The 1,006,131-nt window shown below is 41.3% G+C and overlaps 6 protein-coding genes and 3 long non-coding RNA genes across 18 annotated transcripts; 5 read left to right on the top strand and 4 right to left on the bottom strand.

Annotated features, from left to right (window-relative positions):
• The first annotated feature begins 49,732 nt into the window (after positions 1-49,732).
• On the top strand, positions 49,733-60,954 carry LOC132209850 (uncharacterized). Its single transcript, XR_009445993.1, has 3 exons — positions 49,733-49,838; positions 60,584-60,733; positions 60,869-60,954. It is a non-coding gene; the product is annotated as an uncharacterized LOC132209850 (long non-coding RNA).
• Positions 60,955-95,854: 34,900 nt separating this feature from the next.
• Positions 95,855-140,693, bottom strand: ccdc14 (coiled-coil domain containing 14). Of its 2 annotated transcripts, XM_048533816.2 has the most exons (14): positions 140,675-140,693; positions 140,355-140,527; positions 134,065-134,120; positions 132,636-132,705; positions 132,453-132,525; positions 131,658-131,798; positions 130,033-130,266; positions 129,739-129,833; positions 126,276-126,792; positions 123,428-123,569; positions 114,906-114,988; positions 112,751-112,969; positions 112,530-112,662; positions 95,855-100,016 (listed from the first exon to the last, which is right to left on the bottom strand). In XM_048533816.2, the coding sequence occupies exons 2-14, from the start codon at positions 140,412-140,414 to the stop codon at positions 99,026-99,028; spliced, it is 2,814 nt and encodes a 937-aa protein (XP_048389773.1). In that variant the 5' UTR covers positions 140,415-140,527; positions 140,675-140,693; the 3' UTR covers positions 95,855-99,025. The 2 variants fall into 2 exon arrangements, with proteins under 2 accessions (XP_048389773.1, XP_048389774.1); XM_048533817.2 differs by having other exon boundaries at positions 140,355-140,687.
• A 214-nt stretch (positions 140,694-140,907) lies between these two features.
• On the top strand, positions 140,908-149,389 carry LOC132209849 (uncharacterized). The gene is made up of 3 exons (XR_009445992.1): positions 140,908-141,070; positions 142,931-142,961; positions 149,224-149,389. It is a non-coding gene; the product is annotated as an uncharacterized LOC132209849 (long non-coding RNA).
• A 13,513-nt stretch (positions 149,390-162,902) lies between these two features.
• On the bottom strand, positions 162,903-190,982 carry LOC125454002 (ropporin-1-like). Its single transcript, XM_059647651.1, has 6 exons — positions 190,949-190,982; positions 187,704-187,827; positions 180,094-180,217; positions 170,282-170,443; positions 166,401-166,570; positions 162,903-163,134 (listed from the first exon to the last, which is right to left on the bottom strand). The coding sequence occupies exons 1-6, from the start codon at positions 190,980-190,982 to the stop codon at positions 162,903-162,905; spliced, it is 846 nt and encodes a 281-aa protein (XP_059503634.1).
• Positions 190,983-200,116: 9,134 nt separating this feature from the next.
• Positions 200,117-893,925, top strand: kalrna (kalirin RhoGEF kinase a). Of its 2 annotated transcripts, XM_059647272.1 has the most exons (60): positions 200,117-200,759; positions 471,545-471,619; positions 473,980-474,094; positions 487,285-487,477; positions 491,365-491,877; positions 511,298-511,420; positions 523,352-523,543; positions 527,959-528,090; positions 528,721-528,951; positions 555,996-556,118; positions 564,804-564,995; positions 591,143-591,312; positions 594,107-594,281; positions 596,680-596,875; positions 600,551-600,717; positions 603,663-603,782; positions 608,620-608,811; positions 609,511-609,660; positions 615,258-615,372; positions 615,904-616,019; positions 616,561-616,683; positions 629,327-629,509; positions 632,996-633,114; positions 642,456-642,522; positions 645,263-645,372; positions 648,219-648,288; positions 654,220-654,309; positions 660,197-660,289; positions 660,992-661,103; positions 675,215-675,405; positions 676,497-676,598; positions 678,481-678,623; positions 682,504-682,606; positions 699,832-700,078; positions 768,311-768,594; positions 769,289-769,441; positions 784,091-784,183; positions 789,824-789,951; positions 798,577-798,643; positions 799,939-800,042; positions 809,487-809,556; positions 812,694-812,780; positions 816,647-816,739; positions 825,046-825,096; positions 825,396-825,473; positions 827,335-827,520; positions 828,836-829,007; positions 829,869-830,113; positions 834,744-834,991; positions 836,162-836,297; positions 837,570-837,629; positions 852,987-853,014; positions 853,167-853,329; positions 857,393-857,514; positions 858,556-858,687; positions 861,505-861,672; positions 863,682-863,760; positions 878,952-879,152; positions 884,758-884,896; positions 885,593-893,925. In XM_059647272.1, the coding sequence occupies exons 1-60, from the start codon at positions 200,693-200,695 to the stop codon at positions 886,136-886,138; spliced, it is 8,943 nt and encodes a 2,980-aa protein (XP_059503255.1). In that variant the 5' UTR covers positions 200,117-200,692; the 3' UTR covers positions 886,139-893,925. The 2 variants fall into 2 exon arrangements, with proteins under 2 accessions (XP_059503255.1, XP_059503256.1); XM_059647273.1 differs by lacking the exons at positions 200,117-200,759; positions 471,545-471,619; positions 473,980-474,094; ... (29 more) ...; positions 682,504-682,606; positions 699,832-700,078 and adding an exon at positions 743,799-744,095.
• LOC132209821 (uncharacterized) lies at positions 743,152-865,197 on the bottom strand. Of its 5 annotated transcripts, XR_009445952.1 has the most exons (6): positions 865,095-865,197; positions 861,031-861,123; positions 858,526-858,666; positions 752,266-752,409; positions 749,430-749,570; positions 743,152-743,982 (listed from the first exon to the last, which is right to left on the bottom strand). It is a non-coding gene; the product is annotated as an uncharacterized LOC132209821 (long non-coding RNA). The 5 variants fall into 5 exon arrangements; XR_009445948.1 differs by lacking the exons at positions 743,152-743,982; positions 749,430-749,570; positions 752,266-752,409 and adding exons at positions 789,708-789,910; positions 792,702-792,753; XR_009445950.1 differs by lacking the exons at positions 743,152-743,982; positions 749,430-749,570; positions 752,266-752,409 and adding exons at positions 789,708-789,910; positions 792,702-792,750.
• Positions 893,926-907,741: 13,816 nt separating the features above from the next.
• On the top strand, positions 907,742-947,944 carry LOC125454242 (kalirin-like). 4 transcript variants are annotated; one of them, XM_048534814.2, is made up of 12 exons: positions 907,742-907,838; positions 911,334-911,439; positions 919,853-919,919; positions 921,731-921,834; positions 924,216-924,285; positions 927,320-927,406; positions 929,248-929,340; positions 930,886-930,936; positions 935,951-936,028; positions 936,611-936,796; positions 937,428-937,599; positions 944,504-947,944. In XM_048534814.2, the coding sequence occupies exons 2-12, from the start codon at positions 911,372-911,374 to the stop codon at positions 944,638-944,640; spliced, it is 1,113 nt and encodes a 370-aa protein (XP_048390771.1). In that variant the 5' UTR covers positions 907,742-907,838; positions 911,334-911,371; the 3' UTR covers positions 944,641-947,944. The 4 variants fall into 4 exon arrangements, with proteins under 4 accessions (XP_048390771.1, XP_048390772.1, XP_048390770.1 ...); XM_048534815.2 differs by lacking the exon at positions 907,742-907,838 and adding an exon at positions 910,022-910,121; XM_048534813.2 differs by lacking the exon at positions 907,742-907,838 and adding an exon at positions 910,350-910,471.
• A 2,857-nt stretch (positions 947,945-950,801) lies between these two features.
• umps (uridine monophosphate synthetase) lies at positions 950,802-967,939 on the top strand. Its single transcript, XM_048535066.1, has 6 exons — positions 950,802-950,954; positions 953,977-954,130; positions 957,386-958,090; positions 960,301-960,476; positions 963,367-963,481; positions 967,628-967,939. The coding sequence occupies exons 1-6, from the start codon at positions 950,820-950,822 to the stop codon at positions 967,804-967,806; spliced, it is 1,464 nt and encodes a 487-aa protein (XP_048391023.1). The 5' UTR covers positions 950,802-950,819; the 3' UTR covers positions 967,807-967,939.
• An 812-nt stretch (positions 967,940-968,751) lies between these two features.
• Positions 968,752-980,149, bottom strand: LOC125454379 (plasma membrane ascorbate-dependent reductase CYBRD1). Its single transcript, XM_059647271.1, has 4 exons — positions 979,436-980,149; positions 977,774-977,986; positions 973,985-974,135; positions 968,752-969,287 (listed from the first exon to the last, which is right to left on the bottom strand). Exons 1-4 carry the CDS (start codon positions 979,620-979,622, stop codon positions 968,993-968,995), a joined length of 846 nt encoding a protein of 281 aa, XP_059503254.1. The 5' UTR covers positions 979,623-980,149; the 3' UTR covers positions 968,752-968,992.
• Between the last annotated feature and the right edge of the window lie 25,982 nt (positions 980,150-1,006,131).

Genomic DNA, 1,006,131 nt, shown 5'->3' with positions numbered 1-1,006,131 from the left:
GCTTGGGCTGACAAGTGACAAGTGACATTCACGCCACACAAATGCCAGGCTATGACCATCACCAATTAGAACCAATCTAACAACCACCCTTTGACATTCAATGGAATTATCACCACTGAATTCCCCACTAACAACATCCTGGGCGTTGCCATTGACCTGAAACTCAACTGGACCCACCACATTAACACAGTGGCTACAAGAGCAGGCCAGAAGCTATGAATACTTTGGCAAGTAACTCACCTCCTGATTCCTCAAAGCCTGTCCATTATCTACAATGCACAAATCATGAGTGTGGTGGAATACTCCCCATTTACACATATGTGAGAAATAAGAGAACGACCAGAGAAAGGGTAGGGACAATGAAGAATTTTAAAGGGAACTTGTGTACGGAACCTAAAGAGATGGAGAGATCCTTAATGAATACTTTTCTTCAGTCTTCACAACTGAGAGAGACCTAGTTGTAGGAGAGGACAGTGTGAAACAGACTGGTAGGCTGGAGGAGGTGGATGTTAGTAAGGACAATGTGGTAAGAATTTTGAGCAACTTGAAGATAGATAAGTGCCCTGGGCCTGATGGGATTTATCCAATGATTCTATGTGATACAAGGGATGAGATCGTAGGGCCTTTGACAATGATATTTTTGTCCTCATTGCCACGAGTATAGAGTCAGAAGATTGGAGTGAGGCAAACATCATTCCCTTGTTCAAAAAAGGGAATTGGGATAACCCTGGAAATTACAGGCCAGTTAGTCTTACTTCAGTGGTGGTCAAATTATTGGAAAGGGCTCTGAGAGATAGGATTTATGAGTACTTGGAAAAGCACAGTTTGATTCATGATAGTCAGCATGGATTTGTGAGGGGTAGATCATACCTCAGAAATCTTATTGAATTCTTTGAAGAGGTGACCAAACACATGGATTAAGGTAGAGCAGTGGATGTGGTATACATGGATTTAAGTAAGGCATTTGATAAGGTTCCCCATAGTCAGCTCATGCAGAAAATAAGGAGGCATGGGATAGGGGGAAATGTGGCAGATTGGATTCAGAATTGGTTGACTCTTAGGAGACAAAGTGTGGTAATGGATGGAAAGTATTCAACATGGTGCTCAGTTACGAGTGGTATACCACAAAGATCTGTTCTGGGTCCTCTTCTATTTGTGATTTTTGTAAATGATTTGGTTGAAGGAGTAGAAAGGTGGATTAGTAAGTTCACTGACAATATGAAGGTGGATCAAGTTGTGGGCAGTGCGGAGGGCGGTTCTAGGTTACAAAGGGATATTGATAGGATGCAGAGCTGGGCTGAGAAGTAGCAGATGGAGTTAACCCTTAAAAGTGTGAGGTGATTCATTTTGGAATGACAAATTTAAAAGCAGAATACAGGCTTAATGGAAACATTCTTGACAGTGTGGGGTAACAGAGGGATCTTGGGGTTCATGTTCACAGTTCCCTGAAAATTGCCACCCAGGTGGATAGAGTTGTTAAGAAGGTGTGTTAGCTTTCATTAATAGAGGCATTGAGTTCAGCTCCAGCTGTACAAAACCCTGGTTTAGACACATCTGGAGTATTGTCCAGTTCTGGTTGCCTCATTACAGGAAAATTGTGGAAGCTTTGGAAAAGGTGCAGAGGATATTTACCAGGATGTTGCCTGGAATAGAGGGAAGGTCTTAGAAGGAAAGGTTGAGGGAGCTTGGGCTTTTCTCTTTGGAACAACGGCGATAAGAGGTGACTTCGTAGAGGTGTACAAAATTATCAGAAGTATAGACAAAGTGGATAGCCGGAGACATTTTCCTAGGGTGGAGGTAGCTATTATGAGGGGCCCTAGTTTTAAAGTGAGTGGAGGTAGATATAGGGGAGACATCAGAGGTAGGTTCTTTACTCAGAGAGTGGTTGGGGGGTGGAAAGCTTTGCTGGAGAGGGTAGTGGAGTCGGTCTTATTGGGACATTTAAGATTAGATAAGCATATGGATGATAGTATAAGCTAGAGGTGGACATTAGATACACCTTAGGTTTAGGGTAACAGTTTGGCACAGCATCGTGGGTTGAAGGGCCTGCACTATGCTGTGCAGTTCTATGTTCTATGTTCGATGTTCGGTGAGTGCAGCCCCAACAACACTCAAGAAGCTTGACACCATCCAGGACAAAGCAGCCCGCTTGATTGACACTGCACCCACAAGCATTCACTCCCTCCATCATTGACGCTCAGTATCAGCAGTATGTACTATCTACAAGATACACTGCAGAAATTCATCAGAGTTCCTCAGACAGCACCTTCCAAACCCACAAAACACTTCCATCTAGAAGGATAAAAGCATCAAACATATGGGAACACCAGCACCTCCAAGTTCCCCTCTAAGTCATTCACCATACCGACTTGGAAATACATCGTCGTTCCTTCACTGCCCCGGGTTAAAATCCTGCAACTCCCTCCCTAATAGCATTGTGGGTCAACCCACAGCAGGAGGATTGCAGCAGTTCAAGAAGGCAGCTCACCACCACCTTCTCAAGGGCAATTAGGGATGGGCAAGAAATGCTGGTCTCCTCTACTTCCTTCGGCAGGTCATTCCATACACACACCAGCCTCTGCGTGAAAAAGCTGTTCCTTAAGTTTCTTTTAAAGCCTTCCCCTCTCTAGTTTTGCACTCCCCTATCCTGGAGAAAAGACTTTGGCTCTTCACCCTATCCACACCACTCATGATTTGATAAAGCTCTATAAGGTCACTCCTCAGCCTCCAATGCTCCACGGAAACTAGCCCTAGCATATTCAGTCTCTCCTTATAGCTCAAACTCTAACCCAGACAACATTCTTGTCAATCTTCTCTGAAGCCTTTCAAATTTCACAATGTCCTTCCTATAGTAGGCAGACCAGAACTGAACACAGTATTCTAGAAGTGGCTTAACCAATGCCCTGGCGAGAGTAAGGATGGGAGATGCTGGATGCCAGATTCAATAAACATGGAGCTGGACAAACACAGCAGGTCAGACAGCATCAGAGGAGCAGCAAAGTCAACATTTTAGCCTGAAACCCTTTGTCAGGATTGGACAGGGAGAGGAAAGGCCATAAATAAATAGAGGGAGGGGCATGGGATAAGATGGAGGGATTTTGAAGCTGGAGAAGTCAATATTCAAGCTCTTGGTCTGTAAGCTCCCAAAGTGAAATATCAGGTGTTATTCCTCCAGCTTATGTATGGCCTTATAGCCCAAGGACCTGAGTATTGATTTCACCAGCTTCAAAATCCCTCCACGCCTAGCCTTATCACATGTCTCACTTCGCTGACCTGTCCTAATCTGTCCATCTTCCGACTCACCTATCAGCTCCACTCTTCCCACTGACCAATCACAACAACCCCCTACCTGCATCCACCTATCACTATCCTACCTACCTTTCCCCAGCCCTACCCTCCTCTCTATTTATTTCTGGGTTCCCATCCCCCTGTTCAGCCTTGACAAAGAGTTTTGGCCTGAAACATTGACTTTCTTGTTCCTCTAATGTTGTCTGACATGCTCTGTTTGTCCATCTCCATGTTTACTGACTTTAACCCAATGTCCTGTACTGCCACAACATGATGTCCCAACCCCTGTACTCAATGCACTGGCCAATAAAAGCAAGTGTATCAAATGCCTTCTTCACTACCCTGTATACCTGCAGCTCCACTTTCAAGGATCTATGAAGGTGCACTCCAATGTCTCTTGGGGTTTAGAGTTGTATGTGCCAATTGCTGGCAAATGGGACTCGACTCATTTCGATATCTGGTCGACATGGATGAGTTGGACTGAAAGGTCTGTTTCGTGCTGACTCGATGTACAAGTCCTGCCCTCATTTGCCCTACCAAAATGCGGTACCTTACAATTATCCAAATTAAATTCCATCTGCCTCTCTTTGCTCATTTTCCCACCTGATCAAGATACCATTGTTTTCTGAGGTAACCTTCTTTGCTATCCACTACACCAACAATTTTGATGTCATCTGCAAACTTACTAACCATACCTCTTACCTTCACTTCCAAAGCAGTTATATAAATGACAAAAGCAGTGGGCCCAACACCAATCCTTCTGGCACACCACTGGTCATAGGCCTCCAGAACAAAAAACAACCCTCCACTATCACCCTCTGTCTCCCACCTTTTAGTTAATTTTGTATCCAAATGGCTTGCTCTCCCAGTATTTCATGTGATCTAACCTTGACAACCAATCAATCCAAGAGATCCACGAAGACAATAATTTGATGTCTACAGTCATCTTTCATTGAGCATTGACTGTCAGCCTGCTGTATTGTGCCCTTGATTACTCCTTCATTGAGCAATGTTCCTCCCTTGGTCTTCTTCTCAATCAGAAAGTTGTCATGGAAAGCTTCATGTTGTACAGCTTCAGAGGGCACCTTCTTCTGACCAAGCCTTCTGGTCCATAAAGACAGGGAGCCTTGACTGTGGTATTTCTGCAATTTTGTTTTGACATATCCACCAGCTTTTAATGATTTCATTCCATTTGTATTCAGTTCACACATCCAGTACCATACAATACAAAATATTTTTCAATTGAAGGATGAGATCTCTGAACAAGCTGATTAGAAAGTATCCACACATATATATAGGACATGCCATTGTGTGCTCTGCTCTTGTAATATCCAGACCTAGGAATCCGACTGAAGATATAATTTTACTCATGTTTACACGTAGTCTAATAGCCTTACTATGAATGAGGTTCGACAGCTGTACGTAGTCTTTCAGATAAAGTTTCACAGTGCCTTACGTAAAAATGTAACCTCTTTTATTTTGTACCATAGCCACTGGCAATATTAACTAATACCTATTTCATGTACAAGTCACAGCACATTAAGAGAAAAGATAACAAGTTCTGTGTGTGCTGCTGTTTTTATAGATGGGGTGGAGTTAGAAAACAACCCATTCCTGGAACTTGAAGCTACAGAGAATCTCTTAAATAAATTACAGGAATTTTTTTTTTCTGAATTACTGAACTGACCATGAACTGTTCTATTCAATTTCAAGAAAGATTGTTTTGTGATAGTGTGTATTGGATTTCAATACATGAATTTAAACAAAACAGCAAAGCTTTTCAGACAAAATTAATCAGCACTTCCAATCTTCAAATATCTTGACAATAAAACAAAGATCAAACAGACAGCCATTTTGCTCGAGAGTAGCAGAGAAGAACAAAGCAAAATCAAACCACAATCAAAATTAAAACAAGTGAAATTTACTCATTTTTCTTTTGATAATTTAGTCCCACGTGTGTTTGCTAACCATGAACTGTAAGGATTGGCCAGTGATTGTGCATTTGCAGTAATTCTCACTTTCTCACAAGGGACTAAGGAGAAGTTTCAAAGGTAAGGAAAGATCAAACAATTCTTAAGACAGTCAAAAAGGTGTTGGAAACAATAAGCAATTAACTTTCATATATTTGTAGATGGGTTGTTTGAAAAGTGTAACAATTTTGCATGAGGACAGCCAAGAGTAAGGTCAGAAATAAATTGTATGGAAAAATATTTAAAACATTTTTAGGCCAACAGCTTAAAACATGTGACAGAATATTCAATAATTGTTTCACAAATTAAAGATTTAAGATTAAAATGTTTTTAAAATGTAACCCATCTTAAAATGCACTGAAAAGATTTGCAAAGCAAAGTTAAAACTGTACATTACATATGAATAGAAAGTGTACTACGTTCTAGTTACACAGATGTAACTTAAGGGAAGTGTAATAAGGTGAATGTGACTGGTGAAAAGAACATTCACCAGTTACATTCTATGTAACATACTATGAGGAATTCTGGTTGCCCTATTATAGGAAGGATATTATTAAACTGGAGAGAGTTCAGAAAAAATTTGCCAGGATGTTGCCAGGAATGGAGGGTTTGAAATATAAAAATAGTCTGGAAAAGCTGGAGTTACTTTCACTGTAGTGCAGAAGGTTGTGGGGTAACCTTATTGAGATTTATAAAATCATAAAAGGCATAAAAAAGGTGAAAGACAAGTGTCTTTTCCCTCGGATGGGCATGTTCAAAATTAAGGGGCATATTAAGATGAGAGGCAAAAGATTTAAAAAGAAACAAGGAGTAACCTTTTTACACAAGAGAGGTTCATGTGTGGAATGACTGTTGTGGAACAGGGGGACCTAGGAATACAAGCATATAGTTTATTGAAAACGGCGTCACAAATGGACAGGGTGGTGAAGAAGGCATTTAGCATGCTGACCTTCATTGGTTGAGGCACTGAGTATAGGAGTTAGGAAGTTATGTTACAATTGTGTAAGTCATTGGTGAGGCCGCACTAGGAGTATTGTATACAGTTTTGGTCACCCTGTTATAGGAAAGACATAGTTAAACTGGAAAGAGTGCAAAGAAGATTTATGAGGATGTTGTCATTACTTGTAGGCCTGAGTTATAGGGAGAAGCTGGCCAGGACAGGGTTTTATTCCTTGGAACATAGGAGAATGAATGGTGACCTTATTGAGGTGTATAAAATAATGTGGGGCATAGCCAGAATGAATGCATAAAGTATTTTTTTTCCCATGGATGGGGAATTGAAAACTCAAGATGAGAGGGAATGAAGTTAAAAAGGACATGATGGGGCAACTTCTTCAGGCAGAGTGTGGTGTGTATGTGGAATGGGCTACCAGAAGAAGTAGTTGAGGCAGGTACGATAGTAACATTAAAAAAAAATCTGGACAGATACATGGATAGGACGGAGTTAAAGGGGTATAGACTGAAAGCCGGCAATTGGAACTAGCTGAGTGGGCACCCTGGTTGGCAAGGATCAGTTTGGGCTGAAGGACCTGGTCCCATGCTGTACTACTCTATGATTCTATGACTCTAAGTGACACTCACATCTCAGTACCAAACTTTAAAAGGAATTGGATCAAATCAAACGATGGCAGCAAGGTCTGTGAGGTGAAATTTAAATTGCTGGCAATGCATCAGTGTTGGCTATCTGAGAATGCTGTGTTGAAACGGATACTAGAGGTTACCTTTGATTAAAGACAGTATGAGACAGTGCTTCACCAAGCTAATTGAATTTTTTGATGAAATAGCAAAAGATGAAAGTTGGTTTATACAAGTCTTATGGATTTTAAATAAGTGTTTGGCAAGGTACCATATGGATGGTTGATAAAATTGTGGCTCATTGAATAGAATGCTCATTGTTCAATCGATTAAAAAATATGATTTAAGGACAAAGAGAATCATAGTTAACAACTATTTTTCAGACAGGAGGATAATAGCCATTTGGGGAAGAATCTTAAAGAGACCTGAATAATATGTGAGAATCAGGCAGAATCGGGCAAGAAGTCAGACAAAGGCCTATTTCAACATCAGGAACTATTCACTACAAATGTTATACATCTGCTGTTTGTTGAAGCCAGATTCTCAGTCGACAGCAATGAGTTGCTTATGAAGGAGGCTTATTGCTTGTTAACAACATTATTAACCACACATCTAAACTCATTAATATGCAATTTCCTACTGTACCATATGCACCAAACAAGCTAGACACTGAGAATTCTGATAGAAGACGGAACGGATTCTTGGCAAATTCACCTCACTGCTTTCTCTGATCTCCACACCGGACACCAGATAGCAACATCTCAGGGAACACCCCACAGGCACTGGCCACAAATATTCCGTGTTCATGGATGCTGCCATCAGACATGTGCCAGCATTGAAGAACTCTCGTGGCACATTTTTGAGATGCTCCTGCTGCACATCAGGCTGAACCAGCAACTGTCATTATAATGCTGCTGCAAGGATGTTTTGTGCTGAAGCTCATGTTCTGGACCAGGCAGCAGGTCTGGCCCATTCACTTGCTTTCATTACATTCTCTCTGATGCTACGTGGATGATCACAGCATCCCTGTCTCGCATTTCCTTGTTTTTTATGCTTTACCCCGTCAGCCAAAGATATCAGGCTAATGATTTTGCTAAATTGTTTTGCTAGTTAGTGCAGGCACTACGCCAGAAAGCTTTGTGGCCAACCATGTCCATTCAAATCAAAGGGCTTGACTTTCTTCTGCCGGGGGCTTACAGCACAGTAAGTCAAGGGCAGCCTCCAATTCCAGTCTAGGGGCTTGGAAACAATCAGCCACTCAGGCAGAGTCAGCATGGTTCTGTCAAAAGGAAATCATGTTTAACTAATTTATTTTTGAAGAGGTAACTTGTGCTAAAGATAAATCAATGGATGTATTGTAGTTAGATTTCCAGAAGGCATTGATAAAGTACCATATCAGAGGTTATTGTGGAAAAGGGAAGCTCATGGTGATGGGGTAACAAATTGTTATGAATTGAAGATTGGATGGCTAACAAGAATCAGAGAGTGGGAATAAATTGATATTTTTCAGGCTCGCAGGATGTCATGAGTGGTGTGCTACAGAGGTTAGTGCCGGGGCCTGAGCTCTTTATAATCAATTATTTGGATGGAGGTAGCTAAATTGGCTGAATACACAAAGATAGGTTGGAAAGAAAATTGTGAAAAGGATATAAAGGCCTACAAAGGGTTATGGATTGGTTAAGTGAGTGGGCAAAGATCTGGCAAATGGGGTATAATATGGGAAAAGATAAAATTGACATAGAGAATAAAAAAGAAACACATTATCTAAATGATGAGAGGTTGTAGAAATCTGAGATGCAGAGAGGCTTGGGTATCCTCATGCATGAATGACAGAAAGTTGGAATGTAGGCACAGCAAGTAATCAGGAAAGCTAATAGGATATTACTCATTATCGTGAAGGGAATTGAATGCAAGAGGAGGGAGGTTATGCTTCAGTTATACAGGGCATTAGTGAGACCGTACCTGATGTACTGTGTACAGTACTGAACGCTGTACTTCCAGAAGCACATGAATGCCTAGGAAGCAGCTCGGAGAAATTTTACTGGGCTAATACCTGGAATGTGCAGATTCCCTTATGAAGAAAGGCCAAATAGGTTCAACCATTTATCCTCTGAAGTTCAGAAGAGTCAGAGGTGACTGATTTAACCAAAACATACAACTGGTTGAGGGGACTTGATCTGAGTAGATTTGGAAAGGATGTTTCCTCTTGTGGGAAAATTTCAAACTGAGCATCATGACTTGTGGGATGCTCTCCGGAAATTCAATGTGGACTTGTTGGGCTGAATGGCCTGTTTCCACACTGTAGTGATTCTATGCACAACCAATCCACCTAAACTGCACATCCTTGGACAATGGGAGGAAACGAGAGATTCCAGAGGAAACCCATGCAGACACAGGGACAATGTGCAAACTCGATAAAGACAGTTGCCTGAGGCTGGAATCAAACCTGAGCCCTCGGTACTTCAAGGCAGCAGTGCTAGCCAATGTGCCACCTTACAAATTAATAGGCGCTTCGATGATTTACTGTAGAGGAATTAGCATGTGAAACTCTGGACCTTCCAAAACGTAGAGAAATTAACTGGACAGAAGAAGACAACTGATTGGTCAATCATCAATGCTTAATTGCAACTGGATATGTATCCACAACCGGGAAAGTAATAAACTGCTTGTACATGGGAATAGGAACATGGTTGTGTTTTGGAGTAAAATGTGCACTATTTTCATTGTTTCGGACTGTATTTACAGAAAGCACCCTTTTAAACATCGTTCAGGACAGAGCTTTTGCTTGCTGACATGGCTAGCAAATGGACAAAGAATGTGACAAATAAGTGCAATACAAATATTTGCTCACTTGTATGCCATGGAGATAGCATATCTCTTAGGAAAGCTTTACAGAAGATACATAAGAGCACAAAATATTTGTATTTTAAACATCAAAGTTTAAATTAAAAAATGATTGTGCACCTTATTTCTCCAGGTCAGAAACGACCTTATCAAGTTATTGCTGTAATTATCTTTTCTTTTCTCACGGACAAAGGCAACACCAACTCTAGCTTGCCTGCCAATTCGAGCAGCTTTTTCTTGCTCACCTTTTGCAAAACCCCCAAAATTACTTCTTCCACCCCGACTATCTTAGTCACTGAAAGAGTCATTGCCTCACTTTTGATTTAACCAAAAAACAAGCAACCAAAATCAAACAAATTTTCCAATTCTCACCTATGTTTTAATCAAAGATCAAAGACACTCATCCCCCAGTCCATTTAAATCTACTAGGGCCTTTCGTACCCTAAATGTATTCAAATTAGTCCAGAACCATTCAAATCCATTCAGACCCGAGACATGAACTAGCCAGATCCTGAAGGAGCACCAATCTGTTATAAAGTGGATGTTAACCTCCCTCTGAAAACTAAACCTGAAACACACAAAGAGGAACATGTCACCCTATTATCTGTAAAAGGAGTGTGAAAAGTGGTGTAACCTGCCTTTCAGCAACTTCTGGTGGCTAAATAAAACAAATCCCTGACACTCACTTTAAAATCAACAAGTAATAATTTATTTATCTAACTCTAACAGTGAATAAATCAACTATTAACAAACTGAATAAACCCCTTCTAAACAACTAACTATTCCTGAATAAAGCAAGGTTTGAATAGTATGGTGTTCCAATAAATACAACTCCCACTTACATAAAATAAAAACTATAGAATTTAGTCCCTCAAAATTATAGCCAGATTAAGTGTCTTCTGGAATGATCTGCATCTTCTCCATTGAATGTTCTGTCAGGAAAATCTCTTCAATTGATTCTTTTGTCAGGAATATGAATTAGTTGTGCCATTGGTTCCTTTGATTTTTCTTAGATGGTGCTTTTTCTAAAACTTAGAGAAGACTTTGAGAGCCAATGATTCTCTCTCAAGAGCTGAGAATTATTAACTCTGGCAAATGACAGTTTTCTCTCCTGCCTTTGCCCAACTGATCCTTCTTTTATACCCTTGATGACATATCAATTTCTTACAATAAGATTGATCCTATATTGTTAAAGCCATCAGATTTAAATTTAATTTGTTTTTAGTATTCAGATGCCTGGTTCAAATTAATTGGCTAAATTCAAAACTTATTGGCTTGATAACAAAACAAAATTGCTGTTTGGCCCACTAACTTTTTCTTTGTCTTAAACTATCTTTTGATATAAATGTTTCAATTCAGTTGTTCTTTGTGCACCTATAAACCCACAAACTGCTGCTTTTTGAATCTCTAAGCATAGACAAAGCACATCATCTTTTAAAGGGACCACGCACTCCTTTCCACCTACCATTTTATAAACACCAAGCATTTTATAAACACCAACTTCTGACATTCTGCTTCCCAAATTCACAAATACTCTACTGAACAAGAAACAGGCTTGTCTAGTGTTTTAAAATAATTGTAACTTCAGGGCTTCACAAAAATTCCCTCAGTAAGAGCAGGACGATGGCTCTGGGGATTGAGCCAGTAGTCAGTGATGGGTCCACTGCTGTTTGTCATTTTTATAAATGACCTGGATGAGGGCGTAGAAGGATGGGTTAGTAAATTTGCAGACGACACTAAGGTTGGTGGAGTTGTGGATAGTGGCGAAGGATGCTGTAGGTTGCAGAGAGACATAGATAAGCTGCAGAGCTGGGCTGAGAGGTGGCAAATGGAGTTTAATACAGACAAGTGTGAGATGATGCACTTTGGTAGGAGTAACCAGAAGGCAAAGTACTGGGGTAATGGTAAAATTCTTAGTAGTGTAGATGAGCAGAGAGATCTCGGTGTCCATGTACACAGATCCTTGAAAGTTGCCACCCAGGCTGACAGGGCTGTTAAGAAGGCATACAGTGTTTTCGCTTTTATTAATAGAGGGATCGAGTTCCGGAACCAAGAGGTTATGCTACAGCTGTACAAAACTCTGGTGCGCCCGCACTTGGAGTATTGTGTACAGTTCTGGTCACTGCAATATAAGAAGGATGTGGAAGCTTTGGAAAGGGTGCAGAGGAGATTTACTAGGATGTTGCCTGGTATGGAGGGAAGATCTTACGAGGAAAGGCTGAGGGACTTGAGGCTGTTTTCATTAGAGAGAAGAAGGTTGAGAGGTGACTTAATTGAAACATATAAAATAATCAGAGGGTTAGATAGGGTGGATAGGGATAGCCTTTTTCCTAGGATGGTGACGGCGAGCACAAGGGGGCATAGCTTTAAATTGAGGGGTGAAAGATATAGGACAGATGTCAGAGGTCATTTCTTTACTCAGAGAGTAGTAAGGGAATGGAATGCTTTGCCTGCAACGGTAGTAGATTCGCCAACTTTAGGTACATTTAAGTCGTCATTGGATAAGCATATGGGTGTACATGGAATAGTGTAGGTTAGATGGGCTTCAGATCGGTATGACAGGTCGGCATAATATCAAGGGCCGAAAGGCCTGTACTGTGCTGTAATGTTCTATGTTCTATGATTAACACGGCTACTTCACAGTGCTAGGGACCCAGGTTTGATTCTAGCCTCAGGCAACTGTTTGTGTGTCATGTGATGTCTGACTTTGTCCAAAATGTACAGTTTAGGTAGATTGGCCATACTAAATTGCCCATAATGTGCAGGGATGTGCAGGGTAGGTGGATGAGCTATAGGAAATTGAATTAATCAGGGATAAGTGGGCATCTGGGTCTGGGTGGGATGCTGTTCAGACGGTTGGCGTTGACTTGATGGGCCAAATAGCTTGCTTCTACATTGTGGGGACTCTATAATTCTATGAAAGGTCCTTTCAATTAAAGTACTAAATGCGATATGTACACCGTCTTTTCCAAAATCAGTTATCTGCCAATTCCCATAATTTCAGATTCAGATTCATTTGTATAAAATGAACAATCTGCCATCAACTTTTATATACCTCCGAAAGGCTAACTTAATTTATCAATTTGTCATTTGGTAGTATAGAAGTTGAAAGCTGCTAAAAAACATAGCCGTTCCCTCAGCAGTCAAAGGCAACCTGCCTGGTTTAAAATGTAATCACAGTCTGGCAATTAACTGTCAATCATCAGTAGTTGGTGCAGTCTTCATGGCAACAACCTGGACAAATTAGAGTCCACTGGCCAGCTACTCAGAACTCTCCTCTTATGCAAGATAATTGTTTGCTTTGCCTTTGAATTGGTATTCTTGTGAATTGTCCTGATGAATACAAGATGAAAGGTTTTGACAAATTGCATCTTTTCTCAGCAAGATTCATTTGTATTAGCCTGAAATTTTGAGGTCTGATAGCTTTCACTGTGTCAGTATTTGCTTGCCATGTGATGTGAGAGCATTAGAGGTGAATAAAAAAATTTACCTTTTTCAAAATTGTTACTGTAATTTTTTCCGAAATAAAGCAATACAACAGAATCATAACAACACATTACTGACACCAAGTCAAATAAATACTGAATTAAAAATTGAAAAATTGAAAATGGGAAGGAATTTAGTTTTTATGAAGTTAAGTGGTCTCAAGTGTGATTAAGTCAGCAAATGCAGAAGTAGTTTCTTGTTTAAGGTTCTTGCAAAGATTTGTAGCTTGGGTCGTGGATGAGGTTGTTGGCTTGCTCACCAACCTGGTTAGTTATTGTACAGATGTTTTTTCACCGTGCCAGATGGCATCATCAGTGCAGCCTCTATCAGCAAGGACAACATACTCAAACTACTGAACCTATGCCTGATCAAACACGTCATCTTTAATGGCCAAATATCAAACAAATCAATGGCACACACATGGCATCACCCATCTCAAGACTTACTGCAGAGGCAGTCATGCAAAGATTGGAATGCACAACCCTCCCCCTGATACAGCCAAACTGTGGATCTGATATGTGGGCAAAACGTTTGTCATTATTAAATACACCAAGTTAGAAGACACACACGACCACATCAACAATGTTTTCACTGGGATCAAATTTACGAGAGAAGAGGAAGACAACAATCAACTTCCGTTTCTAGACGTCAGCGTAGAACGAATGACCAACGGGCATTGCCAAACCACAGTTTTCGGGAATGCAACCCACGCTGTCCAAATCCTCAATTTCAACAGCAATCACCCCAACATCCACAAACAAAGCTGTGTTAGGACACTCGTCAAACAGGCCACAACTCACTGCAACACACCAGAACTAGGCAGGAAGGAGGAAGAGGACCTATACTAGGTCTTTGCTAACAATGGCTATCCCAACAACTTCATCTGCAGGTGCCAACTAGATAGACCACGCCAAAAGGACACCGTACACCCCAATACAATGGCCACACTATATCAAAAACATATTAGAACTGACAACAAGACTCCAACAAACAGTAGGAATCATGTAACACACAAACCCACAGCCACACTACAAGAAACAATTACAAGGACCAAAGACTCCATATCCATGACATGCAGGGCCAATGTAGTTTACAAAATACCTTGCAATGACCGCAACAACATTACATTGGCCCAACCAGAAGCAAACTGGCCACCAGGATACATGAACATCAGGTAGCGGCAAAATGACACAAATAAATTTCCTTCATCTCAGTGAATTCATACAATGGAGGCCATCAATTTAACTGGGACAATGTGACCATCCTAGTTCAAACCAATCACAGGCACACACAGGAATTCCTGGAGGCCTGGTTTTCAACCCTGAATGCAGTCAACAAACATATGGAATTAGACCCCATACACAAACCCATGCAGAACAGAAACAGAAATGACACATTACAGCTTAACAGACCGGATCGCATAAATACCAAGCAGAATAGAACAACATCTCATTATTGGAGGCCGCACTGATGATGTTATCTAGCATGGTGATGAAACATCTGTTCAATAACCAGCCAGCTCGGCAAGCGAGCCAACAAACTCAGCAGTTTCTTGTCTCCAGGGATTAACATTCTCTATACAAATTGAAAGTGATTATAATTCTAACTTCCGTGATAGTCATGATAATTTTGCTCCGGAAATGTGGTGGAGGTGGATTCCATAGATTTCAAAAGGGAGCTGGATATATGTTTGAAAGTGATGAATTTAGATGGTTAAGGAAATAAGACTGGAGAGTGGGCTAGCTGGGTAGCACTTCAGGGAGCAGGTATGGACATTTCAGGTTGAATGTCCTCCTTCTGTAAAATTCTATGATTCTAGGAAAAGGCAGAAGCCCCATAAAATAAAAGGTCTTATGAAGTAATTAAAATTACACTACGTTTTAAGAAAGAACAGGATAATACTGACAGAGTACTGGATTTGAAAATGGAAAATCATACTGAGCAAGAAATTACCAGAATCAATGGTATTCTTTGTTTTCAGGTTATTCTAATTCCTCTCCCTGGTCCTCACTGGCATCCATACGCTTTTCAATGATTCAGCTTCATTAATACAGATTTTGTTCCCGACACAAAGTCACTCACTCAATTTATACTGTACTTTGTTTTTCTATCAACAAGTTTGTAATAATATGCCAAAGGTTGTTTGGAACCATCATGTGGTTGGAGGGGATTAATAAATAAATACAATAGCCGAGTCACGTTCAACTTCAGCATCTGGTTGATAAGTGGTGGGGTGTATCAACCACTTTTTGTAGAGCCTATCCCAACACATGAATCGTGTACAAAATTCACCTGCTAGTGAGGTAGGGAGAAATCGTGGCCTAAGGCTGAAGATACAGGCTTAGATGAGGTAGAAGATAAAAATAGAGAGTCAGGGGAATTTTTAAAAAGTGATAATTTTTTAGTAAAGCCTGAGATGTAAAGGTGCCAAGCAGAGGCTGATAAGAGAGAACAATAAAATGCAGAAGACATTTGTTTTGGAGCTGAGAGAAACTTGAAAAAATAATTCTGAAGAAGGAGATGATGATGTAAGAAAAGCTTATCCTGAAAAAAAAAACTACCTCATAACTTTAGGTGGATCTTTTTATTTGAAACTAGCAATTTAATCTTTCAATAAAATCCAGGAGAAGAACTTCAGGGTGCCCTGCACTTGGACTTCAAAAGCCAGGTCTTGGTGAAGACCGGTAACAGGCTGCTTAGGTCAGCCTTGGGCAGGCAAGAGTATAGGAGGTTGCTGCAGCTCTTGTAGAGGAAAGAAAGGGATAGATTCTAGAATGAAAACAGGATATAAGACCTGGCAACTTAAGGAAGAATCAAGGTTGAGATTGGGCTCAAGAAGGCATAGGTCAAAGAAAGAAAACAGTACCTCAGAGCAGGACTCCAATGGGACAAGACTGGAGAGCCAGACTGGGTTTTTGGGAACAGAATTGTGAACATTTTCCTGGAAGTTTGTCAGGGTAGTTGCAAGATGGTGAAAAAGCAATCAATAAATAAACAAAAGAAATAGATCGAATTGAAAAAATCCCCACTCATTTCAAATTAAAATGAAACGGCTATTGGAGTTGTTTAAGTACATTAAAACTCATGTCCCAGTGTCACACAGTGAATGTAAACTCTCACATAGGAATATTGGGATTCCAATTGCACATGTTCACGCTGCAGTTTGTGGCAGCTTATTGCAGATCGGTTGCCGCGTTTACTTCAGCGTACCGGTGAATAGACATTGAAAAATAACGCACTTTCTGGATGCCATCAAAAGCCTGAAATATTATAAAACATGATGTTGAAATAAATATATTCTCATTTTAAGACCATCCTATAGTTCAAACTATGATCAACTGTTCTAATAATATATAAACATTAACATTTGCTTTGAAAGAATTAATCCCAGTTCATAATGTAAACGTATGTAAATATAATCAAAGAAAGTAGCTTTATTTCTTAGCTTTTGCCTGTCAAGACTCAGAGATTTAGCACAATTTCTAATGAGAATTTCTCGCATGAATTTAAATTGTAATCAGTCAGAATTTGGGTCCTGCTTGCTATGGTGCAGTAGCAGTGAGACTTTGTGGCCTTAAAGGAACAGGGAAAGCACTTCAAATCACAGCTCCACCTTAGTAGCAGAATCATATATTCCACTCGAAATTACCTGTTGTTCTGTCATAAAATTGCACATCACTCAACTTGTATCCATATTCAATATTTTTCCAAGATGTTGAGCTGGAAAAGTTTCTATTTAAGCCAATTCCTTTCTTTTAGTGGCAATTTGTACTCCATGCTCTTTTCCACGATTTGACCTAATCTTCAACATTGAAACTCTTCAAAATAACCCTGAAAATCTAAAGTTTACGATGTTTATTCACACACCTGCATTACCCATCGATAATATAAAAAATTCCAGCAAGTTAGTTAAGAGTGTCATCCTTTTCCTGAATTAATACTTGCAGCCATTAATCATCTGAACTTTATCAGGTAGTTATCCATCTGGTCCGCTAAATAATTTAAATGAAGTTTGTTCTGGGACTGACATTAAACTAACTGGTCTTTTGTTACTTTAAGTCCTTTAGTCCTTTTTCTAAATAAGATTGAGTTAGACCAGGTTATGCTCCAATCATTGGGTCACTTTTCTTTCATCCATAAAACCTATACAAATGCCAACCATTACTCACTTACCATTTAACTTTTAAAACTCATGAGGAACAAATTTATGTTTACTTTGAGGGGCGAAGGGCCTGTTCTGCGCTATATTGTTCTACGTTATGCAAAACTAACAATGTATGGCTCAAGATTTCTATCTGAAATTCCTTTGCTATTTGAACAAATATATTAAAACAAATAAGTTAATTTTCCCAGTAAACTTGCTAAAGGAATTCCAGACAAAGCTGTTTGTTATCAACATTGCAAGACATGACTTTAATGACACCATTATAGATAATCTTACCCAGGTATTTTGCTTTTAAGATATGCAACATTTTTTATGCCAATTCTTGCTGTTCCATGCATATTACCTAATTCCAGTTCATCCTGCCAGGATATGTGATCTCTGAATAAAAACAGGAAACGCTGGAAACATACTGAAGATTATTTAACATGTGTGGAGAGCAGTCAATTTCAAATATTTGTAACTCATTTACTCCTGATAAGTTGATCCTACTTCCTTTATCTTTCTTATTCATCCTGCAAGATGAAGATGACCACGTTCAACATCTGCTATGTTTGGTTAGGTTTTAGTGGAAAGTAGCTGTCAGTGTCTCCTAAGGTTAATCTGTGCTCAGAAGATTCCGCTGCAAACAGGATAGGGTACCTCAGATGACTGAATTTTCAATGTACATTTCTAGCTCAGGAATGCCTTTGAAATGAATATGCTTTCAAAGAAGGCCATAGCTCGTTTTTTTTAAAATTTGGTTCCACCATGTACAGTACTTCTGGGTGACCTTCTGCTCAAATTCAAAGTCGATATCAAAACTGGTAAATGAACCCTTCGAGGTGTTCATGTAAAATTTCCTTTGAATGCCATGAGAGCACATGCCAGGCCTTCTGTGGAAAGTTCATTTTGGTAAGTGAGTGTTAGCCATTCTGGCTACATGAGCAGTCCGATTTGGATATGACTATCGTGTGGATGTTTTGCTAACAAGCTCAAGTGAACCCTTCAGTGTCCAGTGTTTCATCCAGCCACCTGATCTGGAGAAACTTCTGAGCACAGCTCTACAGGGAGTGATTAAGGCTTGTGACATGTCGCTGGTACATTAGAGCTTTCCTGGAGTAGGCTACATTACTTGGGTTTTCTCTGTGCTGCTTGTTATGTGCACTGCAGAGCAAGTCTATGCAGCATTGCAAATCCACCTCTGAGCAGGCATTTGATTTGACCAGCCTTTCAAAGTGGTTTATCAGGAATGATACCACTGTCACAAACTAAGAACTACTTAGAGCATACAAGTCAAAGGTGAATGATTCTTTTCAGAAAGAAAAGTAGTTCTGAAGCTATCCACACAAACGAAGAAGTTATTCTATGGAAACCAAATGAGTACATCTTTGACATGAATGCTTCTTTCAGGGTTTAGTACTTTTTCAATCTGCTTTAAGTGAGATCAGACTGTATTCACCTAAATGTGGATAATACCATTCTTTATTTATTTAATTTATAATCTCAGGATTAATCCTTGTGCCATGAGGTGGGGAGGCAAGGAATAGGAAGATAGTGCAGTTTAACATGTGGCTAATGAGCAGGTGCGGTGGGAGGGTTTCAGATTTTTGGATTATTGGGACCTTTTCCAAGGCAGATGGGACCTATACTAAAAGGATGAGTTGCATTTTAATTGGAGGAGCACCAACATTTCCTTAAACTCTGAGATTTGATCCAGTCCCAGTTAGACCCATCCAGGGTCTAAATCTGTCAGTTCAATTATCAGAGTGAGCTGACCTCTAATACTGTTCATAGTTTATGTAAGAGATTACAACAGACATGATTAGTCCCTCTGTCTGTGAGCGACAGCGATATGTTACACATTTTGATTTGTGTGTATGAGAAATCTGCGTCACTGTTCACCATACTGTATGAGCTCTCCATGCGGATGCTCACTGTAAGGTACATTTGCAGCCACCATCCCCTTTCAGGCTAAGATCCACAGTGGTTGCTTGATCCAGCATAGAAGAGGGAGATCATTTGGCAATCAATTGAAAAGAGACTTTTGTCTTAAACAATATGTCGCTTATTGCATGATAACAGCTATTTACAAGTTAAATTAATGTGACAGACATTGTTCCAGAGTCTCTGAGGAAGACCCAGATGGTAGGTCCTTCTTTTTTGAAATTTTTAGTTGTTTACCCTTCTGAAATCATCATTGTGGATAGTGTTTGAGGTATTTCTCAACATTAACCCTTTCAGACTCTTACTTCATTGCACAGCAGTTTGAATTGGCTAGTTTACTATCTCTGCACGACCAATGCATTTGGAATCAATGTACGTCACATGAAAATAATGATCCTGATTTTCGATTCTGCTTCAGGGTCACAGAGGCTGGCCATCACCCAGCTCTACAAATGTGAACTGAAGGAAAAAGTGTGTTCTGGAATGTCAGCTTCTCATTCTAGTTTGAAGGGGTTCCTTGGAGGGCAAGATAGTCCTTGAATGAGAGCAGAGGCTGCAGGTTGTGCCGGTGGCTGGGCACAAAGCCTACCTCCCTCCACTATAGTGGTTTAACTTAGAAGAAAATAAAACCAAAGATATCCCACCACTCCACCCTCATGCCAACCCAATGCTACTTCATCCCCACCAAGCCTTTCTTTCTCCTCTTCCTACCCCTATAGCCCTTTAAACCCCCTATATCAACTTATGGCCCTATATGCACCATCTGATCCTTCATAGTTCTTGCATTCATTACCCCAGTCTTTCAGAGCCCCGTGCCAATTTAATGCCAATTCACGCCAACTGTGAGCCCCTGCACCCTCTGCCTTCCATTCCAACTCAATTAGTGTCTGCCATGAGTAAGCCTCAGAAGCCATGTCAACACCTACGGAAGGTGTCACTTGTTTAAAAAAACAAACTCTGAAAATGTATTCAATACATTGACATGCCTTCAACTAATCGCTTATGAAAATAAACAATCGTTCTAAGCTGTTTGGTCACTTTGATGATCCAAAAGAATTTCTGTCCTTCTTAACTGTATTTTTGTAAACCTTTCCCAATCCTAAAATTACCAAACTCACTTCACCCCAAGGGTCCTGAGATCAGATCCACCGGGCTACATACCTCACTGTTCCAAAGGTGAGACCACCTGATATCCAAAGTAAATTCACTGAAAAAGATCTGTTCTGCTTGGTGCACACCAGGGTCCAGACAGCACCATTTTCAAAAGAGGGTTTGAGTGGTGGCAGAAGATTAGCCATCACTGTGAACGTTATATGCAAGAAGTCTGTGCTACTGCAAAAATTGAAGAGGACACATTTGGAAATCCTTAATCTTTGGTTTGGATTATTTATTTGATATTATTTATTTATTGTCATGTGTATTTTATTACAAGATACAATGAAAGTGTTGTATAATGTTGCCACTTTCTGGTGCCATCTTAAAACACAGAAAAATACACCAAAACATGGGATATAAAGGCAGAAAAATGAATAGATAAAGAAAGTGTCCAACTTTATGGTCCTTTTTGTTAAGTGCTCCATCATGGGCCATGGGCCTGGTGGCCAGTGCCGCCATTGGAACGAAAGCCACTAATCTTCAGCACCATCTCACTTCCATCGCCGCTCGTGCTACTGGATCTCATCAATGCAGATACCACTGAAGCCATTGGCTACTGCACTGGCCCAAACCCGACAGCCGTCGCCATGAATCTGTGCTGAATGCAAACACCACACCCAACCTGCCTCCAAGGCAGCAGCCATGAGTCGGCACTGGGACCACCTCACCGAAGCCACAGCCGCTGGGAACCCAAACCCACCTCCGACACCGCCGCCATGAGTCAGCGCTGCCAGGCCTATGCGCTATCACCAGTGCCGTCGCTGTGATCGAGCTCTTCACCAGGAAGTAGGTAAAACAAAACAGAAGGGAAAAAAAGACAAGAGAAGAGAGAAAAAAAATGACAGGAAATGAAAAGAAAAGTGGACAGAACAGACACAACAATTGGAGCAGACAAGCCCTGGGTTCAGAAGCCCTTCTCTACTGCCATTTTTGGGGATTTCCGCCACAAAGTCTTCAATGAAGCAAAACTGCGCAAATGATTACAAAGGAAACTTGTAAACAAGTTATTCTAAAAATATATACGTACTGACAGCGACATTCACAGTTATCGCAAACAGAGCTGAATAAATTGACATCAAACTAACAGTGTAACATCTCCGGAATGAATGTTCATTTTGAAACATGAGCCTTTATTTGGAAGTCTGCCGCAATGCTGACATTGTTACATGTTTTTCAAATGTGTTGGTGCTGTGGCTTTTAAATATTTGGTTTTATCCAATAATAAACATTTTAAAAGTTTATAATTTACAGACAACACATTTTCACTGGGAGACAGTGGTGCTGTGGCGATGTCACTGGACTAGTAGTCCAGTATTCCAGGATAAGGCTTTCTCTATGAGTTCTTCATTGATAATGAAATGTAATAGCTGGCAACCAGTGCATTGGAATCTAGTGTATAATCAGTGGCACTGAAGCATTGAGCTGAATGTGTATGTCCTTGTTGTGAAGTCAAACACTTGAACAGCTGAAACCACTGGGCTGCTGCCTACCCAAACAGTTGACAGTTCTCTAAGGCTGGGCTTCCTCCCCTAGCCAATTACAACAGTGCTGAATATTTAACCTTTGCAGGAGAGCTGGTACCAATGGGATAAATTCCCTGATGACTCTTTTGCAGGCAGGAAGGAAAATCATCCCATTCAAAAAAATCCTGCCCCACATTTCGTGCACAGAATTTGTACATAAAACCCACTTGGCTGTTGATCCCAATTTTACCTGCTTTATTCCCTTTTTAGTAAATTCTATGATTATTGTTCTTCAGATGTATGCTAACCAGTTCAGCAGGGATGTACTATCATAATATATTTCTGAGTTTAATTTCAATGTTGTGGATATGGTGCCAATCAAGCAGGCTGCTCTGGACTTGATGGTGTCAAGCTTCTTAAGTGTTGTAGGAGTTGCACTCATTCAAACAAGTAGGGAGTGTTCCATTGCACTCCTTACTTATCCCTTGTAGATGGTGGGCAGGATCTGGGGAGTCAGGAGACATGTTAGTATCCTTGTTGTAAAGTCGAACACTTCAACAGCTGAAACCACTGAGCTGCTGCCTATCCAAACAGTTGACAGTTCTCTAAGGCTGGACTTCCTCCCCTAGCCAATTACAACAGTGTTGCAGTATTCCTAGCATCTGACCTGGTCTTGCAGCCATGGTATTTATGCAGTGAGTTTGAATTGTGTTTCTAGTTAATGGTAAGCCCCAGAATGTTGATAGTAGGGCATTCAGTCATGGTGTGCTATTGAATGTCAAGGGGCAATGGTTAGATTGTCTCTTACTGGAGGAGGTCATTGCCTGACATTTGTATGGTGTGCATTTACTTGCCACTTTTAAGCCCAAGCCTGGATATTGTTTGGATTTTGTTGCATGTGAACTTGGACTGCTTCAGTATCTGAGGAGTTGCAAGTTGTGCTGAACATTGTGCAAACAGTGAACATCCCCACTTCTAACCTTATGATGGAGGGAAGGTCATTGATGAAGCAGCTGAAGCTGGCTGGGCCTGGGTCACTATCCTGAGAACTCCAGCAGAGCTGTCCCAGAGCTGAGGTGGCTGATGTCCACCAACCACAACCATCTTCCGATGTGCCAGTTATGACTCCAAGAGAGACAGTAGGAACTGCAGATGTTGGAGAATCTGAGATAACAAGGTATAGAGCTGGATGAACACAGCAGGCCAAGCAGCATCAGAGGAGCAGGAAAGCTGACGTTTCGGGCCTAGACCGCAGAAGGGTCTAGGCCAGAAACATCAGCCTTCCTGCCCCTCTGATGCTGCTTGGCCTGCTGTGTTCATCCAGCTCTACACCTTGATATCTCATGACTCCAAGAGAGTTTGCCCTCTGATTCTCATTGATTCCAGTTTTGCGAGGGCTCCTTGATGCCACATTCAGTCAAATGTCAACTGTCACCTCATCGCTGGAATTCAGCTCTTTTGTCCAAAGTTGTAATGTGGTCAGGAGCTGGCTGAGCCTGGTGGAACCCAAACTGGGGGTCACTGAGCAGGTTATTGCTGAATAGGTGCTGCCTGATAGCACTGCTAATGACACTTTCCATCGCTTTACTGATGATTGAGAGGAGACTGACCAGGCGGTAATTGACTAGGTTGAATTTGTTTTTGTGTACAGGGCATGCCTGGACAATTTACCACATTATTGGGTTGATGCCAGTGCTGTATTTGTACTGGAACAATCTGGCTAGAGGTGTAGCAAGTTTTGGCAAGTTTTCTGCACTATTGCTGGAATTGTCAGGGCCTGTAGTCTTTGCATTAGCCAGTGCTTCCAACTGTTTCTTGCTATCATATGTAGTGACTCTCATTGAAAACTGGCATATGTGATGCTGGAATGACTGGAGAAGGCTGCTATGGATCATCCACTTGGTACTTCTGGCTGAAGATTGTTGCAAATACTTCAGCCTTGTCTTTTGTACTGATGTGCCGGGCAGAAATGATGGCGCAATATAAGATTCCTCACAATATCTAATTCATGACATTACTTCTTAAATAGTAAATTGGTCTATATTAATACACAAATATGTGAATACAGGTGAGGTACTGCCCTCCACTGCTCCAGAGAAATGCAACCTGTTGAGATGTGGGTCAAGAGTTTAACAATTGGCGAGCACACAAGCAACATTGATAGCCTCTGGAATGTTGATAATCTTGACTTGATTCAAAGTTTCTTTGAAAAGCTAGCCAACTAAGTATGCTTCCTATACTAGTATCACTAATCATGAAGTGTGGGACTTGCCAATTAGTGAAAAGTTGAAAAATCAAAAGAACTGCGGATGCTGTAAATCAGAAACAAAAACAAAGTTACTGGAAAAGCTCAGCAGGTCTGGCAGCATCTGTGAAGGAGAAAACAGAGTTGACATTTCACGTCTGGTGACTTTTCGGGTCCTCTGAGGAAGGGTCACTGGAGTGAAAAGTTCAGTTGTCATTTGGATTTTAAAAATCAGTTACACCAAAGTTTTATTTTCTAATCTTAGTATTCCAGAATTCCAGTCAACAAATTCAGCAAGTTAGCACAGAGTTCCTTTTGCCAGGCACAACACATCTTTCGCGAATCATTAGTATCACTGTCATAATTCTGACAGCATTCCAGTGAGAGACAGAACTTGAGTCTATTCCTTTTACAGATTCAACCTCTAATGTACAGACATACACATTATTAATTATGAACCTACAGATTCGTTCAATATTATTTCAGTTTGTTCCAACATAAATGAGTGTAGGTGAATCCTCAATTACACTTATCATCTGATTACAATTAATTACACCAAGAATATTCAAGTAGGACATACGAATGATGGCAATACAAAACCAATGTGATCATTCCTTGTTGGATGAGTTACTATTACACCATAACGTGGATATTGATTAGTGACATAAAGTAACCGCTCTTCGAGATGTAACAAACCAGCCACAGAGTGGGGGCCACATTTCACAAGTGCAGGGAGGATTTTTCAATGAACTCCCAAAAGAACAGGAAGCCAGTAGATGAATGATTGACATAAAAACCAAAAAAAAAGCTGGAGAGAATCAGCAGATCAGGCAGCATCTGTGAAGAGAGAAACAGAATTCCTTTTCAAGTCCAGTGACTCATCTTCGGAACATGTTTCATTCCTGAACATCTCAGGGTACACTCCATGGTCAGTGACCGTCTGAAACCCCTGTCCACTGAGCTGGCATTTGACAAGCATCAGCCTCACCACATCATCATGGCACATATCCAATACAGTTGAATAGCTAATAGATTTAGAATAGTTAATAATTGCGAAGAGGTCAATTCGACACAAAGGGTTGGGAGATGAGTGAACATGGGTTACTATGTGTGGTTAGTTTAGCTGGCTGGACAGCTGGTTTATAATTCTAGGGTTACAGCAACTGCATGGGTTCAATTCCTGCATCTGCTGAAGTCATGCCTTCTTAACCTTGCCCCTTTTTTAATTTCAAAAATATACTTCATTCATAATATATACATGCACACATATATTTACTAAAACAATTCGGTTCTGTACAATAGCATATGAAGAAAACAAACAAACCTTGGAGTTTGACTCCATCCTACAAATTAATCAAAGGCATCTCTTAGTTGTATAAATTTTTTATTTAGATATATTTGAGGCACTGGGAGGGTCTGCTAACTGAGCAAACCCCCCTTTAGGCCGCATGGGACGAACCTTGACAAAAACCATTGCATCTCTCTCCAGACAACCTTTGCACAGTCACATTCCAACAAGAGATGTGTGGCTGTCTCTTGTCCCCCACTGTCACTCCAAGGGCAGTGTGTCTGAGCGTACGTGAAGGATCTCACAAGTAGCGCTCTTCTCACCACCAGCCAAGCGATGCCTCGGTGCTTGTTGGAAAGTTCTGGTGATGAGGCAAATGGCTTTGCTCAGGAAACAACCTGACAGGATCCACCCCCTCCTTTTTCCCTCAGAATCTCAAGGATATTGTGTGCTGACCATTTCCTGATGGACTTATGGTCAAAAGTGTTTTTTTTTAAACAAATTTCTGAAGAACAGGTGATATGGAATGGTCCAACTGCTTGGAGTGTTCTACTCGGCAATGAGGCCAGACTCATCCTATGCAACACTGGGGACAGATAGAACCTCAGTATGTACTGACACTTGTGGTGTTTGTGTACAGATGGTCTATGCTCAGCTTAATGCAGCCACACTCAAAAGTGGCCATCAGGATTAGGGTGGCATTGGGCACTTTCTTCCCTTCCAGTCCACAACCTTGTACATACATGGCATCCTGGTGGAAACAATCCATTATGGATCCCCAGACGAAGTGGAAGATAATTCGGGTGATTGCAGAGGCACAGGTCCTGGGAATGGGCCAGATTGCACTATGTGCAACAACAGATAAAGTGCCACACACCTGATGACAAACTTTATACCTGTAACGGAGAGGGAGAGATGCTCCCAAAAGACCAGTTTCTGCCTCACCTTTGTGATGCTCTCCTCCCAAGATTTTGCACACATCCTGGCGCCTTCAAACGATATTCCCAGCACCTTCGCCTGGTGCTGAAGGGAATGAAAGAATTGTTGGTCCAGGTCCTAATCGATTTACCTTGATACCCGAGGCCAGTTTGAACTGGCCACAGATATTCATGAGTCAGTGCATTGACGGCAGATCCGAGCAAAAACATGGCAAAATCATCCATGTACAGGAAGGTGTTGACCTGTAAGCCTCTGCTGTCTGGAATAGTCACCCCTGTCAGACTTGCATCCTTCCTCATGGACTCAATGAAAGTCTCCATAAAGCACACAAACAAGGCAGGAAAGAGCGGGTAGCCCTGCCTGACTCCAGATCTGATCAGGAAGCTTTCCAATTCACATCCATTGATTGAGACTGCAGGAGCGATGTTAGTGTAGAGCAGTTAGATCCAATTTCAGATTCCCTCCCCAAAACCCATTTACAAGAGCATGTCCCACAAGTACGTATGCAATATCCTGTCACAGGCCCTCTCCTGGCCCAGGCTGAGAGTTAGGTGTGTAGCCCCTGTCCTGCATTTAGTTGATTGCATCCCTGAGGAGCACGCGTCTCTCAGATCATCTTGCCCAGTACAGCACAGGTTTGTTCAGGAATGATCACCGATCCCAGAGCTGATCTTCCCTGGGTGGTGATGACCTTAGAGATGTGGCCAATCAACATCACAAAAAATAGATCAAGAGGTCATTGCCACTTTGCTGTTTATGGGAGCTTGCTGCCTTTCTTACTTTTTAGTGGCGGCTACATTTCAAAATTATGTCATTGGCTGTAAAGCACTTTTGGATGTACTCAGGATGTGAATGATGCTATATAAATGCAAGATTTTTTCTTTACTTTGCTTATTGCTCACACATAATTTTCAGCCGAGATAATTTGAAAATATAAAAAAAACTGCAAAAGTTGGAAATCTGTATTAAAAACAGAAAATGTTGAAAATCCTCAGCATGTCAGGTAGCATCTAGTGAGATGGAGTTAATGTCTGAGTTCAATGATCTTTCAAAGAACACAGTCTCTGCTTACCTGCTACTCGTTTGAAATCAACTGACACTTAAATAATCTTTGTTTTCCCTGGAGTGTCAGAGGCTGAGGGGTGACTTTACAAGAGATTTACAAAATCATGAGGGGCACGGATGGGCTAAGTGGCCAAGGTCTTTTTCCCCCCTCGGGTGGTGGAAGCCCAAAACTAGAGGGCATAGGGTGAGAGGTGAAAGATTTAAAGAGGACCTAAGGAGGAACTTTTTCACACAGGGTGATGCATGTGTGGGACAAGCTGCCAGCAGAAATGGTGGAAGCTCGTATAATTACAACACGTAAAAGGCATCTGGATGGATATATGATTAGAAAAGGACTGGAGGGATATGAGCCAAATGCTGACAAATGGACCTAGGTTAACTTGGGAGGAAAAGTCACCAGACCTGAAATGTTAACTCTGTTTTCTCCTTCACAGTTGCTGCCAGACCTGCTGAGCTTTCCAGCAAATTTGTTTTTGTTCCTGATTTACAGCATCCACAGTTCTTTTCGTTTTTATCTTGGGATATCTGGTCGGCATGGACAGGTTAGACCATAGGGCCTCTCTTCATACTGTACAGCTCTATGACTTTATGAGAACAATTTGAAAATTATTTCATAAACTGTATGAAAGTGGAGGTACTGTTAAATAAAACTCAGAAATTAGTTAGAAAGTATCACACTATGGTGTTAAAAAACAACTTGAAGTTAACACAGTGTGGAGCTGGAATAACACAGCACCTTAGGAGCACAAAACAGTTGCATCACGGTAATGACATGTCCCCGGTTAATTAGAGATAACGAGGTGTAGAGCTGGATGAACGCAACTAGGAAGCTGACGTTTCGGGTCTGGACCCTTCTGTTGTGTTCATCCAGCTCTACACCTTGTTATCCTCAGATTCTCCAGCATCTGCAGTTCCCACTATCTCCCTGGTTAATTAGCCGTGTTTTCATTGGTGAACAAGAAAGAGGATTTGGACGCAAGTGTAACCCATATAATCATTAGGTTAGCCAAATTTAGGGTCCAATTGTCTGGTTAACGATGAAGTCGGGAGACGGGGTAGTGATTTTTAAAACCATCCTGTTTGTTCTTAACTTGCTCTTTATGGTAATTTTTGTTAAATGCATTTTCGTTGCGCGTGTCTTTTACGAAAAAAGGATTCTCTTCCAAGTGATTCGTTGATTAGAAAAATAGCTTAAAATAAGTGTTGGTTCGCCCCTGTTAACTAGCAATAATGACTGACCTGATCATTCTAGTTAATGGATTTTATTTCAGTGTTTTAAATGTCTTCCTCGCTCTTCCCCAGGTTCCTCTGTTGAAAAGTGAGATGAATAATGGGGCTTTGCCAGTAACCTTTACACACTCTTTTCAAGCATTTGAATGTAACCACTTGTATCATTCTTAATTAATACAAACTGGCCCAAAAGTACTTCATAGTAATTCTTGATTTTTTTTTTCGTCAGTTATGTTTTTTGTCAACGAAACTCCTTCTTTACTTTCAAATGCGAAAGAATCCATCTCCTAATGCATTACTGTAATCAAATACCACTTTCAATTCCTCCCGCTTACTTCGTTGGAATTTGTTAATAATTAGGTGTGGTTGTTTTAAAAAGAAATGACTCTTATTTTGAATCCCTCAAAGATATTGCAAGCTGTAAATACAAGGGACAAAATTTGTAGTCGCGTTATTGCTATTCCAGAACAGACTATCACTAGCCTACTTTTAAAGCAATGAATGGTATTTCCCTTTCTCACTTTTTTAAAAAAATAAAGTCAAAAATTTAGCCTTGAACGGTAGGGAAGCAAAATCAAACCCCAATTCCCCTGGATGTGGGATGTTTGCTTGCTCCTTGCCTCCCTTCGAGATCGGGCGTAGGGCGATTACTTTTAAAATCCCAGGTAGTGACACTTTTTTTTAAACCTCCCATGCAATTTAGTTCTATGCTCGCTTGGGGTTTTTTTTATGCCTCCTTTTTAGTAAGGTGACGAGCTCTTTGTCAACTTGTTAGTGAGCCCTACGCTAGATCTGTAGTCACTTGAAACCAGTACGTTTATTATTCCTTTACATTTCAGAGTCAGCCAACCAATTAGTACAAATGTGGGACCGAGTAAGGCTAGCTATTGTATTGATGAACGTACGCTTTTTTACATGGCACTCAACAGCATGTTTCCTGGTTAATGATGGGACTTGAGGGACAGCATAGTGTGCTTGCTCTAGGCCAAAATATTCTGGTTAAAGTTCATCCTACTTCACGTGTGGTAACATGTCTCAACAGGTTAATTTGGAGGGGAAAAATGTCTGGTTAATTTATTAATCTGTCAAATCTGAATTTCTCTTAATCCTGAGAATATTTTTTCTTCAGAGTTTATTTTTGTGCTCACAGAACTAGCAATGGAAAGTAGGTTTACCTCATGTCTTTGAAGTTGGGAGGGGTATTACCCAATTTTTCTTCAGCTGGGTATTGTGTCTTTTATTGGAGAAGGGTTTATGGCCAAACATGGCTGCTCTGTTTTCCTCCTCCCATTTGTGCTGAATATGGGCCACAATTTTAATAAGCAAAATAATCAATTGAAGTTTCAAAGAATTCCTTTAAAATCAGTTTCTTCTGGGACAATAATTTTAAGGTAAAGAACCAGTTTTATTCCATCTAATTATTGATTTTCCTAAAATAGATTAAGATTACAGTACTTCGAGCAGTAAACATTGTAACTTTTTAAACATCCCCAGTTTATTTTCCTCTATTGGCTAATTCAAAGTAGGAGACAGGTTGAAACGTCAGCTTTTGTGCTCCTGAGATGCTGCTTGGCCTGCTGTGTTCATCCAGCCTCACATTTTATTATCTTGGAATTCTCCAGCATCTGCAGTTCCCATTATCTCTGACAGGTTGAAGTATGTGTGGTAAGGAGCAATTACCTTGCCTCCTGCTCTGTGTATAACTTGTAATTCAACAAGTTTTTCAAATATGTGACGTTGCAGAAGTTTCTTTAAAATGTTTTCTTTCTAGGTGTGCGGTATTGAGCTTATGTGGCTGGGTGCTTCAATTCATTTGAATCTATACCCCATGTCTTTACTGGCTAGTAAATTGGTTCCTGCTGTACTCCTGATTGCTGGTGTCCTGATTTTTTTCATGGCCACCTTTGGATTTGCTGCTGTTTGGAAGGAGAACAGTACTATGATGAAAGTGGTAAGTTTTTTTTGTGAATTGTTTTTATTCATAACTTCATTTTAAACATATAAGACAAGCAGTCCCAAAAGTAAATATTAATATTATTAATTATGGAAATATTTAAACACAGACTAGAGAGAAATAGCAGTGGGAAGGAGATCCAGCGGGGGTGGACACGTTGGTAACAACAGCATAAATAGAACTAGGAAAACAGTTATGTAGAGAGAGCATGAGAAGATTGCTGTCCTACTTAAATTTAACAGCTCTTTGAGGCAGAAGCAAAGTGACATTAGGTGAATAAAATTAAAGAAAATTAATCAATCTGAAGCAAGGGCATTACATTTGAAAAAGGGAACAAATGAAAGCATGAATCACAAATTGGCTAAAGTGGATTGGCAAAATATATTAAAAAGCATGGCCTTGCATGAGTAATGTGTAGTTCTTTAAAAAGTATCCATATTCCTTCAAGGTGTAAAATTCAGTTACTCAGTCATGGCTAACATAAGAAGCTTAGGACTGCACAAGTTTAAAAGAAAAGGCCTCCTAAATTTGCTGAAAATTGCAGTAATTTTGAGGATTGGGAAGTTCAGAAAATTAAATTAAAGGATTACCATGAAAAGGAGAATAGAAAATGAATGCCATCTAGCAAAAAATATAAATATATAAAGATGGCATGTAAAAGCTTCAAATAGTTAAATGCAAAGGAAATGTTTGGCTAAAATGAATGAGTGTCTATTATCAGATGAATTTTTAACAGGAAATAGAGAAATGGCAGAGAAGTTAAATAATTGCTTTGTTTGTTTTGACTGGGGCAGACACTAAAAAATCCCAAAACAAGTAATCCAGGAGGCTAGGGAGAATAAAGGGTTGAAGGAAATTAACATTTGTAAGAAGGTTGAATTGAGAAACTAATGGGCTTGCAAGTTGATAAATCTGCAGAACCTGACAATTTACATCCTCTATTGTTGAAGGGAGTGGATAGTGCTTTGATAATTATCCTTCAAGATTATATAATTTCTTAAATGATTCCTGTGGAGTGAAATTTGCTACCTTCCACTTCACAGGAATCATTTAAGAAATTATATAATCTTGAAGGATAATGATTCCTGTGAAGTGGAAGGTAGCAAATTTCACTCCACTTTTTAAGAATGAAGTGAGAAAGCAAACATGGAACTATGGACCTGTTAAACTTATATCAGTGCTAGGAAAAATGCTAGAATCTAGTACAAAGGATGGGGTCAATAGACATCTGGTTGATAACGGTCTGCATAATTGAATGGATTTGTGAATAGGGCATCATATTTAACAAACTCACTGGAAATATTTGTTGAAGATGTTACTAACAAAATGGATGTAGTACGCTTTGATTATTAGGCTTTTGGTAAGGCTCCTTACAGGAGATGCTGAAAAATTTAAAGCACAATGTCTTGGCATGGAGTAACATTTGTTTTCTGACTGTTAATTTGAGTCATTCCTGCATTAGTAGCTTGTGACTAGTGGGGTACCATAAGGACCAGTACTTGGCTCCAAGCAGTTCACAATATTTTGTTTGGAATTGACGACCAAATGTAATATTTCCGCATTTTGCGGATGATGCAAGGCTAAGTGTGAATGTAAGATCGTAAGACATAGATGCAGAAATTAGGCCATTCGACCCATCAAGTCTGCTCTGCCATTCAGTCTGGCTGAAAAGTTCCTCAACCACTTTCTCCCCATAACCCTTGATCTCCTTGATAATCAAGAACCTATCTATCTCAGTTTTAAATGTACTCAATGACCTGGCCTCCAAAGCCTTCTGTAGCAGTGAATTCCATGGATTCACCACTCTAGCTGAAGAAGTTTCTCCTCATCTGTGTTCTAAAAGATGTTACCTTTACTCTAAGGCTGTGCCCTCAGGTCCTAGTCTGTCCTACCAACGGAAGCATCTTCCCAACATCCATTCTGTCTAGGCCATTCAGTATTCTAAGTTTCAGTTAGAACCCCCTCATCCTTCTAAATTCTAAATGCGTATAGTCCCAGAGTCCATAAATGTTCCTCATTTGTTACACTTTCCATTCTTGTGAACTTCCTCTGAGACCACTGCAGGGCCAGTACATTCTTCCTGACATATGCGACCCAAAGCTGCACATAATACTTCAAATGTGGCCTGACCAGAAGCTTATATAAAGCCTCAGCAGTACCTCCCTACTTTTATTTTCAAGTCCTCTCAAAATAAATGTCAACATTGCATTTGCCTTCCTGACTACTGACTCAACCTGCAAGTTTACCTTGAGAGAATCTTGGATTAGAACTCCCAAGTCTCTTTGCACTTCAGACTTCTTAATTTTCTCCCCATTTAGAAAATAGTCCATGCTTTTATTCCTCTTACCAAAGTGTATGACCTCACACTTTCCTACATTGTGCTCCATCTGCCACTTCATTGCCCCTGCTCCTAACCTGTCCAAGTCCTTCTGCAGCCTCACCACCTCCTCAATACTACCTGTTCCTCCACCTATCTTTTGTATCATCTGCAAACTTGGCCAGAATGCTGACAGTTCCTTTATCTAGATCATTAAAGTATAAAGTGAAAAGTTATGGTCTCAACACTGACCCATGTGGAATACCACTTGTCACCGACTGCCATCCTGAGAAAGACCCCTTTATCCCCACTCTCTGCTTTCTGCCAGACAGCTAATCTTCTATCCATGCTAGCACCTTGTCACTAACACCATGGGCCCTTATCTTACTCAGCAGCCTCCTGTGGCACCTTATCAAAGGACTTCTTGAAGTCCAGCTAGATAACATCCATTGGCTCTCCTTGGTCTACCCTGCTTGTTACTTCCTCAAAGAATTCTAGCAGGTTTGTCAGGTATTACATCCCCTTGATGAAACCTTGCTAACTTTGCACTATTTTACCATATACTTCCAAACATTCAGAAATCTCATTCTTTACAACAGATTCTAAAATCTTACCCACGACCGAGGTTAGGCTAATCGGCCTGTAATTTTCTATCTCTTGCCTTACTCCCTTTTTAAACAGGGGTGTCATGTTAGCAATTTTGGCATCCTCTGGACCCGCCCTGATTCTAGCGATTCCTCAAAGATTACCACTAACTCTTCCACTATTTCTTCAGCCATCTCCTTTAGAACTCTGTGGTATAGTCCATCTGGTCCATGTTATTTATCCACCTTCAGGCCAATCAGTTTTATTAGCACCCACGGTGATGGCCGCCATACTCAGCTCTGCCCCCGACACACTCAATTTTGGGAGATTACTCGTGTCTTCCCCGGTGAAGACTGACACAAAGTAATTATTCAGCTCCCTAGCCACTTCCTCGTTCCTCACTATTACATCTCCACCGTCATTTTCCAGTGGTCCAATGTCCACTTGTGCTTCTCTTTTGCCCTTTATAAATCGAAAGAAACTCATAGTCTTATATTACTGGCTAGCTTACCCTCATTTTATCTTCTCCCTCCTTATTTCTCTTTTTTTGCCCTCTAGTCTTTGTAAGCTTCCCAGTCCTCTGGTTTCCCACTGCCCTTCCCCACATTATATGCTTTTTCTTTTGCTTTAATGCTGTCCCTGACTTCCTTAGTCAGCCAAGGTTGCCTCATCCTCCCTGTACTATGTTTCTCTTTCCTAGGGATGAATTCTTGTTGCGTCTCCTGAACTACTTCTAGAAACTCCTGCCATTGCTGTTCCACTGTCTTTCCTGCTAGGCTCCTCTTCTAGTCAATTCTGTCCAGCTCCTTCCTCATACCTCTGTAGTCGCCTTTATTCAGCTGTAATACCATTCCTCTGATTTTATCTTCTCCCTCTCAAATTGCAGAGTAAATTCTATTATATTATGATCACTGCCTCCTAAGGGTTCCTTCACCTTAAGCTCCCTTATCAAGTTTGCCTCATTGCATAACACTAAATCCAATATTGCCTGTTCCCTTGCGGGCTCCACCATGAACTGTTCCAAACAACTATCTCGCAGATGTTTCACAAACTCCTTTTCTTGCAATCCACTACCAACATGGTTTCCCAGTCCACCTGCATATCAAAATCCCCCATGATCACTGTGACTTTGTCTTTCTTACACACTTTTCTGTCTCCTGGTGGACCTCGTGCCCCAGCTCCTGACTGCTGTTTGGACGCCTGTACGTAACCCCTCCTGTGTTTGTTTTTTTAACTTTAATCTTCATGGTTCCTCATTTCTGCCCGCACAGATTCTACACCATCTGGCCCTACTTCATTTCTTCCTATTTAATTTAAGTTCTTACTAATAAGGCAACTCCAGGCCCTCAGCCCACCTGCCTATCTACTTGATAGGATGTATATCCGTGGATATTCAGTTCCCAATCCTGATCTTTCAGCCACATCACTGTGCCACAAGCTCGTTTACCTCATTCCTTGTACGGTGTGGTAAGGAAGATATTTAGTGGCTCTATGAGGATTTGGACTGGTTTGGTGAATACTCAAGAAGATGGCAGGTGCAATATGATATGGGGGAAAATATTATCTGTTTTGATCGCAAGAACAGATGTGCAGAGTATTTCTTCTAAATGGCAAGAGGTTGGAAAGTGTACATGTACAAAGGAACCTAGATGTCTTTGTTGATTAAGTCACTGAAGGTGTAGTAAGCTATTAGGAAGGTCTCGAATAAAGTCTCTGAAGAAGAATCATACAAGACTCAAACTGTTAAGTCTCTTTCTGTCTCCACTGATGCCAGGCCTGCTGAGTTCCTCCACCATTGTTAGTTTTAAGAAGGCTAATAGGATAGTAGTCTCTCATTGCAAGAGGATTTAAATACAGGAGTTGTGAAGTTTTATTTCTATCATGTACAAGTTTGGTTAGGCTGCATCTGGAATATCACTTGCAGTTTTATTCATACTCGATGTGGGCATCACAGACTAGGTCAGCATTTATTTCTTATCACAAATTGCTCAGAGTAGTTAAGAATCAACTACATTGCTTTGCATTTAGAGTCCCATGTAGGCCAACCCAGGTAAGGATGGGTAGTTTCCTTCCCTAAACGACATTAATGAAACAGGTTGGCTTTTTTTCCAACAATCAAGTGGTTTCATAGTCATCATTCAACTCTTAATTCCAGATTTTTGTTGAATTCAAACTTCACCATTTGCCATATGAACCAATGTCCCCAGATTAATAGACTAGCAATAATACCACAGGCCAATGCCTCCCCTCTTCTGAGATAAAATGATATTACTTTGGAAGGAATGTAACAAAGGTTTGCTGGAATTGTTCCCAGGGTGTTGGAACTGTTCTATGAAGAGAGATGGGGCAACTGGGCCAATTTGTCTGGGGTGGGTAAAAGGCATTAACATGTTCAATCCGTTGTGATCATTGCTTGGTGGGCAGAATACCCGACTCTGGTTCCTATGTTTCTAAGTGGGTTCAGATCATGACTGTTGGAAATAGTAATTAGTCAGCTGGGATCTGTATCATAGAAACAGTCTCCATCTGAACCATGCTAGGACTGGTGGTCTTGTGAACCCCATAACTAGGAAGTAGAGGGTTTTAAATATGAGACTTGAGGGATCAAATTTTGGTAGATGTAGCAAGTTACAGGATAGTCAAGGGAGGAGACCAAAATGCTAATATGAAAATGATGGCTAGAAAGTAGAGAGGAAAAAGAAACTAAGAATCTATCAATAGTGAACAAAATGTTATGAAGATTTAATAAAGGTTTTTGCATCTGAATGTATGCAGCATTCATAATGTAAATGAATTGTTACCAAACATGAATTTAAAAATGTGATCTGGTAGCCATTGGAGAGATATGGCTGCAGGATGATAGATTGGTTCCTGCATATTGAGTATATGGCATTTGAGAAGAATAAGAAGCTTTGTAAAGCATAATTCTCCGGCATTGGTGTGATAGTTAGAGATGACCTTGGTTCTAGAAATGTAAAATCAGTTTAGGTGTAGAAAAGGAATAGTAAGAGAATGTAAGATAACAAAGTGTGAAGCTGGATGAACACAGCAGGCCAAGCAGCATCTCAGGAGCACAAAAGCTGACATTTCGGGCCTAGACCCTTCATCAGAGAGCACTCTGATGGGTCTAGGCCTGAAACGTCCGCTTTTGTGCTCCTGAGATGCTGCTTGGCCTGCTGTGTTCATCCAGCTTCACACTTTGTTATCTTACATTCTCCAGCATCTGCAGTTCCCATTATCACAGTAAGAGAATGAAGTCACTTTTCAGAAATGATCTATATTCCCTTAACAGTAACCACAATATAGGATGAAGTTTACAAGAAGAAATATTGCGTGTTTGTGGTTCAAGGAGGATACGTAATCATGGGTGACATTTTAATCTGCATAAACTGGAAGTACAAGATTGGTACTTGTAGTGTAGCAGAGATCGTAGGATGTTTTCAGACGTGCTTCTTGAAAGTACAATCTGATACCAACCATAGAATACATCATTTTGGACTTGATAATCGATGCTGGGTTTACTGTTATCATTTAGATAAATGACTTGGATGAGAATATAAGAAGCATTGTTAGTAAGTTTGTGGGTGATACCAAATATAGTGGTATACTGAACAGTGAAGAAGGTTATCTAAGAGTAAAAGCAATCTTGATTAGCTGTGCCAATGGGCCAAGGAATGGCAGATGGAGTTTAATTTAGATCAAAGTTGCATTTTGGAAAGGCAAATCGTGGAAGGACTTGTACAGTGAGTGGTAGAGCCATAGAAAGTGTTATCAAACAGAGTCCTAGGGGTTCAGGTGCATAGTTGCTTCAAATTGGTGTCACAGGTAGACAGGGTGATAAAGGAGGCATTTGACATGCTCGCTTTCATGTATCAGAGAATTGAGTTGGGATGTCATGTTGTGGCTGTACAGAATGTTGATAAGGTTGTTTTTGGAGTACTGTGTACAGTCTTTGGTCACTCTGCTATAGAAAGAATATCATTAAATTGGAAACGGTACAGAAAAGATGTGTAAGAATGTTACTGGGACTGGAGGGTTTGAGTTATAAGGGGAGGCTGGATAAGCTAAGATTTTGTCTTTTCCTTGGAGAAGAGGAAGATCAGGGTGACCTTAGAGGTTTATAAAAGCATGAGGGCATAGATAAGGTGAATAGCAAAAGTATTTTCCTTGGGGTAAAGGAGCTTAAAAAGTAGAAGGCATAATTTTAAGGTGAGTGGGGAAAGACTTAAAAGGGACTTTGGGCAACTTTTTTCACACAGGTATATATACGGAATGAAGGAAGTGGTAGGTACGGGTTCAGTTACAACATTTAAAAGATATTTGAATAGGTACGTGAAGAGGGAGTGTAGTTTTAAGGTGATTGGAGGAAAGTATAGGGGAGACATCAGAGGTAGGCTCTTTACACAGAGTGGTGAGCATGTGGAATGTGCTGCTGACAGTGGTAGTGGAGTCAGATACTTAAGAGACTTTTAAGTGACTCCTGGATAGGCACATGGACAATAGTAAAATGTAGGGTATGCAGGGTAGAGTGATCTAGTGGGATAATAGGTCGGCACACCACTGTGGGCCGAAAGGCCTGTACTGTGCTGTACAGTTCTATGTAATAGGAAAATTTTAGAGGGATATAGGCCAAACACAGGCAAATGGAACTGGTTTTAGTTTGGGAAACCTGATCGGCATGAATGAGTTGTACTGACTGCACTGTCTCTGTCCTGACTCTGACTCCATAAATAGTTAATACTTCACAGTTGCAGTATCGCTAGGCAGCTGTATCAACATGCTTAAGTTTTACATCCAGTTTGAAAGGGTGAAGAGTAAGTCAATACCTTTTAAAAATTTAAAACAAGAGTACTATAGTTATGAAAGATATTGTGGGTGGCATGGTGGCACAGTGGTCAGCACGGCTGCCTCACAGCACCAGGGGCCTGGGTTTGATTTCAGCCTTGGGCGACTGTCTGTGTGGAGTTTGTGTTCTCCCTGTGTCTGTGTGCGTTTCCTCTGGGTGCTCCGGTTTCCTCCCACAGTCTTAGGATGTGCAGTTTAGGTGGATTAACCATGGGAAAGTGCAGGGTTACAGAGATAGGTTAGGGAGGTGGATCTGGATGGAATGCTCTTTGAAGTGTCAGTGTGGACTCCATGAGGCAAATGGCCTGTTTCCACACTGGAGGGATTTTCTGATTCTATGAAAGCTGGGCTGGCTGAAGTGAACCCAAATTGTCAGCTAGCAAATCATTAGAGAAGCTTAAAATAACTGTACTCTTTCTAGACATTCCCAGGGGAGAGCTCATCCATGGTTAACTAAATAAATTAAGGAAAATACCAAGCTTGAGAAAAAGCACATATTGCACCAAGATGAGTGCAGGTTAGAATATAAAGCATGGTTTGAGAGTGATTTGAAGGTTAATCAGGAGGAAGGATTTAGAGCATGAAAGGAAGCTAGCTAGGAATGTAAAATCAGATAACGAATTTCTACTGGTCTAAATGAAAAAGCAAACAGATAAGTAAAGTGAGTGTCTGTCCTGATTAGAATGAGAATGGGACATTAATTGACGATGATGAAATATAGGTTAAAACAAATTTTGCATCTGTCTTCGTTATAAAGGGTACTAGAAAAATCCTGGTAATAGTTCTCAATCAGAAGGTGAATGGAAGAGACAAGCTTAGTTAAATTGCAAACGCAAAGGGTACAAGACTGAGGAAATTGATGGAACTCGGGTGATAATTGTCTATCTTCTAACAGAATTCATTTTAAAGCTTTTAAGATGACAACTAATGAGTAGGTGCATTAGGGTTAATTTTCGATAATTTCCAAGATTCTAAAAAGTGGCAACTTTAATCCCCGTCCATTCAAAATAAAAAGAAAGGTAGAAAGCAAGAAATAAAGACCAGGTAGGTCAATGACTGTTGTTGGAAGGGTGTTAAAATGTTCAATAAGGAGGTTCTTAGCTGGGCCCAAAAGTCCAAGGTAACACAGAAAAGTCTGCATGGGTTTGTGAAAGTGAAATAACGTTTAACCAATTTATTGGAGTTCTTTGAAGGGGTAACATGGATAAGGATAAATCCATTGTGCCATTCTTGAATTTTCAGCGCACCTTTGACAAAGTGTCACATGCAAATTTATTGTGCTTCTGCTTTGTGCGATGTATCATAGGTAATATATTTGCCTAGAAAGAAGATTTGGCTGGCAGGAAACAGGAAGCATGACTGTTCTCAATTGACATGACGTGACAAGGTTGAGTCCCACTGATGCCTCAACTTTATACAAGTCATATTAATGACTTGGATGAGAGAGACAAAGATGTGGTGACTATATCTGCAGAGGACACAAATAAATGTAGAAAAGTGTGTTGTGAAGAAGACTGAAGGAAGTTGCATACAGATATAAAGGTTGAGTGAATGGCCAAAACACTCACTGGAGCATAATGTGAGAAAATGAGAAATTGTTCACTCTGGCAGGATGGAAAAGCAAGGTATTACTGAACCAGGTGCAGAGACATCTAAGTTTTCATGTGAATGGGTCACAGAAATTAGCAAGCAGGTACAACAAGCTATGTAGAAGCTAATGAGATACTGCCTTTTATTGCAAGAGCAACTGAGCAGAAAATTATGGATGTCTGGGCATTGTTGAGACCATGTCATGATTATTGTGTGCAGTTTTCGTCTCTTGTTTAAGGAAGAATGTAAACATGTTGGAAGTGGTTTCAGAGCAGGTTTACCTGATTGATGCCTGGACTGTGTGGGTTGCCTTTTGAAGATAGGCTGGTCAGATTACACGTGTTTCCCCCGCAATTGAGGAGCACAGATATATTGACAAGGTGGATATTGAAAGGGATATTTTCGTGTTATGGATCAGGCTAGAACTTGTGCACTTCTTTTAAAATTAGGGGTTGCTCCCTTCATTTGAAAGATCAGAATGTTTTGATAGTTGTGGCTTCAGAACTCTGCCTCAGTGGTGACAGTGGGGTAATATAGTTTTTTTTAAGGAATTGAATGTTATCAGGAGTGGATATCAATGTGGAATTTGATATAATTGAATGGCAGAGCTAGTTCAAGCAGGTGAATGACTTTCTTTTACTCCTAACTTGTATGCTTGTATTCTTCTTAAGAAACTGGAAATCTTGGAATAAATGGTGTTCTAGGGCATTTTTTAAGAACTTTTTTCTAACCCGTATGCTTTGAGATAAAATAAAACATTCTACATATCCACTCTCGGATTTTGAAAAATATGTATTGCAGGAAGAATTGGCCAGACTTTTCTGTCCTGCGATGTCCCCTCACTACTGTGAATCTCCACCTCTTGTCTGTCCTGTTTACCCTTAACATTCAGTCAATCAATTCCAATTCATGACATCATCTATTTTTCTCCTGTTCTTCTTTTCTATAAATCTTCTTCTCCAATATTTGTCTGTTTATCATCTACTCTAATGATGTGTCTGAGATTCTCCTTCTGTCCTTGATGTTATATACACAAATATCCTCTTCTCCAGCTGTTTCCAGCATGTCCTCATTAGTCTTTCTAGGATATGCTGAAAAACCTCCATAACTCAAATGCATCCAACTCTTTGAACTTAATGCTTGTTTTAAACAGAACTTCTGCATGAGATTTTAGGCTGTTTGGTAATGGAGTGTGCTTCCCCAGAAAAATGCAGTAAACAAACTTGTACAGTTCGCATGTTACAGTTTATGAGAAACAGCTGGCAGCTTCTTTTAAATGAAAGAACAGAATTGGCAGTTAACTTTCGACTTGGATACAGTTTGTTAATATTAAACATTTTAAAAATGTTTTCTTCTTGTTGCAAAAGTCTATGACTGTCAAAAAGCAGAGTTATAGAGCTGTACTATGTGAAAACAAGCCTGTTGGCCCTACTTGTCCATGCTGACCTGATATTCTAAATTAATCTTGTCCCATTTGATCTATATCCCTGTAAACACTTCCTATTCATGTACCCACCTTTTACATGTTGTAATTGTACCAGCCTCCTCCACTTTGATAGCTCATTCCATATACGCTTCGCCGCCCTGTGTTTTAAAACAAAATGTCCCTTAGGTCCCTTTTTAAAGCTTTCCCCTCTCACCTTAAACCTATGCCCTCTAGTTTTGGACTGCCCTACCCTGGGGTTAAGACCTTAGCTATTCACCTTATCCATGCCCCTCATGTTTTTATAAACATCAATGAGATCACCCCTTGGCCTCCGATGCTCCAAGGAAAATAGCCCCAGCCTACTCAGCCTCTCTGCATGGTCCAAACTTTTCAACCCTGACAACAACCTTGTATTTATAGAGGACCTTTAACATAATGAACAGAGAACATAGATCAGTACAGCACAGAACAGGCCCTTCAGCCCACAATGTTGTGCCGACCATTGATCGTCATGTATGCACCCTCAAATTTCTGTGACCATATGCATGTCCAGCAGTCTCTTAAATGAACCCAATGACCTTGCTTCCACAACTGCTGCTGGCAACGCATTCTATGCTCTCACAACTCTCTGTGTAAAGAACCCGCCTCTGACATCCCCTCTATACTTTCCACCAACCAGCTTAAAACTATGACCCCTCGTGCTAGCCATTTCTGCCCCTGGGAAATAGTCTCTGGCTATCAACTCTATTTATGCCTCTCATTATCTTGTATACCTCAATTAGGTCCCCTCTCCTCCTCCTTTTCTCCAATGAAAAGAGACCGAGCTCAGTCAACCTGTCTTCATAAGATAAGCCCTCCAGTCCAGGCAGCATCCTGGTAAACCTCCTCTGAACCCTCTCCAAAGCATCCACATCTTTCCTATAATAGGGCGCCCAGAACTGGACGCAGTATTCCAAGTGCGGTCTAACCAAAGTTTTATAGAGCTGCAACAAGATCTCACGACTCTTAAACTCAATCCCCCTGTTAATGAAAGCCAAAACACCATATACTTTCTTAACAACCCTGTCCACTTGGGTGGCCATTTTAAGGGATCTATGTATCTGCACACCAAGATCCCTCTGTTCCTCCACACTGCCAAGAACCCTATCCTTAATCCTGTACTCAGCTTTCAAATTCGACCTTCCAAAATGCATCACCTCGCATTTATCCAGGTTGAACTCCATCTGCCACCTCTCAGCCCATCTCTGCATCCTGTCAATGTCCTGCTGCAGCCTACAACAGCCCTCTATGCTGTCAACGACACCTCCGACCTTTGTGTCGTCTGCAAACTTGCTGACCCATCCTTCAATCCCCTCATCCAAGTCATTAATAAAAATTACAAACAGTAGAGGCCCAAGGACAGAGCCCTGTAGAACCCCACTCACCACTGACTTCCAGGCAGAATATTTTCCTTCTACTACCACTCGCTGTCTTCTGTTGGCCAGCCAATTCTGTATCCAAGCAGCTAAGTTCCCCTGTATCCCATTCCTCCTGACCTTCTGAATGAGCCTACCATGGGGAACCTTATCAAATGCCTTACTGAAGTCCATATACACCACATGCACAGCTCGACCCTCATCAACTTTTCTAGTCACATCCTCAGAAAACTCAATAAGGTTTGTGAGGCATGACCTACCCCTCACAAAGCCATGTTGACTGTATTTGATCAAGCCATGCTCTTCCAGATGGTCATAAATCCTATCCCTCAGAATCCTTTCTAACACCTTGCAGACGACAGACGTGAGACTTACTGGTCTGTAATTGCCGGGGATTTCCCTATTTCCTTTCTTGAAGAGAGGAATTACATTTGCCTCTCTCCAGTCCTCAGGTATGACTCCAGTGGAGAGTGAGGATGCAAAGATCTTCGCAAGTGGCGAAGCAATTGCATTTCTCGCTTCCCAAAGCAGCCGAGGACAAATCTGGTCCGGGCCTGGCGACTTGTCAATCTTAACGTTTGACAAAATTTTCAGCACACCAGCTTCCTCTATCTCTATCCATTCCAGCATGCATACCTGCTCTTCAAAGGTTTCATTCACTACAAAGTTCGTTTCTTTCGTAAAGACAGAAGCAAAAAACTCATTTAGGGCTTCCCCTACCTCCTTAGACTCCACACACAAGTTCCCTATGCTATCCCTGATCGGCCCTACTCTTTCTTTGACCATTCTCTTATTCCTCACATAAGTGTAAAATGCCTTTGTGTTTTCCCTAATTCGTTCTACCAAGCCTTTCTCGTGCCCCCTCCTGGCTCTCCTCAGACCATTTTTGAGCTCCTTCCTTGCCTGCGTGTAATCCTCTCTAGCTGAACTTGACCCTAGCTTCCTCCACCTTATGTAAGCTACCTTCTTCCTTTTGACAAGAAGCTCCACCGCTCTCATCATCCAAGGTTCCTTTATCTTACCCCTTCTTGCCTGTCTCAGAGGGACATATTTACTCATCACTCGCAACAACTGTTCCTTAAACAGTCTCCACATGTCTATAGTTCCCTTACCATGGAACAATTGCTCCCAGTCCATGCTTCCTAACTCATGTCTAATCGCATCATAGTTTCCTCTTCCCCAATTAAATATCCTCCCATTTTGCCTAATCCTCTCCTTCGCCATAGCTATGTAGAATGTGAGGCAGTTATGGTCACTATCACCAAAATGCTCTCCCACCACAAGATCTGATACCTGCCCCGGCTCGTTTCCGAGCACCAAGTCTAGAATGGCCTCTCCCCTCGTCGGCCTGTCAACGTACTGCGTTAGGAAACGCTCCTGAACACACCTTACAAAAACAGCTCCATTCAAATCTTCTGCTCAAAGGAGGTTCCAATCAATATTAGGAAAGTTGAAGTCACCCATTACAACAACCCTACTGCGTCCACACTTTTCCAAAATCTGTCGACCTATGCTTTCTTCAATCTCCCTGCTGCTACTGGGGGGCCTGTAGTAAACCCCTAACGAGGTGACTGCTCCCTTGCTGTTCCTAATTTCCACCCATACTGACTTGGTAGGCAGACCTTCCTCGACAATGGAAACTTCTGTAGCTGTGATACCCTCTCTGATTAGTAGTGCTACACCCCCTCCTCTTTTTCCCCCCTCCCTATTCTTTTTAAATGTTCTAAACCCTGGAACATCCAGCAACCATTCCTGCCCATGAGAAACCCATGTCTCTGTTATGGCCACAACATCATAGCACCAGGTACTGATCCATGCTCTAAGTTCATCACTTTTATTCCTGATACTCCTTGCATTAAAGCAAACACACTTTAACTGATCCCTTGGTTCCTTCCCACTAGCTGGTCTCCCTCTTGCTATTGCCTCACCTGCATCAACTCTCACCTCTGCTATACAGCTCAGGTTCCCACCCCCCTGCCATATTAGTTTAAACCCTCTCGAACTACTCGAGCAAACCTTCCACCCAGGACATTGGTCCCCTTCCAGTTCAGATGCAACCCGTCCTTCTTGTACAGGTTCCTCCTTCCCCAGAAGGCATCCCAATTATCTACATATCTGAAGCCCTCCCTCCTACACCAGCTGCGTAGCCACGTGTTCAGCTGCGCCCGCTCCCTGTTCCTCGCCTCGCTATTTCGTGGCACTGGTAGTAAACCAGAGAATACTACTCTGTTCGTCCTGCTTTGCAGTTTCCATCCTAACTCCCTGAAATCACTTTTTATATCCTCAATGCTTTTTCTGGCTATATCATTTGTGCCAATATGTAACATGATTTCTGGCTGTTCGCCCTCCCCTTTTAGAACCTTATACACCCGATCGGAGACATCCCGGACCCTGGCACCAGGGAGGCAACATACCTTCCGGGAATCCCGATCCTGACCACAAAACCTCCTGTCAATTCCCCTAACTATCGAGTCCCCTACCACGAGTACTTTTCTATCCTTCCCCCTTCCCTTCTTTGCCACAGTGTCAGACTCAGTGCCAGAGAACTGACTACTATGGCTTTCCTCTGGAAGTGCCAGGGTGTTTCACAGAAGCATTATAAAATAAACTATGGCACTGGTAACTGGATTGGGCAAAGGTTGGATGTAAAGCCTATCTTAGATTAAACAAGTGTTTGGACAATGAAAAGGTGTTGTAGAGCCTGTGATCAGGCAACAAAAGACACAGTCATGCTGATAGAATGATTAAAAGTGGGAAATGCAATAAAGATCAGAAGTGAAGGAATACTGATTCCTCAGAGTTGTAGGTTAGAAGCAATTTACAGAAAGAGTAAGACCAAGGGGATTTTGAAAGTTAGCATGAGAACATTAAAATCAAAACGTTGACCCACATTATCTCACAGTCAAGCAGCAAGTGCAGGGGTGCTAGGAGCACTGAACATGATGGGAGGCAGGGTTTTGGATGAACTCTAGTTTAAGAGGTAAAATGTGAGTGATTATCCAGGGATGAGTTAAAATAGATAGCTCTCGGTCAGCATTCTTTGCCCATCCCTAAATGCCCCCAAAAAGGGTGGTGGGTTGCTGTCTTGAACTGCTGCTGACCATTTACTGAAGGCAAACTCAAACTGTTAAGAATTGGAATTCCAGGATTCTGATCCAGTGACTGAAGGAATGTTTCCAAATCAGATTGTGTAGCTTGGAGGGGCACTTCCAGATGGTAGTGCTCCCCTGTACCTACTGTGCTTGTCCTTCCGGTAGTAAAGGTAATGGGTTTGGAAGGATGCATAGGGAGTTTGTTACAATGCATCTTGTACCTGATACACAATGCTTCCCCGCCATCAATGGTACATTTGACTTAATGTTGACAGTAATGGAGGTACCAGTGAAAAAAAAATTGAATTATCCTGGATTGTATCAAGGTTCTTGAGTGTTGCTGGAGTTGTACTTCACCAGACAAGTGGGGAATATCTCATCACACTCCTGACAATGCTGTGTAGATGGTGGATGAACTTGGAGTTAGGAGGATTCCCTAACCTCTGATCTGCTCTTACAATGATCATACTTGTACGGCTCGTCCAGTTGACTTTCTGGTCAACGATAACCAAGATGTTGATTGTGGGGGATTTGGGGATAGTGATACAAGGGCTGTTGTTGGATATGGTCATTCCCTAGCTTTAGTATGACGCAAATATAACTTGCCACTTTTCACTTCAAACTGGACATTGTCAAGGACATGACACATTTCAGCATGAATTACTTCAGTATCTGAGGAGTCATGGATGGTCCTGAGCAGTGTGGATCAGTGGTGAACATCCTTACTTCTAACTTCAGGGCGGCATGGTGGCTCAGTGGTTAGCACTGCAGCCTCACAGTGCCAGAGACCCAGGTTCGATTCCAGCCTCGGGCAACTGTCTGTGCGGAGTTTGCACATTCTCCCTGTGTCTGCATGGGTTTCTTTCGGGTGCTCCAGTTTCCTCCCACAGTCCAAAGATGTGCAGGTTAGGTGGATTGGCCATGCTAAATTGCCCGTAGTGCTCAGGGCCGTGTGGGTTATAGGGGGATGGGTCTCGGTGGGATGCTCCAAGGGGCGGTGTGGACTTGTTGGGCTGAAGGGCCTGTGGGGAACCCAACCGAACCCAACCTAACCCAAATGATATAAGGAGCTGAAGATAGTTGGGCCTAGGAAAGTAACATAAGGAGAGCTCCTGCAGAGATGAGTGACCACCAACAAGCATAGCCATCTTCCTATATGCCAGTTATGACTGCAACCAGCAAAAAGATGCCAGTTTTGCTTGGGCTCCTTGATGTCAGACTTGATCAAATGCAGACTTGACGTCAAGGGCTGTCACTATCACCTCATCTCTGGAATTCAGCTCTATATTGTCTGTGTTTGGACCAAGGCTGTAATAAGGCTAGAAGCTGAGTGGCCCTGGCGGAACCCAAACTGAGCATTGGTGAGTAGGTTCTGCTTGAATGCTTTGTCTTCCATCACATTACTGCTGATTGAGAGTAGACTGGGGTTGTAATTTGTTTGGTTGGATTTGTCCTGCTTTTTGTGTACAGGATGTACCTTGGCAATTTTCCATATTGTTGGTGTATGTCAGTGTTGTAACTATACTCACAAAGCTTGGCTATGGGTGCAGCAGGGTCTGGAACACACCTCTTCAGAACTGTTGCCAGAATGTTGTCCAAGCCAAGAGCCTCTGCAGTATCCACTGCCTCTAGATATTTGCTTCATATCACATGGAGTGAATCAAATTGGTTGAAGACTAACTGTGGTGCTGGGGTCCTCTGGAGGGAGCCTTTTCTTTTGCACTAATATGCTGGGTTCTCCTATCACTTCAGGATGGTGATGCTTATGGAACAGGAACAATTTGCTGGAGAAACTATATTCCGTATTAACTCTGTTTTCTCTGCGCAGATATTACCAGACCTGCTGAGTTTCTCCAGCAAATAGGTTTTATTTCAGATTGCTGGCATCCACAGTGCGTTGCTTTATTTTAGTGGTATTTGTGGAGCCTCCTCCAAGTGAGTTGTTTAATTGTCCATCACCATTGATGATTGGATGTAGTAAGATTGCAGAGTTTACATGCAAACTACTAATTGTATCGCTTGGCTCTGTCAATCACTTCTTGCTCACATTAATTTTTTCTTTTGTAGTTTCACCAGATTTTTGGTTATGCCTGATGTAGCTCCTGACACATCCTCCTGCATTCTCCAATGAAAATTATTTCACTCAATGGCAGCAGTGCCACTGGATGTCAGGGAGTGATGGTTGGATTCTCTTATCGGACTTGGCCGTTGCCTGGCATTTGTGAAGCAAATATTACTCACCACGTCAGTTGAGGTCTGAATTTTGCTTTTTCCCTTTCCTAAGGCATGAGCGTTGCTGGTAAAACCAGCATTTGTTGCTTATCCCTAATTGCTCTTCAGCTGAATGGCTGCTGTCTGAAATGGCCTGGCAAGCCAGGAGTAAATGACATTACTGTGTATCTGAAGTCATATGTAAACCAACCCAGCTAAGTATGGCAAATTTCCCTACCCACGTATACCCACTGCTACTTCTGACTGGCCCTCATGCGCTCTGCATTCTTGGAATCCATGTTGAGCCCCTAGCATGGAGGTACTGCGTGGATGATATGCCAGGTTACGGTGAATACAATTCTGATGATTCACTGTGCCTCAGAGAGAATCTAATCATGATCTGTTCAAAGGCTTTTATTTAGCACTGGTCATTCCACACAACACAATAGAGGAGATCCTCAATGTCAATCTGGTCTTTGTCTCCAAAAGTTGTGCAGTAGTCACTTCTGACACTGTCATGGACAGTTACATCAGTTACACGTAGATTGGTGAGGATGTGATTTTGCTTCCCAAAAGTCATAACGATAACCCAGTGACTCCTGAATATTGGAACTGTTAAATATTAGGATTTTTGTCTTCAAGAAGTTGTTCACGATATCAGCTAATGCAGGAACAAAGAGGGCGAACAGATGTTTGGTGACAATAAATTTCTTGAAATGGGAGGTAACTTGTGGATGCTATGAGCAGAGGGCATTTGTAGAAACTAAAGATGTTAAGACAATGAGAGGATTACAGGAAGTTTAGAGCTGTAACTCTTTTATAAACTGAAGGACACAGCAGAGGTAGCTGAAAGGATGGTTTTGATCTTGCTGCTAAAGAAGGTCATGAGCTCCTTGTGCTTGTTGAAAGGGCAGAAGAATATGTTTGTGAAACCAACTTGCAGTTCAGAAAAGAAGCCAGTGGTTATCTTTGCATTTCAGGATAATGTCAACCCACATGTCTGCATTAATCACACTGAGACTGTTTTATATTTGTTTTCTCCTTGTTTTCTTCGTCTGACATAACGCGCACTCTTCACTAGTGTATCACATCAAATAGAGGTTCCCTTTCTTCCACCTTGAAAGGTTTAAGCACAAATCTCTCAGAAATGGCTGAATTTGTAATGGGTAAATTTCTGGTCAATATTTAGCCCCAATATTCCAAGATACATTAGAATGATGTAAATTAGTAATTTAAGTTCTAAGTGAATACGTTGCACCACACCTTTTTAAAAAATGTATCGAAGTATTCTCTCCTGGTATTTTTGATTGCAAATTTCATAATCTATCTGTAAACACATGAGTCTGCTATACAAAAATAAACTGCTAACCTTAAAAAAAACTAGTTTACTTGGATATGCATTGGAATCAGTTGATTACATAACAACATAATTTATTCTGCAGTTTCTGATTCTGATGATTCTGGTCTGCCTTGTGGAAGTAGCTGTTGAGGTGTTTACATATGTCTTCAGGAGCCAGGCAAGTTCTCCTTCTTTTTATTGAAGCAGTACAATTGGATTGGATCTGTCATATGTTGTGGCATAATTTTACAATTTTCTTTCTTGAAGACAACTTTCTTAGAAACTTATCTGTCTTTGCTTATCCTATTTAATAGGTGTACGACAACCTAACAGATGGCTTTGAGAAGTCCATTCATGGATATGCAAAATCTGTTCATGGATATGAAAAGTCCAAACTGGAAGGGTTGATAGATCAACTACAAATAAAGGTTTAACAATATAGTTTTCCATATTTTGCAATGCCAAATACATCTCTGAATAGTAGGAAACTTTTTGGCTTTCTGACTTATTTAGAAGTATTCTTCTGTTCAAGGATTTTTGGCTATATTCCATTTGAGAACTTTTTTCCTTTTGGAATTTAAACTGATTTGGGAAGGTGGAATTTGGTATTTGTGGCTTTTCAAAAGAAAACCTAGAGCTTTTCCTAAGAACTAGTATTGTTTTCTATAATGCAAGTAAACTTTTTTTATTATAACTTGAAGGAAGCTAACCAATCTTTGGGTGTGTAGCAAGTAGTGTCACTTGTCTAGTTCTAGGATTACTTTAAGTTGAGGTTGGATTACTTTAAATTGAGGTTGGATTACTTTAAATGCAGATTTGGGTGCTGTAATTTGAGAAGCTGTTCATGCTCCCACGTGTTAGAGGAGTTATGAGGAGATATTACACATGTTTCAACTGGTTTCCCCAAATTTATGGGGTGATCTGATTGATGTCTTCAAGAATAGACAGATTAGATAAACTATTTTTCACTAGGAGGGGATTCTAGAAGTAGGGAACATCGTCTGATTGCTCAGGGTAGTTGTTAGGAAGCACTTCTATACATAAAGGGTGGTAGGAGTTTGAAACTCCCTCTTCAAATGGCAGTGGATGCAGGATCAGTTATTAATTTTAAATCTGAGATAGATGAAACAAGCTAGAGGGGCTGAGTGACCTACTCCTGTTGCTATGTCTCCGAGGCACTGGACTCTGAAAGAAGTAAAGCTGTAGGCTATGTTTCCCACATGTGGAGAGGAGAGAACTTTTTTTTAATAGCAAGATTGTAAATTTTCACTTCATAGCTGTATTGATACTTCTGTGACAATTGGTAATAATCCATGATTGAGTTAATTTTTAGCACAATAGTTCTCTGGTGCCATATTCACCACTGCCTTAAGGATTTTGAGTGCTAACTGTGTCTGAGATTTCAGACAATTGCAAAAGAACTTCAGTGCCAAAGACTACATTCTTTGTAAGTGAAGAATGCCCCTTGAAATGGAAATGTTTTCTCTAAAAGGTGATTTGTCTATTAATATTTACGTTTGAATGCTGGCATAATTTGAAAACCACTATATAAATGCAATTTGTAATTAGTAGAGAAAAATACCTCGGTGCTTTAACAAATATAACTTCTGCAATTCACCCTGAAAACAAAGAAACTGCTAAGGATTGACCAAACCAAAGAAATACAAGAAATGCTGTATGCTTTGCAGGGGAACAAAACCTTCATTGCTTGCAAGTAATCTTCTAAAGGGAGAGCGATGCTAAAGCCGCTATGTAAATTTACAGCTTGGAAATCAAAAATGATCCAGTCGGGAGCAGGTGTTGATGGGTTATTTGGACAACTTGGACATAAAATCTGTTAAGTGACATTGCAATGAAGTATAGTTGGGCAGAAAAGCAATAATGACATAACCTGTAAACATTTAAGGGGTGTACAGCATGGGAGAGCTTTTGTTTATTTTGTTTATTTTTGTTTTTAGAATTGCATGATTAGGGCGATGTTTAAAATGAAAATAAGAAACATTGTAAAAATGCTAAGACAGGACTGGGGAAATCTGTTCAAAACAGATCAACCTAGTTAACAAGGTGTAGAGCTGGATGAACACAGCAGGCCAAGCAGCATCAGAGGAGCAGGAAGGCTGACATTTCAGGCCTAGACTCTTGCTGATTTTAATGACTTTGTATTTGTATAATGCCTTTTTAATGTCACAATCAGCAGGAGTTTCACAGGAGCATTATAAAACAAAATACAATACCGAACCATATGAAAAGATTTGTTAACATAAGATTTGCTTGGTCAAAGAGTTCCATTTTAATGAAGTACCTTTAAAGAACAGCTAACAGTGTAGAGCGGATCGAGAAATGGCCACTAATGCTGATTTTTATTTTTTTCTTTTTCTTCATGGGATGTACGTGTTGATGGCTGGGCCAGCACTTCTTGCCTATCGCCCATCGCCCTTGCTAAGATAGTGACCTGCCTTGTTGAATAGCTGCAGTCTATTTGCTGTAGATAAAGCTATTATACCATAATGAAAGGATTTCCAGGTTTTTGATCCAGCAACACTGAAAGAATGAGATGTCTTTCCACCAAGTCAGGATGGAGAGTGTGACCGGGAATTTGTGGGTGGTGGAGTTTCCCACATTTCTGCCCTTATCTGTCTAGATGGTAGTGGTCATGGGTTTAGAAGTTGCAGTTTAAGGAGTATTGGGGAAGTTCTGCAGTGTATCTTGTGGATGGTACACACTGCTGTTGAGCCTTGGCAGTGGTGGGATTGGTGTATGTGAATGTGGTGCCACACCTGAATACTGTCCAGGTCTTTCTGCATTTGGGCATAGACCGCTTTAGTCTCTGAGGAGTTGTAAATGGTAATGAACATTGTGCTGTCATCTGTGAACATTCCCACTTTTGACCTGACATTGTGGTGAGAAGATCATTGGAACAGCTAATGGTTAGACACTACCCTGAGGAACTGAGGGTCATGTAGTGCTGACGTAAAATCCAGGATATTGAGCCAGGAGGAACTGGGTTCAAGTCCCACCTGCTGAAGAAGTATGCAATAACATCCTGACCATTCGAATAGAAAACATTCTACTCTGAGGAACTGTGGATCCTGTGATGCAGCTGGAGTGTTGCTATTTCTGGGCCAGGAGCCCTGGGTTCAAGTCCCACCCTCTGAGCTGTGTCAAAAACAGAAGATTTTAACAATCCATGAACAGGAGGGCTCTAGTGGTATAGTGGTGGTGCCCTTGTCCTGCACCAGGAGACTGAGATTCAAATCCATCCTACTCTAGAGAGTGTATAACAGCATCTCCCTGGCCTAGGTTGACTAGAAGGTATCTACCTGAGGACCAGGAGGCTGTTGAGGCATAGTGTTAGTGTACCTACCTCTGAGCCATGAGGTATAGGTTCAAGTCAACTTTATTTAGATGCATGCCAAAACTTGTCTGAAGGCTTTGGTTTAAAATATGCACCTTGAAAATCTCCTGCAAAGATATCCATCATCTCAGCTCAAGGACCTCCAACAACTTACAAGTATCTTCTTGAGTGCCTGTAGTAATTGTAATGAAGTCAGCAAGGCGTACCTCATAGAGTGAGTTCCCTGATTTGGGGTTGTTAATCGGGTCCAATCAGGGAGCCCAGGCTGACAAAAGAACAGGAGTGTTAGGCATCCTGTTCACTCTGAGACCTGGGTCAGTGTCAAGGACTCTCCATGTGTAAATAAGGGATGATTGGGTAGGGAACCAACCTCTGGACTTACTTCAGTGCTGATGAGAGTGGGATCTGGTCGACGATTGCTGCAGTGTGTGGACTTGAGACAGTGAAAGAGTCCCACCAGACGTAAATTGAGTAAGACAACCTCAAAGGCCAGCATCTAGGAGAGTGCACACCCAGGAAAATCCACCTACCTCTGATTTGGAACAGTTAAATTACTCGGCCACATCCAAATCCGAACCAAGCAAAATAAATGCCTAGTTAAATAATCACCTGGTTCTTTTGGAGGTCGATACCGGCATGGCTATTTGTGATTGCAGAAGCAGTCTGTAATAAAACTGACTCTAAACTCCAGCGCTTAAGTTCACACAAGTCCTTGGCTAGACTGAGAGCCCATACCGGGGAACCTTCCCAGATTAAGGGTACAACTTTGGTTCCATTCTGTTATGGGAAGCAGCTGGTTCACATACCACTGATTTGTGCAGTAAAAGGCTCGGGCCCAGGCTTGATGGGCAAAATTGGTTGTGAAAAAAATCACCTAGATGGGTTCAACATTTTTAGATCTAGAAAATACCTGCCTAAATGAAGTCCTAATTAAATACCTGGAGGTTTTTCAGAAAGGTCTGGGAACCATGCAAAGTGGCCTTGGCTCCTTTGCTATTAACCAGGCAGCAATTCCATATTTCTGCAAGGCCTGCCCAGTGTAATTTGCCTTATGGGCAAAAGTAAAGGCAGGAGGCTGGAAAGCAAAGGAATTAACAACCCAGTACAGTCTGTGGAATGGGCAGCATTGGTCATGCCAATTTGTGAAGCCCAACAGGTTGGTTCACTTTTGGGCATTTTAAATGATAAATTGCTTCTCCCATCCGGATATATGTCCAGTCCCCCCCAGAGGATTTATACACAAAGCTGGCAGGAGGGCTGTCCTTCACAAAGCTGGACATGAGCCATGCCTGCAGTTACAGTTAAATAGGGATTCCCAGACGTATGCAACAATTAATATCTGTAAGGGCTTGTACCAAAAAAACAAGACTGCTACTTGGGATATCATCAGCCTGTGCCATTTTCAACAGACTCTGGAAAACATTTTACAAAGTCTACCCCCAGGTCACCATTTTGGCGAGATGACGTGTTAATAACAAGGAAGAATAATAAGGAGAACTTGGGCATAGTCCTTTTTAGATGCCTCACTTAGAGAAATGTATGCCTTAGGAGGGAAAAAATGGGGTGCATGGAACACAAGTGACCTACTCAGGCTACAGAGTCATCAAGGCTGGGTTACGCTCATATTGGAAGATAAAACAAGGGTGCTCAAAGGCACCCGAGGTCATATCTGTACCAGAGTTTAGGTCTTTCCTTGGGCTGGTGAACGATTGTGGAAAGTTCACAACCTGGTCCCCATCCTGGCCCACCTATGCATCAGCTGTTCAAAAGGGTCAGCCTTAGAGATGATCATGTAGCCAAGCCACCACTTTCAGGGAAGTGAAGAAACAGCTATCATCCTCAGGTGTTAGCACATTATGATTCCAGGTGAGATCTAGTATTGACGTGCAATGCCTCCCTGTACAGCACTGGTGTAATATTAGCTTGTAAGTGGTCCAAAAGAGAGGAATGCCCAATAGCGTATGCATCCAGGGCTTTGGCTAACATAAGCGTAAATGAATGCAGATAGAGAAGAAAGGTTTGACAGCCATATTTGGAGTCAGGAAGTTCCACCAGTACATTTAGAGATATAAATTAATAATAATAACAGACCACAAATCCCTGCAATGTCTATTTGGAAGACAAGGCAGTGCGACCCCCTCCCAACCCGCTGCTGTACCATCAGGCCAAATTCAGTGGTTGGGTTTAATACTAAGTGCATATGACTACAAGTTGGCACACCATGTGAGAGGCCAAGTAGCAAATGCTGATGCATTGAGTACCTCGCACTGGCAGATACATCACCATCGGTTCTACTACTGGAAGACTCCATAGTGTTTTTAAGTTTTGTTAGTCACAGCTGACAACATCAGACATCGGATGTAGAAAGATCTGGCCCTAGCAAAACTGAAATAGGTCTGGTGGTGAAGGGAGAAACCAAGGGGCTGTCACAACCAGCATTAAAATCTTTCTACACCCCACAAGACAAGATCACAGCCAAGAACAGTATATTAACGGGAGCAAGAGTGATTGTCCAGAGCTAAGGTTGCAGACAGATACTGGTTAAACTCCACCAGGGTAATCCAGGGGTTTCCAAAGAGAAGATATGTCTGATGGCCAGGTTTGGATGCAGACATAGCCATGTAGGTAGGGCAATATCCAGAGTGCCAAAAGTTACAACCAGGAGCTCCCCTGTATTCTTGGGGAGGGCTGGGTAAACATTAGACGAGGTGACAGGTCAACTGTGTGGGTCCTTTTCATGGGCTTAATATTCTTAGTCATTGTAGACACCTGCTCAGAGTGGCTGTATGTGGATTGTTCATTCCCAAACACTGGGACAGCGATATAAAAACTGCACACGTCTTTTGCAATATGTGGACTCCTGGAAATGTTTGTCACAGGTAATGGGTGATCATTTACCCGCAGGAAATTTGAGAATTTCCTAAAGTTGAATGGCTTTCAACATTTAAGTACAGCTCCATACTATGCATCATCCAGTGGCCCGGCAGAAAGAGGCTGTTCAAACTTTGAGAGCAGGCTTAAGGAAACAGCCTACACCTTCAATAGATGTGGGGTGTAATTGACCAGGTCCTGCTTTTTGTATACAGGACATACCTGGGCGAGTTCCACAATGTTACACTGTGACAACTCCACTAAACATGTTTTAGAATGATTGACTATTATCAGGCCCATTGCCTTTGCTGTATCTAGTGTTTCTTGATTTTTCTTTTGAGCATCACTGGCTGGGCCAGCATTTATTACCCAGAGGGCTGTTAAATATCAGTCACAGGATGAGAGTCTGGAATCACATGTAGTCCAGACAAGGCAAGGATGGCAGCTGCCCTACCTAAAGGGCATTGGTGAACCAGATGCGTTTTTTTCGAACAATCAGCAATGGTTTCATGTCCATCGTTAGTCCATTAATTCCAGATTTTTTTTTCTTGAATTCGATTCAAGGTGACTAAGCATGTGGATGAGGGTAGGGCAGTTGACGTGGTGTATATGGACTTCATTAAAGCCTTTGATAAGGTTCCACATGGTAGGCTATTGGAGAAAATACGGAGGCATGGGATTGGGGGAGATTTAGCAGTTTGGATTAGGAACTGGCTTTCTGTAAGGAGGCAACGAGTGGTGGTTGATGGAAAATATTCAGCCTGAGTCAGGTCACTAGTGGTGTGCTTCAAGGATCTGTTTTGGGACCACTGCTGTTTGTCATTTTTATAAATGACTTGGACGCAGGCATAGGTGGATGGGTTAGTAAGTTTGCAGATGACACTAAAGTCGGTGGAGTGGTGGACAGTGTGGAAGAATGTTGCAGGGAGATGTGGATAAACTGCAGAATTGGGCTGAAAGGTGGCAAATGGAGTTCAATGCGGATAAATGTGAGGTGATTCACTTTGGGAGGAATAATAGGAAGGCAGAATACTGGGTCAATGGAAAGATTCTTGATAGTGTGGATGTGCAGAGGGATCTTGGTGTCCATGTACATAGATCCCTGATAGTTAACTCAGCCACATTAGGGACATTTAAACAGTCCTTGGATAAGCATATGGATAATTATGGGATAGTGTAGGGGGAGGGGCTTAAATTAGCTCACAGGTCGACGCAATGTCGAGGGCCGAAGGGCCTGTTCTGCGCTGTATTGTTCTATGATTCCATCATCTGCCACGGTGGGTTAAAACCCAGGACCCCAGAACATTACCTAGATCTCTGGATTAATTATCTGGGCTACACCATTATCACTCCAACGTGGAGTGAATGGAATTGGCTGAAGACTAGCATCTGTGAGCAACGATCTAACATTGCTGAGAGGCAGGAATGACATAAGCGGACATATCCAAGTTAACACATTAAGCAGTCCAATGTCTTTGCTATCATCCAAAAGTGTCAGGATAATGGTATGCTGGTTGGCAGGCTGTGACAAGCGGCAGGGGGCGGGGGGCTACAGGTGTTTGTGTTGTTGCATCAACTCTTTCACAATCTATATTGAGCTGTGGGTTTAGGACCCAAAAAAACTGGAGCTAAATCTGCCAAAGACTGAGGATGGGTGTAGGAAAGCAAGTTGTCAAGATAAGTTGGTGCCTACATAAAATGCACACAAGTTGTGAGTTTACAAAATAAACTTGGCAGATTGGATCAAGGCTAGTAGTCAGGTACAGCAGTTTTTTTTTTAAAGTTAGGTAGGGAAAATGAAACATAAGAGGAGGCTGGAAATTTCAACAGAGCTTTGGTGAGATCTCACCTGAAGTACCACGTAACAGTTTTGGTAGTCTTTTATTCAAAAGAATGCAATTACATTAGAAGCAGTTCAGAAAAGTTTTTCACTTGGCTCCATCCTCTGATGCAAGTGTTCTCCTGTAAGGGAAAATTGAATAGGCTGGGCCTATTAGATTAGATTCCCTACAGTGCAGAAACAGGCCCTTCAGCCCAACAAGTCCACACTGCCCCTTGGAGCATCCCACCCAGACCCATTTCCTCTATAACCCACACACCCCTGAACACTATGAGCAATTTAGCATGGCCAATCCACCTAGCCTGCACATCTTTGGACTGTGGGAGGAAACCGGAGCACCCAGAGGAAACCCACGCAGACACAGGGAGAATGTGCAAACTCCGCACAGACAGTTGCCCATGGCTGGGATTGAACCTGGGTCCCTGGTGCTGTGAGGCTGCAGTGCTCACCACTGAGCCACCATGCCACCCTATGGAATGGATAGCAGGAGAACAATTCTCATTGGGAGGATTACAGTGAGAGGCCACGGTTTATATGAAAGATTTTTTGATTTCCTGGGGGGAAAAGATGTCATTTCCTGTGGAAATCTTCTCCCAGGAGGCAACGGATTCATTCAAATTATTAAAGGCAGTGTTGGGTTTTTGGATAAGCAAAGGAGTAAGGGTGTGGGTAATAAGGGCAAACGGAAAAGTGGAGTTGAGATGGCAACCAGAGCAGTGATGATCTTTTTGAGTGATATTCCAAACTCCTGTTCAAAGTCCAATGTTATACTGAAAACAGAGGCACTAATGGAGGTACAACTGCATTAAACGCCCAGTTTTGGACTGAACTGAAATGTTTAGGCTCAAATCTGTGCTGTTTTCCTTGTCGTTTGCTGCTTTATTATTTCCATTTGCAGTCTAATCTCAAGTCCTACTCCATTAACTATGTTGTGTAGTTTTAAGAAAAAGCACTCACTTATCTGGCTTCTTTACAACCTCCTGGGTCTGCACTTTTGATTTGGAAAGTTGGTAACTTTTTTTTTCCTTTTTCTTTAAAGAATTGAGAGTGGGTCTGTTACAGAGGCTCAACTGTCTATTTGCAACTTTTCTTTGCTGAACTTTTATCACTTTTCAGATTGTATAAATATTTTTCCCCAAATGAATTGACAGTTGCCTTGGATGGCAGAAGCTACATTGTGAAAAGTATATACTCTTATTGTGCTGTGAATATTTTTGATTCTGTAAATTTTATGCTTGATATAAAATTTATTTCCAATCATTTTGGAGTTACTAAAGAACGTGATGGCATCGTAAACATTTTGCCAGAGAGCAATTGTCTGTGATCTGAATTGTTTCTCAAATGCTTCTGCACATCAACTTCATTCAGGACATTAAAGTGCATTGTTATTGTTTTCCCAGCAAGACCTGTACAGTATTTGGGGTTAGGCTGGTAAGTGGCAAATGTTCATATCACAAATGCTAGGCAATGACTGTCCCCAACAAGAGAGAATCTGTCTGTGTAGATGGATCTGAAAAGGTTGCTACTTGATTTGAGTGAAGGAATCCTCTTGCATGGTGCCATGAGGACTGGAGTGTAGAGTATAGTTTGACCTTAGACAGAAGGCAAGGTCCTTCTAATTCTTTTGAGCAATGTAGAGCTGATCCTTAACATGTCAATTGTAAAGATAAACCTCCTCTTGCTTAAGCCCCTTCTTGTTGAACTAGAAATTGGCTAACCTGGTGTGCGAGGTTTGTGTGGGCTTACCAGTGACAGTTACTTTGTGATGCACTTTGGGAGAAATGGATGGCAGCAAAATGCTGTTTTTGACATTCAATGGCATTATTAACACAGACTCATTCAATCCTCCGGGAGTTATCATTGACCAGAAACTGAACTAAACCAACTAGAAAAAACTATGGCACGAAGAGCAGAATAGACACTAGGAATTCTGAAGAACTGATCTCTCATCCAGTTCCTATTGCCTGGTCACCATGTATAAAGTGTATATCTGGAATACTCTTCACTTGGCCCAGATGTGTTGACTCCCAACAACATTGAAGAGCCTTGTCCATTCAGGACAAGCATTTGATTGACATCCAATTTGCTGGTCACTTAACCATCCACTTAAACATTGATTTCCTTCTGTCCTGACACACACAGTACTAGCAGAGGTATATAACTTTATATACCTGCAACAATTCACCAACTCTTTTTGCCTGCATGTTCCAAATGCATGACTTCTGCCTCCCTAGCAAGAGGGCAGCATATGCCTGGGAACACCAATCAAACTACCCTCCAAGCCATTGTAAACCTCTGAGTTGGAACAACGTAATATTTTCACTACCTCTGGATCAAGGTGCTGGAATGGCCTCCCTAATGGTACAAGGAGTTTAACTGCACCAGATGAATGACAGCAATTCAAGAAGGTGTCTCCAACACCTCCTCAGGTTATGTGCAATGAATAACAACTTTTAGCCTTGCCAGCTATGCTTATGTCATATGAAAAAAAATTAAACTGCCTTTTTTATGTTTCGGCTATTAAGGACTCTGTTTATAAGGTCTTCTCTTGAGTAACTTTAATTGAGTTTTTATTTGAGAGCAGGGTAGGAGCCCAAATTAGGTGCTAAACATGTGTGATATTGATATGAATACTGCTAAAGTTGCTTTGCCCTGCAATTATCACTGCATGATTACATGGCATTCGATCAAACATGTAAAAATTACATGTCCCCCTATCGACTGTCAATTCAATGTTATACTGGGCACGGCTCTTATTAGTTAATTTGAGTGGATATAGATGTCTCGCCCTCTAGAGTACAGAAAATTCTAACTGCCAATTTAATTCCTAAGTCCCAGATTTGAATACTGAACATCTCAACTTTTACTATAAATATACAGCTTACTGTTCATTTTATCAAATGCAAGTTATTGGAATATTATGTATTGAAAATTTCATTTGTGGTTCCAATCCAAGATGAGGTGGCAGAGAAATGTGGTGTTTATTCACAGCAAACCTGATCTAGCAAATGTGTGCCTCAAACCAAGTGTATGTAAAGTTTGTGTTTTTGTGTTTGATCCTTCTATTTCTGGTGCTAGATTTGTGAAGGTTCCTTCTGCTTCCACAGTTTCTTTGTTGTGGCTCTAACAATTACACCGACTGGTTTAAGACAACATTTGGACAGGCTACTTTGTCTGTTCCAGTGAGCTGCTGTATCAACATGACTGAGTCTTGTGGGAGAGGTGTTTCCTATCAAACGGCAAATATTTATACAATGGTAAGAATGTTACAAATCAATATACTGACAAAACAAGCTTTTAGAAATCACTTGCTGTAGTTCATCTTAACCGAAAGCTAACATGATTTTAATTATCTTTCAACTCAATATTGTTTTGGGTGTATGTATATATAGGGTTGTGCTGGAATGCTGGCAACATGGATTGAAGAATGTTTTTCAGTTATTAGAGGAACTGGTGTTGGCTTTACTTTTGCACAGGTAAGGACCTATTGAACCGAATTGGTTTCATTCAGCCCCTCAAAATACAGGGATTTTACTTGGGTGGGGGAGGGGGCATAGTAATTATTTGGTTCCACCAGTCTTGCCAGTTTCTGGGAGTAGCGTGCAGTGTTCATGGAGGATAATGAGATGGATGTTTAGATATGCAAATCTCCCTTTTATTGATTGTCTAAGCCAATGAAGGTGGCATGAAGTCATCAATTTAAAATAAATCCTTGATCTATCTACCTTTTGTTTCTATCTCAATAACCTTGCATTTCATCTGCATGCGGGTTTTGTCATTGCAAATGCCAGCTCAAGATCTCCTGTATTCACATGGAGCCAGAACTGCTCAAAGCATTTCTTCTAGCTACTACATCATCTCCTATTCAACATGTTGCTATATATTAGTAATTTTTGTACCTTCATTACGGATTCCAATTGGCTTTGAAAGTTAAGCTGGATCCCAAAGAATGGGAATGGGAGTTGGAGAGGGGAAAAAAAACCTGAAGAGACATAAATTGAAAAGTTCCTGTCACATTAAGTGATATTCGATATTTCAGGGGAACAGAATCACTCGGCTTCAGGCCAAATGAGCATGGTGCAAATCCAATGCCTCCATCAGTCTCTCCAACCTTTCATTTATATGCAGATTTTGCAGGGGGCTATTCAAATTGAGACGAGGTCTAATAGTTCTCAAAACAAAACCAACCTAGACTGCATAATTTTTTTGTAGACCATCCCTTCTTTAAAATGATGGGAGAATGCATCATTTCTGTCTTCACATAACAGATTCTCAAGGCTTGCATAGCTGAGCATGGTTCATGAGGATCAGAAGAATGGGGTGGCTGAGAATGGAGATTCCATTCTGAAAAGTCAGAAATGGAGTAACAAGATTGCAAGTGGAAGGATGCTCTCACTAACCAAAAAGACTTGTGCTCAAGAAAACGTGCCTACAGCTATGAGGAACTTTGCAAATGCAGAATCTTTTCTTCCCCCAAAAGATAATGGCTACCAATTACCAGAATGACTGGAAAGCCAATGCAACCCTGAATTTTTTTTGGCTACTTTGCTTCCTTCCGGCCACTGCAAGCTTTCTCTGTACCATCAGCTAATTAGCAGTGCGTTAAACAGTTGATTTTGAGATCTTGACCAGGATTTTACCAGTGGTGAGGTGTGTAGTAGAAAGACTGCTTGCTTGAAGTCAACTACCATCATTAACAGCTCAGTTAGGGACAGTATTTTAGAAGGTAGAGCAACCATTCCCACAACCTTCCATATGGAGAGGTTACCAGCTAAATAGAGAAGGTCTTCTGGCAAAGCCTTGGGGCTTCAAGAGATCAAGCTTAATGACTCTTCCCCGAACCCTCAGGATGTTCATAGTGGGGGATTCAGTGACGATGCTGTCGAATGTCAAGGGGAGGTTGTTAGCTTCTCTCATTGGAGATGATTGTTGCGTGGCATTTGTGTGGCATGAATTGCAACATTTATTGTGTACTCCCTTGTTCCTTCTTTGAAAGTGTATCACCTCATTTGTCAAAGTCAAATTCAATCTGCCACAATTCTGCCCATCTGACTAATTTATTTGACATCCTGCAACCTAAAACTTTTTCCTCCTTACTGTCAATCTCCTGGCCAATCTTTGTTCCATCCACAAACTTACTTGATATCTCCACCAATCCCCCAGCACCTCTTTCCCCCACCACATTCTCTCCTACATCATTTATAAATAACACAATAAGTAAGGGGCCAGCACTGGCTTACTGCAAGAATCATTGAAAACCAAACTCCAGTCACACAAACAGCCTTCTACCACCACACTCCATCACCTGCCACTAAGCCAATTTTGTATCGAAATTCCCAAGTTACCCTGAATCCATCTTTTACCTTCTTTATCAATTTCCCATGTGGGACCTTATTGATTAAATGACTGACTGACTGAATTCCTAATCGCTACTTCAAAGAGCTGCAGATGCTTGTTCTGTATATTTGATTGTTGAGAAAAAAAAATTTGAGCTCATGGAATCTAAGGTTAATGTTTAGATGGGAACGTGAAGTTGAAGTTAAAGATATTGAATGATGGAGGGAGTGCATGGCTACTCCCTTTTTTTCTTAGTATACAATAGTTAGTATACATGGTGTTTTTTAAAAAAAATTAAATGACTTATTTATTTTCCCTGTTTAGGTTATTGGGATCTACACATCATACCTATATATCAAGAAGCTTCAAGATAATTATGTGCCAGGCTATTGATGCAAGCTTTTATAGATAATAATTACTGAACAATTCAGATTTAATTTTTGGTCTCTATCCTCTTCAGACAACTTTGACTTATCAATTGAACACTCGTGTAATTTGGCATTGTAGCTGTATGCTAAATGTAGTGTATGCTTCGTGCACAGGAAGTGCTGAAACAATATAATTCACTGTAATGACTAATGTGCTAATATTTTGATCATTGCAGATTTCGCTTTAAATTTGTGTGGGGTGGGGTGATCTTTATAAATAAAAAGCTTCACTTCAAAAATGTTTAGGATGAAAATAGTGAACTGACATTTGGACAAACTGAATGCAAACTAAAAATATTTTCAGCTATCATTTAATTTTTACACCAAGAAGCTTGACCACCCAACATTTTTTTTTCAGTTGATCACATCAAAGTTAATTTAGAAAGAACGCACCAACCCCCCTTGCTCGCCCCACCCCCCCCCCCCCCCCCACGGCTCGCCCCAACCCCGCTCCAACCCCTCGCTCTTCCCTCCCCCCCTCGCTCTTCCCTCCCCCCCTCGCTCTTCCCTCCCCCCTCGCTCTTCCCTCCCCCCTCGCTCTTCCCTCCCCCCTCGCTCTCCCCTCCCCCCCTCGCTCTCCCCTCCCCCCCTCGCTCTCCCCTCCCCCCCTCGCTCTCCCCTCCCCCCCCCTCGCTCTCCCCTCCCCCCCCCTCGCTCTCCCCTCCCCCCCCCTCGCTCTCCCCTCCCCCCCCCTCGCTCTCCTCTCCCCCCCCTCGCGCTCTCTCCCCCCCCTCGCGCTCTCTCCCCCCCCTCGCGCTCTCTCCCCCCCCTCGCGCTCTCTCCCCCCCCTCGCGCTCTCTCCCCCCCCTCGCGCTCTCTCCCCCCCCTCGCGCTCTCTCCCCCCCCTCGCGCTCTCTCCCCCCCCTCGCGCTCTCTCCCCCCCCTCGCGCTCTCTCCCCCCCCTCGCGCTCTCTCCCCCCCCTCGCGCTCTCTCCCCCCCCTCGCGCTCTCTCCCCCCCCTCGCGCTCTCTCCCCCCCCTCGCGCTCTGTCCCCCCCCCTCGCGCTCTGTCCCCCCCCCTCGCGCTCTGTCCCCCCCCCTCGCGCTCTGTCCCCCCCCCTCGCGCTCTCTCCCCCCCTCGCGCTCTCTCCCCCCCTCGCGCTCTCTCCCCCCCCTCGCGCTCTCTCCCCCCCCTCGCGCTCTCCCCCCCCTCGCGCTCTCTCCCCCCCCCTCGCGCTCTCTCCCCCCCCCCTCGCGCTCTCTCCCCCCCCCTCGCGCTCTCTCCCCCCCCCTCGCGCTCTCTCCCCCCCCCTCGCGCTCTCTCCCCCCCCCTCGCGCTCTCTCCCCCCCCTCGCGCTCTCTCCCCCCCCTCGCGCTCTCTCTCCCCCCCCCTCGCGCTCTCTCTCCCCCCCCTCGCGCTCTCTCTCCCCCCCCTCGCGCTCTCTCTCCCCCCCCCTCGCGCTCTCTCTCCCCCCCCCTCGCGCTCTCTCTCCCCCCCCCTCGCGCTCTCTCTCCCCCCCCCCCCGCGCTCTCTCTCCCCCCCCCTCGCGCTCTCTCTCCCCCCCCCCCTCGCGCTCTCTCTCCCCCCCCTCGCGCTCTCTCTCCCCCCCCCCCTCGCGCTCTCTCTCCCCCCCCTCGCGCTCTCTCTCCCCCCCCTCGCGCTCTCTCTCCCCCCCCCCTCGCGCTCTCTCTCCCCCCCCCTCGCGCTCTCTCTCCCCCCCTCGCGCTCTCTCTCCCCCCCCTCGCGCTCTCTCTCCCCCCCCTCGCGCTCTCTCTCCCCCCCCTCGCGCTCTCTCTCCCCCCCCTCGCGCTCTCTCTCCCCCCCCTCGCGCTCTCTCTCCCCCCCCTCGCGCTCTCTCTCTCCCCCCCCTCGCGCTCTCTCTCCCCCCCCCCTCGCGCTCTCTCTCCCCCCCCCCCTCGCGCTCTCTCTCTCCCCCCCCTCGCGCTCTCTCTCTCCCCCCCCTCGCGCTCTCTCTCTCCCCCCCCTCGCGCTCTCTCTCTCCCCCCCCTCGCGCTCTCTCTCCCCCCCCCTCGCGCTCTCTCTCCCCCCCCCTCGCGCTCTCTCTCCCCCCCCTCGCGCTCTCTCTCCCCCCCCCTCGGTCTCCTCCCCCACCCTTGCAGCTGCCCCCCAGCTCCCCTCCCAACTCCCCCTGCCAACCGCTCCACCCCCCCCGATCCAAATGACTTCGCCTTTTCAAGTGGAATCAATTTAACTAGACTTTCTCGAAATAATACATTAGTTCACTAATTGCTAAACATTAAATATTACCACCATACACACATCAGAAATAAGTCCCAAAGGATAAAAGTTTGTAACCAACATAGACCAGACTTTGAACTGTTTATGAAGAGCAGATAATTCAACATTGCAGTGAAGGTGATTAACATTTTGATGTTAGCAGTTGAAAACTCAATTTGAGATTCTTGATTTTGCAGGAATTGCAGTTTTTTGTTCCTGACTTTGTTGTTCTTTAAAGAAAAGCTTGCAGCTTTGAGAGAGGGTCTTCCTCATGTCTGGATGCCTACTAGCTGATTTTATAGCACTGTGTGCTATAGGACCTTTTACATGCAATGCGGGTAACCAGAGGATCCATCTTTTGACTGTTACCTACACATCATGCTAATGCTTGAAGCCAATCTTGTAGTGCCTGAGCATGTCCAGTCCCACTAGCACATTCTAATAGAGCTAGATCAGGCTTTTTAACCCTTACTCCTGTGTTTCCTTCAACAGGAAAATGGCAATATCTGTTTTAGGGCATAATCCTTAGGGGCATGATATGCTGTTGAGCGGAGGAGTGACAGCACCATGTTATAGTTGTAGCCATGAGATCACAGTCCAGTTTGAGGTTTCTATGACACGTCAGGTGTTGCATTCTATTGATCTTGTGTGCTGTAGCCAGCCACAATTTACACCCACAACAACTTTTGGCTATATGAACAGCCTCCAAAATGCACAAAAGCTTTTGTGCTCCTGAGATGCTGCTTGGCCTGCTGTGTTCATCCAGCTTCACACTTTGTTATCTCCAAAATGTGCTTGTTTTACAAATTAAAAATGTCCACAATACTCTGAAGTTCTGATCTGCCAACATAACAATCCAAAGGTTGGAGGATAGGCAGCTAACCAGAAGACAACTGGAGTATTTGGAAATGACTAGGGAAGTGGATGTCAGCAGCAGAGTGGCAGTGATTGGCTAGAGGCATGCATTTACAGAAAGAGAGCAAGTTCTTTGTGGGCCCTGAAATTTAGCTGGTGACCAAATGTAAGACGAGCTGTGAACAACCTCTTTCTTTCTTTCTTTCAAGCTGAAATGGGGTTCTTATAAATGCCATGGGTGAGAATATAGCAGGTACTAAAATGGCCCATATCTTCCTTAGTAAGGTCAGAAACATTGAGCAGAATCTTGTATTTTTTTTAAACTAAATGTGAAGGTAAATTTCAAATAGGTGGTAAAGCTGCTCAGGGGTAGGTGGGATGTATTTTTCTTGTTAGATATCCCAACATATCTATGAATGTCCAGTGTGTGCAGGAGGGCTTCCTGACACAGTAAGTAGATAGGCCAACAAGGGGCGAAGCCACATTAGATTTGGTACTGGGTAATGAGCCCGGCCAGGTGTTAGATTTGGAAGTAGGTGAGCACTTTGGTGATAGTGATCACAATTCTGTTTACTTCAGTGATGGAAAGGGATAGGTGTATACCACTGGGCAAGAGTTATAGCTGGGGGAAAGGCAATTACGATGAGATTAGGCAAGATTTAGGGAGCATAGGATGGGGAAGGAAACTGCAGGGGATGGGCACATTAGAAATGTGGAGCTTATTCGAGGAAAAGCTCCTGTGTGTCCTAGATAAGTATGTACCTGTCAGGCAGAGAGGAAGCTGTAGAGTGTGGGAGCTGTGGTTTATGAAGGAGGTGGAATCTCTGGTCAAGAGGAAGAAGAAGGCTTATGTTAGGATGAGATGTGAAGGCTCAGTTAGGGCACTTGAGGGCTACGAGGTAGCCAGGAAAGACCTAAAGAGAGAGCTCAGAAGACCCAGGAGGAGATATGAGAAGTTGTTGGCGGATAAGATCAGGGTCAACCCTAAGGTTTCTATAGGTATTTAAGGAATAAAAGAATGATGAAAATAAGATTAGGCCCAATCAAAGATAGTAGTGGTAAGTTGGGTGTGGAGTCAGATGAGATAGGGGAAGCGCTAAATGAATATTTTTCAACAGTATTCACTCTAGAAAACGACAATGTTGTCGAGGAGAATACTGAGATACAGGCTACTAGACTAGGTGGGATTGAGGTTCACAAGGAAGAGGTATTAGAAATCCTACTGAGGGTGAAGATAGATAAGTCCCCTGGGCTGGATGGGATTTATCCTTGGATCCTCTGGGAAGCCAGGGAGGAGATGGCCGAGCCTTTGGCATTGATCTTTAACTCATCATTGTCTACAGGAATAGTGCCAGATGACTGGAGGATAGCAAATGTGGTTCCCCTGTTCAAGAAGGGGAGTAGAGACAACCCTGGTAATTATAGAGCAGTGAACCTTACCTCAGTTGTTGGTAAGGTGTTGGAAAAGGTTATAAGGGGATAGGATTTATAATCATCTGGAAAAGAATAAATTGATTAGGGATAGTCAGCACAGTTTTGTGAAGGGAAGGTCGTGCCTCACAAACCTTATTGAGTTCTTTGAGAAGGTGACCAAACAGGTAGATGAGAGTAAACCGGTTGATGTGGTGTATATGGATTTCAGCAAGGCGTTCGATAAGATTCCCCACAGTAGGCTATTGTACAAAATGCGGCGGAATGGAATTGTGGGAGATATAGCAGTTTGGATCGGAAATTGGCTTGCTGAAAGAAGACAGAGGGTGGTAGTTGATGGGAAATGTTCATCTTCATCCTGGAGACCAGTTACTAGAGGTGTACCGCAAGGGTCGGTGTTGGGTCCACTGCTGTTTGTCATTTTTATAAATGACCTGGATGAGGGCGTAGAAGGATGTGTTAGTAAATTTGCAGATGACACTAAGGTCGGTGGAGTTGTGGATAGTGACGAAGGATGCTGTAGGTTGCAGAGAGACATAGATAAGCTGCAGAGCTGGACTGAGAGGTAGAAAGTGGAGTTTAATGCAGACAAGTGTGAGGTGATGCACTTTGGTACGAGTAACCAGAAGGCAAAGTACAGGGCTAATGGTAAGATTCTTCATAGTGTAGATGAGCAGAGAGATCTCGGTGTCCATGTACACAGATCCTTGAAAGTTGCCACCCAGGTTGACAGGGCTGTTAAGAAGGCAATACAGTGTTTTAGCTTTTATTAATAGATGGACTGAGTTCCAGAACCAAGAGGTTATGGTGAAGCTGTACAAAACTCTGGTGCGGCCGCACTTGGAGTATTGTGTACAGTTCTGGTCACTGCGTTATAAGAAGGATTTGGAAGCTTTGGAAAGGGTGCAGAGCAGATTTACTAGGATGTTGCCTGGTATGGAGGGAAGGTCTTATGAGGAAAGGCTGAGGGACTTGAGGCTGTTTTCATTAGAGAGAAGAAGGTTGAGAGATGACTTAATTGAAACATATAAAATAATCAGAGGGTTAGATAGGGTGGATACGGAGAGCCTTTTTCCTAGGATGGTGATGGTGAGCATGAGGGGGCATAGCTTTAAATTGAGGGGTGAAAGATATAGGTCAGATGTCAGAGGTAGTTTCTTTACTCGGAGAGTAGTAAGGGAATGGAACGTTTTGCCTGCAACAGTAGTAGATTCGCCAACTTTAGGTACATTTAAGTTGTCATTGGACAAGCATATGGACGTACGTGGAATAGGGTAGGTTAGATGGATTTGAGATTGGTATGACAGGTCAGCACAACATCGAGGGCCGAAGGGCCTGTACTGTGCTGTAATGTTCTATGTAAAATGCCAGATTTTAGTGCAGATTGTCCCATATACCTGCTCATATGTCAGGATCTTCACATTTTCAGGCATTTAGTTAGCATACTGATCACCCCACCCGCTTCTGAAAATGATAGAAATCAAGCAAGTGTATGCATCACAATTCAGCAATGTTTCCCTAAGAGTTTCTGAACACTGTCCTGGAAAAATAGAAGTTGTTTTCCTTGGGATGGTGACCTGTTTCCATCTCTAACTGACACAGGGCACCCAGGCCATAGGAGGCTGACAGTGTGACTCTAGCATGTGAGTGGTAACAATGTTGGAATACCAGGTCCAGCAGAACAATCAGTATTTGAGGAAACCAGTGCTGCAGTGGCATTCTCATTGGAATTGTAATTCCAAGACCCAAGCTAATGCTGTTGGGACATGGGTTTGAATCCCACCATGACTGATAGCAAAATTTGAATTCACGTAATAAATCTGGAATTCAAATGTTGTTCTAATTGTGATCATGATGCCATTGATGTAAAAGTCGATTTAGTTCACTAATGTGCTTTAGGGAAGGAGTATCTGCCATCTTTGTCTGGCCTACATGTGACTCCAGATTGACAACAAAGTGGTTCTGACACTTTAATTGCCCCCTGAAATGACCTACATGACATAATTATTGGACAACCCTGGCGCAGCCGGTAAAGGAATCAGAAGGAAAGCTATATTTGATCATCATATACTACAGAGTGGTGAGAATATGAATCTGTCCACAACCACAAGAGTAGGAGTCACCATGGCATAGTAGTTGGAGGTAAAGTCCCTCCCTTCCATTACGGGTCTCCCATGCTGAATGGGATAGCTTCAGATTAGATCCAGCAATTTAAGACTGGGCATCCACAAGGGATAAGGGACTTTTGGGCCATCATCAGAATTGTATTCTAACACACAATCAGCAACTTCGTAGCCTGGAATATCCTCCCTCTCCTATTACCACCAAGTTAGAAGATCAATATTGGCTAAATGAAATGTGCAGGAGGGCATGCCAGGAGTAGCACCAAGCTTAAAAATGAGGTAGCAACCTGGTGAGACTACAACAGATGATAACTTATGTGCCAAACAGCTAATGAATCCTACATCCCAAAGACAGATCTTATCTCTGCAGTCCTGTTGTTTCTCGTGCACAGTGATAGGCACTTAAACAACTTAATGGAGAAGGAGGCTCCACAAATGTTCCCCAAATCAATGGTGGAGTCTAGCACGTCAGTGCCAAAAAAAAAACAGGCTGAAGTATTTTCAAACATCTTAAGCCAGAAGTGTTAATGTGATAATCCATTTTAGACTCCTAGATTCCCCAGCCTGCAGATGCCAGTCTGCAACCAATTCACTTCACTCCATATGATGTCAAGAACGAGCTGAAGGCTCGCTATTGCAAAGGCTGAGAGTCCTGGCCATATTCCAGCAACATTGTGTAAGATTTGTGCCTCAGAACTAGCTGTTCTCAGAGTCAAGTTGTCCCAGTGCAGTTACAGCAGTGGCTTGTCTCTGGCAACGTCCATGAAAAGCAGGATCAATTCAATCAATTCCCATGAGTCTACTTTCAAACATCAGCGTATTTTTTTTTGGGAAAAGTCGTCAAATAGTAATTTATCAGTAACTTGTTCATGACTAAATTTGAGTTCTGCCTGGACCACTCAGGCCTTGACCTCATTACATCCTTGGTACAAACATGGAGAGAAAGAAAGCTGAACTAGAGAGGTGAGGTGAGACTGACTGCCTATCACATCAGGGAAGCATTTGACCAATTTATGGCATCAATGAACCCTAGCAAAGCTGGAGTTGGGAGGAGACAGACTGCCACACAAATGTTGCAAAAAATTATCACAATGTATGTGAGATAACAAAGTGTGGGGCTGAATGAACACAGCAGGCCAAGCAGCCCAAGCAGCATCTGAGGAGCACAAAAGCTGACGTTTCAGGCTTAGACCCTTCATCAGGGAAAAAAAAGCTGTAATGTATGTGAGGTCCATTGTCTCAGTCAAAGAACACCATCACATTAACTTCTCAGGGTTATGGGCCAGGCTGAATCATCATCTTCAGCTACTTCATCATTAGATATGATATGGGGCTGTTCGTCGCATCTGTGATTCTCATACTTGAGACATGTTAGTGAAGGAGTTTGTATTCACCAGAGATTAAAGGAAGATGTCTACTCCACTGCTATGGGAGTGGACAAAGGATTCATTGGAGGTTTTTGAACAAGAAAGGATGGGGAAAATTGAGCATTGATCTGGGAGGTGACCCCATATTGCAACATTGGGAAGAGAGGAAAATGGGTTAGCAATTTGTAAGGGCAATGGAATTTGGAGCTTTATTTGAGGACAGTTTTTTTTGAATGAAAAAGGAATATTACAGAATAGACAGCTTTATGATGTGATTTTGAGAAGATTCAAGAAGGAACAGAGTGTAAGATGAGGCTGGGTAGTGAGGTGAGAGAGATAATGGAAACAGCAGATACTGGAGAATCTGAGATAACAAAGTGTGGAGCTGGATGAACACAGCAGGCCCAGCAGCATTTTAGGAGTACAAAAGCTGATGTTTCAGGCCTGGACCCTCTAGGCCCAAAAAATCAGCTTTTGTACTCCTAAGATGCTGCTAGGCCTGCTGTGTTCATCCAGCTCCACACTTTGTTATCTGGGTAGTGAGGTGCTGGCTTCTTCCTTTCTTGAGGACGTCACTCCTTGTATCTAAAGTGATCATTCTTTTGGCAGTTCATGAAAACTGGTATGGGCCTTTTTCCATGGCAAGCAAATCATACGGGGCTGTCTCTCAGAGAGTTCTGTATGATTTGCCATCTCTTCATTTCAGGGCATTTTTTGTTTGCCTTAAGTTTAATGTAAATTTTTTAAAGATGATTTGATTCTTTTATTGACTATTAGAAACCAAATATTGGAGCCTAGGTCATTGTTTCAGAAGTAGACTGGAAGCTATCCTTGGTCCAACCATTTTCATCTGCTTCCCTGCCACTGAAGTACTGGCATCTTTTAACCTATTCAGTTATGTTCCCTTCAGGGAAGTGATGAACCCGTCATCCTAAAGAAAGACCTGTACGGCATTCGGTTTTGCACCTGATGAACAATATGGACTGATCACCTCCAATAACCAAAAACCAAAGACTCACCTTCTTGGAATCAGTCAGCATTGTCAATCTTACTAACACCATGGTTTTAAGAGTTGGACAGAAAAGGAACTGGAAAAGGTTTGGTTCTCTGAAAATTTCGAACTGTTTCAGCCACTATTGCAAAGTGTTGTCTTGGTACTGAAACTTCTCAGGTGCTGCAAATCCAGTTCCAGTAAGCAACATTTGTACGCAAAAGGATTTGTGATCACACTAGGAAGAAAAGGATAGTTATCTACAAACAAAGGAGTTTAAGTTCTGGGTATGAAATCATGGCCATGGGTCAATAATTGGATGTTAACCTGGTGGATGTCTGGTTTGTGATGCACTGTGTTGCAAACAGCATGGGTTCAATGTTCCTCACCAGTTGAGGTAACCATGAATGACTTTCAGCTTCTGTCCATGCCTGAGTGGTGATGACCCTCTGCTTACAACATCACCACTCTCTGTTGCTCTCACCCTCTGATTTAAAAATAATACGTAAGCATGAGTGCAGGTAGAAACAGATTCAGTCTTCTGCATGAAGTTCTTGCCCTGTTTGAACTCTAAGGGAAAAGCCAATGAAATCTCACTGAGTAGTTCCGCCAGTTCCAGTCACTAACACTAGATCAACAAAACTATTTTTTTCTATATATATTATATATAACATGTGTGTGTTGGAGGAGTTCTAATAGCAATAATCCTCATTTAAAAAGTAGAAAAAAGTCAATGAATTATCAAATCTTTCTGCAAAATCCAAACCAACAGTTCCAATCGTAGAATTCCTTCAGTGTAGAAGCAGGCCATCCAGCACATCAGATCCACACGACCCTCCAAACAGCATCCTTCCCAGGCCCACTTCACTACTTTATCCCTGTCACCCTGCCTTTCCTGGGGCTAATTCACCTGGCCTGCACAGCTTTGGACAGTGGGAGGCAACTGGAACACCAGGAGGCAACCCCACAGACACAATGACAATTTGCAAACTCCACTGAGACAGTTGCCCCCAAGACTAGAATTGAACCTAAATCCCTGACACTGTGAGGTAGCAGTGCTTGCCACTGTGCTGCCTCATAATGCTAGCTTTAGAGGTACATTTGCAGATCTCCAAGAACAGAGAACTGAAAGCATTGGTAATTTGTCAAGGAGCCACCTTGGTTTTGCATAAAATTTGGTACTGAACTGTTTTTACACATTTGATATAGTCTCAGAAACTGCCACAATGTTTCAGATTGGAAAGCTGGGGCCACGGCATTACTGGTACTGTTTGTGCGTAGATAGAATACATAGTTGTACTACAAGGGGAAGAGCAGTGGTAAAGAGAATCAACTGAATTTTCAATATTTATCTATTTCATTCTTCAAAGGACTTCAATAAACAAAATACCTGTTTAGTTGCAAAAAGAACACAAGGTTTCAATCTTGAATAGTTGCAACATGCTTTACCAGTTCAATGCCTTAATAGCATTATTTATAACAGTCAGCTGGAATGTCTTCAGTGAAATGAGCAGATTCAAATACCGTCATGATTTATACATGCAGTTCACAGTGGCTGGAAACTTGCAAACACTAAAGCATTCCAATAATATTTTCTCTCTATCCACTGACATGAGAATGAAGAGAATAAGTAGAACTGAATTTTTTGCTATGAATTGTTCTCTCTTTTTTGCCATTTTTAGACATCTCTTCCCTTTAGCAAACTAAAATTACTTTTACCAATTTCCATATGCATTCCAGACACATTTCTGTGGCTTAGATTGTCCTGTATTCAGTCAGCCAAATTAGGCATTAACGGCTAATCTGAAACTATCCGCCTAACAAAGACACTAATTCCTCTTGACTTTGATATATAACACACATTTTACGAAGAACTTTTCTTTAAAAAATAACAGCAATGTAGTGGTATCACACTGTATAAATGTGCAATTACTGACTTGCTTGGTTTTGGATTTGAGGAGGTGCTTGGGTCTGGTGCAAGTTTTTTTTTGATCTAAACGTTATGCAGCTGTGCCCAGCCTTCTTGGTGTTTTCCTGAATTTGAATGTTCAGGAGTAACTCTGCCAAATGATAGATCGCAATTAAATAAATGAATAGACATGACACAACACACAGACATTGTTCAGAATACACTAGGATATTGTTAATACAGTGATTATTTTACGCATGTAGAAATCCACAGATTTACAGAAATAACTTCAAAATACACTAAGGCAGTTGGGGCATTTCAAATCAGGTAACCCAATAAATCTTAAATAGAAAGCTAATATCCAAATTGGTGATTATGAAATAACAAGATTGTTGACATCAGGGTTCATTAATGTCCTTTAGCGAAGAACGGCTGTATGAGAGAGCCTATGTGTGACTCCTGCCCCACAACAACATGGTTGACTCCGAGAAATGCCATAGAAAATTCTAAGAAAAATAAAAACCAGGCAGGCCTCAATCCAGGCACTTGACACAAAAGCATGCACAGCACTAAGTACCTTGCAAAGACCACCTCACTAATACCTGAACAATTTTTGAGACAGCAATATTGCTTTTAGCAGAAAAATTGAGCAAAAGTCTAGCATAAATCATACTCGCAGAATAGAATCGTACTTTTAGCCAACATCCAGATTATTACCATCCTTTGCCATATCTGGCCACGTCCTGTCCCAACAACACTGCCCATTGGTGCCAGCATAGTGCTATGCAGTTGGGTGAATTGCCCTAGGAGCATTCAACATTGAATGTGGTCCTTGTGATGGGCCAGGAATTACTATCTGTGAAGTAACAATATTCCTTTGTATTAACACTACATGAAAGAAGCATTGATGGTGACAATGGCTGAGAGTGTTCTCTGGTGGACTTCAATGCCCACCACTAATAGTGAATTAGTATTCTTAATCCTGAAGGACATGGCTTTTATACTGGCAAAGGGAGTAAACAATACAAATTACATGGGCACTGGCCATTACATTTTGTTAAATGCAGGGGCGGTGCCATTGGCAAATTGCATATATTGCACATTTGTTCAAAACAAAGCTTACAAAGATAAGCCTAACATCTGTAGGCCAGTCAGATTAACCTCAGTTCTTGAGAAAGTTCACATCAGATGTGAACCATTAACTCTGTTTCTCCCTCCACAGATGCTACCAGGCCTGATAAGTTTCTCGAGCATTTTCTATTTTTATTTCAAATTTCCAGTATCCACGGTATTTTACATTTATTTTAGAGGTTAACTGGGGAGCTTCTAGAAATAATAATTTTAGGGAGAATTTGTAGATAAATGGCATTTGTGGTTAATGAAGGACAGCCAGCACAGATTTAAGAAGAAATCATGTTTTGTTGATTTTTTTTGGAAAAAAAAAACAGGCCGTTGTTTGGGGTAATGCTGTTGATGTGATGTATAGAGAATTCCAAAAGGCATTTGATAAAGTGCTGCATGATAGACTTGCAAGCAAAGCTAGCTTATGAAAAAAAAGCAGTAGCAATATGGTTTTGATATTGGGTTGAGTGACAGGAAACCATAGTAATGAAAAATTGCTTTTCAAACTGGAGGAAGGTTAATAGTGAATTTCCCTAGGGATGACATGTAGTCTCACACTCTTTCAGATACTAACCAATGTTCTAGAGATTGGTTGACAAGGAACAATTTTAAAATTTGAGGATAATAACAAAAACCTTAAGTATTGTGAATGCTAAGAAGGATCATCTTAACATTCAAAAGAGCTTCGATGAGTTGATAGGATAGGTGGACAAGTGGCAGGGAAGTTTATTTGCAGAGAATTGTGTACTGATTTATTTTAGTAGGAAGAATGTGGAGATACGTCACAAAATAATGGTGTAATGATAGTGTAGATGGGGAGAAATTGTTCCTATTGGTTGAAGGATCAAAAATCAGATTTCTAGTCATTGACAAAGGAAGCAATGGTAGCATGAAGATTTTTTTCATGCAGAGTCGTCAGAATCTGGGATGTACTGAGATTGTGGTGAAAGTAGGTTCAATTAAAACATTCAAGAGGGACTTGGACTGTTATCTAAAAAGGAATGATTATAGTGGAGTACAAGGACAAGATAGGGAAATCACATTAGATAAACTGCTCTTTTTATAAGTCTAGAAAGACAGACAATGGTATGAATGGCCTCCTCTGTGCTGTAATCATCTATGATTCTAAATGACTGTCATATAATTCTTGTGGAAACAAAATTCCACCTTCAGAGTGAGAATATCCTCCACTATATTGTATTACATTAGCACCTTGCTAGATGGGATAGATTCATAACAAACGTAGCATTGTAAATCTGGGCATCCATCAGGTCCTGTGTTCAGCCACAGCAAAATTAAATTCCATCACTTTCTGTAACCTCATGTGAGGTCATACTGCTTGATTTAGTATTACCATCCAACACGTGGAACAATCTGGTTCGATAAACAGTGTAAAAGATCAGGTCAGGACCATCCTATGCGTAGTTATAAATTAAATGCCAATTAAGTGAAGCTACTACTTTGGTCGACATGCGTGTTAAACAGTGGAAGTGGTGTGAGCTAATCAATCACACAACCGCTAGGTTGGGCTAAAACTCTGCAGTCCTGCTACGTTAATAGTGGGGGACAATTAAATTCTAGCAAGAGGGAGAGATTTTATTTACATGATTCACAAATGTTTTCATTGGTATAAAACAAATTGTCAATAAGTTATAACATTGGAAGTTATCTCACACATAGTTTACTAAAAATGCTGCACAAAAGGGGGGCATGGTGTATCAGAGGCTAGCACTGCTACCTCACAGCACCGGTGACCGTCTGTGTGGAGTTTATGTGTTCTCCCCGTGTCTGCATTGGTTTCCATTGGGTGCTTAGGTTTCCTCCTGCAGTCCCAAGGCAGCATGGATTGTCCATGCAATATTACCCCATATTGTCCAGAGATGTGCAGGTTAGCTGGATTGGCTGTGGTAAATATGGGAATACAGGAATAGGATGGGGGTCTGGGTCTGGGTGGCATGTTCTTCGGAGGGCCAGTGCAGAATCATTGGGCCAAGTAGTCTCTTTCCACACGGTGGAGATTCTATGAAAAGAATTTGAAAGAATTTGTAAATTACTGATCAAATGCAGAAATTGTTTGAGAAAATGAGCAGGTTTAGCAGCATGTGGAGAGGAAACGCAGGTTTTTTTCTATTCATTTGTGGGTTGTGGGCATCGCTGGCTGGTCAGTATTTCTTGCCCGTCCCTAGCTGCCCTTGAGAAGGTGGTGGCCAGCTGCTGCCTTGAACTGCTGCATTCCTCCTGCTGTGGGTTGACCCACAATGCTATTAAGGAGGGAATTGCAGGATTTTGACCCAGCAACGGTGAAGGAACAGCCATATATTTCCAAGTCAGGATGGTGAGTGACTTGGAGGGTAACTTGGAGGTGCTGGTGTTTCCATATGTCTGATGCCCTTGTCCTTCCAGATTGTAGTGTTTGTGGGTTTGGAAGGTGCTGTCTGAGGATCTTTGGTGAATTTCTGCAGTGTATCTCATAGTACACACAGCTGCTACTGAGAGTTGGTGGGGGAGGGAGTGGATGCTTGTAGATGTAGTGCCAATTGTCTGCTTTGTTCTGGATGGTGTCCAGCTTCTTGAGTGTTGTTGGGGCTGCATTCATCCAGGCAAGTGGGAAGTATTCCATCACACTCCTGACTTATGCCTTGAAGATGATGGACAGACTTTGAGGAGTCAGAAGGTGAGTTACTTGCCACAGTATTCCTAGCTTCTGGCCTGCTCTTGTAGCCACTATGTTAATGTGGTGAGTCCAGTTGAGTTTCTGGTCAATGGTAACCCTCAGGATGTTGATAGTGGGGGATAGTAACACCATTGAATGTCAAGGGGTGGTGGCTAGATTGTCTCTTATTGGTGATGATCATAGCCTGGCATTTGTGTGACGTGAATGTCACTTGCCACTTGTCAGCCCAAGCCTGGATATTGTCCAGATCTTGTTTCATGTGAACATGAACTGCTTCAGTATCAGTATGCCATTTTCCCTTGCTGAATGTTCAATTTTTATTTCTAACTCGGGGTTATATTCATTCCTTTTCTGGAAAGTCCTTCCAGAAAAAGATGCACCCACTGCTGTGTTTCTGCAGTTGGCCTTCTGCATCTGGTTTCTCCAGGTGGCAATTTCAACGTTAGCATATTGGATTATACAACAAGATGGCACTATGTCCTTGAGTGTGCTGGACCTTTTTCACATTCTTCAAAAAGTATCAATACCCAGTATTCTTAACCCCATAAAACTCACCTGCTCCCAGTGATGTCAACCTTCCCACAATGCTGCCAAACTGTAAATTCATACCCCACATTTCTCCTCTCCACTTCTACCAAGTCCAATTACCACTCACGCCACTCTTCCAGACTTCAGCTCTACCATTCACCAACTATGGAGCTCACTTTGCTTCTTTTCTCTACTCCAGTGTATATTTCTGGCCATAAATACCTATGTATCTGCATATAATTGTACTGTGAACATGCTTATGTCTCACAGCAGAGCCTGGTAACCCATTATCTTGCAATGCCCTTCCACTTGACTGAGACCGTGCACTGATATGGTAAGCTGTGTGCAGCAATCGTACCATTTTAAAACAAATCACACAGAGTGAGCTTCCAGACATCAAAGTGAAGTTTGGGTGCTGACACATCAGGACCTCAAGGACGACGCTCAATAGTGGCAGACCTGACGTCATAGCATGAGGACTTAAATGTGCTAACATTGAAATTGCCACCTAGAGAAACCAGATGCAGAAGGCCAACTGCAAAAACAAGGCATTGTGTACATCTTTTTCTGGATGTACACAAGCAAGTATCTGAAAGCATTGGAGAAGTACAAACCGGGATTGGAGCATTTCTAAATGCAATGGGAAAATGAAAAGGGTGGCCCAATAGCTCTGTCTTCTCCCAAGCCATTGAAGTGCAAGTTACTCAATTGTCCACTTCCAATTGTCGGGACATATTGCTCATATACCTGACGCCAGACTTTGAGTTCAGCTGTTCTACATAGAACACATTTGCAGCAAGAGACTGCTAAAACATGGGACATATTTTAGGGATTTTTAAAGAGAAATCTCTAAAATAGACAAGCATACCCATTAACTGAGATAACAAGGTGTAGAGCTGGATGAACACAGCAGGCCAAGCGGCATCAGAGGAGCAAGAAGGCTAACGTTTTGGGTCTAAATTCTTCTTTAGAAAATTTTCTGAAGAAGGTTCTAGGCCTGAAATGTTAGTCTTCCTGCTCCTGAGATGCTGCTTGGCCTGCTGTGTTCATCCAGCTCCACACCTTGTTATCTCAGATTCTCCAGCATCTGCAGTTCCTACTATCTCATATCCATTAACTCATAGGTTGGACTTAAACCGAGGTCATTCAAGTGCACAAACCTGCAAGCCAGCAACCTATTTATTCCTTCAAGCATCACCTGCCCTGCATGTGGCAGAGTTTGCAGATTACTGTTTAACTTATCTGTCATCTCAGATCCTATCGAATCATAGTGGAAGCAAGTCATCCTCAGTCCTAAGGAGCTGCTCAAGAAGATATCATCAACAGTCTGTTCATGAGAGTCGTATGCATTGATTTTCACCATCACAGTTTTATATATAGTCAACTTGTTTTACAGATTGAACTGCTTTTAAAAAAACACTAATTTTAATGGAACAAAATCTTCTTTGAATAGACATTTAATGTTTCAGATTATATTTCATTCCCAAGTATCTACATGGTTATTTACTAAACATTTATTTCCAGCTGTTTCCTTTGTAGACTAGACATTGCTCAGTGCATCCCATTTTTAACAAAAAGTAATTCTGGATATCATTTTCCCTCTTTTCTGATCCTCTTTGTTTGCTGTTTAAAGTCATAACTTGTAAACAATTTCTAGATTTTAGGTTACCAAGACCAAGTGACATAATTTCATGTATTCATGGGATGCAGTTTCCTTAGTTAACTGTAGTGGCTAAATTTTATGTACATTGTCTGCATGATCCATCATTGTTTTCATGTGAAAATAAATTTTGTTTCTCTGATAAAGCTTCACTAATATAGTGCTTAAACCAATGCAAATACAAATAATTTCCTTTTGATCAAGAACTTAAATTCGTCAATTAGAAAACCACTTTTCAAAAGGATGAATGTTAATTTGGTTGGATTTGGATATTAAATGGAGAAACAGAAACAACGTTTCGAGTCCGATATCTTCAAAGCATGTTCAAAATCAAAATGACTCAAATGCTGCCAGAGCTGTTGAATTTCTTCAGCATTCTTTGTGTTTGTTTCAGATTTCCAGCGTCTGCAGTATTTTAGGTTTGATTATATTCAACTAGCCTCCTGAATGTGTTCTTAATTAGTTGAAAACAGTTTGGAAGTATTAAGTATCACGAGTCTTATATGCTCTGTTGACCATCCAACTTTAAGTAAAATAATCATTTTAATTAAAGAAATGTGAAACAAGATCAAAGAGAAATAATAGAATAGCAAGAAAACTCTGGTAAAATTTTCTATTATTGGAAACTACAGCTGAAATGAGACTTAAAGATAAATGAACAGGCTTTCATTCTCAATGTGACGTACATTATGGAAGTTCACTCAGGTCTACACTCATGGTTGGAGTTACAAAATTACATTTTCCTTTTTGAAGTACATAGTCTTTTATGTTAAGATGCTCATCGGGTAGTGACTGTTGAAAATCTGAAGCAAAAACAGAATATCTTGGAAATACTCAGCAGATGCTGCAGCTTCTTTAGAAAGACAGTCAATGGGAGAATGTTCAAACACTTGAGATGAGACAGAATGTAACTTCCTGACACTTGCAGGATGCTAGTTTGCCATCGGCCTCCATCTCCAGACCAGTTTAGAACATGGCAATTCAGATGGTAAATAGAGGGCTCGCATTTGCCAGACAGCTAATTGGGCACATGAAAGTGATTTTGTTGTATAATATGATTGCCATTGAAGGGAATAACTGTTTGCTCTTGTGTACAATTTCAGGCAGACCAGGGTTGCAAACGGGTTCTGTTCTGGAATCCACTCACAAATCGGTGAGCACACAAATCGAACACGAGGCAGGACAATGTAAAGCAGCGGTTTGTCAGGATGGGGATTGTTTATATGTCTGCCCTTTAAAATTATACTCCTGTATGGGATCACAATCCTGAGTGTGAGCATTTGTAATTCAGACATTCACAAATCAGGGAACGCCTGTATGTACATGACTGCCACTGGATGGAGCTAGTCAGTTGTTTCAGTCGCCAGTCTGTAATCATGTAGCTTAAATTTAGTTACAGGCTTGCAGAAGATAACAAAAGGTGGTATTTTCCCAGACCTTGAGCAGCTTGGTCATGGCAGGAAGTGTATGAAAAAGCAGCAAGAATTAATCCGATTCTCGAATGTCATGAAAAAGATCCAATTTTCCCCTTAAATTTAAACGGTGAGATCGGCGTCTGGCTAGTAAGTAACAACAATCTTATTGTGTTTCATTATTAGATAATCTCACCTCATTTTATATGCAATTCATGATTCTCAATGCACTGGTAAGAAACTACATGGCACTAATTCTACAGTCAGAGTTGTTACTGGACAGATGCAGCTCGCCGGTTGTTTTCCTGGGCCTCAATTTTAAAGGCCATTCACCATCTAATTGCATGCTCCCTGGGCAGCAACTGCCCCATCCTTTGTTCAGGAAGTTTGCACTGGGAAAACACCTGTCCACATCTTCATAACAAGCTCAGCCCACAAAACCAAGTACGATGAAACTGATGTTTTCAGCCACCAACTTAAATGCTATCCATAACCTCCACAGCAACTATTGCAATGTTCATCTATTAGCTCCTCATGAACAATTCATCAGGTTGATCCCTGTAATATTTTTCTTTTTGTTTAATCTTATTGGACTCCTTATTTCTAATCTGTGTGTGTGTTCTATTAGTATTTCTTCTCATGTAGTAATTAATACACTTGCTCTTTGTTAATTCAAGTCTAGTTAAATTGACTCCTTTGAAAACTCAAGATCATTTAGGTCTGGGAGCAAGGTATTCACAAGGGAAGGGATCTTCCTTAACTTTGTGCAAGCAACTGAGGGTGTGGGTAAATAAAGCATGGGAACCAGTTCATCCCTCCTCACCCAAGAGTTTAACTGTTTACAGTATCCTGTTTGGAATTATAATGAGTTAGGAACCTCACCATGGTCTGGCCATATATAGTTTTATATGTGTTTATATAAAATATATTTATGTATATCTAAAATCATTTGGCTTTTAGAAATGGAGGATTTTGGTCAGTTCTGTGAAGATGATTCTCTTTTAAAAATGGTCAGAAAGTCATTTGAAACAGCGGCCTAAAGTATCACTTCTAAGAAGGCATGAGACTTCAGTGAAGTGCATGGCCACATACCTGTGATGCCAATGGATGAAGCATTTATATTGTTGAGTTTATGAAAGGCAGGAAAAACAGATCAGGGCTATTCATTTAGTTTTGACTTCAGAACATATCTTTTGTGGCTTTAATTCAAGGAGCCAATCGCTCTAATTTTAGTTCGTAAAGCTTCTAAGTTGGGAGAGTTTGTGTAGAAGTCTTCAGTCATTAAAGCTAAAAAAGTTTTAGGTGTTAGAATTTTGAAAAGATTTGTGCCAGAAGATTTGTAAAGGAGTCTAAAACTGTCTTGGCAGTCCAAGGAGGGGAACTGAGAAGATTATTTAAGTAAGAAATTAAAGAGTTGAGACTGGAGAGATATTTCCATGTGATTTGAGTACCTGCAACAACGTTGCAGGAAAGCAGACCGAAACTTAGTTTTGCTGTATGTGTTAACATCTTTCTAACTTCTTTAAAATAACCACCTGAAGATTCAAAGTTATTTCGTGCGAGAACATTTGCAAACTCATGTAAGAATGTTCCAGAGACTTGCAAAAAATGAAACACATCAAGGCAAGTTTCATTCTGGGGTCTGACTTGTTCAGTATTACCATCAGCTGAGATCATAACACAATGCTGAACGCCGGCAGAACTTTACTACAAACCCCTCTTCAGTCAGGAAACAGCATTAACCACTAATCTCATTTTATTGTCACTCAACCAGTTTCATATCCATGGTGCAATAGTCCCTTTTTATTTTGAGTTATAATTTGCTAACAAGTCTGCTTTGCAGCACTATATCACATGCCTCTGAGAAGTAGTTTGTTATGATCCTAGCTGATGTTAATACTGGACGAGTCAGTTCCAAGAGTGAAAATTGGCTTGTTAGGTTCTAACTTTGAATTTTCTTTTTACTTTTCAAAGACTGTGGAGATCAGTCATAGAACCCATTCACAAGAGGGTGTCAACGAACTTTTAAATAAAGAATAAACTTCTATTAAACAAGGAAAAACTTAACTATATCACTAGACAAAAAGGTTGAAAAGAAAATGATCAACGTCACACTATTCCTTTTATTCCAGCAATATCATTACAAACACCAGAAGCTCTGAAGTACCACCCCTTTCTCTATACCAAGGTTTCTTGCTTAGCCTTTTTTTCCCACCTTTATTCATTCACGGGACAAAGGCATTGCTGGCTAGGCTGCATATATTGACCAGAGGGCAGGAGGGAGTCAACCACATTGCTATGGGTCTGGAATCACATGTAGGGTAGACCAGGTAAGGATGGCAGTTCCCTTTCCTAAAAGACATTAGTGAACCAGTTGGGTTTTTCCTGACAATCAGCAATGGATCTGTGGTCACCATTAGACTCTTAATTCTAGATATTTATTGAATTCAAATTCCATGGCAGCATTTGAACCCAGGTCCCCAGAACATTTTCTGGGTTTCTGGATTAACAGTCCAGCGATAATACCACTAGACCATTTCCTCCCTTACATGACACTACTGCAAGTGGTTTCCTTCCAATATCTGCATGTGCACTAGGTGTTTTTGCCTTCACCTGGTATCTCTCGCTGAAACACCTACAACAAACCACAAACTAAATTTCACTTTTACTTCATAGCACATATACAAATTCCTTGAATTCAGTTTTCAGCAGTCTTTCTCTGGAACATGCCCACTCACTCACTGTCTGATTTCTAGATTTTTTTTTGTCTGTGTCTCCCTGGACTCCTGTCTCTAGGCAACAACAGCTTTTATCACCCTTCTACCATATTTTTAAAGTACAACCAAACCCATTTCTTCACATCAAAGTTGTCAACCCTCACTCAAATACATGTAAACAAAGGGCCTCCATATTCTTTAGTACCAAGTCAACATGAATATTCTAGAATTAAATAAAAGCCAGCCTCCACATGGCTAACACATTAACTTTGAATTAAATTTTGCAATTTATGTTACCATTGTTCCTAATAGTTTCTAGAAATTTCTGCACCACCAGCATTAAACTAGCTGGACTTGTAGTTGTTGGACTCATCTTTACATTCTGTTTTGAACAAGGGCATGACATTTAAAGTTCTCTAAGCTATTTGCACCACCACTGATACTATGGAAGGCTGAGAAATTATGGTCAGGGCCATAATGCTATAATTTCTACTCTTCTCTAAATATCCTTGGATATATCTCATTGTCTGATGCTTTATAAGTTTTACATATAGATAGGTGATCCAATATTTCCTCTTCACCAACTGTATAAACTCATCTTTGGAGACAAAAAAGTGCAGATGCTGGAATCCAAGGATGACAAACAGGAAGCTGGAAGAACACAGCAGGCCAGGCAGCATCTGGGAAAAAGGAGCACTCAATGTTTTGGATATTACCTGTCTTCAGAAATTTAAGTCAATGTTTCAGGTATTATTGCTCCTTTCCTCCAGATGCTGCCTGGCCTGCTGTGTTCTTCCAGCCTCCTGTTTGTCTACCGTAAACCCATCTCATCTGTGGCATTATCTTCCTTGATAAAGACAGCTGTACAGTATTAATTTAAAACCTCAGCTATACCTCTTGCTGCCACAGCAAATGTCACTTCTTTCTTCAAAAAGAGAGACTGAAAGCAAGAAGCTACAGGCCGGTTGGCTCACATCTGTCACAGGAAAAATGTTAGAAGCCATTAGTAAAGTTGTTTTAGCAGGTCTCTTAGAAAAAAAAATCAAGGAAATCATGCACAGTCAACATGGTTTTGTGAAAGAGAGTAATATTCAACTATTTTATTGGTGTTTTTTGAAGTGATATGTGCCATTGATAAAGGGGAATTTGTTAATGTACTGTCGTAAATTTCCAGGAGTCATTTACTAAGGTGTAGAGAGTAATATACAGGCATGGATAGAAGGTTAGCTAGCCAACAGGAAATATAAACATAATACATCATCTTTTGATCAGTAATAATTTAGAAACTAATGTGCCATAGGTATAAATGTTAGGCTCCCAGCTGTTTCCAACTTGTAAAAATGACTTGGATGAAAGACTCAAAATTATGGTTGCTATATTTGCTGATGACACAAAGATAGGCAACAAACAAAACTGTAAAGAGATATGGACGCTGTAAAAGGTTACAGATAGGTTAAGTGAGTGGGCAAAGATCTGGCAAAAGACACACAATATGGGAAAGTGTTAAATTGTCCATTTTGGCAGAGAAAGAATGTTTTCTACAATAGTGAGCAATTCAGAGCTCTGAGATGCAGAGGGACGTGGGTGTTCTTGAGCATGAATCAGAAGAGGCAGGTAGGCAAGTTCAGCAAGAGATTAGAAAAACAAGGAATTAGTAATGTTATCATTTATTGCTAGGGAAATTGAAAAGAGACTACTAAGATCAGTGATATAGGAAATTGATGACACCACATCTGGAGTATTGTGAACTCTGTTACATAGAACATGGACCAGGAAAGAACAGGAATAGCCTCTTCAGCCCACCATGTTTGTGCTAACCATGATGCCAGTATAAACTAATCCCATCTGCCTACACAAGGACTGTATCTCTCTATTCCCTGCCCACATGTCTGTCTAAATGCTTCTTTAATGTTTCTATCATAACTGCTTCTACCACCTCCCCGGTAGTGTGTTCCAGGCATCAACTACCCTCTGCATAATAAAAAACCTGCTTTAGACATCTCCTTTAAACTTTTCCCCTCTCACCTTAAACATATGGTCCCTAGTATCTGCCGCTTCATCCCAGAAAAAGACTCCAGCTATACACCCTAACCATGTCTCTCATAATTATATGTACTTCTATCAGGTTGCCCCTCAGTTTCTAACAGTCTCATTAAAACAATTCAAGTTTGTCCAATCTCTCCTTATAGCTAATACACTCCAAACAAGACAATGTTCTGGTAAGTATATTTTGTACCCTTTCCAAAGCCTCTACAACCGTCCTGTGGTGTGGCAACCAGAACTGCACACAGTACTCCAAATGTGGCCTAACTAAAGTCTTAAGCTGCAACATGATTTGCCGACTTTTATACAAATGCCCCGAGCAATGGAGGCAAGCATGCCGTAAGCCTTCTTAATCATCTTATCCATTTGTTTTGCCACTTTCAGGGACCAATGGTCTCACACCCAAGATCCCTGTGTTTTTCAATTCTCCTAAGGGTCCTGCCATTTACTATATACTTTTCTCTTGTAGTAGACCTCCCAAAATGAATCACCATAAGATTTTCCAGATTAAACTCCATCTGACATTCCTTCACCCAACTTTCCAACTGACCTATATCCTGCTGTAACCTTTAACAACCTTCTTCAATATACATAACTCCACCAACTTTTGTGTCACCTGAAAACTAACTAATCAGGCCACTTACATGTCCATCCAAATCATTTATATATGTTACAAACAACAGAAATCACTGTTCCTTGGGGCACGCCACTAGTCACAGATCTTCAGTCAAGAAAACACTATTCCACACTAAGATAATAAAATGAGAGGCTGGATGAACACAGCAGGCCAAGCAGCATCTCAGGAGCACAAAAGCTGACGTTTCGGGCCTAGACCCTTCATCAGAGAGTGTTCATCCAGCCTCTCATTTTATTATCTTGGAATTCTCCAGCATCTGCAGTTCCCATTATCTCTGATACTATTCCGCACTACCTTCTTTCTTCTATGACCAAACCAATTTTGTATCTAACTTACCAACTAATTGTAGATCCCATGTGACACAATGTTCTATGCAACCTTCTGTGAAGAAACTTGTCAAATGCTTTACTGAAGTCCACTTAGACAATGTCCATTGCTTTAGCCTCATCTTTGTTACATTTTCAAATAACGCAATCAAATTTGAGTTGTTGGGTTCCAAGCCAAGACAAAACCTGCAAAACAAGACCACCCTCACACAAAGCCATGCTGAGTTCCAAATAAGTCCATTCTTTTCCAAATGTGAGTAATTGATCTCCTTGTCTATGGGTTATTTAACTAGAAGCAAATGTAGGCTCAGTGAGCACAGGGAAGGTGGTGAGCAAGTCTTGATAAGGATCATGACACAGACAACTGGAACTTTGAATGACCTCTTGATAGTAGAATTGGGTATCAAGCAGCAGTGCACTGGAATAGGCAAGTCTGAGTCTGCCAAATGCATGGATGAGGGTTTTAGCAGTAGATAAGCTGAGGCAAGGCTGAAGTTGGATGATGTTACAGGTGGAAAAAAGCCAGAGGTCCATTGAAAATGTGAATCATAGAGTCAAATATAACTGTAGAAGTTACAGACAGTTTAGTTTAGCTTTTGGTATTGGGCAGGAAAAGGGATAGTGTTGGTAAAAATGTATAAAATAGACTTACAGTTAAATGGAGCATTATGTAGACAATAAGTTTAAGGAACATAATTCAACCATTCAGCCCATCAGGTCTGCTCCATATTCAGTCATGGCTGATGTGTTTCTCAACCCCATTCTCCAGCCTTTTACCCATAACCTTGATCCCCTAGCTAATTAAGAGCCTATTTTTTCTGTATAAAATACACTCAATAACTTGGACTCCACAGCCCTCTGCGACAATGAGTTCCGCAGATTAACTACCTTCTGGCTGCAGAAATCCTCCTCATCTCAGTTCTAAAGGGTTGACCGTTACTTTGAGGCTGTGCCATCAGCTGCTAGTCTCTCCTACTGGTGGAAAGATCTTCTCCACATCCACTATCTCCAGGCCTGTCAGTATTCTATAAATTTCAATCAGATTTCCCCTCATCCTTCTAAATTCCATCAAATAGAGACCTAGTGTCTTCTACCATTCCTCATATGACAAGCCATTCATCCCCTTCATCAATCTTATAAACCTCCTGTCACCGTCATCCTTCTTTCAACACAAGGCCCAAAACTACTCACAATATTCCAAATAAAGTATAACCAGAGGCTTAACAGCCTCAGTAGTATATCTCTGCTCTTGTATTCTAGCACCCTTGAAGTGAATGCTAACATTGCATTTGTTTTCATAACTGCGAAATGAACCTGCATGTTAACCTAAAGAGAATCCTAGACTAGGACTCCAAAGTCCCTTTCTGCTTCAGATTTACGAAGCCTTTCAGAGTTTAAAAAATAGTCTGTGCCCCTATACTTCCTCCCAAAGTGCATAACCTCGTATTTTCCCATATTGTATTCCAGCTGCCACACTCTCCTAGTCCTGCCCAAGTCCTTCTGGAGCTCTCCCACTTCCTCCACCTATCTCTGTGTCATCTGTAAACTTAACAATAATACCCTCAGTTCCTTCATCCAGATCATTCATGTGAATGTGAACAGTTGCAGTCCCAACATTGAGCCCTGCAGAACTCTAGCAGTCACCAACCACCTTCCTGAAAAAGATGCCTTTATCCCCACTCTCAGTCAGTCAACCAGTCCTCTATCCGTGCCAGTCTCTTAGCTGTAACACCTTTGACTCTTATCGTATTCAGCAACCTTCAATGCAGCAGCTTATCAAACGCCTTCTGGAAATCCAAATAGATCACATTCACTGGCTCTCTTTTGTCTAACTTGCTTGTTACTCATCAAACGATCAGATTTGTCAGGCATGGCCTCCTCTTGGTAATGAATGACTGACTCAGCCCTACTTTACATGTACTTCCAAGTACTCTGCATCTCATCCTTAATAAAGCACTCTAAAATCTTATCAAGGGGCCTATAGTTACCTGTCTTTTGCCTAATTTCCTTCTTAAACAGGGGTTCTACTTCAGCCATTTTCTTTTCCTCTTGGACTCTTCCTGACTCGAGTGATTCCTGAAAGATCACCAATCCCCACAGCTATTTCCTTCAGAAGTCTGGGGTGTAATCCATCTGGTCTAGGTGATTTATCTACCTTCAGACTTTTTAGCTTCCGCAGCACCTTTGCCTTAGTGAGGACCCCTACACTCACTCTGCCCTCTGGTTCTCTTTAAGTTCTGGTTATGCTGCTGGTGTCTTCCACCATGAAAACCGGTGCAAAGTATCAATGTAGTTCCTCTGTCATTTCTTTGTTCCCTATTACTACTTCTCCAGACCCATTTTCCAGTAGTTCAATGTCCAATGCCTCTCTCTAACCTTTTATATATCTACATAAACTTTTGCAATCTTCTTTTGTATTACTGGCTAGCATAACCTCATATTCTATCTTTGCTCCCTTTTTGTTTTAGTTACTCTGTTTGTTTATAAAAGGCTTCCTAATCCTCTGACTTCCCACTACCCACAGCTTGCTTTTTTCCTTTAGCTTTTATGTTGTCCCTGACTTCCTTTGTCAGTCATGATTACTTCATCATCCCCTTAGTGTATTTCTTCTTCCTTAGGATGAATTTCTGCTGTGCCTCCCCAGCAATTCCTGTCATTGTTGCTCCACCGATTTCTCTGCAAGTGTCTCTCTCCAATCAACTCTGGCCAGTTACTCCTTCATGTGTTTGTAGTTTCCTTTACTCACTTGTAATACCATTACATCCTATTCAAGCAACTCCCTGTCAAACTGCAAGGTGAGTTCTCTCATTTAGTCACTGCCCCCTCAAGGTTTCTTCACTCCCTAATCAAGTTTGCCTCATTACAAATAATCTAATCCAGAATTGCCTGTTCCTTTGTGGATTTTACCAATAGCTGTTCCAAAAAAACCATCACGTAGACATTCCATGAGTTCCTATTCTTCAGATCCACTACCAACCTGATTTTCCCAATCCAGCTGCATGTGGAAGTCCGCCATGATTATTATATTAGTGCCTTTCTCATATGCCTTTTCTGTCTCCTGATTTATTTTCCTTCCCACGTTCTGACCACTGTTAGGTGGCCTGTACACAACTCCCATCAGGGTCTTTTTCTCCTTTGCAGTTTCTCAACTCTACCCAAACAGATTCTACGCCTTCTGACTCTATTATCGCTTCTTGCTATTGATTCAATTTCATCTTGTAATAATGAGGCAACCCGGCCTCCTCTGCCCATCTGGCTATCTTTTTGATACATTGTGTACTCTTAGATATTTAGATGCCGGCCCTAAGCCGCTTGCAGACAGGCCTCTGTGATATGCACAACATCTTGCCAATTTCAATCCATGGTATAAGCTCATTTACCTTGTTTCATACACTGTGTGCCTTTAAGTACAAGTCACCCAGTCCTGTGTTGACTGCCCTCTTCTCATTGTCGTCCCCATATCTGCATTTGTTCTGATTTGATTTATTATTGTTGTATGGATTGAGATACAGTGAAAAGTAATGCTTTATGAACTATACATACTATACACAAGTACATCAGGGTAATAAAACAGAATGCAGAATGCAATGTTATAGCTACAGAGAAGATGCCATGCTTGAAGTTAAATTCCTGACTCTTTCTGTTCTGTTACGTGTTCTGGAAACTTTAATAACACCTGCAGAGCCTCCACCCCTTCAACTTTTTCCATAATTTTCCATGCAACTGAATCCACTCCCACCCCATCAACTAGTTAGTTTTAAAGGCCTATCCAAAGCCCCAGCTATGCAATTTGTCAGGACTCTGATCCCGGCATGGTTCAAGTAGAGCTTGTCCCATCAGAACAACTCCCTCCTTCCTCAAATACCCTTGGGGTGGGGGGTGTTGGCACGGTGGCTCAGTGGTTAGCATTGCTGCCACTAGGCCCCGGGTTTGATTCCACCCTTGGGCAACTGTCTGTGTGGAGTTTGTACATGCTCCCCATGTCTGTGTGGGTTTCCTCTGGGTGCTCTGGTTTTCTCCCACAGTCCAAAGATGTGAAGGCTAGGTGGATTGGCCATGCTAAATTGCCCATAGTGTTCAGAGATGTGTAAATTAGGTGCATTTTAGAGGGATGGGTCTGGGTGCAATGCTCTGAGGGACAGTGTGTGGACTTGCAAAGGGTCTGTTTCCACAATGTAGGGGTTCTTTGATTCACTAGATAAGATGGCTAAAACATAGGAGTGTTTAGTGCTATAAATGTGGTCACACAGGGCCAGCCACTGGTGAGAAGGTAAAATTGCAGGACAAGTTGATCTATACACTTCTCAGTATGAATTTTAACATAAGAATTTAATAATAGCAAAAAGGTTGGCCAAAATATGATAAAATTGTAACGGGAAGAAGTATTTTAAAACAAAATGCATGCTTCTTAAATTCATTCCAGAAATCACAAAAAAAATGGAGGTATACAGTAGGAAATATGTAATACTGAATATCAATTACATTTCTCTGATAATAGAACATTTTGAGTTGGTAAACTGAGAATGCCTGATATAAGACAGATTAGGGGAATAAGAATGTGGCAAATGCAGTTCAATATAAAAAAAATTCTATTTTGAGAGAAAAAAATATGGATATACCTTAAATGATACAATTCTTAATAAAATGAAGGAAAAGAAAACTTACTCCTGCAAATATCACAGAACTTAGTTACAGAATTGCAAATAGAAAAAAAAATCAATGGTTACCTATTTAAAATGTCTGCAGCATTGAACAATATAAATAAGAAAGCAATAATGAATCCATATAAAACAGTGATTAGGGCATATTAGTATTGTTAATCATATTATCACCGTGCAATTCTGGGTACCTCATTTATAGAAAGGATATTGAAACTACGAACATAAATTCATTACTTCCTTTCTATTGGTGTACTTGGAAAGTTACATGTGAATGTCTGCATCAAATAAAGACTGAAGTTTTTAGAGTCTTTAAAAAGGTTTCCAAGGGTAAATAATGAAAGGTTATATCCACAGCTGGGTAAACTAATAAAAGATTTTATTCAAGAGTTGTATGTTACAGATAAACTGAGAATAAATGGTTTTTCATACATGATTGAGAAGTTTGAAACCATAGGAATATTGTGTTTTTTAGTCCACTGATAATTTTTCACCTCCCCCCATTTGCATCTGCTCAGAAATCCTCACAGGATGAACTGCAGATATCAGCTCTGCTTATTGACATTCAAAAGCATGGGTTTGAGTTAGAGATATTGCTGACACTGAACATCACCTCTGTCTCATTTTCATTGGAAGACTTCTGCTCCAATTTCCAAAGCATCTGGAAGTTATGGATGAATCAAAATTTCCTTCAAAATAATAGACAAAACTGAAGCAATATCTTCTGGCTTCGATCAGCTCAGGTCTTTTTTGCATTTTTTCTCATTCATTAATGGGAAGTGGGCATTGCTGGCAAGAACAACATTTATTATGCACTAGACAAGATGGTTAAAACAAACAGGATTGTCCGGTGGACCCATTGTTTCAGCCTGCTCATGCTCCACAGAACTCATCTCTTCCTACATTGACTCAGTCGTCTTCCCCCACCCCAACCTCGGTCCAATCCCTGCCCACAAACATCCATGATTCATCTGACGTCTTACACTGGTTTCAAAGCTTCCAGTTTACCAGCTCCAGCCACCTCTTTACCATGGATGTGCAATCCCTTTACACATCCATTCCCCACCAGGAGGGTATGAGGGCTCTCTGCTGCTTCCTGGAGCAAAGACCTGAAACATCCCCACCCACCACCACTCTCCTCCACTTGGCTGAGCTTGTCCTCACCCTCAATAACTTCTCTTTCAACTCGTCTCATTTTCTTCAGGTAAGAAGGGTTGTCATGGGTACCCGCATGGGCCCTAGTTATGCCTGTTTCGTTGTGGGGGACGTGGAACATTCCTTGTTCCAGTCCTATTCCAGCCCCCACCCATATCTCTTTTACCAATACATCGATGATATCATCAGTGCTGCTCCCCTCTCTCGGCTAGAATTGGAAAACTTCAGCAATTTCGCCTCCGATTTCCACCCTGCCCTCAATTTCACCTGGTCTATCTCTGATTCCTCCCTTCCCTTCCTCGACATTTCTGGGGAAAGACTGGCCACTAATATCCATTATAAATCCACCGACTCCCGCAGCTACCTCGACTGTATATCCTCATACCCCACTTTTTGTAAAGACTCCATCCCATTTTCTCAGTTCCTCCATCTCCATTGCATATGTTCAGAGACCGAATTCGACAAGGAATGCCCACATTCTTCCTCAACCGAGGATTCGCCAGCTCTGTTGTTGACAGGGCCCTCAATCAGGACAGACTCATCTCCCGCACTTCTGCCGTCACCCCCTTCCCTTCCCTCCCGCAACAGCGATAGGGTTCCCCTTATCCTCACCTATCATCCCACCAGCATCCACATCCAGAAGATCATCAGACACCATTTCTGCCACCTCCAGCAAGATGCCACGACCAGACACATATTTCCCTCCCTTCCCTTGTCCACCTTCCGCAGGGACTGTTCCGCCCAGGTCCACACTTCCTTCACCGCCACCACCTCCCCACAGCCCTACGGCACTTTCCTTTGTAACTGGCGAAGGTGCAATACCTGTCCATTCACCTCCTCCCTCCCCACTATCCAAGGGCCCAAACACACCTTGCAGGTGAAGCAACACTACACCTGCACTTCCAAGAATCTAGACTACTGCATTCGCTGCTCACAATGTAGTCTCCTCTACATTGGGGAAACAAAGCGTAGACTTGGCAACTGCTTTGCAGAATACCTACATTCTGCCTGCAAAAAAGACCCTGAATTACCTGTTGCCTGTCACTTCAATGCACCACCCTGCTGTCTGGCCAACATCTCTGTCTCTGGCTTGCTGCAGTGTTCCAGTGAAGCCCAATGCAAGCTGGAGGAACAACACCTCATCTTCCGCTTTGGGACCCTACAGCCCTCCAGACTCAATACTGAGTTCAATAATTTTAGGGCCTAAACTCTCCCATGTCCCAGCCCCCCCACCCCACCCACTACTTTCATTTACTCCCTACCCCACTCACCTCCCTATTTTCTGCATATAAACTGATGTTTTCCCAGCCACCATCAGTTCTGAGGAAGGGTCACCGGACCCGAAACATTAACTTTGTTTTCTCCTCCAGATGTTGCCAGACCTGCTGAGTTTTTCCAGCAACTTTTTTTTTGGCCCTGATTTACAGCATCCGCAGTTCTTTTGGTTTTTATTTATTATGCATCCCTAGTTGACCTTCGAAGGTGGTAATGAACTGCCTTCTTAAACTACTGCAGTCTATTGGTGTAGGTACACCCACAATGCTGTTATGGAGACAGTTTCAGGATTCTATTCTGTCACTGAAGAAATGGCAATATATTTCCAAGCCAAGTTGGTGAGCGATTTGAAAGAGAACTTGCAGGTGGTGTTGGCCATATACCTGTTATTCTCAATAGTGGTTCTAGTGGTCATCGGGTTTGGAATGCATCTTGTAGATGATACATGTTACTGCTGCTAAGCAGTGGAGCTGATTTGAGTAGGTTGCTTCGTCTGGATGTTAAGTTTCTCGAGTGCTTTAGAACTGCACGCAACCAGACAAATGAAGAGTATTCCATCACCTTTTTGCGATGTGCCAACAAATGGTGGACAGGCTTTGAATTACTTCAACTTCTCCGATTGTATTTCAGTAACTTGGAGCCTTAGTGTAATGTATGATTTGGAATACACCCTTGTTTTTCCATTTGTTCTGACATGAAGGCTATCTTCTTCCATAATATAAATATTGCCTGCATCCATTTCCACCTTTCCTCCACTGCTAGGATTCCATAATTCATGTTTTTTTCTGCTTCTGTAATGTTCTTCTGCTTCCTCTCATTCATAAATTCTATTAATCAGAAAGTACCCTCAGACTATATATCCACTACGCTCAGCATTCAGATGTTCTTCCTGTGATATGTGATGTGATTCATATTTATCTTAACAATTCGTTTTCAATTTAGATTTTCAATTTTTGCGCAAGTGACATATGGGTCGCAGATGAAAGTTTTTTTTGGATTGGCAAAATACTTTTTTTAAAATTTTATTTTGTGTAAATCTGTTGCTTACAAAAGGAGAAAATTATTTAGATCTGTTAAAAATAGGTTACCTCAGTGTAAAGTTTAGCATAAGTTCCAGATCAGACATAAATGCTTAAAACCCTTAAAAGATTATTTGAGGCTGAGAAAGTTTAACTCAATTTTATGAAGGTTCCAGGAAGAAATGATCAGATTCTCAAGACAGACAGTCGGGCAGCTGGGAGTTGAAGCTACCAAAAGCTTAAATTAAGTTCTACTTGGGTTATAGAGAGGGAATTCTCTCTGATATGAGTATTGTAAATGCAAACTTTAAGATTAAGGGGATAATATTTTCATCACATTCTTCGAAATCTTTAAAGATGATATGTAGATAGTTTGACTTTTTCTGTTCTGTCATAATTTCTTGCATAATAAACAACTGTTTTATTGTTAAACCCAAAATCTGAGGCAGTTATAGGCTTACTTTTCATTGAGATGCCATGTCACTAAAATTTAAAAAAAAATCTAACAAGCCTTGTATTGTCATAGTATCCACTTGGATCATAAATGATTAAACACTCCACGGCTTTTACCTTCCATTATCTGAACCAGAAGTGTATTCTATTATTGTGCTTCCAACAAATTCCTCAAAAGAGTTTTAAGTAGTCTTCCAGGCCACGTAGCAATCTAAAATTACTACTTTATATCAGTTTTTATTCCAGTAGATAAGTAAGTTGCTAGTTAATACAAATGTACAGTTGCCACTAAGTTCGCAAGGAAAATACACGCAAATAATAACCAGGAAAATCAACTGCTAAATAAATGGATCAATTATAGATTGAACATTTGCTACAATCATAGATTACACCCCAGGGTCTTGAGGGAGGCTAATGATGTATGAATATTCAAAATGGGTAACAAACCAGAGCTGAAACTACAGACCTATTGATTTTAACAATAGGGTAGTTGCTAAAGGGATCATGACTGAGGATCCATCTAATCACCTCAATAGAGAATCAGTTATTAAAAAAGATAGTTTGAAGTTTTTAAGAAGATTTGTAGCTCGGGTTATGAATGGGGTTGTAGACTTGGTCGCCGCGCTACTGTGTTTGATTACAGATGTTTCATTCCCCCTGCTAGGTTACATCATCAATGCGCCTCTGGTAAAGGTTGGTGTTCTGTCCCGCTTGTTATTTATATGCCTCGGTTTGCTGGGGTGGTTGGCATCACTTCCAGTTCTGTTTATCATCAGGTCCAGTTCAATGTGTTTGTTGATGGAGTTCTGGTTGGAATACTAGGCCTCCAAGAATTCCCTGGCCTGTATCTGTTTGGCTTGGGCTATTATGGATATGTTGGCCCAATAGAATTTGTGTCCTTCTTTGTCCTTGTGTATTGAAACCAGTGAGAACCGGTTGTGTCTCTTGGTGGCTAGCTGGTGTTGGTGTATCCTTATTGTCAGTTTTCTCCCAGTTTGACCTTAGTAAAATTTCTCAGTCCTTGCTTGGTATTTTGTATGTAATGTAATGTAATATAAAAAATTGAACTGGACCTGATACAAAATCTACTGATAAACAGAACCGGAAGTGATGCCAACCACCCCAACAAACCAGTGCACATAAGTAACAGCAGGACAGAGCGCCAATGCTTCACCAGAGGCACACTGATGATGCTACCAAGCAGGGTGATGAAATGTCTGCAATCAAAAACACTGACTCGGTGAGCAAATCTGACAACTGTCTTGGGCTTGCTCAATGGAACGAAGTGGGGTGGACGTGGTCTATGGATTTCAGGAAGAACTTCGACAATGATCCACAGGGTAGACTGGTTAGCAATATTAGATCTCATGGAATACAGGGCAACAAGCCATTTGGATACATAACTGGCTCGAAGGAAGGAGACAGATGGTAGTGGTGGGTTGCTCTTTGGACTGGAGGCCTGTGACCAGCGCTGTGCAGCAAGTGCTGGATCCAGTACTTTTTGTCATTTTTATAAATGATTTAGATGTGAAAACAGGAAAAGTCGGTGGTAAGTTTGCAGATGACACCGAAATTGGTGACGTAGTGGACAGCAAAGATTACCTCCGAACACAATGGGACCTTGATTAGGTGGACCGAGGAGTAACAGTTGGAGTTTAATTTAGATAAATGAGGTGCTGCGTGTTGGGAAATCAGGTAGAGGCTTATGCATAGAATGGTAAGGTCCTGGGGAGTGTTGCCAAACAAAGAGACCTTGGAGTGCAGGTCCATAGTAACTTGCAAGTAGAGTCGCAGGTAGACAGGGGAGTGAAGAAGCGCTTGGTACGTTTGCCTTCATTGGTCAGTGCACTGAGTGTTGGAGTTGAGAGTTCATGTTGTGGTTGTACACGACATTGGTTGGGCTACTTTTGAATACTGCATTTAATTTTAATCTCCCTGCTATAGGAAAGATGTTATGAAAATGGAAAGGGTTCAGAAAATGTTTACAAGGATGTTGTACAAGGGTGGAGGGTTTGAGCTATAGGGAGAGGCTGGGACTATTTCCCTCGAGTGTTGGTGGCTGAGGGGTGACCTTATAGAAATTTATAAAATTATGAAGGGCATGGATAGGATGAATAGTCAAGATTTTTTCCCCAGGATAGGGGAGTCCAAAACTAGAGGGCATAGGTTTAAAGATGAGAGAGAAAAGATTTAAAAAGGGATGAAAGGGGCAACCTTTTCACACAGAAGGTGGTGCATATGTGCAAGGAACTGCCAGAGGAAGTGGTGGATGCAGGTATAATTATGAAATTTAAAAGGCATCTGGATAGGTATATGGATAGGAAGGGTTTACAGGGATATGGACCAAATGCTGGCAAATAGGACTAGATTAATTTAGGATATCTGGTCAACATGGACAAGTTGGACCAAAAGGTCTATTTCCATCCAGTCAAGCAGGGTTTAGGAAGGTTGACTCTAAGCTTTCCCAGGTAGGACTCATTCCTGGGTTGAGAAGGGAAGGTAGTGGAGTTTGGGTATGCCATAACATGTCTAATTAATTTTCCATCCCACTAACTGACCATCTTCAGGAACAGAAGATTGTGTCTCTAGTGTCTAATGTACAGCATCAATCAATCCCTCAAAAGTAATAACTGTTACATCTCCAGGTGGATTTTAATTTAAGCATTAGCAATGATAACATATTCAAGTTAACCAGAGGATAATTAAAATGGTGCCATACTGGACTGCATTAGAAGCACCCATGTAAGGCAAGTCTGAAGTTTATTGAAATTTCAGATGCACAGATGCTTTAGATTATTTCCTAACATCTGTAGGACATCAATTCAAGGACTGATAAGCTGTTGTGCTTCAAAAGGCTTAGAAAGTAAAGTATTCTACATCTTTGACAGAAGTGACAACGGCCTGTACACAGATGGTGGCAAAACCAAAATCTGAACAAAATGTAATTTCCCCTGAAAGAGACCTGATCTTTATGATTTGTGAAATGCAAGTACAAATTGAAGGAATTTCATCCAAATGAAGTTTCATTTGGTTCTAAAATGAAAACAAACTAGTAAAGAAGCATGAGAATCTATTTTCTGAAATTAAAATCCAAGAAGTGGAAAAAAAAGACATGATTATAAAACAAGAAAAAAAAAACTTACCTAAATGTAAAGTTCAGTGCACAGCATTAAAAACAACATTCCATTAAATCAGATCATATGTTGAAAATCAAAGAATACACAATCGACAGATAAAAGTCAAGTTTATCATTAAATATTTTGACATCGGTTTATCTCAAGATCCGCCTGCAAGCTCTTTTGCAGTCTTGCAATATTAGCATCTAAGGCTGCTAAACTATTCTTGAAGTCTTGTTCATCATGAGAATTAAATGAAGAAATGGATGAAATACTCCAGCCTGACTTTATAGATTTATAATCAGCACTAGAGAAGCTTGAATCTACTGCTGAAAACTTGTCTTTATACAACAGTGTCCTATTTCTCTGATCTGAACGAAGTGTACATGGATTTAAATTGGATTTTGGAAGGTCTGTAGCAGTGTGTGGAGAATTAATACTAATGTCCAAATGCATCAACTGAATCTGCTTATTTTCTGTCTCTGCCATTCTTGATGCACAATCATTTACCAGTGTCTTCTCTTTTAAATTTTGAGTAATAGGTATTTCTTCAGGAACAGGCTTTTCTGGTTTTTGTAAGCCATCTAGGATACATGGCACTACTTCCACTCCAAATGAACTTCCATCATCATAGTGCAACTTCTTTGATCCACTGTTCAAATGTAATGGTATACATTTCCTCCTTTCAGCTGATTCATTTTCTTGCTTGGTGGTATTGCCAACTAGAGGAAGGTATGTGGTTTCATCCAGAGTAGAATCCTCACTTCCTTGAGTTATATGGCATGCAGTCTGCGCATCAAACCTGGAAAAGATTCTGGGTGAAGACTTTCCTGACAGGACATTACTTTGGCACGTCCCTGTGTTTGCAGATGTTAAGGAAGGGGGATCTCGCATGGCTGGAGGTTCAGATTCAGGAACTTTACAAAATGATAAAGTTGAAGTGTTGTATTCAGCGTTATTATCCAGATTTTTAAGATAAGCAGTCACAGGACTCAAACCTGGAACATCTTGTAGTTGATTTTCATATTCATGTAGGAGGTTTCTAGTCAGTCTGGATGTGGGTTTGGTCTTCATGCAATCTATGCTAAGATCTGAAAGGAGTCTTGCCATGCTACCTTGCAGTTTTCTGTTAAAACAAACCAAGCAATATAATCAGTTGATGAAAATACTTGACATTTCCCTCCAAATATAAAACTAACACACGAGTAGTACAGCAGTTGGCACAAAAAGATTGCCAGGTCTGCAATTTCAATGTGAGCACCTTGCGTATTTGGACTGAATGAAGCAAGGTTGTTTTGGAAGAGGAATCCTCTGCACAGAAATTAGAATCTTGGAATCCCTACAGTGTGGAAACAGGCCCTTGGGGCCAACGAGTCCACAGTGACTCTCCGAAGAGCATCCCACCCAGACATTTCCCTGTTACCATGCATTTCCCATGGCTAACACACCTAATCTACATATCCCTGCACATTTTTTGCAATTTAGCATGCACAATCCACCTAGACTGCACATCTTTGGAATGTGACAGGAAACCAGAGCACCTAGTGGAAACCCAAGCAGACATGGGGAGAATATGCAAATTCCACGGAGACAGTCGTGCAAGGATGGAATTGAACCTGAGACCCTGGTGCCATGAGGCAGCAGTGCTAACCATGCCACCCTAATATCAGGTCAATATGAACTCCTGGCTTATTAGCTATTCTTGGCTTTGTGATCCAGTATTATTTGAGCTATGTGATAGTCAAAACTATGAACAAGACTGCAGCAGCATAAGATGAAGGACAAGTGTATGATTGATTACACTACAGGAAATTTGGTTCAAAGTGAAAACTTGGTGCAGGAGTTGACAAAGGTGCTTTAACCACAGGTTACTGCAAGAAGCAATCTGTACAGAGTAGGAGGTGAGTGGGAGAGGATAAAAGGTGCAGATCAAGAGGTCAACCTGCATCGAGATCAGTGGTGTGTGACACCACAAATTACAGCATATTGGTGAATACATCTAGTTTTTAAAAGTAAGGTCTTCAGCTTGGGTTTCCTGAGTTTTTCTTCCTTTCTGATAAATAACTGTCAAATTGTTGGACTGATTATTTTCTTCTTAGCTGATAAAAATAAAATGTTTTCCTGCTCTTTATTGTGAAGTGCATCTCAAATAATTACGTTAAATCAAAATGATAATAGATAACAGATAATGTGCTGTTGCTGCAACATGTGGAAGCTACTGGAAACCACTCTAAAGTGTTTGTAGCTCAAGGAACTTTGGATCTGAAAATGAGGAGCTGGAGTCTGAACTGCAGACATTGCGACGCATCAGGGAAGGGGCAAGTTACCTGGACATTTTACTATACAGGGCAGTCATATCACTCAAAATAGTTAATTCAAACTTGGTCTGTGATCAGGAACAAGAAGGTGCGACTGCTGATGAAACAGTTATGAGGACACAGGGCTAAAACTGAGAAGCCTTGATCTCCGCAATTGTCCAATAGTTATGAGGTTTTTGCAAGATGTGAGAACAAGAGTGGGGACTGCGGGGAAGGATGAACACAGTATCTTGGTATGGGGAGCACATTCAAGTGAGAGGATGAAATAGGAATGCTCTTATGGTTGGGAACATTACAATTAGGGATACCGTACCCTGCAGTTTTGAGCAGGAGCTGGGGAAGAACTTGGGAGAGAGAAGGGAGGGATCCAGTTGTTGTCATCCATCATCTCTGGAGCTACTTCCTTTAAAATCCTATGATGCATCCCACTGATCAAGGGATTTAATTCGATCTTCAGCCCTATTAACTTCTCTAGTACATTTTCTCCAGTGATAGCAGTAATAGATTTCCTCTTCTCCTTTCGCCCTTTTATTAATTAGAAATTTTTGGAATGTTATGAGTGTTTTCTCCACTGAAGACTGATGCAAAATATTTATTCAATTCCACTGCCTTTTATGGTTCTGCATTATTATTTCCCAAACCTCATTCTTGAAGTTCACTTTGGTTTTCTCTTCTTTTTAATGCATTTAAAGAAGTTCCTGCTGTCAAGTTTGATGTTAATTGCAAGTTTATCTTCAAAGTGTTTTTTTTTCCCTTTGGTCACCATTTGATCATTTTTAAAACTTTCACAATTCTCTGGCTTACAACATGGCAATGGTTAGTGTGCGCTTGTTCTTTCAATTTGAAACCATCCTTAATTTCTTTGGCTAACAATGGTTGGTGTATTTCCTTGAGGATTCTTCTTCCTCACTGGAATATCATTGCTGTGGGCCATGAACTGTTTTCTAAAACATCTGCTATTGTTCCTCAACTGCCTTTGCTGCCAAACTCCCTTCTTAGTGAACACCAACATCTAACTGAGATAATGGGAACTGCAGATACTGGAGAATCCAAGATAATAAAAAAAGTGTGAAGCTGGATGAACACAGCAGGCCAAGCAGCATCTCAGGAGCACAAAAGCTGACGTTTCGGGCCTAGACCCTTCATCAGAGAGGGAGATGGGGTGAGGGTTCTGGAATAAATAGGGAGAGAGGGGGAAGTGGACTGAAGATGGAGAGAAAAGATAGGTGGAGAGGAGAGTATAGGTAGGGAGGTAGGGAGGGGATAGGTCAGTACAGGGAAGACAGACAGGTCAAGGAGGTGGGATGAGGTTAGTAGGTAGGAAATGGAGGTGCAGCTTGGGGTGGGAGGAAGGTGAGAGTAAGAACAGGTTAGGGAGGCAGAGACAGGCTGGGCTGGTTTTGGGATGCAGTGGGGATGAGCTGGGCTGGTTGTGTGATGGAGTAGGGGGAGGGGACGAACTGGGCTGGTTTTGGGATGCAGTGGGGGAAGGGGAGATTTTGAAGCTGGTGAAGTCCACATGGGAACCCTGCAGCCCAATGGTATCAAAGTGGAATATGACTTGCTGTTCCTGCAACCTTCGGGTGGCATCATTGTGGTACTGCAGGAGGCCCGTGATGGACATGTCATCTAAAGAATGGGAGGGGGAGTTGAAATGGTTTGTGACTGGGAGGTGCAGTTGTTTATTACGAACTAAGCGGAGGTGTTCTGCAAAGCGGTCCCCAAGCCTCCGCTTGGTTTCCCCAATGGAGAGGAAGTCACACCGGATACAATGGATACAGTATACCACATTGGCAGATGTGCAGGTGAACCTCTGCTTAATATGGAAAGTCATCTTGGGGCCTGGGATGGGGGTGAGGGAGGAGGTGTGGGGGCAAGTGTAGCACTTCCTGCGGTTGCAGGGGAAGGTGCCGGGTGTGGTGGGGTTGGAGGGCAGTGTGGAGCGAACAAGGGAGTCACGGAGAGAGTGGTCTCTCCGGAAAGCAGACAAGGGTGGGGATAGAAAAATGTCTTGGGTGATGGAGTCGGATTGTAGATGGTGGAAGTGTCGGAGGATGATGCGTCGTATCCGGAGGTTGGTGGGGTGGTGCGAGAGAACGAGGGGGATCCTCTTTGGGCGGTTGTGGTGGGGGCGGGGTGTGAGGGATGTGTTGCGGGAAATGCCGGGGACGCGGTCACGGGCGTTCTCGACCACTGTGGGGGGAAAGTTGCGGTCCTTGAAGAACTCGGACGTCTGCGATGTTCGGGAGTGGAATGCTTCATCCTGGGAGCAGATGCAGCGGAGGCAGAGGAATTGGGAATAGGAGATGGAATTTTTGCAGGAGGGTGGGTGGGAGGAGGTGTATTCTGGCCATCTCCAACACATCCCTCACCTTCCTGGACCTCTCAGTCTCCATCTCAGGCAACCAGCTTGTAACTGATGTCCATTTCAAGCCCACCGACTCCCACAGCTACCTAGAATATTGCGGAGACAGAGTGTGGAGGGATGAGTTGCAGAAAATGCGGGAGACACAGTCGAGGGCGTTCTCGACCACTGCGAGGAGGTGGGTAGTGGTCCTTGAAAAACGAGGACATCTGAGATGTACGGGAGTGGAATGCCTCATCCTAGGAGCAGATGTGGCAGAGGCGAAGGAATTGGGAATAGGGGGATGGCATTTTTGCAGGAAGGTGGTTGGGAGGTGTATTCTCGGTCGCTGTGGGAGTCTCTGGGCTTGAAATAGATATCAGTTTCTAGGTGGTTGCCTGAGACGAAGACAGAGATATTCAGGAAGGTGAGGGATGTGTTGGAGATGGTCCAGGTGAACTTGAGGTTGGGGTGGAAGCTGTTGGTGAAGTGGATGAACTGTTCGAGCTCCTCGTGGGAGCACGAGGTGGTGCCAATACAGTCATCAATGTAATGGAGGAAGAGGTGGGGTTTAGGGCCAGTGTAGATACGGAACAGGGATTGTTCCACATAACCTACAAAGAGGCAGGCATAGCTTGGGCCCATGCGGGTACCCATGGCCACCCCCTTTGTTTGTAGAAAGTGGGAGGAATCAAAAGAGAAGGTGCTGAGGGTGAGGACTGGTTCAGCTAGGCGGATGGAAGTGTCAGTGGAGGGGGAGTGGTTGGGCCTGCGGGACAGGAAGAAGCGGAGGGCTTTTTGGCCATCTGTATGGGCAATGCAGGTGTATAGGGACTGGATGTCCATGGTGAAAATGAGGTGTTAGGGATTGGGGAATTGGAAGTTCTAGAGGGCGTGGGTGGTGTCACAGACCTAGGCTGGGAGTTCCTGGACTAAGGGGGAGAAAATGGAGTCCAGAGAGGTGGAAATGAGTTTGGTGGGGCAGGAGCAGGCAGAGACAATGGGTCGGCCAGGGCAGGTGGGTTTGTGGATTTGATCAACTCTCCAGCATCTGCAGTAGGGTATAAATAGGGTGAGTGGGTAAAAACATGACAGATGGAATATAATGCTAGAAAATCATCATAGGTTCCCTACAGTATGGCAATAGGCCCAACAAGTCCACACAGACCCTCAGATGTGCCAACTAGCCCCATCCCCTATAACCCACCTAAACTACACATCCCTGAACACTATGGGAAATTTAGCATGGCCAATCTACCTAACCTGCACATCTTTGGACTAAGGGAGGAAACCGGAGCACTTAGAGGAAACTCATGCAGACACAGGGAGAACGTGCAATTTTCACACAGACATTTGACCAAAGGCAGAACTGAACCTGGTTCCTGGCTTGGTGAGGCAGCAGTGCTCACCATTGAGCCACCATGCTGACGTTATCAGGTTATACACATCAACAGGAAGAACACAGGAGCTGAATATTATTTAAATAGCGAAAGACAGTCGAAAATTACAACACAGGGGAGTTTAGAGCTCTTGTGCATGAATCACAAAAAATTAGAATCTTATTTCAGTGGGGTAATAGGGAAGGCAAATAGAATGCTCATTTTTATTTCAAAGGGAATGCAGTACAAAAGTAGGGAGGTTTTGCTCAAATATGAGGCACTAGTCAGACCATAGCTGAATTACTCAACAGTTCTGGGCTCCTTACCTAAGAAGCACTGCAGGAAGTCGAGAGGAGGTTTACTAGGCTAATGCTAGGTATGTAGGGGCAGTGTTTTGAGGAGAGGTTGAGTTGGTTGGACCTGTACTCCTTGGAACTTAGAACAAGGTGACCTTATTTGAAACATTCCAAAAATCTTGACAGTGTGCATGCACAAAGGTTGCTTCCCCTTGTGGGAGAATTAAGGACCAAAAGGCATAAGTTTATAAAATAAAAGGTCACAAATTTAAGACAGAGATGAGGAGGAATTTCTTCAGAGGAGGGAACTGAGTACCCCAGAGGGCTGTCACCGCTGGTTAATTAGGTAAGGTCAAGGCTAAATAGACAAATTTTTAATCAGGAAGGGAAACAAAAAGGGTTACAGGAAAAAGACAGAAAAGTGGAAGTTCAGGATCATCAGATTAGTCATAATCTAATGAGAAATGATCAGGTGCTCTCATTTTATAAGTATTCATTGCTTAACATTTGGCAATGTTACTTGCTGCTTATTGCCAAAACATAAATATTGGCATGTCAGTAATGGAGAATATTATATTTCATATCTAAGGAATTTTAAATTAAGCCAAAATGGAGTCAGTGAACAGAGCACTTTGGGCATTCAATGAGGATGCATTTGAAGATATCTGTAAATCCCTGCAAGGGTGTCCAGGGCTCGGATGATAGAACAGGGAATAGCTTTGAAAGAAAATGTATTTTAGAAGCTTTTAAAATAATCTGTCAGTTATTCTCAATCTACAGAAATAAGAAAAATGATCATTATTCAAGAAACATGATGTCTTGAAATATCTTGTACTTGGCTTTGAGAAAAAAGAAACCTCCAGATTTTCTCAAGAAGGTTAAACCTCGTTGGGGAAGGAACTTACTCTGCAGATCTGAATTACTGATCTAGATATCTCCTTTGTCAACCTGTTCAGAGACATTATTACACATTTCTAGAAAAGCTGGGAGTGGTCACAAAACCCATGCACTATGTATAGTTCTTCCAGCAATATGGAACTAATGAATCCATAGTGTAATACATTTAGATTGTTGTTTGGTCAATGTTCAGTGTAAATGCAAGTTAATACTTTCTTGTATCCTGCACTTAAGATTTAATTGTAATTATTAAATTAGCAAATAATAACTCTAATACTCCTTTTCAAAAATTATACCATCTGAATGCATTTCTCATCCAATCATATGTCAATGAGGGCCACCTAGTGGTCAAAATTATTCTATAAAGGAGGTGCAACCCTTCCTCCCTCAAATGATTATCTTTTCCAACCATAATATCAAAACAAAAAAAGGTCTGTTTAAGCAAATTAGAACTAAAAGTTGGGATTTAAACCAACTACATCACTCCTCTATATGGAAGTGGATTATTTTTTGAAAGAGTACATAGATTACTATAAAAAAAACAGGAAAAGTGGAAATTAAAAATCCAGTATGACAAGACTATTGTGGAATAAGAAACAAGAGACAATTGAGGAAAAATTACTGCTTTCTGGAGGAGGTGGGAAATTTTGAAATGCTTTTTGCCAGACATATGAAATAAACCAAGAACTATTGGAAAAAATACATTTTAATCAAAGGTATTTGTCTTGAACTCATCAGGACAACTTACAAAGTAATATAAAGGTCAGGGAAAACAATATAGAAACACTGAAAATGAAACAACAAGTAGGCTGTTCAGCCCTCTGAGCATGATCTGCCATTCAACATGATCACAGTTGATCATTCTACTCAATATCTTATTCCCACTTTCTTCACATACCCTTTCATTTTCTTTCGCCCCAAGAACTACATCCAACTCGTTATGGAAAATATTCAACGTTTTGACCTCAATCACCTCCTGTGACACAGGATTCCACAGGTTCAACACTGTCTAGGTGAAGAAATTTCACATCAATTCTAAATGGCCTACCCCATATCCTTAGACTTTAACTCCTAGCCATGGATTCCTGACCATCAGGAAGATCCTTCTTGCATTTACCCGATCTTGTCCTGTTAGCATTTTACGGGTTTCTAGCAGATTTTCCTCCTCCCCATTGTTTTAAATACTAGTAGAGATAATCCTAACTGACTCAGCCTCTCTTCATACAGGTGTCTCTTCTATAACACGATAGTTGTGTTCTTGTATGACCTCGCACTACAGAAAATCGTCATAGAACATCACATTACAGGGAAACAGCAATATCCAACAGCATCCACTATTCAATCACCTTAGATCCAACTCACATTAATGAAATGCACATTATAGCAGAAATACCTGTACTTCAGGTCTGTTATTCCAGATCTGAAACCTTTGTTGATCTCCTTCCTTGAATAAAGATGACCAAACTTGCATACCATACTCCAACAGTGGTCTCATCAAGGCCCTCTACAGTTGTAGGATGGTCTTCCTCCTCCTGTACAGAAAGCCTATGAAGGCCAAATTACATTTTGCCTTCTTCACCATCTGCTTGCTTAGTTCTTAGTCTGGCGCACAAGGGCATCGAGGTCTTGTTGCACTTTTCCCCCCTTCCAAGCCTATTGCCATTCAGATAATATTCTGCCTCCTGTCCTTGCTACAAAATGGATAACCTTAGATTTATCTACATTACACTTCATCTGTCATGCAACAGCCCATTCAACTTGTCCAAATCAGAATGAAGCATCTGTTCATCATTCCACCCAGCTGTGTGTGTCATCTGCAGACATGGAGATATAATATTTAATTCCCTCATCTAAAATCATCAATATGTATTGAAAGTAACTGGGGTCCAAGCATTGAACTCCAACGTAGCCCACTAGTCACTGCCTGCCACTTGAAAAAAGATACATTTATTCCTATTTTTTGTTTCTTGTCTACCAAACGTTACTTATATTTAAACCACACAAGCTGGCTACATTGTTTGAGAAATAAACCAGAGAATGGCTCAATGTAAGATGACAAACTTTAGGGAAGGAAAATTTAGATTTAGATTTATTTATTTGTCACATGTACTAAGTATAGGAATACATAAGTACAGCAAAAAGTGCACAAAGTCGCGAATCACTGGTGCCCATTTGGTTACAAAAGCCAGAATTAAAAAGATTTTAACAGAGCCAAAACATAAGCAAGTAAAAAAGGAAAGCCCAGATCTCAGAGTCCTAAGTCTCATCTCCACAAAGGAGCCACTCCAAATCAGTAGAACATCCAGGAGGCTGCCACTGTTGCCATGTGAAAGGCCCGTTCTCACCGCCGACTGCCGCCCCCTCACCGGCACCAGTCTTGCCGCCACCGCCCCCTCACCGGCACCAGTCTTTCCACCGACTGCTGCCCTTCACTGGCCCAACTCTCCCTGCCGACTGCTGCCCCCCAACTGGCCCCGCTATCGCCGCCGCCCCCTCACCGGCCCCAGTCTTTCCACCGACTGCTGCCCTTCACTGGCCCAACTCTCCCTGCCAACTGCTGCCCCCTCACTGGACCCGCTCTTGCCGACAGCTGCTGCCTCATTGGCCTGCTCTTGCCGCTGAACAAGTCTACTCTTGATCCACTGTAATCACTTCAGCTCACGCTCGATCTGCCAACGCTGCAGGACATGGCCACACGGTTCTTGGTTGTGACAACTCCTTAGGTCTGTAGTTAAAGGGTGGGGGGGTGGAGTAGAATTACTGCAGAGAGGAGAGAGAAGAAGAGAAAAAGAAAGGAAAGGGAACTGGTGAAGAGTGGAGCTCCAAACAGAGCAACTTACCCTGTGCCATCTTGCTAGTACCTGGAGGCGAGGTTTGCATATAATCAACCATCCTTATGCAGTCTGGCCTACATATGCCTCCAGACACATCGTAAATAATGGTCACTTTTAACTGTATTACAACACACTAGGGTAGCTTGCTCCAAGTCAAACCCAACTATTTTTTCCAGAAAATTTCAAGTACACGGGTATAAACTGTTACCACATAACACAACTAATTAAAACCCAAGATAACAAGGTGTAGAGCTGGATGAACACAGCAGGCCAAGCAGCATCAGAGGAGCAGGAAAGCTGACGTTTTGGGTCTAGGCCCGAAACGTCAGCTTTCCTGCTCCTCTGATGCTGCTTGGTCTGTTGTGTTCATCTAGCTCTACACCTTGTTATCTCAGATTCTCCAGCATCTGCAGTTCCTACTATCTCTAATTAAAACCCAAATAGGCTTATAAACACCTCTTTACACGGACACACAAACACCAAATACAGAAAAACTGGAAAGTGAATGCAGTGGTCTTTGCTTCCTAGTTCTAATGTTGCGCTGGTTCTTCTTCGGCTAGCTAGATCCCTTTTTGGCCAAGTAGTCCAGATGCACTTGGAAAATGGAACTTTTTTAATCAAATCAGAAGTCACAAAAGGAAACTAGTTTACTTCAAGTTTAAACTGAGTTTTCAAGCAGAGAATAGGTAGCTTCTGGGCTGGGAGAAAATTTATCTCCCACTCGTTGCCAACAAAAATTGCATCAGGTCACACCCTCAGCTCCACGTTCAAACAGTTGTTTACAATGAATGCCATAGGTATCAGATTGCTTGCTTTTAAAATTGAGCCACCGTTTCAAATTGTGTTTTTAAAATGGCTTCTTCACATTATAAGATTTAAAAAATATAAATCAGTCCTTATAACTGCCCTCTGAAATGGCCACTCAGTGCAAGATCAATTCGGGAAAGGCAATAAACATTGGCTTTGCCAGCAACAGTCATTGTGTGAAAGATAAGAGAAATACTTGTTGAATGGACGAGCAAGTGCTTCAAGATGTCACGGGGAGTACGAAGGGCTGTTGAGGATTGGTGGGTGACATAGATGAGAAGATTCCTGCATTCACTGCTTTGCTTCACAACTTCTCTTTAAAAGGTGCTATGGATTGAGAGGGCAGTCTCCATGAAAAAAAATCGGGGTGTGAGAGCTACGCGTTGCTTAAAATGTCACAGCCAGATCGAAAGGACAGAGCATAGACTCACAGCTCATTCACTTCTCCCTTGCTTGTGAAAACTGGGAGCACTCGGATTGGAGATAACAGAGTGTGGAACTGGAGGACATTTTTGAAGAAGGGTCTCAACCCAAAATGTCAGCTTTCTTGCTCCTTTGAAGCTGCCTGACCTGCTCTGTTCCTCCAGCTCAACACTGTGTTATCTCTGATTCCAGCATTGGCAGTTCTTACTAGCACTAGATTGGAGCCCTGTCAACTTGGATGACACCGTGAAAATCTAGCCCATTAGGTCAAGTAATTACAGCATTTTTGAAAAAGGAAGAAAGTAAGGTGGAGAGATTTAGGAAATGAAGTCAAGAGCTTAGGCAGCTGAAGGCTAACTGGCACTAGTGATCAACATGGGGGATGTTCAAGAACGTGGAAATAGAGCATAAAAACCTTGGAAGGGCTGGAGGCGATTGCATGGGTTGGAAGAGGTGAAGATATGCCAAGCTTCGAAAACAAGAATCAGAATTTTTAAATGAATTCGCCATTTTACTCGGTGCTAACACTGGTCAAAAGTCTGTATAAATTTGAGACTGTATTCAATTGAAGGCCATAGGCAGCTCCAATTAAATTTCAATCTTTCTTCTTCCTGCCACAACAATCGGTAAGAGTCTTCAACTAGTAGCTTCCCACACTCATAAGATGCTCCCAAAACTTCTCTAACCTTGCTAGATCACATAATGCGACCACTTAGTCACCGTCTCATCACCATTTAAAACCCATTTTCATCTTAAAACACTTCAATGTTTTATAACATACACAATCTTGTACAACTAAAAGACATTGCAGTTCATCTCGCCTGGCGGGTTGGGGGAGCAATACAATATTTTACATTGCCTAGAAATATTAGGAGGGGCAATTCCAGTTGCCCAACTTCATTAATTGTTGTGGAAAGCCCCCAAATCTAAAAAAAGGCAAAAACTGTGATCAACGTCTATTAGACTTTTACAAAAGATTGATGGTATATAAACGACCCTTTGTCACTACCTTCATCTTGGAGGGAAAATTATACCAAAGAGGATCTGTTTGGGCTTGTGAACACTCTCAATCATCTGGCACAGCATAGAATTTCCAGAAACACTTCAAATAGATTCAGATTCTGATCACGAGAGAAAGGATTGCCAGACAAGGCCAACTCTGCCACAAAAGCTGGTTTACAATCCTTCACTCCACAGCACTCCCTGCAGCCATATGAGCCTGCGCACAATTAAACATGTTAGAAAGTTAGAGTTAATAATCAAATTGAACTGTACTGTCCATAATTAGTCTTGGAATAACACATTTTCTAAGGATAACAGAAAAATAGTGGGATGCTTACAAGCCGGAAGAATGGATTCTGTTCTGCTTTGGACCTCTGATCACCACCTATCAGGAAATTACTAGAACATCATAAACCAGGAATGATAATTAAGTAATTTTAGCAATTAGTTTAACAAACGTCATAAATGGTAGGTTGGAGACAAAGTCCACAACAAACCTCGAAATTCCGTTAAACCAAGCATGCTATCCCTCGAGCAAGGATGATTATCTTCAATAGGGCAGAAGATGGCTGATTAAACCAATTTGGAATCTACAAACTTTAATGACACACATTGGGCATTTGTTTTTATGCGAGATGTTTGGTCGTGTATAATTAGTTTGAGGTGTGGCTTATTCTTTTCACTGCTGTCACTTTTCATCTCAATTTTTGTCACTGGATTTCAAAATGCTGGGATCCTTCTCACAGACTCTACCTTTATTTAGTTCAGTCCAATCTGATAGTTACCCAGCAGCAGATGTGAATGTTGCATTTCTATATGTTGACTTTCAACATATTATTGAAGCACTTCTATCCGCCTCAATATCCACTCGCATATCTCTCACCGGCAGCTGCCAAAATGTTCATCCCCAACTATGGTAAGTCCTCTCACAAACCAGAGGCTGAAGTATTTAGAGGACAAATTGCAAAATAAACAAATCATTTACAGTGAATTGCAGAAACTACGAAAACCACCCAAAACAGCTTTCATGACAAAAATGCAAACCACAGAAGTTACACATTCAGACATGCAAGGCCAACATTCTTAATCTACTAGCACTAAGGAACTGGCCTCCCTTCAATCCCTAGAAAGACTGTGTCGCAGCATTGAGCTGAAGATTAAACTGCTTCTTATTGTTCTATGCATACACACATTAATGTACCAATGTATTTCCCAAGCACCACAGAATAAAAGGTGCAACAAATTTATAAGCACAAATGGGAATAGAAACTATAATAATTTTTAAAATATTGATGTTTAAAAAAAAAAGCTGAATACTTCACAAGAAAAAAAAAATTACCTGGTTAGTTCTCGTAATCTGTTCACTTCTGCATCACGTTGACGAAGTGTTATTTCCAAAATTTGATTCTCCTTCTCGGAAGCTTCCAACTTCAGCTGAATGTTTCGCATTTTTGCCAAGGCTTCACCTACTTCTGTAGGAGTAGCAGTAATTCAGTAAGAATTTATGCTTCAACCTAGTAATATTCATTGATCAAAATTTTTTTTAAAAATCTGACCTACCAATTTTGACTCGAGTTGTGTCCATCTCACATTGTTGGCTCTTCTCAAACAGATCCTGTTCCTTCCCCTGCACTAATTTGAGAAGCAGTTTATTCTCCTCTCTCTGTTTATCGATCACAGTCAGCAGTTCTTCATTTTTCTTTTGCAAAGACTCCAGTCCCTTCACAGACTCTGAAAGCTGGGCCTGCAATGTTGTATTCATGGACTGCAAGGAAATCACTGCAAAATGGGACAGAGTGAGAATGAGTGCACAAGAGAGAGAAAAAAAATCTCAGACAAAAGTTGTGAAATTTGTCTTAAAAATTACAACAAAATAAGCAACATAAAACTAAGTTGTTTCAGTTCATCCAATTTCTTTTCCCAATGAATGCAAAAGAGCATTTTCATGCCCAAAAGAACTTTGGTATATGTTAAAAATCATGAAATGAAATACGCATCAAATTCAATTTAAGTGAACAACAAAATGCAGGTATTTTGTTTTCCATTGCATTGAATCCTCGCTTTTGGGCATCTTTCTTCAACAATTCAGTTTCTATGAAAAGAAAGCACATCCAGCAACCCTTCACATCAAATCCCAAATTAGCCACATTTCTACAACAGCATTAACTTGACATTTTTTTTTATACACCATCTTTTCATATCATATATATAATAATCAGAAACCTGAACATGTGTTTATACAGTCATAGAGTCCACAGAACAGTAACAGAGTCTTCGGTTGAACTCGTCCACGTCAACCATGTATCCTAAACTGAACTAATCCCATTTGCCTGCATTTGGCCCATATCTCTACAAATTTTTCGTATTTATGTGCCTGTCCAAGTGTCTTTTAAAAGGTGCAAATTACCCATGTCAAACAACCTGTGCCAGTTTATTCCATGTACGCACCACCCTCTGGGAATTCCCCTACTCACCCACTTCCGAGAATAAATAGAACAACCTAACAGGAGGCAACTATTTGGCTACTATGGCTCGCTTCATCATTTTAGATCATGGTTATTACCTACCTTAAAACCATTTTCCTGTACTATTCCCATATCCATTAATTAGTACTGAGGGATCAATTTCCTCTTGAATAAACTCAATGATTGAGCTTCGACAGCCTTCTGGAGAATCAGAATTCCAAAGATACACTACACTCCAAGTGAAGACATTCCTTCTCCTCTCTTTTTTAAATGGTCTGCCCATTATTGAAAAACTGAGTCCCCTGGTTCTACACATCCTAGCCAGGGGTCACATTCTTTGTATATTTACCCTGTCTAGCTGTTTAAGAATTCAGCATGTTTCCATGACATCACTTCTCATTTTTTTAAACTATAGAGAACACAGATCCAGTTTCCTTAATCTCTTCTCATTCGAAAGACTCTACATCCCAGGAATTAGTCTGGTGAACCTTTGCTACACTCCTTATATGGACAATATATCATTTCTTAGAGATGGAGACCAAAGCTGTGAACAATATTCCGGGTATGGTCTCACCAACAGCGTCCCCTCTAACTTTTTTCCAGTTGGTCCATATGCAGCAGTGACTTCCAGAACTGGAAGTCAATCCTGTGATCATTGATTGCTGTGTGCGGAAGACTAGAACAGCTGCATTTTTACGTATAGTTCAAACTGCTGTCCTAGTTTAGAAAGGAAAAATAAACCAACTTAAATTGAATCACCTACCTACTCACCTAAATTAATTCCTCCAGGCTTTAGTATTGGGTCTTGCCATCTCCAGCTCCCTCCTCTTGGGCCATTTCTTTTTTTTGAAAAGATAGAATGGCACCTCCTCCCTCTCTGCACTGAATTCTCTCACCTACAAAATCCTCAGAGCTAAGCATTCATTCAGTCTCACTGCTCACAAAGCTGCATTTTTACATATCTAAATGATCAACCGATATGAAGTTAGAGATTTGCTGAGAATCAAAAATTTCAACTATTGTGGTAATCAGACAAATTTGCAGGCAAATATGTTTGCATTATTGGTATTTTATGTTTACTTCTAAAAGGAACTCAGCACAAGAAAGAAAATGCACTAACCTGTGATTTCCTAGGCAAGTTTTTTTAACGAAATAAACTTGGTTGCTTTTAGACAATATAATTGCATGGATTCAGAAATGAGCTTTCAGCTAGAACATAATTTTTAAAAGTAAGTGAATAAGCTATATACCTTCAAAATTATTTTCTACAGATCTGGAGTCTTTTTCAGCTCTTTCTCGCTCTCGAAGTTGCTGGTTTAATATCCTTAATCGTCTACAAAAGTAGAAAAAGGAATAATAAACTTCAGCTTAGAACTAAAATCAGATCTGTAGCAAATGTTTACCAATGCTCAAAAGCACGCCAAATAAAAGCTAACATTTTAAAGCAAATCAACAGGACAAAAAAAAAAATCAAATATTCCAATTCAGGTAGCAATAATACTTAAGCCCAAAGCAGAATATTGCACATGCTGGAAATTTAGAATAAGAAAAGCTGGAAATTCCCAAATATAATCTGACAGCGCTGATAGAAACTAAGAGCCCATATATCTGCTATGCAATGAAGCTGCAACATTAGCTACCGATTGCCTAGAAGAAGCCACATCTTGTCTGCAGAAGGAACTTGTTTTTCCTGCTACTAAACAGCATCATTCCCTGTTTTGACCCCTGCACTGCACCACCATTCAAGTACTCTGAGATATTTTCAATGTTATAAATATTTGGTAAAGACAGTCATAGCCATTATTGTTGAAGATCTTCCACTGACTTGAACAATTTAATTTTCTTTTAGAAAAGTATAACAGCAAAATTGAAAGTTAAACAGCATATGGACAACATCACTTATAAATTAACAAAAATAAAGCAAGTTCTAATTCTAATCTAACTCTAGTTTTTCAACATAAGAATATTTTGTTGCTTCAAGTCACTAAGCAAGTAGACTGTTTAATGCCACTTGCAGCCCTGTTCAAATCTTTCTGCCAGAATTGTCTTATTACATTGACTGAAATAATATCAGATTGATTTAACACTGTTCTATTGTTTGCCACTGTTGTCCTGAGCACATGATAGGCCACTCATTTAAGAATAATAAAATTACAAATGAAACTAGTCTATTACAAATAAACAAAAAACCTTGTGTCTAAGCAACAACTCACAAACATTTGTATTCTGCTCATAATGAGTGAAGAGGGAGCTTCAAGGTGTTGCGACACTCCAACATGACTGCATTAAGGTCCACATCTGATTTCAATCAGTCTAGCCATTTGAGATTTTTATTTTAAAATGAATTTTTGGGGAAAATTGCATTCTATACAGCTTTTCCCATAAGTCACCCATGCCAGATTTTCAAAGTCAAAGACAATCTCAAAATTCACCCTAGTGGAGTCTTTGCAATAGTGGATCAATTCCTGTACCTGCTAAATCAGTCCTTTAAAATAAAAAATGAAATCTGCAAGTTACACTATCAGCCCACATTCCTCAATTACAGGACAAGCTGAGACCACCAACTTGGACACTTGCAAGCTCTTGTACATGAACTGTAATTTGTGCATTTGAGCACAAGTGGGCACTTTGGAAGTGATGGTTTAGTTGCATCCTTCAAAAGTAGTGAGCTTCTCAGCAATTGCAGCTGTTCAGGAAAGGTTCAGCCCACTGTTTCAAATAAATGACCTTTCATCAGAACAGTTCTCACTCTCCAAAGATACTGCCAGGCATGCTGGATAATTTCAACTTTGCTGATTTTATTTCTAGCTCAAGAGTCTTACTTTGTATTCACAGACAATGGCTTCAGTAGAATGAATCTTTTGTGAATTAATTAAACACAAGTGAAACAACATGCTTTGGTTTAATAGCAGAAAGTCTGTGACTGTTAAAATTAATAATTATGTTGAATAACCAAAACAGTTTTAATAAAAATTCTTAGGATGTGGCCACAAGGGCAAAACCAGCTTCTATCGCCCAATCCTTGTTGCCCTCAAGAAGGTGGTGGTAAGTAGTCATTTTTAACCATTGTAGTATGGCGAAGGTATTTTCAAAATGCCACAAGGGAGGGATCTCTAGGATTTTGATCCAATTATGATGACAGAAATATGAACTATTTCAAAATCAGGGAATGTGTTAGCCACATGTAATGATGTTTGTATCTGCCTCACGCGTTAGTCCTTGTAGCAATCATGTTTGGGAGGTGCTGTCAAAGAAGCCTTGACAAGTCACTGCAGTGCACCTTGTAGATGTAATTCATTGCACTAATAGAACATCAATGGTAGAAGTGAACATTTGAAGGTGGTGAATGGGTTGCTAATCAAGCTGGCAATTTGTCCTAGAATCCCATATGTTTCAATTAGATCACTTCTCATTCTTCTAAACTCCAGTGAGTAGAGTTCCAACCTATTTGATCTTTGCTCGTAAGATATCTCTCCACAGCAGGGAACTGCCTCCAATTAAATTATATCTTTCTTCAAATAAGGGGACCAGAACTGCTTACAGTATTCCAGATGTGGTCTCACCAGCACCTTGTAGTTGCAGTAAAACTTGCCTTTTCTTATACTCCAACTTCCTTGAAATAAGGGGCAACATTCCATTAGCCTTCCTGATTACCTGCTGCACCTGTGTGCTCGCTGTCTGCATTTCGCACACAAGTACACCCAAGTCCCTTTGTCTTGTAGCTTTCAGCATGTAAAATAACACTGTTTTTAGTTCTCCCTTCCAAAATGGGCAACTTCATATTTTCCCAGATTATACTCCATTTGACTTTTTGCCTACTTACTTAATTTATCAATCCCTCTCTTTAAACTGTTAATATCCCTCTTGCAGAGTTAATGGGAACTGCAGATGCTGGAGAATCCAAGATAATAAAGTGTGAAGCTGGATGAACACAGCAGGCCAAGCAGCATCTCAGGAGCACAAAAGCTGACGTTTTGGGCCTAGACCCTTTATCAGAGAGGGGGATGGGGTGAGGGTTCTGGAATAAATAGGGAGAGAGGGGGAGGCGGACCGAAGATGGAGAGAAAAGAAGATAGGTGGAGAGGAGAGTATAGGTGGAGAGGTAGGGAGGGGATAGGTCAGTCCAGGGAAGACAGACAGGTCAAGGAGGTGGGATGAGGTTTGTAGGTAGGAAATGGATGTGCGGCTTGGGGTGGGAGGAAGGGATGGGTGAGTGTAAGAACAGGTGAGGGAGGCAGAGACAGGCTGGGCTGGTTTTGGGATGCAGTGGGGATGAGCTGGGCTAGTTGTGTGATGCAGCAGGGGGAGGGGACGAACTGGGCTGGTTTTGGGATGCGGTGGGGGAAGGGGAGATTTTGAAGCTGGTGAAGTCCACATTGATACCATTGGGCTGCAGGGTTCCCAAGCGGAATATGAATTGCTGTTCCTGCATCCTTCGGGTGGCATCATTGTGGCACTGCAGGAGGCCCATGATGGGCATGTCATCTAAAGAATGGGAGGGGGAGTGGAAATGGTTTGCGACTGGGAGGTGCAGTTGTTTATTGCGAACTAAGTGGAGGTGTTCTGCAAAGCGGTCCCCAAGCCTCCGCTTGGTTTCCCCAATGTAGAGAAAGCCGCACCGGGTACAGTGGATGCAGTATACCACATTGGCAGATGTGCAGGTGAACCTCTGCTTAATATGGAAAGTCATCTTGGGGCCTGGGATGGGGGTGAGGGAGGAGGTGTGGGGACAAGTGTAGCATTTCCTGCGGTTGCAGGGGAAGGTGGCGGGTGTGGTGGGGTTGGAGGGCAGTGTGGAGCGAACAAGGGAGTCACGGAGAGAGTGGTCTCCCGGAAAGCAGACAAGGGTGAGGATGGAAAAATGTCTTGGGTGGTGGGGTCGGATTGTAGATGGTGGAAGTGTCGGAGGATGATGCATTGTATCCAGAGGTTGGTGGGGTGCTATGTGAGGCTGAGGTGGATTCTCTTTGGGCGGTTGTGGCGGGGGCGGGGTGTGAGGGATGTGTTGCGGGAAATGCGGGAGACGTGGTCAAGGGAGTTCTCGACCACTGTGGGGGGGGCAAGTTGTGGTCCTTGAAGAACTTGGACATCTGGGATGTGCGGGAGTGGAATGCCTCATCGTGGGAGATCCCACCCACAGCCTCCAACCTCATTGTTCCCCAACCCCGCATGGCCCGTTTCTATCTCCTTCCCAAAATCCACAAACCTGCCTGCCCTGGTCGACCCATTGTCTCAGCCTGTTCCTGCCCCACCGAACTCATCTCCACCTATCTAGACTCCATTTTCTCCCCTTTGGTCCAGGACCTCCCTACCTACGTCCGTGACATCACCCACACCCTCCACCTCCTCCAGGACTTCCAATTCCCTGGCCCCATTTTCACCATGGATGTCCAATCCTTATACACCTGTATTCCGCATGCAGATGGCCTCAAGGCCCTCTGCTTCTTCCTATCCCGCAGGCCCGACCAGTCCCCCTCCACTGACACCCTCATCCGCCTAGCCGAACTCGTCCTCACCCTCAACAACTTCTCTTTCGATTCCTCCCACTTCCGACAGACAAAGGGGGTGGCCATGGGCACCCGCATGGGCCCCAGCTATGCCTGCCTCTTTGTAGGTTACGTGGAACAGTCCCTCTTCCGCACCTACACAGGCCCCAAACCGTCCCCCTTCCTCCGTTACATTGATGACTGTATCGGCGCCGCCTCTTGCTCCCCAGAGGAGCTCGAACAGTTCATCCACTTCACCAACACCTTCCACCCCAACCTTCAGTTCACCTGGGCCATCTCCAGCACATCCCTCACCTTCCTGGACCTCTCAGTCTCCATCTCAGGCAACCAGCTTGTAACTGATGTCCATTTCAAGCCCACCGACTCCCACAGCTACCTAGAATACACCTCCTCCCACCCACCCTCCTGCAAAAATTCCATCCCCTATTCCCAATTCCTCCGCCTCCGCCACATCTGATCCCACGATGAGGCATTCCACTCCCGCACATCCCAGATGTCCAAATTCTTCAAGGACCGCAACTTTCCCCCCACAGTGGTCGAGAACACCCTTGACCGCGTCTCCCGCATTTCCTGCAACAAATCCCTCACACCCCACCCCCGCCACAACCACCCAAAGAGGATTCCCCTCGTTCTCACACACCACCCCACCAACCTCCGGATACAACGCATCATCCTCCGACACTTCCGCCATCTACAATCCGACCCCACCACCCAAGACATTTTTCCATACCCATACTTGTCTGCTTTCCGGAGAGACCACTCTCTCCGTGACTCCCTTGTTCGCTCCACACTGCCCTCCAACCCCACCACACTCGGCACCTTCCCTTGCACCTGCAGGAAATGCTACACTTGCCCCCACACCTCCTCCCTTACCCCTATCCCATGCCCAAGATGACATTCCATATTAAGCAGAGGTTCACCTGCACATCTGCCAATGTGGTATACTGCATCCATTGTACCCAGTGTGGCTTCCTCTCCATTGGGGAAACTGAGCGGAGGCTTGGGGACCACTTTGCAGAACACCTCCGCTTGGTTCGCAATAAACAACTGCACCTCCCAGTCGCAAACCATTTCCACTCCCCCTCCCATTCTTTAGATGACATGCCCATCATGGACCTCCTGCAGTGACACAATGATGCCACCCGAAGGTTGCAGGAACAGCAACTCATATTCCGCTTGGGAACCCTGCAGCCCAATGGTATCAATGTGGACTTCACCAGCTTTAAAATCTCCCCTTCCCCCACCACATCCCAAAACCAGCTCAGCTCTTCCCCTCCACCCACTGAATCCCAAAACCAGTCCAGGAGTGGATGCGGTGGCAGTATGGTGGGCTTTTTTTTTGTGGATTACATAAAGCTTCTTTAGTGTTGTTGGGGTTGCTCGCACCCAGGCAAATGGGGAGTGTTCTGTCATATTTCTGACCTGTGGCTTGTAAACATGGACAGTTGAGGGGTCAGAGATGAGTTACTTACTGCAGAATTCTTGTATCTATTGTAGAGTCATTCAATCCCTTTGGCCCATCAAGTCTGTGCCGACCTATCTACACTACTCCTGCTTTCCAGCACTTGGCCCACAGCCTCGAATGTTGCAATATTTCAAGTGCTCATCCACATTTTATGTAAAGGTTGTAAGATTTCTCACTTCCACTACCCTCCAAGCCAGTGTAATTCAGATTCTCATCATGCTCTGGGTGAAAATGTTTCCGCAAATTCCCACTGAACCTCATGCCCTTGACTTTAAAATTGTGCCCCGATGTTATTGTACCTTAAATTAAGGGGAACAGGTGCTTCCTATCCACCCTGTCCACGCGTTTGCACCATAGTCAGATCCTCCCTCGGCACTTTTTGCTTTAAATAACCCGAGTCGTCTTATCCAGTTACGAATATTCCAAGACATCTCGGGTTCTCTGGTATATTTTTCTCCCTAATGGGAACAGGTTGGGCCCAACACACACACACACGCATGCACATGCACACACACACACGCATGCACATTTTCTTCTGCTGTAGATTTTCCCAATGTTCCCAAACTACTTTGCCCACTTCGTACCTTATTAAAGTAAGATCTGCCTTCCCCAATCCAAAACCGTTTTTTTTGCAGATCAGCTTTTTTCTTTTCCATGCCAAACTTGAAATTGTAGCGTTATGGTCACTGTCGCTAGAATGCTCCCCACTGCCACCTCATACCTGTCAGTTTGTCTTCAGTCCAGCACAGCACCATCTGTTGTTGGAACATCCACATGTTGACCTAAAAAGCTCTCCCAAATACATTTCAAGAAATCCACATCATCTTAATCCTTTAAACTATGAGTATCCCATTTAATGTTGGCAAAACTGAAATCTCTCAAATACCTTATTATTGCTTTTATGCACCTCTCTACTTTACTGCTTGCTGACTATTTGGAAGCCTATAACACACTTCCAGCAGTGACTGTCCCCTTTTTATTCCTAATGTCTGCTTACAAAGCTTCATTTGAATACCCTTCCAAGATAGTCTCCCACCTTGATTATTGATGCAATATCATCTCCTCTTCTACATCCTCACCTATCTTGCCTCAAGATCCTACACCCTGGAATGTTGAGTTGCCAGTGCAGTGATTGGAATGAGGTCAGCCAGATCTACCTCATAGAATACGAGTTCCCAATTGGTCCAGATTAACAGCCCCAATCAGGGAGTCCTGGCTGAAAGAGTTAAACAGGAGTGTCAGATATTTTGATCAGAGATAATGGGAACTGCAGATGTTGAAGAATCCAGGAAAACAATGTGTGAGGCTGGATGAATACAGCTGGCCAAGCAGCATCTTAGGAGCACAAAAGCTGACGTTTCGGGCCTAGACCCTTCATCAGAAAAGGGGGATGGGGAGAGGATTCTGAAATAAATAGGGAGAGAGGGGGAGGTGGGCTGAAGATAGATAGAGGAGAAGATAGGTGCAGTCAAGGCCGAAGAGACCACAAGAGAGTTACAGTGGGAGAGAGATCCCCTGAGGTTGGTCCGGCGTGACGAGGGTAACTTCTTCAGGTTAGGCATCCTAGGAGAGGCTTCACAGTGAGGTTAAAATTGTGAACAGAGACAATGCGCAGGCCAAGGGATTTTGCTCACTCTTGAAACTGGCTCAGAGCTAGCTGGATTAGTTTCATGTACTATGTTCAGTAGCTAAAGGGTGACTCAGTGATGGGATACCGGCCTTCCTGGGACTATTTCCGACAGCCATTGCCCTCCCTCAATGATGTGTCTGTGATAGGAACAATATCACAATTCTGTGTGTTAATCCACACCCTTAACTCATCTGTCTTACGTATAATACTCCTACCATTAAAGTAAGGATTATTCCTAAAAACCTACTCCTTAAAACCTATCCCTAAAAACTCAACTTGGCTGAACTCTTTCTGTCTTATTCCTTTGGTATATCCCTATTGTACTACAGTTTTATCTCCCGTCCTCCTACCAAACTAGTTTAAACTCCCCCTAACAGAATACTGCTGTTAGGGGAAAGTACCATTCAAGTTATAGATGCCTTACTCTTCTCAGGTCATGAGTAGACTGGACAGTTTTAAGGTCCAAAAGACACAGCTTAGGCCCATTCGTGAATACGGCCAACCACAATGAGCAATAATCTAATCAGTTTAACCACTTTCTCACAGTTATAGCTTTGATGCAACCCATATCTATACAAAGTTTTCAGTGTGAATAGATGGCTCCGGACAAACATACAGCATGTGGATTAGTAGGCATCTATCATTTACATTGTCCAGTGAAGGTAGGCTTCTAGCAAAGAGTGGGTAACTCATTAGCAGATTTCAACTAAAATGTCAAGGAAAGGGAGCGTATTAAATTGCTCCACTTTAAGGTAATATTGACCACCAGATGATGCACATTAATCCAGGTCAGAATGTCCAAACCTAAAGTCCCATCTGCTCCAGAGGCGTGTAATAATATCTTTGAACAGGTTAATTAGAAAAAAAATGGTCAAATTAATAAAAAAATTTTTACAGAGCATCAACAAAAGCAAACTGCTCGGAGTAGAAGGATAGGATCATTCCATCAAAAATTCCTCATGGAAACTAACAAAACTGATAGCAAAAGCTCAGCCTAGGGGTGGAATCCCATCTCAAAAGCTGATCAGCAGATTATATGTACATAGTACTATCTTGCAATACGAAATAGAAATAGCAAGATGTACATACTGAACTCACATTTTAGTTTGATAGTCATGGGAGGAAAATTAAAATCTGCTAAACAGACAAGAGACTAGAATTCTTACTGACCTGCGCAGTTGTGCATTCTCACTGCGTAGGGGTTGGAGACTCAGAGCTATTTCTGCTTGTACATTTGTGCTTCCAATCACAGTTGGTAGTAGAGAGATGCTATCCTCTAGTTCCATTATCAATCTGTGAGCCTCAGAATCATCTGCCAATAGAAAGACATTAACATTAACAAATCCTATCAATATACTTTGTGTAAGAGTACTTGATCTCCATCCAGACACATCTTACTCACAATGTAATAGATCATGATTTTAATGCAAAACATTTATCCAACATTAATTAGATGCAGCTGCTTAGCTCAAAAATGAGATTCCTGAAGCATTAATGAAGAGAAGTTACCTATACACTATATTATTACAATTTATGAGCATCTTGAGTTAACTTCATACACGCTTGAATTTTTGCTCCCAAGTCAGGTATCAGGAGTCAGAAAATTTACTAGCTCACTGCATTCCCACCCCTCCGACCCACCACCTCAGAAGAAACTCACCCAAAAGGCGGGATTTTTGACCTTCGGTAAGCAGAGGAAGCCTGTGCAGGATGGAGTCGGGCTCTCTGCTGCCAAATGCCTTTTGGAGGCTGCCATTGGGGTTTCTGAGTGTTGAGGCAGGCTGAAATAAAAGACCCTCCTTAATATTCTAGGACTTTGTCCCCCTTGTTTCATTAAACGTTAGATTCTATTGCCCTGAACAGCTCCCTTCAACTCCCCATTCCTGCTACTACAGCTACCCCATGCCAACTTAACAATCTGTGATAACTGACTGAGACACTTAACTAAACATCATCTTTGTGAGCAATTTATAATCTAAACTGCAGAGGAACATGTGTCTTTTACTCCCCTTTTAAAGTTCTCACACAATTGCACTTTCTATGGAAGTGAAGTTCTTATGCAGGACTGCCAAAATACCTTCCAGCTTTTGAAGGGCTTGTGTATTCCTAGTTCTTTGAAGAGTAACTTCAAGTGACCATCACCCCCCCCCCCTCCCCCAATTTAAGACCAGATGACAAAGGAGGATTAGGCCATTCCACCCATTCAGTGAGATCTTGGTTGACCTTATTTTTAACTCTACTTCCCTGTCTTTTCGCCATAACCCTCAATTACTTTACTGAGAGGACAGTCCCTCCCAGACCTAGGAACAGCCTCACAAATGTTCTTCGGACCATCTCCAATGCCAGTATATTTTTCGTTAGATAAAGGGGCCTAAAACTATTCAGAGTTTTCCAGTTGTGCTCTAATTCGAGCCTGAAAATGATAAGAAGCAGAAACAGGAGTAGGCCGATTGGCCTCTTGAGCTTGTTCTGCCATTCAATAGGATCATGGCTGATCTGACATTCCTTAATGTCCATTTTCCTGCTTTTTGACTGTAACCCTTGATTCCCCAACTGATCAAGAATCTCTCTCTCAGCCTTAAATATACACAAGGAGTCTGCCCCACAGCTCAATGCGGCAAGGAGTCCTAAAGAGTCTCACCCCTCAGGAGAAATTCCTTTTCACCTCAGTCTTAAATTGGCACCCATTTACTCAGACTATGCTCTCTGGTCCTAGATTTTGCCAATAGGGGAAGGATTCTCTGTGCTTTTATCCTATCAAGGCCATCACATCTGGATTTTAGCATTTTTGTGATTTATGCTCAGGGACTCCTAAATCCCTCTGTTCGGTAGATTTCTACAGTAATTCCCCATTTAAATACTATTCATTTCTGCTATTGTTCCCACTGAAGTGCATAACCACATATTTTCCCAAATTATATTTCATCTGCCAAGCATATGCATACTCATTTAGCCTGTTATTATCACTCTGCAGACTCTGAGTCACTATATTTTTGTCTCCCCACCTATTTTTGCAATCCACAATGTGGCAACAGCACATCCACTTTCTTCATCCAAGTAATTAATATATATTGTAAATAGTTGTGGCAACAACATTAATCCCTGTGGCCAGGGTGCCAACCTGAAAAAAAACCCCTTATCCCAGAGACAGAGATCAGTTTTTAAGCCCAGATATAAACCAAATGTATAAGTTAGATTGAAACATCTTTCAGTTACGACAATGTTAAGACTTTAAGCCAGCTAGGGCTTGACTGGATGTACAATAAGCTTTCAAAAGATGGTGCAGCACAAGGAAAGCTTGTCTTTGACACGTGTTTGCTGAGTGGTGAAATGTGACTTGAATCGAATGCAGGGATCCTAGAGGATCAGAATATGTGGTTTATTAAAAGGTATACTTGGCAACATATGGCAAGAAACCCACAAAAGCAAAAACAAAAACAAAACAAGGTATAATTTGCACTTAGCCAAGTGGTAGTTAGATAGTGTTAGTAGCAGTAACTACTATTTCTACTGGTTCTTCTACATCCACATTTATTAGAGTCCTTCGATAATGTAACAATCAAATTTGTCAAACACAATTTTCATTTCACAAAACCACATTGAATCAATATGATTGTATAATGATTTTCTAAATTTCCTGCTGATATCTCATTCTTACATTTTCTTCAAAGACAGGTGTTAAGTTAACTGGCTTAGAATATCTTGCTTTCTCCCTTTATCTAATACAAGGGTTAGCTCTGTGGTTTTCCTATCTACTGGGATCTTTCCACAATCTTGGAACATATGCCTACAACTAATTTTGTATTATATTTCATAGATCAAAAAGATGTACATTTTTGGCTAGTTACTTAAAAACGAATTTTGATTTGGTAAATACATCTATGACCATTTGACAAATTAAGTTTATACATACTTAATATCAGGGTGGCACTGGAAAACACCATGTCATAGTGCATATAGAAGATTAAGCAAGTCGAGATATAAAAGAAAAGAAAATTATAGCATTTATTGCAATTACCTTGGTCAATAATTATAGCCTTCAGTTCACTCAACAGATATCTGATAGTTTTCACTTTCTTGGCTATTTTGTCAGGACTTTGCTTTTTAGGTTTTGTGTGCTTGTCAAAGCTGGTCTGACAACTGGTGTCTTTTACTGGTGTAATATCCACAAAATTTATGTGATCATCTTCAGTTATTGTCCCATCACTTTGCTCCGTATCTGATTGATCAGTCCCTTGTGCTTCCCAAGCCACTTGCTGGAATACTTCCCCTTGGTGCATTTGGGTTGTATGACACTGGATACACTTTAGCAGCTCTTGTTCCTTTACTTGTTGTGGGCAATGACTACACCCAGTGCCAGTGTTACAGACTAGCTGAGCTAAAGGATGTGCAGCCACAGCAGATGTGACTGCAGATACAGGAAAAGTTACCACAGGTTGTGCTGTAGGGACAATGGTATCTGAACCCGAATATGCCGGTACAAAGTTCAATCCTTTTTGAAGAACAGGTTGATCACGAAGCTCAGTGGGTATACTCTGTTAAAACAATGGAAACTGAATGAACAAAACGTGACCATGATAACAAACAGTTCTCAGGAATTCATTTTATTATGAGTATAACAACCTAAGTTACTTACAATTTTATTGTGAAGTAATGAACAATAAGTGTTCTTTCTCCACACACTCATGACGGGTACAATCAACACCACTCCACCCCTCCTGCTGCCTTTCTTCTTCACAGGACCTACCAGAGATCAATGCTGGTAAAGCTACAGCTCCGCAAGGCTATCCTCCTGAAAAGGTTTGCTGCCTGTGGAGTCGTAATAAGTGTCTGCAGTTCACCTAAAATATTTAGAAAGAGGCCCAACATTGGAACAGGCTTGGATGTCTGTTGTTTCGGCACAAATTGCCAAGGCAGGATTGACAGGCCCCAAAAAATTCCCCTACACTTATCGACCAATTTAGAAAAAAGGTCAAGTAATAGATTTGTAGTACCAATAACAGATAACATAATGGAAAATTATTTGAAGGTGTACATTTATACTTTTGTGAGCCTTTTCAACAGTTCTAAAAAATTTTTTTTAAAAATCTAAAAAAATTTCCTCCACAGGTACTATCCACCTTGCTATTTCCCATATTTTCTGTAGTTGCTTCTAATTTCCAGTATCTGTAACCCTGCTTTATTTTGTCTCCATCTGTTAAACTAAAGGTTTACACAGGTCTGGCAAGATCAAATTCAGATTCAGTAGCAAGTATGATTAAGGCTTCTATAGCTCAAAAAATGTATTTGCATTGAACAGGGTACAAGAAGATTTCTTATATAGTTCTGAAATATCACAGTCAAGGAAGGTATAAAGTGAGGTACAAAGCATACTAGATTAATTAAATAGAAGGGCAATGTAAATAATGAATAGTAAAAGCAATGACAAACTGGATTTGCTTTTCATGAATTTAAATAGCTATTAATATAAGAGATCTCTTAGAAATAACAAGAAAAAAATTTGGTAAGAGAGAACTGTATATTCAAAAACATTGTGTTAATAATATGAAAATCAGTGTTCAGGGGATAGATTGTGATGGACACATTGACCACTTATCACTAAACTAACTTCTAATGTTAACTGTTTTGTTTCCAGATGCATGATGTACATTTATTATATATCCAAATTAAGAAAACAAAATGTATTCAATTATAGCTGTGCTATTATAGAAAACATATTTAATGTTTTTAACCATTAGTTAAAATGAAATAAACTTACTCACTCATTTTGGTCCTTAAAAACAAGGAATATTCACTTAAGACAATTAATTGCCATATCCATTTTCAGACAACCTCATCAACTGGAATGCTATTTATGAGACTAACATCATTCACAGCTGTCAATTCCATCAAATTTTATGTTAACTTCTTTTTACATATCTGGAAGTGCTATCACATAAGGAATTGATATTTTTGTCAGCTATTTTGAAATAAACAAATTCAATTGTTCCAGCTGTTAAACTTTGCCACAAAGTGGTACCGAATAAAATTTCAACTGATCTGTTTGTGAGACACCTATCAGTTGTGCCAATGAGTTGTACTATGCAAAAACTATTTCCACAATGATGGAATCATCCTCAATAAAACAAGACTGACATGATTTTTCTTTTAAATCTTGACACTGCGTGTGGATCACCAAAAATTTAAAAAGAAATTAACCCCTTTATGATTCAATTCAGTTTCAACTTTAACAAAAGGATATTTCATTTAAAGGCCATTTTCTACATTTTAAAAATTGAGAATTCTATTGAAAACAATCAAGAAAGGTAATCATTTATTTAACACTTTGTCCAGAAGTAGTAATGTGTATTTTAATAAATGATTAGACTAAATTGATGACATCTACACATGGTAAAGTCATCAAACCAAATGAAATACCGATTGTAATTTTGAATGCAGAAAATGGAGTACATACATTTCCTTTATAAAGTAGATGCCATAGACCTCGTGGACACTAGAGCTCATGAGACAGGTAATTAGTGGTGGTTTAACTGAAAGTTCACCATGCCTCAGGCAAGCAGAGATGTTGAGAAGTCCTTCATGGTAACTTTAGGCTGTGCGGGAACTGAATCCACACTGTTAGCTTCACTTTGCATTGCAAACTAGCCATTCAGCCCAAATCAAAGTTAGAATCTTATCTAGAAACTGACAACAGTCAAGCCTCAGTGTTGACAGGGTGTGTGTTCAACGTAATCAGGTACAACCAAACAAGATTAGAGCACTGCCAAATTTCATTCCATTTGAACAACTAAAACCATTCCATTCTGCGTTCAGGCACAAACTTACAAACATGAATAGAATGGAAAAAAATCCTTCCTCTCCAAGCTCTACGGCATCTTGAACTTTTCTGCTGAGGTACTGGATTTATTAACTTTTCATAGAACTTTCAGAAGGAGGATCAGTTGTTTTGGAGCCAACTTAGTTGACGGTCACCTGACTTGAAGTGTTTGCCCAGTTTTTCTCTCCACAGTTACTACCAAACCTGCTGAGCTTCTCCTGTAATTTCTGCTTTTTGATTCATTTTTTTGATTTACCCCAAAGCCCATTAACTTTGGCAAATGTTTAGCTGAAGGTATTTTCTTCTAACATTAAACACATCTCCAAAACAAGCAGATAGAAGAATTTGGCAAAGATAAAGTGAAAAGGGAGAGGCTGGAGTCAGAGAAGTCCAAGAATATGTGTAAAATGAATGTTAAATTAAAATAAGACAGAAAAATGGAAATAAAATATTTATGGTTTGAGATTAGGTTTTCTGTCATAGAGTTATCAGAGCAATAAACAACTTCTGGAGTATATTTTAAAGGTTGGCTTTACAAAGTCCAAATCAGATTATCCAGGGGAATTGAATCTTCCTTAATCTGCTCGTTTAAGTGTTACGTACATTATGTTCCAGATATTGTAAATAATATATTTATTACAGAACCACCCGTTTATATACTCACAGAATGTATTACTAACGGATGCTCAAGATTCTTTGGAGACTCAGTTGGGGTAGATGTAGGCAGCCTACAATTAAATGCTGAAACAACTTGGGGTCCTAAAAGTAAACATCATAAATATTTAAAACGAAACTAGTAATAGTAGTAAACACAAACAAGTAAAAACTGTGATGTGCTTTTATTGGCACAGAAAATTATATCAAGCATGTACTAACATCTTAAGCATGCTTAATCATGGAAGAAAATTGAGTTTTTTTACTACAATATTTGCTCTAAAGAAATTAAGCACGTTCTTACCAGAGTCCAAGATTGTGTAGTAAGATCGAGGCGATATCCTACTTGAGGGACCTCCTGGAGTACGGTCATTAATAAGACCCATTTGTGTCTGTACGTGATCAGAGAGGCAATGATTTATAACAGGAGAGTGCTGACTTGATGGAATTGTCGAGTGTGGCATCGTTGACACATGGGTAGTGTTGTTCACACCTACTTCAACTGCATCAGGTATCCTCTTCAACTTTGGTGTTGAAGCTAAGTAGAAAATTAATTAAATTTGTACTCTGGCAATATTAGCATAGCATAACACTATCCATTCAGATTAATTAGCTACAGATACAGTATGAACCTTATAAGCTTTACAAATGCTTTTAGGAATCACGTCATAATTTAAAAGCCTCAAAACAGGAAGTGATTTGGAAACAGAAAATCCTGTAAATCAGACAGGAAACTACAAAGTCAGTGATAATGGGAACTGCAGATGCTGGAGAATCCAAGATAACAAAGTGTGGAGCTGGATGAACACAGCAGGCCAAGCAGCATCTCAGGAGCACAAAAGCTGATGTTTCAGGCCTAGACCCTTCATCAGAGACCTCTCTGATGAAGGGTCTAGGCCCGAAACGTTAGCTTTTGTGCTCCTGAGATGCTGCTTGGCCTGCTGTGTTCATCCAGCTTCACTTTGTTAAACTACAAAGTCAGGCAATTTTAAGAAATGTCTGTGATCAAACGTCACAATGTACAATGGATGTTTTGGTTGTTTGTAGAACTGTTTTGTAGAGGAGAGAGTGGTCAGATGTGATTATTACAGGTAATAACTGAGCAGAGCCTGCAGCTATAAAAATCTCACCTGTGAGCAGTAGGTGCTATCTTTTCATCTGCAAACATTCACTCTGCATCTTCTGTCTTCTCTGTTGCATGATTTTGTGAAGCACGCAGCACATCACAATAATTTTGAAGTCCCGTGCTAGCAAGTATTCAAGTGCAGTTTAATTTCTGTTCAAGCCCCTGAATAGCTCAGTGCATGCTTAAGGATGCACTTAGTGAGTGTACATTGGTTAAGTTTCTCTGCATACAGCAGCAACATTTCAAGAGAGTATTCTTTATCTCTTAGCATTCATCTGCTTTTAGATCCAAAGATGTCAGTGAGTTTGGAAGGGGACAGGATGAGAGCATCATGGCATACAGCAACAAAAACAAAAAACTCCAGCTCTGCACTGGAGTAGGATTCCTTTAGATGAACAAATACTCTGGTTGATTATAGGATGTGCAAATTGCCACTTGTGCAGCAGCACCTCTGGGAAGCGAGCCAGAGTTTTAAGCCAATGCCCACTCATTATGATTGGCAATTTAGCAGGTAAAGTTACCACAGTTCTTAGTCCTAGTGAACAACTTAGTAATTTGTATACACATGTGCGCACTGACCACGTCACCTTGGCTATGCTAATAGCAGAGCCCTGAACGGATCCACAGGAGGTAGAGGTGAAATGACGGAGAGTGGTGACAATTTTATCGAACAAATAATACAAGAATTATGGTTTTATCACAATTCAAATTTTATAGGTGCAGAAGTATGATGTGAAATGTGAAACATTTCATGATACAAGCATTCACATATATATTACTTAGTTTACCTTTCTATTACTCACCTGTCTCTTTCTGCAAACATACAGCACAGGAAACAGGCCCATTTTTCTTGACTTCCTTTTTACTGTTTTCTCCTTTGTTGGAAGCCAGTTTTGCTTTTCTAACATTTGTCTTCTTTGAAGGCAGAGCAGCAACCTTCTGATCTAACGGTGGTTTGCATAAAACAGAATATTAACACATTTTCTAATATATTCAAATGGTGACATCATACTGCCTGATTAAAAAGTATTGCCTAATATTTCTGATCATGATTAGATAGTTCACAAACATAGAAACAGAGAAGAAATTCATTTTCTACAAGAATGGCCCCAAACTACTTATGGTTGTCATTTAAATTCACCATTCCATTTCATCACTTGATTTTGACTTCCTACTTTAGTCCAATTAAAACTTCAGGAATAGTCTACTTCCTTCCTCGATATTCCATAAAGCTCTGGTTTGATTCTAGGTGATTATAGACAGTTGTTGTTTTCCCATTTTGCTGCTGGGTTCTTTTATTTATTTCTACTTGGCTTTTATTATGAGCTGTTTTACTAGTCAAGTCCTTTAATGCATTTTTATAACCTGCCAAAATTGACCTTTTGCACACACATCCAGCACATTTCAGCTCAAAACTGAAATCCATTTCCAAACCTATTTAAAATGCTAACTTGTCTTTTCAGATGCTGATAGATCTAGTGTTTATATTATGACTGTCAAGTTTTGTATGCAAATGAGATATCATATTAAAAGCAATGTTGACATATTTTCATATGAAATCGCATCATATTTTGAACAAGAGGCACAAAATAACATACCTGCTGTCTCATTTTTCAAAATGTCTTGCAATAAAGCTGCACATCGATCAAGGCCTTTATGAATATTGGCAACCTTTGAAAACACAATTGACAATTTATGCTATCAGATAAAATCCAAGTATTTAAGTGAAACAATAATATAACTAAAACCAGAAGAGGCAACCATCTTATAAATGTTAATACCTGATCCTCAGAATCTGTGGAATACAGCGAGTAACCAGAGTCTACAGTTGAAGCTTTTCTACTTGTAAACCTAATAAGAAAAACAAAATGAGGTCAATAAAACATTTACTTTCCATGTTGAATTCAAAATGGGAAATGTTTTGCCTCAACTGCTTCATTGTGCTAAGTCTCACCGGAGGACGTAAAGGTACTTGCATTTCATAGCAAATTTTTGTTCCAGAGCAATAAAAAGCTGTTGCATTTCTGTAGCCTGTTAAACCACCAAAAACAGTTTACAACCAATGAAGTATTTCTGAGGAAGTATAATCACTTGCATCATGCAAGAAAGGCAGTAGCCAATTTGCAAAACAGTAAGCTCAAACACACAGCAATAGAATAATAAACAGATTGTCTATTTTTGACATTGATTTGGGCTAAATTTTCGTGAGGATACTAAGGATAACTCCTTCATTCCTTTTAAAAATAGTACTATCAGATTTTAACATCCACCTGAGAGAGCAGGCAAACCCTCGTTTAACATAAACAGAAAAAGGCACCTCTGAAGTGCAGGAGTGCCTCAGTATTGGCGTAAAATATCAGCCTAGATGTTTGTGCACAAGATTTTGGAAAGAGACTTCAGCTGGTAACCACCCAACTCCAAGGCAAATGCATTATTGTTGCTTCTACTAATCAGCTATAATTTTAAAAAAAATGACGACATCTAGGATGTTGCAAATTCAACCGAATACAATCAGTCCTAGGGTTGCAAATTGATTCCAGTTGTGTGCATTTGAAAATCAATTTGTACAAAAATTGGAATACCATGCAGGATAATACAAAAATAGCTGTTCATTAGCACATGGAACATTCTTATGTTAGATGTTTAAAAACTATATCACTGTATGGTGTCATATTTCTAACTGTGATCACCCCTAAGTTGGATGTTCGTATGTCAGGGACCCCTGCACAGATTTTCTGGGACTCTTGGGTTGCAACAGTGTCCCCACCTCTGGGTCAGAAGATCAGGGTTCAAATCCTACCTGCCCCAGCCATTTGTGGTGGGTGGCAAGAACACAGCAAGACCTGCATGGCTTCATACCTTCCATAATTATGAGAATAGAGCAAACTTCACTTCTGAAAAATCTTATAAGTCTCAATATTAATCTCAGCCAGGTTTGTATTTCTGAAAACTGGCCCACAAAAAAAAAATTAGACTCCAAATGAGCACCAAATACAGCATAAAAAAGAACTATCTTCCTAAACTAGAAATAGTTCTGTCCATACATTTCTTGCTCAAATTTCAGGACTTGAAATATCAACAGCTGCTGCACCTTTTCTCAAAAGAGTTAAAATGTTTACATATTACATAACAGTACAGTAATCATAACTGAAACTTTTAATATAAAACATTAACAATTCAGAAATATGGCCAAGACAGCGAACATCCTACCTCTTTTTTCCATTACGTTGCTTTGAAGAGCCTACTAACCTTCCTGAAGAAAGTGCCTAGCAAGAAAATGAGACCATTTTTATGTATTAACATAGAAGTGTTTAAACATATTGACAACTGCTAACCATACAGTATTAAAAAGATGGGCCAAGAGGATGGGGGAAAAAATAATCACCTGACTCCTTGGCATGTATTGTTTATGTAAGACTTATTGCTACATGTGCATCACTATTTGAAAATGACAATTTTCTGTCAATTTAATAAAAACAATGTGCAAAAATTTTACATCAAGTTTTAGCCTACCAAATAATTAAATAACTGAGGGTTATTATTTTTTGAGACAGTAAAAATCAAAATATTTCATAAACATGAAATTATCTATTTTCTCCGATAGCATGAAAATGTTAACTATAACTTTTCACAGATGCAGCAACAAGTTGAAGATAAATACTGTATGTGAACGTGCACAATTTCTGGTATGCAAAATGAGAAGCTTTCAGTAGTCATAGTTCTTAAAAAGCCTTTTTTAAATTTGCAGAAATATTTATTTGATTGTTCAAATTATTGCATCAAATGTGTGCTCCTTCAATCAGCTATTTCACAGAATTCCATAACTTTTGATCATATATTCTTGGTAACAATTCAGCTTTTTCCTTATACACCACCCCTGGAACACTGGTTCTCAAACTATATTGTCTGCAGCCCATTTAGGCAAGGCTGAATAACCTCATCCACCATTCCTAATGTAACTGTTTTCATTCGCCACTGCAAAAAACAACTCAATAATGTATTGGCATGGATACAGGTTTGATTAGTACTCAGGAAGCAGAGAATATGGATACATGGAGCACACATGGAGCCACAAGGGACCAGAGTTGTAGCTTCTACAGTTTACAAGTTATGTTAAAGGGCAGACTGAACAGACACAAAAGTGCACCTTAGTTGCTGATGATATAAAGATAGGTAGGGAATACAGGAAAAAATAAAAAATAGCAAGAGAAATAATTCACTGATGAGAGGAGAACAGAACCAAAATTGAGAAAAAAAAAAGGGGGACACGCAAGAAATGTACTGCAATAACAACATATGACTTTAATATGCATATAGATTGAAACAAATTGGCAGAAGTAGCCTGGAGGGGTTCATTAACTGTTCTAAAGAAACACTCCTGAATACAATGGGTTATGGAACCAAACAGGGAACAGGCCATTTTATATTTTTAAGTGGGTAATAAAACAGAATGAAGGATCCTCTGGGGACCAATAATTATAAAAACAATGAATTAATTTCACAATTCAATTTGAGGGTGAAAAACTGAATTACATATCAATGAGGATAACAGATACATGGAATGGTATCACAGAAGAGAAAGGATTGTTGAGCATGATTGAGTAGATGGGACATTGGTTTCATGAAGAAAACCAGTGATGGCAGTTCAAAAAGTAGTGACTGAACATAGAACACTTTAGATGACTAACATATAATGAAAAAGACCATTACGGTTCCAATCGTTTGGACAGCAGCTCATCTTACTGTCATTCATACATCCTCCAGACATTCTTTTTATTTCTTTATTGATCCCATCACCATTCATTTTGGCCCTATACCATCAGCTCTTTTGCCAAACAATATCTCCAGTTTTCTGTCCTGCCATAACCTTCCTTTTTGTCCTTCTGCACCCCTCCCTTATTTCACTTTTTTTTCACAGATTACTCCCCCCCCTAACATTTCTGTGCCAGTGGAAAGGTCAGTGTCTGAAAATACAAATGCTGCCAAACCTTCAGAATATTTCCATCATTTGTGTGTTTTTAGTTCAGATTATCAGATCTGCCTTATTTGCCTCTTGCATTCCATGGCAGGTTGTTTATTATCTCTCCATGAGGAATTCTTTTTTGTACAGATGGCATTGATACGTATTCAAAGGTTCTGCTAAGAGTTTTTCATTTATCCCGCAGGTATTGGCTCCTATTCCTGCAATGCCACAATGTTAAAAATTCTAATCTTAGTTTATAAACACCATCTGGTATTTCTCTACCTCAAACCTCTTTCCTTAACTTCAGATCTCAGTGTCCCTGACATGATGCATATTCTCAATTTTAATCACTCAACCGCCCTGTCCAGTGGGGGCAGGACCTCAAGAGGGGTCCTATGCTCTCAGGCACAATAGCCATTGTGGGAATTTTGACAGAGTTTTAAGGGCTGTCTCGTGTTTTAAGAGATCTCTCCCTAATTCTGACTGAAGGGATGCCACAACATCCAAGGCTTGAAGTGGGATAATAATTGGGAAATGTTTGGCCTTGACACCAACATCAGGTTTGCCCTTCTTAAACCTCTCCCTCTCTAACCTCTTCAATATTCTTTTTGAAGGCTACTTTAAGCATGGCACAATGGTTAGCACTGCTGCCTCACAACACCATGATTCCGGGTTCGATTCCAGCCTCGGTTGACTGTCTATGTGAAGTTTGCACATTCTCCCAGTGTCTGCGTGGCTTTCCGCCAGGTGCCCCAGTTTCCTCCCATAGTCCAAATTAGGCAGCAGATTGGGCATGTTAAATTGCCCTGTAGCATCCAGGGACATGTAGGCCAGGTGGATTAGCCATGGCAAGCGTAGAGTTATGGGAATATGGTGGGGTTATGTGTCTCAGAGGGAGGCTCTTAGGACAGTTGGTGCAGATACAATAGGCCAAACGACTTATTTCTGCACGGTAGGGATTCTATGATTTTTGATCAAACTCACTTGTTAGAACAGCTGTTGATAAAGCTAAGTTTGCAAAGTTGTTTGAAGTGCCACAGGAAGTAAACATATTATACAAATACAAGCTTCTATTTGAACATTGACTCAAATTTCTCCACAACTGCATGTTGTTCTGAGTGCTTATGTTCAATGTTTTTCTTCTTCTCATTCCCTACCCCTCAAATAGTGAGTTGGTGATGGATGGGAATAATGTGACTATCTCTAAAGTGTTATTCCTGTCTTAATGTATTAAATAGTCTATTCCAAGCCCATAACCTCCACCACCTAGGACAGGAGCAGCTGATTCATGGGAACTCCACCACCATCTGGTCAATAGATATAAAGAATACATTCTGCATGTGGCAATTTACAACCCCAGGGGTATTCCAAAGGATTTCACAGTTAGCAATATACTTTGAAAGTTTTGGCAGTGTTATTAATACAAACAAATGTAAGCTGCAGAGCAGCAATGCACCACACATTAGCAATAAAAACAAAAAAGTACTGGAAAAGTTCAGGTCTGGCAGCACCTGTGCAGAAAAACTTAATTAAATGTTTTGAGTCTGACATAACTCTACTTCATAACAGTTCTGCAGTTCTGAAGATGATTTGTGTTGAATTCTAAACATTATCTAATGTTCATTTCTTTCTCCGTAGGTGCTGCCAGGCCATATAGGGTTCTCTAACACTTTGTTTTTATTTTTGAACTCCAGCATGGAATTCACTGCTACAGAAGGGTGTGGAGGTTAAGTCATTCAGTATATAAGACAGAGATAGATAGGTTCTTGATGTCAACGGGATCAAGGGTTATGGGGAGAAAGAGGGAGAACTGGTTTGAGAAACATATCAGCCATGTGTAAGTAGCAGATCAGACCAGTTTTGGTCTCCAAATTTGAGGAAGGACATTCTGGCTATTGAGGGAGTGCAGCGTAGGTTCACGAGGTCAATTCCTGGAATGGCGGGACAATCATATGTTGAAAGATTGGAGTGACTGGGCTTGTATACACTGGCGTTTAGAAGGATGAAAGGGGATCTGATTGAGGCATATAAGATAATTAAAGGATTGGACACTCTGGAGGCAGGAAGCATGTTTCCGCTGATGGGGGGAGTCCAGAACCAGAGGACGCAGTTTAAAAATAAGGGGTAGGCCATTTAGAACAGAGTTGAGAAACTTCTTCACGCAGAGAGTGGTGGATATATGGAATGCTCTGCCCCAGAAGGCAGTGGAGGCCACGTCTCTGGATACTTTCAAGAAAGAGATGGATAGAGCTCTTAACGATAGTGGAATCAAGGGTTATGGGGATAAGACAGGAACAGGATACTGATTGTGAATGATCAGCCATGATCATAACGAATGGTGGTGCTGGCTCAAGAGGCCGATTGGCCTACTCCTGCACCTATTGTCTACAGTCAATAGATGGGCTGAGTAGCCTAATTTTGGCTGCTATGCTTTGTGGTCATCCACAGTGTTTTAGTTTCAGTCTGCACAAAGCAATTCAGTCAACAACCTGTGAATATCTTGGTGTTAACAAAGTGTGAAGCTGGATGAACACAGCAGGCCAAGCAGCATCTCAGGAGCACAAAACCTGACATTTCAGGCCTAGGCCTTTCATCAGAGAGGGGGATGGGGAGAGGATTCTGAAATAAATAGGGAGAGAAGGGGAGGTAGACCAAAGATGGATAGAGGGGAAGATAGGTGGAGAGGACAGTATAGGTGGGGAGGGGATAGGTCAGTCCGGGGAGGACGGACAGGTCAAGGAGGCAGGATGAGGTTGGTAGGTGGGAAATGGAGGTGTGGTTTGAAGTGCGAGGAGGGGATAGGTGAGAGGAAGAACAGGTTAGGGAGGCGGGGACGTGCTGGGCTGGTTTTGTGATGCAGTGGGGGGAGGGGACGAGCTGGGCTAGTTTTGGGATGCAGTGGGGGGGGGAGGGGAGGAGGATTTTCAAGCTTGTGAAGTCCACATTGATACCATTGGGCTGCAGGGTTCCCAAGCGGAATATGAGTTGCTGCTCCTGCAACCTTCGGGTGGCATCACTGTGGCACTGCAGGAGGCCCTTGATGGGCATGTCGTCTAAGGAATGGGAGGGGTAGTTAAAATGGTTCCTGACTGGGAGGTGCAGTTGTTTATTGCGAACCGAGCGAGGTGTTCTGCAAAGCGGTCCCCAAGCCTCCGCTTGGTTTCCCCAATGTAGAGGCAGCCACAACGGGTACAGTGGATACAGTATACTACATTGGCAGATGTGCAGGTGAACATCTGCTTAATATGGAAAGTCATCTTGGGGCCTGGGATGGGGGTGAGGGAGGAGGTGTGGGGGCAAGTGTAGCACTTCCTGCGGTTGCAGGGCCTTGTCACGGAGAGAGTGGTCTCTCCGGAAGGCAGACAAGAGTGAGGATGGAAAAATGTCTTGGGTGGTGGGGTCAGATTGTAGATGGCCGAAGTGTCGGAGGATGATGCATTATATCCAGAGGTTGGTGGGGTGGTATGTGAGGATGAGGTGGATTCTCTTAGGGCGGTTATTGCCGGGGTGGGGGGCAGCGTGTGAGGGATGTGTTGCGGGAAATGGGCTCTCGGCCACTGTAGGGGGGAAGTTGCGGTCCTTGAAGAACGCAGACATCTGGGATGTGTGGGAGTTGAATGCCTCATCCTGGGAGCAGATGCGAAGGAATTGGGAATAGGGGATGGAATTTTTGCAGGGGAGGTGGGTGGAAGGAGGTGTATTCTAGGTAGCTATCTTCTCCTCTATCCATCTTTGGTCCACCTTCCCCTATCCCCCTATTTATTTCAGAACCCTCTCCCCATCCCCCTTTCTGATGAAGGGTCTCTGGCCCGAAACGTCAGCTTTTGTGCTCCTGAGATGCTGCTTGGCCTGCTGTGTTCATCCAGCTTCACACTTTGTTATCTTGGAATCTCTAGCCTCTGCAGTTCCCATTATCTCGGATCACAATATCTTGGTGTTAGTGGGAGGATTAACTGTTGGGCACATATGGCCAATCGGAATCGTTCAGATATTCTTGCCCAGATTTGAAATAAGTGTATTTATTTAAACACATCATCCATCTCTTAAATGTAATCTTAGACAAATGCAAACTCCCAAGTACTGTAAAATTCTCAGTCCAAAAATTACACTCAAGTCATGAATCTGAGTCCTCAAGTTTCACATCAGAGACAACTGTTAAATGCATATTATCTCCCAAACAATCAAAGCAAAACAACTAAACAAAAAACTAACTGTGCAAACATGTAATCAGACCCAAGAAACCCTATCTTTCTAACGGATTGAATTTAAATTAGTACATAGTATCGTCAAACCAAAATCATGTTAGAAATCACACGGCTCACCAAGTACACAACAGAAACTGGAGAAACTCAGCAGGACTGGTAGCATCTGTGAACAGAAAACAAGGTTCTAAAGAAGGGTCACTGAACTCAAAACATTAGCTCTTTTCTTCCACAGGAAATACCAGACCCACTGAGTTTGTCCAGCAATTCCTGGTTGATTCAGCTTTCCTGGTTACTCCAAACAAATGTCAGCAACGATTCTCAGCACTTCTTACTTTGGAAGCCTTTCCAGATTTCATCTTAACTGTTGACTCCCGATTGCACCCGAAAGGCATCTTCAAGCCAGTTTATACGCCAACGATGAGAAGATATTCGACCAAATCAAGGAGTCTCCCGAACGATATCTGACAACAACATGATTCCACCGCTCTCTTCTGGCTTCGTTAAACTGCCAACAAAATTCTTGTGAGTGATGCTTTAAACAACTTCAATTCAAGACACACACCAACTTTTTCGTATTTGATTTAGTAGATAAATGATCAAATCAGCACTGCGACAGAGAAACATCCACTTCAAACTGTAACGGCAACTTCACCTTTTACTGACACTTCCAGTTGACTGCGCCGCCTCAGCGGAATTTCCGGCTGAAACAAAAGAATTGATTGGCTGTGCTATTGGATCGGCCCACTCCCGGATGGAGGCGCGCTGTGTGAGTGGTGAATGTTGCTGTCAGTCACTGGTACCGCGCCCAATCAGCTGGCAGGGGCATTTCGAAGGCAGGGCGGTTGGTGGCGCGGGCCCGGCTGTTAAATTGCCGCTGCCCGGGAGGATTCGCGGGGAAGGAGTGTTTTGTCTCCCTGCTCAGTCTACATCAACGGGTACTGCTGACATACGGTGGACTAAGCGAGTGGGGGCACTCACGGTACATACTTCGAAATAACCTATCATTGTGCACCATGCTTTAAGCTGTGAGAAGTCTAGCTTTATGTAGGTAAGCGCTCGATCCAAGTGCATAGTGTATTTGGTCTCGTCCGAAAATGTGGGTGCAGCTCAAGGGCTTGACCCCCGTTTTTTAAAAAACGCTTTTCTAATCAGCCTGTTTAGAGATGTTAGGCCAAGGTGTCCGTTTGCCATCCGAACTGGATGTTGCCAGAATTTCCTATTTGTCCAAAACAGCTCAGCAATTCTGCATACATGAAATGTTACCTTCTCCTCATCAGACCCTTGAGCTAGCTACCTGTAGCCTGCCACTTTCTGATGAAGGGTCTAGGCCCGAAACGTCAGCTTTTGTGCTCCTAAAATGCTGCTTGGTCTGCTGTGTTCATCTAGCTCCACACTTTGTTATCTTGGATTCTCCAACACCTGCAGTTCCCATTATCTCTGACTTTAACACACCAACCTGTTCACTGGCCAACATCTCTGTCTCTGCCTTGTTGCAGTGTTACAGTGAACCTCAATGCCAGCTGGAAGAACAACACCGTTTTCTGCTTGGGGACCCTGCAGCCCTTTGGACTCAATATTGAGTTCAATAATTTTAGGGCCTAAACTCTCCCATGTCCCAGCCCCTTACCCCATATGCCAGGCCTTGTTATTATATAGCCTGCCATTACACACTGCCTATTGTTAGACACTAACAGTCCCCATTAACAACTATTCACCCTCCCAGCCAGATCATTATAAGTTCCTTTGTCTGCCCAACTGTTCTTTTCTCTCTTTAGGCTCTATCCTATTATTTACTCCCTACTCTATCCCTCTCCCTATTTTCTGCATATAAACTGATGTTTTCCCAGCTAATATCAGTTCTGAGGAAGGGTCACTGCACCCAAAACATTAATTCTGATTTTTTTTTTCTTCACGGATGCTGCCAGAGCTGCTGAGCTTTTCTGGCAACTTCTGTTTTTGGTCCTGATTTACAGCATCCACAGTTCTTTCGGTTTTTATCTCGTATCAGCCCACACCTGATCAGCTAAATATTCTACCTGCCATGTAAGTTGAAAATGATTCTGGAATATGGTGAGTGCTTTCTATACCTTAGCAACCACATCTCCCAAAAGATCACCATAGTTTTTCTAAACAACCTGTTTGGAGATATTATTACACACTCTGAAGCAGATGAGACTTAAACCTGGGCCTCCTGGTTCCACTGTGCCACAAGAGTGCCCCCAAAATTCATCATCAAAAAGAGATCGCAGATCAGCTGCCTCAGCTGAGCCTTATACCAGCTATAGCAGTACATTTCTGATAACAATGATCTCTGCTAGTCACTGTGGCTAATGAGAAGAAAATGCAGCAAACTTCCAAGGGTGCAAAGGTAATCATTGAGAGGCTGCCAGCAAAAAGTGGCAAGAAGAGGAGAAATTCCAGGAAGGAAAGTTTCTACATCTGCTTTTGTAATTAATTTGGCTCAATGTGATTAAACAGCAGAAAGACAATATATTTAAGCCAGTTTTGCTTATATCCCAAGTGCTTTACAGAGACTTCCAGGGCCAGGTTTTCATCTCCTAACAGCAGTACAAATTAGGTTGTAAAATATGAAACTTATCTTTTACTGGAGGAACAACTTTCCTCAGCCTTCCCAAACTCATATCTGTTTTGTGTGGCCTTTTCATGGTTGGGTGCTAAACATGGTGCACCTCTTTCAAGATTGGGGTCTGTACTGTGAAAACCAGAAAATAATTGTGTTTGCACCCATTCATAACATTTGTATGGTGGTGTGGATTTTAAAAGCCCTGAGGGAAATTGTGGCCACTGGGAAAAGGAAACATTCTGATGTATGAATGTGAAATGTTTAGAAACCTTCACACATCACCATTATATGCTATATGATAATGCTGATGTCTTTTTAATGCAGTGACTTATCAAAGGTGCCTGTTCCTGCAAAGGTGAGTTGACTCTTACTTTGGCCACCATTATGCTGTCTTATTGGATAACAGTATTTTTTCCACAGGAAGTGCAATCATATAGGAAATATGTGGAACCAAAATGCTATGTCAACTTGTGCTGCAATTTGGTGGTTTTGGCAGTTTTTTTTAAATAAAGGCTTTTGAAAATTCAAAAATCTCTGGTACACCACAGTACCATTAGATAGGAATCTCCATTAATAGATAGGTAGTTTGTTTTAAAATAGAAATGGGATACCACTGTCTTTTATCAGCTGAAGTAAATGTAGCTGGAGGCTGTTATTATAACAGCTGTAGCTATTACGAATGCTAAACAACTTTGGAAGCATGGCTTTTGAGGACCATCTATAGTGGGGGAGATAATAAAATGTGAGGCTGGACGAACACAGCAGGCCAAGCAGCATCTCAGGAGCACAAAAGCTGACATTTCGGGCCTAGACCCTTCATCAGAGAGGGGGATGGGGGGAGGGAACTGGAATAAATAGGGAGAGAGGGGGAGGCGGACCGAAGATGGAGAGTAAAGAAGATAGGTGGAGAGAGTGTAGGTGGGGAGGTAGGGAGGGGATAGGTCAGTCCAGGGAAGACGGACAGGTCAAGGAGGTGGGATGAGGTTAGTAGGTTGCGGGGGGTGCGGCTTGGGGTGGGAGGAAGGGATGGGTGAGAGGAAGAACCGGTTAGGGAGGCAGAGACAGGTTGGACTGGTTTTGGGATGCAGTGGGTGGGGGGGAAGAGCTGGGCTGGTTGTGTGGTGCAGTGGGGGGAGGGGACGAACTGGGCTGGTTGAGGGATGCAGTAGGGGAAGGGGAGATTTTGAAACTGGTGAAGTCCACATTGATACCATTGGGCTGCAGGGTTCCCAGGCGGAATATGAGTTGCTGTTCCTGCAACCTTCGGGTGGCATCATTGTGGCAGTGCAGGAGGCCCATGATGGACATGTCATCAAGAGAATGGGAGGGGGAGTGGAAATGGTTTGCGACTGGGAGGTGCAGTTGTTTTTTGCGAACTGAGCGGAGGTGTTCTGCAAAGCGGTCCCCAAGCCTCCGCTTGGTTTCCCCAATGTAGAGGAAGCCGCACCGGGTACAGTGGATGCAGTATACCACATTGGCAGATGTGCAGGTGAACCTCTGCTTGATGTGGAATGTCATCTTGGGGCCTGGGATGGGGGTGAGGGAGGAGGTGTGGGGACAAGTGTAGCATTTCCTGCGGTTGCAGGGGAAGGTGCCGGGTGTGGTGGGGTTGGAGGGCAGTGTGGAGCGAACAAGGGAGTCACGGAGAGAGTGGTCTCTCCGGAAAGCAGACAGGGGAGGGGATGGAAAAATGTCTTGGGTGGTGGGGTCGGATTGTAAATGGCGGAAGTGTCGGAGGATAATGCGTTGTATCCGGAGGTTGGTAGGGTGGTGTGTGAGAACGAGGGGGATCCTCTTGGGGCGGTTGTGGCGGGGGCGGGGTGTGAGGGATGTGTCGCGGGAGACGCGGTCAAGGGCGTTCTCGATCACCGTGGGGGGAAAGTTGCGGTCCTTAAAGAACTTGGACATCTGGGATGTGCGGGAGTGGAATGTCTTGTCGTGGGAGCAGATGCGGCGGAGGCGGAGGAATTGGGAATAGGGGATGGAATTTTTGCACGAGGGTGGGTGGGAGGAGGTGTATTCTAGGTAGCTGTGGCAGTCGGTGGGCTTGAAATGGACATCAGTTACAAGCTGGTTGCCTGAGTTGGTTTCTAAAACAGTGTGATGCCAACAATGTGGATTCAATCCCCACATCTGCTGAAGTTACCATGAAGGATTCTTCTTCTCAACCTCTTCACATTGCCTGAGGTGTGCTGGCCCTTAGGTTAAATCACCACCAGTGATCTCTCTCTCATGAGAGAGCAGCCCTATGCCTTGGTAAGACTGTGGAGACTTGACTTGATAGTACATGTTAGGATGCATCACTACAGAGGATACCAGGGGCCAGAAAGATGCCATGATGTAGCATGGAGGATCTGAGAATGAATGCAGTGAAATGGATATTAGTTAGCAATGAGGGGTCATAGAGATGATAAAGGTGATATAGATCTGGCATGGCTCACTTGAAGTAACATGGGTGACCTGTGGGAGGATGGGGTGCCATTTGGGTTAGGCAGGGGCATGTTTAGGAAGCCATTAAACAATGTTGGCAGCTGTGTTTCTTTATTGGGAAATCAAGGTAGACCTTCTACTTGGCTGGCCTCTGAACCCACATTTCTCATAAATGCCACTGAATCACAAATTTGTTACGGTGCAGAACATTGTTTGGCCCAACTATCTGAAACGGTTGGTAAAATGAGCATTATAATGCAATTTTCCTGCCTTTTCCCCATAATTCTGAATATTGTTTTCATTTAAATGGTTATCTAATGCCCCCTTTAATGTCTCAGATTAACCTGCCCCCACCATGCTTCCAAGTAGCGTAAAGAAGTTTTTCTCCAGCTACATGTGCTTCTTTTGCAAATTAATTTAGATCTGTGCTATCTCATTCTCCATCCTTTCATGGCAGGGAATAGTTTCTTCCTATCTCCTCTGTCTGGTACCCTCATAATTTTCAATACTACTATCAAATCTCCTGTTAGCCTTCTTCTCTCTGAGGAAAACAGTCCCAATTTCTTCAGTTTATCCTCAAAACTGAAGTTTCTCATCCCTGGAACCATTTTTTGTAAAGCTCATCATCACTCTCTCCAATGTATTCACATCATTTCTAAAGTGTGACACCCAGAAGTGTGCACAATACTTCAGACGAGGTCTAACCAGTATCCTCTAGAAGTTGAGTATTACCTCCTTGTTCCTGATCTCTCTTGCTCTATTAATAAAGCATAGGATGCTGTGACTAACTGCTCATGAACTGCTGTACCTGTCCTTTCACTGTTTTTACTTATGCATTTTGTACATCCATGAGTTCCTGCTCCTGTACTCACTTCAAGGTATTTTGTCTTGTATTGTATCTCCATGTTGTTTTATCAAAAATATATCATCACCTCATACTTTTTTGTATTTTCAGCCACCTATCTGCCCATTCCACTGACTTGTTAATTTTGTTAATGAGTTTACATTGTCTTCCATCATCTGCAAACTTGGAATTTCGATCCCCAACCCCTACCCCCTGCCCATAGAATGATCAGGATTGTAGTATCTGTAGTATGGTACTGTATTGAACATATTTTGGACGTCCATGTACACCACATCAGCAGCATTACCTTCAGCAAGTTGCAGTTACCTCTTTTCAAAATCTCTGACAAATTGCTTAAACATAATTTTCGTCTAAGAAAACCATGCTGGCTCTTCCAAATGAACCCAGATTTTGACATGTGACTATTAGTTCTATCCCACATAATTATTTCTAGACAACTCCCCACCATTAAAGTTAAGTTGACTGGTCTGTAATTGCTGGGCTTATCCTTATAAACATTTTTGAACAATGGTACTACATTTGCAATTCTCCAGCCCTCTGGAAACACCCCTGAGTCTAGGGAAGACTGAATGATCATGGTTAGTGCCCCTTTAAATTTCACCATCCCTTAATGTGAAAATTCTCCTTTTGGTCAGTAAGCAGCACTCTTCCTCCTTTTATATTACAGGTAGTTCTCCGATAACGTGATCATTATGTTCTTGTGTGACCTCGTGCTACAGAAAATAGTGCTATTGAAAATTGCCATAAAAATTCATATTAAAGGGAAGTCACTGTAGAAAAATCGCTATACCTGTACAGCAGAAAGTGCATTAACCAAACACAATCCACTATTCATCAATTGCATTATAACCAATTTACGTTAATAAAACATGCGTTTTAACAGAACTACCTGTATTTTTTTTTTACAGTTTGTCTGCCTGTCACAAATGTTGGGATGACCTGTCATGTTAGCTCCCAGTCTTTTTCTATAATTCACCACCCTGCTGAAACTTCCATATTCAACTTGGTTCTTCGTGTTATTTTTTACCTGATACCTCTCATAAGCACATTTAATTCATTGAATCTTAGTGTTTTACAGCACAGAAAGAGGCTCTTCAACTCATTGTGTCTGTGACAGTTATCAAACACCTATCTGCCTGATCCTATTTTTTTGGCAATTAGCGGTAGAAAGACTTGTGATGTGAGATCGACTGAAGAAAGGCTGGAGAAAGCAGAGTGTTCTACGAGACAGTCTGTGTGAACTTGGAGAGATTAAGTTTTTTAGTTTATTGTTGTTTTATTAATTGGGTTTATATAAGTGGGGCTTTTGGCTATTTGAACAGTATTCAGTAGAATTTAGACCAGTTAGGAAGTAGGCAGTGGTCTAGGGTGGAATTGTACAGCTTGTTATTAATTCTGCTAATGTGTTCATTGTTAGTGTTAAATAAATAAATCGTTTCTCGTTGTTTATAAAGTGGATTAGGGATATTATTTCTCTTAATCACTCTTCTAACAGATTACAAGGAGAATGGTGAGCTTCTGTGGGATACTGAGGGGTAAATATTAGAAGTGAACTTCTACTCCCGTCGTAACAGATTGGGGTTTGTGTTTTGGTTTAATTATCAAAGGGGTTCAGCGATTTTCCCCCTCTGTAACAGAAGAGGGGAAAGCTTTAAAAGGGTCGAGGGGCAACTTTTTCACAGAGGGTGGTGTGTATATGAAATGAGCTGCCAGAGGAAGTGGTAGAGGCGAATACAATTTCAACATTTAAAAGATATTTGGACAAGTGCATGGATAGGAAAGTTATAGTGGGATCTGGCCAAACACAACCAAATGCTCAATTTAGAAAACCAGGTCGACATAGATGAGTTGAGCCAAAGGATTGCTTTCATGCTGACACTATTCAGATTTCCGTAAAGGGAAGTTTAAAATCATAAATGGGTTATGTCAAGCCACTAAAGAGAAATTGTTTCCAATGGCTGAAGATTTGTTGACCAGAGGAAAATGATTTAAAGGTTTTGACAAATGAATCGCAGCTAAGGTATGAAGAAAATCTTTTTGACACTGAATGGTTAGGATTGAGATGCATAGGTTGTTACTGAGGCGGAAATAGATTTAATAATAGCCTTTGAAAGATAAATGAATAAGCACTTTAAGAGGAAAAGCATTGCAGAGATAAGGAAAAGAGATGCACAGTGCTACTTATTGGATTGCTCTTCAAAGGCCGGCACAGATCCAAAGAACCCACCTTCCCGTATGCCATTCTGTGCTGTGATTCCATGATTAACCTGTTGAATTCAATATAATGATATAGGTTTGAATTAAAATAATTTCCATATTTATTTAAGAATTCAATGGCCAGGGCATAACTAAATTCCCCCAATTAAATCCTGTGAAAGAAACTGCTTTACATTGTACAGCAGAAACCTTTTTGCAAGTATATTAGTTCTTAACTAATTCCACTAAAATGCAGTAAAAGCCCTCAGACACACAAATCTAGGTCATTTCAACATCACCTAGAAATGATAATGCAATATTGTAGTCCATTATAAATACTTCGAGTCATTTTGATGACCATGCACGTTCCACGCAGCAGCAAAGAATGATAAGTAAACCAAACATCAGCAGTACAAATTACAAAGGTGAAACAAATTTTGATATTTCACAAGGTGGACAATAAAACTCAAATTTAGATGACGGTTTAGTATGACCAATTGATTTTTCAAATCTTGAAAATCTATCATTATCTGCAGTTCAGGATAACTTTAATGGATGCATTATAAAGCACCGTGAATCTTTACTGATCAATGGGTCCAGGCTTTAGTCTAAAACATAAACAAAAAGGTGCAACAAATCTATTCACATCACATTATGGAAGGGCTTCATCTGAGCAGACTGTACTGAGGAGTGACTAACTGCAACCTATTTTTAAAATCAATAAAATAAGTCACATCTGGCATAAGTCAGTTGCCTCTACTCGAGAAAAGTTACATAATTGTGACAAAATAAGCAATTTATTTCTTGAACATTTTTTATTCTTTCTTGATAGTCACAGAACTAATGCTTAGTGTCATTTTCTGTAAGCTTTGGAAAATAACATGGCTTTGAGCCAAAAATATTAATATACATTTAAGGTCCAATTCCTTTCAAACAGAAATTTGTTTAGAAACTTAATGACTGTTTGATGTGGTTATGAGTGTCAATCTGTCAAGTAGTGATCTTACCAGCAAAACAAAGTGAATTGGCACACATGAATATAACAGACAATCTATGAAAAGTTATTACCCTAGGGAAAAATAAGAAATATGATTTTCTAATGCTGTTTGTTTTTGTAATCTTCAAGGGATCTTGTATATATCTTTGCATCATTTTCTGCCAGCTCACCAGCCGGGGAGTCTGAGGCCAACAGACAGAAGAACTTGGCTCTGGCTCCCTGCTAGCATTTGTCAAATGATAATGTATATTAAGAAATAGTACAATCAAAGTGCTGGTTATTTTAATATTTTGAGAAGGATGGCTTCTAATTATTGGCAATACACTGTTTGTATTGAGAACTGTTTATGCATTCATTAATGCCAAATAAATGTCTCTATTGATTTGTACTCTGAGACTCAACCTGTTATATTCATGCATCTATGAAGATGGGGTCATGCAACAGCACATGATATATTCCATTAAACTGAATGGTGCTAGAAAGGGTTATTTACATTGTAGTGGAGTTTCACAACACGTAGAGACTGGACAAGTAAAGGTAATTAAGTGGAGTGGACACTCACGCATGGAATAAATCTATTGCAAAAATTCAAAAAATGCAGCACCCAGATCAATCTTGGTATAATCTCCTGAGGCAAAACTCTCTTGCTTCCTGCTTAACCCAAAAGTGAATTGAATGCAATTCCATAGTAAAAATATTTGTGCCTGACTTCAATTTTTCAGTATTTATTATAACTTTATAAATTTTACTTAATCTTTAAACAACTTTATTCATCCTTCCCTTCAAACCCTCCCATTTCCAGCTAATCATCCAAACAAAAAGTTACCTTATAAAGAGGTGGAGTGTTTGAATTTTTAAGATGAAATTTTTGTGCCAAAATTCATGGGTGTTTATATTCATGGGTCTGTTGTATCCACCAGATGCATTTCAAATGCCTTGGTTAGATTCATTGCCACTAGTTCACTCTGTTGTAAGTAGTCTAAGTTACTGATATTAAGTGGGGAAGGATGTTCACGTAAAATCTTTGGCAGAAGTGAGACTTAGTCTTGTTGAACAGAATAGGTTTCCTACATAAATATAATGCAATTAGCAATTATGTACTGAGTTGCATGGTAGTCTCATGTGAGATCTCAGGTTGGGCTTAAGATATGTGGCATGGTGGTTCAGTGGTTAGCACTGCTGTCTCACAGCACCAGGGACCTGGGTTTGATTCCACCCTTGTGGAGATTGCACATTCTCCACATGTCTGTGTCGGTTTCCTCCAGGTGCTCTAGTTTCCTCCCACAGTCCAAAGATGTGCAAGCTAGATGGCTTGGTCATGTTAAATTGCCCATAGTGTTCAGGAATGTGTAGATTAGAAGGATGGGTCTGGGTGGGATGCGCTGAGGGTTGGCGTGGACATGTTAGGCTGTAGGTCCTGTTTCCACGCTGTTGGGATTCTATGATGAATACATATTTAGCTACATGGAAATTAGTATGAAAAATAACAACCAAAATGGTTGCTAAATGGTTTCTTAACATTTGAAAGATAAACTTTATGTTATGATATGAGTTAACCCTTTCAGGTGCTGGATGTCTTATACAACAATGGGGTCAGCAGTTGCATAGGTAATGCTTTGTGGAGCTGACATGCATGCTCGATTTACTGCCAGATGAGATCCAAGAAAGATCACTGTGGTAGCATAAAGTGAAAACACAATGCTAAAGAATTTATATTTCATATCTAACACATTTATTTTATAACATTACAAATTTTATGTACATTTCACCTATTTTCTTATTTTCATGTATAAATATTTTAAAATTTTATCACTTAGTTTTCATTACTTTTCTTACATTTAACATGAAACTGAATCAATAATGTCTCCAAGATAATACTTTGAAATTTTTGACCTTTTCTGAAAAACTTAAAGTCAACCTTTTACATTATGTATGTGAAAATTACACTTAACACTGTTCTAATGTGCACCTACTTGGTGTCAAATAATCTACCCTCCTAAACCTGATGTAATTTAAAACACTACTGCTCTTTTTTAACAGGCACCCAGTCCTCATTCCTTATCTGTGTTGTGCTCGCTGACCCACGTTGGCAATTAGTCAAGCGATTTCTTGATTTTACAATTCTCATCCTTATTTTCAAATGCCTCCTTGGGGTCTCCTGTACCTAACTTTGTGATTTCCACAAATCCTCAACCATCACCTGTGCACCCCAATTTTACTGGTTCTACCTGAGGTGATTGTGTCTAATAGTTGCTCGTGCCTTCTTACAGTGTCCATATGAAGAACCTTGGGATGATTTATTATTTTAAAGGCACTATTTAAATATACGTTGCTGTTGGTGAGATAATACTTGAGATGTGAGCGTTTCTGGCAAGGCCAGCTTTTATTGGCCATTCCCGAGTGCCCTTAAAAAGATGATGGTGAGTTTTATTCTTAAACAGCACAGTCTGTGGTATAGGTACACCACAGTACCGTTAGATAGGAAGCCTTAGGTTTTTGGCTTAGTGACAGTAAAGGAACAGTAATATAATTCCAGACAGGAGACCAGATGACTTAGAGACCGCATTAAGGTGGTGGTATTTCCCTACCTCAACTGTTCTTGTCATGCCTGGCAGTAGAGCTGCTATTGAAGGAGTCTTGATGAGTTTTAGACAAATACATACAGTTGGCATTGTGCATCAGATGAGAGAGTGAATGTTTAAAGTTTATAGATGAGCTGCCAATTAAGTTAAATTCTTTGTCCTCAGTGTTGTCCAGCTTGCTTGTAATTGGAGCTGTCTTCTTCCTCCTGAATTGTACCTTGTAGATGGTGAACATGCCATAGAGACTGAGTAGTTGAGACCACTGAAATAACTTTGTGGAGACAAAGTCATGTCTTCACACTGAGAACACTTTATTATATTGTCTGACAATGCCACCGTATTAAATGGGATAGATTCAGAACTAATAAAGCAGCTCAAAATTGAACATCCAGCAAGAGAAGCAGAAATGCATTTCACCACAAACTATAATCCATGCATAGTCTGGCATATTCTTACTGTAACGTTAAAATTTAGTCTGGGAATTGTTGCGAAGTTGGTTTAGTACTTGTGGATTTGAAGGCAAGTTGTTAGGATTTGATGTTTGTAAAATGATAGGGAGGTGGAGGATGTGCAGTCCCTTTAAAAGTTGATGCATTTTGTCTAGGTTTCAAGATTTTAAAAATGTCTGCAGGCAACAGCAGATGAACAGAGACTCTCTAATTGAAACAGTGTATCAAAAGTCTGATAGTTAGATCGCAGGCAGTAGTCTTGGTTTGTTTTGTTGTGAAGGCAACCAGTTTGAATATAAACTTATTAATTTATACCATTTAAATTAAAATCTGATGATTTTGACAACCTAGGAGCAATCCTATTATAAGAAATTGATAATACAAAAGAAGAGGGCATTTGAAAATTGGTGAGAATAAATTGCCATCTGTAGAGAAACTCACTGGCTCTCACAAAAATTTCTAAACTCTGAGTAAGCACTATCTAAATAGAGGTACTATGGTACTCTTAGCTAATATTCGTGACACAAGAATTCAATGGAGAAAGGTGTTCCTGACTGAAGGACAGCGGAGAATACAAAGAACACTCCGGAAGATTTGTCCTGACTACAGTTTTGAGAGATTAAGTTTTAATTTTTTAAAAATTAATTAGGTTTACATAAGTCGGTTTCATATCTATTGGAATAACATACCATTAGAATTTTGTTTTATTGGGGCATAGTTAGTAGTTAGGGGTGAATTGTTCTGTTCGTTATTTCTGTTAATTTGTTAGCTCTTAAAGTTAGATAAACAAATTGTTACTTGTTGATTGTAGATTGTCAGGAGTTCATTTTATTTCACCCCTCCTTTATAACAGATTGGGAGGTGAGAGGCAGGTTATACCCATTTTCCAGTTTCCTTTAACAGATTATGAGGTGAGGCAAACTTTTCTAGGGTTTCATTTTTAATTACCAGACAGGTATCAACTTCTGCTTCATTACAGAATCTATGCTGGTTTAAATGTAGGAGAGCTTCCCAGAAAGCAAACCAAGTATGCCTAAAATTGAGGTGCTTGCCTGCTGTGACTACAACACAGAATTATAAGCATGCCATGACTGAAGCAGAATTCTAGAGACAGTTATTCCACAACCAATGGATCAGACCAATGTTCTGCAAACCCTTCATTTGCAGATTTAATGGTAGTGGGCAATTCAACAATTCGCAAACTTAACTGAGAAAGTAGCTGAAAATAGTTATCACCCTTCCATCATAAGATCAGGAATGTGGGTGTTGATAAATGCCTTCTCTAGTTCCACAGATAACAAAACAGTCCTTGCTTACAAGTTATGCTTTGGTTGATATGTAGCAAAGTTAATGAACATCTCCCATGAGAAAAAATGTAATCATAACCACTTGATTTTTAATGGTATTACCATCATTAAAGCCTACACTATCAACATCTGGTGTGTTACCATTTTTCATAAACTTGACTGAACCAGTCTCATAAATATACTAACTACTATAACAGATCAAGGGCTGGATATTCTGTCATGAATAACTCCCCTCTTTCAAACATTCCACTTGCCAGATATTCCACTTGCCTTCTTGAATGTGTGAAGGAATCCCTTGTTTTTAAGGATTCATGAAAAGAATGATTTTGCAGAGAAAACTGATTTCACAAACGTGCAGTGCAATACAAGCTGTAAACGAATAACTTCATGAACATAACATTCATCTAAATATCAGCTTGGTCCTTAAGAGTTGGAAAGAGAAGTTACGAATTAGATTCTGGAAGGTTTGGTGGATTCCCTGATCATCATCATCAATATTTTCTGTGTCCTAGAGATATTTTTGCCCGTTGTGAAGTCGCCTTCACCATGTCTGCATTTTGAAGTGGCCAACTTTGGAGATGCAGTGTCACTATAGACAACATTTTAAGGAATTGTTGAATAGGCTTTGGATTTTTTTCCCCATTTTCATACAGGAAATTTGCAATGCTTGAATCAGGCAAAGAAAAATAATGTCTTAGACTATAATGTTTTCCAACTACACAGTAATTGGAAAAGTCCTGGGGAAAACTGATGTACAGAACGATCTGGGTGTTCAGGACTATTGTTCCCTGAAGGTGGCAATTCAGGTCAATAGAGTGGTCAAGACAGCATATGGCATGCTTTCCTTCATCAGGCAGGGTATTGAGTACAAGAGTTGGCAGGTCATGTTACAGTTGTATAAGACTTTGGTTCGGCCACATTTAGAGTACTGTGTACGGTTCTGGTTGCCACGTTACCAAAAGGATGTGAATGCTTTGGACAGGGTGCAGAGGAGGCCCGCCCCTGTGACCTGTCTGTCCTCCCCAGACTGACCTATCCCCTCCCTACCTCCCCACCTATACTCACCTCCACAAGCTCCATCCCCTCCCCTTTAACTTGTCTGTCTCCTCTCCACCTATCTTGTCCCCCATCCATCTTTGATCGGTCTCCCCCTCTCTCCCTGTTTATTTCAGAAACCACTCCCCACCCCCCCTTTTCTGATGAATGGCCCGAAACATCAACTTTTGTGCACCTATGATGCTGCTTGGCCTGCTGTGTTCATCCAGTTCCACACTTTGTTATCTCGGATTCTCCAACATCTGCAGTTCCCGTTATCTCAGGTTCACCAGGATGTTGCCTGGTATGGAGGGTGCTAGCTATGAAGGAAGGTTGAGTAGATTAGGATTATTTTCATTAGAAAGACAGAGATTGAGGGGGGACCTGATTGACGTCTACAAAATCATGAGGGATATAGGCAGGGTGGATAGCAAGAAGCTTTTTCCCAGAGTGGGGGACTCAATTACTAGGGGTCATGAGTTCAAAGTGAGAAGAGGAAAGTTTAAGGGAGATATGCATGGAAAATTCTTTACACAGAGGGTAGTGGGTGCCTGGAATGCATTCCCAGCAGAGGTGATAGACACAGACACGATAGTGTCTTTTAAGATGTATCTGGACAGGTACATGGATGGGCAGGGAGCAAAGGGATATAGACCCTTAGAAAATAGATGACAGGGTTAGTCAGAGGATCTTGATCTGCGCAGACTTGGAGGACCAAAGGGCCTGTTCCTGTGCTATAATTTTCTTTGTTATTTATTCTATTTGTTTTTCATCTAATTATGCTTCAAGTATGATATCTGGTACATTACTCAGTTGCAACATTCCTTCGCAATTAATCTTCTCAAATATTGGAAATATATTCAATCTTTTTCCAAATTGGTCTTTATTATCCAAAGGATAAATGAATAAAATTATAGAGAGTGTTCTTTGGAACGTAAGTTGCAGAATGAGTTGCAAAGCATCTTTGACACATTATGGCTGATAAACCGCTTGGAGATTCTCAGCAGTAACTAAATAAGAACTAATGCATTTGGAGTTTTGAATTTACACTTTTGTAATTCTTGCACATAGTACATTACATAAAACTGTTACCAACCACAAATGTGATATAACATGCCACTTTTTATATTTGTTGTTTAAAATGAATATAATAAACATATATATTGAACTTGAGAGATTTTCCTGCTGATGCAGTGCTGGTTATGATTTTGATTAGATATGTTGACAGGTAATAAGAAAGCAAAATTGTTTGAACGAATCAATGAGTTTCTTTATGGATGTTAAAAGCTAATAGAACATGTCTGTTATTGATACATTAAACACAGACCTCAGAAAATACATGACCCCACTAGATTAAGAGGTTTATTGATCTATGCAACTTATGCAGCACTACTGACACAGTAACTCCATTACCAAGAGGTGAGGTTTCTAAAGATGAAATTCATTTCATCTATTACGTAACCTTCATGTTTCTGAAGTTGCTGGATGATATATTACTTGTGCAGTCAGCAGTTGGTGAAATCACTCACTCTGACAAGTCCATCATTTTCAGCACTGTAGGTCACAAGAAAAAGATACAATAAAGGTGAAAACAGCGTGGCAGTTAATAGTTCATAAATTTTTTATGCTTGTTCCAGCTTTCCTTTAGATAGAGATAAAATTTATAACTGAACTTGCAATTTAAAAATGATTATAAATATTATAAAGTTCCAATTATGAATGGTCAGCCAAATAATCCATTTTGGTATAGAAGGAGAAAACTTTGAATCGGTCTGATAATGGATGTGGAAAACACAGTGTGCCCTCAAGCCTAGTCCTGTAGTGGGAAGTAACATGGAAACTACATGCTGCCTGCTTCATCTAAGATTGTATTGTGCTCAGTGTGAAACATACTACTAACTAGTTGGACATTCAGAAAGGGCTCAACACTGCTTGCACACACTGTCAGGTTAATGATAATGATTGAAAAATCGATTGCTCATCAAGATAATTTTTCTTAAAGGTGATTCTACATCCAGCACCCACTTCCTTTCTAAAAGAAGATTTAAGTATTTACAATAACAAGTGAGCCAATGCATCTCTATAACATATAGGTAATTTGCTTTTATATCCATGTTTTGTGACTTTGTCCGGAGGTGTCATCAATGCCACAGTCATCATTGGTATTAGTCATCATCCATGTTGGTGTTCTCATGTTTTTCTTTCATAGATTACAAATTGCTTAACTTGCATCACTACAGCCAAGTTTTCTTCCAGATAAGCCACTGACGTGATCTCTTCCTCAAGCTGTTTTGACTGGTTCAAGCTGTAGCGATTCGAATGAGGTCAGCCAGATAGACCCGCAGAATAGGAGATCCCTGATTGGGGCTGTTAAGCTGGTACAATTAGGGAGTCCTGGCTGACAGATATAAACAGGGGTTCTTGTCATTCTACAAACTGGTTCTCAGTAGCAGGGTCATCATCAAATACTGTGTGCACATGTTGACGGGATACCAGTTTTCATTAAATTATTTAAGTGGTGACAAGAGAAACCACACCCCAAAAGAGATTTCTTGCAATAATAGTCTTTGAGTTGAGGTAAGCATTTCAGGTATCATGTCATTTGGGAATGTTACTTTTTCAATCTTGCCATTGGAGACTGGGCCCAGTATTTGGAAAGAACGCATTAGCTTTTCTGGGCAAATGACAATGGAGCAGACAAAAAAAAACAATGAATTATTTTCCTGGCAGTTTGTGGACCTACAGCTTTTTTGGTAATTAGAAGCCTAACTTTCTCAGGCACCAGATACTAAAACTTTCCAAGAATTGATGGATTTAGCGAGGGAATATTAGGAACCCCAAGCCTCCTCCAATTCTGAAACACTATCAGTTTTATTTGGCAGTTTGTGAACAAGGGGAATCCATATCAGAATTTTTGACTAGGTTAAGATGAGTGACAGAGGCATGTGATTTTGTTTTAATCCTAAGTGAGATTCTGAGACACTGATTAGTACAATGATGTGGCCATGCAAATTGCCAACTAGCTGAAGCCCAACTGGTTTTGAAACAGACACTTAAACTAGCTTTGTCATTAGAAAATGCAGCCAGCGGAGCTAATGAGTTACAGGGTATTTTGACAGAAGAGGACACCCTTGTCAGGCTGATTGAGCTTGGGAACGACCAATTGCATAGCCTTACACAGGACATATCCTGAACAGAAAGACTCTAGGTCAGTCCACAGTAAAAGCCAAAACAAAGCCAAGCCTCGGCCAAACGGTTAAAATTTTCTCGAGGACCTGGGCCAGCAGGCCATTGTAGATGGTACTGGTATGTGGACTCAAGACAGCAAAAAGTCCGAGTAAATAGCTGTGAAGCTGGAAAAACACAGCATGTCAGACAGTATCCGAGGTGCAGGAAAGTCAATGTTTCGTGCCAGAATCCTTTTGTCAGGACTTAGCCCCACTAGACTTGAATTGCGTAAGGGTACTCATAGGCCAGTATCCAGGAGACTGCAAAGCTTAGAAGGTCCATCTACAGCTGGTTTGAAACAGTTATATTGCTTAGCAACATCCAAATCAAAACCAATCAAATAAAAGTCGGGTTAAATTTTCACCCAGGTCAATACCAGCATGGCTGTATCAGTGCTAGCAGAACTATTCTTTACCAAAATTTGCTCTGGACTCTAGACCTTGAGTTTGCATAAGACCTTGGCCAGGCTGAGAACCAATACCAGGAACCCCTACAGATTTAAGTGTACAATTTCAGTTTGAGTCTCTTATGAGAAGCAGCTGGTTCAGTTATCACTGATTGTAGTAAAAGACTCAGGCCCAAATTAGGTGGGGTGAAATTGGTTGAGAAAAATTTATCTAGATTGTCTTAACATTTTTATTTTACAAAATATCCGTCTGAATGAAGTCCTAATTAAATACTTGGATGCTTTTCAGGAAGGTTTAAGTGATGATCAAAGCAGGGAAGGTCACCTTAAATATTGAGCAAGAAGCAATTCTATGACTCTGAAAGGCATGCCTAGTGCTATTTGCCTTACATGCAAAAGTAGCTGCAGAATTCAGAAGGAAAGAGAAGGAATCATCAAACCACTCCAGTTTGCAGAATGAACAGCACTTGTCATACTGATTGGGAAGCTTGATGGGTCAGTTTGCCTTTCTGGGGATTTCAAACAAATGGTAAACCACTTTTTGCAGCTGGATAAGTATGTAATCCCTCATACAGTGCACTTATAAACAAAACTGGTGTATGGGGTGCTGTCCTTCACAAAGCTGGACATGAGCCATGCATACCTGCAATTGCAATTATCTGAGGATTCATAGAAGTATATTACAATTAATACCCATAAGGGTTTGTACCAATGTATGAGACTGCCTTTTGAAGTATCATCATCCTGTGCCACTTTCTAGCAGATGATGGAGAACATTTTGCAAGGTCTACACCAGATCACCATTTATCTGGATGACCTGCTAATAACCAGTAATACCAGTAAAAATCATTTAGCGAACTTGGACATTGTCCTTAAAAGTTTCTCCGTAGTGGGTGCACACCTTAGAAGGGAAAAATGTGTGAACAAGGCACTCCAAGTGACTTACTTGGGCTACAGAGTTGATAAGACTGGCTTACACCCGTTGGAAAATAAGGTTGAGAGTGATCACAGGTGCCCCGACTCCCATGTTTGAGCTGGAGCTCAAGTATTTCCTTGGCTTGGTGAATTAGTATGGAAAATTTACAAGTAACCTAGCTTCTATCCTGGTACCCTTACATCTGCTAATGAGAAAAGGCCAGCCTTGGAAATGTTCTCATAGCTAAGATGTAGCCTTTAGGGAAGTGAAGAAGCAGCAATCATCAACTTAAGTATTGGCACGCTATGGTCCCAAACAAGATGTGGTCCTGACATGTGATGACTTCCCCTACAGTATTGGGTTGGTGTTGGCTCACTAGTGGCCCGGCAGACAGGAACGCCTGATAGCAAACGCTTCCCGTACCTTGGCTGATGCAGAATTAAAAAACACATAGAAAGCAAAGGAACATTTGGCAGTCATATTTGGTGTGAGAAAATTCCACCAAGACCTTTACAGATGTAAATTTGTAATAGTAATGGACCACAAAGCTCTACTAGGTCAACTTAAGGAGGACAAGGCAGTGCTACCCATAGCTTCAGGCCAAATTCAGTGAACTCTCATTCCAGGTGCGTACAATTACAAGTTGGAAAATCATCCAGGAGGCCAAGTGGTAGATTCGGGTGACTTAAGCAACCTCCAACTGGCTGAAACACCACCAGTGGTGCCACACACCAGAACAGTCTGTTCTATGGCAGTGCCCAGAGTGGCTACAAGGACCGCTAGAAGCTGCCCCACATTTGTAGGAAAAGCCGGGTCAATCTTCGACTCGGTTACATATTGATTAACCAAATCCTTTCATGGGATCTGTGTTTTTAGTCCTTGTGGATGTCTTTTCAAAGTAGTTGGACATGCACAGAGTTCATTCATTAAACATGGGGATGATGACTGAACAGTTGCGAGCATTTTTTGCAATACACAGACACTCAGAGTTGATCATATATAACAAATCATCATTTACCAGCAGAGAATTTAAGTATTTCCTAAAGTTGAATGGCATTTGGCATGTAAGGACAGCTTCATACCATCCATTGTCCAATGGTCTGGCAGAAAGAGCAGTCCAAACTTTGAAGGCAGGCTTAAAGAAGCAACTAGAGTGTCATTTGTTACCAAACTGTCCCAGTTCCTATTTGTTTTTCGGACATTCTCTCGTACAACTACAAGGCTAGAATCAGCAGAATTGCTAATGGGGAGAATACTCTGCACAGATTAAAACTGACCTTTGCAAACCTGGGGTGGGGGAGAGTGAAAATAGCATCAGGAACTCCAATGTCAGACACAAGACTTCTCTACATGAGAGAGACAGTTTACTTCAGAGGATGAAGTTGGGTATTGAAATCACAGGGATGGCCCTGCATGGGTAAGAGGCATAGTTGGTGCAAGGTCATGTCCTGTGAATGTACATAATTTTCCAAGGATAGGCAGACCTGAAAACTATGTAGACCACGTGAAAACTGTAACTTTGCAAACAGGACAGGAGCAAAACATGCCCGGCCCCTCAGAACATCTGGCAAGGCAATCAGAATCCATGGGTTCACCACGCCACCTAGCATCAAAGAAATCTCTGAGGACAAAATTGCCCTGGCGGATATCACAGCCTTGATGAATTCCAGACAAGAGCTCTGGGCACAAGAGGTAGGCTACAGTCTGGTACACACTGTCTGCATATGAGGCAAAGTCATTGGAACTGGACTAGGCACAAAACTGTATAGAAGCTTCAGGACAAGGAATGGGCCTAAATTCCAGGACTTAGAAGAACATAACTGTTGGAACAAGGTCAGCCAAGTGATTCTCATTCAATATGAGTGCCCTGATTGGGGCTGTTAATCAGGGAGTCCTGGCTGACAGATATAAACAGGACGGTTGGGTTTCTGAGATAATGGGAACTGCAGATGCTGGAGAATCCAAGATAATAAAATGTGAGGCTGGATGAACACAGCAGGCCCAGCAGCATCTCAGGAGCACAAAAGCTGACGTTTCGGGCCTAGACCCTTCATCAGAGAGGGGGATGGGGTGAGGGTTCTGGAATAAATAGGGAGAGAGGGGGAGGCGGACCAAAGATGGAGAGAAAAGAAGATAGGTGGAGAGAGTATAGGTGGGGAGGTAGGGAGGGGATAGGTCAGTCCAGGGAAGACGGACAGGTCAAGGAGGTGGGATGAGGTTAGTAGGTAGGAGATGGGGGTGCGGCTTGGGGTGGGAGGAAGGGATGGGTGAAAGGAAGAACAGGTTAGGGAGGCAGAGACAGGTTGGACTGGTTTTGGGATGCAGTGAGGGGAGGGGACGAACTGGGCTGGTTTAGGGATGCGGTGGGGGAAGGGGAGATTTTGACGCTGGTGAAGTCCACATTGATACTATTAGGCTGCAGGGTTCCCAAGTGGAATATGAGTTGCTGTTCCTGCAACCTTCGGGTGGCATCATTGTGGCACTGCAGAAGGCCCATGATGGACATGTCATCTAAAGAATGGGAGGGGGAGTGGAAATGGTTTGCGACTGGGAGGTGCAGTTGTTTGTTGCGAACCAAGCGGAGGTGTTCTGCAAAGCGGTCCCCAAGCCTCCGCTTGGTTTCCCCAGTGTAGAGGAAGCCACACCGGGTACAGTGGATGCAGTATACCACATTGGCAGATGTGCAGGTGAACCTCTGCTTAATGTGGAATGTCATCTTGGGGCCTGGGATAGGGGTGAGGGAGGAGGTGTGGGGGCAAGTGTAGCATTTCCTGCGGTTGCAGGGGAAGGTGCCGGGTGTGGTGGGGTTGGAGGGCAGTGTGGAGCGAACAAGAGAGTCACAGAGAGAGTGGTCTCTCCGGAAAGCAGACAGGGGTGGGGATGGAAAAATGTCTTGGGTGGTGGGGTCGGATTGTAGATGGCGGAAGTGTCGGAGGATGATGCATTGTATCCGGAGGTTGGTGGGGTGGTGTGTGAGAACGAGGGGGATCCTCTTTGGGCAGTTGTGGCGGGGGCGGGGTGTGAGGGATGTGTTGCGGGAAATACGGGAGACGCATTCAAGGGCGTGCTCGATCACTGTGGGGGGAAAGTTGCGGTCCTTGAAGAACTTGGACATCTGGGATGTGCGGGAGTGGAATGCCTTATCGTGGGAGCAGATGTGGCGGAGGCGGAGGAATTGGGAATAGGGGATGGAATTTTTGCAGGAGGGTGGGTGGGAGGAGGCGTATTCTAGGTAGCTGTGGGAGTCGGTGGGCTTGAAATGGACATCAGTTACAAGCTGGTTGCCTGAGAATGGAGACTGAGAGATCCAGGAAGCTGAGGGATGTGCTGGAGATGGCCCAGGTGAACTGAAGGTTGGGGTGGAAGGTGTTGGTGAAGTGGATGAACTGTTCGAGCTCCTCTGGGGAGCAAGAGGCGGCGCCGATACAGTCATCAATGTACCGGAGGAAGAGGTGGGGTTTGGGGCCTGTGTAGGTGCGGAAGAGTGACTGTTCCACGTAACCTACAAAGAGGCAGGCATAGCTGGGACCCCCTGGGGTTGGGTTTCTGCTCACTCTAGGAGCCAGCTCTGATTTAACAGGGTCAGTGTCATGTACTATGTACATGTAAATAAAGGCTGGCTTAGTAATTAGGTATTCTAGCCTTGGTGGAGTCATTTCACAAACCTTCTTGACATTTACAGTTTTGTTCCTTAAGAGCTTCCAGCTCATTTTGAAGTTTCTGGATTTGCGCTGGATTCTTCCACTTCTGTCAATGTTTTAGCCTCCTCTTGGTCCAGTATATTTTCTTTTTCATAATTTGATCTTAAACTGTTCAGCCTCTTCAAGTTTATTTTTGTTTTTGTTTCAGTGAAGTCCCAACAACTTCCCATTTCTGCTTCAGTGGTTATTTGATTTCCTCTATGTCTTGCCCAAGTTGTTGTTCTAGAGTAGCATAGCAGGCAAGTATTTCTGAAAGGACTGCCCCATAAATGATTTGAAGCTGTTTGTTGTGTATCATGATTTGTTTTCGAAGATCTGATATTTTCCCAAGAATTGCTTTTCGGCTCAAGCCAAAGCTTCTGCAGTTTGTCTGGCTGAATCTGACCCATTTTCTGTGAGATTTGCTACAGATCTCCCTGTAAAACAGTAAGTATCTCATTGGATTGATGACACAGAGGCTGTAGTTCATTTTGCTTCCTTTATCTCTTCCAGCTCTTCAATCATCTTGGTGAACTGTGTGGAGATATTCCCGAAAGATGTCATCATCTCAGAGGTGGTATTCTCATTTTTGGATTAATTCTGAATTTGTTGTTCAGCCTTTTCCTCTTGGATTTTCACTTTTCTCTCCACAGAGCACAGCTGAGATTTTAGCCCTACTAATTTAGAAGAAAGTGAAGTATTCCATTCATCATTCATGTTCAGTTCTGCAAGTGTCTCTTGACCAGTCTGTTTTGATCCTGTTGTTTCTCTGATGTTTGACTAATGCCGAGGATTATGTCATATGCAAGGTTAGGGCACACTTTTGGACTTGCATTTGTTGGTCCAGCTATACTTATGTTGTAGAACATCTGTGACATCAGACAGATTGATTATATTTACACTCCAATACTACTGACCCTGCCCATGGAATTAGCAAACTGTTCTATGTTGAAAGTTGGATATTCACCATGGCTTCCTATACCTGTGGATACATTTTTCTTTTCCGAATTTGCAGGTGTGGTATACTAGTACTTTCCCTATCAACCTTAGCCAGTAACATATAGTTATCAGTTTTCTGAGGACAGATAATTAGAATTTTTGCAAACATTTTGGATGGTCTGATTTTATTGATATTTTCCACAAAATTGATAGTATGAAACGCATATTTACTACAGTTTGTGTACATCATTAGTTGGACCGAGTGTGTCCCACATCTGGTGCCCAATGCCTCAGCTTCCCTTGCAGCACAAGCAGAAATCAACCACTATCTCATTGGTCAGATTGAAGTCATGAGATCCATGGTTGTTATTATACTAGTCCCTCTTGGTGACTTACGGGCTAAAACTAATGCTAACACGGTCATGGACACCAGTGCTTAAACAGGAATTCAAGTTGTCAAAGAGGTGCAGAAATCTGTGTTTCTGCTGTTGGCATCTCTCAGCATTGCAAACCAGCTGTTCAGCCAACTGAGTTAACAAGTGTACAGGCAAATGTACCCACAAGACAATGATTAGGAGAATATATAAAGGTGTATGGTTCTGTTATATATGTATTACTGGAAAGATTGTACTTGTTGCTACTGCAACTGCAAACGGGCACTCACAGCCCATGAACCACTGTGCCAGTGATGCCACTGCCAATGAGGCTGCAAGGTTTGTGCAATGGCTTCATATTTTGAGTTTCAACTTATTTTAACATAATAGCTGTGTTCTCCTAAAATAAGTTGCAAAGCTTGGTGACTTAGAGAAGGTCTCCGTAAGACCCCTTACTATCTTACCCTATACCTCATTCTCTGCCCTACTCCCCAAGTTAGGTGCCAGGCCAGATGAAGAGTGGGGTAGTAAGGGGAAAGGATCAAGCAGCAAGGGGGGCAGTGAGCACAGTGGTGAGCTGGTCACCAAGAGAGGTGGCAAGTAAAAAGCTGAAAGCGTCTTGATTGCTACCAGGATGACAGGCATTCGTAAACATAGTAGGCATTCACAAATAGACTCTTCTATGCAAGGTGCATGCCAACTGTATGGTCATTGAGCCCACAGAGCCATGTGCAGGTAATCAGTGGCATCCCGCAATGCAGCAGATTCCACTAGATTTGAGAAGTTATACAGCCAGTCTTCTTCTAGTAAAAGGAAATTAAGGTGATGGAATTTCCTCTCCTTCTGAACAGGGTCTGTCTCATCTCCCTGATGCAGTAATGCATGGGAATCTGTGAGATTTTAGACCTTTACCTACATCAATCTTTAAAGATCCTGAGATATAAAAAATAAGACACGATTGTTTTTGTGCTAACAAGTATACCCTCCTTGTCCTGCTGTACACCTTCAGGTTTGGTTGCAAAATGTCGCACATTTTAATTACTGTTCCCTTGGTAAAATATAGGCGCTTCAGACTCTACTACTGCCTGATGTGGAAGTAGGAGAAGTATTCTTTTTATTGGAACTGGAAGGTGACAACTCCCTTCCTACTCCTTCCTCTGAACACACCTTTCTTATTCTACACACTACACACCATCTACAAGAGGGACTGCAACTATTATGCCTACTGGTAAAAGCATACTTCTTACTGACAGTGAAACCATACCTCCTGCTTTAAAATCCATCAAATTCCTTCAATGGATCCAGCAGTACGTAGCCATGAAACTAGAAACTTCTATAACGCTCTCCAATAGCACTCAAGTATTAGCACACTAGTATTCGCACTAACACTCAAAAAAAATCAGACACCTCACCACAATTGAATAGTGATCCCTGTAAATAGCACAAGTGAGAGCCGCTTTATACAGGTTCACCTAGCACAGATTAATAGTGGACATAACAGAAACTGTCTCCCAAAACTGGCAGCTGACTTGCTAAATCAGCATTAGGTGCAATTTAACATTGTGCTCTGTTCAACCCGCTTGCGCCTGGCACATCTATTAACTCCTGTAACTTGCTACTTCCAAAAGGAGAATGTTATAATCATTGTACATTTATGTGCATATAGATGTGTAATGTTAAATTAACCACAACAGTTCTATATAGCACACAATGACAGGAAGGGATGGTTCTAAACCAAGTGCATCAAAATAAATGGTTGATTGCAATCTTCACTCTTACCATTTGGCAAGAAAAATCTTGTCTGGCTCAACTAAGTGGCCTTCTAATGGGTCTACTAGGGAAACATGCATGAATTTTAAATAATTCTTGATGCCGTGTTTTTGTCAAGCAGTTATGTGGTGAAACCCACAAACCTTTAACAAGAATTATTTTGTTTTGATCTGACTCTTAAAGACTAATTGATCATTCTAACTGTGATATCCAAGGTCAAAAGGCTTTCTTCATTTTTGCTGCTATGTCTCCAGCAACTAGCAGTCATTAATTAAAGATGATATCAATCTATGTACGAATATCACAACTGTAAATCCTCATGCCCTTTTTATTCAGCAGAGGCCCACATGTTTCTTTATGCTATTTGTCTTTCCACTTTTAAAAGAGCTGAATGAATTAAATTAATCTGAAAGAGAAGTAGTTCTAAGAGTGCCTTTGTTGACATCAAGCATCTTCTAAATTTGAATCATTCCTCTTACTGCCTTCTACAACTCACCTGATATCTGAATTTATCACCAGTGATTCAATGAAGAGGTTTAAAGAAAAAGGCAATCCTTCTGAGTAGCCATCTATCTCACTCAATACTTTGAATTATGTAATTCAAAGCACAATGTACTTACACTTGCCGCTCAATGTTGTTCAGCATTTTCTCAATTTGTGATCGATGAATTTCACCATCTATCATGGCAAGGTAACTGTAGAGGAATCTAAATGTAGTGTAAGGGATTCGACCACCGTCTTCACTTGAGCTTAAAATTTCAAAGGCATACTTCATGGCGTTTGTAATATTCTGTCAATGAAAAGCGAAGTCTTTGTGATTTGCTGGCAGATTATATTACATTCCAACATAAATCAACCCTAATACTGTGGCTTTACAATTCCTTTTTCGATGTATTTCCAAATTTGCCACCTATGGAATAACTCCTACTTGTCAGCAATTAAGTGAACACTGAATAGACTTTCACTCATTTTTCTCATCATGAATATATTTCCCTTTCTGGTTAAATCCTAAGAAGTTTGTATTGCATTTTTCCAAGTTGTAATATTATTTAGTGAATAGACGATCTTAAACTGGGCATAATATTGTAGCTACAGCCTGATTATTGTTTTGTATAGATCAATCCGTTACTATTTTTATATTCAGAAATGAAATTAGGAAATACTGCTACCCATGAAAAGCAGTCAAAGATTGGAACTGTGTTCTGTTAATGACAACAGATCAATTGTAAATTCTAAATCTGAATTGATAGATTTTTGGATGTGAGTTTGGTCGCTGGGCTGGAAGGTTAGTTATCAGACGTTTTGTCACCATTCTAGGTAACATCATCAGTGAGCCTCCGATGAAGCGCTGGTGTTATGTCCCGCTTTCTATTTATCTGTTTAGGTTTCCTTGGGTTGGTGATGTCATTTCCTGCGTTGGTGATGTCATTTCCTGTTCTTTTTCTCAGAGGATGGTAGATTGGCTCCAAATCAATGTGTTTGTTGATGGAGTTCTGGTTGGAATGCCATGCTTCTAGGAATTCTCGTGCGTGACTCTGTTTGGCTTGTCCTAGGATGGATGTGTTGTCCCAATCAAAGTGGTGTCCTTCCTCATGTGTATGTAAGGATACGAGTGATAGTGGGTCTTGTCGTTTTGTGGCTAGTTGATGTTCATGTATCCTGGTGGATAGCTTTCTGCGTGTTTGTCCAATGTAGTGTTTGTCACTGTTCTTGCAAGGTATTTTGTAGATGACGTTCATCTACAAAATACCTTGCAAGAACAGTGACAAACACTACATTGGACAAACACGCAGAAAGCTATCCACCAGGATACATGAACATCAACTAGCCACAAAACGACAAGACCCACTATCACTTGTATCCTTACATACACATGAGGAAGGACACCACTTTGATTGGGACAACACATCCATCCTAGGACAAGCCAAACAGAGACACGCACGAGAATTCCTAGAAGCATGGCATTCCAACCAGAACTCCATCAACAAACACATTGATTTGGAGCCAATCTACCATCCTCTGAGAAAAAGAACAGGAAATGACATCACCAATGCAGGAAATGACATCACCAACCCAAGGAAACCTAAACAGATAAACAGAAAGCGGGATATAACACCAGCGCTTCGTCAGAGGCTCACTGATGATGTTACCTAGAATGGTGACAAAACGTCTGAAAACTAACCTTCCAGCCCAGCGAGCAACTCACATCCAGAACCTCAATCTGAGCTACAAATCTTCTCAAAACTTGATAGATTTTTATTATCTAGAGATATGAAGGAATATGCAACAAAGGTAGATGCTTGCATTTGATTATTTTTGCACCACGGTGAGAACAGGAAAGAGGTTTGTTTTGGGGTCAGAAACTCACCTTCAGTAGGAAATTGATTAAAGTTCAGTTTTTCACAAGATAATTGTGAAATTAATTGATATGTATTTTCTCATCATCTACAGTCAATGGGGATTTGAATGGAGGCTGGTCAGATGAATTGGGGAACTCGTTAGACACCAAAGGTAGATGTCATTGATGCTATTTGTTGGCCTAATTGAAAGATCTGTGATCTATATCAAAATCTGCCTAGAGGAAAGTGGGAATGGTTCCTGGGAGCCAGATGCCTGACACTCAAGGAAGGGTAAACCCTTGTTTCAGTGACAATTTGAATGGAAATCTGATCGAGAGGAGGGAGAACAGCTTTCGAGAGGTTTAGGAGAAGGTCATTTCACCCTGCAGCACAGATAGTCCTCTATTCCATGTTATCTTATTCTGCCTCCAATTCTTCATCCTCTCTTATCTTCAGCTCTTGTCCCTCCCTCTATGAGCTGTATCTTTCAATACCTCTCTCCTTGTCATGTAGACCAGAGCAGACCTTTTTCAGAGAATATTGGAAGGCAAAGCACATCTCTGGAAACCTATTGACTCTTCAAAGATTGTTTGGAGACTGCATTTGTTCAGTACTCCTGTCACTGGCCATCTCTTCAAGGAATTTTTTTGTATATCCTAGGATACTTCCATGAATCTTGGGGATTAGAGTTAAGATTTGAAGTAGATTACATGGCAGAGAATGAAAGGATCATAGCAACTGTGAATAAAGCAAGCACATACATTGAGAAGGCTCTTGTATTCAAAACCACTTGGACATTGAGGGTATTGAAACTCTTCTTGAGGTTGAATTTCTCTGGGCAGTCATTCAGATCCCTAGTGGCTACATGGATGAAACAAATGATGCACTGCATCGGGGGAAATCCAGCAATTGAGGAGAAACCCGATATCCACTATCCATTGAGGGTGTCCCTGTTGACAAATGGATGTGCTATCAGCTCTATTAAAGAGGGCATCAGTGAGCAACAGGATGCTGTCATTTTCCATTCCAAGAGAGACACCACTAAGATCCACAGCTGATCCTAGATGAAGGTAAAGTAAAAGTTCAAAGCCACATTGAATTTAATGGCCACTGGTAAGTTCTGATGTCAGTTTCTGCCTTGTGTGAGGTTTGTGACATAAAAACAGATACCTGTGAACGTCTGCCCAGAGAGTCAAAGTCTTCTGAGAAATTGTGTCTCTGTCAACTCTGGATAGCTGCTTCCTCAGTAGCAGAGCCAGTATTGTTAGTTGGGCCTCTGTTATGTTCCTGCTCTTCTTTCCTCTCTCATTGTCTTTGATGCCTGATGTTTTGCTTTTCCTGTGAAGGGAGTTTCCCTTTTTCACCATGTGTCCCAAAATCTGGTGACTGGGTCTGCATTGGAAGCTGAAGCCATAATTCTGGAAAGGTGACTGCCTGACTATCTCTGACAACTTTGTCCCTTGCTCTGCTGTCCCTCTGATGCCAGGGGATGGGGATTGGTACCAATTTTTTACAAAGTTCTGGTGCTGAGTTCTCACTCTCCCTGTCATCTTCAGATTGTCACTTTCTGATGGTGCGGTAAGTTTATCAGTACTTTAAAAAATTGAACTTCAGTCCTGCATGCTCTAAACACATTTTATGACATGTTCAATTGGCCTGAAATAAGATGAGAGTTGGGCATCTTTTCTGCTGTGATGATCATTGTCAGTACCAGGATTGACTTCCGAAAACTGAAATACCTGATAGTGCTAATACTTTTCTGGCCACCCCTAAAGTCCATTCCTGACATCAGGGACCCTGAAAGTTTAGCCCAGGAATTAGGCCAGAAATGATCTCATTGAATGGTGGAACTGGTCTCAGGGACTAAATCATTTCTTTTGTATTTAATTGTCAAAGATACATGATCTAGAATTCGACTAATCCCTTATGAAGCCTTCTTTTATCTCCATTCTTAATATGTAATGCTTTCTTTGACAAGATCTTTTGTTTTCTCCAGATGTGAATTTTTTTGACATCGTGGGTGGATTTCCATTTCCCAAAGTGTTCTGTATTCCAGTTATGTAAATTGACATAGCTCTTATGTAACTTAGTGAACAATTGCCAATAATTTAGGATTTAGCAGCATACAGTTAAAAGTAAATTATAAATTAAAGAATACTTACAGGATCAAGAATGCTGCAACCCAACGCAAAGAATTTCATCCATTCAATCTCCACGCCAAAGCCACCCACAGTCATTATGCGTCTTAGAATGTCCGGTGGCAGACCAAGATCATTCCATTTTTGTTCAATCTCTTTTGATTGTACAATTAATCTTCCATTTACCTTTAGGCAAGAGATGAAAAATGATATTAATTTTACAGCTGGTATACCAGAAAGACTAATGGAAACTTTATGAAATAAAATATTCGAATGAGGTCTGAATAAATCAATTGAATTGCAAGGAAAGGGGGAAAAATAATTTTATGTAGCACCTTACCATGTGTTTAGGACAGGTACATCACAACAAACAACATTGTTTTATGAAGTATTATAACTGTTTATTGGACACCAAGTGTCAGCCCAATTCCACCCCACAAGGTCTCACTTTTGCACCTATTCCCATCTATTCCATCCGACAGTTGAGGTCCTATGAACACCTTATGCATCAATTTGCCCACCCAAATCAGCTTACAAGGTTGACTTCAAAGTGAATATCCTGCAGCCCATGACAGATAGAAGGCTTTTGGTTATGCATATCCTGCACCTATTTGAAGAACCCCAATTGCAAGGTGAAGTGCATGCAGCGCGTTTAACATTTACCTGTGCCATGTCTTCATGTGCTTTTTTTATTTATTCACAGGATGTGTGTCACTGTCTATGTGAGGCATCTCTCATCAAACTTGGGAATTGGTGCTGAACTACCTTCTTGAATTGGTGCAGTCCATTACATGTAGGGACACTCAGAATGCTGTAGGGGAGAAAGTTCCAGGAATCTGATCCTGCAATAGTGAAGGAATAGTGATAATATTCCGAGTACATAGCTTGAATGGGAATTTGCTGGTGATAGTGTACTCATGATTCTGTTGCTCCTGTTCTTCGGGGTGGCAGAGATGTTAGGTGCTGTCAAAGGAATTTCAGCGAGTTATGCAACTTGGAGATTGTACACACTGCTGCCATTGTGCATCAGTGGTGGGGAGACTGAATGCTGAAGGTGTTAGGTGTGTGTTATTCAGCTGGCTGTTTTGTCCTGGATGATGTTAAACTTCTGGACTATTACGGGAGGTGTACTCATCCAAGTAAGTTGAAAATATTCCATCACACTCCTGACTTGCGCATGGGCATTAAGGAGTCAAGAGATGCATAGCATGTCTCATGATTTGGCCTCTGACCTGCTCTTATCAATAGAGTTTATATGGCTGATCCACTTCAATTTTCAGTTAAATGTAAGCCCCAGAATACTGACAGTGAGGGATTCGGTAATGGTGATACCACTGAGTATCAAGGGGCAATTGTTGGATTCTCTTTTGTTGGAGATAGTCATTGCCTGGAGCTAGTGTGGCATGAATGTTATTTGTCAGCCCACACCTGGATGTCATCCAGTTCTTGCTGCCTTTGGACATGGACTACTTCAGTTTCTGAGGATCTGCAAATGGTACTCTTATGTAATCGTCAGCAAATGTTTCCATGTCCCACTTTATTATAGAGGGTATGTCATTGATGAACATAGAACATAGAACATTACAGCACAGTACAGGCCCTTCAGCCCTCAATGTTGCGCCAACCTGTGAAACCAATCTGAAGCCCATCTAACCTACACTATTCCATTATTATCCGTATGTTTATCCAATGACCATTTAAATGCCCTAAAACTTGGAGAGTCTGCTACTGTTGCAGGCAGGGCATTTCACACCCTTACTACACTCTGAGTAAAAAACCTACCTCTGACATCTGTCCTATATCTATCACCCCTCAATTTAAAGCTATGTCCCCTTGTGCTAGCCATCTCCACCTGAGGAAAAAGGCTCTCACTGTCCACCCGATCTAATCTTCTGATAATCTTGTATGTCTCTATTAGGTCACCTCTTAACCTTCTTCTTTCTCACAAAAACAGCCTCAAGTCCCTCAACCTTTCCTCATAAGACTTCCCTCCATACCAGGCAACATCCTGGTAAATCTCCTCTGTACCCTTTCCAATGCTTCCACATCCTTCCAATAATGCGGTGACCAATACTCCAAGTGTGGCCGCACCAGAGTTTTGTACAGCTGCAACATGACCTCATGGCTCCAAAATTCAATCACTCTACCAATAAAACCTAACACACCGTATGCCTTCTTAACAATCCTATCAACCTGGGTGGCAACTTTCAGGGATCTATGCACATGGACACCGAGATCTCTCTGCTCATCCACACTACCAAGAATCTAACCATTTGCCCAATACTCTGTGTTCCTGTTACTCCTTCCAAAGTGAATCACCTCATACCTTTCTGCGTCACTCATCTCTGCAGCTTATCTATGTGCCTCTGTAACCTGCAACATCCTTCCACACTGTCCACAACTCCACTGACTTTAGTGTCATCCACAAATTTACTAACCCATCCTTCTATGCCCTCATCCAGGTCATTTATAAAAATGACAAACAGCAGTGGCCCCAAAACAGATCTTTGCGGTACACCATTACTAACTGAACTCCAGGATGAACATTTCCCATCAACCACCACCCTCTGTCTTCTTCCAACTAGCCAATTTTTGATCCAAACTGCTAAATCACCCTCAATCCCATGACTCCGTATTTTATGCAATAGCCTACCGCAGGGAACCTTATCAAACGCTTTACTGAAATCCATATACACCACATCAACTGCTTTACCCTCATCCACCTGTTTAGTCACCTTCTCAAAGAACTCAATAAGGTTTGTGAGAATCAACCTACCCTTCAGAAAACCACGTTGACTATCCCTAATCAAATTATTCCTTTCAAGATGATTATAGATCCTATCTCTTATAATCCTTTCCAACACTTTACCCACAACCGAAGTAAGGCTCACTGATCTATAATTACCGGGACTGTCATCCTCCCCTTCTTGAACAAGGGGACAACATTTGCTATCTTCTGGCACTATTCCTGAAGATAATGACAACATAAAGATCAAAGCCAAAGGCTCTGCAATCTCCTCCCTAGCTTCCCAGAAAATCCTAGGATATGTCCCATCCAGCCCAGGGGACTGTTGAAACCGAAGCAGTTGAAGATAGTTGGGCTGAGAACACTCCTCTGAGGAACTCCTGCAGAGATGTTCTGGAGCTGAGATGACTGACCCCAACAACCACAACCATCTTCCTACATGCCAGTAGAGAGTTTTCCCTAATTCCTATTGACTACAGTTTTTCTCAGGCTTTTTATGCCACACCTGGTGAGGTCCTACCTTGATTTCAAAGGCAATCATTCTCACTTCCCTTCGAATCTATGTTTGGCCTAAGACAGTAATGAGGTCGGGAATTGATTGGGCCTGGTAGAACACGAATGGAGCATCAGAGAGCAGATTGTTGTTAGTGTGTACTGCTTGACAGTACTATAGAAACACCCTCTATACCTTGCTGATAAATGAAAGTAGAGTAACATCGAACATGGAACAGTGCAGTACAGTACGGACCCTTCCGCTCACAATGTTGTGCTGACCTATTATTCTACTAAGATCAAACTACCCTGCAAGCCCTACATTTTACTTGTGCCATGCGCCCGGAAGTGATAATATGCCAAGTTAGATTTAGTTTTTTTTTGTTTGGACGGGTATACATGGGAACATTTCTATATTGCTGCATATAGCTTGTTGAGAGGCATGTCCAGTTCTAGCGCACAAACATTCAGTATCATTACCAGAATGTTATCAGAGTCCATAGCCTTTTCAGTATCTAGTGCCTTCGTGTTCCTTGATATCACTGGGAATGAATCAATTTGTTTGGAGGTTAATATTTATGATGCTGGGGTCTTCAGAGTAAGCCCACAATGGATTGTGCATAGCATTTCTCATTGAAGATGCTTGTACATGTTTCAGCCTTATCTTTTGCATTTAAGTGTTAGGTTACCCCATCATTGAGGATGGTGACATTTGTGGCGTGCTCCTTCAGTGAGTTGTTCAATTATCTCCACAATTCACAAATGGATAAAATCAGGATGCCAAAGCTTAGATCTGATCATTTAGTTGTGGGTTTGTCCTGCCTTGTCCCATCTGTTGCTTTCTGCTGTGCTGCTTGGTACCCAACTAGTCCTCTATTGTAGCTTCACTGTGTTGACACTTTATTTTCAGGTGTAACTGGTATGCCCTCCTGCACTCTTCATTGTTGTAACACCAACTGATCTGTTCTGAAGACTATCCTTGAAAGCATCACCAAACATGTAAGTGTTTATATTTTATATTTGATTTATCTGGAGCAGAATTAGCAAGAATTCTTCTTGAGTTCCACAACAATTCTTTTGTTTTGTACTGCTTCTTCATTTAAATCTTGTTTTGTACTGCTTCTTCATTTAATATCATACCTTATGACATGGAAAACTGTGTAGCTGGAGCAGGTGCTTACAGTTTTCCACCTGAAGGAAAATAAACCCAAAACCTGAAAGTAGTTCATTCATCTGCCACTCAGATTGAGCTTGCACCATGACAACATTGCTAATATCACACTCATTCTATGCCCAAATGACGACTATGCTCTGCGTGTTGGTTCAGGGACCAATGGGAGTGTTTTTCATCAGAATTTGAAGTACACGGTATAGTGTTTAACAACATCTCTGCATCTTCTCCAAATAAAGCAACACTGAGTAGGTCGGTTATTGTGTTTTAATGAAGGAGACTTGTATTTTTACAAGTTTTTTAATAATATGCCAACAGGTTCATTTTTAAAAAATAATTTCTGTTATCAATTATGATTCCTCATTGTACAGAGCAGTACATTCCTTTTTATTGAATCGTTAAAATCTTTTTTACATACCAAGAATTCATATTAAAACATCAGTCACAGAATTATTTCCCAGTCTTTCATTTATGATTGCATTAGATAGTTTTGCTAAACTAAAACTTTGGCCATTATGGTTAACTTATAAAATTAATCAATTCGCAACCTTTGGAATTTCTTCTGGTACGAAACATTGCACAATGTGAGAGAATTGTTAATAGGTAAGTGAGTGCTAAGTTTTTGCCACTTTTTCTCCATCTTGCTTGTTTTCAGTGCTGCTGGGTCAGATTTGGTATCATGTAAATAATGCTAAATGTAGACAGAAGAATGTTTATTTGCTGTTATAAGTTTTGCCAGTTGTTCAGAAATATACCTATATGTAATTCTGTGGTGTAACTCAGGGGTGTAACAACAATGAACACATTTATCTAATCTTGAAGATGAACTGTGAGCTGATAAAATATGGCTAGATCTGAATTATTCATATGTTTTATTCTATTATGATCCTTGATGAGATTGCCAAATTTATGTTTCAGTTAGGCTAGGGACATGTAATATTTTTTGCTCAAAGTGGATAAAGTTTGAAATCCAGGTACTTATTAAGAAATCAAAGGCACAAGATTTCAGTTTTGGACACACAGAATAAAATTTACTGTACAAAATTAGAACATTAAAACAAAATGCAATGATTCAACAGAACTTACAGTCTAACAACTAGAATTAACATGATGTAAATATGAGTGACAGAAAAATGGTTTTCCGACATCCACAGAGTGTATTATATAATAGATGCAGTCAAGGCAGACCCCATGGGTTTTTCAGCAATTTCTCAGTCACGAGTAACACTGTTTTACCCCGATTATGTATACTTTTGTGCTTGTCTTCTCAAAAAAATGGTTGATGATGCAGACATTGTGCTTCAAAAGGAGGAATGTGAAATATTGGTTGCAGTAAAATTGAAAGAAGAAATATTAAGGGATTTGGCATCTTTGAAAGGAGATAATCATCAAGCCCAGATGGAATGTATCCTACAGCTATTAAGAAAAGCAAGAAGGAAATATTGAAGCTTCGTTCCAATCTTCTATGACTGGATATAAATATGCAAAAAGAAGTGAACAGAAAAGGACCATTCAGCCCCTTCAGCTCACCCCACCATTCAATTAAATCGTTGATGATCTGTATGTGCTTTGAATTCCACATTCATATCTATCCCTGATAACTCTTGATTTCCCTGCCTGTCAAAAATATATGCAATTTTGTATTCACCTACACCAACTTCTAAGGCAAAGAGTTTCAAAATTGCACAACGTGCTGCCAGGAAAAAAGAAAGCCTCATCTCAGTCTTAAAAATGCAACATGAAATTTTTAAACAGTACCTCGTAGTTCTGGCCTGACCCACAAAACAAAACATTCTATTTTGATGTCATCTACTTCAATCAAGTCAGAATTCACTCTTTTAAACACCAGTGGAAACAAGCTCAGCCCATTCATCCAATCCCCATAAGACAACCCGCTCAACTCAGATATCAATCAGAGTAAACTCAGAGTTGTCCTCTGAACAACTTCCAATGCATTTCCATCATTCCTTATATGAGAACAAGCTGCACACAGTATTCAAGGTATGGTTCCACCAATGCCCTATGTAACTGAAGCATACATACTTATGTTTAATTCCTCTTATAATAAAGAATGTCATTTCACTAGCCTTCTTCATTTGTGCTTTATGTGTACACTGACATTGTGTAACTCATGCACCAAACAACTAAATCTCTCATCGCTTCAGAATTATGCCATTGTTCTCCAATTAAGTTGTACTGTACTCTTTCATTCTTCCTGCTAAAGTGATCAACTTCACACTTCTACGTTATACTCCATCTGATAGATCTTTTTCCCCATTCATACAATCTATCTATATCCATCTACGACTTCATGATGCCTAATTCACAATGTACTTTCCGACCTATCTTGGTGTCATCTGAGATTTAGCTACAATGCCTTCACTGTCCTCATGTAAATCATTAATGTAAATTATATGAAGCTGAGGCCCCAGCATAGACCCTGATGAGGTTCCACTTGTCACAGCTTTTGAATCAGAAGAAGATATTCACACATGCTTTCTGTTTTCTTCCAGCCTGTCAGTCTTCTAACCTTGCTAATATGGTACCACCATACCATGAGCATTTGTTTGTATGTGGCAACTTGTCAAATGTATACTGGAAGTTCACAATCCCCTTTACCCAGTGTATGGTATGCCTTCAAGGAACTTCAATAAATTGGGTAATCATGATTTCCTTTTAATAAAATCATGTTGACTCTTCCAAAATACCTTAAGGCTTTCTTTTTCATGCATGCTGCAACAAATCTCTTTATGTTTTATTCGAACACCTTTTCCGCAATAAATGTTGAGCCAGCTGACCAATAGTTTTTTTTATTTTTCACCTCTCTCCCTTCTTGAATCAAGGACTTTTATTTGCTGTTTTCCTGAATCAGGGAATTTTGGAAATTTAATACCAATGCTTCATTAACACTTATTTTAAGATGCTAGGGTGAAGTTCATTTGGATCCAGAAACTTGTCAGCCTATAATTCCATCGGTTTGTTCAGCAACATTTTCACGCAGAGCGTGATGCATGTATGAAATGAGCTGCCAAAGGAAGTGATGGACGCTGATAAAATTACAACATTTAAAAGGGATCTGGATGGGTATATGAATAGGAAGGGTTCAGAGGGATATGGGTCATATCTTGGCAAATAAGACTAGGTCAGCCTCGGATATCTGGTTGGCATGGACAAGTTGGACAAAGGATCTGTTTCCGTGCTGTATGACTCTATGACTCTAAGCAGACAGAATACTTTCTTCATTAATTGAGGCACATTGTCCAGCTATCCCAACTTAGCTCACCTAATGTTTCTAAGAAAGAGCACACTAAATGAAAATGCACTAATGGAAATTATTTTGCTGTAAAAAATTTGGTTTATGTTCTCGCCCTGGACAGAGTGTTTCCCACTATTACCATTCTGCTTATTGCAACCTTGGCACAGATACAGCAAGCAGATTTTCAAAGAAACCTGAATGGCATCTGAATTAACAGTGCACAGTGGAATCTGCCAGCAATCTTTCTTATAAGAATGGAAATACTCAATCAGGTCAAAGAATCATTCTGGCAGCAGTAACTGCCACACATAGTTTGTGTTAGATCCAGAATCATTTTAAAGAACCAGGCTGACATAACTGTTACAATTTGCACCAGAATGATGTCAGGGATGCCTGCCCGAGCATTAGCAGTCTCCCAAACAATATGAACCAGATCATTGTGCTCCAGCCACTCTCAGCCATTGTCACCCACAACCACTTTGACCATGAGGATAACTTTCACCACAGTTTGGCTCCATCCCCTGGGATAACGTAGAGGTAAAGCGTTCAAAAGTTGCACATTCTGGTGGTCAGCAGGAGTCTGCAACTGAGCTGGAGCTCAGCAGACATGGAGTGAGGGCCAGTTACTGGAGGAGAGGGATATCATCAGGATTGGCTACCAGCAGCTCCTTGTAAACTGTCCAGTAGTGCTTTACAAAATCTCAGGCTGTTATAAATGGTGGAAGTGTGTAAACTGAAACTAAGTGCAGTTGCAGGTTAACTCTTCTACTGCAATAACATACTGTTCATGTTAAATCAAAAATCAAGTTCATGTCTGAGTGAGTTGTTTTAAAATCATTATAAAATGAGTATATATTAGTTGAATATGTTCTAAACAGTGGGTATCTATAAAGTAGTGGAAATATTGTGCTAAAACTCTATAAAACACCAATTAGACCATTGCCAGAGTACTATGTACAGTTCTGGTCATCACAGGAAGGACGTGATCACTCCAGAGAGTTTGGAGGTGACTTACAATGATCTTGCCGAGAAAGGATGATGTTAGCTATCATTAAGTTTACATGGACTGTCTTCCTTTGAACAGAAGTGGCTGAGAAGAGATTTATTTGCCATGTATGAAATTATAAAGTCTTATCCCCCTTAACCAAAGAGATCAATAACCAGGGAGCCTGGCTTTAAAGAGCTAGAAAGAAGAAATAGAAAAATGTTTTCATTTGTCAGAAATAATGGTCTGAAACTCATTTGCCAAAAAGGGTACAAAAGGAAGAAACCCTCATAACATTTAACAATTTATTTGTAAATTAATAATATAGTGTAATATGAAGGTGTCATTCTAATGGTGTCACGTCCAAAACTCTCTTCCAGAACTCCCATCATCTTTTTGTGCCCATGTGAGCTGTTTGTCTGCAGCACAGACTTACAGACTAGAACCCTGTGGTTATTATCAATGTGGTTGATTAGGAAGCAAATTAGCTAACAAACTACTCCTGCTCTTGGCGTTTCATATTGTAAACTCTGTGTACACCAGGCCTCTGAACTAGAATGTGCGTAATGAAACTGAGGCAGCCAATTGGTGACTGAGTAGAAATTGCTGACTGGTATGTGATTGGGATGACTTTCAGTCCTCAAAATTATAGGTAGGGGGTGATCCCTTCCTCGTTCTTCCTACCTCACTGCTTAAGAATCATGAGCTAAAACAGGTAATCCACCAGCTGTAATTGAAGTCTTAACTGTCACAGCAAGGATCTCGCAAACCTGTTAAAATATGTGTCTTCTCATTTCAAAACTTTTTATTTAAAATGTACTTTTTAAAAATACTGTTTCAACACTATTCTAATACAGTGACAAAGTTATGGCACCTGAAAATAGGGCAGAATGGCTAAAAAAACAGATGATCACTTATTAGGTATTTAGCTGAGTGAAATCTTACAACATCTATTTCCATCGAAAGTGTTACAAGTAGGTATTGCATGTTCTAAAGATGAAAAAATTAAAAGCAATTGATTCAGAGTAATTATATACAATAAAAATAACATTTTGTTGGAGACTTTAGTATGTTAACAAAAAAAAATAGAAATGTGCCTCTGTTATAAAAGGGCTGTACATATTTATGGTTTTAACTCATAAAATTTCTTAATAAAAATATAAATGTGCAGACTTTGCTTTCTTACTTGTGCATGTAAGGCCCGTAATAAACCAGGTGTAAGTGTTGGTTTGCAGGGAGGTAGAGATGATGATCGTTCTTCTTTTGATTTTCCTGGACGGTATCCTCCATTTGTAAGATTACGAAAATAACTACAGAAAGAAGATATATGTAGAACATCACACTCTAGAAAAGAAACCATAAGACTTCATAACACATGCTTCGTTTTTAAAAGACTTAGTAGGTGAAGAACATCAAAGCTATTTTCTATTTAAACTGAAGTTAATTCACATTTTCAATTAAAATCATAAGAAATGTAAGGCCTTTAATACTGCTGTGCCACTCAGTAGTGTCATGGTGTATTTTCTGTCCCAAGCTATTTTTATACCCTTACATTCTCTTAATGTTCAAATCAATCTTAGGTTTGAAGTCACGTGACACCCAGGTTATAGTCCAACTGGTTTATTTAAAATCACAAGCTTTTGAAGCACTGCCCTGAGTCAAGTGAAGTGAAGAAAAGCATAAAAGCACAGAATTTATGGGTAGAGAGACCAATGAGCAGAGAGATCGAAAGAACATAAGTGATGTGAGTGGAATGCTGATAGGCTGGATAATAAGTCTCTGCAGGTGATCAAAGTTGTCAGACAGTATGAGTGAAGTGTCCACCTCTGAATAGTGTGGCATGGTGGCTCGGTGGTTAGCACTGCTACCTCACAGTGCCAGGGACCCAGGTTCAATTCCAGCCTCGGGGAGAATTTGCACGTTCTCCCTGTGTCTGCGTAGGTTTCCTTTGGGTACTCCGGTTTCCTCCCATTGTCCAAAAAGATGTACAGAGTAGGTGGATTGGCTATGCTTAACTTGCCCATAGTGCATGAGATGTTTAGTTTAGGTGAGTTACACATGGAAAATAAGGGATTTGGGTGGGATGCTGTTAAGAGGGGTGGTGTGGACTTGTTGGGCTGAATGACCTGTTTCCACACTCTCAAAATTCTGTGATTCTACAAATAGTAAGTGAAGGGGATGATCTATAATCCAGTTAATTGAGGCAGAAAGATAGTTACAAAAAATTAAGAATAAGGTGGTGCTGGAGACAAACCAAACGCTGGAGTGACATGAAAGGTATAACAGTCACATGCTGAGGGTCTAACCAAAGCAATAAGTAATCCAAAACTGTTCAAACTAATTAAGGTAGAGCGATCATAACAAATTATCAAGGTGATGATGTTAAAACAGAACAGTAAGTAAGATTTTATAAATAAAGGGCTGTATGGAAGGGTTACATGTAGCATGACATAAACCCAAGATCATGGTTGAGGCCGTCTTCATAGTTATGGAACTTAGCTCTCAGTTTCTCTGCTCCAGGTAAGTACTTGATGATGAACTCTATTGGTTACATCCTGCATCTGTCTTCTGTGGAGGCTGCTGCGGATTTTTGCTGTGGCACATCAGAACTGGCATTCAATGAGTTGAGCATCATATCCAGTTCTTATGAGAGTATCTTTCAGCATCTTTCAATTTACATTGTTTTCCTCCCTCTCCGAACAGAAACTGTGTATAACAAATCTTGTCAGTAGGGGATGGCTTCTTTGACATGTTTATGGTGGAAGATAAAGAAGTGCAATATCATGAGGTTATCCATGGGCTTGCAATAGAGTGAGGTACTGAGGTGTCTATCCTTGATGGAGATGACCATGTCCAAGAATGAGATTAATTCTGAAGAATAATCCATGGTAGATCTAATGGCAGGATGAATCTTGTTGATGTTGTTGTGTAGTTATTTCAATGACTCCATGCCATGAGTCCAGAGGAATAAAATGTTGTTGACGTGTCTGGTGTATAGCATTGGTTGGAGGTCCTGTGCAGTAATGAGGTCTTGTTCAAACTTGTGTATAAAAGTGTTGGGTTATTAGAGTGCAAATTTAACCCCCATGGCTGTTCCATGTGTCTGGATGAAGAACTGGTTGTTGAAGGTGAAGACGTTGTGGTCGAGGATGAAGTGGATGAATTGTAGGATGGCATCTGGAGATTGGCATTTGTTGGTGTTGAGTACAGAGGCTGCTGCAGCGATGCCATCATTATAGGGTATGGTTGTGTAGAGTGTGTCCAATGTCTATTGTTTCTTATACAATGCGTTTCAAAATGTCCTCGACATAGCCAGAGAGGTTCTCTCACAGGGTCCATTGCTTGATTGCCCATTAGGATATTCAGGTGTGTTGGCTTTGTGTATTTTCAGAAGGCAGTTGAAGTTTTCTCTGCGAGAAGTACAGAAGATGAGAATGCATAAGATATTCTGAAGGTATGGATCAAAGGTCAGGATCAGTCTGTTGAGTTGAGAGGTGTGTTCTTTGGTCAGATTGGCAGGTTGTTGTCTCTAATGTTCCTAGCTGTTCAGTTGTTAGTATGCTTCTTTGCAGTAATCCGTTCTATTCTGTGTGATGATGACTCGTCTTTGGTCTGCTGGTTTGATGACCATGTTGCAGCTGGTTTTGAGACCACAGATGTTGTTGTGTTGTGCTTGGGTGATGTTCTGCACTATCATGTAAGCGCTGCTGATGAACCTGGCATTAACACATCTCCTGATGGTTTGAGTATACATGTTGAACCTCGGGCAGCGGCCTTCTGGAAGGGTCCAATGTGATGCTTTCTTCTTTGGTTACTGCACTACGGATCTCTCTGCCGGCTGTTGTAGCACATTGGATGTCTTGTTGAGTTCGCTGTTGCTATCTTGGGGTTTGTGGAAGAATTCCCAGACCTTTATTCACCTGATGAATGCCTCTGTATTGGCCATGAGACCAATGGGTCCATTTTGATAGTGGGGCATAAATTGAGCCCTTGACTGAGAACTTCAATTTCATCTAGCTGAAGGATGTGGTCAGACAAGTTGACAATGGATTTCCCTGTGGTGGTACCAATTTCAAATGTGTACCAGGGCAGGCTTGGTAACAGCTGGTGGTGTGGCCAAGTTTCTCCAGTTTCCTATTCTTGGTGTGCATGTAGTTAGCATAGTTCTGTTGCCTCATCTGCTTGGCAGTGTATTGTAGCTGATCTGCTGTATCCTAAATGCAAGGTGACAATATGGACTCTATCTTGATTTCCAGGTTGCAGCATCTGCTCTAGAGCTGGTGTACCCTAAATATGTCAAAGAAGCCATCCTCTACGAACATGCAGTATGTATACACAGGATCTGCTCGGAAGGGGAGGAACACAATGGACACCTAAAGATGCTGAAAGATGCTCTCATAAGACAGGACATGATGCTCAACGCAATGAACACCAGTTCTGATGTGCTATAATGAAAAACCATAATGACCTCCTCAGGAGACAGACACAGGACATGACTGATAGAGTACCCTTCATTGTCCAATACTTCCCTGGAGCGGAGAATCTATGCCATGTTCTTCGTAGCCTTTAATATATCATCAATGATGACGAACATCTTGCCATTTTCATCCCTGCTCCCCCACTTCTTGCCTTCAAACACCACCAGACCTTAAACAGGCAATAATTTGCAGCAAACTTTCCAGCCTTCAGACAACATCAAACACAACACCACACAACCCTACCGCAGCAACCTCTGTGAGGCATGTCAGATCATCCACATGGACAGAGCCATCACGCATGGGAACACCACTCACCAGAGTCTTCAACTGCTCCTAGTCTGATAAGACCTTCATTCCCGGGATCATTCTCATGGGTGTCCTATAGAGCTCCTCCTACGACAGCACATCCTTCCTTAGATAAAGATCCCTAACCTGCTCACAAAATTCCAAATATGGTCTGACCAGAGCCTGTTACAGCTCAACAGTATACCTCTATATTCTAGTGCTTTTGAAATGAATGCAAATATTGCATTTGCCTTTCTAAATGCTAAATGAACCTGCATGATAGCCTTAAGAAAATCTGGAACTGGGACTTCCAAGTCCCTTTGTGCTTCAGATTTCTGAAGCCATTTTCCATTTAGAAAATTCCTTATGCCTCTATCATTCCGACCAAAGTGCATAACCTTGCACTTTCCCACATTGTATTCCATTAGCACTTCTTTTTCCCATTCTGGTAGCCTATCTAAGTTCTTCTGTTGCCGCCCACCTCCTCAACATTACCAGTCTCTCCAACTACCTGTGTGTCATCTGCAAACTTAACAGCATGGCCTTCAGTTCCTTCACCATGATTGTTAATGTATAATGTGAATAGTTGCGATGCCAATACTGAACCCTGCTGAACTCCAATACAGTCACTGACTGCCATTGTGAGAAAGATTTCTTTGCTCCACTCTCTGCCTTCCACCAGTCAGCCAATCCTCATAAGACTGTTCCTATTCCCCAGTTCCTCAGCATCTATCAGTTCACTTCATTGCCTGCTCCAACTGTGTAGAGCATTGTCTGCCAGGATGATGTGGTACACTCACCCATCAAACAGACACTTACTATCTTTATCTTGTACATTGTCCCAGCCATTTCCCAATTGCATTTTACATTTCGAGAATGTAAAGCAATGGCAGGTAGCATAGCTCATGGTAAATGTCATTAGTACTGGTCCCAACCCTGTCAACAAGTATCCCTACACAGCTTTGTGGTTGGTTGGCTCGCCGAGCCAGTTCGTTGTTTTTCCGCAGACGTTTCATTACCCTGCTGAGTAACATCATCAGTTCAGCCTCCGATGAAGCGCTGTTGTGTTTTCCCGCCTGGTATTTAAACTCTGGAGTCCGTTGAGCTTGATGACCTCCCTTCTGGTTTTCCTTTGCAGTGGAGTGTATATGGGGGTCGAGCTCTATGTGTTTGTTGATAGCTTTTTTTGTGGAGTACCAGGTTTCTAGGAATTCCCGTGCTTGTCTCTGCTTTGCTTGTCCCAAGATCTTGGAGTTGTCCCAGTGGAATTGGTGGTTCTCCTTATCCATGTGGATAGAGATGAGTTAGTATCGGTCATGTCTTTTTGCGGCCAATTGATGTTCGTGTACCCTCGTTGTTAATTTCCTTCCTGTTTGTGGTGTAGTGTTTCCAATGTAGTGTTTGTCACAGTCTCTTCAGGGAATTTTGTATATGACATTGATCCTGTACATAGTGGGTAGTGGGTCTTTGGTTCGGGTGAGCGGTTGTCATAGGGTTGATGTGGGTTTGTGTGTTACTCTGATGCCCAGTGGTCGTAGGAGTGCTACATGCCCCGATACACTCATCACGCTACCTTACATCAAGAACACATCTGACCTGATCACAAGACTCCTACGACCATTGCCAGGGTGCTGTTTGTGTGCTGGGAGCTTGTTTAATAATTACACAGGAGTAAGAGTCAGTTTTAACATTCTAACTTTACCTGGTAACTATTAAGCTTAAGTGAATTGGAGCCTTCCACTTCTCCATCTTTAGGATGCATTACAGATTTCATGGGGAAATTAAATTTCCCAGGCAATTCCCAGGGAGTCTGCTGCTGTAGGGATTACACATATATACTGCAAAAATAACTATTTATTGATTGAAATATCTGGGTACTCACCTCACATTTTCTGTAAAATGGAATAATTGTTGATCTTATTGTTCATGGTGCCTGGTCTAAACCAATGCTATGTACCAGATACATTGGCAAAATTTTCCTCCTTTAGACTCATGGAGAGGAATCACTGATGACTACACAAAGTATCAACAAGTTTCATCCCACTGTCAGACATCCCATGGACTACTCTTTAGAATCAGTCTCATTCTTGGACACATGCATCTCCATCAGGGAAGGACACCTCTGTACTTCACTCTACTGCCAACACACGGATAACCTCACGATGCTGCAATTCTCATGCTTCCACCTTAAACATATTGAAACAGCCATCCCCTACAAATAAACCCTATGCTTACACAATATCTGTTCAGATGAGGAATGAGACAGATGTCTGAAGGTGTTGAACGGCACCCTCATAGGAACAGGATACAATGCTTAACTCATTGATCATCAGTTGCAACGTGCCACAGCAAAAAATCGTAATGACCTCCTCAGAAAACAGACACGGTATATGTCTGATAGGGTGCCCTTTGAGGTGCAGTATTTGCTAGGAGCGGACAAACTACGCCACGTTCTTTGCAGCCTTCAACACATTATCAATGATGATGAGCACTTCACCAAGACCTTCCCCACGCCTCCACTTCTCGCCTTCAAATAACCGCCAAACCTTAAACAGATTATTGTTCACAGCAAACTACCCAGCCCTCAGGACAACATCGACCGCAACACTATACAACCCTGTCATGGCAACCTCTGCAAAACATGTCAGCTCATCGACATGGACACCACCGTCACACAAGGGAACACCACCCACCAAGTGCACGGCAGATACTCATGTGACTCGGCCAATGTTGCCTAACTCATACACTGCAGGCAAGGATACCCCGAGGCATGGTATATTGGTGAGACCATGCAGAAGCTACACCAACAGATGAATGGACACCGTGCAAGAATCGCCATACAGGGATGTTCCATCCCGGTGGGGAGCACTTCAGCAGTCAAGGACATTTGGCCTCAAATCTTCGGATAAATGTCCTCCAAGGTGAACTTGAGGATACACAACAATGCAGAGTCGCTGAGCAGAGACTGATAGTCAAGAGACCGGTACTACCATGAGGATGGCCTCAACCAGGATCTTAGGTTCATGTCGCACTACAGTCGACCATACTATACTCTCTCTCTCTCATACACATGAGCACACACACACTCACTTACAGAAACACACCATCACACACATACTCTCACACAGGTCCTCTCTCAAACACATACTGTCTTTCAAACACACAGTCTCCCTCACACACACTCTTTCTCTATCTCCCCCCACACACATGCAAACACACACTCTCTCTCCCTCACAGACACACTTTCGCTCCCGCACATACACTGTCTCTCTCTCACACACACACACGCACATGCACGCGCACACACACACGACACATACACACACACACACACACACACAAATCTGTGGGGTGAATTTGAATTTGCAGATACATTCTATTTGTTCAAAAAGCACACAGTTTATAGACAATCAGTCAATGTGGTGTTTTATAAATTCCTACTTTAGAAATAAAACCAGTCTGACTCCAAACCAAAAGACAAACAGATTCTAAGCAAGGCCTTATACCTAACATGCAATGTCTGACCCAAAATGTCATCTCTTCTTAAACTGATAAAACTTTTAGTTTTCTCAGGGCAGTGACTTGAAAGAAATTTTACATATGCATATTAATTAATTAAAATCTTTTAAATGATTAAAGATGTAACACCATCTTAGGTTTGCTTAGTATATCCTCAGCAGTGGTGTAACCCTTTGATCTTTTACTTTGAAATTCTGTGTCTGATACTACCTCTGTCACTAACATTTGAAGAAGGAGTAAGACTCTGAAAGGTTGTGTTTTCAAACAAACCAGTTAGACTATACCCTGGTGTTGTGTAACTTCTTACTTTATCCACCCTAGTCCAACACCGACACCTCTACATCGTGTAAATCAGTCAAGTGAACATTCATGTCAGAAGTGATGGAGAAGTCCCTTGTGTTTTCAACCACAATTAAAGTATAGACTATTTTTGCGAAGGCCAAAGGCAAAGGATGAATAGAATAAGATAAAAATGCACTCTTTTAAAAAAGCTTAGCCTACAAATGTAACCTACTCTGTAGACCATTGGATTATATCAGCAGGTTGAGCCCTAATGCAGTCTTTAGTATATTGTTTCAGAATGTCTGGAAGTTGTGCTACAGATCCAAATTTATGCGAAGAAGGCATCCTTGCCGGTCCTATGGAAACATTAAATTGAAAATTATCGATGTGAACAAACTATTGACAACAATATTCTTCCCACTTACATAGCTGTATTTAAAAGTAAATATGCATTCACAAATGTGTAGATCAGGTAAAAAAAAACTTCATCAATAAACAGCAATTCCAGCACTTAACCAGTACTTTTTTTTCTAGAGCTAATTCTGAAGAACAACTTTTGTTCTTAATTGATACTAATGGTGATATTTTCCAAGATGGCCACTCTTAGAGCCTTGTGATAATTGCCACTTCTGCCAATATGTGGTAGTGGTAAGGATTATTTGAGGTAGTTCACCTCCATCAATCTTCCTCTGTCTTTGAAATGTTTTGGGCCCATCTGTTGATTGATGGTGGAGGATAGACAAATTGGAGCATCTACAGAAAGGTGTTATTCTTTGATAACCTCAAGGTTTATTACAGTCATAGAGTCATAGATATGTGCAGCATGCAAGTGGACCCTTCTGTGCCACTCGTGTGCGCCAACCTGATATCCTAATTAATCGAGTCCCATTTGCCAGCATTTGGCCCATTTCTCTCAAAACCCTTTCTATTCATATAACCTATCCAGCTACCTTTTAAATGTTGTAATTGTACCAGCCTCCACCACCTCCTCTAGCAATTCATTCTATGCATGCATCACCGTCTGTGTGAAAAAGTTGCCCCTTAGATCCCTTTTAAATATTAACTCTCTCTCCTTTAACCTGTGCCCTCCAGTTTTCAACTCCCCCATCCTGGAGACAAGACTTTGAATATTCACCCTGTCCATGCCCCTCATGATTTTATAAACTTCTATGGGGTCACCCTCAGTCTCTAACACCCCAGCAAAATTAGCTCCAGCTTATTCAGCTTCGCCCTATAACTCAGACCCACAACGCCCGACCAGACATGATAGGTACAAATTACATTTGATCAGGAGCAATTACTGGGGCCTTAGAAAGCTAGTGTAGGTATATCTGCTCCTTCCAAAAACTGGAACAGGAGTCCTTGGTTATACAACTGTGTGTGACATCTGGGCAGAGCTTATTTAAGATGTACATTAATCCCTTCAGAATAGTTAGTTTATATCTCCTCTTTAAGCTTTCCCCCAGAGTTACCCCATTCTGCAATCATGTATATATCTGTATTACATTTTTCACTACATCGTCTATACCACAAGTCTTTGACTTCACAAATGTAGGTTGTCTGGATGTTTGACAATTTCCCAGAATATACACTTTACAGACACAAATGAATGGTAGGCCTTTCCCATGAAGACTGTTGAACTTGGTTCTGATCTGTGGATCATTTCTGTTCTGGAGCATCTTTTATCTCTCAGATATATGTCATGGAACTTTTTTTTTGTAGAAGTGGTTGTAGGTCCATTACCATATCTAGAAACCTTAAATCTCATGAATTTCCTTCGCAAAGGAACTCTTCTCTGTTAACTCAGGTAATTAAAATAATCCAGGACCTTTAATCTTGTGAATATCTATTGTGGCAGACAGCTGCTTAATTAAGACAAGCACATTTTTCCTTGCCATGTCTTGCAATTCTGGATGAGTTGATATCTTTCTAATTGTGTTTGCAGTGGTCTAGGTGTCTAATCTAGGCAATATTGTCCTTTACACAGTGTCTTGATTCCGTGGTCATCAGCCTAGGTCTCATGGAGTCATTTGCAGCTTGTTTTTCTTGAGTTGTTGAACAGGCTGAGCATCTTCGGTTTCTCATTGTTGAAGTAAACTTTTTCAGATTTCTCAGTCATTTCTCTGATAGATTAATGAAAACTCAGCATTATCTCTGTCATCGGAATTGACAATTAATGAGGAATGTCTTGGAAATGTTTCGGTTTCTGAACACCTGCAGATGTATCATTTAGCTGTCTGTCCAATAGGCTGAAACCGTGGTGTAAAAGAGAATTAATGTTCAGAACTTCACCTGTGGTTAGGGGACTTCAATGTCCATCAGGAACAGCATCTCAGCAGCACATCGACTGACCTTGCTGGCTGAGCTCTAAAGGACATGGCTATTACACTAAGTATACCACAGATGGTAAAGCAACAAATAAGAGGACAAAACCTAACTGATCTCCTCCTTGCTGATCTACCTGACTGGATGAATCTCTCCATTTGTCTAGCAGTCTTTAACCTCATGGCCTGGCCTATCCTCCGCTCTAGTGTCACCTTCAATCAAAGAAGGGAGCAGATGGCCATGGCTGGAACAGTATCAGGCATAACTAAGAATGAAATGTCAACCTGGCGAAGTTACAACAAGGACCATGTTCCCTGCAGAACAAGTAGTATGCAATAGATAAGGCAAAATGATACCACAACGAACTGATCATATCCTGCCACATTCAGTCAGGAATAATGGTGGACAATTCAATAACTCAATGGAGGATGATGCTCAACAAGTTCATCCACCCTCAATCATAGGGGACTCCAGTACATCAAAGCATTCACAACAATCTACTACCAGAGTGTTAAGTGGATGATTTACCTAAATATCCTCCTGAGGTCCCCAGTATCACAAATTCCAGCCTTTATCAAATTTGATTCACTCCACATTATAACATGAAATGGTTGAAGGCACTGGATACTACAAAGGCTGGGGACACTTTCTATTCACTCGTGGGATGTGGGAATCACTGGCCAGCATTAACTGCCTGTCTGTAGTTGTTTTTTAACTCTGGCTTGCAAGGGCATTTCAGAGGGCAGTTGACAGTCAACCATGTTGCTGTGGATCTGGAGTCACATGTGGGTCAGATCAGGTGATGATGGCAGATTTCCTTCCCTGAAGGACATATATGTTTTTCCAACAATCGACAATGGTTTCACGATCATCTGTAGATTCTTAATTCCAGATTTGTTTTATTGAATTCAACTTCCACCATTCAAACCCAGGTGCCCAGAACATTAGCTTAGTTCCTAGATTAATGTCGAGTGATATTGCCTCTGTCTCATTGCCTGGATGGTATTGAGCTTCTTGAATGCTTTCGGAGCTGAAATCAGCCAGGAACATAAAGTATTCCATCATACTACTGCCTTGTGCTTTGTAAATGGAGGATAGGCTTTGTGTAATCAGGAAGTAAGTTACTCATCAAATTCAAAGCATCCAACTTACTCTTGTAACCACAGTTTTGTTGAATGTAGTTCATGGTCCCATGGTAATATCCATGAAGTTGCTGCTGAGGAATTCAATGACATTCTGACAATATTCTGACAGAAGTACTGAAGACTTATATTCCAGAAGCAAATATACTCCTAGCCAAGGTATTACAGTCCAGTTCAAATACTGGCATATACCTGATAATATGGTCAATTGCCCATCTAAGCCCTAGTCATGAAAACCATAACAAATTGAACCTGGCCTACCATTCTATTCTCAATCATCAGCAAAGTAACAGAAGGGGTTGGCAAAGTGCTACCAAGCACTCAACATCAACCTGCTCACAAGTACTGAGTTTGAGTTCTAGATAACAAAGTGTGAAGCTGGATGAACACAGCAGGCCAAGCAGCATCTCAGGAGCACAAAAGCTGACGTTTCGGGCCTAGACTCTTCATCAGAGAGGAGAATGGGGAGAGGGTTCTGGAATAAATAGGGAGAGGGGGGAGGCGGACCGAAGATGGAGCGAAAAGAAGATAGGTGGAGAGGAGAGTATAGGTGGGGAGGTAGGGAGGGGATAGGTCAGTCCAGGGAAGACGGACAGGTCAAGGAGGTGGGATGAGGTTAGTAGGTAGGAAATGGAGGTGCGGCTTGAGGTGGGAGGAAGGGATGGGTGAGAGGAAGAACAGGTTAGGGAGGCGGAGACAGGCTGGGCTGGTTTTGGGATGCAACCTACCTCCCCATCTATACTCTCCTCTCCACCTATCTTCTTTTCTCTCCATCTTCAGTCCGTCTCCCCCTCTCTCTCTATTTATTCCAGAACCCTCTCCCCATCCCCCTCTCTGATGAAGGGTCTAGGCCCGAAACGTCAGCTTTTGTGCTCCTGAAATGATGCTTGGCCTGCTGTGTTCATCCAGCTTCACACTTTGTTATCTTGGATTCTCCAGCATCTGCAGTTCCCATTATCACTGAGTTTGAGTTCTAACAGGTCCATTCACCTTCTGATCTCATTACTGTGTTGGTCCAAGATGGATGAAAGACCTGAACCCAACAGGCGAGCTGAGAACAACTTCCCTTGAAATCAAGACAACAGTTGATTGAGTGTGACATCAATGAGCCCCAGCAAAATTGGAATTAATCAGACTGGGCTGAAAACTGTTTGTTTGTTGGAGGCACACCTAACACAAAGGAGCATGATTGTGGTTGTTGATGATCAGTCATCTCAGCCACAGGGCATGACTTCAGGAGTTCCTTCAAGTTGTGCCCAAGGCCCAGCCATCTTCATCAATGACTTTCCTCCATCCTAATATCAGACATGGGATGTTCACTGTTGATTGTAGAATGTTTGGTACTGTTTGCAACTTCACAGGTATTGAAGTAGCCCATGCTCAAATGTAGCAAGACCTGAACAACATCCAAGCTTAGGCTGATAAATGGCAAATATCATTCACAGTACTGAAGTTGCAGATAATGACCACCTCCAAAAAATGAGAATCTAATCTTTGTCCCGTGACATGCAATATGATTACCGTTATTGAATCCCCCAGCATCAACATCATGAAATTACCATGGATGGGAAACTACATTGCATTTGGCATCTAAATACCATGGTTACAAGAGTAGGTTTTGAGGCTTTGAATTTAGCGTGTAACTCACTTCCTGACTACACAAAGCCTATCCTTCATCTACAAGGCACAAGGCAGTTGTGTGGTGGAATTGTGCCTCCACTTCTGGGTGATTTCAGCTCCAAAAGCACTCAAGAAGCTCAATACCATCTAGGACAAAGCACAGATTGGCATTGCATCAAAACACTCACTCTCTCCACCATTGACACACAGTGGCAGCAATATGTAGCATCTGCAAAATGAACTGCAACAACTCACTAAAGCTCCTTAGACAGCTCATTTATATAACACAAGTATTCATGAGGTGTGGATGTCACTGTCAAGGCCAGGATTTAGGGCCCATCCCTAATTGCCCAGAAGGCAGTTAAAATTCAACAACATTGCTATGGGTCTGCTTTTATATGTAGGTCAGACCAGATAACCATTGTGGGCCTTCTTTCCCGAAAGGACATTACTGAGCCAAAATTTTTTACAACAATCAATTGTAGTTACATGGTTATCATTAAGTTAGCTTTTTATTCTAGTTATTTTATTGAATTCATATTTCACCAACTTTCATGGTGGAATTTTAATCTGCGTCCCCAGAGCATTAGCCTGGACTTCGGGATGACTGGATGATATTATTACTGTGCCACCAACATCTTTTTCAAACCTATGGCCCCTACAATCCAGAAGGGCAAGGGCAGTGGATTCATGGGAAAACCACTGCGTGCAAGTTCCTCCCTAAGATGTATATCTGCCTGAGTTGGAATTATATTGTTGTGTCTTCACTGTCACTTGATCAAAATTCTAAAACCTGCCTAACAGCCCTGGTGCTACACCACATGGACTATAGCACTTCAGGAAGGCAGTTTACTACTACCTTTTGAGGGCAATTAGGGATATTCAATGCATGCTAGCTTAACTAACAATGGCCACATCTCATAAACATATCAAAAATAAGGGAGTTAACTTCTCAACCCCAGTATTTGGGGTTGACGTTTGCCAAGTGAAGTTTAGGTTGTGGTTTAGCATTTGGCGGTGAATCCCAATGCCCTAATATGCCTCACCTACAGCACCTACAGCAGGCAGCTGAAAGTATCGGAAAAGTCCCACCTGTGGTCACTTTGCAAGACAGTCTAAATCTGGTGCAACAGCAGAGACCTCTCCCAAGCCAACATGTACAGTATTGTGACACTAATCATCAAAACCAGCTGCACTGAGGGTGTGTCATTCAGAGGCCTCGCAATCCCAGAATCCTAAAGTACCTGCTCAACCTGGAACTCATTTAAAGCAGCAGACTCCCAGAAAGACAGTGGAAATGCTTTAGAGATGTCCCCAAAACATTCCTGAAGAGGGAAAACCCTCGTTTATGATGGATTAAAATGGAAAATTTGGAAGGCACAAACGCATTGAGAGACTTCATCAGTAACATGGAGAGGCAAAGTCATGGTCCCAGAAAAAGCACATAGTTCTCCACACAACTCATCTAGCCAACCTTTCAACACCCCATGCCCTGCATGTGGCAGAGTCTGAAAAGGCATGTTGGAATTATCAGCCATCTTAGAACCCATTGGCATGGAGTAGAAACAATTCCTCCTTGATCCTGAAACACTGCCTGAGAAGGAGAAGAATAATTTGATGTCACATAGCAGAGATAGATCATTCTCAATGATCTGTTCTGAACATCCATTTGGTGCAACTATTTTATCTCCTAGGACCTGCCATAATACCAGCAGTGATGGATTTATCATGAATTTCAAGAGATCGGTTTATTAGATGATGAATCAAGCAAAAATATAGAATCCAATGTTGATTTTTAAAAATTTAATGCACAATGTGGGGATGATATTAATATGGACAGCATACATCCACATCCCAAATTGTATGTAAGAAGGTATTGATGAATCATTCAATACATTGTAGTCTTTTTGTCATTGATGTATGGCCCATTTTTTTTACATCTTGAACCCCTTTTCTTAACATAAAATGAATTATTTACTCTCCTTAATTTATTAGCTATTCACCTCTAAAGAAATGTTAATAAATAAATTTTATAACTTAACAGATCGCAATGTCTGTCACAATGAATGATAGGCAAGATGAATTATTTGTAAAATCAAATTACGGAGCTAAAGTTGAACTTGAGTAAAGATAGTAAATGGGAACTTATTGATTGCAAACTGTTATATCCCTTGCCTAATTTTAACTTCCCAAGTTTATCTCTAATAGTTAGTGTGAGAGCCTTCTTAAAAAAAATTCTTGGTACGTGTGTGATTCTGGCAAGCCTGCATTAATTGTTCCAAGAGTCCTGAAAAGGAAGTAATGAGCTTGCAGCTTGAACTATTGCAGGTCTTTTGATGAGGAGCTCCTACATCTTTCATTGAGTAAGTATGAAACAAAGAAAGACAGTGAAAAAGTGCTTCCTTCATCCTAATTTGTTTTTGTTTTCTGTTGCATTTAAGTAAAACAGTAAACCTTCTAGTTAAATACAGCTTTGAGAACACACATGCACAAGCTGGAAGACAGGCATAAAGGGGCACAAGCACAAAGGAAGATCTATACCTGAACAGTACCACAGCAAGAGTAACAGATAAAATGAATACCAGACACTAAATTCTTATCCTGTAAAACATTTGCCCAATGAGAAGGTAGAAAAATACGCTGTGTCGAGTGAACAATATAGTCCAAGAGAAAGACCCTTCTAAATTTCAGGAGTGATCTTGCTGAGGTGACAAGAATATTCAAGGAATGATGACATTCCGGATGGACACTAGGGAAAGGCAGAGTGGTGGCTCTGTTACTTCGGTAGGCAGAGATGACACTAGTTCAAAAGACCAAAGTATAGAATCAGTTTGGATAGCAATAGGAAATTGTAAACATAGGAGGTCATTTGAGGGAGTAGTTTATAGCTCCCCTAGCTGAATACACTATGGGATAGGGTAAATGGAATAAATAATGGAAGGCTTGTGAAAAAGTACAGTGACAATAATGGGTGATATAGATTGAGTGAATTGCATCTGCAAAATTAGTATGGAAAATAAGTTTAAAGAATATTTTTGAAAAATTCCTTATGGTAGCCACATACTAGAGCCAAGCAGAGCACAGCAGGATCTGGTAATGTGCAATAAAACAAGATTAATTAATTAACTGATAAGTAAAGGTGTTCCTTTGTAGCAAAGATCATAAAATGATTGAATTTCATATTTACTTTCAAGATGAGAGGACTGTGTCAAATATTCATGCTATAATCTTAGTTAAAGGCATTATAAAGGTATGAAGGCAGATCTTACTAAACTCAACTGAGAAATCGGTAAGGGAAAATGTCAACAGAGATACAGTGGCAGACACTGATGCAAATATTTCATAAAACTCAGCAAAGATCCTTTCCAGTGAGAAAGAACGTATCTAGGGTACAGCCACCTAATCCATGCCTAATTTAGAAAGTTAAATACAGTATAAAATTTCAGAGAATAGGGCATACATAGCAGGTCACAAGATTGGATAGAATGTTTAACAATTAGTACAGTAATAATATAGAGGGAGAAATTAGAGTATGAGGAAAAGCTCACTAGAAATGTAAGATCAAAAGTGTTCTTACAGGTATTTACAATAGAGAAATAAATAAAGTGAATACTGGTTCTCTACCCAGTGAACCTGGCAAGTTAATAATGGAAAATAAGGAATGGCAGTTGTATTGAACAGATATTTTGTATCTACCTTCACTATAGAATATAGGAATAATACCTCAGAAATAAGTTTACATAAGACGTGAAAGTGAGGAAAGATCTTAAAATTACAATCACCATTGAAGGGATACCGAGAAAACTCTGAACTAAAAGCTGACACGTCCCCAGGTTCTGACGGACTTCATATTAGGGTCTTAAAAGGAGTGGTTGCTGAGATAGTAGATGTATTTGTTTCAATTTTCCAAAATGCTCTAGATTCTGAAAAGGCCTAATTTTAGAAAATAATGTATATAACCTGTCCATCAAGGAAGGATGGAAACAGAAGCAGAAAATAACAGGCCAGTTCGCGTAACAACTGTCATTAGGAAGAATGCTGCAATCTATCATTAAAGTAGCTCAATGCAATCAGGTAGCATCGACATGGTTTTATGAAAGAAAACTCACATACAATTCATTCATTAGTCTTTAGATTAGATTAGATTAGATTCCTTACAGTGTGGAAGCAGGCCCTTTGGCCCAACAAGTCCACACCGCCCCTTGAGGCATCCCACCCAGACCCATCCCTCTATAACCCACGCACCCCTGAACACTACGGGCAATTTAGTATGGCCAATCCACCTAGCCTGCACATCTTTGGACTGTGGGAGGAAACCGGAGCACCCGGAGGAAACCCACGCAGACACAGGGAAAACGTGCAAACTCCACACAGACAGTCACCTGAGGCTGGAATCGAACCTGGGTCCCTGGCGCTGTGAGGCTGCAGTGCTAACCACTGAGCCACCATGCCGCCCCTTTGAGTAAATAAAGGGGAACCTATGGAGGTGGCAAACTTAAATTTTCAGAAGGCATTTGACAAGGTGTACCATCAAATGTTTCGACACGAAATAAGAGTTTATGGTGTTAGAATAACATGTTAAGATATAGGAGCAGAATTAGGCCATTCAGCCCAATGAGTCTGTTCCACCATTCAATCATAGCTGATATGTTTCTCAACCCTATTCTCCTGCCTCTTCTCCATAACCCTTGATCCTGTTACCAATCAAGAATCTATTTACCTTTGTCTTAAAAACCACTCAATGACTCGGCTCCACTGCCTTCCATGGCATTGAATTCCATAGATTAACCTCCTCCTTGCAAAAGAAATTCCTCCTCATCTCAATTCTAAAGGACCATCCCTTCACTCTGAGGCTGTGCCCACAGATCCAAATTTCTCCTACTAGAGGAAACATCTTCTCCATGTCAACTCTATCCATACCTGTTGCTATTCTGTAAGTTTCAAATGAGATCCCCCACTTTGAGTACAGACCCAGAATCTTCAACCATTCCTCATATGACAAACCCTTCATTCATTAAAAAGGAATAGAGAATTTGTTGGCTAACTGGAAATGGGGAGTCATTTTTGGGTCAATAAAATACAATGAGTGCAGTGCCACAGGAATTGGTGATTCAATTTCGACCATGTATTCAATATGTTCAATATTTATAAAGAACTTGGAAAATAAAACTGAACCAATGCTTGCTAAATTTGATGACAGCACAAATATAGGTAGGAAGGAAAGTTGTGAAGATAGCAGAAGGAGTCTACTAAGTGATATGCATAAGTTACATGAATGGGCAAAAATGTTGGCGGGTGGAACATAATGTGTGTAAATGTGAACTTGTCCACTTGAGTAGTAAGGATAAAAAAATGTTATTTAAATTGGAGAAGATCTCAGAATGTTAAGGTACAGAGAGAGGTGGGTGTCCTGGTACTTGAATTACTAAGAGTTAATATTCATGGACAATAAGTGATTAGGAAGGTAGTTGGAAAAATGGGGTATTATTGTATCTTGCAAGGGGAATGGAATATAAAATTTCGGATGTTGTGTTACAGTTGTACAGGGTATTGCTTAAACGATAGCCACAGTTACTGGATACAATTCTGGATTCCTTATTTAAGAAGGATCATAGTTATATTTGTGGCAGTTCAAAGAATATTTATTTGACTGATTCCTGGGATGAAGAGTTTACCTTACTGAGAAAGGTCAAACTTGTTGGGCCTGAATCCATTGGACATTAGAAGAATGAGAGGTGATCTTACTGAAGCATCCTGACAGGATTTGACAGGATGGATGTTGAAAGCAGAGACTTAAAACTGAAAAAGACGGGATCCCCATTTAGGGCAGAGATGAAGTTGAGGATAGGCAGGAGAAGTGGGTTAAGGCCATAAGCAGATCAGCCATGAGCCTATCAAATGGAGGAACAGATCTGACCACCAATAGCCTACTTCTGCTACTTATTCATATGTTCCTATGGAATGGTGGGAGTTAACTTGCAGGTCTGCAATTAGCCAGGACTTCTAGGCGTCATTGCTGACTAATATTTCACTGTTGAAAACTAAACTCCCCAAAATTAAACCATCACTTACCAGCCAGTATTAAGACCCACAAGTGAAGAATAGTCAAAAGGGCTGTAACTCGGAATGGATGTACATCTGAGCTTCAATCATTAGCCCAGGGACGAGGGAGAGTGGAAACTGGAGAAATACCGAGTTGATAAAAAAAAAGTATTTGGGCTTGGTTGCAATTTTGTCACTAATATAGGGTGGGCCAATGTAAAACATGACATCATAGCCAATATGATTTAAACTACATTACGCCCATTAACTTCTTATAAAATGTGTAACCAATACCTGTAAACGTCTAGACGGCTCTTTTCTGGCGTTGATTTAAATGGCAGCTTATTAATAACACATAATTCAAGCATCGCACTGATGTTTCTCTGTTATGGGTCAATGCCTTTTTACTGCGCTTACGCCGTTTCTTAGCAACTCAGTGACCGCATAAATGATTTGCCTACGCTCTGACCTTGCCCATCAGCCTGAGTGTGGTCAGTCTGAGTAAGTTCTGTACCCGCTGCACTGTGGGCAAGGTCAAATCCCACTCATTATCGATAGCCTGAGCTAATGCACAACAAGCACCTCCCATGAGTCATCTAGACTCGAAACCTTAGCTTGCTCTCTCTCCACGGATGCTGTCTGACCCGCTGTGATCTACAATAAAAAAGACAAATGCTTTCAATATACAGTTGCATTGTGGAAAATAATAAAACAACCCTGTGTATCACTGACAAATTTATGTCCCTTCGCTTGTTTACATCACATGGAGACATTCCGCGTAAATTCAAGGAGAAATCGAAATTGGTGTGATGAATGAATCCACACTTGCTGAGGCTGATGTCAAGCAGATGGGCTATGGTTACAGGAAGTATTTTGGGGACAACAGGTGGGCTTGGGTCTTTAGGGAATGTGTTATTCCAGCTACTCATTAACTCGGTTACAAAGACTACAATCTTTACAGCGATTTGGCTTTTGTTTTGAATCAATTCTTCAAAGTTATTAAAGGGATGTACCTAATAAAGTAAGATAACAAGGTGTAAAGCTAGATAAACACATTACCTAAAAAGTAATATATTTTTCCTTGATCGATATTGGCAAATGTACTGATATTGTAATGAGAGCATTTGCGCTGCTTTACAGAGAAGCGTGAATGGGTGAACAGTCCCAAAAATAATCTTTGAAGCAAACCTGATGTGTTTGATACAACGTAACGCCAGGATGACTTTGTGATTGCCTTATTGGGCAAGTCAGTCACAGATTACTATCACTTTCAATCACATTATAGTTGTGCATATAGACTAACCCCCGCCATTTTGCATAAAATAATTTAATTTGGATCATATTCTAGTCTGAATTGTTAAATGCGTATGGTGTATTTATTGTGCACAAGATTGAGAAAAGTCGGATGTGGTTCAGTGCACCGACAAACGCTAGAGGGCGCAATGCGGCCACTCCTCGGCACACAGCGAAGTTGCAAATCACAGGGACAGTGATCTGTGTTAAATGAGATTTGAACCATTCGGCTCAGTGAGTGAATAGTTTGTTCAAGCAAGAATCCGATCTCCCTTTGCTGTCCCAGATCCCCAATATCTGTTTACTGACACCCGCTGCCTCTCAACGGTCTTTGTCAATGCTCATTTCCTTCAAATTTCTTGTAACCGCACACCCATAAACAAAATGCAGACAGCCCGAGGGCCGGTGTAACTGTCTCCCGGCCTCTTGTCATTGGGATCACTTCCTTCGAAGGCTTCAGTGAGCTGGTTACATTGAAGTAGGCTGCAAGGAAGGATTTAATTTCACTGAATTCGTCAATGATGCAAGGCCTCTACGGGGGATATTTCAAGTAGTGGCAGGGCTCCGGAACTGTCCGCTGGTGAAAATGCATTGAGCTTGCCCATGTGTAGTCTATTGTTGCTCTTGTGACGCTGCTGTTGGGGAGAGGAGGGCGCCTTTGAACAATAGAGGACAAATACAGAGGCTTTTAGTCGAGCACAGCCTTTTCCAAAACACCACTGCTTAACAGCACCGAATATGGAGCCTAGTCTGCAGTAGAAGTGGATGTAATTTGTTGTATTTCTGCATCGAGTCAACGATGAATTCCGCAGAAGGGGCAGACGAATGCGTCAACGATGGTGATATTGCAGCATTTTTCAAGACAGGTAAGTGGGGATATAATGGGGAGGAGAGGGGCAAAGAGCTTTGTGAGGGGTGGCAAGTGATTTCACCCTCGTTCAATGCATGAAGCAGCATCTCCAGTATTACTATCACAATCCACGAGTTTGTGTGGCCGCTGTCAGGCCGACTCGCCCACTGTATTCATGCGTGTGTGTACATTGAACAATGAAACTGTTTCAGGAAATCTGATGCTGGAAAAGAAAATCTCGGATGAAGTCTTTGACAACTGAGATGAAGATAACCAGCAGTGGCCTTTTATTTACTCTGTCATGTTTTTGAAATTGCGATGATGATAACATTTTATCACTGTAAATGGAAAGGAACACTGATGTTGTCTTGCTGTAATGACACTCCTCAGTTGCCAGGCTAAGGCAGTGCTAGTAGCAATGAAACGAAAGCTCAATGGCGCTTTGTGCCTCCTAGGAAATCAAGATTGCATCGTTTGAATTTTAACCAATTCATGTTGTTTGTAAAACTAAGCGCTGTATAAATTTTACTGATTTGAAATTCTTATTTCTGAGAACGGTATTATGTGCGATAGATACACTTAATAGCATTTCAAACAATAAGATACTATAGTTATATAGTCAATAGTCGATATTGACTATAGTTAAATTATTTCAACAGACAACCTAGCTAGCTTTATCGTGAATGTGTGCCCTACCGTTTTCACTGGCCTGGAAGTTGCCATCTAGCTACATCTCAAATACCCATTGCAATATTAGCTCTCAACACACGCCAACAGTGTGGCTTGTAGGATTTGCTGATGGAGCGTAAGGACCGCCTTCACTGCTCATTTTTAGAGATGTTACAGCTATATTCAAAAAAATGTCAAGGATTACAATTTGTAATCAATAAATATGATAGCTAACTTTCTGCACTCAAAGACTGGGTCCTCCCACACCCCCTTTCAGTGAACAAGGTTACAGGCAGCTTACAACCACCTTCTCAAGGACATTTTGGGATGGGCAATAAATGCTGGTCTTGCCAGCGACGTTCACATCATCGTGAAAGAATAAAATAACTATAGTGATCTAATTATTTTCTCTTTATACAACATGCTAATGTTCACAGTGCCTGTAGTGAGACATCACAGTATGAACCGCCGATACTTCTTTCACTTTAATACCACTGAAACCTGATTATTTTTCCATCGTAATGATATGTAATAATCATTGTCTTAATAGCCACATTAACATACACATCAACAGCAGGTACAAAGGATTTGTGATTTTTTTGGAGTAAAACTCAAGGATTTGCCATAACTCTACCACCACCACCATGTTTCAAGGATTTAAAAATGACAGCTACTCCCAGGCTGTAATGGATTATTCTGCCCTTTTCAAAAATATCTAATTTTACATTTGATGTTGTGCCTCAAGTCATCATTTGCTAGCATGTCTTTTTATAATGGCCCAGGGTCAGGCATGACAACTGACTGACAGTGAGTGCATTTTATCTTCATCCATGCTGGCTTGTGGGTGATGGATGCACAGCTGTTGCTCCCCAGCATGCCAAAGGTTAAAAATAACAGACATCATGGAGGTACAGGGCTGCTCTTGTCATGTTCTATTGTTCTGAAAATCTTATTAAGATATGTCAATGTTGAATGATGACTTTGAAGTTTGCAGATTCTTGTTAGTTGGTAGTTGCCTTTGTAGTTCCATGATTTGTATCCACTTAGGCCATAAACAAACTTGCCTGTCATATTTGTGATTATAGGCTGTTTAGGAAGTTTGCATATGCACTCACATTCTCAGCACAGTTAGTTTAATAATCAAATGGGTGGATTTGTTACACCCCTAGTGTCACACCCCTTGTTGATGGCTGACCATAAAGTTATGGAGAAAAATTGTTCATTTGCAGCTTTCAGTAGTGTGATAGACACTAATGCTACACATAGTTGAGTTACACCTATTTCAGAATCCATGACTGAATACAAATTGAAACCATGTTCTTGCCTGGTCTATCTCAATTTTTGATATGTTGACAAGAATAATAGATGAACACTGGGCAACCTGTTACATAGGTAGTGTAATGTTGATATTTCTTTAGGATGACTCCATTCTTGTATACAGAGTTGTGATAACACATGCAGCATTGCTAAAGTTTAAATAACTCATGAACTAATGTGCTTCCGTCAGCAAATGCGCATAGCCATACTTAGCAAATGTGCCTTTTGTAATTGCTGTTAATAATTAAAAGTAATAATCAGTAATTAAATTCAGTAATTCTTTGACTTTAAGACAGTTTGTTAGTCTTGTAATATTTATACTATTACAGAATCCATTTTTATTAACATTATTTTGTTTAAAAAATTTTCAAAAATTGGACAAAGCAATCAAAGTTTGAAAAAGAAAACACTAGTTTTTAAAAATCTGTTTTTTCTACTCGCATCTATAATGCATTAAAAGTGTTACGTATAACATATCCTTAAGTAAGCACCAAGTTTACTTCCTGGCATTCTTTAGCCATGATACTTAACATATTGCTCTTTTGTGTAATCTCAGCCTCTTTATGAACTTGCCATGTGACGTGTTTGTAACATATAAAAGGTCTTGTAAATAGTGAGTAGTTCCTATAAGTGTCAGTTCCCCGTTGCAATTTGTTCATAATGTGCCTATTGTTAAAAATAAATAGTGTTATTTGCTGATATATTGAACAATATTATTGGAGACACACTGGTTATATATTAAAAGTTGAATTATATACAAGTTCTAGTATGTAATATGCACTGCCCATAGCTAACACTTTGACCTGTCACATTCAGATATATGTCATGGCACATGTCAATATTTCTGAATAGTACGTTTTCAAAATACTTTAGTTATTGTACTTAGTTTTAAATTCAACCGATTTACATGAAGTATATGATTTTGTCCTGCCAGCTGAATGTCCAAGCTAGGTGGTGCTGTGATCATCTCTATTTTTAACTCCCAGCACCTCCTACTATTTAAATTTACTTTCTTTAGGACTGCCCCTTCTTTGTTCCTTCACAGCACATTGCCAGTCTGCCAGCTGCCTGATTCAATTTTAGGGCATAAAGGTACACCATTTGCCAGAAGTCAAGGCTATATTCATGCTACCGATTCCATTGAATCCTTAAACGTTTAATTTTTCAGATGGTTAGTTCTACATAGCACTGCACAGAGCTTGCCTTGAACTTAGGACCACAGTCTACCTCTGGTTCCTTCTCTGCTAATAATGTTTGGGGCTGCATAACTTCCCAACTAGAGCTCAAGTCTGCAGTCACTCACCCACTAACATAGTACATTAATCCTTCAACAGCTAGCCTACATTCTCGCCACTACTGTCCATTTCAGGCTGCCATCTCACATCGGGACCCTCCTCCTTTCTCACTTTATCTTCTGTTTAATGTTTACCTACCAATAAATATTCATTGCTATTTCATTATTTTACATTACTTTAAACCAATTTCTACTTTATTTCTAACTAACCCTCCAATGTACCACCATATTAATGCTGTCTTGATGCAATAAACACCGTCTACTTATCAAATCCATGAGCCAACTTTTTAAAAATCAGACATGAGCATCACTGGGCACTCCAGATGCTGTGTTTGCTCATTTAAGAGGGCAACTAATAAACAACTGCAGTTCTGTGAACCTGGAGTCACATGTAGGCTAGAATTGACAAGACTGGTAAATTCTAGCCTACTTGCTTCCCTTAAGGATTTTTAGTCCAGCCATTTAGAGTAATCACTGTAACTAATGGGCTTATAATTCCAGAATTTATTAGTTGAACATAATTTCCACCAGGTGCCATAGTGGAATTTGAACCCACATCCTCCGAAAGTGGTATCTCTGACCTCTGAAAGCAGCATTACCATATCCCATGGGTAAAACTATGAGATCCATAAACTATATGTGGTATATATTTAAAGTATATGTTTACATTTTACTTTATACAGGACTGCTTATATCTTTGCAGTATCAAATTTTATATGATTATTACACCACTTTCCTCTTCAATCTTCTCAGTTAACAGTGGCACTACTTTTAACATATTATCAATTTTTAGATCAATATTAAGACAGTTCAAAAATTAAAAGGAAATCTATGATGAAATAGGAAAACTGGCCCTAACGAGTTGTTATAAAAGGTCTGCGGAAGATGGTGCAACTTCAGTTAAGGTAAGAAAAGTCAGTGACATGCCAGAGGAATGACTAGTTCTAAGAGGCAGAGTGAACCCTTGCTCCTTGGGTTGATTTAAGTGGATGCGTTCATTGATCTGTGTTAGGTAATACAAGCAAGATTAACTACTAACTGACTATGCATTTAAATAGTGATTGAAGATTAATCAAATTCAGTTACTCCCTCTGTTTTTATATTTTGAGCTTAATGGAATCTGGTACTTAATGGTTTGGAAACATTTGATAAGCAGCTTGACTGCTTTAGTTTACTTTAGTTGACTTGCAGGTTGGTTATCATTTGAACTTAAAAAAATTTTGATTTGTTAGACACTTCTTTGAGGCCCCGAGGCATTATGGCTAATTAATTTGCCACTCATCATCAATTGTGAGATCTGTGTTCAGTTTAGATATCCAATGTTGAGTCATTTCTGGTGCTTGTGAATGATATGGAAGATATATTTTTACATCTTATATTTTTCTCCATCTACTGAGGAAAAAAAGGGTCATTGCCCAGTACTGACTCAAATACCGAATTTACTTGTCAGCAGTTACTGTACTTGGAATGTAGTGCTGTACTATTAAGAATAGTGTGTAGGATACATTTAAAATGACAATATTTAACTTTAATATTGTATAATAATTGGTGATGAGTGCTTAATTATTCAATCACCTTGACCTTTGTCACAAGTATAAGTTGAAGTAGGTACAAAGTAAAAATTGTAAAGACCCGACTTGAGCTCAATGTTGAATTCTGTTCTGACAATGTTTATTCTTGTAACTCAGTCAAGGAGTGAGATCACTAGAATACACCTCCTCCCACCCACCTTCCTGCAAAAAGGCCATCCCCCATTCCCAATTCCTTCGCCTCCACTGCATCTGCTCCCAAGATGAGGCATTCCACTCCCAGACAACCCAGAAGTCCTCGTTTTTCAAGGACTGCAACTTCCCCTCCATAGTGGTTGAAAATGCCCTCGACCGTGTCTATCGCATCTCCCTCAGTTCATCCCTTACACCCCCTCCCCACAATAACAATCAAAACAGAATCCCCCTCATCTTCATGCACCACCCCACCAACCTCTGGATCCAACACAAAATCCTCCGGCACTTCTGCCACCTGCAATCTGACCCCACTACCAAAGTCATTTTACCCTTCCTGCCCTGATCTGCTTTCCGGAGGGACCACTCTCTCCGTGATTCCCTTGTTCGCTCCATGCTCCCCACCAGCCCTACCACCCCTGGCACTTGCCCCTGCAACCACAGGAAGTGCTTCACCTGCCCCTCCACCTCCACTCTCACTCCTATCCCGGGCCCCAAGAAGACCTTCTATATCAAACAGATGTTTACCAGCACATCTGCTAATGTGGTATACTGTATCCGGTGTTCCACATGTGGCCTCCTGTACATCAGGTAAACCAAGTCGAGGCTTGGGGACTGCTTTGTGGAATACCTATGTTCAGTTCGCAACAAACAAAATATTGCACCTCCTAGTAGTGAACCATTTCAACTCCCTCTCCCTCTCCTTGGATGACATGACCGTCCTGGGCTTCCTGCAGTGCCACACAACGATGCCACCCGAAGGTTGCAGGAACAGCAACTCATGTTCTGCTTGGGAATCCTGCAGCCCAATGGTACCAATGTGGACTTCACAAGCTTCAAAATCTCCCTTTCCCTGACCACATCCCAGAACTGGCCTAGCTCGTCTCCACCTCTCTAACCTGTCCTTCCTCCCACCTATCCACTCCTTCCACCTCAAGCCCCACGCCCATCTCCTCACTATTACCTGCCTACTAGCCTCACCCCACCCCCTTGACCTGTCCGCCCTCCCTGGACCGACCTATCTCCTCCCTAACTCCACACCTAGACTCACCTTTACTGGCTGCATCCCCACCTCTTTGACCTGTCTGCCTCCTCTCCACCTATCTTCTCCTCTATCCATCTTCGATCCGCCTCCCCCTCTCTCCCTATTTATTTCAGAATTCTCTTTCCCTCTCCCATTTCTGAAGAAGGGCCTTGACCCGAAATGTCAGCTTTCCTGCTCCTCTGATGCTGCTTGACCTGATGTGTTCATCCAGTTCTACATCTTGTTACCTCATGAGATCACACTAATTGGAGGGTGGAAGAGATATGAAAAAAATGTCCTGATGATTCAGTTTCTGGTCATGCAAATCCAGCTTTTACTAAGATGTATTTGCGTCATGACTTTCATGACCATAGAGTGTCACAAAGCGTTTTACAGCCCATGAAATGCTTTTTGAAATGGAGTCACACTACAAATGAAGGAAACAAAGCACTCAGTTTGCACACAGCATGGTCCCACAAACAGCAACAAATAATAACAGTAATTAATAAATAAATAACTATTACATGTTTGATATATATCCGAATATTGCTCCTTTGTGTTTACCATGGAGAAAGACATGAAGATTTGGGGAAGTTAGTGGCGATATCTTGGGGACGGACCATATCACAGCAGAGGAGATGTCAGAAGTATTAGAATATACAAAGGTGATAACTCCTGGTCCTGACCAGATATATCCAAGAACCTTGCAAGAGATTAGAAAAGAAATTGTGTGGGTCTTGGCTGTTATATTTGCATCATCGTTAGGCACGAGTGAGGACCCGGAAGATTGGAGGACAGCGAATGTTGTGCCCTTAGTCAAGAAGGGCTGTAAAGAAAACTTGGGAATTATAGACCAGTAAGCCTAACATCTGTGGCAGGTAAGTTACTTGAGAAGATTCTGAAGGATAAAATGTACATGCACCTAGATTTGGTTTGATTAGGAGTAGTCAGCATGGCTTTATGCGTGGGAACTTATGCCTCACAAATTTGTTAACGTTCCTTTATGAAGCGACCAAGAAGGTTGATGAGGGCAGGGCGGTAGACATAGTCTGTATGGATTTTGGTAAGGCCTTCAATAGGGTTCCACATGGTAGGCTTCTCTGGAAGGCTAGGTCACATAGAATCTAGGGAGAGCTGGCAAATTGAATACACAATTGGCTTGATGCTAGGAAACAGGGAACAATAATGGGAGGATGGTGGTCGGACTGGAAGCCTATATCTCGAGTGGTGTGCTTCAGGGGTCGCTGCTGGGCCCATTGCTCTTTGTTATCTATATCAATGATTTGGATGAGAATGTACAAGGCACGATCAATAAGTTTGCGGAAGACACTAAAATAGGCAGTATTGTGGACAGTGTGGAAGGTTATCAGAAATTGCAGCAGGATCTTGATCAGCTGAGGAAGTGGGCCAAGAAATGGAAAATGGAGTTTAATGCAGATTAGTGTGAGGTGTGGCATTTTGGAAAGCCCAAATCAAGGTAGGAGTTTCATGGTGAATGGTAGGGCCTTCAGGAGTGTAGTGGGACAGAGGGACTTTCAAGTTCAGGTGCACAGTTCTCTGAAAGTGGAGCCACAGGTAGGCAAAGCAGTGAAGAAAGCTTTTGGCACACTGGCCTTCATCAGTCAGGGCATTGAGTATAGAAGTTGGGAAGTTATATTGCAGTTGTTCAGGATATTAGTGAGGTCACACTTGGAGTATTGTGCTCAGGTTTGGTCACCTTGCTACAGGAAAGAATGTAGAAGAAAGAGTGCAGAAGAAATTTACAAGGATACTGCCAGGCCTCAAGGAGCTGAGTCATAGGGAGAGGTTGGACAAGCTAGGACATTTTTCTTTAGAGTTAGGAGACCAAGGGGTGATCTTAAGAAGTGTATAAGGTCATGAGAGGCATGGATGGAGTGAATGTACTCAGACTTTTTCCCAGGGTTGGGGAATCGAGAAATAAAGGGCATCAGCTTAAGGTAAGAGGGGAAAGAATACATGGGAACCTGAGGGGCAGCATTTTTACACAGAAGACATTACAGATATAGAATAAGCTGCCAGTGGAAGTGGGTGATCCGGGTATATTAGCAACATTTAAAAGGTATTTGGATGAATACATGGATCGGTAAGGTTTAGAAAAATAAGGGCCAAGTGCACAGAAATGGGATTAGTATGGAAGGATGTTTTGGTCAGCATGGACAAGTTTGGGCCAAAGGGCCTATCTCTGGGCTGTAGGACTCTATGACTTTATAACTAAAATGCTGTTGTGGTGCAGTTGTAGCTACCCCCATTCTGCCAGAAAGTCTGGTTTGAAGTCCCACTTACTCTGGATGTATGTTACAACATGTTTGAACAGGTCAATTAAAATATTCCTAATTCCAACTACATTACTATTTCTTAGTTTTAAATTTATTGATCTCACATGGAATTGCTTACAGACAACATAACATTTTATCTCCTCCAAGAGCAAATTTCTGTGCAATCTCCTACTCATTGAAAATGGGATCATCATAGCAGGGTCCCATCCACAGGCTGGAAAACTGGTGACAATCCCACTGTGGTCATTTTTTGGACATCCAATAGTCTATGTCACATTCAGGCCTTTAACATTCCAAAAACAGGCCTCCTGGTTCCTGTGAGGGGATTTTGCCCTCAGATGTCCTAGAGTGAGGGTGGTTTGTAAGTGAAATTAAAAGTAGTGGCTACTTCTGATACTGCAGTGGAACCTAGGAGAGGTTCAGCGATGGTGCTTTGGTGCTGCTTTATCAGGGTCAGACAAGGAGACCCTGGCTGGGGTTAAAGATGCTGGGATAGTGGCATAGTGGAGCCAGTTTGTAGATTAGAGGGGTCTTGATTCAGACCCCCTTCCATTTCCACTATTAAATATCAGGGTGAATACCAGAGTGTGGTATGATTCCTGCAGGCTGGTTGCACTCTAGTGAAGATGGCAAGAGACCCTTAAGTGAGGCTCTTGAATTTCAGTTTCAGGGTCTCAAATGGTTACAATTGGTGAGGCCATTCTCAAGTCTTCCATATCTAGAACTACGGGAGGGAGATGTGAAGACAGCAGGATCTTCATTCTGTATTTTCTCACCTGGTCAGCTGACCTGTGTTACCACTGAACATACACTCGGGGAAGGAGAGGAAGGCCATTCAATTCTACCCTTTGGACTGACTTTTCACTGCCAAGGTAACTCAAGTTAGGAAATTTCCTGTCTTAGCATCAGTGTAAAGTGCCCCTTTAGGCATTATTTTGACTCTGTGGAAGTGGAACTAAGATGGCTTTGGGTCCATAGCTATCAAAAGCAAATCAAAGGCAGCCCAAGGCACAGTTAAATGCCAAGGCATGTTGGTTAAAAGGCCCGTCTTAGTTTCCTAGCATTTTGTTTTAGTTGTTTGGAGCCACTCTAGGTTCTCTGGCCCTCATCCCTCTCATCCCATCATCCTCTGCATTCTGTGCCCCCATGCCACTCAGTGCCTACCTGTGCTGCACCTCCATGACCCCTTATATCTGACATACTGACTTTGCCACCCCATGCTCATCGCCACTTTCATGGCCCCCTTTCTCATCCCATGCCTAACAACCTGATTCATATCCCTGCCTACCTTTCAGTAGCCCTCACTCTGTCCTTGCCAATTCACGGCCCTTCTATGCCCATTCATCCGACATAAGCACAGAACCAACAAACCTTGTAGTAACGACGATATGTATGAAGTAAAGTACAAAAAGAAATTCATAAGTTTTTGAAGAATGAAGCTCTAGTTCCTACAATCCTGTAAAAGTGTTACTTGATCAGGTGATTAAAGTATAATTAGCAGACGCTGTAGGGACTCCACACTTATTAACTTTGTCCAATAAACATTGAAACAATGACAAGAGATCAGAGAAAAAATAATTTATTATAACCTCATAAAGATGTCAATTAAGAACAATAAACTGTTCTGTTCTCCTGTGTAACTAAATCCACTCATATGATCATTTCATAAGATTTTGGAGTAAAGTGATTATGTAAGGAGTTTGTTTACCCAGTTGCAATAAAGTTATAATGAACCATCTTACCTATAAGTTATGAACCTGATCCTTTAAATAGTAGGGACATAGGATTTAGGTGCAGGATTAGACCTCATACCTTCAAATCTCTTCTGTCATTCAATGAGATCATGGCCGATCAGATTGTAATCTCACCTCATTGTCCTGTCTGTTTCCTATAACCCTTTTCTAATGCTGTACTGAGCTCCCTTTGAAACAGAATGTTTGATCTTTGGTGAATGACATATGAATTTGTATAACAGACCTTGGCCTAACTTTGGGTAATTTAGCCAGCGATGCGTGTGAAGTCGGGATAACACGTGTTTAGTTACTTTCTCATATTGGGGATGTCTGCAGACAGTCTATCTCAGAATGGTGCATTGTGCCAGAACCAGTTACTGATGCAGAATGTATTCCCCAAAGAGTAATCAGCTTCTGTAGCACTGCATCCCAATGGCCTAGTTTGTCCCTCAATATTACTGGATGCTTTCTGGGGCATGGGGTGAAAGGAGGTGATACCAGGGCATGTACTTGTTTTCACTTCTAATCCAGATAGACAGAACTTAAACCACTTTAATATTGGATTTGAAACCATTGACTGTATCAATGCTAACATGTTCAAGAATTGTTAGAACATGTGCCATAGAATATTATGAATTGCCTAACTAATTTATTGAATTATTGAGTCTGCTCCAGAGCAATGACCTTGCTCCAATCTTTCTTAGCCAGATATGCCAATGTAGAGCCATCATGTTCTGACGGAATGATCCCCCTCCAAAAAACAGGATAGTTGTTCATTGGTTTTTAGATAACTGACACTTTCACTAGCTAGATAGCATATACATGATCAGCTGTGCAATTTCATTCCATTCTCATTAGTTTTATATGATTTGTGTAATCTTGTTTAAGTATTCTAAAGTGGGGCCTATTGTATTTGGAGCAGGTATTGGGGGCAGGACTGTAAAGTTAATATTACAGATCTTAATTTAATTGCCTACTGTCAGCAGTTTGGTGGTGAATCAGATTGTCGGTTCTCCAAGCTGGATAACAATTGTTCAATTGAAGTTAGGGTCATTCTTTTAAACAACAGAAAATTTCAGACTACGAATTTTGAGGTGTCAGTGATGTAAGTAGTTAGTTAGTTGTGTAAAAAGCAGTTTCTGAATTATTTGTCCTATGGTGAGCCACCTCCATCAGCTGATGACAAATAGCTGGAAATAAAGATTTCTTCTAACAGTCGGGGGGAGTTTTTTTTCCCTCTTTTTAGTTGGGACATTGTGCATTAGAAATGCTCTTTAAAGCACATTTACCGTTCTCCTGAATGTTTAATTTTGTTCTCAATCAGTTTTTACCCTTCCTTCAATTTTGTAAAGCCTCCTTCATGTCAAAATGATTATTTGTCTTCAGCCCAGACATTCTGATAGCCTGATATGCATAATATGTTCACCTGAATTTCCCATTAGCAGTCATGCAGTTAGATTATTAACATTTTACAATGAAACACATTAAACTATCAATTTTACATGCATACAAAGTAATTCTATGGCAGATTCTCCATTGTAAATGTTATTCTGGATTTGAGCACTTAATCAGGCAATCAAAGTGGATGTGGGATCTCATTGCATTTCTGCATCCATTCTGATTAAATTTAGGGTGGAGAACGCATGCGTGGCATTGCTGTTCCACTGTCACTTAGGGCTCTCATATGGACAATTAATGACTACTTTATAGCTTAATCTAGCCATCGCTGGTCATAACTCAGCAATGCGAGGGTGTCTCACCATTCGGGGAGCGTGGCAAGGAAACCCATGGGAGGTTGTAAGTGGTCTCCTGTTCAAACATACAGTGACTGATCAAAGCACTCGGCATCGAGAAAGGAGTCTTGCTGAGAGCCACGCCTCTATCCTTGCTGCAAGGTCCATTCTGAGAATCTCTTATCTTGGGTGGGTGTGGTACTGACAGCAGTCACTTTCTTCCCAATGATGTTGCCATTCAATAGAGCTGTAGGCCTCTGATATGTGGGCTTCTGACAGTGAGCGGGAGCTCCTCACCTGGGCTACCCCTTTATGCCAGAGAAGGTTGATGCTCCAGTTCGGTGCCTGAATAATACTTAGTTCAGCAGGTCTTCCTCACAATGAAGGACTGTTGCGAGCTTTTCAGCTGACGGGTGAGATCCCTATCACCCCTTGTAAAATGGCCAGTGTTTCAAAAGTTTTTATTCCATTTACATTGGTCATGTTTTTAACATAGTTTGCATGACATAAAATTTGACAGCTGCATTGATAAAGATTAAAGAAGGCTAACAGATGGCTAAAAAAAGGGCAAGCAAATCAGACATTTGTGCGCTTAACGATTTTCATTGAAGCTACTAATTTTGAATACTGACATTTCAACTATTTTTGCCAAAGTTTGAATTTACTGTGCTAGTTACACAACATCAGTCTGTAAAGCCAGATCATTAAAATAGATATTTGGGGTCATTGACTACCTCGCCTTTTTCTCTTTAAGATAACACTATTTGACAGGTGTGGCTGCCATTTGTGGATAAATGCTATACTGAAACGGTAGTGTTTTCACAGCTGCTGTAACCTTGAATTCCTGAGGAAAATGTTAAGAATAACCAGTGACAGCTCTTGCATGTACTCCACTGTTGTTGATAATCATTAGGAAATACAAATCAATAATTAGACTTGTTCTATATCAATTATACATAATTTGTCCATTAAAACTGGTCCATTTTTGAACATTCTGCTCGTGCTCATGCTTAAAAATTTAAAATGAGCATTTGAGAAATTTATCAGACCATTATCATTTACTGGTCACTGCTTTCAAAAGAAGAGTCAAACTAAAAACCTCAAGAAAAATTGCAAGAATAAATACATTTTCCTGTGCCTTCTGGTTATGCCAGGACCCAGCTATTGTTCGTCTGAACAGACAATTTTGCTGAGTTATTGAGGCAGAAATTACAGGACTTGTATACAAAACACGAACAAAATAGGCAATATAATGCTTCACTAGAAATGAACGTCTGGAATTTGAATATTATCACTCGCCTATGGGAAGATTGTAGAGAATTATATGCTGTACACCAACTTAGAAATGTTATATCTTCTGAAATTTCTTGTGCACGTGTTTGAACATCTAATACAAATCGTTTGTATTTACTATTTTTGCATGTATACTGATTAATGATGGTTCTGTGCAGCACGCAACAAGATATACAAACACAGAAATATCGTTCCAACTTCTGAGTTTAGCAACAATGATGTAATGCTGGTTCATTTAGTAGGGCTGCCATAAACTATGAGAAAACAAATTTTGATGGAGACACTGTGATGGTAATGGTACAGTGGAGAAATATGAGCCATTCTACATCCTTGAAGTTGAAGATTTTTTAAGTTGCTTCACAAGAGATATGCCAGAGAGGGAGGGGATAAGAATCAGATTCCAATTAAAGCTGAGGAGCAAATTGCATTGAAGAGTAAAAATCAAAATCTACATTGACAGTTTCGACACGTAGAGATGAACCTTACTGATATCTGCACAAAAAATGTGAGCTGTTCGCTCTTCACCATATTTCTTATTAAAGATGGCATGAACCAACATGGTATCGATTGTTACTGTCCTGTTGCGCACAAACTTTCATTATATCAAATTTACATACACACTTTTGACACAGACAGAAATGATCAAATAAATACAACCAATAGATGCTCCATAAAGACCGAAAGAACTGTGGATGCTGTAAATCAGGAGCAAAAAATGAAATTGTTTGAAATGCTCAGCTGGTCTGACAGCATCTGTGAGGGAAAAAATCAGAGTTAATGTTTCAGGTCCAGTGACCCTTCCTCAGATGCAAATAGTCCAGCTTGCAACTTAACTCAACATTGGTGCAGGCTTGGAGGGCTGAAGGGCCTGTTCCTCTGCTGTAATTTTCTTTGTTCTTCGAAGTTCAACTCTGCTGTTCAGGAATTTCACCAGTGTCAGGATCTAGGGATGTAGATGTTAGTCAGGGCCTCCCTAAACCTCTAGCCCTGCATCATTTCTTTTTTGGAAGTCTGAAATCAATGCTGATTATTTTAATAATAAAACTGTGTCAACTTCCTGGATAATGGTGAATGTTGTATGTAATATTTCTGTGGCCAGAACATTTGTTGAGCATAAGTTCTTTTTTGTACAATTGTTATAGGATTATTGTGTGGAACAATAATGTGCTATTTTTCACACTTTGCACATGAAGCATGCCTAGATACACTCATGTCTGTGCAAACTGTAACTATTATTTCTTTTGCAAGTGACAGCAGTTAAGGTGTAGGTTCTCGTAAATAAAGTGTTTATCATTTGTTTGATATGGATATTCATTGCCGAATGTCAAATGTGGCACACATCTGGCTTCCTGTTTGTGGACACCATCTGCTCTTCAAAAAAAGCCACCCCTAATACTGATATAATCTGTTGTCAACCTACAGCAGATGGTACTAGTATTTTGTAGTGTTTGTTTTGAGATAGATACAGTGAAAACAGATTTTCATATATGTTAATGCTAGAAGCTGGGTTATGATGTAATGTGGAAAGCTACAGATACCAATGCAACTCCGTTTAAGCTGTGCCTCAAGAATGATTCATCCAATACTTTACAAGCTAGCAAGAAAACAGCATGGATACCACTTTGCATGCCACTTAAATGCCAGCATATTGCAAAACAGTACCAAATCCATGGATGGATGAAGTCTCAAAAAGACATTTCTTGGGGAAAAACATTGCAGGAAAAATTACCAAGAGACTTAAAACAATTTTAGGCTTTCAGAATATCATTAGATGACATCACTAAGAAGCCTACTGGGACAAGACTCTATACACACAACTGGATGAGCAAAATGCCCTGACCAAAAGTCTGCATGCCTTGTAAGGTAACTGATTTATATAGTAATGCAACTACCATTAGAAGGTGCAAGGTGATAGCATGACCCAGATGTTTGACTCCAATTATCATTTGTTTGGAAACTGGATGCACCCAGATTTGAAAAGATAGAATTGTAAGCTCAATGTCCTAACTCAAAAATAACATACTGTAGATGTTGGAAATCTGAAATTAAAAAAAAAGTTCTAGAAAATCTTGGCAAGTCCGGTAGCATCTATGGAGAGAGAATGACAGTTAACGTTTCAAGTCCAATAATGAAGAGTCAAATTGGACTCAAAATGTTAATGGACCGGTTAATTTCTTGCACTGTGACCTTCAACATTTTCCCTGTTATCGAAACCTCGCCAGATAACAGGAACCTGTGCTCCCATCATCATAGAATCATAAAGTACAGAAAAAGTCCTGCTGTCCATTGAGACTGTGCCACCAAAAATGCACTGTCACCTACATGAGCCCCACTTTCCTGCATTAGGCCCATAGCTTAAATGCTATGATGCTTCATGTGCACATCCAAGTACTTTTAAAATGTTGTGAAGCTTCCTGCCTCAAATATTCTTGCAGGCAGTGCATTCCAGAACCCCACTACCCTTTGGGTGTAAATTATTTTCCCTTGTTATTGATTCTTTTACCAAGTGGAACAGAAGTTATCCTGTCTATACCCTCATAATCTTACTTATATATCTATCAGGCTCCTGTCAACCTTCTCCGCTCCAAAGAAAACAAACCAAGCCTAGCCAGCCTCTCTTCATAGCTATCCCAGGCAATATATTGGTGAATCTCCTTTGCATCCCCTCTAATGCAATCACATTCTTCTTTTAGTGTGGTGATCAGAACTATACACAGTTCTCCAGCTGTGGCGTAATCAAACCACCTCCAACATGACCTCCCTGCTCTTATTATCTATGCCACGACTGACAAAAGCAAGAGTCCCATATGTCTTCTTAACTATCACATTAACCTGAACTTCCACCTCCAGGGATCTGTGGATAAGTACCCCAAGATCACTCTGCTTCTGTGAGCTTCCCAGTGTCTTGCCATTCATTGCGTACTCCCATATCTTGTTCCTTCTTACAAAAAGTGCATCACCTCGCATTTATCAAGGTTCGATTTCATCTACCACGAATCTACCCATCTGACCAATCTGTCCATATCCTCCTCCAACCTAAGACTTCCTTCTGCACTGTCAGGCCCCTGGCCAAACTTTGTGTCATCTGTAAACCTGCTTATTGTCCCCCCAACGTTCTCATCTTTATCATTCATGAATATCAAAAACAATAAGGGGCTCAGCAATGATCCCTGTGGTTTGCCACTACCCAGCAGGCACCAGTCACAAATAGCTTTCTCCTGTTACACCCTGTCTCCTGTCATAAAGCCAATGGTGGATGTAACTTGCCAAGCCACCCTGGATCCCATGAGTTTTTACCTTCTTTACTAGTTTCCCATGTGGGACACTGAGAAAGCCTTTGCTGAAATCCACATAAACAACACCAACTGCCACCCTCATCCAAACATTTGGTCACCTCCTCAAAAAATGCCATGACCTTCCTCTGACAAAGCACGCTGACTATGCCTGAGCAGTCCTTGCCTTTCTAAATTGACAGTGAGGCCTAAATTTGAAATTCCTTCCACGCCGCCACATCTCATCTCCTTTTCTATTCCTCTTAACGTGCTCTACTTTGTCTTTCATATGTGTTTTGATTATCCTGCTGTGAAAGGCCTGGGACTTCTTGTTTATGAATTGTCATATATAATTGCATGGTATTGTTCTTAGCAGGCAAAACCAAGCAGGCTTTGAGTAACAAAATGTTATGCGTTTATTTCTTGGTGCAAGTCCATACCAAATCAAGGCAAACATTAAGTATTCAAGCAATGCAGCAAATAATTTTTAAAAATATTCTATAATAGTAATTAGTTCATGATTAAAAACAATTAAATGGACTGTGGAATTTGTTTAATAAATAGTACTCAGTCAAAGGATAGATTTTTCTCTTCAGGTAGTACCAATTCATTTGGTTGTCAACATATTGGTTTCACTGATCTGTTGAAAGCATTCGTTGTGCACATTCTAGCTTAGTCAAGTGGAACTATCTCTAACTGTCAATAGCAGTGCTGATGAATTTGCTAATGAATATATTTAACACTTAGGCTGAACAAATTTGGTCTTGCTAATTGAAATTAACAGTACAAAGTGTGTGGTCCTATGCTTTAGTAAAATCAAAACATCTATTGTTTTGATTTAACCCTGTGCAACATGCAATTTGAATACACAAATGGGCCAAATGTCATGAAGCAAGGATTCTTTATTCCACTGGCATCAGGCGAATAGAAACATGAAGAGAAGTTAAAGTCAAACAAGGAAGACTCAGGGCAGAATCCTCCCAGGCAATGAATGACGTGGGTATCGGTGAGCAAGTGAGAAATATATGCGAGATGCAAGCAAGAAGCTTCACAAAATTGAGAGCAAATTGTTTCAATTTCCAACTAAGTGTTGAACAGTGAATTGAGATTCTCATTAGTGAGTGATGAGAAGCTTGATCTCATCTCACTGAAATGGAGTTCCCCCATTGTCCTGGCCACCAGATAGAAACTGGACAGTGGCATGTCCTGACATGAAAGTCAGTTACTTGCCGACTCCAGCTCACTGCTTGCTCCTCAGGACCAGTCAGCAATAACTTCCATAAGCAGCAACTCACTACCCACCCTCCCAACTTCTTTAATCTGGACTCGTACTTTCCAAGAGTCTCAGGCTCTGAGGCAGATCACCCATATTAGGGTCCAAGTTGATTAACTCCCCAGGAGCTAGTAGATTAGTGGCTCCTGTTGCTTACATTTCCACCTCCTGACAGGTCCATTTTTAGGGGAGGGTAAAGGCCTCCTTTCATGGAAGCACTGACTGGATTCGCAACACACAGGATTCCTCACCGCTGTCTGATGCGCTTCACTTGAGCTATCAACCCCTCAGGATCTGCAATATCGTTGAGTAGGCTGCCTGCTTCCACTGCATTTACCAGGCTTCTGGCCTCAAACATCTCCCCTCACTGAGCCATTCGTGAGGTCTTTTCCCAGCTGTCAGTTCACTCACATTGGTGTGGCCACCAGTGTCCAGCCACCTGAAGAATCTGTCTGGTTCAGGATCTCAGACACACTACGTTTCATTCCAACCAGCAGAGGGCACCATCTTTCTCCCTGACCTTCTCCCTCCAGCAACTCAACAATTCCCATGCCAGTTCCCTAGAAGCTCCCATCAGCTGGCCAAGGGTTGGTACATGTTGGGCCTTCTAGTTATGGTACAGCCTAATGATGCCAACATCAAGCAGCTGAAACTGCCTGAGGTCTCTTTCTTGATAAATGGCAAAGGCAAAGCATGCCTAGCTCTGTCCATCTGAACCCTGATTTGGTTCTGACTCATAAGTGAGTTGGAGTCACTCCAATGACCTGAATCTTTGATTGACAAAATCCAACGACAATTCCCTGTGATTTAGCCTACAATGCTTGTTTACGCATGATGAGCAGGTTTGAAACGATTGCAGATTCTGTTGATACCTTTAAAGAATCTGAATAATTGACATTTCTATTGGTCTGAAGTGACAAATGTATTGTTGTAAGAAATTGGCAAATTAGCAATGAATAACTGGTTTCTTATAAAGCTTTTTTATTATCACAAACTATAATCACTATTGGTTTCTTGGTTCTTTATATGGTATAATGGATAAATGAGTATAACATTGAAATGGGTTGACAATGGAGACATGAGTTTGAATGGAGGGTTATGAAATGGCATGCTTGGGCCATAGAAAGTGCATGAAGGCCATGGGGCTATGAGGTCTTGATGGCTTTGCTTCTGTCATTATAATTAGGATGATATTCCATACAGCCTAGGTAGCCCTTTTAAGCTGTTGGCCTCAGTATCCAGCAGCTGCTTCTGAATTTGTTTATGGATGGCTGAGCCAAACCATCACCATTGAACACAATCCTGTCTTTCCATGCACATTCATTCAAGGTATGTGACCCAAACCAGGAATTTTCCTGACTCCTTGGTATTACCCTTTTCCAAGATGGCTGTAATTAAACGAGTATTTCTTTAAAAAGGCACATTTTGTCAAGAAATCTAGTGCTTGCACATTACCATATGTCACATCCAGTATAGTGGGCCACACTGTGAGCCCAACTGACAGCATTAAGCTAGGTGTTCATGTAATCTTTGGCATACACAGGATTATTTAGGAAATGCTATCCATTTGTAGAATCAAATCATTGCAGGCTGAAAGGATGTGTATTCACTCTGTGCCTGTTTCAACACAACAAAGTAGGTGACAGTCCACACTCACATGAGGATATCTGAGGTGTTTTGGTTCTGAAATCTCATGATCAAGCAGAAAGCACAGCAACAGTATTCCATACAATTATGTACTGATGTCCTGGTCTGGTAATAGAGATCTGGGGTATTGATGGAGGCATTTGATAAAGTGTTGGCATGTGGTGCTTGCAGGAATAAGATTGCGGAGGTCTGTAGTATCAATCAGGACATCATAATGCGGGGTGAGATGCTAGGAAGTTATGGTTGGAACCGTGAGACTTGTGCATATTTATGGTTGAGCTAGATTCTTGATCAGTAGGGGATCAATGGTTACAGGAAAAGACAGGAGACTCCACATGAAGAAAGTCAGATCAGTCCTCTTGAATGGCAGGGCTAGCACAAGGGTCCAAATGGCCTACTCCTATTTAAAGGCTTATGATCAAGTGTGGTCTGAATGTCAGAGCTAAGACTTGGTCAGCAATCTCAAGGCTGGAGCAGAAGTGAATACACTGGGTATATTAAACTTCTTTTTGACATCCCTTGAAGCTCAGCATTAGTTTGTTGGAGGCAATCAGCATTCATGTTGGTCTCAAGCACAGGCAAAGTTATTGGAGGGAGGAGGAGTTGGCATTAGGTCATTTAATTGTCTAATGCCAACTTCTAAGTGTCTAAAGGATACTTCATGCTTTAGTCTTATCAAAATGTTGGCTGGCACGAAAACTATGTGCATGAGTACAAATTTAGTCACAAAATAGCACCCTCATAGTGAAATTCCAGGTCAGTGATCATGAGGGTGGAGGTCTGTCTACCTTCCCAGTCTTTCATTCATTACTGCTTGGAATCCTTTGAACTTCTGATCAGAGGAGCGTCTGGCATCTGGACATCTATCAGTCACAGTCAGTAGAAGGTCAGGTGAAGTGAGGAAAACTAGTCTTCTTACTCTCTTCCTTCCTTGAGAATGTTTTCCTTGTGCCTACTGTAATCCCAGTTTTGCCTTTTTGTAAAAGGCCTGCGCAACATAACAGGGATGGAAATGCACTACAAATGGACATACCCCTTTTATTCTCTCTATACCTCCAAGGAATTGAGCATTCTTAAGTTCTACAGAGGGCAAAACATAGCCTTTATAATATCAAGATGTGAAAACCTGTTTTTAATTCTGCCTCAAATAAAAAGGATCATAAACTCATATTTTTTGCAGTTGTTTTATGAGTTGAAAATAATGTAGTGGCACTTTTTGTTCAATCTGTACATTTACTGTCAAAGATTATTAAAACTATATCTTACCCGTATTGAATTTTACCTCGTTATCGGCTGCCAGAAAGTTCACTGTCACAGAACAGTTATTAATGTGGACTTTTTCACATACTGTTCAATTCTATTTAGGAAATGTCAGAATGTACCATTTAATGTAGGATGTGACCTTTGATCTCTGCCCTATTAATTATGTTTTCTTGACGTTTATTAAGTTATAATTTAGAAAAGCACCACACTGTGGAAAAGAGAGTAAGGAAAAGTGTGGGGCCTTGCAATTTCATAGTAAAACGGGTTGCTTGCAACTGTGGTTTTGGCATCTGCTTGAAAGGAATATGATAAGGTGGCTGTAGAAAAGTCCGCCCTGCTGGCTTTTTCACAACTGGCAGTCTGCAACTCTACTTCAAAACAATGCAGCTAAAATTGTGTTGTCAGATTGAACAATAGTTTGGGTGATGAACTGCCAATGGCCCTTTCATTCCTGGGAAAATATTCCATCAGGAAGTAATACAACAATGGCAGATGGTGAATTGGACATGATAAACCAGTAGGGCTATAAGGATAGTGAAAGGAGCTTTAAAAAAGATTATTTAATCGTGGAAAATAAAGAACTGATCCTAAACATACTGTTTGTTTTATTTTGCTTCACAGTGTGTCTTTTTATGGCAGGGGGAGGAATACTTACTTACATTATTATTATTATAATTGATGGTTTTGAAGTCCCCTTGTAAAATGTTTGCAAGTATTTAGTGCCTTGCAATTCCCATTATCTGGTGTGTTTTCTGACCTAAGTACTCCATCCTTAGTTTAATAGCATCCCATTTCTGTTTTCTTTGATTTAGCATTTTTCAGCCAGTTAGAAAAACTGGCTTATGGTTTACTATTGGCTTATAGAATAAGGAATGGGATTGGACAGCCTTTAATTCCCCTGTCTTTTTTCTCCAAAGGACTAAAACGCTTCAAAAATTGTTTGGGTGTTAAAAGTAAGTGTATGTCTCCTTTTGTTGTAACATGCAAACCATCCTTAATATAAAATTACTAGTAGTAGTTACTCCTATGAGTCAACTATTAGCAGTATTTTGCCTTGACATTGGTTATTTTTGCTTATAAGATGCAATGAAGCTAATCCTTTGTGAGCAGTTTTTGTTCAGTGAAGTGTGACATTAAAGCCTTTGAGGATGAATTTATTCTATTACTTCCAAGAAAAAACAATTACAAAACTCTTTAATTTTGGAATAAACTATTTTAGCTTTATGAATGCATGAAAGAATTAATCATAGAATCCCTACAGTGTGGAAACAGGCCCTTCAGCCCAACACGCCCAATACCGCAGCACTTGAGCCATATCACTTTCTTTGCCTGGGTTAAAGCATTGATCATTCATTTTGTAATATATATTGCAATGTACATTTGGATTCATTTTTTTGGCGTGTTTTTAAGTGAGGTTTGATAATCTATCAAGTTGCACATTTAATGAATTTCTTTAGCAGCACACTTATTTTCAGGTTTCCATTTTGGGACCAAAGGCATCAACATCACTTGAAACTGGCTGACAGGTTTCCAAACACACAATGTTACTTGTTGTTAATAGGATGTTGGGCGTCAGTATTGACTGGATCCTGTTTTGAAATATGATAACATTTTCTTGACAACCCAGTTCCTTTCATCCTTCAATGGTACCACCATTGCCAAATTCTACACCATCAATATCTTGAAATGAGGTGTTGAATTGGACCTGATCCACTATTGCAAATCACAAGAAGATGTTTGGGTATTATGTTGTTAAAGATGGTAACTGCTTCACATTTGCAAAGCTGGATTTATCTAGAGATTTTGTGGACGGAAAACGCCTCCATATCCCACGGTAAAGAGTCTTGTAATTTTATTTGGGAATAAAAGGATAATTAATCCTGAAAGTCTTTAATGTGATACTTCAATGAACAAAATACGCTTGCAAAGGATTAGCTTCATGACATCTTATAAGCTAAAAATAACTAATGTCAAAGCAAAATACTGCACCTATAGTTTAATATTAACAGTGGTTTACATGTTTCATTTGCCAATTCTTGTTATGTCTGAAAAACTTGACAAAGGGAGCAGGCAGCACTGGTGCATTGGTCATCTTTCTTTAGCTTTTTTTATATTCAATGCACTCAGTTGGTCCTTAATATAATATGAATGAAATTGAATTTATTCATTAGAAGTGTTTTGATGGAAGAAAATTTGGGAAGAAGCTCTGTAAAATCCTCCACTTGACGCTTTTAGCTGTAAATACTTGCTCTTGAACTTTTTAACAGTTGTTGCTTTGGCTTCTTCGCAAAGTTGTCACAGTCATCAATTGGAATGGCTTTCATAGATTATATGCAAAGAATGTTTTTTGAAAAAGATCATTATTTAATATTGAGAGAGATTTTCATTCTTACATTTATATTCATCCTTCATGCATGTATAGGGGATAAATATGATTTGAAAAATGAATTACCCAGGCTTCGGTCACAGTTGCCTTATCAACTTAATTAGTTTTATAATAGAATTGAAGCAAAAAGCTTGCTTTATGTGATACTTGATACATCCTTAGCACCAAAGCACTTAACAGCCAATGAATTACAGTAGTTTTTTTGAAGTATAGTTACCTATTGCAAAGTGAAACACAGTAGCCAATTTGTGTACAACGAGGACCCACAAACAGCAAATGAGGTATATGACCTGTTAATCTATTTTGATGGATAAATGACAGCACAAGGGAACTGACTGCTAACTGCGTGAGGTTTCAATTTTTTTTGTTATTTATATGATTGAACTAGAGAAAGCATTACACAGTTTCGACAAATTCACATCTCCAGAGAGAGCTAGATAGCCCAGTTTATTTCCCACTGTAGGGCTGGTTGTTTCTGTACATAAATAACATCTAAAAGAAGTGGTCTCATGTTGTTGAAATGTTAAGGATCTGACTTATGATGCCGATTGGGTATTTAAGGCAAGACATCTATCTAACAGCTGGCAAACTATTTAATATGTAAATCAGATGGCAAGAGCACATTGTACCATCAAATTCTCAGAGGTCTTCTATTAACATCCTCTCTAATTAAATCACAGAATTGGTTAATAATGCAACTGTTGACATATGAACATATGAAATAGGAGCAGGAGTTGGCTATTCATTCAGTAAGATCCAGGATTATCTGATTATTTCACATTCCAGCCTACCCTGATAACTTTTCACTGACTTACTTATCAAGAATTTATCTACCTCTTCCTTGAAAACATTTAAATACTTTGCTTCCACCACTTTTTCAGGAAGAGAATTCCAAAGACTCATGATACTTGGTGAAAAAAAAGGCACTCCTTGTCTCTATATTAAATAGTTGGCCTGTTTTTTGTTTAAACAGTGTCTGCAACATTCACTAGATCCTCCCACAAGAAGAAACATCTTTTTGATATTCACCCTGGCAAGACCCCTCAGGATCATATATATTTCAGTCAAATAACCTCATACTCTTTTAAACTCCAGTAGATGTAGGCCTAGCCTGTCCAATCTTTCCTCTTAAGACAAGCTGCCATTCCAAGTATTACTCTAATAAACCTTTAAAAATTCTTTTAGCCAAACAAGCAATTGCACCTTTTCCCACATTATACTCCCATTTGTCCACTCACTTGCCCACTCACTTAATCTATCTGCATCCTTTTGTCGCTTTGTTATGTCCTCTTCATAACTTATTTTCTCACCTACACCTTTGGTCCTTTCACTCAGTCATTTATGCAAATCATATAATGTTGAGGCCCGAGCACTGATCCCTGTGACGAGACTCATTACATCTAGTCATTTATAAAATGACTCATTTATGCCTACTGAGATGACATGGTGTGAAGCTGGATGAACACAGCAGGCCAAGCAGCATCAGAGGAGCAGGAAAGTTTGATGTTTCGGGTGGACACCCTTCTTCAGAAATGGGGGAGGGGAAGGGGATTCTGAAATAAATAGGGAGACAGGGGGAGGCAGATAAAAGTTGGATAAAGGAGAAGATTGGGTGAGAGGAGACAGACAGGTCAAAGAGGCGGGATTAGAGCCAGTGAAGGTGAGTGTAGGTGGGGAGTTAGGGAGGGGATAGGTCGGTCCAGGGAGGACAGACAGGTCGGGGGCGGGATGAGGTTAGTGGGTAGGAGATGAGGGTGGGGCTTGAGGTGGGAGCTCGCAACAAACGACTACATGTCCCAGTCGTGAACCATTTCAACTGTGCCCCTCCCCCCCAATTCCTCGGACGACATGTCAATCCTGAGTCTCCTTCATTGCCACACTGACGCCACGTGAACGATGCAGGAACAGCATCTCATACTTCGCTTGGGAACCCTGCAGCCCAAGGGTATCAATGTTCACTTCACAACCTTCAAAATCTCCCCTCCACCGGCCACATCCCCAAACCAGCCCAGCTAGTCTCCGCCTCCCTAACAGTTCCTCCCACTTCAAATTTGATAATACTGCAGCGAGGGTATGTCCTGCAGTGACAGACCTAATGCACTTCCTAATACACTAACCTTTTGAATTAAGCTTCGGAATTGTTCTTTGATGACATGTTTGTGGATTTAGGATTCATTTAACAAAGCTGAAAAAGTTTGCACTCGTCAGAAAATTATATGACTGTACAAATGCAAGGGTAAATACCGATTTTTAAACTGCGTTGAGAGGGCAACACTGATTGGTAGTGGAGTTGCCATGGAGAATGTACCCTTCAATGCTGTTGACAGTTAACAGCCAAGTTTTGTTGAAATTTTGAATCAGACAGGTTGACTGTGATTGGTCAGGCATTGCCCTGAGAAATGAACCAGCAAATGTTTGCTACCGTTTTAGTTGAGGCAAAAAACAGGATCCTAAATACAAATATATGTATTTTTCAGTAAGCAGTGCTGCATCATACTGCAAGTCCAGCAGGCAGTTTAATTCTTGGCATGATTCTTGGTACACTTGGGATTATTGAGAAAATATTGTCCAATTGCAGTTGCAAATCTAATGTTGACACTGTATTTTGAGTTTGGCAAGGATAAGCTCATCATGTACAGTCAGTACTTTGCCAGTTGCAAACAGCCAATAATTCACATTGTATCAGAGATAATGGGAACTGCAGATGCTGGAGAATCCAAGATAACGAAGTGTGGAGCTGGATGAACACAGCAGGCCAAGCAGCATCTTAGGAGCACAAAAGCTGATGTTTCCGGCCTAGACCCTTGAGTGCATTCTTCATGGCGGTGCTTCTACTAATTAGAGTCCATTTGGCAACCAATTAGTACTCTCTTCTTATGCCATTTAAATGTTGATTTTCCACTTGAATTTGTGTTCTTGGAAATGGATTGATGATTGCAAAATAGAAAACTTGACAAAATATAGCTTCTGTAATTCTGTACCATAGAGACATACAGCTGCAAACCACCAACTCAATGGACTTCCCTCTAAAACTATTAGCAGCCAGCTGTGTGGTATAGATTGTCAGTTCCCAAAGACTCTGAACCAATCCCAGAGATTTGGCCCCCTACTCTGAAAGTAAACCTCACAAGCAACATGTAACGCAAACATGACTTTGAATGACTTTGGAATTAGTGGAAACAAAAGGTAAATTAAAATTTCAGTAAGTAAATATTTATCTGTTGATGTATTTCTTGTCGCATGTATTTTGTAGCAAAATACCATGGAAAGTGTAGTATATTGTCACCACTTTTTGGCACAATCTTAAAACACAGAAATATACACCAAAATAAAGATTATAAAGGCAGAAAAATAAGGAAAGAGTTTCAACATGATAGTCCCTATTGTTAAGTGCTCTGCCACAGGCTGTGGGTCTGGTGGCCAGGCACGAGTGCTCTTTGCCGCGTTGCATGTTGAGTCTTCCCACACCAAATGGACTGCAACAATTCAAGAAATCATCTGTCCTCCACTTGGGCGAAGTCTTTGAGGGATGGCTAATAAATGCTGGCATACCTGGCAAGGCCCAGATCTCAAATCATGACAACGTCATGGAAGTCTCACATTTATAGCCTTTTCCCGTGAAGAGGTTCAAGTTAGCGACTGCCATCTTGGATCTGCGGGCGTGTAAATAAAACATAGATATAGAATGGAAAATTAAAAATGCAGTTATAAACGATATTGGACATGCAGGCTGCTTGAAAGCAAGTAATAAAATTCATATTTGTGCTGCATATAATACATTCTAAAAGTATTTAATTGAAGGGATTATCTTACATTGTTTTGTTTTATTTAGGACAGTGTGTTTCATATTAGTAGCCGCTTCAACTTACTGCATTTGTTGACAGCTGTGAAATACTGCTTAGGTAGGTCTGAAGTAAAAGATGCTGCAACTTTCACAAAACTTCAACAGGAAAGTGATTTGTTGCAGTGCTTTATTATTGGACTTGGCACTCGCATGCTTTATTATTTGCTAAGTCAATGGCTGTTTTGTCCTTCTGATCTTGAGTTGCATTTTGGCAGAAATGCAGTTAAACCTCACATTTTTCCCTCTTAGGGGCTTTTGCAATTCTCACGATCCAAAAAGAAAACTGTAACGAAATATAAACTAAGCTTTCTTGTTCAATGTAATCATTTTAGACCAGTTAAAGATAATCAGAATGTGGCAGGAAGGGACAGAGCATACTAACATAAATGGTGTAGCCATGGAAAGTATCTGAATATACTCTGTTTAATAAAAAGAAATGAACACATGCCCAAATAGAAAAATTGAAATGATCTGATTACAGAGATGTAGCTGATAAGTGACCAAAGGTTCAAAATAAAGTGGTACTTGGTATTTTGAAGGGGTATAAAAAATGGAAAATGAGGTACAGGTGATCATTAAATGAAGAATGAAGAATTGGCTTCGAGAACCACGATGTAGAATCAGTTTGGATGGAGAAGAGAAATTGCAAATGTTATGAATCAGTAGCAGAATAGTCCCCATAACAGTTGGTACATGGTAGTTAGGAGTATGATTGGAGAAATTAGCAAAGGCAGAATTGAAAATATTTTCATGGCAGTTTCTTAGAACAATGGGTTATGAAACCAAACAGGGAAAGATCTGTAGTTTTGCAGGATTAGACATCACAACTTTTAATACAGTTCAACTGAAAAGTGATTTGTTGCAGAACCACTGTCTTCTGTGGGCCATATTCATGACCCCTGAAGTGCTGCTTCAGGAGGCTTGCTTTTCCACCCCACTCCTAGGAACCGGCTGAGAGTATGCCAGCATTTGACTGGCATTCTCCCCAGCAACTTATGGTTTGTGGTTGGTGGTGACACTTAATTACGTACTTAATTACCTCAGTTGACCATCCACTAGGCAAACTCACTGCTGTGTTTCCGAAACACAGTTGCACACTCAGCAAAAGTAGACATTGGGCCGCTCCAAATGTTTGCAGGAGGGCTAGTGATGGGAGATAAGGAAATAGCTGAAGAACTTAATATGTACTTTGTGTCAGTCTTCACAGTGGAAGGCATGAGTAGTATCCCAACAATTAAGGAGAGTCGGGGGCAGAGTTGAGTATGATAGGCATTACAAAAGAGAAAGTGCTAGAAAAGCTAAAAGGTCTAAAAATTGATAAATCTCCTGGCCCTGATGGGCTACATCCTAGAGGTCTGAGGGAGGTGGCTGAGGAAATAGAGGAGGCTTTGGTCGTGATCTTTCAAATGTCACTGGAGTCAGGGAAAGTCAAAAATGATTGGAAAATCGCTGTTGTAACCCCCTTATTCAAGAAAGGATGAAGACAACAGATGGAAAATTATAGGCCGATTAGCCTAACCTCGGTTGTTGATAAAATTCTAGAATCCATTGTTAAGGATGAGATTTCTAAATTCTTGGAAGTGCAGGGTCGGGTTAGAACAAACCAGCATGGATTTAGTAAGGGGAGGTCGTGCCTGACAAACCTGTTAGAATTCTTTGAAGAGGTAACAAGTATGTTAGACCAGGGAAACCCAGTGGATGTTATTTATCTAGACTTCCAAAAGGCCTTCGATAAGGTGCCTCATGGGATGCTGCTGAGTAAGGTGAGGGCCCATGGTGTTCGAGGTGAGCTACTGGCTTGGATTGAGCATTGGCTGTCTGACAGAAGGCAGAGAGTTGGGATAAAAGGCTCTGTTTCGGAATGGCAAGCGGTGACAATGGTGTCCACAGGGTTCAGTGTTGGGGCCGCAGCTGTTCACTTTATGTATTAATGATCTGGATGAAGGGACAGGGGGCATTCTGGCGAAGTTTACCGATGATACGAAGATAGGTGGACAGGCAGGTAGTACTGAGGAGGTGGGGAGGCTGCAGAAAGTTTTAGACAGTTTAGGAGAGTGGCCCAGGAAATGGCTGATGAAATTCAACGTGAGCAAATGCAAGGTTTTGCACTTTGGAAAAAAGAATACAGGCATGGAGTATTTTCTAAACGGTGAAAAAATTCGTAAAGCAGAAGTACAAAGGGATCTGGGAGTGTTGGTCCAGGATTCTCTAAAGATTAACTTGCTGGTAGAGTCCGTGATTAAGAAAGTGAATGTAATGTTGTCGTTTATCTCAAGAGGATTGGAATATAAAAGCAGTGATGTGCTTCAGAGACTTTATAAAGCTCTACTTAGGCCCCATTTAGAATACTGTGTCCAATTTTGGGCCCCACACCTTAGGAAGGACATTCTGGCGCTGGAGCATGCCCAGTGGAGATTCACACGGATGATTCTGGAATGGTAGGTTTAACATATAATGAACGGCTGAGGATCCTGGGATTGTATTCATTAGAGTTTAGAAGGTCGAGGGGAGATCTAATAGAAACTTACAAGATAATGTATGGCTTAGAAAGGGTAGACGCTGGGAAGTTGTTTCTGTTAGGCAGGGAGATGAGGACCCGTGGGCACAGCCTTAGAATTAGAGGGGTTAAATTTGAAATGGAAATGAGGAGACATTTCTTCAGCCAGAGAGTGGTGGGCCTGTGGAATTCATTGCCATGGAGCGCAGTCGAGGCCGGGACATTAAATATCTTCAAGGCAGAGATTGATAAATTCTTGATCTCTCAAGGAATTAAGGGCTACGGCGAGAGTGCAGGGAAGTGGAGTTGAAATGCCCATCAGCCATGATTAAATGGCAGAGTGGACTCGATGGGCCGAATGGCCTTACTTCCACTCCTATGTCTTATGGTCTTAAGTTCTTCCTCAATACCTGTTTCTTCCAATATGGTAGCTCTTACAAATTTTGAAAATCAATAATGATCCTTTATCCGAACCATTAATGTAAATTGAGTACCAGTGATTCCTGCCCTAATGCTTGCAGAATTTCAGAATTGGCACCAACTGAAATTTAGTTGTAAATATAGTTAAAGCAGAAGTGGAAGATGAGCCTTAGAAGTATTACGACTATCCTAATGACTTGCATAAGCTAAGTATGCTTTGTAGAGATGTTGAAAGACTAGGACCCGTGGGCACAGCCTTAGAATTAGAGGGGTCAATTTAAAATGGAAATGAGGAGACATTTCTTCAACCAGAGACTGGTGGGCCTGTGGAATTCATTGCCACAGAGCGCAGTGGAGGCCGGGACATTAAATGACTTCAAGGCAGAGATTGATAAATTCTTGATCTCACAAGGAATCAAGGGCTACGGTGAGAGTGCAGGGAAGTGGAGTTGAAATGCCCATCAGCCATGATTAAATGGCGGAGTGGACTCGATGGGCCGAATGGCCTTACTTCCACTCCTATGTCTTATGGTCTTATGGCTAAATGGGTTAGAGTAGGGAACAAATGGATAATGCCGAACCCTCCTGATATCTTTCCTAGTCATTTTACCAGTCCTCCTACTCCTCAGCCTGTCTTCAAAAGTCTGCTATAAGCAAGCCCATGATGTTCTGGTAATATATTATATTTTGCAGTATAGCCGTAACAATTAACCAAATTAAATGTATACATGGATCTGTACCTCACTCTTACCTTCCACTCGGAACGTAGTGGGTTCAAGCTACTGAAAAAGTACTGATCTTCTAGGGGCGTGTTCTTTCAAGTGAGGCATGAAACTAAGGTTCTAAGGTTCTCCCTGGCCTCTTGGGTGGATGTGAAAATCCCATGGCGCTACTTGAAGAAAATCAAGGCAGTTCTCCTGGTATCCTAATTAACATTCGTCCAACAATTGATACCGATAAAATCGATAAACTGGTCACTGAACTCATTGCTTGTTGAGTATTTGGGAATTGACTATTCCAAAATAGTTATTGGAGTGGCAGAAGTTTGGGAGACCTTTAGTTTGTGAGATATGCTATTTAAATGAAACTACTTTGTTTCTTTTCTTTCCTTTTCATTTTTCCTTTCCTTCTTGCTATTTTTCTAACTCTGTATGTTAGAAAAATCTTCTAATGAAATAATGGCTTTGTGATGTGCCCATTATTGCATTCAAAAAGCTTGAAAATGATTAAAAGCAGAAAGTGCTGGAGAAACTCAGTAGGTCTGGCAAAAGAGTCATACAGGATTTGAAATGTTAACTCTGTTTCTCTCTTCACAGACACTGCCAGGTCTGCTAAGTTTCACAACATTTTCTGTTTTTATTTCAGATCTCCAGCGTCTGCAATATTCTGCTTTTCTACAGAGAAATAATATTTTTGGCATTGGAATCAAGGGTGCACAATGCTTGGATGAGTCCTATTATGACAATAGTGTGGGTTTCATGTATATGAGTCAGCAGACCTGAATTACATGTTTCAAAGGATACCTAATTTCAAGTTTGATGACTTTTGAAGCTGAGGATTATTTATGTAATTCTTCTCTTTAGGAGAAATTAAAGATAGATTAGATTCTCTCATTAGACTTGAATACTCTAGACTTTTTGAAGTGGGATTTCAGGAATATCTTTCTTTTTTCTTTCTTTATTTCGACCTTGAAATAGGATCAGAGTAACAGAAGTGAATCCCCTTGATAAAAACAGTTTGCAGGCATTGTCCTACATTGGAGCTCTATTTGCTGAGCTACTAGATCAGAATTACATCCACATGGTATAAAACAGACTCTGTTCCAGATAGAATACGTTACCTTTTGCATTCCAGCTTACATTCCTTCAAACCTTTTACATTACTTGATATTTGTTTTTCATTATTGAGTATTGTAGAAAATTTTTCTAATCCTTAACTGTGTCAAGGTATTTGGCCCATTATGAAAATTGACTAATTCATCACTGTGATTTTAGGCACAACATAATGAGGGAGGACTGAGGAGTCTTTCTAAAAAATGTTTCTTTATCTCCCTTTCCTACACCACTCATGAAAGAATAAACTCCAGTCTGGACACACTTCCATATGTTGTGGCCTTTTGGTACTTCACTTAAGTAGCTTTTATCCATGTGAGAACCTACGCAATAAATTTCAGAGGCCTTTCATCTTGGGCTTACAGCCTAACCCCTGAAGTCATACTCGTGGTTTCAGCAAGAGTTGATGAATATTGATTAGGAATGTAACTTGAAGTAGGGTTTGTTTTAATTTCTAGTTTAAATAGCTGAGTTTCGGCTTCTTTTATAAGTATGCATAAACATCATGTATGGTTTTTCAACAATATACAGCTGGCGTATAAAAATTGTCTAAAACTAAAACATAAAAAAAGTCACTAAATACAGTAAAACCCTGTAACCCTGAAGCTTGTGTAATTTTTCTTTATAAAATGGCTCATTGCATGATCAAGGAATCAGTACTGTTTTTATTAATATATGCCGACTGGAATAGTGCACTTAGGCAATCTGTTACCTCACAAGGCAGGAAGCCCTTTACCCATTTAAATGACACCATATGCATTGAGGTAATTGCAGGCAGTTTTGAAACGTGATAGTTTACTGTACAGTGTACAAATGTCTAAGGCTGTGATTGAAAGAAACCTCTGTTAAACATTAGCCCATTAACTTCAGTAGCGTAAATGAATCAGTAGACTCTTATAGTGCTTATATTAACGACACCTTTTTCAAATTGGTCTAATGTACTCTAAGAGGATTAAAAAAGCAATTTGTACTTTGTGTGTTATGATTTACACTTGAAAGGAGTAACACACTAGTGGTATGTTATTGTGATGACAAAATAACTAATACTTACTTGTTAGTACAGAACTTAAGAATTGCTCAAAAAAAGGCATGTTTTCCAAAACTTCTTGTCTTGTACTAATCAGGAGAATTGCAAGAAAACCAATTCAAGGGCAAAATCAAAACTTATACCACATGACAGGAGAGTGCAGCTTGGCTGGCAAGTGAACTTCAGTTGATAGAGACGTTGCTGTGGGGAATGTACCAATTAATGATGATTGACGGTTAACAGCTTTGTTTAAATTTTGATCTGAGTGAGTTGACTCTGATTTGTCAGGGCAAGGCTCTGAGAAATTAATCAGCAAATGGCTGCTACATACTCATTGGGGTTTGAACAAGCGCAGTGTGTGTACATGTTCTTTCTATCAGCAAAGAAACAGGCACTGTTTATTGATGTTCCTTGACATGCAGGTGTGTCACACTGTAACATTGACTGACAATCCTAAATTGGTTGTCAACATAATAGGATATTGCCCTGCGGCGGCACGTTGGCTCAGTGGTTAGCACTGCAGCCTCACAGCGCCAGGGACCCGGGTTCGATTCCAGCCTCGGGTAACTGTCTGTGCGGAGTTTGCACATTCTCCCCGTGTCTGCGTGGGTTTCCTCCCACAGTCCAAAGATGTGCAGTCTAGGTGTATCGGCCATGCTAAATTGCCCATAGTGTTCAGGGATGTGTGGGTTATAGGGGCTGGGTCTGGGTGGGATGCTCCAAGGCGTGGTGTGGACTTGCTGGGCTGAAGGGCCTGTTTCCACACTATAGGGAATTTAAAAAAAACTTCATACAAGATAACAAAGTGTGAAGCTGGATGAACACAGTAGGCCAAGCAGCATCTCAGGACCTCAAAAGCTTTTGTGCTCCTGAGATGCTGCTTGGCCTGCTGTGTTCATCCAGCTTCACACTTTGTTATAGAACATAGAACATAGAACATAACAGCACAGTACAGGCCCTTTGGCCCTCAATGTTGTGCCGACCTGTCATACTGATCTGAAGCCCATCTAACCTACACTATTCCACGTGCGTCCATATGCTTGTCCAATGACACCTTAAATGTACCCAAAGTTGGCGAATCTACTACTGTTGCAGGCAAAGTTTCTGAGTAAAGAAACTACCTCTGACATCTGTCCTATATCTTTCACCCCTCAATTTAAAGCTATGCCCCCTCGTGCTCACCGTTACCATCCTAGGAAAAAGGCTCTCCCTATCCACCCTATCTAACTCTCTGATTATTTTATATGTTTCAATTAAGTCACCTCTCAACCTTCTTCTCTCTAAAGAAAACAGCCTCAAGTCCCTCAGCCTTTCCTCGTAAGACCTTCCCTCCATACCAGGCATGGATTCTCCAGCATCTGCAGTCCCCATTATCTCTGATCATAATCTTCATACACTCTGGATTATCCAGCAAATGTTATCCAATTGAAGAATCACATCTTGGACATTATGTTGTGAGTTTTTCAAGTGTGGGATGATTGGGTTTGATCTGTACTTTGCTTGTTACATCGAACAGCATGTTACTTCAGCTGTCTGTAATAAGCAAGATGCTGACTGTATCCAACCAGGCCACACTTTCGAAACTCTCAGGAACATGTACTTTGACTGGCTCAACTCAAGAAAACAGTGACGACCATTTGCTGGTTTGCTTCTCAGGGCAATATTCTAACTACTCAGAGGTATCCTGTCGGGTTTTAAATTCAGACAGTCCCTGGCAGTTAATTAACAGTCAATCATCATTAGTTAGTCCACTCTCCATAGCACTGCTTCTACCGTTCAGAGGCAGAATGCTGGCCAGTGAGCACTCTCCTCTGATGCAGTGTACATTTTGGTATTCCCCTTGAAATAATATTCTTGCTGAGGGAAAAACAAGAAGCTTCAACAAGCTTTTTTTTAGCAACATAATTAATATCATTGCTCCTATCATACTGCCAAACAAGCTGCAGAAAGTTTATTTTTCATACTTATGTTTGCACTTAGTATTTGTAAGGACTACAGAGAATAACGTTTGACTAGTGGAGCAGCTGTTCAGTTTGGATTGTGTTGAGGGAAATATATGTATTTTTTCAGCATACAGAATACAACTGAGGGGAGAATGTCCATCAATATTACCCAACTGTGGATAGAGGAGTAACGCTCAATGTTGTACATAATGAAAACTGTGAGGGGGTTGTGGGGTGAGGGTCGGGGAGAGGTTACAAGGGGAACTGTTACAAGTTGTTCATATTGTTCATGATGAAACAGAATTGCAGACATTTATACAGCGCTGTTAATTTAGAAAATCGTCTTAAAATGCACAAATTACATAATCAGGCAAAATAGATGTTAAACTACTAGCCCAAAACATTAAGAGGTACAGTGAAAATTTGACTAAAGAATCAGGCTTATAGGATTAAAGAGAGGTGGGCAAGAGAGGAGAGAATTTGAGATGTGGTGGCTTTACTGATTTGAAAGAATGGTTATCCTGATAAGCTGAGGAATGTGGTGGGGGGGGGGGTTGGTGCAAAAAAAGGATTCAGACTGAAATGGAGAGCTTAGAAAGGTATATACCGTGCTAGAATAAGTTACAGACATAGTAAGGAGTGAGGGCAGAAAAAGATTTAACAGAAGGATGAGAATTTTCAAATTGGGAGCCAGTTACGTGGTAATCGGGAATTTGCTGTCACGTAAGATGATGTTAGATAGAGTTTTGGGTGATTTGAAATTTGCAGAGAGTGGAGGATGGGAATCCAGCCATTCAAGTCTGAATGTGACTAAGCCGTGGATAAGGAATAATTGAATTAGTGGGTAGGTTTGGACTATGTTATTAAGCAACAGAATGTTCTGGTGGGCTTATTGCATATGATGCAGTTTTGCATCAGTGTTATGGTTATGGGAAAGCCAGCTTGAATGACTTCAAAATAATTCTTGCTGTGATTAGTGTTTTTGCTAATTTCAAATACACTATGGTAATCAATGTAATTCAACAAACTTGTTCACAAAAACTTTGGGTAAGTTTTATTTCTGCAAATTCTGGCAATTTATATTTGCCATTTGCGGACATAGGAATGTTAAATTTTCTGTCCTATATTCATGCATGTCTTTTTTCTTGTTTTCCAACTGCCTGCCACTGACTTCACTCGCACCTAGCAATCCCACGCCCCCTGGCAGTCAGAAAAGAAATACCCGTTCAAGGCCTTTGCCAAATTCTTAGGATGCCCTAATGTATGGATTTGCTTTGACTGGAAATATAAAAGAGGGAAAATCGTAATGTTTCCCTCTCACTTTATTCAACTGATTATTACATACCTCTATCTAATCCAGGTGCAAATCCAGTTCACGTCTGTCTCATTTGTTGGAAAGACCTTGGAAATACTACATGTTGTAAAGAGAAGTTTGGAGTAATGGTGAGGTCCCTCCTTTTTGTTGACAATTTATAGTTGAGAATGGCCAAAGTGTCAAATTGACCCTTGGAACAGTAACTTTGCATTTGGATCGATAAGCTAAATTTATTTTGAAAGAAGCAGGATTATTTACTAATGGTCATGATTATTTGTGTATTGGGCTCATTATTTTGAGCTGATGTATTAGAACAGGTGATCACCATTAGGTGACTGCAGCTCAAACTCTAATTCATTCAAACTTGAATACTAGCTAAACAAAACCAGAAAGCATGGGAGAAACTTAGCAAGTCTGACAGAGTTTGTGGAAAGACAAACAGAGTTAACATTTTGAGTCTGATGTGGCTCTTCTTCAGAATTTGAGGATTGTGGATTTCATTAGAACAGCAAGAATATTTCTTCCACAGCAAAAACTCTTGCACACCTTTTAAATTCATCCAAAATTCAAGATTCCATCATTCTCATTGCTAGTAGCAAGATTTAATAAATTGTTATTTCATTGCTTCCCATTAAATATTAAATTTTACACAAAGCTGTTAGCAGAGAACTCAATACTTCCTCAGAAGTCATTTGTCTATTGCTAACTGACAAGTAGATTGAATGGAAAAATATAGTCAATTCAGTTCCACGTGAAATTAGAGCAGACAAAGTAAGAACACTGACCGAAAAGGCACTGTTCAAGCTGTCAAGAGCTGATGAAGTACCTTCAATATGAGATATAATTTTGAAGCTGATTTTGTCTTCTAATCACTGCTAGATTATCAGAATAAATGAACCTGATGTATTTTGAGCATGGGAAAGATGTGAGTATAATGTGTTGCATTATACATTCAACAGTCTGCTGAAAAAATATCAGTCACATTTGTTAGTGGCCTTGATAATGGCATTGGCAAGTTGGAAGTGGTAACAGCAATTGCGAAAGGAATGAATTAGCTTACTGGAGATAGCAGTGATAAGGCTTGGAAGGCAAAGTCTGGAGAGGATATTTATACTTATAGTGGACAGATTAATCCAGGGTGATAATGTGCTGCTACAGGAAGCCCTGATTTTAAGAAAGCAGTGGAAATTTACAAAAGGAAGTAGTGAGCTTTGGAGTGAAATAAAGGCAGTATAGGGAGGAAATTGGAGAGAAGCATTCATTTATACAAGGATCTGATCCAATTGAAAATGACTATTTTGGCTACCATAAAGAAAATAATGCTCTGGTTACAATAACTTTCCTTACATAAATATTTATTAAAGCTTGCTTTCAGCAATGGTGTAGCTTTCTTGTTTCTTCCTTTGCCTTTACCTACAATGTAGCTTGTGAGAAGTGAATGATATTTACTGTGAACAACATCAAAATTGCATCAAAAATTAGTTTATTTCCTGGCAAGATTGAATGAATGAATGGTGATTTATTCTCGTTTGTACTCTACAATGAACAACATAGTAAAGTACGGTGAAAAGCTTCGACTGTTGCACAATCTGACGCCATGTTGAATAGTTTAAGAATGAAAAGAATAAAAAGATTTGGCTGGAAGAGCGCCCATCTTCATTCCACCACCTTCGTCAAGAGTTCTGAACCCTGAACCAGCTGACCAATGACACCTAGATAACAAGGTGTGGAGTGGATGAACACAGCAGGCCAAGCAGCATCGTAGGAGCACAAGAGCTGGCGTTTCGGGCCTAGACTCTTTTCTGATGAAGGGTCTAGGCCCGAAACGTCAGCTTTTGTGCTCCTAAGATGCTGCTTGGTCTGCTGTGTTCATCCAGCTCCACACTTTGTTATCTCGGATTCTCCAGCATCTGCAGTGCCCATTACCTCTGACCAATGACACCTGCCCCACCACTCCACTGTCGCCTGTGTTGGACCCACCAACGTAGGAGTTAGCGAGTTTTGAGAAGATTTGTAGGAGTTGCTAATCTTCAGATGCCATCATTTCAATGCTGGACAATGAGTATGTTAATGCAAGTTGTCTTTGTTAATTCAGTTAAAATAACAGTGAAGGAGGAATGGAGTGGACTGAGTCGCTATGGGTTTTTACATAGTAATTAATAAGTATTTCACATAATTCAAATTATAAGTGAATATGCTGCACCTTTAATTGAGAACCGGCTAATGATATAGAGTCCAAAATGTTAGGGAGACTGGGTGTTTGGATTGGATTAATTTGCAATTTTGCCTTTGAAATATATAAATGATTTGGATTTTGGCAGGATCAGCAAAATGTCTGAATTTGCTGATAATTTTTAAACTCGGGCTTTGGTAAACAATGAAGAAGACTGGAGAAATATTTAGCCAAACATTGTCAGATTAATGGGAAAAACAGACAGGTGACAGACGTACTGTATTATAAATAAATCTAAGGGAGGATATTTGGGAGGAAAAACAAGAATGGAATTATATGCTTAATAGAAAGTTAGGAGGGTACATGATTGGACAGGGTCCAAGGGATTCAAATACATAGTTCCCAGATAGTATCATTGCAGGTGCATTAAGTTTCAAGGCAAAAAGAAAAATTGGGTTTGAGAAAAAAAAGTTTAAAGTACATGGAATTTATTGCTCGGTGTGAAAAGTATTGATTGATAATATTTCTGTAAATTACCTTAAGATGTTAAAGACATTAGTTATTGAGTAATGAAGCAATGTTAACTTTATTCATAAAGTATTAGTTAAGCCACACTTAAAGCAATGCATTCAGTATCATGTTCATCATGATTGTTAAGATTTTTAAAATGATCTAACCCTGTCTCCATTCTGGTATACTTATGCTGAATGTATTCTTTGGAATTTATTATGAGGAGAAACTTCAGATGTCGGACTGTTTTTCTACTAGAGCAGTGAAAGCTAAGAGCAAGTTTTTAAAACGATTAGGGGTTTTGATAGGACAAACAAGGAAAGACTATTTCCTCAGGTCTGGGACTGAGTGATGGTTTTGATTTAAAGTTGATGCCCAGATGTTGAGGGAAGAATTTAGCAGAAAGTTAATTATGTGGTGAGTTGATGGAGTGTGGTCAGTTTTGCCCTAATGATACAAAAACCACTGCACATTTACAGAAAAAATTATGTTCTGAGAAAATCAGGACATACTACAAGGAAAAAGCAAAGCCGTAGGAAACACTGAATCACTTTGATAAAAGGTACAGCCCAAACACAAAGAACCAAATGTCCTCTATCTTCACTGTAAACTTGTGTGGTTTCATTAATGAAACCACATAGTTTAATGTTATCACATAAATGTCATCAAGTACCAATAAAATAAGTAACAGTATCAGTCAACAATTGTAATGCAGCACAATCCATGTTTAAAACTAAGTTCTAACTATTAAACCAATGCGCTGAAATTTTAGAATGCCATCTAATCTGTACCATATTCTGTATCATTCTTTGTGCTGCTATATTTCCTGTAGCATTTGCTTTCAGTGAATCAGAACATATTCTGTTCCATAAGAACATTAGCAACTGGAGCAGGCTGACACCATATGGCTTCTCAAACCTAGTCAGAAAGATTTTGGCTGATCTTTCATGTCAAATCCACTTTCCAACATCTCCCTATATACGTAGATTCCACAGTAATTGCAATGTTAGCCTAACTATTCTGTTAGAGTCAGAGAGATATACATCATGGAAACAGACCATCCAGTCCAACACATCCATGCCAATACAATATCCTAAATAAATCTTGTCCCATTTGCCAGCATTTGGCCCATATATCTGTAAACCCTTCCTATTCATACACCCATGCAGATGCCTTTTAAATATTGCAATTGTACCAGTCTCACCACTTCCTCTGGCAGTTCCACCGTCCACATGAAAATGTTGTCCCTTTTAAATCTTGCTTGTCTCATCTTAAACCTATGCCTTCTCTAGTTTTGGACTCTCCCACCCCGGAGAAAAGACCTCGTCTATTTATCCCATTTATGCCCCTCATGATTTTATGAACCTCTATAAGGTCACCACTCAGCCCAACACTCCAGGGAAAATAGCCCCATTCCATTCAGCCTCTATCGAACGCTCAAATCGCCAACCCTGGCAACATCCTCGTAAATCTTTTCTATTCTGTTCTGCTGGCAAGATGGCACAGAGTAACTCAGTCCATTCGGAGTTCCACTCTGCTCGCCAGTCCCCTTTCCTACTCCTTTATTTTTTCTTTTTCTCTCTCCTGTCTGTAGAATTCTACCCTCCCACCCCCTGCCCATTTAACTGCCTACCTAAAGAGTCGGTTCACACTTGTGACGGGAGCGGAATGCGCAGGCAGCAGTAGATTAAGTGTGGGCCGTAGCAATGTCGGCAGTGAGAGCGGGGTCGGTGAGGGGGCAGTGAGAGTGGGGTCGGTGAGGGGGCAGTGAGAGCGGGGCCGGTGAGGGGGCAATGAGAACGGGGCTGGTGAGGGGGCAGGCAATGAGAGCGGGGCCGGTGAGGGGGCAGTGAGAGCGGGGTCGGTGAGGGGGCAGTGAGAGCGGCGCTGGTGAGGGGGCAGGCAATGAGTGCGGGGTCGGTGAGGAGGCAGTGAGAGCGGGGTTGGTGAGGGGGCAGTGGGAGTGGGGTCGGTGAGGGGGCAGTTGGTGAGAGCGATGCCGATGAGGGGGCAGGCAGTGGGAGCGGGGCCAGTGAGGGGGCAGGCAGTGAGAGCGGGGCCGGTGAGGGGGCAGCGGGAGATGAGAGCGGCGCTGGTGAGGGGACAGTGAGAGCGGGGCTGGTGAGGGGGCAGGCAGTGAGAGCGGGGCCGGTGAGGGGGCAGTGAGAGCGGGGCCGGTGAGGGAGCAGCGGTGAGAGTGGGGTCGGTGAGGGGGCAGTGAGAGGAAGCTGGTGAGGGGGCAGCAGTGAGAGTGGGGCCGATGAGGGGGCAGGCAGTGAGAGCGGGGCCGGTGAGGGCGCAGTCGGTGAGAGCGATGCCGATGAGGGGGCAGGCAGTGAGAGCGGGGCCGGTAAGGGGGCAGTGGGAGATGAGAGCGGGGCCGGTGAGGGGACAGTGGGAGATGAGAGCGGGGCCGGTGAGGGGACAGTGGGAGATGAGAGCGGGCTTGGTGAGGGGGCAGTGAGAGATGAGAGCGGGGTGGGTGAGGGGGCAGTGGGAGATGAGAGCGGGCTTGGTGAGGGGGCAGTGAGAGCGGGGCCGGTGAGGGGGCAGGCAGTGAGAGCGGGGCCGGTGAGGGGGCAGCAGCGAGAGCGGGGTCGGTGAGGGGCCAGTGGGAGATGAGAGCGGGGTAGGTGAGGGGCCTGTGGGAGATGTGAGCGGGGTCGGTGAGGGGGCAGTGGGAGATGAGAGCGGGCTTGGTGAGGGGGCAGTGAGAGCGGCGCCGGTGAGGGGGCAGTGAGAGCGGGGCCGGTGAGGGGGCAGGCAGTGAGAGCGGGGCCGGTGAGGGGGCGGTGAGAGCGGGGCCGGTGAGGGGGCAGCAGCGAGAGCGGGGTCGGTGAGGGGCCAGTGTGAGATGAGAGCGGGGTCGGTGAGGGGCCAGTGTGAGATGAGAGCGGGGTCGGTGAGGGGGCAGCGGGAGATGAGAGCAGGGTCGGTGAGGGGGCAGCGGGAGATGAGAGCAGGGTCGGTGAGGGGACAGTGGGAGATAAGAGCGGGGTCGGTGAGGTGCCTGTGGGAGATGAGAGCGGGGTAGGTGAGGGGCCTGTGGGAGATGAGAGCAGGGTCGGTGAGGGGGCAGCGGGAGATGAGAGCAGGGTCGGTGAGGGGGCAGCGGGAGATGAGAGCAGGGTCGGTGAGGGGGCAGCGGGAGATGAGAGCAGGGTCGGTGAGGGGACAGTGGGAGATAAGAGCGGGGTCGGTGAGGTGCCTGTGGGAGATGAGAGCGGGGTAGGTGAGGGGCCTGTGGGAGATGAGAGCAGGGTCGGTGAGGGGGCAGCGGGAGATGAGAGCAGGGTCGGTGAGGGGGCAGCGGGAGATGAGAGCAGGGTCGGTGAGGGGACAGTGGGAGATAAGAGCGGGGTAGGTGAGGGGCCTGTGGGAGATGTGAGCGGGGTCGGTGAGGGGGCAGTGGGAGATGAGAGCGGGCTTGGTGAGGGGGCAGCGGGAGATGTGAGTGGGGTCGGTGAGGGGGCAGCAGTGAGACCGAGGCCAGTGAGCGAGGAGCAATGGCTGAGGAACTGGAGCAGCTCCTGTTACTTTGTGTGGAGATGCCATTCTAAAATCTTGGCTTTTATTTTCCTTCTTGCTTACCTTTTGGCTTTATTAAAATCTTTAAGTTCTTGTTTTTGTAACCAAGTTGGTGCCAGTGATTGGTGATTTTGTGTATATTTCACTGTACTTTTGTATTCCTATAGTTAGTAAATTTGGAAAGATGATAGGGGAAGGGATGGCCTAATGGTATTACCACTGAACTGTTAATCCAGACACCCAGATAATGTTCTAGGGAGCCAGGTTTGAATCCCACCACAGCAGATGGTAGAATTTAAATTCAATAAATATCTGGAATCAAGAGTCTATTGATGACCATTGCTGATTGTCATGAAAAACCCATCTGGTTCACTATTGTCCTTCAGGGAGGGAAATTACCATCCTTACCTAATCTGGCCTACATGTGACTCCAGACCCACAGCAATGTGGTTGACTCTCAACTGCCATCTGGGCAATTAGGGATAGGTAATAAATGTTGATGGTGAATTTCAAAAAATCTAAATCTATAAAAATAACTCAGTAAATTTATGTGTGCACACACTCCATATGAAAAGAATTTGGCTCTAATGGCACTGGAAATATGCAGAATAGACAAAATGTGACACTAATGAACTAAGCTGTTTCGCTGCAAATACTGCCATTTTCGTGTTCAACAATTACATCAAGTCTTTTGCTGTTGAATCAGAGCTCAACAGCAGGTAGGATGTATCCTGCAATTGCCACTTGCATTTTTAAAAAAGATCATTGCAAAAGCACACAGGGTGTGGTGTGATGGTTAGTGAAGGACTTTTGCTGACTTCAGGACACCTGTGTAAACAAGTTGCTCCCAGATTGGGGTGTGGGAGCGGATCTGAATTTACCTCTAGCAGGGTGTTATACTTTATGCAACCATGCTTATGTTATCCCCTGTAACAGGAGGTCATCTGTGGTATTGAAGAATACGACGGACATTTGTCACAACTAACTAACATTACATTCACAGTCACATGGTATTTGGACTAGTATTAATTGATAGTTTTACAATAGAACAGCATGCTTCCAGTGGAGTGTCATGCTTCAAGTAATCCCAGAATAGGAGAGAGAATGAAATGGTTATACCCTCAAGTCATATGCTATGATACACTGCTGATATCATTACCATGTCTTTTAAGGATAAATTGACTCAATGACTGTGAAACATAACTCAACATTGCCCTTCTTATGAAGATATTAACTTATCCTAAACAAGATATACATGTTCCAATGGGCATGTGTTGTCAGTTCAATAACTATATAAACAGGAGAAACTGAGTTGATAAGACTGATATTTCAGACTTCAGAATAAACTTTTGGAGCTTTGACAACCAATCCAGACATAGCTGCTTGATTTCTCAGGGTTGAGTACCACAGTCAGGAGAATCTTTAAATGTGCAATTGTTTTACCAAGGGCAAGTACTGGGAAATGAGATTAGGTGGTTGTTGTTGACAGATACAGACATAATTGGTCAAAGAGCCTTTTTCTGTGAAGCCTCTTCCTAAACGAGCATCGACTGACTTTGTAGCAGCTAATTGTGTTTGTGTGACTACACTGAGATCTGATAGTCCTGCCGCTGCTGGACCATTGGTATCTACTTATTGGTAAAAGATTTTTAAAAAGGCAGATATAATTAACAACTATTTTCCTAATGTCTTCACTATAGAAGATGCAAAATCATAATATCTGGAAAAGTGGAGGTTGAAAGAAGAGAGGAATTTGGGTGGAGAAGAAGCTGAATAATAATAGAAACTAATCACTTGTGAGTTTTTTTTATTCATTCATGGGATGAGGGTATCGCTGGCTGGACAACATTTATTGCCCGTCCCTAATTGCCCAGAGGGCAGTTAAGAGTCAACCACATTGCTGTGAGTCCGAAGCCACATATAGGCCAGACTGGGTAAGGATGGCAGTTTCCTTCCCTAAAGTACATTAGTGAACCAGATTATGTTTTCCAAAAATGGATTCATGGTCACCAATAAACCCTTAATTCCCGAAATTAATTGAATTCACATTCCACCATCTGCCATGCTGGGATTCCAACCTGGGTCCCCAGAACATTATCTGGGTCTCTGGATTAACAGTCCAGTGATAATACCACTAGGCCATCTCCATCATACCATCTATGGACCCCCAAACAGTAACGATAATGTAGCTTAATTGTACAAAATATAAGGGTGCTTGTCATAAAGGAATGGCAATAATTAGGCTGGTTTTAACGGATTGCTCATTGTTACGTTGATGAAGAGCTCATGGAATATTTTTGAGATGGTTTCCTCGAGCATACTGACCAGCGACCAGGCTAAACTTGACTTGTTATTGTGTAATCTAACAGGAGTAAAAACTCTCTGAGGTAGCAGTGATCGTAATATACTTGATTTTTATATTTCTTTTATGGGGCTAAGACCCATATTTTAAATAACATTTGAGCAACAACATGGGCATGAAAGCTAGCAGAACTGGGATATTAGGCTGGCAGATAGATGAGTGAAGAAGCAGTAGCAGATTTTTAGAGTGATAATTCAGAACACTGAAAATAAATACCTTCCCACTATAAAGAAAATTCCAAGGTCATAACTGAGCACTTGATACCATTAATAGCAACCAGGAAGAGTCAGCTTGGTTTTGTGAAAAGGAAATTGTATTTCACCAATTTCACAGAATTCTTTGAAGGGATAACATGCATTGTAAATAAACCAGACCCCATTGATGTTCTGTACTTGGATTTCCAGACGGCATTTAACAACGTTCCACGTATTTACTCATATTGATCTATTGAGCACTAAGAATCAGTCCTTACCAATTTAAAATACACAGCACAGGTGGGAAGCAAAATATGCCAGTTAAAATTCAATATCTAGGGTCCAAAAGATCTTGCTCTGGCACCAAAATTGTGATTAAGTGTTGTTTCCAGCCACTGGAAATCTCCCTAATGAGAGAGCGGCTCGATGGTCCTTTGGTGACTTTAATTTTTTGAGAAAAGCAGTTGGAGGTAATCTGGATAATTGCTAATCAGGACTAAGCCATCTTTTGTAGGGAATACGTATTTAATCAAAGATAAAAACTTAAACAATGCATGATCCATTTCTAAGTTTGTAACAGAGCCGGTGAGGTCTAGGGAAAGTGTTATAAAATTCCACTGGAGATTTAAAAAATCACATAAATTTCAATAGAACTGTTAAGTCAAAGGTTAGACAATTAATTCGCATTTCTGACTGAATCATCACAGAGCATGCCACACAACTGTAAAGGTAGTGGTCCAGGGTGGAGCCTTTGTTAGAAGGTTCTTTTATTTAATTTGTATGAGCACTTTTGCTAATAGAAACAAGTAATTCTGTTTATGAACAAACACAGACAGTTGCAGTTTTGGTCTCGGTGAAGGCTACAAGTCATAGAGCTGGTAAGGCAAATCAAATTAACTTAAAAATGCTAACGTTATCATTCAGTGGGAGGAACATAGTGAAGTTCTCTATCAGTTTGGATTTAATGAATGAGAAGCAACTGCAAGATATGCTTTAGCTTGCAGCAAATGACACAATCTATAATGGCTCTCACAGAATCTAATGGCAGAAAGCACTTTGCTGAATGAGCTCAGAAAACTGTGGTAAGCCAGTTGGGTTTCCAGCAGCAACTTGAGTAAGGAGATGAGGTATCCACAGTCATGCCGTCTGTAAGGAAAGGTGGAAGGTTGCCAAAAGGCGAAAGCAAGGGCCCATATAGATTCTTACCTTTGAAGAATGTCTGGAATACTGAAGGGATATAAAATGAATTCCAGAGGTTTTTGTTGCATGAGGCAGCAAAAGGGAGAAACACCATTGCTTACCATGTGGTATTCAGCACTGATGCCCACCTCTGATGCCGTGTTTTAATATGGCTGGATGCCTTGCTAGTACCCCTGGTAGATTGTGTGGTTAGGGTAGGGTGCTGCAACCAGTCCTCTAATGCTAGTCCAAATGGCTGTTCAATGGGGAAGGATGGTCCATAAACAATTCTTAAGCAGCAGAGGCACCTATTTTCAATAAGTCAATGTGTATCCATATGCCAATAACTATAAAAAGGCTATATTAAGTCTAAAGTATGTTAGCTATTATTAACCAGAAGTGGAGAAGACATGTATGCCTCCATCAAGAGAACATTCCATAGCCCAGCAGCTGTCTGCCTGAACCACGTCTCAAGGTGGCTATGTTATATATGAGAGTGGACAGAACTTTAGCACAGCTCACAAATTAATTCGCCTATACAACAGTCTGTGGCACAGTGCTCTACAGTAATCCTCCATTGTTGAACAGCTCTTAGAGGAAGCACTGAGGGTGTCAAGGGTGCAAAATGTACTCTTGTCAGGGGATTTCAGTGTCAAACTCTGCCTTCACACTGAGAATACCCTCCATCATGTTGTGTGATACTGTCGCTGTGCTAAATGGGACAGGCTTCAAATAGATCTAGCAACTTAAGACTGGGCATCCATATAGCATTGTGGGCCATCAACAGCAGCAGAATCATACTCCAAAACAATCTGTAACCCCATCAATGCAGAGAATTAGGCTGAAGCATTCACAGCAATTTTCAGCCAGAAGTGCTAAAATTGCCAATCCATCTGAGCCTCCTCTAGTCTTCAGCCAATTTGATTCAGTCCTTGTGATAGCAAGAAATAGTTGGAGACACTGCTGCAAATGCTATGGGTCCTGTCTACATTCCAGTGCACGGAGGCTCAGCGGTTAGCGCTGCGGCCTCACTGTACTCGGGATCTGGGTTTGATTCCCACCTTGGGTGACTGTCTGTGTGGAGTTTGTACATTCTCCTCATATCTGTGTGGTTTTCCTCCAGAAACTCCAGTTTCCTCCCACAGTCTAAAGATGTGCAGGCTGGCTGCTGTATTGCCATGCTAAAATTGCCAATAGTATACAGGGATGTGTACATTAGGTGGGTTAAAGGGGTAGGAGGATGGGTCCAAGTAGGATTCTCTTCAGAGGGTCAGTGTGGACTTGTTGGGTTGAATGGCCTGTTTCCACACAGTAGGGATTCCATGATGAATAGCACCAAAGACTTGTGCTCTAGAACTTGCCACTCCCCTAGGTAAGCTGTTCCAGCACAGTTACAACACATATATCTACCCGACAATGTGGAAAATTGCCCAGGTATGTCCTGAATACATATCCAACCTGGCCAACTATTGCCCCATCAGTCTACTCTTGATCATCAGTAAGTGATGGAAGGTGTCATCAACAGTGCTATCAAGCAGCATCTACTTGGCAAAAACCTGCTCAGTGGTGCCCAGTTTGGGTTCTGCCAGGGCCGCTTAGCTCCTGACCTTGGTTCAAACACGGACAAAAGAGCTCATTTTCAGAGGTGAGGTGAGAGTGGCAGCTCTTGGCATCAAAGCTGCAGTCGACCAAGTGTGGCATCAAGGAGCCCTTGCAAGACTGGAATCAGTGGGTATCAGGGTCAAACTCTCCGCTGGTTGGAGTCATACCTGACACATAGGAAGATGGTCCTGATTGTTGGAGGTCAGTCATCTCAGCTCCAGAATGTCTCTGCAGGACTTCCTCAGAGTAGTGTCCTAGGCCCAATTATCTTCAGCTGCTTCAGAAAGTCAGAAATGGGAATGTTTGCTGATGATCGCATAAAGTCCAGCACCCTGTTTGACTGGCACCCTATCCACAAGCATCCAGTCCCTTCACCATTGATGCTAAAGAGTAGCACTGTGTTCTCTGCACAAAACGCAATACAGGAATACAGCAAAACCTATAACTACTTCCATCTGGAAGGACAACGGCAGCAGATACATGGGAACACCACCACCTGCAAGTTTCCTTCTCTGAATTAGAAATATATCACTGTTCCTTCATTGTCACTGGATGAATTCTCTTTTTAATTTCCTCTTTAACAGTATTGTGGGTCAAACTACAGCACATGGACTGCAGTGGTTCAAAAAGGCAGCTCACTACCACCTTCTCAAGGGCAACTAGGGATGGGCAATAACTGCTGACCAGCCAGCGATGCCCACATCCCACAAATGAGTAAATAAAAAAAACTTTCGTCTCAGAAAAAGTGTGTTAATCTTCAGATTTTGTAAGGTAATGGAACTCTTAGGAAATGAAAGGTGGAACTGAGTTTATTGCACACCTCTTATTTAGTAATAGTGATCAGTTAACAGTGCTTGCTTTTTTTTCATTCTTTTTGATGCATAACATTTGTTTTTTGAAAAACACATGGACCTGGCTTATAACAACAGAGACGTTTAGGTCAAGATAATGTTTTCTGTCCTAAATGACACAATTTCCTGAGGGAATCTTACAATAGCAACTAAGGAAGCGTTATGCTGCATTTTTGCCATTGAATTTTTGTATTTCACTTAAAATCAAAGGTAAATGTTTCAGAAGTGTATATTTTAGAAAAGAAGTGCTTTGGACTTTGAACAGCCTAGATTTGTTGATAGTTTCTCTCCAAATTGTATTTTATTTGTGGGAATTTTCTCGAAATATGCCTAAGATTGCAGTATTGATTTCCGAGTAGGAATTTTCCATCTGTGTGATATGTATGTTAGGGCAAGAAGAGTTAGCAGAGAATTCCTGATTACAGAGAATTAATTTTGGCTCAATGCAGAACACCTGGTAAAGGCCTCATTATAAAGAGGGATGTGCAAAATTCATCAACAGCCTGGACTATCTTTACTGTGACTGAGAAAATCAAAATAGCCCTTCATTTTCCAGACAATGGATCATTGCTGAGGATAACTAGTGCCTTCTGTCAGGTTAGTCAATTTACTGCCGAGTCTTCCATATGGCAGGTAATTAATGCCCAGAGCAGAAAAGTTCATTAGTTGTGATGCAGTGTGAACATAATCATTAGGCCATGATTTTTTCAGATCATTGTGTTTCTTTGAGTGCTAGAAGCAATAAATTATATTGATGGTCATCAGATGCCTTATTGTCAATCTACAACAATCTTGGGTGATTTCACTCTCTTGCTGAAATAATGCATAGAACGTCCTTGAAATGGTCATAATTCAGTCCACAGTGTTGCACTTTTTCAGGAATAAGTACAATGTGATGGCTGGTGTCAAGGAGATGAAAGATATTCATTCTCACGATGGCTGTCAATTCGGTGATCAAGAGTGAACCACAGAATGCTCCTCGGTGTAAACATTTAACAAGCTGTTGAAATTTCCAATAGGCTTGGAGTCCTATCCCATATACTCAATGTTGTTTATCAAATTATGCACCTCAGTATAGTTTGGTGGACAACATTGAGTATATGCTGTTAGGACTTCCTAAAATTTGGCATTAAACTTTCTGTGTGAGCCAGAGTGAGGGATGAATCTGAATGTGAAAAGAACTTTTCCATCCTCAGAAGTCGTCCATTTGTCCCATTTAATGACTAGTAAATTTAATTTAATTTATGCTTGCACCTACCTTCCAGCCCATATTGGCATTAGTGATCCACACCCTGGGGTGATTCACCGGCCCCACTAACCTTGTAACTGGTGCTTGTACATTTAATGTTGATGGACCCTATGCAAGTTCCCGCAGTACCTCTCAACACCTGGAGTAAATCAGGATCAAAATCTCTGGCAACAAAGGTTCTATGACAGTTATGGATGCTTATAACTGAGCAGTCGCACAAAAATACAATGTGTATTTGATTTTGACCTTTAAATTTTTACTTGGTTCTATTACATCACATTTTCTAAATCCCACTTGAGGAGTTGGGTTCCGAGATGGCTATGCGTATCTTGGAGCAGTTGTCATCTCAAGACCACAAAGTTCTGGAAGGGAGCATGCTGTTTAACCGTGCCTTAGCTAAAGCATTTCTGTATTCCTATGAAGTTTGAAACTGTTAGTCGTGTACAGCATCATCTGGTTCTTCCAAAGTTGCTATCAACAGCTCCTCCTCAAACAAATCCATCTCCTGTAGATATTGCCACTATACTTGACAAACACAATATTAATCTTCACATAATTGCCAGGGATATCATACACTATTGAAGCTCACTCAGTTACCATCTATAAATAATACAGTAATGCTGTTTATGAGCTACAGTTCTTCATGTGCACTGCCTACATGGCTCAGTCTGTCTTGATTCAATGTTTTGAAAAGTTTTGGTAACTGTACATATCTGAAATCTTTATGCTCAGTGATATCTTCAAGTTTTTTATGTGTCAAAGGGACACAGTGGAGTAGGTCATTCTGCTCCTGTAACCTACAGTGCCATTTAGTAAGATCCTGACCTCAAATGCACACATTAACCTACCCTGAATAACCTTGAACTCTCTTGCTAACAGTTTTTTTATTTGTTCATGGGATGTGGGCATGATTGGCTAAACCAGCATTTAAAGTTTTTCTCAAATTGCTCAGAGGGCAGTTAGGAGTCAATGTATTGCTTTCAGCTGGGGACCACTTATAGATCAGACCAAGCAAAGATTTCCTTCCCAAAAGGACATTAGGAAACCATATGAGTTTTTATTTATAATAATCGTGGGTGTTTATTACATAAACATACCTAGCCCAGCCTTTTTTTTAACATTAAATTTCATGGTCTTTTTCAATTTCCAATTTATTATTTGAATTCAAATTTCATAAATTGTCATGGAATTTAAATCAAAATCCCCAGAATATTAAGATGAGGTTCTGGATTAATGGCCTAGATTGCTGACATCACCAGTTCCTTTCATGTCTTACCTCCACACGAAATAGAACTTACTAACTGGCATATTGAACATGATCCATCTGTTCTTTTTCTGGTTGAACCTAAGCGTGGAAAATCCCTATGAGGCTGATTGTTGCAGTAGCAATTTCACACTTTGACAGCACCATTTTCTCTCTGCAGTGAATTTTAAATCTTGCACTTGTTTTACTCCATTTGTACAACATTCAGTCACCGCAGTAGCTATGGAAACTAATAGTTCTGTGCCATGTATGCTCCTGCTAACAGTAACAATAATAGCAGAAATGTTCTGGATTTTTTTTCCTCTGCATTTGTGATTATTAATTAGATAGTTGACCAACCCCTTTGTGAAAGCTGCACATTGTATCTCAATTACACATTAAATGTAGTTTAACACGAGAAATTTAAAGTCAGAAGTGCTGATATGTTGTGTAGCTCTGCAAGTATTCATGGAGAAGAAAAATAAATAACATTTCAGGTCAGTGAACTTTCATTAGAACTCAGATTGTCTTTGTCATTTTGAGTGATTCTTAAAACAGGCTAGTCACAAGTGGACACAATCTGTAAAAATGCTTGTTTCTGCCCATTTTCAGCTATAACTAGATTACCTCTCAAATGGCTCATGAAATGTATTTCTAATAAGAAAATATACATCTTTTGCATTGGTACAAGGAAAATTTACATTTATAATAAAATGAATGTTTGCACAGACTTAAATGGAACCTACCGGAAGAGTTTGAAGTGTATTTTGGGCTTTATTTCCTGATTGTGCACCCAAGCAGAAAATCTGGGCTGGATTTTCTCATGGGCTTTAGGTCTTTGGCATCAGGAGAAAATAGAAGTCCAAGTTCTGTTTTGCTGGCAGGGGGACTTGTTTCATGGTCTCTCCAGAGGCAGCCTCCAAACTAGCTAAAACTGGGCACGGTAGGTACTGCTAAGGTGTGCTGAAGAACAAGGGTGCACAGATTAAGTTTGAAAAGTAAAACTTGGAGGTTCCAAGCAATTGAAGTCTGGGGCGCAGACAGACATCTTCTGTGGTCATCGGTGAGACATCAGGATGATATGTCGCCTCCATGGTGCCAGAATCAAGGATGTCCCTGAGAAGTTGCAGAATATTCTGAAAGGAGACAGTAACAAGCAGGAGGTCATTGTACATGATGATACCAATGACATAGGTAAGGAAAGGCTTGAGGCTCTGCAGACAGAATATAGTGTTAAACTAAGTAGGTCCTTGAGGGTAGTAATATCTAGACTAGGACCGGTACCACATGCTAGTGAGAGTGGGAAGAGGAAGATAGAGCATATGAATGATGAGGAGCTAGTGCAGGGGGGAAGGATTCACATTTTTGGACCATTGGGATCTCCTTCAGAGGTAGAAGTTACTATACAAGAGGGACAGGTAGCACCTGAATTGGAAGGGAACCAATATCCTTGCAGGGAAATTAGCTAGTGTTACTCGGGAAGCTTTAAACTAATACGGGGTTTCCGGTTGGGGGGGCAGTGGTGGTGAGGGAGCTAGAGTCGATGAGAACCAAAGCAATAGTGAGAAGAAAGAACAGGCAGAGGCTGGTATCGTAGATAAGGGGAACAAATCTAATAATCAAGGCAGACAAGAGCTTAGCAGAGAACAAGGTAAGACAAATAAATTAACCTGTATCCACCACAGTGCAAGAGGTCTAAGCAGATGAACTTAGGCCATGGTTGGCAACATGGGACTGGGATATCATAGTCATTGTAGAAAAGTGGCTCAGGGATGGACAGTACTGGCAGCTTAATGGTCTGGGGTACAGATGCTATAGCAAGGATAGAAAGGGAGGCAAGAGAGGAGGGGTTTGGTGTTTTTGGTTTCGGAGTACATTACAATTGTACTTAGGAAGGATATTCCTGAGAGACGGTCCAGTGAAGTTATATGGGTGGAGCTTAAAAATAGGAAAGGACGATCATCTTGTTGGCATTGTATTATAGGCCCCTCCAATAGTCAGCAGGGAATTGGGAAGCAAATATGTTAGGAGATGGTGAATTTCTCTAAGAAAAATAGGGCTGTATTGGTTGAGGATTTTAACTTTGCAAACACAGACTGGGATTGCCATAGTGTTAAGGGTGTGGATTGGGAGGAATTTGTTCAGTGTGTAGAAAAAAACTTTGTTATTCAATAAATGGCTGTAATTACTGGAGAAGGAGCAATACTTCATCTCTAGGGAAATAAGGCAGGGCAAGTGACAGAGGAGCCAGTGGGGGAGCACTTTGGGGCAAGTAATCACAATTATATTGGTTTTAAAATAGTTATTGAAAAGGATATAACTGATCAAAAAGTTTAAAGCTCTAAATTGGAGTAAGGCCAGTTTTGATGGGTAAAGGGATGGTTGAGAAGTGGAAAGCCTTTAAAGATGTTATTGTGAGGACCAAGGCTGATAGGTGTGATAAGTAGAGATGTTGAACTAGTCAAGAAAAAGGTACTTATCAGACAGGATTGAGTGAATCCTAAGAAGAGTATGAGGGTAGTAGGATGATATTTAAGAGGTAAACCAAGACCCTTTAAAAAGGGGGCATAAGCTAGTTTTGGCAGATAGAGTTAAGGAGAATCCAAAGATACTCTACAAATATGTTAACAGCAAAAGAGTAACTAGGGAGAGAATAGGGCCCCTTAAAGATCAACAGGCCATTTATCTATGGAACCACACGAGCTGGTAGATCAACCCTACAACAAGTGCTCACCCGAACTAAAGGCCCACTCCCCAACAATGTCATCTACAAGATCCCCTGCAGAGACTGCGAGAAACACGACATCAGACAAACAAGAAGGAAACTAACAACAAGAATACATGAACACTAACTGGCTACAAAAAGACACGACCAGTACTCACTCATCTCAATCCACATGGTCAAGGAGAACCACGACATTGACTGGGACAACACCAAAATCCTGGGACAGGCTAGGCAGAGACAAGCACGAGAATTCCTGGAAGCGTGGCACTCAACGAAGCAGGCTATTAATAAACACATTGAACTCGACCCCATATACATTCCACTACAGAGGAAACCCGGAAGTGAGGCACTCCATCGCAATGGACCCCAGCATTTAAAAACCAGGTGGAAAAACATACCGATGCAGCATCAGAGGTTGCACTGAGGATGTTACCAAGCATGGTAATGAAATGTCAGCGGAACAACAAACCGGCTCGGTGAGCCAACCAACCTCAACAGGTAGGTAAGTCATTGGAAGGGATTCTGAGGGAAGAGACATTTGGAAAAGCAAGGACTGATCAGGAATAGTCAGCATGGCTTTGTGTGTGGGATAGTACAAACTGTCGATGCTGGAGTCAGAAATAGCACAGTGTGGAGCTGGAGGAATGCAGCAAGCCAAGCAGCATCAGAGGAGCAGGAAGGTTGACATTTAGGGTCAGGGCCCTTCTTCAGAAATGGCTGAAGAAGGGTCCCAACCTGAAACGTCAACTTTTCTGTTCCTCTGATGCAGCCTGGTCTGCTGTGTTCTTATAGCTCCACACTGTGTTATTTGTGTGTGGGAAGTCATGTCTCACTAACTTGATTGAGTTTTTTGAAGAGCTGACAAAGATGATTGATGAAGGCAGCATGCCAGACATTGTCTATATGGACTTCAGTAAATTGCTTGTCGAAGTTGGTAGACTGGTTAACTTGATTAGATCACATGGAATACAGGGGGAACTAGCCGTTTAGATACAAAAATAGCTTGAAGGTATGAGACAGAACATCGTGGTGAGGGGGTGTTTTCAGATTGGAGGCCAGTGACCACTGGTCTGCCACAAGATTCAGTGCTTGGTCCACTGCTTTTCAACGTTTATATAAATGATTTAGATGTGAATATAAGAATTACGGTTATTAAGTTTTGCAGATAACATCAAAATAGGTGGTGTAGTGGACAGTGAAGAAGATTACAACAGGACCTTAATCAGATTGGCCACTGGGTTGAGGAGTGACAGATGGAGTTTAATTTAGATAAATGTGAGGTGATGCATTTTGGTAAGTCAAACCAGGGGCAGGATTTATATTGTAAATGGTAGGATCCTGGGGAGTGCTGCTGAACAAAGTCACCTAGGGGTACAGGTGCATACGTCCTTGAAAGTGGAGTCACAGGTAGACAGGATGGTGAAGAAGGCATTTGGCATGCATGCCTCCATTGGCCATAACATTGAGTACAGAAGTTAGGATGTCATGTTGTAGCTGTACAAGACATTGTGAGGGCACTTTTGGAATACTGCGTACAATTCTGGTCGCCTTTCTTTTGGAAGGATGTTGTCAAGGTCTTTTTCCTGGCCAAGATCTTTTTCCTAGGGTGGGGGAGTCCACAATTAGAGGGCATAGATTTAACTAAGAGGGGAAAGATTTAAAAAGGACCTGAGGCCTAACTTTTTCACGCAGAGGGTGGTGCGTGCGTTTTGGAATGAGATGCCAGAGGAAGTGGTGGAGCCAGGTACAATTACAACTTTTGAAAAGCATCTGGATATGTATATGAATAGGAAGAGTCTCGCGGGATATGGGCCAAATGCTGGCAAATGGGATGGGTCAGATTGTGATGTGATAATGGGAACTGCAGATGCTGGAGAATCCAAGATAATAAAATGTGAGGCTGGATGAGCGCAGCAGGCCCAGCAGCATCTCAGGAGCACAAAAGCTGACGTTTCGGGCCTAGACCCTTCATCAGATTGTGATGTCTGGTTGGCATAGATGATTTGGACCGAAGTGTCAGTTTCTGTGCTGTATGACTCTATGACTCTTATGTTAATGATTGCATAAGTTCAACTTTTATTGCAATAAGTAACGCTCATGAAATCGTGACTGCTGATATTATTAGCATTTAAGATATCAATGATGTTATCACTATGTCTAAACATATGGTTGTCAGTTTGGTGGAGGTCATTTCTTGGGCTGAGCTTTACGCCTCCTGCCAGTAGGTGTACATTTGGAAGGCTTATTTAATCTTGGGCATCTGCTCCCACCTCAATTATAACCATCAGCAGGCCGAGCATCAGGCAGTTAGTGAGCAAGCTGAGGCCCTTAATTGATAATTCATTCCCACTTAAGGGCCTCAAGCTGTCACCACTAGGATTTAACCCACAATAGAAGTGGCTGACACCAAGCAATTAGCTTGGCAGCTTTCACTCAACACTGTGCAAGCTACATCACAATGGGGTTCAAGTTCACCTTGAAATGGTGCCTTTGACTTCATCGCAATATTTTGCAGTGGCTCAGTGGTTAGCACTGCTGCCTTGTAGTACCAGGGACCTGTGTTTGATTCCACCCTCAGGCGACTGTCTGTGTGGAGTTTGCACATTCTCCCTGTGCCTGCCTGTGTGTGTTTCCTTTGTGTGCTCCAGTTTCCTCCCACAGTCCAAAGATGTACAGGGTAGGTTAATTGGCCATGCTAAATTGCCCATAATGTTCAGGGATGTACAGGACATGTGAGTTAGCCATGCAAAATGCAGGATTATGTGGTTGGATCTAGGTGCGGTACACTTCAGTGGATCATTTTCTGTGGATTTGGTGGGTGAGTGGCCCACTTCCACACTGTAGGGATTCTTTGATTCAGAGCAAGCTGCAAGTGCTGTGTTGCCTCCACAGTCAGTTTGTCCTTCCAATGAATAAATATTGGGCAATTTTGTTCAATTACAGGAGGGGCAGGAAGCAGTGAGGAGCATAGTAGGAGGGCGACCAGTTGTAGCTAGCATCAGCCATCAGTAGTGCCGTTGGAGCAAAAGCAAAATAATGCAGTTACTTGAAATTTAGAATAAAACCAGTTTGTGGTGAATATATCAACAGTATCTGCAAAAAGAAACACTGTCACTGATCTGAAATATTAACACTTTCTCTCTCTGATATAGTTGTAGATCTGGAAAGAATCCTTTTACTCCTGTTGGCTCCACATTAATATCAATTGACACATTTTACACGTCTTTATGTTGCGGACACTCCCATTCTAGCAAACTATAATGCGGGACAGAGTTGTTGCTCAACCAACACACTTGCCTTGATGGTTCTCAGAACTGATGCTAGGTACTTTATTAGGGTATGAAAGAGCATAACACCTGTTTGGCCATAGACATTTGCAGACGTCCTTGTGCACAGCTTATGGTCATACAAAATTATTCATTTTCGCTGTACATTTCTGTCCAGCTACCAGCCATTATGATGATTTCTACTTCAAAGTATATTTCTTTATGATGAAAGAAGAATTAAGCATCTCCTTTTATTTGATAAAATGCTTTTAATGGATAAAGCAAGTAAATGTTTCAGAAGATTAACTAAAGAGAAACATTTACAGTTGTTTACTCATGGTGTTGGGGTTCAGTGTTATCAGAAGCAGAATGGAATTTGGTGAAAAGTACTGATTATTGTACTTAGCCAAACATTGATAATAATGGATGATTTCTGCAATTGGCACACATGGAAAGAATATTTATCAGGGAGCCTTCAAAATATCAAGCATTTGAGTTAATTAAAGAAAGTTGCGTTATCAGTGGTAATTGTGTTGCTCGTATTAAGTATTCTTCTTTTGAAGTTTATCAAAATGCAACTGACTATATATGTATGGTTATAATTCTACAGCATACAATAGTTAATTGGTTTCTACTTTGATACAACATTCCTGAATAGAGCTCAATGTTCAAGTTATCATTGTCAGCTTTGGATTCTTCAGCCTGCTGTGATACTTTCTGCTTCTGCGTAGCAGGTTCATAACACCAGTACGTTTGCAATTATTCATGTAAACATACTGAATGAGATTCTCCTTCACTCATGTGGCTAAGAGCAATCCCTCGTGAATGTTCTATCGACTGTAGGTAATAGTAGTCACTTCACTTCTCATTCAAACTTTGCAGGAAATGCAATATGGTATTGTGCAATTGTATCAAAGAGATTGCAGTACATAAGAACAGTGGCTTGAGCCTCCAGTGTCTATGTTGTGTATTTTACTTGGGATCTCATTCATGTCATGTTTTACAGTAAGTTGTTCTCTCTTAGTCTCTTTCTCGCATTCTTGATCAATCCCCAACCTTATTTGTTTAAAACATTTGTCATTTCCATACAGTTTGTTCCATTTTTTTGTCAATCCCCGAGTTGCAATCAGTCAGAAAGATGATTCTCTAACTCAAATTCTTTTCCATATAAGTACACTGTCCTGGGGTAAATTATTTGGGGGATTTTTCTGGGATGAGTATTTGGGAAGCAAGTACTCATTGGTTTAAAAGGTTATAAAAGGTGGTCAAAGCTTTTGATATTGGTATTCAGCAACTTTAGAAGGTTTCTAGGATTTCATCTATCAGGTGAAACAGAATCTGGGATAACATTCCCAGTTAAATGAGGCTGGAGAAGTCATCCCTACACTTTCTACTTCCTTTAGGTGTGATAATTGAGACCCTGATGTTGCACCTTCTATCTGCACCCATTCTGGTCAGAGTGTTAGCATAGGAAGAGACAGCAATGCAAAGGAAACCTGAGAAAATAAATGCCAACTTTGCCTTGTTGGGTCTTCAGTAATCACCACTTCTTGCAACCTATTGGCTGCTGTTCATTGACATTTAGTGAAATTATGAGGAACCAGGGAGAATTTTGCTACAGTGTAGCATATTTTACAGTTGTTTTCTCTAATGCCAGCCTGTAAAATTCAATTTCATTAATAACAGTGAGGCATTTGTCAGGATGGCACCTAAGCTGCTCAACCTGCACTGTATTTTATCATTGTTTCTCCCCATCTATTGCCAGAACAGTAAATAAACATATGGAATAGCTAATAAGCAAACTGGATATCGTAAAAAAAATCTAACATACCACTTAATTTAAAAATCACATAATTTGTGCCAGTGTTAAAAGTTAGCTGCTCAGTTCTGAAGAAGAGTCACTATACCTGAAATTTTAACTCTGATTTCACTCCACAGACCTACTGAGCTTTTCTAGCAATTTCTGATTTTGTTTCTGATTCCCAGCGTCCTTTGGTCCCACAGTTCTTTGGTTTTTTTTCCTGTTTAATTACTTCTCGTCTGGAAACCTCCGAAAAAGTCCCCAAAAAACTCTTGCTTAGAGTCTCAGATTTTTGGGTTGTTCAAAGTGATTTGGCTTAATAGTTATCCAGGAAAGGTTACAGGATTATAACAAGCTCTGACTTCTGCATAGTTAACAAACTGATCAAGTCCACCCTAAACCAATGACTCACAACTGACTCTGTAACTTGACCTGATCCCTGGCTCTCTCCAGTTCTTCCCAAGGGATGTGACTGATTCTGGATTCTCCTCAATTCCCTTACTTGCCTAAGTCTATCATGCTCCTGATAGGTTTTCCCTGGGGCTTGACATCATTCCCTGACATGTCATCTCATATCAGCCCACCAGAACCAATCTGACCCCTGAATCCCTCTGACCACTCCCCTGGTCTTGATTCTATCTCTGACTCCACACTCCCAGAAACCTGACTGCCTCTCAGTCTTCACAGATGCGTCGCCTCATTTGCACCTGACCTGACTCCCCCACCCCGATTACCTAGACCATATCCTGAACAGGACCTGCCCCTGCCTTCACGCCCACAACCTGGTACCCCTGACCTATAATAAGAACTCATCTACTACCCTATCCCCTCACTCACCTGGTACCCAAACTCTCTCCCAGTTGGCACCTCTGTCTTCACTCCACTGGTACTTCAAACCCTTTGCTCACCTGCAACCTCAACCCCTTCACCAACTGGGTACCTAACACACTGCCCCACCCCATCCACACGAAATCCTACTTCCTCACTTTGCTTACATCCTTACCTTTTCTCAGTGCCTATGAAAGTGCCTTTAAGTCCTGGAATATAGCAGGAAATGTCATGCGAAAAGTTTCAGTACTGATCCACTTTGCTTGTGCCTACCTGAATTCCTGCACCTTGCCAGACCTTCAGCTGAGAGAGCTCTGGCCGGAGGTTCATTTGCAGAAGTCCTCTAAAGGTGTGTTTCATTGTCAGGATTGGAAATTACTGTATCTTTGTAATAGATTCCACAGACAGATCTGCTGAGTGTTTCTAATACTTTTTGTTTACATTTCATAGTACTGCCATTACTCTGTTATGAGCCCAATGGAACAGATTGAAGAAACATTAAAAACTAACGATATGGCTTGTTATAAGCAGGTTGTCTGAGATTTTCATAACAGTAATCCATAACTGAAACATGCAGGTCAAATGACTTAATCTGGCCCCCAAAGTTAGATTACTCTTCTAGTCATTCCTGAGTAAAAGTTACTTTATACAGAATGCACACTGGTTGCAGAATTCTGAATTAACATATTGCAGGTTTTGTAAGAAAATTGGAATGCCTTGCTTTTTGTACATTTTCCAAACTTGTACACAGTGCACTGGTGAATGATGTTCCCAGAGCAGTATAGCAACTCCTTAGTGACATCATTAAAGCAGGAAAATAACTTGCAGCAGATTTCAAGGGATCCCCTTATACCGACTATGCTGTAATTTACTGTCATTCTTTCACGCAGCTTGCATCTTGCTGCACTGCCAAAATGTTTCTCTTGAGGGTGGAGATTTGTATTGTTAACCTCCCTTGGTTTTAATTGGCTTGAATGCAATAATCTGGGTAATAAATGTACTCCAAACAAAAGCAGGTGGTAAGAGCTTGGCCCCACTACTCTAATGTATTTTAGCTGAGGGTTGTGCATTATCCCATAAAATGACCTCTTGCTGTAAGTTGATGAAACACAGGAAATGCATTATGAAAATTGAAATACATTTACTGCAGTCATTCACCCATTTTTTCCAGCATGCCATTCCATGCAGAACATAAAAAGGGGAATTGGCACATTTTCTAGTATATCTTCTTTGACTCAGTTGGTCATCCTCTATATAGTCAGTGTTCCTTGCCTGGTTACCAATTTTACATACATATTTGGCATATTTCCACAATACTGGCATATTGCCATTAGGAAATGAAGGGTTTTGTACAGAAACAATACATCGGTTTGGAAATGATTTCATAATGAAGCTATTACGTACTAGACACAGCATAATTCAAACCAGCATTCTGATGTCTGTGAAACACTGATGTTTTAGAGCAATGTGGCTTTGTGTCAAAAGTAAGTATTAAATCCAAGATGTTTTTCACTGATACTGCCATCATTCAGGCTACTAAGATGTCACGGCATCTCAAAGCTTCACTAGCTCTTGAAGAATTTAGTAAGCCAGACAAAAAGAAAACACTGAAAAACATACAAAGATGCATGTATTTTCACTAATAGTAAGCAACTGCAAAATCTATGCCCTCCTCCCTGAGTGTTTTGGCATTTTTTTTATTCATTCATGGAATCTGTGCACAAGAGACTTCATCCACTGTCTTTTGCATGCAATTTCTTTCTTTCCATTGCACAACCCCCATCTCATTTCCTCCAGTTTTTGCGTGAGTATTGCTGTATCATCTTCAAGATGATTTACTCTGGTGCTGCTGCACTCATACAGCCAAATAGAGACTGTTCAGTCATAATCCTGACCTATGCTTTTTAGATGATTGATTAGCTTTGGAGAGTTGGGAGTTACTTAGAGTCATGGAGATATACAGCACGGAAACAGACCCTTTGGTCCAACTCATCCATATCAACCATATCAAACAGATATCCCAAATAAATCTAGTCCCATTTGCCAGCATTTGGCCCATATCCTTCTATAACCTTCCTATTGGTATTCCCATCTAGATACAATTACAACATTTAAAAGGTATCAGCCTCCACCATTTCTTCTTGCAGCTCATTCCACATATGCACCACCCTCTGTGTGAAAAAGTTCCCCTTAGATCCCTTTTATATCTTTCCCCTCTCACCTTAAACCTATGTCCTGTAATTTTGGACTCTCCAATGGGGAAAAGATCATGTCTATTTACCCTACCCATGCCCCTCATGATTTTATAAACCTCTACAATGTCACCCCTCAGCCTCCAATACTCCAAGGCAAAAAGCCCCTGTCTATTCAGCCTCTCCCTATAGCTCAAACCCTCCAATCCTGGCAACATCCTTGCAAATCTTTTCTGAACCCCTTTCAAGTTTCACAATATCCTTCCTATAGCAGGGAGACCAGAATTGTTTGCAGTATTCCAATAATGCCCTAACCAATGTCCTATATATCTGCAATTTAAACTCCCAACTCCAATGCTCAGTGCACTAACCCATAAAGGCAAGCATACCAAACACCTTCTTCACGATCCTATCTACTTGCAACTCTACTTTCAAGGAACTATGAACAGCCACTCCAAGGTCTCTTCATTCAGCACAAAACTCTCTGACCAGTTTTTATTATCATTGTATTCATTGTAGTATTAGTAATCCTAACATGCTTACTACCTCAGTCATACTATTTGAGGTTTACTTATTGCCTGGGATGATCTCTGTCATTGCTACTCAAGATTCTTCTTGGACAGATGAGGAAATGACCCTAAAACAAAGTTGCTGGAAAAGGTCAGCAGGTCTGGCAGCATTTGTAAAGGAGAAAATAGTTAACGTTTTGGGCCCGGTGACCCTTCCTCAGAAAGTACTTGAACTTGCATCTGGTCAGCACCTAACATCAGACTTGAATCTGTCACTACTATTTGTTCACCAAGCTGTGTTGCACTCTGAGTTATCTCAGTTAAAGATTAATCAGTGAACACAAGTGGAATATGCTGGTCATTGGCTGTCTGATTGCTTGTGTGTTCTCAAAAACCTTGCTGATTCTTTCAATGTGAACTCTTGTCAGTGTTGATTAGGGTGGGATACTTTCTGTCAATCCAGTTTTGTCACAGGGGCCCATCTTGCCGATAGTATGAAATAAATGTCTTATATCAATGTTACTAACGTTAATTAATTCTGTCTTCTGTTTAGGTTCCACCCTGAGTCCAGGGAACCCTATGAAATATTCTACTGGTTCTTTGTTCAGTTGTTCTATGTTCAGTAACCCAATGTTCTTTGACCTGTTGCTCCATGACTGAATGCTCCTTGATCAGGGGCATTGTACAGCCTTAAACCTTTCAGACCTTGACATACTTATACAGCAGGCCTCACAGACATAATTGCTTGGAGGCCTGAAAAGGTAGCTGCTTCCTGTATGCATCCAGGCCACTATAGAAGGAATCATGACACCTACAACAAACTGTTTCTGGCTTCAAATGTGGAATTCCTTCATTGCAGATTTCATGGGACTATCACACTGTCCAAATTAAATACTCCAAGTGGATTCTCATCTGACTCAAAATCCCAAGTTCAGTGTCAGATGGGGTTAATATTGCCTGCAGTTATGCCAGCTGCTTTGCAAGGATCTTCTTCAAAATGACAAATTCATGAGATCTCCATGCAAAAGATTAAATCTCTTTACACTGTTCAGAACATATTCTTCCTAGCATCTTTTCTTAGTTTTTCTACTTTGGTTGTGAGCATCAAGTTGCATGGGCTTCTCTGCCCCTACTCTCCAATGCCCCAGCATAGATTATTTAGAAATTACAGCACAAAAACGCTCAATCCAGGCACTTCCCACCCTCTGAGGAGCTCCATTGGTCCAATAGAGGATTAAGAGGCAGAAATTTGGAACCTGCCACTGATTTCCTTAGGCATTATAGGCTAGTACATTTATGAAAAGTGGCGAAATGACCACCATTGCTTTGAAGCAATGTGATACCTTCGAAATCTAATGGTATTGTATAAAGGCTTTAATGGTGTGTTGGTATCTGAATACTGCATTCAATAACATTCCAGATTATGGTTTTAGTAAGGTGGTTGTACATGAGGATGTGAACCATGGAACACTTCCTGGTGAAGTCTTTAATTATAAAAGTCACAATGCAACACACAGTCATTGTTGGAAACTTTAAAGCTGGGGAACTTTGTGTTGTTGCAAACTTAATACAGTGTATTTTTGAAAAGTGTGTAGCTACTCTTGCCCAATAATTTCATTGAGATCTGTGCACCAATTACTGAAATTGATACTGTCCTGACTATCTCTTTCTGCTCCTCCTGAGAGTCCTCCTTTTGCCAGTACCTAAATGTGCTTTGCCCCTTTGTTTGATCTCTTGCAGAAGCAGTGTTATATCAACATGAGTAGAGTGGAACTTGGGTCCTCCAGCAGATGTGTGATATTTAGTATGCAACCAACTATTGGTGGTTTGGAACAAGCAGTCTTCTGATGAATACTTGTCATGCTTTTAAGTTGCAGCATGTGTTTAAATATTCCTGCGGTACACTGTTTCCTGCCACTTGGAAGCTTTTCTTATGCCTGGAAGTGGTATTATGCTCTCTCAAAATGTGATCGGTCTGGCAGTAGCACTGTACATTAAGGCTGGTGAAAACTCTCACTTGTTCCCCTTCGAGGCATGATCACAGGAACATAAGTACAGAAGTGTGATCATCTAGCCCCTAAAGCCAGTTTGAACATTCATTTAGATCATGGTTGATCAATAGTAGAAGCCCATCCATTTGTCAAAGTTCCAGAATCCTTGACAATCTTACCTCAGGAAAACCTGTTACTCACAGATCTGAAACTTTTAGTCGACGTAGTCACAACACTTCTTGAGGGGAGAATTCCAGGCTTATACTGTCCTTTGTGAGGAAAAGTACTTTCTGACATTAGCCCTGAACAGGCTGGATTAATTATAAGATTCTGTCTCCTAGATCAAGATTCTCCCTCAAGACAGAATATTTTCTCTGTATCCATACTATCAAGAACATTGTATGTCTGAAACACATTACTTAGATCTTCTGCATTCAAGGGAAATGAGCAGGTTTCTAACGAGAACGCAATCTGAGTTCACTACATTGAGAAAATATGCCATTACCTGTAAAGGTACAAATTCTCTCAGGATGTGAATGTTTATCTGTTGTGCATTTTTTGCCTCCAATTACAGAGGAGTAGGAGGTGCTGGACGTCTTAAACACGTAAGGGTATTTAAGTTCCTGAGACCTGACAAGGCGTACTCCAGAACTTTGTGGGAAACTAGGGAAGTGATTGCTGGGCCCCCTGCTGAGATGTTTGTATCATCGATAGTCACAGGTGAGGTACTGGAAGACTGGAGGGTGGCTAATGTGGTGCCATTATTCAAGAAAGGTTGTAAGGAAAAGCCAAGAATTATAGACCAATGAACCTGACATCAGTGATGGGTAGGTGTTATTGGAGTGGATTCTGAGGGACAGGATTTACATGTATTCAGAAAGGCAAGGACTAGTTAGGGATAGTCAGTATGGCTTTGTGCATGGGAAATTGTGACTCAATAACTTGATTGAGTTTTTTGAAGAAGTGACGACGAGGATTGATGAAGGCAAAGCAGTGGGTGTGATCTATATGGTCTTCCGTAAGGCTTTTGACAAGATTTTGCATAGTAGTTAACAAAGTTAGATCACATGGAATACATGGAGAACTAGCCATTTGGATACAAAAATGGGTGGTGATGGAGGGTTGTTTTTCGAACTAGAGGCCTGTGACAGCAGTGTGCCACAAAGATTGGTGCTGGGTCCCACTGCTTTTTGTCATTTATTAAATGATTTGAATGTGAACATAGGAGGTATGGTTGGTATGTTTGCAGAAGACGCCAAAATTGGTGGTGTAGTGGACAGCAAAAAAGGTTACCTCAGAGTAGAACAGGACCTTGATCAGATGGGCCAATGGGCTGAGGAGTGGCAGATGGAGTTTAATTTAGATAACTGTGAGGTGTTGCATTTTGGAAAGGTAAATCAGGGCAGGACTTATACACTTACTGGTAAGGTCCTGGTGAGTGTTGCTGAATAAGAGACCTTGGAGTGCAGTTTCATAGATAATAAGATGTGAGGCTGGATGAACACAGCAGGCCAAGCAGCATCTCAGGAGCACAAAAGCTGACGTTTCGGGCCTAGACCCTTCATCAGAGAGGGGGATGGGGGGAGGGAACTGGAATAAATAGGGAGAGAGGGGGAGGCGGACCGAAGATGGAGAGTAAAGAAGATAGGTGGAGAGAGTGTAGGTGGGGAGGTAGGGAGGGGATAGGTCAGTCCAGTGAAGACGGACAGGTCAAGGAGGTGGGATGAGGTTAGTAGGTAGCTGGGGGTGCGGCTTGGGGTGGGAGGAAGGGATGGGTGAGAGGAAGAACCGGTTAGGGAGGCAGAGACAGGTTGGACTGGTTTTGGGATGCAGTGGGTGGGGGGGAAGAGCTGGGCTGGTTGTGTGGTGCAGTGGGGGGAGAGGATGAACTGGGCTGGTTTAGGGATGCAGTGGGGGAAGGGGAGATTTTGAAACTGGTGAAGTCCACATTGATACCATGTGGCTGCAGGGTTCCCAGGCGGAATATGAGTTGCTGTTCCTGCAACCTTCGGGTGGCATCATTGTGGCAGTGCAGGAGGCCCATGATGGACATGTCATCTAGAGAATGGGAGGGGGAGTGGAAATGGTTTGCGACTGGGAGGTGCAGTTGTTTGTTGCGAACTGAGCGGAGGTGTTCTGCAAAGCGTTCCCCAAGCCTCCGCTTGGTTTCCCCAATGTAGAGGAAGCCGCACCGGGTACAGTGGATGCAGTATACCACATTGGCAGATGTGCAGGTGAACCTCTGCTTAATGTGGAATGTCATCTTGGGGCCTGGGATGGGGGTGAGGGAGGAGGTGTGGGGACAAGTGTAGCATTTCCTGCGGTTGCAGGGGAAGGTGCCGGGTGTGGTGGGGTTGGAGGGCAGTGTGGAGCGAACAAGGGAGTCACGGAGAGAGTGGTCTCTCTGGAAAGCAGACAGGGGAGGGGATGGAAAAATGTCTTGGGTGGTGGGGTCGGATTGTAAATGGCGGAAGTGTCGGAGGATAATGCGTTGTATCCGGAGGTTGGTAGGGTGGTGTGTGAGAACGAGGGGGATCCTCTTGGGGCGGTTGTGGCGGGGTCGGGGTGTGAGGGATGTGTCGTGGGAAATGCGGGAGACGCGGTCAAGGGCGTCTTCGATAGTTTCATAGTTCCTTCAAAGTGGGATCGCAGGTAGACAGGATAGTGAAGAAGGTGTTTGGTATGCTTCCTTTATTGGTCATTGCATTGAGTATAGGAGATGGAAAGTCATGTTGCGGCCATACAGGAGGTTGGTTTGGCCACTTGTGGAATACTGTTTTCAATTCTGGTCTCCCTGCTATAGGAAAGATGTTTGTAAAACCTGAAAAGGTTCAGAAACGATTTATAAAGATGTTGCCAAGATTGGAGATTTTGAGCTATAGGGAGAGGCTGGATAGGCTGGGGCTATTTTCCTTGGAGCATTGGGGGCTGAGTGACATTATAAAGGTTTATAAAATAATGAGAGGCATAGATAGGATAAATAGACAAGGTATTTTCCCCAGGGTAAGGGAGTCCAAAGTTAGAGGGCATAGGTTTAAAGTGAGAGGGGAAATATTTGAATGGGACTTAAGGGGTAACTTGTTCATGCAGAGTATGGTGAGTAGATGGAATGAGCTGCCAAGGGAAATGGTAGAGGTTGGTACAATTACAACATTTAAAAGGCATCTGGATGACTATATGAATAAGAAGGATTTAGAGGGATATGGGGCAAATGCTGGCAAATGGAACCACATTGCTATAGGATATCTAGTCGGCATGAATGAATTGGACCGAAGGGTCTGTTTCCATGCTGTACATTTCAATGGCTGTATGATTGTAATTAATTAAGCAGCTGACACAATGATTCCTCTGTGGTTCAGACAATAAGCATTTGAAATTGCTAAAGTTTGGGGTACAGTAGCAAATGCGAGGATTGTAATTTAAGTGATGAGATCGTGGTACGCTGAAGGAGAGCCATGAAATTAAAAATTCTATAAGTTTTTAGAGTTTCTAGTGAGTTCAAGGAACAAAGGGTTCTGTAACTATCCTTGTAATTTACTTCAAATCAGTAATTCTCTGATTTGTGGTATTAATCAGCCAAGTGGCAGAGTAGCATATATGGTCCTTCACTGATGAATCATCGGTTTTCACTGGTAATTGAGCATCCCACCTAATGACCCTGCTGCGCTGCCATCTCATTAATTCTCTGCAAAGCAGAATGGCTCAGGATGATGACAAGGAGGTGCATTTCATTTGTGGGTAATGATTATGCTTTTCTGTTTTTGTTTCATATTCAAAATGCAGTTTATTTGGGCATATATTGAAAATCATCAGGTATTATTGTTTTTGAAGTATATCCAGTAGATACTTTTTATAGCATTATTATTTTTCACTGTTACAGAAATGGCATGTGGGGATAATGCTACTTTATTTTCACCCTTGTAGAAAATATTAACAAACTGGTCAAAAATATTCACAAGCATGCAAACTTTGTATTATTTGTGTTCTACTAAATTCTATTTAAAGCTACATGTACTAGTAGAGAATAAGGAATTCAGTGGCAAATTGGTAGCAAATATGTCGATTACATGAAATGTAGGCCTTTACAGGCTAGAATTAGATGGAAAATATGACAGTCACTCTGCAGAAAAGAATGAAATGAGTATACCATTGCTCTATGTGTTCAAAGTTGCTCAAAATATTTTTACAAAGCAGTACAATTTCCAATGTTTTCAGGCATTTGAAGGGGAAATGCAGGACACAGATGTTAGATGAGATCGACGTTGAACTGTAAAAAAGAATCACTTGCTAGGCAAACTCTCAAGTTGACTTGGAACAACCTGTCCCTTTGAAAGGTGTTACTCAACAAGCTGCAGCTTTGCCCAGTGATTCAGAATTGTGGCAGTCCAAGATGCGAACTAAACCCTGTCACAGTTGTGATTTGAGTATTCGTGCAGCCCTGCAATCAACACATGGAATAGTTTTGCATCTTATCAGGAAACTGCTGCTGTTACAGATAACTTGAAGATTAAATGCTGTACTTTACAGAGAACAAAAAGATGCAGTTGACAACATATACTTTTCAGAAAGAATTTGAATCTCTCAGTCCTTGAAGGTAAGCAACATTTGTTCTGGAAAAAATAACAAATAATGTGTGCTGCTGTCTTCTGAATTATCAGCATTTTCCTGTGAACTCATCTGTAAATGCACAAGACTGAATTCTTACAAACTACTGACTCAACCATACCACTAGAAAAATGCACCATAATAATCCTCTAAAAATTTTTAAAAATGTTGTCTTTAAGACTTGGTGGGATTCTAGCCACTCATGTTTAACTGTGGCCAAGGAGGTGATTGAACATTGACTACTTGAACAATGACCACCACTATACAGTGTGTGGCACGAACTGCAGGAACTTACTAAGGTATATACTACGTGAAGAATGCTGTATTTTCTGCAACTGAAGGTTGCTGTTATTTTGCTTACATATCAGTCTGTTAACTTTGGTATCTTTATAAATGTCTTTTCCCTTTTAGGAGCTAGAGTGCAAGTGTTGGAATGAGCAATGGGTTCAGCTTCATTTTATTGAGCCCCATCATGAACCCTGCTTCTGTGGCTAACAAGTTCTGGATCAGTAGGTGTGCTGTTTCATGAGCTACAAGATCTCCTAGCATTTTGAAGGTTAGGGAGGCCTTTAGATATTTTCTAATCAATCTGTTGAAAGATGTTATTACATACATTTAGAGCGGGTGGGCCTTGAACCTGGGACTCCTGGCTCAGAGGTAGGGAAACTACCATTGCACCTCGAGAGACCTACCCTAGGTAGGTCTGTATTGCTAGTCGCAGTCAGCTGAGCTCAGTGTATTATTTTGTGTTCAGCTTGGGCTTTTGTTCTCTTCTGAATTTGTAAAAGGAGAATTGGGATTGGGAAGATGCTACATTGTTGGTTTCCACAATATGGTGCCTTCTATACATACAGACAGCTACTTAGCCGTGTCTACAAGCAAGAAGGTTTGTCCAGATTTTATGACTACCGGTGTCTTAGGCATATGTGGTTTTCTCTAGCAGTTATTGGAACTTGAATTTACAAAAATCCTCCTACTCTATTGTTAATAACTATCTACAACAGCAATACATCTATAAAGATTCTTATGAACTTGGCAACTTGAACAGGTGCTGCCTATCTGAATCGTTTGATGATTAGTCCATGTATTTTGCAGCTCAGCTGTTGTCCTTTTTAAAACACACGAAGAAGGTAATATCTAAGGAATTTTCCAATGTTACCAGTGCCAAGTGCCTCAAATTTTAAAAAGGAAACATCAGTACACAAGCAGCGTGTCTTAATGAAGGCAACAGAATAAGTAAGCGATTCCAGCAACTGAAGCAGAGTTTAGCTGGAACAGAGAAGCAGGCTGTAGTAGCTTTGAGGAAAAAGAAGATTGTCTAAATGCTGCTAACCACCTTGTTCCAAAGGATGCACCCCATCTGAAGCACCAACTTTCCAAAATAGTAAAACACCTATTCTGCATTGGTAGTGCCTCTTTCCAAAGAGAAACTGGAAACCTCAGTAAAAATATCAAGTTATTTAAGGACCATTAAGGTCAGAAAGATGCAAAACGAAAATGGTTTTATTTTTTAATGCTTAGTAAAACATTGGCAAGATGTTTTATTTACACCAGCAATGCATATTTAAACAGGGCCTATAAGATAATACAATATTCTGAAGGGCTTGATAGAAACATTACAAAACAAATTATGCCACAGATTCACGTAACGAAAGACTAAGTCTGAAGACAAAAGGGCTTGGTCAGTGAGATCAGTTTTACTCTTCTCTTAAAGGAGGAAAGAGACAGTGAGATGCGGGGAGGAAATTCTAGACAGTATGGCCTAGGCATCTGGAAGTGCATTGACCAGTGCTGGAGTGATTAAAATTTGGAATATTCAAGAGGCTAGAATTAAATGAGTGATTGTATTTTGAGAGTTGTGGGCCTGGAAGCATTTTCAGAGATAGCAAAGGCAAGATCATAAAGGGCTTTGAAAAACCAGGAATTGAATTTTTAAAGCACTTTAATTTTTAAAATGTTAAAAAGTAAATATTTTTAAAACTGCTTAGCTGAGAGACAGTGTAGACAAGCGCCATGGAGAGTGGTGAATTGGATTTAGTATGAGTTACATACTGTAAGCAGAATTGTTAAATTTAGGGAGTGTCAAACATTGAAGATCAGCTAGTAGGACATTGGTATAAAAACTGAAATTTCTAGGTGATACTATGAGGGTACAAACAGGTGGTCTTAATGAAGATGCAAATATGAGGTTAAAAGCTTATCAGGAGTTAAATATGGCATCAGCCCTATGAACAGACTGGTTTGATCTCAGAATATTTCCAGGGTGACGGATTCTGTAGCTAGGGAATGGAGTTTGGTGTAAGAATTGAAAACAATATCTTAAGCTTCTTCAATATTTAAATGGAGAAAATTTATGCTCATCTAGTGACGAATTTTGGACAAGCGGTCTGCTGATACTGGAGGAGTTGAAAGAGATGGTGGTGAGGTATACCAAGTGTTTTCAGTGTACATTGAAAACCACTGCTGTGCTTTCCAGTCATGTTACCAAGGGATTGCATTTGGATGATAAATCAAAAGCAGCAAAGATAGTTTCACAGGGGCACCTGCGATTTTTGTATAGGAGCAGGAAGAGAAGCTATTGCAAGTGATACGCTGCATATGATTAGATAATTAAGGATGGAACGAGGGGTGAATATCCCACCCAGGTGAATGACAGTAAAGAGACATTTGCGGACAGTAGTGTGTTAATTTTTATCAACAGGCAAATGTAGAAGAGTCAGAAACAGTGTTGCACTCAAGGGGGAAAGGTAAATTGAATTATTTTAATGTTCTTTTTCTGACTATTAAGAGATGGTTTGTAATTTGTTCTTAATTGTTTTCCCCTTTAAATACAAATAATGTTGTCTATTCCCGAACCCTCCTTGTGAAATCCAAGTTAAAATGACCCACAGCAAAATATTTTGGTATATTATGAAGTAGGATTTATTAAAGCACTCAAGACCCAAGGGAAGAGCTTGCAACACATAGTCATACACACAAGTATTCAAGACCCAAGGGAAGAGCTTGCAACACATAGTCATACACACAAGCATTCAAGAAAGAAATAAAGCACAAAAGGAAAAGAAGTTGCGATTAAGAATTACTTAAAATCAAAGATATTGTCATTAATTCATGAGGATAGGAGTCCAATAAATCAATGTCCAATTAAGTCTTTCAGTTGACAGTTTTGGCAGAATCTCTTCTCATTGGGAGCTCAAAAGCAGATGACTGTAATTGAAAGCAGAGTCATATAATTTGTAGACTCAAAAACTGGTTCGCTCCTTTAGCAAAGTTAGATTTTTCTGTAAAGTGGACGACTAGAGGCAGGTTGCAGTGAAGTCTGGAGCTGCTTTGTTGTTGACTACAGCAACGTAAAAAGCAGATTTTAAAAAAAGGTTAGTACTATGTCATTAAAAGTTATTCAAACAAACCAGCAGCTTCAATCACTTGACTAGAACTCATGGTTGAGGCACTTAGCTAATGGGGTGGTTTCGATGAATCATCAAAAACCATTGTGTGCTTTAGAAGATAGTTGCAATGACCATGAGTGCCATCTCCTGCATACTGTGCTTCAGTGATTTTCTTTGTTCCAATATGTCTAAGGGAGACAACTCGCCTACTGATATTTTGTGTAGGTTTGTCTGGAATGTCAATATAATGCAATGTGTGACATTTAAGGAGGACGCGATAAGCTTTTGTGCTCTACTCACTGCTGATTGGAACTTAGCAGAAATTACCATCAACTGGCATCATGTGATCAATGGTATTCACATTGTTAGTCCAACAAAGTGTCCATTTAAAAAAAAGCAAGAGAATGTAATTTTTAAAAATTTCTTTTTCTACACACCATCTGAACATTTTAGTCATTTAGGATATCATTTGTGACTTAAACAAAATGTTTGGGTGGAATCCTGATTCAAACTTGGATTTCCAGGAAAGATGGGAATGGATTTGTGAGGTAACAAAACATTCAAAGACTTTAGAAGGGAAAGGGAATTTTATGATGGGACAGTTGTTTACATGGATGGGATGGAAGCGGGGGGTGCAGGGTAACTTGTAAGGGTTTTCCCTAATCTTCTAAACCCATGAAATCAACCATCGAGAAAAACATGCACAGTGGATGCGCAGGAACACAAAATTTGCAAGCTCCTCTCAAAATCAGTCAATAATCCTGACCTGGGTCAATATTGCAGTTCCTTCACTGTCGTTGGTTCAAGATCCTAAAACTCTCTTCCTGCCGGCAGTCTGGTAATACCTATACCATAGGCCACAGCAGTTCAACAAGATACTTCCTCACAACCATTTCAAGGGCCAGAAGGGATGAGCAATAAATGCTGACCCAGCCAATAACAGGCATATCCAATGAGCAAATTCAAAAAAGTGCAAGTTTAAGGCCAGGGGATCGGGGTGGGGGGCTTTAGGATGTTTTACGTGGAGGTCCGGCTCGGTGAGATAATAGAAGGAAGTATACAGCCAAGGCAATGAATTGGATGGTGGGAATTTAGTGACAGACAAGCCCATGCACATGCTGGAAGTGAGGCTGGTGGAAGCAGGGAGAAGAGCTGAAGAAAACAATGCTTGCATTAGAGAAATTAACTCAGATTAATTTTTGCATTGATCATGGATTATCCTGGAATAGTGAGCATATCTTGCAGATGAAAGGAAGACCCAATAGTGTTTTTTCTGGTCAAACCAGATCTGGTGTGGCATTGCTAAACCATATGTCCATCCTTTCAAATCTGCTGTTTGGATATAAAGGAGTAAAGATAAGTGCCTATGGGGCAGTGGCAAGGATGAAAGAAAGTACTGGTTTATTTGGAGACGAAGACATAAAAAATGGAGCTGGGAGGAATTGTCCAAATTGTGACTACAGGTTACAAAAGTAAAAGTGATAGTAAGATCAGAAAGAGTCATAAAGATCCATAAAAGCTTGTGTACTTCAGTGGAAAGAAGACAAAGCACAATTAAACATTGACTGCCAATTAATTATGAGTTTGTTTCATTTTCTGGCATGGACTAACTTTTTGGTCATCGTTTCCTGAGCTTTTTTTGAGCTTTGTATCAATAGTAGAGTAGGGAAGGATAAAGAGAATGGAGTGTGAATGGAAAGGGATTTTGGCATAGCAAGTGATAAGGAGCTGAAATGATAATGGGAACTGCAGATGCTGGAGAATCCAAGATAACAAAGTGTGAAGCTGGATGAACACAGCAGGCCAAGCAGCATCTCAGGACCACAAAAGCTGACGTTTCGGGCCTAGACCCTTCATCAGAGAGGGGGATGGGGAGAGGGTTCTGGAATAAATAGGGAGAGAGGGGGGGGAGGCGGACCGAAGATGGAGAGAAAAGAAGATAGGTGGAGAGGGCAGTATAGGTGGGGAGGTAGGGAGGGGATAGGTCAGTCCAGTGAAGACGGACAGGTCAAGGAGGTGGGATGAGGTAGTAGGTAGGAAATGGAGGTGCGGCTTGAGGTGGGAGGAAGGGATGGGTGAGAGGAAGAATAGGTTAGGGAGGTGGAGACAGGCTGGGCTGGTTTTGGGATACAGTGGGGGGAGGGGACGAGCTGGGCTGGTTTTGGGCTGCACTGGGGGAAGGGGAGATTTTGAAGCTTGTGAAGTCCACATTGATACCATTGGGCTGCAGGGTTCCCATGTGGAATACGAGTTGCTGTTCCTGCAACCTTTGGGTGGCATCATTGTGGCACTGCAGGAGGCCTATGATGGACATGTCGTCTGAGGAATGGGAGGGGGAGTTAAAATGGTTCGCGACTGGGAGGTGCAGTTGTTTATAGCGATAAGGAGCTGAAGTTGCATTTGTGAAGAAACAAAGGTGGTCAGTAAAGTGGACTCTTCATTTACATTCAATTTCACAAAATACAAGTTCACCATAAACAGTGGAGACAATGTAGAAGGTGGAGAAAATGCAAGTAAATTGTTTTATCACTTGGGGAAAAATATTGCAGGGCCCTTCATGTTGAGTGTTGGTTTTGGGTTATTGTGTCCCTTTAAGAGGCAGATGCACAGAATGAAGGCTCTCTACTTGTCTTCATATGATGTGCAACCTGGTGTCAAAATCATTCCAGATAATAAGTTCAAAAAAGGAGTAACAGTATATCGTTTGAGGATTTTATCACTTCCTTTCATGTGGGGTCAACTTTCAGGAGGAGGAAGGGGGCAAGAAAAATATACGCAGGACACATTTCTGCTGATCCTCAAAAGGTATTCATCATAGTCACACAAGGTGGCTGTAAACATTTATAATTGTGAGATGTAATTGTGAGCCTCCTACCTTGACGAGTCAAATCAATGACCTTGGCATTGAGGTTTTAAGTGAAGGTTATTGGTGGATGAAACTAACTGTAAAGGCATTAGGGGACTTTCTTGTGGTGCAGTGGTAGTGTTCCTACCACTGGATTAGGAGGGCTCAGTTCAAGTCCCATCTGCTCCAGAAGTGTGTTATAACATCTCCGAACAGTTTGATTAGAAAAATAGCTTAATTTTTGAACAAAACTGCAAAGGCATTCTGCTCGCAATAAACCTGGGTTATTTAATTAGTTTGAATCTTTCAAAGCAGACAAATACCTTCATGGTTTAATTTATTTTGTTGGATTAAATCTGTAAGCCTGTAACTTTAGGAATTTTCTTCTCCCTTCAGCATCTGGAGAAAAAGCCCTTTGTGTCAGATTGAGGCATTTGTGAACAGAGCAAATAATTCTGTACCTCCTTAACCAACCTTCCTATCCACTTTATCTTGGCCCTACAGAATTTTATACTTTTCATTTAGATCTTCCGTCAGCTTCCTGTGCTCCAAAATACCAATCCTAACTATCCAATATTTTGTTAAAACTAACATTTTAAAAGTCTTCTGAAATCTCCTCCGCACTTTTTCTAGGGCAATGACATATTCCCTACAGTGCAATGATCAGTACTCCAGACTTGAGCTAACCAGCCTTTTACACTTTGGAGATTAAACTTCTTGGTGGTGTATTCCATGCGCCAGCTAATAATGGTGAGAACTTTTGTAACTCTTGACACGTATAATCTCCTGTCCCAGCCACCTTTAGTGATTGGCGGACATTCCCTCCAAGGGCCCCTCTATCTTCTACTGTACTCAATGTTCTACCATTTATTACACATTCCCTTACCTTGTTAGCTTTCCTCAAATGCATTTCCTCACTCTTCTCTGGATTGAACTCAATTTCTCACTGTTGTGCCCACTTGACTAGTCAATAAGAAGCATTGAAAATCCCAGTTGGCAACCTTATCAACAAATGGAGGTACAAGAGTTGGTCAAACATCAGTTTCTTTTTCAGATTAACGCATGACAAATGCTCTGACTAAACTTCAAGAATGATTCCTGGACTAGGTCAGTAGGAGTTTCTTCAAAAAGTTGCAAAAGACAATGCCAGCTTTGTTTGAGTGTAAGTTTTATTACCTTGTAAAAACATAATCTTTCCTTGAAGGTGTTTTTCAATGTCTGTGTGTTTATTTGAACAAGACTAAAAGGTGTGAAATCGATTAAGGGTTTCCTTAAAGGGACCTTGACTGCGTGTGCTGAGAGCTTTATGAGAAGATAAATAGTCAATGTGCTTCAAGTAGTCCCTGACTTCACCCAAGGTTCATTACTCCCCCTTCAAGTCGCAGACCACGTATCCTGAAAAATCAGGCATGGTTCCATCAAAATTGAGGCAGAGGTTCATAATGTCCAACTCCACGTGGGAGATGGGCAGTTGCAGGAGTGTTACTCATGGGCTTTATATTTTCTATCTATTCAACCTCTATCCTGTGCTTGCAATGATTTCTGGAATGGGAATGTTAGCAGGAATCCAGAATCATGTCCTACCCACCAATTTAAAAGGTCTCCAGCATTGGCCTGATCAAGTCTTGTCCCTTACCTTTTTTAAATTCCTCCCACTGGTGTGGCGCAGAGTTATATCTGAGTACTGTTTCCAGTCCACTTCTGCTGAATGACATCTTAACTTAGTAGATTTAGTTATAAAGGCATTGCATCATACAGCATAGAAAGAGGCTGTTTGGGCTCCCTATGTGTATACCAACCAGCAAACACCAAACAACACTAATCCCATCAAAAGGCACTTGGTTCAGAGTCTACCATACCCCGTATTTTAAGTGCTCATCTAATGCCTTCATAATGTTGGTGAGAGTATCTGCCTCCACCAAGCAATACATTCTATATTTTTACCATCTTCTGGGTAAAAAATAATTCTCAGATGTCCTCTCAACCACTTACTCTTTACCTTAACATATGCCTTCTGAGCTTTGATACATCTGCCTTGGGGAAGAGATTCTCACAATCAACCTTGTCAATGCCTCTTGTAATTTTGTACACCTTAATCAGAACCCCATCCCTCAGCCTCCTTTGCTCCAGGGAAAACATACCCAACCAATCCAGTGTCTCCTCATAGCTGAGACTTTTCATCCCAGGCAACAACTTGAAGAATCTTCTTTGCACCCTGTCTAGTGCAATCACATCAATCTAATAATATGGCAAAACGCAGTATTATATTCCACCTATGGCCTGACCAGTCTTTTATAAAGTTATGTCAAGACTTCCTTGCTCCTATATTCTACATCACGGCTAATGAAGGCAAGTATCCTGTCTGCCTTCTTCACCAACTTGTTTAACTGTGCTGACTCCTTCAGGAATCTATGAATCTGCACACCAAGGTCCTATTGTTCCTCACCATTAAAGACCTACCATTCATTATATACATTCTGTGATGCTGGATGAACACAGCAGGCCAAGCAGCATCTCAGGAGCACAAAAGTTGACGTTTCGGGCCTAGACCCTTCATCAGAGAGCCTCTGATGAAGGGTCTAGGCCCGAAACGTCAGCTTTTGTGCTCCTGGGATGCTGCTTGGCCTGCTGTGTTCATCCAGCTTCACACTTTGTTATCTTGGATTCTCAAGCATCTGCAGTTCCCATTATCACTCATTATATACATCTTCCCATTATTAGACCTTCTAAAATGCATCACCTCACACTTAACAGAATTAAATTCCATCTGCTCAATTTACCAGCTGAACAATATCCAACTGTAGCCTCAGACCATCCTGCTCACTATCAACAACACCACCGATTTTCTTGTCCTCTGCAAGCTTACAAATTATATCTTCTGCATTAACAAACAGCAAGGGTCACAGCTTCAAACCCTGTAGTACACCGCTGGTCACAGGCTTCCAATTATGAAAACAACTCTCCACTTCACCTTTTGCGTTCTACTTGGAAGCCCATTTTGGTTTGCTAACTTGCCTTGGATCCCATGAGCTTTTACCTTTTGGAACAGCCTTCTATGTGGGACCTTATCAAAGACCTTACTGAAGTCCATGTAAGCCACACCAGTTTTTCACCAGTGGAGAATTGTATGATGTAAGTCACCCATCATGTTGATAGAATAAGAGTTCTACATTTTGATTAACTCTTCATGAAGCTGCATTTGGAGCAGTAAAATATGCATACAAGCTATTTATAATGGTAGTAAAAACAGAGACAATAAGGTTGGTTATCAAAGAAAATAATAGCCCATGTTCCACCCCCAGTCAACACCAAATCTGCGAGTTGGTTATTCCCTGGTTTCAGATGCATCGTTCGTATAAACCTGTTCATTTTTCTAAAAATGTTAGTGCAACTGTAAACTGTGAAAATTTACATTAAGGTTGCATTGTCTTCCACCCCCAGCCCTCCTCCCCATTTCTTCTCCTTTGTATTAGGAGGATTCATATCTCAATGCCTAATAATAGGTTCATAGTTCCATTTATTCCTCTTACCGTTTCATAAATTTGACTTGTTTCTGATAAGTACTTTACACCAGTATTTTGGAAAAAAAGGTCGTGCGTGAGAATGTGCATCATGAAATATACTTGAATGATGAGTTAAGAAGACATGTTGTAGAATAGACATTGGACTGCAGTCAGTGGAAGAATGAAGACATGTTCTAACATCGATGAATAGTTTTCTTGTTTTGTTTTGCTTAACTTGCAACTGATTGTACTTCAAAGCAATTCATTGTACATGATGCATTCAGGACATTTGCGATAAGGCATTGTATAAATGTAACATCTATTTGCTTTAAAGGTGACTTCATTTATTTTTCTGGGATTTAATTACAAACTATTAATAAAACTGATAAAAATCTATGTATTTTAGTATTGTAAAGAATGTCTGCCCATTTCGACCAAATTGCTAATTGTAAATTTGTATGGAGTATGTTTGATTACATGCTGCTACAGTGTGATCAGTGGTTTTAAATGCATTAAAAATTAAGATAAGTTTGAAGATACAAACATATTGCGGATTACAAAATAATCTGACATACGACTTGGAAAAATGTGCTGCTATATTTTCAGCCCTTGTGTCCTTTCAGGACTAGATAGTATGGAATTTCCACAATTAATCACATTAATAACGTATCCAGGTCAGCATTAAGGTTGTGAATGCAAGTTCAGCCTGTGAATAATATACATGCAAAAACATTTTCTTGTCACTCTTTACCCAATGTGAGTCTACTTTTGAAATGAATGATATGGATTAAATTTTACAAGCTCAGATGGTGCAGTCACAATGGTGTTTTTCAGGATTTGTACCTTTGAATTAGTTATATTTGAGGAAATTGTCATGACACTGATGATAAGAGCTATGGAAGTGTTTTACAAGTTTTGTTATTATTGTTATCTGAAAGATATATTGTTGATAGCTGAGGAAAGTGAAAGTACAAGTCCAAAGCAGATTTTTGTCAGTGGCGCCCCGTACTCCATGGCAAGATCTGAATTATGCACCAGTTCTACTTTCTTGCTTTTTCCCTATTTTCCATGTGATCAGAATTAAAAATTCCAGTGCTAGCAACATGCAAGGGAATCACATGCAGTTTCACAGCAGAGGAAGCATCTTAGTGGTGACATTGCTGTATCTAAAGGTAGGCTATAAAAGAACTTCCTGGGGAAACAGGGAGGCTGTCCATCCTGGCCAAAAACCTTCCTGCCCAAAAGCATTGCCGTTAACAAAATAGTTACTGAGAGCACAAAGGTGGCATGAATTTTGTTTTTCTCAAATTTTAAATCTTACTTCTAAACAATTCACATTTCATTGATTTCAATTTGTTTTTGTGTGCATTGTGTTATCATTATATTTTGAGACTAGCTTGATGAATATGCTAAATGTCATGGTACACCTCATGGTTGGTATGTGTTGATGGTTACAGGGGAATTCAAGCTATTTCCTTTATTATTTGAAAGGAACATTGTTATGTTTTGTATTTATGCTTTGTTGAATATTTATTCAAGTGTCCAGTATTGTACTCACAGCAGGGATAACTGAAATGTTGTAAGTGAGCTTAAAATCTTTTAAGGACTTGGACGGTGACTATCAGACCCCACATCTGGACACAACCTCTTTGGGCCCCTCCTCTTCTAATCATGATTGTCTATTCTTTACAACCCTCCCCACTACACTCTGGACATGAGGCCATTCTCTCCTCCAGTCCTCCAAGCCCTCAATTCCACCATCTGTATTTCCTCCCATGTATCTCTGTTTAACTTGTCAAATACTGACCTCATTCAACATGCTCCCTATCTCACCAATGACTGACCCTTATAGTTCTAGGTCCTCACGTGCACTGCCATTCTCCTGTACTAACCTGTGTCATAGAGTTCAACAAGGAAAACTACTGATATCAGATACAACTATACATCGTCAACTGATACACAAAACTATTAAACTGTTGTGACCCAGGTCACATTGTCAGGTATCACTGGCTTTATCTTAAAGATAGGGCTTTGTCAAAAAAAAGTTTTTTTTTACTCAGAGGGTGGCATGCAAATGTATTACAAATATGAGCCCACTATTGGCTGGCATGAGGTACTATCCATTGCAAAGACCCACCAAAGTTATCTTTGCGTCTCAACTTGTTACAAAAACAAAATGTTTGCATCCTGACAAATTCAGTCACGCCAGCTGCCATGTTTTCCAATCCGTAAGATCCACCCAAGGTTATGAGTAATCAGTGAAAGATGACTGCAAATTTTTATTGTCCTTCAGCTTACTTTGTGTTTTCTATTTTCAGTTAAGTACACTGCAACCTAAGAAGCTTTTTTTTGCATGCATCTTTATCTTCATCCATTTAAAGTTACTTAATCAATTTTAAGTAACTAGACTAGCTGTGTGAAAATCTTCTTGAGTCATCCATCATGTTGCTAGAATAAGAGTTCTACATTTCGATTAACTGTTCATGAAGCTGCATTTAGAGCAGTAAAATATGCATACAAGCTATCTATAATGGTAGTAAAAAACAGAGACAATAAGGTTGGTTATCAAAGAAAATAATAGCCCATGTACCACCCCCAGTCCACATAAGTTAAAAATTATAGACAACTACACAGGATCCATTAATCATTTTGGCACTCCAGTGCACATTTTAACCAGTGAATGGCAGCCAAATGATCAAAAGTATATTGCAATTGAATTTACTTTCAGCCATAATTCCACAGGACTGAAATAGGATTTTATTACTGCCATTTATCTGTTGTATGCAATCCAAAGGAATGGTGAGTACACAATTACTCTTAAAAGTAGTAATAAACTTTTCCTATATCAATCCAGTTGTATCAGAAGGAAAGAAGTTGTTTTCTAATGAAAAGGGAAAAGAAAATGATTGTTTTTTCTGAAAGCGTGTTCAGGGCATTTTGTCAGACTCGAGTAACATACTGCTACTGGAGATTTAAAAATTAATCCTGTTGAGAGCAGATTTTGCTGAATGTCATTAAGCAGTTTAGTAATACTGGGGCTTTTGCTTTAACACATGGATGACAACACAGGTTGATCCTTAGCATTTATTAGGTGACTTCGTAATTATGTTATAAGAGCCTATGGATTTGTACAAAGGAACCTGAGCAGAGTGAGTGAGGTGGAATTCTAATTCATTAAAAATAATTTCCAGATTTGTTTTTTTAGGTTCTGTAATGCTTTATGATGAAATGTGAAGCTGCAAAACAGTTCTAGTTTGTTTTATCCTGTAACTTGCAAATCATTCTTTTTAAATCACTTCATAACCCTTTATCTCCCCATCACTCTAGGAGCACAGCAAACATGAGTAGGCCTATGAGCCCATCAAACCTGCTCTGCTATTTAAAGTATTTGTGGTTGATTGAGCACTTCAATACTGTTTACCCACAGTATCCCTATAACCCTTTACATAATGTGTAATCAGCAATCTATCAAACTGTACAGCTCTCAATAATAGAGAATCCCAGAAATTCATCACCCTCTGAGTAAAAGGGGAGGCAATGGAGTAATGGCAATGCCATTGGATTAGTAGTCTAGAACCCTAGCTTAATGTTCCAAGGGTATGAATTTGAGTTCCACCATGGCAGATGGTAAAATTTGAATTCAGTAACAATCTGGAAAGAAAGTTAGCCGATAGTAACCATATAACCATTCTTTATTGTCACAAAAGCTTGTCTGATTCACGAATTTCTTTTGGGAAAGGAAATCTGCTGTCTTTACCCGCTATGGCCGAAGTGTATTTCCAGTTCTACAACAATGTGTTTGATTCATGAATGATGTTTGGGTAAGCAGGAATGGCCAATAAATACTGGACTAGCCAGTGATACCCACGTGAATGAATTTAAAAAAGCCCTCATCTTCTTCCTAACTGAGACTCCCTTTATTTGCAAATTGTACTCCCTGGTTCTGCACTCTCCAATGAAGGGAAACAGCTTACCCAACATCTATCCTGTCTAATGCTTTATGTATTTTGTATGTATTAATGATCACCTCTCATTCCTGGCAGCAGTAGTCAATTTAAACCTAGTTTACCCAATGCCAGTTCATTACACAGCCCTATCTGGGCACAAACCTGGTGAACTATTGTTGCACTCCCTCGAGGGTAATAATGCTTTTTGCGAGATAAGGAGATCAAAACTCAATATCCCATGTGTGGTTTAACCAATTTTCTACACAAGTGAAGTAAGACTTTCCTATGATAACAAGGTGTAGAGCTGGATGAACACAGAAGGCCAAGCAGCATCAGAGGAGCAGGAAACCTGACATTTCGGGCCTAGGCCCTTCTTCAGAAAAGGGGGAGGGGAAGAGGGTTCTGAAATAAGTAGGGAAAGAGCAGGAGGCGGATAGAAGATCGATAGAGGAGAAAATAGATGAAGAGGAGACATACAGGTCAAAAAGGCGGGGATGGAGCCAGTAAAGGTGAATGTAGGTGGGGAGATAGGGAGGAGATAGATCAGTCCAGGGAGGACAGACAGGTCAAGGGGGTGGGACGAGGTTAGTAGGTAGGAGATTGGGGTGGGGCTTGAGGTGGGAAGAGGGAATAGGTGAGAGGAAGGGCAGGTTAGGGAGGTGGGGACAAGCTGTGCTGATTTTGGGATGCAGTAGGGGGAGGGGAGATTTTGAAGCTTGTGAAGTCCACATTGATACCATTGGGCTGCAGGGTTCCCAAGCGGAATATGAGTTGCTGTTCCTGCAACCTTCGGGTAGCATCGTTGTGGCACTGCAGGAGGCCCAGGATGGACATATCGTTTGCGGAATAGGAGGAGGAGTTGAAAAAAGGTTTGCGACTGGGAGGTGCAGTTGTTTAGTGCGAACTGACCGTAGGTGTTCTGCAATGCGGTCCCCAAGCTTCTGCTTGGTTTCCGTGATGTAGAGGAAGCCACGACAGGAACAGCAATGCGGTATACCACGTTAGCAGATGTGCAGGTGAACATCTGCTTGATGTGGAAAGTCTTCTTGGGGCCTGGGATGGGGCTGTGGGGGGGAAGTGTATGGGCAGGTGTAGCACTTCCTGCGGTTGCAGGGACTAGTGTTGGGTGTGGTGGGGCTGGAAAGAGTGTGAAGCAGACAAGGGAGTCACGGAGAGAGTAGTCCCTCTGGAAATCAGATAAGGTTGGGGAGGGAAAATTGTCTTTGGTGGTGGGGTTGATTGTAGATGGCGGAAGTCTTGCCCTGGCCCCAAGAAGACTTTCTGCATCTCCCAGGCCTCAAGAACACTTCCCACATCAAGCAGATGTTCACCTGCACATCTGCTAATGTGGTATACTGTATCTGTATCTGCTGTTCCCATTGTGGCCTTCTCTACATCGGGTAAACTGAGCAGAGGCTTAGGGACTACTTTGCAGAACACCTCCGCTTGGTTCGCAATAAACAACTGCACCTCCCAGTCGCGAACCATTTCAACTCTCCCTCCCATTCCTCAGACAACACGTCCATCCTGGGCCTCCTGCAGTGCCACAACAAGGCCACCTGAAGGTTGCAGGAACAGCAACTCATATTCTGCTTGGGAACCCTGCAGCCCAATGATTTCAATGTGGATTTCACAAGTTTCAAAATCGCCCCTCCCCCTACCGCATCGCAAAACCAGTCCAGCTGTCCCCGTCTCCCTAACCTGTCCTTCCTCCCAGCTATCCCCTCCTCCCACCTCAAGCCGCACCCCCACCTCCTACCTACTAGCCTCATTTCATCCCCTTGACCTGTCAGTCCTCCTTGGACTGACCTATCCCCTCCTTAACTTCCACCCACACTCACCTTTACTGGCTCCATCCCTGCCTCTTTGACCTGTCTGTCTCCTCTCCATTTATCTTCTCCTCTATCCATCTTCTATCTGCCACCCCCTCTCTCCCTTCTTATTCCAGAACCCCCTTCCTCTCCCCCATTTCTGAAGAAGGGTCTGGGCCCAAAACGTCAGTCTTCCTGCTCCTCTGATGCTGCTTGCCTTCTGTGTTCATCCAGCTCGACATCTTGTTATCTCAGATTTTCCAGCATCTGCAGTTCCTACTATCTCTACGAATTTCCTATTCCTGTGTTCAAATCCTCATGCAACAAGGGTGAATTTTCTAATAGCTTTTCCAATAGCTTGTTGCACCTGCAAATATTAGCTTTCTGTGATCTTTTAACAGGGACAGAATATTTCCATATTTGGCTCAGTGTCATACTTAGTTTTACAATGTGCCCGCACAGTTCCTTGGAGCATTTTGTTATGTTAATAGTGTTACTAATATTAGATGAACATGTTGATCCAGTTAGAAGAGGAGTAAGTGACGGGACTGACAGTGGCAATATCTGTGTCTGCCTACACCATTAACAAGTTATCTCCAGATAATGCAAGGTCTGGCTCTTTAGATCATTTATTGATATTCTGGATGTGTACTTTCTGAGGTGTTAGGGCCACATCATTCATATCTGGACCCAATAAAGGGTTATCAAGATATTTAAGCTTTTATCATTCGGACAAAATGAAACATTTTTACTCTTGACAGATATTTTTATTGGATTATTTATTGCTGGGGACTGTGGCATTAAAATTAGTTTCAGTTGGTTGTATTGAAGGTGTAAATTGTATTTAATACCATTTCATAGGCTCTAAAATGCATCTGGTTGTTCCAGGGGCAGTAAAATGTGGTCTTATTATGTATTATTAATGAACCTTTACAGACATGACCCACGTTTGGAGCAGGTTGGACTTGAACCTAGACCTTCTGACTCAGGGCGTAGGGATACTAATTGTACATAACAAAAGTCTTAAATCTTGTCTTATTAAGGTCAGTTAAAGGTAGAACTTTGATATAAATCAGTGCATCAATCTCTTCAATAATGATTAAGTCTAAAATGCATGTAGTCACAATATGAAAGAAGTAAAAGAGATCAGTGATGTAATGGAAGGAGCAATACCATGTTGGTGAATAGCTGCTTACTTATGTATGAGAAGCACAAGGGGAGTTGTTGCATTTCTTGGAAGGGATAGAGTTTAGTCATTGTTCTGGCTGCTTCCATGCACTCAATTCCTGTAACGATCCCTACTTAATTGAAAATACATAGATGCCTCCTCTGATCAATATGCTGGGTGTCTGTGTGTTAAAGGCTGGATGCTTTCTGCATCTCCTCTGATATGGGTGTCCTTTCAGGCATGGACAAAATTTTCACAGCTCATAAGGTACCATGGTACTGACACAGCATTCTGAAGTATTTGGATCTCAGACCATTTTCCTGCCTGACTACTGCAGTCTTGGCAGGAAGGTTATTCAACTCCATGTTTAATGTTCAAACTGGCATTATTTTCTCTTTCTTGCAAAAAGTAAGTGATGATATTTATTAGTATTTAAAAGCTGTCAGTTTATAATATGCTCAGTATATAGTACATCATTTTTAATGCTTTATTGGATTCTTGGCTAGAATCAGAAATTAAAAGAGTTTTGCATTCCTAAGCTGTGATTGAGAGTGTTAGGAGGTGGGGGTGGGGGATGAACAGATGATGTGTATAGTAATAAAGTCAAAGACTAAAGTGGAAGTAATTTTAAAAAAATACCTGTACAGCTGAATAAACAGTTTTAAGACCTCTCCAAGGGCAGTTCAAAACCAAATCAGAATTTTTGCCAAATGTCCTCCATTACAGTAGCTTGTTTGCGTCAGCATTTTAATGATGTCTCAAATAAGTTATGCACTTGAGCCTATGGCATCTTATTTTTTGCATTGGTCACACTTAACATTGAATGAAAAATAGGAAGAACAGATATGACACAACTGACTGTGAAATATGACTTATATCTGCAAGTTTGAGTTCTAGCTAATCTCTTGGGGGGCATACAGTTATAATGTCCAATGATCTATATTCTATTTATAGCCTGTGAAATGAGGAGCGGAAACTAAGCATACAACTCTGTCAGTGTAATATTATGCCAATGGAAGCAAGACTTTTGCTTAACTTCCAACTAAAACTTGTGAGGATTAGTGAAGTGATGAAATAAGCCGTTTTTAATCTTGGCGTGATTTACTTTCTCTGATCATTCCAACATCATTTTGAACACGACATCTCACGTGAATAATTTTAATACATCAGTCTGAATTGTTAACCTATACTGCAGCCTCACAGCACCAGGGGCCCGGTTCAATTCCTGCCTCGGGTAACTGTCTGTGAGGAGTTTGCATATTCTCCCCGTGTCTGCGTGGGTTTCCTCCGGGTGCTCCGGTTTCCTCCCACAGTCCAAAGATGTGCAGGCTAGGTAGATCGGTCATGCTAAATTGCCCGTAGTGTTCAGGGGTGTGTTCGTTATAGGGGATAGGTTTGGGTGGGATGCTCCAAAGGGTGGTGTGGACTTGTTGGGCCGAAGGGCCTGTTCCCACACTGTAGGGAATCTAATCTATTGCCATCTATGTTATAAGCTTTTAAATTGACTTTCCAGAACTATATAAGTTGAATGTTCGTCTTAAAAATATTTAGAAATGCAGAAAAATAAGAACATGAGCAGCCCATTTGGCCCTCTGAGCCTGCTCCACCATTCAGAATGACAATGGCTGACCATGCAAATGAGTAGCCTGTTCTAGCTTTCATTCTGTTCCCTTTGAACCTTTTAGCCCTAAAACTATATCTAACTTCTTCTTGAAGACAAGAAGAAAACAAGTTGCTACTGGAAGACAACTAAAACGGGCCGTCAAGCTACTCATGTGACTGATTTGAATTTAGTGACTTTGTGCGTTATTGCTGCCTTTCATTTGGGAGTTCATCGCTGCGGATTGGTGGTGGAAGATGATAGAACCTATTGGGGGTGGGGGTGGGAGGTTTCTCACACAGTTATCATTGGCCCCTGGACAGACAATGAAGTGGATGTCAGCACAATTTTCCAGCATTAACTCATTCTCCAAATCTCAGGTTTAAATTTGACTCAATTTAAACAGCAAACTTATAGTGTGAAGAGTGCTTAAGTCACATTTTAACTAAAGGGCACAGTATCACAGAATATGGAACAGATTTGGAGAGGCACAAAAGATAGCTCAGTTCATTATCAATTTTCATCAAGGAGGCCAAGGAGAGATCGGCAATAAATAGGGAAGGGAAAGCAAAGGAATGTGCCACCCACTTACACACACGCGCGCACACACGCGCACGCGTCTATAAACGTGTGTGCCAGCCTTCAGTCTGGGCATTTATTCATCCATGCCTGGTGCACTTTTCCAGGACAGCTACAGAATTAATCCACTTTGGCTCCCAGAGCAAGGCAACATCAATTTTATGAGGCTGTTAATGCACTCCAATGTCTAAAGTGTAATAGTTTCAGTTATACTGTTTTGAAAAGTTCTGCACACTCAACTACTGAAAAGAAGTGCTTTCATTTGCTGAAGATAAAAACTCACTAAGTGGAAAAGGACCCTGTGTGTTAATGTAAACCATAGTGCCAGTTGTCTCAGTGCATTTTTCCTTCAAAATATTCTTCCCTTCTGACCATCTCAAAAAACATGATCATATCAATGGAAGGCTTGTAACTAGCAAAGTATAGCTCCCACACACAATGGTATAACCTTACTGAGAATGGCTGAAGGTGTAGGAGAGGAGCACTAGTTAACAAGGTTCCTGTCTCTACCAAAGTGGTTGTTGAAAGGACCACTCCAGAAGAAAGAAATCTGCAAAGAAAAATGGTATACTATTAAAAAAAAGACTACCTGGAAATTCAGAAATGCCCTGGAAGTTAGAAGATATAGATAAACTAAAATTGGAGGACTTGGGTACGGTAAACAGTTGAAGAAAGAATATAAGCATAGGAAGGAAATTAAGCAAAGATAAGAAAACAAGAAGATGCTGTCAGGTGAGAATCCCAAAACATGCTAAAAGAAAAAAGGCATTCAAGACATATCACTGTAAAAACAAAATCCTCAAAGGTGAAAATGGCAATTGTTATATAAGTTAAGTAAGGCAAAGAGAAACAAAGTGCCAGGACCTGAGAAGGGGATTCTGCATGAAACAGTCAGGCCATGGGTAGGGAAAGAGAAGTAAAGACTGTAGGAAAGAAATAGTATCAGAGATAATGGGAACTGCAGATGCTGGAGATTCCAAGATAATAAAATGTGAGGCTGGATGAACACAGCAGGCCAAGCAGCATCTCAGGAGCACAAAAGCTGACGTTTCGGGCCTAGACCCTTCATCAGAGAGGGGGATGGGGGGAGGGAACTGGAATAAATAGGGAGAGAGGGGGAGGCGGACCGAAGATGGAGAGTAAAGAAGATAGGTGGAGAGGGTGTAGGTGGGGAGGTAGGGAGGGGATAGGTCAGTCCAGGGAAGACGGACAGGTCAAGGAGGTGGGATGAGGTTAGTAGGTAGATGGGGGTGCGGCTTGGGGTGGGAGGAAGGGATGGGTGAGAGGAAGAACCGGTTAGGGAGGCAGAGACAGGTTGGACTGGTTTTGGGATGCAGTGGGTGGGGGGGAAGAGCTGGGCTGGTTGTGTGGTGCAGTGGGGGGAGGGGATGAACTGGGCTGGTTGAGGGATGCAGTGGGGGAAGGGGAGATTTTGAAACTGGTGAAGTCCACATTGATACCATATGGCTGCAGGGTTCCCAGGCGGAATATGAGTTGCTGTTCCTGCAACCTTCGGGTGGCATCATTGTGGCAGTGCAGGAGGCCCATGATGGACATGTCATCAAGAGAATGGGAGGGGGAGTGGAAATGGTTTGCGACTGGGAGGTGCAGTTGTTTGTTGCGAACTGAGCGGAGGTGTTCTGCAAAGCGGTCCCCAAGCTTCCGCTTGGTTTCCCCAATGTAGAGAAAGCCGCACCGGGTACAGTGGATGCAGTATACCACATTGGCAGATGTGCAGGTGAACCTCTGCTTAATGTGGAATGTCATCTTGGGGCCTGGGATGGGGGTGAGGGAGGAGGTGTGGGGACAAGTGTAGCATTTCCTGCGGTTGCAGGGGAAGGTGCCGGGTGTGGTGGGGTTGGAGGGCAGTGTGGAGCGAACAAGGGAGTCACGGAGAGAGTGGTCTCTCCGGAAAGCAGACAGGGGTGGGGATGGAAAAATGTCTTGGGTGGTGGGGTCGGATTGTAAATGGCGGAAGTGTCGGAGGATAATGCGTTGTATCCGGAGGTTGGTAGGGTGGTGTGTGAGAACGAGGGGGATCCTCTTGGGGCGGTTGTGGCGGGGGCGGGGTGTGAGGGATGTGTTGCGGGAAATATGGGAGACGCGGTCAAGGGCGTTCTCAATCACCGTGGGGGGGAAGTTGCGGTCCTTAAAGAACTTGGACATCTGGGATGTGCGGGAGTGGAATGTCTTATCGTGGGAGCAGATGCGGCGGAGGCGGAGGAATTGGGAATAGGGGATGGAATTTTTGCAGGAGGGTGGGTGGGAGGAGGTGTATTCTAGGTAGCTGTGGGAGTCGGTGGGCTTGTAATGGACATCAGTTACAAGCTGGTTGCCTGAGATGGAGACTGAGAGGTCCAGGAAGGTGAGGGATGTGCTGGAGATAGCCCGACTCTGTCCCTGCCCCTCCCCCACCATGCACCCGCCGCCATTGACCATGAGGACACGGCCGGAGACCCCACCGATGACGTCACATCGGCCTCCGCCGGCCACAGAACTTCCGGAACCGCTGCCGCAGTCACCACCTCCACGTCCAGGTTCTACAGCCCACACACCACCCTCACCTCAGCTGCTGCCGCCCACCCCGATCCTCCCACCGCCGACGGAACCCCGCCCACGGTCGACGCCGACGGAACCCCGCCCACGGTCGACGCCGACGGAACCCCGCCCACGGTCGACGCCGACGGAACCCCGCCCACGGTCGACGCCGACGGAACCCTGCCCACGGCCGACGGAACCCCGCCCACGGTCGACGCCGACGGAACCCCGCCCACGGTCGACGCCGACGGAACCCCGCCCACGGCCGACGGAACCCCGCCCACGGCCGACGACATCATCGCTCCGCCCACAACCTCCACAGCCTGTAACCCCAGAGGAGACAGCCACCCTGAGCCCTGCCGAATCTTCACCATCCCCCCAGACCTCCCACTGACTGAGGACGAACGGTCAGTCCTGAGCAAGGGGCTCACCTTTGTCCCCCTACAACCACACATCAACGAATACCAGTCACGGTCGGACATAGAGCAGTTTTTCCGCCGTCTTCGCCTGCATGCCTACTTCTTCAACCGGGAACCCAACCCTCCTTCCACTGACCCCTTCACCCGCTTCCAACACAAGTCCTCCTCCTGGACACCACCCCCAGGCCTCCTACCCTCCCTCGACCTCTTCATCTCCAACTGCCGTCGAGACATTAACCGCCTCAACCTCTCCACCCCTCTCACCCACTCCAACCTCTCCCCCGCAGAACGGGCAGCCCTCCGCTCCCTCCGCTCCAACCCCAACCTCACCATCAAACCCGCAGACAAGGGTGGCGCAGTGGTAGTATGGCGTACTGACCTCTACATCGCCGAGGCCAGACGCCAACTCTCCGACACCACCTCCTACCGCCTCCTCGATCATGACCCCACACCCGAGCACCAAACCATCATCTCCAACACCATTCATGACCTCATCACCTCAGGGGACCTCCCACCCACAGCCTCCAACCTCATTGTTCCCCAACCCCGCACGGCCCGTTTCTATCTCCTTCCCAAAATCCACAAACCTGCCTGCCCTGGTTGACCCATCGTCTCAGCCTGCTCCTGCCCCACCGAACTCATCTCCACCTATCTGGACTCCATTTTCTCCCCTTTGGTCCAGGAACTCCCCACCTATGTCCGTGACACCACCCACGCCCTCCACCTCCTCCAGGACTTCCAATTCCCTGGCCCCCAACACCTCATATTCACCATGGACGTCCAGTCCCTGTACACCTGCATTCCGCATGGAGATGGCCTCAAGGCCCTCCGCTTCTTCCTGTCCCGCAGGCCCGACCAGGCCCCCTCCACCGACACTCTCATCCGCCTAGCGGAACTCGTCCTCACACTCAACAACTTCTCTTTTGACTCCTCCCACTTCCTACAGACTAAGGGGGTGGCCATGGGCACCCGCATGGGCCCCAGCTATGCCTGCCTCTTTGTAGGTTACGTGGAACAGTCCATCTTCCGCACCTACACAGGCCCCAAACCCCACCTCTTCCTCCGGTACATTGATGACTGTATCGGCGCCGCCTCTTGCTCCCCAGAGGAGCTCGAACAGTTCATCCACTTCACCAACACCTTCCACCCCAACCTTCAGTTCACCTGGGCCATCTCCAGCACATCCCTCACCTTCCTGGACCTCTCAGTCTCCATCTCAGGCAACCAGCTTGTAACTGATGTCCATTACAAGCCCACCGACTCCCACAGCTACCTAGAATACACCTCCTCCCACCCACCCTCCTGCAAAAATTCCATCCCCTATTCCCAATTCCTCCGCCTCCGCCGCATCTGCTCCCACGATAAGACATTCCACTCCCGCACATCCCAGATGTCCAAGTTCTTTAAGGACCGCAACTTCCCCCCCACGGTGATTGAGAACGCCCTTGACCGCGTCTCCCGCATTTCCCGCGACACATCCCTCACACCCCGCCCCCGCCACAACCGCCCCAAGAGGATCCCCCTCGTTCTCACACACCACCCTACCAACCTCCGGATACAACGCATTATCCTCCGACACTTCCGCCATTTACAATCCGACCCCACCACCCAAGACATTTTTCCATCCCCACCCCTGTCTGCTTTCCGGAGAGACCACTCTCTCCGTGACTCCCTTGTTCGCTCCACACTGCCCTCCAACCCCACCACACCCGGCACCTTCCCCTGCAACCGCAGGAAATGCTACACTTGCCCCCACACCTCCTCCCTCACCCCCATCCCAGGCCCCAAGATGACATTCCACATTAAGCAGAGGTTCACCTGCACATCTGCCAATGTGGTATACTGCATCCACTGTACCCGGTGCGGCTTTCTCTACATTGGGGAAACCAAGCGGAGGCTTGGGGACCGCTTTGCAGAACACCTCCGCTCAGTTCGCAACAAACAACTGCACCTCCCAGTCGCAAACCATTTCCACTCCCCCTCCCATTCTCTTGATGACATGTCCATCATGGGCCTCCTGCACTGCCACAATGATGCCACCCGAAGGTTGCAGGAACAGCAACTCATATTCCGCCTGGGAACCCTGCAGCCATATGGTATCAATGTGGACTTCACCAGTTTCAAAATCTCCCCTTCCCCCACTGCATCCCTCAACCAGCCCAGTTCATCCCCTCCCCCCACTGCACCACACAACCAGCCCAGCTCTTCCCCCCCACCCACTGCATCCCAAAACCAGTCCAACCTGTCTCTGCCTCCCTAACCGGTTCTTCCTCTCACCCATCCCTTCCTCCCACCCCAAGCCGCACCCCCATCTACCTACTAACCTCATCCCACCTCCTTGACCTGTCCGTCTTCCCTGGACTGACCTATCCCCTCCCTACCTCCCCACCTACACCCTCTCCACCTATCTTCTTTACTCTCCATCTTCGGTCCGCCTCCCCCTCTCTCCCTATTTATTCCAGTTCCCTCCCCCCATCCCCCTCTCTGATGAAGGGTCTAGGCCCGAAACGTCAGCTTTTGTGCTCCTGAGATGCTGCTTGGCCTGCTGTGTTCATCCAGCCTCACATTTTATTATCCAGGAAAGAAATAGTGTCGGCTTTGGAAATGGAGTTCAGAGTTTTATTATCAGCAGCCATGTGCTTGTGGACTGGTGATAATGGAAACTGCAGATGCTGGAGAATCCAAGACAATAAAATGTGAGGCTGGATGAACACAGCAGGCCCAGCAGCATCTCAGGAGCACAAAAGCTGACGTTTCGGGCCTAGACCCTTCATCAGAGAGGGACTAACAGAGAGTGGACTGGTGAGTGTCCACAAGACTATCCATTTTCAACAAAGGAGAAAGATCTACCAGTTGATTATAGACCTGTTATTTTCACATGAGTGATAGTACAATTTGGAATGTTTTATTAAAGATAAGACTGTTGCAACATGATATAGGTTGTTTGAGAAGATTACAGATTTGCATGAGAAACTTGCATGGCTGTTGAATACACAACTGGAGTTAGTGAAGGAAGATTTAAGATTAGGGCATGAGAGAAAGGGAATTTCAGGACATAGGAACCTGATAGGTACACGTGATTAGGATTACTGCTCACTTGGCAGATAAATATCAACATGAAAGTTTTGGGCCCAATATTCTGTTACTCTGTTTATAATTGCTACAAAATTACACGTTGAACGTAGTTATCCGGGTCTACCTATCTCTATGCCTTCTTCCTTCAACTTCAAATAAAAGACCAATCTTTCCATCCAGTATCTGTCATGCTAGCTGGTGGAGTGGCTTTGCTACTATATGACAATGCCACTGCAGATCACCCTATTAATGAGTGAATAAGAATTAAATGACCCAATGCTTCACAAATATGAAAATAGAAAATATCATATTCTTGTTCATACAATTTCCCACAAAATAAACATAAGCCATCCACCTTCTTCCTAATGAATTTGCTACATGTTCTATTTCCTTTCCTCTTCTAAAGCTTCTCCTGAATACAACCCAAGAGCCAATATCACGAGAGCTGATTGGCTTTTTGGATAAAGGGGTCATGGGAAAGAGCTTTCCTTCCTTCATAGCAGCAGCTTGCCACTGACTGCTGCATGTCCAGACTTGCTGACGTTGATCTCAAATGCCTCAAACACAATGTCCTAAGGGAGAAAGCGAGGGGCCTGACACATGCCCTAATATTCATGAACAGCTCCATTACTTAACTCCATGCTCACTGTGCAAAAGACAACTGCAATCACTTCAGTCATTATGCATGAGAGCAATTTTCCAAAGGAAAGCATTTATTTATAATTATATGCAAAGCCTTTGCCGTTTCCAGGGCAGATAACCACCTACAGATTTTATTAATTAATTTAATCCTGTTTAGTCAATCCAAATTGTAATTCTTATTATCACAATCGTAGATCAGAGTGACCCAGAGGGTTTGATTAGTGCTTTGTAATTCTAAGAGCTGGACTTTGCTTCTAAACACTGCTAAAGGGATCCAGGGTGTGTTGTCTTGGCAGCGTACAGCTTTCCAGTAACTATTTTGTAGCAACTCAATCTCACAGACTGACAGGACAGGTGGCTGAATGCTTCTTTGTACAGCAGGTGCTCCACAGGAAGACCATTGACAAGAAAGAGGCTGGATTATAGCCACAATCATTTTAATCAGGCAGTGCCAGAAGAACCTTCTCCGCAGTCAGCATCAACACACTCAAACAGATGGGCTCCCAGCCTCACCCCATAATGATGTTAAGCTGGGCATCAATACAAATGAATTTACTTGAAATAGTCAGGAAATCTGCTTTGGTGCAGAAAAAGCAGGGGGAAAAAGTGGTGTAAGAAAAGAAAAATGAAAGGTACCTGCGGTACTTTTTTGGTGAAATTATTTATAATTTCTGTGGATAAGTAATTATCTTCATTTGATCTTCGCCCCTCACTTTGCATGAATTAATATATTTTAGCTCTAAATATCATTCATGGCATTAATGCCAACAATATGGGGTGGGTCTTTGCAGCCCACTGAGTGGTTTTCTTGAAATGGAGCAGTCGGTGGAATCTTATAGGAGCCCAAGTGATGTCGCACATGGTGAGATTGGTGGCAGAATCGGAAGAGAAGCTCAGTGAAGCCCATCTCAACATCGGGAACAAGTTACTGAATCTTTTCTGCATTTACCAAGCAGCAAGACAAGTTTCTCACTGGATAGTGCCAAGTTCCAAATTAAATGGGAGTATTACTGGTTGTGGAATACTCTTAAATGCTCAACCTGCCTCATTAATATTCCACTTGCTATCTTGCAAAATGCACCGAGCAAGTTTGACATAAAGAATTCTCAACATGGAAGTCAGAGGTACCCGGCAACTTCAGCTTGCCGCTGGCTGCGAACAGTATCCATGTTGTTCAGCACCAAACAACAACCCAGGGCATGATACGTAGGCTCTAGTCACAAGCACCCCTCAGCCATGGCCATTGGCATCTAACATTTGCTAACCCCTCACAATCATTGCACTTCTGCCATCAACATACGGGATGCTTAGAAAATGCAAGCTTGCATTGCAAGGCACTGACAATGAGAATTAAAACGCAGCTGCAAGGACACTTGGTCACATAGGGACTGGTGCGCAGCTCACATTTTGGAGCAAGCTGCATCCCAGGGCTGCTGGATGATTCTCTTAGCATACATTCAGTTAGTGCCCATCTGTATGCTCATCAACATCTTACCTTGCCTTGCCTTGTCATGCCATGCCTTTCAGAACATAAGGCCATTAGATGTAGGATCGGAAGTAGACTATTTGGGCCACCAAGGCTGCTCCACCGTTCAATGAGATCATGACTGATCTGAAAATCCTTTGCACAACTTTCTCCCTACAGCCCTTCACAGTAAAGAATTTCACAAATTCAGTACTCACTTAGAGAAGAAATTCCTCCTCCTCTCTGTCTTAAATGGATAATCCCTTACTCTGAGATTATGCCCCCTGATCCAAGACAGTCCCACAAGGGGAAACAACTTTCCGCATCTACCTTATCATCCCTCCCTAAGAATCTTCTATCTTTCAATAAGGTTGCCTCTCATTCTTCTAAACTCCATTGTACCCAACTTATTCGACATTTCCTCATACAAAAATCACTACAAACCCGGAATCAACCTTCACTCAACTGCCTCCAATGCAAATATATCTTCCTTAATTAAGGGGCCCAAAACTGTTCACAGTTCTCCAGTTGTGGTCTGACTAGTCTTTTGTATATGTTTAGCAAAACCTCCCTACTTTTATCCTCCTTTTCCTTTGAAGTAATGGCCATTTGTCTTCCCTATCTACTGCTGAAATATTCTGCGATTCATGCACAAGTGATTCCCAAATTCATCTATATTGCTGTTTTTTATAGTTTCCCCATTTAAGTAATATTCAGTTCTGCTGCTTTTCATGCCAAGGTGCATAATCTCTCACTTTCCCACATATATATCATCTGCCAAGTTATTTTGCCCACTTGTTTAACCTGTCTATATCTCTCTACAGTCTCTTTGTGTCATTCTTACTGTAGTCTTCCCACCTACTTTTGTCTCATCTACAAACTTGGTGATAGTACATACACTTTCCTCATCCAAATCATTAATGCATGTTGAAAATAATTGTGGCCCCCCAGCACTGGTCCCTCTGGCACTCTGCTGAAAATTCTCCCTTTGTGCTAACTGCCTGTTACTACGTTGATGCTTCAGCCAGAGCCAAAGGCTGTCAGTATGAATGCACTCTTTATTGCAGTCACACAGACAGTCTGTATGTCATTGGGCATCATCTTCATGAACAACGCACCAGCAAATAGAGACATTAATGAGCCAGCGGCATCCGAAGCAAACACACTGCATGTGTAGTCATCAAGATGGTCATATTGGAAAGTGCCTGGAGAGTAGTTCTCAAGCTAGTCAGAGGATCCCAGTACTGTCATTCATATACACAGTGTGTATACACACCAGGGGCTTGGCCATGGATAGTCATCCACTCATGTCACCCACATTCAGGGGATTTGTACAACGACAGCACAGGGAGTGGGCAATGATCAGTCCTGTTTGGCAGCAAACCACAAACATGGTGGTTCAGGGCCCTGTCTCGTAACAGCTCGTCAAAGTCTTCCAGAGGTCATGGGAATCTGTGCAGTGGTCATTGAGGAGGCTGCAAGAGGATCCTGTTGTGAATGAGAAGGGGAGTTACTGCTGAAGAGTACGGGAGCTGAGAAAGACATGGAGGACTGTGAGATAGTGGTAATGGGCTTTTAATCCTGACACTTGGCTAATGCTTTAGGGGTCATGGATTCAAATTGTACTGGGGAATTCAAATGCAATTCATGAATCTGGAATTGAAAGCTATTCTTAGTAATAGCAACCATTAAACTATCATTGATTTCTGTCATAAACCCATTAGGTTCCCAAATCTCGTTCGGGGAAGGAAATCTGCTATCTTTAAATGAACTGGCCTACACATGCATACAGAAACATAACAAAGTGATTGGCTCCTCACACTCCTTGGAAGCTGCTCAGTTTAAGGACAGTTAGAGACAGGCAATAAATGCAGCTGTACCAATGATGCTTAGTTCCCATAAAAGAATAAAGAAAGAAAACTCCCCACCACCATTGCCTGAAGTGACCCTCTACTGTAAATTCCTTCACTGTCTCTGGGTCAAACTCCTGGAATTCCCTCCTTAATCGCCCTGTAGATCTATCTACAGCACATGGACTGTAGCAGTTCAAGTCGGCAGCTCACCACCACCTTCTCAAGGGCGACCTAGAAGGGGCAATAAATGCTGGCCCAGACAGTGATGCCCATATCTCACAAATGAAAATAAAAATAATCATTTACATAAACACGGGGAGAGCAGTGTAGACAGATGAACATGCGGGGGTCCTCATGAAGTAGATTGAGAGCGCCCCTTAAAGAATTTTTAAAAATATATTTCTCTTAGAGTCATAGAGTCACACAGCACAAAAACAATGCTCGGTGTCAACCAGACAGCTCAGTCTGCATTTCCCAGCATTTGGCCGACATCTCTCCAACCTCTTTCTATTCATGTACCCATCCAGACGCCTTTTAAATGTTGTAATTGTACCAGCATCCACCAGCTCCTCTGACAGCTGGTTCCATATGTGCACCACCCTCGGTGTGAAAAGTGCTTTTTTTCAGTCATTCCCCTCTCACCATGAGCCTATGCCTCTAGTTTTGGACTCCACTACCCCTAGGAAAAGACTTTGAGAATTCACCCTATCTAAGCCCCTCATGATTTTATAAACCTCTATAAGGTCACCCCATCAGCTTCTGATGCTCCAGGGAAAAAAGCCCTGGCCTATTCAGCCTCTCCCTATAGCTCAAACCCTGCAATCCCGGCAACATCCTTGTAAATCTTTTTTGCACCCTCTCAAGTTTGACAATGCACTTTCTATGGAAGGGCAACCAGAATTGTACTCAATATTCCAAAATGGCCTCACCAATGTATTGTACAGCCGCAACATGATGTCCCAACTCCTTTTCTTAATGTTCTGACCAATGAAGGCAAGCATGCCAAATGCCTTCTTCACTACCTCTGACTCCACTTTCAAGAAACTCCACCTGCATCCCTCGGCCTGTTTGTTCAGCAACACTCCCCCGGGCCCTATCATTAAGTCACTGAGAAAGTTTCAGGATCCATTGTCTGTATGTACTATCTGTGGGTATTCCCTAATTTCCGATATCTGTCTAAGTAACTGATTAATTCTCCTTCACTGTTTACTGCCGCCTCCTCCTCCAGTATGATTGGATGGAATGATGAGTCCATTGCCAATAACATCCCAGCTCCTGAGAAGAAATTACTGCTGGATGTAAATGGAAAAGGGTAAAATATCTTGGCTACCTGAGACCCTCAGAACTGTTAAGAAGTCAATCCTAAATGAAGGATTAAGTCAGCCAACATGTGAAACCCAATGCTAACCCTACATGAGTAAGCATATATTCTTTATAAAGAGATTGGGGTTAGAGTCACCTGAGTAACCCACTCTGGAGAGGAAAAAGCTGGGAATCCTCATATGCCGCAGTTGAGTGGATCAGTGCTGAAAACATGCCCCCTTTTTCAGTCACAAATGTCACAATGTGTTTTGTAGTTCCTTAGGCCTCTGTGACAACTATTGAGAGGAATTAAGCACATAGGTAAGTGAGAGGGCAGGGTACAAGGTAATGTACCAAATGGGTGAATGTATAGAGTGTCAGGTGGTTAAGGGGGTAAAATGCTAAATGAGTAGGGGCTGTGAGGCTATAAGATGTATGAGCAGAAGTAGGCCTTTTAGCTCATCGAGTCAGTTCCACCATTCAACATGATCATGACTGGTCTAAGAATTCTCAGCTCCACTTTCCTGCCTTTTCCTCATAACCCTTAATTCCCCTCATGATTAAAATCTGTCTGTCTAATATACCTTGAATGATCTTGAATATACCTTAATGACCCAGTCTTAACAGTACTTGTGTAGTAAGGAATTCCACAAATTCTGTACCCTCTGAGAGAAGAAATTCTTCTTATCTTAGTCTTAAATCTATTACTTTGAGATTAGGCCAATCTAGACCTAGACTCTCCCAAAAGGGAAAATATCCTTTCTGCATCTAAGTCAAGTATCTTGTACGAATCTTATTTGTTTCAATAAGATCGTTGCTCATTTTTTGTAACTGCACCAATAAGGTAATTATATTATGGGATTTCAACTCCCTAACATTATTTGGGATAGTCATAGTTTAAGGGATTTAGAGGGTGAACATATGTTGAAATGTATTCAGGAGAGCTTTTTATATCAACACATAGAATGTCCAACAAGGGTTGTTACAGTGCTGGAGCTAAATCTGAGGAATGAACCTGGGCAGAGCTCAAGGTGGCCCCAGGAGAGCATCTCAGTAATAGTGCCTGCAATGCACCATGTTTTAAGTTTATTGTGGAAAAGGAAGAAAATGGTCTGCAGAAAAGGATTTTGGATTGGGGGGAAGGCAAATTTTATTAAAACAAGGCAAGATCTGGCCAAAATAGACTGGGAACAGATATTTCTGAGAACGTCTACAGCAGAGCGGTGTGTCTGTGCATGTGTATGTGTGTGTGTTGGGGATGATGTGTGTGTGTGTGCGTGTTGGGGAGGGGTGAATGTTCAAAATGGACTTGGAGGTAGTACAGGTCTAACATATTCCCTTTAGGATGAAATATAGGAACAACAAGCTATTTTCACCCAGATTGTGGTAGAAATCTGGAATCCACTGCCTGGAAATGTCAGTGAGGTGGTAAACCTTATGACTAGAATGAGTACTAGAATGAGTACTTGAAATATCATGACATTCAAGGCAATGGGCCAAGAGCTGAAAAGTGGCACTAGTGTGAATTTAGAATAATTTTATCAGTGCAGACTTGATGAGCTGAAGGGCCTCTTCTTTCCTGTATGGTTCTATGATTACAATGAGTACAGGCCTAGCCTACTTATCCTCTCTTTATAAGGCAGTTCTTGCATACCCAGGATCAACATCATGAACCTTCTCTGGACTACCTCCAATGATGGGTGATAAGTGAGCAAGAGATAGGGGTCTCAGGTAGTTGGTTGTTTATTGAGGGATTAGGGTGCCAGGTAGATGAGCTACAAGTGACAGCTGGTGGGATAGAGTGGGAGTGTGAGTGATAGCTTAGAGTAAATCAGGGGTTGTGTCCAGAAAGGGGACAAATTGGAGAGGGAATGGGTCCAAGGGTCAGGTCTAGGGGGCTTTGGATCAAAGGGGAAGGCATATAGGGGAGCCCTGGGTGTTTGGGAGTTGATGAGGTTGGGGATTCATGTCCATTGGGTTGGAATTTGGTGTGGTGGGAGAGCTCGTTGGTCAGTTGACTGGTCAGAGAGGGGTGTCAGGGTAAGGGTGGTGTCAGGGGACTGGAAATTGTGAGAATGAAAGGATCAGTGCTGGGAGAATGGGGAATGTTGGGATTAGTATCTAGGAGGCAGAAGAAAAGTTGAGAGTGGAAACCAAGAAATGAAGTTGAATGTAGTGGTTTGGTCCATGTGGGATTTGGGATGGGGCATCAAATCCATGTGGTGTCAGGATGTTGGGGGGGTTATTGCAAGCAAAGGTTTTGCTGTGATAATCTGACTGCAACCCCCGAGGGTCTCTCTTGGTTCCCCCATCTCATGATTGCTATCTTCATTTCCATCCCACGACTCCCTAGTCTGCCATCTTGGCTGGTCCCTTCTCTCCGTGCAGATTGTCGCTCCTTGGATGTGGCCTTCTATAATTGACTTCTCCACAAATCGATCTGCGCTGGAAACAGAGTCAAAAGAAATAAGATCCTGCTGTTAAATTTAGCATGATCTATACATTCTTTGGTTTCTTCCCTCCAGCCATGTTCCCTTAATCCCTTCTGCTTTACGGAACACCTACGCTCTGTTCGCAACAAACAACTACGCCTCCCAGTCGCAAACCATTTCAATTCCCCACCCCCACCCCACTCCTCAGACGACATGTCCATCGTCGGCCTCCTGCACTGCCGCAATGACCTCACTTGAAAGATGCAGGAACAGCGTCTCGTATTTCACTTGGAAACCCTGCAGCCCAAGGGTATCAACGTGGACTTCACAAGCTTCAAAATCTCCCCTCCCCTGACCACATGCCAAAACCTCCCAGCTGGTCCCCACCTTCCTAACCATTCCTCCTACCTCAAGCCCCACCCCCATCCCCCACCCACTAACCTCATCCCGCCTCCCCCGACCTGTCCGTTCTCCTTGGACTGACCTATCCCCCCCCAACTCCCCACCCACATTCACCTTCACTGACTCTAACCCCGCCTCATAGAACATAGAACATAGAACATTACAGCACAGTACAGGCCCTTCAGCCTTCGATGTTGTGCCGACCTGTCATACCGATCTCAAGCCCATCTAACCTACACTATTCCATGTACGCCCACATGCTTATCCAAGGACGACTTAAATGTAGCTAAAGTTGACCTCTTTGACCTGTCTGTCTCCCGTCACCCTATCTTCTCCTTTATCCATCTTCTATCCGCCTCCCCATCTCCCTATTTAATTCAGAATGCCCTTCCCCTCCCCCATTTCTGAAGAAGGGTCCCGAAACAAAACGCCAAGCTTTCCTGCTCCTCTGATGCTGCTTGGCCTGCTGTGTTCATCCAGCCTCACACCATGTTATCCCCATTCCCTCAATCCCTTCCCACATTCCTGTTCGCATCGAGGCCATTGTGCTTTATTTTTTGTAATCAAGGCTTTTCTTTTACATTGAACGTATTGAGTTGTAGAGAATCTGTACTAACTGAAATTATAGAACACTCAGAAAAGTCTACACTGTCTAAATTTCCTGGTTGAGTCAGTTGTAGATGTAGGTGATAGGTGCATCTGTAGCTGGACAAAACTGGTGTCCAAAACTGATCCCTGATGAGATATTTGTAAGAATGTTTTTTATTATCAACATTAAGCTGTGGGTAATAGCAAGAGGTCAAAAATGCAGCTGCTGTCTGGAGTACATTTGTAGCTCCTCCAGGATTCATTACACAGCAAAAAAATTCCTGAAGCGAACCATATATATTAAATTCATAAACTACTGGAAAAGACTTCTGCACTACTGTACATTTATGGAATGTTTATGAATGTTATAGTCTTTTAACAGTGTAGTGGACTAAAGCAATAAAGAATACTATTGTCAAAATGGTGTTTTTCAGCAGTGTGGAGGTGAATGTGAAGTGACCCATCTCACCTTTCTTTGCCAGAAAAACACAACACTTCTGTCATTCTTGTTCTAAGCTAAAGATGCCAAAATATTTCTGGCTAAAACAGGAAAACATTAGACATTACTTTTAAACATTGTTGTCTTCTTTTTCCTTTAAGGCATAATACTTTTATCTTCAAGCTGTTGACAAGTGACCAATTCCAATTCCATCATAGTCAATTGACTAATTGGATATGCAAAACTTTTTTTTTGTGGACTGTATCAGGCAAAATGAGCATAAAGGTTGCCCGATTGTCATAAAATCTTTTATGTCCTTCAAGAAGGTTCCTCCAGCCGCTACCCAGTCTGAACCCCTGAGGACAACTAGGGGATTGGCAATAAATTATGTCTTGCTAAGCATTGTCCATTTTCCAAGCTATAATTTTTTGAAGTTATTGATATAATGGACTAAACTCAGCTGGATTATTGAAAGCAATCGGTCTTAAAGCATTTAGGTATCAAAACAAAAGACAAGACATAAAATACTGCAAGGTTTAGTGAAAGGCCAAAAGATTGGGAGCATTGTTGAAACCAGTGAAGAATTATTTCAAAAATAATAACAATGAGAAAGAAATCAAAATCAGAGAAAAAAAATAAAAGAAAAAGACAGTAAAGGTTCGATGAGTCTATGAAAAACAGAAGTGTGGCAAATGTAAGCATTGTTCTCTTAGAGGACAACCCTGGTGCATTCCAAATAGGAAACAAGGATTTTGAACAAATATTTAACATCTGTCTTCTGAATAGAAAACATAGAAGCAACCCATAAAACAATAGAAAATCAAGGTGCTGAAGACAGGCAGAATCTTAAAACAATGACAAAAAAAGCGCTAGGAAAACAAGTGGGACTAAAGATAGACAATTCCCTCAGACTTGATTGACCCAAGGACGTAGCTGCAGAGACTGTGGATGTACAACTCTTTCCAAGATGTTCCACAGCCCAATACTCCTACATCAAAGTGTCCATTCTTTTTTTCCCACAGAACTGGTCATCCTATATCAGAGATAATGGGAACTGCAGATGCTGGAGAATCCAAGATAACAAAGTGTGGAGCTGGATGAACACAGCAGGCCAAGTAGCATCTCAGGAGCACAAAAGCTGACGCTTCGGGCCTAGACCCTTCATCAGAGAGGTCTCTGGTGAAGGGTCTAGGCCCGAAACGTCAGCTTTTGTGCTCCTAAGATGCTGCTTGGCCTGCTGTGTTCATCCAGCTCCACACTTTGTTATCCTATATCAGAGTTAGTTAGTTAGTGATTAGGTTGAGAGACTTTGCCGATATTTAAAAAAAACAATAATTGCTTGATTGAAAAGGAAGCGAGAGATATTCCAGCTGTTCCTTTCCCTTCCTGGAGTTCTCTATTTCTGAGATAGGCTATAACTACAAATCTAGCAACCTTACAGCTACCTACTCCATGGTTCCTCTCATCCCACTTCATTTTCATTTTCCTATGAGGAGGTCTGGCATGGTGCATGGATATTATACACGATAAGTTAAATGTTTTTGGAACAGGGTCCAAGTCCACAAGTTTAGTGAGTGCTTTGTTTCAGTTCACCATGCTCCAAAACACTCACACCCCACTGATTACTAGCTCCCCACATTTGTACAATGGAGCCTTACCCAATTAACCTAAATTAACATATTATCATTTGTTTCCTTGTTCCATTAGATCTTGGGCATCCTTTCAGACTTACGTAACTTTGAAATTTTCTCATGCTTCCTTCATCCCCTGTTATTTTAAATTAACCATTTTTGCCTCCCCTGGTCCTGTCCAATACAACAGAACTTGTCTCATTATTGTCTACTTTTGCCAGGCTCCATCATGCCATTAACCTATTACAAACTATTCTGCTTTGCTTTTTTTCTGCCTTTCATTCCTTTGTCACTATATTTACTTAAATCTATTACACTTGCCATTTTTTTTCAGTTCTGACAACAGGCCACAGATCTGAAAGGTTAACTCTGCATCCACAAACGCTGCCAGTTAGCTGAGTGCTTCTAGTATTTTCTGTTTGATAAATGTTACATCTCCTTTAAATGGAAAGCCATTTAAATTATTTACCCGAGCTGTATTTCAAAATCAAAATCAAAACTTTTAAAGACTGTTAACTTTTTAACCCTGATGGAAAAATATGTTGTCCTAAAACTCCACTATTTTACTGTTTACCTTTTTCTAACCTGCTATGCATTGCCCATGCTTAGAATAAAGTAACAGGGGTTATAGTAGATGCTTTTAATGTGCTTGCTACTCCATTATCTGCCATAGGCTGTCATCTACGAAAAATTCTGGAAACTATGTTTTCATGGTATAAAAATGTCAGTATTTACTAGATCAAAAACAAATGTGGACTTTGATGAATGCTTGCTTATGTCAGGAATTTTGCCTATAATGTGTTAGGTTAGCACAATTGCATAAGGGCTTTGAATTAATTAAAACTAAAGCTTGGTTTTAATATAACACTTGTTTGCTGCAGTGCATGAGTCTCCAGAAGGACTCCAGAATTTTTGCAGCAAGGGATTGTAAAACCACCATTATTTTTTAAGTTGGAATGGATTTCAGATATAGGTTTTTTCACACCAAGAAAATGTTTATATAGTATTTACAGTGACATTTGAATTTTATAACAATTCATAGGTATTAGTCATTGCTGTGTAATCCCATTTGTACATTTCTCAGTCAGCTGTTCAGCAGTGCTAGAACACCTGACCACAGCAGAAAGATTCCTATTATTAACATGACAAAATGGCAAAACCATTTCAAGGTACAAAAACTTGTTTTCATTTCCAAGTGTTGTACTTTATAATTAACACCAACAATGCAAGACTTTTGGTGCAAATATTTTGGAGTGATTTAGATGTGGTTGAAATGATTTATTTATTATCTTGCATCATTGTTAGTTGTTTGAGCGGAAGGTACCTGATTTTTAGGTCTGCATGAATAATGTCTTATTGTGAACAGCAGCTGTAGCACCAGGATCCATTATCACTTCACCATATGTGCTTGTGGCTTAAATGGTTGTAGGGCTTCGATGAAACTGAATCAGATTAACTATTTAAGTGAAAAGCACTTTGTGCAGCTTTCAAAATAGGGACAATTTCATTCATACAATAGATGTAAAATAATTATTTCATGAAAGTCTTTGAAACTAAAGCTAATGCTGCAGAATTAGTATAATGAACAAATTACTTTCTTTAGTTGTTGTGTTTCTGCACTAAACAAAACACTTTAATTTAGTTATCATTTCCCTTCCATGATTGAAATCATCCTCTGATATTCCAAAAACTGCAATTGCGAAAGATTACTTAAAAAGACACATGTTTCATCCTATTGGCATACTGGACCATTGATGTTTACGTAATGGATAAGTCATAAAACCATATAAAACATATCCACAAATGGTAATATTTGGTAATCCATTGGCCTTCTTTCAACAGTAATTGAAAGCTTAAGACATGGTGCTATTAACAAATTCCAACTGTGGTAAATTCCCCAAATCTGAAAAATTATTACAACTGTCGTTTGCAGTGTGTAGGAAATGGGATCAAGTAGACCTTCACAGGTCTTGTGCTCAAACAATAACTGCTCTTGTTTTTTTTTGTAACCTACTTACGTGCAATTTTTCAACAAAATTGATGTAGTTTGCATTTTATCTGTGAGAAATTACAGTTGGTTGTCATGGGAAAAAATGTGTTTGATGGCAAAGCAGACTGATGGCAGTGTACCAGCATATCTAGTGTGATTGGAATTTTGACCTTTGAATTTAAGGATTAATCTTTTAATTGCAGGGGAGGTGTTAAAGATATGATTATACAAATGGTGGGCACATCTTTTTACAAGATAATAACTTGCATCTGCTAAGTAAATCATTTGGAATGTACCTTTTGATCAGACTTGGTGCCGGTTTTGAAAGAAAGTAGAACTTACACTTTGATGAAGCATTTAATCTGGTAAGCAGTGGCTGCCAGTGTAACCTGAACACAGGAACCAACTAAACAGTGGTTCTTTGTCAGAATTTTCTGTGCAACTTTAGGAATGATGTGTACTATGAATAAAAGGTGAGTTGATTGCAAGATCTTTTCACGTAAAAATATTTCCCCCTTTTTATAAAAAAAAAGTGCACCCAGTTGTTTCTTTGCAACATTTGGAATATTTTGTGTTAGATTTGTTGGGGATTCTGACCAAATTTGTACACTTGCAGGACATTGTTTTATGATTTTTCTATCAGTATAAACATGTGTAGATGTTACTGTTGATCAATTTACCTTGAAAATTTTCATTAGTGTATGTGGCCAATTTTGTCAATACTTCAAAATGTTTTACTTGGCTGCAGCCAGAAGTGTGCAGTATTTAACATGGAAAATAGCCTGCACAATACCATTCAGATTGATGCACAGCATAGAAGGAACACTTAAATAACAGCGAAGGACTGCAGATCTAAAATAAAAACTGAAAGTGCTGGAGAAACTTGGTGGGTCTGGGAGCATCTGTGGGGAGAGAAACAATAATTAATGTTTTGAGACCAATATGACTCTGGAACTGAAATGTTAAGTCTGTTTCTGTCTCCATTGAGGAACACTGTTGCTGATGCATGTGGTATTATCCTGATAGGCATTTCTGTCTTGTGGTATCTTCTACCTTTACCAGTTATGTGCTTTAGAGTAAAGATTGTTCAACACAGTTTGCATTTAAAGCAGCACAACAATTTCATTAGCACTTAAGATGTTTGATTAATAATAGTCACCCTAGTTCTTTTGAATCCTGTTTATTTTAGAAGTCCAAAATTTTTGTTACAGATGTTGAGGAATGTTGTAAAATTAAATGAAACCCAAAAACATTGGAAATTTCCATGTATCAGAGATAATGGGAACTGCAGATGCTGGAGAATTCCAAGATAATAAAATGTGAGGCTGGATGAACACAGCAGGCCAAGCAGCATCTCAGGAGCACAAAAGCTGACGTTTCGGGCCTAGACCCTTCATCAGAGAGGGGGATGGGGAGAGGGAACTGGAATAAATAGGGAGAGAGGGGGAGGCGGACCGAAGATGGAGAGTAAAGAAGATAGGTGGAGAGAGTATAGGTGGGGAGGTAGGGAGGGGATAGGTCAGTCCAGGGAAGACAGACAGGTCAAGGAGGTGGGATGAGGTTAGTAGGTAGCTGGGGGTGCGGCTTGGGATGGGAGGAAGGGATGGGTGAGAGGAAGAACCGGTTAGGGAGGCAGAGACAGGTTGGACTGGTTTTGGAATGCAGTGGGTTGGGGGGGAGAGCTGGGCTGGTTGTGTGGTGCAGTGGGGGGAGGGGACGAACTGGGCTGGTTTAGGGACGCAGTAGGGGAAGGGGAGATTTTGAAACTGGTGAAGTCCACATTGATACCATATGGCTGCAGGGTTCCCAGGCGGAATATGAGTTGCTGTTCCTGCAACCTTCGGGTGGCATCATTGTGGCAGTGCAGGAGGCCCATGATGGACATGTCATCAAGAGAATGGGAGGGGGAGTGGAAATGGTTTGCGACTGGGAGGTGCAGTTGTTTGTTGCAAACTGAGCGGAGGTGTTCTGCAAAGCGTTCCCCAAGCCTCCGCTTGGTTTCCCCAATGTGGAGGAAGCCGCACCGGGTACAGTGGATGCAGTATACCACATTGGCAGATGTGCGGGTGAACCTCTGCTTAATGTGGAATGTCATCTTGGGGCCTGGGATAGGGGTGAGGGAGGAGGTGTGGGGGCAAGTGTAGCATTTCCTGCGGTTGCAGGGGAAGGTGCTGGGTGTGGTGGGGTTGGAGGGCAGGCTGGAGTGAACAAGGGAGTCACGGAGAGAGTGGTCTCTCCGGAAAGCAGACAGGGGAGGGGATGGAAAAATGTCTTGGGTGGTGGGGTCGGATTGTAAATGGTGGAAGTGTCGGAGGATGATGCGTTGTATCCGGAGGTTGGTAGGGTGGTGTGTGAGAACGAGGGGGATCCTCTTAGGGCAGTTGTGGCGGGGGCGGGGTGTGAGGGATGTGTTGCGGGAAATACGGGAGACGCGGTCAAGGGCGTTCTCGATCACTGTGGGGGGAAAGTTGCGGTCCTTAAAGAACTTGGACATCTGGGATGTGCGGGAGTGGAATGTCTTATCGTGGGAGCAGATGCGGCGGAGGCGGAGGAATTGGGAATAGGGTATGGAATTTTTGCAGGAGGGTGGGTGGGAGGAGGTGTATTCTAGGAGGCTGTGGGAGTCTGTGGGCTTGAAATGGACATTAGTTACAAGCTGGTTGCCTGAGATGGAGACTGAGAGGTCCAGGAAGGTGAGGGATGTGCTGGAGATGGCCCAGGTGAACTGAAGGTTGGGGTGGAAGGTGTTGGTGAAGTGGATGAACTGTTCGATCTCCTCTGGGGAGCAAGAGGCGGCGCCGATACATCAATGTACCGAAGGAAGATGTGGGGTTTGGGGCCTGTGTAGGTGCGGAAGAGGGACTGTTCCACGTAACCTACAAAGAGGCAGGCATAGCTGGGGCTCATGCGGGTGCCCATGGCCACCCCCTTAGTCTGTAGGAAGTGGGAGGAGTCAAAAGAGAAGTTGTTGAGTGTGAGGATGAGTTCAGCTAGGCTGAACTCCACCACACCCGGCACCTTCCCCTGCAACCGCAGGAAATGCAACACTTGTCCCCACACCTCCTCCCTCACCCCTATCCCAGGCCCCAAGATGACATTCCACATTAAGCAGAGGTTCACCTGCACATCTGCCAATGTGGTATACTGCATCCACTGTACCCGGTGCGGCTTCCTCTACATTGGGGAAACCAAGCGGAGGCTTGGGGACCGCTTTGCAGAACACCTCCGCTCAGTTCGCAACAAACAACTGCACCTCCCAGTCGCAAACCATTTCCACTCCCCCTCCCATTCTCTAGATGACATGTCCATCATGGGCCTCCTGCACTGCCACAATGATGCCACCGGAAGGTTGCAGGAACAGCAACTCATATTCCGCCTGGGAACCCTGCAGCCATATGGCATCAATGTTGACTTCACCAGTTTCAAAATCTCCCCTTCCACTACTGCATCCCTAAACCAGCCCAGTTCGTCCCCTCCCCCCACTGCACCACACAACCAGCCCAGCTCTTACCCCCCACCCACTGCATCCCAAAACCAGTCCAACCTGTCTCTGCCTCCCTAACCGGTTCTTCCTCTCACCCATCCCTTCCTCCCACCCCAAGCCGCACCCCCAGCTACCTACTAACCTCATCCCACCTCCTTGACCTGTCCGTCTTCCCTGGACTGACCTATCCCCTCCTTACCTCCGCACCTATACTCTCTCCACCTATCTTCTTTACTCTCCATCTTCGGTCTGCCTCCCCCTCTCTCCCTATTTATTCCAGTTCCCTCTCCCGATCCCCCTCTCTGATGAAGGGCCTAGGCCCGAAATGTCAGCTTTTGTGCTCCTGAGATGCTGCTTGGCCTGCTGTGTTCATCCAGCCTCACATTTTATTATCTTGAAATTTCCATGTATTTCAGATTGTTATTTAGCAGGTAAAAAGGTTATGTATCCAATCCAAGTAAGTGGAGTCAAGATATGGATCAGACGTGATCTAAAATGCATGATCTAAAAGGCGTGCTAGACAAAATCCTTGCTAAATGGCCTACTCCTCTCCCTGTGTTCCTAAAACTGCTGGTAAACAGTGCTCTTTTGTAGAATATAAATTCTAATACACAATTCCTCACACAGTTATGTTCCATGTATTTTTTCACAGAGAAGATGAAAATCACTATAAGTTTACCTTGGGGCTTTCTCATGACTTTCTAGCAGCTGCTCAAGAATTGATTTGTTGGAGACTAGCAAATAGATTGTGCTTTATGTCAGGGACTGCTGTTTAGACAGCGAACAAAGAACAGATAGAGAAAGAAAATGGGCAAGAATCAAAAATCTGTTGACTGTTAAATTTAGAGCAAGAAAGGTTTTCAGTGATCAATAATCCATTAGAAAAGCTTAAAACATGCTAAAATAAAACATAAGATTCCAATAAATTCCACTGAGATTGGCAGTGAATTGTTAGAATTGATTATCATAATTTTAATTTAGTATGAAAACTTGATTTGTTCAATATGTTTCTTGGGCAATCCCTTGGGATCGAGGATGATCCTATCCCACTTTGCTGTTCTGAGCCCTGAGGTAACTAAATAATCTATGGTTGGATCGATAAACCTTGCCACAGGTGGCCAACTGCTGTTTGCTGAAGTGGATACTTGTGTTTCTCATGTTCCTTCTACTGTTTGCATTTGTTCCGAATCTGGGCTGAAAAAGGTTGGCTCCTTCACAGATATTACTTCTCCAAATTGAGTGCTGTTGGGCTAGATATCTCCATGAATTGGAGGGAATATTGTTTTTTTTCAGGATTTGAGAACGTCCTTGAAACATTTCCTGATAATCACTTGCAGTGACAAAGCTCCGAGTAGAAAAGTGCTTCAGAAATCTTGTGTCAGGGTTGCAGATGATGCAGATTGCATTTAACACAGCTGATTGATTATTACCAATCCCTCGATGGAGACATTGGAACACCAGGCAATTTGCAGGATTTTCTGCAGATATGTTTGGTGGCACAGCTCAAGGGATTTGTTGTATCCGTTGTTCATTTTCCATGTCTCTGAATTATACACAGAACACTATTGCCCTGTAGACCGTAATCCTGGTGTCAGGTTTGAGATACTTGTTATCAAATACCCTGTTTCTCAAATGACCAAAGCCTGTACTGACAGGTGAAAGCAATGTTGACTTTCATCATTATTCCCTGCCTTCACTGAAAGGAGGCTCTCAAGAAATAGGAATTGATCCACGTTGTCTAATGACTCGCCATGAATCTTTATAATTTGCACATTCTCCCTATGTCTGCATAGGTTACATTTGGGAGTTCTAGTTTCCTCCCACAATCCAAAGACGTGCAGGTCAGGTGGATTGGCCAAGCTAAAATTGCCCCTGTAATGTTTAGGGATGTGCAGGCTCGGTGGATTAGCTATGGGAAATGCAGGATTACACAGATAGAATAGCGTAGGGAGGTGGGTCTGGGTGGGATGCTCTTCGGTTTGTCAGTGTGGACTTGATGGGCCAAATGTCCTGCTTCCACACTGTAGGGATTCGATGATTCTGTGATGACTGGATTCCAAGAACGACTCCCCAGAGAAGAGTGGAAAGATGGGCATCGAATATGTGTAAGGATGAGTTACATAAGTTCTTGATTAACAAGCAACAAAGGGTAAAGTGGGTAGGCAGAAAAGTATAATTGGGGCAAAAAAATCACTCCACCCATAACCTAATCAAATGATAGAGTAGGTTCAAGAGCCAGATTAATCTACTCTTGCTTTTTATTTTGTGCCTATTGACAAGTTCCTTCCCTTTTGCTAGGTAAGAACACAAATAGTAGAGGTTTTTCACTAAATTTTTGCCATGCTCAGTCAAATACTGCTTTGATATCAAGGACACACACTCTGAATTCAGCTCTTTTGCAATGTTTGAACCAAAGCTCTAATGAAATCTGGAGTTGAGTGGCCCTGGTTAAACCCAAGATGATCAATGATGAGCAGAAATGTGTATCACTTACAAGACAGACTACAACAACTTGCCAAACCTCCATCAACAGGACTTTCCAAACTTGCATGCACTACTGCCTTATCTACTATCCTTGCAGATGCATGAAAACAACACCATACTTAAATTCACTTCCAACCACACACTATCCTGACTAGGGAATGTATCACTGAATTCCTTTCCTGACAGGACTGTGGGATTACCTACACCAGATGGGCTGCAGCAGATCAAGAAGGCTTGCTCCTACCTTCTCAAGAGTGATTAAGGATGGGCAATGAAAGTTAGCCTTGTTAGCAATGCTCACATCCCATGAACAAAAATGTCCTGTTCCTATGTTTTTTATTTGAATTCCAGAAATAGCTGTAGCAACTCTACGTTTGTCTATTCTCAGCTTCTGAATTTTGTGTCTTTCTTCTTCAGTCTGCCTGTACTGCACCACCAGAATCATTGTCTGAGATCTGATTAATCTCTATATCCTCTTGTATTGTTTCAGTCTTCCCAGAAATTTCAAATTTCTGTTTTGGCTTTATTTTCAGAGGAAAAGTCAGTCTCATTTCTGAATTTCCCTTTTTGATTAGGGAATCTCAGTTGGCATGAACAGAAGGGAATATACAGAAGATTGGATTCTGCAAAACTTTGCACCTCGTAAAACAGAGAACATTGATGAGATATTGAAGGAGTTGTGAATGAGTCAACTAATTTGAACTGGATGTTTTGGGATACTCAGAATCATTGATATGTGGCTGGGACTCAGAGCTGAATTTTCCTGAGGGCTCTGGGAGGGTGGGATTTGTTGACAGGATTAAGTTTACACCCTGTACTTGGCAGAATGACTGGTAGAGGAATCTATAAATGGTTGCCCCCTTCAGTGATGTTCTGTTCAGGGATGCACAAAGGATTTGTTTTCACTAAGGGAAAAGATGTTAACCTACTCATAATGACAGTGGAGCTGTTGGGATACTGTATCGATTGAAAATTTATAAAAGGAAGATAGTGCAAAATTTTGTTTAACTTAAATTTGGTAAGGCATCTAAAATTGCTGAAGGGAGTATGGGTACCACAGAGACATTGGATATGATATTCTAAACGAATAAGTTGTTTTTAGTGTGCCACTTATTTGTCCCAGTGTAGGCAGGTGGTAAATGCTTTTCAGTTGCCATGCCCAATAACTTAGTGGTTAGCACAAGCTCAATCTTGGCCGTGAAGCTCAAAGGGAAAATAGCCAAAGGGATGGTGCCAAAGGAGTGAAAAATTAAAAATGTTTCACTCTAGTTCGCAAAATCATATAAGGAAAGACCAGCGACTGCAGACCAGTAGAAAGGTTTAGACATAATAATTTTTCACAAATTAATTAAACTTAAATAAGTGCAGATTAATTAAGGAAAGCCAACACTAATCTACTGCTGTTAGATTGGGCCTAACCTTCTAGTTTGAATTTTAAAATGGTGGGTTGATAATGGTAATGTGGTGGATGTGATGTACATGGACTTCTGAAAGACCACAAATATAAAACGTGTCACTAACATTGGAGTCCATGAAATAAGAGGGCCAATGACAGCATGGTTCTGGTTGAGTGACAGAACACAATCATTGTGAACAGTTTTCCAGGTAAGACGTTATATAAGGGATGTTCTGCAGGTGTGTATGCTGGAATTACATCTCTTCCTGATTTTCATGACTGAATTGATTTGGCAAAGTTTTGAAGTTTGAAGAATAACACAGAACCTAGATGAAAGGATGCTATTTAATTCAAGTGATGGAGAACTCACTCACTAGCCGAAGAGCCAGCAAGACTCCTGCATCATCTTCTTTATTAAGGATTAAGTATAAAGTATGTTTTAGGAAGAGATTTAGTTTTGAAATCTTTTCACAAGAAAATTGTGGAGGGGGACAAAGATTAGTGCAGACTTGTGACTCATGGTCTTGATATAAAACGAAAAAAGACTTCAATCCAAGACAAGTGAAAATAATGCCTGCCTTGTGATTTGCTACACTAAATGGTAGGAGCATTTGAAGCTAGTGATATGTGGATGTCTCTGTCACCTTGAGAATTCTACATGTGCGTAACTTGTTTCCATGGTGAACATGAAAGGATTTGCAGCATGTTTTGTGGATGAGGTGCTTTTTTTCTGTCGGCTAAGCTGCTTGATGTTGGCACTGACATGACTATACTCCTGGTATCCAAGTACAAATATGGCAGATCAAGATTGAACCTCTTATTGGGCGTACTTGCCATAGGCAAAGCTACACTTCTTCACTGAAGCTTTATTACAATCCTAATTAATTCCACCTACACTGTTGAGTAACTATGAGAGCAGCAGTATATTGGTATAAACAAGTTTGATTCAAATTTCTGATATAAGATCATAAGAAATTGGAGTAGGAGGAGGCCATTCAGCCCAGTGAGCCTACTCTACTATTTAATAAGATCATGGCTGATTAAGACTGTGGCTTTAATTCCACATTCCCGCCTGTATTCCATAATCTTTAATTTGCTTGCTAAGCAAAAATTTGTCTGATTCAACCTTAAATATAATTCAGCCTGCAGTGCTCTCTGTGGAAGAAATTTCTGAAGACTAATGCCCCCCCTGCCGCATAAAGAAAATCCTCTTTATCTGTGACTTAAATGGGACAGTCCTTATTATTAAACTATGTCCCTACATCCTCTAACGTTTAACCTGTCAAGCTCCCTTAGAATCTAATGGGTTTCACTAAGATCACCACTTATTCTTCCAAATTTGGCTAAATCAGCTTAATCTGTCATAGGAAGACAACTCCTTCCATCCCTGGAATCAGCTTCATGAATTTTCTGAGTTTTTTCTAATGCAGTGTAGTTCCTCCTTAACTAAGGGCTCTTAAACTACGCACAGTACCACAGGTGCAATCTTACAAATACCATATATAGTTGTGACAAGATTTTCCTACTTTTATAATCCATCCTCCCTGCCAAGATTTTATTTGCCCTCAGAATTCTATTCTCCTACCAAAGTGTACCATGTGATATTTTCTTACATTTTACTCCAGCTGCTGATTTTTTTGCTCATTCACATAATCTATATAGTTCCCTTTTACAGACTTTATTTCTTATCAAAACTTGCTTTCCTGCTTATCTCTATCATCAGCAAAGTTGGCAATGATATATTCATCCATGGCATTAATGTAAGATTGCAAATTATGGAGAGTGTAGTACTAATCCCTGCTGTACTCCAATAGTTACAGCTTGCCAACCTGAAAATGACCCATTTCTCATAATTCTCTTGCTACTCTCTTCCTTTTCATCTATTTGTAGAAGCTTTTTCTATTTGTTTATAGATCTCTTGCTAGTCTTCACTTATATTCCAGTTTCAGCTTTGCCATTATACTTTCAGTCATGTTTTGTAGGCTTCTAAACTTTTCCTAATCATCTAGCCTATCACTCAACTTTACAGAATTGTAAGAAAAACAAAGTTGCTGGAAAGGCTCAGCAGGTCTGGCAGCATCTATGGAGGAGAAAACAGTGCTAACATTTCGAGTCTGGTGACCCTTCCTCAGTTCTTGGTGTTGAGAGTATTATTGGTGTATTACATCTTAAATTTTGACCTATTTTCCATTCCACTTCCGATAATTCAAACCCTCACAATTGCTTTTATTTAAGTCTATGACAGTAGTTTCAGATACAAATCTCTCACCTGAAATGTAAATCAAAGTTCTATCATGTTATGATCATTCTTATTCGATTATCCTTTTCCAAGTGGTCACTATTTCATTCTGCCTCATTACACATTATCAAGCCTAAACTAGCTCAGAGATAATAAGAACTGCTGATGCTGGAGTCCGACAGATTAAGGGGGTGGCCATAGGGAACATACATGAGCTCAAGCTATGCCTGCCTCTTCGTAGGATACATGGATCAGTCCCACCTCTGCATGTATGCTGGCACTATTCCCCACCTCTTTCTCTGCCACGTCGATGACTGTATTGGCGCTGCCTCATGTGCCCATGAGGCGCTTGAATAGTTCATCAACTTTACTAACACCTTTCACCCGAACCTCAAGTTCATCTGGACCATCTCTGACATCTCTCTCTCCTTCCTAGACCTTTAGGTAACCGCCTCGAAAACAACATCTATTTCAGGCCCGAAACGTCAGCTTTTGTGCTCCTGAGATGCTGCTTGGCCTGCTGTGTTCATCCAGCCTCACATTTTATTATCTTGGAATCTCCAGCATCTGCAGTTCCCATTATCTCTATTTCAAGCCCACCCACTCCCACAGCTATCTGGTCTACACCTCCTGTCACCCACCTTCCTGCAAGAATGTGATGCCCCTACTCCCAATTCCTCTGCCTTTGCCACATCTGCTGCTAAGATGGATTGTTCCACTCCGAAACATCCCAAATGTCCTCTTGCTTCAGGGTCGCAACTTAGCCCCTTCGGTGGTCGAAAATGCTCTTAACTGCATCTCTTGCGTTTCCTGCACCTCAGCCCTCACATCCCATCCCCACAGCAAAAACAATGACGTACCACTCCACTAACCTCTGAATTCAACGTATCATTCTCCACCACTTCTGCTACCTGCAACCTGCCCCCACAACCAAAGATATATTTCCCTCCCCACCTCTATCTGCCTTTTGTAGGAACCGCTTTCTCCATGACTCCCTTGTCCACTCCACACGCCCCACAATCCCCACCACCCCAGCACTTTTCCCTGCAACCACAGGAAATGCTACACCTGCCCCTACACCTCCCCTTTCACCTCCATCCAAAGTACTAAACAAACTTTTCACATCAGACAGAAGTTTACCTGCACATCTGTCAATGTGGTCGATTGTATCTGCTGCTCATGATGTGGTCTCTTCTACATCGGTGAGACAAAGTGGATGCTTGGAGACTGCTTTGTAAAGCATCTGCACTCTGTTTGTGACAAACGACAACACCGTCCAGTCGCGAGCAATTTCGTCACCCCATCTCACTCCCTGAACAACTTGTCCATCCTGGGCCTCCTCCAGTATCGCAACGATCCCACCTGGAAACTGGAGGAGCACGACCTCATATTCCGCCTTCGAAGCCTACAACCAATGGTCTCAATTTGGACATTAGCATCTTCAAAATCTCCCCAACCCCATCCCATGACTAGCCCTCCCTGTCATCCCTGACTCCTTGACCTGTCCGTCTTCTCTCCCATCTATCTGCTCCTCCCACCTCACTGATCAATCTCCACCACTGCCTACCTGCACTCAGCTATCACCATCCCACCCACATTCCCCAGCCCCACCCCTCCTCTCTCTCTTTATTTCAGAGATCCCTTCCCGTCTCCCCGATTTGTGAAGAAGGGTCCCATCCCTGCTCCTCTGAAACTGCCTGGCCTGCTGTGTTCCTGCAGCTCCATATTGTGTTATATCAGGCCTAAACTAGTCTGTTCACTGGCTCCTCCAAGCTATGTTTGCCAATTTGATCATTCCAATCTTGTGAAAATTAAAGTCAACCATGATTATTGCAGTATTGTTAATACAAGCGCGTACTACTTATTGTGCTGTCCTCACTGCAGTGTTATTGCTAAATCAACCCACCCACCAATGTCTTCTTTGTTTTGATATTTCTTATCACCACCCAACTGATTCTACATTATAATCCACCGAACCAATATCATATCTCACGACTGTACTGATCTTAACAGAGCCACCTCACCTCTCATTGTTTTCATCTTGTCCTTTCAAAATGTCAAATACCGTTGAACATTTAGTTCCCATCTAGTCAGTTGCAACAATATCTCTCTTTTGGTCATTATATCATACTTATTCACTTCTATTTGTACGAGAAGTTCACCCTTTTTAAAAAAAATCCTGCAGGCATTCAGAAAAAGAGCATTTAATTCTGTTTTTACCATTTTACCCTTGCCCGATCCTTTTTATGACTGCAGTATTATATTTGCACTCTCTGTTCCTACCTGTTATACTCTGCTTATCAATATCCATATCTCTCTCTTGCAAGATTGTTTTGTTCTTTCTTTTAAACTTCTCAAATCTCTCCTCATGTAAAGTGTTTTCATGTTACAGATCTCTGCTTCCCCAGCATGATGCCAGTGCCCCATGAATTGAAATATATTTTTCACATACTAATCTTTCAGCATGCATTCTGCTCTTTTGTTCTTAACTACCTTTTGTTAATTTGCAAGTTCTATTTGACATGATATGAACACGCTACCACCTTGGGCTGAAATGCAATTTAAACATCACCTTCTCACACTTATAAGACACATTCCTAGCTATTGAACACAGTTTCTGGCCCTATGTTGAAACAGGTAAATATAAAACTTAATGCTGCCAACTGGGGTGCTGATTTGTCAATGTCACTCCCACTCCCAGGTCATTTTCTTTTGGAAGCAGTTCTGGGGACAGGAAGGTAAATGATGGGTTGCCAATTCAGTGGAGTGAATGGCCACTCAAACTCAACTAACATGAAGTGATAGGAATTTCCCAATTCTCAGAGTGATGGGAACAGGCTAGCCATTAAAACCCTGTCCCTGCAGCAGACAGAGTAGCCAGTATTCCCAGCAAACTTTGATGCTCTTTCTCTTTGCCTGGCCACTGCAGGCCATACACTCCCATGTGGAGGGACTCCCTCTCCATTTAGTTTAGGTAAGTTGTCATGTCCATTTTTAAAAGTCGTTAGAGAGAGTATCTCAAAATGGAGGCATTCTCTTTATCAGGAATAGGAAGCTGCTGTTAATTCCAGGCTCAAAGATTTTCTGAGGGCCCTCCTGTGTCCTTATCAATGTCCTTAACTGCAGATGAGCTGCCCCCGGCCCTTAATTACCCAATTTGTGGAAAATCACCACCTAATGACTGCTTCTCATACTGTGGTCCTGGGATATCCATTTAACACTGTACCATTTGTTACTTTTACTTCCTTTGGGATGGTTCCCAAATCCAGTGAATTTTGAAAGGGCTTGATAGTCCACAATCTCATCTAACATTTGGCTAGAAACTTGTACATTAATTATACTACGCATTATGTGTTGTATTTTACTCTGTTCTCTTCATTATGTTTCTATCTCTGCTAGGTGCTCCATTTATGTGGCAAATATATATTCAAAAGAAGGACTTGGTTACTCCATCACTACACTGTTCTCAGACACCACAACACCACATCTCATTGATGTTGTTAAATAGCCCTGTGTTTGTTTGTACCTTTTATATTGATGTACTTAAAGAGTGTTAATGCTGTGTATTTCCTATTATATTCTCTGCTCTCTCTTTACATCTATCAATTTCTTGGTTTTTGTCTGACAGTGTTTGTTCAATCACTTCTGTTTAGTTACACAATTTTACATTCTCTTCTTTGCCGTTGTCCTTCAGGACTTCACATTTTGTTCAAATTGACTTTACCTATGTTTTGTGCTTGATGCCAAGGAGGCAGGTTAGAACTTTAAATATGTTCAGGAGGTGGCCATACTCATTAATTACTGTTCTACTTTCCAACCTTTACTCAGCTCAGCTGGTTTTCTCCATCCAGGGAAGTTGAAAAATCTGTCAGCATCATCTACAGTGATGGATTTCTGGATCCAAGAGGTGAGCACCTCTACCGTTTCCTGTTGGATCCAGTGCATTCATGGTAACTCCTACTCTCCTTCCCTCACTTCCACTTGTGACAGTTGGGCCCTTGGCCTCAACTCTCCCAGACCTTTAGCTTCCACTCCATGTTTCACTTGGATCTCTCTTCCAAGGTTCAGATCGCCATCCTACACCTTTTGGTGGTGTCTAACATCCTGAATCGAGATGTTTCCGCATTCATTAAACCTCTGCTCAGGATTGACATCCATCATTATTGCACCATTGCATCAACCTTCTTCCTGTGTTGTTCTGGGATTTAATTGCTTTGACCATCCCACTCCAGGTCCTGCTGCTTAAATCCTATCCCCTCACCATCTTTGCTGCTGCCTTTCACAGACCAGTGCCCTATCCTAAAGTGGGGAGGTGATGGTCTCATGGTTTTATTGCTGAACTGTTATTCCAGAGGCCTAGATAATGTTCTGGGGAAATGGATTCGAATCCTGCCACACAGATGGTGGAATTTGGCTTCAATAAACATGTGGAATTAAGAATCTAATGATGATCATGAATCAATTGTTGGAAAAACCCATCTGGTTCACTAATGTCCTTTAGGGAAGAAAGCAGCCCTCTTTACCTGGCCTGGCCTACGTGTGACTCCAGACCCACATCAATGTGGTTGACTCTTAACTGCCCTCTGGGCAATAAATGCTGCCTAACCAGTGACGCCCACATCCCCTGAATGAATAAAGAAAAAAAAGTCAAGCTAGCATCTGGCAAGAGACACAGTGGTAGTATTATGTGAAGCCATATGTTAAAATAATTCCCAGAATTCCCTGTGCTTATCTAATATGACTCTTGTATCTTTGGTGAATAAAAATTACACTAATAGTGTATCACAGGAATTTGGAGTAGACCAGGCTCAGGTAGGAATGGCAGGTTCCTTTTCTTGAAGAAAATTGATGAAGCAGTTGAATTTTAAAAGCAGTCCAACACCTTGCGTTGCCACTATCTTAGTGATTTACTGAAATCAATTTTAAACTTGTGATGGTGGGGTTTGTATCTATATCCTTTGGGATATCAGTCACCTACCATAGGCTGGAAGCTACTATATATCTTTCTTCGAATTATGTGAAAGACAGTTATACCTCACTACCCACCAATTGCCGCTATGTCAAACTCATAATTCACAAATAAATTTTGACCTTCAGAAATTCAGGCTTCCCTTCAGAAGTGCCAGTCTACAAAACAATAGCAATTTACTGTAACAATAGGCATTAACTGCATAGCATGAAAAATATATAATGACCTCTTATGTTTTCCAAGGGTATTCTGTGGCATGGTTATCCTGAGTAGATTATGACTGCAGTTAAAGTTATATATTTCTATCACTTGGTGAACTGTTTACCTAAACAAATGTTCATTAGTAATTGACTGTATTTGATTTGACTGTTGATTTTTACATTTACTTCATGCTCAGCCAGTCAAATAGAAGTCATTCTTACAGCATGCAGTTGCAGAAGTCACTATGAACAAGATAAAAATCTATATTTAAGCTAAGAAGCATAATTAATAAAGGATTTATAAACTATGAAAATATACTCTAACAAGGGGGCATAATTTTCAGGAAAAAGCCAGGAGGGTTAAAAGGGAATTAGGTAAAACATGTTTCAGGGTGAATATCTGGAATGGGAAGGTAGTTGAGGAGGAAACCTCACAACGTTTTCAAAGTACTTAGTTGAGTACTTGAAATGTCATAATGTTCAAGGCTATGGACCAAGAGCTGCAAGGTGGGACTATAGTGTCGATATAGATACTTTTAGTCGGTGGAGACTCAATGGGCCAAAGGGCCTCTTCTATACTGTATGATTTTTTTGCCCAATATTAATTCATTTATTAATACCTCTGAGCTAACATCATTAAAAAATTGTACAGAGCTATGGTTGCGCACCAATATTGCAGACAGTAATTTCAACATGATTGTGTAAAAAATGACATCTGTGTTTGTATGATATATAATTCATTGAAAAGCTATAAATGGTGCAGGAGAACTATCTGGTACATAAAATACGCATATTGTTTTTATAGTAAGTTGCTGCACCGTCATTGCAATTTGTCATGTTTTGCTGCAGTGAGCGTATTGTGAAAACTACAGCCCTATGGTATCACAGTTCAGGATTTTAGAGCAATATATTGAAAACCAAACACAAGGGCAGCTGTGGCTTGTGTTTTAGAGGTCTATCCATGCATTGATAGGGTAGGTTTATGATTTTAGTATCAACAGCACTGAATTGCCTCTCTCAGTGATGTTACATTACCACAGGAGATAAAGCTGTCATCGGGTCATATTTAGCTGTTGCCTGAAAACCTATTTAAAAGCAAAAGCTTGAAAACAAGCTCAGTGTGACCTCTAAGCCTCAGTTGGTATAAGGTCAATTATAATCGATAAAAGGATGGGAGACATTAACTTCAAAACAAAATACTGCAATCTATAACCTTGGTGGGGTTGAGGGGTGTTGATAGTTGTGGAAAAGGAATGCTGGAGAATGGAGCCCACAGAACTGAATTGTTTCATTATAAAATATATATAACACTGTGAAAATTGAATTGCAATGCATTGATGATTCAACAACTAAAATGATCATTGCTACAAATTGGCCAATGATAATATCAGCTTGGTTTAGAAATCCGTGGCATTGGAAAGAGGCTGTACTTTAGAATTCTGCAACGCTTCCACAATCGGCATTGCCCAAACTATAAAAAGAAACATTAACAACTTGAAAGTCTGGTGACCTTATAACACATACACATTTGATAAGATATGAATCCACAGAAAGGAAAGATTTATTTTTACCAGCAAGTGTTAATTATTTTTTAAGGGAAATTAGCATGACAAACTTTACAACAATACGAATGGAAAGTGGGTGGTTGGTGTGTGGGTGGGTATACTGCGCAAGAATTAACATAAATCAGGAATTTGAAATAATTACTTGGAGTGAGCTTGGGAAACTAAACTGTTAATGTCCAATATGTCATCAGGTTAAAGTCCCTGGCGCCAGTTTATACTCAGACCGTGGTCCGCATTAAAATTTGATTGATTGTAAAATACTGTTCCCTTATGATATATTACCAGGTCAGTCCAATGGATGATGATATACTATTATATTGCTTATATCCATGAAATATTCTGAGGTTTTTATATAAAATGATTTAAATGCATAAACTTGAATGTTTGCAATCTCTTTTCAAAGTGAAACAGTGTAATAGCAACTACTAATCAATGTTCTCTGTCAATAAATCTATGTTTCATGAGCTAGGTGGTAAGTAGAAACTTTAAGTTTAAGAGCCTCCAAACTAAACTATTGGGAAATTCATGCAAATAAACTCTGGGCTTGCCCAACATGCAATGCCCACTGGATATGTTTATGGTAATGAGACAATTTCTGAATTTCAGATAGCGTAAGTGAAGCTTGACAACAAAGTTTCAACTCCCTCAATTATGCTGTGACTTCAATTGTCAAAACCACACAGAAGAGATCATAGGAGAGAATACTAGTAAGCTGAGAGAGATAATGGGAACTGCAGATGCTGGAGAATCCAAGATAATAAAGTGTGAAGCTGGATGAACACAGCAGGCCAAGCAGCATCTCAGGAGCTCCAAAGCTGACGTTTCGGGCCTAGACCCTTCATCAGAAAAGGGGGATGGGGAGAGGGTTCTGAAATAAATAGGGAGAGAGGGGGAGGTGGATCGAAGATGGATAGAGGAGAAGATAGGTGGAGAGGAGAGTATAGGCCAGTCTGGGGAGGATGGACAGGTCAAGGGGGCGGGATGAGGTTAGTAGGTAGGAAATGGAGGTGCGGCTTGAGGTGGGCGGAGGGGATAGGTGAGAGGAAGAACAGGTTAGGGAGGCAGGGACGAGCTGGGCTGGTTTTGGGATGCAGTGGGGGGAGGGGAGAGGAGAGCTGCCCAGCTTCCAAGCCAGGAACATCCACCACCTGGGATATTTGCTTGCAGTGACATCTGCAACCAAGTTGGAGCAATCTCATCTGCCAGTGACATGTCCATAAATTAACAATCTATTAAGGAATCAGGATGAAACAGAGTAAAAAATCCCATTATCTTGTTCACAGAGAATGCAGTAGAAATTCAGCACTGAAGACTTAGTTAGGGAACTGTCGATTACAAAAGCAATTGCAAATTTCAGTATCCACGTCAATCACAAGCTTTGTGTGGTTGGAGAAATCATTTTTGAAGACTAGGAATTTGAAAAAGCGTAAGTAAAATTTAATAGTAACATAGTAGCACGGTAATGAAGAAAAATTTAAGACCTGTGGCCAGGATCTCAGGAAACTTGAGGGGCAAGATTTTGAAACCAGAGTGGTAAGGGTGTGGAACACCCTGCCTGCCAATGTAGTTAACTCAGCCACATTAGGGACATTTAAACAGTCCTTGAATAAGCATATGGATAATGATGGGATAGTGTAGGGGGAGGGGCTTAGATTAGTACACAGGTCGGCACAACATCGAGGGCCGAAGGGCCTGTTCTGCGCGGTATTGTTCTATGTTCTATGTTCTATAAGAAGTCATATCACACTGGGAGTGGTATCCTGTTTCTCTAACGTGCGATGTTGCCAGATCTGCTGAGTTTCTCCAGCATTTTGTTTGTTTCAGGTTTCCAGCACCTGCAGTATTTTGTCTTTTTTCATTGTATCTTGTACACGGCTTTTAAATATATTTAATGTCACTATCATTTCAGAAGCAGTGATTTCAAAACAGCATATCAAAGCTTGCAGGTTTGATATGAATAAAAGAAATGCCCTTATTGGTAGGAAAATTAAAAGAAGAAGCATATTGACTGACGAAATGGTGTGAGATTGCAGAGGCCTGAGTCTCAGCAGAACCTGGTTGGCCCCTAGTACATGAACCCTAAAAAGTTCATATGCAGATACTGCAAGTAATTAGGACAGCTAATAGAATGTTAATATTCATCGTGAGGTCAATTGGTTACAAGGTTTCAGAGATAGTACAAACTGCAGACGCTGGAGAATCAGAGATAACAAGGTGTAGAGTTGCTTGAACACCAGAAGCCAAGCAGCATCAGAGGAGCAGGAAAGCTGACGTTTTGGGCCTAGACCCTTCTTCATAAAATTTTCTGAGAAAAGGTCTAGACCTGAAACGTCAGCCTTTCTGCTCTTCTGATGCTGCTTGGCTTGCTGTGTTTATCCAGCTCTACACCTTGTTATCTCAGGTTATAAGGTTTGTAAGGAAATGCCCAACAGCTACAGATCAACTCACTTAAATTTGATTGTGGGAAAATTTAAGGAAACAGTAATTTGGCATAGAATTAATAGTCATGTTGCAAATACAGATTAATTAGAGAGAACAACCATCGATTTCTTTAGGGAAGATTGTGTCCGACTAACTTGTTGGAGCTTTTTGAAGAGAGAACAGTGATATTTAATGAAAGCAATGCTGTTGATGTCACGTGCATGGACTTCCAACAAGCATTGATACAGTGTCACACACAGACTTGTAAGAAATGTTATAGCCCAGGGAATGACAGGGACAGTAGTAACATGGATACAAAATTGGCTGAGTGACAAAAAACAGAGTCAAGAGAGTCAATTGATATTTTTCAGGCTGGAGGGAGATTTGGAATAGGGATCCCCAGGCGTTGATAACAGGACACTTGGTTTTCTAGATTTTAATATTAATGATCCAGATGTGGGAATGCAGGGGATACTATCCAAGTTTGCAGACAGTACAAAACTTAGAAGTATTGTCAACTGTAAGCAGGAGACTGTCAAACTTCAAAACAACACAGACAATTTGGTGGATTGGGCATATGGATGGCAGATCAATGCAGAGAAATGTGAAGCAATTCATTTTGGTAGGAAGAACATGAAGAGGCAGTATGACATAAAGAGGACTACTCTCCAGGGTGTGCAGGATCAAGGACAACTCAATGCATTTTTGCATATGTCAGTAAAAGTGATTCGATCAAAGTTTCAAAATTGTGAAATGTTGATACAAAATAGACAAGGAGAAATTGCTCCTGCTCACAAATGGATCATGACTGAGAGGGCACAAATCAAAAGTGATTTGTAGAAGAAGTAAATGTGATGTGAGAATAAACTTTTTCACTTTGCAAGTGATTCAGGCCTGGAATGCACTGCATGGAAGTATAATGGCAGCTGCTTCAATCGTTTCTTTTATTCTTTCATGTGACATGGGGGCCACTGGCTGAGCCAGCATTTATTTCCTGTCCTAAACTCCCCTTGAGAAATTGGTGGTGAGCTGCCTTCTTGAACCAGTACAGTTCATGCTCTGACGGTAAACCAACGATGCCATAAGGGAGATAACAAGGTGTAGAGCTAGATGAACACAGCAGGCCAATCAGCATCAGAGGAGCAGGAAAGCTGACATTTCCAGTCTGGATGCTTCTTCTGAAATGTTTCTGAAACTCCAGCTTCCCTGCTGTTCTGATGCTGCTTGGCCTGCTGTGTTCATCCAGCTCCACACCTTGTTATGCCATAAGGGAGATCATTCCATGATTTTGACCCAATGACTGTGGCAAAACGGTGTTATATTTCCAAAACAGGATAGTGTGTCACTTAGAGAAGAACTTGCAGCTGGTGGCCTTCTCATGTATCTGCTGCCCTTCTAGATTGTCATGGTCATGGGTTTGGAAAGTGCTGTCTGAGGACCACTGGTAAATCTTTATGGTGTATTTTATAGATGGTAGGCAGTCCTACTGAGTGTTGGGAATGGAAGGAATGGAGGCTTTTGGATGTGGCACTAGTAAAGCAGGCTGCTTTGTCCCGGATGGTGCCAAGCTTCTTGAGTATTAATCCATCCATACAAGTAGGGAGTATTCCAACATACACCTGACTTGTGCCTTGTAGGTATTGGACAGGTTCTGGGGAGTCAGGAGACGAGTTACTCACTGCAGTATTCTTAATCTCTTACCTGTTCCTAGAGCTGCTGTATTCATAAGGCAAGCCCAGTTTAGTTTCTTGTCCATTGGTGACTCCCAGAATGTTGATAATGAGGGATTCGGTAAATGGCAAGTGTCTAGGCATTGAAAAACATATTACATGATTAAATAAATAGAATTAACACACAGGGTTATGGTGAAAGGAAATGAGGGTAGCACTAAGTCATGATGCTCGTTTGGAAAGCTAGTACAGACATGATGAACCAAATAGTCTCCTTCTATACTGTAATAGTTCTGTGATTGTGAGGTTTTGCTTCATTTATACAGTAAATTGGTGGGACCACATCTGGAATACTGTCTACAGTTTTGGTCTCCTTATTTAATGATGTATGTAAATATATTGAAAGCAGTTTAGAAATGGCTGAGTTGATTAATATCTAAAATGGGCACATTGTCTTAAGGTTAGAGAGGCTAGGCTTGTATCTGCTGGAGTTTATAAGAGTAAGAGACTTGATTGAAACAAATAAGATCGTAAAGGGTTTTGATGGTAATAGTTGTGGAAAGGATGTTTCCTCTTTTTAGAGATTTTAGAACTAGATGAGCAGATTTTTTTTGTCAGTGTGTTGTGAGTCTTGGATCTCTTCTTGAAAAGCCAATGGAGCAAAGTTTTTGAATCTTTTTGAGGCAGAAGTAGATAAGTAACAAGTTGAAAGATTGTCATAGTTAGGTGGGAATGTGGAATAATCAGATCAACATGATTTCCTTGAATGGCAAAGCAGACTTGAAGGGCTGAATGGTCTACTCACACTCCTAATTTATATGTTTATATACACAATAACGGGATGAAACATATCGGCATCGCAACTGGACACTAGAGCTGTGAATAAGGCTTAAGTAGTTTACTGAGCAACCTTGACACTTTGTTTCAGGGAACCTCCCTTTCTTTCTTTTGTGAGATCATTAACAGCAACAGAAAGCCTCTTCTTGCATTGTTGTGAATCTGTAGAATTGTATAACATTTGCTACTGTTTCCTTCCACTTTATGTACTTTGCTGTATCTGAAGTTTAGCACCAATCTAAATGATAATGTTCTTTTGGGATCTCTCAGACAGCTCAGCTGTTTCGGTTGTTGTCAGAAAATCTTGTATCTCAATGTCCCAGACCTTTAATAGCCACTGCGCCAACATCCTTTTGGAATGCAGGCCATCCTCTGAATTCTGCGAATGCACCTTTCTCCACTTGAGAGCATCCACCTGCTATACCTTATCATTTTCTGATAGTATGTATATCTTGCACAATCCAAAGCAATTAATCTTAGAGTTTCTGACAGGGTCGTTTTATGTGCACAGACATTCTGTCCTGTGACAATTACAGCAGTAAGGTGAGAACCCTGGAATTTTAGGCACTAATTCAGTAATACAGGTTGTAATTTCAGCCTTGACAAGTCTGACAAACTTCAGACAGACTAACCTTGTATCTTGTAAGATTTAGAGATCTTGTATATAACCCTCTCTTGAAATTTTACATTTTTTTAGCAGATGTGTCTCTATGCCCTGGCAATCTGACTGACGTCAGTCATGTTGATGCATGCATTTCTTATTCATGATTTGTCCTGTTTGAATTTCACGGCCCTGAAATTTGAGCAAAGCTGCCTTAAATCAGAACTTAAGGATCCGTTAATGTGGTAACATTAGATGTAGGGAAATTAATTTTAAAAAACTTGTATTTAAACTGTATGTGAGGGTGTAAAACTCCCTGTTTGTTGATCAAGACAAAAGCTTAGGTGTATCTGTTCCTTAAAAATCAACGATAAAGGAACCAATAGAAATCCATGAGTAATATCAGAGATAGTAGGAACTGCAGATGCTGGAGAATCTGAGATAACAAAGTGTGGAGCTGGATGAACACAGCAGGCCAAGCAGCATCAGAGGAGCAGGAAGGCTGACGTTTCAGGCCTAGATCCTTCTAGTCCCGAAACGTCAGCCTTCATACTCTTCTGATGCTTGACCTGCTAAGTTCACCCAGGTGTACACCTTGTTATCTCATGAGTAATATCACACGGTTTTTAAAACTTTTACCCATAATATTATATTGAAAGGAGGTTAACTTGATTGATACCTGGAATTATTGTGTTGTCATGTAAGCATATCTTAACCAGTCTAGGCTTGATCCTATCAAAGTTCAGAGGAGTAAGGGGTGACTTGGTTGAAGTATGTTAGATCCCGAATGGCCTTGAGTAGGTAGACATGGAAAGGTTGTTTCCTGTTGTAGGTGAGTCAAGTTTTAAAATTAGCGATCACCCTTTTAAAGCTCACATAAGAAGAGTTTTTTGAGTCTTGTGTGACTTTGTGACTGTTTTTGAAGGCAGTGAAGGCAGAATATTTTTAAGGTAGAAGTGAAAGAATTCTTATTAGAAGAGGGAATCAGAGGTTAGCAGGTGTAGATAGGAATGTGGAATTTGAAGCACAAATAGATCAACTGTGATCTTATTGAATGATGAGCAAAGATGAGGAGAGAATGGCCTAAATATGCTCCTATATTGTATGTGCCTGTGTGAGTAGCTGGGTGATAGTAATGACTGGAGAACGCAGCAAAATTGAATTTTAAAATACTTGAAAAAATTCAATCCATCACCAGGAAATAATCACAATAACTACTTGACCTTTGTTTTAAAACAAAACTGTTCTGGCTCACATATAATTTCAGTCCCAGACATCCAGTTGAATCAAAGGGAAGTGAATATATTTTATCCACAAGTTGAGCCGGTTAATTTAGCTTTCCTTGTAAAATCTTTATCAAAAACAAGCTTTTTCCTGCAATCTTGAAGAGATGACGGAATTCTACAAGTGCCACATGTTACCGTCTCCTTCCTCGTGACATGCAACGCTGTGTTTGATAGCTTATCATCACCCTAAATGGCAGCCCTCCTTTGGGGTCTTTCAGAAAGCTCATTTTAGATTGTTGGCAGAGAAATTTACATCTCAATGCCGTGAACGTTCAGAAAGTGTCGTGTCTTTATGCCATGTCAATGTTCCTTTGAAATACAAGCAAGATGTTAAATCCTGCCAGTGGATCTTGCTTTATTTGATCAGTGGCAGTTATGTACAAATGGTTAATGGAAAATCATTAGTCAGTATTCTTTTCAATTAGTCAGACACAATGTGAAATGTATTTTCAATTCTCTATACGTTCATTTTGTACCACTGCCACTCATAATTTCATCCCCAAATATCTTCAGAGACTTTTTAATAACAATGGCCTTGCCTACCTTCCTTGAGCACAGATAAAACACAGAAACTTGTTATAAGGTACTGAGCTACTAATTTTTTTATACTTGTTTCATTGTTTAAATAATTTAGCATTTTCTGATCGAAATATTGAGAACTAAGTTTACATTTATAACAGACAAATTGTTGCTGAAGTTATTTATTGTTTTAATGTACATTCTCTGCAGAGTATTAACAATGCATGCTTTATGTAGTGAAATATTATTAAAGCTTCAGGGATGTTTGTGTTGAGTTGCTGCAGTGGCTGAGAAGAATTGGTGTTAATGGTTTCACTCTGAACGGAAAGTCTGCCTTGGCCCTCGGGCTGTAGTGACTTGCCAAGAATAATTTGACATAAAATCCTGTATATATATGTATTGTAGGATTCACAAGATTTATTTTGGTGGGGATCGAGAGTGAGACAAGACCGTTAGCATTAACTTTTTTTCCTTGATGGAATACTCAATTTTTAAACAGCTCAAACTTTGAAACTATGCGAAGATCTAAATGATATAATGGTGAGGTATGTTCTAAAATGTTAATATAGTTAGTCCTGCTAATAAGTATGAATACTAACAAAGGTCAGAAAGCTGATATTGACAAAAATGTCATTTATTGAAGCGTTCTGTACCTGATAGCTGTAGAGGTGACAGATTGTCTCAGTCTCATCTCAGTCCCAATTCCAGTCAACAGGCATGTCCAGGAAAGAAATGTCATAAAGTGAAATGTATCAGTTTTGTACTGCATGAATAGGCATACATTCGAAACAACCCAGATTCCAGGAACATTCTGGTTCCTGTCCTGGTTGGCAATCTACCACTAATGGCTTTTGATGTGTAAATTTCAAAAATGCAAATAAGACAAGCATAGTACTGAAAATGTGTACTGAGTTTTCTTTTTGAAAATAAATAGCATATTAAACTATCGCGTCTTGCAATTATGCTGAGCTGTTATAAATTGTAAAAGGCTGAGTAACATGTTCCTCAATGAATGTTAATTTTTGTGACTGGTATCAGGTTGTGTTACAGTGCCAAAAGTATCAACTTTATGTATATACCAGTTTTATTTCTTTGACAGCTTGTGCGTTGCTTCAGTTGGGTAGATGTAGATAGGGCTAAACATTAAATATTTAATTGGTGAATTGTGTTCATTGCCTGCCATTGCTCTTTGGCAAAGATAAGTGTTCATGTCCTGTCAAAATCAACAATTACAGCTGTAATGGCTTCGTTTTGAACCCTTTCCCACAATAGTTACTGGAAGAGGTTTCTATTTTTAGCAGTGTAGATCATTTCAATACAGTACTATCAGCAGTATGAAAAATGGTGCTGAATAATAAATATGAGGATGATGGTGGCTTCTGGAAAAAGTGTTGTATAATATGTGAAATATTTTGTCCCATGCTATTTATGCATTGAAGATTGTGACAAAATGTACCCCATGGAGCACAATTTCTGTTACAAGCATTCCCACACATAATGGCCTGACCTGCAGTGGGCCTACAGCCCATTTATCCAAGAATGAATATTGTTCTGGCACTATAATTATCCAGGACATTGGTCACATATGCAGGAGCAAGAGAACAATCAGAGAATGCAGGTGTGATGCACCATTTCTTATTAAAGAGAACCTCAGCATGGAGCAGAAGAGATTGATACCAACTTGCATGCGAATTGGAAGGAAAGTTAGGAAAACTGTTCCATGGATATCTAGCCTGGATGGCATGCTGTGCGGTATGAGGGTCTGAAGTAACAGTGCTGTTTTTCTGCAGGCAGGAGGACTGGGTTAACCTCAGAATCCAATCCTGAAAGGCAATGAAAGTGGCTAAGGAAGTGAGAAGCACATGTCGGTCCCTCAAACCTGCAGATAGTGAACCAAGTTGTCCAAGGACTTCAGTTGCAAAGAAACGGTGAACAATGTGACACTTTTTGGTCCCAAATCCCCCATTCTGACTTCACTACGGGAGGTGATGGCCCAACATCATTATTTCTAGACTGCTAATCCATCAACAGCAGCAGAATTGTACTCCAATGCAATCTACAACCTCACGGTCCAGCATATCCTTCACTCAGCCATTACCAACAAGCCAGCGGATCAACACTGGCTTATTGAACAGTGCAGGAAGGCATGCCAGGAGCAACATCAGGCATGCCTAAACGTGAGGCATCACCCCGGTGAAGCTACCAAAGAGGACTTGCATTCCAAACAGCATAAGCCACAAGTGATAGACAGAGCTAAGTGAGCTGATAACCAACAGTACGCATCTAAGCTCTGCAGTCCTGCCACGTCCAGTCTTGAGTGGAGGTGAACAATTAAACAAGTCACTGAAGGAGGAAGTTCTACAAAGAACCCCATCCTCGATGCTGCAAACATCCAATACATAAGTGCTGAGGATGAGGCTAAAGCATTTACAGCAATCTGGACTGGGCCATGCTCACAACTCTGTCATTTCTCATGGTCTTTGGAAAAGCAGTTACATACCAGGCTGTGATGCATCCAGATAGAATGCTTTCTACGGCGCATCTATAAAACATTGTCAGAATCTTGGCTTGATAGTAGGAAGCAGAGGGTGATGGTTGAAGGTCGTTTCTCGGACTGGCGGCCTGTGACTAATGGTGTCCCACAGGGGTCGAGGCTGGGACCTTTGTTATTTGTTATTTTCATAAATGATCTGGATGTGAATGTACAAGGTATGGTTACTAAGTTTTCAGATGATTCCAAATTAGGAGGTATTGTTGATAGCGAGGAAGGTTATCAAAAATTACAGAGGGATCTTGATGAGGTGGGGAAATGGGCTGAGGATTGGCAAATGCAATTTAATATGGATAATTGTGAGGTGTTGCACTTTGGAAAGTCAAACCAAGGTAGGACTTATTTAAAGTCCTGAGGAAGGGTCCCGACCCAAAACGTTAACTTTCCTACTCTCTGATACTGTCTGGCCTGCTGTGTTCCTTCAGCTCCACACTGTGTTATCTCAGACTCCTGCATTTGCAGTTCTTGCTATCTGAAATCCTGAAGAGTGTTGTGGAACAGAGGGACCTAGGAGTACAAGTACATATTTCATTGAAAATGGCGTCACAGGTGGACAGGATGGTGAAGAAGGCATTTTGCATGCTGATCTTCATTGGTCAAGGCACTGAGTATAAGAGTTGGTATATTATGTTACAGTTGTATAAGTCGTTGGTGAGGCTGCATGAGGAGTATTGTATACAGTTTTGGCCACCCTGTTATAGGAAAGACATTGTTAAACTAGAAAGTGTGCAAGGAAGATTTACGAGGATGTTGCCAGGACTAGTACGCCTGAGTTATAAGAGGTTGGCCAGGATAAGACTTTATTCCCTGGAATGTAAGGAATGAAGGGTGACCTTACTGAAGTGTATAAAATCATGAGGGACATTGATAGGATGAATATATACAATCCTTTCTCCCCCCAGGATGGGGAATTGAAAACTAGCAGACATAGCTTTAAGTTGAGTGGGGATGGATTTAAAAAGGGCCTGAGGGGCAACTACTTCACGCAGAGAGTGGTGCGTATATGGAATGGGCTTCCAAAGAAAATGTTTGAGGTAGGTACAATAGCAACATTTGAAAAACATTTGGATAGGTACATGGATGGGAAGGGTTTAAAAGGATATTGACCCAATGTGGGCAATTGAAACTAGCTGAGTGGGCACCATAGTCAGCATAGACCAGTTAGGGCTGAAGGGCCTTTTTCAATGACTGCATGACATGCTGAATTTCCATAGCCCCCTAAGGAAGTAGAGGCGTTGCTGTGCCCTCTTGACTGTAATGTCAATGTAGATGAACCAGGACAGATTGTTAGTGATCATCATTCCCTGGAACTTGATGCTGTCTACCTCAGCACCATTGCAGACAGGGGCATGCCCTTCACTCTGCTTCCTAAAGTCAGTGACCAGCTCCTTTTTGTTGACATTGATGAAAAGATTGCTTCTTTGCACCATGCCGTTAAGCACTCCACCTCCTCCCTGTAATCCATCTCCGACGTTACTTGAGACCTGACCTACAATGGCGATGCTGTCAGCCAACTTGGAAATGGAGTTGGTGTGGAATTTGGCTACACAGTCGTGCCTGTATGGGGAATATAGTGAGGGGCTGAGAAGGCAGCCTTGCGGAGCACTGGTGTTGAGGATGATCATAGAGGAGATGTTCTTGCCTATCCTTACTGACTGCAGTCTGTTGGTCAGGAAGTCGAGAATCCAGTTACAGAGGGGGGGAGCAGAGACCGAGGTCCTGGGGTTAGGAGATGAGTTTGTACAGAATTATAGTGTTGATGGTTAAGCTATAGTAACTAAGTAGGAGTCTGACTTAGATATCCTTATCCAGATGTTCCAGGGATGAATGGAAGTTCAGGGAGATGGTGCCTGCCATGGACCTGTTGCCTTGGTAGATGACTTGCAAGGGACCAAGGCAATCTGGGAGGCTGGAGTTGATGTGAGCCTTGACCAACCTCTCAAAGCACTTCATATTTATGGATGTCAGAGCCACCGGGCTGTAGTCATTGAGACACACTCCATAATATTTTTTTGGCACTGAGTTGATGGTGGTTTTCTTGAAGCAGACGAGGACTTCAGATTGTAGTAAGGACAGGATTAAGATGTTTCAAATGTTCCTGTCATCTAGTCTGCACAGGATCTATGTACACAGCTGGACACTCCATCCAGGCCAGTCGTTTTCCTTGGGTTCACCCTTACAAAGGCCGATCTCATGTCTGCAGTGGTGACCGAGCGTACAGGAACATCCGAGACATATGGGACAGGTGATACTGTTTCACTAACTTTCTGTTAAAATGAGCGTAATATGCACTGAGCTGGTTGGGTAGGGATGCACTGTTGCCAGCGATTCTGCTCAACTCCGCTTTGTAGCCCATTATGACATGTACCCCTTGCCACAAACAATGGGTGTACATGTGGTTAGCCTGGGCCTCAAGCTTAGATTGGTATTGCCTCTTGGCGTTTCTGGAAGGGTCTAGGCCCGAAGCGTCAGCTTTTGTGCTCCTGAGATGCTGCTTGGCCTGCTGTGTTCATCCAGCTTCACACTTCATTATCTTGGATTCTCTAGCATCTGCAGTTCCCATTATCACCCTTACAAAGGTTACGCCTAGATTTCCTGTAGATCAGAGTCACCCTACCTGAACGCCTCAGATCTAAATTTCAGTAGGAAGTGGATCTTCCAGTTGATCCATGGTTTCTGAATGTGGAATTTATGAATTAATTTCTTTGGCATGCAGTCATCTACTCTAGCTGTAAAGGTAGTGGCATACCTGTTGAGGTTGGCTGCTGAGTTCTTGAATATGGACCAGTCCTTTGAATCTAAGCAGTTCTATAGAAGCTGTTCCGTTTCCTCTGATTTGTTCCACGTGATATCAACAAATGGTTGGAGACATAGGAGGCTATGGGCTCTGACAACATTCTGGCACTAGAACTCAAGTCTTATGCTCCAGAACGTGCCGCTCCCCTAGCTAAGCCCTTCCAATATAGCTACAACACTGGCATTTACGTGATTATGTGGAAAATTGCCCAGCTATTTCCTGTACACGCAAAGCAGGACAAATCCATCGCAGCCAATTACTGCCCTATCAATCTATCCTTGATCATCAGTAAAATGATGGAAAGTGTCATCAACAGTGCTATCAAGCAGCACTTGTTCAGCAATAACCTGCTCGGTGATGCGGGGTTCTGTTAGGGCCGCTCACCTCCTGACCTCGTTACAGCCTTGGTTCAAACATGGACAAAAGAGCTGAATTCCAGAGGTGAGTTGAGTGTGACAGCTCATGACATCAAGGCCATATTTGATTGTGTGGCATCAAGAAGCCCTCACAAAACTGGAATCAGTTGGAATTGGGGAAACCACCATTGGTTGGAATCAAATCTGGCACATAAGAAAATGGCTGTGGTTGTTGGATCTCAGCTCCAGGACATCTCGACTGGTATTCCTCAGGGTTGTGTCCTAGGCTCAACCATCTTCAGCTGCTTCATCAATGATCTGTCCTCCATCGTAAGGTCAGAGGTAGGGGTGTTCAGCAATGATTACACAATGTTCAGCACCATTTGTGACTCCTCAGACACTGAAGCAGTCCATGGTCAAGTGCAGCAAGACGTGGTCAATATCCAGGCTTGGGCTGACAAGTGGCCAGTAACATTCACATCACACAAATACCAGGCTATGACGATCACCAATAAGAGACAACCTAACTGTAATAAATTTACAGAGGCTGATATCCTGTTACCAAATCACCCTTTATTTACATGTAGAAAGTCCTTGAGAGTGGTCCAGCTCCCTCAAAGTGTCAGCATGTCAGACACTCCTCTTTATCTGTCACCCAGGGCTCCTTGATTGGATCAGATCACAGCCCTAATCAGGGAATTCATATTCTATAATGTCCACCTCATTGGCCTCATTACAATCACTAGACTAATCACTGTCCCTTAGCATTCAGTGGTGTTACCATCTCTGAATCCATCATGACCAACGTTCTTGTGGTTGCTATTGCCCAGAAACGCAATTGGACTGGCCACAAAACAATTGCTGCAAGAGCAGGCCAGAGGCTAAGAATACTGCAACAAGTAACTCACTTCCTGATTCACTACAGCCTCTCCATCATTTACATAGCACAAGCTAGAAGTTTGATGGGAAACACGGAATATAGGTGCAGGAGTAGGCCATTTGGAACTTCAAACCTGCACCACCATTCAATACGACCACGACTGATCTTAAAATCTCAGTATCCCACTCCCACTTTCTCTCCATACCCCTTGATCCCTTTAGCAGAAAGGACCGTGTTCAGCTTCCTCTTGAATATATATGAAGAACTGGCCCCAACAGCTTCCTGTGGGAGAGAATTCTGTGGATTCACAACTTTCTAAGTGAAGAAATTCTTCCTCATCTGAGTCCTCAATGGCTTACCCCTTGTTCTTAGATTGTGACCCCTTGTTCTGAAAAGTCGTCACTTCTCCGGATGACTGCAGCTCCAACACCACTCGACACCACTTGACCCCATCCGAGACAAAACAACCTACTTGGTTGTCACCACATCCACAAGCATCCACTCTCTCCACCACCAACAGTCAATAACAGTGGTGTGTATTATCTATGAAATTTACTGCAGAAATTCACTAAAGATCCTCAGACAGCACCTTCCAAACCCACGACCACTGGCATCCAGAATGACTGAGGTAGAAGATACGTGGAAAAACCACCACTTGCAAGCTCCCTTCCAAGTCACTCAATATCCTGACTTGGAAATATAACATTGTTCCTTCACTGTCACTGGGTTAAAATCCTCGAATTCTGTCCATAAGGGCATTGTGAAACACCTACAACATGTGGTGTACAGCAGCCCAAGAAGGCATCACCTTCTCAAGGACAACTTGGGACGGGCAGTAAATGCTGGCCATCCAGCAACACCTATACCCCACAAGTGAATTAAAAGAAAAACTAGCATTCAGCAACGTAGAGGTAGGAAGTAAGAACTGCCGATGCTGGAGTCAGAGATAACAGTGTGGAGCTGGAGGAACACAGCAGGCCCAGCAGCATCAGAAGAGCAGGAAAGTTTTCGATCAGGACCCTTCTTCAGAAATGGGGAGGGGGAAGGGAGCTCTGAAATAAAGAGAGGAGGGATGGGCATGGGAATGTTCGGTGAGATGGTGATAGATGAGTGCAGGTAGAGAGTGGTGGGGATTGGTCAGTGAGGTGGAAAGTGTATATAGGTGGGAGAGAAGATGGACAGATTGTGTCAGATCAAGGAGGCTGGGATGAGAGGGAGAGTTGGTCATGGGATGAGGGTGGGGATGGGGAGATTTTGAAGCGGGTAAAATCCACATTTAGGCCATTGGACTGTAGGCTACTGAGTTGGAATATGAGGTGCTGCTCCTTCCAACCCTTTTCAAACTACATGTCTTGCAGTGCCACTCACTCCTCTGTTTCCACGCACTTTCTTCAATCACCACCAGACCAATCAACATTCACAATAGCCCACCGTTTTGTCCTATCCCTAACCCATACCACACAGTCATTGTTCACAAAGGTTGTCCTTTTCTGCTCCCCCACAATCCATTCAAATGCAAATTGTCCTGCAGATTTCAATTACACAATGGAAATGAAAATGATTTTGACTGCACCCAGGATGGGCAGGTTAAGTGCTTCATTCAGAGAGAACAGGGCTTGCAACTCATAGCTTAAAGGGCAACACCAGTATAGAGAGAGAGAGAGACACGCACACACACACACGCACGCACGCACGCACACATACAGACACACACAGACACAGACACACAGACACAGACACACAGACATACGCAACACACTGGAGAGCTCACCATTCCGTGTGGCCCTTGGACATTAGCCTGTATGGGGCCACTAGCCTTTAGCCAAGCTCAGATGTAAATTTCATGCACCCCATTAATGTTTGGGATATAATGGTGACGTCTGTGCATCTGGAAAGAAGGAGCCAAATTGCAGGAAGCTGCAAAGCCCCCAGTGTCTGCTCCTGGTGTAGCAGCTGCTGGGCACCTTGGGCCATAGAACACTCGCAAGGGATAAGGACCAGTGGCCTGAGTACCTCAAAGTTTGGCTGCACAGAAACTTAGGCAAACAGATGATAATCACAAGTGAACATATATTTACAACAAAGAACTTATTTACAATCAGTTGCCACCAATATGCCCTCAAAAGTTCTTTTTCCCCTCCGTTCCACATTGTCTCAGTGCAGTCCCTGAGTCAGCAACTGGAGTGGAAGAAGCCTGTCCGACATAGGAGTATTCTTACCTTGGAGTCTGTGTTGGCCAGCCTTGGGGCTGTTTATGTCCAGTTGGCCCAGGCATGCTGCATGTATCCTTGCCAGACAGGGTGGTGTTTGTAGATCCAGCCACCTTTAGGAGACCTTTGGCGGGGGTCTGTGTTTGGTTTCTCCACCAGCTGTGTTTGTGTGTGTTTCTGTGTGTGTATCCAACAGACTCTGAAACTGCTGGACCTGGCTTACCATGGCAGCCTGACTAGACTATCGCATGCCCGATTCAGCAGGATTTCAGTGGCATTGCTGCAGCCCTGCAGCCTTTGGGTTAGGATGGCAAGTGCCCCCAAGAAACCAGCCCACAGTGCCTGGAGGTAGGAAGTAAGAACTGCCACAAAGTGTGGAGCTGGATGAACACAGCAGGCCAAGCAGCATCTTAAGACCATAAAAGCTGACATTTCAGGCCTAGACCCTTCATCAGAAAAGGGGGATGGGGAGAGGATTCTGAAATAAATAGGGAGAGAGGGGGAGAGATCCCCTGAGGTTGGCCCGAAGGGAGGAGGGTAACTTCTTCAGCTTAGGCATCCTGGAAGAGGCTTTGCAGTGAGGTTAAAATTGTGATCAGAGATAATGGGAACTGCAGATGCTGAAGAATCCGAGATAACAAAGTGTGGAGCTGGATGAACACAGCAGGCCAAGCAGCATCTTAGGAGCACAAAAGCTGACGTTTCGGGCCTAGACTAGGCTCCAGTCCTCTGGCACTAAACCTATAGACAATGAGGACTCAAAGATCAAGGCCAAAGGCTCCGCCACCTCCTTCCTAGCTTCCCAGAGAATCCTCGGAAAAATCCCATCCGGCCCAGGGGATTTATCTACCTTCACGCCTTCTCGAATTGATAACACAGCCTCCTCACTAACGTCAATCCTTTCAATTCTAGAAACCCGTAACTCAGTCTTCTCCAGTACAATATTCTCCTGTTCCTGAGTGAAAACAGATGAGAAATATTCATTTAGGATCTCTCCGATCTCCACAGGGTCCACACACAACTTCCCACTTCTGTCTTTGACTGGCCCTATTCTTACCCTAGTCATCCTCTTATTCCTCACATAGGAAGCTTTAGGGTTCTCCTTTATTCTACCTGCTAATGCCTGCTCATGTCCCCTCCTTGCTCTTCTTAACTCTCTCTTTAAATCCTTCCTAGCTAATCTGTAACTCTCCATTGCCTCATCTGAACATTCTCGTCTCATCGTCACATAAGCCTCCCTCTTCCGCTTAACAAGAGATACAATTTCTTTAGTAAACCATGGTTCCCTTCCCTTATCGCTTCCTCCATGCCTGACAGGGACATGCCTATCAAGGACACGCAATATCTGTTCCTTAAACCGGCTCCGCATTTCAATTGTACCCATCCCCTGCATTTTGCTACCCCATTGGATACCTCCTAAGTCTCGCCTAATCGCATTATAATTGCCCTTCCCCCATCTATAACTCTTGCCCTGTGGCATATTCCTATGCCTTTCCATCACTAAGCCAAACGTAACTGAATTATGGTCACTCTCTCCAAAGTGCTCACCTACCACTAAATCAAACACCTGGCCTGGTTCATTACCAAGTACCAGATCCAGTGTGGCCTCCCCTCTTGTCGGCCCTTCGACATACTGAGTCAGGAAATCCTCCTGCACACATTGGACAAAGACTGATCCATCCAACGTGCTAGAGTTATAGCATTTCCAGTGAATGTTAGGGAAGTTAAAGTCTCCTATAATGACCACCCTGTTCCTTTCACTCCTGCGCAGAATAATTTTGCCGATCCTCTCCTCCACATCCCTGGAACTTTGCGGAGGCCTATAAAAAACTTCCAGCAGTGTGACCTCTCCTCTCCTGTTTCTGACCTCAGCCCATACCACCTCAGTAGACGAGTCCTTGTCAAAAATTCTTTCAGCCACCGTTATACTGTCCCTAACAAAACCACACCTCCCCCTCTTCTACCATCTTACCTTCCTGGATCTTAATGAAAGATCTAACCCCTGGAACCTGCAACATCCATTCCTGACCCTGCTCTATCCATGCCTCCGAAATGGCCACAACATTGAAGTCCCAGGTACCTATCCATGCTGCAAGCTCACCTACCTTATTCTGGATCCCCCTGGCGTTGAAGTAGACACACCTGTCCGTCTCCCCTGGACTGACCTATCCCCTCCCTACCTCCCCACCTATACTCTCTCTACCGATCTTCTTTTCTCTCCATCTTCGGTCCGCCTCCCCCTCTCTCCCTATTTATTCCAGAACCCTCACCCCATCCCCCTCTCTGATGAAGGGTCTAGGCCCGAAACGTCATCTTTTGTGCTCCTGAGATGCTGCTTGGCCTGCTGTGTTCATCCAGCCTCACATTTTATTATCTTGGATTCTCCAGCATCTGCAGTTCCCATTATCTCTGTTACACTTCAAACCAACTTGCTGTCTGCCAGCACACTCCTGTGACAGTGAGATCCTGTCCATGTCCTCCCTACTCTCTTCCTCCTGTGTACTGGAACTATACCTCAGTTTCCCATCCCCCTTCTGAGCTAGTTTAAAACCACCCGAATAGCACCAGCAAATTTCCCACCCAGGATATTAGTGCCCCTCTGGTTCAAGTGGACACCGTCCTGTTTGTAGAGGTCCCACCTTTTCCAAAATGAGCCCCAATTCCATGTACCTGAAGCCCTCCCTCCTCACCATCCCTGCAGCCACGTGTTCAGCTGAAATCTCTCCCTGTTCTTTGCCTCGCTATCATGTGGCACGGGTAACAAATCAGAGATAACCACTCTGTTTGTTCTAGCTCTCAACTTCCACCCTAGCTCCCTGAAATCCTGCCTCACATCCCTATCCCCCTTTCTACCTATGTCGTTGGTAGCTATGTGGACTACGACTTGGGGCTGGTCACCCTCTCCCTTCAGGACCCCAAAGACATGATCCGAGACATCACGGACCCTGGCACCTGAAGGCAACACACCAACCGTGAATCTCTTTCATTCCCAACAAACCTTCTATCAGTCCCTCTAACTATTGAGTCCCCAGTGATTAACACTGTTGTGCCCTTGTTCAAGAAGGGCAGTAGGGATGACACAGGTAATTATAGACCTGTGAGCCTTATGTCTGTTGTAGGAAAAGTTTTGGAAAGGATTATGAGAGTTAGGATTTATAATCATCTAGCAAACAACAATTTCATCGGAGATAGTCAACATAGATTCGTCAAGGGCAGGTCGTGTCTCACAAACCTCATTGAGTTTTTTGAGAAGATGACCAAGCATGTGGATGAAGGTAGGGCAGTTGACGTGGTGTACATGGACTTCAGTAAAGCCTTTGATAATGTTCCACATGGTAGGCTATTGGAGAAATATGGAAGCATGGGATTGAGGGAGATTTAGCAGTTTGGATTAGGAACTGGCTTTCTGTAAGAAGGCAACGAGCGGTGGTTGATGGAAAATATTCAACCTGGAGTCCAGTTACTAGTGGTGTGCCTCAACGATCTGTTTTGGGACCACTGCTGTTTGTCATTTTTATAAATGACTTGTACATTGGCTTGGGTGGATGCATTAGTAAGTTTGTAGATGTCACTAAAGTCAGTGGAGTGGAAGAATGTTGCAGGTTGCAGGGAGACTTGGATAAATCACAGAACTGGACTGAAAGGTGGCAAATGGAGTTCAATGCGGATAAATGTGAGGTGATTCACTTTGGGAAGAATAATAGGAAGGCAGAATACTGGGTCAATGGAAAGATTCTTGGTAGTGTGGATGTGCAGAGGGATCTTGGTGTCCATGTACATAGATCCCTGAAAGTTGCCACCCAGGTTGATAGTGCTGTTAAGAAGGCTCACGGTGTGTTAGGTTTCATTGGTAGGGGGATTGAGTTCCGGAGCCGTGATGTCATGCTGCAACTGTACAAAACGCTAGCGCGGCCTCACCTGGAATATTGCATGCAGTTCTGGTCGCCCCATTACAGGAAGGATGTGGAAGCATTGGAAATGGTGCAGAGGAGAATTACCAGGATGTTGCCATGTCTGGAGCGAAGGCCTTATGCGGAAAGGCTGAGAGATTTGGGTCTGTTCTCATTGGAGAGAAGAAGGATAAGAGGGTATTTAATGGAGACATACAAGATGATCAGAGGATTAGATAGGGTGGACAGTGAGAGTCTTTTTCCTCGGATGATGACGTTAGCTTGTACAAGGGGGCATAGCTACAAATTGAGGGGGTGATAGATTTAAGACAGATGTCAGAGGCAGGTTCTTTACTCAGAGTGATAAGGGTGTGGAACACCCTGCCTGCCAATGTAGTTAAGTCAGCCACATTAGGGGCATTTAAACAGTCCTTGGATAAGCAGATGGATGATGATGGGATAGTGTAGGGCGATGGGCTTAGATTAGTTCACAGGTCGGTGCAACATCGAGGGCCGAAGGGCCCGTTCTGCGCTGTATAGTTCTATGTTCTATGAAATGTCAGCTTTAGTGCTCCTAAGATGCTGCTTGGCCTGCTGTGTTCATCCAGCTCTACACTTTGTTATCTCGGATTCTGCAGCATCTGCAGTTCCCATTACCTCTGACAACAGTGCCTGGGTCTGCTTGAAGATTTGTACGAAGTCTGTGGCAACATGACAGTGGAGGAAACATGTCATGTGGGGCAGACCTTTTGACTGCGACCACTGATACCTACAAGAGCCACAAGAAAGAAAATGTTGTGATAGAGGGTGATAAGTTGTGCAGGTGAAAAGCACATTGATTGCAGGCGTAGACCCACAATGCCTTTGGAGAGGGATGTTCAGGATTTTAACCCAGTGACAGTGAACGAGCGGTAATATACTTCCAAGTCAGGAAAGTGAGTGTCTTAGAGGAGAACTTGCTGGGACAGGAATGTCTCCACACAATCTCACCAGCAAGAAACCATCAGTTCGCAACAAACAACTACACCTCCCAGTCGCGAAGCATTTCAACTCCTCCCCCACCACCCACTCCTCGGACGACATGTCCATCCTAGGCTTCCTGCATTGCCACGATGACGCCACCCGAAAGATGCAGGAGCAGCATCTCATATTTCGCTTGGGAACCCTGCAGTCCAAGGGTATTAATTCACAAGCTTCAAAATCTCCCCTCCCCCGACCACATGCCAAAACCAGCCCAGCTAGTCCCCGCCTCCCTAACCATTCCTCCCACCTCAAGCCCCACCCCCATCTCCTACCCACTAACCTCATCCCGCCCCCACTGACCTGTCCGTCCTCCCTGGACTGACCTATCCCCTCCCTAACTCCCCACCTACATTCACCTTCACTGGCTCTAACCTCACCTCTTTGACCTGTCTCCTCTCACCCAATCTTCTCCTTTATCCATCTTCCATCCTCCACCCCCTGTCTCCCTATTTATTTCAGAATCCCCTTCCCCTCCCCCATTTCTGAAGAAGGATCCCGACCCGAAACGTCAAGCTTTCCTGCTCCTCTGATGCTGCTTGACCTGCTGTGTTCATCCACCTTCACACCTTGTTATCTCAGCAAGAAACCATGAGCTCTAATTCAGCAGGGGGATGGGAACCTGAATAGTAGCTCCAGTATTCAGGAGGTTGAAAGTAGTGAGGTCATGAATAAGGCTGTCCCGAACTACCCTGTATATGCACCTCAGAACTTTGTATACCTCAGTCAGAACCTTCTCCCCATCCCTGTTAGTTTTCTGTGTAACTTAAATAACCCAACTTATCTTGTACCTCTTAATAGTTGCATCTCTCCAGCCCAGGCAAGATCCTTGTGAATCTCCTCTGCATGTTGAGTTCAATTTTTGTTCATACTACCTGAGCATTAACCAGTATTTGGGTCAGTTATTGAAACTCTGATAGCTCCTGAATTTCTCACCCATTGAATATAATGCAAAAAGAGTACCAGGTCCATACCAGACACATGATGTTACCCATCTAATTTCTGGTCTGCTTGGTAAAGATGATGGTTAACCTCAGTGTTGTAACAACTAGTATTGATCTGTCTCCAATTTAGTTGCAATATTCTAACAGTTCTATTCTGTCTAACGGAATTGCTCTGAAACATCTTGATATTATTCTTTCTTATTCCTTTAATCAAATGTGTTAAAGTACAAGGCCTATTGGACCTGTTAAACAGGTCCGTTGTACACTGAAAGTGGCAACACAAGTCAATAGAGTGGTCAAGAAGGCAGATGGCATGCTTTCATTCATCGGACAGGGTATTGAGTACAAGAGTTGACAGGTCGTGTTACAGTTGTATAGGACTTTGGTTTTACCACATTTGGAATACTGCGTACAGTTCTGGTCACCACATTACCAAAAGGATTTGGATGCTTTGCAGAGGGTGCAGACGAGGTTCACCAGGATGTTGCCTGGTATGGAGGGCATTAACTATGAAGAGAGGTTGAGTAGATTGGGATTATTTACATTAGAAAAACAGAGGTTGAGGGGGGACCTGATTGAGGTCTACAAAATCATGAGGGGTATAGGCAGGGTGGATAGCAAAAAGCTTTTTCCCAGAGTGGGGGACTCAATTACTAGGGATCACGATTTCAAGGTGAGAGGGGAAAAGTTTAAGGGAGAGATGCATGGAAAGTTCTTTGCGCAGAGGGTGGTGGGTACCTGGAACGTGTTGTCCACGGAGGTGGTAGAAGTGGGCACGATAGCATCATTTAAGATGTCTCTGGACAGATACATGAATGGGCAGGGAGCAGAGGGATACAGATGCTTGGAAAGTAGGCGACAGGTTTAGACAGAGTATGTGGATCAGCGCAAGCTTGGAGGTAATTTTCTTTGTTTTACAAAGTGTTAAACAATGGCTTTTCAAATGCTAAGTGGGATAATTTGATCATGGAGCCCTACAGTTAGGAAGACTAAATGATTTCAGGTTGATTAATTTCCAGAAGATTTGGTTCTTGCCTTTGATCCAGAAGCTTCCAGGTCACCTCTCACTCCAGGATTTGGTGGCCAGAGAAGGGGTACTTGTAATGTGACTATTTAAGTAAATCATTACCACCTTGCAAATCCTTCCACTGTGATTATGGCAGGTGGTAAGAATGTGAAAGAAATCTCCTGATCAGCCATGTTTGATGCAGAGAGATGGTGATATAGCCTCTGGCATCAGACTTACTACTTGTTCCAGGAAAATAATAACCACAGAGACAATCATAAGCAAGTGCATTGTCTGCTTTTATGATATTTTTTGTACTTGTCCTTGACCTAACTACATTGATCTCTAAATCTCTCTGGACCTTCACTGTTTATGCCTGTTAACCATATATAAAATATGCTTTTAGGTCCAAAATGGGTGACCAAACAATTCTCTTTATTGAAATTCATTTGCCAAAGCTTTGCCCATCTACATATCTATTGACGGCTCTCTATCAACGCTGCTTGACATTGTTTGTGTCATTGAGAAAACTGGATGTGTGGCTCTCCACTTTGCTATCAAAGTTATTAATAAGGCACCAATATAGACTCTTGGAGGATATCACTGGTTGTATCTGCCCATTATCGTTCCTGTCTCATTCCTGCCTCAAAGCTAATTTTCTAAACAGGTAAATAATTTGATTTTGACTTCACAAATTTCAGCTTTTTCAACTTCAAGTTATGAGGGACATTGTTGAATGACTTCTGGATAATCTCTATAGAGATTCCCCTGCCCATTGCTTTACTCACTGCTTGTCAGTATGGCCCACCCATTATAAAGTCTTGCTGGCTCTCTCTGATCAGCTGAACATAGAATCTCTGTGAAAGCTTGCCATTCAGCCCATCAAGTCCAAATTGATCCCCTAAAGAATATCCCACCAAGTCTCAACCTCTTACCCTATTCCTGTAACCCTGCTTTTCCCATGGCCAATCCACCTAACCTGCACACCTTTGGACTGTGGGAGAAACCTAGAGCACCCAGAGGAATCATTTGCAGACACAGGGAGAATGTGCAAACTCCACACAGGCAGCTGCCTGAGGCTGGAATTGAGCCCAGGCCCCTCGTGCTGTGAGGCAGCAGTGCTAACCACGGAGCCACCGTGCCGTCCTAATATGTTCAAGGTGTTCAGATAGGCTAGTCTCAATTATCTTCTTGAGTTCTCTTCCTGAAGGAAGATTCCATGCACTGTGACAAAATCTCCACCATGAGTAGGGAATCAGATCCTGAATCTGTCCCAGCCAGAGGGAGGATTAAACTCCATGCTGTTGGTATCAATATTATCCATGTCAAAAAAACTAAACAACCAGCTTCCATGGGGTCCAGGTTACCATAGCAATATACAACTTGACATACATATTGTCAGCTGTAGCTATGGATAGTAATGGTATGCATTCCAATTGCTTTCGTCACATTGATCAGCAGACATCTCACTGGCTCTTAACCCTTGCCATTGACAATATGTTGGAAGGATTTACAATTTGATGCTCCACCTGTTTGGTCACATTGTGAATACACAACGCACCTTCCTTGATCTGTAATTATAGACACTAGTAATTTTCTGATAACAGATGTTAACTCATCTTTAATTCTCTAGTTGCCCTGTCACTTTCTTAGATAGTAGAGTGACAGCTGCAGTTTTCTAATCAAAGGGGACGGCCTCCTGAATCGAGGGAACATTGAAGATTATAGTTAGGGCATCTACATGAGCACACATTCAACAGTATGGATGGAAGCCATTGGACACAATTACAACCGAACTGTTTCATGCCCTTCAGCTGCATCTTACTACTCTAATTCTGTTGCTTTCCTTGTATCTCTTTATGTAAAATTTGTGATAACCTGTTTATTAGTTGTTTCCATTTTGATTTAGCATCACTGTTCTTGGTGAACGTATAGTACTGTCCTGTTTGTTGTATTGTTTCAGGTAAGATTAACTTGAACATGAAGTGATCATGTCTTGTGGTGCATGCAGTAATGTTTTTTTGGCTTTGATTGTGGGATTCAACTAAATCATGATGGAATTATGTAGCTTGTATTCTTATAGTTTTGCGAAGATTGACTTTCGAGGCAGTTCCATAACTGAAAAACTAAGTAGAGCCATACAGTGCAATTTATATTGAAAGTTAATTGTTCACTAATGCAAATCCTCTGAATTCAATAAGTGATAATATTGTACCTTTAATAATATACACTGCTCACTAATGTAAAATTTCTACTTATTTGCTTTGAGCATGGTGTTTCTCTTACAGAGACATAATGCACTGTTGTTGAAAACAGTGAACAAATGTTTAAAATTCACATAAATTTCCTCTGCCAACTACTTTTTACTGGTTAACACCATTGTTAAAGAATTTAAATAACATTTTATACACTGTATAATGTGTGCAGTGACATACAGAAGCATAATTTCTAGATATTTAATGTCAAAAATTAATGTTTCATTTTTGTGATGGGAAAGGACAGTGCGGCTATATTCTTGTAGATAGCCAATGTCAGAGATTATCAGAAATAAAAATCTTGACATATACAGATATTCTTCACTGGAAGGTTAATTACTGACCCACTAAAACCTTTATTTTAATACAATGGGTGAAATAGAACTCTCAAAGATAATATGAATGTGTCTTTAAGGAGGATGCTCTGTGTATTAATAGTGCAATATAAGTAATTGAATCATACATATTTAGATCAACAGGTGATGGGAATCTTTTTAAAACCTTTTATGTTTGTGATGGAGAGATGAGTAATTCACTGCACCTGTTTAAAATTCAACAAATCTGTTCTTTTCCTGAAAATTGTACAGTTGCTTGCACTTGGCACTGAATAAGAACTTCACCCATTATATTGAATTTTATTCAAAGGTGCATGCAGCAGCTGGCTGCTTCACATTGTACATACTCCGTGAATATACTCAATTTAAGGAATTTATGCCATCTTTATTTAGCTGGATAGAATTAAAATGTATCGTATTTCAATCAGTCTGGTTTCTGATCTCCACACTGACATTTTTTTTGATGCCTCATGAGCACAGTGATAAACATGCTCAGTCCTGACCCCAGTTGGAAGCCATTACAGATAAGTAACCAGCTCCAGATAGGTCTGTAGGAATATACCCCTCACTGTCTGCACAGCACTTCATATTCCCGGCAGCAGTCCTGAAGTGTTGGTGTACAAAAACGCTCAGAATGATGGAGATCGCAAGAACAGCTATTGACAGAATTCCAGGCGTGTGTGCAATATGACAGCTGTGTTTCTGCTATGCTTCTTGTCTTCAGGCAGTATGAGTTTCCGCAAAGGTAATAGAGCACATTGATTCTAATTTAATGTTATAGTGATTCTCTGAAACATTTTTACTAAATGGTGCTAGATTTTGTCATTCAATTGTACTACATTAAAAGCAGCACTGTCTTGTAAATTCTAAGTGTTTCAGTAATGTGATAAGCATGAAGTTAAGTTGTTTACAGAAAAGGTACTTTACAGCCATGTAGCTGTCAAAAATTATTATTTTTTGGTATCATATCCGTATTTCTTAAATGTAGAAATGGCTGTAATTGTTCGTCCTGAGGTGCGTAAGTGAAAACTGCTCTTTTTCTGAATTTATGTAGATGAGATTGTAATCTTTTCTGTGGCATTGCTGCATACATTGCTGTAGAATACTTGCAAACTAACCAAAGAACAACTGATTTTTTTCTGGTGTTCTTCATGTTTGCTCTTTATATTCAGAGATCTATGCTTTGCAGTGATGATCATTCAATGTTTCATAACCTATTCTAGTGTGTAATATTGTCACATAGCATGTAAGAAGGTATGTTAAATTAAGCCATCACCTTGGCATTGATTTATAATGCATTGAAGAAATAGTGATTTTAATAAATAGCATTTTAACATGAGAGAGGGAGTTTTCAATATGAAAATAATTGCCTCCCATTTAGCCCAGTAGAACAAGAAAATAAAAATACTCTTGAGTTTCATACTTGGTGCTCAATAGACCATCAACTAAGTTCCTTTTGCAATTTTGGTCACTCGCTATAACCTTGTAGGGGAATATATTTTCAATGCTGAATTCTCATTACCTAAATATATATTATAGCAGCACAATGTACATCTGTCCAAAATCTTTGGAAAAGGAAGTGGATGCATTATTTTATCTCTATTTCTCTGAAGGGATTTTTTTCTTCCCTAGGGCACTCAGTATTCCCCAAGCAAAAGGTCAGGCAAGTGACCTGCTCCCCACTCGCTGTCAATATTGCCATGTAAGCGTTAGGATAAATATAGGAGAAGCCTGTTTCTTCTGCTTTAAGAAATGCGTTACTCTGATGTAATTGTTCAATGATCTATAATTTTGCTGCCCTGCCATTATTAGGTAAGTATTCTAAAGGAAAATATTAGGATTTCGAGAGAGCTTTTTGATAGCGTTGAAGCATTTTAAACCAGAAACATGTTGAGAAACAAACCACACGGAGGGCAAGAAAATTGTAGAAGGCACGAGTGAGAAAGAAAACGAGGAAATCAAGAATGCAAAGAAACTGACTGTTTACCAATATTTATGGCAAGCTGGTAGATCAGGACACCAGATTTGAGAAATTCGTTAAATTATTCATTCTGACAATTTCTGTCTGTGGTGCTGATTCACCTAGAATTGTGTTAATCTAAAGTAAATAAGTGAATGCTGCTTCCATTTTTGTGGAGCAAGTAAAGAAAAATAAGTAGCCTAACGAGAAACCTGCAAGCCTTCCTTTCACTGCGGGAAAAGTGTTTGAGATTTTGCTGACGTATAATGTCTGAAAGGACAGGTTCCAGTCACATAGGGCAAAACCCAAATGATGTCCAAGCATTTTAATAGATGTTGACAACCTTCAGATCTGACAGATAATGGTGAGGTAGTAGATATGTAGGGAGGGACTTAGCTTTAATCGTATCACATTTTTATTCATAAAGTGCTTTGCTAAGTGATAGGCGGCACGGTGGCTCAGTGGTTAGCTCTGCTGCCTCATAGTACCAGGGACCAAGGTTCGATTCCACCTTCTGGTAACTGTCAGTATGGAGTTTGCACATTCTCCCCATGTCTGCATGGGTTTCTTCTAGGTGCTCTGGTTTCCTCCCGCAGTTCAAAGATGTGCAGGCTAGGTGGATTGGCCATGCTAAATTGCCCCTAGCGTTCAGGGATGTGTAGGTTAAGTTTGGTTTTTGGGTGGATGGGTCTGGGTCAGATACTGTGAGGGTCAGTGTGGACTTGTTGTGCTGAAGGGCCTGTTTCCACACTGTAGGGATTCTGAGATATTAAACTAAATTGATGAATGGTTAACTGATAGGTAACAAATTTCTAGTTAAACTCAATTGGTTTTCTGGTAATAAAAGGTTAGTAGCATTCGTCTATAAAACCAAATCTTCCAACTTGTACATAGTATAGTAAACTTGTTCATAAATGGACATTATCTGTTGTTGTGTGAAGTAATAAGAATGGTTTACTTTGAAGAATAACACAGTTTGTTTCCTTTAAAAAATTCCATGTGGAAACAGGCATAGAACATATGTTTTTTGTAACTGCGTTGAAAACATATTTCTTGTGTGTTTGGCTCTTTGTGTTACACTAATCAGAGGAGCCATTTGATTTAGATATCAGGATGAAGTACATTTTATAATTTTTATAAGCTTAAAACAACTGCAAAGGTTTGTTATGTGCACCCCTGGGGGCAAGCAGATGTCTCTAAGAGCTACCTTTTATCTAGATTGTGTAATGGGGAATTTTCTGGGTCCCTCTCTGTTCCCCAGGAATTCCCAAACACAAGTGGCTGTTGCTGCTCAGGCTATTAAACATCACTCACCTTCCCATTGTTTGCTGTTGCTCCGATCACAGGTTTTTCTTTCCCATGCTTGCTGCTAATTCACTCTGTGGTTGTGTTTATTGGAGAAATAACTAGTGATTGAAGGACCAGGAGCAGTGGAAAAGTATCTGGTGGCACAGCAGGCTGAGTACTAGTGAAGTGCTAGAATCCAAACAGTGTCTGAGGGGGAGGGGTAGCTAGTTTACCTGCGGGTTAGTAGACTGATGGGTGGACATCGCTTGCCTGATGAGGCTATTACTCAGTTGGAGAAGGAGCTCAGGAAGAAGCACTGCTGATTAAGTGATGAGTGGGCAGAAGTTTTCAGAAAAGAGGCTGCTGATTGAGTGTAGGGGCAGGGGATTTGTTAGCGAGAAAATATGTTTTCACAACCTGCAGATAAAAAAATTGTAATTAGCTTCTCCACCCTAGTTTTAATGTTTAAATCATAGTATTTAAATTACTTTCAAATGTACTAACGAGGACAGTAAACTTAGAATAAAATGGTGTGACCTTTATGCTTCTGTTATGACTAGATAAGGTGGGGTGTTTCACCTCCCTCCTCCCGATCTCCTCAGTTAGCTGCAATAAAGATTTATACTCTTTTCAGCATGAGGCTGTGTCTTTTTCTATTTCACATATAATTACATAAAGTCTGCTATATATGTAAAGATACAAGTGCTAAGTATTTTCTTAAGTGAAAGAAAGCAATCTTATTATCTGCCGACTAGAGAAAAATGTTGAAGGTGCAAAGTCAGGCATACATGTGCATGCAGGCGTAAAGCCTTTATATACAAGATGCAGTGCAGAAATTCACCAAAGGTCCTTCAACATCACCTTCCAAACCCATGAATACATCCAACCAGAAGGCCAAGGGCAGCAGATACATGGGAACAACACCATCTGCAAGTTCTTTTCCAAGCCACTCACCACCCTGAGTTGGAAATATATTGTCAAAATCTTGGAATTCACTCCCGAACAACATTGTGTATCAACTACAGCACATGGACTGCAGCGATTGATGAATGCAGCTCAGCACTACCTTCAAAGGAAACTAGGGATGGGCATTAAATGCTGGCCAGCCAGCGACACCCACATCTCATGAATCAAGAAAAAACTTCTCAAGGGATATGGTGTCCAGTGTGAAAGGAAGATGAAAGGAATATGCAATCTTAAATTGGTAGGATGCACTTGAAGTTTAAAGATTTTAACCCAAGACCATGGCTGTTTAATTGACATTTTATATCCTCAGCAGTAAGGATGGTTGGTTTGACAAAGCAAAGCTAATTTGTGTGATCACTGAATTGCTGTAGTCATTTTAAATCATGGTTATTCCTCTTTGAAGTCATTTCAGTCCTTGTGAGTTCCATGTATTAAAATCAGATGCAGTTTGAAAATCAGTAGTCCATATCTTATCACTCGTGACACATCCAGTGATTATACACTACGTCATCATCGTGTCAGCCCTATTAAAACCTTTTTGGTTGTAATTCTATTATAGAACATGCGGTCATTAGAGGGTTACTTTAAAAAAAAACAAATTGCTTATTCAGATAGTCAAACATTTTGAACATCTGAAGAGGGGTATACAATTAAAAACATTTGGGAACTACAAAATATTCAGTTTCATAGCTGCATGTTTTGCTGCTTGTAGATGTTTCATTTCATGCCAGTGCTTCTGCAAGTGTTTTTATTTACACCATTGGAGAATCACTGTGGTAACCAAGTGGAAGAAAGGATGATGTTCACTTTCCTAGTTCTCTCAATCAAATTCACCAAGCGTTGGGAAGGAATATTGTTTAAAGGATAATGCAATAAGACCTGAAAAAGGGATAAATGACATTTTGGTACAATACTTGAAGCTTCATTGTACATCTTGCTTACATTCAAGACTGATATTCCCATATTGAGCCTAAAATGCGTCTGGATTTTTTGGAGCATGATTGGTATTATATCTTCTGGGTCTTTTGAGTAGTATCTTTTCAGTGGATTTTGTTTCAATTTGTCTTTGCTTACAAATCTTTTGATACAGCATACAGTTAATCAAAGGGATTTTTTTAATATGAAGGCTAATGGAAATTAAATCATTCAAAAAGGACAAAACAAAATGCAAAAAGAAATACCCCACTTTACGTTTTATAATTGGTCTGCACTGTCCCCTAGTTTATTCATGATGCCTGCAGGGTTGGCCATCCAGGAGTAATGACAGAGCTGTGGCAATGGCAACAACAATTTGTGTGTTTGTTAAAAAAAAACAGAATTGTAGAGATGCTTGCTCAGAAATCAGTGAGACTAGAAAACGTCAGACATTGAAATTATTTTGTGTGACACATGGATGTGCAGCTGCCAAAACAAAATAGCCTGGACATTTTACCGTTTTCTTATTGTGTTAATATATGGATTACAAGCATATGGACATACATGGAATAGTGTAGGTTAAATGGGCTTCAGATCGTTATGACAGCATCGAGGGCCAAAGGGCCTGTACTGTGCTGTAATGTTCTATGTTCTATGTTCTATAAAAGTCCATGAGTACAATGTAGAGATTAGTAAAATTGAACCAACACAAATTATTGTTGAATCTGTAGTTAGGGTATTTAGCTAGTTTGGGAAGCTTATTTTTAGAAAGAAAATGCACATAAATGGTAGCAAAGAACCATCACTGCTCCATGGTTATACTATATCGTCCTTATGGAAGTAGAGGTCTGGTTTTGTTCATGAGGTGCTTTAGTTGTGAAAAGCAACAAGAGAATCAGCTTTTTATCATTAGAACTAAGAAGGGACCTGATACATGTATTCTAAATTTTGAGGCGACCATTTTAAAAAGAGAAAGAAACTATACCTGCTGATCAACAAAATGGCGCACAATTGAGATGAACAACACAAGAACAGTGGATGCTGCTTGGAGAGGAATTTTGGACAGAGGTTTATTCAAAATATGGGGTTCTAAAGTAGAAATAATATTGGGAGAAGGATCTTCCTTCCATGTCCACTGCAACATTAAAATCAATTTGAATACATGGAATAAACAACTTCTTAAAAGATCAGGAGAGGGCAATGGAATGGTCGAGACAAATAGCTGAGCCTGAGTGCCTTTGTTGTCATGGTAGTATATGACTAAAGATCTTTTACTAAAGGAGGGGACTGAGAATGTATGGTCAAGAACAGGTATGACATATGAAAAATATTAAAAAAAGGATGCGTACATAGAGGAGTTTAAGACAGAATAATAATGAAAATATTCTGTGATCGAATAATTTTTTGAGTGAATATATTTCAATAAAGTTAGCTATAAATGGTCATTTAATTGCATAAAACTTGAGTATTGCTGAAAAGACAAATATTATCAAAGTGTTTTGTCTTGCACTTGTGAGGACAGAATCATAAGGATATCAAATCTCATTCAGAATGACAGTTTCAATTGCATGAAAACTGACTGGCTCACAGACTTTGGCAGATGCATTTCCTTGGAGATTGTACCAGGGAACAGTCAACTTCCAAACTTTTGTTCAAATTCAAACCAGGGAAGTCAACTTTAAGTGGTCGACAGATTGTTCTGGAGGTATTTAGCAGGGAACGGCTGACCTTCGGGCTTTTTTTTCAGTTAAAAATATTTGAATGTTCATTTTGTAGATTTTTTGTAATCAATATGTTATCACATGTTGGAGGAGGTAGACATGAACTTGCCTTCTGGTTAACTGGTAGCGATATTAACACTGTCCACATGAGCCCTGCTAAACGACACCCATGAACCCAGATGGGACTTTCCTCCCTGTCAATTGTCCATGGTTTCAATGTCGTCATTAGATTTTCTTAATTTCAGATTTTTATTGAAGTTAGATTCTAACATCTCCCAATGTGGGATTTGAGCCCAGGTCTCCAGAACATTACCTCGATATATAGATTAATAGTCCTGTAACAATACCACTAGTCCAGCTTTTTCCCACATTCATTCAGCGTACAAAGGACAGGGCCCTCTGAGTGAATAAATGTGGCTTCTCGAGTAACTGAGCTTGTGATAATGTAAAATTCGTGTGTGATTTTTACCTCAGTCATTCTGAAGATTTTGCCATCGGCCCATTCATGAGTTTGTATGATATGCAATGAACAGTGATCTGATTAGTAACTATTATCCTTACAGGACAGCTTTTCATTCTTTAAAGTAGCTCAGCGTCAGTTTGGGAACACGTAAACATGAGACAAACAGCTTACCTGACATTTCAGAAGATCTAGAAATGTTTGAAGTGTCATTTTAAGTAGATGTAGTTCAACTGACCCATGAAATTTATATCTATAATAAAAGCTTGTTGTTGATGGGTGTGCCCCTACGGGGGCTTCTGCAGTGGTCTTTTCCCCAGACTTCTGCATGCCTGGCAGTGGCTACCTGCCCCAGTGACACTCCCAGCTCCTGGAAGTGGGAAAGTCCCCTGAAGACACTGAGGACTTTATCATGAACCAGGTTATTGTTTGAGTGGCATTAAATCATATTATTGGGTGAGGGGATAGCTGGGGTATTGCCACAAAATGCCTGTGATGGTGTTGTCACTTGCTGTCAAGCCAGCGAACCACTGCATGACCATTTAATTCCATGTTTCAAGTTTATAACCTACCAAAGGTAATTGACTTAATACATTAACTGCTTTTCTCTCCACAGATGCTGCCAAACCGGCTGTATTTCTGGAACATTCAGTTTTTATTTTTGATTTACAGTATCTATAATATTCTGCTTTCGTGTAGTTTTTTTAGATCACTATTTAAAGACTGGCCAGTGAGACTTATTCTTAATACATATCATTTAAACCTTATTTAGCTGATTGCCTCAAATTTAGATTGGTACATTTTTCATTTTCTTGTGTAAGTGAGCTTCATGATTAATATCATTAGTATTAAATATTACTGTGGAGTTTTTACAGTCCATTTAAGAATTAGACTTACAAACTGCAGGTTAAAGAAATGACTACTATCATTGTATGATAATAAAATGTGAGGCTGGATGAACACAGCAGGCCAAGCAGCATCTCAGGAGCACAAAAGCTGACGTTTCGGGCCTAGACCCTTCATCAGAGAGGGGGATGGGGGGAGGGAACTGGAATAAATAGGGAGAGAGGGGGAGGCGGACCGAAGATGGAGAGCAAAGAAGATAGGTGGAGAGGGTGTAGGTGGGGAGGTAGGGAGGGGATAGGTCAGTCCAGGGAAGACGGACAGGTCAAGGAGGTGGGATGAGGTTAGTAGGTAGCTGGGGGTGCGGCTCCCTCTCTCTCCCTATTTATTCCAGTTCCCTCCCCCCATCCCCCTCTCTGATGAAGGGTCTAGGCCCGAAACGTCAGCTTTTGTGCTCCTGAGATGCTGCTTGGCCTGCTGTGTTCATCCAGCCTCACATTTTATTATCTTGGAATCTCCAGCATCTGCAGTTCCCATTATCTCTGATACTATCATTGTATGGTCTGTTCTTGATGAAGAACTATCACATAGTTCATGGCATCGCACAACTTGTAAAATTGATTTTTTAAAAATCTGTGTTGAGCAATGCTGCAAATGGTTTATCCTTTTTTTTCTTAAAGACACCTACAGTATTTTAGTTCTTTTTAGTTTTCTTTTCTCCATTTGTACTTTCTTCATTCCTTTTGTCGCTAGTAAACATTTCTACCCAGTATAAATTCTCCATTTTTGTCAAATTTGGAATCGGCCAAGATGGATTTTATGCAAAAAGTACCCCTCATAAACCCAACAGCTCAGTTACACTGTTATATTTAGACCTTGCCTTACTTATGTCATGGAACACAGACTTGTTAAGACCATAGTTATTTTTTGTTACAGTACACAGAAGTAAGGTATGCGGCCTTGGTGAAGAAGAGGATGTGAATGCGGAAGGCATGATATTTATGCTGTAGATTTGTCTCGTGGTATTCCCCAAAGAAAATATTTCGTTTTAGAATTTTGCTGCTGATCATAAATTTGAACAGCAAAACTTCACTGCAGCTTTAACTCCACCCTTTATTTCCAACACACTGATTCTGAAAGTTGAGACAGGAAGGCTCAAGTAAAACCAGTTAAAGTTTTTCACACCAGGAAATGTTATCCTTTTTTTCAAAGGAGTTGCAATTAGTCTTATGTGAAAAACTTTATATAAGAACAGCTGGCAAGTTCCCGAAGGTCCCTTGGAGGAAAATGAAAAAGTTTTAAAAACTGCATTCAAACTTATGGGAGCAAATATTAAGTGATCAAATCTTAATGCTGCCTCTCCCAGGAACCAACAGTTTATTTAACATTTTGCTAACAGGGGTATGTGGTAAACGTTTAGAAAGTAGGCTGGTTGGTTCTCACAGTCCAACTCTCAGCCTGACGTGATCATATCAAACAGCCTTTAGTCCTGCTTTCCAAATACTGCTCTGTGCATTTCTGTTTGTCAAAGATTCTGTTTTGGGTCTTTCCTCATTCTCACTTACATGTTGCCTCTTGTTCACATGATCTGGTGAGATAAGGTCAGTTTTAAAATGAATGCTGATTGCCTCTCTACTACTGTTCTTAACCCCAGCATCACCTTTGTATTGCCAGACACCCAGTTTTGAATGAGTGTCAATTTTCTGTAGCTAAGCTTCAAGGAAACCGAAGTCGTTGCTTTAAGTCTCTGTCACAAACTGCATACACTTGCTACCAGGTCTGTCCCTCTCCCATGTGTAGACTGAATCAGACTATTTGGAGATGAGCAGGGTGGAAGACTGTTGTACAATGCACTTTTTTTCCTCCCAGGGAATACTATTATTGTTTGACAGGTAATTGTCAACTTCTTGAAAGCACACCATCTGTCCAGCATTTCACTCCACTTTCCCAGAGACAGCTACAGAATAGCTTCTGTGACACCATGATCCACATCTGCTAAGGGGACAAGAGCAGAGGCTGGAACGCCAGCAACAGAAGTACCATCAGCAACAACAATACCATATACATGCTGTCGAGTCTCAAGCCCTCCGTGGTACGGAAGGAATAGAGACAAGAATTCGGGTTGAACCACCAATATGGATTTGACAGGTAGAAAGAACGTCAGCACTTTCGACTTGTCAGAGGAACAGTGCTGCAGGTGGCTCAAGCTATCATTGGCAAGTCACTGTTTACATTTGCAAACTTTTGGAACAAGGTGCTGGGTGAGCTTGCATTGTCAAGTTGCCTGTCATGGGAACTAAGACCAACCCTGAACCATAGTTCCGGTTTCTGTCTTTCACCAAGATGTGTGTACTCTTCTTGTGCAATGACAGAAATCAAAGAGATGGCTGTGATGACTTTTGTGGAGCGGAAGGAAGACATAATTCATGGAGGGCTCCTGTTAGCCATGCTTATGAGAAGGGGCAAGAGACCGGAGAGAAGTGTGAGTATTGACAGGTAGAGATGTGTTGAGGTGCCTGGAGGAAGTGAAATGAGTGGAACTGCAGACAGTGTCATTCTGAGGTGTGGTCTGTAAGAGAACACTGAAATTCAGGATGTGTTAATTGGCTCATGTCTGCCACTGACCTTTCCCACCTTTGTGAAGTTTTGTTTCCTCTTGGTGTACTGTTTCCATGTTGAAGAGACCACACCCTTGTTGCTGACTTCCTCTGCATGCTTAATTGGAGAGGTTGACCTGTTCCCCTTGCTGATGAGGAAAATTGCCTCACTGCAACTCCACAGATCCTACAGCAAAACCTTAAGATGGGAGGGAGAGCCCCAGGAAGCAACTTTTTCAGGTTTCCTCTCAATTCCCCTTGTTGCTGTAGCCACAAAATTACAAAAGCAGTGAGCTTTACTTATTTGATTAGATTTGCTACAGTGTGGAAACAGGCCCTTCGGCCCAACAAGTCCACACTGCCCCTTGGAGCATCCCACCCAGGCCCATCCCCCTATAACTCTCTCACCCCTGAGCACTACAGGCAATTTAGCATAGCCAGTCCACCTAACCTGCACATCTTTGGACTGTTGGAGGAAACTGGAGCACCCAGAGGAAACCCACGCAGACACGGGGAGAATGTGCAAATTTCACACCTGAGGCTGGAATTGAACCCGGGCCCCTGGCATTGTGAGACTGCACTGCTAACCATTTAGCCACCGTGCTGCCCATGCCCTGGTCCCTTTAATTGGAAATCCCTTTCTTTAATGCAGCATTTCAGCCTTCTCACTGTCCCTACTTGGTCAAAGAGCTGGAGGCGGGATGAATAAAGCAGTGTGAGTGTTAAATAGCCAGGTACGCTGCACAGTGATCTATATTCCAGACTTGAAAATGGTTTCTTCTTCCATCAAGGCAACAGTGATAAAGTGCTGTCTCAACCCATTTTCCTACCCTTTTCTACTTGACCTACCATAGCTTTGGGGCTCAGGACCAGCTTAGATTTAAAATTCTCATCTGCTTTAAATTCCTTAACGACCATATCCCTGCCTACCTACCCCTGTAAATTTGCCCAGTCCAACATATCGCCACGTTATTGCCACACGTCATCCTCCGTCATCTATTTTTTTTCTTTGTATTTACCCTTTCTTCTCAATACCACTGATTTCAGCCCCTTTGACCCATGTTTTGAATTTCTTTCCAATAAGGAAGCAAAATGAATGCAAGTCATTGTTGTTTTGATTTGAACTGATGTTTTAACAACTGATTTAAAAAAAAAGACTAATTCTTTGCATAAAACACTTGTCACACCCTGTGCAGGTGGAATGTTGTGCTGTGGGATTAAATTCTGATAGTTGGCAAGCATAGTTTTGCCAGTGTTCATTCAAGGCCTTCATTCAGAAAAGGTGTATAAAGGAGTATAAAGCACTACATAAAGGAGCAATGCAGCCAGAACCTGAGCCTACACACTAGAAGGAAAGAAATTGTGAATATTTATGGTACTTCATGAGTAGACCTAGTCCTTTTTCAGAATTTAGTTTTGATAACTTTATGTTTTGACTTCTATATAAACATTTTGATGAGCCAGAAATCGAAGTGCAATGTGAAATCAGTTTCTGTAGTTTTTGGTCAATTTCATTGACAATTACCATCTAGGAGTTATTTTCTGATTGTTTGGACAATGGATTTGCTGTTTAGCTAGTTTGGATCATGATAGTTCATTTTATAGTTGTCTCTTGATGACTAGAACTTTCAATGCCACCAACGAACAAACAGGAAGTGCTATCACTCAGATCACAATGGTTTCTTACAGTTTTGTGTTTCAATATGTGCTAAATGCATTCTTAAGTATCAATAGTTATTCAATATCCTTTAAATCTGCATTGCATTGCTCACAAGTTGTCTCAACATTGGCAGTTATTGGATCATAACCCCAAATTCATTAGACATATTGAACATTGAACGAAGACAGGCTTTATTCTGTTAAAAAAAATACACGCCAAGAATGGCTGAAAATGTAAATGTGGAAAATTGAATTTACTGGCTGTGAAAGTGCCTTTGTAAAACCATGGAATGTCACACAAGAATGGGGATTCAAAATCCCTGCAACCCTCGTCTCAGTGTTTTGGTAGGATGATGCGCTACAGTGGATTTATCTGCTGTAAAGGTCACAGCTTGAGTAATGTCATTAGACATCCCTAAGCTGTAGGTGAAGAAAACAAATTGGTCTGTGGTCTAGGAGCCACGCCAGTGAGTGAAATCACTGCTGAAAAGGAACCAGTACAGAAACCTGCCAACTAACTTGCAGAGGTAAGATTCTCAAAATCAACTGCTTCGTTACTAATGTCAGCATTAATTAGTGATGCGCAACTTAGTGGATGCAATATTTGACATATTCTTCATGGAACTCAGAACCTTGACGTAAATCATTTTACCTGTTCTCTTTTTACTCAGTACGTATTTAACCATTTGGCCGAGGCTTGGTTCGATGTTGGGGTTTTGTTGTGGGTTGACCTAGCGTCCCTTTGTTCAGGATATGCTCTGGGTAAGGCTTTACTCAAGAAGTGTCCCCACAGCTCAGTCAGACTGGTGAGTGGAGGTGAAGCTCCAATTGCTGCTTTTTCTAATGATAGAACCAGTTGTAGTGCTTGTTTAAAGTCCAGTTGGGCTTCAGCTAGTAGGTGGTTTTGCATGGTTACGTCATACCAAATGGCCTCTCAGCATCTCAGTAAGAGCTAAACCAAAGCCACATGTCTCTGCTAACCATCTTAACCTCGTCAAAAATTCCAACATGGATTTCCCTGGTATAGGTTTTCCGAGTAAAACCGATTGCATCTCAGAATTAAAAGAGTCTTGGGATCCTAATATTCCTTAGCTAAACCCATCAAGTCTTGAAAGGTTTTAGTATCTGGTGCCTCTGGGAAAGTTAGACTCCTGATAACCATAAAAGATGTGCATCTGCTCGCTGTCAGGAGAATTACTCATTGCTTTTCATCTATGTCATCTGCCTGGGAATAAAAAATCTTCTTTCCACATGCTGGGTGCAGTCGTTGAGAACATGATTGAATCAGTCAAGCTTTCCACATGACGGCATGATGCCAGAAATGCTTACCCCAACTCAAAGACGACTGTTGGGAGCAAATTTCTTCAGGAGCTTGCTTTTCTCTTGTCACCACTGAAATAACTCCACAGAGGCCAGTATCTCATCACCAGGTCACCCTTTATTTACACATGGAAAGTCCTTGACAATGATTCAGCTTCCCCAGAACCAGCTCACAGTGTGAACAGAACTACTGACACTCCAGTTTATATCTGCCAGCCAGGGCTTCCAGATTGGGGCTGTTAACTGTTTCAATCAGGAAACTCATATTCTACGAGGTACACCTGGCTGCCTCGTTACAATAACTACAGTTTTTGGTTAATATGATATTCATTTTTAAGAAGAAGTGTGTAACATATTATTTGATTTTACACTTAAGTATAATATTTTATAGAGACCATAATAATGTTCAGTGGCATAACTTATCTTTTTACAGTGTGTTTTTAAAAATGTGTATATATGCTATTCCTGCCTCTATTATTTGACTACTAGTTGTCACATTTCATGTGGCACTTGTTAACATTTTCCAGTTGAATTTCTAATGCCCAAGTTGGTAATGATCATATTTGGAACATTGTGAGTAGTCTTGGGCCCCTTATCCAAAGAAGGATGTGATGGCCTTTAAGGGGGTCCAGCAGAGGTTCACAAGATTGATCCTAGAAATGAAAGGTTTGTCAGATAAGGAATGGTTGAGGTATTTGATGGAGATTAGAAGAATGAAGCGGGGAGAATCTTATTGAAACTTACAGAATACTGGACATGGAAAACATGTTTCCAGCTCGTAGAAGAGAGCAGGACCTGAGGGCACAGCCTCAGAGTGAAGGCACGACCCTTTAGAACTGAGATGAGGAGGAATTTCTTCAGTCAGAAGTTGATTAGCCAGTGGAACTTATTGCTGCAGAAGGCTGTGGAGGCCAAATCATTGTCATTTAATGGGAATTTTAAAACTTTAGAGCTCTGATGCCATCTTGTATTTTTTCAGCAAAGTTCTAGATGGTACTTGGTTGCATGTAAATTTTAACTGTAATTTTAATTCTTGGTTTTAAAAACAAAATCTATTTTAATTTACTTTGTTAATTAAGATTAAAAGTAAATAATTTGATGGTGATAAATAGTTACCTTGAGCTTTCCACTCCTTTTCCCAATCACTATCACCTTTTTTATTGAACTTCCAAGCTTTCCAAAGGATGAATTCCCTGCTTTACCTTAAACATTATTAAGTTCTATTAATATTTTATATGTTTGAATGGATTCACTTTTTGCCCATGTGTGAAGGTTCCCAAATTTATGGTCCCTGTATCAATGTTGTTCCCCTTGTCAAGTAGTGGTATTTTATTCTGCAGACGTTTTTACTAATCATATTGATTCTGCTCACAGATCACAGATGAGTGGGCTAAATTTGGTCATTTCTCTTCTTGTGCCATAGTGCTCTTTGCTACATTGTCCACCACAGGCCTCCCTGGGAATACTGTCTTGTACATAAATTGGGGATATTTGCTGTCACCTATTTCCTGTTTTTGTGTTTGTATGCCAAGAAATTGCAATATATTGTTTGCTGATGTATCCATTCTTACATGTTTGTGGAGAGGGAGAATAATTTCAAATGCATTAAGGACTGATATTCTAACGTTTTGTTAGATTTAGATAAGTTAAAGATAAATCCTATCATTTTGTAAGGCTTAATTTTAGCAAGTAAGAGTTATAATTTTGGTGCCATAGATGGATTCGGTAATCCTACTTATTATTATTTTGGGGTGTAACTATGTTTGTAAGTTAGGTGCAAACTTTAATGTATTTCAGCGTGCAGCTGTAATAGATGGGTCGGGGAGGAACGAGGCATTGCACAGAGACACCTAAGAGATTCAGTTGCAGGGCAGAATAGGAGAGGTTTTAGGAAAGGAATAAAATTTGATCACTGATATTGAAAAGGTCAACAATGGAGAAAGATAATGTGGCGCAAAGACAAAGTGAGAGTGTGACAGGAATGTATGACAGGGCATCTGCTGGAAAGGAAGACGAGAGAACGCAAGGCATTAAAGGACATCATAGTGGATGAGTGTTTCTGCCAATGAAGGGAAAATTTGACTGTAGAATGCATGGGGAAGTTGATGGAGATAATGCAGTAGCAAGAAGGGATGCAAGGGAAAATATGGTACAGGAGCAAAAGAAGTATTAGTTAGGGTCTGGAGTTATGGAGAGCAACACTTAAGGAACAAATGATGATTTTCAGCCTAAAGCTACTTTATTTGCTAAAGGCATATTCTGAATGATGTGAGAATAGGATTTGTGTGCCTTGAACAAATTAACTGCTGCCTGCCATCCACGTGCTCCCAACCCAACCCAAGATTTCTTTAGAATAACGGTTCAATCACTTCCCCAATCCATGAACCATTGTTGTCCAACAGCCCTGCTGTGTCAACCACAGCATATACTTTTTTTTCTGCTCCTGATATTTGTAGTTTTTCAAAGTCTCGCTCCGCTCTTTTGATTTCTTTTGTAGTAATAATGCTCTTGCAGCTTGTATTATTTTCAAATTCTGTTTACTGTTACACTTTAAAGCCTACTGTCTACACTTCCTCCAGTTCTTTTCTAGTGTTATATACACAACAAAATGTCACTTGTTTTCAGTTCCTACAGAATTTGGACTTTGATCCTCAAAGCACCGGTATTACCATTTAATAAGAATGGAATTTGAGTTATTTAGTCTTTGTAAATCAGTAACCAGATGTTATCGGCTGTATATTTGCAAGTAAAATTTTGTTAGCTTCACAGTGAGCATTATCATGGAACGTTCATGAAAATATAGTGAGACCAAGTCAGGAAGTAGGAAAAATGTAACCAATTGATAGTATTAATAAGGTTGGGAGCATCAATGTAAAAATTGGAATCTGACTGTCACTGATAACAAAGTAACATTTAATTTCAAACGTTTCTTCTTCATTTCAAAACCAATAGTGGGCAGCCTGAAGAAACATTCGATGTCAAGAATGGATTAGCTGGAAGGAGCAATAATTAAAGGACAAAATTTCTGAAATTTCAGAAGATGAAAATAATAACATACCATCCAAACCTTCAAATTTTCATGTTCAGAAAGACTTCAATGTACTAATACATGCAGGAACAACAAGCAATGATAAAGATAAATGGCATGCTGACTTTTTTGCATGAGGGTTGGAGTAGAAGAATAAACAAGCCTCGCTGTAGTTAGGTATGGCTGGTTAACTTGGCATAAATACTGACAGGTTCCCCTTGCTAGGAAATCTGGAGCATGGGGGCATGTCTCAGGAAAAGGCATCAGTCATTTAAGGACATTTATTTTCTCTGATTAGTTACTAAACCTTTGGAATTTTCTACCCCAGAGAATTGTGGATGATTTATTGTTGAATGTATTTACATCTGAGACAGGCTTATTTTTGGTCAAGAAATGTGAGGAGCTGGCAGAAATGTAAGAGTACAGGTCAAAGAACAGTTTTGATTGCACTAAATGGTGAGTTGGCTCAAGGGGATGTGTGATCTACTCCTGCTCTAATTTCTTGTCATCTTATGTTCTTGAATTTGTAGCACAGCAGTGGATGTGTGATGGGCCCAGGAGGTATGACAATTCCATGTGGTGACAGGAGGCCTGCAGCTACATTATGACAGGGAATAAGAGTTTTGCCTTTCATTTAGGCTGTTAACAAACTCCTTCTTCTTTTACATTGCGTTGAGATTTGACAGATATCTTTCCATTTTAAATGTTGTGATAAGTGTGATACCACATTTGTGAAGTAAGGGCAAAACTAGACAATAAGTCAATATCTATTTGCAGGGTCAAACAGACAACCTGCCTAATTCAGATGAATGTCTTCTTATTTGAATCCCTGCTGTAATATTCAGATAGCAATAAGTGAAGCATGTGGTGAAAATGCTCCTGTACATGGTTTCTTACGTAGAACCGCCAAATGAACAGTTGGTAAAGTGATTACTCTAGAAACTGCAAGAGTAAATGTTCAGATCATTCTTGTACTGCCGGAAGTATGAATGCCGGCTGTATTGTGACTCAGGCCCAGCGTGCTACTTAGATGTCCCCTTCCTAAACTGACTGGGATTCATGGAAAAACTATTCAATTTCTTATATTCTCAATTAACAAAATATCTGGGACTACTAGATTAGCATGTGCAACATGAGACCTTCTTGCTGAGCATGTTAAATAATCATGTTACCCACCACCTTCCCAATACTGATTGTTAATAAAAATTGACCAGGATCTATTTACAACATTATCCTGCCTTTTGAATTGGTTGAATATCCTTGTCACCTATCAGTTCTTGTATGTGTACATGAAGGTTTTAAGTTCTACACAAACATACAGATTAGGAAAGGAGTAGGCCATTCAATCCATTGAGTCACTTCTGCGATTCAATAAAATCATAGCTAATCTGACTATGGCTTTGATTCCATATTCCTGCATTATTGTGACAACCTTTGATTCAATTGTTAGTCAAGAATATATCTATAATTGCTTAAAAATACCCAGTGACCCAGTTCTCACCATTGTCTGGGGGAAGAGAGTTTCAAAGACTCACAACTGTCTGAGAGAAAGTGTTAATTCTCATCTCTGTCATAAAGATCCTTATTTTCAAGCTGTGTCCACAGTTCTGTTCTCGCCGACCAGGCTGTATCTCGCTGTAGAGGTACACGATGTGCAAAAATAGGTTCCTTTCTGCAGATAATTTTTAAAGTGACAGAAATGAAGACCAACCACATACAAATATTTGCTGTCCTTTGATAACAAAGTGTGGAGCTGGATGAACACAGCAGGCCAAGCAGCATCTCAGGACCACAAAAGCTGACGTTTCGGGCCTAGACCCTTCATCAGAGAGGGGGGTGGGGAAAGGGTTCTGGAATAAATAGGGATGTGTTGGAGATGGCCCAGGTGAACTTGAGGCTGGGGTGGAAGGTGTTGATGAAGTGGATGAACTGTTCGAGCTCCTCTGGGGAGCAAGAGGCAGCGCCGATACAGTCATCAATGTAACGGAGGAAGAGGTGGGGTTTGGGGCCTGTGTAGGTGCGGAAGAGGGACTGTTCCACGTAACCTACAAAGAGGCAGGCATAGCTGGGAAGGAGATAGAAACGGGCTGTGCGCCATACTACCACTGCGCCACCCTTGTCTGCGGGTTTGATGGTGAGGTTGGGGTTGGAGCGGAGGGATCTCCACCCCTCTCGCCCACTCCAATCTCTCCCCTGCAGAACGGGCAACCCTCTGCTCCAACCCCAACCTCACCATCAAACCCGCAGACAAGGGTAGCGCAGTGGTAGTATGGCGCATTGACCTCTACATCGCCGAGGCCAGACGCCAACTCTCCGACACCACCTCCTACCGCCCCCTCGATCATGAACCCACCCCCGAGCACCAAACCATCATCTCCAACACCATTCATGACCTCATCACCTCAGGGGACCTCCCACCCACAGCCTCCAACCTTATTATTCCCCAACCCCGCACGGCCCGTTTCTATCTCCTTCCCAAAATCCACAAACCTGCCTGCCCTGGTCGACCCATTGTCTCAGCCTGTTCCTGCCCCACCGAACTCATCTCCACCTATCTGGACTCCATTTTCTCCCCTTTGGTCCAGGAACTCCCTACCTATATCCGTGACACCACCCACGCCCTCCTCCAGAACTTCCAATCCCCTGGCCCCCAACACCTCATTTTCACCATGGACGTCCAGTCCCTATACACCTGTATTCTGCATGCAGACGGCCTCAAGGCCCTCCGCTTCTTCCTATCCCGCAGGCCCGACCAGTCCCCCTCCACTGACACCCTCATCCGCCTAGCCGAACTCGTCCTCACCCTCAACAACTTCTCTTTCGATTCCTCCCACTTCCTACAGACAAAAGGGGTGGCCATGGGCACCCGCATGGGCCCCAGCTATGCCTGCCTCTTTGTAGGTTACGTGGAACAGTCCCTCTTCTGCACCTTCACAGGCCCCAAACCCCACCTCTTCCTGCATTACATTGATGATCCTTGGCCTGCTGTGTTCATCCAGCTCCACACTTTGTTAGCTTGTAACTGATGTCCATTTCAAGCCCACCGACTCCCACAGCTACCTAGAATACACCTCCTCCCACCCACCCTCCTGCAAAAATTCCATACCCTATTCCCAATTCCTCCGCCTCCACCGCATCTGCTTCCAGGATGAGGCATTCCACTCCCGCACATCCCAGATGTCCAAGTTCTTCAAGGACCGCAACTTTCCCCCCACAGTGGTCGAGAACGCCCTTGACCGCGTCTCCCGCATTTCCCGCAACACATCCCTCACACCCCGCCCCCGCCACAACCGCCCAAAGAGGATCCCCCTCGTTCTCACACACCACCCCACCAACCTCCGGATACAACGCATCATCCTCCGACACTTCCGCCATCTACAATCCGACCCCACCACCCAAGACATTTTTCCATCCCCACCCTTGTCTGCTTTCTGAAGAGACCACTCTCTCCATGACTCCCTTGTTCGCTCCACACTGCCCTCCAACCCCACCACACCCGCCACCTTCCCCTGCAACCGCAGGAAATGCTACACTTGCCCCCACACATCCTCCCCCATTCCCATCCCAGGCCCCAAGATAACTTTCCACATTAAGCAGAGATTCACCTGCACATCTGCCAATGTGGTATTCTGTGTCCATTGTACCCGGTGTGGCTTCCTCTACTTTGGGGAAACCAAGCGGAGGCTTGGGGACCGCTTTGCAGAACACCTCCGCTCGGTTCGCAATAAACAACTGCACCTCCCAGTCACAAACCATCTCCACTCCCCCTCCCATTCTTCAGATGACATGTCCATCATGGGCCTCCTGCGGTGCCACAATGATGCCACCCGAAGGTTGCAGGAACAGCAACTCATATTCCGCTTGTGAACCCTGCAGCCCAATAGTATCAATGTGGGCTTCACCAGCTTCAAAATCTCCCCTTCCCCCACTGCATCCCAAAACCAGCCCAGCTCATCCCCTCCCCTGACTGCATCCCAAAACCAGCCCAGCCTGTCTCTGCCTCCCTAACCTGTTCTTCCTCTCACCCATCCCTTCCTCCCACCCCAAGCCGCACCTCCATTTCCTACCTACTAACCTCATCCCACCTTCTTGACCTGTCCATCTTCCCTGGACTGACCTATCCCCTCCCTACCTCCCCACCTATACTCTCCTCTCCACCTATCTTCTCTTCTTTTCTCTCCATCTTTGGTCCGCCTCCCCTTCTCTCCCTATTTATTCCAGAACCCTCTCCCCATCCCCCTCTCTGATGAAGGGTCTAAGCCCAAATGTCAGCTTTTGTGCTTTTGTGCTCCTGAGATGCTGCTTGGCCTGCTGTGTTCATCCAGCTCCACACTTTGTTGTCTTGAATTCTCCAGCATCTGCAGTTCCCATTATCTCTTTGCTGTCCTTTCCTCGCTTATCTATATAAACTCTACTGTCAATATTCGAGGCTATTGTCTCTCCTCTCACATTGGTCTCTCTGCTGCCCTGATCTAGATCAGAGACAGAACCTGCTTTCTTGTATCTTGTGCCACACACACCCCCTACGTCCTACCAATTTCTTATGTCAGTGCGCTGGAAAGCGTCCTATTGAATTACAATTGCACATTCAAGGTACAACCATGCAGCTTTGGCCTCCCATTGTTCAGAATGCTCAGCTACCAATCTGCTCAAACACTTCCTCAGTTCCAGCATAGTGGTACTTGTCCCTAAAAACATTGTTACATCTGACTTAAAGACTTTTCAGGACAACTCTATTCATGCTTCACTTCAAAACCACCCCTGCAGCCAGCCAAACTCCAGTCTCGGCAGACTTTTTTTGTAATCTTCTTGCAGGTAAGTCCGCACTCAGGGATGATGTGGGTATTCAGCTAATGCAATTAGCAAGCACTGGAACTGTTACAGACAGTAATCCATTGCTTGATTCAGTTGAGGCAGATGGCAGCAAACTTTGAGCTGCTTGGTTATCAACCTTATTGCAGTGTGCAGCACAGAACAAAAGACTGCTGACAGACTGTGCACTCAGCAGGGGACATAGATCCTGTAAGACCAACGATGACTAGCTTTGTTTCTTAAAGACAGCAACCACTCTGAATGGGAACATGCAGTTAGTTAGTGGAACAGTTTCAGAAAATCTTTGATGGAAGTAAGAAGACTGCCCATGGAACAACAGGCATCTGTCAGATGTGAAACAGGCAATCCAATGTCTGTGAAAATCAATGAAACAAATACTTTACCACGATTCCCCTATTCATCCTTGTTTTCAAAATCTGCTGACATGTTTGACTATATTCTTTGGTTCACTGCAAGCAACACCACAGGAAATTCATTAATTCTTTCCACTGAAATGTTAAAAATATATTAATTTCAGTGACCCTAATTTGCACACTAGGTGAAAAGACCTTTCTTTATCTCCCCCTCTATTCTTTTCACGAACCACTTTAGTGTTCCGGCCCTTGGTTACTGACCTTTCTGTTAAGGTAAATAGGTCCTTCCCATTCTCTCTACCCTGATCTCTAACAACTTTGTACATTTTACTCTGTCCCAAGGCGAATGACTCCAGCTTATCTAGTAGCTACCCCATCCTCATTACTGCATTTTTCCAATCCTGGAAACTTCCTTGTGAATCATCTTTGTACCCTCTCCAGCACAACTGGATCTTCTTTGTAATTATGTGACCAGTGTTGCGCTCAGTGCTCAATTTTTGGCGTAACTAATAATTTGTACAGTCCCAATATAACATCCCTGCTCTTGCATTCTATACCTCATCTAGTAAAGAAAGGATTCCATAAACGTTCGTAACCAGTCCTATTACCTTCAGGGATTTGGAGACATTCACTCCTAGGTCTCACTTCCTCTATATCTCTCACTAGTCTTCTTTTAATTGTATATTTCTTTGCCTTGTTTGGCCTGTCCTTACTGTAGCACCTCATACTTCTCCAATTTGAACTCCATTTGCTACTTGTCTGTCTAACTGACCAGTCCATTGTTATCTTCCGGCAGTTTAAACTGTCTTCCTCAGCATCATTCTAATTTTTGTGTTGTCTGTAAACATTTTGATCAATCCCCTATATTTATCTCAAATTCATTAATGTGCACCATGAAAACCTGGTGACTTCCTACTAACCCTGTGAAGCTCCATGAGAAAGTGTTCCTTCGTAGGAAAACATCTGTCTCATATTATGGTGTAGAGCTGGATGAACACAGCAGGCCAAGCAGCATCAGAGGAGCAGAGAAAGCTGACGTTTCAGGTTGAGACCCTTCTTCAGAAGTGGGCTGATGCCGCTTGGCCTGCTGTGTTCATGTAGCTCTATACCATGTTATCTCAGTTTTCCTGCTCCTTTGATGCTGCTTGGCCTGCTGTATTTATCCAGCTTCACACCGTGTTATCTCAGATTTTCTAGCATTGGCAGTTCCTACTATCAGTCACATATTACCCTTTGTTTCATGCCACAAAGCCAGTTTTGTATCTAACTTGCTACATTTCCCTGGATCTCATGTATTTTTATTCAGTCTGCCATGTGGACTCTTGAGAAATTTGTTTTGCTAGAATCTATATATCCCACATCAACAGAACAACCCTGATCAATCCTCATTGTTACTTACTCATAAAAATCAAATTGGTCAAGCGTGCTTTTTCCTTAACAATAATGATTCTTTAATGATTAACCCTTACTTTCCTAAGTGACAGTTTGTTTTATCCCTCAAAATTGATTCCAGCAACTTTTTTACAACTGATGTTAGACTCACTGGCCTGTCATTGTTTAGGCTATTCCTTGCTCCCATTTCAAAAGACGTTAAATGTGAGCAGTCTTCCACACCTGTACCAATGGACAATTAGAAAATACTGCTCAGACCCTCCAGTATTTTCCTCCATAGCTATTTTTAACAGCCTGAAGTACATTTTGTCTAGACCTGGTAATGTATCCACTTTTATGGACATTAGTCCCATCCCCCCCTATGTTTACAACACACAATATTTTACACTCCTCCTCTCTCTTTGGCTACAGCATCTGCTTTGTGCCCCTCTTTTGAGAATACACTCACAAAGTATTCAATATTTTTCCACCTCAATATGTTAGTTAATGTTTTGTGTTTTATGTGTTTTATGCTTTCTACTCTTTCCTTCCTTACCCTCTCACACCTAATATATTGATTTTGCCTATGAATTTATTTTTCTTGCATCTTTTTGCTTTTCTGATTTCCTGTTTAATTTCACCCCTCTATTTTATGTAATTCTTTTGGCTTTCTAGCGTATTGAGTTCTTGACATCAGATGTAATCTTTCCCTTACTGCCTTATCTTATCCTATAAACACCTTGACATCCAGTTTGCTCGAGACTTGATGGTCCCACCCTTTTTTTTTGTTTCATGGGAATGTGTCTGCTTTTAATGTTCTCTTTAATGTTTCTCCCAGCTCTGAGACTGGTTTACAATTAAGTGGCTGTTTCCAGTCACTTTAGCTAAATTACTGCTCAGCCTAGTAAAGTTAGCCTTGCCCATATTTCAAGGTCCTCCTGTTTTTGTTCTATTTTTGTCTTTCTCCATAATTATATTGAAATTAAATGAATTGTGGCCACTACCACCAAAGTACTCTCCCTTTCCCACTCCTGTCACCTGCCCAGCTTCATTTCCTAAAACTCACTCCAGAACTGCACATTCTGTTGTTGGACTTGCTACAAGCTAGTCAAATATTCTGCTGAATCCAGTGATATAATACTGCTAACTCAAACACTTCTTCACTGTAAAACTATCTCAGTTCAGACTGGGGAAGTTGAAGTCCTTTTGTTGCACTCCTTAGAGATTTGTTTACACATATGCTCTTCTGTCTCTCTTCTACAGTTTGGGGGTCTACCATATACTCCCAACAGTGAAGCTCCTCTTTTCAATTCCTTAGCTGAATCCATGTTGGCCTCATTTGATGATCTTTTTAACATACCACCCCTCCTCAAAGTGGGAATTGTTTCTTAATACAAAATTGCCACTACCTCTTTTTTTATTAATCCCCCCACTATCTCATTTGAAAACCCATTAACCAGAAACATGGAGCTGCCATTCTTCTGTCTTTAAGCCATGTTTCTGAAACAGTTGTAGGATCATACCTTTATGTTTTGACCTGTTGCCTTAGCACTGCTCAGTCCAGAAATGACAGCTCAATGTTTTGACTAACTTTGTATCCAGCAACAAATCAAAGTTTTCTTTGGGTCCCATGGTATGAAACCTAAATCCTTGTTTGATGGATAATTTTATTATCGCAGACAATGAAGAAAGCTGGGCATTACCTGGTGTATGTATAGGGTGCATTAGAGTTTGTCAGGTTTTTGTAATGGTCTTCATTAATATTATTAAAAAATATGTTTATCAATTAAATTCAAATTTATTTTTTGCTAATTCTCTTAAGAATACAATATTGAGTGAGCACAGTGAAATTCAATCTTACTCCTATGTCACAACATAAGGTAAATATTTCTATATAATAATGAACCAAAATAAGATGCACATTCTGAAAGCGCATTAATTTACAAATTTTAAAAGCTTGATTTTATCATAATAAAAATACCATTACTGAGATATGGTGATTAGATTTGATTTGTATTTAAAAATAAGGACAACTAGAAAACTGACCTATTTTCTAGAAGTAGCACAAAAATGCTATTTTGAAAGACAAGAAGACCATACACTTGTAATTCTGCAGCTCAGAACACAGGTTGACTCTCCAAAATGTGTTCACTACCTATACAGCACATATTAGAAGTGTGGTGGAAAACCATCCATTTTCCTGAATAAGTGCAGCTCCAGCAATACTGCAGCAACTCAAAGTCAAAAATCAAAGGTGTACTTTTGAATAACAACCTCATCCTCAACCTGAAACAATCACTCATTCCAACACTAATGCGCAGTGGCAGCAGTATGCACTATTTATAAGATGCACTGCAACAACACGGGAAGCTTCCTACCATCATCTGTAATGATTGTAACAAGGTCAGCCAGGTAGACCTCATAGAATATGAGTTCCCTGATTAGGGCTGTTAACCTGGCCCAATCAGGGAGCCCTGGCTGACAGAACAGGAGTGTCAAACATCCTGTTCACTCTGAGAGCTAGCTCCAAGGGAGCTGGATCTGTGTCAAGGACTCTCCATGGGTAAATAGAGTGACTTGGTGATAGGATACTGGCCTCTGTGGGGTTACTTCACCATCCAAGACTGTAACCTTTACACCTAGGAGGATAAAGGAAATACTAACAACACAAGTTCCCCTCCCATCACTCCATCATGCTGATTTGAATCTATATCATTCTTCCTTTGTGGCCACTGGTCAAAAACCTGGAACTCTTCTCCTAATAGCTGTGGGTGAACCCACACTACATGGACTGTGGGATTCAAAGGATGATTCACCTGCACATTGTTGGGGCTACTTAACGATTGACAATAAATGCTGTCATTGTCGCTGATGCTCACTTCTGAAAAAAGAATAAATAATGAGTTGTCAGAAAGTTTCACAGTTTGGAACTTATACTATTTTCAAAGACAATGGCAGTGGAGTAGTGGGGCTGACCCTGGAGTTCGTCTGCTCTTATTGGCTTTCTTTGTCTTTTTTTTCCTTCTTTTTACTTTTGCTATTTTCCTTTTCCCTTTCATTTTTTTTCCTCATTTCCTTTTCTTTTAAGCCTGAAGAGTGGCTGGTAAAAGAGGAGGACTCCAGTGGCAGTGACTCCAGCAACACCAGGATGACACAGACACAGTTTCACCCCAGCTCAGGCTGTCGTGGTGAGTGAAGAACAGGCCCCAAGCTGGCATCCCTGGCCTGGACTTGCAGGCTAGACTGAGGCTCCAAGTCTGCAGCTAGGTCCGGGCACCTGAAGGAGGAGAAAGGCAGTTTTCTCACAGGCTATCTAATCACAGTGTGGAGCTCTCCTTTGTCCTTGATGTCTAGGTACTCCAGCACCTCGGCAGGCAACCTTGTTCAGAATTGGTGGTCTGCTTCAGCAGAGTCTTCCGGCCTAGTATTCCAGCGGCTTGGTGTAGTGGTCTCGCCCCGGCTGTGTCTTCAGGGTATTCCATCATTCCTTAATCGAGTTTTTGCTACCTGAGGATCCATTGACAGAACTGTGAACTTTGTCTTAATTTTACTTTTTATTTATTATTACGTGTGACTTCTTTCATTTGTCAGGGCAACATATAAAACTTTATTTTTCATGCAAATGTACATGTGACATAAATTTCTGTTCTATTCTATTAGATATGAGCTGTTAATAAAATTGTTTTGATTGTATAGGGCCTTCATGAGACCATACCTGAAGTCCTGTTTGCAGTTTCATTCTCCTAATCTGCAGAAGGATGTTCTAGCTATGGAGGGAATGCAACAAAGGTTTACTGGATTGATTACTTGGATTGACTTAGGACTGACGTGTCTGGAGAGACTAGATCAAGTATTAGAATTTAGAAGAATGAGGGGAAATGTCAGAGAAGCCTGAAAAATTCTAACAGGACTAGGCAAGATTAATGGAGATGGATATTTCTGATAATCAGGGAGTCCAGAACCAGTAGTCACAGTTTAAGGATACAGGATAAGTCATTTAGGACTGAAATAAGGAGAAATTTCTTTACCAAGAGAGGGCTGAGCCAGTTGAAATCTCTGACACTGAAAACCAAAGGGTTTAGGCCCGAAACGTCAGCTTTTGTGCTCCTGAGATGCTGCTTGGCCTGCTGTGTTCACCCAGCTTCACACTTTGTTATCCAAAACATTGTATGTTTTCACAAAGGAGTTAGATATAGCTTTTTGGGCTAAGGGGATCAAAGGGCATGGGGAAAAAGACTGAACAGGGAACTGATTTGGATGATCAGCCATAATCAGATTGAATGGTGGAAAAGGTTTGAAGGGCTGAGTGTTTTACTCTCACTCCTGTTTGCTATATTTGTAACAAATTACATTAATTAGACTTAAGTTACATATGTACGTTGTAATTAAATTAAGACAGCAATTTTTTCTTTGTAATTTAAAATCTAGTTTTGAAACTTGATAAATAAAGATGAAATTATGCCTCCAGTTTTCTAATTTAACAGATTGAAAGTTAAAAAAATTATAGCTCTATAATCCCAATCTTCAACTACATTTTAAATTCATAAACGCCTATGTTAAACAGATTTCTGTTTAAATACATTGCCAAACACACAAAACAGTCTAATACTGATAAGATTTACTATTCTTTTACCCATTGGAGAGATTGGTTACACAGAAAATATGTCTGCATTATCCTCCAGTAAGATTGATTTCAAAAGGCTGGACTGGATTTCTCATTTTCTGAAAAATGTTCGAAAATGTTGTTCTGTTGAAATTAACTAACTGCTAAAACATTGTAGGAATGCATATTTTTAAAATGTATCATCCCTAAATACATTGATTTATCTGTTGACAATAGGAAAATGGTAACCAAATACAACGCAGCTGAATATTCATTCTTTGTTGCTTATCAAGTAATTCATAAGCCACTTCACGCATTTCCTTACATTGGCACTAAATTTGCCTTATAGTAGGTTGAACCTATGCAGCTTCCTCTCCTCTTGCATTTTAATTTGTAATAATTGCCATAAGAGTCTTACAGCCATTATGACACTGAATACTATTTGATCTATTAAGAGCAAGCAGGCTGTCCATTGAGCAATCTAGTCAGCCACATTCCCTACTCTGTTCTTGTAGCCCTGTTGATTCACCTCCTTCAAGTACCCATCCAATTTTCCGTTGAAATCACACATCAGCTCTGCTTCAACACCCTCATGAGCAGTGAGCTCGAGGCTATTGCAAGTTGCTGCTCAAAAGCATTCTTTCTCAACAACACAACTCGTACCGCCAGTACCACCCCTTGCCTTTTGTCCAAAACATTTAATCTATGTCCCCAGCCCTATACAATCAGCTAATGAGAAGATTTCTTTTTCTGATAAAAGGAAAGAGAAAAACGGGTGTAAAATGATCACAAAAGCATCATAAAGAATTCAGAGCACAAAAGAATGGGAACATTGTAATAAAAGTTTCTTTGATTGAAGTAACAGGATGATAAATGCAAATACTCTATCCAATAACTTGCCCATTCTTAGAAATTACCGTTGGAAAACGAGTAATGAACCCACAATTATCGGAAAAGCACACTCTGAATTATCTACAACAAAAACAAAGTTGCTGGAAAAGCTCAGCAGGTCTGGCAGCACCTGTGAAGGAGAAAACAGAGTTAACATTTCAGGTCTGGTGACCGTTCCTCAGAATTGATGGCGGCTGGGAAAATGTTAGTTTATTTGCAGAAAATAGGAGGTGGGTGGGATAAGGAGTAGACGATAGGATAGAACCACTAATATCCATTACAAACCCGCTGACTCCCACAGCTACCTGGACTATACATCCTCACACCCCACTTCCTGTAAAGACTCCCTCCCATTCTCTCAGTTCCTCCATCTCCGTCACATATGTTCAAATGAGGCCAACTTTGACAAGGGAGCCTCTGAAATGTCCACCTTCTTCCTCAACCGAGGATTCCCCAGCTCTGTTGTACACAGGGCTCTCAACCAGGTCCAACCCATCTCCCACACTTTCACCCTCACCTCTTCTTTTCCCTCCCAAAACAGAGATAGGGTTCCTCTTATCCTCACTTACCATCTCACCAGCATCCACATCCAGAAGACCATCAGAAGCCATTTCCACCTCCTCCAGCAAGATTCTACCACCAGACACATATTCCCCTCCACTCCCTTGTCCGCCTTCCACAGGGACCATTCCCTCCTGGACACCCTGGGCCATATTACCTTCAGCCCTGCGGCACCTTCACTTGTAACCGACAAAGATGCAACACCTGCACATTTACCTCCTCCCTCCGCAGTATCCAAGGCCCCAAACAAACCTTCCAGGTGAAGCAACACTTCACCTGCGCTTCCCAGAATCTAGTCTACTGCATTCGCTGCTGTGGTTTCCTGATCAACGAAGCGTAGACTTGGCGACCGCTTCGCAGACATCTATGTTCTGCTCTCAAAAAAGACCCTGAATTACCTGTTGCCTGCCACTTCAATGCACTACCCTGCTCTCTGGCCAACATCTCTGCCTCTGGCTTGCTGCAGTGTTCCAGTGAAACCCAATGCAAACTGGAAGAACAACACCTCATTTTCTGCTTGGGGACCCTACAGCCCTCCAGACTCAGTGTTGAGTTCAATAGTTTGAGGGCCTAAACTCTCCCATGTCCCAACATCCCCACACACCAGTCCTTGTTACCACATAGCCTGCCACTACACACCTCCTGTTGTTAGCCACTAACAGTCCCCATTAACAGCTATTCACCCTCGCAGTCTGATCGTTAGAAAATCCTTTGTCTGTCCAACTGTCTTTCTCTCTCTTTGGGCTCTATCCTATCATTTACTCCCTATCTTATCCACCACCCTATTTTCTGCATATAAACTGATGTTTTCCCAGCCTCCATCAGTTCTGAGGAAGGGCCACTGGACCCGAAACGTTAACTCTGATTTTTTTCTTCACAGATGCTGCCAGACCTGCAGAGCTATTCCAGCAACTTTGTTTTTGTTCCTGAATTACAGCATCGCCGTTCTTTTTGGTTTTTACTCTGAATTATTTACTTGAACTAAGTTCAATTTCTGCTTTACTTGTGTATGTCAATGTAACAACAAAGATAAAGGTTTTAATTTTATTCTGTCTGAAGTAGTGAGAATGATGTCAAGTGAGATGACTCAATCAGATGATAGTCAAAAAATCAGATCCTCACACCTTATGGAGAATTCAAAATTGCACTGCTGGGTAGCAAAAAGGTCATTTTCATACATTTACATCTCATTTAATTGCAAAACTTGCTGTATTAACTTCACACTCCCAATAATCATTTCCACAATTGAGAAACCAGATGGTACGAAAACCTGACTGGCAAGGCTGAGTGGGGAACTGTTGACTTGGTTTGTCAGCACTAATTGGAGCTCACAGAATGGCTGTAGTGACCATCGAGCTTCTTTTTACAGGGAACCACTCCTCCTTCATATGGTCAGCAGAGATGGTCTTTCTCATCCATCATCCACACAACTCTGCATTAGCAAAGTACCAGTCTTGCAACATCATTATCATGCTTGGCCTCAACTTGAGGCTTCAAACCCTTGTTTTGGAGGTGAAAGAGAGCCAGAGCTTGCATGTCTGTGTCAGACCATTCCATGCAGACTTTTAGCACTGACTATAGAGCCAAGTATCTTCACTGTCTTAACTTGCTTTTTAGCACAGGAGAGGTAGGCAGCTTGCGGTGGCGGGGGGCACTGAAGGGTAAATGTTTCAGCCAGAGAATAGTTGGGCACATTGCTTGGTGCTATATCAATGTCAGAGCTACAGCATGTGCCAGCAGCTAGCACTGCAAACACACCGCATGTGTTTTGAGAAACTGGCAATGTGAGAAGGTCAAAACGATGGCTTATTTAGTGTGGTGCTTAATTCCCCTGCTGCATTTTAGCCCAGAAGACCCAGGCCTGTCGAGATTCTCCCATCCAGGTCGGGGCTCAATCTGTTTGACTTGCACTGGCTGCAGGCTTTGGGAACAAAAGTGATGGTGTGGGAGAAGAGCAGTGCACCTCTTGAGTGCCCTGAGAAGAAGCTTATGGGGTGCATGCATGTTACCCCTCCTTCCTGTGGGTGCCTGGCTTATAGAGAGGAAGAGGCACCTGGAGGTTGTAGCCTTTTATTTCCTGATTTCCTTGCTGTTGGGTTTACTGTGGACAACAATAACCCAAGACAGTTCTAATAATGAAATGTACGCAATGTTCTTTGTTATTGCAAAGTGCATTACAAAAAAATGCAATAACAGCAACACATGAGTAGCTTATATGTAGCGTTGCTTATGCTCAAAAATGGGACTTGAGAAAGAGTCAGATTGAAACAAGCCTGTTCCATCCTCAACTCCCAGACAACCCCACCTGAACTGACCAGCTATCATCTGAGGCCATATTGCACTTATTCCAAACAAGCCAACCTTGTGTTCCAACTTCGACACCGTCCAGTCTCCAACAATTTGATCAGCTTGACTGCTGGCAGACATCACAAATGCATTTGTTCCCTTATTTGGTTTGATCAATTACTTGGAAAGACATTTGCTCGATTCCCTAGAAAGAGGCTTATCTCCTGGTTTTTACGAACTTTGATCTCAGACTAAACTTGCTCAGCCTTAATGTTGTCAAATCAACTGTATCAAATTTACATAGACAATTCTGTAATCAAGCACACTCCATTTTTCTGATAAATTGTGTACATTATCATATTCGATATCCTGGTCTGTTTTGAGCAGAAGTTCAGCCAGATACTTGTGATAGAGATAGTAGGAACTGCAGATGCTGGAGAATCTGAGATAACAAGGTGTAGAGCTGGATGAACACAGCAGGCCGAGCAGCATCAGAGGAGCAGGAAAGCTGAAGTTTCAGGCCTAGACCCTTCTTCAAAAAAAAATTAAGACCACAGATCTTTCTCATCATTAGGTTATCATACAACCATTGAAATTTTAATGGAGCAGACTTCTTACTTTTTTTGGCTCATATAATGTTATTTCAGCGAACCCATCAAGTTCAAGGTTAATATCTGCAAGGACCTTCATCCTGTCTTGCCTTGCCATTAATGCTGAGTACACTTGGTTAAAACAGTGAAATACAGGTCCAAGTGCAAATCCAGCAAACACTGGGCATATTTCTTGACCTGGGCTCGAAAGAAGTCACATTCACTTCTGTGGAAATGACCAAATGCTCACAGGCCAGAGCCACTACAAGAGTGAGAATGTTGCAGGATCCATTCGTCCGTCAACCTACCAAGTGCCTCTGGCTCACCAGCCTGATATGTCTGTTTCTGCCTCCACAGATTATCAGCCATGGATGAGAACAAGGGCACGTCTTCTATATTTAGCTGAGTAGCTGCCTGGTATCTGGCAGTGTTCTGAGTATCATGAATTTTGGATGTTTTTCCCTCTACTGTCTATGGAAATATGACAGTAATATGGTCACCAGATCGTACTCTGAATCCAATCTTGGTAGAATATCCATTGCGTGAAAATTTCTTTGCTGCTGGAGGGTGCATTTGAATCGCAAGGATTCAAAGTCTTTCTCCTCTGAGGTGGAGCTGTCATTCAGAGGGTAAGTATGTGATATCTCCCTCACTGAGGTTCCCTGTGTGCTGCTATTGGCTGCACTAGAAAAGGGATTAGTTGGAAAAGATAGATCAAAAAACTCGTGTGGAACAGGTATGTGTAACTGCCAGTGGTAATTGTAGTGTAGCATTGCACAATGGAGTTTACTTGGCTGATTGCTCGCTGTTAGTTCCCTGCTACCACAAGAGCAGACCTGGTCTTTCCTGACCTGCTCAACTGCCTTTGCCCTAAAGGATTAAAAGGCTTGCTATCTGTCACCACTCCATCTGCTTTGGCCCCTTCAGCTGGTTATGGGTCATTTTTCCCAAGATGAGAGAGAAAAGGATTAAGTATTATGAAACTGAGTACAATAGCAATTAGTGATTGTGCATGAACAATGGTGGCGAGTGTCCTCAGTGAATGAGTAAGAAGCAGAGAGGGCTGCAAGGATTAGTACTGCGAGAGGATGAGATAAGTGTGAGCTCCTGAGTGAAGATATGGGGGTACTGGTGTTGGACTGGGGTGGGCTAAGTCAGAAGTCACATGACACCAGGTTATAGTCCAGCAGGCCTATTTGAAATCACAAGCTTTTGGAGCACTGCTGCTTCACCACTGGATGCAGGAGCAGCGTTCCAAAAGCTTGTGACTTCAAATAAATCTATTGGACTATAACCTGGTGTTGTGTGACTTCTGCCCTTGAGTGAACTTAGTGCATGTGATACTGAGGGTTGTCGTCCATCACAGTTTGTGAAAATTGTGTGCAGTGACAGAGTTGGACTGGGAGATTGTCCTGTTCCTGTGAGGTAGTAGAGAGATGATGATATAATTTACTCTTGGAGTTTAGGGATCATTGACCTTCTAGTTCCAGTGTTGGCTGTCCCTTTTGGTAGTTGAGACAGCACTGAGCTGTGATCGTATCTCTGCCCAGATTATCTGGGTGTGGTGGGTGTCAGAAAGTACTTAATTGAACAATAGTAGAAACATTAGTCCAAGCCATGTTATTAATACAATTTTTCTTTCTACTTCAATTCCTATTAAGTAAAATGGAGTCCTCAGATATTGAAGTATTCAGTAACATGCTTGTGATTTGACAGCAGTTTCATTTTGATTCTTGCTACAACTCAGAAGCAAAAGTCTGGATAATATGGTGCAGTCAGGCCGCCTCCTGTTCTCTTGTGCATTTTTGGACAATTGATTGATGGAAAATACAAGTAGTATTTTGCTATTTTTCTATGTTACAGTGAACAGTTTATATACTGGTGCATTTTTTTGAGAAACAATGTGCAATCCATTGAAATAGGTTTTGATTTGTACATAAATTACATTTATAATTTGGTGTTTAAAGCAAGGTAAATGTAATAGTCTAGCATCAAATTTGACATAACATTTTCCTTTCCAAAATAGAATTATTCCAGTGACATTATCGCCTACTGTCCTTCCTACTTTGGTTGTCACTGTTACTATGGTAACTTTAGAAGCATCCAGGGGAATTGAATAAAATTTCGCAAGCAATCCTCATCCCTTCATTGTCTATATTCATTTTTTAAACAGCACTCGCACATAGCATATGTATTAACAAGTTTCTTTCATAGCCATAAGATGACTACATCCAACGTGCAATTAACTGTTCCATGTAAATTAACATATTAACCCTCTTGGTGTCAAGTGAAATTTTGCTGGGACCATCACAGTGATTCAAGCTACAACCCCATACAATCCTGAGGACACATGGTGGCCATTCTTATCACTTTGGATTTCAGCCTGCCTGTTAATAAGAGGGCATTTTGACAGATTCACTACAAATTTAGAATGCATGCTTAGCTATTCATACTGTGGGCACATTTGAAATTGGCTGCTTCCTTTGAATTTAAAATGATTGTCTACACATTATTGTTTGAATATTCCTGACAGCTTCAGTACCCTGACAGCTTTTCCTTCATTACATTATCTGACTCTGCATAATGATGCATGGACATTTTTCTGAAGTTGAATTCATTAAAGTTTTGTATCTTTTTAATAACCTAAGAAATTGTGTTATTTCTATGATTCTGAAACTGATGAGCCTACTTAAATGTTCCATAATTTAAATTGAATTCAAAAATGGATTGCTGGAGTAAAATTGAAGTAATTAATTGGTTTAATGAGGATCTACCTCAAATGTCACTCACCCGCTTAAGAAATATTATACACTGGAAGTTTCAATGATTACTAGCATAACATGCCAATATTTAGGAAAATATTTTGTTGTGCTCAAATCCCAGAGGAGTGTAGCATAAAATAAGTCCATTTGGCCCATTGAACCTGTGTGGGCTCTTTAGAAGACCAATGATTTTAATCCCATTTGATGACTCGTTCCCTGTACCCTTACATTTTATTTTGTCATTAGTGTATGTGTCCAATTCCTTTTGAGAAGCAGTTATTGAATCTGTTTCCATTAATTTATCAGGCTGTGCATTCTACATCCTAGCAATGTTTAGAATAATTACTTTGACGACAAGTGGCTTGCTTAAACGTAGTGACACCTCCTTTTAGTTTGCAGATGGACATATAGCCAAAACATTTCTGATGAATTGGAAGATGTTTAATAAGTAAAGCTTCCTGCAAGATTGAAATAATTCCATCGTCATGGCTAGATTGGGCTTTTGTGTCAATATGTGATGACTTTGCACCAAATTTGATTGGCTGCTTCTGATATTTTATCCAAGGTCATGATCTCATCTTGATAAGGCTAACATTTAATTGTTCCAAGTTCCCACATATAGTAGAGGTAGCTTTTTCAAAATTGTTGTTAACTAAGGGGAAAATGGGAAACTGGTTGACAAGTTCAACATGGTCATAAGTCTTTCTGTTCTGTGCTGAATAGGGATGAAATACACTGTCCTTGTCTTTTCTTCAATGAATAAAAGATCAAGTGCATGTTAAAACATATGGTGAATTGGAATCTTTGAATGGTTATAGAAGACCATTCAGCCTGTCTAGCCCATATTAGCTCTCTATAAGAGCAATTAAGGAAATTCCATAATCCTGCACTTTTCTAAGAGCCAAAGCCTTCTCTGTATAAATGATAGAAGCATAGAACAACCTCAAGTGTGTAGCTGAAAGAGGGGTCATTTGGTCCATCATATTTATTCTGGTCCATTTCTGGAGCAATCCAGAACCATTCCCACTGTTTTGTTTACTCTTTCTCCAGTTCTGTATTTCGTTACTTCAGGTGTACAACCATTTTCCTTCAAAAAATTGCAAAGATTTCTGCCCTACTTCCTCACTGTGGAGAAAAAAAATATTCCCAACACGTGGTTTGTATAAAATGCAAAACCATGCTGTTTATCACCCACATTTTAACAAATAATTTCTGTGTCCAAGATTGGCGATCAAGGATTGGTTGACTAAAGGGAACAATACTTGATCAGAAGACATCAGTGTTGCCAATAAACTGCCTGGAGAAGGAATCTGCCTCACTGTAGGCATGATCATTTCCAAAATCCAACAGTTAGAATGTAGAGTAAGCGGTTGATAAGTAAACTTGGTATTTAACATCAATATTTGATATCTGAAATCTCAGGTGAGTGTGGAGAATAAATACATTCTGTGTTTGACCCTAATGTTGACCTTTGTTAACTCTAATGACCTTTGCTTCTATGGAATAAGTTAAGTAGTTCTGTGTAATTAAAGTGGTTGGTACAACACCAAGTGGCTATGTAGATTGTGTAGCTCACTGAAAGAGTATGTTCATCTCGTAGATGGTGAGGGAATCTTGAGTCTAGAAGTGGAGGCTGACTGGAAACAATAACTAGTCAGAACAGCAATACAAGACCAAGTTTTCGAATACATGTTACCGTAGCCAAAACGTTGTGCCCAGATTATTGGTCTGTGGTGAAGTAAATAGCTGAACACCATTAGGAGACACATTCAGAGGATCAAGAGTGTAAAAGCCTCCACGTGTATAGCACCTTACACATACCCTGGATATCCTGAACTAGATTCCAGCCAAAGAAATAATTTCAAGTGTAAATGTTGTTCTAATGTAAGCAAGCGTGATAGCCAAGTTGTAAAATAATGAGATAAATGATTAGATAATTATTTTAAAATTCCACACAGCCAATTGCATCACTTTTATACAGATTGAAAGTGATAAAGTGGAGTATATTTACTTAATGGACTTCTCACTGAACCTCAAGGAGCAGTTTGTATGTATCTCTACTGCCGCTGTGTTGGAAAACAATACTTGTTTACAATGGGAATAATGTTTTGGAAAGAGTGGAAATTAGAGTGCAGCTTTCGTTGAAGATAGTGACAGCAGTCTTGAGAAGCAACAAGTAAGCCAGGAAGGTGCTTAGCTCAAAGATTTGACTGTCAGATAGCTTGCATAGATATTCTATGCCTTTTTTTTCCCACTTAACAAATTTCTTTGAGAATCTGGCACTTACAGCCAAATAAAGGCTATGACACCGAAGCAGAAATGACAATTCCATAGAGTCCAATCGTATGAATAGAACACAGGAGAGATAGAGTACTGAATATTCAAGGCTTTAAAAAATTAGTGATGCTTCGTTGTGAGAATAACACAAATAATGAGTGCCAACTCTCCCATCCTCCAAGATTGCAGACAGGTACCAGAAAACGTTCAGTAATCTGACTACGGCAGGCAATATAACGCAGAAGAATGAGAGGTAACACAGAAATATTTTAATGTTGTAACTTTATTTAATTCACTTTTCTTCTGGGAACACTACCTTGAAGAAATTCTCCTCTCTGATGAGATTTCTGTTTGGCTCTTTTACCTTATTCATCCTCATTGCTTTCTACTTTTCTCTCCCATTTGATCAGATATTTAGAAAAAAATACTTCTCCACAGCCACATTTATTTGATCAGAATCCATCTCTAGCTTCAATCTCCGCCTTGTGGATTCTAACTTGCTATAATGTAAATTCTTTCTTTCCATAGATACTGTCCGACTACAGAGTTTTTCCAGATTTTTTTTCAGAATTATGAATATTTCTTTGAGTAAGTTATATTTGTTCTGCCTTTGTAGATGGCAATGGTACAGCAAAGTGTTGGATTTTAACATTATTGCATGGTGTATGTGGCACAATTCTTTTATACATAATTATGAAAAGCAGCAAGTTCCACAAATCCTGCAGTTTACCTACTTGAAGTTGTGAAGTAAGCTGTGGTTAGTGTGCTATAATTTGCATAAACACCATCAGGAAAAAAAAATGTGTTCTCCCTCTTGCGCTTTATCTGCTGATTTAGGTATTTTGATTTTGTTCAAGAAATATAAGTATCAGCAGGCTAGCATTTATTGTTCATCTCTAATTGCCCGTGAGAAGGTGTTGTTAAACCGCATTCTTAAATCACTGCAGACCTTGGGATGTAGAGTGCTTTTAGGAAGTTCAAGGATTTTGATCCTGAAGGAATAGTGATTTATTTCCAAGTCAGGGTGGTGTGCAGCTTAGAGAAGAAATTGCAGATGATGATGTTCCTATACACATACTGCCTTTGGCCTTTGTCGTGGTAGTGGTCATGGACTTAGAAGGTGCAGTGGAAGGAGCCTTGATGAATTTCTACAATACATCTAGTAGATGGTACTCCTGCCACTGTATTAGTTTAAATTTAAATATAATTAATTTAAATTAAATGCAAAATCTTATTATTTATGTACGATTCATAGCAAAAATATTAAAAAAGGAAATTATTGTCTTGCTTTCTAAAATGAACTTTGAGTGGAAAATAGGTAATAATATACCAGCATACTCCCTCTGTGGTCTCATTCATAGATTTTACCTATCGTCAAGTCAATGTGTGTAACAGACTGTTCAATAAAATTTTTGGAAAGCTTTCTGACTTTGATATGCCCATGGCTGCTTTGTGTTGAGTGTTTGCTGAATGCACTCAATGGACAAACCATTTCTGCACATGCTTACGTAAGATGATAAATGTGGTAGAAGAAATGAAATGTAGTAATTTAATCTGAGATTTGCTGATGTTCGTAAATCAAGCTGCTGATAATGTTCTTGAAAAGCTTGTGATTTAATTACAGCTTCCAACCTCAAACACTTACAGTTTTTTGGTGTTCATCTGAAAAGAAATATTTGTATGCCTCATATTTGCAAACAAATTGTTTGCTTCCAGAATCATAGTTAGCAATTTTACTTCAAATTATGTATGTTGTCAAAATCAGTTTCAAGAAGAAATGGGAAAGGCGTTTACAGGCAAAAACAACCCGAAAATAGTATCAGCGTTCCTACTTGTCTTTCTCTTGACTGAAAGCTTAGTAGGTACTAGTTGGCACCAAATTGGTGGGATGAGAGTGCTCTGAAGTCCATTTCCTTCCACTGTCTGCCCTTGAAGTCCTTCATGTGATTGCATCACCCTTGCCACTTTTATAACTTGTTCCAAGAAAAAAAAAATTGGGTTGGGTACATAAGAGGGACATTTGTTAAAAAAACTAAACTCTGCCACTGGTCTTTCAAAGAACAGTGAAGGATTGGCAATTAGTTACCCTGCTCGATGTAACAAGGTAGCTTGTCAGGGAATTGAGACTACTGTAAATGTCACTGTCTGAATTCTCCTTCATTGTCTGTCACTATCCTGCCTAACAGTACAACAGAAAAATCTAATTATGTTTGCCTTAAAAGGTAGTTAACAGAAAATTTGAGGGTTTTCAGGCAGTTGGTTTCAGCAATGAATACAGTAATTGCTGACATAACTCAGCATCTCTGGCAGCATCTGTAGAAAGACAAACAAGAGTTTATAGTTTGAGTCCAATGGAACTCGTCTTCAGAATGTTGGATTCATCTATATTTGTGTTCCATAGATAACTAACTTCCCATTACTTAACACATTGTAAGTCCATACTACAATATTTATTCATAACTTGTCAGGGAGGTTTGTCAAATGAGATGGTTAAGAATAATTTCCATAACTTACATGATATATTTTGCAGAATGTTTCTGATTTAATATAAAGTGAACTATCACAAGAGCCCAGAATCATTCCAGTGAATAAATACATATTTGAATTAAAACCAGTTGCCGTCAAGCTTTTCTTGTTATAGTAGCAAATTATCCAAAATAGATATCATTCAAAGATGTATTGACAGTTCTAGCTTTCAAAACACTTCAAGATCCAAACCTTGTCATCAATGAAACAGAAGGTTATGTGTTCCACTTCTGAGGCTTGAACATCTGTCCTAAATATTGAAGTAATGTTATGCTCTCAGATATGCAATCTTTTTGATTACACAATAAGCTGAAGTCCAGTCTCAAGTGGATGTGGTAGAACTCATGGCACTTCATGCCGAACATCAGTGAAGTTATTCCTAATCTGTCCACATCTATTTTTCAGCTAGATCGCTCAGTGAAAGGAACAAGTTATATGGTCATCATTTAATTCCTTATGAAATCTTGTGACAAATTGACTGCGTGTCAATGGCTACATTTCCTACAGTACAGCAGGAGCCACATTCCAAAAATATTTCCTTAAAAGTAAAACACTTTCGGATGTTGTGAGACATAAAAGACACTATATATATTCAAGTGAGAGATAATGGGAACTGCAGATGCTGGAGAATCCGAGATAACAAAGTGTGGGGCTGGATGAACACAGCAGGCCAAGCAGCATCTTAGGAGCACAAAAGCTGACATTTCGGGCCTAGACCCTTCATCAGAAAAGGGGGATGGGAAGAGCGTTCTGAAATAAATAGGGAGAGAGGGGGAGGCAGATCGAAGATAGATGGATAGAGGAGAAGATAAGTCTATCCACCTTCAGTCCATCTCCCCCTCTCTCCCTATTTATTTCAGAGCCCTCTCCCCATTCCCCTTTTCTGATGAAGGGTCTAGGCCTGAAACGTCGGCTTTTGTGCTCCTGAGATGCTGCTTGGCCTGCTGTGTTCATCCAGCTCCACACTTTGTTATCTCTATATATGTATTCAAGTAATTTGTCTCTTTCTTGTTCAGACATTGCAGCTTGGCAATAATATTATCTAATTAAGTTATGAATTAATTAATAAATCATGGAAACAATGAACTGAGGAAAGAGCCCAGCATCCTGAAAGCGGGGGTTATTGTGGCAGTAGGAACATTTCTTCACTGAGGGTCTTTTGCAATGAAATAGATAAAAGTGGAGTGTAAATTGGTATGCTGCTTTGGATTAGAATGTCTAAGTGACTTGTTTTGTCAAATGTTTTCTGGGAATCCCCATGGCAGCTGCGAGCAGTATTTCCCAGCTGCATAGGGTAAGCAGGTGCCAGGGATTTGCCCATCGTGCCACTTGTGTACATCTGCCCCATGCAGATCTCCACTTACACAGCAGACTCCAGTGACCACAATCTGAACCCAACTGCTGTGATCAGGTCCCGAATAACTCTGAGGCCAGTGGACTTTCAACTCTGTATTTTCTTGTTCCTTAGTATTTGACTGCCTGCAAAAAGCTTTCCTGTTTATTAAAAAATACATTGTGTAAAGTAAAAAAAATCATTTTAGTACTAGTGGCATTTTGACTGTTATCAAAAGATAGAAATAGAAAAGCATCTTGTGGTATTGGAGATAAGTACTGCCAAGTGACGATAATTGTTTTGCTTTGTTTGAGGTTTTCATGCATTGCTGTGCTATGCTGTGAGATTTTTTTTATAAATACTGTTTTCAGTGCTCTATGTTAAACCATAAATGTCCAGTAATGATTTTGGAGTTGCTTAAAAACCACATCGTCCAGCTCATAACAGAAGAATGTATTCTTTGCCATTTGATATTTTTCCTTTACTTTTGTTTTTTCCACTGTACTTATGCTTATATTTGGACAGTACTTGCTGTTATTTACCCAGTGGTAATGCAGAGATATCAAAGGAAATTCCTCCATTTTTTGGAATATTGGGTACGTAACTTGGTGCAATCTTTGAAATGATAACAGTCTGAATAAACTAAACACATCTCTAATAACACACCTGTAATGTACAGGTATTTCACAGGCATTCCTAGAACTGACACGAGTGTGGAATTTGCTGTAAAAATTTGCCTGGAATCTGTTGACCGATATTTTACAAACTAGTTACACAGGGTGCTTGAGGCACTAGATATGGTTTGTTCCTGACTTTCAATATCATTGCTAAGTACCGGTATAAAACTTTCAGATGTTGATCTGGTAATCGGAACTGAGTTTCTTAAAGATAGTCCTCCCTGGTTTCTAGGTGAGAGGTAACTTCTGTATTTGCTCTTTACTTCCATGAATAAGAGGAGATTCCAATTAATTAACGAGTGTGCTGCTTCCAACCACATAATATTGGTGGATGCCAGATGCCATGATTCATTTATTCTTTGGCATTCAACAATGCTACCATCATTTAATGGAATTTTAAGACAAGGCATCTGTGGCTTATGACTGCATTCCTAAACCAATGAACTGCAGCTGAAAGGAAATAAAATGGAACACATGCCCCAAGATTACAAATTGATCATATTATAGGCATTCTAAAGCAAAGATTCCCTTTCATTAATAAGTTTGTGGTAACTTATTGCATGGTGATGAAAAGGGTCCACAGAGGACCAAGCCTATCAGTCGTGTTTGTAAAGGGGTTTAAAATTTAACTTTATTGCCAAAAAATCTCATGGTCCAATAGGAACCCCATTGTCAATATAATATCTGGTTTTGTCCTCACGTGGAATACCTCTTGCAATATGCATGAAGAAGAAAGGAGGCAGAGATGCTACTTGGTGAAACTTAAGGCAACAGAAAACCTCCCCCAGCTCTCTTTGCACGTAATGGGCAGGCTCACTAATTTCATAACAAACTGAAGAAACCACTGTGTAAAAAAATGCTGAAACTGAACACAGGTAAAATTATATCCATCAAATTGTACAGTAGCTGCTAATTAGGCACATTGGAACAAACCCAAAAATACTTAAGTTTGAATTGATTAGTGTGCTACCTGTTTTTTTTTCATCTACTTCAGATTGGGATTTCATTTTGTCAGTGGTATAATTGCAAAGAGCTGAAATGTTGCTTTGAAATTGACCACCTTGCTTCATTGAGTTAGTGAAGGAACAACATGGGGTGCTCCTAGAAACATTTTTCGGCTTACGGTTGTTGACCAGTGAGCCTCATGGTAAGGTTCTGTTGTAGGCTTGAAGGTATCCCATGGATGAATATCAGTTGTCCTATGATTGTGTTTGAAAGGCTTGAAGTTTTTCAAAATGACTCAATATAGAAATTGAAAATGTTGATGTTTGGTAAAAATATGTCATTTGTTTGCAATTGCAACAGGCATAGTCAGACAGGAAGAAAAATTTTCCCTTGATGGAGGGATCAATGTTGGGGGCACGGATATAAGGTAAGAGCAGAAGATTTAGTGGAGATGTGAGGAGCAACCTTTACAGCCAGGGGCTGGTGGGAATCTGGAGCTCACTGACTCTTCTGGTGGTAGAGGCAGAAATGCTTATGATATTTAAGAAGTATTTAGATGTGCACTTGCAATGCCAAAACACACAAGGTTCTGGGCCAAATGCTGGAAAGCAGGATTAGAATAGGTGGGTGGTTGTTTTTGACTAGTGCTGATGTGATGGGCTGAAGAGGCTTTTTCTGTGCTGCAGGTCTGGGCACAAATCACTCTGTGACTATTTGCAAGAATACAAATTCAGGGGGAAAAGCCAATGTTCAGACTGCATGTGTGAAGAGTAATAATCAGTTAGCAATTGAACACTGATTAGTAGAGGCTTGTCACAAGGTTACTGCTGTGGTCATTAATGGTCTTTCCCTCATTATCCTTTTACACTGAATGTGGCTGTAAAACCTGAGGATTTTTAATAAAAACCGAAAGAACTGTGGATGCTGTAAATCAGGAACAAAAACAGAAATTGCTGGAAAAGCTCAGCAGGTCTGGCAGTGTTTGTGGTGAGAAATCAGAGTTAATGTTTTGGGTTGACTGACCTCTCCTCAGAACTCAGGACGTAGGATTCTCCCTTCTTTAACCTGCCAGTATCCTTTTATATTCCGTTTTAAGTTTCCTCCTGCACATTTTATCTCATCCAGGGCTGCTTCAGTTTAAGCCCTCGGTATCTGCCATAAGCCTCCCTGTTTCCCTTCATGTTCCCTTGATATTCATGGTTTGCAGGACTCAATATTCCCACTCTTTTACTTTATTGGAATATGTTGACCTGAGACCTGTCCCACTGTTCTGAAACAGATTTACCTAGAAATATCTGCTCCCAGTGCACTCTGGCCAAATCATATCTGATCTTATCAAAGTCAACCTTCCTCAAGGTCAGAACTTTGATTTCACGCCTTGACCTTTTCCATAGCATTCTTGAATCTAATGAAATTATAAAAACAGAAATTGCTGGAGAAGGTCTGGCAGCATCTGAGGGGTAAAAGCAGAGTTAACATTTTGAGCTCAGCGACCCTTCTTCAGAACTGGAAGGAATTTTGAGCACTTTTGACAAAATACACCCCCACAGATCCTGCAACACTTGCCCAGCTTCGTTAAATCCAGGACTGCCCCATCACTTGTAGGGCCTTCTACATACTGGTTTAAGAAGATCTCTTGGATGTGTGTTAAGGATTCTGCTCCCTCCAGACCTTTCACTGTATGATCACTCCAGTTAATATTGGGAAAATTGAAATCTTCTTCTATCACAAACCTGTTATTTTTACACTTCGCTGAAATTTGTCTACACATCTGCTGTTTGATTTCTCTCAGACTGTTGGGGGCCTACAGTACACTCTGAACAATATTATTGCTCCTCCTTGATTTTTAAGTTCCACTGACATGTGCAAGATTAAAAGCTTCAACAAAGAGAAATATATTCAAACCCTGAATTACCTGTGAGCTTGGGCAGCCCATAATTTTCCAGACGCTTACTCATTGCCTTACATCATGGCTCCTTCTCACGGGACCTCGCTTCCCATCTTGTCCCTTCCCTCTCTCTTTCCCTGCCTCTATACTTGCTTCAAATCCAGTACTTCTCACTACTGAAACTTTAACAAAGAACAAAGAAGAACAAAGAAAGTTACAGCACAGGCACAGGAACAGGCCCTTCGGCCCTCCAAGCCTGCGCCGATCAAGATCCTTTGTCTAACCTGTCATCTATTTTCTAACGGTCTGTGTCCATTTGCTCCTTGCCCATCCATGTACCTGTCCAAATATATCTTAAAAGACGCTAACGTGTCTGCGTCTACCACCTCCGCTGGCAACGCGTTCCAGGCACCCACCACCCTCTGTGTAAAGAAATTTCCACGCATATCTCCCTTAAACTTTCCTCCTCTCACTTTGAACTCATGACCCCTAGTAATTGAGTCCCTCAGTCTGAGAAAAAACTTTTTGCTATCCACCCTGTCTATACCCCTCATGATTTTGTAGACCTCAATCAGGTCCCCCCTCAATCTCCGTCTTTCTAATGAAAATAATCCTAATCTACTCAACCTCTCTTCATAGCTAGCACCCTCCATACCAGGCAACATCCTGGTGAACCTCCTCTGCACCCTCTCCAAAGCATCCACATCCTTTTGGTAATGTGGCGACCAGAACTGTACAATAGCCGAACCAAAGTCTTGTACAACTGTAACTTGACCTGCCAACTCTTGTACTCAATATCCCGTCCAATGAAGGAAAGCATGCCATATGCCTTCTTGACCACCCTATTGACCTGCGTTGTCACCTTAAGGGAACAATGGACCTGAACACTCAGATCTCTCTGTTCATCAATTTTCCCTCGGACTTTTCCATTTACTGTATAGTTCACCCTTGAATTTGATCTTCCAAAATGCATCATCTCGCATTTGCCCGGATTGAACGTCATCTGCCATTTATCTGCCCAACTCTCCAGTCTGTCTATATTCTGCTGTAATCTCTGACAGTCCCCTGCACTGTCAGCTACTCCACCAATCTTAGTGTCATCAGCAAACTTGCTGATCAGACCACCTACGCCTTCCTCCAAATCATTTACATATACCACAAACAACAGTGGTCCCAGCACAGATCCCTGTGGAACACCACTGGTCACAGATCTCCAATTTGAGAAACTCCCTTCTACTACTACTCTCTGTCTCCTGTTGCCTTAATCTTGTTTCTCTTCCCACAGACTCTCCCTGATCTGCTGAATGTTCAGAAGTTTTTATTTTTATTCCAGATTTCTAGCATCCACAGCATTTTCTTTTGTGTCTTAAATTCAATGTCCATTACTGATAGCATCAGACAAATCACCCTTTTTATCAGGTTCATTAACTATTCCAGATAATGATCTAGTACCCACATTAAAAAATGGGGTCATGCACTTAACGCTCATCTTGAATATTATAATTTTAATTCATTAGATTTTTTGGCCTTAATTAAAACCCCTCAAGTAGATTGTTTAGAACTTAGAATTGTTTCTGCCTGGGATTGATTAGAGATTCATACAAAATCCCATTGACAAATGTTATACTTCAAATTCAAATATCCTTGTATTTGGTAGGAGAATGATTAATCATTGACACCAGACACTTTTTCAATTTTTATGTAAAAGTACGTGTAGTAATAGTAATTTAAATATTGTCAAGTTTCATGAGAACATTCACTAAAATAGTTCAATAACTCCACATAGCATACAGTCAAATTACACTTAGATTTGTCGTTAGATGTTGTTTTTGTTTTAAACTGCTGTTCTGAAATAGTTGTAATTTTGCCAAGGTAAAATGAACATTTCAATTTTTCTTAACATGATGAATGCTGCGTCTCTGGTAATAAGAACATTTGATTTTGATGGTTTCCTAATGGGAAAATAGGCCAAGGAAGTTGCTATGGTTACCTTGTGAACGAGGGCAAACCAGGAACAATGAAGGGAGAATGGTGGAGTAATATGGTTGATTGAACCTGAATTTAATGAAGCACAGTCAATGGATAAGTTTCAAGGTTATGCAAGAATGTCATATTGCAGGAAATTGATTCTAAATTGTACCATGTGTCGCTTCCTGTGATAACCCAAATTTGTTTTAATGAGGATTTTCAAACACTGTTTTACGATAACACTCCAGAGAGTGTCCTTGTGTTCGGACTGCAATGAAGACATGCAATTAAAACAATGCCCAAACACTCCCATATTTTTCCCCTTTACAGGAATATTTGTTTTGGTGACTGGGCCAACTTACAGATGAATGACATTGGCTGTTACAATTAGTTGCTTTTAAAAATATTGTGTACGAACTGAGCCAAAGTTTGCCACATTTGCTAGAAGTGGGTTGTGTCCTCAAGGACACCTGCAACTTAAACTTGCATTTTGAAACATTTTCCTATTAAAATGAGAGATAAGTTAATTTAAGGCTGTCACAACTTCTACACATATTGCTATGTAGAGCACAGATGTTGACCAGCATTGCAGCATATAAAAATACAACATAAATTTTGCGGTATTATACAATGCTCAATTGTTAACAGTGCGCACTAGAGTCTCAGTTAAACTTAGAAATTTATAAGCATCCTGTATTTACCACCCTTGATTGTCTAGGAAGATAATTTTTTATTCTTATCATTTTAAAATTTCAATTTCATTTTATGGGACACAAAGATGCAAAGTAATAATTGCAGAAGGAATACCCATAAAGAAAAGGGTTTCACACTAAAAATTGTATTTTTAAGGTGTTTGCTAATAACCTATTGTTTGAAATGACTTCCCTAAACTTTAAGTACATTTGCTTTGAGTTTTGGAAGGATTAGTTAGTACTTGAGAGTGCAGTTGCGAGCCTTTGTAGTAATTTTCATAATAATTCTGCTCTTTACAAGTGGCTGAATCTTGCCAGAAATTGGCTAAAAGTCATTTTGGTCGAATTTCATGAGGGTCTCTCTCCATAAGGCCCAGTGGGATTTCCCATACTTTTGTCACAAACTGGCTTCAATGTCTAGCTACCAGATCGGTATAACATGCTGTTGTCCACTGACAGCCCATTTGCTGTATGCAGTACTTGCCTTTGTTGCATCGCTGGCACCAGTGCCATCTTTAAAGACTATCATACACCCAGACAGGCTTGTCAGTGCAGGTGTACACTGCTCAATTTGTGACATTTGCTCCAGACATAAGGGGAAATTGGAGCCCTACTTTGTGCACAGGGAGGTTCTGGTAGAAAGGATGGTGCAGAGGAGGGATGTCCTCTTCCCACATAACAGTCAGAGAAGATCACAAACTAGACACCAGCCTGGTGAGAGGTAGCACAGAATCAGCCATCTAGAGAAACACCCAGCAATGCCCCAAGGCAGCCAGTGACCTACTCCACTTGACAAGGTTAAGTGGCATCATCTCTCTGGTGACTCAAACTCACTCTATCTCTGTTATTGCACCCAACCTTCCATCAAACCTTATGCTCTGTCATTATTTGTATTACATGCAACATCTTCCCCAACTCAGTATGACCCACCATCTCCTAATCTGCATGCTCTCTGCCTTAGCTGCCCACTCACTGCTTTTTCCCTACAGCTCTAACAGTTGTCACTCTTTTTCATCTCACTCAGACCCTTCTTTTGGCTCATTCCAGGAAGAAACATGTCTATGATAGGGCTGAGGAGGCCACAGTGAGAGATGAGCGCCCAACATTTGGCTCCTGAAATCTCAGGAGGGGATTCTGGGCCATACTGGTAAGGACCGGGACTCGGTCCTGTGGCGACACAGAAACACCTACTTCTCGACAGCCAAGTAAGAAGAATTGTCCATTGTTGTGTTACTTTCCTATTACAGGCCTCTCTGAACACTCCTCTCAGGACAGCCTGGAAGTGGGTGTTTCTTCCACTTCCAACCTTAGCCCTGTGTGAGCTTGAGCTACAGAGGGTACACACAGCACGTCTGGGCCCTCTAGTGATGAAAGGTTACTGGATTCGAGAGATTCTGTCAGACTTCAGACTTTCTTTAGCCTCTGCAGATCTTAGACAAAAACAGAAATTAATGAAAAAGCTCAGCAGGTCTGGCAGTACCTGTGAAGAGGGATCAGAGTTAACATATCATGTCCAGTGACCCAAACTCAGAACTGTTCTGAGGAAGGGTCACCAGGCCCAAAACGTTAACTCTGGTTTCTCTTCACAGATGCTGCCAGACTTGCTGAGCTTTACCAGCAACTTCTGTTTTTGTTTCTAATTTACAGCATCCACACTCTTTTCATTTCTATTTACACAGGTCTTAGATTTATTATCTAGATCTTCACCTGCCCAATTTACTCCAACCCCAGGCATAATGAGGGGCGCCATACCTTGTAGTGCTCTCTGAGTGCCCCATCAGAGACAGGTATTGTACTGAGTTGCTTCCAACACTATTGTGCTGCCTTATGTATTCCATCACCCACCTCCAAACCTCACCAAAAGCTCCCTAGTTTTCCTCCCACAGCATTAGTTTCTGAAAACACACCTCCCCACCTTTGATTCTTAGTGCCAGACCCCTCCGAATCCCACCCTTTGAACAACTAAACTGTGCAGCCCCAAAAGCTGAGGGATCAGTCTGATATGTGTACCGCTTCCCGACTCTGTTCCTGCAACTCCCCAAACAAGTAAGTATCGACCCACAGCACTGACTGGGACTCACCCCCTAAACTGTACAGGTATGTTCCTCTTGGCCCTGACAGCCCTGAGCAGTTGTCTGACCATGACCATGCCCTTGGACAAACGTTGGAGGCGGATTTGACTTACTGTAGGATGTGTCCACGTCTGAAGGATATCTCCCTGGACTTGACTGAGGAATGCTCCCCTTCAAAATGGATGTTTACTTGAAGCGCGTGCCTATGTTTGGCACATACATGGCTGGCACTTGATGCAGATGTAATACTGACGTAGGATAGTGCTATTACCATCACATATCCATGACTGATGACTGCTAACAGCTATGAAATCATTTGTGAGCCTTTAAAATCTGGCTGAGAGGGCAAGTTGTTTAAAGGCAAGGGAGGGATGCTGTAAATATTGAGTAGGCACAAAGTGAGTGAGCGAGGCACACAAGAATGCAGCCTGCTGCAAACCACGAGCTGAATGCCTGTCCCTGTACTTTGCTTTCCCGGTGCTTGCAACAACATTGTAATGATAGGGATTGATGCACACCAAAATTAAAGTGCAGAGGAGTGCTAAAAGTGGATCCGAGATGCGCAATAATGATGCATGGAGGCTGACACATGTCAGATGTCAATGTCTCCGGATGTGGGGCTCATGTAGTTGTTCCCCTTGGAGTGTTGCCAGGTGATTTTGGTGACCGGTGTCCAAAGTAGAGCAAGCAGCAAGGTTCCCACTCTGACTTTCAACCCTGGAATTCTCAGCATCCAGTTTTTAACCATTTGATGAGAGAATGGGAAAACCATCAAAATGAGGTCAGACTGGGTAGTAATGGCAGTGATAATGAGAGATAACCCTTGCAAATAAGCTTCCTACTGCTGAACAGCAAAAATATCATCTCATCGGCCTACACTTGCATGGAAAATGGGTCCTTCTGACTTTGATTTTGGCAAGGACTTTGCTGGACATTTTGCTTCATTTTCCCAATTTTCTTAGCATGGCCCATGTCAGTTAGGAGCTGAGAAGTTTCCACCCCTGTTACTTACATTGTATGTTATAGATTGTCCAATCCAGTAGATACATATTGATATGCTCCAGGACACCTCTGCAGGAGTTCTTCAGGGTAGTGCCCTAGGCCAAGCCATCTTCAGCTGCTTTATCAATGACCTTCTATGTATCATAAAGTCAGAAGTGCAGATGTTTGCCGATGATTACACAATGGTCAGCACCATTTGCAACTCCTCAGATACTGAAACAGTCCATATTCAAATGCAACAAGATTTGGACAATGTCCAGGCTTGGGCTAACACGTGGCAAGTGACATTCATGCCACACAAATGCCAGGCTATGACCATCACCAATAAGAGACAATCTAACCACCGCCCCTTGACAGTGTTACCATCACTGAATTCCCCCACTATCAACATTCTGGGTGTTATCATTTGACCAGAAACTCAACTGGATTCACAACATTTACAGAGTGGTTACAAGAGCAGGCCAGAAGCTAGGAATACTGCGGCGAATAACTCACATCCTGACTCCTCCAAGATTGCCCACCATCTACAAAGGTTAGTAGTGTAATGGAATACTCCCCACTTGCCAGGATGGGTGCAGTCCCAACAACATTCAAGAAGCTTGACACCATCCAGGACAAAGCAGCCTGCTTGATTGGCACCATGCCCACAAGCATCCACTCCTTCTGCCACTGACGCTCAGTAGCAGCGGTGTGTACTATCTACCAAATGCACTGCAGGCCAAAGATGCTCAGGCAGCACCTTCCAAATCCATGATCATTTCCACAACCATTAGAAAGACAAGGGCAGCAGATATTTGGGAACACCACCACCTCCAAGTTCCCCTCCAAGCCCCTTGCCATCCTGACTTAGATAGATATTGCTGTCCCTTCACTGTTGCTGGGTCAAAATCCTGGAATTCCACCTCAGTAGCATTGTGGATCGACCCACAGCTGATGAACTGCAGCAGTTCAAGACGACAGCTCACCATCACCATCTGAAGGGCAACTAGGGGTGGGCAAGAAATGCTGGCCATCCAGTGACGCTCACATCCCTCAAATGATTCGAATATTTGTGTTTGTGCTATGTTTCTTAAGCCAACCTCATTGACATATCATTCTATCCTTTCTTCTTTTTGTGTTCAGATAGCTCCCCTAAAGTGCACTCCTGTCCAACCATAAGACAGTGTTTAATAAACACAGCGAGTGAAGGGTGAAGAGGATTTGGTGCATGTTAGGTTACAGATACCAAGAATGTTTGGATGAGTTCAAGCTCATAAAAGTTGGGAACTGGATGGCTGGCAGGTGAAGACTGCAGTGTTTTAAATGTACTTGTTTTAATTTTAGATTTGTGTGAAATTTACCAATACAGCATTACTTTATGAAAATTAGATAAACATTTGTATTAAGCATCGCAGAGTATGTACTAGGCTGGATGGCATTTATTTTGCTAAGTTTAATTTTATAATGTGAAGGCATATGAAAGCAATGAAAATTCAAGTAAATGTTCAATAGAGTCTCAATCCTTTTGTTAAGATGGGCATGTTATTAAATTCTCTTACTCATATTATTTCAACAGCCACAGTTCTGGAAATTGATAAAACATCACTGTGCATTTCCTTTAGCCTTGAATGTTGAGTGGCCTAATGATTAACCTGGAGTGTGGTGCACCTTCCAAAGTGCAACCACCAGAGTGCGGAAGTTAGTTTCATCAGTCAGGAATAATCTTGAGGCAATGTGTTGATTACTGTGGTAAGGAGCTCTAAGTTCACCTGTGAGAGCTGAATTCAAATCCAAATATCGCAGCCAGAATACCAATCTAAACTCCTGACAGTTATTAGTAATTCTGCCCAAAATGAGGCTAGGTTATATGAACACAATCTGCAATTGCCATTACTTTCTGACAAGAGTTGTCTTTCAACTTATTGAACTTAGCACTAACCTGCAGAGTGTGCAGACAGTATTATACTGAAGTAAAGGTTAGGAACATTATTATTGTCATACCAGAAAAGGAATTGCACTTTCCATCTGTACTGCACTTTACTGAACTGATGTTTGCAGTGTCTATTTATTTAATCTACTCAATCTTTCTATTTATTTCTCATTGCGGAGAAAATGTATTATCTACTTGTTATATTGCATATTGCAACAACATCCACTTTCATTGTACCTTTACAAACAGGGAATGAGAGTAGGTCACTGGCCCTTTGATCTGCCCTGCCAATCAATAAGATTATAGCTGATCCATTTTTAATATTAACTTTACATTCCTGCATCCCCCACTAATCTTTCAACTTCTTGCTAATCAAGAATCTATCTGCCTCTACCCCAGAAATATTTATAAAGATTTTGCATCCAATACCTTTGGAGGAAGGGAATTCCAAAGACTGTCAACCCTCTGAGAGAGAAAAAGAATTCCTCAACTCTGTTTTAAGCCGTACCTTTAGCTGTGAATAACCACCCCCAATCAACTTTTGAAAGTTCTTGCAATTCTAAATTGGAGGAAGGCAGATTTCTTTGGTATTAGGCGAGAACTTTTAAAAATTGATTGGGGGCTGTCATTCATAGCTAGTCATAGCTAGGAAATGGGAAGCCTTCAATAATGAGACAATGAGAGCCCAAATACAGTATGCCCCTGTAATGGTGAAGGGTAAGGCTGGTAGGTGTAGGGAATGTTGGATGACTAGAAAAATTGTGGTTCTGGTTAAGGAAAAGATGGAAGCATATGTCAGATATAGACAGCAGGAATCAAGTGAATCCCTAGAAGAGTAGAAGCGCAGCAGGAATATGCTCAAGAGGGAAATCAAGAGGATGTAAAAGGGCCATAAGTTAGCTTTGGCAAGTAGGGTTAAGGAGAATCCAAAGGGATTCTAAAAATACATTAAGGACAGAAGAGTAACTAGGAGAGAATAGCGACCCTTAAAGATCAGCAAGGCAAACTCTGTATGGAACCACAGATACTAAAAAACGTGTTTTCCGTTAGTGTTTACAATGGAGAAGGATATGGAAACAAGAGATCTTGGGGTAATGAACAGCAATGTCTTGAAAGAGGTCCAAATTATAGAGCAGGAGATGCTGGACATTGTAAAACACATAAAGGTGGATAAATCCCTGTGACCTGATCAGGCGTACCCTAGATGTCTGTGTGAATCTAGGGAAGTGATTGGCTGGGCTCCTTGCTGAGATATTTGTGTCATCGATAGCTGCAGATGAGATGCCAGATGGAGGGAGGTTGGCTAATATTTTGCCACTGTTTAAGAAAGATAGTAAGGAAAAGCCAGGGAATTATAGACTAAAGTTTGTAGCGCTTTCCAGTTCTGGCTTTTTGCACATTCTTGACTTAATGAAACATCTACCATTGACAGGCATGCCAGGTGCTGAAAAGCTCGGCACTCTGCAATGCCCTCCTTGAAGCAGTTCTCCCCTTTAACTGTACCTCTTCATTGCAAACACTCCTTAAAATCTGCTCATTCAACTAAACTTGAGGTACCTATGCTAATATCTCCTAGTGTGGCTTGTTATCAAATTTTGTTTGATAACACCCCTGTGAAATGCTTTGGGGCTCTTAATGCTCTGCATAACTGCAAGCCTTAGTTGTTGAGTGGGAAAGATAAAGAAACATAGAAAATAGGATCAGTGAAAGGCGATTCAGCATTTCAGGCCAGTTCTACCATTCCGTATAATGGTTCATCATCCATCTCAGTGCCCTGTTCCTGCCTTCTCCCCATACACTTTGACCCCTTTAGCATTAAGAACTATATCTAACTTCTTCTTGAAAGCATTTCATGTTTTGGCCTCAACTGCTCTCTATGGTATAGAATTCTCAGACTCACCACTCTTTCGGTGAAAAAACATTATCTCAGTAGGGTATGAAATTGTGATCCTGGTGCTAGACTCCCCATCATCTGGAACATCCTTCCTGCATTTACCCTGCATAGTTCTTTTGGAATTTCATTGGTTTCCATGACATGTCCCTCATTCTTCTTAACTTCAGTGAATATAGTTCTAATCAGAGATAATGGGAACTGCAGATGCTGGAGAATCCGAAACAACAAAATGTGGAGCTGGATGAACACAGCAGGCCAAGCAGCATCTTAGGAGCACAAGATGCTGCTTGGCCTGCTGTGTTCATCCAGCTCCACACTTTGTTATCTATAGTTCTAATCAATCCAGTCTCTATTCGTATATCAGTCCTGCCATCCCAGGGATCAGTCTGATAAACATTTGTTGCACTCCATCCATAGCCCGGTAAGGAGATCGAATTGCAATCAATACTTCAGATGTGATCTGACCAATTTCCTGTACAATTGCAGCAAGGCATCCCTGCTCCCGTACTCTAAATCCATGCACTGGGAAGGCCAATGTACAATTTGCCTTCCTCAACTTCTGCTGTACCTGCATGTTTAATTTCAGTGAATGGTCTACAAAGATGCCCAAGCCTCATTGCAACCACCCACCTTTCCCAATCTGTCTTCATTCAGATAGCAATCTGATAATCTGCCTTCCTCCTTTTGTTACCAAAGTAGATAACATCATATTTATCCACTTTATACTTAGCCTGCCATGCATTAGCTTCTCTCACTCAACTTGTCCAAATCACACTGAAGCATCGCTGCATCTTCATCATGGCTCACCCTTCCACCCAGTTTTTGTCTTCTACAAATTTGGAGATCGTACATTTAAATCCCTCATTTAGATAATAAATATATATTGTGAATAGCTAGGGCTGTAGGACTGATCATTGCAGTCACTGCTGCCACTCAGAAAATGATCCATTTGTTATTACTTTTCATTTTCTGTCTGCAAACCAGTTCTCTGTCCACCTCAGCACACTAACCCAACTCCATGTGCTTTAATTTTTCCAAGTTCATCTCTTTTGTTAGACCTCATTGAAAGACATCTGAAAGCCCTGTCCACTTCCTATTTTAAATAGGATCATTAGCTACCATCTAATCCATAGAAACTGTTCCATAGTCCTTAGAATCTTGCAAGATGACCACCAATGCATTTACTATTTCTATTACCACTTTCTTGAGTGCTGTAGGATGTAGATTATCAGGCCCTGGGGATTTGTCAGCTTTTAATTGTATCAATTTCCCCAGCAAAATTTCCCTCCCAATATTAATTTCTTTCAATTTCTCCCTCTGACTAGATGCTGCATTTCCAACACTTCTGGAATCTTATTTTTGCCCATCTTTGTGAGGACAGCACTGAAATGTGTGTTTACTTGTTCTGTCAGCTCTTTGTCCCCAGTATAACTTCTCCTGTTTCTGACAGCAAGGGAGTTACATTTGTCTTCACTATTCTTTTTCTCTTCACATATCTGTAGCTTCTACAATCAGTTTCCCCGCTATCTTACTGTCATACTCATTTGCTAAAATGTATGCTGCTCCCAATCCAGGTCTGCTGCACTTTGTAGACAACCTGTATACCCCTTCCTTGAATCTAACATTATCCATAATCTCCTTTGTTACCCAAGGTTGGGCCACCTTGCCTATTTCACTTTCGCACCAAACAGGAATAATGATTGTTTTCGTTCCTCCATGCTCTCTTCACATAGTTGCTATTGCTTATCCACTGTTATCCTTTTGACTAATGCCTCCCAATTTATCTTAGCCAGAATCATCCTAAATTTTCAAAAAAAAATTCGAGTAAAGCAAAATGATGTTCAGAAGGTAAAGATGATTTATCATGGGGAGGGAGATTTCCTGTATTAATAACTTATGCCAAATGGAGGAAAGAGGTTTGCTTGTGGGAAGGTTGAAACCAAAATGGACTAAATATGGAATTAAGTTTAGAAGTGATGATTTGAAAAACTGCATTAGAGGCAAACAAGTTCTGGAATAGCTTGTTATATATGGGTTCAGTAAAAAGAAAGTTAGAATAGTTGATGATGATAAGTCTACAGTTGTGACAAAAGTATGATTGATGATGAAGTATAATGCGATTAAGATAGATCAAACAAGATACAAAACCAATAATTCCTTGCTGGTAAGGAATAGAACATAGAACATAGAACATTACAGCACAGTACAGGCCCTTCGGCCTTCGATGTTGTGCCGACCTGTCATATGTGCCTGATTTGATTACGTTTCTCGATAGTATATAGGATGCTAAGCCATATCCAATAGGAAGCTATCCTTATCGGAAATCTAGTGGTTTGACAACAAGATTTGATGATTTATGTTGCATTTGAAGGAGATATGTATTTCTTTAGAGTTAGCTGTGTAAAATATTTGCTGATTTTCAAAATGTTACTCGAACATGCAATAGTCTAGCTTTATGCAGAAAGCAATTAGGAAGTATACTGTGCCTTGACGTTTTGCGTACATCAGTGACTCAGGAGGTTCAGGCCTTCATATCAGGTCATTGCTGCCTCTGAGATCAAGACCTCCTTCCAAGTGGGTTGGGTCGGCACACATTCCCAGTGACTATTTCTGAAGGTCTCCCTTCATTCTCAATCACTATATGAAAGTCTCCCCCTCATTTCCAATGACTATTACTGAAGATCTCCTCCTCAATGACTATAAGTGAAGGTTTCTCTCTCATTCCCAATGACTGTACTGAAGGTCTCCCTCTTATTCGCAGTGATTATAACTGAAGATCTCCCCCTCATTCCCAGTGATTATTACTGAAGATCTCCCCCTCATTCCCAGTGACTATTACTGAAGTTCTCCCTCTTATTCCCAGTGATTATTACTGAAGATCTCCCCCTCATTCCCAGTGATTATTACTGAAGATCTCCCGCTCATTCCCAGTGACTATTACTGAAGGTCTCCCTCTTATTCGCAGTGATTATTACTGAATATCTCCCCCTCATTCCCAGTGATTATTACTGAAGGTCTCCCCCTCATTCCCAGTGACTATTACTGAAGGTCTCCCCCTCATTCCCAGTGACTATTACTGAAGGTCTCCCCCTCATTCCCAGTGACTATTACTGAAGATCTCCCCCTCATTCCCAGTGACTATTACTGAAGGTCTCCCCCTCATTCCCAGTGACTATTACTGAAGGTCTCCCCCTCATTCCCAGTGACTATTACTGAAGGTCTCCCCCTCATTCCCAGTGACTATTACTGAAGGTCTCCCTCTTATTCGCAGTGATTATTACTGAATATCTCCCCCTCATTCCCAGTGATTATTACTGAAGATCTCCCCCTCATTCCCAGTGATTATTACTGAAGGTCTCCCCCTCATTCCCAGTGACTATTACTGAAGATCTCCCCCTCATTCCCAGTGACTATTACTGAAGGTCTCCCCCTCATTCCCAGTGACTATTACTGAAGGTCTCCCCCTCATTCCCAGTGACTATTACTGAAGATCTCCCCCTCATTCCCAGTGACTATTACTGAAGATTTCCCCCTCTGTCCCAGTGATTATTACTGAAGATCTCCCCCTCATTCCCAGTGACTATTACTGAAGATCTCCCCCTCATTCCCAGTGACTATTACTGAAGGTCTCCCCCTCATTCCCAGTGACTATTACTGAAGATTTCCCCCTCTGTCCCAGTGATTATTACTGAAGATCTCCCCCTCATTCCCAGTGACTATTACTGAAGATCTCCCCCTCATTCCCAGTGATTATTACTGAAGATCTCCCCCTCATTCCCAGTGATCATTACTGAAGATCTCCCCCTCATTCCCAGTGACTATTACTGAAGATTTCCCCCTCATTCCCAGTGATCATTACTGAAGATCTCCCCCTCATTCCCAGTGACTATTACTGAAGATTTCCCCCTCATTCCCAGTGACTATTACTGAAGGTCTCCCCCTCATTCCCAGTGACTATTACTGAAGATCTCCCCCTCATTCCCAGTGACTATTACTGAAGGTCTCCCCCTCATTCCCAGTGACTATTACTGAAGATCTCCCCCTCATTCCCAGTGACTATTACTGAAGATCTCCCCCTCATTCCCAGTGACTATTACTGAAGATCTCCCCCTCATTCCCAGTGACTCTTACTGAAGATCTCCCCCTCATTCCCAGTGACTATTACTGAAGGTCTCCCCCTCATTCCCAGTGACTATTACTGAAGATCTCCCCCTCATTCCCAGTGACTATTACTGAAGGTCTCCCCCTCATTCCCAGTGACTATTACTGAAGATTTCCCCCTCTGTCCCAGTGATTATTACTGAAGATCTCCCCCTCATTCCCAGTGACTATTACTGAAGATCTCCCCCTCATTCCCAGTGACTATTACTGAAGGTCTCCCCCTCACTTCTGGTATCCTGGTCACTATCTCTGTTTGTTGTTCCGAGCATGTTTGCCCTAAAAGCAGTGTGGTAAATGGATTTTGTGGACAAGTGTAAAGGACAGCCTTTGTGGAAGGTGCTGATGAGGCAGAGGCATGAGATGATGATAACTGTGACTATCAGCCATACTGACGGAGATACGTTGAGAGATGTGGACAATGAGGAGTGGGTGGAACTGTATGGTGTTTTAGTCTGCAGGGTGGTTCCGCTAGATGCATGGGTGGACTGTCTCCAGGGTTGAGAAACCACTCTCCTGCTGCTCATTTCCTTGGCTTGGTTTAAGAGTCTAGCTGCGGTAGTTGGAGGTGTCAGGACTGACAAAGGACACCCTTCGACAGCCATGCCTCTCATCTTTCGCACCTTTCAACAAGTTAAGAAGGGCCTAGGCCCAAAACGTCAGCTTTCCTGCTCCTCTGATGCTGCTTGGCCTGCTGTGTTCATCCAGCTCTACACCTTGTTGTCTAACATCAGAAAAGATTTCTTTCCAAGTTCCAGCTACCTACCCATGCCAACCATATTATGGTATCGGCAATGTACAATTCAGGTCAGTTTGAAAGCTGACAAGCTTTATCGCCCTGTAATGTTTTTTTAAAGACTGCTGATTTCACCAACCATGTGCCCACCTTTTTCTGGCGACTGGGTCGGGGTGGGCAAGGAGGCAGTGGACAAGCCATCTGATGTATCTTGTGCAAAAAAGATGCCCAGCAGGAGGCCTTAAACTCTAGCCTGATGCTCCATTGTGTAAACAGAAATAACTGTATGGGGATGGTTGTTGAACTGTTTAGTAGTCTGATTTGTTTGGTTTTCTTAAGTAGTAACATGAAAAAGATCTCATTTTTCTAACGGTAGAGCAAGCAGTTTTGAATATTTTGGAAATGTGAAGTAAAAATGATGTTGATACGGTAATATAAATGACATTAAGTTAAAGATGCATTGGACTGCAGTAAAATCTGAAAACAGGCATTTAGCCGGCTTATTTGAATAAATAATAATTCCTTGTTTTAATTAAAGTAGAGAGAATAGATTAGAATGAAGGCAAAGGCAAAAAGAGAGCTATAAAATGACCAATACATGAGGTAGAATAACAGAAAAACATTTTTAGGATTGAATTGAGAATGCAAATTTGAGTACTCTAAGACACTTGATTCAAACATGAGTTCAGCATTCCATTAAAAATAAGACATTGTATAAAATATTATTTGTACATTTTGGCAGTGATAATGAAGCCATTTCATTCTGCAACAGGAAATTAAACATTCATGTAATTGATGTGATTGCCGTTTATTATTTTCAATGAAGGAAGCAGAAGCAATTATGGATAGATGAACATTAAAAATCTGCTTAAACAAGCAGGGGAATGGCAATATTGAGCAAAGATGCAGTGATGAGTACTGATTCTTAACATCCTCCCTTTGATCTACACTTATAATAAATTACAACTAAAAGTACTCAATTGATTGTGAAGCACTTTGGGATGTCCCAAGGTCACAAAAGATGCTGTATAAATCAGAACTCTTTCTTTTTTTAAAATAGGTCCAGAAGTTTTCAATTTATATATATCATTATAAGTCTAATACAGACAACACTGAATCATAGAACAGCTATCGCACAGAAAGAGGTGGTTCAGCCCTTCAAGGTCATGCCACCTCTCTGTGCCAGTACTTTGAAACAAAGACACAAATGAAGCTCAGAAGTTTCTGCTTAAAGGTTTCTTCTACATTCAGTACAAAAGTGCTTCTATGTTTTTGGAAGCATATTTAGTAGAGAGCTCATGACTGATGTGGCTAAGCCCTTTGGCAGCATAAATAGTATATACAGTATATTTGTCACAGTGGGAGAAAAGATCTTAGGATTAGCAAATATTTATGACTCATAACTTTAGTTTGTAAAATATAATTAAAATTATTGCATTGGAATCGTAATAAGTTATAAGATTTAAATGTCAGGTCCAATTAAGGAGCATAGTGCTTGCATAGAGTTCATAAAGGCATGTTTGTGCATTTTTGCATTGTGGGATTTTTAAGATTAAACTCTGTAATTTGATTCTAGAAATGTTTTACCATTTTCTGAGTCTGTATAATTTAAAAGACAGGCTATTGAATCTACTGAGTTTTGGTGACAACATTGCTACACCTCAGGCTAAAAATGGAATTGCTCACATTTTTGGGCATGAGGTTATGATGTTCAATTAGCCCAAAACCAATCAATTTGAATCCAAATTCTCTGTGCTGTTTCCTTATCTGAATGATTCTGGCAGTCAACTGAGTGTGAGCTGCTTCTCTGGCTGGTTCAATGGTAGTTGGGGTTTCTGAGGCCATTGAGTATCTGTTCTGGCTAACCTACACCTCGTGACAGCAGTGTATCCCTTTCAAACAGAAGCTTTCTGTGTAAAGAAGAAACTGCAGTTGGAGCAACTGGCAAGAAAGAGGGCTTTCAGGTTCTCTGATGAGGTACTAAAGGAATTAATCCGGGTTTTCAATTGTGGGAGAGAGGCTGCATTTCCATGGAAGGTCTGATGGCTCTGAAGGAACACACTGAGAAGGGAATGGGCATGATAGAATCTTGCCCTGGGTACATGACAGTGATGTCATAGGTCTTTGAATGCCCCCAAGCAGATGACTGAGGTCAGTGAGTGCAAACATGACATCTTTAGCCACCTGCCACATAGAGCAATGTCTCCCAATGGGGTTGCCTCTGACCCTCAACCCTGTCAATTTTTCTTCCAGGGTTATGCCTCTGAGGTATCAAGCCTCCTAAATACCTCAACAGCAATTCATGATACTCAGTGGCACTGTTGAAGTTTCAGGGCTTTTGGTCCTGGATTTGGGCTGGCAGAACTAGAAGCCTACCTGTCGCACTAAATTGTGCTCTCCGTGGAATTGTGGTATCAAAGTTCGTGCCCTGCTGGCTCAGAATAGCTGGATAGAGATATTGCAGCATTTGTGGGGTTAGAGGTAGAGAAGAGTGGCAACACAAATTAATGACTGTCATGAATCACAGTAAATGGAGGGCCAAAGGCTGCAACATTAGGAGTTTAATTTTAGAATCTTTGAAACTGAAGGCAATGTTTCAGAACCGAGGTTAGAAGTATTAAGATTAAATTTGAATAATGTCATTATTGCGTCAATGTTCAGGTGGAGCAGAGCAAGACTTTGCTGGGAATGTGAAAAGAGGAGAAAGGGTAAATTAGAGGCCATTCTTTTAAGTTAAAGTTAGCTTGAAAACATGTTTGATTAACAAATGAGCCAAATCCATGACGAAAGTGAAGCCTCAATTGTTGTCTTGTCATTCCAATGTAAAAGAATCGCTTTGAAGCCAAGAGAGACTTTTATCCTGTCTCCGTATTAACCATACTGATTACTAGAAGTCAAACCCACTTTCAGTGTCCCTCAAAATGACCACAAAGTTTACATTTAATTTACACATATAACAAATATAGAACAAAATCTAAAGAGACTTCATTTTAAACTTCATGTAAAACATCTCAAAATTGTTCTTTTTTTTCTTAATGGATCAGTTCAACAAATGCAATTTTGTCAACTATTACCTTAGCATAATATATAATGCCAGATATTATACAGCCAACAAATCTGATAACTACGTGTAAAACAGATTTCAAATGGCAATTGTAAATACTTGAAATGTGGCAGAATGATTAATATGGTGAGGTGGAAATTGTTTGATATATTGCTAAATCTACCTTTTAAGATGTTATTTGCTAGACATGTCATTATGAGTACAAACAAAAAAAGTGCTTGTATTAGTTTGTGCAGATTCTATCATTATAAGGATTTCTTCATTTATACTCATGAGGACTTGGCCTATAAATCACACTGCAATTTGGTTTCTTTCTAATGATGTGATCAGCAGCAGAAATGTTTTCCTTGATAAATGTGCCGTAAGTGCACTGTTTTTATGCACATTTCTGAGTGCAGAGGAAAATGAATATATGTTTGCAGACCCCTTGTGATTTTGTGATATTTGCCACACAACTTCTAGTTAGGTAGTTTACAATAGCTTTCTTTTAATCTCGCACTATATGAACATTTTCAAAGTTTGCACTCAGGATATCTTATTGAAGGACATTGCAAACCAGCTAAGTTAACCACAGACTTCCCAGACTGCTTAGTAATGTCTGAAAGTGATGTCAATTAGCTTTCTGTGCTATTTTAAACGACAGTATCATTTTCCTGCAGTCTTTTTTTGACAACTTTAGTTCTGCAGTGGTTCATGTAAAAGAAAACGTTTATTTATTTTCCTTTCTCCATTTCACAGCCACGTACAAGCAGACCTTTTACTCACAGATGTCTGTAGTACTACTTTATAACCATCTACTGAGGTATATGAGAAGAGTAAGGGCAACATGCCTTGTGATTTTGCCCTACTCAGCAAGTAAAGGCGCCCTGTCTGTTCACTCATGGCTTGAGAAAAATTGGAAACATGTTGTGTGGGGAATTGTGATTGTCAGCACACATTCTAATATGCAATGACAAAAAACATCAATATACCAGTGTTCTTTATAACTGGGAATCTAGTTTCCTGTTTTAAAATCAAACGTCTTTGTGTCAGGGCAACCAGTGACTATTTTGTGGAATTTACATGTAGTAAAATAAAAATAGTGCTTTCATGAAAAAGATTTGAGATAAACTTAAAGCTAAAAAGAATCCGGTGTTACCTTCATATATTTTAACTTCACCATTGTCAGCCTGAATAGGCACAATTCAGCAGAACGCATATTGTAGCTTCATACGATGATAATGCAATATTTAAGAGTTCTGAGACAGGCTCATTGAGGTGAACAAACCACTTTGAAAATATTGCTAAGGAGTGACATGACATATGTTACAATGATTCACTTAGATGTTTACCTTACTTAGTGGAAACTTTGGTTTCACAATTTGACCTCTTTTTTTAGAGTTGCCATATTTGCTGGACCATAAGACATTTTCTTTTAACTGGAAAACTTCTCCTAAAATTACCATATGTCTTGTGTCTCACAGGTCTTCCTCAGTCACATAAATCAGTACCAAGTGTCTCAGAGTGACACACATTCATTAGGTTTTCTGGTTGTTTTTAAGACCATTGTGAATGTAATGGATAGAAAACAAGAAGCAGATTTTCTTATCAAAAGATATTTTGGTCCACTTTTAAATGAGAATATTATTTGGGATTAACAGGAGCAAGAGAAAGAGTTATTGAAAATAGAACAGTACCAGGTTTAACTTGCTCGCAGCCTTGCACTTCTGCTTAAAGAAAATGCAGCTTTAATACGGCATTAATCAGATTGAGATACTGTGTTACACAGGATACGATTAGAACTTTAAGTCCACAAATTGTGATGAGACATGAGTGTACAGCTGAGCAAAATCGTTTGGTGCAATTTATCCACATTTTTTTCATCAGGAGGTCATTTTTATTCATTACCAAATGCAATGAGGGTTTTTTTTCCATTTGTCTTTACATAATAGCTGCCAAAAATGTTCCTAACTCAACACGACTGCCCATTTATCTTGGCATCTTCCAATCCTGGCTAACACAGAAATAGGCAGAACAGCATCTTCCATCTAATTGCAGTCTGCCAAATAGATTCAAACAAAGGAGATAGCAGACTCCCATTTTATAGCAGTATTGCCTTATGCAAGTACATTTTCAGAAGTCCTGTCTTTGGATGGATTGATGAATGATTGAATGAGTGAGTGAGTAGGTAGGTGGATAAGTGAGTAGCTAGTTCCTAGAGAAGTTTGGATGGTTGAGTGGGGTAGTTTAGATGTGTGTTTCCTGGATAGTAGAGTCGAGTAGCAGTCAGTTGTGGTGAGCAGAATACATGAGTGATTGAGGAGGGGCAGTGTGACTTTGGAGAGTTAGTTATGAGTTATCCTTATTTATATTGTTTAAATTGTCTAACGTTTCCTGTGTAATCTTACAGATAAGGATTGCATATCCAGCCCAAATCCCCTTCCAGAGTTCTGTGACAGAGACATTCATAGAGCGCACCCTTCAAAAGTTGAAACTTCCTGGGCAATTACCATATAAATCTATGTTCCAGAACTTCTGTTGGCGCCCTAATGGAAATTTTCGATCATATGTCTAGTCTCCGTTGATGTAGAGATCAGAAGGTTCTGGCCAATAGTTTCCTCCTCTGAGAAAGAGGTTAGCCAGATTTAATTTTATTAGAAATCTGAAATAACTATAGGTTTAAATAGAAAACAAACTTATGAATAAGTTACTCAACATAACTGCTTTTGTTTATTTGGAAACCTGAAGGCTGGAAAATAACACTGTCCACAGAGCATGCAGGATCATTGTGCTGAATACAGATTTGGGAAAAGGCCTGGCGAAGCAATTGGCAAACTGCTGCTGTGAGGTAACCTCTCTGACTTTCATCTTGGGTATTAGCACCATCTAAGTTTCCTGGGAAATGACAAGAGGATTGAAAGTGGCATAGAAATCTGCTGAGTTGGCTAATAATAAAATGCAAATGCACGGAAATAAATTTGTTGTTCCCCAGCTGTAAGATTCTTGCCATTTAAATCTTAAGGAGAAAAAGCTTTCTATTGATGTTGGGATGCTAATTTTTCCATTTTCATTGTACTTTCCCACATTTCTCACAATTGCCATCACTGCTTAAAGGAGCAGCAAATTACACCCGATGAGAGTCACGTAACTCGAGGAGAGTGTGGTGATGTGATCACTTCATAGTGACAATTAAGTTTGAAAAATAATTGGTATATTTCCTTCGAAATTTCACACAATGTGGTAAATTTAATTTGGTAGTGTATTGCGTAAAATGACTTTCAAAGTTAAGAAAGCATACTGAACTTTCAAGCCAGCATTCATTTAAGAGACTAGTAACCTTTTATAGAGCTTAAAATGTCAAATATCCACATTCTTGTGATTTCATACTTTAATCTTTCAATCCATTCATCCTACTTTCCTGCTGGAGTATCATGTAGGCCTGAGATTGAAATATGTTTTCAATCAGGTTATAAACTAGGGAAATAAACACTCGTGTTTACAGTGATTGAATAGAGAAGAAAAGTTATGGAAGCAATTTAGGTCCATTTTTTGGAGAAAAATAAATGAGGCAAGGTAATACTAGGAAAGAGGAAGAAAAGTAGTTATCAGAGACTGATAGAATAGCAAGTTGCAAACGTCAGTAATTTTTTTCATTCTGCACTGACCTGTTGATTCCCCTTTAACTGGACTAATTACTTTGCGTAAAGGCAAAATACTGCAGATGCTGAAAATGTGTAACAAACATAGAGAATGCTGGAGAAACGCAGCAGGTCGGGCAGCATCTGTAGAGAAAGAAACAGAGTTAATGTTGAGTCTGGTATGATTCCTCTTTAAGATAGGTGGGCAAAGGTGATGTTTTGTATCAGCAAATGAATTAGGAGCAAGAGTCGGCTGTTTGGCCCCTGTAGTCTTCTGTTCCATATATTAAATACGTGACTAATCTGATTGTGACCTCAACTCTACTTTTCTGCATCTGCCTGATTAAACTTTGTTTGTCAATGACTTAAATATTCATTAACCATGCTCCACTATGTTTTGGGAAGAGATTTCCAGAGACACATGACCTTCTCAGAAAAAGAAATTCTTCACATCTCTATTTTGTTTCCCCAACCCCATCAGTATGTTTATGAATGATATATCTGAGAAAGTAGTGGACAGATTTTAATGAAATGTAGTACATAGATAAAGCCCAAAGATGAACAGATTAGTTTTTTGCAAAGATGGAGATCAGACTTTGGAATGTTCTTGAAAGATACATTAACATTTGGATATAAGGCAAATTGACTAAGTTGCAATATTGTAGCTGTTTTATTTAGAAGGTTGTTGATTGTTTCATAATGTTCTTGATTGCTGTTGAGGTCATCAGAGCTGTTTAAATGTCAACAGAGTTTTCCAAACATGTTCTTGAATGTAGATTGATCTGAAGTAAAATAGAAGTTCTTAGTGGAAATATTTACTTTCTACGGTTGTCATGATGGAGCATCAACCGGACTAGGAATAGCATCAAGGAAGAATTGCACTGTTTTCTTAGCATTAATTTAAGACAGTTAGGACTCTTATTGAATGTCTCTTTATTGGTAATTTTAATATTTCTTCAGTGATTTTCTTAATGTAGAATGAGCTGATACTGGACGTTTAATGTGTCAGGGAGTGCTAGATATTATAGTGCTAATTAATTTTCACATTGCTTGTAAAATACATCTTTGCATTCAATTTTAACAGAATTTAACAAAAAATGTGGAGAAATGTATTATCGCATTGTGCAACTGCTTTTAGAGTAATTTATTTAACTTCTTTGAGGGATATGCATATGTCTGGCAAGGCAAATTTATATCCCACCTCTTTGTGATCTGAAGATGTAGAAGTTCAACCCCAAAATCTAAGATTGAAGCCCAGAGTAGGCCAAACCAGGTGAGGTTGGTAGATTGTTTCCTTGAAGGTCTAATTTTCTTTTCACAAGGTTACATTTTCAGTGTTAGCCCACAAGTGGCCAAATTTATTAAATTCCATTTTTCATCTTCCTGTGGTGGAATTTTAACACATGGTCATTTGTGACTTGGTTTTTAGGCTTCACATTGCTGTAGGACTCCATTTACCTCACTGTTTTCCCTTCCCGTTTAGTTAAGGCCAAAAGATGGGCAGCCCAATTACTGACCTCTTCTGAGATCGGCCCTGCTTTTGATATGTAAATTAGGCTCCTGCACTGGTCATCATAATTCTTTTGGTATAATACGACTGGGTGAATTGTGTGCTGCACATACTCTATTCATTAGGTTAGTCTTTGAGCAGATAAACCATACTAAGTGGTAGTTCTCTCAATTGTCCAAAAGTCTTTATCCCACTCTCCTGCTTAAGTTAAACTCCTTGAGGCTACTATTGCCCTTCATGTCACCTGGGTAAGCATGCTAGTGGTGACCATGCTTTCTCAAATTATGCAGATGGAGCTATTGACATTTGCCGACGCCTCTTGCTGAGGACATCAAATGGGCAGTGCAATTGCAAGCTCACAGCCTGCCTACTGCCTGCCCAAATTGAAAAACAGCTCCATGGTTTCTGGTTTGCTAATTCAGTATGCAGCTCCCTGTTTATAGGTAGATGAAACAATTAGAAACCAGGTACATGTAGTTTTTGGCCAAATGGCTTTTGGGGCACTTTGCCTAGCATTGGCTAACTGAACTGAATGATGAGTTGGCTAAGAATCTGTCAAATACATTCCCTGCAGACCCCAGACAGAATGCATATTTGATTAAGCTACAACACAACAGTGATAACAATGGCCTCCCAATTCAAGCAAGTGCGAATGGGCACAAATGGTGCATAGTTTTGCTAGAGACAAAGGGTGCATTTTTATTTGACCCCTTCCCTGGGATAGAACAGCATGTGGCCTTCATCACCTACACCATGAACAGAGGAAGAAATACAAATGATCAAACGCAATATTATTACTCCCAGAATGAAACATCGAAGCTGTCTCCAATGATATAGGACTGCATTCTGTTTGGAGGGCTTGACACAAACTTTTCTGGAAATGTGCCAGAAAGGTATTTTAACACCACATATGGCTTTCAGAAAGCATCAGAAACTCCAGAGATGCTACACCCAAGACAGAAGGACACCCTACCTAGAGAGCTCGACTATGGAACAAGATCCACTTGTACAGACATAGATAAAGAGGCAGAGAGAGAGAGAATATTGAACCTTGCGAGCTTTCCCAAGTTGAAGTATACATAAGTAGTATATCTGGGGAGTCGCACACAATGCTGTAATTAAATATGGAGAAGCTTGCTTAGTTTAACTATTTGTTTAATAGAAGTTGCGACTGTTTTGCCAGCTTTATAACTTGTGTCTGTTTGTTGGCCTCGATACTGTAAAGACACCCCACATATGCCTGTCTCTTTGTGGGGTGTGTGGAATATTCCTTGTTCCAATCCTATTTTGGCTGCCCTTCGCAATTTCTTTCTCCGGCGCATTGATGACAATATCAGCGCTGCTTCCCTCTCATGTCATTGAAAATGCTAATCAATTTTGCTTTCAGTTTCCACCCTGCTCTTACCTGGTCCATGTGACTGTTCCTTCACTTCTTGGACATCCCTGTTGCCATTTCTAAGGATAGGCTGGCCAACAATGTGTACTACAAACCTACTGACTCCCCCAGTTATCTTGACTATACATCCTCACATGCTGCTTCAGGTAAAGGCTTTATTACATTCTCCCAGTTCCTTAGTTTTCATTGTATCTGTTATGATGATGCTAACTTTGATGAAGGGACCTCTGAAATGTTCGCCTTCTTCCTCTACCAAGAATTTCCTGCCACTGTGGTTGAGAGGACCCTCAGCCGCGTCCAACCAATTTCCCATAATTTGACCCTCATTCCCCTCTCAAGACAGTGATAAGGTCCTCCTCGTTCTCACCTTCCACCCCACCAGCATCCACATCCAAAGGATCAATGGCTGTCATTTCTGCCACCTGCAGCAGGATGCCACCACCAGGCATATATTCCTCTTCCATCCGTTGTCAGTTTTCCACAGGAAGTATTCTCTCCAGGATACCTTGTTCCACTCCCTTTCCACTCCAAGCGCCTCCTCACATCCGCACGGCACCTTCTCATGCAATTGCAGAAAGTGTAATTCCTGCCAGTTTACTTCCTCCCTGCTCATTATTGAAGGCCCCAGGGATACCTTCCAGGTGAAGCAGGGATTTACCTGCATTTCACACAATCTATTCTACTGAATTCACCGCTCATAATGTGGCTTCCTGTACACTGGGGACACAAAGCACAGACTGGACAACCACTTTGCAGAATACTTATGTTCTGTCCACAGAAAAGATCCTGAGCTTCCAGTTGCCTATCACTTCAACAAACCATCGTGTTCCCTGGCCAACATCTCTGACTTGGGCTTGCTGCAATGCTACAAAGAAGCTCAGAGCAAGCTGAAAGAAAAATGCGTCATTTTCCTCTTGGGAACCCTGTAGCCCTCTGGACCTGGTGTAGAGTTCAATAGGTTTCGGGCCTAAGCATGTTCTCCCATGTACTTACTCCAGTTCCAAGGTTTTGTCATCACGTGGGCTGCTGCTACATCATCACCTCTTTGTGGTCTTCATGAGCAGCTATTGATTCCCCGAGATTCATTTCTCGTCTCTGTTACTCATTCCTTCATCTCCTCTTTGTCTGTTTTCGTCTCTCGGCTGCATCTCCACCTAATAGTCACTCCTTCCCCTCCCATGACCCCTTTAACATTTATACCAACCTATTCCGAGCCACAGTCAATTCTTAAGAAAGCTTGCTGGACCCCAAAACATTTCCCTCTCCTTTCTCACCACAGATACTGCCAGACCTGCTGAGTTATTCCAGCAATTTCTGACTTTTTTTCTTATTTCTGGCATCTGCAGTTCTTTAGTAATATTGTTGACCTGGGTAAGTGTGTTTGAAGTGATATATTGGTGGGAATGTTTGGACGTGTGCATTCTGCAACAGATTACATATGAAATTAGATGTTTTACATAAGATGATGGTGTTGGTGTGTAGCTGGAGCGACTGAGGACCTTTCAGTTGGAGACCAGAAGAAGTAATTTGTTTCATAGATTTTGTCTTGGCAACCAGGACGCAACTAAGCCTTGATAATGAAATGTGAGGCTAGATGAACACAGCAGGCCCAGCAGCATCTCAGGAGCACAAAAGCTGACGTTTCGGGCCTAGACCCTTCGTCAGAGAGGGGGATGGGGAGAGGGAACTGGAATAAATAGGGAGAGAGGGGGAGGCGGACCGAAGATGGAGAGAAAAGAAGATAGGTGGAGAGTAGAGTATAGGTGGGGAGGTAGGGAGGGGATAGGTCAGTCCGGGGAAGACGGACAGGTCAAGGAGGTGGGATGAGGTTAGTAGGTAGGAAATGGAGGTGCGGCTTGGGGTGGGAGGAAGGGATGGGTGAGAGGAAGAACAGGTTAGGGAGGCAGAGACAGGCAACTAAGCCTTGATTTGTCTTTTCCCTGTCTAAATCCAATCCATCGGATTTTCTATTGAATCAGAGAATGATCGATTTCCTTCATGAATGCTTCAGTCATCATCGTTTACCTCAGTAAGAGTTATATAGTAAATTCAAACCAGACAAAATGTTCTTTCATTTTCATTAGCTTATTATGAACTGTTTTAAACAAAATATAAATATAATCATTCAGAAAAGCGGTTGTTCCTTTGATTGAAGGTAGCAGAAAGCCATTTCAGAGAGGGTTATCAGTTTGTTAGTAAAATATATCATCTGCCCTAAGTGAAAACAAAATGAAAAATTACCGTAAAATAAATATATTCCAACTGAGCCAACCTGTTTCTTTCCCCGCATACCATTACGTACTGTTTTACAAGTGTCATTGAAACATTATCATGGAGGAACACAGACTCTCTTTTACTTCTAAATAAAAGCCGAAAAAAACTGTCAATGCTGTAAATCAGGAACAAAAACAGACGAAAAAAATCAGAGTTAACGTTTCAGGCCTGGTGACCCTTCCTCATCGGACCCAAGCGTTAACTGTGATTTTTCTTCACAGCTGCTGCCAGATCTGCTGAGCTTTTCCAGCAACTTCTGCTTTTGTTTCTGTTTTATTTCTGATTTGTATTCTTGTCTTTCTATCAGACACATTCTGTACTTATACCCAACGTGTGCTGTTAATTTTTCTGTGTATTGCCTCCATTTTTCCCCAAATGTTTTTTCTGTTCCTCAAATCTTTCAAAACTTTCTATAAGTATTTCCCATCTCTCCTTCTTTATTCTATAGTTTATTTGTTGTAACTGATGAAAGAGTGATGGAAGATGCATTGTAAGTATTTCTCCTTTAAGTGATCAGCGTTGGTTTGGAAGGAATTTAAAAACGTTCAGCTGAGGTCAGTTTTGAGCTACAGTTGCACATTTGAACATATGTCTACTCGAGTGTATGTCACTAGAAAGCAGTAGTGACACCGTTGTTCCAGATTGTTGTTTAACTGACAGCTGTTTAAAAGGATTTTAATCAGAAGCTTTCCAGGAGTTGGTAATTTTACAGGTATAAGAACGCAAAGACTGCACTGGTGATCAAGCAAGTTATTGTTATTATGTGGTAAAGGGAAACAACCAAAATAAAAATTATTCTTTGGAAAGGTCCATCACTTGACGTTTGTGTTGACATGAGGGTGACATTAGGTACTTTCAGAAAATGATTTATGCCAAGTGTAAGGTCAGCTGTGAAATCTAGTTCTGATTAAATGCTCGCATTGCAACCCTAGATCCCCCTGATGGCCACATCAGCCAGCTACAGGTTTCGAGTTTGAGTAGATTCCAGCTGTTCTGTTTTAATATAGATTACTGGTGATTCATCTCTCCATGGAGTGAGCATGCACTGCTGTGGCCAGTGCTCACATTCACTCAATGTACTATTACCTCTTTGGCTCAGCACTGAGTGCAATCTGCCTGTTGAAATTCATTCAAAGATTTGTTACAAATGTAGATCTGAGGTTTTTTTTTAGTCATAATAAACATTTAAGTGCCAATGTTGTAGTGATATCTGATTTGGAGAAGTTATTGGTTGTGAGATACAATTCTTTAGGATCCAGATTTTTGGGGCTACAATTGATGTTTTACTTGTAATGACATTTGTGACACTTGCACACTTCCAATTTGGTGCGTTCATGAGCACGGGGACATGAAAAACTACCGGGGAAGAAAAAAAAAGCAAAACCAACCTTCTCAGACATTCTTAGGATGGTACATGGACCCTGAACTGGTAGCCCAGAAATAGGGACATTAACATTGTACCACAAGGCCCTGGGAATCCACTTGAATTATGCAGAATCGGTAGATCACTGATTTGTCACCAGTGCTACCATTTGGGATGTGGAACGCAGGCTAATGGCCTCTCTCCATCTTGCAGAGTTGAATGCAAGTGCAACAGCAGAAGGATCCTGCACAAGTGCTATTGAGCTAGTGGTTGTTAATGGATTCCTGCTGGCTGTTGCTGCAAAGAAGTGTTTTATAATTTATAGAGCCGTTTAAAATTGCAGTTGTCTCTAGGAAGAGGTGTGACATATGCTGAATTATTTGACCTGACTTCAAAGATTCTGCAAAAACAACTTGCTGTCAGCTCTGGGTACTGTCGTAGGTATTCCTCTGGAACAACGTCATGAAGAAATGGAAAGGCAACACAGAGTAGGGCCAGCTGCTGGAAAAGAGAGGAGGTGAAAGGGGAGAAGACATCTTATCAGGAGACAGAATCTACCAAGGGAGTCCAAGGAACAATTCCTGTCCGAAGAAACAAGAAACAGTGTTGTTAGATGTTGCCATTTTATTAAGGTCAGCATCACTGAAATCTGATAAGTACTTGTGCAAGAACTGCAGCCTCACAGCAAGACAGACTGGATTGATACAGATACAGAGCTTCAGTGATGTCCCTCAGCAAGCATACAGGTTTGTGGGAATTGCAGACTTGTCTGGTGGCACGGGGGCTTAGTGGTTAGCACTGCAGCCTCACAGCGCCAGGGACTCGGGTTCGATTCCCGCCTCGGGTAACAGTGTGGAGTTTGCACATTCTCCCCGTGTCTGCGTGGGTTTCCTCTGGGTGCTCCGGTTTCCTCCCACAGTCCAAAGATGTGCAGGCTAGGTGGATTTGCCATGCTAAATTGCCCGTAGTGTTCAGGGGTGTGTGGGCTAAAGGGGGATAGGTCTGGATGGGATGCTCCAAGGGGCGGTGTGGACTTGTTGAGCTGAAGGGCCTGTTTCCACACTGTAGGTAATCTAATCCATTGTGTGGTGTGCATTTACTGTATCCGCCTCCCTTTTAGGGGTTTGCCTGTCATCTCTGGATGTACTACAAGGAAGGATTCCACTCCCTTAATGCCCATCATATAGTCAATTCTGATGTGTGACTTATCTTGCAGGTCAGTGCCTTGCATCGGTAACCATGATACCCTTATTCTGCAGCAGACCACGATGCCACCTGTATTTCAGTCACTGATAAATCAAAGGCCAGAGACTGAGTGAAAAGAGCTCATGTTCGATGCCATGGCACATGACAACAATGTGCAACCCATGCACATGTGGACAAGGGGCATACAAGGAAAAACAAGCTGTTGCATAAAAATAAAATGATGATAGAACAGACTATTGGTGTATTGAAGCAATGCTTCCTCTACCACAAAAACAGAAATTGTTTGACAAGCTCAGCAGGTTGGACGGCATCTGTGGAGAGAAATCAGAGTTTGGGTCAAGTGACCCTTCCTCAGAATGCAATGCTTCCTCTACTATGGAGGGGCCCTTCAGTATTTAGAAGAATTTCTATCAATTTCTGTCATCTGCTACATGGTGTACAATTTTCTAACATGCAGAGGCAACTCTTGCCACTGACAATACATCATTTGGCTCAGGAGAAGAAGAAAGAGGAGGAGGAAACACCTTTCTGACCAGACTATCTATGAGCAATTCATTCAAGTAAACCTAACTCCAAATCCCCAGTCAACAACTGTTCTTCACTTTAACCTCTCTCAGTTACCAATGTCATAGTGTTCACTTGGCCACAGTACAGATATAAAATCCTACACAAATAAACATGCCAAACCAAGTATGTAAATGAAACCATTGCCTACAAAAATAAGCTACTTATCTTTATGTACTTGCATAGCGTCTGTCTTACTGGTGCCTTTGTCTGCCCTAGTGCTGTTACACAATGCTACCTCAGGCTACATCATCATTGGTGCAAGGTTGCTGGCCTTCATTGAAGGAGAATCTACATGTATTGGCCCGGAGCAGGTCTAGTTCTGGAAGACCCAGCATTAGATTGTGCCATCTCAGTGTAAGCAGCATGTGAGCTGATGAACAACAGCAAAGACACTCATGGTGTAGCAATGGTGCAATAGTGAATCCTACCAACCTGAGAGAAGGCAGCAATTTCAAGAGAATCACTGTCACTCGCCTGAAAGGAGCTCTTGCTATCATGGTAATCAGTTGCTTAACCTTTGATTAGGCCACATTTAGGGTATTGTGTGCAGTTTTGGCAATTATTACAATGAAAGTATAGAGACAGTGGAGAGGGTACTAAGCAAATATATCAGGATGACCTTGGATATACATGGGTGTACATGGGTACCAATTATCAGGAAATAATTAACAGGCTGTATTTTTTCTGTATTGAAAAAGAAAACAGAGAGGTGACCGAGTAAAGGTCTTTAAAAATATGGAATGTTTTGATAGGATTGATTAAAAAGAGAATGTTTTCTGTCCTGGGAAAGAGTCCACTGAGAGATCATCCGATAAGATAATCACCAAGAAATTGACCAGAAAACTCAGAAGAAAATTCATCACCTAAAAGTGGTGAGACTGTGGACCTGGCTGCCATGGAGAATGCTTAAGGAAATAGTATAGATGCATTTAAGGGGAAACTAAATGAGCATTTGAATGAAGTTGTAGAGGTGAGTACAGTTAGAACATTTAAAAGACATTTGGACAGATACATGGCTAGGAAAGGTTTAGAGGGACATGGGCCATACGCAGGCAATGGGACTAGTTCAGTTTCAAAAACTTGGGGTCAGCATGGATAAATTGGGCCGAAAAATCTGTTTCTGTGCTGTCAGATTCTATGAGAAGAGAATTGAAAGTTATAATGGTAAAATTAGATGAGGAAAAAAGTGAGAGAATATTTGAGTGCAACATAGACACTAGCATAGACTGGTTGGGCTGAAGGGCCTGTTTCTGTATGATATATTTTACGTAATTTGATGAGATTGTTGTGAGACTGTGTGCTGTTGTATCCACAGTCTGAGCTTCCACCATAGCACCACTAAGACATCAGTCATTACACATTTATCATGATTAGTTCTGCTTGTGTATTAATTAATTATGTTTGAAAATATAGGCTCTGCACTCTGCTCAAAACCCTGTGCCAAATTAGTGCAGGACCCTGTGCTCCTTTATAGAGACAATAGACTTTACGGTAGACCTACCAATGTACCAAACGTTGTCTGTAGATCGCCCATTGAACTGCTCATCTGAGATACATGGAGCAGAACTCAAATATTGACACTTGTACAACTCTACCCCTTTCTCATGCTGTAGGACACTTGCGTCTGGTATTTCATCACAATCAAACATATGAATTGGAGTAGAAGCTGGCCATTCACCCGTTCAGTTACATCATGACAGTTCTGTATGTGTTCTAAATTCCACATTGCCATCTACCCCAATAACCTTTGATTCCCTAACCTAACAGGATCTACCTCTGCCTTGAAAATATTCTGTGATTGTCAAGTTCACTGCCTTCTGAGGCAAAGATTTCCAAAGTTTCACAATCTTAAGAGAAAAAAATTACCCCTTATCTCTTTCCTAAATGGCACCCCCTTATTTAAAACTAACAATTTCCACTATTTTTCTGCTGACCCACCAGAGAAGATATCCCTTCCGCCTTCACATTGTCCAGACCATGCAGGATGTTTTACACTTCAATCAGATAACCCCTCACTCTTCTAAGCTTCAGTGAAAACAAGCCCAGTCTGCCTCAATTTTTCTCATAACACAAATGCCTTTATAGCCTTCCTGAGATAAGGAGATCAAAATTGCACATAATATTTGAGCTATGGTATCACTAATGCTCTATATAACTGAAGTATATCCTTCTTTCTTTTCCATTTAACACCTCTTGAAAAGAAGGAGAGCATTTCATTCAGCTTCCCAATCCATTGCTGTATCTGCATTCTAAATTCTTGTGACTCATGTCACCTAGATTCTTCTACACCTTGGGATTCTGCAGTCATTCTACATTTGATCATACTCTGCTTTTTTATTCTTCCTACCAAAGTCAACAACTTCACATTTTCCCACACTTCAAGGTAGTTGTGCTATAATGTGTATTTCATTAACACAAATTGGCTGTAACACGACTGATGAATACTGCGTCAGAGATAATGGGAACTGTAGATGCTGGAGAATCCAAGATAACAAAGTGTGAAGCTGGATGAACACAGCAGGCCAAGCAGCATCTCAGGAGCTCAAAAGCTGACGTTTCGGGCCTAGACCCTTCATCAGAGGAAGGATCTAGGCCTGAAATGTCAGCTTTTGTGCTCCTGAGATGCTGCTTGGCCTGCTGTGTTCATCCAGCTTCACACTTTGTTATGATGAATACTGGGTATTGTTTGGATAACACAAACATTCTGCTGTATGGGTGTAGCGATTTTCTATAGCACTTACCCTATAATGCGATTTTCTATGGGGATTTTCTATAGCTCAAGGTCGCAAAAGGATGCAACTATCAAGTTATAGAACTACCTGTACTCCATTTGCCAAATTTTTACCAACTCACTTAAATTGATCTATATTGAGCTGCATCCCTGTCGTGTCATTTTCACAACACACCAACCCATCCATCTTTCAAATATTTGCTAACTTAGCCACTGTTCTGTCATTCCCTCATTTAAGTCATTGTTTTAAATTGTAAAAAGTTGAGGGCCCAGCACAGATCCCACTCATCACATCCTTACAAACTTAAAAGACCCGGTTATGCACACTTTGTTTTCTGCCAGCCAGCCCATCTTTTATCTATGTCGGGATGATACTGCCTACACCACAAGCTCCAACTTTACACAATAACTTTTTTATGTGGCAACTGTTCAAATGTCCGCTTCAATGGAAATCCAAGTGTAGTACATTAGCAACAAATATAGAAATTGCTGGAAAAGCTCAGAAGGTCTGTCAGCATCTATGGAGAAAGATCAGAGTTAATGCTTCGGGTCCAATGACCCTTCCTCAGAATGTCAGTGCCACAGTACATCTATGCTTTAGTACACAGTACTCGAATGCACAGTGCACCTCTTTCGCCAAAGCACATGTTACTTCTTCAAATAACTCTAATAAATTGGTTAACCACAATTTCCCTTCAGAAAACCATGCTGATTCTCCCCATTATCTTGAGTTTTCCACGTGCCCAGTTATAACCTTAATGATTGATTCTAACACCTTCCTCATGTCAGCCATCAAGCTAACTGGGCTATATTTAACTGTTTTCTACCTCCCTCCCTTCTTGGAGAGAGTGATTATATTTGCTACTTTCCAGTCTGCTGAACCCCTCCTGAATTGCACGAAATTTGGAAAATTAACACCAATGCATGTCTTAGCTCAGTACAAACCTCTTTTAAAGCTTCAGGGTAAAATTCATCTGGGAGTTTGTCAGCCCACAGCTTCATCAGTTTTCACAGTACTTTCCTCGTGATTATAATTTCATCAAGTTCCTCTCTTTCTTCAACCTTTGAATTCACAGGTTTTACTTGGATGTTTCTTTGTTTTATAGAATGAAGACAGAAGCAAACTATCTGTTCACATCTAGAATTAACATCACATGCTAATCTTCACCTTATGCATTAGCTAAAGTACACATATTATCAATACCTGAGCTGGTAGCTTTGATAATGAGAGTGAGGAATGGGTAATATGTCTTCTTTATCTCAGTTTTCTTTTATTTTAAATTCATTCATAGGATATGGGCATTGCTGGCTGTGCCAGTATTTATTGCCCATTGCTAATTGCCCAGGAGAAGGTGATGATGAACTACCTTCTTGAACTGCTGCAATCCATGTGAATTGGGTAGACCCACAATGCTCTTAGGGAGGGAATTCCAGGATTTCAAACCAATGACTCTGATGAAATGACGATATATTTCCAAATCTGAATTGTGAGTGGCTTTGAGCGGAACGTTCAGATAATGATATTTCTATGTATCTGTTGCTCTTGTCTTTCTTGATAGAAGTAGTCATGGGGTTTGGAAGGTATTGTCTAAGGATCTTCAGTGAATTTCTGCATTGCAATTTGTAAATAGTACACGGCTGCTACTGAGCTTCGATGGCGGAGGATGTCGATGGCTGTGGATGTGGTGCCAATCAAGTGGATGGTGTCAAGCTTCTTGAGAGTTGTTGGAGCTGCACTGGAGGCAAGTGGGGAGTATTCTATCACACTCCTGACATGTGCCTTGCAGACGGTGGACAGGCTTTGGGGAGTCAGGAGGTGACTTGACAATATTCCTAATCTCTGACCTCCTCTTGTCGCCATTGTATTTATACATCATATCCTGTTCAGATTCTAGGCAATGGTAACTCCCAGGGTGTTCAGTGATTGTCTCTAACCTGGCATTTGTATGGCGCAAATGTTACTTGTCCCTTTTCAGCCCAAGCCTGGATATTGTATGGAGCATATTGATTTGGACATGGACTGCTTCAATATCTGAGGTGTCATGAATGTGACTGAACATTGTGCAATCATCAGTGGACATCTGTACTTCTGATCTTATGATAGATGTAAGGTCTTTATGAAGGAGCTGAAGATGATTAAGCTTAGAATGCAACCTGAGGAACCCCTACAGAGATGGCCTGGAGCTGAGTGACTCACCTCCAACAACCACAACCATCATCTTATGTATCAGATATGACTCCAACCAGCGGAGTGTTTGCCCCCTGATTCCCACTGACTTCAGTTTTGCTCGGGATCGTTGATGGCACACTTGGTCAAATGCAGCCTCGATGTTGAGGGCATCATTCAGCAGGATATCGCTGTGCAGGTGCTGCTTCTTATAGCAAGGTTGATGACACTGATGATCAAGAGTAGACTGATGGAGCACTAATTGTCTGGATTGTCCTGATTTTTGTGTAGAGGATATAACTGGGCAAATTTCCACATTGTCGGTCAATGCCAATGTAGTTGTACTGGAAGACGAACATCAGAAAGGAGATATTGTATGAGGAGGCTATTGTATTGAAGGCTATTACTGAAAATAAAAGTTCATCGTAAAATATTGGCATGGATAGGAATTAGCTGGCTAAATTGATTGAATTTTTTTGAAGAAGTGACAAAGAAGATTGGTGAAGGCAGAACAGCGAAAGTTGTCAATCTGGACTTCACTAAGATGTTCAACAAGGTTAGACTGGTTAGCAAGGTTAGATTACATGGAATAGAGTGAAACAAAATGGGTTTAAAGGTAGGAGTCAGAGAGTGGTGATGGAGGGTTGCTTTTCGAAGTAGAGGCCTGTGACTAGTGGTGTGCCGCAATGATTAATGCAGCGTCCAATGCTTTTTGTGAATATAAATAATCTGGATCTGAATATAGTTCAAAAAATTCAGAAAAAGATTTACGAGGATGTTGCTGAGGTTGGAGGGTTTGAGCTCCAGGGAGAGACTGAATAGCCTGGGGCTGTTTTCCCTGGAACATCGGAGGCTGAGGGGTGACCTTACAGAAGTTTATAAAATCATGAGGGGCATTGATGGGGTAAATAGCCAAGGTCATTTCCCTGGGGTGGGGGAGTCCAACACTAAAGGTTTAAGGTGAGAATGTAAGGATTTAAAAGGGACCTAAGAGGCAGCATTTTCATTTAGTGGGTGGTGCATGTATGATATGAGCTGCCAGGGGAGGTAGTGAAGCTGGTAAAATTACAACATTTAAAAGGCATCGGGATGTATGTATGACCAGGAAGGGTTTCGAGGGCTATGGGCCAAATGCTAGAAAATGGCACTAGATTAATTTAGAATATCTGGTTGACATGGATGAGTTAGACTAAAGAGTCTGTTTCTGTGCTATATATCCCTATGACTATGACTCTGTGACGATGAGCAGGAATAAATAGGGCTTTTTCAGACTGGCAGGTGTCAACAATGGTGTGCCTCAATGTTCAGTGCTGGGGCCTCAATTCCTTACTATTTATAGAAACAGATTTGGTTACAAGGATCGAAGGCATGGTAGCTAAATCTACTGATGATATAAAGATAGGTAGGAAAATAAGCTGTGAAATTCCTTTTTTAAAGGGGCCTACAAATGGATATACATAAGTTAACTGAGTGGGCAATGAACTGGGAAATGGTGTATAATGTGGAAAAGTGTGAAATAGTCCACCTTGGCAGAAAGAATAAAAAGAAAGGAAGCATATTACCTGAATGTGAGAGATTGGGGAGCTCTGGGATACAGAATGATCTAGGTGTCTTAGTGCATGAATCACAGAAGGTTAGCGTGCAAGTGCAGCAGGTAATCAGGAAAGCTATTGGAATGTTATAGTTTATTGTGAGAAGAATTGAATTCAAGGGAGTTTATGCTTCTGTTATACAGGTCATTGATGCGACTGCATCTGGTGTACTGTATATGGTACTGGCCACCTTATGTACTTGGGGACTTGAAGGATATTAATGCATTAGAAACAGTTCAAAAAAGCTTGGGGAGACTAATATCTGGAATGAGTGGATTATCTTAAGGAATGAGAAAAGATGAATTTAGAAGAGAGAGAGCTGTCATTATTGAATTACATATGTAGCTGAGGGGATATGGTGGATGTTGAAGGTATGTTTCTTCTTGTGGGAGAATCTAAAAGCAGGGGGTCAAAAATTATAAACTTGGGCCAACCATTTAAAACAAGATTTAGCAAACATTGTTTCTCTCAGAGGAATGAGAGTCTTTGGAATTCTGTTCCTCAAAAGACAGTGGATGTAGAATCTTTACATGTTTTTCAGACAAAGGTGGATAGATTCTTGATTAAGTAATTTATAGACTATTGGGGATATGCAGGAATAGAAAGTAAAGTCGCTGTAGCCCCAGAGGACCATAGTGCTGCTCTGTCATTAGCAAGAGAGGACTAGTCTTGAGTTTAACAGAGGGACCCTCATTCTCAGGTGAGGGATGAGATTGAGAATACAGGACCATCATAGTAATGTCAGCCAATAGAGTTGAGGTTAAAACCAGATCACCCATAATCTTATTGAATGGAGAAATGGGTTTGATGGGCCGGGTGGCCTACTTTTGTTCCTTGTTCATAATGTCTACTGTTTGAGCTCTACTGCTGATCACAATCTCAGCCATAGCTGCTTCAATGGTGGAGAACAATATCTATTCCATTAGGTTAAGTATACAGTTTGTTCCCAGCGCCCCGTTTATGGCCCCAGTTTAAATTAATGGTCACTGTGGCCAGCGAAGGACATCACCAAACTCATGGTGAAAGAATGATAGAACATAGAACATAGAACAGTACAGCACAGAACAGGCCCATTCAGCCCACGATGTTGTGCCGACCATTGATCCTCATGTATGCACCCTCAAATTTCTGTGACCATATGCATGTCCAGCAGTCTCTTAAATGACCCCAATGACCTTGCTTCCACATCCGATTGGATTTAGAGAGACGTCCTTCTCATATACTCAGAAGAGTAGGTTAGTATTGAAGTCAGTGGTTTTTGTGTGGATTCTTAATGTGGAAGCCATCTAATCCATTTAAATTGTTTCCTGCGTTGTTTTCTCCAAGGGTCTAAGGTTAGAATCATGCCAAATATTCCTAGACAGTTACTTGAAAATGGAAAAAACAAAAATGTGTTTAAATTTACATTATTTTGTGTTGTTAAGAATCTTTCTTTGCTGTTTAAACCACAAAGGCAAGCTATTACTCATGTGTCCTTTGACCTGAAGAATTGCATGAGGAAGGGACTTTGGTACTATCAGTAGGGGGAGAGGGTGATTGAAAATAACAGAGAAAACAATCTTGCAAGTAGAAAATCAAACTGCTATAAAAACACTTTTCAAGGAAAAAATATCTTTACAAGCACTGTAAATTTGTTTAACATTGGAGAATGGAGAAAAACAACTGACTATATTATTCAAATACATTTATTTATTCTGCTAGATTGATTTTAATGAGATTTAAATTAAAGCTCTGTTCATAGAGCCCAGCTGTCTCTCAGGAAATGCCTTGGTGCCTTCCACACAGTGATTCCTGAGAAACTAAATCTATTTTACAGCAATAAAAAGGCCATAAAACACACTGAATAATTTATTGCAAGCTTTCTGTCAACGGGAAGGTGTAGAGAGGTTTTGCAGAAGAGATTGCTTCAGGAAAGAGTTTTTTTTACTTCTTTGCTTGATAATTTATGAGCGTGTACACTGCAAGACAGAGTACATCAGCAAGTTGGGAATACAATATATTGTCAACAGTACACTACAGAGATTCACAAGCCACAAGCAGCATTCTGGTCCCATTCAGGTCTGATTAATGCAACTGATCAATTAGGACAAATCATTGTTTTATAACTTTAACATTATATGTTATTGGGAATAGGATTCCTAGTAAAAATATGGCAATTTAACTAGCAATTAAATCTGTAGTAATTATGTCAAAATCTGTCATCCTTGTGTGCAAATAAGATTGTCCATTAGAGACTGTTGATGGCTTGCAGCTGCATTTATATACATTACCAACATAAAAGAAATTGAAAAAAAGTGCAATCTCCTGCTGCACAAAAATTAAAACCATGTGATCTTGAATCTGAGTGGATATTGATCCAAAATTTCACAATTCGGCTACATTTAAGTTAGCTACTACACAGTTGTAGAGCTGTGGATTCTGGATTGGAATGATGTATACTTCAGAAGTACCACAACATAAATTCTATTGAGTTTCAGGATGCAATGAAGATTCCCCCTCTCTTTTTGTTACAACCTCATTCATGGAATTGAGATGCAATGTTTCCAATTTGATTACTTTCTTGAGGAATTGTGGCACAGGCTACAGTGGAGGACGACTCATTAAGACAAAAGTACTTGGATAAACACCAACAACACAACTTGCATTTATATTGTAGCCTTAATATAGTAAAACATGAAGGTGCTTCACAAGACTTAGCAACAAAACTTTGATATCAAGGCACATTGGGAGTGCTCAGTAAAGAATTAGCCTTCAAGGAGCATCTAAAGTTGGATAGAGAGTTGCAAAGGCTTAGGGAAGGAATGCCAAAGGGTGGGGAGGGGATTCCAGAGTTTAGAGCCTAAATAGCTAAAGGCACCACTGTCAATGTTATACCGATTAAAATTGAAGATGCATAAGGGGATGGAAGTAAAGAAGCACAATGATCTTGGGAAGTTTTAAGGCTAGAGCAGCTTACAGTAATAAGGAAGGATGAGGCTATAAAGAGATTGAAAAGCAAGGAAATTGGAAACTCAAACATTGGCAAACACTGTTTCTTGAGGACCCTCTCAGCTATATTTTCCATTCCCATGGAAAGCATTGAATTTAAATAGAATTACTTAATGAGGATTTGGTTTGCATAATAGACATTCTCATTTGATTCTGACATTAAGTGACGTATAGGGGAAAGAAACAGAGAAATAAGAGCATCAGGAAGCTGTATGGGAAGTTGGGTTACTTAGGGACCACTAAAGAAGAGTTAGATCTATCCAGCAGAAACTATTTTTCAGGAGTATTTTCTGTAGAGTTTGTGTTGGAGCTCCGGCTCTGGATGCCATACTTTGTCCCAGAGGTTTTGAATGAGTTGCAATTATTGCTGTGGCCAGATTGGCAACTGAGTTCAAGAGTAAGGAATATAACAAAGAAAGGATCCACTGCTTTCACCACTTATACCTCAACTTTGTATCATAATTTGGTACTTTGTAGATATGTTATGGGAAAGTTGTAATTGGTAGCCAGATTAAAGAATGCAGAGAGACATTAAATAACGAAATTGTATGTAATTTCATAAACCTACCGAAGGAAGATAGACTGCCACATCTCCAATCCCAGCCACAGGGCCAACGTTGAGGCCAGATTGTTGTCAGTTGCTCTTCATGTGGCATTAAGTGTTGGATGTACACATTTGTTCCCTCAGAGACTTGGCATTTCTTCTTATTTCGTGTTGTCATCACAAGCAGAAGGAATATATTATGTTTGTAAGTTTCTGAAGTTTATAGATCCTACAATCACTACTTGAAATGAGCCATAGAATGTGGAGAGTAATGGAATGTTCAAGGATCTACGATGAGGACCTCCATCCAATGAATTACACTAGCAACAACAACAAGCTATGAATCAATATTCAAGTTATGGAACCTGTCCTTGAAATTTAACTGTAAATCCCTGGCATCATTCTAAATTGGCACTTTGGCAGTTTCTGTTGCACTGTTTGTGAATTTTCCAACGCTGTATATCTGACTAAAAACTAGAACTCAAGCTAGTTTCCCTCCACTGAGGTAGTTAATTATTTCAGATATTCTATTTCTAATTATCTTTAGGCCTTAATGAATTTGAGCCCCACCCTGAAACATTTTCAGCATTGCAAAATGAAAGCAGTGGGGCATTTCAGAGCCCAAGTATTTTTCACATTTGTAACTGTGACATATGAGACAAAAACAGATATGTTTCAGAGACAATGCGATCAGTCCACACCAAGTGGATGACCATTGGCCATACTGCTACAAATGGACAGATAGTTGGTAGCTGATTGATCTGGTCGGGAGCTAAGAAGTAAAATGTAGCTTCTTGCACAATGAGTCCTGCTACGGTCACATTATATTTCACACTCAGTAATTTACTTACCTAATTGATAAGCTGAGAGCCTGTTTCCCCAGCAAAAAAAAACGTTTTTACATGTCATCTATAGACATGTTGTTCTAAATGGTAGAAATCGTGTACCATGTCCCTTTAAAATTGCTGTAAAATAGTATAGGCATTAATGAAAAACAAAGCATTTGCATTAGCATCAGATTGCTTCAAAATTGTACCTTTTTGTGCGAAGAGGTTCTGAACTAGTAAGTCAGGAACCTGTTTTTATGATGCCTTGTCTATAAACTTAAACCTCTATCAGTTATTTCCACATTTAATAATTAAGTTTTGTTAAATGACTAATTGTTACTAATTATTTAATACGTGTTTAGTCATAAATATTATTTATGGGTTTGAGAGAAATGCATTATAAATTGTGAAATGGATAGCTCTAAACTGATATCAGTAATGTTGTTTCATAGTACAATGTAGATATTATCTGTAATAGATTAGTTCAATGATTAAGATGTGTATGGAAGTTTTCATGCACATTATTTCAGTCCATTTTTAATGATGTGCACCGTTCTGTGAAAATTGCTGTTTGCAGAATTAGGTTAGGAACACATCTGCTGAGCACACATTGCTATATAGGCTTTTCACATTAAACTTGGTGTCATGTAAATTACCTTATAAAATAGCAACTGCATTCCAAATTGCAGCTGTTTCCTGAAAAATACTGACAATTTCCAATCCAAATTGATGACAAAGTGTGTGGAGATGCACCACCATGGCCTGTCACTTAAAACATATTGTTGACAAGATAGAATTCGTGGAGGACATTATTTGAATTTCAAGATCTTTCGTGGGGCCATTTCACAAGAATAGTCTTGTTAATACCAGAAAAGTGCATCTTTACACTTAGTTAGAAGCTTACACAGTGTGGCTGCACAACATGTGACTTGATAGCAATTATTCCCATAATAGCCATAATACTGACCTCAGTAGTAGACTACAACACCAAACTAATGCCAGCAGTGCTGTAGATAAGTTAATGTTATGCCTTATTATTTTGACTAATATAGTTAAATGAATATTCCACAGTTCACTTTGATGCATATTACCTGGATATATTTGATGTAGATTTCAATAGAAAATTGCAGTACAGTCTGTAAGTAGAAGAGCAGTTAATGCAGAAATAAATGTACTGCATTAACTTTTTTAACTTTCAGCTGGGATCACCTAGAATATCACTTATCTGTTAAGTTAAAATGTTAATATCTCTTGTGAATGCTTAATAAGTGACTTGCTCTCAAGAACAAAAAGAGTGAAATTGATAACATTGAAGTGTGAGACTTACAGTAAAACCTATTAAGTAGTAATTCAGATATGACAAATGATATCAAGATTGTTGACTGGCATGTTTGTCTTTAGCTTGATATACACAAAATGTGAAGTACAACTCAAACTGTACATTTTTTTGCATGTTGTTTCCGTCCTTGTGAATTTATTAAAACAAATTAAGGTTATTACAAACCTGTACTATTTTGCCAGAAGTTCTTGAAAATGAATTTCTTCTCTGTTTTCAAAATATTTTCAGTACATAATCTGGCCAGGTAATTTTTTTGTAATGTTAGAAAAATTGGAGAAATCTTGTGTCAGTCCTGCTTCTCATAATAAACTTGCAGGTCCTGACTCCTCTTGCATTTTTTCACCTTTGTATAATATCATTGCCAAGTCTCCATTGTACCACTATGTGGCAATGAGGGCCAATGGCCTGCATCAGTGAGTTGCCTTCTTTAACAATTGCATTACGTTCAGGATGTTTTAGTCTGCAATTTATAAAGCACAGCTGTGGCCAGGATCAGCTTACTCAGGAGAATATGAGGAGTTTCTGAGCCTGAAGACTGCAAGGAGTTTCACTCAGTTTCAGATACAAAGATTTCTTATTCAGTATTTTTTTGTACCTTGACATAGACTTGTATGAGACAAAATTTTGTCTCTCATCACTCCTTACCCAAACTGAGGATTTCTCAAGACCAGTTATTAACATTCTCCATGAATATACCCTTTTAAGGATTATTACTTTGGAACAGCACACGACTCCCTTCCTGTTTACCCCACGATCTACAAGGCACAAGGTAGGAATGTGATACAGTACTCTGCACTTGCCTGGAGAAGTGCAGCTCCAATAACATGACTTGGAACGAGACTGCAGTTCAGTCATTGTTGCTAGGTCAATATGCTGTACCTATATCCCTAACAGCACTGTTGGTGTATTGACACCAAAGGAACTGTAGTCGTTCAAGAAGATATCTCACCACAGTATACTTTAAGGTGATAGGGATAGACTGTGAATGCTGATGTAGCCAGCAATACCAATTTCAATGAATGAATAAATAGTAATAGACCATGTCAGATCCTTACCCAGGACACATGTAAAAGAACAATGCAACATACCAAAGACATAATATGACAGGTCTGGCATCTGCTCCATCATGACTTGCAGCTGTACTCATCCATTGTATCCCATGCTCCATAGCTACAAAGGGTGACTGCCACATTCCACCTCTATGATACTGCTCAGTTGTTGCTGTTACAGTTGTAATATCAAAAAGGCTACACTATGAGCTTGCACCTTACATGGCTAATGCCCATTAATTCCCTTCAGCATCACAGCAAGGCAACAGCAATTATAGAATTATTGGGCCATACATTTCAATGTACTTAATGAACTTCACAAGGGCAATCAAACTCATACAAATCACTTTGCAAACTCTTATAGGAAGCACTTCAACTTCCCTTCCGTTCTGTGAGGGATAGATGTAGTTCAGGCCTGTGTTGCAGTCCTAGCATAGTCCTACATGATTAATCTTATTAGAAGTACAAGCACTTCACCTACTTTTTGAGATTATTGAACTTCATGAGGCACGAGTCTCTTATTCTGGGAGTGAGAGGTGGTGGAGAAAAAGCAGAGTTAATGTTTCGGGGCCAATGACTGTTCCTCAGAATTCATTGTAGCTATGAGAGGATAGTATATATGCGGAAGATCGGGAGTGGGGTAGTGGGCATGACATAAAGGAGTAAGCGATAGGTAGAGATGGATTCTGGAGGGAGAGAAAGATATTTAGGCAGACAGAGGGATGGATAATGGTAAACCAGGAAGAAAGAAATGCAATTAATTGCTGCAATAAACAGGTGTAAATGGGTTGGCTGTACTGAAAGCAGTCCATGTCACAACAGGACCTGATGTATGGGCCTGGGTAAAGAACGTGGAAGAAGGTGTTCAGGCGCTAAAATTATCAAACTCGATATTGAGCCTTGAAGACTGCAGGGTTCCCAAGCAGAAAATGAGGTGCTGTTCTTCCAGCTTATGCTGAGCTTCGCTGGAGCACTGCAGCAGGTCTGAGGCAGAGACATTGGCCAAGGAACATGGTGGTGTGTTGAAGTGGCAGGCAACTGGAAGCTCGGAGTCGTTTTTATAGACAGGATGTATGTGTTCTGCAATTTGGTTGCCTTGTCTGTGTTTCACCTCCCCAGTGTAGAGGAGACCACATTATGAGCAATGGATGCAATAGAGTGGGTTGAGGGAAGTGCAGGGAAATCACTGCTTCACCTTCTTCTAGATGCTATTCGTTCTAAAGAAGGGTCACAGGACCTGAAATGTGAACTGTACTTTCTCGCCACATATTCTGCCAGACCTGCTGAGTTTCTCCAGTTATTTCTGTTTTTGTTTTAGATTTCCAGTGTCTGCAAGTCTTTGTTTTATTTTACTGAGAGAATTGGTCATTTTTGCTACTGTGATGTCATTAAGGTAGAAAGAATAAGATTTCTGGGAGGTTTGGTGGCATTAATACCCACCTGTAAGTGTCTCCTTATCCTTATTATCTCCATAACAACTTGGAGGTTTAACTCTATAAAGGTTAGGGTGGTTCTTCTGTGATGCCTGGATGCCAGTCTATGTTGCCTGTTCCAATGGCTTCTGCTGCACGTACACCTGAAAGCTTGTTCAGGTTGAACTAGCCTTCTATAACGGCTCGCAATAATATTTTGCTTTTGTACTTTATTCTTTAATTTATAAAGCCAAAGATCCAATCTGTAATGTTTAATGTGCACTCATCCTGCCCAGCAGACTTCAGCAATTTGAACATGCAGCACAATGTATATCCCCATATGCCTCTGCTGATCCAATGCTTTTGGAATTACATCCTTTATTTTGTTTTGAATCACCCGTTCTTCCTCCCAGAATGTATTACTTATTACTTTGCCTTAAGCCTCCCTATGATCTCTAGAAGTTAATCACAATCCTCAACTGCAATACTTTCAATTTTGTGTCAAATGCAAACTTTGAAGTTTTCCCCTGTACACTAAAGTTTAAGGTCTTCACATAGATCAAGAAAAGCAATGGTCCCAATGAATCTTTGAAAAACTCCATTATCTACCTGCCTCAAGACTGAAAACACCATTCTGCTTCCTGTCAATCAGTACCCTGCTGCCTGTGTCCATTTGTTCCAGGGACATGGCTTTGTGGCACCCTATCAGATACCTTTTTGGAATTTCACGTGGCCCCTTCAACTGCAAAACATTTTTCAAACCTGCTTGTTACCTCATCAAAAAAAAACTCAAATTAGTTAAACATGCACTACCCTTTATGCTGATTAATGCCAAAAACAATTCCAGTGAATAGGCAAGTTAGCTAAGCCTGGAACGCCTCCTACAAATTTTTTGCTGATTGCCATCAGGCGCAAATCTATTTTCCATTGGCATAGCAATGGAACATATCACTATGAGCAGCTATTTAATTGAGGGCAGACCAAAGCTTGTGAAATTATATAGAAGCTTCACATCCTGCCTTGTAATAAATGGTTAGAGTGGGTTGGGATGATAGAAAAACCTTTTTGCCTTTCAACTGTGTCCTGCATTTGGTGTAAGTGCAGTGAATTCTAAACAAAGGGAAATGGCCATTTAAATCAATCAGACAGCATTTGAGCAGGAAGTTCCAAATAAACCACACATTTGAAATCTTGTATAAACAGTTGAATCATAAAATATATACATTCTGTGGTATTCAGCAATCTATTTGGATAAAATCATGACCTCTAAATGTTTGTGTAAACCCTATAATATTGCAGTTTCAGCATTTGCTTGATTATCCAACCAAGATTTGTGGCACCTCACAAAAGAAGAAAAGATAAATTGCCTGTGTGAGGACTTTTGGAAGAAGTGTGAATATCAGAAACCTGAAGTGAAAAGTAAGCACTTTAGAAATGCAGAGCAGGCCAAATGGTATCTTTTTCAAATAACCCATTTTCTGTACGTAGTCAGAATGTACTTTTACATTCTTTTTAAAGCTGTTTTCTATATTTCAGCAATTTTCTAATGTCAGCCAATTACAAGTCAATCACAGAAAGAGAAAAAAATGCCCCCAACCAATGTGCACATGTGTACATTCAGCAGGATATACCAAATTATGATGAGGAGAATTAAGCTGAAACACTTGGTCCAATTGGACTTATCTCATATGAGATTGGATACATCAGATAAATTGGGGAATGAATTTGGGTCTTTACTGTGGCTTTCTATTTTCTTTCTCCACTGCAACTACCTATGTTGTGACCAAGGATGTTATTATGATTTAGAATTCATGGCCCCTTTCTTCATGAGGAAATTGGGACATAAACAACTTTACAATGTGTTTTGGTTAGAATCTACTTGAAAGGATGCATTTTCTTCGATCACCTGATCCTGGTTTAGCTATCAATAAGCAGTTGCAAGGTGAAATAAGTGCAGGACAAGTAGTTACTTTGCACGGTGTCAATTTGTTCGCAATGTATCTGCTGTTCTGGTAGACATTGAATGCCATTGTGTTAACAAATATATTTCATCTCTGGGCATCAGGGAGAATATTTACAAATTCAAGACACAGACACAAAGAAGACAGTCATGCTACAGCAAGCTTTACAGAAACAAGCTTTACCCAGGAGAGCCCAAGTTTTAACATGAAGTTAAGGATTCACTGAAGGGTATATTTCAGGTGTTTTCTTCATTTTTGTAATTAAATGAGATGAGAAGTGATATTGATTTTTCTGTTGGTTTTATAAACCAAACAAATGTTCTTCCTTAGAGATAGTAAGAACTGCCGATGCTGGAGTCAGAGATGACACAGTGTGGAGCTGGAGGAACACAGTGGGCCAGGCAGCATCAGAGGAGCAGGAAAACTGACATTTCCGGTTGGGATCCTTCTTCAGGAATGGGCTGTTTCTGAAGAATGGTCCTGACCCGAAACGTCAGCTTTCCTGCTCCTCTGATGCTGCCTGGCCTGCTGTGTTCATCCAGCTCCACATTGTGTTATAAATGTTCTTCCTTATATGTTTGCCTAAACAAAGAATAAATCAGAATGATATTCCTCCTAGTGCGAACTTCAGCAATTGAATAGAAGTATGTGTATTACACATAGAAATCTACGTCAGAGGCAGTGCAAATCAATTTAAATAAGAACAAGTGACTAGATTCTTCAACGGATTACTTGACACTATTGAACTGGGTTAGATACCTGTTACAGGCACAAGTTGATAAAAGATAACTACATACGCTCTGCATGTGTTATCATGGTTTGGAATTCATGGGTCCTTCCTTCATGATTTCAATAATACAGTGAGTAAATAGTGCACTTATTCTAAAACTATTAGGTGGCGATCAGGAGTTGTGTCATCATGTTTATTTAGTGAATGGAGCTGATTCAGTAACACAAATGACAAAGTTGTTCCGTCTTTTGTCAAAGCTTGCATAAATGTAGACTTAGGTGAGTAATAATGGCATCCACATCTGATGAAATAGCTCATTTTTTACTCTCAGAATAGTGGTGGCATTAATTGCAGTCACACTTCCTTAGGTTTAAATGATAAAGGTAAAGTTGCCATCATTCTACTGTACAATAGGGCTGCTGTCTCATTACAGAAAGATAACTGTTGGTATTTTAACCTGAGGGTCACCTGGGCCAAGGGGAGAAGTTAAGTAGGAGAGTCTTTCATAATAACCTCAGCTGGCCTGGGAATTGTACCAAGCTTTTGGCATCACTCTGCATTGCAAACCAGCAGTCCAGTCAATTGAGCTACAGTAATGCAACTGCATTTACGTTATGAATATTTGTCTGAGCTCCAAACCTCACCAACAGATTGAGTTCAGCAGGGGATCTTTATACAGCTGTCAAAGGTATTATGAGCTTTGCTTTGATTAACAATCAAATCAGTTATTAGCTGGCTTTTGTTCTTTTAAATGATATTTCAATGATTTTTGTTTTAGAAAATGACAATTTATAGTCATGTAAGGGGTTTGAAATATTTTTCAGATGAAATTTGCGTTGTGCATTTGGTTATTGGTTTAAGATCACTTCATAAGATGAAATGCTGCATAAAGTACTTGAATGAAGCCAAACACTTTCACAATTCCGACCCTTGTCTTTGCTAAAATAAAAACCTTATCATCAGTCACTGTAGGAAAGACACAATTGAATACTAATTATGGCATTTGAAGTCATCAATCACTTTTAAACTTAGCTGGTCAGTTAACAAAATTGAGAGTCATGGAGTAGAAGAGCCAATATTCATTTAACTGAAAAATTGGCTTAAGGAGAGAAAACAAAGAGTTATAGTAAAGGTTTATTTTTCGTACTGTATTTTGAAAAGGTTTTGAATGATGATTTTATTTTGACAGTTTAATGACTATCTCAAAGACTTCTGAACATTATTTTGGGGCTTGTGAGATATGTATTTTTTGGATACTGAGTAAGTGAACATGCAGTGATATGAGGGAGGTACACAGGGGACATGGGGCATATAATTTGCATGAGTGAGTGTAGGGCTGGGAGTGTGTAAGGGCTGAAGGCTAGCGTGCCTAACTCTCAGGTGCACAACTGTCCTGCTATCCCACTGAACAGATACTGGATTTCTAATGGACCCATCTTGGCTTTCACCTGCCGCAGGCTGCTCTGGGAAGACCTATCTCCTACCCCATGCCTCTAGCATCCTTTGATAAAAATAACATTGATGGGCACTGCTTCCCAGGAGGAAACATTGGCATGTATGGAAAGCTCCTGACTACAGTTCCTTCCTTAAAAGGAAAAACCTGACCCAACGTCTTTATGCTGACTATCAGCTGTGCAGTATTCACTCAAAGATTCATCGTGCCTATTTTCTTGTTAATAACTGAGTCAAACAGACAAATCATTTTTTACTTTAAAACATATTCAGTTGTTCTGTCTCACACTTTGAAGTGAGGCATGTATGATCACTGAATCTTTCATAAAGGAATATTCCATTAAAAATTATCTTAGCGTCAACAGTACAGCTCATAAATCAGAAAAAAAATTGTAGTCCCAAATAACATGCTTATTACTGGATGCACGCAGCATACATGTTCACCTTTGCCTAGCCAGGAAAGGGACCAGGATTCAACAATATAGCTCAAGTTTTAAGTAGGCATCATTCCCAGAATAAACACAGCCACACACAACTCTACAAATGCTGTGTATATGTCACAATTGTTTCTGCATTTGCGTTATTGAACAATCCGCAAAAAACATAAAAAGCTCCTTGCCTTCTCAGTTACAATATTTTGGCCTGCACAAGAAAATGTTCATCAAACTATGCTGTATCAGTTTACACGGGTTTTTACACATCTTAAATTGGGGCAGATAGTGACGATCACTCCGAAGATCCTCACTTTGATTGTTCATGTTATTTTTCATTGACGTTTTTCTAAAAAAAAATTTGTTACAGAAGTGCAAGTGTAAGTATATGGTTATACAATAAATACTCTTCTGTTTTTGGTTTCCACAAATTCATCATAGTACATGTCTGGTAATAATCTTAGATGTCAAAACTAGAAATACAAGAGCAGTGCACTGAACGATGTATAATTACTTCACTGGTGTTGTAGTCAAACAGGGAGATAGCAAACAGATTTGCTGCTGGCAGCTGTTCAGCTTGCACCCTCCTTAACCTTTCTTGACTTTGTTGCTTTCCGAACAATGACTGCAATGCCTTCCAATCCCAGACATTGAGCTTCCTGGACTGGACTTTATTTCGTTGTTTCCCTGTGTTATTTCAAATTTGTTAAAGTTTTGAGCGCTGACTTTCTGGAGTTCTACCGCTGTTTCTATCTTTAAAGCAATGGACCTGTAATATTTTACTTCTCCTGTTTGAAATGTATGGGATGGTTTTATTTGTTTTGTTATTTTAAGAGAATTATATTTTAAAAAGTACAAGTTTACAATTTTGCCACATTGGACACTGATCGCTGATTCCGCTTGGGAACCCTGCAGCCCAATTGTATCAATATAGACTTCACAAGCTTCAAAATCTCCCCTTTCCCGACTGCATCCCAAAACCAACGCAGCTTGTTCCCGCCTCCCTAATCTGTCCTTCCTCCCACCTATCCCCTCCTCCCATCTCAAGCCCCACCCCCCACCTCCTACCTACTAGCCTCATCTCATCCCCTTGGCCTGTCCGCATTCCCTGGATTGACCTACGGGGATAAGGCAGGACCAGGATACTGATTGTGGATGATCAGCCATGATCATAATAGTGGTGCTGGCTTGAAAGGCCGAATGGCCTACTCCTGCACCCGTTGTCTATTGTCTATTGTCTATCCCCTCCCTACCTCCCCGCCTACTCTCATCTTTACTGGCTCCATCCCCCGCCTTTGACCTGTCTGTCTCCTCTCCACCTATCTTCTCCTCTATCCATCTTCTATCTACCTCTCCCTCCCTATTTATTTCAGAACCCCCTTCCCCCCCCACCATTTCCGAAGAGGGGTCTAGGCCCAAAATGTCAGCTTTCCTGCTCCTCTGATGCTGCTTGGCCTGCTGTGTTCATCCAGCTCTACACCTTGTTACCTCGATCTACTACCATGTTGTGGCCTTTTGCCTTTATCGGTATATTTGTACCTGTTGTGGTGACACTTACTTTAGATCCCATAACAAAAGATGTGGGTAAAACGATGCTGTAAAGTTCAGGAAATGCTCATTACAGTTCCCAGCCCACACATATTTTCTGAGCTAACGCTAAGCTATTTGGTTACAATAGTCACATGTTCCATGAGCATGTCATGCTTCAGATGTCCATGTCAAAGATGGAGTTGAAGACCCTTATACCCTCAGGCCATACCATGACACAATGATGATATCACAAGCATGTCTCGTAAAGGTATACCGTATACTAGCTCCAGGACACAACTAAACTCACACAAAGTCTTGATCTAAAGAGCTTTCATTCATTCAATTCCTTGAATTATTAACATGGGTGGAAATATTCTACTGTAATCCAGGGAATCGAGTGACACAGTAGCTCAAGGGCTGAAATGTTTTCAAAATTGTCATGCATGCAATTTCCAAAGCAGCAAATTGTTTACGTTCCTTGATTAGGACTTGTGTTTTTCATTCCATAGAGACAGATAACATTTTCAAAAAAATTGATAAACTTCCAAGCTACCAAAGGAAAATATCAAAAGGCCAAGTCTTCATAAGGCTTTAACTGTAATAAATTAGCTAAGCCAACATAGATCCAACATTATCGAATAGAAAACTACCAGCAAGCTGAAGAAAAGGTACTTTCACATTAACTAATTAACTCAGTTGAGATAGATCTTACAAATCCTTTCCCATGTGCCACACATCTGACAGCTGTGTAAGATTACACAAACAAGTCTACATTTAGTTCCACCTCTCCGGCAGCCTCACTTCTGCCTGATGTACTATGTTAAAATTTCTATTGTCCTTCCAAAATTATTCCAGTCAATCTAAAGCTTCAGGGTTCAATCTTCACTAATAAGGCCAATCTTGGCACCTTCTTGTTCTCAAAATCTCCAAACGTCCCAAGTATCAGAGATATTGGGAACTGCAGATGCTGGAGAATCCGAAATAGCGAGGTGTGGAGCTGGATGAAGTATGTTTTTGAACAAAAGGCAAGCTTTCACAAGCACAGTGCTTGATTTTTAACAACATATGGTGTTGAGAAAATGTGGCTAAACAGAGAAAGAAATGAAAGGCTATGGGTTTGTTGTAGTCTGTCCTCGATTCTAAGTTGGCAGGACGTGTGCTTTGGAGATGAAATGAGAAAAAAATTCACGAAAATATAAGAAATGTTCAGCAGATAATTAAGTCACTTGGCGTAAAAATACAATGTTATTAGCTTTGCCATCACCAGAAAACACAATATTAACTGTTATATCAGTGATAATGGGAACTGCAAATGCTGGAGAATCCAAGATAATAAAATGCGAGTGCTGCTGGGCCTGCTGTGTTCATCCAGCCTCACATTTTATTAACTGTTATATATTCTCTTTATTTATTGTCAGATAATGAGTTTAGAAAGTGGAATCTTTAGTCATGCCTGTCAATACCAGAAACCAATTGGTCTGGAGTCCATGGCAAAACATCTGTGAAATGCTATTAAATATTAAAAAAAGAAAATGCTATGATTCAAAATAAGGATAAAGAATGCTTTCTCAAATTTAGAAGATGTAAGCTAGTTAGGAATGAGGAATTGGTGAAGATGGTGCAATGAGTTGAACAATCAAGCCATTTTGAATTTGCTGCCAGATTGTTTTTTGAGTTAAACTTGGCCATAAATGTCTTCTTGAGGGGCCAGAGATCATTTGCTTGATTCAGGATGACAGAGAGCTTGGGCATCATGCCTTAAAATTCCTGATTGTTTAAGTGCAATTAACATATAGGAGTCTACTTGAGAAAGTATTTACTTATTTTTGCAACTGATTCTGAGAGATAGTGCATTTTCTGATTCTATATTCTGATAAAATGAGTTTGAGGCACATATCTATTTCATATCACAGTTTGGTAAAGCTCACTATAGTAAGTTCATTACCCGATACTCAGTGAAGTATCAGAACACACCAGCAATAATTCACAATTCCTCCTTCTCAAGAAAATAAAAATCTGTCAAATGAATGAAAGCTCATAGCCTTTCAAATGTTTACATGAATTAGATACTGCCGAAATCAAGTTCAAAATGATAAGTTTTTGAATGGGTCATCGATACTGCCCTGAGCAGGCAAACATTCTCGCCTACACTAGATTTGCTGTAACATTCCAATTGAAATATTCTTTGAAAAATTGATCAAATTTGTCACAACAAAATAATTAATAATTTCATCGATAGCTATGGTTTTGATTCTAGCCCACAAAATACTTTAATTTTTGTGTTGAAAATGTGGAGCTATTTTAGTTATATGTATGCAGTTTTGAATTCAGTTGGTGGTGTGTTTACCAACACAGCTGGGTGGGAGTATAACAGTGCTCACCATTTTACATAAAAATCAGACAGCAACTTGTACTGACTACAGATGAACAATTATATACTAAGTTAGGAAATTGCTGTTCAAGATGACTTGTTCCCAGTGAAGCTGGTAGGTAATTTCATCTCACGGTGAGCTTCAGCATTAAAATAGCTGGAATGTTGTGAAGTTGCTGTACTACTGAATGTCTACCCACTAGACCCATCAGAAAAAGTTAGGGCTTATCCATTCCAGTGAAAGTACTCTTCCAATTTACATAACATAGTTTAACTGATTCATAACCAATAACCTCACTGATATTGAAAATTAACTTTAGCAAACATGACCATTTATTCTTTCAGATTTTATCAGGAATTTGAAATTGCAGAAAAGGAAGTCTTTTTTTGCATTGCCAGTCTCTTATTTCTCTCAATCTTGTCTTCCTTTCCCTTGCTTTATTTCACTTTCTGTACCAGATTTGACATTGATAACAATGTTTCCACTAGCACATATTAGTTCCGATTCACTGCACCACACAACCAGCCCAGCTCTTCCCCTCCACCCGCTGCATCCCAAAACCAGTCCAACCTGTCTCTGCCTCCCTGACCTGTTCTTCCTCTCACCCATCCCTTCCTCCCACCCCAAGCCGCCCCTCCATCTCCTACCTACTAACCTCATCCCACCTCCTTGACCTGTCCGTCTTCCCTGGACTGACCTATCCCCTCCCTATCTCCCCACCTATACTCTCCTCTCCACCTATCTTCTTTTCTCTCCATCTTCGGTCCGCCTCCCCTTCTCTCCCTATTTATTCCAGAACTCTCACCCCATCCCCCTCTCTGATGAAGGGTCTAGGCCCGAAACGTCAGCTTTTGTGCTCCTGAGATGCTGCTGGGCCTGCTGTGTTCATCCAGCCTCACATTTTATTATCTTAGTTCAGATTCTATGCTGCTATTATGATTCTTCTATTTGCTCTGTTAAGGAGATAGACACAGGTACCATAAGTGCTTTATAGATGGCTGGCCAAAGGAACTTCCTATGCAAAGGCGCAGCGGAAGGGTACGAGCAAATGAACAATACGTGAAGGCCTGGTGCCTTTTTACTCACAATGCATCATAAAATCTTCTTCAATATGGTTTTGTGAAAAGCCTATTTTCTTTTGTTCCTGTTCTGATCATTTAATACAGAAGTAATGATTTATTGCTAATTAAGACATTTCTCCTTTCCAATAAACTGGCCATTTTGCTTGCAATATGTTTGCATCTTTGAGGCTTGGGTAAGACGCTGATATTCACAGAATGCTAATTTGAGCTGCTGTCCGCCTGCCAACATTTTTGGCCATTGAGTTAAGCTGACATAAAACATGCAGTAAAAATCTGTAAGGAACTCTTTACAGGATTTCTGCAGAATCTATTCTACTGCCCTTTTTTTATTCGGTCTTTGCTGGAGACCAAAACTTTCTGCCAGTAGGAGAGTTATTTGTGACAGATGTTATAGTTTGGTGTAGATACTCTGTTAAAAGCTGTACTTGTATGAACCTGAATAGGAGATATTCGTCCATTTGAAATTTACACGGACTTCCCACAGGTGATTTTTTTTAGATGTTATTAAGTTTGCATACTTGACTCCAGACCTTGACGCCATTTGGAGTTAATTAAATGACCTTAGAAATGTTTGAAGAGTTTGTATGAATTCCTTGAATAAGGATTTACTGTTTCATATTTCTTGAATATAAATCCATAATTCTTGGTTGTGTGCTATATAAATATAAATTGGAATGAAGTACTACTCTCTTTTATTTTGCCACAAATATTTATACTCAGCTTTACTTAGAGACAGGATTTTTGCAAAATATACTTAAATGCTGCAAACTTAATCTCGAGTAAAATAACAAAGCTTTACTACACTGTATATCATTCAGGCTGAAAATTTGCTGTCTTTACCTGGTCTGACCAGTATGTGACTTCAGTCTCAACACAGCAATTAGCACCAAACGGCCCCTGAAATGTCTGAGCAAAATAGACAATTCATGGCAACTTGGGATGGACACTATATATTGGGTTTACATCCTCATCCCAAGAACAAATTTAAAATATTTCAGAAGCCATCTGAGTTATGAATCTTTACTGTGTGAGTGAATTTGACAAGCTTAATTTTACTGAAACAATATTATGAAGCTGCACAGTCAACGGACTTTGACGAAATACTTCTACACTGACTTTCTTCTATGATTGTTTCATGAGACATGACAATTCAGGATAATAAATTGATCAAAAACAGTTTCTGTGCATGAGAATAAAATGTGAGGCTGGATGAACACAGCAGGCCCAGCAGCATCTCAGGAGCACAAAAACTGGCGTTTCGGGCCTAGACCCTTCATCAGTGAGGGGGATGGGGTGAGGGTTCTGGAATAAATAGGGAGAGAGGGGGAGGCGGACCGAAGATGGAGATTCCCTGAGGTTGGTCCGGAGGGAGGAGGGTAACTTCCTCCAGCATCTGCAGTTCCCATTATCACTGACACAATTTTAACCTCACTGCGAAGCCTCTTCCAGGGATACCTAACCTGAAGAAGTTACCCTCCTCCCTCCGGACCAACCTCAGGGAATCTCCATCTTCGGTCCGCCTCCCCCTCTCTCCCTATTTATTCCAGACCCCTCACCCCATCCCCCTCTCTGATGAAGGGCCTAGGCCCGAAACATCAGCTTTTGTGTTCCTGAGATGCTGCTGGGCCTGCTGTGTTCATCCAGCCTCACATTTTATTATCTTGGATTCTCCAGCATCTGCAGTTCCCATTATCACTGATACAATTTTAACCTCACTGCGAAGCCTTTTCCAGGGATGCCTAACCTGAAGAAGTTACCCTCCTCCCTCCGGACCAACCTCAGGGAATCTCCATCTTCGGTCCGCCTCCCCCTCTCTCCCTATTTATTCCAGAACCCTCACCCCATCCCCCTCTCTGATGAAGGGTCTAGGCCCGAAACGTCAGCTTTTGTGCTCCTGAGATGCTGCTGGGCCTGCTGTGTTCATCCAGCTTCACACTTTGTTATCTTGGATTCTCCAGCATCTGCAGTTCCCATTGTCACTTCTGTGCATGAGTTTCTCTCTCATTTTGTCTGCTGCATCTATCCGTGGTTCTCTTATTTTCATTCCCTCACTATTTTGCTGCTTGAATATGATTTATCTGATGTCTCATCCACACCACTTTGTCTTTCATATTGCTCCGTTACCCTCAAACCTTCTGTCGTTTCTCCAGATGCCATCTGTGTTAATGTTGACTTCCTCAGTTTTCTCATTGAGCCTATAACTGTATAAGTTCCAGTGCTCTTCTTGACCCTGATCCCTTCCTTTCTCAAAGCCACATGTCCTCTCATCTTCTCAGTCCCCACCCACGAGGCTGTACAATCTTTATTGCTAATTATCACTCTATCATATCCAATTCCTTCCTATAGCGGTAACCATATCCTTTGCCACGCAGTGCCAACAGACAGACTCCAGGCACAAATATTCCACAGCAATGACCTTGCGCTGGACAACCAACTCTCAGTGATACAGCCTTGCTAGATATCTCCCCAAAGTTAGCCATGACAGGACAGAAACATGCTAAAATGTCTGCACTTCCATTCTTGTCCTGACTGTTTTCCTCCTTTTCCGACTGACCTTTTCTCTCTTTACCTGCTTTCACACCACTTGAGCTCATTCTAACCTGATTTAAACCCATAAAGACAGAGCAACAAATATCTACTCTGAGTTTCCAGAAAGCATTACGTTCGGAAGATACACACCTGTTATATGCTTTCGGCCAAGTGATGGCTTCCTTAATTCGGCAAAACTTGTATTTCCACTGAACGATGCATTTATAAAAAGCCTGAGGTGAATACAGAGATGTTTCAAAAACCTGCATCGACCTGCCTTTTCAGGTCACAAAATTTGAATGCTAAAGTTTATCCCACTGTCGGGAATCTCAATTTTGACTCTAGCACAATTGAGAAACCCTTTTCCCATCCCTGCATTCACTGGGATGAAGAGATTTCCCTTGTTGTTTGTTTCTCTTTCTCTTCCTCATCATCTTCCCTTGACTATCCTTGTTCTTTTCTTTCTTGCCTTACACCTCTCTATCTGTCTTCTTTGCGTCTGTGGTTTTATCCATCAGTTGCAACATGCATTTGTGTTTCTCTAAGTCTCCCCATCCTGTGATAGCACCTATAGGTATCAGGTCATGTATAACCATGACTTGTTTTAAACTTCACACCAGAGATTTTGTTCATTTTTTCTCAGAAGACTCTCCCAACATAACACCAAAGTGATAACTGAGTAAGAACTTGACATAGAGATAATAGGAACTGCAGATGCTGGAGAATCCAGGAATACAAGATGTAGAGCTGGATGAACACAGCAGGCCAAGCAGCATCTTAGGAGCAGGAAAGCTGACGTTTCGGGCCTAGACTATTCATCAGAAAAGGGTTTAGGCCCGAAATGTCAGCCTTCCTGCTCCTAAGATGCTGCTTGGCCTGCTGTGTTCATCCAGGTCCACACCTTGTTATCTAAGTACTTGACATAATCATGCTAATGGAAAACAGTTGAATTTCATGAATTTTCCAAAATTCGATTTGTGACAACATACCCACTCCAAATAAGGTTTATTGATATTCTTATAATGTTTATGTTAATATTTATTGTCCATTTTCTTCACATTGTCCTTTATTCAAATTTAAATTGTTTTTCTTTCTCCTTCATTCAAGCTGGTGCCTTTTCCCATAATTGAAGCTGAAGCTCTGTTTGCCCACTCCTTCTCAGTTAATATTGACACTCTTGCTCCCCATTCTAATGTACCACTGCCTCTTCTCCTCTCTCCATTCCATATCAGTGATCCATTTTCTTCCCTTCTCCACTATCTCCACTGTCTTCCCAATTTCTTGCTTAAACAAACAAATGGTATCTCTGGTGTATTGGCTAAAGGGACATGCGGGAGCAAATGGATAGCAAGAAGAAAATGAAAGAATAGCAATACAGAGGAGCATACAAGAGAGGGGGTAAGAAGAATGAATGGCAAAATGGATATGGATGAACAGAAGATAGTTGAAGATCAAGAGAGAAACAAGTTAAAGTATGTGGAAAGTGACAATGAAGAGGAGAGGTTAATGGGAATCAGTAGCAATGAAAGGGAAGATAAATAAAGCAAGAACAAAAACAAATTTGCTGGAAAAGCTCAACAGGTCTGGTAGATCTGTGGAGGAGAAAAACAGAATTAACGTTTCAGGTCCGGTGACCCTTCCTCAGAAATAAAGCATGATCCTAGTGTTAAATAATCTTATTGCCACTTCCGTGTAATGGAGGCAGAATGTGCTGACTTCTCTATATGACAGAAACTGCGGTCTGTGCCAAAGGTCCACTAATACACCTCAGAGTGTGAATGGGTTTTCCATGAAGTAATGTGAAAGTGCCTATTGAACAGAACAATATAGATGGGTAATGTGAATAAGTGCACAAGGCAAATAATAGGGAGATGGCATCGTCAAGCATAAGTGAATGAATGGCAAACAAAAGTGAGAGGAGAGTGCAGCCATCAGTGCAGTGTAAGATGGGATGACCGCTTCACTTTGCAGGGGATCGTATGTTAAGGAGTTGTGAATGTGGCATACAAATCACTTGTAGTCTCGCAGCATCCAAGTCTTGCATTGTGCTCAGCCTTCAAGAAAGAGGAGAGTTTTTTTTTAAATACTTAAGAGCTGATTCCTGAATGAAACGGTGGCAAAATACATGGTTGTTCAGAGCAACATCTTCTCGAGTTTAATTAAGGTAGGGTAGGATGGGAATTGTCTGCGTTTTCTAATACATGCAAGAAAAAGTTACTGAATCAAAAAGGTTTTGAGAACCACTGAACTAGGCCACTATGTTAGGAATGAAAGAAAGAAGAACAGTTGTCAAGAGTTATAGTTAAGGCATTGGATTGGAGTAGAGATGGGATTCTAGCACTCTGACAGCTAGAAAATATATCAGTTAACCCTTTCAAACAAGAACTGGTGCCTAGCTATATTTTTCCAGTAATTCAAACTGGCAATTTAAAACAACAGTCACCATTTTCCAAACATTGTAGGCAACTCTTTTTTGAAGTGTCAAGAGACAAAGGACAATTTGTCACCTGTAATGTAATCAACTAATCATCATTAATATAATTTGTGTAAGCAGGTTATTATATTATGGAGATGTCTGTTCCCAATAAATGATTCTGTCATTAATCTTTCACAGATGATATTCTTCTGAGCTGGAATTGATGCTTTTCAGAAAATATCTACGCAAGTATCACTTTGTGAGGTTTTGATTGCCTGGACGTACTGGCATAAAAATAGTATTCAGTGGCAAAATTGGACATTGTTACAAGATTTAATCAAATTTTATGATGTCTTTGTAAATATTAAGTGGTTGCTGAGTAAAGGATTCAAAGATATTGATAGACTCTGCATCATTAAAATGAAAAAAACATTCACATAGTGGCTGAACCACTTTTCGTTCTTGTTGTCTATTACCATGTTTGACCAGTAGACAATAGACAATAGGTGCTGGAGTAGGCCATTCGGCCTCTTGAGCCAGCACCACCATTCATTACGATCATGGCTGATCATCCACAATCAGTATCCTGTTCCTGCCTTACCCCCATAACTCTTGATTCCACTATCTTTCGGAGCTCTATCTATCTCTTCCAAAAGGCGTTGGAGCAGAAATAGCCCATTTGGCCCATCGAATCTGCTCCATAATTTAAAGAGATCATAGTAGACCTGATCATCCTTAATTCTAGTTGAATGGATAATCCATTCAACCCTTGATCCCATTACTGATTAAAAAAACCTTAGCCTTGAGTATACATAATGACCCAGTCTCAATAACCCTCTGTGGTAAAGGATTCCACAGATTACTAACCTCTGTACTAAATTATGTAATTTATATTTTAAACTTTATGAACTCCACAAAGATTAATATATGATTTAACAGCCTGTGTTTCAAAAACTTTCCTACTTTTTTGGGGAGTGGTGTATGTGGTAAGGTAGTTGCAAATTTAGGACACATTCCTAAATTCCAGATTCTGAAAGATAGTGCCAACTACCTAAAGGCAAGTGTTGTAGTCAGACTTTTTTATTACTGTACAATGTGAGTAATCCAATAAAGTCCAGCAAAATTAACCTTTGATTGTTAGAAAGCTAAAACATTGAGAACAGTGTGGACCTTGTAATATCTAAGGACCCTGGTTTGAAAACATATGGATTGTTTCAGTGATGTTGCTCTTTGGGAAAAAAAATGTTGCCATTTAAGGACCGTTGAAGGCAGAGTGTTAAATCCTAGAGAACAGAGACAGCCCCTAGTAAAAAAAATTGACAAACATCTTTCAGCTGCTATCTTATATTCACCTTTGTACATTTAATCTTATTTGAATTCTCTTTGCTTCTGTTTTCTAATGTATCTTTCTAATGTGGACTTTGGTACCATATCATGTGACCAATCAGATGGTCAGCTAAAGTTGTTAAAAGAAACCTGGTGAATGGCAAACCAATGAAGGAGAATACCTTAAAGTACAAACAGATGCTGCTGCTTTTAGATATGATACAATTCCAAGGTTACTTTTGTTACCGTAATAAAGTGGCTGCCCTTTGTTGATTGGCCATTCATCATTTTTCTTTTAGATGTTACACAATAAGCAATTAGCATATATGCAATATAATATTTAGCAATATTAAGAGGCGAAATGCCTTCCATTTCTAATTTTAGAAAAAGCAAACACAAGTATAATGTATTGGATCACAATGTTATGCTTATAAAGTTTCATTCAATTTAGTGAACGTAGACTTTTAGCCTCTAACATTTAATTTTATTGATAATCCTGATGGAGAGAATTTCATTCACTATGCAGTTTGTCTGACTGATTTCTTGATAAAGAAACAAGTTTTTGACTGATATTGCTGGAGTTTATGAGCTGTACCAGTGAATGGCCCAGTAGTAACATGGATCAGTGCCTGAATGCACTTCATTGCATATGACCAGGGCTCGGACTCAGACTACGGCTCTGGTCATTAAGTGTAGAAAAAGCTACAAGGTTATATCCTGCCACATTAAGAGAAAGGAAAATATCAGAGAGTGAAGCCACTCAGAGCAGTTACATATGTTCTACTGTGTCTTGTTAGCCACCTCAGATTGGCATTAATGGAGAACTGGGGCAGTTTATGTGACTACCCTCTCTTTTGGGGAATAGAATGGCACAACGGAAATTAATCCAAATGGGAAGTCAGGAACTGATTGAATGGTGTTGTTGCTGCATCAATTTCAGACATTTATTTACTGTTTACCTTGAACTGAAACCACAACTTTAATTTATCAAACAGTAGAAGGGCTTCACAAGTCTACATATCACCTTTTCAGTTTTACTGCACAGTTGTAGAGGCATTGAATGAATATTTTGTCTATTTGTTAATAGACATTTATGAATATTGCACATGTATAATGATAGCTTCAACTACCCTTGACCTTATTCTCCCCAAAATATACATAGGAAATGTTTTGTACATTACATGACCTGATTATAACCAGTGAAACGCTTTCTGTGGAGAAATCCCAAATGTGAAAAGTTTCCCATTTAGTGTCTAGTGCTGGACCATTATTGTAGGTAGATTATCAAGCTCACAAAAAATTATTCTAATAAAAGACAGATGTATACTCACAGGTACCAGAAGCTCTTATGTACTGTAATTTCTCCACCATCTTTAGAAATTATCAAGTATAATTGTTTTATATAAGCAATTTAAATTTAATATATTCATTTGTATTCTAGGGGTGACTAAGTGTTAAGGGCAAAGGCCTTAGAAAACCATGTAATATCATACAGTAACTTCAGCTGGTGTTTGACAGAATATGGCAATTTAGCTATTTTTACATGTCAGACAGAATTTTCAGACACAACACCACAGCCAATATTGTAGGAGATGGCTGCAAGTGGGGACTGTTTGGGCATTCTTCCTTTGCCAGGCCTCAGTAGGACCTGGTATGGCATTGATAATGTAGCAGTTTGCCCAAATAAACTATGTGTGTCACTGTTAAACTGCAGATACGGAGATAACCAAAGGTGTTCAGGATGGCAAGTAACTGGAGAAGATTGTAAGGTACAGATTTCCACCCACAGTAGGTTTACAAAGGGAGAGAGCCCAGAAGGACAAAAGCTTATCTTATTTGCTATTATCTGTTGTCCTCCATGCACTTCCTTTCACATCACCACCTGTTGATCTAAAACTTTAGAGAGCCCTCCAAACTTTGGCTAGAACAGGAAATTGAATATTCCTAAGGCTTCCAAAAGAAGCGAACTTTTAAATGGTACGTTTTTTGTAGCTGCATATTCCTGGAAAATTCTTGATTTAAAGGAAAATATAATTGAAGAGTTACACTTTTTCTAATCTAAACAGGTCACACCAACCATCACATTGTTACCGGTCATTTCTGTATGTCTGAATTTCAACAGCATGTCTTCCCTCTCAGTTTGAAGAACAGAATGAAACTGTGTATTGCACTTGTGTGTGTATTTTTCCCAATAGCCTCTGCAACATGAAATAGGTTTAAATTATTGTTTGCCTGAGGCTGTAGTAATTAAGTTGGAATTTTGAGCTGCATCACTCTGGCTCTGCCAACATGATTATTTAATGCAGCATTGTATTTTATTTTGTACCACTTGAGATAAATGCAGTCTGGAATGTAGTTTATAAGGATGAACATTACAATGGTTCCCCATGAGTTAAACAATGTGGTCCTTGTCTTTTCTGTTGTCAACAGATAGTAACCATTTTCCGTAAACCAGATTAATTATATTATCTTTGGCTATACCAAAGGGAATACTATGTGTATATCCTCATTGTCTGGTGACTATGTTTCTATGTAAACCATACAACAGAAAGAGTGAGCATTTCTTACAGTTCAAAAAAGCATAATGTTCGCTATTGATCAGTAAATAGTAAATATTCCTTCTTAAAGGGAGTCTGCCTAAAATGCTGCTAATCATAGTTCTATTTGACCTGATTTTTTAGCATAGAATGTGTTGCTATGGGTTACTGTCAATGGTTGATAACATTGGTTTTCCCTAGGGTTGCTTATGTAGCAGCTTGCACACCTCACCCAGGAGACTGGGAGATTGATGGGCTGTGCTTTGCCTTGTAAAATTTCATTATAGTTGCTTTTTCTTCCATTGTGAGAAACAGATTTAATAGAACCCATAATGTGCCTTTATTACATTCTATGATACCTCAATATATTAGCTGTACCTATTATTCTGATCATGGCACAAACTTCCAGCAATATGAATTAATATTTCCAAATGGAAATCATATTAGACACAGGTTCATTTTTATCTTCCACCATGTCGCTTTTTTTCTATAACTGTGTATTGTGTTATCTCTTCCTCATCCTTATGTGGCAGCTTTTTCTTTCAAATGTATCCTGTCTCCACCTCCCTTGTCATTAATGTCATTTTTCTCCTTATTCTGTGACATCATTCTCTTTGTTTCCTTACACACATTGGATTTGTAAGGCTAGCTCATCCTTCGTCTGCCAAGGCCCATTTTTTGTTCATGGTGCCCTCTGGTGTTTGATTACTGTCATGATTGCACATTTTATGGCAATAGAAGAATAGATGGTCACTATTTTTACTCCACTCATGGAGAGAATCATTCAAATTTGGGCATCTTAAGGTTTCAGAAACTTTCAGTAGCCTGTGGTTAGCACTTTAGGTCTCATTATCTCTGGTGCTCGATTTGAAGGCATGACAGAGAAGCATATGTTTGTACTATTCCTACAAGCTCATTCATGTTCTGGAATTTATTTCCCTTGTTCTTCAAATTTGGAACAGTGCCATTTTGTCCTAAAGTAATATTCCAGTACTTCACTGTCTTACAGCCACATTGCTTTGTTCCTTTGCTTGGGGTGACTTATTTTCCCCTGCCACAGGAAACCATCTGATCAAAATACTACAAAGTAATACCCTGATTCTGATATTGGATTTTCTATCTGAGATCTCCAGATCTCTTTTTACTGATGGCATGATTTCCTCATTAGAGAAAATGTTCTGTTCTTATTTTCTCTGATTGCTGTTAGTGTGATCACATCAGGACAAGCTCATTGCTGTGTTAGCCCTAACAATTTTACAAAGTGAGCTCTTAAATGAATATACGCCTTTAATCGTTTTGACTTTTTCAAAAAAGAACTCTTGGTTCTCCATGAATTAACTGAAGCTCTGTGTGCGATCTGGCAATGTTACAATGGTAGAATTCCATGAGCATAACCCACAGTCAGCTATGAATTGCAGTTGTGTGTTGAGGTCTCATGCTGCCACTGGAATATTGTATCATTCCAAATATGATGCTGATTTCGGTTCATGTAATGCTTTGAGCATGTGAAAGCAAAAAAAAAGTCCAAAAATATCATTTATTTACAAAGCAAAAACCGAAACAGCTGGAAGTATTCAGTAGAGCAGACAGCATCTATGGAAGTACAGAAATCAGTCAATTGACTATTAGTCTAAGATCTTTCCTGAGTGCTGGTAAATATTACAAAGAAGCTGCAGTGGAAAAAGGGAAGGGGGAACATGGGGAAGGAATAAAGAAAGCTATCACAGGAAAAGTAATGAACTGCTTAGATGGTGAACAGGACGTCGTTAAATAGCAAGTAATATAAGTAGGAGACATTTACAGTGAGAGAAATCAAAAATGCAAAGAGGCACAGAGAGTGTGCAAATAGCTAGGAGCAAGGGAATGGTGAAAAACCAGCAATGCCAAGGAGTCTCGTGAAAGAAGAAAGCACGATGGAGGCTTTGAAGGGCTTGAAGGACTTTCCCACGCCAAGTACCACCTCGTCCCCTCCCCCATCTCTAGATATAGCGGCATATCTGTTAGCTGTGGGATCATTAACTTTCACAGAGATGGTGGCAGAATCTTCTGGATCCCACATGGGCGTGAGCTTTAAAGCGGGACGAGAAGGCTTTTTGGGGAGAGATGAGTCAGGTTAGCAGCTGCGGTTAGTTAGTGTTTCCACTTCTAAATGATCTTCCCGTAATAGTAGCTGGGGAGACTGCCATCCAATAGTTTTGGATAGACTACCTATAGTGAGTCAAGCCATTGGATGGCTAACAGCACTCTTGAGGACTCCTGTAGGACATTCTCCTCCAAAAATCAATCACCCACATCACTCTGTGTTAAATTATAACTCCACATGTGTAGATATTTCATCACTTATCTATGTTCTCATGTAGTTTGCTATTCTCCTCTTCATTTTTATTATATTTCTAGGTTTTGTGCTGTCTGCAAACTTTGAAATGATGTGCTATCTGCGCATGTCCAAGTCAATAATGTATGTCAAAAAAAGTAGTAATTTCAACATTGACCCCTGGGAAATGCACTGCAAAAGCAGTTGAAATTTAATCAAGATGGCAGGGGTCCTACTGACCAGAGCCGGAAGCTAAAAATAATCCTTACCTCAGGAGTTTGGGAGACCCCTGGCGACATTTTATGTCCATCGGAAATGAATTAATTGTGTTAAGGCTGCCATTTTTTTAAGAGACAGGAACCTTCCGTCATGATCTGCCAGTCGATCAGTGTGGGTCAGCAGTCACTCAGTCTCAAAAGCCTGACTGGTGAACATTTTTGAGACTGGATCCTGTCAAGAGCTACAGCAATTAATGTGACCCATAGAGCAAGTGGGGCCAGTCGGGTAAATCCCAGTGAGGGCTGTTGGATGGGTGGTTGATGAATGTGAGGGAATGTTGACACTGGGTAGAGCATTGCTGTGGTGGGATCCCACTTTGGGCTACAGATTGCCAAGGCCAGATTGGAAATGCCACACTTCTAAGTCCACTGGGAGGCTGCCATGTTATGCCACTCAGTCTATGGCAGCTGTGCATGCAGCTCACCGCTCAAGGGCAAGTAGGGATGAGCAGTAAATGCTGGCCAGCCAGTGATGCCCACATTCCATAGTCACAAGAAGACTCAACTACAGCTGGTAAACTGCCATTGGAAATGGGCGCCTGCTGAGTGGAAACTCACACCTTCCAGCCTCTCCTGTTCCCCCACCACTCCCTCCCCGGCCAGAAACCATCTCACAGCAACTCCTATATTGCCCTCCCTCATTTGTGGTCTGAGTGTGTCACCAATCCTGGACCGTGCAGGGTGTATTGCTGGCAGGTACCATCGGTGCCTGGTTGGTGCTGATGGCAATAAGGTTTCTCAGAGAGCAGGAATTCCACCTGGGGTCCAGATTCTGCTGCTGGTCACTTACGGTCGCACACCCTCCTGAAAGAAGGTGATTCAAGACCTCTGGAAGCTCTCCAGACTACAGGTGAATCTTCCATTATCTGGGTTAAATGTTGTCTTTTATGTGGAGAGGGATAGTTCCAATCTCATTGTGAGCTACAAATGTCAGCATTAAATCAGAAATTGATGTTTAATGCATCAGCACATTTTTATTGCAGCTTGTGCCCAGCTGGGTAACCTTTTGGTGGCTGCAGGTGTTTTATTGAAAGTTGCTGCCTGGCAAGCTGGCAGAAAAATTGTTCCTTCCACAATGTACCAATTTGCAGGGGCTGCCTCGGTGCTAGTAATTCAGTTATGGCCACATAATGCCTTGCTTTCCATCAGCACCCAGCCACTTTTGAATGACACAGCTATTCGAAACAGAACTAATTTCAAGCTGGTCTAATGGAAGTGGATTTTAAATCTGACTACCAGGAAGGAAGGAAAGTAGTGAGCAAAAGGTGTCAACCTGAAAGGTGCAGACTGTACAATGACTCTTTTATATAGTGACAACACAGTGTGAAGCTGGTGGAACACAGCAGGCCAGGCAGCATCTGAGGAGCAGGAACGTTGAGATTTTGGCCCGGGACCCTTCTTCAGAAATTAAGAATCGAGAAATTAAGATGCTGCCTGGCCTGCTGTGTTCCTCCAGCTCCACACTGTGTTGTTTCTGACTCCAGCATCTGCAGTTCTTGCTATCTCTTTTGTATAGTGGTTGCTCACCCACATCAAAGGCACAGCAGATAAGTTGTTTGCGTTGTCTCTGATTTGAGTTGTTTTAATAAGGTGCCAGTAACTGATGCTGAAATCAATATTTACATGTTTGAAGTAAGCAAGACCTTCTTTAATTTCAGTCTTTTTTTTTGGCTGGTGCATTTATTACAGCACGAAATATTTAGGAAATTTAGTTCTAGCCAGTCAGCTTTGGAAAAGTATTTTTACTACGCATCTGGTTTATGATCATTGTGGGTAAAATTGTACTCAGTTTGGTTTATATAATGCTAAAAATAATGCAGTGTATCAAGCAGATTGAAACTTTTATTTGGATGGTCCTGGTTTTTATGGATCAGCTGTTGCCCCAGCATGCTAATGCTGGCCATTCTGTTTGGCACATCTGAATTTCTTTTCTGTTTATGATTTGGAAATAGTTTTATGAAAAGATTCACACCTTATCTCAAGAGTGCCATTCTGACCTGAAGTTTGGAGAGTTGCACAAACTTGTTCAAGCAGCCATTCTGATAGGACTATTTATAAAATAGACTAAACTCACAACGCATTTGTTTTGATCTGAGTGTGGCTTTATATCTAAATAGAATGTTCTTGCAATAAGCGAACTGGAGATTGTGCATTTCTGAATCTAGTTTCTCACCGCTCCTACTGGAATGGCCGTTGCAAGTAATTCAGTTTATTTTGGTCCATTTGAGAAAATAATTAGCACCTTATTGGTCACAGAGGAACAAAAGAGTCTTTGAATGCATTCAGGCTTTCTTTTGGCAAAGTTTGTTTTTCTGTCTGATATGAGTCTTTTGAGAAAACTGCGTGAATACCACTTGGTGCAAGATGAGGAAGTGTAAGACTGTTTTTTGGCTCCATTGTCAGCAATGAAAAATACATCGCCATTGCTGTAATATCTCATTGTGCAGTGTTTTAATTTTATATTATGAGCAAGTTATTTGTTTCTCTGGTATCATTAAAATTTACATGGCCTTCAATAACGAAGCTGAGTTAGGTGAATATCAAGTTTTTGTATCCTGACCTGGTTGTGGTGGATATGTGGCAGACAGAAAATGTCCGCGAGTGCCCATGGTTCCTTGTTTTCAAGGGCATGAAGCATCAAAATGGAGGTGCCTCTGGAGAGATTTGACATTTTTAACATTAAACAATCTACAGCCTCCAGGCCATCATCATGAAGGAATATGTCATCGCTGCTATTTGCAAAGCAGGGGGTGGTGCCTGACAAGCCAACACTGCGAGGTGGCTTGCAGGCCTTGGCAGTGGTTATTTTGGGAGGGTGTTGAGGGTGGAGTCTTGACCCCTTGTTTTCAGGCACTCAGTGCGTGACTAGGGAAGTGGGCTGTTGGTAGGTGCTCCTGAAAGCTACCCCTGCCCTTGCTACTGACCCTTTCTCAAGACCTCCACTCCACATTTCCTTTGTGTCATCAGTCTCCACCCACCATCACTCCAGCATCTTGGCTCCTTGGCCAATCCTACAGGCCTCAGCTGGATGTGGTGGCACCAGGAGAAAGAAAGCTTTGCAGAGTGAACAAAAGAGGTTAGATCAAAAGCAGCAATCTCTGGCTTACTCCCAGCGCCAAGCTCTAATGAGGGAAGGAGTAAAAGGACAGGGCAGATAAATCAGTGGCTGAAAAGATGGTGCAATGCACAATAATTCAGATGCTTGGACCATTGTGATCTCTTCTGGGGTAGAAAAGACCTGTTCAAAAGGCGTAAGTTTCACCTGAACTCAAAAAGGACCAACATCCTGGTGGGGAGATTTGCTCGTTCCATTTTGGGAGCCTGTAAACAACTGGGGAGAGCTTTCCTAAGTAGCAGTGAAAATAAAAAGATTGATGCGGATGGTTCTGAATCAGAAAAGTTCAGGTTAATTAGAAAAGACACACAACAGCATGTCAGAGAATGAGGTAACACGGGAGAATTAAGTTGCATTTATTTAAATACAGGGTGTCTTACGATTAAGGCTGATGAACTCAGTACAGGTATTGTAACATGGGGACTGGGACATCATAGCTGTTATAGAAACTTGGCTGGGGGATGGACAGGACTGGCAGCTCAATCTTCTGGGTTTTAGATGCGATAGGAAGGATAGAAATGGATGCAGGAGAGGAGGGGTTGAAGCATTTTTGATGAAGGAAAACATTACTACTGCAATTAGAGAGGGGAGAGAGGATTGTTCAGTGGGAATGTATGGTTGAAATTAGAAATAAGAAAGGGATGATCACCTTAATGGGATTGTACTAGTCATGTTGCTGAACCATAAGGAGCTGCCGGCCTCTCATTAACCAGTAGCTTTTGCAGGTCAAAGCCCCTACCCCTGGTGTTCCCGATCTTGGAAAATTCCTGCCAAATAAAGTGCACTGAGCACTAAACCAGCAGAAGCAGGCTTTCTTGAAAGATGATGATGTGCATCTGTTGGAGTTCCTGAACAGGTGTGAAAGACCACTGTCAGTTCCATAGAATAACGGGCAGTAGACAATGCACTGAACTCAATGTATTATCTATGCGTCTGAGTATGTCAGCTTCACTCTTACCCCATTACCCATTCCTTCTATTGCTCTGGAACTAAAATCACGCGGAGGAAGGACTCTGGCAGAAGATGGACGTGCCCACCAATGGATTGCGATTTTTACCGCATCAACCTGCATTCCACAATTTGGCGCATCATTTTGGAGCTGTCTCGGTCTGTCTCTTCACGTGCCATCTTTGTTGCTAATCAATGCTTGTGCTAAGATATCACAATGACAAAGGGCAAGGTGCACATACCCAAGAACTACGTGGAGAGAGTCATGCAGCGTAGAAACAGACTTTTCGGCCCAACAAACACTGAACTACACTAATCCCATCTACCTGTGCTCTGGCTTTTTAAGTAGTCATCCAGATGCTTCTTAAATATTACAAGACTACCGGCCTCCACCAACCTCTCAGGAAGCACATCCCCTACTTCTACCACCCTTTCAGTGAAAATATTTTATTTCCTATCTCCTGTAAGCCATTTGCTCCTCACCATAAACTTATGCCATCTGGTCTTTGACACCTCTGCCAAGGGGAAGAGATTCTAACAATCTACTCTGTCTGTGCCTCTCAAAATTTTGTATGCTCAATCAGATCCTGCCTCAGCCTTCTCTGCTCTAGGGAAAACTAACCCAGCCTACCCAGCCTCCCCTCATAACTGAGACTCTCTATTGCAGGCAACATCCTAGTGAATTTCTACTGCACTCTTTCTAGTACAGGTGCGTCTTTCCAATACTATGGTAACCTGAACAGCACACAGAATTCCATCTGTGGTCTAACCAATAAAGTTTATAAAATTGGAACAAGACTTCCTTGCTCCTGTATTCTGTAACACAGCTAATGAAGGCAAGAATCCCCCATGCCTTCATCACCACCCTGTCTGCCTGTGCTGACACCTTCAGGGATCTATGGACTTGTGCACCAAGGTCCTGTCGTTCCTCAGTACTCCCCAAGGATCTAAAATTCATTGTGTGTATCCTTCACTTTTTAGAACTCCCAAAATGCCTCCCCATTTACCACGTTTAAATCCAATTTTTCATCAACCTGGCTAATTTACCAGCTAATCAATGTCAGACTGTAGACTGAGACTACTCTCCTCACTGTCAACAACACCATTAATTTTCATGTCATCTACAAACTTACTATTTAAACCTTGTACATTCACATCCAAGTTAGTAATGTACATAACAAACAGCAAGGGTTCCAGCACTAATCCTTGTGGTACACTGACGGTCAGAAGCTTCCAGTCACGAAAACAACCCTTCCCCGTTGCCCTTTGTCTACTAGTTGTGGAGGTGCCAGTGTCGGACTGATGTGGACAGAGTTAGAAGTTGCCTGACACCAGATTGTGGTCCAACAGGTTTATTTGAAATCGTTGTGATTTCAAACAAACCTGTTGGACTATAACCTGGTGTCGTGTGACTTCAAACTTTGTCCTATTTGTGAGCCAATTACAGATTCAGTTTGCCAACTTGCCTTGGATCCCATTGGCTTTTTCTTACCTTTTGGACCACCCTTGCATGTGGGATGTTGTCAAAGGCCTTACTAAAGTCCATGTTAACCATACCAACTGCACTACCCTCATCAATATATTAAGCCACCTTTACAGAAAACTCAATTATATTGGTCAGACAGGATCTCCCTCCAACAAATCCGTGCTGACGATCCTTGATCAATCTCCATCTTGTCAAGTATTGATTAATCCTATCCTTCAGAACATTTTCCAATAATATCCCTACAACTGATGTCAGACTAACTAGTCTCTAATTACCTAGCCTCTCCCTGCTGCCCTTCTTGGACAAAGGAACTACATTAGTGTCCTCCAGTGATCTGGCACTCCCCCTGTGGTCAGTGAACTATTAAATATACTGTCACAACCCTAGCAAGGTCGTCCCTTTGCACCCCAGATGTCCTCTGGGATATATCTCATTAGACCCTGGGGATTTATTTGCCGGCAAAAACATCTAATATCTCTCTTTATTAATCTTAATGTGTTCTAGACCCTCACCATCCTAACAGAAACCCCTGGCTTTCTTCTCTGAGTAAAGATGAGAAGTATTTATTTAAGACCTCACCCATGTCCACTGGCTCCATGCACAGATTGCCTGATTGGTCTTTAATGTGGTCCCCTCTTTCCCCAGTAATCCTCTTATTCTTAATATACTTAGTAAAAGCCTCGGAATTTTCCTTGATCCCATCTTCCAAAGTTATTTCACGGCCCCTCTTTGCCCTCCTAATTTCCTCTTTAAGCATTCTTTCAAGATTCTTTCAATTTGACTGCCCCATCATGAACCTGGGGTGGAGTCTTCCCAGGCCCTGAATGACGTGAGCTTTGCTGAGAAATTTGGGAGAGTTGGGTGACATGTTAACTGATGCCTATCTCAACAGCAAGACCAAAATTCACATGGTCAACTAAGTTGAGACTCTTGCTAGTGAGCATCAATAGACCTATTAACATGGATTAGTCCTCATTAGCACCCTGTTACAGTTAGGAGGGACAAATACCACTCCTATCAGTGTCTTTTTCATCTAGTTCTTTCTTACTGCCACCCATATGGATTCTGCATCCTTAGGGGAAATGATGGTCCAGTTGTATTATTGTTGGATGGTTAATCCAGAGTTGTAGGTTATGTTTTGGGGACCTGGGTTTGAATCCCCCTCCATGCCAGATGGTGGAATTTGAATTCGATGAAAATCTGTAATTAAGAATCTAATAATGACCATGAAATCTTTGTTTGATTGTTGGAAAAATCCATCTGGTTTACTGATATCTTTTAGGAAAGAAAACTGCCATTCTGGTGTGGTCTAGTCTGCATGTGATTTCAGGTACACAGCAGTGTGGTGGACTCTTAACTGCCCTCTGGAGAAATTAGGTTTGGGCAATAAATGCTGACTTAGCTGGCAATGCCCACATGCCATGAATCCAATGAATAAAAAAATGTAAAAATGCTGATCCAAGATCATTTCTTGCTAACGCACTAATTCTTATTGCATACTGACAAAGCCACACAACTCCACCCTCCCACCTCACCACCTATCCTTCCTGACCTTTGAAAAGTTCACATACCTCTGACTAATTAGTTTCCATTTGTGGGTCCCAGGGAAAGTGTAGCAGTGACTTAGGGAGGGCTGTAAAATAGAATGTGGCTAAGGGCAGGTAAGCTGAGTGGCCTGGAACCGAAATTGTGTTTGAGGTAGGAAGGTGCAGTTGTTTGTGCATGGAAGTATCAGTCATGTCACCTCAATAATGTTGCGTGAGAAGTATTAGTTTGTGGCTCCTGTGCCATTACATTGATGGTGAAAATCTACTCCAGACTGTCAACATTAGACTAGCTGTGTAGCTAAGGATTAAAGACGATGGTGGCACCATGGAGTCTGAAATATCCTGGCAATGGCAAGTACTCACACCTACAGTGTGTGGGAGAATATGACTAGCATTGGATGAGAGGGGTGCCAAAGGGATGCGGTATATCATTAATGAGCTAAGTTTGGGTTAATAGGTAAAGAGAAACCCAACATGAAACTCAACAAAACTTCACTGATTTCTGGTAAAAGTCAGCCCACAGAAGATTTCTCCATGTTTCCCTTGTTGGTCCTCCAAATGTTAATAGTATAATGTTTCTTTCCTTAATTCCTTTCTCTGTATAACAAGTTGAAGACTTGACTGTGGATTCTCCTGTTGAGCTGTTGATCAATAAAATACGCTGTCAGTTAAAGTTCTGATGCTCATCACTATGTGAAGGTTTATTGGTAACTCACCCCAGCTGAGTCCACGTAAGCATGATTAAAAATCTGAGTTAACGTTTTGGGTCCAACAGACCCGAAATGTTAACTCTGACTTTTTCTTCACAGATGCTGCCAGATCTGCTGAGTTTTTCCAGACACTTCTGTTATTGTTCCTGATTTACAGCATCTGCAGTTCTTTTTTGTATGATTAATTAGTGGATGATTTCTGGGTTATTAAATAAATTCCATTGCTTCAAAGAATTTGTGCACTTGTTTTATCTGAATTTTAAATTGTAGCCATTCTCCTGTTCACAGAACTATTTTTTATTCATTCATGCGAGATGAGCATCACTGACTGGCCAGTGTTTATCCCCTATCCCCAGGTGCCCTTGAGAAGGTGGTGGTGAGCTGCTTTCTCGAGCTGCTGTCATCCACAATGCCCTTAGGGAGGGGATTCTAGAAGCTTAATCCAGCAACAGTGAAGGAACTGAGATACGTTTCCAAGTCAGGATGGTGAGTTCCTTGGAGGGGACCAGCAGCTTGTGGTGTTCTGTAACTGTTGCTGTTGTCCTTCTCGATGGAAGTGGTTGTGGCTTTGGAAAGTGCTGTCTGAGGATCTTCGATGAACTATAGATAACATAGACTGCTGCCATTGAACATCAGTGGCTGAGGGAGTGCATATTTGAGGATGTAGTGCCAATCAATCTGGCTGCTTTGTTCAGAATCACCTTTGATTAAATTTACTACTAATCAACTTAACTGCAATTGCTTAAATAGGTATTTACTTGTCTCACATGCTGTTCCCATGTTTTATGATGTACCATCGTATTGTCTGAATAACTACATAGTTACAGAGCTCAGATACAACCTGATTCATAAACATCTGGAATGTAGCTGGGGCATTCCTTAATCCAAATTGGTAGAAACCATTTCCCGTAACAAAAACAGAAATTTCTTTAGTCCTTGACATTAATGGTGCTTGTTGGTACCCTTTCAATAGATCACTCGTAGAAGGGAGTGAGGTACTGTCAACTCTATCAGTACTGTCTCTGAATTGTGGAATTAGGAACCGGACGGTCTTAATGTCCACATTTACCTTTCTATAATCTATACAGTTGATCCAACTAGTTTTAACAACTTTTGCTACCGATTAATCCTAGCTGCTTTGACTAGGTTCAATCAAAAGATTTTTCAGCATGTATTGAATCTCTGTTTCCACTTGAGTTCGTTTTTTCTAAATTCCACAATAATGTCATTTATATTTATATTGCCATATAAATACTCTGACTAGAAGAGCAGATCAGAGGTTAAGAATCCTGCAGAAAGTCACTTACCTCCTGACTCCCCAGAACCTGTCCTCCATCTACAAGGCACAAGTCAGTACTGTCATGAAATGCTCCCCATTTGTCTGGATGAGTGCAGCTCTGGCAACACTCAAGAAGGTCCAGGACAAAATAGCCAGTTTGATTGATACACGTCCACAAATATTCATTTCTTCTACTACCAGCACTCAGTAGCAGCAACATGTACCAGCTACAAGATACACCACAAAAATTCAGTAAATCTTCTTAGACAGAGCCTTCAAAACCAGCAATCTCTGTTATCTGTAAGGAAAAGATACAAGTGAAGACCAACAACTGTGAGTTTGACTCCAGGCCATTCATCAATCCTGGAAATATGACGCGTGTTCCTTCAGTGTCACTGGGTCAAAACCCTGGAACTCATTCCCTAACAGCATTGTGGATGTGTCTACACCACAAGGACTGTCATGATCCAGGAAGGCTGCTCTTCGTCACCTTCTCAAGGGTTTTAAACGATGAGCCATTAAGTACTGGCCCAGGTCGAGAAGCCCGCATGGTCTGAATGGAGAAAGAAGCAAAACAAAAGGAAAACACTAATGTATCCAATTTCCCAGCATCTAAATGGAGGTGGACATTTTATATTCCAGTAACTACTGTAGGTGAGTTGGATCTGCAGAAATAGCTGAGAGATTTTTAATGTACAGAATAACAGTTAAACTCATTAGTCGTGAGAAGGTTAAATATTATACAAATTTCACACATATATATTGTATATTTATGCATGCATGTATTAAAATACATAATTTAGCTTTATTTTATCTTGCCAAATAATATTAGACAGAAGTAAGGGATTAGCAGCACATCACCCAAGACATGGAGGAGATTTGCATCTGGAACATTTTTTTGTTTTGAGAAAGAAAGCAGCAAGTGATCAAACACCCAAGGATGTATCCAACTGGGGTTGACGGCCTTAACTTGTATAAATTTTCCATTGGCGTTTAAAGCAGCGTAATATGATTGGGATGAAATCCTTCATAAAATGTGAATACCATTTGTGAGTTTAAAAGCCCTTAGTGACTCTCTACTGATTTTCACAGATGCTTAAGAGATTCATTACAAAACAAATATGCCCACATTCACATTTTACCCAAAATATATCCTGAAGTGTTTTATCTCTGTGGACATATTTAAAATTCTCAGTTGACCTTATTGTAATCATGGTGTAAGATGTTACAAGCCCTTTTTTCCTGTCTTGTGACTTGAACAACTCATCAGTTAATGTAGTAATTTGTTTATATTGCAAATGAAAGAAACATTAGTTTCAGGCCTTTAGTTGGAAAGCTCTATGGTGGCACATAAGATGAACTTTATAAACTAATGAAAAAGATCTGAATGTTTTCAAAGCAAGACATGTTATGGAAGTTTGGATGAACACGCAAACAATTCAAGCCTCATCCATTTGGTTTTGGCAAGATTTGCTTCCCCATGAAGTATGTTACAGATTTGTAAGACAATCATCACCATGTTCTTGACCATTATTTTAAGTATTCAAGATTGATGAATTAAAAACTTGCTTTTTAGTTGATTTGAACTACAATGTCAATTTTAAGTAAATAATATTTGATATAATTAGCAAACATATGATCTAAACATTCAACAATTTGGTGTTGAAAGCCAAGTTTATATGCCATTAATGAATTTGAACTGAAGATGAGACTTCACCGTCCACAAGCCGTTGACTTGTGCCCACATCCTTCAATAGAACTGCCAATATTGAATTCTGGTGAGTGTATAGAGGAGACCCACTGCATGTAGGTTTCATACTGGCACTTTATCAAAGGCAGAAATATGTAAATTGTTAGCAGATTTAGCTCTGAAAAAAAATACTGCTATGGTGTACAATGCAAAAGTATCTTGCTAGAAATTATTGTTTGCTTTTGGTGGAAAGCCTAGTCATACAAATGCGAATTACTTGGAACTATTGAGTGCATTTGATATTGTAAATGAAAACAAAAATAAAATTCGTATTTAAAGATCTTTCTTTCCTTCAGCCAGTATACTGTTTATTGTGGTTTGATTATGCTACTGGAGTTATTTTAGTAGTTTTGGAATGAGGTGTTAAAACTGTGTGTTTCTGAGATTGCTACTTTCTGTAGCAAAGAATTCCACATGTTTACCCCTCTCTTGATGAAGGAATTTCTCCTCATCTCAGTCTTGAATAGTCTACACCATATCTTTAGACTGTAGCCCATGTTTCTGAACTCTCCAGAGTTCGGGAACATCGTTCCTGAATTTATTCTGTCCAGTCCTGTCAAAATTTTGTAGGTTTCTCTGAAATTTTCCCTTTATTTTTCCAAATTCAAGTGAATCTTAATTGATCCCATCTCCCTTCATATTGTCAGTCCTGCTATCCCCAGACTCAGTTTGGTAAACCTTTGTTGCACTCTCACAATAGCCAGAACATCCTTTCTCAGGCAAGGAGGCCAAAACAGCACACAGTACTCAGGTGTGATTTCTCCAAGGCTCCGTACAGTGGCAGCAAATTATCCCTGTTCCTGTACTGGAATCCTCTCGTTATGAAGGTCAATGTGCCCTTTGCTTTTTTCACTGTCTGTCCAGCTACATGCTTACTTTCATTGACTGGTATACAAGGAAACCCAGATCTCTAGCACCTCCCCTTTTCCCAATCTGTCATCATTCACAGCGTTCCTGTGTTTGCTATCAAAGTAACCTCACATTTATCCACATCATATTTCATCTGTGTGCATTTATCCACTCACTCAACTTGTCTAAATCACCCTGAAGCATTTCTGCATTCTCCTCATAGTTCACCCTGTCAATCCAGGTTTGTGTCATCTGCAAACTGAGAGATAGTACACTCAGTTCCCTCATCTAAATCATTAATAAATATATGTTATGAATATTGTGATCTAAAGGCACTATTCATCTGTAGATTAACATGGTATGCTGGCCAACATTCCTGCCTTAGTCAGTATTTGCGAAGTGACTAAATTGCTCATTACTCTCATTGCAAAATATTACAATTTATGAAATTGCTGTTGTATATTTTCTCAACGAGTCACTGCAATTGAAGTGATTCACTGTCTACAAAGTTTTAGAGATGTTAGTGCAGGAAATGATGAGGAGTTGTATAAATACTACACTTTCATTGTAAGCTTACATTTAAATTTTGAGAGAAAAATTGCCAAGTTGTCAATTTTCTTCCTTCATTGAAGAATTGAATGCTCCTATGTAGGTTTCTACCTCTGTTTAGTTTAAAGCAGCTAAGTAATGTTGATAGCTTAAGGACTTCTTATGTAGCTACAAGCCTTTGCTTTAATAGAATTCATCTGGCACAGAACAATCCTTGGTTAAGAGCTTCTCTGCAAAGCCCAGGAGACATGTCATCTAACTGGAAATGGAACATACATAGTCTGCTGAAAGAGATGCTTGTGGAGAGTGTTCACCAGCTGCTTATAGATTTTTTTATACAATTTATTTTCAGGGGTTGGTTGAGAGCAGCTTTTTGTCTTTTCATTTCTGGGTTATATTCCAACCATTAAAAACGCAAAATTGGCTCCTTATCAGTCTTGAAAAAAAAATACACACTGAAATCAATAGTTTTTAGCAAGGGAGTGCTCAAGGATCACCTTCCTGATACTATTATGTGTTCACATCCAGCTGTATAAAATATCAGTCTCATGAGTACTGTGGAGGCCTGTTCAGGTATGGATTACTCTGTACTCAAAGTAATCTATTAAACAGAAATTCTATGCGGTGCACAAGCGGTTTAGTTCTTCCTATTAATCAGTTTTACCTGGAGTAGTATTCTTCTTCAGTGACTACACTTTGAAGATTGCCAAAGTAGGTAAATACAAATGTTTGTTTTGCAGGACCTTTCAGGAGTGATGGATTAAAAGTATCTGATGTGATGTCTATAATGAAGGAAAAAGTTGCCTTTGTTTCAGGTGGGTATAAGCATACTAAATTAACAGTTTATACTGTCAAGACTTTACAGAGATTAATAACAAGATCATCTAATAGGTTAGTTCTTTCCCATAGTTATCAGTTAAGCTGTACAGACCAGGAATGTCTCAGGACTGATTCCACTGGGTGGCAGCCAGAGTGGAGGAAGCAAAATCTCCCAGGATGCTCATCCTGGATTGCTACCTCACAAGTCCTGCATCCATTAATGTCGGGTTTGGCCTCAGTTTTGATGCTTCTCATAATTGAATATAATGTAAAGTCACCTTAGGCTTATCAGACCATAGCGTGGCTCTGTCATGGGAAAGAGTGATGACTAGTGGTGGTTTGACCTGAGGATCATGACACCTCTGGCAAATGAAAAAGTTGAGAAGAAGAGTCCTTCCTGGTAGCCTAGAGGCCAGCGTGGCACAACTGAATAGCTTGCCAATGCTCACTTGCAGATGAATTTGCCACATCCCTAAAAATCTCTGAATGAGTTGGCACTTGCAGGAAAGCAGGGAAGAAAATTGAAAGAAAAACAATATTCCCAAAATCTCTTTCAAAAATTTCTCAATTTTCTTGAATGATAGAGGTGCTTATCATTAACATTGTATTCAAAACTGTGCTATCCCATAAAGAGCTTACTAAGCTCTGCTCAGAATCAAACCAATTATCCTCAGTGCTTCCAGTTACATCTTCATTCCAAAATCACCGAATTATTAGCTCCTTCTAGAAGTAAACCATTTCTGAGGAATGGGGAGGAAAATCCAGTTCTACTTTGAATAGCTGATACGGTATGATATAATAACAATCATTGCTGTGTCTTCCAAACACTGAATCTATAAATTCAAATTTATCAAGGAGGATCCAGCTGTTTGAGCCTGAAGAAAGAAAGCCCACAAAGGGGCAATATGTATAATCTCCAACAAACACTCAAGTGACTTCTCAAAGAGATTCCACTGATCTCTTCAGGGTGGCCAAGATTAAGGGAGTCACTTTGTCCTTGCAATAATGCATTGAAGAAACAGTGCTTTTCAGTTTATAAACTTGCTTTCATTGTATCAACTACCAGCTGCAAATCACTGGCAATGTATGATTTTATTCATACATGGGATGTGGGCTTCACTTGCAAGGCTGCGATATGTTGCCCTTTCCTAATTGTCATGAGCTCCCTGGGCCTCTAGGCCTTTTCAGAGTGTGGTCAAGAGACAACCCCATTGCTGTGGGCCTGAAAGTCCCTGAAAGATATTAGAGAACCAGATGGGATTTTTATGATAGTTGACAATGGTGATGTGGCACCTGCCAGCAATTCCAGAGCTCCCTGCCCCACGGTAACAGTGTAAGATGCTGTGATTAAATCGGTGGGCACCAGGCAGAGGGATGGTAATTTTAAACAGTGGGTAAGTTGTCAGATTCGGTTTGATCAAAACTATCCCATCACTGACTGTTTTAGAGCAGGTTGGGGAAATACCTGTGTAAAACGGTGGTAGAATAAGGGACCCATAAAAGAAACCTGCATGCTATTATGTGACCAATTGCACTTGTCATCTACCTTCTCTACTTTCTCATCCACCACCTATATCCCTTGATTTGCTAAAAGACCAAAAATCTGTCTGTCTCTAACTTAAGTACAGTCATTGATAGCATATTCACAACTAGCTGGTGTGGAGAATTCCAAAGATTCACAACTTTTTGAGTGAATGAGTTTCTCCTTGGAACTGTCCTAAATGATCAACCCCTTGTCCTGAGGTTGTTTTGAATGTACAACACAGCAATTTAGTAAACCTTTGTTGTACTGCCTCCAGTGCTAGTACTACATTCTTTAATTTGTAGACCAATCTTCACGCAAGATTGAAGTTATGATCTCACCAAAGCCCAGGACAACTGTAGCAAGGCTTTCTTAGATTTATACCTGTAATAATGACCAACGTGCTATTTGCCTTCCTGATTGCTTGCCATACCAACAAAGCTAACTTTGTGTTCCTTGTGCAAATACACCCAAGGACTGTTGAGCATTAACATTTCAAAATTTCATGCCTTTCAGAAAATATTCTGTTTTTCTGTTCATGTTAGCAAAGACGTGAATTCATAAGGGAATGACATTACTGAGGATGTAGAATGAAGCATTTTTACCTGGATTTGCGGACAGGAAGACTATGTTCCAGCTAGTAGGAGCCTCAGCACTCTTACAGCATCTGTTCAGCCTGGTAACTTTGCAGAGCTAGGAAACTAAGGAGGCATTGTTTCTGAAGTCCAGTACACACAAAAAAAACGCAATGAATTTAAACTAATTCTTCATCAATTGTAAATCCATGCTGAGTTACATTGAAGGCTTACATTAATAAATATAATTTCATTGCAGGAGGACGTGATAAAAGAGGTGGCCCAATTTTAACATTCCCAGCTCGAAGTAACCATGACAGAATAAAACAAGACGATCTCCGGCAACTTGTCACATATTTAGCCAGTGTACCCAGGTAAAGTACCAACTTTGTGTTTGAAATATTTTAGTGACAAACATATTATGAGAATTTGTTCTCAGAAATAGAAAATTCTTTTGCGTAAAATATTACCAAAATATATGTAGAATTCAATATATAATTTCCATATTTAACTGGAACTAGCACCATAAGATAAAAGACCACTGTTTTGAGGTAGGATATTAGCATGAATAGAAGACTGGCTAACTAACAAAATATCTTCTGGACAAATGGACCATTTTCAAGCTGGCAAACTGTGCATAGTTGGGTGTTGCAGGGATCAGTGCTGGGGTCTTAACTGTGCTCACTGTTTATATTAAGACTTGGTGAAGGGTGCCACATAAATTCTCGTCAGAATTGCTAGTGGTACGAGGGTAGACAGGAAAGCAGGTATGAGAAGAAGGATACAAAGAGTCTGCAATGAGATATGGATATGTTAAATGAATTTTGAAAGTTGGATATATGAGGTTTTTGTAGGAATAATAGAAAAGCAGCATATTATTTAAATGGAGGGAGACTGCAGAATGCTGCAGAGTGGGATCTGAATGCCCTTGTACACAAAGTGGAATAAGTTAGCATGCAGGCTCAGCAAGCAGTTAGGAAGGCAGTTATAATGTTGGCCTTTATTATAACAAGGACGGAATATAAAAATCAGGAAACTTTGGTACAACGGTATAGGGTGCTATTGTGACTTCTCCTAAATAGAGCTGAGAGCTTCCTTATTAAAGGAAGGTTCAGTTGTTTGATTCCTGGTAACAGGGGTTCTTTCCTGTAGGTCTGAACTCATTGATGTTTATCAGCAAAGGGGTGCTTGTAATGAAAATTATAAGATTCTGCAGGCATTTGAAAGCTCAGCTGCTGAGAGGATGTTTTCCCTCATGTGCAAGTCTAGAACCAAGGGGTATAGTTTCACAACAAGGTGTTTCCCCTCTAAGCCAACTACGAGGAGGAACTGCTTCTCTCAAAGGATCATTAATTGTTGGGACTCATTATCCAGACAGGGGGATGCTGGTTCATTCATTCTATTGAAAGCAAAGTAAAACCTATTTTAGATCAACAATGGAGTCAAAGACAACGGGGGTCCAAGCTGGAAAATGTAATTGGGCTAAAATCAGATCAGCCATGATTTTATTGAATGGAGAAATAGGCTTGAAGGGGCAGATGGCTAACCTTTGTCCAACTTTCTTATATTGTTATGAGCTTAGCTGTGATGTTACCCATGGTTTCATAGCTGGCTGATGTTCACTGCTTGGTTTGACTAATTCATAAAGGCCACTTGAACAATATAACAGAAACCATTCTTTATAATTAACCGAAATAAAAATGCTTAAGGACAAATAGAAAAAAAAACAGAGAAAATTTGGCAGAGAGTGGCAAAGAAAAAGTGGCATGAAACTGGGAAATACTTAGCTGGTTATATATTTTGTTCAGGATCTCAAGTACTGCAGACAATATTATTGATTAAATATGATGTCTGATTCGTCATCCGGATAAAAGTAACTTGATCCTTACCAGTCAACCTGATAGTCATTAATTAAACATCTCTCATCAATTACAGTTGTACTCCACAACAGTTAATTTCTCTGTGACCTATTAAGTGAGATAAAGTTAAGCCTGTAATGTCTAGCAGTAGAACAGCAGGATTTACACTGATCAATCATCATTTGTGTTGATCTGGAAATATTGAAGATCCCATTTACTTCTTTTTAAAGTTTGACGTACAAATTACCGACCATTCAGTCAATGTTTTGCAGGTGATATCAGAATGACTGGTACCTGGCTGTGTGTAATAGTTTTACACTGTACGGTGATTTAACTGAAGTGAAATGTTCCCCTTTGCTGGAGAGGACAAGAACCAGAGGACACCCACACCCGCACACCTACACACCCACACACACACACATACACACCCACAGACACACCCACACACACACACACACACACACACACACACATACACACCCACAGACACACCCCCCCACACACACACACACACACCCACATACACACCCCCCACACACACCCACACACAGACACCCCCACACACATATACATCCACACACACCCACATGCACTCATCCACACACACACACACATACACACCCACACACCCCACCACACACACCCACACACCCCCCACACACCCACACACCCACACACGTACACACACACACACCCACACCCCCCCCACACACACACACACACCCACACACATACACACCCCTACACCCCCCACACACCCACACACACACACCTACCCACAGACACACACACACATACACACCCACACACACACGCATACACACCCCCACACCCCCCCACACACCCACACACACACACCCACACACACACCTACCCACAGATTCACACACACACACCCACACACGCACACCCACACACACACACCTACCCACAGACTCACACACACACACATACACACCCACACACACACACCCACACACACACACCTACCCACAGACTCACACACACACACACACACACACACACGCGCGCGCGCGCACAAACACACACACATACATATACATCCCTACACACACACACACACACACACATGCGCGCGCACAAACACACACACAGACACCCACAGATACACACACCCACCCACCCACATGCCCACACACGTGCACGCACGCGCACACATGCATGGTCGAATAGCCTTCTTCTGTGCTCTGATCTTCAATGGTCGTATGATTGTTGAATGCCATTTCTGTCCATATTTTTTTGTAGTAGTAACTTATTGCAAAATCAGACACTTGCAGAGCAAGAACAGAATTTCCATATCACAGTATACACCGTTACGCATTTTAATTTCTTATTTAACAAGCTCTTATTGAAGAAGCAAGGCTTTCTTTATGCTGATGATTAAATAGTTTAGTTGTCAGTAGAAAGTTGCAATATGTAGTTCTGTTCAGTATTGTTGTTGTGGAGCAGACAGAGATTCTGGTCACTGACAAGCAGCTACTGTGTACATGAGCTTTATAATACAGTTTACTGGAAGAAGCAAGACTTTATTTGAAGGATATTTGTTGCCCCAGTGACTCCTTCATTGAAGCAGCATAAACCTGAAACCTGTGAGTGTAAAATCACGAGGAAAAACACTATTCCATATTTCAGATGTCAGATTTACATATCTGCAGTTCCTTGTTTTATTTGAGCCTTTAACCTGTTTCAGCAGCCATGCTACATTACCTGAACAATCTTTTCGAAATTGCCAATCATACATACCACACAACTGTATCTTTTTGTTCTCTCAATTATAAGACATTCATCCAAGAAAACATTCAGACCTGATTTTCATTGTATGTTGGATTATATTTAGAAGCAAGAATGCTATCTAATAATAATACATTTCAATAGTACAATAACCAAAGGCATTCAGCCATAATTATGGGGGAAAGAACTACCTGCTGAGCTTCATTCTTCTAGTGGTGGTACTTTCCCTGAATGAGATATTCATTTCAAGAAAGTATGATTTCTGCCATCTATTTGTGTTTGCACTTTGAATCTAGAAATGCAATTCTACCTAACTGTAGTTTGATGCTGTTGCACATGCAGAACACACAGCATATTAACAGTTGTAACAGGCATTATTATGTCAGTGAATGTTGGAATCAGAATATGTTAGGTACTTTTTTCTTCAAAAAAAAACCCATTTGTGATGATAGAAATGCACCACCTGTTGAAAAATAATGTTTTAAGTTGAGGATAATTTTCCTCGAAACAGGGCTTTGTAAATGTTAAATAATGGAGGGTAAGGTCATTGTGAAGATCACTGACTGTTCTTTCATCTTTGGTTGAGTTGCAAAACTGCCAGTATCAGAATGACCGCTAGTCATAAACACCCACTGTTCATTCCATTGATGTCGAAGTATTTTCACCTAAGATGAGTCAAGAACTATCAACCTAGAGATGTAAGATAATGAAATGTGAGGCTGGATGAACACAGCAGGCCCAGCAGCATCTCAGGAGCACAAAAGCTGACGTTTCGGGCCTAGGCTCCGATGAAGGGTCTAGGCCCGAAACGTCAGCTTTTGTGCTCCTGAGATGCTACTGGGCCAGCTGTGTTCATCCAGCCTCACATTTCATTATCTTGGATTCTCCAGCATCTGCAGTTTCCATTATCACTGATACAACCTAGAGATGTACATCACTCACAAAACTGGGAAAATTGTTTGCACCCCGATCCAAGTAATCTTTTGCAGTATGATTATTTTCAACTGCAGATTCAGACTCCATCTTAAATTGTGGGAATAAAGACATTTGAATGCTTGGGAATGAGTTCCACTGTTCTTCAGGGCATATAGGATGGAAATTTGAGGGTAACATAGTTCAGACACAAGCCCTTGCAGCGTAAAAATGTTTTAAAATATTTTTGAGGGCACTTTTTGAGGGCTGCTGTTTGGTTTTCGAGGACTCCTGTTTTCTCACTATCTCCTTTATTAGGTGATGCCGTCATGTTACAGCAATACCTTGTGAATTTGTGTTAATATATGGAGCGTTTGAAATCATACAGAAGTAGAATGTCCTCAATAATTATAAACAAATATATGTAATGCCACAGCACACAAGGGAAATATTATTTAAACAGCATAGTCAGTAGGCAATATGGATAGGTTACCATCAAAGGTACTTTTTTCAAAATAACTGACACATTCCTACACACAAAAAGCCATTACCCAAAACCTACATTCTATGTCCCGATGGGATCACATTTTCTATCTCAATGTGCTCAAAACTAGAAGGTTTCAACTAGATAGTCACTACTGTTTGTACTATGTCTCAGATCTCAACCTCAGAATTAAAATTAACAACCATAGAAGTGTTCATTGCAATAGAAGTTCATTACATGTTTTTCCCCAAGTAGCCTTATGCTAGGGATATCACATTAATTTTTCAGGGATTAATTTAAAGTTTCCCTGGTTGTCAGTTAGTTGATTATTCAGTTGTGTGACCATTTTGAAACTGCTGTCTCTCCTAGTGATTGCAAATCTAATTCAGGAAGGAACCAACCTGTCAGCAGCTCCTGTCCACTCTACCCATAGTGATGACATTTCTCCAATTAGGCAAATGGGCCAAAGGAATTAAATTTTGTGCACTCTGTGCATTGGTATGACAGTCTGGTCTGAGTTTGTAATCTTTTATACTCTCATTTATAGTTTATATCACTTCTTGGATTTCCCTGTTAAAGCTGGCTGCTTTACCACATAGGGCAGACTTTATCACTGTCTTCCTGCACTCCCATCTTTTGTTCATCCTCCACTTCCTGGTCATGTGGCAGTTCTTAAGTAACCGAGCGGAGAATTGGGCTTTGGTGAGGAAGGTAGCGAGGAGGAGATCTGTATTTATACATTCTACATCTGGTGAACCAGAAAAGATTGTGGGATGAGGGTGAAGTGGAAAGGAAGGAAGATTATGCACAAGCCCTCATCTTCAAGGTTTCAGCCTTGCTCATTTCATTACTTTAATCATGGTCACAACAATATAGTTCACTGTTGAGCTTTTTCTCATTTACATTTTAATGGAGCAGCAGTGAAGGATGGAAAAAGCAATAGTGTGGCAGAATTTGAGATATTGTTCTGCAAAATACTACTGCATCTCCTACAACTAGTAGGGGTATAGTCTAAAATATAGGGCAGACTGTTCAGGAGCAATGTTAGTAGGCACTTGCACACACAAAGGTTGGTAGATGTTTGGAACTCTTTTCCAGAAACAACATTGCTAGATCAATCATTAATTTTAAACATGAGATAGGTAAATTTTTATTGAGCAAAAGTATTAATGGATTTGGACCAAAGGCAGGTAAATTAGTCCAGCCATGATTTCACTGAGTGGCAGACCAGCCATGATTTCACTGAGTGGCAGAACAGGCTCGATGGGCTGAATGGTCTACTCCTGTTCCTACATTATTATCCCCCACCTCACCCAAAAATGAAATCATTATCCTAGAGTTATGCTTTAATACAACAATTAATAATGACAAGCAGCTTAAGATAATGCGGTACTTCCCTACGTATAAATATGTGTTCTTCCTCTGATTCATGCATAGCCTCAAGCAGTGAGAATAAGCTTTCCAGGAAGTGATTCACGGGTTTTGTGATGTGCAGGTACCAGTTTTGGACTAGGGTGAACAACGTCAAATATCATATCACGCCAGGTTATAATCCAGCAGGTTTATTTGAAATCACAAGCTTTCAGAGATTACCTCATCTTCGGATTCAGTGAGAGGAGAGCACAGAGACACAGAGTTTATAGGCAGAGAGACGAAGAGCAGAGAGATCAAAGGATCATACAACTGGTGTAATGGAGTAAGCACACCTAAAATGGCTTGTTTGAACAGAGAGATTGCTGGCTGCACATTTGGAGCTTGTGCCTGGCAGGCAACTGGGTATCACCTCCTTAATGCCACAGCTGTGATGTTACAAATGATAAGTATGTTGCCTGGCATGAACTGTGTTCCTGTGAAAGGCAGCCAACTTCAAGTAATCCCTAGCTGTCACTGTTTCACAGGCCCTTGGACCTGCATTTGCCTCTAATAGCAGCTGTAAGATCCTGAAAAACTTTGAAACTTCAGCCTCCAGAACTAAAAGCTGGGATGGAAGTTGTGAAAGAGAGGACTGAGCTATCATTTGCTGTCTTAAAGACAACAAAAAAGATAGCTTCTCTCATTCAACATTGAGTCATTTAGTTAACCTCCCTTTTCATTTTTTGATCCTCAGTCTCACTATCTTGTATCTTTTGAAATTCCTTTTCCAGGTTGTCACTCACTAGCCCACATTTTTAACCGATCCTGATTTAATAACCATTTCCTCTAAAAACCCCATAATTGTCTTGGAAACAAGAAGTGAAGTAGATGCCCTTTAGTTCCTAAAAGCTACTTTTTTAAACAGAATATAGTGTGGGTGGAAGTGGTCATGGGGTTAGAAGCTGCTGCCTAATGATCTTTGCCGAATTTCTGCAGTGCAGCATGTAGATGGTACTCACCACTATCCTAAGTGTTGGTGGTGTGAGGGAGTGAATGTTTGTGGATATGGAGTGCCATTCATTGCTTTGTCCTGGATGATGTCAAGCTTCTTGAGTGTTGTCAGATCTGCACTCATCTGGGCAAGTGGGGATCATTCCATAACACTACTGACTAGTTCCTTGTAGATGGTGGACAGGCTTGGGGAGCCAAGAGCTAATTTATTTATTGCAGTATTCGTAGACTCTTATAGCCGCAGTGTTTAGATAGCCAGCCAAATTCAACTTCTGGCCAACCCTTAGGATGTTGATAGTGAGGAATTGAGTGATGGTAACATTGTTTAATGTCAAGGGCTGGTGGCTAGATTGACTTTAATTGCAGATGATCATTGCCTGGCATTTGTGTGGTGCGAATATTACTTGCCACTTCCAGCCAAGCCAGGATATTGATCAGATCTTGCTGCATTTGGACATTAATTACCTCAGTATCTGAGGAGTTATGAATGATGCTGAACATAGTGCAAACATTGGCAAACGTCTCCGCTTATGACCTTATGATGGGGGGGAAGGTCATTGATGAAGCAGCTGAAGAGGGTTGGACCTAGGATACTACCCTGAGGAACACTTGCAGAGATCTCCGAGAACTGAGATGACTGAGCTCAATAACCACAACCATCTTCCTAGTATATAGTGCCAGGTATGACTCCAGTCAGTAGAGAGTTTACCCCAATTCTCATTGATTCCAGTTTTGCTAGAGCTCCTTGATGCCACACTCAGTTGAATGTGGCCTTGATGTCAAGGTCTGTCACTCTCAGCTCACCCCTGGAATTCAGCACCTTTGCCCATATTTGAATCAAGGCTGTAATGATGTCAGGAGCTGAGTGGGCCTAGCAGAACTAAAACACAGCATCACCGAGCTGGCGTTTGTTTGACAGCACTATAGATGATGCATGCCATCACTTTACTGATGATTGAGGGTAGACCGATGGTGTGGCAACTGGCCAAGTTGGATTTGTCCTGCTTTTTGTGTGGAGTAAATACCTGAGCAATTTTACACATTGTCAGGTATATACCTGTGTTGTAACCGTACTGGAACAGTTTGGTTAGGGGAGCAGCAAGTTCTGTAACACAAGCCTTCAATACTGTTGCTGGAATGTTGTCAGGGCCCATAGCCAATGCAGTATCCAGTGCATAATAATTAATTTAATTAATTCTTGGGCAAAACCCCATATTTTGGTCTCATTCTGATTTTTGAGGAGTTTCCTGCTTAATAATAAACTGCAATTATTTTGGTTTCATCATGGAATTTTTTTCAACAATATTTATGTAGAATTGTATTCGCTCCTTGTTTGTTCAGAAGGCAGAAGAAAATGATGAGCAAAGAAATGCTTCCAACTAAGACAGATTGTTTGTGCCCACTATTACTCATAGAACTCAGGAAAGAGTGCAAGCGAATCACCTTCACAGCCATAGGTTTGCGAGGAAATCAGTAATGGAACTGCACCATCAATTGCAGGCTAACCATTTCAAGCCTGGGTTCGTAATCAAGGCCAACAGCACCCAGAAAATCAATGGCTTTGATGCCTTCTAATATAGTTTGCGGGTCATTCAATCAAAGACCTCAACTCTCTCGCTGATGATACTTGGTAGTTCTGTCTGGAACGAGGTTCACATCTAGGAAGAAGAAATGATTCTACAGTTTTATTCTCTAAGTTCCAAATTCCATCAGAACTGAGGGACAGTATAAGATATGCCTAAGGATGTGTTTGGGCCAGGGTGATATCAGCTTTCATGAATCCTATTATTTCGGTCTTGGATTCATCCATCTAACATGTACTGCTACCGAAGATGGATAATCAGAACAGCCACTGACGAACCTGTGGCATGAGTGCTGAAGGTGACTTAATGTTTCCTTTTACCCTTATGTTTTCTTCTGAATTAAGGAGTTTTCTGTATGTGGAAAATTTCCAAAAAATGTTTGAGAAGGTTGCAATCTTGTTTCCTCAGGGAAAATTCCTCTGGTAATGATGTTTGAGGAGGACAGAGAAGCGGGAGCAGTAGAGAAACTCAGAGACCAGACTTGTATCTAAGCACCGTAGGACATCCGAAGCCCCGTTTTCCTCTGATACCAGAGAGGTAGAAAGCCAGAAGGTCTAAAACCCTCTCTGAGCTTTTGTGCAATGAGGGAAACCCTGGAAGAACATTGCATCATCCTACAAAGAGAGTTTCAGACTTTGTCAAGCAGCAGGAGGTGCTTACTACTGCACAGAGTTTCCCTGCCACTAACTAATTCCAAGAGAAATGTATGAGTTCTGGCAAGTCAGTCAGTTTGCTTCAATAAAGGAACGTCGTTAATGACTTGTTTGCCTGAGAAACTAGGTTCATTACACTTGACACTAAAAAAGACAATTGAAGAAACAGGCCGTTAATTTTGGCCAAGCAACAGTATCTGGAAGACTGTTTAGAGTTACACTCAAGTGCCTATCAGTCACTACTGTAAAGTAAATGATTTTGTCAAGTGAAAAGGTCTTCATTCTTTTAATGCGTAATTGCATTTTAACACCCACAATAGAGGCAACTGCCATGATTCATTCATCTTTGGGCAATCCCGTTTCTTTGCTGTGTTTCAGAATCAAGGATTAAAGTAGTTTTCTTTGGAAACTGGGAGTGTCCACCTCTCTTCTAGTTTCTAAAACCACTGTAGCGAATCACCAGTGAAACTTAGCAATATAGAAATGGTATCATACCCACACATAACATTGAGTACACCACCAGTGTGCTGAAGGGAATGTCTAGATATCTAAATGGGTCTAAAGGCCTCATCAATATACTCCCAATATTGTCTTGCATGTTACGGTGATATACCCTCAGCAATTTCAATGCTCAAAAAGTCATGGACATTATTAATATGGAAGAGGGGTCCTAGTCAGAAGCTGAACACCTGGGCCATGAAATCAGTTATCCACACAATAAAGCAGGTTTCAAGAATAATTGCTGGGACAAAGCTGCAAGAAAAGCTTTTAGGTGGCAAATGAAAAGAAACATAAGCTTTGTGCATTTGTTCTAGTTCAGGAAGCAGCAGCACAAGAGAGTCTTCATAATGCCATTTGGATTGGTTATTACCTTTGCTCTTTAAGATGATGCTGGCATAGTGAATGATTTCAAAAAAGAAGAGTAATGCCCAACAACACTTGTTGTAGTCCAGTCACAAGAAGTGAGGTCGAGGTGGTAGTGTTTTAGGATTAGCAAGTGTAAGGAGCTGCTGGATATGAAGTCCAGGGAAGCAAATAAAAAGATACATAGGAAGAAATTTGAGTGAAGATTAGACAGTGGTAAACAATGAAGATATTTAAGTAGAAGCACAGTGAAATAAGATGGGCTTCTTGAACATAGAACATAGAACATAGAACATAGAACATAGAACAGTACAGCACAGAACAGGCCCTTCAGCCCACAATGTTGTGCCGACCATTGATCCTCATGGATGCACCCTCAAATTTCTGTGACCATATGCATGTCCAGCAGTCTCTTAAATGACCCCAATGACCTTGCTTCCACAACTGCTGCTGGCAACGCATTCCATGCTCTCACAACTCTCTGCGTAAAGAACCTGCCTCTGACATCCCCTCTATACTTTCCACCAACCAGCTTAAAACTATGACCCCTCGTGCTAGCCATTTCTGCCCTGGGAAATAGTCTCTGGCTATCGACTCTATCTATGCCTCTCATTATCTTGTATACCTCAATTAGGTCCCCTCTCCTCCTCCTTTTCTCCAATGAAAAGAGACCGAGCTCAGTCAACCTCTCTTCATAAGATAAGCCCTCCAGTCCAGGCAGCATCCTGGTAAACCTCCTCTGAACCCTCTCCAAAGCATCCACATCTTTCCTATAATAGGGCGCCCAGAACTGGACGCAGTATTCCAAGTGCGGTCTAACCAAAGTTTTATAGAGCTGCAACAAGATCTCACGACTCTTAAACTCAATCCCCCTGTTAATGAAAGCCAAAACACCATATGCTTTCTTAACAACCCTGTCCACTTGGGTGGCCATTTTAAGGGATCTATGTATCTGCACACCAAGATCCCTCTGTTCCTCCACGCTGCCAAGAATCCTATCCTTAATCCTGTACTCAGCTTTCAAATTCGACCTTCCAAAATGCATCACCTCGCATTTATCCAGGTTGAACTCCATCTGCCACCTCTCAGCCCATCTCTGCATCCTGTCAATGTCCCGCTGCAGCCTACAACAGCCCTCTACACTGTCAACGACACCTCCGACCTTTGTGTCGTCTGCAAACTTGCTGACCCATCCTTCAATTCCCTCGTCCAAGTCATTAATAAAAATTACAAACAGTAGAGGCCCAAGGACAGAGCCCTGTGGAACCCCACTCACCACTGACTTCCAGGCAGAATATTTTCCTTCTACTACCACACGCTGTCTTCTGTTGGCCAGCCAATTCTGTAACCAAGCAGCTAAGTTCCCCTGTATCCCATTCCTCCTGACCTTCTGAATGAGCCTTCCATGGGGAACCTTATCAAATGCCTTACTGAAGTCCATATACACCACATCCACAGCTCGACCCTCATCAACCTTACTAGTCACATCCTCAAAAAACTCGATAAGGTTTGTAAGGCATGACCTACCCCTCACAAAGCCGTGTTGACTGTATTTGATCAAGCCATGCTCTTCCAGATGGTCATAAATCTTATCCCTCAGAATCCTTTCTAACACCTTGCAGACGACAGACGTGAGACTTACCGGTCTATAATTGCCGGGGATTTCCCTATTTCCTTTCTTGAAGAGAGGAATTACATTTGCCTCTCTCCAGTCCTCAGGTACGACTCCAGTGGAGAGCGAGGATGCAAAGATCTTCGCAAGTGGCGAAGCAATTGCATTTCTCGCTTCCCAAAGCAGCCGAGGACAAATCTGATCCGGGCCTGGCGACTTGTCAATCTTAATGTTTGACAAAATTTTCAGTACATCAGCTTCCTCTATCTCTATCCATTCCAGCATGCACACCTGCTCTTCAAAGGTTTCATTCACTACACAGTTCGATTCTTTCGTAAAGACAGAAGCAAAAAACTCATTTAGGGCTTCCCCTACCTCCTCAGGCTCCACACACAAGTTCCCTATGCTATCCCTGATCGGCCCTACTCTTTCTTTGACCATTCTCTTATTCCTCACGTAAGTGTAAAATGCCTTTGTGTTTTCCCGGATTCCTTCTGCCAAGCCTTTCTCGTGCCCCCTCCTGGCTCTCCTCAGACCATTTTTGAGCTCCTTCCTTGCCTGCATGTAATCCTCTCTAGCTGAACTTGACCCTAGCTTCCTCCACCTTATGTAAGCTACCTTCTTCCTTTTCACTAGAAGCTCCACCGCTCTCGTCATCCAAGGTTCCTTTATCTTACCCCTTCTTGCCTGTCTCAGAGGGACATATTTACTCATCACTCCCAACAACTGTTCCTTAAACCATCTCCACATGTCTATAGTGAAGGAGAAGAAGGTGCCAGAGAAGTTTGGAGAGAGACCAGAATGGGAATTGGTAATCAGAATATCACCACTATCAAGGTGGCTTTAAACTTAGGAACTATGAAATAGAGTTTCTCAAACTTTTAAAAGAAAAGTAGATTGATGCCAGAAAGTTTTTCCTCATACAGAGTGTAAAACCTTGAATTTCACTCACAAATAAGACATTGCAGCAAAAATCCCGGAATAATTTAAAACCCAATTGAGTGTTGAAAATAAAAACATTAGGATCATTGTGAAGGGGTGAACCAAGATATGCTAAATGGTTTTTGTCATCTTTAATTGTTTCCTAATCTGGTAACAGAGCTTGTGGTATGCAGAGTGATATCAACAACGTGTTCAATTCCCACATTGACTGGGATTACCGCCAGTTTCTCAACCTCTCTGGTGACCAAACCACCACCAGTCATCTCAATCTAATGAGAGAGGAACCTATGATTTTGCAAGACTACGGTGACTTTACTTTTACTTGTATACATTACGTATTTAAATATTCATATGCTTATACATGCATCTAAATAGATATAAAACTTATACTTTTTGACAGCATTATATCGTGCATAATAATGTACAGTACTTCCATTTGAGAAGGAATCATTGGGCTGGAACATTCCATGTACTCAAGTTTGGTGAATAATTTCATATATATGGATCATTACAGTAACAGCCTCTTTATACTTTAACAGTGAAGATGTGAGTAAAAGAGGATTTACTGTTATCATCGATATGAGAGGCTCCAAATGGGATTTGATCAAGCCTCTCCTTAAAACTCTTCAGGAATCTTTCCCTGCTGAAATCCACGTTGCACTGATTATTAAACCAGATAACTTCTGGCAGAAGCAAAAAACCAACTTTGGGAGTTCAAAATTTATATTTGAGGTAAGCATTATATTTAAAATTGTATGCTCAAGCAAACGAAGGATAAAAGCGTTGATTATTAATGTTTTTATTAATTATTTGTTTTCACAATATATATGAAAATATTTTTAAAATTGTCTTTAAAACAAGGGAGGAATTAAATGGTGGAGGTCAGGCGCTGGCAAATAATGACTTTGAAATACCAGACATGGGAGAATTGATAAAAGTAAATATAGTCACACCTATTGCACTGTTTAAAATAATAACTCTTCACTCAAGTTTGAGAATCTTGACTACTGAGACATACTGTCAGTTTCACTTGGATTGTCTAAAAAGCTTCCCTTATTGCCCTTCCAAATGAAAGCAGCAAATAGGAAAAATGACAGGTGGCAGTGACCTAAACTTAATTCATGTTTGTTCCCAGCAACAAGTGATCTTGTCAAATAAATTCAGAAAAAAGAATGAAATAGGTCAGGTTTCATTTCCAGAGCTGCAGGAGAATTGTGTTCACATTATGACTTACCTGCACAAAATATGCCTGATTTAGAGCAAAGGCTCTACTGAAAGATAGGGAAATGCAGTGGCTCATATATATATCAAATGATCACAATTAATTGTGTAACCATTATTTTTAATTCACTGCAGGTTGTGACCCGTAATCTGGGTTTCACTTAAGCCCACAAGAAAAGACACAGGTTAAAATTGTGGCCACTTATTAGTACATGCATGATTATAACACATAATTCTGTAAATAAATAGAAAATGTGTAAAGTTTGGCTGTAGGCCTATTCTTCACCAACTTGCTTTCTGAAATCGAATGCTGTAGCAAAGAACAGTTGCCTGAAAGGAATGTTTGGAAATTAAGAATAAGTATTCAGTCAGAAAACTACAAATTCTAGTATGAATTGTGAAAATGGAAGAAAACAGCATAAGTTGTTGGAATAGGAATACCGTTTGGTATTCTCAGAACCTGAACGAAAAGTAGAACAAATGAGTGGCTATGTGGACATGGGTTATGCACCTACCATAAAGGAAATAAGGTATAATCTTGGTGTTGTTACTTCTTACAAGAAGTAAAATCAGAGGTTAGGTATTTTGAAAGCTTGATTTGCATCAGTTCAATTGAGATAAAAGTTCGTAAATTCTGTTAGCAGATAGAACATAGAACATCGAACAGTACAGCACAGTACATTCACATGATGTTGTTCCAAACTATTATCCTACTGAGATCAAACTACCCTGCATACCTTGCATTATACTATCATCCATGTGCCTATCCAAAAAAGTCTCTCAAGTATCTGACTCCACTACCACTGCTTGCAGCACATTCCACAAGCCCACCACTCTCTGTGTGGAGAACCTACCTCTGACATCTCCCCTGTACCTTGCTCCAATCAGCTTAAAATTATGCACCCTCATAATAGTCATTCCGGCCCTGGGAAAAAGCCTCTGGCTCTATCTATGGCTAATCATCTCGTACACCTCTATCAAGTCACCTCTCATCCTTCCTTGCTCCAGTGATAAAAGTCCTAGCTCCCTCAACCTTTTCTCATAAGACCTGCCCTCCAGGCCAGGCAGCATCCAGGTAAATCTCCTCGCACCATCTCTAAAGCTTCTACATCCTTCCTATAATAAGGCGACCAGAACTGAACACAATAGTCCAAGTGTGGTCTAATCAGCATTTTATAGAGCCCTTCTATGTATACAGTATCCTTCTATGAAATTTACAAGAAAGACGATCTGTTAAATATCTCTGAGACATGATCAGAATATGATAGATAGGGAAAGACTAGGTAATACATCACAGATTTTAATGGATTGTACAGACGATTACTGAAATTCAATTGCAAATTACTGGATTGTGCCCGTTTGGATAAACAAATATTTCTAACTGGAATATGGTTCTTGGAAAGGGAGCCCCTGTTGAATGAGAAGTGACTTGATTGAGGTGTACAAGATGATGAGGCATAGATAGAGTGTATTGCGCCTTGAAAGAATTTCTGGACAAATTATTTCCATTAGCCTTCTTGGAACAAATGGAACTTAAAACAAACACTTTCTCTGGAGAAAAAAGTATTGGGAATGTTAGTGGCACTTGAGGCTGACAAGTCTCCTGGACCTGATAGCCTGCATTCAAGCACCTCAAAAGAAGCAATGTAGAAATAATGGAGGCATTGATTGTAATCTTCTAGTATTCCCTTTTTTCCAGACAGTTGGAAAACTATAGATTTGTCAATACTGTTTTAAAAGAAGCACAGAGACAGAAAGCAAGATACTATAGTTCAGTTAACCAAACAGAGAGAAAGATGCTCAAACCCATTATTAAAGACACACTAGCAGGACATTTAAGAATACCATAATACAATGAGGCAGAGTCAACTGCCTTTGTGAAGGAAAATCATGTTTGACAAATTTGTTCCAGTTCTATGAGGATGTAACAAATTTGGTGGAAAACAGGGAAGTAATAGGTATAGTGTATTTGGATACGACACAAGAAAGAGCTGCAGAGCATTAGTGAGACCATACTTAGAATACTAACATTTTATGAATTAGGAGCCTAATCCTTGATTGACAGATTTTGAAATGGCCCAGTTAATGGTCGCAAGTATCATTAAAAGAAAGGACATCTAGCTGTTACTGCAGAACATAGATTTGGAACATTAAAGCAGTATTAATGGGCAAGTGAATCTCAGGAACGCCTAAGCAACAGTTAATAGGTGCTTCAGTCATGACTTGAGTACCATTGTTAGTAACGAACCACCTAAAACTGAAAAGTAGCAACCTCAAAACGACACATGATGCAGTGAATTCTAAGGAATAGGATGGAAATAATTATGTTTACCAACAAATTATACTGTTCACAAGGATTTTAACCTTGTGCTGAATGTATTAGTCATGGACTTCTTTCACAATGCAGTGCTAGATAGTGTTTGCACTTTGATAGTACATGGAACAAATGTTGAAATGTTGCTTTGATTCTTTATATAGGTTAAGGAAGGTATTGCCTGCTTTAGGTTTGGTGATGACAATATGTTGAAATCACTAAAGAGAATTATAGTGCCATGTAAAATAACTAGGGCAAAGCATTGTATTAGTACTGATATATTTTCTGTTGAGACATCAATGTTACTGAATAAACTTTCTATGAAAAAGACACAAATAAAACTTGATATCAGGTGCAATAAGGCAGTTATTTTTATAAATTCAGTGGATTTCATTTGTGCAGTCAGGCATTATTGTATCTCCTGAACAGGCATGTGGCCTGTTAACTAGACACAATTCAAAATGTGGTTGCAGGGTAATTAGATGATGTTTGCAATGTGTAATTCTGTAAATAAATATGAAGGTGTGTAAAGATTGGCATCACCTCCATTTTTCATTAAATTACTTTTTGCAATGGACCATACAAACAGAAGTATAATAAATGAGCAGGCAGTCTGCTTTGTCTGTCTTGTTTAAGAGATTGACCTGGACACTGGGGAATTCCCTTTAATCTTTGAATTGTGCCATGGGAACTTTTAGACACATAAGGGCAGAAGGAACATAGGCATATGGTGCATTTGCAACCGTTAAGCATCCTTGACAGTGCAGCACATCCTCATTGGGCTGACAATGAATGACAGCCTTGGTTTGGTGCTTCAGTTTCTCGAGTGGGGTTTGAACATTCAATCGTCAGTTGAGAATACATTCTCATAATCAAGGCTGACAGTTTAAAAATAGAAACAAAATCCAGCCAAGCTAAAATTAAAGAAAAAGTAATGATATTGGAAATGACTGATGTAAAAACTAATATTCTTCATTGCCGGATCTGTGTCAGAAATCTAAACTGTTCTGGCTCTTGTAAATGCAAGATTTTTCATTGTTGGTGCTCAAATACTGATTCTAAAACACTGGGATATCTTTTTCAGACAAGTATGGTATCCGTGGAAGGGCTTTCTAAGTTGGTGGATCCTTCCCAATTGACTGAAGAGTTTGATGGTACACTGGAGTATAATCATGACGAATGGATTGAGCTTCGACTGGCCTTGGAAGAATTCATAAGCAGTGCTGTGCATTTGTTGTCCAGACTAGAAGACCTGCAGGAAATGTTGGCCAGGAAAGAGTTTCCCCTGGATGTTGAAGGTTCTAGAAAATTAATTGATGAACATACACAATTGAAGAAGAAGGTTATCAAAGCCCCTGTGGAGGAACTGGACCATGAAGGACAAAGATTGCTGCAGTGTATAAGGTGCAGTGATGGTTTTTCTGGAAAGAACTGCATATCTGGCAGTGCAGATTTTCAAAGCGTTGTGCCAAAGATCACCAGTCTACTAGATAAACTACACTCAACTCGACAGCACTTACATCAGATGTGGCATGTTCGGAAACTGAAGCTAGATCAATGCTTCCAGCTTCGGCTCTTTGAACAAGATGCAGAAAAGGTAAGATTTCATCTACACATTACTTAACCTAATTTGTTGGTGTAAGTTTAAGACAAATTTACTTGATCCTCATCTACATCAATCTCTTATGTAATACCCAACATAATTCACTTCTTCAAACATTGCAGAAGAGGACTCCCAGGAATCACATGCAACGATTTTCTTGTCTGAACAAACAACAAATGGTATTTTACATTGAGTTTCAACAAAAATTGAAGTGTGATGAAGTTTTCATTCCCCTCTTTTCAAATTTTCTTGCAAATTTATTCAATTCAGTTTGAAACTTGCTTCAACTCTCATTCGGTAATTGAATACTAAAACAAATTTTAAAAAAACTTTTACAGTTGTGGTATATATTTATTTCACATGGCTGGAGAGCAGTTATAATTTGATGTTGAGGCTAACAGTCCATTCAACAGCTTCAGCTGATTCAATGTGAATGATTAAGATACTATAAGGGATTAATATGTCATGGCTGGCATTCAGTATGTGTCGGACGGTCTGACATGTTCACAATTTGAGCTTTTCCTCAAGTTCTACCTGTGGAGCAAGTGCCCGAATTCTCTATGGAATGTCTTCAAGTGTTTGAGGGTTGTCCATAGTTTCCACTGGAAGGTTGGTGCCTGAGATTTCATCACTGAAGTCAGTTCCATCTTTGTTGGCAGCAGGCGGTGTGCCATTGAGAGGTGGGGCAGTCATTGTTTTGTAGGATATGAAGTTTGTTCCAGTACACATGACAGGATTTGAGATCCTGTGTCAGTGGAGATGATTTGTTAGCTGTCAGCCAATGGTTTTCTTTAAGGAAGATATTTTTCCTGTGAATATCAGGAGGATCAATGTGTCTTGCTTTCCCCCAGTACTGATCAATCCACTGGACATTACAAAATCAGGTGTTTTGCTACTAACTGTAAACCATGAGCCCAGTTGTTTCATTCCGACCTCTCCAAATGCAAAGCTTTTGAAGCCCTCAGGACCGGTGCTGCAGGTGCTCAGCTTTCTCTGAAGCTATGCTAGTAGGATCGCTGTCAATTTTACAACATCCCTAGATTAGACACACACAGCTCTCTGATGAAGGGTCTAGGCCCGAAACGTCAGCTTTTGTGCTCCTGAGATGCTGCTGGGCCTGCTGTGTTCATCCAGACCCACACTTCGTATCTTTTCAGAACCTCTGTTTACACACTGAACGACTTTTACTCGATACAGAACCAGTTTGTTTTGAATTTGCAAGTTTCTGTAACAAACAACTCCATATTTAAAACAAAATACCCGCCCATTGTCAGTGATGGTCCTGGTTTACTTCCCTGCTGCAAAGTGTTGGCTTACACTGTAGTGAAGGCTGTTGTGGACTGAGGGCAACATTTAAGAACTAGCCCACAGATCTTGAGGAGTACGTCAGAGTAAATAGATTGCAGGACAAATTCTAAATGATCTCATGCCACTTTTTGTTGCTTGTTAAAAATTTTAAAAAGACTTCTTTTTGAAATAAAAGTGCTTGATAAATGGACATTTCTGGCATGTTTATGCCATTCTTTGTTGCTCTGAGAATGTGGTGTTGGTGAATTAGCTTCCTGGGTGGCATTGTCGTGCTATTGATGAATTTGCATAACGTTTTTGGTCATTTGAAATTAAACCATCTGGTTGGATGCTGGCATAGACATCAGGTTTCCTTCTCCAAAGAACATTAATAAGCCATTTAACTTCTATGACTGTGGAATAGTTTCATGGTTGTTTTCACTTTTATTTTGTGTAAACCAATGTTTTATTTTTAACTGAATGCAAATTCATCAACATAATGAATTCAGGTTTATTGATTATTAATTCCGTGACCTAACTAATACCCAGCTGTGATAACAAGGTGTGGAGCTGGATGAACACAGCAGGCCAAGCAGCATCTTAGGACCAGGAAAGCTGACGTTTCGGGCCTAGACCCTTCATCAGAAATGCCTTCAGGCTAGGCCGGAAACATCAGCTTTCCTGCTCCTAAGATGCTGCTTGACCTGCTGTGTTCATCCAGCTCCACACCTTGTTATCGCAGATTCTCCAGCATCTGCAGTTCCTATTATCTCTAATACCCAGCTGTAATTGGTTATGCCGTAAAGCGTGACTGTTCTTAAGTGGGGCTTATTAAATGTAATTAAGATTTACTGACCAGTTATTTTTAATCAACCTGCTCATATAATGTTATGACAAACCTCTGGGGTGGCTTCCTGGACTAGAGATAGGGTGCTATCACTGCACCACAAGGCTTTCAAGAATTATTGAGTAGATTTTTTTAAATAAAAGAAATGTGATTACAGGATGTGAATATGAGCCTCCTGGCTCAGAGGTTGAGACACTAGCAATACAGCACAAGAACCTGAACATTTATTCAGTTAATGTTAATAATCAAATTTTCCAGACATATGATGACACATCTCTGGGGCAAGTCTGACTTGAACCTGGGCCTCCTGAGTCAGAGGTAGGGGTGTTACCACTGTCACCAAGAACCCTAAGGTTTAGTGAATATCATTGTTTCTAATCAACCTGTTCAGAGATATTATTCCTTGCCTCTGGAGCAGGTGGGACTGGAACCCAGATCTGTTGGATCAGAGATAGGGACACTATCACTGTGCCACAAGAGCCCTGAGAGGTATTGGGTACTGACTGGAGCAAATTGGCTGCAAATGTTAACCATTGCCTCATTCTGAGGTCCCTGAGATTCAGTGATACCACTCAGTAGACATTAAGTACAAATAACACTGAGCATGATTTCCTTTAATTTTTTTTTTCCCTGAATTTCTCACGTGACGCAATTAAACACTGGTAGATGTAATCCTCAAATAATTTTCATGGTCCTCAGCAATAAAGGCATTTTAATTATTTCTCATTGGCATTATAATGTTGTCAGAGTTCAAAACTAAAACCAAAACTAATCAATTTATTCAACTTTTCCAGCGAAAATCTTAATCCCTAAATTCTCATTGTCTGACTGATGATACAAGTTATTCACTTTCTTGATTATAAATTTGAGGCGATGGAAGGCTCAGCTACAGGCATTCGTAAATCGTGATTAAGTGGTACATTTTAGAAAAAAGATACATTTCATTGCCAAGTGTGAGGTTCACCTAACTGGCACCTTATCCATAACCGTATAGATCTGGATGTGTGGGAAATGAGCTCAACGCATTCAGCGTATCTTAACACAAGGAGCTCGATTTTATATGGCCTCACTGGGTTGTTGTGGTGAGAAAGCGTGTAAAGTAAGTCAGGTAGCAAACCCACTACCTTCCTACGTGTTCCCGAGTTCCACCCCACAATCCACTATTGTAGGCGGCTATCAAAATCTGCAGCTTGCCCACCATTTGTCAATAAGTATCTAAAGGTCAATTAGGTCTGTTGACACATCTATTGACCTGAATAATATGTTGCCCATGCCAAATTATAGCTGGTATGGTCAGTCAAGCAGGAATGTTCAGCCTGTTCCATATGGTCTACATTAAAAATGGCAAGAGGGAAGTGGGTTCACCTCATTAGGGTGATGCCTGATTACTTGGGGGATGCCATGTGTGTATCTAGTACACTTACTCAAAGATGGCAGCAAACCTCCTCTTTCATTCTGTGTTGCTTGCCCTGCAAAACTGAGTCCCTTATTCACTCCGTTACCCCTCCCTAGACTCTCAGGCCTGTTTTAAAAACTTAGGATTGACCTTTCTGGGGAGCTATTACCCTCTCCATGCTTCTTCCTGCAAGAAGAAGAGGCAGTGCTAAGGTTGATGTAGCTGCTGACCTGTCAAATTGACTAATCTTTACAGGCAGGATTTCCTCCCACTGAGAGGGAGAATGCCATTGTTCATAAATTTATCGTCCTCTCAGCATCCTACAAATGTTAGCTTCTAGCCATGTTTCTGGGGCTTCATATCCATTGTTTTATCTCTTTCTCTTTCTCTCTCTCCCTGTCTCTCTCTCTGTCCACCTCTCTCAACCCCTCCTGCCCCCACCATCACCAACCACCACCAACCAGTTAAATGCAGCCCACGTTTGCTGTTGTTTTGTATTGAATGTTGGAAATATAGCTATTGATGTGCATAACTCTCTGTGTGTGCTTTGAACGTTTTATGTGCTTCTACTTCACATTTTTATATTTTTGTATAAACCTCTATTTCGCAAATACACCTGGAGGAAATTGATGTGTGTTAGCAGTGCAAAAACAGCTTGTAGCAAATTGGAAGCTGATGCATTGTTGTGTGTCTTCTTTCCACTGGAATTCACAGAACAGTTGTTCAAATCCTTTTTAGAAACTTGTTTCCTGGTCTCACTGTCATTATTACTTGATTTGAGATAAGAGCCTTGGCAATATTTTGCATGTCAATATAAACTACGAACTGTTACTATAAGAGGCTCCCAATGTGTTGCAAGTCTTTTTTCTGTTGCTTTTGTTGACTGTTTTGCCATCGCCCAGATGGAAATCAAGGCAATTACAACTGTGCTGAAAGTTGCAACTGTTAAGCTTGGGAGGCAGGAATATTTTTCCCTTTTCTCACAGTGAACCTTTACTTGGATTAAGGGAGCAAATTCATGAGAGTGCAATATCTTGATGCCTAGTGATGTCTTAAGGTGTATAATCACTGCTCTCAATATCTAAAGACTCATCTTTATAGGCAATGACATGTACTCACCAAATGTGGCAAAACACCTTTGTCTTTGGTATCTCAACTTCACTGCAGACCCAGTGATGGCGAGACCATCTGGAGCAGAGTGATTCACAGACAACTTCAAGAAATTCATAGGCACTCCTATAGTTCCAAGGTCACTACAGACTGAAGCTTCTTGCAATAAGATCCTTCCAGACCACCCTAAGGGACATGTGTCAAATGAGACAGTCTGCAGGTCAGACCTATATAAAACAAGTGATTGTTTCCCAGAGGCAGCACCAGATTCCCTTTCTCAGTGGAAAGGAGACACCAACTAAAATATGCTCAAAACCTTGGCTGCCTATCACATTAGTCTAGGGCATTGTAGATGAAAACCCATGTGGCTGTCAGGACTTCTCATAGCAAACTAAATGAATGTATCAATAGGAAAGAGTATCAATTGACAAATGAGTCTTATTCTGCTTCTATTGATCCTTGTCTGAAGCACTGTAATTGGTATTTTACACAGGTTGTAGCTGAATTAACATTTTCAAAAAGCTACCCTGGCATAAAACTGGTGTTGCAGATTGGATATTCATTACATAAAGTTCTTGATTTTCAACCTAATTTCTACAATAGGCAACCAAGCTCTAGCAGCAGTTCTATCATCAGGCATAAATTGGACATCCAGCTTATTGAATTTATTAGACTTATGGCCAGGAAACATTTTTAGTTTCATCTGATCTGCATATCAGTAATCAATGACTCTAGAATTTCTGAGTGGCCCTCACTGCGATAATACATTTTGCATATTATCATGTAAATATTGTTATCACAATGAAATTCTAGTTAAACTTCTTTTACGTCATAATATCAACGTTCAGGATAGGGATACATCAGGGCTAAATACGGGGCCCGACCCTCCAAGGAGGCCTGCTGTTTTGGGATTTTAGGTCAAGACTATGGTATTCAGGTCTTGGCGGTGGGGAAATTCGTGGTGGAGGAGGTGTGGAGTTGGAGGGGTGTGGGGATTGCTGTCCTTGTGTCTGATTGGAAATGTTGCTTCTACGTCTGCGTGTTGTACTTTGCATGTAGCTAATTTGTTGCAGGTATTCTTGTGCAAATTAGATACACAGATGTACTGCATTGAATCACAGCATAAAAGATGGACATTCAAGCCTTCATGCCTGTGTTGGCTGTTTGGTGGAGTGTCATTCCACCTGATGTTTTTCCTTGGCCCTATAAATGTTCTGCTTCAAGTCATTAGTGGATTTTCTTCTAAAAATTATCATTGGATCCATATAACTTGGTCTCACTAGCTAGATTTCTCCCTCTCTCTGTTTTTAAAGGGGTGTTGATATTTCCCCATATCTTCGGAGGATTGCAAAGTTATGATCACAGCCTCCACAATGTCCTCTCATACTTCCTCCAGTAACTTATGATGCATTCTATCAGGACTTTCCTACTTTGAAGACTTCCAGCCTTTCAAGTATACCGACTTTATTGAGTTTGTCCTCTCCATTATCAATACTGCCACCTTCTTTACTGATACATTAGCACCATCCTCTTCTATAAAGAAATCTTCGCCTGCTACCTCCATAGAGAGGGCTTTTTTGGTCTTTCTATCACTTCATCATTCCTTTCATTCTCGTTATGGTAAGTATGAAAATACCTTTGTCTTTCACTTTGAACTTTTGGGACTTTTGAATGACATTTAAAGAGTAGGAGCGTTCATTTTATTTTGCCTTTTACAGTGCTGGAAGACACCATTGCTAAATCTGCAATCATAATCTCCAATGTGATCTCATTGGTATAAATTAAAAATAATGACAGGGAAGAGCAAAGAGCAAGAACTCCAAACAACTGATTTCAGAATGAACTAGGTGTTGGGACACATGGATTACTGATCCACTTCAATAGACACTGATAACTTTTCAATGTATTATAGAATTGGATCCAAACAACCGTACTGCTAGTGTCAATACAGCTTCCCTTTCCTCTTGTATCTTCAAGGTGTAAGTATTGCACTGACACACGAATATTCCAAAATTTAAAAAGATGAAATAATTCTCTCTTTATCAGTTAAGCATAGCAACTGCTTGCTGCTTCTGCAAATATGGCGGATATATTGATGTCCACTCTGCAAGCGATGATTTCTTTGAGTTACAGAGAGCCTCTGTTTACATTGACCTTTTGAAATCCACCTGCAAAATATAATATGTACGCATGATTTTCAGCCCTATTTGGGGATGGCACCGAGTGTGAAAGTCAGCCAATGTACTGGTTTGCTGTCACAATATCACACTGCAATTTTTCACTTGGGCCTTCAAACTGCCTGAGGCATCAGAGACTAGGCCAGCTCCCTGGAGTAAGTCTCCTTGTGACAAACTAGGACAGGGGAGCAGAGCAGCATTCTGAGCAGGCTGTGAGGTCTTTTCTGCATACCCTGGCCACAGCTACATTCACAGGCCAGGGAACCCCCTCCATAATAATGGCCCATCTGTTGATTGAGTTTTTACATTTACAAGTTAAAATATGGCAGGAAGGACATATGTGCACTCTCTTACTGGAATGGTAGTTTGCACCTCCTAAGCTGGAGAGCCTCCTATTGACTTCAAGTGCTCACCCAACATCCTTAATTAGATGATAAGCTTACTCTCTGGCCACACATTGGCTGATTGTTTTCCACAAGGAGTCTTTCGTGATCTTCATTTGATATCAATTATTGGAGTCCTTACCTAAAACCCTGCTTTTCCTGTTTTGGTCAAGAATTGATAATGTAAAAATTCTATATTGCCGTAGAGTAGACAGTAAAGCTTTATTGTGTAAAATAATTGAATAGTTACTGATTTTCAGGTTATTTTGGTCATAGCTAATTTATTATACCTTAATATTTATCAGTGTTAGATATTGTGGTTTGATCAGTAGATTGAGCTTTGGACATGATAGAAAAAAAACTTGCTTTGAATCCCGGCAGCAATCGTCTAGCTTTTTGTCCTTCGTAAGTAAATAAAATGAGCACCGCACATTATGAGGGGAGGGAATCAGCTAAAATCTGCAGAAGATTGTGTGGACTGGTCACACTTTTGGGCATAATGTGGCATAGTGCTGTCTGTATTACCAGTTGATACTCTTACCCTTAAAAGTCTACAAACCTCTGTTTCCCAATATGCCAGTAATCAAAATGCAGTGAATTATCCTTCAAGTTTTAGTGCCTTCTGCATTATATGAGTAAAAGAGCTGAAAATGTTGTTGTACTACTGAGTATAAATTGTTTTGTATTTTTTTTCACTATAGAATACAGAATGGGTGATTTAATCAATGTATTTCTGACTAGCCTCCGTATTTAATTGTGATATTGACTAATGAAAGTAATTTATGCTAGTGCTTTTATGATTTTCAACTTTGTTGCAATATATTTTTATTATAGGTAATGTAATAATTTGTGAAAAGTGATCACATTTGCTTCTATATTTTTCCTTTCATAATTTGTTCAAATCCCAGAAATTTTCAGTGTTTGAAAACACGTTGAAATTTCAGTTTAAAATTGAAGAAAGCTATTATTAATGAAACACAAACTGGTACTCCAAGATGAATGCATCTTCTGAGTAATAATGATGAATGGTTTATGGATTGTAAACTAGAGCCAGTTCATAGGTTCAAGCATGTCTGATTTCCCAGAGGAGAGTTGTTAAGCCCTAGCTTATTAAAGCAGCCAGCTGGAATTAGTTCTGCCTGTTAGGATGCATTCCTTGAAAAGATGCATGTTTTTAAAGCGGTATTGGTTTAATGTTATGAGAGACAGAATATTTCGCCAAAGAAATGCATTCATTTGATAAAGGATAGAACAGTTTTGCCTTTCAGTGCCCCATCCTCCACAAAATGCTGGAACGTTAAGTGTAATGTTAGCTCTTGGGAAAAACGTGCTCTCCAAAGTTGACTTCCCTGCTGAAGACCAATATGTCACATTTGATTTAGATAGTGAACAGACTCTGTATTCTCAGTCTGAGTAATCTCAGATTCGAGGCTACATGAAAAAATGAAGACATACATTGGACAACATCACTATGCTGTAAATTAAGTTCAACACAAGGACTTACTCTGTGCTACCGTTTTAAATTGGTACAGCCTTTACTTCGCAACTGTGAACAATACTCCTTTTTACTCATGTGTGGGATCTGTGTGTTGCTGGCTGGTCAGCATTTCTTGCCCATTCCTAGTTGCCTTTGAGAAGATGGTGCAGAGCTGCCTTCTTGAACACTGCAGTCCACTTGCTGGGTGTTGACCCAAAATGCCAATAGGGAGGGAATTCCAGGACTTTGACCCAGTGACAGTGAAGGAATGGCAATATATTTCCAAGCCAGGATTTTGAATGACTTGGAGGGGAACTTGTAGGTGGTGATATTCCCATATATCTACTGCCCTTGTCCTTCTAGAAAAAAGTGTTCATAGGTTTGGAAGGTGCTGTCTGAGGATCTTTGGTGAATTGCTGCAGTGCATGTTGTGGATAGTACACACTGCTGAAACTGAGTGTTGGTGGTGGAGGGAGTGAATGTTTGTGGATATAGTGCCAATCAAGCCGGCTGCTTTTTCCTGGATGGTGTCAAGCTTCTTGGATGTTGTTGAGGGTGCATTCTTCCAGGCAAGTGGGGAGTATTCCATCACACTCCTGACTTGTACCTCGTAGATGCTGGACAGGCTTTGGGGAGTCAGGAGGCGAGTTACTTGCCCCAGTATTCCTAGCTTATGTCCTGCTCTTGTAGTGACTGTGTTAATGTGGTGAGTCCATCTGGTCAATGATAACCCTCAGGATGTTGATAGTTGGGTAGTCAGTGATGGTAACACCATTGAATATCATGGGGTAGTGGTTAGATTGTCACATCGGCATTTGTGTGGCGCGAATGTTACACAAGGAAGCCTTTTTATTCCATTATGGCAGAGCTTGCCATACATTGCAGTTACAGGGTATAATCCAATGTCCCTGCATTTCTCCCCTGGACTTCCTGTTATCTTTCTTTGAGATTTTAAAATGAAAATAATTGTAAACGACATAAAATCAAACAGTGTTGAAATTACTTAATGGGAATTGTGATCTGAAAGAAAAGATTCATCCTTTGAGGAGAATAGTATTTGTAAAAAAAGAAAAGATAGGTTGTTCAGAAGGAATGACCCGTTGAGACAGAAAGGCCACCATGAATTTAATGTCTACATCAAACAGCAAGATAGGGACTTTACGGATGAGCCAGAGCGAATTTTGTATTTGTAGACATGATGTAATGCCTGTGTTAAAGTTATATTCAAGGAATAGAATTTATATTCGAATTTGAATTCAGTTAAAGTCTGGAATTAAACAGTCTAATGATGATAATGAAATCGTTGTCAATTATTGGAAAAACCCTTGTGGTTCACAAATATCTTACAGGGAAGCGAACAGCTGTCGTTACCCAGCCTGGCCTACATATGACTCCAATCCACAATAATATGGTTGACTCTTAAATACTCTGTGTACTAACAAACAATTCAGTTATAGCAACGGTGGTGAGGAGAATAGGAATTAAACCGAATGGACTACACACCATTGAATAAGGCAATAGAATGGCAACATAAACTCAGCGCATGACAAGAGTGCAAAGTTCTCCTCAATAGTCGTATCCACGGAATCATACCTTACAGACAATGTCACAGACAATACCATCACCATCCCTGGATATGACCCGTCCTACCGGCAGGACAGACCCAACAGAAGTGGTGGTATACGGTTGGGAGAGACCTGCCCTAGGAGTCCACAACATTAATTCCAAGCCCCATGAAGACGCATGGATGAGATCTGATATGGGCATGGAAAACTCCTGTGAAGAAAAAATCAGAGTTAACATTTCAAGTCTGGCGACTCTTCCTCAGAACTGTTGGAGGAAACCCTGTGCTTTGCAATGGTATGCTGTTTCCATCACCAGAAGTGGCTCAGTAGCAGTGCCACCAACTGAGCTGGTGAAGCCCTAAAGGATGCAGCTGCAAGACTGGGCTTGCGCCAGGTGGTGAGGGAACCAACAAGAGGGAAAAACATATTTGACCTCATCCTCACTGATCTGCCCGCTGCAGATCTACCTGTCCATGACAGTATCAGTAAGGGTGACCACCTCACAGTCCTTGTAAAGATAAAGACCTGCCTTCACATTGAGAATAATCTCCAGCATGTTGTGTGACACTATCCCTGTGCTGGGTGGGACCAACCTTGAACAGATCGAGCAAGTGGGGACTCGGCATCCACAAGGTGCCGAATAGTAATTCAATGCAATCTGCATCCTTACTCACCCCATATCTCCCACTTCTCTATTCCTGTCAAGCCATAGAATCAACCCTGGTTGAATGAAGAATAAAAGACGGTATGCCAGGAACAGTACCAGTAAAGTGATGGAAGATGCCATCAACAGTATTATCAAGCAACACCTGCTCAGCAATAACCTGCTCAGTGACTCCCAGCTTGGGCCCCACCAGGGCCACTCAGCTCCTGACCTCATTACAGCCTTGGGACAAACATGGACTAAAGAGCTGAATTCCAGAAGCGAGGTGAGAGTGACAGCCCTTGATATCAAGGCTGCATTTAACCGAGTGCAACATTAAGGAGCTTGAACCAAACTGAAGCCAACAGAAATCAGGGAAATCTGTCTGCTGATTGAAGTCACATCGAGAACTTAAAAAGATGGTTATAATCATTTAAGGTCAGTAATCTCAGCTCCAGGATATCTCTGTAGGAATTCCACAAAGTAGTATCCTAGGCGCAACCGTCTTCAGCTGCTTCAGCTTCCCTGTATTATAAGGTCAGAAGTGAGAATGTTCACTGATGATTGCATAGTGTTCAGTGCTATTCACAGTCCTCAGATACTGAAGGACTCCATGCCTAAATACAGCAGGTTCTCAACAATATCCAGGCTTTAGCTGCCATGTGGCAAGTAACATGCACCACACAAATGCCAGGCCATAATTGCCTCCAGTGAAAGACAATCTAACCATTGCCACTTGGCATTCAATGGTATCACAAATACCGACTCTCTCACTATCAATGTCGTGGGTGTTGACTAGAAATTGAACTGGTCTAGTTATATTAATACTATAGTGACAAGAGCAGTTCAGAAGCCAGGAATCCTGCAGTAAGTAACTCACCTCCTGATTCCCAAAAGCCTAAACACAACACACATGTCAGGAAGTGATGGAATACCGCCCACATGTCTGGATGAATCCAGTTCAAGCCACACTCAAGAAGCTTGACAGCATTCAGGACAAAAAGCCGAGTCTACCATCTACAAGATGCAGTGCAAAAATTCACCAAGATTCTTAGATAGCAGCTTCCAAACCCAAAAACACACCCATCGCCATCTAGAAGGACAAGGGGAGTATATACATGGGAATGCAGGCACCTTCCAAGATACTCACTGTCCTTGACTGGGAATTACATTGCTGTCCCTTCATTCTCACTGGGTCAAAATCTTGTAACTCCCTTCCGTAATACATTCTCCTAAATAAATAAAACATTATGCATGAATGCACATTCCCTTTAAGAGGCATAGACTGATGAAAACGTATGCTAGAATTCTGGTGGAGCTGGGAGCTTTGTTGAGTGCACAGTCAGCAGCATGTTCAACAATGGGCTACAAAAAAAATTGAAATGAGGCAGCACAAAATTTATGCATTGTGAAGCTCACACATCAAAATGGGAGTACTTGACTTTTTGTTGTTCTACATTTTATTGGGCATTTTCAAATGTAAATTTTCTAACGTTGATAAGTTGGCTTGACAGTCATTTGTATTCTAATAATCAGTCCACAACTGCAAACATCCATTTGCATCTTAGCAGCTGATCTGTTCATTCTTTTTTCAACCTTTGCAATAGCTTTAATGAATGTTATTCTTCTGTTTTGCCCATTCACTTTCCAATCCCTGAGAATGGTCCCCTTGGTTTTGGAATTATACCATATAGCTGTAAGGTCCAGTGGGGAGTCCCATTGAGTGTCCACCTAAATCTTCAAGAATGCTTCTTACCATTGACTAAGTTGTGAATCACAAAGGAAACCCAAGCAAACATCATCAATTATCAGTAGTCTTGATGATTCAATATCCTGTTGACAAATTAAGCTCTGCTTTGTAATGCCACTCATCTATCCTTAAGCACATTTTGAAAATGTTTTTGATTAGCATAATAATTATTCAATTCATATATTAGTCTCCATTTCTGCAATACAGACCAGTTTTAATAAAGTTCAGTAACTCCCCATTATAGTGTGCTACTGCTTCTTCTTCCCTCCTGCTCCCATGTAATAGTCCGTGAAAAACAAACACAGGAAACATTTTGAGCCATTGAAGCAAAACAATTGTGGTTATTGTGCTCCAGTATGTAGTCTGCATCCTTAAAATGTTCAGACTGTTCCAATAAATTTCAGCATACAACTTTAACACCCTAGGGGAAAGTTAACTTGAATTAAGTAAGCTTTTGTGATAACTGCAGACTGTGCCTTTTAGTGATTCTACTGTTGTTTACATAAAACTTGAAGTTACAACCTTTTCAGAAACCTTAACTGCCCCTGTCAGATTATTGTGTTCATGTATATCTTGAAGATACATCTTCATCTGCTCTCACTTTAAATAGAATGACAGGTTATCTTTTGTAATGTGATAAGTCTAACTGTGGATAAGCTAAAATTGAAACATTTTTGAATGTAGAAGTTTGTTTAGAAAACGAAGTTTTAAGGGAGCTATTTAAGAAATTCACCTCGGGATGCCTCTACGGAGGCTGCATTCGAGAAACTAAGCATTGTTTTACTGAGATGCTGTGTTGACTCTTATTGGTCAGCCGATGTGCATTATTGAGAAAGGATTCGTCACTGATACTACTCCAGCGATCTGATGAGAATCTGTTCAAAAATCATTTCCTTATCATGTTCTGTATCAAGTTTCATTTGTACCTTTTGCAGGGAAATTTAACACAACAGATGAAGTATCTCAGTACAAAGTGACTTACTACTGCTGTTTTATATGGCTTAGCACATGATTGCATAGACGTCATTCGTACCAAACCTATAGTATTCTATTCCTTAAGCTTGCATCAATCATCACTACACTCTGAATCAAAGTAATATTTTAACTTGTGAACCAGACATCTCGATCTATTGTCATACAATTAAACGAGGACACGACCAATACATTTATTATACAATTAAAGCCATTATCTTGAATTTTCTGGCAGCAGGGATGCCTGTAAAATGTCACGGGACATTGCCATCCTTGCTTCACTTTTGCCAAGGGGAGGAATGCTGCAGGGCTTCCCCCCCACCCCCCCGGCAGTGGGCCAGTTGAGGCCGTTAAGTGTCAAATTAATAATCCAGTTTGGTAGCTTTCATTGTGCAAGCTGGTGACGGGAAAGGGCTGGAGGGTCACCTTCACAGGCCTTCATTGCGAATTGGAGGATGCTACTGTCCTGAGACCACCCCCCACCCACCACTTGCCTCCCACCAGGATGGTGGGGTCTCTGAAGCAATGAGAAAGCAGCCCCTTGTGAACCATACAGTCCATTGAGGTTCATCATAAACTTCATCCTCTTCTCAGAGCTACCTTCCTCTTGTGTCATTTCAAAGATCCCTCCTTTTATTCTGGGCACATTTTATTAATACTTAGCGAATCAAATCTAAAGCATCTGTTAGCTTTTCCTTGGGCATTCCTGTGATGTATTTGCCTGCTATTACCGTTTCAACTTTGACTTCTGCTAATGTAACCAGATCTTGCCATTGTGCTTTCATCCAGATTCTAGCTGTCTCTAATTCTTCTATTGCATACTTCTGAACCTGGTAACCATTGAGTTTTCTATTCTTTGGAATAGGAAATGAATAATTCACAAGAAACATTTTCAAGGCAGCTGATGTCTGATCAAACATTTTCTCAGAAATCTAAATTCTCAGACAACCACTTGTTTGTCCACAGGAGGCAGTTCAGCACAATCTGGCAATTTAAGTGTGAATACTGATCCTGATCTTTATCCAGATTTTGTACAATGGGGTAAAGTCTGTGATATGAAAGATGTTAAATGGACTATTTTGTGTTGCCGTGGTGAAATGACCAATGACTTACTAAATCCATCAAAGTCTGACCAAGCCTCAGAGGAAATTAACAGATTTTTTTGTGCAGATTTCATCCAGGAACTCTATTAGAAGATCCAAACCTTGGTTATTATCTATAACTCACATGTTTCTCAGAAAACATCTTCCTTTTGATTTTACTTTCTGCAGGGAACAACAATGTCAAGACCGTAACTCTTTTCTCTTTTGTAGAAAACTAACCATGTTCACATGTCAATCTAGCTGTTTTGCTGATCAAATAGCCCTGATACCAGGAACATTGGAGAGCAAACATATCTCGATAATTTAAACTTATTTTCTGTAATTTTCCATTAAGACCACTAGGATTTTAGTTAAAACTTGTAGATTCCAACCAACATCATTAGCCAACCATCCCTTGTTGCTATTCTGCAACTCAGGTAATCAGGCAGTGAAGGAAAGAACTGGAGGCTAGTCTTAAGAGACATTAAAGATTTTGTTTACAGAAACTCATATCAAGTATCGTACACCTCTGATCCAGCAACCATCGTTTCAGCTCACCCCAGTATATATGTAAGTGCAAGTAAGTCCCCAGTTAGTGCGCATTGTATGAATGCAACTAAAGCCCAGTCAATATTCAATTAACAGGTAGCAGTTCTTCAGTATTTGAAAACAAGAATTCAGAAGAGGAAGGATTGTGTGAGGCCTGGCGGGTAGTGGAATGAGAAGAAAAAAGTCCAGGGCAACTTCATGACAATTCACCCATCAAGCCACAAAGATGAGGATATACCAGGGGTTGAGAAACATAGGTGGGACCATGCTGTGTTCCTCAATGTTCTCAGCATTAGCGGATGCCTTGAGCTCCATCGCAACCAACCTCAAGTTTTTGAAAGCCATCTCCCTCAGAGGACTCAGGAGATGCAGGTGCCCTTGTACGCTTGTCATTTCTGCTATTCCCTCTTGTTGTGTCACACTTTGTTCTCCAAAAAATGGGACAGATTGTCAGAGATTATTTCTGAACTGCTGAAGATAAGTGGAATCATTGAGGGATGAGTGAAATGCTGGTCACATTGATTGGCTGGTAAGAATGTGGTGGAGCATCTGAAACATTAGCAGAAATCTTTAGTGCTCAGCAGTACTGCTGAGGTCATGGTACATTGAGCACCATGATATTTGGTGGAGTGGTGGCTTAGAGATTCTACATGGGAAGATGCATTCGCTGACCTTGACTAACCACCTGAGGACATTGGATTTCTTGTAGTGCTGCTACTGTATCCTTGGATTGAGTTCTGGACAAGGTGGCAGCATATTGGTAGTATCACTAGATTAGCAAACCAAGGGTGATGTTCTGATCGTGTGGGTTCGAATCTCACCGTGGCAGATGGCGAAATTTGAATTCAATAAAAATCTGGAAATAAAAGGCTAGCCGAATGAAAACCATGTAATAATTGTTGGTTGTTGTAAAAGCCTAACTGGTTCGGCAACATCTTAAAGGAAAGAAACCTGCCATCCCTATTTGGTCTGCCGTACATAAGTCTCCAGGTCTGCAGTCAAGTAATTAAATGTGAACTGCCTCCTGAGCAATTAAGGCTGGGCGATAAATGTCGGGCTAACCAGAAACACCTATGTTCCATGAAAGAATTTTAAAAATGACTTCCTTGCTCACCTGTTCCCATTTTATTCTGAGGGTGGGCCTTGTGGGTGTCCTCACGGATTTCCCGTATGCCCAAACTGCCTGACTTATTAAAATTAGAACACTTCCTAAGAGCTGAAAGAGCCAAACCCCACCTCAAGTAGAGAATAGTGAGCTTCACTAGAAGACAGGAAGGTGGCTGGTTCATGCACAGAGCACAGGGGACATCAAGTGGAGAAAATCAGGAAGAAGACGTTGCTGGCAGGCCAAAGAACGTTACTCCCCAAGCAACTTTAGATTCAATTGAACAATACCCCTGTCTCTGGCAGTTCATGCTCATCTATTGCAGCTCAAATAACTTTTGCTGGGAACAGAAAACCAGTTTGCTGTTCTTCTGTTGATGTTCATGCAGCTGGTAATGAGATGCAGTATGCAGTAGAATGATATTAGGTCCTTGTAGGACTCCCTTTAATCCAAAGTTTATTTAAATCACAGCACTAACCATCTTTTGCCATCCTGTCACTTTAGTTGCACGAAAGAATAGTACCAGATTTAGGTGAACTGTTGATAATAGCCCCGAAAGAAGTACTGTGGTTAAATTCTAAAAAAAGGACAATACTCAGTCTGCGTATTTTCATTCACAGTATGTGGATGAAAGCTGTGTATGCGGAAAATGTTCTTGACAGGGTTTGCAAATGGTATTCATTCAGTATTTTGTGGAGCAAAGTTGGAGTGAATTAACAAGACGGCCTTAAGTGAGATAAATGTAAGATATGCAGAAGATAGATATTGTCCAAACAGAAGATCTTTTAATAAGAATGCCATTATTATGTCTTACATATGGCAATGCATTGACCACCACATTCTGCCTATGTTACTGCTGCTCTAATTAAGCTTCCTGTTCAGACCTTTCCTAGCTTTCATTCTTCATGGCTGCTTTGTGTAATGCCTGTTACATTGATGTAACTTCACAATCATGATTTTTGAGACACCACCAATCCATTCCAAGTTTCTGAAACAAGACTTGAACATTGCTGCTTGATTGTGTCTCTGGTGGGAGAATAGGCCTTGCTACCTGTGGGAAGGTGTAAGAGGATTACCAATCATGGTTTGAAATGGGAGCCTTGGTAAACCATTCAGCGTTTTCGCAATCAGAAGTGCTGACATATTGAAAAGTCTTAAAATGAAGGTATTGCGATAGCTCCCCAAGAAAGTAAGGTTCCCATTGCACACTGCAGATCAACATTCAGAGTGGTTTTGTTTTCTGTTGATGAACACAATGGTATTGATCCACAAAACACATATGATCACAGGGGTATAATCAATGTTGTCTTGGAGCATGGGAAATTCTTCAGCAATGTTTTCGGCAGCTTTTGCTGCTTGTAGAGAAGGAAGAATCGCTCATTCTGGCAAATGTAGCATTCTTGATTTGATCAGTGCATTTGTATTCTACTAACAATACCGACATCTTAAGGACTGCATAGCACTGTTCAGGATCATTGTGGCTAGGGTCAATTGAAAGCTGAGAGATGCAATGTATAAGCCTCAGGAAATCTTAATAAACATGGAATAGAAGGAGACCTGATGTTATGGGTCTCCATGCCTTTTCTACTTTCCAGTATCTGGAGTGCTATAGCCTCTGGTGGAGGTAGATTGTTGATTGTGTTACAGCACATATCATCCCTAGTTAGTAGCAGTTTCTGGAAACACTGAAGTAAATGCCTCAGCCCAGCTATTCTGGACTTAGAGTACAGATGGGCAGGTGTGTCTGACAATACCCATTTAGATGAACTGCCTTCTTTTGCTGTTTCGCCAAAAGAACTGACACAACAGGAAACTTCCTCAAAAAAAAGCTGTACAAGGAAATTTCCAATGAGACATACCCATTATTTCTTCTTTAAAATTGCCAGCATAAAGAGCCCCACAAAGACGTTGCCGAGAACAATACTGAAACTTCCATCGAGTCATAGAGTCATACAGCACAGAAACAAACCCTTTGGCCCAACCCGTCAGTGCTGACCAGACATCTCAATCTTACCTCATCCCATTTGCCAGCATTTGGCCTATGTCACTCTTAACCACAAGGGTAAAGATCCCAACTGAAAAATAAACTTTCTACAAATCATTGTAAGTGACAAATTAAGTCCTTGAGATCCTCTTCTATTTTATCCAGATTTTAAAAATTGCGACTCAGCATAAATTATGCAGTAATGATCAAAATGTGGGATACGGCCTCTTCATGCCATTATCACTTTCTTGAACTGCATCTGACCAATTTACTGTGAGGTGAAGGTGGGCAATTGATCAAGCACTCATGTCAGCAGGGAGTAAAGATCTCTACCCTACTTTCCACCTCTATGCACCTGTCAGGTGATATTTGCAAAAATATTCAGTCTACTACAATTTATTATTGGACTGCTGCCAGGTGATGACATGGAGGAATAGGAAACTGTAATTCAGCCAACTGTGTCTTGCAAATGGCTCAATCACTGGAAACCCATTGTGAACATTGTCAAATTCTTCAGCAAACTGTGGGATAATATGAAGATGTACCCAGTAAATTTTGTAAAGCAAAGTTATCCTGCCTGCTCTCTCATCAGAAAACATTATTATACTTGTTAATAAAATGTACATCAAACTGATGAAAGAAACCTTGGTTATTTTGTACACGTATACATTTGAAAGTGGTGAATTTAAAGGGCCATGGAGAAAAGGCTGGAGAATGGGACTGGTAGGTAGCTCTTTCGGGAGCCTATACAGACATGATGGACTGTACTGTAAAATTCTATGATCCCATAATGCCTTTTTTTGTAAACACATGATTCAACTCATCAAAATTTGGAAACCTGACATAAACTGGAGTCCCTGATCAAAAATAATCTTCATCTGTGTCACTTTCCATTCATTTTTGACTTTATTTGTGTTTTTTTTTCTGTTTCTCTGACTTTTGCTTGTCAAATGACTCCAACAAGTTACATTCTTGAGTATTTGCCTATTTCTTTCTGATATTTCATATATGTGACAATTTTCTGTAAACATCTTGAGACAAATTTCATCTCAGAAGCAGCTCTAACCAGTTTTGTTTTATTATTTAGATGTTTGACTGGATTAGCCACAACAAACAATTGTTTCTTCAAAGTCATACTGAGATTGGAGTGAGTTACCAGCATGCTCTGGATCTACAGACTCAGCACAATCACTTTGCTATGAACTCAATGGTAAGCACTTATAGTTTGTAATTCCAGAGAAAGATGTGAAAATTGCTTGAGTGGAACTAGTTTATGTAACTACATTTCACAGAAGTTATTATGAATTCACAATAATTTATGTTAAAAAATGTGCATTCATGGTGTACTTTACTGCAGTAAAATGTTTGAAAGAGCTTTGGTAGTATGAAGTTATTTTAAAAAGAATGGCATTCTAGTTCTTATGGAGACAAATGTTACAGTCTTTCACTGCCAACCATGCCCCAATATCAATACCCTGACATTTGATACAACTTGAATTCCCTTAACTTTATTAAAAGAACATACAATCCATTTTAACAATGTGTGGAGCTGGATGAACACAGCAGGCCAAGCGCCATCTCAGGAGCACAAAAGTTGATGTTTCGGGCCTAGACCCTTCATCAGAGAGGAAGCTCTCTGATGAAGGGTCTAGGCCCGAAACATCAGCTTTTGTGCTCCTGAGATGCTGCTTGGCCTGCTGTGTTCATCCAGCTCCACACTTTGTTATCTTGGATTCTCCAGCATCTGCAGTTCCCATTATCACTGATACAATCCATTTTGACCTCTTTGATATGCCACACAAAGGTAGAACAAATGAGGACAAACCATAAATTGGGTTTTCAAAATCTGTTTGAGAATTTGATGGACTGGATTTTGTGGTTCTAAAATTATCAAAAAATATCAATCTTCACTGGAATGAACTTGTGAAACTGACGGCAATTTGAGGGAACTGCACATGTGCAGATAAACTTAGAAATCCAAAAATTGCCGTTGCTGGTTCTCTGCTTCTCCTGTGCTGTTGAAATCTCCACTGATGGCAATTTTTAGCAACCACTGAACTGTTGAGAATTTCCCCCTTTATGCCAATACACCTCTGTTTTAAATAAGCTCCCAGACAAAATATTATCCCTGTTTAACGTGGTGGAATTAACATTTTAATACCATACAATTTCAAATCTATTATTGAGAAAACCTTTCTGGTTCTGGGAACTAATTTTATGTTTGAGAAATGTTATTATTCCCAGTAGAAAAGAAAAGTTACTTAATTTTTTACTTTAGTTTCAAAAAGATTGTAGATTTTCTGCTACATGAACGTGCTCAAATACTCCCCATGTGCTTGGATGAGTGAAACTCCAAAAACACTCAAGAAACGCCACACAATCCAGGACAAAGCAAGCCCTCTTGAATGGCAACCCATCTACCACCTTCAATATTTACTCCCTTTACCACCATAAACATTAGCAGCAGTATGTGTCATCTGCAGATACAATTCACTAAAGCTCTTCCAAATGCACTTTCCAAACTCCCAACCGCTGCCATCTAGAAGGATAAGGACAGCAGACATATGGGAACACCACCATCTACAAGTCCTGTTTAAAACCCCAAAGGACTACAGTGATTCAAGAAGGAAAGTCCTTCTCCAGAACAGTTAGGGATTGGTAATAAATGCTCAATTAACTAGCAAATCCCTTTATCCAGAAACTGTTTTTAAATCCTATATCCTAAATAAATTTTTATTTCATCCTCTGTAAAATGTATATAAAATAATGGATAATCAATGATTTTATGTTTTGCTTTGGTATCTATCAGAGTGCTTCAAATTGGTTCATTGCTTACCTTGCTGCTGGATCATTGTTGGTAGCTTTCCTCAAGTGCAGTAGCAAGTACCATTCCGACCATTGTCTGTAATTATAGTTCACATTAATCAGTTGTTGATGATATAAAGAAAGTTATTACTTTAGTAGTACTTCACAGAAATGGTTGATGGCAAAATTTGCACGATTAATATTATTACAGTTGGAGCACACAAAGCGATGAACTTGTGTTTCTCAAAGACAGTCATTGGACTTGAAATATTAACATTTTCTCTCCGAGATGCTGTCAGACCTGCTGTGCATCTCTCGCAATCTGTGCTTTTGTTTCAGATCTTCAGAATCTACAGTTCTTAGTCTTATTTTATTTTATGCTTCTGTTGTCCAGAAGTGGAGGTGCCGATTTTGGACTGGTATGGACAAGGTTAGAAATCGCACAACGTCAGGCTTATTTGAAAACACAAGCTTTCGGAGTTTTACTTCTTCTTCAGCTGTCAGTGAGAGAGGTAGTATCAGACACAGAATTTATTAGTAAAAGATCAAAGGGCCACACCACTGATGAGGATGTACTAACCAAACCTAAGATGCTCTTACAGCTTTAAGCACTTAGAAGGTTTTGATTGATTAATATGTGTATGTGAATCCCTGAATTCCTTTGCACTCACTGTCCTGAGAGAACGAGAAGTTTTATCAGTTTAAAGAAGAGGTGACATTTTAGGTCAGACATTGCATGTTAGGTGTGAGGCCTTGTTTAGAATCTGTTTGTGTTTTGGTTTGGAGTCAGACTGCTTTTATATCTGAGGTAGGAATTTATAAAACACCACATTGTTCTGACTGTCTATAAATTGTGTGCTTTTTGTACAAAATAGAATGAATCTGCAAGTACAAATTCACCCCATTGTGTGTGTATGTCTGTGTGTGTGTGTGTGTGTGTGTGTGTGTGTGTGTGTGTGTGTGTGTGTGTGTGTGGAGGAGAGTGAGTGTGTTTTTGAGCAAGTGTGTGTGTGTGAGTGAGTGTGCGCGCGCGCATGTGTGTGTGTGTGTATGTGTGTGTGTGAGAGAGAGAGGAAACGTGTGTCAGAGAAAGGATCTCACTCTACTACAAGCCCACAGAAAACCTAATTTTGCTGCATTTCTCTAGCTTACACCATAAACCTATTAAAACAGCCATACCCTATGGACAAACCCTATGCTTACACAGTATCTGTTTGGACGAGGAAGAACAAGACAGACGCCTGAAGATGTTGAAGGAAGCCCTTGTAGATATATGATGCTCAACTCATTAATTGCCAGTTCCAACGTGCCACAGCGAAAAACCATAATGACCCCCTCAGAGAACAGACACGGGATATGTCTGACAGGGTGCCCTTTGTCATCCAGTACTTCCCAGGAGTGGAGGATCTAAGCTATGTTCTTCACAGCTTTTAGCATATTATTGATGAGGATGAGTACCTTGCCAAGACCTTTCCCGCGCCTCTGCTTCTCACTTTTAAACAACCGTCAAACCTTAAACAGACCATTGTTCACTGCAAACTACCCAGCCTTCAGGACAACATCGACCACAACACTATACAACCCTGTCATGGCAACCTCTGCAAGACATGTCAGCTCATCGACATGGACACCACCGTCACACGTGGGAACACCATCCACTACGTGCACAGCAGATACTCATGTAACTCAGCCAATGTTGTCTATCTTATACACTGCAGTCAAGGATGCCCTGTTGCATAGTATATTGGTGAGACCATGCAGACGCTATGACACTATGATGAATGGATGAACGGATACCACACAACAATTGCTAGATGGGGATGTTCCCTCCCAGTAGGGGAACACTTCATGGGTCAAGGAAATTCAGCTTTGGATCTGGGGTAAACATCCTCCAAAGTGGACTTCAGGATATGCAACAGAGATGAGCAGAGGCTGACAGCCAAGTTCAGTACCATGAGGATAGCCTCAACCAGGATCTTGGGTTCATGCTGCCCTACAGCTCACCACACAACACTATACACTCTCACACACTCACTCACTCTTTCATGCACACACTTACTGTTCCACACTCACATACAGGTGTGCACACATGCACGCACACGCACACACACGCATGCACACACGCGCGCGCGCACACACACGCACGCACACTCAATTGTGAATCTGTAGGTGAATTTGTATTTGCAGATTTGTTCAAAAGCACACAAATTATAGACAGTCCGTCAGTGTGGTGTTTTATAAATTCCTACTTCAGATATAAAACCAGTCCAACTCCAAACCAAAACACAAACATTTTCCAAACAAGGCCTCACACCTAACATGCAATGTCTAACCTAAAATGTCACCTCTTCCGTACACTGATAAAACCTTTAGTTCTCTCAGGACAGTGAGTTCAAAGGAATTCAGGGATTCACATACACATATTAATCAATCAAAACCTTCTGGCTGCTTCTAGCTGCTTAAAGCTGTAACAGCATCTTAGGTTGGTTTAGTACATCCTCATCAGTGGTGTGACCCTCTGATCTTTTACTTACAAATTCTGTGTTCAATACTATCTCCCTCACTAACACTTGAAGAAGGAGTAAGTCTCCGAAAGCTTGTGTTTTCAAATAAACCTGTTGGACTATAATCTGGCCTGTTGTCCAGAGCCTTGATCAGACTCACTCTAAATTAGCATTTCTGATGAACGGCCTAGGCCTGAAACATCAGTTTTCTTGCTCCTGAGATGCTGCTTGGCCTGCTGTGTTTATCCAGCTCGACACTTTGTTATCTTGGATTCTCCGGCATCTGCAGTTCCCATTATCTCTGACTAAATTAGTGCACTCAGTTTATGCATGTTAAACTGATAAAGGGTGCAACACATTAGATATAGAAATGCAAATCCAGAAATATTTTTATACATGACAATAATAAAAGTGCAGATCCCTTTCCCCAAAAAGACTGTGGATGTTGCAACCAATGAAACTCTTAAGAGACAGATAATTGATTATTGTTAGGCAAAGTTGTCGAGGGATATGTCGCAAAAGTAGATGAGTAGAGCTGGGTGCAGGTTACCTCATTGATTAGCAGAACAGATTCCAATCTCTAATGATGAGCAAAATTTAATATTCTTACAAGCTCCAGCTGTCATTAACTTCATTTAACTTTGAGGCAACGTTGAAGCAGTGTTCTTCAACTCCAATAAATGTTTCACATCATTTGCGAGATGGGCTACTGTTGCAGCTTTGAGCAAAATTTCAACTGACTTCTTAATTTTGTTTTATTTATGAGGCCCTGATTCGCTGTCAGAAGTGTTTTAAGACTACTGCCTCACCCAAGGTGACAATTTAGGGATTTTATGTTACAATTAACTTTTCCAATGGCCTGTTATGCTCTTGAACTTTCTTGCCTGCAATGAAAAGAAAATGGCTTTACAAAATTCAAACCTCATCAGTCTACTTAATGACTGTTTGACATGGTCTCATTATTTACTCATCATTTACTAGAGGAATAGTTAAAACAATAAGAATTTATTAACATGGCCATTGTGAAGTCAGATTTGTTGGCAGCAAAATAAGCAATTTAGGGTAAAGGTTACTTTAATCCCTATTTGGTGGGGGAAAAGAAAAACATCTTCCAACAGTTTATAAAAACCAGCAGACATTCAAACTGGTCAGTAAACATTTGCCACTCCAACAGTGCTGAAGTTTTGCAATATTTTGTATAAACGCGGAGCCAGTAAAGAAAATGAGGACCACCCATCAAAAACATTTGTTATGTGTTTTGGTGACCCGTCTGGATGATATACTAACACAAGCAGCAGTTCATTGTTGCTCACAGATACAGAGCCATAGGGGCTAGGTCAGCTCATTGCCTCGATGTCAGCCAAAATCAACGATCTGATCTAGGCACAAGAGTTTCATAACATTCAGCACAGGCCCTTCTCACCACCTACCTACCTGTCCCCACCGTGTCTGAAGTGTTCTGGGGGGAGGCTCTGGGAGGCATCGGGGGCCTGATTGAGTGTGTTGAAGTTCTTATGGTAATAATTAACTGCTGGTCAAGGACCTAATTCCACCACTCACAGCTGTTTGACCCAAAGCAGTCTATCCTTAACTGCACAGGTTGATGTTGGGTAAAGGGCATTGAGCCAGGGTTGTGGGGTCCAAACCTTGTCAAGGCATGGACAGCTTTCAGCACAACCAACCTCTTTTCACTTACTTATGGCCCCCATTATCAGCTTTTCTGACTCTTGGCTTACCATTATCCAACTATCCATCCCCTGGGCTGCTTAACTGCCTTTTTCTCCTTCTGGGCTACATCTCCACCTATTGTTTATTCCTTTAGCTCTGCCCACCCCACACCTTTCCACCCTGATCTTCAACATACGTACTGTCTTTCTCTCGTACTATCTAGTTCTGAAGAAGGGTCACTGGACCTGAAACGTTAACTCTGCTTTCTGTTCACAGACGCTGCCAGACTTGCTGAGTTTCTCCTTGCTGAATTTCTGTTTTTGTGTAAGACACAATTCTGAACTTGATTATCTGGGAAATAATCCTGGGCTGATTGAAATTGTATCAGTAAAAGAATATTTTAATGGCAATAATCATAATTTAGTCGTTATGAAATACGAGGTTGGCACCTCATTACCCAAAGCAATTCTGGCTCAGTCCTAGCTCCTGAGTTGCATCACTGTTTGTGATGTATTTGAAAAATCCAGCTGATCAAATTGTCTAAAAGGAGAGCTTGAAATTCAATCAGGAGCATGGAAGAGCAGAAAATAGCCCATTAAGCTCCCACCATTCAACATGATTGTGGCTGATATTCTAACTCGATGCCATACTCCCATCTCTTTCCATACACTCTGACAGCTTATAAATCCATCTATTTCTTTATTAGCTATTTTCAGTGATTTTACCTTTACAATTTTCTGTTGTAGAGGACTCCACAAGTTCACCACACTTTGATGAAATTTCTCCTCACGTTGGTCCAAAATAGCCTCCTGGGCAACGAGGGCTTGTGAGCCCTTGTTCTGAACACCCCCCATCCAGGAGAAACATCATATCCACATCAAGTCTGTATAGCCGTCTTAGAAAGTTACAAGCAATTCATGATTTCAGTGAGATTCCCTTTCATTTTTCTAAGCTGCAGTGAATACAAGCCCAATGATGAAGTGATACGAGCCATTCTAAAATAAGTCTTGTGAACATTTATTATATTTCTATGAAAAGTAGATATTTACCTCGGTAAGATGACCAAAATTACACATAATACTGCACGTGTGGTCTCTCTCAGACCCTGTACAACTGCACTATGAAATCTTTGCTTCACATTTATCCACATCATATTGCATGTGCCGTGTGTTTGCCCACTCACTCAATTTGTCTAAATCACGCTGAAGCTTCTTTATGGCATTTGACCTAATTTTGTGTCAGCAAAACTATGAATAATGAGCTCAGTTCCCTCATCTAAGTCGTTGATATGTATACAGTGTTCAAGCACTGATTTCTGTGATACATCGCTAGCCACTGTCTTCCACTTCACAAACAACCATAAATGCCCTCTTTTTCCTGTCTGCTCAGCAGTTCATTATCCATGTTATTATCATATCGCCCAACCCATATTCTTAGGTTTTGCACAATAATTTGATGCTATCCTTAATTTCTTCTGTTAATCACGTTTGGTCCACTTTTCTTATTGTGATCTCTTACCTCAAAGGAATATATGACTGAGCCTTTTAGAAGCACACAGAGTGCCTTAAGAAGGCAGAAGCAGGCAGCAGCCATGTCAGAAGCTGCTGTTGTCTTACCCATTAGAACAGTCTATGGAAGTGGAACAGAAAGGAACATAGAAGCCAAGTCTAAGAGCAGCAAGCATACTCTGCTCATCGGTCCCACAGCTTCAATTTAACAACTGCAAATAATTTTACACACACACACACACACACACACACACACACACACACACACACACACACACATACACACACACACAAGGTCTGGCAGCATTTGTGGAGGAGACAACAGAGTTAACGTTTCGGGTCTGGTGACCCTTCCTCAGAACTGATGGTGGCTGGGAAAACGTCAGCCACCATCAGTTTTAGGAAGGGTCACTGGACCCGAAACGTTGACTCTGTTTTCTCCTCCACAGATGCTGCCAGACCTGCTGAGCTTTTCCAGCAACTTTGTTTTTGTTCCTGATTTACAGCATCCACAGTTCTTTTGGTTTTGGTTTTGCAAATTATTTTACTTGTGCCGTCAACATAAAACCAATGGCTAGCGTTAATGTAGATGACCATTCAGGCTCACCAGACATTTCAAAACTTCAATCCTGAATTAGAAGCCCATATTAAACACCTAAGATGGTGACTGTATTTCCCATTAATGGCACATACAAGCCCTAAAACTGTCCTGGAGTCATCAGGAACCTGAGATGCGCTGCAGGACTAGGGTTCTTAATTCCTACCAACATTAGGCTCTGACCTTGAAGCCTTATAAAAATCTAGCCTGAATAGTGAATGTTTTACTTTCGGAAAAGGCCAATTCTTTTAAGCTATGATGACAAAAGTGGACTACAGACAACAACTTGAAGATAAATCAGTGTCAGAGTCATAATGGACATTCAAGAAGGAACAATTGAGTGTTAAGAATAAATATAATCAACAAACAAATGTTGAGACCTCCTCTGGCGCTCAAGAGCATGTGGAATAAGATAATAAAAGCTTATATCAGATTCCAAAAGCTCAAAAGTTCTGAAAACCAAGAAACATATATAAAGTTCAGGGAATAAATGAGAAAGACAATTAAAAAAATAAACAGATGGCATGAAGAAATACTTTCAAGTAACATCGAGAAAAACCAAAATATATAATATTCATATATGCAAGTATTTAAACTTGGAGAGTCCTTGCCTCTGAACCAGCTCCCTCAGCGTGAGCAGGATATCTGACACTCCTGTTCTTATCTGTCAGCCGGAGCTCCATGATTGGACTAGATTAACAAACCCAATCTGGGAAATCATATTCTATGAAAATTAAAAGTCATAGCCATTTCAAAATCTATCTTTTAAAAATTTAGCCTTATTAAGAAGCCATAAAACTGACAAAACCAGTTGTTTAGTAATTGCTGCAAAAAAGAAAGCATGCTTTCAGAAGAGAGAAAACAAGGTGTAGAGCTGGATAAACACAGCAGGCCAAGCAGCATCAGAGGAGCAGGAAAGCTGACATTTCAGGCCAAGACCATTCTTCAGAAATGGGGGAGGGGAAGGGGGTTCTGAAATAAATAGGGCAAGAGAGTTGCATTGGGACAGAGTTCCAGTGAGGTCTTTCTGGAGGGAGGAGGATAACTGCTTCAAGGTAGGCATCCTTAGAAGAGGCTTCACAGTGGGGTTAAAATTGTTTCAGAGTTAGTAGGAACTGCAGATACTGGAGAATCTGAGATAACAAGATGCAGAGCTGGATGAACACAGCAGTCCAAGGAAGGCTTTCCTACTCCTCTGATGCTGCTTGGCCTGCTGTGTTCATCCAGCTCTACACCTTGTTATCTCAGATTCTCCAGCATCTGCAGTTCCTACTATCTCTGAAACAATGCTTTTTGAAGTTATAGTTTACCCTGTTGAACTGAATACAATGAAGGGTTTAAAGCTTGGCCAATAATCAAAATCAGATCTAATGCTTCAAATGCTGAGCTGATGCATAACCTGTCAATAAATGAAAGTATCAAGGAACAGGATGGAACTGACACCGCAGTTTGAAGCTAAATACTGTTTAATGTAGAGGAACACTTTCCTTGACTGGATAATGTATTCTAATGCATCGAAAGAGCTATCATTTTCACAGTACTAGTCGACTTAACAGTCACTTGCCCTATCTAAAGGTCAGGATATTAAAACACATTTAAGCTATTGTACATGTTATGATCCGTCTAGAGACTGATAACTTTGAAAGAAAGTCTTGAATTCTGAGTGAGAAACGTCATAGTTGCCTGCCATTATTACAGCTTCTCTTCAAATGTTTATGGTCTTACTCTGTTAGAAATACTTCTCTAAAGTTTTCAAAGTCTTGATCAACCATCGTAACCTTTAATATCTATCAAACTATATTTCCTTTACTGTAGTATAGTCCATTGAAGTAACTGTACATTCTGTATTTTTCCGTAAATTTCTAAACTTTTGTCTGTCAGCTTCTGTCTCTAATTCATAGGCAGTAAGCACAGCAATCTTCCCATATCATTGTAACTAGTTTGTAACCCATTGAACAGTCTTACAACCACGATAACACTGTAGCAATTTGATCAAACATTTCAAGTCCTTCACTGAATTTAGGCTCCTTGTCAAATCAAAACTGGGAGTTTAATCTGAGCCATGATGACAATTTTTTTAATGCTACCACCATTGTATTATTTAAGCTTTTCTTCCTCGCTTCCTGTTTTAGATGTTGCCTATACAAGTCTTCTTCCCTTTTTCCTTTCTTCTTGAAAGCCCAGTTCATGTTATTGCATTTGTCTTCATTTTCCTTTTTCAAATTCTCAGCTTTTCTATCTGTTTTTCATTTCTTTCCAATTTAAGGCTTTCACTTTTTTCTAAATCACATTATTTGGAGCTAATTCAATCTATGTGCTTTTGAGATTACATTTAATTTCCTCAAAAGTCAGGTTGAGACAATACTTCAGTATTTGCTGCTTTCTTTGCACCGACTTTTAAAGCTGACTCCATTTTTTCTGCCAATGTCAATTTATGTTTTGTTAACTGTCACTAGGCATTTACAAAAAGATTCTCTCTTTCTAGCAAATGTCCGGGCAATATAGTAAAGTTAACTTTTGATAGAATGCTACAAAAGTATCTGAATTCCTGCTTATTTAAATTCTTGGAAAATTCAGTGTGTGCATCCCTGCTTCTGCGTTTGTATCCTGCAAGAGCCTTCAATTTATGATCCCCCTGGAGACCAATAACTTTCAAAACCAGATTTGGAGTCCCAGTGACTGACTTGAATGAACCAGTGACAAGATTCCAAGTTTTAAGATTTTGGCTATCTTAAATAAATGAACTAGAAGTAACATCGACTAAACATTAGCATTAGGGCAATTAATATTTTGTTACAGAAAAGGTACCTTCTCAGTTTCTTAACACAAATGACAGCTCTATGCTATATTTATATTATTTAAATAGAATGTACAGGATTTAGGCAAAGGCGTACCCAACCAATTTTGAAGGAATCCCAAGAGTGGGTCAGAATTTGAAAACCTGTTTGCTGTCATTCTGACACTGACAGAGACATTAAAAATCCAGCCCTATGTGTTTGTTTTTATAAAAGAGGATGGCAAAGCTGACTTTATAGTTAAGAAAGAGGAATATGGCATTGAGTCAAATATCCATATTGAGTGAGGATGTGTTAAGGCTTGTAGCATTATGTTTATCAGCCAATGGACGACCATCAATTTCCAAATTTTGTCAACTGAATGGAGAAATTAGTGTCCTCTATCAGAACATTACAACATGAGTTTATATTTTAGTAGATACCATGGCCACCTTCCACAGAGCCTGGGAAGGGGGTTTCATTAGTGCTCAATAATTGGGCTCTGGGACTCTAGAGGGCCCGCTGTGCCCAGCTGATAGACCACAGTCCTGGGTTAATGGGAACTGCAGATGCTGGAGAATCCGAGATAACAAAGTGTGGAGCTGGATGAATACAGAAAAGGGGGATGTGAAGGGTCTAGGCCCGAAACGTCAGCTTTTGTGCTCCTCTGATGCTGCTTGGCCTGCTGTGTTCATCCAGCTCCACACTTTGTTATATTAGACCACAGTCCTGGGCCAGGAGCAGTACCAGTGTCTGTGATTTCTGTTCCTATACCCACTCTACTATGCACCTACTCAATAGCACATACTGTGTAGTTATTGGGTGTCCCCAAAGCAAGCATGATGTAAACACATAGAAAAAAAAGGTAGTGCTTTGAAATTGGACACACAATTTTGCTGTTGTTTCTTAAATTATTCAATCATATCCGGATTGATGTTTTGAGTCTTGTAATGAACAATTTGGTTGTGTATCGTGTAACTTTATAGTAATTGGGAAAGTTAATAAACATTTCATATTATTGCATTGCTTTGTCTAAATAAGTTCCTTTGAATGCACTTCGAATTTATTAATTTCAAATAGATCATTGTGACATTTTAGATTTGCGTACAGATCAGCAAAGCATCCTTTTGGGATTACACTTATATTTACTAAAAAGGGAGAGTGCCTGCACCACATTGAAAATAATTTAGAAATGTTGATTTACTCACTTAACTATTTTGTTGAATTCGTGATGACGTGACATTTATAATTCATTTTGTAACTAGCGATCTTCTGCTTTTTCAGAATGCATATGTCAACATCAATCGCATCATGTCTGTCGCATCCAGACTTTCAGAAGCTGGTCATTATGCATCCCAGCAGATCAAGCAGATATCTGCTCAACTTGATCAAGAGTGGAAGAGTTTTGCAGCTGCTTTAGATGAGCGTAGCACTATCTTGGCAATGTCTGCTGTATTTCACCAGAAGGCTGAACAGGTAGGTTTGAAGGAGGAGACTGTACATGTATCTCAGAATCAACATAGGAAGGTAAGTTACAGAATCAACATCAGTCTTACACTGTATTATTTTGTGGTTTAAAATTAATGCTAATAATGGGATTTTTTAACCTCTTCAATTTAAACAATCACTGTTCCATGGTTTTTCTAGGTTGTATGGTTAAAAGGGCATGGTTAAAATTGCTTTAATGAGTCTTTTTCGAGTACTGAAATCATTGCTGATGAATGGTTTGTGGTAATTACTTTCAAAATTGATTGTTGGGACCAAGGGAGCTGTTTTACAGAACTGTAACAAGTGTCAGCTTTATGAAATATTGTGTACCGAATTGCCATCAGGTTTTCTAATTCATTCTGTGAGTTCAACATTGTTTAAGTTATTTGGAAGCTTTGATTAAGAAATCCTAGGATGTCGCTAGAACTCCTTTGCAAACTGTGTCAATTCCTAAGGGCAGACAGTGCCCCATGCCATGGTTACACGGGTTAGCTCAATGGTACCAATGGGAGATGCCATACAAATACATTCCTCACCCCTCCTGTATTTAATAAGAGAACAAAATGTACCTTTTCTGTATCCATTCCCAATGTTTCTTGCAAAAATTTATTTTTATCTGCATAAAAGATTTAAAAAGAACACAAACTACCTCACAATAGCAATCCTGCCACAAATGACTATAATTATGAACATCCCTTAGAGTTGTATACATTCTTTAAGTTCTAATTAGTCAGTCACTCTCATTACTGGGAGTGTTTTAAATAGTAAACATGTTATACTCAACATTTAATTACAGTGTTGAAGTGTCAATTAAAGGGGTTTTAGGAGGTTATTGCACTTATACCATGAATTGGCTGCATTCAAATTGATTGTAATTTCACAATGTGTTAAGACTTCACAAGCACCTGGAGCTCCTCTTATTGTAATTAAATATGTAAATTTTGTATTGATTACTGTGAATTTCAGGTTTGTGAGAATCACGTTTCTTAATTCAATTAATTTTTCTTTGAAAACCGAACGCAGTAACCTTGCCTGTAATGTATGTGAGGAGAATTATAGAATCCCTACAGTGTGGAAACAGACCATTTGGTCCAACTAGTCCACACTGACCCTGTGAAGAGCATCCCACCCAGACCCAGCCCCCACCACCTTATCTGCCTAGTCCACCTAGCCTGCACACCCCTTGATGCAAGGGGTAATTTAGCATGACCAATCCACCTAACCTACACATCTTCGGACTGTGGGAGGAAACGCAAATGATACAGGGAGAATGTACAAACTCCACACCGACAATCACCAGAGAGTTGAATCAAACCCAGGTCCCTGGTGCTGTGGGGTAGCAATGCTAACCACTGAGCCACTGTCCCATCCTATTCTGTGCTTCTTTCATTCTGGCATTATCAAATCTAATTCAGCTACTATTGGTAGCTGTACTTTTAGCTGTCTGAACCCTCATCTCTAGAATCTTCCTTTAAATATCTGTCTCTCTGTCCCTTTCCTCCTTTTAAGATAGTCCATAAAATCTGCCTTATTTACCAGGCTTATACTTGCCTATCCTGATAGCTCCTCATGTGGCGCAGTGGTACAATTCTTGGATAATTTTTCTGTGAACAGCATGGGAGATTGTCCTGTCTTCGAGATACCATAAAAATGCGAGTTGCTGTTGTTGTCAAAATTAAACTTTTTTCATTTAGCTGAAGACCCCTTCATTTCACAGTTGTCCCAATTTTGTAGTACATTTTTGGAGCCCATGCAAACAAGAACTATAGCTTAATCGCGCAGTTTAGATAATAAGGAGAATGCATAACCTTTGTAATTTTAGGAGGCCTTTTCTCTTGTGCTGTTTGTGCACATAGTGGATGTTTTAAACACTTAGATTTTCTAATGAGACAGCTAGCTTATTTTCTCAACCAGCTCCCTTAATCTTTGAGGGCTAGATGTCATCTATGGGTTTTGATAGATTTCTGATGGCCAGTAGATTATTTTGTTTAGCTTTAGTAGAAGGAAATGGCCATAGCACATGCATGAAGCACATCCAAATGTTCTTGCTGCTGTTTACTAAGTACATACTCACTTAAACCCCCTAAGCTTGGTGCAAATACACTTGTTGAACATATACAGTCATCACCAATGCTTAAACAGGGAGGCCATCACCAAATGTAGTCTTGGAACCCAGACTACTGATACTTTCCATGAGTATAGTTGTACCCTGTGAGTACAATGTCCTAGCGTTACATTTCTAAGGCTCCATGAGGAAGATTTAGCAAATTTCTCAGCCAACTATGTATGGATACATCAGCTGACAGACTGAAGTCAAAAACAATGATTAGATAAACTGAAGAATTCATGCATATACAGTGTATTTCTACATGTCACATGTGATGTTCAGTGACAGTTTTCTTCTGGTTTGTGAAACAGACATCAGGAAATTTGAATAAGACAGTACACATCGTTAGGACTTTTGCCATGAGGAGGAATAGCCTAGATTAGAGTCTCTGCGATTGCACTGTCACATAGAATCCTTACAGTGTGGAAAGAGGCCATTTGGCCCATAAAATCTGTACCAACCCTCTGCACAGCATCCCACGCAATCCTGTAACCCACATTTAACCATTACCATTCCACCTAACCTGCACATGTTTGGACTGTGGGAGGAAACCTGCACAGACACAGGGAGAACGGGAAAACTCCATACAGACAATTACCCAAAGCTGGAATTGAACCTGGGTCCCTGACACTATGAAGTAGCAGTGCTAATCAGTGAGCCACTTTGCCACCCTACTTGGTATCGTGGTAATGCTAGAGGCTGGGGAATCGAGCCTCCTTCCAGCTAATTGAAGAGATTAGAAGCACATTGCATAGATGTGTAACATTTAAGAAAGATAATGAGAATTATAAATTACTAAAAAAAATTAAAAAACTTAATCTGCCATCCTCACCTGGTCTGGCCTACTTGATGGAGTTTAGAAGAATGAGGGAGGATCTGATCGAAACTTACAGAATACGGGGAGACTTGGGATAGAGTGGACATGCAAAAGATGTTTCCAGCAATTGGAGAGACTAGGACTTGAGGCTTCAGCCTCAGAATGAAAGAACAATAATTTAGAACTGAAATAAGGAGGAATTTCTTCACCCAGAGGGTGGTTAATCCAGAACTCATTGCTGCATAGGGCTGTGAAGGTCAAGCGATTGCGTGTACTTAAGTCAGAGATAGACAGGTTTTTGACAAGGAAGGCGATCAAGGGCTACAGCAGAAGGTTGGAGAATAGGGTTGAGAAACATATCAACCATGATTGAGTGGTGGAGCAGACTTGATGTGCTGAATGGCCTAATTCCTCTCCGATGACTTATGGTCTTAAATGGCACTGGCCTAGGCAGTGACATTTACATCCAGTGAATGGACTAAAAAAACAAAGAAACTATCTACTTCTGTCAGTCCAGAAAAATGTACAAAAAATATACTTTTCAAAAGCAACAACATTTCCAAGATTAAAATGCTGAAAATGTAGAAAACCTATCTGTCATCAGACCCATGGTGAAATTAATTCGCTGTTCTCAAACAAACAGTAATTGCACAGTTTTCATCACTCCTACTCAGTGCACACAGGGTCCTTAAAGGATTAGGATGAATGTAGGGAGAAAGCTTTGCACCGTGTTCCTGCTTCATTTCTATAACCCACCTAATTTGTCCTAAACCTGAAGGCTACATACGCAGAGAAGCAGAGTTTTCTGTTACACAGTGAAACCAGTGATATCACTGGTACGTGCATTTCATTTTACCTGTATGCCTTGCAAGGCTCTGCAATTTCATACAACCAGAAGTCTCAATTTGGTTTCAATTGACAATGGACACAAGGGGCCAAAAGAGACACATTTTCTTTATGTTTTAAAGCTGCTGTTGTGGAGCACTTGGATAGGACTTGATATTGGGTTATAACAATGATACCCAGGGGTTAAAATCTTCTGGATCTTCTCTTTCAGAAGCTGGGACAATTACACACTTGCTGTTTCACTCCCCCTAGCCCTCATTCCCACAATGTCTTGAGATTTCAGTTCCAGCATAACTTGATCAGTATAAAGTCAATCCTATAAAGAATAAAAAAAAGGCTTCCTTCTGCAGTGTGCAAATCAGCTGATCAGAGCTGGGCTTGCTCTTTAAAAAACTATTAATTAGATCACGTCTCATCTTTCCCATTGCTTTACAAATTAGATGTACTGCACATCCAACTCAGTTTTGAAAGGTACTATTGAAGCTTTTCCAACCATTCTTTCATAAATGCATGGAAATTGTATCAAATAGCTGTGTAAAAAATTCTTCTCATCTCTCTTTTACTTAATTTCACTGAGAGTTTTACAATGGAAAAATATGATTAGTATTAATAATTGTTTCCAATTTTATTTAGTATTTATCAAGTGTTGATATCTGGTGCAAAACCTGTGCTGAAGGAGGACTTCCATCTGAAATGCAAGATTTGGAGATTGCAATTCACCATCATCAGACGCTGTATGAGCAGATTACACAGGCATATGCAGAGGTAAAAGAGGTTGACACACTCACTTGAGGAAAGTACACTTAATCACCAGACTGCTTTCTTTATTCTATCTTTCTGCTTATTATTAATTCAACTTCTGCTCTGTTGTTAGTTATTCAGTCTATTTGAATATAAAGCAATTGTCAATCAGTTACACTTGATTTCGCTTAAAGTTTTTGACCTGGCTTTGGTAAATTCTGCAGTGTAATTCAGTCAGTGTCCTGTAAAAAGTATCTACTGATCTACTTGTTAACTCAAACCATCTGTAGTGTTTACAATTTTTGTTCCGTGTAATTCATGACGATCCCATTCCTTGGTCCTTTGCACTTGAAAGTTTGTACAGTTCCAGATAATTGGTTATACTTTGTTGATGAAAATGCTTTTTGAGGCCATGAAATAGCTTCAAACAGCCATATGAGCATGAGAGTTCAAGCCAGGCAGAGTTAATGATTGTAAATAAGGTAGAGTAATTTGTAAGTTTAAAATAAGCACATTTAGCAGTATAAAACAGAGAAACATTGAAGGAAGCTGGGCGGATTTAGTTGAATCGTGGGCAACTGATTATTAGTGCCAAAATCAATTGTTCAGTTTGGCACAGCAGATTTAATACAACTTGTATGTTATTTGTCACAGGTAAGTCAGGATGGCAAAGCTCTTCTAGATGTACTGCAGCGACCTTTAAGCCCGGGGAATTCTGACTCACTCACTGCAACTGCAAATTACTCCAAAGCAGTCCATCGGGTCTTAGACATTGTGCATGAAGTGTTGCATCACCAGAGAAGGCTTGAAAGTATCTGGCAGCACCGCAAAGTCCGACTGCACCAACGGCTTCAGCTATGTGTTTTTCAGCAGGATGTTCAACAGGTAAAGCCTTGACTTATCAGATCACTGAGAAGTGAAACACCTTTTGCTTCATTAATGCACGATTCCTTAATCTCGAGCTTTCAAAATGTTATTATTTCATTACAGGTTGTTGTCATTGTTGCAATATGTAATTTTTGTGGACCTTTTACTTATAAAACATTTCACTGTAGCATCAGACAAAGTTTGACATTGAGCCACTTGGGAACTATTAGAGTAAGTGATCAAGTTTGGTCAAAAGTGCAGATTTTAAGCTGGTGTTAAAGGGGAGGGACAGAGAGTTTTGGGAAGGAAATTAGAGTTTAGGGCCTAGACAGTTGAAACATGACCATTTGTGATGAGGCAATGAAAAATTAAATGAGTGCAGAAATCTTAAAGGATTGTAGAAAGTTTCAGAAATAGGAAAGAGTGAGGTCATAGAATGGTACTAAATGCATAGTAAAGGTATGGCATACAGACAATTGCAAAAAGTATGATTATTATGCAGTGTTTATTAAATGGGCTAATTGTTACATAAAAGAACTTTTTGTTTTGTATGACTGAAGGGGAAATCAAGACCATGGAAAAAGATTGGATGCAGTGTGACTGATGAATCAGAAAAGGAAAAGAAATATTTGTTGGATTTGCAGCAAGGTTTTGGATGGTGTTAAATCTAGTCCACAAGGTGGATTTTCCTCTTAGAGATGAATAGCTGAAGTTGGGACATTTGTCAGCATGGTGCACCCGCCTCAGAAAAAGGTGTCCTGAGTAGTGTGATTTCAATTCTGTAAAAACTGTATCATTTTCTCTTTCTGCATTTTTGACTGTGGACTGAAATTTGAAAAGACCTCCTTAGTAAATCAAGGATTATGGAAGGAATTGCTGTGTGTTTTAAAAGTAAGCTACCAGCACTTATTGTAAGTGTTGTTTCCACAGTGGGAGAAGTTTTGTTGCAGAACTGGTACCAAGTATATGCAAATGAGATTCAGCCTGCAGCAAGTAGCAGATTGGTCTGTAGCGTGGTGACCAGTTGTTGAAGACCAAGGTTTTCTTCTGCTAATAGCAGTAGCTCTCAAGTAACTGAACAGCCTGTGGGTGTGAATGTCAGAACTATCAAACCTGACCTCCAGAAGTGGAGGTGGCCTTTTCTCTGCAGTAAACATTCCTAAGGCCTGAGGAAAATCAACGTATTTTCTCTCCATTTGCTATAAGCTGTTGCTTTTAACTATTAAATCAGAGACTGTATAATTTGTGAACCAATTGCTCTGTGCCACTTGCAATGAAGTAAAACCACTTGAAGGGAGAGACAAATGGACGGTGAGTCCTGACGAGTCAAAAGGATCATTTTGGCAAACCATGTAGACAGGGACCATTGAACTGCCTTCCCAGTTGTTGTTCCACATGTAACACCAAGATTTCTGTGTTAATTGGTATATGTGTGAATGTTAGGATGTTTATAAGGGGGTTAGAGTTTAACTGATAGTGTTACATCATGGCAATTCATAATTGTTTAACTATGGTTAGAATCTATTTATTTGTAGTAAATAGTCTACCTTGTTAAAGTACAGAAACCAGATCCATGTCTTCTACCCAACTGCATCGAAAGGACAGGTAAATTGGGGATTTTGCTTCTATAAGATTTTTAACTTTTTGGCAGCTCTGGGAATAGTAGGGCTTGATTTCCAGTCTGCCATCAGGATTATGTCTGCCCCTCTGCCCCATAGCGCAGATCAATGGCAGCCACATACTGGAGTGATCTGCTTAAAAAGACCTACCTCAGTTCTCTAGGACTTTGTCCAAGTTAAATATTTGTTAAATATTAGGCCCTTTAACCCCCACCCCTCATGCCCTTCACTCCCCTTTATCTGCCCAAGCCAACCCATGCACACCCTCATAACTCAATACCAATCCATGCACTCTCAACGATGACAATGGTCTCTCATACTCTCATGCCAACTCATAGCATGTCTATGCCCATTCACCCAGAATTCCCTCCTCATAATTCATGAACACTGGAGTAGCAATGGCATAAGTGGGAATGGATTAAGAAACAGAAATACACAACATTCTTTCAAAACTTGCTGTTACTCTAACATTATGAAAGTGTCATTCAACCAGAACTTTAAATCATTTGATACTGCTTCATTTTGTGTAAATAAAATCAAACCATTAGTAAGATAAATCTAAGAAAGAAACGCTTGACCTGTCAGACATTCAATGTTTACTCTAACTGTGTACCTACTTCAACAAACTATTGGAATTCTGGGCTCTCAGCCTCTTTGTTCTTGCATGGAATGTGACCATCGTTGACAAGACCAGTATTTGGTGTTATCCTAATTTGCCATTTGAGGGGGCAGTTGTGGGTCAACAATGTGGCTATAGGTCTGGAGTTACCTAAGAGATATCCATACATAAATAGCAGCGAAATGGATGAGTGTTTGCAAAAGCCAACTATGGTTTTGTGGACACCATCAGCCTAGCTTTCAACGTCAGATTTTTTTCATTAATTGAATTTAAATTCTACCATTGCTGGATTTGAAACTCTGTGCCCAGAACATTAACCTGGGCCATTGGACTTTTAGTCCATATGTGTTGCCACTGTGCCACTGCCTCCCCTATTACATAATAAGTACATAAAACGATGCCATTTTTCAATATAGCATTAATCACTTTCTCCATTTCCCCCTAGTGCTTATCTTGCAGATGCCTTTGCCAGTACCATGCTATCACAGTAGCTACTGATATTCCCTGAGGGTAGTTGATCTCAAGCTACTCTGCTCCTGGATTGGCCAGTTTGGAATTGACCACTTTCATCCCGGAAAGATAGCGCTTTGATCCCCGCATAAAACCCAATGCCTAGATTGCTGGACTGCTACATGCTCCTGGCCTTTGCACGCAGTATTCTCTATTGGCACGCAAAGCACCTAGTATTTAATTATGCATTCTCACTTTTTTTGTTCTATAGAACTCACATCAAAATACTTCTGTGAGTCCTCTGCAGCAGAATTCACCCACTGGGAGCCTATACCTATACTACCCATGACCTGTTGCCTGGTCGCAGCCAATTCATTCCTAGACAGAGTTTTATGGCCTCCTGAAGCTGGGTTTACAAGTCGATTTGTCCTGTAAAAATCTGTGGGTGTCCTTCCTGCCGTCTATTCTTCTGCTCTAGCGTTTTCCACGATTCAAGGGGAGCCCACTATCCCTTTTCCAAGCTGAGGCCCATTAGTGGTCAATCTGCCCAGCTGCAATTTTCCAGCCAGCTGGAGGAGTTGAGTGGTTGGCTGGCGCGAGGGTAGCTGTGCAGATATCCTACTTGTGCCGCAGGTGGATAAAGAGGGAGCATTCCTCATTCATGGGCTCACTTTTTGACTATGGATCTCGAAGATCTGAATTCTGTCTCCTCCTCTCCCCTGCCCCCGCACCACCAACTCCAGACTTGCTGTCTCCCTGTCCTCTAACGTCAGGAACTCCCAGACGTACCTTACATCTGTTCCTCAGCACTGTTTTCTGGACTGTAGTACCAATCATGGCCACCGTTCCCAGAGACTGAACTTCCTCCCCAGATGAAAGCCCTATCTCCAGCTACGTTATTCATCTCGAGCGAATGTGGGTAAGCCACTGCCTTTATAGGTGGGTGCGCTAGAAGCCACACCACCCATTTCATTTCAGCAGAAGTGTCCTTTACTGCTTGGTGATGATCTGGTTGTGCTGCATTGATGCAGCAGTATACATGGCTAGTGGTACTCATGATAGGATGTGGCAGCACAATGTTGACATGCTGCCTGAATTGGAAGCATAGGTCCAGGTTAAATTTGCATCTCAATTCCAGGGACAACCCAGCTGAGCCCCCTTCTCGTTTCCATATTAAATCAATTTGCCAGTAAACATTGTTCAATTTAAATCATTCGTGTGAAATGACTTCCATGTGTCCCAGAACTGATGCCAAAATCTCTCGGTGCCTCTTCCTGACACACCATATTTGGTCACGCTAATGTTTCTGCCTGTTTCTATTTTAGTGCATGGCTTGGGAAGCAATCAAAAATGACCACCTGTAAAGACAAACCCCTAAACTTGTTTCCTTATTTTCTGCGATAACAAGGTGTAGAGCTGGATGAACACAGCAGGCCACGCAGCATCAGAGGAGCAGGAAAGCTGATGTTTCGGGTCTAGACCCTTCATCAGAAATGGGGAAGAGGAAGGGGGTTCTGAAATAAATAGGGAGAGAGTGGGAGGCGGATCGAAGATCGATAGAGGAGAAGATAGGTGCAGAAGAGACAGACAGGTCAAAGAGGCGGGGATGGAGCCAGTAAAGGTGAGTCTAGGTGGGGAGTTAGGGAGGAGATAGGTCAGCCCAGGGAACACGGACAGGTCAAGGGGGTGGGACGAGGTTAGTCAGTAGGAGAAAAGGGTGGGGCTTGAGGTGGGAGGAGGGGATAGGTGGGAAGTAGGACAGTTTAGGGAGGCGGGTACGAGCTGGGCTGGTTTTGGGATGCAGTGGGGGAAGGGGAGATTTTGAAGCTGGTGAAGTCCACATTGATACCATTAGGCTGCAGGGTTCCCAAGCGGAATATGAGTTGTTGTTCCTGCAACCTTTGGGTGGCATCATTGTGGCACTGCAGGAGGCCCATGATGGGCATGTCATTTAAAGAATGGGAGGGGGAGTTAAAATGGTTCGTGACTGGGAGGTGCAGTTGTTTGTTGCGAACCGAGCGGAGGTGTTCTGCAAAGTGGTCCCCAAGCCTCCGCTTGGTTTCCCCAATGTAGAGGAAGCCACACCGGGTACAATGGATGCAGTATACCACATTGGCAGATGTGCAGGTGAACATCTGCTTGATGTGGAAAGTATTCTTTGGGCCTGGGATGCGGGTGAAGGGTGTGGTGTAGGGGCAGGTGTAGCACTTCTGCCGGGAAAAGTGCCGGGTGCAGTGGGGCTGGAGGGAAGTGTGGAGCGGACAAGGGAGTCATGGAGAGAGTGGTCCCTCTGGAAAGCACATAAGGTTGGGGAGGGAAAAATGTCTTTGGTGGTGGGGTTGGATTGCAGATGCAGAAGTGTCGGAGGTTGTTGCGTTGGAATCAGAGGTTGGTGGGGTGGTATGTGAGGACGAGGGGAATTCTGTTTTGGTTGGTATTGCGGGGATGAGGTGTGAGGGATGTGTTGCGGGAAATGCGGGAGGCACAGTCGAGGGCGTGCTTGACCATTGCGAGGGGGGGAAGTTGCGGTCCTTGAAAAACGAGGACATCTGAGATGTACAGGAGTGGAATGCCTCATCCTGGGAGCAGATGCGACGGAGACAAAGGAATTGGGAATAGGGGATGGCATTTTTGCAGAAAGATGGGTGGGAAGAGGTGTGCAGGAAGGTGGGTGGGAGGAGGCTGGATTCACTTTTCAGGCCCTGAGGTTTTTCTTTCCCAATACCATTGGCCAACAAGAACCACAGTGAATGATTACTTTCCCTCCATTTGAAAAATGTTTCTCACCTGTGTGTACATTTATATGTTCCCTTTATCCTAGCAACTGGAAAGAGTGTCCTTACTGCCTTCATGGACCTTTCTCACCATCTGTTTCACTAATCATCCAGCCCTCTCTTTGAGCCAATGCTTGTTTACTGGTGTCATTGATATTTTGTTTACTGGTCCAGCCCCTGAGTCATCAACATCACCATGGGACGGTATAACTTTAAGCCTGTTAGAGAGCATAAGTTGTTCCGAGCACATTTGTTCTAAGTTCTCCTCTTAGTTTTTTTTTTCTGTCTCTCCAATGGTCATTCATCTTTTGTGTAACATTGTCTTCTCCCCATTTCTCAGCAGTGTTACTGCTGTCAGAAGCTTCATGTGCTTTTGGAACATGTCAACTGAATGAGTGTTAACTTCAAGTTATGAAGAAATAAATACATATGTATAATTGTTTGGAATTCTCATGTTATTTGGCTTCCATGGGTTTCAGGCAGCTAACTGATAACAAATAAGAATTGAACTGATTTTCTTTGTCTCATTCCCATCCCTTGCCCAAAGCTGGATATGAGCAATGCACCTGTATTATTCTGGTTCTGTCCAGGCCCGGGGACACTAGTATTTCCTATCCTGTGCTGTTAACATGTCACAAGGATACCCTGCCACAGGGCTACTCTCTGGCTTAGACTTGTACCTAGAAGAAAAACAGCATGGCTGCTGAGATATGGGTCCTTTCATTGATGATGGGGATTGAAGTTTAAATTGCATCTAAACATGCTGCTGGTTAGGGTTCGGAAAAGGGAAGTGTGTTGCTTAAAGCTAAAAATGACACAAAATATATAGTCTGGAAATATTTAACTTTCATCAAACATCTAAAACATCTAGGTTATCTAGCGAATTATTCAATTCCTATTTGTCGTATCATGCTGTTCCCAAACCAGTTGCTATGTGACTTGCTTATGTTACAACCTTGACTACACTTTAAAGGCACTTTGTTGGCTGCCATGTGCTTTGATATGTCCGAAGGCCATGCAAAGTCTTTCTATCTTTCTTTATTTATTGATTAGATTTATTTAAAATTAATATTTCATTCACAAATTGCTTTTATATTGTTTGGAAGCCCTGTGAAAGTCTTCAAATAACTTGGATTTTGTAGTTGCTGAGGAAGGGTCACTAGACCTGAAATATCAACTCTGATTCTTCTTCACAGATGCTGCCAGACCTGCTGATCTTTTCCAGCAACTTCTGTTTTTGTTCCGAATTTATAGCATCCGCAGTTCTTTCAGTTTTCCTTTTGGATTTTGTGGCTTCTGCATTCACTGTGTACAACTGACAAGAATAATCTAATGGGGGTTCTTTGCTGGGAGGTGTGTGATACCCTCTAATAAAAGTATAAATTGGATTCCTCTGCTGATTTTCTGCTGTAAATTATAATTTTTGGTTGAGTAGAACCAGGCAGAAATTCAGGGCCCATGTCTGAGGAATGCATGCGTGCTTGACAGATTAATGTTTTGTTCCCTTTTTCGACTATTAATTGACAAACCAGGCATGTTTGCAGTATTTGAACTTCAGTATCCCAGTTAACACTTGACAGAAGAAAGAGCTAATTGTTTGCCTGAAAATAGAAGGGAATACTAGTTCGGTTCATAAGTAATACAAATAAAAAGAATTTCAAAGAAAAATGAACTTTCTCAATTCTGACTGGTCTGCATTATTAAAATACTTGTAGTAAAACATGAACAAATGAAAGAATTCATATTGTATAGGAGACAGTCTCACTAATCCAGTTGATGTCTTGAATTGAATATTCTATGGATTATGTCCCCTGACTTGAATTTTTTGAGCGTTGTCTTCTCCAGAAATTCCTTTTTAAAATAACAAGTTATAGACTTGTGAATGGAGAATGGAGAACTGCTGTGGTTAATCCAGCAAATTAATGGTACTGGTTCAGCAGTAATGAAAACAGTAATTACATAATCATACAGCCTGGGTAGCCTGTGAGAGACCAAAGAAAGATTGTCACTGTGCTACACTTAGAATGGGTCTTAACCATTTAGTAACCATGCTAAATAATGGATAGTAACGAGAAATAATGGAGTCAGTGTATAATCCTGTATATAACTTAATTTTAAATTATTGTACAACTAAGTTACAAAATTCCTTGCGTCTGGGTGGAAAGACAGAATTTGGGACAGGATCTAATGCTTTGGGCCTTCCTCTTCTTTTTCATCAGAAATTGTAACTTGAATGGGAATGGGCATCTGAATAATATTGAGAATAAGGAATGGCTGTATGTCCCTGGCATTCAGAGTTATTTAAGCAGATAAGGTTGTTACTTCTTCCGTGAAGGAGGTGCATGTATCCTGGAGCCTCCAGGACCCAGTAGAGAAGAGATGAATGATTTTGCGGTGTTATCAGTCCCTGGGATTGTTAAGCAAAGTTGCTCAAAAATGATGCGTGTTCGCTTTAGTCCATGTCACGTATAGCAGTCTAAAAGTATTGCTTTCTCAGTTACCAACCCAAATACTGCCTGTGATAGCATTTTAATTAAATTCAAAGATTAAGAAATCACTATAGGAGATCCATAATCCATTTTTTGTAAACACAGCATCCAGTTAGCCAGACAAAACAGATTACATGAAGTGTAGTTTGTAGATCCCATCAGGACCAAATTGTCGCATTCTGAGCATACTGTGTAAACCTCTCATATCACCATATGGACTAACAGAGGAATGCAATGTGGATATTATTTAATCAGCTAGCCTGCTGTTAAAGAGTGCCTCTGATGTAAGATAAAATGCTGGTAGAACAGCATGGATAAAATAGTAGAAAGACCAACAAAGTATGATGTCTGTATCGTTTAATGTTGGCATATGCTTGTCCCCATGTGCTTTGCTGCTTGTGAGAGTTCAGCAGGTCTTTAGTGATCAAGAATTTTCTACAATGCCATTAAACCAGATTTTGTACTTACTGTTAGAAAGTGTTTTGTAATGATTATCTTTAAATCATTACAAAACACTTTCTAACAGTAAGGATTTAACAGTTTTCATTTCAACTGTTCTACTCATTAACATCACCACTATTGACACTGATGTGAATGTTTATGAACTGTTTTGAATTTGAGACTGTATTAGCAGAAAGATGGCAGTTGCAAATTAGTGTATCAGAAAATTTGTTAAAATATGGTCCCTGATACTTAGTCCATGGAGATAATGCATATGGCTTCAAAAAGACAATAGTTACATAAAATAAACTTCCATTGATTTTGTTCTTTCAGACAGCTTAAGGACGAGATCATTTACAAATATGAGTAGATTGTGATGCTCAAAGTTCCTGAAACCTAGTGCTTACTGATTTTACAAATCACTTGCTGCTAAACTTAATTCAAACATTTTTATTTTTATGTTTATCTGTGTGATGTTTTGAAAAATATGAGGTCAATTATTATAAAGTATAAGGATATGTGAACTGTTAGGCTGTTTTAAAGCTATTCAGTGCAAAATTATTAATATGTATGGGTCATGCAACAGAAATACAATCAATCAATGTGTGAAAACAATTTTTAACATAATCCTTACATCTTTGCTGTCTGAACATTTTATAATTCAACTTGTGGAGAAGAAAGTTTTCTCTCTGATGACTGTAAGAATAATTGTAACTGTTTAAAACTAGTTTCCACTATTTATTCCTAATTGGTAACTTTTCCTTCTAATTGCATACATGTTACATTCCAGCCACCTTCTGCGTTTTCTACAAGCATGAATTTTAGTTTGGATGAAAATAAAACAGTTCAGGCACTCTTTAGCCTTCACTCCACACTGTGGATGCTTAATATGTCAGAAAATGCATCACCAAATGCTTGTATTTTTCTAACATTTCTGGTATGTGGGAACACAATTCAAAGCATTTATCATTTTGGGGAAGGTAAATAAAATGATAAGCAGCAGGCGAAAAGGGGAAAAACAACTAAAGGATTGGTGAAGAGAAGGAAGCCTGAATGCAGAGTTTGCTTCGGCAAAGTAGTACAAAACAATGTAGTTTCTGAGGGCAGGAGATGAAATAACCAGCGGATGAAAAGCCTGGAATAAACATGAAAGGATTTAACATTGGAGCATATACAGTTCAATGAAGTGAGGTGAATGGGAGGTGTGAAGGTAACGATGTGGATTAAAAATCAACTCAGTGGAATGAAGGAAGAAATGTAGACTGGGAACATGGAGTTGTGGATTTTAGTACAAGTGAGGATGTTGACAACAGCATCGTGAATAAGTTGAAAATTGCGAAGGGCTGAGACAGGAAGATCAGTAATGAAGATTTGGAAAAATTAACTTTTGAGACTGTGAAGGTATAGATTATGATTTGGTGGCAGAAATGGAGGGATAGAGGAAAGAAGTGTGAATAATGGAGGTGAAAGAAAATGGTCATGATAATTAATGAATTGAATGTGGAGCAAAAGAAAAACTGAGATTGATATCGAGAAGGGTGTTCTGCAAGTTCAGAATCAAACAGAGTAAAAACTCATAAAATTGGCAGAAACGAGGCTAAGGATACATAGTCATACCCATGAAGTTGGTTTCACATTTGCTGAATAAAAACCAAAAGAACTGCGGATGCTGCAAATCAGGAACAAAAACAAAAGTTGCTCGAAAAGCTCAGCAGGTCTGGCAGCATCTGTGAAGAGAAATCAGTTACCATTTCGGGGCCAGTGATTCTTCCTCAGAATAAGTTTGATTGCCTTTTAAACTTGTGGGGATTCGGAATGTTCCATGTACCTCACGAAGAGACAGGCATTACTGGGGCCCATGATGGACCTACGGTCACGCTCTGACCTCAAGAAAATAAGAGGGGTTAAAAGAGAAGTTGCTGAGGGTGCAAACGAGCTTGGCCAAGGAGGGGAGGGTGGTGGTGGGTGGGGATGATTCATACCTTTGCTCCAAGAAGAAGTGGAGAACCCTAAGACCATCCTGGTATAGAATGGATATGGGATTGCATGTCCATAGTAAAGAGGAGGCGGCTGGAGCCTGGGAACTAGGAATTCTGAAACTGGCGAAAGTGTCAAAGGAATGGATGTCTAAGGAAATAAAGGAAAGTATCAGATTGAAAAAAAAACACACACAAAAAAGCAAAGATTAGTGGGAATCTAGTAGACTGGGAAATCTTTGAAGGCCAACAGAAAGCCACAAAAAAAGTTATAAAGAAAAGTAAGATAGACCATGAGAGTAAACTAGCTCAGAATATAAAAACAGGCAGCAAAAGTTTCTATAAATGTATAAATCTTAAGAGAGTGGCAAAGGTAAACATTGGTCCTTTAGAGGATGAGAAAGCCAGTTTAATAACTGGGAATGAGGAACTAGCCGAAGCATTAAACAGTTATTTCGTGTCAGTCTTCACAATGGAAGTCACAAATAACATGCCAAAAACTGATGGCAACAAGGTGAAAGCAGGTGAGGACCTAGAAACTATCATTATCACTAAGGAGGCAGTGTTGGGTAAGCTAAGGTGGGGGGGATAAAGGTAGACAAGTCTCCTGGCCCTGATGAAATGCACCCAGGTACTAAAAGAGACGATGGGGGAAATAACAAGTGCACTAGCAATTATTTACCAAAATTCACTGGACTCTGGGGTGGTTCTGGCAGATTGGAAAATAGCCAATGTGACACCACTGTTTAAAAAGGAAATAGACAAAAGGCAGATAACTATAAGCCAGTTAGCTTAACTTCCGTAGTAGGGAAAATGCTTGAATCTAACATTAAGGAAGAAATAGCCAGACATCTGGATACAAATTCTCCCATTGGGAACACTCAGCATGGGTTCATGAAGGGTAGGTCATGTTTAACTAATTTGGTGGAATTCTTTGAGGACATTATTTGCATAGTAGACAATGGTGAACCTGTAGATGTAGTGTATCTGGATTTCCAGAAGGCATTTGACAAGGTGCCACACCAAAGATAAGATAAAGTTGCACGGTATTACAGGGAATGTATTGACATGGATAGAGGATTGGTTGGCCAGTAGAAAACAAAGAGTAGGGGCAAATGGGTGTTTTTCTGGTTGGCGGTCAGTGGCTAGTGGTGTGCCTCAGGGATCAGTGTTGGGACTGCAATTGTTTACAATTTACGTAGATGATATGGAGTTGGGGACTGAGTGTGGTGTGTCCAAATTTGCAGATGACACTAAGGTGAGTGGTAGAGCAAAGTGTGAAGAAGACACAAAGTCTGCAGAGGTATATGGATAGTCTAAGTGAGTGGGCAAAGGTCTGGCAGATGGAGTACAATATTGATAAGTGTGAGGTCATCCATTTTGGTAGGAATAACAGGAAAATGGACTATGTTTTAAATGGTTAAAAAATTGCAGCACGCTGCTGTGCAGAGGGACTTGGGTGTCCTTGTGTATGAATCACTAAAAGTAGGTTTGCAGATGCAGCAGGTAATTAAAAGGGCAAATGGAATTTTGTCTGCCATTGCTAGAGGGATGGAGTTTAAAAACAGGGAGGCTATGCTGCAGCTGTACAAGGTCCTGGTGAGGCCACACCTGGAGGACTGTGTGCAGTTTTGGTCTCCTTACTTGAGAATGGATGTACTACCAGTGGAGGGGATGCAGAGGAGATTCACTCGGTTGATTGCGGAGTTGAGAGGGTTGGATTATGAGGAGAGACTGAGTAGACTGGGATTATATTAATTGGAATTCAGAAGTATGAGGGGAGATCTTGTAGAAATGTATAAGATTATGAAGGGAATAGATAAAATGGAGGCAGGGAGGTTGTTTCCGTTAGCAGGTAAAACTAGGACTAGAGGTCATCGCCTCAAAATAAAGGGAAGCAGATGTAGGACTGAGGTCAGGAGGGACTTCTTCACCCAAAGGGTTGTGAATCTGTGGAATTCCCTGCCCAGTGAAGCGGTTGATGCTACCTCGCTGAATGTTTTTAAGGCAAGGGTAGATAAATTTTTGAACCGTAAAGGAATTAAGGATTATGGTGAGTGGGTGGGTAAGTGGAGCTGAGTCTCAAAGATCAGCCATGATTTTATTAAATGACGGGGCAGGCCTGAGGGGCCAGATGGCCTCCTCCTGCTCCAAGTTCTTAAGTTCTTATGAATCATGGATGTATGTGGGCAGGGGCTGTTCTGGGGAGGAAAGATGGAGTTAACGTAGGAAGAGATGAGTTTTGTGGGGCAGGAGCAGGCTGAAACAACAGGTCTGGCCAGATAGTTGTGTTTGTGGATTTTTGGAAGGGCGTAAAAGCAAGCTGTATGGGGCTCGGGCATTAACAGTTTGAATGCACTTGAGGGGAGATCACCAGATGAAATGAGGTCAGTGATTGTACTAGATACAATGGCCTGATGTGTCATGGTGGGGTCATGGTCCAGGGGAAGATAGGAGGAGGTATCTGAGAGCTGGCGCTCAGTCTCTGCAATGCAGAGGTCAATATGCCAGGCTACAACATCACCACACTTATTGGCAGGCTTAATAGCAAAGTCAGGGTTAGATCAAAGCACATGGATTACAGTCAGTCCAGAAGAAGATAGGTTGCAATGGGTAAGGGGAGGTCAGAGAAAGTGAGAAGACTGATATCACGTTGACAGTTCTCAATGAGATACAGGTAAAAGGCCAGAGGGAGGGGTCCAGGTGAAGAGAGTGTTGGAGCTGGGTGAAGGGGCCTGTGGGAAGGGAGGAGGATGCTTGTCCAAAGAAATGGGCACAGAGATGAAGACGGCAGAAGAAGAGTTCAGTGCTTGAAATTCATTAAAGTGGGAACACAGAGGGATAAAGCTAAGACCTTTGCTGAGTGCAGAACGTTTAGCATCAGAGAGTGGAAGGTTAAGAGGGATGGTGAATACCCAACAGGAAGTGGGGTTGAGAAAGGGGATGGAATCAGAGGTAAGGGGAGGAAAGGAAGACTGTAGGCATCTCTAAGTTGTTGCATCTTGTGAGCCTTGAAGCAGGAGAGGAAAAGAAAAGTTTGTTGTTAGCGTGACGAATGAGCCAGACGATGAAGTGGAATTGCAGAGTGGTGCAGCCCTGAGCCAATGTGTTGCAATGCTCTAGGAGAGAAAGTTTGAGATTGTGCATGTGACACTGCATGGCAGTGAGTGTGGATCTCAGGATGCAGCGAGAGCAGCTTGATTGTAGAATTTTGAACATCACAGAGATCCCTGCGGTCCTGGATAGATTCAAATTATGAGGGATGAAACTTCAGTTGGAATCCGCATGGGCTGAGTCTGAGCCGGAGGCAGCCACTGAGGAATGTGACATGGCTGTCGAAGCGAGTTTTAGAAAATACCTGGTCAAACACCAGGAGTGACAGTGAAATTAATGTCAGTGGACAAGAAAAAACAGAAATCATGTCAGAAAGAGGAGAGGCACTTCTTTAAGGTGGGCACTTAAGAAGAGATGTGGCAGTGAGTTAAATACTAAATAAAAACCAAAATTACTGTGGACGTGTAAATCAGAAACAAAAACAGAAATTGATGGAAAAGTTCACACGTCTGGCAGCATCTGTGAAGAAAAATCAGAGTTAATGTTTTGGGCCTGGTGACCCTTCGTCAGAGCTGATGGTAGCTAGGAAAATAACAGTTTATGTGCAGAAGATAGGGAGGGGGGAAGGGTTAAGGAGTAAATGGTAGGTGGGGATAGAGCCAAAGAGGGAGAAGAGCAGTTGGGAGATAAAGGACTAGATAACAATTTGGCTAGGAGGGTGAATAGCTGTTCATGGACACCGTGAAAGGCTAACAATAGGTAGTGTGTAATGGCAAACTATGTAATAACGCACACCTTTGTCGACAGGGCCCTCAACCGGGTCCGAACCACCTCCTGCACTTCCACCCTCACCCACTTTGTTGCCTCCAGCAACAGCGATAAGGCTCCCCTTGTACTTACCTACCATCCCACCAGCATCCATACCCAGAATATCATCAGCCACCATTTCTGCCACCTCTAGCAAGATACCACCATCGGACACATATTCCCCTCCCCTCCCTTGACCACCTTCTGCAGGGACTGTTCCCTCTGGGACACCCTGGTCCACTCTTCCTTCATCACCAACACATCTCCATAGCCCCAAGGAACCTTCCCCTGTAACTGGCGAAGATGCAACACCTGCCCATTTACCTCCTCCCTCCCCACTATCCAAGGGCCCAAACGTACCTTCCAGGTGAAGCAGCACTTCACTTGCACTTCACACAGTCTAGCCTACTGCATTTGCTATTCACAATGTAGTCTCATCCACATTGGGGAAACAAAGTGCAGATTGGGTGACCACATGCAGAACATTCTGCTCGCAAAAAAGTCCCAAGAGCTGCCAGTTGCCTGCCACTTTCACACACCACTCTGCTCCCTGGCCAACTTCTGTCTCTTGCTTGCTGCAGTGTTCCAGTGAAGCGCAACGCAAACTGGAAGAACAATACCTCAGTTTCCACTTGGGGACCCTGCAGCCCTTCAGACTCAATATCAAGTTCAATAATTTCAGGGCCAGAACTCTCCCAAGTCCTAGCCCTCTACCCACACACCCAGTTATCACATAGTCTGCCATTATTCACTACCTATTGTTAAGCCACTAACAGTCTCCATTGACAGCTACTCCTCCTCCTAGCCAGATCATTATCTACTCCTTTGTCAATCCAATTCTTCATTTCTTCTTTTCTCTCTTTGGGCTCTATCCCCACCTATCATTTACTCCTTACCCCCTCCCCCAATCCTATATTCTGTGTATAAGCTGACATTTTCCGAGCTACCACCAGATGCTGCCAGACCTGCTGAACTTTTCCAACAACTTCTGTTTTTGTACTAACCTCCTTGTTGCTCAGCACTAAACAGCATTTCGGGGCATGATTCACAGACACCAGCTGCACACACCCCTCATCTACAGGCATCAGTACCCGATATTTGTAACCTCCTCATAATTCACATGGCATCTCTTTGACCCACTTAGGAAGCACAGACCTGTGGCCTTGAGGTCCCCCAGCAACTAGAGTTAGAATTTAGAACTAGATTTTATTGTCACGTGAACTCAAGTACGAGGATACAGGAATACAGTGAAAAGTTTACAAGTCATCATTCAGAGCGCCTTTTAAGGACAAGGTACCAAGGTACAAAATCTGAGGCAAAAAGTTGAAAAATAAGGAGATAAGTTAACAATCCAACATTACAATTCTTCTCAGTCTAAAGTAGTAAATAAGAAATGTAGTCAAAACGTCAATACAAAAATTTGCACACAAGGACAGCACCCTGCTCACAGATCAGGCCAGGGTGCATTGGAAGACTGCTCACTTGGTCTTAAAAGAATTGCTCACTCACTTTGCACCTAACTGCATGCTTGTACCATCCATGCCTTGCCTTGTTTTTGTCTTGCCCCAGTCAGACAACAAGGTAGCCTACGTTGTATCAGAGTAACAGGAACTGCAGATGCTGGACAATTCAAGACAACAAGGTGTGGAGCTTGATGAACACAGCAGGCCAAGCAGCATCACAAAGCTCACGTTTCGGGCCATCTAGGCCTGAAACGTCAGCTTTTGTGCTCCTCTGATGCTGCTTGGCCTGCTGTGTTCATCCAGCTCCACACCTTGTTATCAAGGTAGACTACCTTGATGGCCAGCAGCATCCATAAATATGTGTTACATCTATCTCACACCTGCCATATGTGTCAGCAGCTTATTCAGCAAACACACAAATAAATCACTATGTGCCATCTGCTGTGTCACTCACTGTAAACGCATTCACAATTAGCAACCCCAAGATACATAACAAAAATCTCAAAGAAAAATACTTCCATATGATGAAACAAACAGGAAATACCTTTCATTGGCAATACACTTTTTCCCAAAAGATAATGTCAAATTATACTCCTTCATTTAAAGTATACAATGCTATTTTTACAATGTTATAATTAAAGTAATTCAAAACTGGCCATCAGAAAATTAATTCAATCATTCCCCACATTTCAGATCATTTAATAATTAATCTTACCCTTTTTTGGCAGTGTGTATGAGAATATAAAATAAAATTGACAGTAGGTAATTAGACTTTTATCCTGAAGCACAGCTGTTAATATTTTCTAGGTCTAAAACTCATTTGATTTTATTTTGTTTCAGTGACCATATGTGTATCACAACTCAATATGATTACAAAAAGCATCAAATAACACCATCATTAAGTGGTTAAAAGGGGCTGTAAAATGCTTTTTTTCAAGTAATTTAGAGATGGAATGTACAATAAATTTATTGTACAAATAAATTTCATGTCGGACATAAAAAGTCAAGAAGTGCGTGTGTGTACGTGTATTTTGCAGATTATAGTGCTTCACTACTAGTGGCATGGTATGGAATCGTACACATCCATTCTGAGATGCACACATCTAATGCTGCTTGGCCTGCTGTGTTCATCCAGCTCTATGCCTTGTTTTTGCTCAAATTAACTGACATGATGTTGTCATGTAAACTGAACAAAACCATATTCTTTCTGTGCTCTTAGTGATGTATCCTGGTGTAGTGATTGGAATGAGGGCCAGGTGGATCCCATTGAATATGAGATCCCTGAATGGAGTTGTTAGCCTGAGCTAACCTGACTGACAAATCTAAACAAGATAACAAAGTGTGAAGCTGGATGAACACAGCAGGCCAAGCAGCATCTCAGGAGCTTTTGTGCTCCTGAGATGCTGCTTGGCCTGCTGTGTTCATCTAGCTTCACACTTTGTTATCTTGGATTCGCCAGCATCTGCAGTTCCCATTATCTCTGATGACAAATCTAAACAGATGTCTCAGAGACTCTCACTACTCTAGGGATGGCCTCTGAGCTAGATGGTCAGAGTCCATGTACTATGCACCTGTAAATAAGGGATCACTGCTGATAATATCAGACTGCGGACACTAAACAATCCTGTTCTGGCAAAACTAAAATGGATGCTGGTGAGGGGGGAAACAAGAGGACCATCTCAACCAGAAGGAAACCTTTCTGGACCACGGTGAGACCTGATCACTGTAGAGGATGGCATATTATTATGGGGAGCAACTATAATTGTCCCGTGTAAAGGACATTGCAGATACTGGCTGAATTCAACCAGACTCATCCAAGATTTTCCGAAATGAAGATTCTGTGAAGAAATTATGTCTGGTGGCCAGGCTTAGATGATAACATTGTCTTGTCGGGTAGTGCCTAGAGTCCTGACGAGGATAAAAATTACCTCTCGCACCTCCGTCACCTTCATGGGAATGGCTAGGTAAACATTGGATTCAATTACATGTCAACAATGCTGTTTCTTCTTGGGCTTAATGTTCCTGGTCATCGTCGATGCTCATTCACAATGGTTGGAGGTGCATACAGTTCGTTTATCAAATGTGGGGATGACAATTGAAACAATGCGAGCGTAGTTTGCAATACACAGACTCTTAGAAGTGTTGGCCACGGAAAATAGAATGCCATTTACCAGCATGGACATGAGCTTTTCTGGAAGTCGATAGGCATTAGGCATTTTCAGGCAGCTCCATACCGCCCGCTGTCCAATGATCTGGCAGAAAGAACAGTCCAAATTTTGAAGGCAGGCTTGAAGAAATTGCTCACAGCTTTGCTTAATATTAAAGTGTCCCAGTTCCTGTTTGATTGAGGGACCACTCTTTACGCAGCCACAGGGATAGCTCCAGCAGAGTTGCTGATGGGGGGAAGACTCTGCACCAGGTGAAACTTGGTATTCCCAGACGTGGGAAGCAGGGTGAAATGGGATCAGGGATAGAATCTAAGCAAGAGAGACTGTTACTTCAGAGGATGAAGTTTGGTGTCACAACCATGGGAATGACCCTACATTGGGTACGAGGTGAGGTCAACATGAGGTCAGGTCCCATGACATACAAAGTTCAGATAGGTGAGGTGGTTCTGAACAAATGTGGATCACCTGAAAGCGGCTACCTCGCAAACGTGGCAGGAGCAAAACATACCTGGCCCCTCAGAACAGCCAGAAAGCCTGTCAGAAACTGTGGGTTTGCCCCTTCTGTCTGACGTCAGAGTCCAAGGTGGATGCAGCCGATGTCACAGCTTCGATACTGTTACCGCCTGAAGAACCAGAGGAATTCCTTCTGAAACACTCCAGGCGCATGAGATAGTCTGATACATGCCACCCGTGTCCAAGTCAGAGTCAGAGAAACCAGTCCTGGTGTGAAAAAGTCTCAGGAAAAGCTATAAGATAAAGAACAGCACTGCATACCTGGTCTTGGGTTGGGCTGGGGTGGGGTGGGGTGGGGGTAGGTATGCACGGAGGAGGGGAGTAATTGGAATGAGAGGTGGGTGGAACACATTGAGTCTGAGCCAATCAGGAGTCTCAGAGACTCTCACTTACTCTCAGGACTGGTTCTGAGCTGCCTGGTCAGAGACCATGTACTGTGCACATATAAATAAAGGGTGGCTTGGTGATGGGATACCACCTTCAATGCACGTATTTCACCAGGCTTCCTAAAAGGCAAGCAAGTTAGGGAGAATAAAAAGAAAAGTTTAGGAGATGCTGGAGAACTGAAATAAAAGCAGTAAGTGCTGGAGAAACTCACCAGGTCCAGCAACGTCTAAGGACTGCTGGTGGTGGTGATTGAAACCACCTTCAGTTCGGATGAGATGCTAATATTTGCATCCGGGAATATCTATTTTGTAATAATCATATTTAATAAACATTTTTGAATTACTACCTTGAAGTAAATCAACACAGTAAATAAATACACAAAAACAATTGGAATGTTACTCAGCATGTTTGACATCCAATTGTTGATTTCGAACCTGAACAAAATTAAAATTTATTATTTGACACAGCGGTTGAGAAATGTGTGTCTGACTCATAGCTCTCCAAATAAAGAAATACTGAGGGTCCAGTCTACCAGCACTACACAGTAGCATTCATGTTGATTTTCAAAGAAGCTCTTGCCCCAATTTGAACATGCCTCAGCTGAACTTTTTCATATGACAGAGTGAGAGGAGCTCTAAACGTGGTGGCACTATGCTGTCACGGTTTATTTACATTCATTTACAGGATGTGAGCATTGCTCGCTGAGCCATTATTTATTACCCTTCCCTTACTGTGCTTGAGAAGGTGGTAGTGAGTTGCCTTCTGGAACTGCCATTTGCTGAAGGTAGACCACAGTGCCATTAGGGAGGAAGTTCTAGGATTTTGACCGGCAATAGAATTCCCAGTTAGGATGGTGAGTAGCTTAGAAGAGGACATATAAGTGATGGTGTTCCCATTTATCTGCTGCTCTTAGCCATCTAAATAGTAGTGGCCCTGGGTTTGGAAGGTGCTATCTGAAGAATCTTGGAGAATTTGAGCAGTGCTTTTTATAGTCTGTTCACACTGCTGCTGCTAAGCATTAGTGATGGACGGGGTGACAGCCTGTTAATGTGGTCCTAATTAAATGTGGTGTTTTGTCCTGGATACTGTCAATTTTATTGAGTGTCGTTGGAACTGCACGCATCAAGGCAAGAGGGAAGTATTCCATCTCTTGGCTGACTTGTGCCTTGTAGATGGTGGACAGGATCTTGGGAATTAGGAGGTGAGTTAATCACTGCAGGGTTCCTAACCTCTGACCTGTGTGAGAGCCATGGTGTTTATGTGGCTAGTCCAGTTTCTGGTCAGTGATTATCCCCAGGATATTGATAGTCAGGGGATTTAATGATGGCACTACCATTGAATGACAGGGGGTGATGCCCAAGATGGCTATTTCCTGCCACTTGCCACTTAACATCCTAAACTTAGATATTGTCCAAGTCTTGGTGAGTGATAATGGGAACTGCAGATGCTGGAGAATCCAAGATTACAAAGTGTGAAGCTGGATGAACACAGCAGGCCAAGCAGCATCTTAGGAGCACAAAAGCTGACGTTTCGGGCCTAGAGATGAAGGGTCTAGGCCCGAAACGTCAGCTTTTGTGCTCCTGAGATGCTGCTTCGCCTGCTGTGTTCATCCAGCTTCACACTTTATTATCTTCTATTGTCCAAGTCTTGCTGCATTTAGACATGGACTGCTTCAGCATGTGAGACATTTCGAATGGTGCTGAACATTGTGCAATCATGCAGACATTTTTCCCTGATTCCCATTGACTCCAGTTTTGCTAGGGCACTCGATGCCACATGTGGCCAAATGCAGCCTTGATGTCAAGAACAGTCACTCTCACCTCACCCCTGGAATTCAGCTCCCTTGTCCATGTTTGAACCAATGGGGCGGCACGGTGGCTCAGTGGTTAACACTGCAGCCTCACAGCGCCAGGGACCCAGGTTTGATTCCCGCCTCGGGTGACTGTCTGTGGGGAGTTTGCACGTTCTCCCCGTGTCTGTGTGGGTTTCCTCCAGGTGCTCCAGTTTCCTCCCACAGTCCAAAGATGTGCGGGCTAGGTGGATTGGCCATGCTAAATTGCCCATAATGTTCAGGCGTGTGTGGGTTATAGGGGAATGGGTCTGGGTGGAATGCTTCAAGGGGCGGTGTGGACTTGTTGGGCCGAAGGGCCTGTTTCCACACTGTAAGTAATCTAAGTAATCTAATCAAAGATGAATGAAGTAAGAAGCTAAGTGGCCTTGACAGTATCGATAAAGGATGTATGGAAACCATATATGATAACAGAAATATGTGTCATATAAATATGTCACTCTTTAAACAGAAAGTAACAGCTTCTAAGATATTGAATCTTTTCAATCTGGTTCCCGAGACCGCAATACTGAGACTGTCTAGTTAAAGATCACCATCATAAACTTTGCAAAACTCACTGTTGCCTGATTGTGAGATGTGATAACTACACCATACGCATGAGACTGTCAGGATTTGTTACATAAAATCAACACACAATGACAGATGAGGTTGAATTGCTTTTTCTGTCGATACAGCCATGTATTTCGCGGGAGGGGCAACTGAACGGTGTTGGGAAGTGGTGGGCTGACTGGCTGATTTTCCCCGAACTATTTTACTCTGCAGTAGGAGGTCGTGTGGCACAGCGGTAGCATTGTGACCCACTGGGCCAAAAGCTCTGATTCAAGTCCCACATTAGGAATTCTTGGCCTTTAAAGGAGTGATGTTATTTCAACAGGCTAACAGTTAGTTTAGGAAAGCAGCTACATCTCTGCACCATTCCTCAAAAGGATAAAAGGTTTGCAACAAGATATGCTTATTAAAAACCTCATTTGACTTCGTTCTCCCAACCTTAAAACAATGAGGGAAATGTTAGCGTACTTCCTGCTGCTCTGGTTGAAATGACCAAACTCAGGACATTACAAACACTTGGTCTGAAACTATTTTAATCACTGCAGTTGCATACCACCCACTACGCCTTTGTGAGCCCATTTCTTCTTAAAATATAGACCAGCGCCAAATCACTTGATAACAAAGTGTGAAGCTGGATGAACACAAAAGGCCAAGCAGCATCTCAGGAGCACAAAAGCTGACGTTTCAGGTCTAGACCCTTCATCAGAGAGGGGGATGGGGAGAGGGTTCTGAAATAAATAGGGAGAGAGGGGGAGGCGGACCAAAGATGGATAGAGGAGAAGATAGGTGGGGAGGAGAGTATAGTTGGGGAGGTGGGGAGGGGTTCCCACCCACCAACCTCATACCGCCTCCTTGACCTGTCCGTCCTCCCCGGACTGACCTATCCCCTCCCTACCTCCCCACCTCCCCTCTCCTCTCCACCTATCTTCTCCTCTATCCATCTTCAGTCCGCCTCCCCCTCTGTCCCTATTTATTTCAGAACGGTCTCCCCTCCCCCTCTTCTGATGAAGGGTCTAGGCCCGAAACGTCAGCTTTTGTGCTCCTGAGATGCTGCTTGGCCTGCTGTGTTCATCCAGCTCCACACTTTGTTATCTTGGATTCTCCAGCATCTGCAGTTCCCATTATCTCTGACCAAATCACTTGCATCCCCTATCAAATTCGAAATCAACGGGCAGTAGCCACCAGTTTAGCCATAACAAAAAAAAGGGCAGGGAAAAAATGAGGCAAAACCAGAATAGATTTGGATGGGGAAATAAATCAATCTGGCCTCCACGGTGCACACACTTCACTCCAAAAGTGTCGATGTGTTGCCAGGTACAACATACTCCCTCTCTTGGGAAACCTGAGCATGATCGTAGAAGGGCAAACAGGAAGTTGCAAAAACCTTCACAGTCCATGCCTGGACCTGACGGTGACCATTTTGAATACCCACTTCTTTCTTTTTTAAAAAAATTAGTATCCAGAAAGGATTTTATTTGTGAATTCTTTTATTCCCCCCACTAAACCACTCGTTTTTTTTTTAAACTTGTTTTCACCACCAAATCTCCCAAATTACCCATTTCTGTCTTTCCTCTTTTTATATCCATGTGTTAACACTCACCAATGCACTGAATGGCTCTTTTTCCCAGCACCCAATCACATGTTGGGCTTTTCATTTATTATGCACCACCACTAAAATAACCTGTGTTTTTCAGTTAACTAAGTTACGTGCAAAATGGCAGAAATAGCCCCTTTCTCTCTTTTTAATAAGCCCACTATATTTCAGGTGACTGAAGATGGCACCTTGTTTAATATTGTGCTGATCATTCACTTTCTTTCCATCTGAATTCGGTCTAACAATCAAAAGAATCCAATAAAGGTAATTTGTTAATGAAATCAGAGATAGTGGGGAAATAGACCGAATTTGTAGGGGATTATGAACAACATTCAAGTATTCAGTCATGCAACATGACTTTTCAGTTCATTTGGCAATGGATCTCTCAGCTCAAGTGTGATGCTTTAAAATAAATCTATGAAACAGTTAAAAGGAATTGAAAAGCTCTGCCTGTAATACCAGGATTAATTGTTTGGATATTCAGTAAAGTAAGGGATTAACTAAAGCACTCTATGGCCTTATGCTTTGTCAGAAAGAAAAGTTTACTCAGATAACATGTACACATCAGAATAAAACTCCAGTAGATTAGCTAAATTAAAGAGTAGAATATTATCAGCTTTAAAAGTCTGGGATTGTGATCCACTGCAATACTGAGGGAAGGTTGCATTTCAGATGTTCCAACTGTGGATGAGTCATCAAATGAGGGCCAGTCTGCCTTTTCAAGTGTTTCGAGTGGACAATGAAGGTCCCATGGTATTATGTGAAAATAGAAGACTTTTCCTTTTGTTTCCTCCCATCAACCAATAGCATTGTTAGAGTAGATTGGCTCATAATTCCTCCCTTGCTGATTATGGCACTCACTGGATATCCTCTGCTCTTTCAAAATTATCAACTGCGTTGAGATGTGGACCAATGGAAAAAGGCAACATGTGTTTCCTGTAAAACAATGTTTTGTAGTTTGATAATGAAGATAAAATTCTGTGTAGGGAATATCGGAAGCAAGGTTCTTTTCTGTTATGCATCTAACAAATCAGAGTTGACCATGCATGGGACAGAAACAGAGGCAGAAAATACACTGTTAAATCTCCACTCATATTGTATTGTTTTCAAATTTCCTGGAATCTTTCCATTGTGTGTGACACAGCCTGCTCCGTAATGGGGCACAGGCCCAGCACTAGTATTTTCATCTGATGGAGAGACCATTCCCAAACTTCCTGTTCATTTCTGATGTTCCCACTTGTTGAGTGCCTCTCTAAAGCTGTTACTCAATCTGTCCCCGAGCCTCATCAAAGTGAAGAGAATCTAAAACCATCTCCCATTTCTGTTCTTGCCAACCTCTATTACCCTTGGACTACACCAGTGGTGTAGGTGGAGGCGATGGCCAAGTCGTATTATTGCTGGACTGTTAACCCAGAGACCCAGATATTGTCTGGGGACCCAGGTTCAAATCCTGTTGTGGCAGATGGTGCAATTTAAATTCAGTAAAAATGTCTGGAATTAGGAGTCTGATGATGACCATGAATCCATTGTCAATTGTCAGAAAAGCCCATCCGGCTCACTAATGTCCTTCAGGGAAGGAAACTGCCATCCTTACCTGGTTTAGCCAACATGTGACTCCAGACCCACAGCAATGTGGTTGACTCTTAACTGCCCTCTGGGCAATAAATGTTACCTGGTCAGTGATGCCCTCTTACCCTGAATGAATAAAGGGAAAAAAAAACACCAGTTAAGCTCATTTCTTTTTCTGTTTATTCCTTTAACTCGTACCAGGCTGTCATCTGTATGCCATTTACTTCTGCACTGTCAATGATAGTGACCAAAAGGATGTTGTTTTACTTAAGAAATAGTTTGGTATTGGCTTTTCTGTTTCACAAGGGGTTAAGAGAAACAACTTTGTCAGATATTACGTTGTAAATAAACTTGGTAAGTTTTATAGCCATTGTTAAACTGGTCTTTTGACTGTTATCCAAGGATGAATCTGAGCTAGTTAATTCAAACACAATGTGTAGTCTGATGGGCTCAGGTAATGTTATTTCATTTTTTTGTTCATGGGATGTGGCATTGCTGGCAGGACCAGCATTTGTTGCTTATCCCTAACTGCCTTTGAGCTAAATGGCATGTTAGGCTACTCTAGCAAGCGCATAAGCATCATCCATGTGGGTCTGGAGTCATATTTAGGGTATGCTGGGTAAAGACGTCAGTGCTTTCCATCCCTAGAAGAAATGAACAAACTCGACAGGTCTTGCAATAATCAGTGATAGTTTTTATTGTCTGTATTACTGAGATCTATTTTATATTCTAGATTTTTTTACTATTTGAATTTTAAATTCCACAATAGGACATGAACCCAGGACCCCAGAATATTAACCTGGGCCACTGATTTTTAATCTAGTGATGTGACCACTACACCAGGATCTCCTCACATGTGCCTGTCATTGAGACCTTTAAATATTGAACAAACTGCTGTTTAATTTCTCGAATCTACAGCTACTGTTTATGGAGGATTTTATCAATCATCACTTTTTAAATTCACGATTTTACTTTTCAAATTTTGATAAGATGTTATTCAACTGGACGGCATTTTGTGGAGGTGGGCTGACTCCAAATGCCTTCAAAAATAGCAGTTGGGACACATAAGTGGAAATCCCTTATTTTAGCCAGACCCAAGTTAAACCAGCATGGGGAAGGAAACCTGAACTCCACAAAGCCACATGAAGTTATTCAGGAGGTTCAAACACATCATATTTTCATAGTTCCAAGGAGATTGATCTGCACAGTGGGAATCACAAATTAATGTTGGAGGCATAATCACTCTTGTAGGGCAGATAAAGCATCATAATCAAAAAAAGGCCATTAATTCCCTAATCGTTTAAATGTAATAAAAGCAGGCTGCATCTATTAGTTGAGAGTAAAAGAAAGTAGCTACTGTTCAAATGCATTGATTGACCATTTGATTCAGTTTAGAAAATCCATTGCCATCTGGTACTGCAGTTTGAATAGATTTCATTGAAGCCATTTCTCAAAGGCTGTTATTATAACTGAGCCCTCACTGAATACTTGACTCAGTTTCAAAAGCTCCAAAATACTTAACTCAGTGAGGGTGAATGGCTGAGATCATATTTAGAGTTATGGCTTTAAGTAAATATTAAAGGATTAACTGTCTTTGATGTGGTTATTGAATCCAAACTTGCTTTTGTGGGAAATTGGGGGGGAGTTTAAAATATTAGAATGGTTTTTATGTGCATTTCTCAGCATTGAATGTTTATGAGTGAGAACATTTGTATATTGTTACAAATATATTTTTTACCTGACTCCTGAGATCTGTCCATAGTGTCTATATGTGGTGACTGGCAACAGAGGTAGCATGGGTGGGGGGAAGCGAAGAAGCGTAATGGATGGGGTTATTTGTGATGGGTGTGCTGAGGCTGGAAAGTGAGTGAGCCTAATAGCCTTGTGTAATTCAGCCAGTGTCAGGAAACTGAGCCAGGCTTTCTAACTAGCACACCTCTGCACTCTACCACTTTTGTGGCTGCCTCCTGAATGCTCTGTGCTACCAGTACCATTCCCCCAGAACAAAACTTGTTACATTGGAGGTGGGTCTGCCAAGTGAGAAGATTTTCCTGATTTGGGGTTCCCGCCTCCATGGTGAAAATTTGGCACCTTGTCTGTTAACTGTTGGTGTTAAGTGGAAAAAAAATAATGAAAACAGTCAAAAGCATAATGTTGATAATATTTGCAGTGCATTTGTAAACTATGGCTTATTTTCTTCTGTAATGACAAGTTAATAATGATTAAAACTGTAATAAATGTATTTCATATTTTTAGTACCTATTTAAGAATTAAAGCATAATATAATGTGCTAATTTTATTCTACTGCCTGTTAATAACAGGAAGGATCTTATAGAAGCATGAAATAAAACTAATGTCTGAAGTCATCAAAGAGGGATCTTTATCATTCTGTTTTGGTCTTGTTACAATATTTACTGATTGCCAGAGATTGGCTGAAAAAGGAGGAAAATGATAATAATGAGAGCTCACAGAACATTGCAATAATCTCCAGGTACTCTTCTTTGTCTTGCACAGTGAACAGTATACTAGCTACTTGGTTGGCAAACCTGGCAATTCATTTCTCTAGGGATTCAATTAGTTGGCCCTTCAAATTCTCCCAATTACAGGTTTCTGGTGAATTGATTATAACATCCTCCTAATCAAACATGGATTAAATTGTATAAAAAGAATGTGCAGCATTATGCATTTCAATGATTTACCTCTGCTGGTGTATCTTATCATGTCTTTTTTTATTATTACAGGTTTTAGACTGGATAGAAAACCATGGGGAAGCATTTCTAAGTAAACACACTGGGGTTGGAAAGTCACTTCACAGGGCTCGGGCACTTCAAAAGAGGCATGATGATTTTGAAGAAGTAGCTCAGGTGAGAATTATTCCTCATCTTATTTCACACTTTGATAAGTCTTAAATTATAAATAGTTAGCAACACTTCAAATCTGGATGTTATTACTGGTTTACAAGTCTAGGTTTTACTCATTACAACAATGGAATGCATTGTGAAGGAAATAAGCAATTAAGCAAAGTACTTGTACAACACAGACTCAAGACTTTCTTCAAATCTCAGTCTGGGATAGTCAAATAAGTACCAATAGTCAATAAACTCAACACAATGTGTCCTGCTGATCTTCACATTGTCTAAAATCCATCCAGCAAGATACACTGCATTTTTTTGTATACTTAGATTTAATTTAGTGAGCATTTCTATGATTATAGGAACCTTTATCATTTCTGATGACACTTCAATCATTTAAGGCTACTCTTAAAAAGTTATTTTATTGAATTAAAGTTCAGTGTTTTTTTTTTATATGTGCCCTATTTAATGTGTTTTAACTATGTTGCATATCAGAAGCCTTGGAGCCAATAGGGTTCAATTTAAGTAAACAGGCAGGAGTTGGCAGAACAAGAGCACCAAATACCCCAAGAAATTATCTTGCTTGCTCACCAACTTACAGGTTACTACTAGTTTTTCAGAGGCAAGGGCCAGCAGCAGCTGAATTGGGATGTGCAATTTGTGTCAAAATCAGAAGCACTACTTCGAAACTATAAGGAGGATATTTCGAAGCAACGGCATTTGGATCCTGAAATAACTGCACAGAGGCTGGTGTCCCATTAGCAAGTACCCCTTTCCCTTTATTTGCTTGTGCACAGTACACTGGCTGTGTCCAGTCTCCTGAACTGAGGAGATTCTAATTTCCTGGTTATGCTGGTCAGCTAAGGCTTACCAAGTTGACAACCCCAATCAAGAACCTCATAGTTAACAAGACCCACCTGGTTCCAATCATTACAGGTCACGAGCTCTTTTCAGGTACAGCCACAGAGAAGCCGGTGGAGGAATTTTGCAATGGAGCAGAGGTCCTTTTCTCTTTGGATGGCTGGTATTTACTAAAGAAGATTGGTGAATGGGCAGGGTGAAGTGTGAAACAATATGTCAGTATGAACATCATTACCTTCAGGACCTAGAGGGTGCTGTACAGAAAGGAAGTCAGTGGTGGCATCAAGGCTGCTGAGGCAGGATTCAATTCACTCACACTTTTGCTGAACCAGAGCGGACCCAATAATTGCTTTAGGCCTGTGAATATGCCTCACTTCATTTGGTGTACCATCTATAAGTCAGCAGTTACGACTTAACCAAATCACCTTATGTTAGTGGCTAGTCTTGGGAATTCTCTTCCATAGATATATTCATGGCTGAGTTAGTTTGATTTACAAGAGAATGATGGTTATTGGAAGCAGGAAAAAGTGTCATTAAGGATCTAGATCAGATCTGCCATGATTATTGATTAGCAATGGGCCAAATAGCCTCATGCTACCCTGTTGCTATGATCTTATACTCATGTCCTGAAATGCTACAGTTCATGTATGAATAGTTTTCTTACCAAGCCTTGTTGGCTCTTCCTTTTATTATGCACCATGTGATATGTTCATTAAAATATCAATATAATATCAAATTATATATCAATACAATATAATCAATATAATATAATCAACATAAAATATCAATAAAATAAGCGAACATTGAGGATTTGGCAAAGACAGATGTTAATCATTGCCCACCCGTTTTGCTTACCAGGAAGGAGCTGCACACCACACTATGGGATCCTACCACATGCTAGTGCTTGGCCCCATGAAAGAGGCCATTCTTAGATCAGAAGAAGTCATATAACCATTAGCATGGAGGTGGCATGTTTGGAGTCATTGGACATTTGTTAGTATCTTCCCTTCCTCTTTGCTCTGTCTTTACCAGTTTGACCTACACACTCTCAATCCCCAGAATATTGCAGCCTGGTGTTCCATAGCATAGCCAATGATTTGCTAATGCTTACCCTCTTCTTTTTAGGTATAGCCCCGTACCAGTTTTAAAGGTCAATGAAACAATCAAGATATAAATTCAGAGCAGCACCAACCACTCTTCCTTGAACAAGTACCAGCAGAGAAATGGTTGTTTTGAATCATTCAGATATTGAATCTGTGGGGCTGCATTAGAAGATTCTGGTAAAAACGTACAATTGAGAACATAGAACGTAGAACACTACAGCGCAGAACAGACCCTTCGGCCCTCAATGTTGCGCCGACCTGTGAAACCAATCTGAAGCCCATCCAACCTACACTATTCCATTATCATCCATATGCTTATCCAATGACCATTTAAATGCCCTTAAATTTGTCGAGTTTACTACTGTTGCAGGTAGGGCATTCCACGCCCGTACTACTCTGAGTAAAGAACCTACCTTTGATATCTGTCTTCTATCTGTCACCCCTCAATTTAAACCTATGTCCCTTGGTGCTAGCCATCACCATCTGAGGAAAAGGGCTCTCACTGTTCACCCTATCTAATCCTCTGATCATCTTGTATATCTCTATTAAGTCACCTCTTAACCTTCTTCTCTCTAACGAAAACAGCCTCAAGTTCCTCAGCCTTTCATCATAAGACCTTCCCTCCATACCAGGCAACATCCTGGTAAATCTCCTCTGCACTCTTTCCAATGCTTCCACATCCTTCCAATAATGCTGCGACCTGAACTGCACACAATACTCCAAGTGCAGCCGCACCAGAGTTTTGTACAGCTGTAACATGACTTCATGGCTGTGAAACCCAATCCCTCTACCAATAAACCGAACACACCGTATGCCGCCTTAACAACCCTATCAACCTGGGTGGCAACTTTCAGGGATCTATGTACATGGACACCAAGATCCCTCTGCTCATGCACACTACCAAGAATCTTATCATTAGCCCAGTACTCTGTATTCCTGTTACTCCTTCCAAAGTGAATCATCTCACACTTTTCCGCATTAAACTCCATTTGCCACCTCTCAACCCAGCTCTGCAGCTTATCTATGTCCCTCTGTAACCTGCAACATTGTTCCGCACTATCTACAACTCCACCAACTTTAGTGTCATCTGCAAATTTAATGATCCATCCTTCTATGCCCTCATCCAGGTCATTTATAAAAATGACAAACAGCAGTGGCCCCAAAACAGATCTTTGCGGTACACCATTACTAACTGAACTCCCAGGATAAACGTTTCCCATCAACCACCACCCTTTGTCTGCTTACAGCTAGCTAATTTCTGATCCAAACCTCTAAATCACCCTCAATCCCATGCCTCCAAACTTTCTGCAACAGCCTACTGTGGGGAACCTTATCAAACACTTTACTGAAATCCATATACACGACATCAACCACTTTACCCTCATCCACCTGTTTAGTCACCTTCTCAAAGAAGTCAGTAAGGTTTGTGAGGCATGACCTACCCTTCACAAAACCATGTTGATTATCCCTAACCAAATTATTCCTTTCTAGTTGATTATAAATCCTATCTCTCATAATTCTCTCCAACACTTTACCCAAACCGAAGTAAGGCTCACAGGTCTATAATTATCAGAGTTGTCTCTACTCCCCTTATTGAATAAGGGGACAATATTTGCTATCCTCCAGTCTTCTGGCACTATTCCTGTAGACAAATTTGACATAAAGATCAAAGCCAAAGTCTCTGCAAACTCCTCCCTAGCTTCCCAGAGAATCCGAGCATAGATCCCATCTGGCCCAGGGGACTTATCTATTTTCACATTTTCCAGAATTGCTAACACCTCCTCCTTATGAACCTCAATCCCATCTAGTCTAATAGCCTGTATCTCAGTATTCTCCTTGACAACATTGTCTTTTTCCTGTGTGAATACTGATGAAAAATATTCATTTGGCACCTCTCTTATCTCTTCGGAATCCACGCACAGCTTCCCATTACTGCCCTTGACTGGCCCTAGTCTTACTGTAGCCATGCTTTTGTTCCTGACATACCTATAGAAAGTTTTAGGGGTTTCCTTGATCCTACCTGCCAAAGACTTCTCACGCCCCCTCCTGGCTTTTCTTAGCTTTCTCTTTAGGTCCTTCCTAGCTAACTTGTAACTTTCAAGCGCCCTAACTGAGCCTTCACGCCTCATTTTTACATAAGCCCCCTTTTTCCTCTTGACAAGAGATTCAACTTGTTTAGTAAACCACGGTTCCCTCGCTCAACCACTTCCTCCCGGTCTGACAGGTATGTACTGATCAAGGACACACAGTTTCTGTTCCTCAAACAAGCTCCACATTTCAATTGTGCTCAGCCCCTGCAGTTTCCTTCCGCATCCTGTGCATCTTAAGTCTTGCCTAATCGCCTCATAATTGCCTTTCCCAGCTATAACTCTTGCCCTGTGGTATATACCTATCCCTTTCCATCACTAAAGTAAACGTAACCGAATTGTGGTCACTATCACTGAAGTACTCACCTACCTCTAAATCTAACACCTGGCCTGGTTCATTACCCAGTACCAAATCCATTGCGGCCTCGCCTCTTGTTGGCCTATCTACATACTATGTCAGGAAACCCTTCTGCACACGTTGGACAAAAACTGACCCATCGAAAGTACTGAAACTATGACGTTTCCAGTCAATATTTGGAAAGTTAAAGACCCTGTAACAACTACCCTGTTACATTTGCTCCTGTCCAGAATCATTTTTGCAATCCTTTCCTCTACATCTCTGGAACTTTTCTGAGGCCAATAGCAAACACCCAACAGGGTGACCTCTCCTTTCCTTTCTTGTTTCTAACCTCAGTAGACGAGTCCTCATCAAACATCCTTTCTACCACCGTAATACTGTCCTTGACTAATAATGCCACAACTTCCCCCTCTTTTACCACCTTCCCTGATCTTACTGAGACATCTAAGCCCCAGAACCTGCAACAACCATTCCTGTGACAATAAAATGTGAGGCTGGATGAACACAGCAGGCCAAGCGGCATCTCAGGAGCACATGTGCTCCTGAGATGCCGCTTGGCCTGCTGTGTTCATCCAGCCTCACATTTTATTATCTTGGGAACTGCAGATGCTGGAGAATCCATTATCTCTGATACAACCATTCCTGTCCCTGCTGTAGCCAAGTCTCTGAAATGGCCGCAAAATCCAAGTCCCAGGTACCTATCCATGCTGCAAGTTCACCCACCTTATTCCGGATGCTCCTGGCGTTGAAGTAGACACACTTTGAACCACCTTCCTGCCTGCCAGTACACTCCTGCGACCTTGAAACCTTATTCATGACCTCGCTACTCTCAACCTCCTGTACACAGGAGCTACAATTCCGGTTCCCATCCCCCTGCTGAATTAGTTTGAACCCTCCCAAAGGGAATTAGCAAATTCCGCCCCCCCCCACCCAGGATATTGGTACCCCTCTAGTTCAGGTGTAGACCATCCTGTTTGTAGAGGTCCCACCTACCCCAGAAAGACCCCCAATTATCCAGGTATCTGAATCTCTCCCTCCTGCACCATCCCTGTAGCCACGTGTTCAACTGCTCTCTCTCCCTATTCCTCGCCTCGCTAGCACGTGGCACGGATAACAACTCTGTTCTAGCTCTAAGCTTCCACCCTCGCTCCTTGAAGTTCTGCTTTACATCCCCATCCCTCTTTCTCCCTATGTCGTTGGTGCCTATGTGGGCCACAACTTGGGGCTGCTCCCCCTCCCCCTTAAGGAACCTGAAAACACAATCCGAGTCATCACAGACCCTGGCACCTGGGAGGCAACGCACCAACAGCGAGTCTCTCTCGTTCCCACAGAATTTCCTATCTATCCTCCTAACTATGGAGCACCCAATGACTAATGCTGTCCTCCTCTCCCCCCTTCCCTTCTGAGCAACAGGGACAGACTCTGCACCATAGACCTATACCCCATGGCTTAGCCATAGTATCCAAGACAGTATACTTATTATTGAGGGGAACAGCCACAGGGGATCCCTGCACTATCTGTCTGTTCCTTTCCTGTCCCCTGACTGTAACCCATCTACCTTTTTCCTGTACCTGAGGTGTGAGCATCTTCCTGTAACTCCTCCAATTACCCCCTCAGCCTCCTGAATGATCCAAAGTTGATCCAGCTCCAGTTCCAGTTCCCTAACGCGGTTTCCGAGGAGCTGGAGTTGGGTGCACTTACCACCAATGAAGTCAGCAGGGACACTTGTGGTGACCCCTACCTCCCACATAACATAACATAACCGGAGAAAAGCAATAGAGGTGCAGTCTTCATAGAAATAGTTGCTAATTTCTATGCACAAGCAATTACTAAGTACATAGAATTGTCGGCAAAGGCTGAAGAAGGGTCTAGGCCCGAAACGTCAGCTTTCCTGCTCCTATGATGCTGCTTAGCCTGCAGTGTTCATCCAGCTGTATACCTTGTAGCCTTGGACAGGTTTGGTAAGGAGAGTGGAGTCTACGAGTTGATTGTAAATGGTTGTCATACATTAACGGATTGGACAAAGCCAGCAGGCATTTATGGAAGGCAGATCTACTGATATTTTGGAGGATGTAGGCGATTTAAACATGTAGCAGATGCAGTGCAATGTGACTAAGTGTGAAGTTATGCATTTCAGTGTGAAAGGCACCATATTATTCAAATGGTGATATGTTGGGAAATGTGGATGAACAGCCTTAAAACAGCTTAAAATTACAAAGGAATATTGATAAACTAAGTGAATGGCCAAGACTGTGGCACATGGAGTTCAATCTAAGTGTGAGGTTACCCATTTTTACCCAAAAAAGAAAGGTCAGGGTATTTTCAAGGTGGTATGAAGTTAAATACAGCATATGGCCAAAGAGACTTGGGGGCTCAATTGCATAGATTTTTAAAATGCTGCAAGCAGGTACAGAAAATAATCAAGAAGGATAATTGATTGCTGACCTCTGTCAAAAGGGCTGAAGTACAAGGACACAGAAGTTATATGCTGGCAGACCCCTCTTAGATACTAGATCGATTGTTAATTTTAAATCTGAGAAAGAGAATTTTGTTTTGGCAAAGGTATGAGGGATCTCCGCCAAAGGCAGGCATATGGAAGATGCAAAACAAAGAACTGCAGATGCTGGAAATCTGGAAAAAAAAACAGAAACTGAAGTTTGTAGACCAGTTGACTCTGCATTCTGTCTATAGATGCTGCCAGGCCTACTGAGTTTCTTGAGCAATTTCTGTTTTTGTGGCAGGTACATAGAGTTAGGCCACTGATCAGCCATGATCTCCTTGAAAGGCAAAACAGGCTTGAGGGGCTGAATGGTCTACTACTGTTCCTATGTAGGAAAGAATCCAGGTGTCCTTGCATACAATTCAATATAAGTAGACAAGCACATGTAGTAGTTAATTGGTCTATTGGCCTTCATTGCAAGAGGTTTTGAATTCAGAAATAAGGATACCTTACTGAAGTTAGAGAGGTCTTAGGTGAGTTAGGTCTTAGTTTCAATTCCTGCCCATGTTCCGGAAACGGGCTGAGCGGCGCTGAAATAGGAACAGAAATTACTGGAGAAACTCAGCAGGTCAGAAACTATCTGTTGGAAGAAAACAGAGTTAACATTTTTGAGTCCAGTGTCTCTTTAACAGAACTGACCCAACTGACATTGCAATCTGAGGGAGATGTGGCAAAAAATTATAAATTGTTTTGAACCAAAAATACAGACACTCATATAAATCTGCTGAATGAGTTGTAGAATTTATATAAGTTGTTTTCTAACCATAGCTTTAATACATTATTTTGGGCGATGAAGAATTGTGCATATTTGAAAATATGAAGCAGCCCAGCTCTCTGTAACTTACCTGGGTACTGGGGCATGCTAAAGCACTGTGAGCTTTCTTAATTGATGTTAGATTTTATTCCAAAACATCTTTTAAAATATCATTAATTACCAGTAACGTATATCAACACTAGGAAATTATACAGAACGAGTATATAGTCTTTGTGCCTTCCCTGAGCAATCATCGCACTTAAAGCTTTAGGATGAAGTATTAGGTGACCTCACAGGTTGAGCCCATTTTACACACATCAGGTGATTGATCAAAAGCAGGCAACAGACTAGTCATATTTCTGAAGGAAGTTGTTCATTGCACGTGAGGTTGTACCAGCGATTCGGGCTCTTGAGAAAATTTCAACTCCATGATGTCTGGAAAACCGTAACAAAGTAAATATTAATTTTCTCAAATGCTGAGTAAAGTACTTTTGAAACAGATATTGGATTAAGTCATATTGCGGACAGAAATGTATTGTAGTTACGTGCGCTCATACATTTGTATTAGATTGGCTGATTTTCCTTTTAGTATTTAAAAAAATATCCTTTCTGTATCATATTATCTGATAGACCCAGAAAGTGGTGCTCTTGATTAGCCAAATATTTCTGTGCTGAAGATAAATTGCTGTGGTAATGGACTGGGAGAATCAAATCACATGATAACTGTTGGAGATTCCAAGGATTTCATAGATAAGCATGCACTTTTGTGTTAATGTACATGACGATCTGGTGTTGTGGAACAAAGCTATGTTTTAAAAGATTATATACTGTTTGGTACCGACTGTTGAAAGTGGAATCTGTGCAGACTGTTCAGCCAGATGTCTTTTTTTCCTCTCTCTTCTTCTGAAGGAAATTATTAATATGATTTACTTTAGGCTTAACAGATTATCTGTCAGCATGTTATTGAGCACATAAACAGCCACAACAGCTTTCAGAATCACAAATCCATTCAATTTTCTTCCATTTTCAACTAGAATACATACACCAATGCTGATAAGCTGCTGGAAGCAGCAGAGCAGTTAGCCCAGACCGGAGAATGTGATCCTGAGGAGATCTACAAAGCTGCCCGACACCTCGAAGTACGGATTCAAGATTTTGTACGAAGAGTGGAGCATAGGAAACTTCTGCTGGATATGTCAGTGTCATTTCACACCCACACAAAGGAGGTAAGATGAAATGTTTCATGGCTTTGAAACTGACTAATACTGACATTCAATTTAGTGCTACAAGTAGATTGGAAGATGTTCCTGGGTAAATTTTAGAACATTTTGCTCCTAGTACAAGCCCCACTAAAGTATAGGATGATTTGTGAAGCTAGATTTACAAGCCCACCTACTGGGGAATTTCCCTGACAAAACTTTTAGGCTTTAAGGGAAAGTATATTATAAGTCCAGCAAAACTTCACTTCATATACCTGAGATGGATGCCACTCCAGGCACTGAGTTTGCTGTCATCGAATTGGCAGAGGAATAAAATCTGTAGCCTTTTCTGCGCTCCTTACATACTTATTGTTGTTGCACTTTATTGACAATTTTGTTTTACAATTAAAAATCCTAATTGGCTGTTTAATTCTTGCACCATTTTTACATTTTTTTTATCAATACCTTCTGCAGCTTACTGCTGAAATATTAATACTCCACAGACATTTACCAAAGATCAGAATTTCTTAGGGCATTCCAAACATACAGCGTAGTTTAATGAAGAGGGTGAAAAGAGTGGCCACAGCATCGATAATAGATGAGGCTGAAATGGATGTGAGTTTGCTCGCTGAGCTGGAAGGTTAGTTTTCAAGCTCAGGTTGAGTTTCTGGATGTGAGTTTGCTCGCTGAGCTGGAAAAGTAACCTTCCAGCTCAGCGAGCAAACTCACATCCAGAAACTCAACCTGAGCTACAAATCTTCTCAAAACTCGCTATGAGGCTGAAATTTTAAAAGACTGGATCATTTGAAAGTTAACTGAAGAAAATATCTGATACAAAGCAAGTTCATCCTGAAACTTTGAGTCATGTATAAAACATTTTCAAGAGAAGTAAAGATGGCGTGTGAGTAAGCCATTCAGGAGCTGTCTTAGGCTGAGGTAAGTTTTTAGAGAATTGTAGAGAGGAATACCACTTGGACAAAAGGTCTTACTCAACTCCAGAATTTGGAGGAACTTTCAAATTTGCTAGGGACAAAATTAGATCTCAACCATAATGGTTGAATAGAATGGGACAATGCAGAAATGCACTGATGGTTTTTTTCATATCAAGTAATAATAGAAACCAAACATCCCTTTGACAATTAAAAATGGTCATTTGTGTCATGCAAGGCAATAGTGGGGAGACCTAAATGGGACTGAACATGTAATATAAACTTAAGTACGAAGATTTCAAATTTCATTTACAACAACTCACCTGCCATTGTTTCTCTGAATTGACCTCTGTGATACTGAGTACATTAACTTATGGAAGTCTGCAGAGCACTCTACAGCCTGTTGTATTGCTTCTGGTATAATCAGATTAAATTGTCCCATGTAAGTAAACGCAACTTGGAAGTGAGCTGTACAGATTAGGCATTTGATCCCATTCCATGCTGTCGGATCTAAATCACCTTGGCAATAGGATCAGTTATTCTCTTCGTCCCTAGGTTAGGGTGTGAAAAGTCATCCAGGACTGTCTCCTGAACTCTATCCATTGGCTGCTGCTGGAATTTGTATTTGTATGAACCTTAAGGACAAATATGGGCTTTGCCAGATGTTGCTGCCATAAAATATGTGGCCAGTACTCTCTATCTATCTAGGTTACTGAATGAAGAGTGGCCACTTGGTTATGTTTATTGTAAGATATTCAGTAATTATTGAGCCATAATCCAATAGCAGTCAAAATCCTCAGGAGAGGAAGAGGGGGGGACATTTTGGAAAATAAGTTGAAGCGTACACTACATTACTCTCTTCTACTAGAGTTCCAGTATTCATTGACAACAATATGTGTACAGCTATTTGTCTACACTTTGCTCCAGCAATATAATAGAATGCTTGCAACAATGAAATTGAGGAATTCTATTAAACTTCAGCTCATGGGCATCATATGGCCTCATCCAGACTGATTATCTGTTCCATAAGACACAGGCAACTCAGTATTATATGTAGTTAGAGTTCATAATCATCGGTTTACATTAGAGTAATGTTATCCAATTGTGCTTGTTCCTCATTGCCTACAAAATGTTTCTTCTTCAATAATTTATTAATTTTCCTTTTTGAAAGTTGTTATTGAATCTGATTTCAGCATCGTTTCAGGGAATGCATTATAGCTCACAACGATTTATATCATAAAAATTGTTGACATCATGTACCAATCACCTTAACTCTGTCCTCTGATTCACAATTATTCTGTCATTGGATACGGTTTCCCTCTATATTTTTATATCACCACTTTATTAAAATCATTGAAGACTTTGTTCACCCCTACCAAGCTCCCCTCCTCCCTCATCCACAGTCCTTTCAAAGGAGAAAAGATTTGACGTGTCTAGTTTTTTCAAGTAACTAAAAATCTTCTATCTCTTTCACCAATCGGGTAAATGTCCTGTTTATTTTGTGGTGGGGAGTCTTGAAATGGATTGTTGCCTCATTGGTGAGTTTAAGTCAACACTCAACCCTGTTAATGCCAACAGCATCAAATATATGTGGGCATTATATTTTCTTGTATTTTCGGTAAGGAGCTAGGAGTTGTGTAAGTGTTCCAGTTGGTGACGATCATGGTTTCTTTTAAGAAGCAAGTTTTTGTGTTACACGACACTTTCCTAAGCAGTTTTCTGAGCCACACAGCATGACAACTTCGAATGAAGACCATGGCTGTGGACACAACATACATGTATTGTGCATCACTTAAATTCATGCATACTTGAACTTAGTGTGGCTAGGAATTTGGGAGTGGAGGAAATGTGGCATTAAAGTGGGAAAGGGCAATGGAAAGAGAGTAACACAGGTGGGAAAGAGTGTCTAAGAAGTGGGGGAGAGGGGAGGAGAGAGAATAAGAACATCGAAATATCAGGAAAGTTCATCGCACATATTAAACCTTTGCCAAGAAGCTTGGATATTCCAGAAGTGCAGTTTTGCTGTTGAAACAGTGACAAGATGGAAGTCACAACTCATTTGCCGTCATTTCCAGAAAACCCTCCCAAATATAGCAGCAAATATGAATTCCCACTCAAGTATGATATTGAATGATTATTCGTACTCCATGGAAGAGGATCATATGTCAGTAAGTTTTAAATATAAGATAACAGTAATATTCCTCTGTGCAGTTCTTTTCACAATCTCAAACCCATGATAATCTCCCAATAAACAGTCACTGGCAGTGAGTTGTAAAAACATAGTGAAATTTCACAGAGGCCTTTTCCGTTGTGAGCATAGGAATTTGGAATGGGAAACATTGACAGGAAGTGCAAACAAATGTTTGTAGGATCTATATCACAATGCTTTCTAAGTATGCACACTTAGCAATAAAAGTTTTGTGATAGTAAAAGGTCGTCAACTGACCAACTACAGATTGTGAATCAATAATAATCTGAATTAATGTTCAATGAAGCATTCGACAGTTATCGGTTATCTATAGTTTATTGTTAAATATTTGAAATGTTAGGCTAGTGAAAACATAAGTTGATTAGTAAGTCCCATGTGAATAGCTGTTTATAAAGCACCGTTGGAATATTTTATTAATGTGCCTTGATTCTGTAATGAACTGACAATGTACTTTGCACTCAGAAGTAGCAGGTAACAAGCAAAATGTTTTAGTGCCTTGCTGTTGCTTTATAGAGGAACTTCAACCTTCAATTAAATCAGGAAGGGCTGCAAGGGATGCATTGTCAATGAAAACAGAAAATTACATTTATCAAGTGCCTTTAACATCCCGCGGTATTAAAGGGATGGAATCACATATATTGTTACCACAAAAAAACAGCACTACTGGAAGTTCTTACAATTAATTTATCCTTTCATAAAACGTGCAAAAATGACATTGCACTGATTCCAGAATTGCTGTTTTGCCTTTTCTGCACTTACAAGTACAATTTCCCTGGTTTCCATATTGAGTTGTATTTATTCTGTTAATAATATTGGCTGATTACTTTCATCCTTCATATGTAACATACATGTCTACGGTCAATTAAATACTTTTGAAATGTAATCACTGTTTTAATGTAGGAAATATGACAGCCAGTTTGAACACAGCAGCCTCCCACTAACAGCAGTGTGATAACATAATCTGTATTTGTGAAGTTGATGAAGGATGAGTATTAAGCAAGCTATAATATAATATTTATTGAATGCAATTGATAACAACCCTTTTTACTTGTAAAAATTATTACTCTGAAGAATTACCAATGCTGTAAATATTCATTCAACACCATGGCATCCTGTTGGCTGTTTTTAAATTGAATAGTTAACTAATAACCTGAAAACTGCAAAGTCAGAAATTGCCCTAACGGTTCGAATCTGTTGTAAAGTAAAATACATTGCTCTGTCAGACAAACGACAACAACTTGCATTCGTATGGCACCTTAACATAATAAACTGTCCCAAGGATCTGAAAGCAAGGTACCAGTAGTAAAATGCTTAAAAGAAGGCAATGTCTGGATATCAGAATCAGAGGACCAATAGCAAATGTGTGGGTATAGAATAGTATAAATGTCTCACTGGTAGAAAATGTTATCAGTATGTTGTTTGGTGTGAAAAATATCAGTCACTGATAATGCATCTCAGAGAGCCTATAAATTAGACACCACTATTGGTTATATTTTTGGAACTACAATATAAATCTGTACAAATTAGAGATAGAACTTCATCAGCATGATAGAAATAGTTGCCCACTGCTGTCCTTACCTACTGAAGAAACAGAGGATAGGATTTTCTTGTTTTCTTTAGGACTAGATGAGGGTCCTGAGCATTCAGTAAGTGGGAGCCAGCCCACGGGGTCTATCTTCCAGGAAATAACTTCCTAATTGGCCACCATCAAGCTTACCACCCAGATAAGGATGGCACAAAGACTCTGGCAGAATTGTCCCAGCCTTGAATTAGCTAAGTAGGGAACAGGGTGATGGGTGGCTACTGGGAAGGCATATGACTTATCAGGTTGGTTCCCTGACACGTCCCTACCACCAAGGAAGTTTCCCCAGCCGTGAGCAGGAATGTGGATTGGCTGCTCATTGTAAGGCAGTGACTAGGCACTTTAAATAATTCAGGCACCAATTAGGCCCAATTTAGAGGATCTACCATTATTTTGCCAGTGGTGCAGTGGCAATGATGGCAGCCACCTTGCAACAGGCTGGCAGACCAACCAGGGGACACTAGCATAACGTAAGGCCCTCAACGTGGGAAGAGTAGAAATATTACAACTTTTAGGAGGGACCAAGCAGGCAGACTCCTGGGTTGAGTCATGAACCCATTCATTTCAAACACCGAAACTGATCATTATAATGATGTAAACTGGCCATTGTTTCTATCCAAGGACTGTGCCGCAGAGTAATATTTGAATGTGTACGTTGTAACTTGTTATTTCTAACTGTCTTAATTGTACAATATTCTGGAAGATAATTACTTATTTTTAAATATTCTAGACTATGCAATCTTGGCAGAATGTGCCACAAATATCTGAAATGATTATGGGTGATATTGAAATCTGATTTGCAACTATAAGCGATTAAAAATAGGTAATGTATATTATATATCATGCCTGTCATCAGCAGAATAACTAGTTTTCTCAGCATTAAAATTTCAAAGACTGAAAACTTCTGGTATAGTTCAACATTTAATGATTCAATGCAGTGAAAACTGTGCAAAGCTTTTGAGTTAAGATCGTAACAAGTTCCACCTTCGATCTGCTTCCCCCTTTCCCCCTATTTATTTCAGAACCTTGTCCCCGTCCCCCTCTCTGAGCCTGGGCCTGAAACGTCAGCTTTTGTGCTCCTGAGATGCTGCTTGGCCTGCTGTGTTCATCCAGCTCCACACTTTGTTATCTTGGATTCTCCAGCATCTGCAGTTCCCATTGTCTCTTACTGTCTTGTTGCTTTATCTTATCCCTGTAATGGTTTCAAAGCTGTCCAATGTGTATGTCTAGTTAAAATGATTATAATAATTAGATCTCTGGGCCACATCTGTTCCTCTTGAAATCTGTCGTGAAGGACACAATTTTTTCTCTTCCTCATGCAAGTCCTGTATATAGGTGTTCCTTTACAAAAACGCCACCTGCTGGATCTGATTTATAATAATCATGACTCAGACATTCCTGCCTCTTGTTCCGATGCTGGTCATAGCTTTTCAACTGTAATTGAAAAGCGAGCACTATCTTAGCCCCATTCCTGTCCTGCAAGCCTCTAAATTATAACTTTTCAAATATTTATTCAGATTGGTTCTAAAAGCTTAAATACCTGCCTGAATAACTTACAATGAAGCAGGCTATATCCTTCTAACCATATGTGTGAAAACATTTGTGTTCATGTTCTTACTTTCTTGCAGTGCAGAACGTGACTTTAAACCCGGCTGTGACAGATTTGTAAGGAAGCTCATGAATGAAAACAATGTTTGTGTCGCCCCGCTATATTTATCTCTTTATTGGTTTCACATGAAACTCAACAGGTTGCCATCCAAATGAAGCAAGGAACCTGGGACTTCCCACGATTGTAATAACCACAGCGGCCTTGCCATGTCTCTAGCCGACTCTGCATGTAAGACCTATAAATTTGCAGCTCAGTTCATTGCTCCTTTTGTCAGCAACAGGATAATCTTTTCCAACTCGTGATTGATTGGTGTTTTCTACATCAATCCTATCAACCATGAAGGTGACAAATCTAAATCCAAAGGACTTTCCTTCTTCATCAGATTTCAGAGGATGCTTTTTTGATCTCCCACAGTGTGGAAAGAGCTCAGTCAGCTTTCCTTTTTAATGCTCGCCTGTCCATAATCCTTGTATGGATTGTTCGTGGAAGTAAGTAGTTTAGGTTGAACACTTTTTCATTTTAACAGCTCTGTTGGGAAAAACAGGGTGTCCAGGCTGAATCACTATACTGACCATTGAAGTCATTGCAGATCTGAATGCAAGTGTGCTCATCAGATTTTTTATATTCAGAAACATTTTGGATAAACATCATAATGTGTGAAGGGCAGAATGAAGATTATTTGCAAACTACTGTTCTTTTATCAAATGTTTAAGTCACACACCCAAGGTGATGTTTCAGCAGGTCCACTGTACCTGACCTCGGAATAAGCTTCAGTGTCCTTAAGAGCTATTTGTTCCATAGCTTTGGCAGATCTTACATGGTTGAGGGTTTTAAAATAATTTGTTTATGAATGTGGGCTACACTGACAGTGCCAGCAATTATAACCCTGAGAAGCTAGTGGCGAAGCACCATCTTCCATTAGACCTAGATTCATGTCCATGATAACCCTTGATGTCTTGGAATGACCCCAATTTCTAATCATACCCCCACATGAGGTCCAAGCCCTGCTACAGCTGTAATGATGGAGGAAGTGAATGTTTAAGGTGATGTGCTCATCAAGCAGGTGACTCTGTCTGACTGAAGTTTCATGAGTGTTGTAGCTGTTCCAATAGCTTAATAAAGAGTAATCCATCACACTTCTGACTTGTACTGTGTAGATGATGGAAAGGCTTCAAGGTTTTAGAAGTGAGGTACTCTTAGCAAAGTTGTTAGCTTCCAACCTGCTCTTGTAGCCTCAGGAACCAGAGCAATATTGATCTCACTCCAGTGTCCTATCACCTCAAAGAGTAAAAAGGGTGCCGTTGTGAACAACAGGGAGGAGGGGCAACAGGTAGGCGCAAAGAAATTGCCCTGTCTGCAGGGGCGCCCTGCCATACCAATTCCCTTCTGCCATGGACCCAATTGACTCAATTGGCTCAGGCTAATGAGATTTTGCCTGCATCCGTGTAGGAGACCCCCAGCAAACCAGGGCCCTTTAGCACAGGGCCAGCAGAGGGTTGTTGCCAAGTTCATCAAAGGCAAAGTAGCAAAGAAGTCTGCAGGCTTCCACCAGAATAGCTGTGACTGCCGTGAGATCATCCAGCAATAATGGTTGGAAGCAAAAGATTAAAGAGTATGGAATTAATTTTGGGTTTAAAGGTGAGGACATTTTGTAAAGCACTTACTTGTACATAAGAGCACTATGGCTTTTCAAAATCCCTCAGTCTCAGTCTCTTCATACCTGTAAGAGTTTCTCATTCCCTTTTAGGCTAATCTGAGGGGTGATGATCAACCTAGATGAATGCATACACTCACAGTAAAGGATTGTGAGGAATAATGATGTTCTTATAAACAGGCCTCATCTGGAAGGAGCACAGTCTCTGGCACACAGGAACATAAACTACATGGCTGTGTTGCTGTGTCAGTCAGCATGGTGTAGCCTGTCTACATCTCTGCAATATGCATATGTCCCTTGCAAACAAAAGTCTGTGTATTATAAGCATGGATCCCATGTAAACTCATAGAACTATATGCTGACTGTCCAGCTATCAAAATGAACAGGAGTTTATTAGTGCGAAGGACTATACAATGTATGACAGAGAAACATTATGTTTTACCATTATAAAGCAAGCATCTGTTGAGGGCAGTGTGTATATGCTTCAAACCTGGCTAATACTTCTGTGTGTCCACATATTTTCAAGCAAAGTTTACCATTATCAAGTGTAGCCACTATCTGGTTCCTTCAGGTGTCTCTGCTTTACCTCACTAATGCCCTGGCCTCCTCAGCATCAGAATTCTCTCTTTCAGTATCTCCATTAGACTCCTGTTCCTCCTTGTCTGAGGAGACAGGTTGCTGCTCCATTCCTCTCTGATCCAGGTTCTTACTGCATTGCTGAGCTAAGCTGTACTGGGTGCAGGATGCAATCACTGTATTGGAGACTCTGTCCACTAAATACTGGAGTGCTCCTTTGGAGTAGTCCAGGTAATGGATGTGATCTCTGTTCGATGGTGAGCCTGCTGTGGTGTTATTTGCCACCAGGTTGAAGGCTTTACGCTGGAGTCATTCGCCATGCCTTTTGGATTTGTCTCTTGTCACCAGTGAGCCAACCTTGGTGATGATGAAAGGGAGGGAACATGCAAGGAACTAGGGACCTCTGCAGAATGTAAACATTATGACAACTCCCTGGATGATGTGCGCACACTTACAGGAATTGTTACTGATGGTCAGAAAGGAAATAGGCATTGAGGGAGTGAAGTCCCTTCCTGTCCAGGAATCCCACTGGATGATGCCATGGAGCTCTGAGTGCCACATGCACATAATAAATGGCCCTTTGTACCTGAGAGAACACAATCCAACTGCAAATCCCATGGCTCAGACAGTTTAGCACTCTATAATCCCTGAGCCCAACAAACTGCATTGCTTTCCTGCAAAGAAAAGCAGTGAGCTCACAAATATATGTGTGGACTAGGACTGGGAGATGCCATACGTGTTCCCAGTTGAAGTTTGAAAAGAACCAATGGCTAGTAAGTTCAATGCTTGTGTGAACTTCAACAACACAGGCATGGCATTGTGTCCCAGCTTGCCCAACTGTGATCTGCCTGCAGGAGATGACAGAAGTAAATCTCCTGTGCTAACTGTCATCATCTGGAGGCAGGCGGAATGCCTTCTGTCGCGCCAGCCTGTACAAACTGGTTAATGGAGCTGAAGAGCCAGGATCTCCTTTTCTCGTACTGCTCGCTCACCTACAGCTGCTGTCCAATCAGCCTCAAGTTTCTGATTTGCTATCATCGCCATTTTCTTCTTCAACTTCTCCTTCTCTGTCTTCTCAATTTCATTCAATGAATTCTAAGACAACTTCTGGATTCATAGAACAATAGAAAATAGGAGCAAAAGGAGATTATTCAGCCCATCCAGCTCAGTCTGCCATTCAATATGATCATGACTGATCTTCTATCTCAATGCTATATTCCTGTTCTCTCCTCATACCCAATGACTCCTTTTACCTTCTAGAAATCTCTCTATTCCTTTCTTGAATATATTCAGTGACCTGGTTCCTGCAACCATCTCTGTGGTACTGGTTTACCACCCCGAATAGAGACATGACCCTCATCCGTGTCCAAAATTGTTTCCCGTTTACCTTGAGATGGTGACCCCTTGTTCTGACACACCTCCTCTCCCCAGCAGCCAAGGGGAACATCTTTCATGCTTCGAGTTTGATCAGTCCTGTCTGAATTGTATGGGTTTCAATGAGATCACCCCTCATTCTTTAAAATTCCATTGAATACAGGCCAAGTCAACCTCTCCTCAAAAATTCAGTAGTTCCAACACCCATCGTGGAATTACTGATCCATGAAGACAGAGCACGAATGAGGTGTATATTTACATTCAGTGTCTTGACATTGAGAATATTTGCAGAATAATTTGGTATAAGATGATGCAGGCGAACCTTGAACTGCTATTCTTCACCCTCTACCCCCTACATTTTGTGCATTCTTGCTCACATCCCTCATAGTGAATATTTCTTCTGTTCAGTTATGGCATCTCCACATTGCCCAAAGGTCAGTTAAGAGTCAACGACATTGTTGTCAGTCTGGAGTTACATGAAAGCCAAGCCATGTAAAGACTGCAATTTTCCTTCCCTAAAGGGCATTCGTGAACCAGATTGATCGATACGATAATCAACAGTTATTATGTGGTCGTCATTGGACTAACTTTTTAATTCCAGATTTTTATTTAACTCAAATTTCACCATCTACCACAATAAGATTTGAACCCCTAACCTCAGAACCTTCACCTGGGAATTTTTGTATTATTAGGCCAATGAAATTGCGGCTGCTCCACTGCCTCCAGGTTTACTGAAATCAGCCAATGTGACAGCCTCGCTTGGACAGGCTGGTGTGACCATTGAGCCGAGTATACCCCTGACATTGTAATTACTTAAGGACAAGATGGCAGACTGCATATGAGCTGACTGAATGATTGATTGATTTATTGTCACGTGTACCCAGAGTACAGTGAAAAGCTTTGTTTAGTGAACATACAGAGGGTCCAGCCCTAATACGGAAGATGTTTACACAAATAGACAGATTTTTGCTGAGGGATCCAAGTTATGGGGGATGTTTTTGCTCACCAATGGCTAGAGGACATTGTCAACCCTGCCAGGTACATGGATTGTATATGCTTTTTGTTAGATATGTTTCCTGTATTTGTTTTACGTAAAGCTCCATGGCAGGCACAGAAGATTCTGACTGTGCATCCAAACTTCATCTGAGTAAGCTATTAGCTGTTTTATGATCTTACATTTTGATATTGTTAAATCGTAAGGTACTATGAGTCATAGAAGGCATTATCTGAACACAAGGGTAAAAGCTCCAAGCTTGCTGAAATTACATATCTCCTACTTTCTACATTTTAGATTTTAATTCTCAAATCTACAAGCTACATACTAACACTTAGTAGAGTATTCTGAAACAAATGAACCATAAACTAGCTATTCACAAGTATTAATATAGTAATACATACTGATAGTGTGTACAAGACTGCAATCATATAACAAACTCTAACTACTTACAGAAATAAACTTCCAGCATTTTATAACACAGTGCTGAGGTTTATACACTTCAGTTAATTTTATAACAGCCACGGTTTTATTTTCATTAGACTTTTGAGAAATGACACAGATTTTGTGCTGTCAGCAGTCGCTGTGGTGACCAAATATTATGGATGACATTTATGTTGAAAGATTGATGGATTTGTATGTCACTAAAAATAGTTTTCATTTTCGAGTGTGAAAATGGAAGTTAATCTGTAACATTTAAAGCACAGAACAACCACATTTTGCTGCATCAATAGATTGCATCAGGCGAAGATAGTGAACTGCACTTCGCTGATAATTTTTAAAAGTAATTTGGGTTCAATTTTTAACTGAGATTGTGGCCTCAGTGCTATTGAATAGCTGAAAACCGTTTTTTAAATTGTTGTTTCTAAAGGTCACATTTTCTGTCAGTATATATTTTCAAGTTGCACTGTAGGTACCTGTGTATAATAAATTTAAACATTCAAATTTACTCCCACGTTTAAGATCTACAGCCAAATGATTTTTTTTCAACAGAAGAACAAATTTTCTCCTTTTACCGGAAAGTGGCATTGCTGCAGACAGAGCTAAGAAGAAGTTAATTTATGAGCTACGTTCTAAACAAAATGACAATGGACACTCATTGTTATGTCCTGAGATACCAGATAAACCACATACACCACTTTGTGGGTACAAAGTATTGAAAGGAGTAGCCTCGAAATTCTGACTAACTTGAGTTCTTAATAAACGCGTGGTGTGCTGGTAAATTAAATGACTATGTTGCTTATTGGATGCAAGGAGCAAAAGTAGCTAAATGTTGCTTCTGTTAATGTGTCCCATACGTGATAGGAAACACGCTGCATAAATTCCATAGGAATGAGAACCCTGCGGCATGTCAAAATAAAAAGTACAATCAGACAGAACCTGTGGAACTAGGTTTTCAGCACTGACCCTCAGTCAAGGAGAATGGAATTACTATGATTTACTATGAATTAGAACCCTAAAAATACCAATAACTCAGAGAATCAAGTAATTGCTCAGATGAGAAGGAATAGATCAGATTAAAAAGTAAGACTGCAGCCATTTGGCAAAAGTGAATGAACATGCCAGGAATCCCAAATGTTTTGCTCTTTCCCAGGTATTAAGGTTTGGACTTGATGAATTCAGTCAATGAAATCCTGCAAAGGGAAAAGGAAGAAGCTATTCATCGGTTATCTAACCTGCTTGACATTAGCTGAGATTTGTCGTGAGGTGTATGTGCGAGAAAGCTCATTTATGTCCTTCAGGCATCTGTTCCAAAACACTAAGGATGGGATCTTCTAGGCACCTGAAAAGCGTGGGCTATGGCAAGCAGTGTTCCCTGTCAGCCATGCCATCACTAAATCAGATAGCCCAGCAGAGGGCTGTGCAGATGCTGATTAGTGGTCAGGGTGAAGATTTGCATCAGCATAGTCACCATTTCCAAATAGTGGTGTCACTAATAGTGCTATTTTTAGCTTCTAATCTGTAAGGGTATAGTACATGAATCTGTAAAGAAGGGCCACAGATAGCTTGATTTGATTTAATCTGGTATTAAGTACTCTCCAAGGTTTAATTTAAAGAGGTAAACCATGGCAGGAGACTTCAAAGTCTTGTTTTGCCTCTCTTGCTCCATGTGGCAGGCCGGAGACAGTTCCAGCCGCCCCTGCAACCACAGCCCCCACCCCCGGGGTCAGCATGTGTGCAGGAAGTGACTCCAGTTACAGCTCCTGGAAGCTCGAGTTTCTGAGCTGGAGTAGCAGCTGGGAACATTGTGGAGCATCCACAAGGCAGAGAGCATCGTGGATAGCACATACAGGGGAGGGGGGTGGTCACTCCACAGGCTGAGAATCTGCAGGAAGGAAGGGAATGGGATGACCACCAGACAGAGCGAGACAGATAGGCAGGAAGTGCAGGAATCTCCTCCAGCCATTCCCCTGTTTTGGTTATTTTTAGGGGAAATGCCGTCTCAGGGGAAAGCAGTAGCAGCCAAACTCATTGCACCACAGTTGGCTCTGCTGCAGAGGGGAGGAGTAAAATGTATGTCAGAGCAATAGTTGTAGGGGACTCAATTGTAAGGGGAAATAGACAGGCATTTCTGTGGCTGCAAATGAGACTCCAGGATGGTATCAGAGATAATGGGAACTGCAGATGCTGGAGATTCCAAGATAATAAAATGTGAGGCTGGATGAACACAGCAGGCCAAGCAGCATCTCGGGAGCACAAAAGCTGACGTTTCGGGCCTAGACCCTTCATCAGAGCCTCTGATGAAGGGTCTAGGCCCGAAACGTCAGCTTTTGTGCTCCTGAGATGCTGCTTGGCCTGCTGTGTTCATCCAGCCTCACATTTTATTATCTCCAGGATGGTATGTTGCCTCCCTGGGGCTAGGGTCAAGGATGTCTCGGAGCTGGTAGAGGACATTCTGGAGGGGGAGGGTGAACAGCCATTGGTCGTGATACACATTGATACATGTAACATAGGTTTAAAAAAAAGGGCTGAGGTCTGAAAATCAGAATACAGGGAGCTAGGAAGAAAGTTAAGAAAATGGACCTCAAAGGTAGTGATCCCAGGATTGCTTCCAGTGCTGCATGCTAGTCAGAGCAGAAATGACAGGATATAGTAGATGAATTTGTAGCTGAAAAGATGGTATCGGGGAAGAAACTCCTGGGGCATTGGGAATGGTTCTGGGGGAGGTGGGACCTGTACATACTGGACCTGGGCAGGACTGGGACTGATGTCCTAGGGGAAGTGTTTGCTAGAGCAGTTGGGGAGGGTTTAAACTAATATGCCAGGGGGATGGGAGCCTATATAAAGAGTCAGAGAAGGAGGGAGCAAGGACAAAAACCAGAGCTAGAAAAGGGAATAAGAAAAGTGGTGGGCAGAGAAACCAAGGACAAAATTCAAACAGGGCTATTGAAAAAAACAATGTTAAAACGACAAACTTCAAGCCTTTCTGCCTTAATGCGTATTTGCACTAAAGTGGATGAACGAATCGTGCAGACAGATGTAAATAGGTACAATATAATTGGGATTACAGAGATATGGCTGCAGGGTGACCAGGGATTGGAACTGAATGTCCTGGGGTATTTAGTATTTAGATAGGACAGGCAAAAAGGAAAAGGTGGTAGAGTGGCATTGCTTGTTAAAGAGAGAATTAACACAATAGTGAGAAAGGATATTAGCTTTGACAACATGGACTCTGAATGGATGGAGTTGAGAAATACCAAGGGGCAAAAAAACGTTTTTAGGTGTCATCTATAGACCCCCAAACTGCAGTTTTGATGTTGAGAATGGCATTAAATAGGAAATTAGAGATGCACGTGATACGGAAACATCAGTTATCATGGGTGATTTCAATCTGCGTTTAGATTGGGAAAATCAAATTAGCCACAATGTCACAGAGAAGGAATTCCTGGAGTGTTTACGGGATGGTCTTCTTGACCAATATGTGGAGGAACCAACTAGAGTGTAGGTCATCTTAGACTGGTTTCTGTGTAACGAGAAGGGATTCATTGCTAATCTAGCTGTTCAAGACCCCTTGGGGATGAGCAACCCTATCATGATACAATTTTTTTTCAAGAATGAGAGTGAAATCTCTGATTTGGAGACTAGGATGCTGAATCTTAATAAACGAAACAATGAAGATAAGAGGAGTGACTTGGCCTTGATAGATTGAAGACAATTGCTCAAAGGGATGACGGTGGATAGGCAATGCCAACCATTCAAGGGACATATGAGAGACTGCAACAATTGTTTATTCCTATCTGGCAAAAAAGTAAAATTGGTAAGAGCTCCAATCCTGGTCTTACAAAGAAAATTAGAGATAGTAGCCAATCCAAGGAAGAAGCATACAGATTGTCCAAGAATAATAATATGTCTCAGGTTTGGGAACAGTTTAGAATTCAGCGAAGGTGGACCAAGGGATTGATTAAGAAAGGGAAAATACAGCATGAAAGTATGCTTGCAGGGAACATAAAGACTGACAGTAAGAGCTTCTGTAGGAATGTGAAGAGAAATAGATGGGTGAAGACAAATGTAGGTTCCCTACAGACAGAAATGGGGGATTGTATAATAGAGGACAAAGAATTGGCTGAGCAACTGATTATGTACTTTCGTTCTGTCTTCACAAAAGAAGATACAAATCGGATATCAGAAATGCTGGAGGATGCAAGATTTAGTGAGAGGGAAGAATTGAGGGATATCAATATTAGTAGAGAAATGGCGTGAGGAAAATTGATGGGATTGAATGCAGATAAATCCCCCTGGTCTGATCATCTATATCCTTAAGGCTTCGAGGAAGTGGCTCTAGAAATAGTAGATGCATTGGTGGTCATCTCCCAGGATTCTATAGACTCTCGGAACATTCCCTGCAAATTGGAGGGTAACTAGTGTCACTCCAATTTTCAAAAAGGGAGGTAGAGACAAAACAGGGAAGTATAGACTAATAAGCCTAACATTGGTATTGGGGAAAATTCTCGAATCCATTATCAAGGACTTTATAGTGGAGCATTTAGAAAGTAGTGGCAAGATCAGACAGAGTCAGCGTGGATTTATGAAGGTGAATTCATCCTTGACAAATCTGTTGGAATTTTATGAAAATCTTACTAGTAGAGTTGAAAGGCGGAGCCAGACAATGTGATACATTGGGCTTTCAGAAAGCATTTGACGAAGTCCCGCATAGGAGATTATTGCACAAGATTAAAGCGCATGGGACTGGGGCATGACTATTGAAGTAGATAGAAAACTTTGGTTGGCAGAAAGAAAACAAAGATTAGGAATTAATGGGTCCTTTTTATATTGGCAGGCAGTAACTAACGGGGTGCCACAGGGATCGTGTTTGAGCATCAGCTATTCACAATATCCACTAATGATTTGAATGAAGGAACAAAATGTAATATCACCAGGTTTTGCAGATGAATACCAAATTAGGTGGGAGATGAACTGTGATGAGGATGCAGAGAGCCTTCAACATGATCTGGACAGGTTGGCTGAGTGGGTAAATCAATGGCAAATGCAGCATAATTTGGATAAATGTGAGGTTATTCACTTTGGAAGCAAAAACAAGAAGGCAGATTACTACCTGAAAGGCTGTAAATTGAGAGAGGGGAGTGAACAGTGGGAACTGGGTATCCTTGTGCACCAGTTGCTGAAGGTAAGCATGCAGGTGCAGCAGGTGGTAAAGAAGACAAATGGTATGTTGGCCTTCATTGCAAGAGATTTTGATTACAGGAGCAGGGATGTGTTGTTGCAGTTATTACAGGGCCTTGGTGAGGCCACACCTAGGATAGTGTGTGCAGTTTTGGTCTCCTTTTCTGAGGAAGAGTGTTCTTGCTATCGAGTGCGGGAAGGTTTATCACGCTGATTCTAGTCATGGCGGGAGATATGAGGAGAGATTGACTAGGTTAGGATTGTTTTCTTTAGAGTTAAGATGAATGAGGGAGGACCTCATAGAGACCTATACATTTCTAACAAGACTATACAAGGTAGATATTCCGGATAGTGGGTGTGTTCAGAACCAGGGGTCACAGTCTTAGAATTCGGGGTGGACGATTTAGGACAGCAATGAGGAGACATTTCTTCACCCAATGAGCCTGTGGAATTCATTGCTACAGGAAGTAGTTGATGCAAAAACATTGAATGTATTCAAGAGGTGACTAGATATAGCACTTGGGGCTAATGGGATCAAAGGTTATTGGGAGAAAGCTGGATTAGGCGGTTGAGTTGGACGATCAATCATGATCGTGAAGAATGGTGGAACAGGCTGTCGGGGCTGAATGGCCTCCTCTTGCTCCTATCTTCTATGTTTTTAAAATGGAACTTCTTCACCTTAAAAATCAAAGAGAGTGCAAATACCTGCCATAATTAAAACTGGGATGATGCCGGATGATGCCAGATATTCAATGACTAAAAACACAGCTGCACTAGAAAATCTGAAATAAAAACAATGAGTCTTGCAAATAATCAGTGGGCTGATGGAATCTAAAAGAGGAAGATCAATGTTTCAGATGTCATCCTTCGTCAGGTATTTGTGGTTATTGTAACTATAAGTCCACAAAACATAATGGGAAATTAATTGTGTCTTGGAATAAACTTCACAGTTATTTGATCATGCTGTATTTATAGTGAAGACTGCTTTTCTCAAACCATTCTTTGTTAGTGTTTAGTTTAAGACATGACTGATTTATTATTGTTACATCACTCAATTGCTGACTGCTTTGTTTGTTCATGTTAGTGGAAGAGATTACCCAGGAGTTGGCTTTGATAACCCAAAGATAACTGCTGAATACCACAGCAATCTGCCAGCTAATGCCCTATCATTTTACTGCTCCTGCTTTTGTTATCAGGGTGATTGAAGGAATTTGCTGCAATGCAGAGCAATCGAATGTCACAAAAGAAAAAGAAAATAAAATTTAAGTTTTCTAACAGGTGATAAATGACTCCTTTTAAAATAATGACATAATCCATTTTTCAATTGCATTTGAATTGAATCAGCCAAAACAAATTTTCTTCAACAAAAAAGGTGATCATTGTCAGGGTGTTCATGCTTCACAAAGGCATGTGTCATTAGATTTGGTGCAGCTTGCCATCTTGATCTGTAAGAATTTTGAACAATAAGTTTGGAAGATTAAATCTGAGGCTATCTCCATTTCAGTTTTCCTGCTTTTTGGGAAGTTCCAACTTTCACCTGTGGTTCTGTGTGAACAAGGGTGAGGTAATCCGTGTAAAGATATGGAGTAAACTTACATTGCCTTCTGAAATACTTCCTACGAATTGATCAAGAAGAGCATTTGATCATGAAGAGCTATTGATGAAGTACTCTATGAGCAATTATAAGTCTGATCAATTTCACTCTTCAGCACTGGTGAATATTTTGCAAAAATGAAGTACAGATTACAAGGAACAAAATATATAATCATTGGCATGTGATTGGAATAAAGACATGTTCAATGTCAGAAGGGTTAACCTTACCTTATTTTAGTAAAGTATAATTTTTGTTGAGTTATGTAGAGGATTTCTCTTTGCAAAACTCACCTCTATAGCAAGATACTATACCCCATGGTGCACTGCTTTTATGACACTAACCTGATTCTCCCGCTCACTGTAGCTGGAAGTGCATGTTACTGTTGGGATTCCTGACACTAGTGCCATCCTGAAATGGCTGTTGTGCACCTAGTCAGTCTCTGTCAGTCTGGATCTCCCCTTGATGGTTCATGATATTTGTTCAAATATGGCAAACAGGTGTGAAATTGGCACCTCACTTTTTAGAGAGTGATCTAGAGGTCCTGCTAGATTGGATGTTGTGGAGGAACGAAGCCTTTTTCTCACAGGAACTGATAGAGGAAGCTACAACACCAGAGCCAGTCAGCCAGGTTTGAGGTGCTACCCAGGCCGGTGCAGTCTCAGCCATCTTTTATTTATTATTCATTAACAGGATGAGGGTGTCTCTGACCAGGCAGCATTTATTGCCCATCCCTAATTGCCCAGAGGGAAGTTCAGAGTCAGTCACATTGCTGCAGGTCTGGAGTCACTTGTAGGCCAGACCAGATAAGGATGGCACTTTCCTTCCCTAAAGGACATCAGTGAACCAGATGGGTCTTTTCCCGACAGTCTACAATGGACTCACGGTCATCATTAGATTCTTGATTCTATATTTTATGGAATTCAAATTCCACCATCTTCCATGGCAGGATTTGAACCCAGGTCCCCAGAATGTTATCTGGGTCTCTGGATTAACAGCTCAGCAATAATACCACTAGGCCATCACTTCCCCCTAAAGGAATACTCAGTAACGTAGGAAGAAGGTCAATGACTTTCTCAGTTTCACCAGGGTAAGTACTGCCTTTTTACATTACTTAACACTCACTCTATCTCTGCTACTGCACCTCCCTCCCACTGTGCTCCACCACTCTCACTAATGCCTACAATATCTTCCTTCATCCCTTTTACCTACCCAGTTCCCTCACACCACTAACCCTTTATGGTCTCTGTATTGCCAACTCACTCACTCAGGACATCTAAGCACTGTTCCCCTTTCTGAACTAGCACTAACAGCTGTGCTGCCTTCTTTTTGTGTTGTTTAATCCCTCCTTTTGTCTCGTGAGAAAACGGCCCCCACAAGGGCAGAAAGAGCGATGACAAGTTGTGAGTTGGCAGTCATTCAGCTATTGGTCTCTCTAAGGAGAGGATCCTAATCTTGATCTTCCCAAATAGCTGAAGAAGCCTGCCAAGCCCTTTGACTTGCTATCAGAAGCTTCCCTTGATTCACTGTGCTGGGACCTGTTGACTGAGGAGCATTTCCCTTGTCTTGACTGAGGACAGATCCCTATAGATTTTGAGACATGACCATTTGCTTGAAGCACATGCAGTGTGTTTACTGTGTAGGCAGTTGGCACATGGTGCTGGTGTGAGATTGATGTAGCATGGTGCCATACAGTAACATGTCCACCCTCTTGACTGCTGTCTATTCTACTGCAAACATTACTAGCTGCTGGGCTTTATATTTGTGCCTGTTGGTTCTGGCTAAGGGGGAAAAATGCAAAAAAAGCAAGGCAAGATGAGGAAAGATAGGAACCCTGTGATCATCCGGTTAGGTGTTAACTGAATGAGCGTTCAGAAAGCAAGCACCTCTGAGATGCAGCCTGGTCTAATTCATGATATTGTGCCCAGAGAGCAAGGTTTCCTTGTAGGTGTACTGCAATGAGAGGGGCCAGTGAGCTCCAGAGTGAAGCATTTAAGTGTAGAAGTGTCTTTTAAGTGCATTGGAAATGTGCCATGATGATGTGGAGGGTTTGTCATGTGCAGATGTGGGGTGCACCCTGACGTGTTGGTTCTGAGTTTTCAGGTTGGCAGCCCAGAGGCTTAAGTGGTAAGATGGAGTCACCAGGTAATTACCCTGACTTCCATGGTGGAAATTCTCAGCATTTAGCTTCTATCCAGCAGTTAGTACAATGGGAGCCTGCAAATTAATGAGTAGGGACAGTAAAGGCAAATAAGAAAGGCACTCTTTCAGTAATCATGGTGACTTCAATATGCAGCTGGCTTGGGAATATCAGCTTGTTAACAGATCCCAAGAAAAGGAGTTTGTGGAATGTCAATGAGATGGTTTTTCAGAGCAGCTTATGGTAGACCCCGTTGGGGAACAGCCAATTCTGGATTTAGTGATGTGGAATAAGACAGACGTAAATAGCGAGCTTAAAGTGAAGGAACCTGTAGGCAGCAGTGATCATAATATGATAGAATTAGCCCTGCAGTTTGACAGGGAGAAGCTGGAATCAGATGTAACAGTATTACAATTGAGTAGATGTAAATACAAAAACATGAGGAAGGAGCTGGCCAGAGCTGATTGGAAGGTGTGCCCAGCAAGAATGATGGTAGAGCATCAATGGCAGGAGTTTCTGGGGTTAATCGGGAAGCACAGCAGAAATTCATGCCAAGGAAGATACATGCCAAGGGGAGGATTAGGTAACTATGGCTGACATGGGAGGTCAGGGACAGCATAAAAGCAAAACATAAAGCATACAGGTGTGATGAAGATGAGTGGAAAGTCTTTAAAAACCAGCAGAGGACAACTTAACATAAAAGGGAGAAGATGAAATATGAGGGTAAGCTAGCTAGTGAAACAAAACAGGGTTCTAAGAATATTTTAGAGATGTATAAAAGATAAGACATTGGACCGCTGGACAATGAGGTTGGAGAAGTAATAATGGAGAACAAAGAAATGGCTGAGGAACTGAATTGGTATTTTGCATCAGTCTTCATGTTGGAAGACACCAGTAGCTCACCAGAACTTCAAGAGAGTCAGATGGCAGAGGTGAATGTACTGGCTGTTATTAAGGAGAAAGTGCGAGAAAAGCTGATTGGTCTGAAAGTGGATGTACTTCTGAGGCTCTATAAGGCTCTGGTCAGGCCACATTTGGAGTAGTATGTGCAGTTTTGGGCCCCATTTCACTGCAAAGATGTACTGGCCCTGAACCAGGCTCAGAGGAGGTTCATGAGAATGGTCCTAGGAATGAAAAGCTTAACATATGAGGAATGTTTGAGGACTCTGGGTCTCTAATCGATGGAATTTAGAAGGATGAGGAAGGGATCTAATTGAAACTTACAGAATACTGAATGGCCTGGACAGAGTGGATGTTTCCATTGGTCGGAGAGAGTAGGACCCGAGGGCACAGACTTAGAGTAAAGGAAAGTTTTTTTTTAGAACAGAGATAAAGAGAAACGTCTTTAGTCAGAGAGTGGTGAATCTAAGGAACTCACTGCCACAGAAGGCTGTGGAGGCCAGGTCATTGAGTACATTTAAGACTGAGGTAGATAGGTTCTTGATTGTCAAGGGGATCAAGGGTTATGAGCAAAAAAGCAGAAGAATGGGGTTGAGAAACTTATCAGCCACGATTGAATGGCAGAGCAGACTCAATGGGCTGAATGACCTAACTTCTGCTCCTATGTCTTATAGTCTTATGGTCTTAAATCACCCAGACCAGATGGACTACACCCCAGGATCTGAAGGAGATAGCTGAGGAGATTGATGGTGATCTTTCAGAATCACAGGATTCAGGGAGGCTCCCAAAGGACTGGAAAATGGCTAATGTAACCTGCCTGTTTCAGAAGGGAAGGGAGCCAGTTAGCTTGACCTTGGTCATTGGTAAGATTTTCAAGGCCATTAGTAAGGATGATGTTTCAGAGTATTTGGAAATACACTGGTAATGGGCTGAGTCAGCTCGGCTTCACCAAGGGGATACTTTGAATTGTTTGAAGAGGTATAGAGCAAGTTAGACAAAGGAGAGTCAGTGGACATGATTTACTTGGATTCCAGAAAACCTTTGACAAAGGTGTTGCAATGAAATGTAAACGGCTAAGAACTGGCATGGATAGAAATTCAGTTGTTAATTTTGAGCAGCCAGTTGACAAAGGATGATAACAATGCCATCTAGTAACCAAAACATGCAATTACATCATGACCAGTGGTAGTTAATATCGAGGAATTGGATGAGAAATGCTGAAATAGGAATTTGTCATAGGAAAAATCAGAATGGAAATGTGACCAGAAATGATGACAGCAGGAAATTTGTAAGCAGAAAGTATACGCTGTATTTAGGATTTGCTGTGCTGAAGTATTTTTAGCCAGCTTTTATTCCTGTTGACTCAACTTTGATATTAATATAGAAAACAAAAGTTGTTAGAGAAACTCAGCAGGTCTGTCACATTTGTAGAAAGAAAACAGAGTTAATGTTTCAGGTCCAGTGACCCTTCTTCATCTACAGATGTTGCCAGAGCTTCCGAGTCTCTCCAGCAATTTCTGTTTTTATTTCAGATTTCCAGCATCTCAAGTTTTCTACTTTATCTTGGATATTACACTTTCTCTATAAGGAAGGATTATAAAAAAGTTGCTTATTAGCAAAATTTTTCTTCCATTTGTGATTTAATTTCCATTCAATGTATTGTATTTGTATTAGCAATTGCAATCAATGTTATTCTTGTTGTCATTGCTTTGCAGATCTAGTTAAATGTTGGGGATTTACCATAATTTTGCTTTATATATGCCTTACTCAAGGAAGCAATGTTACCCTTTGAGCCCTCTCCACCATTCAGTATGATCATGGCTAATCATCCAACTCAGTACCCTGTTCCCACTTTCTACCCATGTGCATTGATCCATTTAGTCCTAAGAAGTATCAGCAAACAGGGTTAAGGAAAATTCCAAAGCCTTTTATTCATACATAAGGAGCAAGAGGGTAACAAGAGATAGGGTTGGCCCACTCAAGGACAAAGGAGGGAAGTTATGTGAGGGGTCAGAGAAAATGAGTGAGATTTTTAATGAGTACTTTGCGTGGGTATTCACCGAGGAGAAGGACATGACGGATATTGAGGTTAGGGATAGATGTTTGATTACTCTAGGTCAAGTTGGCATAAGGAAGGGGGAAGTGTTGGGTATTCTAAAAGGCATTAGCATGGACGAGACCCCAGATCTGGATGGGATCTATCCCAGGTAACTGGGGGAAGCGAGAGAGGAAATAGCTGGGGCCTTAACAGATATCTTTGCAGTATCCTTGAGCACAGGTGAGGTCCTGGAGGACTGGAGAATTGCTGACGTCATCCCCTTGTTTAAGAAGGGTAGCAAGGATAATCCAGGTAGTTATAGACCAGTGAGCCTGACATCAGTGGTTGGGAAGCTGCTGGAGGAGATATTGAGGGATAGGATCTGTTTACATTTGGAAGAAAATGGGCTTATTAGTGATAGGCGGCATGGTTTTGTGCAGGGAAAGTCATGTCTTACCAACTTGATAGGATTCTTTGAGGAAGTGACAGAGTTGATAGATGAAGGAAGATCTGTAGGTATCATATATGTGGACTTCTCAAAGGCATTTGATAAGGTTCTCCATGGTAGGCTGATGGAAAAAGTAAAGTCGCATGGAGCCCAGGGTATACTAGCTAGATGGATAGAGAACTGGCTGGGCCACAGGAGACAGAGAGTTATAGTGGAAGGGAGTTTCTCAAAATGGAGAACAGTGACCAGTGGTCTTCCACTGGAATCTGTGTTGGGACCACTGTTGTTTGGAGGAAGGTAGAGGTGGCCTGATTAGCAAGTTTGACAGTAAGATTGGTAGAGCAGAAAATAGTGAAGGGGACCGTTGGAGATGCAGCAGAACATAAATAGATTGAAGAGTTGGGCGGAGAAATGGCAGATGGAGTTCAATCCAGGCAAATGCGAGGTAATGCGTTTTGGAAGATCCAATTCAAGAGCAAACCATAGGGTAAATGGAAAAGCCCTGGGGAAAGTTGGTGCACAGAGAGATTTGGGTGTTCAGGTCCATTGTACCCTGAAGGTGACAACGCAGGTCGATAGAGTGGTCAAGAAGGCATATGGCATGCTTTCATTCATCGGACAGGGTATTGAGTACAAGAGTTGGCAGATCATGTTACGGTTGTATAGGACTTTGGTTCAATGCATTTGGAATACTGCATGCAGTTCTGGTCGCCACATTACCAAAAGGATGTGGATGCTTTGGGGAGGGGCGGAGGAGGTTCACCAGGTTGTTGCCTGTTATGGAGGGTGCTAGATACGAAGAGAGGTTGAGTAGATGAGGATTATTTATGTTAGAAAAACGGACGTTGAGGGGGGATCTGATTGACATCTACAAAACCATGAGAAGTATAGACAGGGTGGATAGCAAGAAGCTTCTTCCAAGAGTGGGGGATTCAGTCACTAGGGGTCATGATTTTAAGGTGAGAGGGGATAAGTTTAAGGGAGATATACGCAGAAAATTCTTTATGCAAAGAGTGGTACGTGCCTGGAATGCATTGCCAGTGGAGGTGGCAGAGGTGGGCACAATAGCATCATTTAAGATGTATCTAGACAGGGAGCAGAGGGATACAGCTCCTTGGAAAGTAGGCGACAGGTTTAGAAGGAGGATGAGGATCAGCGCAGGCATGGAGGGCCGAAGTGCCTGTTCCTGTGCTGTAATTTTCTTTGTTTTTTGTTCTTTGTTATCTCTAAAGCCAACTTGAAAACAATTTAGCCTCAACAAATTCTTGTGGCGGGCATTTCCACAGAATCACCACACTCTCGGTCTGAAGAAATCATCTCAGTCCTAGGTAGCCAATCAAGTATTCTTAAACTGGTGTGTCTTACCAAGGCATTGTACAACTGCAGCAAGCCATTCCTGCTCCTGTTCTCGAATCCTCCCACTATGAAGGCCAACATGCTATTTGTCTTCGTCACAGCCTGCGACACCTGCATGGTTATTTCTAGCCACTGGTGTACAAGGATACTCAAGTCTCATCATTCCTCTACCTTTCTCAATTTATCATTAATCAGATAATGATCTTCCTTCCTCCATTTTCTACCAAAATGATAGCCTTACACATCATACTTCATTTGTCCCATGTTTACCCACTCCCTCAACTTGTCCTAATCACACTGAATATCTTTAAATCCTCCTCACAGTTCACCCTCCCACCCAGCTTTGTGAAAACTGCAGACTTGGAGATATCACATTCAGTTCTGTCATCCAAACTGTTCATGTATTGTCAAGAGCTGGGCCCAAGCCTGATCCCTGCAGTACCCCACGAGCCACTTGCTGCCCCTCAAAACAAGACCTCTTTATTCCTGAAGCTCTGTAGAAGGGTCACTGGACCCAAAATGTTAACTGTGATTCCCAGCAGTTTCTGTTTCTGTTTTTGCTTCTGATTTCCAGCATCCATAGTTCTTTCAGTTTCCCGTTTATTCCCTCTGTTGCTTACAGTTTGCCACCAATTCATGTCAGCACACGACCACAAATCCCATGCACTTTGATTTTTTTGTGCTATTCTCTTAATTTGCATTTATTCCAAACTTACGAGCAGTAGATTGTTTTATAAACAGAAGCACAAATGAATGATAGGGTTACAGTTTGTGTGTAAGAGCTCAGAGTTTTATCAGGTGCTGTTGGTTCATTTGCAAAGATTAATATTGCTTTACAGTGACATCATTTAAGACACTGCTTCATTCGACAAGGCTTCAGAAAAAGTTGGTGGTCTTTCTTCACAATTGTATTTGTGTCTGAAGTGATGCATTACACTTTGGAGCTTTCAAAATAAATCGTGTCAATTGTGGTAAAAGCAGGATAAACTGTAAGAATGATTGCTTCAGTGGGCAATTGAAGTGGTAGATGGTCTTCAAGAAATATTTTAAGGTCTTGGATATACCTACTAAGGAATACATAGTCATATGGGATATAACAAGAGAGGCTGCTATCTTAATTGCTACGTAATTCTAGTTTTTCACCTCTTACAGCTGTGGGCATGGATGGAAGAGCTCCAAAAGGAGCTGCTGGAAGATGTTTGTGCTGACTCGGTGGATGCAGTACAGGAACTTATCAAACAGTTTCAACAGCAACAAACGGCAACACTTGAGGCAACTTTAAATGTCATAAAGGAAGGGGAGGACCTAATTCAACAACTCAGGTGAGTATAGCAGATTACAGATAAATATCAACAGAAATTAAATATGTTCATTATTCTGAGCAATGTTTCGGGTATAGCCAGCAATGCAACAAACTGCCTTTACAGTAAGCTTAATCATCCATAAGAAATCAATCTGAAATTGTATTGTAAGCATGTATTATTTGTAGAAGTATTTAGTTTATAACAGAGTTCATTTTTTAGTACATAAGAACATAAGAACTAGAAACAGGAGTGGGCCATCTGGCCCCTCGAGCCTGCACCCCATTTAATAAGATCATGGCTGATCTTTTTGAGACTCAGCTCCACTTACCCACCCACTAACCATAGCCCTTAATCCCTCTACTGTTCAAAAATTTATCTACCGTTGCCTTAAAAACATTCAGCAAGGTAGTTTCAACTACTTCACTGGGCAGGGAATTCCACAGATTCACAACCCTTTGGGTGAAGAAGTTCCTCCTGACCTCAGTCCTACGTCTGCTTCCCTTTATTTTGAGGCAATGCCCTCTAGTCCTAGTTTCACCTGCTAGCGGAAACAACCTCCCTGCCTCCACCTTATCGAGTCCCTTCATAATCTTATATGTTTCTACAATATCTCCCCTCATTCTTCTGTATTCCAATGAGTTTGATTCCAGCCTACTCGGTCTGTCCTCATAATCCAACCCTCTCACCTCTGGAATCAACCGAGTGAATCTCCTCAGCACCCTCTCCAGTGCTGGCATATCCCTTCTCAAGTAAGAAGAGCAAAACTGCACACAGTACTCTATGTGTGGCCTCACAGCTGCAGCATAGCCTCCCTGTTCTTAAACTCCATCCCTCGAGCAATGACAGACAAAATTCCATTTGCCGTTTTAATTATCTGCTGCACCTACAATCCCACCTTCAGCGATTCATGCACAAGGACACCCAAGTCCCTCCGCACAACACCGTACTGCAATTTTTTTACCATTTAAAGCATAGTCAATTTTGCTGTTATTCCTACCAAAATGGATGACCTCACACTTATCAACATTGGACTCAATCTGCCAGACCTTTGCCCACTCACTTAGACCATCTATATACCCCTGCAGACTTTCAGTGTCTTCTTCACACTTTGCTCTACCACTCACCTTAGTGTCACCTGCAATTTTTGACACACCACATTCAGTCCCCGATTCCAAATCATCTATGTAAATTGTAAACAATTGCAGTCCCAACACTGATCCCTGAGGCACACCACTAGCCACTGGCTGCCAACCAGAGAAACACCCATTTACCCCTACTCTTTGCTTTCTACTAGCCAACCATTCCTCTATCCATGCCAATACATTCCCTGTAATACCGTGCAACTTTATCTTATGTGGCAGTCTCCAGTGTGGCACCTTGTCAAATGCCTTCTGGAAATCCAGATACACCACATCCGCAGGTTCCCCATTGTCCACCATGCAAGTAATGTCCTCAAAGAATTCCACCAAATTAATGAAGCATGACCTCCCTTTCATGAACCCATGCTGGGTGTTCCCAATGGGAGAATTTGTATCCAGATGCCTTGCTATTTCTTCCTTAATGATAGATTCAAGCATTTTCCCCACTACCGAAGTTAAGCTAACTGGCCTATAGTTACCTGCTTTTAGTCTACTTCCTTTTTTAAACAGTGGTGTCACATTGGCTGTTTTCCAATCTGTGGGAAACACCCCAGAGTCCAATGAATTTTGGTAAATAATTACTAGCGCATTTGCTATTTCCCCCATCGCCTCTTTTAGTACCCTCAGATGCATTTCATCAGGGCCAGGAGACTTGTCTACCTTTAGCCCCATTAGCTTACCCAGCACTGCCTCCTTAGTGATAATGATAGTTTCTAGGTGCTCACCTGATTTCACCTTGTTGCCATCAGTTTTTGGCATGTTACTTTTGTCTTCCGCTGTGAAGACCGATACGAAATAACTGTTTAATGCCTTGGCCAATTCCTCATTCCCAGTTATTTATTGGCCTTCTCATCCTCTAAAGGACCAATGTTCACCTTGCCACTCTTTTACAATTTACATCTTTATAGAAACTTTAGCTGCCTGTTTTTATATTCTGAGCTAGTTTGCTCTCATAGTCTAACTTACTTTTCTTTATAACTGTTTTTGTGGCTTTCTGTTGGCCTTTAAAGATTTCCCAATCTACTCATTTCCCACTAATCTTTGCTTTTTTGTATTTTCTTTTAATCTGATACTTTCCTTTATTTCCTTAGACATCCATGGTTGACTATTTCCTTTCCTACAGCTCTTCCTTATCACTGGAATATACTTCTGCTGACCACAGTGAAAAATTGTTTTGAAAGTCCTCCACTGTTCCTCAATTGACCCACCGTAAAGTTTTTGCTCCCATTTTACCTTAGCTACGCCTCCCTCATCCCATCATAGTCTGCTTTGTTTAGGCACAGGACATTGGTACTGGATTCAACCCTCTCATGCTCCATCACACACAAGCATTGGCAATCTTTTTGTATCTGTAAATTTGTTTAGAGAAAAGTTAAACATTTTCCTTAACAGCTTGCGCCTTTTGAAAGAAATCAGTGTGGATTAATGTACTTGTCTTTGTTAGTTTTTTGAGGTCAAATGTCAGATCATGCAAAAAAGTATGTTCTTTGTTCGAACTTTTTTCAAGTACAGTGTTGCTTTTTTCTGGTTATCATGCTGAATGAACATTGAGTGCACCTTCATCAATCCTTTTCAATTTTGTATATTTCAACAGTTGAGTGCCATTGAAAATTTGCAGCCACAGCTTTCTGTTAAACGCATAGCTTTAATGTTAATCTGTTGGTTTGCTGCAGGGACTCTGCAATTTCCAACAATAAAACCCCACATAATAGCTCCATCAGCCACATTGAAAGTGTACTCCAGCAGCTCGATGACGCCCAGGGACAGATGGAAGAGCTTTTCCACGAGCGAAAAATCAAGTTAGATATCTTCTTGCAGCTTAGGATTTTTGAACAGTATACAATTGAGGTAAGTCTATGATTCACATAGCAAGATTTACCTTTAGCAAGCAGATGGAGTACTTCCCTAGGGAGCTATGACTATCCCATCAGATCTTCAATACGGCTTAGCTGCTAACATATTAATTGTAGGGAAAGATGCGGGTGGGGTGCAGGTAGTAGAGTTGGAATGAAGGTGAATAAAAAGTGAGAATGTGTGGAAAAGGAATTTTTGAGCAGAAAATAGCATGAAATTTTGATTTTCCTTTTGTGAGTAAGCATCTCTTGTTGCTGTAGAACTAGAATTGCCCTGTATCATCATATCTAGTGTCATATCTCCTGTCATAAGTTTGATAATATGACATAGAAGTGCTGCTATATTTAAGGTGGAAACATTGGATGGAAATCTTTACGGGCGGCACAGTGGTTAGCACTGCAGCCTCACAGCACCAGGGGCCCAGGTTCGATTCCAGCCTCAGGTAACTGTCTGTGCAGAATTTGCACATTCTCCCTGTGTCCGTGTGGGTTCTCTCTGGGTGCTCTGGTTTCCTCCCACAATCCAAAGATGTGCAGGCTAGGTGAATCGGCCGTGCTAAATTGCCTGTAGTGTTCAGGGGTTTGTGGGTTATAGGGGGATGGGTCTGGGTGGGATGCTCCAAGGGGTGGTGTGGACTTGTTGGACCAAAGGGCCTGTTTCCACACTGTAGGGAATCTAATATTTAAATTCCTCTAAGCACACCAGTCAATTCTTGCCTTTGATTTACAGCAAATTACACAATGTTGGATAAGTTACTTGTCAAGTGAAATTTACAATATATTAGGAAAGACAGAGATCAGTGAAAATAGTGATTAGTGTTTTATAGTAGTGACAAGTAGTAATTTCTGTTGAAAAGGTTAGAATTTATGTGGAATGCAACCTCTCTTTCTCAATACAGTAGAAATTGAGGTGTGGATGAATGGTGTGGATTGTCAATATTTCTCAGTTTCTACTGTTAAGAAAATGAGAGCCACATCCTGCTTTAACTCCACTATTTGTGGAAGTTGTGAGGAGGAAGAGTAGATAACTCATCTGAACTTCTGTTGGTGAGAAATTAGCAGTCCATGGTTATGGCTAGGATGACAAAACACCTTAAAAATTTTAGCTGATCAGAGAAGTCCTGCCTAACAAAATTCTGAAGAATTTCTGAAGAAGGGTCTAGGCCCGAAACGTCAGCCTTCCTGCTCCTCTGATGCTGCTTGGCCTGCTGTGTTCATCCAGCTCTACACCTTTTATCTCAGATTCTCCAGAATCAGGAGTTCCTGCTATCTCATCAAAATGACACCCTATTTCCACCCTTATAACCTCATCCAGCAGTATAGCTTCCTGTCTCCATACTCATCCATGCCATTGTCAGCTCTGATATTCTCCTGGTCAGCCTGCCATTCTGTTCTCCCTGTAATCAGCAACTTGTCCAATCCTGTCCATCCTGTTCAAAATTTCAATCACCCAACAAATGACAACTTAAAGCACAGTGCAAGCTACCTAACATAGAGGCCAAAGCCTCACTCTCTCAAGAACTTTAGACCTCCCTGTTTTAGCACAGTTTACTTGTTCTTTATTGATCCTGTCAGGAGATCCTCCCCAACAGCCCATCCTTAGCAGTAAGAGCAGGAACCTTGAATTCCAAATATCTCGGAAAAGTAAAACTATTAGTCAGCACAAATGTCACAAGGAATTGGAACAGCTTGGATAAGTGTTATTAAAATTATTTGCTTGCATCAAGTCTAAGTTCTGACACTGTCTGATGGAACTAAATGATCTTGTTGTAACTTACATGTTTTCCTTTGACCAGTCTCCATGCTGGTGCTGAATTGGCTGCATGCAACAGCTTCATAAACAAAAATAGAAATGGCTGGAAAACCCCAGCAGGTCTGGCAACTTCTGTGGAGAGAAGGCAGAGTTAACATTTTGGGCCCAGTGACTATTCTTCAGAACTAGGAGTTCTTTAGTTGTTGAGACAGATTGTGCAGATGCTGGAGAATCTGAGATAATAAGGTGTAGAGCTGGATGAACACACCAGGCTGCAGGAAGGCTGACGTTTCGGGCCTAGACCCTTCTTCAGAAATCTTTAGTTGTTTTTGTTTAGCAGCTTTACAAACTTGTTTCATGAGCAATATCAGCTGTGTTTTTTCAAACTTGTTTTTAAAATCAGGTTTCCTTACATTTATTTACACCTTATTATAAAAGTACATACCCATAGGCAGGAAATTATACGCAAGAAGAAGCAGTGCTTAATCATTCAAATGGATTTGATTACTTACAGAACATAAAACTAATTCCCTTTCTCTATATATCAGGGTAATTAGAACTTTCACATCCATCTTTAACATAATGCCTTATTTTATCAACCATTTTTCATTACCTATCCATATGTGTGCAACTTTATTAGGTGACAGCAGAGCTAGATGCCTGGAATGAAGATCTGCTTCGTCAAATGAATGATTTTAATACAGAAGACCTGACTTTAGCTGAACAGCGACTGCAGCGACACACAGAACGCAAACTGGCCATGAACAACATGACATTTGATGTCATTCAGCAGGGCCAAGATTTGCACCAATATATCATGGAAGTGCAAGCATCAGGTAACGTGGAAGTTTAGTTCTTTTTGCCACTTCTTGCATTCTTTTCTATAATTTAATGTAAACATTGTGCAATAGGCTCATCTCTCTGGTGCTATGTTTGTGCCATTACTGAGTAAGCAGGCTTTCAGTGAACCTGTGGATAAAAGGCCTGGCAGCAGGTGACTTCATTGTTCAGCTCATGCATCCTTTTTTCAGTCAGGAGATGGAAAGAAATCACTGAATGGAACTCATTCCTGGATAAACCCATTGGAAAAGAAATTGAAATGCTGCTGGAAGAGACTGAAGATGGTCTCTGAGGATAACCTTGAGCAGCTCTGGTTGTCAAAGGCCCAATGTTGGGTTGCATCATTCTGATGTGACTGGGAACAGCTTGGGCAGACGGACAAGCAAAAGCATGTCAACGTAGCTGTTGTGGGAAGATGAATGTTGTCATTGTGAGAGAGGATAGTTCCCTTCAACCACTGCCACGCCAAAAGGAATGCACCTCAGCAAGCTGAGGAGTATATGGGAGGACAGATTGCTGAACTCTTATGACTGGCTGTCTTTCATTTGTTCAGAGGATGTCGGTATTGTTGGCCGAGCAGGCGTTTATTGCCCATCCCTTATGTAGGAGGTCGTGATGAGCGGCTTTCTGCTTTTTAAACACCTGTAGACCACTCAGTGTAAGATCAATTTTCCACATTGTCAGGTAGATGGTAGTGTTGTGGCTGTAATGAAACAACATGGCTGGAGGCATGGCAAATTCTGGAGCATAAGCCTTCTGTACTGTAATGCAAAGTTTGTCAGAACCCATAACCTTTCAGTATCCAGTGCCTTCAGCTATTTCTTGATATATCACGGAGTGAATCAAACCTTTTGAATAAAATTCCAGTACCAGTTCGCTCTAGGTACAAACAACTAGAAATGAAATTAAATTTCCCAGAATTATATGCTGTTTACACATGGGTTTGGCAATCCGATCATCATTCATAAACTCGCGGTATAGAGAAGTAACCAAATGGCACGATCAAAAAATTGAAATTCAGGTAAAGTTGAGATCAAATTTAAATGAAGTAGATAATTAAAAAGTGACAGAATAAGAGGCTTGCAATTTGTACAGTCCTTGGTAAATCTGTCGACACCCTTTACTGAGACTGAAACTAAATCATGATAAGAAATGGCAGTCACAAACACATAATGAAAGGAATAGCTACAGAACTAGGCTTGGAGTTAAGTTGATAGCACAATACCTAGAATGTATGATGTAGGAAAGTTGCTGGATTGGGCCTGGTGTCACATGCTGAGCTGTTGATGTTTTGTACTCCTTCCGGACTGTAATGTAAATCCTTACCTTTCAACCCTCTTGTATAACAACATTATATTTATTTTTACTCTGTAAGATTTGTACCTCAGTATCTGTACCTAAGATGGTGCCATTGAAAGGCAGCCATTCTATAAACTTTTCACTGTACTCCTCTACTTATATACTGGAGTACAAGTCACAATGAAGGATATTCTATTCTGTTCTAATGTATTTAATGATTTCTGAAATGGATGTCATGTTTAAAAGATGAGTGGCAAGAAGAGTAATCTTATTTGTCACTCCCTAACATCATCCATGTAAGTCAGCATTATGGATGTGAGTTTGCTCGCTGAGCTGGAAGGTTAGTTTTCAGACATTTCGCCATGGTGACGAAACGTCTGAACACTAACCTTCCAGCTCAGCGAGCAAACTCACATCCAGAACCTCAACCTGAGCTACAAATCTTCTCAAAACTCACTAGTCAGCATTATTTTGTGTCTAGAAAGCAGTAGAAGCAAGTTTAAGGTCTCAGTGAGTTATTAGCAATGGCAGTCTTTTGAGCATGTAACCAGTCGGCAGCCTTGCAGTAGATAGCACTGCTCTGTTATTAACTCTCACTGGTCCTAACCACTTCTTTGCATTGTTTCTAGGTAGGTGTGCCAGGGCTCACAGTAGAATTGTTGTTATCTTGGTAGTTGCAGTCAGTGAAGGCATACTTATTGTTGATTGCATTGAGAAGTTGCTTATTCCTTACAGCAGGAACTATATAACTATAATTGAGGCAGTCTCAAAGAATCATTGTGAATTGAGATTAGTAGGACCTCCACATACCATATTGAGTCTGCTCCTTAAATTTGTATGTGGAACTGCTGTATCCACATGTACTAACCTCCTGAGAAAGACTTTTGCTCAGTGGAGTTCCAAAACAACAGCTAACTGTTATCTGTGTTGTAATTGTTGACAAATCTCACATAATTTCAAAATAGTGCTATGCAAGAGAGGTATTTCAGGGGTATCTAGTTACTTCCAACTAGAAATGTATTTTCAGTTGGATAGAAATTAATGAAAGGAAAACAGAGTCTAAACATAGCTGCTAGTATATTTGAATATCATTAGTTTTATGTACAAAAGCAAGTTTTAACCTAAATTATTTAATTTGTTAAGAAAGCACAATGTTTTACTTATGCAGCTCTCTTCCTAAAGACATTATCTCCTATTGTTTGTAGTGGGAATGAAGATAGTAAGTATTACTTCAAAGTGATAGTTCTTGAGTATGTAAACATACATATTAAGAGCACGAATAAGCTATTTGGTTTTTCAAGCTTGTTCCAACCTTTGATAATGATCTGTTTGTGTTCCAAATTCCACATTTTCATTTATCCTTTGATAACCCTTGAGCCCCCACTCTTCTGAACTCTAGTGGAGAAAGCCCAGACCAATCTTTCTTTGTCAGACATTTATTCCAGGTATTGATTTAGTAAACCTGCCTCTAACACCTTGACATTCTTCTTTAAGTAAAGAGTCCAATACATGACACAGTATTTGAGATGTAGTCACACCAGTGCCATGTATAATTGAAGTATAACCTTGTTACTTTTATGTTCAGTTCCTCTCAAATTAAAGGATTGAATTCCATTTGCTGCTGTGCCATTCAAACATTTTCTGGCTCGTATACTAGAACATCTAAATCCATCTACACCTCGAAATTCTGCAGTCACTTGCATAATACTCTGCTTTTTTTTATTCTTCCTGTCAAAGAGAACAACTTCATGTTTCCATTATTATATTCCAAGAGCCAGATTTTTGCTCACTCACTTCAACAATCCATATTGGCCAAAGTCCTTGTTATGTCATCTTCACAACACGCTAATCTATTTGTCTTTGTGTGACCTGCAAATTTAGCCATGATGCATTCAATCCCCTCATTAAAGTCATTGATATAAGTAGTACAAAGTTGGAAGCCCAGTGGGAGCTCCTACTTTGTGCAATAACCTTTTATGTGGAACCTTGTGAAATGCCACCTGGAGATCTAGTACAGTACATCAACTGTCTCCCTTTCATCCACAGCACATGTTACTGCTTTATAGAATTCCAACAAATTGATTAAACAGGCCTTTCACATTCTGACACATCGTCCACAACAGTCATTTAACAATTGGCCTTTAGTTTCCTGTTTTCTGCATCTCTACTTTCTTTAGTAATAGGTTTACTTTTCCTATTTTCCATTTAATTGGAATCTTTCCAGAATCTCACATTTCTAAATGAAGGCAGGGAGTTCTATTCTAATACAGGATTTTCTATTTTAACAATAATGGGTAGAATTCAGCTGCTGAGAAGTGTGAACAGGGCAATAGATCTACAAATAAGCTATGAAATGTGCTTATTTTAATCAGGAATTGAACTAACATGTGATAAAGACATGGATCTAGGAACACAAGTGCAAGAGCTGCTGGAGTTTCTTCATGATAAACAACAAGAGCTCGAGCTGAATGCTGACCAGACACAAAAGCGTCTAGAGCAATGTTTACAGCTTCGTCACCTACAGGCAGAAGTTAAACAGGTAATGCAGAAAATTATGTTTAAAGTGAAATTTGTATTTAGAATCATTGCAATTTTTCATTTAAAACTGAAAGGCAGTGTCCTTTGTTTAATCAAAATCCTGTTCCCATAACCTAACCATGCATTATTCTTCAACCAAACTGGCAGGCAAGAATATGGGTCCCCAATCTTTATTGGTGTGGGATGAATCAGTTATCAATTTACACAAAATAAGAAAAAGATAAAAAATAAACTAGTGGAAAATGCATAACTTTCAGCAAAGGTTTAGAAAAAGAATTTTGTAATCCCTTCACTCCTGATCTAGCATCACACACCCAAGAAAACCACCTTTACAAGTGTTAAGTTCCTTGCTTCATAGATTATTTTCAACATTTAACTGCTGGCTGAGTGGGCATACTTTGTTATATTCCAAAAATCCAATTAGTGATAGCTAGAACTGGAATCTATGTTAATATACTCTTTTTAATAAGCAACAGGGATATGCACTTTAAGCATGTACCTCCGAACTCAGAAACTATAGTTTCATGTGTGAATTACATAGAACATTACAGCACAGTACAGGCCCTTCGGCCCTCGATGTTGTGCTGACCTGTCATACCGATCTCAAGCCCATCTAACCTACACTATTCCATCTACGTCCATATGCTTATCCAATGACGACTTAAATGTACCTAAAGTTGGCGAATCTACTACCGTTGCAGGCAAAGCGTTCCATTCCCTTACTACTCTCTGAGTAAAGAAACCACCTCTAACATCTGTCCTATATCTTTCGCCCTTCAATTTAAAGCTATGCCCCCTCGTGCTCGCCGTCACCATCCTATGAAAAAGGCTCTCCCTATCCACCCTATCTAACCCTCTGATAATAAAATGTGAGGCTGGATGAACACAGCAGGCCCAGCAGCATCTCAGGAGCACAAAAGCTGACGTTTCGGGCCTAGACCCTTCATCAGAGATCATCACTGATAAAAAAATGTGAGGCTGGATGAACACAGCAGGCCCAGCAGCATCTCAGGAGCACAAAAGCTGACGTTTCGGGCCTAGACCCTTCATCCGAGATCATCACTGGTCCTAACCACTTCTTTGCATTGTTTCTAGGTAGGTGTGCCAGGGCTCACAGTAGAATCAGAGATGAAGGGTCTAGGCCCGAAACGTCATCTTTTGTGCTCCTGAGATGCTGCTGGGCCTGCTGTGTTCATCCAGCCTCACATTTTATTATCTTGGATTCTCCAGCATCTGCAGTTCCCATTATCACTGATACATATCTAACCCTCTGATTATTTTATATGTTTCAATTAAGTCACCTCTCAACCTTCTCTCTAATGAAAACAGCCTCAAGTCCCTCAGCCTTTCCTCGTAAGTCCTTCCCTCCATACCAGGCAACATCCTAGTAAATCTCCTCTGCACCCTTTCCAAAGCTTCCACATCCTTCGAATAATGCGGTGACCAGAACTGTACACAATACTCCAAGTGCGGCCGCACCAGAGTTTTATACAGCTTCACCATAACCTCTTGGTTCCGGAACTCGATCCCTCTATTAATAAAAGCTAAAACACTGTATGCCTTCTTGACAGCCCTGTCAACCTGGGTGGCAACTTTCAAGGATCTGTGTACATGGACACCGAGATCTCTCTGCTCATCTACACTACTAAGAATCTTAACAATAAATTTGCACTGCCTACATACAATTAAACATAATTAATAAACAATGAACATAATATACATTAGCACCTATTCCCATGATGAGTGAGAATAAATACAATTTATTTTACCAACTCCAATGAACAACATTGCACACCTTTGTAATACCTTGTTTAGTAAATACAAGATTTTTTAAAAATTTCTTCCTTATATCCCTGTGCCTTTTTTAGATTGTGAACGAAAATAAGAATGAGATTAATCTCAGAAGAAAATTTTGTAGCTAATATTGTTCATCAATTTAGTTGCAAAAAGATTTAGATGCAGCCACCCATTTCGGTTAGATTGCCTTGAAATTGTGAATGACACTGAATAGAAGTGAAAAAATAGTGACTGAAGCTCAAACAAACTTGGGAGAAGTCACTGTATCACTGCTGAAATAAATGACTTGTATTTTGAAATTGAGAAGTAACTGGCGAATATGTGTTAAATAAATTATGTGTAGAAGATTCTTAATGCTGTGTGATGAAGGCAATGAGTATGATTAACAGGAAATAATTCCTAAAGGCTTGATGTTACTTAACTAGTGGGAAGTACTTCCTTGTCTGTGCTGCTCCTTGTGGAATCAAATTTCTCAGGATTACTATCCACAGCCATTTATATCTTTGACATTTGAATGCTGAGCAATGTTGTCTCAAATAACGAAGGTGTTATCCAAGAGTCAGTGTTTTTTTTGAGTCCCACAAAATTTCTATTGAGAGTAATGCCCATGCGTATCATAACATGGTATTCACAGAAAATAATTAATTATATTTGATAATTACACAGAAATAATTAACTGAATGTTTCTGTTTCTCCCGATATTTATAAAATTTAAAGTTGGGCCATCATCATAAATGTGAAGATTATGTTGGTAATCCCTAATAATATGGATCAATGCTGAACTATCAATGGTGATTTGCTTTAGACTTGGATTTTGTGCTTACGATGACTGAGTCGACTCACTCTATTTCATATAGTAACAGTCCTGGGAGTCTGTATGTTATTTCTGGACAAAGAGTAATCCTGACAATTCAACAACTTTGTCCTCTTCCTTTTCTTCTGTTGAATGGTTGAAACATCTGTCTCTGATCCCCTCAGGGATTGTTACTGACCATGGTGCATGCACTGTGGAGGCAGGATTGTAAAAGACTGAATTTCACATGTTTGTACTCCTGGGAACTATTCATCTTTAACCAATTAAAAGGGAATACAGTATGGTGAGAATGCTTTAAGAGTATACCATATTGAACTTCTGTTTTTCTCCTGCAGGTATTAGGCTGGATACGAAATGGAGAGTCTATGCTCAATGCAAGCCTTGTTAATGCCAGCTCCCTATCGGAGGCAGAACAGCTTCAACGAGAACATGAGCAATTTCAGCTGGCCATAGAGGTAATGCTTAGTTTTGCATTGGGATATAAATTGAAGGTTTTGTGCTCCGTTGTGTCAAATGGATTTACTTCGCACATTCTATAAAGACTAACAAACAGCACCAGATGTATCTCTGACTTCGCACATATTTTTCCACTTGCTTTATAATGTAACACAACAAAGATTTACTGTGCCTTAGAGACTAAAACCCAGATGAATTGGCAAAGACATATGAATGATCCAAAAAACTTCTTAAAAGTAATAAATCAGCATGTGATGTGACTAAATGGAAGATCATTTCCTCAGAGCTGCTTCTGACAGACTTGTGGAACGTGGCCAGAAGTGTGATACAAATTCCATTTACATGTCAAAGCAGCATTTTGTACTGCAGCTCTAGCTGAGTTATCACATTGGAGCACAGAGGAAATGACTTGCAAAAGTAATAAAGAAGATTTGTAATGAATGGCATTTATCGAACTTATAAAAATGATATCCCAAGCTATAAGTGATAATGGGAACTGCAGATGCTGGCGAATCCAAGATAATAAAGTGCGAAGCTGGATGAACACAGCAGGCCAAGCAGCGTCTCAGGAGCACAAAAGCTGACTTTTCGGGCCTAGACCCTTCATCAGAGAGGGGGATGGGGTGAGGGCTCTGGAATAAACAGGGAGAGAGGGGGAGGCGGACCGAAGATGGAGAGGAAAGAAGATAGGTGGAGAGTAGAGTATAGGTGGGGAGGTAGGGAGGGGATAGGTCAATCTAGGGAAGACGGACAGGTCAAGGAGGTGTGATGAGGTTAGTAGGTAGGAAGTGGAGGTGCGGCTTCGGGTGGCAGGAAGGAATGGCTGAGAGGAAGAACAGGTTAGGGAGGCAGAGATAGGCTGGGCTTCCCACCCCAACCCAACTTTCCACCCCAACCTGCAGTTCACCTGGGCCATCTCCAGCACATCCCTCACCTTGCTGAGCCTCTCAGTCTCCATCTCAGGCAACCAGCTTGTAACTGATGTCCATTTCAAGCCCACCGACTCCCACAGCTACCTAGAATACACCTCCTCCCACCCACCCTCCTGCAAAAGTTCCATCCCCTATTCCCAATTCCTCCGCTTCCGCCGCATCTGCTCCCACGATGAGGCATTCCACTCCCGCACATCCCAGATGTCCAAGTTCTTCAAGGACCGCGACTTTCCCCCCACAGTGGTCGAGAACGCCCTTGACCGCGTCTCCCACGTTTCCCGCAATACATCCCTCACACCCCACCCCCGCCACAACTGCCCAAAGAGGATCCCCCTTGTTCTCTCACACCACCCCACCAACCTCCGGATACAACGCATCATCCTCCGACACTTCCGCCATCTACAATCCGACCCCACCACCCAAGACATTTTTCCATCCCCACCCTTGTCTGCTTTCCGGAGAGACCACTCTCTCCATGACTCCCTTGTTAGCTCAACACTGCCCTCCAACCCCACCACACCCGCCACCTTCCCCTGCAACCGCAGGAAGTGCTACACTTGCCCCCACACCTCCTCCCTCACCCCTATCCCAGGCCCCAAGATGACTTCCCATATTAAGCAGAGGTTCACCTGCACATCTGCCAATGTGGTATACTGTATCCATTGTACCCGGTGTGGCTTCCTCTACATTGGGGAAACCAAGCGGAAGCTTGGGGACCGCTTTGCAGAACACCTCCGCTTGGTTCGCAACAAACAACTGCACCTCCCAGTCGCAAACCATTTCAACTCCCCCTCCCATTCTTTAGATGACATGTCCATCATGGGCCTCCTGCAGTGCCGCCCGAAGGTTGCAGGAACAGCAACTCATATTCCGTTTGGGAACCCTGCAGCCCAATGGTGTCAATGTGGACTTCACCAGCTTCAAAATCTCCCCTTCCCCCAATGCATCCCAAAACCAGCACAGCCTGTCTCTGCCTCCCTAACCCATTCTTCCTCTCACCCATCCCTTCCTCCCACCCCAAGCCGCACCTCCATTTCCTACCTACTAACCTCACCCCACCTCCTTGACCTGTCCGTCTTCCCGGGACTGACCTATCCCCTCCCTACCTCCCCACCTATACTCTACTCTCCACCTATCTTCTTTTCTCTCCATCTTCAGTCCGCCTCCCCCTCTCTCCCTATTTCTTCCAGTTCCCTCTCCCCATCCCCCTCTCTGATGAAGGGTCTAGGCCTGAAACATCAGCTTTTGTGCTCCTGAGATGCTGCTTGGCCTGCTGTGTTCATCCAGCTTCACACTTTATTATCCCAAGCTATAAAACGGTTCTAATGCATCAAATAGAATGTAATAAAAATAAGCCATAACGTTGAACAACCCATTTCTCCAGTAAAACTGATGCACCGTACAATGAATGCAGCACACTGAATTCATTAAAATATCAACCTTCCTTCGTATTAGCTAAACTCACATGACTTATTCCAGATTATTTCCAACAAATTTTCAACAAAAGCCATTTTAAGGTAATGATTTTAAAAATCTTGCATTGTAAAAACGGTATTTTCTTCCTGCATTTTCATACCGTGTTCCAAGTGAAAATTCTATGTGAGGAATTGCTGTTTCCCCTGCTTCTCCTGTTTCTGTGCTCCAGTAACTAATTACAATAGGTCATCTTTGTATTTCTGTTTCTTCATTTCCATTCCATAGTCAGCAAGGCACTGTCCTGAAGAATTGCATGTCAAGGGCCATGTTTGCTGTCTTTGTTGTTCATTCAGATAAAAGTTCATTTTACAGTTGTATGGGACTCTGGTTAGACCCTTTTTATAGCACTGTGTTCAGATCTAGGCAACACACCTCAAAAAGGTTATTTGACCATGGAGGGGAATGGAATTTCTCCAGAATGCTAGAGCCTAAAAGGATTTTATTATAAGAATAGATTGCAATGAATAGACTCATATTCTTTAGAAAATGGAAGATTGTGGGGAGATCTAATTAAGTAGCTTAAGACCATAAGAAATAAGAGCGGGAGTTGGCCATTCAGCCCCTCAAGTCTGCTCCACCATTCAGGGGATCATTCTTGATCCGACATTCCTCATATATACTTTCCTGCATTTTCCCTGTAACCCTTGTTATCCTTACTATCAAGGATCCACCTGTCTTAGTGCTTAATTGAAACAAGGACTGTGCCCCCACAACCGTCTATGGCAAGGAGTTTCAAAGACTCTCAACTGCCTGAGAGAAGAAATTCCTGATCATCTCTGGTAAATTGGCATCCCTTTATCCTGAAACGATGCCCTCTAGTCCTAGTCTGTCCCATGAAGGGAAATATCCTCTTCACCCCGTAAATCCAACAAGTCTCAGAGAGATCGCCTCTCGTTCTTCTAAACTCCAGTGAATAGACCCAACCTGTTTAGCCTTTGCTTGTAAGACAATCCTTCCACAATGGGGATTATCCTACTGAAACTAAGATGCTGAGTTATTTAAAATGGTCACAGAATTTGCTAGGATGGGACATAGTCTTAAAATTAGACTGACAGTTCAGAGGCGATATCAGAAGGCACATCTTTGCACAACGATTCTAGTTTAGAGGTGTAGTATTTGGTTATTTGAAACGCAGTTCTGGTGCTACAAATACTGGATAAGATTTCAAAATCGCAACTGAGGTATGTGTGCATAATTCTGGTGTGAAATGCCCTGGACAACATTTTGTTACGGGTACGAATGTGCAGTGACCAGCTGCTCTCAGTCCGTGTACGTAACATGTTAAGACATTCCCATATCTACCACTTTTTTTGTGGTTGTCTCAAAAAATTAAACTGGTTCTTATTTATCAAGTGCTCTGTCCATAATGAAAGACTCTAGTCACATACAAGGTTAGATTAATGGGCCTATAATTTCTTTTATTTTTATCCTTTCCCTCTTTTTTTAATGATACATTGATGCTGGCAATTGACTAATCCAAAAAGAAACAATGAAGTGCCTGAAATATTATCCAAAATCATCATGTCTTGTTACATATCTGCTAATTTGTTAAACTATGCTCCATTAACATTTCTTTCATAAACTAGTTTAACAAAGGCCTTTGATAAGGAGGTTTTGATATTCTTTTCATTTATTTTGTAGGCAAATGCTATTTGATCAGGACTTCTGCAACTTATTCACTTGCAGAACAAAACCACACCTTGTTCCAATGTTCTATTTTTATGTGGTTTGAGTTTGACAGAAAAGGGAGGCAAACATGGGAGAAAACTGAGAGGTATTTTGGGCATCTCACAGGGCACTTTTGTTGTATTGTATTTCCACTGACAAGATGGCAGGTTCACGCTGAGATAGTATACACCTGACTTTTTTTCAATAAAAATTACAGCACATAAGTTACCCACTGCCACTTTTCAGGCCAAACAGGGTGGAATTATCCCCTTTGTTTTTTTTTATTTTGACTGTTGAAAACACTGGAGATGAGGGAAATGCTGCCAAAGTATTATCACTTGATCCACTACATTTCCATGTACCAATCAAATTGGCCATAATCCACATGAATATTGGATCATTCATATTTCTCCTTCTCCATATAGTGCACAGATGAAAAGCAGAAGTAATTATGGATTCACCTATGTTCCTGCTGACCTCACTTTTAAACTTAATGCTTTTAAACACAAATCAAACCCTAACTAGTAATATCAAAGTATGTCAATAATGCAAATTTTGTTACGTCCCTTAAAATAGTATTGTCCCTCTCTACTGTTGTTGGTTATTGGTATTAACAATTCATTGCAAATCTTTAAAAATGTTTAACTTTCCCACATCTCATTACTCACACCTAATCCCTTTTACCATCTATCTGGCATTTCTATGCAAACCTCTCTTTCCTCCCTACACATAGTCCCTCTTTCATGCCACTTCTTTACAGAAAACCCACCAAAGTGCCCTTCAAGTACAGCAGAAGGCTGAGACCATGCTACAGGCTGGCCACTATGACTCAGATGCCATCAGAGAATGTGCTGAGAAAGTAGCACTTCACTGGCAACAGCTGATGCTGAAGATGGAGGACAGACTCAAACTGGTTAATGCATCCGTGGCTTTCTATAAGACATCTGAACAGGTATAAAATTCAAACGTGCATTTTATCTAGCCATTATATGTACATATTTAAAGTGCCAATGCTGAAATTCTGAAATACAACAGAAAAAAAAATGTTTTTCACTATTTGTTGATACATGCTGCTTTACAATTAGTTTCCATCTGAATGAGTCTTGTCCATTGTGTTCACAAATTTACTTAAGTCATATTTGACAGACAAGCTCCCTTTTATAAATTCCATGCATTATCGGTATCATTTCAGAGTATAATTGAGATAATTAGTCATTGACAACAAAATGAGGCAGAGATATTTGTGTCAGTTTTCAGTGTCAACTCCCCCAAACTCTTTGTAGTATTTTGTCACAAGTTGCAATCCATCCACCAGATCCTGATAAACATATGTCTTCTCCAGGACATCAGTAGTTCTGTTTTTCCACTAGAAGTAATGACATTAAGTATTTTTCATCAGTCTCTGCAGGAAAGCATTTCCTATTTTGAAAAAAAATAGCACCACTTCTGGTGCAGCTGTCCCCTGAGCATTCTGCTGAAGTATTAGTTTAGATTATGTGCTCTCAGATTGCGATCCTTAATCTTGTGGTTTAGAGGTGAGAGTGTCATTCCTGAGTCAAGACCATGTGGTGGTCCATGACTGTATAATTGCTCAATCTTGGAAGCTGTGTGTGTTGAACTGTCTGCCCTAATGATTGCTCCCTATTGTCAGGTATGCAGTGTCCTTGAGAGTCTGGAACAAGAATACAGGAGGGATGAAGACTGGTGTAGAGGTCAAGATAAACTGGGGCCAAATGCTGACACTGACCATGTGACACCACTAATAAGCAAGCATTTGGAGCAAAAAGAGGCCTTTCTTAAGGTATTTTACCTTTCTCAGTCTGCTTAAAAAATAATGGTCTGGATTTCCTGAGGGCCTGCTGTGCCAACATGAGTCCCAGATCAGAACCCTGTACCTCCCAGCTCCAGACCTGAGCCTCTAAACAAAGCAAAGTGCCTGCTGGGGGTTGCATCAAAGTACCATCCCACATTTGCTGACGCCAAGCCATTCCATTGGCAGGGAGTTCAGGTAGTGAGGACATACTGTCTCTTATTTGAATTTTTACTGCTATCAGTGAAGAATTCAAGTATTTCAAAAATAATCCCCTCCAGAAATGATTATGTTTCTCATGGTAACTTACGGAACCATTCCTGAAGCCTGATTGTATAACATGCCAGCTCCCGGCAGAATCTTAGTGCACCTGAAATTCTGCTGCTTGCTTTCTCTGCCTGTGGCATACCCTTTCTGGTATTCTCCGCTCCCAACAGTATTCAGCCTTTCAACATACTTTGGCTTCAAGAATTTCAAGCCCTTTTTAAAGCACTCTAGTGGCCACACTAGAAGTAATGTCCTGTAAATTCTGTTGAAACAAAGTAAAGCCCTCATCTGAAGTGGACTAAACAGTGCATGAAATACTTGATTATTCTTCCATTAATTCTATTAAAGGCATCACCACTGTATTCTCTTCAGGAGACTTTAAGATAAAGTAAATCCCTGTATTTCACCTTACAAATGTACCTCACTGTTAACACCTATTGCAAGGGTGGGACATTTCCAATTTCCTCTATTAATCAACCTGTAATCTCCCCAAATGAAATGGTCAGCTGCTGATAGTTCTGTTTTTTTTTTATCATTGCTTTAACTTACTTCGAAGCAAATATTACAAAAAAATGGACAATATAGACCACTGGTTCCAGTGGTCCATTCTGGGTTTTATGACCCACATGAATCTTATTCCACTGCTCATTGTCTACCCAATCACCATAGCCTGTTAATTCTTTCTCTGTTATTCACCTCAACTACTCCTTGTAGCCATGAGATTCATATTCTAATCACACTTAGTCTATCTACATAAAGAGGTTTTGTCCTGAATTCCCTATTGGATTCATTAGTGAGTTTTGTATATTTAAGTGCTCTAGCTCTGCTTTCCCACACAAGTGGACAATATTTTCACTGCACTTATCATTAAACATGAAAGGATTTAATAAGACAATTAATTATTTTAATTATATTGCTCATTAATAAAATGTGCTTCTCAGTTTGGATTCTGATTCCCCTTATGGCTAAATAATGTGGTGGTTCAAAAGGACATTATAAGTTCATTGATTTGGGATGTTGACGCACTGATGGCTGATGATGTTTCCTCCTATCAGTATATCCTTGGAAAATTACCCCTTTAATGTTCAGAACCCTGCAATGCAACATCGCATTTAATTAAATTCAGCAGTTATTGTCTTTAAATGTTTCCAGTTGAATTAGTCAAAAATAAACAACTACTGATTATTTAATTATTACCTTAATTTCATTTCCATTTTATTGATATACAAAAACCTTGTACGAAACTTTAGTAAACATTTTACCTCCTCTATCTCCTCTGATGCTTTCTAATCAAAATCTTTTCTTGCATTTTTATGTTTGATGTTGCCTTTCTATTTATCATTTTATTTTTACTGACGATTATCTCTCTCTTCTATCTTGCATATCATCCTTCTTGTATCTTCCTGTAGGTATCTCTCAATTCCTTGTCACTGTATTTGTTTCTCACATTCTTTAAAGTAGATTTTTACAATTTGATAAATTGAAAATTACTCATAGTGAGTCTGCACATGTGTAAAGCTTACACTTATAGTTTTGAATCCTATTTATTTGGCTCACTCCACGTGTTTTTATTCCGCTCTATTTCTCTTTAACTCTTAGTGAAATAATCAATAGAGGTCACTCACATTGTTGGGGTCTGGAAAGGAGTGAATGGAAACCTAAATAACAAAGGCACAAACTCATATTTAAAAATGAAGCAAGTTCAGAGAATTGGATTCAAGTTCTGGTTAGAATAGGCTTATCATCAATTTTATTATAAAATAGATTTGAAAAGATGTTTACATTTTCATTTTTTAAAGCTACTGAAAAACATTGCTATTGTCCATATGTCTGGCTACTGCCAAACTTTTGAATACAAGCACTATCTGTTTGTTGATAGATTGGCTACCATTAAGGGGAGATGTAATTTCAGTAGGGCCTGAGCTGTATCAATTCTTTCGAGTATTTCACTTTCAGCAGGCCTTGATGGAACTGAGTGGGCAGACTGGAAGAATGTGGAAGGCAAGACAGAAGGCAAGGATCAGGATCTAACCTGAGCCAGGAGTGATAGCAGATGTCTGAAGATTGGCAGACCAGCAACAAGCTGTGAGAGCAAGTGATAGACATAACCTAGAGAGAGGGCAGATGGAAAGAGGTTTTTTGTTCAATCAGGAATTGGGTGGTGGGGCTTTTGAAAACTTTGAATTGAGCTTTTTCAACCTATCATCACAATGCAGACTTTTGCTTCACTTTTTACCTTAACTTAATTCTTAGCCTAGTAAACAGGAACAGTTAAATACTAGCTACCACTTTAAGAAAGATATTGACAGTAATAACTCATGGTGCACCAAACTGACTCCACTTGAAATCTTCATTCCCTTAGGGTATTTGTTACATTAAAGGGGTGGGGCATAAGTACTAACTGTTGTTGTTTCACCCAAAGCGATTGTAATTTTGCTGGGCATCTGTCACATTACTGCTAGTCGACTGTGAAAAACTTGAATCACTTCTCAGGTTTAGACCTTGGATACCTTGAATTGCTGCCCAGTGCTCATTGGCCACTAGTGGGCAGCTCATCAGACTGAGGAGTGGAATATCCTGGGACTCCCTGGCTGAACCAACTTAAAAATTGACACTAAAATGGTGTAGTGTGGAGGGAGTGGATTGGAGAATGAAAGGGGAAGATGGGATGAGGCTTGCTCACTTACCAGCAGCAGGTTGCAATATATTTCTAGGTTCAAGATGTGTTTTTCCTCAAAATTGCAACCTGAAACAGTTGCAGAGTGTTTTTTTTAATGGTCCCTTATTAGGCTACTCACTGCCTGGTCCAAATGGGCAGAGCATCTGTGACACAAGTTCCAGCCATTTTCACTTGAAAATTACTGAAGGTTTCTTACAGCTGGCTTAGACCATGACTGCTAATTGGAAGTAGAGCTGGATGAACACAACAGGCCAAGCAGCATTTTAGGAGCACAAAAGCTATGTTTTGGGCCTAGAGCCTTCTTCAGAAAAGGGGGATGGGGAGATAGTTCTGAACTAAATAGGGAGAGGGGGGGAGGTGGACCAAAGATGGGTAGAAGAGAAGATAGGTGGAGAGGAGAGTGTAGGTGGGGAGGTAGGGAGGGGATGGATCAGTCCGGGGAAGACGGACAGGTCAAGGGGGTGGGATGAGGTTAGTAGGTAGGAAAGGGAGGTGCACCTTGGGGTGGGAGGAGGGGATAGGTGAGAGGAAGGACAGGTTAGGCAGGCGGGGACGAGCTGGTCTCGGTTTGGGATGCAATGGGGGAAGGGGAGATTTTGAAGCTTGTGAAATCCTCATTGATACTATTGGGCTGCAGGGTTCCCAAGCGGAATATGAGTTGCTGTTCCTGCACCCTTTGGGTGGCATCATTGTGGCACTGCAGGAGGCACAGGATGATCATGTCATTTAAGGAATGGGAGGGGGAGTTAAAATATTTCGCGACTGGGAGGTGCAGTTGTTTATTGTGAACCGAGCGTGGGTGTTCTGCAAAGCGATCCCCAAGCCTCTGCTTGGTTTCCCCAATGTAGAGGAAGCCACAATGGGTACAGCGGATACAGTATACCATATTGGCGGATGTGCAGGTGAACATCAGTTTGATGTGGAAAGTCATCTTGGGGCCTGGGATGGGGGTGAGGGAGGAGGTGTGGGGACAAGTGTAGCATTTCCTGCGGTTGCAGGGGAAGGTGCCGGGTGTGGTGGGGTTGGAGGGGAGTGTGGAGCGAACAAGGGAGTCACGGAGAGAGTGGTCTCCCTGGAAGGCAGACAAGGGTGGGGATGGAAAAATGTCTTTAGTGGTGTGGTCAGATTGTAGATGGCGGACGTGTCGGAGGATGATGCGTTGTATCCGGAAGTTATGGGGTGGTATGTGAAGATGAGTGGGATTCTCTTTTGGTGGTTATTGCGAGGGCGGGCTGTGAGGGATGAGTTGCGGGAGACACGGTCATGGGCATTTTCGACCACTGCGAGGGGGGGAGTTGCAGTCCTTGAAGAACGAGGACATCTGGGATGGAATGCCTCATCCTGGGAGCAGATGCGGTGGAGGCGAAGGAATTGGGAATAGGGGATGGAATTTTTGCCGGAAGGTGGGTGAGTGGAGGTGTATTTTAGGTAGCTGTGGGAGTCGGTGGGCTTGAATTGGACATTGGTTTGTAGGTGGTTGCCTGAGATGGAGACAGAGAGGTCCAGGAAGGTGAGGGATGTGTTGGAGATGGCCCAGGTGAACTTGAGTTTGGGGTGGAAGGTGTTGGTGAAGTAGATGAACTGTTCGAGCTCCTCTTGGGAGCATGAGGTGGCACCCACACCTCCTCCCTCACCCCCATCCCAGGCCCCAAGATGACTTTCCACATCAAGCAGATATTCACTTGCACAGCCGCCAATGTGGCATACTTCATCCGCTGTACCCGTTGTGGCTTCCTCTACATTGGGGAAACCAAGCAGAGGCTTGGGGACCGCTTTGCAGAACACCTACGCTCGGTTCGCAATAAACAACTGCACCTTCCAGCCTTGAATCATTTTAACTCCCCCTCCCATTCCTTAGACAACATGTCCATCCTGGGCCTCCTGCAGTGCTATAATGATGCCATCCACAGGTTGCAGGAACAGCAACTCATATTCCGCTTGGGGAACCCTGCAGCCCAATGGTATCAATGTGGATTTCACAAGCTTCAAAATCTCCCCTCTCCCCATGGCATCCCAAAACCAGCCCGGCTCAACCCCGACTCCCTAACCTGTTCTTCCTCTCAAATATGCCCTCCTCCCACCTCATGCCGCACCTCCATTTCCTACCTCCTAACCTCATCCCACCCCCATCACCCGTCCGTCCTCCCCTCCATACCTCTCCACCTACACTCTCCTCTCCACCTATCTTCTCCTCTATCCATCTTCGGTCCGCCTCCCCGCTCTCCCTATTTAGTTCAGAGCCCTCTCCCCATCCCCCTTTTCTGATGAAGGGTCTAGGCCCGAAAAATCAGCTTTTGTGCTCCTAAGATGCTGCTTGGCCAGCTGTGTTCGTCCAGTTCCACACTTTGTTACCTCGGATTCTCCAGCATCTGCAGTCCCCATTATCTCTGCTATTTGGAAGTCGTCTGCTGCCTGTTTCTGATTGCAGTGGTGGACACCCATTTAAGGGCTGCCCTGAGCATGGCATCAGATGGGCCTTCAGAATGTGAAGGGCAACTGCCATTTCCTTGCTTTGTAAATTTCTCCTCCTGTGCTATGCATGGAAAACACAGGTTGAACAGTAATTGGTGTTATCAGTTTAAGGGGAACTTAACTTCTGACGAACTGTCAGAAATAACCTGCTTATTGTATGTGTTTATAGGCCTGCACTCTGGCCCGCAGGAATGCTGAGGTATTTTTGAAGTACATTCATAGGAACAATGTGAGTATGCCTGGTGTGGCTGCTCATACAAGAGGCCCTGAGCAGCAAGTGAAAGGTGGGTCTGGCTCTGGAAACGATGAGTGGTTCAGATATCATCCACTGTTGCTTCTCAGAAAATTAACGATATTCATTTTTGTTTAGCAGCTTGTTAGTCAAGGGAATATTTTGTCACTTTAGACTGCTGTCCAATAGTTAGATTCCATTCTGTTTTCTTGTTCTGGTTGTTGATTTCATCCTCTTCGAACTTTGTTTTATTGCATGTAATCCTAACAAAATTATATTTCTGTTGTTTAAAACTCCCTGATTGAAGTTGTCCTCCAGGAGGGTATATTTAAATGAATTTTTATTGGTTTATCCTATAGCACTTTACTGCTGCATAACTATTTTTTGAGCTCTAATCCAAGCTTATATTTGTCTTCTACATTTGAGCTTCGTGATGTTGATAATTCATGTTTGACGGCAGTGTAATTAAATCTTATTTTGTCGTTCTAAGTCAATGAAAGCATTTAGTGGGAATTAATATTGGTAAAATAGCTTCAAATGCTGTCAGAATTCAAGGCAGTGATGGTGTTGTTTTGATTTGCAGCTATTCTGAGTGAGCTACTTCAGAGAGAGAACAGAGTTCTTCATTTCTGGACAATGAAAAAGAGAAGACTGGACCAATGTCAGCAGTATGTGGTGTTTGAAAGAAGTGCTAAACAGGTATGTGTTACCTACACAATCCTTTATTGACTGTTAACTTGAAGCCCTGGTAAGGTTTTTGCATTCTTTGAAGTTAATACCAATACTGTTTTAAAAACAAAACAAAGTTATGAGAAATACAGGATCTATCAAAGGAGCTCCTATTAATTATACTACCCAAGGGTTATAGATGGAAATCATGGTGGAGAATAAAAAGTTTTAATACGTGTTCTCTCCGTGTGCAATGGGAATAAAGCAGTAGAAACAGCGCAGTAAGCGTTCATACTTTGTTTTCATTTCTTTCTCCAAAGATTTAATTACCACTTCTGGGGAGGAGGCAAAGACTTGCTGTTATAAATCAGAGTTTAATACAATACTTCACATAGAAGGTTGTGTCCTATGTGAGTTCTTTTTTTCCTGTGAAGTTCTGGCTTTATCTTATGATGTAATGAATAATGGGAGGAGGACTGAAATAAACTGATGCTACTGAATTTGAGGAAAAAGCTTTTGCCGTTTTAGGTGGGAACATTTACCTTACTGTTAATCCCTGTGCACCCAACAGGCTTTGGACTGGATCCAAGAAACAGGCGAATATTACCTCTCCACCCATACCTCTGCTGGGGAAACTACTGAAGAAACTCAGGATCTTATGAAGGAATATGGTGAATTCAGGATTTCTGCCCAGGTAAGATGAAATAGTTTCCCTTGAAGTAATAAGTAATTTACCAATGTCTTTGATCAAGGTATTCTAGAGTGGCTTTAAATCTGTGTTTGAGTGGGAACTGATAAATCTTTTGCCCAGTGCCATGAATGTTTCTTTTCAGAGGGAGACAAGATATTTGGGTGTTTTAAATGTAACTTTTCTCACTGATATGAACAGTTTAAAACTCTGATTTTTTAAAAATAAAGGCTATTTCTAAAATGAAAAGGAAACAGATATCTGCAGTTACCTGTGGCATATACAGATACACTAGAATACTATCTCTAATATGTTATCAAATTCAGTCGACACAGAAAGTCCAGGCATGCCACAGGGATGATTTTAGAATGTGTTTAACACCAGAAAATAAGGATCTACTTTAATAAAATTACAACTTACACAAATTCAAGAGATCTTTTTACAAGTAAAATCTTATAGATCAAAAGCTGTTTTGGAATATCAACATGTTGTGCATGCAGAAATTCCACATCCATAATCTGTTTTCATTCTATTTTCAGTCTGCGTACAAAAGTACTTCTGTTATAAACTGTTTAACTTGTTGATTATCCTTTCTGTTACCGTTGTGATAAAGATTAAGTAATAGGTTGTGACATAAGTATATGGTATAAATTATGCTGTGTATGAACTATATTCTCTTCAGATTTCTGTGGTTGTTAATTTGAGTGTTTGGTTTTACATTCTGTATCTCCATATTTTTGTATATTGTGTTATGGTGTAATTGTCTAAAGTTCTGTGAAATTTTCTATGTGTAAACAGTACATAACATAAAGCTTATCCTGCTATCACATTTAAAGGTAATTCTTCATTTCTAGTTTTGAATGAATCAAAAATATATTTTCTGGTATCCCTTTAATTTGCACTTCAACCTCAGAAGGGTAAACAAGTTGAACAAACCCAAAAATAAATTTCTGTTTTTGCGTTATCCAAATTCCACTGATGAAGCCTCTAATTACCATTAGAATCAAAATTATTAGTTGAGTATTTTCTCGGGCAATGCTTGCTTTTTGGAGTGGGCATGATGGGACAAAAGAGTCAGTCTTTTTACTCCTTTGTAGCTGTTTCTTAGTGACATAATATGTTTATCGATTGGTTTTGTATAACGGCAGTGGTAGTTTAATCCATTTTTAAATTTTGTTGCCAGATGGGGGCTGCAGCATGTTCAGTTAGTTACAGATCTAGCATTCATGTGCTTTGAGTTGAATTTTTGCAGTAATAGTAATAAAGGATCTGGAGCAATGGCATTAAGCTGCAGATAATCTAAATGAATGGACTTATGCTTCACAGCATACTAATAGTTGCAGTGATTTTTCATTATTTCCACAAAATCTCCTACCTCTTCTGAATGAGATGTATGGGTGTGGGTCTTTGTGTACTGGGTAGAGAGAGGAGACCGAAACAGACACTTATTTACTCTCGTTATTATAGGCAGTAGTCATTGAGTACCTGACTTTATTTTACCTCTCCTCTTTACCATGTCTCTCAGAGATCTACTAAATCTTCAATAAAACTTTGGTCACCTTGATGGGTTTATCTTGGTGCCTCTTCTGAATGACTTCCATCTCACCCTTGATCAAAGTGAGGTCTGATCAACAAGCACCAACCACACCTAAGCTGCTGCTCTTCACCTCACTAACCATTCATCGCGCTGTATGGTTGCCTGTCTTATGCAATCATGTGTCAGGACAAGTGAAGAGCTTGCCACTGCAGAGACCACTGCTGTTCACCATGTTGGCATCATATTTAAAGCCCAGTGGCACACCGCTTCAAACACTTCCAGCCCTTCACCCTGTGGACATACACCATTATCTCCAAAGAAATGACTCAGATAGGCAGGTTAGCCGCTTTGTTTGCTGGCAGGGATCCGGAGGTACTGGTCGAAGTGATGGTGGAGAGGAGGAGAGAGCTGTATCCAGAGGTCTTGCCTAGAGTGAGATAGTGGCCTGGCTTTAGTGCAGCATCCTGGGTGAAACGTAACGGCCAGCAGCCTGGTCTCTGCTTCAAACAATTTAGACAACTCAGACCAGAAAATTTTGAGGAATTTGCCCGGGTGTCGCGCAATGCCAAAGTGGTCAAATCAATATAACACAAGCCTGTATCAATGAGAAACAATCACAACTTCATTAGGGTCAAATTTACGATAATCTTTAATACCGAACTTTAATATTATTTGGACCCTTAAGCTTACAATACTTCCTCAATCTCTTGTAGATTTATGCAGTTGCACTCTCTCTGGCTCAGTTTCTGAGTCTGTGAAGCTGCTTTCTTCTCTTTCTGTGGATGGCCAGCTGGTCTCTGCCTCTTGCCATGCTGGCCTCCTCAGAAGCCCTGAGATGATTTCAAGAGTGGTTCCAAGAGACAGGTCTGCAGGTGAACCCTGTTTTTATACCTTTTAGATAGTTTCCATAGTTCTGGCCAATCAGGGAGATACACTCAACAGTTTGAAACAGAGTCAATCATTTGGATGACATGCTATTGTGAGTTCCTTTGCGTATCAGGACCTGGTGCCTTCTCTGTCTGAGCCCTCCTGTGTTTGGTGGGTACGTTACCGGGGATATGTCTGTCCAGAATAACTGTTGCCTTTTACATTGTGCTAATGTCATTGGCACCAGTCTGCTGTGTTTGTACTGTGTCTGGTATGTGGGTTTTGTGCCTTCAGTGTTTTGCTTGGCCAATGTACCCAGCACCCCTTGCGGTTTGGCCAAGTTAGCAATCTGTCCCTGTTTTAGCAGCCAAGAGGCCTCTACTGAGCGCAGGCAGTAATTTAGTAATCTTCAGTACTCCACAAGGATAACTGTCATCATCTTCTGTCTGCTATCTCACATTCTCAGGACCACTACACTCCTTCTACTAATGCTCACCGACTACAGCTCTCAGTATTGCATCACATCCATTCAAAGATCTTAACCATCCCATCCTTTAAAACTACCCACCCTTCCTGTCCTCTGCACATCCTACCTACTCACTGGGAGCGCCTTATCATCTCTCCTGCTCATACATCACTAATAACTTCTCTTTCAACCACTTAGATTATATTCAATTGCTGCCTTTGTCTTTTGAATAAAAATGGCTGACCACTGGGCTGAGTAGGCCAGGACCAGCAACAGGAGGAGGTTATGGGTGGTAAGGTTCCTTGTGCAATATAAAGAAAAGGTGTTGGATTGTAGAGCACAACCATGCTCTTTGTAAATGGGGAGATCTCCATGTGCAACTGACCCGATACCCTTCATTGCATTGAATTGCTGTCCCATTACCACTAATACTAATTTGTGCTTAACCTGCATCAGCTTTTATCTCTATTAGACAACTAAAGGCACCCAGCAAATCTCAACTAACAAGTCACCACCAGCTCTGCCTCCACCTCTGAGAATGAAACCAGTGAAGCCTTGGGGATATACTCGCAAGACTTCCACCTACTTCCTCTGCCAGTTCAGACCCTTTCACCTCTGATGCATTCTCTATCTAAAGTAAATTTAGGACGCATTCTGGTGAGCACATCACTGCCACGACTCTGCTGCTGGCTAAGGAAGAAACACTCCAGGCCCCTGGCAACCCTCAGAGTTCCAGAGTCCAGGCACCAGGCAGATGACAATCCCACGATTTTAGCCATTGGCGACTGGGCAAAATGCACAGAGTGTCAGAGAAACAATAGGCTAGTTTGCCAGAAGCGCTCGATACACCGAATTGAAAGCAAATTGGTGACAAGCCGTTCTAAAAACAACGTGGCTATATGCTGTAGCACCTAGAACCCAGGGGAGCTAATAATGGCCAAGAATCCCACTGCTCAGCCTGCCTGACTATCATTACCATGGATGAAAGATTTGAATTGCTGAGATCTGGAGAAAATGGCAGTATTAGTATCATGGGTGCATTTTGTGGGTTGACGATTTAAGATGTCATCCAAGTCATGATGGGTCACTGATGTAAAAATTAAGGGCAGCTGTAGCTCTGGGGCTGGCTTACCACCCAGTCCGACTGAGCACAAGTCCTTCTCTGACAGATAACACAGTGTAGTGCTGATGGTCCAGAGCATCCTTAATATTAGCCTTGTACTGTTTTGGGAGAGCTGTCAAAAATGACAGTGGGGTAAAATAATAGACAATAGACAACAGGTGCTGGAGTAGGCCATTCGGTCCTTCGAGCCAGCACCGCCATTCATTATGATCATGGCCGATCATCCACAATCAGTATCCTGTTCTTGCCTTATCCCCATAACCCTTGATTCCACTATCTTTAAGAGCTCTATCCATCTCTTTCTTGAAAGTATCCAGAGACTTGGCCTCCACTGCCTTCTGGGACAGAGCATTCCATATATCCACCACTCTCTGGGTGAAGACGTTTTTCCTCAACTCTGTTCTAAAAGGCCTACCCCTTATTTTTAAACTGTGTCCTCTGGTTCTGGACTCACCCATCAGCAGAAACATGCTTCCTGCCTCCAGAGTGTCCAATCCCTTAATAATCTTACACATCTCAATCAGATCCCCTCTCATCCTTCGAAACTCAAGTGTATACAAGCCCAGTCGCTCCAATCTTTCAACATATGATAATCCCGCCATTCTGGGAATTGACCTCATGAACCTACGCTGCACTCCCTCAATAGCAAGAATGTCCTTCCTCAAATTTGGAGACCAAAACTGCACACAATACTCCAGGTGTGGTCTCACCAGGTCCCTGTACAGCTGCAGAAGGACCTCTTTGCTCCTATACTCAATTCCTCAAAATGTCAGGAAGGAAGTTGTATTTCTTTAATGGTACTCCTAAGCCCTCACATCAAGCACAACGAAACCAAGTGTTGTGTGTCATGTGGCAGAGGGGCTTGATAATTAGAAGAAAGTAACCTTGTGCAAATGTGGGTTGCACAACAAAAGCTGTCATACTTTATTGGCGCTGTTGAAATCTGGCAGTAAGCAGACTAAACAGCTCCCTTTCTCTCCCACACCACCCTCTGTCTCCCACAGAGACACTTTTGAACATTTACAGAGCACGTGCAGTATGTGAATGCAGAAATCCAGAAGCATTGTTTTGCAGTGATCGTTATGGAATGTGTTTCAGGAATGCCAAATCCAAGTAATGCTTTAAATGACTTTGTTTGATCATATTTATTTAGGTGACATGAGAAAGAAGCAATTAATGTGCACCATGTAGAGTTCCTGATTGTATGAGGTCACAATTTGTCATGTTCATTCTTAGACAATGCAATGGTCGCCAAGGAGATGCAATTTGATGCCAAATGAGTAGTCTTACTGAATCAGTGGATGCATGATTCAGATAATTGCCCCTAGCTGGACCTCAAATTCAAAGAATTTTACTCACCCACAAAGAACAAAGCAATAACTTACTCCAACCACTTCCCACATGGTGGCCGCCATTTTGGCTTGTTATTGAGCAGTTAACTTTGGATCAAACATGGCAAAGTTTCCACTTTGAACCCTTAAGAGTGATTTGTAGACTTCTGCTACAATGCAGGATAATCCCCCATCCTTCACGCTCCCTTTTGTGTTATTGTCCTAGTGCCTCTGATAACCTTCCAGCCTCCCTCTGTTTCTGTCCAGCCTCTTAATAAAACCATTAATGTTTCCAATTCACCCAGAGCACATGGCTTTTTGGATTTCAGTGCTCTTGTAACTCCCTATGAATTATCTTCATGTGAAGACAAGAATGCTCACGATTTGTGAGCCTGTTTCCCCTGCCCCCCACCCCCGCCCCCATACACATATATATACAGGAGCTATCGTCTGTTCCCACACTCTGAGATCCCATCTTTATATCTTGAACTAAGATAATAAAATGTGAGGCTGGATGAACACAGCAGGCCAAGCAGCATCTCAGGAGCACAAAAGCTGACGTTTCGGGCCTGGACCCTTCATCAGAGAGCTCTCTGATGAAGGGTCCAGGCCCGAAACGTCAGCTTTTGTGCTCCTGAGATGCTGCTTGGCCTGCTGTGTTCATCCAGCCTCACATTTTATTATCTTGGAATCTCCAGCATCTGCAGTTCCCATTATCTCTCTTTATATCTTGAACTGCCCCTTTTCACTGTATGCACTCCCTCAGCAATCCAGTCTAATGCGCAGTCAATTCAGCCAGACTTGAATTACCTACTTTCCGCAGCACTTCATGGACTGCCCCAATAATCCCTTGACAAATAATGCCCAAACTCCTATGCCTGAACATGGCCCACCCCCATTGGAATGATTTGTGAGGACAGCCCTGACTGAGAACAGCCTAGCCCTTTATTGATATCTCCACAGCACCCAACCTGTGATGCCTGGGCTGGTTGCATTTGACAGTGTCGCCTGGACAGCAAAGACACTGATCCCCAGACTCTGGTAGACTGACTGACGGTGGTTAACCCCTGAACTGGAATCCAGTGTGCCCCTTGACTTACTGTGATATACTGTTGACGTAACTGATCATTGTCCCCCTTTTATCCCACTCAGGACTTCTGCCTTTCGACTTTAGACATGGGCTGATGGCCCTGCCTCTCCCTGAGTGCAACCGCAGAGGCTGGCTACCTGCAGTTTAGTACTAAGCAGTCCTCTTACCCCACCAGCACTCTGACTACACTCCCCTCACCCAACTTAACCTGACCTCACAACCGAGCACCCTATCCTGCTGGCACCCTACTCACCCTGCCTTCTGATTCACTTCTCCCCTTACTTCAATCACAGTCTTCACCTAACTGCTGAAAAGTCCTAAATTTTCTCCATATGTTACCTAATGGAGACTTACTGGAATACAGCAGCTACCGTTATAAAACGGGATATCATGGCTTGAAGTCCCCAGGCAATTCTGCACTGTGATGAAGGACTCAGAAAACAGATATGCACTGCATTTCTGAAGAATCCCACTTTGGAGATCCGAGCCAGAAAAGTGGAACTCAATGATGATTATCACTACTCAGAAGTTTGAGGATGTTGTGTCTTTGTGTATGGATAAATGTTAGTGCAGACAGATAAATCTATGTTGTATATGTAAAATGGCAGGAGTTTTAATTTTTTACTGGCATGGCACCCAATGATGACCGAGTGAATGTAACATTATAGGACTATTCAGCACAGTGACTCAGTAGTTAGCACTGCTGCCTCACAGTACTTGGGATTCCAGTTTGATTCCACTTTTGAGCGACTGTCAGTGTGGAGTTTGCACATTCTCCCCATCAATATGTGGTTTTCCTCCCACAATTCAAAAATGTGCAGGTTAGCTGGATCGGCCATGCTAAATTGCCCATAGTGTCCAGGGATGTGCAGGTTGTATGGATTAGCCATGGGAAATGCAGGGTTATAGCGATAGGGTAGTAGGGTGGGTCTGTATGGGATGCTGTTCAGAGGATCACAGTGGACTTGATGGGCTGAATAACCTGCTTCCTTCCACACTGTAGGGCTTCTGTGATTTGAGCTCTGCCAATTGCCCCAGCAGTATTTACCATTCACCACAGGGTGGCAATGTTGTGGTGTACAGCGAATCATAAATGTATTGCTGAGGACACGTTACAGTCCATTATATTCCTCTCACAGAGAACAGAAATGTGCAATTCCTTTTTAACTCACTCTTGTATTTGCTGAGTAGTATAGCTGCAACCTGTGGGCCTTGTCAAGCTTGTTAGGCTCTTCTAAGTGACAGTATTGTCAATGTTACAACTCTTTTGAATAGTCAGTTTGGCTGTTGATCTGGGCTGGCTAACCCTGTTAACTATTTAACTGATCTCACTTTGTCAGTCCTCAGCTCTTCCAGCTGCTTCACTTAAGTTTGGACGTTCCTGTTTGCCTGCCTCACTGGACTTATAGTCCTGTGGCCCATGCCATGGCTCACTGAAGCAGCTGATAGGAATTCAAAAATTCAGTAGTAACCATTTGGAAAACGAGGTGTAGAGCTGGATGAACACAGCAGGCCAAGCAGCATCAGAGGAACAGGAAGGCTGATGCTTCGGGCCTAAGGGTCGAGGCCTGAAATGTCAGCTTTCCTGCTCCTCTGATGCTGCTTGGCCTGCTGTGTTCATCCAGCTCTACACCTTGTTATCTCAGATTCTCCAGCTTCAGCAGATCCTACTATCTCTCAACCATTTGGAAAAGTTGGTTTTCTCCAGCCTCTTGGTAGCATTGAATTTGTTTTCCCTTCCTCTCTGCCTTACTTTATTTTCTACTTTGTCCTGGTCAACTCCACGTCTGCTATTTATAATTTCCTTAGCCAGAAGCCTGCGAATACTGGATAAAGACTGAGATTGATCATTTTTGTTTGGCAGCAGTACTAATGGTGCAGAACAAAGATGACTAGAGACTTTGATATGTGTACCAATCATGTTCTAATTCATGGACACACAGCCCCTCTGCTTTTGAGAACATTGTCGATATTACCAAATCAATGGAGACCCTATAACCATAAAATTTAGCTGTACAACTCAGTAAATGTATTTCATATTATTTTAGTCTTATTTAATGTTAAACTTCTTACTGGTGCTAAGCAATGAATCTAATAAGGCATGGAAGTATTTTGGTGAGTATTCGTGAGTGTGTCATAGTCAACATCTGTTCAGCTTTGGTACCTTGTTCACATTTGAATTTTCTGAAAATCCAGCTTTGTGTAAGTGGCTTGTACTAGGTGGTTTGAACATCTCCTGTGCTGTAGAAGAAGCAGTGCTGCATTTCTCAGAACATTTAGACCTGGAACTTGTAACCTCTCCACAAGAACAGGATCTCAGATGAAGATTATTCCAAGACTTCAGCACAGAAGGAGGACATTTGGTTCATCATGTTTTCCCTGGACCTTGCAGGGAGCAATCTCGTTCCTAGCAGCAATCAGTTCATACCCCACAATCCTGAAATCCTTTGGCACAGGCTATTGATCTTTTTACCTTTTGAAAGCTGTTATAATCTGTTTCCACACTGAACCAATATTTGGTGCAGATTCCCATACCTCTGTTTATAGAAACATATTCAAACAGCCACACTGCTCCAATCCACCAGAAATATTCCTCAGATTCCTCTAACATATCAGCAGATTTGGAACAACTCCTTCTTTCCTCCCTCTTTGTATCTTTACATAAATGATAGATGGCTTTCTCAAGAACTGATTTTGTGGGCTGTTCTTGACCCTTCTCCCTACATATTATTGTTTGTTTATAGCAGCACCAATCACAAGAATATCCTACACAGAATTAACCAAGAATTTTTCTGCCTGCTCATAGCTCCCAGCCACATTTTTATTTATGAACGTTTCTGCATCTTGCTTTTTCCAGATTCTGTTCTTGAGAGGGATTGATTCTGTATGTTTTTCTAAACTGCTGCTATTTGGTCTTTAAGGTTTCCTGCTGTCTCTTCCCTCGAAGTGGGTGCCTAAATAGTGCCCATCCCTGTTACATCTCAGGCTGAAAGAACAACAATCAAAGTTAGAGATTTAACTGTAAATGTCACATCAGTGAATTTGCCATGCTGGCTGCTTTGCAAACATGGGCTATCTTCCACCCACAGTCAAGAGACCCATACTTATTACAGATTGTACTTTATAGTATTGTCTCAGAATATCATGATGTATCTTCTGCTGAAGTCCAGGCACAATCAGCTATCATCATGACGGTATTTTGATGGGCTACAAGCTCTGAGTTTGTTGCTTTGCAGTTTTAATAACCAGAGAGTTCTCTCTATCGAAACTTCCATACCTAAGCATGTGATAATGCAAACAGAATTCTTTTGTTCAGTTGAAGATGTGAGAGGTGTCTTGCATATCAAGAATGATAGTAAATCAAATATTACCCAGTCGTAACTAATGTTGGATAACAAAGTGTGAAGCTGGATGAACACAGCAGGCCAAGCAGCATCTCAGGAGCACAAAAGCTGACGTTTCGGGCCTAGACCCTTCATCAGAGAGGGGGATGGGGAGAGGGTTCTGAAATAAATAGGGAGAGAGGGGGAGGCAGACCGAAGATAGATAGACGAGAAGGTAGTTTCAGAGGAGAGTATGGGTGGGGAGGTGGGGAAGGGATAGGCCAGTCCTGGGAGGACAGGCTGGTCAAGGGGGCGGGATGAAGTTAGTAGGTAGAAAATGGAGGTGCAGCTTGAGGTGGGAGGAGGGGATAGGTGAGAGGAAGAACAGGTTAGGGAGGCAGGGACGAGCTGGGCTGGTTTTGGGATGCAGTCGGGGGAAGGGGAGATTTTGAAGCTTGTGATATCCACATTGATACCATTGGGCTGCAGGGTTCCCAAGCGGAATATGAGTTGCTGTTCCTGCAACCTACGGGTGGCAACATTACGGCACCGCAAGGATCAGGATGGACATGTCGTCTAAGGAATGGGAGGGGGAGTTGAAATCGTTCGCGACTGGGAGGTGCAGTTGTTTGTTGCGAACCGAGCGGAGGTGTTCTGCAAAGCGGTCCCCAAGCCTCCGCTCGGTTTCCCCAATGTAGAGGAAGCCACACTGGGTACAATGGATACAGTATACCACATTGGCAGATGTGCAGGTGAACCTCTGCTTGATCTGGAAAGTCATCTTGGGGCCTGGGATGGGGGTGACAGAGGAGGTGTGGGGGCAAGTGTAGCACTTCCTGCGGTTGCAGGGGAAAGTGCCAGGTGTGGTGGGGTTGGAGGGGAGTGTGGAGCGGACAGGAAGTTGCGGAGAGAGTGGTCTCTCCGGAAGGCAGACAAGGGTGGGGTGGGAAAAATGCCTTTAGTGGTGGGGTCGGATTGTAGATGGCGGAAGTGTCGGAAGATGATGCGTTGTATACGGAGGTTGGTGGGGTGGTATGTGAGGACTAGGGGGATTCTCTTTGGGCGGTTATTGCGAGGGCAGGGTGTGAACGATGAGGTGCGGGAAAGATTTCTCCAGCTTCAAAATCTCCCGTCCCCCAACTGCACCCCAAAACCAGCCCAGCTTGTCCCTGCCTGCCTAACCTGTTCTTCCTCACCCATCCCCTCCTCCCACCTCAAGCCTCACCTCCATTTCCTACCTACTAACCTCATCCCACCCCCTTGACCTGTCCGTCCTCCCCGGACTGACCTATCCCCTCCCTACCTCCCCACCCATACTCTGCTCAGCACCTATCTAGTCTTCTATCTATCTTCAGTCCGCCTGCCCCTCTCTCCCTACTTATTTCAGAATCCTCCCCCCATTCCCCTTTTCTGATGAAGGGTCTAGGCCTGAAACGACAGCTTTTGTGCTCCTGAGATGCTGCTTGGCCTGCTGTGTTCATCCAGCTTCACACTTTGTTATCTCAGATTCTCCAGTATCTGCAGTTCCTATTATCTCTGACCGTAACTGATTTTGGTTCGTTGATGTTGTAAGGCTGGAGAACATCACAGTGATGGGGAGAGACAAACCATGAAGGGATGTGAGCAGTGAAAGGATCATTTTGAAATTGTGATGGTGCTTCAATGCAAGCCATTGTATGTCAGAAGACACAGGGATGACAAGGGAGTTAGATATGGGCAGCAGAGCTTTGAGGATTAAATGAGGGAGGTGGAATAGTCAAATCTAGAGGTGAGAGAAAGAGAGACAGGTTGAGAGACAGTATTCACCAGTTGTAAGAAGGAGGAATAAATGTTTATACAGTGGTATGCATATGTAGTTGAAGCCTCATATTTCTGAGTTAAATATGATGCCAGGGTTGCAAATAGTCTGGCTCAGTCTCAGACTTTGCCAGGGAGAAGGCCAGAGTCGGTAGCTGGGGAATGGATTTTGGAATAGGGAGCAGAGGCAAAGGCTTAAATTTTCCCAAATTTTAATTGTAAGAAATTTCTGCAAATGTCAAACAAACTTCGGGATATTGGATGGGTTAAGAGATGTGGTGAGTGAAAGCTGAGAGTAGGCTGTGTACGTTGTATGTTCTCTGAATGTGATTGAAGTGTTCCCTGAATGCCATTGCCCAATTCTCTGGTGAATGAATTGCTGGCTCATTGAGAGGTGAGTGATTGATCAGACCACATGGTGCCGACTATGATGGCTGCCAGTCAACAAGAACCAAGTTGATCCAGGGGTGTAGAATAATAGTGTTGGGAGGATCTATGACGTGGCACATCCCTTAGAAAGATGGATCCCAAGGGGACCCTGGATGAGAACCTCTGATCACATTCAAAGTGAAGAGGCTCAAGTGATGAAATGGAAAGTATCTGAAAATGGTATTAAGTCATTTAAGAAATGTCTTTTTGTAACTTGATATATTGCTGTTGATTACAGTAAATAAACCAGTCAGCAATGATTGGCGATAACAAGGTATAGAGGTGGATGAACACAGCAGGCCAAGCAGCATCAGAGGAGCAGGAAAGCTGATGTTTCGGGCCTCGACCCTTCTTCAGTAAAAAGCAATGCCGTGAATTTCCTCAGATTTTTAGCCGTTGTGCTATAACGTCGTCCCAAGCAGACTGTCAATCACCAGCTCTGGAAAATTTCTAACAGATCTGGAATAGGAAAGAATCTTGATGCCAAACTTTCTATCTTGATTGATATGTTCAATGTCAATTTTGGCCATTTAATGTGATACCAAAACATGACAATGTTTCAAAGAAGTCAAGGAGCAATGATTAGCAGCTTTATTCCCAAAATTGAAATTGAATTGGAATGGAGTGAGAATTAGGAGCTCCATTTCATCTCTGTTGATTCAAACGGTATTTCTTCTCTGATCTAGCAAACCAAGGAAAAGGTGAAGCTCATCATTCAACTGGCTGACAGCTTTGTGGAAAAAGGGCATGCACATGCTTGTGAGATTAAGAAATGGGTCACAGCAGTCGATAAACGTTATCGAGATTTCTCACTAAGAATGGGAAAATACAAATCATTTTTGGAAAAGGGCCTTGGAATCACCTCCGAGGTAAGCAGGATCACTCGGCCTCATTGTATAGCACTTTGTGAATAACTGTTATGGCAGTTTTGTCACTTTCACTTTCAAGAAAATGCTTATCTGACTCCAGAGCTCCAGAGGCTGATTTAATTACAGATCTTTTACAAGCATATCTAAATCAAAAAGCAATGCTATGAATTTCCTCAGATTTTTAGCCGTTGCACTATAACATCGTTGCACGTCCCAAGCAGAATCTCAATCTCTGGAAAATTTCCAATAGATCTGGGCCAGGACAGAATCTTGATGCCAAACTTTCTATCTTGATTGATATATTAAATGTTAATACTAGCCATTTAATGTGTTACAAGAACATGACAATGTTTCAAAGGAGTCAAGGAGCATTCATTAGATTTTAGATTTTCTTTGTTGGAAAATTCTTTTGGCCTGAGCAATGAAAATTCTGAATCACGCATGGACTATTTTATCGGATACTGAGCATCTTGATAACTGTTCTATAATTAAAGCAAAGTGAACTGTCATTCCGGTAGTTATATCCTTAGACTCTCTCAAGGGCACTGTGTAGAATTAATAAGGGCAGTTGCTTAGCTCAGCAGAGCAGTACAAACAAAACATGATGGGTTATCGACAGGGTGGATGTCAAAAGGATGTTTCCTCTTGTGGGAGAATCTAGTACGAGATGTCATAGTTTAAAAACAAAACAATTTAAGACAGAGATGCTGAAACTTTTTTTTTCTCTGAGAGGGTTATGAATCTTTGGAATTCTCTTTCTGAAAAGGCAGTGGATGCAGAATCTTTAAATATTTTTAAGTCAGAGGAAGATAGATTCTTGACTTCAAATGAATGAAAAATGATCAGGTGTATGTCAGAATGTAGATTGAAGTTTAAATCAGATCTGCTATGATCTTATTGAACGGTGGAGTGGGCTCAAAGGGCTATGTGACCTATTCATGTTCCTTGTTTATACTTTCATAATGTTCACTCAGTCACGATAGTGTTAAATAGTGAAACAGGCTTAATGGCCCAGATCCTGAACATTAATCTAAAGGACAGGTTTTTCAAAATAAAATGTTTAGCTTTGTGAATATGATTGGTCCAATAATAGCTCAGCAAAGTCGCAATCACTAGCTTGATTATTTAAGACAATCGTGACTGATTGAACATTATGAAAGTATGAACAAGGAACATGAATAGGTCACATAGCCCTTTGAGCCCACTCCACTGTTCGATACGATCATAGCGGATCTGATTTAACCTTCAGTCTACATCCCTACATACTCGAGCATTTTTCATTCATTGGAAGTCAAGAATCTAACTTCCTCTGACGTAAACATATTTAAATATTCTGCATCCACTGCCTTTAGTGGGTTTTTTGTGGGAAATCCAATTTCTAGACTACAGACTGGATATCGTATTATCCCGTCAGGTGTGTTTCAGTGTTAGGGCTTTGTTAAAAGCGCATTTGACACCAACTCGTCCAGACCACACCATATGATGGTTAGCGTGGTAGACTGGTGGGAGCAGCATTCCAATTTTTAAAAATGGGGTTCACTCTTTTCCCATTGGAATCTTCTTGAGGAGATAATACACTGCCTTCCTCCTTACCTATGCTTATGTCAAAACCCACTCCTCCACTCCCCTTCAGCCACCCACCCCCCGCCCCTCACATCCACTCCAAAGGTGGGAAAATGGTTCCTGTACAATAGCCCTGACTGACTTATCTCATTCAGGGTCTGCTGGGTTTCCTTCATGGACCTGTCTACAGTCTGGGCAGTGCCCACCATGGAGCTCTGTTATTGCTGGCACTGTTGGAGCTGCCAGTCAATTGGCAAGTGAGGTTTCCCCTCTCTGTGGGGCAAGGTCTGACTCGCCAGCTCTTCAGCCCAGCCACAGCACATTCTGGCTGCAGGGCAAGTTTCCTTCCGGCTCATCAGCTCATTCCTGACCTCCCTTCTTAGGGAGCAAATAATCGCAATCCCTTCAATTTTCTGCCCCATATTTTCAAAATGACTATTTTGATTGGTTTATTTTCCCAAATAGAATGTTGGCCTCATGAGCAGATTTCTACTTGAAAACATTTAACAGCAAAATGAAATGTGAACAAGCTGCACTGTGAATCCACATCAGTCTTTTGTCCTAATTCAGAAAGATTACATTAGTTTCCTTTCAGTACAGATAACCTAACAATGCTGGTAAGGTATTAGCTGTGCCCTTGCGGTCACAGTGTAAATAGGTTTACCTGAGATTCATTATGCTTTGTTGCTAAGGTAACTGATCAAATATGAGTGTAATGCTACACCTCTGAGACACGGCTGTGGCCACTTAAGTAACTTGCTTCACATTTCATTAGCCTCTTTTGCCTTCAGTTACTTATTAAGTAGAGTATTTTACCATCCTGAAATTACTGGGCTGGGAAAACTGTAGATTGTCAATGTGTGGGAGGACTAAAGTAGACTGAGTTTCTTCTAGAGAAACATCCCAATGTACATTGCACTCATCTTCCTAATGACTCTCATTATGAAGGGCGATTCAGTACATTTCCCTTAATTCTGTTATGTCTATTTCCCACTTGCCTTTGTGGATAAGCATCAATGTCTTAACGGCACAGTGTGTCATGACCCTTCAACAAGGTGACAATATTTGGTGAAAGTGACACTGATCCACTACGATTGATCGCCGTGGCTCTAGGCCACATCTTTGAACTCATGACAAGAAAAATCATTTGGGCACCTTTTATATGCTGAATTAAATTAGAAAGCTTTGGATTTCAGTCGAACGAGAATGCGAGGTCTACACAATATGTTTCCCAATGGGAATCCTATTTATATATTAATATGCTGAAGAAGCTAGCTCAAGTGAAAGGTGCCACGGTGGCTCAGTGATTAGCACTGTTGCTTCACAGCAGCAGGGACCTTGGTTGGATTCCAATGTTGGATGACTGTCTGTATGAAGCTTGCGTGTTCTCCCTCCGTCTGCATGGGTTTCTGCCAAGTGCTCTGGTTTCCTCCCACAGTCTAAAGATGTGCAGGCCAAGTGGATTGGCCATGCTAAAGGTGGGGTGATGGTGGGGCTCTGGATGGGATGCTCTTCAGAGTGTTGGTGCAAACTTGATTGGCTGAATGGTCTATTTCCACGCTGTAGGGATATTATGATTCTCATAGAAGGTGGCCAAGGTAGGCTGATCAAGCACCAGAAGTGAGTCAAACCAACGTGATATTCCCCCATCCCCAGGTAGATCAAAAGATCCATACAACTCTTGAAGATCTATCCTACAAACTGCATTCAAATGATCTCAATATGGTGGAGTAGCTCTGTGTTCCCAAAGTGTAAACACCTTTACAATGTTTCTCCTAAGGCGTGTGGTGTGTGACCTTACAATATCTGGGAACAGTAATGAAATGCTGGCCTTTGATGATCCGTACGGTCTTGTTTCTAATGTGTTTCTGTTTAAATGAACTGTAATGTTTGTTGAATTCTTGGTTTGTGTTTAATTTATAGGACAATAAAGATCTAGAACTGGACATTATTCCAGCGAGTCTCACTGACCCTGAGGTTAAGCTGCGAGATGCCAACCATGAAGCTAATGAAGAGAAAAGAAAATCTGCCAGAAAGAAAGAGTAAGGATCAAGCTATGGTTGTGTTATTTGACAAGAAACCATTTAAATCAGATAAGGTGGACAGCTATTCTGAGAAGCTTCATTTGCTGCATTCCTGGGATGGAAGGAGTTCGCTCATACAGTAAGATTGAACAGGTTGGGTCTGTACACAGTGGAGTTGAGAAGAATGAGACAATCTTATTGAAATGTAAATGATCTTGAGGCGACTGGATAGGTTGAATACCAGGCAATTCTTACTCTTGTGGGGAAGACTAAAACCAAGAATCTTAGTTAAGAACAAGATATCTCCCTTTTAAAACCAGGAAGAGGAGAATTTTCTTTTCTCTCAGAGTTGTTAGAACATGAAATTCTCTTTCACAGAAGGTAGTGAAGGCTAGTTCCCTCAATTTATTCAAGGCTGAGTAAGGAGGATCTTTGATAGACAAGTGAGCCCAGAGTTATGGGCCACACACAGGAAAGTGGACATAAGATCATGATCATGTCAACCATGATTCCATTGAATGGTGAAGCAGGCTTGAAGATTCAATTGGCCGACTCCTACTCCTGAGTCTTACATAATAACAGTTGATCACATTAATTCATTCCTTGCCCTGCGTTCACCTGTGTAATAGAATGGGCAAAAAAGAAGGCAATGTATAATGCAAAATGTTAAAACAATAGGGTGAAAATACAATTGGAAAGATTAGATTTGCTGCCTGTTGGATCGATGCCCTGGAATTGCATGTGACTAGTTAGCAAGGAAGGAATTGAAAACCTGGACTCAAGGTCTGATGTGAGCAGGCTTATTAGAGTAATGGAAAAACCTGCAAGTGCGCCAAGTCCATTAGACATTTCAGAAATGAAAGTCATAGATTTTTATTCGATGATAGCATTAAGGTAGTCACAGTCAGACAGAGATAAGTTACAGATTAGCCATTATCTAAATGAATGGTAGGATAGGCTGACGATGTTCTTTCCTGATGACAGCTTTCCAGCTAGCCCCCTCAGACCGTTGATCTTGTCAATGTCAAGCTATAGCATCAGTCAGGCCTGTCATATTGACGCAGCCACCAGAATGTCATTTCCAGAATGCAGAAATCCTGAGATTAGAACTCTATAAATTCATCTATCCCAGGTTACTGAGGGAAGCGAGAGAGGAAATAGCCGGGGCCCTAACAGATATCTTAGCAGCATCCTTAGACACGGGTGAGGTCCCAGAGGACTGGAGACTTGCTAATGTTGTCCCCTTGTTTAAAAAGGGCAGCAGGAATAATCCAGGTAATTATTGACCGATGAGCCTGACGTCAGTGGCAGGGAAGCTACTGGAGAAGATACTGAGAGATAGGATCTATTCCCATTTGGAAGAAAATGGGCTTATCAGTGATAGGCAACATGGCTTTGTGCAAGGAAGGTCATGTCTTACCAACTTAATAGAATTCTTTGAGGACGTGACAAAGTTGATTGATGAGGGAAAGGCTGTAGCTGTCATATACATGGACTTCAGTAAGGCGTTTGATAAGGTTCCCCATGACAGGCTGATGGAGAAAGTCAAGTCACATGGGGGTCCAGGGTGTGCTAGCTAGATGGATAAAAAACTGGCTGGGCAACAGGAGACAGAGGGTAGTAGTAGAAGGAAGTTTCTCAAATTGGAGACCTGTGATCAGTGGTGTTCCACAGGGATCTGTGCTGGGACCACTGTTGTTTGTGATATATGTAAATGATCTGGAGGAAGGTGTAGGTGGTCTGATCAGCAAGTTTGCTGATGACACTAAGATTGGTGGAGTAGCTGATAGTGAAGGGGACTGTCAGAAATTACAGCAGAATATAGATAGACTGGAACGTTGGGCAGATAAATGGCAGATGGAGTTCAATCCGGGCAAATGCGAGGTGATGCATTTTGGAAGATCAAATTCAAGGGCGAACTATGCAGTAAATGGAAAAGTCCTAGGGAAAATTGATGAACAGAGAGATATGGGTGTTCAGGTCCATTGTTCCCTGAAGGTGACAACGCAGGTCAATAGGGTGGTCAAGGAGGCATATGGCATGCTTTCCTTCATTGGGCAGGGTATTGAGTACAAGAGTTTTTCAGGTCATGTTGCAGTTGTATAGGACTTTGGTTCGGCTACATTTGGAATACTGTGTGCAGTTCTGGTCGCGACATTACCAAAAGGATGTGGATGCTTTGGAAAGGGTGCAGAGGAGGTTCACCAGGATGTTGCCTGTTATGGAGGGTGCTAGCTATGAAGAGAGGTTGAGTAGATTAGGATTATTTTCATTAGAAAGACGGAGATTGAGGGGGGACCTGATTGAGGTCTACAAAATCATGAGGTGTATAGACAGGGTGCATAGCAAAAAGCTTTTTCCCAGAGTGGGGGACTCAATTACTAGGGGTCATGAGTTCAAAGTGAGAGGAGGAAAGTTTAAGGGAGATACGCGTGGAAAGTTCTTCACACAGAGGGTAGTGGGTGCCTGGAATGCATTGCCAGCGGAGGTGGTAGACGCAGACACATTAGCGTCTTTTAAGATATATTTGGACAGGTACATGGATGGGCAGGGAGCAAATGGCCACAGACCGTTAGAAAATAGATGACAGGTTAGACAGAGGATCTTGATCGGCTCAGGCTTGGAGGGCCGAAGGGCCTGTTCCTGTGCTGTAGGTTTCTTTGTTTCTTTGTAAATCCCACAATGCACTGTTGAACATTGCTGTCTTCACAGGCCTCAGATAGCACTGTAGTGTCCCATGAAACCGGGTTTCCAAGAGCGTCTAGCAGCATAATGAAGAACATGTTGGACATGAAATCATGTGTTCTGTGATATGGCTGGTTTTGTTCGATGTTTGTGTTTGAGAAGGAGTTTGGTGCTACTTCACAATAGAACATATAAGGTCTTCTCTCCCTTTCTCAACCATTGCCTACCTTAAGCAAATCTATCTTGATAAATGCTCAAGAGAGGAACTTAGGAATTGGGACGAGAATTAGCCATTTAACCCTTGAGCCTCTTGTGCATTTATTACTGACCCTATGCCTGAAAGACATTTTCCCTCACTATCACCATAAACCTTCAGACTGTTGATATTTAGAAATCTATTAACCTCCGTTTTGCATAAATTAATTAACTAAGCCTTCATATCCTTCTGGTGCAGAAAATTCCTCAAAAATTCACCACACTGTGAGTAAAGATATTCCTCCTTTTCTTAATCCTCAGTCGCTGATTTATTAATCTGAGACTGCGTTCCCTGGTTGTGAATCCCAAGCCATGGGAAATATCCATCCTGTCCTAAAGCCCTGTAAGAAGTTTGCATGTTTCAGTGAGATCATCTCACATTCACCTCAACCATAGAGAATATTGGACTGGTTTTCTAAATCTTTCTCCACCGGAAATGCCACTGTCCCTGGAATTAATTGACTGAAAGTCTATTGAACCCTTCCTTAAAGAGGCCACAACTGTGCATAGTACTCCATGTTTATGCCAAAAATCAGTAACTTGCAGCAAGACGTCTTTAAACCTGTTGTCAAATTCTCTTGCAATGAAGTAGAACATACTGTTTGCCTTCTTCGTTGCCTGCTGAACCTGCATGATAGCTTTCAGTGACATCAAGTCTTGCCAATCTTTCATCGTTAAAGATGTACTCTGTATTTTGGTGTTCTTACTGAAGTCGATGCCTTTGCTACATCTGCCATGCTCTTGCCCACTTACTCAGCCTTTCTAAATCCCCATAAAGCCTCTTGGCATCTTCCTCACAGCTCATAATCTCTCTAAGCTTTGTGTCATTAGAAAACTAGTAAATGTCATATTTGGTCATTACATCCAAATCATTTATATAGATTGTGAACAGCTGGAGCCCAGGCACTGAGCCTTGGTCAGCACACTAGTCACAACCTGCCTAGCTGGGAAGGACCTGTTTATTCCTAATCTCCAGCATGCTGGAGAATGCCTGTATACTGCCCACAATCCCATGTGTTTACCTGCTTCCTGCGTGGGGCTTATTCCAAACTTACCACATTCGCTGGTTCCCACATATTTATTCCCCTAGTTGCATTGTCAAAAAACGCTAATGCACTGATCTATCATGATTTTCCTTTCATAAATCTATGTTGACTCTGTTTGCTGTATATATAATATGGTGACAGGCCAAACATAAAAAGAAGAGAGAAAAAGAGAGAACAAGAATGGTGAGCAGGATAAGACTACACTAAAGTAAAGTATGACCAATTAGAAAGTATCTTCACACTATAGTCTATGATGCAAGGATGCCTTCTAATTGGTCACATTTTACTTTAGTGTAGTCTTATCCTGCTCACCATTCTCTTTTTCTCTTCTGTTTATGTTTGGCCTGTCACCATAATATACATGAGAATGATTTCATGAACTCAATGTAGAGGTTTCATGATTGAGTTGTTGGAAGAAAAGATTTTCTAGTTTGAAACTATGAAAAGTTAGATTACAGAATAATTCCTTAGTCGCGCGACTGAAGCAATTTTGCTAATCACTTTTGTCATTCTTAATATTTCAGATAAAATTTATATATTTTCAAAGCATGTGCATTTTCACAAGTTTTACTAGTGTACTAACCCCTCTTATCAAGAGGTCATGTTTAGTCAGATGCTATTCTCACTTGAATAGCAGAACTTTTAGAACAGCGGAGTTTGCAATTGTGATCCTATGACTGGCATATCTCAGAACCATTGATTTGAATTTCCCCAACCCTTTGGAGATGGCAGGGAGGCAGGACAGCTCAACAGGCACAGTGGCTCAGTGGTTAGCACTGCTGTCTGTCAGCACTAGGGACCTGGCTTCGATTCCACCCTTGGGCAACTATCTGTGTGGAGTTTGCACATTCTCCCTGTGTCTGCTTGGGTGTCCTCCCACAGTCCAAAGATATGCAGGTTAGGTGGATTGGCTATGCTAAGTTTCCCATAATATCTAGGGTGGGAAATGCAGTGATAGGATGGGGGTTGGGTCTGGGTGGGATGCTCTTCGGAGGGGTGGTGTGGACTTGATGGGCCAAATGATCTGCTTCCACATTGTAGGGATTCTATGATTATGCTTGGGGTAGGAATATAGAAATCCCCTATTTTCTATCTGCAAGGACATATTGCCAGAGCAGGTACCCAAGCAACACAGGCCCCATCAGTTGAGCCACTGAAGGGTCCACTGAACAGCTACTCTTTGTCGTGATGGTAATTTTACCTGAGTCAGAAAGACCTGACACTATGTGGGGAGACCACTGGGTAAACCCCACTCCAGGCCCCTACTTCCACAAAAGAAACTCCTTACTCTTCAAGAGCACCTCAGCATTGAGGCATTCTAATGCTTGAACTGAACCTTGGCAATGACCATTTCTGGATGTGTCAGCACTGAACTGCCAGCCGTCTGAGTGGGCCAGCAGTTCTAGGGGGCAGGCTGCTGTCTTCAGTTGGTTAGTAGCCCTGGTGGCAGGCTTTTGATTGACTGCCATAGATAACATTCCACACCAGGGTCCTGTTCAGTGTCTCCCAACCTGTCTCCATTTCCATGGCCCTCAACCCTTACCCACATCTCACCTCCCACTGGAGCAAGGCCACATCTTACTTACAACCCGGGCACTGGGACTTCAACCTCGGCTTAAAAATTCAGCCAAGCATGTGCTTTTGCTTGAGTGTGCATGCAGTGTACCTGACATGTCAATGCATACCAGAACTATCCAACATTTTCCAAAGAAATTTAGGTTTTTGAGCCAATCACTTATCGACTTAACCGACAAGGAAACAAATAATTGTCACTTTATCATTCACAAAATTGACCAACTCATTCTAAGTGATAGAAAGAAATGTTATTATAATGATAATAAACTTACACTGCAGATTAATTTTAAGTACTGAATCCTCAAGATAAAATGTAAACTGCAACGGACAGAGTTGGTTTGTTTTATTGCAGTTTCCTTCTTGCAAAATATGACTCATCTGTTAAATCACACAGTAACATTTGAATTGACTTGCATCAATTTGTGACCAGGTTCAAGGATTTGACGGAACAAACAGTTGTAGATTAAACAACCAATTGTTTTGACTGTATAGGAAAACAGACAGGAGCAAGCACAAAATGTTGACAATCTTCCGAAAGAAAGTAAGTGTTGAGCTTATTGATTAGTAGTGCAATAATGCCTGCCATATCTCGGCTCTGGTAGTTGTACAACAAGAATACAAATTGGAGTAGAAAGTGAATTCACTGCTGAGTTGTGATTCAGTTACTTGTCATGTGAGCAACAGAATGCAGTACTCTTTGACTGCCAGTAGTCCATTTCAATGTGATAGCCTAGGAACAGTTTAATCTGTCTATTTATTTAACAATAGAAGTTCTCCTTCAGGTCTTTTATGACTATGCTTAAATTCTGCATTCTACGGTACTGTTAGTTGTTACTTTTATTATCTCAGGACTACTTTCATCAGGCTTCCAAAACAAACTGCTATTGTTTACAGAAACTGAAAATTTATTAATGTGACCAGGAATTGTCAATTAGAAGGAATTGGCGTGGCTTTACCGCAACCTGTGTCTTTGTTACTTTTATTTTCTGTTTTAAAAAATTGCGACAGACCGTGTCGTTCTGCGCTGATATGTCAAAGTTGGAGTGTTTACACCCATTGCTGGAATCTCTGGAATGCTTTGCTTGATTGCTTTGCAAAATCAATTGTTTTTGCCTTCGGCATCAGTAAAACTATGCAAATCTTAAATTATTTATTTCTTCTTAACAGAACTGTAATTACAATTATCTAGTTCCCACTCAAATGTGACTCATTATCAGTCTTTTTCCCATAAACTCAAAGTTTAATGTTCACAGTCTGCCTCAGAGGACGCAGACGTGGCCAATGACATTCTTGCCTTTAGGTGTGAAGGCTGTAGGTTCAGGTTCCATTTCAGAGACCACATAAAAACCTGAGCTGTCGCTCCTGTGAAGAAGGAATGCTAGATTGTAAACGTGTCAGATGTTGAACAGATGCCCAATTACATATCTCCAGTGGATGTAGATTTGATAAAGTTATTCAAAATAATGAAGGCCCTGGATAGAATAGATTGGGAAAAATGTTCACATTAGATTAGATTAGATTCCCTACAGTGTGGAACAGGCCCTTCAGCCCAACAAGTCCACACCGCCCCTTGGAGCATCCCACCCAGATTGATAGAAGGATCATGAACAGGGCTGTACCACTTTCAAGTAATTGACAAAAAGAAGCAATGCTGACATAAGGAAAAACCTTTTCATGCATTGTTAAGTCTGGAAGCATTTCCGAGAAAGTGGTACAGACAGGTCTACGGGCCATTCGATTGGAAAATGAATTATTATCTGAAAGTGAACAGTGTAAAAAGTTCTGAGGGATAGCCTCAGTGTTGAATGCTGCTGCCGAGAGTGAATAAAAATGACATGGCTGAATGGCTGCCTTCTGTAGTGTAAAAATTCTCTGATTCTTTAAAGATTCCTTGGCAGTATTTTGATTTTCTGGTCAGTTTCATGTAATCATATTTATAGGGGAAGTGACACCCTAGTGGTATTATTGCTGCACTATTAATCCAGAGATTGGGTTCAAATCCCACCATGGCAGATGACAGAATTTGCATTCAATGAAAATGTGGAATTAAGAGGCTAATGATGATCATGAATCCATTGTTGATTATCAGAAAGACCCATCTGGTTCACTAATGTCCTTTAGGGAAGGAAATTGCCATCTTTACTTGGTCTGGCCTACAAATAGTGCGCAGATGTACACAAGTCTTTTTCCTTGATTTTCAATATAAATTCATCTGTGTTTCATCAAGCATAAAACTTGCCATGAATTGATGAAATCAGTGTTTTGAAATGCAACAGTGTGCAAAAACTTAAACTTTAAAATTTTAAAACTTTAAAACTTATATGTTGATATATTTAAAAGTGATGTGTGCAGTTTGATTAATACAGTTAAAATGTAAGCACGTTTAGTCACAGCATCACACCGCTATCTGTGAGTAACCCAGTTTTAAATTACTGAACGTGATTCTAAAAATAGAGACAGACTCATTCTCTAGTGATATTCCTACAGACTGTAAATCTCAATAGGGAATCAAAGTCAAAACATTTCATAGTGTCCTTATTAATGATAATACATTCAAAACAGCCTCTTCAAATGTCTGCAAATGAGCACAACTATTGGAACCTTGCAACAGTTATTAATTAATCTTGAGCTGGTGCCAGTAATATAGGTTGATAAGTTTTTTAGATTAGATTCCCTACAGTGTGGAAACAAGCCCTTCGGCCCAATAAGTCCACACTGCCCCTTGGAGCATCCAATCCCCCTATAACCCACACATCCCTGAACACTACGGGCAATTTAGCATGGCCGATCCACCTAACCTGCACATCTTCCGACTGTGGGAGGAAACCAGAGCACCCGGAGGGAACCCACGCAGACACGGGGAGAATGTGCAAACTCCGCACAGACAGTTACCCGAGGCTGGAATCAAACCCGGGTGTTGAGCATGGTTTATTTTAAACCACCAAAAGATTGTAAAATCTCAAGTTACTTGAATAGCTGATTTTCAATTTAAAAGTTTTCTTGAATCATTTGCACTGGTTATATTGATTTCTGTTGAATTGTGCCAAAAATACCAGGGCACCCAAGTAAAAACTCTAATCAAAGAGATAATTCCTGAGGTAGCAATTTAATCTTATAAAGTAACCAATATTATAAAAAATAAGTTTTTAAAAACAAAAACTTCATCTTTACATGGAAATCAGCAAGTGTGTTGATCTCTGCTGTTGAGTGGGCCCGTGTTTTAGGCAAAAATAACCTTATGAATGGCAAACCAGCTGTAATCAGCTTTTTCTGAAGAAGGGTCTTGACCTGAAACGTCAACTCGCCCGCTCGTCTGATGCTGCTTGGCCTGCTGTGTTCATCCAGCTACACACTATTATCTCAGATTCTCCAGCATCGGCAGTCCCTACCATCTGTGTTAATCAGCTGTGAGAATTTGTGCCAAGATTCTTGATTGAATCTGGAATATTTGAAGGGAGTGATAGCTGCAACCCCATGGTGAGTAGGCCACCAAATTTTGAGAAGATCAGGAGGACTCTTCTTATTAACTTGTAAAAATGTGTTACAACTGTGGCTTGTGCTTTAGAGGCAGGTTGTATTGCTTCATGTAAGATTTCCCAGTTGCCTTTCCCAGAAGACATTTCAATGAAGCAAGGATCAATACTTAGGTTTGCAATTAGTATGCAACAATCATTTTCCTGTTTCCTGGCCAAATCTTTATTTGGTTAGAAAAGCTATGTTAATATTTGTTGTATTCTCTAGAAGTGCGCCATTTTAAATATAATATGAGCAGAACATCTTGTCTTGTTTCTTATCCAGGTTTATAATGGCTGAACTTCTCCAGACTGAAAAAGCATATGTTAGGGATTTACATGAATGTCTTGAGGTATGCAATTTGCTTCTTTTCTGCCTTATAAGACTGCCTAACGTATGTTCAATCCTGTGGTTGTCGCTTCCGTTCAAATTGTCAGCAAATTTCTTCATGAATAACATAGTAATGTGCTCTGAGTTAAAGGTACATCATTTAGAATGAACTTTCTGCTTCTTGATAATTGAAAATTGATGATAGCACCAATGAGTATCCAATTGGAAATACATGATGTGAGACAGACACTGTGTAAGTTTGGCTCTGTAAGAAGTAGAACTCCATAATAATGTCAAACAGAAAATGCTCATTGCTAAATGTTGAAAGATGCTTAAAAGAGCAGTTGATGGATCCCTGAACTACTTAAGCAACTCACAAGCAATTTTTAGGGCTGGTTTTAAACCTTTAGGGAAATTTGTTCCCAAGTCCAGGAATTTCTTCAGAAACTAGAATCTGATTTAGAGCCAGACAGTATGATCAATGTTCATGACTGGATCCAAAAACATTGGTAACTAGTTCCTGTCCATCTAAACCAATCATGTACTTACTTCTTTTGGTTGACCTTTTTTTTCCTATATCCCTTCATACTGTATACTGCCCACAGCTCTTCACCCTGATCTGGAAATCCTATGAAAACCAAATACAAGATAACAAGGTGTAGAGCTGGATGAAAATTTTCTGAGGAAGGGTCTCGACCCAAAACACCAGCCTTCCTGCTCCTCTGATGCTGCTTGGCCTGCTGTGTTCATCCTGCTCTACACCTTGTTATCTCAGACTCTCCAGCATCGGCAGTTCCTACTATCTCCAAAACCAAATACAGCTTCTTTGTTGAATCCATTGAAATCTTTTACTGTTTTTCATTAAGAAATACCACCCACCTACCACCCTAAATTTTCTTGATGCCCCTACCACCTTCTACTGGCTTAAAAACTCCTTCTAATCTGATGGAAGATCACCAATGTTAAATATTGGCTGGAATCTCATACTCTCAGTGATGGTAGTTTGACGCCAGGAATGTAATTTTATTATGATTGGTGCCATCCCTGACCACCTGCCACCTTCCTATATCCACTATGCTCCAGTTCTGGATGGGAATGTCCAATGTCAAGCTTCCTACTTCACTCCCAATTGAGACCTTTAGGTGGCCGATTATGGATCGCTGACAGGTAACACTAGCCACTGCTGTGAGTAATCAGCTGCAATCAGGTGGGTTGCCATGCTGCATGTCCAACAGGTAAAATTGCATAGACACCTTGTCAACCAGGATGGAATTTGACCTGTTGATCAAAAGTAATCTGTTTCTGATTGAGGGACTAGCAATTGGACAGGGGAGTGGTTGCTGAGATTCCCCTACACTTGTCATGTCTTCTGATCCACCTGCTCCCCTTTCGCAGTGGCCCCATCTCTGAAACTGCCTTGTTCTACCTTCTACCCTGTTCCTCAGCGATTTTGGGTGCCCTTCTGACACCGACAACGCTGCTGGATTCCAGAGCTGATAGACTCTGATTCCGCTTCCTCTCATCTCCCCCACCCCCAACGCCCAGTCTCAGGCCAGCAAACAGCTACTGGTCACCTCTCTATGACATACTGGGCAGGCCTTGCCCAGTAGAAGACATTGTGTGGATCTCCCATCAGCTCTTCAGCTGGCTGGTTAGACTCAGCACTTCAATAAGATATCGCTAGTGGACTATTTTCCTTTCCACAGACACTGGACTGTGACACAGTCTGTGTAGCATCTGCAGTATTTTGCTTCTGTCTACATTCATCTCCTTATTTCATTTGATGGTGGAGTGATAAATCAGAGGTAGATTTTAGAACTTTCCAAAGAACCATTGAAGACAGAAGCAATTTGGAAATTCACAATTAAACTACTCCTTTGGGACACTTAGAGTTACTGTTTGAAAACCTGATGAATATAATCATCACTTGAGTTTCTTTATTGTTGTTCAATGTTTAAGGTGAATGTATTTTCCAAAATAATTAATGCTTCTTAGTTTTTCTTTGAAAACTGACATCTGAAAATGGAAGCAAATGTATAAATTGAGAAGAAATACAACATGGAACCAGCGTAAACATCCTTTTTCCACCTTGTATTTCCAAGTCATGACAAAAACTCGAACGAACGGTTTCTGGCTGTCCTTTGATAACTTACTACAAGCCCATTTTATTAGGTTCCGCTGCTTCCACGCCATTAAACATTCCTAGAAAGGAATGTTAAGCAAGCAGATGGATTCTGGTTTTTTTCCATGCTGTTCTTGAACAAAGTGATGCAAGATCACTTTCTTTCCCATTTTTCTTTCCTACTTCAGGAAAACCTTTCTTAGATGGTTCAGCTGAATTTTATAACCACTGTTTATGATTCATAACAAAAAGAAAGTAACTAAACAGTGAATGTTGCATTGTTTGGCTGCAGCAATGCATCTCCAAAATGTTCTGGATAATGTGATTTAAAATCATTTCATCTCAAATGAAGGGCTACTTCATGTATGATTGCAAGCAGCTCTTTTTATAAAGATTTTAAAATACACTAAACATTGTGTGAATAAAGGAAGTGTTACAACATATTTAAGAACTGAACATGTATTTAAAAATCATAGAAACATACAGTCAAAAGACGCTGCAGCAGAGTGTCACTGACGTCCAAAGACCTGAATTGCTTAAACTGAGTATTGTGTCAGGTTGTGCGAGAATTGTGAGAAAGAAGCTCACCGCATACTATCCACTCACTCATGGAGTCTTCTTCCCAATCATTAAATTTCAGACCTACTTTTGGGAAATGACCTGTGGAGTGGAAGAGATTCCCCCTGGTATTATTAACAAGGAACATATCATATTTGGAAATATCCAGGAGATCTATGAATTTCATAACAAGTAAGTCATGAATGGCACATAGTTGCGTGTTAGGTCACTGGTGGCCTTTTTAAAGAATATCTTCAAGTTAAGTAACAGAGAGAGACAAGTGAGTAGGGAATGAGAAATGTAGAAAATACAAAGACAATGTGTTAATAAGACAAACCTGCAAACACTTCTGAATACTTTGCTCAACTAGTAAATCAGAGGCATGGAAAAATAGTCTAAAGAATGAGAGTTCCAATATCACTGTGTCAGTTTGTGAATCTGAGATCAGTTTTAAAAGAATTAATAAATAAATTGTAACAGTTAAAAAAAGTGCCCTTGAAGTTGTCTAATTGTTACCAAAATCCATTGGTTCTTTGCCCATACAGTGAGGCTGTCGAGCAAGTATTTGTTTGCTAAAATTAGGCAACAAGTACTGGCTTTGTCAGAGATTCACTGAGAATATAAAAGAACAGAGAGAAGATAAACTGTTCAGTTCTCACAGTGACACTTTCAGTGCGGCACATGCACAATGCTTATGAACATCAAAGACCTGAGGGATTGCCCCAATGTACATTAACCAACTGGACGAAGGAATTGATGTCATTATAGCTCGGTTTGCAGTTGACACAAAGATAGGTAGAGGGACAGATAGTGTTGAGGAAGCAGGAAGGCTGCAGAAGGACTTCTACAAGCTAGAAGAGTGTGGCAAAGAAGTGGCAGGTGGAATACAATGTGGAAAATTGTGAGGAAGAATAGAGACAAAGACTATTTTCTAAATGCAGAAAGGCTTCAGAAATCTGAGACCTGATTCAGGATTCTTTTAAGGTTAATGTACAGATTTAGTTGGCGCTTAGGAATGCAAATGCAATGTAAGTATTCATTTCAAGAAGGCTAGAATACAACAGCAGAGATGTATTGCCGAAACTGTATAAAGTTCTGGTCAAAATGTTCGTATGGAATATTGTGAGCAGTTTTGGGTCTCACATTTAAGAAAGGATATTCTTGTGTTGGAGGAAATCTAGAGCAGGTTTGTAAGAATGATCCCAGGGATGAAGGGCGTGTCACCTGAGAACAAGTTGAGGACCCTGGGCTGTGTTCGGTGAAATTTAGAAGGATGAGGGGCGATCTGATTAAAACTTACAGAATACTGAGAGGCTTGGATAGAGTGGACATGGGAGAAGACGTTTCCACTAGTAGGAGAGACTAAGACTCCAGAGCACAGCCTCAGAGGGACATTTAGAACTGATTTGAGGAAGAATTTCTTCAGCTAGAGGGTAGGTAATCTGGAACTGACTGATAAAGAGGGCTGTGGAGTCTAAGTCATTGAGTGTATTAAAGACAGAGAGTGTTAGACTTTTGATTGGTAAGGGGATCGAGGGTTATGGAGTGAAGGCCTAATCCTAAGAGGTCTACTCAGCCTCTCTTGTTTTATGCCTCCTCTCCTGCAGAATTGGAGTTTGAGCGAGATAATGATTGGGGGCAGCAAGGGAGATCATTTCTTTCTAAATGACTTTAATGATGAATTGCAGATCATAAGGAAGATGATGATGGAGACAAGGGCGTGATTAAGATTCTGTTCAAGTATTTTTGTCCACGGCCCCTGAATGTCACCTTTTATGTCACTTGTTTTCTCACTTTCATGTATTACAGAAGCAATGGTTGCATGCTTATCAGCAATAGAGGACAAACCTGTCAGCAGCTATGGCCAGCCATTCAGACATTGGTAGAATGCAGGCCACAGTCTTTCAAGGCTTTAAACATCTTACACCTTCAGTAAGAGTAGGTAACCCACTGATCAGTGAAAACTCCCCATTCTGGGGTGGCAGAAGTAGATCTATAGTTACCTAATTTCTCCAGTGAAATGAGGAAGTTTGATTAGGGCAAAATATCCTGAAGACCTGTGGCTAGTGTTAACATTTGAGCTGGATTGCACCTTAGATATATGGTGTACATTAAAATTCATTGGAATTCTGAAACACTTTAAAAATATCAACAAACCACTCCTCTGTAAAACTGAGTTCAACATTCATTCCAATGCAGCCCTCAAACATTCCAATGTCCCTGGCTTGCCCTAGGACATGACAAATTTGCAAGCAGAGAAAACAGTGCCATACAGACCAGAAATATATTGGGGCTGATCCCCAAAGCGTGTTAAATCAGCAAGGCTTAGCTGTGCACTGCACTGAAAGAGATACTTCTAGCATGCTCAGCACTCCGAATTCTGAAATAAAAGTTGCTTGGATTTGTTTTCTTAACCACCCTGATAGAGGTTTATCCACAGATCTGTGAAACATCAGCTTTGGCCTTGGCTGTGACTTCCCCCGCTGTGGTTCAGCTGTCTGCCAAAACTCATAGCCCAGGTATTTGCATCAGCAAATTCACAAACTGCCTGTAACAATTAACCCACTGAATTCTCTTCCCACTTGAGGCTATGGTCTGTCATGACTCAAGATGATTGAATTCTTGAACTGTCACTTGCTATGGGAGAATTGACCGACCAAGAAACGGCATTATAGGTTAATGGTCTAACAATCAGTTAGTTCCCTAATTATGGAGCAGTCCCAGTACAGTGCAATGAGTAAAGTTAGCAGCACGTCTATGGCTAATAGGACTAGTATGTTTCAACTTTCAGGAACAGGCCATACTTGTAATTTATAAAATCATTAACACTACAGGATTGTTCCATTGCCTTGGAACCCCTTCCCAGTTTTATTTGATAATTTCCTTGAGAAGTTACTTTGTCAAAGTTATGAATTCTGATGTGAATGACATTCTGAAATGAAACAGAATTAAGTGCACAAGGACGCTAAAGATGGAAGAGTACATATGTAGAGGGACATTGTAATTAACAGATATTTTAAACTGTCTCACCTTTTCAGTATCTTTCTGAAAGAACTAGAGAAGTATGAACAGCTGCCAGAAGACGTAGGACACTGTTTTGTGACATGGGTGAGTAAATACTTACATTAACGACTTTAGAAGTTTATTGATTGCAGACTTCCGCTGATGAGGTGTACTGGAACATTGGTGGAATCTGAAATAAACACAAAGAGCTGTGTCCTGACTACATCAGTTCTGAAGAATAGTTGAACTCGAAATATTAACTCTGTTTTTCTCTCTCCACAAATGCTGTCAGACCTGCTGAGATTCTCCAGCATTCTCTGTGCTTGTTTCAGATTTCCAGCGTCTGCAGTATTTCACTTTAAATTGAATGGAATTTTCCCCGTTCAAACCAGAGCTTTTAGGAGGGTGGACGGGAACCCTAGTTAGACAGAAGACAAAATATCAGTTTTCTAACAGTGAGTTAAAATTTTGAGATGATGTTTCAGAACTTTTCAGATGGGATTTTCTTTATCTCTCGCTTGCATTAATTAGAATGCAGTGAATACTCTCTGGTGAGTACAAACTTCTTTAGTTACTTTGCTCCTTCATAACCAGGCTATTTCTTTGTGCAGACTCTTACTGTGTAAGAGATGAAGCCTAATCAGTTCAACCAGCTCAACAGAAGTCTTGGCCACAAGTAGTCTAGCTTGTAGTTGTTAAATGCCAATAGTATAAGGGCTAAAGCCTCACCAGGCCATCAAGCCTCCCTAAATGAGGCAGCCACATTATGAAGCACAAACAAATCTGACAGGGAAAGGCATTAAAATGGCTCAGAAAATGTGGATTAGGTAGGAAGGGATGGTAGGGCAGGGAACATAAAGGATTGCTTGTGAGGGCACTGGAAGGACCCTGGGAAATGGAGGGAGGGAACTGAGATGTAAAGATAATGTTACAGTGATAGGGGCAAGGGCGACAAAAAAGGGCAGGAGCTGCACTTTTAGGATGGGGAACACAAAAGGCAATTAGCTGTTCTGGGGAGGGATAAGGAGTAAATGCCACGGTGGCTCAGTGGTTAGCATTGCTGCATCACAGCTCCAGGGACCTGGGTTCAGTTCCAGGGTTTCTGTCTGTGTGGAGTTTGCACATTCTCCCCATGTCTGCATGGGTTTCCTCCAGTTTCATCCCACAATCGAAAAATGTGCAGATTAGGTAAGTTGGCCATGCTAAATTACCTATACTGTCCAAGGATGTGTAGGTTAAGTGGATTAGCCATGGAAAATGCAGGGAGATAGGGATAATGGTGAGACTGGTTGGGATGCTCTGTGGAGGTCACTGTGGGCTTGTTGGGTTGAACAGCCTGTTTCCACATGGCAGAGATTATATGAGTTGAGTAGGCGGTGGTGAAAGGCTAAGGGTTTCAGATCTGTTTGGGACTGGGATCAAGGGGAATAGCAGGAATACCACGAGAGGGAATGATGAGGCCAGTAGCCACAGGGGGAGATTAAAGAAGGACAGATGCCAGAGCCTAGTGGGTCCTGTGTAGCCAGTCTGAAGAGATGCAGGAACACGGTTAGGAACTGTGTAGGTTCCAGTCAGGGGGCTGGTCTCTCATTGTTCAGGGTTGCCAAGTTACAGAAGGAGGTGAGAGGACTAAACGTCAGGATGAGAGAGGGTCATCAGGAGCCGGTACCGCAAGAGAGAAACTGGGGAACTTAACGGTGGAGCGAGGAAGCTTGGCTACATGGGTTGGGTGGGGTTTGAGATGCGAGGCCTATCAGGTTAATAGAAGGGGCCACCAGGAAGGGGATGTTGATGTTTGAGGGTTGGCCTACACCAAAAAGTGGAGCCTGGAAGTGAGGAGTGGCCATTTTCCCCTCCATCAACCTTTAAATCACATATGTGCAATGGAAATGAAAATGGCTGCATCCAAACATAGAAAGGTTGAGAGTCAGTGTTGCTACCTGTGAACGATGGGCCTGCCAGTTAAAGCTATATGTGGCCCTAGAAAGGACAACACCAAAAAACAAACACACACACATACACGCCTCTTGAGTGTGAAGGTGAAACACACTGGTGAGTTCAACAGTCCATGTAGCCTTCAGGCATTAAACTATCATGTGAAGCACACTCCTGTAGTCGAGCACTCATGAAAATTTCATTCGGACAAATGGCTAAGCCTCACGAATACTTGTGATGTAATAGTGACGTCTGTGCATCTGGAAAGATGGAGCTAAGTTGCAGGAAGCTGCAAAGCCCCCAGTATCGAAGAACACTCTCAAGGGATAAGGACCAGTGGCTTGAGTACCTCAAAGTTTGCACTTTTGGCTACACAGAAACTTAGGCAAAGAGATAATCATGAATGAGCATATATTTACACATTAAGAATTTATTTACAGTGAAATACCGCTTCATACCATCAGTACACCCTCAAACGTTATTCTCTTTCCTCTTCCTGACACAATGTCTAAGTGCAGTTGCTGTGTCAGCAGCTGGAGTGGGGGGAGCCTGCCCTACACTGGCCTTGGACTTTGGGGTATTTGTGTCTATAGGGGCCCAGATATGCTGTATGTGTGCTTGCCAGATGCAAATGTGCCCTCTTTGGCCAGAATCCAAGCAGAGTTGAGGTTGGCTGGTAGCATATAGGTGGAGGGCATGACCACTTCTGGAGTACCCAGACAGGAAATTTCTGCGGTTCCTCCTCAGACTGGGCACCAGCTGACACCACCCTTTCCCCCCTTGGAGGAAGAGGTACCTAGAGTGAGGTCATTCCATATTGCGTTACCATAGGTGTTGGAACCCTGTCACGATGGAGGCAGGACGAGTCAGATATCCAGCAGATTCTGAGACACCTGAACCTGTTACTGTGTGAGAGGTAGTAACACTATAGTGGCTGCAGTGAAATGACAAACATCGATTACACATGATAACAAAGTGTGGAGCTGGATGAACACAGCAGGCCAAGCAGCATCTCAGGTGCACAAAAGCTAATGTTTCGGGCCTAGACCCTTCATCAGAGGCTCTCTAATGAAGGGTCTAGGTCCAAAACGTCAGCTTTTGTGCTCCTGAGATGCTGCTTGGCCTGCTGTGTTCATCCAGCTCAACACTTTGTTATCTTGGATTCTCCAGCATCTGCAGTTCCCATTATCATCGATTACACATGAGCCGCTGAGCAATGGAGCCAACAGTGGCTCAGTGATTCGCACTGGTGCCTCACAGCACCAGGAACCTGGGTTCGATTCCGCCTTCAGGTGGCTGACTGTGTGGAGTTTGCACATTCTCCTTGTGTCTGTGTGGGTTTCCTCCGGGCGCTCTGGTTTCCACCCACAGTCCAAAGATGTGCAGGCTAGGTGGATTGGCCATGCTAAATTGCCCGTAGTGTGCAGGGATGTGTGGAATGGTGTGTCACAGGAGGGTGGGTCTGGGTGGGATGCTGTGAGACTTGGTGTGGACTTGATGGGCTGAAGGGCCTGTTTCCACACTGGAGGGAATATACGAATGAGCCATCTAATGAAGATGCCTGGCATCCACTTGTGTGTGTTATGGTCATCATATAATGGCAACCTTACAATGCTAATTCACATTCACAGTGGTAAGAAGCTTGAGTAAACAGAGGTACACAGAGTACAGCAAATCATTCATCGTCCTGCAGCACTGGAGCCAGATTTTCTTGAACTGTCCATGGACAGCGACCTCTGCCAGACAGCCATTGTCAGTCAGGATGGCCTCCTTTTGCCATCCCCAGGGAATAGCACTTGCCTTGCCCCACTTTTAGCCTGCTCCCTGACATCTTCAAGGGTAGTTGGAGACGATGAGTGGGGATTAAGTGATGAGGCTCCTGAATTGTAGAGAATGAAGTTCTGTCCAAATGCCTAGCGCCTGAAGGTTGGTGCACAGATGGTTTTGACGGGGGACAGACCTTTCTGCTTGTCTGAACATAATATTTGGTGTCTTACCCACCAATAAATATATGATGCGCTGAGTAGGCTGTAGTTGTGTGTGAAAATCCCGACCCACTCCCAAGCAGTAGTAACTCTCGCTACTAGACTCAACTCGGCATGGTGGCTCAGTGGTTAGCACTGCAGCCTCATAGCACCAGGGACCCAGGTTTGATTCCAGCCTCGGGCGACTGTCTGTGTGGAGTTTGCACATTCTCCTCATGAATGCGTGGGTTTCCTCCCACAGTCGGAAGATGTGCAGGTTGGGTGGATTGGCCATGCCAAATTGCCCATAGTGTTCAGGGGTGTGTGGGTTATTGGGAGATATGTCTGGGTTGAATGCTTCGAGGGGTGATGTCGACTTGTTGGGCCAAAGGGCCTGTTTCCACACTGTAGGGAATCTAATCTAATCCACACTTAGTCTCAGTGAACCAAAATCCGGCCCAATAATCCTGAGTTTGATTTGGCTGGTGAAGCAGATAATAATTTGCAGAGGTCCATCTTCTATCATTCAACAATAGCAACTTACATGTACTTTTAACATATTAAGATATACTGAAGCACAGCACAGGAGTGCATAACGGTAATTTTGTGGTGATATCAGACTGGGTGGATAAAACCTTGATCAACGAGGAGCCATTTTAAAGGGGCTTTTCAAGGCTGAGGCTAGGAGTGCTTTACAGGACATTTGTCCCAGTGGCTTAGTAAAAGGGAGGGACGTGACATAGGTACTTGCTCACATGGTCTCAAATTTCTTTGCAAAGAAATCCAGGAGCTCCTCACACGTCATTGAACGGTGGTGGGGTTAATGAGAGGAGTTTTAAAAAGACAATTTGTAATTGTGAAAAGATACTGGGTGTTATTTTGAGTTATCAGATGATCCTAGAATAGTAAGCAGTAACAGACAAGAGCAGGGACAACCACGGCCTTATATAGCCTAGCCAGTTTGTTTAATGGATGCTGAAACCAGTTCCTCACCATCACCTGTTAAGCTTATATCCCTTGAACCTAATGGAGGGCTGTAACTGGGGAATGACCAGGTGAGAGACAGTAAAGTTTTTATTCAGGACCAGTATATCTAAAGTGCTAATGAGGTAGAAGTTGAATAATATATTAGCTGCAGAATTGTTATAGTAAGAAAAGTGCTACAGATCAGACAGTTTGAACTTTGAAAGTTAACTTTGGAAGTGTAAGTAAATTGGAATATTGTCTCAGTTGAGGTGCAAACGCAGAGAGATGTAAGTTTGGGGCATGGATGAGCATGTGACATGCACGTGATACAAGTAAATAATCAGATATGGTGTATTTTGTGATTGATGTGATAGGACAAGCAAGACCACATAAAGATAGCAACCTCAAGGAACTGGCCATTAAATGGCTTGTGGTGTTTACTGACCAGAAGTGATTCTGGGAGGATAAGAAAGCAGTAATTATAGGAGAGAGAAAGCGTGACGAGATGAGTCAGAGATTGAAATCCCCGATGAAGAAAAGCCATTTGGTGCAGAGGTTGAAGAGCAAAGGAATGAAGATGGCGATTTATTCTACCTGGGCGGGCAGTGGAGAATGACAAAATAAGGAAAATAGATAATAACAAAATGCTGGGGATGCTGGACATGTGAAACAAAAACCAAAATTATTGGAGGAATTCAGCAGGTTTTCCAGCATCTGTAGAGAGAGAAACAGAGTTAATGTTTCAAGTCAAGTTTGATACTTCTTCAGGATGGAACAGCAGTACCAATCAGAACTATTGTCCTTTGTAGTGTGTACGACTCCAACTATTGTAGCATTCTCCCTCTTGCTCCCATTAAATGCAGTTTTGTTAGGGCTCCTTGGTGTCATACCCAGTCAAATGCTGCATTGACATCAAGCAGAGTCAGATCTGACCACATGCCTGGATTTCAGCTCTTTGTCCATGTTTGTACCATGGCTGTATTGAGGTTAGGAGTTGAATGACCCTGGCAGAATCCAAAATGGGCATCAGGGAACAGGTATTGTTAGGCAATGCTGCTTGATAGCATTGTGGATGACATCTTCCATCACAACATGATGTACATGAAACCTTAATGGTGTCCCAGTCTCTTTTACTAAAATCTAACTTATTGTTTGATTTATTTCTGCACAGGCAGACAAATTCCAAATGTATGTCTCATACTGCAAAAACAAACCTGACTCAAGCCAGCTAATCTTAGAGCATGCAGGAGCCTTTTTTGATGTAAGTAGACTTCAATTTTGCTCCTCATGGTAAGACCTGCTTGGTGTAAACCAAATAGTTTAACTGTTGTTATTACATTAAACACTGAGGTAAGTTTTTGTTAAAAACCGATATTTGGATTTGTTCAAAATATAGTTCTGTTGTACGCATTAGTGATATCATTGTTCTCTCTGAAATCTATCAAAATCAAATTTATGATTCCAATTAAGCTAATATTAATTATCATTTTATGATCTTTTATTTGCATTCAGTAAAATATTGCAATTTTGTACTTACCTGTTTCTGTGATTTCTGGCTTCACTTTCCTTCCTATTAATGAAAAGTGTTCAGGGCTAAAAATACTCCTGAAAACAAAATTATTCAATGAATCCTGTCACATTTAAGGGAGCAGGCTTGAAGTGCTGAGTGTGTTTTTCCTAATTTCATATTATTATGAAATACATTTTTGTATTATGTCATGACCTCAAAGTTGTTTCATTTTCAGTTACTTTATTTGGTACTAATCTATGTTCGGGAACAAACAGATAACAGTCAAAATATATATTAGTATCTCTCGTCGCTAGTACTTAACTACAATTTAGGATATTTTGCTTTTTGGTAGACTATGTAGGGCACTTTGCATTCATTAAGCAAGCCATGATAATTAATTTCTAGCCTGCTTGAAACAGAATGGGTCATAACTGTTTATTCCTGGCTTCATTACAGAGCCACTACCCTATGGGCAGGAATTGGGAAGGAAGCCACTAGCAACCTGCAGAAAATAGGTTTGCCCTTGCTGTGTGCCTGCATTTAGCAAATGTAGTAATGACAGAGTAGAATATTAAAATTTCCTTGTGGGGCCTTAATAGAGCAATTCAGTCCCATTGTGTCTTATTCTTGGACATATGCACTGAAGATTGCAGTATGATCCAGACTCAACTCAGGGACTGATGAAGGGTCTAGGCCCGAAACGTCAGCTTTTGTGCTCCTGAGGTGCTGCTTGGCCTGCTGTGTTCATCCAGCTTCACACTTTGTTATCTTGGATTCTCCAGCAACTGCTGTTCCCATTATCAGGGACAGACCAGATGTTTTGAAAGCCTAAAACTGTAGAGAAGTAATGTATTATATTAAGTTAATAATGCAGCATTGATTCTTAAAAATGCAGGGTTATAAGAAATAGAAGCAGGAATATATCATAAGGCTCCTCAAACCTGCACCATTAATTGGATAATGTTTTATATTACGTTCTCCTTAACTCCATTTTTTTTTATCCGTGCCCCATAATTATTGACTGTTTTATGTAGTTCAAATTATGGCCTTTGCAGCCAACATTATATTCAAAAGCTCATCCAGCATAGCTGTAAAGGATAGAGAACTTGAAAAATTCACAACTCACCGAGAAATTGAGTTACTCCTCCTCATCGTCTTAATAAATAGCACTGTTTTGTACCTATGCATTCTAGTTCTCCGGACTTCTTAGCATCTCAACTTCTCTCAGAATTTATACATTTCAGTATGACTGTAGTGATTGGAATAATGTCAGCCAAATGGATCTCATAGAATATGAGTTCCCTGATTGGGGTTGTTAACCTGGTCCAATCAGGGAGCCCTGGCTGTCAAATATGAACGGGATTGTCAGACATCAAGTTCACTCTGAGAGCCAGCTTAGAATTAGCTGCAGCACGGTGGCTCAGTGGTTAGGACTGCTGCCTCACAGCATCAGGGACCTGGGTTCAATTCCAGCCTCACGTGACTGTGTGGAGTTTGCACATTCTCCCTTTGTCTGCATGGATTTCCACCAGGTGCTCTGGTTTCCTCTCATAATCCACAGATATGCAAGTTACATGGATTAGCCATGCTAAATTGTCCATAGTGTCTAAGGATGTGTAGGTTAGGTGTGTTAGCCATGGTAAATGCAGGGATGGGTCTGGGTGGGATGCTGTTCGGAAGGTCTGTGCGAACTTGTTGGGCCGAATGGTCTGTTTTCACACTGTGGGGATTTTATGATTCTATGATATGATGTGATTCTACTGTGCAAATGTAAGTAATGGATGACTTCGTGATGGGATACTGACCTCTGTGGAGTTATTTCAAAAGCCACCCCTTACTGTGCTAATTTCCAATGTCTACAGACCAACTGCTCAAACCTTTGTCATAAGACAACCTTTTCATTTCAGGAATTAATACAGTGAACCTCCTCTGAACTGTATTCAATGCAAATATTTTTATATTTCTTGAAAAAGAAGACCAAAACTGAACACAGTCTTCTAAATGGGACACCACTAATGCCGTGCACAGTTGTAGTAAGATTTCCCAACTTTTATCATGCTTTCCCCTTGCAATAGAGCCCATTCTATTTGCCATTGTTGTGTCTTGCTTTACCTTCATGGCAACATTTTGTGATCCATGCACAAGCGCATCCAGATAAGGATATGAGCTGCAACATTTTAAACTTTTTTCTATTTAAATATATTCTGCTTTTCTATTCCTCCCACCAAATGAAATCTTTATACTTTCCAAAATTATCTGGTAGATTTCTGACCACTCACTTAACGTGTATATATTCCTTTGTAGACTTTGTGTATCCTCCTCACAATTTGTTATCCCCTCTAACTTTATAGCAGTAGCAGGTTTGGTACAATATACTCAGTTCCTTCATGCAGATCAATAATGCAGATTGTAAATGGTTGAGCCTCATCACTGTCCCACTGACATTCTGATAATTACAGTTCGCCAACCTGGAAATGAACCATTTAATACCACTCCCTGGCTGGGATTTTCCCATTGTTTGACCAAGTGTGAGGGTGAATCTGTTACAGAATGACACCATGCCCCCACCATAGCTCATAAAGAGCTAATAAACATCATATGGACAATTTTCTCGGCCTATCAGACACCTCAACACTGGCCAGTATTCTCAAGCTGCTGGCCAATCAGAGACTGACAGCTTCTGGGGCTTAAGAACTGCAAGTCAAGGCTATTTGCAGCAGTGAGAAGGAATGTCTTTCTGTTCTTTTTCTTGAGGGGTAGAGTCGAGGAAAGGAGGGGAAGCTGAAGGAGAGATTTCTTCAAGAGACCACTTCCTTATCCCTCATTCCTGTTTCTGGCTGTCATCAGAATGAGGCAGTTAGAGCACTCCCTGAAATTCAATAAGCTTTATCCTAGTTCAAATTAATTGCCTTTCTCTTCATAAAGAAGGCAGGTGATGGAAAGGGGTGGAGAGGCAAGAGGAATTGAGGACTTTAAGTGGCCATTGATTGATCACTTGGGGGCTTCAGTTGCTGGCGAATTGTGGAAGTCATCTTCTCACCCAGCAATTAATGCCAGAAATGGAAGCGGGTACAATTATTTCTCTCCAGGGCAAACTCGCCCAATTTTTGCATTTCCTTTCTCAACCTCTTTCATGACACCTCCAGGGAATGGAAGATTTCCTGTATGATTGCCACTAGTTAGGTATTTTTGCATCTGTGCAAATTTATTTCCCATAAGACCATGAGCTCTTGTACAGTAACCTTTCAATGTGGTACCTTTATTGAAAGTCTTTTGACCACATATATAATATAAATATATACATACACATATGTGAATGGTTCCCGTTTATCCACCTGTATATTACCTCCTTAAAGAACTCTAACAAATTTATCAAATACCATTCCATTTTCATAAAACCACATTGATTCTGGTTGATTGCATGAGGATTTTCTAAGTGTCCTGAAATAATTTACTTGATAACAAATTCCTGCAATTTCCAAATGATGGATGTGCAGCTAACTAATTCACAGCTTCCTACTTTCTGCCTCCCTCCTTTCCTGAGGAGGGCATTCAACTCTGTTGGAGCCTTTGCAGAATCTAAGGAGTTTTCAAGATCACAGCCAGAGTGGTTTTCAGAATGTTGAATTGACTCAACCCTCAAAATAATGTAACCTGTATGCCTCAAAGTCTTTTTGATCCATACATCCTTTGCTTGCTGTGATCTGCCTGTATTGCTTGTAAACAAAGCTTTTCACTGTATTTCAGTACATTTGACAATAAATCAATCAATCAATCAACCATAAATGTTTCTTTTAAGGCCTTCGGTTGCAACCCAACATGTCCAGTACATGAGATAATGGGAACTGCAGATGCTGGAGAATTCCAAGATGATAAAATGTGAGGCTGGATGAACACAGCAGGCCAAGCAGCATCTCAGGAGCACAGAAGCTGACGTTTCGGGCCTAGACCCTTCATCAGAGAGGGGGATGGGGAGAGGGATCTGGAATAAATAGGGAGAGAGGGGGAGGCGGACCGGAGATGGAGAGAAAAGAAGATAGGTGGAGAGAGGATAGGTGGGGAGGTAGGGAGGGGATAGGTCAGTCCAGGGAAGACGGACAGGTCAAGGAGGTGGGATGAGGTTAGTAGGTAGATGGGGGTGTGGCTTGGGGTGGGAGGAAGGGATGGGTGAGAGGAAGAACCGGTTAGGGAGGCAGAGACAGGTTGGACTGGTTTTGGGATGCAGTGGGTGGGGGGGAAGAGCTGGGCTGGTTGTGTGGTGCAGTGGGGGGAGGGGACGAACTGGGCTGGTTTAGGGATGCGGAAATGGTTTGCGACTGGGAGGTGCAGTTGTTCCCAGTCGCAAACCATTTCCACTCCCCCTCCCATTCTCTCGATGACATGTCCATCATGGGGCTCCTGCAGTGCCACAATGATGCCACCCGAAGGTTGCAGGAACAGCAACTCATATTCCGCCTGGGAACCCTGCAGCCTAATGGTATCAATGTGGACTTCACCAGTTTCAAAATCTCCCCTTCCCCTACAGCATCCCTAAACCAGCCCAGTTCGTCCCCTCCCCCCACTGCACCACACAACCAGCCCAGCTCTTCCCCCCCACCCACTGCATCCCAAAACCAGTCCAACCTGTCTCTGCCCCCCCTAACCGGTTCTTCCTCTCACCCATCCCTTCCTCCCACCCCAAGCCGCACCCCCATCTACCTACTAACCTCATCCCACCTCCTTGACCTGTCCGTCTTCCCTGGACTGACCTATCCCCTCCCTACCTCCCCACCTATACTCTCTCCACCTATCTTCTTTTCTCTCCATCTCCGGTCCGCCTCCCCCTCTCTCCCTATTTATTCCAGAACCCTTTCCCCATCCCCCTCTCTGATGAAGGGTCTAGGCCCGAAATGCCAGCTTCTGTGCTCCTGAGACGCTGCTTGGCCTGCTGTGTTCATCCAGCCTCACATTTTATCATGTCCAGTATATGCCTGCCCCATTAGTTTGCCTAGTATGTTTTCTCCAGTGATAAAGATTGTTTTAAGTTTTTACTGTTTTTGGTCTGATTTCAGCTATCATTGGGATGATTTTGGTCTCTTCTACCGAGTCCGATACACAGCGTACAAAATTCGTTCAAAATCACATAGTTTCCTTGTTTCCATTGTTAAATCCCTAACTTCAATCTCCAAGAAAGCAATGTCTATCTTATCTAATTGCTTCAATTTCTGATATCTGTAGATGATACCCCTGTCTGCTTTTCTATATTTTGCTAGTTTACTCTCATAATGTACTGTATTCCTCTTTCCTAGTGATCCTTTGCAGTTTTCGAATAATTACCCAAATGCCAACGTACCACTGGTCTTTGCAACAGTGGTGTAATTTTTCTTTCAGTTTGATGCCAACCTTATCTTCCTTAACCTCAGATGATTCATCTATCTCGTAGTGGCTTTCTAAATGAATTATATATTTGTTGAGAATTATTAAATACCTCCTTAAATGCCTGTTATTGCTTATTTACTATTCTGCTCTTCAAACCGCTTTTGTCCTGAATAAAACTGTCTACTTCATCCGATAACTGTGCCATAAAATACTACATTAATTGAAGCAATATGGATCTGAGTGGAATCATCATTCTGCACTGTATGCTTCTGTTTTGCAGGAAATTCAACAAAGGCATGGTTTGGCCAATTCCATTTCATCCTACCTAATTAAACCTGTTCAGAGAATCACTAAGTACCAGCTCCTACTGAAGGTATGTAAAGCTCCCAGTACTTTTTCAGTACATGTCGAATAGATTCAGCCAAAGAGCTGCTTAAAATGAGTGCCTTACTCCATAGCATTATTAAGCTGACAGCAGTCTACAGCAATGTGTTCTAGATCTTTGTCCAAATTTTATAGTGGCGCTGCACTTTCCCGTCATGTCTTTCATAACCTTTTCCAGCTGCCAAGTGTCATCGTTCTGGGCTCTGATTTTTTGCACAGCTCACTGCATTTTCTGATTTCACCTTGTACCAGATCAACAGTATTCTGAAATTGTTCCAAGATTGCAGCCAAACCACTCTAAGACAGTATTATTTCTGTTTTAAGCAGTTTGTGTACAGTTCTGTGGGTTAGTGGGTTGGGGACTGGGCTGGAAGTCATGGGCTGAGCACAGACATCAGTCACATCCGCAGGTAGGCAATGAAAACAGGTGGTGGATCCTGGAAAGAATGTGACTGGGAAGTGGGGAACCACAATTCATTAAAACAGAAATGAGTGAAGATTCTGCAGCTTTACACGCCTTAAATCCTTCAGTTTCTCCAGGAGCAACAAAATGGGACTTCAGTGACTTGGTTAGTTTATTAAAATATTAGCAATTGTTCATCCTGGTTTATTAAAAAGGTGAAGGGTAGGTAAGGCACCATTGGGTGACAGACTTGTTTTTAATTTGTAACTTTAACGTTTCTGTCTTTAGGAACTTTTAACCTGCTGTGAAGAAGGCAAGGGTGAATTAAAGGACGGTCTTGAAGTGATGCTTAGTGTACCCAAGAGAGCCAATGATGCTATGCACGTCAGCATGTTGGAGGGTAAGATGATAAAAAGCAGTAGCTTTATTGCAAGTACCACTTTAACTGAATTCACATCTCATACAGTTTGCCAACAATGACAATTTGTGTTTTATTGTACGTTTTGAATTGTCTGTTTTCTTCAGAATCCGTGTTCATAGCATCTGCTGGAACATTACTGTTTAATTATCACTGATAGCAAACAATTGTTTTAATGTAAACAGTTGATGTACTCATAGATGTAAACCATTTTGTCCTATGTACATGAAACCTAGTTTAATTTTTCAGGACCAATATGTTGGGTCTGATCAAAAAGGTTTAGAGGGTCAAAGTTTGATAAAATCCATTAGCTCATGCCAGGATCTCAGCGTATTGGTCCTTACTATTCAATGGGTGTGATGCCGGCAACACTCAACTTTGTGTTGCTTGCTCATTTTCGTGGTAGTGGTGAACAGTCAATACTAAGTGCACTGTTGAGTGGCTGCACACTGAGCAAGAGGCCCAACTTTGAGCATGGCTACTAACAGTCAAAACTAGCCTTCACTTTCAAAGGTGACTGACTTCAGCAAATCATTCAACTGGCTGTCAGTAATACGAAGAGCAGAGAAATGGAGTAATGGGCCGCAGAGAGGATTCACAGGATTTCAGTTACAGTATTAGACAATAAGACATAGGAATGGAAGTAAGGCCATTCAGCCCATCGAGTATTAGAGGCCTATGGGCAGGATGTAGAAAGGGTGATCAAGTAACAGGGGGCCAGAAAGCTCTCTGTGAAGGTTCTATAGGAAAATAGCCACATATACAAATGCCTGCTGCCCGGCATCGAGAATCCACATAAAGTACTAAAGAAAGGTTCAGTGACTTCATTGAATTGGTCGCAATCAGTGAATTCATCTTCAAATGCCAATCATATCTCTAATCTCTCACACTAATCAGAGCACCACAGCCTATCACTTGCTCATGCACCAATCTATAAATGCTGGGAGCCATACTTGACATTCAGACATTCCACCATACCCACTCACCTACTACCACTGTTCTAAGTCTCATATCCGAACCTCTCATCTTCCACATTCTACCAGCTTTGCAGCACATCACTCGAACACATTGCAATACACTCACAGACATTCTTCCTGTTCTCTCTTACAGGCCAACAGGGCACATAATAAAAGGGTGCACCAACAAACCAATGGAAGACAGGAATGGCTGTAATTCTTACTTCTGGGAGGAGATCACACTTGGCATTATTGGTACAGCTGTTACAGACAGTGTGACAACCAGTTTCACTGCTGTCGTCCAGGACAGTGGCATTTTCCTGCCTTATATGTTTTCTGAACCTCTTCACCCTCATCCTGCAGTCCTGTACGATGTACAAGCTGCAGATGATATGACCGCACACTTCTAGACTTGCCCTCTACAGCTCCGTTCTCATCCCAGCTCTTCTCTTGTCCATTTGAAAATGTAAATTCACAAGAACTGCTTGATTAAAGGCAAAGTAGGGTGGATGCTGGAAATCTGACACAGATAACACTGGAGAATTTCGGCAGGTCTGGCAGCCTCTGTGGTGCACTCTTCAGTTCTGAGGGGTCATATCAAACTTGAAACATAACTCTGTTTCTCTCTCCCTCTACTGATGCTGCCAGACCTGCTGAACTTCTCCAGCATTCTCTGTGTTTGATGAAGAATTACTGCCAGTCCAGCTAATGCTGCTTAAAGACAAAAGCCTGGAGGAAGACATAGACCCAACCAAGAAGCACTGTCACTTGAACTGGCACTCAAAATCACCAGCTCAGATACTAATAACTGTCTGAAGCTTAGAGGCTATACAGAGGTGGTAAGGTGTGGACGGTAAGTTTCTAGACAAAATTCAACTGCAGCTGGACCAGACTGGAAGATTAACACATGAGCCAGCTCCTTGGAGGATACAATTGCAGATTAGTTCCACTGCACAGGATTCAAATAAGGACTTCAGTTGGGCCCTGTAATGGAGAAAGCTGATAAGCATGCTCAGAGAGATCCTGAGTACATTGGAAGATGCGCTATGGAGCTCATTATCACCATCAAGCAGCAAGTGGAAGTCTGGCTTGAACTTGTCAAGCCTCTTTTACCAGCACCTTTCAAACTCATGACCTTTGCCGTCTAGAAGAACAAGCAGCAGGTAAATGGGAGCACTAGAACTGGCAGGCTGTCCTCCAGTTATTCACCATCCTGACACGGAAACTATTTCCCTATTCCTCAACTAGTGCTAGGTCAAAATCCTGGAACTTCCTGCCCAACGGTAATGTAAACATGCCTACACCACAGCAACTATTGCAGTTGAAGGCAGCACAGCATCACCTTCTCGTGAGCGAGTAGGGTTACATAATAAATTTCAGACCTTGCTATTAATACCCACATTTAAAGAACAAATTAAAAAGTAACTTGACAGCAATTCTTTCAGAGTTGGAACCCATTCTTTTCAAATCAAACGCAGTGACCAGATCCATGAGACAGCCGTGCTGCAGAATCTAGCCAAGGTCTTCAGCCACTGAGGTTGCACTGAGTCGGAGCACTAGAACAGACAAAGTCACTCATGGGGGCGGGTGCTGAATAAGATTGAATAATCGAATTTTGTGTGGATTTTTGAAAGGATCGATAGATTAAAGTTAGTATGGATTGGTTGCTTTGTGTTGGATTTTGTTTGGGCTTGTAACCAAGAGGCTATGGTGAAGGTCAGCAATTGAGAGATGCTAAGATGGGGCAATGTTGAGCATCAGGAATCTGGGGAATCCAAAGGAATTGAAGTTGGATCAAATGACTAACAACAAGCATTTTAGAACTCTAATGTGTAGACTGTTTTCTCCCCTTCACCTCCTCCTTGGTGGTCGTGGAAGTTATTGCAGTAAGGGCTGTGTCTTCATAATATTGTGGAGAACACAACAAACAAATACAAATCAGGAATCTTGCTCCAATAAATATTGAAGGGCTCCATCTGAGCAGTCCAGGCAGGGAACCTGCTGCTTTAAAATATTAATAGTCTGCCCCATAATGTTCCTAGATGTAGCATAACTTTAATTGTGGAACCAGTACTGTAGGCCTTGTGAAGTCAGATGGCTGAAGGGAATCATTATTTGTTGTGATGCAAAAAACGTGATTTTATACATTTTAATATAATTAGTTTGGACTTTGGATTTTGAATTAGTGGTGTGTGATTTCTAGTTTGTACATATGAAGGGGTTTAATTATTAACATGTCCACAATTCTGGAGCCATAATATTTTTCAAAACAATATGAGAGAGAGTCTTGTGGTGACAATGAAGATTTGGTTGCACTGAGGGTTTTATTGGACAGATTAGTTGTAGAGGATCATCAGCTTGCTTTCTGTTTAGAAGCATCAGGATGTTTTTGGCTCAGGGGCATAATCAATAGTTCAGTTCTCAGTGTCATGGGAAGTCAGATATGTGAAGTAGTATCTCCTGAAGAAAAGAGATCATTTAGAACAGTTAGGAAATAGGTTATTTCTTTGTAAGGATTTTAGTTCGAAAGCTCCAGACCAGAAGTTAGAACACTGAAGATTTTATTTGAAGGTAGGAAAGTAGTAACTCAGATGTACAACAAATCAAGGACGATTTTTCCAAACTCTCATGACCAGGATTTAACAAAAAAACAGCAAGGCAAACCTATGCATGTGATTGAGTTGTGAACATTCTCTGCATTTAAACATTGTAAAGTGATAGTGTTATGATAGATGGGTAGTATTCTTACTGAGCATTTCAAAATATTTCAAATTGTGTTGTATTGCAAATAACTTGATTTATTCTATTTTATTTTCTTCTCTATTAACAGTAAAATTTAAGTTTATCAACAAAACAAAATCTACAGCTTTTGTGCTTATTTTTCAGTGAAAGACCACCTTGTTAAAGGAAAAGAGAAACAAAATATGATCTTTAAACCAGATTTCAGTCTGGGAACCTAGTTGTCTGACAATAACATCATCTGGAATCATAACACTATATGTGTGCAGTAGAGAGGCTTCTCACTGAGTAGCCACTCTCTGGTTCATTGTGGTGATTTGAAAATAATTGAAACAGGTGGCTGGTACAACATGAAATGTGATTGCTTCCAGGTTAGCAGCAATTCATCACATGTTGCTGTGGACACGGCTGCGCACTGTCTACATGTTCGAGAGTGAGATCCCTTGCAGTTTCATTCCATTTTCCCTCTGAGATAGCCATGTGTGTGCAATCAATAATGCCCTGTCCCCTGGTGAAGGCCGCTGTCCTGAAAGTGTCGCATATCTGTTTTCTCTGTTTCTCTTTGTTTGTGAAGAAGAAAATGAATGGTGAACTGCAGTAAGTTGGCAGTCTTGTTGAAGGACCTGCTGAGGGCCACAGTCCCATTCTCATTCTGTGCTGCAGTTGCGGGTCTATTTTCAGAACGTGTTTCAGTTCTGTGACCTTGGTGAAGCTTAATCACTGTAGAGAGTTTTCCTGAGCTGGAGCTATGAGAAGTGATGTTTCGGAACCCTGGGGTTTGTAAGGCCTCCTGCCATGAGCTCTCTTCTGCCTCCTCTTCCTTTCTCTATTAGTAGGTTGTCTTTTCTGCTACCTCTGTTCCATCTCCCTCTGTGTGAGCCGCAGCTGTCCAAGGAGAACTTCCCTTATTACCTCCAAGACTGGAAGCCTTTTAACTCATTTCAAAGTTCAAGACCATCTCTGTTGACTGAAATAACTTCTGTCAAACTGTCCAGCAAAAATGATCTTATTACGATTCTGGAGCAGCAGAGAGATGGCTCGGGTATCTTACTTGAATGTTGATTATGATTTTAAATATGGAAATAAAGTTTTGAGGTATGGAGCCCCATTCATTTTTTTTATAAGCACAGCATTCCTCCTATGAAGTGGAGTCCCTAATGCAGGAGCCCATATTTAACACAGGACAGTAACAGCCTTGGTGATGTTTGAAATGGAAGATCCCAATGTCTAATCAGATTCAGGCACTAACTAACAGCATGATCTTCCCACTCTCCTGTGTGCTTCTCTTGTGGGCTATCACCCTCCTTGGCACTGTGATCTATGTGGAACCCCAGAAGACGGTAACTCTTCACCACGTTGTTCCCCTTCGCAGCTCACCATGGTCTTGAAGCTATTGAGTAGAATAATTGAGCCACATTTTGCAGTCCTGATCTGTAAACAATCTGACCCCATTTCCACGTTTCTCACTATTCTGCACAATGTGGAAAGAACTATTATATGTTACTCAAGATTTCTTACATTTACAATTAAAAGTAATAAATGCTATTAGATATAGCAGCCATCAAAATTTAATGCCATGCATTACTTAAGATTTGGATGATTGATATTTAAAGCAAGAGTAGCTGCGGGACTCTACTCATCTATTAGCAAGCAAAAGAAGCTCAGTCGCGAGATGACTGGGTAAGACGCAGGAAAGCAATCTTCACAGAATACTGATCAATCTGATCAAACTTAAGATTTGTCCAATAAACCTATTTCAAGATTGATTAAAACTTATTATAAACTCTAGTCCGTTGCTATGTCTTTGAAATCCATTACTTTTAAGTGCTGGTCAGCTTACATTTTGTGGCTTACACTATACCTTAGATTTGGAGAGCTACTTAATCACTTAAATATATTTTTGAGCCAGTCGCTAAAGGTAAGCCTGCAGGTGCAGAAGGTTGTAAAGAAGGCAAATGGTATGTTGGCCTTCATTGCGAGATTTTTTGAGTACAGGAGCATTTGTTGTTGCATTTGTACAGGGCCTTGGTGAGACCACACCTGGAATCATAGAATCCCTACAGTGTGGAAACAGGCCATTCATCCCAACAAGTCTACACCGCCCCTCTAAAGAGCATCACACCCAGACCCATCCCCCTGTATGCTTCTGTCTCGTTTTCTGAGGAAGGATGCTCTTGCTCCCGAGGGAGTGCAGCAAAGGTTTACCAGTCTTATTCTGGGGCTGGCGGGTCTGACGTATGAAAAGAGATTGGCTAGGTTGGGATCGTTCTTGCTAAAGTTCATTATGAATGGGGGAGGATCTCATAGAGATTTATAAAATTCTAACAGGACTGGACGGGGTAGATATAGGGAGGATGTTCTGTGTGGTGGGTATGTCCGGAATCAGGGCGTCACAGTATGAGGATTCAGCGTAGACGAATTAGGACAGCGAGGAGGAGACATCTCTTCACCCAAAGAGTGGTGAGCTGGTGGAATTCATTCCCACAGGAAGTAGTGGATGCCAAAACATTGAATGTATTCAAGAGGCGACCAGATATAGCACTTGGGGTGAATGGGATCAAAGGTAATGGGGAGAAAGCTGGATTAGGCTGTTGAGTTGGATGATAAGCCATGATCATGAAGAATGGCAGAGCAGGCTCAAAGGGCCAAATGGCCTCCTCTTGCTCCTATCTTTATGTTTCCAAGTATCTAAAGCAAATTGTTATAAACTATATATATTTACTAAAATGCCAAAAGTTTGAAAAGCCAAGCCCATCAACCTTTCTATATTCCCGGTGAAGGGACATAAACAAAATGATAGAATTTCTATAAAGATTTGGGGAAAAATAACTCAGGCACACAGCCTGATTGAAATATTTAAATAAGCAATCCTTCTTCGGGAACTGCACTCCTATTTGTAGAAATCAACTAAGGTATGGATTTGAGATTTTTAATATTTCTTTCCAGCTGACCAAAATCCATCCATTTTTTGAGCATATCTTTATTTTAGTAATTCAAGTCAAAAATTGGTGTTAGTTAAAAGGTAACGTTTGTACAAAATCCAAATTTAAATGAGTGTTTCCATTTTTTACTGGCATGATTAAAATATATACATTTCTTACAAATTTATTCTAGATCTAGTAAGTTTAATATTTATTAAATCTGGCTTTCAATTAATTTGATTTTCAGATTAATCTTTAGTAAATCCTTGCATATAAACATACATCTGGATAATGTGGAGATAATGAGACTGTGTAACAGTGGGACATGCTACCCTGTGTAAATACTTCAAGTTGTGAGTTTACTCATTAGGTGTAATTACCATCAAGTTGAATTTTGTGCTGTGAATTTTGCAGAATAATGAATGATCTACAATGACTAAAACTCAGATTAAGCTCACTATTTGGAGCAAATCTGAACAAAAGATAATATTTCTGCATTAGGTACCTATGTTATTATTTTTACTAATCAAGTGTTTCTGATATCGACGATGTTCGCAATTTTGTGTGCCAAAGTAGACGTTTTTGTCGTTGGTGACGTGTAAAAATTTTTTGCTACTTTCGGCTGGGGTAATACCTAACACAAAGGTAGATGGTTTTCATCACTACGTTTTCAAGGGCAATTTGGGATTGATAATAAAAGCTGGCCTAGCCAGTAACACCCAGAAATGAATTTTAAAAAATCATCTTCTGTAATATTTACAAGATCCTTTGCTATGTATAAATTTCTTTTTTGGTATACAATAAAAGTCTAAATGGAATGAAAATATTAATAAAAAACCGTTTTAGTCCCCCTCCTGGAAGGCCAATCTCTCAGATTAGCTATTTGCTGACTTTAAATTGAAGTATTTTCATCTATCAACAACTCAGTCACGGTACTGACAAAAAGAAAAGACTGCAAGTGCTGGAAATAGGAACCAAAAAAAATACTGGAAATCCATCAGTCCACCAGCGCCAGAATCCCCTAAAGAGGACTTTTGAATTTCTATCCCTTATATGTGAACAGCTTTTCTTCCTGTTTATGGACTTGCTGTATTCAGGCATTTTCTGCTTTTTGTGTTTGCATTCCTAGCTATCTGATTCCTCTATCATACGCCATAAGTCCATGAGTTATGGGAGCATATTTGGTTATTGGAGCTCAAGTCAGCCATTCAGCCCATCAGCTCTGCCATTCAATGAGATCATTGCTGATCTGATCAAACTCAGTCCCACCTTCTTGCCTGATCTCTGATTCCTTTACCGATTCAAACCTATCCATCTCAGTCTTGAATATTCATTTTCTGCCCCTTTTGTCTCTACGCTTTCCATTTCCTGAAACTTGGGAACCATTCCTCTGACTGGATAGCACCTGGCTCAAGTAACAATTCTTCAAAATTAAGCTCAGATGGTAAATATTGGCTGACATTTGAACCACCCTATGTGATTCCATACCGTCTTCTACACTTCAACCTTTGTCAATAATGTGAAACTGGACAAGCACAGCAGGCCAGACAGCATCTGAGGAGTGGAGAAGCTTCAATCTCTCCCTGAGCTGAGTGCTACTCAATCTCCACACTGACCTCCTGCTACTTCTGCCTTTGGCCCTGGTCGCCCGTATTCCCCTTGGCCTTTGTCTTCTCAGGAAGGCAGCACAGTGGCTGAGTCATTCAGCTTGAGCCTCAGAATGTACACCAAGATGGTGAAGGTGCCATGCCAGCTGAGTGGGCAACACTGTGTATCAAAAAGAAATGTCTCCGTACATTCAGAAGAGCCCATAAGAATATTAAACAAGATGCTTGATGAAGTGATTGTCTCTGCCTCCTCCAGCACCCTTGCAGGTTTCACCAGTTATGGGTCACTTTTGGTCAGCACTTGCCTCTTTGTAAGTCATTGCCATTAAATTGAGTTGTCAATGCTCTTTTTGCAAGAACCAATGATATGACGCAAATCATTTTTGAACATTATTTGAACCCTAAATAAACTCCTGAGGAGAGGAAAGTCCCAAAATGTTGGCCTTCCTGTTTCTCAGATACTGCCAGACCTGCTGAGCTTTTCCAGCTCCATATTTATTGACTCTAGCTTCCAACATCTGCAGTCGTTATTGTCTATATATTAACCTTTGTCTCTAAATTTACTATGCCACCTCACTTCATTTCTGGTGACCAGGTAGTGAGGGTACCGACCATGAGTCAGGTTCCTTGCCATCATTTACTCTTCATTAGACATGGGTAGCAACAGGGAAATGGCTCAGACAATATCCAGGGTAAGCAGAATGAGTATCAGTTTGATAAATGGAAGGGCGGGGCCCAAGTCTGCATAGCCCCAGGATCTTGTTGGGAAAAATTCTGAACTGCATTAGTGTTTAACCTGAAATCATTTTGGAGTCCATGTACAGTACATGCAGTGTGAATTTATTTAGGGTTCAAATAATGGTCAAAAATGATTTGCATCATATCATTGGTTCTTGCAAAAAGAGCATTGACAACTCAATTTAATGGCAATGACTTACAAAGAAGCAAATGCTGACCAAAAGTGACCCATAACTGGTGAAACCTGCAATGGTGCTGGAGGAGGCAGAGACAATCACTTCATCAAGCATCTTGTTTAATATTCTTATGGGCTCTTCTGAATGTACGGAGACATTTCTTTTTGATACACAGTGTTGCCCACTCAGCTGGCATGGCACCTTCACCATCTTGGTGTACATGCTGAGGCTCAAGCTGAATGACTCAGCCACTGTGCTGCCTTCCTGAGAAGACAAAGGCGAAGGCGAATACGGGCGACCAGGGCCAAAGGCAGAAGTAGCAGGAGGTCAGTGTGGAGGCTGAGTAGCACTCAGCTCAGGGAGAGATTGAAGCTTCTCCACTCCTCAGGATGCATTACAGCTGTGGAGGAATCAGACCTTTCCACCCCGATCCACTTCCTGGAAATGAGCAAGGAGCAGTGGCTATGTCGGTCCCATCTTCACCGAGGCACAATGGGAGAGCTATACCAGCTCCTGGACTGAGATCTGAGGGCTGCAGGAGTGAGAGGCCATCCTCTACTGATAGCTGTGAAGACCACTTTGAACTTCTATGCAACTGGCTCCTTCCAGGGAGTGATAGCTGAGCTGTGTGGGATCTCTCCATCATGCACTACAACTGCATCAGGCCACTGACCGATGCTTTCTGTGCAAGGTTACAATGGTTTATTTCATTCCCCACGATGGGGTCAATGCTGCAGTGGGATTCAGAAACATAGCTGCTTTTTCCAGGCATAGGGTGCTATTGACTGCACATACATGGCATTCAGAGGGCTCTGTCACACTGCAGCAGAACTTATAAACAGGAATGGGATTTAGTCCATTAATGTTCAGGTAATCAGTGATAACTATTACCACTTCCTAGAGGTGTATGCCTGCCGGCTGCTTTGACTCCTATGTAAAGTTGTACAGCACAGAAACAGACCCTTTGGCCCAACTCATCATGCTGACCAGATATCCTGAACTGATTTCTTTAATTCGCCAGCATTTGGCCCATATTCCTCCAAACTCTTTCTTTTCATATACCCATCCAAATGCCTTTCAAATGTTGTAATTGTACCAGCCACCACCTCCTGTGGCAGCTCATTCCATACATGCACTACCTTCCATCCCAGTGCGCTGTACTCTGCACAATTGGATCAGGCAACAAGGTAATATGCTGGATGTTGAAGAACTACGAGAACAGGAGTAGTCTTCTGAAGAGAAGAGCAAGGACATGGACGAGGAATAGCTCCCTGTGTATGACAAAGCTGAGCTGCATTGGGTGCTGTTAGCCAGACAGAACTTAAGTGGCATCAACTTCCAATAGATGGGGGCTGAGTGACCATCATAGACTGTTAAATCGTTGTTGGTCAACATTCCAGCACTTGGTTTGCATTGTGGTGGTAAACTGCAGCTTCTATTCATTTTATTTATGTTACTTTTTGTTGACTGCAAACAACAGCTCATCTTCAGACTTTTCAGAATACTGAGCTGTATGTGATGCTCCCCTACTGCACAAAGACAGGGTGCTAGTCTCTAATGGGCATTGGGTGACTTGGAAAGAGTGTTTAGATAGGATTGTAGTGACATGGTAGATAGTTAATCATGTGGGTTTGGTAAGATGCAGCAAGAAAACTCACCAGGCCATATGCAGAAAAACCCTCTATGAAAATCAAGAAACCTGACACTGAGCCAAAGCTTCAGCCCATTTTGTTCATTTAATTGCACCAAATTTACCTGAAGTTTTTTTCATTCTCCAACACAATGGGCAAAATGATTTATTCCTGAGTACCATAATTGAAGTTGAAACCTAATGGTACAGATGAATCTGCCAGAGGGGACTAAACAGTTACTACTTGTTCTTTTAACTGAACAAACGTCTATTGTCCATGTATTTTTATGACAGGGTTATGCGGGTCATATTCGTGTAGTAGAGCTTCAAAATCAGTACTTTCATCCCTTTTTTCAATCAAAGCAGTGCCTTCTTTATGATAATTAGAGTTTTGAATTGAATTGACTAACAACTTACCGAATAGTACTTCAACAACTGGTATTGGTATTAAATGTGCCAGTCTGATCATCACAAATTCCCTCTACCTGACATATATACCTTTTTTTTGACAGAATTGCGCTATATCCTTATGGAGTCTGGGCTAAGTGAAATGCATATTTATCAATGCTTGAGTTTTCTGTATTCCTTCATGTGCTACTTGCAGTACTTCCTTACAATATCTGGATGGTACCACCATCCGATGAACAACTGTCCATTCCTAATCCATAGGTCTGTGAGGGTATCTCCATTTCCTTGTCAGAAATCTGTTTTTAAAATAATTTCACTCTGGAACCCGTTCAGCCTCAGTTCCAATGTAAGCTGCCTATACATACTCATTGATCTCAGGATCAGCTTTCTCAGCACCAATTAATGAAGACTTGCCAAATGCTTCCTTTGAATTACTCTCACAGTTAAGGAAGGTTGCATTTGTTTGAGGTATTACTTTGACCTCTGATGACCGTCTTTGCTTAGCCATTACTCTGCCGAAAAAGTACCTGGAACTTGGTCTTGTAACTATTCCATCTATTTAACCTCCCTCCGACATTCTGTGATTATGGGTGAAGCAATAACCTTCAGTCTAGCCAAACTGTTACCCACAAGTACATCCATTTTGTTCTTAACTACAGCCACCACCACTCAATGAAAACCAAAGAACTGCAGATGCTGTAAATCAGGAACAAAAACAAAGTTGCTGGAAAAGATCTGGCAGCATCTGTGAAGAAAAAATTCAGAGTTAACATTTCAGGTTCAGTGGCCCTTCCTCAGAACTTAGTCACCAGACCCGAAATGATTTTTGATTTTTTTCTTCACAGATGCTGCCAAACTGCTGAGCATTTCCAGCAATTTTGTTTTTGTTCCTACCACCACTGGATAACAAGCCACATTCTGATTGCACTTTGCACTTTGCACAGTGAAACCAGGGTGTGCCCTCTACTTATCCCATTTATTTACACTTTGATTTTCATTGCAATCTATGGAAGGTCATTAACATCCTTCTCCTATGTTCCTTAAAACAGGATTTGGCTGCATCATTTGACAAAAATGCTTTATACTCTCATCTATGCTATTCTCTTCACTTATACTCAAAGCAGTTTTACCACAAGTTGTAGTTAAAGCTACAATATGATCCATTTATTTATTCATTTTCTTTGTGAGTTCCTTGTTCAACCTCATTCTTATGAGCTCCAATAAACCCATAGGCCTCTCATGCAACTTCCGGAATTCTAGATGAAGGCATCCCGCTTTACTATAATAGAAACGTTTAGACCTTCGATTTTTACCTCCATCTCCTTTCCTTTCTGATCTGAGGAGGAGATCTTTGGGCATTCCTAGTTCCTATTTTCTTTCTACTGGACACTCGCCATCATTTTGCTGTCCCATCCTCTATCTTATGTGAGTTTATGGGAATGGTTTAGGTTTAGCTTTAAGGATCAGCTCATATTCATCTGCCATCATTGCTGCCAGTCCAGGATTTGCAATACTTTGGTCATGGACATGGGTTCTTATTACAGAAGGCAGTGAGTTTTTAACTTTTCCTAAGAGAATTATCTCTCTGAGAACTTAATGTTTAGTTTTAACTTCTAATGCCTGTATCTGTCTGTCAAAATTATTTCACTTGACCCTTTCAAATTCAATGTAGATTTGGCCAGATTGATTTCTTAAATTTTGAAATGTTTGCCAGTATTTAAAGGCATTTTATTCCTCCTTCAACAGGGGATTTGCAGAGAAAGGTGAGTGAAATACAGCTACCTGTTACTGGACATGTTCTGGTACTTCCACACACAATGAAGGTACACAGAGGGAGATTTTTGATAAGTTCTATTTACAAGCAAGGTGGTTCTCTGTAGCATTAACCCGCACAAACTACGGTCACTTCGGAAGGAGATGATGGATTATTGTCAGGCGGTTTTCCTTTCATTCAACACCTTCGAGTTGATGGTGTCTGCTTTCTTTTTCTCTCTCACTGTTACAGAAAAGTGCAACAATATATACAGCTCACAATGTGCTTTAGTAACTGTGAATTATAAAACTGCAACCCTCATTTTGCCCAGCCTCATTGCTTTAAAGCAGTATCTTACCACAGTCCAGAAATTAAAGAAATGAAAATGTGGCCTTTGCAGTTCTAAGTGTTAATGGTAGTCCTTGTTATATTGAAAAACATCCCTCATTCATAAAACTTGTTTAGCAACTTTATATCTGGGCAAATAAAGAAAGGATTCTAACAAAAACTATTTCAGCAAGTGTAAAATCTGTTATAATGACCAACATTAGAATTCATGGCAGAATTAGGGAGTTGATAACCATTTCAGGCTGTCAACAAAACTGAAATCACAGGCACCCTACTGTGATAATAGATGGTTATGATATCAGTCATATACCAGAAATCCAGAAATAGAAACCCCCTGGCTAATGTCAACATACAGAATAAAATAGGGCATCTTTCTCCAGTAAATTTGGCTTTCCAAAAAAATTCAAATGCACACATGAAAAGCTGAGTGGCCTTTTTATGTGCCATAATGTCTCTGACTCTCAGATTACAGAGATTAAGCTTAGTGTTAAAGGGTCTACCTCGCACACTTTGCCCCACTTCATTGGAGGCAATTTACGACTGATGATTTAAATAGCCAGCCACCTCTGTGAAATTCAAATGTATAATCTTGCCCAAATCCCATCCCTATGAAAATAGGAATTACTATTGGCAAGGAACTCTCCGTGCACACACTCATCTGGATGAATATATGAATGTACAAAAGTATGTCCCAATGAAAATACCTGGAGCAATTGAATAATATTATTTAATGTTATTGCTAGAGGTTTGCAGAAGTTACTTTGCAAAGTTTACCATTAAAAGCATTAATATTTTCTCATCTTCAATCTGTACTCAGGGTTTGATGAAAACTTTGATGTTCAAGGTGAACTCATCCTTCAAGATACCTTCCAAGTATGGGATCCCAAATCTCTCATTCGTAAAGGACGGGAACGGCATTTGTTTCTCTTTGAATTATCTTTGGTATTTAGCAAGGAGATCAAGGATTCTTCAGGACACAGCAAATATGTTTACAAGCACAAGTTACTAGTGAGTGCAGTTACTCAATTTCTTTCATCCCCATTTGTTTTGAACATATTTACAACAGTTTCAGAGTCTGTTGTTTTCCACGTCAGACAGCACATTTGGACCAATGCATGGGCTGAGGAAGAATCTTCCTTCCAAACCACATGAATGCATGACCGTGCAGAAATCAGAAGTGACCACAATCAATGCAAACAGGCTGAACTCAAGCAATATCAGAATGTATATATGTCAGTAGTTTAGTTACAAGGGACAGGCTGATGTAGCAAGCTGCTTGCAAACAGCAAACAGGAGTTAGAGGGAACATTTGAGAAAGCTTGCCATCTGAGCACAGCTGTCTGCATCTTTCCGCTGTTTAAGCATTATACAGTATATTCTGTTATTTTGTAAGCTTTATAAGAGGTTTATTCCATCACCCTTCCCTTTCTTCTGAAATCTTGTATGCTGTTGATCAGTAAGTTCTTCAATTTTGATGAAGGATCAAAACTTGAAATGCTAATCAATCTGACAGATGCTGTCTGACTCCACATTTTTGTTTTAGGGTTCTCTGTTTAATTTTATATATCCTGGTTGCATATGAGTAAAACCTTTTCAATTGGTGATACAAAATATCTGGTATATGGAGACCAGAACTAAACTACCCCTTGTGCACTGCTATCTCTGCTACTTCACTTAGTGCTATTCTTTTTTGGCTGAAAAGGCAGCAGTTGATAGCATGGATTTATCTGTTGGTGCACACAGTCCAGGTCTCCACTTCACCGCAAACATGTTTCTTTGATGAGTGGGCCTTAAAAGAATGGAGAACTTTGTATTTGCCATGCTACAAGATCTTTCATATTTTGCAGTGTGCTGACAAAAGTTGAACAGTTGTCAAATAAGGGATGAGTAACATTGAACTGCAAAAGCGTTTGTACGTGCACCAAATATATTACAACAAAAGACTGGGTAATGAATCAAACATGTGGAGAACAGTGAATATTTGTGTAAAGTTTGTATCCAGTATTTGCTGGGAATTCCCTTTTATTCTGATGATATAGAAGAGCTATTTATGAGAATTAATTTACTTATAATTTCCTGTCATCTCCTTTAACTTACAGACATCAGAGTTAGGGGTGACTGAGCATGTAGAAGGCGATCCCTGCAAATTTGCCTTGTGGGTCGGCCGAACACCTTCTTCAGACAACAAGACTGTCCTCAAGGTAACCCTATTTAATCTGAAAACTCATTTTTTGAATGAAAATAAGTAGGGTTTTGCATTCAGCCTGAATTATTCAGAAAAATGAATAACTTTGTATTTTCACTGTGTGGTTTGTGAAAACTCTAAGCCACTTGGTGTCACAGGTTAGACCTTCACAGAGCTAAAGAACTAGAACCTGGTTTTCCCAGAAACTGACTGCAAAGTAGGTACAGGTGATTTGTGCAGATTGCAGCTTGAGTGATGTGCCCACACAAAGTAGTGATACGCACAGCAAATCCACCTCACACATAAATGCAGTTGCTTAGATCATAAGCAGTAACATTATGGTTGATCTGATTGTGGCTTTACCTCCAATTTCCTGCCAACTGCTCTTAACATTTAATTCACTTTTAGATCAAAAGTCCGTCTCACTCAGTTAGTGATTGTTTTTGACCAGTGCAGACTCATTGGGCTGTAGGGCTCTTTTCTGTGCTGTGGACCTCTATGACTCTACACCTGTATGAATGACCCAGTCTCTATTGCTCTCTGATGTAGAAAATATCTGTAACCCTCTGAGGGAGAAAAGTTTCCATTATCTCTGCCTTAAATAACAACGCCTAGTTTTGAAACTTTTCTCTCGTTCCAGACATACCAGCAGGGGAAACATTCTCCCAGTATCCACCCTGTCACATGCCCTCAAAATCTTTTATGTTTCAATAAGATCACCTCTCATTCTGCTAGACCCCAATGGGGACTAGGCCTAAATTGCTCAACCTTTTTCTCATGAGACAACCTGGAATTCCTTAATCTGAAGAATTAGTGAATCGTCTTTGAACTAGTGAATCATCTTTGAGCTAACTGTGGTGCAAGTGTGTACCTCTGTAAATAAGGACACCCAAAGGTGCTTGCAGTCCTTCAGGTGAGATCCCCTTTCCAGTTATGGCACGACTCGTCTAATTGTGTAATCCATCTCCATGTAATAAAGCCTGACATTTCATTTGCCTGCTTAATTACTTACTATAGCTGGATGATAATCTTTTGTGATTCACACACAAGGACTCTCAAATCCTTCCATAACAACAGCATTTTGTAGTTTTTCTCCATTTGAATACTATTCTGCTTTTCTGTTCTTTGCATCAAATAGACAAAATCACATTTCCCCATATTATACTCCCTCTGCCACATTTTTGTCCACTCACGAATATACAGGGCCACGTCATCCAAGTCATTAATATAGCTATAGATTTTAATGGTTAATGCTTTGACACTCCACTACGTATGGCTTGCCAAATTAAAAATATCCCATTTATTCTCAGCTGTCCATTTCTTGTTAAGTTTCAGAAACATTTGTTTATTGGTAGGCAAATGGCGAGCAACAGTGATTAAGATCCAAAAAGACAAAAAAATGTAGGTTTTTGCAGGCCACTGATCTTACAGCAATCATGTTTAGGCTCAGTTATCACATGCTGCATAAGAACTATATGAAAGCTTCATTCGTGTAAGTGTATGTTTATTCATTTAAGAGAAGGAGCTATTGCTGGCAAGGCCAGTATTTATTGCCCAAACTTAATGGCCTTAGAGCAGTTTTCATCCAACTGACTAAAGTACTGGACAATTCCCGAGGACAGTTAAGAACCAATAATGTTGTTATGGATCTGGAGACACACATAGACCACAGTAAGTAAGGGTAGAGATTTCCTTCCCTAACAGACATAAGTGAAACAGAAATATTTTCATGGCAATCTTATAGTTTCATGGTTACCAGGATTGATGGCTTTTTATTCTAGATTCACTGAATTACTTGAAGTTAAGTTTCCCAACTGCCATGCTTAAAGTTAGAATCCTTCTTGCTGAATTATTGGTCTAAGTCTCTGGATTACACAATACTCAATGCGTTTCTTCAGGCCTCAAACATTGAAACAAAACAGGACTGGATCAAAAATATTCGAGAAGTCATACAGGAGAGAACTATCCACCTGAAAGGAGCTTTGAAAGAACCTATTCAGCTACCCAAAACCCCTGCAAAACAAAGGAATAACAGTAAAAGGTTGGTTCCTCCTTGTATTGTGCAACAATGCATGCCATTATAGCAGGTAACATTTGAGTGAAATAGCATTTTTCATCAATATTGTGATTGTGTGATGTATTTAATCAGATAAAAAAGACCTCTAAGTGTGTCCATCCAGAAAGATGGGAAATCTCCATAATCCACCTGCGTATCCTCACAATGAACTATGTTATTATTAAATTATTCCAGAGTATTACACACATTTTTGCATCTATAATCAATTTCCACACCCCTTTGTATGAAGAAGAACTCCTAGAAATCAGTTCCATGTTTCCATGTGATAATGGGAACTGCAGATGCTGGAGAATCCAAGATAATAAAATGTGAGGCTGGATGAACACAGCAGGCCCAGCAGCATCTCAGGTGCTCCTGAGATGCTGCTGGGCCTGCTGTGTTCATCCAGCCTCACATTTTATTACCATGTTTCCATGTTTCTAGTTTGAGTTTGTATCCAATCGTCTTTTGTAATTTAAATTGAAGTAATATTCTGAAGTTACATTTTTATTATCATTTTCTATCTTATATACCTTGATAAAGTCACCTCCCTCCTTTCAAAGTGGAAATCCTATTTTTTTTTCCACTCAAAACACAGACCTTTAACAATGCAAATCAGAGTTTCAAATCACTTGCTTACATGAAACTTCTTTATGTCTTGTTTGCCAGAGTGGGTCCCACTACTCAAAGCTTGATCTCACTGTGTCTTGTCCCATTTAAGCAAGGCCCCTGTTTAAAGTTTATTCTCTTGTTTTGGCAGTATTTTTCAGTATTCTTTTGTTTTGTTGAAACGGTGGTTGGTCACATACGCTATTCTCCAAAAAAAGCCTAAAGCCACTTGAGAAAAATGCATTTCTGAAGAAGGGTCCCGACCTGAAACGTCAATTTTTCTGCTCCTCTGATGCAACCTGGCCTGTTGTGTTCTTCCAGATCCACATTGTGTTATCTCTTCACTATATCTCATGTTGTGTGTTTCATAGACTAGTACAGCACAGTGTAGGCCCTTCAGCCCCAATGTTGTGCTTTTACCCTAATCCTAAAATCTATCTAAACTCCACCCCTACCTTATACACTTTTCCATTGCATAAAGTTAAGGTTAACGCAGTGAGCCCAAGTTTTGACTCAAGAGACCTTACTTTGGTTTATGAGATATATAACATACTGCTGACACTTGCTGGAGGAGAGAAATAAGCACAGTTGAGATATGAAGTGACACTGCAGTCCATTGGTCAGACTTATGCAGAGTAGACAGGTCAATCAACAATCAGTCGCGTTGAATGCAAACAATAGAGTTCCATTAAATACCCGAAATAATTTATGATTCTCCTAAAGCTTGAAACCACAGCACATGTCTTCACTGCTAATACTCAATATGAAACTTACCCATGAGACATCTATGGCAGAATAAAGTCTGAGCATGCTCCAACAGGTGACTAACGATAGGAGTTGAAATGTATGGGCAAAATTTAAAAGTTAACTGTTGCAACGACCTCCAATTCTGCATGGTACATATTTACTTCTGGTTTTCCAGAAACCCAGCCCTATAACATAGGCAGTTTGAATGTTTACGAGAATCTGTAGTGCTTATGTTATTTACACTTGTTCCAGAATAAGCACATTCCAATTATCAATTCCAACTACGTTTTGCCAGCACAATTCCCTTAATTCTTTTCTCAATCTTTTCTCAGCCATTTAATCTATTTAATTCCTGGTAACAAACTCTTTAGGAAAGATTTTGACTTGCCACTTTCTGGCAAGCTGGGAGGATGAGTGGGAACATGTAATTGGGTGGGGACACCATCAAGAAGGAAGGGTTGTGATGGACTTCCTGTCCAGAAGTTAATTGAGGTGCCTTAAACAGCCACTAAAGGGCTTCACCTCCAGAGTCAGGTGGGGACTTTCAATGTTGGCTAACCACACTGCACACCCAGTCAGATTTGCCGCAGGCTTGTTGGGGTTGGTGGGAGTGTGGTGTGTAGGTGCCTTAACTCGACAATGGTAAGGGGATGGTTTACTGAAGGCCCTCCATTGCCCTTTCTATTGACCCCATTTCCTCTCAATCCTCCGCCTTCCTCCCTGGGACACTCATTCCGAGAGCAGGCTGAAGTGTAGTACCAGAAGTTGCCATCACTTCTCCAGTGGTGCTGTTGCTACTGGACAGCTGCTAGCCTCTAATTTTCCAGCAGCTTATGGTGGACGGAGACTCACCCCCCATGCTAGATGGACTGATGCTTTAATGACTCCAACAAAGCTGGGAGCCGCAGCAGGGTTCCTGCTACAATTCTGTTGACCCTGTCAGAGATGGCATTGGAGTGCCACCAGATTTTGTCTCACAGGTTGGATCTCTTTTCTCCAAAGATAAATTCTGCCCTTTGTTTCTTACAAGTTACATTTTAATTGTTGTTTAAATGCAGCCAATCTCTAATGTTCCTGTATAACAAAGTGTGGAGCTGGATGAACACAGCAGGCCAAGCAGCATCTTAGGAACACAAAAGCTGACGTTTTGGGCCTAGACCCTTCATCAGAAAAGGGGGACGGGGAGAGGGTTCTGAAATAAATAGGGAGAGAGGGGGAGGCGGACTGAAGATGGATAGAGGAGAAGATAGGTGGAGAGGAGAGTATGTGTGGGGAGGTAGGGAGGGGATAGGTCAGTCCGGGGAGGACGGACAGGTCAAGGGGGCAGGATGAGGTTAGTAGGTAGGAAATGGAGGTGCAGTTTGAGGTGGGAGGAGGGGAAAGGTGAGAGGAAGAACAGGTTAGGCAGGCGGGGATGAGCTGGGCTGGTTTTGTACATGGTGTGGCTTCCTCTACATTGGGGAAACCAAGCGGAGGCTTGGGGACCGCTCTGCAGAACACCTACGCTCGGCTCGCAGTAAACAACTGCACCTCCCAGTCACGAACCGTTTCAACTCCCCCACCCATTCCCTAGACAACATGTCCATCCTGGGCCTCCTGTAGTGCCATAATGATGCCACCCGTAGGTTGCAGGAACAGCAACTCATATTCTGCTTGGGAATCCTGCAGCCCAATGGTACCAATGGGGATTTCACAAGCTTCAATATCCCCCCTCCCCCCACTGCATCCCAAAACCAGCCCAGCTTGTTCCTGCCTGCCTAACCTGTTCTTCCTCTCACCCATCCCTTCCTCCCACCCCAAGCCGCACCTCCATTTCCTACCTATTAACCTCATCCCACCCCCTTGACCTGTCCGTCCTCCCCAGACTGACCTATCCCCTCCCTACCTCCCCACCTATATTCTCCTCTCCACCTATCTTCTCCTCTATCCATCTTCAATCCGCCTCCCCCTCTCTCCCTATTTATTTCAGGATCCTCTCCCCGTCCCCCTTTTCTGATGAAGGGTCTACGCCTGAAACGTCAGCTTTTGTGCTCCTAAGGTGGTGCTTGGCCTGCTGTGTTCATCCAGCCCCACACTTTGTTATCTTGGATTCTCCGGCATCTGCAGTTCCCATTATCTCTAATGTTCCTGTCTTTTTTTTGACTTGAAATGGCCTCAGTTGCTTAGAAATGTAGTACAATTTTTTTTACCTATCAGGTTGCTGAACACTTATCATTAACCTTCTCAGTATATTCTTTTCTATTCCCAATTACAAGATGTATATGAGAGAAGATTATTTTTTAACCACTGTCTTTTTAATTTTCAGATAATCTAAGTCCTTGTGCCTCTCTAATCTTTCTCCTTACTACGTTTGCCTTCAAATGTCTTAAGAACCAAGGGTCTCTTCCTGTCATTTCAATATTTCTTCTAACTATTCCACAGTGTGCTTTCACTCCAGTTAAAATATTCAACCCTGCATGTTTGGGTGAATGAGTGATCACTCAGTAATTTGATGTTCCTCTTACTCTAGGGACATAGGAGAAGATGGGGATAGTCAGGGAGATGGCAGCAGTCAGCCAGACACTATTTCCATTGCATCAAGGACCTCACAGAATACCATGGACAGTGACAAGGTAAGTGTGATTGCAGGGAACAAGTAGGTCCAACCTTGGAAAATTCATCAGCAACATGACATCAGTAAATATTATTTGGGATAAAAAAATGTCATACAACTTTGTGAATTTCAGTCCTGGTGATGTTAAATGAAACAGACTAGAACTTTGTCAAAGGGCAGGATTGTCCTCGGCTTGTGGAGAAATGTTTGGAGGCAGAGTGACCAGGAAAAGAGTTGGGTTCACATCCTGCTCCCCTGTCCCTTCTCTTCATAATAAACAGCATCCCATTCCGTGGAAGCCAGGAAGCCAGCTCAGACGATGAAGGCCCTATTTTAAAGCTGTTTTCCAAGGGCAATGGTAGTTTCCCACCTTCAGCACAGACCCCATCCAGAAGCTGATTGGAGGTGGCGGGTCACTACAGCTTTGAACGTAACTGTTGTGCACTAGGGGGAGGTGATGGCCTAGTGGTATTATCGTTGAACTATTAATCCAGAGAACCAGGTAATGTAATGGGATCTGGGTTCAAAACGTGCCATGGCAGATGTTGGAATTTGAATTTTAAAAAAAATCTGGAATTAAGAGTCTCTAATGATGACCTTTAATCCACTGTCAATTGTTGGGAAAACCCATCTGGTTCATTATTGTCCTTTAGGGAAGGAAAATGCCATCCCTGTCTGGCCTACATGTGACTCCAGACTAACAGCAATGTGGTGATTCTGGGCAATTCAAAATGGGCAATAATTGGGTAATAAAAAAAACACACCAGTCTGTTCTGGTTCATCAACATATGAAAATTATGAAAATTACTTTCTCACTTTCCAGCTTTAAGAATTGAAAGCAGTGTCCCCATACAAAGTGTATCTGAGAGGCATTAATGAATTTATCAAAAAGTAATACCGGAAGTGTTGTATAGCGGCTGGCCAATCCAATATACAGCCATTTTGCATGTCCACCAAGACTGAATTACAGCTCCATAAATTACAGAATGTCACATTACACAACAGGATTTGGTTAGTGTCTCAGACAAATTACAAAAATGCTAGCCAACGAATTTTATTACTGCCTTATGAATTCTATTAAAGGTTTGTTATATATTTGCACTAAAGCTTCATAAAAAAGAAGCATATGAATTTCAACCATAAGACATTTTCAGTGTCAATCTGACGTCCAGCTTTAAGTCTGTAACTATTATTGCTGTGTAAATATATTGCCTCCCCCAATCATCCAAATCTGGCTTTGATCCAAATATCCAGATCATGGAGCCTTGCTTTGTGACAGTTGCAAGATGGATTTTCACAGTTGACATGGAATTTGTTGGGAATTTTTTTAATGAGTAACAGGAGAAATATATAACCCACTATTAAAATCACATTCTCAAAAGTCACACAACTTGATTAGAAATCATTAATTACAGTGAAAAACAGTTGAATTGGGTTTTGTGTTTGATCTGTAATGCAACATATTAGGACCAATGAACCTTGGATTTAATTTGCTGTGGCTTGTAACATAATGGTAGCTGTAATGATTCATTAATCTTTTTTGCTTTATTAGCATTTTGCCTAACTGTAGAATGTTCTCTGCAGTTTTACCAATGTTATTAGTTCATTCAATTTAAAAAGCAAGAAGTTTTAACCAGAAAGAGCAAAACCCAAGTGGGGATATCATGTGCTTCATATGTAATTTCTGTATGAGTCATTACATATCAAGTTAATAAGAAACTTATTTGTCATCATGTTGCTAGTTTCACAATGCAGTATGTTGGAACTTGTGAACATGAATTTATACAACAAATCCAGTCTAATATTCAACATAGTACCCTGAAGGTTATCCTTAAGCATATCGAAAGAAATTCATTGTGGCATACTTATTAGTTTTCCAAAAAGGAATTTTAATCATAGATAAATAGCTCTTTAATTCAAGGTTTGCTGCATTTTGGCACTTAAGTAAATAGGTTACGGCTGATCTGAGGCACAGTGATTTAAACTGAAAAGGAACTTGTGTGTGACTACATTTGAGATAATGAAGTTGATTGATCAACTTAAGAAAAGGTAAGTAACTGTTCTGTTGGTTAGGTTTTTACTAAATATAGATCTAAAACCTGGGAATGTGACAGTTTTATTCTATCAGCAGCTCGGTTGTTTTATTTCACATGGTTTATTTCATGGTATTGAGAGTAGGCTATTGTTGAACATTATACACTGACTCGTGGAAGCAAGTGTATGTTCTTCATCTGATGGGACAGCACATAGCTTGAATGTCTTTGATTCACATGTATTAACTCATTTTCCAAACTCATTTGAAAAGATGAGGTACCAGACAGTGGAGTATTATTCAGTAAAAGTCACATCCTACAAGAAAAAGAAGCAGTAGGGTAAAAATGAAGCAAAGGAAAAGCACTTTTATAGTGGAATCTTTACTTTGCCTTCATTACAGTCAAAACATGCTTGTATTCCCGTTAACTGTTGTATTCTTCCTGTAGATGTGGCTTTTTTTAAAAAGTGTACATGTGACTGGACACTGAAATAGCAATATGATAGCAATAGGGCTGTGTATGAAATGGCAATGGAAAAACAGATTTGTGAACTGATGAAAGGATTAATATAAAACATATTTCTGTAACAATGTCATTGGTTGTGCTAACATTGGTTATGGCTTATTAATATCTCATACCCATGCTACCAAATGTTCGTCATATGCATTCTTTTGCAATTGAAAAGTACATTTTTTTTGTCAGGAAGCAAAACTTGAATTACTGTTAACGAAGATTTTCAAAAGCTTGACATCATGATCAAAGGCTCAAAGGGGAATCTGCATCAGGCTGACTTCACAGTAAGATATATTTTCAGACAGAGTATAATGTCTAGGCACATTGAGCTTACTAGTTAGGCATAGATTGCATGCTCATATCTCTAAAACATGATCTCCATCCTCAACCTTCTGGCTGCATCAAAGCTGAAAGCAGACAGGTGAAATAATTTGTGGTTGCTATCAAGTAAAGCAGTAGGCTTTTAGTGCATGAAGTGAGAGTGTCATAAACAAGTGGCAGTGGGACTGAAGTGGAATGGGGAGTCAATGCAGCTCATTGTGATGAGTGGAGAAGTATATAGAATAATGAATGGCCAGGCTATGGCCCTCACCTCTGGAGCGAAATAGATGTATTAAGGGTTTTTTTTGCTCTTGCTGTGAAGTGTTTGCAGCACCATACAATACAGATGATGCCTTGGGGCTCACGTTGTTTCAACTACATTTTATCCCATATTCCACAAGTACTTTTGCTTCTGTTAGAGAATCTTTTTAGTGCTTTTGCGGTCCTTTAACAACTGTCCAGATTTCCAGGACTGGTTGACATCCCATGATGAGAGCTGTTGTGTTCTGTCTTACAATCAGTGTTTCTCTTTAAGAGAGTCAGTATCTTTTTATGCCATCAAGAGGCATGCTCCTAATATCACCAATGTATCAGAGCATGAGTCCTGAGGGTATAAAGGCTCTCTACTCCATCTTACTCTGTATCATGTATGACATTTTACTGGAAGATACTGTTTTGATTTTGCCAATAACTACGGGGAAATGGCAGACATGCTGAACAATTATTTTACTTCTGTGCTCACAGAAGACAGCTTGCTAGAGGTCCCAAATTAATGGAACTGAAACATGACAAATCTCCAGGACTTTATGGTTTCCATCCACGGATGTTAAAGGAGGTATGAGAGCACATTGCTGACGCCCTTAACACAATCTTTCAGGGGTCCCTGGATTCAGGAGTTATACCTCTATACTGGAAATTTGTTCATATCACTCCACCCTTAAGAAGGGTGACAGAGGGAAGCTGGGGAATTATAGACCAGTTAGCCTAAGTTCTTCATTGGGGAAATTGTTGGAAGTCTAGAGTCAGAGCAGGGGTAGCTGATCACCTTGAAAAATTTCAGTGAACCAGGGAAAGTCAGCATGAATCCATAAAGGCTAGGTCATGCCTGACAAATCTTGTAGTGTGTTTTTTTGAAGAGGTGACAAAGATAAGGAGCAGAGGTTAATCAATATTGTTTATCTGCATTTCCAGAAGACTTTTGATAAAGTTTCACACAAAAGACTGTTAACAAAGATGGAAGCCCATGGAATTGTGGCCAAATTACTGACTTAGATAGGAAATTGGTTGAGTGACCAGAAACACAGAGTTTGCATAATGGTTAAGTACTCAAATTAACACCATATAACTAGTGGTGTTCCACAGGGATCTGTGTTAGGGCCCCCGCTATTTACAACATTCATTAATGACTTGGATAATGGCATAAAAAGTCAAATATACAAATTTACTGATGACACAAAGTTGGGCATTATTGTCGATGGCAGCATAAGATTGCAACAGGGTATTTCTTGACTAGGTGAATAGGCAAAGCTGTGTCAGACAGATTTGAATATAAGCAACTGTGAGGTTATCTATTTCAGACCGAGAAAGGAGAGATCAGGGTTTTTTTAGAAGGGGCAAAGTTAAATACGATAGATGACAAACAAATTTCGGGGCTGTAGTGCACAGCCCTTCAAAATGCCACAGGAGAAAATAGCCAAGAAGGCAAATGGAATGCTGGCCTTCATATCTAATGGGCTGGAGTATAGAGATGCAGACATTATGCTGCAGTTATGTGGGACCTTACTTAGAGTACTGTGAGCAGATCTGAGCACCATAACTTGGGAGGAATGTTGTGGCCCTGGAGGAAGTTCATCAAAGGTCAGATTTAATAAATTTGGTTTTTATTGTGTAAAGTTTAGAAGGTTAAGGGTGATCTAATGGAGGTCTTCGGGTAAAAACCGAAAGAACTGCGGATGCTGTAAATCAGGAATAAAAACAAAGTTGCTGGAAAAGCTCAGCAGGTCTGGCAGCTTCTGTGGAAAAAAAATAGCAGAGTTAATGTTTTGGGTCAGAACTGGTGGCTGGGAAACATCAGTTTAGTTGCAGAAAATAGGGACGGTGTTGTGTAATGGCAGGCTGTGTGATAACAAGGTCTGGTGTGTGGGGTAGGGGGCTGGGAAATGGGAGAGTTTAGGCCCTAAAATTATTGAACTCGATATTGAGTCTGGAAGGCTACAGGGTCCCAAGCGGAAACGGTCTTCAGGTTTTTAACAGGGAGGGAAAGGATAGATAAAAATAATCTATTTCCACTGGTTGAAGATTCTAGAACCAAGAAGCATTGTCTAAGAATTAGGACCAGGCCATGCGGGAGAGATGTTAGAAAGCACATCTACGTGGAAAGAATGGTGGAGGTTTGGAACTCCCTTCCTAAATGATCATCGCTGCTAATTCAGCTGTTAAATATAAATCTGAGATAGACAAAATTTATTGAAGGTTTCAAGAGATATAGGCCCAAGACAGGCATAAGGAATTCGGCCATATATCAGCCAGGATCTTATTGAGTGGCGAAGCAGGCTTGAGCAGCTGAATGGACTAATATCATAATACCAACCAAGATATTTATGTGACTGAGGAATGTAGTGTTTGCACAGAATATTTAGTTGTATTAATTATCAGTTAAATTCTTCAATATCGTGATATCCACATCCACTTTCTAAAATAGCCTTGACACCATCAGGTAAAACACTTTGCTGGAGGCAAAAATCACACTGAGATACATTCAGTTTTTAAATAAACTCTGACTATGGATACAACGTAGCTTTCAATTGAATGGGTTGCTGATCGACATTATAAACATGTGTGCATTCTTCCAATTATGTAAAATTCAACCATCAAAACAATATGGACATTAGGCTGATGACATTCAGCCATGTCCAGCCCACTGCCTGGCCAAAGATGGCCTGCTGTAGAAACATGCTATTACCTTCAAATATTAAAGTGACAATGAATTGTAATTAAAAGTACAAGATTCACATTATTTTTCACCAACTTGTTTTTAAAAGAGAAGGATAGATCTAGTTTTGTACATGGGAATCATTTCTGTGTACTATATCTGTGGCTGGAATTTTCCAAGCACATTGGCCCAGGCTGGGAGGTGGGAAGGCTGGCAATGTGGTATGGGAAGATTAAGCAAGTTGCCAATGTCCTGACATTGCCATGCTATTTTGCCAGCAGTCGAAAATGCGGCAGCTCCTGCTGAGAGCCTATTTGAAGCGCTTAACTAAACACTTTAGAGTCACTTCCAATTACACAAGTATTTTCTTGGCTTGCAGGGTGAGTGCTTCTTTTTGTCCTTAAGTATTCCCTGATGATGAATACCCCCTTAACAATGGCAGTACTTGTTGGCAACTGACCCCTCATGCCTCAGGGCTAGGCACCAGGAATAAACATAGGCTTCTATTTGAGAGCGTACAGTCACTGATGTGCCCTCATCATTCAGATGCAGCCCCAACAACAATGGGGCAACTAAGCAGCCATACCTCTGACTGGACTGGCAACTCTTGGGTTAGGCTGCCATCTTTAATAGGCTGTCAATGCCAAGTATACAAAACTTGGATCCCACTGCATGTTGAAGTGGGGTCGTCCTCCACTTGGGGCCCCCACACAGTGAGATTTCAGGCGCCTATGCAGAACTCTGACCACACTTTTTTAGTCTTGATTGGTTCATTTTCTCTTTGCATCTCAGAGTGATTGGATAGTTTAACATGAATTAAACCATATGTGACTAAGAATTGAACCACAAGGTTTCAATTGGTGGGTTCCTGTGAATTTTCCAATGATTAGTTTATATTGAAATTTAGGATCCAATAGTTGGTGGGTGTTTGCTTTCGCTGGTTTCAAGGGGGTTGCTGATTCTTGGAAATAGGGACTTTTGGAGACTTTGCATATCAGAGGGAGCTCATTACACACCAAATGGTAGGAAAACTCATACTGGGAATATGTTGTAAAACACAAATTGGAAAATATTCCCAGCTGTTTGAAATTTCCTCCCTAACAGTGAGTAAGATATAAATGTCTTTGAATAATTGTAGAATAACCCGATTTTAAGTATCTGTGATACTGGCTTTGATTCTGGTTTACTTATAACTCCTGCACTGTTGTACTTAAAAGTATTTTTGTTGGGTAGGATATTAGTCGTTTCACAGAGTCGCTTGTTTCTAAACCTGACAGAGAATGACAACATGAATGCTTTCTCAGATTCCATTATAGTTAATTTTCTCAAATAAGTAAATGAATTAAAACTGTTTTTTGTTTTCAATTTCTGCAAGTAACTAATTACTATACTTCTGTAAGTTATTCTGGCAAGTTATATTAAGAAATACATTTGCTGAGACTGTGTGTAGATTTAGTCTCGTGCAGAAATGTAATGTTTCTCAAATAACATGTGGGCTGGGTTTTATCTCATCTGGACTTGATCATATAGTGCAATACTTAGTGAGGGAAAAAACACTGTGGTCAGCTGGGAATGCATGTTTAAGAGAAAAACAAATCAATGCTGCATTTATTCTTGTTTTCAAAAAGTGCCTGTCTTCTGCTTGCATATGGAAAATTTAATTTGGCTTCTTCGTAACAAAAATAAATGGAGCTTTTCTCTTTAATAGATCGACAAGCTAAAATACATGTAATGTAATTTAGTCCTAACAGAACAGTTATTGCATAGAATTCACCACACGGAAACAATCCATTTAGCCCAGCTTATCACTGCTGGCACATATGTTTCACGAAGACCTCATCACACTCCTTTTTTTAAACACTTACAGCCTATTATTTTTACTTCCCCCCTCACTGATTTCCTTTAAATACATCCAAGGCATTTTCCAGTGCAACTTCTTGTATTAGTCATGTTCCATATTCTAACCACCCTCTTGGCAAATAAGTTTCTCCTGAACCAAAACAAAGTTGCAGGAAAAGCTCAGCAGGCCTGGCAGCATCTGTGAAGGCCAATCAAGTCTACTATGCCATTTTAATAATGACTGGTATGTTTCTCAATCCTATTCTCCTGCTTCCTCCCTGTAACCTCTGATCCCATTACTAACAAAAAACTTTTACCTTGCTGCTTTGGTTTTAATTTTGTCCTGTTGCCTGTGCAGACGAATACCACATCAGTCTTGTCTGCTCATGTCCTGTCATTTTTATGAGAACAGTTTTGAACCTTTCACTCTGTAGGCTGGATGCTGGCCATATTGAAATTCATGGACATTTTTCTAAGTTGCAATAATAAGTGACACAATTGGTTCTCATGTCTTTGCTGCTGTTGTGATGAAGTGTTGGGAATTGGTCATTTTGGCATTAAGTTCTTTTGATAGTTTCAGAGCAATTTTGGTCATCTGCTACAAAGCTAGACATTTTTTATTCCATTAAACAGAGGCTGTTGCCCTGAAGTCTTTGCTGGACTGAGGTTTGATTTGGGCCACTTAAGCGTGTTTGTGCACTTTGCATTTCTGCTGACAATTTCTACATCACAAATATACCCTTCTCAAGTTCAGGCCAATGGCTGATTGCTCTTCTTGTGGTGCATTTTGTCCTTGGAATCTTTTTCAGGGTTGTCCAATCTCACGCTAGATTTTTTTTTACTGACACTGAATCTGTAACACAATTATTTGGGGAGTTAACAAATGCTCCAACTTTTGGCTTGAAACCAGCTTCATATTTGATACATTTTGTTAAAGACTCCTCCTCCTCTGTTGTTTGCCATGTGCAATCTTTTCTTTTTGGGTAGATCTTAAACTCTTATTACCTGCTTGATCTCCTACTCCAGGTTATAAGGTACAAGTCAGAAAACATCCACTTGTGAGATGTAAATCATGGCTTACTACTAAAGGGGTGTAGGCATGTCACACCTAAAAAGGTTGGTGGGGATCAACTTGCATGCCAGCTCTGTGCAAAAACAAGATTTTTCAGGCTGGAAAAGTGAGGCCTTCTTAAACACTGAATCACCTAATATAACACAATCGACAATAATTTAATCAATGCCGCTTCTTCCTGCTTTAGCACTTTTTCAAGCGATAACTCTATACCCTTAACTTAGGTTAGAGGCTATGCAGTTCATATCCCACAGGTCTGCTTGCCCACTCTATAAATCCCAGGAGAACAGGGTCATCTCTGTGCTGAAATCAGAGATCTTTCTTAGATTTTTTTAAATTCAGGAGTGCCATTGACTTAAAGTATGTTTGATTATTTTTGTTTAATTTGGAATTCATTTTTTTTATTTGAAAGAACAAGTCACATTTGCAATTAAGTGAATCAAGGCAGAGAAATTAAATAAAATTAGAAAGCGTATATTTATGTAGGTAGCATGCTGACCATACTTTGCAAGTTATAAAAGTTGCTAGTTTTAACAAAAAATCTATTAAATAATTACTCAAGTTAGTCAAACTTATCAGTTGTTGTAAAGTTTTGATGTATTTGTACCTTCTTATTAGAACTCTGATAGCTTAAAGGTGAATGTATGCTACCAAATAAATTTAATAACACTGTGGTCAGCATTATAAATTCTGTAAAATTTTACACACTCATTTTGTGTTCGATCAATCTCTGCAGCAATAAATTAAACCCCTGAACCTGTTTATTTCAACACATAGTTGACATTTGGTTTCAATCACAGCCTCTATTTAAACTTCATACGTAATTTGTCATTTTAGTTCCCCAAGGTTATAGCATATGAGCTGACAAAAGATTAACTGATCTAAAAGTGGCGTAGATTCAAGTAATAACTCTTTGATCTGAAAGCACTGTAAAATCTGATGTGCAGTTTGCATTTCAAATGGTGAATTGAGCAACTGTTTAAATATTGCTTATTTTAATCAAAGTGTCAGCAGTGCCTAAGTCATTAGTGCTTTTGCCTTGAAGTCACAGGGTTCTGAGTTCGAGTTCCACACCAAAGCCTGAGCACAAACCCTAGGGTGATACTCAAGCGCTGTACAAGGTAGACTACATAATTATCGGCACCGTCCTTTGGATGAGATTTTAAATTGAGGCCCCGTTTTCTGCCTTGGGTGGATGTAAAAGATCCCATGGCACCGGGTTTGAGTCATTCCCAGTGCCCTGGTTGACATTTATTACTCAATCACATGAACACATTACTGTATCTGATCATTATCACATTGCTGTCTGTATGATTTCCTGTAAATTACCTGCTGTAGTGCAACTGTCGCAATACTTCAAAAATAAATCATTTATTATAAACCACTTTGAGATGTCCAGTGGCCATTAGAAGCATTATATCTTTTTTTTTAATGAAGCTAACGTAGTTTACAGCGCTGACCAACTGGCTGCAGGAAAACTTCACTAGTTTGCAGGAAGGTAACTATGTTCAACGATGATTTGAGCCAATTTTTTGGGGTGAGAGTTGGAGGCAGGGTAAGTAGGAAATTCCAAATTTTGTTGTACAATGTGAAACTGGAGCTTGGGCATTAATTCAAATGAGGAAATTAAACAAAATTCTATCTTTAGTTGAAAGATTTTCTCAAATTTGAATTCATAAATTGAAACCATTCTTTTTCTGTTGGTTTTTATAATAAAGCATTTTAGTTTGGCTCAGTCCTCATTAGGTTCAAACTTCCAGCTCTAAATATCCCAGCATAGAATTCGCTAAATATTTTCAGAAACTGCTGACTACTCTGGCATTTCAGGGACATGGTTAAAGAGGCTGTTCCCAATCTACTGTGTTTTATAGGTTGGCACCATTGTGCAAGTTGGTTAAATTTGCTAAAGTTTCAGAATTGAAGTTTTTGTGGTACATTGGAGGTACTACTGATCTACTGGTCACGACTGAAACTGCCATTAGCTCTGGGATGAAAGGTCCTCTCTCATGACATAATGATTGAAATTGTCCCGGCCAATATTGGTCTGTGCAGTCTATGTCATGCATCTTTTGCAATGTAGAACTGACCTTTCATATGTCTGCATGAAGGCCTACATACGTTGCTCTTTTCATCCTAGATCTGTTCCACAAGATCATCTTCTTTGTAAGCCAGGGATTTGTTTAAGGGAATCCTTCATTAGTGCAAAGTTTTCTCCCATACATTTTGATAGCCTCATGTTTTGTGACTTACCCAGTGTACTTTTCTGGACTCGTGAATGGAAGATATCCTGAAATGGAAATGGACCTATATCTCGAACTTGGTGCAGATGTTTGCATTCTTAGCAGAACTACTTTAATCTCCGTAATCAACATTTGAGGCATTCTCAGTTCTTACATCCTTTCCTGAAAATCCACTACAACAAAATGTGGCACGGAAAGAGACACAATTAGTTGAGCATGGAATCAGATCAGAGGATAAGAAGCATGGAAGGGATGAAGTTGATTTCAAACCATCCATAAGCTTGTGTAGAGGACTCCTGTTCCATGTTACTGTGCAAGAAGCAATTCCAATTCACAGTTTCCTTCCTCACTTTCACACAACATTCAAAGTGATTTATATATCTGAGTGAGCAAATTGCTTCAAAAACCTAAAGAGCACAAAAGAATTGGAGAAGTATGAATTGAATATGTATGTATTACCTTCTCAGCAAAGGCTGAAGAGAAGCTTGCATACCAGACAACATGTACCTGTCTAAAAAAGGATCTGTATTTACTTGCTAGTTTTGAGGGCAATTTGCAAGGATGTGTTGCAACTGAATGTGTGATTCATAGGTTGAAAGCTGTTATTTGTGGCAGCATCATCAAAGGCTAGTCTTCTTTGCAAGCATCAGTGGAATGTCCAGCAACTTCTCTGGAATCTTGAAGAAAGTACCAGCTAAAAAGCTGCTAAGGGAAGAAGAAACAGAAGCTTCCTTGAACCTAATCGTGCTTCCCCATCCATTGAAGTGCAGATTGAAGCTCTGATGACAATAGGACAGAGCATCAGTTATACCTTGTATACTGGCTTCCATGATAATAAAATGTGAAGCTGGATGAACACAGCAGGCCAAGCAGCATCTCAGGAGCACAAAAGCTGACGTTTCGGGTCTAAACCCTTCTGGCTTCCATGTCAGGGCACCTATTTCACAGGATGTATGCAGTATTTCACACTTCTTTGCATTATATTGTGTGTTCCCTCAGTTTGCTTACACACACATTTTACTGAACTCATTTTGTAATTGATTGTGCAGCCACTCCTAGTTAGATTGGTGTTTTACATCTGCTGAGAAGCACAGTACTTTGTGGGAGGAAACTGTGTAGAAAGGACTTCTTCAGACAGCTGGATTTTAATTTGGATAAGTGTAAGATAAGGCACAGTGCAATGGGTAATTAAAATGGGATCATCGTTGGGAAGGTGTACAAGAAAATGATTTAGAAGTGATCATTAACAACATCCTTTCAAAATATGCTCAGCATGCAATAGTGATGTAATCCCACACTAGCATGCATCTGGAAGATGTGCGACTACAACTTGGATTTCATTCTACATACCATTCGCTTTAAGATGGGGGTAGTGCAGTAATTAGAGTTTTAAAAAAATTACCACTTCAAATTTGATGCAAATCATCCGCACCAGAATCCGCTTCCCCCCCACCCCCAAAACAAAATCCCTATCTTCTTTTAAATGGTACTTTTCAATGGGCCGAGTCCATTTTAATTGTTGCTTGACTGCCTGGGAGGGGAAGTATGGCTGATCACTGTGCTCCAATTTCCTCAATGTTCAATGCGTTTTGCCACAATTCAATTTGAAATAATTACTGACAATGTATAATGGTGAAAAGAGACAATTGTTGTTGCGATTTTATTGGTATGGCTCATCAAAGAGAAGAGGAAAAAGAAGAACTTGCCAAGCAAAGGCTTCTGTATTGCATGGAGAAGTAGTTGTACTATGTTATTGTTCTTTTACAATATAAATACAGGGCGATCATTCACAGCGTCCAAAATATTAGCAATAATATAATAGCTTATTATGGATGAAACCCTGCAACATGTAAATGACTGACTGGCTATATATTTTGCTATATTTGAAAAGTTTATCACTGGAAAATTGGGCAAATGATGCTGGAAGTAAGATGACGTTATATTTTTCATGTGGTGGGGACCATCCAAAACTATATGAACTATATTAATCCAAACCATCTCCTAACATAATGGCAGGGCATTCACATTCCCATCCCAGCACCACACCACATTGTAAAGTAAATAAAATTGGGCAACATTTGTATTCCTTTGATACAGTCTTCACCATGTAGCAAGTATATCAATTTCCATAAATTTTAAAATATATTCTGCTGTCTTATTATTAAATAGATACATTACCATGTTTTTGATTTTGCTCTTGTTTTCAATCAATTTCTTTAGTTCCTGTGCTAAATATATTTGGATATTTTCCCCCTGCTTTCACCCATCTTGGGTGGAAAGTGTACCCTCTTTCTAAATTCATGTTGATGAGAGACTACCATGGCAAGCACTGGCACTGTCGAGTTTTTTAAGAATTTCTTTGTAAATGCTGTTACATTAGACCTCCAGTTTTAAAACTTAAAATTGCTGCATCTTTTTTTTTCCTGATCGCCCTGTCCAAGAGTGTAAGGGTTTCTGGATGCTAATCTGCCTGATGGATTTGAACATTCTCTTTCAACTCCTGGTGCTGTGTGTTGGGAATTAAAGAATCAAATTGACATTTCAACCTGAGTGTTTGCTCCCAGGTTGGGGATACGCAGTCAGGGGGATGTCCAGATCTACACAGCAGAGCTGGAAATCCATGCCCCTGATCTTCATATTTTCATTCCAAATGACCGGGTGAGAGTGGGAGTTACGCCCTCTGCCTCTGGAACAGGATGGGAGGCAGCCACAGGGGCTGCCAGTTTTTGAGATGGGCTTCTGGGTGCTTTGGCACTTTGCAGCAGCTTCAAGACAAAGTAGAAACCAAAAACCAGCTTTCCAGCCCGCACTCCCCACGCACTCCCCATGCACTCCCCTCCTTCAACCAATTCCCCAACCTATATCCATGCCACCCCCAGCCTCCTTTGGCCCCACATACCCTCACTATCAACCTCTGTCCTTGAACACCCGTACAAAATGGGAGCTATTCAGGCCCTCAAGCCTGCTTCACCATTCAGTAAGATTATGGTTTATGTATTTGTGTCCTCACTTCCACATTCCTGTCCATTCACAATAATCTCTGACTTCCTTACTGGTCTGTTTCTGCAAAGGCCTCCAGTATTGCAGATCTTCTGTCAATTCCGTCTTCAGCCAATTCAATTCTCTCTTTGTGATATCTAGAAATGATTTGAAGGCACTGGATAATGCGAAGGTTGTGGCAATGTTCTGGCAATAATATTGAAAACTTGTGCTCTAGAACTTGCCACTCCCCTAGCCAAGTTGTTTCAGTACAGTTACAGTAATGCCATCCACCCAACAATGTGGAACATTGCTCAGATGTGCCCTGTACACAAAAAATCCAACTTAGACTTGGAGGGGTTGTTGGAGGTCAGCCATCTCAGCCCCGGGGTATCTCTGCTGGAGTTCCTCAGGGTAGTGTCATAGGTCCAACCATTGTCAGCCGCTTCATCAGTGACCTTCCTCCCACTTTCCTAATGGTGCAGTGAAAGAAATTAGTGATGCACACAATTCCAGAACTGAAGGAACACAAGATTCTTGGTTGGGGAGCCTTGGAGAGGAGGGAGCAGTTGTGAGCCTGGGGAAGGTTATGGTGACAGGAGGGGCCAAGCCATAGAAAGATTGAACATGGAATAAGAATTTTAAGTTTGAAGCATTCTTGCACTAGGAGTCAAGGTGGGTGATGAACATTGCAGAATATTTTGAAGAGTATTTAAATGATTGTGGCATGAATGTAATAGATCTGCAACATTTTCTATTCTTTTCATTGAGTCTAGGCATCACTGGCCAGGCTAGCACATATTACAACCCCAAAATTGCCCTTCAATGGAATGGCTGGAAGCAATCACATTATCGTGGGCCTAAAGTTTCATTATGGCCAGACCAGATAAAGATGGCAGTTTCTTTACCTAATGTAAATAAATGGAGCAGATGGATTTATATTCCTTCGTATCGATACCAGCTTTATATTCTCGATTTACTAATTGTTTTTTAAATTCCATTAGCTGTTGTGATGAGGCTTGAACCCATGTCTTCAGACCCAGTAAGCTGGACCTCTCAATTAATATTCCAATGACATTATCCTCCCCTTTTTATGGAAGTCTATGAATGTGAGGTTTTGTTCAGGCCTCAAACCTTTTAATTAAGCTGAAAGAATTTCGGAGTTCCATTATCTACTTCACCAAAGTTGCACTGTCACTCGTCACAGGTTCGCCTCGGATGAAAGGTCTGCTCTGTTTCACTTCCCTCCAGAAAATTGCATTTGACACTCTACTGTGCATCTGGGGAGGGGTAGCTTTGAATATCCTTTTTCCCAAAAGTCTCTGCCTGCCTTTCCACCCCCCCCTCCCGCCCCCACCTTCCCTGCCCCACCTCACCTGGGCATTCTAATGGGCACCAATTGTTTTTGTATCAAACAAACATTCCTATGAGGCCATGCACATCTGTGGCATATTTATGCCAGATTTCAACTATCAGTGAGGAGAGGAAATGCTCAAATACAAGTGGGTCCAACCCCTTCATATGTCAATGATCTTGCAAGATTTAAAATCCCCCGAAAGGCCATTTTCAAAATGGTTTAAGGCCTGGAACTGGTCCATCTGGATCTCAGCCTTTATAACCATTCCAGTAAGTTGTTGTATGTTGCTGCAAGGATCCAATGGAGTTGTTGTGGATCTTCACAGTCTGTGGTTTGTGTGACAAGCTAGGCCAAGGATTTCGTAATTGTTCATTTAAGTAAGCTCTGTGTTATTTGGATCTTAGAAAAAGTCCTCTGAATCACAATCTTGAAACTCTAAATGGGATTTTTCTACTCTGCATATAGCCTTGTCAATATTCAAACTGAATCTTGCAACCTCACTTGGTGCAATTTTTAAAATCGACCTTTATCAGTTCAATGCAGCTTATGGTCCATAATCTGGGTTTAGAAAGCTATTGGAGGTTGCCATATTTGTATCAGGGAATATCATCGGAAGCAATTAAAATGGAGGACAGGGTTCATGCTCTCAAGTTCTGAAGGCTCTTAAAAGTGCCTAAATGGAAAATAAGGAATGACTCCTCTAATTCTAGAATACTGTAAAAGGACTAGGGTAGAAATGTGAACATGAGAGTACAATGGCATATTCAAATCGAAGACAGCTGGAAGTTGGGTCATAATGCAGTCGCCCAGTCTGCATATCTAATCTCCCAGATGCAGAAGAGATTACATTTGAACAGCAAATACAATTGACCAGATTGAAAGAAGTGTAGAAAAATCGCTGCTTCACCTGGAAAAAGTGTTTGGGGACTTCGACAGATGGGTGGAGATGAAGGATAAAGGATTGCATCTCCTGCAGTTGCATGGGAAAATGCTGTGGAAAGGGAATGAGGTATTTCTGTATTCCATACCAAAGAGCCCCTACAGTGTGGAAACAGGTCATTCGGCCCAACAGTCCACACTGACGAAGCCTCTGAAGAGCATCCCACCCAGACCCGTCCTGCTGAATTTCCCATGGCTAACCCACTTAGCCTGCACATCCCTGAACACAATGGGCAATTTAGCATGGCCAATACATCTAACCTGCACGTCTTTGGATTGTGGAAGGAAAGTGGAGATCTCAGAGGAAACCCACACCGACACTAGGAGAATGCATAAACTGACATGGGGAGAATGTGCATTGAGAGGACAAAGTCCAAGTTTCCAACTAAGTTTTGAATGATGAGACAGTTTTCTTGGGGGTTGGATAGCTCAGTTGACTGGATGGCTGGTTTGCAGTGCAGAGTGACGGCAACTGCATGAAGGTGGGGGAGGAGTTCAGTTCCCACCTGGGCTGAAGTTACCATGAGGGCCCTGCTTTCCCTACCTTGGCCATAGCCCGCGGGTCACCAATGCCTCAGACAGATAAAGCCGCCACCAGCCATCTCTTTCCAAGGAGAGAGCAGGACTATGGTGACTTTATAGCAATGTTTATTATTATTTGTTTAAAACTTTGAAATCTTGTGGCTCCACTCTCTCACTGAGTACTTGGGTCCCACACTTTCTGTCAACTTTAAAAGAAAACTTACAGGTCTCTGGTAGGATTGTAAATAAATTTGACATCTGGACTGAGATCAGAGTTTTGAGTTAATGTTTCAGTCCTTAAGCATTGGGTCGGACAAAGGACAACATTGCTCAATTTCATTAGAAGTGTTCTGAAAAAAATATGTAATGGAAAACTTGCAATCTTAAAAGAGGTCATCCTTTATTCCAAGCATTTATCACACTGAATTATATTATCTCCTTTCAAACGCTTACAGTGTCTTAAAACAGTTTTTTTTTCCAATATCCTTTCCCAACAGCTTTCTGGAGGTTGTGAATTGACAGTGGTGCTGCAAGATTTCTTGGCAAGCAACAGCAGTGAACTCAGTATCCAAACAGGACAAACTGTTGAGCTACTGGAGAGACCCAGTGAAAGGCCTGGCTGGTGCTTAGTACGTACAACAGAAAGAAGCCCTCCTCTGGAAGGTTTGGTTCCCAGCAGTACACTCTGCATATCTCACTCCCGCAGCAGCGTGGAAATGGAGTGTTTCTTCCCATCTGGAAAAGGTAAATGCGGCTTTTTAAATGCTTTCTTTACCCTGGGACCTGGAGTAATGACGACAGTTTTGACTCGCTTAACAATAATCCAGTTTAAGATCACATGAAGGATTTTCTTTTATATTACTGCAATAAAACAATCCTTCATTAAAATAATAATAATGGGTTGAAGAAAGGTCTCACTAATTAAATGACAGTAGAAGCAGCTTGAAATTAAACTGATTTGATGAGAGCTCAATTGTGTGCATCCTTTCCTCTGAGTCACAGGGTGCTGGTTTAAATTCTAGTCCTGTGCTTGAGCACAAAGATCCTGATTGAATTCAGTGCAGTACTGAAGCATTGTTGGAGGTGCTTCCTCTCGGAGAAGATGTTAAACTGAGACCTCCTATATTCTCTGAGATAGGCATTAATAAAATTCCACATTACTGTTTTGAAGAAGAAGTGAGAAGTTATCCTAAAGTGTTCTGGCCAGAGCTAATCCCTCAATCAAAATCACCAGAACAGATTATGTGGTGATTATTACATGGTTCACAGTGAGAACGCATGGTCCACACATTGGCTGTCATCTTTCCAACGTTACAACAATGATTATATTACAAGACTAGGGAGCAATTTTTTTTTAAGGTGAGAGGAGAGAGATTTTAAAGAAGACATAAGAAGCGTTTTTTTTTACACAGAGGGTGGTTCATGTGTAGAATGATCTTCCTGATGAAGTTTTGCATGCGGGTACAATTACAAGACATTTGGTTTGATACATGTTTAGGAAAGGTTTGGGGAGATATGGGCCAGTTGGGATGAGCTTAGTTTGGGATTATGTTCAGCATGGACTGGTTGGATCAAAGGATCTGTGCCGTATGACTCTATAAACTCTATATGACTCAATGGCTCAACTGTAAAGTGCTTTGGAATGTATGGTGGTCATGAAAATAGCACTTGTTAAATACAAATTGCATTGATTTATCATTTTAATTGAATCATTCAAGAATCAAAGTCACAACATACAGGAAGAGACCGCATGTATACCTGAAGAATCACAATTAGACAATCAATGGCCTGCTTATAAATTGCAATGGGGTCTTGCCTCCATGATGTGACATTTAGTTAAATCTTAATACTGCTATTGTACAGCTCAGTCCATGCCCCCGACATCCTAACCTGGAGTCAAGTTAACAGCAGTAAATAGTGCACTACTAGTTTCACTACTATTGTCCATCAGAAGGGGGAAAGAGATTGAGAAGCGATTCACTTCTTAGCCAAAGAAATAAGGTAACTGGAAGAATGTCCAGAAAGTAAAGAACAAATGGCTGCCCAAGTACCAAAAGCAAATGGGCCTGTACATAAAACCGATGTCAGAGAAACAGTGAGATTTGGGAATAGCATGTAACTGGAAGAGACTGTAGAATTCGGGCTGCAGAGAGGAATGGGGTGATATGCAGGCAAACCATGGAGCAATGTCAAAATTCAGTGTTTTAAAATTTAAAGCTTTTAAGTTACAGAACATCCATTTTGTGTAGCTGATTGAACACTGAGGTGATGGGGATGGGATGAGGAAACATTTTTCAGTTATCTTTAGATGCATCTGAATTGGGCATCTTGAGCAAGGACAGTCTTATAGAGAACTAGAGATAATAGGAACTGAAGATGCTGGAGAATCCGAGATAACAAAGTGTGGGGCTGGATGAACACAGCAGGCCAAGCAGCATCTTAAGAGCACAAAAGCTGACGTTTCGGGCCTAGACCCTTCGTCAGAAAAGGGGGATGGGGAGAGGGTTCTGAAATAAATAGGGATAGAGGGGGAGGTGGATCGAAGATGGACAGAGGAGAAGATAGGCGAAGAGGAGATAGACAAGTTAAAGAGGCAGGGATGGAGCCAGTAAAGGTGCGTGTAGGTAGGGAGGGGATAGGTCCGTCTGGGGAGGATGGATAGGTCAAGTGGGTGGGATGAGGCTAGTAGGAAGAAAACGGGGTTGCAGCTTGAGGTAGGAGGAAGGGATAGGTGAGAGAAAGAGCAGGTTAGGGAGGCGGGGACGAGCTGGGCTGGTTTTGGGATGCGGTGGGGGAAGGGGAGATTTTGAAGCTGGTGAAATCCACATTGATACCATTGGGCTGCAGGTTTCCCAAGTGGAATATGAGTTGCTGTTCCTGCAACCTGCGGGTGGCATCGTTGTGGCACTGCAGGAGGCCCATGATGGACATGTTGTCTAAGGAATGGGAGGGGGAGGTGAAATGGTTTGCGACTGGGAGGTGCAGTTGTTTATTGCGAACCGAGCGGAGGTGTACTGCAAAGCAGTCCCCAAGCCTCCGCTTGGTTTCCCCAATGTAGAGGAAGCCACACCGGGTACAATGGATACAGTATACCACTTTGGCAGATGTGCAGGTGAACATCTGCTTGATGTGGAAAGTCTTCTTGGGGCCTGGGATGGGGGTGAGGGAGGAGGTGTAGGGGCAGGTGTAGCACTTCCTGCGGTTGCAGGGGAAGGTGCCGGGTGTGGTGGGGTTGAGGGGAGTGTGGAGCGAACAGGGGAGTCATGGAGAGAGTAGTCCCTTCAAAAAGCAGACAAGGGTGGGGATGGAAAAATGTCTTGGGTGGTGGGGTCGGATTGTAGATGGCGGAAGTGTCAGAGGATGATGCATTTGATTCAGAGGTTGGTGGGTGGTACATGAGGAGGAGGGGTGTTTTGGTGGTTATTGTGGGGACGGGGTGTGAGGGATGAGTTGCGGGAAATGCGGGAGACATGGTCGAGGGCGTTCTCGACACTGCGGGGGCAGGTTGTGGTCCTTGAAAAATGAGGACATCTGAGATGTATGGGAGTGGAATGCCTCATCCTGAGAGCATATTCAGCGGAGGCGAAGGAATTGGGAATAGTGGATGGCATTTTTGCAGGAAGGTGGGTGGGAGGAGGTGTATTCTCGGTAACTGTGGGAGCCCCCCCCCCCCCCCCCAGGGCTCCCTATTTATTTCAGAACCCTCTCCCCTCCCCCATTTCTGATGAAGGGTCTGGGCCCAAAACGTCAGCTTTTCTGTTCCTAAGCTGCTGCTTGGCCTGCTGTGTTCATCCAGCTCTACACTTTGTTATCTTTATAGAGAACTATCTGGTGAACCATGATCAATACTACAGTGAGGATGAGGAAAGATAGAACACCGTTGGTTTCATTCATTACTTTAGCTAGAACTGATTTTGTCTGGGAGAATGGTAGGGACTAGACCGAAGGGATTTAAATAGGAAGTTGATGATAAATGTCACCACCTAATCTCTAAGAGCATTTTCAAAAATGAACAGCATTTCCATTGCAATGAAAGCAGAATCCCGGGGTTAAAGTGAGTGGCTGACTGGCGGAATGGAATTCCCTTCTATCTTCTATACCTGCTCTGCTGATACAGAAGTGAGGCAATAGGTCTAAAATTTATCGTCTTTTCTAGTAAGATAATACATGAAAGCAGTAAGACACGTACAGTCAGGTAAAAACGGTAATCCTAAATGTATGTAAGCTATTGAAAAATAAGATCGCAGCTGAAATCGTTGTAATTGTTTTCAGCTTCTGACTTAATTTGAAAACATGTCATTGATGTAGATTCAGAATTTTGAGTGAATAGTTTGCATCTGGATAAGCCTGTTCCCATTCTCTTTCCTTTCTTTCCCTCTTAACCTGAAGAAACTCCTACAAACAATGGGAGAGCATTGGAATAGATCACAAAGAAATCAGCTTCTACAGTTCTATCTATGAAATGAAAAATGTAAGCTGGTGAATGTAATTGAATTCCTGGGCCAATATCTTAGCTTTAAGGGTCAGCTACCAGAGGACTTTCAAGAAACAACCATTTCGGTCAGGAGAAGTATTTGGATAATATTGTATTGTGTTGAAGTACATTGAATGTGTTTTCATACAGATCACAGAGTGGGCATGTATGCATACTGACTGTAATAGGAGACTGGAGCCACTTTCACAATATTCATGTAATGACAGGAGGTTATGCTCACACCAACTCAGCAGTTGCAAGGACTGAGAATATACACTGTCGATCTCAGCCAGGAGGTCACTGTGGGGTGGGAGAGAGTGAGTATTGCAGCAACCAAAACATTTCATGGGGAGGAGATCATTTAAACTTTTGCCTTTCTTTTAATACGAACAGATTTGCATGCTTTCCAGTAACCTTCAGTCATTTCTTTAAAGTCCCACTGAAATGGCATGATTAATGTAAGTGGTTCCTAAAACCAGCATTGAATATGATTTTTAAAAACTGAAAGAAGTTTGTTTCAGACTGGAATGCAGGCTGATCATTTTGAAGCATTGACAAAAGTTGTGTTCGGCAGAGTTTTGATGATTGATTGCTGAGATTTCTTTGTACTTTATAATTTGTCTACCAACTTAACTTACAGCATAAACTGAGAAATAGACAGACAAAAATCATCCCCCCCATATATAAAACTTCTGAATGACATCCTAACCCTGCTTGTAACAGAAACAGGCGTTCCAAGTAGAATTTGATAGACTATTTTAACCACTACTGCTCGAAATGTGTTGTCTATAATTATGGTGCACAATCAGAAAAACACAGCTGAGCACTTTAAATTTCCACCATAGTGCATGGTTGTTATTTTGAACGTATCGCTAATGACCAGGATTAAATGAAACTATCATAGAGTTACAGCAGAAGTGAGACAGTTAATGGCTGGACTTTCGCTTTTGAGAAACAAGTTGTAAATTGATGAAGGGTCTAGGCCCGAAACGTCAGCTTTTGTGCTCCTGAGATGCTGCTCGGCCTGCTGTGTTCATCCAGCCTCGCATTTTATTATCCTGTAAATTTGACTGTTTCCCGATATCATGATCCTGCCTGTGAACCAGCAGTGCCTAGACATACGATTTTCACTTGGAGGGGTGGGTAGAATGGTAAGTGAGATTGAGGGCTGTTACTCCCTGAAATAGGGCAAAGGTAGAAATGGAAGGCTGTTAGTCACCCCAGTCCTCACCCTGCACTTACTACCCATATTTCTCAGAATTTTCCTGCCTCCACAACCTCCGCTATGCCCCTTCCATGCTCCCCATTATGCCTTCTCCATATACCCCATGCCTATTCATGCAGTGTACACTATAGACAAAAATTATGAACCATCTAATAATATTTGGAGGTCTTCGAGATGTTCATGAAGTAGCCAATCATGTGACTCATCCAACTGTTGCACTGTTTCAAAGGTTGAAAAGATGAATGATTGGCAATCAATGAAATGAGAACAATAAAATCTGAATATCAACACTGTTCAATGCAAAATTAACACTTTATCTAGTGGGTAATGTGCTCATATGTGCTGAAGACATTTTCAATTTCACAACATTTGTCAATTAAATGGTCTCATATCTCTTCAGATCAAAATCATTTCAAAACGCCACTGTATAAAAGACAGCTTATTAAGTATATCATACCACGTATAGCCGAAAAACACATTTGTCAAGGCTGTACATCTTTAATTCATTAGGACATTTCTGTACAAAACAAATTCAAGGGGAAAATCAATATTTCTACTGTGTCAGAGGAAAGTACTGATTGCTTTGCCAAGTGGATGCTAATTAGTAGAGGTGTTGCCATGGAGAATCAACCCATTGATGCTGAATGACAGTTAACAACCAGGCTTTGTTTAAACTTTTAAACCAGGTAGGTTGACTTTGAATGGTCAGGGCATCAATCTGAGAATCCAGTGAGTGAATGGCTAACATCTGTTTTGTTGATTTGAAACAGGTTCACTGCAAAGTATCCGACTGCAAAGAATCAGGCCCTGTGATTATTTATATATATTATATATATCTTTCAATACACGTAAGCAAGCCATATGTGAGCCTGACTGACAATCCTAGATTGGTTGCCAGCATAATTCATCACATACTCAAGATCATCTAGCAAATGTTGTCCAATTGCAGAATCACATCTAACGTTAGACACTTGTGCTGTGAGGTTTGCAAATATGGCTGATTGGGTATGGTTAGTACCTTGCTTGTTTTGAACATACAAACAGGGAATAAGATTAGGCCACTCAGCCCTTCAAGCCTTCTCCACCATTCATAAGATCATAGCGGATCTGATTTTAATCTCAACTTTATATTCTTACTTATACTCAGGAGTATGTGTGAGCATAACCTCAGTAATCCTTCAACCCCTTGGTGATCAAGAATCTGTTTACCTCTGCCTTAAAAATATTTAAAGATTTTACATCCACTTCCTTTTGAACAAGGGAATTCCAAAGACTCTCACCTCTCTGAGAGAATGTTTCCTCATCTCTGTTTTAAATGGGTAACTCCTTGTCTTTAAATTATGACCCCCAAGTTTTAGATTCTCCCACAAGAGGAAACAACCTATGTCCATCCCATGAAATCCCCTCAGGATCTTATGTTTCAATTAAGTCACCTTTGACTCTTCTAAGTTCCAGAGAACACAGGCCTAGCCTATCTAGCCTTTCCCCATATGGGAGTCTGCTTATTCCAGGTGTTAATCATTTAAATGTTTTTGAACTGCTTCCAATGCATTAGTACCCTTCCTTCAGTATGGTGACTTGTACCATACACAGTACTCCAGGTGTGATCCCACCAATGCACTGTACAACTGAAGCATTGCCTCCCTACACTTTCATTCAATTCCGTGTCCAAATCTTTGCACTGACTCATCCTATCTTGACCCTTTGTAGGTTCTTTATGTCCTCTTCACAACTCACTTTCATACCTAGATAACAAAGTGTGAAGCTGGATGAACACAGCAGGCCAAGCAGCATCTCAGGAGCACAAAAGCTGACGTTTCGGGCCTAGACCCTTCACCCGGACCAACCTCAGGGAATCTCTCTCCCGCTGCAACTCTCTTGTAATCTCTTCAGCCTTGAAACTGCTCGACCATGTCCTGAAACAAACCAGGTAGCACAGTCACATCACCTTCCTCCTCTCCGAACTAACCTATCCCCTCCCCACCTATACTCTCCTCTCCACCTATCTTCTCCTCTATCCATCTTCGGTCCGCCTCCCCCTCTCTCCCTATTTATTCCAGTTCCCTCTTCCCATCCCCCTCTCTGATGAAGGGTGTAGGCCTGAAACATCAGCTTTTGTGCTCCTGAGATGCTGCTTGGCCTGCTGTGTTCATCCAGCTTCACGCTTTGTTATCTTGGATCCTCCAGCATCTGCAGTTCCCATTATGTCTGATCACTTTCATACCTATCTTTATTTCATTAGCAAAGTTAGCAACCATACCTTTGCTTCCTTTATCCAAATCCTTTATATAAATTGTAAGCAGTTGAAGACCCAGCACTGACCCCGTGGCTCTTGATATCCTGACAGCCTGAAAAAGACCCATTTCCCTGTTAGCCAGGCAATTTCTATTCATTCCAATATGTTACCCCTTATGAGCTTTTTCCAACAATACCTTTTGATGTGGCACCTTATCGAATGCCTTCTGGAAATCTTCTTGTTCCCTTTATCTACAGCACAAGTTACTTCTTCAAAGAACTTCAATAAATTTGTTAAACATGACTTCCCTTTGACAAAACCAAGTTAGCTCTGCCTGATTAACTTGAACTTATCCAAATACCCAGCTATAATGTCTTTAATGATAGCTTCTAACATTTTCTCTATGACAGATGTTAAACTAACTGGCCAGAAGTTTCCTACTTTCTGCATCCCTCCATTTTTGAGTAAAGGAGTTTTATTAGCTATTTTCCAATTTGATGAAACCTTCCCTGAATCTAATGAGTTTTGGAAAATTTAAACCAATCCGCCAGCAAGCTTACTAGTTTCCTCTGCTCAGACCCTAGGATGAAATTCAACAGAACCTGGGGGCTTGTCAACTCTCAGTTCCAACAATTTATTCAGTTCTACGTTTCTGGTAATTGTAATTTTTGTGAGTTCTTTCCTCCCTTTCAATTCCTGATTTACAGCTATTTCGGGATGCTTCTTGAATCCTCTCTAGTGAACACTGATAGCCAATGGAACATATTGTTTGGTATAATCCGCTAGTCTTTGGAATATGCAACCTACATTCCTGACATCACATCAGCAATGTAATTTGAATGTTTAGCGTAGACAAAAACCCAGAGATCTTGTCGTGGTTGTCAGTCAGCCTCAGTCAAGTCAAGGAGGATAGCCTTCATTCAGCAAGTCCTGGCATTGTGAGCCAAGGGTAGCCTCTAATACTATTCCGGAGGCTTGGACACTGCAAGTCATCTGCTTGGGGCTGTCAAAGTCAGCATGAAAGTGGATGGGGGAGCACACAACTGCACCTCCCAGTCGCAAACCATTTCCACTCCCCCTCCCATTCTTTAGATGACATGTCCATCATGGGCCTCCTGCAGTGCCACAATGATGCCACCCAAAGGTTGCAGGAACAGCAACTCATATTCCGCCTGGGAACCTTGCAGCCTAATGGTATCAATGTGGACTTCACCAGTTTCAAAATCTCCCCTTCCCCCACCGCATCCCTAAACCAGCCCAGTTCGTCCCCTCCCCCCACTGCACCACACAACCAGCCCAGCTCTTCCCCTCCACCCACTGCATCCCAAAACCAGTCCAACCTGTCTCTACCTCCCCAACCTGTTCTTCCTCTCACCCATCCCTTCCTCCCACCCCAAGCCGCACCCCCATCTACCTACTAACCTCATCCCACCTCCTTGACCTGTCCGTCTTCCCTGGACTGACCTATCCCCTCCCTACCTCCCCACCTATACTCTCTCCACCTATCTTCTTTTCTCTCCATCTTCGGTCCGCCTCCCCCTCTCTCCCTATTTATTCCAGTTCCCTCTCCCCATCCCCCTCTCTGATGAAGGGTCTAGGCCCAAAACGTCAGCTTTTGTGCTCCTGAGATGCTGCTTGGCCTGCTGTGTTCATCCAGCCTCACATTTTATTATCATGAAAGTAGACGGAACAGCTATTACTATTGGTGCAAATAGGGAGGTATTCCAAGTAAGGAAGTAGGCAGTGCAAAGTGAAGCAGGCTTAATGATATTGGGAGTTAGCTGACGTTTCAGGCCTAGACCCTTCATCAGAGAGGTCCGAAACGTCAGCTTTTGTGCTCCTAAGATGCTGATTGGCCTGCTGTGTTCATCCAGCTTCACGCTTTGTTATCTTGGTTCTCTGGCATCTGCTGTTCCCATTATCTCTGATCATTATTTGATCGTTACCTCATTGCAGTGGTTGAAGTTTGCTGTTCATAAACTGGCTGCCATGTTTCCTACAGCAGTGGCTAAATTCATAAGTACTTTATTGACTGCAAAGCATTTGGGGATGTTCTGAGGTTAAGGATGTTTTATATAAATGCAAGTCTTTTATCTAATTGTTTTGAAATTTCCCTCTGATGCTACATTAAGTGACTTTTCCCTCTCTTTTGTGAGCCTGAGTAACAAGTGTCAGAAAGTTGTGTGATTGTGGCTAAATCTCATTCTGGTCTTTCATTTCATCCATACAATTGCACTTACCAGCAGCGCCATGCTGGACATATTATGTGTTCAAAATGTGATCATTTGTTCCCTCCCGTATTCGGGGAAGTTGAAGCCTATTACAGGTCTCCAAACATTGCCCTGGCAGATGTTACTGAACTCAACAGAAGCAAAGGGTGTAATCTGAAATATACCACTGCATATCAGTACATGGATTGAGTACTTCAGGGCTGAGTCATGGGAGGATCAAAGGTGATCAAAACAGCCCTCCATGGACAATCCCCCGCCTCCTCCACCCGGCACTTTATCTCCAAATCTTAGCTATTTGCTTATGGCGTACAAATTCAGCATTTGAAGTGACCTAGAGCTGAATGTTCAATTCCACATCTTATTCATTGCCAACTCCATCTCCATACTATCACCCAACTCTGAACTTACTTCAGCTTCATCATTGCTGAAACCTTAATTCAAACCTTGCAGCATGTCTGCACATTTCCAATTCCTGTGTGTTGATCTCCTGAATTAAATTCTACATAAATATGGACATGTTTAAAACTCCAGGCAAAATTCCTCTACTGTCTCCTTGTCGTTGCTGACCTCCATTGAATGTAATAATCTTAGCTTCCTCCACTACAGCCTTGTCTCACCTCTGTAATCTTTGCCATACAAATGTTTTAGCTGGACTATCTTTCTTGCTGTCCTGATCTATTATGTATCCCTGATCATCTTCTGTAGCGGCTTTAGCATCTCAGCTGCCAACCTAGAAACATTGACCAGAAGAACTTTTAAAAAAAACTATTCTTCATCTCTTTCTGTCAATCTTTGTTTATTTTCTTTAATTTATCTCCTTCAGCAATTGTACTCAGGGTCTATTTGTATTCTTTTCTGTCTTTTTTCCCCTGTGAAGTGCTTTAAAGATGTTTACTATGTTAAAGATGTTATCTGAATGCTTCTGCAACAGTTAAGCGGGAAGGACTGTACTTATCTTCAGCTTAATTAGGGTAAACACCAGTCTTGCTGGGTATTATTAATGTCATTTGCAGTAGTAAACACACTTAACAATAAGTTCTTTAGAAAAGGAAAGTTAAGGAAATGAGGGAATTTAAATAAAGAAAGTCATCAGGATTTAATGAAGAATTTTGCATAGACATGTCGAGGAAAAGTTGTAAATAAGAGGTGCTTTGGCAAACAATGCTTATGAAGATATTAAATTGGAGAAGATCATCCATTACTCCTCTGGGTTAAAATTAGATTTTGTTCATGATTTTATCATCTTGACAAATGTGACTTGTGACTTGTTTCTGTCCATGTGAAGATCCTGCTGTTTTCTTAATTTGACACAGAAGTGTGTACCTAGAATAACTTAATTTATGAGTATCAGTGATCATTTGCAACGTTATCCAGGTGTCCTACTTTATCAGGAGGAATAATGCCCTAGTTTTCACTAGCCATGTAGCAATGGCCATCTGTTATTTTTGTCCTGACTATTATTGGGGACACTTTTTTTTCTTTTTAGGTCATCATAACCTTGCTGCAGAATATGCATTGTACAAAAAGTACCTTCTGCTGCTTTTATTATGAATGTGGATTGGATATACCTTCTTGGATGTTACCACTTCTGTTTCTAGTTCACAGAAGGATTACTGTGAATCCAAGGTCAAAAAACAAGAAATAAAAGCTTGAAGTAAAGGCAAATTATGATCAATGTTCATACTTTTAGCATTTTTCACCCTCGGTTCCTTCCAAGGTTCATTATTTTCCATTGTGTTTTATAGTTTTTTTTAAGATCTGTCCACAATCTAATTTTATTTAAATATAAATATATATCTATATCTTGGTTGTCTTGGATTCTGTACATTGATAACTGAACTGCCCATTTCTCATAGCAAAGTTTCCTAAAATCAATTTAAATCCCCACAAATGTGAACTGATATTAATGTAAAGTAGTTTATTGTGACTGAAGTTCTAAAGGAATTTCTCAGAAAATCTTCACTTTTTGGTTGAGTAGAATGAATTTTCTATTGGTCGTTCATTCATTAACCTTCATTGCCCATCCCCAGTTGCCCAGAGGGCAGTTCATAGTCAACCACATAGCTGTGGGTCTGGAGTCATATGTAGGACAAACCAGGGAAGGATGGCAGTTTCTTTCTCTAAAAGACATTAGAGAATCAGATGGGTTTTTTTTAGACAATTGGCAATGGATTTGTGGTCATCATTCACTTTTAATTCCAGATTTTCATTCAATTCAAATGCCACTATCTGCACTGGCAGAATTTGAACCTGTGTCCCCAGAACATTAGTGATAATGGGAACTGCAGATGCTGGAGAATCCAAGATAACAAAGTGTGAAGCTGGATGAACACAGCAGGCCAAGCAGCATCTCAGGAGCACAAAAGCTGATGTTTCAGGCCTAGACCCCGATGAAGGGTCTAGGCCTGAAACATCAGCTTTTGTGCTCCTGAGATGCTGCTTGGCCTGCTGTGTTCATCCAGCTTCACACTTTTTGTTGTCCCCAGAACACTAGCTGGGTCTCTGGATTAACAGCCTGGATAGAATGATCGAATGCTTATCAAATAAGAGCAGATTTGCCCTTTTTCAACTTCATTTTGGTTGACGAGTATTTTGTTCCCATGGTTTCTTCAGGACACTGATTTCGAACCTATTTAACTCATTGAAATTTGTATATTAAAACTTACGAGCATGGTGGATGGCTTGAACTATCAAAGTGAATATTGGAAATCTCAAATGTAATTTTTTGAAAGTACTTATGAAAGTAAACATAGATCGGAACATAATACACATTTAATCAAAGGAAATAATAAGGTTTGGTAACTTTCACACCATCCTTGTTGTTTTCAGCACTCAATGCATTTGTTCTTACACATTTCATCATTAAAACTCCACCAAAGAGAGTGACTAATGCAAGTTTCAGACACAAACCAATTATCATGTACGCAATATGATACAATACAGTTTTAAAAAGATTTGGAACGGAAGAACAATTTTCATGATATGCTAACTCCAAGAAAAATAGAAGAAACATGACACTAAGCACAAATGACATAAACATACAAAATTATAAAGGGAGAGTGTCCAGTTAAAAACGAAGATGAAAGTAATAGAGATAGTAGAAACTGCAGATGCTGGAGAATCTGAGGTAACAAGGTGTCAAGCTGAATGAACACAGCAGGCCAAGCAGCATCGGAGGAGCAGGAAGGCTGACGTTTCAGGCCTAGACCCTTCTTCAGAAAATGTCCTCAGAAAAGTAATAAACAGTTTTAACACTTTGGTGTGTCCTTGAGGCATGAAGGTCAGAATCTGAGACTAGACTGCAGTTGGAGTATTTTCAGCAATTCTGAACATTACATGTTAGGAATAGACAGGTTCAATAGAAATAAGCTATTTCTGCTGGTTTACAGTCTAAAATTAGAGGACGTAACCTTAAAGATTGGAACTGGACCTATCAGGAGTGAAATTAAGAAACATTCTGCATTAAAAGTGTGGTAGAAGTTTAATACTCTATTGTAAACAGCAGCTGATGCAAAATCAATTATTAACTTGAATTCTGATGTTGGTAGGCTGTGGTTAACTGAACGCACCAAAGGAAATGAAGCAAACAGTTTGGGCCACAGGTCAACCATGATCTCATTAAATAGCAAAATAGACTCAAGAGACTACTCCTATTTCTAGATTCCTTACATCAGTAAAGACACACTTGAACATGTCTGGTGTAAAATTCACTTAACCAGCCACTAATAAATCCAGCACTATGGCCTCACTCCACAGTGCCAAAACCACGAAATATACCACGATCACCCTTTGAACATCAACATTCCATTCTCTAGACTGCCTCTTTTGTTAACGGCACTGCAGAAAACAATTTTGAACAAAGTTCTTTTTTTTAGCTGTGCATTGTTTGTTCATTTAAATGAGCTGTCCTTGTAATATTGTTTTTGCACAGCCTCACATGTGCAATAGCCTAAAGGGGCCTGTACAGGCTAGGTGTGTAGGAGAAACTTCAAGTTACAATGTGGCTGAGCACCAGTTCTGAGGAAGGGTCACAGAACCTGAAATGTTAACTAGGACTTCTCTCCACAGATGCTGCCAAACCTGCTGAACTTTTCCAGCAATTTCTGATTTACAGCATCTGCAGTTCTTTCATTTTTGTAATAGAAAGAATGTTTCAGAGATTTAAAGGGATTATGTTGAAATATTTAACCTGTCTTTCTTTGTTTGCATGCTGATTTTTGGATGAATAGATTTTATTTCTAATCAAGATATTAAATGTAATCAGGCTGCTAGATGATTTTTCTTTTTTCATTCACCTGGGGGACATGGACATTGCTGGCTGTGTCAATATTTATTGCCCATCCCTAGTTGCCCTTGAGAAGGTGGTGTTAAGCTTCCTTCTTGAACTGCTGCAGTCATAACACTTTTGGTACTGCTGTCCCACGAAATACAAATGTACATTTTAGGTTCCAACAATTAAACTGTCATGCTCCAACCTTTAGGTCTGTTTTTATTTTCTTGTTTATACTTAAACAGTTATTTCCCACAGTGTTGGAAAGCTACCCATTTCTGTAGGCAGTGGATGCTCTAGAAACTAATGCTTCATTTAATTATCTATGTTGTAATTTTGAGAGCAGTTAATCATTTCGTGCAATATTTGCCCTTAGGTTGCAGGCAGGAGAAACTTATGAACAGGAGAAGGAAACACCTGTTCAGATACCTCAGGGAAGCCTGGTGTGATGAAGAAGTGCAATTTATACCGTTATTAATTTGCTGATGATTAAAAAGAGTGCACTTACTTTGTGTTCAGTTCTTCATCCCTCATGCTGGCAACTCAAAATCTAGTAGAATCAGACAGGCCTGACAGAGTGAGAGTTTTCAAGTGGTTGTTTTGCATTGGATTATTGGATCTCAACCTGTGCAGGGAACAGTGACACTGGTAATGTAGGGAAACATTTAAGCAGAGGAGTTTCTTCATTAATTATTTGAGTCATGTTGCGCTTAAAACCATTACTACCCTTAAGCTCCAGTCTTTAGACTTTGCCTCTGTAGTAAATAGGGTTAGCTCCCAAATATTCTCCCTGGCTAAGCACTTTTTTGAATGCAAAGTTGGAAAGACTGCAGACGGCAGCAACTTGAAGGATTATAGATTTATTAATTAAATCTCATATTAAGTCACAGTCAAGATAAGTCAAGGCAGATCTTTAAGATCACTATGAATGTTTTAGTTATAACTTCTCAAGAAGCATTTGCCTTATTGCAGGCTAGTTCACAGTTCTTGCCAGATATCTGGTTAATTCAGGCTCTTCTATGAGTTGAGAGATAATGATAAAGGTAGTGAAGAAGGCATTTGGTACGTTTGCCTTTACTGGTCAGTGCATTGAGTATAGAAGTTGGGAGGTCATGTTGTGGCTGTACAGGACATTGGTTAGGCCACTTTTGGAGTATGGTGTTCATTTCCAGTCTCGCTGGTATTGGAAAAATATTGTAAAATTTGAAAGGATTCAGGAAAGATTCACAAGGATGTTGCCAGGGTTGGAGTGTTTGAGTAACAGGGAGAGGCTGAACAAGCTGGAGCGTTTTTTTTTCTCCCTGGAGCGTTGGAGGCCAAGGGGTGACCTTGTAAAATCCTAAGGGGCATAGATAGGGTAAATAGTCAAGGTGTTTCCCCCAAGGTAGGGGTGTCCAAAACGAGAGGACATAAGGTGAGAGGGGAAAGATTTAAAAGGGACCTAAGGGACAACTTCTTCACACACAGGGTGGTGCATGTGTGGAGTGAGCTGCATGAGGAAGTGTTGGCGGCTGATACAATTGCAACATTTAAAAGGTATCTGGATGGGTATACGAATGAAAGGGTTTGGAAGGATTAAGGACCAAATGCTGGCAATTGGGATGAGATTTATTTAGGATATCTGGTTGGCATGGATGAGTTGGACCAAAGGGTCTATTTCTATGCTGTGCATGTCTGTGACTCAATTTTTCTGTGTAAATGTGTCATGGTAACTCTTAGCAAATCTAACATTGATTGTACAGACTATATACGATACATGTCAAAAAGCATTAACCCCTTCAAATCAGAAAGTATACAGAGTTTACTGAGGGAGTTTGCAATGTTGCTCCAGTGCCATCTATCTGACCTTGTGATTTGAAGTACGAAGTATGGATGGCCCGCTCTGTTATTTTAATTTTCATGATGATCTGGTGAATTCTTATATTCTTAAAATAGGTGCTGTGACCTGAGATATATATGCCCTGACAGCACCTTGTTGGTATTACACATCACCCCCTCTGGCTGCTTGGAATGGGTAGATTAGATTAAAAAATCTTACTAATGTTGTCATGCTTGCTGAGAGAAATAGAACTATAGAGACAGTTGATCTTGGCTGTATGCATTCACGCAATCACTTTGTTGAACCACTCTTTTCTCACACAACTGCATATTAAAACTTACAAAAAAAAGTAAAATATGGAAATGATACAGCAGATCCAAACTCGTTCTGTGTCGCTTAAAATGAAGTCTAATTCAGTTGTGAATCATCATTTCCAACTTTTACAAGTTTTATATTTTCCATGCTATTTGTATGGCCTGTAGTTTCTTTTCTGCATCTTATCTTGTAGGATGCATCCTTCACAAATGCTGCCTCACCTTCCTTTATTTCATCCTCCATTGCTCCTCCTCACCCTCGACTGAAATAGGGGTTTGAACAACTAGAACTCAGAATCCCTGATTCTGTTTGGAGTTGGATCATTTTCCTAAGTTTCCAAGCTGAATCAACCCCGCCCTGATGTGAAGCAAAAATAAAATTAAAAGCTTTCGTAGTTTCCTTAGGCTGCATGCTGCAAAGTGTAACCCACCACTGTCATCTGAGGCAGTCAATAAATGCGTCTCTTTAGTTTCAGTGTAAGTAAGTATAAATGCAGGATTTTGGAATCCCTTCGTTGTATCAAGTTACTTAAATACATTCTACGATGATTGCAGTATCTTCTTCATGCACTCCTCCATCACCCGCAGACTTCACAGCTGATGCCACCCTCCCATCCCACAACTTCACCCTCCACAACTGCTTTGCTCACTGAGGGGCCAAGCTTCGAAATGGGATTACAACGAGAAACGTTTGGGAAGCACCAGCTCAGGGACTGCATTCTATAGCAGAATCACTGACAACAGCTTCTGGATTTCCTTGTTATCCTGTGCACAGTTGCACATGTGGAGTTGCTACCAGCTTTCGTGGAGCGTTAAGGCAAATAATGATGAGATTTTTGCCATTGCTACCACTTAAGGTCTGTGCCAATGAATCCATTCTCCAAAATGATGTGCACGGTGTTAGCTATTTTCAATACAAGGATTGCTTTTGGAAAGATGAAACATGTTAGAAAGGGCATTGAACAATACCTTCAAAAGATGTATTCCCATTTCTCAAAGCCTAAAGAAATGCTGTCTATGAATTGATTCTGCATGGGTGTATGAGGTGTGACCACACTTGTTCAGACATGCTACAGGTCACAATGTCCCTTTCCACACACTGCTCCACTTTCAAACTTAAAAGAATTTACCTAGAATTATAATTTCTAGTTTGTGAAGGTTCTCCGTGCGAAATATAAACTGTTGAAACATTTTCAAAAAAACGATTAATTTGGAAATAATTTAGAAATTTACGGCATCTTTGTGGCTACAATGAGAAAAAACGGACAGCATTTCAAACAATGAAACTCTCTACACATTTAAGCGTAAAAAAGGTTTCACAAATTTAAACATTGACAACAAGCTTTATTCCAACGTAGCAGAAGCAAGTGTAGGTTAAAACATCACTCAATAATTGATGTTGCTTCTTAAATTCTGGAATTAATCTTTCCAGAATTAATTTCTCTTCCTGTCAAGACATAATTGATTAATTTAAAGACTATAAATTAAAGAAAGAAATTCAAATTGCACACACCTAATGATTGGTTTCCTGAGAGCAGGCTGAGAACCTGAAACATTATTGATGCAACATTTCATTCAGAGATAGTAGGACCTTTTCATTGCTGAGTTGAGAGCGTCCAAATTGCCTGAACACAAGCTCTCTCTAGGCTTTACTTTGTGACTCAGCAAAACAGTATCAGAATAAATGCTGAAGACAGTTAGGACAGACATCCCCATAATTGCCAAAAACCAATGCTGGGCAGGGAAGTCTATTGTTGACACAACCTATTCAGACACATCAGTGGGGGAGTTGGGATTTAAACACAATTAATTCTAACTCAGATGTGAAGATACTACTATTGTACCCACAAGAGTCCTCAATCAGAAATGTCAATCGGTCCGGTCTAAGAGGTGTGTTTTAATGAAGGTCTTAAATAATTTGGAAAGGATTAGTGGGACAATTCAACAGCGAGGCATCTCGACAGCTTGAATATTTAAAAGTGATGGGGATAAATGAAGGACAGATACACAAAAGGTCAGGTTGGTGAACTGAGATCTCTTCAGGGCTGTAGGTTTGGATCAGTCTACAGAGCTAGTCAGGGTTGAACCAATGAAGGGATTGAAAGAGAATGAGGACTTTAGAGGCTTATGGAGATCCAGCAACCATAGTATGGCAGCAAAATTGTGAAGGCATGTAAACTGAGCCAGCTGAAGTGAACTGGGAACCTAGGCCAGTCAATACATTAGAGTAGGAGGAGTGACAGATATTTCAGAATGCTCAGCATAAGTACATTCCTATAATAAAGAAAAGTTCCAAAAGGTGACCCGTCATCTGTGGTTAACTGAAGTAGTTAAGAAAATACATCAAACTTGAGGACAAACATAATTTCATAAAGGCTGAGTGGCCAGTCAGACGCATGATCAAAATAGAAACAATGGTAGAGAATGGCTTCAAAGTTAATCAGGTTTAATAAATTAGGCTAAGAAAGGAAGTTAGCTAGAAATGTGAAAACAGATAGCAAGAGTCCCTGCTGGCATAAAATATGGAAAGAGTAAGTTAAATGAATATTCTGGTCCTCTTTAGGATTGTCATCCTTCCTGCAGATGTCATTACAGGACAAGTACACCCAGATCGGGAACCCAGCCTAATAGATCGCATTTTATCTAATTTTGTTTTAAAGAAATGTTCTTCTGCTAACCGTAAGCATGTAATGCTGCATATTTTGCCTTAACCACAAAATGAAAGTTTATTACAAAAGGAACAGAATAAATGGAATAATCCAAAATGTCCATTTATAATACAAACTCAAAAGATTTTAAATGCACATCAAAAGTATAATTCCAAAATACTCCTATATTAATTGAAAAAAAAAGCAGTTTCCCTGTAGTGCCCAAAACACACTGGTTGAGTTCTCAAAGCATCATTCCCGATACAGCACCCAAAACACAACTCATTTCTGAAGAAGGGTCTAGGCCCGAAACATCAGCTTTCCTGCTCCTCTGATGCTGCTTGGCCTGCTGTGTTCATCCAGCTCTACACCCTACAATCTCAGATTCTCCAGCATCTGCAGTTCCTACTATCTCATAAAATACACACTACAGTGTCCCTTTGTCTAATACCTTGATAGGCTTAAGTCACTTCAGACTTCAATTTTTAAACTGAAACTGATATGGTTTCTTCCTGGAGCAATCATTCACTTGAGCTTCACTGTATGGAGTTTAAATAATCACGCCCGAGTTTTTATTTGTTTTGGAACCAACATTAACTCTTCACTCTAAGGACAAATCTCATGTTATCAATCTCTTCTCAGAAGCACTCCTCCATAAAGTCATCCTGCTTCAAGGTCTTCACAGGACGAACACTGCCCAAAGTTAAATGTTAAACCAATAGTTTCTCTCACTCAGCCAAGGGAGCTAACTCAGATTAAAAAAAACAGAACTCTCTGACATCATTTACCATGCTGTGTCACAAATATTTTAAAACAAGCAAAAGTCCATCAGTGCACCAAAATCCACTCACTTGACAGCCAGGCTTTAAAAGCTGTTTTTAAATGAAACCAGTGTGGATATGGCAATAATTACAAGTTAATGATTAGCTTCAGATATACAAATGAAAATACCACTTACTAACTCAATCCCAGAAATCCAAGCAAGTAGCAATTAACATTAAGAGATCAAAGGTATCACATAAGAACTCTTCAAAAGCCTTCAAGAGGATGCCTGAATGTTTTCCGTTAAGATATCAGTAAAATATTTCTGAAAAACAAAAACCACTAAAATAAAGTATTGAAAAGTCATTCAGGTCATGGAGGCATTTGTTACGTTTCCATTTTTCTTCCTCAATACGCCAGTTTTCAGTGGTATCAGAAATGCTTTCTCTGAAAATAGATTCAATTCTGTTTGAAATTCACCGTCTCGCACTACTGAACCATCTTTCGCTGGTAAATAATCATTTTCTGATGTAACAGTCGCTTCTGGACCCACTTTCAGTGTATCTTGCTTTTCTTAAATTCATCCCATTCTGCCTGTCTATGAACATCACAACGTGGCCATTGTTCATTGGGGTGGCATGGTGGCTCAGTGGTTAGCACTGCAGCCTCACAGCGCCAGGGACCCGGGTTCAATTCCAGCCTCGGGTAACTGTCTGTGTGGAGTTTGCACATTCTCCCCGTGTCTGTGTGGGTTTCCTCTGGGTGCCCCTCCCGGTTTCCTCCCACAGTCCAAATATGTGCAGGCTAGGTGGATCGGCCATGCTAAATTGCCCATAGTGTTCAGGGGTGTGTGGGTTACAGGGGGATGGGTCTGGGTGGGATGCTTCAAGGGGCAGTGTGGACTTGTTGGGCCGGAGGGCCTGTTTCCACACTGTAGGGAATCTAATCTAAACGTTAAACAAACATTCAAAACATTCCTCCATGAATTTCAGCCACCTCTAGCAGGTTACCACAACTAAACACCTTTCCTTTCCCTCCCTTCTCAGCATACTGTAGGGACTCTTCACTCTGCTATACCCTAGTCCACTCTTCCATCATTTGTAACATCTCTTCACCTCCTGTGGCACCACCATCCCAAACTATCACAGAGAGTTTACCATTTGCCCTTTTGCCTCCTCTCTCCGTGTCCTAGAACTCAGAAGTGAATCCACAATATCCAGACTAAGATAGTCAATATTTATGAACAGCAATACAAGTTGTTATATTAGGAATCAATCAGCATTATAGTGAGTGTCTGATATATTGTAAACCACTGTCAGAAGTCATCCAACTTCACCCGCAAACATGAAAGTTGAGATTCCACGTCTGTTATTTTTGGGCAGTTTAGGACCTTCTTCTTTTGAAAAATTGAACCAAGCGTGCAGCTTCCTCTCTGACTTCTAGCAGAAATTTTGTTTGAGAAATTTATTGACTTTTTTTTCAATAAGAATCTAATGATGGCCGTGAATCCATTGTCGATTGTTGATAAAACCCATCTGGTTCACTAATGTCAGAGATAATGGGAACTGCAGATTCTGGAGAATCCGAGATAACAAAGGGTCTAGACCCGAAACGTCAGCTTTTGTGCTCCTCAGATGCTGCTTGGCCTGCCGTGTTCATTCAGCTCCACACTTTGTTATCTCTGGTTCACTAATATCCTTTAGGGAAGGAACCTGCCATCCTTAACTGATCTGGCTTACATGTGATTCCAGATCCACTGCCATGTGGTTGACTCTCAACTGCCCTGTGGACTATTAGGGATAGGCAATAAATGCTACCTAGCCAGTGACACCCTCATCCCGTGAATGAATAAACAAGAAAAAATATATTTCTTGGCACTAGAAGGTTGCTTGTTCTAAACAAGGCCTGTAAATTGGTACAGATATTGTTTAATCTTCAAGAATTTTAAGAACCTTCCTTTTCAGTGGATTTTGCAGAGCTGGAGTTGAACTTCAGAGATCACTTAGGCCCCTCCCGCCATTTTTTAAAAAAGAAACATTTAAAGAGACCTCACAGCTGTTAAACACTCGGTTTTGAAACTTTCTGGCAGGCATTGGTGCATCAGAGCTTGTGACTCTGCACCCCTTCACATAATCCCCCACATTACATTGCCAAATATGGGTGACAATCAGTGCATTGATGAAAACTTATGCTTTGATATTTCTGATTGACTGTGCAAATTCTTGTAAAAGTACTTTATTAGATGAGTTATAACTAGAATTACTAAGTTTAGAATTCCTGCTAAGCACAATCACTGGCCCTAACAAAGGTGATTTTTCAGTTTTATGATTGAGAGCTTACATTGCTAGCTGTTATCACTGCTGTTGGATGTCCAGAGATCCCCTTGAAGGAACACCAGCTTTTAAGCTAAAAGCGGAAAGAACTGTAGATGCTGTAAATCAGGAACAAAAAGAAAGTTGCTGGAGAAGCTCAGCAGGTCTGGCAGCATATGTTCTAAGGAAGTGTCACCGGACCCGAAACGCTAACTCTTTCTTTTATTTTCCCCTCACACATGCTGCCAGACCTGCTGAGCTTCTCCAGCAGCTTTGTTTTTGTTCCAGCTTTTAAGCAGCTGTTGTAAGAAGGGAAATTTTATCTACAGCAGTCAGTAGGTATTTCTGGGCAGCTTTCTTTGACCTCAGCGTGAGTGCCATTGCCTTGCTGCTGACTATAAGATCAGCCCAGCAATAATCCAGAATACAAACATACTAAAAGCTTGTCTCAAACGATCACAATCCAGGAAGCACTCCAATTGTCCACCTTCCCTTCCATATCATACACAGTCCAGGAAATGCAGATACACAAATATATTCCGACAGTTAAAGCAGTTAGGTTGGCATGCATTCATCAACAATATGCTGGAATCTGTTATTAAAGAAGTCCTAATGATGCACCTGGAAAAATCGTATCATTGGACAAAGCCAACATAGTTTTAATAAGGGAAAACTGTGACAAATCTAGTGACACACAGTATTTCAAATTATAATTAGTTGGTTAGACAAAGTAACACCAAGATATAACATACGGGGACTTCCAAAAGGCATTCATAAAGGTGCCAAACAATAGGTCAATGTGCACAAGAAGATCACGTGTCGAGAGTTAATCTGCATGGATACAGGGTTGGAACTGGATAAGAAAGAAAGAATAGAGATAATCTGTGCATTTTCAAATTTGCAGCCTAAAACTAGTGGTCTGCTGTAGATATCCTGTTTGTTGGCAGCTAGTTGCAATGTTCATCGATGACTTAAACCAATGAGACAGAAAGAAATGCAACTGAATTTGCTGATATTGCAAAGCTGGTGGGAAGGCACAGTGTGAAAAGGACACCAAGAAGGTTCAAAGTAATATGGACAGTTTAAGTGAGTGATTGACGGAGTATAATGAGGGGAAGAATGACATTATTGACTTTGGTAGTGAATGTAAGAAAAGAAGAATAATTTGAATAAATATTGAACTGTGTAAATCTGATTCAAAGGAACTTAAAATATGCAGCTTTCTAAGTGAAGATAGTGTCGTTACATCTAAAGTAGTCCTCTTTGTAGATCATGGATATGATTGCTCATTTTCTGGAATCTATCCAATTTATATTCGCTTACATCGGAAAAGGAAACAGTGCGTATTATAATGGCACTGACAGTTTTAAAGAGCTTTCCAAAATGCTAAAGGCCAGTACATCTCCTGGATTTGATGGGTTGCATCCTAGAACTTTAAAAGAAGCAGCTATACGGATAGTGGATGAACTGGTAATCTTCCAAGAATCTTTGGATTCTGGAAAAGTCCCGTAGGACTGGAAAAATGCCAATGCATTTCTCTGATTCAAAAAAGAAGAGAGTCAAAAATACAGGTAACTACAGACCAGTTTGTTTTACATCTGTCAGTAGAAAAATGTTAGAGACCATTATAAGGATGTATTGGCACAGCATTTGGAAATAAACAATAAAGTTGACATAAAACACAGTTTCTTGAATAGGAAATCATGCCTGACAACTTTATTAAAATTCTTTGAGGAGGTAGCACGCAGAATAGATAAAGGGGACCCAGCAGGTGATAATAATATAATAAATGCCAGAACCCTTACGAGCGTTGATATGCAAAAGAATCTGAGAGTATAGAAGGTGGCCACACTTGCCTTCATGGGCTGGGGCACTAAACATGGTAGCAAGTTATGTTACGGCTGTATAAAGCTTTACTTAGGCCACATTTGGAATATTGCGTGCAGTTCTGATCTCCATGTTACCAAAAGGAAGTGGATGCTTTGGAGATGGTGCAGAGGATGTTTACTAGGATATTACCTGAGCAGGAGGGTTTTTAGTAATAAACAGAGGTTAGATAAACTCAGAGATAATGGGAACTGCAGATGCTGGAGAATTCCAAGACAACAAAATGTGAGGCTGGATGAACACAGCAGGCCAAGCAGCATCTCAGGAGCACAAAAGCTGACGTTTCGGGCCTAGATCCTTCATCAGAGAGGGGGATGGGGCGAGGGAACTGGAATAAATAGGGAGAGAGGGGGAGGCGGACCGAAGATGGAGAGTAAAGAAGATAGGTGGATAGAGTATAGGTGGGGAGGTAGGGAGGGGATAGGTCAGTCCAGGGAAGACGGACAGGTCAAGGAGGTGGGATGAGGTTAGTAGGTAGCTGGGGGTGCGGCTGGTGTGGGAGGAAGGGATGGGTGAGAGGAAGAACCGGTTAGGGAGGCAGAGACAGGTTGGACTGGTTTTGGGATGCAGTGGGTGGGGGGGAAGAGCTGGGCTGGTTGTGTGGTGCAGTGGGGGGAGGGGACGAACTGGGCTGGTTTAGGGATGCAGTTGGGGAAGGGGAGATTTTGAAACTGGTGAAGTCCACATTGATACCATATGGCTGCAGGGTTCCCAGGCGGAATATGAGTTGCTGTTCCTGCAACCTTCGGGTGGCATCATTGTGGCACTGCAGGAGGCCCATGATGGACATGTCATCTGGAGAATGGGAGGGGGAGTGGAAATGGTTTGCGACTGGGAGGTGCAGTTGTTTGTTGCGAACTGAGCGGAGGTGTCCTGCAAAGCGGTCCCCAAGCCTCCGCTTGGTTTCCCCAATGTAGAGGAAGCCGCACCGGGTACAGTGGATGCAGTATACCACATTGGCAGATGTGCAGGTGAACCTCTGCTTAATGTGGAATGTCATCTTGGGGCCTGGGATGGGGGTGAGGGAGGAGGTGTGGGGACAAGTGTAGCATTTCCTGCGGTTGCAGGGGAAGGTGCCGGGTGTGGTGGGGTTGGAGGGCAGTGTGGAGCGAACAAGGGAGTCACGGAGAGAGTGGTCTCTCCGGAAAGCAGACAGGGGTGGGGATGGAAAAATGTCTTGGGTGGTGGGGTCGGATTGTAAATGGGAAGTGTCGGAGGATGATGCGTTGTATCCGGAGGTTGGTAGGGTGGTGTGTGAGAACAAGGGGGATCCTCTTGGGGCGGTTGTGGCGGGGGCGGGGTGTGAGGGATGTGTTGCGGGAAATACGGGAGACGCAGTCAAGGGCGTTCTCGATCACTGTGGGGGGAAAGTTGCGGTCCTTAAAGAACTTGGACATCTGGGATGTGCGGGAGTGGAATGTCTTATCGTGGGAGCAGATGCGGCGGAGGCGGAGGAATTGGGAATAGGGGATGGAATTTTTGCAGGAGGGTGGGTGCCTGCCCTGGTCGACCCATCGTCTCAGCCTGCTCCTGCCCCACCGAACTCATCTCCACCTATCTGGACTCCATTTTCTCCCCTTTGGTCCAGGAACTCCCCATCTACGTCCGTGACACCACCCACGCCCTCCACCTCCTCCAGGACTTCCAATTCCCTGGCCCCCAACACCTCATATTCACCATGGACGTCCAGTCCCTGTACACCTGCATTCCGAATGGAGATGGCCTCAAGGCACTCCGCTTCTTCCTGTCCCGTAGGCCCGACCAGTCCCCTTCCACCGACACTCTCATCAGCCTAGCTGAACTCGTCCTCACACTCAACAACTTCTCTTTTGACTCCTCCCACTTCCTACAGACTAAGGGGGTGGCCATGGGCACCCGCATGGGCCCCAGCTATGCCTGCCTCTTTGTAGGTTACGTGGAACAGTCCCTCTTCCGCACCTACACAGGCCCAAACCCCACCTCTTCCTCCGGTACATTGATGACTGTATCGGCGCCGCCTCTTGCTCCCCAGAGGAGCTTGAGCAGTTCATCCACTTCACCAACACCTTTCACCCCAACCTTCAGTTCACCTGGGCCATCTCCAGCACATCCCTCACCTTCCTGGACCTCTCAGTCTCCATCTCAGGCAACCAGCTTGTAACTGATGTCCATTTCAAGCCCACCGACTCCCACAGCTACCTAGAATACACCTCCTCCCACCCACCCTCCTGCAAAAATTCCATCCCCTATTCCCAATTCCTCCGCCTCCGCCGCATCTGCTCCCACGATAAGACATTCCACTCCCACACATCCCAGATGTCCAAGTTCTTTAAGGACCGCAACTTTCCCCCCACAGTGATCGAGAACGCCCTTGACCGCGTCTCCCGTATTTCCCGCAACACATCCCTCACACCCCACCCCCGCCACAACCGCCCCAAGAGGATCCCCCTCGTTCTCACACACCACACTACCAACCTCCGGATACAACGCATCATCCTCCAACACTTCCGCCATTTACAATCCGACCCCACCACCCAAGACATTTTTCCATCCCCACCCCTGTCTGCTTTCCGGAGAGACCACTCTCTCCGTGACTCCCTTGTTCGCTCCACACTGCCCTCCAACCCCACCACACCCGGCACCTTCCCCTGCAACCGCAGGAAATGCTACACTTGTCCCCACACCTCCTCCCTCACCCCTATCCCAGGCCCCAAGATGACATTCCACATTAAGCAGAGGTTCACCTGCACATCTGCCAATGTGGTATACTGCATCCACTGTACCCGGTGCGGCTTCCTCTACATTGGGGAAACCAAGCGGAGGCTTGGGGACCGCTTTGCAGGACACCTCCGCTCAGTTCGCAACAAACAACTGCACCTCCCAGTCGCAAACCATTTCCACTCCCCCTCCCATTCTCCAGATGACATGTCCATCATGGGCCTCCTGCACTGCCACAATGATGCCACCCGAAGGTTGCAGGAACAGCAACTCATATTCCGCCTGGGAACCCTGCAGCCATATGGTATCAATGTGGACTTCACCAGTTTCAAAATCTCCCCTTCCCCTACTGCATCCCTAAACCAGCCCAGTTCGTCCCCTCCCCCCACTGCACCACACAACCAGCCCAGCTCTTCCGCCCCACCCACTGCATCCCAAAACCAGTCCAACCTGTCTCTGCCTCCCTAACCGGTTCTTCCTCTCACCCATCCCTTCCTCCCACACCAGCCGCACCCCCAGCTACCTACTAACCTCATCCCACCTCCTTGACCTGTCCGTCTTCCCTGGACTGACCTATCCCCTCCCTACCTCCCCACCTATACTCTCTCCACCTATCTTCTTTACTCTCCATCTTCGGTCCGCCTCCCCTCTCTCCCTATTTATTCCAGTTCCCTCTCCCCATCCCCCTCTCTGATGAAGGGTCTAGGCCCGAAACGTCAGCTTTTGTGCTCCTGAGATGCTGCTTGGCCTGCTGTGTTCATCCAGCCTCACATTTTGTTGTGTTAGATAAACTCGGATTGTTTACAGGAGAAAGACAAAGGTTGAGGGGGTGACCTGATAGAAGTCTACAAAATAATGACAACAACATAGGGTGAATACCCTGAGGCTTTTCCCAGGGTGGAAATGTCAACTACAAGAAAGCACAGATTCAAGCTGGGGGTGTGGGGGTGGGGAATGTTTAGGGGAGAAATGTGGAAAAACTTTTTCACAAAGTGGTTGGTGGGTCCTGGAACGCACCACCACTGGAGGCGGTGGAAACATGCATGTTGATAGGCATTTGAACGTGAGGGAACTGAGGAACAGAGTAATAAGTAGTAGGTCTTTCTAAGGACTGGGAATTGGTGCAAGCTTGGTGGGCTCAAGGGCCTGCTCCTGTGCTGTATTGTATTGTGTAAATATTTGGATTTTCAAGTGGTGTTTGATAAACTTCCTCATATGGGACTACTTAATGAGATAAAAGCCCTTGGTATTGGGATTAGTATATTAGCATGGACAGAGGATTGGATAACTATTAGAAGCCAGGGAGTTGGGACAAAGGCAACATTTTCAGGATGGCAACCTGTAACTGATGGTGTGCTGCAGGAGTCAGTGCTGGAGCCACAGTTATTTACAATGTATACTAATGACTTGGAAAACAGAAGTGACTATACTATTGTTAAGTTTGCAAATGACATGCAAAGTACGTTGAAGGACAGTGCTGCAGAACACACAGAGTCTACAGGCTAAAATGGGAAAAACTGGGCAGATGGAATTTGTGGGAAAATATAAGTTTATGTACTTGGCAAGAAGAATAGAAGAGCTTAATATCATTTCAACAGGCAACTCTTTAGAAATCTGTAGCATGGTGGGCGGGGGGTGGATTTGGGATTCCATATGCATGAATCACAAAAATCTATTATCTAAGTTTAGCAGGTAATAGGGAAAGCTGCTGAATTATTGACTTTATTTAAAGGGAATGGAGTGTAAACATGCATAAGCCTCACTAAACTATACATGATTCTAGTCAGACCATCCTGGAACAGTTTTGGGCCTCTTATCATAGGAGCGATATACTGGCATTGGGGGCAGTTCAGAGAAGGTATGCATGGTTGATCCTGGGTATGGAGGGATTTACTTATGTGAATAGGTTGGGCCTGTACTTATGGCAGTTTAGAAGAATGAAAGAAGAACTTGTTGAAACAGTAGGTTTATTGGGGGCTTGACAATTAGAAATGGAGAGGTTGTTTCCTTTCATGGAAGACTGTGTCCTCAGTTGAGACAAATGTACAGCTAGATGAACGCGGCATTCTCAGAATGAAGGGCTGTTCTTAAGACAGAGTTGAGGATGAATTCTTTTCAATTGGAGGGTAATGAATCTGTGGGGTTCTTTACAGTGGAGAACTTGGAGGTTGAGTTATTAAATATATTCAAGGCTGAGATCGACAGATTTCTAATCATTAAGGGAATGAAGTGTTATAGAAATAAGGAAGGAAAGTACAGTTGAGTCAGTACGGGAGTGGTTAGCACTGCTGCCTCACAGGGCCAGGAAATCTGGTTCAGTTGCACCCTCGGGCGACTCACTGTGTGGAGTTTGCACATTCTCCCCGTGTCAGTGTGGGTTTCCTCCAGGTGCTTCAGTTTCTTCCCACTTTCCAAAAATGTGTAGGCTAGTTGGATTGACCATGCTAAATTGCCCACAGTGTCAGGGGATGTGTAAATTAGGTGCATTTTAGGGGGATGTGTCTGGGTGCAATGCTCTGAGGGTCAGTGTGGACTTGCAAAGGGTCTGTTTCCACAGTGTAGAGGTTCTTTGATTCACGAGACAAGATGCCTAAAACACAGGGTGATGCGCCTGGGTGGGATGCTCTGAGGGTTGGTGTGCATTTGTTGGGCTGAAGGAACTGTTTGCACACTGTAGGGATCCTGTGATTATCAGATCAGCCATGATTGTATTGAATAGTGGACTATACTCGCTGGGTCGAATGACTAGTTCTGCTTCAGTGTCTTCCGTCATTTTCCTTACATTCACTCTTGACATGTGAGCATTGCTGGCACTTATTGTCCGTCCCCACGTGCCCTTGAGAATGTGGTTTGGAGCTGCCTTCACGAGCAGTATTGTCAATGTGGTTTCGCTCAGAGTTTTTAGGAAAGGGATTCCAGGGTTTTAACTTAGGTGATGAAGTTCCAAGTCTGATCCGCATGCATGTTCTAAAGCTGGTTTGGAGTTCAGTTGGGGTACAATCTAGTGAAAGAAAGCAGTTACAAACACTACCCTCTGCCTTTGAGAGAATCCTTCTGGGAAGTCCAGTGTGTGACCTGAAAAAGTGATTCAGCAGTTCTGCTCAAAATCCACTGATGGAGTTACTGTCAACAACTTTTTGTGACTTCCCTTCAATAAACTGTATTTGAAAGTACTATTGACAGCCCCCAATGATTAGAGACACGCATATTTGTGTCTCAGAATGCCAACTAAAACCCACCGAGAACAGCTCATACCTTATCCTGTTTTCCTCCGCAAGCTAACAATTATTGGCCAAAATATTTATTTTCCCAAGGCGAACCACAGCAGAGAAAATCTTTTTCTATTCATTACCTGGTCTGAGTGTATATTTATATGAGCTGCTGTTCAAATGGGTAAATTTTCAAACTTTAACATTTTGACTTTGAACACTTGTATTTTTCAACTTTGCATTTCTGCTGAATAGTGATTTATGATGAAAGCTGTATTTAATTTTGTATTTTTTTAAGGAAAACGGCTTAATGGATCTTTTTATTCTCCAGTTAGTACTGGTAATGTATGTAATTAGCTAGACTGGTAACTTGAATTTGTGATGTGACTAGTGAAGCAGTAGGACTCAAGACACAGGCAATGTACTCCCCCCAACCTCTGTCATAATGCAATCAGTGACCCACTTCCATTTCTTTGCTGGTGAGCAAGAGTAGACTGATGAGGTGATAATTGGCTGAGTTTGTTTTGCTTTTTGCGGGCAAGTCATACCTGGGAAATTTTCCATATTACAGGCCAGTATTGTACCTGACCTAGGGCAGCTTGGCAAGTGGTGTTGCTATTTCTGGAGCGCAAATTTTCAGTGCATTGTCAGAAATTGTCAGAGCAATGGTTCAGTGGTCACCATTAAATTAGCTTTTAATTCCAGCTATTTATTATAGAATTTAAATTCCACCATTTGCCATGAATGAACCTTTGTCCTTAGAAGATTAGCTTAGGCCTTTGGAGTAGATTGGGTCTAAAACTACCATTTTAAACCTAAATAAAGACAGCCATGTGAGCACGAAAGCTGAGATAAATGAAGTGAACTGTCATACTCGGCTAGCGGATAGATCATAGACACCATAGTGAACATTGAAAGGAATATTTCAGAATGTAATAAGTATTTTAACAATTTCAAGTAAAAAAATCTAAATGGGGGACCCAACATCTGTTATCAACTAAGAAGTTAGGGCAAATAGCAAATATAAGGATTAAACATATAACTGTGCAAAGCATTATTGGTCAGAGTATAAGGAATAGGAAAAATGACTAAAATCTTAATCAGAAAGAAAAGAATTGAATATTAGAGAAAGCTAGCAAAGAATGAAAAAATGGATAGTAAAATTGTCAACAGATATTTACAAAAGTTATGTGTAAGTAAAATGAGTGGTCATCTGGAGTATGAGAATGGGGAGTAATAGAGAATAAAGAGAGGGAGGATAAAACAAAGAAATATTTTTCTTCACTCCAGAGAATATAACATATTCTAATAAAAGCTGTAAACAAAAAAGTTAAAAAAAGAGACTTAATGAAATTACAAATATGAGAGAAGGGTTACTAAGCAAACTGGTGGAGATATGGACTGATAAACCTCTGGGTCCAGATGGATTTTGTTAGAGTCTTGAAAGAAGTGGCTAATGAGGTAGTAGACATGTTTATGCTATCTTTCCAAACTTCCCTTGATTCAGAAAAGGTTCCATCGAACTGGAAAATAGCAAGAAGGGAGGAAGGTACTATAAGCCAGTTAGTTTAACATCTATCATGGGGACAATTGATCATTAAAAGGATTATAGCTGCATGCCTAGAAAACCTCAAGATAATTGGGAAAAGTCAGAATGGTTTCATCAAAGGGAAATCGGGTTAAGCTAATTTATTGCAGTTCTTTGAAGAAATAACGTGTTGTGGTATAGGGGAACTTGTAGCCATACTCTTATTTCCAGATTTCCAGAAGGCAATTGATAAGAAACCATATCAAAGGTCAATGTGGATAATGAAAGTCATGTTAGCATGGATAGAAATGTGGCTAACTGGCAGAAAACAGAGACCATGCATAAGTGACTGGAGCTTTTAATTTTTTTACATTTTACATCCATAGCTTATTGAAAGGAAGTGAAGGCATGGAAGCTAAATTCACAGACAATGCAAAGATAGGTAGAAAAGTATGCCATGAGGATGACGTATGAAGGTTGTACTCAGAAAGAGATAGGTTGAGTGAGTGGGCAAAAATCTGATGGAAAGAGTATAATAAATGAAAATGTGAAATTGTACATTTTCGCAGGAAGAATGAAAAAGCAGAGTATCACTTAAATGCAAATGGGATTTAAGTGTCCTAATGCATGAGTAACTAAAGAATAATGTGCAGGTGCAGAATGTAATCAGGAAAGCTAATGTGATGAGAGGAATTTAACATAAAAGGAAAGGTGTTATGCGACAGTTGAGCAGAACATTGGTGAGATGATATCTCAATTACCATCTGCAGTTTTGTTCTTTTTTATTTAAGAAAGATTGTAAATGTATTGGGGAATCAAAGGTTATGGGGAAAGGGCAGGATAGTGTACTTGAGAAATGTTGGATAAGCCATGATCCTACTTTAATTGCAGAAGAAGGTCCAAGGGGCTATTTCTCATAGTCATTATGATCATAGAATAGAATCCCAACTGTGTGGAAACAGGCCCTTCAGCCCATCAAGTCTACACTGACCATCAGAGCTTCCCACCCAGCTCCATTCCCCTAGAACACTATGGGCAATTTAGCATGGCCAGTCCACCTAACCTGCACATTTTTGGACTGTGGGAGGAAACCCACGCAGACACTGAAAGAATGTGCAAACTCCACATAGTCACCCAAGCGTGGAAATGAACCTGGGACTCTCATGCTGTGAAGCAGCAGTGCTAACCACTGAGCCACCATGCCACCCTAAAGAGACAGTTCAGAGGAGCTTTACTAGATTAATAGCCAGAACAAGTAAGTTGTCTTATGAGGATAGGCTGGACAGAGTGGGCTTGTTTCTTCTGGAGTTTAGCAAAGTGAGGGGTAACTTGAGTGAAGTGAATCAGAATGGTTTTGACAAGGTGGATCCATTTGTGGGTCTGTCCAGAACTAGGAGGGACTGATTTACAGAGATAATAGGAACTGCAGATGCTGAAGAATCCGAGATAACAAAGTGTGGAGCTGGATGAACACAGCAAGCCAAGCAGCATCTTAGGAGCACAAAAGCTGATGTTTCGGGCCTAGATCCTTCATCAGAAAAAGATGCTCCTAAGATGCTGCTGGGACTGATTTACAATTAGGATTACCATTTTAAGACAGAGGTGAGGTCAGGTTTTTCTTCCCTTAGGGTTGTGCAGCCTTGAAACATTCTACCTCAGAAGCTGGCAGAGATGAGGTTATAAATTATTTCTAAGCCAAAATTGGAAATATGTAAATTAAAACAAAAACAGATTGGCAGTGGAGGCTTGAGGGGCCAAATGGTCTACCTCTCCTAGTTCATAAACTACTCTACCACTGAAAAGGATTTAAAGAAAATCATTTTTGAAAATATTACACATTATTAAAACACCAATATTCAAAATTTTATTTTTTAAATTGTGTCAACTTGTTTTCTTACCAGCTTGAAGATGGTTAAGCTCATTTTCCAGTCTAATCCTCACACGTGACTAATGTAACACTAATCAGTTCACTATGTCAGGGTGAGTGGCTTGTTTGATGACTGAAATGCAGTGTTTACACATGACAGCGTCATAACTGGGGCTGAAGTTAAAATTCAATGGCTATATCTTCTATCCCAATACATAAATGATCATACGCCATAACCAGTTATTATAGTTTATCTTAGAAAATTAGAGAAGTAAATTTCCTCTGCAAGCATGCACCATATTAGGCAAACTGATAAGTTATTTTTAATATTAATATTTTGTAAGCTAATTTTCTATTTCAGTTAGCACAGGCAGTTTTGAAATGTAGATGGATTCTACTACAGTAACCCAATTGTGAATACTGGATGAGAATTTGTAACCTTGAACTATGAAAGTAGATTCAGTGCCAATTAATATTGTGATCTTTAAGACTCCCTCCTCCACAATCTAAACTGAATTAAAACCTCACGGCTTATTTGATACGAATACAATAACCAATTTTGAGAAAGCAAGTTTCTGCAAACAGCAATGAGATGAAGACCAGGTAATCGGACCAGAAGTTCAAAGGAACAGTTTGGTGTAAGAACATGGGACATGCTGTCAGTGCCTTCTTTAAATAAAATGTCATGCTGCTATTAACATCCAGCTGAATAGACGTGGTCTTAGTTTAGAATCATATCCAACATGTTGTACTCCCCCCTTGCTACACTGAAGTGTTTTAACTTATATACTGAATCCACTGACTTTTTTTAATTTGAAGTGAGAATGTTGCTCACTGGCGTGAGCCATCTCCAGCAGTTTATACTTTCTGATACGGCAATCCTTATGTTATCCCTTTTAACGTAAGAAGTTGGAAGGGGATATCATGGTATTGAGGAATCCATTAGACATTTAGCACAGCAAACGATTATATACAAACATTACTTTCACAGACAGAAATGTCTGGGTTAACTTTAAGCTGTTAGATTATACATGCCTTAAGTAACCTAAGGCAAGGTGTTGTATAAGACCTTCATTCGGGTCATTTGCTATGAAGGAGTAATGATGTCATGGACCTGTCTCTTAAAGTTACACTTACATAAGATGAGACATAACACAGCACACAACTAAACTCAAAAGGTTCCACTGAATATGTCACATAATAGAAGGTCAATTTTGAATTTGAAAAATCTCCATGGAATGTACTTTGATTGCCCAAAAAGGTTTCAAGAATAAAGATTCTGCCAATAAAAAATCTTGCCTATCCTTGTTTTTATAGCCACTATTGTTTTTTTTGCTGAACATACTTTAAACCCCTTGTCCATTTTGTTTAAAAAGTATTATTTGGTTTGCATCCAAAAACAAAAGCTGGTTAATGCAAGTTAAACTGCTCAATTTTATGTATAGAGTGATACTAGCACAATCAGATACCACTATGAATCATTGTTTCTGTTTCTGAAAGAATCTTGTTTTTCCAGTTCTATAGTGCTGTGTCAGAACCCATTCCTTATTACACCTTATAATGTTATGCAGTACAGAAAATTACTGGAACTGTACATGTGATCCTATTATTACAAGTGACGACATATCAAAAAGTACCATTAACTAAAATGTCTTTAAGATGGTTGAAGAGCGTGAAAAATGCTCTATAAATGCAAGCACTTCTTTTCCTTTTTGGATCAATAGATCATTGAATTTTTGTTTAAATCCAGGTCGTGCTGGGAACATAAAGCAGGTTTCTCAGCTTTTGTAGAGAGGACAGTTAAGATTTCAGGTCTCTCCTGACAAGACAGGAAAGTATAGATGAATAGTTTAAAGAGGAACAGTAAAAGGAACACACACACGTGTCGCATTTTATGTATTCCCACCAATTTCTGCTTTTCTTTCTGATGTCCAGTAGTTTATTTATATTAGTTTTTTTACTGTACCATTAGTTCTGAAATTCGACATCAACCCTTGGATTTTCCACCAAATATTGCAGGTTCAAATGTGACGAGGCTGCAGAGTGAACGTAGTGAAGGATTAAGTTTTTCACTTTGATAGGAAAAATGGAGTATTTTTGAACAGTGAGACACCTGAATAGTGAGAATGTTTGCATTCTGAGAGACCCTGCTGCACATGAAAGGCAGTAAGTTAACATGCAGATAAACCAAGTGGTTAGGAGGTTATGTGGCATGTCAGCTTTTCTTAGGATGGGATTGGAGTATAAAAAATGTAATTACACAGCCGGCTCATTCTTTTCTATATTCTTTAATGTGTTATGAGCTTTGCTAGCAAGACCAGCATTTGTAATTACAATTGGTTGGTCTGTAAGACGGGGTTGCATTGGATTCATCAGCTCTGGATGGAGAAGTATCCCTGGTCTCCCAGTGACCATTCAGAGTATCTGGCCCTTGAACTAAAACACATGCTGCACATGTGACATTGAATGATGGTGCGCAGCAACATGCTCACCTCCTTGACTAATCACTGCTAACAAACTTGACAGGCTTTGTATCTGCGCTAAAAGTTAAGAAAAGATAGTAATGCTGTGAGTATTCAACTATGCACAAAGTGGTGAGGAAACAAGCTAAACAGCCTGGGGTGTGCTCTGTTGTAATTCATCAGTTGGATGCCAGTTCCTGTTTTTTTTAAAAAAATGGCCTGGCAGTAACATTGCAATGTAAGCTGATGATGCCGTCCAAGGTATTGAAGTTGTGGACTGTATTCTAAGTGAGTCAGAGATATGGCATGATGATATAATGGCACTGGTGTGTGTTGATGCCATCCTTAATGGATGAAGGATGTAGGAGGTCAGTAGCCATGGACCAAGCCCTAAAATGTTGGGGAATGCTGGCCAAGGTGAAGGCCTGGAGGAGCAAGCAGGTAGCTAGGGCCAAGAGTTATCTGCTCAGACTTTCAGATCAGAGGTTCTTGCTGTCTAGTTTCTCTCCGTGACTAGGAAAATGGTAAATCACCTGTAACTGAGGTGAGATTAAGCAGTAATTATATAGTCGTACATATCATGGGGTTGTCTTGTCGTTCACTTCTTGACCTTGAGAATGTTATTTTTCCCATTTCGCCATACTTTACAACTGACTCATAATTGGTCATGTTGTTCAAGGACTGGGAACATTCCACCTATCATGTCTGATACTAGAAGAGTGCAAAGTGGACACAAGTTAGGCTTAACAGAATGGTTCCAGGCCTGAATGTCTTTAGTTACACGAACAGATTGGAAAAACCTTGGGTGCTCCCCTTTGGAAGAAAAATGAAGGCCTTGATAGTTGTGTTCAAAATCATTTAAGAGACTGTGGAGCGAGCAAATGGAGAGAATGTTTCCGCTTAGACAATAGGTGCTGGAGTAGACCATTTGGCCCTTTGAGCCAGCACCACCATTCATTATGATCATGGCTGATCATCCACAATTATCCTGTTCCTGCCTGATCCCCATAACCCTTGATTCCACTACCTTTAAGAGCTCTATCCATCTCTTTCTTGAAAGTATCCAGAGAGTTGGCCTCCACTGCCTTCTGGGACAGAGCATTCCATATATCCACCACTCTCTGGGTGAAGACGTTTTTCCTCAACTCTATTCTAAATGGCCTACCTCTTATTTTTAAACTGTGTCCTCTGGTTCTGGACTCACCCCTCAGCGGAAACATGCTTCCTGCCTCCAGACTGTCCAATCCCTTAATAATCTTATACACCTCAATCAGATCCCCTCTCATCCTTCTAAACTCCAGCGTATACAAGCCCAGTCGCTCCAATCTTTCAACATATGATAGTCCCGCCATTCCGGAAATTGACCTCGTGATCCTACGCTGCACTCCCTCAATAGCAAGAATGTCCTTCCTCAAATTTGGAGACCAAAACTGCACACAATACTCCAGGTGTGGTCTCACCAGGGCCCTGTACAGCTGCAGAAGGACCTCTTTGCTCCTATACTCAATTCCTCTTGTTATGAAGGCCAGCATGCTATTAGCTTTCTTCATGCCTGCTGTACCTGCATGCTTGCTTTCATTGACTGATGCACAAGAACACCTAGATCTCATTATGCTTCCCCTTTACCTAACTTGACTCCATAATCTGCCTTCCTGTTCTTGCCACCAAAGTGTATAACCGCACATTTATCCACATTAAACTGCATCTGCCATGCATCCGTCCACTCACCTAGCCTGTCCAAGTCACCCTGTTTTCTCATAACATCCTCCTCACATTTCACACTGCCACCCAACTTTGTGTCATCAGCAAATTTGCTGATATTACTTCTAATGCCTTCGTCTGTATCATTAATATATATCGTAAACAGCTACGGTCCCAGCACCGAACCTTGTGGTACCCCACTGGTCACTGCCTGCCATTCCAAAAGGGAGCCGTTTATCACTACTCTTTGCTTCCTGTCAGCCAGCCAATTTTCAATCCAACTCAGTATTTTGCCCCCAATACCATGTGCCCTAATTTTGTTCACCAATCTCCGATGCGGGACTTTATCAAAGGCTTTCTGAACGTCCAGGTACTACATCCACTGGTTCTCCCTAATCCATCTTCATAGATACATCCTCAAAAAATTGCAGAAGATTAGTCAAGCACGATTTCCCCTTCGTAAATCCATGCTGACTCTGACCTATTCTGTTACTGCTATCCAAATGAGTCGTAATTTCATCTTTTATAATTGATCCCAGCATCTTTCCCACCGCCGACGTCAGGCTAACTGGTCTGTAATTTCCTGTTTTCTGTCTCCCTCCTTTCTTGAAAAGTGGGACAACATTTGCCACCTTCCAATCCGCAGGAACTGATCCTGAATCTATAGAACCTTGGAAAATAATTACCAACGCGTCACAATTTCTAGAGCCACCTCCCTAACTCCCCTGGGAGGCAGACCATCAGATCCCAGGGACTTATCGGCCTTCAGACCTAACAGTCTATCCAACACCATTTCCTGCTTAATAGAAATACCCTTCAGTTCGTCCATTACCCTAGGTCCTTCAGCCACTACTGCATCTGGGAGATTGCTTGTGTCTTCCCTGGTGAAGACAGATCCAAAGTACCTATTCAACTCATCTGCCATTTCTTTGTTCCCCATAATAAATTCACCCGTTTCTGACTTCAAGGGCCCAATTTTAGTCATAACCATTTTTTTTCTTTTCACATACCTAAAAAAGCTTTTACTATCCTCCTTTACATTTTTGGCCAGTTTTCCTTCATAGCTGATTTTTTCTCTGTGTATTGCCTTTTTAGTTATCCGCTGTTGCTCTTTAAAAGCTTCCCAGTCCTCCAGGTTCCCACTCATCTTTGCTATGTTATACCTCTTCTCTTTTATCTTTATACAGTCCTTAACCTCCCTCGTCAGCCACGGCTGCCCCTACCTCCCCTTAGGTTCTTTCTTCCTCTTTGGAATGAACTGATCCTGCACCTTCTGCATTATATCCAGAAATACCTGCCATTGTTGTCCCACTGCCATCCCTGCTAGGGTACTGTACCACTGAACTTTGGCCAGCTCCTCCCTTATAGCTCCATAGTTAGTTTTAAAATGATTGACAAAGGAAACAAAGGGGACATGAGAAAAGCCTTTATCACCTAACATGTACTGCAGATCTGGAATGCACTGTTGGAAAGAATTATGGAGGCACCTTCAAATGTGGCTTTCAACAGAGAATTGGAAAAGCAGCTGAATGGAAGAAAAAAATTGTAAGGCTTTGCGGAAAGGGGCGGGGGACTGTGATTGGTGAAATTGCTCTTTTTGCAAGCTGCGCAGACACAATGAGCTGCATGCCCTCATTCTGCATTGTAACCATTTTAAAATTTCGCTTCATTTCCTCTTTTTTGTACTTTTGCAAATAGTCAGTTAAGTAGGTATGTCAACATGTCTCACCAGAAATGTTTCCTGTTCCGCTTATAACAGTTTTAAGAAAATGTAAGCCTTACATGCATTTTGTGTTGCACATCCAGAAATACCAATGCTTAAGTAGAATATAAAACAGACCATTGAAATTTGCAGTGTACGCCTCATGTCAAGTACACTTATGAAGAAAACTGTTAACAATAGGGACCAAGGGTGTTCTCTCAGAGCAATTTGGAGCTTGCTGGAGCTCTAACTTCTCAGAATCCCTTCTTTGCTGCACTGCAGTAGCTGCTGGAACCTCCAACCTGGATAAAGGATAAGTTAGAAGGTAACAACCTCGCTGTGACATTGAAAAATCGGGAGCAGGTTATGCAATGTTTTCATAATCATTTAAGTTGTGTTTAATGATACTTTAAACAAGAAAAATATTGATGGATTTTTATAATTTCTCAAATAATTTAAGGAAGTACCAAAAGTATATCACTGATTCTTGTCAATAACTATGCAAATTATTACAAGCTTATATAAAATTAGTGCTCAGTCAACATAAAAGTATCAAAACCATGACCACACAGATGAATGAGTTATTAATGTATGAAATTAAAATAGCATTTCCAAATTCTTGTTCTGCCACTGATGTCGTTTTTTAGGTAACTGTTGGAGTGGCACTAAGATGATTCACTGGCGTAAATTTACTGTTTAAAATTTTAAAAACTGCAATTAAAGTATATTTGAGAATTGAAAATTGGACACAGAGTTCTATTTCTTCATTTTTGCGCAGCTGGTGAAATGTGGTGACGTTTTCTTTGATGTAATTATTGGACTGAAAATTCAGACCAGCAGAAGTAGAACAAACTGATGGAGCAGTGGCGATTTTGGAAGAAAGATGTATCTGCAAAATATTCTATGATCCTAATTATTTATGCATGTTTGTATTGGAAAATAGCCTCAGCCCTTGTTAATGGCCATTTGATAGGATCCAGTGTATTGAGCTAAAGTGATTTAACGTAATCTGCAAAAATACCATGTTTCCTCCTTGTTAACCATGCAAACCAAAACACAGTCAGTGTTATGAAACAGTATGGCCACGTTTTGTGACAGCATTAGGATACAAAAGAAGAGCAGCAATTAGTACACATATAAACTTTTTTTTTAGCTGAAAATGCTAAACATCTTTGGCTTCTGCAGAACATGTGTCTCCAGCTATCAGCTAGAAACTCTCAGTATAACCAAAAATGCAGCTTATTGTAGCATCGGAACAGATTCATTTTGTAAGTATCAAATGACGAGGCAGTTCCTTGGCAGTGAAGCTAAGTGTCACAAAGCCACAGTGGATAGTGCAAATTGCTGTTGCTTGTCAGGATGGAGAGGTTGGAGGTTACTGGTACTGACAGAAGATTAAGCAGCGGAATGTTAAAGATTGAAGAGTGTCAATAACGAAAGAAAACAGTGGTTATTTATTGCAGAAGTTAAAGAGAAATCATAGAATTAAACTTCAGAAAGAACTTTCTCAACAAAATTTGCAACATTTGAAATAGTCTTGTGTTTTGTGTGGTGAAGACTGACATGTTTGACTCGTTTAAGAAATAGATGTTACTGTAAGAACGAATAAAAGCAAAATGAGCTCAGGTGGCCGGAATGGATTCTAGCCGTTGATGCTGTGATTAAACAAAATCGGAAATTGCTAGTGAAACTCATCAGATCTGGCAGCATCTGTTGGAAGAAAGCAAACATTTTGAGGCCAGTAACATTTAATCAGAAATCTATGATTAAAACAGTTCAGATCGCTATTGGCCACCTCTTAACGATCAGGTTTCTTCATTGGGTTTCCCATCTTGCCATCCAAAGGAAGACTAGGGAATGCATACCCCTGATACTGCCTTCCTCATAACCATTTAAACTCACAGTGGGATTCTTTCTTGGGAACTGTGCTCTATCTGATTGATCAGCAGCTCTCTAATCTCAGCAGTATCAGAACCTGCAGTGAGTAGTCTGCAGCATCTAAGTCCCAGAGTCCAGGTCCAGGCAAGAGTGTGGCTCTCAGACCTTGGTGGGAAGGTGTTACCCATCAGGGTGCTGGGCAGAGGGAGTGTTGGTGGACGAGCTGATAAGTGACACTCATGTGAGATCAATCTTGTGACGATGTGCCAGACATTAAAAACACAGGCTATTGATAGACGTGCCCGACCTACCCCATTCCATTCCTTCCCGTGGCCTAAACAGAGTCACTTTTTGCCCCTCACAGCTGCTGAATTCTCCCTCTGCCCTGAAAATGAAGCTTGATGGGAATCAGGCCTGAAGTGCTCAATGACCTATTCAAGGGCCTCAGCTGGTGGGAGAGTCTGGTCCTCAGCCAACAATTACACAGTGGTTGCATCCCTGGCACAAGCACCAACCTTAGCAGCCCATTGTACAGCCGGACAAACACTGTTGATAGAAGCTGTCTGTACTGTTCCTGATATTTGTCTCAGACGTGACAGAATTTGGAGGCCTCCTTAGCCAGCAGGGAGCTGGAGGTACTGCAGGATGGGGTGGTACAGTCACAGAGAATTAACTTTCCCCAGGACAGAATGGAGGCTACAAGACTAGACCATGCCCACTGGTCCAAGGCTCGCTCCCAATGAGTGTGGTCTCAGCCTTCTGGAGGAATCCCCAGCACTGTGGGAACAAGATCAATGATCTGCTCCACTCGCCTAGCATCAGTGCCACCGTCTTCTGTTGGATACCTCACACTCTCACTCTCTCTCTGCTACTCAACCCACTTCCCATGGCTAATGCTCTACTGCCTTCACTATTGTTTGCCACAGCTTTGCTCACTTGCTGTCACCGATCACCACTCCTGAATACCACTCACTCTAGTTGCTCAGTACGCCTCCTCAACTGCACAACAGCTGAGCTACCTTCTAACATCTCCCCTAATAACTGCCTCTCTCTAATTCCAGGACAATAACAGCCCACAATAGGGCAGAAAGAGTCAAGACAAGTCGTGCAGTGCACAATATTCAGCTCCTCTCTCCTTATTTGGGGACCATCCTGACTCTGATGGCCCCAAGCAGCTGATTGATTGTGTACAAGCACCTAGGCTGGTATTGGAGGCTGTCCCTGATCGAAAGAAATCCCCATGACTTGACAGAGGATGCTTCCCTGTTTTGTGTCTGTGCTAAACAGTGTGGCAATATGACAATACAACAATACACTGACCCTGGTATCTCTGGCTGACAGGACAAAGCACAAATAAGCAAGGCAAGGCAGAGATGCTGCCCAGATAGTGCTCAGTCACTCAGACCCTATGAAACCAAGCTAACAGGCTGCAGATACAGCCTGGTTCAGTCCATTAGCGGGGTACTTGTTCCTGAGTACACACTGTTCTTGCTGCAACATTACAATGATAGTTGCTGATGCAGTCCAAGACACAGCTTTGAAGTGCAGAGGCATCCTGTAAGTTGATCAGAGATGTACCATGAGAGTTCTTTGAGGCTGGTACATGCAGATGGCAATGTCCATGGATGTGGAGTGCACCTGGCTGGTACCTGTAAAGCACTCCCTGATATGTTGGTGCCCAGTGTTCAACATGAAGATCCTTTGGTAGACACAGTGAACTGAAGTCGCCAGGTACCCATTCTGACTTCCATTTCAAGAATTCCCCTCTTCTGGCTTGTTTAGCTTTTTTTTTAAGATAAGAAGCTGAACATTAATGAGGTGAGCTGTATCATCAATAAGCTGTTTCACAAGTTGTAATCCTCCTTAACTGACAACTCACTGCTGCCAAGGGAGAAATAGATCTAGTCCCTTGCCAAATGCATAAAAGATGCAACGTGTTGCTCCTAAAGTTGAGTTAGGCCTTGCGGGACATGTCACATGATTCTGCCACATAGCTTACGTCATTCAGGTACCCATAAGAATCCATCCTGTATTTCCACAACTTAAATGGAAATACTTGAAGCAAGATGCCGAATATTTTATCTCAGTGCATTCCGCAAATTATAAAGGTTTCTTAATAGCAACCTAGTTCTATAATTTCACGTTTGTAAATGTTTGAAAGAACATATCTTGACAAGTTTATTCAATTCTAACATAATGATAATGCAACCTAAGGATAGCAACATAATACAACTTTTTTTATTTGAGAGCACTTTTCAGAAGCATGATGTGTTAGTGTGCTATGAAATGTGATTCAGCATCCTTGTTCACAAGGACTTGATTTTAGTCACTTTCCTGCAAGATTTGGAGCTTTATGAATTGGTTCATTGAAAAATAGGCGTGCTTGTAAAAATGTGTGTCCAGACAGTAAGTAAACAAATTAGAATTTGGTGGGTTGCATAATGATGAGGACCAAATGTTGCTACTTATGAAGTCCCATTGGGCTGCACCCAATGTCCCAAACCAGTGAGGCACCAGCACGTCTGCATTCATGCAGTCACTACTGTTGTATAATCAAAATATTTATTGGCATCCAAGGACAATGTTACACATATTGATTTCTGCATTGAACCATTTTGGAATATCTGTTTTCTTTCCGAACAATATGTCAACTTTTCCTGCTCTCACCCAACAATGTGGTGGGTCTAGAAAATTTATATGCAAGCTAGTTCAGCACATTTTACAGGCCACAAATATTTGGACAGAATAATGCTAGGCCCACAAAAAGTTTCCTTCTAAGGTCAGACACATTCAGGTGTGCTATCATAGTCGACATTGCCAAGGCATAAAATCGCCTTTTGCTTCTGTGATCGCTCAGCTGAGTGGAATGATTTTGAACTGAGCTGTAACATTTTTGAGTTCAAGGCTGGCTATAAAGTAGCTGGGAAATTGGAAAACAAAAGTGCAGAACTGAATTCTGTTTGCCTTTCTGACCACTTTTATAAATTCAGTGATGACCTTGGATAGATACAAACTGTCCGTAGCTCAGCAGATTTACATGTGTCTGTGGTGAATCGAACATAGAGGCGTATTGCATTTATGTTTCATTCTGTCACGATCTCAATGTTAGGTTGGTGAATCAACTGCGTTTGGTTAAATATTGTAAAAAGTAGTGGATTATGTTGAACTGTGATCATGAATCAGTGATAAGTGCAGTGCAGTGATTGATTCAGCTCACAGGTGTGTCTGTTCGGAGTTGCTTGTATCACTCACTGTTTACATTGGTTTGCTAATCGGAGCTCTCTGCAGCAGTCCCGGTTTGGCTCCACCCTTGGCTGCGAAGTGCTTTTGCCATTACTTAGTACAGCAGACTGGAGAGAGTAGACGATGATTACTGCAGCTCCTTCTAACATCTGCTGAATGCGGTGATTCAGTGTCCGTGTTTACCTGTCATGAGAACAGCCAAAGAAGCATGAGAGCTGGCAGTGAGTGCTGTACCTGCCAGTGCTGTATTAAAAGGATCCTGGCAAAGTGTCATTGCTGCTGTTGGAACTGTAGAGGTCAGTTTCTTAGATTTAATTTTCTGTGAAAAGTAATGAGAGCTGTGACTGTTCAAGAACTGAGCAACTTTTTCCAAAGTAAACTCACATCTTAGTTTATCTGGAAATGTAATAGACTATTTGTCAAATGTCTTTAAGCTGAAGAAAAAAAATCTTCTGGTGATTTTATACTTAACAAACTTTTTGTATAGTACATGGGGTTGTTTTGCGCTAGAACTGTATAACAAAAAACATAACTTTTAAATACTTAATGCACATTATGCTCAAAAATCCTACTGAATTGATGAAGATTTTGAATAGCATTTCACGTGATAAATCCCTTATAAAGGATGTTTCTATATTTCAAACCTTGCATGACCTATAAAGAAATTATTTGGACATAAAATGTTTCCTATGTATTGGTGAGAGCTGTTCCTATGTATAACGTGGAGTGAATACTGGCTTTAAAAGCCTCTGGATTTATGAAGGTTTAAAACATAATGTACATTTTGAAATTCCTTTCTTTTTTAAGATTTGTTTAATCTATTATAGCAGGAAGTTTCAAGATAAATTCCCTATGCAGCATTGTTGTACTTTCTGAATTGGTTGCATTTTGAATTACTTGAGCATGGTAACAAGATAGGTAAACTGTGTTCTTACTGACTAACTTCCCCATGGGAGGAGCTGGAATGTAAGAGAGCATCCCAGCAATGCCTATAGAGAGTCATTTAACTTGAAGTGTCTTCCACAATTGGGTGTTCACATAACCTGAAACCACGTTGTTTTAAGTATCAACATGACCTGTGAACATTTCTTTCCGTTGTCAGGACAACATCAAAAGTATGAGCGGACTTTTTTTAAAACAGTTGCAGACCTGTGGCCCTTGCCTAATTATCTGGATTCATTCTGCGTTCCATGTTTGAGTTAAACAGGAATATTAGCTAAGGGAGTTACTTTGTTGTTCAGTATCAGATTAGCACCAACTTTACGTTGCAGCTTTTCAGGCAAAGTTTGGATTATTGCCTTCACTTGAGGCATTTTACTTTGACATGAAGATTCCCTGGATCCTTGTAACTCGCCCATCACAGAAATTAATTATATAATTAAACATCTATTATTTCCAATATACATTGTATGTAAATATGAAACTTGTTGCTGGTCCATATTTTAAAATCGTTCCATGGCCTCACTGATCTGTGTGTGTGTCAAACAGCCTCCTGCCCCTCTTCATTCAGGCCTCTTGTTCATCCCCTATTTCTATCCCTATGCCATTGATGTCTCTGCCTCTGGCTGCGTCCTTGAGGATCCTTCTGGTGGTCCACTAGTCAGTCTAAAACACACGTCACCACAGCTGAGACCATATGAGGAAATAAGCCAGACCACTCATGTGACAGCACGCAACTAGATCAGCATCCATGTCCATGGCACCAGTTGTCTGTCATAAGCATGAGCAACAGCTACATAAGTAAGATTAAGATTAATATTACAACATACAACTGCAAGGTTGGATTTTCAACAGTTGGGCTGAAAACAAGACCACTTAGCTGAACGTGAAGTCTGATATGAGACTGAAGCTTTCTGGTTTGGATCAAGACATCACTTCAGTGGTGTCCCATCAAATGCAGGACCCTTCTTCCCATTAATTTTGTTGAGTTTTTTTTTAAGTGGTGACAAGCAAACATGGATAGGTCAATACAGTGTGGAGCTGAAGGAACCCAGCAGGCCAGGCAGCATCAGAGGAGCTGAAGTTTTGGGCCTGAACCTGCTGTGTTCTTCAAGCTCCACACTGTATTAATTCTAACTCCAGCATCAGCAGTTCTTGGTATCTCAAACATGGATGGGTATACCAGTAGATGCTCCACGGAATCTTTTGCCTCAGCCAAGTAGTCCACAGAAAAAAACTGAGTTCCCCTGCTTTAGTTGGCTTGTCCAGAATTCCAACTAAATCTTTTTATCTCTCCACCCCACTTTCTTCTTGTAAAATGCTCTTTAAATCACCCCATGTTAGTTCAGTTTTTCAGTTACCAGTACGAATATCTCATTTTGTAGCTTGGTATCAAATGTTGTTTGATAATACTCATGAAGTGCCTACGGACATTTTACTGAACCAGTCAGTATCCCCTGTATATGTGAAAATTGTTGTTGGGGCTATGGACTTCCCTGGAATCCTGCGCACAGAACGGGAAATTAATTTGGTATCATGAGCACAAGCATCCGAGAGTTGACAGAACAATGGCTTAAATTAGTACCAGCTTACTTAGCAGGTGTGATCTATTATTTTGTGACTATATGAAGTTTGATTGAATCCTCACCTTGGGAGATGCCTTTCTTTTTGTTCTCTGTTTCAATGCCAATGCAGCTCTGAATCAAAACCCAGTCAGCCTTTTCCTGCAAAAGATCCTGCAGCACTATTTTGAAGAACAGGAAAAATATCCCTGGTGTTCAACCAATATTTATCCCTCAGTTAAGATTACAAATATGATCTGATCATTACCGCATTGCTATTGTGAGAGTTTACATAACTTTTTAGCTACCACATTTCCTACTTTACAACTGTAGTTATGTTTTGAAAGGTGCTTGATTGTCTTTCAAGCAGCTTAGGGCATTGAACAACAGCGAATGAATAAAGATAACACAGTGTGGAGCTGGAGGAGCACAGCAGGCCAGGCAGCATTAAAGGAGCAGGAAAGTTGACGTTTCAGGTCGGGACCCTTCTTCAGACACCAATTCTGAAGAAGGGTCCCAACCCGAAATGTCAACTTTCCTGCTCCTCCATTGCTGCCTGACCTGCTGTACTCCTCCAGCTCCACACTGTGTTATCTCTGACTCCAGCATCAGCAGTTCTTACTATCTCTGAGTGAATGAATAAATGCAAGTCTTTCTTTTTTAATAGAGTTTAAAATGAATTGAATTTCTTGACGATTTTCTTCCATCTTTTTTAAAATCTTTCCTCTTGTACCCTGATTAAATGCTGCTCTTGCTCTCAAAACACTGGTCACTGTGAGTAACAGGAGCTGTAGGCAATCTGTTCACATGAGTGAGTTCTCCATTTGGCCAGAACCTACCAGATGATCACTGCCAAAGGCCTGGTTACAGGGCTTACATCAGTTGCAAAAAGAACATGGTGAAGGTTGCTCATTTTGTGTAAATTTTCATTTTAATTGACATCGATATTTATCCGTCTAACTAGCCAAGGAAGCATGAAACATTTTTGCTCAGTCTTGGGGAGCCACAGGACTACGGTTTAGAATTTCTGGTGTTGATCATTGACTCATTTGTTGCAGGATTGTTTGCCTCCCTCCACCCACAGCTAAAATTTGGCTGTAGTTTGTGAACGTCTAACATTTATATTTAGAAACAAGGTAAAATACACCACCTTCTGACTACAGACTTAGTTCAATACAACAAGGCAAACAGACATGTGATGTCTGAATGGCCCATTTAAATACATTCTATTCATGAGATGCCAGTAAGGGAATTTCTCACCTGAAAATATAACCTTACATATTCCTCATATAAAGTTAAGCACTTCTTATTAATTTAGATTGATGAAATATAAGAAGCTTGCTTACAGGAAAGAACAATAAAAGTAGATCTTGAAGTATGATGTGGCGAATGTAGCTATATTATGTATTTTCTGCCTTGTGTAAAATTGTATGGAACGAGTCCCAAATTAAAGAAAAATAAAAATGATATTCTAAAAGAATAAAGTACGACTTGCATTGATGTTGTACTTTTCATTACTATTGTACGTCTCAAAGCACTTTACAGTAAATGAAATACTTTTGAAGTGTAGTCACTATCTCTGGTGTAATGTAGGAACTGTGGCAGGTAATCCATGCATATCTCACTCCCACAATCAGCAATATGATGATGACCAGATAAGCTGTTTTTTTTTGTGTGTGTGATGCTGACTGTGGTACAAATATTAGCCAGGACACCAAGGATTACTCCTCTGCACTGCTGCATAATAGTACCATGCGTAACATTTACAACCACCCATTAGGACAGAAAGATGCATCAGTTTTACATCTGATGTGAAAATTGGCTCATTCAACTGCTTCCTCAATACCAAGGGAGTCTCAGCTTCAAGTTTGGTGCTCGTACCATTGAGTGGGATTTGAGCCCACAACTTATTACTCAGAAGCATGCATGTCACCAAGTGAGGCTGGGCTTTTCAATCTGGAAAGGGATTATGTTGGAGCTGGTCAGATAGAATGTGTCACATTGTTAAATTAAAACATAGAAATAATGATAGGACGAGGGAGCATGGGTACAACCTGATTTAAAAAGTGTTTTAAGCTAATTTCAGAAAATTTGTCATTGCAAAAAGGATGGTCAATATGTAGATAAACATCTATATAGTGAGGTGAAGACATATAATTTTCGGGGAGGCAGCAGCCTAATGATTAACCCAGAGACCAGGCAATGTTCTGAGAACTTGTGTTTCAATCCTGCCATGGCAGATGGTGGAATTTGAATCCAAATATTAAAAATAAATCTAGAATGAAGAGTCTAATGAGGACCATAAATCCATTGTCAATTTTCAGGGAAAAAACCCCCATCTGATTCACTAATGTACTTCAGGAAACAAAACTACCATCTCTTCCTGATCTGTCCTACATGTGACTCCAAACTGACAGCAACATGGTTGACTCTTAACTGCCGTCTGGGCAATTAAGGATGGACAATAAATGCCAACCTGGCCAGCTGTGCTTTCATCCTGTGAATGACTCAAAAAAAGTGAAAACTACCTTGGAAGGATTTGTGGTAAGTAAATGTTGTAATGGAACATTCCAAGGATCTCACTCTAAGTGGATGAGTAGCGCCTTCCTCATCTGTCATTATCCCATGATTGATACTACTCCAAACTCTCTCCAGTTATGTTGTAGGTGGATCCAAGAGGAACAGTATAAACACAAAAACACAGTAGCCCAAGGCCTTTCACAAATGTGCAAGACATCCCTATTCCAGCACTTGAATCGCCTCACTTTGAAGGCAAACATACCATTGCCCTTCTGAAAAACCAAGTAAACCGCATCCACTGGTTCCCTCAATCAAGTCTGCTAGTTAATAATTCCAGTAGATTTGTCAAGTATGATTTCCAGTTCATGAACCCATGCTGACTCTGTTCAATCTTTTTACTGCTTTCTGAGTGCTCTGTTGTTAAATATTTTATATTTGAATCTAGCATTATCCCCATTAATTGACGTCATGCTAACTGGTTTATAATTTTTTTTTCTCTCCACTTTTTTATTTGAATAATGGTGTGATGTTAGCTACCCTCCCAATCTATAGGAGCTGTTCCTAAGTTTATAAAATCTTGCAAAATGACCACCAACACCATTTCCTTACCAAACTGATTTCCTTCAGTTCCTGTCTCTCTGACGCCAGGCCCTGTGTTCCCCAGTGTTTTCATAATGTTATTTGTGATGCCAGGGGTTAAGTCACGCCTTTTGCTGTCAGTCACAGCTATTCCCAGTCACTTGCTGCCAGCTAGATGGAATGATATGAGAAAAATTATTTGCTGTGATACCCTGCACTTTCAAGAGCAGCAGTACCATTTAAAAAGCCAAAGAACTGTGAATTCTGTAAATCAGGAACAAACAAGAAGTTGCTGGAAAAGCTCAGCAGCCCTGGCGACATCTGTGGAGGAAAAAGTCAGAGTGAACTTTTAAGGTCCGCGACCCTTCCTCAAAACGACACTACCATTTGTTCACTTTTCCATACTAAAATTGAATTTGGGTTAGTGGCTCCAAATAGTACTCTCTGAGAGAAGTACAGAATTAGCCAAAACAGAAACATTGAACTGAACCTTACAATTTTTTAACTAGGTGCCAATTGCATCAAGTTTTCACTATGTGGCCCAGCATGATTTTTCACAATATCGTACCGAATGTACTTCACTATCTACCTACCTTGACCCTTTGCTGCCCCTCACATCCAATTAAACCACTATCTTACCATGCACCATTCCTAGAACATCTCTCAACTGCTGGAAAATCCTGGAATTGTTGGGTATCTGTGGTGCAGGCACCATCTTTAAAAGACCATTGTGGACCTGCAGAAGCACTGTCAGTCTGGGGCTGCCCTGCTTGTACATTTGCCCCAGTTATGACAGACAAGGGAAATTTGGCATCATACTTTATGGGCAACGAGCTGAAGGTCCTGCTAGTTGGAGTCGTGCATTGGTGAGACCTTCTCTTCCCACAGGACCAGCAGACGGCCATGCCAGCTTAGTCTGAGGTTGCCACCCAAGGCAGTGCAATCTCCTGCCTGGAAGAATGCCCAGCAATGAAGGAAGAAAGTCAGTGACCTTCTCCAGTTGGCAGCATAACTACTTTTCTCTCTTATACTCACTCCATTTTTGTTATTTTACCAACTCCCCGCCCCACCACACCAAGGCTCATGTTCCACCACTCACACTGCTGGCTACATCTTCCCTCATGCACTGCTTCAACAGCACCAACCCGGCATGCCCTCTGCACTTCCTACTCACTCACTCAGGTCACCTCCCCACCTCTGCCAAAATTAACAGCTGTGCCAATCACTTCCACCTCCTTTTACATCTGCCCCCATCCCATTTCAGGAAGAAATAGTCCACAATAGGGCACAAAAAGACAAAATGGGTGGTGGGCTGATCGGCATTGTCTTCCTCATCCTTTATGTGGAAAGCATCCTGCCTCTGACTGCCCCAACTGGCTGGCTGACTGTGTCCAAGGCCTGGAACAAGTACTGGAGGCTGCCCTTGACTTATTGTGCTGGCACCTCCTGAGCAAAGGCTATCCCCCGTTTACTTGACTGAAGACAGCTGTTAGCCATGACAAGCTGCTGGCTTTGTGTCTGCACTAAGTGTCATGGCTATATGGCAGTACAGAGCCTGGTATCTCTAGCTGGGAAGCAAGGCATGGATGCTGTGAGCAGCTAGTAGGCTCAGAGTGAGTAAGTGCTAGGCGAGCAAACAGACAAGCTAGAGATGGACCCTAGTCCAGTCTGTGGGCTTGGTATGTGTCCCTGAATCCAGTCACCCTGCAGCAACATCACTGGGTTGGGATACACTGGGTTAGTTTTCCTGGGAGCAGAGGAGGCTAAGGGGGTTCTTACTGGGTTACAAAATTTTGAGAGTAGATCGTGAGAATCTCTTCCCCATGGCAATCATGTCTAAAACCAGAGGGCATAAGTTTAAGGTGAGAAGTAAATGGTTTAGAGGAGATCTGAGGAAAATTGTTTTCACCAAGAGTTTGGTGGATATCTAGAATGTGGTGCTGGGAGGGTGGTGGAAGCAGATACTTTCGCAGCATTTAAAGAACATCTGTATGAGCACTTTAAACAATGGGGTATGACAGATTATGGACCAAGTGCTTGATTAGTGGGATTACAGAATTATTTTAGTTCAGTATTTGTTGCTTGGTACAGACATGGTGGGCCAAAGGGCCTGTTCCTATGTTGTATGACTCAATGATTTTCCCTAGAGTGGTGGAGGCTGAGGAGTGACCCGATATATGTCTATAAAATCACGAGAGGCCTAGATAAGGTGAATAGCCAAGTCTTTTCCCAAAGATAGGGGAGTCTAAACTAGAAGGCATTGGTTTAAGTTCAGAGGAGAAATATTTAAAAGGGACCTAAGGAGGCAACTTTTTCATGCAGAGGGTGGCGTGAGTCTGGAATAAGCTGCCAGAGGAGGGGATGGAGGCTGGTACAATTACAACATTTAAAAGGCATCTGGACCGATACATGAATAGGAAGGGTATAGAGGATCATGTGCCAAATGCTGGCAAATGGGATTAGAGTAGTTTAGGATATTTGGTCGGCATGGACGAGTTGAACCAAAGAGTCTGTTTTGCGCTGTACACCTCTGAGTTTATAACAATGATATTTGCTGGTGAAGCATTGAAGTGCAGATGTAACTGTAAGTGGATCAGAGGCTGACGCATATCAAATGCCAATGTCTGTGGATGTGGGTTGAGAGTGCTCACGCACTTGGAGCATGCCCTGAGATGGTGGATGCCTAATGTCCAACAGGGCAGAACGTAAACATCTCTTGAAGCAAGAATCTGACTTCCATGTTGAGAATTCTCCACGTCCAGCTTGTTTGGCGAATTTGGTAAAATAGTAAGCTTCATGTTAATGAAGCAAGTTGTGCTGTTAGTAAGGTGTTTAACAATCTATAAACCCCTCAGTGCCAACTTACCTCTGTCCAGCAAGAAATCTACCTCGCTGCTCAACAAATACATAAAAGATGCAGTGAGTTGCTCCCATGCCAAGGTCCATTTTGCTAGACGTCTCAGGAAATCCTACTTTAACCAACATCATTCAGGCCCCTATAAGATTCCACCTGCAATTTAACGATTAATGAAATAATTAATTCAGGATGTTATTTTCCAGTCTGTTCTGCAACAAGTGAAATGTTTGTTTCATGTTTTGCAAATTAGACTAACTGAGATCCTTTCATTGTGCATGTAATTTGATTTTTCTGCACACTTGCAAATAATAAATAAGATCAAGTCTCGGTAGTTTTGGAATTGTGAAATATTTGATTAAGCTTTGGGTGTGTTCTGTGTCATTACCTACTTTGGTGAGCTGTAAACTGGAATTGTTTTCGAACATGGAATACTCCCAAAATTACTTGCTAATGCTGCAGCTCTTTAGAAAGCTGTGTGTTGTTGAGTTTGGAATACTTGACCCTTCCTATATAGGGGTGTGTGCTGCAGCTGTGAGAAGCCCTGCTCCGAGTTCTGTTGTTGGAGTAAAATAAGTGAATCAGCATTTACGAGATCACAAGATGATCATATCTGAGGAAGGTTATTTGGGCCAGTTTAATTTACCATCTTAAAAACCCAGATTACAATATCTAAGTTATTTCTAAAACGAATTCAACGTTTCCATGTTTGTTATTCTGTTCATTTCTGTGTTAAAAAGGGAAAAGAACATTTTGCACTTGTGCACATTCCAGAGGGCCTCTCTGGGGCATTAACCACCAAAATTTGATAGCAAGTAACATCATACAGGTAGCCAAAAGCTTGTTAAGAGTTGTATGCTGTCTCTTTCCCTTGAAAGACACGCAGAGAGATGTTTAGGGATGGATTTCTAAAGTTTGGGGCTAACTGTTAAACTGCCAATAATAAAATGGTTAAAGGAGGAGGCTGGAGAAGGTTGCATAGATAGAGAGGGACCAGGCCATAGCGAGATGTTAATTTTTAACTCAATGTGTGACTTAAACAGAAATCAATAAGCATGGGTGGTGAATAGGATTTGCTGCAATTTGGAACATAGGTAGCAGACTACAAGAAGACCTTAAGTTTATGCAAGACAGGATGTCTGTCAAGAGTATGTTGGAATGTCAAGTGTAAAAATTACAAATTCTTAGTTTAGGGTTTTGGCAATGGATGAGCTAGGCTGGGGTTGTGTTCAAAGTAAATAGATATATTCATAATAATGGCACAGATTATATGCTTGGAAACCTGTCTCTGGGTCAGATAGTGGTGCCAATATTGTAAACAATCTGGTTCAACCCAAGACATTTCCTAAGGAGAGGGATGTGGTGGGAACTGAAGAGAATGGCTTCCTTTTGCCTGTAATTTCATTGGAGGAAATCTCTATTCACCCAATGTCTGCAGTTCTGTTATGGGGAAAGGTTGAGAACGGTGGAGGTGACATCAGCTGGGTGTAGTCAGTGAAACCCTGGCAGTGTGTGTTTGATTTATATCACCAAAGCAATAAGAAATAGGAAGGGACCAGTACTGGATCCTTGGAGTGCTGGAGATGAATTGGCACAGCATAGGCAGAGAAGCCATTGCAGTTGATAGTGGAGCAGTAGGACTGGAATCCAGTGAGTACTGTCCCAATCATCTGGACAGCAAAGGAAAGAAATTGGAGAAGGTTTGTGTGGTCAAAGACTGCAGGCAGGCCCAGAAGGATGAGGAGAAAAGCATTTATGATTTTGATAAGAGCTGTTTGGTATTGTGACAGGGGAGAAAACCAGATTGGAAAGAGTAAAACCTGGAGGTCTGTGAATAATGGGCATGTATTTGGTAGTGATCACATGTTCAAGGGCTTTGAAATGGAGGGTAAGAATTTGGAGTATGCTGTTTGTGAGGATGGAGAGGTCAAGACTTTATTTGAAGGAGAGAGTGATAATGGCAGATTTGGAGACAAGAGTGACAATCCTTGAAGTGAAAGAACTGTTAATTATATCTGCTAACACAGGGAGCATGAAGGGAAGTCAGGTGGTCAGCATCTTAGTTGAAATAAGACCAAAGGAAGAGGAAATAGGTCAAGGTAAACAAAGGTGCAAGTTCACTGTTAGAATTGGAAACGTCAAAGGAAGTTTGAACAGTGGGTTAGTAAAAAGAGAGAAGAGGCAACTGATTGGAGATGCACATGGAAAGGATAGTAATAAGGCATAAGAGAGCAGGGTTTAATAAGATGATCTGCAGCAGAGAAAAGATGCTGATGTAATTTCCACATTCCAAGATGATCTTGGAAAAGTTGGCAGTTTTGGTAGAAGAAATCAGGACCTGATCATGTTTTCTGTGATCCAGACATGTCTATGTATGAATAGCAAAATCAGTTTAGCAGCAAACACTTTGTCCACGTCCCTTGGAATTAAATTGAATCACATGTGGCACCCTTCAGATTCAAATGTGCCATGAGAGAGGGTCAGGATTAGGATAAGGAGTAGGGACCAAACCTCTAGGTGTGGACTGAATGTGGTGATCAGTAGCTGCAGAAATCTGTGTAAAGTTGGGGGCCAAATACTAGTTATTTGGGATTATGAATGTTTAGTTGTAAGCAATTTGGAACAGAGTTTATTTTTCCAGAGGCACATATAGGATTGGAAATAACAAAAAGGCTTGGGTAGTGGGCAATACAAGAAAGTGATCAGAGATAGCCTCACCTGTGATTGACATTTCCCTTGGCAACCTCACTTTCTCCCAGTTCTCCATTGCCCAAGGTAAAAGTATAAGTCACCAGCTCAAAGTCACCCTAAAGCATGAAAGAATTGATGCCATTGACTGGGAGGAGGAAGCTGCCAATTGCTTGGCATGACACCTCCTGATCGGTCAAGGTGCCAGTCACTTCAAGACTGAGTGATGGCTCAGTGACAGTGGAGGAAGGAGTAGGAAGTGAGCCCAGAGCTGCAAATGTCATTTCCCGCTCAACAGTGGGCCCCTACCGTGGAAAAAACGTGCAGAATCAACAGGGGGTTTCACAGTGTTTTGAGGACTCGGCTAGCCTGATAGGTGTCATCAATTCCAAAGACTGCCAATACACCATACAAACTGAAGGTTCAGTCCATAGCACTTTCAAATCACAACACGTACCTTTACCAGTTCTAACAGGTTAGTGATAAATCAGAATGCTGCTGCTGAGTATTGTATTCTTCTAACATTACATTTTAGTTTAGGATTATAAATAAAATCCAATTAAACATACTTATTATTGTCAAAAGATCTGAAAATTTAAATATTGTTCCCATCACTCAATCATCTGCATTGAGATTATAATAAAACAAATCTGGCTGTTTCAACAACAAAACTACTTTGTTCTTCTTTCATGTTTAATCGACTTGTGGTTTGGCAGTGGCAAAAGAAATGTACCTCTGGCTAATGATTTAGGATCTGATCCGAATTTTATTTTTTAAAAATCTTCACTATGCTACAGATTGTCTAAAAATGTATGGTGTGTACGAGTTCTGTATACTGTACAGCAGCTACACTGGAAATACATTGTAATTCCCGTCCTTTTTGTCCATCGTTATACGGTCAACTGCATCTTTGCCTGGAAACAAAACTTTATCAAATATTGTTTGAATGCTCCTGGAAATTTCCTGGGGATGGTTTTTCCACATTAATGGCATGACATAAATGCAATTTATTATTGATAAATTAAGAAGCTTTTGTTTTAACTTCAGTAATTTGTCAAACTTCAGATTCAATGACATCATCTTAAAGTCTGGATTTTTGTTGTATGAACTGGATAAATAAACAGTGTTATGTTTAAAAGGTTAATTCCTTATTTAATAAATTTGGTTCAAATGCATGAAAATTGTTATTAAGGTTGGGAACCATGGTGTCTATTCCTTTTACTGTAGTTGGTGGAGGTCTTGTGGCTCGCGGTAGAGTCCCCATTTCTGGGCCAGAAGCTCCAGTTTCAGGTCCCTGCCAGGACTTGCCAGCCGTAGAAGGAACATCATGGCACAGGTTTAACAGCCTGCAAACTCTTCCAGCACTTCCCCAGTATTTCCCCAAAGGAGGAACTGTGTGTGAAGATAGGTGAAGTTAAAGAAGAACGTGGTTTTAGGTGAGGTCCAATAGGATCTGAACTAACATTGCATAAATTCACAATCTTAGAATAGAATCCCTACTTGTGGAAACAGGCCCTTAAGCCCAACAAGTCCACATCAACCCTGAGAGCATCCCCCTGTAACCCACTTCATCTACACATCCCTGCACACTACGGGCAATTTAGCATGGCCAATCCACCTAGCCTGCACATCTTTGGACTGTGGGAGGAAACCGGAGCACCTGAAGGAAACCCACGCAGACGTGAGGAGAATGTGCAAACTCCATACAGACAGTCGCTCAATGGTGGAATCGAACCCAGGTCCCTGGCGCTATGAGGCAGCAGTGCTGGCCACTGTGCTACCCATGTTGTTGTCATATTTCACCCCAAGATGAGCTTCTGACCATGAGAACAAATTAGGCCTGCATTCACTGGATTCTAGAAGAATGGGAGGTGATCTTACTGAAGGACATAAGATCCTGAGGGCATTTGACAGGAGGGATGCTGAAAGGATATTGATCCTTATGAGAGGAACTAGAACTAAGGAACACTTTAAAAACACAGGATCTCCCATTTAAGATGGAAGGGAAAGAGGGCGATCAGTATTTTCCATTTGTCGGAGAGTGGTGAAGGCAACGTTTTTGAATTTTTTAACCTGTTGATTTGAATAGATTCTTTACTGCCAAGGCAGTCAGAGAGTATCAGGGTTGGACAGGAAAGTAGAGGTTGCAATCAAATCAGCCATGATCTCAACAAATAGAAAAGTGGGCTTGTGGGTGGAACAGCTTCCTTTTACTCCTAATTCTTAGGTTTCCATGTTCATGGCAAGGCCATCAATAAGGATACTGACATCAACCTCTGTAACATTCTCCAAATCCACCACCAAAAAAGCTCACGTACTTCTGAAACTCTCATCCGTGTTCTTTTATCACCTCAAGACTTGACTATTTCAAGACCTCTCTGGCCTGGTCATTAATATTGCAGTGTCTGTAAAGTCCTCATAGTGAGAATGTTCTGACACTTAAACCAGTTTCACCCTGCATATGCTCTCAAGGAGCATTACTCATCCTAGGAACTCCCGATAATAGAAGCACCCTTTAGATCCTTTGTGATCGGGTTCCATGAGTACTCAGATGTTGGAAGTGACAGGAACATGGACCTTAAATCCAAGGATTTTTCTGAGAGGTTCTCCTGGCTTTTACTATGTACATCAGTGATTCCTGTCATATGCCCAGCAAAGTTCTAACAGCTGAGCAGGAGCAGCTCTGCAGAAATTTCAGACCAAATTATTTATGCATTTGTAAATTTAACTTATTGATGAGTCGTAGAAAATGCAGAACATGTACTGCTATTGGAATGGTCACATCCAAACCCTAACTGTTATGTAGACATATGTAATTTATTAAGTGCAGAATGTCAAAGTCCATTTAACATGAAACTAACCTCAGCTGTGACAGTAGAGGAGATCCCTGTGGTATTATCATGGCTGCGTAGCAACAACTCACTGCACTAACCTCTCGTGCCTACAAAAGACAAGTTACACAATCGTAGAACACCAGGAACGTTTTTGAAAACGGTGATTATAATACTTCTAAGAAAAGCCAATGTTTTTAACATTTTGAAAGAACATACAAAAGATTGTTAACTTATATGTTTTGGTCGAAGGATGTGGGTTATGAAAATTATCTGGCAACTGTACGAATAAAATTCATATCACAGTGACTATAAAATGCTACAGCCTAGGTTTTCATGCACCTTTCAGAATAATTATTTACCAGTTGAACCAATTTATTATAACCCTGCCTTTTGCAAAGCAAGAGGAAAGGTTGCTATGAAGGAGGGGTGATTGAAAGATTTCCAGTATTCAGTATAATGCATGAGCAATTGGGAATGAGTTAATGCACTGGAGTATTTGAATGACAATTGCTGTGGTCAGACTTTTGGCTGGTACTCTGCTGTTGCCCTGTTTGCAGTTGAAAGTTTTCTTCCCACCAGACTGGTTTCAGATGCCATGAATGCAATAAGACGTTTCATTAAAATTTTGAACTCTTTCCTCCAAACAGACTAAGGACATCTGCCACATTATTTTGACAGCAGATAAGCTTAGTACAGTTAAAATGTTTTTCTTAATATTATTACCAGATACACAGCAGTATTGAGTTTACATTAGTGAGAAATGCAGCTTTCATCTGGTATCAAAATGGCAATGTCCTTTTTAGGAATTTTTCAACGTTTTTGAAGGCTGCAATTGTGCGAAACAGGCTGGTCACATTAAAGTAGAAAGGGGTCACATAACTTGGATTGATTCATGTGTGCACAAGATTTACCCTGATGGAGTCATACTGATCTTTGTTTCTTTTGTGTGTAAATTAAGTTTCAAAATTGGATGCTTTGCAACAGTGAATGTTCGAGAAAGAACCCAATGGATCTGAAGGGAGAAGTGAAGTGGGGAAGATTGACAGCCTGGCAATCAGCCTCAGGAGAAAGTGCTCACAAAGAGAGGACTTTTATTGCCCGGGTATGAGGGGTCAGTTACAGGGTGTAGTCAGGATCAGTCCACCCGGAAAATAGGTCAGAGGCAGTCACAGCAGCTACTGTGGGGACAGTTTCAAAGCCCTACCCCACACTGTGGTACTTGGCCTCAGTTACAATTTTAAAAACTATTCCCTCTAGCCCTTATCAGCCTACGCACTCCTGATGCCATACTGCATGTCATGTCAAGCTCTCGTTCCAGGTGAAACATTCCCTCATAGGTTTCGTGTTACTTTATATTAAGGAAGGCTTTAATGTGAAACTTTTAACTATTTTTCCTTATTTTTCTCTTTTGTACCTAAGATTTTGTACCTTAAGTACCTTAGTGCATAAAATGGCACTGGGAATGGTGACATTGTACACTGTTCAATGCACTCCTGTATCCCTATACTTTAGTACATGTAACAATAAAATCTAATTCTAGTTCTAACATGGCTGTTAGCTTGGAAATCCATTAATCTGTTGAAGCACCAGTGCTCCAGAGAAAACACTGTTTAACAGCTCTGGATCTCTGATTTCTTCTATCAGTTGTGTAAATTAATATACCTAATGTTAAAAGGTATCAAGTTATTTTTAATTTTATTTTTATCAAGTTTCTGTGGTTGATTGTTAAAGGATCTGGATGATTGATACTTTTATTGCCATGTAGTTAAAGGACTTTCTTAACTTTTTTTAGCAAGTAAAGAATTAATGACTCTTTTTAAAAGTTGTTTTTAACATACCTAGTATCGTTCAGGTTTATTGGTTCTACAGTGGGTCAATGGGCATGAAGTGCTGTAGATTGTCTTTGAGGGCATAACCTGACACAGGGGCATGAGAAAGACTTTTTGAAATCACATTCAAAACGTCCTCCAATGCAGCTAGTGGTTCACAATGCATCTGATGACTCTTTAAAAAGCTGGCCATGAAAAGTTCAGAAGATAGGACATACTTAGCTGTGCAGTGGAGACTGGATCGGGTCAGGAGTGCCACATGCAAGGCTCATGACCTGAACCAGCCCATTCCCTTAAAAAGGAGCCTTGAAAATCAGAATGCTCAGGAAAGGAGTCTGGATTCCCTGAATTACCCACCACTTTTACAGTGCTCTAAAGGGGCTCTGACTCAGTAAAAATCCAGGCCAATATATAAGCTGAAAATCTTTAATCTTTAAAAAAATGATCAACAGTGTACAAGATCACTGAATAATTCCATCGGTCAACAATTTTAATTATTGAATCATTGAATGCAGAAATTGGAAGAGGTTTAAATTTTATTGAAGATGTGTTTTCATTTGATAAGCATAGATCTTTCCTGTCTTCATCCAGACATTGGTTGTGAACAGGATGTCCTGTGGCATCATGCACAAGCTTTTCCTGACCTTCCCTGAAATCTTTTAAGCAAGAAGATCTGTGCTATGCAGTTCAGAACCCTGGCCCCTTCAGCTTTTATTGACAATGATATCCTGATAGTGAATGAGTAGAGACCATCTGCCACAGGAGCAGTTGAGGTAAATAGCAATGGAAAGCCAAGAAAACATGTAGGATAGGAAGGATAGAAGGATATGTCATGGGATTAGATAAAGAATGGTGTGGGGGTTCTTGTGAGAATGTTAATAATTGCGCGAACCTCTTGGACTAAATAACATATCCCTACACTGTAAATAATATGGAAACAGAATACGAAGAATCATACAGAAGATACCAGCCCACTTGATATCTCCTCCTCTTGACTATGTGTCTATCAGTAGCACGAGTGCTCTGAGAACCCTTCAAGGATTTGAATTTAGACATTGTGATTATCCAAACGGCAGGGTATGATAACTGAAAGATAATCAACTCTGCTCCCCTGCCAGAACTCAATCTGTGACAGTAAAAGTAATCATCATCCTGAATTTCTTTAGCACCAGATCCTTTCAAGGTGCTACATCAACAGTCATGGGTGCTTTTTGACTAGTCATTGATGTATTCTTCATCAAACCCCAGAGCTCACCCATCCATTTGGGAATAGAAGTTGGGGACAGAGGGAGAGAGAGCCAGGGAATTCTGTTACATTCTGAATCTCTGCACTGTTTTGGAGGTCACAAGGAATGTATGTAGGTAAGTGGCAGAAGAACAGCCATTGCTATTCCAAAATTGAAGGAGCTCCATTCATAGTGTTCAGAAATCTGTAATGCCATCCAAAGGTTGTGTGTGAATACAAGGCATGGAGCAACATGCTTTTATTCTACATCACTCATCACTACCTGACTCTTGCAACACAGCCATTGCTCAGGATGGCTTCATGGAGACAAGACCTACACCACCCGCAATTCCCACGAGAATAGAATAGCCTTTATTGTCACGTGCACCCGAATGAGCATAATGAAAAGTTTAAAATGTCCCCTTTTAATACCATCTTAAATACAGAGGACCTAGGTACAGATACGTTTAAGTGTAGTTACAAAGTTTAAAAAAGTATTGTGACAGAGGAAAAGAAAATACAGATTTTCATGGGAACAGTAGAAAAAGTCCAGAATGATGATAAGTGACGATAAGTTCCAGACCCCGCCGTATGATGCCACGCTGCCTCCATGTGCCATCCTCCATCCAGGACTTGTTCCACTGCTGCTGTGGAATCAGCCCGTTACCTCCGCCGTGGGACTTGGCGCGTTCGCTCACTCTGCCGCGGGACTCGGCCCGTGCTCGCCGTGCCGCAGGATTCGGTCTGTGCTTCCTCCACCATGGGACAATAACCATGATTTGTGACTCCATCAAAACAACTTGGCTGAGACTGTATATAGCCAGGGCCGTGGAGAAACTGGGCTGGTGATGGAGTGACCTTTAGACTATCGACAAGCAGGTTTCGCTGGAGATCTGACTATGTTCTGTAGTATATCACCACAAGGATTACCAGACCATGCTGTTCTCTGCACAGCTATTTACTATGGGAAGACCATCAATTCAGCTTTCATAACAAAGGCTAGTTTTTTCCAAAGAAAGGAAGTTGTAGACCATAACAAATCTTGAGGATGAATAATGAACAAACTGATCCCAGGTAACTACACAGAACAAGTAATATCAGATTGCCTAGAGTGTACAGCCATTGATCACAATTGTAGAATCCCAGAATTGTTACTGTGCTGAAGTAAGTATTCAGTCCACCTTCTGTGCACCAGCTCTCTGTATCCAAGCATTTTAAGTTAGTGCCAATCTTCTGCCTTTTCACCACAACTGTTTCTATTTAAATAATTCTTCAACATCCTCGTGAATGCCTCAATTGAACCTGCTTCCAGCACACTTCGAGGCAGTGCATTCCAGGCCCTAACTACTCGCTATGCCTACTGGGTCTCAATTCTTTTACAGGCAGAAAGACATTCTCAACTTCCCAACCTTTTCTCATAACTGGTCCCAGGATGAAACATTTCTCTTAAACTTTTCTGTTTTCTCTGCAATGCTTTTACACCCTCCCGATAGGGTGGCTGCCAGAATTATACACTATACTTTAGCTGACATCTAACTGGTGACTTTTTTTTAGTTCAACACAAACCTCCCTGCTGTTGAACTCAATGCACTTGTCAGTGAAATGAAGGGTACAGTATGCTTTATGAAGAACTCTCCGTACCTGTCCTGCCAGTATTAATGCCTTATGTACATATGCACTCAGATCTCTCTGCTCCTGCACACCTCTTTATGTCCTTTTTACCAAAGTGTCTCACGTCACACTTCTTCACATTGAACTTCATCTGCTACTTATCTGCCCTTTCCACAATTTGTCGGTGTCCTTCTGAAGTTCTATACGGACCTCCTCACAGTTTATAATACTCCAAAGTTTTGTGTTGTCGATAAACTTTGAGATTGTCCTGTGGTACACCAAGATCCAAATCATTATATATTGTACATAATTTGTATATGTATATACATCAGGAAAAGCAAGGATCCTAATTCCGAACTTCTACAAACCATTTCTAGCCCAAACAATATCCCTTGACCATTGTCCATTGCTACCATACTGTTATTCCAAGACATGACTTTACTGACTAGTCTGTTAGGTGACATGGTACTGAATGCCTTTTGGAATTCCATGTATGACATCTAAGTGACAGGCAGGGAGACTGCAGTCGTTCACGTGGGAACAATGTCTCCTACTCTGGGGTAGGGGTGGATTTTGGACCTGTCAGTCGGAAAGATCCGATGGCAGGGAGCAAGTAGCTTTCTGGGCTGGGTTGGGCCACTCCACTCCCTGATAGTCTTAGCCCACAAGAAAAAGTTACATTTTTCTGAAGCTGTTGTCACACCATTCAGGCTGTTGGATTTGCTGAAACCCAGTCTTTTATTATGATAATGGAGGCTGCAGCTCCATGAAAATGTTCAAATTCCCATGCCAGCCTGCAAATTATCCATCCCATGTCCCATGTTGACTAATCACAGAAGTGGATTTCATTTTTTGGGTTTATTTCAGATTTTAAAAGGACTTTGCACCTCACTGGACCTCATCTTACTCAATCTTTGGTGTTGGCATTATCTCCTACTCACGTACATTTGTGAATTAGCATTTGCTGTTGTAACATAGAAACATATTTGCAGTAGTGGAAGAACAGCACAATGCCTCAATTAAATTCAGAGCTAAAGTTCAAAGTAAAACTACAAATTTAATGCATTAGTTTTCAATATTTGGTATTGGTCTGTTCACATGGAAAATTGGCTTGATTTGTTTCTTATCTAAGTAACAAGATGTTTAAAACTATAATGCGACATGGCACAATTTCAATCTCCTCTTGTATACTCAGCTTTCTGTTTTATTCCCCTGCCACAGTACAGTTTTAATGCAAATTTGCAGTTTATTTGTCCTGTTGAGCAAGGACTTTTTGATTTAGAGGCAAGAATGAAAATAAATAAATGTTGAATATTAACTTTATTTCATTATTTTGTATTTCATTTAAACACAAACAAAGAACTGACTCAGAAATTGAGGAGTAATCATGTTTCAATTATTCAGTTAGTTTGACACTCATGAAGTGGAGAAACACAATCAAGCAAGGTGGAAAAGTGGAAGATGAAAAACAAGGAAACACAAAGGAGACATTAAATTTGTACAAACATTCATTTTAACCTAATCACGTAATGTCTCTAGCACACTAATGTAGTGGTTTTGTGTGGCTCTCTGAAGCATTACTTTAGCAGCAGCTACTAAATAATAATTCTGCTCTCTTTTGAATCAAACAATTGTGTTAGTTCCTAAAATCTTTGTGTTGAACAGTTATCTGGTTAACTAGTTTATTTGATTTCTCTAGTAGGTGCCCTAATTACTCAATCAGTAATGGCTACAATAAAACAGCTTTTCTTTTCGGTTTAATTCTAAAAGTCTTCATCAACACAATTTCAAAACAGAGTGACAGTGTATTATTTAAATGGTGATAGATTGGAAAAGGCGGATGTACAAAGACATTTGGAGATCCTGATCAGTGGAAGCAAGCATGCAGGTGCAGCAAGCTCTCAGGAAAGTACATGGTATCTTGGCCTTCATTGCAAGAGCGTTTGAGCAGCGGAATAAGGAAGTCTCACCGCAGATGTGCAGGACCTTGGTGAGACAACACCTGGAATATTGTGTGCATTTTTGGTCTCCTTACTGAAGAAAAGATATACTTGCAATAGAGGGAGTACAGCAAGTGTTCACCAGATTGATTCCTGGGATCACAGGACTGTCCTGGGATTGGGTTGACTGAGCCTATGCTCACTGGAGTTTAGATGAATGGGAGGGAATGTATTAAAAAGTATAAAATTCTAGAAGGGCTAGCGAGTTTTGAGAAGATTTGTAGCTCAGGTTGAGGTTCTGGATGTGAGTTTTTGCTCGCTGAGCTGGAAGACTAGTTTTCAGACGTTTCGTCACCATTCTAGGTAACATCATCAGTGAGACTCCGACAAAGCGCTGGTGTTATGTCCCACTTGTCCCACACTTGTAAAAGGGAGTAAACATAGAAACATAACAACACTTCATGCTAAAAGTGTTACAAACAATCTCGATGTTCAAAATTTATTTGAGCTTGTGACACATTTTAAGTGAGAGAGATGCTTTGTGGGTCTTTCCTCCTTTTAGACTAGAACTACAACAAAAAGGTGAATCTAGCTGTAATATTCTATGTTACATGTCAAGCAGATTGTGGTACCTTAATATTGTGGCTGCTTTGGAACATTAACACCAATAGGGCTGCTCAGGAGTACTGGCAGTCAGTCCCGAAAGCTGTTACTTTTCGTTCCATCATTCTTTGTACAACAGAGATAATGGGAACTGCAGATGCTGGAGAATCCAAGATAACAAAGTGTGAAGCTGGACGAACACAGCAGGCCAAGCAGCATCTCAGGAGCACAAAAGCTGATGTTTCGGACCTAGACCCTTCATCAGAGAGGGGGATGGGGAGAGGGCTCTGAAATAAATAGGGAGGGAGGGGGAGGCGGACCGAAGATAGATAGAGGAGAAGGTAGTTACAGAGGAGAGTATGGGTGGGAAGGTAGGGAAGGGACAGGTCAGTCCAGGGAGGACAGACAGGTCAAGGGGGCGGGATGAGGTTAGTAGGTAGAAAATGGAGGTGCAGCTTGCGGTGGGAGGAAGGGATAGGTGAGAGGAAGAACGGGTTAGGCAGGCAGGGACGAGCTGGGCTGGTTTTGGGATGCAGTGGGGGGAGGAGACGAGCTGGGCTGGTTTTGGGATACACTGGGGGGAGGGGGAGATTTTGAAGCTTGTGAAGTCCACATTGATACATTGGGCTGCAGGGTTCCCAAGCGGAATATGAGTTGCTGTTCCTGCAACCTGTGGATGGCATCATTATGGCACTGTAGGAGGCCCAGGATGGACATGTCATCTAAGGAATGGGAGGGGGAGTTAAAATGGTTTGCGACTGGGAGGTGCAGTTGTTTATTGCGAACTGAGCGGCGGTGTTCTGCAAAGCGGTCCCCGAGCCTCCACTTGGTTTCCCCAATGTAGAGGAAGCCACACCAGGTACAGCGGATACAGTACACTACATTGGCAGATGTGCTGGTGAACATCTGCTTAATATGGAAAGTCATCTTGGGGTCTGGGATGGGGGTGAGAGAGGAGGCGTGGGGTCAAGTGTAGCACTTCCTGCGGTTGCAGCGGAAGGTGCCGGGAGTGGTGGGTTTGGAGGGGAGCGTGGAGCGGACAAGGGAGTCACGGAGAGAGTGGTCTCTCCGGAAGGCAGACAAGGGTGGGGATGGAAATATGTCTTGGGTGGTGGGGTCAGATTGTAGATGGCGGAAGTGTCGGAGGATGGTGCGTTGTATCCAGAGGTTGGTGGGGTGGTATGTGAGGACGAGGGGGATTCTCTTAGGGCGGTTATGGTGGGGGCGGGGTGTGAGGGATGTGTTGCGGGAAATGCGGGAGACACGGTCGAGGGCGTTCTCGACCACTGCAGGGGGGCAGTTGCGGTCCTTGAAAAACGCAGACATCTGGGATGTACGGGAGTGGAATGCCTCATCCTGGGAGCAGATCCGGCAGAAGCGAAGGAATTGGGATTAAGATATGGGATTTTTGCAGGTGGGTGGGAAGAGGTGTATTCTAGGTAGCTGTGGGAGTCGGTGGGCTTGAAGTGGACATCCCACAGCTACCTAGAATACACCTCCTCCCACCCACCCCCCTGCAAAAATTCCATCCCCTATTCCCAATTCCTTTGCCTCCACCGCATCTGCTCCCAGGATGAGGCATTCCACTCCCGCACATCCCAGATGGCCGCTTTCTTCAAGGACCGCAACTTCTCCTGCGCAGTGGTCGAGAACGCCCTCGACCGTGTCTCCTGCATTTCCCGCAGTACATCCCTCACACCCCGCCCCCACCATAACCGCCCTAAGAGAATCTCCCCCATCCTCACATACCACCCCACCAACCTCCTGGATACAACGCATCATCCTCCGACACTTCTGCCATCTACAATCCGACCCCACCACCCAAGACATTTTTCCATCCCCACCCTTGTCTGCCTTCCGGAGAGACCACACTCTCCATGACTCCCTTGTCCGCTCCACGCTCCCCTCCAACCCCACCACTCCCGGTCCCTTCCCCTGCAACCGCAGGAAGTGCTACACTTGACCCCACACCTCCTCTCTCACCCCCATCCCAGGCCCCAAGATGACTTTCCATATTAAGCAGATGTTCACCTACACATCTGCCAATGTAGTATACTGTGTCCATTGTACCCGGAGTGGCTACCTCTACATTGGGGAAACCAAGTGGAGGCTTGGGGACTGCTTTGCAGAACACCTCCGCTCGGTTCGCAATAAACTGCACCTCCCAGTCGCAAACCATTTCAACTCCCCCTCCCATTCTTTAGATGACATGTCCATCATGGGCCTCCTGCAGTGCCACAATGATGCCACCCGAAGTTTGCAGGAACAGCAACTCATATTCCGCTTGGGAACCCTGCAGTCCAATGGTATCAATGTGGACTTCACAAGCTCCAAAATCTCCCCCTCCCCCCACTGCATTCCAAAACCAGCCCAGCCTGTCTCTGCCTCCCTAACCTGTTCTTCCTCTCACCCATCCCTTCCTCCCACCTCTAGCCACACCTCCATTTTCCACCTACCAACCTCATCCCATCTCCTTGACCTGTCCGTCCTCCCCGGACCGTCCTAACCCTTCCCCACCTCCTCACCTATACTCTCCTCTCCACCTATCTTCTCCTCTATCCATCTTCGGTCCCCCCCCCCCCTCCCTATTTATTCCAGAACCCTCACCCCATCCCCCTCTCTGATGGAGGGTCTAGGCTCGAAAGGTCAGCTTTTGTCCTCCTGAGATGCTGCTTGGCCTGCTGTGTTCATCCAGCCTCACACTTTGTTATTCTTTGTACAACAGTTTATTTGGGAGTAAAATTGTCTGTCTTCAGTCTGTAGTCAATTTTGTGCCAGTTTTTTTGTTTCAATTGCCACCTGCATTGTCCGCCCCAGTGTTTGCTTTGCTGTTGAAATATATCTTAATAAATAATGACTATTAATTCATCTTATTCTCTGGTTGGAATGCTTTCTGAACATTAAAATCTACAATGGTTACAACTTGAATTTCTCTCCTTTTTGATTCTTGAACACCTCCTTCATTTCCGTCTTTGCATCATTGCACAATTTTTAAAATTTTTAGGTGAATAAACTGAAACTCTGCACCAACAATAAGATTACAATGAAAGTCTCTTGCAATAATTATCCCAATATTGCTTTTCCTGAGCAACGGAAATGTATTTGGCCCTTTCATTGCATCCCACAGCTGAGACCAAAATCTTGTAAGGTGGTGCAATAGAGACCTTGATCACTAATTTATTATCTCCTTGTAGGTTGCTTTAAAATTGAGCCATACAACCAATAATCTCATGAGGATTTCTAGATAGGGGACTATGCAGGGCAAGGATACATTTCTCAATTTTAATCTTAGGCTGTTAAAGTTATTTTAATTTGTGCTCTTTCCAGATGCTTATTCGCCGAACGACAATGGAGCAAAATCTGAATCTGTCTCAAACCTTCAGCCTCAGCCTTCGTTAAACTCCATGCAGAATTCCCCAGGACCCAAACGTTCAGGAAACACTTTGAAGAAATGGCTGACTAGCCCTGTCCGTAGACTCAGCAGTGGCAAGGCCGACAATCGGAAGATTGTTAAGCAGAAACGAGGCAGGAATGGCAAAGCAAGCATGGATCCAGCTTCACCCAAGGCAGGAGAGAATGAAAATGCACCTCAGGAAGACAGTGCAGATGAGGTATGTTTCTTTTGGCACAGCTCTGAATGCTTTGTTTTGAGGGGTGTGGGATTTCTTTAATAGGCCTGGCCTTGAAATAAGAACAAGATTGTTTCAGCCAATACTATATTATAACTGTTAATAGATAATGAACTCCACACTAGCTTGACTGCTAAGTCCACTGCACAATGTCAAACTGAGCACCAGAGAGCCTAAATATCACACGTTGAATTCTGGCTCTGACTAGTTCTTTTATCTTGGTAGAAACAGTAATATTAGATTGGAGGAGAGAAATTAATCAATTAATCAATTAATCTCAGCTGTCAATTGCTATCAATTTAAGCCTGTTGCCAAGAATAATAGAAGGAGAATAAAAAGCACTGATGTGGGCTGAATTGCAATGTTCCTTGACATTCACTGTCCAGGTTCATATGTGAAAAGGGGCAGTTTGGATGTTTGTTGAGCTGTACTCAATGTATAAATAAATGAATCCATTTTTAACAGAGCAGAAGCAAAAAATTGGAGAAGGAGAAATGTTGCATACTTCCCTTGCAATAAACTTTTAATTATGTTTACATTGACAAGAAACTATTCAAAGACTAACATAAGATTTTACTTCTTTTTATCACTGATTTACATGACTTTAAATCACTAACCATCTTTGGAATCTGCCAAGTATATATTGTTTGATCTGTCATGGAATTTCTCACAACAGAAGGGAAGGAAAGATGAACCACCCAGTGGAACTTTATCCAAGTCTTCATCTGGAATGCAGAGTGGAGGAGAGGATGAACCAGATGACGAGTCGCATACCCCTCTTCCTCCACCAATGAAAATCATTGACAATGACCCATCGCCAGAGGATTGCGTATGTAACCCAGCTTTCTAATGTCAAAACACTCATGAGTCACTTTGTCTTGAAGCATGGATCTGTAACTTGAGAAATGAAAAGGCACTTTGACACTTGCTCATTTTTACTCACAAATTTGGTAATTTGCCTTCCCACATGGTGAATGAAACTTCTTTGCATAGGCTTAGTAGATTCAGTTGTTGACATTCCAGATTATTTAAGCATCAAAGTGTTGTGAAGAAACCATCTTAACTGTTGTAATACTTTGTAAAACAAAATTGTTTAATATGGAAGTTATCATAGAATCCCTACAGTGTGGAAGCAGGTCATTTGGTCTATTAAACCCACACCGATCCTCCAAAGAGCATCCCAGAACCCCTACCCCCACCCCCACCCCCACACCCACACCCACCTGTATCCCTGTAACCTTGCATTTCCTATGTCTAATCTACCTAGTCTGCACATCCCTGGCTACTATAGGCAATTTAACATGGCTTGTCCACCTAACCTGCACATCTTTGCACTGTGGGAGGAAACCGGAGCACCCAGCATAAACTTGCATTCCGCAAAAGACCAGATTCTGGAGTAAAATTGTTTTTGGTCAGAGGCTCAAAATCGGGCATTAGCAAATTCAAAGGATCAGTTAAGCATCACAGTGCTCCTTCTATGGCATTCACAAAGATGCAGCAACCTGGAAGGTACCAAAAAAGGTGGGAAAGAGAACGCAGGGAGCTACAAGCCAATGATCCTGACAACCAGTTATTTGACAATTGCTGGAATCTATTATTGAGGAAGTGTTAAAAAGGTGCTTAAATCATAATGTAGTTAAATGGAGCCAATGTGACATTATCAAAAAGATGGCACCTTAAACAGTGCAGCACCCCTTTGTACTACACTAGAGTGACAGCTTTGATTTTTGTGCATGCATTATATTTGAAATTCAAAGAACATTTGTTATTTAAAAAGGTTGTTACCCAAGGAAAACATACATGGGGTTTGGGTCAATAAATTAGCAGGAATAGAGGATTGTTTAAAGGACAGAAAACAGAGAGTGGGAATGAACAGGACATATTCAAATTGAGAGCTGTAATTAGTGAGAGCCACAGGGATCAGTGTTGGGGTCTCAATATTTTACAGTCAATTTTATGGGCTGAGAGTAATCTGTACAGGTTTCTGATGATACAAAACCACAACCACATTGAACAGAGAGGAGGACAGGTCACATGAATGGCCAAGAAGATGGCGTATACTGTGAGGAACTGTGAAGTTATTCACTGCATTAAGACGGATAGAAAAATTGTTTTTAATAAATGTGTTGATGCTTAGAGAAATTTGCCTGGACCTGTACGAGGAACTCAAAGGTAGCATGCAGTTATGGCAAGTAATTAAGAAGGAAAATTTCATGGTAGTCTTTTTTATACAGGGCCAGAGCACAAAAATTAGTAAGTCTTTCTACAACACTATAGGACAATTGGTGAGACTGTACCTGGAGTGCTGTGTGCAGTTTTGGTGTCTATTATCTGAGCACAAGGTTAAGCAGCTATCATCTTACTTTAGTTATCTAATAGCACTATGCTATACGCAGCAGGACTTGGACATATGTATCATTGGTGCTCCTTTCTCTTTTAGAGTTCTTTGTTCTCCCAACAATGCATAGCTGTGTTACCAGCTTTGTTATGCACACTAAATCCTGTCAATGGCTCAAAAGTTGCAGTCCTCTTGACTTTATCCAGATTTGTTTTCCAGTTTTTTTGACCTAGCCTTATTCAATAAAGGGAAGCAATGAAAACTAAATATTTTTCTTGAATAAAATAATGTAGTCAAAGAATTCAGTGATTTAAATATTGGAAATCAGTTGTTTTTTTTCTTAGTCAAGCAAGTAGAGTAATGCAGGTGATGGCGAAATAGTGATTGCTTTGGAGAAGGGGTAGATGGAAGACAGGCAGAAAACAGAATAGTTTGCAGAAGTTATTACTGGACAAAAGAGAAGCAGAATTACAGAAAATGGAGAAGTGAGCAACCATCTTTTCGTGTATGTGTGAAACTGCAACGGATTTCAACTGATACCAGTGTAACCAGTGCAAAAGACTGCAAACTTTTCAGGAAAAAATTGTGCTAGGTGCCCACCAAATTAATGCAATCAGTTCCTTTTTTCTGAAAGCATTGCATTAAAAGAAGGCACTACCCATAACATTGGCCACAACCTCAGGGTGGATGGATCTTCATTGAATGTTTCTGTTAATTGCACTCATTTTGCAGTCCTTCAGGGAAGCTTCAAAGATTAATCTGTAACCTTTGGACCCAAGAACACAAAGGGGTACATTTTGAAAGATTTTGAATGCTTTTTGAAAGAACACTTAAGAGGGAACTGACTGCCCCAATCAAAAATAAATTTGTGTAATTTTAAGAGTGCATTTGCATAGTAGCAGCAGATTTTTGGAAATAAATTGAATAAAAGGGTGACAAAAACCTAATAAACACCTAGAAAGTATCAGTGAAGAGAAAAGTGATAGTTACACAAAACAGAATTTTTTTCCAACTGAAAAATTAGCTTTATAACACGTGCATGGTTTGAAAAAAAGTTGGAATTGCTGGAGAAACTCGGCAGGTCTGGCAGCATCTTGGGAAGAAAGCAGAACTAATGTTTGGAGTCTGGTTCTGATGAAGAGTCACTGGGCTTGAAAAGCTAACTCTGCTTTCTTCCCACGATGCTGCTATACATGCTGAGTTTTTCCAGCAATTTCGATTTTTGTTTCAGATGGCCAGTAACTGCACTCTCTGTTTGGTTGAAAAAATTGGAGATGAGTGTGTGCAGTCAGATTTTTGGTGTCAGTAGACATTACATTTTTAAAATTAATTTCCAATATTTAAAATCAAGTTAAAAGCAGGTCTTGTAATAATATTGTGATTAAAAATTCTCGGCTAAATGTGTTATCTTGAATTCATCTTAAGCTGTAGTTAAACTTGAACCTAGATTCTATTCTAAAATGTATCAAAGAATATTATTAAGCAATATTTTCTCTTTTCTAAAAGAAATCTTTTAAACACCACCAGATTATGCAAACTCCATAGTAGATTTTGCATTAAAAGGAATTTGAGTTGCAGTTGGAGGTTTTGAGGGGAAATTTGCAGGAATAAAAAGACCTTTTGAAACAAGTGCAGTTTAGTTTGAAATCATACCAGCATCCGAAGTGGGAACTTCAGCCCAGTGTTCTATGCCATGCATGTTTGTGCACATGCTATTTGGGAGCCTAGTTGTCTGCACTGCACATGTGTCTATTACATTTATAGTAGATGCAAAGTGGTTTACCCCGCTTTTTGAGGATTCATTTGGGGAAAGCATTTATTTCTTGCAGCACGAACTGCCTGTTATTAAATGCAGTCTTTGATACGGTAATTTATGGCTGTGATTAATCTGTAGAAGATGCCATGAACTATTGCTGGATCAGAATTTGGTTTACATTGTATATATGCTTCAGTGAAATGACAATGACAGTGGAAGTAGTTTCAAAAGAAGAGCTAAACCATCAACGTAAGAGCTTCATTTGGTTATGGAAACAGATGCTTCATGAACACCTGATGCCAGTCCATCGTTGCCATAATCTTAACAATACATTTCCAGCATTTCCCTATACTTTCAAATCCCACAATAATGCAGTCTGAACATGTGTACTCTGGAAAACCCAATAAGGAAGAGAACCTGCATAATAAGTGTGACAGCTGGGGATAAATGTGCACATCTAAAGGTAACTTTTGTGACAGAAAAATATAAAACTCTAAGAAAGTTTACAAAAAAGGGCAACCAAAAATAATTTAACAACATTAACGTAATTTTAACAACAAAGAGGTTCCTCAGAATGTGGATTGAACTACCCATATCATAAGATGACCAAATCCGCTGTACCTGTTGTGGCTACCTCTACATTGGGGAAACCAAGCAGAGGCTTGGGGACCGTTTTGCAGAACACCTCTGCTCGGTTCGCAATAAACAACTGCACCTCCCAGTCGCGAACCATTTCCACTCCCCCTCCCATTCTTTAGATGACATGTCCATCCTGGGCCTCCTGCAGTGCCACAATGATGCCACCTGAAGGTTGCAGGAACAGCAACTCATATTCCGCTAGGGAACGCTGCAGCCCAATGGTATCAATGTGGATTTCACAAGCTTCAAAATCTCCCCTCCCCCCACTGCATCCCAAAACCAGCCCAGCTCATCCCCACCTCCCTAACCTGTTCCTCCTCTCACCCATCCCCTCCACCCACCTCAAGCCACACCTCCAATTCCTACCTACTAACCTCATCCCGCCCCCTTGACCTGTCCGTCCTCCCCAGACTGACCTATCCCCTCCCCACCTATACTCTCCTCTCCAACTATCTTCTCCTTTATCCATCTTCAGTCCGCCTCCCCCTCTCTCCTTATTTATTTCAGAACCCTCTCCCGGAAACGTCAGCTTTTATGCTCCTAAGATGCTGCTTGGCCTGCTGTGTTCACCCAACTCCACACTTTGTTATCTAGAAAACAAAAGGAAGTTTTGTTCCTCTGGAAACTGTGGACTGGATTTTGCAAATCTTGATGGAATGGGCAAAACAGAAAAGAAAGTCCACTCATTCTTGCCCCACTATCTCAACACAGTGAATCAAAAATCAAAGGAAGACTCCACATTTAATCAGGCTGTTAGGCCTGGACCTCAGGCAGGTGAGGGATGATGTCACAAACAGAGATCATTCACAACCACAAATTCAAAGCCCTATCTATACTCTCTATCTCTCCTTATTCGTTTCAGCAGACACAAATCAGTGAAAAAATAAAGTCAAAAATCATACAAATGCTGTCAGCTTATTCAAAATGAAGCAATTTAGCCCCTCAAGTCTGATCTGCCATTCCAATACAATCGAGGTTGATCTTCCTGTGCTTCGAATTCCACATTCCCATCTACCAATGATAAACTTTAATTCTCTTGCCTATGAGAATCCCACTACCTCTGCCTTAAAATTATTCAGTGACACCACCTCCGATGTCTTCTGAGGCAGAGTTTCAAGGTCACATAACGCTCTGAGGGAATAGGTTTCTCTCATCTCTGTCCTAAATGGATGATTCCTACATTTTAAACAGCATCCGCTAGTTCTATACTCATCCACAAGAGGAAACATTTTTCAATGTCCATCTTTTCAAGAACATTTAGGATCTTATACACTTTAATCAAGTCCCCTTCACTCTTCTAAACTGCCTTGGAAACAAGTACACTCTGTCTTTATAAGACAACTTGTTCATTTCAGGTATCAATTTCATAAACTTACGAACTATATCTAATGCGTTTACAGCATTCCTTAAATAATTCCTTAAATCACTAATCTGCTGTATAACTGAAACATGATATCTTTACTTTAATGTTCAATTCCTTTCAGTAAAGGATTGCATTCCATTTGTCCTCTTAATTACTTACTGTAGCTGCAGCCCAACACTATGAATTATGCATTAAAACAAGAGATCCCTCTGCACCTCAGAATTCTGCAATTGTGAAGAGTTGAGGTCCAGCTGAGCTCCCTGCAGCACTCCACTGGTCTCATCCTGCTATCAAAAAAATACCTATTAATGCATTGAGTGTTATTTGCCAGCAGCCAATCTGTAATCCAAGCCAATATATTACCCCTCAGACCATGAACTCCTACTTTGCATTACAACATTTTATGTGGTACATTGTCAAATGCCTTCAGAAAATCCCAGTACAGTACCTCTACAGGTTCACCTTTACCCACAGCACATGTTACTCTTTCAAATAAATCCAATAAGTTGGTTATGTATGATTCCTCTTGGTGAAACCCCACTAACGTATGGTAATCACCTTGAGTTTTCCTAAGTGCTTAGCTATAACCTCCTTAATGATCTATTCTGTCACATTCCCTAACTGGCCTTCAATTTCCTGCATTTTCCATCCATCCCTTCATGAAAAGAGGGAGGATATTTGCTACATTCCAATTGGATGGAACATTTCCAGAATGTAGCGAATTTAGAATTTAACCCCAATGCAATAACTATCTCATTAGCCACCACTCGTAATACTTGTCTCAACTATGTTGGCCCACAGCTTGATCAGTTTGCTTAATATTGCTTCTGTTGTATTTATAATTTTATCAAACTCCACTTTTTAACCTCCTGATTCACAGCTATTACTGAAGTATGTCCTCTATAGTGAAGGTAAAAGCAAAATATTTGTTCACATCATCCACCATTTCTTGATTATCCACAATTAACTCCCCATTTGCACTCTCTTAAAAAACAACACTCACTTACTCCTTTTTAAATGTCTGTAGAAACTCTTGCTATCTGTTTATACATTTCTAGTTAGCTTTCTGTCAATATTTAATTTCTTCCTTTTGCTTAATCTTTTTGTCGTTCTCTGCCACTTTATATTCTGTCTAATCATTTGAACTTTGTGCAAGTATGTGTTTTTTTTCTTCAGTTTGATGCTTCCATTAATTTGCTCAGTTAACTTCACATGGCGGACGCTCCCCTTAGAATTTTTCTTTATAGTAGGTATATGCTTATACTGAATATTTGTAAATATCCTCTTAAATGCCTTCCCCTGCTTCTCCAATGATCTATCCCGTAGGTCCATTAATAATTCAATAGCTTGTTAATGAGCTACTTCAAAGTGGTGGTTGGGCTTCTGGTTTCCATACCTGCTTACCTTCCAAGATATTGGAAATTGTCTTGAAGACATGGAGTTCTGGACCCAATCTTATCACACTGTCCTCAACATATACTGGGGCATGGGGGCTCACCTGGTTTTTCAGGCATAAAATGCAGCTGTTTTGTGAGTGCATGTGTGTGTAAAAGAGAATGCACATTAATAATGAAATGAGCCACTGTAACTTGCTTCTTCATGACACTCCTGCTTGAACTGTTACCATTCAACCACAACATTCGTAAATTGCAAATGACATAAGCAAGTTTAAAAACATCGTATATAAGTCTTTTAAACACTACCATTGATTAAAACTTAAGAATAAGATATTTTTGGTGTTGCCTTTAGGGGTTCATGATCTTAATTAGGCAACCAATGATGTATTGTGATTTTCTGATAGTTTATTGAGTTTGTTAAGAAGCAGTAGCTTAGAATTTGTATATTAGTTAGTTAGATAAAGCATGTATACAACTGTGACGATTGGGGATGGTTTACTGATACCAGAGGGCAAACAGGCTGTTGTTGCTCAATGAATCAGTCTCATTAAAGTGGTGGGGACAGCGTCATGATCTCTAAATGAGACACTAGGGAACTCTTCTCTCGGCCTTCCTTCTTTCCTTCTGGTCCATCTTCTAACTGCCTGGTAAGGATTGCTTGATGGAGACTGCTCTCTGGGAAAAGTCTTCCCTGCCCTGAGTCCACTCTATTCTTGGTCCCTGTGCAGATCGGCCACGTGGATTTGACCTAGCACTGGCGCAGTTACTCCAGCATGGAATTTAGCTCTTTAACTTTCTCTTTTCTTATGTGGAGTTGGCCTGGCCCCTGCAGGCTTCCCTCAGCACATTCTGTTCTAAGTAATCCTGCTGTTGAGCCTGGAACTTCTTGTTGTTTTATATTTCTAGGGGCCAGAACCCTTCCAATGGCCATGGATAAGGCATCCATGACATCAGTTAATCATTGTCCCTTTGTCCTACCTCATCAGAGAGTTAGTTTACCATTCTTTCTAAGCTTATTTTCAAAAACAACACACAGATAATAGTTTCAGAGATAGTAGGAACTACAGATGCTGGAAAATCTGAGAGAACAAGGTGTAGAGCTGGATGAACACAGCAGGCCAGGCAGCATCAGAGGAGCAGGAAAGCTGACTTTTCGGGACTAGAAGAAGCGTCTAGGCCCGAAACATCTGCTTTCCTGCTCCTCTGATGCTGCTTGGCCTGCTGTGTTCATCCAGCTCTACACCTTGTTATCTTTAACACTGCTAATAGAACATGTTTGGCACCAGATGGATTATTGATTCCAGTTCAGTAGGCATCGTACCTCTGTATTTCTCATAATTCTTCCCTTTAGTTTCATATGCTAGAATTTTAGAAAATTAATTACTTCTATATTAGCTGTTAAGTGTAATTCCATGTTATACAGCAAATGCTAGCAAAACTCTGTTTTTAATGGACCCACAATATTCAACTGTTGATGGTCACTTTTTTTTCCATTTGTCTCTGATCGCTGCTGTTTGTGCCAGTCTTGGGGATTTGTGCAGAATTAAAGCAGTCATTTTTTTTTCTTGTTTGACTAGACTGGTACTCTGAGCATTTTGACTGAGTGCCAATCTTTTGGCTTTTCCCTGTTTTTTCCCAATACCCTGCATGATGTTTCTCAATTGACATAATCTCCAATGCCCTCTTGAATGCCTCAATCGAACCTGCTTCTACCCCATTTTTGGGCAGTGCATTCCATGCACTAATGACTTGCTGTGTGAAAATGTTGATTCTCACATCACATTTGCTTCTTTTCCAAATCACTTCAAGACTGCACTGTCTGATGAGCAGGAAAAGTTTCTCTCAATCTATTCTGCCTAGACCTCTCAATTTTGAAACTTATATCAAATCTCGTTTTCACTTCTCGTCCCAATGAAAAGAATCCTGGCTTTTGCAGGCTGTTCTCATAACTAAATTTTATCATGCCCTGCAATCTGTTCATAGTCTTTGTATCCTCCTTACAGTGTCACAATCAGAACTGTACACAATACTCCCACTGGCATCTAACCAGTGACCCGTATAAGCCCAGCATAACCACCCTGCTCTTGGACTCTATGCCCCTATTTTTAAAACTTAGAATACTTTTTGGTTTATTAACTGTCGTCTCTACTTACACAAGCATACACCGCAAACTCTCTGCTCCTGCACACCCTTTGGAATAGTACCCCAAATTTCTCTTCCTGTTTGTCATACCAAAATGTATCACCCCACATGTCTGTGCATTGAGCTTCATCAGACACCTCACCATACTCTCCACCAACATGGCATTGTCCTTTTAAAGTTCTCCCCACAGTTTATGATGTTTCTGACAACTTGTCAGGATGGCCAGGTGGTCTAAAGCTTCAGACCAGAGGAGTGTCATTCCTTGCCTTGCTCAAGCCTGGTGAATTCTGGTTCATTTTAGGCCTTTGTGGCACAGTGGTGGGGTCCCTCCGTCTGGAGTAGGAGGCCCAAATTCAAGTTCAACCTGCTCCAGAGGTGTGTAATAGACATTACCTACAATGTTTCCAAGTTTTGAATTGTCAACAAGCATTGAAATTGTCTCCAGAACAGCAAGATTGAGGAAAAGCAAGGACCTTAAACATCAAATCTGGGAGATGACAAACCTTTCTCCAGCTTGAAACATATCAATTAACCATCCTCCCTTGTTTCCTATCCCTCAGGCTAATTTTCTATCCACGTTGCTACTGTTATTCCATGAACTGTAACTTTCCTCACAAGTCTGTTGTTGTATGGCAATAATATAAAAAGATAATGTAACAGCTCTTCAGGTTATTCTTTGGTGACTAGCAAAAAATGTTTCAAAGTTTCGTTGTGTGGACTGTGAAAATGTGCATCGGTCGCAGCAAGTCGGGAGCACAGTGAAACCATAACACGATTTGGAGACCTGTAAATATCCACGTAGATATTTCTCCATAGGTCTGTCTGTATTTCAAATTGCTGATGCTACTGGTCTGAATGGGATGTGTCGATTGCTGTGTCTATCTTTATGCCAGCTTGCAAAAACATCATTTATAGCAGAATAAGGCAGTGCTCCTGAGATGCTGCTTGGCCTGCTGTGTTCATCCAGCCCCACACTTTGTTATCTTGGATTCTCCAGCATCTGCAGTTCCCATTATCTCTGAAGGCAGATACATAAACTTTGCAGCTGTCCTTTAATGGCTCTTAGACCTTCTCACACATGTCTCCTGCTCCCCCTGTAGTTTTATTCAAGCTCTGATAAAATGCCATCATAAATAACATCTGTAAAAATCATTGTGGGGCCATACCTTCGAATCAGCCAGTGTAAATACGTCGCAGATTTAAGGATGTTCACTTTAGTGCTAAGACACTTAAAGTAATCGCATTCAGCTGTCAGCTTTAGAAACCCTTCCTGGTTGGAAGCAGTGGGCTAGATTGAAACCATCTGTCTTTGTGCAAAATATGAGGTCTGGCCCACATAATGATTGATAGGCTCTGTGTCAGTCTGGCCCACTTAATCATTGATAGGTTCTGTGTCAGTCACTCGGCAGTGGGAATCCACACTTCATGGTTCATCATTGGTTTAGAAGTTTTCACACTGATTTTGCAGAGCAATGAACATATTCCTAATTTCAAGTGAATATTTTCTAACAGAAGCTTCAGTTCAAATGCAGCCTGACCCTTCAGTAGTTATCAGCCTCAGATTGTATTTTTACAGATTATTGGCTATAATTTCTTCACTTTTTGTGATGTTTTATGGAATGTGTAATATCTCAGGTCATTTGATGAGTTATAATTTAGTTCAACCGTATTATTCCTAAACTGTTGTAGGATCTGCAGTTCACTTTCTGTTTCATACACAGTGTATTTTCCAATGTTCTGATAGTAACTCCCATGGGAAATCCCTTTGAGCAGCTTCCACTCCACCCCACAATGCAGCATTAATTTTGTTTACATGTTAACTTTTGTATAATTCCTGTGATGTGTCAGTGGTTGAGCAGTCTAACCCAATGTGAACATTCCCATTCCTCTTTTGAAAGTTTATCCACATATTTAGTGCATTTAGATTAGATTAGATTCCCTAAAGTGTGGAAACAGGCCCTTCGGCCCAACAAGTCCACACCGCCCCTTGAAGCATCCCACCCAGACCTATCCCCCTATAACCCACACACCCCTGAACACTACGGGCAATTTAGCATGGCCAGTCCACCTAATTTGCACATCTTTGGACTGTGGGAGGAAACCGGAGCACCCGGAGGAAACCCACGCAAACACGGGGAGAATGTGCAAACTCCACACAGACATTTATTGTAGAAAGTTTGTTTGGTGCCTCTGCAAGAGCTTCCCTCGAAGATCATTGATTGATCTTAGTTTGAAAAGTCACCGCAAGGATAAGTTATGTCGAGGTGCCAAATTCTTTCCCTTTCGAAATTAGAAATGTGACTGATTTTACTCCCAATTCTACCTTAACAGTTGCCATGGACAGGATTTGCATTGTACTGAATGGTGATTAGAGGTGGCAGTACCTCTCATTCAAAATATGTGAGTGTTTCATTTAAATATAGAAACCAGAGGGACTGCACAAATTTCATCCATGCAGTTCCTACATGCGGGATGTACCATTCATCCAGCGTTGAGAAGTGTTGCTGGGGTCTGTAAAGTCTGGGGGAAGTTCACTTAAGGGAGACAGTAATGTAAAATTAAATATTTTAGGCCATTCCTGGATTGTTTTTAATCATATCTGTTTACCTATCAATTACATTCTCATGATTGTTCATGCTAATTGTTCTAATTAGTTTTCTTTTGTCCTGTCACTAATGCTATACACATGGATTACCCAATGGCATGATTCTCTTTTGAACTGTTAGAATAAAGGAACATCGGATCTCTGAGTGATACTCACACTGCATTGTATATAGAGATATGTCCTTCTTATTCAGATCTATGGTCAACTGTAATCAACCCTTCCTTCAGCAGATGATTCTGCACATGCAGACTCCCATTCCGAAAGGAACCATGGACTATAGGCTTGATTGAAATTTTAGGATAGTCGCATGTTCGGTCCACCATAACATCAGTGACTTTGTGTGTTAAGTTTTCAATGGCGAAATATGAAAGAAGGCAAAGAAAAATGAGGCAGAGCTTAGTTGCCCTGTTTGTCACATTTATCAAGATGCCACCAACAACACTGGCAGACTCTGGAGTCCACATATGGAATGATCAGAGTGCAGAAACCATCTACGACAATGGCATCTCCAGCTGCAATGCACCACGCTGATTACTTCTGTAGTTTCAACAGTTTGACCCTCACGTCAATATCAAGCTCTTTGTAGGCCTGCTGCAGTGTTGACACCTGGGGGCAGTGTCACTGAACAGAAAGTAAGGCCACCCTTTCACCACTATCGCCTTCAGCGCTATTCACACTTAAGCAGCCGTCAAACAGGTCAGCTTTTGGCCTGCATGCAAACCCAGGCCTGTATCTTCATCTCCCTTTCATTTTATTTTTGTTTATTGCCTCTTTGACCACTCCTGGAGCTGCCTTGGGAAATGCTAGCAGTTGTTTTCAATTCTTCTTCAGTTTTTTCAAAACATGTCAAATGTCACTTCTCTCTGGTTGCCAACTTGTGTCTAAATTTCATCTGCAGGCAAATTTATCCTTTCACTCATGGTGCTAGATTTTTCCCAGGACACTTCTCAGCACCAAATGGGGTTCCTGATTCTACACTTGTCAGCAATGAGATGGGTGGCACAATCACCAGGAACACAATACCTAAATGGCCATCTTCACTGACCTATTCAGGATGTGAATAACGACTTGACCCTGCCAGCCCAATCATAGATCCGGAGAGATGGGTCATTCTCATGAAGCAGATTGGACACCAATACAAGCGTCTCAATGTGGGTGTGTTGTCTCTGGTCGACACACAATGACTGTACCAAAGACTCCTGGAGCAAGTAGGGACATTAGGATGTAGAAAATCCTTCCACGCAGACCGATTTACCAATGGAGACTTTGGCCTTTCATTCCCGTGGCCCCTTTACTGGTGCCTAGGCTCCTATGGCCCTGTTGCCGGTGACAGAGAGTCACCCAAATTGAGCTGGAATCTTCAGCACATGGTTTGGAGTGGGTGTTGTTCATCTTTGTGGAGTCAGCAATTGACCTGGATCCTAGGCTACCCAAGCAGGTGTTCCCCAAAAGCATAAATGCCTCAAAGTACCACCCTGACAGAATTGCCACTATTTTATCTGCCTGTGACCACATCTTTATGGAGTCAGGAAAATGCAGCCCCCTGCTATGTGCACCATGATCTAATTGAACAGTGGAGCAGACCTGATGAGCTGAATAGCCTCCTTCTCGCACATCTTATGGTCTTATGGTTGTATGTGCCCATTCCAAAGCTGCATCTGGAGGTCGGAAAAGTAATGTCAATAGGATGACTTGCAGAAGAGAGTGCAAGTGATCCAATACCTTTCCAACAAGGTTTGCATCACTTCTTAACATTTTACACCAGAAGTCATCCTTCATTCTGTTTAATACAGTGGAACTTAAGCAGTTTAACAGGAGAGAATGTCATACTTTCACATTGACAAGTTCAAATCCTGATCTCTCCCAATATCTTTCTGGTAATTAAGTGGTTCCCTTTGCTGATTGGCTTGCATCAATTAAACTGCTTGCATCAATTAAGCCTGTGTATTTATCCTTGATCAATAATGGCTTGTAATTCCCTTGATCCTCGAGCTCTGGTGACAGCCTTGGATTGAGATGTAGTTATGTAAACTCTGCTTTTAAATTCTTCTTTCATATGAAATTACAATCACTGTCTCTGACCCTTCATCCAGTTTGAGGCACAATATAGAAAGCCTGGTGAATTTGAACAAATTTTCAGTTTAGAATATACATCAATTGTCATAGTCTCCCATGGTCAACCCTTTTGACTATATAAATATATTCTGCACAGCAAAACAAACCTTCTATCAAGTTGCCAACAAGACATATCTCTAAGCTTTTTAGTTTTACACTGTCCATTTTGTATTTTTGAAGACTTTTGCAAACCTTAATCAGCCCATATTTCAGATTGTGTATATTGAATAATTTATATAGGATCACATTCATATAGCACTATTTAAAACTCATCGCTGCTCTTCTACTTAAGGATTACATCATTATTAGGATCTTCATAATCACAAAGAACTTGTGGTAGAACTGTGGAGCTTGCAGGAGTTGGCACAGTATCAACGTGAACTTTCCTGAGCAACAATACATGCTGGTCTTCAATCTTGAACTTATTTCTGGCAACACAATGACAGGCAATGGGACAACTTACCAAATATTCATTGGAATGGGGTAGGTTACCACACAGTCACAGGAGTGGGGGAGGTTACCATTTGTTAAAATCCACCCATTATTCTGATTGGTGTCGAGGAGAAACGCAGGAAATCTTAAAACAAATATGTTAAAACAATATCTTAAAAGAAAGGTCCTCTTATCATGAGTTACCATTTCTGAAAAAAATCTAAATTGCCCAGTAATCTGCTCTGATATGGATGTTGAAAGTCCAAGTTTCTGATCAGTTTCAAAATATAAGCGCTTTAATAGTAACAAGCCTGAGAAACAACAAAGATACTGTGCAAGCTTCTTACAAGCTGTGTCTGGTGCACCAGTGTAAGTTTTCAACTTCTGCCTGGGTTATAAGACTGACAGTAAACCAACTGTAACCAATCAGACACCGGTTCTATATGCCAGCAGTCATTTAAAAGTCTGTCCCGCTTGTCCACCTGTCAATAGATTGCTTCATCTGATTTCTATTAGAAAATGTTGAGGCTTATAACGATGCTTTGCTATCACCCTAATGCTATTTTTTACCTTTAATGTGCACCCTACTTTACCCTTTTTCCTCCTTGTGGCATTACTAATGGCTTGTTATTTTCCTTTTCCTTTTCCTGTTCTCACCTTGGTAATGTTCCCCTCGTTTCTAATCCTGCAGTCCTCTTTGCATACTGCCCGTCAGAGTGCTTCTGAAATTCCCAGTGCTGCGGACCTTGTCAGTGCAATCGAAAAGCTGGTTAAAAGTAAACTGGTAAGTTTAGAGCTTCTAGAAAAGAAATGGATTTACAGTGCAACTTTCAAATACTTCTCCTCAATCAGACAATTTTTTTTCCAGTTTTAGAAAGTGGTAGAGCTTTTGCCTTACGCTCAGATAATCACAAGTTCACACAGCAGCCCGGGAGAAGCTCGTGATCCATGGTTGACACTTCAGTTCAAGATTGTTACTGTTCCATTTTCTGGTTGAAATTAACCTATGCCATGTCTACCCACTCAAATGGACATGAAATATCCCATTGCACTGTTTGAAGAAGAGCAGGGAATGCTCTTAATTTCCTGGAAAGCACTTGTCCTGCAGCCTATATAAATAAAGCATGTTTTCTGCCTGATTTAGAGATAACACAGTGTGGAGCTGGAGGAACACAGTAGGCCAGGCAGCATCAGAGGAGCTGGAATGCTGACATTTTGGGACAGGACTCTTTTTCAGAAATGGGGAGAGGAAGGGAGCTCAGAAATAAATAGAGAGGAAGGGTGGGCCTGGGAAAGGTAGATGGGCGGATGATAGGTGAGCGCAGGTAGGCAGTGGTGGGGATTGGTCAGTGAGGTATGAGGAGTGGATAGGTGGGAGAGAAGATGGACAGGTTGTATCAGGTCAAAGAGGTGGGGACAAGAGGGAGGGTTGATCATGGGATGAGGTCTGGGGTGGGGAGATTTTGAAACTGGTAAAATCCACATTTAGGCCATTGGGCTGTAAGCTCCGGATGCAGCACATGAGTTTCCAGGTGGCGTCATTGTGACACTGGAGGATGCCCAGGATGAACACATCCCCCAGGGAGTGGGAGGGAGAGTTGAATGGTTCACTACTGGGAGGTGTTGTTGTTTGTAGCGAACAGAACGCAGGTTCTCTATCTTGTTGTAGTTTGTCTCTGCATATTGGCCGATGAGGTTCTCTAAATTGCAACAATACCTAAACTTCAATAGTGTGTCACTGGGTGTGAAATTCTTTTGGGACATTCTCAGGTCATAAAGGACAGTAATTAGTTGCATTGTTTTCTTCAATCTTCGCTACAATGCACTTACCATGAAACAATGAGGAATAATACATTTCGCTTGAATGATAGTGCTTCTGCAAAAGGACTGAGTTTTGTTTGATTCAGTTGGTAGTCACTCTACATTATGTGCAGTTGGCCTGGACTGCAGTTGTGCTGAGTGATGCTTCCTCTCACTTGGCAGGTATAGACTTTGTCACTGGACTACTTGTCTAGAGTGCGAGGCCAATGCAGTAGGTACGTGGTTCTGACTTCCACCCTCGTAGGTGCTAAAGTTTGAATTTAATTAATAAATCTGGAAACTGAAAAGAAACTTGTTTAATGTTGACTATGAATTATTGATTACCATAAACACCCATTTGGCTCACTAAAGTCTTCATTTGAGTGAAGAAAATCTATTATTTTCACCTGCCTCTGGTCTATATGCGACTCCACATCAGCAGCGATTTGGCTGACGCTGAAGTGGCCTATCAAGCCATTCAGTTGTATCAAACCGCTACAGTCTGAGAAAACAAATGAAACAGAATGGACTACCCAGCATCGCTCAAGGCACCAGAAACAGATTGCCCCTCAGCTGTGTCCAACTCATTTCCCACAGTGTGCCCTCATCCTTTCCCTCCCACAACAATGATAGGGTCCTTCTTGTCCTCACTTGCCACCCCTCTAGCTTCTGCATCTCAATGATCATATGCTGCCACCTCCAGCAGGATGCCACTACCAGACATATATTCCCCTCCCTTCCCTTGTCAGCATTCCACAGGGACCTTTCCCTCCGGGACACTCTGGTGCACTCCTCCTCCATTCCCAACAATTTCCCACACCCACACTGCACCTTCCCATGCAATTGCAGACCTTGCAGTACTTGCCCATTTACCTTCTTCCTCCCCCCCCCCCCCCACCCCTCACTACTGAGGACTCAGACAAACTTTACTGGTGAAGTAGTGATTTAGCTGCACTTCATCCAATCTAGCCTTCTGTATCTGTTGTTCTCAATGTGGTTTCCTCTACACAGGGGAGTTGAAACACAGATTGTTTGACTGCTTTGCTGAACACCTAAGCTCTGTCCATTGAAATGACCTGCGCTCCCAGTTACCTGCCACTTCAGCACATCACTGTGTTCCATTGCCAACATTTCTGTCTCATAGTGTTCCAGTGAGGCTGAACATAATCTGAAGGAACAACACGCCATTTTCTTCCTAAATACCCGACAGGTTTCAGTATTCAACATTGAGTTTCGGAATGTGAAAGCCTGTATGTTCATAACCTTACCCCCACACCCATGGGTCTGGCCTGTATGGGTTGTGCCAGCTCATTTTCAACCATTTACATTTCTTATAAGCACCCTACTCAGCATTTATCTCTCTGTCAGCTTATCATCAGCAATCTTTGTTTATCTGTCCTTTAGTTTTCTCCCTCTGTCTATCTCACCAGACACTGCCTCCGTGTACCCGAATCACTCCTACCCCTCCTTCAGTCATCAGCATAAATACCTTTCTTTCCCAGCTATTTTCAGTTCTGATGAAGAGTCACTGGACTCAAATCGGTAATTCTATTTTTACTCTCTACAGATACAGTCAGACCTGCTAAGTTTCTCCGGTACTCTATGTTTATTTCAGCTTTCCAGCATCTGCAGTTCTTTGTTTTTATCACCTGGTCAATGATGCTTAGTTCAGGTTCTGCCAGCCCCATTCAGTTTCTGACCTCACTGTGGTCTTAGCCTGATCATTTACAAGAGAATTGAACTCGAGAGGGTAAGTAAAATGGTGCTTGACATAAAAGCAGTATTTACTGAACGTGGCATCGGGCGTTCTCGCAGAACAGGTATAGAAGGGAATCAAGGAGAAAACTCTGCTGGCTGGAATCATACCTAGCACAGAAGAACATGGTTGTGGATGTTGCAGCTCAGTCATCTCAGCCCTAGGACGTCTGTGCAAGAGCCTCTCAGGGTAGTGTGCTAGGCCCAAATATCTTCAGCTTCCTCATCAATGACCTTTCCTCCATAGTAAGGTCAGAAATGGGAATGCTCACTGATGATTGCTCAGAGTTCAGCACTGTTCACCACTAAAGTAGTCCCTGCCCGAAATGCAAAAAGACCTGGACAATACATGCTTGTGCTGACAACTGGCAAGTAACATTTATGGTCCACAGGTTCCAGACAATGACCATCTCCAGTAAGAGACAATCCAACCACTGCACTTTGACATTCAATGGTGTTACTGCCATTGAATCCCCCACAATCAATGTTATGGGGTTTACCATCGATGAGAAACAGAACTTGACCAGCCGGGTAAATACAGCGCCTATAAGAGCAAGTCAGCGGCTAAGAATTCTGCAGCGATTAACTCAACCCCGACTCGTCTACAGCTGTCCATTTACAAGGAATGTCAGGAGTATGACAGAATACTCCCACTTGCTAGGTGAATCCAACTTCAACAACACCCAATAAACTTGATGCAATCAAAACAAAGCAGCCTGCTTGATTGGTACCGCATCTAACATCTTCACTGACATTCAACATTCACTCCCTTTGCTGCTGATGCACAGTGGCAGCGTAAGTATCAGCTGGAAGATGCATTGCAACAATTCTCCTTTAGACAGAACCTACCAAACCTGCACCCACTCCCACCGGAACAGATACATGTGAAAACCACCACCTGCAAGTTCCCTTGCAGCCACACACCATCCTGTCTTTGAAATATCTCGTAATTCCTTCACTCTTGCTGGGTCACAAACTTGGATCTCCTTCCTAATAGCACTGTGAGTGTACCTACACCATATGGACTGCAGTGGCCCAAGAAGGCAGCTCGTGACCACCTTCTCAAGGCAAATTAGGGATGACCAATAAATGCTGGCCTGGCCAGCTTAGCCAACATCCTGTGAATGAATTTGAGAAAATGGTTTTGGAATCACAGTGAAATGGAAGTTACAAAGGCAGCTTTCAAATTTTAAGTTCAATAGTACAACGTTTGTTCTGTTGCAGGGACATTGTTGTTACTTGACAGGAGGGTAGATAAATTGTCTGCCCCAATCTACTCGAATGGAAATTGGTTCTTCTGTTTCAAATCTTGCTTTTGTCTGAAGTGACTAATTTGAGCTACAGAACCATAAGTTGTAGAACTGGTAACGGGAACACTTTCAGTTGAGGAAAAAAGATTAGCGCATGAAACCATATTTTGACACAGTATGAAAGAGTGTAAGTTTCATTGCAATTTTCCTGCAGTGCGTTGAGGGCAATACATTCTGTAAGCCTTGTGCAAGCATGGTGATGATAAATGGGGAGATTTTGGAATGTGAAGTTTCAGTTTAAATTCCTTTGCTTCCACAGTTGCAAATTCCTTCAACCTATATGCATGAAATAAAATTCAAAAGGTGCAGTATCAGAAAGCATCCTGATCTGAGCAGCCTGATATGTTGGTACTATCTGATTAGCTCAAATGTAACTCAGTCCTGACAGGAAGGAATTCTCTGATGGTTTTGGAAATATGTTTCCAGAAGTATAAGCATGTTAACTGATGATTTGTTAGAATCTGCATCCCCGAAGTCCAACCAAAAAAAAGCTATATATTTAGCAACATTAGGTTGGGAAAAGGGCCTCTTTAGTAATTAGTTGTTTCATTATCTAATATTCCTTTGATGCAACTTGTCCTCTGTTTTCTGTATGCAACTTGCTGTGTTAAGTCCTCTCCACTGTGCCAGAAATGACATCGTGGATTAAGTTGTGTATAACTTTGTTTAATATGGAAGTTAGAATTAAACTTTTGTTGCAATGTGCCACCTTTAATATTTCCATAGGTCAATTTAACAGTGATCAAACGTTTCTCGGAAACATTTTTCAGCTGGAAAGTTTCTTTTCCTAATTGAAAAATGGAGACTTGACAATTATTTGCTGCAACTGCTATAACCAACAAGTCATATATATTACCAATTCTGCAGACTATAAATTGGACAGACAATGAACTCTGCTGTTAAGGAGCATTTCCTGACTTCTTTTACGTACTGTCAAACCTCAGTGTCGGATTCAGGCCATAGGAATATTTCTAAACCCTATGCATCCTGAAAAACCCTTTTGGTTTAACTGCTCAATTTTAAACAGCACATGTAATTTATATTCCTATTTTTGGTTCATATAAAATTGATTTAGATTAATCAGAGCCATCAAAAAGCATTTAATTAATCACAATGCGGACATTCAGGAACTAATTTTGATTGTGGTTTGCAAAGTTAAAACCTGTGAAAGCATTAATAGACTTATTTAATTCCAGCATTGTAAAGGAAGGCTTGTATTGCAGCTACACAGTAACGGTGCTTCTTATTTGCAAATTAGTAATATTTTGCCTTCTTTCATTAAACAAATTTGTTAGTAAAACATTCCATTTCTCTAAAAAAGAGTTCTGTTAATTGCCTTTGGTTTATGCTGTGTCTTGTGCTAGTCTTAAACTTATATTACACCAATAACCTTTGAGAAATTTGTGGAGATGAACACTATGTTTATTGAAAGCATCAGTGGGATCATGTGATGAAGATTAGCCGATTACGTATTTACAGAATATGCAGTATCGATGTATGCCATTTTTGCTTACTTTGTATTAAGCAAAAACTTTCAAAAATCAACAATTGTTTTATAGACTCTGGAACCAGGCTGCTCCTTTCGAAGTAATTTGAAAGATCCTCTTAGTCCTGAGTCAATGAATTCTTCAATGTCACCTGGAGACCTTGATGAAGAAAGACGAGCCAAAGCACTTAAAGGCAGAGCGTAAGCTATTTTTTCTTCAACATTACAGTGAAATCTAACATTAAAAACTGATTACAATCAGTATATTTAGATATGCTACTTTGCCTCCAATTCTTTAATTTCATATTATGCAGATCTAAATAAAAATTGAAATTCTAGATTAAAGAATCAGAATCATTGCAGTGTTATGTACCATCTTATATTTGCAGTTACTAGGGAAGATTAAATATGTTGCATACAGTATTCCCATTCATTGTAAGTTCAGCTAGTTGAAGAATGCCATGAATCAGATGATCAGCATGTGACTCAGAAACAGTAATTGTGTTACAAACTAGATTAGTTATAATGGCTGAGATAAAATCTCACTTCTTTAATTTGAAGGCTTAATGCATTTGAAGTATTTTCTATCTGGAAGTTATGTTATTACATGTTCACCTCTATTTTTGGCTCAAACTTTGGTTCAAGTTTCACAAGGCGTAGTAGAATTCAAGTGCTACCTTTTGATCAGAAATAACTGATTTTAAGCTGGTACGTAATAATATTACCAGGTTTAAAATTATTTTTGATTGACATACACAATATAATTATTGAATCATTAGAATTGGATTCAGAGTGGTGTTGTTCAAGTTTCACAAGGCGTAGTAGAATTCAAGTGCTACCTTTTGATCAGAAATAACTGATTTTAAGCTGGTACTGTAATAATATTACCAGGTTTAAAATTATTTTTGATTAACATACACAATATAATTATTGAATCATTAGAATTGGATTCAGAATGGTGTTGCACACGATTAGACATTTAGTCCAAAAAGATGTAAAGTTCTCAGTCAATTGACAAAGAGCTGTTCAGCAAACATTTGTTGAGCTTCCTTCCAAGAAAATAAGGTGTTGAGGTTAGGAATGAGGTCTGAAAATTACATCAAAATGTATATTGAATGGAGGTGCTTACTGCTTTGGCTCCCCATTGTAGACAAGACCTTTAAAATCATGAAAAGGATTTGAAATGTAGGAATCTGCTGACTTCCAATGCCTCATTAATTGTATTTTCAAAAAAAAAAATTTCTGTGAGTTGCAGTGATATTTTCATGGCAAACAAATTTTGTGAAACAAGAGGTCAGGGAATATGCTCCATTTCTTGACACAGAAGTCGTGCTTGGATTAGAGTCAACTTTAGACGCCTCAAAACGTGCAGCTTTGGCAGCAGCACCAGGCTAACAGCATGCAAGCCTTAACATTTATCAGTCTTTGATTACCAGGGACCAGATCCACATTTCTCTGGTAGTTTGCTATCATTGAAGAATGAGGATGATGGATGAATCATTTAGACTTCTGATGTATAAACATTTCTTTATTCACAAGGTTGTGAGCTTTTGCAATTCTCGACCTCTGATAATCGTAAATCCTCCCCATTGATTACATTCTCGGCTGAAATGGATAGATTTTTGATCTGTCAGGGGATCAAAGGATAAAGGATGTGTGTGAGAAAGTGGAATTGAAGCTGAAGGTGTATCATGATCGTATTGAATGATGAAGCAGGTTTGAGGGACAGTCAGGTTTACCCCTATTCCTCTTTCTTGTGTTCATAAACCTTGCATCCCTTCTCTGTGCAATCTTAGAGGTTCCAATACTCACTCATCAGGCCTTCATGTATTGGAATGGATTAATGATTTTGAAATTTCAAGTGAATAACCAGGAGAAAAGTTTGATAACATTAGAGATTATGTCCTGTAAAATATCAGAAGTAACAGCCTGAATGTTCCCATGTAGGAAGTGAAAAATAATCAACTTAAAGTGGCTGATGTGCCTGAGGACACTGAGGGAAGTCCGATGGACAGTGTTTTTGTTTAAGATAATGGTTCTGAAACATGCGATGAAAGGTGTATATATAATATAAATTTTGGAGTTTAGATTTCAAATTAGATACAGGTGGGTCTTGGGTACTTCTATGTGGGGATTTCTTTTTTAAAAATGACAAGAGTCCTTCCAGAATAATGATTAAAATCCAACATTTTTGTCAGAGAGAAACTGACTGTAGATTCCTGTGGTGTTAATGGAAAATTAGTTATACTGTGGCATTTATGAAAGGTGGAGTAAGTGCATCAGGTCATTAGCTTTGTTCTAAGATTAGAAGAATTGAGAATTAAGTAATTTCTTTTAAAATTCAGTTAGAAGACACCAACATTTCATTTAGAAGCATGTTTAGATTCTCTTCTAGAAAAAAGATTCAGGGCAGTTCAGGGAACAACTTACTCAGCAGAAGTGTTTAACTTTTAGAACTTCCAAACCATAAGAGATCATTTGGAAATGTGTAGCTTATCAGTGCACTAAGACTATGGCTTTAATAGGTGTATTTTGTCCTTTTTATTAAGAAGAATGGTTGAGACAGAGGTAGAAAGTGGTCTACTTAAAGGCAATAAAGTAAAAAGCTTGTGAGGCCCTGGGATATTTTTTCTTAAATTTGGAACGATAGAAGCAGCCTGAATGGGTGGGCTTAAATTTCCACAGAACCAGGATTTTTAGCTTTATCTTTCTGCAGATGCTAGATGTGGAAGCTGGTGTTGAATAGTGTTAGGAAACAAGTTGAAACTTTTTTTTTCTCTGTGTTGAGATCATTTTCACAGTTGTATATATAGGTACCTTTGTTTATTTTATTTATTGTTTGCATAATAAACATTTGTTCTGTTGTTAAGGATGATGTACATCCACGCATGGATAATGTCTTAGTGAGTAACCACCATATTAATGAACAAACTTTTAAAAAAACATACAACCTGTCAAGCCCGATTTCATTCTGAGATCCGACTTGTCCACTAGTACCATCTGCTGGGATCATAACAAAAAGATTAATGTTGGAAGCTGTATTAAGATGTTGATGTCATACAAATCTAAGTGAATTCCAATGGGGTCAGATGTATGATCCCTGTCTTCCAGTAGTTTTAATCATTATTAGCAAATATTTTGAAGGGAATAAGTGATTCCCTCATTGATGGAGTGCCAGTTAGTTGGGCTACTTTGTTCTGGATGGTGTGAAGTTTTTTCAGTATTATTAGTGCTGCATAAATTGAGGCAAGTGGAGATATTCCATCATGTGCCTGACTTGTGCCTGTAGGTGGTGGCCACTTTTGAGAAGTCAGGAGGTGAGTTATCAACATCCTGGGGTTTACCATTGACCAGAAACTTGACTCGACTCACCGCATAAATACAATGGCTACAATAGTACGTCCAGAGCTAAGAAGTTGTGGTGTGCAATTCACCTCCTGACTCCCTAAAGCCACTCACCATCCTGACTTGGAAATTTATCACTGTTCCTTCGTTGAGGCTGGGCCAAATCCTAGAATTCCATCCTTGAGTGCGTTATGGGCCAACCTACACCACATTGACTGCAGCAATTCAAGAAGGCATCACCACCTTCTCAAGGGCAAAGAGGGACAGACAATCAATACTGGCCAGCCAGAAACACCCATACCCTGTGAGTGAATTGAAAAAATTCACAGAATTCCAAACCCCAGACCTGCTCTCTTATTCACCGTATTTATATAACCACTTCTATTAGGTTCCTGACCAGTGGTAACCCTTAACCATAATACTGTCATTGAATATCAAGGCTAAATGGTTAGATTCTCTCTTGAAATGGTCATTGTCCATGACTTGAGTTAAATGAATGTTATTATCTGCTTATCATTTCAAGCTTGAGTGTTCTCTATGTGTTGTTATTTGTTGACATGGACTACTTCAGTACCTGAGGAGCTGTAAACCTCAATTGCCAGCAAACATCTGCATGTCCTACCTAATGTTTGAAAGAAGGTAATTGATAAAGGAGCTGAAGATGGTTGCACCCAGGACACTATCCTGAGGAACACTTACAGCAGTGTCCTGAGCTGAAATCTTTGGTCTCCAACATCACAACCAGTGGAGCACTTCCCCAGATTCCCCTTTGACTCCAATTTGGCTCCTTAACACTGTGCTTAGTCAAATACTGCCTTGATATTAAGGGCTGTCACTCTTACCTCACCTCTGGAGTTCAGCTGTTTTGCCTGATATTTGAACTGAGTTTGAAATGACTTCTGCAGTGGAATGTCCTTAGTGGCTGAGACCAAACTGACATCAGTGAGCAGATTAGTGATCAGTGCTTGAACAATTTCTGAATTATTTGGTCATTTTCACTGCTGTAGTTGTACTGGAACAGCTTGGCTATGGATACACATTTTATTTGGAATATTGGCATGGGAGTCTTCAATATGATAGTCTTAATATTGGCAGGCCCCAAAGCTTTTCTTGTATCTTGTGCCTTTACCCAGTTTCTGATTTTACAAAGAGTGAATGAAATTTGCTGAAAACTGGTATTTGTAATGTTGGTGACCTCAAGAGGAGGCCACGGTGGATCATCCACTCACTGTACCTGGATGAAGATTTTTTGCTAATGTTTCAGCTTTGTCTTTTACGTGGACATGCTGGGCTCTGCTGTAGCTGAGCTTGAACATGTTTGTGGAGTCTTCTCCTCCATTTAGTTTTGCAATTGTGTATCAACATTCATGACTGGATGTAGCAAGTCTGCAAAGCTTTGAGCTAATCCGTTGGTTTTGGATTGTTCAGTGCTGTACATACTTGTTATCTCAGCTGCTTAGCATGTTTGTAGTCCTGTGTTTTGAATCATGCCATTGGTTCTGGCATAATCTCCTGTGCTCTTCACTGAATTAGGTTTGGTCCCTGCTTTGATGATAACGACACAATGAGGGATATGACTGTGAAGTTACAGACTGTGATTTGGTACTGTTGCTGCTGATGGCCCACAACATCTCATTGATACCTAGATTTGCTACTATATTTAGCTTGCATCTATTGGTTATTCTGTGATCATTGTGCTGTACAGCACATGGAAGGTATCCACAGTGTGAAAATTAAACTTGGTCTCCAAAAGCATGGTGGCCACTCTTAGCAATACAGTTACAACAGATATATTTGCAACAGATAGATTGGTAAAGATGACTTCAAATAGTTTTCTGCTTTTGCTAATTCTCTCACCACCTGTTGCAGGGCCAGTGTGGCAGTCGTGTGCTTCCAGACTCAATCAGATCAATAAGTAATGCTGTTCTCGAGCCTTTAGATTGCCTAGTGGTGTTATCAGTGGACTCCTAATCCAAAGACCTGAGTTCAATTTGAATTCAATATAAATCTAGAAATAAGAGTCTAATGATGACCATGAATTGATTTTCAGGAAAAACCCATTCAGTTCACTAGCACCCTTTAGGGAAGGAAACTGCCATCCTTATCTGGTCTGGCCTACATGTGACTCCAAACTCTCGGTAATGTGGTTAACTCTTAACAGCCCTCTTGGCAATTAGGGATGGGAAAACAAAGCTAGCCTGGCCAGTGATAGCCACATCATGTGAATGAATAAAAGAAATTGAACTTCCCCTTACCATTTAGCTCTGAGAGATCTGTTCTGCAGAGGGACAGGATATACTCAGGGATGGTAATGGACACTTCTGGAATATTGGTTGCAGCACATGATTAGATTAGCATCCCTATCTCAAGTTGTTGGTTTATTAATCTATCAGACTGCTTCCACCTTTGGCGCAAGTGCCCGGATGTTATTAAGGTGGACTTGACAAGATTGTGTAAATTTGTGCCTTTGTCATCTTCGGTGTCTAAATCAGTGCGATGACCCATCCATTTCTATTCACTCTGAGCTTTCTTGCGGTGGTTTGACCCAAATGCTTCCAAGGCCACTCAGAGGGCAGTTAAGAATCAACAGTATTGCTGTGGATCTGGAGTCACGTACACTAGACTGGGTAAAGATGACAAATTTCCTTCCCTAAAGGTCATCAGTGAACCAGATAGATTTTATTGCAATTGTTAGTTTTGCGATTGACAATACTGAATCCAGCTTTGCTTATGGATCAGATTTATTAGTTAATTGAACTTAACTTGCCCCAATGTCAGGGTGGGATTTAGAATCATACTTCTGGATCAATAGCGTGAGTCTCTGAATTATTAATCTAGTAACATTACAAGTATGCTTTTCTGTCACCCTTTTCAGTCAAGTTCTTAGACTCTTATTTGATGTCTAATTCCTAATTTTGCCAATGTTTTATTGGTGAAAATTTTGATTTAGAAGAGATTATTGAAAACAAATTATTTAAAATAGCCAAGGATAAAATAAGCAAATTCCTCAAGGATGCTGGGAATTTAGTTTGTGTGCAAATGGAATTGAATGCACCCTACTGATGTGGCCCAACACTCCATTTCTGAGTGCACCACGTTGGATTATAACCTGCAGTGGACAGTATTATGACAATGGGTGACACCTCTGAAATATTATGAACAGTTTTAATTTATATTTCCAGATGGCTGACATAGTCAAAACTACCTGTGAAGATAGCTTAAGTGGTTGCTTAGAGAGCGAGAAAGAGACCAATGGAATTTAACAAATGTAACACTTGAAGGTGTCGAAGAGATTTCAAACAGACTGGACTGTGATCTTTAGTGGCTACAAAAATACCGAGGTGCTGATAGCGACCTTCTGAACCGAAAGATTTCTCTTGCGGATTATATCCAAAATTTCAAACACATTTTGTATTTTATCCTTTAAAGAATAGGTAAGGGCACGGGGTGAAAAGGCAGTTTCAACTTTACTGGAATGTGCCAGTGCAACTAAATGTTCTTGTCCACCTACCTGTGTTTGAACATTATTGGTGTTGGTGAAGACCCTGTCTAACTCCAGGTGCAGCAATCCAGTTAAAAGTGAAACAGGACAACAAAGGACTCATTCTGAATACTGGAATTCAATCAAAGTCAAAAGATTTTAGACCTACAAAATATCAACTAATCTGTAAAACTAAGGACTGTGAATCTGACTGTTCACCAACCAATGCCAGCGCTACCAGTAATTGTAACATTCAACTATCTGCTATTCATGGACAATTCAGAGATGATCCATTTTTGACAATTACTTTTTGGATTCACCTCTTATTTCTAAGCTGTGTTTACGTGTTGTTTTTCTAATTCTCATTACATTTAGCAATGAATAATCTCACCATTTTGTTATTTCAAGAAAGTCTGGTTAAATTTGCTCATTTTAAACTATAAGTTCCTTTGGATCTGGAAGAAAGATGCTTGCATGGGAAGTAATCCTTTTCAAAGTGGCCTTGTAACCAGAAAGAGGGCGGGTAAATTATGGAGCAGAGCCAGTTTATCGCTCCTCACCCAGGAACTTAACTGTTTGGGATATTCCGTCTGGAACTGTAGTGAAGTGAGAATCTCACCTGAGGGCTGGTCATAACTAACATTTCTTTTAAGATAAATTCCTTCCACAGTCAAGCAATATTATAAAATGTAAAAAGAAAAATATGAGGTGACACTAAATGTAGTTTAAAAATAAAAGCCAAAGCGAACATCAAAAGAATCAGCTACTATTAAGAGGAAGCATATTTTGTTTGGAGCAGAAGTCAATACCAACTCTGATCCATAATTTATTTTTTCTAATCCTAATTACCTCCAACCCTTCTGCCCAGACAATTCTCCCCTAGTCTTGAAAACCTCCCACACCTATTCTCCCAACTCAGCTATGAAATCCCTGGCTCTGATCCAACTGTATGTCAGAAGATTGAACATTGTTAAGGAAATGGGCGTGGTCAGTGTCGGGGACTGAGTATTTTTTTGGGTAAGAGTTGTGAACACTGTTGGTGGGTGAGAGAGTGTTTAAGGAAGGGCTAGTACTGTCAATTGGTGAAGCTGTTCAGTGTCAGAGTGACAGCTCTAAGTAAACCTAAAATAATTTGTTTTCTCCCAGTTTCAATGTGTCCAATGAAAGATTACTCAAGAGAGAATTGCAAGTAATTTTATTTCAAAATGAAGCCACGGGATAATTAGATTCCATTTCTGAAATCACCATTTTCGACCATGAAACAGCTGTAAACAGCACAACAAACACAAACTTTGGGACATTTAATCTATTTATTTAACAGAATGTGGCAACCAGTGCTGTAAGAGCAGGCGCGGCTTCTACACAGACTCTATACATTGCTGCATGTGAGGATTCCTGTGCTGAGTTTCAAAGGATCCTAGAATAAAAGATTGGCCAGAAAATTAGAGGAAGATAAGTCAGCAACTGTTTGTCTGGTCACTGACTGACTGAAAAAGGAGTTCTATTTCTCTCCAGCACTTTTAGACCATGTTTTTCAATGTTCTCTGAATTCTTTGATTAGTTTCAATGCTATAATTCACAAGAGGCTGGCAAAACCTTCATGAGATAAAAATAGAGCAGTAAATGTTGGAACTCTGGAATCAAAGCAATTAACCCAAACTGAAAGCGCTGACCTGTCTTTTTTTTTTCCAAACTATGAGAGACCTGTCATGACATTCCAGCATGTGATGTATTTACTCCAAGCTCTTCTGTACATACAACTTTCTAAACAAAATGATTTTAAGTTTTCCTTAATGTTTTAGTTATTTTAAGCTCAAATAATAATTAATTACTAATAACCACAACATGATCCAGAAATTATTGTTCTTCACGAAACGACGTGTTTTATTCCGTGGCCAGTCATCAGTATTGTAGATGATGCAGTTGAACATAGCCAACTTAACAGAAGCACAAACAGAAGTCTTAATGTATCCACAAGTAATCCTTTTGTTTTGTTACAGATATGTCCTAAATGAGCTTGTTCAAACTGAGAAGGATTATGTGAAAGATTTGGGTGTTGTAGTAGAGGTAAGATGAGTTGAAGTTATTTGGTATAGCACTTAAATGAACACAATATTATTAACTGTACAGTGTACTCACACTTGTTAAGAAGGCCAACTGCATTGAACTAATTTGTTATCATATTGTGAATTTGAGTGGTCAGAATTTTACCCTTTGGGTCACCATGCCAACATTGGAATCTTATGGATTGACAGCCATGTACTGAGTGGGAAACATCACTCAGCAGGAATGTTCCCCAAATTTAACCTCTTTCTTATTACGTCTCATCCTCCTCTTCAATTCATCACTGCGTTAATGATTGTTGCACTTGGCAAGATCAGTTAACTCAGCATATACCCAAAAAAAGAAGTTTGTATTCTTCCTGATCCACATATCTCAGTATCATAGACACTTTGAGACTTTCGAGTGGTTTTATTGTGTCTCATTTTATTCTCTTAATGATTATAATTGTGCTTTGATTTTTTTTGCCTTGCATTGATTGGTTAAATCCATCTAATTATTGCAGATTAATGGTTTTCAACAGGGATTAAATTGTAAATTTGAACTGTGAGGCAGTCTGGTTTATCCCATGCAGTCATGTTGCAACTAAGTATCGGGGCCCCCCAACACTTCACTGACTGGCGTTTATTTAATCTCTAAAACGGAGAAGAAAAGATTTTAAAACAACCTTAGGGAAAGGATTACTGTGGGAGATTTCTCTCTAATTCCATGAGCAATCAAAGCAAGTTTCAGTCAACCATTAAGCACATCTAGTTTATCAATTGCCTGCATTGTCATCAACCTAAGACAAGAAATGTGACTAACTCATTTTTGAGTGCTTGCAGCAAATCTAAGCTATGTTTGCCATGTATCTTGTTGCAATAAGGGGGTTGATTTGCTCTGTGGGATGGACAGTTGGTTTGCAACTCAGCATACTGGCAACAGTGTGGGTTCAGTTCCTGCTCCAATTGAGGTTATCTCCTCAACTTCACCTGTTAACTGAGGTGTGCTGGCCCTCAGGCTGAACCAACACCAACTGTCCCCATAATGAAAGAGCAGCCCAATGTTACAGATGGACTATGGCAACTTTATCATGTTATAAAAGTTGAGAAACCTTATCAAGAATAGAATCACCTTGATACATAAATTTATTACTGGTTTATGTAACATTGTGTATGTTTTATTTTAGATTAAATGAAGTATCCTTCCAGTAAAAGTCTTCAAACACTTAGAAAGAAAATAAAAACAATTTGATGACTTGACAAATACTGCAAGTTCAAAGTTTTGTTGACAACAGTTTCAGCACACTTTTGATGTTTTAGGGTTTCATGAAAACGATAGAAGAAAAAGGAGTCCCTGATGACATGAAAGGAAAAGAGAAGATAGTTTTTGGAAATATTCATCAGATTTATGACTGGCACAATAGGTGAGTAGTTAGCCAGCTTTGTTGTATTTTAGCTGAAAGAAAAGTTAGCACTTTAACATGAATGAATTTCATCAAATGCAATTGTAACAAGCATTTATTTATGTCCACGGTCTCATCTCAGACTTTTTTTTCCTTTAACCTAACTTCAAAAGGACATTGGTGCAGTGGGCAGATAAGTGGAAGATGAAGCTCAATGTAGAGTAATGTGAGGTGATACACTTTGGTACAAAGATCATGGAAGGACAACATAAAATAAAGGATACTATTCTAAAGGGCCCGTAGGACCAGAAAGACCTGAATTAATACATACCTAAGTGATTAAATGTGGCAAGCTAGAGACAAGTGTTAATAAAGTATAAAGTATTCCAGTCTTCAAAAAGAGGGACATAGAGTTCAAGAGCAAGGAGGTTGTACTGAACTTATGTAGGACATTGGTTAGACATCACCTGGAGGATTGTGTACAGTACTGGGTACCACATTGTTTCATCGATATGAAAGGATTGCAAGACTGCAGAAGGAGTTTGAGAACAGTAACAGGGATGAAACACTTCAGTTTTGATAAAAGTTTGGAGAAGATGCAAATCTTTCCCTAGGAGGCATGAGGGCCAAGAGGAGATTTGATAGAAGTTTCCAAAATCTTGGGTAGTCTGGTCAGAGTAGATAGGGAGAAATGGTTCTTATTAATAAAAGGATGATGGTCATAGCTTTAAAGTGTTTTGCACAAGCAACAGACGTGAGAGAAGAAAAAGCATTTTCATACAGCAAATAGTCAGGGTCTGAACGCAGATTCAATTGAAGCATCGAAGGGGGTATTGGACAATTGTTTAAATGGAAACAACATGTAAAGTATGGGGAAAAGTCAGGAGATTAGTACTAAAATAAAATGCTCAGAGAACTGATGGACTGAATGGTCTGCTTTTTCACCACGGCAATTCTATGACTCTGTAGTGTAAAATTTCCGGAAGCGTTTCAAAATTAGCATATACGGCAACCATGTATCTTAACCTCCCAGTTACAGGCCTAACTAAAAATTGTAACTGGTGGCCTTAGATCATTTTATTATAGTCTGCTTGACCGCTCAGCACAACCAGTAAACTCTGTCCATCACTCACCCATGACAATTTTCAACTGCTGTTACCAGTTTTTCTGACATGAAACAGCTCTCAGTGATGAAAACAGAAACTGCTGGAGAAATCCAGCATGTCTGGCAGCATCAGTGTTGAGAGAAACCAGTATGGCTCTTCTTCAGAACTGAAATGGGTTGGAAAATAGTGTTGACAAAGTAGGGAGGAGGAGCAAGTGGAACAGATGATGAGGATGCCCAGAGCAAAAGACAAAGGAAATGCTATTGATGGTAAAGGAGGAATCTAGATATAAAATAGGTATAAATAACAGGTGTGAAGAAGGAAGCCTTTTGCTGAGAGCGAAGCCAACAAGAAATGCAGGGGGAAATGTGGGTGGGACTGTACTTAAAATGGAGAAACTGCTCATACCCTGGAGTTTTGGAACTCAGTGTTGAGTCCTAGAGACCGTAAAGTGCCTGAACGGAAAATGAGGTGTTGTTTCTCCAGCTCGCACTGAGCTTCATTGCAACACTGTAGCTGGCCCAGGGCAGAAATGTTAGCATGGGAGCAAGATGGTTGAATGAAATGGCAAGCAACTACAAGATTGGGGTCATTTTCATGGATAGAACAGAGGTGTTCAACAAATTGGTCACCTCGCCCTGTATTTGGTTTTGTCATTGTAAGAGAAATTGCATTATTAGCAGTGAATACTGTAAATTAGATGTAAAGAAATATAACTGAAATGCTGCTTCACCTGGAAGGTGTATTATCAGCTTGGGGCAGTGAGGGAGAATAAGGCGAATGGGCAAGTGTTATGCCTTCTGTAATTGCATGACAGAATGTCATGACGGAGTGAGGAAAGTTTAGGAGTGATGGAGGAGTGGTCCAGGGTGTAATGGAAGGAAGGAGAAGATGTTTGTGCTGGTGGTATCCTTCTGAAGATGGCATAAATAGTGGAGGCTGATGCTTTGAAACCAGAGATTGTAGCAAAGAAAGTAAGGACAAGGGGAACACTATCATTGATCTGCGAAGAAACAGAAAGGGTGAGGGCAGCAGTGTGGGAGGTCAGTTGAGGGCCCTGTCAATCACAGTGAATAAAGGATTCCTTGAGTGACGAAAAGGAGGTCTTGTTGGATGCACCCTGGTGAAAGGTGACACCATCTGAACAGAAGTCATTGGCAGAATGGAACGGAATCCTTGCAGAAGCAAAGTGGGAGCAGGTACAGTCGAGATAATTGTGGGAGTGGGCTTGGAATGGATATTGTGGCAAATCTAGCCCCAGAAATGGAAACATTAAAGTCAAGGTCTGAAAGGGAAAAGTCAGAGATGAATCGGATGAAGGTGAGAGAAGGGTAGAAATTGAAAGCAACTGATGAATTTTTCCATTCCCAAAGAAGGCAGGAAGCAGCACTAAGGATATCATTGAATATATTAAAGAAAATGTTGTGGATGAGGGCCCAAGAAGGACTGGAACAAGAAATATTCCATACACACTACAAAGGAGTAGGTTTTGCTGACACTCTTGCATAAAACCACAGCCACACCATTGACTTGGAGAAAGTGAGAGAAGTTACAGGAGAAGGCATTCAAATTGAGAATGAGCTCAGGCAGGTGCAGCCTCTTTTCAAAGAAGCAGCAGAGACACCTCAGACCATCTTGAAAGTGATGGCTATGTTAAGGGATTGCATATCTGTGGTTGAAGAAGAGACAGCCAGGGGCAGCAAAATTAAAATTGTGGCACCAACTGAAAGTGTCAGAAAAATCATGAATGTAAGTGGGAATAGACTGAACATGGGTAAAGTAGAGTCAAGAGATGAGGAAATAAGCTCAGTGGGGCAGTAACAGGATAGAATGATGGCTCTGCCAGGGCAGTACTGTTTGTTGATTTTGTGAAGAAGGTAGAAGTGGGCTGTGGCGGTTTATGGGACAAGAAGTGAGAAGCTGTGGAGGGAAAATCTGCAGAAAGAGTTAACAGTTAACAATCCTGTCCATTGATGCAGGAAAAGCTTTGAAATGCACATCATATGCACTTCACTGACTACTTTTATTTCTAGCTGTTGGCTGTATATATGTCTTCTCCTCTATCTCACCTCTATGGCTTGGTGACATGTAATGTTCAGTGAGAATTGCACCATTTCCTTTCATTCATTTATTCTATTCAGTCTTTACAAATTCTCTCTCAAACATCCTTGCACCACATATCTTTCCTTTTATTTCACCTGCAAATGTAATACCTAGAAATATAAAGTTCTGTGTTCCGCTCTTTATTCTGAATGTTTAATGTGTTCATATCCAGAACATAACACACTCACTATTGAGATCAAAGAATCTGTTCTGTGTTGCTTATCTGTAGGAGGAGAAAACTGCTGATATTTGGAAGTAGCTTCCTGTTTTCCTCTTGTCCTATCTCTGACAATTTAATCTAAAGTAATATTCTCGATTATTATTTTTCATTCAATTTATTATATTGCATATATTAAAGGAATACCTCTCTGACAACCTCCCAGGCTTTAAAATGCCAAGTCTTTGCTGTGTTTTATCATCACACAGACGCTGGACACGAGATGGGCAGGGTTGGGGGATAAGAAATTTTATTTGGATGAATTGGGCAGGCACAGATTTGCAAAACGAGTTTAAATGAAAACATAGATAACAAAGTGTGAAGCTGGATGAACACAGCAGGCCAAGCAGCATCTCAGGAGCACAAAAGCTGACGTTTCGGGCCAAGACACTTCATTAGGGATGGGGATGGGGTGAGGGTTCTGGAATAAATAGGGAGAGAGGGGGAGGCGGACTGAAGATGGAGAGAAAAGAAGATAGGTGGAGAGGAGAGTATAGGTGGGGAGGTAGAGGTGGGATGAGGTTGGTAGGGAGGAAATGGAGGTGCGGCTTGAGGTGGGAGGAAGGGATGGGTGAGAGGAAGAACAGGTTAGGGAGGCGGAGACAGGCTGGGCTGGTTTTGTGATGCAGTGGGGGGGAGGGGATGAATTGGGCTGGTTTTGGGATGCAGTGGGGGAAGGGGAGATTTTGAAGCTTGTGAAGTCCACATTGATACCATTGGGCTGCAGGGTTCCCAAGCGGAATATGAGTTGCTGTAGGTTATGTGGAACAGTCCCTCTTCCGCAACTACACAGGCCCCAAACCCCACCTCTTCCTCCGTTACATTGATGACTGTATTGGCGCCACCTCTTGCTCCCCAGAGTAGCTCGAACAGTTCATCCAGTTCACCAACACCTTCTACCCCAACCTCAAGTTCACCTGGGCCATCTCCAACACATCCCTCACCTTCCTGGACCTCTCAGTCTCCATCTCAGGTAACCAGCTAGAAACTGATGTCCATTTCAAGCCCGCTGACTCCCACAGCTACCCAGAATACACCTCCTCCCACCCACCCTCCTGCAAAAATTCCATCCCCTATTCACAATTCCTCCGTCTCCGCCGCATCTGCTCCCAGGATGAGGCATTCCACTCCTGCACATCCCAGATGTCCAAGTTCTTCAAGGTCCACAACTTTGCCCCCACAGTGGTCAAGAACACCCTTGACGCGTCTCCCGCATTTCCCGCAACATATCCCTCACACTCCGCCCCTGCCACAACCACCCCAAGAGGATCCCCCTCGTTCTCACACACCACCCCACCAACCTCCGGATACAACGCATCATCCTCCGACACTTCCGCGATCTACAATCCAACCCCACCACCCAAGACATTTTTCCATTCCCACCCTTGTCTGCCTTCCGGAGAGACCACTCTCTCCGTGACTCCCTTGTTCGCTCCACACTCCCCTCCAACCCCACCACACCTGGCACCTTCCCCTGCAACCGCAGGAAATGCTACACTTGCCCCCACACCTCCTCCCTCATCCCCATCCCAGGCCCCAAGATGACTTTCCATATCAAGCAGATGTTTACCTACACATCTGCCAATGTGGTATACTATATCCATTGTACCCGGTGTGGCTCCCTCTACATTGGGGAAACGAAGCGGAGTCTTGGGGACCGCTTTGCAGAACACCTCCACTCGGTTCGCAATAAACAACTGCACCTCCCAGTCGCGAACCATTTTAACTCCCCCTCCCATTCTTTAGACAACATGTCCATCATGGGCCTCCTGCAGTGCCACAATGATGCCACCCAAAGGTTGCAGGAACAGCAACTCCTATTCCGCTTGGGAACCCCGCAGCCCAGTGGTATCAATGTGGACTTCACCAGCTTCAAAATCTCCCCTTCCCCCACTGCATCCCAAAACCAGCCCAGCCTGTCTCCACCTCCCTAACCTGTTCTTCCTCTCAGCTATCCCTTCCTCCCACCTCAAGCCGCACCTCCATTTCCTACCTACTAACCTCATCCCACCTCCTTGACCTGTCCGTCTTCCCTGGACTGACCTATCCCCTCCCCACCTATACTCTCCTCTCCACCTATCTTCTCCTCTATCCATCTTCGGTCCTCCTCCCCCTCTCTCCCTATTTATTCCAGTTCCCTCTCCCCATCCCCCTCTCTGATGAAGGGTCTAGGCCCGAAACGTCAGTTTTTGTGCTCCTGAGATGCGACTTGGCCTGCTGTGTTCATCCAGCCTCACACTTTGTTATCTTGGATTCTCCAGCATCTGCAGTTCCCATTATCATTTAAATGAAAACATGATGGGAAGCTGACTTTAACCTGCCGACTTTAATTCAGGTACGCAAGGGACTGGTGGCCATCCTGTTTCAATGACATGGATTGGCATTGTAAATATGTTAAAGAGGCTGGAAGCCTTTGAAATGCTAGTTTTTCCAGATTGAGGCAAGTACAGCCTCAGGAAGAAGGTAATTACCTTCACGGCATTCCTTCGGAGTCTGGAGCAGCAGGAGTTTTTTCTCCCAAGTACTCATCGTCCCAATGTTGCCCTAGGGTCCAGGATCAGTCCCCTTTCAGAATCAGACCCTGGCGTTGGGTAACAGTCCTGATTTTCCCTGTGAACTCTCCTATCATGTTCCCTATTGACTAGAACCCAAACTTTCTATCAGGCTGATCTCTGAGTGAGAAATCTACATGTGGTGCATGATGCGTGCTGTGAAGTTAAAACAAGGGTGGACTTCTTTCTCAGTGCTAATCACTGAGCTGCCTCTCAGCACCAGGGGCCTTGGTTCGATTCTACCCTCTGGCAACTGTCTGTGTGGAGTTTGCACAAATTAGAGGATTACAGGCTTGCTCGGAAGGAGCTCGAAGTGGACTGAGGAGGGCCAGGAGGGGACACGAGAAAGGCTTGGCAGGAAGGATTAGGGAGAACCCGAAGGCATTTTACTCATACGTGAGGAATAAGAGAATGATCAGGGAGAAGGTAGGACCGATCAGGGATAGCGTAGGGAACTTGTGCGTGGAGTCTGAGCAGATAGGGGAAGCCCTAAATGAGTTTTTTTATTCGGTTTTCACTGAGGAAAGGGACCTTGTTGTGAATGAGAACTTTGAGGAGCAGGGAAACAGGCTTGAACAGATCAAGATTGAGGAAGTTGATGTGCTGGAAATTTTGGCAAACATTAAGATTGATAAGTCCCCAGGGCCAGACCAGATTTATCCTAGGTTGCTCCAGGAAGCGAGAAAGGAGATTGCTAAGCCGCTGGCGAAGATCTTTGCTTCCTCACTCTCCACAGGAGTCGTACTAGAAGATTGGAGGGAGGCAAATGTTGCTCCTCTTTTCAAGAAAGGAATAGGGAAATCCCTGGAAATTGCAGACCAGTCAGTCTTACGTCTGTGGTAAGCAAGGTTTAGGAAAGAATTCTGAGGGATTGGATTTATGACTATTTGGAAAAGCATAGCTTGATTAAAGGGAGTCAGCAAGGCTTTGTGAGGGGCAGGTCATGCCTTACAAATCTTATTGAGTTCTTTGAGGAGGTCACGAGACAGGTTGATGAGGGTCGAACAGTGGATGTGGTGTACATGGACTTCAGCAAGGCATTTGATAACGTTCCCCACGGCAGGCTCATTCATAAAGTCAGGAGGTATGGAATACAGGGTGATTTGGCTGTCTGGATTCAGAATTGGTTGGCTGACAGAAGGCAGAGAGTGGTTGTAGATGGTAAGTATTCTGCCTGGAGGTCAGTGCTGAGTGGTGTCCCACAGGGCTCTGTTCTTGGGCCTCTGCTGTTTGTAGTTTTTATAAATGACTTGGATGAGGAGGTTGAGGGGTGGGTTAGGATGTTGCTGATGACGCAAAGGTGCCGTTGATAGTATCGAGGGCTATTGCAGGCTTCAGCGAGACATTGATAGTATGCAGAGCTGGGCTGAGAAATGGCAGATGGAGTTCAACCTGGATAAATGCGAAGTGATGCATTTTGGAAGGTCGAACTTAAATGCTGAATATAGGATTAAAGACAGGATTCTCGGCAGTGTGGAGGAACAGTGGGATCTTGGTGTTCAAGTGCATAGCTCCCTCAAAGTTGCCACCCAGGTGGATAAGGTTGTTAAGAAAGCATATGGTGTTTTGGCTTTCATTAACAGGGGGATCGAGTTTAAGAGCTGCGAGGTTTTGCTGCAGCTCTACAAAACCCTGGTGAGGCCACACTTGGAATATTGTGCCCAGTTCTGGTCGCCCTATTACAGGAAAGATGTGGAGGCTTTGGAGAGGGTGCAAAGGAGGTTTACCAGGATGCTGCCTGGACTGGAGGGCTTGTCTTACGAGGAGAGGTTGACTGAACTCGGACTTTTCTCTCTGGAGAGAAGGAGGAAGAGAGGTGACCTGATCGAGGTGTACAAGGTGATGAGAGGCATGGATAGAGTCGATAGCCAGAGACTTTTCCCCAGGGCAGGATTGACTGCCACGAGGGGTCATAGTTTTAAGGTGTTAGGAGGAAGGTATAGAGGAGATGTCAGAGGGAGGTTCTTCACCCAGAGAGTTGTGAGCGCATGGAATAGTTTACCAGTGGTAGTCGGGGAAGCAGCGTCATTGGTGACATTTAAGCGACTGCTGGACATGCACATGGACAGCAGTGAATTGAGGGGAATGTAGATTAGGTTATTTTATTTTTGGATTAGGATTATTCCACGGCTCAACATTGTGGGCCAAAGGGCCTGTACTGTGTTGTTCTTTTTCATATTATATGTTCTATGCACGTTCTCCCCATGACCACCTGGGTTTCTGCTGGATGCTTCAGTTTCCTCCCACAGTCCAAAAATATGCAAATTAGGTGGATTGGCCATCCTAAATTACCCCTCGTCTTCAGGGATGTGTTGGTTAGATCCTTTAGCCATGGGAAATCCGGTGTTACAGGGATAGAGTAGGGGGGTGGTTCTGGGCAGGATGTTCTTCGGATGGTTGGTGTGTACTCATTGGGCTGAATGGCCTGTTTCCATGCTGTATGGATTCCATGTGAGAAAAACTAAGACTTCTGAGTTTCGAGCACAGTATCAGGCTTTGCTCTCCATTCTCTAAATGTTGTCATTTAAAAATGTCTCCTCAGGGATCAACTGTGAGGTGCTTTTCATTATAGAATCCAGTACTTGAATGTCAGCTTCCAAGTGTGGCCTGATTAGAGGATTCTATATTTAGATTATTAGCTTCTTCATCTTGTATTTTGCTGCTTTGACTCTGAAGTTCATTTTTACTGACTTTGTTGGCTCAATGGTCAGATATTTTCAGAATTGCACCTATAGGACTCCTAGGTCTTATCTGACTATATTGTCAGCAATTTTGACGTAAAATTGCCGTGTTACCATTTTCCCTTCGTCAACAAAGTATTTACACCTCCCTAGTTTAAATTTTGATCATGCGTTGTTCTGTTGCTTCACATAATGTGTGCAATTCATCCTATAATTAGAGGACTTATCTTCCATTTTTGTTACAGATTCAAATGTTAGAATAGTGCAGCATAGAAATCCATTTTGATTGTGCTTGTTTTTCGAAAGATTATTCAAATATTCCCACATGTTAGCTTTCCCCCATAGCCTTAATGAGTTTTCCCCTTCTAACACCATCGCCTTTCAGGCAATGCAATCAAAATCATAACTAATTATGTGAATGTTTTTATTCTCATGCTGTGAGTTGACATTAAGTTTCAGAATGTAAGTCACCGATACAAATTTGACACAGTAGTAATTGCAAAACTCGGCATTGGGCCATTTTACTCAATGATTACCACACCCCTTTCCGTAGCCACTCTAACATTAACACTCTTGCAAAGAGCTACGGTTTCTTTCTTCAGGCAGTTACTTATCTACTCCAAGTTTTGGTCATAATCCTTACTGTTTTGTGTTTGTTTAGTCTCTTTCCATTTGAAAGTTTGAGTCAACTTTGCTAAACGGTTCACTTATGTGATTTCATGTTGAACTATTCATAGAGCTTAAAGGAACTATGGACCCCACTGAGACACAGTTATCAAGTAATTACTGTTAATATTTCTTTTCAGCTATTTCCTGGGAGAACTGGAAAAATCCCTGCAGGAACCAGAACGTTTGGCAGAGCTCTTCATCAAGCATGTAGGTTTTTACAATGTCCTTTCAGGGCTTTAGTAAGAATAGAAACTTGACCCACTTTTGTTTCAAATTGGAGTATATTCTGTAATAAAATCTTTCCACATCCCTGGCCACATGGAAAAATACGTTATTTACCCTAAGTATTGTAAATTATTTAGAAGAATAAATATATGGGAGATTTACAATATGACAGTCCTGACTAAATTTCAAGAAGTTGATATTCTATTTCACGAAATTGTAGAATTTCCAAATCATGATGAGCGTACAAGTTGCTAACATTATTGTCAAGCTTCAGAGTTTCATTTAAGATATAGCATTATATCATCGCTATGTTCAACGTCCAAGATTATTATAGGACAAGTGAGTTTAAGTGCAAAGTTTTAATAAGAAAAACAACCCTGTACATATCTGATGAACAATGTGCTACCCATCACCCCTTCCTCTAATATGTCCTATTTTGGCCTGAGCTATTTGCTTTAGATTATGCCTCTGGGAAATGCTTTTCTGCAGTCAGAAAAAATAATGCTATTATTCAGTACCTTTAACATCATAAAACATCCTTAGATACTTCACAACAGCATTGCATTTAAAAATGTGACACTGAGTGACTGAAGGGCATATTAGGCAAGTGCATGGTCATGAGGATATGTTTTAAGATATGTCTTAAAGGAGTAAGAAAAGCAGACAGCTAGAGAGGTTTAGGGATGGAATTCTGGAGATTTAGCAATTGAAGGCACTGCTGCAATCAGTGGAGAAATTAAAATCTGGAATGTGTAGGAGGCTAGAATTGCCAGCTCATATTGTATTGTCACTGCTCTTTGTGGTACATGGCTGTGTATAAAATGACTGCCATAATTCCTGCATTACAACAGTGACTACACATCAAAGTTATTCAGTTTGCTGTGGAGTAAGTTGGAATGTCCTGAGCATGTGTGAAACACTATATAAAATACTTTACTCTTTTTAAAAACAAGGGATATTACAAAGAAAAGGGTGGGAAAGATCAGGGATAGGAGATAATGGGAACTGCAGATGCTGGAGAATCCAAGACAACAAAGTGTGGGGATGGATGAACACAGCAGGCCAAGCAGCATCTCAGGAGCACAAAAGCTGACGTTTCGGCCCTAGACCCTTCATCAGAAAACTTTACTGATGAAGGGTCTAGGCCCGAAACGTCAGCTTTTGGGCTCCTGAGATGCTGCTTGGCCTGCTGTGTTCATCCAGCTCCACACTTTGTAATCTGGGAAAGATCAGGGATTGATTTAAAAGCAAGCAATGATGGGTGAACGTGACACAGTCTGAGTATAGATACAGGCAGCAGAGTTTTGGATGACAGTAGGTTTATGGAGGGTATAATGTGGGAGGCTAGCCACACATGTTAAAATAGTCAATCTAGAGGTAACAAATACATGAATGACGGATTGCGGCGTAGTTGAGCTGAAGCAAGAGCAGAGTCTGGCAATGTTATGGATGTGGGATGAGGTAGTCTCTACAAGATGGTGTTGCTATGCGGTCAGAAGCTTTTCAGGGTCAAATATGGCAGCCAAGCAATATTGAAATGCACCTTTCCAAGAGTTGTTGAGTTGAATTCCCAAGATGATTGTCAACAAATCATTAATAAGGAGGTGAGTATACAAACTTAGCCAGCTGTCCTTGTTAGCAGAACATTTGGAAGTCAGACATTTTGCACTCAGTGATGTCTGGACTCACTTCGGAGATGTTTGGTCATTTTATTATCCCTTTTTCTAATTTAGCTAAAGTAGCACGTTAGGTCCCTTCCTGTACCTACAAACTATGGACTGGATTAGTCATCTTTCAGCCATCTTCATTATTCAGTATGACTGCAGCTCATCTTCTACCCTCAATCCCACTTCCCTGCCTATTATCCATATTCTTTGATTCCCTGCATGGGCAAAAATCAATTGATCTTAGTCTTGAAGATAGTCAACACTAAAATATCCACAATGCTCTTGGGTAGAGATTTTCAAAGATTCACAGCTCTCTGTATGAAGAAATATCTCTTTATCACAGTCCTATATGATTGTTTCCCCAAGCAGGGAGCACTACCTCTGTTTCCATTTCAGGCCTTTCATAATGTTTGAGGCCAGAGATAGACCGTAATAGTTTACTTCAATGCTTAGGAAATTGTGCTATTAGAAGGAAAGAACCTGCATTTATACAAGTTTCCTCACGCTGAGAATGTCCCAAAACACTTCACAACTCATGAATTGATTTTGAACTGTTATTTAGTAGATAATTGCAATGACCAATGTGCAGCAAGGTCCTTCAGTAAGCAATGAAATATGTGAGAATAAATGAATGGATGATCTCAATATTCTTCATTGGTTAGCGGCAGGTGGAGGCCTTTGCGTGTTCAAAGTTTGTTCACCTTGTTATTCATAGACATCGATTATCGAGCTTGCCTTTCACGCTGTAAAAAAACAACAGGGAAAATCTTTCTTCAAGTGTTCGACCAATCTAAGGTCAATCGGGAAAAACTGGAAGGATCATTTTAGTTTGAATCTTTAAAAGATTACACCACTTGGATCAGCATTGATAGTTTATCTTCAGGTCAAGTTGAGAACAGGGACCCTGCCAGGGATCCTCAATAATGCAGTTATAGCTCAGAAGCAGTGAGAGGCCTTTCTTGTCTGCCTTTAACTATCAGGATTTCTCATAATATTTACTTTCAACATGAGTTTTGTATATGATGCCTGTATTAGCTCATATCAGGTTATACATCATTATGTCCAGAGGTTCCTGAGTTATTGACCATTAGCAGTCAGTGGTATCATTTCAATCCAACACGAAATAAAAGAAGTGAATTATTTTCTGTCAGAAACAACAGGGGCTGAGGGCCAAAGAGATGTGGTACCGTGAATAGTAGACTTATCAGACAAAGTTTTTGAGGGAACAGTCCATAAGTGACAATACAAAGATAAAATATCAACAGTTGCGTGGAAGTATGTTAGTTGTTTATATCCATTGTAATAATCTAATCAGTATGATTAGAAGAAACATTAATTAGTGTTAATATATCTCTGTAATAGTGGCTGATGTTTACTAAAGTGAAGACATAAATTGCCATAATGTTATGGAGAAGAATTATGTTAACATCGTTGCAAATTCTGTGCTTACAGGAAAGACGTTTAGGCATGTATGTGGTGTACTGCCAAAACAAGCCAAAATCTGAGTATATTGTGGCAGAGTATGATGCCTTCTTTGAGGTAAGTTTTTGGTTGCATCTTTATTGACAGTGTTTTAAACATAGGAGCAGGCAGTAGGAAACAGTTTTTCAAACAGGAGCAATATCAGCATGGTTTTGAACTTCCAATGATTTATGAAGCAACTAAATTCATCACTCATAAATTTAGGGTCATTGTCATTCGCCACAATATCTGGGATGCAGTAATATCAGAAGTGTGCTTCCTACCATTTCACCAATAGTTACTGAAATCAGCTACCTCCCTGACTGTAGTCAGAATAATGGTTTGTGGTGACAAGATATTCAGCTGCTGTAAGGGTGAAGACAACTACTTTCAACTTTATCTAAGGTCTCTTCTAGATGTCATGTACCATTGGTGTCTCTCTAGCTTGCTTATTTGTATTCATTCCAAGCACTGTGCTGGCTGATGAGGCCCTTTGGTTATATTGCTCAGACATGGTCAAAATAGCAAGCCTGCCTTCCTCAGACTTGATGTAATTTCATTGTGTTGTTTGGATGCACTTTATCACCTCTCCCTTTAACTCCTTTGGGATAATGACTTCATTTCCTTTCTACAATATGCCGCCTTACTCTGTCTATTCATCTCCAAGAGTAAATTGGGCTTTGCTAAATATTCAACAGCTCCTTTTAGATTTGTTGGTTGCTGCATCACTGCTACAGTTCTGACCTTGTTGCGATCCACGTCCTTTTGCTGTCAGTACCATGGCTGTGACATATTGTTCAGCCTCAGGTTCACATAGTAAGCTTAGCAGGACCATTAGATTGTGATCATGGTCAGCAATGACTTTTTCAATTGTGTAACACATCCATACATAGGAGATCATCCTCTGCTGCTTCTATTCAAGGAAGAGCATGACTTCTTCATGTGTCTGTGTTAATACTCTTGTGGAACGGAGGAAATGCCAAATGGCATGTACTCCTATCTGCATCTCCCAGACCAGTATCGAGATTGGAGTTACAAAGTTGCTGCCTTCACCCAGGTTCCAGTTGCAGTACCCACTCTTCACATCTAGGGTGGTGAGGGTTTTTTACCTTTGCTAGTCCTGGCAAAATTCCTTTAGTAGTTGGCATGGGGAAGTGTCATCTCTTCAAAGCATGATTGAGATACTTTGGATTGATGCACGTTGTTACGACATGAAAACAGACAACCAAATCAAATCAGCCTTCCTACCTCTGCATTCACAACATAGTAAAATTAAAATCCTCAAAAACCTTCAAAATTAACCCTAATGGTTACTTATCAGACATTATAAATAACAAATATCAGACTCTAAGAATAAACAATTCTAGATTTTGGGTTTCTGGTTTAAGCAGATGACTGAGCAATTTATTAACATTACATTAACTTTAGTAGAACAAAATTAACCAACAGAGTAATCTAAGTGATGTCTATGATTTAAGCCCAATAACCTTTGTTTTCAGCCCCAGTCACACAAAATTCATTCAGACGAACAGTTAAGAGATAAATAAAAGAAAGCAACAAAGCTGTGGAAATTACTTATGTCGTTTTCACAATGCATTGTTTGACAGGCAAATAAGATTATTTCTTTGTTGACTTTTTGAAGATGCTGATCATTTCACTCTAAAGGAAATTGGCGATACAACTTAGTTTCTATTCTCTGCAATTCCAGTAGCTGATAAATAATAGCTTAACCTTCCAAAGTAGGAGGTTAGGCAGGGAACTTTCAAACTTTTATGCTGTACCATGAAAAGCCAGGCTTCTTCTCACAAATGCAATCAAAAGGCAAATCAGAACTTGGGTCCATACCTCTGTTTGACCATCTCCTTCCCTTCCAGACTTGCTTTCGCCAGTTCTCAAGTACTGACCTTGTTAATGGCTAATCATCTGCTATCAGGTTAAACAGATTGCGTCTGTCTGGTGTTGAAGAGTCTGTGGAATCCTTTTAATCAAAAACCAACTTGCTGTTAACTTCAGTGATAATGGGAACTGCAGATGCTGGAGAATCCAAGATAATGAAATGTGAGGCTGGATGAACACAGCAGGGCTCTGATGAAGGGTCTAGGCCCGAAATGTCAGCTTTTGTGCTCCTGAGATCTTGCTGTTAACTTCCATGCCTGGCCTCACAAACAAATAACAAATTGTTCTTTATTTTGGTTTTAGCACCAACTGCTGCTCTCAGTTGAAAGGTCACCTTCACCACACTGTTCTTAGTCACAGCTCCAAAGCAAATTTGATAAAGGAATCAAATACAAATATTGAAAATCAGAGAGTATTCTCGTATCTTTCCAGATTGTTTCACTGCTTCTCTGCTGCTTATCCATTCTGTAAGAGTTTGGACATTCTTGATTACTCCCCTTGTTTCCACCTCTTTTCAAGCTGGCTTTGAGAGCCACTGGAACTCTTCTAGGCAGATACTTGAATTGGTTTTATGGTGTCATTTTCTTTGCAATTATATTCTCCAGAAAGACACTGAAACACATAGTTGTACTCCTCCAGGATTAGATGTGAAAGCATTTTACATGGTGACTGCCTTAGTGTATTGTGACACACATTGCCAATCTCATTTGGCATGTTGAGCATTTCCAGTCCAAGCTTTAGAGTTTCTGTTGCTGAGATTAGTAGTTTTTGCTTGCAGGTTATAACCTGGAACTGCAGATCTTTATTCTTCTCATTGCACCAGACTGTGAGAGGAATCTGTCCTTTTGGCAAAAATATGGTGCTATCGTAGGGCCCAACCTTACCTTTTGAGGGCTTCATTTCAGTTTGATCATCTTGATCCATTTCACACAGGTTGAGTGAGGAACACAATGTTGTCTGGCATCCCAGTGTACATCCAACACTTTCCATTGACTTGATGTTCTGTTTCTGCAGTCAATATTCCAACGGTCGCAAACCAGTTATCACTAATTAACCTTACTGAACCACCCTGCTGTATGGTGTATATGATGTCAAAGTCTTTCGCCAAACCTTTATGTGCAATTTGATTCCATTCCTTTCAGTGGGAAAATTTGTTTTTAACATGCAGGACATGCCTTTTATTTCTCCTTTGTGTGATATCCTCCATAGTATTTGATTCTGCCCTTAGCAATGTTTCTGTCCTTTCAGTCTTGAACGTCTATCTGCATAGTGCGAGGCCTGGTTTGCCCTGCTATGAATGGCCTCTGATTGCTGATTTACAACCTCAGTGCTTCTGCATATGTTATTCTCTTGCCTGAGAGCAAGTTCCTTCCCTGTTAATAGACCTGCAAACATGCAAAATCTCTTGTGCTTAAGACAATTAAAATAGGCCAATGTTTTAGTTGCACATATTCACAAGATGCTATGAGCTGTGTTAATACAGTCACAAATTGATCATTGGACTCTTTCACACCTTGGGCACTAATATTGAACATATATCATTCATAAATGAAGTTCACTTGAGGTTCAAAGCATGCCTTCTAGGTTTTCAAAATTTCTGCTGTCCCTTTTTCATTGTTGAGAGAGATTTAGAGTTGAATACAAATTGCAACAGTCTCTCCTCAATTCATTGAGATAGCAAAAACTGCGGACGCTGGAGTCAGAGATAATACAGCGTGGAGCTGGAGGAACACAGTCGGCCAGGCAGCATCAGAGGAGCAGGAAAGCTGACGTTTCGGGTCAGGAGTTTTCTTCAGAAAAAAATCACAGCTGCTTTGGTTTGTTAATTAAATCTATCACAACTTCCAAATTTTGTCATTGCAAGTGGAAAAATCACCAGTTCTGCTTCATATCACGTGACTGTACTATGTTAAGCAGCACATTTATTTACTAACCATTTTAAGTTCATTAAAAAATTATTGGAAGGGGCAGAGAAGATAGTGATTAAATACATTGTTAAAGCTGTCACAGAAGCAATACATGTATCATTTTTCTATCTTATTTCACAGGAAATAAAACAGGAATTGGGTCAGAGGCTCAGCCTAAGTGACTTTCTTATAAAGCCGATACAGAGGATAACAAAGTATCAGCTACTTATTAAGGTGAGGACTTTGTTGATCTTTCTCTCTGTGCCCTCTTTACAGCTGTAACACTATATTCTGCATTCTGTTCTGCCGCTTTAGTGCACTCTGTACCGTACAATTTGCCTGTATAGCAAGCAAAACAACATTCTTCACTGTATCTAAGTACATGTGACAACGATAAATCAAACTGAAACTCAAACTCAAGACTCTTAGGCAAGAGCAAATAAAGTAACAAATTGCTTTCCCCATTCAGTTTCAGCATTTAACACTTTTTCTTTTCTTTTTATGTGAAATGGATGTTAAAAGAACAAGTTTTGAAGTGGTAGTAATAACATACTGATTTGTATAGTAAATCTTAAAAGATGGTTAGCTCAACATCAACATCATTTTGTACCTTTTCTGTCCTGGGTATAATCAAATGACTGAAGGTGCCTTAACTATCAATCAGACTGTGGAACTGATCTCAGATGTGAGAAAGGAACTGAATCTGTCCAGAAAGACATAAATAAAAGCAGCTTTGAGTACAGACTTAGGGGAAATCCAAAGGCAGTGACTAATTCTGAACAGTAGAATATTCTTTTCATTTTATCTATTTACTGATGCCGGACGAGAGTTTACAATTTCCCTTTTTATCAAGAACGGATTAATTTTCCTAAAAATGACAGTGGATTTGGTAGTATAATAGGATTGTGGTTATGTTAGAGAATGAGTTATCCAGAGGCCTGAACTGATAATTCAGACACATGAGTTCCAATCCCAGTACTACCAGTTTGGAATTTAAACACAGTTCATTAAATAAATCTAGGATAAGCAAACAAAGAAACAAAGAAACCTACAGCACAGGAACAGGCCCTTCGGCCCTCCAAGCCTGCGCCGATCAAGATCCTCTGTCTAACCTGTCATCTATTTTCTAACGGTCTGTGCCCATTTGCTCCCTGCCCATCCATGTGCCTGTCCAAATATATCTTATTTCTTAAAGGACGCTAACGTGTCTGCATCTACCACCTCCGCTGGCATAAAATCCGCTGATAAAATGCTCTTCTCTGAACTGAATCACACATCTGGATTGTCTCACACAATTGCCAGGCAATTACCATCTCCAAAAAGAGGGGTGAACATTTCCCCTTGGCATTTAATGGCATTACCATCTTTGAGACTCTGACTATCAATACCCTGTGTGTTACTATTAGCTAGAAACTGAACTGGACCAGCGTAAATACTGTGATTACAAGGGCAGCTCGGCAGCTCGCCAATCTGTGGCAAGTAAGTCACCTTGTGTTTCCTCGAAAGCTGTCCACCATCCATTAGGCACAAGCCAGGAGTTTGTGACAGAATGCTCTCCACTTGCTCAGATGCGTGCAGCAACAGGAACACTCGAGAAGCTCAACACCATTGAGGACCAGAGCAGCCCACTTGACTGACACCCCAGCCAAAATGCATTCTTCCCCAGTTATACCTACATTCCCTGACCAAATAAAACAAAAATTCACCTGTGTCCTTTTGGGAAGGGCGTCATGCTATCTGGTCTTTATGTGACCTAGACCTACAGCAATGTGGTTAACTCCTAATCACTATTTGATATTTTGAGCCAGTTGATATTTTGATGGACAATAAATTCTGGTTTTCACAATGATGCTGCTGAGGTGATTAGGATCAGGTTGATCTTGTTGATTATAAGGTCATTGCTTGAAGTTGTTAACCTGGGCCAATCAGGGAAGCTCTGACTGACCAAAATAACCAGGAGACTAGAGCCTCCTCAGTTGAGGGCTGACTCCGAGCTACAGAGGACTCAGTCTTGGGATTTTAGATGAGGTTGAGATGGCTGGCAGAGGCATGTGATTTTGGGATAACACTGAATAAGATGCTGAAGGGGCTGTTTGGTGTATGAGATTAATGATGCAATCATAGAGAATCACCTACCAGCTGAAGCCCAAATGGACTTCAGACAGGAACTACAACAGTCATTGTTATTAGAAAATGTGGCAGTTGGAGCGTGGGAGCTACAGGGCATCCCAATAGTAATGGATTCCCTCACCTCTCTGACCGAGCTTGAGGAACACCCATCATAGATAAGCAATCACAGAGTCTCACACAGGGCATACCCTGAGCAGAGGGACCCCCAGGCCAGCCCACAGCAGAGTGCCAGAATAAAGCCGAGCCTCAGCTAAATGGCTAAAAAGTTCTTCAGGCTCTGGGCTGCCAAACCATTGTAGTTGCTGCTGGTATGCAGACTGGATACAGTAGACGGGTCCTACAAGGCCTGACCTGAGTAAGAAAACTTGTAGACTGGTACCCAGGAGAGTGCACACCCCGGAAAATCCCCCTACATGTGTTGGAACAATTAGGTTTCTTAGCAATGTTCAAATCAGAACCAATTAATATTAATGTTTGGTTAGATGGTCATTCAGTTCCATGGAGGTCGATACTGGTGCAGCTGTATCTGTGATTGCACAGTCTGTCTTTAAAAAGATTCACTTGGGACTCCAACCGTTAAGTTTGCATAAGACCTCAGCCACACTGAGACCATACATTGGGGAATTACTGCAGATTAAGGATATGACTTCGTTTCTGGTCTCCGATGAGAAGCAATTGGTGCAGTTGCCACTGATGGTGATAAAAGGCTCTGGTCCAAGCCTTTTTGGGATGAAATTGGTTGAGAAAAATTCACCTGGATTGGTCAACATTTTTCAATTAGAAAATGACTGCCTCAGTGAAATACCCAGGAGTATTTCAGGAAGGATGTAGGTCTGTCAAAGGGCCCAAAGCCACTTCACATGTTGACCTGGAAGCAATTCCGAGATTTTGCAAGGTCCGTCTGGTGCCATTTTCCGTGCAGGCAAAAGTAGAGGCGGAATCGAGGAGGCTGGAGAGTGAAGGAATCATCAGACCAGTGCAGTTTGCAGAATGGCTGGCATTGGTTGTAATGATTGTGAAGCCTGATGCCTCAGTTTGCCTTTGTGGGGATTTTAAGCAAATGGTAAACTGCGTCTCTCAGCAGGAAAAATACTGAATCCTTCACAAAGAGGACTTGCACACAATGTTGGCAGAGGGGGATATCATTTACGAAGCTGGACATAAGCCACACTTACCTGCAACTGTGACTGGATGAGGAGTCCCAGATGTGCACCACAATTGATACCCATAAGGTTTTATACCAATATACAAAATAGCCATTTGGGGTACCATCAGTCTGCACCCTTTTCCAGTGGACCATAGAGAACACTTTACAAGGGCTATCCCAGGTGGCCATTTATCTGGATGAAATACTAATAACAGGGAAGACCAATAAAAAGCACTCTGAGAACTTGGACATAGTGCTTAAACATTTCTCCCTGACAGGCATACACCTTAAATGGGAAAATGTGTGTTCCTGGTGCCCCAAGTGACGTACTTGGGTTAGAGAGTCAACACAACCAGGTTACACCCATTGGAGGATAAAGTGAGGGCAATCAAAGGAACCCCAGCTCCCATGACGGTACCGAAGCTTCCTTGGGTCAATAAATAATTATAGAAAATTCATACATAACTTGGCCTCCATCTTGGCACCCTTACAGCTCCTGTTGAAAAGGGGTCTGCCTTGGAAATGGTCATGTAGCCAAGATGTATCCTTTAGGGAAATGATAAAGCAGCTATTATTATCTAAGTTGTTTGTCCACCACGATCCAAAGCAAGAGGTAGTGCTGACGTGCGCTGCCTTTCTGTACGGTATTGGGTTAGTGTTGGCTCACCGGTGGCCCAATGGAGAGGAACACCCAACAGCATACACTTCCTAGACTTTGGCTGATGTCCAACGCAAATATTCCCAGATAGAGAACGAAGGTTTGGCAGCCATCTTTAATGTGAGGAAGTTCCACCAGTACCTTTACAGATGGGAATTTGTCATAGTAACTGATCACAATCCCCTGCCAGGGCCACTGAAGGAGGACAATGCGATGCCGCCCATAGCTTCCGGTAGAATTCAGCTTTGGGTCCTTATTCTCAGCATATACAAGTTAGATACCATCCAGGAGGTCAAGTGGCTAAAGCAGATACATTGAGCCACCTCCCACTGGCAGATACTCCACCGGTGATGCTTCCCTGGAAGAGCCCATTTTGGTTTTGAATTTCCTGGACACCCTCCAGTGACCACTGACAATATGTGACTGTGGACACAATAAGATCCTGTCCTAATGAAACTAAAACAGTAGGTGGTGATGGGAGAAACAGAGGGGCCATCACAACTCACATTGAAACCTGACTGCAAATGGGAAGCAAGGCTGATTGCCCTGAGTAAATGCCGCTGCCAGATACTGGCTGAACTCCACCTGAGCCATCTAAGAGTTTCCAAGACAAAGATGCTAGCGAGAAGCTACGTCTGGTGGCCAGGGCTGGATGCCGACATTGCTGTGTTGATAAGCCAGTGCCCAGAGTGCGAACAAGGACAAAAATTGCCAACAACAGTGCCCCCACATTCACAGGAATGGCCGGGTAAATCCTGGACACAGTTGCACGTTGACGATACCAGTCCTTTCATGGGCTCATTTTCCTGGTTATTGTGGACACCCATTCAAACTGGAAGGGTCTAGGCCCGAAACGTCAGCTTTTGTGCTCCTGAGATGCTGCTTGGCCTGCTGTGTTCATCCAGCCTCACATTTTATTATCTTGGAATTCTCCAGCATCTGCAGTTCCCATTATCTCTGGATATGTATAAAGTTCATTTGACAAACTCAGCGACGATGATTGAGAAGCTGCAAGCATCGTTCATGATACACGGACTCCCAGAAATATTAGTCATGTACAATGGGACGTCATTTACCAGCAGGGAATTTGAATATTTTCTAAAGTCAAATGGCATTTGGCACACAAGGACAGCTCTGTACCATCCATCATCTAATAGTATTGCAGAAAGAGCAGTCCAGACATTGGAGGCAGGCTTAAAGATGCAGCCTGGAGCGTCAATTGATACCAAACTATCCTGGTTCTTGTTGAATTATAGGACCGCCTATACGCAACAACAGGGATAGCTCTAGCAGAATTGCTGATGGGGAGAAGGCACCACACCAGGTTTAATCTGATATTCCCAGACCTGTTGCATTGGGGCAGGGGGTGAAAAAGCAGCAGGAACGCCAGTGCTGACCACATGCCTCCTCTAAGTGAGAGAGACAATTTAAGTCAGGGGATGAAGTTTGGTGCCAGAACCATGGAAATGGCCCTGTCTGGGTATGAGGTGAGGATGACACGAGGTCAGGTCCCGTGACTTAAAAAGTCCGTGTAGGTGATGCAGTCCTGAAAAAAAACACATGGATAACCTGAAAGCTGTTACCCCACAAACGGGGCAGGACCAAAACATACCTGGCCCCTCAGAACAACCAGAAGATGCTTCAGAAACTGCAGGCTCTGCCTCCATGTCTGGAATCTGAGATGGATGCAGCCTCGATACCGTTACCTCTGGAAGAAGAGGAGAAAATTCTCCCGAGGCACTTCACATGCAAGAGATGGGCTACGGTCTGGTACATTGCTGGTGTCAGAGTCAAAACCAGATGGACTGGACTTGGAGCGAAAATGTCACAGGACAGGCTACAAGCCAAAGACTAGGCCTACATCCACAGACTTGTCAGGGGAGAGAGATGGAGTTTGGAACAGGCTGACCTCATTGACTATGAGGTTGTTGATTGGCCCAGGTTAACACCACCAATCAGGAAAGCCCTGGCTGACCAATATAACCAGGAGATGAGACTCTCCTCAGTTCAGGTGACTGACTCTGAGCTGGCTGGCTAGTGTGCATGAGGAAATAAAGGGTGACTTGGTGCTAGGATACCAGTCTCTATGCAGTTATTTCATCCACCATCCTATTGGATTTTTTATTTAAATAGTTCTTGAAGATATGAAGAAATTTTTATGTAATTTTGGGCAAATTTCTTATTTGGGATGCCAAAAACTCCCAATTGTAGCTCATTTACAATTGTAGTTAATTTTTAACAATAAATTCTAATATGATGACATTTGATCTTGAGCTATCACAGTACATCCTTCAAGCAGTAAAATACAAAACATAATCTCTCCAAATGTGTTACTTCAAGCTTATTTTAAAGGGTGCAGGATGTTTAGGTGACTCTTCATTACCTCCTTTGATAATGAAGGGGCAGTATTCCACTGCAGATTAGGTTTTTGTCTTAAAAATTAGCAACTAGCTATTAATAATTACGGATGACAGGAGAACCTCTGCTGCTTCATTGATAGCCATGATCTGATTAATGCATTTTTCAGGCTGCCTCCAAATGAAGCAGTCTTGCTTTTAAACAGATGGTAACCTGCTTAATGTTTACAGGACAATGGTAATTATTAGGTGGAAAGTGCACCGTGCACATTCCAGCCTAATTGCATCTGATTTTGAGCAACATTCCAGTGTCTTGTACAGGAATACCAACTTACTGCTGACAGAACTGCTCAGGAAACAGGGTTAAAATTGTTTCAGAGATAGTAGGAACTGCAGATGCTGGAGAATCTGAGATAACAAGGTGTATAGCTGGATGAACACAGCAGGCCAAGCAGCATCAGAGGAGCAAGAAGGCTGATGTTTCGGGCCTAGATCCTTCTTCAGGGCCTTTTCTGAAGAAGGGTCTAGGCCCGAAACATCAGCTTTTGTGCTCCTGAGATGCTGCTTGGCCTGCTGTGTTCATCCAACTTCACACTTTGTTAACAAGGTATACAGCTGGATAAACACAGCAGGCCAAGCAGCATCAGAGAAGGGTCTAGGCTTGAAATGTCAGCCTTCTTGCTCCTGAGATGCTGCTTGGCCTGCTGTGTTCATCCAGCTTCACACTTTGCTATCTTGGATTCTCCAGCATCTGCAGTTCCCAATATCACTGTACACCTTGTTATCTCATTTGCTTAGGAAATGTTCAGATTTTTCTTTGCGGATGCATAGGTGATGTTTCTTAATGTTGAAAATGCATCAGCTCCACCAAAACTGATGCTGTATTAGCCTTTCAGTGAAAAATCAAGTTCTGAAGGAAATAGATGCGTCAGTCCTGGCTTCTGATTGTTGCAATAATGCCTAACTAGTTAATGTTAATTGTACATATTGCTAGCATGCAATATACCGCATCTTGTTATAAAAGACAAAGACATTTCTTTGTTAAGGCTGTCTAATGATTTTTCTTCTACTGCTGATAATAGAGAGACCCTTCAATTGAGTATAGAAAGGAGGATTGATGCCAGTGAATTACCCCAACCACAAGCCATTTGTGCTTGAGACCCAGAATCAATATGACAATGGTAAATGTCATATATGAAGAAATGGGGAGAAATGGGACTGATGCACAGAGATGAGGCATCAACCATTAACAAATGATGGATTACAATTTATTTTGGAATACGTTTAATGAGGAAAATTCTCTAAGATCTGATCAGTTTTCAACACAATTCCAGCAGCCACATTGTTTCACTGAGTCAAAGATAGATTGATTCTGTGTGCAATGCATTATTTAGGAGTACAACTATCTTCGAGGCAATCAGTGCAGGCTCATTACCAGAGATTTTCATTTGGAGCTAGTTAAACACATAATTCAAATTCCTCATAATCTGAGGAGCATTGTGACTAATTGGGAAGCTCCTGGAGAGCGAGAGATTTGAACCTGCTACTTTGACTAGCTGCAATTTGCACAAATAGGTCACTGCCCTCTAAGTTCCAGCAATGAACTGGATAAATAAGCAAATTTAAATACCCTACACACTGATCTAATATATGAAGGACCTCCACAGTATCTGTTATTCAAGACTTTCCGAATTAGCTGAAAATACAGACAAATTGTTCACTGTTAACAAATTCTAGGAAAGAATGCATCCTGACGAAGACAATGAATTCAGATTTACAGTGTATTGTACACTAACATTGGAACTCGTGAGTTATTTACTTTTGAAATTGATATCTATGAATAGATGTCTGGCACAGTTGGAGTTTCAATTATTCACATTAGAATCATGCAATAGAGGAAGCAGACTAGTGGAATGCTCTAAGATGGCCTTAGTTTGCCTTATCTCAAGATTGGTAATTTATGGGTGTCAGTTGGGCACCCCAGTGCAGTTCCCCTGTCAGTAGGCTCAGTCCAATTTATGAACCAGGCCTCGATGATTGGAGGGATGCTGAGCTGCTGGCAGAAAACAAGTGCCCATTGAAAGCCTATGAATGATTTCCATAAGGAATATTTATGGCAGAAGCATTACTTGCAGATAAACTTCATCTATTAGGTTGGTCCAATCTATATACTTGTAGTGCAGTTTGTATTGTTCAGTTGTAACTTGTTCAAATGGCTACTTTAGTGATGGAAATTGTCTTGTTGCAGGACTTTCTGAAATACAGTGAAAAAGCTGGACTTGAATGTTCAGAGATCAAGGTAAAACATTCACTTTGTATGGCAAATATTTATGTATTTTGGTTTGTTTCTCCATTCTCATAAGACAGGGATACTGCACATTGCACCACAACACCTCAACACTGTACTGCTACTGTCAAACAGAAGCATACTTTTAGTATTTGACAAGTTATTTTGAAAGAAGCAAGTACATACAAACAAGAGTAAATCTTTTGAGTCAGTTCTGAAATTACTGCTCTCTATGATCAGCATATACTTCACTTAATAAAAGCTGAGGCCATCAGTCGCCCATTATGTTTTTTTTTGTGTCTTGTTAACAGAAAGCTGCTGATGTGATGTATCTTGTACCAAAACGCTGCAATGATATGATGAATTTGGGAAGACTTGAGGATTTTGATGTAAGCTTTTTTTTTAACTTTCTCCTTCGCCCTGCAGTATTGATTATTTTGTATGTTTACCAGGAATTTTATGCTGTGAATGTTAATGGATGTAACAGAACTTAAAACTTCTGTTTTAAGTTTTGGTAGGCGCAGGATACGGAAGGAGCTTTCATGCTACCTATCCCAATTCTCTGCCAAGAGCCTGTGTCATTTTAAAAACATAAGGAACAATAGCAGGAATAGATCACACAGACCTTTCACCATTCAATAAAATCATGGCTGAACTTGTATATCACCTCCAATTTCCGGCCTGACCTCTATATCTCTTGATTTCCTTAATGCCTGGGGGTATATTGATCTTGGTTTTGAATATATCATGAACTCTTCTGGGGTAGAGAATTTCAAAGCTTCAAAACCCTTTGGGTGAAGGAATTTCTCCTCATCGCTGCCCTAAATGTCTGATCATGTCGCCTTAAACTGTAACTCACTAGTTCCAGATTCTCCAGCCAACAGGAAGGGGCAGATCCTGTTCCAGCATTAATGGTGAATGCCTTATAGGCAGCTCACCGGTTGGAGAAGATTTCCAGATGTTCTGTCATAGGACGTTTGCTATAAATTACCTTCAGGATGGCAAATAGGATGGGCCTCCAGCAAGCTAGAGGAGTTTTTTCTGGGGACAAGGAGGAGTGTATTTGTTTTTTCAAGAATCCTATTTTCCTGACTACCAGTTGGGCCATTCGGCTTCAGATACTAGTGGTTGAAATGTTTGAGGTGTTTCAAAATTGTGTCGGGGCTGATGTTTGTCATTGTGTACCAGAATTGCCAAAGGATTCTGAAGTGAACTTTTGTTTTTACTTTGAAAAATTAACCAGAGCCACAAAATTACACTCTGATATTTTTCATGAAAACTGCGAAAGTAATATCATCCAACTAGAGTATGCAGATGGCAGATGTAATCTTGGTGTGATTTACATGATGTGCAGTGTCTCCCATCTACATTTTGATCATCCCAAAACTACCCTCTGCAGAATTTATATGATTATCTTATTTCCAAAATGCTGGTGACCTTAAGCGGGACTGGATCCAACTACCATGGTGAAAATTCTGATAAAATGTTTAGGCTTAACAGGTTTTGTTTTAAATTTCTGCGTAGTTTCATATTTCTCAGATAGTTTTGCACTTCTGATGAAAAGAACATAATAATCATTTGATCCAACATCAGGTGGATAATTTCTGAAATCTCACTTTCACATAACCTTGATTATTGATGCTGTGGCAGAATTAGTTACTTGTAGTCTTTTATTATTTCATAATTCATTGAAGTTGACTTTAAATTCAGAATAGACTGTGATTGTCTATAACTGGGTAAATAAATTCTGGGTTAAAAAGTAAATTAAGAGGATAGAGCCCAGACCTGTCAGTACGTAGGCAAAGGAGTTTCCGTCCACAGTTCTATTCGCTGTGTGTACCCAATTTCAGACCAGCTATCCATCAGAGATGAACAATCCTCCTCTTTCTTCTGTGTTCATCTTTTAATCAGCAGTCTGCAGCAGTAGAAGCATAAAAGCAGATCCTGATGGAAGGGTCATCAGGTTAATTTTGTTTCTCTCAACAGATGCTGCTCCCTAATCTGCTCAATCTTTCCAGCTTTTCTTGTTTTCATTTTAGTTTGCTAATATCCACAGTGCTTTGCTTTCATAAAAACAGATGACCTGCCAACTGCTTATCAGGAAAAACAGATTGGAATGAAGATAGGCAATTGAATCTCAAAGAGGAAACAAAGAAATAGGCTGCATAAATGTTCTTACAATTTTGAATGTGCACTGGTAAATGATGGCAGGAAGATCTGAGTCAGTTCTAAATGATTTCTTGCTTCCAGGGCAAGATCACAGCACAAGGGAAATTACTACAGCAGGATACCTTCTATGTGACCGAACAAGATTCTGGAGTTCTCTCCCGAAGTAAGGAACGAAGGGTCTTCCTCTTTGAACAGATTGTAATCTTCAGTGAACTACTGAACAAGGGTTCCTCAACACCAAGGTATCAGTTCAAGAACAGCATTAAGGTAAATATCCTAAAGGATTAACTAAAAGTTGCATCGACAAACCGCAGAGCTGGATCATAATATAACAGATATGAGAGTCATCAAAGGAGCATATATTTTTCAATTTACTCAATAAACCCCACCATTCTATTAAATCTTTTATCGGTACCTGTCCTATCCTAACAGTAGTGAGTTATGCTTCGTATATAATTCAATGCAGCTGGTAGGCCCTCAGTATTTCTGCAGAAATACTAAGTATCAATAAGCCTTGAGTAACAATAGTTACTAATACTTACAAAGTAACAATAAGTTTCAGAAAATTGCATTTCTTAGGCATAGGAATTTTTTGTGCACAAAGAATAGGCTACCCCCTTCAGAAGGTGCAGATTTTTCATGTCATGATAACCAGCATACAGGCAGTGCTAGAAGGTTCAGGACACAGGGATAGTGCAGAATCAGAGAAATTAGTGACCGTGCCCAGGATCAGCTGTTGGAGACAGGGTATAAGGGACCCAAAATGTAAAAATGGGTGAATTTCCTTGAGGATTCTCCTAACAAATGCCTACATCACTTTTTTCAGGATTTCAATGGCTTTTCCACAGAAACTGAGTGAAGGCATGCAATAACCCCTTTAAAGTGATCGCATCTTGTGATTGTTCTTAGATTGTATTTTCCATGGTTGGTCAGTGTAAGTTTGATGACCAGCTCAGAAAATTTTTAATGAATTCATGACACTCTCACCTGTTTCATGTGGAAACTCATGGAACATTGCTGGAGACGCAAAATCAACAATTACAGGGAGAAACAAGCATTTTTTCTTTCGCTCACAAAATTCTGCTCAAATACAAACTGGGAGACAAGGTGATCAAACTCACATCCAGTTATAATGGAACAGGTTATATTTTCACTGAATCTATTCTATGTTAAATATGTTAGCTACTGCTTTGTAGTTTGAATCTTGGTTGAATTGAATATATATCCAGTTCCCCTGACAAAGATGAGAAGAATCATGTTGCAACACATGATAAATGTTTGAGTACACCAGCATATACAATGGTACTGTAATCTTGGTTTGACCTCTGAATATTGCTATGGTATATTTGGATATTCAGGAGTTAAATCATGTTCACTAGAGTATCAAGCATAGTGTAAAACTCAAAACATAGATCTAAGCGATTTGAAGTGGACTATAGTAGAGTACCTTCTCGGGTGGGATAACAGACACACACACTGCTTAAATAGTGCAACAAGAATCTTGCTAAATCTCTTGGCATGTAAAACATTTCATTGATACAGATTTTCAGCAACTGCATTTTTTTCTGTTGACCTGTTTCAGATGAGTTACCTTAATATTGAGGAGAATGTGGAAAACGAACTGTGCAAGTTTGCTCTGATATCACGTGGAACATCTGAGCGATTCATCTTACAGGCACCAAGCATTGAAGTTTGGCAGGCTTGGGTTCAGGATATCAATCAAGTTCTTGATGCTCAGCGTAATTTCTTAAATGGTATACAGATGTTATTTCTTCTGCATTCCATGTTGCACATGCTGTACATTTTATATTTGAAATCATACTAGAGTTCAAAAAAACCCGTGCCATATTCATCACTTATTTTTTCCCTAATACCTTTGATATCCTCTTCACGATCATTTTATCCATTGGACCCACCTTCTGCATCTTCATCCCTATGCCCGCTAAATTGCTGATCACAGAACCTCCCTTCCCAGCTCCCAAGTTAGAGCCCAATATTGTCTCTGTTCACGAATTGTCAGCCTCCCCTACGAGTCTGCCTTTATCAGCCCACTCCTAAACAAACAAACCCTAACATTCTGTCCATCCCATCTGCTGCCACTTTTCTCTCCCAAGTCCTTCAATGTGTTGTTGCCTCGCAAATCAATTCCTGTCTTTCCTGGAGCTCCATGCCTGAGATCCTGCAATTAGAAATCTGTCTCTGCCTTGGTACCAAACAGCCTTTAACAAAACCGCAAAAGATGTCTTGTGTGCTTGCCTTACCGTTTTGACCTTTGACACTATCCTCTTCCAACACATCTTTTCTGTTGTCCAAATGGGTGCAACTGCTCTTACTTGGTTCTATACATCTACTCATATCCAGAGCATCACTTGGAATGGCTACTTGGCCCGCTTACACACAATTACCTCTGGTGTCCCCCACATATCTATTCATGGTCCCCTCCTATTTTTAACCTGCAAGTCGCTGCTTAGCAGCATTATCTGAAAGCACAACACTGTTAATAAGAATCAAAGTTACACGCCATCAGTTGTTTTCTTTTATGACAGTGTCAATTATGTATAATCTGTACTTAGTTTATCTTGTTCCCTCTGTGACATAATTGATTTTTATTACAGCACTGCAATCACCAATTGAATATATGAAAAAAGAAAGTGGTAGTAATTCCTTAGTCAAAACACAAGCAAGCCGGATTCCCCAGCCCAAAATCAGAGCACTCTCCACTGCACAGGTGGGGTGTGAAAAGCCACCGAAGCCATCGGCTCACAATCCTTCACTACCAGCGTTAAAGTTATCTACCTCCAATGGCACGACAAACTACAATGACGATCAGCAATATGGAGATAATTACGAGCAAATCAAGGTACCTACACAAGAAAGTCCTTCAAACTTGTTTAATCATTTTTGCCTCACCAGAGGAGACAAACTAGTCCATCAATAGCTCAAGTTGCTTGGGCTCTTAACTTTCAAGACACATTAAGGATTATCCAGTGCTCCAGTCTATTCAATCATATCAGCAAACTAGCCATTAGATAAATAATCTGAATTAAAAACGCAGACAATATTTCCAACAAACAAAGAAACATTTATGACAATCATTTGCTCTTAGTGGACCATGAATGACAGTATGCCATCAGAGTAATAAAATTTACACAAGTAATAATATCACGCTCAATTGTCAACATTTCAAAATATATTGCAACTGCACACATTGTTGATGAACAATCTTTGTAAATTGCAAATTATGCCATCATGTCTCAAAGCAGTTCTTCTTGTTGATGGAATTAACAAAAGGTATAGGGAGAGGGATCAAAATATATGAAAGTCTTTTACCAATGAGGTTACTTCATGTTTCACCAACCTTTAGCTGTTGACAGATATTAGGCTATTTGATTTGTTGCGTTGTTAACTGGATTCAATGATGACCACTTATTTTAAATAATGTACTTGTACAATTAAAGTAATCTGGTTTAGGCTATTCAATAGGTTTAACTGTGCTCCATAAAAGAGTATTTATACCTTCAATGCCTGTAGCATTGAAGCAAGCCCCACAACACTGCATCTTCCTTCATGTACACCAATTTTAATAGAACAAAGAAAATGAACTAATGTGTTTAAACATCAGCAAAGTTAAAAACGGGTGAATAGTTAACTCATCCATGGCATCGAAATGGGGACATATTTTTATGAGGTTTTGTTGAAAGTTACATCCTCCTTTTGTGTGCTTTTAAAATTATTCTCCAAGTTTCCTTGTTTTCTTCTATGCCTTCTACAATTTTATCTATTTGAGCCCTCTCTGATCTCATTTGAATATGCTGTCGAGTGACAGCCAGTGTCCCAGCAGTTGAGAGTTTCCTGCTTTACACTGGTTACTCTGATTTTCACTGAATACTTTGGATAATTTGGATACTCAATCTGGGAGGTGCAACGCTGCAAGGTGAAGCTTGCATTTGCATGAGCCTGAAGTGTCTGGAAATGTTAAGCAGTAAATGTCTGCAGTCTGCTAATGTTTTTCAACCTCTTATTAACCTTATATTTTCCTGTACAAAGACCTGAGATTGCCTTTTGCTGTCTCACTTTTAACCTAATGTAAGATTTGTGTACCTTTGTTTAAGGCAGGGCCTTGGAGGAACAGAGCCAGCTTTCTCTATGGCATACCAATCTATTCCATTATCATTGAAGAAATCAGAGACTACACTGTATAAAGCAAAGAGAATCAGCAGCTAGATTGTAAAAGACATAGTATGTGTCATCACTGAAGACTTTTCTTCTGTATATCACTACTACCGTAAATCTTTCGTTTTCACTTCCAAACAATGGGGCATTCTCTTAAACCATTAGAACTGCTATCACATCACTATAGCCTTCTTTCGCCAACTTGATCATATCAATTATTGTCACCCTGAATGCAGACTTCATGTCACAGAAGTGAACACTGTCCTAGATGGCTCTGACCTCCAGTAACAGTGAAGTGTCATGTCATTGCACATTCTATTTTATTATGATAAGTTTCGTTTTTTTTAAAAAGACGTTCCACCCAGAGATGCCAGCCACTTGCTTAGACCTGTGGTCCTGCCAGACAGTAATGATTGCCGACAGGACTCCAGCCAGTTCCTTAGGCTCTGTGGCCATCATGTTGGCTGGCCCAGTGCTGGCTATCACATCCTGCCAACATTGACACAAAGCTAAATTGTGTTCTGACCCTAATGCTTCCAGAGCTGCAGTGGAGATACAGTCACTGATTGGTCCCTGGCTACTTTTCAACTGCCACATTTGTTTTGGAATGAATAACGATGCCTGAAAGGAATTTAAAAACCACACATAGATAATAAGAACTGGAGATGCTGGAGTCAGAGATAACACAGAGTGCCTGGAGGAACACAGCAGGCCAGGCAGCATCAGAAGAGCAGGAAAGTTGACGTTTTGGGTTGGGACCCTTCTTCAGATGTCCAACCCAAAATGTCAACTTTCCTGCTCCTCTGATGCTGCCTGGCCTGCTGTGCTTCTCCAGCTCTACACAGTGTTCCTCCAGCTCCACACTGTTATATCTAAAAACCACACATGATGTTGCTGCACAGACACCTACAGCTGTCATGAATTGTCAGAGATCAAAGTAAAGGTCTACATGTAAGTGTGGTATTCCTCAAAACTCTTTATTCTCCATTGCAACTTTATTAATTGAGAAGTTCCGTTACTCAGGGGAAGCCTTTTGCTCAGCCTCCATGAGGATGTATCAGATTCTTACCCAAATCTCCAGTTTCGTCTGGGTGAGTGAAGTAGGTGTGATTTGGATATTAATTTGGAGAAGGTGGTGTAGAGGAATGTTAAACCTGACAGAGCAGCTGGAATGTCACATCTTCATCTTTTAGTTTCTCATCAGTTTCTTTCTCCTGGTCTATTATGTTACTGTGGTGGATTTATAGGAAAGGTGGGTCGAAGGTAAGAATAGGTGAGCGTTACTTCTTCAGAATTAAAGAGCCTGAGAAAATGATTGAAACAGTCTATCTGCATGGTGTTGCTGAAGAATGAAAGGGTACATGTGCACAATGTGATTTCCTAACTATGCACCTGAAAGGTACTGCTGATCCCACCATTTACCATGACAGCACACGGATTTGCACTCCAAGAGGGTCTGAGGATTAATGGTGGAATTACTGATGACAGTGATAAGCTTTATGAGCATCTGTGGTTGTTAACGTTTTGAGTCCTGTGGCCCTTCTTTGGAAAACTTTTTTATTTGCTTGATGTTCAGTGAGAAGGCCATGATCCAAGGGGAGATAGAAGGAAGTGCTTCAAGATTTGGTGCTCAGCTTCTACAACGTAGGGATCAGCAGGCCAAATGGCAGCAGCACCAGCCTATTGACAGGATTAACGGCAAAGTCAGGGTATACCTTAGAGAACAGAGTGCAGCAAGCTCAGAAGGAGAGCTTAGAGACAGTGAAGGGAGCAGAGAAATTCCAGCAGCTGATGTCATGTCAGTGGTTCTCAATGAAAAGACCAAGTGCATGTGGCTAAGGTGGCATAATGGCTCAGTGTTTAGGGACCTGGGTTTGGTTCGAGCCTCAAGGCTGTGTGGAGCTTGCACATGCTCCCTGTGTCTGCATGGGTTTGCTCCAGGTGCTCCGGTGTCCTTCCACAGTCCAAAGATGTGCAAGTTACGTGGATTGGCCATGTTATATTGCCCATAGTGTTCAAAGATGTGTGGGTTAGGTGGATTAGCCATGGGAAAATGCAGGATTACAGGGTAAGGGTAAGGGTCTGGGTGTAATTCTGTTCGAAGGTGCAGTATGGACTTAATGGGCCAAATGGCCTGCTTCTACACTGTAGGGATTCTATGATGATTCTTTGCAGGTAAAAGGCCAGAGGGAGAGCTCCAGGTGGAGGGGAGTATTGAAGTTGGGTGAATGGGTTTGTGGAACCGGCTAGGCTTCCTTTCCCAAGAGGTGGCCATGGAAGTGGTGGAAGAAGAGCTTAACATCAGTGTAAGGTTATACTGTAATTCATTGAGATGAGGGCATAAAGGAATAGAAGTAGGTCCTTTGCTGAGTACAGATTAATCAGCATCAGATGATGTGATGAATACATGGCAAAAGGTTGAATAAGAAGAAGGGAAGGATTTGGAGGGAAGAGGAGGAGGAAAATCCAGAGGGCCTTCAGCACCTGTAAGTTCTAAAGAAGACTTACACTGGACTTGAAATGTTAACTTTGTTTCTGTGGAGATGCTGCCAGACTTGCTGAGTTTCTCCAGCACAAGAAGCACAACATTTACATTGGTTTTGCGCTGATGAGAATGTTTACCAGGAGACGCAGGAAAACTAAGTGTAATTCTTTTTGAAGGCCATGAGAATAAGTGAATTTAGAAAGGAGACAGCAGTAGGATAGATTCAGGAAAATACTCACTCGTTCTTCATTGGGCATGTGGAAAAGAGCGAAAATAACTTTTTTAAGTGATATGGTAATTTTATTAACTCATCTCATAAGGCAGTCACTAGATTAGCCCAGTTGTTTACATCTGAAGATTCTTGTTTGATTTGTTAATCCTGTGTTCCACCTGTAATGTGACCAATACTATAGAAGGTATCAAATAAATTCTAGTGGCCAGCATTTTGTGAATGTTGACAGAGCAGTATTTGCTTGACAGTTGAGACATGTCACAAAGGAAAACTAAATAACTGCAGATGCTAGAAATCAGAAACAAAATCAGAAATTGCTAGAAAACCTCAACAGGTCTGAAAGCATCTGTGGAGAGGAAGTAGAGTTACCATTTTAGGTCCAGTGACCTTTATTCAGAGCTGATTCTAGATCGGAAGCAAACAAGTAAGGAAGAATGAAAAGTAAACTTAAGCATTTTATTCCTTTCACTTTGTGAATTGATTTTTAAACCAGCTTTCCTGAAGGTCAACATTAGAAAATCATGATGCTCCTGTAATCGCTGCAGGCTCTCGGAATGTGAATGCAGTGAATGCTAATTGGGTGCTGTTTGCTTTGCACAGAACAACACTGCTGGATGCAATGGGACCTCTACCATGTTGGTCACTCAAGATTACAGTGCAGTGAAGGAGAATGAGATCTGCGTGTTTCAGGGAGAAGTGGTTCAGGTCCTTGCCATTAACCAGCAAAACATGTTCCTAGTGTACCGACCTGCGAATGAACACTCCCCTGCTGCTGAAGGGTGGATTCCAGGCTTTATCCTGAGTTATACCAGTGACTACTCCACAGAGACTGACGAAGGATGCATCAAGTAAGTGCCAAGTGGCTGCCCTGGAAGCAGCGTGTGGATGTAAAGAAAAAGATGGCTGGTTTTCCCTCCTGATTTTATCCACAAGGCTATTGGAACAAACTTCAGAAGTACCCAGTGAATACTGGATCTTCATCTTAAAGGAGCCATGTCTGGCAGCTCCATTTTTCTGTTAATATTTGTAATACAAGTGACAATTATGCAGTCATGGCATGTTTTACTTTTAACACTACACTCACGTGGAAATGATTGGACTGGAATTATATTTATGTTGTGTTACTAATATGTTTGTTTTGACTTTTATAATCATTTGGCATCAGGCCTAATGTTGAACTGAGGCCTGTCTCCTCCAGATGGAGAGTTGTTTTTGTTGTCTATGGCAATTTGTACAGCATGTAATTTTTTAAGAAATTCTTTTTGTTTCAAATTTATTGACAGTATATTGTAAAAAAAACTTACTTTTTGTTTCGCCAGGACTCCTTCTAATACATTCCTGTACAAAAATATTTTGCACTATTTAATATGCCCACATAAATAAAGTAAGGTTGTGCAATATAGTCAGAATGCTCTTCGTTGTACCTGTAATGTAACTAATAATAAATGTATTTTAAATATGTAAATTAATCTTGAATATGAGCATGTTTTAATTAAGTAAAATGGCAAGAAAACTTCTGCTAAATTCTAAAGTGCAGTGATTAGGGCACACCTCACCTACTTTTAGCTTCATATTTTATTACATGTGACCAATAATTAGTGTCACACTTTAATCATTGACTTCGGTGAAACGAGCATCTCTTTTTGCCAACACATTCTGCGATTTTCAATCTGTATATTTCATAGTCTCATGAGATGTTAATTGTGCATTATCATTGAATTTTGAAGGAAATGCAAATGCCAAATTCAAATCTTGTGAGATTATGTGATATTCAGCAGAGAACTAGTGAAGATTTCCTACATATTGGGACTTGTTTGCTACTAAATCTGTTAGTGTTTTGGCAGTGGGAATAAGATATTTTGACTGATTTTGTTATGAGAGCATACCACGTTTGTTTTCCTTTGTTGATTCTGCTGATGGCTACCAGAGTTTTACGAATGAAGAGAATTGTTTTTGGCCCCATTTCCATCAGAAGCCTAAGATATTCAAGTTATTTGGTGCATTTTTTGGTACAACAGGAAGTCATGTTCTTGGCATACATCACTGCATTTGAGAAAACGTGGAGAAAAGGAGAGCAGTGTGAAAAATGAAGGGAGGTTTGAAAATGATGATCGTAAATCCAAGGATATTCTGACCAACAAAGCCTCTGTTGATGTGAGTAAGTCAACATTTAGGAGCTGTGTGTTGATGTAGTTTAAGGTCTAGTCAGAAAGTAGTGCAGGTTTGATTGCTTAGCCAGCTTTCAATATATCACTGTTGCAGAAGAATCAAAATGATCAATGTACACAACTATATCAACAGCTTTGTATCACCTAAAACAATGGTGTGAGCCTTTTTTTCTAAATTACAGATTTGTTTCGATGGACCCAGATGAGATTAATAATATTAAATATTCATGAGTACAAATGTACTGAGCATTTGCAAACTACAACATCGCTGTGGTGGTGAAAATGTATAAAATTCCACATCCAAGTCACCAGACCAGAAATGGTTCCTGAGTTAATGCAAACCTTATCACTTTACCTTTAAACAACAGTCAGCTTCGACAGCCCATTATTAACACTTACCTTTGGAACTAACATCAGAAAAAAGCACATCCATGTTGGCAGTAATAATGCTGCTGATTTGTTGCCACTAATTGCACTTCTGTTTGTGAGTAGGTCTGAAGTTCAGAGAACACAATGTACCATAATACGTTTGCTGCAATTGTGAATAAATTAAGTTTTTAACAACTTTGTTGTCTCTTATCTTACTACATGTAAAGTGTGAACTCACTGAAGGCATGGAACAATGTTTGTTTGGACAGCTGAAAATATTTCCAAGGTCCAACCAGCTTTCTAAGAATGTACTTGAAAAGAATCCCTTAAGCCTTTTCTAATTTTTCTATAATAAATGCCTCTTTGTAACTTTTAAAAAAGTGTACTAAGGTATCAATTAAACTGAAACCCTATTCCCTGTGAAGCAAACTATAGTTCCACACCTACCAACCCAAACCTGTTGCTGCAGTGTTCCTGAACAAACTAGGAACCATTTTATAGTGGACTATTGTGATTGACCTTCTATATTTTTGTTCAACACTATTTGTTACTGTTGTGGATTAAGTGACGTTATCTATCAGGTGGAAAAACAGGAAACCTACTTGTTGCAACTTGAATACAGTGCATCATGCCATGCTGTCTGTATGTTTTTCTAAATTCCTGAGTCGTAGAATTTCTGCAAGTGAGAAGCTAGAGTAAGCTTTCTAATTAACATAAATTCTTTAATGGATGTACTTTGCTGCAAAGTTTTTGTAAAAGTGGTTAATGATTTGAGTCATTGATGTGCAGGGCATAGTTTTGGTCAAGAATTGTATTTCAAGCTTAAATATAACTAACTGCTTTCCTCAACCTAACTTTGCTCTTTTTCTTCCCTCATGCTGCACTAAAGGAGTCTAACAGTTCTGAGGAATCCGAATGTGATGATCTTGACCCTAAAACTAGTATGGAGGTAGTAACAACTGTTTTGATTATGATATTCAAACAAATCTGCCTGTTGAGTAGTGGTGATGAAAGGACAATGATCAGCGATTTTAGCTTTTGTCTTTTAAGTTTTTTTTTACCACTGGGGTGAGAAGTGTGTGTTACAAAGAACTTTAAAATCCTCATTGTTGCAAGATTGATTTCCGCCAGGCCAATAGAGGAGACACTGAAATTAGATGAATGTTTGGCTTTTTGGAGGATCTAGTGATTGGGTTTCCAGTATCTTAAGTTCACGTCATCCTGTAACTCAAAATTAACAAATGTCCATCATTGACAGTCTCTGAAGATACCTGATTTTATCCATGAGTTTTCTCAGTTGTCGAAAAGTTAGATAGCATTACCCAGTTATCAAAGATATCTCTGCTCAGGACACTACATTTTAAAAAAGTAGTTTATAGAACATAGAACATTACAGCACAGTACAGGCCCTTCGGCCCTTGATGTTGTGCCGACCTGTCATACCGATCTCAAGCCCATCTAACCTACATTATTCCATGTACGTCCATATGCTTGTCCAATGACGACTTAAATGTACCTAAAGTTGGCGAATCTACTACCGTTGCAGGCAAAGCATTCCATTCCCTTACTACTCTCTGAGTAAAGAAACTACCTCTGACATCTGTCCTATATTTTTCACCCCTCAATTTAAAGCTATGCCCCCTCGTCCTCGCTGTCACCATCCTAGGAAAAAGGCTCTCCCTATCCACCCTATCTAACCCTCTGATTATTTTATATGTCTCAATTAAGTCACCTCTCAACCTTCTTCTCTCTAACAAAAACAGCCTCAAGTCCCTCAGCCTTTCCTCGTAAGACCTTCCCTCCATACCAGGCAACATCCTAGTAAATCTCCTCTGCACCCTTTCCAAAGCTTCCACATCCTTCTTATAATGCGGTGACTAGAACTGTACACAATACTCCAAGTGCGGCCGCACCAGAGTTTAGTACAGCTGCAGCATAACCTCTTGGTTCCGAAACTCGATCCCTCTATTAGTTTAGTTTTACATTTTAAATGCTTTGTTCAAAATCAGTTTACAAACGGTATTAAATATACTTTATGTTGGCTGGGGAAGAATGCAAGACAGATAGTTCAATTTACAACACAGGTACATTCCAGCTAGATGCCTAGACTAACAGTGTTGTAATATTATAAATTACCTACATTGGCGAGGTTTTAATCACATTTTTAAAAATTTGGTGTTCATTTGAAATGATAGCAAGAGATGCAAAATGGAATATGTCAAAGGTCTTTTCCCAAGGGTGATGGAGTTTAAAACTAAGGGCCATATTTTTAAGGTGAGAGGAGAAAGATTTAAAAAGGACATGAGGGCAATTTTTGTATGCAGAGCGTGGTTTGTGTGTGGAATGAACTGCTGGAGGAAGTGGATGCAGGTACAATTACAGCATTTTAAAGAAATTTGAATAAGTCCTAAATAGGAAGTGTTTGGAGGGATATGGGCCAAACACAGGCAAGTGGGATTAGTTTGTTTTGGAAACATTGTCCGCATGGACTAGTTGGACCAGAGGGTCTGTCTCCATGCTGACTCTACAGAGGTTCTTACCTTAGAACAGAAGTAATTTTACTAAACCTTTTTTAATTAAATAATATTACACCATCCCATAGCTCATTTAACGCTGCCTCACTCCACCTCACTACCACCTCCAAGGACATCAACTCCACAGCCACTCCTCCATCGAGACCTTTGTGATCACCTACATTATTCACACCACTGACATAAATTACACACTTTCAAGGCTGAAACTTCAGTCTCAAACAAATGACACAGGACTGCCCTCATCAGCTGGCATCATCACTCAAAGTAATAGAAGGAAAACAGAGAACAATTAAGGTCAAAACATTGGTATAATTTCGAGAAGGAGTTGGATATAGCACTTGGAGCTAAAAGATTGAAAGTCTCACACAGTTCCTATTTTCTGATTTTCAATTTGGAGACATTATCCATAAACATGTAAATGATTGCCCACATGTTTAGCAGTGACATCTCCAATGGGTAACTAGCCCAGGCCACCTATGTATGGGTGAACCAGAACCTTCTCAAATTGAACATAGGGTAAACTAGACCCATCTCATTGATTTCTACAAAAGAACTATCTAGTCTTGTTCTTTACAGAAACTCTGGGCCAGGCTAAATCATATGGTACAGAGACTTTGTGCCTTGTTCAGTTCTCTACATCCAATCTTTCACCAAGTCAACATACCTGGAGACCTTAGCTGATATTTTATAGGGTCTTGTGGACTGTGCTGGAAGTTGGGGGAATGATATATCAGGTGAGATGGCAAGGCTGTTGGGTCCATCATCTCGCCACCAATGCCTGCATTTGAAAAGTGGTGGATATTGTGTAAGGCAGTAGTTCTGAAGGAATTAATTTTCATGTTACACTGGCTCCATCATTTGACTAATGACACATGCAGGGGTGAAACAAGGAGTTCTACTCCATCTTTGATGGGAATAGATGCAACCCTGCCTGCTCCCTAAGGTCCTAACAATTATGCTCGACCAGATGTAGTTATATTTATTACTAGCATGTGATAAACCTTCTTGTTATCGAAGAACTGTTCTGTTGATAGTGTATAGTGGTGCACTTCTCCATTAATTGCTAGATAGCCCCAAGACAAAGCAAAGAAAAAGTAGGATTGGTGGTATGAACTACCTCAAACAACCCAGTACCACACATTGATAGAGGTGGCAAATACCAGAAGGCAACTGGAGTGGTCATCTGGGAAAGCACCACAAGGTTGTAGTGATGCAGATTCGACCCATACTATGAGGAAAATGAATTCAGAAGACCCAAAAGAAAAGAAAAGAAAAACACAAGCAAGTTTATTACCATATGAGCATTCACACACTTAGAAGACACAGACAGTCAATAGCTGAAGCGTGATTACTGACCCAAAGAGACAGCAGCAGCTAATGAAGCAACAAAAAGGCAAGTCCACATTGACTCTATGCGGTCACAGCTATCAGGAACAGCAAAGGGCCAGAAAGAAATTTAGATGGGGGCTAAAGAATCAGCAAGACCTCAGATTTTATTTAAATTGAAAGTGAGAAAATTTAAAGAAGTAAAGTGAAAAAGTCTAGCAGAAGAAAATAAAGATTTAAAAAGACCAGAACTCTGTCATTAAATCAAGGTTTCGGCAGACCACGGCCAGTGAACTTCATTTAATTTTTTTTGTAGAGGAAAGGGTTTGGTGTTTTTATCAGTGAAAGGAGAGTAAACATTCATTTTACCTGGGAAAACATGGGAGGTCCATCTTTGGCTGCAAGAAGTTGAAAATCACTATAAGAAGCAAGTAACCAGCAATTTAATTGTCAAAATAGGCAAAAAAACCAAGTAATCAGAGATAATGGGAACTGCAGATGCTGGAGAATCCAAGATAACAAAGTGTGGAGCTGGATGAACACAGCAGGCCAAGCAGCATCTTAGAAGCACAAAAGCTGGCATTTCAGGCTGAGACCCTTCATCAGGTTATGTCAGCTTTTGTGCTCCTACGATGCTGCCTGGCCTGCTGTGTTCATCCAGCCCCACACTTTGTTATCAAGAAAACCAAGCAAGCAATATATAAGTACAGTATTGGAGAACATCTTTAAAAAAAACCTGAAAGCACTAAATTACCATAGAACAGTCAGTACTACAACTTAAAGTTTTATTGAGTTTTTTTTACAATGCAGTAGCAATACAGATTTTAAACTTTAAAAATTGCTCACAAAGAAAATGTTGGAGATTCTAGCAAGCTCTACAGAGATTCAATCTAAACATTTATTGGTCATTGGTGAATACAAGAATACATCTTAAAGAACAGCACTTCTTAAACAACATTAAATTTTACTGTTTTAAAAACAATTGCTTAGAATTAGATTATTTGAGGAAATTTAAAAAGGCATATTACTTCCTAGAAGGCCAGTGTAGGACCATATAGATCATAACATTGGAATTCATGGAGGTCACTGTTGCTAAGATGCAATATTACCTCAAAATCAAAATCTAAATACAGAGCTAGCATGCAGTTACAGAGCTTCAGAAAATGAGGAAGTTACACAGGTAAGCAGCATAATATAGTGGAGCAATCTGCTTTAGAAAAGAAAGAGGAAATTGGTAATCCCAATGATACAGATTTCACAAGACTTATTTCTGTTAATGAACGTACTGTTCATTCTAAGCTTGATAATCCCAAGGAGACTGTCATATCCACCTAATTACTATGGTTGAAGAATCAGATGCTACAGTCCATGAAGGTTTGACTTTGTGGTGTAGGTGATTAACCATCAAGAGTACAGGTTACAAGTTACACCACAAAGAAGCAAGAGTCAGTTAGAAATGTGCATGTAGTTTGCAATTGACGTTGCTACATTTGTACCAGCATTTATTTTTGGACTTTAATGACCTTGAGACGTCAGAAGGAGTCCCGTCAGTTTCAAAAAAATACTGATCTAGGTACAAATGGTTATCAACCAGCCAATGAAGAGGCTAGGTTTCTTGACCCGTGGTGGAATGCGAAATGAAAGAATCTGTTGTGTTTACCTAATGATGGCATGAAGGGAACGTTACATGTTGCCAAAAGGAAACAGTGGTCAGCAAGCCAAAGGAAGGCCCCCAGCCTGACCAATGACCTGATTCAGCCGGGTTCTGAGCCCACTTCCAGCAATGCTGCTGTTGCTGGGTTGCAGCCTATCAGTAGCCACTCTGCTGTTGACGCTGGGGGAGCTGAAGAGCTGCAGACTGAAACTACTGGGGCTGCAACCCATTCCCTTAAAGGGACAGCAGACATTTAGAAAACTGAAATAGAAAGTGCTGCAGAAATTCAGCAGGTCTAGCAGCATCAGTGAAGGGAGAAGCAAAGACTGCTGCAGTTCGCTGTTATTGAGCACCTTCCATATTGTCATGTTGCCTGCTCCCATTGTGCAGCACGCAGCTTGCCAGGATGGTATGGCACACTCTTTCTGGGCTGCACTGCAGACCCTCCAGATTGGGCCAAGTAGCAGAATCACATTTTCAACAGCCCCAATTACCTGTTCCCCACAGCCCCAGTTGTACCACAGTCACCAACTTGATAAAAGTGCTGGGCTAGCTGAATGACTGACACATTACATCCAAAAGGGAGTGCCAGCTGTAGTCTGAGCCCTTCCATCCCAGATCCACCTCAAGCATCATTACACTCAGCAGAGCCCATAATCCTGCACTTATGACACATGATGAAGCAACGCGTCCCTCATCCCACATGTTTGGAAATGATGGGACACCAATGGCTAGTATTCACTTTTTTTTAAGGCATTACATTCTCCCCTTCTCCTAAACCTTCACTGCCAGACTTTTTTTTTGGCAATGATCCCCCTCCGCTGCCCATTGAGAACCCCCTTGGAGCCCTCTCAATGAATAACACATGGAATTGTATTTGCCCCAGGCTATATCCAACTGACAAACTGCCCAGGGACAAAACCAACCACACCTCTGTCTATTTGCAGCTCCCTGACTGATGATGTGCAATTCCCTGAATGTGTGTGATGGCTGTACAAGACTGATCGTTGCCCACTCACCACACTATACCCTGACCAGGCACACTCGACAGATGCTGACCATGGACAGACTGTGCATGTGACTGATGGTATGAAAACCCCTGAAAGACAGCAGCTCTCCTTGACTGAGAACGAGACCCCATCCACTTTCCAGCACGGACATTTGATTGAACAAATATGCAGTGTGTTCGCTGTTCAGGCAGATGGTACACACTGTAGTTGTTAGACTGACATCTCGTGCTGTACAGCTAGAAGCCGTTCCCTACCTGTCCAACACAGGCAGATCTCTACTGACAAGCAAGGTTAGCAGCCCGTGTCTCTATACGAAAGAGTATGTCGATTCAGGTGCAGCCTTTGGCTCTGGCTGAAGTGCCAGAAGGCTAGGCATGGCATCCCAAGGCAACACCTAGCAAAGCATGCTGTGAGTGTACTTGTAGACACAAAGGGGGGAGTGCTAAGAGAGCACGTGAGCAGTCCTGAGATGCAGCCTGTGAGGTGAGTGACCGCGCTGTGTGCAAAGCTCCTTCCAGCAGTCTTTCTATGCTAGTCTGTACTGTAGCCTGCAGTTCAGATGTGTGCTTCCTAATTGCCTCAGAACTGGATTGGAGAGGTGCCATTAGGATCATGAAAGATTGGCAAATGTAGAATGCTAATGCCTGTATTTGTGTGGGTAGGGGATGTGTCTGCTGTTCTTGGTTCATGTGCTGACATGTTATTTGGTGCTGAGCAGCACAAAGGACCCTTGCAGCAGCAGGAAGTTGAAGTTGCCAAGCACACGTTCTGATCTCCCTGTTGAGAATCCTCGACATCAATCTCATTCAGCACATTTGTTGAAGTAGGAAGCTGAATCTTACTGAGACATGTTGTGCTGTTAATAAGACATCTGACAAACTATAACCCCAACATAATTACATAATTGGCAACTCACGCTGCTTAGTGAGAAACTCACCTTGCCACCCATTAGTTTATATAGGGAATTGCTCCCAGCATCAAGATAGGCCTCACTGGATTCCTCACATTAATCTACCACCAATCTTACTATAGACCACATTGCTTAAGCCCCTGTATGATTCCATCCAGTATAAATTATTTAAGGATAGACTTTCCTGTGCCCTCTGCTGCTGTTTTCAGAGATGTCTCAGATAACAAGAGCATGGTGCACTCTGAGAGTGGTGGGAAACGCATTTTTGATGCCCCAAGGGAATCTATTATAGAGTTATGGAGCCATAAAGCATGGAAACAGACCCTTTGGCCTAAGCAGTCCATGCCAAACATAATCCCACGTTGATCTAGTCCCATCTGCCTGTTCCTGGTCCATATCCCTCCAATTTCCTATTCATGTACTTATCCGAATGTCTTTCAATCTTTGTAATTGTACCCATATTCACCACTTTCTCAGGAAGTTCAATCCACATGAGAACCTCCCTCTGTATAAAATGTTTGCTCCTCATGTCTTTTCTAAATCTCTCTCCTCTCATCTTAAAAATATGCCTCCTTGCCTTGAAATCCCCCATCCTAGGGAATAGACAACTACCATTAACTCTATCTATAACCCTCATTATTTTATAAACTTCTAAAAGTTTGCCTGTCAACCTCCTACTTTCCGTGAAAAACATCCCAACCTATTTAGCGTTCCTTTGTAACTCAAACCTTCCAAACCCAGCAACATCCTGGTAAATCTTTTCTGAACTCTCTCCAGCTTAATAATCCTGTGTATCTCAACGATGTCTATGTATGGCTGGACGGAGCAAGGTATGACTTTCAGACAATATTCAATTTGAATGAGCAGCGAGGATAAAAGGAAGCTGCAAAGGGATATTAAGAAACCAATGATATAAGCAAAAAGAAAGTGTCTGATAGATTTCAGCCGCAAATATGAGGCAAAACAATTTGGCTAAAATTCTTATATTTTGTAATGTAGAAGTTTGAGGTGAAGAACAGGCAATTTCAAGTTCAGTTTCTTAAGACATGAAAAATAATATTTCAATAGGTGAGGTCATAAAAGAAAACAGTTGTTATGGAGACAACTTTTGACAATAGCAACTTGTTGTAACAACTTTGAAGTGGCCAAGGTTAGTTCTTGATCTGATATGCCATTTCCCCATGTTTAGTGCAAATGTCACCTTGGGAAATGAATGCATCTTGCTGCTTAAATTACCTGCTCTTGCTTATTAATAAGGCTGTTGGAAATATTGATGAATAGCATTTGATAACCTTAACAATGACTAGCTATTTGAGGGTGAGGGATTATTGCCAAAAAATTTTAGCACTATTTAAAATTCACTTTAAAAATCACGTTTAATATTCACTTTCTCCTGGATTTTGAAGAGGACACTTGTAATACATTGGAAGCCCTTTGAGGGGAGTAAATGAGGCAGCTCCAACTGCTCCAGGACAGAGGGTTAAGACCATGAGGCGGACTTTTTCTGCCTGTGAATGCACGACATGGCTACCTCCTAATAATCTTCTCCACCTGGAATTCTAGAATCACATCCATGAACCTGTTCACCCCAGCATAGACTCTGAGCCATCCTAAAACTGTGTTATTGTGTGCCAGCCAGTACACCCCTTCAGTGGAATGGTCTTGTGGAGCCCTCAGAAACTGTTTCATGAAAATTGCTTTAAATCAGCCCAAGTACCAGCCCGCAGGTGTTTGTTCAGCATTTCTTCACAAATCTGAACTATCATAATCAATTTTATGACCAAAATTGAAAGCCAAACACAGACTTTGAAACGGATATGCCTCGTTAGTACAGCATCTATTTAATGCCTATTTCAACCTGACACTGTTCACTGCTTTTTCTGATAAGTAGGATGTCTATCAAAAAGCCATGGTGAATCCACATAAAATCCTAGCAAGACCATATTCTGAGCACAGTGTCCAGTTTTGCAGTGCTCATTGCGGGAAAGATGTTGAGTAATAGATTAGACTGCAGATTTACTGGAATGCTGTCAAGTATAATATATAACATATAATATATAATGTCAAGTATGGATAAGCATATGGACATACATGGAATAGTGTAGGTTAGATGGGCTTGAGATCGGTATGGCAGGTCGGCACAACATCGAGGGCCGAAGGGCCTGTACTGTGCTGTAATGTTCTATGTTCTATAAGAAAACACGAAGAACAGAGGTGATGAATGTGTGATTTGTAAGAGGTATTTATGATTGTGAAGATTGGATAGGAAATATTTCTAATGCTCAAGGGGTCTAGAGTGAAGGCATATGGAAATAAGGTCTTTATACAGTCATACTTTAAGAAAAATAAAGTACAAGTGGAACTTGGTTAGTTTAGAATTGTGAGCCTGTAGAATTTGCCACCATTGTTAGTTATTGAGGCAAAAGATCATGTCAAGCATTGCAGGTAGGTTATTTAGGTGTTCCAATGAAAGGAATAATGCAATGTAGGAACAATGCGAGGATTTCAAACTATTATTCCTATGGTTAAACACAAACATGGGTTTTAAATCAAACAGGTTGTTTTAATGCTATTGTTTCCATGTGATCTTACTGGACTTGATACTGAACATCTGAAAAATGTGGAGCAATGATCAACGCAGTCAGCTCTTTTGACCTCAAGATCATGTCTGTTCTCACAGATTCTGTACCTGATATCAAGTCATGTATGTATCACAATTTCCTTCAACTATCAGGAATCTACCCACTTCATTATTGTCAAAGTCAACAGAAGTATCCATTACTCACATTTCTTTTTACTAATTTAAAAAGCAATTAACCACAATTTTAATAGAGGGATCGAGTTCCGGAACCAAGAGGTTATGCTGCAGCTGTACAAAACTCTGGTGCGGCTGCACTTGGAGTATTGTGTACAGTTCTGGTCACCGCATTATAAGAAGGATGTGGAAGCTTCGGAAAGGGTGCAGAGCAGATTTACTAGGATGTTGCCTGATATGGAGGGAAGGTCTTACGAGGAAAGGCTGAGGGACTTGAGGCTGTTTTTGTTAGAGAGAAGAAGGTTGAGAGTTGACTTAATTGAGACATATAAAATAATCAGAGGGTTAGATAGGGTGGATAGGGAGAGCCTTTTTCCTAGGATGGTGACGGCGAGCATGAGGGGGCATAGCTTTAAATTGAGGGGTGAAAGATATAGGACAGATGTCAGAGGTAGTTTCTTTACTCAGAGAGTAGTAAGGGAATGGAACGCTTTGCCTGCAACGATAGTAGATTCACCAACTTTAAGTACATTTAAGTCATCATTGGACAAGCATATGGACGTACATGGAATAGTGTAGGTTAGATGGGCTTGAGATCAGTATGACAGGTTGGCACAACATCGAGGGCCGAAGGGCCTGAACTGTGCTGTAATGTTCTATGTTCTAACTGAAATTCCAATTAATCTCATGTGTCGAAAGGGTTAATATAGATAAACTCTAGGTGAAATGAATTCTTGGAAAGACCTCAGTTTGATAACCCGGTTCACTGTTAGGATTCACATTTGAGTCAATTCAGCGCAGTTTCACTGGTATGAAGAAGCACACAGGCCCGGGGCGGGGGGGGTGCGCAATGCAGGGAAAGAAAATGAAAAATCAGGGATATTTTCATTTGTGCTGAGGAGATTAAAGGGACAGCAGAATCCATAAGGTGTGGGTTTTGCTGGTTAAGCTAACATTTATTGCCCATCGCTCATTGCCCTTGAGAAGGTGATGGTGAACTGCCTTGTTGAAATGCTGCAGTGTTTGGGATGTAGGTACACCCACAGTGCTATTAAGAAAGTAATTCCAGGATTTTGATTCAGCAACAATGAAGGAAGAGAGGTGTATTTCCAAGTCAGGATGGTGTGTGATCTGGAGGAAAAGTTATGGCATTCCCATACATCTGTTGCCCTCATCTCTGTATGTGGTAGTGGCCGTGGCTCTGGATCCTTAGGATCCTGGAGGATCCTTAGTGAGTGACTGAGTGCCAGAGGTTTAGTGTGCACTGTGAGAGGATCAGTGCCTGACTTCCAGTGTAGCAAGGACAATGCCAGAGTGGATCACAGCCACAGAATTGTTGCCTGCGGTTGCAAGGTAGTACATCAGCACCATAATTATCATTTCATTCTGACCAAACAGAATGAGTCATGAGATAGTAGGAACTGCAGATGCTGGAGAATCTGAGATAACAACATGTAGAGCTGGATGAACACAGCAGGTCAAGTAGCATCAGAGGAGCAGGAAGGCTGACGTTTCGGGCCTAGGCCCTCATTCAGAAATTATTTCTGAAGAAGGGCCTAGGCCCGAAACATCAGCCTTCCTGCTCCTCTGATGCTGCTTGACCTGCTGTGTTCATCCAGCTCTACATGTTGTTATCTCAGAATGAGTGATGATCTTTTGTTAAAGGTAAAATGTAGGATTAAGAGCAGAAGAAAAGTTCATACACTAAAGATTGTTAGAGTGTGGAGTATAATGATAATAGTATAATACAATACAATACTAAATTACAAGATTACATTGCAAATGTGACTACATTTCAAAAATATTTAATTGGCTGTAAAGTTCTTTGGCATGACCAATGGTTGTGAGAAGTGCTATATAAAGATGTTAGCTTCTTTCTTTTTAAAGCAGATCCCATGCCAAGGCTTAACTACAGATGGGCTGAAAGAAAATGAATACAAGAGATGGAAATAGAATGGACATTTTGGTTAGGTTAACTGGTGACACAGAGGAGCAAAAAGGCTATACAAAATGGTTGCGCAGAACCATTCAGTTAGTAACCATGCAACAAAAACTTGCCAGAAAATATATATATACGATGTGTGTATTTATTTCCTCAGTCTTAGGGCATGGTTGACCTATTTGTGCTTTTAGTCTTGACTATTTCAAAGCACTACTGACTACCTAGTGTAAAACTGCAGTCATCCAGAACTCTGTTTCTGTCTGAACGTGCAGCAATCTCCATTCATCCCTGTACTTGCTATCCTACATTAACTCCCATCAGGCAACCTCTTGATTTTTAAAATTCTCAACTTTTCTCCAAAATGAATCCTTAGCCTTTCCTTTCTTAGCTTTATTGTCTCTTAATCCATCTAAGATATCTGTAATCTTCTAACTCCAGTCTCTTAAGCACCTCCAACTTTAAGCCCTCCATAATTGGCAGACATGCATTCAGCTATAAAGATGTTAAACTCTAATGCTGTCCCTAATTAACTCTGTCCTTCATTCCACCTTTTAGACAGTCCTTAAACCTTGCCTGCTTGAACAAGATTTTGGTCATTTCCCCTAATACCTCCTTCTGTGGCTCAGTGTCAAATTTTGTTTAGTGAAATTCCTCTGATGTACTGTCAGACATTTCACATAGTAAAGGCTAAAGGTGCCATATAAAGGCAACTTATTGTTACTAAAGTTTATCAAATTGAATTTGTGCCTAAATTAGATGTAGCACCGTGAAGTTCATTTTCTCCTGCAGTTCCACATGTAGCGTTCAAAGAATTTACTGATCATCGGTGTGTCCAATCAGATCACTGCCAAATCCATGTCTGGGTGGTGACAATTAAGGAAGAATGGCCCTTCATAAGCCTGTTAAATACTAGTGGGCTATTTCCACATTCCATTTACACTGTTTTTCTGCTATTTGTGCAACTCTTCCATGGAAGTTACATCAGAGAATTGGAAGAAGGTGGAAATTCATTCTTCTGAGGTTTTGACACAAAAATGGGCAATTTTGCGTTCTCACTTTCATATATGTTTAATTAATTTTCACTCTTTCAAACACAGGAAGTAACCGTTGCAGCCAGTGTGTGTAATTTTGAACAATATGTAAAATGTTAACTTTAAAAAAAATTAGATCACATAGCTCACGTATAAATTTCATTTCCTTCACACCAAAGTGCTAACATATATTTTAAATGAGATCACAAGGTGTAGAGCTGGATGAACACAGCAGGCCAAGCAGCATCAGAGGAGCAGGAAAGCTGACATTTCGGGTTGAGACCCTTCTTCAGAGACTCTCCAGCATCGGCAGTTCCTACTGTCTCTGTAACATATATTTTAGTTCACTTTTCACAGCCTAAATCTCCCTTTGTTTTGAGAAAATATGCTACCTACACTCCATGAAAATTATTGTATATATGAAGAGACATAAATACATCTTTGGGGTATTTGATCCATATTATTTTTATCTATTATTAATGCTACTTAAATTGTATGCAAATAGATTTGTAAAATAATTGGATGTGCTAAAAGGGATTTAGCAATAAGTTTGTAAAGTGCGACAAAGTTCATTGAAAGAAAATAATCAACCTGAAATTTTCCTTTGTATTTGAATGTTAAATCTGATATTCCAGAGGGCTTGAGTTTGTTATTTATTCTCCAATATTTTGTGATTTCCTTCTATTGAAGTTTCCAAATTGTAAAGGGAGGGGAATTGGATGTTCTTAAAAGGGAGGGGCTTGAAAAATGATAGAAGAGTGAGAAAATTCTGTTTGCAATTTATCCCCTAGTCACTTGAGGGCGCCTTTCCCTACCTCTGGGACGCACATTTGACAAAATTCTTGAAGCAGATAGCTGCCCTGTGATTTGCCTAACAGACACACACAAACTTGTTGAGCCAAGCGATGAGTGTTGTCACTACACGTTCATAGAACAGCAGCAAGGTGTCATGTTGTTTACCTAGCACTTCAGAAAATTATAGTTGGTTCAATTAATATACATAAATATAGAATGCTATGAAAAAAGCAATAGCGAATAATCAAATCAGTACGTTAGCCAGAATGTAACCTTCATTACATTGCAAATCAGCCTCAGAAGGGATTGAAAAAATGTGCAATGCAGTCACAGAACAATGAGGCTTGAAATTCTACCCTTGCAAAGAGCAACAATATCTGAAATACATGATACTTGGGTAAAAGGTTTATCCCTTCATTATGTGGCTCCAATCAGAAATTAAAGCAGAGAGACTGAAGGAGCACCTACAATCAGATCTGTAGGTCTATAAAAACACTGCACAAATAGTCAGTATCTTGTTACAGAGACTGGGCTATGCAGTGTGTCTGGCTCTATCCTCCAGTACAGCCCTGAGAGAATCGGTAAAGCCATTGTGGTAAGCTGCATGGCACATTAAGATCACCATGTAAAGAGAACCCTTCGAATGAGCTGAGAAGGAAGAGCAGGAGGAGTAAGTGTATAAAATGACCAAGAAGCCATGAATGAAAGGGAAGAGTAAGAGTCAGTAGTATCCATTACCAGAACTCTGCAGCTGCTAAATAATACAGTTGTGTTGAATTATCCCTCCCCCATCATGCATCAACAGTCCTCATACATCGACAACATGAATAGCCTACAATTATCCACATCAGTGGGTGTTGGCTGCCACTAACTGCCCTTCAGGGTTGAGATGACTTGCTTCCACCCCAGGGCAAGGGGCTGAATAGCCCAATCCTCTGGAGCTGTACATTCTGTTACAGGGGGTGGGGGGGTGCGGTTTTGAGCAGAGAGTGGGTGGGAGGTTCCGGATTCTGTACACTCGTTCTGCTGCTTGTGCTTGGCCTTCATGTGCCCCACTTGGTGACTGTCAGTGGTTGATGCCTTCACGGATTCTTCTTCTCCAGTTTGTGCCTATGGAGTAATTGTGTTTGTTTAGGAAGGCTTTCAGAGTGTCCTTGCAGCATTTCCTCTGCCTTCTTAGTAATTGTTTACCATTGTGGAGGTCGGAGTAGAGCACTTGTTTACTGGGTATTGTATCGGACATGTGGACAATGTGGCCGACCCATCACAGCTGGCTGTGTGCAACTAGTGCCTGGATACTGAGAACACTGGCCTTGGAGAGGCCACTCACATTGGTATGCTTATCCTGCCAGTGGATTACAGGATTTTCAACCAATTGCAAAGCATTGAAGTTGTACCGCAGCGAAGTAGCTTGTCACGATCGTTTGGGGGTTAAATGTGGTGACATTTGAAACCATACTAGTGATCATTTCTGACTTTGATGTTCCTGATGGTGCTTCCCCAGTGCCTGTGCTATGAGAAATGGAAAGCTGTCAGACCCCCCACAAAGGGCTTTTGAGATAGTCTTGATAGGCAGCTACTAGGAGCAGCAGCTGTGAAAACCCAAGTCAGGCTGGCCCACTCTCGAACTATGACCATCCTGGGTGTCTTTTGAGAGACTGCCCAGGAAGCAGGCATTGTGTCATCCTGACATGCTGTCTGGTGATTGTCCACAACGAGAAAGGAGGTATGTGGTGTGTGTAGCCTGATGAAGGACTATGAGGCTGTGTCTGTTGGGGTAAAATAGTGTTGCTCGTACATGAAGGGTGACACATGTCTGAGGGATTGAGGGAAACTGGTAAGTTTGGTTTGATGAGAAACCAGAATTAAGGAGGCCAAAGCCTCGAAGGAGCATTGAAAATGTACTGCCTCACAAGGAAGTGAAAGTGAATAAAGCTTACTCAAGTTGGCCTCTTGTGTTATGGGTGGTTTTGCCTTTTGGGGAGGCTTATTTTGATACCCTGCTTGAGCTTCACGTTAAAATGCAATAACGGTCCCCTCTACCCTTGTCAGACACCAATGTGCTCATTTAAAGAAGACCCACCCAGCTTTGGATGGATATCCGTGGCAGTCCTCCAGATCGAAAGTACTTAAAATCAAGGTGCTTGTATTCTACCATAGATACTGGTGTATTTAAGACGATTAAACATTGTCCTGATTAGTTCAGTTTAGTAATACCATTTTATGATTAGATGTTTTTTTTAAATACCTGTCATGCCAACAACCTGTTCATTTACTTTAAATGACAGACCTTTGGAAAAAGCTTTCAATAAAATAATTTACTGACTGCAAATTTCCATTTTTTCACAGTTGCTAAATCCAAATTTTATTCATGAAGGTATGTTTATCATTTTCTGTAGTCTCGGTGCTGAAGCTGCATTTATTAAGAGCAATTACAATACTGATTCATTTGATTGGATTTGGATATTGCACATCTTTTGCATTTTTAGGTTTTATTTTCACTGACACCAGTCTTTCTCTTTCGCACAGTGCCGCCTGAATTTCTTGTCCCCTTAGCTGATTTGACATGTGCTATTGGTGAAACAGTCATACTACGTTGTAAAGTATGTGGACGACCCAAACCCACTGTGAGCTGGAAAGGGCCAGATCAAAATGTTCTTGTCAATGATGCTCGTTATGCCCTATCATTCAGGTAACTTTATCAGCTGGATCTCCACAAAATGCTGTACAATTGTAGAAGCAAAGGCATTTCTCCCATGCAGAAAATGAATGTGTGTCTACTGAAGAAGCTTCAATCTTTTCTCATTGGATAACACTTCAGGGAAAAAAGTATAGGAAATAAAACTTGACTTCCTATTCTCCTCAGGTCCTGGTTGCAGCTATTCCTACCAGGAGATCTGCTATTCCACATCTGTCTGCCTTGCACCGTCCTCGCACATTTACTTTAATTTACCTGTAACCACTCTGTGATGTCCATCGTCGACGTAGATCATGCCCGCTTCCTGCTGGCCTGCACTTGGCCCTCTGGAAAAGATCTGTTCTCAGCTCAGACCAAATGGCCAAAATACTGACTTTTCTTTATTCGGGGTCACTCTTTTGCAACTTTGTGCACTCTTGATTTATCTTATGGCGTGTGTGAAATTTTAAGCAAACTTCTTAGCACCCACATTTCTTTGGCAGATCCTTATCTACTATCTTGACATCATTAGAAGAACAAACTTCAGCCATGCTCCAAATCACCATATTCCATTAGAGCTCCACTGCCCTCATTGATGCATGGTAGAACAAAGAAATTTCCAGGACAGGAATGGGCCCGTCGGCCCTCCAGGCCTCCACTGACATGCTGCCTGTCACAACTAAAACCCCCTACCCTTCCAGGGACCGTATCCCCCTATTCCCATCCTATTCATATATTTGTTAAGACACCCTTTAAAAGTCACTACAGTATATTACCTCCCCCAGCAGCAAGTTCCAGGCACCCACCACCCTCTGTGTAAAAAAACTTGCCTCGTATATCTCCTTTAAATGTTGCCCCCCGCACCTTAAGCTCATGGCCCCTGGTAATTGACTCTCCCACTCTGGGGAAAAAGCTTCTGACTGTGCAGTCTGTCCATGCCCTTCATAATCTTGTGGACCTCCATCAGGTCAAACACCAACATGGTGTTGGATGAAAGCAGAGTCTCTTCAGGCATTGACAAAAATGGACAGTGCTACTCTTCCCCTTTAACACCTGCACAGTGACAGAAAGCAGAAAATGGCTACCTCTACACTCACAGAAGTACCGGAGTGTGCAGAAAATCTATCTTTTGCTTTTGCAAGAGCCACCTCAAACCATGCACATTGATGTGCAATAATGTCTACCATCAACTCTTTAGGCTGGTATTAACTTTTCAACCAAGCTTTTAGATTGAATTCATTTTACAAGAAAATTATGAACATTGCAGGCGGACAATCAGATTGATAGGATACATAATTTGGCTCAATTTGTGGAACTGTCAAGGTGTGGGAATAACAGAGGAAGTCAGAATAATGATGAGTTTTAGAGAATTAATATCAAATCATAGGAAGAATTATATTGGGCTTCAACGCGTGAATAAAAGCAACAAGTTAGACTCTGCTTGGTGTGCATGTTACCATAAGAAAAATGTTCAGTTCCATTGAAATCAAAATCTCACTGTGGAAATTTCTAATCACAACAACAAGAACAACTTGCTTGTATGAATCACTGCTGATGCGCTAAAATGTCCAAGTTGCATCACAGGGTCATTATAAAACAAAATTTGACATTAGCTAATCTTAGGGCAAGTAATAAAACAACTTGGTCAAAAGGCAAAGTTTAAGACCGACATAAATAGTGAAAGAATAGCTTATGCTGGAAATGCCAGTGCTTAGGATTGGCAAACAGTAAAGACACAATTATTTGGAGGCCAAAATTGAAAGGGAAGGCAAAAGAGGGATTTGAAAACAAGGATGAGAATTTTAAAATCACTGTGTTATTAATCCAGGAGTCGGTTTAGATCAGCACCAGAGAATAGATACACCAGACTTGCTGTTTATTAGGACACAAGCAACATTATTTTGGCTAGTCTCAAGTTTCCAGAGGCCGCAGCAAATGTTTACTATGTCCAACTTCAGTAAGTTATGCCAAATCTATGTCATGCTGTAGTCACAACCTAATTCTGAGTCTTAGCATGCCCTATGGCTTTATTCAGAGCTATGTAATTGGTCCAACAAAGTCTCGCAAGCCCTGATTTGTGGTGTTGTTTACTATCTATTTACCAGGCACAACCATCACTCTGAAAATAACAAGTAGCTTAAAGCCTCTTTACAGCATCCTGAAGTTGCATTGATTTTCTGGACTGTGACAATTACATGGGAGTCCCTCAAATCATGCCATACTTCTCACATTGTATTTCACAGAATGGCTATGGACTCTTCCATTATCTGGATCATAGAATGTTTCATATCAATACTGTGGTAAAGGAGCTCTTTTAAGGACAATTCCCCAGACATTCTGGTCCTTAAGATCCCCAGACAGTAGCCCATTTAATCTTTAATATTTTGAGGGACAAGGATAATGCAGAAGCAAGGACATTGGAGAGGTGGAGGCATAGTGGTAGTGTCACTTAACTAGTAATCTGTAGTTCCAGAATAATGTTCTGGGGACATGGGCTTGAATCTCACTATGGTGGATGGTGTAATTTGAATTCAGTAAAGATCTGGAATTAAAATTTAGTCCAATGGCAACCATTGTTGATTGTGCTAAACATCCACCTGCTTTACTATGTACTTTAGAGAAGGAAATCTGTCATCTTTACCTGGCCTGACTCACAAGTGACTCCAGACCCTCAGCAATGTGGTTGACTCTTAATTGTCCTCTCACTTGTCTCAACAAGCCGTTGAGCTCAAGGGCAGTTGGGAGGGGCAATAGATGCTGACCCAGCCAGCAACACTCGGTCCTATCAACAAATGACAAATAACGTTTGACTTTAGCACCAGGCTGGTTCTCTAAAGTTAAACTCAGTGAGTCATTAAACCCACTTGTGATCTCTCCAGCTGTTCTCATTGGGAGGTTGGTGGCAAATCACCATGCTCAGAGGCTGCCCGCTGACCTCATGTAAATGACAGGATTGATTGTTGGGACTTAGAATTAGAATATCTTTTATTGTCACATCTATTCGAGTATTCTATATAAGAGTACGGTGAAAAGTTTACAACGTCACCCCATATGGCATCATCTTAGGTACAAAGTACCCAGGTACAAATGTTAGATACAAAATACAGAACTAATAGGAAAAAGAAAGGGGAAAATGTTACATAGGTTAAAGTGGTTCGCAGTATACATTAGCAAAATAAGTTAGTCAAAAAGATAAGCATTACAGTCTTTCCATAAAGGGCCTGCAGTAGATCAGCACAGGAGGCTTCCACACATTGATTGACTGGGCTCGCAGGCCACTGACAACCTGTACTGGTCTCCAGTCCAACAACTGTCGCAGTCTACTTGGGCCTCCAGCCCACTGTCTGTCCCTGTCCTGCACCAGCCTCCAGCCTGCTGTCTGTCTCTGCCCTGCACCAGCCACCAATCTCCAGCCTGCAGTCCGTCCCTGCCCTGCTCCAGACTCCAGCCCGCTGTCTGTCTCCGTTGTATACTCAAGCGTCCAGTCCCCTGGCCATCTTTGCATTGGTCCAGCCTCCAGCCCTGCTCTGCTCAGTGGGGGAGGATATCCTTGACATCTGCTAATGACAACTATAGACAATTTCAGTCAATTGGCTTCCAATGGCTTCAAGGAGGGGTTTTATCAGCTTACTCACTTTGTTAATATTTGTTCAAATTTAGACAATAAGTATAGACATTGGCTTATTTAGCTGAAATATGATCCACTGCCCCAACCCCCTCTCTAATGATCTGGTTGAATAGTAGAGATTGATCATCTTCAATTGGTATCATAGGATTTTATTAAAATACTTTAAGAGACACAAAAAGTCCGAAAGCTTTCTTTCTGGGAAATGAAAATGTTTATTCTTCTTCAAAAAATGAAATTGGCTTACGCTGTAACAAGATAACTGTGTGTGGTCTGTGGACAATATGGGCTTAGTGTACAAAAAGGCCTCATTATGTTTGAATTGAAAAACTTTATGGATATGAGATTCATCATGTGTGGAACTGTATTAACATTCATATTTATATAATTGACTATGAAATTTAGTCAGCTTTCCTTTTGCTAGAGGTTTAAATTTATGATTTCCTTTTATAGTGATTCTGGAGAGGTTATGCTTAAAATTTGCAATATCATGCCTCAAGACAGTGGAATATATAGTTGTGTGGCTCTGAATGAAATGGGATCAACATCATCTTCAGCAACAATTAAAGTGCAGGGTAACTGAATCTTTTCAAATCATTTTCATAACAAACTGCTTGATGAAATGCTTGATGAACATCTTCACCTTGAAAAAGTTTTTCTCCTTAATATTTCTATCTGTTTTTGAACCTCCAATTTAGGATATTAAATAAGTAGAATTGCTGTGTTATTTCATTGGTTGACAGTCATCAGGTAAATTAGTACGTTACATAGTAGAAAATGTTGACATCTTGAATCCAGTTTGCATTGTGAATTATCACTGGGCAGTGAGGCTACATTGGATTGAGATTTAAATCTGCAATGACAGAGATCAGGCAAGCACACATTAATAAGTGAGCCATCTGTTTATTTTATCATGTTATTGGAGTACAGTACCAAAAACTGACAAAAAAATTAATCCACTGGACAAAGCAGCAACCTTTTTAATCTTGCCGCCCCTGCAATGATAATTCTCCTTTCAAGGATGTCTTTTTCCAGGTTCTGTTTTAAATACCCATTGCAGGTTCTGTTTTAAATAACTATCGAGCTTTCACTTTGCCTCTTATTTTATACTGTCAGCAGAATCGCATTACTCTTGCAGCACAGCGAAAAGATGTTTCCTTAATAGTGCTTCACTAAACAACTTTATGGGATTATATTTTTTAATGGGGGAACAGGGAATTTTAACCCCAAGGTACCATGGAATTGATGGGAGGCAAGTAACAATCCAGTGAAACAAATTCTGGCAGTAATGTTTGAAAACCATCATAAATATTCTAGCTTTGGTGTGCTGGTGTTAAACCAAGAGAAAAATGGTTAGGTGTCTCACAATGAATAGGTTGCAGTAGACCACTGCAATTTTGTTTGAGCTGAAACACTTTTGTGATTTTGCAAATCATCAAGTATGAGACGACATTGATATTGACAAGCATAAACAGGCAATTCATTAAATTATTTAAAATTTTTGACTCCCTCATCCCTTCCTCAAATACTGAAACAATTCCCATTCCAGAGCATTTCATTTTCAGTTTTGGCTTATTGCTCTGTACCTGTTATGTTGATTTTCTCCACATTTTCAGGCGTACCAGCAGCCCCAGGTCGACCTATAGCCCAGGAGAGGAGCAATAGCTCTGTTATTCTGAGATGGTTACCTCCAGCAAGTACAGGAAACTGCACCATTTCCAGTTACACTGTTGAATATAGAGAAGAAGGTAACCAATGAACAACGTGCATGTTTTCCAGAATATTGTATTTCAACAACATTTTATTTTCAAAAACGCTTTTGCATGTGCTCTCTCAGCCCGTTCTTCCCACTTACGTGCAAGGAGTGAGAAGATACACTTTCTGTTAATCTCAGTTCACCACATTTTAGGTAAATTTGAAAGCATATTGATTAAAAGAAGAAGAAAAATAACACGAAAATTTGTGATCACTAGCTTTTCAAGTAAGGAATTCAGGTACTTAGGAACAGGAACATGGGAATAGGAGTAGGCTGGTCAACTATGTCAGACTGTTCCACCAATGCGATCATGGCTGATCTGTAACTTAATTGCAATAACTTGCTTTTGCTAGCATCTTTTAATACCTTTCATCCATAGGAGATTTAAGAACCTCAGGTATAAAATGAACACTTTATCAAGCATCAATTGCCATTTGGAAGAGAGTTCCCAAATTCTAACAACTTTAACTGTACGACATCTTCCTCACTTCACTCCTGAATGATCTGACTCTGTTTTAGAGATTATGCCCCTGGTCTAGTCTCCCTACCCAGCAGAACTATTTTATCTCTCTTGGCCTTACTACTAACTACATTATCTTGAAAACCTTAATCCAATCATCCCTTAAGCTTCTAAATTCTGAAAAATATAACTGGCTTAATCAAACTGTCTTCAAATTTAAACTTTAGAATCCAGGTATCTTTCAACTGCTGCCCCTTCTTGGGCAGTACATATTCTTCCTAAGGTGTGAGGGAACTGCTCAATATACTTCAGGTGTGATTTGACCGGGGCTTTTTATAAGTGAATGTTGACTTCCAGTCCCCTGTGTTATGGTTCTCTAAATATATACACAGCAAGCTGAATCTGACCAGAAACAGGCTCAGTGTCAGTTCTAGTGAGTTTCATGGAAGGTTTCTCTCCATGAGGCCGAGCCAATTTACATCAGCTATCATCCCAGACTCACCTCATTGCCTACACTGCATGTCTTCACTCATCCCCAGAGGTGCAAGTACTCATCAGTGCCAGAACCTCTTCAACATTAGACTCATCCAGTGTGGTTGGGGGCAGTGAACTGGGATCCAAACACTTATTTATCTGCTCCTTCCCACAACAATGGTTGGATAGATGGGGATAGAGTGAAATTTTGGACTGCTACAGAATAGGTGTTCCAGTGGCTTATATAAAGGTTGTAGCTTATTACTGTGGAACATGTTCAGAACCTAATCAAAGAAATGAAGATGTACACGCAAAGAAGTAACACATACTGTTATGCCAGGAGTCAAAATTATTCCATTGATCAGCCTCGGGGTGTATGCCTTAACAGGTTATTGAGCATTATATTTGCACCAAATGTAAATGGTGGATGGCTGAAGGAGAAAAATGCTTCACAAAGAATGGAAATGTGCATGCTGCTCCATTTGATATATTATATGGTTTTCTCACAACATGAAAATTCTGCCTCAAGAATTTTCTGCTTTTCAACGTACTTCAATAGTGATGGTACAATTTGTTAATTCAGTAAGCTGTGCCATGATATTTCAATATGAAATACCATTATTAGTTTGCTTTCACATTTCAAAATAATGACCACCTATACTTATACTTATGATTCACATTTTGCATCAGGCATGTAAGTCTGTCTCTATCTTTGGAAGGATTTTTGAATCCTTCAGAAATTGACTTATGCACCTTGATATGTGATAATTTGATATAGTTGGGACTTTCAGCATATTTAGTTACGACTATCACCTTATGCCAAACTTTCACAATATTCCTCAAACAGAACTCTTAAGGTCATTGTTGAAAACAGTTAAAACCATGCAGTTGTTTTCATTCAGAGATAGTAAGAACTGCTGATGCTGGAGTCTGTGATAACACAGTGTGGAGCTGGAGGAACACAGCAGGCAGGCAGCATCAGAGAAGCAGGAAAGCTGATCGGGAGAAGGGTCCCGACCCAAAACGCCACCTTTCCTGCTCATTTCTGAAGAAGGATCCCAACCTGAAACGTCAGCTTTCCTGCTCAATTTCTAAGAAAGGTCCCGACCCGAAACATCAGCTTTCCTGCTCTTCTGGTGCTGCCTGGCCTGCTGTGTTCCTCCAGCTCCACACTGTGTTATCTCAGTTGTTTTCATGAATGTTCATGAATGGTAATGGGCTAAAAACTGCAGTTGGTATGTCTGTCTGCGTACCATTTTCAGTACAATTTCTAAAATCTTACCGAATAAAATGTTTCTTTGATATGTTTTTGTTGTTCTAGTTCATATTTCCACTTACAAGTTATTGATTAAGGGTTAATGTGGCTGCTTTCACCTTTGTTAAAATGTGTAACTGGCTTACCTAACTCTGGCTCAGTGTCCACCTGTTTAGACAGCAGTCAGATTTTCTCAGTGCTTTGTACATGGATTAGCTCCATCCTTTGCTAATTCATGCCTGAAAGATGAAGCAGTTGAGTTGTAGGTTATACCTACCTTTCTGTTTTGTTCAAATGTTCTAATCCTCTGGCAATGGAACTCTATTGCATTTTGGTGAGCAGATAACCTCAATGTGCTAATATAAGCAAAAATTTTATGTGTGAGCATTCATACCTTGTTTTGATGTAATGCAGAAACTAAAGCAAGTTACACTTTACCTTTTATGTTTGATAGTGATTTCTCACAGCTGACAGCTGATTGGTAATATCCAGCAATGTACCTGCCATATTAGTTTAAGTACTGTGACTTCTTAAATTGAAAATAATAATATAGTTGACAAAAGACAAGTACTTGCACTGAAATGGAAGAAAAAATAATATTGGAGTCCTTCAATGTTTAGGAACACTGGCATGGCAGCAATCAGTAGCATCCACTTTGGACACCTACCTTGTGATTGAGGACCTGATTCCAGGCTGTCAGTACCAGTTCCGAGTCAGTGCAAGTAACCCTTGGGGAATCAGCTCACCAAGTGAGCCATCTGATTTTGTAACACTGTCTTGCAGCAATGGTAAGTGCAGCTGAGTTCTAATTAGCCAAATGTCTTAGAAAATGTTCACTGAGAGCAATTCTGAAAGATGAAATACTAATTTATCGAGGATATAAGAGCCTTATTATTTCTGTTCTTTCTACTTAATTCTGAAGTAATAAGATTCAAAACAAACAATGTACTGAACATGAAAAATTTGGAAGATCACTTATCTAGACGTGACACTGAAATTTTGCAGCTTGCAAAGCACTGCTGTAGGTGGTTCAGAAATGAATCGAATACAAGAGATTTATTGATCAGAATGTCAGAACTTCATCATATTAAACCAAACTCTAATCAAGTGTGTGCCAGATATCCACTGAGGATCATTGGCCCAGATTTGCAGCTGAGGATTATTCATAAACTACACACGTGCCTTTTGATCAGGTCTGCCCTCAAATTTCCCGGACAGGTGACAGCAAAAGACCCATCTAGGAATGTTCGCAACCAGCAGTGAAGACAATGTCTTGCTGGGTTGTCAGGTCGGGGCTTGTAGGGATCAGTGACGAAATGGTCAGATGTTGTCAGTGTTCAGCTGGGGCCTCAGTTTAATAGTTACTCTGAAATTAGAGCAGGTTTTAAATTCTGTATCTCCTCTATTTCCTCATGGCCCTGACATGTAATTCCAATCTTCACTACTGCAATGACTAACTCCCCATAGGAATTTCTAGAGTTTAAATTGTTCATTCAGCTCATGCACCCAATGAAAACTCAATACAAGGTTCAATTTATCCTCCTATAGAAAAATTGAGCTTGTTTGATCCTAAATCAGGAAAGAGTTGAAAGAACTGAATTGAAAAAAAAATCTATTTCATTTGTTCATGGGATGCATGCGTCAATGGCTCGGCCGCATTTCATGTCCAGCCCTAGGTGCCCTCGAGAAGATGGTGGTGAGCTGCCGTCCTGAACTGCTGCCGTCAATGGGCTGTAGAGATACTTTGGTGCTGTTAGGAAGGGAGTTTCTGGATTTTGGTCCAGTGACACTGAAGGAATGGTTGGTGATATATTCCCAAGTTGTGATGGTGAGTAACTTAGGAACTTGCACATGGTGGTGTTCCCATACTTCTACTGCCGTTTGTCCTCTTTCATAGTGGAGTTTGCAGTTCAGTAGATTCTAAGAAGGACTCTCAGTCAGATGCTGCATTCACTGTATTTGCCACTTCCAGAGAATTACAAGTGCTGGAATTTATTTGGTGACGATAGCATACTGCCCAGCCTCCCCATTGGAAAACTGGATCTTCCCCACACTAATCAAAACAAGGCTACCTCTCAGTGATAACATGCCATGGGCAGCCTAAACAAGCAGTGAGACTGATTTCTGTCTCTCAGTGTGAGGAAATCCTACTGTGGGACAAGAAGCCCCATGATAAAGACAGCAAAGAATTCTCAGGTGAATCCAGGATTTTTCAGAGGGAGAAATCAGGCACTCTAAGGATATTGTCGGGGCAGCATGTTTGGGAGGCCAGCTGGGGAGAAAAGAGAAAGGTATATCGTCTTGAGGAGTGGATATCCATGATGCACACAGGGGACTATCCCAAAGGATGGACCCCGACCATCCTACTTTACAATGTCAGATGCTGAAAAAGTGGACTTTTCACTGCATGGTAACATGGACAACATACTGGGTCAGTTGGCTTGCTGACAAGTTTAAAAGCCCATCTTATTTTTTAAATGGAGAGTGTGTTGCCAATTTCCACACCCAACTGTCTACAATATCCTAAAAAATTGGCACATCAATGTTTGGTTAATGACTTGGCATCATCGTGCTGCTATTACTCTCACGTGGCATGGTAGAAATCCTAATTTGCAAACAGAAAATCCCATTCCAACACTGATTTACAACTCACAATTACTTGTTGTAGGCCTGACCAACTAGCAGACCATCACTACTATTAGTACAATTGCTCTCAGTATCTTTTTTGCTTCTTTAAAAAGTCAAATAAAACTTGACTCAAACTTGCTTCTTCTAATCACCTTTGATCTCTACTCAGAGCCTACAAGTGATGACTCAAGAATTCCATGGAAGGATAACTTCGAATCTGCTTACACAGAACTATTTGAGATTGGAAGGTAGTGTAAATCTGGATTACAAAAGTACTGTAAAGACTAGGGAGGTATCTTACACTTTCAGTATCTTGAACATCTATCTTCATTGAAAGCTACTGTCCAGCTATGTTCCTATATTTATTGTAAGTCCCAAATTTATCCTCTGTTTGGCAATACCAGCTTTCTCATCTCTTGAGAGTTGATGATGAATTTTTCCACAAGAAATTGCAAGCGAAAATAAATGGGCTTTATACACTTTGATGACATTGCTAAAACCTTTCATGAAATGAGAAAATACATTGGTACTCGATGTCTTTGTAAAGGTTTTACCATGCTGTATTTATATTTGGATATGTCAATGTTTAGAACATTTGGGACGATTTAAAATTTGTTTTAAATCGATTTCCTTAAATGAATCCTGCAGAACTCCAATTTTCCAAAGGGTAGATGACAAGCTTTGCATAATCTGTGGAGTTGACGAGAGTTTGATTCTGAATTTAAGAGACAATTGCATGACCCTAAAGCTTGGTACTTTATGACATTAACTTAAATGACTTTTAACTTCACAAGAATATTGCGGCATTTAATTCTAAGCTTTTGTTTGATATTTTTTTCTTTTATCACCGATTTGTAGTGCCCCAGCTTAGATCAGCTACCTCGGAATAACAAAGCTAAGGGCTTCTCATCTGTAAAGCCTAACATTATATGAGATAATGCCTTTATCCACTGAGCTGTTGAGACAGAATGTATTTTTACAGCAGGGACACTCCATCTCTTTTGCTCCTATTATGGGATATTTAGATATATGATTCTGCATGGTTTTTGTTTTTGAAAGGAGGTATGTGTATAACTTTTCTGTGACCTGTGAAGTCTTGCAAGGCAGAATCTAATGGATTTGATGCAGCTTCTCTGCACCAGTGGTACAGCTGGTGTGAAATCCTGTCACGAACTTCACTGAGCAGCTTGAAGCCTTCCATGGGATTCAGAATGCCTGACGTGGCAGCCCTGTCCATCGAGAGCTGCCAGAGCTCTTCGGTACAAGCAGTGTCATCAGGTTGCTTTGGTTCCTGTTGGTTATCCTCTGAGGCCCAGTGCTGGATCCCAGGGCATGGGCACCATAGATGTGGGAAAGGCTAGCTGACAATATAGCATGAGGAGCATCAGAGAAAAGTACAGCTGGTGTGGCTTTTCTCTGCTCCAACTTCTTAACAGGGTTTCTGCACTGATTGTCAGGGGACATGAGAAAGTCAACATGTTCAAAAGAATCTCTGAGCTGTGACCAAATTCTGTGGGATCAGCAAATACTTAGCTTCAAGTGGCCCATCATTGAGCCTAATTACCTGCAGTACTACACTTACCGATGTTTCACTCTTGTCTCCCATGAGCGAATGTAGATGTCACCTCTTCAGGTAAAAATAGCCTGCTGATGTTAAACTGCCCAGCACTATATTTACAAGAGATTGTGAGGACAGAAGAGATCTGGGTTAACACCAGTGGCTATTTATAAAGAATGACTCCCAGATACCACATCAGAAGCAACGCCCTGGCTTGAATTTTAACTGGTTGCTGAAGTCAAAATGAAAGCAGATTGGTCTGCAATTTCTCAGCACTGGGTGGCAAACTGGTTCTCTGGCACGTGTCCTCCCATAAGCCATTTAGGATGGATGGATGGTGCTGTAGGTACAATATTACCAAATACAACTTAGTAGTGAGTCAGACACAACTTTATTGGCAAAAGCTTTTGGGAAAAGCAGGGACCTCAAAGGGGTGTCACCAAACTTCTCAGCTATTGTAAAAAAAATTTCAAAGCTTATATACATTTGCTGTTACTCGCCACCCTCCCTCAGTCACATACACAGTTCCTTAATCTGTTCCAAGCGTCTCACAATTAGCAGATGTTGCCTCCCCAGCTTCGGTCTAACGGTCACTCCCTTATCAGAGTTGTGTTGTTAGCTTGCAAGATCTTGCTGTTTCAGCGTGGTTCTGCGTTTTCAGCAGTTTGTATTGTGCAAGAGATTACTTCATGCTACTTGTTGTTCGAGGCGTTAGCAAGTTAACTCTTTAGTTACGCTGCTCCTGCAATGGCTTGCAAGCATGGGCAGTAAATTTACCTCTGGGGACACCCTTTGCAGATGCTGACTGGAAACTTTTAAGTCAGGAACTGGGCCTTTCTTTAACCTAAAACACAGCCCAGTGAGGCAGTCTCCTGGGAGCAGACTGGGGGCCGGGGAGGATTTGATTCAATATTCTGTTATTCTGTTACCCCATTCAAATCCACCACCCCTTCCCAATAAGTTATCATGATTCCCCCAGCTCCCCCTACAGCTACAGTCTGGTGAGAGTGATCTCAAATTGTAACAAGGATTTCAGGGGGCACCTCCATCTGTGTTGTCATTTCCCTCTCCTATAGATATTGACAGATTCCAACTTTAATGTGAGGCTTTCAGTCTCTCAGGGCCTCCTACTGATTCTACAGCTTTAGGAATCAGCCTGGCCTCCTTAATTACATTACAAACACTCTTCCTGGCCACTAAATGGCTACTGCTTCAAAAATCGCAGCTCTTTCTGCTGCTTAAACTTCTCACAATTTCTAAAAGACGTTGAGCAAAAAATAGAAGCTGCCTTAAATGTATCATCAATGGTTTATGCTTTTATCAAGTAATCTCTTGCTTGTGATCAAAGTCACGCATGCTGACAAAAGCATGTATATACACATCTGTAGTAATTATACACAAAGCTACTTTGTTTTACAAATTGCGCAAACATCCTTTAAAAATCAGTGTAGCCTAAAGACATTTCATTTTTTTGAGAGAAGCAATAGGATAAACAATAGTAACATGACACAGTTAGAAAACGCAGTGGTAATGGGAACTGCAGATGCTGGAGATTCCAAGATAATAAAATGTGAGGCTGGATGAACACAGCAGGCCAAGCAGCATCTCAGGAGCACAAAAGCTGACGTTTCGGGCCTAGACCCTTCATCAGAGAGGGGGATGGGGGGAGGGAACTGGAATAAATAGGGAGAGAGGGGGAGGCGGACCGAAGATGGAGAGTAAAGAAGATAGGTGGAGAGGGTGTAGGTGGGGAGGTAGGGAGGGGATAGGTCAGTCCAGGGAAGACGGACAGGTCAAGGAGGTGGGATGAGGTTAGTAGGTAGCTGGGGGTGCGGCTTGGGGTGGGAGGAAGGGATGGGTGAGAGGAAGAACCGGTTAGGGAGGCAGAGACAGGTTGGACTGGTTTTGGGATGCAGTGGGTGGGGGGGAAGAGCTGGGCTGGTTGTGTGGTGCAGTGGGGGGAGGGGATGAACTGGGCTGGTTTAGGGATGCAGTGGGGGAAGGGGAGATTTTGAAACTGGTGAAGTCCACATTGATACCATATGGCTGCAGGGTTCCCAGGCGGAATATGAGTTGCTGTTCCTGCAACCTTCGGGTGGCATCATTGTGGCAGTGCAGGAGGCCCATGATGGACATGTCATCAAGAGAATGGGAGGGGGAGTGGAAATGGTTTGCGACTGGGAGGTGCAGTTGTTTGTTGCGAACTGAGCGGAGGTGTTCTGCAAAGCGGTCCCCAAGCCTCCGCTTGGTTTCCCCAATGTAGAGAAAGCCGCACCGGGTACAGTGGATGCAGTATACCACATTGGCAGATGTGCAGGTGAACCTCTGCTTAATGTGGAATGTCATCTTGGGGCCTGGGATGGGGGTGAGGGAGGAGGTGTGGGGACAAGTGTAGCATTTCCTGCGGTTGCAGGGGAAGGTGCCGGGTGTGGTGGGGTTGGAGGGCAGTGTGGAGCGAACAAGGGAGTCACGGAGAGAGTGGTCTCTCCGGAAAGCAGACAGGGGTGGGGATGGAAAAATGTCTTGGGTGGTGGGGTCGGATTGTAAATGGCGGAAGTGTCGGAGGATAATGCGTTGTATCCGGAGGTTGGTAGGGTGGTGTGTGAGAACGAGGGGGATCCTCTTGGGGCGGTTGTGGCGGGGGCGGGGTGTGAGGGATGTGTCGCGGGAAATGCGGGAGACGCGGTCAAGGGCGTTCTCAATCACCGTGGGGGGGAAGTTGCGGTCCTTAAAGAACTTGGACATCTGGGATGTGCGGGAGTGGAATGTCTTATCGTGGGAGCAGATGCGGCGGAGGCGGAGGAATTGGGAATAGGGGATGGAATTTTTGCAGGAGGGTGGGTGGGAGGAGGTGTCTATGCCTGCCTCTTTGTAGGTTATGTGGAACAGTCCATCTTCCGCACCTACACAGGCCCCAAACCCCACCTCTTCCTCCGGTACATTGATGACTGTATCGGCGCCGCCTCTTGCTCCCCAGAGGAGCTCGAACAGTTCATCCACTTCACCAACACCTTCCACCCCAACCTTCAGTTCACCTGGGCCATCTCCAGCACATCCCTCACCTTCCTGGACCTCTCAGTCTCCATCTCAGGCAACCAGCTTGTAACTGATGTCCATTTCAAGCCCACCGACTCCCACAGCTACCTAGAATACACCTCCTCCCACCCACCCTCCTGCAAAAATTCCATCCCCTATTCCCAATTCCTCCGCCTCCGCCACATCTGATCCCACGATGAGGCATTCCACTCCCGCACATCCCAGATGTCCAAGTTCTTTAAGGACCGCAACTTCCCCCCCACGGTGATTGAGAACGCCCTTGACCGCGTCTCCCGCATTTCCCGCGACACATCCCTCACACCCCGCCCCCGCCACAACCGCCCCAAGAGGATCCCCCTCGTTCTCACACACCACCCTACCAACCTCCGGATACAACGCATTATCTTCCGACACTTCCGCCATTTACAATCCGACCCCACCACCCAAGACATTTTTCCATCCCCACCCCTGTCTGCTTTCCGGAGAGACCACTCTCTCCGTGACTCCCTTGTTCGCTCCACACTGCCCTCCAACCCCACCACACCCGGCACCTTCCCCTGCAACCGCAGGAAATGCTACACTTGTCCCCACACCTCCTCCCTCACCCCCATCCCAGGCCCCAAGATGACATTCCACATTAAGCAGAGGTTCACCTGCACATCTGCCAATGTGGTATACTGCATCCACTGTACCCGGTGCGGCTTTCTCTACATTGGGGAAACCAAGCGGAGGCTTGGGGACCGCTTTGCAGAACACCTCCGCTCAGTTCGCAACAAACAACTGCACCTCCCAGTCGCAAACCATTTCCACTCCCCCTCCCATTCTCTTGATGACATGTCCATCATGGGCCTCCTGCACTGCCACAATGATGCCACCCGAAGGTTGCAGGAACAGCAACTCATATTCCGCCTGGGAACCCTGCAGCCATATGGTATCAATGTGGACTTCACCAGTTTCAAAATCTCCCCTTCCCCCACTGCATCCCTAAACCAGCCCAGTTCATCCCCTCCCCCCACTGCACCACACAACCAGCCCAGCTCTTCCCCCCCACCCACTGCATCCCAAAACCAGTCCAACCTGTCTCTGCCTCCCTAACCGGTTCTTCCTCTCACCCATCCCTTCCTCCCACCCCAAGCCGCACCCCCAGCTACCTACTAACCTCATCCCACCTCCTTGACCTGTCCGTCTTCCCTGGACTGACCTATCCCCTCCCTACCTCCCCACCTACACCCTCTCCACCTATCTTCTTTACTCTCCATCTTCGGTCCGCCTCCCCCTCTCTCCCTATTTATTCCAGTTCCCTCCCCCCATCCCCCTCTCTGATGAAGGGTCTAGGCCCGAAACGTCAGCTTTTGTGCTCCTGAGATGCTGCTTGGCCTGCTGTGTTCATCCAGCCTCACATTTTATTATCTTAGAAAACGCAGTGTTCTGGATTTAATCCATAATGTAGTGGCTGTGCCATTTAGCCACAGGACAGGTCACACGTCAGTCTCCTAGCAATGGGAAAACCTTGTGTAAATGGGATGCCTATAGGAAGCCTGTCTGCTTTCACCGCATTGACAATCAATGTCAATATTGAGCTAATTGACACCAATTCTCCCCGAATCCACTAGAATTTAGCAATGGCTCAGGGATTACAGAGAGTGGCACAGCTTTCCTAGCTGTTCCCTGAGAAGATTGCCAGGCAAACTTGTGAACTCCTGTGGGCCAGGGGTTAGCCAAGGGCGTGCTCTCTGTCAAAGGCTTTCAGTGCATGATCAAGGGACCCAATATCAAGTAAGAGGCTGGCCTTTGAAAGCTGACCTTCATTTGTTTCTGTGACTCCTGTGGAGTGCCCCTGTCCCATCACAAACCCTGCCACATGTCCTCCATCCCACTCTTACTCACCTGTAACTTGGTCCCTCTTTGATCCATGGACACATTACTGGCAGCAGTCACCATGCCAGTGGAGATGCCTGCAAATGACTGCTGCTGGCATCTGATTGACTGGCGCTTTCTCTTCAAAGTCTTTAGTCTTGTGGGAAGTCCAATATTTGTCTTTTGAGTGACTAGTGTGTGGCATCTGTAAGTCTCGAGAGACCATGGATCTGTGCCTGAAGAGTTTTGATTCAGCTGCTGGTGATAGCGCAGCGTCTCTTGCGGCTGTACAGGCCCACACGGGAGTGACAGTCTCGGTTGCAGCGACTGCATTTGAAGACACTCTCCTCCAGTGTTGCCGTGTTGCTATCGTTCCATCGAGCGTGCTTTTCCTCAGTGGCAAGCCTCAGTTTCTCCTCTCCTCACTCCAGCCCTCTGTGTAGTTCTCGTCTCCAGCGTGAGCGATCGTTTGTGACGTCTTCCCATCTCTCGACGTCCAGGTCCATTGACTTCATGTCCCTTTTGCAGACGTCTTTGAGGCAAAGATGAGGTCATCCTCATGCTCTCTTGACGATGGCCAATTCCCCGTACAGCACATCTTTCGGGATCCTCCTGTCCGGCATACGATGTACGTGACCCCACCAGCAGAGGAGCCATTGTTGGAGTAGGGTGAAGAGGCTGGGTACCTGGGCGCGGGTGAGGACTTCGGTGTTGGTGACTCGGTTGGTCCACTTGATATCCAGAATGTGTCTCAGGCTGTGAAGGTGAAAAGCGTTAAGACGCCACTCTTGTCTGGAGTAGAGGCTCCAGGTCTCGCTGAGGACGCACGCCCTGTGGACTGCACTCTTGGTGTTTGTAGCCAGCTTTTTGTTCACCAGACTCTCTCGGTCCGCCTGGCGAATGTGGAGGCTGCTGGTCCAATCCGCCTGTTGGTCTCGGAGTCCAGGGAGAGGCTGTCTGTGGTGGTGGAGCCGAGGTATGTGAATTCGTGGACTCCCTCCAGCTCGTAGCTGTTGATGGTGATGACAGGGGGTGCTCAACTCCTTGACCCAGCACGTTGGTCTTCTTCAGGCTAATGGTCAGGCTGAATTCCTGGCAGGCTCTTGAGAGGTTGTCCATGAGGCGCCCCAGTTGCTCTTCAAATTGTGCTGCCAACGCTGCGTCGTCTGCAAACAACATGTCTCTAATGAGTACTTCACGAACCTTGGATTTTTCCCTCAGCCGGGACAGACTGAACAACCTTCCGTCCGATCTGGTGTGGAGGTAGACACCATCAGTTGATGTTCCAAATGCGTGTTTCAGCATGACTGCGAAGAAGATGCCGAACAGGGTGGGGGCAAGCACGCAGCCCTGCTTCACACCGCTGCGGGTGTTGAAAGCCTCCGAAGAAGAGCCTTCGAATTGATGATGCCTTTCATATCCGCGTGAAACGTTTGGACTATTCTGAGGAGTCTCGGAGGACAACCAATCCTGGCGAGGATTTTGAATAAGCCGTCTCTGCTCACAAGGTTGAATGCCTTCGTGAGGTCAATGAAAGCGATGCAAAGTGATTGTCTTTGCTCTCGGCATTTCTCTTGTAGCTGTTGGAGGGAGAAGATCAGGTCAATTATGGAGCGTTCTGACCTGAAGCCGCACTGAGATTTGGGGGTATCCCTTTCGACAATTTTCTGTAGTCTGTTCAGGACGACGTGGGCAAAGACCTTCCCAACGATGCTCAGCAGCGAGATTCCTCTGTAGTTGTTATAGTCGCTTCTGTCCCCTTTGTTCTTATGGAGGGTGACGATGTTGCAGTCTCTCATGTCTTGCGGCACCGTTCCCTCCTCCCAGCACTGGCACAGTAGTTCCAGCAGGTGGCTAAGCAGAACTCCCTTTGCACGCTTGATGACCTCTGGTGGGATGCCATCCAACCCTGGTGCCTTCCCAGTGGGTAAGCTGTCGATGGCTCTGCTCAGCTCGTCAGGAGTCGGCAATGTGTCCAGCTCCTTCCTGACCGGTAGGCATTCCACAGTTGTCTGAGATGTTGTTTTCCCTGGAGTAGAGTTTGGAGTAATGCTCCACCTATCTCTCCACCTGTCCTGGATTTTAGTAGAGCTGTCTTGCTCTGGGTTGGACCAATGGCTTTCTTGATCCCCTCATATATTCCACGTATGTTGCCTGTGTCAAATGATAACTGGATGCTTTCACATAGCTATAGCCAGTAGTCATTTGCACAGCGTCTGGCTGCCTTCTGTGCGTTGTTTCTCACTGTCGTCAGTGCTTACAGTGTTACCTGGGTAGGTTGGTGTTTGTGTTTCAACAGTGCAGCACGCTTCGCCTCAGCGGTCGCGTTGAGCTCATTCGCGTTTGCTTCGAACCAGTCCTGTGTCTTGCTCCGCTTCTTACCGAAGGTCTTCAATGCAGTGCTGTGGGTAGTGTAGCTCCTTCTGGTGGGTCTGCAAAGAGGGCGTCCTCCAGTGACTTGATGAATACTGCCGCTTTGTCTGAATGTTGGGTCGTAGTAGCATTGATATGCTGCTTGCCTGCAGGCTTAGCATAGTGCATCTTCTTTGGTTGGAGTCTGAGTTTGCAGCAAACCAGGGAGTGATCCGCTTTCTGAAAGGACCGAGTCATGAGCACGTTTTTCAGGTGGCTGCGTCTTGTGAGGATCAGGTCTAGCTAGTGCCAGTGTTTGGAGCGGGGATGTCGCCATGAAACTTTGTGCTGAGCTTTGGCCTGGAAGTAGGTGTTGGTAACTTGTAGTTCGTGGAGCATGCAAAGCTCGAGCAGTCGTTGTCCATTGTCGTTCATGTTGCCGGTCCCATACCGTCCCAGACAGCCCGGCCACGAGTCATGGTTGGCACCCACTCTGGCGTTGAAGTCGCCAAGTAGCAGCAATTGTTCCTGATTCTGGACCGCCTGTATTTTCCTTGAAAGCTGGCCGTAATTCTCATCCTTTGCATCTTGTGTGGTATAGAGGGTTGGGGCATAAGTGCTGATAAGGTTGACAGGTCCATCGGGGTGTGCAGTCGAAGTGACAGGATCTGCTCCAATCCATCCTTGCTGGGTTGCACCAACTTCAACAGCAAGTTCTTCACGGCAAAGCCGAAACCATGCTGTCTGGTCTCGTCTATGCCTTTCCCCTGCCAGAAGAAGGTATAGTCTCTCTCATGTAAGGTCCCTGATTCTGGGAGCCTTGTCTCTTGGAGCACTGCAATGTCCACTTGGAGTCGTAGCAGTTTGTTGTTCATCACTGCCGTCTTACGGGTGTCGCTGATGTCTTGAAGGTCCTCTGACAGACCAGTTGTCATGGTCTGTACGTTCCAGCATCCAGGTCTGAATGCTGGCTTCTTTCCTTGTTGTTTTGCCTGGTGCAGTGTTTACAGTCCGTGATTCAGGATACTTGTATCCCTAAGCCCCACACACCCAGTGGAGTGGGTGGACTGTGGCAGGACAGCACCTAATTGGCTGGGGGCTGCCCAACTTGAGGCAGGCGGTAGCTGTCCAGTGAGGTGCGAAGGCCTCTCCCTCCGTCGAAAGCAACCCCTGGCGCCTTGCTCTACGCCAATCGAGTGCGGCTTATAACCGGTGACTGCTGCTTTCTGTGTTTTGCCGCCGCAGTGAGGCGACGCTGGAGTGTCCTCTCCGGGGCGCAGGCACGAGCCGGGTTGTATGAGAGATCGGCAGTTGCCCATGCAGCACGCCTCCCCTCTCCACACCACCAGTGTTGTCCAAGGGAAGGGCAGGGGCCTTGCCAGAACAAGGTTGGGTGTAACATCGGACTGCCTAAGGGACTCCGGCTCCGGATTTATCCTCAGGGTTTACTCCCGAAGCCTTTCCCATGATTTGGTACGGCCGCAGGGCAGCGGAGGTTTAAAATCAGAGTTTTCCTTCTCAAGCAATTTAAGATGTAACGTGTAAAGATTTAATGCAAAAATACAGTGAACAGTGTGCACCTTTGCAGTACATACGTGGCGCCATTCACATTAACTTAGAATAAGAGAAGAAGAAAAAAAAGGGTAACTTAAGAGAGTCCAACTTCCTTTCCACTGCCGCAGTCCCACTCCGGGCTTTCCAGCCCTCACCATGCCTCTGCTAGTGTCCTGCTGTGAGCTGTCTGACTGGCTCAATCTTGCTGCCTCTCTGATGAAGGGTCTAGGCCCAAAACGTCAGCTTTTGTGCTCCTGAGATGCTGCTGGGCCTGCTGTGTTCATCCAGCCTCACATTTTATTATCAATCTTGCTGCCACTGTCTCACCGGCCCGCTCTCATAATGCCACTAGGATTCCCGACAGTTCTCCAATTGGTGGGGGTGGGATCTGCATCACAAGGATAAAATCCATCCGCACAGAATGGCACAGCCAGGGACCCTTCCCAGTTCAGCTAATGGTCACCATGCAGGTCTTCCCCATTGAAAATCACCTACAGAGTACTTTTCCTTGTTGTACTCAAATTACTTTTCAAACAATTTATTGTTGGAGGCAGCAGGTTCCAACTAACTCATTTGATTATCTTGACTGTTAGAAAATGTATGCCATGAAACTCCTGATCACTGTGACAGAGAGAAAGAAAGAGAAGTTTAATTTCTTTGGTCAAACAAGAAGTAATTGTATTTAAAGCTCTAATTATTACCCATGTTCCTTTTTAAATACATTAAAACAGAGAAAATTGGGCAGGAGTAGGCCATTCGGCCCTTTGAGCCTACACCCCCATTCAATATGATCATGGCTGATCATGCAATCTCAGTATCCCATTCTTGCCCTCTTCCCATTCCCCTTGATCCCTTTAGCTGCAAGGGCCATGCCTGGTTCCATCCTGAATATTTCTAATGAACTGGCCCCAACAGATTCCTGTGGGAGAGAATTCCACAGGTCCACAATTCTCTGAGTGAAGAAATTCTTCCACATCTCAATCCTGAAAGACTACCCTCTATTGTTAGACTGTGACCCCTTGATCTGTACGTTAGTAATTCAAATTTCTACAAATTTTCACATAGTAGATGTTAGGTACGAGACAGTTACAGGAGTGCACACAGAGAAAGCAGTTCACAAAATCTTTAGAAATTCAGTAATCTGCAAATTACTCAGTGTGGGACATCTGCGCTTTGCCCCATACCAATTGGAGTAAGGCCCACATTCTTGTGTTGTCCTGTTGCTCCACAACAAGAATCTACCCATGAGTCATGCCCTATATGTGACTCCCAACTGTTCAACCCTCCAGTTCCAAAACGAACCTGCTCGGAACGATTCTAGCTTCCTTGTAAACATCCCATATTCATATGCAAAGCTTTTATTATTTAGCTTGAAAATGGAGACACCCATATCACTGCATTTACATGTTCACTGCATAAAAACACCTAAACATTTATGCAAGAGATAATGGGAACTGCAGATGCTGGAGAATCCAAGATAACAAAGTGTGAAGCTGGATGAACACAGCAGGCCAAGCAGCATCTCAGGAGCACAAAAGCTCTTGAGATGCTGCTTGGCCTGCTGTGTTCATCCAGCTTCACACTTTGTTATCTCAAACATTTATGCAATGTTAGTATCTGAGCCCAAAGTGCAATCTCAGGGGTCCCACCAGAAACTGCACAGTTGTGCCTCCAGAAGCCTTCTTGCCAGGGGACAATTTCAAAATTGTATTCTTTCTACAAAGCTCATCATTCTTCAGATGTGCCCCATAGCTACTACTACTCAAGGTGTAGGCTTTGTTAGGTCAGGCATGGGCCAAGTCATTCTGAAGATGTGAAATATATAGACATCTGAGAGAAGAATGGTGGACATATTTGGCAAAGAGAGAACAGAGGTTCCAATCCCAACAGGTTAAACAGGATATCTGGAAGTAATGCTGGCCTCAGTGTATCCTACTGCTTGCCTAGTTTTCAACAGATTTCTGTTAAATGTGCAATGGAAGTAAATCAGAACTTCCACAAATATTGTAATGTTGGTATATCTTGCTGACCAGCGTATTTTCCATTATAAACCTGGTAAGAAATAAAAAAATAAATTAATAGGTAAAGTAACACTTACAATAAAGGCTATTCATTCACAATTTTTACATTGTGGTACTTGGTGCCAAAGCATGAACAAAATGCAAATATTCCACTCATTTCAGTGAAATTGGAATTATTCAATAAATAAATAGCCCTTACGTTATTTCCCATATGCATTAGTGCCTATTGGTATGCAACAGTTGTAATCTATCCCTTTCTCTAGGTCCATTACTTAACAGTTGTGGTTCAGAGTCTACTCTGGATAGCAATGACTCAACAAACGTTTGATTGATTTACAAACTTAACTTCTATTAATCTAATTCTATTAATTAATAAATAAACCATTATTAATGTAAAAATAGTAATACAAGTATCTGCTAATACATACACATAGTCTGGGTGCTTAGGTTCCTCAGACACAGACAAGATCAGGTAGATGAACCATTCTGTTCTGACCAGGCTCTCTTCCCCAACGACTGTAACCATGGTTCTCTTTCACGTTCAGTTCTTATTCCCTTCCATGGGACCTGCACACTATAGTGATGCTGCTTTCCCATTAGTACACTGTTTACAGCCTCAAGATACCCCCCATCACCTCCCTCACAATGATTCCTTCGAGCCATCATAACTGTTTGTAGCAAGACATGATTCAAACCTCACTGAGCTGGTACTTTGCTTTAAGGTTCTGTGTGAGGGTGCAGTTTGATTAATTTCTGCTGACATATAGCACCTTCTGTCTCTTCTGGTCATAGTCTGTCCACAACCTAACCCTCTTCCCATCACTCCTTACTCCACCAAGCAACCATTATGTGTTTACTAAAAATACACTGTTCAATCCCTTATGCAATGGTATAACTTCGACAAGAAATGTTGTAGAGTTTCAAAAAATGTGTATCACAGAAACAAGTTAAGAAAATATCAACTCAAACATTTGTAATAGCAAATGCTGGGCAGTTTCAATTCTGACAACTTCGTCGTGATCTTATGCTCACGCTCTATTGTAAAAGCTCATGGTTAAATTACAGATGTTATACTTTACATTGACTAACAACTAAACCGCACTTGCTGCTGTTTAACTACAATAGAAGATTGCTATTTCCAGGTTTATTAACACTTTTGTGCCCATGCAATGTATCTTCAATCCCATCAGCGATGCTATTAGACACTTGCAACTTTTCTCAATAAATGTATTAACACATAAATCAGTAATAAACATGTTTTCCTGAAATAAAAAAAAAGTAGTTGCCAAACCTATTCACAGTCTGTTAAAATGAAAATGTTCCCATTAGATGCACAGGGGTGAGATAAAAGTGACTGCCCTTGACATGAATTATGGCATCAAGGAACCCTAGCAAAACTGGAGTCAAAGGGAATCAAGAGGAAGTCAGTCATCTCAGCTCAAGGTCATCTCTGTAAGAGCTCGTAGGCCCAGTCATCTTCAGCTGCTTCATCAATGGCCTTCCCTTCATCATAAGATTAAAGTGTGGATGCTCATCAATGATTGACCAATGTTCAATTCCCATTCATGACTCCTCAGATACTGAAGTAGTCCATGTCCAAATGCAGCAGGACCTGGACAATATCCGGGCTTGGCCTGACAGGTGACAGTTAACATTTGCATCATTGGGCAATGATCATCTCCAACAAGGCAGAATTTGACCATCGGGTGGAAAGAAGGCATACACCGTGCTTGCCTTCATCGGTCAAGGTATTGAGTAAGAAAGTTGGCAGGTTTAACTGCAGCTGTATAAAACTTCAATTCAACCACATTTGGAATATTTTGTGAGACTCGGGTTGCCACACTCTTGGAAGGATGTAGAAGCTTTGGATAGAGTGTACAAAAGTTTGCCAGGATGTTGCCTGGATTAGAATGCATTAACTATAATGAGAGGTTGGACAAATTTGGATTATTTCCACTAGAGTGTCAGAAGCTGATGGGTGACCTGATAGAAGTATATAAAATTAGTAGAGAAATGAATAAGGTAGTTAGCCAGAGTCTCTTTCCCAGGGTTGAAATGTCAAATGCTAGGCAGCATAGGTTTCAGGTGAGGGGAGAAAGTTAAAGGAGACATTCCAGGCAATTGTGTTTTAATACAGAGGGTGGTAGGTGCCTGGAATGCCTTCCTGAGAGGTGGTAGAAGCAGATCTGATAGCAACATTCAAGAGACATTCAGGTAGACACATGAACAGGCAGATGGGATTACTTTAGAATGGCATCATTGTTGGTACAGAAATGGTGGGCCGAAGGATCTGTTCCTATGCTGTACTATTCTATGTTTTATCACCAGTTGATAATCAACAACATTGCTATCGCTGAATCTCCTACTATCAATACCTTGGGGCTTACCATTGTCCAGAAAATGAACTGCCCTAACCATGTAGATACTGTGATAAGGCCAGATGAGAGGTTCCAAATTCTGCAGCAAGAAATCACCTCTTGACTCTCCAAAACCTTTCTACTATCTGTATATGCCAGATATGCAATGGAATACTCTCCACTTGTCTGGATGAGTGCACCTCCAACTACACTCAAGAAACTTGAAACAATCCAAGTCAAAGCAGCCATTTGATTAGTACCACATCCACTTTGTTCACCAATGGTGCACAGTAGCAGCAGTGTGTACCATTTACAAGATGCACTGCAACAAATTACCAATGCTCCTTCATACCTTTCAAACTCTCAGCCACCAGCATCAAGAAGGAAAGGGTGGCAGTTGCATGGGAACGCCGCCACCTACAAGTTCACCTCCAATCCACTCACCATCCTGACTTGGAGAAATGACACCGTTCCTTCAATGTCACTGAGCCAAACTCCTAAATCGTCCTCCCCAATAGTACTGTGTGGGTGTACCTACACCAAATGGACTGCAGCAGTTCAAGAAAACAGTTCATCACTGCCTTCTCAATAAATGCTTGCCCAAGCAGCAATGCTCCCTTCCCCTGAATGAATTACAAAAACGATTTAGGATCTGTGTCTTGATTTCTGTCTATTTAAATTTTGAATACATTTCTGTGTTACAGGGGTCGTTTCTCTGTGGTGAAAAAATGTATACAAAAGTCAACCAAAAGAGAAGTAGCTGTCAAATTCATCAGCAAAAAAATGAAGAAAAAAGATCAAGTAGCACATGAGGCAGCTATTTTATTAAACCTACAACACCCACAATTTCCTGCAATATGTGATACTTACGAGTTTCCCTCTGGCTACATTTTAGTTCTTGAACTGTAAGTATCAATTTCGTATCCTGTAAGCCATCAAAATTTGTTTGATGAAATATAATTTGCATTTACGTATGGGATTGATTTGCATCTTATTTAATTCTTGTAAATTAGTTTCCTGCATGCCAACATTTTTTTTCTTACACTTACACCTTAGTTTTCTCTCTTCTTCCTGTCCTCCAAACTCATTACTGGAAAATGTTTCTTGGGAACCAAGTCCCCTGTGTACCATCTCATCACTGATCAACTGGTTATCACTGGACAGAAATTAGCAGCAGGAATCTGAGCCATTTTTGTTGCCTTTATCTCCTCCGTAGCCCAGAGATATAGAAAACAATTATAGCTTCTCTTCTGTCTTTGTGACCAGTATCATCAAACTCAACATAGTTGGGAAATTTGACCTGCTGTCTTCCTTGATTATGTATTTTAACAACTCACTGCTTTAGCCAGTTGAGTCATCAGGGAAGCTTAAGCATCTTTCATGGTACCCGAAAGAAGCTTTTGGGACACAGACATAGCACTTGCCAGTGCTTCAATCCCCTTCTGCAATGACCAGACACTGGGCGAAGTTCTCCAAGTTATCACACTTCCAGATGGATGTCCAAATCACTACGCTCCTGGGTGAGAACTGGCTCCCCCTTTAATAATCACACATCTTTTAGTTGATTGTAGTAAGGTTCATTTAAAAAAGGATCCTTTCCTTGTGGATATCTTCCTCCTGGACAAAATTAATTTATGTTTTAAATAGATCCAATTTAAGCAGGTCTTCTTTAATTAACAAGCAAGTGATATTATTGGTTACTGAACATGCAAAGAATTAATAATACACCATTCATACGCATAGATTATGAATAAGAAGGAAGTGCAAAATGAACACTCAGAATTCTTTACGAATATAGGCTGTTGAGGCTGGGTCATTAAGTAGGCTATAATTATTGCTGAGATCTATTTTTGAAGCAACTAATAACATAAATGTGACGTTAAATTGGAAATCTGCAAAAACAAAGCTGTGCAGATCCTTAGGCTAATGCAAGTTCAAATATGTTGTATTTTAAACCAAGTGTTTTACAAACAATTACTAAGGCATGAGATGGTAAAAGCAAGCTTCAGACATCTTCAAGATTCTGTTCCAATACTTCTTTTATTCTGCATTTTTTAATTGAATCTACAGATAATTATTCAACACATATTGCCAAACTACCAATCAAAAACAGACAAATCGAGCATTGTATTAGTGGTTGGTTTAGATTAGTTGGCTGGAAGGTTGGTTGGCAATGCAGAGTGACACCAGTAACATGGGTCCCTGCACTGGCTGAGGTTACCTTAAACGTTCCACTTGCCTGAGGCATGATGATCCTCAGATCAAACCATCTGCAGTATTCTCTCTCTGAAAGCAGCCTTATGATCTGGTAAGACAATCACAATTGTACTTCTACTGTTTTTGGGAATGTGGATATTATATTTAACTATCTAGTTTCAATGATTACACTTCAAAATAAGTTAGTACACAAAAAATCTTTCTCATATATGGGGAATTATATAAATTGCAGTTCTTTAGATGCAAAAGTATTGTTGCATGCATGGACTAGACTGAAAACATTTTATCATTTGCTGGCTAGGAACCAGTAATGCATCATAAAAATTGAGAACCAGGGGAATCACTAAGCGAATAAAGCCACAACACTCCATGGTTTTAAAAACAAAAAGATAGTAATTTTTCTATACAGTATCAGTAAAAATATGATCAACAGTAGGACATGTTTGTAACACCCATAATTAACATGCGGTAAATAAGCACAATAGACTGTAAATACCTCAATGCACACCAAATGGCAAATGCAATCAAGATGGGTCCTACAGATTTCTCAGCAATTTCTGTCAGAGTTTAATAACACAGTTGATCATCATGTCTCATTAAGCTTCACAAGAAATTATAATTGTTCACTTCTGCTAACCTGGCCTTGAAACTCTCAGGATCAATTATCTCATGCGCTGCCTCAATGACTGCTTCGTTCTGGTTGATCAATCTTCTTTACTGGGTCTACACCCCACTGGACTCAAAAATCTGTGTTTCAGTACTTACTCTCAGGCAGAACTCCAGTTTTTTTTTGCCAACAGCCAGGATCACCAAGTTAGAACTGCCCCTGAATTTTTCCCTGAGTTTTAATCTTGGTCAGTTGCATCAAGCAAATACTTCTTGTGTATATTTCAACCCCCACTCTCAGTTGTCCGATTAATGGTCTCCGTTCTTACCTTCACAGCACTGAGGACATTATCACAGCCTTGACTCCAACAACTAGAACTTGAAGCTGAGTTCTGACAGAATGGAGATATCCAACTGTTCTTGGAACCTCTCACTGAGACTCATACACCGACCTCATATAGTTCAGTTGCTTTCCCAGCAGTATAGCTAAAAGTGGCATTGTATACTATAAAGATAATAAAGTGTGAAGCTGGATGAACACAGCAGGCCAAGCAGCATCTCAGGAGCACAAAAGCTGACGTTTCGGGCCTAGACCCTTCATCAGTTTAATCTGATGAAGGGTCTAGGCCCGAAACGTCAGCTTTTGTGCTCCTGAGATGCTGCTTGGCCTGCTGTGTTCATCCAGCTTCACACTTTATTATCTTGGATTCTCCAGCATCTGCAGTTCCCATTATCTCTTGTATACTATAAAGTTTGACTTACAGTCTCCACCTCAGTGACTGTTGAATTGCCCTAATGACCTGCTCAAAACCTTGCAATCAGGACTGCACTACTTCTAGGCAGAAGTGTACCTAACCAATATTTTTAAAATGCCAAATGTAACAGCCTCTTGGAGCTGAGTGTGTCCTGAATGTTATATTTTTACAGAAAGCTGGCTTCTGTAGCACAAAGAATGCTTACAAATAAAAATACATTGCATCCGAGATAGTAGGAACTGCAGATGCTGGAGGATCTGAGATAACAAGGTGTAGAGCTGGATAAACACAGCATCAGAGGAGCAGGAAGGCTGACGTTTCGGGCCTAGACCCTTCTTCAGAAATGGGGGATGGGAAGGGGGATCTGAAATAAACAGGGATAGAGGAGAAGATAGATGGAGAGGAGACAGACCTGTCAAAGAGGCAGGGACGGGGCCAGTAAAGGCGAGTGTAGGTGGGGAGGTAGGGAGGAGATAGGTCTGTCCAGGGAGGACAGACAGGTCAAAGAGGCGAGATGAGGCTAGTAGGTAGGAGATGGGGGTGGGACTTGAGCTAGGAGGAGGGGATAGGTGGGAGGAAGGACAGGTTAGGAAGGCGTGGATGAGCTGGGCTGGTTTTGGAATGCGGCCAGGGTTAGGGAGATTTTGAAGCTTGTGAAGGCCACATTGATACCATTGGGCTGCAGGGTTCCCAAGCGGAATATGAGTTGCTGTTCCTGCAACCTTCAGGTAGCATTGTTGTGGCACTGCAGGAGGCCCAGGATGGACATGTCTTCTGCAGAATGGTGGGGGGGAGGGGCAAGTTGAAATGGTTCGCGACTGGGAGGTGCAGTTGTTTCGTACGAACTGAGCTTAGGTGTACTGCAAAGTGGCCCCCAAGTCTTTGCTTGGTTTCCCCAATGTAGAGGAGGCCACAACGGGTAGTGGATCTAGTATACCACATTGGAAGATGTGCAGGTGAACATCTGCTTGATGTGGAAAGTCTTCTTGGGGCCTGGGATGGGCTGAGGTGGGAGGTGTGGGGACAGGTGTAACACTTCCTGCGGCTGCAGGGAAAAGTGCCGGGTGTGGTGGGGCTGGAGGGAAGTGTGGAGCGGGCAAGGGAGTCATGGAGAGAGTGGTCCCTCTGGAAAGCAGACAAGGGTGGGGATGGAAAAATGTCTTTGGTGGTGGAGTTGGATTGCAGATGGCGGAAGTGTTGGAGGATGATGCGTTGGATCCGGAGGTTGGTGGGGTGGTGCATGAGGACCAGGGGGATTCAGTTTTGGTTGTTATTGTAGGGAGGGGGTGTGAGGGATGAGTTGCGGGAAATATGGGAGACACGGTCGAGGGCGTTCTCGATCACCGACCCTGATCACACGCCCTTGACCGTGGCCCCCGCGTTTCCCCTCCCCCATTTCTGAAAAAGGGTCTAGGCCTGAAACGTCAACCTTCCTGCTCCTATGATGCTGCTTGGCCTGCTGTGTTCATCCAGCTCTATACATTGCACCTCACGTACCACCCCACCAACCTCAAGTGTCAAGAACAACCCATCTGGTTCACTAATGTCCATTAGGGAAGAAAACTGCCATCCTTACCTGGTCTGGACTACATATGACTCCAGACCCACAGCAATTTGGTTGATTCTTAACTGCCTTCTGTGCAATTAAGGATGGCCGAGCCAGAAATATCCTCATCCTGTGGATGAGTAAAAAAAATTCCACCTTTCAGTTTATTTTCTGCACTCAACCAGGGTAAGTTGTCATTTTGGCCAAATGGCTTCTGGGCATGCAACAATTTGTTTGTTGATCAAAATCCTTTTGTATTTGTTTTCAAGAACGTTATTGAGATGTTTTGGTGTCCCAATCAAGTGTGTTTTATTCCTTCTCGTTTTGATCTCCGCATCCTTTCAGATCTCTAACTTTCACATGATTTCATTTCGTGCATACGTTATTTATTCTATCCAAATGATATCCATAGCTTCATTGTGTTAGATTTTAATTTTCCTTTCCAATGTTTTTATTGTCCCATAAGTTCACCAGTTATATACTTGCAATGCCCACTTGCTTGGCTTCCCGCTGTTGCATCCAGTCCCTCAATACTAACAAGCACTCCTAGTGTGGTATCAACTGACAGTGACCCTTTGAGGTCACCTAGTGGTCTCAGTCCTTTCCACTGAAAGACTTTACTGAGCCTTATTCAGCCGCTATACTGTCCTTTATTGATATGCACAGCTGCAGGAAAACATTCCGACTTATATATTTCATTGTCCTGCTGTGAATAACAACGTTTCATTTGCCTTCCTAAGTACCTGCCATACTGGAACATCCGGATCCCTCGCTCCCACTGATTTCTGCAATCCCTCTCTAATTGAATGGTATACTGCTCTTCTATTCTTCCTGTGGAAATGGATGAATTCACATTTGCCGCTATTTTACTCTATTTCCATTATTTTGTCCAATGTCCTATCCCTTTGTCTGTATCCCTTTGCAGACTCTCTACCGCGGCTTGATGACTTATTTTCCTACCGACCTTAGTGTCATCGGTAATTTTAGACCTTCAGTCCAAATCATGTACATAGATTGTAAATTGTTGAGAACATATCACTGAGAATGCTGGGTAATTGGGTGTAATTCTAACTTAATTCCCCCACCAGCTGGAAAATAACACAACATGGTTGGACACACATTTTATGTCCCCATTCAATTTTACTTTCCACTGAAGTCATTGGGCCAGAAAAGTAATTAGGTTTGCCCCAGAGTTCAAGCATTAAAACTCTTAAAATAAGTCCTCATAAATGACACATATAACATACATATGCTGTCTCAGATGTGAAGTGAGTTTAATCTGTTTCAGTTAAAAACTGCTTTAATTTTCTTCCTTCGTCACGAGGTATGATTAGTATGTACATTCACTATTGACGCATTCTAAGTATTTTTGCTTTTGTATCAAAGCTTAGATAATGGTCGCTTGCTTGAATTCTTGGTAAACCAAGGGGAACATTTGGAAGAAAAAGTAGCCTTTTACATCCGGGATACTTTGGAGGCTCTCCAGTACCTACACAACTGCAGAGTTGCTCATTTGGATTTGAAGGTAGGAGTTTACTAAAATAAAACCATCCCATCTTGTTTTTGGTCATGCCAAAGCCAGGCTAACTGTTTTGTGCCATGAGTTGGTACTGTCACACAGAAAGAGGGAGCTGCATTTGTGGCAGAAAATTTGCCAGTGAAATTTGTACTGTACTACAATATTCTCCCAGGTTATTATAGTGGGAGGTTCCAAGCAAGTCATGGCAACTTCAGTCAACCTGGAGTTTTGGCAATGGAGAACTGCCAGATATATTGGAACTTGTTTCAAAAGAATCAATGAAATCTTTTAAGTTACCTTTACACAATGGGCAATCCATTCAATGACAATGATTGACAATGGTCCTGAAGGCAGATGTCCAGCCATAGATGAATACATAGCTGAAGAGTGAGTTGACCTAAAGATGATCTAGAAATAAGGTTTCCTCTGTAACATGAGGGAGAGGTGAACGTTAGAAGTTGTGGATTATAGAACCTATCGCTGCTCCTCTGATGCAGCTTGGCCTGCTGGATTCATTCAGCTCTACACCTTGTTATCTCTGTTTCAGGTTCTTTATGGGCTGAATGCTAGTCCAGCCAGTGACATCCAAGTCCCACAAATGAATAAAAAAGAAAATCAATAACTTGCCTTCACACAGGCTGAACCTTGTAATGCATAAGACACTGTTTGAGCATTATTAATAAATGTTTTTCTTTCTAACAGCCAGAAAATCTATTGATTGATCTTCATACGCCTGTGCCACGTGTCAAGCTTATAGATTTCGGTGACGCTGTTCAAATCACAACTTATTATTACGTACATCAGTTGTTGGGAAATCCAGAATTTGCAGCTCCTGAAGTAATTCAGGGAACACCAGTTTCATTAAGTACAGACATCTGGAGCCTTGGAGTCCTCACTTACGTGATGCTGAGTGGGGTATCCCCCTTCTTAGACGAGAGTGTAGAGGAAACATGCATGAACATTTGTCGACGGGATTTCAGTTTCCCTGATGAGTACTTCCAGGGAATTAGTCACATTGCACGAGACTTCATAAGGGCCCTACTTCAGGGTGACTTCCGCTGGAGACCCACAGCTGCCACCTGTTTACAAAATCCTTGGCTTCATCCTCAGAATGACAGCTATTCCACAACCCCACTGGATACCTCAAGGTTGGCTTTGTTTATTGAGCGCCGTCGACATCAAAATGATGTGCGTCCTGTTAGCAATGTGAAAGGTTTCTTACCAAGCAATCTTGGATCAAGGATGTGAAATAATAGTAACCTATACATGTTGAGTCACTGACTTGCTGAACAATGCGTTGAGAGCGGTTATACTCCACACAGTACTGGAGTATTGGGGTTGAGCACAACTTGAATAGATTTGAACAGGTTTATGTTACAATAAGATCATATATGTGTGTAAATATATATATATAGAATATTTCTGGAATACTATCCTTAGAGATACATGGGAAACCAGATGAACAAATTTCAATCTATTTACTTTAGATTGAATGCAAATGTTTCAACCCTTTGAGAAATGAATGTTGCTTGAAATTTCAAAGAGCATTGAGTTTTGTATTGCATATAACAGCTGCAAATTTAAACTCCTTTCACATGCTGAATATAACAAATTAAATGCCAAGGAAAGAGCAAAAATTGCATCATAATCACACAGTAAACAAAGTAAATTAGAGGTTTAAAGTGATTTAATTCATTAATTCAGAGCTGTTTTAATCCTTGAAATGATAGCAGGCATTCCATAAGATCTGCAATGTAGACTAGAGGTGAAGAACTTCACTGGTACCTGTGCATTTTCAGAAATGGTGTTGGTGTACTTTACCACTCCTTAGTGATAGTGGACCCACACCTTCACAAAATGCAAAACTGCCAATGAGGCCTCCTCTAGTAGTATACATTCGTACAATAAACTATGTGGTGTTGTGAAGCATTATCAAAAATTGCTTCCTCTTAGCCCAGTCTTTACTCCATGGTATCTGGGAGGCTTCAGGTACTTCACCCAAGTGCCTCTCTTCATGTGTGGACCTAGAATGGTGAGTGTTGACAGGCTGTTATAGCCAAATATCTGCATACATTGTAATGCAAAATATTGTAATACAAAAATAGCAATCAAGATCGTGAACTCTAGCTAACTTTTCTTATTTTCCTCTCTATCTCACTAGTATTAAGATTAATTTTACCATCTCTAATTCCAGCCTTGTTTATATCAGTTAATTCAGTGATAATCATTAAACCTGGCACTTTTCTGTTCTGTGTGGCGAGTACCACACCTTGTGATATCTCTACTCAGTAAAACTTAATGGCACTTAAACCAAAATCAAATTTGCCTTTGGTTCTTCAGCTGCATTGTCATCTGGAATGAGATCACTAAAAAGAAATGTTCACTGTATAAGCTTGGTTAATTTTCATGTTCTTTTAATGTACAACTAAAGATTAAAAATTTAAATTAGAAGAATGAAAATGTGTTTATCAAAATATGGTAGATTTGGAAGCCTGCTACCATTTAAGCATCCTATCACTACACCTATTTACATGTAAGAGTGTCTGCCTGCAAGCTTAAAATTTTGGATTATTAAAATCCTTGTTAAAAGACAAACTTTTTTTTATTTTCATTCAATTTTTGAATGGGCTATTTTCATCTTTGGTACACACTGAAGTACTAAATAACACAGAAAAAAAGTCCTGCTTTCTATTTCTGTTAATTTCCTCCTTGGAGATAGGGCTGAAAATGCAAGTGAAGAAGGTGAGGCATTCATTTGTTTTAGGGTGTCATCCATTAGATTTCTTGACATACAAGGAATGACTTCAATTTAAAAACCAAAATGCAGATACTTTTCCTCAAAGCCAGCAGAGCTCGTAAATGCCGGATGCATCATTAGTCGCCATGTTATACTCTTAATCTAAGTGATGGAAAAAAGGGCAACTTTAGCTGCAAGTTCCTCATGCAGCTACCAATCCACTTCAGCTGCTATCAAACAGGTTTGGATGCTGGACTTCAGGGTCATTGTTGACAGACTGATGCATACATTTTGGTTACTGTTTCACTTCAATTTTGCCTGCCAGTTTTAATTGCCTGTTCAGTCTGCCCTATCAAAGGCTGACATATCTTTTGAGGCTTTCCAAAGGCTCACAATTTTTATCACCTTCATTATGTCTGATTTATTTACTACTTTCCTCTTCCCGTCATCAATGTGCACCTACATCTGTCTCTACATCTGTTGATCTATGGTTATGAAAAATTATGTAAGTAAACAGAGAATTAACTGTTATTAACATTGAGAATTTTGTTAACTTCTCAAATGAGATTTGCAATAGTTTATTATTATTTCAGAATTGACATGCGGCCATAGTCTAAAACCTGCCCCAATTCTTTTTAATAACGGGCCAGATTTACAAAATAAAAAGTAACAATGTGGATATTACTGCACCTTCTGCAGTCTGTACATGTTCTGTTAAAGGCAGAAATAAAGAAATTCCTGTCCAGGTTTCCGTGCTCCAGCAGAAACTCTGTAACAGAATCTTACTGAAAGATTTAGCATTCATGTGAATGAAATAGCATGAAGTTAATAGACACCCTTAAACATGCCAGAAAAATGTAGGTCTTGTCAATTCAAGTGAACTTTCAGCAGATGATATATTACAGCCACACAAGGTTTTTGGTCCTGAAACTCAACATATGTATGTGTGGAGTCTCAGTTCTTCAGTTTTTAGTTATTGTTTTAGACTTGAAAAGAAAATAAATAATATTTGAGCTTCATTTCTTTCTTAACTCTAACTTTCTTTCCTTCTCTTTATTTCATTGTGTGTACATTGAATCAGCGGGCAGAATTTCACTGACATCTCAATGGATGGCTGAGGAGGGGGACAGGGTACTGGGCCATTTCCAAACGATGGGCTGTGATATGCACCAGCTGTAAATTCCAAAGAGGCAGGCAGACCATTTAAATAGCTAAACCCCCATTGGGAAGAACCTAGCTCTGTTTTTGTTCAAGTGATGAGGTTTTATTTAATGTATAATTCCATTCACATCAGTCGACAATTAATGATGCTCGCAGCATATTTAGTTTTGCCATCATCACTGCCCAAGTTCTCCTTCATTTGTATTGTAACCCTGTATCATTTCATCAAATACCACACACTTTCCAACCATGGGGTATCTGCCGGGCATATAAAGAATTGGGATCCATTTGTATTTGTTCTAGCGTTTCCTGTGTACAGGGTATCAGTTTCTTTGTGTTTTAGTTTGAAATTTTCATCAGCAAACTTGTCACTGCAGATGGACCTGCTGCCCATGCTGTTATGTCTTGTGAAGTCATCACCCTGCCTAGTTCTTATAACCAAGCTGCTTCTCATCAGTGCCCACAACGTTTCTGCGGTTTTTGGGGCCGCATTGGCAAAGAGCTGCATCTTGATGTGCCCCAGTTACTTCTGGCAGGGATGTGTATGCAGGGTTCTTCTTGCTTAACATGACACTGTCAGGATTGTGCTCACTTCAGTTGGCAGAGGAAACCATATGTGGTATAAGTTATGCAGACTATAGAGAAAAGCACAAATGGCATTACTTCCCAAACCGTCAAGCAATGAAGTAGGGTTTGGACTTGGGGACCTTCCTGCTCATTGACAGGAGCATTACCAGATGAACCATTCAGCTCCAAAGGACTCAGTTGAATGAGTGACGTTCCCAGAGAACAGGGGAGCTGGGCTTTACTCCCAAAAGTGACAGCGTTTAACATTGAAGCTACATTCATAACATGGAGCTCAAATGCAAGGCCGTGCAATTGACTATTGCCTGAGCTAGCTGGGCTAAGCAGCCAGCACTAAAATACAATGTCCACTGAGCATCACTTGCACTCTAACGGCCTCAGAAAGGATTCATCAATCCGACTTGTTAAGCAGACACATCTTTGCTTGCCTTTTTCACACAGTCTCCAAATCCTTTGTAGAGGATACCAGGTCATTTTTACTCCTAATAACCACAAATTCCGCTAAGTTTAATGAAAGCAAATCATGTTCATTGCTTCTAATAGAAAATTCCACACCATTGTACATAATATTGTAATGTTACAGAAATGTGATGGGAATAATTCAGTTTTGTGAATGCCTTTACTCAGTTTAATAAGATGCTTGACTCGGATTCTAGTGTATGAAACAGATTTTAACGGCTCGTACTTCTTGCATTAATTAAAGAACACAGTTAACAAGAATTTTCTTAGTTATACAGAAATATGGAATTTATATCAACTCTGTCCATCTGTCAACATATCCCAATTTGTTTGCTGTTATATTTGTCTATATAACAGTGACTACAGTTGAAAATAATTTATGTGAAATGCTTTTGCAAGTTTCTCAAAATTGATGTGGTGCTATATAAATCTCTGTTCTCTTTCTATTCATTTGTCAAGCAGATGGTAATAAAGATCAAACACTGATAGTTTAATCAATTTATCCATTGAATAACTGAGCAACACAGAATAGAAAGATGTCAGTCTGTGCTGAGCTAGATGGTCTTAGTTGAGTGATGTCTGTTGAGCAACAATGGATCTAAGCACAAGGGGGTTAGAGAGGAGAAAAACTGACTTCAGAATTTTGCCATTGGTAATTATCCAAGAGCAGGATTAAGCTTTGCAGGGACACTCCCAGGCAGAAACAGTCTGTCAACAGTCACACATAAAGAATAACTGGTACTGGGGAAATTGTACCTATGGATGTTTTATGTGACTGACCTTCAGGGGGTGTGAAAGAATTCTTAAATAAAACAAGAATCAGATAATGTTTTGTTGCCTAAAAACGCAATAGTGACAATAAAGGGTGGTAGACGTTTAGAAACATTGGAAAAAGTAGATAAGAAATGCATCATATTTAAGTCATTACTTTGGCCTAATATATGCGCCACAATATTTACAGTTTTCACATGCCTCCAAAAAGTTCTCTACAGATCTTTCACTTCTTTTGATCATTTTTTATGTAAGCATAAGTATTCCCTGCCATATAATCTGTTGACAATGTTGCAGAATATGGTGATGTACTTCAAAGTCCAGAAACCTACGGTGGCTGTTAAGTGAAAACAAACATTAACTTTACAGATGATAAAGCATATGAAAGAAGGAGCATGTAAAGGGTAGAGCTGACAGTTTGGCAGTCCCTGGAACAGCTTCAACAGGGAATTTTGAACAGCATCTGAAGCTCTCACGCCACACAGGTCAGGGTCTCAGTGACATTTACAGATAAGGTCTGATCATATCATTGAGAACCAGATTACATTTAATCAGCACAAGTCTGGTGTCAGCCTCTTTACAGAAGTCCAGTGCACAGATAAACATCTCCATAAGAAGGCTGAGGGAAGAAAATACTTTTAACTGATTTCAGGGAGACAGGCCCCATAAAGAATTTTTGGGTCTCCCAGGTTCCACATGGATTTCTGTTTGGGACCTCATCCAAACCCTGGACCAACCTAACTGCTCATTCATCCTGCAACCTACCCAATGGCCTCTGGTGTCCCCACGCAACTCCCATCTGTTTGCTGGTTAACATTGATGTTGGGTGCAGGCCAGCGTTGACCCTGCTGTATTTATATGAAGCTCAGATACTAAAAAGCCTCTAATCCCACATTGGCACGCCTAGATGATTTTGATTCTCTGCTGGTCCACACTTGCCACATGCCCCGAGTAGAATCAAGGTTTAAAATGGTTGCATTGTACTATAGGAAAATCATTGAGTTTGACGCTATGTTTTAAATGAAAAGTAATTTCTTTTTATACAGTGGAATGTAACAACAAGATGCTAAATGCAATAGAGCTGTATTGGCAAGTTGCTGATTCCAATTCTGGAACCAAAATGGTAGCACAGCACAAGGGGTCAATAAACTTTTGTGAGAAACATTGAAGCCAGTGCACATAACAGGTGCAGAATTTGCTTATCTTTACTGTATTTTCTTATTCACTTTGAGCTGAGTTCACTTGGCCCAAATTTTAAAAATTTCTAGCATTGCCCTATTTTATTTCTGGACTCAACAACCTATGTTCTTAAATGATTGCTCAGAATTTTCTAAAATACGACTTAGACAGTCAGGATAATTTTTTCCTGAGTTGAGACATTTAATTAAGGTTTTCAGTTGTTTTTCATCACCAGTAAAACAACCAACAGAAATTAAAGAATAATTCTATCATCATCATCCTTGTTCTTCCCACAATTCTGCAGGATTTTATTATCTGGAATTTGGTTGCAATGAGACTCCTGATTCAAAAGGAAGTCCAAGTGATATTGTGCACTTTTGAATGATATTTGCCTATTAATATAGCCAAAATAATGATTTTCTTAATGTCCTTGGAGACCATCTTCAGTAAACAGCTGTTTTCCACAGTTGGAGACTGCAGCTAAGTATGTTGTTGTTGAGTGGTCAGAGGCGACCTCTTATCTGAAGGTTGCTTGTGCCTAATAACCTTGCATGGACATCACAAACAATCCTTTGTGCATATTCTGTCAGAAATAGCACCACTGCATCTGCTGAAAAGTAAGAACTTTGTTGATTTGTTTAGGCTGCTGGAAAACATTATGAGAGGTAATAGCCATCAAAAAAGATTAAACAGAAATCTAGGTGGTAGTGATGGAGGGACTAACATTGTTTGCGCTTTCATGCTGTTCCTTCTTAGACAACAGGGGCTGGCCGCTCTATAGCTCCCTAATCAATCTGCAACAGAAATGATGTTTGCTGTTTATCATTGTGGGAATGAACTCCTTGCCTGTGGTGCTCCAGCCAGCAGCAGCACAGCTGAGATTAAATAGGGTTTGAAGAGTACATGATCTCATCACCTTCTTACAAGATAATTGCTGGTATGTTTGACCTACTGACATATACATTTGGAAAGTCTATTTCTAAACCTATATCAGACTGAAACCTTACAGGTTGTTTATCCAGGCCTCTACTTAATTCAGCACTTTTCAATTTATCGGCTTTTTTTTGACAGCTACCATTTTAATGAGTTATCCCAACCTGTTGAGAAATCTTCATATAACCAAATATGTTACAACAGTTTAATAGCCACACTGACCTCACCATGTGTGGTATTTAATCCTGTGTTCATTATGATCTCTTGGTAGTGTTGTACTGAGACACATTTTTTTAATACAATGCAAATCATCTTTTCCATTCTTGCTTAAAATTACTTTCATTCAATGTGTTGCACTTCTAAAATTCAAAATCAGGTTTTTAGTTTGAAGATTGTTTTTGACATTTTTAAAGATTATGAGCACCTATATTGTTCACAAGTACTTACTTTAAAATCATTTTGTTTGAAAGTATTTTTAAAATTGGCATTAGGTGGAGTATGAATTCACAAATGGTTGAATACCAGAAAGGCAAATGCACTGTTGTAAAGTTTAATGTTCACAAATGTGTGCAATGTTGTCAAACATTTATAGAAGTGCTGGTTACATTAGCTGAGCTTTGTCGTCCTAGAAACTTGCTACCCTTTTTTGGCTTACTATATAGTTCACATTTCTGCACAAAGTAAATCTGTACAGTTAGTGTTAGTAAACAATCAGACCAAACAAAGTGTTTCTAAAGCTGACTTTTGAAGCAGTAATGATTTATTTTTACATTATAGAATTTAATAAGGATACACACAGCTTTACAGCCTTAAAGTATCTCAATTGCTTGCCCCAGCACTATTCCATGTTAGCCTTTTATTGATCATTAAGCTTTGTTGCATATTTTTAGTAATAAATGTTATATAAAGTCCGGTGTATATATTTAATTTTTGATGATTTACAGAGAAAATATGTTGTAATTTTTGGAAAGTGGAACAGGAACATTTTAGTAATTGCTAAAGATTCTTTTTACTTCTCAAAAACTAACAGAATGTATATATGCATATAATAAATTTGAAACTGCATGCAACATCCTGTATCTCACATTACAAAGTTTCAACAAGTGATTCACACACATTACTAGATAATAAAAGTTAGAATATTTCATAAAATGTTTTGCTTTGGTTACATGTTAGCAAAAATTCAAATCAGGTCTTTACTGTTTCACATGTGGCGGCTGTTTGTTATTGAATATTTAATACATAATTAAAAGCTTGGTTTCTCAAAATATTTCTCTCTTTTTCATTTTGCTGAAATAATAATTCAAGTTTAGGTCGGGCTAGTGTCTTCTTTCACATTAAAGCTTTAATATCAAGGAAAACTTCATAAATTCCATCGTCATAGTCATTGAGATCTAAAATCTCTCATTAAAAGTTTATTTATATCACAGTCTATCCATTCATATGAATCTAATTGTATATTGTGCTGTTGTTGTCATCAAGTTGTAAAGCAGAAATGGGGTCTTCTCAAATGAATTGCCACCAATGAGCTACATAAATCATGAAGGCAACAAGTTGAATCAAGGGCTGTGATCAGAGATAATAAGAACTGCAGATGCTGGTGAATTCAAGATAACAAAGTGTGGGGCTGGATGAATACAGCAGGCCAAGCAGCATCTTAGGAGCATAAAAACTGACGTTTCGGGCTTAGACCCTTCTCTAGGCCCGAAATGTCAGCTTTTGTGCTCCTAAGATGCTGCTTGGCCTGCTGTGTTCATCCAGCCCCACACTTTGTTATCTTGAATCAAGGGCTGTGCTGTATTTGATCATTTCACCACTGGGAGTGATCGGGAAAGAAAAGAACCAACATTGCCTCCTCGGGTTGCTAATAACCACTGGAAACTTGGCTGTGAAGTTCAAATGGGACATTTGCTTTGAAATCTCACACACAAGTAATGAACATTTCAGTAAGATTCCGGGAATATCGATGTACTACTACCTATGAAACATTCTGTCAGTAAGAAAGGTAACAGCTTAAACCTCTGTACAACAACAGCAGCCACATCCACTTTCTTTTAGAGAGACCTTCCACAATGTCTCTGCCTTCATTTACAGGGTCATTGAAAGCTTCTACAGGTGGCAGCCTTCAGCAGTTTGGCTGGATATGTGTGTTACCCACACAATAGGACCTTAGAATACCACTTTAACGTGGTTGACCATTTAAAGGAGAGGGCTGTGAATGAACTCCAGAAAAGGAAATCTGTGTCAGGAGTTTACCTGAAATGTTGTTTCCTGTCACCTCGTCCTTCAGGTCAGGATTACAACATGTCCACCATTATTAAGTGCATCTCATGAGACTTAGAATTGTTGCGGTAATGCTGCATCAGATCACAACTAAGATCTTAATTGTGTGAACTCCTGCTGCAACACGTCCTCTTTATGCTAATAGCCTTCGTGGAGGCAAACAATGCTCTGCCTCCCACACACACACTCACCCACTACCCCTGCCTGTGCCATAAAACCAAGTGAGAAACTTAAGCATCTAAGGCAGGAAACTATCACATCAATCACACAATTCAGGTGATGGATAAGAAGAGGAAAAGGGACAAAAGCAGGACCAAAGTAAATGTTAAGAAGTAAAGCAGACATTTTATAAACTGAAACAAAATATTATCTAGAAATTTCCTCAGAGCTATTTGGCCTCAAGTATGAAATCTTCACTGGAAGAGTGGTGGCCGCTCCATTCAGCCTATTAAACGAAATTTCCATTGGACTTGCAGTAAAGCAATAGCAGCAGAGTGAGGGAAGTAGGAAGGAAATTCCCGGCCTATATGTTTATGAATAATGTATTCAACCTTTCACACAAACATGTTCTTACAACGTATCTTTGTAATACCTTACCACAAAATGTTGTACCATTTAAGTAACAGGTAACATGTTAGTGACATAAAGCGACCTTAATGTGAGTTCCCAATCTCGACTGTACTAATAAAGAGACAAGGGTGAAACCAAATTCTTCAAATTGATGGAACCCACATCGGAGGAAGGCAGTGACCATGGTCTGATACCATACAAGCATAATAATAGCAACGATTAACATTCTTCTCCTTTCGTTAGTGGCTGTCTCTATGCATTGAGTCAAATATCAAAAGATAGAATTGAAAACTGCTAAATTTGACCTTAATTAGAAGGCCTTTTGGAAAACATGAGTAAGTTTGAAAGTATTCATGGATATTAATGTTTCAGATTGGCTAACTTCTGCGTGCGTTCAAGAAACTAATGTACTTGCATTGAAATAAAAGGTGAGGAGAGATAAGGCTTAGGGAAACTCCGAGAGAGTGTCATTCTTGTGAGCAAACTGTTTACAGCAGCAATGCATGATATAAAAAAAGCCATTTTCATTTTTGAGATGACAAAGAATTAATAATTTGAAGAAGAAGGCACCAGAGAATTAACTCCTCTGCCTGTTAAAGCAGAAGAAATTGTACTATTAGCTGTGAGTTTAAGCATCTCTGTCTATAAAATTGTTGTGTCTTAATGTTAATAAAACAATATTTATGGAAAAATTTTTCAGCCTCAGTTGATTTTAACCTCTCAGGGCCAATCCCATATTGTCAAGCAACCACGTCTAATGAAACTTCCTTTCAATAAGAAAACCAACAGCCGACATTTCTGCACAATTACAGCAGCTACATCTGCTTTTTAGGAAGCATAACAGAAAATGCTCTAAATGCTGTGTAGGAAGTTTCCTGTAGCATTGCTCAACAGCTTATAAAAAGTATCTATACCAAGAACACACAAGAATTACCTCCATTTTTATTGCAACCTAATGCAATGAAACATCCCAACGTGCTTCTTGAGAGCATTATCAAACAAGATTAGACACAGAGCCACATATGGTGACAATAGACATGAAAGATATAGGTTTTAAGGCGTGTCTTATAGAAAGAAAAAGAGGGCAATAGGTTGAGGTAAAGAAGACAAGATAACAAGATGAATGTGAGCTGCGAGTTAAGGAAGGGCATGAAGCTGAAATATACCATGATCCTCAATGTTCTCCATGACTTGGATGCCAAGTATCCTGGTCCAGGTCATCCCATTATGTGGATAACCATATTTTTCATAGGGCTGAGGGGATGCAAGTGTCTTTGTCCTTTGACAACTCTGTTGTGCTCCCTTCTATATTGTGTGTCACCTCAGGCTTCAATAATGAAGAGGCGACGCTCCAAAAGCTTGTGATTTCAAATAAACCTATTGCACTAGAACCTGGTGTCATGTAACTTCTGACATTGTCCATCCCAGTCCAACACTGGCACCTCCACATCATCCTAGAAAGGAGTGAATGTCAGTGATTATGTGCCTTTGTATTGGGGTGATGTGTTTGCCAGAGCTGAACAGTTGGAAGTATTTGAAGGCAGCAAGAAATAGTTGTGTGGCTACAACATGGGTAAGTGTAGAAAATGTGGAGCATCTGGATGGTAGGGAATGCTGCTGGGTAAGTGACAGGGTGTGATATATGACAGCATGAAATGTTGTGTGTTGGGAGGGGATGTAATTTGAAGAAGGCTATGATGAGATAGGAGACGAAGAATGGTACCTCTCTTTGCATGCTTCTCATTTGATCAAAATGGTAACATTTTAATATAAAAGCAGGATGATGCAGTGAGTGTTTAACAGTTTGCGTGCTGTAACTGTAAAAAGGCATACACAGAAAGGTTTCTTGATAGATTTAAAAAAGAAAAGAGTTTTTATTAAACTCAGCCTCTAACAAAATAATAAAAATGCTCCAATTATAATAACACACATACTCAAGGTGCATGCAGATTTACACATAGGAGTTACAGAATATGAGGATAGATTCAGCAGTCTACATCGAGGCATATGACAACTAAAGATAGGAAGTTCCAGGAGGCTGCAAGCTGCAGAGTGGATCTGGTCATTCGTCATCACTGCTTCGGCTGCAGTTGAAGATGACACCATTCAGCATCCTCGATAGGGCGAGAGCGGGTCTAGCCTCCCGAGCACATACGGCAGTGGCAGCAGGAATTGGCTCCTCGGGGAGAGTGAGCCTAGGACGGAGGGATTGAGCCTTTAGGGAGCTTGCAACAGCAGTGATTAGGTGTCCAGTGGCAATTGATGGCATCAGAGCTGGGTGTCTTTGACATTGGGGGGCCCTGTGCAGGAGCCAAGGTGGTAGCAGTGGCATTGGCTTTGAATGGCAGGGCAGCTGTTGACATCGGTCAGCTGTAGCGATGCAATAGGCCCAAGTTGATACTCAGCTGTCTCAACAGGAGTGATGGTTGCTTCAGGTAGGCCTGGTATGGGGATTCCTGGAACAGATTGTGTGGGGAAAGCATGGCGGAGAGGAGGAGATTGAGCCCCTGTAGGAAGTGTGGTCCCAGACTGGCTAAGTACTTTCAAAAAATTGTAATGTTTGACCTTTAGCTTTATTTCTTCATTTCAGTGCTTAATACTAAAAATTACTGTAATATTTAGGGCGGCACGGTGGCTCAATGGTTAGCACTGCAGCCGCACAGCACTAGGGACCCGGGTTCGATTCCAGCCTCGGGCGACTGTCTGTGTGGAGTTTGCACATTCTCCCCGTGTCTGCGTGGGTTTCCTCCGGGTGCTCCGGTTTCCTCCCATAGTCCAAAGATGTGCAGGCTAGGTGGATTGACCATGCTAAATTACCTGTAGTGTTCAGGGGTATGTGGGTTATAGGAGGATGGGGATGGGTGGGATGCTTCAAAGGGCGGTGTGGACTTGTTGGGCCGAAGGGCCTGTTTCCACACTGTATTTTAACTTTTAACTTGTTTTAACAGTCTTTTAACTTTGTTCTTGCTTTCTACCTTGTTCTTATGACTCTTTACCGAGGTAGTTGGTGCCTTGTGTGGTGATGTTATACACTTTTCACTGTACTGTATATAAGCACACATGACAATAAAAACCTAAATCTAAATCTATACCTAAAGATGTGCAGTCCTGGAGATTGATAACTTTGATGGTTTGGGGCTGAACTCAGTGATGTCTCTGGATCTGGCTTTGAGACAATTTAAGTACGATAGCAGACAATTTAAATCAGTTGTTATGAAGTCAGCCTCTATAGAGGTGGTTCTATAAAACACAACCTGCAACAAATGGAAGATCCATCAGCAGACAGCAGCTCTCCATCTGACCAATGAACCAAATGTGGTCACGGTCGGTAGATTCCAGGTGCATGATTTTAACATGATTAGACAATTGCATTGGAGTAAGGATCTTGTGGTATAGTGGTAGTGTCCCTACCATTTTTTATTCATTCATGGGATGCGGGAATCACTGGCTGGACCAACCTTTATTGCCATATTAGCAACCACATTGCTATGAGTCTGGAGTCACATGTAGGCCGGACCAGGTAAGGATAGCAATTTCCTTCCCTAAAGTACATCAGCCAACGAGCTGAGTTTTTCCTGTCACTTGGCAATTGCTTCATTGTCATTATTAGACTCTTATTTCCAAATTATTATTAACTTTAAATTCCACCATCTGCCATGATAGGGTTTGAATCCAGATCCCCAGAATCTTATCTCGGTCTCTGAATTAATAATGTTGTGATATTACCACAAGGCCATTGCCTACTCTGAGCTAGAAAGTCTGGGTTCAAGTCCCATATGTCCTGGATATGTGTCATAACATGTCCAAGCAGGTTGATGAAAATAACTACGACATAAGAATACTCAAGTCTAGATCATTGTTCTCTCTAAGGTGCAGCCTAACCATTAACCCAAAATGTCCCTCACAGACCATGCTCAATTCAGCCTCATTAAAGTGCCACACAAGTGTGGCTGTGACTGCATAATTAAATTTAAAGGGACCAGGTACTAAACAATTCATCAACACAGTTCCAAAATGCCTTAGAGATAATGTTGCTCTAGTAGCAGCAGAAGCACAAATAAGGATTTCAATAGCAAATGAGCTGAGACAGCAAGATTGGGTGATTTATGGAGGTGAAAATGAGTAGATTTAATATGAGGCTGAGAACTGATGTCAAGGTTATAAATAGGTTGACTTAATTTCAACCTTTGTCACTAATGAGGGAATACGGCTTAGACCAGGGAATGAAAACGCCACCTTAATTCTTCTCAATATTTAATTGGAAGAATTATCTGCTCATCCAGCTCGGGACATTGGATAAATATGAAGATAATTTATCAACAGTAGAGGAGTCAAGATAAATGGTTGTCAAATACAATGGGATGTTATCAGCATATGTGTGAAAACTAACACTCTGCTTTCAGGGAGGATGTTATAGAGGGACAACCCGTAAATGAGAAATAGAAAGGGATCAACGATAGATGTCTGGAAAATACCAGAGGTAATAGAATGAGAATGATAAGAGAAAGCATTGCAAATGAATTTGATCTGTAAAAATGGAAGCCGATGAACACAACTAGATAATAATGGAGAGGTGTTGGAGAAAGACAGGGAGACTAATGACGTGAGAGTGCAAGCAAGGATGATCTGTCAATGTGTCAATGACTCAGCACTGTGCATACTCCTGATTTACTAGTCCTCATGATTTATGTCTTCCATACCATTAAATGTTGAGGCTCAGGGATAGGTTACTATATTCCAAACACGGCAGAAGGAGATCGCCAGCAAACACTGACATCTTACGAACATACTGTCCCAACAGCTCAAATAATTCCTCTCCCCCGCACAACGGGCAGCCCTCCGTTCCCTCCGCTCCAACCCCAACCTCACCATCAAACCCGCAGACAAGGGTGGCGCAGTGGTAATATGGCGCACTGACCTCTACATCGCCGAGGCCAAACGCCAACTCTCCTACACCACCTCCTACCGCCCCCTCGATCATGACCCCACCCCCCGAGCATCAAACCATCATCTCCAACACCATTCACGACCTCATCACCTCAGGAGACCTCCCACCCACAGCCTCCAACCTTATTATTCCCCAACCCCACACGGCCCGTTTCTATCTCCTTACCAAAATCCACAAACCTGCCTGCCCTGGTCGACCCATTGTCTCAGCCTGTTCCTGCCCCACTGAACTCATCTCCACCTATCTGGACTCCATTTTCTCCCCTTTGGTCCAGGAACTCCCTACCTACGTCCGTGACACCACCCACGCCCTCCACCTCCTCCAGGATTTCAAATTCCCTGGTCCCCAACACTTCATTTTCACCATGGACGTCCAGTCCCTATACACCTGTATTCCTCATGCAGATGGCCTCAAGGCCCTCCGCTTCTTCCTGTCCTGCAGGCCCGACCAGTTCCCCTCCACCGACACCTTCATCCGCCTAGCCGAACTCTTGCTCACCCTCAACAACATCTCTTTCGATTCCTCCCACTTCCTACAGACAAAGGGGGTGGCCATGGGCACCCGCATGGGCCCCAGCTATGCCTGCCTCTTTGTAGGTTACGTGGAACAGTGCCTCTTCCGCACCTACACAGGCCCCAAACCCCATCTCTTCCTCCATTACATTGACTGTATTGGCGCCGCCTCTTGCTCCCCAGAGGAGCTCGAGCAGTTCATCCACTTCACCAACACATTCCACCCCAACCTTCAGTTCACCTGGGCCATCTCCAGCTCATCCCTCACCTTCCTGGACCTCTCAGCCTCCATCTCAGGCAACCAGCTTGTAACTGATGTCCATTTCAAGCCCACCGACTCCCACAGCTACCTAGAATACACCTCCTCCCACCCACCCTCCTGCAAAAATTCCATCCCCTATTCCCAATTCCTCCACCTCCGCCGCATCTGCTCCCACGATGAGGCATTTCACTCCCGCACATCCCAGATGTCCAAGTTCTTCAAGGACCACAACTTTCCCCCCACGGTGGTCGAGAACGCCCTTGACCGTGTCTCCCGCATTTCCCGCAACACATCCCTCACACCCCGCCCCCACCATAACCGCCCAAAGAGGATCCCCCTTGTTCTCACACACCACCCCATCAACCTCCAGATACAACGCATCATCCTCCGACACTTCCGCCATCTACAATCCCACCCCACCACCCAAGACATTTTTCCATCCCCACCCTTGTCTGCTTTCCGGAGAGAGCACTCTCTCCATGACTCCCTTGTTCGCTCCACACTGCCCCCAACCCCACCACACCCACCACCTTCCCCTGCAACCGCAGGAAATGCGACACTTGCCCCCACACCTCCTCCCTCACCCCTATCCCAGGCCCCAAGATGACTTTCCATATTAAGCAGAGGTTCACCTGCACATCTGCCAATGTGGAATACTGCATCCATTGTACCCAGTGTGGCTTCTTCTACATTGGGGAAACCAAGCGGAGGCTTGGGGACCGCTTTGCAGAACACCTCCGCTCGGTTCGCAATAAACAACTGCACCTCCCAGTCGCAAAACATTTCCACGGCCCCTCCCATTCTTTAGATGACATGTCCATCATGGGCCTCCTGCAGTGCCACAATGATGCCACCCGAAGGTTGCAGGAACAGCAACTCATATTCCACTTGGGTACCCTGCAGCCCAATAGTATCAATGTGGACTTCACCAGCTTCAAAATCTCCCCTTCCCCCACCGCATCCCAAAACCAGCCCAGCTCTTCCCTTCCACCCACTGCATCCCAAAACCAGTCCAACCTGTCTCTGCTTCCCTAACCTGTTCTTCCTCTCACCCATCCCTTCCTCCCACCTCAAGCCGCACCTCCATCTCCTACCTACTAACCTCATCCCACCTCCTTGACCTGTCCGTCTTCCCTGGACTGACCTATCCCCTCCCTACCTCCCCACCTATACTGTCCTCTCCACCTATCTTCTTTTCTCTCCATCTTCGGTCCGCCTCCCCCTCTCTCCCTATTTATTCCAGAACCCTCACCCCAACCCCCTCTCTGATGAAGTGTCTAGGCCCGAAACGTCAGCTTTTGTGCTCCTGAGATGCTGCTGGGCCTGCTGTGTTCATCCAGCCTCACATTTTATTGTCTTAGCTCAAATAATTGTTGGGTCCTCAGGAGAATATGTAGGCTGGCACTTCATTAGGAGTGTGTCACAAATGTACAGGAGGAGATGTCAAAGGCTGCAGTAAACAGTTTCCCTTGGAGGGCAGAGAACATACACAGCCCTTTTCAGCTAGGCATTGATGATTTCAAAACACATGGCAAAGGAGGCTTCACTTAGACCAGCAACACTAGATGTACTGCAAGGATCACCAGTACAGTCTATCTGACTGGAGATTGGGAATAAAAAGAGTCATAAAATATGAGAGGAAGTAGTTTGTAGCTCCGTGGATAATAGATATATCTTTGGACAAAGCATTACAAAAACTTTGGCGGTTATAATAAAGGAACTATTATAATTAATCTATGACGGAGTATGGGATAATGTCTGCTGCACCAGTACAAGTACCCCAGCCTGTGAATAAAGACATTTAACTAAATCAACAAGAGCTTATATACTTCAAATAGATCTATCAGCGGATTGAGAACAAAGATTGATTGTACAGAACTCTACGGAAGCCACACCAACATTCACAGATTCAGGATATGCCCAAAAAGAGGAAAACAGCTGGCTGAGAAATTCCAGAGACTGAAAAGCCTCTTGTTAAGACTCAATAGTTGATTTTCCACCACAGTAAACCCATTACGCCTTTAGACTTAGTCAAAGGAAAGATGATTGGTCGCAGTACACTTTCTATCCACAAATAAAATGCTGATGATACAAGCTAAGTGCATTTAAGCTGTGAGACATACGCACAGGGTCAGTAGGAGATATAGAAAGGTTAAATGCGTGGGGACAAGTGGAAGAAGGAGAATATGTGGGTAACTGTCTAGCTCTGTGAGGAGACAGTGGTACACTGGTAATGTTGATGAACTAATAATTCCTAAGCCAAGGCTAATATTCTAGTGACTTGGTTTCAATTCTCACAACAGCAGCTGGTAGAAGTTAAATTCAGTTCAAAAAGAAATATGGAATTATTAAGCTCAACTCAGTAATGGCAACCATGTAACTATCATTGATTATTGTCTAAACCCATCTGGTTTACTTGTCCCTCAGGGAAAGAGATTAGTTCACCTTACTCATTCTGGTTAACAAGTCAGCCCAAACCAACAACATGACTGACTTTTCTGAGTGGCCTAACAAACCTTTCAGTTTCAGGGACAATTAAGTATGGGCAACAAGCGTTGGCCCTGCGACTGACACCCACATACCCTGAAAAAAAAATTAAATTTACTTTGGCCGCTAAATAAACACACAGGATATTTTTAATAAATGTGATAGTCTTAAATATTGATGTTCAGAGGGACTTGGGTGCACTCATAAAAGGGATAGTGAGAAATAATTTACAGGTTCAGCAACGAATTAGGAAGGCAAATGACAAGGTTGCACTTATTGGTGGGATTTGAGCGCCAAAAAAAGGAAAGATCACTTGACCTGAAACATTAAACTTATTTCTCTCCACAGATGCTGCCAGACTTGCTGAGCTTTTTCAGTAATTTCTGTTTTTGTACCCAAAAAACAAGATATGGCTAAAATTGTGTTGGGGTATTTTGTGAGACAACAGTGAAGCATTATGCTCAGTTTTGGTCTACTTATCTAAGGAAGGATATAGTTGCCTTGGAGGCAGCACTGTGAAGGCTGATTTTAATTTGGACCAAGAATGCTAATTTGAATGCCTTTTAGTAACCATGCAGCTAAAAGAGGCATGAAATTTGGCAAAAACGGCAATCTGCTGCTGGTAATGTAAGTATGAAAGAGGCATTCAGGTCTCATGAATGAAAGGGCAGCTTGAAATAGCAGGGGACACAGCATGTTGAGCCTGCAAAAGTCATCCTGTTCCTTTGGGGCCCAACCAGGAAAGAGCTTCTTAACTTACCACAATATAAAATCACTTGAAATTTAATTATAATTTGAAGAAAGGCATTCTAAAAGTTTACTCACCCTGATTAATTATGAGATCCATTCCAGTAAAAGTATGTTTTCACACGTTGTATGGAATTTATTATGTTTATCATACTAAGCCCAAAAAAATTGATGCCCAATAAAGACAGTGGTGTTTAGTTGATCTACTTCAGACTACTAGTTGACTAGATGCATGTCTCTTGTCCTGTTCTGTTCTGTTGACTGACATTTTCCTTCTGTCTTCAGCCTTCCTTTCCTGTGCTCCAAACAACCAAGAATTACCACTTGTTAGCCCCCGGCTAGCTACTAGCCTCTGCACATAATTAGAAATGGCCTAAACACTAATTGGCTTATTAGTGTACAAACAGTTCGTAGTTAATCTTCAATTTGCTCAGCAGAAACCTGAGTTGTATCTTTAAAAGTATTAATACTTTTTAAGAGACCTCAGTTCCTGTTGTCTTTTGATTCATTCTTTGATATGCCAATCATTTTGTGAGATCATCATTTTTGTAAGTCTTAATGTGTGTCTCTCTAAATCTATCAACAGATCTTTACCAAGATGAGGAAGCACAAGTACAACAATATGTGTATTTGCTTAGAGTAAATAGTGTCACCTTCTAATAATCGAATATCACCCAAATATCGCAACTGATACATTTAAGATTTAACCAAAATGTATCAATATACCTGAACCAAAAAAAAAGTGGGACTTTACAACAAACGTGCTTTTAAATTAATTCATGGGGTGTGGATGTCACTTGGTAGGCCAAGATTTGTTGCCAATGCATAATCATCAGTTAAGAATGAATTATTTTGCCGTGGTTCCGGAGTCACATGTGACTAAGACCAGTTAAGGATGATATACTCCCTTCCCCAAAGGACATTAGTGAAACAGATTGTTTTTTTTCTAACAGTCAACATGGTCACCATTAGAGATAATGGGAACTGCAGATGCTGGAGAATCCGAGATAACAAAGTGTGGAGCTGGATGAACACAGCAGGCCAAGCAGCATCTCAGGAGCACAAAAGCTGACGTTTTGGGCTTAGACCCTCCATCAGAGAGGGGGATGGGGAGAGGGTTCTGAAATAAATAGGGAAAGAGGGGGAGGCGGACTGAAGATGGATAGAGGAGAAGATAGGTGGAGAGGAAAGTATAGGTGGGGAGGGAGGGAGGGGATAGGTCAGTCCAGGGAGGACGCACAGTTCAAGGGGGTGGGATGAGGTTAGTAGGTAGGAAATTGAGGTGTGGCTTGAGGTGGGAGGAGGGGATAGGTGAGAGGAAGAACAGGTTAGGAAGGCAGGGATGAGCTGGGCTGGTTTTGGGATGTGGGGGGAGGGGAGATTTTGAAGCTGGAGAAATTCACATTGATACCATTGGGCTGCACGGTTTCACAATCTTTAAAATCTCCCCTCCCCCCACCGCATCCCAAAACCAGCCCAGCTCGTCCCTGCCTCCCAAACCTGTTCTTCCTCTCACCTATCCCCTCCTCCCACCTCAAGCCACACCGCCATTTCCTACCTCCTAACCTCATCCCGCCCCCTTGACCTGCACGTCCTCCCCGGGCTGACCTATCCCTTCCCTACCTCCCCACTTATCTTCTCCTCTATCCATCTTCGGTCCTCGTCCTCCTCTTTCTCTATTTATTTCAGAATCCTCTCCCCATCCCCCTTTTCTAATGAAGGGTCTCGACCTGAAACGTCAGCTTTTGTGCTCCTAAGATGCTGCTTGGCCTGCTGTGATCATCCAGCTCCACACTTTGTTATGGTCACAATTAGGCTAGCTTTTTATTCCAGACTTTTAATGTTGAATTCAAATTTCTCTTACCACTAAGGTGCGATTCGAACCCTTTTCTTCAGAACATTTGCCGAGCATTTCGAGTTACTAGTCCAGCAGTATTACCGCTCTAAATCAACTCACCTAAAACAAATGAAAGCTCAAATAACCAGACAAGCTAATATGCATAGGCCTATTACATACTTTGAGTTACAAAACTAAACCATTTTAAAATGTGGCTGTATCTTCTGGTGAAAATGTTTTGCATAAAGCATTTTACATTTTACATTAGCTTGAGCCATAAGAACCACCAGAAAACCCAGAAAACCATGGCTTTACATTTGACATGGGTGACATGCCCTTTGTCACATTGTTTTACAACTAACTATAAATTTAAAAATGCAATTAGATCCTCATTTGCTTAATCAAGTCAAAATTGTACATTATTGAAAGACAACTTACTCTTACAACAGAGATAGTAGGAGCTGCTGATGCTGGAGAATGTGAGATAACAAGGTGTAGAGCTGGATGAACACAGCAGGCCAAGCAGCATCGGTGGAGCAGGAAAGCAGACGTTTCTGGTCTAGACCCTTCTACAGAGGCGACGGGGATTCTGAAATAAAGAGGGAGATAGGGGGAGGCAGATAGAAGATGGATAAAGGAGAAGGTAGGTGGAGAAGGCACAGACAGGTGAAAGAGGCAGGATGGGAGCCAGTAAAGGTGAGTGTAGGTGGGGAGTTAGGGAGAGGATCAGTCAGTCAATCCTTTCCTCTCCCCCATTTCTGAAGAACGGTCTAGACCCAAAATGTCAGTTTTCCTGCTCCTCTGATGCTGCTTGGCTTGCTGTGTTCACCCTGCTCTACACCTTGTATTTAATATTACCCTTATAATAGTATGCTGTGAAAGATTTATCTGTCAAGCTTAGAAGCCATTTAAAATGTAATGACTGTTCTAAATGCATCACAGTACTTTGGTTTTAATTTAATTCAGTGGCTATCACCAGAGACCAGCAGGAACTTAAACCTATGGTATCATAATCACAGATTAATCAGAATGAAAGGCAAAATGGACCTCATGTTTTTTCTGCGTCTTCTGTTCTGTTCCCTATAACCGTCTCTGAAGATTTAAATTTAATCTTCCTTAACGTTACTTGCTGTTACTGAGTACAGTTGAGGCTTTATTCTATTCAGAGTGCAATTGCATTATGTAACTTGTTGATTAAAATATGAATTCTATGCATATTCATTGTTGTTGATATAATGTTTATTCCAGTAAGAAACATGTAAAATATATGCAAACTATTATGCTTTTTTATGACCTTTGCTGTAAACAAATTAATAATATTTACGTTGGAAATTTCATAAAAGCAACACACATGTAACTATGCACATTTCCTCCTATTCCCTCTATTGAAACTAATTAATTTGCTGCTGCAGCAGTTCTCTACAGGCTGAACCTTGACTGGAAAACTTAGAGTCAACTGTGTTTTCAAACTGTCTTGGTAAGTTTTCACCCCAAGCGTTGAACTGAAAATATTTCCTTGTCTTATGTTTGCAAATTTTGCCTGGATAAATTTAGCTCGTTGTTCTCTAAGTATTTTGTGCTTTTCAACATTAGGCAGTGGTTATTTTATGAAAAGCTGCTTATGGTCTATTATAAGTCAAATTTCATTCTGTGACTTCAGTCCACTCTCCATCTGCTAGCATTGTTCTGAATGGAACATTTTAAAAGAAATACTTGGTTATTTGTTTGCTTTAACTCAGTGAAAAAAAAATGTAGAAGCCTAAGAAATATGCATTTTAATTCTAAACCTGTGAATCAACAGTCCTCTGCTGGTATAGACTGAGAGTAAGTTGGAAAATCCACCAGCTGTGTACTGCGCTAGGATCACAATCTCAGTGCCCAACTGTATTCTTAGGTCCAATTTCTACATCTTACATATGGCCCCATATATACAGGCAAATATTTTATCAGCTACTAAGGCTGGAAATTTACAGTTCCACAGCACACTGCCAAACCATGTGCACACCCAAGGACGGGTTAGTTGGTGGCACGGGTCTAAAAAATTGGACATCTTTTACTGGGCATCAGTAACACAATCTACCTGGTCACTCCTGTTCTACTGTGGGTTTACATGGTCAGGTGGTGAGCTTCCCCACAGCGGGACTGCTGAAAACTCATAAGTGGGAGAAACCTACGCCAACTGGCACTTCTGTGGTTGGTGAGCAGGAAAGGTGGGGTCTGGGAGGGGGAAGCGTATATGGTGCTGATCACTCATGCCTGCAGCTCTAAGGAGCCCAGAATCTTTGTTTGAATACCCTGATATTCTAGATGGCCAGTGCCCAAAACCATTGTCGGTCAAGGAGCACATGTCAGTTTGTGTGGACCCTCCTTTCTTTTTTTAATTAGTTAGTTTTTAGAAATAATCAATGTTTTGCATTTAGATTTTTTGTTTTTGCTTATCCTCGTTATGACTGTGGTGAGAGGACAATGTTGGCAGTCAAGGCTGCTATTCCACAAATCTACAATATATATTGATGGAAGGAAGCACATATACCATAGACAAATTTGCAAATGACACTAAAATAGTTGGAAAGGCAGCTTGCAAGGGGGATACAGTTTCCAGAGAGTTAGTGATAGGTGAGATTGGTGGGCAAAATGTTGGCAAATGGAATGGGAAAATGTGAAGTTGTTCATTTTGGAAGGGCGGATAAAAGAAACAGAGCATTATTTAATTGGAGAAATCTGCAGAAAGCTGCAGGTACTTGGGAGTACATGATATACAGAGAGCCAGAATGCAGGTGCTACAGATAATCAGGAAAGCTAATGGAATGTTGGCCCTTAATTCAAAGGGGTTGGAGTCCAAGAGTAGGAAGGTCTCACTGCAACTGTACAAAGTGCTGGTGAGACCACCGCGAAAGTATTGTGAGCAGTTTTGGCTCCCATATTTATGGAAAGATTATTATTTCATTGGAGGTAGTTCAGGAAAGGTTCACTAGAATCATACCTGCTATGGAAGGATTGTCTCATGGGCAAAGACTACACAGACTGAGACTTTACTCATTGAAGTTTGGAAAAATGACAGCTAATCTCATTGAAACATATAGGGTTCTTAATGGGCTTGACAGACTAAATGCTGAGAGGATGATTCCCCCTCATGGGAGACCCTAGGATCAGAGGGCAAACTCCAGAATAAAGTGGACATGAGAACTGACGGATCAGCCATGACCCTACTGAATGGTAGAGTAGGCTTGATCAGCCAAACAGTCTACTCTGGTCCTAATTCCTATGGTCATAAGCTGCAACAAAAGTTTTAATTAATCAGCAAAATAGTCAATTCGTTTCTTTTTATTACTGACCAGAATGAAAGAAACTATCACCAGTAATATTTTAAAAGCTCAAAAATAATTTGTTTATTGCAAACAAACTTATGCTTTCACTAAATGAACTAGTTAGCAACTAGGTTACTATACAGAATCAACTATAGCTATATCATCTCAAAAGCATACAGGCACACAACAGACAAGACAATGCAAATTCACAAGACAATTTGGGTTTTTAAAACGACCGCAAATGGGGAAACGCCCCAGTGGGGCTAAGAGTCCATACTCAAAGGGTACTAAGAGGGAAGTCGTGTCACAATCTAGTTGATTTCCTTTCATTGAGATTGCAATGATGATAGCCACAGAATTGAATGGATATCTTTAATCAGACTTCAGCTTAGACAGAGTCAGTGAGACTTAGACATTAGGAAGACCTGGCACTCAGCTTCTGCAATGTAAAGGTCAGTATGCCAGATCACAACAGCTTGAATTATTGCAGGTTTATTATGAATAATAATTCTTGTTATTCATGTATTGGGTGCCTTATAACTCCAAATGATAATACATACAAAGTTTTCTTCATTAAATAGGGATGTTTGGAGAAATTTATTTGCATATTTGTTCACTTCTGACTTGCCGTCGTCATGTGATATCAACTGTAATTTACTTTCACTTCAGCTTCAGAAACTATTAAACAGACTGTAGTAAAACTCAACCGTGTGTTTAAAGTTAGAGTTAGGATGGAAATGAACGTTTGACTGCAAGAAATCACTTTTCATGCAGATTGGCTGAATCCATTGTATGGTCAAAGGTGGGTATTGTTATTGCTTTGTAACAGGAAAATAGTTAAGAATATCTTAAAGGGGCCAATCAAATAATGGCAATGGTTGCCAAATTAATTTGTAATTGTTTCCCCTTGTTTGCTTCCAAATAAATCAAATCCCACAATGGGAGAATGAAGGTAAGAGCTATGGATGAATGTGCCGGTTACCAGAATCCTGAAAGTTTGTCTCCGTCACAAAGTGTGGATATGTAGTAATCTACACGAGGTTCTGAAGTAGGAAAAGAGGTAGCAGCAATACAACAAATCAGTAAAATCAGTTTATTGCTGATTCTAGACAATGAAAGGTTCATGCTTGTTCCTATGCTTACCTGATATGTGCATAAGTGTATTCCAGAAGGAATAAAGGCCCACTATACATAGGAAAACCTGCAGTTGTGTCCATTTTCCTCTGTTCTAAATCAGGGTTTTGAGAACATTAACAGCAGGTCAGCTGTTCTCAATATCAGCACAAGCTAAGAATCGAACCTTGGTATTCGCTCAGTCCGATGATCAGCCATTGCTTACTGTTGCATGTTACTATTCTCAATTATATCATCCATTTAAAAGCTACAAACCAGCTTGCAGTGGTGCTAGCAAATAACAATATAGGGCCCCTTGATGTGTGCAGCCAATGAACGAGGTGGCTAAAGCTGTATGCACATAAATATCGTTATACTGAACAGACAATATGAAGTTTCTATTATTATAATCGAAGAGGGTGGGGTAATCATATGAGTAATCCTTCTGCCCATTTTCAATTTGGCCCACATGCAGTAACCAAAAATATAATCATTGCTCATTTTTATTAACATTGGACAAATTTTTCATGTGAATCTTCATTCTCTTCTAGATTCTGGGATCAGACTGCTGTATCTCAACCATTCTTCAATGAATTCTTCAACATTACCTGGAGATCATGATGAAGAAAAACAAGCCAAAGGACTTAAAGGCAGAAAGTAAACTAATTTTCTTTATAACTTTCGAAGTGAAATACAACACTAAATATCAACTGAATATTAACACTGTACTGCCTACATGCTATGAATATGTTTGGGGACATGTAATTGTTTGCCATATTGAAAGAGTGGCGGAGCAGTAAGAAAATTCAACATACATTATCTGATATTGAGCCAAAATCAATCCTTCATGTTGAATCTCACCAAAAACTGGCTAAGTGTCATTTTTGTCAAATTTCCTGGAGGCTCTCTCTCTGTAATGCCTAGTGAATTTCTCATACAGTCTTCCTGAACTCCCCTCATTGTGCCATGTCACAAAAGCACCCCACTCATCATTGCTGGCTCAATTTTCTCACACTCTGTCAGTGGAAGTACTTGCCCCACATGGAATGTTCCCTATTGCCTGGTACTAGCCAATCTTTAAAAAGTCATTGCACACATGGTAAAGCGTTGGTAGTTGGAGCTGTCCTGCCCAGTTTGAGGCTTTTGCCTTAGACACGGCTAACCAAGCAAAATTGACTCTCCGTTTTGCAGAGGGGAACATGGAGGTGCTGATGGAAGGGATGGTGTCGAGGAAGGCTGTCCCTTTCCTCAGGACTGGCAGAGGACTCCACAACACCAGATACTGTCAGCCTAGTGAGAGATTGCCACTCAATCAATGCAGTCTCCGTTGTCTGGATGAATGCCCACCAGTGGAGGCAGAAGGTGAAAGAACTTTGCTGCTCTGCCTAGCTGAGCATCCCACCCATCTTTTCGCTGTTACTTCACACTCATTCTTTCCCTGTTACTGAACCCAGCTCCCACAAAGACTCATGCTCCATCATAGTCATTATTGCCTACAACATGTCACCCACACAGCCCATACACTACAAACTTGGCATAGAGTCTGAGCTGTCTACTCACTAACTTGGATAACTTGGAACTCTTCACCATCTCACCTCCACCTCCACCAAAACTAATGGCTGTGACACCAGCTTTCACCTCATTCAAACCCTCCCTTTCTCTCATTCCAGCATGTATCAGTCCACAATGGGTCAGAATGAGCTAAGCTGGGTGATGAGTGACCACATTTGCTTCCGCATATTTTAATGGCCCTGACTGCCCAGAGCAATTGACTGATCTTGCTCAAGCCCCCTGGATTGATAATGGCTTATTGTGCTGGGATACATAACCACTCCATTGACTGATGACTGTTGACAGGAATGACAAGCTGTCTGGCTTTGTTTCTGCACCAAAAGCCAAGTCAAGGCAGAAATACCAAGGCTCTGTTAGGCTGAGAGAGCAAAGTGGAAAATGTCAAGGCAAGGCAGAGTAGAGATGCTGTGAGCATTGAAGTAGCCTCAAAATGAGTGAGTAAGCGACCCTGACATGGAGCCAGGTCCAATCTGGATGACTATCTAAGCTCTCACAACGTTCTTGTAGCAGTATTCCAGCAAGAGGTGCCACTGTGCACCAAAGTGCAGCATTCAAGTGCAGAAAAACACTGTTACTAGTAGATCAGAAATATGCCATGAGGGTGGAGTGAGATTGATATGTGGCAGATACCAAGGTCAATGGATGTAGGGTGCATGCAGTTGCTGCCCATACAGTGAATCCTGAGATGTTGGTGCCAACAGTCCAAGACTGAGGTTCAAAGCAATGGCAGCATGCTCAAATTGCCAGCTACCTGCTCTGACTTTCATGTCAAGAGTTCTCGATGTCTGGTTTCTCTCTGGCAGATGGGAGAATAGGAAATTGCATACTTATGAGGTGAGATTACGGAAAAATGTGAAGTAATCCCTCATGTTGCTCATTAACAAGAATCTCATCTTGATGTCCTGGACTTGTCCAGAAAATGCAACTTTCCAATCTCAATGTCAGGAAGAGCCTCGCCCAAAATCTCACATGATTTTCCCAAATCTCTCAACATAGGCCATATCATTCAGAACATGGGAAGATGCATTGCTTTATTTATTGGCTCAATGGTTGCTAAGAGATGGAATTGTAAATTTTTTACCTACTACTTTTTGCATGTGATAATTGAGGGCAAACAATGAACTACTGCAAATGTCCATATTTGTTTCGTTAGGGTTTATATCGTAGAAATATGGAACCAAAGATGTTTGCAACACAGAAAGAGGTCACTTGGTTGAAAGTCTCAAAATAAGAGAAATGGTCTTCACCTGGACATGTTTCAGAGATAATGGGAACTGCAGATGCTGAAGAATCCGAGATAACAAGGTGATGAGCTGGATGAACACAGCAGGCCAAGCAGCATCTCAGGAGCAAGAAAGCTAACATTTCGGGCCTAGACCCTTCATCAGAAAATTTCTGATGAAGGGTCTAGGCCCAAAACATCAGCTGTCCTGATCCTCAGAGGCTGCTTGGCCCGCTGTGTTCATCCAGCTCCACACCCTTCACCTGGCCATGTCTTTATTTTTCTTTCATTCAGTTATGGGGCTTGGGTGTGTTGGTTGGGCCAGCATTTGTTTCCTGTCCGTAACTGCCCTTGAGAAGATGGTAGCAAGCTGTCTTTCTGAATCACTGGAGTCCACATGCTGTAGCTAGACCCACAATGCCCTTAGGAAGGGAATTCCAGGATTTTGGCACAGCAACACATTTCCTTTTTTCTTACTCTAACTGCCCAAAACTGTTTCAGTTTTAAGTGAATATGTAAATTCCTGATACTTTCCTTGTTCTTCTCTATTTGCCATGTATCATTGTATAAGAACAAAATCAGAAAATAGCTGGAACATTTCAGCAGGTCTGACAGCACCTGTGGAAAGAAATCAGAGTTAACATTTCAGGTCCACAGACACTTCTTCAGAATTGATGGGAGCTAAGAAAAGGAAGATTGTTTGGGGGGAGAGGGCAGAGTAAACGATAGGTAGATGTAGAGCCCAAAGAGAGAGAAAGATAGTTGGACAGACAAAGGAGTGGTTGAGGTCAGTCTGGGGAATGAATAGCTGCTAGCAAAGAACAAAGAACAAAGAAAATTACAGCACAGGAACAGGCCCTTCAGCCCTCCAAGCCTGCGCCAATCCAGATCCTCTATAACTGCTGCCTATTTTCCAAGAATCTGTATCCCTCTGCTCCCTGCCCATTCATGTATCTGTCTAGATACATCTTAAATGATGCTATTGTGCCCACCTCTACCACCTCCAATGGCAACGTGTTCCAGGTACCCACAACCCTCTGCGCAAAGAACTTTCCATGCATCTCTCCCTTAAACTTTTCCCCTCTCACCTTGAAATCGTGACCCCTAGTAATTCAGCCCCTCATTCTGGGAAAAAGCTTCTTGCTATCCACCCTGTCTATACTTCTCCTGATTTTGTAAACCTCAATCAGGTCCCCCCTCAACCCTTGTCTTTCTAATGTAAATAATCCTAATCTACTCAACCTCTCTTCATAGCTAGCACCCTCCATAGCAGACAACATCCTGGTGAACCTCCTCTGAACCCTCTCCAAAGCATCCACATCCTTTTAGTAATGTGGTGACCAGAACTGTACGCAGTATTCCAAATGTGGCCGAACCAAAGTCCTATACAACTGTAACAAGACCTGCCAACTCTTGTACTCAATGCCCCGTCCGATGAATGAACGTATGCCGTATGCCTTCTTGACCACTCTATTGACCTACGTTGCTTCTTTTCAGGGCACAATGGACGTGAACACCCAGATCTCTCTGTGCAAGGAGAGACAATTAGTGGTTGGCAATGGGTAGTGTGTGGTAGCAGTCTGTGTAATGATAAATTCTGGTGTGTGGGGATTGGGGAAAGTATTGGGAAAACGTGGTCAAACCCTAAAATCTATATTAAGTCCAGAAGGCTGCAAGGTTCCCAAATGGAAAATGAGATGCTGTTCTTCTAGCTTGCCCTGAGCTTTGCTGGAACACTGTAGCAAGCCTAAGGCAGAGATATTGGACAAATCCTAGCTCTGAGGAAGGGTCATTGGACCTGAAATGTTAACTCTAATTTCTCTCCACAGAGGCAGCCAGACCTCCTGAGATTTTCCAGCAGCTTGTTTCTGTTTCTGATTTCCAGTATCTGTAGTTCTTTTGTTTTTTTTTTGTTCAGTATCATTCTAAAGGAAATGACTGTGCTTCTTTAACCTGTCTGTTGCACATCATCTGTAAACATATGCCAATTAACATCTTCAACTTAACATAGAAGTAGTAAAAGTAACAAAAGAAATGGCAAAATCATTGACAATTATATTAAGAAATAGAAGTCAGTCAAAAGCCGTGTATATTCCCTGAAAGCCATTATATCATATTATGTATCATATCTATAATAGTGATAATATAAATGAAAATAAGGGAATGGTGAAAATATTCAATAATTTGGTAAAAATCTTATCAGACTCTGCGCAGTGTGGGCTATGGCTAGATGAGTGGTGGCATTGGGCAAGAAGTGGACTGTTTTGCTTCTGGAATGAAGGCGAGAGGTGTGTATTGCAGGAGATGGAAGTAGGTGGCACAACTACTACAGTTGATGCAGGTGGGGTGGGATCCTGAGCAAGTGAACAGGCCAAACAGAGGGCATGCAGGGTTTGCAGTGTTACAGGCTTGAGCGCATGAAGGCGAGTGGGAAAGCTTTGAATGCATTAGTGAGAGAGTTGGAGCATGAAACTTGGTAGGAAGTTGATCCAATTGTAGAGATAGCGTGAGTGTGGGGTATCAGAGAGAAGGTGATGACACTTACCTTGGCAAAGTGGAGAAGGGCATTGACCTCCTTCCTACAGTTCTGGGTATTCCTCCAGATGGCTAAAACTGCTCTAACTTGGGTAGCGACTTCTGATCAGATGGGCATGATCTGGGTGCTGTTGCCTCCACTGCTGGTCCTGGGGGAAAAGAAAGGCCTACCTGTGTACCATCCTGTCCAGCAGGATCTCTAAAACCATGCCCACAAAGCAAGGGCACCAATATCCCCTGTCTGCCATGTCTGGGGCAAAGGTCAGAAACTGGGCAGGGCAACTTTAGATTGATAGTGCGTTCCCAGGTGCACAAAGGCCTTTTAAATATGGCATCGGTGCCTGGAATTCCAGGATCTACATGTAAGTGGCAGGTTGCTGTGGGAAACGCATATGATAAGATGGTGTAGGAATGGGACATGCTATTCACCATAAGGGATCAAACGCCAATTCACGTGGTGAGTTTGCTAAGATGTGGCAAGAAAACTCACTCAGTCTCAAGGCGAGAATCACTCCATCAACCAAACTTAGCCAAAGAGCTGTAAGATTCAACTCTGAGAGTAAGTGTTTGTAGATGAGCAAGAAAATAACACGTAAGATAGGTCAAGGAAGCTAACAGTTAAATCAGGATTGGGGCCACGCACAAACACAAATTAACATTGTCAAATAAAGTGAAATGAAGAACATAATTCTATCATGACAAATCTCTGGGGCTAAATGGTTTTCATCCCCAAGCTTGAAAGAGAACAGATGAGGACATGGACATTACAAACTGCGATCAAGTCAGGAGCCAGTCCTACAATAATTAATTTCCTCCAGTGTGTAAACAGGCCATTTGGCCCATTGAGTCTACACTAGCCCTCCTAAGACCATCCCACCCAGACTCATCCCCCTACCCCATCCCTGTACCCCTGCATTTCCCATGGCCAATCCACCCACTCTGCACACCCCTGGACACTATGGGCAATTTAGCATGGCCAATCCACCTAGCCTGCACATCTTTGGACTGTGCGAGGAAACCAGAGAACGTGGAAGAAACCCGCAAGACACTGGGACAATGTGCAAACTCCACACAGTCACCTGAAGGAGGAATTGAACATGAGTCCCTGGCACTGTGAGGTAGCAGAACTGACCACTGAGCCACTGTACCACCCATATTGTCCTTTCAGTTGAAAATCTGGACATGTAACTCCACTATTTAAGTGAAAGGAAAAATGGAATTATAGGCTAGCTAGTCCAGTAGAATTTGTTAGAAGCTACAATAAAGGTAAAATGACAGAACACCTCGAATGGTTTAAGCTCATCATGAACAAAATTGTGACAAATGAATTTCGATGTAAGCATATTTGAGAGCATTCACTTTGAGCCGAAAGATAATAGACCAGAATCTGCTCTAAATAGTAAAAGGTCAGAAGCCATGGAAGTCCAAAGAGATTTAGGGATCATGTACATAGACCATTAAAATGTTCTGGATAGCACAAAAAGAATAATGGAATTCTACTTATTATATCCAGAGGACGAGAATAACCGGGTCAGAAATTGCTTCCAACATGACTTCCCTTTTCCTAAACTGCAGATTCTGCACCAACAGAGTTGACAGGATATGTCCAACATACTTTTTGCACTCACCCCTTCTCTCCATCCTGGAACAGCAGTAGGGTTCTATTCATCCGAACTTCCTATTGCATCAGTCTCTGCTTTCAAATAATCATCCTCCATCATTTCAGCCACCTCCAGCAGGCTGCCACCATCAAACACATCTTTTCCTCCATTGTCAGCATTCTGTAGGGACCACTCCCTCTGCGACACTTCTACTCCTCAATCACACACAATTCCCTATTACCAAGCTGTAGGAGCAGCTCCTCATTTCTGTATAGATACTTTACAGCCTTCAGGACTTAACAATGACTCAACATCTTCAGACCATGAACAATAACCTTCATTTTTTATAATACCTCCTTTCCCCTCCTGCCACGCTTTGTCTGTATGAGTTTGCTCTCTGCAAAACTAACCTATATTCTGCCATTAACATTTGCCATGAACATCTGTTCTTCATCTACATCCCTCCTCTACTAATATCAGCATTCCCTTTGTCTTTTGCTCTAGGTATCTTCACCATCTGTTTCACTTGTTCCTCCTGCCCCTGTCTTCCTCTCTCTTTGTCAACATGATAAATCATTTTCTGGCCTTTCAGTTCTGAAGAAGAGTCATACTAGACTCAAAACAGTAACTTTGTTTCTCTTCTGCAGATGCTATCTTACCTGTTGAGTTTCACCAGTATTCGCAATTTTTATTTGGGTTGGAAACTCCATTGCAGTTATACAAATTGCTGGTCAGATTACAACTTTTCTTTTACGCACTGAAGGGATAAGGATGCCATTGATAGGGCTAACGTTGATTACCCATTCCTAAATAAGACTAAAACAGAAGTTGCTAAAAAAGCTGAACAGGTCTGGGAGCATCTGTGAAGAAAAACCAGTGTTAATGTTTCACATCTGGTTCTTTTATGATTTTTCTTCACAGATGATGTAAGACATGTTTAGCTTTTCCACCAACTTCTGTTTTTGTTCCTAATTTACAGCATTTGGAGTCCTTTCACTTTTTATTATGATGAACTGCCTTCTTGAACCATCATTGCCCTGATACTGAAGGGATTTATACAGGCATGTATTTAGAGTACAACCAACTGGCTTGTTAAGCTTTTTCAGATAACAGGCAGGAGTCAATGAAATTAGAATACTCAACTTAGTTCTGGATACCATAGTGTAGCAAGGATATATTGGCAATGGAGGGTGCACAGCATAAAATTACTAGAATGATTCACGGGCTCTACAGATTAATTTTCAAGAAGAAGTTACACAAATTAGGATTGTATTCCATGGAATTTTGAACATGAAGAGTTGACATGATGGATGTGTTACGATATTAATGACACTGAAAGGGGAGATAGAGAACAGTAATTGTTACTGATTGAAGGATCTGAGATTCAGTGACAACACTCAATCAAGGGAGCATACCTTTCAGGATTGAAATTAGATTGAAATAAAACAGCAATTGAATTAAATGTTAGTTTTAAGTCTAAGATTACACATCTGCGTTAACAAAAGAATATTAATGGATATTAATATAAGCTATGGGGCAGAATGTTGAAGAGATGCTGATTTCACCTGCTGGCTGGATAGCCAGGCTGGCACCTGCTTTATTGGAAGGCCCACTGACCCTGAAGCAAATCAGGCAGTAGCAAGGCCACCACGAGACCTTCCCCAAAACCGGGAGGCACAAATCTTGCCTCCCGAGAGCTGCAGCCTATCAGAGGCCGGCATCTCTTGTGCTCACTGTGCCACTGGGGGAGGCCACAGCTACTGCAGGAAGAACATTCACCTTAGCTCCTGAGTCAATGGAGTCTGGAGCGATCAAGGTCACTGATTAGTAATGTGTAGGTGAAGGTGAAATGCCACATGGACTGGGGGCTATTGACAAATGGGTGCAGGGAGTTCAGCAGGAGAATAGTAGTTGGGCTTATCCACCATCCCACTTAATGCAATGCCATTGCTGCCTCTACCCTTACCACAAGTCAGAGCAAATGTTTCCACCCATGTTTTCAGATCACAGATCAGAATTGATCTTATCAACCTGGTGGATCAGTTTCAAGGGGATAAAGGGCATGCTCCATGTTTTTATGTTCCAAAGAGAATTCTTAACTATTGGTACATTTAGTTTCTCTTTTATATCTTATTTGCAGGTATGTCCTGAATGAACTTGTACAAACAGAGAAAATTTATGTTAAAGACTTGAGAGCTGTTGTGGAGGTAAGTTGAATTGGATATAATTAGAATACCATTGGAGTAAGTTTAATAAAATTCACAGTGAGAGCTCTCTCATCCAGGTACCTGATTTAGGAGCCAAGATTTTCTTATAACAGTGCATCTCTGATGTAGCACAGCCTTCATTTACAACACTGGTCTCCTCACTGCTAACCAAATCTAACGCATTTTACAGACTCAGAGTCAGTTAAGTAGATTCCACAATAATTAGGAAACAAGGTACATTAGGGAGGTTTCCCACAGGATATCAAAGCTGGCATCAACAACTGGCCAAAATGTTCCCTAATCTTCTTAACAGAGGTCTTGGCTGTTAAGAACAATGTTCACTTTAAGTTTAAATCATATTTTGTATTCTGTGTATTAAGAAGGGGTTAGTCATTTTTGAGTTTATTGCAGGAGCTCAGAGTAGTGATGATGAGATGTCTGGAGGTCTGTTTTGTGTACATTCAATTTAATGAAGCTTTAAACAGCTCAACATATTAAAAATGGTGGAGAAAAAAAAACTGAGCTGTTGCCTAGTGACAGAAGTCCAATGATGTTCAGGTACAGGTACAATAATCTAGAAAATCGGTCAGTGGTATATGACGGAGAATGATGGGCTGCTGAACATTGGATACAGGGAACTCATGTAGTTACTCTGAAATTAAAGCCATAATGAGTTTACTTTGCAGTTTGATTCAGGTACTTCAGACAGAGACACCAGATGAGGGGAGAAAGTCAATGAAAGGAAACTGGTTGCAGCTGTACCAGCCTGAATCTGACAAGTAGCTTTAGTGTGGGGATTATGAAAACTCTGAAGTTTGAGTTTTTTGTAAGGATGTTGGTGCAATAATGGGAATAGTGTTAATTTGAATCTTTTTCTGATGTCTGTAATGAATTTTTCCAATCTTTCATTTATTTTGTCTTGTGAAATATCAATCATGTTTCTTTTTATTGTTTAATAAATGTTATTTTTTGTGGTACTAGAACTTGAGAAGCCTTCTGTGAATGTGCTCAGTAAGTGATCTCTAGGATCTAAAAACAAAATTAAGATCAATAAGGCAAGGTTTCATTCTGAGAGTTGATTTGTTTAATATTAACATCTGGGGTTAATCGTATAATTGATAGAAACTTCACACTCCACACCTCACAGCCAGTTCATTGATATAGTGATGCAAGTTACAAAAAAAATTAGTTGAAGGATATATTTCAGTCATTTTATGTGCAGCCTAGACCAAGGCCCAGGAATTTCTGTCCTCAACCTACTTGGCTGATGTTGAAATGGGAAAGCAGAAAAACATTCCTTGAAATGGAACCCATCAGCTCCAAAGTGAACCTGCACAGTGATGAGAATGCTCGGAAGCATGCTGCAGCTAGGCCATTGATGAAGTGGCACTGCCAGGATGTGCAGTGGTTCAAGAAGGCAGCTCACCATCGCCAACTCAAGGGCAATTAGAGATAGGCAATGAATATTGACCAAACTAGTGACACCCACTTCCCATGAATGATTGAAATAAAACTGTAGAGACTGAACATTTGAAGGGGGCTCAAGCAGCCATCCACTGTTAGATTTCTTCTCCACCTCCTGCCTAAGAGGTTCATGTAAATTAGATGCCCCGTAATCCCTAAATTCTGGCAGGGCCTAGATAGTGGCACCTAAGTTGCTGTGTATGTTGGTGGAGTAGGACTAAAGATTTTCTGCCCATTTATTCATTTGCATTTAAGCATTTGTAAGAAATAATAATTGTACTAGCATGGCATAATTATAGGAGACTTCAGTTGTGACACCAAATTTCTGCATATTTCTGATATTTCAGGGCTATATGAAAAAAATGGAAGAGAAAGGAATCCCTGATGACATGAAAGGAAAAGACAAGATCATTTTTGGAAATCTTCAACAGATCTACGACTGGCACAACAAGTATGTAGGTAGCCATCTCAGAGAGTTACTGGTAGGGAAGCAAACTCAAGAGTTTGTAAAGAGAATTTCTCACCATTAACATGTGATTCTCTGCTAACTTTTCCTATTTCTCTGAAGATTTTGAAAATTTGTCAGCATAGTGACACAGCCAGCAGTCACCTTTTAGTAGTTTGATGAATTAGGCATTTTAGAAAACTGGTATGAAAAAAAGAGAAAACAGTAAATCAGGAAATAATGGTTAGGCAAAACTGAACTTGTGCTTTCAAAGCCTAAAATTGGTGACCAACAGAATAAAATAAATTCCCTAACAAACAACATTGTGGGTGTTGCTACATGACAAAGATTGGACGAGATGAAGAAGGCAGCTCACTGCCACTTCCTTAAGGGAAAGTAGGAACCCACAATAAATGTTAGCCTAACCATGAATTGCAGTGTCAAATAAATTAATTTTTATATTAAAAAACACATGTTTCTCCTTGATTATAACTACCTTTAATGTTTACAACATTAATCAATCTATTCATAACACTTATTGACCCATGTGATTCTTCACATTTACCTCAATGTATACACTTTTCTTAGAACTGTCTCCAAACTGTCTCTTGCAACACCTTTTATCAAGTGGCACTGCAATTCAGTCCCATCTTGGTTAGCAATCTGAGGAAAATGGTGCAGTTCAATTGGTTACGCGAATGAGAAAGCAAAATAGCATACATTAAATGGACATTAAATGAGGTGGTTTTCCTAGGTAGGCTGATTTACATGTTATTTTTACACAGGCAAGTCATATACATCTGCAGGACCACAGAAGGGACAAAAGAGAAAAAAAATTAGTTATGCAACTCTGTTGACCGGTATCATGAAGCAGGTAGCTCACCCAACACACTGGATGACACAAGTGTTGACAAACAATTTTTCAATTTTGACTATACGCTCATAAAAGCCTCGTACAACGTTTTAGTTCTTTTTATTATCTCATCAATATTTCAGAAGAACACTGAGCTGAATAATGCCAAATATTGGCTAAGTGTCAATTTTGGGGAGTTTTGTAGTGGGTTTCTCTCTATGAATTTTAGGGAGTTCTCATGCAATCCGCTGCTGCTCACTTATTTCTGTACACACTGCATCTCTACGGTGTATGCTCACACTATCTTGTGCACACCAGCGCGGAAATACCCACTCCTGCCGGGACTTTCCGGGATTCCCTCATCAAAGCCAAGCTGTTCAACAAGGCAACCGCTATAAATAGCCCTTCATAATAGGTGCAGGGAAAAAGAGAATACAATCTCCAAAGGGCCCACAGGTGGTGCTTCATTAAAAATAAAATCTGACCTTTGTAAATGTTCAGCTTCTTTACATCATCAGCTGTCTGATCAACTGTCACAGTAACTGCAGCGACAAGAATCGAGCTATAGAGGCTCCCATCCTTAGCACTTTACCATGTTTGAACCCTATCTGAAGAAATGCTACTTTTTCCCTAACATTCAGCAAATCATAAACATCGTATAATTGAGTGAGTGAGGATATATCATTGTCTTCACTCATATAGTATTCCCCAAACTCAGTCAAACTGTCGAGAGTGTTCACTTCCATCGGAATATCCTGAAACTCATATGCTCCACTTGCTGCATTTTCTGATGATAAAGCCAATTGTAGAGCCTGTTTGAAGTCTAGTTGGGCTTCAGATAGTAAGTGCTTTTGCATGGTTACATCATTAATCTCACGTATCAAATGGTCTCTCAGCACCTCACTGAAGGTTAAATCAGTCATATGGTCCTACCAGTCATCTTAACCTTGTCAAAAACCCCAGTATGGATTCCCCTGCTTCTTGAATTGGTTGGGCCGAGGACAATACTCTGAGAAACTCCCACAGAGATGTTCTGCAGCAGAGACGACTGACCCCCAAATGCCAAGTATGACTCCAACCGAAAAAGAGTTTTCCTACAATTCCCAAAGCTTCCAGTTTTGCTTGGGCTCCTTGATGCCACACCCTGTCGAATGTGGCCTTGATGTCAAGGGCTATTATTCTCACCTCATCTCTGGAATTCGACTCTATTGGTCCATGTTTGAATCAAGGTTATAATGAGGTCATGAGCTGAATGGTTCTGGCTAGAGGTGCCGTTTGGAAGATATTATCAAAGTAGACTTGGTGAGTACTTAGTAAAATTCAGATGTGTTGGCCATTTCTCCAACTAGCTTGTTGGATTATTTTCTAAATAGCATATCCCTACAGTATGTATAACATATTCTGATGCAAAGAATTTGCTACAGTTCTTACGTGTTTGATCATGTTGTGTCATTCAATTTCAAGTGATTAAGGAAAAAATACGTATTCATTGTAACAAAGTTTTAGACTGATATCTGTTCATATTTCTTTGCAGTTATTTTGCAGGACAATTGGATGAATGTCTTCAGGAGCCAGAGCATTTGGCAAAGCTCTTCATCAAGCATGTAAGGTTTTCTAATTTACATCAGAGCTTTTAATAAAAATAGCAGCTTAGCTCATTTAATGTCACAATGTCACAATTTTCCTTTCATCGCATAGTAAACTGGATTAGAATTGGCATCATTGTATTATACTTCACCTCAACTTCTCAAACGTAGAGACATAGAGATAATACAGCACAGAAACAGACCCTTCATTCCAACTCATCTGCGCTAAGCAAACATCCTGAAATGATCTAGTCCCATTTGTGAACCTTTGGTCCATAGCCCTCTAAGCCCTTCCTGTTCATGTACCCATCCAAATGCCTTTTAAATGTTGTAATTGTACCAGCCACCACCACTTCCTCTGGCAGTTCATTCTGTACCCACATTACCCTTTGTGTGAAAAGGTGGCCATTCAGGTCCATTTTAAATCTTTCCCCTCTCAGGTTAAACTTATGTCCTCCAGTTCGGGACTCCACTACCTTGGGAAAAAGATCTTGGCTATTCACCCTATCCATGCCCCTCATGATTTTATAAATTTCTATAACTTCAACCTCTGATGCTCCAGGGAAAGATGCCCCAGCCCATTCAGCCCCACCCCATAGCTCAAACCCTCCAGTCCCGGCAACATCCTCATAAATCTTTTCTGAACACTTTCAAGTTTAACAACATCTTTCCTATAGCAGGGAGACTACAATTGTAGGCGGTATTCTAAAACTGGCCGAACCGATGATCTGTATAGCTGCAACATGACATTTCCAACTCCTACACTCAAATTTCTGACCGATGTAAGCAAGCATGCCAAATGCCTTCTTCACCACTATATACCTGCGATTCCATTTTCAAGAAACCATGCACTTGCAAAGTCTCTTTGTTCAACAGCAGTTCCCAGGGCCCTACCTTTGACTGTATAAGCCTGCCCTGGTTAGCCTTATCAAAACGCAGTACCTCACATTTATCAAAATTAATCTCCATCTGCCACTCCTCTGCCTATTGGCCCAGCTGATCAAGGTCCCATTGGACTCTGAGATAACTTTCTCCACTACCCACTACACCACCAATTTTGGTGTTACTTGCAAAAGTACTAACTATGCCACCCATATTCACGTGCAAATTATTTATGTAAATGACGACGGGCAGTGGACCCAGCACCGATCCTTGTGGCACACTGCTGATTGCATGCCTCCAGCCCAAATAAGAAGGGTGAAATTAGTTGGTTCCCTGCAAAAAGCCCTAATCACAATCCAGCAGCCTTTTATAACTAATTTATGTGTGTAATCAGGTGACTTTAAATAGCATACACCCCATCCATTTTCTCAGTATCATTGTCAACTCTGCTTTGTCCCCATATGGCTGGTGCATAAGAACAAAGGGGTTAATAATTAGGCGATATGTCCAGAGATTCAGGAATCTAGAACTTTTTCCTTCTGTTCCTTTAACTGCCTGCTGTTGCTCAGCCTTTAGAAGGAAACAACAGATGAAGAGATGAGACACTCTACTGACCAAATTAGGATCTTGCATGTTTACAACAAAAGTCGTGTTCCCATTCCAAAGCTGAGACAAGCTGCAGGCTGCTGTTGGTTGCGGTGAGGGAGTTGTGGTGGATGGGGTGGGTGATGTCTACAGCCAAGAGGGTTGCTGAAGGACTTCCCAATTTTGCAATGCCTACAATCTAGACTAATTGCATCCACGATGTTGACAGCACTTCTTCATCATAAGGAGTGAGTACATGAATGTCAAAGGAATACACATTGTTTCCTGCTTCTCCTCTGCTGCTCCTTCAGCAAAATTACAGGTGCTATGAAATGAGGGTTTTGTGTGGGTATCATTCAGAAGTGAGAAAATTCCATTAATCAATCAAAAGGAAGCAAGCATGTGGAAATGAGTTTTCAACTCTTCTTTATTTGAGAAACATTTAATGAACTGGGCAATGGACACTGGCCCCATGTTATTACCATAACCCTTAATGCTATTGGTCATCTGAAATCGATCAATCTCTGTTTTAAACAGTCACAAAGACTCAGCTTTCCACAGTCCTCTAAGTTAGAGAATTATAAAGATTCACAATAATCTGAGGAAAAAGAAAATTCTCATCTTGCTACTAAATACCACCCTCCATCTCTCACTTCACCTCTGTAACATGGTCAGAAGTTAGATATTGATATTGGGACAGCCACATTTCCAGCATTGTGAGCTGTTTGGAGCATTCAGTATAGACTAATTTTTAAAGCTATAGCAAGTGTGTACTGTCATATTCACCCATCTGATGCAGGGAATGCCGTATCCACCTAGCAGTGGAAGCTAAAAATTTAACCCAATGATTTAAAATCATAAAGGATCTCTAACAACAAATAGCAAAATAATGTTCCCTGTGGTTGGTGAATAAATGATAAGGAGTCGTGAATTTCAAAAATGTCACTAACAGTGTGAAAAGAGATGAAAGGATGAAATGCTTTGTCAAATGGGTGTGATTAGGACCATTAGATCATTGCGTTATTTAAATGAACATTTTGTAAATATTTGAAACAGAGCTATGCGTGAATGGTGGGATTGGTTTGGGCTGTTCTCGATGGGACTAATGGAGATGTGTTGGACCAAGTGGCCCTCTTCTGTCCTGTATTCTTCATTGGTTTGATGTCATATGAATTATGACAAGGGAATGTGGAGTTTCGGCTGCAATCAGATCAGCTATGATCTTGTTGAATGATGGAGCAGGCTAGAGGGGCCCACTGTCCTGCAAATATTCCTAATTCATATATTTACAATTTACTTAGTCTCTAAATATCTGGCAAGTAACCGGAATTAGTCTTATTTACTTACTATCAGACACTGTTCTAAGAACTTAGAGAAAGGATAAAAATTCTGAATGATTTTGATTGACAGTTCCAGTTCCATTTACAATCAGTGTAATTTTAATTATTCCATTGTTAGTATTTTTATGAAACGTTAACGATCCGTTGAAGATAATGGGATGTACTACTCAGTTCCAAGAGGAGTAGGTGAAAATGCACGAAGTGGTGAAGTTAGAAATCATAATACTAATTACCCTTTACTGCAGGAAAGACGCTTAGACATGTATGCGGTGTACTGTCAAAACAAGCCAAAATCTGAGCATATTGTGGTTGAATATGATGCCTATTTTGAGGTGAGTCACAGGTTGTCTTTTTTCAATGACAATAATAAATAATGAACATCAACTGGAAATGAGTAGCTAACAGCAATCATTGACTGTTGAAGAACATCGCGATTTATGCTTACTGACACATGGCTGGAATGTTCCGTTCATTGAGTAAAGATGGCTACTTTCTATAAAATTGACTTTCTTTCTGCTTAATTTGACATGTGAAGTGGCTTCTGTAAAATAGTTTATTGGAAGGTGTAAAATGAATTTTAGTCTAAATTTCAAAGCACCTATTCTTAAAATATTCATTATTTAAAGAGACTGAAATTTGATTTAAAAACCACGCTAGAAATTTATTTCAGTTTCTTCCTCCTTGATTCTTGAAGACAGGAATACTGTAACAACTACTATTTTGTAATAGCTCCCTGGGGGTGGCAGTCCGCGGAGTTTCCTTAGCCTAAATATCAACTCTTGGTGCGCGATTCAAAGCAATGTTGGTCAGCTTTTCATTCATTGGTGAACAATGTCATCACAAAGCTAATCCTGGTCTCATTCAATTGCAAGACAAGGAGATCATTCACCAGTGCTCGATAAATCTGTCAGGAGAGGGAATACTGACTTTTGATTTCCTTTCCCTCTGCCACCGACTCTCAGAGCAATTATAATCCCTCAAATCAGACAAAAACATACATAGGTCATTGAACTTGATGTGGACAAAAGCTGAAACATAAGGGGTAAATTTTGCAAAATCTCATCAACCAGATGCACATGCGGGAATTTTGAGCAGAAACTGCACACAGATTTTAGGCAGTTAATTTAAAGAAGTAAAAGATCAGATATAACCTGTACCCAGTAGTTGGGGAGATGTTGGTTTGTTGTGGTAATGTTGCTGGATGAGTAGTGCAGAGCCCCGGTCTAATGCCATGCAGAGAGGGTTCAAATCTCACTATAAAGAATTCTATCCAATTCATAAATTTGGAATATAAAGCTTGTTTTAATAATGGTGACCATGACAACAATCACTAACTGTTGTAAGGGCCCATCTGCTTCACTAAGGCCCTTTAGAAAAAGAAGTTTGTACTCTTATCTTGTCTCCCTAAGGATGCACATGCATTGGAGGCAGTTCACAGAAGGTTTACCAGACAAATCTCAGGAAAGTGAAGGTTGTCTTATGAGGAAAGTTTGTAGAGTCTAGGCTTGTAATTGCTGGGATTTTGCTTGATTGACGCATATAAAATCCTGAGGGATCATGACAGGGTAGATGGGGAAAGAATGTTTCCCGTTGTAGAATATCTAAAGCTGAGGGTCACTATTTTAAAAATCAGGTGTCATCCATTTAAAACTGAGATTTGATGTTCTTTTTCTCTCAGGGAGCAATGAGTCTTTGGAACTGTTCCTGAAAAATGATGGAATTAGAGTAATTGATTATTTTTAAGGCAGTGGTAGATAGATTCTTGTTAAGCAATGGTTATTTGGTGTCGGCAGGAATATGGGTTACAATCAGATCAATCATGATCTTATGGAACGGTGCAGGTTTGATAGGCTGAACAGCCTCCCTCTGCTCCTGAATTGTATGTTCATACACATGAAATAAAATCCACAGCAACATGGCTGATTTGAACTGCCCTCTGCAGTGGCCTAGCAAGCAACTCAGTTCAAGAGCAATTAGGGATGATCAACAAATGCTGGCCTAGTCAGTGATACATTCGGAACACAAGACTTTTCCAAGATGCAACTTATAAATTGTATCTGTCCACCTGGTTCAATACAGTACTGCATAGTATTTATCCTTTGGGCTAATAAGGTATCTAATTAAAATGATCAGTTAGAATGTAAGTGATACATCATTTGCTTTTTTACTTCAGGAGGTAAAACTGGATTTGGGTGAAACATTTAGCTTGAGTGACTACCTCATCAAACCTGTTCAGAGGATAACCAAGTATCAGCTACTACTCAAGGTGAGAGCTTGTCCAACTGTAAAACTGCATAGAAACACAGACTGGTACTTAATAGAGACACTAGGGGTCCTGCGTATTCACTGGAGAGCTGGTGAAAGCCTTGCATCGCTATGTCTTGGAAAGGCCTGCCATACAGGGAATCTATAACTCCCTGGACAAAGGCCCCTGCTGTCTAATCAGATGCTTGTAACTCCTCATCGCTCAATGGCACTACCCACTGCAGACTCACCTAAGTATTGGGTTCACAAAGGGAACGGGTGCCGATAATTGGCAGGAGGGGACGGGGGCTTGGGGGTGACGTGTGCTTACAGAATAGACTTCTTGGGTGTGGGAGATTGATAGCAAGGGCAGTGGTTGGCTCTCAGCCAGCCCACAGTTCCTGATGCTGGATCCCTCACACAGGAAACAAAGATCCTTGAACTAATTACCCCTTTCCTCTTTTCCCTGCCTCTCTAGCAGCCTTATTGCCACCACATACTTAATTAGGGAACAGCAGGAAGGTGGAAAGGACCTGCCTGCGATTCTCCCACTGAATTAAATTGTCCTTACCACTGGACTCAGAAAGCATTAACTTCTGCCCATTAACAACAGTTTAAACTTTCAGTTTAATCTTTTGACGACCACAATTTAGTCATGAATATGAATAGACATGAATGCAGCAAGGAAGCCTAGTTTTGGGAAAAGATCCTGAAATTTGCCTAATTCCTATTTCAGATCAAGATTGTGGATGTCTAAAGTGAAACTGTATCAATATGGTGTCCTGTGTGATCCTGGTACAGTATGGGTGCATACCGTCTAACAAATTAAACATTTCATCACCCATTTTGCTATAAGTGGGACAGAAGCTATCAATTAACTTTTGGGTATTTAAACCTTCATCGTAACATTGAAATTTCCTTCTCTATTTGTACTGAATGATGGACAGTTAATCATGCACATTGTGTTCTCAATTTATTTCATTGGATGTTTATGGGCAGAAATTTTAGGATGCAGTGAGTACACTTTTAAAGGGATTACAAAATATTCATCTTGTTTGCCAGGACCCTGATCACTCAATTTTTTTTAGAAAGGAAACAATTATGCTTTTAATTTGAGATATGAATGCCGTAGTTTGTTTTCAGACATAGTGAAAAGTCAGAAAAAGATTAGGTCACGTGGCAATAATCCCATTCTCTCATTAGAGAGAGACCTCTGGTGCTGGTTTAACCTGAGGATAACTACACCTCAGGCAAGGATTAGCTCAAGAAGATTGGACCTTCATGGTAACCTTTTCTGCTCCAAGAAATGAACCCATGCTGTTGGTGTAACTCTGTATTGCAAATCCACAGTACAGCCAAAGAAGCGAACCAACCCCTGTTAGACAGAATAATGGTAGGGTGGATGTTAGCACCAAAGCTACTTTCACAAAGGTTAAAATGTTTGCTGACAAGACAAAATTTGTCACGAGTGTCTAAACTGCAAAGTTGATTCATATTATTTTCACGCAAGGAAGTTATTTGCTTACTGGTAAATATTAATTAATAAAAGAAAATTATCTTGTTGCAGGACTTCCTTAAGTACAGTGAACAAGCTGGCCTCGAATGTTCAGAGATTGCGGTAAAACTTGTTTTCTTAGACTCAGACGCATTTACAGTGCAAGCAAATTTCCTGTCATATCGCTGAAAGCAAATTGTAAGAAGTGCCGAGCAAATTTACTGAGTGAATAACTCACATTCATTTACTATGATTGTCTTCAAATAAGTTTTATATACTAAATAAAAAGGTAGTTTAATAATATGGAGTTAGTCTATTATCTAAGTTCTGAAATAAAACTAGGAAAGTGTAAGGGAAACAAATCACTTAGCCCTGATGACATGTACTGTGAGCCATTGAAAGAAGCAAGTGAACAGATAGCAGAAGTCATTTTCTTTCAACTTTTTAAAATCATCTAAGTTGTCCATTCAGCCCATTAAGAATATAGGAAAAAGAATAATCTTTTGCCCCTCAAACCTGTTCTGCCTTTTAATTATACCAGAGCTGATCAAATACCTTAATTACTTCTATATTTGCTGGTAGGATGAGGGTATTACGGGCAAGCTCAGCATTTATTGTGTCTCCATAATCGCCCTTGAGGAAAAATAGGTGGGCTACTTTCTTGAACTACTGCAGTCCATATGCTGTTGGTTTATCCCTTCTTCTTAGACAGTCTTTGAGTCTCAGGGTGACTTTGTTCAGCTTCAGAGTTGGGGGGTGCTAATGTGACTAAATAGTCCAATGATGGTTCCACACACGTCTCATAGGTGGGGCAGCTGCAGTTTTGAGAAGTAGGAGGTGGGGTATGACACCTGAGCTTTCACACCCTCTATCTGTTGCTTCAGTTTGACCTTGATCTAGGCCTGTCGGAGAAGCTCAAGACAGTTGGTACCATTGAAAATGTTTCTTCTCCAGTTTGGGCTGTTTTGGGCAAGACGTTCCCATGAGTCAGTGGGGTGTTGCAATTTTTAAGCAGAGTTTTGAGGTATCCTTGAACTATTCTCTCTGTCCTCCTGATAACTGCCTTCCACATGTTTGGAGTAGAGAGCTTGTTTTGGCAGCATTGTGTCAGTCATGCAGACAATGTGCTCTGCCCAGTGCAGCAGATTGACAGTAACCAGTGCCTCGGTACTGGGGATGTTACCTTGAGAGAGGACACTGATATTGGAATGTACCTCCTGTCATTGGATAGGCAGGATTTTGCAGAAACATTATGGATGATACTTCTGTAGAGATTTGAAATGTCTGTTATATATTGCTCTTGTCTCCAAAACATACAGAAGAGCAGGTAACATTTTACCATTCAGGCCATGAGCTTGGTGCTGGGCTTCAAGGCTTTGGTAATAAATTCCCTTTTCTTCAGATGGCCATAGACTGCACCGACATGTCTGACACAATGTTGAATTTTAATGTTGATGTCAACCCTCTCAATGTATGGAAATTGATCCTCCTGTCCAGGAACTACCATGGATTTTTCTAGTTTGGAAACAGTTTTGCCTGGGGGAAGCAAGCTGCTGGAGTACCTTTGGCTTCCACATGTGTAGCCTTACATCCATTGTCTCATAGGTCTCTATGAATATGTTGTTGATGGTTTGGAACTCAGCCTTTGAATGCGTGAACATGCAAGTGCCAAATGTAGCTCACTGACAGAGAGTGGTGTGGTTTTAGCTCTCAAATTAGTTCTATATGGGGTTCCCTATTATTCTGTAGAAAAGCTTCATTTCAGCTGGAAGCTTCATGGAAATGGGATAGAGTAATGCAGTGAAGAAGAAGGAGAAGTGCATTAGTGTGATAATATAGCCTTGCTTGGCTCCATTTGCACACATATTAGATCCAAGGTAAATCCAGATGGCATGCAGCAGGTACAGAATGTTTACAAATATCCTGGCAGTCCCTCACTTGGATAACAATGTGCTCAAGTAGGTGCCAATGTCTGGAGTGAATATGTTTCCTCAAGGTCTTATCCTTGTCTCTCTGATAAATGTCTTTATTACGACCAGGCCATGCTCCTCATGCGCCTGCTGTCCCTGATATCTCTAGATGGTAGAGGGTGGCAGTTGAAAGCTTCTGCCAAAGGAGCATTGGCAAGTTTCTATGGTGCATTGTGTAAATGATAAACCCTGGTGCCACTGTTCAAGTATGGTAGAGGATTTGAATGTTCAAGATACTTAATGGAATTCTGATCAATGTCTGCTTTGTCACAGAGGATGGTGAGCTTCTTGAATGTGCACTCATCCAAGTAAGCGGAGACTATTCCATTACACACCTGACTTGTGTTTTGTAGATGCTGGATGGACTTCGCAGTATCTCGACATGAGTTACTCACAGCAGAATTCCCAATTTCTAAACTGATTTTGTAGACACAATAGCTAGCCCAGTTAAGTTTCTGGTAAGTGTTGATGGTGGGTGATTCAGTGAGGGTAATACTGTTGAATGTTTAAGGAGAGATGATTAGATTCTCACTTCTTGAAGAGTTTCATTGCCTTGCAATTTAATCGAATGAGTAATACAAGCCTCAATGATGTCCAGGTCTGGTACCAAGCAAGCACAGACTGCCCTGTTATCTGAGAAGGAATGAATAATATTGGACATTCTTCAGTCATCTGCAAGTGCCCCTGGATCTTACCTTATGCTGAAGAAAAGGTCATTGATGATTAGTCCTAGGACGCTGCCCTGAGAAACCGCTGCATTAATGGTTGAACTGAGCTTAGTGGAAATTTTTTCCTCAATTTCCTTTGGCTTTAATGTTACTGGAGTTCCTTGATGCCATATAGTCAAATGTTGCACTGATATTAAGAGAACTCTCTCACCTCTCCTCTGCAACTCAATTTTTTTGAGCATGTTGGGACTAAGATGAATTCTGAAGCTGAGTCATCCTAATGCAACACAAACTAAGCATCCATGCATGGGTTATTATAGGGTAAATGCTATTTTACATCACCTGCCCTCATTTTGTTAATACTGTGAACTGGCTGAAGTGTGGCATCTGGCTGGGAGTCCCAGGCGGAAGTGAAGATGGAAAACCCACTCGATAATTCTGGTGGAAGATAATTACAAATGCTTCAGCCCTGTTTTTTGCATTGGTTTTCTATGCTCCAAAATCATTCAGGAAGGTAATGTTCATGGAAGCTCTTTCATTACTTGTTTATTTGATCATTCACAGCTACATATGGCAGCTTTGATTTGATTGCTTGGTTTGGGATCACTTAGGTCCAATATGCTTATCCTATTTCTGTTGTTCAGCATGTTTGTAGCTGTATTTTGTAACTTCACTGTGTTGATATCCATTTTTAGGTTTTTTTTGGTGCTGCTCTAATTATTCCCTTCTACATTTCTCATTGATCCAGGGATTGTAATGGCATAGAGTGAGGGATTCCTCAGGCCATGAGAGTGCAAATTGTGGTGAAGCACAACTTTGCTGGTGCTGGTCTATAGTGCTATATGGACGCTGGTAGGATAGGACATACCCCAAGGCTGGAGATAAAGAAATCTGAGACACTGAGTTAAAGATATAATTTTGTGAATATGAACTTATAAGGCTGTTGCTGACTTAACTGAAGGACACCTTCAATTTTGAAACCCAGTAACCCAGGCTGGATGTACAATTGTCATATCGGATGCATAAGTTAACCTTGGTTGGATTTATTTGATTCTTCTATAGTGGTGTATACTACTGAATGGCTTGCTAAGTCATGCGGAGGGGAGTTTAGTGACCCATTTCTCCGTGGGTCTGATGTCACATGGAGGCCAGAAAAGGGAAGGTTTCCATTTAAGGAAGTTTCTGTTGAGTCATGTTTGGGTACAGGAAATTTCCAGGCTCTGAGCACCTGACACAGAACCAAAAGTTATGCGTGTGGACAGACATATTAGTCATCTCCAGTTTCACCATCTCCAAATTCCCTCCGATTATTTTTATTTGCATCTAGTTTAAATTCAACTTATTTAGAATTCCACTGACTGCATCCTACCATCCAAATCTTGTGAGTCCATAATTTGTTTTGCATAATCTCTGGTGTGACATTTTCACTACCATGCTAATTTCAGAATCTTTGTCCTTGTTTATAAATGTCTTCATACTCTGTACCACTACCATCATTTGCACTTTTCAGGCTTCAACCTCTGGTCCATTGCACAGTTGCTAAGGCAGTCATTTAAGAAACTGATACAGTACATCAAATTTCTTTCCCTGAACTGCTTTTTATCTTATTGAGATTTAGTAAAGTTGAGGAAGTTAACCTAGAAGGATTCTTTTCTCTCCTGGGACATAGACAAAGCTGTATTTGCAAAGCTTCAATTACACAAGAACTAGGAGCAGGAGTAGGCTGTTCAGCCCTTCAAGCCTGTTCCACCATTCATGGCTGATCTTTTCGTGGACTCAGATCCACATACCCACGTTCTCAGCGTATCCCTAGTTCCTTTATTGTTCAAAAAAAATCTGCCTTAGCTTTAAAAATGTTTACTGAAGTAGCATCAACTAGTTCACTGGGCAAGGAATTCCATAGATTAACAACCCTCTGAGTGAAGAAGTTCCTTCTCAATTCTCAGATTCCAGGATATAGCAATGTTATTAAGGACCTTCAAAGGTTTCTCAAATCCTGCCTTGAGGCATATGCTCTAATTTGACCCTTAACTTCTGCTGCTGAATGCTAATTCCTCCTTGTAAAACACTTGGAGACATTTAAACACTGTACTGGTGGAAGTTGTTGGAGGATTGACTGCCACACACTACTAAATTCTGAAATTATTGTTGATTGAAAACATCAATATTCTATGTACATTTCTAACTTCAGTTCAAGTAGATGAGTTGATGTCAATTATACTTAACATGCAATAAAAAGTCTTTGTTATATGAGACTGCTTTATTAAATTTTATTTTCATGAAATATATACATTTGACTTCATTGTTTATTTTTCAACTATAATTGAATGGCTTTTCAATATCATAGTTTTGTAATTTATAGACAAAAACGTCAAAAGCATGTGAAATTGAATGTAAATTTGTTGGATGGATTCCAAAACTATTACTTTAAAAATGTTTATATCTGAAGTGCTGACAGTGTCTGAAACTGTTAAGATTGAATTGTGTTTTTTTTTGCAGAAAGCAGTTGATGTGATGTATCAGGTACCAAAACGTTGCAATGATATGATGAATTTGGGAAGACTTGAAGGTTTTAAGGTCAGGTTATCTCCTTTCCTCTTACTTAGGTTATTATTTCACCTATGCATATTATACCATAATTTTATGACCACAGAGTGAAAAGGGCTCAGAGTGCATTGACACATCTTGTGCCATTTTTCTCATAAAGGCTGAGAGTAAATGTTTTCTGGACGGGGTAGTCATGTGTATATGTAGTTTATCTCAGAAAACAATTTATTGGAACACAAACTTTCTAGCTGCAAAATCTTTATTACCAACTTGGTAAGCAGATGGAACCTTGGTTTTATTGGTGTCAATGAAAAGAAGTACCTTTCTGCTACATTCATGTTTGATAAAACTGATTTGGATCCAATGACTCCACTTTGGAACTGGACTTGAAACGTTAACTCCGTTTTCTTTCTACAGATGCTGCCAGACATGCTGAATTTCTCCAGCAATTTGTTTTTGTTTCAGACTTCCAGCATCCACGGCTCTTAGTCTTATTTTAAAGAAAATTGTTAATCTGTTTTAGAAATGGGAGAAAAGATACATTTTTAACATGAAATTATAAAATGATGTTTAACAGAATTGACTCAACTCTGAATCATTTTTTACTCTCAGGGCAAACTCACAGCACAGGGGAAACTGCTGCAACAAGATACATTCCTCGTGACAGAACAAGTTTCAGGAGTTCTGTCCCGAAGTAAGGAAAGACATGTTTTCCTCTTTGAGCAGATATTAATCTTTAGTGAACGACTCAAGAAGGGTTCCTCAAGACCAATGTATCAATTCAAGAACAGCATTAAGGTAATTGTAGACAGGAGTAAGCAAAGATTGAAGGATAATAATGCTCAGTCCTTTACAATCAGCCTGTAGTGGTTGGAAATTGAAATCTACCAGCTTTTTTGTAAGATGGCAAACAAAATGCAATGTCATTTAAATCATTGCCTTGTCCATGGGTACCAACGATTTTCCCTAACTAACAAAAGTGTCAATCCTAATGGGTGAAATTGGACTTTCACAGTGTGGCAGCCTGTTCAACAATGGGAAAAATCATAGCTATATATTGTCCCATTATCTACGACATGGACTTTCCCAAAAAAGATCACAAGGTAGCATGCAAGTGTGTTTTTCAGTCTAACACCAGAGATCAATACAATATAGGCAAATACTAAACCTTGGGCTTTCCTGGTGAGGCTCACATCAACTAGAGTTGATTCTCTGCTCACCCAATCCAAAGTCCTCATTTTTACCAGCTCCCAGAGATTGAGTGACTGGCAACTTTTCTGATTCATTGGCTACTTCCTTCTGATTCACTGCTTCCAATATAAGATGAAGTGTAGACTTGATGGGGTGCACTGCCTCCTTCTATGCTGTAAGATTCTATGATTCAAACATGTATATCTTTTCAACAGTTTGTTTGTCTGATCTATTTAAGGTGAATGCGCTAAATATTGAGGATAAAGTGGACAATGAATCATGCAAGTTTGCTCTGAGATCCCATGGAACCTCCGAACGGTACATCTTACAGGCGCCAAATACTGAAATCTGGCAAGCTTGGGTTTGTGACATCAACAAAGCACTCGAGATGCAACGAAATTTTTTGAACGGTATGCAGACCTTGCAGAAATTTTTTGCTCCACATTTAATTTATTAGTTTTTCATGTTAAACAGAATCTCTGGAACTATCCCACATCAAAAAGATCACTTAATGAATTATCCCTGTTTGATTTCTGTTGGTCTTGTGTTTTACACTATAGGCGATATCAGTACAAAAGTGGCATCTGCATTACTCTGTCCCAAAGCAAAAATTCTGCTTGAAGACTGTAAATTTCATTAGATTCAATACTAAATACCACCTACATAATCCTGTGTCAAATTTACAAATGCACAATCATGAAGAGACACATTTGCAATAAACAATGTCATAAGGTAAGTAGAAAGCAAAGGATAGGGCAAGGCTGTAGGTTGAGGAGGAAGCGCTAGGTGAAATAAAATGCACCAGCATGACCAGAGTAAAAAAAAAGTCAACATCAAAGATGTACGATGTCAAGACAGCACAGTTTTACAAAAACGGTGAGACCACATAGAGTCATAGAAAAGAACAGCACAGAAACAGATGCTTTGGTTCAACTCATCCATGTCGACAAGATATCCTAAATTAATCAAATCCCATTTGCCAGCATTTGGCCCATAGTTCTCTGAACCATTCCTGTTCACATACCCACCTTTTTACATGTTGTAATTGTACCAGGCTCCACCACCTCCTCCTGCAGCTCATTCTGAATGAAAAAAAATGCCCCTTAGGCCCCTTTTAAATGTTTCCCCTCTTGTCATAAACCTATGCCCTCTAGTTTTGGACTCACCTATCCTGGGAAAAAGGCCTTGGTTATTCACCTTATCCATGCTCCTTGTGATTTTATAAACCTCTGTAAGGTCACCCGTCAGCACCTGATACCCCAGAGAAAATGGCCCCAGCCTAATCAGCCTCTCCCAATAGGTCAATCCCTCCAACCCTGGAGTACTGTGTGTAGTTTTGGTCTTATTTAAGAAAGAATCTAAGTGCATTAGAGCCAATTCACAGAATGTTCACTTGAATGCTGTCTGGGGATGGGAGGGCTAGGATTGGGTTGTTATGGTTATCTTAAAAGGAAAGATTCCACAAATGGGGCTTGTTCCACTAGAGTTCAGGAGAATAATAGCTGATTTTTTTGGGATGTACAAAATCCTGAGAGGATTTGGCAGTGTAGATGCAGAAAGGATGTTTATTCTTGTGGAGGAGGCTACAACAACAGAACACAGTTTAAAAGCAAGGGGGTCTCTCATTTGAAGCTGAGATGATGCAGAAGATTTCTCGCAGAGGGTGAGTCTTCGGAAGTCTCTCCCCTAGACAGCGGTAGAGGCAAGGTTATTAAATAGTTCTATGAAAGTGGTAGGTGCATTTTTAATTAAGAAGGGGATCTCTCCTAGTGAGGTCCCAGGCTTAAACCTTCAGTCTAGTCCAAGCCCACAGCTAGGCTTGGGTGCCTGATGGCAGAGGTGGCAACATCGGTGAGGTTGGTCCCAACGCACGACCCTGTGGCGGCTGCATTGGCCCAGCGTGGGCTCATGTGGCAACAACAATGGTGGAGGTGAGATGGCAGAGAATGCCAACTCTTTGTTCCAGTGGTGGTGTCATGGTGAAGTGTGGCGTCAGCAGCGGGGACTTGGGTCATCGGGGTGGAGGAGCCCAAATCCAGGCCCATGGCTGAGCCAGAAGCTTGAGCTGTTACAAAGACCACCTAACAGCTGTTCCCAATTCCCATGCGTGTATGCAGAAGAGAATCTGTGCCCCAAACACTAAATTGTCACCCCTCTCCAGAAATTACCTACAGATCTATCTCACACGGCCAGTAACTCCTGCCGTAATGAAATTTTGTGTTACAGTTCGAAGTCTGAAGTTAGTAAAGTCAGTACAAAGAGCTGATGGTTACAAAGCTCCTAACAGAAGGATAAATTGCTTGAGCCTACAATGGATTCAATAGAACAAAAGAAGGCAGGTTGCAATAGGGATAATAGGAACTGCAGATGCTGGAGAATCCGAGATATCAAGGTGTAGAGCTAGATGAACACAGTAGGCCAAGCTGCATCTTTTTCTGCTCCTAAGATGCTGCTTGGCCTGCTGTGTTCATCCAGCTCTACACCTTGATATCTCGAATTCTCCAGCATCTGCAGTTCCTATTATCCCTATTGCAACCTGCCTTCTTTTGTTCTACTGAATCCATTGTAGGCTCAAGCATTTGGCCCGAAATGTCAGCTTTTGTGCTCCTGAGATGCTGCTTGGCCTGCTGTGTTCATCCAGCCTCACATTTTATTATCTTGGATTCTCCAGCATCTGCAGTTCCCAATATCACTCAAGCAATTTATCTTTCTGTTAGGAGCTTTGTAACCATCAGCTCTTTATACTGACTTTACTAACTTCAGACTTCTAACTATAACACAAAATTTCAGGCTGGAATAGGAGTGGGTTAGTAAACTACTTTACAAATGAAAGAGACGTTAGGCTTGCATTTGTAACAGAAACTATAGAGATCACTTAATTTGTGGTTGGTTCCCCAAGTGTGAAAATTTTAAGAGAAGAAATGTTCGATTATTCTATAAAATGGAGGCAGAGCTGGAAACTTGACTGTTTTGAACTATTTTTATTTAAAGGAAGTGAATGGAGTTAAATTAGCCCATTAATATAGAAACCATCTCAACTTAACCACTGTTCAGTAGAAAGCAAAGGGCCCACAGTTGGTTGGACAGAATGAAAGGAATATTACATATTCATCATGAAAAGAATGTAGAACCATAAAATCACAACTCATGCAAGTTGCAGAAATATGGATGCAAGTACTGCAACAGGCAGAGAATGCTACAATTAAAACGAAAAAATTCGCCAAGACTGGAACAGACAGAAATGAGTCGATAGAACGTGGAGCTGGAGGAATACACCAGGTCAGACAGCATCAAAGGAGCAGGAGAGTCAATGTTTTAGGCCTAGACCCTTCTTCAGGGTCCTTCATCAAGGTTGCTGCGACCATCCTCTTGAAGCCAAGGAAACTACAGGGTCTGCTTGGTCAGTGTGGCAGGGGAAAACCACTTCCCGGGTCTATCTAGAACAATATTTTGTAATTAGCAAGACATGGCTTATTGCTTGTTAGCAACTAGTTATAGGCCACACTGATTTGATAGGTATTGCAGAGACTTTAAGGACGACTAAATATTGGCTCTTACTTCTTTGAAATTCTAAGCTGTCCGGCCCATGAGTCCATATGACATCATCATAGTGGGTGGTGCTTGGGCAGTCTGGACTATTAATCCTTCCAGACCCATATACAACAGAGAACTGGATAGCTTCAGTGAAGAAGTGATTAGTCTAGGAAATTTTGACTTTGTGTTCGATAGTGACGTTGTGGTCCATAAAGTGGAGAAATTATAAGAGAGCTGGTGCTCATTGTCAATAAGGAAGAGATTAGAATCGAAAAACATAAGAAACAGGAGCAGGTTGTTGGCCATTCAGCCCTTTAATGTAGGCCTTGCCATTCAATAAGTTCATAATTGATCTGCCCCAGGTTTCAATTCCTCTTTTGTAGCAACTCCTTATAACTCTCAACTCCTCAATACAAAACAAAATTTATCCACCTCTTCTTTCAATATTTGCAGTGGCCTAACCTCCTCAACTCTCAAGAGCAGAGAATTCCAGACACTCACTGTTCTCTCAGGGAAGAAATTCCTTTGCATCTCAGTTTTAAATGAGTGTCTGCTTATTCTGTAACTATGATCCCTAGTTCATATTTTGCCCACTAATAGAAACATCTTCTCAACATTTCACTGTTAAGACTCCATAGAATCTTATATATTTCAATAAGATTATCCCTTAATCTTTTAACCTCTTTCATTTATACAAACAATAGTAAAATATCTTATATCCCAAAGCTCTATCTGGACTCACAATAAAGACAAGAAAGTGGGAATTGAATAAGATTGGAATTTGTAGACTGAATGCTTTGATACTGTCTCCCCTATAGAATGTCTTATAAACTGAGGAGCGTGTTTGAATCTGGTAGAGGAGGAATTATGGACAGTAAGAGAAGTACAGGTGTCTCAAATATAAAAAAAAGAACATGTTTTAAATCTATTATTTCAAATTTTCAGTCCACAATCAGTCTGTTTGGCAGGACAATCAGCAACAACTACAAATTATATTTACGCAGCGCCTTTTAGGTGGTTCCTTCAGGGACACAAGGGCAGGAAGAGAAGCCATGATATGTGATCCTGTTGTTATGAAAAGATAAATAAGAACGGAACTAGTTGAATGTGCTGCCCCATGCCTCAGTTCAATGACATTGAAGAAGTGTTGGAACAAGATAGTGTTGTCAGCTATGTCAAAGGCAATTTGAGAAGGACAAAGAGGGAAAATATGCTTTTCCCTTTCATACAAGATGTCTTTTGTGACTTTGTTAAGAGCTATTTTGATACTGTAGCAATGGTAGAAATCTGTTTTGTGAGATTTAAGCATTGTATTCTGGGAAAGATGGATGTGAAATCAGAGATCACAACACCTTCTAGTCTCTGCAAAAAATGTAGTGATGAAGATTGGGTGGTAGTTTGTAAAGACAGTGACACCCAGAGCTGGTTCTCTGAGGACAGGGGTGATGATGTCAGATTCAAAGAGAGAGAATCTCATCTGAAAATAGAAAAAAAAGTCAATATCACTTAACAAGAAGGGAATTAATGAAGCCTTTATCACTTAGAGTCATAGAGCTGCACAGCATGGAAACAGACCCTTCAATCCAACTCAGCTAAACAAATAAATCTGGTCTCAATTGCCAGGAGTTGGCCCAAATCACTCTAAACTGTTCCAATTCATATACCCATCCAGATGCCTTTTAAATATTGGAATTATACCAGTCTCCACCACTTCCTCTGGCAGCTCATTCCATACACACACTACTTTCTGCATGAACAAGTTGCCCCTTAGGTCCCTTTTAAATCTTTCCCCTCTCACCTTAAACCTATGCCCTCTAGTTTTGGGCTTTCCCAACCTGGGGAAAAACACCTTGTCTATTTACCTTATCCATGCCCCTCATGATTTTATAAACCTCTAAGATCACTCATCAACCTTCGACGCTCCAGCAGAAAAGGGCCCCAGCCTATTCAGCCTCCCCCTACAGCTCAAACTCATCTGCCCTGGCAACATCTTTGGAAATATTTTCTGCAACCTTTCAAGTTTCACAACATCCTTTCTGTAGCAGGGAGGCCAGAATTGAACACAATATTCCAAAAGTGGCCAAATCAATGCCCTGTACAGCCGCAACATGATTTCCAAACTCCTATACCCAATGCATATGTTCTGATATAACACGATAGTTCCGTTCTCATGTGATCTCACGTTATAAGAAAATTGCACAACAGTTGCACCATTTAAACCAATGGGGCCAGAACTACATTAAGCCAATAATGTAAGCAAAGTTCACATTCTACAAGTAGCAGTCTAACTTCTTCAGTCACGTTAAAGCCAGAATTCACATTGAAGAAATGCGCATTATAGCAGAACCGATTGTAAAGGAAAGCATACCAAAAGCCTTCTTCACTATCCTGTCTACCTGTGATTCCACTTGCATGGAACTATGAAGCTGCATTCCATGGTCTCTTTGTTCGGAAACATTCCCCAGGGCCTTAATATTAAGTGTATAAGTCCTGCCCGGATTTGCCTTTCCAAAATGCAGCACCTCACATTTAGCTAAATTAAACTCCATCCGCCACTCCTCGGCCCATCTATTCAAGGTCCCATTGAACTCTGAGATAACATTCTTCACTGTCCACTACACTTCCAATTTTGGTTCATCTGCAAACTTGCTAACCGTGCCTCCTATGTTCGCATCCAAACCTTTTACATAAATGACAAAAGGCAGTGGATCCAACACACACCACTGGTCACATGCCTCCAGTCTGAAAAGCAACCCTCCACCACCACCCTCTGTCTCCTACCTTAGAGGCAGTTCCATATTCAAATGGCTAGTTCTTCCTGTATTCTATGTTAACCATTTTATTCCATGTTAGCCTTGCTAACCAATCTACCATACGGAACTTTTCAAATGCCTTATTGAAGCCCGTATAGGTCATGTCCTGTTTTTTTTTGTGAGTCGGCAGAGATCCATGGAAGTAACACTGTGAGGTCTGAAATCCACAAACACGTATCCCCTCCCATAACTTCCCTACTGATATAATCTGGTCAAGATTAGACTTAACATTTTGTGAAAAACATGACATCTTATAAAATAGCTCATTCCTACCATCTCAGGGGCAACTAGGATGGGTAATAAATGCTGGTCAGCCAGCGATGCCCACATCACACAAATAAATAAACAAAAAGCACTCATCATAGGACTGATTGTAAGCTAGCATTCTATGTTTAGATTAAGTATAATTATTAGTAAAGTAGAACCCTCTAACTTAATTCACAAATAGAAATATTTTGAGTTTCACCACACGTTACATATCATAGACAAAGAATATTGTGATCTTCCTCACAAAGAGAACAATAACATAAATAATTCAGGGGCAGTAAGAACTGCAGATGCTGGTGCCAGAGATAACACAGTGTGGAGCTGGAGGAACACCGCAGGCCCAGGCAGCATCAGAGGAGCAGGAAAGTTGACGTTTCGGGGCAGGACCCTTTCTTACTCCGCTGATGCTGCCTGGCCTGCTGTGTTCCTCCAGCTCCACACTGTGTTAATAAAGTAAATAATTGCTGGATATATAGCAATAGCCTTAGTTCGGAGTTAGGAATTAGGAGCAGGAGTAGTCTGTAAGCCCCATGTGCTGCCATTCAAAAAGTTACCTTTCCAAGGTTATAATTTGTATGATCAGAATTGTAGGAATCAACAGTCAATTTTTTTTATTTTTAACTTTGTTGTCAGCCAACTTATTGTCACATTCTTTGATTATCACAGTCCCTTCACCATAATATATTAATTTTCATTTCAGCCTTACAATCACCAATTGATTACCAGAAAAAGGAACTTGGTCCCCAATTTTTCAGAAGCAGGACAGAAACAAGAAGACTGTCCCAACCCGCCCTTGGGCCTGATACTGCCAATGAGATGACAGGCTGCAATGAGTAATAACAGCATGGAGCCAAAATGAGCCAAGCAAGGGACCTGCAAATAGCAAGGAAGTCCTTCAACTTAACTTCATACTGAAAACATATCACATATCAACAGTTAAAATATGGTAAACATTGTCCCCATACTAATATCATTTATTAAACTAAACACAACCAGCCATCAGACAAGTGATACTCTTATTAAGACTATGATTAATAGAGTACCTGAACTAAACTATGAAACAATTTTAACAATACAGTCATTCGCTTTCAATGATTTACAATTCATTTAAAATCATTGATTAATTCTTTGCCTGGACTATTGAATATATAATAAATATCACTAATTAAGATGGCATGGACCTGGGGGCTGGATTTTCCTGAATGATGCATTCAGGTAGTTGCAGGTTACTCCAAATTGATTGAATAATCCCCTATTGCCTGGATAGCTATGGCTCCAAAAACACTTAAGAAACTTAACACCATCCAGGACAAAGCAGCCCACTTGATTGGCACCACACTCTCAAACATTCAATTCCTTTTATCACTGCCACTCACCAAGCAGCAATCTACAGAACGTACTGCAAAATTCAGCAAGGCTGCTTAAATGGCACTTTCTAAACTCGTGGACACTACCATCATTAAGCACAAGGGCAGCAGTTACACAGAAACACTGGTACCTGCACATTCCCCATCATGCCTTCAACATTCATACTTGGAAATGTATCGCCATTCCTTTGCTGTCTTTGGGTCAAATCCTGGAATTCCCTCCTTATTTGCATTCTGTGTCTATCTATGCCAAATGATTTCAATGGTTTAAGAAGATTGCTCACCATCACCTTTTCAAGAACATCTAGCTATGGGAAACGAATGCTGGCCCAGTTCACATCACATGAGTGAATAAAAATGTACTTTGCTAACATATATATTCTTTAATGATTAATTCCCCTCATTGTAGACAGTGATACACAGATGTTAACAAAAAGATGATTGATCTTCTCTGGCATTGCAAAGTAATGTAATACATTGTAACCACTGTAATAATCAGTATAAACAGTATTAGAGGGCAGAGCTGTAATTCTTCCCAGTCAAGCAAGGGAGGTATAAGATGGAATGAAGTGAGAAGAATGAGAAAGTGTAAGAAAAGCCACCAGAACAGAAACATGTAAGTACCTCCACCAAAAGGATTGCAGCAGTTCAGGAATTCAGCTCACCACCATTTTCTCAAGGGCAACTAGAGATAGGTAATTATTGCTGGCCCAGCCAAAGATGCCTACATCCCATGAAAGAATAAATGATAAGGATGAGATTTGGATGGGTAAAATTAAAAGGGAAAAATATTAGTTGTTATTCAGTTATGAACCCACTGGAAAATACCTATTATTCACTTACAAAACTGAGGTTGTTACTTCTTGATCAAGATCTGCTCTATTGGGATTAGAGATAATAGGAACTGCAGATGCTGGAGAATCCGAGATAACAAATTGTGGAGCTGGGTAAACACAGCAGGCTAAGCAGCATCTCAGGATCAGGAAAGCTGATTTTTTTCCGATTAATTTTTCTGATGAAGGGTCTAGGCTCAAAACGTCAGCTTTCCTGCTCCAAAGACACTGCTTGACCTGCTGTGTTCATCCAGCTCCACACCTTGTTATCTCTGCTCTACTAGGAGTCCTTTTAAAAGTAGACACCAAAGTAGAGTCATTATCTATTAAAACTTTACAGTGCTGCATTTCCAATCTATTCTCATAACATTACATTTGAGTGGCTAGCGATAGCTGGAGTTGCACTTGAAATACCTTTGTTGGAGTCTCACTGGGTTACTGCACATCTGATTCAGCTTACTGGTACTCAGCTGTTTTCATTGGGAATGAGGTGGTGAAGTGTTTTTTTTGACCTACAAATATAACTAAAGTGCCATCCAGTGGTCTCACTGAGTAATCACGAGCCACAAAGAATACACGTTTATGATTGTAACGGCCTTTCACTATTCCATACTGCATTGAATAGATCCTTTTTATTGTTGGCTGTAGATTTGGTGGGGGGTGGAAACTCCAATGCGCTCTGTGTGAAGAGGGTAAAATGTAACCACCATTTATGGGGAAGTTACAGAAGTTGAAATATTCCAGGCAGCCATCCTTGCATAGCTGATCACTCTTTGTGACAACAAATGAGACTGTTTTGAATTTGATGTAGTGATAATTACATGATGAATTGATTGCTATCAGAGTTCTTGCATGTACCACAATGAATACTTCTGAAAACCGTTTGGGTGAACTTTAATTATTATTTTACAATTTTAATATAAGAAGTATTTGGTGCTATGGTTGTCATTAAGACAATTAATGTTCTGTTAGTGACAAATTTCAACATGTCAAAATATCTTCCAGCATTCCATAATTAAATGGGTGTTGTTAATAAATCATTATATAAACATACTTGTACACAGCTTTGCTAATAATACGTACATATAATACATATAATATCATTTATCTCAAGAGAGTTGGAATACAAAAGCAGCGATGTGCTTCTGAGACTTTATAAAGCTCTAGTTAGGCCCCATTTGGAACACCGTGTCCAATTTTGGGCCCCACACCTCAGGAAGGACGTACTGCTACTGGAGCGTGTCCAGCGGAGATTCTCACGGATGATCCCTGGAATGGTAGGCCTAACATATGATGAACGGCTGAGGATCCTGGGATTGTATTCATTAGAGTTTAGAAGGTTGAGGGGAGATCTAATAGAAACTTAAAAGATAATGTATGGCTTAGAAAGGGTGGACGCTGGGAAGTTGTTTCAGTTAGGCAGGGAGATTGGGACCCAGGGGCACAGCCTTAGAATTAGAGGGGTCTATTTAGAGTGGAAATGAGGTGACATTTCTTCAGCCAGAGAGTGGTGGGCCTATGGAATTCATTGCCACGGAGTGCAGTGGAGACCGGGACGTTACATGTCTTCAAGGCAGAGATTGATAAATTCTTGATCTCACAAGGAATTAAGGGCTATGGGGAGAGTGCGGGTAAGTGGAGTTGAAATGCCCTTCAGCCATGATTAAATGGCGGAGTTGACTCGATGGGCCGAATGGCCTTACTTCCACTCCTACGTCTTATGGTCTTATGTGGATAAATAGACAAATGATGTAATTGTCAATTGATGTTAAACAGTTATAGCTAGCTACCTGAAACTATGTATGGATTGTTTGAACAAAAGGTTGGATCTTTTATTTCAGCCTTTCTTAAACTTGGGTGATTTTGGACATCCATTTTGTACTGTTGTGTTATCCTTAATTTTGTTAAAAGAAAATGCTTCGGGCACAAAATATCACTATTATATACAGACATGTTGCTTAAATTAAAAAAAATTACATTATTAGGTATATTAAGCTGATTCCTATTTGACTAAGTCCATGTTGCTTTGATGTTTTTGGGAGTTTAAACAGTGAGTCCTAACAAGTTCTTTTGCCATCCTTTTCCAAATGCTCCACAATAATTACTAGCACCTCGCTATGGTATCTCTTATCCAATACCAGCCCTACCTCATCATACACCATTCCTGAAACAATTTCTGCTCACTAACTATCCTGGAATTTATCAGCATTTAGGGCAGCACAGTGGTTCAGTGGTTAGAGATAATGGGAACTGCAGATGCTGGAGAATCCAAGATAACAAAGTGTGGAGCTAGATGAACACAGCAGGCCAAGCAGCATCTCAGGAGCACAAGGCATAGTGGTTAGCACTGCTGCCTCACAGTGCCAGGGACCTGGAATCAATTCCAGCCCTGGGAGATTGTCTGTGTGGAGTTTGCATGTTCTCCCTGTGTCTGCACGGGTTTCTTCTGGGTGCTCTGGTTTCCTCCCACAGTCCAAAGATGTGCAGGTTAAGCGGATTGGCTAAGCTAAATTGCCCATGGTGTTCAGGGGTCTGTAGATTAGATGAGTTATAGGGAAATGGGTCTGGGTGGGACGCTCCAAGGATCAATGTGGATTTGTTGGGCCAAAGGGCCTGTTTCCACCCTGTAGGGATTCTATGATTCCTTTCTCTTGTGCTGTTCTAAAAAGCTGGCTGATCACCCAGAAAAGTACTGTCAGTCAGAAGCTACACTACACAGTTCATCAGAGATGGTAAGAACTGCTGATGCTGGAGACAGAGATAACACCGTGTAGAGCTGGAGGAACACAGCAGGCCAGGCAGCATCAGAGGAGCAGGCAAGTTGACGTTTCACGTCGAGACCCTTTCCTACTCCTCAGGCAATTTGCCTTCTCAGTCAATGGGGTTGACATCGTATTGTGTAGCAGCACGCTAAATCAATCTCACATCTGCACTGTGTGCCACACCTTATGCAGCAAACACACTGTATATGCAGCAAGCAAGTGGCCCTGTCTCGCAGTTTAAGCAGACTAATCCTCACTGAAGTCCATGGAGGCATCCATGATTCAGGGACTCCTAAAACTGTATATTAAGGGCAGATTCTAATATGGGTCTAGGAAATTGGTCACACTCAGTCATGGTCTCAATCAGGGAGTTCATTCCTCTGCGGTCAGGACAGTGAGTCACTTACAGCCTTGTGGTTCCAAAGTGACCAGCCCAGAGGTAAGGTTAGAACAATCAGAAAGATATATATACCTCTCTCAGGGGTCTGGGTATTTTTCATCTGGGGCTGTCCGATTATGTTACTGAAGTGGGTAGCCACTATCAACACCATCAATAGAACCTAAAGGAAAGTGGACTGGAGGGGAGAGGGACAATGGGGGACACTATCATGGGAAGGAGACCAGGGGAGCCTATTCTTACTTCTAGTGGAATATATTTTTCATGTGTTCTGTTAAATATTATTTTCAATATTTCAAATTGTTGTTCTCTTTCAATGATTGCCAATTTAGGTGTCATTTTATTTTCTCAAGTTCTATTCGCATTTCCAAAATATCAGTTTTTCTCCTTCTTATTAATGTGGTTTTTGTCATATTTATATCCTTACCTATCTTCATTTGTAAAACTGCTATGTAATGGTCACCACTGCTTAGATGTTCCCCCACTTTTACATCTTTCTCCTGTAGTTCAATTCCTGTTATGTGGTTCTTTGGTGGGTGTTTTCACATATTTGGTTAGAATATATGGCAAATATATATTGCATATAGTGAAACTTTATTAATTTCAAAAGTAAAACCACAACTAGGCTGAGCCCTGACTGTGTTGTTTTCGTACTTGAGTTCTAACCTAAAATGGCATTTAACTGATCAAGGTACTGTATAGAAGCAGGTGAAGTCACCACAGTCCCAGGGCTGCTCTCCCATGACCGATACATCTGGTAGTGGTTTGAAAAAACACAAGTTTGGCACAAAAATGGAAATAACTGGAAATAGTCAGCAGGTCTGGCAGCATCTGTGGAGAGAAATCAGAGTTAACGTTCCAGGTCACATGGTCCTTCCTCAGAATGTTAACACTTATTTCCCTGCACAGATGCTGCCAGACCTGATGAGTTTTTCCAGCAAGTTATGTTTTTTGGTGATGGTTTAAGCTGGAAGTCACCATGCTTCAGTGAGGGGTGATGTTCAGAAGGAGAGTCTTTTATGGTCATCTCAGTGGTGTGGGAATTGAACCCACACTGTTGGTGTCACTGCATTGCAGGCCACATTCAACTGACTGAGTTAAACCACTGTAAAATTAAAAGATATGATACAGCAATTTATAACGGCACGGTGGCTCAGTGGTTAGCACTGCAGCCGCACAGCACCAGGGACCCGGGTTTGATTTCAGCCTCGGGTAACTTTCTGTGTGGAGTTTGCACATTCTCCCCGTGTCTGCGTGGGTTCCCTCCGGGTGCTCCGGTTTCCTCCCACAGTCCAAAGATGTGCAGTCTAGGTGGATTGGCCATGCTAAATTGCCCATAATGTTCAGGGGTGTGTGGGTTATAGGGGGATGGGTCTGGGTGGGATGCTCCAAGGGGCGGTGTGGACTTGATGGGCCAAAGGACCTGTTTCCACACTGTAGGGAATCTAATCTAATCTAAACTATGTGGGATAATGCACAGAAACAGTGAGTAAGGCAAATACTGGACAAACAAACAATGCCTCGAAAACTTAAAATATGAAACTGCAACGACGGAGGCGCGCAAACGCACTGAGAGGCCAGTTTGGGCGCGCAGATGCACTGGCAGACTGCCCGGTTTGGACGCGCAGGCGCACTGGCTGATCTAGGCGCGGAGAGCATGGAGTCGTTGGTGTCGGAGCTGTTTGAAGTTCGGGCGGTGAAGTTTGGGAATTTCGTTCTAAAAAGCGGCATATCGTCGCCTGTTTACTTCGATTTGAGGGTTATTGTGTCCCATCCGACGCTGCTGAACCAGGTATTATTTTTATGTTCAGAGACAGTAGGAACTGCCGATGCTTTTTCATGTTGTTGGTTTAGTTTAGGCCCGAAGCAGCTCAGAGCCAGCGGTGTGTTTCAGTGGCGGTCGGGCTGGTCATCATCAAATGGGACAAAGTGCGTCGTCAATGTGATGAAGGGTCTAGGCCCGAAACGTCAGCTTTTGTGCTCCTGAGATGCTGCTTGGCCTGCTGTGTTCATCTAGCTCCACACTTTGTTGTCCTGGATTCTCCAGCATCTGCAGTTCCTATTATAGAACATAGAACATTACAGCACAGTACAGGCCCTTCGGCCCTCGATGTTGTGCCGACCTGTCATACCGAACTCAAGCCCATCTAACCTACACTATTCCATGTACGTCCATATGCTTGTCCAATGACGACTTAAATGTACCTAAATTTGGCGAATGTACTACTGTTGCAGGCAAAGCGTTCCATTCCCTTACTACTCTCTGAGTAAAGAAACTACCTCTGACATCTGTCCTATATCTTTCACCCCTCAATTTAAAGCTATGCCCCCTCGTGCTCGCCGTCACCATCCTAGGAAAAAGGCTATCCCTATCCACCCTATCTAACCCTCTGATTGTTTTATATGTTTCAATTAAGTCACCTCTCAACCTTCTTCTCTCGAATGAAAACAGCCTCAAGTCCCTTAGCCTTTCCTCGTAAGACCTTTCCTCCATACCAGGCAACATCCTAGTAAATCTCCTCCACACCCTTTCCAAAGCTTCCACATCCTTCTTTGCGGTGACCAGAACTGTACGCAATACCCCAAGTGCGACCGCTGCAGAGTTTTGTACAGCTGCAGCATAACCTCTTGGTTCTGGAACTCAATCCCTCTATTATTAAAAGCTAAAACACTGTATGCCTTCTTAACAGCCCTGTCAGCCTGGGTGGCAACTTGCAAGGATCTGTGTACATGGATACCGAGATCTCTCTGCTCATCTACACTACTAAGAATCTTACCATTAGCCCTGTACTTTGCCTTCTGGTTACTCCTACCAAAGTGCATCACCTCACGCTTGTCTGCATTAAACTCCATTTGCCACCTCTCAGCCCAACTCTGCAGCTTATCTATGTCTCTCTGCAACCTACAGCATCCGTCGTCACTATCCACAACTCCACCGACCTTAGTGTCGTCTGCAAATTTCCTAACCCATCCTTCTACGCCCTCATCCAGGTCATTTAGAAAAATGACAAACAACATTGGGCCCAACACCGACCCTTGCGGTACACCACTAGTAACTGGTCTCCAGGATGAACATTTCCCATCAATTACCACCCTCTGTCTTCTTTCAGCAAGCCAATTTCTGATCCAAATTGCTATACCTCCCACAATTCCATTCCTCCGCATTTTGTACAATAGCCTACTGTGGGGAACCTTATCGAATGCCTTGCTGAAATCCATATACACCACATCAGCCGGTTTACTCTCATCTACTTGTTTGGTCACCTACTCAAAGAACTCAATAAGGTTTGTGAGGCACGACTTTCCCTTCACAAAACCGTGCTGACTATCCCTAATCAATTTATTCTTTTCTAGATGAATCTCTGGTTACAATTAGGAAAGAATTGTCTTTGCCACCGTTTTGTCATAAAATTACTGGAGATATAAAATAATAAACTTAATAGGTTCGGTAGTATCTGTGGAGTGAGAAACAATTATTGCTTCAAGCTCACTGATGCTTTGGTACAGCGAACAAACTTTTGCCATATGCTGTTAATGAGTAAAATAAATCGTCCTGTATCCTATTTGGGGATCGTCCATAAGTTTGACATTTGCTTGCAATAATCACGAACGAGCATATATGGTGTGGCCTTGTTTAAAAAATGTTAATTTGGCTTCCAAATGTGTCTCAGCGTAATAATTATAGTTGATAGATAAATGGGAGGGTTTGCATTTTAGTACAACAAACGAGGTTAGGACCTACGACTGTAACTATTATACAGTTAAAGATAGGGCCTTGGATGGTGTTTCGGAATAAAGGGACCTAGCGGCGCAACTACATAATTCTTTGAAGTTTGCGTCATGTATAGACAGGATGTGTAAAAAGGTGTTTTGCATGCTTGCCTTCATTGGGCAGTCCTTTGAGTCTAGGAATTGGGAAGTAATGTTGATGCTGTACAGGAGAGGCCTGTTCTGGAATACCATGTCCAGTTCTGGTCACCCTATTAAAGGAAAGATGTTATCAAACTGGAGGGGATTCAGAAGAGATTTATCAGGATATTGTTGGGTGTGAAATATCATAAAATCCCTACAGTGTGGAAACAGGCCCTTTGGCCCAACAAATCCACGCTGACCCTCAGAACATCCCACTCAGAGCCATCCCCCATAACCCACCTAATGTACACTTCCCTGGACATTTCAAACAATTTAGCGTGGCCAATCCATCTAGACTGCACATCTTTGGACTGTGGGAGGAACCGGAGGAAACCCACACAGACATAGGGAGAACGTGCAAACTCCACACAGACAGTTGCCAGAGGGTGGAATCGAACCTGGTTCCCGGTATTATAAGGCAGCAGTGCTGCCACTGTGCTGCCCCAAAGGTTTGAGTTATAAAGAAAGGTGGATAAGCTGAACTTCTTTCACTGGAGTGTCGGAATTTGAGACGTGGCCTGATTATGAAAGTTCATGAAATAATGTGAGGTATAGAAAGTTAATGGGAGGTATCTTTCCCTATGATAAGGGATTTCAAATCAAGGGGACACGTTTTTAAGGTGAGAGGATAGAGATTTTAAAAAAGACACGAGGGGCAAATTTCTTTTACTCAAGGAATGGTTCATGTGTGGAATGAAATTCCTGAGGAAGTGCAGAATGTCGGTCCAGTTACAATGTTTAGAAGATACTTGCATGGGTACGTTAATAGGAAAGGTTTGGAGGGATATGGTTCAGGAGCAAGTAGGACTGCCTAGTTTAGTTTGGGATTATAGTCGGCATGGACTAGTTGGACCAAAGCGTCTGTTTTTGTGCTGTATGACTCTGACTTTTTCTTCTTTTAGGTTTCTGATCTCCTGTGGAAAACTGCTCAAAATGCTGGAGTCAAATGCAGTTCTGTTTGTGGAGTTCCATACACTGCCTTACCTCTTGCAACTATTATCTGTTCTACCAATAAAATCCCCATGTTCATTTGTCGAAAGGAGGCAAAGAACTATGGTAAGTCTGCATTATAATACACCCTTTACCCTGAACCATGCTGAAGATGAATTTCAGTACTGAAAGTTTTAATGATCCATGTAGTAATTGACACTTAAAACGCTTGGAACTCGTGATGACTTAACACTTAAACATTTCATTTGCTTTGCATTTTAATTGTGAAGCGAAGTAATTTTTATATTAGTAACAGTTCAATACGAAACAAGATTTTTGAGTTTATCTTGAATATGTCGTTTATTCTCTGACTCGTTGCATTCACTTCTAAAACATGACAATGTTTTTAGATCAAAGTTATTTGATAATACTGTACCTTTAAAATACAAAGAGTAGTCGCAATTTAATTTTGTATACCCGGAATGATATTGAATTATTTGTATATTGAAACAAGCCAGATCAGAGCTGCGAAATAGTTCATGTTCTGTGCCTAGATATTGAGCCATTTCTAGTCTTTTCAAATAATTTTCGTTTTCAGATGAATTCTTTATGTTCACATCTCATTCCATATTCATTGACTATTTTTAAAACTGAAGCGTGTAATTTCTTGTAATTGTGGGAAATCATGTGTTATCAGGGATAGCTGGAATTGTGGAATTCAACCAAACAGTGTCTGCATGGTTTCATGAAAGAGAAATCACGCCTGACAAGTTCACTAGAATTCTTTTAAGGAGGTAACAAGAAGAATAGATAAAGGGAAAGCAATGAATCTAATATGTTTGGATTTCCAGAAGGCATTTGATAAAGTTCCAAACATTAGGATTTTTAATACGGTAAGAGCCCTTGTGTTGAAAATTTATATATAAGCATGGATAGAGGGTTAATTAACTATATAGAAGATAGAGAATTGGGATAAGGGGGGAAATTTCAGGCTGGCAACCTAAGGGTTCATGTCCATTGATCCTTCAAAAAGCTGCTACCCAAGTTGATAGAGTTGTAAAGAAGGCGTATGGTGTGCTGGCTTTCATTGGCAGGGGAATTGAGTTTAAGACCCACGAGGTTATGCTGGAGCTCTATAAAATTCTGGTTCAATCACACTTGGAATATTGTGTTCAGTTCTGGTCATCTCGTTATAAGAAAGATGTGAAAGCTTTAGGTAGGGTGCAGAGGAGATTTACCAGTATGCTGCCTGGACTGGGGTGTAGGTCTTATGAGGAAAGGTTGAGGGAGTTAGGACTTTTTTACATCGGAACGCAGAAGGATGGGAGGTGACTTAATAGAGGTGTGCAAGATGATAAAGTGGACACGCAGAGACTTTTTCCCAGGGCAGAAATGAATATTGAGGGGGCATCATTTTAAGCTGGAGGAAAGACGTCAAAGGTAAGTTCTTTACACAGAGAGTGGTGGGCATGTGGAATGTGCTGCCAGCAGTTTTAGTGGTGTCAGATACTTTAGAGACTTTTAAGCGACTCTTTGTTAGGCACATGGAAGATAGTAAAATGTAGAGTTTGCAGCGAAGTTTGATCTTAGTAGGATAGTAGGTCAGCACAACATCATGGGCCACAGGGCCTGTACCGTGCTGTACAGTTCTCTGCTCTGAAACATAAAGCCATGACCTCATTGATTGGCAGGGCAGGCTCAAGGAGCTGAATTGTCTACTGCTGCTCCTATTTTTTTGTGTTTGTATGTTCTACTGAGGGAATTACAAGGCTGACCCCTAATGTCCAAGATTTGAGTTAAAAGGCAAGACTGGATAACCGTAGACATGAAAACCTTGAAAGGAAATATCTGAATGATGATCTTGGGTATATAAATTACAGTAAAGATATGGAATGGAAAAGATCAAATGTTTGTTTTAAACTTAAAATTTGCAAGATAGGACAGGTGAATAAAGTTCACAATCATAAAGGCTAATTTAAGATTAATATCAAGAAATTATTCTTCACATGAAGATTGACTACTGCATGCAATGGACATATTGGCATTCTGGAGAGAGTCAGTGGAATGAATTGAGGAGAACTGTTTCAAAAAATCACAAGAAAAGAACAGATGGGGGCAGCCATTAGTCAATCGAAGTTCATCTAACCAGAACAGCCCTGAAGTCTTGAGCATCTAACTGTTCCTCAGCACATTCTTCATGGTTGCTTGGAATGTACTACAAATTCGCAGATAGTTAAAGGAGTTATTAAAAAGTGATGAGCAAACAGTACTGCTCATAATCATATAATGCACAGCGATGAGGATCAGACTACTGCAATTTACAATGTGTCTGATGATGGACAGATCAGTTCTGACAATCAAAATGGGGCCTTTAGTCCCAAATGACAACTAGCAAAAGTGTACTGAAGCCAAGAATTTACCTGAAGGGGTAAATCAACGATTAGGTGCTACTATTATAATAACTTGTTATGTAAACAGAATGAAGAGCCAGTGGGAAAGCAAATATGTCCCCAAAAAGAGGGTACTGTTAAAATGAATCTTATTAATAGGCTGAAGAGATCAAACAGTAGCAGTCCAGGAAGCTCTAGAGAACATGATTTTCGCCTGCACAAAGTGTAATTTTTCATGACATTTGCACAAAAGTCAACTCTGGGTTTTAAAGGATCAAAGCCCAAAAATTTTTAGAACTAAAGTTAGCACATCAAAACCTTCATTTAATTATAAAACTTACATGTGCCACATTTCTTCCAGGCAATAAGGGAGCAAAAAATTTGATTGCTTTTGTTTTTGTGGAGATGGGGAACTGAATTGCAAAAGCAGCAAAGAGAAATACTAATACACAAAAACAAGGTACAGGAGCCAATTTCCAAAATGAACATTAAACAAATAAACACTCAGGTCTTGTGCCTTCCCGGGGAGAGAAAGAGAGGCTCATGCCTTGCCATTTAGGCTGCTGTGCGTGTTGGCTCTGTACGATAGCCCTTGATCCAAACCTTGGTGCAGGGGTAGAGGCCATCAGTGTGGCCTTTCCCTACCTAAGTCCCTGAAAAGCATTGAAGCTTAATGTTGACATTGATACTTCCAATCCTGGGATTTTTGGAGAAGTAGATGATTTGGAATGGAGAGGCTCCCTTAGAACTAAAAAGAGAGAACATATCGATGCATTTCCTGTTGCCTTCTGGTAGGTGAGGTGAGTGTGTTTTAGTTGAAAATAGTTTCCTTGAAAACACCTAATTGTGTAAAAATAGACCCTTTAAAAAGTATCTAAAATATTCAACTTTTACAGGAGTATGCATGGGGTGTTTTTTAACTTCAAAATCCATCAACTTTTTAACTGTAATATTGCATTGTTCATCATAATTATTAATTCTTTAATTAAAGGCACAAGTCGTTTGGTGGAAGGCACTATCAACCCAGGAGAAACCTGTCTTATTATCGAGGATGTTGTCACAAGTGGTTCCAGTGTCTTGGAGACTGCCGAAGTTCTACGTCAAGCAGGATTAAAGGTCACTGATGCAGTGGTGTTGTTGGACCGAGAGCAGGGTGGAAGAGCCAGATTAGAAGAGGAAGGAATACGTTTGCACTCTGTTTGTTCCCTATCCACATTATTAGAAATTTTACATGGCCAAGGAAATATTGACAGTGAAATTGTAGAAAGTGTCAAGACATTCATAAGAACAAACATACTGCCAGCAGTGAGTAAAAGAATGAATGGTACAACAAAACAGCTTAATACCCAGCCTGATGGAACTGCTGCAAAAAAACCCTGCCAAGAAGTTAGTTATGGTGCTCGTGCTCAGCTTCCAGGGATTCACCCAATCACAGCAAAGCTTTTTAAGATAATGGAAAAGAAGCAAACCAACTTGTGTTTAGCTGCTGATGTTACAAACTCAGAAGAGTTGCTGCAGCTGGCTGATTTGCTGGGTAGCGAGATCTGCGTATTGAAAACACATGTTGACGTCTTGAATGATTTTAACCCAGATGTGCTTAAAGACCTAAGAGCAATTGCTGACAAGCATGAATTTTTAATTTTTGAAGATCGGAAGTTTGCAGATATTGGGAACACGGTTAAACACCAGTATGAAGGTATCTTGATATCTTTATAAAATTTTGATAAATTGATGGTGTGTGTAATGAATAACTAATGATTACCTAGAAGTAAGACAATAAGTGCGCAAGCTGTCAGGGCCTTAGTTAACTGGGGCTCTGAAAGCATGTGTTGTCGGGTAAACCTGTTGGACTGTAGCCTGGCGTCATTGATTCCTGGCCTTGTTGCCAAAGCAAAGAGGTTAGCACTTAAAGTCAGATTCATCAGTGACGTGGCTGCAAAGGGCGAGTTGATAAACTGCACAGGAGAAAATACAGTGATAGGAGTTGTGTACAAGCCTCCTAGCAGCAGTAAGGATGAGGAGCGGAAATTAAATCGGGCAGTAAAAAAGGAATCTAAGTAAGGCACCATTGCAGTTATCGTGGAGGACTTCAATCTGTAAGTGGACTGGAAAAATCAGGTTGGTTGCAGATCTACAAAAAGGAATTTGTGCAATGTCTACAAAATGATTTTTGAAGCAGCTTGTGGTAGAGCCCGTCGGGATAGGTACATGAATAGGAAGGGCTTAGAGGGATATGACTAAATGCTGGCAAATGGATCTAGATTAATTTAGGATATCTGGTTGGCATGGACAAGTTGGACCGAAGGGTCTGTTTCTGTGCTGTGTAACTCTGAGACTCTAAATTACACCTTATTCTCAATGATAGGTTGCATTTCTTTGTTTAATCACTTGTGAAGGCCTTGATAAATGTCCAATTTTCTTTTGAGTTCTGACAAAAATGAGTAATTGTTACAACTTTTGAGCTGTGCCAGATTTGTGAACTGTGATTTTTGTTCTGGGAACACAGACGAGCCTTTGTTTTCAGCAAATTGCAGTGTGTCCTTGTGCGAATCTACCAATTCCTGCAGATACTTGACACTTGCACATTAGTGATTTGCTTTTGCCTATGTTTTGGTTTAAAAAAAATCCTTATTATTTTTGGCCAAACTAGCAGAAAATTGTGAAATCTGCTTCATTGTAATAACAGAAACTACAATTAGCCCCTTCCTCAGAAATGCGGGAGAACATTCTCTGCCTTGCAGACCACAGACAGTTCATAATTTTGAGGTTTCATTCACATATACAGTGGTGTCTGGTTGGCATAAGTTAGATATGCATTAAATTCTAAATACTTACAGGACGAGCAGGTATGCAAAATGAGATTAAAACTGCGTAGTGAAGAGAATTTATTTCAAAGCAGCATTCTCCAGTGGTTTGAGCATTAAAAATAAATATGCTAGTTTCCAATTAGTATATTGTATTCATCAAAAGACAACATTTTGGACAGATACTTGGGTAGATTGACTTCAGATACATGTCAGACATTGGCATTTGTCCCACGGTTTTGTCTCATACGTATTTACTATGTGAACCATCTCATCTCATTTTTAAAGGTCGGTGTATCTTGAGGCTAGCAATAATCTATCTGTTAGCTTTTGTGTTTTCAGAACAGCTCATTTTGTGCTAGTTACTCCGATAATTGCAGACCTGTATTGACAGAAATCTAACCTCTTGTTAAACCTAAACTCTTAAATCTAAACTCTTGTTACCCTCACTAGCTAACTGAGATAACAAGATGTCAAGCTAGATGAACACAGCAGGCCACGCAGCATCAGAGGAGCAGGAAAGCTGACGTTTCGGGCCTAGACCCTCCTTCAGACCTTTAAAAAGGTCAAATTGACTAGTCATATGAACTCTCATTGTTAAGCTCTTACTTATTCAAGTGCTCAGTTGTCCTTTGACAAATTATGTATTCAAACAAGTTTCCACAATGAATAATTCACAAAATTGCTTTACCCATCTGATTTGGTGAATGCGAGTTCTTTTCTTAAATAATAGACTAACATTTATAATATTCTAATCCAAAGAGTCAATTCCTGGATTTAGAGAGGTTTTAAAAAATATGACTGACTCTTCTGCAATATCCCTAAATGTTTGCATAGGATGGGAATGTGTGTTAGAGAGCTGACTTGAATCATATACTGAAGTAGCTGGACATTAGGCCTGATTTAAGGAATTCCTAGTACTGTCAATACATTAGGAAAACAGAAAAATAGATATACACGTGTATTCAAACAGCATAGACTGACACGTTTATGTTTGACTGTCTCATTACTGTGTAAGACTTTGGCGTCCTTACTACTCTATAACATTGAGAGTCTGCAATGTAAAAATGCTTTATCTGATTAATTATGTCTTGTTCTGCAGGTGGAGTGTACAGAATAGCTTCATGGTCTGACTTTGTGAATGCTCATGTGGTTCCTGGCCCTGGAGTAGTGAAGGGATTGAAGGAAGTTGGATTGTCTCTGAACCGAGGCTGCTTGCTGATTGCTGAAATGAGCTCTGAAGGTTCCCTAGCTACTGGGGACTACACCAAAGCGGCTGTAATTAAGTTATTCTAATCTTTTGCCAAATGAAATATTGCTGTTGGAAAGATACGTGAAAAGTATAAGAAGTGGAATTGGAGGATCTTTATTAGAAGGTTTTAATATTTTTCTGCGATAAATCAAGGCCTTTGTTATACTGAGATTATGAGAGGAAGAGGTTTTGTTTCTCTTTCGTGATTATAGCTTGTTAATTGAAATGTATATTATAGAATCAGTCAGTGGTTACAGCAGCAGACTATTAGCCCATCATGTCTGTGCCTACTCTTAACTTGTGCCATTCCCCTTCTGTATCACTTAAAATTTATTCTTTTCAGAAAATACTTTATTTTAAATCATTCATGGCATTTGGGTATTATTGGGTGGTAAACAATTATTGACCATCCCTAATTGCCTGAGGTGGTAGTCAGCTGTCTATTTGAAACATTGCAGTAAAAGGCAAAACCTTAGAACATAGAACAGTACAGCACAGAACAGGCCCTTCAGCCCACAATGTTGTGCCGACCATTGATCCTCATGTATGCACCCTCAAATTTCTGTGACCATATACATGTCCAGCAGTCTCTTAAATGACCCCAATGACCTTGCTTCCACAACTGCTGCTGGCAACGCATTCCATGCTCTCACAACTCTCTGCGTAAAGAACCTGCCTCTGACATCCCCTCTATACTTTCCACCAACCAGCTTAAAACTATGACCCCTCGTGCTAGCCATTTCTGCCCTGGGAAATAGTCTCTGGCTATCAACTCTATCTATGCCTCTCATTATCTTGTATACCTCAATTAGGTCCCCTCTCCTCCTCCTTTTCTCCGATGAAAAGAGACCGAGCTCAGTCAGCCTCTCTTCATAAGATAAGCCCTCCAGTCCAGGCAGCATCCTGGTAAACCTCCTCTGAACCCTCTCCAAAGCATCCACATCTTTCCTATAATAGGGCGCCCAGAACTGGACGCAGTATTCCAAGTGCGGTCTAACCAAAGTTTTATAGAGCTGCAACAAGATCTCACGACTCTTAAACTCAATCCCCCTGTTAATGAAAGCCAAAACACCATATGCTTTCTTAACAACCCTGTCCACTTGGGTGGCCATTTTAAGGGATCTATGTATCTGCACACCAAGATCCCTCTGTTCCTCCACGCTGCCAAGAATCCTATCCTTAATCCTGTACTCAGCTTTCAAATTCAACCTTCCAAAATGCATCACCTCGCATTTATCCAGGTTGAACTCCATCTGCCACCTCTCAGCCCATCTCTGCATCCTGTCAATGTCCCGCTGCAGCCTACAACAGCCCTCTACACTGTCAACGACACCTCCGACCTTTGTGTCGTCTGCAAACTTGCTGACCCATCCTTCAGTTCCCTCGTCCAAGTCATTAATAAAAATTACAAAACAGTAGAGGCCCAAGGACAGAGCCCTGTGGAACTCCACTCACCACTGACTTCCAGGCAGAATATTTTCCTTCTACTACCACTCGCTGTCTTCTGTTGGCCAGCTTGTAGGCTAAGTCTGAAAGCCTTATGTAAAGGTAAGTGACAAAAACCAATAAATTTAGTAAAATTTGCAGTACGTAGTAAGATAACAAGAATCAGTAGTAGTGGCCTTGCCAAACATTGAATATTTTTCAGTATCTTAACAAAGTAATTCATTGCAAATCTAACAACTTCACTGCCATATTTTAAAGTTAAATAAAGTTTCTGATTTTGGATTAATTCATGAGTTCTAAACCTAGAAATCTTTGTGGTGCACAAAGGTGCCTTTTGGCCTCTTGTGTTTGTCAGCTAATAAAGTCTATTGAGGCTAATCCCAAATTTTGGCTCTGGTTCTGAAACCCCCATTGGTTTTGGAACCTCAGGCTCCTGTCCAGTATTCCTTACAGGTATTGAGAATTTCTGCCTCTCCCACACTTTCAGATATTGATTTCTAACCCTGTACTAACATCTGAGTGAAGAAATTACTCCTCTTCTGTCCACTAATCCTTCCACCATTTATTTGAAATCTGTATCCCTAATTATTGTTCCTATCTCTACTATACTAAGAAATTTCTTGATTCAAAGGATTGTGCAAATCTTGAATTCTCTATGCCAGAGGGATGTGGATGCTCCATCACTGAATATGTTTATGGTCAAGATGGATGGATCTCTGGATGTAGAAATAGTGTTGAAGACCAAGATTGTCCATGGTCTTACTTATTGAATGATGGAACAGGCTGAAGAGTCTATATGGTCTACTCCAGCTCCTTTTGTAATGTTTTTATTAGGCAGACTGTTTGCAATTAGTACTACCATCTAGTTTCCAGCCCACCTTGCCAAAATCACATTTCATCATCATAAAATTGACCTTCCTCAGTGTGAAACTTTGACTCTTGTTATTAAAAAGAATGGAGATGGAACTGCTCTAAAATTTATTGAATAATGATCATTATCTGTAAAATTCTTTTTTACTGATACCTGTTCTGTCTGCCCAGATTTATTCCCAAACACTGAGTCCAGAACAGCCCCTTCTTTTGCTACACTTGCAAAATATTCCTTTTTAAGAGGAGAACTCTGAATGCATCTTAAGAATTTGGTACCTTTGCCTTTCACACTCAATTTATATGACAGGTATTGAAATCACCTCTGTTAAAGCCCCCATTATTTCTGCACTTGGCAGCAATTTACATACATATTTACTCTTCAATCTCCACAATTGGAGGTTTACACCATACTCTTAGAAGTATAATACTGCCTTTCTTGATCCTCAGTTCAGCCTATTTAGCTTTTGATACTTCTTTGAACGGATCGTTACACCTCATTGCTGTGTAATTTTTAAAACCTTGGATCACTTGACAATTTGTTTTACTGCAAGAGATATCATTCATGCCAATATTAATTTCTAACCTTTTTTGTTTATGTAGGTAGAATTGGCTGAAGAACATTCTGATTTTGTCATTGGATTTATATCTAGCTCAAATGTCAGCAACAGATTAGAGTTTATACACATGACTCCAGGAGTCCAGATGCAGATTGGAGGTAAGGGTGTTACTTCACATGACATTTAGTTTTAATACTGTATGTTATATTGCAGTGGTAGAGGCAAAGAGCTTTTGTTGGTCACTGGACCTCATGTTTGAGTGCACTGGGAGTAGATTTTGGGAAGTTTCAACCAGTAACAAACTCTTACATACTTATAATTGCTTAACTTGGAAGAACTTTTTTATTTGTAGAGAAGTCAGCCCTGATTCTTACCTGCTTAGTAGAAATGCACTGCAAAGACAAATATGTAATCTCATCCTGCATACCATCTCCTGTGTGGATTAGGATTTTTGCTTGAACCCTGGGCTGCTCCTATTGACTAGTGTCTGATGTTGACCACTCTGGGTTCATCTCAGTGTTCGTGAGATAGTGATCATAGTGAAATCATCAAAAGATTATGTAACAATTAGAATTATTAACACTGGACAAGCTGGCAGTTGTCATAATGAGAGTTAAATGTTATACAGCGTTCTACAGTAATGTGGTGTTCTTTCCAACCACTCAGTGGATAGAGAAGTAGTAGCCCTAAATTCCATAGATAGACCCTGTTTTCACATCCTTTCACCTTCTTTTCCTTTATCCAGTTAGTTTAACCAAATAATTGTTGGCATGACTAATCAACAACTTTAATAATACAATCGAAAGCATTTCAACCTGTTTTCTTATTAATATTCTCCTTTTCTGTCATAATTTAAAGGTTTGATTGCTTACTTGTAGATATTTGAATATTTGCAAGTGCATTTATCATATCTGTCTTTCCCTTCATACATTTAAATAATGTCTTTGAATTATCAATAAAATCTCAATTGTTCAGTTTTCTTCACATTTCGATGTCCTTATATCAGAGACAATTCTGGTGAATCTGTGCCTGTTGTTTTTTTTCCACCCAGTTATTCTCAAGTTGTAGGCATCACTAGCATTTATAGCCTTTACAAATAGTTCTTAATAGGTGGTATTGTTGTCACTATGCAGTTGGATAGCAGACTGCAGGTTTTTCACCCATTGTATACCCATGTCAATGACAGACACCTGCATGCAGGGGTGACAGAGACAGCCTGCACGTGAGATGGTAACAGAGAAAGAAAGTGTGTGTATGACTTGAAAACGTTGGTGTTTCCATGCTTCTACTTTCCTTGTCCTTTTAAGAATCGATAGTCTCAGGTTTGAATGGTGTTGCCAAAGAAGCCTTGGTGTGTCATGCTGTAGTCTTTCCAAGTAGACACGGGTGGCGGGTGCGTGGGAGCATGGCCATCCGCAGGCCACACACCAACTCAACTTGGTACTAACTGTTGTTACACAGTCGCTGAATTAAAATTTTGGAATTCCTTTCCTAATAGAACTCCATGTACCTACACCACATGAAATGTAGATTGATGGTAATGCTGGGACAAAGAGGTAGAATTCAATGTGCTTCTTAAGTAAGCAAGAGGGTTCAGAGAGCAATTGCAGCTGCCAGTAGTGATCATCTAGAATTGCATTTCTTTGTCAAATTATGACAAAATGTAGACTATATCATTTGCATGCAGGGGTGACAGAGACAGCCTGCACATGTGAGATGGTAACAGAGAAAGAAAGTGTGTGCGCGCGCGCGTATAGTGTGGTGGGGTCAGCTGTATTGCGACATGAACCCAAGATGCTGGTTGAGGCTGTCCTAGTGACACTGAACTTAGCTATCAGCCTCTGCTGACTGACTCTGATGTTGTGTATCCTGAAGTACGCCTTGGAGGACGTCTACCAAAAGATCTGAGGCTGAATGTCTTTTACCACAGAAGTGATCCCCCACTGGGGTAGAACATCCCTGTCTGGTGATTGTTGTGCGGTGTCCATTCATCCGTTGTTGTGGTGCCTCCTTGGTTTCGCCAATATACCATGCCTCAGGGCATCCTTGCTTGCAGCGTATGAGATAGATAACATTGACCGGGCCGCATGGAGGTGTTCCCACATGTCATGGCAGTATTCATGTCAATGATTGGACATGTCTTGCAGAGGTTGCCATGACAGGGTTGTATGGTGTTTATGGTCGATGTTCTCCTAAAGGCTGGGTAATTTCTGCAAACAATGGTCTGTTTAAGGTTTGGCAGTCATTACACAAGAAGTTGAAGTACAGGGAACATCTTGACAAGTTGCTCGTTGTCATCAATAATGTGTTGAAGGCTGTGAAGAATGTGGCATTGTTTCTCTGCCTCTTGGAAGTACTGGACGTGTAGGGCTTGTCTGTAGGAGGTGGCTTTTTAACATGTTCAGGTGGAAGCGCAGGAAGTGCAGCATTAGTGAGGTTATCTGTGGGCTTGTGGTAGTGACCTGCTGAGGTGTCTGTCATTGATGGAGATGCACGTGTCCAAGAATGAGACTGATTCTAAAGAGTAGTCCGTGTGAAGTCTGATGGTGAGATGAAACTGCTTGATACCACTGTAGTTGTTTCAGTGATTCCTTGCCATGAGTCCAAAGGGAAAAAAATATCATCACTGTATCCGGTGTATAGTGTTGGTTGGAGGTCCTGTACAGCAAAGAAGTCTTGTTTGAACTTGTGCTTGAAAATATTAGCATATTAGGGTGCACATCTAGTTACCATAGCTGTTTGGTGTGTGTACCCAGCCTTCAGGACAACATCGACCACAACCCCCCACAACCCTGCCGTGACAACCTCTGCAAACCATGTCAGATCATTGACATAAATACTGCCATGACACGTGGGAACACCACTCACGATGTGTTTGGCAGATATCCGCATGACTCAGCCAATGTTGCCTATCTCATATGCTGCAGGCAAGGATGTCCCAACGCATGGTATGTTGGTGAGATCGTGCAGACACTACGACAACAGATGAATGGATACCACGCGGCAATTGCCAGACAGCAACGTTCCCTCCCAGTAGACTAAAACTTAAGCAATGAAGGACATTCGGCTCTGATCTTTAGGTAAAGTCCTCCAAAGCAGACTTCGGGATACACAACAAGAGTCATCAAGCAGAGACTGATGACCAAGTTAGATACCTGAGAGAACAGCCTCAACTGGGATCTTGGGTTCATGGCACACTACAGATGACCCCACCACACCATACGCCTGCCTGCACTCAAGCACTTTCTGTTCAAAATGTGGCATTTTATAAATTCCTACTTCAGAAATAAAACCAGTCTGACTCCAAGTTAAAACGGATTCTAAACAAGGCCTCACATCTAAAATGCATTGTCTGACCTGAGGCACCTCTGGTATACTGATAAAACCTTTACTTATCTTGGGGCAGTATCTGGAATTTGCATATGAGTCAGTTAAATTCTGCATCTCTTTTTTAACTGATTAAAGGTTTAACAGCATCTTAGGTTTTTTTTCAATGCATTTGCATCAGTTCTATGACCCTTTGATCTTTCGCTTAAATTCTCTGATACCACCTCTCAACACCTGGAACAGGAGCAAGACTCTGAAGACTGGAGTTTTCAAATGAACCTGTTGGATTATAACCTGGTCACTGGCGCTTCCACATCATGGTAGCCAAGATGTTAGATAGAGGGACGCAAGTGCTTGTATTATGTAGTACTTTAAGTGCTATACAATTTTTTTTAATTTATAAGAGGAGTGTTTGGAGATGAATGGGATTTATACTGTTACGATGTGCTTAAAAATCTTTGATCTTGAATTAGAATGATCCAACGTAATCTGCTTCTATTTTATGTTCACTTTTTCTAACAAACTTATGCTTTTTTAAAAGCAAAGCCTGCAGCAGTGTGCTTTCATTTCAGGAATAGACCACAAATAAAAATATGATCTAACTTCTTGTCTGAGATCAGATGTGTCCAGTAATAACATCAGCTGCAATCATAACACTTAAATGCACTATTAAATAGCTCTTCAGCACTGACATTTTTTAGTACATGTTGCAGCACTAACCCATCTGATATACTTCCTAAATCAAAATAAGTACCTTCATAGCTTGGCCATTAAGTTGAAACAAAGTTGTAATGTTTTTAAAAATAAACTATACAGTGCAAAAGCATATTTCTAAAATGTGTCTGAATCAGCCTTAGTAATAATGATTGAGTTAATATGTACAGGTCAACCAAATAATATTATAGAGAAAGGGACACTTGGACCTGGGTGTACCAAATTAATTCAAGTTTCTAATTCTGTCTCATGTTACTTCTTAGTGGATAATCTGGGCCAACAATACCGGAGTCCTGAAGAAGTGATTCACAAGAAGGCCTCTGACATCATCATTGTCGGCAGAGGGATCTTGTCTGCAAAGGATCGTGTGGAAGCTGCAAAAATGTACAAAAAGGCAGGATGGCAAGCTTACATGAGTAGGTTGTCATCTGTTAACAACTGAAAGTTTGAGAAAGCACTCAAGATGCCTAATAGCAAGCAATCTGTTGAAGTCAGTTGATTGTTATTTTACCTTTAGTTTGTAATGTGGTACAATTATTGAATGTACTTTTTAAATAAAACTAATTCAAATAATATTTGAAAGGTTAACTTTTCATTACAATTGCAGATTGAAAAATGTTTTATTGCAACCAAGCTGATAACTTAAACATATAATCGTAGAAGGATGCAATAATCATTAGGATGATACAACATGGAAGGAAGCTTTGACTGTACCTTTTTTTTTCTCCAGTAAAGATATCTAATCTGCGATATCCCAAACTCATGCAAATCTTTTGCCTTCAAGTATTCATTCAATCCCTTTTGAATCTGCTTCTGGCATCCTTTGGGTCAAGTATTTCCAAGCAAAATATTCATATCACCTTTTACCAGTCACCTTAAATCTGTGTCCCTACTTCTTGATCTGACAAGGAGTCAGTGACCTCGATGTTAAATCTGTTTCCAAAAGGTGCTGTCAGACTAATTTTGGTGTTGCATTGGATGTAAAGTTAACTTTAATATATTACAGATACTACAGGACATGTCTCAAATTGCTGATCTAAACAAAACTTACATATTTTTGATTAACACATTGGAATGGGTTATGACATCCCTGAGCCAGAAGGCCCAGATTCAAGCGCTACATGCTCCAAAGGTAGGGACTCAGGCCTGCACTACAAAAGCCTTCAGCTCTTTCAATCACTGTTCAGAAGGTTTTGGCACTCCTTAGGAGCAAGTAGGATTTGAACCCCAACTTTCTGGCCTACCACAAGAGCATCCCTTTTCCCCCTCAAAACAAGCTCTCTGCTCCCACTACCGGATAATTATCAGTGCTACTAAAATCCATGATTTTAAGCAATAGCTTTGTTTGTCTTAACTTTCTAAATGGTATGGATGAGAAATACTAAGGGAGATGTACCAATACTTTATTTATGTAAACATATAGAAGACAGAGCAAGCAAACAAAACCGTGCACCATAACTAATGCTGAATATAGCAATTTTAAATGGCTTTTTCTTTTCACTGAGAACATGTGAAAAGCATCTATTCCATTGTAAAGTTCAGACATGCATATGATATCAGAAGTAATTCAAACAATATTAACAAAGTATTCTGTACTAATTCAGCAGCTCAGCAAAATACAATTTTTTTTAAAATGTTGACCTTTGACCCACATCTTCCAAATTGAGATGTGTCAATTCTCCTCTTTCGTGTGCACATTCATTCTTGATTTCAGGAGAAACATCTGTTGCTTTGTTTAAGATGGATCGTTCTTCATTGCCGATATTTTCTTTTGTATGTTGCGAAGGGCGCTTCCACTCCGGCTGTTTGGCAATCCACAATATACAGCCTCCAAAGAGGAGAATGAATATTCCAAGAGTATTGACTAATATTGCCTCAGGTGGTGACTGGGAATATGGGAGTGTACTATTACTACCTGGCCGTCTGGAAAAAGAAAGTATAGTGATAATAATGAGTTATTTTCTACTCTCAAAAAAAATCTCTTCTAAAAATGTTTAGACAAATATTGGGAAATATTAAAATTCACACAATTGAGAACCTTTACAAGCATACAGTTTTTAAGATAAAGTCATAGTTCCATGTTCAAGCAGCCATCAAAACAATGAGATACTTTTCCTCTAGGACAGGAAAAAAAATTACATTTGAAACACACGTACCATCAGGGTGTTTTATAAAAGGTGGAATTCAAATCATTTCTTTTTTAAAAAACCATGGACATATGACCATGACACCATATATAGCTGAATTTTGCTTTGTGAAGAACATGAGGAGCCTTTTCTGACTCAAATGACCAGCAGGTTATGTTCAAAATTCTAAATATATACTCATCCCACTTCTCGTAACCACCACACAGGAATGACAATTGACATTGATTTTGTTTTTAGTTTCATCTTTCTATGCTGCAACAAATTCCAGGAAAATACATGGAATGCTGTGTATAGGCAGAGCAAAACAATTCCTTTTCTTCATAAATGAGAACGGGTTTGAAGGGGGATTGGGACTTACTGCAAATTAAGAAATGGGCAGTTACGTTTTGAATGATCTCTGGCCATGAAGAAAGGAGAATGTGAAAGACCAGAAAGAGGGTTGGAACATAAAAGCAGCGATGTGCTTCTGAGACTTTATAAAGCTCTAGTTGGGCCCCATTTAGAATACCGGTGTCCAATTTTGGGCTCCACACCTCAGGAAGGACATACTCGTACTGGAGCGTGTCCAGCAGAGATTCACACAGATAATCCCTGGAATGGTAGGCCTAACATTCGATGAACAGCTGAGGATCCTGGGATTGTATTCTTTACAGTTTATAGGATTGAGGGGAGATCTAATAGAAACTTACAAGATAATGTATGGTTTAGAAGGGGTGGATGCAGGGAGGTTGTTTGTGTTAGGTGGGGAGACTAGGACCCATGGGCACAGCCTTAGAATTAGAGGAGGTCAATTTAGAATGGAAATGAGAAGACATTTCTTCAACCAGAGAGTGGTGGACCTGTGGAATTCATTGCCACAGAGCACAGTGGAGGCCAGGACGTTAAACATCTTCAAGGAAGAGATTGATAATTTCTTGATCACGCAAGGAATCATCAGCTACAGGGAGAGTGCAGGTAAGTGGAGTTGAAATGCCCATCAGCCAAGATTAAATGGCAGAGTGGACTCAATGGCCTTACTTCCACTCCTTTGTCTTATGATCTTACGGTAAATACTCTGGGACGGCTGTATCCAGAGATAACAAAAGGCATGAATGAGGGTTTTAGTCTTTGATGTTTCTGAGGTGAAAACAGATACAGTCTTAACGGTACAAATAGGAAATCAGAAGATCATTTCAGAATCAAATGCACCAAACATGTATCAGACTGGTTTTAATCTTGGACTGGTACCACAGAGACGGGTGGACTCGGTAGCTAAGGATCAGAATTTTGAGTAGAGACAAAATGATTTCAGTCTTCCCGATATTTATTGGAGAAATTTTCACAGCATCTGGTAGTAGATTTGATAATTTAACAAGAGTAGAGGATTGGAAAGAGGTCATGGTGATGTACAGCAAAGCATCATAAGTGTACATGTGAAAAACTAATGCTGTACTTTTGGATGAAACCAAGCTGAACTATACACAGATTTTCAAAACTTTGAATATAAATTTGTTTTGTACATTTTAGCCTTTAACAAAGCCTAAGGAATATAAAGTTAATTTCAAATGACCCCTTGCTAACATCCACAAGCATGTTTCAAGTGAGCATGAATTCAAGACATTAGGTTTCTGATATCTGCAGATCAAAACCCGGAAGTATATTCTGACTATTTTTCCTTTTAATTTAAAAAATGTGTTGTTTTTAAAAAGGACTACTACAGGAAAAAAAAACACCCGATTTGAATTTGTTCAGTGGCAAAGTCATGTTTGAAAGAATATTTCACATGCAAACGGTCAGGGTAACTTAAACAGGGAAAGACTTAACGAGACAAGATAATGAGGGCATTAACTATCTTTCCTCTCTTTAAAGTCAACCCCAGCACACGTCAAGTTTTACTCTCCAGTAATACAAAAAGACAGGGCTTGGAAAGTCACTTTTAACTCTTGCAGTAGACCAGTAAGACTGAATGCTTCCATCTGAACTAGGTTTGATTTGAGCTTTAGTGCCCTGTGAAGGTCACAGCTGAAGAACTACCCCCTCAATAGCATGTTAAGGGTAATAGTTTGTCTCACTGAGGCCTGCAAATCAGTTAATGATAAGGACAACATGATTTGAGGAGTAGAATATTATGAGAGGTATGGACAGCATGAATACAAAATAACTGTTCCCCTAATTGAGGGATAATATTTATTCATTCACGGGATGAGGGCATGGCTGGCCAGGCAGCAAGTGTTGCCCATGTGTTAATTGCCCAGAGGGCAGTTAAGAGTCAACCACATTTGCTGTGGATCTGGAGCTGGACCAGGTAAGGACGGCAGTTTCCTTCCCTAAAGGACATGAGTGAACCAGTTGGGTTTTTCCCCAACAATTGGCAATGGATTCATGGTCATCATTAGATTCTGAATTCCCGATTTTATTGAATTCAAGTTTACCATCTGCTGTGGCAGGATTCAAACCTGGGTCCCCAGAACATTATCAGGGTTTCTAGATTAACAGTCCAGTGATAACACCACTGGGCCAACACCTCCCCACAAATGATAACAAAGGGGGGCATAATTTTACGATGAAAGGCAGGCAGTTTAGAGTGGATTTGAAAAAGATTTTTCATCTACATACGATGGTGGGAATCTGTAGTGCAACATCTGAGAGAACACTTCAGTTGGGAAATCACAAATACATGGACAAGCACTTGACATGTCATAACAGGCAAGGATACGGGCCAAGTAGATTTAGAGTAATTTCATCAATACAGACTCAGAGGGACTCATCTAATCTGTATGATTCATTAACAAAAAGACTCCCTAATTTTAAATCCTCAAATTCAGTCGTAGAAGTCAAAAGGCATCAGAACTACAAAATTTCAATTAAAATTGCAAAACTGAGGATTGTGAAGCTGACTTCACCTACCAACAATCACATTATTGATAACCTCCACACTAAGAGCCACAATACTATCTGCTTTTCATAAACAATTCAGAGTCTGACCTTTTTGTTTCTTTTTGGACTCACCTTGTTTCTTATCTGTGTTTGTGTGTATTGCCTTACACTAATTCTCATGTTTAGTAATGAATAAACTTACTCATTTTGTTAATTCAAGAGAGACTAGTTAAATTGGTTTTAGTTAAACTTAGTTAAGTTCACATTCATCTGGGGACTAGGTGAGGGAAGTAATCTTTTTTAAATGGATCTTATTGCATCCAACTGAGGGAGTGGGTGAATAAAAGGAGGAGACCCAGTTCATCCCTCCTCACCTGGGATCCTACAGCTGAGGTACTCCCATATGGAACTATAACTAAAGTAGGGAATTTTGCTCAGGTTTTGGTCGTAACAGGCTATAACATTCAACAGTTTCATTTTCATATCATAGAATCTCTATAGTATGGAAACATGCCCTTTGACCCAGCAAGTCCACACCAACCCTCAGAGCGTCCCACCCAGACCCATCCCCCTATAACCCACCTAACCTATATATCCCTGAACACTATGGCCAACTTAGCATAGCCATTCCACCTAGCCTGCACATCTTCGGACTGGGAGGAAACCGGAGCATCCGGAGGGGATCCACACAGACAAGGGGAGAATTTGCAAACTCCACATGGACAGTTGCCCAAGTGTGGAATCGAACCAGAGTCCCTGGCACTGTGAGGCTGCAGTGCTAACCATCAAGTCACTGTGCCACATGTGGCTGGATGTTGAAAAGACAGAGGTGCTACAGTAAACAAGATCATCCATATTGTTGCAATTCACTAATATCATTCCAATGTATAATCAGTTCTAGCAGATTATGCAAGAAACTGTGCGAATGGTATAAAACAAGGCAGTTTATGCTGATTGATATTTAGTGCATAAGTCATACACAGTCATTTGCTGCACTCAGAAGTTGAAAAATTATGTTTCGAGACAGAAATGAGTCAAAAGGAGGTGAGTAATATGCCAGTAAAATAAATTCTCACTTCATTGGTCATACAGTCAGAGTCATACAGCACAAAAACAGACCCTTCGGTCCAATTCATCCATATCAACCAAGTTTCCCGAATTAAACTAGTTCCACTTTCCTGCATTTGGCTCACATTCCTCTAAAGCATGAACAAAAACAGACGTTCTGAGGAAGGGTCACCAGACCCAAAACATTAACTCTGACTTTTACCTTCACAAATGCTGCCAGACCTGCTGAGCTTTACCAGCAACTTCTGGTTTTGTTCCTGATTTACAGCGTCCACAGTTCTTTCAGGATTCACCACCCACCCCAATCCACCAAAAGCATTCCTATTCAGTTCACCTGTCCAAATGTCTTTTAAACGTTGTACATATACCTGCCTCTACTACTTCCTCTGACAGTTCATTCCTCTTACAAACCAGCCGCTGTGTGAAAAAGTTGCCCCTCAGGTCCTTTTTAAAATCTTTCTCTTCTCACCTATTGTGAAGGAATTTCTAATTATTTATATACATAGAATTACTGTACCTTTGATCATTAATTTTATAGCTTATACTTACAAAGAGAAAATAAGTTTCTCAGTTATTCCCATTTCAGCTGCAGTAATTGACATTCCAAAGACGAGGAGGCCAGTAAAAACGTGGATTGACATGTAAAAAGTCTTGATGAACATAGGAGTGAAGGGCATCAGGAAAATGCATATTCCTATTACTATCTGTAAGATAGAAGTAGTTATTCACTGTTATAGTACAATGTTTTCACAACCAGCAATTCCTCAGATAAAGAGGCAGCTTTCTCCAGGAATACATCCACATGGAGAAGTATAAAGAAATAAACCAGAACAGTTTGAGTGATTTAGAATTCTTATCTGATGGAAGAATATTATTTACTGTCCATTCAGCTTTAATGTTTTTAAAAAATCAAGTGTTGATTGAATTTTAATGACACATTAAATTCATTTAATGACCTTTGATTAAATGCAGTGGGAATAGGCAATAGTCAGAATTTAAAAGGACAAAAATAAAGTATGAACAGAAATATTTCTAGTCGTCAGTGGTAGCAGAGAAGTACTAGTGGACGGGTACTGCAGGCTTCTGAATAAAAATCCAAAGCCTAGAGCTCAAGAATAACTGAGAAAGCATGAAAAATGTAATGACAATGGATGCAAATGTCAGACATCCAACAAAAGTACCAGAAGATGTAATGACTGTTTTCTCACAGGGGAACATTAAATCAAGTTAAGACGTTGTTTGAGGATTAACCCAGGAGAAAGGCTGATTGATGGAGCATCTGAGTGTTACAGACAAAGGATAAGAAAAGACAGCACAATGAACTGCAGCTAAGTTGATGCCATAAGTGGGTTGCAAAGGTACAAGTAATTTTACAAGAGGTGGATGCATTCGGGGATTTTGGAGAAAAGGGGTAGCCTGGACATAGGCTTTGAGTTAATAGCACTATCTGGAGAATACTTTATTTGGAATAGCGTGCTGGTCAGAGTTTTGGAAAGGTAGAAAAAATATTTGAAGAAGAGGAAAGGTTTGAGAACATTTGCACATGAGAACAAGAGGAAAGAGTTGAATAATTGTATTGAGTGTAAGGATGATAATGAGAGACACTAGATTTCATGAAAGAAAATGTTTCAGTGACTTTAGGAGAGAAACTGAACAATTTATGAAGCAGAGAGTTGAGGAGATAACAGTTGTATCAATTCAATTTTAAAAGCCAGTGGTCTAGTGCGAGAGGAGAGAGATTTTGGGTGGGAGGTTCAGTGGAGTAGATGCAAACAGACTTCCAGGAATTAAAGATTTGAACCAGGCTGCTTCAGAATAAGCAACAGGATTTGGGCTAGTTGGTTGACAGGCATCAGAAAGGGCACTATTGGAATTGCAGTGGTAAGAGGACGAATGCTATAATCTGAGACAGGACAGCAGATTTCTGCTCCTTGGAAGATTTGCCACTCTCCTGAGGTGGCACCTCAGAAATCGAAGCGTACAACAGTGCAGCACAGTAGCAGGCCCTTCAGTCCACCATGATGCCATTCTAAACTAATCCCATCGGTCTGTACACGGTCCATATCCCTCTACTACCTGCCTGTTCATGTGTCTAACTGCCTCAAACGTTGATATCACATCTGCTTCTATACCTCTCCAACACTGTTTCCAAGAACCTACTACCCTGTGCATATAAAAAGTTGCCTCGAACATCTCGTTTAATTTATTCCCCCTCACCTTAAACTTATGCTGCTTCCTATTTCAGAAGGCAGCAGATGGTGTTGAGAGCAGGTCTGGTGAGGGGACAGCAGTCAGTGGTAATAGGAATATAAATGGAAAGTTGGCCTTTATTTCAAAAGGGGAGTATAAAAGTAGGGAGGTTTTCCTCAAACTACACAAAGCACTAAAGCAGACCATAGCTGGATACTGCGAACAATTTTGGTGCCCTTATCGAAGGAAAGATAAACAAACATTGAAGGCTCATTCAGCTGACACCAAGTACAGAAAGATTGCCTTATGAGAAGAGATTGACAGGATTGGGCCTGGACTCATTGAAGTATGGAAGAATGAGAGGCAACCTATTTGAAACATACAAGATTCCTAGAAGGCTTGACAGGTTTGATGCAGAAAGATTCTTTCACCTTTTGGGACTATCTCAGGATAACCGGTTTGCACACATAAAACCAAAACGAGGAGCAATTTCTCTTTTCAGGGCTGGTGAAACTTTGGAATTCTTGACCTCAGAGGGTTGTTGATGCTGGCTCATTAAATACATTCAAGGCAGTGGTTGATTTCTTTATAATCTAAAAATCTAAAAGGTTGTGGGGGAAGGGCAGGAAAATAAGAATTGAGGATTATCAGATCAACCACGATCTCATTGAATGGCAGAGCAGATTCAATGGGCTGAGTGGTCTACTTTTGCTCCAACATCTTATGGCCTTATGGGTTAATCACATATCTTAAAATCGAGCTAGAATCTACAACACATTGCGGTATAAGGAAAATAACCACTCACCACTACATTCCATTTCCTATCTTTTAATAATTTATTATGCACCCATTCTGTTACTGATCCTTTAGACAACATATAGGTGTGCTCCTAAGATGCTGCTTGGTCTGCTGCGTTTATCCAGCTTCACACTTTGTTATTAACTATACTAATGCCAACTTCATTGAATTTTTTGGGCAATGTTACTTATTATACCTTAGTTTTACAAGTAAAAGTAAATTTATGATGTGTATTAACCCATGTTTTTTGAAGTAAAAATAAATTAAGATGTTTAACAACCATCCATCTGGGATCACTATGATAACTAAGCACATTCACAGTGGTCAGTATCTCTGCTATTTTCACCTCTATTTCTGTCAGCAACCTAGCATGCACCCCCTTCAACTTTTGCACTATCAGCATTGTCAACTTTTCAGTGCTGTTTTAGATATTTTGAGAATCAATTTCTCAGGCCCATCTCCTTCATATTTAAAGTATTCAGTCCATTTGCAAGTACTAATTTAATATCTCAGCCCTGTCCTGTACTGTTAGAGACTTTGGAATGTGGAGACCTCATTCAAACATTTTAGTGTTGGGAGAGTTGAGATCAAAGACCTCACTAGGTAGGTCAGAAGGGCTGGAGACGGGATGTGGTGCAGGAAAAGAGGGAAGAGCATGTTTAATTGAAGGCGGCAGTGGCACGCAGTTCTAAGATCCAACAGTTCAACTTACCAACAGCTGCCATGTATTTTGAAGTATTGGAGATCTCAGCAGTCCACAGTGAAGTTCAAAATAGTGCATAAAAACAAGGCATGCAGCCCAACTGTAATAGTTTAGGTGCTGACCCAGCTCTTGGAGCATACTTGCAATTGGACCCACCATGCCTGTGTCAGAATTGGCAATGAACAGTCTGGGTCCAGAATTCAGAATTTTAATGTCCTACCAGGTTCAAAATCCAGGCACTTTGAGGTCGACATTCCTCCCCACCACCCCACCAATTTTTCTCTTATTAGAGAATCACAGCCAAGACAATAATCAATTTAAAGTGATCAGCAAAAGTGAGGAAAGAGGTTAAAGGAAGTTTATTTGTAGCGGGTTGACGGATCATATGCTAATTCGTGATGAGGAGAAACTATGGTTGAGGAGCAAAAATTGGATAAAATATTTGTGAAGCTGGGGAGAGTTGAGGTAATTTAGAATACGTAAATATCCATCTCGGAAAAACTTGACATTGATACAATGAGCTAATATGCCTCCTTCTGTAATTATTATTGTGATAAACTTAATATATTTTCACACTTTATTAAATGTTAAACTACAAATTATGCCATTTCTTTTCAATATAGGTTGCATTTAGACTGAAAAACCACTTGCCTGTACAGCATGCATAATAACAGCAGCCAATCCAACCCAGCTGTGTAGACTGTACATGTTAGGGATCTTCTTGGCGTTATGAAAATCAAAGACAGCCACGAGGGAAATGACCATAAGAACAAAGACTATAAAATTCAGGCCAGCATGAACATATTTCATCAGAGGCTTACTGATATTCCACGTCCACGGCAACCTGTAAATGATGAGGCCTGGAAAAAAAAAGAAAATATTTTGGTTTTTAGTCTGTAAATTCAGTATAACATTAAATTTCATTGTCACAGACAATGCAGGATCCACAATTTCTTAGTCATGTCTCTATTCAGGATGCAGGAATGTAGGATTGCAGCTCCTGAAGATATTATCAGGGTAGGTTCCAAAAGGTTTGGGTGCATTAAAAACAGATAAATCTTCACAGTAGACAAATACAATTGTTTAAAATGTAATTGGCTGGAGAATAACACCATAATGTACGAAATCTCCAAATTTCTGTCAACAGACTACTATCCAATAGGAAAGTGATTTAAATCGGTCATAAATTCAAAGTTCAATTCTGATATAGAAGATGGTTACCATTCACGCAGAGTTAAAAATGCAACAAAAACAGAAGTTGCTGAAAAAGCCCAGCTTTTGAGGAAGGATCACCGGACCCAAAAGTTAACTGATTTCTCTTCGCAGATGCTACCAACCCCGCTGAGCTTTTTCAGCAACTTCTGTTTTTGTTCCTAATTTACATCAACTGCAGTTCTTCTGGCTTTTATTGAGTTAAAAATGCACACTGCTTCAAAAAAAGCGTTATTTTAATCCGCAAGAACTTGATTCTATCTACATCTTTAGAAAAATACATAAATTATGTACAACGCTATCATTTTGCAACACAGCCTAATGATCGATGCTCAGTAATATTCATTTACTTTTCGGAAAAGGAAAGCCGACAGTCACAAAATAGGCAGAATTTACAAAGTTTTAAACTATGGTGGATCAATGGGAGAGAGCTAATCACTGAAATTGCTGCCTCTTAGTGTCGTTTTTTACCCAATATTTATTCATCACTCAAATTTCTAAGGATCACACTTAATATCCCAACAGGTTATGGCAGTTTTTAAGACATAGGAACTGAAGTACGCCATTCGGCTCATCGACATTCAATGAGATATGATTTACGTACTAATCCTCAACTCCATTTTCCTGCGTTATCCCCTTAACTCTCGATTCCCATACTGATATAAAGAATGAATAGATCAAGAATTAATAGTAGTACTCATTAATGCCTATTCTGCCATTCCACGTAAATATCATTTCATCTCGTTTTCTACATTATTTGCTTTCGAGACGAAACATCTATATATTTAATTATCTATCTAATCCATTCATCAGCCCCAGAGGAACACAAAGTTTAAAGTGACGTTTGAATTAAATCCACTCGGCCGCTGGCCAGATTATACCATTTAGCCCCATACAGCATCCTTTAGGTTTAACAAAAAAAACAGAAACTGCTGCAGAAACTCCAGACTCGAACACTGACTCTGCTCTCTCTGCACAGAAGCTGCCAGCGCTGCTGAGTTTCTCCAGCAATTTCTGTTTGTGTCTCAGGTTTCCAGCACCCGCAGTTCTTTATTTTGTTGCGCCGTCAAAATGCATAACCGGCTATCTGTACATACCGAATCCATTAATGAAGATAAACCCAATGGTGCTGAGGACTGGATGCCAGTTAAATTCCAGAAATCCTTGGTCCCACGCCAGTCCCCCTCTCCAGTAGAACACCCAAATCAAAACAAACACAACTGAGAAGGTGCCCAGGAAAGCTGCGGCCATTAGAAAGCCAACAAACTGTCGAAAATTTTCCATTTCCCAAAGTTTGCCTTTTGCCAAAGCGGCGCAGCTCTAAGGGAGATGGCTGCTGGAATTGAGCGAGTCCGGTTGCAAGCAAAGCAGAGAGACACTCCTGTTGTTGCTGTTGGTGTAAGTGGGTCGCGCTGGGGTTCTGCAAACCAGAGCCTCCGGTTATTGCTGCTGGAGTGACCCGGTCCGGCTTTGGCTGTGCAAACGAGAGCCTCCGGTTATTGCTGCTGGAGTGACCCGGTCCGGCTTTGGCTGTGCAAACGAGAGCCTCCAAGGCAAGTGAGAATGAAAACTGCAGATGCTGGAGAATCCAAGATAACAAAGTGAGGGGCTGGAATGAACACAGCAGGCCAATCCGGGGAGGGGCGTGGCACTCTTTCAAACAGCAGTCAAATCAAACAAAATTGTTTGCCTGAATTGCAAACAGCTACGCTACATTCAGACACTTTTTTTCGTTGATGTTATAGTTTTCAGTCAGGAAATCACCTTGTTACAGAACTGAGCTGTAACTTTTAACCAAGAACTTTTACTCAGTTTTGTGCCGGAGTGCGCATGCTCGAATTGTAGCAAAAACTCGACAATTTTTTTTTACTTGGTGACCTGGGGTTTCATAGAGACCCAGCCGCTGTTTGAGGAATCCTCCCAGTTGAGCACCCAGCTGTAGCCGGTTACTGCCACTGACAAACGATATGGTTTCATTTTGCAGGTTTTAAACACTAATAACTGAGAAAGTATATAAGTGAGCTGTGCTCCTACCCATGTTGAGATTTAAACTTGCCTTCAAACTGTTCCAGCGGAGCACTTTATGTTGCATAATTTTCCGGAGGTCGGAAAGCCGTGGAGTAGAGCCCAATGTGAGTCATCTGTTTAAAGGCAGGAAAAGGTGGGATGGAATGAGAGAAAAAGTAAACAGCATTCCTGTCTCGGGCAAAGAAAGCTGCCACCATTATAAGAAAATTATGGCACGGAAGGTGCTGATTCTGCAATGTAATGCATTTGGTTCTTAAAACTGTAAGCTATAATTTTTGAGATAATGGGAACTGCAGATGCTGGAGATTCCAAGATAATGAAATGTGAGGCTGGATGAACACAGCAGGCCAAGCAGCATCTCAGGAGCACCTCTCTGATGAAGGGTCTCGGCCCGAAACGTCAGCTTTTGTGCTCCTGAGATGCTGCTTGGCCTGCTGTGTTCATCCAGCCTCACATTTCATTGGCTATAATTTTTGAATTTTGTTTTGGGACTTCAAATGCCATGCAGCAATTAAAGTCAGAAATATATGTTTCCATCTTTTTAAAATAAAGTTATTTTTCATTTGATTTAATCCTTCTGGGATATTTAGTCAACCAGTTTCCCATTATTGCATTTAGCTATTTTCCTAAAGGTATTTTGAATATTTTTGGTCCTCAAATTCTTTTATCATTTGTAGTTTTTAGGCACATAAAATTACCCTTCATAAGACGTGAATGTGAAAATAATGTACAAGGTTGGCTTTGGCATTTTAAATATATCTTGTCCTGCTGAGATTTTGTATTTTTGAAGTTGTAATACTCAAAAGGTGCAGTTGTTTATTACGAACCGAGCATAGGTGTTCTGCTAAGCGGTCCCCAAGCCTCCACTTGGTTTCCGCAATGTAGAGGGAGCCACACCAGGTACAGCGGATACAGTATACCACATTGGCGGATGTGCAGGTGCACCTCTGCTTAATATGGAAAGTCATCTTGGGGCCTGGGATAGGGGTGAGGGAGGAGGTGTGGGGGCAAGTGTAGCATTTCCTGCGGTTGCAGGGGAAGGTGCTGGGTGTGGTGGGGTTGGAGGGGAGTGTGGAGCGGACAAGGGAGTCACGGAGAGAGTGGTCTCTCCGGAAAGCAGACAAGGGTGGGGATGGAAAAATGTCTTGGGTGGTGGGGTCGGATTGTAGATGGCGGAAGTGTCGGAGGATGATGTGTTGTATCCGGAGGTTGGTGGTGTGGTGTGTGAGAACGAGGGGGATCCTTTTTGGGCAGTTGTGGCGGGGGCGGGGTGTGAGGGATGTGCTACGGGAAATGCGAGACACGGTCAAGGGCGTTCTCGACCACTGTGGGGGTGGGGGAGTTGCGGTCCTTGAAGTACAACAGCCATCTGGGATGTGCGGGAGTGGAATGCCTCATCCTGGGAGCAGATGCAGCAGAGGTGAAGGAATTGTGAACAGGGGATGGAATTTTTGTAGGAGGGTGGGTGGGAGGAGGTGTATTCTGGGTAGCTGTGGGAGTTGGTGGGCTTGAAATGGCTGTGGGAGTAATTATTTGCTTTCACGTTTCTTCATCTCTTTCACCAGCTTTAGAATATTCTAAATTCTATTCCTATCTTCACCTTAAATTATGAACAAAAAAACTCATTTACATTTATTTCTGTTTAACATTACAATATATAAGGAACTGCTGATAACTAATCAGCAAAGAGATAGATAAAGTTACAAAGTAGAATGTATGGCAACAATAATGATCTGGGCTATACAGTCAGTGGCAAAATGGCAGCACTTGACAAAGGATCACAAAGTAACATTGACACTTAATGCAATGATGGGAGCAAGAATTTCACCCGAACAGCAGAATTCTTTTGAGACGAGCCCAATGCAGCTCAAAATGTCTAGTTAAGCTCCCTGATTCGACAAAAGGACACATTTATATTTTGCAACAGTGACTGGGACTAAGCAGTAACATTTTAGAACAAGTTCATACGCAAAATTCACATTTGAATTGAACAGCTTGACGTATTGGGTCCAGACCCTTCTACAGAGATAGTAGGAACTGCCGATGCTGGAGAATCTGAGATAACACGGTGTGAAGCTGGATGAACACAGCAGGCCAAGCAGCATCAGAGGTGAGATAACACGGTGTGAAGCTGGATGAACACAGCAGACCCGAAACGTCAAGCTTTCCTGCTCCTCTGATGCTGCTTGGCCTGCTGTGTTCATCCAGCTTCACATCATGTTATCTCAGATTCTCCAGCATCGGCAGTTCCTACTATCTGTTTGAATTGAACAGTTTTGTTCCCCAAAGATTGCCAACATTGTCAGCTGCTTGTTGCAACATTGAATTAAGTTTGATTAAAGCAACATCTTGGAGTGAAATTAGTTTTAACCTGTGAAATACAAGGCAAAAATATCTTCTCCTCTAAAATATGCATTATCAATGTTGCACGGGAATGCACATTCTTCAATTCACAAATTCTGAGCTGAATATGCAGAAAGTGTTTCAAGACTGCTTGCACTATTGGTATTATTGCATTTTCTTTAAAAGTATGTAATTTTGAAATTATTTTGGCCTTAATGAAAATGAGTGCTTTGAGACATTCACAGGATTATTTCAGAACTAATAATGTAGGCACATGATTCCACATGGTTGATATTGGGGCTGCAAGTTTATGAGTTATATCATCTGATGCAAAGGGACCAACTTGAACATACAGCAGATTTTGTCTATTAGTAGATATAGTTATGTGTGATGCATCTGTCAGCATGGCTAGCTTTTTCATTTACCTTTTACTTGACTTGCAACAAGAGTGCAACTTTGCTTCCCATGCATTGCTGATTTGCTAACATACAGAGGATCCTTAAAGATGAATAGCTTCCATCACTCGGTACATTTTGTCTCTGCCTTTTCATTCAGCTAGGAAAATCTGTATCTTCTGGGATCATTGAAGCTTGCAAATAATAACAGCGAGTGGAGCAGAAGGTACTGTGAGTTGCTATCTCATCTCATCCTACTGATTGGCTGTTGCTTCAGGTGTATAATTACAGAAAAATGCCTACTATCATAATTAAGTCTTGCATATTCACTTTTCAAGAGATTGTGGTACAATCTTGCTAACTAACAATTTGTTTGGCTAGATAAATGACAATGACAATAGGACAAGAAAGCTGGATGATGCTGACTCATCATACCACCTTGATCACCTTTTGCTTTTCGAGCTCAATTGTTTTCAAACTTACATATTACAAACTGAAAATCACCACCTTTAGAAATATGTACTGTTTACTGTATTTTAACTATTTGCAAAACTGAACAAATCTGCCAAATAAATTTTACCAGCGTAAGAGTCAGGATAGAATTCAATAATAAACTTGTAAAAAAAGAGAAATTTTACAGGAATTCGATATATTGTCCACGTGTTAAAGACTGTCTCCAACTTGTGTTTTAAAATACAAATGAATTCAACTAAAACCTCAGTCTGTCACAACCAATTTGCCAAAGTGTGCTGAAACTTGAGTGCCACTATTACCACAGTCACAACAAAAGTTAAGGATTTTATCAAATTACTCAAAGCTCCCAGTTTGCGCGTCTGATGGGTGCAGATTAACCAAAAAATTTATGATCTTTGGTATTCAGCATGACATACTATTTATTAAAAATAAATCATTTCTAATCATGTCAAATTATAATATGAATTCTCAACATATGAATTTACCAGTTGTAACTTTTATCCCTTCCAAACCACTAAACATACATACAGCAGATAATAAAATGTGAGGCTGGATGAACACAGCAGGCCAAGCAGCATCTCAGGAGCACAAAAGCTGACTTTTCGGGCCTAGACCCTTCATCAGAGAGGGGGATGGGGAGAGGGAACTGGAATAAATAGGGAGAGAGGGGGAGGCGGACCGAAGATGGAGAGTAAAGAAGATAGGTGGAGAGAGTGTAGGTGGGGAGGTAGGGAGGGGATAGGTCAGTCCAGGGAAGACGGACAGGTCAAGGAGGTGGGATGAGGTTAGTAGGTAGCTGGGAGTGCGGCTTGGGGTGGGAGAAAGGGATGGGTGAGAGGAAGAACCAGTTAGGGAGGCAGAGACAGGTTGAGAGATAATGGGAACTGCAGATGCTGGAGATTCCAAGATAATAAAATGTGAGGCTGGATGAACACAGCAGGCCAAGCAGCATCTCAGGAGCACAAAAGCTGACGTTTCGGGCCTAGACCCTTCATCAGAGAGGGGGATGGGGGGAGGGAACTGGAATAAATAGGGAGAGAGGGGGAGGCGGACCGAAGATGGAGAGCAAAGAAGATAGGTGGAGAGGGTGTAGGTGGGGAGGTAGGGAGGGGATAGGTTGGACTGGTTTTGGGATGCAGTGGGTGGGGGGGAAGAGCTGGGCTGGTTGTGTGGTGCAGTGGGGGGAGGGGACGAACTGGGCTGGTTTAGGGATGCAGTAGGGGAAGGGGAGATTTTGAAACTGGTGAAGTCCACATTGATACCATATGGCTGCAGGGTTCCCAGGCGGAATATGAGTTGCTGTTCCTGCAACCTTCGGGTGGCATCATTGTGGCAGTGCAGGAGGCCCATGATGGACATGTCATCTAGAGAATGGGAGGGGGAGTGGAAATGGTTTGCGACTGGGAGGTGCAGTTGTTTGTTGCGAACTGAGCGGAGGTGTTCTGCAAAGCGGTCCCCAAGCCTCCGCTTGGTTTCCCCAATGTAGAGGAAGCCGCACCGGGTACAGTGCATGCAGTATACCACATTGGCAGATGTGCAGGTGAACCTCTGCTTAATATGGAAAGTCATCTTGGGGCCTGGGATGGGGGTGAGGGAGGAGGTGTGGGGACAAGTGTAGCATTTCCTGCGGTTGCAGGGGAAGGTGCCGGGTGTGGTGGGGTTGGAGGGCAGTGTGGAGCGAACAAGGGAGTCACGGAGAGAGTGGTCTCTCCGGAAAGCTGACAGGGGAGGGGATGGAAAAATGTCTTGGGTGGTGGGGTCGGATTGTAAATGGCAGAAGTGTCGGAGGATAATGCGTTGTCTTGGGTGGTGGGGTCGGATTGTAAACAAACAACTGCACCTCCCAGTCGCAAACCATTTCCACTCCCCCTCCCATTCTATAGATGACATGTCCATCATGGGCCTCCTGCACTGCCACAATGATGCCACCCGAAGGTTGCAGGAACAGCAACTCATATTCCGCCTGGGAACCCTGCAGCCATATGGTATCAATGTGGACTTCACCAGTTTCAAAATCTCCCCTTCCCCTACTGCATCCCTAAACCAGCCCAATTCGTCCCCTCCCCCCACTGCACCACACAACCAGCCCAGCTCTTCCCCCCCACCCACTGCATCCCAAAACCAGTCCAACCTGTCTCTGCCTCCCGAACCGGTTCTTCCTCTCACCCATCCCTTCCTCCCACCCCAAGCCGCACCCCCAGCTACTGACTAACCTCATCCCACCTCCTTGACCTGTCCGTCTTCCCTGGACTGACCTATCCCCTCCCTACCTACACTCTCTCCACCTATCTTCTTTACTCTCCATCTTCGGTCCGCCTCCCCCTCTCTCCCTATTTATTCCAGTTCCCTCTCCCCATCCCCCTCTCTGATGAAGGGTCTAGGCCCGAAACGTCAGCTTTTGTGCTCCTGAGATGCTGCCTGGCCTGCTGTGTTCATCCAGCCTCACATTTTATTATCTTGGAATTCTCCAGCATCTGCAGTTCCCATTATCTCTGATACATACAGCGGACACAGCCGATCTAAAACACATCTTGTGAATGGAGGACAATGTAACGGGGAAATACAATCGAATGGCACAAATCTGCAGGATTCAATCCATTTTGCTTCTTCCAAGTAGTTCTGACTTCCAATCTTCATATCCAAATTCTTTTTGTTCTTTGCTGAGGATATGAGGGATGGGGGTGAAATTGACCAATGTTCCCTCAAAGCTGCAATGAGCACAAACAGCTACTTTGATGTTTTGTGCATGGCAACCAGTGTTGGTATGGCGATAATTGTATTTACATCAGGCTCCAGAAGTTGTGTTGCACCGAGGTGTTGGAGGCCCAGGCCTTTAGTGAGAAAATTAGAGGGAGTGCTACTATTGGCATGTTAATTGTTTAGTTTCTCAGTCACTGTCTAGAGGCAACAGCTATAGCAAATGGATAGTCAGCGGGCTACCTTTCAGGTTTCGGTTACTTCACTACAGAGAGAAAAAAACAGAAGAGATGCTATCTCCTGCAGTTTGGAGACATGCCTCTGTATTGTTCACATACAAGGTAATCACCTTTCCAAAAGCCAAACAGAGATTTGCTGCATGATGATGAGTGCTGTTATTAAGATTTAAGATTTATTTATTTGTCGTATGTACTAAGTATAGAAATACATAAGTACAGCGAAAAGTGCACAAGCCGCCATTCACTGGTGTCCGAGATAATGGGAACTGCAGATGCTGGAGAATTCCAAGATAATAAAATGTGAGGCTGGATGAACACAGCAGGCCAAGCAGCATCTCAGGAGCACAAAAGCTGACGTTTCGGGCCTTCCTAAGGTGTCGGGAAGGAGCTAGGTTGCGACCAGGAACCGCGTGATGGGAACTGAAGACGTGGACTGTGCCCTGCAGTGATGGTGGATTGAGTGTGGGCCAGAGCGTCGACGGCAGATCTCTAATCTTCTCACTAAAGGCCTCTAATTTTCTCACTAAAGGCCTGGGCCTCCAACACCTCGGTGCAACACAACTTCTGGAGCCTGATGTAAATACAATTATCGCCATACCAACACTGGTTGCCATGCACAAAACATCAAAGTATCTGCCTCTGATGAAGGGTCTAGGCCCGAAACGTCAGCTTTTGTGCTCCTGAGATGCTGCTTGGCCTGCTGTGTTCATCCAGCCTCACATTTTATTATCTTGGAATTCACTGGTGTCCACTTGGTTACAGAAACCAGAATTAAGAGACTAACCAGAACCAAAAAGGTAAACGAAAAAAAATCCCAGATCTCAGAGTCCCAAGTCCCATCTCCACAAAGGTACGGGAGTCATTCCAATCACTAGGACACCCAGGAGGCTCTCCGCTGCCCCCTCACCGGCCCCGCTATCACTGCCCCCTCACTAGCCCCACTCTCACTGCCCCCTCACCGGTCCCGCTCTCCGCTGCCTGCCCCCTCACCGGCCCCGCTCTCACTGCTGCCCCCTCACCGGCCCCGCTCTCACTGCTGCCCCCTCACCGGCCCATTGTTGCCGCCAAACAGGCAAACACTTGATCTGCCGTCGACGCTCTGGCCCACACTCAATCCACCATCACTGCAGGGCACAGTCCACGTCTTCAGTTCCCATCACGCGGTTCCTGGTCGCAACCTAGCTCCTTCCCGACACCTTAGGAAGGTAGTTAAGAGGGCAGGGGCTGGGGGAGATGAGAGTTACTGCAGAGAGGAGCGAGAAGAAGAAAGAGACAGAAAACGAATGAGAAATTGCGAGCAGCACGGAGCTCTGAATGGACCGACTTACCCTGCTGCCATCGTGGCCCCACAACTCGTCCTAATTGAAAACTAATCAGTACTATGTATCTGAGTGAAACTTGGTCTGGACATACACACGTTGTCAGTGTGTCTCAAACAGCACACACCATTCCTTGAACAAAGTCAGCAATCACTCGCTAATGATTATGATTGTCCACCTAGGAAATTTTACATCATCGGCGAAGATTTGCTTTGGTAGCCTGAATTCAGGCATTCTGAGCACACGACTGACCCAGATAACAAAGTGCGGAGCTGGATGAACACAGGAGGCTCAGCAGCATCGGGCCTAGACACTTCATCAAAGAGGGGGACGGGGTGAGGGTTCTGGAATAAATAGGGAGGGGGAGGCGGACCGAAGATGGTTAGAGGAGAAGATAGGTGGAGAGGAGAGTATAGTTGGGGAGGTAGGGAGGGGATAGGTCAGTCCAGGGAAGACGGACAGGTCAAGGAGGTGGGATGAGGTTAGTAGGTAGGAAATGGAGGTGCGGCTTGGGGTGGGAGGAAGGGATGGGTGAGAGGGAGAACAGGTTAGGGAGGCAGAGACAGGCTGGGCTGGTTTTGGGATGCGGTGGGGGGAGGGGACGAACTGGGCTTGTTTTGGGATGCGGTGGGGGAAGGGGAGATTCCCTCTCTCCCTATTTATTTCAGAACTCTCTTCCCATCCCCCTCTCTGATGAAGGGTCTAGGCCCGAAATGTCAGCTTTTGTGCTCCTGAGATGCTGCTTGGCCTGCTGTGTTCATCCAGCCCCACACTTTGTTATCTTGGATTCTCCAGCATCTGCAGTTCCCGGTATGACTGGCCCAGCAGTGTTGGTTTCTGACGATCATGGCCTTGATGCCGATGCAGTTCCAAGGATGCTGATATTAGTACTCATGTTCTCCCACCTGATGCATGGAATCTGCCTCAAACAGCATTGATGGTGCTTAAGGTGGCATCAATACGTGGACAAAGTTCCAGGGCCATATAGAGGAGTCAGGAGGATGGCCACTTTATGCACCAAGGATCTTGGTATTTACACGGATTTCACAGTGGTTGAATACTTTTACCTGGAAGCCTCAAAAGGCAGGACATACAGTTTGGATGCAATGTTCAATTTCTGCATCAATATCAGCCTTAGATGAACGGCAGCTTTCCAGATAGAAGAAATGGTCCACATTTTGGAGGACCTACGCTTAATGTTCCATGTTAATATGTGTTGAAAAGCAAGAGAAGCAACTCATAGAATCCCCCCAGTGCAGAAAGAGGCCATTCAACCAATCAAGTCTGCACCAATCATCTAACGGGCACCCCACCCAAACCCACCCTATCCATATAATCCTTCATTTACCTTGGCTAATCCACCTAACCTGCACATTCCAGACAATTTAGTATGGATAATCATCCTGAATTGCACATATTTGGACTGTGGGAGGAAACTGGAGTACCCAACGGAAACTTGCACAGACACAGGGCAAATATGCAAACTACATACAAAGCTGGGATCAAACCCAGGCTCCTGGCACTGTGAGGTAGCAATGCTAAGTACTGTGCCACCATGGCACCCTAATTCCAGGACTCTTCCATCTATGAACTTAGGTGTCCATGTGTCAGACAATCTGGACTTGATTTCCCCTTTAATAGTTGGCAGACTGGAAATGAAACCATAAACAACTGCTAGATTGATTGTGAAAGCAAGTAACTATTGGATACCTGTACAGAATTTTTTCACTTGTATCTTTGAACATTTTCAAATAGTGATTTGTAATACGCTGCTTACTATTTACAGATTGCACCTGCACCAGTTAAAAAATTGATTTCGTTCCAGAATTTCTTTGAGCCCTCCTTCTGTTGTAGTGTTGGTAGTGAGTGATTTTTCATTCAGTAACTAAATTTTTGGGATACACTAGTCCTGAACAGCAATCTTGAAAGCATGAGATTGTACCTGAGCTACAAATTTTCACAAGAACCTTAATCTAGAAAGGATGTTGGGAACATTTCTACTCTTGCTTCTTGGAGGTATCTCGTTGCATTTGGGGACAAATGTCATCTGGTCTTGCATGTATATAAATAATCCAAAATATTATGGATGCTTCTGAAACGGGCATGAGATTGCATGGACCGAATGTGAGAGGGTTGACCTGTTCATCATTCCAGGGCACATTATCCAAAGATAGCAGGGCAAATTGCCTTGCAGAAGAAGATGACCAGAGTCAATTTGTATGCATCATTTACCTAGTAAATGGCAAATGTGTTTGTGTTACAAAGTGTTGCAGAGACATCACTTGTATATTTCCTGTTGTCCTTCATATTTCCTCAGAAACTCATATCTGTCTGATTGCCATCCATGCATGCCAAATGCTCATAGGACACATAGCTCTTAATTACAACTGAAGGCATTCACATTTTCAAAGAGCTTTGACAAGAAAGCAATTTAACACAACCTGGCTCAAGAATGCATAAACATTACCTACACACTAACCCATAGCTTCTGCGTGGCTATGGGTGTACATGTGCTCCTTTAACTTAAACATGTGAGGATTGCTACCTTACACAACAACAAAACAACTGACCTGAACAGAGCAGTTGAGAAAGTATAAATTTGTGATTTCCTTGTAGCTCCTATCTCTAGAAAGTTTTTTTGTTTCTTTTTACGTATTGTTTCACTCAACTTGGAGACATACTCTTTAGTTTCACATCACAAACCAGAGTTTTACATTTGTGATAATATTCTGGGAATTGACAGGCTATACCTCACATTATTTTCATCTATTACTATAGAAAAAGTAACTAGAATATTGCTGGAGTTGTTAGTGCATATTGATAGCATGAAAAATATCTGCATTGAGTGAGAAGATTTCATGACAGAATATTTCAAGAAACAAATTAAATGCTTTTACACATTTTTAATCAACCATCTTCGTAACTTTACAATTTACAATGTAACACATATAGTTTCATTGCTGAAAAGAGAGACATTGCTGAGAATTTTCATTTTGCACTCATTAGCAAAAATGCTAGAATTTCAAATGATCACAGGAATTTATGGTATTAGAGAATAGGGGTACAATTAGTTGGCAAGTTAACTCAAATCACCCAAGGCTTTGCTACTGAGAAAGCAACAGAGAACTATTGGCTCTCAAAATTGCTCGGTATTTTAGAAAAGGTGCAAGGTTTGTACATATTCTTTTTGTTTGCAGAAAACAAGCCCTTGTGTGTACATGTATGTTGCTTCAAGCAAGTGTAAATAAGCAACACTACAGACTTAACTGATTATTTTAAATTGGTTGTTAATGAATTATTATGTCACTCAGGATTTTTCAACAAGTGCTGACCAATTGCAGAATCACATTCAATAGTTAATGTTTACCTTGTGTTTTGCAAAAGTGGGCGCATTGAGTGTATTCTATAGTCTGCCTAATGCAATCTGCAAAGTGAGAAGTCTGCAACTGCACGGAAGAATATCTGTACCTTAACGGACTCCATTCTATACTCAAGCTCCCCTTTGAAATTGAGCGATTTAATTAGCACCCTTTTCTTGACCCATTAGATGGGATATCCACTCAAGGGTTTTCTACCACTGTGCTGCAAGCCTGTCTTTAGTGTCAACATATGCACTGGGACTTCTACAGTTGCAAGATTGGCCTTACCAGCAACCTTATAAATAGGGACTAAGCTATATATACAAGCTTGGCTGTAACATAGGGGGCATCACAACTGTCCTGTGGAATAAGGCTATCCCGACTAGATCATTGTTCGCTTTGTATTATACATGCTCATGAATAGGCATAGACCCACCATTTTCAGACCTCAAAAGTGTCCATTCTAACTCAAGTTACCCTAGAAAGAGTACGGTAACGCAAAAATTTGAGCAACTGATAAAGCTACCTGTTTCATATTGCTAATGTGCAGTAACAAAACATTTTTTTCCACTAACAGGATGCTGCAACTTAACCAAAAGAAAGCACTTATAAATTGTTTGTTGTTGGAAACCCTACTTTCAACTTCAATTGGACAAAGAAAATGCAAGCTTTACTTATCCTTGGAGGAGTTCAAACCACTGAACCGGCATGCTCTCAATTCAAACAGTCCAGAACAGGTTAGCAATCCATGCCACCAACAGCAGAGCACATCTACTTTGAAACTAGGCTCTTTAACATTAGCTGCTGTGTTTGAGATTGAAAGCAATAAACCTGAAGGCACTTTGATAGATGCTGACAAGTTAAATGTGTAAGGTCAGTGGGAGAGTAGACAAAGTGCCAAGTAGATGGGGATTAAGGTGGCAGGCCAGTAGGGGGTTAGGGAGCCAATTGTTCGTGAGGAGCAGGGTGCCAATTGATATGGATTGGGGTACCAGGTAGGTGAGGACTCCGGTGGCAGCTAGGCAGATGAGGGGATAGAGTGGGTTAGAGTTCTATTATGGGTTGAGTTGAGAGGTGTCAGAGTGGATCCAATTGGGTACATATCTTGGGGGTCAGTGTAGGAGGGAAGGACCCTGTCGAGGCTGGGTTATGCAAGTCGGGTCAGGTCAGTGTCCAGAGTGAAAGGAACATGCTTAGGTTGGAGGTGGAAAGTGGGTTGGGTCTGGTAGTTGTGAGGTTCAGTTTCAGTCAGGCTCAGAGCTGAGGCGTGGGAGTGTATGTAGTCCACAGTGAGAGTGCAGGTGTAGGTCCCCGTATTTAGGTTATGAGGTGGTTAGTAGGGGTGAACATGGTCTTGTTTGGGGTTGGGCTAGTGGTGTGCTTGTGTTGGATAACAATAACTTGGAACCCTCCAAAGTCTCCAGCTTTACCTTAGAATCAGGGAGCATTTCAGAGAACAATAGGTGCCAGGTAATTGCCCATTGGAATTTGAACATTCCCAGGCAATTACCATGTAGTCAGTATTGAGAACTGTAAAGAAATGATCGTTGAAGTCTACGACCATAGTGAATTTATTTCAAATTTCATGGAAAAAAGAGATGAATTCCAGACGTGAGGTGAGAGTGACTGTATTTGTCATCAAGGCCACGTTTAACTGAATGTAGTGTTAAGGAGCCCCAGCAAAACTCGAATCAATAGAAATCACGGGGATAACTCTTCACCAGTTAGAGCCATGCCTTGGATAAAGAAACATGGTTGTGTTTGGTTGAAGTCAGTCAGCTCTGGGACATCTTCACAGGAGTTCTTCAGCGGAGTCTCCTAGACCCAAATATCTTCAGCTGCTTCATCAGCAACCTTCCCTCAAACATAAAGTGGGAATATTCACTGATGATTGCACAACACCATTCATGGTTCCTCAGATGCTGAAGCAATGCTTGTCCAAATGTAGCAAAACCTCGACAGCATCCAGATTTGGACTGGAAAGTAGAAAGTAACATTTGTACCGCGTAAGTGCCAGGCAATGGCCACCCCCAACAGAGGAGAATCTCATCATGTCTCCTTGACATTCATACACCATCGAAGCCCCCAACGTCAACATCCTGGGGCTACCAATAACCAGAAACTAACTTGGATTCTCCATACAAATAAAAAATGAACAAACTGTGGATGCTGTAAATCAGGAACAAAAACAAAGCTTCTGGAAAAGTTCAGAGATAACGGGAACTGCAGATGCTGGAGAATTCCAAGATAATAAAATGTGAGGCTGGATGAACACAGCAGGCCAAGCAGCATCTCAGGAGCACAAAAGCTGACGTTTCGGGCCTAGACCCTTCATCAGAGAGGGGGATGGGGAGAGGGAACTGGAATAAATAGGGAGAGAGGGGGAGGCGGACCGAAGATGGAGAGAAAAGAAGATAGGTGAGAGAGTATAGGTGGGGAGGTAGGGAGGGGATAGGTCAGTCCAGGGAAGACGGACAGGTCAAGGAGGTGGGATGAGGTTAGTAGGTAGATGGGGGTGCGGCTTGCGGTGGGAGGAAGGGATGGGTGAGAGGAAGAACCGGATAGGGAGGCAGAGACAGGTTGGACTGGTTTTGGGATGCAGCGGGTAGAGGGGAAGAGCTGGACTGGTTGTGTGGTGCAGTGGGGGGAGGGGACGAACTGGGCTGGTTTAGGGATGCGGTTGGGGAAGGGGAGATTTTGAAACTGGTGAAGTCCACATTCTATTGGCTTTCTGTTAGAAAGCAGAGAGTGGGGTTGAAAGGGAACTTCTCAGGACGGCAGCTGGTGACAAGTGGTGTTCCACAAGGCTCAGTGTTGGGACCACAACTTTTCACTTTATACATTTAATGATCTAGATGAAGGAACCGAGGGCATTCTGGCTAAGTTTGCAGATGACACAAAGACAGGCAGAGGGATAGGTTGTATTGAAGAGGTGGGAAAGTGCCGAAGGATTTGGACAGGTTAGGAGAGTGGGTAAAAAAGTGGCAAAAATGGAATATAATGTGGGAAAGTGTGAGGTCATGTACTTTGGTAAGAAGAGTAAAAGCATGGACTATTTTCTAAATGGGGAGAAAGTCTGAAGTGTAAGAAGACTTGGGAGTTCTAGTCCAGGATTCTCTCAAGGTAAACTTCCAGGTTGAGTTGGTAATTAGGAAGGCAAATGCAACATTGGCATTTATTTTGAGAGGACTTGAATATAAAAACAGGGATGTACTTCTGAGGCTCCATTAGGCTCTAGTCAGGCCACATTTGGAGTAATGTGTGTAGTTTTGGGCAGCATATCTCAGGAAGGATGTACTGGCCTGTTGTGGTACAGAGGAAATTCACGAGAATGGTCCCAGGAATAAAAAGCTTAACATATGAGGAACATTTGACGACTCTGCGTCTATACTCGATGGAGTTTAGAAGGTTGAGAGGGGATCTAATTGAAACTTGCAGAATAATGAATAGCCTGGACAGGGTGGATGTTGGGAAGATGTTTCCATTGGTAGGAGAGACTAGGACCTGAGGGCACAGCCTGGAGTAAAGGGAAGACCTTTTAGATCAGAGATAAAGAGAAACTTCTTGAGCCAGAGAGTGATCAATCTATGGAATTCACTGCCACAGAAGGCTGTGGAGGCCAGGTCATTGAGTATAGTTAAGATGGAGATAGATAGGTTCTTGATTGTCAAATGGTTCAAGGGTTATGGGGAGAAAGGAGGAGAATGGGGTTGAGAAATATGTCAGCCACGATTAAATGGCAGAGCAGACTTGATGGGCTGAATGGCCTAATTTCTGTTCCTATGGTTTTATGGTCTTCTGTTCTTATGGTCTTATAGTTGGCTGGTATCAGTCCACAAAGTGCAGATTTTACACAGCCTGCAGTAAATGTGCAGATATTCCTGAGGCTGGCTGCTGTAAAAAATTGTTTTCTTTTTAATTGGTCTTCCAAGTGATCAACAGTGATGAAGCCAGCAAGTTTACATTGGAGTTTACATAAAACATGCAGCTTGCAAAGAGGTAATTCTAACATCCCGTTAAGTAGACTTCATAAGAAGTTAAAGAATAGTTAATTTTAGGTAGGGCAAGGCTTGTTGACTTCCTGCATTTATTCAATTTCTCATTAATAGGTGGCAGTTAACTCAATTTCTTGATGTAGGTCCTGCCCTTCCCAGCCGTATGGTAATATTAAACAATGAGATACAACTCTCAAACATTGAATGCCATGGATCTAACCATGTGAATAAATTAAACAAGCAGTTTATTAAAGGAGCACTAACTCTTGTTAATACAATGGTTTAAATGGAGGCTCGATCATTACTTTTAAATCATTGCTGACTAAGAGTTGATGAAGATCGTCTTGATTTTAAGAAATTTAAAGGTTTATTCTATTTCCAACATGCACCAGGTTTATGTTTGTAAGAAATTAGCCTTGTTGGTTCCAATTAAATCATGTTATTGGATCATTTAATTTATGTGCCAAAACATGTTAGGCCTTGAATGTGGACTTCACCAGTTTCAAAATCTCCCCTTCCCCAACTGCATCCCTAAACCAGCCCAGTTCGTCCCCTCCCCCCACTGCACCACACAACCAGTCCAGCTCTTCCCCTCCACCCGCTGCATCCCAAAACCAGTCCAACCTGTCTCTGCCTCCCTAACCGGTTCTTCCTCTCACCCATCCCTTCCTCCCACCCCAAGCCGCACCCCCATCTACCTACTAACCTCATCCCACCTCCTTGACCTGTCCGTCTTCCCTGGACTGACCTATCCCCTCCCTACCTCCCCACCCCCTATACTCTCTCCACCTATCTTCTTTTCTCTCCATCTTCGGTCCACCTCCCCGTCTCTCCCTATTTATTCCAGTTCCCTCTCCCCATCCCCCTCTCTGATGAAGGTTCTAGGCCCGAAACGTCAGCTTTTGTGCTCCTGAGATGCTGCTTGGCCTGCTGTGTTCATCCAGCCTCACATTTTATTATTCTGGAAAAGTTCAGCAGGCCTGGCAGCATCTGCGAAGGTAAAAACAGAGGTAATGTTTCGTGTCTGGTGACCTTTCCTCAGAAGGAAGGGTCACTGGTAGCTTGAGAGCATAACCTTCATATAAATAAATACAGGTAAGTTAGAGGTTAGAATCCTGCAGTGAGTGCTCAGCTTTTTATTCCCCAAAGCCTGTCCAACTTCTACAATCCAGCAGTGTGATGGACTATCTCCATTTTCCTGGATGAGTGCAGCTCCAACAGCTCTGAAGAAGCTTGAGTACATGCCAGACAAGCCTGCTACTTGATTGGCACCAAATCCACAAGTATTCCCTCTCTCCATCATGGATGCTCAGTGGCAGCAGTGTGTACCATCTACAAGATACACAACAGAAATTTATCAAGGCTCCTTAGACAGCATCTCCCAAAGCTACAGCATCACCTTGTAACCAGTAGATGGAACACATTGTCATGACTGAGCTTTGCTGATGGGAGGGGTGAGTATTTGTGGATGCAATGGAAATCAATCAGGCTGCTTTTTCCAGCCTGACAGATTTTCTGAAGAAGGGTCCCGACCCGAAACATCAGCTTTCCTGCTCCTCTGGTGCTGCTTGGTCTGCTGTGTTCTTCCAGCTCCACACTGTGCTATCTCTGACTCCTGCATCTGCAGTTCTTACTATCTCTGCTTTGTTCTGGATGTTGTCAAGCTTTTTGAGTGTTGTTGGAGTTGTACTCATCCAGACAAATGGGGAGTACTCCACCACCCTATTGATTTATACCTTGTAGATGATGGACAGGCTTTGGGGAGTCAAGGGATAAGTTACTCAATGCAGGATTCCTATCAGCAAGCCTGCTCTGTTAGCCACTGTATTTATATAGTTAGTTTAGTTCAGTTACTGGTCAATGGTATATTGTAAGACCCCATAGCCTTTGTAGCATCTAATGCCTTCAACCGATTTTTGCCACCACATTGAGTAAATTGTATTCATTGAAGACTGGCATCTGTGATACAGGGGACCACTATAACAGGCCAAGAAGCTTGACAGTATTGAGGACAAAAGAGCCCAGTTGATCGGCTCTGTGTCCACGAACATTCAGTCCCTCCACCATCCCCACTTTCTGGCAACATACTATCTACAATGTGCGCTGCAGAAATTCACATCTCCTTGGACAGCACCTTCCAAACCAATAACTGCTACCACCTAGAAGCATAAGGACAGCAGACGCATGGGAACACCATCACCTGCATGCTACTCATTGTCCTGACTTGGAAAGATATCCTTCAATGTCTTTGAGTTGAAATTCTAGAACTCCCTCTCTAATGGCATCGTCCAACATTGGTCTTCTGAAGGGCAAATAGGGATGTTGATTAAACGCTGATACTGTCAGCTACATCCACAACTGATGAATGAAAAAGAGTTAACTGAAAGCAAGACATTTTGTCACATAATCCGTCAGGATCATTTTCATCCTCTGAATAAAGAAAGACAACTCTGTCATCTATTGGTCCATAAATACTGAAATAATTTGGGAACAACTTTAGTGATTGTTATCAATTGCACAGATAATCATCCTAGATCATTTCTTTCAAAATTGGTTCAGTTTAAAATGGTACTGAAATTTTACTTGGCAATCTCACTGCTGAGTCTAAGTAACTTCTAACAGCCTTGCCACTATAAAATGAAGATAAATGATTCTACTGCAATTTTTTCAGTACTCTGGTTGAACAATTTAAATACATGCCCAAGCTTCTGCCTGGTCATTCCAATGTAAGGAATGGCATTATTTCATGGATTACAGCAAAGTTGTAGGTGTTATCTTTGGTATTGAATTGTTTAAATTCAAAAAGGAAGTGACTGCAAAAGCCTACATTAGCTTAATTGTAAAATAGAGGTTGGGAGTGTGGAATCCACTGCTGATATGCATTATAAATCGGAGGTAAGTCAGAAGTTAGAATTTTGCAGTGAGTAACTCAGCTCCTGATTCCCTAAAGCCTGTCAAGTTCAGGAGTGTGTATAAATAGGGGGTATGAGACAACTGACACTGGAAATAAATTTAGCAATTACTAGAGAAAACTAATGGGTAAATTGTTACAGCTTTGTAATCTCAGATGTTTTCTTACGAAATTTAAATATAGAATGTAACTTAAGGAAAGTATCTTTGCCTTTTTGTCAGTAAAACAAATATTAATGTGATAATACTTTATGGCCTGATAAATCTTTGATCATAATAGTCAAAAGATTAAAAAGCATTTGGAGATTTATCAAAAATAAAATAAGCATTATTTTCCCCTTCTAAAGATGTGATGAGCTAACATGCATTTGTTTCATTAGAAATGACTGCAAAAAGGCTCAGTTGAGTGTTCAGTCATGCATTTACTTGAACAAGGTAGTTTTCATATAAACAAAGACTGCCAGCAGCTGGATGGATCTGTTTGAACCCGTTGTTTGAAAATGAAAAAGGAATATTTATTTTTGAGAATTACAGCACCACAGGGAGCGTGGGGGTGGGTGCAGTAGGGAGAGTGAGATTTCTGAATTGCTCCAGCATGAACCCGTATGCTGAATGGCATCTTCCTGCACTATAATCTTTTTATGATTTTGTAGTATCTGTCTGCAGTAATATAAGGCATTGGTATTCATTTTTCTTTCATCTCTCCACTGACCAAAGTCAACACTTTCTTAAAACAAAGGCCTCTGAACTCTTGAGTGCCTTAATTGTCAGCAATAGGCATGGACAGATAAATGTTTATTTCTGAGCACCTAACCATGTGCAAGTACAGCCGCACTCAGATTCACACAGATGCAAGAACATTTATTGAAAGGTTACAATGATGAGTAACATGAGTTTTCAAGAATTGTCTGTCACATTTGCTTTATCGTGAAGATTTAGAACAACTAAACTTGTAGTCCTTCTTGCCTACTAAGGAAAAAGAAGGGCAGATATGTTGTTGTTTTATGTTCGCAGTAGCTGATTTCACTTAATATCCTCCAGTCATGGTGCAATAGAGAAACGCTAGTACAGTTCCTCAGGTAGAGAGTTCAAGGCCAATTTGAGTCTCTACCTATACAGTATGCCAAATGCTTTCTTTACCACCCTGTCTATCTGTGACACAACTTTCAAATAACTCTGTACCTGAACTCCTAGGTCTCTCTCTTTGAGAACACTACCCAGTCCCCTACAATTAACTGTATACGTCTCGTCCTTGTTCATTTTACCAAAATGCAACAACTTGCATTCATCTAAATTAAACTTCGTCTGCCACTTCTTGGCCCGTTGGCCCAACTAATCAAGATCCCTTTGTAATCTGAGATAACCTTCTTCACCGTCAACTATACCACCAATGTTGCTGTCATTTGCTAACTTACTAACCATGTATCCTAAATTCTCTAAAAAATCGCTTATGTAAACATCAAACGACAGTGGATGCAGTGCTGATACCTGCAGAATGCCACTGGTCACCCGCCTCCACTCCAAAAAACAACCCTCCACTCTCTGTTTCCACCCTCTGTATTCAATTAGCAAGCTCTTCCCGAATCCCATGTGATTTAACTTTACGAACTAGTCTACCTCTGCAAAGTAGCAATCAGTACACCAGACAACAACAGCACCACCCTTGATGGCAGGTTTAACTATAAAGCCAGGGTTGGATCTGAGTGCAGTCGTTTCAAATGGAGATAGGTTAGAATTTATGAGTAGCACAGAGAAATTAAGATGACTGATCTTTTGTCAGGTTCCTTCATTGCACTTTAAATGAAAGACAGTATCCCAAAACATAACATTTTAAACCACATAATTGTATCGACTGAGCACAATAGGAAGTTTTATGATTTCTTTTAAAACTATCATCCAATCTGAGAAAAATGTAGCAAGAAGTGTTCAGTTGGCAGATAAGAACAAGAAATCAAAAGTTACTTTTGGATTGCACTTAGTTTCTAGGAACAATTCAGGAGACACAGCAAACAGTCATTCCTAGGAAAAAGAAGCGTGGTACAGAGAGGATGAGGCAACCATGGTTGACAAAGGAAGTCAGGGATAGCATAAAAGCAAAAGAGAAAGCATATAATGTGGCGAAGGGCAGTGGGAAACCAGAGGACTGGGTAGCTTACAAAGACCAACAGAGGGCAACAAAAACAGAAATAAGGATGGAGAATATTAAATATGAGGGTCAGCTAGCCAGTGATATAAAGGAGGACTGTAAGAGCTTCTTTAGATATATAAAGGGCAAAAGAGAGTCACAAGTGGACATTGGACCGCTGGAAAATGACACTAGAGAGATAGTAGTGGGGAACAAGGAAATAGCTGAGGAACTGAATAATTACTTTGCATCGATCTTCACGGTGGAAGACATGAGCAATATCCCAAAGAAGCAATAGAGTCAGGGGGCAGACCTGAGTATGGCAGCCATCAACAAGGAGAAGGTACTAGAAAAACTGATTGGCCTGAAGGTGGATAAATCATCTGGACCAGATGGACTACACCCCAGAGTTCTTATGGAGATAGCTGAAGATATATTGGAGGCATTAGTGGTGATCTTTCAGGAATCGCTAGCATCAGGCAGGGTCCCTGAGGACTGGAAAATCGCTAAAGTGACTTGCCTATTTAAAAAGGAGTTAGACAAAATACTGAAAATTACAGGCCGATTACCCTAACCTCGGTCGTGGGTAAGATTTTTGAATTCATTATTAAAAATGAGACTTCTGACTGCAAGGAAGTACATGGTAAAATAGGGCAAAGTTAGCATTGATCAATGGGAGGTCGTGGCTGACATATCTATTAGAATTCTTTGAAAAAGTAATAACCAGGTTGGACCAAGAGGAACCGACGGATGTTATCTCCCTGGACTTCCAGAAGGCCTTTGGCAAGGCTGCACAGGAGGCTGCTGAATAAGATAAGAGCCCATGGTGTTAGAAGGAAGGTGCTAGCATGGATAGAATATTGGCTTTCTGTTAGAAAGCAGAGAGTGGGGTTGAAAGGGAACTTCTCAGGACGGCAGCTGGTGACAAGTGGTGTTCCACAAGGTTCAGTGTTGGGACCACAACTTTTCACTTTATACATTTAATGATCTAGATGAAGGAACCGAGGGCATTCTGGCTAAGTTTGCAGATGACACAAAGACAGGCAGAGGGATAGGTTATATTGAAGAGGTGGGAAAGTGCCGAAGGATTTGGACAGGTTAGGAGAGTGGGTAAAAAAGTGGCAAAAATGGAATATAATGTGGGAAAGTGTGAGGTCATGTACTTTGGTAAGAAGAATAAAAGCATGGACTATTTTCTAAACGGGGAGAAAGTCTGAAGTGTAAGGAGACTTGGGAGTTCTAGTCCAGGATTCTCTCAAGGTAAACTTCCAGGTTGAGTTGGTAATTAGGAAGGCAAATGCAACATTGGCATTTATTTTGAGAGGACTTGAATATAAAAACAGGGATGTACTTCCGAGGCTCCATTAGGCTCTAGTCAGGCCACATTTGGAGCAATGTGTGTAGTTTTGGGCAGCATATCTCAGGAAGGATGTACTGGCCTGTTGTGGTACAGAGGAAATTCACGAGAATGGTCCCAGGAATAAAAAGTTTAACATATGAGGAACATTTGACGACTCTGGGTCTATACTCGATGGAGTTTAGAAGGTTGAGAGGGGATCTAATTGAAACTTGCAGAATAATGAATAGCCTGGACAGGGTGGATGTTGGGAAGATGTTTCCATTGGTAGGAGAGACTAGGACCTGAGGGCACAGCCTGGAGTAAAGGGAAGACCTTTTAGATCAGAGATAAAGAGAAACTTCTTGAGCCAGAGAGTGATCAATCTATGGAATTCACTGCCACAGAAGGCTGTGGAGGCCAGGTCATTGAGTATAGTTAAGATGGAGATAGATAGGTTCTTGATTGTCAAATGGTTCAAGGGTTATGGGGAGAAAGGAGGAGAATGGGGTTGAGAAATATGTCAGCCACGATTAAATGGCAGAGCAGACTTGATGGGCTGAATGGCCTAATTTCTGTTCCTATGGTTTTATGGTCTTCTGTTCTTATGGTCTTATAGTTGGCTGGTATCAGTCCACAAAGTGCAGATTTTACACAGCCTGCAGTAAATGTGCAGATATTCCTGAGGCTGGCTGCTGTAAAAAATTGTTTTCTTTTTAATTGGTCTTCCAAGTGATCAACAGTGATGAAGCCAGCAAGTTTACATTGGAGTTTACATAAAACATGCAGCTTGCAAAGAGGTAATTCTAACATCCCGTTAAGTAGACTTCATAAGAAGTTAAAGAATAGTTAATTTTAGGTAGGGCAAGGCTTGTTGACTTCCTGCATTTATTCAATTTCTCATTAATAGGTGGCAGTTAACTCAATTTCTTGATGTAGGTCCTGCCCTTCCCAGTCGTATGGTAATATTAAACAATGAGATACAACTCTCAAACATTGAATGCCATGGATCTAACCATGTGAATAAATTAAACAAGCAGTTTATTAAAGGAGCACTAACTCTTGTTAATACAATGGTTTAAATGGAGGCTCGATCATTACTTTTAAATCATTGCTGACTAAGAGTTGATGAAGATCGTCTTGATTTTAAGAAATTTAAAGGTTTATTCTATTTCCAACATGCACCAGGTTTATGTTTGTAAGAAATTAGCCTTGTTGGTTCCAATTAAATCATGTTATTGGATCATTTAATTTATGTGCCAAAACATGTTAGGCCTTATGGCAAACATCTACCTGTAGCAATATCTTATCATTGCTAATAAGCTGCAGGTTTCAAATCGCAGACTGCTCACGTGGACTACGACTGAAGCCATTCTTGTTCATGTCACCATGGCAACATGCAGTCAACCAGCATAAGAATCGTACCTTACTTTAACACAAAAAAAGCACAAAACAGCAGAATAGCCACAAATCACTTTGAATTTCTATGCCTACTATACTGCACCATGCCCAGGTTTGAGCTGGTTATCATTTGGGTTTCTTGTTCACAATTGCTATTTGGAGCCAGGTGTTAAAAGGGATGTTTGATTTTTCACATACTGACAAAGCATTACAAAGCCTGCTTTTTGGGAAAAAAAATTCTGATTACATTTCGAGGCAGATGGCTTGAATCTTGAAAGTTACGTTTGGAGTTCCCTAAGAGGTAACAAACCACAAATAAATCGAAAGTCCTTGTTAATCCTGAAGAATCAAGGAAGGTCAAGCTTTTCCTATGGGGGGCTCACCCACTGAATAGGTACAATGTTGAGAAATCGTGCTTGTCATCCCCTAGTTAGAAACGTCTCTGGATGTTTTCTCTGTTCAGATGTATCTCATTGTATGCTGCCTATGAATATTGTGACATTCATCTTATAATGGTTGGGTCCCCTTTCGTCGGGTATCTTTGTATAGGGTTTTGTGCCTGCAGTTCTTTGTAGACTCATGAACAGAGGCCGAGAGGACTTCCAGCCCTCTGCCTCCTTGAGATATTCTGAAAACCAGGAGACCACCGCAAGCAAAGCAAAGCACCTCCCCCCCCCCCCACTGCACCACACAACCAGCCCAGCTCTTCCCCCCCACCCACTGCATCCCAAAACCAGTCCAACCTGTCTCTGCCTCCCTAACCGGTTCTTCCTCTCACCCATCCCTTCCTCCCACCCCAAGCCGCACCCCCAGCTACCTACTAACCTCATCCCACCTCCTTGACCTGTCCGTCTTCCCTGGACTGACCTATCCCCTCCCTACCTCCCCACCTACACCCTCTCCACTTATCTTCTTTACTCTCCATCTTCGGTCCGCCTCCCCCTCTCTCCCTATTTATTCCAGTTCCCTCCCCCCATCCCCCTCTCTGATGAAGGGTCTAGGCCCGAAACGTCAGCTTTTGTGCTCCTGAGATGCTGCTTGGCCTGCTGTGTTCATCCAGCCTCACATTTTATTATCCAAGAATTTTGTTGTTCTCTTTCATAGGATGTGGGTGTTGCTCTCCAGGCTGGCATTTATTACCCATCCCTAACTGCCCTGAGAAAATGATAGTAAAATGATAGTAAGCTGCCTTCTTGAACTGCTGCAGTAGTGGAGGAAGGGAACATTTAATTTGTTGGTTTTGATGTCAATCAAGCAGGTTGTTTTGGCCTGAGTGGCATCGAGCTTCTTGAGTGTTGTTGGAGCTGCACTCTTCATGACAAGTATAGAATAATCCATTAAAAGCCTGGCTTGTACCTTTGTGCAGGTACAAGGGAGACAGAAACTGAAATCCCAGCCTCTGGACTGCTCCTGTAGCCGCAGTACTTATCTGGATAAAAGAATGGAAACTGACACTGGGGAAAAGGGAAAACTGAACATGAACTGACATGGAGAAATCGGAGATCGGTGGAATGTTGATTTCACTAATAACTAATAGTAACTCACTGAAACTGAACCAGTTGCCGATTGTGATGACAATAATGCTTGGATTCCTCTCATAGTGAACAGTGATACAATAAATCACAGAACCTCAACCCATCCTCCTGCTGATCCCATCTCTCCCTCCTGAAATTACTTTTAAGATATTGTTTATTTCAACCCCTTGCAGAATAGCGAAAACAGGGGTATGACTAATTGATTGTCATTATAGTTTTCTGCCATAGTGGGGCACTGTTACCCTTTACTAACGCTTTGCAAGCATTTAGATGACAGAAGGATCTGAGGAATGTCAATCAATATAAAGGCTTTCTGGGTGTGATAAATGGACATTTACGACATAACAATGGAATGACCTCCACAACGATAATGAACAATCCACGCTAGATGCTACATCACAAAAGTATCTATAAAATTATAATAGATCATGCAATGCTCAAGGAAATACTTGCAGAAAATTGCATTTGACAGAAAGTAAGTGACACAATAAGGGTTTTTATTGTTTATATTATTAATTATGAGCTGTTATAGAGTTGGAGAAAATCTGGATATGCAACTGTCTTAAAATAAATTTCATCTTCCCCCGTAATAGTTTCTGCTTGCTGGTAATCCAGGGTTTCAATCATGTGCTCAATGTTGTGCATTTTTGAAGCTGTGCAGGAAACAGCAAAGCCAAAGAAAGTTGTATATCTGTGGAAGACATTGCAGTAAAGTACAGGACATCATCTCTACTGTTTATAAGAGGCAGTAATTCAGAGGAAGTAGTTTGATTACACAATTTGTTGCAAGTTGAAACATTGTCCTGTGGAAACGGAATGAGTTATTTTCAAATTGTATGTTAGAAGTTCATAAAATTATGAGAGGCATAGATGGGGATCATAGATAGTCTTATATTCATTGTGGATATTATATCCAATATCAAATAGATGAGAGGGGGAAATTTTAAAGGAGATGAGCAAGGCAAAGCTTTTTTTTAATCATAGAGGGTGGTTGCTGCCTTTAATGTGTTGTAAGGGGAGGTGATAGAGGCGGTACAATAGCAACAGTGTGGAGGCGTTTAGACAGACACATGAACATGTAGGAAATAGAGGAATTCAGACCATGTGCAAGGAGATGGGACTTGTTTAGAATAGCATATTGGTCACAATCATGGTGGGCTGAAGGGCCCTTTCTTGTGCTGTTTTGTTCAATGTCCCATTTATCGACCTGGATGATTCAAATTGGAAATCTATCTGAAGCCTTCATCAGTGAGGGTTTCTGTGCGCATTGTGGAGGAGAATAAACACTAGCCTAAAGTATATTCTAGCCTTGTACATGTAGGTGAAGATTTAATATTTCCCATTTACTTAAGATGGACATATAACAAAATCTACTCTCAGGCACTGCTCATGTTCACATATTTAAGGCCAAATGTTGAACATGTCTGCTCAAGAAAACTGCATGGATTATAGTGAAATGTTCTATCTGTACCCATTTTTTGTAGTGAGCAAGATGGCACACTGTGAACTGCTACATTCTGAGCTGCTAGGTCAATTTTGCTTATTGCAAAGCTTTCAATAGTTCAGAGGTCACTGAACAGGAATTTAAAGGCCACAGCCAGTGGATAAGGTAGTTATTTTTGGAAGAGGCAAAGACA

Source organism: Stegostoma tigrinum, chromosome 7 (assembly GCF_030684315.1).
Source record: "Stegostoma tigrinum isolate sSteTig4 chromosome 7, sSteTig4.hap1, whole genome shotgun sequence".
Classification (NCBI taxonomy): domain Eukaryota; kingdom Metazoa; phylum Chordata; class Chondrichthyes; order Orectolobiformes; family Stegostomatidae; genus Stegostoma; species Stegostoma tigrinum.
Note: the sequence above shows the minus strand (reverse complement) of the source record. Positions and strands in the feature narration are given on the sequence as shown.

Excerpts from the sequence above, each read along its gene's own strand:
- umps (XM_048535066.1), top strand. The coding sequence starts at position 950,820 with ATGGAGTCGTTGGTGTCGGAGCTGTTTGAAGTTCGGGCGGTGAAGTTT. Across the intron at positions 950,955-953,976 it reads ATCCGACGCTGCTGAACCAG|GTTTCTGATCTCCTGTGGAA; the intron begins GTATTATTTTTA and ends TTCTTCTTTTAG. Across the intron at positions 958,091-960,300 it reads GGTTAAACACCAGTATGAAG|GTGGAGTGTACAGAATAGCT; the intron begins GTATCTTGATAT and ends CTTGTTCTGCAG.
- LOC125454379 (XM_059647271.1), bottom strand. The coding sequence starts at position 979,622 with ATGGAAAATTTTCGACAGTTTGTTGGCTTTCTAATGGCCGCAGCTTTC. Across the intron at positions 977,987-979,435 it reads TATCTTCATTAATGGATTCG|GCCTCATCATTTACAGGTTG; the intron begins GTATGTACAGAT and ends TTTTTTTTCCAG. Across the intron at positions 969,288-973,984 it reads GAGAAACTTATTTTCTCTTT|ACGGCCAGGTAGTAATAGTA; the intron begins GTAAGTATAAGC and ends TTCTTTTTCCAG.
- kalrna (XM_059647272.1), top strand. The coding sequence starts at position 200,693 with ATGAATTCCGCAGAAGGGGCAGACGAATGCGTCAACGATGGTGATATT. Across the intron at positions 471,620-473,979 it reads AAAAGTTGCCTTTGTTTCAG|GAGGACGTGATAAAAGAGGT; the intron begins GTGGGTATAAGC and ends ATTTCATTGCAG. Across the intron at positions 528,952-555,995 it reads TTCAGCAGGATGTTCAACAG|GTTTTAGACTGGATAGAAAA; the intron begins GTAAAGCCTTGA and ends TTATTATTACAG.
- ccdc14 (XM_048533816.2), bottom strand. The coding sequence starts at position 140,414 with ATGCCTTTCGGGTGCAATCGGGAGTCAACAGTTAAGATGAAATCTGGA. Across the intron at positions 129,834-130,032 it reads CTACACAATCTTGGACTCTG|GACCCCAAGTTGTTTCAGCA; the intron begins GTAAGAACGTGC and ends GTTTACTTTTAG. Across the intron at positions 123,570-126,275 it reads GGCTATAATTATTGACCAAG|ATGATTCTGAGGCTCACAGA; the intron begins GTAATTGCAATA and ends TTCTATTGGCAG.
- LOC125454242 (XM_048534813.2), top strand. Across the intron at positions 924,286-927,319 it reads CAAAGCTCTTCATCAAGCAT|GAAAGACGCTTAGACATGTA; the intron begins GTAAGGTTTTCT and ends CCTTTACTGCAG. Across the intron at positions 927,407-929,247 it reads AATATGATGCCTATTTTGAG|GAGGTAAAACTGGATTTGGG; the intron begins GTGAGTCACAGG and ends TTTTTACTTCAG.
- LOC125454002 (XM_059647651.1), bottom strand. The coding sequence starts at position 190,982 with ATGAACTACATTCAACAAAACTGTGGTTACAAGA. Across the intron at positions 170,444-180,093 it reads TACGGGCCTTACATGCACAA|GTAAATGGAAGATTAATTGT; the intron begins GTAAGAAAGCAA and ends TCTTGCCTAAAG. Across the intron at positions 166,571-170,281 it reads GTTGCAGCATTCTTGATCCT|AATATTACAAACGCCATGAA; the intron begins GTAAGTATTCTT and ends TTTCATTGACAG.